The 833,733-nt window shown below is 48.3% G+C and overlaps 262 protein-coding genes across 262 annotated transcripts; 137 read left to right on the forward strand and 125 right to left on the reverse strand.

Moving 5' to 3' along the window:
- Positions 1-1,656: 1,656 nt before the first annotated feature.
- FSST1_003519 (nucleotide-diphospho-sugar transferase) lies at positions 1,657-3,465 on the reverse strand (the record flags this gene model as incomplete). The annotated part of the gene is made up of 4 exons (XM_083229605.1): positions 1,657-1,956; positions 2,013-2,307; positions 2,360-3,214; positions 3,335-3,465. 4 exons carry the CDS (start codon positions 3,463-3,465, stop codon positions 1,657-1,659), a joined length of 1,581 nt encoding a protein of 526 aa, XP_083086949.1.
- A 4,318-nt stretch (positions 3,466-7,783) lies between these two features.
- On the reverse strand, positions 7,784-8,005 carry FSST1_003520 (uncharacterized protein; the record flags this gene model as incomplete). Its single annotated transcript, XM_083229607.1, has 1 exon — positions 7,784-8,005. One exon carries the CDS (start codon positions 8,003-8,005, stop codon positions 7,784-7,786), a length of 222 nt encoding a protein of 73 aa, XP_083086950.1.
- A 7,175-nt stretch (positions 8,006-15,180) lies between these two features.
- Positions 15,181-16,608, forward strand: FSST1_003521 (uncharacterized protein; the record flags this gene model as incomplete). Its single annotated transcript, XM_083229608.1, has 1 exon — positions 15,181-16,608. The coding sequence occupies one exon, from the start codon at positions 15,181-15,183 to the stop codon at positions 16,606-16,608; it is 1,428 nt and encodes a 475-aa protein (XP_083086951.1).
- A 1,491-nt stretch (positions 16,609-18,099) lies between these two features.
- On the reverse strand, positions 18,100-19,008 carry FSST1_003522 (ClpP/crotonase-like domain-containing protein; the record flags this gene model as incomplete). The annotated part of the gene is made up of 1 exon (XM_083229609.1): positions 18,100-19,008. One exon carries the CDS (start codon positions 19,006-19,008, stop codon positions 18,100-18,102), a length of 909 nt encoding a protein of 302 aa, XP_083086952.1.
- Positions 19,009-19,508: 500 nt separating this feature from the next.
- FSST1_003523 (Clr5 domain-containing protein) lies at positions 19,509-21,613 on the forward strand (the record flags this gene model as incomplete). The annotated part of the gene is made up of 2 exons (XM_083229610.1): positions 19,509-19,624; positions 19,696-21,613. 2 exons carry the CDS (start codon positions 19,509-19,511, stop codon positions 21,611-21,613), a joined length of 2,034 nt encoding a protein of 677 aa, XP_083086953.1.
- A 1,015-nt stretch (positions 21,614-22,628) lies between these two features.
- On the forward strand, positions 22,629-24,582 carry FSST1_003524 (FAD-binding oxidoreductase; the record flags this gene model as incomplete). The annotated part of the gene is made up of 3 exons (XM_083229611.1): positions 22,629-22,935; positions 22,987-24,434; positions 24,490-24,582. The coding sequence occupies 3 exons, from the start codon at positions 22,629-22,631 to the stop codon at positions 24,580-24,582; spliced, it is 1,848 nt and encodes a 615-aa protein (XP_083086954.1).
- A 710-nt stretch (positions 24,583-25,292) lies between these two features.
- FSST1_003525 (uncharacterized protein) lies at positions 25,293-25,844 on the forward strand (the record flags this gene model as incomplete). The annotated part of the gene is made up of 3 exons (XM_083229612.1): positions 25,293-25,543; positions 25,603-25,710; positions 25,784-25,844. 3 exons carry the CDS (start codon positions 25,293-25,295, stop codon positions 25,842-25,844), a joined length of 420 nt encoding a protein of 139 aa, XP_083086955.1.
- Positions 25,845-26,000: 156 nt separating this feature from the next.
- FSST1_003526 (uncharacterized protein) lies at positions 26,001-27,586 on the reverse strand (the record flags this gene model as incomplete). The annotated part of the gene is made up of 2 exons (XM_083229613.1): positions 26,001-27,484; positions 27,535-27,586. 2 exons carry the CDS (start codon positions 27,584-27,586, stop codon positions 26,001-26,003), a joined length of 1,536 nt encoding a protein of 511 aa, XP_083086956.1.
- Positions 27,587-28,684: 1,098 nt separating this feature from the next.
- On the forward strand, positions 28,685-30,659 carry FSST1_003527 (amidase signature domain-containing protein; the record flags this gene model as incomplete). The annotated part of the gene is made up of 5 exons (XM_083229614.1): positions 28,685-28,806; positions 28,859-28,961; positions 29,014-29,500; positions 29,551-29,567; positions 29,613-30,659. 5 exons carry the CDS (start codon positions 28,685-28,687, stop codon positions 30,657-30,659), a joined length of 1,776 nt encoding a protein of 591 aa, XP_083086957.1.
- A 233-nt stretch (positions 30,660-30,892) lies between these two features.
- Positions 30,893-32,028, reverse strand: FSST1_003528 (uncharacterized protein; the record flags this gene model as incomplete). The annotated part of the gene is made up of 5 exons (XM_083229615.1): positions 30,893-31,072; positions 31,131-31,312; positions 31,371-31,550; positions 31,606-31,770; positions 31,968-32,028. 5 exons carry the CDS (start codon positions 32,026-32,028, stop codon positions 30,893-30,895), a joined length of 768 nt encoding a protein of 255 aa, XP_083086958.1.
- A 905-nt stretch (positions 32,029-32,933) lies between these two features.
- Positions 32,934-34,555, reverse strand: FSST1_003529 (white-collar 2; the record flags this gene model as incomplete). Its single annotated transcript, XM_083229616.1, has 3 exons — positions 32,934-33,073; positions 33,126-34,320; positions 34,445-34,555. The coding sequence occupies 3 exons, from the start codon at positions 34,553-34,555 to the stop codon at positions 32,934-32,936; spliced, it is 1,446 nt and encodes a 481-aa protein (XP_083086959.1).
- Positions 34,556-37,089: 2,534 nt separating this feature from the next.
- FSST1_003530 (uncharacterized protein) lies at positions 37,090-41,067 on the forward strand (the record flags this gene model as incomplete). Its single annotated transcript, XM_083229618.1, has 2 exons — positions 37,090-37,296; positions 37,351-41,067. The coding sequence occupies 2 exons, from the start codon at positions 37,090-37,092 to the stop codon at positions 41,065-41,067; spliced, it is 3,924 nt and encodes a 1,307-aa protein (XP_083086960.1).
- Positions 41,068-41,899: 832 nt separating this feature from the next.
- On the forward strand, positions 41,900-43,714 carry FSST1_003531 (major facilitator superfamily-domain-containing protein; the record flags this gene model as incomplete). Its single annotated transcript, XM_083229619.1, has 1 exon — positions 41,900-43,714. One exon carries the CDS (start codon positions 41,900-41,902, stop codon positions 43,712-43,714), a length of 1,815 nt encoding a protein of 604 aa, XP_083086961.1.
- Positions 43,715-43,844: 130 nt separating this feature from the next.
- Positions 43,845-45,418, reverse strand: FSST1_003532 (uncharacterized protein; the record flags this gene model as incomplete). Its single annotated transcript, XM_083229620.1, has 3 exons — positions 43,845-44,648; positions 44,698-45,286; positions 45,342-45,418. 3 exons carry the CDS (start codon positions 45,416-45,418, stop codon positions 43,845-43,847), a joined length of 1,470 nt encoding a protein of 489 aa, XP_083086962.1.
- An 893-nt stretch (positions 45,419-46,311) lies between these two features.
- FSST1_003533 (transcription factor domain-containing protein) lies at positions 46,312-48,540 on the forward strand (the record flags this gene model as incomplete). The annotated part of the gene is made up of 1 exon (XM_083229621.1): positions 46,312-48,540. The coding sequence occupies one exon, from the start codon at positions 46,312-46,314 to the stop codon at positions 48,538-48,540; it is 2,229 nt and encodes a 742-aa protein (XP_083086963.1).
- Positions 48,541-51,460: 2,920 nt separating this feature from the next.
- On the forward strand, positions 51,461-52,858 carry FSST1_003534 (uncharacterized protein; the record flags this gene model as incomplete). The annotated part of the gene is made up of 3 exons (XM_083229622.1): positions 51,461-51,792; positions 51,848-52,310; positions 52,361-52,858. 3 exons carry the CDS (start codon positions 51,461-51,463, stop codon positions 52,856-52,858), a joined length of 1,293 nt encoding a protein of 430 aa, XP_083086964.1.
- An 831-nt stretch (positions 52,859-53,689) lies between these two features.
- On the reverse strand, positions 53,690-55,087 carry FSST1_003535 (ubiquitin-protein ligase RMD5; the record flags this gene model as incomplete). Its single annotated transcript, XM_083229623.1, has 3 exons — positions 53,690-54,718; positions 54,765-54,892; positions 54,940-55,087. 3 exons carry the CDS (start codon positions 55,085-55,087, stop codon positions 53,690-53,692), a joined length of 1,305 nt encoding a protein of 434 aa, XP_083086965.1.
- Positions 55,088-55,855: 768 nt separating this feature from the next.
- FSST1_003536 (uncharacterized protein) lies at positions 55,856-58,604 on the forward strand (the record flags this gene model as incomplete). The annotated part of the gene is made up of 2 exons (XM_083229624.1): positions 55,856-56,094; positions 56,153-58,604. The coding sequence occupies 2 exons, from the start codon at positions 55,856-55,858 to the stop codon at positions 58,602-58,604; spliced, it is 2,691 nt and encodes an 896-aa protein (XP_083086966.1).
- Positions 58,605-59,040: 436 nt separating this feature from the next.
- On the reverse strand, positions 59,041-59,392 carry FSST1_003537 (mitochondrial import inner membrane translocase subunit TIM10; the record flags this gene model as incomplete). Its single annotated transcript, XM_083229625.1, has 2 exons — positions 59,041-59,230; positions 59,295-59,392. 2 exons carry the CDS (start codon positions 59,390-59,392, stop codon positions 59,041-59,043), a joined length of 288 nt encoding a protein of 95 aa, XP_083086967.1.
- Positions 59,393-59,828: 436 nt separating this feature from the next.
- On the reverse strand, positions 59,829-61,312 carry FSST1_003538 (aldehyde dehydrogenase domain-containing protein; the record flags this gene model as incomplete). The annotated part of the gene is made up of 2 exons (XM_083229626.1): positions 59,829-60,810; positions 60,861-61,312. The coding sequence occupies 2 exons, from the start codon at positions 61,310-61,312 to the stop codon at positions 59,829-59,831; spliced, it is 1,434 nt and encodes a 477-aa protein (XP_083086968.1).
- Positions 61,313-62,056: 744 nt separating this feature from the next.
- Positions 62,057-62,323, reverse strand: FSST1_003539 (uncharacterized protein; the record flags this gene model as incomplete). The annotated part of the gene is made up of 1 exon (XM_083229627.1): positions 62,057-62,323. One exon carries the CDS (start codon positions 62,321-62,323, stop codon positions 62,057-62,059), a length of 267 nt encoding a protein of 88 aa, XP_083086969.1.
- Positions 62,324-62,665: 342 nt separating this feature from the next.
- Positions 62,666-65,673, forward strand: FSST1_003540 (uncharacterized protein; the record flags this gene model as incomplete). Its single annotated transcript, XM_083229629.1, has 4 exons — positions 62,666-62,707; positions 63,003-63,485; positions 63,544-65,230; positions 65,348-65,673. The coding sequence occupies 4 exons, from the start codon at positions 62,666-62,668 to the stop codon at positions 65,671-65,673; spliced, it is 2,538 nt and encodes an 845-aa protein (XP_083086970.1).
- A 9,398-nt stretch (positions 65,674-75,071) lies between these two features.
- FSST1_003541 (uncharacterized protein) lies at positions 75,072-76,763 on the forward strand (the record flags this gene model as incomplete). Its single annotated transcript, XM_083229630.1, has 3 exons — positions 75,072-75,206; positions 75,306-76,199; positions 76,251-76,763. The coding sequence occupies 3 exons, from the start codon at positions 75,072-75,074 to the stop codon at positions 76,761-76,763; spliced, it is 1,542 nt and encodes a 513-aa protein (XP_083086971.1).
- Positions 76,764-79,993: 3,230 nt separating this feature from the next.
- Positions 79,994-83,152, forward strand: FSST1_003542 (alpha-1,2-mannosidase MNL1 domain-containing protein; the record flags this gene model as incomplete). The annotated part of the gene is made up of 2 exons (XM_083229631.1): positions 79,994-80,137; positions 80,192-83,152. The coding sequence occupies 2 exons, from the start codon at positions 79,994-79,996 to the stop codon at positions 83,150-83,152; spliced, it is 3,105 nt and encodes a 1,034-aa protein (XP_083086972.1).
- A 629-nt stretch (positions 83,153-83,781) lies between these two features.
- On the reverse strand, positions 83,782-84,486 carry FSST1_003543 (adenine phosphoribosyltransferase APT1; the record flags this gene model as incomplete). The annotated part of the gene is made up of 2 exons (XM_083229632.1): positions 83,782-83,927; positions 83,985-84,486. 2 exons carry the CDS (start codon positions 84,484-84,486, stop codon positions 83,782-83,784), a joined length of 648 nt encoding a protein of 215 aa, XP_083086973.1.
- Positions 84,487-89,353: 4,867 nt separating this feature from the next.
- FSST1_003544 (uncharacterized protein) lies at positions 89,354-91,277 on the reverse strand (the record flags this gene model as incomplete). The annotated part of the gene is made up of 3 exons (XM_083229633.1): positions 89,354-89,921; positions 89,978-90,843; positions 90,894-91,277. The coding sequence occupies 3 exons, from the start codon at positions 91,275-91,277 to the stop codon at positions 89,354-89,356; spliced, it is 1,818 nt and encodes a 605-aa protein (XP_083086974.1).
- Positions 91,278-92,199: 922 nt separating this feature from the next.
- Positions 92,200-93,519, reverse strand: FSST1_003545 (Pex12 amino terminal region-domain-containing protein; the record flags this gene model as incomplete). The annotated part of the gene is made up of 1 exon (XM_083229634.1): positions 92,200-93,519. The coding sequence occupies one exon, from the start codon at positions 93,517-93,519 to the stop codon at positions 92,200-92,202; it is 1,320 nt and encodes a 439-aa protein (XP_083086975.1).
- A 2,077-nt stretch (positions 93,520-95,596) lies between these two features.
- Positions 95,597-97,541, forward strand: FSST1_003546 (uncharacterized protein; the record flags this gene model as incomplete). The annotated part of the gene is made up of 3 exons (XM_083229635.1): positions 95,597-96,457; positions 96,506-96,769; positions 96,903-97,541. The coding sequence occupies 3 exons, from the start codon at positions 95,597-95,599 to the stop codon at positions 97,539-97,541; spliced, it is 1,764 nt and encodes a 587-aa protein (XP_083086976.1).
- Positions 97,542-98,797: 1,256 nt separating this feature from the next.
- On the forward strand, positions 98,798-100,579 carry FSST1_003547 (uncharacterized protein; the record flags this gene model as incomplete). The annotated part of the gene is made up of 1 exon (XM_083229636.1): positions 98,798-100,579. The coding sequence occupies one exon, from the start codon at positions 98,798-98,800 to the stop codon at positions 100,577-100,579; it is 1,782 nt and encodes a 593-aa protein (XP_083086977.1).
- A 592-nt stretch (positions 100,580-101,171) lies between these two features.
- Positions 101,172-103,024, reverse strand: FSST1_003548 (E3 ubiquitin-protein ligase RNF103; the record flags this gene model as incomplete). Its single annotated transcript, XM_083229637.1, has 3 exons — positions 101,172-101,212; positions 101,265-102,876; positions 102,923-103,024. The coding sequence occupies 3 exons, from the start codon at positions 103,022-103,024 to the stop codon at positions 101,172-101,174; spliced, it is 1,755 nt and encodes a 584-aa protein (XP_083086978.1).
- A 4,430-nt stretch (positions 103,025-107,454) lies between these two features.
- FSST1_003549 (heterokaryon incompatibility protein Het-C-domain-containing protein) lies at positions 107,455-110,375 on the reverse strand (the record flags this gene model as incomplete). Its single annotated transcript, XM_083229638.1, has 5 exons — positions 107,455-108,729; positions 108,784-109,328; positions 109,381-109,560; positions 109,637-110,194; positions 110,252-110,375. 5 exons carry the CDS (start codon positions 110,373-110,375, stop codon positions 107,455-107,457), a joined length of 2,682 nt encoding a protein of 893 aa, XP_083086979.1.
- Positions 110,376-114,260: 3,885 nt separating this feature from the next.
- Positions 114,261-116,602, forward strand: FSST1_003550 (uncharacterized protein; the record flags this gene model as incomplete). The annotated part of the gene is made up of 5 exons (XM_083229640.1): positions 114,261-114,482; positions 114,879-115,253; positions 115,311-115,734; positions 116,366-116,429; positions 116,491-116,602. 5 exons carry the CDS (start codon positions 114,261-114,263, stop codon positions 116,600-116,602), a joined length of 1,197 nt encoding a protein of 398 aa, XP_083086980.1.
- Positions 116,603-117,151: 549 nt separating this feature from the next.
- FSST1_003551 (Mpv17/PMP22 family protein) lies at positions 117,152-117,806 on the forward strand (the record flags this gene model as incomplete). Its single annotated transcript, XM_083229641.1, has 3 exons — positions 117,152-117,171; positions 117,243-117,403; positions 117,460-117,806. The coding sequence occupies 3 exons, from the start codon at positions 117,152-117,154 to the stop codon at positions 117,804-117,806; spliced, it is 528 nt and encodes a 175-aa protein (XP_083086981.1).
- Positions 117,807-118,770: 964 nt separating this feature from the next.
- FSST1_003552 (mitochondrial 37S ribosomal protein mS38) lies at positions 118,771-119,828 on the forward strand (the record flags this gene model as incomplete). The annotated part of the gene is made up of 2 exons (XM_083229642.1): positions 118,771-119,098; positions 119,155-119,828. The coding sequence occupies 2 exons, from the start codon at positions 118,771-118,773 to the stop codon at positions 119,826-119,828; spliced, it is 1,002 nt and encodes a 333-aa protein (XP_083086982.1).
- Positions 119,829-120,555: 727 nt separating this feature from the next.
- On the forward strand, positions 120,556-123,924 carry FSST1_003553 (ribosome biosynthesis protein KRE33; the record flags this gene model as incomplete). The annotated part of the gene is made up of 4 exons (XM_083229643.1): positions 120,556-120,572; positions 120,628-120,813; positions 120,872-123,661; positions 123,714-123,924. The coding sequence occupies 4 exons, from the start codon at positions 120,556-120,558 to the stop codon at positions 123,922-123,924; spliced, it is 3,204 nt and encodes a 1,067-aa protein (XP_083086983.1).
- Positions 123,925-124,743: 819 nt separating this feature from the next.
- Positions 124,744-125,268, reverse strand: FSST1_003554 (uncharacterized protein; the record flags this gene model as incomplete). The annotated part of the gene is made up of 1 exon (XM_083229644.1): positions 124,744-125,268. The coding sequence occupies one exon, from the start codon at positions 125,266-125,268 to the stop codon at positions 124,744-124,746; it is 525 nt and encodes a 174-aa protein (XP_083086984.1).
- Positions 125,269-126,310: 1,042 nt separating this feature from the next.
- FSST1_003555 (uncharacterized protein) lies at positions 126,311-126,697 on the reverse strand (the record flags this gene model as incomplete). The annotated part of the gene is made up of 2 exons (XM_083229645.1): positions 126,311-126,348; positions 126,511-126,697. The coding sequence occupies 2 exons, from the start codon at positions 126,695-126,697 to the stop codon at positions 126,311-126,313; spliced, it is 225 nt and encodes a 74-aa protein (XP_083086985.1).
- Positions 126,698-127,508: 811 nt separating this feature from the next.
- Positions 127,509-128,504, forward strand: FSST1_003556 (S-adenosyl-L-methionine-dependent methyltransferase; the record flags this gene model as incomplete). The annotated part of the gene is made up of 4 exons (XM_083229646.1): positions 127,509-127,541; positions 127,600-127,702; positions 127,758-127,892; positions 127,951-128,504. The coding sequence occupies 4 exons, from the start codon at positions 127,509-127,511 to the stop codon at positions 128,502-128,504; spliced, it is 825 nt and encodes a 274-aa protein (XP_083086986.1).
- Positions 128,505-128,985: 481 nt separating this feature from the next.
- FSST1_003557 (WLM domain-containing protein) lies at positions 128,986-130,263 on the forward strand (the record flags this gene model as incomplete). The annotated part of the gene is made up of 2 exons (XM_083229647.1): positions 128,986-129,163; positions 129,218-130,263. The coding sequence occupies 2 exons, from the start codon at positions 128,986-128,988 to the stop codon at positions 130,261-130,263; spliced, it is 1,224 nt and encodes a 407-aa protein (XP_083086987.1).
- Positions 130,264-133,962: 3,699 nt separating this feature from the next.
- FSST1_003558 (uncharacterized protein) lies at positions 133,963-138,228 on the forward strand (the record flags this gene model as incomplete). The annotated part of the gene is made up of 4 exons (XM_083229648.1): positions 133,963-135,805; positions 135,863-136,195; positions 136,249-137,404; positions 137,454-138,228. 4 exons carry the CDS (start codon positions 133,963-133,965, stop codon positions 138,226-138,228), a joined length of 4,107 nt encoding a protein of 1,368 aa, XP_083086988.1.
- Positions 138,229-139,029: 801 nt separating this feature from the next.
- Positions 139,030-142,909, reverse strand: FSST1_003559 (SMP domain-containing protein; the record flags this gene model as incomplete). Its single annotated transcript, XM_083229649.1, has 3 exons — positions 139,030-139,140; positions 139,277-139,627; positions 139,688-142,909. 3 exons carry the CDS (start codon positions 142,907-142,909, stop codon positions 139,030-139,032), a joined length of 3,684 nt encoding a protein of 1,227 aa, XP_083086989.1.
- A 2,933-nt stretch (positions 142,910-145,842) lies between these two features.
- On the forward strand, positions 145,843-147,632 carry FSST1_003560 (ferric reductase NAD binding domain-containing protein; the record flags this gene model as incomplete). Its single annotated transcript, XM_083229651.1, has 3 exons — positions 145,843-145,955; positions 146,016-147,499; positions 147,556-147,632. The coding sequence occupies 3 exons, from the start codon at positions 145,843-145,845 to the stop codon at positions 147,630-147,632; spliced, it is 1,674 nt and encodes a 557-aa protein (XP_083086990.1).
- Positions 147,633-148,074: 442 nt separating this feature from the next.
- Positions 148,075-150,913, reverse strand: FSST1_003561 (uncharacterized protein; the record flags this gene model as incomplete). Its single annotated transcript, XM_083229652.1, has 5 exons — positions 148,075-148,395; positions 148,451-149,342; positions 149,398-150,587; positions 150,679-150,765; positions 150,893-150,913. 5 exons carry the CDS (start codon positions 150,911-150,913, stop codon positions 148,075-148,077), a joined length of 2,511 nt encoding a protein of 836 aa, XP_083086991.1.
- Positions 150,914-151,616: 703 nt separating this feature from the next.
- Positions 151,617-153,636, reverse strand: FSST1_003562 (histone acetyltransferase NGG1; the record flags this gene model as incomplete). The annotated part of the gene is made up of 2 exons (XM_083229653.1): positions 151,617-153,094; positions 153,198-153,636. The coding sequence occupies 2 exons, from the start codon at positions 153,634-153,636 to the stop codon at positions 151,617-151,619; spliced, it is 1,917 nt and encodes a 638-aa protein (XP_083086992.1).
- A 1,565-nt stretch (positions 153,637-155,201) lies between these two features.
- On the forward strand, positions 155,202-157,807 carry FSST1_003563 (class I SAM-dependent methyltransferase; the record flags this gene model as incomplete). The annotated part of the gene is made up of 3 exons (XM_083229654.1): positions 155,202-155,564; positions 155,620-155,937; positions 155,987-157,807. 3 exons carry the CDS (start codon positions 155,202-155,204, stop codon positions 157,805-157,807), a joined length of 2,502 nt encoding a protein of 833 aa, XP_083086993.1.
- A 275-nt stretch (positions 157,808-158,082) lies between these two features.
- On the reverse strand, positions 158,083-158,770 carry FSST1_003564 (CybS-domain-containing protein; the record flags this gene model as incomplete). The annotated part of the gene is made up of 3 exons (XM_083229655.1): positions 158,083-158,435; positions 158,523-158,540; positions 158,593-158,770. The coding sequence occupies 3 exons, from the start codon at positions 158,768-158,770 to the stop codon at positions 158,083-158,085; spliced, it is 549 nt and encodes a 182-aa protein (XP_083086994.1).
- Positions 158,771-159,233: 463 nt separating this feature from the next.
- FSST1_003565 (tyrosine--tRNA ligase MSY1) lies at positions 159,234-161,177 on the forward strand (the record flags this gene model as incomplete). Its single annotated transcript, XM_083229656.1, has 3 exons — positions 159,234-159,466; positions 159,522-159,962; positions 160,019-161,177. 3 exons carry the CDS (start codon positions 159,234-159,236, stop codon positions 161,175-161,177), a joined length of 1,833 nt encoding a protein of 610 aa, XP_083086995.1.
- A 130-nt stretch (positions 161,178-161,307) lies between these two features.
- Positions 161,308-162,659, reverse strand: FSST1_003566 (nitrogen permease regulating protein NPR2; the record flags this gene model as incomplete). Its single annotated transcript, XM_083229657.1, has 3 exons — positions 161,308-162,062; positions 162,116-162,553; positions 162,617-162,659. The coding sequence occupies 3 exons, from the start codon at positions 162,657-162,659 to the stop codon at positions 161,308-161,310; spliced, it is 1,236 nt and encodes a 411-aa protein (XP_083086996.1).
- A 1,418-nt stretch (positions 162,660-164,077) lies between these two features.
- Positions 164,078-165,478, forward strand: FSST1_003567 (ubiquitin domain-containing protein DSK2; the record flags this gene model as incomplete). The annotated part of the gene is made up of 2 exons (XM_083229658.1): positions 164,078-164,515; positions 164,567-165,478. The coding sequence occupies 2 exons, from the start codon at positions 164,078-164,080 to the stop codon at positions 165,476-165,478; spliced, it is 1,350 nt and encodes a 449-aa protein (XP_083086997.1).
- A 593-nt stretch (positions 165,479-166,071) lies between these two features.
- On the forward strand, positions 166,072-167,244 carry FSST1_003568 (NADPH:quinone oxidoreductase family protein; the record flags this gene model as incomplete). Its single annotated transcript, XM_083229659.1, has 4 exons — positions 166,072-166,104; positions 166,159-166,294; positions 166,352-166,663; positions 166,715-167,244. The coding sequence occupies 4 exons, from the start codon at positions 166,072-166,074 to the stop codon at positions 167,242-167,244; spliced, it is 1,011 nt and encodes a 336-aa protein (XP_083086998.1).
- A 181-nt stretch (positions 167,245-167,425) lies between these two features.
- Positions 167,426-170,621, reverse strand: FSST1_003569 (karyopherin KAP120; the record flags this gene model as incomplete). Its single annotated transcript, XM_083229660.1, has 2 exons — positions 167,426-170,410; positions 170,457-170,621. The coding sequence occupies 2 exons, from the start codon at positions 170,619-170,621 to the stop codon at positions 167,426-167,428; spliced, it is 3,150 nt and encodes a 1,049-aa protein (XP_083086999.1).
- A 762-nt stretch (positions 170,622-171,383) lies between these two features.
- On the forward strand, positions 171,384-172,889 carry FSST1_003570 (threonine--tRNA ligase MST1; the record flags this gene model as incomplete). Its single annotated transcript, XM_083229662.1, has 1 exon — positions 171,384-172,889. The coding sequence occupies one exon, from the start codon at positions 171,384-171,386 to the stop codon at positions 172,887-172,889; it is 1,506 nt and encodes a 501-aa protein (XP_083087000.1).
- A 296-nt stretch (positions 172,890-173,185) lies between these two features.
- Positions 173,186-173,688, reverse strand: FSST1_003571 (uncharacterized protein; the record flags this gene model as incomplete). Its single annotated transcript, XM_083229663.1, has 3 exons — positions 173,186-173,228; positions 173,288-173,486; positions 173,580-173,688. 3 exons carry the CDS (start codon positions 173,686-173,688, stop codon positions 173,186-173,188), a joined length of 351 nt encoding a protein of 116 aa, XP_083087001.1.
- Positions 173,689-174,189: 501 nt separating this feature from the next.
- Positions 174,190-175,049, reverse strand: FSST1_003572 (nucleotide diphosphatase; the record flags this gene model as incomplete). The annotated part of the gene is made up of 2 exons (XM_083229664.1): positions 174,190-174,816; positions 174,867-175,049. 2 exons carry the CDS (start codon positions 175,047-175,049, stop codon positions 174,190-174,192), a joined length of 810 nt encoding a protein of 269 aa, XP_083087002.1.
- Positions 175,050-176,083: 1,034 nt separating this feature from the next.
- On the forward strand, positions 176,084-178,461 carry FSST1_003573 (Bromodomain-containing protein; the record flags this gene model as incomplete). Its single annotated transcript, XM_083229665.1, has 6 exons — positions 176,084-176,161; positions 176,290-176,384; positions 176,435-177,112; positions 177,159-177,420; positions 177,470-177,998; positions 178,046-178,461. The coding sequence occupies 6 exons, from the start codon at positions 176,084-176,086 to the stop codon at positions 178,459-178,461; spliced, it is 2,058 nt and encodes a 685-aa protein (XP_083087003.1).
- A 419-nt stretch (positions 178,462-178,880) lies between these two features.
- On the reverse strand, positions 178,881-180,334 carry FSST1_003574 (uncharacterized protein; the record flags this gene model as incomplete). The annotated part of the gene is made up of 4 exons (XM_083229666.1): positions 178,881-179,478; positions 179,528-179,669; positions 179,718-180,001; positions 180,063-180,334. 4 exons carry the CDS (start codon positions 180,332-180,334, stop codon positions 178,881-178,883), a joined length of 1,296 nt encoding a protein of 431 aa, XP_083087004.1.
- Positions 180,335-180,855: 521 nt separating this feature from the next.
- Positions 180,856-182,027, forward strand: FSST1_003575 (DUF3844 domain-containing protein; the record flags this gene model as incomplete). The annotated part of the gene is made up of 2 exons (XM_083229667.1): positions 180,856-181,395; positions 181,452-182,027. The coding sequence occupies 2 exons, from the start codon at positions 180,856-180,858 to the stop codon at positions 182,025-182,027; spliced, it is 1,116 nt and encodes a 371-aa protein (XP_083087005.1).
- An 868-nt stretch (positions 182,028-182,895) lies between these two features.
- FSST1_003576 (fungal specific transcription factor domain-containing protein) lies at positions 182,896-185,540 on the forward strand (the record flags this gene model as incomplete). Its single annotated transcript, XM_083229668.1, has 4 exons — positions 182,896-183,056; positions 183,420-184,160; positions 184,216-184,502; positions 184,555-185,540. The coding sequence occupies 4 exons, from the start codon at positions 182,896-182,898 to the stop codon at positions 185,538-185,540; spliced, it is 2,175 nt and encodes a 724-aa protein (XP_083087006.1).
- Positions 185,541-187,557: 2,017 nt separating this feature from the next.
- FSST1_003577 (uncharacterized protein) lies at positions 187,558-189,439 on the forward strand (the record flags this gene model as incomplete). Its single annotated transcript, XM_083229669.1, has 5 exons — positions 187,558-188,052; positions 188,102-188,151; positions 188,200-188,338; positions 188,405-188,902; positions 188,990-189,439. The coding sequence occupies 5 exons, from the start codon at positions 187,558-187,560 to the stop codon at positions 189,437-189,439; spliced, it is 1,632 nt and encodes a 543-aa protein (XP_083087007.1).
- A 1,355-nt stretch (positions 189,440-190,794) lies between these two features.
- Positions 190,795-192,763, forward strand: FSST1_003578 (uncharacterized protein; the record flags this gene model as incomplete). Its single annotated transcript, XM_083229670.1, has 2 exons — positions 190,795-191,088; positions 191,150-192,763. 2 exons carry the CDS (start codon positions 190,795-190,797, stop codon positions 192,761-192,763), a joined length of 1,908 nt encoding a protein of 635 aa, XP_083087008.1.
- A 496-nt stretch (positions 192,764-193,259) lies between these two features.
- Positions 193,260-193,795, forward strand: FSST1_003579 (uncharacterized protein; the record flags this gene model as incomplete). The annotated part of the gene is made up of 2 exons (XM_083229671.1): positions 193,260-193,560; positions 193,617-193,795. 2 exons carry the CDS (start codon positions 193,260-193,262, stop codon positions 193,793-193,795), a joined length of 480 nt encoding a protein of 159 aa, XP_083087009.1.
- Positions 193,796-193,963: 168 nt separating this feature from the next.
- Positions 193,964-194,435, reverse strand: FSST1_003580 (uncharacterized protein; the record flags this gene model as incomplete). The annotated part of the gene is made up of 4 exons (XM_083229673.1): positions 193,964-194,041; positions 194,101-194,175; positions 194,223-194,294; positions 194,406-194,435. 4 exons carry the CDS (start codon positions 194,433-194,435, stop codon positions 193,964-193,966), a joined length of 255 nt encoding a protein of 84 aa, XP_083087010.1.
- Positions 194,436-194,665: 230 nt separating this feature from the next.
- Positions 194,666-196,126, forward strand: FSST1_003581 (nineteen complex-related protein 2-domain-containing protein; the record flags this gene model as incomplete). The annotated part of the gene is made up of 2 exons (XM_083229674.1): positions 194,666-194,768; positions 194,838-196,126. 2 exons carry the CDS (start codon positions 194,666-194,668, stop codon positions 196,124-196,126), a joined length of 1,392 nt encoding a protein of 463 aa, XP_083087011.1.
- A 968-nt stretch (positions 196,127-197,094) lies between these two features.
- FSST1_003582 (flavin-containing monooxygenase) lies at positions 197,095-198,573 on the reverse strand (the record flags this gene model as incomplete). The annotated part of the gene is made up of 1 exon (XM_083229675.1): positions 197,095-198,573. The coding sequence occupies one exon, from the start codon at positions 198,571-198,573 to the stop codon at positions 197,095-197,097; it is 1,479 nt and encodes a 492-aa protein (XP_083087012.1).
- Positions 198,574-199,542: 969 nt separating this feature from the next.
- FSST1_003583 (RNA-binding protein) lies at positions 199,543-200,498 on the reverse strand (the record flags this gene model as incomplete). The annotated part of the gene is made up of 3 exons (XM_083229676.1): positions 199,543-199,852; positions 199,902-200,397; positions 200,456-200,498. The coding sequence occupies 3 exons, from the start codon at positions 200,496-200,498 to the stop codon at positions 199,543-199,545; spliced, it is 849 nt and encodes a 282-aa protein (XP_083087013.1).
- Positions 200,499-200,938: 440 nt separating this feature from the next.
- On the reverse strand, positions 200,939-201,810 carry FSST1_003584 (LITAF-like zinc ribbon domain-containing protein; the record flags this gene model as incomplete). Its single annotated transcript, XM_083229677.1, has 3 exons — positions 200,939-201,176; positions 201,225-201,674; positions 201,722-201,810. 3 exons carry the CDS (start codon positions 201,808-201,810, stop codon positions 200,939-200,941), a joined length of 777 nt encoding a protein of 258 aa, XP_083087014.1.
- Positions 201,811-203,025: 1,215 nt separating this feature from the next.
- Positions 203,026-203,898, forward strand: FSST1_003585 (glutathione S-transferase family protein; the record flags this gene model as incomplete). Its single annotated transcript, XM_083229678.1, has 4 exons — positions 203,026-203,098; positions 203,151-203,197; positions 203,247-203,284; positions 203,337-203,898. The coding sequence occupies 4 exons, from the start codon at positions 203,026-203,028 to the stop codon at positions 203,896-203,898; spliced, it is 720 nt and encodes a 239-aa protein (XP_083087015.1).
- A 147-nt stretch (positions 203,899-204,045) lies between these two features.
- FSST1_003586 (nucleic acid/nucleotide deaminase domain-containing protein) lies at positions 204,046-205,745 on the reverse strand (the record flags this gene model as incomplete). Its single annotated transcript, XM_083229679.1, has 4 exons — positions 204,046-204,992; positions 205,048-205,128; positions 205,184-205,678; positions 205,730-205,745. 4 exons carry the CDS (start codon positions 205,743-205,745, stop codon positions 204,046-204,048), a joined length of 1,539 nt encoding a protein of 512 aa, XP_083087016.1.
- A 716-nt stretch (positions 205,746-206,461) lies between these two features.
- Positions 206,462-207,291, forward strand: FSST1_003587 (uncharacterized protein; the record flags this gene model as incomplete). Its single annotated transcript, XM_083229680.1, has 4 exons — positions 206,462-206,606; positions 206,667-206,840; positions 206,891-206,987; positions 207,042-207,291. The coding sequence occupies 4 exons, from the start codon at positions 206,462-206,464 to the stop codon at positions 207,289-207,291; spliced, it is 666 nt and encodes a 221-aa protein (XP_083087017.1).
- A 644-nt stretch (positions 207,292-207,935) lies between these two features.
- On the reverse strand, positions 207,936-209,309 carry FSST1_003588 (globin-like protein; the record flags this gene model as incomplete). The annotated part of the gene is made up of 1 exon (XM_083229681.1): positions 207,936-209,309. The coding sequence occupies one exon, from the start codon at positions 209,307-209,309 to the stop codon at positions 207,936-207,938; it is 1,374 nt and encodes a 457-aa protein (XP_083087018.1).
- Positions 209,310-214,268: 4,959 nt separating this feature from the next.
- On the reverse strand, positions 214,269-216,162 carry FSST1_003589 (Hsp90 cochaperone STI1; the record flags this gene model as incomplete). The annotated part of the gene is made up of 4 exons (XM_083229682.1): positions 214,269-214,421; positions 214,472-215,679; positions 215,736-216,034; positions 216,092-216,162. 4 exons carry the CDS (start codon positions 216,160-216,162, stop codon positions 214,269-214,271), a joined length of 1,731 nt encoding a protein of 576 aa, XP_083087019.1.
- A 642-nt stretch (positions 216,163-216,804) lies between these two features.
- Positions 216,805-219,427, reverse strand: FSST1_003590 (glycoside hydrolase superfamily; the record flags this gene model as incomplete). Its single annotated transcript, XM_083229684.1, has 3 exons — positions 216,805-218,162; positions 218,215-219,307; positions 219,374-219,427. 3 exons carry the CDS (start codon positions 219,425-219,427, stop codon positions 216,805-216,807), a joined length of 2,505 nt encoding a protein of 834 aa, XP_083087020.1.
- Positions 219,428-220,459: 1,032 nt separating this feature from the next.
- On the forward strand, positions 220,460-221,920 carry FSST1_003591 (Zinc/iron permease; the record flags this gene model as incomplete). Its single annotated transcript, XM_083229685.1, has 3 exons — positions 220,460-220,487; positions 220,556-220,717; positions 220,770-221,920. 3 exons carry the CDS (start codon positions 220,460-220,462, stop codon positions 221,918-221,920), a joined length of 1,341 nt encoding a protein of 446 aa, XP_083087021.1.
- Positions 221,921-222,518: 598 nt separating this feature from the next.
- Positions 222,519-223,525, forward strand: FSST1_003592 (hemerythrin domain-containing protein; the record flags this gene model as incomplete). Its single annotated transcript, XM_083229686.1, has 3 exons — positions 222,519-222,689; positions 222,757-223,006; positions 223,059-223,525. 3 exons carry the CDS (start codon positions 222,519-222,521, stop codon positions 223,523-223,525), a joined length of 888 nt encoding a protein of 295 aa, XP_083087022.1.
- A 3,179-nt stretch (positions 223,526-226,704) lies between these two features.
- Positions 226,705-227,603, forward strand: FSST1_003593 (uncharacterized protein; the record flags this gene model as incomplete). Its single annotated transcript, XM_083229687.1, has 3 exons — positions 226,705-226,966; positions 227,020-227,048; positions 227,103-227,603. The coding sequence occupies 3 exons, from the start codon at positions 226,705-226,707 to the stop codon at positions 227,601-227,603; spliced, it is 792 nt and encodes a 263-aa protein (XP_083087023.1).
- Positions 227,604-228,362: 759 nt separating this feature from the next.
- On the forward strand, positions 228,363-228,836 carry FSST1_003594 (uncharacterized protein; the record flags this gene model as incomplete). Its single annotated transcript, XM_083229688.1, has 2 exons — positions 228,363-228,472; positions 228,536-228,836. 2 exons carry the CDS (start codon positions 228,363-228,365, stop codon positions 228,834-228,836), a joined length of 411 nt encoding a protein of 136 aa, XP_083087024.1.
- Positions 228,837-230,475: 1,639 nt separating this feature from the next.
- Positions 230,476-231,116, forward strand: FSST1_003595 (Ctr copper transporter family-domain-containing protein; the record flags this gene model as incomplete). The annotated part of the gene is made up of 2 exons (XM_083229689.1): positions 230,476-230,553; positions 230,622-231,116. The coding sequence occupies 2 exons, from the start codon at positions 230,476-230,478 to the stop codon at positions 231,114-231,116; spliced, it is 573 nt and encodes a 190-aa protein (XP_083087025.1).
- A 774-nt stretch (positions 231,117-231,890) lies between these two features.
- On the forward strand, positions 231,891-233,723 carry FSST1_003596 (transcription factor domain-containing protein; the record flags this gene model as incomplete). Its single annotated transcript, XM_083229690.1, has 1 exon — positions 231,891-233,723. The coding sequence occupies one exon, from the start codon at positions 231,891-231,893 to the stop codon at positions 233,721-233,723; it is 1,833 nt and encodes a 610-aa protein (XP_083087026.1).
- Positions 233,724-234,262: 539 nt separating this feature from the next.
- On the reverse strand, positions 234,263-235,279 carry FSST1_003597 (uncharacterized protein; the record flags this gene model as incomplete). Its single annotated transcript, XM_083229691.1, has 3 exons — positions 234,263-234,606; positions 234,661-235,060; positions 235,118-235,279. The coding sequence occupies 3 exons, from the start codon at positions 235,277-235,279 to the stop codon at positions 234,263-234,265; spliced, it is 906 nt and encodes a 301-aa protein (XP_083087027.1).
- Positions 235,280-236,555: 1,276 nt separating this feature from the next.
- FSST1_003598 (ENTH domain-containing protein) lies at positions 236,556-238,371 on the reverse strand (the record flags this gene model as incomplete). Its single annotated transcript, XM_083229692.1, has 4 exons — positions 236,556-238,011; positions 238,062-238,141; positions 238,201-238,232; positions 238,290-238,371. 4 exons carry the CDS (start codon positions 238,369-238,371, stop codon positions 236,556-236,558), a joined length of 1,650 nt encoding a protein of 549 aa, XP_083087028.1.
- Positions 238,372-239,943: 1,572 nt separating this feature from the next.
- FSST1_003599 (peptidylprolyl isomerase) lies at positions 239,944-240,998 on the forward strand (the record flags this gene model as incomplete). The annotated part of the gene is made up of 5 exons (XM_083229693.1): positions 239,944-240,089; positions 240,146-240,210; positions 240,431-240,600; positions 240,653-240,759; positions 240,812-240,998. 5 exons carry the CDS (start codon positions 239,944-239,946, stop codon positions 240,996-240,998), a joined length of 675 nt encoding a protein of 224 aa, XP_083087029.1.
- Positions 240,999-241,398: 400 nt separating this feature from the next.
- FSST1_003600 (DNA-directed RNA polymerase III subunit C34) lies at positions 241,399-242,608 on the reverse strand (the record flags this gene model as incomplete). The annotated part of the gene is made up of 2 exons (XM_083229695.1): positions 241,399-242,284; positions 242,343-242,608. 2 exons carry the CDS (start codon positions 242,606-242,608, stop codon positions 241,399-241,401), a joined length of 1,152 nt encoding a protein of 383 aa, XP_083087030.1.
- A 1,231-nt stretch (positions 242,609-243,839) lies between these two features.
- FSST1_003601 (uncharacterized protein) lies at positions 243,840-244,265 on the forward strand (the record flags this gene model as incomplete). Its single annotated transcript, XM_083229696.1, has 1 exon — positions 243,840-244,265. The coding sequence occupies one exon, from the start codon at positions 243,840-243,842 to the stop codon at positions 244,263-244,265; it is 426 nt and encodes a 141-aa protein (XP_083087031.1).
- Positions 244,266-244,723: 458 nt separating this feature from the next.
- FSST1_003602 (histone deacetylase RPD3) lies at positions 244,724-246,843 on the reverse strand (the record flags this gene model as incomplete). The annotated part of the gene is made up of 3 exons (XM_083229697.1): positions 244,724-245,638; positions 245,687-246,228; positions 246,276-246,843. 3 exons carry the CDS (start codon positions 246,841-246,843, stop codon positions 244,724-244,726), a joined length of 2,025 nt encoding a protein of 674 aa, XP_083087032.1.
- A 572-nt stretch (positions 246,844-247,415) lies between these two features.
- Positions 247,416-248,565, forward strand: FSST1_003603 (proteasome regulatory particle lid subunit RPN11; the record flags this gene model as incomplete). The annotated part of the gene is made up of 3 exons (XM_083229698.1): positions 247,416-247,481; positions 247,564-247,817; positions 247,872-248,565. The coding sequence occupies 3 exons, from the start codon at positions 247,416-247,418 to the stop codon at positions 248,563-248,565; spliced, it is 1,014 nt and encodes a 337-aa protein (XP_083087033.1).
- A 615-nt stretch (positions 248,566-249,180) lies between these two features.
- On the forward strand, positions 249,181-250,278 carry FSST1_003604 (uncharacterized protein; the record flags this gene model as incomplete). The annotated part of the gene is made up of 1 exon (XM_083229699.1): positions 249,181-250,278. One exon carries the CDS (start codon positions 249,181-249,183, stop codon positions 250,276-250,278), a length of 1,098 nt encoding a protein of 365 aa, XP_083087034.1.
- An 821-nt stretch (positions 250,279-251,099) lies between these two features.
- FSST1_003605 (cutinase) lies at positions 251,100-251,961 on the reverse strand (the record flags this gene model as incomplete). Its single annotated transcript, XM_083229700.1, has 4 exons — positions 251,100-251,306; positions 251,368-251,447; positions 251,500-251,590; positions 251,647-251,961. The coding sequence occupies 4 exons, from the start codon at positions 251,959-251,961 to the stop codon at positions 251,100-251,102; spliced, it is 693 nt and encodes a 230-aa protein (XP_083087035.1).
- A 913-nt stretch (positions 251,962-252,874) lies between these two features.
- Positions 252,875-253,868, reverse strand: FSST1_003606 (cutinase; the record flags this gene model as incomplete). Its single annotated transcript, XM_083223891.1, has 4 exons — positions 252,875-253,057; positions 253,110-253,189; positions 253,255-253,345; positions 253,400-253,732. 4 exons carry the CDS (start codon positions 253,730-253,732, stop codon positions 252,875-252,877), a joined length of 687 nt encoding a protein of 228 aa, XP_083087036.1.
- Positions 253,869-254,158: 290 nt separating this feature from the next.
- Positions 254,159-254,824, forward strand: FSST1_003607 (uncharacterized protein; the record flags this gene model as incomplete). The annotated part of the gene is made up of 2 exons (XM_083229701.1): positions 254,159-254,471; positions 254,556-254,824. The coding sequence occupies 2 exons, from the start codon at positions 254,159-254,161 to the stop codon at positions 254,822-254,824; spliced, it is 582 nt and encodes a 193-aa protein (XP_083087037.1).
- A 354-nt stretch (positions 254,825-255,178) lies between these two features.
- FSST1_003608 (uncharacterized protein) lies at positions 255,179-255,808 on the forward strand (the record flags this gene model as incomplete). Its single annotated transcript, XM_083229702.1, has 2 exons — positions 255,179-255,431; positions 255,483-255,808. The coding sequence occupies 2 exons, from the start codon at positions 255,179-255,181 to the stop codon at positions 255,806-255,808; spliced, it is 579 nt and encodes a 192-aa protein (XP_083087038.1).
- Positions 255,809-256,445: 637 nt separating this feature from the next.
- On the reverse strand, positions 256,446-258,679 carry FSST1_003609 (kinase-like domain-containing protein; the record flags this gene model as incomplete). Its single annotated transcript, XM_083229703.1, has 5 exons — positions 256,446-257,499; positions 257,612-257,856; positions 258,004-258,024; positions 258,189-258,571; positions 258,640-258,679. 5 exons carry the CDS (start codon positions 258,677-258,679, stop codon positions 256,446-256,448), a joined length of 1,743 nt encoding a protein of 580 aa, XP_083087039.1.
- A 3,514-nt stretch (positions 258,680-262,193) lies between these two features.
- Positions 262,194-263,944, reverse strand: FSST1_003610 (major facilitator superfamily domain-containing protein; the record flags this gene model as incomplete). The annotated part of the gene is made up of 5 exons (XM_083229706.1): positions 262,194-262,666; positions 262,717-263,131; positions 263,181-263,220; positions 263,304-263,770; positions 263,864-263,944. The coding sequence occupies 5 exons, from the start codon at positions 263,942-263,944 to the stop codon at positions 262,194-262,196; spliced, it is 1,476 nt and encodes a 491-aa protein (XP_083087040.1).
- Positions 263,945-265,994: 2,050 nt separating this feature from the next.
- Positions 265,995-266,866, reverse strand: FSST1_003611 (YoaK family protein; the record flags this gene model as incomplete). Its single annotated transcript, XM_083229707.1, has 2 exons — positions 265,995-266,587; positions 266,635-266,866. The coding sequence occupies 2 exons, from the start codon at positions 266,864-266,866 to the stop codon at positions 265,995-265,997; spliced, it is 825 nt and encodes a 274-aa protein (XP_083087041.1).
- Positions 266,867-268,708: 1,842 nt separating this feature from the next.
- On the forward strand, positions 268,709-269,810 carry FSST1_003612 (uncharacterized protein; the record flags this gene model as incomplete). Its single annotated transcript, XM_083229708.1, has 2 exons — positions 268,709-268,888; positions 268,995-269,810. 2 exons carry the CDS (start codon positions 268,709-268,711, stop codon positions 269,808-269,810), a joined length of 996 nt encoding a protein of 331 aa, XP_083087042.1.
- A 470-nt stretch (positions 269,811-270,280) lies between these two features.
- Positions 270,281-271,397, forward strand: FSST1_003613 (class II aldolase/adducin N-terminal; the record flags this gene model as incomplete). Its single annotated transcript, XM_083229709.1, has 3 exons — positions 270,281-270,693; positions 270,744-271,260; positions 271,314-271,397. The coding sequence occupies 3 exons, from the start codon at positions 270,281-270,283 to the stop codon at positions 271,395-271,397; spliced, it is 1,014 nt and encodes a 337-aa protein (XP_083087043.1).
- Positions 271,398-272,733: 1,336 nt separating this feature from the next.
- Positions 272,734-272,991, reverse strand: FSST1_003614 (uncharacterized protein; the record flags this gene model as incomplete). The annotated part of the gene is made up of 1 exon (XM_083229710.1): positions 272,734-272,991. The coding sequence occupies one exon, from the start codon at positions 272,989-272,991 to the stop codon at positions 272,734-272,736; it is 258 nt and encodes an 85-aa protein (XP_083087044.1).
- Positions 272,992-273,247: 256 nt separating this feature from the next.
- Positions 273,248-275,282, reverse strand: FSST1_003615 (Alpha/Beta hydrolase protein; the record flags this gene model as incomplete). The annotated part of the gene is made up of 3 exons (XM_083229711.1): positions 273,248-274,346; positions 274,393-275,135; positions 275,181-275,282. The coding sequence occupies 3 exons, from the start codon at positions 275,280-275,282 to the stop codon at positions 273,248-273,250; spliced, it is 1,944 nt and encodes a 647-aa protein (XP_083087045.1).
- A 1,125-nt stretch (positions 275,283-276,407) lies between these two features.
- FSST1_003616 (uncharacterized protein) lies at positions 276,408-277,613 on the reverse strand (the record flags this gene model as incomplete). The annotated part of the gene is made up of 1 exon (XM_083229712.1): positions 276,408-277,613. The coding sequence occupies one exon, from the start codon at positions 277,611-277,613 to the stop codon at positions 276,408-276,410; it is 1,206 nt and encodes a 401-aa protein (XP_083087046.1).
- Positions 277,614-279,966: 2,353 nt separating this feature from the next.
- Positions 279,967-281,835, forward strand: FSST1_003617 (kinase-like domain-containing protein; the record flags this gene model as incomplete). Its single annotated transcript, XM_083229713.1, has 1 exon — positions 279,967-281,835. One exon carries the CDS (start codon positions 279,967-279,969, stop codon positions 281,833-281,835), a length of 1,869 nt encoding a protein of 622 aa, XP_083087047.1.
- Positions 281,836-282,210: 375 nt separating this feature from the next.
- Positions 282,211-282,933, reverse strand: FSST1_003618 (copper acquisition factor BIM1-like domain-containing protein; the record flags this gene model as incomplete). The annotated part of the gene is made up of 2 exons (XM_083229714.1): positions 282,211-282,743; positions 282,795-282,933. 2 exons carry the CDS (start codon positions 282,931-282,933, stop codon positions 282,211-282,213), a joined length of 672 nt encoding a protein of 223 aa, XP_083087048.1.
- A 1,291-nt stretch (positions 282,934-284,224) lies between these two features.
- Positions 284,225-285,832, forward strand: FSST1_003619 (mid region of cactin-domain-containing protein; the record flags this gene model as incomplete). The annotated part of the gene is made up of 1 exon (XM_083229715.1): positions 284,225-285,832. One exon carries the CDS (start codon positions 284,225-284,227, stop codon positions 285,830-285,832), a length of 1,608 nt encoding a protein of 535 aa, XP_083087049.1.
- Positions 285,833-288,343: 2,511 nt separating this feature from the next.
- On the forward strand, positions 288,344-290,317 carry FSST1_003620 (uncharacterized protein; the record flags this gene model as incomplete). The annotated part of the gene is made up of 2 exons (XM_083229717.1): positions 288,344-289,348; positions 289,523-290,317. 2 exons carry the CDS (start codon positions 288,344-288,346, stop codon positions 290,315-290,317), a joined length of 1,800 nt encoding a protein of 599 aa, XP_083087050.1.
- A 6,749-nt stretch (positions 290,318-297,066) lies between these two features.
- FSST1_003621 (XRCC4-like factor-domain-containing protein) lies at positions 297,067-298,683 on the reverse strand (the record flags this gene model as incomplete). Its single annotated transcript, XM_083229718.1, has 1 exon — positions 297,067-298,683. One exon carries the CDS (start codon positions 298,681-298,683, stop codon positions 297,067-297,069), a length of 1,617 nt encoding a protein of 538 aa, XP_083087051.1.
- Positions 298,684-300,232: 1,549 nt separating this feature from the next.
- FSST1_003622 (deoxyribodipyrimidine photo-lyase PHR1) lies at positions 300,233-302,231 on the forward strand (the record flags this gene model as incomplete). Its single annotated transcript, XM_083229719.1, has 3 exons — positions 300,233-301,587; positions 301,635-301,835; positions 301,886-302,231. The coding sequence occupies 3 exons, from the start codon at positions 300,233-300,235 to the stop codon at positions 302,229-302,231; spliced, it is 1,902 nt and encodes a 633-aa protein (XP_083087052.1).
- Positions 302,232-303,059: 828 nt separating this feature from the next.
- FSST1_003623 (40S ribosomal protein eS21) lies at positions 303,060-303,400 on the reverse strand (the record flags this gene model as incomplete). The annotated part of the gene is made up of 2 exons (XM_083229720.1): positions 303,060-303,291; positions 303,369-303,400. The coding sequence occupies 2 exons, from the start codon at positions 303,398-303,400 to the stop codon at positions 303,060-303,062; spliced, it is 264 nt and encodes an 87-aa protein (XP_083087053.1).
- Positions 303,401-303,834: 434 nt separating this feature from the next.
- Positions 303,835-306,492, forward strand: FSST1_003624 (uncharacterized protein; the record flags this gene model as incomplete). The annotated part of the gene is made up of 1 exon (XM_083229721.1): positions 303,835-306,492. The coding sequence occupies one exon, from the start codon at positions 303,835-303,837 to the stop codon at positions 306,490-306,492; it is 2,658 nt and encodes an 885-aa protein (XP_083087054.1).
- Positions 306,493-310,527: 4,035 nt separating this feature from the next.
- Positions 310,528-313,499, forward strand: FSST1_003625 (transcription factor domain-containing protein; the record flags this gene model as incomplete). The annotated part of the gene is made up of 3 exons (XM_083229722.1): positions 310,528-311,313; positions 311,364-311,726; positions 311,778-313,499. The coding sequence occupies 3 exons, from the start codon at positions 310,528-310,530 to the stop codon at positions 313,497-313,499; spliced, it is 2,871 nt and encodes a 956-aa protein (XP_083087055.1).
- A 472-nt stretch (positions 313,500-313,971) lies between these two features.
- On the reverse strand, positions 313,972-315,170 carry FSST1_003626 (NUDIX hydrolase; the record flags this gene model as incomplete). The annotated part of the gene is made up of 2 exons (XM_083229723.1): positions 313,972-314,597; positions 314,648-315,170. 2 exons carry the CDS (start codon positions 315,168-315,170, stop codon positions 313,972-313,974), a joined length of 1,149 nt encoding a protein of 382 aa, XP_083087056.1.
- A 1,318-nt stretch (positions 315,171-316,488) lies between these two features.
- FSST1_003627 (60S ribosomal protein uL14) lies at positions 316,489-317,496 on the forward strand (the record flags this gene model as incomplete). The annotated part of the gene is made up of 5 exons (XM_083229724.1): positions 316,489-316,502; positions 316,931-316,978; positions 317,035-317,281; positions 317,338-317,415; positions 317,464-317,496. The coding sequence occupies 5 exons, from the start codon at positions 316,489-316,491 to the stop codon at positions 317,494-317,496; spliced, it is 420 nt and encodes a 139-aa protein (XP_083087057.1).
- A 1,299-nt stretch (positions 317,497-318,795) lies between these two features.
- Positions 318,796-323,278, reverse strand: FSST1_003628 (uncharacterized protein; the record flags this gene model as incomplete). Its single annotated transcript, XM_083229725.1, has 2 exons — positions 318,796-319,280; positions 319,333-323,278. 2 exons carry the CDS (start codon positions 323,276-323,278, stop codon positions 318,796-318,798), a joined length of 4,431 nt encoding a protein of 1,476 aa, XP_083087058.1.
- Positions 323,279-324,645: 1,367 nt separating this feature from the next.
- On the forward strand, positions 324,646-326,213 carry FSST1_003629 (protein MTC1; the record flags this gene model as incomplete). The annotated part of the gene is made up of 2 exons (XM_083229726.1): positions 324,646-325,201; positions 325,255-326,213. 2 exons carry the CDS (start codon positions 324,646-324,648, stop codon positions 326,211-326,213), a joined length of 1,515 nt encoding a protein of 504 aa, XP_083087059.1.
- A 268-nt stretch (positions 326,214-326,481) lies between these two features.
- Positions 326,482-328,628, reverse strand: FSST1_003630 (NAD-dependent malic enzyme; the record flags this gene model as incomplete). Its single annotated transcript, XM_083223895.1, has 5 exons — positions 326,482-327,265; positions 327,319-327,562; positions 327,614-327,910; positions 327,964-328,156; positions 328,209-328,628. The coding sequence occupies 5 exons, from the start codon at positions 328,626-328,628 to the stop codon at positions 326,482-326,484; spliced, it is 1,938 nt and encodes a 645-aa protein (XP_083087060.1).
- A 1,241-nt stretch (positions 328,629-329,869) lies between these two features.
- Positions 329,870-331,160, reverse strand: FSST1_003631 (peptidase S8/S53 domain-containing protein; the record flags this gene model as incomplete). Its single annotated transcript, XM_083229728.1, has 2 exons — positions 329,870-330,805; positions 330,855-331,160. The coding sequence occupies 2 exons, from the start codon at positions 331,158-331,160 to the stop codon at positions 329,870-329,872; spliced, it is 1,242 nt and encodes a 413-aa protein (XP_083087061.1).
- A 5,129-nt stretch (positions 331,161-336,289) lies between these two features.
- FSST1_003632 (glycoside hydrolase superfamily) lies at positions 336,290-338,910 on the reverse strand (the record flags this gene model as incomplete). Its single annotated transcript, XM_083229729.1, has 2 exons — positions 336,290-338,347; positions 338,401-338,910. 2 exons carry the CDS (start codon positions 338,908-338,910, stop codon positions 336,290-336,292), a joined length of 2,568 nt encoding a protein of 855 aa, XP_083087062.1.
- A 949-nt stretch (positions 338,911-339,859) lies between these two features.
- FSST1_003633 (P-loop containing nucleoside triphosphate hydrolase protein) lies at positions 339,860-341,090 on the reverse strand (the record flags this gene model as incomplete). Its single annotated transcript, XM_083229730.1, has 4 exons — positions 339,860-340,621; positions 340,677-340,842; positions 340,902-340,966; positions 341,028-341,090. 4 exons carry the CDS (start codon positions 341,088-341,090, stop codon positions 339,860-339,862), a joined length of 1,056 nt encoding a protein of 351 aa, XP_083087063.1.
- Positions 341,091-342,419: 1,329 nt separating this feature from the next.
- On the forward strand, positions 342,420-343,328 carry FSST1_003634 (uncharacterized protein; the record flags this gene model as incomplete). Its single annotated transcript, XM_083229731.1, has 3 exons — positions 342,420-342,457; positions 342,522-342,777; positions 342,834-343,328. The coding sequence occupies 3 exons, from the start codon at positions 342,420-342,422 to the stop codon at positions 343,326-343,328; spliced, it is 789 nt and encodes a 262-aa protein (XP_083087064.1).
- Positions 343,329-343,746: 418 nt separating this feature from the next.
- On the forward strand, positions 343,747-344,885 carry FSST1_003635 (D-2-hydroxyacid dehydrogenase family protein; the record flags this gene model as incomplete). Its single annotated transcript, XM_083229732.1, has 2 exons — positions 343,747-343,936; positions 343,993-344,885. The coding sequence occupies 2 exons, from the start codon at positions 343,747-343,749 to the stop codon at positions 344,883-344,885; spliced, it is 1,083 nt and encodes a 360-aa protein (XP_083087065.1).
- A 3,351-nt stretch (positions 344,886-348,236) lies between these two features.
- Positions 348,237-349,261, forward strand: FSST1_003636 (aquaporin-like protein; the record flags this gene model as incomplete). Its single annotated transcript, XM_083229733.1, has 2 exons — positions 348,237-348,563; positions 348,629-349,261. The coding sequence occupies 2 exons, from the start codon at positions 348,237-348,239 to the stop codon at positions 349,259-349,261; spliced, it is 960 nt and encodes a 319-aa protein (XP_083087066.1).
- A 362-nt stretch (positions 349,262-349,623) lies between these two features.
- On the reverse strand, positions 349,624-350,214 carry FSST1_003637 (uncharacterized protein; the record flags this gene model as incomplete). Its single annotated transcript, XM_083229734.1, has 1 exon — positions 349,624-350,214. The coding sequence occupies one exon, from the start codon at positions 350,212-350,214 to the stop codon at positions 349,624-349,626; it is 591 nt and encodes a 196-aa protein (XP_083087067.1).
- Positions 350,215-351,913: 1,699 nt separating this feature from the next.
- FSST1_003638 (transcription factor domain-containing protein) lies at positions 351,914-354,336 on the forward strand (the record flags this gene model as incomplete). Its single annotated transcript, XM_083229735.1, has 8 exons — positions 351,914-351,976; positions 352,033-352,103; positions 352,177-352,546; positions 352,598-352,679; positions 352,727-353,203; positions 353,252-353,564; positions 353,617-353,936; positions 353,984-354,336. The coding sequence occupies 8 exons, from the start codon at positions 351,914-351,916 to the stop codon at positions 354,334-354,336; spliced, it is 2,049 nt and encodes a 682-aa protein (XP_083087068.1).
- Positions 354,337-355,009: 673 nt separating this feature from the next.
- Positions 355,010-355,891, reverse strand: FSST1_003639 (uncharacterized protein; the record flags this gene model as incomplete). Its single annotated transcript, XM_083229736.1, has 1 exon — positions 355,010-355,891. One exon carries the CDS (start codon positions 355,889-355,891, stop codon positions 355,010-355,012), a length of 882 nt encoding a protein of 293 aa, XP_083087069.1.
- A 1,058-nt stretch (positions 355,892-356,949) lies between these two features.
- On the forward strand, positions 356,950-357,620 carry FSST1_003640 (peptide-methionine-S-sulfoxide reductase; the record flags this gene model as incomplete). The annotated part of the gene is made up of 2 exons (XM_083229738.1): positions 356,950-357,220; positions 357,271-357,620. 2 exons carry the CDS (start codon positions 356,950-356,952, stop codon positions 357,618-357,620), a joined length of 621 nt encoding a protein of 206 aa, XP_083087070.1.
- A 330-nt stretch (positions 357,621-357,950) lies between these two features.
- FSST1_003641 (uncharacterized protein) lies at positions 357,951-359,055 on the reverse strand (the record flags this gene model as incomplete). Its single annotated transcript, XM_083229739.1, has 2 exons — positions 357,951-358,437; positions 358,502-359,055. 2 exons carry the CDS (start codon positions 359,053-359,055, stop codon positions 357,951-357,953), a joined length of 1,041 nt encoding a protein of 346 aa, XP_083087071.1.
- A 637-nt stretch (positions 359,056-359,692) lies between these two features.
- Positions 359,693-362,671, reverse strand: FSST1_003642 (uncharacterized protein; the record flags this gene model as incomplete). Its single annotated transcript, XM_083229740.1, has 1 exon — positions 359,693-362,671. One exon carries the CDS (start codon positions 362,669-362,671, stop codon positions 359,693-359,695), a length of 2,979 nt encoding a protein of 992 aa, XP_083087072.1.
- Positions 362,672-372,510: 9,839 nt separating this feature from the next.
- Positions 372,511-374,473, forward strand: FSST1_003643 (uncharacterized protein; the record flags this gene model as incomplete). Its single annotated transcript, XM_083229741.1, has 2 exons — positions 372,511-373,042; positions 373,143-374,473. 2 exons carry the CDS (start codon positions 372,511-372,513, stop codon positions 374,471-374,473), a joined length of 1,863 nt encoding a protein of 620 aa, XP_083087073.1.
- Positions 374,474-375,057: 584 nt separating this feature from the next.
- Positions 375,058-377,981, forward strand: FSST1_003644 (H(+)-transporting V0 sector ATPase subunit a; the record flags this gene model as incomplete). Its single annotated transcript, XM_083229742.1, has 6 exons — positions 375,058-375,106; positions 375,170-375,318; positions 375,385-375,463; positions 375,515-377,527; positions 377,576-377,755; positions 377,809-377,981. 6 exons carry the CDS (start codon positions 375,058-375,060, stop codon positions 377,979-377,981), a joined length of 2,643 nt encoding a protein of 880 aa, XP_083087074.1.
- Positions 377,982-378,218: 237 nt separating this feature from the next.
- Positions 378,219-381,152, reverse strand: FSST1_003645 (cleavage polyadenylation factor subunit YSH1; the record flags this gene model as incomplete). Its single annotated transcript, XM_083229743.1, has 4 exons — positions 378,219-379,334; positions 379,387-380,518; positions 380,849-380,946; positions 381,000-381,152. The coding sequence occupies 4 exons, from the start codon at positions 381,150-381,152 to the stop codon at positions 378,219-378,221; spliced, it is 2,499 nt and encodes an 832-aa protein (XP_083087075.1).
- Positions 381,153-381,905: 753 nt separating this feature from the next.
- Positions 381,906-383,900, forward strand: FSST1_003646 (uncharacterized protein; the record flags this gene model as incomplete). The annotated part of the gene is made up of 2 exons (XM_083229744.1): positions 381,906-383,181; positions 383,230-383,900. The coding sequence occupies 2 exons, from the start codon at positions 381,906-381,908 to the stop codon at positions 383,898-383,900; spliced, it is 1,947 nt and encodes a 648-aa protein (XP_083087076.1).
- Positions 383,901-384,974: 1,074 nt separating this feature from the next.
- On the forward strand, positions 384,975-386,420 carry FSST1_003647 (carbon-nitrogen hydrolase; the record flags this gene model as incomplete). Its single annotated transcript, XM_083229745.1, has 4 exons — positions 384,975-384,986; positions 385,112-385,204; positions 385,552-386,327; positions 386,384-386,420. The coding sequence occupies 4 exons, from the start codon at positions 384,975-384,977 to the stop codon at positions 386,418-386,420; spliced, it is 918 nt and encodes a 305-aa protein (XP_083087077.1).
- A 9,336-nt stretch (positions 386,421-395,756) lies between these two features.
- Positions 395,757-396,017, reverse strand: FSST1_003648 (uncharacterized protein; the record flags this gene model as incomplete). Its single annotated transcript, XM_083229746.1, has 1 exon — positions 395,757-396,017. The coding sequence occupies one exon, from the start codon at positions 396,015-396,017 to the stop codon at positions 395,757-395,759; it is 261 nt and encodes an 86-aa protein (XP_083087078.1).
- Positions 396,018-400,564: 4,547 nt separating this feature from the next.
- Positions 400,565-401,312, forward strand: FSST1_003649 (actin-related protein 2/3 complex subunit 5; the record flags this gene model as incomplete). The annotated part of the gene is made up of 3 exons (XM_083229747.1): positions 400,565-400,819; positions 400,899-401,026; positions 401,087-401,312. The coding sequence occupies 3 exons, from the start codon at positions 400,565-400,567 to the stop codon at positions 401,310-401,312; spliced, it is 609 nt and encodes a 202-aa protein (XP_083087079.1).
- A 142-nt stretch (positions 401,313-401,454) lies between these two features.
- On the reverse strand, positions 401,455-402,585 carry FSST1_003650 (S-adenosyl-L-methionine-dependent methyltransferase; the record flags this gene model as incomplete). Its single annotated transcript, XM_083229749.1, has 2 exons — positions 401,455-402,282; positions 402,331-402,585. 2 exons carry the CDS (start codon positions 402,583-402,585, stop codon positions 401,455-401,457), a joined length of 1,083 nt encoding a protein of 360 aa, XP_083087080.1.
- An 848-nt stretch (positions 402,586-403,433) lies between these two features.
- FSST1_003651 (adaptin N terminal region-domain-containing protein) lies at positions 403,434-406,558 on the forward strand (the record flags this gene model as incomplete). Its single annotated transcript, XM_083229750.1, has 4 exons — positions 403,434-403,930; positions 403,986-404,320; positions 404,375-406,341; positions 406,394-406,558. 4 exons carry the CDS (start codon positions 403,434-403,436, stop codon positions 406,556-406,558), a joined length of 2,964 nt encoding a protein of 987 aa, XP_083087081.1.
- A 408-nt stretch (positions 406,559-406,966) lies between these two features.
- FSST1_003652 (pyridoxal phosphate homeostasis protein) lies at positions 406,967-407,872 on the reverse strand (the record flags this gene model as incomplete). Its single annotated transcript, XM_083229751.1, has 3 exons — positions 406,967-407,475; positions 407,527-407,698; positions 407,762-407,872. 3 exons carry the CDS (start codon positions 407,870-407,872, stop codon positions 406,967-406,969), a joined length of 792 nt encoding a protein of 263 aa, XP_083087082.1.
- A 260-nt stretch (positions 407,873-408,132) lies between these two features.
- On the forward strand, positions 408,133-409,260 carry FSST1_003653 (uncharacterized protein; the record flags this gene model as incomplete). The annotated part of the gene is made up of 1 exon (XM_083229752.1): positions 408,133-409,260. One exon carries the CDS (start codon positions 408,133-408,135, stop codon positions 409,258-409,260), a length of 1,128 nt encoding a protein of 375 aa, XP_083087083.1.
- Positions 409,261-409,896: 636 nt separating this feature from the next.
- On the forward strand, positions 409,897-411,597 carry FSST1_003654 (Sds3-like-domain-containing protein; the record flags this gene model as incomplete). Its single annotated transcript, XM_083229753.1, has 2 exons — positions 409,897-410,304; positions 410,368-411,597. 2 exons carry the CDS (start codon positions 409,897-409,899, stop codon positions 411,595-411,597), a joined length of 1,638 nt encoding a protein of 545 aa, XP_083087084.1.
- A 414-nt stretch (positions 411,598-412,011) lies between these two features.
- On the reverse strand, positions 412,012-412,860 carry FSST1_003655 (uncharacterized protein; the record flags this gene model as incomplete). Its single annotated transcript, XM_083229754.1, has 1 exon — positions 412,012-412,860. The coding sequence occupies one exon, from the start codon at positions 412,858-412,860 to the stop codon at positions 412,012-412,014; it is 849 nt and encodes a 282-aa protein (XP_083087085.1).
- Positions 412,861-413,876: 1,016 nt separating this feature from the next.
- Positions 413,877-415,943, forward strand: FSST1_003656 (ARS binding protein 2-domain-containing protein; the record flags this gene model as incomplete). The annotated part of the gene is made up of 2 exons (XM_083229755.1): positions 413,877-414,314; positions 414,372-415,943. The coding sequence occupies 2 exons, from the start codon at positions 413,877-413,879 to the stop codon at positions 415,941-415,943; spliced, it is 2,010 nt and encodes a 669-aa protein (XP_083087086.1).
- A 2,502-nt stretch (positions 415,944-418,445) lies between these two features.
- FSST1_003657 (uncharacterized protein) lies at positions 418,446-420,599 on the forward strand (the record flags this gene model as incomplete). The annotated part of the gene is made up of 4 exons (XM_083229756.1): positions 418,446-418,480; positions 418,552-418,653; positions 418,707-419,290; positions 419,359-420,599. The coding sequence occupies 4 exons, from the start codon at positions 418,446-418,448 to the stop codon at positions 420,597-420,599; spliced, it is 1,962 nt and encodes a 653-aa protein (XP_083087087.1).
- Positions 420,600-425,179: 4,580 nt separating this feature from the next.
- Positions 425,180-427,945, forward strand: FSST1_003658 (Mechanosensitive ion channel-domain-containing protein; the record flags this gene model as incomplete). The annotated part of the gene is made up of 2 exons (XM_083229757.1): positions 425,180-426,677; positions 426,732-427,945. The coding sequence occupies 2 exons, from the start codon at positions 425,180-425,182 to the stop codon at positions 427,943-427,945; spliced, it is 2,712 nt and encodes a 903-aa protein (XP_083087088.1).
- A 316-nt stretch (positions 427,946-428,261) lies between these two features.
- Positions 428,262-429,386, reverse strand: FSST1_003659 (carboxymethylenebutenolidase; the record flags this gene model as incomplete). Its single annotated transcript, XM_083229758.1, has 6 exons — positions 428,262-428,687; positions 428,740-428,865; positions 428,923-429,074; positions 429,131-429,171; positions 429,223-429,265; positions 429,323-429,386. 6 exons carry the CDS (start codon positions 429,384-429,386, stop codon positions 428,262-428,264), a joined length of 852 nt encoding a protein of 283 aa, XP_083087089.1.
- A 905-nt stretch (positions 429,387-430,291) lies between these two features.
- On the forward strand, positions 430,292-433,060 carry FSST1_003660 (dynamin-like GTPase SEY1; the record flags this gene model as incomplete). The annotated part of the gene is made up of 4 exons (XM_083229760.1): positions 430,292-430,383; positions 430,453-430,896; positions 430,953-432,700; positions 432,762-433,060. 4 exons carry the CDS (start codon positions 430,292-430,294, stop codon positions 433,058-433,060), a joined length of 2,583 nt encoding a protein of 860 aa, XP_083087090.1.
- Positions 433,061-433,231: 171 nt separating this feature from the next.
- On the reverse strand, positions 433,232-434,248 carry FSST1_003661 (ribonuclease H2 catalytic subunit RNH201; the record flags this gene model as incomplete). The annotated part of the gene is made up of 1 exon (XM_083229761.1): positions 433,232-434,248. The coding sequence occupies one exon, from the start codon at positions 434,246-434,248 to the stop codon at positions 433,232-433,234; it is 1,017 nt and encodes a 338-aa protein (XP_083087091.1).
- Positions 434,249-435,161: 913 nt separating this feature from the next.
- FSST1_003662 (kinetochore CENP-C fungal-like protein) lies at positions 435,162-437,388 on the forward strand (the record flags this gene model as incomplete). The annotated part of the gene is made up of 4 exons (XM_083229762.1): positions 435,162-435,238; positions 435,315-435,517; positions 435,571-437,217; positions 437,267-437,388. The coding sequence occupies 4 exons, from the start codon at positions 435,162-435,164 to the stop codon at positions 437,386-437,388; spliced, it is 2,049 nt and encodes a 682-aa protein (XP_083087092.1).
- A 603-nt stretch (positions 437,389-437,991) lies between these two features.
- On the reverse strand, positions 437,992-440,598 carry FSST1_003663 (RNA12 protein-domain-containing protein; the record flags this gene model as incomplete). Its single annotated transcript, XM_083229763.1, has 1 exon — positions 437,992-440,598. One exon carries the CDS (start codon positions 440,596-440,598, stop codon positions 437,992-437,994), a length of 2,607 nt encoding a protein of 868 aa, XP_083087093.1.
- Positions 440,599-441,939: 1,341 nt separating this feature from the next.
- FSST1_003664 (EMI1 family protein) lies at positions 441,940-442,572 on the forward strand (the record flags this gene model as incomplete). The annotated part of the gene is made up of 1 exon (XM_083229764.1): positions 441,940-442,572. One exon carries the CDS (start codon positions 441,940-441,942, stop codon positions 442,570-442,572), a length of 633 nt encoding a protein of 210 aa, XP_083087094.1.
- Positions 442,573-443,133: 561 nt separating this feature from the next.
- On the reverse strand, positions 443,134-446,858 carry FSST1_003665 (heat shock protein 70 family; the record flags this gene model as incomplete). The annotated part of the gene is made up of 3 exons (XM_083229765.1): positions 443,134-444,342; positions 446,047-446,722; positions 446,791-446,858. 3 exons carry the CDS (start codon positions 446,856-446,858, stop codon positions 443,134-443,136), a joined length of 1,953 nt encoding a protein of 650 aa, XP_083087095.1.
- A 2,932-nt stretch (positions 446,859-449,790) lies between these two features.
- On the reverse strand, positions 449,791-450,606 carry FSST1_003666 (2EXR domain-containing protein; the record flags this gene model as incomplete). The annotated part of the gene is made up of 1 exon (XM_083229766.1): positions 449,791-450,606. The coding sequence occupies one exon, from the start codon at positions 450,604-450,606 to the stop codon at positions 449,791-449,793; it is 816 nt and encodes a 271-aa protein (XP_083087096.1).
- Positions 450,607-451,200: 594 nt separating this feature from the next.
- On the reverse strand, positions 451,201-453,435 carry FSST1_003667 (major facilitator superfamily domain-containing protein; the record flags this gene model as incomplete). Its single annotated transcript, XM_083229767.1, has 7 exons — positions 451,201-451,449; positions 451,502-451,953; positions 452,007-452,064; positions 452,121-452,159; positions 452,207-452,682; positions 452,739-453,121; positions 453,173-453,435. 7 exons carry the CDS (start codon positions 453,433-453,435, stop codon positions 451,201-451,203), a joined length of 1,920 nt encoding a protein of 639 aa, XP_083087097.1.
- A 3,141-nt stretch (positions 453,436-456,576) lies between these two features.
- Positions 456,577-459,245, forward strand: FSST1_003668 (Choline/Carnitine o-acyltransferase-domain-containing protein; the record flags this gene model as incomplete). Its single annotated transcript, XM_083229768.1, has 3 exons — positions 456,577-457,006; positions 457,054-459,036; positions 459,094-459,245. The coding sequence occupies 3 exons, from the start codon at positions 456,577-456,579 to the stop codon at positions 459,243-459,245; spliced, it is 2,565 nt and encodes an 854-aa protein (XP_083087098.1).
- A 1,044-nt stretch (positions 459,246-460,289) lies between these two features.
- Positions 460,290-463,185, reverse strand: FSST1_003669 (armadillo-type protein; the record flags this gene model as incomplete). Its single annotated transcript, XM_083229769.1, has 3 exons — positions 460,290-461,638; positions 461,690-462,476; positions 462,997-463,185. 3 exons carry the CDS (start codon positions 463,183-463,185, stop codon positions 460,290-460,292), a joined length of 2,325 nt encoding a protein of 774 aa, XP_083087099.1.
- A 591-nt stretch (positions 463,186-463,776) lies between these two features.
- Positions 463,777-464,756, reverse strand: FSST1_003670 (uncharacterized protein; the record flags this gene model as incomplete). Its single annotated transcript, XM_083229771.1, has 3 exons — positions 463,777-464,229; positions 464,364-464,384; positions 464,517-464,756. The coding sequence occupies 3 exons, from the start codon at positions 464,754-464,756 to the stop codon at positions 463,777-463,779; spliced, it is 714 nt and encodes a 237-aa protein (XP_083087100.1).
- Positions 464,757-469,753: 4,997 nt separating this feature from the next.
- FSST1_003671 (DNA-directed RNA polymerase III core subunit RET1) lies at positions 469,754-473,384 on the forward strand (the record flags this gene model as incomplete). Its single annotated transcript, XM_083229772.1, has 4 exons — positions 469,754-469,880; positions 469,928-469,940; positions 470,000-470,101; positions 470,153-473,384. 4 exons carry the CDS (start codon positions 469,754-469,756, stop codon positions 473,382-473,384), a joined length of 3,474 nt encoding a protein of 1,157 aa, XP_083087101.1.
- Positions 473,385-473,610: 226 nt separating this feature from the next.
- Positions 473,611-474,948, reverse strand: FSST1_003672 (protein RAD57; the record flags this gene model as incomplete). The annotated part of the gene is made up of 1 exon (XM_083229773.1): positions 473,611-474,948. One exon carries the CDS (start codon positions 474,946-474,948, stop codon positions 473,611-473,613), a length of 1,338 nt encoding a protein of 445 aa, XP_083087102.1.
- Positions 474,949-475,847: 899 nt separating this feature from the next.
- FSST1_003673 (60S ribosomal protein eL15) lies at positions 475,848-476,824 on the reverse strand (the record flags this gene model as incomplete). The annotated part of the gene is made up of 3 exons (XM_083229774.1): positions 475,848-476,215; positions 476,278-476,434; positions 476,738-476,824. 3 exons carry the CDS (start codon positions 476,822-476,824, stop codon positions 475,848-475,850), a joined length of 612 nt encoding a protein of 203 aa, XP_083087103.1.
- Positions 476,825-477,294: 470 nt separating this feature from the next.
- FSST1_003674 (uncharacterized protein) lies at positions 477,295-478,158 on the reverse strand (the record flags this gene model as incomplete). Its single annotated transcript, XM_083229775.1, has 2 exons — positions 477,295-477,793; positions 477,842-478,158. 2 exons carry the CDS (start codon positions 478,156-478,158, stop codon positions 477,295-477,297), a joined length of 816 nt encoding a protein of 271 aa, XP_083087104.1.
- A 1,019-nt stretch (positions 478,159-479,177) lies between these two features.
- Positions 479,178-481,996, reverse strand: FSST1_003675 (PSP1 family protein; the record flags this gene model as incomplete). Its single annotated transcript, XM_083229776.1, has 2 exons — positions 479,178-479,808; positions 479,862-481,996. 2 exons carry the CDS (start codon positions 481,994-481,996, stop codon positions 479,178-479,180), a joined length of 2,766 nt encoding a protein of 921 aa, XP_083087105.1.
- Positions 481,997-487,404: 5,408 nt separating this feature from the next.
- FSST1_003676 (uncharacterized protein) lies at positions 487,405-487,658 on the reverse strand (the record flags this gene model as incomplete). The annotated part of the gene is made up of 2 exons (XM_083223721.1): positions 487,405-487,500; positions 487,560-487,658. The coding sequence occupies 2 exons, from the start codon at positions 487,656-487,658 to the stop codon at positions 487,405-487,407; spliced, it is 195 nt and encodes a 64-aa protein (XP_083087106.1).
- Positions 487,659-488,875: 1,217 nt separating this feature from the next.
- FSST1_003677 (uncharacterized protein) lies at positions 488,876-489,286 on the reverse strand (the record flags this gene model as incomplete). Its single annotated transcript, XM_083229777.1, has 1 exon — positions 488,876-489,286. The coding sequence occupies one exon, from the start codon at positions 489,284-489,286 to the stop codon at positions 488,876-488,878; it is 411 nt and encodes a 136-aa protein (XP_083087107.1).
- Positions 489,287-489,864: 578 nt separating this feature from the next.
- Positions 489,865-493,143, reverse strand: FSST1_003678 (WD40-repeat-containing domain protein; the record flags this gene model as incomplete). Its single annotated transcript, XM_083229778.1, has 1 exon — positions 489,865-493,143. One exon carries the CDS (start codon positions 493,141-493,143, stop codon positions 489,865-489,867), a length of 3,279 nt encoding a protein of 1,092 aa, XP_083087108.1.
- Positions 493,144-493,779: 636 nt separating this feature from the next.
- Positions 493,780-494,808, reverse strand: FSST1_003679 (SUR7/PalI family-domain-containing protein; the record flags this gene model as incomplete). Its single annotated transcript, XM_083229779.1, has 1 exon — positions 493,780-494,808. One exon carries the CDS (start codon positions 494,806-494,808, stop codon positions 493,780-493,782), a length of 1,029 nt encoding a protein of 342 aa, XP_083087109.1.
- Positions 494,809-497,529: 2,721 nt separating this feature from the next.
- FSST1_003680 (Hsp70 family protein) lies at positions 497,530-499,719 on the reverse strand (the record flags this gene model as incomplete). Its single annotated transcript, XM_083229780.1, has 9 exons — positions 497,530-497,868; positions 497,919-498,141; positions 498,206-498,306; positions 498,361-498,463; positions 498,510-498,759; positions 498,821-498,887; positions 498,933-498,977; positions 499,032-499,608; positions 499,661-499,719. The coding sequence occupies 9 exons, from the start codon at positions 499,717-499,719 to the stop codon at positions 497,530-497,532; spliced, it is 1,764 nt and encodes a 587-aa protein (XP_083087110.1).
- A 637-nt stretch (positions 499,720-500,356) lies between these two features.
- On the forward strand, positions 500,357-501,773 carry FSST1_003681 (uncharacterized protein; the record flags this gene model as incomplete). Its single annotated transcript, XM_083229782.1, has 2 exons — positions 500,357-501,233; positions 501,292-501,773. 2 exons carry the CDS (start codon positions 500,357-500,359, stop codon positions 501,771-501,773), a joined length of 1,359 nt encoding a protein of 452 aa, XP_083087111.1.
- Positions 501,774-504,884: 3,111 nt separating this feature from the next.
- On the forward strand, positions 504,885-506,588 carry FSST1_003682 (Metallo-dependent phosphatase-like protein; the record flags this gene model as incomplete). Its single annotated transcript, XM_083229783.1, has 3 exons — positions 504,885-506,306; positions 506,357-506,509; positions 506,559-506,588. The coding sequence occupies 3 exons, from the start codon at positions 504,885-504,887 to the stop codon at positions 506,586-506,588; spliced, it is 1,605 nt and encodes a 534-aa protein (XP_083087112.1).
- Positions 506,589-507,298: 710 nt separating this feature from the next.
- FSST1_003683 (uncharacterized protein) lies at positions 507,299-508,327 on the forward strand (the record flags this gene model as incomplete). Its single annotated transcript, XM_083229784.1, has 1 exon — positions 507,299-508,327. One exon carries the CDS (start codon positions 507,299-507,301, stop codon positions 508,325-508,327), a length of 1,029 nt encoding a protein of 342 aa, XP_083087113.1.
- Positions 508,328-508,421: 94 nt separating this feature from the next.
- Positions 508,422-509,320, reverse strand: FSST1_003684 (ribosome-recycling factor; the record flags this gene model as incomplete). Its single annotated transcript, XM_083229785.1, has 2 exons — positions 508,422-509,172; positions 509,256-509,320. The coding sequence occupies 2 exons, from the start codon at positions 509,318-509,320 to the stop codon at positions 508,422-508,424; spliced, it is 816 nt and encodes a 271-aa protein (XP_083087114.1).
- Positions 509,321-510,423: 1,103 nt separating this feature from the next.
- FSST1_003685 (NAD-dependent succinate-semialdehyde dehydrogenase) lies at positions 510,424-512,155 on the reverse strand (the record flags this gene model as incomplete). Its single annotated transcript, XM_083229786.1, has 4 exons — positions 510,424-511,438; positions 511,489-511,858; positions 511,906-511,996; positions 512,045-512,155. 4 exons carry the CDS (start codon positions 512,153-512,155, stop codon positions 510,424-510,426), a joined length of 1,587 nt encoding a protein of 528 aa, XP_083087115.1.
- Positions 512,156-512,846: 691 nt separating this feature from the next.
- Positions 512,847-513,821, reverse strand: FSST1_003686 (uncharacterized protein; the record flags this gene model as incomplete). The annotated part of the gene is made up of 3 exons (XM_083229787.1): positions 512,847-513,096; positions 513,152-513,448; positions 513,502-513,821. The coding sequence occupies 3 exons, from the start codon at positions 513,819-513,821 to the stop codon at positions 512,847-512,849; spliced, it is 867 nt and encodes a 288-aa protein (XP_083087116.1).
- A 5,024-nt stretch (positions 513,822-518,845) lies between these two features.
- FSST1_003687 (uncharacterized protein) lies at positions 518,846-523,455 on the forward strand (the record flags this gene model as incomplete). Its single annotated transcript, XM_083229788.1, has 2 exons — positions 518,846-523,306; positions 523,360-523,455. 2 exons carry the CDS (start codon positions 518,846-518,848, stop codon positions 523,453-523,455), a joined length of 4,557 nt encoding a protein of 1,518 aa, XP_083087117.1.
- A 1,261-nt stretch (positions 523,456-524,716) lies between these two features.
- Positions 524,717-526,589, reverse strand: FSST1_003688 (Pleckstrin homology domain-containing protein; the record flags this gene model as incomplete). Its single annotated transcript, XM_083229789.1, has 3 exons — positions 524,717-525,919; positions 525,995-526,184; positions 526,309-526,589. 3 exons carry the CDS (start codon positions 526,587-526,589, stop codon positions 524,717-524,719), a joined length of 1,674 nt encoding a protein of 557 aa, XP_083087118.1.
- A 9,500-nt stretch (positions 526,590-536,089) lies between these two features.
- FSST1_003689 (uncharacterized protein) lies at positions 536,090-538,416 on the forward strand (the record flags this gene model as incomplete). The annotated part of the gene is made up of 2 exons (XM_083229790.1): positions 536,090-536,978; positions 537,023-538,416. The coding sequence occupies 2 exons, from the start codon at positions 536,090-536,092 to the stop codon at positions 538,414-538,416; spliced, it is 2,283 nt and encodes a 760-aa protein (XP_083087119.1).
- Positions 538,417-538,946: 530 nt separating this feature from the next.
- On the forward strand, positions 538,947-539,333 carry FSST1_003690 (mitochondrial 54S ribosomal protein bL36m; the record flags this gene model as incomplete). Its single annotated transcript, XM_083229791.1, has 2 exons — positions 538,947-539,156; positions 539,244-539,333. 2 exons carry the CDS (start codon positions 538,947-538,949, stop codon positions 539,331-539,333), a joined length of 300 nt encoding a protein of 99 aa, XP_083087120.1.
- A 280-nt stretch (positions 539,334-539,613) lies between these two features.
- Positions 539,614-540,046, reverse strand: FSST1_003691 (LYR motif-containing protein 2; the record flags this gene model as incomplete). The annotated part of the gene is made up of 3 exons (XM_083229793.1): positions 539,614-539,688; positions 539,752-539,892; positions 539,951-540,046. The coding sequence occupies 3 exons, from the start codon at positions 540,044-540,046 to the stop codon at positions 539,614-539,616; spliced, it is 312 nt and encodes a 103-aa protein (XP_083087121.1).
- A 305-nt stretch (positions 540,047-540,351) lies between these two features.
- Positions 540,352-541,255, forward strand: FSST1_003692 (N-terminal L-serine N(alpha)-acetyltransferase NatD; the record flags this gene model as incomplete). Its single annotated transcript, XM_083229794.1, has 3 exons — positions 540,352-540,482; positions 540,539-540,862; positions 540,967-541,255. The coding sequence occupies 3 exons, from the start codon at positions 540,352-540,354 to the stop codon at positions 541,253-541,255; spliced, it is 744 nt and encodes a 247-aa protein (XP_083087122.1).
- A 1,169-nt stretch (positions 541,256-542,424) lies between these two features.
- FSST1_003693 (PLAC8 family-domain-containing protein) lies at positions 542,425-543,206 on the forward strand (the record flags this gene model as incomplete). The annotated part of the gene is made up of 3 exons (XM_083229795.1): positions 542,425-542,539; positions 542,597-542,711; positions 542,768-543,206. 3 exons carry the CDS (start codon positions 542,425-542,427, stop codon positions 543,204-543,206), a joined length of 669 nt encoding a protein of 222 aa, XP_083087123.1.
- Positions 543,207-544,097: 891 nt separating this feature from the next.
- Positions 544,098-545,939, reverse strand: FSST1_003694 (IMP dehydrogenase/GMP reductase; the record flags this gene model as incomplete). Its single annotated transcript, XM_083229796.1, has 3 exons — positions 544,098-544,290; positions 544,343-545,288; positions 545,480-545,939. The coding sequence occupies 3 exons, from the start codon at positions 545,937-545,939 to the stop codon at positions 544,098-544,100; spliced, it is 1,599 nt and encodes a 532-aa protein (XP_083087124.1).
- A 508-nt stretch (positions 545,940-546,447) lies between these two features.
- Positions 546,448-549,408, reverse strand: FSST1_003695 (glycoside hydrolase superfamily; the record flags this gene model as incomplete). The annotated part of the gene is made up of 6 exons (XM_083229797.1): positions 546,448-546,656; positions 546,708-547,100; positions 547,152-548,162; positions 548,221-548,434; positions 548,488-548,686; positions 548,756-549,408. The coding sequence occupies 6 exons, from the start codon at positions 549,406-549,408 to the stop codon at positions 546,448-546,450; spliced, it is 2,679 nt and encodes an 892-aa protein (XP_083087125.1).
- A 466-nt stretch (positions 549,409-549,874) lies between these two features.
- FSST1_003696 (mitochondrial processing peptidase) lies at positions 549,875-551,526 on the forward strand (the record flags this gene model as incomplete). Its single annotated transcript, XM_083229798.1, has 5 exons — positions 549,875-550,021; positions 550,097-550,222; positions 550,273-550,350; positions 550,402-551,087; positions 551,139-551,526. 5 exons carry the CDS (start codon positions 549,875-549,877, stop codon positions 551,524-551,526), a joined length of 1,425 nt encoding a protein of 474 aa, XP_083087126.1.
- Positions 551,527-552,033: 507 nt separating this feature from the next.
- Positions 552,034-552,798, reverse strand: FSST1_003697 (chromatin modification protein; the record flags this gene model as incomplete). The annotated part of the gene is made up of 1 exon (XM_083229799.1): positions 552,034-552,798. The coding sequence occupies one exon, from the start codon at positions 552,796-552,798 to the stop codon at positions 552,034-552,036; it is 765 nt and encodes a 254-aa protein (XP_083087127.1).
- Positions 552,799-553,407: 609 nt separating this feature from the next.
- On the forward strand, positions 553,408-556,022 carry FSST1_003698 (trifunctional histidinol dehydrogenase/phosphoribosyl-AMP cyclohydrolase/phosphoribosyl-ATP diphosphatase; the record flags this gene model as incomplete). Its single annotated transcript, XM_083229800.1, has 2 exons — positions 553,408-555,775; positions 555,829-556,022. 2 exons carry the CDS (start codon positions 553,408-553,410, stop codon positions 556,020-556,022), a joined length of 2,562 nt encoding a protein of 853 aa, XP_083087128.1.
- Positions 556,023-556,480: 458 nt separating this feature from the next.
- On the reverse strand, positions 556,481-558,881 carry FSST1_003699 (phosphatidate phosphatase PAH1; the record flags this gene model as incomplete). The annotated part of the gene is made up of 2 exons (XM_083229801.1): positions 556,481-558,372; positions 558,422-558,881. The coding sequence occupies 2 exons, from the start codon at positions 558,879-558,881 to the stop codon at positions 556,481-556,483; spliced, it is 2,352 nt and encodes a 783-aa protein (XP_083087129.1).
- Positions 558,882-562,780: 3,899 nt separating this feature from the next.
- On the reverse strand, positions 562,781-563,224 carry FSST1_003700 (NUDIX hydrolase; the record flags this gene model as incomplete). Its single annotated transcript, XM_083229802.1, has 1 exon — positions 562,781-563,224. The coding sequence occupies one exon, from the start codon at positions 563,222-563,224 to the stop codon at positions 562,781-562,783; it is 444 nt and encodes a 147-aa protein (XP_083087130.1).
- A 933-nt stretch (positions 563,225-564,157) lies between these two features.
- FSST1_003701 (uncharacterized protein) lies at positions 564,158-567,725 on the forward strand (the record flags this gene model as incomplete). Its single annotated transcript, XM_083229804.1, has 3 exons — positions 564,158-564,411; positions 564,494-564,687; positions 564,766-567,725. The coding sequence occupies 3 exons, from the start codon at positions 564,158-564,160 to the stop codon at positions 567,723-567,725; spliced, it is 3,408 nt and encodes a 1,135-aa protein (XP_083087131.1).
- A 410-nt stretch (positions 567,726-568,135) lies between these two features.
- On the forward strand, positions 568,136-570,728 carry FSST1_003702 (Vps53-like protein; the record flags this gene model as incomplete). The annotated part of the gene is made up of 3 exons (XM_083229805.1): positions 568,136-568,175; positions 568,234-570,026; positions 570,078-570,728. 3 exons carry the CDS (start codon positions 568,136-568,138, stop codon positions 570,726-570,728), a joined length of 2,484 nt encoding a protein of 827 aa, XP_083087132.1.
- Positions 570,729-571,518: 790 nt separating this feature from the next.
- On the forward strand, positions 571,519-572,703 carry FSST1_003703 (thioredoxin-disulfide reductase TRR1; the record flags this gene model as incomplete). The annotated part of the gene is made up of 4 exons (XM_083229806.1): positions 571,519-571,537; positions 571,620-571,682; positions 571,736-571,854; positions 571,912-572,703. The coding sequence occupies 4 exons, from the start codon at positions 571,519-571,521 to the stop codon at positions 572,701-572,703; spliced, it is 993 nt and encodes a 330-aa protein (XP_083087133.1).
- A 321-nt stretch (positions 572,704-573,024) lies between these two features.
- Positions 573,025-574,583, reverse strand: FSST1_003704 (UDP-N-acetylglucosamine diphosphorylase; the record flags this gene model as incomplete). The annotated part of the gene is made up of 2 exons (XM_083229807.1): positions 573,025-573,093; positions 573,150-574,583. The coding sequence occupies 2 exons, from the start codon at positions 574,581-574,583 to the stop codon at positions 573,025-573,027; spliced, it is 1,503 nt and encodes a 500-aa protein (XP_083087134.1).
- A 1,371-nt stretch (positions 574,584-575,954) lies between these two features.
- On the forward strand, positions 575,955-576,908 carry FSST1_003705 (uracil-DNA glycosylase-like protein; the record flags this gene model as incomplete). The annotated part of the gene is made up of 1 exon (XM_083229808.1): positions 575,955-576,908. The coding sequence occupies one exon, from the start codon at positions 575,955-575,957 to the stop codon at positions 576,906-576,908; it is 954 nt and encodes a 317-aa protein (XP_083087135.1).
- A 212-nt stretch (positions 576,909-577,120) lies between these two features.
- Positions 577,121-578,610, reverse strand: FSST1_003706 (actin family; the record flags this gene model as incomplete). The annotated part of the gene is made up of 2 exons (XM_083229809.1): positions 577,121-578,481; positions 578,556-578,610. The coding sequence occupies 2 exons, from the start codon at positions 578,608-578,610 to the stop codon at positions 577,121-577,123; spliced, it is 1,416 nt and encodes a 471-aa protein (XP_083087136.1).
- Positions 578,611-578,888: 278 nt separating this feature from the next.
- Positions 578,889-581,077, forward strand: FSST1_003707 (uncharacterized protein; the record flags this gene model as incomplete). Its single annotated transcript, XM_083229810.1, has 3 exons — positions 578,889-578,921; positions 579,117-579,663; positions 579,717-581,077. 3 exons carry the CDS (start codon positions 578,889-578,891, stop codon positions 581,075-581,077), a joined length of 1,941 nt encoding a protein of 646 aa, XP_083087137.1.
- Positions 581,078-581,368: 291 nt separating this feature from the next.
- On the reverse strand, positions 581,369-582,885 carry FSST1_003708 (putative TOS1-like glycosyl hydrolase-domain-containing protein; the record flags this gene model as incomplete). Its single annotated transcript, XM_083229811.1, has 4 exons — positions 581,369-581,814; positions 581,865-582,034; positions 582,093-582,586; positions 582,643-582,885. 4 exons carry the CDS (start codon positions 582,883-582,885, stop codon positions 581,369-581,371), a joined length of 1,353 nt encoding a protein of 450 aa, XP_083087138.1.
- Positions 582,886-584,339: 1,454 nt separating this feature from the next.
- On the reverse strand, positions 584,340-586,424 carry FSST1_003709 (RNA-dependent ATPase ROK1; the record flags this gene model as incomplete). The annotated part of the gene is made up of 1 exon (XM_083229812.1): positions 584,340-586,424. One exon carries the CDS (start codon positions 586,422-586,424, stop codon positions 584,340-584,342), a length of 2,085 nt encoding a protein of 694 aa, XP_083087139.1.
- Positions 586,425-587,150: 726 nt separating this feature from the next.
- On the forward strand, positions 587,151-587,777 carry FSST1_003710 (uncharacterized protein; the record flags this gene model as incomplete). The annotated part of the gene is made up of 1 exon (XM_083229813.1): positions 587,151-587,777. The coding sequence occupies one exon, from the start codon at positions 587,151-587,153 to the stop codon at positions 587,775-587,777; it is 627 nt and encodes a 208-aa protein (XP_083087140.1).
- An 802-nt stretch (positions 587,778-588,579) lies between these two features.
- On the reverse strand, positions 588,580-590,784 carry FSST1_003711 (uncharacterized protein; the record flags this gene model as incomplete). The annotated part of the gene is made up of 3 exons (XM_083229816.1): positions 588,580-590,032; positions 590,090-590,194; positions 590,378-590,784. The coding sequence occupies 3 exons, from the start codon at positions 590,782-590,784 to the stop codon at positions 588,580-588,582; spliced, it is 1,965 nt and encodes a 654-aa protein (XP_083087141.1).
- Positions 590,785-592,560: 1,776 nt separating this feature from the next.
- On the reverse strand, positions 592,561-594,612 carry FSST1_003712 (uncharacterized protein; the record flags this gene model as incomplete). The annotated part of the gene is made up of 4 exons (XM_083229817.1): positions 592,561-593,610; positions 593,661-593,895; positions 593,944-594,189; positions 594,245-594,612. The coding sequence occupies 4 exons, from the start codon at positions 594,610-594,612 to the stop codon at positions 592,561-592,563; spliced, it is 1,899 nt and encodes a 632-aa protein (XP_083087142.1).
- Positions 594,613-596,824: 2,212 nt separating this feature from the next.
- On the forward strand, positions 596,825-598,435 carry FSST1_003713 (uncharacterized protein; the record flags this gene model as incomplete). Its single annotated transcript, XM_083229818.1, has 2 exons — positions 596,825-597,485; positions 597,531-598,435. 2 exons carry the CDS (start codon positions 596,825-596,827, stop codon positions 598,433-598,435), a joined length of 1,566 nt encoding a protein of 521 aa, XP_083087143.1.
- A 24-nt stretch (positions 598,436-598,459) lies between these two features.
- Positions 598,460-599,170, reverse strand: FSST1_003714 (uncharacterized protein; the record flags this gene model as incomplete). The annotated part of the gene is made up of 1 exon (XM_083229819.1): positions 598,460-599,170. The coding sequence occupies one exon, from the start codon at positions 599,168-599,170 to the stop codon at positions 598,460-598,462; it is 711 nt and encodes a 236-aa protein (XP_083087144.1).
- Positions 599,171-599,549: 379 nt separating this feature from the next.
- FSST1_003715 (VPS8 family protein) lies at positions 599,550-604,423 on the reverse strand (the record flags this gene model as incomplete). Its single annotated transcript, XM_083229820.1, has 3 exons — positions 599,550-603,556; positions 603,603-604,044; positions 604,094-604,423. 3 exons carry the CDS (start codon positions 604,421-604,423, stop codon positions 599,550-599,552), a joined length of 4,779 nt encoding a protein of 1,592 aa, XP_083087145.1.
- Positions 604,424-604,986: 563 nt separating this feature from the next.
- On the forward strand, positions 604,987-605,922 carry FSST1_003716 (GPALPP motifs-containing protein 1; the record flags this gene model as incomplete). Its single annotated transcript, XM_083229821.1, has 1 exon — positions 604,987-605,922. One exon carries the CDS (start codon positions 604,987-604,989, stop codon positions 605,920-605,922), a length of 936 nt encoding a protein of 311 aa, XP_083087146.1.
- Positions 605,923-606,487: 565 nt separating this feature from the next.
- Positions 606,488-607,921, reverse strand: FSST1_003717 (E3 ubiquitin-protein ligase RNF103; the record flags this gene model as incomplete). Its single annotated transcript, XM_083229822.1, has 2 exons — positions 606,488-607,622; positions 607,713-607,921. 2 exons carry the CDS (start codon positions 607,919-607,921, stop codon positions 606,488-606,490), a joined length of 1,344 nt encoding a protein of 447 aa, XP_083087147.1.
- A 4,187-nt stretch (positions 607,922-612,108) lies between these two features.
- On the forward strand, positions 612,109-613,108 carry FSST1_003718 (cyclophilin-like domain-containing protein; the record flags this gene model as incomplete). The annotated part of the gene is made up of 5 exons (XM_083229823.1): positions 612,109-612,146; positions 612,328-612,353; positions 612,516-612,661; positions 612,721-612,858; positions 612,908-613,108. 5 exons carry the CDS (start codon positions 612,109-612,111, stop codon positions 613,106-613,108), a joined length of 549 nt encoding a protein of 182 aa, XP_083087148.1.
- Positions 613,109-613,939: 831 nt separating this feature from the next.
- On the reverse strand, positions 613,940-615,508 carry FSST1_003719 (uncharacterized protein; the record flags this gene model as incomplete). Its single annotated transcript, XM_083229824.1, has 1 exon — positions 613,940-615,508. The coding sequence occupies one exon, from the start codon at positions 615,506-615,508 to the stop codon at positions 613,940-613,942; it is 1,569 nt and encodes a 522-aa protein (XP_083087149.1).
- Positions 615,509-619,493: 3,985 nt separating this feature from the next.
- FSST1_003720 (uncharacterized protein) lies at positions 619,494-622,176 on the reverse strand (the record flags this gene model as incomplete). The annotated part of the gene is made up of 3 exons (XM_083229825.1): positions 619,494-621,403; positions 621,454-621,684; positions 621,738-622,176. The coding sequence occupies 3 exons, from the start codon at positions 622,174-622,176 to the stop codon at positions 619,494-619,496; spliced, it is 2,580 nt and encodes an 859-aa protein (XP_083087150.1).
- A 1,008-nt stretch (positions 622,177-623,184) lies between these two features.
- FSST1_003721 (RNA-binding ribosome biosynthesis protein MRD1) lies at positions 623,185-626,015 on the reverse strand (the record flags this gene model as incomplete). The annotated part of the gene is made up of 3 exons (XM_083229827.1): positions 623,185-624,687; positions 624,899-625,732; positions 625,785-626,015. 3 exons carry the CDS (start codon positions 626,013-626,015, stop codon positions 623,185-623,187), a joined length of 2,568 nt encoding a protein of 855 aa, XP_083087151.1.
- Positions 626,016-629,856: 3,841 nt separating this feature from the next.
- FSST1_003722 (dynein light chain DYN2) lies at positions 629,857-630,544 on the forward strand (the record flags this gene model as incomplete). The annotated part of the gene is made up of 7 exons (XM_083229828.1): positions 629,857-629,914; positions 629,969-629,991; positions 630,058-630,091; positions 630,157-630,191; positions 630,248-630,274; positions 630,326-630,395; positions 630,480-630,544. The coding sequence occupies 7 exons, from the start codon at positions 629,857-629,859 to the stop codon at positions 630,542-630,544; spliced, it is 312 nt and encodes a 103-aa protein (XP_083087152.1).
- A 9,438-nt stretch (positions 630,545-639,982) lies between these two features.
- FSST1_003723 (uncharacterized protein) lies at positions 639,983-642,125 on the forward strand (the record flags this gene model as incomplete). The annotated part of the gene is made up of 3 exons (XM_083229829.1): positions 639,983-640,156; positions 640,258-640,556; positions 640,610-642,125. The coding sequence occupies 3 exons, from the start codon at positions 639,983-639,985 to the stop codon at positions 642,123-642,125; spliced, it is 1,989 nt and encodes a 662-aa protein (XP_083087153.1).
- Positions 642,126-643,066: 941 nt separating this feature from the next.
- On the forward strand, positions 643,067-643,870 carry FSST1_003724 (uncharacterized protein; the record flags this gene model as incomplete). The annotated part of the gene is made up of 1 exon (XM_083229830.1): positions 643,067-643,870. One exon carries the CDS (start codon positions 643,067-643,069, stop codon positions 643,868-643,870), a length of 804 nt encoding a protein of 267 aa, XP_083087154.1.
- Positions 643,871-644,559: 689 nt separating this feature from the next.
- FSST1_003725 (putative methyltransferase-domain-containing protein) lies at positions 644,560-645,729 on the forward strand (the record flags this gene model as incomplete). Its single annotated transcript, XM_083229831.1, has 2 exons — positions 644,560-645,294; positions 645,400-645,729. The coding sequence occupies 2 exons, from the start codon at positions 644,560-644,562 to the stop codon at positions 645,727-645,729; spliced, it is 1,065 nt and encodes a 354-aa protein (XP_083087155.1).
- Positions 645,730-646,574: 845 nt separating this feature from the next.
- On the forward strand, positions 646,575-647,500 carry FSST1_003726 (uncharacterized protein; the record flags this gene model as incomplete). The annotated part of the gene is made up of 3 exons (XM_083229832.1): positions 646,575-646,750; positions 646,814-646,903; positions 646,966-647,500. 3 exons carry the CDS (start codon positions 646,575-646,577, stop codon positions 647,498-647,500), a joined length of 801 nt encoding a protein of 266 aa, XP_083087156.1.
- Positions 647,501-647,542: 42 nt separating this feature from the next.
- On the forward strand, positions 647,543-647,965 carry FSST1_003727 (uncharacterized protein; the record flags this gene model as incomplete). Its single annotated transcript, XM_083229833.1, has 1 exon — positions 647,543-647,965. One exon carries the CDS (start codon positions 647,543-647,545, stop codon positions 647,963-647,965), a length of 423 nt encoding a protein of 140 aa, XP_083087157.1.
- A 722-nt stretch (positions 647,966-648,687) lies between these two features.
- Positions 648,688-651,124, reverse strand: FSST1_003728 (uncharacterized protein; the record flags this gene model as incomplete). Its single annotated transcript, XM_083229834.1, has 7 exons — positions 648,688-649,723; positions 649,771-650,164; positions 650,210-650,360; positions 650,410-650,508; positions 650,559-650,657; positions 650,719-650,932; positions 651,003-651,124. 7 exons carry the CDS (start codon positions 651,122-651,124, stop codon positions 648,688-648,690), a joined length of 2,115 nt encoding a protein of 704 aa, XP_083087158.1.
- Positions 651,125-656,943: 5,819 nt separating this feature from the next.
- FSST1_003729 (DNA-directed RNA polymerase core subunit RPB10) lies at positions 656,944-657,347 on the reverse strand (the record flags this gene model as incomplete). The annotated part of the gene is made up of 4 exons (XM_083229835.1): positions 656,944-656,998; positions 657,055-657,141; positions 657,194-657,255; positions 657,312-657,347. The coding sequence occupies 4 exons, from the start codon at positions 657,345-657,347 to the stop codon at positions 656,944-656,946; spliced, it is 240 nt and encodes a 79-aa protein (XP_083087159.1).
- Positions 657,348-657,683: 336 nt separating this feature from the next.
- Positions 657,684-660,660, forward strand: FSST1_003730 (uncharacterized protein; the record flags this gene model as incomplete). The annotated part of the gene is made up of 3 exons (XM_083229836.1): positions 657,684-657,994; positions 658,042-658,850; positions 658,901-660,660. 3 exons carry the CDS (start codon positions 657,684-657,686, stop codon positions 660,658-660,660), a joined length of 2,880 nt encoding a protein of 959 aa, XP_083087160.1.
- A 525-nt stretch (positions 660,661-661,185) lies between these two features.
- Positions 661,186-662,414, forward strand: FSST1_003731 (isopenicillin N synthase family dioxygenase; the record flags this gene model as incomplete). Its single annotated transcript, XM_083229838.1, has 2 exons — positions 661,186-661,385; positions 661,445-662,414. 2 exons carry the CDS (start codon positions 661,186-661,188, stop codon positions 662,412-662,414), a joined length of 1,170 nt encoding a protein of 389 aa, XP_083087161.1.
- A 276-nt stretch (positions 662,415-662,690) lies between these two features.
- FSST1_003732 (At2g23090 like protein) lies at positions 662,691-663,114 on the reverse strand (the record flags this gene model as incomplete). The annotated part of the gene is made up of 4 exons (XM_083229839.1): positions 662,691-662,760; positions 662,816-662,886; positions 662,948-663,019; positions 663,106-663,114. The coding sequence occupies 4 exons, from the start codon at positions 663,112-663,114 to the stop codon at positions 662,691-662,693; spliced, it is 222 nt and encodes a 73-aa protein (XP_083087162.1).
- A 6,956-nt stretch (positions 663,115-670,070) lies between these two features.
- Positions 670,071-671,562, forward strand: FSST1_003733 (FAD-binding oxidoreductase; the record flags this gene model as incomplete). Its single annotated transcript, XM_083229840.1, has 2 exons — positions 670,071-670,193; positions 670,243-671,562. The coding sequence occupies 2 exons, from the start codon at positions 670,071-670,073 to the stop codon at positions 671,560-671,562; spliced, it is 1,443 nt and encodes a 480-aa protein (XP_083087163.1).
- Positions 671,563-671,979: 417 nt separating this feature from the next.
- Positions 671,980-672,924, forward strand: FSST1_003734 (uncharacterized protein; the record flags this gene model as incomplete). The annotated part of the gene is made up of 3 exons (XM_083229841.1): positions 671,980-672,091; positions 672,167-672,299; positions 672,372-672,924. The coding sequence occupies 3 exons, from the start codon at positions 671,980-671,982 to the stop codon at positions 672,922-672,924; spliced, it is 798 nt and encodes a 265-aa protein (XP_083087164.1).
- A 526-nt stretch (positions 672,925-673,450) lies between these two features.
- Positions 673,451-674,887, forward strand: FSST1_003735 (DUF1479 domain-containing protein; the record flags this gene model as incomplete). The annotated part of the gene is made up of 1 exon (XM_083229842.1): positions 673,451-674,887. The coding sequence occupies one exon, from the start codon at positions 673,451-673,453 to the stop codon at positions 674,885-674,887; it is 1,437 nt and encodes a 478-aa protein (XP_083087165.1).
- A 455-nt stretch (positions 674,888-675,342) lies between these two features.
- FSST1_003736 (B-cell receptor-associated protein 31-like-domain-containing protein) lies at positions 675,343-676,178 on the reverse strand (the record flags this gene model as incomplete). The annotated part of the gene is made up of 4 exons (XM_083229843.1): positions 675,343-675,721; positions 675,789-675,953; positions 676,002-676,087; positions 676,158-676,178. The coding sequence occupies 4 exons, from the start codon at positions 676,176-676,178 to the stop codon at positions 675,343-675,345; spliced, it is 651 nt and encodes a 216-aa protein (XP_083087166.1).
- A 756-nt stretch (positions 676,179-676,934) lies between these two features.
- Positions 676,935-680,470, reverse strand: FSST1_003737 (uncharacterized protein; the record flags this gene model as incomplete). The annotated part of the gene is made up of 2 exons (XM_083229844.1): positions 676,935-679,727; positions 679,784-680,470. The coding sequence occupies 2 exons, from the start codon at positions 680,468-680,470 to the stop codon at positions 676,935-676,937; spliced, it is 3,480 nt and encodes a 1,159-aa protein (XP_083087167.1).
- Positions 680,471-682,714: 2,244 nt separating this feature from the next.
- On the forward strand, positions 682,715-683,993 carry FSST1_003738 (Eisosome component PIL1-domain-containing protein; the record flags this gene model as incomplete). The annotated part of the gene is made up of 5 exons (XM_083229845.1): positions 682,715-682,771; positions 682,832-682,889; positions 682,947-683,080; positions 683,132-683,315; positions 683,368-683,993. The coding sequence occupies 5 exons, from the start codon at positions 682,715-682,717 to the stop codon at positions 683,991-683,993; spliced, it is 1,059 nt and encodes a 352-aa protein (XP_083087168.1).
- Positions 683,994-685,258: 1,265 nt separating this feature from the next.
- On the forward strand, positions 685,259-688,927 carry FSST1_003739 (ssDNA endodeoxyribonuclease RAD2; the record flags this gene model as incomplete). Its single annotated transcript, XM_083229846.1, has 1 exon — positions 685,259-688,927. The coding sequence occupies one exon, from the start codon at positions 685,259-685,261 to the stop codon at positions 688,925-688,927; it is 3,669 nt and encodes a 1,222-aa protein (XP_083087169.1).
- A 523-nt stretch (positions 688,928-689,450) lies between these two features.
- FSST1_003740 (transcription elongation factor DST1) lies at positions 689,451-690,648 on the forward strand (the record flags this gene model as incomplete). Its single annotated transcript, XM_083229847.1, has 3 exons — positions 689,451-689,591; positions 689,810-690,583; positions 690,640-690,648. 3 exons carry the CDS (start codon positions 689,451-689,453, stop codon positions 690,646-690,648), a joined length of 924 nt encoding a protein of 307 aa, XP_083087170.1.
- Positions 690,649-691,008: 360 nt separating this feature from the next.
- FSST1_003741 (tryptophan synthase beta subunit-like PLP-dependent enzyme) lies at positions 691,009-692,346 on the reverse strand (the record flags this gene model as incomplete). The annotated part of the gene is made up of 1 exon (XM_083229849.1): positions 691,009-692,346. One exon carries the CDS (start codon positions 692,344-692,346, stop codon positions 691,009-691,011), a length of 1,338 nt encoding a protein of 445 aa, XP_083087171.1.
- A 709-nt stretch (positions 692,347-693,055) lies between these two features.
- FSST1_003742 (type II protein arginine methyltransferase) lies at positions 693,056-694,694 on the forward strand (the record flags this gene model as incomplete). The annotated part of the gene is made up of 3 exons (XM_083229850.1): positions 693,056-693,358; positions 693,493-694,428; positions 694,485-694,694. 3 exons carry the CDS (start codon positions 693,056-693,058, stop codon positions 694,692-694,694), a joined length of 1,449 nt encoding a protein of 482 aa, XP_083087172.1.
- A 334-nt stretch (positions 694,695-695,028) lies between these two features.
- On the reverse strand, positions 695,029-698,723 carry FSST1_003743 (alanine--tRNA ligase; the record flags this gene model as incomplete). The annotated part of the gene is made up of 4 exons (XM_083229851.1): positions 695,029-695,205; positions 695,258-697,869; positions 698,096-698,418; positions 698,698-698,723. 4 exons carry the CDS (start codon positions 698,721-698,723, stop codon positions 695,029-695,031), a joined length of 3,138 nt encoding a protein of 1,045 aa, XP_083087173.1.
- Positions 698,724-698,857: 134 nt separating this feature from the next.
- On the forward strand, positions 698,858-699,583 carry FSST1_003744 (uncharacterized protein; the record flags this gene model as incomplete). The annotated part of the gene is made up of 2 exons (XM_083229852.1): positions 698,858-699,002; positions 699,069-699,583. The coding sequence occupies 2 exons, from the start codon at positions 698,858-698,860 to the stop codon at positions 699,581-699,583; spliced, it is 660 nt and encodes a 219-aa protein (XP_083087174.1).
- A 294-nt stretch (positions 699,584-699,877) lies between these two features.
- Positions 699,878-700,508, reverse strand: FSST1_003745 (resistance to Congo red protein; the record flags this gene model as incomplete). The annotated part of the gene is made up of 3 exons (XM_083229853.1): positions 699,878-700,156; positions 700,217-700,345; positions 700,398-700,508. 3 exons carry the CDS (start codon positions 700,506-700,508, stop codon positions 699,878-699,880), a joined length of 519 nt encoding a protein of 172 aa, XP_083087175.1.
- Positions 700,509-701,632: 1,124 nt separating this feature from the next.
- FSST1_003746 (bifunctional dITP/dUTP diphosphatase) lies at positions 701,633-702,222 on the forward strand (the record flags this gene model as incomplete). The annotated part of the gene is made up of 2 exons (XM_083229854.1): positions 701,633-701,888; positions 701,969-702,222. The coding sequence occupies 2 exons, from the start codon at positions 701,633-701,635 to the stop codon at positions 702,220-702,222; spliced, it is 510 nt and encodes a 169-aa protein (XP_083087176.1).
- Positions 702,223-702,609: 387 nt separating this feature from the next.
- On the reverse strand, positions 702,610-705,252 carry FSST1_003747 (ubiquitin ligase complex subunit HRD3; the record flags this gene model as incomplete). Its single annotated transcript, XM_083229855.1, has 4 exons — positions 702,610-702,947; positions 703,001-704,941; positions 704,994-705,152; positions 705,225-705,252. 4 exons carry the CDS (start codon positions 705,250-705,252, stop codon positions 702,610-702,612), a joined length of 2,466 nt encoding a protein of 821 aa, XP_083087177.1.
- A 3,579-nt stretch (positions 705,253-708,831) lies between these two features.
- FSST1_003748 (DUF1708 domain-containing protein) lies at positions 708,832-712,290 on the forward strand (the record flags this gene model as incomplete). The annotated part of the gene is made up of 6 exons (XM_083229856.1): positions 708,832-709,012; positions 709,090-709,235; positions 709,283-709,376; positions 709,433-709,661; positions 709,716-712,135; positions 712,190-712,290. The coding sequence occupies 6 exons, from the start codon at positions 708,832-708,834 to the stop codon at positions 712,288-712,290; spliced, it is 3,171 nt and encodes a 1,056-aa protein (XP_083087178.1).
- Positions 712,291-713,120: 830 nt separating this feature from the next.
- Positions 713,121-714,298, reverse strand: FSST1_003749 (uracil-DNA glycosylase; the record flags this gene model as incomplete). Its single annotated transcript, XM_083229857.1, has 2 exons — positions 713,121-713,880; positions 713,937-714,298. The coding sequence occupies 2 exons, from the start codon at positions 714,296-714,298 to the stop codon at positions 713,121-713,123; spliced, it is 1,122 nt and encodes a 373-aa protein (XP_083087179.1).
- Positions 714,299-715,083: 785 nt separating this feature from the next.
- On the reverse strand, positions 715,084-717,572 carry FSST1_003750 (uncharacterized protein; the record flags this gene model as incomplete). Its single annotated transcript, XM_083229858.1, has 2 exons — positions 715,084-716,514; positions 716,562-717,572. 2 exons carry the CDS (start codon positions 717,570-717,572, stop codon positions 715,084-715,086), a joined length of 2,442 nt encoding a protein of 813 aa, XP_083087180.1.
- A 1,119-nt stretch (positions 717,573-718,691) lies between these two features.
- Positions 718,692-719,357, forward strand: FSST1_003751 (uncharacterized protein; the record flags this gene model as incomplete). The annotated part of the gene is made up of 1 exon (XM_083229860.1): positions 718,692-719,357. One exon carries the CDS (start codon positions 718,692-718,694, stop codon positions 719,355-719,357), a length of 666 nt encoding a protein of 221 aa, XP_083087181.1.
- Positions 719,358-719,465: 108 nt separating this feature from the next.
- FSST1_003752 (tRNA(His) guanylyltransferase) lies at positions 719,466-720,675 on the reverse strand (the record flags this gene model as incomplete). Its single annotated transcript, XM_083229861.1, has 8 exons — positions 719,466-719,684; positions 719,732-719,836; positions 719,884-719,972; positions 720,022-720,194; positions 720,245-720,289; positions 720,341-720,472; positions 720,518-720,607; positions 720,662-720,675. 8 exons carry the CDS (start codon positions 720,673-720,675, stop codon positions 719,466-719,468), a joined length of 867 nt encoding a protein of 288 aa, XP_083087182.1.
- Positions 720,676-721,093: 418 nt separating this feature from the next.
- FSST1_003753 (WD40-repeat-containing domain protein) lies at positions 721,094-722,532 on the forward strand (the record flags this gene model as incomplete). The annotated part of the gene is made up of 2 exons (XM_083229862.1): positions 721,094-721,452; positions 721,500-722,532. 2 exons carry the CDS (start codon positions 721,094-721,096, stop codon positions 722,530-722,532), a joined length of 1,392 nt encoding a protein of 463 aa, XP_083087183.1.
- Positions 722,533-723,706: 1,174 nt separating this feature from the next.
- FSST1_003754 (DNA-directed RNA polymerase II subunit RPB1) lies at positions 723,707-729,093 on the forward strand (the record flags this gene model as incomplete). The annotated part of the gene is made up of 3 exons (XM_083229863.1): positions 723,707-724,063; positions 724,121-729,009; positions 729,066-729,093. The coding sequence occupies 3 exons, from the start codon at positions 723,707-723,709 to the stop codon at positions 729,091-729,093; spliced, it is 5,274 nt and encodes a 1,757-aa protein (XP_083087184.1).
- A 2,194-nt stretch (positions 729,094-731,287) lies between these two features.
- Positions 731,288-731,566, forward strand: FSST1_003755 (uncharacterized protein; the record flags this gene model as incomplete). The annotated part of the gene is made up of 1 exon (XM_083229864.1): positions 731,288-731,566. The coding sequence occupies one exon, from the start codon at positions 731,288-731,290 to the stop codon at positions 731,564-731,566; it is 279 nt and encodes a 92-aa protein (XP_083087185.1).
- Positions 731,567-733,792: 2,226 nt separating this feature from the next.
- Positions 733,793-734,560, reverse strand: FSST1_003756 (uncharacterized protein; the record flags this gene model as incomplete). The annotated part of the gene is made up of 1 exon (XM_083229865.1): positions 733,793-734,560. The coding sequence occupies one exon, from the start codon at positions 734,558-734,560 to the stop codon at positions 733,793-733,795; it is 768 nt and encodes a 255-aa protein (XP_083087186.1).
- An 11,078-nt stretch (positions 734,561-745,638) lies between these two features.
- FSST1_003757 (uncharacterized protein) lies at positions 745,639-745,985 on the reverse strand (the record flags this gene model as incomplete). The annotated part of the gene is made up of 3 exons (XM_083229866.1): positions 745,639-745,759; positions 745,813-745,883; positions 745,941-745,985. The coding sequence occupies 3 exons, from the start codon at positions 745,983-745,985 to the stop codon at positions 745,639-745,641; spliced, it is 237 nt and encodes a 78-aa protein (XP_083087187.1).
- A 914-nt stretch (positions 745,986-746,899) lies between these two features.
- Positions 746,900-748,131, forward strand: FSST1_003758 (NAD-dependent epimerase/dehydratase family protein; the record flags this gene model as incomplete). Its single annotated transcript, XM_083229867.1, has 4 exons — positions 746,900-746,919; positions 746,985-746,998; positions 747,055-747,246; positions 747,305-748,131. The coding sequence occupies 4 exons, from the start codon at positions 746,900-746,902 to the stop codon at positions 748,129-748,131; spliced, it is 1,053 nt and encodes a 350-aa protein (XP_083087188.1).
- A 1,266-nt stretch (positions 748,132-749,397) lies between these two features.
- FSST1_003759 (heat shock protein 70 family) lies at positions 749,398-751,667 on the forward strand (the record flags this gene model as incomplete). Its single annotated transcript, XM_083229868.1, has 5 exons — positions 749,398-749,440; positions 749,665-749,842; positions 749,902-750,067; positions 750,151-750,449; positions 750,509-751,667. The coding sequence occupies 5 exons, from the start codon at positions 749,398-749,400 to the stop codon at positions 751,665-751,667; spliced, it is 1,845 nt and encodes a 614-aa protein (XP_083087189.1).
- Positions 751,668-752,262: 595 nt separating this feature from the next.
- Positions 752,263-753,725, reverse strand: FSST1_003760 (uncharacterized protein; the record flags this gene model as incomplete). The annotated part of the gene is made up of 3 exons (XM_083229869.1): positions 752,263-752,318; positions 752,634-753,019; positions 753,142-753,725. 3 exons carry the CDS (start codon positions 753,723-753,725, stop codon positions 752,263-752,265), a joined length of 1,026 nt encoding a protein of 341 aa, XP_083087190.1.
- Positions 753,726-754,899: 1,174 nt separating this feature from the next.
- On the forward strand, positions 754,900-755,966 carry FSST1_003761 (uncharacterized protein; the record flags this gene model as incomplete). Its single annotated transcript, XM_083229871.1, has 2 exons — positions 754,900-755,135; positions 755,186-755,966. The coding sequence occupies 2 exons, from the start codon at positions 754,900-754,902 to the stop codon at positions 755,964-755,966; spliced, it is 1,017 nt and encodes a 338-aa protein (XP_083087191.1).
- Positions 755,967-757,095: 1,129 nt separating this feature from the next.
- Positions 757,096-759,787, forward strand: FSST1_003762 (uncharacterized protein; the record flags this gene model as incomplete). The annotated part of the gene is made up of 4 exons (XM_083229872.1): positions 757,096-757,161; positions 757,231-758,119; positions 758,171-759,196; positions 759,243-759,787. The coding sequence occupies 4 exons, from the start codon at positions 757,096-757,098 to the stop codon at positions 759,785-759,787; spliced, it is 2,526 nt and encodes an 841-aa protein (XP_083087192.1).
- A 1,858-nt stretch (positions 759,788-761,645) lies between these two features.
- On the forward strand, positions 761,646-763,707 carry FSST1_003763 (F-box protein; the record flags this gene model as incomplete). The annotated part of the gene is made up of 3 exons (XM_083229873.1): positions 761,646-761,718; positions 761,856-762,536; positions 762,593-763,707. 3 exons carry the CDS (start codon positions 761,646-761,648, stop codon positions 763,705-763,707), a joined length of 1,869 nt encoding a protein of 622 aa, XP_083087193.1.
- A 3,396-nt stretch (positions 763,708-767,103) lies between these two features.
- FSST1_003764 (uncharacterized protein) lies at positions 767,104-768,675 on the forward strand (the record flags this gene model as incomplete). Its single annotated transcript, XM_083229874.1, has 1 exon — positions 767,104-768,675. The coding sequence occupies one exon, from the start codon at positions 767,104-767,106 to the stop codon at positions 768,673-768,675; it is 1,572 nt and encodes a 523-aa protein (XP_083087194.1).
- A 1,259-nt stretch (positions 768,676-769,934) lies between these two features.
- FSST1_003765 (major facilitator superfamily domain-containing protein) lies at positions 769,935-772,071 on the reverse strand (the record flags this gene model as incomplete). The annotated part of the gene is made up of 5 exons (XM_083229875.1): positions 769,935-770,473; positions 770,529-771,012; positions 771,062-771,324; positions 771,374-771,682; positions 772,020-772,071. 5 exons carry the CDS (start codon positions 772,069-772,071, stop codon positions 769,935-769,937), a joined length of 1,647 nt encoding a protein of 548 aa, XP_083087195.1.
- A 1,591-nt stretch (positions 772,072-773,662) lies between these two features.
- FSST1_003766 (M28 family metallopeptidase) lies at positions 773,663-776,326 on the forward strand (the record flags this gene model as incomplete). Its single annotated transcript, XM_083229876.1, has 5 exons — positions 773,663-773,673; positions 773,791-774,145; positions 774,196-774,740; positions 774,785-776,160; positions 776,211-776,326. The coding sequence occupies 5 exons, from the start codon at positions 773,663-773,665 to the stop codon at positions 776,324-776,326; spliced, it is 2,403 nt and encodes an 800-aa protein (XP_083087196.1).
- A 459-nt stretch (positions 776,327-776,785) lies between these two features.
- Positions 776,786-777,950, reverse strand: FSST1_003767 (cytochrome-b5 reductase; the record flags this gene model as incomplete). The annotated part of the gene is made up of 3 exons (XM_083229877.1): positions 776,786-777,354; positions 777,409-777,793; positions 777,909-777,950. The coding sequence occupies 3 exons, from the start codon at positions 777,948-777,950 to the stop codon at positions 776,786-776,788; spliced, it is 996 nt and encodes a 331-aa protein (XP_083087197.1).
- Positions 777,951-778,915: 965 nt separating this feature from the next.
- FSST1_003768 (adaptor protein NBP2) lies at positions 778,916-780,418 on the reverse strand (the record flags this gene model as incomplete). Its single annotated transcript, XM_083229878.1, has 1 exon — positions 778,916-780,418. The coding sequence occupies one exon, from the start codon at positions 780,416-780,418 to the stop codon at positions 778,916-778,918; it is 1,503 nt and encodes a 500-aa protein (XP_083087198.1).
- Positions 780,419-784,324: 3,906 nt separating this feature from the next.
- On the forward strand, positions 784,325-785,144 carry FSST1_003769 (RNA polymerase II subunit A C-terminal domain phosphatase; the record flags this gene model as incomplete). Its single annotated transcript, XM_083229879.1, has 2 exons — positions 784,325-784,434; positions 784,487-785,144. 2 exons carry the CDS (start codon positions 784,325-784,327, stop codon positions 785,142-785,144), a joined length of 768 nt encoding a protein of 255 aa, XP_083087199.1.
- Positions 785,145-786,981: 1,837 nt separating this feature from the next.
- FSST1_003770 (alcohol acetyltransferase-domain-containing protein) lies at positions 786,982-788,542 on the forward strand (the record flags this gene model as incomplete). Its single annotated transcript, XM_083229880.1, has 2 exons — positions 786,982-787,028; positions 787,084-788,542. 2 exons carry the CDS (start codon positions 786,982-786,984, stop codon positions 788,540-788,542), a joined length of 1,506 nt encoding a protein of 501 aa, XP_083087200.1.
- A 1,946-nt stretch (positions 788,543-790,488) lies between these two features.
- FSST1_003771 (uncharacterized protein) lies at positions 790,489-793,370 on the forward strand (the record flags this gene model as incomplete). Its single annotated transcript, XM_083229882.1, has 3 exons — positions 790,489-791,529; positions 791,580-792,929; positions 792,987-793,370. 3 exons carry the CDS (start codon positions 790,489-790,491, stop codon positions 793,368-793,370), a joined length of 2,775 nt encoding a protein of 924 aa, XP_083087201.1.
- Positions 793,371-794,264: 894 nt separating this feature from the next.
- Positions 794,265-795,983, forward strand: FSST1_003772 (glycosyltransferase; the record flags this gene model as incomplete). The annotated part of the gene is made up of 1 exon (XM_083223732.1): positions 794,265-795,983. One exon carries the CDS (start codon positions 794,265-794,267, stop codon positions 795,981-795,983), a length of 1,719 nt encoding a protein of 572 aa, XP_083087202.1.
- Positions 795,984-798,935: 2,952 nt separating this feature from the next.
- On the forward strand, positions 798,936-800,414 carry FSST1_003773 (JmjC domain, hydroxylase-domain-containing protein; the record flags this gene model as incomplete). Its single annotated transcript, XM_083229883.1, has 1 exon — positions 798,936-800,414. One exon carries the CDS (start codon positions 798,936-798,938, stop codon positions 800,412-800,414), a length of 1,479 nt encoding a protein of 492 aa, XP_083087203.1.
- Positions 800,415-800,740: 326 nt separating this feature from the next.
- Positions 800,741-802,202, reverse strand: FSST1_003774 (DUF4448 domain-containing protein; the record flags this gene model as incomplete). Its single annotated transcript, XM_083229884.1, has 3 exons — positions 800,741-800,769; positions 801,036-801,716; positions 801,779-802,202. The coding sequence occupies 3 exons, from the start codon at positions 802,200-802,202 to the stop codon at positions 800,741-800,743; spliced, it is 1,134 nt and encodes a 377-aa protein (XP_083087204.1).
- A 1,661-nt stretch (positions 802,203-803,863) lies between these two features.
- FSST1_003775 (uncharacterized protein) lies at positions 803,864-804,742 on the forward strand (the record flags this gene model as incomplete). The annotated part of the gene is made up of 1 exon (XM_083229885.1): positions 803,864-804,742. The coding sequence occupies one exon, from the start codon at positions 803,864-803,866 to the stop codon at positions 804,740-804,742; it is 879 nt and encodes a 292-aa protein (XP_083087205.1).
- A 711-nt stretch (positions 804,743-805,453) lies between these two features.
- FSST1_003776 (uncharacterized protein) lies at positions 805,454-805,959 on the forward strand (the record flags this gene model as incomplete). Its single annotated transcript, XM_083229886.1, has 2 exons — positions 805,454-805,710; positions 805,767-805,959. The coding sequence occupies 2 exons, from the start codon at positions 805,454-805,456 to the stop codon at positions 805,957-805,959; spliced, it is 450 nt and encodes a 149-aa protein (XP_083087206.1).
- Positions 805,960-805,998: 39 nt separating this feature from the next.
- Positions 805,999-806,808, forward strand: FSST1_003777 (uncharacterized protein; the record flags this gene model as incomplete). Its single annotated transcript, XM_083229887.1, has 2 exons — positions 805,999-806,328; positions 806,383-806,808. 2 exons carry the CDS (start codon positions 805,999-806,001, stop codon positions 806,806-806,808), a joined length of 756 nt encoding a protein of 251 aa, XP_083087207.1.
- A 1,183-nt stretch (positions 806,809-807,991) lies between these two features.
- FSST1_003778 (uncharacterized protein) lies at positions 807,992-810,337 on the reverse strand (the record flags this gene model as incomplete). The annotated part of the gene is made up of 2 exons (XM_083229888.1): positions 807,992-809,801; positions 809,850-810,337. The coding sequence occupies 2 exons, from the start codon at positions 810,335-810,337 to the stop codon at positions 807,992-807,994; spliced, it is 2,298 nt and encodes a 765-aa protein (XP_083087208.1).
- A 1,511-nt stretch (positions 810,338-811,848) lies between these two features.
- On the reverse strand, positions 811,849-813,498 carry FSST1_003779 (cyclophilin-like domain-containing protein; the record flags this gene model as incomplete). Its single annotated transcript, XM_083229889.1, has 1 exon — positions 811,849-813,498. The coding sequence occupies one exon, from the start codon at positions 813,496-813,498 to the stop codon at positions 811,849-811,851; it is 1,650 nt and encodes a 549-aa protein (XP_083087209.1).
- A 3,370-nt stretch (positions 813,499-816,868) lies between these two features.
- On the forward strand, positions 816,869-817,190 carry FSST1_003780 (uncharacterized protein; the record flags this gene model as incomplete). Its single annotated transcript, XM_083229890.1, has 2 exons — positions 816,869-817,077; positions 817,124-817,190. The coding sequence occupies 2 exons, from the start codon at positions 816,869-816,871 to the stop codon at positions 817,188-817,190; spliced, it is 276 nt and encodes a 91-aa protein (XP_083087210.1).
- Positions 817,191-833,733: the final 16,543 nt, after the last annotated feature.

The raw sequence follows: 833,733 nt of genomic DNA on the forward strand, positions 1-833,733 counted from the left end.
CTCACATCATGATATCTAACTCGGGTGGATAGCAGAAAACCCCGCGCAAGAGAGTTATTATCGTCCATATCAAAGCAGACCAAGCAGACGATCGTTGTCCACAAATGCTTAGCTTGGCTAGCAACCCTGGTTTTCTTCTTGGCGTCTATCCAACACTTGTCCTCCAGTCAAAGCCATCAGACCCCTCCCCCTCCTTGCGAGATCATTACGTTTTTGTTTTGTCTTGTCCCAGTCGATTGCTCATCTGACGTTGATTCTCACTCACATATTAATACACGACTCGTCTGATTCCTATCAGAATGCGCATTGGAACTGCTTCAGACACTGTCATCGTTAATCATGTCTTGGTTCGGCCGACTAGGAGGGGAAAAGCGGAGTGCAAAATGCGACGACTACAGGGGTTTTACAGGGCGGCTTGCTAGCTTGTCCAACAAGACTCCCCTGTCTCTGCAACTCATCTCGAATTGAGTCCCGCCGGAGATGCAACGGTGATCAGGGAATACCGGCCTGAAAATGACACAAAAGTGGTACCCTAGTAGCCTCAGTACAACGTATTACGACTCGTGTTGTTTGGTTTCGAGTTGCATTACCCAACAGGGCAGGACCCTGGATATCCCAGACCTCATTTGTACACCAAAAACCACCAAAGAACAACGATTGACGTTTCTATTTTTTAATTTTTTTTTTAACCTTTAGACTATCACCTGTCCGATCAGCCTCCCGGCGCTCGTGCTCGATGACAGGCAGGATTTACTTTGGTCTGACAGGCTCGAGAATGTCAGTGTTGCAACCAAGCACAACCTGCAAAGCATCTGAACTGTCGTACCACGAAACTAATATTTGTGGGGTTATGGTGTGGAGCTGTACTGCCAACCCATCATCCTTCAGTCTTTTTAGGTATGGCTGTCATCACTAACCTTCAAGCTAAGTTAGTGTCAACGACACCATCTTGATCATGTACCTATGCTCGCTAACGGGTTGTTGTTCTTCGATGTGGGTTTACGGGTGATGGCCAAGGATCTGCGCCATTCTGCTCGCCCATCACACAATTAAATCACATCAGATTCGAGGAAACAAGTAGTTGTAAGTTGGGAGATTAGAAACCCCAGATATTTTGATTATCACTACCACATGCCTCAAAGCTTTGTATACCCTTTGTGAACCTCTCACACCACGTGAAATGCCGCCCATCCGTAATTCCCATATCCCAAATTGTTACAAAACAAGAAATGATGACCTCAGCTCGGGCTCCATCGGCGAGTGAGGCTAGTATCATGATAGCCTCGACTGCCTTTCACCCACCAAAATTATTTGGTCCAGCAAAGCTCGCTGTTCAGGTTGCCACATGTCTTTCATCTGCTCTGGAAATATCTCAATCCAAGCAGGTGACATTCTGAACCTCATCAGCGGCCGTCGACTGGAAAAGCGTCTCCATCGTTCCTCTTAAAAAAGTAGAAGCAAAAACTTTTTCCATCCATATCCCCAATCCGTCCTTTTTTTGGTGGTGGCTGTGGTGTGGTGTGAAAGAAGTGTTGAAAGAGAATAAGCGGGAAGAGTTTCGTGTTTCTCTCGACCTTGTAGGTCTTAGATAATTAAATTCCCATGCGAAAATGAAAACGTTACTCATAGCTTCATCAAAATCGTGTCGTTGCCAGGTCAGATTGCCCAGCAAGTGTTCGAACTTTCGTTCGTATACAGCTTGGCGTCAATTGGCGTTGTTGCCATCGGCGTAAGCACCCGTATTGGCACATACGATGTGCTCGAATCGTAGGAGGCATAATCGCTCTTCTCCCACGAGCCTTGCTGTGCTTGCGTCTGTCGTCCCTTCTGGCGAGCATTGTAACGAATGAGCGAACCCTTTCCGGGGGGAGTCTTCAAAACAATGGAAGGCTGAGGGGCCGGGGCCAATCGCTGCTCATCGTTGGCATCGCCGTCAGCTCGGCTGCCCCAAGATGTCTATAACAGTTTTGTTAGTAAAATATCAAGCCAAAACACAACCACTAGGAACATACCATATTCAATGTGATCAGGGCATAGAGCTTGACCAATCCATGGAAATACCCAAACACGACCGACACGGGCAGGAACATGACATCGCTGGGGTTTCGAATAAACAAACCCATCAGCTTGACCACCTTGGTAAAGGCAAACATGAAAACAAACTGAGACCAGAAAGCGTATCTACGGTTCTGCATATCCCAGTCTGCAGTTCCCCACCAGCACGAAGCGAGAAGAAGTGGATCAACGAGAAAAGCCAGTGAAGTGAAAGTCGCGAAATGAAGAGCGTATGTGCACCACAACTGTTGCCTATTTTTGTTAGAGACATTTGTTTCAATCATTGAAGAACGGATTTACTCACTTCCAAATGTAACGCTCAGTAACCATGCTAGTCCAGTTGCTTCGCCAATTGCTTCGAGCCCAACGAGAACATTGGTACAAAAACTTGGTGCTGTTCTCCAATGTTGTCTCAATCTCGCACTCCTTCTCATATTGAATCCATGTCTTCCATTGGTGGCTCACCAGCCAACGAGTCACAAAGTTGTCGTCGTCAGCGTTCAAAATCCACTTTCTCCACTTCTCATTCTTGAAGCCGTGGAGAAAATCGTGACTCGAGAGAATTTCAGAGCGGTAGGCACCGGTACGGCCAGACATGCAGGAAGTGCCGCCATCGATGTTGTGTGTGGCAGAGATTTCAAAGTTGCGACGCTCAATGTAAGCAGCACCCAACCAGTTCCATGCCTTGGTCGACCAAGAACCGTCGTGCTCTCGTCGAACCCGCTGGCAAGTTCCTACACCACCGATTTCAGGATCTTCGAATGGTGCCAAAATCCACGGCATAAGAGTAGAGGGCCAAGTTACATCGTCGTCCGCCATGATAGTGATGGGCGTCTCAACCTTGGGTAGGGCCTCACATACTTGAAGGCGCTTGTTCGCGATGGGGGTGTCCAAAACTCGAACTTTGGGGAATACCAAAGAGTCAGCCAACTTTTGAAGCTCCTTTCGCTTATCATGCGTTGTGACCAGGATCAGCTCAGCCGGCTCACAAGCCAAAATACTCTCCAGAGAAGGACGAAGCTCCTCAAAAGCGTTATGGATAGTAGGGATGACAACAGTAACGTCCTTGCTAGTGAAGGTCGGTTTGCTGGGAATAGGCTTTGACTTGTATGTCCAATGGCTGACGCAGTGGACTAGAAGACGGAAATAGCGATGGACCCTAGAGATGGTTAGACTTAGTTGCCAATGAAGTTCCAGCAACCCGAGATGATAGGTTGGGAGACTCTAGGGGAGCCTAGTTGCTAGATATGTGTTCTTAGAGCACGTAAAAATGACTTACCAGAGACCCAGGAAAAGGTACAGCCAGAAGGTGCTCGAATACCAAAAGTCGAAAGAAGGCATCGAGAGAGACAAGGGCCCAGCGAAGCCAAGAGGGCTGCGCCCGATACTCTGATGATCTGATTCAGACATAGTGACGTTGTGAGAGTGTTGTAATCCGGTAAGTTTGGCGTGTAAGAAGCAGGTGTTGTTGTGCCCTCAAGACGATGAGGAGTTTTAGTGATATATAACGGATATTGACGGATACCAAACAGCAAAGGTATATATCCGAAAGAACGAGAGCGAGAAGGTGTTTATAAGTGATTTCGGGGCAACAAGATTCTGAGTCTTGTAGTCTGGAATTGACAGTGGTTGACCGTCCAAGATGATTGAGGTGAGGTGGAAGTGAATCAGAGACGCTGGAAGTACCAAAGCAAAAACACTATGCACCAGAGACACAGTCGCACCTTCGCAAGATTCGAGGTAGCGGACGTATAATATACAATGACGGGAAAGGGAATTATTCAAAGATGGCCATGACAAGAGGAATTGGCCGGTGGAAGAAGAGCGAGGAGGAGGAAAAGAGGTAGTGGCGATGATAACAGCCTGGGGTGAAGATGGGGAACGGGTCTACGATATATACCTATGCCAAACCCCGTCTCCAAAACGGACCATGCATGAACATGGAGTAGAGAGGGTCCTTGATGAGGCCGCGGGCCATCGTAGTGTGTACCTAGCTGTGGTGGCACTGGTAGGGCGGCAACTACGTAGAGACAAGCGCGCAAGTCTGTCGAGATTTGATCTTGGTCTGGACAACGGAGGACAAGACGGCAGGGGTGTATTGGGTCCTGCGCTCACTGCATTAGGACCGGTGGAGCGAGGGGTTGGATGATTTGGAGGGTTGGAGGGCCCATGTATGGCGGCGGCGGCGGCTCGACTTGGGGGATAAGAGGGCACAACGATGTAGCTAATTAGTAGCGTGAATGGGATTGGTGGAGGGGGTGTACTAAGATCACAGCAAGAGACTGGCGCGCGTTATTTGAGAGGCGTTGCTGTTGAGAACCAGCAGTTCATTTTGAGTCCCGTTTCCGTTGGACGCCGACCCCGGCCGCGTCACTACCGAGAACGGTGCAAGTTTGATTTTCTCTTTTCTCCTTGCTCAGATGCTGCTACTGCAAGTTGTCGAGAAATACTGGAGCGAGTAAACAAGCGGGGAGAACAGCGACTGCGTATGGTGCAGGACAGGGCATGGGGGCGCAGGCTTGCAAGCGTGGAGTCTTCTTTAGCACATTCAACTAGGCACTCCAGTGCCTTGGCCTGAAAACTCCAGCACGTCCGTTCATTTCTCCAGGACCCTATCATCGTGGCGCCGATTCTGGACTGTCGCATGAGGGTCACGTCTCGTGCGTAGTGACAGCCCATGTCAGAGCTCTGATAGCCCTTGGCCAGTGCTGCTCGGCCCGCGGCGCACATCATGGTCCTTGTCTTTGTCGTTTCGTTGTTTTGCCTCTGGGGTCCAAGTTGAGTAGCAGGGTTTACACAAAACCTCGATGGCGTCGATGACTAGGCGGGAGAGAAGACATGGGACCTTGCTCGTGTTTAGCTTGTGGATCCAATTCCCTTGTACTGACGCGAGCGAGTAGAGTCCAAAGCCAAGCCAAGACAGAACAAGACAACCATTCAGCACAGCATAGCATTGCATCGCATTGCATTGGCTTGGTGAGGATCTGGTGGGGAGTGGATTAACAGCTGGAGGAGGCTTGAATACCTAGTCGTAGTACCAGGGACCTTGACGGTCGTCAAAGCTGCTGTATGTAGGGACCAAGCAAGCTGCGATATGGGCTATGTAGATGTGCCAGTACATCGGTTAGCCGCTCATCTTTGATGAGACAAGCATGCTCGTCGTATCAGAGTCAAAAGATGGTGTTTTGCGTCTTGCGTCTTGCGTCTTGCATCTTGCATTCGAGAGCCAAGGTAACAATGTGGAATGTAGTGGAGGAACAAATAAAGTATTGTTGTTATTTTTGCTTCTGCAGACGCGAGAGACTGGGTACAAGTCAGTCCCGTATGTATGTCTTTCAAGATTGCATGTCGACAGATGGAGAGAAGCTCACGAATCGATTGTCCAACCAGAAGCTGTGAACAGCAAAAGACAATTGGCGAGTGAGCTATTCGGTAGGTATCGAATATCCTGGGACACGCAATTTTAACATCCTGGGATGCAGGAACTGGGTCTGCGCACCGAGTGCTGGTCCAATGATGGAGGTGTAAATGTGCGCTGTATGGAGAAGATGCAGAGTAGACGAACAGGATAGAAGAAACAATCACAAGGTGGTTGCAGTAGTGATGGGCAATTAATTTGAATCCTTCTGCAGTTGAGATAAACACTTTATCGAGGTATTGTATTGCATCTTCCTTATCCTAGTCTAGTACCTTGGTAGTAGCCAAATGTTGTATTCCATGTTTCATTCTTTCATTATTAGGTACACCTGGGTAGTAGGTAGGTTGGCAACTTGGCCTCCTAGGTTGGCTCCTACCAGTTAAAGATGAGGGGGGATCAGATGGTTGGACCGGAGGTAAAATGGTAGGTGCAGATAACCTCAAATCCGAGGTCCCTTGCCTTGTCAATGCTACGTACCTACCTAGTAGCTTAGCTGTCGACACAATAGTGGAGAAAGTAGTACCTGTCTGTACCTGCTCACACCTGCAGTAGGTTGACATTTCGTGGCTTCATCGATTATCTACGTACTAATATTTCCTGTTAATAACACTAAATCCAAATATGTCACCCTATTCCCTTGCTACTTATAATTACTGTCGCAATCTGACAACCACGAACATCCGCTTTATTACGAATCCGTCTCGCTTCTCTTTGCCAACACGAACATCCACATCGGCCGCCGGATTATGGAAATCTTTCTCCGAAGTAACAAAGCAAATAAGGTGCAGAATTCCCGTGCCTTACCCGCGCAGGATGAGGCAAGACAACGATATCAGAGCACAGCAGAAAAGTATAGTACAATCTATGAGATAAGTGGCCAGAGAAAATGCATTATCACATCACATCGCATCGTCTCGCCTAGCCAAGCTGTTGAGATCGGGATTGCTCCGCCCATGGATGGCTGCCGCGTTGCCTTGCTTGCTCCAATGGCACTCGCATTTGACAGACAGGAACAGCGACTGATTATACTCGGTGGGAAACCGGCCTAGAAAAGGCAACCAGCGAGCGGACACTGCAAACCGCAGATCGTCCAACACGGCAGCTAAACAAAGGCAGGCCAGGGTTGTAGTGTTGCGGATCCTCTTCGGCTTCGGCTGATTGCTGAGATTCACATATTGAAAGACTCCGGAGGAGAACATGCAGCATCTCCGCCAGTAGCCCTGGTTTCTTCCAGTCACGGATGATTGTGTCACCTGTGTCGGCGACCTTGGAGCCTATGGCGCACGGTTCAACGCACCAAGACCGATGATCTCTGGCTAACACTAGGTCTTCAGGTCCTACAACCTCTATTAGATACTGAGTGGTGATGGGATATGACAGATGTCGCTATATGGGTGGCCTTCCATAGCAGGTATGCGACATCACAGCATTCGCCAACATGCAACTTTGCTTTGTTTCTCCTCGCTCCCCCGGAGTGGAAGCACAGGCCACTCCTGGCTACTTTTGCCAATCCCTGTCCGTTAACTCTCTGAATTTCGGATCTCAGATTGGACCCCTCAACTGAAGAGCCTTCTTATGCAGTTGGTTCTCACTGGAGTCACTGTACCTTGTTGATTATATGGATATCAAACACAAAGACGTCTTGAGCGATCGCAGATGGCAACTAAAGCCGTTGAGTCACACCATACCTGGATCTGCCATGGCTACATAATGGTAGACCTCAAACCCACATGGTCTGTTGTTGGTTTTTCCTCAAGACAGGCACCACAAGGGTCTTGGTGTGTAGTCTCATGTAGTACAGCCAAGACGGAGCCACAATCTCTAGGACCAAATGAATATCATCGGCCCCGGTCAGAAGAGGGAACGTCGGACATGAAGCAGACTGCTCAAACTCCATGCAAAAATAGCTCTGCAGCTACGGCACGGAGTACACATTCGTCAATTCAATTTGTCTAGGGGCATGTCAGTCAATGCCTGATCCAATTGGTGCGGCGATACCAATTTCGCAATGTCCTAGTGCCTGTTTTCCTGATCGATGATGAGCCTCAAAATGACCCATCCATCCTTACACGACCAACTAGACAGCTACTGGTTCTTCGCTCCTCTGAATTGCCTGTTCTTGTAAAACCATCTCCACCGTCAGCGGATTGGCACTACAACAGTTGCTGAGTCGACACTGATCAAGCTCGCCAGCTCCCGAGCCCTTACCAAATCCAATCTAGGCTCATAGAGGCTGGCGCGTGCGCTACAGCACGGTGGGTATCCTTCGTGCATCTGCCCTGTTAGGATCGTTTGATCAATACCTAGTTATCAGCCAGCACCCGTTGGTCCAAAGGCCGACTCAAGTTTCAACGCGGCGCAACGCAGCTCGACATTTTCGGCAACAGTTATCGTCCTGCAGACTACTGCAGAGCATCGGCCATATTGTTTTCCTGGTTGGCCAGAGTAGGTCTCATATTTGACTTGGCTATCTCTCAGCGAGTCACCATATCCAATATGAGCACTGTTACCTTGGACACTGCGTCGAGACATGACTGCACGCAGTCTGCAGCTATTTACAGAACGGTACTTCCGTTGGTATCTAAAGGTGCCGCATTCATTCTCAACCTCGAATAGTATCCAAAACTCCGACTACCTACCATGTCCTGCAACATAGCAGGTAGCACAAGTGGTAGGTATTATTTGATCAATCCAGTATGGGCCACTGTGGGTCAGTCCTTTTGTTTATTTTTCAACACAAGACAGGCCAGGGTCTTTTGAGGGAGTCTGCCCATCAAGACACCAGAGTGGGATCCCCACTGCACCCTGATCATGATGCCGGTCCTTTACTGCTCAAACCTCTCACGTTTGCACCTCGATTTGCCGCTATGGAGCCATTGGTATATTGACGGGCACATGCTCGAGGTAATTTTTTCTTTGGCAGACCTTGAGTAACATTGCCACCATGCGAATGAGAAATACTGCGGGCGTTGTTGGTCTAGGATATAAATCAAGTGCGGTAATATAGGTGATACTCACAATGCGTTGTGATATCACTGTCATGTAGAAAGCCAGCAAGGCCGATCTTGATGCCACTGTTTTCTTAGTTCTTCAAACGGGAAGGAAACTTGTGGAGGGGCCAGGATAACCCTAGCTTCGCTTGGAAGCCAAGGGGATCGACTTGACAGGGGAGACAGGCGATTGAAGCACGGAGCATCTGCTAAACCGACGTCGCGTCGGCAGAGCTTGCAATCTCGAAGAGAGACCTTTATCCTTGTTCCTTTCTCTATGAGAGACTCAACGCCAAACATCCTTCCACATACTACGCGGTGATATAGCTACTCTCCAATGAGCAATTTCAGTATTCTGAGCGAGGCGGTAATATGTACTGTTCGTTGCGGATTTCATCAAAAGTCTACTGATGAGGTTCATATTGCTAGGTTATCCTGTTTGAGCCTGTACCCTGGTTATGGTTAAGTATCCATGTCATGATGAACAAGATATATAGCAACATCGATATCGACGATTTTGATGACATGCGTCCTGCACTATTGCAGGTGGGGAGTTTCGTCTGCGTTTCTTCGTCGGGACAAAAATTCCACTTGTATTTTAACATATAGCCCGATGCAAGAAGCGTCAGTCAGTAATACGTAACAGACTTCACAAACAGGTTTTATAGGCGCATCTATAATCAGATCGAGGGCTGTTCTCGCGCTAGTTTTCGGCTTCCATCTACAGTGTAACTTTTGTATTGCTAATGCTGCTAAGCGTTGACAAGCACCTAGATGTGTTCTGATATATCAAGACTTGTTAACTTGACCAGCTTCTTACAGCAATTAAAACCCCACCGAAACGCAAAACTACCAAATTTTAAGACACCCTATACAAATATTTGGGAGGAGATCTAGTCATGCTGATGTAACACAACTCCTTCATAACTCAGCGTCTACGCGACTACAATCAACACGAAGTTCTCGTAAGGGTCTTTCCAACGTATATCTTTGTATTTACTTGGCATATAATCGCTCTTTTTTTTAACTGTTCCTTCAATAGGCGAAATGTCATGGCGGGGCATTGGCATGCCTCGGGGAAGTACAAGGTGCTGCCGGAGCTGCTATCGGAATAAGCATGCAGCATGGGAGCTTTCATCGTGGGCTTCGTAATACTGTCAATTATGATAGGCTGACATCTATGGTACCTGCACTAAGCGTCCTTCTCCCCTGTATCGTGAGATGGAGCCATGTTTAGGTTGCGGAAGGTTACCCGTAGGAGCTGGACTATAAATCGAAGTTGTTGATGCATATGGTTTACGAGCTAACAATAAATCTATGATAGGATGCCTGCAAACACGTCACGACGGTTATTAGACACACAGATTCTGTCCTATTATAATTCCCTTTGTCACTGTTGTCGCCACGACGGGTTTCCAATGATGTGGTTGTCGTTATGCCATCTGGCATCGTCTGAGTGACGTGTGAAACTCTGAGCTTTGACAGCAACCATGGCAAATACAACTGTCAGAACATGCCTGATAGACCGAAAAGATACAAAAGATCAATACATTCCAATGATTAAGCTCTATCAGCGTTGTCTGTGGAAACTTGTGGATTCCTTACTCACACCGCAACTTCAATAGCTACCCTGTAGGGAGGACACAACACATCCATGTCCTAAAAGGAGGTTCCGAACATGAGATAATCGTGGTAAGGAAACTTACGATTAGACTATGGTTAATCTGAAGGATTGTAATATTGATTTGAAATCTTCTGGGTCTGTGCTGTTGAGCGTACATTCTAAACTTGGCGGTTTAATCTTATGGACCTTGACAAAGCATCACTCGGATCTTGAAGAATAGTGACACCAACAGAAAAGCTGTGCTATCATTGAAGAAATAAACGTAGAGTGAATGGATAGTGTCTAGAAGTCACACGAATGACAGTTAGGCTGATATCTGACTACTTTTACAGTTGCTAAACTATAACTATAGTCACCAGCCTATGTTCGTGATTCTCGAAAGTGACGCTTTTCTTACGAAGCGTAATATAGGACCAATGAACAGACCTGCCTGATAAAGGTGAGTATGTATTGTAAGCGGTATAACGATGCGACGATGCTCGGAAAAGCGACGAGTGCAGCCGTGACACTTTAATGCATCACTCAGCGTTCACTTTTTTATCCAATTGATGCATATAAAGGTTTGAAACAACTCGGCAATCTTTCTCAATTGTGAACTCTCTATATAAGTCTGACAGTACACTATCAGTATTCGTAGAAAAGAACACCTGTGACCATGGTAGTATTACTCTAGAAGTATAACAGTAAGATAGATAGCAGTCAAGGTCAGTGAGAATATAAGACTGTAGCGTTGATACTAAGACCTCACAGCGAGATAATAGATATAGCCCTTTTACACTAGATAACAATACTTTGATATTGCTCTTATTGTTATACACTGTTTAGTATATCCTCTACATGCACGTCCATAGAATCTAACAGGATTCTATATATCTCAATCTCATAAAGAACAACATACTCGCAGCGACGAAGTGACAGTCATAGTTGTAACTTGAAATTGAATTCATTACAATGTCAATGCTATGAAATAAAGTCAATCCTGGTGTCTCTTTCCCGCACTATTAGTGTATCAGAATGCAGATCATGAAACAATATAGCCACGAGCTGACGATATGATCGAAACGAAACAAGCCTCACCTTAAGAGGATTCGAGTTTCAGCCAAGACGGTTCGTACCGTGTTTCAATGTATAGAGGCAGGGACTCGCCTACATCGCAACGATGATTCGTTCGACAGCAATGTCGGTCGAAGAGCCTCAAGTGAGGTTCACGTGGGTCGCATTCGAATAAATACTGTTCAAGTAGATAATAGAAACACCATAGTAGCTTGAGCAAGTATCTGGTCTAAGAGTGTGCTATATTTTTGCCTGATCTTCTTCAAGTCCTTACTTTGCGGCCAGCCTGACATGAAGTGTCTCAGTGAACACAACCGCAAGAGTGATGATGCAGTCGATCATTCTATCCGTTATGATCTGACTGCAGTAATAGATCATCTTCAACTCTTGTGGAAAACAACCATGAAGTACTATGACGAAACTTGTAACTCGTTTCAAAAATCCTTTGAGACTGGTAGTTGGAACACACTCTATCCGTATATGTATATGTACGTGGAGCTGATGCTACCTGCACAATGATTAGCATGAAATGCAAGAAACGTACAACTCAATTTGATAGGAGTGTATATAGCATATCCAGTCTACATGTTAATTTCGAGTCAAACAAGAAAGTTTCTTCAACAGGTGGATACAGATGTCATCATGCCCAGGCTGGCCTGTGGGTTTGAAGTATGACAGTCCGGAGGTGAGTTAGTAATCTCCACTCGGTATACCTTTTGAGGATAAGGTGAACGGAGACGACGGAGATGGGGTATTAAAGACTCAAATGACATATTTGAAGAGATATACACAGACTTTTCTGCGTGTCTGAACCAATAACTGACTGGCTGTTCAGAAAGAGGCGCATTTGTAATGACTAGTTACACTGTACCTGGTGGGAGAAGAGGAAGATAAGACACATAGACGAAGGCATCTGTCTGTGCATGAGGCAGTGTTGGAGATCCATTTCTACGAGTCTATTCCCACCTGACTTGAGCACGAGAGGACCTGTAAAGCCATCAAGGCGGGGGAAAGAGGAGAAGGAGGGGTTGATGAAGATGAGGAGAGGGGCAAAGAGGACGCTATAGACATTGTGGCGCAAGTTAAAGAGATGCTAGTCGAGGACCCTTTTTGGGGAAGATCTATAGCTGCGATATAATGGTAGAGTGGAGAGTTTATCATGTGTTAAAAGATTTGGTGTCGGTGAGAATATATGGTTGATGTGATAGTGAATCTTGCAAGGGTTTCGACTTTTGATGTCGTGCATCACTGAATTGCAAGTATGGATGTCGAATCCGAGAAGAGAGATGGCCAGGGGAAGACTATTTGATGGCGTTCCTGTACCTGATGACGATGGGCTGGTGGCGCAGTCTGGATTGTTTCCCCTCACCCAACAAATCGCAGGGACTGAGCAGAGAAGGAATGAGTAGACACACGGTTATTAAAGGTTAAAAGCCTCATCGTACTCTGTAGATTAAACGCACTGCTGTAGCTAGATAATGAATGGCATTAAATCACAAAGGCTATGCAGATGATGTATGTTCAAGGCTGAGTGAGTGCCGTGTCATCAATCTCAAACCCCATAACGCGTCTATCCCACAGATACTATCTAAGCCTCGACAGATACGTTAGCCGCTTCCGTGGTCGGTGATGAGTCTTTTAGGCTATGTATGTGAGAAAAGAGGCAATGATGACATGGAAAGCTGGACTGGCCTAGATCAAGTGATCGACCACTAGTGCCAAGGGAACAAGGGACAAGTTGTGGTCGAGGCCAAGATAAGGAACGCGGGTAGAACGGGCAGACAGAGGTAATTAAAACAAGCGAGAGTGCAACGGAACAGACAAATGGACGCGTTTTGAGATAAAATGATTAATTGACTGATTAGTCGCGTAGTTTGAAAAGTTTGGTTCGTTTTGCTATTGATCGAATAAAAATTATGTACGAATGACATGTGCAGTGAGCAGGATGATGTGCTGACGTTACAGGAACCGAGATAAAAACCCCGCAAACAGAAGCAATCTTGGACGATCTGGAAGAAACGATGGACGTTATGACGGATACTGGGTTATAGATGAGACTGATATCCGGGGGATCAACATGGGATGAAACGGTATGTGATGCAAAGAGTCACAGATCTGGGAAGCACATTCATTACACAAATTATGAACGAGGCTGAGGGAAATACTCGCTTATTATACAATAACTACCTCTAACATAGGTACATACACGGTATCACACACTCTTTTCCCATCATCCGAGAAGGGCCGATCAAGTGGTCTACACTACCAAAGTAAAGCTGTCGAGGCTATAGTACTGGCGTACCAATAGTTCCTTTTATTCTCTCTGTAACAGCTTTCCTGTGCTTCTTCAAGGCGCATCATCACTTTGAATCCTACTCTTCTCATTGGGTCATCTCTGTTTCCCCTCCATCGAAACAGATACGGACTGCTGCATCTCATGTTCCAAGAATTATCTACTCCCCCGCAAACGCCCCCAATCTCACCTACAGGCTTTATCTGTGGTGTTATCAGCCGCCAAGATACGGTAGGCTAGGCTACCTAGGCTAGATAGTGTAGGTACCTCTGGCAGAGCATCGAAATACATCTTCAAGTGACTGACTGATCATCATCACTCACCTACTCGTTGTCTTATCTTCCCATGTCTTAGACTCCTGAATCAAAACCCCGCCTTCTTCAGGGACTCTTCCCCTTTTCCGCTTTACCGCCTCTCTTTCTCAAGGCTCAACAATCCGTCAAGCTCAAGCGATCGCTGCAAGACATGGTATTTCTACGGTTCATCACATTTTTCTTTGACAGACCGACCTTCTTCGCTTGGCAGCTTCCGCGGCCGAGAGACCCTGACCAATCCCTGCTCAGGGAAACATACTGTGGATGAACAAGTGGGAAACAGGAAGCTCAACCCTCTCGATTGACTGGTCAACGTCCCAGAGTCTACCTACTAAACCCCACGTGCCCATAGTCTGAATGAGGCTGAATATGGCCTAGAACGTCTTGACATTGGCTGGGATACTCGGCTTCGCTGCCACCGAAACCCAGTTTTCTGTAGGTACGGGTTACCGGTATCTTGTTCCCATGTCTTCCGGGGCTATGTTTTGCTGAGTCTGAGTCTGAGAGTGATAGCGATTGTAGTACCTACAGTAGTAGCCTCTTTCTGGACGCACCGCCATTCTGAACTCTCCACTCACTGGACTGGAACTGCCTCCGCCGCTCTCACCGTCGTAATCTGCCGCCTCTTACACGGCCACAGTGAGAGACGACACCTGGAAAGACAGAGATAGATATTACCGTCTTACCCTCCCTGTTCGTTTCCCCCCTCCTCTTTCTTTCTATCATATCATTCCAAATCAACCATCTCAGCTCGAGTCACATCAGAGGGGAAAAAAGCAAAAACTCTCCTTCTCGGTTCTGCTCTCGCTTGACTTTGCCGGATCTCCTTTGGTATTCCTTGGCTTTTCGAGTCTTGAGTTCTTTGGGTCGACTCCTCCTTTTTACCCACCCACTACTCTCGGTTCTCTAGGACACCCCTGGTAGCCTAGAACCAAACCTAGAACTTTAGAGCCAGGCTTTTCCCCCCCGGGTCCCCGTCCAGTTCAGTCTTCTATTGCGACATTTCCAGTCCTTGTTATTGCTTCTGGTTTCCAGTCTTGTCCTGTCTTGATTGTTTACCTTATTTTTTGCTGTACGCTGGTCGTTTTCCCTAAAGAGCGAGCAGTCGGTCAGTTGTTTGTCTACCTGTCTATTTGTTTGTTTGTTGTATTCTCTTTAGCCTTTACACTCTGTGCAACTTGAACAAGAGAATTCATTCATGATGCTCTGAGATACGCTGGGCGTGCGACAGACTCCTCATCACCCGCTGCGCTGCGCCCGTATCCGTGCAACGGGCGACAAGAGACAAGACAAGAAAAGACCACCACCACCAACAACTTAACCTCGGAGCCGACAACTCAAACCCCTCGTATAGAATCTCTGACCTGCTTATCCTTTTTACCTCTTGCAATCCTCTTTCCCCATCTCTGCTGCTTGACCTTGACTGGTTCTAAATGGCAATGGCGCAAACCAGCAGTCCGATACCGATCCACGGTTATGGACATGGACACGCAAAAATAACAAAATCACGAAGCCGACCAGCTGTAAAGCCTATCCTCAAGAAACTACAATCGCACCATTCGCATTCAGAAAAGAATTCTCTCGATTTGGATCGCGGTTGGGACGAACAGGGCCAATTTGGTTATTCCTCGTATAATGTTGATGGCGACGACTCGTCTTACACGGCAGGTGCCTCAGCACTGCCAACACCTGCCGGTAGAGTCCGCGATGTTAGCTTTTCTGTGTCGGCCACTGAACTCAGTACCGGAGGCAAACGCTCAACCAAATATTCGCATGCTCGTTCGACAAGCGGCACTTCCCACGCTTCCCACGCTTCACACGCTTCTGTAGCAACTTCTACCAGTGGTGGCCGAAACGGATCATTTGTCCATCCTTTTCAACAAACACCACGAACCTCGACGCCTCCCCTCTCCTACGCCAACTCACTCGCCTCGCTTGACAACACCAACGGCCCTCGCGATTGCTCACCTACAATTACCGAGAACGAAGACGACGTCGATTTTGAGTCTGCAAACCTTCAATCTTCAGCTCGTGCATATCCTCTACAGCACTCAGCACCTCACCCACGCCGCCCTTCGCTTGCAAGTCAGCGCACCAGCTCGCTATCTGACGTGAACCAGCCTGTGCGCATTACTGCACACGGTCGTACTTCCTCTGGAATTTCTTCAAGAAAACCCCATAGTATTGTAACTCGCAGCCGTTCCGACCTGCACCTTAACACAGGCTCTACAACGGCAATCGACTCTGCATCGAGTGCCAGTCCACCATCGGGCTCTTGGGTTTCCCCACAGATGATTGCCGCATCTACTTCTTCTAATGCTATGTCCCCTCTCCGCAGCTCTCTCGACATGAGTGGTTTCCGTATTCGCTCGCGCAGCGAGGTCGACACTGCTACACGCCAGGAGAATGTTCGCGAAGCTCGTCGCAAGTTTGAGGAGAAGGAGAAGGCCAAGGAAGAGAAGTATGCTCGTGAGCAGATTCGTAAGCAGGAGCGTGCGGAGAGTCGCGAAGCTCATCGCTTCAACAAGAATGGCCGCAAGAGCAGTTTTGCAACATCTCGCATGTCGTGCGATCGAGTGTCCACTAGCATTGACCTCCGACCCAGCATCTCCCGCAAGACTACAGGCAATGGCAACGGTAACGGCGTTGGTTTGGGTCTCACCAATGAGAACGAAAAGGTTGAGTTCGCTGCGTCAAGTTACGATACTGCGCACAGAGGCACTACGCCTGGCTCTCGAGCCGACGATGTGCACTTTCAGTCAACTCACCGAGCCAACAATGCCAAGCGAAAAACCACCAGTGCCTGGACTGCCTTTGTTTTGTGGTTGAGAACGCGACTGCTCAAGCTTGGTCGACGATAGGAGAAATACACCAGCGAGACCAAGACCAAACTCAAGACCAAGCTGTCTGGCAACAAAAAGAGCTTTGTTGTCAAAACCCCCTATCAGAATTATCACCCACAACAGGCGGCGAGTCCATTCAACAGCTCCTATTTCCCGACACCATATACCCCACGCCGATAGATCTACACAGACAGACTCGGCACCAAGCGGCAAACACACATTTACCGCGAGGCTACTTCCTTACACGATACCTTGATTTTTACAATGCGTGATCCCGGGAAGCAGCTTAAACACCCACTTCCCATCCGCTTACGCATCCAAACACGCGCTCACGGCCTTGAAAGCAACGCGGCGATGGAAACGGTCAAATTTTGACGACCGGATTCAACCGGACAGGACAGGACAGGACAGTTATGTTTTGAAATTTTACCAGGCAAGGAGTTGGGGTTTACCACTTTGTTTTTGTTTTTATCTTCGTTTTCATTTTTTTCTCTATACCGGCATGCATGGCCATGGTTGCATCAACGGAATCAAAGCTTACGTGGGATGGCACCCAAGAACTGAACTGAAAGTCAGTTCTGCTGATTTTGAGAGGATTTTGTTGCATTGTTTCTGTTTTTTTGAGGTACCATAATACCTCCCTCGGCCGATGTGGTCTGAGGCATACGGATAGGACGGCTTTCAGGCGCTTCTACTAGAAAAACACGAACAAAGCATTACAGGCAATTTGCCTCTCTTACGTTACTCTCTTGGCAATCCCATATCGTGAACTAACAACACCTCATTTTGTAGTAGTGACTCAGTATGCCAAGCGAAATTATACGAATTGTGAGGTCAAAAATTATGTAGAACGAATGGCGCATTACTAACTTCCATGAATCGACAGTAATCCATATAATTTGATTACCCAATCTAAAGAGGCGGCCAACATGTGAATTCATACATTTGACTTCAAAACTAACAAAACCCCTCTCTTTTCGTAAGAGCCAAGAAGAGCCACTGCATCGTACGTGTTTATCATGGTGGCTCAGTATCGCCCCTTTACTTTCACATGACACTGATTTGCACATGACGTTCGTTTGCAGCTGGGATCTTCGTTGCAGACAATCTCCTAGGTTCGGGCCAAGAGTGGGCCGATCAAAAGTCAATCCCAATGCCAACTGTGGGGAAGAATGAGAGGCCAGGAGCCAGGATCATTCTGAGGCTTGGGGCTAATAATCTCATGACCTCTTACAGGCCAAAGTGCACTAACTAATTCTTAGACTCAAGACAGTAATTAGTAAATAATCTGGGGTTGAGACACGATGGAGTAAGGCTGGGCATGAGTTGGAATGGCGGTGGAAATGTCTCACTGTCGATGAAGAATGCGCTTTATGAGACAATAATTAAAGCACAACTAAATAAAAAGGTATACTCTGTACATACAATGATAGACACATACGTCAAAGACATCAACACAGGAGCAAAAACATATCTCCAGCAACAAGAGTCAAGAGAAAGGGTCACTGTCTACAACTTGGGTCTGGCAATGTCAACTGGTGTCCACCACGGGTAGATGCTAGGTGCATTCTTGTCCATGGTCCCAGTAAAGTCTGGCTTTCTCTTCTCCAAGAAACTCTTCATTCCTTCCTTCGCATCTTTACCAGTAAACAAATCCCAAAAGATCTTGCTCTCGAGAAGGTGCGCCTCCTCGGGCGACGATGCGCCCCGGTAGATCATGTCTTTCATCACACGTGCAGAGACACCGCTTACATTAGTCGCAATCTCATCGGCGATCTTGAGGGCTGTAGGTAGAACCTCTTCCGGGGCAACGATTTCGCTGAAGAGTCCGTCGAAAAGCCGGTGCGTGGCTGGGTAGACGCCGCCCGTTGTGGTGAGATGCAGAGCGCGGCTGGTCCCTATCAGGCGCGGGAGGAAGAAGCTGCTGCACGCCTCCATGCTGAAACCACGGCGACCAAACACAAATCCAATCTGGGCATCGCGGCTCACAACGCGGATATTGGCGCCCAGAGTCATGGTTATACCCACGCCGACAGCCGAGCCGTTTATGGCAACGATGACGGGCTTGTTGCAGCGGTACATTGGCAGAGTAACGATGCCTCCCGAGTCGCGATGGTCAGCAGCGTCTTTACCAAGTGCATGCTCCTCATTGAAGTCCATGCCCGCGCAGTACATGCGGTTCTTTGGATCTGATGAAGTGAGGACTATAGCACGAACGCGAGGATCACCCGAGAGAGTGTTTAGCGTGTGGGATAGAGACGCAGCCATAGTGTCGGTGAATGCATTACGAGCTTCGGGACGGTGAAGTTTGATGACTATGACAGGTGTGACCTCTTTTGATGAGGGGGGATGATGGAAGAGTTGGAGAGTTGGAAGATCAAGAGAGGCGTAACTTTCTGGAAGCGAAGGAGATGCCATGGCGTTTCTTGGTATTATTATTAGAGAAGTTGAAGCCAGAGTAAACCAAGTTGATATCAAGTCGATGTTGGTTTAGAGTTCAATAGGTTTTGATGAGATCTCGTGACGATCAACAGGCAATACATACCAATGACTTGACTTACTATGTACACGACTGAGCCGAGGGCCTTATTGGATTGGACAAAGGAATGACAAGGACTTGAGCTTTCAAGTTAATCTCTGTCACATGTGAAAATGGGTTTAATTCTAAGGATCATTGAAGTCAGCATGCACAGTCCGCAATACAGTGTGTGATACACATCGACTGTGCTGATTATTCATCCAACCACTAACCAGCCAACACAAATTCCGGACGCCCAAATCAACCAGCAATGCAAAAGCCTCTTTGGAACTCCACACAAGCTAAGCTCAAAGATTCAGTTGAGCGTTTCTGACAAAAGACGCAGAGACGAGACAGTTGCAGGTACCCCGTTGAATCAGACAATGTGGTCTTTGGGACAATGGTCTACCAATGGGAACCGCACAAAAATGTCTGCTATCAGCTGTACATCAATGAGCGCCGGTCTCTGGAGGACATCATGGTGCACATGAAAAATGTATACCAATTCACACCAAGGTAAGTTGGTTTCAGTTACATGTGAACTGATGCATGCTTTCTTCCCATCAACTTACACGCGCGTGCCGTAGCAAACGGGCTTTCCAAGTGCAATTCAGTCGCTGGAAATTCCCTACAAAGCAGAGACTCAAGCACAAGGATGATCGACTCGTGAAACGTATCCATGAGCTGTGGCAGAAGAATATCCCGCAAGGCGAGATGCTACGGATCCTCAACGAGGATGATGGCTTTGACATCAACGCGCGAGAGCTCATAAGAGTGCGCGCTCGGAATCGATGGCTTCTCAGAGTTCGAAACGGTGACCGAGCAAGATCTTGTGACGCCGACAATGATGATGCACTTGATAACGATGCCTCGCTTGATGATGAGGAAGAAGGAGACGTGACGAACTCATTACCTGGTCAAGACGCTGTAGCCTCTGGGCAGCATGCAATGACCAATTCTGTGAATTCCTTTCAAGATGACGCTGCTTCAGCGACTCCTGTGCCCAAGCCACGCAAGATCAGCAAAAGACAAAGCCGAAGGAATCGCCAGCACCTCGGTGAATCAGAAAGCATCGTCCGGTTCCCTTCCGAGATGACCCTGAACGATTCCAAAGAAGTGTTGAGTCTTGACGCGACTGCTTACGCACAAACCCGTGAATGCTTTGCCGGAATCTGTCAAGAAGAGTCCATTGTTAAAAAGACCCTGGCTGGACCTGGAAGATGGGACTATGTCAAGAATCTTCTGATACACGAGCGCCCCAACTTGCAACAGGTCCTTTGGGTATCCAAAGAGAACCTCGAAAGGAAACAGCTCGCCTTGGATATTATCTGTACTGATGTAACGAAGCGCTTACGCAACCAAGAGACCAAGATGACGCTCCTTGATGCAAAGAACGAGCTGGGCCTGAACCCAGAAGAGTCTCACGACATACGTGCCGCTTTACATATCGTACTCAGCGATGCAAAGTTTACGTGCAAGTCTGACGGAACACCGGAGCAGTGGGAAGAACTGAAGAAGCAATGGCTGGAAAAGGTCGCACTTCTCAAAAATATTCCTCTCGATGGAGACGACGAGCAGTCTCGTCGAAAAACCAGGGCGATCGAAATTATCGCTCGGGATGTGATTAAGAGAAAGAGGGACGAGAAGAGAGTCAAGACTGCTAAAGCTAACGAAATGACCAAGCCAAAGGAGACTCCTTCGCCCAGTGTTCAGAACAGTGACCCGCAACATGAGATTCAAGAACCACAGTTTGTGCCCGACAGACATCATTCTACGCACCACCATCAGGTACAACCAGAGAGAGATCCGCCTCCAGCCTTTTCTTCCATGCAACAAGGAGGAGCCTCACGGTCTAGCCCACCTGCAAGTCCAACCACAATGGATGATGGAGGAATGGATAGTAACATGGACACTTCTGGCTATGGAGCTATCAGCGAAACACCAAATTCACGAATGGAGTACACAACGAGACAACCTGCACCACCAAACCGACCTGTACAAATGCAGCCACAGACTTCCACTATGTCGACTCCTCAGGGAGTCCTTCCTCAACCTCACAGAATGCTGGGCTCGTCTGCAACTACTACAGTACCCATGAATAACCAGTACGCATCGTCCATGTACTTGGGAAATCAGCCTCAGCCCAACTATATAGAACAGCAATATGTGCAGCATCAGTTTGCATCACCAGCACCCAGCACAATGTTCCAGCCTGTCCCCGCAGTGCCAAGTTCTTTTGCTGTGTTCCTGCGACTGCACCCATCTTCGACTTATGTAACGAATACAAGCCTGTGGATTTCCACAATGGCTTCGCAGTCAATTCAAGAACTACGACAGACGGCAGTCGCCAAGTTCCCTGGCGCGCTGTGTGTTCGCATCGAGGGTATCATAAAGGACCCTAAAGGCAATGAGCTGCCACTGCAGATTCAGGGCGATGACGAGTTGGGCGCCTATTTTGCACATATGCAAGGTGGCTCACCAACGTTCTCTGTTCAGCTTGTATAACGTTGGAGTCTATGTACAAGGGCTGCACATGACTATTTAGTGCTGCATGTGTGAACAAACTGCAGAGCAACTTTGGTAGTGCTGAGGAACGACGGTGGAGGAACGGACGTACGGAGTTTCGGGATAAATATCGTTTTTGATTGGATACGGTAGAAGGTATACAGGCGTTGAGATGGATGAGTTGGTAGAGGCATGAAGAGAGCGGACTTCATCTCCGCGGCGTACTTTGATAGGAAACATTGTGAAGCGGGCTTGAGTCTCCCAAAACATACCCAAATCAGAATTGTGGGAAATTCCTATGTCTTGCATCAATATTAAGACCATTTAAAAAATACAGGCTCACTCATAAAGACAATAAGCTTGGAATTGAGTTTCGCCGACAGCAGCGATGGCTTACTCTGAGCAGGTTTCCCTCTTAATTTTACCACTGGCTACCGTTTACTAGCAAGGGATACCTCCAGAGTACATAGTATATTAACCAACTAGACAATTAAAAATACCAAATATTTTTTGGGAACCATTCAATGAAGCTCCGGGGATGGCAACCGGATAGAGATGTACAGAAGACGGACATGAAGCAGCGCAACTGGAAATAAAGCCGACGAACGAAGTCAAAACGGAGAATCAACCTAAAGTTCAAACATGATCAGATAGCCAATTAGAATTAGTATACATCCCTCCATGTTTACACAGTAGTCAGCTAAAGATTTCATCTGAGTAGATCTCAGGGCCCGAACAAGATGCCGTCTGTCAGTGAAGGTGGGGCTCGGGTTTTATAGTGCGGCATTCCAACTCCGCCTGTCAAATTTCCATTACCGTCCGCTTCAAGCCTTAAGCTCGACATCGACCGCCTTCGTCGACGGTCAATTCCTCTCTCGGCAGGCTCTCATAGTTTTAATCGACCTCTTGATGCCTTTGGGTCATCTCAGCGCTTGATTACTTTGTGCGATTGACTTAAACCCCTTCCCCGCGCACCGGCTACAGCTAGCTAAAAAGTAGCTTGCTTTCAATCATCATGGCCTCTCTTCAATTGCGCGCCCAGCGTGCTGCCCTCCAGAACTTGCGAACACCTACCACAGCCAGCTGCAGAGCCTCGAGGTTACCTGCGACTCTGACCCGCGCCTACGCTACCGAGATCGAACCGGGAAAGCAGAACAAACCCGCCGCCCGACAGAGCAATGAGACCAAGGTGGGCAGGTCGTTTCAGGGCCAGGTCATGGGCAGTATTGGAGCTCGATTAAGACGTGAGAAGGAGCAGCGAGCACAATACGAGGAGTGGCGTAACCTAACAGACCCTACGCGGAACTGGATGATGACTTTTGGTGAGTCCCATATCATGACTTGTTCAAGAGCTCCAAGCTAATAGAAGATAGTCTTCCTCTCTGGCGTTGGAATCTCATACTGGCTTGGTACTTATTGGCCAAGAGAGCCTGAGCCCTTATCGACACTCCCTCTCGGCAAGACCACAGCGCCCAAGCACAACACGAAACTCGAGAATATGCAGGCCGCCTGGGCCGACTTTGTCAAGATTGTTGGCCAGGATAATGTCAGCACCGCCGAGAATGATATCGAACACCACGCTACCTCGAACTGGTCCTCGCACCAAGCTGGACCCGAAGATCGATCCTTCTGCGTTGTCTACCCTTCAACTACCGAGGAAGTGTCCGAGATCATGAAGGTCTGCCACAAACGTAGGATTCCCGTTACTGGCTACAGCGGTGGCACCAGTCTCGAGGGTCACTTTACTCCCACCCGCAAGGGCGTCTCCATCGATTTTGGCCGTATGAACAAGATCGTCAATCTTCACAAGGAGGATCTTGATGTTGTTGTCCAGCCTGCCATGGGCTGGGAGGCTCTCAACGATCACCTTGGCCATGAGGGTCTCTTCTTCCCTCCTGACCCTGGCCCTGGTGCCATGATTGGAGGCATGATCGGAACCGGATGCAGCGGTACTAACGCCTACCGCTACGGTACCATGCGCGAGTGGGTTCTTAGCTTGACAGTTGTCCTCGCTGATGGCACAATTATCAAGACCAGACAACGACCTCGCAAGAGTTCTGCTGGCTACGACCTTACCAAGCTCTTCATCGGCTCTGAAGGTACCCTTGGTCTTGTCACCGAGGCTACTCTCAAGGTCACCGTCAAGCCCGAATCTACCAGTGTCGCTGTCTGCAGTTTTCCCTCGATCCGCCACGCTGCTGATTGCGTGAGCAAGGTTGTTGGTCAAGGCGTTCCTGTCGCGGCCGTCGAGATCCTCGACGATAACCAAATGAAGTGTATCAACGATGCCGGCATGACATCTAAAGCTTGGGCGGAGGCGGCAACGCTCTTCTTCAAGTTCGCCGGTACTCCCGCCGGTGTCAAGGAGCAGATTGCTCAGGTGCAAGGCCTTGCCAAGAAGGCCGGTAGCAAGACCTTCGAATTTGCAAAGAACCAGGAGGAGCAAGACGAGCTGTGGAGTGCACGAAAGGAGGCTCTCTGGAGCACCATGGCTGTCAAGAAGCCTGGTGACCACGTATGGACCGGTGACGTCGCCGTGCCTATGAGCAAGCTGCCCGATCTAATCGAGGCAACCAAGGATGATATGGCCAAGAGTGGTCTGTTTGCCTCTATCGTGGGACACGTCGGTGATGGCAACTTCCACACTATCCTTCTGTATAACGACTCTGAGCGACCGAAGGCTGAGGCTGTGGTGCATCGTATGGTCAAGAAGGCTGTTGAGATGGAGGGTACTGTGACGGGTGAGCACGGCGTTGGTCTTGTCAAGCGGGACTATCTCCCTCATGAGCTTGGCGAGACCACAGTCGATGCCATGCGACAGGTAAGAACACTCTCTTAATCCGAGCGATGAACATTCTACTAACTACTTGGTACAGATCAAGAAGGCTTACGACCCCCTATGTCTGCTTAACTGCGACAAAGTTGTGCGTGTTGAAAGGCCTAAGAAGGGAGAGGTTTCAGAGTGGTAAGAATAAATGTGGAAATGAAAGGAAGAAAAGGGATAGTGAAGAATATACCTGTTTACGTGTACGATGTAAGAGTAGAATGGAGGCTTCAACGACGATTCAAGGGGTTCGTCTTTACTTATGAGAGCCTGTGTATTTGAGGAATCAACAATCCTTATGTTTGCTTGTGACCCTAACAATGAGAAAGTCACCAAGGAATCCCTTAATTCTCTATCCTCATCGCGTAGCACTATCGCATCTTTATGGTTGCCATTATGGCTGCATCGGTTGAATTGTTTTTTGGGTCTTGTGCTACAGTCATGGAGCTATCATCAAATCAGGTGAAGAGGCTACCTACCTATTGTGTTGTGTTGCTGTGTATTGAACATTGGTGTTGACTATTGTGTTAGGAAATCTGCCATTGTACTCTAACTACCTACCTAGGTACGCTGGATAGCCCCGACCTTGAAATATTGGGTTAAATCACAATGCACTTTCTTAGTCTATGATTGATCAATCGGCTACTACCTGGCATGATTCAATATCAGTCTAGTCCATCAGGTAGTGAATACATTGAAAAGATGCATCAATGGCACCAACTATTATAAAACTTGGACCTCCATGATACCGTAGACAACCACTGTATAAGTCTGCCACCTGTCCTCATCACCCTGAGTGTTTCCGTTCACAAGGCACAAACATCGAAACTTTACAACTGAACCCAAGAGCTCATCATGTCCACCAGCAAGAACAAGAACAAGGTCCAGTCGGACACCAAAGAGGACGAACGACGCAAGTTAATCGAGAATCTTGATAGGACGATCAAGAACCTGCATAACATAAGCGACGATGTCGAGTATGGCCTTCTCAAAATTCAGTGGGGGCTTTATAATATCAGCCAGAAACGAACCAAGAACCTGAAGGCTCGGGTAAAGAAGATGATTGAAGAGGGAAACGTCGAGCCCCTGGCCAATGGTCACGATTGGTAAATATCTTGCCCGTGCTTTCATATATAGAGAGGCCGTACTGATGATAGTCTTGCAGCCATCCCACAAACTCCCAATCGAACCCGAACCAAGGCCATGGCCATGGTCAAGGTCAGGGAGCTTCCACCTGGCCTGCCGTACCTGAGGACTTTTATGACGATGAGTGGTACGCACCTAATCAACATAATCTGCCTAGAAACGCCAAGCTGATATCACATGTCATAGAACACTTCGCCCAGTTTCTCTGTTTCTTGGAGGACAATGCAGGACGATAGGAACGACAACAAGGCTGGCGGCTAAGAAATGGTGGAACTGTTATAGAAAGTACCGCCCAAGCGAGTATATGTTTCTCTAAATTAGACAGAGGTATCAAACTCAATCAAAACAGAGCCAGCTTCCATAGCTACTCATCAAGTTCCATCAACTCCATAAACAAATCGCGACGCAAATCCTCAATCAAAATACTGTAACAGTATTGACATGTCCATTCTTCAAAACCTCAAACACCATTCCTGGGAATCCATACAGGGTTGTCGTAGAGTCGCCATTCGTTTCGGCGCGCTTTGCACCACTCTCCTCCCATCCTCCGAGGAACTCGCAGCTGCTACCTGGACTATCACCCCAGCCACGATTAAGGACCATGCCGCGCTGTCTTTGTTGCGAGTCGTTGCGAGGAAATTCAGATGCCCATATCGCGTTCATGCGATCCTCGATCCGTGGGAAGGGTGTTTCTGAATCTGTTGGCCCATTGGCATCGTCTATAAAGGAGTCCAAGTATGCGATTTCCCAGCGACAACGTCGGTGTCGGTTGAATTCATACGAACCGGGTATGTTGCCGTGCAGTACTAGCTTTGTAGCCACCAGACGATCGGGAGAGTGTGATATGATGCCGTTCTGACCCTCCGCTTCGTTGGGTCTGTTTCCGGGAGGAGCCTGAGAAGGGGGCACACGGGTGGATACTAAGATGTCAAAGCCGAGATAGAAGTAATTGTAGAAGCATTCGCCATTTGCGCTGAGGCCGACATGGTCATCAACAGCTTCTTCATTATCAGATGCGTCAGATCCATCGTGCAGGGAAGATTGATCTGTATCAGTTAAATCCTCTGGTCGGCCAATATCTATGGCTTCCGGTCGAGCTTTCGTATTGCTTGCGGCGCGCATTTTATGGATGACCATCTTCTGATCGTTCTTGCGATATATAGCATTCGGAGGACCTAATTCCATGAGTAGATCTTGAGGTGTCGTTTCGCCAAGAGTGATCATAAAAGAGTTGCTTGTCCACTTCCTGAACATTTGTATATTTCCACCGCCATGCAGCCGAATAAGCGAGATCTCGTCAGGATACACATCTTTGCCCCGAGGTATCACAGTAGTAGACTTAATACTAGGCAGTATTTCTGTCCAGAGGTTCGGCCGGGCATCGGCCCACGAGTCACCACTGAATACAGCCATGGATGTTGCGACTTGGCTAGAAGCCGATGCGAAAGTGGACACTACATCCTTCTCGGCGGAGTATTCAGAAGGGTTTAGTGAGAAGTTAAAGGCAACTCCAGGGTACGATAGGACATATATGCCGTTGTCATGGGCATTGGATGGTGGAATGAACTCTCCTGCATATGTTGGCCCGAGTAACTTGTGGTATATGTGCCTAAATGATGGTCCTGATGTCGAGTCCCCTGGCACAGGCGATCCTGTAGATGCCGGCTTAACAAGGTCTCTCTCCTTGAACGTGATGTGATTCTTGGTAAAGTCGGTAACTTCGATAAGCCGCAGCCGTTGCTCTGGGCCGTCAAACCTTAGCCGCACTCCGTTCGCGGGGAGACTGACTCCAACAGGTTCGGTAACGGGTCGATCGGGGGAGTATAAAAGCTCGATCTTTGGGAAGCGCTGGGGTTCGGCTTTGAGACGGGTGAGGACATCGTGCAGGGCTGCGCCGAGGACTGTATAACGAGTATTAGCAGCTATTTGAGTGACGGTAGGAAAGACCAACCTAGAAAGCCCAGTGCTCGGCCAGGATGAAGTTGAGCGGTAAAGAGGGACATGATGTTGATGGCGAGTTATGTACTATGTAGCAGACAAAGCTTACCGCGGGGCTGGTTTAGGGGTCGAGCCGTGTAAGAGCTCGCTCGGCTCTCATATGAGCGATGGAGATTATGTGTCGCTAATCATGAGCTGAAAATGCGAATCATAGATGGAGACTACAAGAGGAAGAATAAAATAACTAGAATTCATGAAAGAAAAGGGAATGGTCACGAGTATCAGTTTGTTGTTTAGTCACTTATGATGTACACTCTGGGCTTATCGAGTGAGGAGTGACAAGTCTCCCATGTGATGCGATTCTGTGACGCGGGGCCTTAGTTTGCGATGACGTAAGGCGACCACATGTTCTTTTTCATATATGGACATTAATCACTGGATTTAACTGTCTCTACTGTCAGTAAGTTAGGTTATGCGTTAGTAGTCAGATAGGGAATATTGGCTGATACCTATTGCATTCTGGAAAGACCCTGGAGAAGACTACCGTATCAATTTGTGAAATTCGGTAGCTTAGTGAGACCCAAGCCAACTCAACCATTTGGCCAATGGCATGATGACTGATCTATACAGTGTCTCTGACCAATTAACAAGCTTGAAATGGACCCATTAAGCTACCGAATTTCACAAGTTGATACGGTAGTAGTACCTTGTTGTCTACCGGTTACCGCTCTAGGTAACTCAAGTAAACAGAATATTAACCAAAAGAAGACGTGTCAAAATGAATTCTTTGACAAGTGAGGTATGTGTTTGTATAGTACTCACTCCAGAACAATGAGAAGGAAAGAGAAATGAATGTTATAGTGAAAGCAGGCTTAAATTAATACGATACAAAGTCAGGCAATTAACACGAGCCTCGGCAACTGCATCAAACCACCTTCTCTTGTGGGGTCAACTTAAGTTGACGTTGGAGACAAAGCTTATAGTTTTTTATCTTATCTTGGCTTCAGCAACAAGTTAATCTCTATAACTACCAGCCCAACCCAACATATTCTCAATTGAAACACATTGATTTCTTAGTATTCTCATTGTGACTCAAGGGCAACAATCGACCCCGTCTCTCCCTCTGAGCATCTGAGCTAATCATACCAACTCCCCTTCACATCATGGCTCCATCCGACTTCGCAGACTATCCTAAGCCAGTTGAGGCTCCCGCAGTAACCTACAGCCCACAGGTCGAGAACAATCCTGTATTCAGAGGCCTTCCTCTTGTAATTGGTGCCAACATGTAAGGGCCTTGTCCTGGGTATGGCAAACGCATTAAAGTTGACATTGCCTAGCATCTCCAAAGTAGGATTTCTTCAGCAGTATTTTTGGAACAATGCAAACTTTGGCATCATCAAAGATATTCCTGCTCTCGATGATATACCTTATAGGTTCCACGTATGCAAAACATCCATGGCCGTGACAAGCTTCGGCATCTAACCCTTCCTAGCCCACTGTTACTCCCCTAGGCCCAACAGGGCCTATGCTCGAGTTTGAATCAGAACTCATCAAGTCTCAGTACGCAGAATCGAAGGCACGCTACTACTCTGCAAGTGACTATCATGAGATGTACAAGTCTGGAAAGGTGACCCCTCTCCAAGTCGTCGAGGCCCTTCTACCTCACATCTCTAGACCTGATGGAAAGTATGCAGATGGTTGGGTCGAAAACCATGGCAAGGACCATCTCGTTCTTGAGGCTGCCAAAGCTTCAACTGAGCGTTATGCTGCTGGCAAACCTCTGAGTGTTTTGGATGGCGTACCTATCGGTGTCAAAGACGATACTGATGTTAAAGGCTTTCATAATCATATCGGCATGAAGTACAATCCTACGATTAAAACTTTTAAGGAAAAGAAAGAGTCCTCATGGCCGGTGAAGAAGCTCCAAGAAGCCGGCGCCGTGGTCATTGGCAAAAACGCTATGCATGAGCTTGGGTCTGGTAAGTCTTCCCTTCAAAATATCTTCAATCGAAGTACTGACCTTGATCAGATACCAGTGGATGCAATGTGAGCATGAGTTCCATCATACTAAGCCGTAACTAACACATTTAGGCCGCCCAAGGAACACCCACCAACTGGCACAACAAGTCATATTATCCAGGAGGTTCTTCTTCTGGAGGCTCATCCGCTGTCTCAGTCGGTATCGTACCCATCTCCGTTGGAACAGATGCCGGAGGGAGTATTCGCATTCCTCCAACTTTCAACGGCGTCTACGGTCTGAAGACAACGCACAACAGAGCCGTGTACATGAATAACACTATGTGTATCACCGGGCCTATTGCAGCAAATGTCGCAGACCTGACCATTGCGTATCGTGTCATGTCGCAACCCAATCCTGACTGCCACATTCAAGGCCGTTTTGCGCTTTCTGTCCCGCCGCCCAAAGACCAGAAAAAGGTCATTGGTGTCTACCGTGACTGGTGGAACCAAGCCGATCCTCGTGTCCAAGAGGTCTGTGAACGGGCAGTCGATTATCTCTCCAACAAATGCGGCTACGAACTCGTCGATATCACAATCCCGTATATCCCCGAGGCGCAGCTTGCACACAGTGTAATCTGTATCACCGAGATGGCAGAGTCCGCTCGTCGGCGAACCCCCAATCCCGCAGATTGGCTTTCCCTTGTCGGTGCTGCTAATAAAGTCCTGATGACCGTCGGGACCAGGACACCCGCGGCAGATCTTCTCAAGTATAGCGCGCTACGAGAGCTCATTATGCAGCATCTGGCTTTCTTGTTCCAGAAGCATCCTGGCCTTCTCATCCTCACACCAACGTCGCCTTTGATCGGATGGCCCATTGTCCCTGGTGATGAAGCCTACGGTATGAGTGATACCAACACTACCATCCGCAACATGCTCTATATCTTCTTGGCCAATTTGACCGGCACTCCTTCACTATCGGCACCCATCGGATATGTTGACGCAGACCAGGGAGAGGGTAAGCTACCGATTGGTTTAATGGCCACAGGAGAATGGGGTAGCGAGGAGCAGCTGCTCGCATGGGCGGGTGAAGCGGAAGAGTATTTGCACAATGCCACAGAATCTGGCCGACGCAGACCTAGTGAATGGTTAGATGTTGTAGATCTCGTGAAGGAAACATAGAATGGACTCTTATTCATGGTTCATGAGGAGCGAGTGGGAAGCCCTTGATTATCGGAATTGCTTTACTGTTTTGGATACTTTAACGTAGCACAACCCTTGGGTCCAATGGCCGGCATTTAATTATTGTATATGAACCAAAGTACAGGTTGGCATTGTGAGCGGGTGAATTTGAGTGACTGAGGTACATAATTAGGTCTTCGCTAATGCTACCATTTTTGTGACGAGCTATCGTGCTACTTCGACAGGAACTTGGAAGCAAGGCTCATGAGCCCTCCAGCACCACCACCCTGTCCACCAGCACCTGCCTGTTGCTTGAAGTACATCTTCAGAGCGACCTCACCAGCCTGCTGGATAACACCCTCTTTGCTGGTTCCATCCGCTACCTTGCCGTTCGCAGCCTTGTTGTCAAAGAGCTACAAGACTCATGTTAGCTGGGATTTTCTTGTGTTTGATCCAATGGGCATCACTAACCTTGCTGGCCTCGGCCAAGGCAAGACCTAGGAATGCAGTCTGGCTGTTGCCGCCAGCGCTGCTCTGACTTGAGCCTTGTGTGTACATCTTGAGGGCTTGCATAGCGGCGGCTGTACCGAGGCTCTTGCTGTCCTGCTGGGGCTCGTCGTTATCGTAGGTGCTCTTGTGCTGCTTGATAGCATCTAGTGGACACTCGTGATCAGTATATTATCCCTCTCGATATAGATCTTAGTCTCTCACCTTCTTCATCGAGATCCTCATCAGCAAGCTTGTTCTTCTTCTGTCCGAGAGCACCTAGAATGCTGCCAAAGAGGTCCTTGTCGCCAGATGATCCGGCCTTCTGGTGTGCCTCTTCCTTGGCGTTGTCAAAGTCGACGTCTCCGCCATGGAAGCCTCCGAATCCGCCACCACCTTGAGCTTCTGTATACTTGTTAGAATCGTTCGTTTAGTGCCAAGGGGAGCGTTGGGAACAGACGGATACCGCCAGCGGGAGGGTACTGCTGCTGCTGCTGCTGGCCATACTGGCCTCCCTGTTGTTGTCCATAGCCGCTTTCCTGTCCGTAGCCTTGCTGTTGACCATAACCCTGTTGTTGACCTCCACCGTAGCCTTGCTGCTGTCCGTGGCCCTGTTGAGACTGGTCTGGATAGCGGAGTATGTATTAGCATGTACAAGTTAAAATCAAAATAGTGGTGGAAGGCACTGAAGTAAAAGAGCTGTTTTGCAGTGCCCCAACACCATGCGATGATGGTATCCCATGAGGGGCATGAATACATGGCGGGGTAATCGAGATCTCCTGGCTTCAAGCTATGGCGATGTGATGTAGACGTTCAACATACCTTGGCGCTTATCCTTGTCATCATCAAGGTAATCCTTGGCGGCGTTGATGAGTTTGTCCATGGTTTTGGTTTAGTTTTGGAGGGTTTGAGAAATAAGAGTCGTCTTGATGGAGTTATTTAATTTGAAAGAGGAGATGTAAGAACGAAGTCGATGATGGAAGAGGAACGGACCGGAATTGAGGGGTTGCTGAGCCTGTTGTCTCAAGTACAACAACAGTGAAGTACCATCATCTGGACCAAACCAATTAGAGGCACTTATTATGTGACCCGTGGTTACAGTGTCATTGATGTCGTCCTATCTTTGTCTGATGCCTTGCCCAATACCTCCCATCATTGATCACGTCTGACGTGGACCCAGCTGGATGCCCGTGCAATACAAGCTGTTATTATGGGGAGCTTGGGCGGACCTACGCAATCGCTGCGTAGACTAGTGGGACCCTAAGCATTAGCTATTGCTTATTTCAGCTGTTATGGAACCTCAGTTTCAGCTGAGCTGCGTCGCAGCACAACGGCCTACCCAAGAAATACTCAGGTCGAGTTATTATACTGAATCGCCAAGTTGAAGTGCTAATAATTACCCGTTCAAGCTTGAATTCACGGTCATGTAGGCAATGCATCAATTCGTATACGTGGCGTTTCGAGAGTGCCCGCGTCAACTATATCTGCCAAAGTGCTCCTACACCCAAGGTATCTGTATGGTAGAATCCAGTCGTAACAGGCCTCCAATTGAGCCATGAGCAAGCTCCTTTGATTAAGGAAATGAAAAACAAACCCGGCTGTGAGCGTCTCGTGTAACCCGCTTTCGCCGTATATAAATGCAATGGTAATATCAGCCCAAACTCCGTCGTGCCCCAGGCACCGTGTTTCTAATCGAATCCTGCTATATGTTATACTCGTACCGGTTCGTTTCGTTCGGATCGTATCTCGCCGCCAATAATCGTTTGGGTATGTCTGTGATTGCCGAGCCTAGGCGACCGACTGATCCACTGTCGGAGGATGGCTGGTAGTCCTCTTCTTCTCCCTCTTGGCCCATCGTAGCCCACAGGCGTTGCACAGCGTCTTGGGTCCTTGAGGTCCCTTTCTCCATTCCGGAGAATCCAACGTGCCTGGTTTCATCAGTATCAATGTACAAAAATATCCCTTCAGGCTGATGCTTACCGCAATCAGTACAGACATATTCCTCAGAAGTCTTGAGCTTCTTCTTCTTGTCGCCTGTTCGTGGGTCTCGCTCCATTGGAATTGCAATACCTGCGTCACCCTTGATCAAAGTTGGGCTTGCGTTTCCCGTTGTGATTCCCCTGCTTCGTTCGCCTTCGATATATCGTAACCCCGTGAGCATCTCGATCGTGTCCGTGTGAGAAGCTCCTTCAAAACGCGCCATCTTGTCTTTGAGGGAATCTTGGCGATTGCCACCTGACCCCTCGAGGTTCTCGCGCGTGAGCGCTTTGTTGAGGGCCATTCGGTTGGCCTCCGTCATCCCTCTTTCACTACTCGGGCGGTAGAAGGTGCTTGACGATACGCCTGTTCCTTCAGAGGGCGTCATGTCTGATCGACCCTCCTGGCTCTGCATCCATTGTTTCTGCGCCTCGTCATTCTCGGCCTCCTCTTCGCGACGAAGCTCGGCGATGCGTCGTTTTAATCGTTCGTTTTCGATCTTATGCTCGAGAAAAGAGTCCAAAAGTCCAGCGTTTTTTGTCGGATACGGACGCGCCATCATAAACACAGCTTGGCAGAAGGGCGATTGGTTATTGGGGTTCGGGGCGAACTTCGCGCCAGCAATATGAGCATGGCCGACTGTCTCAAAAATCGCATATTCGGCATCCTTCTTCTTGAAACGGTAGAAGAGTCGAAGGGGGTTACCAGACGCGATGGATTCGTTGAGCTCGGCGACAAAGACACCTCGGTCGTCTGGGTGGATCAGATCCTTAAGAAAGACATCTTGAATCTCGTCCACGCTATATCCGGTGACCTGTAGAATACTCGGTGACGCGTACTTGATGCGACCGTTGGCATCAAGAATCTGCAAAAAATCTCTGAGCTCCTCCACAACTTTGGCGGGCCAGTTTCTTCGCTTGGTAAATTCAGTGAGGGTGCTGGCACCAGCGAGGTTCATCTGTGCGAACGCGCCAGCTGGGAGGGGCCCTGCGCCAGGCACATTGTTGGCTGCAGTGTTGAATTGATTTTCAGCTCTCGCAACAGACTCTTCTGTAGATGCTTGACCATTTCCAAAGGAGCCGTTCATGTTGGACTCATCGGCGGATTCGAGACTCATAGAGACGTCGTCTACTATACCGCCGAGCATGTTATTATCGAGCATTGACATGAGATCGTTATCCTGACCACCAGCACCCATCTACAAAATCGGGTTAGCCGGCATGATCGCAGATTGAGTTTGCGATGACCTGAGCCAAGGAGAGGGGACGCCATAGGGCCACAGCCCCGGCTACAGCATCGCAGGGGAGGGGATGGGTATTGACCTGGCCGCCTGTCATGTCAGGGAGAGAGCCGATATCAAGATTGAAACCGTAGAAGTTGTTAAAGTTGTTTTGGTGAGGGGTGCCGTGAGGCGGAGGAGGTCCGTGAGACATGGTTATTATGGTTGCGTTTGCGGCCTGTCGAGTGTGCTTGATTGCATTGGCAAAGGCCCAAGAAGGGTAGTTCCAGTGGCCTCTGGCGTGGCTGTAAACCTTCGCTTCAGTGCTATGCTCAGTGGATGCCACAGCGACAGCGGTAGCGGTAGGAGCTCGGGTTCGGTTGTCGAATTGGATAAAGATGGCGGTTTAATAACGTTAATATCATGAAGAAAAACACTCCAAAAGGCCGTAAAACAGATATTGGAAGATTTCGGGTTGTTCGAGTTGAGATCGTAGGGGGGATTTTTTGGTCTAAGTTATACGGTCTTTAGTGTGATTTAGGAAAAACGTTTCTTAAACACAGCAGGCAGATAGATGGCTGACCTTTCCTTGCAAGCTTTCCCCACGAAGAAACAAAGCGTAATACTAGGTAGACTTAATTGTAGACAAGGACCAAAAGATCTAAAGAGAATCCTAGAAAACGCCTGTCGGGAGTCAGAAGAGATTCGAGCGGACGATGGCATCATGGAAGAACAGGGCGAAGGGAGGGGGGTCATTGAGTGGAAGCCATAAGAGGGAGTGTTGTACGATTTGTACAGAAAACCCAAGTTACCTGTCTGATTGACTGGACCCTGGAACAAAACAGGCGTCTGCGCATGACGACACCAGGCAGATAAGTTATGTGAAAGAATCAAAACATGGAAAGGTTTGGATAGACATGTTGAGAGATGGGATAGAACATAATAAAATGAGATAAAGAAACGATACGACACGACATCAAAAGTTGCAATTCGTCTAGGCAGGTAGGCAGGCACTTACAGGTAGCGTTATGAACAAAGGACAGCCCGCTTTGTTTGTCAAGCCAAACCAAAGCTCGAGATCGTTTGGTATGGTATAGATCGTTCACAGCAAGAGACGGGAGCGAGTTTTATTATTTCCCCTTTACTTTTGGATCGGATGACAGTGGCAGCAGGGTACCTAACGTACGCAACCAAGTAGGTAACTAAGACACTACAAGTATTACAAGCGCAAATGTATCAGCGGGTTAACACAAAACATGGCACTTTTGCAAAACTGGATTCTTACAGACATGGGATTTTGGGCATGAAACGTCACCTCTTGTGCCCGAAGCCTCTCGGCAGGACTCCCTGTCTTGTCTTTAGCCTCATGGGCACTTGCTCAACTCTCGAGCCAATACAGAACCTTTAACCGGAGGTTCTGCCCCGAGAAAAGCGGGTTGACTGCGTCAAGGAGTGACTCCGGCAATTGTCATTGGATGCTATGGAAGCATGGACCTTCTTAGGGTCCCTTAGGCCGTCTTGGAAGTTGGAGGGTTTGAAGGGTCCAGCAATAGTGGAATCCATAGTTGACTGCTCATCCACAGTGGCTTACTACTAAAGGAGATAGCTTACAATGGATGTTTCTATCTCGTCCAAGCCGCAAATACTTCATAGTGGGATTTCGATTCTCCTGTGACCTCATGATTCCTGATTTGCTTAGTTCTCAGGGGGATCATCGCGGGGCAGTTCTGGGGTCCCATCATAATCTGGTTGGTATGGATACATAATGAAAATATCGCTTCTGTCAAGACGCAGAAGGAATGTCTTTCATCGTCTTCAACCATCAATACATATTAGTCACAACACAATCCCGAAACCCCATTGTCGACTTTTGCCATCATACTTGCACATATCAGCTGTCAGGCTATGTTTTCTTCGTATCTCAACCAAAGAAATCCACTGTGGTAACAACCTTGTGTTACAGTCTTTATCACCTCTCAGCCTCTACAAGTTTGGTAGTAGGGACAGCTAGTGCTCTCCCCACTCAACCAGGTAGTGCTCAATACACGCCTACTTGAATTCTTTTTTAGCCTAGACCCATAGCCAAGCATTTCCCGGAGACTGACGGTCTGGTCTGTGGGTGCAAAATGGGGTGGCATTGGGACTTACGGCTGGTTTTATTTCGCCACAGACCGTTCAGGGTCCTTGAAACTTGTCCTCAATCCTCTGACGTCGAAAAGACGTAATCCTTTAGACATTTTTGTTGAACTGCAGAAACTTCGAGCAGTTGTCATGATATGCCTCGAGATCATGACAGTATGGTGCTAATATCGCCAAAATTTCGTTCATATAACGTCTGAAACTAACTACTGCTCCAAATTAATGATTAGTGAACATGCATCCTATCTACGGGCAGGCAATTCGCCGCCCGTAGAATCTGTCCATTTGAGATGGATGGCTGCCGTTGTTTTTCGGGGTATGTGCAGTACGTACCGTCATTCGCCAAAACCACGGCGAAATTTGTATGCACGTGCTCACGCATCGGCTATTCCCGACCCCAAACCTCTCAACGCGTCTCTCTTTCCTTTGTCGCGTTACCCGTCAAATCCGCTGGCTGCCTGGTCCAAGCTAGCGCAACACTTTCAAAATCACCCACCTGTGATATCGACTTTTATGTGATTTGTATGCTCCAGTTCTCAGTCTGTAGAGGAGTCAATCGACAAGATCCTAGTATTTGTACCTGTCACGTCCCCTAATGTGGTAGTCATCATGTCCAAAATCGACAAGCTTTCGATTTCGGGTGTCCGATCTTTTAGCCCTTCTGTTCGAGAGGCTATTCAGTTCAACACCCCTCTAACTCTCATTGTGGGTTATAACGGCTCCGGTAAAACGACGATTATCGAATGTCTGAAGTATGCAACCACCGGCGAGTTGCCGCCCAACAGCAAGGGCGGCGCTTTCATCCATGACCCCAAGGTACTTTCACGAACTTCATTCTTGATGTGCAACATGCCTGCTAATGCATTGCAGCTTTGTGGCGAGAAAGAGGTTATGGCCCAAGTGAAACTACAGTTTCGATCCATCAACGACCGTCAACATGTCGCGACCCGAAGTCTACAGCTTACTGTTAAGAAGACGACCCGATCTCAGAAAACCTTAGATTGTTCCCTCGTCGTTGTGAACAATGGAGAACGAACAACCACATCAACTCGACAGGCCCAGCTAGACGAGATGATACCAGAACGTCTTGGCGTTTCGCCTGCAATTCTCGATGCTGTCATTTTCTGCCACCAAGACGAGTCTCTCTGGCCCCTGAGTGAACCAGCCGCCTTGAAGAAACGGTTCGACGAAATCTTCGAGGCTATGAAATATACCAAAGCCATCGACAATCTCAAGGTTCTTCGAAAGAAGCAGGTTGAACAGTTAAGCAAGCTCCAGAATGACGAGGCTCACAACAAGGTAAACAAAGATCGAGGTGACCGTGCAGAAAAGAGGATGAAGGCCTTGCAAGCTGAAATTGAGGGGTCTCGTGAGACTTGCGAGTCCATCAGTGCCGAAATGGAAGAAACCCAAGAGAAAATCAGGACCACTCGGGAAACGGCAAACAGTCATCTTGCGATCGTGCAAAACCTCGACACAAAGCGCGAGCAGCTTGAATACAGAGAAGAGGCAGTTAAAGAGCTGAAATCCACTATTGAGGAACTTCCCGATGATGACGGCAAATTGGAGAGCGATCTCGCACATTATGAGGATCGTATGCAACATCTTCAAGACGAGGCCGACCAGAACAAGGCTCAGTATAACGAGTTGCAGAATGAGCTGGGGCAATCCCGAAAGGAATTATCTACTAAGCTTTCCGAACAAGGCAAGCATCAGTCAGATAAGGACAAATATGAACGTCAATTGAAGATACGAAAGGAGATGATTCAAGAAGCCGCCCAGTCTTATGGCTTCTCGGGCTTTGACGGGGATCTATCAGACAACCACGTCAAGTCATTCAATGATCGCCTTCAAAAACTCCTTACTGAGAAGAAAAGGGACTTGGAGCGCTTGCAGAAGGAGAACTCTGCCGAGTTGGACCGGGCTACCGGTGTCATCACCGAGCTAGAAGGCCGCAAAGCTGCCCGCACTCAAGACCGCGTGTCAGCCAAACAACGAATGAGCGCCATTGAAAAGCGCACTGCAGTACTGCAGAACGAGTCGAGCCAGATCGATGTTGACGAGGGTGCTAAAGCTGTACTTGATGGGCAGATGCAAGATCTTGATAGCAGGTTCCAAACAGCCCAAAAGACCTTTGAAAATGCGGATTGGGACCGGCAGCTATCGGACGAAAATGATAAGCTACATTCACTGGAGAGTGACAACGACAGACTCGGTAGAGAGCTCGTCGAGTGCACTCGCCTTGCGTCCGAAAGAGCCCAGCTTGACTACAGGAAGAAGGAGCTCACTGACCGTAAGCGCAAGCTTGACACCCTAACAAGTACCTGGAAGCCGAAGCTGGACAAGGTCCTTGGCAGTGACTGGGAGGCAGAAACGTTGGAATCCAAGTTTCAAGCATTGGTTAAGGGCCAGAACAAAGTGGTTACTGAGGCTCAGAAACGGCGCGATCAGACCCGGCAGAAGCAACAAAAAGTAGATTTTCGTTTGAGGACAGCCAAAGAGTCACGCGATAAGAAGTCCAAAGAAGCAGCTACTTGTCAACAACAAGTGGTCAACGCCCTTCTCACGGTTCGTGACAACGCTATTGTCGATGACTACAAAGAAGAGGTGGAGGCTACCGAATCACAGGTCGAGGAACTGCGCAATGACCTCAGTCTCTTCGACGCACTCGTGGACTACTACACCAAATGTAAGCGTATGCTAGACACGAAGCGGAAATGCTTGCTCTGTGATCGTCACTTTGATGAGAATCAAGCTGGGAGCATAGAACGGCTGAGCAAGAGGATAGACAAGCATCTTGACCCGAAGGGTAAGGCCGACACTGAAAAGGATCTCAAGGAGATGGTCTCTAGTCTAGAGAAGCTGCGAGCTGTGCGCGGTTCTTACGACACATACGAGCGATTGACGGCTGAACTACCTTCTCTTCGCGAAGAGTGCAAGACTGCAGAGGCAGAATTTGACACCTTGGAGAGGCAAGTTGAAGAGCAAGCGTCTGTTGTATCTGCTGAGGAGGAGAAACAGAAAGATCTGGAGGACATGTCCAAGACTGTTTCCAACATTGGGCAAACCGTCAAAGACATTGCCGAGTCGGAAACCCAGGTTGATCGTATTATGTCTCAGCAGATGTCAGGCGGAGCAACTCGAAGTCCTGATGAAATTCATGAGCTTCAGGCTAGCTTGTCTGATCAGATGAGGACTTTGAAGAACCGCATCTCAAAGTTGACTACCGACCGCCAACGTACAAAAGATCAACTTAACTCTCTTGAGCTGGAAAAGAGTGAGCTGAGAAACAAAATCAGCCGGGCAGCGGGACAACTGGACAAGAAGCAAGACCTGCAAAACCAGATCCAGGCACTGAAGGAAGAAGTCTCTCACCAACGAGATGTCATTCAACGCGCCGATGAGGAGTTGGAGACAATCGAACCCAGCATTGCAGAGGCAAGGTCTGCTCGTGATGAAGTTCTCCGACGCGGTCGGGCTAAGGAACAGGTCATTGTCGACGCCCGTGACAACGTCGCAAACTCGGTTAATGAGATGAAGATGATGGATGCAGATATCCAGGGCTACATCGATCGTGGCGGTCCCTCCAACCTGGCATCCAACCAAAGAGCCATCGCCACACTTGAGAAGACAATCACGAGTACCGAAAAGGAGGTTGCAGATCTCACGGTCCGTACAAACAAGCTGAAGCAAGACATTGATAACGGAGACCGGAAGAAGAAGAACATCAAGGACAACCTCAACTATCGCAAGAATCTTCGTACCATTGATGTCATTCGTCAAGAGATCGCCGAGCTGGAGGAGCGCAATGCTGATGAGGACTACGAACGTCTTCAAGCTGAAGCCCGTATGCAAGAAAATCATTATAATCGTCTCCTAGCAGAGCGTGGCTCCGTGATGGGAACTATGAAAACCAAGGACGAGGAGCTTGGAAGACTGCTTCAGGAATGGGAGATGGATTACAAGGATGCCAAGAAAAAGTATCGAGAGTCGCATATCCGGGTGGAGACGACCAAAGCTGCTATTGAGGATCTGGCCCAGTGTAGCTCGGCTGTTGACAAAGCTGTGATGCAGTTTCACTCGATGAAGATGGCTGAGGTGAATCGTATCGCCGGCGAACTATGGCAGAGCACCTACCAAGGAACCGACATTGATACAATCCTCATCCGTTCGGATAATGAGTCACAGACAGGCAAACGCAACTACAACTACCGGCTCTGTATGGTGAAGCAAGACACCGAGATGGACATGCGCGGCCGATGTTCCGCTGGACAAAAAGTGCTCGCATCCATCATCATTCGTTTAGCACTGGCTGAATCATTTGGTGTCAACTGTGGTCTCATTGCATTGGACGAGCCCACGACTAACCTAGATCGCGACAACATCAAGAGTCTGGCAGAGAGCTTACACATGATTATCAAAGCTCGTCAGGCTCAGAGCAACTTCCAGCTCATTGTCATCACTCACGACGAGGATTTTTTGCGACATATGAGGTGTAGCGATTTCTGCGACAGTTTCTTCCGCGTCAGGCGCGACGAGCGACAGAACAGTGTTATTTCGAGAGAAAGTATTACCAAGATATTTTAGTCGGGCACATGCGGGTCAGGAATCGGCAGTGGATGAATATGTAATTATACAGGGATCTTGCAATCCTCGAATATTGGGACAGGCGTTATGAGAGTTTGAAATGAAATAATAGCACATAGTATCTTCCATCGAGTCTTTCTGTGTTGGATGCCGATCTGATAGCTGTATGTAAGTTCTGGTGCTTGGCTCTGTTCAGAAGGTTGTAAGATGGCAAGTCTGGAAATACGTAAAAGTTTACGGAATTATACCCCGGTAATAATATTCGTACTCCACACCACCTACTCCTTCCCTCTCAATCTCAATCTCGGTGTCGTTGACGCCTTTATTTTCACTGCAATGGAATTGTTTCTCCACCCTCCACGAGTCGACGACCCGGCACCTTTCCGCCGAATTACTCTGATTTCGGTCTCGCGCCTCGGATTTAACAAGTTACTCAGTCATTCTATCCCTGGTCCTGTTCTGCGATTTAGTTAGTTACAGACCGTTCTCGGTGGAGAAAGAATCACAATGGCCTTGTTCATCTCATCTCGTCTCGTCCTCTGACCTCTTTCATCCATGCATGCACACTTTGCTTGAAAGGTATCCTTACATATTCGTGCATAGTGAACGCATATGAACCGTACAGCAGGGAGTGCGCTTCCAATACTACTACAATATCACTGATTAGCAATCACTAATCGGTCAACGCCGGCCCCCGGACAAGGGTCCCTACAGCTACTACGTCGACGATTCTCAACTTTGATTCCAAATTGCGAAAGGGAGAGAGAAGGTTTTTTTTTTTTTTAACTTCATCCATCAGTAGCCTCGCAGGCTCACAACTTGCACGGCAACGATGGCCATCTCAGCGCCAACACCAGAGCATAGGACCAGTTCGGACAGCACTCTTGATGTGGAAAGAGATGGAATAAATGCAGGCTCAAACAACCCTACAGCAACAGCCGAAGCAACCCCAGATGGAGCCGCAACCGCGCCGGCCGGCAGCAGCCCCTTACCCGGAGCGCCTGGGGCTGGTGATCCCGAGGCCGGACGGACCAGGTCGGAGAACATCTTGATTATGAGCGCTCTGTGTCTTGCGCTGTTCCTTGCCGCTCTAGACACGACCATTATTACCACCGCTGTTCCCACTATTGCCAATGAGTTTAACTCGAGTCAAGGTTATGTCTGGATAGGAACTGCCTATCTGCTGGGCAACGCCACGTTTGTGCCAACATGGGGCAAGATTTCAGATATTTTTGGCCGCAAGCCAGTTATTCTCGCTGCAGCCGTCATCTTCTGGATTGGTTCTCTGCTATGTGCCGTGAGTAATGGCATGGGTATGCTCATTGCCTCGCGTGCCATCCAAGGTATTGGTGGAGGTGGTCTAATCGTGCTGCCCAATATTGCTATCAGCGATCTGTTCTCCATGCGGAACCGCGGCATGTACTTTGGTATTCTCGGCATGGTGTGGGCGTTGGCATCTGCTGTTGGGCCTATTCTCGGTGGTGTCTTTACTAGCCAGGTCACCTGGCGATGGTGTTTCTATATCAACCTTCCCATCAGCGCCGTTGCCTTTGTCATCCTCATCTTCTTCCTAAAGCTGCACAATCCTCGCACGCCAATGAAGGAGGGTCTCATGGCTCTGGACTGGCCAGGCAGTATTCTCATTATTGGTGGCACCGTCATGTGGTTGTTGGGACTTGAATTTGGTGGTGTTTCGTTTCCTTGGAACTCTGCCACGACCATTTGTCTCATCGTTTTTGGCATCTTCGTCGTTGGACTTTTCATTTTATACGAGTGGAAGGTTGCCAAGATCCCTGTTCTTCCTATCCGACTCTTCAGCGCACGGAACAGCATCGCCTCCTACGGTGTTGGCTTCACTCATGCATTCGTTTTCATGTCTGGTAGTTACTGGCTTCCGCTCTACTACCAGGGTGTTCTCGGTGCGTCGTCGCTGCTTTCTGGTGTCTACCTACTTCCGTACGTGCTGTCCCTCTCATTTGTCTCGGCTGGAGCTGGTGTATACATCAAGAAGACAGGCCAGTATAAGCTCGTCATCGTGCTGGGCCTCATTGTAACCGTTATCGGGTTTGGCCTGTTCATCGACCTCGAACCGCGCGCCAACTGGGTCAAGATTATCATCTTTCAAATCGTCGCTGGAATTGGCATAGGCCCCAACTTCCAGGCCCCCCTGATTGCACTGCAGACCAACGTTGAGCCGCGAGATATCGGTTCCGCAACTTCATGCTTCTCTTTCATTCGCCAGCTCGGCACTTCCATCTCCGTCGTGGTAGGCGGCGTCATTTTCAACAATGAGATGGAGAAGCAGTATCCAAAACTCGAGGAAGAACTTGGCTCTGGTCTCGCCAGTAGACTTTCTGGAGCCAACGCAGCAGGCAGTGTGGAGCTTGTAGGGTCGTTGACAGGAGAGGACGGCAGGGTGGCTAAGACGGCGTTTTGGAACAGTCTGCGAACCATGTACATTGTGTACACGTGCTTTGCTGGTCTATCCCTCGCCATCAGTCTTATGATCAAGCAGGTCAATCTTAGCAAGGAGCACCAGGAGCATAAGACCGGTCTCAAATCGCTAAAGCGACGTGGCGACGAAAAGGATGAGGCCGAAGAGGGAGAGGGTGTGATTGCAGGTAACGAAAAGACTACAGACAATTAAAAGGTCAGGACAGTGTTTGTTTAAAAAAGAGGCTGTGCTCCTAAAACAGCGTGTATCTAACTCATTATAAATTGGTAATATTACATTTCAACAATGAATGTATGCATTAGTCTATTTGATCATCTTCAACTTAGAAGAGCTTTTCGCCTTCCTCGACAGTCCTCTTCCACTCTTCATAATCAAAACCAAGGTCCTCTAACCTCTTCAGCTCGTGCCTCTTATCGCCCGCTGCTCTACTTGCCAGCTTAATCTTTGGCACTCTCTCCCGTACCCACCTCTTGTCCAGTCCCCAGTATGGAGGGAACTTGCCTTGTCCTTCATTCTCGAGACCCAATTCAGGAGCTCTTGGTGCCGCCTTGCTTAGCTCATGCATGCGGTTGACGTAGTCGACGTCTTCAGGGAAAACCATGACATGAATCGCCTTGCCTTCTCCTTTCTTCTCATGCTGATCTTTCACCCATGCCTCCATTGCGACTTCAGACGGAGGGCTCAAACGGCCAGACCACATGCGGGCAATCACAGCGCTCTGTGCCTCGGCTACAGGGAAAGGGACAATTCGTTGCGGAACGCTGAGAAATGAGAGAGTTGGATCTGCAGTGTAGAGAATGTGTTCCCAGAGATGTGCAGCGTGCCCGCCACTGGGTACAACTACAGGAGGATCGAGAGATTTGAGAAAAGGGTACGAATAATGGAAGCCAGTACAGAAGATCACAGCGTCAATATCGTTCTCGGTTTGGCCGTTGGCGAAGCGGACACCGCGCTGCTCGGGGAGGAACTCGACGATCTCGGGAACGCCGGCTGCCCATGGCTCTTTTGCAGGGGCAACCACAGTCGATTTTTCCTTTTCAGAGACAAAGATTGGGTGCTTTGCAACATTGGCAAGTTGCGCGCTCACATCGACGCCAGATGCAGAGTTGCCAACAACAATGACTTTCTACTTGATCGTGAGCAAACTGTCCCAAAAAGAGAGCATGTCAACATACCTTATCCTTAAAGTCGTTAGGTCTTCGGTAGAATTTGGAATGTGAAATGACACCCGAATATTTCTTATCGAACTCGATGAGCCCGGCGATGTCGGGGATGAAAGGATCATTGTAATGTCCACTCGCCACCACAACAGCGTCATAGTCATCTTTGATGACTTTATTGGACTTCAGGTCACGCACCTCAACTGACCATGGCTGTGAGCGACCTGAACTTGGCTTCTCAATGTTCAAGACCTGAGTTTGATATGAGATATAAGGAGTAATCTCTTGAGCGTAGTCTTTGAGGTACTGTAGAACAACGCTATGGCGAGGAAACAAAGATGAACCCTGTGGGAACGCTTTATCACTGTACCTCATGATTGAATGCGGGATGTTGGTCTCAAGAAGATCATAAATAGGAGACATGAACTCTACATCTCCATGCTCATTGGGCCAAAGGGCTTGATCCGGCGCATAACTGGGTTGAGTTCTGGGAACCGAGAAGCCTTGTTCGCGGGCTAGGGGTGTGTAATTCCAGACGCCGCCTGCTGTGGCACGTTGCTCAAAGATGCGGACTTTGGAGAACTTCTTTTCCGCGAGAAGGTATCTGAGAGTGCCGTCAGCTGATGATTCGACTTGGCTTCGATGTTGAGGGTTGTTACTTGGCAGCTGCGAGGCCGCTAGGGCCAGCACCTATGATGGCAATGCGACGAACGTCGAGTTTATCGGCCAGGGCCATTATTTCAAATTTTGGTGTGTCTTCTGAAGCAGGTCGAGAAGGAAGAATATCTGTTGTAGATATATGCGATGTTGAGACTGTTCCAAGTCACTGAAATAGAGTAATTATCTAACAACGATATCGTCGTGTTTGAGTAATAGATGAGAGAGTGAGTTGAAGTAGGTTAGGGCAAATAAAACATTAGATCTTCAAACATAACTTTTCTAATCTTCTTATAAGCAACTTCTCTTCCGATTTGACAGCTGATAACAAAAGCTGCCGATGGATTCCGCAAAATAGCCTCACTACTAACTCATTAATTTACAGGTCGAACGATTGCCTCATTAGATGGTATTGCCGCTTTCGGTAATCCCGGTCGGCCTCCGCGCGACTCCGACTCCGGGCATCGGAGCCAGTCCGCCGCCGCCAGAATCTCCTTCCGTTTTAAACAGGCATTGTCTATTTCCTTCCGGATGGGCTTGAATGGGAATAACGACTTGGTGATACCCTCAAATTCATTATATCTCTCTTACATCTTGGGACGTTTTGCAGATAATCAGGTCAACACTTTTACGGCTCTGCGGATTGCCCTTTACCGTTAGCTAAAGACTTCATACAGGGTAATGATAACATCCCCTTCTCAAGCACGCAATCTGGTCTACCGTCATTGGCTTAAACAACAGCAGCCATGATGGCGAATCTTTCCTGGTTCCACGAACCATCCCCTAAAGCTCTATCTTATCGTTGAATGAAACGATTGCGAGTTTTCTTCGCCTGCTTTCTTGTTGAAAGATATCTGATCCAAAATCTGATTCGAGAGACAACTCAGATATTGATAACGCCTATCACCCTTCTTGCCTGTCAGAACCTACTCGTACCAATCATGCCAATAGAAAGAGCGGCAGTAAACCAAAATGGCATCTGAAATGAAGGCCTCAATCCACCGCTTCCGCCTCCGCAGACTGTCCCCATCTCCTGGGGCCGTCGGTCGGGCCCGGTCCGCTTCACCTCCTGCGTCTGCTGACCAACGAGAAGCGCAAGCCCGTGGGCAGCATCATACTTCTGTCACCCAACAAGCATCTGGCGCTCGTACTTCAGGTGCAAAAACCACTCCGCCGGCCTGTGATCGCTGCCGCAGCTTTAAAAAGAAGTGTAGCCGTACCTTTCCTGTCTGCTCTCTTTGCGCCACTGCTGGTCAGCGATGTTCTTATACCAGCCCAATAGCCAACGCTGAGGCTCAGATACACCAGTTGCGCTCTCGGTTAGAATGGTTAAGCCAGTATATTGATCAAAATCTACTGCCACCAGGTCCACAGGGTAGGATAAGTGGGATAGAGACAGGAGCTGATTTGGTGAGCATCCTTGGCCGAGGGTCACATAATAATACAGGAACCATTGCAAACCCAGAAATCACATCACCTCACTTCCCACGAGTGTTAGGCCCGAACACTCCTCCACTAGATGCAACTTCTGCCCAACCTCTGTTACGCAGCCGTGATGAGGTGTTGGCAGGGCAGCAAAATGCTGAGATCCGCGTGGAAGAAAGGGATCCGGGCAGTGTGCGAACCGCCAGTAGCCAGTTCTCACCGTACCAGGGATCAACCGATGGATCAACAACGAGACGAAGGTTGATCGCTCGGCAGGCTTTACCTCCTGATATTGCCCCTTGCCGCTTCATCGACGCCTTCTTCCGCCATGTGAACAGGGCGTATCCTTTTGTCGACCAGGCGAGAATACGGCGAGATCTAGAGACTCTAGGGGATGCTTCGCCTGCGGATCAAGATCCGCCCATGACATTGCTGTATCTCGTCATGGCGATTGGATGCACGTCGCTCGTGCGAGCCGGGCAGATCCCAAGCGACACAGCTCGGCAGTTCGATGTAGTTTATCCAGATATCATCCAAGAGTGTCTCTGCAGTGAGAGTATTGAGTCGGTGCAGATCCTTGTCCTGTTGGGACTGTACTCCCTTTTTGATCCGGCAGCGACCTCTGCGTACTTTATAGTTGGTATCGCAGCACGGCAGGCCATGGTCATCGGCCTCACTCGTCCGGACGAGAAGCCACGGACGGCAGTCGAGACTGAACTCAGACACCGGTTGTATTGGAGCATATTCGTCTTGGACCGCATGATGTCGGCGTCTCAGGGCCTCCCAGCTGCTTTAACAGACGAACATGCCGATGTTCCGCTCCCTGGCCTCACAGTAGAAGAGTTTGCTGGCCCAGACAGAGCAACATATGCTCGCAATTTACAGACTAGTCGTCATATTATTCAACTCAGGCAACTGGAGTATCGAATTCTAGACACTGTACATTTTCAGCGGAACGCCGAAACTTCTCGCCTGGGTCCTGCAGATAGACGGGCAATACTGAACAACCTACGGTCCGAAATAGAAAATTGGTATAGTAGTGGCTGTCTCATGTCACCGATGGAAGCAGATAACCTGCCTATCCATAGTAGCATTACCTGGTTGAGTGCACAGTATTACCACTTACTTGTTTTCCTTTACTTCCCAAATCACTTCAACAGTTCGGTTTCACCGCCAGCTGTTAGTCGAAAAGAACAGTTGGAATTCGCCAGCAAACAGCTCCAAGCCAACTCGGCACTTCTCCAGCAACGCCAATTACCTCTGAACAGGGTCACGTTGAGTCGGTTACTGCCAGTGGGGTTGATATTGATGTCTGGTTTTACAGCTGGTCAAGGACAACCCTCTTTCGTACCTCAGAACGAGCTCACTATTCTTGTCACACTTCTCGAAGCGTTTCCACCAGGATGGACAACGGCACAAGAGGCAGCCCGAATCATGCAGCAATTTGTGGATATTATGACAGGACAAGGGGGTATGGTCACGTCGTTTTTTGGCACAGTAACTGGGGAAACGATGGAAGACTTGGTTAGGCCATGCATTGTCAGCTTCACGGAATTGTTGCATCAGTTCCTGGGTAAGGCGACGTGCTTTCAATCGATTGAATATTCTCAGGAGGTGCAAGGTGCTGAGCAGATGAGTCAAGTCGGCGTTGCAACCCAGCAACAATCATCGGCCAATGCATTGTGGTTGAATGGAGCAGATTCAGATGATGCTGGCGTAAACGAGGAATCGGTGCTAGGGTATGGATGGGGTTCGTGGGATCTTGATTTCCTTTAACGAGGCTCCGGCGAAAGTATGACAGGGTTCAGTCAATGGCAGTAAAGTTCATACCTAAATAGGCCTTGTTTTTTTTCATTTTCTTTTTTTTCTTCATCAGGGTGACGATCTTGGGAGGTGTTTACATTGTTAGGAACATAGGAGATATCCTAGGAATCTCGGAGATAATAAATAAGATCGGCGTTTATTGTGCTATTTTCTGCATAATTGTTCTAAATTTAGTCGCTGTCCCTGATCTTCATATCATCCTGGTTTAAGAAAAATCACCGTGTTCACCGGTTGGTTTGACTTGCACCAATCAGAGATATTGGGCTCAAGGCCGTTCGTTATACGTTAGACAGTGGCCGGATAGCAAATTCAATTTTTGATTCAAGTAAAGCAAATGCCATTCATTCCAACGGCGACACAGCCGCATGTCATCAAGCTGTTAGCCTCAAATGACCAGAGACGAAACGGTATAACAAAGAGGCTCTGCCAGCCCTATAGCGCAGCTGCCCTCCATGTTGAATTAAAGAAACATGGATGCACACCACCAAGAAAGCTTGGCTAAGTTAGTCTAAGATAGTTATTATGCGAGAATCGCGGTTAACAGCCTTGAAAAGGAGACGTGCTGTAGACTAGCAAGGTGTAGGCTTAGGATGGGGATGACGACGACTACAATAACAACAAGGTGGGGGGCTTTTCAACTGCTGACATGCATTCACTTTTATTAACAAAACTCGCTGATTGCTACAGAAATGGGACATGCCGTATCGTATTCAGAGTCTTTGCCATTGTCCATTGGCCGCGCGGTTTTATTTATGGAATTATAAAATGTGGATCAGTAAAGAGATTACCACTGCAACGTCTTGTCTTTTGCTAGGAGCGGTACTCTGTATCTATCCTTGGGCCGTTTTGCCGTACAGTCAGCAGTTGTGATAAAAAGTCAAATAAAGTTACCTTGTCTGGAAAGGCACCTGAGAGTGAGCATAATAATAGATATGCAGTGAACCGTGAGTTGATGATCGTCAGATCGAGCTTGTGCCATACTATACCCAGTAAAGCGAGGTGCAGGAGGTAAATTCAGGTTTTTGGGTGATATGATGGTGGCTGAATTGCATTTGCATCTGCATCTGCATCTGCATATCAAAGAAAGGCAAAGAGTTTCATGGAAGGTATTCAATTGACAGAACTAGTTTGCACTAACGTATTTTAATGTTATGTAAATGTAGAGGTATCTGTCTGAGGGCCTCATATGTCATGTCACATCATGACATGTAAGTAATCACGTTATCAAAAAACAGTGTCAAAGTTAGTGATTTCCCTTTTGTATGAAGTGACCAAAGATGGAGTGTGATGCGACCCCAAGACATGGCTCATGCAAGGTTAAAGTGGCTGTACCCGTACGGACTGGGCTGAGTCCGACGGACATTTTGTATTGCATGGTCCTGCGTATTAGATGTTATGTATGGGCTGGCTTTTAGGTGGCATTTCTTCGGGTGGCAGTCAGTTTGCACTAACAATGGGGACTTTTCTGCATGATATTGCACTGCCGCAGCCCTCATCTCTGCTAGAGTTATTACTGGTACAGGCATTCTCTCAGCAACAACCCAACCCAGCCCTCCTTGACACTGTATGTCATACCGACCTAGTTCTGAAGATGACGATGCTAAGATATGCTGTGCTATGCCATCCGATAATTGTTTCTGGTTTTATTCGTCATGCTCACAGTGACGGCCTCCCATGAATTTTTTATTTCATTTTAGCACAGCCATTAACCCCGGCATTTCCCAGTATACCTAGTATGTGGGTGGGCAAGGCTGATCTGGTTCATCCACACAGTACCTGTACTGCAGTAACTAGTGCCGACAGACAAGTAGCTTTCCACACACAACGTTGTCCAAACCTAAAGCTAAGGCGACGTTAGAGGCGGGATGCTGCGTCCCGTCTCTGTGGTTCTCTCCACACGCCAATTGTGCATTTACTGTCTGTCTGTCAATGTAGACTACGTAGTGTAGCCTTGGCTTGAACTGTATGATTCCTTCATCTCCTGAGGGGTTCTCTCTCTCTTCCTCTCCGAGTCTTGGCCTACTGCGTCATAATGCCAGGATCGGTATTCATCGTCGTCTTCTGTTGCAAAAGACAAGACAACGTGAGACAATCTGGACAGTCCAGAAACCAAGAAAAACCCTCTCCCATGGAATTGAGTAAATCTAGCAGCATCTTTAGAGCCACAAGACTCCACCGTCAGTTATCGGGCACCCCAGGAAAAAACGCCTGAACCCCTGGAACACTGTGCTCACCCTTGAAGTGAACTGCCCGCCCCAGCCCAGGCTTTCTTAGGTTCTTTCCCTCCCGCTGTATACGGAGTACCCAGCCTGACTGGACCAGACCTATGGAGACCTGGATTCCCTCTTGGCCCACACCCTGCCTGGGCTGTTTCAGCACTACTAACTTGACTTGCCCATCTGGTTCAAGCTGACATCCATTTTCTTTCTTTAACGCTTGGGCTCTCTTCTTCTCTCCATTCGTTTTGTTCCGTCTCATTTCTCTCTTCTCATCAACATCCATTCTCATCCTTATTAATCAGCAACCCCCGGTCTGACCGTTTTCAGCCACCAGTGAATCAATCCTCGCAATCGCGTCGACGTCTCTCGCTACTCTTTCATTTCCATCAGCTCGCGACTCCTTTTTGTCGGATTCGATTTTCGCATACGCCTTATCTATCAAGTCAACAACTCATTTCCGGGGCAGCACCCGCGTGAGCTGCTGTGTCTTAATTTGGACATACGACCGCCTCGAACTAAATCGCCGCGTCGCTATCGCATCTGACTGAAAGTCTCTTGTTCTCATCAACCATCGTCCGTCGAACGTTATCGACGAGCGTTTTCATTTCTTCTTCGACTTATCTCGCCGTGACTCCGGGGCTGGAGTCTCTTCCATGTCTGTCATGACTACTCGATTGGACTCTCGCAAATCGCTTCTAGGGGCGGACAACGGCTACGGATACGGCCACTCGTACAACAACTCATACGACAACAGCTACGCCCCATCTCCTGTTCCATCGCCACAGCCCATTCCTCAACCTCCCGCATTCCAGGCCGCCGTTGAGCCAACATATAACCAAGGTTTCGCCTACCGGGAAGGACTCACTCCTTCTGTTCCTCCACAAAGTATGAAGAACGGCAAGATCGATTTCATGAAGAGCCGATGGCCGGCTTGCTTCATGGCTGTTTCTCTCCTGCAGGCTGTCCTCTGTATTTGCTTCGAAGCGTAAGTCAAGTCCGACACCTAATTCTAACGACCGTGTTGCTAATTCTTTATTCAGGTACATCTTTGGCAAATTCCAGGTCAACCTTGGTGCTCATAACCCTGATCCCGAAGTTCAATCTCAGTACAAGACTATTCCTACTTTCCTGACGCTCTTTATTTTCGGATTCCTTTACACACTCGTTGTCGTTTGGGATGCTCTTCGTCAAAAGAACACCATTCAGATCATCGGTGTCTGCTTCTCCAACCTCGCCCTCATGGTTTACACCACCATTCAAGTCGATCAAATTAAAGAGGCCTTTGACATTCTTGGTGAAAAGAACGCCCTCCGACCTGAAATGCCTGCAGCAGAACTCTGGCATGATGTGAAGCCTTACCTCGTGGCTATTCCCGCCATCATTGCCCTTGCTACCCTTGTCATGGGCTTCCTTTCTTGGAAGATCTACCAAGAGTATGCTTGGGATATTCTGAAGAACATTGGTGCTGATTATCGCATGAAGAAGCGATTCCTTCACTACCAGGTATGCCTGATTACTCATATCTCATTGAGTCATGTCTAACTCTATTGCAGATTTACATCGCTCTGCTCAAGTTCGATTTCTTCTTCTTCCTCGGCTTCATCGTTCAGTTCGTTGTCGTCGTCGCCGACAAGGATGATCCTGAATTCGCCCTGACCATCGTCACCATTCCCATCACCATTTTGATTCTCCTCGCCGCCGCTTTCTTCACCCGCCGCGAGAACAAGGCCGGCATGGTTGCTATCATTGTTCTTTACCTCGGAGGTCTCAGTTACTTCATCTTCAAGTTGGTTCGAATTTACCAACCCGGACACAAGCAAAACTACGAAGCCGTTCGCCGATCGTTGACTGCATTCGCCGTAATCACCATTCTTCTCATCCTCCTCACCATCATCAATGCCGTCGTATGTATGCTCAACTTTGGCAAAGGACTCAAGCCTCATCTCCAGGCTTTGTCTCGCAAGCGCAAGGTTGAGGAGAAGCCCGATGTCAACTCGATCAACATGCAGGATGTCAAGCCTCAAATTCCAAGCCGCATGACTATCGATTAGCGGCCATCAGCAAGTCGCGCGGTTCTCCACAAGCTTTTCGGGAGCACCGCTGTACAAAGACACGAATTTACGAAAGGATACAAAAAATTTCCCCTTTTCAATGGCACCAGTCACATAGGGCAGGCTCGGAATGGACGGTGACCAAACGGTGCGGCGTGAACAGAAGGCGACGAGATGATATCCCTTGGTGTCGGAAACTTGCTTGGACTTTTTATCATTTTTATATTTCTATTTGATTTGGTTGTTTTTTTGTTTCCTATGTTAGACCCAACCATTTTAGGCGTTCAATGCTCCACATGGAATGAGATCCAGGAGCCAATATCTAGTTCCTTTGTTGTTAACTTTTACTTTGTCCCCTCGGTCGGCTGGATTCTGGAGTTACATGGCCAGTTAATCCATGGTCGGAATAAAAACAGTCAAACTTACAATATGGTCCAAATGAATGCATATACAGACTAATGAAATTGTGAAGTTAGAATCATGAATTGAGTTGAGTGCATGACGAAAATGTGAAACCCAGAGGATTCAAACGTAATACAGGTTTCAACTTTGTGAAGCATGACTCGAGACAAAAACGTATTCACTACGCTAGGTGTTTCATCGCTTTGGCTGGATAATGATCAGCGTGTCTATGAAGCAGTCGGATTATCCCAACAAATACACAGAATAACATAACAAAAGACCAAACGCCCGCTGTCCATTTCTGACCTTGCATCAAAGTTCAAACGTTATCCCCTGGCTGTGTTTTCATCAAATCCTAGTGAATACCCGAGCACTCACCCCAACGGGCACAAGTAACGAAAAACTCGTGGGCACGGAGGGTCGACTCCCTCATAATCTGATTTTAGTGGCATCCTTAAGGTGACCTTCTGTCGGGCAATAAGGGCATTTGTACCGCGCTGCCTTGATTATGTTTTGCAACGACTCACGACAAATAACGTGTCCGCAGCCCAACATCATTGGCGGGTTGTCTTGTGTCGTTTGTTCTTTGCTCACAGGGCAAACAAAAATGGGGTGGTAGATCATGGACTCGGGTAGTGGCGTCTCAAAAGCCAGCTCGTTCTCTGTCGTCCATTCCGTCTTCTTCTCCTTCATGTAGGTGGTGTACTTGATCAGGCGTGGCAGAGCGATCGAACCCGCTGTGACAGCTACATAGAGAGGCGATTCAGCCGACAGGCCGAGGAGGGAGCAAAACTCGCGCGTGAAAGACATGGCGACGTCTTCAAAGGCGTCATCAGTATCGAATATGTGCTTGTACGGAGAGCCAGCAAGGTTAGATGCGTACGCCATCGCACAGCAGAGCTGTTGGATTTCTGGAAGATGACGGCCCTGGAAGCGGGTGAAGTGCTGACGAGCGTAGTTCAATGCGCCACCGAGTCCGTTTCTAACGGGGTCATCGGGTAGGCCGTTGACGGATGGACCCTTGAACAGCCAAATGTACTGAAGCTTAATGAGCTCGAATTCAAGAGTGCTGCCCTTTGCCTCCAATTGAGTGCTGTTCGTGTTGGCCCAGTTGATGGCGGGTATGAGGTTACGGTTCTTGAGCTCTGACAGAATGTTGTACATTTCGGAGAACTTCCTCTGGAGGTGCTCCGAATGCAGACCCTCCAAATCATCTTCCATTTCCTCCTCTTCGTCGTCGTCGTCCATATCGTCGTCGCCATCTTCGTCTGTACGTGAGACCGAGTGGGTTTCGCGATGGGGAGGATGGTCAATAGCCTCCTTGAGGAAAGTCGATGCAACGGAAAATTGCCCCTCTCGGAGTAGGTGCATGGCTATCGCTCTGTTGATAAGACCCGGGTGATCGGCCATTGCGTCCGTCTCCATTGGTAGTTCTCGGTGCGGCAAAGCCTGGTATTGCTGTCAGATGCCATCGTACATATAATCGAAGGGTATAGATACGAACCTTGTCAAGAGCCTTTCCGAATCCCTTTTGTGCCTTTGTCACGTCCTTCAGATCTGTTGTGATACGCTCTAAGCGAGCTTTGACTGGATTTTGGAGGGTGGTCATAACCATGGTAGCTCTATCTGGGTCTACTCAGATGTTAGAGGGCACCGCTGGTTGAGTGTGGTCTACGCACCCTGGGCGATCTGATCCCGAGCTTTAGTGAGAATATCTAGAACATCATCTACATCATGGATCGCTGTCTTGAGGGTCTTGTTTCTCATACGCGCCAGCTCAGCCATGAGCGGTGCAAAGGGCGATCCACGATCGTTATCGGTCGCCATGGCTATGGATTTGCGGGGGTTTGGGTCAGTCGAGGAAGATGTGGTGGTGGTAGTACGCTTAATTTGAGACAAATATGGGGATATTTCAATAAGGCCCTTTGCAGAATCCAAGAATTAAGATATGCGTTGGTGGTCTGGCAAGAGACGTGTGTGGGTGAACGTCTGATGTCGTTGAAGGTATGGAGCTGAACAATGACGGGAATGGCTGGACTTGCATGATACTAAGCCGGGATAACGCATGCGCAGGTTGTTATCGATAGGTATGTTATCGATAAGTCTGATACCCAGGTCGCTAGGCGATTCAGTAAAGGAGATGATGGACTCTCTTAGTTTAATTAACCCAGTGATTCGCCCATTATGATGATCTTCACTTTACAAACGATTCGCATTTCCCAACTATCACACTCACTCTACAACCTGCATTAATTTCATCCAGTTCTCATAACAACAGATACCTACCAAACAAGTTGTGCCGAATACCCCAGTCTTCCCCCAGGGGTTCACGTGGGGCCTACTTGAATTAACTGCCCCGCATATACAGAGCTTGGTCTGCATCGCAAAGATACTTTAAGTAAGGTACCCAAAGCTAAGCTAGGAGCTATTGCATCACATGAAGGCCCTGTAACTATACCTAGACACAATACCGAAAAGGCCTCCCAAGACACCGCAAGATCGGCCTTTAGGAGACAACCTCTTGCTCTTACTCACCACGGGTGAGGATGAAGCACGAGACTGCCTCTATACACCACAGGGGTCGATGACGATACCATGGCTTTCAGATTTCCAGATCCGCGACTACGAGTCGACGATGAATACTTGACTGGCACCACCGTCAAAGGGCCCGTCGCCCGTACGACAACCACTTCAAACTCCAGCACAACACGAGAAAGTCCTCCTAATGGAATCCTGCCGATAGAAGTGTCCACATATAATGAAGCTGCAGACGCCCAACCCGTCCCTTCACCAAAGCGCAAAAACATTGTTTTTGCGGACCCTTTTGCCTTTCGGTATGTCCCCGTTAATCCAGCCCTGCAACAGGTTCCATTACTGACACTATGGTAACAGATATCTCGAAGAAGGTAGCAATGCTGTCGTCGTCGAGCGCCGAGGTGTCTTACGCGGATACGAGTCCTATTTAGTCGAGCAATGGGCGTGCTCTCGAAAACCACCGACACTTTTGATCGTTACTTATACTGGAGATGAGAAGCATTCAGTTGTTGTCAGCGTACTCTCCGTACCCGTGGATGAGAACCTCTGGCCTCCGAGATTAAAATTCTATTTTGATCAACTTCAAGATTCCCATGCGCGACCGAAAGAGACCGAACTTGGGGAGCTCATGGTAACGAACCTAAGTAATTTTCCTTCAGCTCTCACCGTCATTATGGTACCCGAGGGGGATATCAGGAAATACCGTTCGTCCTTCATCGTCAACGAGGATTTGAAACGGTTGGGGTGCTCTGGACGATCAGGAATGACTCTCTCGGATCCCACTGAGGCAACACAACTCAAGTTTCTACAGCTTTACAAGACCAGTGGCCGAGTACCTGTTACGCAGGCTGTTGTTGAGCTCATCAAACTATGCCAAGTCACATTATATATGTTTGATAAATTGGGCCACCAATACATTGATGGGTTGCTTTGTGACAAAACAGAAATGGCCATCAACAACTGGTGGATCGAGGTTGGTGCTGAGCACTACAACTTCGAGCCTACCGATGGCATATTGGGCCCGAGTACAGTGGCTGCCCTGCTAGGAATGTTTATGGGTGTTCGAAACCGGCTTCATTGGTACGGTGCGCCCGTATCAAAAGACGTATTCGACCTCGAAAACACAAAGCGCGGTATTGGTCATTTTCAAAAGGCACAAAAACTTGAAAAGACGAGAAGGCTGGACCGCCAAACCCTTCTCAAGCTCTATGCTGTATCTGCCAAAGCTGCTGCTGGAGAGAGTTGGGGTGTGCAAAGGGCTGTCAAATCCACTCTTACAGAAGTAGGAGGCAAAAGGGGTGAGCTTGTTATGGGCATGGTATCGGGAAAGGACAAAGGAGGACTTGCCGATATTGAAACCCTTGACATTGGCACTTTTGCAAACCTTGCATATGGCGAACGAGCTAAATGGCTTTGGCATGGTAAACCTCGAAGAAGTCCGGCCGAAATACCCAACCATAGTCCAGAACTGAACAAGACAGTACCCTGGAAAGAGGACGAGTCAAATCCAAACCCCAAACGAGTCTACTCCGCACCTGCAGAGACGGAGATAGACCCCAAGCGGCTCGAAGACACCACCGATGTCTATGCGGATAACCCCTCTGGGTCCGCCGTCAGTATTCCTGATGGCTCGGGTGATAAAGAGGCCTCGAAGAAGAACGTGTTCAAGAGCGTTGCTGGAAAGATGAGTGATGCCAGATCTGGCTTCGGGCGTATAAAAGACGTTGTTGGGGGAGGCTTACGTGGTCACGCCAATCGGCCTTCAGTCTCAACTAAGGAAGATTTTGCAGGATCTGACCCTAGAACCTCCAGTTCAGGACTCACTACGGGACTCTCACAGCCGCCAGCACCTACGCAGGGCGTGGGTCGGGCATTTACATGGAATAACAAACCACAAGAGTATCTGGCCGCGATGAAACGAACAGACGCGGAAGGGGGCTCGACTTTCCCTCAGCTTTCACATTTTGCCTCTACTTCAACCGTTGATATTAAGGCAGCATCGGCTCCTGTCGATCCTCACAAGCGCGAAATGGAAGGTGAATTGTTCGATCTGGGCGTCGAAGTCCGGAAGGATATCTTATCGAAGGCGCCTTCGGCTGTTGGGTCACTAGTGGATGAGAGTGACCTCCAGGGGCCATTTTTGGATGCAGAACTTAAAGACAATCCTTCCAAAAAGAGGCTTTCGCGCAGGCACAGTATCCAACTATCACATTGCCCAACAAAGCGTGTGCTCAATGAGAACCGCTGGCCGCGACGAATGTCGTTCAGTGACGCTGAAGAGGCTGTGTTGGAATGGGGACAGTTGATCGACGTTACCGATGCTATGGACGATATTCCTACCCTTGAAGCATTCAATTATCTGGCTTACCACTTCAACCAGTGCATGGAAGAAATGAAGAGTGGTATGGAGCCGTGGGTCTCTGAGAAGATCAAGGCGGTTGAGCTTATCGACGACCGTTTCGCCAAAGATAAGGAGGAGCTCCATGCTCTTTATTATCAGCTGAATGAAGCATGCCAGCGCATGCGCATTAGCTCTCATGAGCTTCTAGCCGAGGAACGGTCTCACCTTACAGAAGGGCTCAAGGAGGTCGAGGTTCTCGTCGCTCGTCTTGACTACGAAATAAACGCACTGCTGCAGAAAGTTGTCGATGTCGAAGATGGCATCGTTACGTTTGAGAGACAAGTTGAAGAAATGGAGAAACGAGCTAAAGATCTCAAGGTCCATCTTGAGACCGAAGGTTGGTTCCACTGGCTGTTCAGGACAATCACCGGAATTGGGACTGGGCCAGACATTACCCGGTCATCTTAATCAAGGAATCGGTCAAGACTTGGAATGTTTAGTCTTGGGTTGTGCATTTCATTCAAGCATGGATTGTTAGCACGGAGTTTTTGGACATTGATATCATACTATATAGAGCATCGCTCACACAGGAAAGAAAGTATTCATTTGTTTTGGGATTCCATAGAAGAAACATAATCTAGTTGTTTCATTCATAGTCGAGGTATTTCTGGTTCAGACACACATCCATAGAGTATTATACAGTGACACCTCTGTTGCGTCCGCTCGTCATCAATTCATGATCTAAGCACCAGATATCCGAACCAAACCCAATCATCTAGCTGTGCTTCACTAGATGGCTCTCCGATAGTCGTACAAAGTTTCTCCGATCGCCCCTCCGATTCGATATCATTCCCTTCATATGGATTGTTTCGCAGTAGAGGGGCAGCCATTTCACTCATTTCGCTTAGAACATGCCGCCGCTCTGCTGGCCACCACCGAGAGCCTGGCCCTGCTGCTGCATGATCTCGCTGACCTTCATCGATGTGTCGAGGAACTTGGCTGTGCAACGGTCGAGGCAGACGGACTCGCCCTTATTGAGCTCGCCCTCGCGGTAGTCGCTGGGAACGCACTTCTTCTGGCAAGACTGCTGAAGACTAAAGGATGTATTGTTAGCCTCGATTGATTCTCTTTCACTTCTTTCGGAAGTTCGCTGCATACCGGTTGTAGGTGTCGGCCATCATGCGCATCTCGCTCTCAACGGCAGCAATCTTTTGCTCCGAGGTAGGCTGAGGTCGACCCATTCCGAGAAAGCTCATTTTGGCGGTGTTTTGAGGGGTTGTTAATTGGTATGGTTTGGATTTAGAGGCAGATTGCAGTGATTAGGAAGTTACGTTATGACGGCGTTCCCAAATCCTTGGTCGGATACTGGGAAATTTTCCACTTATCGCGATTGGATGATTACGTAAGGCAATATCAACCTACCCTGTACTATCATGGTACGAAGACTTCGTGGGTTTAATGGGCACAAGAAAATAATGAAATGATTCTAGTTCTTATTGTTAGAGACTTGAAGTACTCGTGCGTGGCTGTTTCATAAATTGTTTATAGGAATAGCCACGATATTGACTTCAATCTCTTGTGCAGTGCAAAATGAAGCTCGTTTATACGTGTCACAGAGCTCCATGACACGCATTGGTCTCGCGGGCGTGAAGGAAGGTTAGTTATTTATTGGTATCATTTTTGCGTTGCTATCTAGTTCTTGAACGTGATGTTCTTTGTTCGTGTCCACTCCTCAAGACCAGCAGAAGCGCCAAAACGGCCGTATCCACTCCCCTTAGCTCCTCCATGAGGCAGACTACTCTCATCGTGAACACTCATGTTGTTGATGTGAACCGCACCTGTCTCGATCTCGCGGGCAATACGAAGACCTCGCTGAAGGTCAGAGGTAAACACAGCAGAACTCAGGCCGTACTCTGTGTCATTGGCGATCTTGATGGCCTCCTCCTCAGTCTCGATAACAATCAGAGAGACAGTAGGGCCAAAGGACTCTGTCTGGTAGATGTCCATCTCGCTGGTAACATCCCTGACAACAATCGGTCGCATGCGAGTCTTGCTGGTCTCTTCAGCATCAACGTTACCGTGGACCAAGGAAGCACCCTTGGCAATGGCGTCCTTAATCAATGCTTTGTTCTTCTCAACAGGCGCTGAAGCAACAAGGATAGGGGCGTCGGCTTTGGATGAGAAGACCTGCTCGATAGTAGCTGAAAGCTTCTTCTCGAATTCGTCCTTGATATTCTTGTGCACCAGGATTCTCTCGGTGGACATGCAGACTTGGCCAGAGTTAATGAAGGCTCCAAGCGTGCACTGTAGAGCGGCAAGGTCGAGGTCGGCATCCTCCCAGACAATGGCAGGAGCCTTACCACCAAGCTCTAGGATGACAGGCTTCAGGTTCTCACCAGCAATCTTGCCAATGAGCCGACCAACTGGAGTGCTACCAGTAAAGTTAATTTTCTTGACTTGAGGGTGCCCAATTAGAGCTGTCGTGACAGATGCGGCGTTGGCTCGCTCATGGAAGATAACGTTAAGAACGCCATCGGGGAACCCTGCTTCTCTGAAGATATCGCCAATTGCCCACAATGTTCGAGGGCAACTCTCGCTAGCCTTAAAAACAACGGTGTTTCCAGCAGCGATAGGGAAGAGAACGGATCTTGTTCCCAGGATATAAGGCGCATTCCTGAAGCATATGAGTAAGTGCTTGGAGACGGATGCATGAGGATAACTTACCAGGGGGCAATGGCTACAACGACACCATATGGCTCTCTCAAGACGAGAGCGGTTGTGTTGGGATCCGAAACAGTGGGGATTGAGCCCTCAAGTGTTCCTACACGACCAGCAATCTCCTTGATATGGCTAATGCCAGTGTTGATATCAAAGCTGGCCCAGGCAGCATCACTACCGCACTCTGTCATGGCGTACTCGCGTAGCTCATCTTGCCGCTTTTCCATGATTTCAGCAGCCTTGAGGAGGAGATCACGACGCTCCGAGGGCCTCGTCTTGCGCCACGACTTGAAAGCCTCAGCGGCAGCATCTACAGCAGCGTTGGCATCCTTGACGTCAGCGCTGCTGTAACGGTGAGTGACCTCGCCGCTTGACGGAGAAACGACATCAGCGGTGTTTTCGCTGATGTGGTTGCTGCCATTGATGAGGAAAGGCACGGTGTGGAGTTTGGCTGACATGATGAAGACAAGATATCAAACTTGCTGGGATAGTTTGGAGTATGTAGAGACAGCAGATGGGCAACAGCGCTGTTTAAATAGCTACAGATACAACAACGCCCGGGAACTACCCGCAGAGTACTTAGGAAACTTGCTATATATACCTAGTAGTTATGGTAGTATTACTCTGTTTAATATTCAGATCGCCTCTTTCTCCCCACTCGAGATATGAGCACTCTATGTACAGCCCCGCATGGTGAAAGTGGGCGACCCGCGGAATGGATGAGGGGATTGGTTGCTTTGATACTCTTCGGCAGTTTGGCCGGGTAACTGGGTCAGGATAGAAGAGTGTCATTTGACAGCAAACGCAGACTATGGATGGATGGACTAAGGTAGGTAGTCAAGTCCGAAGCTTCGCTAGCGTAGGATTTGAGTGCTAAAGCCAGACTATCCCCAACTTTTTCGTCGATTTGGGGTTAAAGGCTAACTGGACGTTGAATCAGGGTCCAGCGCGGATAAGAGCGTCGGATATAGGCGGTAAACAGAAGGATATGAAGAATTCGTGCCATTCGATAAACGTGGTCTGTTTTGCATGGGAATATCATCGATCGGCCGGTCCCACCAAGCCGGGATACGTGACGGGTCGGATCCATATATGTACATGTGTACAAGGTTAGACTTGCAAAAGATGTAACTCCCAGACAATAAAGAAAGTTTTAAGTGTTGCTGCACGCACTTGGCTAATGCATCTCGAGAGCTGAGTCTTTAAGATTCTTGCATTGACCTCGGATCCAGAAAAGGCTGAGCAACATCAGTAGTACGAATGCGAAGGGTATCTAGAGGAACAAGAGTCAGAAAAGACTGATCAACATGCTTACTCCACGGATCCTCACCGATGTCTGGTATCGATCCTGGATGTGTAAAGTGGACCTCTGATTTGAGTCGTGGAGAGTGAACAGTCTGCGCAGGACGTCGAGGACCTGGCTTGAGCTGGCGTACAATAGCTGGTCGAGTCTTTTCTGACTCTGACATGACGAGGGCCTGTATCAAGAAATTTGGTAATTATAACCCTGCCGTGGGAGGGATGGAAGTTTTTATAAAATAGTCATATAGCATAAAGGTTGTTGACTTGAAGTAGAAGGATGATTGGTGAATCGGACTACTTGTCTTAGATCTTTACATGCTGCCTTAGTAATAGACATAGACTGGAACTATGCATATTTTTAGCCACATGTGGTCCAAAGCTTACTGTTTTATCTTAGCTATTCACTTTATTAAGTTTATAAAACTATGTCATTTTTAATATAGGCAACTGATAAATCTAAATAATAATTTGCGTAACTGGTAAGCAGTAATTAAAATCTTTATGCCAGCATGCGTACTGCCCTTTTACATTGTTTGATCGTACCTGCCATGGTAGGTACCTAAACAGGCAGAGGCCTCGGTAGAATTTAGACATCACGTGAACTGCCGAGCTGGACCACCAATCAGCACTTCAGACAGTCTTCAAGTTCCACTTTCAACGGCGGTTTTCCTCCTTTGCCCCGCTTCGCATCAGCCCAGGTCGTTCAGAAGTCGCCATCAGAGGTAGCAGTGGCCAAAGGGTACCGCAGCTGTACTTTCCTAGTGAGAACAAGACAGTGAAAATTACTTACAATTGGCCCTGGTCTGGCCACTCGATTGAGTTGCCTTTTTTCGCACCTTGAAACAGGTGAAAAAGCAATCTTCTCCCAAACAACCCAAACCCCTCTCCTCCGTAGTCGGCCATTACTCGCGCGCATTGTCTTTTGCCAACACACGACGCGCCCACTCAGCGCCACGACCGACCCGGAAAACGATATCAACACCAACACCGACACCGGCCGGTCAACAACCTCCGGCTACTTGCTTTTCGCTGTCCATCTCGGCTCCGGCGCATTATCACATCGCTTCACCGCGTCCTCGGGACATCGTCCTCATGGACGCCTCGTCCATGATGACGGCCAGTGGGGCCGCTTCAATGAGTCCTACCAGCCCCGTCAGCTCTCGTCACGGCCATGCTCATGGAAACAGCAATGGTATCAAGCGCAAAAGAAGTAGTGTGGCTGGTATTGACAGTAGTCCTGGCAGCGGCCTCGATGATCATGATGCTGAACAAGAAAAAAAGCGTCAGCCTGGCGTGAAAAGAGCCTGTAACGAGTGTCGTCAACAAAAGGTGAGTCAACCTACTTCAAAAGTCATAGCCCATTGTACTAAACAAATTCTTCAAACAGCTACGATGCGATGTTGTGCAAGACCCCTTCCAAAGTTGTTCTCGATGCAACCGTCTCAAGCTCGAATGCAAGATCGAATCAAATTTCAAGCGTGTCGGCAAGAGGTCGAAGCACGCTGAGATGGAGAAGGAGATAGATCGTCTGCGTCGCAACTTGGCTCGCGCAAAGTCGCAAGGCTTTACTCCAGAAGGTGCCGACGACGACATGGACTCTCCCGCTGCAGCGAGCAACCCGACGTACACCCACACTCACACTCGGAATCCTTCCCTAATGGGCTCTGACGAAGCTGTGTCATCTCTGCTACATCTAAAGCGTGGCGGCAACTACAACATGCCTCGATATTCGCATGAGCTGGAAAACGTTCAATTGACCGAAGATGATGTGAACAATCTATTTAGCCAGTTCTTCCAATTCTATCACCCCATGCTGCCATTCCTCAATCCTCACCAGGCACCTGACCTCTTCTATCAACAACATCCGCTCCTCTTCTGGTCTATTGTCTCAGTTGCCGCTCGACGCTTTAGTCCACCCAACGTCCCTGCACTGCTTAGCAACCTTTCAGGGCCATTGACGCGATTTCTATGGTCAACGATTGGGGAGGTTCCGAGCAATTACTACGTTGTCAAAGCCATGTGCCTGTTGTGCACCTGGCCACTACCCACGAGTACTACTTCGTCCGACCCTACACACATTTTGTGTGGAGTCATGATGAAGACAGCCACTGGCATCGGCCTACACCGACCCAATAATATACAAGACTTCTCTAGAGTGTCTGTTGAGTTGAACAAGGAACAGCTCAGCGATCGTGTGACCACATGGGCTGTCTGCAACATTGTCGCGCAGTCCGTTGGAACCGGATACGGACAACCAGCATCGACTCTGTACGACTGGACTTTGGCATCAAAGCTTGGAGAAGAGAGCGCCTTCCAGCTATCTCGAGAACTGGAAGCTCGATTACAGATTGAAAGATTCTGTGACAAGGTATCGAAGGAGATGTATAGCAATGCTAGTGATCCTCGCGGCGTCGCAGGTGACGAGCACCGAGCAATGCTGATGCGTGTTTACCGTCGTGACTATGCGGAGCTGCATGCTTCCGTCTTGTCGCGGGAGCTAGGGCCTTTTGTCAACCTGCATCTAAGGGCGGCGGCTCTTCACATGCGCTTGGCAGGATTCTTTGATTCCAGCAAGACGCCGGGCTACATGGATGATCTGATGGGTCTTTGGCGTGCTACAACAAACTTCCTTGATGAGGTGCTTCAAGCCGACAAAGATACGACCCCTGGTGATGGAGGCGGGAACCTGCTTTTGCACTGCAGCAATTACATTGGACAGATGATGGTTGCCGCAGGGTTTGCCCTCTTGAAGCTCATGAGATCCTTCTTTGCAAAGACAATCGACTTTCAGCGTGGTCGGTCGCTTTTCCATCAGACTATTCGTGCCATCCGCACCACCAGTGTTGTGCACAACGATCTTCAATGGCGATTGGCTGAACTTATGGTGCAGATGTGGAACGGCGCTCGACTCGACAATAACCAACACGTCTTTAACAGCAACGATGACCTACCGATACAGATGGATGACAGCTTGCAGCTCAAGGTCCGATGTCGCCACAGCATGAGTTTGGTGTTCGACTCAGTCTGGAGGTGGAGGGAGGACTTCCAGGCAATAGGGCGAGGTACCATAGATGGTAGGTTGACATCCCCTCTCCCCTTTGTTCCGGTGATGGCCCCGAGTAGAGCATGTCTTGATTTGTCTTGTGCAAGTATTGCAAACACTGCAGCAAGAATGCTAATACAGACAACAGCCGCCAAACAACCGACAAATCCAGATTCGGCTAATGAGTCTTCAGCATCATCAACACACATGGACAATACCCTCGTTCCTTCGCACACGCTCCCGTCCTCAAGCCTCCTCAACACAAATAGCAATAATAACAGCAACCCCACCACGAACGGCGCTCTGACCCCCGGGGCTACAGGAATTCCGGCCGTCTCCTCAGCTCATAGCATGATGGCAGGCGTTAGCTACGGGGACACAACGAATTTCGACTTCTTCGATCCCCAGCACTGGATGCTGGACGGTCTTCTTGACTTTAACTACTCATTTGTGCCGGCACTGGAGGGCGCCTAGCAGACGTGATCCAGAACGGCAAGACGGATGAGATATGCACCAAAAGCGTATTGCATTTCCAAATCATGTTTCTTTGACACGGTGTAAGTTTTGACCTTGTAAAAGAGCATTACAGCCGCGACAAGAATCTTCCTTGTGGGTGTTTGGCGCCTTTTACCATTCACTGAACCAAGCGAGCCCGGCATTCTGGGTTGATATCAGGTCTGCACATTTGCAAGTCCGGGCTCCACGTTCACTTCCTATTTTCTCTTCACACTAGTTTCGTATTCTTGACAGGGTAATGGTTGAAGACTGTCCAGCGATGGTTATTTCACCTTGTGACTCGGTTCTATCTTTACACTTCTGTTTTCGTATTTTTAATGGGATGGATCGATAGCGGACTAAAACACGGAATCCCTCACAAGAGGCAAGTGGATCATGAAGAAAGCAGAGATACATTTAGTCTATACGCGACATGGCGGAATGATAGAGAGCACAATACAATCGTTAATTACACTTGTTCTTTTTTACAACACATGCTTCGTACCACCTTTTCCAACTCGGGCTTTTTACAGTTTCCCCTTGGTTTATCCACAGATGCCTGCAGGCACACAGGCAGACAGGTAGGTACCTTGACATCTCAAGGGATCTACACATGAGGTTTGGGGTATCTACTGGCGTGAAGGAAAGCTAACAAGTAAAGGAAAAGGTTAAGCGAAGAGAAAACCCTCCACCATGACAATCCGCAATACCTGAAGGCAAGGATGTAGGGAAACGGAGACGCGGGGCCTTGATCCGTGAGCCGATACAGGCACATATGTGTACGTACCCATAGACATGCCAGGTATAGTGACCTTGACACTGAGTGACAGGGAGGTATTGTTCTCTCATTCTTGGCGGCATGTACCATCCTGCCTCCATTTCTACCATGTATGGAAACCCTTTATGGGGCCCGGTAAAAAGTGCGTAGTACTACTCTTGACAACAAAGCACAGCCCGAGAAGGCATATTTCATAGGGGTTGTAGATCTAATCAACTTTAGAACAACTATCAACTCATCGCACATTTCGAGGTAACATAGCTCGCTACGCGACCTAAGCGAGCAATCGCCGAATAGGTATGCAACTCATGGAGCCAGAATCCTGGTTACGGGAGTCAGTTCGCAATCATCAGTCGCATTTATCGCCGTTATCAACCTAGTGTATAAAACCCAGAAAAAGGCACGGTCGATTCCCTGGTTTCCTCGCCTCAATTTCGGGTTATTCGAGCGTCGACAAGTCCGTCTGTCGTTGGCTGCGCAATGTCGATCGTGGTACAATTGATTGTCAGAGTGCAGGAACAATAGAATAATGGGCGCCACAGCCGTTTAATATCTTAATGTATTTCCGAATTCCTGCCACAATAGAAACGATACAGCCATGGCGTTCTTGATCGGAGCCTCAACATCTTCATTGGTGCTTTCGACTCAGGAATGTAAAGTAGCTGTTCTGGGTATCCGTGGCTGGTGTCAATAAGGGCCCGTGTCTATCAGATTGTTAATGCGAGCTTGGTGGATCAGAAAAGATCATCTATAGCCGGTGGCTGTGATGCCTGAAACAACCACATTCCTTGCTCGACAATTCAAAAGAAATCATCGAAACTGCCTTGTAATAGAGCACTTTGCGTCCTGACATAAAGTTTGAAAAGCCTCAGCAGTGGAATTCTTGGCGAAAGACCTGAAGATAATGCCTTGTAATAGACTGGCATGACATATGTCGTCAGGAAAGGTGCGGTCGCTATTTCAGGCCTGGCAATGCCTGTGGCCCGTTTTGCAGACCTATTGCTACATGGGATGTATCGCGGTTGAAGACGAACCAGAAGCTTTGATTAAGCGCCGTCAAACGACAATACATCGTCGACGATATAATTTCAGTGATAGGCGACTTGTTTCAAAACATTAGTTTGCAAGGCATTCTTGCCAGGCTGTGCTCTATGCATGCAGAATAATGTAAATAATTGATACAGTTCCAGTATTGAGAACGAGAGAATGAGTCGTGCCATGTCGACCCCATACAACTTTTCCAATCTCAAAATCTCCATCTGGTTGCAAGTCTCCGGACGCGGACGTTGTGCCAAAGCCGATGGGCGCCGGAAACTTATAAACAAACAGTCAGGGGTATTGAAGAACATGACTCATAGACTTGATTTTGGATTGCTTTTGAGGGCTGGAAAGGTCCCTTGACTAAAGTCGACTTAATTTCGGCCTCTCGGTTGCCGTTGCCACTTAGTTGAGAAAACGCAACCAACAGCCACGGCCCAGGACCATCCACGGTTACTTGTGAAACTGGCCCTAGATCTGCACCAGGATAAGCCCTACAGCCTGCACTCAGCAGAATAACCAAGGGCGAGAGAGCAATGCAGCTTACCTACTTGGGCCCAATCCACTTCACTAAAGAACGTAAAGACTTAAAAAGCCGTTAGATGGCGCTTGGAGTTGTCGGACCTGATTCGCCAACCCACTCTGACAGGTCCCTCAATCGTAGAGGCTTGTGCTATCTATCCATTGTATTCCTTGTGTGTGCATAGCCAAATCCGAAAGTGGCGTCCTGGCCCTCCAATTTCCCTTCCAGAACACCGTGCTAGCAGCTGTAAGATGTTGTCCCGTGTTGTGAATCCTGAAGCACGGCCCAGTTTGAAGGGATGCGATTCGATTTCAGGGTTATCCAATACCCCCTCTCAAGAAGAGTAAGGACATGTTTTGAGTAGTGCCAAATCAGTAGGTACCGTGAGCAGAACTCTGCCCAGCGAACCCAGTATTGTGGCAGATAGAAGACGGTCACTGCCTGTGGCATGCCTACATGGGCAACACTCTGGCGTCTAAAGTAAATGTTTATAACATCCGGTTGGGGCTACCCCGTCCTAGGATGTGTGTTCCACATGTCAAGGGTCTTTTTGGACAAATTCGATGCTCCTTGAATTTCAGAGACTGAGCAGCACCGTCACCGCAATTCTATGCAAGCAGTACAAAGCTGTAATTAGAAGGAGGGCTGGGACGTTACTTGAGCGGTGCCGGCTCTCCCATCGCTGATGGCTGGCAGGAAGAGAAACGTGAATAGGCTATCTTGTCAGGTTACAGCAAGTCCGTGCCAAAGAAAACCAAGCACTAGCGAGGCATGTTACAGACGACTGAATCATACTGTATCTAGATTACTGACATATTGAAGCCGGAACGCGTTCCCAGCTCTTGTTCTTTTCAGCAACACTGCCTGAGATGGAACAGCTTTTGAAATTCATCCAAGAGCGTTCCATTTTCTTTCTATGACAGATTAAAGAGAGAATGAGACAAATTTAGCAAGCCGTTAGAAGCTATTAAGTGCAACCTGACGATGCGTAGTTGCCCTGATGCGGACAGGCCGCTAACCAGACATTATCGCGCCCCTCCCACAAGGTAGATGGCAAATAAGCTCAAGCTATCCATGCACCGGCAACGCCGATGAATGGTCGCGGCAGAAACGGCCGATTATTCTGATACGGAACATTGTTTTGACACCAAGTCGAGCGAGTAGAGGCCAAGATGCCCAGGAGCTGGATCTACATTCAAAACAATGGATAGCCACAATGAGCTGTTCCCAGGAAGTCTCTATTGATTCCCAAAAAGGACGGAAAGTCCATGCGTATTGCGGGCGTATTGAAGGATGAGTGCGGTTGCCATGCGATGGGTGTTTCCATCTTTACCCTTGTTGAGCAAATCATGCCCAGCTTGCTATAGTGACACAAACAGAGCTGAGTATTTTTTGTTTGTCACTGCACCTCCCAGATGTTTGTGCCACATGTTTGCACTGACTGATAGGCTTTGCATTCGATCATGATGTGAGGAGACAGTGCTGCACAGGCGACTGGGGTCAAGGAGAACAGGATGTCTAGCGCCCCACGATATTGGCTCTGGCAAGGGAAAAGGTTCCTTGAACGATGATCGACGGATAGATGATGAGAGATGGACTGCCAAGGAAAGCAGAAGTGAATTGGGGGCGTTACCCTGGGCCTGTGCGTGCATCCTCCGGAGCACATTGTTGAAGCAAATCAGCCTAGCTACTGATTGAAAACGTCTTTCTATCAAGTTGACTTGATCAATGGCCACAGAGCTGGCCGATGGCAAGGGACATCCTGGCAGGAGCCATGTCACAGCGGGGGGCCGCTATTGTAAACGAAGGTGCAGAGTACCGGGCTTGTCAAGGCTGTTGAGCCTTGCCATCACCTGCCTGTTCTGTTCCGAACGTACGAGTAGCAAACATGGGCTACGTGTTATTCAGTCCCGAAAATCTGGTACCGCTCGCTGTGTAGAGCATGCGTGTGATTCGAAATTTGACTGGTAGAAAGGGGGGGCGGGTCGGACAGAAATGTAACGCTGGGGGCCGACATATACGAACTCTTTGGTTGAAATTGGAGACGTCAAACCCGCGGCTAAGCTCGCACACACAAGGCGGAATAATCGCGGCAAACCTCAGATGATTGTTGGAAGTACCGCGACAAACAGGCTTCGGTAGTGTTGACATGCTCTGAGTTGGAGGGGATGATCATGGATACTGACGCGATAAGAGCGCTTAGAGTGGGCGTGAACGAGTCAGTTCGCCTCGAAAAAAACATCGAATCGAGCAATGTCCCGCAAAACCTTCCTTTTCAGGATAAAGAATTGCCATGTAAAGTGTCCCGGCAGTTGGGTAAATTAGATGGAGAAGTGTGAAACCGGAAACAAAATCAAGAGCATCAACAACACGACGCTAGGGCGGGGGGGGGGGGGTTCCCAACAGGGTCGCCCTTGAGATCCAGAGGGCCGATAGCAAGAAACGTTGATTGAAAATGGTTTCCCTAGTGAGAGGCAAAAACATTTCGGGGTTCAAGGGTCAATAGTAATGGGCAAAGCCACACCTGAGCCCACAAGGCCCAATGTCATGAAACCGTCGAGGAAGGCGAGGCGTCTTTTCATTGCCCGAGAAAGTGTGAAAAGCGGTTCACGAACCGGAGATTGAAGCAATTTAGCCGGGACAGCATCCAAATCGATGCCTAATCCAGTGGATAGATACTGGATGGCGATGCTGTATCATCTCTACCACCGGCGACGTTAGATCCGAGGATGGATCTGCAGGAACCTCGACCAAACCCCAGATCTGGCGGCAGCGACGGAGGTGGCGTTGGGGCCAGCCGAAGGCGTGAATTATCAAACGACATGTAGTGCCGTAGCGAGAACGACGGGCGAGGAAATGACGCCCAGGGGCCTGATACGGCCAACACCATCGCGCGGCACTTGGCTTGTGATTTTGCAGGAGCCATTTCGGGATATCGTGGGTTGTTGGCCCAACAAGCCGAGTGCGGCTTTGGCGCGCAAGTTGTGCACATGCTTGCTCTTGACTACATGAACAAAAGATCGGTGAGTGACATTGCCAGAAAGGAAACGTTATCGGCACGACAAAGCGCGTCAGTGGTCAAGCAAAACGTTGATTTTGATGATGTGAGGTAGAAAATTAGAATAGCGTGGGGGCGTGTGCGCAAGGGAGACACGGCAGGGTAGTGAATGAGTTGGCAGGACGTTCGCTTGCAGTCCAACCATTGTCCAATGGTAGCCAACAGAAGAGTAAACGCGCGCGTGCCGTCTATACTGTATTGAGAAAAGTGTTCGTGGCCGGAGTTGCCGCCTATTGGCTCAGATTATCAATCGGGGTAGGAGCAAGGTCTGATCCATCTGACCACCAATGATACCTCTGAGCAAGGCAAGAGCTACCCACAGCTGGAGCAGAAAGCCCCCTGCTCGGTCTACTCTACTTCGGGAAGACGAGTCACCTTACAGGGTTAAAGTCCATCCTAGCGCGTCCCGACAATCTGGTAAGCTAAGCTTTCTAGCGTCTTTAGCGTACGGCACAGAACGCTGAGTGGCCAATTGTGGGGCCGCACTGCTATGCTATGGTGGGTCAATCCTTAACTCCGATACCCCTGTCACCTTTGAAGCGCCGCCAGGCGCATGCCATGTTATGTTATGGGTTGCAGATTGCGCAGTGCAAGTGGAGGTGCGAACTTGGTATTAGCTAACTACTGTACCTATCGCAATTACTCATGTCTTTGTGATCTTTTGCTACACCGTCAATAGTAGTATCCAAGACATATGACCGTGCCCAACCTGCCAGCCTCTGAATGAATTGAGTTGAGTCGAGACGGGTCGAGCCCATGATACGATGTGGTTAGGCCCCTGGCTTGGAGATATGTGGTTGCTTTTTTACCCTTCTCTTTTTTTACCTTTTCACTAGAGAGGCCATTTTCACTTATCAGGTAGGCTACGTGAATCAACATGCATTGCATTGGTGAATTATTTTAATAATAAAAATAACGTCCTATCCTGAGGTGACGGACTGTTGCTGAACGTCATTTTCCCGGTTGCTTCTTCGGGCTCGGGTCGCATCCCCGGACCAGGGGAAGCCATGACAGCACCCTACCCATTAAAACATTTCTGAACCGAGAGCAGCGGCAGACAGTTGTTAATTTAGCACCCCCAAAGGAGGGAAACCCCCCAAAGAGACGTCTTTTCCATTGTCAAGGCCAACACTGCTCATTTTCTGCGACCAAGTTCCTGTTCAACGGCTTCGCGCTACACGCGGTCCTATCACGTCTCTCAACAGCGCGTGTATCGGATAAGATCAGATGTATGTTGGTGATGGCAGTGTTCTTTCTGTTATCGACAGCAGGGCGTATATGTCGCTAACCGCAGCTGACGGATGTGTAGATTGATTGATTGATTGACGGAATCTTCAGCATGCCCTGTCATGCCCTGCCCCCTCCCCCCCCCCCCCAAATATTGTGCTCCGCTCAATTCTCTTCCGCACATGACGAGGCAATCTGCCGATAGATGCCAAGACGAGTAGTGGAGTTAATGGGCTTTTACCTAGGCTGTTGCAGGCATGGTCAGTCACTCTCTTCTCTGTCGTTGTCTTGTCTTGTCGTCTTTTTTGGCCCTTTTCATCCTCCATCTCCGTTTCCGTCTCCATCTCTGTTCCGCTTTCGCTATTGTTGTTACTTTGCCGGATCTGCACAGGAGAAAAAGGGAGCGAAGATTAGGGAGGAAACATAAATCTTCTTCTTGTAATCGCTCTAGACTCTTTTGTCCATTGGTAGCTTCTTCGTACAAAATGTTCAAGGTGTCTTGGCAGTGCTGGCCTGGCCTGGTATGACCTTGTCTTACCTTAACCCAGCCTCAAACTACTGTTATGCTGCTCCCTTCAGATCCCTGCTCCCACTTGAGATCATGGCGTCTTTCTAATTCTCTTCTCTGCCCTCTTCTACCGTCCTCCCATCCACTCATAAACCCAGTACGGCAACAAAACGTCACTGGCGCACCCTTTCTTTTCAAGCTGCCGATCTTTAAGATCGATGTACGCCAAACGGCCCGCAGAGGGTTATCCAAGGTCCCGCGTTCCTGCTGACATCCCTTGCAATATGATGAGATAGCACTGCCGTTCTGTTCTGTCCGTCATAACCTCAGATGCCCTGCGTTGATGGATGATGAGAAGAGACTCATTGCCCATAATTTGTGTGCAATCAATTACTGTGTTCTATAGTGTAGTAATTCCCACATTTCTGCTTGTCTCTGTGCCCTCATCCAGGACAACAAAGGGTCCTTGATCATACTCTTTTCCCCACCTTGTTGCGTTTCTCATCCTAGTCATCACTTTCCCTTTCTGTAAACATCTCTGGTCAAGTTCCAGGTCCAGGTTCAGTCTTAGATCCACGTTCTTGTCTTCGGACAGTCCTGATTTGTTTCCCCCCGTTAGCTAGCTCAGCCTGAAAGTGTGTATGTCCTGTGATGGACAGTGCTCCTAGCTTCAGCTTGCCTCTTAGCCCCCAACTTAGTTTCTTCGTTTTGCTATGTTTATCCTATTGTCTGCCCCTCTCACAGCCGTGGCTTGCGGTTTAGACGTTTTTGCCATGTTATTTTATAGTCGGCCTGCCCTTGCGTATTGAGCTTATATCTTCTTCAATTGCTTGTCATCCGAAACATATTGGCCAATAAATCACTCCGGACAACAGGTGGATGGAGTCGCAATTTCCTCAAGAACATGCTCTTCATTTCCTTATTGCCGCCGTCGGTCACCAGACTGATAAGTAGGTGTTTCCATTACATATTCTATCCAGACTGTCGGATCGCAAGGACTGCTCGAGACCATGTCTGAGTCTGATTTGGCCAGCGAAAGGGCCGCCCACTGCACCTGTTCAGGCAGCATACAGTGCCTATTTTGCCTCACTCCAAGTCAGATACGGCATTGTCACGATCCGTGGTGGATTCCAAGTAACCACCAAAGAAGTTCGGTGTTGTCTTCCTTGTCGAGAGATGTGACTCCATCCCGATTTTATTCTTCTTCTTTCACACCCAGACAAGGATAGAAGAATGAATGAATGAGTTGCTAGCCGATAATTGGGATAGGATGAGATGGATGGATGGATGGATGGAGGAACCCCTACCCCCCATGTCCACATTCACGCCCATGCCCATGCCCACGTCAACGTCACATCCACTTACAATTCTACTCTACTCCCTTTCAGACACCCCTTCTACCCTTCAAGCTTCAAGCCGCGATAATCCAGTTCCCCTCCGTCCCAGCATCATATCCACTGGCATGCACCTACTCTGCCATTAGTCTTTCTCTATTTCCAGCCCATTCACAGCTTTAGACCCCTCGGCGGCTATCCATATGCACGACAGTTTAGGTATCGTATCCTGGCATGGAAAGAGGATACAGTAGTAGGTCGCAAGCCATCATAGACCCAAAGTGAACCCTCCACTTTGTAGGCAACACCAGGTCCTGGTGCCTCTCTGTTCGGTGCATCCTCGACACACCCCAGCCCTTCCCCATTCGCCCCCTGGCACTTGGTCCATGAGGTTCCTAGACTTGTAAAAGAACGGCTCTCAAGAATGTGTCTAGTACTTTACTTCTGCTACTGCAGTAGCAGCTGTCCTGACCTTGAGAACTACCTACACTCCAACGACCTGCACTCCACTTGTCTTCATCTCCAAACACCATTTATACAAAAAGGCCGGGCCGTCTGCGACCCCACAAGGCTCTGTCTCCCTCAACTCCTACATCCTGCCCTTGCCCTCAACCTTGACCTTGACCTTGGCCTCGATCTTTGGACACCCAGGCCTTCAAAAAGCGGCCGCGGCCAGAAAAGGCTGAATTGTCTTTTATTTCCATCATTCCTATCTGCCTCGCCAGGTCTTGATGCCGTCTCAGAGTATCTTGGCTGCCAGTCATAAATGCAACAGTCTCGGACTGAATCTTGAACTTGGAGCCACAACATCATCATCCATCTCTAGCCTGCAAACACTTCCGATCATACAGCCCCGCCCATAAACCAACAAACTTGGACTGAATTGTCCGATCCCTCAAACTCATACCCACATGATCATGGTTGAGCAGCAGTATATTGCCCCAGGTCTACCCCAGTCGGCTGGTCTTTCGGGAGCTCCCATCTTGCACGACCCAATTCCTACAACTACAGCTTCTGTTTACCACGAACTGACATCCTACACAACTGTAAGTTACTGTTTCCTCTGAACCCAGCGAAACATAGTTCTCGTTGCGCTCTGCCATTGCCGTTCCCCAACAACAACGGCAAAACTCACACTTTTGCAGATTTCGTCGCCTTTCAACGGCATCCCTTGTGACCCAAACCTCTTAACTCCCGTCTCGGTCGTGGATTCTCCTCCTTTGCACGGATTGTCCAAGATTGGGCCTCACTATCCTCCTCCCCCAAGCACACCCAACCAGCAACCATCCCCCCCAGGGAGTTCAGAAATGTACCACCAGCAGTGGGCAGGACACTTCGACGTAAACGGCCAGTCTCCAGCAGCGAGTTCGCCAATGACTTCACAGGCGCCAGGCGGAGGAGAGTTTCTCCATGCCAGCTATGTCCATGATGGACGTCGAACACCAGGACCACCTGAGCCCTACATGGGAGCTTTTGGCGTGTCGAACGGACCAGAGCCACAGACAATGGATCATCCATACTATGTCAATATGGGCCCTCCAGTCGACCACCAAGTTCAGATGGGTATCCACCATCGCGAAATGCCTGCCACGCCTCTCCTGAGCGAGTCACACCCAATCCAGTATCGCCGTCGGCAGAGCCCTGAAGATTCTACTCTGCACACTCAGTCTGCAGGCGTCCCGCGCTCTCTAACAGCATCCCCGCGTCGAAAACCTGCTTTCCAAACCAGTGGCCGGGTTAAAAAGCGACATTCGAAGCGGCCAGGTACATCTCGAAGTGCTGCTCAGGAAGACCCTGTGAGTGAGCATAAAAATTGCTTCGGCCAAGAGGTTCCGCCAACACTTAAAAGCACATGCCCCGATGAGGAGCGTTGCATCTTCGAATCTCGCTGGAAACACCGCAACCAGAAGGGCCAGGACATGTGGGAAAGTATTCAGGGTGACTTTCATGATCGCTTCCAGAAGCGTCCTGGCAAGGAGATGCTGCAGATGAAGTTCAAACGAGGTCGGGCTAAGTACTTTGATTGGATACCAAAAGATGTAAGCCACCCTAGCTCAAAATATGTCAAGCTCTAGACTGACTATTCATAGGAGGATTTACTTCGAGAAGCTTGGTTGCGTGTCGAGAAGAATCGTTATCAGCAGACTCTTGAGGTATTCCACGAATTAGGTGGTTCTCGGAATATGCGTTTAAATGCCAGCGACATTGAGATTAAAGTCGTCAATGATCTGAAGCTCGAAGAAGGTCTCTATATGGAGTCTTATGGCAGCGCCAACATTCGCCGGCGACGCAAGCCGGAATCGGTAAGAAAGCGTGGTAGCCATGGGGTTGACAACGATATGTCGGTAAACGACGAGATGATGAGCATTGGCTCGCATACAACACATGAAGACGACGTCATCAACCAGGTCCATGGCATTCCGAATATGAAGATGGAGGAGCAAGGCCCCAGAGACCATCCCAACATGATGGAGACACAAATGTGGGATCAACAGATGAAGATGGACCCTGGAACAATGCCGCAAAGAAACGACCGTATGCAACACATGATGAGGTTGAGTCCAATATCACAGCCCATGTATGAGGGCCGCAGAGAAGCATAAGGCAGAAAGCTTCTGACACTTCGGTCATTTCATGCCCTCTGGGTAGGCAACATCATAGACTACTTCATCTTCCCAACGAAGAGCCCACTCACTTTCTTTGTATCTTTCTCACAATTCTTTATATCTGGCCCTTCTCCTCGTCATTATGGACGTCACATATCATATAAGAGTCCTTTCATATACCCCCCCAAGGAACAGTTTTTAGATAGAGCTCAGAGGAATGCTGAATTTTTTTTCCGCTCCCGACTATGAAGGATGTGGTGCTTCGCAATGTTCCTTTGAAGGTTCCTGAGAAAGGTTTTGCCAAATCGAGACTTTTCCTTGACCGACTTGCACAGCTCGACAATGAGATCATCATATCAATTAAATGTTCCTCTGTTCGTTTTGGAATTCCGACTTCATTGCTGCGAGACAGCAGCAGTATCCTCCATGAACAAAATCGAATGACCAACAAATGACTTCATACACAGTCTAGGCCTGATGGCAATGACTAGATACCCTATCTTTCGTGCAATTGTCAATAAGAACGAGGAGAGGGGGGGGCACGAAAGACCTGGAAAGATTTAGAAAGGGGGCGGACAACACACAGCTCGTATTGACAAACTTGTCCTTGTTTGCGGTCCCGACAGTTTGGAAAATTGCGCTTCAAGTAAATTTGATTTTCGCTGCAACTTGCATGCAGCTGGGTCAGGTCGACAAGGATGAGGACTCAAGTCACCAGCAGAGACCAGGAGGGTGTCGAGACAAGCTTGACGGGGTTGCCTTGAGCCTAAACTAGTGGAGTACAATGGCCCGTCCATGGAGTCGTGGACGCCCTAGCCGTCAGGGATTCAGGCTTCTAGCCCCCGATGCAGATCACGCCGTTTGACAGTTCGGCAATGCGAGGCTTGTGAGAGATGTGAGGCCTTTTCTGCCCAGTTACAGGCTAGGAATTTCCGCGAGCTTAGCGCTGCTGACTACACTCAGCCAGGTCGTATCAGAGGTATCATAGTCTGCAGGTATGCACATAAATATCGACTCCGTCATCTTTTGAATGATAGTTGAGGGCTGAGAAGCCGTTTATAAGATCAGCGATAGTTCCTGGAAACGCTCATAAGACAGTGCGCGCAACCCTTGTCCTTTCTGTGGAGAAGAACCACGCCTGAACTAAAACAGCACACAATACCTGCTAATGAAATGTACCACTGCACATCATTGATGGCACAAAGAACGCATCGCTAGCAACGACATTAGCTATTTGGTGGGCGGTTAGGTACGTGTGCAGTCGATTGTTGAAAAAAATTTCTCTCGGAATCGATACAGAACAAGGAGCATGCACCTGCAAGTGAGAATCAAGACCACAAGACTGAGTTGAAACTAGTGCGTACCGATGCTTGCAAAGCGATTTCTGAAGACAATATTGACGACCCACAAGCCGCCTGAAGAGGAGACTGTTTGAAGAACTGGGCAAAAGAGAGTGACAGCAAAGCAGCCTAGGGGATGGCAGAAAACTCAACCTGGGCTTAAGATACAGATAACAACTAGCCTAAGAGAGGGCCTGAAAGGGTTTTAAGTGGCTAAACTATGCTGTAGGCAAGTAGTATCAATCTTTTTGCAAACCCGAATGCAACCATTGTTGTTCTGGGACCCAAATATAATGTTGTCGGGGGCATTGAGTGAAGTACCTTACTCGGAGATTTGCCCTGCAACAATCAGCGACAAAGTACCAGAAGTCGGTATCCTGGCATTTCGAGTCGAAAGTTCCTTGGAGCCGTCTTCATGGTATCTGTAAATCGATGATATCAATGGGAAGCAGACACGGAGAGCGTTGTTGGACCAGGACAAGCATCGATCGATGCGCCCATGACACAAGGATTACATGTCGTGACTTGAGCGGCTGCTTCTAGGAGAATCAACTTCATCCCTCAAAGAACCTATCAAACGGCGGTCGGCCGTCGTAGCCGGTTTTCTTTCTGAGATTGAGATAGGACGAGGAGTAAGGCTGTCAGGTGAACGCAGGCGGGTATCGTGCGAGGAACACTACGTTCACAAGTTGATGTCGTATCCCGCTGTGTACTCTGTAAAGCCAGGTCGTTTGCTCTCCTATGCAATTCGCCAAAGCAATATCGGCGTCTGGTTGCTAAATCCGGCTTACGGATAGTATAGGCCGAGTGGGAGAGAATAAAAATCTAGATGGTACGCCAGGATCCGTCTGGTTGGCGTCGTTACAGTAATGAATTCATTTGAGCGGAAGATCATCAACGGTTCCCGAGTGGGGACTGATCTGATTATTTCAATCTCAAGGACACGGCACAGACAGAAGCGTCGTCGTTGCCGAGCCGAGGACGTACAATGTACAACAATTCAACAGGCTTCCCGCCTATTGGATTGGGCCGGACCATACTGCAATATGGTTAGCTCGAGATTATTAAAAGTGACGTTTTATTCAGGGCCCGCTTCCGCCTTACCTAGCGCCAGGGTTGTGACGCACTGGTGCATATAGCTTTCTCATCGTGACCTCGGATCTTGGAACTTCTTCTTTGAGGTTCGCGCCTCATGAATGTCATCTAGCGTGGTCTTGGGAGAAGAAAAGGTATTGGAGGAACATACGCGCGATGAGTCGGAATTAGCTGTGGCACTGTTACTATGTAGGTGTACGAGAGTCCGATGGAGCATTATATGGATACCTACTTTTGTTTGTGCTCAGTTTGGGAATCGACCAATGATGGCCATGATTATTCAGATCATTCGGTGGAACCAAAACTGAGTGGGCGGCAGCTTCACCACCAAGTTACTAAGTACCTAGTACTCGAGGTGCACATACTGAACTCACTGTTGCAGCGCAAATAGAATTTCCAACAGGTCATAATAATCGATTTGGTTTTCGAAAGTGGCTCCTAACGTTGATTTACAGTTCGGTAAAATATTCCTATTCTGGCATGTTCATACTCCAGACTTTACTAAGGTCAGGGGCCACACGTGTCAGCCACACGTGGCGGTATGATGACAAGACACAACTATCACTAAGACTTCGCAACGGCTTTGCCATTTCAATCTCCAAACCGCGACGCTGAGCGCCCGTCGCGCGCCATACTTGAGGCGTTTTATACACCTGTTCTTGGCTGTAAAGTCAGTTTGACTGTCTTTACGCTCCCCGATGAGCCTAGCAGCCATCGAGCGCCATTTCCCCTTGGCCAGCACTTATGAGTCCTGTCTTGCATGAGCGAAGAGGCAGAATGTTCTTCATTATAATGCAATTGCTGACATGGGCTGTGCTATCATGGACAGCGCAAGCAATGCGGCAAGACCACCTTGGGCGGTTGCGTCAAGAAACTGTCGACATGTTCTATCATGGCTTCAACAATTACATGAAGCATGCGTTCCCCGAAGATGAGGTATGGCAGGCACCTTCGTTGATGGTCGCATAATATTGACTATCTTCTCAACAGCTCCGACCTCTAACATGCCAACCCCTAACACGAGATCAAGAAAATCCCGCCCATATCGGGTTGAACGACGCCTTGGGAAACTACTCCCTTACGCTCATCGATAGCTTATCGACACTCGCAATCCTCGCTAGCGGACCCGAAGATGATTCAGGAACAGGCTCGAAAGCGCTGAGCGACTTCCAGGACGGCGTAGCGGACTTTGTACGATACTACGGTGATGGGCGCCCAGGCGTTTCGGGCCAAGGCATACGGGCGATTGGGTTTGACCTCGATAGCAAGGTTCAGGTCTTCGAAACCGTCATTCGTGGCTTAGGGGGCCTTCTCAGTTCACATCTATTTGCTATAGGAGAGCTGCCTATCGCGGGATATGTCGTGCAGCCTGCTTGGACAACCAAAGCCGACGATCCTCTTGAACTGGCACCCATCGCATGGCCGAATGGTTTCAACTACGATGGTCAGCTTTTGAGACTTGCCCTCGATCTTGGGCAGAGGCTTCTCCCTGCTTTCTATACGGATACAGGAATACCGTATCCACGAGTGAACCTCCGGCATGGTATTCCCTTCTACACCAATTCTCCTCTGTTTCGCCAAATGGGCGAAAACAAACCAGAAACTTCCTCGGTAGAAATCACGGAGACATGCAGTGCCGGAGCTGGAAGTCTCACTCTTGAATTTACTGTCTTGAGTCGACTTTCAGGGGATGATCGGTTCGAGCAAGCAGCTAAGCGGGCCTTTTGGGCGGTTTGGGGCAGAAGGAGTGAGATTGGACTTGTTGGCAACGGTTTGGATGCAGAAGGCGGGCAATGGATTGGCCCACATGCCGGAATCGGCGCCGGTATGGATAGCTTCTTCGAATATGCTTTGAAGAGCCATATCCTGCTGTCAGGACACGACATGCCAAACAAAACATCATCCAACCGACGGGGTAGTACCGGATGGCATGACCCCAATACCATGCATCCTCCTCTTCCCGCCGAATTACAAAGCTCTGAGGCATTCCTGGATGCGTGGCATCAAGCCCATGCCTCGGTGAAACGATATCTGTATACCGACAGAAGTCATTACCCTTACTATTCCAATATTCATCGGACAACCGGCCAACCCTACACCATGTGGATTGACAGTCTAGGGGCTTTTTACCCTGGCCTTCTGGCCATGGCGGGCGAGGTCGAGGAAGCTATAGAAGCCAATCTTGTTTATACTGCTCTCTGGACACGATACTCTGCATTGCCTGAGCGATGGTCTGTTCGTGAGAACACTGTTGACCAGGGGCTTGGCTGGTGGCCAGGTCGCCCTGAGTTTATAGAGTCAACATACTATATATACCGTGCCACACAGGACCCATGGTACTTGCATGTTGGCGAGATGGTTTTGAGAGACATTGAACGACGATGCCGTACACACTGTGGTTGGGCTGGTATTCAAGATGTCAGAACAGGAGAACTGTCTGATCGAATGGAGAGCTTCTTTCTCGGCGAAACCACAAAGTATATGTATCTGCTATTTGACCCCGACCACCCTCTCAACAGGGTCGATGCTGCATACGTGTTTTCAACAGAGGGCCATCCACTTATCATTCCTAAGCGGAATCAACCCAAGCCTATATTGCGGCGTTCTGTGGCAAAGCGTCAGGCCTCCAGGAACAATGCGGACGATGACAGTTTCACCCGCTCATGTCCGGTCCCCACGGTAGCAGGACTTACTGGCTCGGCCACAGCTGCCCGCCCTGATCTTTTCAGCGTCGCATTGTTTGTCGATCTGCATAACACCCCCAACGTTCACGGCCCTCTCAAGGCTGTCGAGGTTATTGACAAGAAGAGGGGTCTGGTAACAAAATACAAAGCAACAACAAATCACACGATGTTTCCCTGGACATTACCTCCAACAATGTTGCCGCAAGATGGTATATGCACCGCGCCCGCTGAGCGAGTCGTGGCATGGATAGAGTTCCCACCCGGCGACACAGCCAGCTCACTCGTTTCTCGCTTCGGGACTTCTCTCGTGTGGTACAGTTACAACGGGCCAACCGTCCGCAACCTTGACGGCATGCGACTCCAATTAGAGCGACAACAAAGCAGCGGGTCAACAGGTCGTCTCTGGAGAATCACGCATGCAGCAGGCAGAGAGCTTGGCAAACATGAAAATGTCTTCTTCCATGCAGAGCATGTGAGAAATTACAAGGACGAAGCTTTTACTTGCATTCGACGAAAAGATATAGTTGAGATCGACCTTCTTCTTGACGCTCCCGAGAAACTGAATACCAGTGCACCAGCCCCTGCTCAGAGTGTAAATGCATCAGGTGAAATTCTTGCGAGTCACGCGGCTCTCCCGTCAGAATCTCTTTTCAAATCACTACTCCGTGCCGTGAGCTCCGTCTTTGAACCGGCCTACACCGATCTTCCTGAGTCCGAAGGGGGCGGTCCCGGCCCCACTACTCTTCGTTGGTCAGCATACACGGCGACCGGACCGGGCGCCTTCCCGATGCCGCCAATCGTTGACACGCCGATGGCCGGTTCGCCAAGCTACAACTCCCGCAAACCTGCCACTAACTTTCCTTGGCGGACTGTCTTCCTTGGTGGCCATGCCTGTGATGCTCCGCTGCCCGAATCGTCATCTCGACAACATCAAATTATAGTTCTCCATCGCGGTGGCTGTTCATTCAGCGAAAAGTTAGAGCGTATTCCTAATTTCTCGTCATCGCCTCATTCGTTGCAACTTGTCATTGTCATTGACGAGGAAGATGATTCAGAAGAAGGTGCCGACGAGATTGTACGTCCTCTTTTGACAGTAGCACAGTTGACGCCCAGAGGCATGGAGCGGCTCAACGGCGTGCCACTTGTCCTTATGCGTGGTGCTAAAGGCGATTATGCGCGTTTCGGCGAGGCTAAGGGTGTGGGAATGCGGCGCAAGTACCTGGCAGAGAGTCAGGGGATGCTCATAGAGAACGCCATTGTCTTATAACACAACGTGGAGTACCTACATGATGCATGTCTCGGAGTTTTACTAGTGGCGTCTCAGTACCCATTTTGCATAAGCAGTGTAGATATGTTTTGGATATGGCAGAAAGATATATTAGAAAGAGTCCACTCATATCGGCATTAAGGAGGGTTCTTTTGTATATACTCAGAATCTATATTGAATATGAAACCACCAGTGGAGCAAGTTGATTTCTAGTTCTTTATTATGAACATAACAACGAGGCCATCAATAAACACAGGGAAGACCGTCATCGTGTCATAATTAGTAGAGATCCTTCTTTATATGGATATACCAAAGTGTTCTCCTAAACCCATTCTATATGCGTGAACCCGAAATGACTTTTGCTGTTGTTGAATCGTGAAAAAGACATCCACAAAACGCCAACCAGTATAAATCTCACTCGACAAATAAGTGAAATGTTGTAAAAACTCGTCCACAACCACCGCCCATCAAGTTCAAAAACAAATAGGGCGGAATATGACTTTGCAGGTTTAACAGGATTCCCCCACATGCTTCGTCGCGTGACTTACAGAGAGTTGGCTGAGGTTGATCCATCGCCCAATGTCGTTTAATTGTTGAAAGCGGGAAAAGAGGAGCTCGGCATCAACCGACTAAGCGTCTTCAAGGAGAATCTTGGTAGGAGGAGCGCCAAGCTTATCACGGCCGTTGAGTCCAGGAATTTCAAGGATAAACAAGTATCCCATGACCTCGCCCTTAAGCTGCTGGACAAGTTCAGCTGCAGCCTTTGCAGAACCACCTTTCAAACACGTTAGTTTTTGTCGAGTATACGTTCCAAGCAAGCAAAGCTACTTACCGGTGGCAATGATGTCGTCCACGATCAGGACCTTCTGGCCCTCGCGGACAGCATCTTCCTGCATTTGGAAAAGGTCCTTGCCGTACTCCTTGATGTACTCAGCAGTAACGCAGGGTCCGGGAAGCTTGCCCTGCTTGCGAACAGCGGCGAAAGGGACGCCGAGACGGAGCGCAAGTCCAGGACCGAAGAGGAAGCCACGGGCGTCGAGGCCAACGATAACATCAGGCTTGGTAGGGAAAGCCTCGGCGATCTGGAGTTCGAGAGCTTCGACAAGGGTGGCATGAGCGGCTGGGTCGGCGAAAAGAGGCATAATATCGACAAAGTTAATTCCCGGGATAGGGAAGTCGGGGAAGCTGCGCAGCGACTTGCGCAGGCTTATCTTTGCACCGGAGAGTTCGGAGGAACCGGCGGCGGAGGAGGAGGGCTGTCGTCCCGAGGCATCTTGAGTGTTGTTTGTCACTGACGATGAGTTGGTAGAGGAGAGGGGATCTTGGGCACTCATTGTGGAGGGAAGAAGAGAAGAAGGAAGAGAGGGAAGGCAGGGTAGAAGAAGGGTGGGAGGGTCGGCAAAAAAGAAGTAAGTAAGGGAAGGAAGGAGAAAAGAGACGAGGGATAAGGTACAATGTCGGGGAAGGAAGGGTGAGCGGAGGGTTACCAGGCTCAAGGAGTGAATTTTTTTTGGTAGGTAGTCGGTGGTCGGTGGTCAAGCCGTGTCGGAAGAAGGTCACAATAGTTTTAGTGAATGGAAATGGCAGGCGGGAAGAGAGTACAAGGAAGGTACGTGCTCCGTCTACTGAGATACCTTGTTAGTTTGGTACCTGATGGCAGAGAATGATGGGCAGGTACAATCAGACAGTCCAGCTTAGGTTTGGTTTGGCTAAGTGGGCAAGGAAGTTACCTATTCTATTCGTACGAGGGAGCAGCCGAAAGACGGATGATGAGGCAGGAGGGGTGCAACCTAGGTCGAGCGATAATGCCCACTGCTTATTTGGGCGTCCGGGAAGAGGCAGGCACTCAGGGCATGGTGGGGGAATGGCATGGCACGGCAGGGCAAGTACGATTAATGGAGGGGAAACCGACAGGGCTTCGATTGTAGGGGTGCAAGCTGCAAGGTGGGGGAGGGGAGGGGAAAATTTTTGTCAACTTTTTTTTTTCCTTACTTGACTTACAAAACCCTCTCATCACTGACAACAGCCATGGATTCATCCATCAATCTTGGCCACTGAGTCGGGGAACAAAGGCCCGTTAGGCCCGCTGGTGATCAATGCCCAGCACGCACCACTAGCCCCAGCAGTGCCTAAAGTAACATCGAGGTACTGCGGAGGTATCATGATTCACGAATGGATATCCACAAACTAACATCCACACACTGCTACCTCCCTCCCGTCTTGTGTTTGATTGCAACTATTTGTGAGCAAATATATTACCAGAAGAGAAACAAAAGACAAAGCATTGCCGGTTTGATAGAGACGTTAACACAAGTTTCGTCAAGAAAAACACAAGAAAGCAGGCGGTCAGCGGGCCCGGTGAGGTGATATCAACGATTCATTGTGTTAGTCTTTGCATGACTCGACCAAGACCAACCACCCAACTCATGTGTAAAGGACAGGCATCACCAAATAGAGAATGCATTTCATAACTACTAACAGGCATATCTCTAACTGGAAACCTTGTATCGGCAGGCAACACGTTTTGCGTTGCAACCTGCGATACTAGCAATTGGTTAGTCAATCTTACAGCCAGCTGTACCATCGTGAAACACTTTGTATGTTGACGCAGCCAGTTGCGTGATAATTCCGATATGTCAAACGCCATCTTTCCACAACAGTCAATGCATGCTCCTCGGGTTGCATGCATGGTTGTTGTATCGGAGTAGTATCAATGCAATATCAGATGCTAATCGTTAACTCTGCCCCCTTGGTGAATTCTCTCATTGGATAAGTAGATTGTGCTCTGCTGTACCTATTACGAATCGGACTCTACCTAGTACGTAGTATACAGGCTAGAAAACGAAACACGCCAGGATACAACTCACGACTGTGTTCTCCATACGTGATAATCAACTGGGAGCCACAGTCTCTTTACCGCGCGTCCTCTTTCTATAAAAGTGTCGGGAAAACATAAGCCGTAACAGGTCGAGGAATACGGCCAGTCGCCCGGTGCTACTCTGCACACGTCCAGGATGCCCGCTCGTACCATTCAGGTACATTGATATTTCGAGATCGCGGGACTAGCTCCAGCCAGCCCAAACATACTTAACCGCCACACAATGGACCCCGTTGAATGACGGTTGGCCCGTATTGGTCCTTGTAAAGGCAACACGACACTGCGCAATCCAGCGCGCTCCGTTTCCTATTTTAAGAAATCATCATAAACAACAATCGGTAGTTACAATTACCAAAGACTCCATTCAACATTCCATAGAGTCCTATGCTTTATCCGAACTCACCCGGTTGTGTCGATCCGTGAGCTTTTATCGATCCTTAAACCCTGAGCAACCCAAGCATTAATATCCAATTAATTGCTTTACCCCAGTATCGGGCCTGCTGCCACTCAAGGTATCCTTAGCATGGCGCTAGAAGTTTTTCCTTCTTACCTACGGAGTACATAGTAGATAGACAAGACTTTAGGTCGGGATCGGATAATGCACGGGCAGAAGCTAGATAAACCTCGGGAAGCCAGCAGTACTTGCAAAAGCGAAGAAATAGGCAGGTACTTAGAAAGCTCTCAGTAGAACTCTTACTAGATTAATCGCACTTCTCCATCTGTGTTCCCGGTGGTGCTTTTCGCGCCCAATAGTGAACTTCTTTATCCGATTCAATGTCGGCAACCCTCTCCACTTCACAGCTGACGTTGATAAGTGACAAATCTACTATTATTAGATATCACTCGTCACAACTCTTTACTCAGATAACAGTATTATCCATGGTTGGTCAGCGATAGTTTATTGAACGGTGAAAATCAATTCAAAAAGAATCGATTAGAGAATCTTTGTTCAGGAGAAAGTGGTTCAGTTAACCTAACGTTACCATTTTAGGCAACTCCCAAGAAGAAGGAACGAAGCGGTTAGGTAGTTTGCCCTTGCTAGGTTCCTTTGCTCTTTCCCCAGTCACTTTGTTCTTTCCCTACTCTTCACTTCCCAAAACGAAACTTTTATTTCCGTTTCAGCACATGTCCCTAGGAAGAGGGCATCCATCGGCTCTAAACAAAGCACCTAGGGTAGGTATCATCCGGTGCATTCAACCCTCTTGTGATTCGGCAAAGCTACATATATCCAGCGATTTCTCTTACTTCGTCGCCATCGCGGCTGACAGCCGAGTCTAGTATTCGTCTTCAAGTCAAGTCAAGGCTTGTGGCTCGTTTGTTGCTTGTCGTAAAATGCTCTGTAATCTCTGTCAGCGTTCCTGTACTCGATGGGTTTTCTACGCGCAATCGTTGATATTACACACACACGCAGCCCAGCAAGTGGCCACATTTTTACAGTAAGGCATGCAAAACGCTCGGCTCATCAACATCGGACGCCTTGCATCTCGATGAGTCCTCCACAATACAACCCGAACAGCCAGCGAAGCCAGCCCAGCCTCAGCCTGCTGGTTTGGCTTGACTCGTCTGACCGTATACCAAGGCCGCATGTTATAGTCATACTGTCAGGGTAACACCGCCGTGGTTTTTATCATGGCTTACAGTATGCCGATATCGTCTTTTGTTCAACTTGCGGTTGCGTTGGCCAGTTGTCACTATCACTTATCGAGTATCTCAAATCCTGACAATGATGCAACCCAACAAGGCTTTGTTAGCTCTCGTCTGTATTCGAAATGCATCTTTACTGATGAGGATGAGGCACATAATGTATGTCTTATACGGCTCAGGTACTTTTGGGTTCAAGCATACAATGCTGCACCCGCATGATAACACGTAACTCGACTAGTTAGGCCCTTGTTTCCAGCCAGCCCACCCATACAGGCGGACCACCTTAGACGACCGCTTCAGCTCGCTGCAAGCCACTGCCACAACTAGAGGTAAGGCTCTTTCACAAGTGTCAGACCTGCGCAGGTCTCACTAGTGAGCCAGCACATCTGCTGCTGCGATCTCTCTCTTCAGCCCTGATCCCAGCCACCAGGTTGCTTTATTGAATGCTGTGCAGGACTTTGCTGTGGTTTAGTCGTGCGTCCGCAATCGTGCCGCTTCTGTATCCTGTCTCCTAACTATTTTGGCATGGTTGTCTTATCGGTGGCGGACATCCCGCCAGCCCGCTCTGCAACTATGGGTACCTTATATATGCTGTGCCCCATGTTTCCCCAGCTCTTGATCCAATGTCTTGCATATTTTCCCCTCCAGAAACTCTTGACCGGCTGCTCATTCACTGCCGCGTCATCCAGTTCTTCTTGTATCGATTGACCGGCTGTTGATAAGCTCCCAATCTTCACCGCCGTTTGCTGTACTCATTCCACCAAAGGAGACTGGCTCAGTCTTGCATTAGTCGCAGCTGCGTGTTCATCTTTTTGGCACCTTTGCGGGGAGCCGCTCGACGCGAGTCTTCGATATAGGGGTCTCCATCTTTCTCCAGAGGCATGTCGCCATTTGCATTGATATATGGGTCCAGTCGTACCGGTATGACTTTCGTGCAGGCACTAGACTGATGGGCCACATGCAGCAGACTATTACCTGAGAATCGACTGATATGGCTGGGCGATTTGAATATGTAGCTGCCTTCATTGTGGGTCAAATCCGTTGGAGAGCTGGCTGTTGATTCAACATGTTGCTGTCTGCTTGTTACTGTCTGTCCAGCCTCATGCCATCGTAAGTTAATGGGAGTTCTATCAGTTTGAGATGTGACAAAGTCAATATAGTTCGAGTACTAACAATCAGAGGGCTGTCTAAAAACCGTTTTTGGAACATCAGACCTAACTCCAAGCACAGCATAACAGCAGTTTTAACATACTTTCTGGTTTAAATCGGAATTGTTATGGCTCAGAAACGATCATGATGTCATTAAACAGTTATGTGGTATCTAATGCTAAGTCGAAAATAAAACAGCAACTCTTTAAAAAACGGTCTAACGGGTATATGCCTGCATCACAAACACTTCTCTGCGGCCTTAGACAAACCATGCCCGCATATCCTCTCCAAAGACAAATAAAAATGACAACTGATGAAACAAGAGTAACAGAAATAATTCGGGAAAAGCACAGTTTCTCTGTCTAAACCTTTTAGGATTTGCGACTACAGTTCAATATACATTAGCCGACAGTTGCACCGCTCGGCAACGTTGCTCGGGCCGTTCCGACCCTCACTTTGTTAGTGGAACGTGAACGAATACCCCTGATTGATCCCCATGGGACCAGGAATCAACGTTCACCCTTTGTCACTCAATGGAATTGTAGCCGAATGATGGAAAACAACATGTTTTGCAATACATGCAGCATGACTGCCACGCACGTTGGCATCAGTTCCGGCCAGACAGCCAAGTCGAGTTTCCCTTCAAGGCCAACATCAATTTGGAAGCAGATTCGGATAAGGACCCGCACAGCAACACTGGCCACCAACTCGCACGCCCACGTTACGGACGAGGCGTAGAATGTGAGGCCGAAATTGTACTCTTCGTCACCGTCAGTGTCAAAAGCGAAATACGGGTATACATCTTTGTTAGCGCCAAAATGCAATACCAGAATACTCCCAAGGAATGCAACCATGGAAACGTTCTCGGCAAGGAAGCGGATGAAGATGTTGCGAGTCTGAAGCTTCTGATATGATCCGAAACTCTGTGCGTTGAGTCCCAGCAGTGTCAGAGTCTTGTGCATGAAAGAGGTCATCATTATAGGCGTGATGACGACAAGGCCAGTTGACGACATGATCTGAAGGGTGATGAACTGTTTTGGTGAACGCAGTCGGGCGTATAGTGCGCGGACGTACATCTGGTAAGTCAACATAAAATATCTTCAGGGGCATATTAGCAGTTGCAAACGTAGATAGATGTGAGAAATAGAGCTTACAGTTTGAAGATCCAACTCAAAGGATAGCTTCCGACGCGCTCGCCTTCTCGGATTCCAAGAACCCAGCCACTCAAGGCGTCTAAAAGATGCACCGTAGCAACCCAGCCGTAAACGTACACTACTGTTTCCAAGTTGTTGTGCGGCAAAGTCCGGAGATAAATCTCAGCATAAGCCTCTCCGATCACATAAGCCATGAGACCAATGAAGAGAGCGACGCAGAACCACAGGAAGCGAACAAAGCTAGCTGGCAGCCACCGTCTACGCATCCTAACGCCTTGGGGTCGCAACTCGGGCTCAACTTGAGTTACATCTGCTTCAAAGAACTCCGCAGTAACGTTTCGACGTCGACGGTCCCTACCCCCGTTGAACGTGTCCGGTTCTCCGGTCCACCATGACGTGGTGAAGATTCGTTGAGTTTCTGACAGGGAATGCCGAAGACCGATGTGTCGTTCATTGGTGGTAAGAATAACGAAAGCGATCGTGACGGGCAACGCCATGATAATAAATGTCCAAGAGATCCAAGCTGTGTTGTGAAGAAGGATATCGCGCAGGTCCTCGTTGTAATAAATCGGAATGGGTAAAGCGATGGATAAGATGGCGATTAGTGAAACTGTAACTGGGAAGCCGAGGGATTGCGGCCACCAGTTGAGGCTGTAGAGGTTGAACACTTTTGTGATCCATATAAGAGCTGTCATGTTGTAAAAGCTGTAGTAGACGAAGAGAAAGAACCAAAAGTTGACTTGGACTCGGGCAGCTCCATGACCGGGCACCTTACGTCCATCGGGGAGACTATCCTCGTCTCCATCGACAAAGTCCTCATCAGGAATTTTGTACTGAGGGAATGGAATAGCGCACCATGCAACAGCCTAAATCGCATTAGTCCAGACTTCCCCTCATTGTAGCGCAAAAAACGTACCAACAAAGCCGGCATCAACACCAGAAATGCATACCGACTCCACCACTTATCAACAACCCTCTTCACCGCTGACTGCCTCGGATGAACCCAAATATCCAACACCCACCGTTGCCATGCTCGTTGCCAAATATTGCGATCGTCCTCGAAGTCATATTCGCCATCGTCTGTGTCCCCGTCGGCATGTGCATCAAAGGCACCGTATCCAGAAATATGCACGCTGCCTCGATTATCAGAGGCAGTCGATAAGAGACCAAGCTGACTGCGCCGACGAGCGACGGCACCTGGGCGAGGAGGAACAGCGCGAAAACGACCTAGAAGAGGGGTCGAGTCGTTTGGACGGACATGCGACTCGGTGCCCTGCGTGAACTGAAAGAAGCTGGGCATGGGATGGAGGAAGGGAGTCGGTGTAATGGTCGTGATGTCGGGCTACATTGAAAGGTTGAGAGGTTATGTATTGTCGCGTTCTTGTACAAAGCCTGGTGCTCATGTACCAAGCACTGATCGTTGGTGATTCTGATACTTCAAGATTTAGAAGACGAAGAAAAAGAAAACGACTGAGTGGAAATGTCGGTCTCGTTAGTAGGAAAGCCGATGTTTTGTCTAAGTGTCAGGCTGGGTAGGTGCTAACTACTCCGTAACAGTCTCGCCTGATAAATGGAGCAGGGGTCCAATTCCTGGCATGACGCGAGCTACCCACGTTGAGTGGACTCCAGTGCAGGGTCCTTCTACATAGTATGCAGCTCCGTGTCCACTAACTGCACCATATTGAGGAGAACTTCGATCTTATCAGATCAATGTTCATGCAGAAGAGGATCTGGCCCCTCTCTATGGTGCCATTGGTTCTGCCATGTGCCATTGTGATACAACATCACAGGAACTGAGCTGTCCAGAAACAGAACCTCGGTATATACACCATCTGAAGCAATATTGCTGAAGAGCGAGTATAAAAAGTGTATACATATAGGTAGCTGCCAGACAAGCACTATTATCTTTACAAAAAAGAATAGTAACCCATGTCAGTACCCCAGACTGTTGAGATATAGGTCTCAATTGCCACTAGGATCTTAATCCTTCTTGCTTTTAACACAGACAGCAGTAGAAAGAACAGTAGTCAAGTTTGGCAAAGTTACAGGCTCAACATTAGTGCTAAACAAAAAGCGATTAAATTATTACCGTATTCTTAGAACAAGTGGTCTAGCTCCGCAGTATATAAAAAGAATGGTGCGCATACATTCTCGGGTATTATTACAAAATATAAATACGTAAACGTCTTAAAATCTCAGCGACGCACAAGTTGACTGTTATCCTAACCTTGCTCCGAGGTTGTGCTCAAGCTCTCTACTAATGAATCCTCGTCATGCTCATCCACAAGCACACCCCCAGTAATATCGTCAGAAAAGGCCACCGTCTTGGCTGAGGCATGCTTCGCAGAAGGTTCTATCAAATCCCCACTCCAGGGCTTGCATTCTTTGACATGCTCACCACATCGCAGACAGGTCCAGCCCTCGCCTTCTTCCCTCTCCAAGCGAGTGGCTAGGCACACAAAACAGTAGACGCACCCACAAGGAATTGTCTCATATGGATTGGTTATGTCTGTCTGTGCCGAGCCAACAACACCGCTGGACGCTGCTGCTGCCATGACCTCGTTCTCCGAAGTCGCATTGTTTTGGTCCTGGTAGCAAATCGCGCACGTCCTCTCTGGAAGGAATGCGTACTCGCCATTCGCCTTGCCTTCTTCATGTGGTCCAGTCCTAATAATGTCTTTTGTTTTTCGCCAGGTCCTGGTGAGCCACCGTCGCCATCGCTGAATGCCTATCAGGGGCAGCACAAAAAGCAAAAACTCGGTGAAGGCATGCCAAACAAGCTGACGGTTGAGATACTCGAATGAAACCTCTCGGCTTACTTGGCTTGTGGGTGGCGCAAGTCTCATTCTCAGGATTCTGTCGAGAAGCGTTCGATATCGTCCGTGCAGTAGAAAAACGAGAAATGAGACACAAGCAGCAGCTGAGTGGACAGTTGACATAGCTGAAGTCAATTTTGAGAGTCGCTTCAGTCGGGGGCTTGGCTCATCGTAGCCATCATCATGCTCCAGGAGCCAATCCTCCCACCTCGTCCAAGCATAGTTACCAAACACTGTCACCAGGCCATAAAGTGATTTTTGCACCTTTGAAGGTGCTTTCAGAATAAGGCCGTCGTTCCTGGCGTCGGTGTATTTGAGGTTTTGAAGAGCCGCACCGTATGTCGCATCGTGATCCCAGACAGTAAGCTTGAAGAGGACAGCTCTTAGTGCCAACATAATTTCAGCCGACCAGTCATCATGCAGGTGTCCTCCACCAAAATGCTTTAGGCCCTCAGAAACCTGATCTTTGAGGATGTCCAACAGCTCTACATCGAGCAATTCGGCGTCGACTTGTCCTACTCGAAATGCGGGGCGTGTGCCCTCCCTGGTAGACACGGTATCCCAAGCAGATCCGATGCGATTTAAGGGGTATGGTAAGCGCTCGAGGTTGGCTCTGGGTCGAGACGCTTGCCGCTGTGCAGCGATGCGAGCAGCGGCTTCGGCCTCGCGGGTTTGGCGACGCGCGGCGACGCGGCGCTGTGCTTGTGCGAAGCTCGTGTCGGTCATTTGACTTTATGCATAAGAAGAGCGGGTTGGGGGATGAGTTAATTTGTTACTGGATTTAACGATCGGCTGGCAGTTGGACAGTTGTCGTTGTATGTTGAAGCAAAAAGGAAGCGCGCCGCACCTCGGCGCATCGTATCGCATCTGGGGTTGGGCGGACCCATGACGACAAGGTCGGGGTCTCATCCGGGGGTCGTTTAACAGAAGCCGAGGTTTCACAGTGCCTGATCGGCAAATTTACCGTGCCATGTCCTCTTTTGCCTAGGTACAGCACAATAGTCTACATAATCCATGGATGGACTGGTTTTTTAAACTTGACTTGTCTTACTTGGCTTGCTCAGCTTCATGTGAGTTGACCCTCATCAGTCTTAGCTTGTGCTTGGATTAATCTCCTGCCCCCAAATTTCCTGCCGTCTGCAGCCAGTTCCCGTTTTCTCCCTCACGCCTGTCTCAGAGGACTCTCCCGGACCCGCTTTGGCGTTTGCGAATCAGCGTTTGAGTGTCTGTACTTGAGACTGGATAGTGGCAGGAGCTGCTGGGCAGGAGGTACATCCTACCTGCAGTACCTTCCTACCTTTATCAGTCACACAGAAAAGTCCAAAGGCGGCAAGTGCGGCTCAACCGCTATTCAACAACGCTTTCTATTGTTTCTGGGACTATCTCCCAGGCTAGCGATAAACTAACCAGAACTCGTTCTGAAAGCGTCGCGAATCGTCAACGAACCAACAACCAGGCTCTGGGTAAGCGACTCTTTAGGACACAGCGCATATTATCCCTTGACGGCAAGATCGAGCCATAGTATACAGTACGGCCAGTGCGTATTCAAACTACGAGCAGGGACCTCAGCCATCTCCGATGGCTTGCATACAACCTATATGTCCCGAAATCCAAAACCCTGGGAACCGGAGGGATGACGACCAACCGCCGGGATACTGTGTTACATTTAGGGTTCTTTCGTTCTCGTTCACTCAAGAAAAAAGCAATGAATAGTTGAAATGTCTTACGTTTGTTTCCTCCTGTCTCTTTACAACGCCTCTCCACGTCAGAGTCGTTTGTTTCTGTATAGGTACACACATACTACACGACCGGCAAGCGAGCATGTTCTTCTCAGTGGAGACAGTTGCAAGCAATCACAGCTCGAGATGTTGCCTGTTGAGACCAAATGGCTGTTTTTAGTAACTCTCGTCAGCTGCCCAGCCCTGTCTTCTGTTTAAGTTGACGGGAGCTTTTGCAAGGCCCGCCCCGAGTGGTTGTTATCACAGGGCTGTTGCGACTACCTCTGATAGTGGCATCAAACAGGATAGACAGGATCAACGATTTGTCTCGGAAAGGATGCCCCGGTGCTGAACAGCACCACCTGCCCAGTTCTTGATCCAGTAGTAATAGTGTTTGAATGAACCAGGGGTGGATAATTCATGCTCGTGAGCTTTCTTGGCTAAGAAGGTGTAAGACAGACCAACAACTTAATGCCACTCTCCAAGAGCCATCTGCACTTGTACAGGAGCCGTGTCTAGTCATATTGACAAGCCAACAGGGAGATGTAGCCGGACGTTTCTGTTAGATCTTGTGCTGCCTATTCCTTGCTGGGGGAGCCAGATCCATGCGCCACATACCGGCCAGCCAACACCACTGGGCGACAAGTTGACATTGCAGCATTGCTTTAGATTGTATCCAACTCAGGCTTCGTTCTTCCAATCACAATGTGACGAGGAATTTGCTTTTGTTGATCCTGGCGATCAGCTCTCGTGTGCCACTCATATTGTTGACCAGTACCGTTTGTTCGTATTGGACTCCCTTTGGAACTAGCCGTGCTCCCATTTTCATATATTTAGGGCTTCCCCTTCCATACAAATCTCATGTCTACATAGCTTCTATATCACTGGTACTTGACACAGACCTCTGCTCATTGTTGGTTCCAAGCAAACAACCCCGATTCATTACCAAGGGGCACCCTCCATCAAATCCAACCAGCAGATTGGATCCTTCTGTAGGCACTTGCCAACAGATCGATACACTTCAACACCCAAAAGTCCTTCCTCATCATTCACTCATGAGAATCAATCTGTCTATCTGTCAGACAATGGCAGATTCACCACAAGCCGGCATTCCAGTCCGGCCTGAGCTCGACTCAGGCCAGAAGCGAAACCGACCAGAGCGTTCAAACGCGACGGTTCGGGCTTCTATTGCTTGCGTCCCTTGCCGCAGTAGGCATACTAAGTGCGATGGGTTGCTACCCCATTGTACACGCTGCCAAGAGGAAGGGGAAAAGTGCTACTACGTCAGTTCACGGCGAGGGATTCGCGATGCAAAGAAACGCAACATGATGAGAGATGAGGTCCCGATGATCGATCAAGACGACACAGCAGAAAGCACACCTTCGCCCAATCTTTCAGGCTTCCACAACCCCCTTCATAATCAAAGTCGATCACTCGATTTGTATTATGCCAACTTTCACGTCGCTCACTCCTGGGCCCCACCGAAACCTATCTTGGAACTATTTCTTAAAGAAAAGCCAAACGACGTGCGCTTTCTCGAGGCTACCATTATGTATATCGCATCTCGGTATTCCATGGCAGACACCAGTTCGCTCCGGGAGCGAGCTTTCGAGATGTCGCATGAACAACTTCCTCCAACGCTCTGGAATGTTCAAGCACTTCTGTCCCTGTCCATTGCTTCATTTGGCGAGCAGGACAACTTCTATCGCTGTCTGTTCATACAGGCCCGTGAACTTGCACAACTTGGAGGTCTTCAACCCAAGGCATATGCCGATCAGCAAGAGGGACATGTCCTGGCTGAGTCATGCCGTCGTACATATTGGGGACTATATGTCCACGAGATGTTGCTGGACATGAGGGATCCCTCGGTACAACCATCTCTCTACTCAGCAAAGTTGAACGAGGACACAGAACTTCCCTGCGAGGAATGGAACTACAAGACTGGCGTAGGTATAGCTGCTACTAGCGACAACCCAATGCTAACTTACAAACAGGCTATCCCTACTCCAGTGACTCTTGCAGAGCACGATCACTTAGGCGCGCCATATGACCCCTCTTCCTGGGCTTGTCTTGTTGATCTAGTACGCATACACGACCGCCGTGTGGCTCAATTTCTCGGCGGATGCAGATGGGAAACAAGCTCCGATGCATTAGAAGATGCAAACCAAAGTATCGTTTCGTGGCGGAACAAGCTCAAGGCTTCAAAAATGGAGTACGTGGATGAGGACGGGACGGTGGATATGATACTCTATTCTGCTGTAAGCTCTTGATCCATTTGAAGATTGATTCGGCTACTTACAATCTTCCTTGCAGCTGGTAATCTCTTATGGGTAGGTCAACTTAGGGACTCCTAACACTCAGTCTCAACTAACTCTTCTGCATAGTCTCCAGATTCGAATGCATCTTCACTTTGAAAACGTCCGACGGGCCACCAACACCGAGCATTCGAATCCCCATATACCTCACCTGCAGGACAGTGTTGCTGAGAAATTTGATCCCTCGCTACCACCTATTCTTCATGCACCGCTGCGCCTAGTATCAGTCTTGAATCACTTCATGGCAGAGAAACTATCTCCGTCATGTGTACCAGAACTGGATCAGGCTGCCATTCTTCTTAAAGCAAAGTCTTGTCACAAATCCAAGGTTGACTTCTTCTCAAGTGTCCTTAGGAAATCTAGCGAGTATTGGTCCAGGTCGAAGATGACCTTGAACTACCTAGAACATGCACCAGTGGGTGCTGAGAATGGTACTTTGCATGCAGCTCAGTCACGAACTATGACAGCTAACGTCGGTGTAGTCACAAACATTGTACCGCTGGCAGACAATCCCTATTGGATTATGCCATCCGTATTTGGATACTATCCAGAACTGACTCCACAGTCGGCCATGCATTGGCCAGAGCAGAGCATCAGTGGCAGTCCAATGTCGTATGTTATGCCCGCTACTACAGCAGAGTCTTTTCAAAGTCACACTGCCGAAGCAAGCAGCTCAGGGGAACAGTCTCCGCGTGTGAAGGCCGAGACCCAATGAATGACGGAGTAAGAATGGAGGGGGAGATTGGGATGTGCTTGGAATTTGTTATTTGGTGCTTCAGTGTGCGTTGCAAGTATAAACGTCTATCAGGACGGTGCTCTAATAATTTCCCGAGCTATTTTTTATGCTATTATAAGTATTTGTTAAGTCTTTTGCACATAAAGCGTGATCTACTATCTAAAATATATGTTATTCGATACGGCTAAGGAGATCTCCTTGTCTGATTTAAAGAAGTCTAGTGGGTAGCAGAAAAGTTAGCCTCCTAAGTCTTAGGGTATAAAACTAAGTAGTCTAGGAACTATAGTATAAGGAGTACAAAGTAACCTACTAATTTCGTCTCTTATGCTTCCCGCGGTCAACTTTTTTTTAATACCCTGGGGGAAGTCCAACTTTAATAACTCAATTTATAGCCTATCTATCTTAATCCAATCGGGGACTAACTTTTGGGCATCGACTTAAGTGACGTTTGTTTAAGATCGTGACCGTTAGTTGATACCCTAGACCAAGAGAGACAGATCACGAGGTCTTGGTCAGACTAACAAGCACATTCGAACTATGCTGTGGCCCGTGCTTATGTCGAGTCGAGAAAGATCTTAGTACTCATTATGTGAGAGAAAAGTAAAAAAACAGTACATTCAATCTCAATGAGAATGACAGACTAGAAGACGTAAGATCACTCGTTCATCATATTATTGCGTAATTGCAGTCTATACCTACCTACCTAGGTAGTAGGTAGGTTGGTAGATTAGGTAGGTAGTGATGATTGTTTGTCAAGACAGCTTAAGCAATGCTACCAAGTGCAAGGGTAGCTCTCTCTGCCTTGACTTGTTTCCCCACCGAGACTCGGTGCTAAGGTAGTACCAAGTGACCTCACTTTCCCTCTCACCTTAAACTCTTTGCCTCCTGCTCCCCTCTTCCTCTTGCATCATTAAACACAATAACATTAGCCTCATTCTTGATCCCCATTCACGAACAACGCACACTCCTCTTTTACCTGCGTGAAAATATTATCTCATAACCAAATGACTCATTGCTTCTAGACCGTTGGCTCGCATTACTTTAACGACACTACTCAGCGATTCACGCTTCAAAAACCAGGCGCATATAGTCGCTGGCTACAATTAAAACACGACATTTCCACCAAACATCCTACATATCTAATGCCATCAAACATTACTCCCGAACAATATCTGACTTGAGGTGACACTCCAGTGACGCGCGCTCGTGTACTCGAGGCTTGGTGGTGGACAACAATGGTATCTTCGCGCCAGCGTGAGCTTCGACCAGAAGACTCGTGGCGCTTTGTTGAAGGCGAGAACGACAGTTTCGATACGAGTATCCTTCCATCTCTTGGAGAATCATCACCGCCCACCTCCTCTGGAAACTTCCCTTCCCAGCCCTTCTCCCAGGGCAATATCAGTTTCGCTTCGCAGGACAGCATTCGCGACTTTGGCGCCGACGCCGACGACGAGCAAGTCATCCTTCGAGAACCTTTCCGACCAAGTCTTTCCCGTGCCAGTGTTAGCGCAAACGGAGAACGAGTCTTTCGAACGCCTGATCCGGAGTTTCACATGCCCCGCTTAGATGCCTCAGAGGGAAGTAGCAGGAGTGAGCGCACGATAAGGGGTTTGGGAATAGGATATGGCGGCGATGAAGGCGTAAGGAGGAGGGGAAACCCGTCGGCATCGACTTCATCACAGCAGCAAAGAATGGCGCGGGAGAGGTACGATGCCGAAAATGAGTATTATCGCCGGCAACGTCGCGATGAGGCGCCTCCCACGGTTGGCAGACAACTTGCACAAAATATTCCTACGGCGATTTACAATACGCTCGGCTGGTTTCTCAACGTCATCGGTCTTGCGTTTCGCTATGCGCAGAAACCCTTCGCAATTCTCTTATCAATCTATCTCTGCTTTGGTGGTCTTATCATTGCACAGAACATGGCAACTCGCTCAATCGCCGCATCTCTCTCACCCATATGCCGTATCCCGGGCGCATCTTTCCTCAATCTCCCGTTTTGCCCATCTCTAGACGCCATCGTACCAACGGGTGGCGATGTTGAGTTCGATGATCTCATGAGCGTGCAATCCAAGTTCGAACAAGTCCTCGAGAAAAGTTCGGATGGAGTTTCTTTGCCCTTTGAGATGAAACGCTCGGAAACGGCTATCCGCGATCTTCGAAGCCTGGTGCGACACAGTGATCTGCAGGCTCGCGATGAACTTCTCTTTGAGTTTGACGGCTATGTGGACACAGCGCGGCAAACAGCTGCCGATTTGCAAAAGTTCAACACCCATGTTGGTTCGGCCGTCGACGCTGTCATAAGCATTAATCGCTGGACGTCTCGCTATCTCGATACTCTGGCCCCTGAAGCAGATGACGCGCATTCACTATCATCGCCATCTCCTATCCTGGGCTGGGCATCGTGGCTCTTTCACCCTTTCCAACCAACTACTGAACATATATTCAACGAGCGGGTTCTTCTTGACAAGTATATCGAGCACACAGCTCTGGTTTCGGATCGCATTTCAACCCTCATACTCGAGGCGCAAGCTGTTCTACGTCTGCTCACCAAAGCCGAGGACCACCTTATGCTTATCTATGATATCAGCTCGCGTTCTTCCGCCGATACAGCATCTCGTCGCGAGAACGTTCTCTGGAACATCTGGACGCTTGTCGGAGCAAACTCGAACCAGCTCAACAGCCTCTCACGCCAGCTCGCTCTCTTGCGCCAGGTTGACGCACAGCGCTCTTCAGCAGTTGCACAGGTCAACGCGCTCATTCTTGAATTAGAGAGTATCCAAGCTGGTCTTGGAGACCTTCGTGACCGAGTGGCCGAGCCCGAAGTGCTGCGCAATAGTATTGGTGGGGGTCCTCCGATCCCGCTCAGTGTTCATATCGAAACCATCGACCGAGGAGTTGAGCGTCTTGAGGATGCGAGGAGCAGGATCCGCGCTGCTGAAAACGACCGTGTACGGGATGCACTGACCAGAGGAGGAGTGCGCAGTGAGCCTTTACTCGAGGGGCAAGGAAAGTGACACCGCAAGGGCTGAGAAACATCCACGTCTGAGTCTAAAAACAGCGGGGATTGGACATTCATTTTCTGTTGGGCGTTCTGGGCGTACTTAGAATAGTGACTCTTGAGAAATGGGCCAAACATGACATTCATCCAAGGCGGTTGTTGTGAAACAAACTATATTTTGGTTATTCAAGGACGTTCGTGTTTTCTTTCCAAATTCATTTGTTATCGTGACTGTATTTTCTTTGTACGGGTGTGTTTTGTTTATAGACGATGTCTTGATTCCTCATAGGCTAGCTATTGCGTCCTGATGTCGCTTCACCTAGATTATAAACCTCTTCTTCATAGCCAACATGCCACTGCGACCTCGCCTCTCTACGGCGGATTGTCGCCGTGCTTGCATATATAAATATCATAAACCGAGCGAACGCCTCATTAATGTCTACCCAATGCACCAATAAATCCTAGTAATAGTCGTGAAAAATAATTGCCGTCCATGGTATCAGCCCATCCCTAAAACCTTGTTCATGACACAAAACGCCGAAAAGCCATGCCTATCCAGTAAATGCAACATGAGTTGTCGCCGAAATTTGAAAACATTCCAAGCTGGGTTAAAAATAGCCAGGAAAAACCTTGGAAAGCGCTCGTAACCCTATGTATTATGTTAGTTTGTGAAGATATTGCATTATTCGAGTTTGACTTACACGCTGCCCTTTGAGAATCGGGATCGTCAAAAGGTGCATTCTTGGCTGCAATTTCGCGCATACGTTGTCGAGCAAAGGAAGACGGGCTACCACGTCGTGGCGTTGGCTCTGTACTTAGCTCGGAATTTTCTGGCTGTGTTGGAAGCACATTCAAACGTTTGGGCTTAGGTCTCCTTGTTTTCGGAGTTGTAGTTGGGGCGGGCGGACGGAGGTTCGATTCTGGCTCGGACTGTGTAGCAGGACTAATAGGTGTGGATTGTCCCTCCGTTCCTTCTTGCATTTCCGTTGTGACAGGCTCTGCAGGTCGTCGTATAAACGTAGGAAGTTTCAAAGAAACCAAAGGTGCTGAGGGAGGTCTTGAGGGTGATGACGAGGTCCGGAATAGTCGCTTGCCCCAGTCCTTCATCTTGGTGTTGTCGCCTTCCTCGGAAAGATCCTCGAGATCAACTCTTTGACGTAATTTGCGAAGGGCGCGCTCTCGACGAACCATACCATTCGTGATTCTAGGGCTATGGCCTCTGGGCAGCATAGAATGCTTACACATTGGACAGAGGGAACTGTTCTTCGATAAGAACTCGTCTATACATTCCGGATGAAATATGTGCCCGCATGGAAGCTCTCGAATGATTGTCACTCGATGCTCAAAATTAGTGAGGCATATGTGGCAACTGGGTTGGAAGTTGGTGGCGGCGTTGTCGCCAGTTGCTCCAATACCGGATCGCTTGCTTCGGACACTGACACCGGATCGGACGCTTTGTTGATCGAACCCTCGATGACTTCGATGGCGGCGGGTAGATGAAGGCGTCGGAGGCGGTGCCATTGATTCGGGATCCGCGTTATATGTAAATAGCGGAAAACTATTGATATGGGTGGTGGGTATTGTAAGCCGTTTTATACCCATGGCTTCAAGGTCGACTTCGCCAGACTCGACCCTTTTCCGGAGTGATATGCGGCGCCGCCTCTGCACCAAGTGCATAGTTATCGACACAAACGCAAATATGGCTAGCAGAGCACCAATAACTATAAGAAAGAAGGCCCAGAGCGGAGGGATATCTGATTCGTCCTCCACAGATAGTTCGGTCCAAATACGGACATAGTCTCTCGGGTTTGGGCCGTAAATCGTGCTTATGTTCTCGCCATAAGGAATGTTGTCCACGCTGCCAGAATAATAACTAAGCTGATTCATCATATTCTGGCCTTCTTGGCCAGAAATAGCATATATGGGATACTTGTTAGCAGTCATCCAAGCCCCGCCGTCCTCCAGGTTCCAAACAGGCGAGTCGGCATCTTGAGGCTGATTCGAAGAATTGTTAGGTTTGTAGAAGATGAAAGCGCGAATTGGGTCGAGACGCGCAGAAGCGAGGTAAGCCAAGGTACAGTCGATACTGAACCAAGGGGCGAGAGCGATGAGATTGTAATTTTGAGGGGGGAGGTTGCTTCGACGAGTAACATTCCGAGGGATGAATTGGTACTGCAGTTGGTCGCACTCGCGGTTGTTGTCGAGATCGGGGACGTACAGAAGGCCGTTGATGACGCCGTTGCTTGCCTCGGAATTGGTCGTGGTAAGGGTTGTGATGTTGGTGGAGATGCGCTCCTTATATGCTATATCGGACTGTTTTGTATTTGGTAAGTCGAAGCCACATGGACGGTGAAGTTACCTCCACGCAATTGGATTTGTAAAGGTTTAGGAAGGTAAACGCACCGAGAGAGCCGTAAGGTTTCGAATGATTGTAGACGGAACCGTACTTGCGCCGCTCCATACTGGATTGCTGAACAGGAGGCTAGCAGTCTTGGTCAGCGATGTTCACGGCAGTAGCAACAATGCAAAATGGTGCCGTCTGATAGGAAATTTGTGCCAGATGTCGCTGTTTGCTGAGGTGGTGTGAGTGGGGGGTTTAAGGCGGCGTAGTCGTGCGTATCACGCCAGCAAACGGTGTTGACGACAACGGCCACGAGGGTAAACGGCATGACGGATGCATGGAACAAATAGCAAAGTGAAAGACATACACGACATTTCGTATCTCGGTGAGCGCTAGACGATTTGATGTCAGTTCGTGAAATGCCAAGACTGGGGTATGTATGATGCGAGGCTCTTGGCCTCGAACCCGCAGGAGCGGATGAGGAGCAGGAGCAGGAACAGGAACAGAACGGAATAGACACCCTGTGGGAAGAGCAGACAAGGTACGTAGTGAATAGAAGATAATAACGCAAGGGGAGTTGAGGAGGAAAGGGACGAGGGAAGTCAGGTTGAACCAGCAACATGAAGAACTTACACATGCTTCTACAACATATTCAGTCATGGAATCGTAGGCATGATAGGGCGTGCACCAGAGGCGCAAAAGTGTTAAGTAACGGTCAGGGTGGAAGCGGTGCTGCGGATGTGAGTTGTAAGGCTGTAAAGATGAGAATCGGTCTGAGCAGATTGAAAGTTAAATCGAATTTGAAACCGAAACTGAAGTTGAGAATAATAAGAATGAGTGAAAAAGCAGGAGCGAACGAGTTGGCGTTTCTGGGGGAGAAAGAATAAGAGAATCAAGCGAGAGTAAGGTGGACTTGGAAACCAGGTCGGACGGAGCGTGGAATTGGCCCGGATGCTGAAATTGTGGCTGCCGTTTCCGCTGGGAGAAAGCAAGAAGTGCAGGAAGGAGGAGGGAACAGTAGCAGCAGCAGCAGCGGTGGTAGCAGTAACAGTAGCGGGTGTGAATGGGATGGGACGGTCGGCTTGTGGAGAATGGAGAATGCAGGAGACGCAATACGAAAGGGAGAAAGCGCGGGCGAGCGTTTTTTGGGGGGTGATGAATTGAGTTGAGTTGACCTGATTGCCGATTTCCTCTGCAGGGGGTATCAGAAAACTTGACTTTTCAGCTTGCATTGCAAAAAATAAATGAGCAAAGGACTCGACTCCGAAAATGATGGGCTGACCACATTATTTCGGCTCTATTGCTCTGAACAGTCAAGTTTTAATTTTTATTTCTTAAACGCCCCGAGGCCCAAGTAGCGCAGCGAGTGGAAAGAGAGGGGAGGGGCAGGGGGGCCTAAACTGGGAACCTGGATGCGATCCAGCGTTATACTGGGGTTGTCAGTGGAATGGACGAATGAGTGGACGATTTAGTCAGGTTCATTGGTGGCGCGTTTCGAGTTGGAGGTGTGAGAACCTGAAGGGAGTGAGTATAAGCAGTGTGATGACATTTTTATGCAGGGACTATCAATTGAAGAAATATGAACAAATAAACAACCATAAATTCCTTCTTTTTAAAAATGTCTGTATTACAAGAAGTGATATTGACAATATGCCACAACGCCGTTCAAGCAACAAGAAACTCGGACAAAATGCTCCACGCCCACTCAATAGATGCGATTCGAGACCTGCACCAAAGAACGCCAGAGCTAAAGAATCGGGGGCCACGATACACGCAGCTTAAGCTTAGCTTTATTTTTGAGTTGCAGGAACAGCAATAATAAGCACCGAGTCAAGAAACAAGCCATGGCAATGGCGGCGGAAGCCTTTATGCCAAGCCGGCAATCTCTGGTCAAACCGAACATCTGGGAACTTGGAATTGCGTGCCTCTATTATCTGGCATGTAGAATTTTCGAACAACGCTAATTTACTTTTGCTGAAGACAGCATAATTTGTCACTGATGAGCGGCGTGGACCCAAAGCCGGAAATAACATCGGCAAGACAAGGTCAAGGTCAATTGGCGAGGGCCAAGTTATGAAAGGCTTTCCATCATTCCAGAAGTTCCTTACTGTCTACATACAACTGCATATCCATCATTTTTGATAGACATCGAATGAGAGCATGTTATGAATGTAGATCTCATGAATAACACAAATGAGACGCAAAAGTGCTCATTGCACCAACGCAGTCAGCATTAGTTGATCTCTTTACACGTACACACAAATAGTCAAGATTGGCCCGTCCGCTTCCCCACAGTCCAAAAGCTTGTTGGTCAAGACTTGTACGTATTAGGACGGGTGGCCCGCAAAAGAAGTCCTTTTATATCCCACCGTCAAGGTTAGGGGTACTACTCTGTTAATGTACTCATCATCTTGACCTTTTTAGAAGGATTGAAAGGGTTCTCACCGTCACTTTTAACCGTAGCTCTTCCAGCAAACCAAGATTACATCTGCCTAGATGAGGTGTTGGAGACCGACTAGGGAGGGAATCAGATATCTCCATGGCTTCAGTGACAAGACCCATCGCTGTTGGCTACTAAGATAAACTCCATGCCCTTTTTCAGAGCACTAAAAGAACAAATGGAAGCTGCGGGATGTCGTCGTCGATGGAGAAGGCCATTTTTGAGTGACGCATCTTTGACCTCTCGGTTTTTTGCCTATATATACTAGCCAGCCAAGCTTCTCGATCAAAGCTTGTTGCGCTCGACACGTTTTGACTCTCCACCCACAGATAATAGCGCCATCCATGACGGGGGCATTCCGTTAGCACTGTAATTTGGATTGATGATGCTCAAACATGTTAATGCGTCTTTGCTGGGCCGTCGATGGCAATTAGCAAAATCTGTTGAAATTCGCGGCACATGGTGATGGTTGTTTCAACCTGGTCCTTGAACCCTGACTTTTTTCTTTTTCTTTCTACGGCTGCAGAGACAAGGGGACACACGGGGCATGTCTTTGGGCTTTGCTGACTGGCCAGAGACAGAAGCTCACCCGTCACCCGTCGCCTGGTCATCTTCTGGCATGACGGGTAAGGCAAACGTTGTATCCCACTGGTTCAGGACCTGGCTTTATGTACCGTACGTAACAACTGAAGGTAGTTTCCAGCCTAGCAGAACATGAGACGCATGTGCACTGTACTCGGCAGAATCCTTGAATCGCAATCCAAGCTAGGTAACTCAACTGACTATCACCAATTCGAGGGTCCTAGCAGGGCTGGTGACTACCTAGCTACCTAACTTACCGCAGGAGCTGTCTCGGCAAACCGGCAAAGATCATGTTTAGTGAGTTTCATTAGAGTGCCAAGGATGCTGCAAGACGGTTGGCAAACTCTACAAGAATCCGTGCTCGTTGTTTAAATCAATCCACTCTGAGTCTTTGCTGCATCTCAACTTGCAACTACATGTTGTCTTTGAATGACCCGTGGAGTATCACTCTACAGTCAGTATCCATTACAATTTCACACTGCCTGCTGGGGACCTCTCCACCGACGATTCTCACAATCTAGCCAACCACAGAGCCAGATTTCTTTCCCCTTGCACTCCCTGACCCTGTAGGAGTATGTATATACACTGTTCGAGGTAAATAACCCTTGTCTTATCGTGCTACGCCACTTGACGTAATCTAGGGCCGGGTAAAGCTACCCAGATCGACAAAGCCTGAGGCACGCTACTTATAGTAGATACTAGCAAGCATCATCACAATCAGCTCCCTCAGAGATAAGCTAATGAGATGCTCGCAAATACGAATCTGGACATATTTATGTCTGACTGCGCGACTGTCAGATGTTTGAAAGAAAATCCCTCCCTTTGGTTAAGCGAGCCAAATCATCATTTCTATTGCACGTGGTGTATCTGCGAGTCGCGTTGACGGACAAGCGAGAGCCTGACATGATGCCTCACCCTCATTGCCTATTTTGGTCTGAGGTGGAGGGGAGGAGACAGCCAATGCTTCGCTTCATGTAGCAAACAATGTGGGTAGTCAGGATTCAGATTCATGGCCAACAAGCAATTATCTCGAGTTAGATTCTGAACGTTGTAAAGGAGCTTTACATATGTCATGTTCCACCTCAGTGACAGGTTAGGGTTAAAGATCAACATTATCACTATCAAACAGAACAATGATTGCCATGACGACAGCCATAGGATAGGATAAGCTACACGTATCACCAACGCCGGTTGCCTCGTCTATATCGATATGCGATCAGAGAACGCCCCATCACTGAGTCAGAATACTGACATTCTGAGGACGGAGGACCTGTTTGCTCGTAACTAAGTACTCTCTGACCAGGTAAATACTGACTACTACTGGCTTGGTCTACACTGCAAAACAGGTTGAACACACGATTGTGATATCTTCGAGATGTAAGACCTTAATATTCACGAGCGTTTTTAGTAAACTCAAGATGATCGTTACTCATTGCTTTTACTTCAATTAAGACTCAATACTTTGTTTTATCTTGTTTCAAGGCATTCTGACTGAGACTTTTTTTTCTTATAAGCCAAAGCTGCGCGGTTACCAGCGTCGGTCACCACCGTAGCCATTATCGCCATACTCGTTGCTTCCACGGCTTCCACGGCGCTCACGGCCATGGCTTCCCTGGCTTTGGCGAACATAGTCATCAGCAGAGCCTCCTCCGTAGCCGTTGTCGTCCCGGCGTCCGTAGCTGTCACCACCCTCCCCACGACGCTCGTAGCCGCTGTTGCCGCCATAACTGCTCTCCTCACGGCGCTCATAACCACCACCACTACCGCCGTAGCCACCGCCGTAGCTGCTCTGCTCTTGGCGGCCATAGCTGCTCTCGTTTTGACGGCCATAGCTGCTCTCCTCCTGGCGACCGTAGCCACTGCTTCCGCCATAACCACCTTCGTCGTGGCGGCGTCCGCCATAGCCGCTGTTGTCGTCATCACGACGGCCATGGCGCTCTTCATTTGAGCCATAGTACTCAGTTCGCTCAGTTCGCTGCTCGTAACCTCCAGAGTAAGACTGATGAGTCTCAGTTCGCTCCTCGTAGCCATAGCCACCGGTGTGACGGCCATCTGAGGAGTCTTGCTGCTCATATCGACGGTACTCTTGACGCTCGCTGCCATCAGGATGCTGGGTCTGAGAGTACTCGGCCTGACCGTAACGATCACCGTGACGGCCATACTCTACTTCAGTTCTAGTGTAAGAGCCATCGTCGTCGCGGCGGCTGCTGGACTGTCTCTCAGTATCCTTATCGCCGAAAGCGCCGCCAAGAATTGAGCTTGCTTGGTTGAGGAAGCCACCAAAGCCGCCCTCCTCCTTCTCCTCCTTACGGGAAGACGAGGGCATCTTGTAGCCGGTGTTTTGCTCAACCATTCCAGAGAGGGCGCCAGTAGCACCCTTGAAGATGGCATCGGCCGCAGCGCCAGCAATCTTATCCTCAAGAGTCTCAGGACCACCGCCGTACAGCTTGCGCATCTTAAGCTTGCCAGCACAGCCGTGACCGTGACCAGTGTCAACAACACCTTCCTTGTGGTTCTCTCCGTTTTGGACACCGTCTCGGGTCAGCTTGCCGCGGTATTCTTCACGCTGACCATCGCCCATTTCATTCCACCACTCCTCAACACCCTTGAAGAAGCGGTGGCGACCTTCTTGAACCTTGCGGCTTCCAAGGTCGCGCTGAGCGGGGTGGTGCAGGACACCGTCGACGATTTCGTCGAGGAGTCTATCCACGTCGGTACCCTCGTCATCGACGGCATCCATCAGCTGGGGAACAACCCATTGAACCATGGAGGCAGCATTTCGACCAGCGATTTCGTTGAGAATCTGTGGCCGAGTTAGTTAATCATGCATAAACCGTATGTCACAAGCTTGACTTACGTTCGAGAAATGATCCTTGGAAAGCATGGAGTGGGTAGGGTCGGTAGATCGGTCATCATGGAAAACAATGTGCTGCTCACGCTCACTGCTTGCGATGATCTCATCGGAACCAGTCTTGAGCTCATTGCGGATCTGTTGGATAAGAGGAACAATGAAAGGAGCAATGACAGAGAAGATGAACACGGAGAGCTGCTCCTCTAGCTGCTCAATGATCTTGGGCAATACGGGAATTCTCTCTGTGGCGGTGGAAATACCCTTCATGATGTCGTCGTGAAACTCAATGGCAGGCATGACTTGCTTAAAGACATTCTGAATGTATTGAGTGAATTCTTCAGGATCACGGGGAGACACAGTGGTATTTTCCATCTGAGCAGCGGCGGCGCTGTTCTGGAGTTCATCAACCCGGTCACTCTGGTGTTTATCACCGAAGATGCCATCAGGGATCTTATCCAGCAGATCGCGAAGCATGCTAGTGTCCGAGTTGGCACCTTGTTGAAGAGTGCCTTCGAGCTCCTCGATTTCGTTCTGTGTGAGCTTGTCAGAGACTGAGATAATTAGCGCATGCTCTCTTGTTGAATAGCAAGTCATATTACCAACCTTCACCAGTGACTGAGTGCAGGAAATCGACACCACCGAAAGTGCCTGTGACAACAGGATAGACGGATTCCCTAGCACCCTCGATCTCAATCTGAGTGTCACGTCCAACGTGAGGGAAGACATCGCGTTCACCCAATTCAATAAGAGCCAGCTCGCAGTAGTTGCTGTGAGCAAAAAAATCTGTTTCGCAATCATGTCAGCCTCTGATGTATGGTTCTGGTGCTTGTTGAGATCTGTAGAAGCGAATTGTACTTACCCTCCAGACAGTGTAATCCAGTGCCCATAAGGCGAAGAGCTTCGTACTTGTCTGCCTTTCGGCGGGAGTCCTTGTATCGACGAGCAAGCTCAATGGTACCACTGAAGAGCTTCTTGATGTGTTTGGCAGAAGTCATGATTCGTGCACGCTCGTTTGCAATATAGTTCTTCATGCCAGTCTCAGGGTCGATAGACAGCTCTCGTTCTTCATCGATTGGTCCTCGCAGGCGTTCGTCATACTGACGAGCATCAACGTTCTCAGCGTAGTCCTTGGGGTTGTCGATGTGGTCCTCAGGACGGTAGCAACCTAGTCGTTCGGCAGTGACCTCGAACTCGCCAGAACCATAACCGAAGGTCATGAAACCGAGAACACAGAGCAAGAGGCGAATGGCCTCGGCGGAAACAGACTTGACGGTACCGACATCGATGGCCTGGGAATAATCTCGAAGCCAGTTTCCGAAGTAGACACGAGAGACGTTGATTTTGTTAAACTTCTTGCCATTAAGAGCCTGGGCCTGGGACAGGATCAGGAGTGCATCAGTGATATCGCCGTGGCGCCCTTGGAATCAAGTTAGCGATTGCCGTTTTTCTGTCTTGTGTATAAGGAATGGCTCACAGTTCTGACCCTCAACCTTGGAGATTGAGGCAATGTTACCAGCTCCGAAGGCAACGGCCGGTGAGGCCAGAGCAACGAGGATAACAAGCCCCACCAGGAGGCTGTGAGATCTGGAAGTGAACATTGTGGTGGTTCGTCTTCAGTGCTGGGAGTCACCCGGCTGGCGTTGTGTTACAAAGACGGTAAAGAAACAAGCCCTTCTGAGCTAGCAGAGGGATGCGTAATGTTGTCAGGTAGTTTGAAGAAAGGAAAAGGAAGAACTTCAGGGAAACCCGACCTCAAGTAAGAAGAGAAGGGAAAAACAGGGAGTCGGTGGAGGATGATGAAGGTGGAGGAGGGGACCTAACTGAGGGGCAACCGTCGATGTCCATTCAGCTAGTGACGCAGCTTCAGCTGCCGACTGCTGTGCTCGCGCTCTCCAGTGACAACCAGATGGTCCGACCAGAGTAAACCAGGCCGAGACACTCGAGCTCACCTTATTTGTCCAGGCCATTTTCAGGATACCAATTGCTACCTCAAACAAGACAAGGCAAGCCACCCTCACCTCTTGCAGCGCTAACAGGCCCGGCTGCCTCCTAAGCTGACTCGATTTCAAGATAGCAGCTTTCAACTTGCTAACAAAACTAGTTTTCCCGGTCGATCAACCGGCAGTCAAGACGTGATCCGCCTGGTTTGCTTCGCATCGTGCCAAGCATGAAATTATGAAATCATGCGTATCCGCCCTGGGCCCGCAACTCGTTAGAGAATGATCGAGGGGCAGAGGAAGCTTGGGCAAGCTTTGCAAGCTGCGACAGGGGTCCAGTACACGATTATTGGGTGTGACCATGCTGTAAACGCAAGTACCTCACCCCTCCATGATGGCAATAGCAAGGGTCTGTGACACGAGTCGATGGGCCCATTGGTTGTCGTCGAATGAAGCTTAACAAGAAACGCGTGGTTGCAGGAATAGCCAAGTTGATCACTGATCAGCCATTAGCTATCGAAAGGCGAGAAGCAAGATTCAGATCAGGTAAAGCTCTATCAGAAGACGCCTCTGGGCTTCCCAAACACGATGATACAGTTTTAACTGGCGTCTCGATAACAGTTTCCAGACAGTGGTCAAGAAGAAGCATCGGGCCTCCAGCGTGTTTTTCTTGGAGCTGTACTGAGGGGTTGCGCTACCCCTCCATCACGTCTAGATGCCTTGACAAAGCAATGCGACAAGAGAGAACTTCCAAGTCCTAGCAGCTGATTAGCAGTCAAAACATCCATTAGGATCGTGATATCGATTTTATACAGTCACGACGGAGCCGAAATAATTGTAGGCTCAAGAAGAAGGCTTGGACGGAGGATGTGATAGTACAAAGTATAGCTGCGCATATCTTCGCGTTTGATGTGGCCCTGGCTGGTCTTGAGTTTCAACACAGGCAGGTAGGGTAAGCAGCGAACTGAACAGACCTAGCCAGACAAAATGAAAACAATACGGTACAACGCCACGCAAGACGTAGTGAACAAATGCATGGCCAGATAAGACATCTTGACCAAGTACTTTGAGAACAGAAGTTGTTGAAGTTGAAGACGCGTTTGTGTCTTTATAACATCCAACAGTATCTTACAGGGCGGGGTTGAGGTCCCTCTCATGGGAGCTACGCGGTATCAAAGATCAGACAGAAACCCATCAAGGTGCCTTCATAACAAGATTGAGCGGACAGAGAGTATGTTTCTTCTGGATAACGAATTTGGACCAGAAGGGTTGTGTAGCTCGGCTTACGACACTGTAAACGACTATCACTATCATCAACGTCCAGTCAGTGGCTTTAGTTGCGCTGGCCGCTGATTATCACTACAGTACTGGTTGTCAATCTCGGTAGGTATATATTTTGACAGACAAGTTGGGCTTTTTCTGATGCGACAGCGATTCACGGAAGCTTTTAGTGGCGGCTTGGGGCCTCTACAAATGCGCTGTAATTCGAGTTTCATTGTAATGCGGCAAAGATGGGCAAAGACAGCTCTAAAAGAGTTCTGTAAATCGGGCTACTTGCATGCGCTGAAGCTATGCTAATCGAGTCGACTTCACAGGACTCGGCATCCATGGCTGGAGGCCAGTGTGAAATGGAAGAACGCGCAGGGGTAGCAAATGAATGTGCTAGAGACCGTAATGGAACATAGCAACAATCTCTTTTGTACCAAGTGACTGACTGAAGTAGACAGCAGGTTATCCACCACTCGATGGGGGCCTGTTTCTGTAAGAGAGTTGCAAAGTTTCTGTCACACAGCAGGACGCCGGGGACACGCCAAGTGCCTGAAAAGAACCACGAACCTTGAGCGCCAGTAGTGGTCGTCATTCCGTGTGCCCCCCTGGCCGATCGTGCTGAAATATACAGGTCAAAGGTGAAGGTGCTGGAATGACCCCGCCTGGTCACTTTCCAGCAAGTTCAGTAGGCGATGGCGCTCTCGGATTGGGTTTTGCGAGGCGGTGAGTGGAGAGCAACACACTCCTCAGGGTGTGACAGTGACACATCGTTCCGGCATGCCCTGTGAGGCGTCATGCAAAGCACTAGAGAAGCCGCTGAAGGAGTCCTTTGCTGGTATCACTGAAAGATCGCGGCTTTGGTGATGGCAATTGTGAGAGACCTGGAAGCCGCTGGAAGTCGTTTTTGGCAACGAATTTGCAATGCTTAAGCTGCCAACGTTGATAACAGCACAATGAGAACGCGTATAGAACAGAGGAGACAAGGTGTATTCCTCGAAACTGGTGCTAGATGAAGAAAAATATTAGACAAGTACAGTCGCGATACATCTAACATTGAGGATTCCGCACTTGCAGCAGTAGCACCCAAAAGGCTGCACGACTGAGCGGGCGGACGACTTGTCCCCTCTGCAAATGGCTGATTAACCAGTCAGCAATGCTTGCTTGAAAGTTCATTTTGCCTTATTGTTTGCACGTCGTCGGGGTCTGGGTGTGTAGTGTTTTGGTTTTCGTGAACGTCAGAAGTGACGGACGCGAAAATATTAGGTCTATCCCGATGTACCTATTGATGTGAGCTACCTAGGCGAGTATTGCGCTGGGTTGCTCTTTCCTTTCCACTGGCCATCACCTTTTGGCGTTCCATTGCACTGTGGTATTTGTGCAGCTATCAGGCTAAGAAGGGTGCTGCCGTTCACAAAAAATGAAGGCTGGACTTAGGCAGCAGAGGCGTTGTTGGAGTATTTACAGGACATTTAATTTATTGCGTGAGCCTCTGATGTTACTGTGAGCCTTGGAGCCCACTGAGCTCTGGATTAGGTGAATTTTTGCAGAAGTCCGTGGGAGTACTCGTTGAGGTCGGCTGTCGCGGGACAGATGATCGCAGTGGGTGCTGCTGTCTTCCATACCTAGCCATCCATTAGGTGTCCAACTCCTCCTCAGGCCCCATTTTCGAGGCCCCCGCCCAAGTTACTGAAATTTTTCATTTATGCCCGCTCTGGTGGCCAGGGCGGGCGACTTGGAGGGCCACTCGAGCGGGTGTGTTACAGCCAATCAATTGGCGGTTGACCACTAGGAACACGCGCCTCTGCAGCTCTTCCCTTTTTTTACCCTTAATTTTTCTCGCGTAGGAAGGCGGGCGCTGATTTTAATTTTTTTTCTGCTTAGGCGCTACCATATTTTTCTGAAGCCCCCGCCTTAGCGAACATTTACTGATTGCGCCTGGCACCTGGCCCCTACATATTCAGCGCACCGCCCACCCCGCGCCCGTTTTCACTTTCCCCGTTCTTCAGTACTCTCAGCACCCTCATCCTCCAGCACTTCTCACCTAGTAAATCACTGCATTTCAATCCCCCTCAACGCGCCAAAGCCCGCCTGAATTTCGCTGCTTTCCATAATACTTCGCACCAAAACAGCGCATCGCGTCCACTACACACAAACTAAAACGCGTTTTTATCCGCCGTTCAGTCCCATCAAACCGTCTGTGTATAGCTTCATTCGAAGTCCATACCAGCAAAACCACCGCATCACTACAAAACCTCAAAAACCTTCACCCAAGTCATAATGGCCCGCCCCAAGAAGACCGCTGTCGAGAAGCAGCCTGCTCCCGTACCTATTCCCCCCCAGCACATCCAGCAATACCCTCAACACCCTCAGCCTATTGCCGCTGTTCCCCAGCAAACAATGGCCGTTCCCATGCCCGCAGCTGTCGCGGTTCCTCAGCCTCAAGCTGTCATGCCGCAGCGCGTTGTTGACAATGACAGCTTTCTTCGCGTGCGCGATTCGGTAAGTTCTAATATCTCATCTGGTCTTCATAATTTCACGTGCCCATTCCCTCGACTATCGGCGCAATCGAGTCATTGTGTTCTCTGCTGTTTGCTGAGTTGCTCATGACTTGTGATGCTTGTCAATGCAACACCGTGTAACAAGGCATCTTTGGGGTATGGCGACAAAGTGAATTATCAGCCCAACTTCATTACAAGAGTTATGTGGCGTTGATCAAGTTAAGACGCGCTGTCAGCTGGTCGCAATTCCAGGTCTTTACAAGCCCATATGAGCTCTACCCCACCATGCCTTTGTTATCCACCCCTAACCCCACTTACTTGTACTCGACTTCATCCCATTGCCGAGTACAAGCCACAATCAAGGCACATTTAAAAGCAGTTCGTCTAACTTTTCTAGGCCGTTGGTCGCTTGACCACCATTCTTGAGCTCTTGAGATCTTTCACAGCCGACTATGTTCGCCAGACCAACCTCCTGCTTGGCGAGCCTACTGCCGAGGGCTCCCAGGACAACCTTCTTGCCAACTTTGAGCATGCCGCTCAGCAGCTGATTATCAACCCCCCTGAGCTGGCTCCTCCCGTCGAGGAGAAGAAGGAGCGTAAGAAGCGCACCATTGATCCCAATGCGCCCAAGCGTCCCTTGACCCCTTACTTCTTGTACATGCAACACGCTCGCTCTATCATCGCGAACGACCTGGGCGCTGAGGCACCCAAGGGTGCGGTCCAGGAGGAAGGTCAGCGACGATGGGCTCACATGGGTCCTCATGAGAAGCAGGTGAGCAGAACTTTAACGAGAACTGATGTGAATCAAAGTTACTAACATGAGTATCAGGGTTGGAACAATGCTTACCAGTACAACCTCCGTCTTTACAACGCCCGTGTTCACTCTTACAAGAACGGCAACCCTGTTGCCAAGGCTATGACTGACGAGGAGGCGCTCAAGTACGCTGAGGATTTCCAGATCCCCATGCCTGAGCTCAAGGACGTAACCCAAACTGAAGCACCTGCCAATGACCAGGACAATATTGCTGAGCAACTTCAGGCTGTGGCCGCTGCTCCTGCTGCTGAGGAGCCTGAGGAGGCAGAAACCCCTGCCAAGACCCCTAAGAAGGCCGCTGGTGGTCGCAAGCGCAAGGTGGCTACTCCCGCTGCCGCTGTTGAGGAGAAACCTGCCCCTGCCAGCCCCGACAAGAAGCGAAGGCGTTCCACCAAGGCCGCCGCCGTAGAGCCCCAGGAAGAGCCCAAGAAGTCGGGCCGCAAGAAGACTAAGAGCTCTTGATTGCCCTTCCTCTGTTCTTTCTTTCTAGGCTCTCGCATTGGTTTATCTTAGCTTTCCACAGCTCTCCGTTAAGCTCTTGGAGCAGAATTTATGCTGGCAAGATGCACGATACCTGAGGAGACTGTATATACATAGGGTGGTCTATAGGAGTTTCGTGGCGTTGTCTATTGCTTATCCGTATTTCAGATAGGTTGTTGGTACTTATGGACGGTAAAATCAGGGTTTTTATCAGAGATAGGGCTGGGAAGTGGGAAGGCTCACTGGACTGTGTACGATGTCTATGTTGTTTTGACGTCCACGCCGATGCCGATATGAATGATCTCAAGCATATTGATTATCTTCACTTCACTTGCTGAAAACGTGTTTCTGTGATTAATGCATAACAGTCTGCTCTCAGTGTCTTGTAGGGTCACCATATTTTTGTACAATGTATGGTCAGCGATGCTGCAGCATGATGAAAGAACTATCTCATGGATGTCACTTGATTGCCAAAAACTTAGTAGTTTACTAATGTGATATGTGTTGCCTCGTTGGTTTGATTCTAACAAGTCACAAACAACCCCATAAAGCTGCAGTGTGAAAATATGTATTACTTATTCTTCAAACAGCACCGCGTCTAGTTCAGGACCGACATGGAAGGCTATGCCTGTCACGACATGAAATCCGGATCGTGTAAGTCATATGCGACTTCAGTAAATGACAACGCAATTGTCTTTTCTTTTCTTATTTCAAGTCGTTATGGCAAGGCTACCCCTGGGCTATCTGCTGAGAGTAACTTCAACTGGAAGTTCCGCAGTTTCTTCCATTCCGACAGCGAATTATATACTGAGCGAACGCGTCTCTAGTGATGTTGTTGAAGGTCAACGCATGTATCCTTGAGACATAGGTGTTATCGGTGTGCATGTAACCGTGCTCCCACTCTTATCGGGACGTGCCCCTAGAAGATCGCCAGCTCCCGCAGTGGGACACAAAAAGTCTGGAGCCCCAGGTCAGCTTGAGGTTAAATGTGAAGAGACGAGCAAGCCTGAGTGACAGCCAACTTCTATCAAAGCGCCTCTTCTACGTCATACCCTTCCATTGCACCTGCAGCCTCAATTGTCTTCTACCAGCCTGAGATCTGAAGCATCGAGCTTTTCCCGGTACGCATTGTGAATGGGTCTTTTTCAGACAACGCGCCTCTGTTCACCAGTCCTCTGGATCAAAGAGACTTTTCTCTACGACTGTATAGCCGCCCTTGTTAACTTGACTCGCTCGCACAAGGCAGGCGCACTGTTGCCCATCTAACGTTGTGGCTTGCGAAAAACGAATTCTTTAAGCATCTGTCAATCTTCCCAAGAAGGCCATTAAGCTTTGACTACGCCCAAAGTAGATCTTCCCAAAACAGACTCATCGACATGTCTTCTTTTATTCGTTGGTAGGTCTAATCAAGTTGATTTCTCATTCAATACAAGCATCACTGTGTCGTCCGTGCTGATCTATATCAAGGTACAACGCCAGATTGGCTGCGCGTCCACTGCTTACTCAAAGTGTAACCACGGCATTTCTGTTTGCTACTGGTGACGTGACAGCTCAACAGCTTGTCGAGAAAAAGGGTGTTCAGAAGCATGACTTGGTTCGAACAGGTCGAATGGCCCTCTACGGTGGTTGTGAGTCTTCCCTTGACCCTAAGCTCTATCCATAGACAAGCATTAACTCTTGACAGTTGTTTTCGGTCCCGTTGCAACAACATGGTTCGCTTTTCTCGCCCGCAGGGTCAACGTGAGAAACAACAAGAAGGCCGAGGTTCTCGCCCGTGTTGCTTGTGACCAGCTTGGCTTTGCGCCTGTCATGATAGGTGTCTTCCTGGGTAGCATGGCCACCATGGAAGGCAAGAGCGCAAAGGAGCGCATCGACAAGTCCTGGTGGCCCGCTCTAAAGGCCAACTGGATGCTCTGGCCTGCTGTCCAGGTCATCAACTTCTCGCTCATCCCTTTACAGTATCGTCTTTTCTTTGCCAATGTCATTGCTATTGGCTGGAACTCGTATTTGAGTTGGGTCAATTCCCAATAGATAAGGACAGGTTTGTTGAGAGAGTCGTCTTGCTGGCCATCTTCGTATAGACAGACATAAACGCATGTGTTTATATACCGAACAAGGTTGATACTCTGCCTTCGCAAGAGTTGACTATGCTTGTTACTTTCACACCGTCAGGGAATATACAGCGCAGAAGGAATAAGATCAAGCGGATTAAAACGGCCCAACCATGTTTCATTAGATGATATAGTTCTTTATACTAAACCATCAGAAGCACATGACTTCTTATTTTCATAGTCAATTTACGGATCTCATTCGTCTTATCTTATGAGCACGGGATGGGCTGCCAGGACTCATGATACAGCGGCAATCAATGTCCGAGCTTTCCCTAGATCGGTTATCAGTGAGATCGGGGACAAAGACCCATGATAGCCGCCGTAGGCTTGCGTCTCCCGCCATTTTGAGTCACTTCCAGGTTCTGAGCGCCCTGTTACAACTGCGGAGAAACCCCGTGATGGAAACCAGGTGCAGTGGTTGGGGTACAGTCCATGTTTAGAATGCTGGGCGGGATGTAGGGGGAGGTAGACAGAAATGGTCCAAGTTTTGAGTATCAATGCCTCACGAAGCGATAAACTCAACGACAAGACATCATGAATCTTATTCTAACAGTCAATAGAGATAGTGCGGTGGTATATGTTGCTATTTTTGTGGACCAGAGAAGAATAATTCTTCTTAATTAAGCGAAAACATCAAGAATATATCCTGTTCATATGTAGTCTGTTCTTTTATGTCACCAAGTCAGAGTAGCCGTTGTCGCTGCCTTAGGCCACAAATAGTTAGCGTAAGAAACCCTGCCCATCGCAGCGCAGCCTTTTCCCAGGCGGCCAAATCCGGGTTTGAAGATACAACCGAACAACATCAGGAACTCGTCCTGACGTTTAAAACCGCCCCTCTCCTCGCTCTCCAGACTCCGCGGTCCCTCCGCGCCTGGTAACCCATCATGTTGCCTTCATCAGTGCGCCGTGTCGTCGCCTCCGCCATCTCCTCTACCCCTCAGGCCGGTGTTGTGTCTTCCTTCGCCTCAGCCACTATAAAGACTACTCCTGTCTTTGTTCAAAATCAACAACGACGATACTCCTCCTCGAAACCCTCTAAATCCGATAATGAGCCCAACGACATCTCAGCCGGTCAGTCGGTTCCTGCTACTTCAACGCCCAAGTCGGGCGGCGAGAAGCGGAAACGCAAGAGCAACAAGGATGCCTCCGATCGAGCGGCTTCTATGAAGAAGCTGCCCAGCGTCCCCAGCACGCATCACATGTCACAAGAAGGTAGGACCCCAGAAGAATCCAATTGCGTATATAGAATAATTACTAACCAGGCTCAGCTCTTGGTCTATCAAGTTTCTTCTCACTACACAGACCAATCTCTGTTACCCAAACCATGCCCCGAGCCGTGTCCGATGAGCACTTTGCCTCTATCTTTGCCGCACGAAGCAGAAACAACAAGCTGGCCGACACCGAATCGACGCTCTCCAGTACTATCGAACAGCTGGAAGGTCCTATGGCCCAGATGACCATTGGTGGACAAGAGGGCCAGGAGGTCATGCACAAGGTTGATATCAAGAATCCCGATGGTACCGAGTCGAGCATGTACCTCCAGATTGACACCATGTCTGGGGAATTCCTCCCCTTCCGGCCTCCCCCTCTGCCACAAGCCCAGGCTGCTGGCGAGCTAGAGAGTGCTGTTGCGGAAGCGGAAGCCGTGGAGGACGTTCCCCAGCACCGTGTCTACAAGGCCCTCTTCACCATTGAGGAGTCTACCGACCCCGATGGTCAGATCCGCATCATGGCTCACAGCCCCCGAATCATGCAAGATCAACCGCGAAGCTTTCTCGAGCGTCTGGCCCTCCGCCAACTCAAATTTGACGAGGCACAAGGCCGCCGCGATATGCACGCTATTAGTGTAAAGAGACAACGGAAGCTCAAGATGAAGAAGAAGAAGTATAAGAAGTTGATGAAGAGGACGCGAGTCCTGCGCCGCAAGTTGGATCGAACTTAGACATGCGTACATATTCCCCTAGCCGTCCGAGTCCTCTTTTTGATTCCCCCCCTATCTCGCATGTGGGGCTTTCAAAGGATATGTTTTCATTCGTGGTGTCTGGGCATGATGGTGATGATTTTCTCTACAAGTTTGGACTGGCATTGCGATCCGAGACTTTTCATATTTACATAGACTCGCGCATAACAATCATCATTCTGAATAAGTCGAGATAACTTTGCCGTGAAATCTGCCTCAGATATACGAATCATGTATGATTAGCTGTACAATTCACTCATTGATCCCTGCTTTCTGTCTCGTGCATGTATGACGATTTTTGCTTGTGAGGTTTGATGCTTTCATAAAGTTTTGTTGAACTACTCATGTAGAGTAAAACTATCATTCGTACGAGTTGAGTCACGGATATGATTGTGAAATTAATTCTCGTGACTCATGAACAATACCAAGCAGCCGCTTAGTTGTTGTATCAAATGAAGACCAGCATGTATGTGAGTATTAAAAGCCCACACCGAGCGCTACCGTACTTGACTCCAAGAGTTCTTGGTGAGATCGGGAGCTAACTTCGTCAACGCTCCACTTTTACTATGTCTCACCGAAGATTCACCGCCCGGCAGAATTTTATCGACCGCCAAAATTTTGGATTTTTGAGCCAGGTCCCACTTGAAGACGAGATCGCATTTGCGCCCAGGTATTTTCAGAGCAACCCGTTGTAGAAAAATCTGAAAAAATGCAGCGCAAAGCGGTGTATGTTTCTCTTTTGTTATCTTGAGCTTTACTTAGTATGCTAACAGTATCATAGTGACTCGCGCATTCCAGCGCTCATTCAAAATGGGTTGCAAGAGAAGAAGAGAAGCTTCTTCGTCGTGGTGGGAGACAGGTCAAAGGATGTGATCGTTCGTCTGCACTACATCATGTCACAATTTGATATCAAGCAGAACAAGTCTGTCTTGTGGGCTTACAAGAACAAGCTATTGGGCTTCACCAGGTGAGCAATTGTTGAAGTCCCTTCGCTCGATGCGACCCGGCTAATAAAAGCTTCCAAGTCACCGAAAGAAGCGCGAGGAAAGGATCAAGAAGGAAATCAAGCGAGGAATCCGAGAGGCCAACACCGAGGACCCCTTCGAGTTGTTTGTGTCACTACACAACATCCGATATACCTACTACAAGGAGACCGACAAGATTCTTGGTCAAACGTTCGGCATGTGTATTCTGCAGGACTTCGAGGCCATTACACCCAACATCCTTGCGCGAACGATCGAGACTGTCGAAGGTGGCGGATTGGTCGTTCTGCTGTTGAAGGGCATGAACAGCCTGAAGCAGCTTTATAGCCTGTCTATGGACGTGCACTCACGATACAGGACTGAGGCCCACGACGATGTTGTGGCTCGTTTCAACGAACGATTCATCCTGTCCTTGGGCAGCTGCAACTCTTGTTTGGTCATCGACGACGAGATGAATGTGCTTCCCATCTCCGGTGGTAAAGGTGTCAAGAAGCTACCTCCTCCCGATCTGGACAACGCCAAGACTGAGTCTCAAATCGAGCTTGAGGCTATGAAGGAGCAAAACGAGGGCCGACAGCCAGTGGGGCCTCTCATTTCTCTCGCCAAGACTGTCGACCAGGCCAAGGCTCTTGTTACATTCACAGACGCTATCGCTGAAAAGACACTACGAAGCACAGTTACTCTGACTGCGGCACGAGGTCGCGGAAAGTCTGCGGCCATGGGTGTTGCTGTCGCAGCAGCTGTTGCGTACGGATACAGCAACATCTTCATTACCTCGCCCTCCCCCGAAAACCTGAAGACTCTTTTCGAGTTCGTCTTCAAGGGCTTCGACGAGCTGGGTTACGCCGATCACGCCGATTACTCAATCATTCAGAGCACCAACCCCGACTTCCACAAAGCCATCGTCCGTGTCAACATTCACCGACAGCACCGACAGACCATTCAGTACATTCGCCCTCAAGATGCTCACGTCCTCGGACAGGCTGAGTTGGTAGTGATTGATGAGGCGGCAGCAATTCCTCTGCCCCTGGTCAGGAAGCTGATGGGTCCTTACCTTGTCTTCATGGCATCCACCATCAACGGTTACGAGGGTACAGGACGCTCTCTTTCTCTGAAGCTCATCAAGCAGCTGCGAGACCAATCACGCACTGCTTCCACAGCAGGCGAGGGCATGGAGATTGCAGACCGATCAACTGGCAAGACGTCAAAGACTGAGGAGTTCCAGGCTGGACGTAAACTACGAGAGATCACCCTGTCTGAGCCTATCCGATATGCTCAGGGAGATGCTGTTGAGAAGTGGCTCAACACTGTGCTTTGTCTTGATGCAACCCTTCCCAAGGCAAAGTCTAGCATTAATGGATGCCCTGATCCCACTCAATGTCAGCTCCTCAATGTCAACCGTGACACACTTTTCTCCTTCCACCCTGTGTCTGAGAAATTCTTGCAACAAATGGTTGCGCTATACGTTGCCAGTCATTATAAGAACTCGCCTGATGATCTGCAGCTTATGAGTGATGCGCCTGCGCACGAGCTCTTCGTTCTTGTTCCTCCAGTTTCCGAGGATAGCGCAAGATTGCCAGAGCCCCTCTGTGTTATCCAGGTTTCGCTGGAAGGAAAAATCAGCAGGCAGAGTGTTCTCAACAGTTTGAGCCGTGGACAGCGACCAAATGGTGATCTCATTCCCTGGCTTGTCAGTCAACAGTTCCAGGATGAGGACTTTGCTTCTCTTTCTGGTGCCCGAGTTGTCCGAATTGCCACAAACCCCGAGTATGTTTCCATGGGCTACGGAACCAAGGCTCTGGAGCTGCTCGTCGATTACTACGAGGGACGCTTTGCCAGCCTTTCTGAGGACGAGGATCAAGTTATGGAAGAGACGATGACTCGAGTCACGGACGCCGAGCTGGCCAGTGCTAACCTTCTCGATGACGATATCAAGGTGCGAGACATCAACAAGATGCCCCCCTTGTTCTCCAAGCTCTCTGAGAAGAAGCCCGAGCCGCTTGATTACGTGGGTGTGAGCTACGGTTTGACCAGTCCTCTGCACAAGTTCTGGAAGAGGGCATCTTTCTCTCCTGTGTATCTGCGACAGACAGCCAACGACCTCACTGGCGAGCACACCTGTGTCATGCTACGACCTCTTGAAAACAGTGGTGACCGAAGCTGGCTTGGTGCTTTCTCCCGAGACTTCCAAAAGCGATTCTTGTCACTGCTGTCATATCAGTTCCGCTCATTCTCCCCCGTCACAGCTCTTAGCATCGACGAGTCTGCGAATTCCGGTGCAAAGCTGGACTCGTTCGAGATCCAATCACTTGCCAGGTCCGATCTTGATATTTACATGACTCCTTTCGATCTGAAGCGACTTGACTCATACTCCAACAACATGCTCGACTACCACGTTATCCTCGATCTGGTTCCAATAATCGCCAATCTTTACTTCACAGGACGTCTCAAGGAAAAGGTCAGCTTGACAGGAGTTCAACAGTCCATTCTGCTCGCCATTGGATTGCAGCGCAAGGACATTGAGGTCATTTCGGGGGAGATTGGTCTCCCTACACAACAGCTCCTTGCCATGTTTATTAAGATTATGCGCAAGGTGACTAAACACTTCGCCGAGGTTGTCTCCACTGCCGTAGATGCAGAGCTTCCCAAGGCTGAGCGTCTGGGCGTGTCACGCGAGAACGCTGATGGCGCTCACGACGACGAGATTGTGGATGAGCGATTCGTGCCTCTGGCTACTACACTCGACGAGGAACTCGAGGAGGGTGGTGACGAGGCCTTGAGAGAGCTAAAGAAGAAGCAAAGAGAGCTTATTGACTCTTTGCCCCTCGACCAGTAAGTTGCCAATCGCCAATCGACGATATACAAAAAGCTAACAACGGAATAGATACGAGATCGAGGGCGATGCTCCCGCATGGGAAGATGCGGAAAAGCAGGTCAAGAGCGCGGCCAAGGAGGGCAAGTCAAACCCTGTCGTCAGCGTGAAATCGTCCAAGCAGAAGAGAAAGGCTGGCCAGCAGACGGCAGCTGAGGTCTACGAAGAGGAGTTCGGGGAGAAGAAGAAGAAGAAGAGCAAGAGATCGAAAAAGTCGGATTAAGTGGGTTGTAGAGTATACTAGGTCTGTTACTGGGAAAGGCGTTCTGCTTGATAGACAGTTGTGTCGTAATCAATACCGTTTTATTGCCAAGAGTTGTCTTTCGAAGCTGATATCTCATCGGACAAGTGACGCTGTTGTTGGATCGTCGAAAAGGATGTTAATAATATTTCCTTGATTATGATGGCCATGTTAATTAGTCTGCCGTGCTTCAATGGACGATTTATTAGATGCTGTGAAGTCCATTCCTTGTAGTTCTCGAGATTCCTTCCTGCAACGATACTTTGTTTTACCACTCTTGAGCTAGCATATCGTTGGAACACGGTCCTCGCACTACATCTACATTAGAAAATAGTAGGCGTACACACGCATAAGCCACATAATTAAATAACCGTCACAAATTGATTAGTTTTTAGGGTCATCGGATCGCGGAATAATCTTCTGTAAAAATCAGGGCAAACTCATGGGTATCAATTTGTCACTATCAACCTTCCCTTATCCTTCCTTGCCTACCTATCCTCGGCACTCGATACTCTATATCGTAGCGCGGTAGCTGTGCTGTTATGACTTCATCTAGGGCAATTCGTTAAGCACCCACCTTTCCTGTTTCAAGAATATCCAAGGTATCAGCGGTCCTGCGCTTCTGTTTTGGTCCAGAAAATCTCCGTCACAGCCCATTATCCATCATGGGATAAGAGCAGTTCCAGAGAGGGGTTACCAAACCTTGATACTCACTCTTATAGCATCTCCGTAAAACGGGTCTTTTGGGTCCGACTTTTAGGGGTAGCAGAATCTTTGATCTCTTCGTTGGTTTTGCCACTCTTACAGAAGGGTATTCTGCTGGGCTTCGGACTGCATAACAGCCTCGAGGGCCTCGAGAGCAGTCTTGCCTCCATCAAAAGAGGAAACGGTAGAGGCAGGCTCGGCAAATTCGATTTCCGAGAGAAAATCATTTGAGGCCATGTACCAAAAGTCATCCGGTTCCTGTCGAGGCAGAATTGGCTTCTTGACGAAGTACTTACGAGCAAAGTCCTCCTTCCATTCGTTGTACTTCTCTTGGGCAACTTGATCGCGGAACTGCCTGACTTGTAGGGTCTCGTTAGCAGCTTCACCATAACCCCGGAACAGGTTTGCAAACCAAGAAGGGCAGGAATCGTTATTGGGGCATCCTGACAGCAAAGGCTGGATTTCCTTCTCTTTGGGATATTCGCACTGAGATGCGGGTGGAAGAGGTTCGTTTTCGTCGCTTGCTCGTTTTGCATCGACACGCCATGCATTACAAGCAATGAAGTAGTCGAAGAGAAGCTCACCACAATGGCAGCATACTGTTTCGACCTTCTGACACATGTTGGGCAATGGTTCAAAAGTGAAAATAAACAGTTTTGTTAGATAGTGTGTTTGTGAGATGCAGATGTAGACGGTTTGCGATGTATTGGAGACTGTGAGGAATATAAACCGTTTGAAGAGATGAGCAACTTATATAGTTAAGACAAATATATCAACTGTGACAGTACCACAGTGAACAAGTCGTGTGTTGGTGCTACATCCAAACTCGCAAGGGGCATGAAGAAAAAGAACAATGCATTGTGAAGATCTTGGATTTAGGCTGTAAATCAGAACAATATATTATGATATATGAACAGGCACATTTCCAAGCATCCTTCTTGTTCACTCCTGGTAACTATGAACATACGGAATTCCATTGTTCGATTCCTCAAAGAACCATGAAGGTAATCGGAGTCACTTAGAGCTATCTTATACCAGCCATAAACTCCCAAATCCTCTGGTCTCTCTTCTAGTCTGCTCAGTCCAACCCCATATCTCATCTCACAAAGACATTGTAGGGACTCAAACGCATTAATTCAATCCTCTCATCACACCTCAGGTGTTTTTGGGCAGCCTGGTGTTGATGGGAGCTCTGAATGCTGGGGGCTTACCACATAGGGCAAGTTGCTAAAATTCTGAGATGTATCCCTAGATGTTGAGGACATGGGTGGGTAGTTGTACTGAGGATCACGAAATGTATGGTTGATATAACCAAAGAATTGGCCCCGTTGTCCGTTGATGATGTCTGACTAGCAGAGTCTGAGTCTGTAGTCGAAGGAGCCGCCTTGAAACTTATATCACCCTCTAGAGAGGCGCTTGATTCGGCAGCTGGAGCTGCTGTCGATTCAACTGTTGAGGCTCTTGTCAAAGTTTCTTCATCCAACTGCGAAGTTGATATGTCTGTTGACTGATGGACAACAACTTCCATTTGTGCTCGTCCATAACGAAAAGCCGTAATCGTCACACCACTGACAGTCTTGTAACCGGATAAACATTCTGGGAACTCTGATTATGTACTGATTCGCAATTAGCTCTCAGTGCAGGCTTTATACTTGTGCATGAGTTACGAACCAACATCCAACCCGGTCGCCAGAACAGGATCTACTTGCAGGAACACAAGCTGTGATAACTGTGGAAAGACATCCGAAATATTTGTCACTGGTATCGCAGTTGAATTCTCTTGATAACAAAGGGCCACATGCCCATTCTACCCAATCTAAAAGCCAAAGCAGGCTATCTTACTATAGTTTCATCATAGGATACTAATATGAGTGTATTCCCATAGAGTCGTACCTGCCTGCTGTGGGTACTTGAAGAAACCACATTCTTCAGTAAATTGTCTGCCATAAATAGCATCTCGCTCATCTATCGCTATCAATGTAGTCACCATAGGGACAGCATAACCAGGCCCAGGAGGACCAGCAGGGTGAGTCTTCATACTCTCAGCCATCTTTTTGATGAGTGGTTTTGGAGTTTGAAGAACGAGAAAGGCCGAAATTTATTTGAGGAGTACTCCAGCTCTTAAGAGGAGAGCAGAGGACCAGACAAACACTACATGGATCAGGCTCTGCCTTCTATGGCGTCTTTGCCAAGGCATACTTCGAAGAAAACAATCCAATGGTTGATATCAAACCTCAGTCTGGTTCTATTTTCGCATACAAGTATGCATGTATGTCGTATGTAGTAACGCTCCTTAGACAAGGTCCTTGGCAGCTGAACACCCTTCATGTTAGTTCCCGTAACGAGGCTTCCTCTATTAAATTAGAATCCTGTCTTCACCAATTTGGCGTTCTTGGCAGTGCAGTATTTCAGACGGTTGAGATAGCCTAACGATATCAGGCTGGGGAAAAGTAGATATTCGGAAAGCTCACTATCACAAGGCACCACGGCCTGATATAAAGGAAGCACAGTTAACATACAGACTTGCCACACTTCCCGGATGGTTTAGTAACATACCCATACCATATATAACATCGGTGAATGACCGGATATGAGAAGTATCAAATAAAAGGTAACCAATTACCTTATTCTGTTGGTTCTTTATATAATCAGTTAACCCAATTGGTTGTTTCGTTCATGTTACTGGTGCATGCCCATGGCAGGACGTTGCCGTGACCTCCGATCTCGGCGACGAACCCAGCTTGGAGCTTCTCCTCACAGTTATTTCTAGCAACGCAATATCAGATATAAATACGCGACAAGTCCGACATTCTTTTCCAATTCAATAAGGGGTTCCACTCATCAAGTACTTAATCACAATCATGGCTGAACAGAAAGATAGATGGTCTACTAATGTTTGTCATCCTTGCCCTTTGGATAACGCCGCTTGACACTTACACGGATGGACTTTAGGCGTACCAACACTCGGCTTCTTTTGTACCCAAACTTGCAACAAAAGTCGTATCATGGTTAGACTTACAAAAGGATGACGTCCTTCTTGATATTGGGTGTGGCGGTATGTACATGGGTTCACAAAACAGGGCTGCGGAGCAGTTGGGCTGATTGTCTAGATGGTATATTGAATGCCGAGTTTGCCAAGATCCTCTCACAGGGAGCAGGGTCAATGCACGGTATTGACAGTTCAGCATCCATGATTGGGGCTGCCCAGAACTTGTGTAAGGATCACAAAAATTCGACCTTTGAAGGTGAGGTTTCTAAGACCACTACCTTTTTTCCTAGCTTACCTATTGATTCACTATGTAGTTCTGGATGCTACACAGCTCGTCTCGAAGCTGGAGCTTCAGAAAGGATATTTCAACAAAGCCTTTTCCAATGCAGCTATGCACTGGATTCTATGCCCGGAAGAGACTCGCGCCCAATTCTTCGACGGAGTCTATGCTGCGCTGGCCCCTGGCGGCACATTCGCCTTTGAGATGGGCGGCCTGGGCAACGTTTCTGAAATGCGTGCGGCGATTCTAAGTGCTGTAGTTCGCCGAGTGGGTTTGGAAAAGGCTCTGGCAGCAGATCCCTGGTTCTTCCCGGATGAAACATGGATCACGAGTGCCCTTGAAGCGGCGGGTTTTAAAGTTGAGCGGGCAGAGCGCGAGTGGCGACCAACACCTGCTGACAAGGGCGGTGTTGAAGGTTGGGTTAGGCTGATGGGAAGTCAACTACTCGATGCAGTGACTGATGAGAAAGATAGAGAGGAGGCAGCGCAGGAATGTTCAAACGTGCTGAGAGAAGTGTGTCGCAGTCCTGCTGGAGGAGAGACCATCTCCTATGTTAGACTAAGAGCCATAGCTCACAAGCCTGAGTAACGCCATGAAAAGACAGCATATTCATTGGCATGCTTAGGATTGATAGAATAACTGCAAACATGCAGTATCAATACATCATCTTTAGAATCAGCGAGTCAACCCTTGTTCCAAGACCCATTCACTGACATAAAGCAATAACATTTGGAGCATCAATACTACCCTGTAGCGACTCTGATTAGTCATTTCTTGAATCGAAGGTTCCAGGTTCCTTTGCGTCAGCGCACTCAGCAGCAACTGCCTAATTGCATTTGCTTCAGGGGCAACAAAACATAATCTAGTCACCTGCCATTTGACGTAGATTAATAGTGAGGAAACCGATGGCCATGTTTCTTTATTGTATCAAATAAGAAGTTCACATCGGGGTTTTGGTAACGACGTCATCTTCATAACCTAGACCCTTGACATACATAGCTTACCCACCTACACCCTAAACCATCGTGAACACACCCCACGTTTCACCAGCAAGGTCACTAACAATACCATGTCGGAACACGATTCCCTTGTTTTATTGTATAGCCACTTGGCCAAGTTTCCCAGGGCAAGCGAAGCATTGCAAACCTTGAAAAAGGTGGCTTCCATCGTGAAACCAATTATGCGAGCCCGTAACTGGAAAGTTCGACAGTTGGCCGAGTTCTATCCCGAGCAGCACAATCTCCTAGGTAGGTTTCATGGCGAATCTTTCGAGCGAATATCATGTTAAATGCAATTAACAGGTCTCAATGTGAACCGCGGAGCCAAGATATGTCTTCGCTTACGGCATGCTGGAGATCGCAACCAGTTCATGCCCATCGAAAACGTTGTAGATACTATGCTCCATGAGTTGTCTCACATTGTTCATGGTCCTCACGATGCCAAGTTCCACGCTCTTTGGGATCAGCTTCGAGACGAACATGAAGGTCTTGTTCTCAAAGGCTACACCGGCGAGGGCTTCCTCTCCGAGGGACGACGCCTCGGAGGGTCGAGGATACCACCCCTCGAGGCTCGTAGACTGGCTAGAGAAGCTGCAGAAAAACGTCGATCACGTCCCGGTACTGGGTCAGGCAAGCGTTTGGGGGGATCTGCCCCACGTCCAGGCGAAGACATTCGAAGGGTTATTGCTGATGCTGCTGAGCGGCGAAGCAGCACTCTCAAGGGTTGTGGCACGGACAAGCTGAGCGAAACCCAGATTCGGAACATCTCTGATTCTGCTACAAAGAACGGTTTTCGAACGCAGGCCGAAGAAGATGAGGCTAATGATGCAGCCATTGCCCAAGCACTGTGGGAACTGGTACAAGAAGACAAATCAGTCAAGTACGGCAGCTCTTATATCCCGCCAACAGCCGACAACCCTACTGGGAACGGCGGTGGATCAGTAATTCCAAATGGGAGACTTAGTCGTAGTTTAGAGAGGTCTAGAGAGCCTGAGAGTTGGACGTGCGACACTTGCACTCTGCGCAACCCTGGCAATTACCTCTGTTGCGACGCTTGTGGGATGGAGCGGTCCGCAAGGCCAGGGACACAAGCGGTTAACAATAACCGCCGATCCAAATCGCCGGTTTCTGAAAGACAACCTGCTATCGTTGACTTGACCCAGAGTCCGCCACGAGATCGGCGACGACCCTCTGTTATGACATCGCAGAAATCGAAACCACCAAGTGTAGCACAAGGAACCGCATATTCAGGACCTCAAGTGTGGGAGTGTAGCTTTTGCGGGATGGAAATGCAAAAGCAGTGGTGGACTTGCTCAGCATGCGGGAAAATGAAGGATAATTCACGATAGTTAGTCACAGAGAATCGCATAGATTTTCGTCAATGAGAGGATGGGAAACTTTGTGGGCGAATCAATGCTTGGACCCCTGATTCTTGTTTCTTGGTTTTGTTGATCAAAAATATGACTTCATTGATGCGGTGCTGGACGATTTGTACAGGCTCACCTTTCGACGATGGCTTGGCTTCCAATCATGAAGTGGACTTTTTTCCGAAGCGAAGGAACAAGGTGCAGGGATCAACCAAGATCGTGCCCTGAGAATCGCAAGAAATATGACGTTAAAGAGACTTTTGCAGGATCCGGAAAAGCGCCGATTAGAATTGGAGATGATCTGCAAGGCGGGCTTGGACGCCATGTGCCTCCGAACAGGACCCTAGCAGAGCCCGGTGGGTTGGAGACAAGAAAGAGTCGGTTGAAACAACAGGTGATGGAAGGGTTGACGCTTAAAGCGGCTGCTGAAGACCGAGGGGTCAAGACAGCTTGCAGTCCTAAATTTGAGATCAATTGGCCCTACATAAGGACGGATCTCAAGATACGGTTGTGATTCGAACTTCTGAGAGAGCAAAAAACTTGAGATCTTTGACTCAGGGTGCAGAAAACAAGTAGTCTAACATACGTACCCAAAGTGACCGAGTTATGTTTCTCTGACCTAGATTCGTGACTAGTAAAACTGCACAGGAACCTTTTCGTCAAATTGATTCTGGGGGTCTAGATATCTCTAGGATCAATTCTAGACCGCCCTGCATCACCACAAATAGACAGAAGCATGCAGCTAACTGTTCGGAATGCATTCGTCGGAAGAATTTGTGCATTGTGCCACGCATCGTAACGCACGTCGAGCTGTCAGCTTCGCACCTCAGAGTGCGATAGGCACAGTAAGACTTTCTGTTACAGTCACAGTGATAGTGGACTGATTGGTCAAGTCGTCGTTATAGAATGTATTGTAGTAAGGTCCTGGACAGAATGCAGACGCCTATTGAAGGGCAAACGAGTTAGCTTAGCACAACGTGTGAACCCCATGTTGTATGGACCGATTGCTCTTCTGACTAGCCCATATGTTTGATTCATTCAACGTTAAAACGCAAATGTGTCTGCGTGCCTGAAAGCCCGCTCGCCTTATTCGTCGGCTCCCACGATCTCCTGTGTCGTGCATCGACGGGTGGGTACTTTATACGCTTGGTACAGGGCCAGATGGGGATGCGAGTGTAACTGCAACCACATCAAGTCAGATAGTGTATGTGCTACATACTGCACTGTAACAAAGCTTCTCGACGGATCCTTGCCAGCATCACACGATGCCACGCATTGACAGAGACACGTTGGTGAGGCGGTGATACCAGAATGAATTGAAAGCCCAACATTCTCTCGTGCAAAACAACAATCTCAAAAGCTTGGTTCAGTTGGGTATCGGTAAGGTACTGCTGTGTGTAAGTTACCTTTTAGTCCCATTATGCCTTTTAGTTCCAGATCAAGCACTACATCTTCTGATAGGGCGAGCAACCTAAGGCTGGTTGCTGGAGGATTAGGGCATGTTTGTCATGCGCTATGCCGCAATGGTTAATTCGTAAATCTCATGATGGATTTTGGGTTTTCTGCGTGAATTCCCATTCGACAACGGGCGCGAAAATGAGGAACGGTTGGGTAACTTTCGCGGCTCCAACGTTGTCGAACGGATGAGACGGGTTAATAGAATCCGATAAGAGCAGGATCCCTTCGTTTACTGGCATGCCCTGGTTGCGGGGATCGATATTATCCATTCCCATGGGATGGCCCTGTCTCCACGAACGGTACCTATAGTTAGACAAGGCCAGACCGCCCTATTCTTGTGTCTAAATCGGTATTTTACACGCATTTGCATTGAATTTGGGCACAAGCGTTGGAGTAACTGGCCCAATCTGAACATAGGTATCAAGCCTCGAGCATTGTCCGACCACCTTCGGCTTTGAGCAGGCAAGTGTTCTGTCCGGCCTTGGCTTGTGCTCATTTTCACATAAGGCTGGTGTTGTCCCGTGCTGCAGGAGCAAGCTAGGTGGTAGCAGAAAACTTAAGACACATAAGCTAACGACACAGGAAATAAACAGCCCAGGAGCAAGTATAAGATGACATAAAATGACTGAATAATTTCGTCTCTTGGGCAAGTCAGGCCAATTTTTCCGGGACCCCGAGGATCGGTTCGACTTGCGACAGACTTGGCAAGTAAGAATGGGGCCGCCTCCCATGCTGATGCTGATGCTGGTGAGCTTTGGGACGCCAGAGCTAACTTAGCGTGCGATTCTGGGCTCTCGTAGATTTGGTCTCTATAGTATGACCAGGTGTCTCGACGCAAGATTGTGGGAATTCGAATGGGTTTGGGTCTCAGTCAGGCTCAGTAAAATGCAACAGCAATTCATGCCGTGTTTGTGTTGATGTTGATGGACAGAAGTTCGGAAAGAGGCTTCTCTCTTGTCTGTTCACCGCAGGAATCAAGGCTTGCAACTGGATCCATGTCGTTTCTCCCTTAGTACTGTATCGTGCTTGCCGTATCGTGCTTGAGATCGGCATTTCATGAACAAGGTAGGGTGGGTCCGGCTGTGGAGGCGATCCCGACCCTGAACGAGGCCGCGGCCCTCCTAGAGGTGAAGAGCCGGCTACGACTGCCCCACTCACGAGCACTTTAAAGTGGAAAGAACCTCCACTCCCCACCCGCCCTGCCCTGCCCCCCTTCCAGCGCCTTGCAGAAGGTCTGCAGTGATGCTGGGCGTCAATCCCTCCAAGACCATTCGTGATGGAGAGAGCTCTACCAACGAATGGAACCCCTCCCGCTGGACCGTACGTACTTTGTAGGCAAGATCAGTACTAATGTTAGGTACCTCTTGCCAACCGTACCTGTATGTACCGTAGGTGTTATACAAAGGCAGAGACACCCCCAGAGCAGTGCCATCAGGAAAGTGTGTCAATTCAGGGTCCTAGGTTGCTGGTCCTTGCCTGCCTCGGGTGTCGACTTTCTGACAGGACTGAAAATCAATACCTATTCCTTTCAAATTCAGTTGCACAAAAATAAAGCTTGTCTTTTTCTCTTCTCACCCTTCCTTTGTTCTGTCTCTCGGATACCTGTGGCTGCATTAGCATCTGGTCCAACCTCCCTACAATATTTCATCCCGTCTCACCCTGAGAGCGATCATCACTCTCCCGACTCTACGATCTACACTTTGTCCGAGACGCCTTTCTTACTCGTCCATACTGAGTCGGACTAATATCCCAGAGATCTGGTCCAGCAACAACACCTACAACGATTTCAGCCCATTCGCAGTCTCCCCAACTGTAGCTCTTCTCTTGTTCATGACAAGCCGACCAAACCGTCTCGACACACCCTTCAAAGTCTAATCCCGTCTCCGTCGACGCTGCACCCAGAGAAGCTAGATCCTGGGCCACGCATTGCCCGACCTTTACGGCATTTTTCCCCCTCTGCGCCATGCCAATTCCCAGTCAACCGTCACTTGTCGATTCATAGTACATCAACTCCACTGACTACCTGCATTCGCCTCGCCTTGACGAGGTCGAGACCGACGGCGCCCTGGCCATTCTTTTGCCTCAAGCCATTGTAATCACAACTTGCAACTTTCAATACTCACTCTTTGACTGTACAGCCGTCGCGACGTATTAACGATTTGTTCATAAATCAAGTCGCTCTGAAAGGCGTTCAATCTCCATGCCTTATAACGCAGCACCGACATGAGCCCTCCTGCACAACCTCGTGACAGCAGCCAAACCCGAGCTGTTAGGCTCGCTGGAGCTGTCCACGATGCTGGCTTCCCATTGAACCGCTCCGAACCTCATCATAACCATATTCAAGCTCCTGTTCCAACCGCATTTGATCATGCGCGACCGAGAGCTACCTTTGACCTAGTGAACGATGTTAAAAGCCAAGATGCTACTCCGCGACCGTTCACCGGAGGACGTTTCCTCAGGGACTTGGGTGATACCTCCCGCTCACCTACACAGAGTCCTTTCCGCTTGACAATGCCAAGCATGTCTCCTGGCCAGCTCGCATTTTCGGCTATGCAATACCTACCTGTACCAACCATGGTTCTCAATAATCTGAAAACGGTTGTCTTGGCAAACGAAGCCATGGGTCGAATGTTGGGGATTATTACAGAAGATTCGGAAGATGACGACGCTCTCCCTACTATCGAAAACCTACGGGGCCAGACACTTTCCCAGGTCGGTGTTGATATTCTTCAAGACGGACAGCCTGTATGGGCAACATGGGAGGCATTCCTCGATTCTCAAGTGGAGGAAATGGGCGTGCGAACCGCAGCAAAAGATTCGCGGCGGCCTTCCCAGTCCGGAGACGATGCAACACCCACCACGAGCACAATGCCTATCCCTGATAGGCGCCCAAGTCCGGCCTCTCGCAAGCCTCAGGATTCTGTGGTTGAGGTTGTGATTACACGTAAAGGTGCCAACAAACCAAAGCTTGACAATCTCTTCAACCCTAAAGAAACCGACACCCAAATCTATGCCAAAATGATCATCACTATATGGGAGCTCGAAGACCATCAGATCTTCTTCACACTTACCTTTACCAGCACAGAATCCCCACCGTCAACCCTTCACAACCATAAAAGAGTAGTTGCGAGACCGAGTATTCTTGAAGCTGCCGAGCGCAAATCCATCACCCACTCGAATCCACCTTCAGTTGCGTCAAGTCGAGATTCTAACTCGCCTTCGTTTCACAGCCCAGGAATCGTCACTATGTCCTCCAGCCCTTTCCCGCCGATGGGCCCACCGTCTGCGGCGACTCACTCAAGCACACCATCACTTCTGCAAAAAATGTTGCTGATAAAGGACGCCCTTCTGAACAATACTCAAATGCCTATTCTTGCGATGTGGAAGGATGGCAGTGTCACATTCCCAAACACTGCGGCCCGGAAGCTCTTTGAGAAAGAGGCACCGCTTGACACGTCTCTAAATGGGTTCGAACTCATGCAATACTGGCATATTTACAACGAGGATTTTTCAGGGCGTCTTGAAACTGAAGAAACGCCTATATGCAAGCTGCTAAAGACTGAGATGCCTTTCACTGGATTTAGAGTCGGCATGTATGATGAGAACAGAAGCAGGCGAGTATATGATATACTAGGTGAGGCAATCCGTGACGATTCCACAGGTGAGTTTCTTGCAGGTGTCGTCACAGGACGCGATGTCACGGTCATGACGGAGGAAATCACGCAGATCAAGGAGCGAGATGAGGAAAGGTTCAAGTTAATTTGTGATACCATGCCTCAGCTGGTTTGGACGGCGACACCCGATGGCCTGGTCGACTTCTGGAACACGCGGTTCTACTCTTATACCGGCTTATCCCCAGAGGACAGCCTTGGCAAATCATGGGTGAATGCTTTCCACCCGGACGATTTGCCCGAGGCTGAAAAGAGATGGAAACACTCGCTTGAAACGGGTGACAGTTACGTGACGGAATATCGTTGCCAAAGTAAAGAGGGCGAATGGCGTTGGTATCTCGGTCGAGCGCTGCCTCAGCGTAACAAAGAAACTGGAAAGGTCGAGAAGTGGTTTGGTATGTGTTTCCACTCACTAACTGAGGATTGACATGTAAACTCACAATGCACTGTAGGAACCTGCACAGATGTCCACGAGAGCATCCAGACAAAGATGGCTATGAAACGTACCCGACAGCAGCTTCTCAGCGTTATTGCCCACTCCCATGTGACAATTTTCACCGTCGACCCGAACCGAAGAGTTACGATGCTAGAAGGCGCCTTGATATGGAACAATACCCACGAGGAGAGCCATGATGGAACAAGATGGTTCGTTGGTGAGGACATGTACACCGTGTTCAATCGCTTGACTGCACAACTGGCAGACGGGGAACGCCCAGAGTTTCTCGAACCTATCGAGTTACTTCTTGATGGCAAAGCTACCGAAGATGTCAAGGAACACGGCATTGGTAAGACCTGAGTGCCCAGTGAGAGCCTGAAATGACCCGCTAACCTGAAGAAGATGATCGTTGGTACCGCACTCGTTTCCTTACGATGGTTGGGAAAAGGGTACAGGAAGGAGATTCCCGGCACAACACATACGTGGAAGGAGTTATTGGCGTTATAATGGATGTGACTGAGTTGAAGATCCGCGAAAAAGCACTGGAGAAACAATCAAAAGAAAAGCGAAAGGCGATGGCAAACGAAGCAGCCGCCAAGGAAGCTAACAGGCTGAAGAGTCAGTTCCTCGCCAACATGTCCCACGAAATTCGAACACCGATCACAGGAGTATTGGGAATGGCTGAGCTACTGATGGGAATGGAGTTGGACCAGGAACAGCAAGAATATGTCGAAAACATTCAGAGCTCAGCGACCTCTCTCCTCACCGTTATTAACGATATCCTAGACTTTTCCAAGGTAGAGTCTGGACGATTGGATATCGAAGAGGTGCAATTTTCCTTGTCGCATATCGTCAAGGAAGTAGGCAGGATGTTGCAGTTCGCCGTTGAACGAAAGAACCTCGACTTTCAATCAGACGTTGACGATGGAATTGAAAATGACCTGGTCGTTATCGGAGATCCTGGCCGTGTACGGCAGATTCTCACCAATCTCCTCACAAACAGTATAAAATTCACGAATCAAGGATACGTCAGATTCTCGGTTGTTGCCGAGAAGGAGACATCAGAAACTATTGAAGTCAAATTCACTGTGGAGGATTCAGGTATCGGTATTCAGGATGATGTTCGCAAGAAATTGTTCCAGCCTTTCAGCCAAGGCGACGCCTCGACTGCCCGGAGATTTGGTGGCACTGGATTAGGCCTGACAATTTGCAAGAATCTTCTGGATCTCATGCATGGTCGTATTACACTGGAGTCGAAGGTTGGTGTTGGAACTCGTGCCACCTTTTGGGTTCCTTTCAACAAGCCAAGCGGCCCGGCAGAAGCTGGTCTTGCCAACGCTGGTGCTATCCCTGATCGGCTTCAATCCGAATTGAGCTTGTCTTGCAACAGCTCGGAATATGACCAGATAATTGGCACCCCTCCAGTATTTGAAGGAATCCAGGGAAACAATTCAGGATCTCGCCGTACTCGTTTCGGCATAACGTCAACTTCGAGCCCTGATCAAGAACTTCCGTCATCCGAGAGAGCCAAGATTCATGTGTTGGTGGTCGAGGACAAGTGAGTTATATATAAATCCATATGATACAACTTAGCTAACTAGCCGCAGCCCTATCAATCAGAAGATTGCTACCAAAACGATTGGCAGGCTTGGGTTCCAGGTAACAGCTGCTTGGAACGGCAAAGAAGCTCTGGAATACCTTGCCGGTGTTCAGAAGGGTATCAATCAGAAGCCAGATATTATACTTATGGATGTACAGATGCCCATCATTGATGGCTACAAGTGCACTCACCTTTTGAGACATCATATGCCGTACAAGCCCCTGGTCCAAGATGTGCCAATTGTGGCCATGACAGCATCGGCAATTCAGGGCGATCGCGAAAAGTGTACTAAAGCTGGCATGGATGATTACTTGGCCAAGCCGGTTCGGGGCGTAATCCTGGAAAAGATGCTTATACGATGGTGCCATGCACGCCGTCGAGTACCAACAGCACCGGATCCCTCCGCTTCAGACTGTTCGGAGATGAGTGAGCATTGTGACAACGCCGATATTCCTAATGTTGGAATTGACGACGACGAGGACGCGCCACGTGGACTCGATGATTTCAATGGCAGCCCTATCACGCCTCGCCCGTTAACGACTAATGGGTATCAGAATGAGCCGTCTCCTTTTGATTCTACAGAGCTATCACTTCAAGTTCGGCGTCAAGAAGGAGAGACAGAGTGGTCTAACAAGCTCCAAGAAACAAAACTCATCGACGCGGCAGGTGGACCATCGAGCTACCGCAGGAATTCATATCATGAACTACAGACAGGGGACTCGTTGACGGAGGAGAATGTCAACAAACTAAGGAGCGAGAATCAGTCGACAACACGCCGATAAGTGTATGGAGCCACTAGTGATACTCAGGAGCCACCGACCGATCGGTTCAGCAGACCCAAATATGAAGACACTTTATATTCGATCGTCGATCTATCCTCCCCCGACGGGGACATTTATTCCCACATGTACAGATCCCTTTAGCGTGGAAACATCCTTTTCTTTCTTTTACCTCTTCTTTCGGCTACGGCATTTGCGACAAAAAAGCGTACATGCATCAATACAGACGGTGGGAATGGCGTTGAAACGGGTTGCCGCTCACATTTTCGTGTGCGGAAGAACTGCGGCAGAGCATAAAAGGGACCAAACGTTGACTTGTCTTTTTTATTCCTTAGTGCGTGTTTGGTCTTTGGGCAATTATAGACGGTGTCCATCACTCTGGCAAAAACGGAAGCGGGGTTTTTTTTCTTTTCTTCGCCTATGGGAGAAACATATATTCTATCGCAGGCTGGGGAAACATTTTATTTGCAAAAAAGGCAAGGAATGAGGGATTGTGTTTTGATAACGACGCGGTAGGAATGATGAATAATGGGATTGATGGATGATATACCTTTATTTTATTTTAATTTTGACCAAGTATTTGAAATATTGAAAGATGCTATAAAGGACGAATTTCGCCCTGGTAACCCAATCACTCCTCGCTCGCTATGTCCTTGTAATAGAAAGGCATCATATTGATGCTTTGCTTTTTCCCTCAATCGTGAGTATGGTGAAACATGCATGTTTTTACTGACGTATGTCGTCGATTAATGCCCAACAAGAACAACTCGGCTTGTTACCTATTCATTGTGGCCTGGATCTGAATTAGACCTCGGTCTCGATTCCAGGCTGCTTAGTTCGGTGCTCAAAGACGCTAGAAGCTTTGTCTCCAACACGTTCAAACTTGCCCTTGATCCACTTTGCTGTACGCGGGGCCTAGATTCATCTGTTAGTTCCACTCTTGTACTTTGGTGGTGTTGAAGTTGCATGAGTTGTCTAGAAGAGGGAGGGGCGGGAAATAGAGCCATGGGAAACACGTGGAATCGTATGAAATGGGGGGTCGGGAGCTTACCTTCCACTGCATTAGGCCCCGATGCTGGCGATGTAGCCGCTTGTCTCGACGACGGTAGTCCCGCAACTGGTCTATAGGGCCTTGCTTTTGTGAGCTGCTACCATTAGGAACACTGGGCTCCTGCTCATCGTCGTCCTCTGTATCCGAGGAGCTTGAACTGGAGTCAGAATTGCTGCCTATAGAACCTGAACGGTAACGACGGCCAGATTGCTCATCATCATCGTCAGACCCTACAATGCCAGCCTTCCTCTCCTGGCTGCCTACTTCGAGATTATCGTGGGCCATTTCGATCACTTCCACAACATTCTTGAGATTCGGGTCGCGACTCGCCCATCGAGAATGGGCACTTCCCTGTTTATGTGTTAACAAAATTTCGTCTTCCATCTTTTGCGATGTTGAAAGGGGACATACCAAACCGGACCAATATGTAAGTTTCAATTTAATCGTGCCCAGTCTCTCGCCACAGTCTTCCAAGCAGCAAGACGTGGCACGCTGGAAATCGCCCTTCCAAATCGGCAATTCCAACTCTGTCTCTTCCTCGTCAACAATATCCTTTAGCCACAAAACAGCAAAGGCAGCAGTGTCTTCTCCAAAGAAGCCCTTCTCTCGGAAAGCAATGGACATGCAGCTGCTGTATCTCGAGGCGACGGCCAAAGCAAGTGATTTACCTCGCTTTGACTTCCAGGTGACTGTTGCTTGATTCTCCTCGTTGTCATCCGTGTACATTTTCGCACTGCTGATGCTGGTTCGGAATTTGAGTTTGGATGAACGAAGATCCTTGGGACAGTCCACAACTGTGGCAGTAGGATTTACTTCAACAGTACCGTACTGCCACCCCAAAAGGTTTTTTGGGGCCTGGAGTTGAACACTGCGAAATACCATGGAGATACGAACACGTCCAAAACCAACACCACCAGTCAAAGGCCAGAAACCCATAACCTGCGAACGTTCACGGAATACTTCTGCAAGTGGGAGATGAATGATACCCAGCAGAGGGTCGTCCTCCTTCAAACGAGCGTCACGGACGGTAACAAAAACTTCTGCATCCTGCCAATCACGAATAAATCTTTCACAACCAGCATTGTAGAAAGGTTTGGCGTTCTGAGGTTTGGTTCTTGTCTTGAAGATCTTGCGATGATTGAGTATGACAGTGCAGTATGCGCTTGGCAAACCTTCACCGGTTTCCTCTTCGTCAGTCGCTTCGGCATCGTTTGAAGCCTTGCGCTTATTGAGTCGCTCCAACTCGAGTCCTGTGATGTTGTGGACTTGGATACTGAGTATCCCGCTCGGATGACCTTCAGGAGGGGGCGCTGAAATGATCATGGCGTCTTGTTCGGCCTTAAGTTCCTGGGCTACCTGCTGCTCAAGTTCGCTAGCGTCTCGCTCCTTCTTGCCCTCCTTAAACATTGTCTCGCGGAGCTTACGCTCGCTCGATTCTCTGACATTTTCCCTAAGTTGATCCATGTTTTGGATTTCGGGATTGTGAGTCTGTTTCTCGAACTGGCATTGCTGAATCCTGGTCTTGGAGTAATAACCGACACTCCATTCCAATTTCCCTGGCATGTCATCGCCCGACTTCAAAGCTCTGAAGCCATCTTCCCTGTGCCACATCTTTCCGTTGGATCGATCGTCCTTCATCAGCTCCTTCACCGGTATTTCAATCCGGCCAAGGTCGTCATCCGCAGTTAGTCTATCGGAGTCCCATAGTTGTATACGCAGTCTTTCGTCGATATTGAGTTCTTGCGGCGACACAAGTACAAAGCAGGTCTCGTCCCAGTAAGGCTCCATTTCGTTCTCCAAAACTCGGGTTGACCACATCACCTTGCCAAACTTGGCCCAACCGACTGAAACGTAGCCATCGGAGCTTCCATCCTTGATGAGTGGAATACCAGAGTCGCCCATTTTAAAGTCGTAGCCACGCTTGATGTTGACCACCAACACACCCACTGCGTTGGTGTCTTTCTTAAAATCGTCGCCAGCAAGCATGTCTTTCAGATCGAGTGTTAGGCTCTTGGGCGCAACGTACTCAGCCATGGCGGCGTCGACAGAGGATTGAACAAAGTTGCTAATAAACGGAACATCCATAATATTGATGGCGTGCTTGCTCAGGGGTACACAGCTCACGTTGACCTTTGGCTGGCCGAGGAACGTAAGCGTGCACAAGGCGAAGAAAGGAGGGTCAGGAGTTAGTTGGAGTCGCACACGCATGGTGCCAATAATTCCTTGGAGGTCGACCCAGACCGGGACCTTGATGTTGCCCGGAAGATAGAAGGCAAGATACAAGTGCATGTCCTTGGTTCTCTCCTTGAGGGACTTGGATGACGATCGTGTGCGGTAGGCAAATGCTACTTCAAGGTTGACAAAATCTCCTTCCTCGGCCTCCATACCATCCTGAACAGAAACACCGCTATCGCTGTTCTCGTCGTCTTTCTCTTGGGTATCATTTTCACTCTGTTCTTGAGTCATGAGCTGCCCATCTTCGCCAACTGCTCGGGCTGCGGCTCCAGTAGGGAGCCATCGGACACCAAGAATGCGGACAGACTCGCTTCCTTGACCGATGTCGTCAACACTAACCATCCGAACAAACTTGGGAAGCGAGGCTTGCATGACATCTTCCAAGGTGTCTGCGAGGCTAGCAAAGAGATCGGGGTTGATAAGTGGCCACACAGAGCCGATCAAAGAGTTGAGCCAAACAGTTGTCTCGGTATCGTTCTGTTTGGAGGCCTTTACAATACCCCTTCGGTGGGCATCCCAGACTTCGTCATGGAAGATGTTGTTTACCTTGTTGGAGATCCATTCTCGAACAGATACAACAAGGAACCAGATGGCACCAACACTGGCCGCAGCCAACGCCAACCAGAGAGAACCCCCTACAAAAAAGGAGCTGACCTTTTCACCTTGCAATAGCCCTTCTCGCAAAAGTCTTTCGAAAGCGAATGCGCTGGAAACAATTATCGCAACGCCAGTAAGGCCAAACGTAACGCCACGCTTGTTGATGGCTGCGAGTTCAAGACGGAGGGCATCGAAATCCGGCGGGGGAAACAAGTCGCCCATGGCGTCGTGACTTTGCTGAACCTCTCGCTGCTCGTGACCAAGCTGCTCCTCCGACTTTGACTTATTTCCTGCGCCAGTCGCTGTTCTCTGTGTCGTACCAAAAGGAGGGTCATTCACGCCTACATTTTCGAGGGCGTCATCGGTAAAATCGTGAATGGTGACGGGGAGATGTGTGACAGGGTCGGTGACTTCTCGCTCTGCCCTCTCTCGTTTGCTCTTTTTGAGCTCCTTCCTTCTCTGTTTGGGATCCGATGCATAGGCATCAACCTGTGAAGTGTCTTGCATTCCTTCATTTTCTTGCTTGTCGTTATCTTCCTTCTTTTCCTCTATATCATCCTCACGGGTCTTGACTGATTCCAAGTTGGCTCCAGCGTCTTCCCTTGACTTTTGATGTAGTTGGTAGTCGTCATTGGATTCGGAATAATCTCCAGCTTTTGGTGAAGAACCCTGCCTGTCTTCGGCTGCATCTTGACGAGCAGTTCTTTCTTCACGATACTTGGAGATAGTAGGAATAGGGTGTTTGGCGCTGTATGGGGTAGTGAAGCGACGATGCTCTTCGGCGTCATCTCTTCCAGACATGATGGGTCGCTCTCACGGAAATATAATTGGAACAGTAACGACAGATTAACAATAGTGCAAGGACAAGAAATTGGCGACTGGGTATTCTCTGGGCGTTTCAAAGCTTAGTTTCGATGCAGAAGAAGAAGAAATTAAGATATTATTAGGTGAATACGTAGAAAGGTAAGTGTCATGACATTAAGACAGGGTAAGTAAGTACTGCCTGCTAGTTGAGAGGCTGTTTGGTACTACGTCATCGGCTAGCAAAGGACCTTGCCGATATTTCCATCTTGGCGTTGCCATTGAGTGGAAATAAATAGATCCCAATGGCGTACAAGCAAGTATTCTTTGGTAATCTTGAGCTTGGCGAGTCAATGCCTGGTAATAGAAAATCTAGGTTTGGCATGAGCTTGACGTTGATAAAACTCCAATTCAGCACATTTTTAGAAGCTAACTGTGCCACCAGCCTAAGAGGCGTTAGCTGCCCGAGTTAGTGTGTTTATTGTCTTATCTATCAGCTACCTACTATGATAAATAGATGCCTGTGAGTTTATTTATATATCCGAATGTTTCAGAAGAAAGAAAGAAAGAAAGAATAGACTCAGTTGCCATCTGACATGACCGTCCCCTTCCGTCTCGACTTTGTAATATGTGCTTGATCACACAGACTTGCGCACAGAAGTCAGGCCATTCTTGGCATACGCAAACGCGTCAACGTGCGGGGAGTTTGCTACGTATGTGCGCAAGCAAGCACTAAATGGTGGGGTATCGAGATCGCCAGCCTTGATGGAATTTGTCAATGTTTTAATGAAAAAGCTTGTAGCTGACTGCTACTGTGTAGACTCAATCATGCTTGTAAAAGCAGGTTTTTCGCTTGATGTAATATCAGTCAGACCATACAAGACAGTTCCCTAGTACAATGACCCGTTGTCTGCAGCGATGAAACACTACTGACGATGCAGCCTTGATATTTAGTTGCATTGGACAGTTCTTAGCCGTCATTGCGGCTGTTAATTCGGGTTTGTGCTAGTGTTGGGCTGCTTATTACCGAGCACACAACATTGAGTGTCTTGTACTCGTGGGCAACTAAGCAAGCCTCACCACGACCCACTTGACTGAGTCTGAGATAGAAGGTTATTAATAACGAACAGATGTTAGGCGGGCCATGATACAGTAAAAAGGTCGGATCAGACCTCGTTTACTCAGTTAGGACATGGTAAAACGCAAACTTCTTGATCTGATTTCAACAAGACTTGGCAAACAATAACCACCAGCACCATATGGATTGAGATACGAAATACACAAGAACAGGCAAAGATAGGCTCTTGTGAAGTAGGCTCAGACTATAGTCCGACGCGACCAAGAGATCCGTAGCCATCCCGAGGTTAGCTTCAGGTAATACTGTTGCAGCTAGTGATAATGGAAAACGTTGGACAAACATAGTTGCACAGGACGGATAGTTTTCTCGCTCTCTAACTAATAAAAATTGAGCCTCGAGAAAAAGATGGAGTGCCAGCCAAGCTTTGTGCAATGTGACTTGCAACGTATAGGCGGTCTGCTTACAGTGGACCACTAAGCTTTCTGCGACATTAGCACAATTCTTGGCTTTGATTTCGAAACTGTGGCCGAGAAACCTTGGAGAAAATGAAGAGTCGAATGACAGTCATTCGATTTTGGTGTGAATTGATACAGCTTCATCACCGTAACGAGGTGTAGCCGTCCATGACCTGCATGCATAAATGTTAAATAGAGTCGCTTAATTATCTGCTGATTCCGAAAGTCTGGTTGTCTTTAGAGAACCATCATGCCAGAAGGATCGGTTAGTCAAAATTAGCGCCGTCACAGTGCAGTTGAAAGAGTTGGTCAAGGCACATCGTTGGCTACATCAAGAGTGTTTTAAGCGCCGGGGCAGTAGCTTGGAGACTATCACAGGCCTAACCCTAGGCGCCTCTTTAGGTCCCTGAGCCGGTGAATGGTCCAACAAAGCGTTGGTGGCTTTAACGTGCAGTGATCCAAATTTGGGCAGCCAGTCAGACGTCGCAAAACCATAATGCCCAGGCCTCTAATAGGCGCCCGGAATATGCAACTATTTTGGAAGGGCATACCTAACTACAGATAGAGTTGAGCTGTTCATATCTAGGTAGTAAAACCAACATGGTCCCCCAGTTGTTTCTTCTTTTTGTCCTTTCCAAATCTGTATTCTATACTGTAGATTATCTATCTATTTGACTCGATTTGATCTGAACCTATTCTGCGACAGTTAACCTCCTTGTTCCGACACAAACTATATCGCAATAGCAGAAAAATACCCTGGCCCTCCCCCCCGCGAAACACTTGGAGTATCCGCATCCAGGGGACCCTTCTCACGGCAACTGTCTCATAAGAACCAGGCATAACATAATAGCAGCGAACGAAACTGCTGCTATCCCCCCCCTCGTCTGTAACGTTTCAACTTCCGCTGGTTTATTCATACCATCTCGGCATCCACCTCTTCCGTACTCGATCTGGCAATTCAATACCTCCTGGCAGGACGCATTATACCTCTTTAGACAAGGCTGTTGAGTCGTGTTACATCAGACTTCGGATTACGGATCCTCCTTCCTACTCGATTCAAGTCTTGGCTTGGACTCAACTTCTCTCTTCAACAACCGTTTATGAACTCAATCTCTCTCGCGATCTCATCCGAACTTTTCTCATCCTTCTTTTTCTTGGGTCGCTCTTGTCACTCAGCGTCCTCGTTAACACTCCCTCCACTGGCTCATCAGCCACGACTTTCGCTTCCTTTTGCTGCTGGATCAGTGTCTTCATCTTTCTCTTAAAAGGGTTGGTTTATAAAATAATTAACTCGTTTTCTTTACTACTACTCTTTCCTCAAACGAGAGGTATACCAACAGTAGTCCTGTCGCCGGCCGACTTCGACTCTCTTAATTCTACAACGACACAAAACCGCAAACATGGGTTCGCAACTCGGTTTCGTCGAATTAATAAAGAAGCAGTTTGTACCCGGCAAACTTCTTTACCACTTTCTCTTTTGGACGTTTCACTGGGGTATCTTTGCCTATGGATGGTGAGTTGGCAATAATCTTTCAAATCAAAGCGATCTCATCACTAATCAGCTCTTGTCAAGGTGGAAGCAAGCTGTAGACGCCAGACTCGCAGGTCTAAACACACTTAAATTTTCAGTATGGATCTCGCGAGGTGCCGGTTTAGTTCTCAGTGTCGACTGCATGCTTATTCTCCTCCCCGTATGCCGAACCGTCATGCGATGGGTTCGACCCAAGATTCGCTTCCTCCCTCTCGACGAGAATCTTTGGATGCATCGCCAGCTCGCCTACTCCATGCTTCTCTTCACCTGTCTTCACACAGGCGCTCACTACGTCAACTTTTACAACGTCGAGATTACTCAGATTCGACCTGTCTCGGCTCTTCAGATTCACTATGCCCAGCCTGGTGGTATCACTGGTCATATCATGCTTCTGTGCATGCTGCTCATGTTCACCAGCGCCCATGCTCGCATCCGTCAACAATCGTTTGAGACTTTTTGGTACACTCACCATCTCTTCATTCCTTTCTTCCTCGGTCTCTACACCCACACAGTCGGATGTTTCGTGCGTGATACTGCCGAGGCCATCTCACCATTTGCTGGCGATGAGTTCTGGGAGCACTGCATTGGTTATCTTGGATGGCGATGGGAGCTCTGGACTGGTGGTGCCTACCTCCTCGAGCGTCTCTGGCGTGAGGTTCGCGCTCGCCGATCTACAAAGATCACTCGAGTTGTCCGTCACCCATACGACGTGGTAGAGATTCAGTTCAACAAGCCATCTTTCAAGTACAAGGCTGGTCAGTGGCTCTTCCTTCAAGTGCCTTCGCTGTCCAAGTACCAGTGGCACCCTTTTACTATCACTTCATGCCCCTTTGACCCTTACGTGTCAGTTCACGTTCGCCAGGTTGGTGACTTTACCCGAGAGCTCGGTGATGCCCTCGGTGCCGGTGCTGCTCAGGCCAAGCTTTACGACGATGTTGATCCCATGGGCATGTACGAGGTTGCTCTTCAGAACGGTGACCAGATGCCTGCTCTCCGAATCGATGGACCTTACGGTGCTCCTGCTGAGGATGTTTTCGAGAACGAAATCGCTGTGCTTATCGGTACTGGTATTGGTGTCACTCCTTGGGCCGCTATTCTCAAGAACATCTGGCATCTCCGCAACTCTCCTAACCCTCCTCGCCGTCTCCGACGAGTCGAGTTTATCTGGGTTTGTAAGGATACCGGTTCATTCGAGTGGTTCCAAACCCTGCTGTCATCTCTTGAAGAGCAGTCCAACGAAGCAGCACGTATGCCTGGCAGCACAGGAGTTGAGTTCCTCAAGATCCACACCTATCTCACACAGAAGCTGGATATCGACACTGCTCAGAACATTGTCCTCAACAGTGTCGGCTCTCAGATGGACCCCCTGACAGAACTACAATCACGAACCAACTTTGGCCGACCTGACTTCCCCCGTCTATTCACAACCATGCGAAACGGTATCTTGGACCGCACATACCTCAATGGTTTAGAGTCGCACATCCGCACAACAGTTGGTGTTTATTTCTGTGGCCCTTCAGCTGCTGGTAAGCTCCATACTAAACACATACTATTCGAGAATCTATGCTAACAATGTTTTCAGCTCGTGATATTAAAGTTGCATGCAAAGCAGCAACCGTTCCCGACGTCGAGTTCCGTTTCTGGAAGGAGCACTTCTAAGCTTGCGATCGTTTTGATTACTTTCTTTTTAATTCCAGGATACCATCAAATATAGTAAATTCTGCGTACAAGCACAAGCCTGCTGGATAGTGAAGCGATAAATGCTGAACGATAATGATGTGATTAAAAATTACTTACTGGTGGCATTAACTTGCAAAATCTTCTCTAACACGTAAAAACCTGGTGCTGTCTAAATTGTATGATCGTCCTGTTTCGAGTATTGATTCCGGTAGGCCAAGTATCATAACTGAACTCCAGACACGGCCCGGTTTATAGGCTTGGCTTAAGCGGCAATAATACCACTGATATATACAAGGTAGGGTTATATTTTGTGGGCTATGTCCATAAAGAATAATATGGTATACTGTTTATAGCTAGCCAATATCTGCCTCTTGGCACACCCTAGTAATTGTTTCAATTTCCGCCTTTGTTGTTTCCCTGCTTAATAAACATAGAACTGTTGTGTAAGTGGCAAGGTTTCTGCAGGCGCTGCCTCGCAAATTTCCCCATCAGCTTCAACAGTATAACTTTCAGGATCAACACGCATCTTAGGCTTGATATCGTTATGCCGCATATCACTCTTGCCAATAGACCGACAGGCGCGGACAGCCTCGACACGACTGCGCAGGCCATATGAGGCAATGGCACCCGTTTCAATGGATGCGGATGAGACGAAGAGAATGCTTGTAGAAGCGCAGTGGGGTGAGAACATGGGTCGAGCAATAATGGGCTGGACTGTTGGAATAGAGGCGTTGGGATCACCCTGATGATGTTAGTAGTGTAAACAGCAATATTCAAAGGGGGGAGAAATCATGTACCATCTGAGCATATGCAATATGTCCGCCCTTAAGGACATAGCTAGGCTTCGTACCAAACCATGCAGGATCCCACAGAACCAAATCTGCAAACTTTCCAACCTCGATGCTTCCTATAACATGTCCAAAGCCCTGAGCAATGGCTGGGTTAATAGTGTACTTGCTCACGTAACGCTTAACTCGTGCGTTATCGGCTCCTGTGCCCTCGTCTTCGGGCAACCAACCCCTCTGGACCTTATTCTTGTGCGCTGTATTCCACGTCCTCAGAATAACCTCCCCACAGCGCCCCATTGCCTGCGAGTCAGAGCTCATCATGCTGATAGCGCCCTTGTCGTGTAGCACATCTTCGGCGGCGATGGTCTCGGCGCGGATGCGGCTTTCAGCAAAGGCCACGTCTTCAGGAATATTCTTGGACAAGTGATGGCAAACCATAAGCATATCGAGATGCTCGTCCAGAGTGTTGCGTGTAAATGGTCTTGTAGGGTTGGTGGACGATGGGAGCACGTTCTCATGCTCTACTACAGAGATGATATCTGGCGCATGGCCACCTCCAGCACCTTCAGTATGGTAGGTGTGGATAGTGCGTCCTTTCATTGCAGCGATAGTAGACTCAACAAAGCCAGACTCATTGAGCGTGTCTGTGTGAATAAGACACTGGATATCAAACTCATCGCAAACACTAAGACAGGCGTCTATAGCCGCTGGCGTACAACCCCAATCTTCGTGCAACTTGAGACCACATGCGCCAGCATTGACCTGATCACGTAGTCCCTCGGGAGAGCTGTCGTTACCTTTAGCTGTGATACCAATGTTGATGGGAAGTTGATCGCATGCTTGAAGCATTGTACGCATATAGTGAGCGCCAGGGGTACAAGTCGTTGCGTTTGTTCCAGCACTATCAATATTGTGAGTTTCTGAGACGATGTGGCATGAGGGGATATTGGACTGACCTGGGGCCTGTACCACCGCCAAGCATGGTGGTTACACCAGACGCAAGTGCTTCAGGTACTTGCTGTGGGCAGATAAAGTGAATATGTGAGTCAATCGCACCAGTGGTGACGATCTTTCCCTCACCCGCAACGACATCGGTGCAGCTGCCGACAACCATTCCTTCTGTTACGCCATCCATAACGTCTGGGTTGCCTGCTTTTCCGATACCCACAATCATACCCTCCTTGACTCCAATGTCTGCCTTATAGATACCTGTCCAGTCCACGATAAGGGCGTTTGTCACTACAAGATCGAGGGTCTCGGCATCTGTTCGTCCGGTCGCCTGACCCATTCCCTCGCGCAGCGTCTTTCCGCCGCCAAACTTGCACTCGTCACCGTAGATGGTCTCGTCCCGTTCAACCTTGATCCAGAGATCTGTGCTGCCAAGTCGAACAAGATCGCCAGTCGTAGGGCCAAACATTGTCACGTACGAGGCGTGGTCCATCTGGAAGGCGTTAATATGGGCCATATCCCCTGCGGGGTGTGACTTGTGAGCATATCCAGCTTCTTGTAGTCGGGCAAGGATCTCATCGGCGCGAGAGAGGTCGACGACACCCGATGCAAGATTGTTACCACCGCGAATCACACGGTTACCGCCAATCTCAACCAGAGTGACAGTCTTGGTGTCTCCAGGTTCGAACCTCACCGATGTTCCAGCTGGGATATCGAGGCGGTATCCATATGAGCGAATACGGTCAAACTCGAGCTGCGGGTTGGTCTCGATAAAGTGGTAATGAGACCCAACTTGAATAGGCCTGTCTCCAGTACTCGTCACTTGAAGGCGAATTCTCTTTCTTCCCTCGTTGAGAGTAATCTTTTTGGTCTTGACAGGTATCACCACACCGGGTTGCTTATCGAGTTGGTACTCTTCAGCAGCTGCCATGGGGAATATACTATTATCTGGAACGGGAAGAAAGCTCCCGTAGAGAGCCCTGCGTAAGTCTCCATCGTCTGAGCTGATGGGATTATGGACCGTGACAAGGTATGTTCCAGATGGAAAGGTGCCCTCGACTTGAATCTCATGGAGGGTGGCGCAGACTGACGGCATAACATGACGGCGTCCCAGCATGGTCGCGCCCAGCGCCATCAAATCAGATACAGTATGGTTTCCATCTCTGATGAGTTCATGGAGGTTATTGGCGATGAGAGCCTATGATTTTATCGTGTTAGTCGCGGTACGGCACAGCAATATTGCCATTGGCTTTATATATCTCAACACGGCTCGATATTTAGATACTTACCACAGACTCTGAGTGATTCAACTTGACGCCTCTCGCCAAACGTCTTTGTGCAAGTACTCCCAGCTGAGATATAACTAGCTTGTCGATCTATAAAGCGCGTTAGAGTGCTGATACTTGTCTGTAGTAGTCGCAACAACCCTGCTACGGCCATGTCTCCAACCAACGACATGGCTCAACAAACTGGGTCTCTCAAGCTTGGCGAATGAAAACGAACCTCTTTAGGTACCAGATGCATCTTTGCGATATTAAACTCTTTTTTCGACTTATCGACGACAGATTAAAGAGATCAAGAAGATGAAAGGGAGGATGGGGCTTGAATTAGTAGCATGGCAGCTTTCTCGGCACGGAATAGCCGCATCAAGGTAGCCTGGCTTGAGTTTCCGCCCATGACTTATTCGGCCGTATCTGCCTTAGTCCCCTGTAGCTTGAGATAACGGACTTCCTGGGGTCGGCTTCGTTGATAAGTAGAGGACGGTCGATTGGTCGCGTATCTGCGCCCGCCGTTGACAGGGATTTACATCATTAAATAGACCAGACTTAGACTACTATTGGCTCTGAACTTATCAGTTGTGTACGCTGTTATACATATTCGATAACGCTTCAAAGAATCTATTTAATTGGTTTTTAGACGACAAAAGCTCACAAACGATCAATCGGTCGCTCTACTTCGCACACAGTCTTGGGCAAATGTTGGTGGTACGCCATTCAACTTCATTACCAATGGATCCTTCAATTTGAAATTATAGTCATTCATCATGCTGCATTTATCTCGCTGAAGCAAACCATAGCTGGCAGCAACCCCGATTCCACATAACAAACAATTGCGCTTCAACGCCGGTCCATGCCGTCAAACGCCTTGCTTTAAATCAAAGTGCACCACGAAAAGACATGTTATGTATAGGAATCAAAGCCTAGGGGGTCTGGGCCAGATAGGACTGCTATTCCTCCTCCACCTCCTCATCCCATTGTTCCTTCTCCTTGTTCATGAGTTCTGTCATGTCTGCAGGCTTGAAGATGGAACTTTCGGGATCTGTCATTCTTGGGACCTTTCTCAGGCTCTCATCGTCAAACACAGATCCAATAGTGTCGATCCATCGCTTCCGCCTCTCCATGAGTGTTTTGGTGACATCGCCAATACCAGGTCGAGCAGTTCCTGCAGCACCTCCCACAAAGTGGCTGCCACCGCCCGCACCTCCGGGTCGCTTTGTTTTCTTGCTTTTACCCATGGTTCTGGTCCGCTTAAGATACGCAGCCTGTACTTGAGAGTCGAGATCTTCCAAAATAGTTTGGTATTCTTGATACGCCATGCGTTCCCGGACGAGCTCTGTCAGACGGGATTTACGCGCACCATTGATCAGCATCTGATCTTTGAGCCTGTTTTGCAAAAGCCGTAGTCTTGCTGCAACCTCGTCGTCGTAATGTCCGTCGTACTCTGCTTCAAATCCTTCCAGGGGTAGAAAACCAATATGTCGGAGTTCCTGCTTGATGCGTTCATCAACTTGAGAGTACTCCAGCTTAGGATGTGATGCCTTTTTCCAAGCCTCTGTTGACGACTCTGACATGAAAGCTGCAGGTTGTTGATTTGACTTATCATCTGAACCTACAGGCTTGTCTTCGCCATCAGCATCACCGTTCATGCTCATGCTGACATCTCCATTGGTAGTCCCATTTGTCGTGGGCTTGTCATCAACAGATTGCGCACGAGCCTCAGGCCTGAAAGTTTGCATCAACCTGGTCAACCAGGGGCCAACAGATAGCTTGTCAGTTTCTCCAACATCGTCATCCATGTTGTCGATACTGCCTCGTGGCTGGTTCTGTGGTAGTTTATCACGTCCTTGCTGTGGTGTGTCGATCGACATAGCGCCATCCTCCTCGGCCCATATCTCTGTATAGTGTCGCTTGCCACGCTTAGGCATGACAAAAGGGGTGACACGATCCCCTCGTTCGCGCAAGAAGGCCAAATCTTCTTCGGAGAACGGTCGGAAGAATGGCTCGACATATGTTGAAAATGTACTGAAGTTGATCTGACTGTTGGGTTTGGCATTGCTGAAGTCCTTGTCTGGTGGGTCGCCCGCAATGAGGTCGGCAAGATCTGAAGGGGGGTATGTCGCAACCGAATAAATCTCTTTGCGCTCTTCATCGGGCATTCCGGGATATGTTGGTCGGATTTCGTATATGGTTGGGTCAGGGAAAGTAGAGGGATCTTCGCCGAACGTCATGGCTTGAGGTTGTTCGCGACGAGGTGGGGCGCCCTCGTCTTCTGAGCTAGAGGACTCTTCTTCGTCTTCTTTCTTCTCTTCTGTTTTTAGCTTTTTGTCGCCATCCCCGGGTGAACCAGCGTGAGTAGGTGATAAAGGAGAGCTCGGGTCGCGGTCGTGTTTGCGGTGTTTAGAATCTCGTAGTGGCGACGAACGCTCTGCGAAAAGTTAACATTGATCCCAAGCTTAAAGTGGTGGATAGTTGCGGGCACTGGCAAGCATCTGTCGCCAATGCCTCAGGCGCATAGCGAATAAACGTACCAACATTGCTCTCCTGCGGTGCCAGTGAATCGGGCTTTTTTCTTTTGTGCTTTGGGCGCTTTCCTTCTTGTTCTCCTTCGCGGCTCCCATAATCTTCGGATGGTCGTTTTTTACGCTCATCTGCCAGGTGTCTCATGCCACGGTCATAGAACGTGGAGCGCTTCTCCATAATATTAGATAGGTTCTTTAAACGTTCGATCATGCCGTCAAGGCTCTTTGAATCCGGAATGGTCGCATTGGAGGCGGACTGGTCGACAATATCGTCGTATGTGAGGTTTCGGAAAAGAATGACTCTGGTGTTGAGGTAGTCTGGATCATAAAAGTCGGTCGGTGGGAGACTAGCTGTCGCGACAGCTGGAGCTGGCGTCGTGTTGCGGCTCTGCTTCTGTATTGCCGAGTTCTTCTTGCCAGTTCCCTTCTGACTTGATCCGGGCGGCATAATGACGGATGTCTAGTGGTTCAGCCAGCGTGGAATAATCCGAAAATAATTGCGATGTCGTCTAAGTGGTTTGGTAAGATGGAACCGGGGGTTAAGGAGATGGGTTTGATGAAATGCGACAACTGAACAGGAGAACGACACGACTCGGATCTTTAGTTAGACGCGCGATCCTATTAACGTGCGTCACAGGGCAGGTGCTGTCGGTACGTACCTGCCTCACCCCTTCCAAAGAATTCGAAGCCCTCCACTTTCTCACCTCAGCTGTGAGGGAAGCAATCTTAGTGGTCCGCCGCTGCTTATACATTTAAGGCTGGTACGGGAGAGATATAGGTTAAGTACCAGTGTACTAGATATTATGCGCTTGTTAATTTTCGCATTGTACAATACCTACCTCAGAGACAACTTGAAGAGAATGACTTACAAATTGTTGTCATTTATTGTCACTCTCTGCTATGTTGCGCAAAGTGTACCTAATACGAACAATAGCCGTTCACTCAACATCGATTGATCATGTACTTACCCATAGTGAAAATGCCCTATAAGCAAAATGAACAAAGAACTATCACAACCGATAACTCCTGTGCAACTCCATTGGCATTCTCTTTGCAACTGCAAAGGATGGAGTGGACGCCTTTAATAGCATCTATGCTGCTTTTACTGGCTGTTGTGGGTGCCCTTACACTGGAGTTGATTGCTACATGTGGTGGGCTACTCTTCTCTGATTGGTGCTTGAGCCTCTCATCTGGAACGACCGACTAACACGAAAACTCCAACCATGGCTCAACTCACTAAACAAGATGCTGCAACATCTTTCTGCATTTTATGAGAACTTAGGGAATCACTTGAATCCGTTTTATCTCCAAGTGAAGAGCCCGTGAATTCGTCAGAGTGCTGGAGGGTTCAGCTTCTCTCAGCATCAACCGTGCCCAAAGACGCTCATCTTCCACTATACAAGAACAAGATCGTCGTCTGTATTGAGTTGAGACCAGTACTGATCTATACCCCACCCACACGCTACATACAACGTAAACTCTTCATAGCGAACGAAGGATGGCACATGTCTGCCGCCGCTGCAGCCTCGCAAGACCCATGGAACTATACCTACCATGAGCATGTGCTTCACTTATTGGCTACCATCCCCATTGTCCAACTCCCAGCTCATACCTAGAATGAACATTGATGGCGGGGTTATCATGGCTATCTGGTGGGGTCAGGTAGATCAACAGGGCCCTGCAGACAGACGCAAGTGATTTCGCGTCAAGTACATCGTGTTTGAGGCGTTATGACCCTTCTGCGGAGACCATTGCTCCCGAATCAAGTCCCAGATTAACTGGTATCGGCTTGAATCTCTGGCGTATATAGCCCTGGCTTTTCCAGTTTTCGTTTCTTGCATTCTTCTCCGTCTTCATCCTGATTGTGTGAACTGCTTTCAACACAGCTTACATAGCTTCCTTCATTCAACACTCATTCTCTCAGCATATCATGAGAGAGTACCATGGCTTCTCATGTAAACCTTTGCTCATCCATTAAACTAGACACGCTGCTAATTGGTATAGGGTGGTAACATGTTATCTTTGGCTAACGCCCAGTCTCTGCTGGCCGGTATCGTTGCGGCTGCTCTCAGTACGCTCTGCCTTACCTCGGTCTTCTCCAGCAAGAGCCAGGACGAAGCCCCGGGCTTGCTCAAGTCTTTCTTCCTCTTCTTCTACTCTTCTTTCCTCAAACCCCATCAGGGTGGCTCCAAGGGCAACCAACAAGATGCTCTTGAAAGCTTCTACAAGAAGCAGGCCGGCGCTTACGATGCTACCCGAAGGGTACTCCTTCGTGGTCGAGAGGACATGCTGGCGCTTGTTGCCGCACAACTTCAGGCGAAGCTAAAGAACATGGCATCCAAGAATGGTCAAAAGACGAAGCGAGTCTGGGTCGATGTGAGTCTCGTTCAGATGTCCGATAATCTAACATGGCTGACATACCAATCTCTAGATTGGCGGCGGTACTGGTTTCAACATTGAGGCCATGGGCGCCTTCGTCGATGTCCCTACCTTCTTCTCTAGCGTATACCTCGTCGACTTTTCCCCGTCTCTGTGTGAAGTGGCGAAGAAGCGATTCGACCGTCTTGGCTGGAAGAATGTCAAGGTGGTATGTGAGGATGCTCGCAAGTTTCGTCTTGAGGATTATGAATCCGGCATGCCTTCGAAGCCAATTCCACCTCGTTCTCCGGCCCTGAGCTATTTCGATAAGCCACGTCCTGATTTTGGCGGAGCGGACTTGATCACAATGTCATACAGTCTGTCCATGATTGTAGGTTTGCCAGGCACCATACTTGAGCAACATGCTAACTGGATACTAGCCTGACTATTACTCGGTCATCGATTCAGTAACTTCTCTCCTGTCACCTCAAGGCATCATGGGCGTTGTAGACTTTTATGTCCAGAACAAGGTCGACTTTGCCTTCCGCAACTACACTGGAGGTCTTGTGGATCGTCACGTCAACTTCTTGTCGCGAAGCTTTTGGCGCTCCTGGTTTGATCTTGACCGGGTCGGCCTTGAACCCAGTCGCCGAGATTACCTCGAGTACAAGTTTGGCACTGTCCTAAACGTCAACACTCGCAACAAAGGATTGGGGGCCATTCCCTACTATATTTGGCTTGGTTGCCACAAGAAGCCTTTCTCATCGTCCAGTCTCCCCCATGAGATCGTTGAGCGCATTGATGCTTTGGTTACAGAGTCCCCTTACCTGTATCCCGCCAATCACGGAGATGCTTTGACTCGAGCTATCGAAAGATCTGCACCCGAAATTCGATCCAAGGCATTCCTCACTGCCGTTTCCAACCTTTCTTCTAACCTACCTCTGCCTTCCTTCTTTTATCAAAATCACCACTGGCGCATCTACTATGACGAGCAGCTTCCCAAGCATACCCAGTTCAAGGATGAGTATATCTATGCTTTTACTTGGGAAGATACTCGCGTTGATGAACGTATCCTGAAGCTTGATGCTGACGACAAGGTTCTCGCCATCACTTCCGCCGGCGACAACATTCTCTCATACCTCCTTCAAAGCCCTGCTCGTGTTCATGCAGTCGATCTGAACCCCACACAAAACCATCTTCTCGAGCTCAAGGCAGCTTCATATACTGCTCTGCCTTATGAAGATTTCTGGAAGATTTTCGGAGATGGCAAGCATCCTCGCTTCCGTGAGCTTCTTATCACCAAGCTTTCGCCTCATCTTTCAGGTCGCGCATTCCAGTATTGGCTCAAAAACGTTCACGTATTCCAGAACAGCAGCGGTTACGGTCTCTATGACACTGGAGGCTCCCGTCACGCAATCCGTGTTTTCCGTTGGATAGCCCGAATCTTTGGTCTGCAAAAGGCCGTGAAGCAGCTCCTTGGGGCCAAGACCCTTAATGAACAGCGAGAAATTTGGCGACGCAAGATTCGACCTGCGCTTCTGTCCAAGCTTGTTTGCAATTTGGTCGTATCTCAAGAGAGCTTCCTCTGGGCTGCGCTTGGTGTCCCCAAGAACCAGTTAGCCATGATTGAAGCTGATCATGCCAACTCGGACTTGGTCAAAGGTCCCAAGCCCGCTGCTAAGAACACTCGTTCTCATGCCATCTGGCACTACATGGTCAACACTCTTGATCCTGTTGCAGAGGAGACTCATATCGCCGCCGATAACCCTTACTATTATGTCTGCATGGATGGCAAGTTCTCACCGAAGTGTCATCCAGATTATCTCAGTCCCAGGGCCCACGCAAAACTCTCTCGCCCTAGCGCTCTTGACGGTCTTCGTATCCATACTGACGAGCTTGAGGAAGTCATCGCGCGCATTACCCCTGGCACTTTGACTGTTGCTGTAGTCATGGACAGCATGGACTGGTTTGACACCGGATCCCGAGCCGCTGCCGCTCAGATCACAAAGCTGAACCGTGCATTGGCAATGGGTGGCCGTGTGCTCCTTCGTTCTTCCGCGTTGACCCCTTGGTATATCAAGGAGTTCGAAAGTCACGGATTCACTCCTAAGCAGCACGGTGCTCGCACTGATGGAGCCTGCATCGACAGAGTGAACATGTATGCCAGTTGCTGGATATGCACAAAGTCGGAAAACTTGTCCCCTCCTACACCCGAGTTGGATCGAGGCGGAGGTTGCGAGATCACGTCATTGACTATTTGATCTTCATAGCTGAAATTAGAAAAGGACAAGGGAGTTTAACGTTAGTACGAAATACAGCAATGGATTGAAACAGTAAAACAAGTGATTTTGCGCAGTCTGGCTCCGATCCTTTTATCGCTGAAAAGGGGAATCGTCTTGTTTGAAACTGACGCAATTTTGATAACTCAAAGGAAATTTTCTATACAGGTGCCCACAGCTATAAACCTGCGCGACAAGTAATACTGCCAACAATATGCTTCCTTCATATACATACATTCAATCAGCCATCTACCGACTTACGCCTTCCAGACTCGTCGAACAGCCTCGGTGATACCAACGTCGTTGGTCTCGAACTCGTACAGTCCCACGCCGACAAGAACCGTGGCAATATTGAGAAGCCAGTTGAAGGTCTTGCGGAGGCCAGGGTAGGTCCTTGAGGGAATATAGTCGATGACGACCTGCTGAAAGCCCATATGGGAGTGAAGGAGGAGGACACTGCAGAGGATGGCGTCGAGGGTAGGGTTGAGGGAGCCAGCAGCGAAGGGAGCGACAGTCAAGGGGACGAGGCCGGCGGCGAGGAAACGCTCGAAAGTCCAGTGGTAAGAACCGTGAGTAGAGCTGGGCTCGGGAACGGGAGCTGGGTCGTTGACTGTGAGTGAGTGTGTCAGTTATCCAAGCCAATATCATGTGAAGCCAGTAAAGTTGCAATCCAGCTTCTGGGTAAATCATTTCATACCTCCACCCTCAATGCGCTCTACAAATTCTTGTCAGTAATAGTAGCTATATTCTGGAACGATCACACGTACGAGGTCCGGGAGGGAGAATAGCAGATCGTCGGGTGGTGTTGTGGAAAGCAGCAACGCCCTTAAGCTGAGTTCGGATGCTAGGCATGAAAGCGCTTCGGGTCGCGGGGACAGCAGCAGTGGCCAATCGAGAAGCCATAGCGGTCTGCCTAAGCAGAGAGGAACGCGCAATTGAGGCCATTTTGAAGTCTTTTGAGGATTCTTGTGGTGTTGTCGCGGCACTCAATTGGTGGCTGCTTCGAAGAGCTTTGGAATAGTTAGAGTTGATGATGTATGGGGTCCTTCATCAAACCGACCCGGAACTGAAGCAGCCTCATTGCCGAGGATCTCGAATTACATGTTTTGTGATTGGTTGGCTAGGCTCCGAAGGTTTCCCTGCGATGTGGATACTCAAAGTTGTACAAGGTCCAATCAATGTCTATCTTGTAGACTCTTGCGTGATTGGTCAAGACTTTTTTCTTTTCTTTTGGAACATGGATCTCGTCTCGTCCGACGTCGCTTAGGGATTTTTTTGGTGCTAGCATTCAAGCTATTCAGGCCCAGGTAGAATTTGTGAACGGATTGGAATTTCACATGTCGACATTCGTTTGATTCACCTGGAATTCCTTCATCACAACTTGAGCGCTTCGCTCTAACCATTAGCCATGGCAGGCCGGGCCCTCATCTCGAGACTTCCGTCCACACGACCTACCATATATTCGACATGTCTTAGCGGACAACGGTCCCTCCAAGTTCGATTCATTGCGACAACATACCTCAACAAGGTCGCAGAAGGTGAAGCAAGATGGAAAGAGAAGGCCGAAAAGATTGAGAAGGGAGAGATTCCACATACATGGGATATTCTTCAAGAGCGAGGATATATCAAGGATGTGGCAGGGTATGCGACACTCGGCATAATGACCAAAGCACTGTATCTAACTTATATACTACAGCACACCCGAGAAAATCAAGGAAATAATGCGTGTGAGGCGGATAGGTTCCTACGTCGGTATTGACCCTACCGCCGACTCAATGCACGTCGGTCACTTGCTACCAATGATGCCCATGTTCTGGATGTGGTTCCATGGCCATCCCGCTGTCACCTTGATCGGTGGCTCGACTGCCCGTATCGGCGATCCTACCGACCGACTTGAAAGCCGACAGATTCTTTCCAATGCCGACATCTCGAAGAACATCACCAAGATACACGTCCAGTTGACTAGGATATGGAGTAACGTACACAAACTGAAGGAAAAGTATAACTATCCTAATGATTGGGCTGCCACTCATCGATTATTAAACAACAATATGTGGCTGGGAAATCTCACTCTCTATGACTTTGCAAAGAGGATAGCCAGACATACGAGGATTGGGCCGATGCTGGCTAGAGATACGTGAGTTCCTCCTTTACCCAAAAACAGCCGTACCACATCCTAACCCAGTATTCTAGTGTGAAGCGCAAGATGACTGAAGGCGATGGAATGTCACTGGGTGAATTCATGTATCCTCTCCTTCAAGGATGGGACTTTTGGCACATGTACAACAAACTCGGCATTCAAATGCAGATTGGAGGCTCCGACCAGTATGGAAATATCACCGCCGGAATTGATGCCCTCAAGACCATTCGCGAAACCGAGGAGGCTCCCCATCTAAAGATGCCGTCGACATGGGACCATGAGCCAGTCGGTTTCACTGTTCCTTTATTGACTGATGCTTCTGGTGCCAAGTTTGGCAAGAGTGCAGGAAATGCCGTCTGGCTCGATGAGTTCAAGACAACGCCATTTGATCTTTACGGATACTTTGTCCGACGCTCAGACGACGAGGTGGAGAGACTTCTCAAGCTGTTTACCTTCATGCCTCTGGAGAAAATCTCCAAGATCATGGAGGAGCACCGAGCCAATCCCCAGGAGCGAAAAGCGCAGCACGCCCTGGCTTTCGATTTTGTTTCACTTATCCACGGTTCAGAAAAGGCTGTCAAGGAGGCACAGCAGCACCAATATCGCTTCGGCAAACTAAGTGGTATTGGTAAAGAACCTACGCCTGAATCAGGTATCGTCACTCCCAACAACGCACCGAGAAGCGACATCAAGCTGCCCCGCTCTATTATGAATCTTTCACCAGCCAAAATTCTTCATGCATGTGGTCTGGCTTCAAGTAGCAGTGAGGGTCAGCGCCTCCTTTCGCAGCAAGGTGCTTACATCGCTGCCCAGCCTGGCCAGAAGAAAGGACTCGTCCCCGGAAACCTGTCCTGGACGCCTATGAAGGCTTGGTTCCCCGAAGAGACATCCAAGTTTCTCATCGATGACCGCATGCTCATCATGCGAAAGGGCAAGCACAACGTGCGCATTGTCGAACTGATCGATGATGCGGTTTTCAAAAAGAGCGGCGAGTTTTACGCTGGCCAACCCGGCACCGGTCTTCTGCGCAGGATGAAGGAAGAGCTTAAGAAAGAAATGGAGGAGACCGGCGCGAACTTGTCGGATATGGAGATTACCAGAATGGCGGAGAGGAAAAAGGCCAGGCTTCGAATTGTCAACAACCCCGACATTGAACTACCCGATAAGCGTGAAATACGTGATCGATACAGGGCCAGAGGATCAGATAGATGAGGAGGCTGCGTGTAATCGGCACACCTTTGCCGTGTAAGATAACACACTGTACTATATTGTAATCTGCATGATACCATAGAAACGATGTAAAATGATACAACTCATGGGTATAACACGTTCGGTTCTGAATCTATCTGTAAAAGACTGCCAAATCACCCTTTGGAACCGGTAGCTTCTTGAGCTTCTCCATAATGTCGCTGTCGGTCAAGTTTTGCTCTGTAATGATCTGGTCGAAATGATAGCAGCCATCTGTATACTTCTGCAGTGGATCTCCTCCTGGGATTGGCCGACTCTGACCAGACGCCAGAGCAGCCAGGTATTGCTTGGAGACGACAAACTTGTGCACCCTGTATATACACCCTTTAATGACGCCGAATTGGACGAATCTGCGGACATCGACGAAGCGCAAGACCTCGAAGCCTGAGTCTTGATGGCCCTTTAGCCATTCCATGACGGACTTGCCAGGAGTAAACGTCGACATGAGTTTGATAAGATGATAGTTGCTCACAAGTCCACGGCCGTGAGATACATACGAAGCACACTCGTCAACCATTCCGTCAATGTTTCGAATAAAGTCATGAATGCCGGGACGAGGTGCGTAACATGCACTGAAAAAGAACATGTCGAGAAGAAGGATAGTATCATAGTAAAGAAGATGGCGGAGTGCAGTCTTGGCTAGCTCGAGTGAGACGGAGGCTGCGTGAGCGATGCGTCGAACGTCAGAGACACCATCGATATGGGAAATGACCTTTTGCAGGGTGAGATCCCATGTAGGGTCCATAATGTCGGCAAATTTGGCTTTGGGTACGGGGACATGCCAGCCTCGAACCCTGGGAGGGTCAATATGATGGGGGAAGAGCTTCATATTGATGGTGTTGGCTTCGTCTATGAAGTGATGAGTATGATAAGAAATGTTTCGACGACGAGTAAAAACTTACCAACGGGAATCATACACTCTCCATAGTTATCTAGATCCTCCTTGACAATCTCCAATAAGCTGTCGATAGGCCTTCTTCCTGCTCCCTTGGTCTCTGCGTTCTGGCTAAGATACTCGTTCTGCTTCTCCATTTCGGAGAAAGTAGAGGCTAGACCGCGGACGACGCGCTCATAAGGCACATGGTCGACGTCGGCGTCAAGGACGAGACCAAAGTTGAAGATAAACTCATTGCGAGAGTATTTTGTGTGGGGAATTACCACGGGATGTCCTAGCACCGTGTATTTCCCATCTGGTGTGTTAATGCTCAGGTAGCGATTGCAAAAAGCCTGCCTGGGAATGATGTACTCATGAAGCACGTCAAAGTCAATAAGAGGAGATTTAGTTGAGCCATCCACGGGGGTGATGCAACCCGCAGGAGATTGAGCGACAATCTTGGGGCCTTGAAATGTTATTAGAAACGAAAAAAAACGATATCATTTGTACAAGATGGGTCTTTCTTCACCTTCCTGAGGGAAGAACCTGGCGTAAAAGATTCCTTGAATCATTGTGGGCTTTTGCGTTCTGGTTCGTTGTTGACCATGTCTTTTTACTTAAATCAGACTTGGAAAGGGCCAGCTCTTGTGTTCAGATCAATCATTCAGGTTCGAGTTGTGTCCCGGTCATTTTATTGATTAGGCCTTATGCATGCAAGATCAAATGGCGATGGTTGAAGACGAATGACTTGGAGTTCCATGTCACGTCGCTGAACACTCTGAGAGCTAGGTTTAGTAGACGACAGATCGGTTACCCTGGACCGGCAAACATCACTGGGTTTCGATAATTGTGTAAGAGAGAGGCGGCTCTGTAAAGACAGACTTGCGTAACCTTCTCAAATAGACGTTTCTAATTCTGTACCAGACTCGATGATATGTTTGTCCCAAACTCGATAGAACAGGTTTGCATTTCCCTTTTGCCCGATTGCTCCACGCATCCATTTTCTAGAAGTAATCTCAAGGTGTTTTGCTTGAGTCACCCCTTTACGTGCAGCCTAAAGTCAATGAAATGCCGCAGGCAAAACGTACGTTTGAAGGATACTTGTATGACGTCCTCGTTGTCGGTTAAAAAGGAAGCAATTTCATTTCATCTTCCGAAATGATGCATACATACCTGGCTACTGGGTAGCAGAAAAAATGGCCTCCTAAGTCTTAGGGTATAAAAATAAGTAGTCTAAGAATTATGGCTAAACGGGCATGAAGTGGCCTACTATTTTCGTCTCTTAGGCTTCCAGCGGTTAATTTTTCTGATACCCTGGGGCCTGGCTAGATCAAGCAAGAGCAGGTAATCTGGCTAGAGAAGATAATGGATAGTGGTGGAAGACATGAGATGTTTGTCATGGAGTAAACAAAACCGGAGGAAGCAACCCTTTTTCGTTTGTAGATACCTTATGTACAGAAAAAAAGGAATGTCAACTCCTTCATAAAAACTCATCACTTACAAAAGTAATTAAGAACAAGAAGACATCGCTATTTCTCTTTTCGTCCTTCTCCAACTCTTGCTTAATCGGCTCAAACGTTCCTTCTCCACTGTGCGTCATTGGCACCCTGGAATTGCCCCACGTCACTGTCACTGACTGACAGCACTGGCAATACCACCCGAGCCGGCCTTCCCTGCGCCGAGTTCCAATACTGGACTGGAGTGCTGGCCCTACCTTTCTTTAACCTTCGCTGGGTTTCAACTTCGCCTCTTCAAGCCCAGCCTTGGTGAGGGAACTTACTCTTCCAACTAATACATCCGTCGATATCTTATTCCAGAAACAACGTCACGCCCAGTAATCACGATAGTCTAGTCTAATACTGCTTCACCACCCAAGAGCTCTCCCCGCTCTCGTTTCATCCGCCTAACACCCCGCTATCACTCCCCAATCCCCTCGTTGCGCCGCGCCACGCCATTTCTTCATCCCGCACAACACAACGCAACCGCTATCATGGCCGACAACCCTGAACCGAGCAGCGACTCTCAGATCACCTTTAAGGTGAAGACCTCGTCTGAGGGCAACCACACTATCACCATGAGCGAGACCGCAACTGTCCTCGATCTCAAGACCAAGCTTGCTGGCGAGGAATTTGAAAATATTCCCGTCGAGCGCCAACGTCTGATCTACTCGGGACGTGTTATGAAGAATGATGATGCGCTGAGCACATACAAGATCAAGCACAACAACACAATTCACATGGTCAAGAGCGCCGCCAGTAACCAACAACCCAACCAGACTCCCACCGCCAGTGCCCCCACAGCTACTCCCGCCCCCGCCAACATGGCTGCAGGCACCGCGAACCAGCCTTTCGCTGGCCTTACGGGTGCTCGATATGCTGGTTTTGGAAATGGGCTTCCCGGACTTGACATGTTTGGGCCCGACGGTGGTGTATGTGTGCTTCCTTTGCTGTCTCGAACTTACTTGCTGACATAACTCTAGATGGGTGCTCCTATGGATGAGGCACGTATTCAGCGCCTCATGTCCGATCCCAATGTCCGATCATCTATGAACGAGGCCCTGAACAACCCAGATTTCATCAACATGCTTATCGAGTCGAATCCTATGCTACGAAATCTGCCCAACGCCCGCGAAATTATCTCTTCGCCTATGATGAGACAGATGATGAGTAGCCCCGAGATGATGACGCAGGCTATGCGAATGCAGCGACAATTGAATGGAGAAGCGCCTGGAGCATTCCCTGCCCCTGGTGCTACCGATACGACACCCCAAGGAGCAGCGACCGGAGATACCCAGGGTACCGGTGGTCAAACACAGGCAGGCCAACCTCCTGTAAACCCATTCGCTGGACTATCAGGTATGCTAGGAGGTCAGCAAGGCGGAGACAACCCGCCTGATTTCGCACGGTTCATGCAGCAGCTCCAGGGTCTCGGTTCTCTCTACGGAGCTGGAGGCCAAGGCCAGGCTGCGACAGGACAAACAGGCTCGACCAACACACCTAGCCAAGGTGCCACAGATAGTACAGCTGGCGCGCAAACTTCCGGAACAACACCCGGCCAAGGTGGTGAACAACAGGGCTCAACCACTAGCCCACCTCCCGCGAACCCATTTGCTGCGCTCTTCCCTCCTTCCGGGGGTGCCCAGGCCAACAGTCCTTTTGGCATGAACCCGGAGATGATGCAGCAGATGATGCAAATGTTCGGCGACGGTGGAATGGGCGCGGGCGCGAACCCTCCGGCACCCGCCGATAACAGGCCTCCTGAGGAGCGCTACGCCGAGCAACTGCGCCAGCTGAACGACATGGGGTTCTTTGACTTTGATCGGAATGTTGCGGCCTTGAGACGAAGCGGTGGAAGCGTCCAGGGTGCCATTGAGCATCTTTTGAGCGGATAGAGTTTTACGGATAGTTGATCGGTAATTACGCATATTGGCTTGGGGAGGGCTATTCACCAGCTCAGCAGTGCATAGTATTACGAATGATGAAGATAAGTCAAACAAGTCGAGTAATGCAGTTTGGTACTGGGTCAGATATATCCTAAGCGCATGATTGGGTTATGTTAAAACAGATTTCCCTCTCCAATGTCTACAATTATAAATGGTGCGCAAATGTGATTAGTGCACGAAGGTCAAGTAGTCGGATACGGAGCTGAGTGACTTTGGAGTGCCTGTACAGTGTACAGGTAAAAGTAGTAAATGATGGGGCCGATCGCTGGGGAAGATGCCTCGGCTCATGGATGTCTTCCCCGCGTAACCCCAGACTTTGGAACATGTTGCCGTAACAAGGTACCCGCGTCAGCTATTAGACAAATCTTGTCTTTGTGTCCTCTCTATAATATCTTCCTATCAATTGTAATTTGCATCTTGCAACATTTTTTTATAAATATTTATTGCGAAACCTGCTATAACTACTCCTACGTTTTTTTGTGACTGAGCTCCGCTGCATCATATCCGAGTAGCATATTACACCTAGACACTTTATCTTCATCATGCGCGGCATCCAAATCACCGAATATCTCAAGGTAGGCCTTTGGATTGTTTCTCCAATTGACCATTGGCTAACAGATCTAAAAAAGGGTCCCGATCAGCTTCAGGTCACTGACCTACCCGATCCTAAGCCCTCAGAGGATCAATATCTCATCCAAGTACACGCCGCAGCAGCCAACTTTTTCGACATTTTGCAGATCCAAGGAAAATACCAGAACCAGCCCCGTAAGAATCTCAATGTGAAGAAACTCATTCACCGGATGACATACTAACTCTATATAGCTTTTCCTTGGGTTGCCGGCGCCGAATTCGCAGGCACAGTTATCGCTACGCCTGTCGATGGCTCCAAGCCAAAGTTCCCTGTTGGATCGCGTGTTTTTGGCGCGTCTCAGGGTGCGTTTGCGACCAAGATCTGTGCTATTGAGGACACTCTGCTGCCAGTTCCCGATGGCTGGTCCTTCAAGGAGGCTGCTGGCCTGTTTGTCACCGCGCCGACAAGTTACGGCGCACTGGTTGTGAGGGCAGGGATCAAGAAGGGCGACTATGTTCTGGTTCATGCTGCCGCGGGCGGTGTTGGTCTTGCGGCTGTTCAAGGTATGAGAAGTCACTTTTATTAATGAATGCACTAAAACTAATATGTAATAGTGGCCAAGGCATTTGGCGCAACTGTTATTGCGACGGCTTCGACACAGCACAAGCTTGACATTGCCAAGTCCTACGGCGCAGACCATGTAATCTCCTACAACGACGCTTCATGGCCTGCACAGGTTAAGAAATTAACTCCCAACTCTCGGGGTGTTGACATTGTTTACGACCCTGTCGGTCTAATCGACCTCTCAACGAAATGCACAGCATGGAACGGACGTATTCTCGTCATCGGCTTCGCAGCCGGCAAGATCGAAAAGGTGGCGATGAACAAGGTTCTCCTTAAGAACATCTCCATCGTGGGACTGCACTGGGGCGCGTATTCCATCCACGAGCAGGAGACGATACCCAAGGTCTGGGGTGGTATCATGGAGCTCGTCAAGGAGGGAAAGATGAGGGGTACGGAGTATACAGATGAGGAGTTTGTTGGTCTGGAGAGGACCGGAGCTGCGTTGAAGGCTCTGGGAGGCAGGGGTACTTGGGGAAAAGTTGTTATCAAGATACCCGAGGAGGGACAGAGCAAGCTATAGACGAGGCGGTTATTTCAGAGTGGACGGTGCGATTTCAAGGATATCACTCAGGCTGTAACGTCTAATAGAAATTCGGTATCAATGATCTAACCCTGCTGTAAAACCACCTCTGGTATATCATGCACCCTTCTTACAAGTTAACTCCGATCATGCGTTGTGCAGGTATGCTCAGACCAGCACCCTACTCTTGTCGTTGCACTCCGGATGCCATGAGTTGAAACTTTTCCAAAACCTCTTTGTCGACGTTGACTGCCCACTGCTCCTGAAAAGCCTGCTCGCCTCCAACTCTGCTTACCAGATCCTGAAGACGCAGTTTGACAAAGTCGAAAGCATGGACAGTGTGGATGGGGTCTTTAGCCGACATTTGTGATTCTGCGATGATCTTGGGGGTGTCATATTCGGTGGGCTCCAACGGACCCCAAATAAGAGTGTCTGTACCGTTCGCCACGCCGTCTTGGAGCTCAGAAATCACATTTATCCACATATCAAGATAGTCCTGAAGCTTGCCTAGCACCAATTCTTGCATCGGTGAAGGTAATTCTAGGAGTCTTGTCAAACCTAAGAGGTAAAGCTTCTGTCGTTCGATATGATCAATGTCAGACATATGTGAGAACCACTCGAATGTTAGCCAAGACCAGACTTGGTCGAGAGAACCCATGTTGGTTAACATTTGGGTAAACAAAGTGGGTTCGGCAAGCGCAAGGCGTGCCAGGATTGCGAAATAATCCGTCTCGGTGATCGTGCTGAGCTTGCTGACCTTTCGGTTGGGGCCCGTAGTCTGATGTGATTCCCAAGCATCATGTAGGTTCCCAAGTATCTTGTTCATAAAGCCAATTTCGACCATGTCCTGCAGAATAACTGATACTCCATTTGAGCCACCGAGCTCGACTGCAGCTCGAATGAGGTTCTCGATGCAGTTTGTCCCTAAACGAACTTGCTCACGACTCTTCGAGTCTAGAATATTGGCCAGGGCACCCAATGTCGGGCGACGCAACTGATCCTCCAACATAGATGCTGGGGCGAGGAGGATATAAGACTCAACCGCCTGGAGAGCCAGTGAAGCTGTTTCACTATCGTATTCTAAAAGAGGAAGAGCAAGATCGGCAAGGTTTACCAGCTCAGAGGCTAATGGAGCGTGACTTTGCATGAGAATGTTGTTCCATAGTTCCAAGGATTCGTCAATCAGGTGGAGATGCAGGTCTGATCCTCGACGGGCTGCCTCAGAAAGCAATGGTACCATGAAGTGTTGATATCTCTGAGAATCAGGACCCATACTCATAACAAGGGCTGCAAAGATAGATGTTACTGCCTGCTTGATCATATATTCTTCGGCTCCTGAATTCTCCCAGACCGTCGGAAGAGCAGACATGAGCTGGTCTCCAAACTGTGATACTTGATCTTCCATGCGTGTTACCAGAATGCGGATCGACTCGAGAATCGCTAGCTTTGTTTCGTCAACATCAACATTCTGGACGAGGTTGATGAGCTGCGATAGAACATCTGACGTGTACGGTAGGAATGCGTCCACATTGAAGTCAAGCTCATCGGCGATCCAGCGCAGTTGTCGAGCCGCAGTAATCCTGACCACTACATCATTGGTCTCGTCATCAGGGTTGAGGAAATGACGGTAAATCTGGTAGACTATCGGCCGGCTAGAGTCATCTAGCTTGACAGGCGCCCATTGACTCACGAGGATAGCGATTCGCCTTCGCAATACCTTGCAGAGGCCACCTTGCAACCGAGCGTCATTGACAATTGTTGAGGCCAGGACGGCATCAAAGTCAAAAACATGATGAACATGAGCAGCTGCAAGTCCCATTGCGGTATATACGGCCTCTTTAGTAGCAATGTCAGCTTGGGGATCTTGTGCTGTCTGGAAGTATGACAGCAGTGGCGGGACTAGCAAGTCTTTGTAGTTTGTGAGAAGATCAAGGAACAACTTTTCAGCGCATGGCCGTACTTCCCACTCATAAGCGTTGCCTTCGCTCTGTTCTTGTTGTTCCCATTCCTCTGGGTCTTCCTCCCAGCCTTCAAGGTCCGACTTGCGGAAGACAAAAAGATGAGTAATGATGGAGTTGACGATTTGTATGACAAGATCAGGCTTCAGGAGCTCCGACTTGACAAGTGTTTTCGCTCTCTCTTGCTCGGCCTTGGTTTCCGGGCTTCTCCATCTGAATGTTTGTACAGATTGGAAGGCTATTCGGACGCACGATCTGAGAAGCAAAAGACCTTTAAGAGCCAACCGTTCTAGCACAGGTCCCTCTACTTTGGACTTTGCAGATCCGGCTTCTGATTGACCTTGTCGGATACCGCCAGACTTGTCAAAAACCTCTGCAAACTTTGCAACCAGTTCCCAGTATGATTGCACCAGTGGAAGAGAGTTGGGGAGGAACACAAAGCTGGCGGCATGCTGCTCCGCCATATCGATGTGAAGCTTAGTAAACTGGAGCAAATGCTTGCCAACAATATCTTGATAATTCGTGGGGACCGTAGAGTCATGACTGACAAAGCCGAGAAGCTGCCCGAACTGGGTTTGCGACAGGGTCCAGAACTGCTCGACAGTATTATCACTATGGGGCCGCTCGTAACCCATGATGACGAGTCGGCGCAGTACCCTAAGGGCAAGCAAGCTGTTGAACATGGCCAGCTTAACTTCTTCCTCGCCTCCTGGGCCACCGGTGAGAAATCCCATCCATGCCTGTGACTTTTCAGAGTAAACCTCTGCCAGAACGTGGACGATCTCGGGGGTGACAGATTGTAGGGCGGTCTGGTTCTTCCTCATTCGTGCTGTTCCCAACTCCTTCACAACCCGAAGTAGGATCTCGAGAATGCCGTGCAGGTGTCTTTGGTTGCCATTTCGACTCGAACGAAGGATTTCGATGATATTTCCCATTGCATCTGGCCATTCTCCAGGATAGTCGATTCTAACGATCTTCGCCACCACTAACGCATTATGTAGAGCAAGGTTCGAGTGTTCCTCTTCGATGGAACCCTGGAATAGTCGCGAGCGTATCAAGCTCTTTTCGTCCGGCTTTATGCTGTTCTTTACCTGGTTAAATAACCGCCAATACCGGTCGATGCCGTTCTTGAGCTGAATAATCGCAAGGAATCGGACTTCGTAAGCAAGTGATTTGTCGAGATAAACCGCCTGATAGTTGGTTAGTGTCTGTAAGTACATAGCAATTCCTGCCTATGGTTGCTGCTAGACCAACCTGCAACGAGGAGTAGTAACCCGGCTGGAGCTCCCATGACGTTAATTGTTGGCCTGCTGTCTGGCGTTGTGCATAGTCAGTTGAAGTGGCAGATTGTAGTGTCTGATATAGTGATTGTAAGGATAGCGGGTTCGCATCGCCTGCGACTTCGATGGCGAAGCTCATATTGTGACCTGTCAGCGGCTTGTGTCCGCAGGAACCACAAGGTTGGTCTAAGGGGCCAAGCGCGTGAGGCTTGAGGAGTCGATACGTGAAAATGTCTGTAAAGTGCAAGGTGTAAGTTACGGTATGAAGATGAGTCGTGAATTTTGGCTAGTAAAGATGGATGTTCAACAATTGCTCTGTTTGTTGTATGGCGGGGTTCTTTCAGGCTGTTAGCGCAGGATAGAGGAGGGGTCAAAGTCACACAAGAACCATGCCACAATGTCAATTACCACATAACAGCGAATGTATACATTGAAAGGATCTCACAGCTTCTGTAAGCGCCCGAATTAACATCAAATTATCTTCAGCCCGTATGCAGAGTGTGTGATACAATCTATGCAACCAGGCTTCAGATGTCAACCACTACCCTGCCATCATGGATAGTACCAGAAAAGTTGGCCGCCAAGAGCATAAGAGACTAAATTATTAGGCCATATTCTACTACTTAGACTATACTTCTTAGGCTATTTATTTTTGTCGTCTAAAGCTTAAAGGTCAATTCTTCTGCTACTCACTTAGTAGGTGATAGGCGATAGCTGACCGCTAAGCTTCCACAGCGGCCCGGACTGACCGCTAAGCTTTAAGCAGTAACGAGCTGCCAAATGTCCATCAAGCGAATTCAATCAAGCCTGTCAGGTGGGTTTGGAATTTTAGATCGTCATATTTCGGCAGAAATTATTGAATGCCAGTTATTGCCTTGCACCATTGCGTGCCGAAGGAGTCATGATCCGCTCAAGGACCGCCCGAGCGGCTTTAAATACTACATTCAGACGACAATGGACCTGTCAAAAGTGTCTTTCTCACAGTCGCTTTTACTCCCAAAAGACCGAAAAGCGAGAACCTCCCGACCACCGCAAGCTTGGCCTCCAGCAGGAACTCTTCATCAGCTCTATCTATAGCCCTGGCTCCCCTATATTTCTCCCAAATGGAGCGCGGATATTCAATAGACTTGTCGACTTTCTCCGAAAACAATACGTGCGATATGGATTCGAGGAGGTTATCACGCCGACCATTTACAAAAAGTCACTATGGGCTAAGTCAGGTCACTTGGAAAACTACGCGGACGATATGTATGCTGTGAGGGGAAACACAGAACCGTCGCCGCCGCCGTCGCAACAGGATGGGTGCTGTGGGAGCCACCAGGAAAACTTGAAACCAGAAGAGGAAGAGGAAGGCGACTATGGCTTGAAACCGATGAATTGTCCCGGCCATTGTCTCATATTTGCTTCAAAACGACACAGTTATCGAGATCTTCCCGTTCGCTATGCCGACTTTAGCCCTCTGCACCGTAACGAGATTTCTGGTGCATTGAGTGGACTTACTCGTGTTCGACGTTTCCATCAGGACGATGGACATATATTTTGCCGACCCCGCCAGGTGGAGGAAGAAATCAAGAAGACTCTGGACTTTGTCAAGGTCGTTTATACAGTCCTTCGTTTCGGCGCAAGCTACCGTCTGGCACTCTCCACCCGGCCCAAGGACCACTATATCGGTACTGAGGCGGAATGGGACCAGGCCGAGAGCGCCCTGAAGCGAGCACTGGATGCATCAGGCATGGAATGGGGTATCAAGGAGGGAGACGGTGCTTTTTATGGTCCTAAGATTGACATTGTTCTCACGGACTCCGATGGAAAAGACCACCAGACAGCCACCATCCAGCTTGACTTTCAACTTCCCAAGCGATTCGAGCTTGAATATCAAGCACCTGCACCAGAGTACGAGGCTAGGGGTGAGACAGCCGAGGATCCTGCCCTTCTGGCCGAGTACGGACCCGTGCGTCCTGTCATGATTCACCGTGCTGTTCTAGGCTCTGTAGAGCGCCTCATGGCACTCTTGATCGAGAAATACGATGGTAAATGGCCTTTCTGGCTAAACCCTCGTCAAGCCATTGTCCTCACTGTCAACACATCGGCGCCTGTGTTGGATTGGGCGGAACATGTGCGTGATGTCCTGGTTGGCCAAAACAAGCAGTTTTATCAACAGCTAGAAAGCGGTGCATTGCCTAGCCAGGACAATGCTTTCCGACCAACTGGATTGGCAGTAGACGTGGATACAACCGCCCGACCTCTCGGAGCCAAGATCAAAGAGGCCAGAAATAATGGCTATGGCCAGATCCTTGTTGTCGGAGAAGACGATGTGAAGAACCAGCAGGTTGCGCTGGGTAAGGAGAGACTAACGCCAGAGGAATTGCGAGACCGGTTGAGAACCATGGTAGAAACATTCGCCTAGACAGCCATCACGTATTTTTTTTTTAAAGATGTAACAACAAGTGTAAAGAATTATGTATTAATGCATTATTATCATCTACGCCAGTATTTCTCTAGCCGTACCACGAGTGGAAACAGCCTCAGTTGCGCGTCTTGTTGCAATATTGCAGGTGGAGGACTTGTTGAGTAGCGTAGGCATCAAGTGGTTTGAGTGCCGTCGCCCCACGTCGTCCAAGGTTGGCAATGTTTGAGTAATGCCGGCACTCGGGGTACTCTAGACCGTCGGCAATAGGGATAACGCCCACTCGAGTGAATAGTTTAGTTTCTCTTTTGATTTTTCTGGATTTGTTGATATAACGCCCTAGAAATACCATCATTAGGTTGGTTCGTTATCGTAAACGTGATCAGACGATCACCTACCTCTTGTGTTGCTCGTCCACCTGGCCACCAGCGGCTTCAACTCGTGCGATCAACCTTTGGCGCTCTGCAATCTGATCATGCATGTAGTCTACTGTACGCTTGAGCACGAGGCCCTCCGATCTCCCCTGTCCTTCCAAGCCGGGCACAAGCTCTGTCAAACGATCAAAGCCTTCACGGATTGCTTGTCGGCGCTTTTGTTCTGTGAATGATTGTTAGCCATACGAGTCTGGAAGGAGTATGTTCAAGGCGGAAAGATTCATGTAATAGCTGAGATGTGTACGTAAACACCTACCTGATGCAATGTGGTTTTGCTTCTTTTCCTCTTCAGTGAGCCGGGGTTTCTCGTCGCCGGCGCCATCGATATTGAGAGCAGAAGGTGACTTGTTACTGGGAGAAGACATGACTGTTGGGTTGTATATTATTGAATAAGAAATAGTGGTTTGTTCAAGATGTTTAGATCCGGTGATGTTTGTTGATGTAAGTTCCAAATGACATGTAGGGGTCCAGTCCCCACATTTATCATGTGAAAGGCACTATGGGAAGGATCCTGGCTACGTCGGAGAGGATGGAACCTAAGGGCGCAGCGAACTCAACCATTCTCCATCCAAGTTACTAGATAGTATCAAGTCGAATATCAAGAGGGTTTACCCTAAACATCTAAATCCAAGACCCAGAGATAAATACTTAATATCTACCTACCTAGCTTTTGAGGATGTGCCGTTCTCTCGGCGCGGTCCTGTCCTCAACATCGCGGTTGCTTTGAGTAAACGTCCCCTGGACACAAACCATCTACGAAAAGCAATTGCGACTAAGATCAGTTAGTCATGTTCCTTTTGAGCTCCAATTGCATAGTCTAAGAATTTCCCATTTGGCAATCCTCAATTGTCAGATGTTGGCCTTGTTCATTCCTCTTCCGATCCCTCGCCCTCAAAGTCCTCTTCTTGCTGTCTAAAGATTACTTTCTCGGCCATAGCCAGGCATTTTCTGACAGGGAGTCCCACAACGTTGTCTACACCACCTTCGATCTTCTCAACAAGCAACATACCACCAACACCCTGAACAGCATAACCACCCGCCTTATCTGCGCCCTCTCGAGTTTTGACATAAGCTTCAATCACGTCATCAGGGAGACCCTCAGTCTCACTCAAGAAGTACACCTTGGTCTCTTCTGTATAGCTGTCGATCTCGTAACCGGGGTGCCTCGCGTCCTCTCTAGGGGCGAGGACCGTGACCGCTGTAAGAACTTTGTGCATTCGCTGGTCGCGGAGGTGCTTCAACATGCGGATGTGATCAGCTTCGCTTCGAGGCTTCTCTAGGATTCGGCCATCCTTAGTAACGATGACTGTATCTGCAGCGATGACGAGATCAGGATCAGGAATGGACTTCAGATGCACTTCCAGGGCGGTGGTATAGACGTCCATGCACTTTTGGTGAGCTGTCGCAGCTACATATTCGAATGGTCCTAATACAGCCTTGTCAAGATTCTCAGGCTTGGTAGATGGGAGAATCTCAAGGTTTGTGAGGCCAAACTGAACAATATGAGAACGTATACTGAGATCAAATAACAATTCTCACATACCTGCTGTAGCAATGCCTTCCTGCGCGGAGATGCAGATGCGAGAATCACTCGCTTAGAGTTAAGGTGCTTAAGAATAGGGAGTTCTAGCGGTAAAGGACCTTTGCGCAATGGTCTCTGAGCAGTGCCCTGGCTGGCGGTAGACTTGTCATAGTCGGGAGGCGGGTCACTTGGTGTATCGGCCATCTTTCTGTTATTGTGAATTCTTATGGTGAGGCAAAGTTGCAGAACGGTCACTGAGATCTTGATAATGAGGTCAATGTGGGCAATGTGGGGTCGAATAATAGGAGCTTGAGCTTAGTAGCAGCCCCACGACCGCCATTTGAACCCGTTTAGCTTTCATGCGCTGCCCGCCCCTCATGGAACTTGGTATTCATGATGGCCACGAGTTTCTCACGGCGCGTAAAGCAAGAAGCTCGTTTGATCGAGGCGGGTATTCATCATTTAGTTTGCTGTAGAGATTATGATATAAAGTGTAAGGGTGCATTACGTGCACAGAAAATGTGGACAATTGTCTATCATTGTTATTATATGATTCGTTTGGTGTTGTTGGAACCGTATCATGATGACAGTCCTTAAACGATGGTAGCGCAGGCGATCGTTTCCAATCAATGTTATAGGATGTTAATACATGCACGAAGCTTCACCATTGTTATGTATCAAAAGTTCAGAGGCCACTCTTAATAATTAAAATATCTAACATCCATGATTGTGACGAGTAATCCAGCAATTGGTTGGTTTCCTTGCATGTTTTCTTGAAGTCAACATTTCTGCCTTGTTGCCTTGCTAACAGTTTCAGGCACACACCACGTTCAGAGTGCGGGTACTTCCAACATGTACCTCGAAACCTCAGCTGGAATACATGCTGCCCCATTTATCACCACCTTCAAAAACGACAGCATCTGAGCTTTTTGCAAGCACTGCGTAGACCCACGATAGCTTAGAGTATTGTGGTTCTTTGCAGAGTTTCTCACCAAGATCTTATAGACCGTGCATTGTTTAGTTTTACGCCTTTTCAATTGTCTTGTACCAAGCACTACCCTGCTTGACGCGATTATTGGACTAGCCAGCACGCGTCAAAATCCACCTCAGCGCCGTCGCAGCGACTTCGAGCCTACGATTTGCGATTTCCCATTGTGCATCGACAAACTCTTTGGGGGGCGTATAGTACATGGCATTTTTATGCGCGCGATTAGGCGACTCTATTCATTATAATCACGATGGACGGCAAACGCAAGGCCAATGGGCCTTCATCTGCTGAGAACGACGACAGAGGCTCTAAGCGTCGTAGACTTACTGTAAGTCCAGGCCCGGCCCCTCACGAACTTCGTGTATTGCATGCGCGCATGCGTCGCATAACTCAATTTAAAACGCCTTGATACCCAACAGTTCAATATTCGTATCACGGATCGCTGACTCTGGCTAGAATGATTTCGATCTCTCAAAAGGCCAGACCCGAGAATCCACGACAGCGTATGGATTATCTTTTCTGGACCACCTTCGCAAGACCGCCGACAAGAGGTATGGAGATAGACAGGATTGTTTTACCGACTATACTGATTATTCGAAAGTGGGCGTCTCGTCGCGATTAATTTCGAGGAGCTACCACCCCGCGATGGTAATGATGACTACTACGAAAACACGCGCATGCCTATCTCAATATCGATGATCGAGAACAAACTAAATAATGGCGAATTCAAGAATCTTTCTGAGCTCGAGGGTTACTTTAAACGCATGATTAGCAACGCCAAGGAATTCTATTCTAGGTCTGATCCGGAGTTCGAAGATGCGGAACGAATTAGAAAGGCACTCAGCAATTACATGACCAAGACGAATCCAGCTTACGAAGCTCGTGGCTATCAAGTTTTGCCTACCCCGTTCCCTGATGAAGATGGTGCCGAGGATGAGCAGGACGAGAACGAGGACGTGGACGCGGACGAAGAGAACGGCGAGGACGAAGACGAGGAAGACGAACCCGATGAAGACGAAGAAAAGGGAGACGAGGAGGGGGAAGAGGAGGAGGAAGAGCTGCCAACCTCCCGCAGGCGAACAACAATCACCCTCAAGCGGAGGGGACCTGACCGTACGCCAGCAAGGAGAGCATCGACAAGAGGCAAGGAAACCCCAAAGCCAGCAGTACCTGCAGCAAAGCCCGACCATCAATATGAGGATATGCCCTTCAAGGGTCTATCCTTCCAGCAAGCGCAAGAAAAGCTTGTCGAAGAAGTTATACGACGTGAAGACCCTGGGTACGCATGAGTCCACTGATTGCCTAGACGTTGCTAATCCTCTTAGATACGATGGCCCTTATTTTGAAGCCTTTATCAACCTGCCGCCTCGCTCTCTGAAGGAATACTACAAAGTCATCAGTGATCCCATGTCGCTGAGAAAGTTGCAGAGGGCAGTCAAGGGCATGCATGGCCGAGGTGGCAGTACAGGCGTCAGCGATTTCAAGTCTTGGGCTGCTTTTGAGGAGAAAGCGAAGCTACTGTGGACCAATGCATACTTTTTCAACGAGGAGGGAAGCGAAATTTACTCTGTCGCCCAGGAACTCGAGGTTTGTCGTTAAAGTTACGCATAATGGCGTCTTCTAACTGGCTTGATAGGAGTTCTTTACTGAACAGCTCAAACAGGCACAAGCCGATGTGCCAGAGCCCTCTCAACCAAAGATTAAACTCAAGGTTGGCGGAACCAGCGACACCCCTACGCCTGGACCCAAGAAAATTACCATTCATGTTGGAGGCCAACGGGATTCTGCAGATTCCCCGGCTTCGGGTCAACAAAAAGAGGCGGCAAACGGCCTTGGTGTTAACGGTACAACACGCACTTCTACGCCTGCTCAGGCTATCAACCCTCAGTTAGAAAAAGCTAGAAGTGCATCTGTCTCTGCTGCCCCATCCCCAAGCCCATCTACACAAGCAGCTTCGAAACCAGAAGAAGCTGCCCCCGTCTTATCATCAGCCGCTGTGCCACAGCCCCAGAGCGCTCTCCCCGCTGGTCAAGCTACGCTTGGAGTTCCTACAATGGCAACAGGTCCTATTTTTGCCCCTATTCCTGTCGCAACACCTCAGCCAATAACAAACCCCTTGATTAATGGCTACATGGATCAGAAGCATCCCCGTCGTCCCGGTAAAGGTACTGCCTACCACCTACCTTGCCAAAAAATTCACTAACGATTTCAGGCCTCGATGATGCTCTTATTGAAAGTGTGAAAATACAAGTTCATCCAACCCTACAGTCACACAGTCCCGTACTAGCAACCGTTAAACCCAACCCCAAGGAGATGGACCAGGCTGCCACCATCAACCTGCCCTCTCATCTTACACGTATCCTTGTCGTTACCGCTATACCCAATCATTTACACAACAGACAGTACAACCTGTGGACATTGGTAAACAAACAAACGTTCAAGCCCCTCCACCTTCAAGCTCCTGGCCAGCAACCCAACGAGCGCGCATTCGAGGCCATGCTGAATCATGGGATCAACGTAATCGAAACACATCTTATTGCTGCGATTCCCCAAGATGAGCGTGTGTCAGGAGGGCCGGAGGTTGAGCTCGAAGTGTTTACCATCACCGTCAACGTGCTGCGGAACTAAATGTCTCCAGTGCGTCAGCCGGAGTATGGCAGAATCATGATAAATACAAATATGGTTATGGGGCCGCCCTCTTTTCCTATGAATATGCTTCCTATGCACATGGGTTGGGCGTCGGATGTACATGGGGGAGGTTTTCGGTAATACCTTTTTACGAGTAGGGTACTGGATGAATGGCATTGGTGTTGCGGGTACATGGATACATATTTTTGTTTCGTATGCGGAACAGACCTAAGGATATAGGGTCAGAGGGCGTAGTTAAATGTTCTTGTTGCTTCACTGCACACTAGTTGAAGCTATTCAATATCAAATACTGATATTCCAGACTCCTGTGGTATCTTAAGTCAAACCCCCACCCCCAGCGCCGCGCATAGCCTAACCCAAATATTCGTGTTTTGCTTGCATAATTATGTAGATCTAATCTAGCCAGGCGCAGGTCGCTGTCTCAACTGCATCAAGTGCTTTAGTCGGGTCTGAACGGCAACATACTGGCGCGTTTTGGGATCGTAGTAACCTGCAACTAGGACAGCCATAACAGCCGTCTTTCCTTTTAGCTCGACGATACCGTCAACTTTGATGCACCCTCTCGAAGGTAAAGCCTTTGTGGGTTTCCAATATCGCAAAAACGCGAATGCGCCAGCCAGACTGGCAGCTTGGAGCCTGGGATCAAGCTTTGCATCAGGGCCAAATGCAGCGCCGAGGATTTCGTTGAAGCCAGGAGGCAGGTGTGCAGGATGCGCTTTGGCGTCGTGTTTTACCACCACCCTACGAGTCTGCTGTGGCATTGTGCCAGGAAGGCTATTCACTGGCACATGCTGCCAAGCAGATTCGGGAGGATCAGGCTCGCTTAGACCTGTACTTTTCGCAATATCTTGCGCCACCTGTTTTGTCAGGAAGCTAACAAATGTCCAGCAGCCCATGGCAAGGGCCTTGGGGTAGAGAGCTTTGGCAAGAAAATTGGCAGCAAGAGAATCGATGGGTCGGTCACCCCAAAAGATGCCCTCTTCATCAATCATAATTCTATATAGTTAGTATGAGGAAGGCCGACTGCAAATAGATTGGGACTTACCCAGAGACGTAGTGCATAGGTGGAGGGGCGGGTGGGAATATTATGTCTAGCCAGAATTTCCTTACGGCTACTTCCCCTCCAAGGAGTTTGTTAAAGGCAGGATTTCTCTCAACACCACGCTTGATTTCGTTTGCCAAACCATCTGAATCTCCATTAGATCGAGTGCAATTTATGACTCAATGCCACTCACTTTTAATTTCCTGTAGGAGCTTCTTATCCTGGCTGATTTTGACAAATGTTTGCCATTCCGGATCTGAACCTCGGTATGGGGGTTGCTTAACTTCCTCTGTTGTAAACGGAAAGGGAAGAAACAACAATGGCTCGTCCGGATCGTGGTTAGCCTCCGCTTCTTCCTTTTCCTTATCAGACAAAGCTTCCCATTCAGCATCAGCCCAATCAAATAGAGGATCGAACACAACTGTGCAGAAGATTTGCCAGCAAATGTAAAGTATAATAATCGTAGAAGCCCAGCGACTTAGTGAGATGTCAGAATCATAGTTGTAATAGCCACACTGCGTGTATTCCGAGAACGTACCGAAAGCGATCGAGGCGGAAATGCCATTTGACACCTCTTAAGATCCTTTTTTGCTCAACTGGGCTCATAGAAGGATCGAGTTGATTGTGACTAGATGAATTCGGGTTTGTAAAGTAGACCGGGTAGTTTTGGAGATCGGGCTTCTTTTGACGCCATGGTAGAAATGATATCCGTCGGTCGAGAGGTCGAATTTGGCAAGTGAGTATTCGTTGAGTCGAGGGTCTGTACGGGGAGAGAGCTGCTCGTCGCAGGACGACTTGTCGAGCTAACATGTCGCCTCTATATTTGCCATGAGGCGACAGATCTGGGAGAAGAAAGGCAATTCTGGTGAAAAGAGAAAAAGCGATCCCTATCGCGGCATGGGTATTCTTCAGCTAGTAAAAGACATTCTAGTAATGGCGAAGACAATTATCGTCACTGTTCCACGGTTATAGAGCCTAGGAGCCCACATTGTGCTTTAATGGACCGTGTGCGTCATAAAGACACTGTGCTACGTTATCATAGATATGACAGCAAACTCAGATCAGGGAGATCAAGATATGAAAACAGGAGTCCTGATCATAAGAGGTAGGCTAAGTCAAGTTTAATTTATGAATTATTATACTTCAAACTCTGTCTTCGAGTGTTCTGCTGTCTGCGCGCTGAAACATTGGAACTCAATGCACTGTATGACGGAACAACTCCAAGCCGCTACCCGACACGTGCATCATCCCCTTCGCGTTGCGTATCAAGCTTGCGACATTCAAGCTATCTCAGCTGGACTAGACAACAAGCTTCATCAATATACATCAAAATGAAGCTCACCATTGGGCTTAGTGCAGCCCTTGCAGGTTTTGCTGCTGCCTCTCACCAAGCCGCTACCGATCTTGCCAAAGTTTACATCCTACGAGGATCCCACCATATCGAGCCTACAACGAGTCTCACCCCGAGCGAAGCACGCCTCATCCTTCACCAGCGTCTCGCCCCTGAAGGAGAGGGAATTTCATTCCGCGATTTCACCGAATCTGACGATGAGGAGAGAATCATTTCTTTAATGAACAAATTTGGCAGAACTCCTGCGCCATTGTTTTCCGATGACACGACCGCGACGCCGCGCCAGCTAGTTATCAACATTGATGGAATGCCTACGTTCGAGTATGAATCGTTCTTTGGCTGGCTCTTCAACACAAAGCCCGACTTTACTTTGGACCCGAGCAAGGAGAATGGGGAGCACCCTGAAATCTTCCAGACCGTTGTCGCCAAGATGCCGGAATGTCCCCTGAGCCAGATTGTCGCCATGGACGACAACTGTTTCAACGGTAAAGCAGCTCTTGCAACATATAGCAGATCACAGGTAATTGGACCTCTTACACTCTTCTGTTTGTACTACCTATCTAACATTGGCATAAGGATGGTGATCACCCCACCACCCTCTTGAACGAGCTTCCTAAACTTCAGAAGCTCGCCGAGTCCGGCGAATTGCACACCACCTTGATCTTCCTTCCTCTGGTGGCCGACCACGAGAACGATTCTGGCGAGGACCAGGACCTTCGACGCCGACAAGCCGAGACCGTCATCTCCTCTATTGAGGAGGTCCAGGAAGTGCCCGCCGCCGAGACCTCATCCGTCCCCGAGACCCCAAAGTTCTCTTCAGTCCCTTCATCCATGTGCTTCAAGTCTGAGTCCGACTGCATGAAGACAACTGGCAACTGCTCGGGCCATGGTAAATGCCAGAGCAGGTATGGTGAGGGAAACAACTCTTGCTTCTCTTGCCACTGCCTTAGCACCGTGTCCAAAGCCGGTAGCGTTACTCACTGGGCCGGAGGTGCTTGCTCTAAGCAGGACATCAGCGTTCAATTCTGGCTCTTTGCTGGCTTCACCATTGCTCTCGTCACCATCCTTTATCTGGCCATCGGCATGCTATTCAGCGTTGGCGAGGAGAAGCTACCAGGAGTTATTGGTGCTGGCGTGTCCAGGTCCAAGTAGAATGAGAATGGGGAGCGGAAAGGACTATGGGAACTGTCGGGCTTCTGGAGTTGTGTAAGCCGACCAAGGGAGTTTTCACAACGTAATGACTCCAGGGCGGCATGTATCATCATATGGTGTATTTGATATACGGGCGTACAAAGGCGGAGCTTGTATTAGGTGCCTCGATAAGGGGCTTCTTTGTTAGAATGCGTTTCAATTTTTCTGAGCAGTCACTGAGTAGCAAATCATGCGGTCATTCAACCTAAGAGTGTGGCTTTCGTTTCAATGTCGCGAGGACGGGTCGTTGCTCTTTTCCCCATCATGTGATTGTGTGAATACTTCTTTGATAAGTCTACGACGGCTTACAGCACGTATGTGGAGTTTCTGGGGCCAGTATCTCCTTTTCGATTGTATTACTAGAGGCATTATCGAGGAAGCTTTGCGGCATTCCTTGTAGGAGGTTTGCTAGGCGCTGTTTAGTGAAACAGCTTAGATATGGCAATTTACAATAGGTACTGGAGGTCATTCAATTCCATACCAAATAAACAAACATATATCATAAAACCAACATAACGCCACTGTATACAAAATTGAATCTACATATCGTACCTGCTAACCTGTTTACTAGCAAGGACGGTGCTTTATCATGAGAAGGTCCGAACCATCCCGACCCCTCGACCCACCCTAAAACGGACTTTCCATGGCCCCTGTCTGCGCCTTCCTCCTGATTTGACGTCGTTTCATAAAAGGGTAGTTGCCTACTAATCTGACTGTCCTACCTGCCTAGGTATTCAACAAGCCGGGCCTCTTTTGATATCTTCCAGAACTCCGCCGGACTTGTTCTCTTATTGGAGGTTCACCGGTCTTTTTTTCCTGCACGCTCTTAATGCAATCGCAGACCTTATCTGGACCTAGCATGGTGTCGAACGCTGGTGGCCATAGACCCAAACCTGCGACGGCTAAATGGGGTGCAGCTTGCGCGCAGTGCTCTATAGCAAAAGCCAAATGCATACGGTCAAACAATGCGCCTGGATCTAAATGCGACAGGTGTGTTATTTTCTTTCTACGCCTTTCCTTACTTTCACCTACTCAGCATGTGGTCTCGTTGTGACAGACTCCGAGGGTACCGAATATTCGGAGGTCCATTCGCCGGGTCTACCGGGGCTCTTCCGCAAGCTCTCCATAATTATCCGGGGCCGTAGCATAAATGGGACTGACACAATGCATTGCATAGATGCGAAAGATTGGTTAAGAATTGTACTGAGCAGGTCCATCGGCCCCGGAAAAAGCGAACAGTTAAACCCTCGTATGTCATCCCAATCAAACACTTGGTACCTACTACATCAGTCTTGTGGATACCTCATGATGCATCACATCACGTTTCGTTGCTCACTAACACGGTTCATACAGTCGGACTGCTCAAATAGAGGAAAGACTCAATGGATTGGTCAACCTCCTGAAAGCAGGCGGGTTGACTAACGCCGACCTAGCAACTGATACCACCTGCATCCCAACTGAGGTAGACCCTCATGTTACTGATCAACAGAAGCCTTCGTCAAAAGAGAGTGAACCTTCTTTTGTGTCCAATACTCAAGGATGGTCGATTCCTGATACATACAACTCTCACGCGCCGCCGCAATGTATCTGCAGACAGATCAGTGGAGAAGTTCCTCCTCCACCAGGATCAGACCAGGAGCTTCTCAACCTCTATCGAAAGGATTTCCAGGCTCTGAACCCCTTTGTCATTATACCTAATGGTATTACAGCAACCAAACTCAGAGAAATCAGACCTTTTCTGATGGCCTCAATACGAATGGTCACATCAAATCGCAGTCTGCGATCCATGAGAGCTCAGATGTACCATTTGATGAAACACGTCGCAGACCACATGCTCATCCGATCTGAACGATCACTAGACCTTTTACTAGGTATCATTGTCATAGTTACATGGTATCAGTATCACTGCTTCATGCATGCTCAACTTAACAACCTGATTGCTTTAGCCACTACACTCGTTGGCGAGCTGGGTTTGAATCGAAGCCCAACTGTTCACGAAAGGACTAGCTTGATGGTTGTCATACCGTTCCAGCCCGAAGCACGTACAAATGAGGAGAGGAGGGCGCTCTTAGGAGTATGGTACTTATCATCGTCGTGAGTTGAACATCCTTCCACCTGATAGGCTTTTGTGAAGCTGATTTGTTTCCAGGATGGCAGTTGGTTTCCAACGGATAGAGTCCATGCGTTATACAAAATATACCCAGGGGTGTCTATCTGTGCTTGAACAGGAGAGGGAATATGAGACAGATGTGCGACTCATAGCGCTCATTCGCATACAACACTTGGCCGAGCGCATCTCGCAACTCAATGCACCCGACGAACCTACGGAGGAAGTCATCGGGTTTCCAACAGCGCCAACGTCAGCCTATGTTTCTGCTTTTCAAACCGAGCTCGACAGGATACAAAATGGGTTACCCCTTGAACTGCAAAACGACAGTAAGTGTTCTCTGGGTTTACTTGCCTGATATCACTAATCTTGCTTCTTCAGATGTGATAAAAATGTTTCTTAATGCAGTAGCACTCCGTTTATATGAGCCTCCTTTGCTTGATACTTCTCGAATAATCTCAATGTCAGAGTCTTTAACAACTCCTACATTAGGGGCTGCCTCGGCACTGGACATATTCTACCAGTCAAGAAACGCTTTGAAGCAATTCTTTGATCATTGGCTATCGATACCAATCTCTGAGTACCACAGCCAGACCACTGCGGTGGCCGCCCAACTGATCTACGGGATGACAATGCTTGGTCGATGGACAAAATTTACAGCGCAGATCCCTTTGACAAGGCCTCCCATTCCAATGCCCGAGGATACCAGCGCACCAAACCCGAATTTGGAACTATACAAAGCAGAATCGGAGCATTCGACGAGCGTAAGTCCAGCACATGCTACACCATCGGTCACAACGCCCAGTGCGTGTGAGAACCATTCTCAAGCAGCCAGTCCTATCGTTCTGCGAGAGGGTACAGACCCAAGACTACCGGCTGCAGTGGCTGCTTTACGGTCACAGATTCAAACCCAACCAGGCCTGCACTTGGACGTCACGGGGATACTGTCGGGCATATATTCCAAGTTTGAAGAGGCCAACGCGTCTGTTCAGGTGGCCTCAGCCGAACATGGTACTTCAGACCACAACCTTTGGAGTATGAGCGCCATCAAGGTCAGGATCACAAGAGCAAAGCTTGAGCGGTGGGTAGAGATAGTGGCGTCTGGAACAGCGGCGCTCAAGATCCATGATGGCGATGTCCGAGACACGGAAATGGAGGATCGGGGCAAGAGCGATAACGGCAGAGCTACCCCAACTGGTACAGCGCAACCGGGCAACGAGATACATATGGATGATTTTGGAATGCCCGATTGGAACGAAATGCCTTGGAATCCTGATATACTTCAGGGGGTTGATCCTTCGATATGGTTTGATGGATACCTGGATTGGGGAGCTGTTATGAGCTCTATGAGCAATAACGAGCAGTGAACATATCATCAGCACTGGGCTTTCCAATGCATCTTCCCGTTGATATGTGGGATTGCAGCCAGCCCACGATAACTGTTGTTGAATTATCGACTGCTGATACAGGACCGACTACCTACATAAGCCACCACAGGGTTGAAAGGAATTTATTAGGCTAATCATATGCAGCTAGTTGACCGCTGTAACACTTGCACGCCGTGTCTAAACAGTCACTCCTTGGCCTTGGTTAAGAAATTTCGAGTCATAGGTTCAGTCAAGATGGTTGGTTTCAATGTGTTGAAAGACAGATGTGGTGCATCATCGTAAGCTCTCGCTAGCCCTGCTACAAAGCTGCATGCGGCCCAAAGAAAGACATTCACACATGCGTGGATAGTAGGGCCATTAAGCCTCATCTCATAAAGGAGGTGTGCTAACACGAAAGATTTGTGGTCTAGAGATATATCATAGGTTATCTTTCATTTCTAGATTGACCGAGAAGCCTTGATACCTGATCAATGAAACCCTGCGGAGGGGATCAATACCGAGTTGCGATTTAGCCTACATACGTGGCAACACTCGGTGTATAAATAATTTTATAAATGTGTGGGCTCTTTGACCTTGTTTTAAACAAACTTCGAAAATTCTTTAGCCATTGAAGTCTCACTCTCTGTTCACCGCATTCTCTCGGATTGCCAGTTGGGCTAGGTGAGCGGCGGCTAAGGAAATGTTCACTGCAGGAGGCCGTTAGTCGCGTTACCTAATATTGGAAAATCATCTTGTAAAGGACAGTTGTGTCATGTTGCTGTACTACATTATACATATTCTTGAATCAAGAGACATGCATAGATAGGGTTTGGTAAACATTGTTTTAAATCTGATCGACGTTAGGTAGCAATAACTTGCATGTCATAAACAACTGCCCCTCCCACTTACCTGACTGTACCAAGGTAGTAAGAAAGACAATGGACGCCTTAATTTCTTCACCATCCATCTCTGGGACCTGCCTTTAGGCGAACCACGCGAAATAAATATACAAAAATAACGAAGCAAAAAGAAGAAAAAAGCGACAATGAGACTATCTTTAGCTCAATTGCAGGTGCGGCTGCCAAAATTGACTTCGCTACGGTTATCAGGCCACCCTACAGCGAAGAGGATACTATTGAGGCTGACCAGAAGCCTAGAAGGCAGGAGACGAGATTTTTATTGATAAAAGACCAGAGGGAAATAAGGCAGAAAATTCCAATGACATTGTTGATCACGCCGCTGGGATTTTATCGAGGCCTTCTAGTATCAGTTGTACGCCTTTTGCCTTTTTCTCCTACTTGCTCGATAAAATAAACAGCTGACGTGACTGAAGCTGCTGCGCCTCCCACCTGTTGTCGATACCCAATACCAATAGTCGAAATAGCCCCTCGAAGGAAAGTCGTATGGGTATGGATTTGTGTAAGTGAGCTCGGAGGGGGGGGAAGTGCACATTTGGCATTCGGTCTTATACTCAGGCAACCGTTATGAGTCTCTTGACGCATAAGCGCGCGCCTTCTGTCTACCTACCTATATATAAGGGTCCTTTCTGACAGTTTGACAGTGCGTATGTGGTTATGGAGGGATGAAGGTCTCTGTTGACCCGTGCCCTAATTGTTGTAATCCACGGTGTCCGAATTGTGATACTCGACGAATCAACACTCGCTCTCACAAGTATTTCAATTACCAAAGAGGCTCTTGCTCACCCGACAAAGTTGAAGTCGAGACTGGCACAGCATTCGATCTGGACCTCCTTCTGCCTGTAGGTAAATTATTGGTTGGGGTTGTCACGGAGGAAGAGGGTGAGGAGGAAGGGGAGCCAGGATAATATGTTTGCCAGATTCCTCATACTCATTAAAATGTTCCACAAGATCGTTCCTTCTACTATCGAGAAAGTTTGCCTTGGAAGTTCTTGGTGAAGCGAGCGTGGCCCAACCTCCAATCAATGAAAGAATTGACTGACCTAGATAGGTAGTTACACAGTTTGAAGACGACAAAAGGCTGAAGCACATATTGAGCCATGCCATTTATAAGAAGGAACACAGTACCTCATCCAACTCTACCAGTACACAATGGCCATCCCCGAGCCACATTCAGGTACTTTGACTGGGTAGCCACAGCTACTTCCGTCATATGGACTGAGCAAGATGAATGGAAGAAGCAATACAAGATGGTCAAGTATTCAGCTTCAGAGCATAACAAACCCTTCACCGATATGCTAAGGGAAAGGAATGGCTATGACTGTCCAGAAGTCTCGTTCGTAATGGATAAGCACCCGTCAACTCGTGGAGAGCATGAAACATTATGTGTTGAAGCGTTCTGCCAGGGTGCTGATTGGGTTCTTCTTGGAAATGACCCAACTACAATTCGAGGCCATCAACTAGCAAATGTGGAGGAGCCCAAAGCCTGGATATCGGATCGAAACTATTGGCATCTCAGAGACACTGCGACCGAGTCTCCCTCGTATGAGAATATATTAGGTCGCCTTGAGTTCTACAAGGTCTTACAGAACGAGGTGCGTATGAACTTCGTTTTTCTCCATCATTGCGACTGACCTCCTGTAGCGGTTTCGTGAGGGTCCATCAGGAGAGATGATAGGGCCCATCCGGCATCTGTGAGTTACTGCATAGACGTGGAATATGGTTCTTATTAACCTTGAAAGATTTGTTAGTAATCCAGATGGAACAAGCGTAATGGCAATCTTGAAGACAGCAAATCAATTTCAAGCCCCTGCTCTTCATGATCTTTTTGCAAACTACATTACGACAAGTCCAACTCCAAGTATCAAACTGAAAGTCTCTGTAAGCCAGGAGATACCGAAACCTGAAACATGGCTTAAATCACTGACAACCTATTTCATTGCCCAGGACTTCTGGAACACAAGTTACGTTATCAGCTTCGCTCTACCATTTTATGCGGTTGGTCTAAGCGGAAAGCAGGATAGACGTACGCTTCATGACCCCAAATCCATATTCCGTGCTCGCTACACCCTAGATTCTTTGAATATACAGGGACTACGTCGACTTCTAGGATACTCAGAAGACTCCCGCCTAGAAGGGAAACTAGTACTGCACGAGGGAGTGTATTCGTTTGCCACGACCGGTGTGACCGAGGAGCATTGGACGGCATATTGCTTTGATGATGACTTCTATGAAAGTGAACCACGACTACTAGAGGAAGGAGAAGAACTGGAGAGCTCCGAAGGGTTTGTAGACCCAATTATAGTTGAGGTTGAGGTGAAAGATACCGCGGCCCAGTGGCGTCCAAGGCAATATTCGCTTGTTGCTTTGGCGATACAGCTTGACAAGATCCATGGACATCATGCACGCATACATGATGTGTTCAAACACAGTCTAGATTCCTATGTATGTGAGACCCCATAGCACTGGAGACTTTATATCGCTCATAACTTTTATGTCCAAGAAACATTTGACGGGGCTGACATTTTACAGACACCCATCACCAGAGACGGCCCCAGCAGGAATCTAAATCCTTCGAACAAACAAGACTGGAAAAAGTTCCCTGAACTATTGAGCAAGGTGATATTTTACAATACGAAAAACGTCGAAGAAGTCGAGATCTTCCTGGCAAATGATGTCAAGTTGAGCCCAGCCGGCATGCCTCAAGGAGAACTCTGGCAGAGTCTACGAAGCGACGTCAAAGCTATAAAGGCTTTACGAGCAATCGAGGGAAAGATCAAAGAGCTAAGGGATATCGGGGACAAGCTTGAGGAGACAAAAAGATCATTCGAGGAACTCAGGCGTGAAGTATATTCTTTACCCCATGCTCTGTCGTTTCGCTCGGCAATACTGACGTTTTGTCTTAGAGGAAGCTCGATCGTGCAGATGAACAACAAATCAGAGATGAAAGAGCCAAGGAGTTTGCAATTGCAGCAGTTGTAATTATGCCCCCGTTGTTCCTGATAGACGCAAGGTTAACATGACACAGTCATTTGCTATCCTGTCCTTGATTGCTCAAGTTTACAGTGGAAAACCGCAGAAAGGCGATGAAGCATCCTGGCCTGGGTACCTCTTTCTTGTGGTATCATTTATCGTCATATGTACAGCGGGAATATTATATATGCTCCGGGAACATGTTGCGTTTTATGGCAAAGAGCTCAAGGCAAAACTCAATGAATTTCCCAGGAGAATAAGGCTAGGTCTATGGTATGATACAGTCATTCGTTTGGCAAAGAAATGTTTGGGTTGGATGTGGAATCGTTCTGGGTTTGCGTTCTTTGTCGAGGTCTTGAAACAGGGTTTGAGAAGAGAAGATCCAGGACTTCCTATGTGAGAGTCATTGTAAGTCTAGTATATCTGTCTCAATTTGACTCTTGTTCTTAATCGGACGCTGTTCTCTCGACGGTTTAACTGACAACTGACATAACACACTTGTCTAGTTTGACAAACTACAATAGGGTTTCCCACCTACTTTGCACAGATGTTTTGAGGAGAGGTCATTGAAGTTAGCCCGAGGAAAGTGCTTACACAGTCAAACACAACATACACGAGTCAGGCCCTGCGGGATTGAGTTACGAGAACTGAAGGACGCACCAGAAGTAGGGGCTGCGAATCTGTACCGTCAGGAGCGAGCCATATTTTCGGATTAACACTGTAGTTTGTTATCATTTGACATCAACTAAATGCGGTCGTACCATGTTCGAAAAAAGGCGACTGCCGCAAGGAGGTCATGGGATTCTGGCAATGGCTGCAAAGGGTTAGTTGCAGGCCTCAAAATATAAGGCTACCAGTCAATGCCTCTTGGTCGCCTTCTTCACATGCATTGGAACCTTTTGGCCGACCGAGTCCCTGGGATTTAGGCATTAACTTGAAGATGATCATATCCGAGATATGACACGTCTTGCGACGTCAATGGCATAGCCAAGAGAGAGTCTCAAATGTAACCTGACACCATCGAGGGGTTGTGTCATACACCATCTTCCCCTCTGTTGGGGAGTTACAACCAATTGCTCGCTGACAGCCTCGTTTGAGGGACAGCTTGGAGGGGTGACAGCTCACCTCGCATTTTAATGGCATGGAGCGTTGTCAGCAAATCATGGAGTATGTTTTCAATTTGAGGCTTTGAAGAGTAAGGTGTCATGATGCCCGACTACTAACTCCCAAGCTCTCACTTCAAATGCAGTTGGGCGCCATTGCCTTATAGCTCAGCTGGCTGCTTCAGAAGGCAACCCTCGGAATATCTGACACCTGACTCACTTCTCTCTTCTCTCAACACCATCAAAGCAAACATCGTGGCTATGGCAGTGACAACTTGTTCTGTCAGTGGAATCGAGAGCCTTCTCGGAAAGGCAGGACTAGACACGCCTATCCCGGAATACCCCGGCGCAGATATTGTGCACAATCCGCAGGACATATTCCGAGTATATCTCGCCGAAACAATACAGAAACTCACAAATTGTGATAGACTGGTTGCCTATGATGCTATTCAAACATCCAACGTTACAGGAATGGGGGACCTTGTGGTTGTTGCCCCAAGACTGAGACTTCAGGGTATCAATAACGAAGACCTTGCGAAGGACCTTCTTCAGAAGGTGGGAATATACTGAAATTAATCCAAAAGAATTAAGGGATACTGACATGGGCCACAATTAGTTACCAAGAACACCTCCTTTTGGGTGCCCTCTTCGAGACGGTATTCGTCTCCAAGTCTTCTTCTCCCCAAGCACGCTGCCCCGACTTCTGCTATCGTATATCAGTGATAGAAGCGTATCATATGGTTATGATACGTCTCTAGGACTAACTGATCGGGTGGCGCCTGAAGGGCGAAAGAAGAAAGTCATCGTGGAGTACTCATCCCCCAACATGGCGAGCGAGTTCCAAGTATCACACTTGCGCAGTACGCTTTTAGGCACCTATGTGGCAAATATCCATGCCAGTATGGGTTGGGATATTGTTAGAATGAACTACCTGGGAGACTGGGGTAAGCAAATTGGTCTCCTTGCTGCAGGTTGGCAGCGGTTTGGCTCCGAGGACGAATTTGCAAAGCAGCCTCTTCGCCATCTCCTTCAAGTGAAGCACAAAATCGAAGAGCTTTTCAAGCCAGAAGTAGAAAAGTGTAAAGCTATGAAAGCGAATGACCAAGACGCCTCGGAGATTGAGTCGCAAGGCCTGTACGCCGAGCGTGATGATTTCTTCAAGAAGATGGAAGACAAAGACCCGGGGGCCATTGCATTGTGGCAACGCTTCAGAGACGCTACCATCAAAGATCTGACAGACTCTTACGCACGACTCGGAGTTACCTTTGATGAATACTCTGGAGAGTCGCAGGTTACTCCCGAGTCCATCGCCGAAGTGGAACAAGCTTTGAAAGAGAAGGGGGTTTATGAGGAGCACGATGATTCCTGGCAAATCGACTTTTCGAAACACGAAGCAAAGGGGTTGTCCATTGCGGTATTGCGATACAGAAACGGGACTACCTCATATCTGTTGCGCGATGTTGCCGCAGTGCTCGACCGGTTCAAGGCACATTCCTTCGACAAGATGATCTACGTCGCTGCGATGGAGCAAGAGATGCATTTCAACCGAGTCATCAAGACACTGAAGCTCATGGGTCGTCAGGATCTTGCCGACCACATCCAGCATACATCTTTTGCCAAAATCAATGGCCTTCCAGAAGAGTTGAAGGGCGCAGAGCTGTTGAGTGATTATATTGACGGTTGTCGATCCATGGTACAGGCCGATCTTGAAGAGGAAGATGAGGGAATCTCCCATGTTGATAGTTCGGAGAGGTCAGTGGATATACTTGGTCTTACTGGGCTGTTTGTTCAAGATCATTACCACAAGCGCAACACGTCTTATACAAGCGACACAAAAAAGATGGCACCCCTCGAAGGCGAAACAGGTGCGGCCATTCAAAATTGCTATGCCAGACTCTTGAAGAAATTAGGATCGGAACCCACCAACTTCGACTACGCAACTCTAGACTATGCCTCATTGGAATCAGAGGACTATGCCGAACTATTGCGTATACTGTTGCAGTACCCAGATGCAGCACACGGCTCGTTCAAGTCACTCGAGCCATCGTTTATAGTCGGGTATTTGTTACGCTTAGTTGATCAATTATCGGTCACGCTTGATGATGACGATGAGAAAGATTGGACCGACCAAGAATCTGCGAGCGAAGCAAGACTTGCTCTCTACGAGAATGCAAGGCAAGTTTTTGGAAATGCGCTGAAGCTCCTAGGTGTCACCCCATGGAGTCTTTGAGAATGGTTATGCAGTTTTGTCTCCCTGCCTTTGTATTTGCAGGCTGGAATATTTGCAACGTTGGCGTATCCGTTCAGACTGACCTGTTCGATTTATATCTTGCTTTAATTGATTATTAACATAGATCAATACCATGAGTTCAAACCCTCCAAGTTTTCAGTGAGTTTATATACAAACCATGTTGAAATGCGTTCGGATTCAGAAACAGGCGATGTCTATGTTTAAAACTACCCGATATCATCACAATTGACAAGTAAGAATCTCATGTGAAACGTTGCTGATGGATCGGAAGTGACTACCTGAATCGTCCTCTCAAATCGTGGCTCGGGACAAACGTTCCGGGGCTACACTACGTACATCGTCATCATCAACCTCCCATCTCCCAACTTGACAATGTGAGAAATTACTCCCTAAATAACCTCAGATATCTCGAAACTAATATTACCAGACCTCACAACGAAACTCTTTCTTGCAATACACCTTCAAGACTTACATCATGGGAGACGACGCCCCGCAAGACACCCCGCAGCAGGCGTGGTGGGATGCTTTTCCTGAGCCAAAGGCCGAGTGCCCTCGGACTGACCCAGCTATCATCTCCAAGCTCATTGAAGTGAACGCAGCTCTTGGAAAGACCGCGCAAAGAGATTTTCTCTTGGTTGACGTTCGAAGGACTGACTGGGAGGGTGGCACTATTGCCACCTCTATCAACCTCCCTGCTCACACGTTCTACCAGACTCGTCCTCAGGTCTATCAGCTTGTCAAACAGGCAGGTGTTAAGAGAATTATCTTTTATTGCGGTAAGTACTTTATTGTCCCGAGAAGCTACTCCAACATGTTGCTCATAATACTCCAGGAAGCTCCAATGGTCGAGGTCCACGATGCGCTAGGTGGATGCAAGACTACCTCGACGAGGTTGATGAGGCTGACATCAAGGCTGAGATTCTGACCGGAGGTATCAAGGGTTGGCAAAAGGCCTACGATGGCCAGTTGATGGACTTTTACGACGAAAAGGCCTGGGAGAAGAAGGAGTAAGGATGGGCACAGTAGAACAGTCGAGGGTATCCTCTCTTGTTTGTCTATTAAAGACGTGTTCCCAAGCAAAGTTCTCGTAGGAACGTGTCTCAATTTTCGACCTTAACGCCAATAAAGATCACATAATATCTATCATCTCTTCCCGTGTATCCACTGCCGTCAGGAGGTTTATCGTTCTGCTCGTCGGTCGTCTCCGCCGATTCGTTCCAACGCTTCGAGCATCACCACTGAGTTGCCGCGGATGACCTGATAATATGTTAGCAATGAATTCTGTGATCAAGATAGCGGGAGGGTAGGATACGTACAACCATGCCGATTCTGACCTTCTCACCGTTGTCCTTCTCCTCCACCGCCTCGTCAAGAACGATGTTAAGGAAGACCTAGTCTTGTCAGCTTTTTCCAGTTTAAATCGCAAGGAGTTCCATACATCGTAACCGCGGAGGACGCCAATGACCTTTCGGCTGCCGTTCAACTGAACGAACAGTCTCTTGTCGAGGTACTGTAGAAAAGTTAGTTATTGATCAAACCCAGCAGATTACAAGGCTTCAGGCTGTCCAGAGGTTGGAGGAGAATCTGATAGCTATGCGACTCAGAAGATATTGATACGGACCTTCTTGAGCTCAGGTTGCGCGGGCGCCATCTTAAGCAGTAAATGTAGAATAGCTTGGAATGCTGTTTTATGCGACGCGATCGCGGCCTGGAGCTACTAACATTACATTTCACAGCTAAACGGAAATTCAACGTCACGTGAAGATAAGATCTGGGCCAAATGCACGTCACTTTAATCCTCCTCAGGCGCGTGTCGTCGCGAAACTTTGCCTTTTTTAACTGAAATGCGCCAGGAATAGATATTAAAAAGACAATCACATCATGAGTTTCGCTGCAAAACGGAAAGCCAAAGTCATCAAAGTCACCGATGAGGATGACCCAAACGAAGGCGTCACATCGCCCACAGGCGACAATGGTACCGATGGTGAGTATTCCCAGATTTTGGATATGCGACTCTTGCTGATGAGATCAAGGCTGACCCTTGCAAATACAGAACCCTCTAAACCATTATTCGGCACAAAATCAGGTCGGAAACCCTTCAAACAGTCAGGCTTGAGGAAGAGCTTCAACCCAGCGGGCGGCGAGAGTCTCGGGGATGCGTCGACTACCAACGACGATGAGGACGACGGGCCAGTGGTCGTACGACCGGTTATCAGTCGATCAGGCTCGTTGAAGGGAAAGAAAAAGCCGAACAAGTCTTCCAGGTTATCATTTGGTGGCGATGATGGCGCTGCAGGCGGCGACGAGCCTACTGAGGTGTTCACTCCTAAGAAACTACCTTTGGGGCGTGCATTGGAAAATAGCGCTATAAAAAGAGGGCTGGGTACGAAAGGACTTCCTATGAGATCGATCGGAGACGATGACGACCGGCCCAAGTACAGCAAGGAATATCTCGAAGAACTGCAATCATCTACACCTAATACCCCCCAAAAGTCCTCCACATTACCTCCCGACGATAGCGATTTGATGGATCTGGACGCTTCGGAGCTGGAGGGCGCACTTATTGTCGATTCAGCAGAGTTAAACAGCCAACCACAACCTACAGCTATTCTATCCGAGGCTGAAATTCGCGAGAAGAAGGAACGGCGTCAGCGGTTGGCCCTAGAGAAGGACTTTCTGTCAGTTGAGGACGAGGACGATCCATTCGCACGGAAAACGAAGGACGATACACGTTTAATAGCAGAAGATGAAGATCTGGGAGAGGGATTCGACAATTATGTTGAAGACGGCGGGCTCTCTCTAGGCAAGCGTGCTGAAAAGGAGAGACGCAAACAAGATCGAAGGATGATGGAAGAGCTTATTACGGCAGCTGAGGGCCATACTTCGGATTCCTCATCCGACAGCGATGCTGAGCGACGAATCGCATACGAAGCCGCGCAGACACGCGCCGGCATGGATGGTCTGAAGAAGCCCCGGAAAGATCCCAGCCAAGACCTACTACAGGCACCACCAAAGATATCATCTCTCCCTAGTTTGACAGAATGTCTAGCTCGTCTGCAAACTACGCTAAAAGGTATGGAGGATGAGATGAAAGGAAAGGAAAACCGGGTGGAAAAGCTCAAGAATGAACGGCAAGAAATCATGAAAAGAGAAGGAGAAGTACAAGCTCTGCTAGATGAGACGGGGCGCAAGTATCAAGAGGCGATGGGACAAGGGCAAGTGGCTGAAGGAAAGGCTGTAGATGTCCCTGCGAATGCCCCTGTTGAAATGGTAGGCGTAAGAGGTTTGGAAACACTGGGCATGCCGACGACTAAACCGGAAGATGAGGAGATGCGACAATAGGAAGGAGAAAGACGTTTGTCCCCCTGTAACCAAGAGACCGCTTCTACTAAACAGAGCCTTCCTAGATACGTCCCACGACGAAGAAGTAATGACATCAAGGATACACCTTGACGATTTGTCCCAGAATGACTGATAGATCTTTCAGGGTTTAGTATTGCAATGGTGTCGTTTTATATCAATGAAGAGCAAAACCACGATCACCTGAAAGTAAACTCCAGTCATCATGATAACCATAGCCAGGGGACAATAGACAGAGCTGTAGTGCCCTGAGGAGTTACAAGACCACGACTCGCTCACTCAACCCACAGTACTCAAGAAGTGATGTGACTCTATCTTGATCTGATATGATCTGATTCGGCCAAACTATGAACAACAGGGGCATTGTGTTACGCCTGATTTGAATATCCAAGTCCGTGACTGGCTGAGTCGGGTTCCATTGAAGGATCCCAAGACAACGGAGGATGCAGATCCCGGTGATTCGACTACTGAAAACCAGAGGGCCATTATTCGGGAAGTAGTAATAAACAAGCTCGGCTGGAACTTGTTTCCCAATAGTTTCGAGACCAGTGATGGTGTAAAATGAAGGAATCGAGAAATAACCGATCGAGATGCTGCAACTTAGCCAAGACAACCAATAGCTAAAAGACGGGAGCGGCCTCAGATGGAAGTAGTTAAGAGTGTCCCATTCTCCAATCTTTCTTGTTGTAGAAGCTTGGTTTTGCACGTGGCTCTGGCTTTGACTTCCAATAAACAAGCCATGCTAAAGCCCGGCACCCAGCCTGCTAATCAGTCTCAGCCGTCATTCAGTCGACACAAACAATCACAGTGTGATGGAAAGAGCATATTCTTACAAACACAGTCCAATGCCTCATCATTCATAAGTCGTTTGCCCAATGTAAGCCAAGCAGCTTCCAAACGCTGCACATGGCATTGTTATTTCCTTCCCAAGAGTATACATGGAATGACTCTCAAATGTCCTTCTTCCCTTGTCCTCCGCTATAGAGAAGACCGCTCGTTACATCGCCCAACATATACGCACACCAATCTTTGGCCAAGCTCACTCGTCCGTACCACGGGCCTTCGTTAGTAACCTTTGGCATGCGCTCTGCAGCCTTGACAAAGTAGTTACTTGTGGCATTAACGGGCAACTTCTTCGGCTTGAGTCTGTCCTTGTCATCGAGTACAGGCATGACACTTCTCGACCCCGTCTTTTCCATTTCCTTGATGACATTGGTCAATAGCTTAGCCATGAGAACAGCACCAGGTGTCCACGAAGTGGTCACGTAGCCCATCACGAAACCCATGTTGGGAAGGGAATCGACCATGCAGCCACGCCAAGTATAATGTGAGCCGACATCAAGAGGCTGGCTATCTACTGACGGGACAATGCCACCGAAAAGCTGAAAGTGTAGGCCTGTTGCAGTGACAATGATGTCGGTTTCGAGCTTGCGACCGGATTTGAGGAGAATGCCGTCTTTTGTGACAGTCTGGATGGTGTCTGTCACGATTTCACAGTTGTCTTTGTGCAGAGCCTTGAAGAAGTCTCCTTCGGGACACATACATAATCTCTGTTCGAAAGGGTTGTAGGCGGGGTTGAAATGGACATTCACATCAACGTCTTTTGGCAATTCGCGCTGCATTTCTCCCATGAGAAGCTTGCGGCCAAACTTGGGAAATTTGAGGAGTATTTGGGTGCTGATAAGTTCCATCAGGACATCTTTCCAGTAAATAAGCCAGTATGCCCACGACCAAGGAAGAAGCGTGCGTAGGCAAAAGTCGAGATTGGATGTTACAGGTCGAGAGATGACGAACGAGGGACTGCGCTGAAGCATAGTCACCATGCTGGCCTTTTCAGCAAGTGATGGAACGACTGTAATGGCCGTAGCCCCTGAACCAATGACAACAACACGTTTGTCCGAGTAGTCAAGGTCTCCAGGCCACCATTGAGGATGAACGACTTTGCCTCCAAAGTCCTCTATGCCGGGAATCGTTGTCTCCAAAGCCTTGTCGTATGAATAATACCCTACGCAGCTGATGACAAAGTTTGCGATAAACGTCTTGCACTGACCATCCGCTTCGACCTCTAGTTTCCAGTTTTGCTCGTCAGTTCGCCATTCACACGCCGTCATTTTGTGGGTGAACCGAATCTTTTCTCTTATACCAGCAGCATCAACAGCCTCTTCTAGATACTCTATGATTTCTCCAGCTTGTGCCATCTTGTGCTCGTGTCTCCATGGGTGCCATGGTAGACCGAATGAAGTCATGAACGAGTCGGACCGGAAGCCTGGGTATCGAAAGAAGCGCCATGTTCCGCCAATGGCTTCTCGTGCCTCGAGGATCGTGTACGAGCGATTGGGGAGTTTTTCGTTAAGGACATGGGCGGTGTTGATACCAGAAAGGCCGGCGCCGAGAATCAGAATATCATGGTGTTCAACCGGGTCGGGCATTTCGATAGGAATTAGCAATGTTGAGATTGTCGTATCGCGTGGTAGTTGTTGAGAAGCTGAATTTACATTGGGAAATAGGTTCCCCTGTACCTGTAGGTACTTAGCAGACACTACAACTCATAGCCTACCGCTAGTGCCCACATCTCCTATGACGCCACAGAAGGTCTTTCTCCGTCTAATTGGTGCTTTCATGGGGGCTTCAGAAAGATTATAATGTCCTATACGAGTGTTATCTATTCCACAACTTTCCTATATCAATATATCAATCTCCATTGGCCGTATTGTTGGGTTTTCGGGTACTAAGCAACAGAAGATAAAGATCTGACATCGGCCCGCTAACGTAGATCATCCCTAGCATATAGTTAGGTACCCTTAAGATCAAGCTTCTACTCTTGGCAAACCGTAATTGTCAGGAGAGTAAACGTTGATATTCCGACGTTTATCGTTAAGAAATAATTCATCACAACTCCACCGGTAAGTTTATTTATTCCTCTAGGGCCATGTTCAGCCCAGTCATCCTCATAGTAATTAGCTTCTCTCTTGTCGTCTACTATAAAACAAACCCTTTCTTGAGACTAGGAGTACCTACAGGTAGTTTTGAATTTCGCATAGCTTTCTCTCTACTCAAACATAGATGGATAGAAGCTGCTGAATAGGCAAGTAACTCATAATAATCACAGCAGGAACTCCAGACAACGAAGGGTTCCCAAATCTGTATCTGGTTTGTTGATGAACCACGATGCAATGCTCATCAAGCCGTCTTCCAAATACATTTAACAAGAAAGCCCAAGCCAGTGTTGACATAAATTTATCCAACACATAACCTGCCACCTATCCATCTATTTCACAATCATAATACACATCTAAAGTCTTTGATATAATGATAGCTCCAAACACCTGCATCATCGAATAGCATTCCCTCCCCATCAAATCTTTTAGGCCGTTCACTCGTAATTTGTAACTTCAAACCTAATCCATTCTGCGCCAGTTGTTGGATACCATCGCATTGTTCGTCTCAGACTTGTTTGGGCGAGGGTTGTTAACTCGATCGGCGACCCGACGACCCTCTCGTGCATCTAGTTGACGACCCACGAGCTTCTGGGGAACCCTCTCAGAAATCGACACCTTCAGCTGGCCTCCTGGGATTTCCTTCCTGTTAAGTCTTTCCACTGCTAAGCTTGCTTCTTCTTTGGTGTCGAAATCGACAAAGCAGTAGTGGTGGTTTCCAGGCAGAATCTTCTTACTCTCGTGAGGTGTAATTCGTTTCCCGATAGCAGCCCTGAGTTTCAGGTTAGAAGACACTTGTGTGTGTATGTCTAAATACTTACGGTTTGAAACAAGAGAATATCTGTGCCAGTTCTTCCTGGTGTTGAGCTTGATCGATCATTTTGCCTAAGCCTCCAACGTACAGTCTTCGTCCACCGTGATCCCTTGCCACGTCTTCGAAGTGATCGATAGCCCAGTTAGGACCCTTGTTCTCGCCTCTGCCGTTGTTTTGGCTCATATTGTTGCCGTTCATGCTCGATTTGGCATTCCAGTCACCCCATCTGCGAGATGTTGCATCTTCGTTTTGAAATCCACGACCTTCACGGGGCTTCTTTGGTTCACATGGTCCGACCTTCAAAGTCCTTCCATATACAGTAGCAGATAGAGACGAAAGAGCTCTCTCGGCAGTCTCGCGGTCGTGGAAGTCGACGAAGCAATATCCGGGATTTCGAGCGCTGATGGGATCGACCGAGATGTGAATCTTATCCAAACTATCGAAACCGTTTCTCGCTAGGACTTCTTCTACTTCAAAGGGCTTTGCCTCGTAAGGGAGGTTGCCTATTGAAAAATCGAGTGTCAGCTTTCGTCCTAGAGGCTATACTGGGGATGATCATACCTAGATAGATGCGCCTCCCGGCAGCGATAGCTTCTTGTTCCATAACGATGAGCTGCACGTAAGATCAGCAGTAATGCCGTATGCTTGAGAGATCACAAGGGAGGGCGGTAGGTAGAGGAAAGCTTGAAATTTGCAAAAAGGGCTCCCTTCAGTTTAGTGAGCCTCCTTGCGGACCAATAAGAAAGTGTTTGCAACCACCCCGCGAAGACCCTGAATGAGGGGCGATGCAGTGTGGATAATAAGCCGAGACGACATTTATCCATTCTCCAGTCTATCGGCAAGCCGTTAGACATAGGCTTCCACCAAACAGTTTGGAATATATACAATCAGAAAACAAGTAAAGGTATTTGTACACGTATAGTCCGTGCAACCGATATTGCATGCCCCTTGTGGATATCCTAGTCCAACCATAACTCCTTGAAATGTGGTCGAATTGTCAAAGTGCTCTCCTGACTCTGGTATCAATTTTTGATTTCTTTAATCTCACTTACTCATCCTCGAACTGCTGGACATGGATGGCGAGCCAGCAGAGGGATATCGTGAAAGTTCCCTCATGTGCTCGGGAGTTCCCAACGCCTTCATGTCTTTGGATCCCCATTTTCGTATGGCTACTTTGTGGTCGCAGTTCGTGCAGTAATGTGATGTATGAGCAGCCCATTTTCCAGCATAGGGAACAGCAGCACCGGCGATTGTCGTAAACCCAAGAACAGTTGCAGATATACTGGTATCAATTAGCAGGGGGGCTTGGATACTCGAGTGAAAATCTTACTGTGTGACTTTTGATGAGGTTTTCTTCACTCGTGTCTCGGCGCGGTGCATACAAAAAGGACAATCCACAAACTTGGGGTGATCTCCAAGTTCAGTAAGTGGTGTTACGTATGTGACCACTTCATTGCTGTTGTAGGAAGGCGGTTGTGGTGTAAACCCGCTATTGTCAGGATGTTGTAGGAGTACTTGAGGAGCGTAACCACCTGTGCTGTATGGTGATTGGTGTTGGGACGCATAAGATCCCGGACTATATGGATACTGGGTCGTAGAATTGCGCGCTGGTAATGGAGGCGGATAATCGTCCAGGGTTCCTATAGGGATAGGGGCTTCATTGAATCGCTTATCTGACTCTGAATCAACCGGTATTGGGGCGTCGTGGTATTTCATCATAGCATAATTGGAATTCACTACTTCAGGAAGACCCTCATCATCGACTACACTGCGAATGATTCTGTTGGATGTTAGAAGGCACCAGGTTGAGCTACTTGTCAGACTTACGCTGAATTCGGACGTGACTGTGGTAGATTCTCATGTGATGGCTTTTCCAGTAAAACCGAAGGGGGTGAGATGTGTTGTATTGTTGCCATTTTGTATTGCTAGTCTTTCAGAAACCGGTGTAAGATAACCAAAAACTAGGCTCATTGAAATGGTTGTGAGTGGGGGACAAGAGATCCTTTATGGACATCAAGCTAAGAGCTGACAAGCTTGCTAAGCTCCTACCATGTAACTACACAGCCGATGGATCATCTGTAACACCATTAAGCGCAAGGGCGAGTGGCTGAGCCTCAGCCCAGAAATCAGCCAACGGGTATGAGGTCTGTGACGTCGAAGGATTCGGTATGTGGCTGTCTATGCTCTTTTAGGGTCACTACGGTTGCATAGATACAGGGGATAAAGTGCCTATTCTCCACCCATTGGCGAGCACTATGTAAAGGGTGGCGTGGAATTCTCTCTCTCGAGTCTCTCAACCGGATAAGGCTGAACTGACCGCTGCCTTGATACAACTTTGTCATCTTTGCTAAATGTTGAAAAAGTAGACAGTTCCAACTATTACTGCCTTACCGATGATGGGTGGCAATTGCGATTGGATGTGCGATGATTGCCACAAGGGAGCGGAAAACCGGCAGCAATGAGGATGTGGCAGTGATAGCGTCATATTGATGGTAGATCAATGTTGGTGTTGTTTCGGCCAGTTCTATAAACTTTTTTTTTTTGGTAAAGGTGAAGGTGATAATAGTTGAGCTCAAGGTTTGTTTGACGAGAGAATCAGTTCTGGAAAGAACCCTGGAAACCTACCTGGGTACAAAGGACAAAGGTACTTCTGTCCTTCGCACCTGCCGGCTTACAATAGCATTAACAACAGTTGATCGATTAGAAAGTCGAGACTCGGCAGATGACATAAAGCAAAACACAAAAAGAACCCTGTGATTGTGTTTCTTTTTCCTTCCTACCTAGTTATAACATTCCATCATCTTGAAGGCTTTCTGGACTCAGTCAACCTTTTTCTACATTAGACAAACCACAGAATCACACGGTTCTCCTCTGATATAATGAGTTTCACGGCCTTTCTCTTCGTCAAACATAGCAATTGATCTTAATTCGGTAACTTAATTCTAAATAATAGACCTCGGTACTAAAGATCTCCATTCATGACAGCTCCCCCACTCTTGCCCCTCCCATCCCCCAGGTCATGCATGAGCTCTTGGAGCTGAAGATTAGCCCATACATAACACGAAGAGCTTCCTCCAACTTTTCAACTTTTAACATAATTCATATAACAAGAAATATTCAATTCCTTCAACATGTCCTCTGAAAAGCTTGTCCTCTTTGATCTCCCAAGCCAAAATGGTGCCTGGTCTCTCAACCCGTGGAAGAGTGAGTTATCTCAATACCCCTCCATGATATCACCGCTCACCTGTTTACAAAGCTCGATTTCTCCTGAACTTCAAGGACATCGACTACAAGACTGAATGGGTAAGTCTGTCATAAATTTTGGAGAAGTACATTGCTAAACAACGTCCAGCTCGAATATCCTGACATCAAGCCGACTCTTGAGCCTCAGTAAGTCACTGGCATCGTTCAGCAGGCACCCTGTGACTCACCAGCCCAACAGCATTTCCGCCAACCCAGCCACCGGAACATGGACAATCCCTACTGTCAAGTTCCCCGACGGAACTTACATTATGGACTCGGCCAAGATCCTTGAGCGAATTGAAAAGGACTATCCTGAACCCTCCGTCCACAAGGACTCGCCTGTCCTTACCAAGCTCTTCGAAATCATGCCGAACATCATGGGCGCCCTCCGACCCATCTACTTCACCCACGTCCCCAAACATATTCTCAACGAGAAGAGTGTTCCTTACTGGCAGGAGACCCGAACCGAGGCGGCTGGAGAGCCTCTCGATGAGCTTTACAAGAGAGAGGGCGGCCAACAGGCATGGGATAATGCTAAGCCACATGTGCAAGAGGTCGAGGCTCTCCTTAAGGAGAACTCCGAAGGCCCATTCTTCCTAGGAAATACCCCTAGCTATGCTGATTTCGTTTGGGGTGGTTTCCTCATCTTCATGCAGCGCAACCAGATAATTGATGAGGTGTACAAGATCAGTGGTGATGCTCAGCTTCACAAGGACCTCCTCGAGGCTACTGCTCCTTGGCACAAGAGGAACGACCACTAAGTTACAAAGTAGACATGGCTCGAAAAGAAATACAAAGATGATAGAACAAAGAACTGGAAAGCAATACCTAGCTAGGCTAACGAGTGATAAAAAGACGCAAGACATAAAACACAATTTATTCTTATTCGCTGCCCTGGCACAGTTCCCTCATCCAAGACTAATTCCTCCATCCTCGTTATCTGCGTCCGACTCCTCAGTGGTTTCGATTACCGACTTCAAGCTAAGTCCCTTGGAAAATTGCTCACCCAATTCATCAATGTCAGGTATCTCACGAGCACCTGTATCCGTCCAAATATCGGTGCTTGCATACAATACTGAGGTCAGAGGATGGGTGCTCGAATCGTGCCTTTTGCCCATGGAGCTCTTGTCAACCAAGATACTAAAAGCATCCTCTCGAATCCTAGCCATCATGGAATTGAAGATTTTTTGTCGCCGGGTCTTGCCAAACGACATTTCGGGTTCCCTAATATCGGGAAATCGCCAGTTGACATAGAGATTACCGTGACTCGATCGCGTCTTGATGTCGTTATGTTGGCCTGCAGCATCAAAGTAGTAGCGACAGAGCTGACAAGCTCCTTTGCTACTACCTATGTACTTCCAGTCATGAAAGAAAGTGGCGTCTGGCCGGGCCATTACCCATTCGAGAACAAGTACTTCTGAGTGTACATATGGCTTAAACGTCGGTCTGGTACACTGAGCCTTGATACGATCATCCAGGCTAAACAACTCCAGGCTACCGGCAAGACCACGATACCTTTCAATTGAAGCTTGGTCGCTGCACAGTCGACCGATAATGCCATGGGCAGTTTCGCTTTTTCTCCCAAGGGGGTTTGGGTCTGGTTTGGTGGACTCAATAGGGACAACGACAAACTCCTGGAAGAGTTCTGGCCATGCTTCCTCCGAGTCGATGAGGCATTGTACTGTTTTCTTGTAGCTCCGGAGTCGCGAGATGGCGTGCCTTAACTCTGACCAGCACTCGAAACTTCTGCCATCTCTGATACGGCCGGCTGTGGCGCTGGTCTCTATATAATGTTTTGTTCGTGATGTCAGGAAAGCCTTGAGGGCCTTTAGGACGCTGGTGAAAGAAGAAAGATCTATGAAGGAAGTTATCAAAAGGGAAGTACTTCAGGATCTATCTATGGGACTTACATTGAGTATCAGTTGTTTCACTAAAAGTAGTCTGCTCGATTGCGATGCTGAGATTCCCTAGACCTTTGCTAACTTCAGTATCTATTTCCTAATGTCAGCGTCCCAGTTGACGATTATTGTTCTCGGATATGCCTACCAGGTTGGGTCTCACTTCGCTGGCAATACAGCAGACATTCAGCAATGTTCTTCTGTAGCGTATCAAGATAACACTTGATTCTTGGAGAGTTAAAGCCCAAGATCATCTCAAAGATCTCGTTTCGAACAGACGTCAGCTCCGCGTTCGAGAGTAAATGAAAACTTGATAGCCTCTTCAACAAAGATGTCAGGAATTCTTTTGTGTCGTGCAAGTCCTTGTCAAAGACCTGATTACAGCCAAAGGCATATGTGAACTTGTCTTCTCCATCGAGGATCGTCACAGAAGTAACTGTCTTGCCTCGCTTCTTTCTGTCGCACACACTGGCTATACTATGAAGAAAATGATGATACTTTTTTTCTTCTGTCGCTGGACTGTCGAGGGCTTCCGTTTGCCTGAGAGCACCCTCTTCATGGGTGATTTCGGTCAGCGCTTTGTACAAGACGATGGGCTCGTAAAGACGGCGCTTCTGCTTGGGTTTGAGTGAGGTTATCTCGTCTATTAACTACCAGTTAGCGTAAGTATCTTTATCTTTATTTCATAACCCACTAGAAGTCATGATCATGATTGTTGTGGTAATCAAGTTGTTGAGGAAGTTGTACACGGAAAAGGCCTGGGTGATAATTGGTACTCTGAACAACTCATGAGAACCCAATCAATTATTCAGCAGTCTCCGTATTTACTCTTATACTTATGTCGTCGACTCATCTGTCTGCCTTGTTGTGTTCAAGGCCGGTGCTGGAGGCCGACGGGGCTTATCACATCATGCGGGGTGATATGAAACTACCAACAGGCTTTTTGGTCGGCCTCCTACATTCCCATCGCCTTATTTCATCAACTTTTCTCGAATTAATTTTGGTCTTCTCACCGGATATGGCCTTCATATGGGTCGCCCTCTAGGCAATGAGGCTGAGTTGTGGTATTGCGAGCTGCCGCCCTGCCAGATCCCGCCGCTGAGAGATCCATCAATTCGTTTTATTCCAACTTTGACCTTCGAGTCCCTTCTTTTTTCTTCTCTTGTTTGTCTCATAATGCCAAATTACGGAAATGTAGAAATGCGCAGTTGACGGGAAGCTGCAGTCGGCCCCCGCCGGCTTCCAACAACATGACGTTCCGTGGAGGATCTTGACGAGTATATAGATGCCAACTCGGCATCTCTCAAGACACTGTTATCTCGAATCTCTGGCATCAGTTAGTAGCATGGTTTCTAAAGCATAAACTGCCCCATCAGATATCATCTCCTGACCAGATCGCCATACCATCAATTACTAGCCAACAGGCATGTCGCGACGAAGCGATCGTCCTCACAGGCACAGCCGTTCTAGCAAATCTAGACAGGAAGACATTCCCATCGACCCAAACCTGACGACTGAAGCCTCATACCCGCAATACAACGAGACTGAGGGTTACAGCCAGGCTGGTCCAAGTCAGAGCCAGTAGAGCGCTGATTCGCAATTCTCTGCTCCTGATACCACGACATACGCAGCGGTATCCGACCCATCAGAGAGTCAGGACACAAGCCAGATGGCGTATTACATGATGCAGCAGCAGCAGCAGCAGCAGCCTGCTACTGTCAATCCCAATGAAGTCCTCCTGAACCCAGGCCTCAGCTACACTTCTCAGAGTTATCCCAGTTCTGCCTACCAAACTGACGTATATGGTATGTTGCCTTGGCAAACAGAACTCAAACCGTACACTTACAACAAACAGAAGCCGAGCCGGAAGCTTCCTCCTCGGCGACACAACCTCCCAGTCAGTACCACTGCGCAGAGTGCGACCGCTTCTTTCCTGGAAACCGTGACTTCAAGTAACCTTCCAAACTCCAAACTGCGCCCGTTTCGAAACTAATACGCTGTCGTAGCAAGCACATGAAAATACACGACAAGCCGGTGAAATGCAAGGCCGACGCTAGTTGTAAAGTTACAAAGGCAGAGCAGCGAGACATGGACCGTCACTACCGATCCTCGCACAGGGCCTACGCGGCCAGCAAGGGGATCTTGACTGAAGATGCCGTGTGCGGTTTCCAAGGTTGCACTTCAAAGTTCACTCGCAGGGATAATCTACTCAAACACTGGAAGAAGTTTCATGGGTATGAGCGACCAGGGAACTGAGCGGGACGTTGATGTTTTGCGTTTTTCTTGCTTTTTTCTTCTCCTGTTGAGAAATCTTGGAACTTAGGTTTGTTCACCCTGTCTGTTATCTTATGCACACCTCCACCGGTGCCTCAGGGTCGGGTCTGGCGAAGAAGGATAGTATTACCCCCGGTTTCCTCTTAGGCGAATACGGGGATCAAATCTATTCACCGTGTAGTTACAGAGTACTTAGTCAATCCCTGGAAGGTTCATTCGTTTGGAAGACGTTGTGCGCGGAATATTGCACTTTATCGCATTCTGAATTGTGAGGATATGTTGGGGAATCAATAAGATACTGTTCAATTCTCTTTTGTTTGTCTGATATCAAGCCCGGCCAATACTTTTCCTTCCCACTTATCCATGTACACGAGCCGAAATTGCAAGCCCCAGGTCATACCCCGTTATAACAAAAAGAACACCGAGGCGTATTAAGTAAACTTCCAACAGAGGTGAAAAGGTGTAAGTCATCAGTAAAGGGGAATCCTCTAGCAAGATACAATAATGAATCAAAAACAAATACGCCGTATCCCTAAACGCCTCATCACTTCTCCTGGTCCCATACCTGACCATTAGAAACCCCATCATAAATGAGTATCCTTGTACTTCTCGTTCATCGTCCAGGTCTATACTGCTGAGAATGGGCAGGTAGCGCCATCGGCAGACACAGCTCCAGTGCTAGGACATCTTTGCTCAGTGCTAGCGATTGATGGGCTTTTTGACGCAGAAGAAATGCTCAGGTTATCAACCTTGAACTCCATATCGCCGGTGCTGAAGAGCTCAAAGTGCATGCGGCTAGCATCAACCTTTTGGACCTTTAGGTACTCGGCCATCTCAAGCATGAACTGCTCAGGACCGCAGATGTAATATTCGGTAGAGCTGTGACACAGGTAGAGGTCATCCTTTGAGACCTTGGCCAGGTCCATGCGGAAGTCGTGGTCGTAGGTAACACCGAAAATGTCGGATTCCGCGAGGTGAGTCTTAAAGATGTTTGTGCGGAAGTTGGGACGGTTGCGAGCGATGCGGCGGACCTGGTCGTAGAAGGGAACGGAGCGTCGAGAGCCGTGGATCCAGGAAACGGGGCGGTGAGGCTGGCGTTCAGAAACGGTGTTGAGGATGGACATCATGGGAGTGACGCCGACACCGGCCGAGATGAGAACGATGGGGACGTTGGAGGTGTTGGACATGTCGAGGTAGAACTCGCCGGCTGGGTGAGTGAGCTCAACGACGTCGCCCTCATCTTTCATATCGATGAGGAGGTTTGAAACGACACCAGGGTTGAGAGCATCGCCGCCAAGATACCGACCACTGCGGGTCATGTGGATGCCCTCGTCTCTTTTGATGGTGACACGGTAATAGTCAGGTCGGGGAGCATCACTCAGAGAATATTGGCGGGACTGGACGTATCCCTTGTCGGCGATGGGAATCTGAACAGAGACATACTGGCCAGGCTGGAAGGGAGGGAGGCGCTTGCCATCAACAGGAACGAGATAGAAGGAGTAGATGTCGTCCGACTCCTCGACCTTCTTCTCGATGCGGAACTTTCGGTAGCCCTGCCACTTACCAAAGTCCCGGTAGAGTTGAGCCTCACGACCGATGAGCATCTTTGCAAGCATCCAGTAGGCCTTTGTCCAGGCCTCTCTGATCTGGGGGGTCATAGTAGGGCCTAGGACCTCTGCAAAGGCGGAAATGAGATACTTCTCGACTATGCCATAGTGTTCTGGCTTGATGCCGAGGGAGCAGTGCTTGTGGCACATACGCTCCATCTTGGGGATGAGCTCTGTGATGTGGTTGATGTTGTTGGCGTAGCTCAGGATAACGGCAGTGAGGGCACGAGGCTGGCGGCCGTTTGCTTGGTTGACTGTGTTAAAGTAGTCGTTGAGCTCGGGGTGATCACGAAGCATGTTGCGGTAGAAGATGGTGGTGATGCGTTCTCCGTGGTCAGTCAGGGCGGGGATGGTGCCCCTGATGAGCTTGGTTTGCTGATAGGACAAAGCCATTGTGATGATTTGTATTGGAAGTAGAGGATATGGTAGTAGACGATGCACCTCTGTAGATGAAGATTGGCGAGATGTATCTGCTGTAAGTCAAGTCAAGTTTGAGTAGCAGAACAAGTAAAGGAATGGATCAGAATGGTGAGGCAAGGTCTATTAGTAAAAACCAAAATTTGCGAGGATCGTCTCCAGATATTATATCTTGATACATGGAGTATCCTCCACCTGGCTGGGTTACGGTCATGGTCTGAGGATGGCTATCCATACCCCTGGATGATGATGAGATTATACGCCCTTGCCATGGAGAGGATATGATATCTCGAAACAAAAGGAAGAAAGACAGAGAGAAAACTTCCAGTTTACTCCACAAGCCGTCTATTCTTCGTGGCTTGACATGATGGCATAAAACGCCCCCCCCTTGTTGGGGAGAGGGTGTAGGTTGTTGGATGATGAGAAGTCGTACGATAGGAAGGAAGCTGGGATCCATTGATCCATGTTGGTGCTAAACCTCTAGCCTGGAAGGAGGCTGTCAGTGGGGTCAAGAGCCCTGTAAGCTCCGCCAACCCGCCGCCAGCTCCCGCTCCAGTTTTGTTTTATAGGTCTAGCGTAGTACGTAGGTTTTTGCTTTTTGCAGCTTCGGAGCTCTCCTTTATTGTGATACTCAAAGAAGCCGAAAAAGAGACGAAAAGGTAGCTGGTGCCTTGGCATCATCGTTTAGATGATCCGAGGTTTGGAGAAGCGAGAATCGAGGCTGATCTGAAAAGAGTAACCAAATCACAAGTCAGTGAATTGGTACCTGCTAACTAGAGGTAGGTACTCTGTAGTTAAATATTTACAAATTGTCTACGGGTATTGCCTTGTGGCAATGCTTGGTTAGTCTTTCTGGTCTGGCCTAATTAAGCAAGAATCAAGTCAGTAAAGAAACTTTGACAGAGCCAACTTGACTCAAACCTGTCTTTTTTCTCTTGAGAGAACAGAACTAAGAGAATCGATAAAGCTCGCTCGGCCCCCGTGAAACTAGTTTAGCACCAAAGTTGCCTCTGCAAGTCCCAAGCTCTCGGCTCTCAATTCAAAACAATCTTCATGCAGAATGAGACGGAAATAATTGCAAACAGTCCAAGCCAGTAAAGCCATGTAGTTAGCCACGCGAGGAAAAAACAAGTTGTGTAACATTAAAGCATGGCAACCACATGTTTCTAAGGAATGAGAGAACCAACAGTGAGGCGAAGCGCGGTCCAGAACTAGGAGAGGCGTAATTCTAGACAACGCAATGCAATTCAACAGGCAAGTGACTACGTAATATTGCAAACAAAACGAACAAAAAGAAAGTAAATGTATTGCCAGTCTGCACCTGGACCGAGTCTTTGTCACGACAGCCACTCACTCAATCGACCGGCAGAAATTTGAGTCCCTATGAACAATAGATAGAGAAGGGATCCCTCGGAGAAGTTGACAACTGACTGATAAACGCGAGCGCGAAGAGTATACTCTGTACAGTTGCCAACGTCTAGGTTCAAGGTCTGGAACTAGGTCAGTCTGTCTCACGGCATCATTTTGATGAGCTCGTGAACAAGACTTGATTAGATCTCTAGAAGAGAGCTTGGGTTAGCCATTCATCAATATCACATTGTCTCTTGATGGAATTCGGCTTTAGGTATAACGTCAATTGACAAGACATGGTTCCCTGTCCTATGTCTAGCAGTGCTATCCTTCCAGAAAACGACCTCAATTGTTCGATTGCGGAGTCTCATCTCAGAACCACGCGATAGATGTTAAATGAGCTCTTCGAAGTGGTATACCTGTGAAAGACCCTCACAGTAGATTACCGAGGCTGTGTTCTTCCAATTGTTAGGAACTCCGGATATGCCGTCTCATGTCGTCAACAGAAACGTCTGTGTTTTTTTACAATCCTAAATCAATGCCTTTTACTCCGTAGTGGACTCTTATAACATGCATGGGTGGTCTTGAAGATGCGCACCAACCACTCCTAGTTCCCGGCGGGTTCAACGTTGTTCTCCGGACTGTGCTCAAATTACATCTTCTTTTAGATGGCTCTCTTACACGAGGGCTGAAAATATCGGCCAAAGTCGGAGAGTGAGTACTCGGATCCCATCCGCATTGCACTCTTATTCACTACCTTTACGAGGCAACTTTGTCATAGTGCATCCTCGGTATGCTCAGGGTCCTCCAAGACAGAAAAATAAAAAGGTGATTTTCTTTAGGTATAGTTTCGACTAACTAGCATTGGTTAGCAGTAGTTTATTAGTGACTGGCCCCAGCAAGTTTGTCCTGTTTTATAACACGCCATGTCGGCCCTGACCGGCTAGACGCATGCAGTTTTCAAGTCATTCCAATGGGGTTCTATAAAACACTGTAAAGTAAAAACAAAGAACGAGGTTAATAGTAAGATGCAAGAATAATAATACTATGCACTAAGCAATTGTATCACTTATCATTTTGAATTCTCTAGGTAATAAGCAATTCACACCACACACAGTATCTAGACAACACAATTTCACTCTCATTGTACCTGCATTACCAACGATCCTCCCAACAGCCAAGATTCATAAACTATCCTAATCCAGAAGATTACCTGATTGATATCACTGCGCACATGAACTAAACTGCGCTGTCCCACTGACATCAAGACTGTAGGCGAGATGACCAATGTGAGGGCGGTTACTCTTCCGCCTGTGTACGGAATATCATGACATGTCATTTTACTACTAAGTACCGCTTATTACATGCTTATTAAAATCTCATCCCAACCAAACTCAACCCATGACATGACCGGCCAGTTAGATCTGCAATAAAAGAAAGAAAAGTCAAAATTCCAACGGTCAATCGGCTCTCCCTGGTCCTTGGCACGAGCTTCATCCGCGCACATCAGGGTCCCGCTGGGACTCATACACAAACTACATACTCTGCGGATCCCCGGCTCACATATACCCTGGGCTGGGGTATATACCGTACGACGGCGGCGTCCGGGGCCCTTGTTACTGATGAACCCCTGCTGCCACAAACTTTGGCCAGCCGACAAGAGCTGAAAGGGTAGCAACTTAGCAAGGCACAAGAGTCTCCTCATCAGTTGCAGACTGAGTTTGGAGTTGGTTCCATTACCTTGGTAATTAAAGTAGTTATCTAGACTAGTAAACAAGCCACAACGGGAATAACAGGCTGTTAAAAAACATCGACACAAACTTGTATGTAGCTCACCAATGGTCCTGTCACAAGTCACATCATATCACAGCAAACCTCTTTCAAATGGCAGCACCATTAATCTCACTGCTCCAACTCTGATTTGTTCCTTGATTCTTTTTTACTTTTTCTCACCGCAGTGCTCTTGTCCCAGTTCTGCGGGTGTGTAATACAATAGTATACTTCCGACTCATCACAAAACCCAAACATCTCGCTTCTCCACGATCGTTGGCCTTTTTTATTCTTAATCTCATGGCACAGTTACACTCGCGTATACCGGTCTAAGCCAAACATCCTAGTAGAAAATCCGTTAAGTTATCTGAAAATACATCAGGCTGTCATTTTTTCTCCTGAAAGCCCTTGTCACTTCTTCTTCTATGCCACCTCGACTGAGTCCCCGTTGTGAGTCAATCGTCGATGCTCGGAACTGTGGACACAGACTATCCGTACTCTTTGACCCATCGACGGGCCGAAGACGAAGATGTCTCAGCCTTCTTTGAGATTTATATGGATGCCTAGACCACACATAATCCAGATGTTGCCATCGCCCGAGTAGAGTGATGTGTGCAAGAAAGCCACCATTGGCATAAAAGACACGTAATTCTGTAGTCCATTCACTTGCAAGTACCGATTTGCGGCCACATAGCTGGATTTTCTGAGTTTCACATACAAAGTATAAAATTCAAGACAAATACCAAAATTCGCCTATAATGTTCCTACAGTCTGGTTCGGGTAGCGATGGATGGAGAAACAACAAGTGTTTCAGTAACCACCAAGACATAGAACTATATCCTTGCCCGATACTACTCCTGAAAATGTTTGTTTCTTTTTCTTGGCTCGGAACCTTCCCAACCAACCTCGAATACAATTATGTTTAGATGCAGTATCCGTATCCTCAAGCAACTAACAAGTAGTCTTTGTCGTAGCGGCCGTTAATTTCTTCACCATGTCTCATGCCACACACTTATGAGACAAATAGTACCTGCTAACTATTAGTGCTGCATGTATTTGCTTCTTCCCACCGTCTCTCGTTGTACGGATACGGTCCATCCCTCCATTCTATCCGAGTCTTTCCCTCACTTTGCTTTTTCAACAGTCTGCAGGGCACTCCTCATTTTTGAGTTTTGCTCACGACGATCAAACATCAATTGTCTCCCACGTTTTCTTCCGCCCTTGCATCCATCTCCTCGTGTCCTCCACGTGTAGCTGGTCTCGGGGTTGATCTTTCGCATTGAGCTGTTTCTTGGCTTCAGCTTTGTTACCCTTCACTCGAGTCATTGAGATCTGTTGGTGGAACACACTATCAACACAGCAAACGGTGTGGCGTTGATCCTTCACCACACTCTGGCTGCAGATGAGAAAGAATAAAAATTGAACTTAAAAAATCAATATCGGCTACGAATAACGGCAAATGCATAATGTTTCCGTTTTTGCCGTACTGTGACTCGAATGAATAGCCTATCACATTTCCTCACCTCTCACATATGATAGACCACAAACAACAAGTCAGTTTGGTTCAAGTTTTCATTTCTCATTAACTACCAGCTATGGTACTGGCACTCCGTATTATTATGTACAAGTCAAAAGATCCTTGGTCAATTCATAATCACACACGCTCCGATTCCCTGCCCACTCGTGGCCTCGCCATTGTGCTGGTAAGACCCCTGTTGATAAGACCTGGAAAGGCAATGAATGCCTCGTTTTGAATAGACAAATTTTCCTCATTTCAACCTATCGTTCATGCCCGTCCCTCTTGCTTTTCTGTTTTTACCTGCCGACGCGAATAACACCAGCAGCGATCAGCTTCTGGATCTTGGACTTCACGCCAGGGTTCTTCATGTGCTCCTGGAGAGCCGCGGGATCTGATTGAGCCTGTTGAAGGATGGACTGCATCACGGGGTCCTGCATAAGTCCCATAATCTATAAAAGTTAGTAATCGTTTCTGCCATACTTCAATGAAGAGGTCTTACCTCGGGGTCCTTGGTCAAACGCTCTCGGGTCTGCTCTTCCGTCTCGTTATCACGGGCAGAGTACATGGACGAGAAAGCCTTCTGTTGCTGCTGCTCAATCTCGCGGGCATTGGCGCCCTTGTGGTGCTCTAGGTCAATCTGCTGGGCCTCTGTGCAGGCATCAACACACTCTGAGTACTTGCGCATACCAAAGTAGGCCTGGGCCTTGCGGATGTAAGCTCGGATGAAGGTAGGGTCCTTCTTGATGGCCATATCGCAGTCATCGAGAGCGCTAGGGAACTCGAAGAGCTTGACAAAAGCCGCAGCTCGGTTGCTGTAACCACGAGGGTCATCGGGGGCTCGCTTAGTCATCTCGGTGTATGCAGCGACAGCGCCAGGGAAGTCCATCTCCTTGAACTTCTTGTTACCCTCTTCGCGAGCCTCCTCAGCCTTGGCAGGGTCGATGTACGCCTTCTTGCCCTGCTCGGCCTTAATACGCTCAGCAGCACGAAGCTTGTTGAGAACATCGGGGGTTCGGTGCTCGGTCAGAGATCGGTTGTAGTTCTCAATGGCATTTTCCATGTCTCCCTTACGCTCGTAGGATGTACCAATTCGGGCGTAACTCTTGGAAATGAGCTTGAAGTCGGCGTAGATCTCGCGTCCCTCCTCGACAGCCTTGGTGCAGGCCTCGATAGCCTTGTCATAGTCTCCCTTCTCGAAGTAAGCAGCTCCCAAGTTGTTGAGGTAAGTGATGTCCTTGAAAGTGTCCCAGGCCTTGGTGTAATATTCGATGGCCTCGTCAAAGTTGCGCTTCTTGTAATTCTCGGTACCCTGGGCCTTCAGCTTGTCGGCCTCCTCCTTCTTTTTCTTTTTCTCGATAGCCTCCTCATCCAGCTCAGATTCAGGCTCAGGCTCGGGGGCCTTCTTGGGCTCGGGCTGCTTGGGGGCTGGTGGCGCATCGGGCATGGGGGAGTCCTGGGCATTGGGGTCGACCTCACGCTCGCGCATCTCCAGATCAACACCCATCAAGACACCCATGACAGTCAAAAGACGGGGGTCGCTGAAGATCTCGGAGGCGTTGGAGGGGTTGTCCTGGATCGACTGTAGCTTGGCCATGAATGAGGGGTCGGCGAGGAAACCGCTGGTCTTGGGGTTGGAGGCCAGCTTCTGCATCAGCTGGGGATCGTTGAACATCTGGCCGAGACCGCCACTAGGGTCTTGGGGTCCGCCTGTATGTACAGTAATTAGAAAAAAGACTCTTGTTGTGTGTATAAATGCCACTTACCAACTTCGGCATCCATAGCCTTCTTGACTGAAGCCAGACCACTCTTAAGCTGGGCATTGTTCGCATCATGCTTCAATCCCTCCTCATACGCATCGTTGGCGCCCAAAAGGTCGCCCTGTCCATGGAGTGCAGCACCCTTGCGTCCCCAACCCTTGGCCCAGTCAGGCTTGATCTCGGTAGTCTTCTCAGCGTCCTCAAGAGCATGGTCCCAGTCTTTCTTGGAAGCATAAGCAGCAGATCGGTTGCTGTATAGAATGTGGTTTTCGGGTTGAATGGCGATAGCCTCGGTGAACTTTGCGCTGTTGAGTAGTTAGCAACCTCTTGTGTCCTTGTAATCCGTTGTAGTGGTAACCTACACAGCCTCGTCAAAGTTCTTCTCGGCAATGGCCTTGTTACCTAGAGCCTTGAGCTCATCTGCTGAAGCCATGTTGTGTGTATATTGTCAGAATCCGAGTATTTTAACTAGTAAATAACAATTCTAGGAGGTCACTTCTGTAATATTCAAGGTCAAAGTTAGAATGAAATATGAGCATCGCCCCAGACCATCTTTGGTGGGGAAGTGAGGGCCAGCGATGACTTCTAGCTCATTCGATGCAAGTCCATGCAGGGAGCTTCCCCATTGGATAGAGCTCGCTTACAGCACCTAGCCATGCCCCACAGCGGCGTCAAGGCTACTGCAATGAGAGGACCCTTGAAGGTTCTCATGGTTTGATGCTTCAGGGTAGCAGCAACCCAAGGAAACAATAGATCTAGAAGTTTCTTAACATTTCTGTGATCAGCGTATTTGTTGCCTTGTCTGAATATTATCTCGAAATTCGTGTTGATTTATTGATGTAGTTAATGATTGAATTCTGCTGATTAAGATGAGGATCAATTACACTTGTTTGAGTTCAATCACACTGCAAGCTCAAATAAATAGGGCAAACCGACAACAAGAATTGGATTACTTCAGGACTCAAAGGATATTATCACAGTTTGAATCGGATTAGGCTCAGCAATATTGTTCAAAGACTGGCGCTCAACTGTTAATTCCATTACGCTATGTCTACATTTTAACAATTCACTATACTCAAGGCTTGAAAGACCTGTCTCCAAGAGTAACCTTGGACTCCAGAACAATATCACCAGCTGATCTTCCAATCATAAACTTATACTCCCCACCGTTAACCACCCACTTCTGCGCCGACTCATCAAAGAATGCAAAGTCGCGGGTACGGACAGGCACATTCACCTTTGTACTCTCACCAGGCTTCAGTGTGACCTTGGCAAAGGCGGCCAGTTGCTTCATAGGATCTCCCTTGCGAGTCTCAGCAGCACCAACATAGACTTGGACGGCGATTGCACCGGTAACTTTCCCAGTGTTGGAGACCTTTACGCTGGTAATGTAATCGTCGCCTGATTCTTTGACTTCTAGATCCGAGTAGTCAAATGTGGTGTAAGAGAGACCAAAGCCGAAGGGGAAGTTGACTTTGTCAGCAGACAAACAGTCGAAGTAACGGTAGCCGACAAAAACACCTTCTGAGTAGGTAACTTGGAGTTCCCCGTTGACGTGCTTGCCAGGGAAGTTACCGTGGGCGGGGCAGTCTTCAATTCGCTTGGGGAATGTGCATGTAAGATGGCCTTCAGGAGTTTGCGCACCAGTGAGCACATCTGCGATCGAGTTACCGCATTCTTGACCAGGGAACCAAGTCTGAATAAAACCCTGGATTTCGTCCAGCCAGGGCATAGCAATCGCGACACCAGTAGAGTTGACGACGACGGTGTTGGGATTCGCCTCAGCAACCTTGGCAATAAGACGGTCCTGGCTACCGTCCTTTGGCAAGTTGAAGCTGACCTGGTCCTGACCCTCAGTCTCCCAGAAAGGCTCATGGCCTGTAAAGACAATAGCGTAGTCGGCATCCTTGGCAACATCGACAGCCTCAGCGAGAAGGTCGCGGTCGTGCTCAGCTTCCGACATGTATCCCACCCGGAGACCGCATCGTCCCTCTAGAATACCGATGTCCAATCCCTCCTTCGGAACAGGAGGCGATGTGAACAGAGCTAGCTTATACTTGCGTCCAGCCTCCAACGAAACCTTGAACTCGGGAGGGTTGACACCACCAAAGAGGAAGCCCATTGCATCACCGCAGTTCTCCTTTTGCTCAAAAACAACCTTGTCGTCGATGACAAGCTTGCTGGGACCCAGCCCGGAGACGGTGAAGTAGTACTTGGCAGTCTCCTGGGCAGTGAAGGTACCCTCGAGGGTAACGTCCTTATTGCTAAACCCAAAGCCGCTGAGAACCGATACTTCAGAGGTGGCATGCCCTGATCGCACCTCGATAGGCTCAGGGTTGCCAGGCTCGAAAAGCTTGAAAGTAAAACCCGGGTTGCCATCTAGATCGACGACATTCTCGGAGATTGGAGGAAGCATTCGGAATGTGTGAGCTCCTATCAGACTGTTAGTGATTATACCTCGTTGGCCGACTTTGAGATAGCTTACCTTTAGCATAAGAGAATTCAACACTGTCTCCGAGGGCCTCATGAAGTGCATCCCAAGGTGTAATTTTATAATGAGCGTTGACAGAAGCACTGCCACCACCGTGGGCTAGACCAATCTTGGCGTGACCAAGAAGAGCAATCTTCTTGCCCTTGACTCTCTCCTTGGACAGGGGGAGAATATTGTCTTGGTTCTTCAGAAGAACAATTCCCTTTGATCCAGCCTCTCGGATCAGAGCTTGATGTTTAGGGTTGTTGATGGCTCTCTCGTCAGGAATGCTAGGGTCCTTGAAGCAGTTGAGACGCTCCAGGAACTTGAGCACACGAGTAACACGCTCGTTGATAGTCTCCTCGGAAGTCTTGCCTGCCTTGATAGCAGCAATAACGTCCTCGGTATTCCTCCAACGGGTTGGACCGGGCATCTCAAGGTCTAGACCAGCCTCGAGCGACTCAGCAGTAGAGTTGACACCGCCCCAGTCACTCATAACAAGGCCATCCCATCCCCAATCTCCGCGAAGAACCTGTTTCAGTAGAAACTGGTTTGAATCGGCATGGTGTCCGTTGACTTTGTTATAGGAAGTCATGATTGCCCAAGGATTGGCTTCCTTGACAGCAATCTCAAACGGACGAAGGTATAGTTCCCGTAGAGCTCTTTCGCTGATGGTCTCGTCAACAGTCAAACGCTCAGTCTCCTGTTCATTGGCGGCGAAATGCTTGATGGTGGCCGAGACACCCTTCTCCTGCAGACCCTCGACAACCCGGGCAGCCATCTTTCCAGTCAGAAGAGGATCCTCTGAGAATGACTCGAAGTTACGACCGCCTAAAGGATGACGGTGTAGGCACATGGTGGGAGCAAGAAGGCACCGGGCACCCTTGGATTGGGTCTCCTCAGCAAGAGCAGTTCCAATCCTCTTTGCCAGGTCGACATCGAAGGTCGAGGCCATCAGACAAGCAGCAGGGAAGCAAGCAGCGCTTGTGCCGCCAGCGAAGGCGGCTCCTCGAGCACCGTTGGGGCCATCTGAAGTCTTGACATTTGGAACGCCCTTGGATGGGATAGGGACAGTCTCCCAAAGGTCCTTTCCAGCAAGAAGTGAAATCTATAAGTTGAAAGGTGAGTTGACTGAGTGTAAGTAAGGCAGTGGAGACATGTAAGTTGAACATACCTTCTCCTCAAGAGTGAGGGAAGAGAGGATGGACTGGATATCAACAGAAGACATGTTGATAGAGATGAAGTCAATTGACTATAGAGGAATAAGGAACAACCATTGTCAAACGAGGAGAGGAGGGCTCTTTAATAGAGACACGAGAGAACCCCTCAAGCCCATGACGAGTTCCCCAACCATACCTCGATCAACTCAATTCATCCGACTCGCCCGCATTTCAACCGAAGATAGTACTCATGTGCCATTGAGTACCCGCTTTGCGTGCATCTGTCTTGGATGCGGTGTTGTGCTATTGGATCACGCAGAAGCCGATTCCTTGATTGATACGGGGCTTACGATGCTAGTCAGGTCCGATCCGAAATTTTTCCGATATTCAAACGGAGCTTTACCATTGTTGAAGCTTTCGTTTGTACCTCTCCTTCCTATTTGCCAGCTATTGTCTGTCTATCTGTAATTTGAAGTACTAACCATGAGTTAGTAATCAAGTTCTATACACACTCCTTGGTCCTCAATTTAACAACGGTCGATTGCATATATATACTAGTATATTCAGCATAGGTGTGTTGAAAATAATGATCAAGTCTCACCGGGTAAATACAATGTGCCATTCCATTGAGTGGATCCACAGGATCGGGTTCCCGTGTCCTCCTTCCGGGGCCCCTGAAGGATCGCCATTGACATCTGCAGAGTTGGAGCACTAAAGGAACAAGCGCCAACTACACATCCATCGCAATGAAGTGGGAGGATACTCGCTCAAATTGTTGGAAATAGATACTTACTTATGTCAAAATACATGTTTCGAGCTGTAAAAAAAACAAATACTTAAGCGTGGTCTTGCATTCCTATAAATAACCCCGTATCCCTTGGCGTTCGAAACACGCATGTGCCCCTTGAAACTATATGCCGAGGATTATGCGTCTCCAAAGAACTATCAAACAAACTCAAAACATGTGCTGGCTTCTAAAGCAGTGACGCAACGGAAATTCCCAGACATACCCAAGACATGAACGGTGTCTTCTTCGCCATGAAATTATCTACAACACTGAATTCATAGAGGGAAAAATCCAGGAAATCCCGGTAATAAAGATGAGCGCCCATTCAGAGGTGCCACGAGGTATTACATTATTATTTCACCATCCAATTCCTCCCTCCCCCTTTTCGCTGACAATCATGGTTTTGTAGGGGAGTCATGGGCTTCAATTCCCACAGATCTGATCCTCGCCGAATTGAGGCGACGCCAGGAAGATGGCCAGAAACCAGAATGTGGTTCGAGGTCAAAAGGTTCTTATGATACTTCAGCGCATGTGTTTGCCTTGATCCTCATCTTGGTCCTTAGCACGTTAGGTGAGAGAGTCCCTCCAATTGCCAGTGTTGACACGCGACTAATACCACTAAGCATGCGGTTTCCCTCTATTATCACGACGAACGATGCGCGGCCGAAAACAAAAATCCATCATATTCTATTGTCAGCACATTGGAACCGGCGTCCTACTGGCAACGGCCTTTGTCCACCTCCTTCCTACCGCTTTCGAGTCCATGACCGATCCATGTCTCCCTGATTTCTTCAGTAAAGGATATACGCCGCTCCCGGGACTTGTGGCTATGGTTTCCGCCATCATTGTTGTTGCTATCGAATCGTACCTGACTGCGCGAGGAGCTGGTCATTCCCACTCCCATAACCATGGTTATTTTGACTCGGATGACGAACACGAGAGCGAATTGCCAATGATGGATACATCTGGACTATCTGACAGGAGAACTGGGATGCGACCACCGGATATTCACCTTGAACCTATGGAAAGCCAAGGGCTGGTTGCTGGCGTCTCACCTTTGCCGGGCACGTCGCCCTTGGGTCAAGAGTCTATGAAACTCAGCGATGACTTCAACGACGCGGATTCAGATCTCGACCTCGACATGGACGAGCTTGACCCTTCGGGACCGAGCAGCATGAGAAACCGAAGTGGCCCTTACGCCTCTCTCAAAGCCGGAGTAGCCGATGAGGAGCCCTTGACACCCATGACCCCCATGTCTCCTGGACCACAGTCCCCAGAGGAACAACAACGCAAGATGCTACAATGCATCTTGCTAGAGGCCGGAATTCTTTTCCACAGTATTTTTATTGGTATGGCCATCTCAGTTGCCACTGGTCCCGCCTTTGTGGTATTCTTGGTCGCCATCAGCTTCCACCAGACATTCGAAGGACTCGCCCTCGGCAGTCGCATTGCTGCAATTCAGTTCCCACGCAAATCGATTCGGCCATGGCTTATGGTTCTAGCGTACGGAACCACGACACCTATTGGTCAAGCAATTGGGCTTGTCGTGCACCGCATGTACGACCCCAAGAGCGCTGGAGGCCTTCTTGTTGTTGGCTTTATGAATGCCGTGTCATCTGGCCTCTTGTTGTACGCTGGCCTTGTGCAACTACTAGCGGAGGACTTCCTCACGGAAAAAAGCTACAAGATATTGAAGGGCACGAAGAGGCTACGGGCTTTCTTGGCTGTCTGCGGAGGTGCACTTCTGATGGCTGCCGTTGGTGCCTTTGCTTGAGTATCGAGTTATATCCCAAGATAACTCATGTATACATAGATTGGTATTGGTTGTTCATTATTTAACGGCGTTTTGCAGGGCAAAAGCAGTAGTTATATCGCTACTGGAAGGATGCGCAAGCTCTTAGAGATCACCATTTTCTTGTCTATCAGATAGCTAGTCTTTCAATCAAAATCTGTATTAATAGTTCTCGCCAACACAATACTGATGCCCTCGGACTTCGAGCATGAATGAGCCCCCGGCCGGCCCCACACGAATTGTCCGATGCCCGGGGTCCGGTCTTCAAATTCGTCCGTTAGGCCTCGGCTCTGTTCGTGTGCCCCAGACTGTCGTGTCCTGTAACGCTATGTGTCGTGTCCAATTGCATAGCCCCCTTTAATCAGCACCCCCGGTTCCCAGTTCCCACACACACCTGCATGAGCTTTCTGGAGCTTGCAACCATGACATGACAAGTTTAGCCCAATATCGAACCACCATAAAGTGAGCCCAGAAGCTGAATGTTGAGTGGCTGTCTAAATTGTCGAGTCGGACAGACGCGCCCATCGTGTAGTATTTGTTGCCGCATTTCCCCGTCTTGTTTCTCTCTTATATTCTCATCATGGCTGGACAGCGTTTGATCGGATTGATTGTCGCTCAGGTTCTCTTTGCTGGGCTTGCTCTATTTCTTGCCAATTCGCCGTATCTCAATATGTCTGTCGCGCCGATAAAGCAGCCCTGGGCTGACGGACCTATGAAGCTGGTGACTACACCTCAATATGAGACGAAAAATGTTAGTAATTACGATTGAAACACCACCTCGGATATCGTGGCCAATACTCACCTTGCTGTCTCTCTAGACCGATCTTTTCACCACAGGAGCCACTCACATGGCCCTTCTGCACAACGCCATTATTCGAGGCTTCAACTCCATCTACCTCCAGGCTCCCCACGTCAAAGATGCCGACAAGGCTGACTTTATTGGCTATTCTCAGACCTGGTTTAAGTTTGTCAAATCTCATCATGACGATGAGGAGGACAATCTCTTCCCTAAGGTCCAGGAGCTGCTTGGCGAAGACCCTGTCTGGGAGGAAACACATCATGAGCACGGTAGATTTCCTATGATTCCATCAACAATTCACCACTAATATCATGATTATAGAGTCCTTCCTCGCACCTCTTGCCGAGTTCAACAATTACCTTTCTAAACTTGCTTCACCCACCGACCTCGACGGAGCTCAGGTTATCAAGCTCATGGACGCCTTCAAGACTGAATTTGAGCACCACTTCCACAGCGAGATTTTTACCATTGCCGCTCTTTCTAACCACTCAAAGGCTCCGAAGGAAGACTCGCCCGAGGGTGTTGCCGCCATCTTGACTTTCAAGACATGGGGAAAGAAGACAGTCACCAAAGCTGGTGTGCTCGACGTAGTTCCATTCTTCCTGTTGAACCTGGATAGAACCAGTGAGGAAGGCATGTGGGCTAACTGGCCTCCTATGCCTGCCCCCGTTTCCTGGGGTCTGACGAATATCGCAGGTTCGTGGTACGGAAAGTGGTGGAAGTTTTCGAGCTGTGACTCTCAAGGCAAACCACAAGAACTTTATGCTCTCCGTGGCTTGAAAGAGTGAGTTGGAGGTTGTTGATGACTTATCTAGACGTGGATTCCGTGATTCAGGGCGTTGATGGTAAGCAAATTGATAGGACTATCCTTTGTTAGTTTTGAAAACAGAGAAGTGACAAGAGCCAATTTCTTTGACCTTGTTAACAATCTTTACCTGATGTTCTATCTGTAACCATAATTCGTCTGAGTGTAGGGCGATCCAATATGTGCTTCTTTGAAACTGACTTTAGGATCGCTATCGCAGTGAAGATAACAAATTCGCAGAATAAGAAGCCAGTATACTATTATATTAGAGGATGTTATAGTCTTACTTCAAAATTTCCTTGCAAGTTCCATAAACGCTCGTTTATTGTTATAGCAGTAATCGGGCTTTTTACCAGTTAGTTTGTAACATTGTCAGATAGAAAAGAGATACATACATTAGGCCTTGCCTTGCGACATTGCTGATACTATCCCTTTTCATCATTGGCTTGGTAAATAAATGCTCAGAAAAAACCAAAGAGATAAAACCATGTCTCTGCTTGTTGTGATGTTTGTTCTTTGAAGGAGGCTATTCAAAATTTTGCGTAACCTCTTTCTCGATGACTATAAATTTAGTCGTTTGGCGGGTGATATGAAAATTCAACTGCTAGACGTCGGTCATAATACTACTTGTAGCGACTCAGCAAAGCCTGAGACAAGCCACTACTATCAGAATCACAAACCTTGAGAAAAGCGGACTTTCAGTATGGGTTACTCGCTTTCATCTCTTCAGGCTTGTAAGTATGACTCTAGTAACAGAAATGGAAATCCCGAAGTTCCAGGCCAGCTCAAACCATCGAGACGAGCTTTGTCTCTATTAGTGGAAGCACGCAGATCCGGTCGAACGATATATGAGGAGCGTCTTTAGAAAGGGTGGCACGAAACGCTCTGATTTTGCCCGATGCACCCATTCGTACGGAGAAGTATATTCGGAGTAAGTTCGATTTTGAATACAAATGAACATATGGTTGCTGACAAGTTATTTGAAGTTTGCCGAGGATACACATAGCGTCGCTATCTCTAAGTCAAGTCATCGTCAGTAAACTATTCTGTAATCAAGCGGTTGTTTCGTGCACAATACTGACAGTCTCTCTGGTTCCGTTCATTCTCCCTGTACCATTCGAGGAAGTGATACCGCAAGCTCTAGCCTTGCCTCTGGCACTCAAAAACTCGTTAGATTTGATCAGAGAACTGATTATTGGTCGTCTCGAGGGAACAGCCACAAAAGAGCTAGGGACGCTGGACCAGGGGCAGCAATGCTTCGGTGGACTTGGCTAGAGACTGGCTATGCAAGTACTACGATATGGACTGGAAGCCTGACTTGTTTGGCCTCTGTATTTTCTGGCTGATTCGTTCGTCCCCTACGGTAGTGAATATTTCAATACACAGGCCTTGCTAGGTATGTTCATTCGATATTTGGTATTGGGTGGTGTGGGCTAGGAAATCGCGAGATCAGATTCGGTTGATTCGGCTCTGAAGCAGCGTCTGCTTAAATTCTTCCGTTCTTTCTAGAGATATACAGGTTGGGACCGTGTCGATTCGTTGCGCCGTCCGCGGAAATGTGAATATAGACCTAGGGACACCGTTCGATATTAGTTCTGTCTATCTTTACGTTCTACCGCTTACTAACGAGGAAGTATCTTCCGAATGAACTAGAATAAACTAACTCGGCCACCTTCGTATGGGTGAATAGTGGTTTCTGACTCAAGGGACTGGCGAGTTCTGGCTCGTGTTTACTATCCTTTCAAGAACCTGTAAGTTATAGAATCAGTATAACATAAATAGAAGAGTGCCATGATTCATTGCGGTCATGTCGTACATGACGCAACGATTGTGATTCACAACCTGTAACAGCTACAAGCCCTTCGTTAGCTTCAACTGTTATGATGCACGCTTTTCCTATAGATAGTTAAGACCAATGCAACAGTGACAAGATGGTGGTAGTCTTACCGTGTACTTGGGTGCAGCTATTAGAGGCAACACTTAAGCGATTCAACTAAACAACGGCTAACTGTCCGCATTGGTCCAGTATATAAAGCCTCCGCTCATACCACCCGAGACTTGGCGTCTGTCGAATCGAAACTGTCAACTAATTTCAAGTTATCCTCTGCCGCCTTTCGACATATATTCTCTCTTTCAACTTATCCAAAAAAAACATGGGTGTCTGTTTCAGCGCACCCGGCTCAGAATCAAGGCGTCGACATCGCCCTCGGCACTCCAATAGTTATGGTTCACGAAACTATCGATCTCGTTATGGCGGAGAAGATGCCCAGAACCTGGGCTACATCAATACAAGCGCCAGTGCACCTGTCTCGTCCGCAGACAATGGTGGCCAGCGAGGGCGGGACAAAAGTTGGAGATTTCCTATCGAATAGTAACAGATCATTGTCTCATCGCTTTCTGTTCGGATCTATCTATAGAAGCCATTAGTTTCTAATAAGATACACAGTATCCCAATTGAATAGCGTTTCACTGCTGGTGCTCTACTGGAGCCTACATACCCCAGGAGACTCGCCCATTGTTTGAAATTCTTCCAACTTACCGTTCTCACCAACTTCCATAGTATACCGCAATACCTCCTATACCGAGCCCCTTGAAACTCTTCTGCCTCGATTATCGAATATGGGTGGCTGTTTGAGCGTAGCCGAGCCGAAGCCGAAGCGTAAACATCGCCATCGCACCAAGAACTCCCATAACCACCATCGAAGGCCTCGGGAATCTGAAGATGGTATATATCAAGATGTAGATCCAAACTGTAGGCTGACTTTGGCGTAGTTGTTTTCTTGACGGCGAATGGCTGGGAGATGAAGAAGAGACATAAGGAGAGGCGCCATAAACAATGAAAGTTGGAATTGTGTAGTTTTCGAGTGTTTCTGATAGTTGAAAACTAGTAGTAGCCTATAATAGAAGTTAGCTTCTGATTCTCATCTGTAATGTCTCATCGTAGTGTCGTCTCCGTAACTGCCGGGAACAAGGGTCGTACCTTCCTCTAGGAAACCCAGTCGAAGAGTGGAGATGCTCGCGTCATGGACAGCGAGCGTATCGTGTCGTGGTTGGTCAGCTAAGAAGCCCAGCCAACAAGGGTCGTGAACTTGTGTGTCTTCTGTTGCGCCTTTTAGAACTTACAACTTCCAATTCCTGATTCAAACACTTGTAACTAGCACAATGACTTCGACTCGTCATGTTCTCATCCTCGGCGGCAATGGAAAGATTAGCCGCCTTCTAACAGTCATGCTGTTGAAGAAGTCGTGGACTGTCACGAGTCTCATTCGTAACCCAGACCAGATCGACGACTTGAAGAATATCTCTGAGGGTCTGCCGGGAACGCATAACATAGTGGTCCATGATCTCATCACTATAACCAGCCAGGAGAAGGCCGCTGCTGTTATTGATGAAGTGAGGCCAGATTCAGTCGTTTTCGGCGCTGGTAAGTTGAAATAGAGTCGAGTGACTGCAGGAGTGTAAGCTGATTGGCAATAGGACCTGGCAGGGGAACTGATCAAGACACAGTAACTGCTGACTTACAGTATGTATAAGATGTAGTATGGCTAATGCTTTTCTAGATCATCCGAATCGATCGTGATGCCGCCATCTTCTTCATGCAAGCCTCGGTTGCTAATGAAGCCATAAGTCATCATGTGCAAGTATCCTACCTTGGCGCTCGTCGCGAACAAGCTCCCTGGTGGACTCCTGAAGACTGGGAGGGCTGGAAGAGGGTCAACTCGACCTTCCTGGGTCCCTACTATGAGCCCAAGGTCGCCGCCGACGAAGCTCTCGTGACTGAAGGCAGGAAGAGAGAGAGTCTGACTGCAGTATCGGTTCGTCCTGGCGGTCTAACGGATAAAGATGAAGGTGGCGTTCTTCTGGGACAGACGAAGCAAGCCAGGGGTATGACAACTCGAGCGTCAACAGCGAGAGCAATGGCGTTGGTGTTGGAACAGGAGCATGTCAAGGGCCATTGGTTGGATGTTCTTGACGGCGAAGAAGATGCTCAGACTGCAGTCGATCGATACGTTCGTGAGGAAACAGAATGTGCTCTAGGAGAGCCAGTTCTCAGAGGCTGATTCCTCAGTCGAGGAGGGTCAAGATGGAAATACTTGGGACGACACACGGCAATATTGGATCCCTCAAGGCTGCTCACTACAAATCATCGGTTAGCAGACTTACAGGCTGTAGTAAGGGGGGGCCAGCTGCAATGCCAAGTCCCACTCTTCCTGTCGGGGCCACCTAGCGAGTCGTAATAGAAGAGAGTGCGCTAGGACGTTCTGATAAGAGAAATTTCGAGTATGGAATTCCAATACCTTTGTTTGGATTTACTTGACGCTACACATTTTCCATCAAGCTGAAATTCATATCGAAGCTTCTCCTGATAGGGATATATATGGTATCGTTTTTGCATGACTTACATTGTCTTGTGGTTGCGAGAATCAGTATCTACACCGAGGAGCATCCCATATCCCCTACTTTCATATACAGGAATCGACCAGCAACGCTGCTGAACCAGGCATCAGATAGTACTGTCGTTTGGTCCCCAACGCCCGTCACAATTCCAATCACTCCCGCTCTCCTGACGAGTATAAATTCCCACCTTTCTTCCCCGCCAACTAAGTCTTCCCTTCACCATCGTCACATCGTTTGATCTGCATCGATCGCACCACACAAACATCGGTACAAATCGCTTTCGACTCGATTTCAAACTTGCTTTGAATCCCCAGTCCACATCCTTCCCAAAGGTAAGTCTTTGTTCACTATGTTTGTTTCTTTTGCCAGTCTTCGGTATCTCACAAATACCCAAGATTCACTACATCTACTTCGCTTTCAAGATGGGCTGTTTTCTTAAGATTCGGATTCCCCGTCGTATCCGTCGCCTCTTTAAAAAGAAGAAGGACAACCGTGCCGGTGAGGCCGTGGAGCTCACCCACATTTCGCATCCGTAAGTTGATCCCGATCACTTCTCACAACGTCTCGGTAGTAGAAGTGGCTGACCTGTCAATAGATTCGATGTCTACCGTATTGATAGCAAGGGCAACCGCGTTGCCCTTCCTCAGCATCTTCCGGTCCCTGTCGATCTCTATGGTCAGGTGGTCCCCCACACCGACGCTCCTGCCGCCGCTGGTACCCCTGTCGTTGGAACTGGCCTCACCTATCGCGGTATCCCCGTCCCAGATGGCTCTGCCGTCACCGATGGCTCTGGAAGTGAAGACAGTGTTGCTGTTGACCCTAAGGCCAAGACTGGTGCCCATGCCAAGAAGCACGCTGGTGGTGCCGTTGCTGGTCCTGCTCCCAAGGACATCTAGATCTACATCACTCACCAATATGACTTTCGAACCATTCTTCGACAACAACAGGACTTCGGGCTTAGATATGAACGATGGTTGGATGGGAAGCAGAGAAAGTTGGCGCTGAAACAATAGTTTTCATGTATAACAAGCCGGCAATTCTTTTTATGAATTTCACGAAACGTGGACGGGTGCGGTAGATTAAGAGACAACACTCTGCACACACTTGACCATCTTTGACGTGACTGTTTTGATTTCTACGTGACCTTTGTATTTCGAAAGGCTGCAGTAACTCTACCATTTTTAAAATGAAACTGAAGTTGTTCAGTGCGTACAATCCGACGGTGTTTTGACTGCTGGTTACGTGGAGATGGCAATGCAGCCCAGCTAGCAGCGGTGGTTTTCCCCAGCCTAATTCGCTTCAAAACATTCATTCACCCATACCTACAGTAACTCGTAGTCGAATAGATTGGTAGCAAAGTTGTTGGCGAGTGATTTTATTCTACTTGTCTTGTGGCAGACTCGGTAGGGTAGGGCAAGGCACACAAACACTCGACGATTTTGAAATCAAAGATGGCTGCACGTCCAAATCAAAACAAACATCCACTAAATCAGGCACCTTTCATTCCGTGGTGCGCGTTTCTATGGGCTACAAGGGTTAGGTGGAACGTGGTGGAAGATTGACAATGGGTTATGGAAATCAGGGGCACGACTGCGGGGGGCAGATGTGGCCGACGATCGGATCTTCTGCCTACCAGCACTGTCAGGCTCGCGGGTTCGCATGCAACGTTTCTTTTTATTCATAACATAGTTGAATTTATCCTATTGGTGACCCTGATGCTTGCGTTTGATATTCTCGTAGGCTCTGCCAAGTGTGCCATCATTACCTATACTTGATCCCTTGTCTCAGATGAAGCTTACGCCAGCAATAAATTGTGCACTTATTGTGCATTCTATAGTAGAATCTTAAGTTCCCTTCCATCTCTTGTTATTTCTAGTCTCGATGATAGATCAATGTTGGGCTGAATCATCTGGTGGATCACCAGCCTCCAATGACATGGACGTAACACAATTCCTCCACACAAAGAAAAGGACAAACGTTGGAATAGAGTAATCAACTAATATGGATATTCTGTGGGTAGCCTGTTCATATCCATGTCCTTTCCTCCATATCTAAGAGATAAGAACGCCTCTTTCTCTGAAACGACCACAAAATCGGAGCACATTCATCATCCCTGCACTAAAATCCTCAGCCCATGGAAACTTGCTCAAACATTCGCAAAGATAGGCCATCGTCTGATAATTATACGCGAAAATCAACTCATTTGTGTCTTATTTCAGTCTACTAGTACCATAATGGATAGAGTTCATTGGGAGTGGGAAAAAGGTAGAAATACCGCCGAAGCTTCCCTTTTCTTTTCGTCCCTGGGTCAACATATTTTAGACTTTGGCACCTTTATTACGTTTTCACAGTCTGATTAATTCCGTCTGCGCATTTAGTTTCCTGTCTTCTCATCTACTAATATCGAATCAAAGGCATCCCTTGTCCTTCTCGCAACCATCGATCGATACCGTCAACGCCGCTCAAGACAATCCCAACACAGCTTCGGCTATGGATCACGATATGCATATGACTGGCATGTCAGAAACTGCCACCATGACAATGGACATGCCGGCTGCTTCTACCTCGATGGCCATGGACCACGGCGACATGATGGGCGGATGCAAGATTTCCGTAAGTCCCCCTTACTATCCTTCCTAGACAAACACTTCAAGTTCATGGCTGACAGACACCTTCTACAGATGCTTTGGAACTGGAACACGGTCGACTCATGCTTCATCGCTGAGTCGTGGCGCGTCACTTCCAAGGGAATGTTCGCCGGCTCCTGTATCGGTGTCGTCCTTCTCGTCATGTCCCTTGAACTTCTCCGCCGCTCCGTCAAAGAATGGGATCGCTATCTCCTCCGCCATCACGCCGCCAAGTTTGCAGAGTTGTCCTCTACCGGCCGGCCTGGCTCCTTCAATGGCAAAGAAAGCAATGCTGCCGTTGTCAATTGCAACAATCCTGTACCCCCGTTCCGACCCAATGTTTGGCAGCAGGCTATCCGTGCCCTCTTGCACATGATGCAGTTTGCCGTGGCCTACTTTGTCATGCTGTTGGCCATGTACTACAACGGCTATTTCATCATTTGCATCTTTATTGGTGCTTATCTTGGTGCTTTCATCTTTCAATGGGAGACTTTGAGTCCTTCCGGTGGCACCAGTGCTTCTAAGGAGGCAACAGTTTGCTGTGGTTAAGAAGAGCTACAAAGGACCGGTTCAAGTATGGATTTCGGTACAGTCTGTCGAATTTGGTTCCATGTAGTAGGTTTGCGAGAGGAAGGTCTGTGTTATACAGATGTCTCTGCTGAGTTAACATGGTCCTTTCATTCATTCATATGCTACAACGATGTTTGATGATCACGTTTGTCAAAGTGACAAACAATTGGAACTATCTCAGCACTGGCTGTGTCTAGTACGCTTTATTCTCTATCCATCTGCCATATCATGGCCTTTGATTAATTAATGCAATACCACATCATGAGATTAGAGTAATCAACCAAGTGACGAACAAGCACAGCTACCCGAAACCGACCAGGATGTAATGGTTAATGATTCACTGATACCGACAAGTTGAGTCCGTATGAAATATGCCATTCTTAATTACAATCTTATATATTGAACGGCAAGTGATAACCATACACTAATGGTATCAAATATCATAACTAGTACGTCCGTTACTAATGTGAAATGTACCTAGTTATGGCGTAGAATAGGCTGACAAATTGACTAGCAAAGACCCCTGGAGAGGTCCAGTTTCGATTGGCCTCAACTGTCGATCCGAACATGGGGGATCTGTACTAACCCAATCTAGACGAACTCCCCTTACGCCAACCCAACTCTCATCCTTCATCAATTCGGCACGTATCGCGATAATCTCCAATATCGACGGAAATCGTTTGCTGCATATCTTTTATACACGATATAAAGCCAACTTGGCTCAAGGGAGCAGTCCCTTTGTTCGCCACCACCATGTTTCGTCATCTCATGTCTTCCAAAGTGCGCTCTAACGCTGGCTGCTGGACTTGTCGCCTCCGTCGCAAGAAGTGCGATGAGAAACGTCCAGTCTGCGATTCCTGCAGTGCTCTAGAGATCACTTGTTATTTTAACGATGAGAAGCCAGAATGGATGGATGGTGGATCACAGCAGAAAGCCATGGCTGAAAAGATCAAGGCTCAGGTTAAGAAACAAGCCAGTCAGCGTCGCGATCGCAAATACATGGAGATGCTTGAGACTGGTACTCAGAATGTCACACTTCAGACCCAAAACCCTCAACAGCAACAACAATCTCACGACCCTGCCATGGTCGCTGCATCCGACACAGACCCTGCTTCAGGTCATGAGTTTGGATCGACTCCAGGTTCTAGCAACACCAGTGGCGCATCTCCTCCCGATATGCCCTGGCACAGTCACTTCGCAGTCCCTCACGAAGACCCCAGCAGTTCAACTGGGAACAGCACCGAGGTCCATTTCATCATGATCTACCTCGACTACGTCTTCCCTCACTTATTTCCTTTCTACCGCCCTCCCATCCTTGCTGGCGGTCGTGGCTGGATATTGGACGTCTTACAGAGCAACAAATCCGTCTGGCACACAGCCATCTCACTGACTTCATACTTCTTCAGTATTGTCATGGCTAATGGCGAGATTGAGCATGTCGAGTGCACAAACCGTATGGTTCACCAGTTACAGTCCCAGCTTGAGATGGGTTTAAGAGAGCTGCAACGCGAGATGACTGCAGTTAACCACAAGGTATCCTGCGCTGGGGCTCGAGACAGGCTCCTCGTTCTGCAAGCCATCTTACAGATGCTCATCTTCGAAGTATCGACTAGCAACAAAGATCATTGGAAGATGCATCTCGATGCTGCCATCACAATGTTTCAACAGATCCTTCCTCAGCCCGAGCATTGGAAGGAAACGCTAGAAGCTCTCTACAGTTACCGTTGGCCACCTCCTGAGATGGGCGTCCGCCGACCCTTTAGCACAAACCAAGCCGCGCTTCGTTTTTTCACAGCCAACGTTCTTTACATCGATGTCATGTCCAGCATAACACTCGAGCAGGCGCCTCGGCTTCAGATGTACCAGGAAATCATCATGCCCAGCTGCAAGGCACACGTCGCACCGGAAGAGGTTCGTATCTCAGGATCACTCTTCATGGAAGAGTATGTCGGTCTCCATAATTGGGTCGTCCAGATCATCGGTGATATCTCTGCGTTGGATGCGTGGAAAAAGGATCAAAAGAGATCAAACTCCCTATCCATCAACGAGCTTGTTCAGCGAGGCAAGGTACTGGAGGGTGCTATCAGGGGAGGGTTGAGTGTCATTGAGGCACAAGCTCAGATGCCCGGCCCCCTATACAATCCTGTCATAAGTGTAGTCGCAAGTCCGATGCATAACCAGGATATCAACACAAAGCAAGCCCCCGCCCTCGCAGCCAACAACATGATCTGGTTACAAGCCGCCCTCACCTATCTTCAGGTGGTCATATCTGGCTGGCAACCCTCCTGCCCTGAGATTCAATGTTCCGTTCGCCGCATGACGCACCTCTTGACAACACTCCCATCCAACACCTGCCTAAGAACCTTGGTCTGGCCGTTCTGTATAGCAGGATGTCTTTCGCCTCCAGAAGACGAGAACTCATACAGAGCGATGGTAGAGGGTTTAGGCCCTATCAGTGTGTTTGGCACAGTCAGAGAGGCACTGGAGATTATGGAAAAGGTCTGGTCAAAACGAGATCAGATTGACGAGAGTTGGGATGTGGCCAAGTGCATGCAGGTTCTTGGCCATGGGGTTTTATTGATCTAATACCCTTGAGACTGTATTGTTGAATCAGTCATGGAAGCATACGAATGATGATTTATTTCTCTGCCAACAAGCGCGGTTTCCCATAACACACACGGCGTACAATAAGGACGCGTCGACAGCATGGTTATTGACCTCAAATGTTGGGATCAAATATGTCGGACTAATTTATAACAAGATTTTCCCATCTGTTACACATGTCTTTCCTTCTTTAGTCCAATGCTTGTGCCGATGGAAGTAAAGGAGTCTACCTATTATATGCTTCACCAGCGGTTTTCTTCAAGTCTCTTAGCCTTGTGGTACCCGAGCCGGAACCCCTTTTCTATTTGACAGGCTAAAACGTCAGTTATCACAGATATTGGGAAGTTTGTTGTTGAATGGTTGAACAGTCGATGTTCAAACCCCGATCCGATTTTTATTCATTTTTGATAAGTCAATCTAACCAGTAGACATTACCCCTGTGTAATTCCAACACGTGTGTCCTCGATCTCAAAACAAAGCAAAGCGTCTAATCTATTATATCCCATAAGAACCATTATCGTTTAAATCCTTTTTCCTCCAAAGAGTGTCTGTCTCTTCTCGAGCAGATCAAGATCCCACCAACCCTCAACTCGCTCAAGAATGGTCTTACGTTTCGACCAGATTCTTTCGAGAGGGCTCTTTGGCGAGTCATCATTCATACGTCCCGGAGATAGGGGAACTGGAGGCAAAGGAGGAAGATGCAGCACAGGCTTTGCAACATCCCTCCTCTTGACTCGGACAGGCGCCGTGGGGGGCGGGGGACACCACGGCTGGTGTACGCTCTCAGTATCAGAAGAGTCGCTATCGAACCGCTTTGCCATAGCCATGGTACCCAGACTTCGGTCCTGGGACATCATAGGCGGTCCTTGACTGATGCCCAGAGCATTGTTGACCTGCCCCTCACGGCCGCACCCTCAACCCTCAATGTCCTTGGGAGCGGGACGAGCAGCACCCTTTGTGCGCTTCCACAAGCATCCCGAAGTGATGGCGGAGAACGAGAAAAGTACGCACAGGGCAATGCTAAGGCCCCAGACGGACTTGAGCTGGTAGCACGACGCTTTGTCAGGGTCGACCCAGGCAAAGACGTTTCCACGAGAGTGGTAGACGTTGTGAAAGAGTGAGTTGATGAAGTTGGCTGTGTTGCCATCAGAAGGAAACTTGGGGCATGCGAGGTAGCTGACAGGCTTGCCAACAGTGCATGCTACAACGATGCAGGCGACAAGAAGCATCACATCAGCGCCTGTGGCAAGCAGAAGAGGGAGCATGCCATCCCAGTAGAGGATGTAAGATATGGCGATGTACAAGGTCGCGATAATTGACTGTAATGTGTAAGTAACTCTACGACTATTGCATCAATTTTATATGCGAGAACTTACAACAACCAGGGTTCCAATCAGAGCAGAGGGCGCCGCATAATCAGCACCAACCATCTCGCCAATAAAGTTGGATGTCAAACCAATGATTGTAATGAGTGAAATAAACTCCATGGCTCGCATGGCAGTCCAGGTGTGCCCGAGGGCGCCGAGAGCAGGCTGCATCTTGGAGTTGGAGTTTGCTTGTGTGTTTAGAGAGAGACAAGGGCGCAACGAGCCGGCTGTGCGCAGAGGTAGATGCTTGGAGTAGAAAGGAATAGAGGGGGGTGGGGAAGATATCTTGTCCAAGTTATAACCCGCCCTTACGAAGAGGCGAGAGATTTTTATGTAAGAAAAGAGAGAAAAGAGATCGTCGTTATAGAAATCGTCTGTTCGTGAATGATAGATTGATGCAGAAAGAACCCAAGACCAAACAAGGTAGAGGACAAAGGAAATAAGGAAATAAGAGAGACAAGGGAAAAAAAGGAAAAGAGACTGTTGTGTTTGTTGTGTGAGATGTTTGATGAAGAGAAAGAAACACTTCCAAACGTCCGAAACCCAGTGTCTTTATACACATCTCATTGTCAACAAAACTTTTACAAGATGCAGGAATAACACAGACCGTATCCGTAACCATGACAAGGCATTGAATAGCTACCTTGTCTAGCCAACTTTGGAATTACAGCAACCGCCTGCTACCAGCCGCATCCCCATCGCGCTTCTCGCTATACCATAGACGACCAAGTCAACCCTAGCAATTAAACGACATGATACAAACTTTCTTTTCCAAGTTCTGGGCGTCTGTTCCGCGACCAATGAGGCTTCAGAAGCTCAAAGTCGTGGCGGCGCTTAAACGTGCAGGGGTGTTTTCGGATAGCCGCGCAGGAAAAGGGCGGTTGGTGTTTCAAGATATATCGACAAGGACACGATTGGATGAGAGACGTTCTTGGGGAAGAGCGGTTCGTTGGTCCGGATGAGGCTCCCTTTTGTTTTGGGGAAAGGTCGCATATAGGGCGAGATTGCTTGGGTGAGTCCATCGTCGCAGGTTATTCTGGTATTGTCGTCCTACTGCAACGGCAACAGATCCGGTCCAGGATCGATGGGCTATAATCCTGGTTCTTGATCTGATCTTTGTGGTTCAACGATCACCGTAGAGCCATTGTTGGTTAGTCTTCACCTGATACACACAAAGCTTACGTGCAACATATCGATCTAATGCTGGCCTCTCCACAAGGTCGATCGGATGGTCAAGTCGGTTGAAAATAGAACGACATGGCATGTCAGTTCATTTTGTTGCGCCAGACGCCTATCTAGGATCCTATCATGAAAACAAACATGCTGCCCCGTTGCTGATTATTCTGTACATTCTCAAGGCCGCCAACTAAACATGACTTTAATGCATTGAAACTCGATCCCAGCTTATAATCCATTTATGTTTAAACATATCGACCAGTGGGACAGTTTATCCCAGGAGGTCGTCCATAGCAGAGCCACCAGTCTTGGGAGGAGCGCTGCCACTGGAAGATCCAGCTGCCGGTGCACCCCAGATTCCAGCACTACTCTTCTCCTTGGCGAGCTGGCCCAGTGCGGGTCCAGCCTTGGGCGTCTCGGGCTTCTTGGCACCACCACTAGCCTTGCCCCAGAGAGCTCCGAAGGCATCCCCACCAGCAGCAGGTGCTGGCTTGGCTGAGGAGCTAGTAACGGGCTTCATGTTGGCCATGGTAGTGGGGGTGCTGGGAGCAGCATTGGAAGTGCTGCCCATGCCAGAAAAGGCAGACGCTGTAGGCTTGGATGCCTGTGCCTGGACGGGACTAAAGTAGTTGGGACCAGATTGCTGGAACCCAGCGGGCTTGGGAGCCTGTGCCGCGGAGGCAACAGGAACGCTAAAAGCAGAGTAGTTTGGTCCTGGAGTGCCTGAGGCGCTCGGTGCGGGCGAGATTGATGCCATGCTAACCATTTGGCTAATATCAGCCTGCTGAGGAGCGGAGTGAGGCTGAGGAGCTGCAAACTGAGCAGTCGAGGAAGCCATCGATGTGACAGGAGGGCTTTGCATAAAGTTGTTGGATGGTGCAGCCTGAGCAGGTGTAGCTGATTGGAAGTCGTCGAACTCATCGTCATCGTCGGCTTGCGCAGGAGCGGCAGCAGCATTGCTAGGGGCCAATGCAGCGAATCCAGAGCTGTTCGAGGCTGGAGGGGCTGCAGAAGATGCCGGTGCAGGGTCGTCAAAGGAGAAGAGATCAACTTCAGGTTCCTTTTTCTTAGGTGGCTCGGCAGCAGTCTTCTTAGCAGGAGCGCGCTCTGGTCGCTTGGCAGCAGCTCTCGATGAGCTGGCAGAAGGTCGCTCGCCTTCGTCAAACTCGTCGTATTCCTCAAATCGTTCACCTCTGCTAGCAGCGCCATCTCCTCGCCAGTCATCAGTCTCACCACCGAAACCACCGCCGTCACCATAGACACCACCAGAGTATCCGCCAAAGTTGGTAGGGCCGCTGCCACTACCGCTACCTCCACCATAGCCAGCGCTCTCGCTACCAAAGCCACCATAACGGCCAGAGCTGCCGCTTGAGAAGCCACCACCAAAGGTTGCGCCACCCTCAACACCAGTATATTTGTTCTTGGTCGCACGCGCTTTCTTGCGCTCGGTTCGGATACGATCCACATCGCTAAGTAGGTCGGCCAGCTCCTTGGCTCGGTTGCGCACGTTGATACCCTGGTCCTTTCCGTTCTGGTCGATAAAGTGAAATTGGCGAAGCATCTTGAGAAGAGAAATGTGTCCTCTCGCATCATCAATTACACGTTCAGAGCCGTGCTTAATGAGAAACTCGAGCAATTGAAGAGCCTTGTAGATTTGGCGCCATTCCTCGGCAGCCTTCTCGGTGAAGCGACGGTAAATCATGGGCATAATCTCGTTGAGGGTTTGACTGGCTCATAGTCAGTAGCTAAACTTTGATAGTGGTTCAAAGTGTCGTACTAGTTGAATGTACCGTTTGCGATCTCTTGCATGATGGTAGATGAAGCACCCCATGGCTCGTTGTTCGTGGCCTCTCGCACCTAAACATGGGTGAGTTGACTGTGTCTCAACCACAGTTATCGCGCAGAGCTTAACCAACCTTGGCCTCCATCTCGGTAAAGTTCATGACAGCTGGGCATCGCGTCAGTAACGATCGGGCGCATTAGACAAGGCCACCAAGGGAAGTACCATTCTGGGCCTTCCGAAAGCCTGCCTTGAGGTCATACAAGGTCAGGTTGGAGACCGTGTTCTTGAGATCGTTCATATCCATATTGAATTAATCCAAGAAGAAGCCAGCAGGTATATGGGAAGATTGGCGCAGGTGACGCAGAGCTTCGAATGATGCTTTCGCGGGGTTTCAATGGAATGGAATAAGATATCTAGAGTTCAAGATGCCCCTTGTTACACTACGGCCATGGTGGACACTTGGACATTTCCACAACCCAATGTCAGCAGCATGGATCATGGCTGATCACGTGATTGGTATCAAATAAAGCTGAGGACAATGGATTCGAGTAGATTTGATATGTTGTCATCAGTATGAAAATTCGAATATCTGCCATAATCAGTGCCTATTTTTCAATATAGAATGGTTACTCTCCTCTGCTTCATCTGTCTCCGTCCCTCATTGATCGTTGGCCGTTGCTGAGCCAAAACGTAATCATCATGCCAAAGCACTTTAAGCGTCTGGACTGGAGTACCCGCTATACAACCTTAGACTTCAGGCCCGAACAGGGAGCTAGAATACCAGACGTCAGGTTGGCCCAAACTTTTACCTTCCCTTCTCGAGATCAGTCTACCTGTTTCAGCACGTTCATCGACTCGCTGTAGTTTTATCTGTCCAAATTATACAGTCGTCCACTCCCAATCGTATCAGTGTTCAAGGTATGTACAAGCTCAGTTATTTTCAAAGCCGCGTCTGCCTTTGTTTCACCACCAAAAGCTCTCTGCAAAACACAAGCTGGGCTTTGATCAAGCTGCAAAAGAGAAGCAAGACGCCTTCCAAGCAAACATTAGACATTTGAGCACTTTTTGGGGCCAATGCTAAACTATTGTAACCCCAATTGGGATCTTGGAAAGGCTGTCTGTCTGACCGGACCAACGCCGGTATTGTCGGTCTCTTCTCGCCTTTGTTCATTCCGCTTTGTTTCCCCCTGCGCTTCCTGTTTACAATGGTCACTGTTGCCCACGGGTCAATGGACTGGATAAGACTTGAGGTGGGAAGGGCCCATGCAATATCAAGAACCCACTGGCGTGGCCATGCCCCCTTGCCCCCCTCCAATGGGCGTGATCCTTGAGCAAAAGTCTGTTGCACTTCGGACATCGGGCCACTGACTCGTTGCATCGGTTCCTGCTGCTCTTGTTTAACGGACTGCAAACAAACCAAAGAGTTCAGCGTGCGTGGCCCGGGCAACCTCCATCAACTCAATCGGGAGCCCCATTGAAGCTTGGAGAACCAGCCATTGACACAACCCAACCCAAACCAACCCGGTTTGGCTCGGTCTTGTTCTGATCAATGCGCCCGGGCTGCTAGCAGTAGTTGGCAATGGCGGTCAAAGCATTGAAGCTCAGGGTTGAATACCTGTTTGGTCTCATTGAACAAGGAGCACTCATCATCATTGATCATCAGGAGCTACGAAGCTTCCCTGCCCCACAGGCCATAGCCACGGTGACCTCATGGGAAAAGTCGCCAGCTTGGGGGGTTGCTTCAGCAGGCAAAATAGAGAGAGCAAGCTATTCCGATCGCTTCACGTGATCAATCCCCCACTCTACCCCTCTTCTACGTGTTTCCATTGGTTCCCACGGCCCCGCGCTAACGTTTTGCCCCTCTAGCTTGCTCAAAATGAGACCCTCACTCATCAAGCCCCTCCTACCCCGCCATACCTGCTTCTCTGCCGCGAGAACTTCTTCTTCTCTTCCTCAACTCTCCAACACAATCAAATCTGTTAGATTTTTCTCAGCTTCATCCGCAGTCATGGGTAACAAGGTGTAAGTTTTCCTGGCCGAGCATCGCATTCATGGAACCATCTCTGACTGTTGAACAGTTTCTTCGATATCACCTGGGAGGGTCCCGTCTTCCAGAACGGCAAGCCCACCTCCACCGTTAAGGGTAAGCTTTGATTTCCTGACGAAACCATCCTTTTTACCTGCCTTGGCCATTGGGATATACCCTCAGCCTCTCAATTTCCATCGTCGATTCCACACATGGAATTGCCGCAGTGTTCGTGGTCTCTGTTACTTGAGCACTCGGCATACGCTACCCATATCCCTCAATCACATCAATGTCTCAATCATCACTCCATCGAAACTAACTCCTGTTCCTCTTATAGAGCAGACTGGCCGCATTAACTTCAACCTCTTCGACGATAAGGTCCCCAAGACCGCCGAGAACTTCCGTGCTCTCTGCACTGGCGAGAAGGGTTTCGGCTACAAGGGCTCTTCTTTCCACCGAATCATCCCTGACTTCATGCTTCAGGGTGGTGACTTCACCCGTGGCAACGTACGTTATCATTTGCATTCTGATTTAACTTACAACTGCTAACATGGTCAAGGGCACTGGTGGCAAGTCCATCTACGGAGAGAAGTTCGCCGACGAGAACTTCGCCTTGAAGCACGAGAAGCCCGGTCTGCTCTCCATGGCCAACGCTGGCCCCAACACGTAAGCACCCACAGTCTTCTCACCTCGATTGCACTGATTAACATTGTCACAGCAACGGCTCTCAGTTCTTCATCACCACCGTCGTCACCTCTTGGCTGAACGGACGCCACGTTGTCTTCGGTGAGGTCGCTGACCAGCAGTCCCTTGATGTCGTCATGGCTCTTGAGGCTACTGGCTCCGGCAGTGGTGCCGTCAAGTACAACAAGAAGGCCACCATCGTCGACTGCGGTGAGCTGTAAACAGCTCAATCCGTACGACGTGGCGAGCGGGAATTTGGAATTGCATAACAAAACCTCACTGAGGGCTGGCGACATGGAGCTAGTTAGTCACAGGCTAGTAAAAGCATCTAGCTATTGAACAATGTGAACCAATAAACCCAAAACTGTATTTGAAACAATTTCGTGATATCGGTATGAATGTCCTGGTTCTGAAGTATCGCTTATGTGCAGATGCTGCTCTGCCTAAAGATACTAGACAATCGCTGCGTCCAGCTGAATACTACACAGCCATCGCTTGTCCTACTACGCCGTTGCTAATTTTTCCCTAAAAACAAAAATGCCCACTTGCATACCATAACTCCATTACTTGAATAAAACTGATGTCGGTTTCCCTCATCGCATGTGCAAAATCTCTCGTAATCTATTCAACTCCCAACCACCTCGTGAAGTACTCGCAGTTACTGGGGCCTACGGGGCCACCTTCTTCACAGATCTCAAACACTGGGCAGCGTCCACAGGGGGCTTCTGTAAAGGCGCTCGCGAAAGATTCCGGGCCGCCTTCACGGCCTGTAGGGTCATCTCGCCCAGCCCAGCTCTCCAAGGATTGTTTGGCGACCCGAGAAACGCGATAACCTGTCTTGCCAGCCACCTTGACTGATTCAACAAGTTTATCCCAGACCAAGACATCTACAAGCTTCTGCACGTCATGTTCGGAAAGGATCGTGTTATGAGTAATGCCGCTCGCCGATAGCAGACGTGCGATGTCGCGAACGGTCGGGTAGCCTGTATAGCCGGCAGGGAGAGGAAGGAGTGCGTCCTTCTTGATGGTAGTCGTCGAAGACGTCTTGGGTGCTTTGGCAGGGGGCTCGTCCATGTGACTAGCATCGCGCTTCTTGCCCTTGTCTACGCCACCCTTGACAACACCCTTCTTGGGGACCTGCGTTCGCGCAGCACCACCTCCGTGCGTGCTGTGGTAACTGCTCTGGCGCTTTATAAAATCGAAAACAACACGCTGTAGCTCATCGATAAAGGCCTCGTCGAGGTTCTGATCAGTATACCACGGACCACCTGTGGCGCGATCGCTGGGTCGTATGGAGGCCTTGATGAACATCTTCTTGTTGGGGTGCTCGACATTTTTGAAGGGTGCAATGAGTCCCTTGGCTTGCAGTTGTTTCAAGGCATTCTTGAGGACCGAGTCGTGCATATTGAGGCGCTTCTGGAGCGTCTGAGACCAGATACCGTCGCCGCCCGAGTCGTCGATAAGAGAGTAGACCATGACTTGCTCGTCGGTCGAGCATTGCTTGTACCTAGCGACCAATTGTCAGTTTCACATTCCAAAATTGTTGTAGGATTTGGTTTGCATACTTGTGAGCTTCTTGGGAGTCGCGCCATTTCCATAGCACTTGGCCAGAGGCCTCGCGCATGGTGATGAAAAGCTTGTCATCGGTAAGAGACTGGACGACGCGGGCAAGCAGCATAAGATCGCGGTTGGGAATGACATCGAGGCGCATAAGGTCATCCTGGGAGAACATGTCCGTCCCAGACTCGCGACATCGTTCGTAAAGGGCCTCTTTCCAGACACCGAGCTTGGCCGTCGCGGCGTCGACCTCAATAGGCGCGGGGGTCGGCATTGTGGATGAGTCAAGCGAGGGATGCGCTCGTCGAGTAAGTGATATTGAAAGAATGATTTCCCTAGGGTATAAGACTAGGTTGTTGACTAACTAGCAAAAATCCGATGCTATATTGACATGATATGGTGAGTGGTAAGTAAGAAGTGGTAGATTGCTACTGAGCAGTGATTCTGTATTGTGTGAGAATAAGGCTGCTTCTTTGGACTTTACCCCCTATGACTCTTAGTTACTGAGCCAGGGAAGGTGTCAGTATTAGATTTTGAAAATCGTAAAAAACCACCAAATGGTGAGTGGCGACCGAGCGTTTGTGAGGGTACTAAATATGACGATGGCGGGATTGCTTCTTTTCGAGTTGAGGCGGTCCTCAGGGTATCAAAAAAAAAATTAGCGGATAGAAGCACAAGAGACGAAATTAGCTAGTCAGTTTATGCTACTTGGATCATAGTTGTTAGGCTGTTTATTTCTGTACCCCAAAGCTAAAGAGGCCATGGATTGGAAATAATTATTTTTCGACTCCCCACAGTCGACGCTAAATCCACTGTACCTCGTCCCCTACCTTGCTATCTATTCAGATACGCCGGACGAAATAAGACGGAAAGTGGGGGATCTTATCATTATCTCGGTCCCCCACCATTGTCGGCATGTCCTCACCCTAGACTTGATCCCATTCCTCAGGATATTGGAACTTGGTCGCTGGAAGAGAAAGGGAGTATTGGTAGATCAGTTTACTGTACTTCTGCTAGACTCCTAAGCTGCTTGTTTTTATATTCAAGAGCTTAGACAGGTGGAGAATTTCGCTGCGAAAAAACATAACATCCGTATGAGTCAACATGGAAGCTAAATCTAACACCAAAAAGAAAACAAGTGATATTAACATTAAAGCATTACGCTCTTATTGAGTATATGATATTGAGTATAGTTCAATAGAGTTTCAATATTATTTAGTACGAATGAATACCTGACGGTACACCATGATCAAGGTGAAGTTTATCCGCGTAACCTCGAACGTTGAGCGCATATAATACCAGAATTCACACTCTATTTCACATGCGGTTGACGTTTTGAGAAGGAATATATATACGTAGGCGGAAACAACTTTTCTTTCGATTGTTAACTTCTCTGTCAAACAGCACCCGAAAGGAAACACCACCTTCAGAACTTCCCATCTAACACAGCTCTCACGCTATCGGTGACTCTTCAAAAAAACATTTTCGGTACACAGTTGGGAAAAATGCTGACTTCCGAAGAAAAACAAGCTATTGAGCAAGAAGTGACAGCCCTCTTCGAGGATTATTACTTTGCGACGCAAATGAACGATGGTACCAAGAATGATGACACTTCACTCGAAGAACCAACAACCAAAGCTGCAGCCTTGGAGCCTCGAAATAATAGCAACACATCCACCAGACTTGATCGATACGCTCATTTGACCCCTGAACTTGCTTCACACGCTATAGAGTTTGAGCGCTACCACTTTCTATGCAAAAACAGCGCCTGGAACCAAGTACAGGCTGGCTCTCGCTCTCTTAAAGTTGCTCGTGGAATGCAGCCAACTGTTGCTACTCCGCCACAGGAGCCTGTAGCTGATGGCGGACGAAGCGAGCAATCATACAATGAACAGATTGACCCTTTGAAAAAGAACAAAATTTTGGATTAGGCTGAAAACCAAGGTTGACACAGAGGAGTAAGTGTGGTTTGTAACGAATTGGAAGGAACATCATGTGGCCAAAAAACCCACAACAAAATCACAATTCTGTCTCCCTCGGTACTGTCGGCATGCAAAAGTTTATTGGAATAAATTAGTTCTTTTCGCTATGATGACGACCTAAAATACAGAAACTCATAATCAAAAAATTGCGTTCCCATATACATGGTTCAGCTAAATACCAGCTGTCCATGCATTCACTATAATGCGTCTTCCTTCGTGCCGTACGTAATCCTGCGCCTGCAACGCCCGAACTGCAGACCGCATCTTATCGTCGCTCAGTACAGCGTGCCTATTCGTTCTGATACTCAAGGCCCAGCTGCGTGTATAAGACAACAAGTGTGGCATGAGCTTTTGTTGTAACATGAAAATGCCTATAGAATCAAGACGGTTGGCTTCCCTGGCAACTCCTAGTTTGCTGGGCTCTTGCTCTTCTCCTTGGGTTGTTGCTCTGGCTTATCTTTCTCCGTGTCGACGTCCATAACATCGGCAGGCTGTTCCCTTTGGGCTTCCTCAGTTGATTCTGTAGGCTTTTCAGCAGGGGTTGACCCTGAGACTGGCTCTGCAGTAGCAGCGTCGGGAGCCGCCACTTCAACAGCTGGCTCTTCCTGTGCAGGCTTTTCTGTTGGCATTGGAGGTTCGATGGGGGCTTCGGGTGCTTCAGGCTCAACATCCTCCTTCTTGATCGTCGTTTCTTCAACAGCCGAGTCCTCCATACCGACGTCGCCGTCTCCATCAACCTTTGTTGGTTCGGGCTCTTTCGCACCCTCGCTGTGGTTTTCAATTGCCTTCTCTGATTGGTCTTTCTCAGGCTGATCGGGAGCTGAAATATCGTCGATAGTATCGTCGTTCACATCATGTCCGTCCTCGCCAGCGTGTTCTTCGGCAGCATCATCGTTAGAAGCACCATTAGGGGCTTTAGCAGGGGGGGCGTCGGGATTATCGACATCCATTTCTCCCTTGCGGTAATCAGTAAAGCTGCGCTTGTTACCATTCTGGCGTGTAGCACCATTGGCACGGGCCATCTCGTCATCATCGCTGGCTTCGAACTCGTTATCATGTTCAACGTGCTTATCCCAACGATGTTCCGTCATGCGGACATCCTTGTTCTCGTCCTCATCAATGTCGTCCAGCTCAGCCTCCTCCTCGTCGGTCATGCCTCCAAAAGGCTTTCGTGGGACGTCCTGCAATTGCACTGACGGCGCAGGTCCAGTTTGTCGGAGGTTATCGATGACTGATGAAGTAATCTTCTCGAGATATTCTCGACTATTGGAGTTTTCCATGTTAGAGGATCGGACGTTCAGCTCAAAGTCAGGAGCATAGTACTACTTCGCGTTGGTGAGTGTTCGTTAAACCACATCTGGGCGACTTACTTCGTAGTATTCATTGTAGGGCAATGTTCTGTCCATTTCCTTGCCGACAAGAACACCGGTCTCAAATGCCCATGTGCGCGCAACGTTTCGCATTGTATAGCCACCTCCACCAAGAACAAGAGTAGGGAGGTTAAAACTCTTGACAAAGTTCACGCAGTTAGCATGACCGTCCATACTCAAGTTGAAACAACCGAGTCGATCGCCTGAAAGACTATCACCGCCACACTGTAGAACAACAGCCTCGGGCTGATAGTACTTCATAACATTCTCAATGACAGGCTGGAAGATTGAGCGGTACGACGCATCGGTGATACCATCTCGGAGAGGAAAGTTGACAGCGTAATTCTTTCCTTGGCCAATACCAGTATCCCTGAGCTCACCAGTACCGGGGAAGTACTCGCCATACTTGTGGAAAGAAACGGTCATGACACGGTCGGTGGTGTAGAAAGCTTCCTCAACACCATCACCGTGATGAACGTCAATATCGATGTAAAGGACCCGCTTTTTGAACCGGAGGAGCTCGAGAATGCCGAGAACGATATCTAGGGATTGTTAGACAGTGTCGTTTCGCGTGAATGATAAAACATACCGTTGACGTAGCAGAAACCACTGGCTTCGCATTTCTTGGCGTGATGAAGACCACCGGCCCAATTGATGGCGATGTCGCACTTTTGGCGGTTGAGTCGTGCAGCGCCCTCCATGCTACCACCCGCACTGATACCACAAAACTCGAAGAGACCGTCGAATACAGGGCAATCATCTCCGACGTTGTATTTCCCTTGCTCCCTCATGAAGCTGTCCATATTGTCTGGCGTGACCTTTTGCAAGAAATCGATGTAGTCGTCCGTGTGAAATTGGGTCATTTCGCCTCGGGTCGCAGGTTTCGCGCGCTTCAGAAATGTCAGCAGAAGTTCATAGTAAAAGTCTGCGCGGAATATAATGTTGATCAGGAATAGACTCACATAGATCTCCATCTTCTGGTACAGGTTGTACTGCATGATCAAGCTATGCGCCAACCGGATGCGATGAGGCTTCATAGGATGTCCAGTAACGTAGGCATAGTTACCAATGTCAGAGTCGTAAAAGTAAGCAACCTTCTTGGGCGATGAAGCATTGAGCGCGACTGAGCCGAGCTCAACACGAATGTCGTCGCCCATGATTGCGATTACTGAAGGTGTCGCGAATCTCGGGAAATGGGTGGGAAGAAAAGGGTGAAGTTGGATATGCGTGGAACTGCGAAAAAAATGTTTAAAATCGTATGAAGCTTAACTAGCTCAGAGAGAGCTCAGCATGTTCGATCGAAACGTGAAGGGGCAATTTTGGTGTGGCGGAAGGTGTTTTCTAGAAGCAGCCTTGAGTGTAAGTTAGTAGCAAGTACATACATACATGAGCAGAGTGTTGGCGAAGCCCGTGTCGGAGCTCCATCAGTGCCATTTACAAGGATTAATGTTAGACCGTTCCTATCTAAATTGGTTTAGCCACAACTAGAGCCCCTCGCATGAGATGTTGTACTGCCACAAGAAGCTTCAACACGTGACGTGACTAAGCTTCCAGCTGTGGCTCCCAGGCTGCCGGGCTGGCGTCAACGTCAATAGCCTTCTACCAAGCTCCGATCATAGCAACACCCTCCATCACCACCAACAATTACATCTACACCCACGCCTGAACGTTTTTTGATAAACTAATCCACGCGAATTTTACCTGTAAAATTTTAGACCCAGACGATATTATGGAGCGATTCAGGAGTTTACTCGGTGGCGGCGGTATGGGCCTGGGAGGACCGGCTCATGGAACTGTAAGCTACGATCCCGTTGATTGAAGCTCTCACGGTGGAAATTCTTGCCTTTAAGAGCATAGACTAACTCCTATGGACACAGGATAACACCAATCTCATCGACAACTCCGAAACGGTTTACATCTCCTCCCTCGCCCTCCTCAAAATGCTTCGACACGGCCGCGCAGGTGTGCCCATGGAAGTTATGGGTTTGATGCTGGGCGAGTTCGTGGATGACTTTACCGTCAAGGTTATGGATGTGTTTGCTATGCCCCAGAGTGGTACCGGCGTTAGTGTCGAGGCCGTCGACCCTGTTTTCCAGACGAAGATGATGGATATGCTTCGACAGACAGGAAGGTGCGTTAAATGACGGTCGAGTATCTGTTATTCCTTACTAACCTGCCGTAACAGACCCGAGTCGGTTGTCGGATGGTATCACTCGCATCCTGGTTTCGGCTGTTGGCTTTCATCGGTTGATATCAACACTCAACAATCGTTCGAGCAATTGAACCCCCGTGCCGTGGCTGTCGTCATCGATCCCATCCAGTCCGTCAAGGGCAAAGTCGTCATTGACGCTTTCCGACTCATCAACCCTCAGCTTTTGATGCTCGGTCAAGAGCCAAGACAAAGCACAAGTAACTTGGGCCACCTCAACAAACCCTCAATTCAAGCCCTTATCCACGGCTTGAACCGACATTACTACTCGATCGGAATCGACTACCGCAAGACGGCTCTCGAGGAGAACATGCTCATGAACCTGCACAAGCACGTTTGGACCGAGGCTCTGGAGATGAACGATTTCCGACATGAGGGTTGCAAGAATAAGGATCGGCTGCAACAGCTGGTTACGTTGGCGGATGGTTACGAGAAGCGAGTGAAGGAAGAGACCGAATTGACCAAAGATCAGCTTAAGACCCGATACGTCGGCAAGTTGGACCCCAAGAAGCATCTCGAGGACGTTGGCCAGGAGCTCATCGAAGACAACATTGTTTCTGTGTCGAGACAAATGATTGACAAGGAGGCGACCATGCCCAAAAGGGATACGCCAGCAGGGTCTAAGGGACAAGTGAATGGCGAGGAGATGGACGTGGAGGAGGAGTTATGAGTGAGTGGAAGCGGGTACACATAGTTCAACAGGGATAGCGAGGCCACGGGATGGACTTGTAAGATTAATAGGCGTTGGCGGGCGGAACGGACGATATAGACCTAGCCATGTCACGAATTATTGCACACAAGGTTAGCATCGTATTTGCATGCATGACATTAACTCCGCATATGTTCCTTGCTGTGCCGTCCGTGTGAGTGAGGTGAAGGCTGTTGTGCGGCCTAATTGTGGGTGGTGTTGGTTAGAGCATCGTCTTTGTTTATTGAACATTGCAAACATGCACATGTTCTCCATCTTGTACGAGCAGTTATGAACAAGGTGCCCTCTATATAAGCGCACGCATGGTATGCGATTCCATTCTTTCTGATTTTCCCTTGTCTTATCTCAACTTGTGGCAAACAATCACGCACTACATTGTTATTGTCAATTTTGCTTTTACACGAACAAAGACGATACTCAACCAAAAAGCACTTGTCCGATGACACAACATTCTACGAATCTAACCAAAGTATCCATCAATTCTATCAGCAGGTCTGAAGTAATTGGTAAGTCCCGGATTCCCGTTGATCAAGAGAAAAGAGTTGCAGAAACCGTTCCAGAGAAGCCGTTGTGAAAATGGGTTTCCGTACGTCTTTGCGCTCGCTCTTCAGCGAATGTTTCTCTCTCGCGATAAAAGATTCTGACTATGAGAAACAGAAATTGAATTTCAGAGAAGGAAGAAAGTATCCCCCACGAACACGATGTCACTACAAGGCACCAAATGCACCAAATGATTGCGGCCTTGGAACGCGAGGGCAGCAGCAAGGAAATTATTCTTATTACAAGAGTCAGCGTCAGGGTTGGAGTCAGAATCAGAGTCAGGAGGTTTATCAGGTGTCAGGCGGCCTAACACAAGCTCGAGGTGTTAATAGGCCTGACCTTGGAAAGCCTCTGCCTGTGGTTCCACGTCAACATCCCCCACAACACCAGTCTCCATACCGGACGCCAATACCCCTGCATCGGGACGGGAGGCAAGTCCAGCAACTTGCATCTGTACCAGATGAAATACTCTGCCCGCTTGCGGATGATAGAACAGGGAGCAACGCAGCCATCATCATTTTGGAAGACCGCTCAATGAACTACGAGGCCGTATGTGAAGTAATCGACATGATAGCGCTTCGCTTCAGCCACATCCCCTACGCCGTAAGCGGCATGGCAGCCATGGTCTACTACGGCTACGACGCGAGGCCGTATAAAGTGAGCATGCTATGCCCAGAACATACACGCGAGAATCAGAAATGCTGGGCAAAAGCACTGGGCATGCTCCCAATCCCCAAAAGACACGACATCTGGGGAGTTGCGACACGCGACGGCATGATACGTCAGATCCGCGTCAGATTCCCTTACGATTTCGCCGACATGCACGTCTTAAAAGTAGGCCGCTCCGCCGTCTCGATGCTCTCACTAGCGGGTCTGGCTGATGAGCTGGCTAGAACGTACGTGAACGAGCTCAAGCACTCAGACCAGGACCGCCAGGAGAATCTCGCAAGGGAGATGGTGTGGATTCTCAACAGGATCATCCAGTGCAGGATGCCCGAGCACAGGCTCAAGCCAGAGAGAATCCCTCATCTCATCCAAGACCGCTTCTGGGTACCCTTTTCGCTGGCCTATCCTGAAGCGGTACCTTTATTTGCGAAAGCTGGATGGAGAATCCCCGATGACGACTGGTCTTGATGAGGATGCCTTTTTTCCTTTGGGGGGACATGCGAGCGATATGAGATTTTTTTGGGAGTTTAACAATGGATGGATGTCTGGTACTAATGAATGGCAATGGGGGCTGGAACTCGGATTTTGGTCGATTTGATTTACGGAAGACGTATGATACCCTAGATTTCTTTTATTTCTTATGTTTTAATTAGCAGGACTGGACGACACAATGAGGAAGAAAGAATGCATAGATTGATAGATCAGATCTACAACGATTACAATGTACGAGTATGAGCTGGCGGCCCTTTGTTCGCCATAGGCTTATGCCACCAGCAAATACAAAAAAACACCTACACAAAACGATGCCAAGGCCCAAATTAAAAATGAATTCGTGACGTAGATATGCTCTCTGAATGAATGAATGCCTTTATCGGTATTCACTTACACGACAGAGAACTAACTGCCGGGGATCTTGAACTAAGAAAACCCTACTAGCATGTAAGCGAAAGTCTTTCCTACATGCCTATTTAACTCTCATCCTTGCACCATCAGCTTATAATGCCATATTGGAGCGGCACAGGCTGTTCACACATTTATTTGACTGTTATGCCCATCATCGAGAAAAATGCAGAATGGGTCTTCAAGTGAGCGTAACATAGACGTAGACTGATCAGGTCATAGTGCGATATATTGTGTTATGTACTCGATTGATACCAGATATTACGCGTTTTCACGTCTTGGTCATTTAAAATCTCGATCGAAGTCAAAGTCGTATGGTTTCATATCCTGGGTATAATAAGTCTATCTACTGAGCAGACCCCGAACCAAGAAAATTCGTCAAATCATGTTCACGTACAAGCCTTGTGCTTCTTGACGACCGCCTTTACAAATTTGACAGCCTCCTTGACTACATAATCTCCCCAGACGGGAATGTATCCCAAGTGGACGTCGAGATTTTTGCCACCAGCTTCGCAGAAGGGGTCGCCCTTGTCGCAGACCGAAACTGCCTTGTTGGCGATGCTGTCACAGCCGGCCGGGAGGTTACGAGGGAACATCTCAGGGAAATGTTAGTCTGATTGATACGAAAGTTGATCTCTTCCTCGATCGATGACTTACTCCGCTGCCAACGCTGGTTCCGACATGGAAAGTCTGGCCTTCTGTGAGACTTGGGTCACCCAAGAGGATAACAGAAGAGACTGCCAAAGGTTAGCAACTCGTAGAATTGTACAACAGCTGGCTTTCTCTTACTCATGTCGGTGATGTAGGAAGGCTGAGGCAAGGTGGCAGGGAATCCGGTAGAGCTTGCACCACAGATGGTGTCCATGATGACATGAGCGCCCTGAAAAAAGGTCAGTTGCGGATTCTCAAGACTTTCGTGTCATGAGTCTGTCTTACTTGAGAGTATCCCATGAGAACCAGTGGAGTCTTGGGGCAGGTCTTCACATAGTTGTGGATGACAGAAGTCAAGGCGCGAACACCGGCGGGCTGAGAATCGAGGTACTCATTATACAGGGCAGGGTACACAAGCGATTCCGTGTCAGATCCGGGGACAAGCTTGAGGACATTGTAGGCCAGTTCACCCATGGCTCCAGGGCCTGGAGGTTCAAGACTACCTCGAGCCACGATGACATGGGCTCCTTTGGCGCATGTGGTGGGTTTGGCGGCGACGAGAGCCACGAGAAAGCTCAGGAGAAGAGTGAAAGCGATCATGTTTGCGTTGTCCTTGGTACCTGAAAGTTTCTTGGAAGAAGTTAGGGTTTGTTTATTTCGGTACTGGATGAAGGGAATAAATAGCCTACCGGGATGCCTAGTTGATCTTGACAACTGCAGTGATTCACACACAGGATAGTATAGTGATTAAGAAGCGGCGGAGAGAGAGAGAGAGGAACAAAGGAGAGTGAGGAAGAAGGATATATAGATTCTTGCTGCCACTGTTATGGCCACGCTCCCAGTACCAACACCATGTAATTCACTTTTAGTTATCTCACGATATTCGATGTTAGTTGCCTGCCAGTTACGTCGCAGTAGCATCAGGCCCACATAATCGAACGTTCGGAACAAAAAAAGCAAAGAAAGTAAACGGCCCTAGTACTTGTACGTCTAAGGTTGCGAACTTGCACTTGCGCTGAGGGCGGCAGATATCCATAGTTAATGACTGACAGGGTCAAGGTCTGGGGTAGTTTCGATCAATCCAATATGAGTTCTTCGGACCTTTGCCTACATCGGGATAGTTTCCCATTTGTTTATATAAAGGCCTCGTCGAAAACATGCGGCTATCATGTATACTATCTCGTAGAGGACAGGATCTCGATGTGGACGTTGGATTATATGTCTGCCGAGCATGATTAGCGTTGGACTATATATCCCAGTTGAATTTATTTTGCGAATCCGAAAGATGCGTAGGAACACTGCATGTCTAGTTTGAATCCACCATATAACGGGCCGTGGCCCTTTGATTGTTCAAACATTTCAACAAAGTTGTTGGGACGAGGCTTGGTCGAGGCTTTGTTTGTTTGCCTCTCTATCTCTTGGCAGGGATGGATAGCAATCTAGATTGGGCCAAGTGACATGGAGTATGATAAGTAGATTTCAGTTGATAGAATATTCTATCAAAGTACGCTAACTAGGCAAGATGGAACATGGAAACAGCAAAATCAGCAGCCATTTGTCCATATGCTGACACATATCTCAAATGAGTGCTCAGGTCATGCCCTCCAGCCTCGCAGAAGGGGTCTCCTGCATCACAGAACGACACGGCCTTGCCAGAGACATAATGGCACCCATTCGGTTTCTGACGAGGAAATATCTAGTGATTCATTAACAATTGCCATCTTGAATAGAGATATCTGCTGACTTACACCATCGCCCTTGCTACTCCCAACGTGGAAAGCCTGTCCGTTCGTAGTGCTTGGATCGCCCATCAAGACAATAGCGGCAACTGGTTTCCTGTGAATGAGCAAATAAAGACGGATAGTGTCCTATAGGTTGGTTGATTCAACTTACTCTTGTTAGTGATGCTAAGGGGCTGTGGGTTTGTAACTGGAAACCCAACTGAACTTGCACCGCACATCACATCAGCGATGATATGAGCCCCCTGTTATCACTGGGTTAGCTGTATCTATCACACCAAACAATGCACTTGACTTACCTGAGAAAACCCGAGTATTATCATTTTTGTTCCAGGGCAGCGTGCAGCGTACTGCTTAATCATTTCGGTAAGAGCCCTAACACCTTCAGCCTGAGAAGGTCTATAAGGATCATATATGGCTGGATACTCGAGAGCGCTTATATCCGAGTTGGGAATTCTGCTCGAGATGTGCTGGGCGACAACTCCGATGATACCGGGCCCTTGAGATTCAAGACTGCCTCTGGCGACAATGATATGCGCTCCGGAGGTGCAGGTCGAGTTTGTGACAAGATTGCATCCTCTAGCAGCGACAAGAGTGACGAACAGTAGTATATAATTGACTAAAAAGAGCATACTGTATCGTTCTGAAAGTGATATCTCGAGATTGGCACCGGGTCCACGCAAGATGTTGACTTGCAAAAATGACGAGGAAAGAGGCAGATCAAGAAGAAAAGCAGACAAACAAGCTTGGGTTCACAATACTAGCCATGTCCACGCCTCATGCCATCTTGGTGCATTGTAAACAGCCTCAACTGATGGTATACATTAGTAGTCACATATACAACATATTGTGTTTCACAGCAAACAAAATAACCTATCAATATAGATCTAAGACTAATAACACAGCTCCGGAAAGGCTTTCTGGGTTTAAAATATTTAGCCAACTCTCCGATGTTATCCATATATTAAAGAAAATGGTGGCGAGCCGATTCGCCATGTCTCAATATTTGGCGTTTCAATTGAAAAAAGCAATCAGGTTTTCTCAGCCCTCCTAATAAAATGCAGGACAGGGCAACCTCGTCAACTCCTTACACTTACACAAAACAAACAATCATTAATCTAGGCACGGTCTTCATCCGATTCGTTAATAGAATGCCGTCACATACGCTGGAAGACTTGTTAAAGGCGCCAGAACATCAAGTCAGGGCTATCCTTCGCGCCCTCTGTTATGATAAGGATATTCGCGATCGCGCGCTGGGACACTTTGGCGATTTACTAGCCATTGACACGCCCAACACGAAAAAGCGCAAAGCCGACGATGAGCTTTGTATCTGTGTCCAGTGCGATGATGCCTTTTTCAAAAACGATAACGGTGTTAAAACAGCCTGCTGTTACCACTGGGGCAAGTAACTATCTGTAATCAAGAAACATAGATTGTGACTGACCAACATCATAGGAGAGCTTGAGGCTGACTACGATGCTCATGTCTGGGACGACCACGATGAAGACTGCCATGGAACGATAGACTCGGAAGAAATGCGTAAAGCACACCCTGAAGGGTTTATTTGGACCTGTTGCAACAAAGGAGGGTTAGAAGCAGGATGTAAACTTGGAAAGCATGAGGCCGATCCCCTGAAGTCGAGACGAGAGGCAGATTCTGAACCTAGTGACATGGATGCCGATGGCTTTGACGAAGATCCTGACGAGGACGAAGATTCTGAGTGATGATCATTCGTGCCATTTCAAACATATGTCGGTAAATAATAATAATTATCTACATAAAATGTTGTATGCAAATATATATATCTGCGAAATAAATAGCGTTTATAGAGACCGTCAAGTTCCATCTAAAGGTCTTCACCTGGAAACGCGAAAAGTGGTATTATACCATGTCCAGATCCATGGACATGATCGTCATTGTATCTTATCGAGGCTTCCAGAAAGAAGAATTATACTATACTCAGAAGTATAAATAACCCCCCACAGAGAACCAAAATACTAACCCACTCTACTCCCTGAGACTTTTACTTAATTCAAAATAGATCAAACACCACCAATTGTATTCGTAAATAAACAAAAATGTCAATGTCGCTGGAAAATGAAATGGTCCATCTGGCGCCAGAGCATCAGCTGCGTGCTATCCTCCTCGCCTTGTGCGACGACCCGAGTGTCTCCAAACGCGCTCTGAACCACTACCGCGCTCTCAAAGCCGCCGACAACCCGACTACCGGACTCAAGCGCAAGGCCTGGAACGACTTATTCGTCTGCGTGCAATGCGACGGAGCGTTTACAAATGAGGATAACACCAAGACGTCTTGTCGCTACCATCCAGGTGCGTTAAGTTGACCGCGATTAAAGTACATACTAATAACAAGCGTTGCAGGAGATCTGGATGTGGACGACTCAGAAGATTTCTGGGCTGATCATGATGAGAATTGTCACGGCGAGATAGATACGCCTGAGATGCGTGAGGAGATACCTGATGGCTTCAGGTGGTCGTGCTGTTCCAAATTAGGTGGCACGAAGGGTTGCACAAAGGGAAAACACCAGGCTGATCCAGCTCGATCGCAGCGAGGAGGTGATGTTCCAGCAGGCAGCAGTTTGAGAAAGAACCATGGCGGACATGGTGCTCCTGCTGAACGCGACGACGACGACGACGACGATGATGATGACGATGAGGATGAGGATGACGAGGATGACGATGAGTAACCTTGGCAGTATGTATATACACTTAAAATAATAGAAAATATATGCTTCAAATATCAATTGTCAATTATACAAACATTCATTCATCTAGTCTTAAAACCATTTCATTCCAATCAAGGTAAAAAGAGATTCCAAAACTCCCAGCCTATGGATGATGATGTTGCCCAACGGATGATTGCTGCTGTCCACTTCACAACCTCTCCGCCCACACCAACAAATAGAGATATAGATATCAAAAGACAAGAGCCACTGAGCCATGTATAAGTAAGCCTCTGGCTTTTGACAAATATTACATGACATAAAACGTTAGAAGTCTTGTCCCAAATCACCAGGGTTTCATCAATAACCCGGTACTCCATGCGCCTGAATGCACTCCAATAATCTTTCCTCCCCTGCTAGCATATGCTGAGTGTCTTTGGCGACATTTGTTACTTTGTCACCGAGCAGATTTCCAAATAAGTTAAATGTGAAACGGTCATACCCCGACGGTAATCGTTCAACCTTCGTCTCCAATCACCAACAGTTGGTCTGTGGAATGCCGTTCAGGGGGTGCTGGTTCAGGTAATGCTGAACCGTCAGGGCTGACGTGCCTCAAGCCTGTTGTTGCTGAGGCATCGTGTGTGTCTGAACCATGGGGTTCCTAAACACCCATGACGGGCACTTTCTTGTTTCGCTTGCCCAGCAGGGTTGCATTGTCCAAATTGAGCTCAAAAGCTCCGCGTTGGCGGTTGCGATCACGGACCTGCTGTCGAGCTGCCGCAGCGACAGCCGCTGAGTGCTGGCCGTAGCCCTTCTCAGTTCGCTCCCGTTCGCGACCCCGAGACTGTTGTTGTTGCTCCTGGTCTCGAATATTGGCCTTTCGCATGCTTTGCTCGAGAGCCTTGGTCGCTGTGTTAGGCTTGGCGCCGTCGTTTTCTTGGCCGTCGATTTCCATGTGATCTTCATCTTCCTCTTCCTCGTTGAGGCCACCAAGGAACCGTGCAGGTGTGCCCTTAGGTCCAATCTGTGCCCTTCGCTTGCCCTCTTCTTCCTGGCGATGCACGGCGTAGCCGACATCAAACACCTCGCGCAGGTTAACAGCACCAGGAGATCGGAAGTCGTATCGTCGGCCAGCCTCCTCGAACTTGTTGGCGTCAAAGGCGCGGAGCATACCATCTGCCTTTTTCACCTCATCCCGAGGAGTAGGTCCGTTTCCGGCAACCCAGGGATGAGCCAAGAACTCGGTGATCGTGTAACGCTTCTCAGGATCTACGGTCAACAGATGGCTGATGAGGTCTTGGGCGGACTTGGAGATCTCATCCCACCAAGGGGACAAGAAGGTGTACTGGCCCTTGGCAACCTTCTCGGTGAGCACCTCGATACTTTCATCGTAAAATGGCGGGAAACCACAGAGCAGAGTGTAAAGCACGCAGCCCAGAGCCCACATATCGACTGACTTGGAGTAGCGCTCATCCTTGACGATCTCAGGTGCTGTGTAGCCAACAGTTCCACAAGGCGTCATGGTCTGGTTATCCCAGACAATCTTGGAAAGACCAAAGTCGGCAATCTTGATGCGGCCTATTCCACCGGCACCCTGACCGGGGATGAATTCACCCTCATCGACTTTGTCCTCGTCACCAGGCTGCTTGGGCTTAGGGTGTTTCGCAGGCACCATAGGAATGGGCTCGAACAGAATGTTCTCGGGCTTGATGTCACTGGTAGGGATGTTAGGGATGTTTCCAAGGACGTGCAGGGGCGAATGACGTCAGGAGGGGCATCACCACCTCTGACATCAACCATCGGCTTCAGGAGATGATTTCAACGTACCGATGAACAACGCCCTTCTCTTCATGGAGATATTCCAGAGCCTGGGCGACCTGGACAATAACGTGTCGGGATAATTCCTCGCTGAAATATGTCAAGCGAACAATCTGATGGAAAAGCTCGCCACCGGGGGCGAGTTCGAGAATGATGTAATAGTATTGTCGAGATTCGGAAAATTCAACAAGCTTGATAATGTTGGGGTGGTCAAGTTGACGCATAATCTGGACCTCCTTGAGGATATTTGATCGCTGGTGACAAGTCAGTATTCTGTCAGACATATCCGCGAGTCAGAAGGCTGGCCATCACCACCATCGAGACAGTTTCTACTGTCTCTAGGCAGGATAGCAACAGGCCTTGAAATAAAAATAATAATCGTAAGAAAGAGCTTCTCGCACCTCTGCTGCCTTCGGGACTTTCTTGAAGTCCGGATGTAAATGTTTGTTTCCCTATAGAAGGGGACAACCCCGTGTTGGTAAATGGGGATCACAAGAGAAAGAAAGAAGAATTAAAGAGCCAAACGCATAAAACATAAAACACAAGGAGAAGGGCCGCCAGATACGGAAAGCCCGGTCATGCTTACCTGCATGCTGTTCATCTCGTACTTGCGTACGACTTTGATGGCGACCTCGCCTTGTTGACCTGTTGTGTCGCGAGCGCGGTAGACATTGCTGAAGGCGCCGTCGCCCATCTTGTCGACAAGTTCCCAGCGCTCAAGGCCAGGGTAGCGAGGGAATTTACTCTTACTAGCATTCTCCTCAGCGATAAGCTTGGCAAGCTTCTCATCATCAACACGCTTCTTGCTCTTAGTGCGTGAGTACTCGTCGTCGCCATAATCGTGGCTGGCGGGTTCTTGGGAGCGTCCGTAGTTGCTTGGGTCTGAAGCATTCTTATGCTGGACTACAGGCGCCTGCTGCTGTTCTGTCTTTCGTGGGGCCTCTTCGGGGGCGGCACGAGCTTGCTTGCCTGCAAAGTAAATATTAGAGCCTGATTATAAAGCAAGCCAAGAGGCAGAGGAGCGCTGTGAAACATACCGTGCCGGATGAAATTCTTAAGTTGCTGGATGGTAGACATGGCCGTAAAGGTTGTCGCTAAGGCGCGACGATTCGCCTTTGAAAGAAGGGGTTGAGAAGCCTTGGGCTAACTTTGTTGATGAGAATTGAATTGGATTAAAACGTCTTGAGAGCGTCGTAGTTGGTTTTAGTGGGCGATTCAGCTAAGGACGGATCTGGCCGATCTAGTCTATAGCTATTCCGTCTTAAAGTCGTGCGAGTCGTGATCGTAAAAAACGTGCGCTTTTGTTGGCGTAGTATGTCGCAAAGCGCGGGCAATATTATTATAAAGACAAAACGGATTTGTCTTGACAGAACAGGGCTGGACTCAAGACGATGCGGGGTTTAGCAGCTCTACTCTAGCAGACGCGGGAGCGGTTGTTCTTGTTGTGATGGCGTCGTACAAGTCGTGATAGAGACGAGATGGAAATGTAGTACAGTTTGTCTGACTTTTGTTTTGTTTTGTTTTTATCAAAAGTGACACGGGTGATATGGGGGGAAGAAGAGAAGTCGTCGAGAGGGAAGAAACAGGAAAAGGGAAATTGGATAAAAACTGCCTTGCGCTGGGTGCTGGTGGTGACAAGCAGCCCGAGCCCGGTTCTTTTTGACGGCGGGGGGGAGGACCGAGATTTGAGAGGTGACGGAAGGGAAAAGGTGGGCAGCCCACTTTCACTGGCAGCCCAGATTTTAGCAGGATTCTAGGCCAACGCCAGGCGAATCGAGTGGGGATGGGGGCGTTCCCAGCGGGAAACCTGGAAGCACACAGGGCCCTGGTTTTTAGATATGTGCTGCCTGACAGGCTTGTGAATGCCGTACGGATGGATGCAACTCAGGAGGACGAGTACACGAATAGGAACCTTGGAGAATGAGGTCACTGGATGATTGTGAGAGCTGAATCAATCTCTGTGGAGTACGGTTACCTGCCCTGAATGCTTACAAGCTGGGGAATATTCTATCTGGCTGAAACAGTAACAGTCCCTGTAGAAGGTGAATGACGATGGCAATGAAGCTAAGAAGGGCGAGGTAAATAGTGGTGATAGCGGGGTATAATTCAATGGTAAGACTCCATTGCTGTGACGTTGACGAGCTGCTGGTACTAGACGCGAATGTTTAAATGTCGATGCAACCGAACTGGAATAGAAATTGAGGTGATTTGCCCTCAAAAGAGCAGAGCCCCTTTCTCAAACGCACATCACTTATTGAAGTTGTATATCTGTCTATACCCGTCGTATTGACATTATGCTGTCAAATGATCGACATGTAGATGAAATCACCGGAAACGACAATCAGTACTCAAAACGCCCCGCGATAGCGTCACAGCAGCTGCAGCTGCAACAGTAGTAGATAGGTGCTGTGCTACATAGCACTACTGTACAAAACTGTCAGTGTTGACACACGCCAGAAGGGGTCGTCCAGGCCGTCTCGAAGGTGGCACATCCGCGGGGACGGCAGCAATGATGATGACAACGATGGCATCACCTGTTTTTCTCTATTCTTTTTGTTAATTCACACAGTCCATGCTTTTGCTAGGGTGCGATGCATATGCTTTGCTTCTTAGTGCCGTTGGCATCATCGTTTTACCGAATAATATAGCACATAGTCCAAGAGGCTAATACCTCACAACTACATCCGTCGTTTCTTTTTTCAATCCATCATTTCTAGTATAACCTCTAGTAAAATGCAAACAAACCACCCGAACATGACAGAACCCTTGCATTGTTGATGTTATTGTGATTGTACCTAAACGGTGCTTCTGGCGAGATCTCCGGCCTATGACGCTGGTGACGACATCACACTCTCTCATAGTGGATATCTGGCAGGTGTATCCGCCCAATTATAGCTTCTTACAAGCCCTGCGATGTCTTGGCTCTCGGTGGCGGCTGTTCCAGTGGGTTGGCTGCTGAGGATGAATTATGAAATCACCAGCAGCCTCAAGTTATACAGCCCATGAGCCTACTACTCCAGGTTCCCCGGCCCGGGATACTTTTCCACTAATGAAGCCCAACCTTTTCCCCCTTTACGAAATATGGGTTTCTCATGATGAGCTGGTCTACTGGTGTACCATAATTTTGAAACTTTGAGTTTACGAGGTTTTGATCGATTGATAACTACAGCCTCCACAGCAAAACCACTTTTAAGGTAACATGACTTTTACATCTCATATCCGTCGTATTAGTCTAAGAGGATCCGTTCCTCAAAGAGTCATTAATGCCTTAGTAGTCACCTTTATCGCAATGGGTGGTAAGTACATTGGTTTCCATCCGTAAGGACTCCCTCACTGCTATCTCTTTACTGAATTCGTGCTTGCTTCATCTGTTGACAAGAACGGAAAATGTTGACCCCTGAATGCTGATCATGACGATGCTGCACCTGATTACTGTCTAACCCAGAAATGACCCAATTTGCTATTATTGTTCAGACAAATGCAGACAGATCCAAAACCGGCTTTTTCTGAGACCAGCTGGACTTTGCTTACTGAATAAAGAACCTGAACTTCGGCCTCGGAATAACACAAGAATTAATTCACAATACTTGGACTTTTTATGTCCACCGTTGCATGCTGGCCCGGTCTGGATCTCTATTTCAAACCCTGGCTGCATGCAATGGAAAGCCAAGGTTGATAATACGCTGTGTTGATTGGGTTAAATACACACAGGTCTCATTGCTCACATGTCAATATGGGAACATGTGCTCCGTATTTTAAAAGCAAAAAAAGAGGCCTCTATCAATTTGACGAAACAATGTCGTCGTGGACGTTGTCTCTTTTTCGTACGGCCTTGTTTGTATGACCCGAGTCCTCCGCCTCAACACAGCCTATCCTGGCATTGAGGAGCTCTATGCAAGGTCTAGACCACCCATCGTCCCATTTCCGTGGTGTTGCCAATCGCAGTACTTTACGTACCAATGACGCACCTGACAATTTAACTATATGTACGTAGATATAAGCACTGCGATGTGATTGTAGATTTTCTCTCAATGCCTAACTCCCGATCCAATCTGGAGGCTATGGCATGACTATAACCTCACTACTCGCCTAGGGGGTCGGAAAAAACAGCGGAAAGATCTGGGTGGGTGACCAGCGGTTTTTGGTGTAAGCCCTTCCGTTGTTTTTCTCGACCCCGAGGCTCGCCCACTTCTCAACTCACACTGTGCCTGAGCCAGATATAGCAGGGGTTTTAGTAGACTGCTACAGTAACCTTGAATTACCTATGCATGCTGAGATCTCGGCACTTACAAGCGAGCGAATTTGAATTATAACCCGAACTCGGAGATCTTCATGGTACCGCTGGACTGGAAACTCAGTTTTTGAGCCGTCATCCTCCCCCCCCCCCCCCGCCCAACAACACGGACACACATGAGTTTGACAAGTAACATTGACGTATATACACAACTGTATGTATGTCTGAAACACAGCTCTTGAAGTGCTGGGGTTTCCGCTATGCGTCTTGCTAGCACAGCCCCATAGCGCTAATGTGAATGAATATCGAACTCATTAAACGACATCGCAACAAACAAAATATGCAAACACTCGCTTCCTACAACTTGTAACAACGATAAGGCACCCCGTGTGCTTCAGCGTACTCCCTCAACTGCCGGTTCTTCCAACCATAAAACAGTCTTAGGCCTAAGGCCATCACAGCTACAAAGAGGAGCAATGCAGCATTGACCCAATGCCCTGTTGTAAATCCGCCCTGTCGTTCTGACGTCTGATAAATCCAAACCCCAGGGATCTGACCGATTCCGCCACCAAGACTAACATTGAGGGCAATAGCAAGACCAGTGGAGGCTGTCGTGAACACGTTGGAACTAAGCCATCCAAGCATAGGAGGCATACACGCGAAGGAGCCAGCAGTTGCCATGATGAGGCCTCCATACCGGGCTTGGTATGCATCAGCCGGAAGGGCGGCTGATACAATGAAACCAACAGCGCCTACAGTTGCAGCCATGGCTGTGTGAACACCTCGGGCATTGAAGCGATCCGCCGACCAAGCCACTATGACTTGGCATACTGCGATATGGTGTTAGCTTGGGTTCCATCCATAATGGCAGAGGACTTACCATAAGCGATGGCCCATGGGGGAACAGTCATCAGCTGCGCTTTCAAATCGAAATAACCCAACCCAACAGTAATCGAAGGTGCAAACAAGCTCAAACTGGCAAACGCAGGTCCGGATGCAAAGTAAATGGCGTAGTGAGCGTATAATCGCCAGTCCATCAGGGTTTCCTTAGCCTCAGCCCAATTCATAGTCGGGTGTGATTCCTTAGAACCCTCGTAATACAACCGGTGAATGGCCATGTCTTTCTCAGCCTCGGACAACCACTTTGCCCGCTCCGGGTAATCGGGCAAGAAGAAGAGGACCAGAAAAGCTGCAAGACAGGACGGGATGCCCTCGATGATGAAAAGCCAGCGCCAGCCAGAGAGACCAGAAACACCGTTCATGTGACCAATGCCATAAGCAATTGCGCCGCCAAACTAAATTGCTGTAAGTGATATGTCAACTGAATTAAGGGCCGAAACTTACTGCGCCAGCAAGAGTCGCAGATGCAAGGATGAAAGCGACGCTATGATTGTTCAGTATAAGCATCTAAACCGTTGCGCAACGCCATAGCAAAGGCTATTGGGAGCTGAGGATAGTAAGACTTACCGAACACTACGCTCGTCGTGCTTGTACCAGAAAGTCAAGTAAAACACCAGTCCAGGAAATAACCCAGCCTCGAAAACACCCAACAGAAAACGCACGGCCGTAACGCTACCAAAACTGTTTGTCGCAGCCGTAAGAATGGTCATGGCACCCCAGCAAAACATGAGAAAGGCGAGCCATCGGCTGGGTCGGAGCTTCTTGAGGAGCATATTACTTGGAACTTCGAAGACGGCGTATGAGACGAGGAAGACCATGAGAGAGATGACGAACTGATGGTCTGACATGTTGGTCTCGCGCTGCATGTCGTTGTTGGTCGACGAGTTGAGGATCATGGCGTTTCCTATGTTCGTTCGGTCGAGGAAGGAGAGGAAGTAGATGGCGGCCGATAACGGGATGATGCGCATGTCCTGTTTCCAGAGAAGACCCTTTTCGAGCGGGCTCATGGACTCGCCATAGTGAACAGCGATGCCCTGAAAGAGATATTGTTAGACACAAGAGTCCTATCTGGGGTTTGCTGCTATGCGCGCATGTAGCGCAAGGCATAGGGAGAAGTGGGTATGTACATCTTCTTTTCCGAGAGTCGAGTCGACATCGTCAACAGCAGCGGGAGGAGGAAAAGGCACCGGGATGGGATCCTTTTCCATGGTCTCCATCCGGCCTATTATTTGGCAGCGTACGCCGCGATGGAAAGGTTGGCGTTGACGGTTCTGTTGATGGTAAGATGATACGAGACGTAGTCGAGATCGACAGGAGGGGGGCAAAAAGATGACCAGATTTTTTTTGTCTTGTGATGCAGTAACAGTACAGTATCAATGCTATAGTTAACTAGGTAGCGATTGACCCTTTTTTCGGATGATAAGAGATTAGATACGAAATTCAAGAGAAAACTGGGACAATGTAAGATGAGAAACAAATGCCAAGAGCGGGTTATATCGAATATTATATGTATAGAAATATCTCAAGACCCCGGAGACGAGGAAAGAGAGAGTCGGGAGGGAGTCGAAGCGGAGCAGGAGCAGCAACCGAAGTGGGTGGGTTATAGATGGTTGATAAAGAGGGTGTCAATGAGTGAGTTTATTTTTCTGGGCGTTTGGCTCTTGACTCTTTTGGGCTCCACGACATCGAATAAAGACGAGGCAAGGACAAGCAAGGACAAGCTTTGAAGTAGGTACACAAGACAAGACAAGACATCCAACAGCTTGGAACATACATAAAATGCGGGGGGAGGTCCCGTCCTTTTTACAAGCTTCTTTTTTTCGCTTTGTCTTTTTTCTTGTCGTCTCGCATTGCCTTTGGAGGATCCACTGCCGATCAGATCACCATTTGGTTAAGTTTCTTCGGCATTGCTTTACTTCTAATGACTCGCGGTGGCGCCATTCACAGGATCTATCTTGACTCTAGGTTCTCTTGTTTTCTTGGAGTCGTTATCTTGTACTTGCCGCTGTTTTGGTTTATTAATTCCCGTTGACCGTTAAAACCGTTCAATGTGCTGTACAATGCTAAAATACTGTAAGCTGGACACTTCCCGGTTTGACAACTCACCTTTCACGGTAAGCGGCAATACGACGCTCGTCTAGTCTCTCTCGTTTCAATAAATTGTCGTTACACCACTCACTGCCCTTTTCCATGTAGATGTAACTGTGATTGTGATGCAAGTAACTCTACCCGCGCTCTTTGCGGAAAGACTTCCCCAAGATGATTCAAACCATTCGATTGTGCTTGGTTCGCTTTATTCTCCTCCGTGTCTCTCTCTATCTTGTCTTTGGGAACCCCCACCTATGATCTTCACTCGTATATCCGAGCCACGCACGCGACCCAACAAGGTAAAAATTTGATACAAGACGGATTCTCATTTGCAGGGCGACTTAGACTTGCAGTTAGAGTCGAAAAACTAAAAAGTCATCAAAAGTGGAAGCTCCGCTTAGGCAAGACTGTGACACAAAAGTCCAAACCAAGCGGGGGCATAAGACAGGGAATAATAGAAGTCCAACCCAATGCATGAGCCATTCTAGCCGTAATGGCCCGATTACCTTATATTAAACGTTTTCTTAATAACCCTTTGCTAATTTGCTAGTCTCCTTATAAATTGCCATTAACTTGTCTATCCTCGCTCCACGACCCCCTTTGCTCGTTGTACAACTCCGTGATGGCCTCCTCATGAACATATTGCTTCGGCTCCGGCCTCCCGGAGTGGGGGGTCCGGTGCCGGAACTTGTGGAATCGAAATGAAGATCACTTGCCCATTCACAAACCACAGCAAATCGTGCCGTCCAGTCAGAAGCTCATGTTATCCTAGATAGGAATCCCGAAGAGAAACAAGGTCACAAATTGAGTCTTCCTGTTGCATTAGTGCAACCCACCTCCATGGCACGTCCTCCAAGTTCAATTCAATCATCGCGAGCCTTCCAACTGTATGTCCGACGTCGGGCTAGGTGATGTTCAGCTGATCAATTCATCAATCGATTTCAGCTGTACTTGACTGCAGTATCTGACTACATATCCCATCCATCCATTCATGCGATGCATCATGTCGGCAAAGGTGCAATAAACCCCGAGCCAGATTCCCTATATCGACATGATCAGCGCATCTATCACCGTGGCATCCGCCAATTCAACTATATGTCACTTGACCACTGCACAATGACGTTAATACAAGAAACAAATTGATAAAAGTGTTAATCCTGTAGATCCGATCTAATCTTCATCCGACTCTTCCTCTGATGGCCAGACGAACCACGCCATGACCATACACAACTTCAACCCGGCAGCGATCCACAAGGCTCCTGTGATGCCGACAGAGCTTTGCGCAAACAAGCCACCTACAAACACACCAAAAAGAAGCAGCAAAGGAGCAACTGCACGTTGATTCCTTGAAACGTTATCCAGCGCAAACAGATCTCTGTCTGAGAACAAGTCACAGTACACACTCGTGAGGACAAGACTGATGAGTGCGTTCTGCTTCAAAGCTCGACTCGCAACCGCCTGTCCGCAGCTCTGAAAGGCCATGAGCACTATCGGCAGCAGCACGTTCCATGCGAGGCTATCCGGGTTTTGACTTGGTGGGCGAAACGTGACAATAAGTGCCGCTGCGCTGGTAAGTAGGGCCTGTAAGGTGAAGGAAGCGCAAAGTACCCAACGGCGTCTAGGTGAGAAGAGACGATGGAAGCGGGCGAATAGGAAAGATCCAAGACAAAATGATGCGATAGACAGCGCGGATTTGTAAAGACGAGGGCCGGGTGTCGATGTCATGAAACTTGCAAGGCCGAGACCGACATACACTGTGTTTCCTGTTTCTAATTAGCAGTTTTCTCTCTAAGATGAAACCAAAACTGACCAGTCTGCATAGAAACAAAGGTTCCCCAGACCTGAATGGAGGAACTATCAAGGAGTCCTGTCACGGCATAGCAGATAAGAAGCACCGCATCTGCCCATGAACAGGACAATTCATGTTGTAGGCGATGCGTCCAAGTCTTCTTGTTTAGAGGATTGATCGGTGAAGATCCCAGTAATGGTGTTTCCTCATCTCTCACGTTGCCAATAGCGCTGGACTCTATTACCCGGACCATGGTGTCAACTGAGGTTTTGTAAGAGCAAGGTCTCTGCGCCTCATTCGAGAATTGTGAAGAAAGATTGAAGTGTGTTTGAGCGAAACAGCTGAGAGGAGATGAAGTTCAAAGAAAGCTTTTGGTGCTAAAGACCCTGATGACGCCAGCCGAACGAGTAGGCGACCCGGTACCTGTTATCTCATACCCACTTTATGTTAGGTAGGATCAAGAAAACCGCCGAGACGATGGTAAAAATCAGCACTGGATTCGGCTTAATTACTGATGAGACGAACTTTGCATCTTGGTATTGCATCGTTAGAACGGCCTTGATGGGGGTTTTCTTTGCCATGAATATATTCTTTACTCGTGATAGTAATATTTGTTAAGGTGTTCATGTAGGATGGTGACGCCTAATACACACACTACAGCTCCTACGGCGTTATACATAAACACTAGATATCATCTATCCACGGCAAAAGAGAGGGTTGAGAATATCCCACACAGTGATAAGAATAAGTAACTCGACGAATAGACTTCCTCTTTCTTATGACTGGCAGCATTGTATACATAATCTGCGCTGAAGTAGCCGTATGTGATAGGCCCTCAACATCAACGTTTTTGGTGGGATGGAGTTAATACAATACACAAAGCAACTGGTGATGCACCATCAATCTTGACCAAGAAAGACCAGTGGCTTTAGCAGTATTATCCTGTAAGTGCAACAGTAGGACGAAGATAATAGACGAGCTTTATTCAGTCACAATAAAAAGTGTGAATAATAACATGAGAACTATTCACTCATTCCTGCCAGCCAATATAATCGATAACTTGAATAGATGTATCGGAACTACAAGGAGGTCAGAGTACCCAGACAAACAAAACACTTGCGTTTCTGATATTTCCGCGAGGTACAATAATCGATCCGTTTTGCCGCCTTGGCTCGGTTGGGTCTCTTGATAAGCGGCACAGTTAATGTGACGGACTTTTGTTGATGTTTCGTCTCGTCTCAGGAATGCAGCTTTTGCCGTCTATCTCTTTGGGGGGACTGTTGGCCTTTTATCTCATCTAACGATTCAAGAGGGGCTGATTGAAAATGAGAAGAACAGAACGGAGGCCTCAAAGGAGTCAAGGGTTATTATTAAACATGTGATATGAATCTATATTGTGGTAATGAAAATTGGAAATGGAGTCCTTTGAAGATCCGGCCAGGGTCTCGACCATACTCCCGGTACATGGCAGCATGGTGCTCGCTTCGGGGTTTAATAGGATCCGGAATCTAGAATAAATAGCCTCCCGTCTATTTCGCGAGATTGTCTTGTCTCTATTATTAGTCGATTTTACGAGAGCTGAAATTGAAGTGTCATAATTATATACTCGAATGATATTTATTTGCTAATATTGGGATAGCTGCTATTAGCGATCAATAGCCTGACTAGGTAGCATACAGATTCAGGGTCTCACGTGCAGCTGACACCACTGAAGCACCCCCTGAAATAAAATGTCAAATGCCCGATGCCTTCCGCCCGGGCCATAAGAGGAAACTGGGTTTACCACTAGGCCCAGTTCGGTCTCTCCTCTCTCTCTTACCTGCCTAGTAATATCGTCAAAGAGTGAGCGAGGCTGATTCCCATCTCATCCAATACATACCTTACCTAGACATTACATGACACAAGGAGAATAGGGGCACGAATCAGCTTCAAATTCTCGTTGGTGTCTTTGTTTTTTTCTTAAACATTCACTCAGCTCATCAATTTTTATATCAACAACACGATTTAAGTATTCGAATTCACATCAACTCTGATAACGTCATTGTTGTTGTCAGCATCAGAATCTGTCTGCCTTGGAGCTGCTGAGCCATCAGCCATGATGCTTAAATACATCACAAAGCCTACGAGAAAGGGCGTTGCTGATGCTCTACTCATTCTGGCTGTAATTGGAAGCGTCATATCAGTCATACTCGTCTTTATTGTCTTTATCGCGGGCACCACAATCATCCGTGGCGATCCTGACCATCTTCTCTGGAAGCCACTGGCTCTAGTATCAGTATGTTATACCAAACCTCACTTTTTTCTCTCATGTATCTCATAGTTCAACTATCTGAGCCTCAACATGTACTACCGGCTCTTCCAATAACTAACAAACCACTCAGTTTGACGGCGTTATTTCCAACAATGACACCTCGCGCTTTTTGGTGCGCTTAAACTGGTATGCCAGTTCTTTTGGATGGGAACATCCCACAGCCCCTAGAGGTCTTCCCAAAGCTGGAATTACTTCTTCTGGCCTACGGTATCAATCTACCATCATCAATGATCTTCATCAGATTGCCTCAGAACTCCGGCTTCCTGAAGATACCTGGAATTGCCCCAAGCCCGGCCCATATGAAGACCCGTGCGGCAATATCTTCTTTGAGGCTTGGCGAAGCTTCTTGGCTAGCGGGGGACTCCCCATCCCTAGCTGGAACGTCTGGATCAACATAGTTGCAGCACTTTTACTAGGCACCATGGACATCTTCCGTGAGTGGATTATTCCCAATAGACCTCACTGGATGAAATGCCGGTGCATCATTGGCAAGCGATGGTGCCCTCTTCCCAAGGGCAGCAAGGAAGAGATAGAGCAGTTTGACGATTACGTCTGGGACAAGGTGCGTCTTGCTTACTGGGCTCTTTCGGCCGGTTTCTTCGGCGTCGCTGCCGGACACACATGCCTCAACTCAGTCTTCTTTGTTCGATACTTGAGCTATTTTGAGGAGCGATTACCAGATGGCATCAGTATGCATGGCAGGAGACGACTAGCTTCCGAGATCTTGCTTTGGGTGGCTTTTGGTATCAAAACTTTTGGTGCACTCTGCATGGTAATTAGATGGAAGCTGAGCAGACGGCCAAATGGCTGGATGGATGGACAGAACCTTGGTCGCATCGATCGCGTCAAGCCGAATGGCACAGATGGAGCAAAGTACACTGATTAGGTGCATAGATATAGAACGACAAAAGTTTATAATTGATGATTGTAACATAAGGGAATATGTATGGATTTTACATTTGGCCTTGTATCTGGTCTCATAACTGAAGATGCCATCTATTATCACGAACCATTGTAGGCCACGAATTGAACTATGAGAAGCCAATCTGCCCATGAGGCTTTATGAAGAAACAATCCTGTTGCAAGTATATATAGTTAGACTATAAATGCGCCAAAACTGGTCTAACCTTATCTCCCCGCGGGGAAGCGTCTTGGTAGTTTGCCGATCTCAACGACCGGGCCGGTGCAGGTAGTGTTTGGGGGCATTGTGTCGGTCTCCGTCCCGGCCTCTGTGCACCAGTTCATATATGAAGGAAGCGTTGTTTCAACATGCAATTACATGCACCCAAGGTTTCCTTACATATAATTCAGGCTTGTAACTTAAATAAATCCCGTCAAGTTTAAAGTGACCTAACGATGCTCTCATCAACACGTTTCCGAGCCGGCGCCCTTCCGCGACTCATCTCAAAGCAGCCATCTCACTCAATTAGCACTTCTACCGCCAAATCTCGCCTTATTACCCCATCAACGCAACTTACCACTAAGTCTCTCCCAAGCTTCAGCTCTTCTGCGCCTCGTCCGGCGTCTTTTGCTACCAGCGCAGAAGCACCTGCGGAGCCGATAAATACGAGCTTTGCTGCGGTTGCAACAGGCGGAATTCCGTATCCCGGTATTCCCAAGATCGAGGACCCGTATAAGAAGCGTCAATGGCAGCTTGAGCATATGGCGGGCGCCTTTCGTGTGTTTGCACGTATGGGATTCACTGAAGGAGCCGCGGGACATATCAGCGTGAGAGATCCTGTTGATCGTAATACATTTTGGATTAACCCGTTAGTACAACTTATTCTCCATGTATCTATCGCTTTGTTAACTTTTGTAGAATGGGAGTTCACTTTGGTATGCTCAAAGCAAGTGACATGGTTCACATCAACGAAGATGGTCAAGTCATCGGCGGTAATCGTGTAGCCGTTAACGCAGCCGGTTTCACAATCCACTCAGCTATTCACAAAGCCAGGCCCGATATTGACGCTGCGTGCCACGCGCACTCTAAGTACGGCAAGGCATGGTCAACCTTCGGCAGGCCTCTAGACATGATCAGCCAAGACGCATGTATCTTTTACAAAGACCACAGCGTATACTCCGACTTTGGAGGCGTTGTCTTTGAAGATGATGAGGGTGCTCGCATAGCTCAAGCCTTGGGTCCCAAGAACCGATCAGTCATTCTTCAAAACCATGGCTTGTTGACAGCTGGAGGAACAGTTGACGAAGCGGCGTATTTGTTCTCTCTCATGGAGAGGACGTGTGAGGTTCAACTCTTGGTTGAGAGTGCTAAGTTGCCTAGGAACACTATTGGTGATGAGGCAGCTGAGTATACTTATCGATATAATGCTGACCCGGTAAGTTACTATACCTGTGAACTATTGAATGTTTCCGCTGATTTGGTGAACAGGAAGCATTGTATACCGAGTTTCAACCTGACTTCGAATATGAAGTTTGGAAGTCTAATGGGGAGCTTCGGGCTGGAGTCAATTGAAACAGAAGGACAGCGCAATGGCTTCATACTCGTACGCAAATATAGACAATTATATCTTCCATATTCACAGTCAGGCCAACGTGTGTCTATTCCCGCTATGATATTCATCTGTCGATATCAAAATGAACTCCGGTGTCCCCATCTCTCTCAACTTGGAAAGTATTATGTCTCCTATAGGAATAATGGCAGTAAAAACCTCTCCTGCAGCTTCACTGCCGGAATTTAAAGCCATCTCTAGATGTAGTTTTTGGCATACAACCTATTCCAGGCACTGCAAAATGAACTCTCACTTTCGCCTTCCGGCCATCTACACCTACGGATTTTACAAGTCCTGTAGCAGAGGAAACCGATCGTATCCAGACTTTGTTCTTCGGCTCGATTCTCAGTACAGGGTCTGGAATCGCTGTATACATGGAGAACACATCTCTCAAATATGCCAATATCGTATCTCTTCATTCAATGAGGTCCTTATTCCACAACTCGCGGCCTGAGTCGCCTGCAACGATACATGTGGGAGCATGCACTCCACATTCATCATTCGAAGTATCGTAGGTTTCACAGATCGGACCTTTCGTGCGCTGAGAATATCCACTGAGCCCCTTTATCCTCCACCAGGGCTCGTTGTAGATCAACACGGTTTGGATATAGAATCCTGACGCTTCATACTCCTGCGCCGGATGCTTGGAGTCGTCACCTGCGGGTCCAAAGTCGAGATGCGTATAGGGACATTTTGAGGCAGATGATATGACTTTGAGGAATTCAAAAGTATGTCCGGTAGTCGTAGTCAGGACACACTTGGGGCCGGACCATTGATCGATGTGAACAACTCTCTGTGAGACCAAAATTGAACCATGTCCCAGGCGCTACGCCATGGCCTCTCTCAGACTTTGTGGTTTTCTAATTCTCATATGAGTGGTTCAACCGTTCAGTTGACTTATCGCATTTAGAAAACCTCCAACTGTTTTGCATGCAAGCAAAAAGTCGAAAGCTGGAACGTCAGTAGCTGCGAGCCCAAAGAGCGTAGTGGTCCACGCATCTGCTAATTGCTAAACAGCAGGAGTAGAGGCATGGGCTGTAATAAAATCTTGAAAAGTCATCAAGATACCCCCAGCCGATTCCGACATGATTTGAGTAAGTCTAGAGCGATCGATTCTCTGTGTGAGCATTTCCATGGCCTCAAGAATGCGTATATAAGAGCTACAGCCGGCTTCATCGATCTCAAGAACTAAATCAGCTTTATGATCAACATAGTTTAAAGTTTAACTCACAAAAGTAGATACCATCATGATCATAGAACCCAAGGTCGCACATTATACTATTGGCTCGCGTTCCTCAGTCATCTCAAGCCCAAGATGGCGCCCCAGCTTCCATGTCCGCGGGTGTTGACCCAGGCCTCTGGGTACTGTGCAGCTCGAGCTCTATCTTGAAGTTTACTTCCGATTCTGTCTCGAGCTTCAAGCACAACACATGAGACGCCTTCTCGTTGGAGATCGTAGGCGGCTTGAAGACCGCTAATGCTAGCACCGACGACGATGACTTGCGCTGGGCGTTTGGATTGGAGGATGACCCCATTGTAAGTATTAATTCTTTCCATTTTGTTCAGAGTAATTTTGTAGAACTTATAATATTGTTCCTCACTAAACGTCCAGAGCTTGACTCTTTAGTCCCTACTATGGTAGCTTGATAAATCATTAACAACCTTGGGGAGAACAAAATAAGATTCAGAGCAGGCTCCAACAGACTAGAGACTATGTCCATTAGACCACTAGTTCTGATCATGGACGACGTTGCTGTTCCACAGACCCCAAATCCGATCCGTATTCTCATCAAACCATCCAAGCTTCTCATCCTTATAGCAATGTCTTTCTCCACCACTTCTCTTCCTCCTCCAGCCAAAGCCTCACATTCCTCGGCTGACTAAAACCATGGCCTTCAGAATCCACAACTATAAGTTCAACTTCACCGCCTGCCTTCTCGATAGCAATGGACATCTCCAGTGCCTGGTCCAGCGGCGTGATCTTGTCCGCACCACCGTGCAGAAGCAGCAGTGGAGCCGTGATCTTGTGGGCTTCAAACAATGGACTTCTCTCATGGCATATCTTGTCCTTTTCGCTCTTGTCTGCACCTGATGCTAAAACCAAATGGTCCGTATAGTCGGATTCCAACTTGTGCGTCGAGTCATCCAGACGCTTGATATCACTTACGCCGGAGAGACAAACCCCGCCAGCAAATGTCTTTGCATGACGAGTTAGGCTTCGTAGGGTGTTGTACCCTCCTGCACTGACACCGGTTATCCCAACTCCCCCTGCCTTCACCTGTCCAGTTTCTGTCAGATGATTTGCGAACTCGGCAGCATCGTCTGAATCCACTAGTCCCCAATTTCCCCAAAGAGCGTTGCGGTATGCCTTTCCATGAGCGCAGGAGCCGTTATAATTGAAAGCCAGAACGGCATAACCTCTCGAGGTAAAGTATTGGACTCGTGGTTTGAGGCCTGGGCCAAGGTATGATGTCGGGCCGCCATGACTAATCATAATGAGAGGGGGAAGATGGCCTTCTGGTGCCTGGCAGTCTGGGTTGTGTGGCAGCCAGAGAAAGCCATGCAGTTCCCGTTCGGGCTGTCCCTTTGATCGAATAGATTTCAATACGGGCTTAGAACAGAACGACTCAGGGAATCTGTCGTCTGTAGAACTTCGCAGTTCCTTGATTTGGCTTGTACCTTCAATGTCAATTCGATATAATGTTTTGCCAGTAGTCTCGCCGGCTCCAATGACAAGAACTGAAGTATCGCTCAGGCGAGCTACTGCGTCTAAATTGACTTCAGACAAGTGTCCAGTGTCGGCAATGTCCTTCCAAGAATTGGACTCCAGGTCGATGTGAATTATTCTGGTTTGCCCAAGAATGACCGGAGCGGCAACGAGGTATCGTCCAGACAAAGGTGCATAGGTGTGACTGAAGTCATTAGCTGCATTCTTATTGTAGAGGTAAACTCCCTCACCATCCTTGGAACCACCGTAGTGCGCCAAACTCGGCATTATCCAGACCCTTCACATCCACTTCATGTTGTTCATCGCTACCTGGGAGGATACGGAACAAACGACGGTAGTTACCAATTTCTTTGCCAAAGAACAGGGAACCATCTGGACCCCATCTAGGCTCTGCGACTCCTTCGCGATCCTTGCCTGCGATGAGACGAATGTCAGATATAGAACCGTGGTCATGCCATGTTGCAGTATAAAGTCTTGCAGCGTCAAAAGGCAGCTCAGGGTGGTTCCACTCCAGCCACGCAAGTTTTGATCCATCGGGACTGAAAGAAGGCTCGTAGTAGAAATCAGCAGTGTCGAGTATCCTCTTCACCTTGTCTGTTGTTCGGGTGTTGATCGCCACGATATAATTGCGAACGCCATCTGGGGTATCATGCTCATGATCTTCTTGGTTGGCGACTACCCAGTCACATTTCGGGTTGGCCTCAAAGTTGGAGTATCTCAGATTTGGGCCTCCGGTCAGCTTAAACCCTTCCGTGCTGTCAGGGTCGACAATGTGAACAGTGTTGTCTTTGTTGGAAAAGATGATGCGATCATCCGGTAGAATGGCATAGGGTGAACCGCCATACTCATAAACGGAGTTCTTGGCGTTGTACTCTGCCGGAAGGACATCTCTTCTTCCATCCTTGAGGATCTCGACAATCTTTGTGCTCCCGTCTTCGCGGCTTTCAGTGTAGAAGGCCCTTCCCGATTCCAGCTTCGCCTATTAGTGACTTCCCCGGCCAAGAACGAGAGTGCATACGTTAACTCGTGGTGCAGCGAGTGATCTTGTCTTGGATACTATAGAATCCACTGAGATGGGCGACTCCCAGTCCCCATAGGGAGCTATCTTCTTGGACACCATGACTGGAGTTGAAGTTGTTGTTGAGACGAGGTTCAGTCATAAGTGCGGGGGCTGGAGCACAAGGATGTTATTGGCATGAACTGCCGCATTCAATAAATATTTGCTGTCGACCCGATCGGGTGCTTACTTTCATCACTATCCGTATCTCATACTCTAATACGCGAGAAATGAAAATATGCAACGACTTTAGTCAGTAGTTTATATTCTGAGAAGATACTGGAAGATAAACGTGAGGGTTATGTTAATGTTTCTTCTTGCTCTCAGTGAGATGCTCCACTCCCATCCAGAACAAGCATTGTTATCCCCAAACAGTCACTGAACAAATATTCTTTTGCTACGGCTCCGAGGAGAACTCAGTGTAATCTTATGGGAATACTCTTAGGTGACATAAACCGCTCAGATCATGTCACTCGCGATGAACCAACAGTCGAACAAAGGATGAGCAACGCCAACGTATCAATATTTCATGTGTTCTAATAATTTATTACATATTGAAGGCCAAGACATACACTGTAAAAATACAATGTTGGCATTCAAACTTGGACTCGTTATCATTTAATTAGGGCGTCTTTGTCCTTCTAAAATCTATATCGTACAATACAAGCCATGCATACACAAACTTACCGTGTCGTCGCAGCAAACTTCGCGTGGCGTCCCTGACAGCCGTCGACACCAGGAACGGCATGCAAGGTACGCTTCGATCCCGTCGATAATCGTCAAGAAATTCATCCAAAGTAGGTCCTGGCCTACGTCATTAATCCACGTGGTGTACTGCGCAGTACTGTATTGCTTGCAAGGGAGTCGTGGTATGTACCTCGTGATGTTGCGCCGTCGCATGTCAACACCAAAGCCACATGACCCACGTGCCGTGATACATGCAACGGTCACGTCAAATGCTGCAGGTACATCAGGCGCGGCATAGTGCTCAGTAAATGTGCTAAAAACAGGGCATTCTCACCTAAAAATGACCACCAGAGCCTCTTTGTCACGGTCATATATATAGCAGAGTGACCATGTTGAGAGTGGAAGTAGTAAGAAATGATTACAAAAACAGTTAAAAGTCATAAGATACAGGTATCTATCGCTTGCTTCAAGTATATACAAAGCACCCGGCCTCCCCAATCGCTAATCCAGCCTTCTCCTAATTACCGGCCGTTTCCTTTGGCTATCGTGCATAGGTTTTTGAATCTTACTCAGTGATTCTTCGGGGCTCCGGCGTATGTCCTTTTGGACTGCGCTTTCTCGGCGGTAGGTGTGGCTTTTTGGCGAAGGGGAAGTTGAACGACGAGGAGACGGGATTCTCCAGGCCGCGACGGACTTGTACTCAATATAGCAGGACGCGATAGTCTCCTGTCGAGGAGTTGTTGTGTCATCGGACTCCGGGGTATCGTTACAGAAATCGAAAGCGTCGCTAGCATCTTCAGGAAATTGAGCAGTAGGAAATTCATCCTCATCTTCTAGATCTTCGTCATACTCTTGGGACTGCTCCCCTTCATCCATGGTGTCCAGTGACGACTGGCTCTCTGCACAATCCGAATCCGAAATGACGGCCTCGTCATTGTCATCGGACTGTGAGGTCTCATCGTCGTCGTGAACGAGTAATCGAGGCAAGTCAGGAAGAAAAGGCCCTGACACGGACCCAGAAAACGACATGGAGCGAGAAGGGGGGTTAGAGGAGTATCGGTGCGACTCCATAGGAGACGAAGCCGAAGACTCATCTGAGTGCGCAACCTCGGAGTGGGGCGGCGAAGGAGGCGCCTGCACGATAGAAGATGACCGCATGTCTGTGTGGATGGACAGGGGGGACTTCTTCTTCATGACAGGCTCATCGTCGTAGAAACTCGAAACACCGTCGACGCTGCTGGCCGTAGTGCTCTCAGTCTTGACGCTGTTAGCCTCAGAATAGGAGGAGGAAGCAATAGAAATGGTGTCGTGATCGCGTTCGCGATCATGACGATCGATATAGTTGGCAGGAAGGTAGCTTGCAAAATAACGGACAATCGAGTCAAAGGATTTGGTGCGGAAAAGTTGAAGAGCATGCTGCCAATGCTCCGAGTCCATCAACTTTGGGTTGGCGATGATCTCAACGGCGAGAGATTCCAGGGAATCGTGTAACTCGTAGAGCCGCTGTTGCTTTCGCTCAGCCATCAAGCGGTGGAACTCGTCGACGGTATCGGCATCGTGGGAAATTTCGTAAACGTCATGATGAAAGGCTTCGGGGTCTTGGAGATTGAAGGTAAAGGTGTTGTATTGTTGGTGGAGGTTAGTAAAGAGGTCATCCCTCTTCATGCCGAATTTCCAGGCAGGCCAGGCTACGTCTGGATCGTCCATGTCGAGGTCACGGTCGGAAGAAAAGAATGGATTATGGTTATGGTTATGGTGGTAGATCGAGGGTCGAGAAATAGTAGAGAGTGTCCAGTAAGAGTGCCCAGGGTGTAACGCGTAAAAAGCTCGTGGGAGCGTCAAAATCTATATCATAGCCATTGCGACAAAATCTTCAAAAAATGTTCAGCAGTCAAGAAGTGATGACACTGAAATGAAGCAAGTAAAAAGTGCTTGCAGGGCTCTTCTGTGGGTTTTTGGTGTTGTTTTTTTGGTTTTTGGGCGAAGATCGTGTGTATTTTGGAGTCGGGCGTGACGAGAAACAGAATCCAGCAAGTCCTGGGGGGGCAAGAGCCATACCCATATCTCAGGGTGCGCTTGGCCCCCAGCAACCTAAAGGCCACCCGTGCAGCCCAAGATGCCTGAGGCAGAAGATGATAAAGGCTACGATTGGTTGTCAGCCCCGAAGCCCTGGGAGCACGAGATGCTTCTGCATATCTAATAGCCAATTAAAATACTTTAAAGGCGCCGAGTGGGACGAGCTTATGCATCCTCTTCAACTAGCTGCATGATGGCGTCCACTAACATCAGAGCCCATCACACCCTTTGATGCCTTCGTTTGTGAAAATGCGACAGATTTGTTTGAGCTCTTCCGTCGTCGGCCTTCCAAGGGATTCCATCAAAAACGGTTGTCTATCACACGAAACTCAACACACCATCACCAACTCTCAGTTTAATTAATTTTGCACCATGGCAATAAATGAATTAAATTAATAGTAGCTACCACAAGCTCTGAATTCAACTTGAACGTACATTTTGACTCATTTTCTATACTGATAACTCCCTGCTGACCAACTACCTCCACTGCTTCGTCACGAGGACTACAAGAGGCGAAATTCCACAAAATCACCATTAGACTCAGCGCCGATGAGACAATGGCTGACCTTGTAAATAATGTCTCTGCTCTTCAGTACTGTGACAATCTCACGTTACTCTATGGCAATCGTTGCCCTGATTTATATAACCTGCTGCTTCCCTGATATCGATAGCAGTTCAGTCATGCTGAGGTCCTCTCTCTTCAGCTGCTTCAGTGTCGTCATAGTAGATCCCGCCTGAGCAGTGTAAGAGAAGCCACAGTTGAGAGGGCTACTGTGTTCTGGGGGTTTCTATCTTTCCACGTATCAAGTTCGCCTTTTGATTGACATCGTGCAGTCAAAAGGCTTGTAGAGCAGGGATGATCAATCCGGTTTGTTATCAAGATTGTCATAAGATGTCAGATGGAAGAATCTGAGAAGGTATCTGGTATGTACATCGCACCTATTCTTAGTGGAATTAACAGCTTCACAGCCACAATCGTGGCTATAACGTTCTGTGTCCTCTTCCCCTCGAATCTGCCTTGCTTGTCAATCTCATCCAGCCCTACCCGCTTGATGGAGCCTCCAAGTCCTAGGGGAGTCCACACTCCAAAAGCTCCCTCGCAGTGCCCAGTGAAGAGGTTCCCGAACCACAAGCTGCTCAATACCGTTCGCTTCTCTTCGCTTCGTACCGTTCGTCCCGCTCCCGCTTCTTGTTAAATCGGTCACTTTTTTCTCCATTCTTGGCTTATGGTACCAGCCAGATTCATCCTCAAGCGACAAGACAAGTATGACTCGACCCCGATTCAGTCCTGTTCCTCGTGGAGTCTGAGACGCTATCAGCAGGCCTGCCTTGAGCTTGTTCCCTGACCTGGACTGAAAACTGAAAGTCGTCCTTTCAACCCTCCTAGAGGAGGAAACTCCAGCGTGTCCTGTCCTTCTGATATGCCCCATTCATTCTATATACCTGCACCATATAAGCCCAAACTTGTCTTGCATGTCTTGGTTCCTGCATTTACATCTAATTACATACATACATACTTATCTGACATCTTTCTACCTACCTGCTTTTTCTTACCAAGCAAGGGCCTACATATAGTACCTTGTCTAGCCACAGCCCGCTTCCCCAGCTGCTCTCTCTGCTATTAAACCCTTCCATCACCCCCTCGTCAGGTTGCTAGAGTGCATCGCCTCACAAGTGCATTTTGTCCCATATCTGCCTGTCTCAGCCCCTCTTACTCATACTTTCAACGTCCTTCAATATTTTTTCAGCCTGGCGCAACATCGCATCAATACGCAACATTACGCCGTTTGATCGATTGTTAGCAACCACGCAACTCAATTAATTCTAAACGTTTTTGTTGAGCCTTCCATTCGTCCTGGTTGGTTCAGGTCAAAGGTACCTACTCAACTCAATTCACTTTTTCTAGCCTCACTCGCCAGGCTGCCATCGTCTTACATTCAGGTTGCTTACCAACGTCGAATGGCAAACAGACATAGCCAACCTTATGGCAGAACCAAGGCTCGGGCTCTCTGAGGCTATCTCAGAGGAGCGCACCGAGCCATTCTCACAATCCGAGATTGACGCCCGCTTTAGGGGCATTCGCGTTGAGGAGCCCGTCCCTACGACTACCTCTTCCGCTGTTTCATTAGACGAGCTTCACGTTGAGGATCACCACCACAAACAAGGCATCCGCATCCTCTTCCGTCCTTTGGCCAGCTTCCCTAACTCGCGCGCAGTGAGTCCTGGCAGTGAAAGTTGCCAGTGGCTCGCTCTCCGCGCCGAGGTTGCTTCTCCAGAGCAGCCTGAGCACAAAGTTCTGGCTGTGACTCAGACCTCAAAGGATATAAAATTCTCCGTCCGTATACCCGGTGAGACTCAGGATGCTTCTCCGAGACCTCCTCTCTGGTGTGAGCTATACTATGATCCCGCCAGTGACAAGGTCATTTTTTTGAATAAGTCAGACGTACCGATTTCTCTATCAAGCGTTGTCCAGACGCCGCTGTCAAGTCCCGTCAGTGCTGCTCACATCATCAATCCTGGATCTGCCAAGGCTCTGAAACCCGGAACCTGGCGCATCACTGTTCGAGACATCGATGTTATTGATTTCCGAGTACTCGAGAAGCGACCAGTGACGATTTTTCAACCAAGGCAACCTACAATCCCCGAGGACGTTCCACCAACCTCGAGCACCCCCACCATTAACTCGAGTGGGAAGCGAGCTCTGAATCCGGAGTATGACGAGAAGAGGGTGAAACGTCGTATCTCAGAACCAGACACACCCGGTGACGACGGTGTTATTATGTTTCTGAGACCTTCTGCTGATCCCCTGGTTTTCTCTCTACCAAACGGTCGTGAAAGCAAAGAGCTGTCCACTGTGAACGGACATGCTTTACTAGACGCCGAGAAGGGCGACACTGTTGCGATTCCAAGTGTCTGTGAGCTCGATGAGTATCAGCTTACTAAAAGGGAGCCTATTGCGTCAACGTCGTTGTCTGCGGTGTACACAGCCACACACTCCCATGTACCAGACAACATCGTCACAGTCAAGGTGTTGAAAACGCGCGTTGCCAACTCCAATGACAAGTCACTGCTCCACGAGCGGAACGTGATCCGCCAGGCCGATATGTGGCTTCGTGAGTGCAGGAGTCAGGAAGACCTGCAGCACAAGTCCATCGTCCGCTACTACGGCGGTGATGCGCGTTTCTTGTCCCTTTACATGGAGCACATTGATGCCAAGGACCTCACTGCAGCGCCTCGTTGGAGAAACAAAGCCAATGACGAGTTCCTGGGTGATAGAAACGACGCTACCAGGATTTTGGGCGACATTGCCGGCGCCCTCAACTACATCCACGGCCGCAAGTTGGTGCACAACGACATAAAGCCCGCTAATATCCTCTATTCGCCAGAGCGAGGTGCTGTCCTCTGTGATTTTGGACTCTCGACGCTGGCCGCCAATTCACCGACGACTGGAGGAACACCGTACTACATCCCGCCGGAATTCATTGGGCGGAAGCAGCGCGGACCTGCGTCTGACACTTGGGCACTTGGTGTCACCATGCTCTATGTGCTGCGCAAAATCTCATTTCCCGACTCTCGTGCTCGTCGACAACATCCCCGACCTCTGTATTGGCTAATCGCTGGCGTGAACAGTCCAAACACGCCTCACAAGCAGCATGGAAATGGCCAGCCAGCCATTGTACAGATGCGAGATTGGCTCACCGAGATATTCGATGCTAGAGAGGGACTCAATCCCAAGGACCGGCTCGAGCGGATCGTAAAGGAGATGTTGTACCCCAACCCCAACCATCGCATCACCATGGCCAAGGTGTTGCAAGAGTTGGCCACTGATCAAGTTGCTGTTGCTGCGGGATGAGTCTCGCGCAGGAGCAACAGTTCGATATCTGTTTTGTGCCTGAATGGCGTTCGCATAAATAATTACGTTGTTCTTTTTTGGCTTCCGGGGCCGGAGTTTGGTTTTACATATGTTTCAGTGTTACATGTCGGAGATATATGAGTAGTAGGGTAAGTCTACATACACCCTGATATCTGGAAAGTCAAGCTAACCAACTCAGATTGGATATACCCAGTTGATGATTTTAGACGTTATATATGTTTTCTATTTTGGCACATGGTATAATTGGCTGGATGTGCTTGTTCAGCCTGTAATTTATATTTGAGGAGCGACTTAGTCGGTCATGACTATGAATTATGCTTCATCATATTTGTATCGAGCCCACGGGCATGCTATCTATAGACTGAATCCCATTGCAAACACGGCTGCAAACCCCACGACAGAGGTCAAAGCCATCGTGTTAACACCAACCATTCCTGCTCCGTTGCCATTGTCACCACCCTCCTCCCCTGAGGACGAGGAGTTGGAAGCGCTATCCTCAGTTCCATTACCATCCTGCTGCTTGATCATGACATAGTCGACATCGCCAGTCTTGTTGCTGGGTCCCTTTGCATTCTGCTTGAAGCGGATATCGGCACAGTTGTAGAGCGCACTGCCGCTTTCACCGACAGTCACCACCTGGATACTGGCGAAATCTCCGTCCGAGACCTTGACGCTTGAGGGAAGGGCAAGCTCTTCAATGAAAAGAGTACCAGCGTTGGTGGCGTTGAGGAACTCGGGTGTGAGGGAGATGTTGAAGTTGGTGGTGTTCTCGCCGAGACCGAGATTGACAAAGACGTAGGACCATTCGTGGTGAAGGTCGAGTGTAAGAGAACCACCCTCGAGGGGCCAGTCGGTTAGGTTCTTCTTGTTGTAGTCAACGCCAGCACCTGATGTTTGTTAGTAGAGGAAAGTACAAGTTCACATGCAGTTATACGTACAGGGATAAGTCCACTGGTTGTAGCGGTCCTCATTCTCTTCGGAGAGGGTATCAGCTCGCCATGTGGGGAAGACAAGCCCGAAGTGAGCAGAGACAGCTTGGACGGTAGCCAGGCCGAGGAGGGTCTTGGAGGCGATCATCTTGGAGGATTGAGTTGACGAGTGATGTGGGCGAGAGGATGAGGAACGGCGAATGGGAATGCCACGGGCGCACCAGTCGACTTTATAGACATGAGGAAGCCTGCATTTCTTCCCTACGTGCGTCCAGCAACGTCCAACCAAAGTTTAGCTCGTCCTCAATTGACTCTAGATCTAGAAGCTGCTCAGGACCGAGCTGTTATTGGCTTGGCGTGAGGCAGTTTCGCAGGGTTGTGAGTGATTCTGCAGGATACATTCCGGCCCCACCTCCGGACATTCGGGGGTTGGTGTGAATATCGACGGGGTGGGTGTCCGGTGCAGTACGGGTCTTGATCGGAGCCTATTGTATGGATCCATGGATACTACTATCAATCCACTCATTTGGCTTTTCAATGTTTGTTGTATGGGTCTTTATGTATCCTCATATTGGTGGCATAATACTTGAGATGGACATTCTGGGTAGAGTTATCCTGAAGTACCTTTCAATATTCTCACATAGCAACTATTACATTCGTCCTAAAAGGGTGAGCTTATGCGGGGATGGCTGAACAAGAGCGAGTTTGAGACGATATAAACTTGCTCAAATAAACGCAACGATCCCAGTTCGGAAGGCGGCCCAGAACGCCGTCTCACAAACAACGACAAGGGATCAGTCAGCTCACTTTTAATGCTCTTGAATTAAGTTTTTAACGTTTAGTGGCGCGAATAGCGGTATGCGGTAAAGAGCTCTGCTGGGTCAAGTTCAATATTCGGGTTGGTGTCGCGAGAAATGATGCAGGGTAAGCCAAGAAGCAAATTGACAGATCAATTGAGTGATCGTGAATTAGGAATGTTTCTGTCTGTTACATCAAACTCGTAATTTTATTTTATATCTTTGATACCATATCATACATGACTATATTTAAGTACATAAATTCTGTGTTATGCTCATATAACTGTTACAATCTGTTCTGAAATTCTAATAATTTGTTGCAAGGAATGAAGGCGTTAAGAACCGTTAAAACGCAGAAGCACAACACGGCACCACGCATCAAGTATAGGAGAACTAATAAAGTTTTGAGATGCACCAAACAATATACTTCACTTCCAAGGACATTTGATGCCTTAATAGTTAGTAATTTGATCTACACAAGTGAGATGCTACTTACCAGTGACGTCACGTGCGCGACAGCTCCTGCCTGATAAGATTTCTTGAATCCACTTTTTATCGATCAGATTGACGCTTCATCAATACCTTATTCTATTGTTTAGATCCCTTTTATTACAGCATCAACGATCGATCATTGTCATCATTATGGATCCCGGACGCAAGGCAATGCTCGCGGGACGAATATCCCCAACCCGTCGAGACGTCACTTCACCCCGACATGACCCTACCAACAGAATTACCAAATCGACAAAACCAACTGTCTCAAAGGTCAACCCCAAATACTTGACCCAAGATGAGCAGTCACGCCAATTCGTCGCCGACGAGGACAAATTCGTACTAAAGCAGTCCAAGAAGAAGGCCAACATTCGTATTCGAGAAGGCCGTGCCAAACCTATCGACTACTTAGCCTTCAACTTGCGATACATTGATACCGACCGCGACGTATTTGACGACGACGACGCCGATGCTGATATCGATGTTCCTGCACCTGGAGATGTTATCGCATCACTGGATAGTGAGCAGATCGCCGAACTAGACTCTGATATCGCTTCTTATCATATACTCGAGACCAATGCCACCAATCGCGAATACTGGAGGGCGCTTCAAACTATCTGCGCAGACAGGAAGGCGAAGCTAGACCCGCACGGCCATGAAAGAAGGGTTGTCAGCAGTGTTTCGGACGATATTGACAAGATTCTCGCCCCCAAGACGCACGACCAGTTGGAAGGCCTGGAAAAGCAGATCAAGGCCAAATTACAATCGAACGAGGACATTGACATGGATTATTGGGAACAACTGCTTAAAAGCCTGAGAGTCTGGAAAGCTCGTGCCAAGCTAAGCCAAGTATACGAGACAATCAAGGAGATCCGTCTCAAACAGCTCAAGGAGCGCGACCCAGTCAAGGCAAAGGCGTTGGGCCAGCCAAACTCAGCCCCCAAGATGACATCCGCCTTACGGCCTCTGGCCCTAGTCTTAGCTCCTCCAGATTTAACATCAGCGCAGGCAGGTGTTTCATCCTTAGAGAACCCCGCCCCTCCTGGCACCGAACGCTTTTCTCAGGCCGACGAGGATTTCTCCCAGGCTACCAAAGCACTGTATGATCGCGAGGTTGCTCGAGGCGTCGACGAGAACGAGGAGATATTCACAAGTGAAGAAGCTGTCACTTCTTCCCAGCCGCAGTGGGCAGACAAGTACAGACCTCGAAAACCCCGGTATTTCAACCGTGTGCAGATGGGCTATGATTGGAACAAGTACAACCAGACTCATTACGATCATGATAATCCGCCACCCAAAGTTGTCCAGGGTTACAAATTCAATATTTTCTATCCGGAACTCATCGACAAGACAAAAGCACCAACTTTCAAGATCATTCGGGAAAACGGCCGGAGACGAGGAGAGTCGTTTGCTGCTGCCGGCGAGGAGGATACGTGCCTAATCAGGTTTATTGCAGGCCCCCCATACGAGGATATTGCGTTTCGCATTGTAGATCGGGAATGGGATTACAGCGCCAAGAAAGATCGAGGCTTCAAAAGCTCTTTTGACAAGGTATATTCATTCCCTCTCATCGCACTTCACGTGGCAAGGTTGCTCATACACTGGCCCTCTGAACTCATACTGTGGCAATGTTCTTGGCCGTTGGGCGAGATGCACTTTATGCAGCCTAGAACAGCCCACGTTTATGGCAGCCGTTTCAAGCATCGTACCTGCAAACGCCATGCCCTCCACTACACCCTCAAGAACCCACGATACTAACCATGCTCGCTCAACAGGGTATCTTGCAGCTGCACTTTCAGTTCAAGAAGGTATGGTTAAAAATAAGTCTGTTGGCTTATTCAGATCGATCATGCTGACACGATGCTTCTAGATCTATTACAGGAAGTAGGTTCGGGTATCTAGTACCCGCCGCTCTCTTGTCATGAATTGCCCCGGGCCTCGCCTATTTGAGCAAACCTGGATAATCGACAAATCCAAAGAAGAGGAATCTCGATGGTGCATTCCGCTTCCCGTCATGCTTGAATGCAGGAAAGCAAAAAGATAATCGGTTTTCAGGCGGGTTTGGGGCCAAATCGCCCGGTCTCATAATGCTTGCGTCACGATGGCTGTTAATAGCTGCCTGCATATGTGGCTCGTTCGACTGTTGATTCTCATTCCTGTACTACTTATTTTAAGCATTCTAATTCGGGACCTCGAGTCGGAAACTGGTGTAGGGCTGGTGGTGGGTTGAGAGCTGGAGATGGGAATGGTTCAGCATGTGATCACAGCGAGTGCTCTTGCGCTGTCCTCACATATCTGTTGAACCATCTCATCATGGTGATATGAAAATACGCAAATCAGCTGACGGCTTTGCATTGTTCCTGCAGCGTCGACACAATTATACGAGATTTAGCAGAGCGTCAAACCATGCATCAGTGTTTCGATTGCCGCACCGACATGGCAGGCAAACTGAGGTCATTGGGCGTTCTGCACATGAAGCCTTCTGGAAGACTGTCATGTCCTAAAGCGTCCACGGACCGCGTGTCGAACAGATAGCACCAAACCTCTCGGATATGTTTACATTTTATCTGTTTGAAGGGGGGTTTGTGCGGAATATGAGCAATCAGCAATAAAACAGAAGGGTTGGTGCAGCCCACCAGTCGGAACAGCTGCCTCAACCCAAGCATGATTCCCTGAACCTAATGTTCTCAAGCGGATGCTTGACGATAAAGCTTCGAGAGATTGTTCCATATGTATTCTTTGACGCATCGGTCCGCAGTGCAGTGACGATTATATGCTCCAACAATCTTCTGGCGGCTCTTCCGGCAGCTTCCATGCTGCTTCACAGCAGCAACATGGTGAAAACAAAGATTCAAACGGGACGGGAATCGACTGATGATTTGATTGGCGTGCCAAAAAAGTAATCAGATTGGTGTCCCGATTGGTATCGTCTGAAATGCAAGGTGCCGTTTGAGACGTCTACGTCCCGCGATAGCCCCGTTGACCAGTGCACAAGCCGGCTGAGCTACCGTCAAGTGACTTGATGCCGGATTGGTAACATGTACTATGCAGGGTGCGATGCTTCTCGGTCCCGATACCATAATTGCAAGATGAGGCCGGGACGTTTTGGAGGAGAGAGAAGGCAGATTTGGCGACACGCAAAGGGGCAGCATGCAACACAAGTCATTCCGGTCTGGTCCAACCCTTACCGGCACATTTATTGTTAGTAGATTCCTCTGAGTGTTGCACCCTTTAGTTCTGGACCGTGGCGGAGGGAGGACCTTAGGCCATTTCCTTCCTGATGAGGATGTAATTTATTACTTGTTACCTATCCTTGCAAGGTTACTCCACCAGAAGAAATGTATTGGATATACAAATGCTGCATAGAGGAAGCTTTAGAAGACCGGGGTATACATACGCATGGACATCCTGGCGTGAAAGGTGACGGGACAGTGCCAGTTGAGAGGTTGCAAACCCTATGACAGGGCTTACAAACGTCACTTCAACCAGAGAAGGCAGCAGAAGGCAGAAAGTCCCCAGCGAGACCTCGTTTGCGCGTCCAGTCCAACTTCCTTCAGATTTGTATCTGATGGCCGCACACAGCACAGTATAACACGTACAAGTACAAGCGCACACATACACAAATGCATGTTAGTAGAATAGCTTGCCGTGATGGGCCAACATACCCCGGGGGGTGTCCAACACATGGCGTCCCTGCCCGTTGACCTTGTATGCCATGACCACAGGCCTGTTGAAATGGCTTGCTGGGCGCCTGTTGGTCGTCCTGTCTTTTTTCACTTGGCCCACACCCTCCCTCCAGTTTTAACTACGATCTTGGAGCCCATGTCCATAGCTTCGATGCTTATGAGGGAGGAGTAGGAGGATCTAAAGCTAAGATTTCTGAATCTGTCTACGGGCAGTTGTTTATCAACAGATCGCCGTCTAAACGAAGCCGTTGCCTAAGAGCCTAACCCAGCCCTGCAACTATACGCCCTACCCCAAACGAGAAGACGGAGGCACAAACGTCTTTGCTTCGGCATCAAATATCGCCATCTCTCCTCTTCTCCCCCCCGTCCTTGTCCCATTGTGTCTATTGTAACGTTCTGCTATCTCCCGTTTTCTCTCCTCACTCTCCGCCTCATACATCTCATCTATTCTGGCTCTTCCTTCGCTTCCCACTACTTGGTACATGAGTTGAGAAATCTCCTGGTCCCGATAATACCATCAAACGACCACGAGACGTATTGTACTTCCCTCCAAACACCGTCCCTGACTTCAACACAGGCCGCCATGGATCCACCGTTTCCTGGCGAAGGACAGCCTTCCAGCTACACGAATGATCTCCTCGGTCACGGGCAGCAATCACCTTGCGTGCCAGAGCTCACCGGTATGGAGTCATACTATGCCCTCTCTTCGGATCCTCAAGATCAAGCATCTCATCTATCATCAACCTGTCCCCTTCCTTTGGGGCCGGTCCTGCCACAGCACCAAGAGAATCAGCAACAGAGGTCACATCCGACTCATGATGCGAACCCGTACGCCTCCGTCCTCACAGGTTTTCCCTATCCACCTCGAAGCCATCACCAAGGCTGGCCTTCACCTCCACCAGGACCTGACGATTATGACAACTACTCATACCAAAGTTCTCCAAGCAGTGGCAGTGCCCCGATGAGTTGCTACAACCCTTCGCCAATCTCACCAAGGACTTGGTCCTCTCCAGACTTTCCTCTGCATCAGCCAGAAACCCTCCAGAGCCAACAGAACTCATTCAAGAACCTTCGAATTTGCACTCCAACATCAAACGAAGGATACCCCGTCAGAGGCCATCGAGTTCTGACGCCTTTTGCAGGCGGCTCCATGAGCCAAAGTTTTGAGAGCGAGCATGACGGCCTGCCACACAACTACTCCCCAGCGACAATCCCCAGCTCATCAGCCGGAGCGCTATCTTGCACCAGCTCCCCACAAGAGCATCTGCTCGGCACCCCTGTGCATATGAAGACTCGCCAGGACTCGCCAGCAGGCGAACCGGAGTACCGTGCGAGCCCAGAAGTGAAGACGGAAGCTCCAGAGCTTAAGGATTTTGCGGTGAACGCCAAGACTGAGGAACCATACGCCAAGCTCCTTTACCGAGCTCTCATGAGCGCTCCAGACCATGCCATGACACTCCAAGAGATCTACCAGTGGTTTCGCGAGAACACCGACAAGGACATCAAGAAAGACAGGGCAGTGAGGAGGCCAGGCAAGAATGCTGAAGGTTGGCAAAACAGCATCCGCCACAACCTGAGCATGAATAAGGTACGTTGAGACAAGATGCACTCTCCATAATTTCCCGTCTCGGATCTCGCTTCCTCGCACTCCGCCCCATGCAAAGCCCAGGTGTATCCTGCGGCATAAGCACTCACAAGCACACCCACACACGGGCCAATTCTTTTTAGGGGCTTTAAGGCTGACAGTGGATCCTTCTTGCAGGCTTTCATCAAACGAGAAAACAACAAGCAGTCTTCGGACCCGGCATCAAACGCAACTGACCAGGGCTCAACCAAAACTGGTGAATCGAAGAAGCCAACAGAATGGGTGCTTCAAGACTGGGCTGTGAAGAATGGAGTGGAAAGCACAACAAAATACCGTCAAAAAGAGCCACCACGCCGAGCCATGGGAGCCAGAATTCATCATCACCCGTATGACCACAGACTCCAACATGGCAGTCCCATTTCAATCAAGGGCTCATCTGGCCGAAAGGGAGATGGCTCGGCGAACAAGCTGAGTCTTCGTGGACGCCATTACACTCATGAGACAAGCATGCCACCAACGTCCCACCACATCATGGCTCACCCTCATCCTATTCGACGCACGACGATGCCAAGTATGTATCAATCGCAGCCCCAGTCACAACAGGGCTACGAGGATATGATGATCCCTCGGATGGAGAGGATGCCACAAACGGCCGTCAAACAGGAGTATTCTCCAATGACACCCGACTCGAATGCGTTTGGTTTCATGCTGCCAGAGCCGAGCCTAATACACGCGCATGCAGCCAATTCCAGCTCTAGCGCGAGCAACCATGGCACTACCGCGTATGCGATTCCTAGTGGCGCTCAGAGCATGTACCTTGGCTCATCTCCGTGCGAATATCCGTATGGTATGGTAGACGTCACGGGCGTCTATCAAGGCAGTGGTCACAATGTTGCTAGCGTCGGAGTCAACGAACGCCTCATGGGGATCGCTCCTAGTCCAGTCTACAATTGGAACGGCCAGGGACTCTAAACCCTGAAATTCTCCGAACATCAGGTGTATGAAACCCTCCGAAGCTTGCTCTTGTCCTCTCCACCATCACAACATTTCCCAGTTATTGTATTGATGGCGGCCGACAAACGCTGCGGCAGTTCACGCTACCAAAGTGGTCGTTGTTGGCGAGTGGAGATGTTGAGCAAAGCAAAAGGGAAAAAAGAAACAGAAAACACAGGGAAAAAACAAGAACAGGAGAAGAGTCAAGCTCTCAGATACATACGAAAAACAACCGCGGGAATCGCGTTTGAGAAAAAAACAAGGGGAAAGAGGGGCTGAGACTGGCAATTACTGCTTCTGGAAAAAAAGGACATCGACTTCCTTCACAACGGCGTAAGATTAAGAAAGAGGTGGCAGTTTCAAATGACAGGGGAGGACGTTGAACAACTGCACCAGTACCTGCCTACCTACATTTACAGCACCAACACACCCAACTTTACTCACCTACCTATCTGCTCAAGGATGAACCCTAGTGACGGTTGACCCTGGAGGTTAGTCACCGCGGACCACAGATCATCCGGACCAGATCAGACATGGTCAGCATGGACTCGGTGTCATGGGCTGGGCGCGAAGCGCCGAGGCTGGCTGAGCCCTGTACACGGCCAAAGTCAACACAGCACCCTTAGTAATTCCAGTTGCTCTGCAGCTAAACTGGCCTTGTCTTGGCAGTGTCATGGCATATCGAGAGAGAGAGAGAGAGAGAGAGAGAGAGAGAGAGAGAGGGGCTGCTGCTATTACAGGCGAGACCGAGAAGAAACTAAGACATTCTGTCATATTGTTGGTTCCCCTTCATATCTGTCATATTTCCCACTACCTGGAACGCGGGCCATATGACCATGCCATTTGCAACTCGGCAAGGATTGATTGATTCTCTCTCCCTGCGACTATTAAGGACTGAATAGACACGATTCGGCCTTGAGCTTGGTTAGGCATCATCATCATCATCATCATCGCTATTTCTTCTTTCATTTCCTTTTTCCTTGTCTACGGGTGGCTTTACGAATCTTGTCTAGACGATGCGCTCCATCTTTCGCTCCCCGAGGAACGACAAAGAGGCATCATTATTATTGGTTGGCCATTGCCAAGGGATTGATGACTAGAAACGTCGTCCCACTAAAGCGTGTTAATGTATTTTTTGTCATTCTATGTCTTTCCAGCTATTGTTTATTATTTTACCACCACCATCATAAAATGGGCTTGTTATTCTACCCCCTTCATGTATCTCTTTGAACCATGCTATGACCTCAATTATCGTCAGAGGCACACATACAAACGCTTTCTTCTTTCTTGCTCTGATTTTCTTTTCACCACCCCCTGTGCTTTTTTTGTCATGCCGCTTGCGGTACCAATACCACGAGCACACATCATCACCGCCCTTTCTTACCACCAACATAAATAACCAGTCTTCTTTTGACTCGTATTGTTGGATGCGCCCTTTTACTGGCTGGCCTCTCCGAGAATGCTGAAGAAAGCCGGATATGGTAAATTGCCCATGGGATACACACAATCTGATAGAGGGAAATCTACAGGAGAGTTTCACACGGACTCTTACATAGTATTAGTAGACTTGCCAGAAATACAACACAATAAAACTCTAAACACCTCCAAGCATCCATCGTTTGAAAACATGTCTATTGTGTAGCAGAATCAATCTGTCACATTAGTGAGTGACATGACGATGGCCTTGACCGACCGTTCTCATCGCAATCTCATCCGGTTACAGTGCATCGAGTCTGGAAGACCATGTCTTGCTTACCCCCACTTGACCCTGCTATTGATCGCTCAAATTCCGCAGATGAAGGTGGGGAAAAGACAGGGTTCATGAGGCCATTGTCGAGAGACGAAGCATTTCTCATTGGTGAACCAAACTGTCGGGACAGAATAGCTGAGCCAACGGGGAATGATCCGGGCCCCCTCATCCTATTCATCCCAGACCCCTGCAGCCCTGTCGCGATGCTTCGTTATCGCGCTGAGCTGCGCTACTCTCAATGTGGAGAGGAGAACCGGTGTTGAGAAAACGAGCACAATCGAGGCTAAGTGAGTGGCTTGGTATGATCGCCAGGAGCTCACACATTGGCGTTGTCAAGAAGGGTCCTTCCTCGAAAAGGCAATGCTTGAGAATTAATAGAAACGAAGTGAATATCATCTCAAGGCCAAGCTTGATACACAAGCGCTTCACCTAACCTGAGAGCGGGATACCGACGTTCCCCGATTCTTCTCCACTCACATACTGACACGATCAGCATACAAGGATCGAGTCGCAGGTATGCTAAGATCAAGAAGACAGTTCTTATCGGGCCCAGGGCCGTTTCGACCGCAAGAGAGCAGGCGTTCCATGTCGTTGAGACCGTTCTGTAGATACGGTCTGCCTTTCAGGCACAGCGGGAAGGGTCATTATGTACTGTAGAAACCAGGCGCAACGTCTGCCGAGCGCTGTGTCATTAGGAGCTTGGTTAGGCTCACGAGAAAAGCCAGGACAGCAGCTGCTAAGAAGCGACAACAACCCCAATTTGTATTCCTTGTACGGTAAAGTCTCATTATATGTCTCAAATCGCTGTTGATGGGTCTCTTCAGTTTCCTTTTCCCTTCAGCATCCCCATGGTCGGTGAATTTCGTGAATAGAAACGCTTTGCATCTTTCCCCTGTATCCATTACACTGCCGACTGAGTCTATTTTCGCTGATTGAAATCATCCCTTGCCTATGTACTCAGCCCACGATACCTGGTGGTGTGGGGCTGCCCATCACTAATCGAGATATGCAATGTCTTGTTGAGACTTTTTGTCGGTCGCGGGCTCATATTTCAGGCGTCGACAGCCAACAGATTCTGAGAATACGGTCACCATAGTGACACAAGATTCAAAAACCAAGTATATATGTGCACAGTGTGGTGTGTGCTGTAAGGAGTAAAGGGAAGTAGGTTCCTCATGAAACAGGTGATAGAAAGGAAGCTCATCACAGAATACTGAGCGAAAATGTTCGGCAGGTGTGGTCGACAAAGAACGAGATCTCCATCCTTCTTTTTCCCATTAAACTTCAAAGTAGCGGCTTGCACTACTCGTCATGAGTGTGCGTTTGACACTTTGACAGGTCAACTACCTTGAGCCCAACCAGGAACGGGCCGGGTGATGACCATCATTCTTGAACGAGATTTCTCTTAGGCCAAGCACGTTATCCCTTTCTTTGCAGGACCTCCGAACCTTGGTGCGCTTCCATGCCCAGCCTCATAGCACGAAACCCAAATAGGCAACCAAAAGTAAGACGCCTCTAATCTTGGTGTGCACTCCGATATGCTTCACCGTTTAGAAATAGGGCTTCGCTCAAGATTAGCTTTGGAGCCAACAATGACAATAGGAACAAGGCGTTCTGCACCAACCATGGCTTGCGATCAACGGTTAGCGGAGCTGAGAGCACTGCAGTAACGTGCATGCATGGTGCTCTAGTGCCATGCTTTAGACACTTGTCTTGTCTAGCGTTCTCTGCAGCTCGACGACAATGGAATTAGAGCTAAGAAAAGCATGACAGCATGGCATTTCCCTGTCGTAACTGGCAGATCCCACTCACTGTGCGCGTTGAAACAAGAAGATCTCAAGTGGGTGGCGGGGCATGATTGACCTCCAGGATGTATGGGTGGATCTACTAAAGCTTTATCCATTTGCACTTGTTATTGTCGTCGCATGGAATAGTTTTCCTTGTTTCCTGAAGCGGTAAAATATGGAGATTCAAAAGCTGTGTAGCTCGGGAGCTGAAGTTACTGATGATGTACCTCTAAACAGTCTCTAAAGCTGAAAGACTCAGTGTTTAAACGGCTGCTTGTCAGATCCCACCTTTAGAAGCCCATTGCAGGACACATGCATTCTAATTACTGTACAGTGCCCAGGCGATCGAAGAGGAGGGACAACTATCACCCTTGCTCAGATAGGAGACACTCCGTGCGATGTGTGAACACCGAGTGTTATTCATGCAACCCTGCAGCATGAGATAGGACCGCGATCTCCCAAACACTGCGGCACAGCATCTTGATATTACATGCTAGTTTTGATCCAAAAATGAGCAATGCGTGGTTACTTGCGCCCTGAGCGAAGCCACATGGACCTATCTATTTTCGCTCTTTGCACCAACGAAGCACATAATTCCGTGTCAAAAGAGATGATGGTGATCGACTGTCTCTGCAATCTCATTGGCCCGTTCTTTCGGCCAGGAATCCGATGTCACCAACGTTACACACACCAACTACTCGAAATTGAAACATGCTGGCATGCACGACTTCCAATTTGGTCAGACTTTGGATCCTTGATCTGCCATTGATTGCGTGGTACGTGGGACTGTCCTAGACTTTGGTGCATATTCAGGATAGACAGGAGCACGCAAAAACCTCAGCGGCAATAACGCACGGGAGGTAGATGAATGAGACACTAACAGGGTTCAGCGAGATTTGTAGTGCAGCCCGTGACTTCTCATGGCGCAACCAGGGTGGTCCCAGACGACTAACCGTCGATCACTGTCCCCTGTTATGTATACTGTGCCGCGTCCTGATTCGGAGAGAATCATCTATTGATCAAATCATGCTGGCGGCCGGACTCAGTTCCGTAACCCGGTACCTGGTACGATCTAACGAACATTTGTAGCCACTTGATCCACTATCGAGATGGCATCACGATCTGTTAAGATTCAGTTACTAGATCGCGACAACTGCCAGGCTTTTTGAGATCTTAAATAGAGCTGAACCAACACCTGACCCCCCCATGAATCTAATTGAACCGCGAGACAAACGATTCCTCTATTAGAGATGATCGTCAAGCCGCACGCTGAGGTGATGGTGATAAACAGAGTCATCGCTCATTCCAATAATTGGCCGTCATGACTCGAGAGTTCGCCGAAATGTCCATGTCTGAGGGCGAATATCCTCGTAGCTAGTTAAGCGAAACATTCGAGATACCAGCACTGGTTTCCAAGACAAGGTGTGTACAGAATGCTCCAAGGGTTGATGTCATCTCGCCATATCAGCCCTGTTGATATCACAGCTAGACTGACTGGCTTGATCCCTCGATTGCTGAAACCGTCGTATCGCAGTCCTTCTTTCTTCTCTCTTTGCAGACAACTCTCTTCGCCTAGACCAGCTTCTAGTCTGTTGGCCCTTGTTGTCATGGTGTGTGCATTCATAACCCCTGGAAGAGGACCCTTGTTGTAGGGAATTTTGTAACGTCACACTGACATGGACTTCGGAGTTCTCCAGTCTCTCTAGTCTCTGTATGCATCTTCACTGGTCCCATCTAGGCACAATGCTCCAAGTGCTTCTTGGCATTTTACGCCAATCCAGCCTGACAGGGATCTACCACCTTTCAAGTACGAGAAAACGTCCAGAGTGTGTGCCACCATCTCGCCTGTTTGATGCATTGCCGTTGTGTGCGACTGCGGCATGATAGATGGTGTATACCAAGTTAAGTCCCAACACTACCCCTCAATTACAACACAATACCTTGGAGTCTATCCAATGAGAATAGGCTTCGGAGATGTAGCATGACCAAGTCTGGCAGTTCTTTAGAGAGTGGTGTCTTCCAAGGTCGAAAGGTGTCTTCAGCGCCTGTCCAGCAGTACGCCATGCAACGCCTCATCAAGCCTCAATCGTACGATTTTTATTGTGTTGGCCATTGAGGACTGTTGTCTTAGAACTGTCCGTAACACTTTTGCTTCAAAATCCGATGGCGGTTGGTTTGAGAAACCACCTTAATCTGCAAAGGAAGCTATGCTCCGAGCCTAAGAACGAGAATTATCGTTTCTGGGACTGGACCAAGTGAATGACTAGTGAGCACACCATACGTCGGACTCCATTATCCTCCATAGATGGAGACACAAAAGAATTCATGAGATAGGAGGGTGATTGGCGGGCCATCGATAGTTTACTTTGTGAAGGACAAATCTGATATTCGCTAGAGAAGAGCTTCCTCTGACATCTTTCGTACTTGTTCCGGGTAGAAGCTCGCTGCCGATTGAGCTCCTCAACATCCGCTTGGAATCGAGGCATGAGGGAACAAGGTCACCAGCACATGGCGAGTTTCTCATTGTGATCCTGGCGAAAGATGAATCTTGCAGCATGAAGGGTATACCAGTCTAGTATCAAATTCTTGAACTTCTTGCGAGCGGCTAGCAATGCACATTCGAACAACGGTGCTGGCGTGTATATATTCAAGGAATACGTCGAGTTATAGTGCTTGGTGTATGACTGCAGCTGTAGGAATTTGTCCCATTTAATGTGGTTTCACAAGTATACTCCTGTTCGGCTTCCACAACATGAACACATGTAAGTACGTCGATGGCGCTCTATGTTGTTGGGTAGATACTGTACGTGTCCATTGTGTACACACATGAAACGAGGAGTTCCTCTATATTGAAGCCGTTTGATATCTTATTGACTTCCAAGATGTAAAAAAAACACTGATGATGCGCTTGGTGTACATGTGCTTGTAACGAATGTTAGCTGTCCAAAACGAACGCTGGTTGTTTCCACGTAGCTCAACTCGCAAAATTACACGGCTCAAAGGCCGGAGCAACTCTGGCCAGCTTGGCCACGGGGGATACGCCGTACGGAGCTCCAATACCGGAACATCGTTTTTAGTTGTAGTTAATTGTCCCCATCACTTCCTTGCTATTTGAGTCGGACGATCTTTACAAACTGAGATGGGCGAGGTCTGAATCTGCTTGTGTTTCGAGGGTGAGGTCACAAGTGTACCTAAAACCTTCGTTTCTTCTTCGCGGGACCAGCTGCCGCCTTCTTCTCGAGTTCCTTCTTTAGTTCCTCGCGTCGCCTGTCAGCCCGCTCCTGCGAAGTTTCTCTTACTTTCGGCTCGGGAGTAGATGCCTTTGCATCAGATCGACCCCGTTGGCCGCGTTCACTGGAACTTGGTGCTGGATCTTCCTGGGTGGCTGCTTGTCTCCCAATAACACCCAACTTTCGAGGCGGGCGATGTGAAACTGCAGCTGTGCTGGGTTCGCTGATTTCAATCACCTCCGGTTCAACAAGTGCAGAGCCTTTCTCAACTGGGTGCTTCGACGTAGCCCCTCCAATGCGCCCGAGACCACTCTTCTTTGCCAGGGACCGGGCAGGGGAAACAGACGACGGAATCGGGTCCTTGGCCGGAGGAGAAACCGCTGCATCGTCCTCCTCCGCTTCGGATGCCGTCTCCGAATCGTCTTGCTGCTGGTTCTCTGAATCCGACCTTCTCTGAGATAGGATTGGGCCAGGGGAGGACGGTGGGGTCGACTGTTTCTTTTTACCCAGCGCACCCAGACGACGGGCTGGCTTGTCCGCCTTTTGTGCATTTCGGGCTGGTGATACACTGCCTGCTGATTCACCTTCTGTAGAGGCATCATCAGTGGCTAGTGTCTCCTTTGCGTCGGTCGATTTCCGTTTGGACGCAAGATGCGGGGGTGTAGATTGAACCTGGAAATCGTCCTCGACGAGACATATTTCCGTGTTCTTTGGGATCGAGGAGCTGTCTGTAACAGCCGCTTTGTGCTGCTGTTGCTGTGCAACAGACGAAACACCTTCGAAATTCCGCCACCACTGATCCAATTGAGGTGACTCGGTGTTGTTCGGCATCGGCTCGAATTCGAGCCCCCCGTTTTCGAAAACACTCTCAACTAATGATCGTGGATTACTGGGGCTGTCTTGTTTATATGGAAGATCCGCCTTCCAGCCCCTGCGATCGAAAGGCGCGAGGCCAGGCACCTTTTCTGCTGCTGCGACCCTGGATACCTTCTTCTTGCCGGACAGAACGTTGAAGATATGCTCCATACCTGTTCCCATGGCTTCCAGTTTGTCCAAGAGTTTGGTCAGTACCGCGTCTTTATGCCCCAAGCCCCGAATTAGAGATGCGATCTCCAAGTCTTTTGCATGGTGTGCTTGTATTAATGGGAGCACAAGGTTCGTGGCTATGTTGATTGCGGGCAATTTCTTCAAGTATATGGGCCATTTGAGTGGCTGTAGTCCAGGAATTTCGCAAGTGATATTCAGAGCGAGATCGTCCTCGCCTGCTTCAGACCTACTATCGTGGTCTAAGCTAAGACTCGTGTCGTAGTGACCTGGCTGAGAAGAGTCCAAAGCAGTACTGATACTTGCCAAAAATTTGGCCATGTTATCTGGAGTATCACTGGGGTCGATACTAGTGTTTTCATTCCACCCTCTCATGAAAATTGCCTTGCGATCGAGTGACTCGGTCCACATATTGGCCATGTCGGTTATGTGAATAGTGTACGCTGACGTATCTGTATGGAATGATACCAGGAGGACAGGCAGATCAGGGGACGACTGAAGCGGCAGGGGCCGCCATGACTTGTTAAGGGGCATGGCTGATGAGGGAACGGGGCGACGTTGGTAACAGTAACACTGCTACTGCAGATTTTCTTTGGTGAAGTGAAGTTGAAGTTGCTTGTATTTCAGCGTGAAACCTGAAAGCCGTAGATTTGACGGAAATCCTGTGGGGTCTAGTTGCAGAAATGTAGGTATGCAAAGAAGCGGCGCACAGCATGCGAATCTGATGAGGATGTATACTGAAATAAGATTGAGAGGTCGTCGTTGCCGCCAGCCAGACTCTTCAAAAACGACGAAGTCCGTGGTACAGGTTGACAGAGATGGTGTGTCTGGATGTTCTTTCTTTCGACGGCGTTCAAAGTCAAATGAAATATTTGGCTCGCCGACTCGTGTCACGGGCCACGGCAACATTCAACGAGAAGTATAGCAAGTCCCAAAGTCGCGCAAAGTTTATGATATGAACGTCAGTGTGGTATTATATGCCCTGCTGGTGATAGAAACGCGTGAGATTGACACGCGCAGGTATCGAAGGATCCAGGTAAGGTTTCAGGCTAGTAGGTACCGCTCCTGCCTGCGGACAACACTCAGCCAATCATAGAGCTCCGTTGCGGAAGGCCAAGTCGAAACTGCTGGTGTTGACTTTAATTTGATTCAGTGCCTAAACTTAGGTACCTAGGTACCTAGCACCTACTGGGCTACCAGCCCGTGACGGACAGGCAATTCACTGCTAGGAGGTAAGTAATTGGCTTAGGTAATTTATTTGCTGCCCCAATGCAATAATGGCAAAGAAGACAAAGGTAATAAGGAAATGCCGTGTTTCTCTATGGCTTCTATAGCCAATCACGGCAATTATGATATTGGGCGGCTTAAACAGCGACATTGAGTAGACCTCATGATGAATTCTCTCAAGCACCTAGGTACCTACCTACCTAGCCCGGTATTAAGGTTAGTACCTACCTAGGTAGGAAAGAAAGCAAAGGAAGGAGAGATGCTGGGAATGGCCCTTCTTTTATCATTCAAGCTTATCCGTATACTCTAGATTAGTAGTTACGACTGAAGGTCTTGAGGCTACTGGATAGCAGAAAAATTAGCCTCTTAAGTCTTAGTATGAAAATAAGCAGTCTAATAATTATACCCTAAGAAACATAAAGTGTCTTACTATTTTCGTCTCTTATGCTTCCAGCAGTTACTTTTTCTGATACCCGAGGGGTAGGTAGCAGTAGGTGGGTATGGCATATTAAATTAAGCACAGGCTTTTTGAGATGGACTGCGACAGAACAAACACGGGCAGATACTAGCCAATTACAGAATGAGATCGGACACTAAACCCATAAAGATTTGTGAATCTCAGATCCCTCCGGTGGAAGCTTCGATCGCCAGGGACATCATGACGTATTTCAAATCGAAGTTTCACGCTTTCCAGTCAGCCACTTGTTGTTACTAAGTAAGGTAGGGGTATAGTGTTAGAGAAAGCAGAGGCCAGGATGATTTGAGTAGGAAAATCTGGTGCGCGTTTTCCTTTTCCTGGCCACTTCTCTTGATATACGAAACTGCCTTGCTGTGCTCCGTCCGTACACACCTTTTCATGTCGCGATTTGGATCGCGCATGCAGGTACTACCTCTGAGAGTTTTGCAATTCTCTCTCAGATTACAATCACAAACACTCCGAAATAGTACATTCTTGTCCTTTGCGAAATTCACAACAATGCTCTCGAAGAGACTCAAGCGCGAGTCGTCGTCTCCCTCAGCAGGTGGTACAGCTAAAAAGGCAAAGACCACCAAGACGAAGGGTTCCAGCTTGACAGATGCTTTACGGCAACCCCATCACAAAGCCCAGGAGGCCAAAGAGAACGGGATTGCAATCCGAAAGTTTTACCCACCAGAAATGAGCAATGCGCGAGCTCGCGCCTACAACAATAACGAGATTCCCCGCCCAATTGAAGTCCTGATTGATGCTCTCGAGGTCACAGCAAAGGAACGCAAAAGCATCGATGTAAAGGATGCGATTGTTCACTGGTTCAAAATGGATTTGAGAATATCAGACAACAGAGCCTTGGCTTTGGCGAGCGACAAGGCGAAAGAAGCCGGTGTTCCGTTGATTGCTCTGTACATCATCAGTCCACAGGACTATGAAGCCCATCTCAGAGCCCCCGCGCGAATCGACTTTATGTTGCGGACACTTTCAGTAATCAGGGAAGACCTCGCAAAACTCGATATCCCGCTCTATGTGGAGATAGTTGAGAAGAGGAAACACCTCCCCGATCGAATACTGGAGCTCATGGATGAATGGGGCGCAAGCCATATGTATGCCAATATGGAGTATGAGGTTGATGAACTGAGAAGAGAGGCTGCGATGATCAAGGATTTTGCAGAGAATGGTAAAGCACTCGAAGTCGTTCACGATACCTGTGTTGTCCCTCCAGGGGAGCTTCACACTGGTGCTGGAAAACAATACGCAGTCTACAGCCCGTGGTTCAAGACATGGATTGCTCACATCCACGAGAATCTTGACCTGTTGGAGCTGTACGAGAAGCCTGCGAAGAACCCAACCAGCGCGCGTAAGAAGTACAAAAAGCTATTCGATGTTGAAATTCCTGAAGCGCCTAAGAGCAAACGACTTGGCCGTGAGGAGAAGCAGCGATTACGCTCGCTGTGGCCATGCGGAGAGCACGAGGCAAAGAAGCGCCTGGACAAATTCTGCGAAGAGAGGATTGGAAACTACCACGAGAAGAGGAACATACCGGCAGATGCAGCCACATCCTCCCTGTCGGTCCATCTAGCGTCTGGGACAATCAGTGCGAGAACATGTGTGCGAACCGCGCGTGACAGAAACAAGACCAAAAAATTGAATGGAGGCAATGATGGCATCCAGACGTGGATTAGTGAAGTTGCATGGCGTGACTTTTACAAGCATGTTCTCGTCAACTGGCCCTACGTCTGGTAAGTACAGACTTTCTGGAACTTTATTCATTCGCTAACATGAGCAGTATGAACAAGCCTTTCAAGCCAGAATACTCAAACATATCGTGGTCATATGATAACGACCACTTTTCGGCGTGGTGTGAGGGCCGGACAGGTTTTCCGATTGTTGATGCAGCTATGCGACAGATGAACACGATGGGTTATATGCACAATCGATGCCGTATGATCGTCGCTTCGTTCCTGGCAAAGGACCTTTTGTTGGATTGGTAAGATATTCCTCATATCTTGTTGGACTTGTTCATTAACTTAAATACAGGCGAAAAGGCGAGAGATACTTTATGGAACATCTCGTTGATGGTGACTTTGCCTCGAACAACGGCGGCTGGGGTTTTAGTGCCAGTGTTGGTGTCGACCCTCAACCATACTTCCGCATCTTCAATCCTTTGCTACAGAGCGAAAAGTTTGACCCTAACGGCGATTACATACGCAAGTGGGTTCCCGAGCTGAAGGACCAAGACAGTAAGGCGATCCATGATCCGTATAATCGAAAGGCCGGCCCCCGAGCCAAGAAGAACGGATACCCCGAACCTATCGTCACACACAAGGATTGCCGGGAGCGAGCGTTGGCGGTCTATAAAGAGGGACTTGCTGTTGATGAGTGAGATGACTGGGTGTGGGCTGGCGTCATGCCTGGGCAATTTTGACACACTTGTCCAAGGTTGGGGTAATATTTCTACTAGTCTAAGATAGATACCCTATCCAGAGTATAAATTTGGAACTGATATGATCAAGTATGTATATATATGTCTAATACTGACCTGAAGCAATAGTAGCGCCTAAGGCACAATAGTTCCGGAATCTGTTTCTCAATATCGAACACCGAGTTTAGTATAAGGCAACTGGAATACATACGTTTATATTTGAACGCTTTGTCACGTAAAGCATTGCGTATGTGATACCAAAACAGACAAAAAATCATAGTTGCAAGTGGTCTGTAGGACTGGCGTCTACGTAATGGCTGGATGTCCTCGGAGGATGATGTCAAGTCGATAACAATTGCACATACTCAAGATAATCACATAATTGAAAATTCATGTTAGACCCGTATCTGTACCATAGCAAACGACTTGAGCGCTACGGCTTTTTCAGAGCCTAGTCAATCTGCGGCACGGAGACTATCAGAGTAGCCCCAGAATCCTCGGAGTGGGTTGACTTGTGAAGTCTGTCCGAGGAGACTTCGCCAGCCGTATCGGGGGGGGAATGTAACCAGTTCATCACATCTTCAAACACGGATTCGGGATATCGTAATGTTGTCTCAAAATCGAGCCGAACGCCTCGAAGTGGATTTGCTAGATGCAGCCAACCCTAGTTTCTTTCACCCATTGCCTTCGTGCCCGAACCCAAAACCCTGTGGTCCATTCGTATCAGAATTCCTTGTCGAGGATTCTCAGAACCAGATGTCGAGTAACTTTTTCCCACACTTTGTTGATTTATCGCTGTCCGCTCCAGACGCTCTTGAGGAGGCCATCGCGCTGGGCCAGTCGGTTGAGGGAGTCGTCGCTCTCGCCCATGGCTCGGACGAAACCGCAGAGGGCGTAGACGTGGTTCTCGCCCTGGACGGCACGGCCGTTCTCATCAACCTTGGCGATGGAGATCTGGACAGAGCCGTGATCCTTGGCCTTGATGATGCGGTTGGTGGCACTGCACTTGCGGGGGACGTAACTGGTGATGCCGTATCAGTATCATAATTCATCTATTCCTTCGCATGTCCATATGCAATGTCCTAGGTGATGTCTTACAGGTCCACAATCTCGCCGCGGTCGTTCTCCATTTTGGCTGATTTGAAGAGGAGTGGTTTTGGGTGGTTTTGAGTGGTAGTGTCGGCGGGAGGTCAGGTCGTCGCAAGTGGGAGAAGGAGAACGTTTAAGGTGTTTTTCAATTTTGTGGTGTGGGGCTGATTCCGGCCCTATTGAGCTCATCGCTCCTTCCTCATGCCTTTAGTCACGTGGGTGTATAGTCATGTGACAGCGCGTGCCATCGCGAAAGCCAAGCTGCATTCCTAGCGTGAGTTTGGCGGCGGACCCCCTGCCCAAGGGCGAACCATCCTCTCATGACCGCAAGACTAAAAAAAAGGCAATCAAGGCGTTCCTAAACGATGACCCCGCCGTTTCGTATTTTCAACGTCTTTTCAACCACGACATTACTCTGCTACGAATAGAGGGCCTGAGATGCGCTGTGCGCTCTCGGTCTATAATCTTGAGCGCCATGGTATCCCCTGATGTCTCCGGGCTGTCGCCACTTAGCGAAACCAGACGCCAGCTACTTCATGTTAATTCTTCATCCCCTGGCCTTCCACCGCTCCGGGAGGTCCTCGCAAACAGTCAGCCTCAGAATCAGAATGGGCACGGGAATACTATACTACCAATGAATGAGACATTGGGCTTCATTGCCACCCATCATCGGCCGTCTTCAGAATCAATGTCAAAGGTCACTTCGGCACCTTTGTTTGGAACATCTGTTCCTGTCACCAATTTTAATACCGCCGCGAACTCGGGTGAACTTTCGACCAATGGAGGTTTCATAGCTGGGGATTCTGCTGTTCCGAACCAACAGGAAGATGATATCGTAGTAGTCAAGATCACCGGGAAATCGTCCAGGAAGCCTCGAAAACCGAAAGTGCCAAAACCAGCTGCGCTGAAACGAGCTAAATCGGTACCATCAGCCAAGTCGCAAACTTCAAAAGACGACACTGGCGACAAAGACATCGACGATGTTCAAATGAAGTCTAAGGCAAAGAAAAAGAGAACTGGTACTATGAGTAACCATTTTCCCCCACCACAAGAAACCAGCGCACCTGAAAAACTTGAGAAGGTCGATGTGAACGAACCCCTTCATCTGGAACAAGCACCTGCGCGGAGATTGGACTGGACTCCTCCAGCTCAGAAAACAGTGGTCAACATTGATTCAGACTCGTCCACTTTCAAAACGTTGGGCTCTTCTGAAGCAGATCAGCCACTTCCAGTCTTCAAGAATCTTGTAGGTGGCTACGCCTGCGCAGAACAGCCTTCAGAATCAGCATGCCGCACTGCACAAGCTTCAGACGAAGATTCGAGCTTTCTCAAAAAAAGGAAGCGCATTGAGCTCTTGGCTACTAAAGCGACAAGCTCCTCAGCGATGGAACCCGAGAAGTCACCCACAAAGAAGCCCCCAAAAAAGAAGAAGCCCAGAACAATCACAGAACTTGCCACTGCTGCATACAGGGTGCCTAGTCAGCCCAACCCTGAACCATCCAGCCCTTCGCTTTTGGATCACTTCTCGATCGTGAAGAATGGCACTGATGCTGCTGCTGATGCGCAGTTGAACAATCCCAAAGGCAAAGGGAAGCAGCGGCGCAAAACTACGAAAGCTCCTAAAAAGAAAGCACCACCCAAACCCGTTTTGCTATCGCCAAATGCTGCTTTAGCACAGGTTGCTAACCAAGACTTTGTTTTTGGGACCTCCAGTCAGCTGGCTAGGGAAGAATCACCAACTATCTTGAAAGATCTTCAAGCTGCTCTGAGACAATCAAATCGGAACGAAGATATAGGCTTTTCCATACCCATCCACAGTGACGGTATCGAACCGCAACAACAACGTAGCAAGCTCTGGGACGCAGCCGCTCGGGATGCCGAGGGAGATCTCTTTGACGTCCAAGTCATAAATCTGACTGAGGACACATCGATACTGCCTGTGGAACGCACTAATTCAAACCCATTTGGATACCATGTGGGCGGAGATGACAGCATTATCACGATTGAAAGCCATGCTCCAAGTGAGCATGACCCCAGTGTTGAGTTGCCGGGAACTTCAGCATTTCCCGGCGAAAGGGCAATGCATGCCTCGGAGGGTGGTTCCCCCTACTTCTCCGACAGTGACTTTTCAGTCAGCACGAACATTGGTCCATCAAGAACTGAGCAGAACAATGACGCCGATGGGGCTTTCGTAACATCAACAGAGGAAATTGAGAGACTGCCTGAACTTCCGCCACAGCTATCAAGGCCCAATTACGAGAGCTTTACAGACATCCGTTTGGCAAAAGAAATCAAGAAATTCGGCTTTAAATCCATCAAACGAAGAAGCGCAATGATTGCCTTGCTAGATCAATGCTGGCAGAGCAAGGCTCGTATAGGCCAGGCAAGTTTTCACGCCACAGCTATATCACCTGCTGCAATGCCCAAAGCCACAAAGATCTCCAAAACAAAGACTCCCCCAAAAGCCGCAAAGAGCCCCAAAAAGCCCAGAGGTCAATCGCGGAGGAACAGCGTCAGTGCTTCGGAGCCTCAAGAACCGCCGCCTTCCGCTCAACCCCCTGAAACTCCGAAGCGACGTCCTGGCCGGCCAAGAAAGGACAGCCTAGATTCCTCACCAGGCATTACTTCCCCCTCCAAGCGCAAGTCCGCTTCGCCATCAAAGCGTACAATATCATCTCGCCAGGGCAAAGCTTCTCAACCGTCTGTGATCGAAATTCCTGACTCCGAAGATGACGGGAGCGACTTCTCATCTTCACTGCAGTCTAATCTTCAACAGACCTTTCCTTCTTCGGCCCTGTTGGATATATCTAACACAACAAATGATGGCACAGAGTCAATCCTTGCAGTCACGCATACCGAAGAGGAGGTGGCTCTGTTTGAGCATATCACCAATGCTGTCAAGTCCACTCCACGGACTACAGACCCGCAAAAACCATCATGGAATGAAAAAATACTTCTTTACGAACCCATCATACTGGAGGACCTCGCAACATGGCTCAATATGGGCGAGCTTAATCGAGTGGGTTATGATGGAGAGGTGAACCCCAACGATGTGAAGAAATGGTGCGAATCTAAAAGTGTATGTTGCGTGGCGCGAGAAAACCACCGTGGCAAAGAACGAAAGCGATTTTGATAAAGCTCGATGGCGAGTATGGCGCGCCTTCTCTGGCATTACTATATGAGCATCATTGTCTACTTTCACATGCGTTGTTTCTTTTTGCTTTTTTTATTCAGCATGGCGTCTGATATCCTGCCATGACTTTTGGCGAGGCTGGTCGGAAAATTGGAAGAGTCTGTACTCACTATGCAACTAGACAAAGACGAGCTTCATGTTTATACGACAACGATAATGAATACAGTTATAAACGACAGGGTTGCCTCTCAGAGGCATCCTCTCACATACACATTCTGGTCCCTCCCTTCATGTCTAAGTGCGCCGGCGCGGGTATCAATCCATATTCTTTCCTTCAGTCTACTTCTTTTTTTCGGGTGTCTTGCTTTTCTCAGGTTTCTTGTTTGATCCCTGTTGTGCCCAAACATCAGGCAACTCCTGTCCTTTCTCCCACCTTTCCATCCTGTTGCTATTAGTGCTGCAAAACAAGAGCTTTTCGGGAGATCTTACGGAGATTGGTCAGACATGCTGATCCAATAATGTTTGGAGATTCTTATTACGATGGTGAGGTTTGCTGAATACTGTCAGGTTCTGCGTGCGTACAGAAGAAATCGTGAGAATGACTTGGTTGTTAGAACAAAAGGTCCTGAGTTGGGGGGTCGGCAAGTCGCTAATTTATATTTCCAGGCTGTGGTAGTCTTACTAGCAAGGTGTATCTCTCGCTTGCTACAGCACAACCTCATCAGGACCGGCTTTCGATACTTCGATCATGAGCCATACCACCAGACACCAATGATATCACACCACATCAGTTGCGGCTCTGCTCTTGCCTTTCTATCCTACTAGATCACACCATTAAGCAGGACGACGCTGCATCCTTTCTTTCCCACCGCGATGGGGTGTGGCTCTTTTATCGGTCTACCCGCGATGCATCTGATGGTGCAAATGATGCGCCAATGACGACTCGCGGGCCTGGCTTGCGCTGTTAAGAAAGCCAATTTGGGGCACATGAGACGGCTGCGCTGTCGACGCATAACAGCTCGGATACCTTATCGGGGAAAAGGATGCCGTTAGCACATCGGGGTCCTTGTCATGACCCTAGGTAATGGTTGCCAACTTCTTGGAAAGGTTGACCGTCCACCTCTGTGGTAGATCATGACAGCTCATCAAGCATCTCGAATACTGCAGCTAACTTCCCTGGTGTATGGGGTCTTTCATGGGGCAATGGACCGGTGAAATCTCGATGACGGATCTATCCTTCCAGTTCTGTTTGCTAGATCTGGTTTCCATCTTCTTGATCTGTGGGGAAACCATTATCATGCCACAAGGATTTGATTGCGACTTTCCATCTTGGTCTACGGCCATGCTTCCAATTTCACCCAAGCTTCGACGGTTGAACCCCGCCAACGGCCCGGTTAGCCTTTGGAAACCCTTAACTACATCCATGACATGCATAAACAGACCACACCAACAGCCGACCCTCATTTAAGCCAACGAATCAGTGGGCAATGTTTACTTGGCAATGCTACAGTCCGGTCTCCCGAACTGGCATCACTCATAGGTTATGCTGAATCACATCTCATAGATGTGGCAAGATTGAGGCTCTGCTTCGAAAGATTGGCGCCCACAACTTCACCGGATTCAGTGTCTCAGACCGTTACTCACCATACTCGCCATAAGACTTTTACTTGTCGGCCCCTCAGTGGTGGAATGTTTATCCAAGTAGGGCAGCTGAGCAAAGATCCCATACTGCATTGACTCCCTGTGCCGCGCCATTGAGCGAGGATCAGAACTATAGAGGGGAAAGTGGCAGAATACTGGAGCTCATATCAGGTGGGAATGCTGGCAAGTATCACGGCGCAAAGGGTTGCGTTGGTGCACTAGCTCAAGAGCTAAAGCGACCTGATTGTGACCGTGATTTGAGCCAATATTATTGTGCCAACAAAGAATTCATCCAGAAGAGGAGCCACATTGCTGATACTGTAGAGTCGCCGGCTCCGATGCGGCTTCTTAAGCCTAAGATATTCGGCATTGATTCATGTTCCGCTCCGGCCTTGGTGGGGCCGTACCGTACAATTATTAATATCAGGGTTTAATCACCCCAGATCAATTCGTTGAACTGCCAACGACCAAGCATCGAGTTCTTCAGGACAGTTGATCAGGGTGTGTTACTTCAGGAAGACAAACCATTATATTTGCTTGGTATGCCACCGTCAAGTGATCAGCTGCTCCGAGGGCACAATATGACCAAGTGAGATAAGGAATTCGGGAGACATATCGCACGCCAAGTGAGTTTTGATGTGTTCAATTCAGCTGTCAGGAGAAAGCCGCATATTCACGGCATTGCAGACTACCAATCGCATCTTTCAATTGACGTAACATCCCATGTAATCTAGCGGGATGTGTCAAGTGATACCAACTATCTGGGTTGCCTCAAACCTTCGAAGCCACTATCATAACGTGCGGAAAGCGATCTCGCTTTTGTAAGAGCCGATCAATGCAAGGCAATCGAATTATGATATGTCATAAACCCCACCAATTTTATTAAATGAGTTCATGTCAAGCATTATGTTACGAAAAGAAATGCCGTCCTAATGGTGGTTCGTGATATCAAATGCCGTAAGGGCTGTTGTGCTGATAAGCTTGGTCCATCCTGGCGAACTAAGTGTAAGCATAGATCCTCAGGTTGGTAAGTACAAACGTCGATTTTAACTAGAAGTCATTGCCTGGAACTCCGCTTTTGCATGTGAAGATCAACGGTATTCCTAAATTGCTTACACATATTTACTTGAGTTCAGCCAAAATGACGGGCGAACCGGGTTGCTCAACAGCTTAAGTAGAAGGCGTATAACATCGAGGCTCAAGAAGGCAACGTCCAGTTAATGGCATGAGCTCGGTGATATTGTCGGTCTCCGTCGACTATTGGCTGATTATAACCAATAGTGAGTGCATTGACTTGACATTCTTAAACCGTTGGTCTAGACGTTATGACAAGTTCATAGAACCCCTCTCCTCTGCAGGCGGATGGGTAGGCTTGGGGAGCCCAATACCGCAAACAATTTCACGATTTTTGCACCCAGCTACATGGTAAATAATGACGGACTTAACTATAAAATTTACAGTTTATGGTTACCGATATCATCGAGAGAACCGTTGGTTGTACCACAGACTCTGCAGCACAGGCATTGCTCAGATCAGACGCAATTCTTTGATGACGACAACAACCGACTCTCGTCTTTAGTGCTAATACCGAACGCGGAGTTAGTGCTGACTTGGCCGATATCAATGAATAATCATAGAACGAAGCCACCAAATAGAAAATCAGGTCTCGTGCAGGTTCTGTAGGCTCTGAGACAGGTTGTTAGCGTTGACCCCCATGCCGTCCATTCCATGCTATTCTGCCCTACGACCCTACTAGGTAGGAAAACGACAACATGGAAGAATGTCCCCAGAATTTTAGTGAGGGTTGTCCGTCGGGTGCTACCTTGGCTGGTTGGATACCTACAGTACAGTATGGATAGTACCTGCCACCTACTAATAGCCCGGGCGTACTAACTTGGTACTGTATCACTACCAACTGTCACTGTCACTGTCAGCTCGGCCGGCTCGTTTATTTGACGGGCGTCCAGTTGGTGCCAAGGCAGGGCCGGCACCCCAGGGATCGTCAATACAACGCGACCTAGCAATCCATTCAAACTCCCCACCAACTCATTCTCTTTCAGGTACCCAGACCCAGACCCAGAGTCTCTCGCCAACGTCCCCGTCCCGCATCGTCTCTTATGTTTCACAGCTACAGCCTTCTCAGCCTCTTCTTGGCCCCTTCTGGCTTTGCGACGGAAGTCTGTTGGAGACTTGACATCTTACCTGACAGTGGGGGTTTCGCCTGCGTTACCGCACCTGGTCGTTGATGGCCTCTCGCCCGCATTCCGTCCATTCCAAGCCCACGGCACCAGTCTGCAAACTATTCGCCTGTTCTTTTGGCCTACCCCACGTACTCTCATTACCGTGACTCGATTATCGTTATCATCGCGCGCGTCTGGCCAACGTAACACGACAATGTCCAACTACATGGATGGTTTATCCCTTGGACCCGGCTTCAATAACGTCGGCATGTCTGACGGGCTTGACTCTGCGCAACAGTCCACAACGTCGCCGTCATCCATATCCCACCCAGATGCCTCCTTCCACACCCAGCCGACTTCTTTTCAAGGCAACGTTACTGTTTATCAAACAACAGGCCCCGATGCCCATACAAGCCCGATCCAGCAACCCGGAAGCAATACCCCCGCCCTGAACCCGCGATCATGCGTAACCTGTCGCCGCCGGAAAGTTCGTTGCGACAAGCAGATGCCTTGTTCCAACTGTCGTCGAGCACAGATCCCATGTGTCTTTCCCGCTCCCGGAAGGGCACCACGGCAACCGCGCCGAAAAGACCCCAATGCGCCACCAAAAAACTCAAGCCAACGTGAGATAGAGTTGATGAAGAGACTAAGGAAGTTAGAGGGAATCGTAGAAGAATTAAGCGGTCAGATCGAGGTTGAGTCAGGGGGCAAAGGTCAATCATCAGCCAGTTCGCCTGAAGCTGTGCATCCAGGTCAAATCAATTCCTTTGACACCTCAGCACATAACACCCAACGACACCTGTCAAATGCGTCCTCACAGCAAGGCAATGCCAGAATCACTGGTGAAAGCCCACAAGGCAGCGAGGCTACAAGTGAGCAGAGCGAGAGTACCCGCAAAAGTATGCATAAAAAGTTTGGTCGGTTAGTCTTGAACGACAATGATACCAGCGGAAGTCGAAAATACGTCAGTCATGGACTTTGGGCAAAACTTAATGACGAGGTTGGTTTATCTCGAATCGTTGTAAACTTGTAGCTGACTTGTAAAACCAGCTCGACTCGATACGAGAAGAAACACAAAGACTCACCGATGAAGACTTTGACGAATCCGACATAGAAGAAACGCCAGATAGTTCACCCGCAGCTGCGCTCTCGGCGAACCATAATGCTTTCATTTTCGGATATCGCTCCACAGAGGTTAATTTGGACAAATACTGGCCTATGCCGACAGTCATTCCATTCCTGTGGTCTGTATACCAGGAGAACGTGGAGCCATTGCTTAAGGTGCTTCACATACCCACTATGGAGCCGGTTTTTCGAGATGCGAGACGGGACCACAAACAGCTCTCCCCTGGGAACGAAGCACTGGTCTGGGCGATATACTACGCCGCAATAACATCACTAGACCCTGATGAGGTATAGTAAAGTCATCAGCTACAACGACAAGATATGCTAACTTGGATACAGGTTCGAGCTAATCTTGGTGTCAACAAAGAGGATGTCCTTGTACAGTACCGTTTCGCTGTTGAGCAGGCGCTCGCCAAAGCCAACTTCCTCAACTCGTTAGACACTCCGATCATGCAGGCTTTGCTCATCTTCCTTCTTGTAGTTAAGGGCCAAGATGGAAGCCGCTTCTGTTGGTCTTTGACAGGTCTAGTAGCCCACCTGGCTCAGGGCATGGGTCTTCACCGCGATGGATCACATTTTGGGTTGAGCCCCTTTGAGACGGAGATGCGGAGACGTCTCTGGTGGTCGTTACTCTTATTGGACCTTCGGTCGGCCGATGAGTTGGGTACCGACCTTATCATTTCGGACTATGACACGCAGATGCCAAGCAACATCAACGATGCTGACATCAAGCCCGACTCAACAGAGGCTCCTGAGCCCAGAGAAGGCCATTCTGATTGTGCGGTGGCGATCGTTCGCTTTGAGATTGCAGGGTTCGGCAGGCGCCTTGTTCGACTTTCATCTGCATCCATGTCATTCTGTCCCAAAGGCATGCCTTTCGAGAACACTACTCTTGCTGAACGAGAAAACATGCTCATCGACGTTTATCGGAGGGTTGAGCACAAATTTCTGAAGCACGTCACGGCCGATACTGATCCTTTGTATTGGATGGCAGCCTCGATCGCTCGTATTATTATGGCCAAGATGACTCTAGTTATATATCAGCCAGTACTCTTCCCTGGTTCCGAGGGAGAAGGTGCGCTTTCAGATGAGGCGAGAGAGCGAGCCTACTTGGCAGCACTTGAAATCGCGGAATACAATCACATCTTGAACAACGACACAAGATGTAAGCAGTTTAGGTGGTTGTTCAAAACCTACACCAACTGGTCTGCCATGGCCTACTTTCTCATAGCCAGTTGCCGTCGGCCATGGACCCCTCTCGTGGAACGTGGTTGGGAAGCGATCAATGGGTATGAGGATCACCCAGCGCAGCTTGTGAAATCTGGCGACAATACATCTGTCGTGATGCCTATAAGGAAACTTTACTTGAGAGCACAAAGACACCGTGCGGCAGAGATTATCCGGCTTCGCAGCAACCCCGAAGAAGCTCGTCGGCTGGAGTTTGAAGAAAGGACAAACCCTAGGTACCAAACTCGATTTGGACAGGAAACTGATCGGAATGTCAACAAGATGGACGAGATCAGGGGAAAATGGAGGTATCTGGTGCGCGCTGACGGAAGTAACATACCGACGTCTACCCCAGCTGAGCTCAGTCCTGTGGCACTGCCAGAAATGCTCCAACCCACACAAGCACAAATCCCATCTCGCCCTCGGACACCGTCAGTCAACGATATTCCAGGAAGCTTTGATCTCTCGGATACGACAATGAACTTTATGAACGATATGATGGCACAGGGCACAAACTTCAACATGGCAGGCTTCTGGCCAATGAACGACGTCGGTGCAGCCCAGATGAAGGCCATGAATACTGCGGCAACGCCCATGACTACAGCTGCCCAGATGCCACAACCACAAACGACGCAAGTATTAGACATGGGTCAGCAGTTTCAACCCCAGTCCATGCAACTACCTAAAGACGAGATTCCGCCGCCCTATCTCTGGGATGGTTCTTACCCGACCATGAACCCAAACTATGATCAAACAGCGGGTATGGATGATATCGACATGCTTGGGGAAGATTTTAATTGGCACCACTGGAGCCAAAATGTTCGTGGTATGTAGATAGATGCTCCACCAGCAAAAAGATAGTGAGTTAACCAAGACTATATTAGTTTGGAAGACTATAGATGGTGTGTATTGGGGGTGAATGTGCATGTATGATACCCGTTGAGACTTTTGTTGTGAGCTGATGAATCTAGACAATCTTCTTTCCGTAATCTAGCTACTTGTGAATTTACTTTCTCCTGGCTTGTATCTAATGAATCTCTGGTCTATAACTGCTTGCATTTTAACATCCTTGTGTCCGATCTCAATATTTCATCCGAGGTGACGGCTTCCTGTAACTCACTCTCACATAATGTACAACATATACCATGTGATAGACGGAGCCAGCTATCTTGAAACAGTTGTTGTTGATTGATCTTGTCCAGTCTGAACTTCCGCTCACTCACTTACACAGACGAATTACTCTTCCTTAGTGGTTCTTGTACCGTCGTTGAGGAAGACGGTCGAACTTATAACCGCGTCACTCCAATCATAGCTTCTCTTCTTGAGATTTGTTCTGTCTCTCTTCTTCCAGGACCTCCTCTCTTCCCCTAACTTCGACGTTGGTCGGTCCGCCTTTGCCGAAATTGACGAGAACCACATGCTCCCAATCCCCTCCTCTTTCTGAGTCTCTGAGCTCTGGTCCTGGTTTGTCTATTCCTAATACAATCCTCTTGTCCTGTTTCCTTATGAACAGATTATGCGGACTCATGACTTTGTCGGCCCAGGGAATCATAGATGTTTTGTGTTGCTTGCCCTTCTCTGTCTCTGCTGTGGGCACCTGCTTCAAAAAAGACAGTAGCTGCTCCCGCTGTTCTGAAATTTGATGTGGTCCTGTTCCTTCTGAAGGACTCTTTATGATCTTGGCAACCAGTGTTAGGAGGAAGTACTGCGGTGGGAAGAGAATTATACTGTTGGTGGAGGCGCGGGAGAGGAAGGATTGCGCTGATGCGAAGAGCGCGGCTGTGTGCTCGACCCCATTGTCGGGTGTTGGGATGAGCATCTCAGATGGCATATCACTGCGTGACTGTGGAAGCATATACAGATACATCTGCGTCGTGAAGCGCTTATTGTTGGTTGCTGGTGTGACCCAACGTGTGAAGGGAATGAGGCCATCTGTGTTTTGTCAATAACGCTTCTTTCTATGCAGTGATTGCTCATCTCACCAAGATCTGGCTCAGCTCCCACTGACTTGAGCCATTCCAGAAACTTGACTTGGTTTCCATGGATCATCTTCCTCGCAGCGTCTCTGTCCTTGACATCCAGATTTATGAGCTCGTTGTCCTTTCTTGCTAGTAAGATACCCGTTTCTTCAAACGTCTCTCGAATTGCACCTATCCTATATGCCAGCCCGTCCTGATGCCTCTCTGACGAGCCTTCCTCGGGGATAGCACCGTCATGATAAGGGTCTAAGTTTCCACCTGGAAAGACATGGGCTGATGCAAACGAAGAAGACGTGTGGACGCGGTGAAGAAGGAGAACCTCATTAGCCGGCGATACAAGGAGTACTGAGGAACTTGGTCTTGGAATTGAAGTTGGAGGCTTATTTGCTGACGATGACTCTTGTCGAAAATACATGAGAGGCAGATAGGGTCTGGGGAAACGATTACACTTATGAGGGGCGATATTGGTATCACGAAGGGGTTGTCGCGTCAGAGAGCGCCTGATGGCGCGAAACAGCAGAGACATGAGTACTAGGTAAAGAGATTTGCAGGCATACACGACATAGCCAGCGAATGCGGAGTAATACTAGCTGAACTGTTGGAGATGGGCATGTGAGGACTTGCAGGAGGGCGAGCCGAGGTCCGGACTTCACGATGCGGTGGGGTGAAGATCGGCTCCGAATCAACGGACAACCTGGCGGGTTCCGGTGGCTATGACGATATGGCGATATTTATACAACTTGGTAAAAGATTTGGAGTATCGAATAAGAAGAAAGTGATTTTTATCAACCCGTTGACTAGGTAACTTAAACTTATGGCATAACCGGACTCTGATATACAGATCAAGATATTGGACACATCACTTATTCCAGGGTAGATAGATAGATTGTCGCAAATTCTTAGCACTTACATGTCTGACCCAACTCAATCCCAGTGAACAAAAGCACACAAAAGATAGTTAAATGAAGGTTCGAATAAAATGAGAAGGAAAAGATAGCACTTGTCAGTCATGGCATTAGCAGTAGATAAACAAACAATCCCAACGTCATGTTTGCTTTCAACAATCTCAACCAGTTTCCCATCACCACTACCTGCTTCAAATATGTACGCAAACACGTCAAAAATAAAGCACATCTCAATCATTGAATATGTATTATAGGAACAGCCCGATGCGGGGGTCGAACCCGCAACCTTGAGATCGCGTACTCGTAAGAGTCTCACGCTCTACCGATTGAGCTAACCGGGCGTGCTTCGCCGGGTGATCAAGCCCGTTTTGTTGGAGGGCGACTTGAAAATAGTGAATATGTAGTCAAGGATTCTTTGGAAGTGTGTGATGGAGGCTGGTTTTGGTGGGAACGATTGGTGTGGTTCGCTGGGGCTTTGTTAGTGAGGGACCTGAGGGTTCAATCGGGAATAAAGCCGGGGATCAGGCCAATTTCTGAATCGAATCTTGGCAGGTTGGTCTTCAACAAAACATCTATCTTTGGAAAGTTATATGAAATTTCTCTTAGAATATAGTATATAAAATTCAATAAAATTGAATTACATAGTCTCGAGCTCTGTAGATCGATAAACTTGGCTATTTCGTGGTTATCATTCTTTGTTCTTCATTGCACCTAACTCGAAGCAAGCCCTGATTGGCTCTCGTGCGACCCTCAATTTGACTTTTGGGCAGGTGCAGCTCAGTCACGTGCATTTATCCCACCTGCCTCGTCTAGGGTTTCTCCCCCACGAAAAACAATTTCGACTGAAAACGAAAGAGCTACTGTTTGTTCACGGCATCTCGAGACCCGGCACGACACGACATCTTCACGAAGTAACGCCACACTAACCCTTCAGACACAATGGCCAAGATCTCGTAAGTAACCTCCTCTGCGGACTCATTACAGGACTCGTCTCTCGTTCTCGCTTCTCGTATTGTATCGTCTCTGCCAACTTGTCCGGTGATGGAGCGCCCGATGCGCAAAAGAGCTGGAAATTCTTTCTAAGGTGGTGGTTTGGCGGGGAACATCGAGCCGAATTTTGTGTCAACGCACACAACGAACAACGACAACAGCCATCGAGAATACGGCACCACTCTCTGACAACGCTATTCATGCCTCTTTGGTCTTGGATTTTTCTTTACTCGATTTCGAATCCAGCAGCCCGGCAAGCAAACGCCGTTGAACACTTGCATTGTCCGACAATCTTGGCAGAGAAAAATTCAACTCAGAAGCGAGAATGGGACCGGGACCGAGAGACGAAAATCTCAAAAAAGACAACAGAATACTGACATGCTTTCCACAGGCGTGGTGCCCCTGGTGGCAAGCTCAAGATGACCCTGGGTCTCCCTGTGTACGATTCCTTCCACCCATCACTCATCCGATTCAGAAAACTGACTCCCTCTCCAGCGGTGCCGTCATGAACTGCGCCGACAACTCCGGTGCCCGAAACCTCTACATCATTGCTGTCAAGGGTATTGGTGCTCGCCTGAACCGATTGCCCGCTGGTGGTGTCGGTGACATGGTTATGGCCACCGTCAAGAAGGGAAAGCCTGAGCTCCGAAAGAAGGTCCACCCCGCCGTTATCGTCCGACAGTCCAAGCCCTGGAAGCGATTCGACGGTGTCTTCCTGTACTTCGAGGACAACGCCGGTGTTGTATGTTTTGATCCAAGTATAAAGATCTGAAGCTGGATAACTGACATGCTTTGTAGATCGTCAACCCCAAGGGTGAGATGAAGGGCTCCGCCATTACCGGCCCCGTCGGTAAGGAGGCTGCTGAGTTGTGGCCCGTAAGTTCTCTAGACTACACCGTCATATCACGCGCTAACCATTCCCAGCGTATTGCCAGCAACTCCGGTGTCGTCATGTAAGGTGCTTGCTTGCGAAAGGAAATCAAGGAAAGACAAAAGGGCGTGCGGTGCGTGGTGGTTGGGTTTCTGTCCCGAATGCGATCAGATAGAGCGCGGTAAAGAAACATTATCCCCCTTCCCCAAGACTCTTATTCTTTTTTCATCTGCCCGGGTCTAGGGGAAGGTGAAAAGGGGAATGTTCTTTTTATCTACTACTTTTAAAGTCGCTGGATTGGCACAAGGCTCTTGCATTTCGGTTGCGGCGTGTAAGGATGATTCACATACCAGGCATTCACATCAAGGACAAAACAAAAGTCACTTCAAAAGGATTCTCCCTGGGCGTTGTGTTCTGTTTTTGGGGTTCAAATATGTGCAACTCTCCTCGCCGTTGACCTGTGATTTTGTTATGTGATGATGTCTGTTAAATTACCAAATATCTCGATTGAATGTGCCTTTCACCAAGCCGAGTAACTCATTACGAAGGCTGTTCCTGGTGAGCCAGAGTAGATTTGTCCCACTGTAAGCCCTCCATGGATGAAAACTACTCACAAAGTACTTCGATTCGAATGCCGTCTGTCTCTACCTAAAAGAACCGCTGGCTTGCAGTCTGAGAAGATGAACTGCATTAGCGGATACTATCTGCGCCATCGATGATATGCAGGCAGCAACGAATCTTGACATATGTATGTTTTTGGCCAATGAATATCTCCGTATAGATTATTGTTATCTCTTTGACTTTGACCCATTTTTGAGAAGTACAATCACACCTAGCTTGACATCAAGCTACAAAACAAACATTCACAAAAAATGGGACCGATAGTATATATAACTTGAACATTAGGTCTTCTTTTAGGTGTTTGCTACTACGCTTGCCACTCCTTTTTTCCCTTCTCAACGTTAAGCCTCCCAAGTTGAGGTAGTCGCCGTGTAATGCCGAACGATTATGCAAAGCCTCCCCCTTTCCCCACTGATGCAGATATAAGAACAACATTAAAAAAAGCAGGAAAACAATAAAAAAAAGACGACGAAAATAAAAAAAATTTCGCATCTAGTGTACAAGAAAAACGAAAGCAGGATCCAAAACAACCTCTCTTGATATTTGTAGTATATAGAGCGGCTGTATGCTGAGAGACTGTGCTTGTTTTTTGGTGTTTGGTGAGGGTGATATCGAGCCAGCGTGCTGGAGGCCACATATATGATAAGTGGCATTTTGTTGCTAGAGTTTTTTTGTTTTGCTTTTTATAGACATGATCCGACCGTCATCAATCCCAAACACCAGTTTAGGGGACCCATTTATAACCAGTGGCCGTAACCTGATTGTTAATAGGGATATCCCATACCCGGCATGCCGTGGCCATGTCCATGGTTAGGATGTTGGCCATGCCCATGCATAAAGGGAGGAGGTGGGTTTCCAGGCTGATGCGGTGGAGGAGGGGGAGGTGGAAGATGTTGAGGAGGAGGCTGGTGCATCTGCTGTAGATGAGCTGGGTGAGGAGGGTGCTGATGGTGATGCTGAGGGTGTTGATGGTGCACGGGATATTGGTGATGGTGATGATGGTGAGGGTGCATGGGTTGCTGATGCATCATGGGCGGGGGTGGCGGGGGCTGCTGTGGTGGCATCTGGGGCTGTTCTGGTGCCATCTGCATCTTGAGAGTAGACTCTCTCTTCATAGGGGCCTTGCCCTTCGGCTTCGGAGCGACGACACCTGTTCTTAGCTCGGCTGCCGCTTGAGCTGCCTTCTTAGCTGCCAGGGTCGCTTTGCGTTTTTCAACGGCTCCAGCCATGTTTCCGTTGGCCCAACGATCTACATCGCGTTAGTTTGTGGAAAGTGTAAAACAAACCGCTTAATAACTTACTCTTCATAGAGGCCGACATCTTTTCGGATTTAGTCATGGACTTGTAGTCCTTTGGGGTATCATCATTGTCATCAACTGGAATAGGGGTAGGAGTAGCAGGCTGGGGAGGATGGTGCGGTGGCGGTGCTTGCTGTGCTTGAGGTGTTCCTCCATTCTTGGTGTCCTGGCTAGACCTGACAACCTTGATCTTCTGAATCTTGCGGTTGCTGAGGATTTGTGCCGGCTCAGTAGATGGGGCAGGTGTGGATGCAGTAGATGGAGTCTCGGTGACAGCGGTACCGCCGCTTGTTCGTTTCATTCTCTTTTTGGGCGGTGCTTGACTTGAGTCGTCACCTCCATCGGGGTTGTCGCGGAAATTCCTCTGCCGTTTAGGCCGGAAGGAGTAAGACGACTCGGCAGTTTGAGAAGATTCCTCAGAACAGGCGGTAGTTGGACGGGAATCACCGTTGTCGACAATTTCCATCTCAGGCGTGAACTCAGCAAAGTAGCCACTGGGGAGTTTGAGAGTAACAATATGCCGACGGACTGGTGATTTCTCCTCTTTCTCTTTCTCCACCTCCTCAACTTCCTCTTCCTCTTCCTCTAGCTCATCTTCCTCTTCCTCTTCTTCCTGTGGCTCGTCGTCGACGAATTCGTTGGGATCAGCCTCCTCATACTTGACAGCAGGTCTGGCACGGCCACGGCGAGTGGGCTTTGCAGGCTCTTCTTGGGCTACTTCCTCGGCATCTGGAGTAGGCGCGGTGTCTTCTGCTGGCATAGCATTCTTGCCGCGAGTGCCACGTTTGCGTCTGGTCTTTGGGCCCTCACCGTCCGAGGCAACCTCGCTGTTGAAGCTGACTGCAAGGTTGGTCTGTGGCTCGTCCTCAGCGTTGGCATTCTTGCGTCGTCGACCACCGCCGCGTGTGGGTACGGGTGTCGAGCTTCTACTGACATCTTGTGTCGCAGGATCGAAGAGTTGAACAGGTTTGCGCTGGCGCTTGCCGACGACCTCGTCGGTCTCTGTGGCCTTGGCAGTCTGCCTAGGCTGATTCCGCAAAGATCGACCGCGTGTCATGACCCCAACCTGTTGTGTCTCGGGATTTTGTTTGCCAATCTTTGAAGGATGAGGATCATACTCAAAGCCGTAAGTAGCGGCCATGATGCGATCCTGGCCTTGAAGATACCGAGTCTCGGTCAGACCCTCCTTATCACGAGACTTGTAGCCCTTGACGGCGAATTCAGGCTCCTCATAGTTGACACCGTGTTGGTGAAGGTTACGAGTGCGGGCTTCGTACTTCGAATCAGCTGCTCGTCGACGAAGAGAGTTTTCGTAGTCGTCGACGATTGCTCCCAGGTCACTCCACTCGTCTTGCCATTGAACCAAAGAGACATTAATAGCTTCGAGAAGCTCATAAAGATCTTCGGTGGGCATATCCTCATAGTTCTCGATGGCCGAGATATACTCTTCGGGATCCCTCAGCTTGCGATATTTATAGTATCGAGTGCGCTCTAGAGGATCTTGAGATTCGGAGGCGTCAGCATCATCAGCATCATCACCAGCAGGAGCAGGCGAATTGAGGGCTGTTGGGTCTAATGAGTCTGGTACAGGGGAGCCACGAGTAGGTGTATTGAGCGCGGGTGTGGGTGCTTCAAGCCCTGCATCATCTTGATCGTCGACCATAGGTTCCATGTCAGCACCTTCTCGATCAGTGTCCTTTCCTTCCGGGGTCACATCGTCATTTGCGCCGTCCTCATCCCCGCCCTTCTTTTCTGGGTACAGCAAGAACTCGCCATCGACATAAGGCTTGAGGTGAGACCAACGGCCGACCGGGGTAGGCTGTGGCATTAGCTCTAAAGGAACTCGAGAAGCGACATATTTTTGAGGACTTGATTTTGGTTCCGAAGGTGCAGAAGACGCCGGGGTTTCAATGGTTTCGGCAGGAGGGGGAGTCGGAGCTTTCAGTTCGATAGGGCTTGAGAGAGTGCCAGGTTCCTCTTGAGCGACAGGAGTCTGAGTTAAATCGGGGATCTGGGGCTCGTCGGTAAGTATCGGTGCCTCAATAGACTCGTTGTCTTCATTGTCCTCATTGTCTTCATTGTCTTCATTGTCCTTATTACCTCCGGTGTTCTCGTTGTTCACGACACTTTCGTTGTTCACCTTCTCAGCCTCAATTAAGTCGTTGTTCAACTCTACGGACATGGAGATGTCACCAACACCGATTTCTTGAGATGAAGCTGTATCCTCTTGTGGCGAAGCCATATTATCTTGAGGCGGTTGATCAGATTCCCGAGTTGGTGACGGTGACCGCACTTTGGTAGGGGACTTGGGTGATGAATGGGTACTTTTTGATGGCAATGGCGATGGCAAGTCGACAGATAAAGGTGCAAGTGCAGATGTAGGCACAGGTGCAGGCTCCGGTGGAGGCGTTGATACATTTTTATGAACAGCTTGAGTCTCGTTGGTAGCGGCGTCTGTCATTTCAACATCTTGAGCGGGTGGCTCTTCTTGAACCGGATCTATTTCCATCTGGTCCATTTTGTCGTCTTGGTGCTGATTTGGCAGCCGATCTGGTGATTCGGGTATTTGTTCAACAGTTGGCTGATGAGACGGTTCTTCCTCGATATCGGTGTTGGTGGTGAAGAAAACGGGTTCGGGATTATTTTGCGGAACAGGTTCAGCAGCGGGAAGCTCCATAATGTCATTTACAGGCTCAGGTTTGGGTGCATGAACAATAGGTGAATGAATAGATTCACTCTGATTGTTCTCCTCAGCTATAATCGGCGGTGGTGCTATTGTCGGTGCTGGCACTGGCACTGGCACTGGCACTGGCACTGGCACAGGTAAGGAGACTGGCTCGTGGTCTACCTGCTCTGTTTTGACACTGACAGCTGGTACTGCTGCCGTGGAAGCTGGTACTGCTGCCGTGGAAGCTGGTACTGCTGCCGTGGAAGCTGGTTTAGATTCTGTACTTGGCATTGTTACTTGCAACTCTGCCGTTACATCATTAGTATCCGCTACAGCTGAAGGCTGTTGCTGGTTATCATTAAAAATTTCCGGCTCAGGTTCCACGTTAGGAAAGTTTTCGGCTTGCGGCTCTGCAGGCTGAGATACAGGTTCCTCAATAGAGTTACTTATATGTTCCACAACAGGGTATACTTTTTCTGAAGGGATTTGACCCATTTCAGAAACGGGGGCATTGTTTTCTGTTGAAGGTTCAGTTTGATGACTGCTAGGGAATTGCGGCGCTGGCAACTCATTTTTGGCCGACTCGATTTGAGGTGATTTCTTTGGTGAGTTTTTTGGTGACATCTTTGACTGGGGGGATGAGTTGTTCGAAGCAGCACCTTCTCTAAGCTCAGAGTCGTCAACATCTGAGTAGTATGCACCGACTTCGATGGTGTCCTGGACCTCGTTATCGTCATCCTGCAAAGCAGCCTGATGAAATACTTTGAGGTCACTGGGTTTGCGTGTCGCAGTCTTCCGACGGCTTGATGGAGTGTCAGCACCCATGGAGGCGCCTCTTCTCTTTGAGTCATTGTTGTTGTAAAAGTCATCCGTGTCAAAATTTATCTCCGACCTGCGTTTCTTGCCGCGTGCTGAAGATGTTGAGTTCGGAACGACGACATCGTCGTCAATGTGCTCAAAGGTGTAATCCACACGAGCACGCTTACGGAGACTGTGGCCGCCCTTTTTGGGACCATGCTCACCCTCGTCTGGAATTGGAAAGTTTTCCATAGTTGTAGATCGCCTCTTGGAATTTGAGTTACGACTACTACCTGGAGGTGAGAAAGTGAAGGCGTGCTGAAGGGGTTTGGTTGAGCGGCGACCACCAGGCGTGGTATTAGTCTGAGCAACAACAGGGCTTGTGAGTGGATTCAAGTCAAAAGAAGCCTCTGAAGTAGAGGTAGGAGAAGCTGAAGCTCCTAAAGGGCGACGACGTTGGGGCATTCGGCGCGAGCGGTCCATTGTCAGTCAAGACAGGCTCTGAGGTGAGGCTGGGATGTTACAGCAGGGACGTGTAGCGACCAGCCAGGCCCGCGAGAGGCGTCATGCGAGTGAGTCCACAGACAGAGGCAAGCTTAGTGCGCAGTGTTGGGGGTGGATAACAAATGTCCGCAAGACGAGCAGGGCAGCCTGAAATTGAGGACAAGGCAATGGAAGGACAAAGCCCAAGGAGGAGGAGGCTCAAAGTGCGTGGATATGAATGAATGAGATGAGCGTGTCGGATGGAGTAAGAGAAACAAGCCAGGGCAGAGAAAGAATTTTGAAGTACAGGGAATTGGCGGCAATGGGTAGTAAGGTACTTGCAAAAGCACAAGACGGCAAAGTAAAATGAAAGACAAAGGTGTCTAACAATACTAGCAGCAATAAAGAGTTTGAATTCAACGCCTTTGATACAGCGGCGATGCGATGGTCTAACCAAGAGTGCCAATATACGACAAGAGTCGCGGGTGAGTGATGAAGACAGTCAGTCTCCTTTTGGCTCTGATGTTGGTCTCTGCCCGTCGATTTTCTCAAGGTGTCGTGGTCCGAATAAGCCAGCCAAGGCTAGACCAGACCCGCCTGGGGCCTTGCTGTTAGTGGCATCCTGGCCACTGAAGGCCACTCTCTCACAAGGCTCAGGGACCTGGGAAATCGTCGGTACGTACCAATCCCCAGCAACCCCTTCTCCGGGGTTCCTCCAGGCCAATCAGATACTATAAATTCATACGGACTTGCCTAGCGCTAGTACAACTCGGGAAAGAGCATGACCGTGTCGTCTGCTGTAAATCACTGCGTGTTAGTGGCTGTTTGGCTGTGTAAGTCACAGGTGAGCCAATGACTGTACTTTTTCAGTACTTTGGGCTGAGTTATAGGTGAGGCTTACAACACGCAAAATCAGGCATCTTGGTGGGTAACCATCAAGTACATGTTTTCAGCACAGGGGCCATTCATTACACCATGATGCTTTTTCAAAATGGATTTTTTCAAAGGAACGCAGTAATATCATTAATATTTAGTCACATCATCGAGTTTATACAACATATTCATTAAATCAAACTATCCGGCTACTCATGTCCCGGTAGTGTAACTGTGGTTAGTAGGCAGGTAGGTATCCATTTCATTCGGCAACGCACGTGTTCCCTATGTTCCTGCCTTTGCGGACCCTTGCAGCTGTACTGTACCTTCCTCCAAAGCTCCAACCCACCTCCTCCATATCTATTTGCGCCAAACAACCTACCTTCTTTCAACCCCCGCCTTCGACAAATCATCACCGCGAAAGCCTTCGATAGTCCCTGGGCAATTCCTAAACCACTACGCTCTTATACATTTCTGAGATACGATTTGCAATCATGGCATCGAAAAAGGCCAAACCCGCGGCTGGTGACGACGTTGACGTTGACGAGCTCTTCTCTGGCCTTGACCGCGACACGAAACCACCGAAGAAGACTACCAAGTCCAAGCCTACTTCCGCTGCATCAAAGGCAATTGCCGATCAGGATATTCTAGCCGATCTCGAGTCAGAATTGGCCGAGCAGCCTTCACGACCTCACACCCCTCGACTCAAGGATGCTGCCCGGCGTTCCACAGCTACACCTCCTGCTGGTGACCCCCGCAAGTCTACAGATAGTGCACGCAGTTTGAAAGCAACATTCACACCGAGTGCCACGAGCTCAGATCTCCATGAGAATGAAAAGAAGCCAATTTCAGAGCCTGTCCAGCAACAAGATCCCGCCCCTCAGGCTTCTGGTGGAGGATGGTGGGGTGGCATTCTGTCCACGGCCAGTGCTGCCATGAAGCAAGCTGAAGCCGCAGTCACCCAGATCCAGCAAAACGAGGAGGCCAAGAAATGGGCAGATCAGGTCAAGGGAATTAGAGGACTTGATGTCACCACTCTGCGAACCTACGGTATACTCGACTTGAACATTAACCTTGGCTCTAAAGACTAATTGAGACTTTAGGTGACGAACTCCGGCACCGTGCTCTCCCTACATTTACGAACATCCTCCATACTCTTGCTCCTCCCATCAGCTCCCATGAGCGTCTCCTCATTCACATATCTCACGATCTTGTCGGCTATCCATCTCTCGACCCTCTGATTCACAACGTATTTGGCCATGTGATGGCTCAAGTTGAGGGCGGTGATCTTCTGGTCATCCAGCGTGGTCAGGAAAGCCACTCTCGACGAAGTACCGATAGTGCTGCTGGATGGCATGACGGTCCTTGGTGGAGACAAACTGACACTGCTCGCGAGCTGGGCTTGATAAATGGATTGCCAGAAGGAACTAAGCTTTGCCGCGCCAACGCTGAATCGCATGCGAACGAATACTTTTCCGCCAACGGTGGCGTGGAGACAGCCAAGCTCAAAGCCACGGAAGATGTCAGCGAAACCAACCCGGTTCGAACGTCAGATTTATTCTTAGCCGTACAGGCAATTGCTGTAGATTCTGACGGAACTCTGTTTGCTCGTACTGCCTCGGCCGAAAAGGAGAAGCAATCTTCCGATGTCCAAGACCAGGATGACGAAGACGAGGAACTCATCTGCTTCGCAGTCTTCATCTTAGACCCTGTCCACGACATTGAATTTTATACCGTCAGCCAGTCTATTCCTGCCCGATGGGTTCAGTGGCTCGACACCCCAGCTCCTCTCACCCCTCACTCTGGCGAGGACGGCGATGCTTCGGACGCTAATATCCCAGAAGAGATCCGAGATATCATTGACAGTGGCGGTGTTGACCCTCGAGAATGGGTAGCTGAGTGGCTTGAGGAGCTTCTCAACCTCTCTATCGGCACTGTCGCCCAGCGATACGTTGCTCGTCGCATGGGTGTTGGCGAGGGTGGCCTTGGCAGGGGCAAGAAGAGGATGGAAGACCTCGTTCAAGACAATGCTGGAGAGGCTGCCCGAGCAGGCGTCATCTAAACGATTTAAGGGCGACGAAGATATGAAATGCATTATGCCACAAGGTAAGTTGGGCGTTCGGGTTTGAAATTGGCAAATATGATCCTCCTGAGCTCTAAAACGGTTTAGGAATTGGAATATCGGATTTTCGTTTGAATATGCAGTGCCACAGTCAAATTCGAATCAAGTGTCTGATATGTAGCGATAGTTATGTGATGTGAGTCGACTAGCTAAGCTGTGTTACACTATATGTGACAGCCCACAATATACTGTCGCATTATAGTATATCTCATGTGTGACCAGTTCGATGTACCGTTCCAGCCTTCTTTAGCTCGCCTCTGGCCTCTCTTGTAGCACTCTCTAAATCAACTTGTTTCAAGGGACGGTACTCGGGATCCCACATCTGTTCCCTGATCCACTCTTCCAGATCATCCTCATCCTCAGGGATGCCTTCCTGTGTAGCCTCACCATCCTTGACAGCTGCTTGTATCACGTTGCGGGCAATGCGAACACTTACATCCCTCACGGAACCCACGTCTGGTAGAAGAGGAGCCGTTGGGTCTTTAAGAACGGGACTCAGAGAAGAAACGCCTTCCACAGCTGCGACGAGCATGCGATCTGTAAGGTGCTTGGCGCGGGATAGAATGCATCCAAGCCCAATGCCAGGGAAGACGACCGAGTTGTTACACTCGCCCACATTGATGGTGATCTCTTCACCATTCTTGCCCCAGGGGCCCTTGACAGCTGGGAAGGGTGAGCCAGTGGCCACGAGGGCCTTTCCATCGGTCCAATTCAATATGTCCTCGGGCTTAGCCTCATGAAGACGTGTTGGGTTGGATAGAGGGAGGACAATGGGACGCTCGTGGTGCTCGGCCATGGCACGAATGACATTCTCGGTAAATGCACCAGCCTTGGTAGATGTACCTATGAGGACATTTGGACGAACACCTTTGACGACGGAGAGCAGGTCGGTATCGTTGTCTTTCCACTCGGAAAGATCTTTGACATACATCTTCTGTGACTCAGTGACGTCTTCAGTCTCGGAGGTGAGAAGCCCAGACTTGTCAATCAACCTAGAACTAGTAAGCGACTGACGCTTGTATGGGTTTCGGGAGATTTGTCTTACCAAATCTGCTTTGCAGCGTCTTCGTGGCTCATGTTTCCCTCCGTCGCGATAGCATCTCGAACTTGGTCCGCAATACCGAGACCGGCACTTCCGGATCCAAAAACCACCATGCGCAGGTCCTTGAGCTTTTGGTCGCTGGCGTGAAGACCGGACATGATGGCAGCCAGAGTCACGCATCCTGTTCCTTGGACATCGTCGTTGAAGCAAGCAAAGTCTGGACGATAACGCTCAAGTATTTTTCTCGCTGAATACACGTCAGTAGTGCGATGTCAACTTCAGCTTGAGTGTCTCTTACCGTTGCCCAGGCCAAAGTCCTCAAAGTGGATATACGCATTTGGGTAGAGCTTCCTGGCAGACTGGACGAACTTGTCTACAAACTCGGCATACTCTTCACCGCGGACACGCTTCTCCTTCAAACCCAGATATAATTCGTCGTCAAGAAGCTCCTTATTGTCCGTGCCACAGTCCAGAACTACCGGAAATGTCCTGTTGGGGTGGACACCTGCGCAGAGTGTTGTAAGTACCAGCTTGGCGACGGAAATGAGGATGCCGCCGACACCTTGATCACCAATGCCGAGAATTTCTTCTCCATCTGTGGATGTATTAGCTCTGTGCTGTAGCTTGATATTGGAGTGAGTAACTGACCAGATACCACAATGTAGTCGATATCTTCGGGGTTGCCCCATTGTGCAAGGTTGTGCTCTACATGGTCTGGGTCTTGAATGTTGAGATAGCAACCTTCTGGACGTCGAAAGAGTCGGGAATAGTTCTGAATAGCATCGCCTTCTGTAGGAGTATAGACTATGCTCATCATCTCACCGAGATGAGTCTGAAGCAGCTATACAGCAGTTAGTACAACCTCATGGCATGCATGTTCAGGTCGAACTTGCCTTGTAATAGAGAACCTCATTTTGATCCTTCAGTGAAGTTAAGAATGTGTTCTTGGCCAAGTCGTCAGGTCTAGACGAATACTGCTCATAGGCACGTTTGCACTGTTGCTCAAGTGTCTGAACACCTTGGGGCAATAAGCCTGTGAGATTGAAGGCCCGACGCTCGTCTGGAGGAAAGGCAGACCCTTTATTGAGGTAAGGCGTATTCAAGAGCGATGTCCCGCTCAGGGCACAGTTGATGGGACCGCTGGTGCTGAGGGGGGGATTCTCATATTTGGAGTTGGACTTGTTTTTAGTTGTAGTAGACTGCGATTTCCCAGCTTGGGTGGCATAGTTACTGGTGAGATATCGCATTGGTAATGATGGTGATGGAGAGAATCGGGAGACACGGGACAGCGAGTATTTGGTTAATTTGAACATGGCGATTATTTATTAAAAGTGACGGCAGTATTAATAAATGAACAGTGGGCTCTATAGTTTAGTACAGAGTATTTGTTGGAAGCATCAAGAATTCATGATCGGGCCGTAGACAGTTAGTTACAACACACCATGACGTCTTTGAGTTCTCACGGACAAGAATCCACTCTGACGAAACCTTGATAAAATGCACACGTGAAATAAAACAGGATAACGGTCGGACATGAGTAATATTACATAAACTTATGGTACGGTAAAACGTCTAATCATTGATAGAACTAAGAAATGTCGGTGCTCCTGGAGCCTCGCCCGTGTAGGAATTTATACAATGTTACCCACCAAAGTGAGCAACAAAGACGAGACGGACGTGGACTATGATGGCCCTGTTTTTCTAGCAGCGACGATGAAAAAAAGAAAAGGACGGAGAACAAAAGCCCTCACTATCCTTCTTCCTTCCATCGTTAAATCATCCCTTCAGACTACTTCACGAAGACAGCACAAAACGTGTCGTCAGAGGAAGACCCTCCCGTAAGGGAAGACTCGTAGGGAAATCGAGTGACTGAAGGAAGAACGCTGCGGATGAGAGGAGAATGAAAAAGAAATATACCTACCGTGATTTCAACAACGCATTTCAATAGTACATCTTTTCATCAAGATGGCGTCTTTTGTTGCTTGGTTCGTCTCGTCGAGAGACTGCTTTATTTGCATGTTGAGGTAAAAGAGTTTGATGATAAAGAAATTTCACGCGACGAATTTTGGAGCTGACCCGACAAAAAACTCCACTGGTTGGCGGGCCACAAAGCCCAGCCCCTCGATACTCACTGTTGAATCGCTATTGGTTTATCAACTTACACGCCTGGAAATATGAATAGCTTGGCAAAACAAATACCCTACAGTGACTAGATGATGAGAATTATATTGGTCCATCCAACTGTTAACTGCATGGTAAGTGTCTCAGTCATTCAATTCCAACTGTTTTGGAAGGCTCATTGTGTGCTACCATCTGTTACTCATTCACAAACCATGAGTTATGTAGAATATGATAAGCGAATGTCATCTTTAAATTGCGCAATATGTACGGCAGTATATACGGTTTCCCTCTTGAAAAGGGTGGATTGAATCGAAATTTGCCGATCCCATTCTCATTCTCATCATCATCATAAGAGTCAAACTCTTGTCTCGGCCCTCCTCTTTCTACGCATTCCAAGACATTCTTATATCTTGCGCAAACCGATAGTAGACGCTTACTGGGCGCTGTTGCCGTTGTTACCGATCAGGTTGGGGGAGCTGCGGAGATTGCCGGTGATCTTGCCAGAGGTGGCAGTGGAGATGAGCCAGTTGGTAACACCAGAGACACCAGAGACACCATTGACAGAGATACCGTAGAGGACAAGCCCGGCAATGTGAGGAGTGGCCATGGAGGTACCGCTGATGGTGTTGGTGGCACTGTTGCTGGTGTACCAAGCGGACAGAACACTGGTGCCGGGGGCAAAGATATCAAGGACGGTGCCGTAGTTGGAGTACGAGGCAATAGCCCAGTTGCTGTCAATAGCACCGACAGTGATAGCGCTGGGAGCAGAGGCAGGAGAGGTGTTGGCAGCGTTAGCACCATCGTTACCGGCAGCAATGGCAGAGATGATACCGGAGCTGGAAGCAGACTCGACAGCGTTGTTGAAGGCAGCAGAGTAACCACCACCGAGAGACATGTTGACAACCGAGGTTCTGGTTCGGCCCTTGGAGATGATGTCGTTGGCAGCCCAGTTGAAGCCAGCGAGAATGATGGAGGTGCTGGATGAACTGCCCTGGAAGACCTTGACAGCCTGGATGGTGGCCTTCTTGGCAACACCGTAAGTCTTTCCGGCAATGGTACCAGCAACATGAGTTCCGTGACCGTTGGTGTCAGCGTTCTGGCCGCTGAAGGCAGTGTAGACGGCCTGGGCACGGCCCTCGAATTCGTTGTGGCCAGTGATAATACCAGTGTCAACAATGTAGGCATAAGTGCCTGAACCAGCATTGGTGTCGTAGATGTAGCTGGTAGATCCCTTGGCGCGGTGAGAGACCGTTCCGAGTCCCCAAGTAGCGCCATTCTGGGTTGTCAAGGCACGCTTAGAGAGAGATTCCTCCTCAGGCTCGTCGACCCAATCGATGGTCCAGACGCGGTCCTCTTCGACAAGGGCGACCTAAGTCAATGTCAGTACTGCGCATGATACCAAGATATAAGGTACTTACATCGGGGTTTTCCTTGATCTCCTTGATGGTTTTCTTGTCGAAAGATCCAGCATAGCCGCGGAAGCCATACTTGCCGTTGTAGGTGCGCTCAACACCCTTCTCAGCACGATCGTTCAGTCCACGCTTGTGGACATCTCCGACCCAGTTGAGATGGCTCTCAAGCTTGGAGGCAGCGATATCAGACTTAAGGGTGACGATGTACTTGCCAGGAATGACTTCGTCAGAGTTAACCTGGGCAGTAGGGGCGGCGTTGGCGAGGCCGAGGAGGCTGGTCGCAGCAACAGCGAGGTTCTTAAAGTTCACCATTGTGAGAAGATATAATCAAAGTGGAGTGTGAGTCTTGAAGTGTTGATGAAGATGAGGATGATGAGAGTGAGAATCGTTCAAAGGAGGGAGATCATGAGGACTTATATAGATGTCGATCCACCTTGGTGCACGGCTTCGCCTTTCGTGATATTATCATCGAGATCCATCACAATGTACAAACATGGAACTATGTCACCTCGATTCTCAGATATGCTACATCGTCAAGACACAATCGAAGGGATAACATTCGTCAACTGCCTTTTGCGGAAAGAGCGAATGCTTCGCACAGTGTCCCATTGTTGTCTTGGGCAGCGCCCAACGCAAAAAGGAAGGCGACATGCGGTGTATAGAGGCGGCATGGGGCATAGGAGGCAACGCAGGATAGCAAAAGATGCAAAAGTCCTTGAGGAATGCAAGTAGCTGATCCCTAAGCCAGGCCTCAAGGGCAGCCTGCATGGATGGAACCTATGATCATAACATATGCCATTATGGTAAAGAACTGGGATAACAGAGCTGCGCCAAGGGAACGGGGTGAACACATTGCTCAACCCAAGCTCCAATAGGTCTCATTGGCATGTGATGAAATAGAGCAAGAGGACGGACGATACTTCTGTCAAGTGACTTGGCAAAACTGGAGATGTAGCTAATAACCCCTTGGCCTGTTCTCGCTATCGCCAATTATGATCGACATTGCACTAGCAAAGCGAAGCGCTAGAAGACCCTCATCAAAAAGTACATTTAATCAGTCGCTAAGCTCTAGCGATTTTTGGTAGCCTAGCATCTTGTACGAATATCAGAGGATGACAGATTTGATATCAGGAGTTGGCCGATATGGAAGGCAGGCAGGCAGGCAAGCGCCATTGTATCTTTGAACAGAGACAAGGACAGGAACAAAGTCACACGGAGTCATGGATCGGTCCGTAGAATATGCATAAACACTGGCTCGGGAGTTTATTATCGAAAACCGGAAGGATCAGTTCGAAATACCTACGAGAAGTTAGTGAACTGCCTAATAAGTTAGTAATACTCCCCCGCAACTTTAGCATGCCTATGCCAGGCCAGATGAACTATCTTGATTACCTACCCTGGCATCCAGAAAGAGCCGTAAAGGGTCTCACACAATAAAGCATGCACCTCCGGATTAAGGAACGCGGTATCGACCACCATGCCAACTTCCTCATCGAGGCACTTTGGCCGTTTTGATACGCATTGTTGCCGCTGGCTTTGCAGTATAAGACACTGACTTGGATGCTCGTTTCTGCCGAGGCTGAAGTAGCAAGGCTAGACTGTATATTGGCCACTTCTCTCCGTAGTTTTCTTGACTAGTCTGTATCTGCTTCCACTCAAAGCCGATCAAGGGATAAGAAGGAGGTCAGCGTGATTTGATTTGAGAGGTTGGAGGTGTACTTGGTAAAGGACATGATTTGCACTGAGACTTTCTGATGCAGTGAGGCTCTGATGGTGACAAGGCGGCAGTGATAGGCGAACGGACCCTAGAGGAGACTTATTATCCCTGCATTGAACCTGTCGTAATCTAAGTCCCAATAGATTTGTGTAGTAGTATGGGCTATCCGAGCTCATGCTTGTAAGTCGTGTGGAGTTGATAATCAAGGTTGGAGAATCGAGGTGGGGGGATGAGTGGGGTTAGATCGCGGCTTTCTTGCCGTTAATTTAACTGGTTAGATGAATGGGTGCCCGCCCACTCTTTCCAATTCTCTTGGGGATAGTCCAAGATTTAGTTTAATGGCCGCCGAGAGAAGGTGCAACCCGGAAGTCTAACTTACAAACTCATTCGGATCTGATTGCCTACCCGCCCACCGTCTCACCTGCCGTAAGACAATCCATCAGCCCCCTTTACAGAAACACGGAAGTTTTCATATTAAGGTAGGCGCTGTCTTGCTGCGTCATGAACCCTTTCGAACCTGCTTTTTCCTACCTATTGAAACCAACCTCAAAATCGAATGTAGGTACCCCACCTCGTGCATCTCATGACCCTTGTCTCTCAAACGACGTGCATGCGGTGCAGCCATTGATCGTTCAATCAACCCATCCATCCTTATCAGCACCACCTGATTCTATCTAAACAAAAGTCCTCGACATAACTTAGGATCCCTAAATGTCATTAATACCCTTTACAACGTGCTGCATCAGCTTATCGAGTGCCAAGACTCTTCTGCAATGAAGCAATACTCAAACTCCGAGGATTCAACACGGAAGGCTATTCGTGGAATCATTTAGCGACCACTCGCACGCCATTCTCGAGAATGTAGACTCGCTTTCTAGCGGCCCTTGGGCCAATCCTTGTGTTGTCTCAAGCTTGGATGGAGGCTACCACTAGTCATCCTCCCATACATGTACCCTGGCCGCTCGGGACATCTCAGCCTAGTCATCAATTGGTTGCCATCATCAGTTCCTTGTCTCCAGTCTTTGCCGCTGTTTCTCAGCGGTTACAATGCCAGACTCGCCGACTTGTCAGGCTATTCTCCGTGCCCCAGCCCGCACCACACGATCACCACGGCCCGCTTGAATCCTTTCGCCGCGGGGTTGTTGGTCTGACCGTTGTAGCAAGGCTCAGGAACAGTACCTGAGTTTGATCTTACAGCCGTCCGAAGGTGAAACTCCACTACCTCGTTTGCGAATGCTGCCGATAAAACTTCCCGTTCGTCAAGTTGCACCCTTGCTACCCTAGCTATCGACTAGTCACCACCCAACCTATAGCTTCCAATACAACACAACAAGAAGAGTAGTATTTGCCTTAACAAGAATTGGTACTTAACAAGAATAGTCTGGATATAGGCCCTCGCTCGTTTTGGACGAGATCATCGATGAGACATGTCGCTACTGTATACACCGAGGACCCTTGGGGCCTTTGGACTGACGCATCTCGCCATTGCCCAAGATCTTGCAGCCCAGTGCCTTCTTGACAAAAGTACATACAACGTCAATGGCTTCAGCTCCTTCCTAGCTGGTCATTTTACCCCGGTATACAACCGCAATGTCGCGATAAGGATGCCATCTTGCTCAGAATACTTTAATCCGAATAGAGTCCTTCTAAATTGGAGAGTCCTTCATGACTCTCGGGTACATGTTCCCCTCGACACCTTGACAACCCATGAAAACAAAGGGCCTCATACTGTGATAGGAGTAGAGGGATGCACACGGACTCTTTTGCGACATTCGGCAAGTGTATCACCTAACTATGCCTTGAACGCGACGTGAACGGCAGGAAGAGTATCCAATCAACACAGGCACGAGGTACTGCAAGCTTCTATATTGCTCTCAATGTCTACGAAAGGGTGTTCAATCAACACCCTTATGAAATGATCATCCGGTAAGTGTTTATGCATCTTCTTCCTTCTATGCTTCCATCTAGCATCTTTTGCACCTTTCTCTACCATTGATGCGGGTGGGGAAGCCAGTCTTTGCTACCTTCCTTTTCTCGCAAGATCCCGAGAAGCTTTTTCGTACCAGTAGTTGCAAACTTGAGATTGCATCATCAACTGAAGTCCTTAGCCATGAAATCCAGTTGTCTATCAGGTTAAATACCACAGGATTGAGCTGAATGCTCGTTGGTTAGCCAGCAGACTCTATAGGGCTCGCGTAGGTAGTGAGTTTCTATCTCAAGAAGCCCCGTTGGCTCAGTGGTAAAGCGTATCACTAGTAATGATAAGATCACTGGTTCGATTCCAGTACGGGGCAGAGGTTCATATCGTCAGGATGTATTTTTGGCATGTTCCCCCTTTTTGCTATGCTCGATTTGTGTTGTTAAAAGGGGCAAAGGTTAGATCAAAATTCCAAGGCATCCCAACGGTTTTATCCTTTATGCTATCAAGGTTCAAACTTCCGTTCAAAAATATCAATGACTTTTAGTCTGGTTGCTGCCAAAGGCAAGGCATAGTACTGGTGCATGAATACTATCTCCTCAGTCGAACTCAGTGCTCTGACAAATCTCAACTCATAGAAAACTGACAAACTATTACAAAAGCTACTGGGATACAGTATTTTTATGTGGAGATAACAAATCTTCTGCTGTTACGTTCATCATCGTCAAGTGTAGTCTTGAATTTCAACTGCCGAGCACGAGATTGTTGGCTGACACTGTCTGCTTCTCATCTGCATGCGGTACCGACCCTTATTGGCTCCAGATCGCAGGATCAGGAACATCCTGCTGATGAGGGTGTCAGTGTTGGCTCTAGATATTGGCTGTTGGCTCTTGCACTATCTATGGATATGTAGGCTTTGTCAGACACAACCTTAATCAGACTTCTGGGTAGGGCGATGGATGTGACTGGGCACGGGTTTCAAGACAGCAAAATTCTTCAGTGTCTCTTATAAGGGGATGGAAAAGTCGTAATGCGAGAAATATCTGTACAAAACATCCTCAGCTTGTTCTTCAGCCAGGTGGCATCTCTTGTTCTATGCGGGATCGCAAAGAGGACAGACGAAGCAACAATACTACCTAGCAGTTTAATTCAACGTTGCATTCTCAACACTGAAGTAATTTTAGTACAAGGTTATGTTGCAACTGCAAATGTCTATAGACCCGTGCAGAAGTGATGTATGCTGTACCAACTTCAGCTGTCCTGGAACTTCCCTAAGTGAGGTGCATACACGAGAGCATTTTATGAGCTAGTGTCGTGCGAGTAAGTAACAGTTTGTGCTTAATATACCTAGCCATGTGAGCTGTGGAGACGAATTGGTTATATGCTTAGACACATAAACATCGTATATGATATGAGACTTAAGACTCTGACAAGTTTTGCTGTGCATTCCATTATGGGCCTCCCAAGGGACATAATGAAAAGTTTGCTTTAATATTTGTATCTTAATGAAGTAGCACTCTTATTCACTCGTGCCATTATCGAAGCCATCTAATACAGAGAAACACAGGGGACTCTTGCTCTTCCAAAGAGGGGTCTCACATAGGTCAACAGCTATCTAGCTCTGCTCTTGGCTAGCAACTCCCAGAACATTGATAAATTAAGCAGCTGAGTATTAACAATATCAATGGCCATTATGCTAATAATTCATGTCGCCCCTCACTCTCGTTTGGGTAGGTTCAATAGCTGGGTTCACTATTCCTACCATCATGCATCGTACTTGGTAAGAGTCAGATACCATCCCTAAACCTAGTTATGGACCTGCATTCCTAGATACTGCGTCTTGAGGACAGTATCCTTCTTCGCCCCTTTGACGCCAATCGTCACAACCTCTCCGGGAACAACGTCAACTAAATTGTCATCAAACCTGACGCCATCATCTTCGCATTCCAAGGCCAATCCTTTAATAGGAACTTCGGCACTGATCTCAACGGTCTTCTCGTCTTGATTGACCTTGACTTTGAGTTTCTTGGGTTTCTGAAAGTGGAGGTACTTTAGCGGCTCGGGCCAGTTGACGTATCGCGCAATCTGTTTGCCATCTTGATACAGATACGCACCAACGACCGTCTTCGCTTCAAGTTCAGCGTGAGGCTTCTCAACTGGTACATCCAAGATCTTGATCTCTGTTGAACGGTTGCTCTGAAGAACAAGCTCTGAAGACACTGTTTGCGAGTAGGTTTCTTTTCCTGTCTCAATGTCCCAAGCCTTCACTACGCAATCTACAGTCGCGTCGTTCAAGTTGAGGTTACTGCCCCAGATCTCAACTTGGGTCTTGATTTCGACGTTAACTCTGGTGTACTTGTCCTTGGGGTGCTTGTGTACTCGGCGCGTCATTCCGATAGTGACGGGGGCCATCTCTCGTTTGATGGTATAGTATGCGTGTTTTGGACGGAGGTAGTAGTCACAAATAGCCCAAGAGGTGACGGGCCAACAGTCGTTGGTCTGCCATACTAAAGCACCACTGCAATACTCCTTCTTCGGGCCCTGCCACTGTCGCTTCCAGAGCCTGTAAGCCGAGGCCAAAGCCTCAGCTTGCAACAGTTGACTATAATAGACGTAATCCTCCAAGGGATCAATAGTGAACCGGAAATTCTCAGCCATGTAGAGTCCAAGTCGGCGTTCTTGCCCGTCCGCTTTGTTATGGAAGTCAATGGTGGACGAGCTTGCAAACCTCTCAGGGTCATCTTTACCCTTTGGAAGGTACGCATCGATCGTTTTGATATTTGGAAAACCCTCCATACCAAATTCGGAAACGAAGCGGCCGACAAGTTTATCGAAATCTTGGTATTTTTGCTGAGAGCCGTGCCAAACATTCCATTGGTGGATGTCTCCAATAGTAGGATCAGAGGTAACCTCTCCGCCCCAGGGACTGGCAATGTGATAGACAGCATTAGAATCAAGGTCCTTGCAAGCATCTGGGAGAAGCTTTTCGTAGATGTAGCGTGCTGGAAAGTCAGTCTTCAGCCAGCTCTCAGGGTCGTGGTCATCAAAGTCATAAGTGAGGTTCTCTGATTCGCGCACTTGGTAATCTTCGTTGTTTCCTGCCCAAATAACAATGGATGGATGATGTCGCAGTCGCTTGATATTCTCTCGGGCCTCTCTGTCGATAGATTTGAGTAACTCGGACCATGCTGGATAGATTCCACAAGCGAACATGAAATCTTGCCATACAAGAATGCCAAACTCATCGCAAGCATCGTAGAAAACGTCTTCTTCATAGATGCCACCGCCCCAGACTCGCAGCATGAATTGGTTGCCTTCGGCAACGAGCTTGACCCAGTCACGGTATCTGTCTTTGGAAATACGGGGGATGAAATTGTCTGCTGGGATCCAGTTGCTTCCGCCGCAGAAAACGGGAATATTGTTGACTTGGAAAAAGAAGCTCGTGCCAGGTTGCCCATCAAGTTCTCTCTGGACAAGCTCGAGTTTGCGAAGGCCAACCCTTTTGGAAACCGAATCAAGTTCGTTGTCGCCATCAAGAAGAGTTGCTTTGATAGTGTACAATGGTTGCTTTCCATATCTGATCGGATACCACAGAGCTGGATCTTGAATATGGAACGTTGTTGTTGCACGTTCGTCCTTCGCCTGTGCGGTTTCTGATGCGACCACTTTTCCATCTAGAGAGACATCAAAGCGGACTTTTGATGCTTTCCCCTCGACTGCGGCATGCACAACGACCTTTGCTGTTTGGAGCGATTCTTCAACCTCTGATTCAGAGTTGAGATCAGCGATACGGGACTCGTATACTTCGAGATTTACTGGTCTCCAAGGACCACATGTCAGCATGGTAGGACCCCAGTCCCAGCCCTAAGAATGGTCAGTCGTGGGGAAGCGATACGTAGATTTAGGATGTAGCTTACCCAGTGGTATTGTGCCTTCCGAACAGGCAATCTTGAGCCATCTCCATTCCAGGCGATGTACTTGTGGTCAGGATGCTCTTCGGTCAACTTCCAGCCCCTCAGATAGGCAGCGTCGAAACTGATATGAAGTTCATTCTCGGCATCTTTCTTGAGATGCTTCGTGACATCCACACGCTCTGGGATGAACATGTTCTCTGTCTCAAGGATTTTCTCGCCATTCAGTTTGACTGTAGCAAAAGTGTCGAGACCGTCAAAGGCCAGTACGGCCTTTTCGCCATCGTCAATCTTGGGGGCAGAAAAGGTAGTCTTGTAGACCCAGGCAGTCTCTCCGATCCACTGCACTTGCAGCTCATTTTTTCCAATGTAAGGATCAGGAATCTTTTTGTGGTGCAACAGGTCGAGATGAACGTTGGTAGGAAATTGAGCGACAGGCAAATAAGACGCGTCGTCTTCCTTCTCCTGCTTGAACTGCCAATTCTTATTGACCGGAGTAATAGTGCGGGGAGCCATGCTGGAGTCTTCTCTCACTGAGGCTATTCGCAACGTGCTGTGAGGGTAATCGGGAGAAGTCAACTGGTGAAAGATGTCAGTTTAATTGGGGTATTAGAATGAAGAAGGTGTGAAGAGCAACGTAACCATGATTTGTCCTGTTAATATGGAAGGAGGTTCAATTCAACCGGGCAGGTGCAAGCAAGTGTGACCGTTAACCCCGCGATGCATGGAAGTCTCACAACACCTCATCGATTCATGATCCTCGTAAGACAAGCAGTAAATCTTTGCAATGCGCTATTCTCAGTGGTGGATTTGGGAATAACACGATGCCCGACCTCTACACAGCAGAAGAACACCCACTTCCGCTTCGACGGGACGCTAATCCGTCAAATCGACCCCTCAATTGGCCGTAAATCCAGGCTGAATGACGTTGAATCTTGCGTGAACACACGAATGAGGATCAGCGGTTCATACATACGAAATATGCATGTGAATCCTGCTTCATTTGATCGCTTTCGAATGTTGGTTGATCTATCCAGTGCTAGCGATTCTCTCTGGACTTTCACATAATACAGCATCAAACGAGGCTTGATACAACGGGATCATGAGATATGTATGGATAAAACATAAAGACATCTTATTCGACTCTAATATTACCTTTTACATGGTCATCGAAATATGCGCATCTCAAACTATCAGTCGTAACCAATGATTGTCATGACTATATATATGATGGACTCAGACACGAGTATAGGTCAGACTGCACAACCAAGGAACTCCTATCAAGCCTTTGTGCATCCTGACACCCCAATCATCTATACCAAAACGCCAACGCGCTCCTGGACGAATGTCTCGCGAAACCATTTTCCTGAAATAAAATAAAAACTGCCAGTCTAACATATAACCAGATATCTTGGACGGCACCGGCTCATGAGCAGGCATGAAAGGGCAGCCGCAATCTAAGCGATTAACAACAGCCACCTCCTCTCCTTCTACTGCTCAGCGTAAACACTTCTTCCCATTCTCGTAGTCCCCAGTTCTGTGTTCTGTTCTTCTTCCTCCTTCTCCTGAGTCCGTTATGAACGTCGTCCACTGTGGCACCCGTCATGGAACTCTTAATACTGCCTCCATCACTAGCTGTGTTCCACCCGCCGCTGTCACCGTATTGAATCCCGCTTGCTGGATCGTCCGGGTCTATCTCGCCGAGTTCAATCTTTGTAAGAATTATCCTTGCTAGCCTTTCGAATATCTCATCAACACCCTCGCCGTTGAATGCACTCGCCTCGGTGACTACTGATATTCCTGCCGTGCTGGCCCATCGGCTGGACTCGGCTCTTGTGACTTCTCTGCCTTCTGGCGCAACGGTCGCTCTCAGCTGATTGCCTGCGCTTATGGATGCTCCCCGATCTCTGGTCGTGGCTGTACTTGTGTAAGAGCTGCCGCCGGCGCCGGGCATACCAGATGTCAGGGTTGAGTTTGAAGTGACGCTGTTTGGTGTCGGGGGCGGAAGACTTGTGTCGACGAGTGTGTCTGTAAGGTCAAGTTTGTTGCCTACAAGCATAAGGCTAAGGTTCGGGGATGCAAGGGCTCGGGCGTCATTAAGGAACGGTTGTAGGTTTCGGAAGGATGCGTGTGAGGTAAGGTCGTAGACGAGGATAGCGCCCGCGGCGCCTCGGTAGTAGGAACGGGAGACTGATCGAAATCGTTCTGTCCCAGCCGTGTCCCAAAGCTGTGTCACGTCAATATCCCACTCTCTGCTATTGCGCGATGGCGAGTGATGGTACCTGAAGCTTTATCCGTTTCCGCCTCGACCCGGAACCAACTTTGATGATTTTGGTGGCAAACTCGACACCGATGGTTTGCGACGACAAGACTCGCCATTCACTCTTGACAAAGCGATGTAGTAGGCATGACCTATAAATGCGCGCAAGGGTCAGCCACCGGTGATCGCTAATCATGGCATTTGCGATCGCTATTTCGTTCGCCGACTGGCTTGGGGTATGACGTACTTTCCCGTCCCGCTGGGTCCAAGCAATATGATCTTGGCCAGATAATCATACATGCTCCCTAGCTCCTTTGACGCCAAAAGTCAGTCGTCTCTCGTTTATGATAACGGCTTTGTTCCGGTCGCCTACCTGCTCGCGAGCCGCACCTGAGCTCTCCTCGCTCGCGCCGGAGTGCCGACGAGGCCTGGTCATTGCGGGAAAATAACGAGATTGTGGAAGATAGATAAGTTGCGGATAGGTTTCAGGCGGTTAGAGCGACGTCGGATATTTTGGCTCTTTGGCGAGCTGTTGCAGCAGGGTATGTAGGAAAGGAATGCGATTATTAGGTGGGCGATTGATTGTTGATCGGGTTAGGTTGATAGATATAAAGAGGGAAAGGAGAAGGGCCCGTCGTTCATGCGTGTAGTTGACAAGTTGAAAGATTGACAGGCAATGCGATGCATGAAAATAGGATGGACGTCCAGGATGTTTTACTGCAACAGTACATGCCATGCCATGGATGCCATGCTTGTACCTAATGACCTGCCCTGCTCGGTGAGTGCGATTAGAAGGGTGGGTCACCTGTAAATGGCCCACCTTTGTCCCCTAAAACAACCTAGAGATAGCGTCATAAAGTAGTGATAACGTGACAAAAAATAGCAGCCCGATAACACCGCCAAAGCTTGGCCACCCTTAGCAGCTTGCTTAATTCGGGTGGATCAGCTCCAGCTGTTAGGTATTAGAGCTACCTACTGTACAGAGTAGCGTCAAGTTTTATCAGCCCGGGTATTCGACTAGTGCTTGCGTCTATTAGTTGGATACACAAATCAGACAAATATAGAGATTTTGGGGGTCGTTCTTCTTAACAACGTTTCTAATAATGATCAAAGTTATTGTCATTGCAAAGTAACTGGCTTGGGATATAATCAATCTCGCGTCTTGACTTGACGTTACAAGATCCAACTTCTTCACTCGTTGTGTTGTGCTATCAGTTTGGTAGTCATTGTTCATTTGTTTGATAGCACCTCAGTCCAAGTGAGGGTGGAGTTGTGACATCGCCAATCTTAAAGCGGTGTTGACTATCATATTAATCAACCTTCCAAATGCTACTAAGTTTTATGAAACTAATAATAATTATTAGAATACCCTTCTGTGTGTGAACATGCACCACTTTGTTGAAGTTGTCAAAAGAGATGGCACAAATATGCTAGCTGTATTACCCTATACTACATCCATAGACACTGTTCAGGCTTATGAGCATCTGCGTATTGGTAATCATCCAATAATATACATCTCGTTCTTGGGACTGTCCGTGAATCTCTGTCAGACCTTTTTCCTTTTTCAAAATCATATATTGTATTTCGTTGATGCCATCATGGTATTGTGCTGTTACAAACTGGGTAAGATGCCGAGGCATACTCGGTTGTTTAGCCACGTGCCGAGAGGCGATCAATTACACAGAACCAGGCTTACCACAACACCGACATCTCCTTTTCCCCTAGATATCTCTGCAAGCATTCATATCAATATCATAAATTCAAAATGAAGGTTCAGGATCGTACGTTCATAATCTCTGGTGGGCAAGTAAACATCAGTGTCTCTGACAAGCTATCCACAACACTCACTAACTTGGGTACGTTCTAGTGCATCGGGCCTTGGTCAGGCTTGTGTAGAGGATATATGCGCCAACGGCGGTAATGTGGCCATCTTGGACATGAATGAAGAATCCGGCCAAGAACTGGTCAAGAAACTCTCCACCTCAACCAAGTTTTTTGAGTGCAATGTTTTGGAGACGGAGAGCGTTACCAAGGCGGTCCAAGATGCTGCCAAGTGGGTAAAGGAGACAGGCAAGCCTTTGGGAGGCGTGATAGCAGCAGCTGGTGTTTCTACACCCGCAACGGTAAGATCTTGGATCCTCACAGAGTGTGACCAAAAGATACTGATCGAGCAATACAGATTCTTGACCGGAATGGCGCTGCCTTTAGCTTGGATGATTTTGATTTTGTTCTCAATGTCAACCTCCGCGGTACAATCGACCTCGTTCGCCAAACTCTGGAGCATCTCGCCAAGGTAGAACCTCAAGAACCCGACGGCGAGAGAGGCGTTGTAATCATGGTAGCATCATCGGCAGCATTTGATGGTCAGAAGGGCCAAGTTTCTTACTCTGCCAGTAAGGGCGCTGTGACGGCCATGACTTTACCCATGGCAAGAGACCTCGCGCGATTTGGAATTCGAGTTGTGACAATTGCTCCAAGTCTCTTTGAGAGCCGAATGACGAGCGTCATGCCCGAAAAGGTCAGAAAGAGTCTCGAGGGAGCGATGGAATTCCCAAGGAGAGCTGGTCAGCCAAAAGAGTTTGCGCAATTGGCACGGCAGGGTATTGAGAATGTGATGCTGAATGGAGTTGTTATGAGATTGGATGGTGCTATGAGAATGCCCAGCAAGATGTAAACCAAATCTGTATTGATATAGGTATTATAGCATTTAAATTACTAGTTTAACGTACTTTAAGATAAAATACCTAGTCAGTCGACTTATTAGAATACCTATTGCGACACCTTGAAAGATTGCCGAAAACATTATCCGAGATCGGCGTACCCGGCTTAGACCTTAGCCGCTCATGACATTTGGTAATCAACTCCAAAGACCTCTCTCTACCTGCCAGTATACTTAAACTGTCACATTTGCGATAAATCCAAATTGCTATTTAGCTTCCAACGCCATTGACATACATTCCTTCGATTGCATGATATCGCACAGTGTCTGTAGTCGACTTGGACGCCTTGCGACTGTACGGCATTTCACTCATACATCATCACTACCATCTTACATCTCACCACCACCAAGAAACACCCGACAGCCTTTAAGAATGGCTTCGACAAAAGTGGCAATCCTTGATGACTATCAAGGCATTGCAGACCCATTCTTTGCAAAGCTCGACTCGTCAAAGTACCAAGTCATGTCTCTTAAGGATACAGTGCTGCCTTACAACCACCCAGACAACACACAGAAAGGCAAGGATGCTTTGGTAGAGAGATTGAAGCCTTATGAAGTGATATGTACGTACAGTAACTTACACGCAAGATTGAGGGCAATAGGCTGAACTACATCCCAGGTACAATGAGAGAGCGCACACCCTTCCCCGCAGAATTGATCGAGAGACTTCCATCTCTCAAATTGCTACTTACAACAGCCTTCAGAAACAGATCCTTGGATATGGATGCTCTCAAAGCAAGAGGAATCCCAGTCGCCGGAACAGTTGTCAAGCCCCAGAGCGGCAAGAAAACGGGCGGCGTCAGTAGTACCGTGCAGCACTGCATCACGCTCATTCTTGCCCTCGCTCGCGGCATCGCCAGGGATGATGCCGCCATGAAAGAAGGGCTGTGGCAAACCGGCCTCGCTGCTGACCTCTCCGGTAAGACACTGGGTGTCCTCGGCCTCGGGCGTTTGGGAAGTGCCGTCGCGAAGATTCTGCACCTTGCATTCGGTATGAGGATCATCGCGTGGAGTACCAACCTCACCCAAGAGGCGGCCGATGAAAAGGCAAGGGAGGCCGGTCTTGCTGTCGAGGACGAGGATGGAGAAAAGACGTTCAAAGTAGTAAGCCGGGATGAACTCTTTAGTGACGCCGACGTGGTATCGGTACACCTTGTTCTCTCTGACCGATCGCGCGGCATTATCAACTCGCAAGACTTGGCAAAGATGAAACCCACGTCGCTCTTTGTCAACACCTCCCGAGGACCGCTAGTGGTGGAGAAGGATCTCCTCGATCATCTCAAGGCAGGCCGCATCAGGGGAGCTGCTGTCGACGTCTTTGACCTCGAGCCTCTGCCGAAAGATAGCGAGTGGCGGAGTAAGAATTGGGGCCACGATGGATCGAGCCAGGTCCTCATCACACCTCACATGGGTTACGTAGAGGGGGACACCATGAAGTCGTGGTATGAGCAGCAGGTTGAGAACATCGAGCGGTGGGCTGCCAATGAGCCTCTGGATAATGTCATGAGTTGAGTGTAAGATCGGCAAAAGAATGAGAGTGACAGGGACGAGGTTTCTAGAAAGACGGCTCACTTGCAGAATCTTGTTTCAGAAAGTCAGCAAAATGAAAGCGAAAAAAGCAAACATATATACCTGCAACAGCGACTGGGCAGGACTGCATCTATCCATGACCTGGAAAGTTGTTCATGATAGGCTATATAGTCGAAACAACGGCTACATACATGATCCTTTCTATATGCACGAAATGTCAAAATAGTGCTTGCATGTTACAATACTACAACGGGCTTACCCGCTTCATCCCTGATCAAAATCTCGGCCCCAGACTTCCAAGACTTGGCGACATTTCTATGGTTGGTTCTTGGACTTGCGGCAGAAGATGTAGATCAAACAACGGCTGTCGATCATATCTTGAATTGTTCTTCTGAGTCGCTTTGATGCTTGTTTCTTTTCTTTCCCCCCAGCGACGCAATACGTGTATACAGACATGTAGGATATTGTGTGTATGAATCTCTCTCACACCATAATTTATTTCCCACACCCAAGCCAGTTTCGGGCTTCCAACGAGAGCACAGTTACATCCTAGCAACATTCATGTCGACGTGCTATGTCTGAGGTTGGGACGATTCGATGGGCTTGAAAGTGTAACTAGATACTCCTGACAACAGAATATCACAAGGTTGGCTGTCGTAGAATAACGAATGACATTCAACGCCATGTTGGTCCTCAGCAGACCTCAATCACTTCTCTAACCCTCATCCGTCCATCGCAGGGTCCCCCGACATACCTCGGGAGTAAGCATTGGGAAACAGATTTCCACAATTCACATGATGCTTGTCTCTTGCCGCAGCGCAACTGAAAAAAATGCATACCTACTAAAAGTTTAGAGGCGCTGGAGAGGCGCTCAAACACCTCAGGGGTCCTCAGCTGGTATCGGGAGCGGCGGAGCGTCCCTTTCAGTCCTATTCTGAGACATGGGGAAAGTCGAGAATCGGATTTGTGACTTCAAAGAGCCATTATTCGTATGTGATTTAGCTAGCTATCCCTCTTCTATAGGGAGAGACAAATAGTAAACAAGCCTTTTTCACGCACATGGTATTCAGGTCCGTTATTACAGGTCTTAGTTACGAGGCCATCCAATCCAGATCTGATAGTCTAACTGCTTTTCGGGGAGAGCGCTCAACTATCGTGCATCTAGTGATTCTCAGATGCTTGAAGTTGCAGGTTGATATCGACTCATGCTCAGGTGTAAACTACTAGTGCAGCGGGCCATCTCCCGCATCTGACAATAACGGTGGAGCTAGACCAGGTTATGGCTTGCGGGAAGAAGCTGAGGGGACCTGGGGGACTTGATAATTCAGTGCATACATGCCAGTTGGGCTAGATTGCCTATTGTTATGGATCTGCACCACATCAGATAAAGCCAATGGCATATCCCTGCTCCCGCTTCCCCGCCTCTTGAGAACTCCCCATGTAGCCTTCTAGGGTATCATCGTTTCCTGTCACCACCAAACTCTACGCCCTCAGCGGTTGGTTGCTGTAGAATCAATGTGTATTTACGCCACGAGTGCGCCATAAGCTCTTGTAAGTAAAGGACCATTCATGTGAGATCCTAGTCAATCTCCAAGATGCTGTAACAAACCTTTAATTTGGAAACCCGATCTTTCCGTTTCTCTTTGAATTATCACCAGTCTTTTCTCCACTTGAGATGGAATGATTCACTATAAACGTTCTCAAGGACAATTTGTTCCGGTATAACCGTACAAGTCTAGGTACCGGATGCAAGCCGTCCAACCAATAAGACGCACTACTTCGATGGACATTTACTGTGACGTCCGTCGTACAGCTGGCTTAAAGTTTATTCATAGACTATGGGTTTAAGCCCTTCATCGTCATGATAAAATTACCTGTTATCTACTATGTACGATGACCTCTACGTAAATCGAAGCTAATCAAACCTCTCCAAGGGGCGACCGTTGAAGGCTGAACCAGAGCCAAATAGCGCAATTCAAGGGACAAGACCTTGGAAGACGTTGGGATACTCCTTGTAAACCCGTTGAGTCTCAAGGTACTTCCCGTCGACATGGACTGGTACTTGTTAAGATCTGGGATATCCCGGACATTGATTGACAGGCTCCTCTTTCAATTGGGTTTCTTCTTTGCATGCTTACTTGCGGGGATCAAACCTACCCCAGCGATCAACAAGCTGACAGAAGGAGCTGTCCAACAAGGCTTGATATCGCATGAAACCTTGCTTGTCCCCTCGTTGTTCGTTCTAGGGTTCGCTCTGTCTGTGGTCGCCCGAGACAGAGCTAACTTTTCCCAAGTCTCAGTGATATTACTCTGCATTCTTTAGCCATTGCTAAGAGTCTGTGATTGCGCGGTCCGGAACCGATGGCCGAGTCTCTACTTAGACAACACTTGCATATTTCTTCACACACACACATATTGAGAAGTCGTTTACGCTTTACCGTAAGTGGTTGTAGCTTTACCGTCCTGGACTAGGCTAGTTTTTATGTCATTCATATGTCTCGCCCCAATCTTCATCATCACGAGCTGAAAACCGCTTGCATGGCAATAGTCGCATTCTTCTCTGGTGCGTCCAGAGAGGCGTCATGAGCTAAGAAAGCCAATATACCTATGGTGCTGCTAGTCCTGGTACATGTAGACAGGAGGAGACCAGTCACATTTTCGTATCGTTAATAGGTGTGCTGTACAGCTCGTTGACCATCACCTTGACAGTCTCCCGAGCTTCCTATCCTTGTGCTATGGACAACTCAAGTTGGGCAGACAGACATGACAAAAGGCCCTCATCCATATAACCCGGTTCCTTGTCCGTGATGTGCAATCTGAATCATCACGAGACTCCTGGAGAAGTATTGTACTCGCGGCGTAACTTGCGAGTTACACGATGAACAGACCGGGGAGTCTGAGTATCAATCTCAGGGTTGATGAGACGAGCTTCGGAGCCCAGCCCCCATTCATCTGCTCATTCCACCTTTACCATAACTGTCCCTTGTCAGACTCAGCCCGTGTCCCAATAGACGGTAGCTGCCATGAGGCTGTTTGTACCCTCAGGGACTAACATATCGACGCCACCCAGATTGGCCGTTTGATCCAAAAGGTGTGCTTCGATCAGGGTTAAGGGAACGAGGGACGCCATCGACCGGCAAGTAAAGCTGTGGTTTTCCTTCTCTTCTGGATATAAAGTCTCCGAGGACGCCATCAACAAACTATCTTTCCTTAGACCCAGCAGCATCAATCTCCAGCATACATTCACATACTTCATCATCCTAACATCCATCTACTCCTCCTCTTTCTGGTCTTCCCCTTCCCATCAATCAATCGCTTTGCAAATCAGCCACAATGGTTCAATTCGCCTCTCGGGCTGACGCGAGCATGACTGGCTTGCCAACTGAGCAAGCTGTTGCGGATCGCCGTGTAGGCAATTCCCAGCGCGACCGCATCAGAAACGCCATCGTCATCATCCTAGGAGAGTTCTGCGGGACATTCATGTTCTTGCTGCTCTCTTTCATCGGTGCCCAGACTGCCCTCGTCACCAACAGCCCCTCGGATCCCGATACCCCATTGTTGCCTTTCAGTTTGATGTACATTGCTGCCTCTTTCGGTACTGCTCTGGCTGTCAATGTCTGGATCTTTTATCGTGTCAGTGGTGGCATGTTTAACCCAGCTGTAAGTGACACCCGCACCAGCTTACTTTTTTGATCCAACCCACATGCTCATTCCCTCTCGTTCAGGTGACTCTTGGTTTAGTTCTCGTCGGTGCTGTGACACCTATCCACGCGCTCCTTATCATCCCTACACAGCTTGTTGCTGCCATAACCGCTGCAGGCATTACAGATGCACTGCTCCCCGGCCCGCTTCTCGTCACCAATGCTCTCGGCAACGGGACAAGCGTCGCTCAAGGTGTCTTTATCGAGATGTTTCTCACTACCCAGCTCGTCCTGACAGTCTACTTCCTCGCTGTCGAGAAGCACCGCAGCACTCATCTTGCCCCCATCGGCATTGGTATCTCTGTCTTTGTTGCCCACATCTGTGCGACCAACTGGACGGGCACGTCCATCAACCCTGCCCGATCCTTCGGTCCTTCTGTCGTCGCGGGCTTCCACGGTTACGACTGGATCTACTACATCGGGCCCTTTATGGGCTCTCTCCTGGCTTTCGGCTGCTACAAGATCTTTAAGGTGCTCGAGTATCAGACTGCCAACCCGGGACAGGACGACGATGACCTCGAGAAATCAAGCCACCATCATTTCTTCCCTCACGGAAAGGAGCCTATGCCCCACACCCATACTGATACCATTGAGCCCAAGGACCACGGTGTTCCTCAGCGAAATGACAGCGTCATTGATGGTCAGATGGCCGTCTAGGTCGTTTCTCGCAATCGGGTCTGGATCAGACCATGTGCTCAGCACAAGCTGTGTCTGTATAACGGGAAGGAGCAGTGCAAGGATGCAAGGTGTCGTTACGTTCTCGTGACGGTACAGCGGGCATTCAGCATTCCGCTGGATCGATGTGTCGAACCATTGGATACTACATTGCATCAGTGTCTGTGACACGATAACGGTTTAACGGGGTTTCATCGGAAACATTGGTTGGATAATGGCATGGAAGGGATCTTGGAGAATACGAGGCAAGAATGATATATGATTATGAAGTCGTTTATGCATAAGGTCTCGGAGTACCTACAGTTTCATCAAGGACTATCAGTTTTCTTGAAAGTAATACCAACTCAGATACCACGATTATCCTGGAAGTCGTTCCACTGGTCCTCGTCGTCATTCTTGGTTGTCAAGTGGGTCGCTTCCTCCTCGGGACTCTTCAGGTTCCGTACCCGTCTGCACGCTCCGACGCCAGTAACAATAACCCAAATGGGCAGCGGGATATAAAGAAGGATGCCTCCTATGTAAACGGCATAGCCAATGGGCTTGACGTAGATACAGAGAAATTCAATGGTCTTAGCCACGGGCCCATAAGTATACATGTCCATCATAGTCAAGAGGCCCCAGTACAAGACACATAGGAACCAGAGGATACTTAAGATGGGGAGAATCATAGCCCAGTCTCTCGTTTCATAAAAGAATTTGTTGAATTTTCTGGTGTGAGAATCCAGACGACTAAAACGAGAAGCCGTAGTGTAGAGAAGAAAAAGTTCCATTGATAGGGGGATAGGCAGAGTCAAGACTGTTGTCAGGATCGCGTAAAAGGGATTCGGGATGCTGAGTTCATGATAGATGCAGAAAGTTGCTGTGAGGAAGCCCCACTGGTAGGACCATATTGAGTAGACTGCGGTCTTGAGAATAGACGCTACTTTGGACGACATGATGATATGGGTTGGCGAAGGTGAAAAGAGAAGATGCAGGGGAACACGTCGATGCGCGTTTTGGGCTGGATCAGGGTTCGTTGACCCCGCCGTAGCTTCATGGATGATCCCTGTTGAAGATCATCTAAATTGGGACAGTAGTGAGTGGCAAAAGGGTGTCTGTAAGTTGAAACTCGAAACTCATTAAATGGTTGCATGAATATGTTTCTTGCTCACATCCTCAGAATTGGCTATATTTTAGTAGAAATTCGTATTCGATCATAGGTCTGGGCCTCTAGGCGTCACATTATCGAATGAACAGACAACCCTGTCTCGAGTCCTTGGCTCTCATGCTGTACAACTCAGAAACCAGGATACAGGATGTGAAGGTTTAACATAGTCTATGCATGCATGTATGAACTTGTCCGATGTAAACGAAATCGATGTCACATGCTATAAACGTTGTGTAAGTAGAAAGTAGTATATTGAAGAATAATGAAGGAGCGTACTGCATATCCGGATAATGAACAGGCGTTGCTAGAGTTTAGGAGTAATTGTCCCGGGTCAGTTTGAAATTCATTGATGTAGCAGTCAGTGACTATACAAGCTTGGAAATACTTGTTCACGATCCTATTCCACAGCATCCACTGTGCCGGATATTGATGCTCTCGAACCGCCGCGTAAGTGGGTAGAATTGGATCCGCTCGCCCGAAGTCAACTAATTCATAATTCTGCTCTGGATTAAAGGGTACGTGAAGTAGGACTAGTAAAATAATTTCAATCAGAATAAGTCGGTGAGTAATATAATGATACCAATAATTATCATTTATGCGTATGTAGCTATATCAACTAAGATACGAGGAGATTCTTATCAGATGCCGCTGCCGATTCCTCACCTCGGTACGGGAACGGGGGTTCAAATTCCGGGGTTGACTCGCTTGGCGGGACAATCCAGGACAAAGAACTGTAGGAAGAGAGTATTCCAATATCGGTAAATGATTCATGTTTATGATTTGAAGAATAGATACACAAGTGTTGTAGCCAAGCCGTAATGATTGTAATCAGTCGTCATAGCGGTGCATCGCAGGGATATTCAAGCCTGAATTACAGGGAAGGTAGCGCGTTGTAGAAATGGCTGTGTCTTGATCCCAATGGCAGGAATCATCTGCCATCCTGCAGAAAGAGCACATGACCCACGTGATCATCTCTTGCTGTACTGTAATTGCTCTCGATCATCATTCTTGGCCTCTTCTCTTCAAGATACGGTTACCATCAATTGATACTGATTTTCATGCGTCAAGAGGATCGCTTACACAGACTCTAACGCACCCCACTGCGGCCTCCTGTCGTTTTTTTGCGCCGGCCTAACCCAACGTCGGCTCCGTGTACTGGGTGGCCTGGCCCGGCCTGGACTGGTTTGGGTTGTGGCCTGTCTCTTTAACTGCACTGCATAGTTACAAAACGGGGAATTCTCGTTTACTCGGACTCTAAACTGTACATTGCCTCTTTTCTGGCCCCTAAAAAGCGACCTTGACCGTCATAATCTGTCCCTCGGTTCAACAATCCATCTTCAACTTCACCATCGGACAGACCCGGCCAAAGTCAACCTTTTTAGGTGGGGTTTCCAATGTCTAACGCGGGGCTCATTGCCTAAAGCTCACGAGTCTTAACCGATATTCGATCAAGAACCTACTTGACTCACCAGACCTTGTGGTACAACATGTCGTCCGTCAAAGCCACAAAGAAGAGCGCCTTCTCGTGTGAGCCGTGTCGTAGGCGCAAGGTCAATATGCGCATCTACTTCTTGTCTCTGACCTACCAGTGCTGATACTTTCATAGGTCAAGTGCGGCGGCGAGCAACCCATCTGCAACCGTTGTGCTGCTAGGAGCGATGACTGTATTTACAAACTGTGGGACTGACCCCTTCGGCCCTTTGGTCGTGTGCTCCTTTGTACTTTCTGAGCAATTGCTCACGTGTTATAGAAACCCGACTTTGTCTTATACCCAACGGCTTGAGGAACGCATCAAAGAGCTTGAGGATCAACTTGCTGCCATTAAATCCCCACCTTCAATTGCCGCTTCAAATCATTCTAGTCCGGGCGTCTGGAACGGCCACGACTTAAATCGCCATCCAGATGAACATGGCATGACGAGGAGCTTCATGGGTCTCAAGATCGACGACAAGGGTGGAATTACTTATCATGGACCTACTAGTCTTTTCAACCTCCCCAGTGACCCTCACAAGCACAAGCCGGATTCAATATCCTCCATTGACTCAGATGCTCATAGGCGAGAGCGCCTAGTCAACAATGCATGGCATCAGCGTGCAATGGAAAACTTATCCGATATTCCAGTATGTCCGCCAATCTAGATTGGCCTGTGTTCTCAAACTTACACCACGCAGGAACCATTTCAGTATCTCTTAAACGTCCATTGGTGTTGGATCCAGCCCTTGTTCAACTTCATTTACAGGCCAGCCTTCACTCGTATGACTCAAACTCTAAGCTTTTGTAAGACTATCTAACATTAACAGGTGATATGCAATCGATGGGGCCCTACTATTCTCACACACTTCTCAATGCTATGCTTTCACATTCCATCCGTTGGGGCAAAAGTGATCCCTCGACAAAACAACTACTCGACCAATCCTATGATGGCGGTGCGGTTTTCGCAAAACATGCTAGAAGCATGCTTTTCGACGAACTAAACAGAGGCGTTTGCACCATCCCAACAGTCCAGACGTTACTCCTTCTCAGCGCAGGAGAATGTGGCCATGGAAACACGACACAAGCCTGGATTTACAGCGGCATAGCTTTCCGCCTAATCGACCATCTAGGTATATGCGTTGATGGACAGAGATATCCCGGATCCGTTCACTTGACCGATGAAGAGGTTGAGATCAGGCATCGATTGTACTGGAGCTGTTATTTCTGGGACAAGATCATAAGCCTCTACCTTGGCCGCTCTCCTTCACTGCAACATACACTTGTATCACCGCCGCAGATCATTAGTAAGTTTTTTCTTCTTCTCTAACTGCCACTTTACTTACTTTTTTCAGTGGATGACTCTGCCGAAAATGAGCTTTGGGTTCCCTTCGATTCTCCCAATGGTTCAGACTGGAAGTATCCTCCTGCGACTGCTCATTCCACCTCTTGCTTTATGAGTGCATGTCGATTGTCTGTCATTTTCAACGAAATTCTCATTCATATGTACGACCCACTGTTGGAGAATACAGAGGCAGAGATGCAAGAGTGCCTTCAAACTCAGGACCCTGCCATGAAGCTATGGTGGGACCAACTTCCGCCTTATCTCAAGATCGAGCTCTCTGCCATGCCAGAGCTAGCACCGCCCTCTCATATCGTCACTATGAAGTAAGCATCCCCGATTATTGTCCCTTCAAGACGTCGTCTAACCTTGTCGTAGCGCCTTGTATCACACTTTCAGGATTCTTCTGTTCAGACCTATGCTCTCCTGGCAAGTGTATCCGGAGGACGAGGGCCCGCATCCCATGCAAAATCACCTCGTGGAATGTGTCACATCTGCAACAGCCATTATCGCCATCTTTGATCTCTTTTGCAGAACCTTTACTATCAACCACTGTGTTCTATCACTCTCTTACAGTGTGTATATAGCGGCAACCATCTTTCTTCTGCAAGTCCAGGCTACCCCAGAAAACCAGCAGGCAGTTCGCAAACTCAACTTTTGCGTCCGAGCCTTGCAACAAGCCAAGACGGTCAATCCAGGTAAGTGGCACTACCGAATATCTAATTCAGATCTGACACACTTGCAGTAATTTCGAGCGCTCTAGATTTAATCACTAGAGAAATGATCAATCTTGGTCTCAACCCGGGCTTCAACACGCCGCTGCAACAACAACCTATGCCGCAGCAAATACCAGAAGTTTCAATGCCGACTGATATACCAATTACCGAGACTGTTTACCCATCTTCCTTTGAGATACCTACACAACAATCTCCCTATGAGCCCGAACAGCTGTTCCAGACACCGTGGGCTGACAACATGAACCCGGATGCGATGGCTGTTGATCGTGGGGTTTTCGAAGCACTGTCCACATTCGAGCCACTGAGTGTGAGAGTCGGTGCTATCTACGAATCGGGGAACAATCCTCAGAACTTCAGTTGAAAGGTCTCGCGTGGTTAATCACGTACAAATCTTACTGCTTTGGCTCTGGCTGATGATCCGATATCGACATGTGCTGGGATAACAAAAGTTGAAATTTTCGATGTTCTAGTCGATCAGCTTAATTTTGCCGACCTCATCGGATCCTGAACCGAGAATGGCTGTCTAGGCATAACCGCCCTAGCCCCCATCGATAGCTGGAAACTAGAAATGGTCAAAATAGGGCACATCAAAAGCTTCGGCAGGTCCCTGACGACAGTTCTAAGACATGGAAACCAACCGACCTCAAGAGCGATATAAATTAAAGTTGGCATCCCTTAGGATCTGGGCTCCATATAGAAAGCCTTCCTATCCAGCCGCATAGTTGGATTTATCATGTTCACGGCGAGCCGTGCTATCCCTGACCTAACGGTACAGGCAGATGCTATCTGGGTTTACCAAGGAACGATCTTACACAAGGCAGATTTGCAGAATGTAAGAGGCCGGGGCCGGCTGAATCTACTTGTAGGATATGAGTGACGTTACTATGTGACGATAAAGTCGCATTTAATATCGCATTTAATCAATATACATAGCCAGTTTCAACAAACCGCAGCCGACCATACCAAATCTCCTATAACTATTGTCGGTCAATATGCCCACTCATTCTTGAATCTCTCACGCTCAACCGTACAGATTATGCTCTTGGTGATCTTTTAACATCCCACAGATCTTCTGCGTTTCCTCTGAATAGCCTTTTTTTGAGATGCTCATCCTCGCCACACCAACCAACTACTTTCTTCATCCATGGCCTAATATCGAGACCCTCGAACCGTGTATGAGGCCAATCAGTTGCGAAAACGACATGGGTGTTGCCTGCAATGCGAATTACTTCTTTGGCGAGGGGATCCAAATCGCTATAATCAGATAGAGCGGCTATGCGATAAGGGGCTGACAACTTGACATAGGTAAGACCACCCTTGAGCAGGCGAGCTAAAGATGGGAAGCCCGGCAAGTCATACATATCGACACCCTGCTGGTCTTTCAGCGGTGGCTGTCCCAGATGGTCGATGCAAAACTTGACGTTGAGTTTTGGGATGATAGACTCGAGGATTTCGATCATCTTCATGGGAACGTAAACTTGAACGACCCAACCCAATGGTCTTACAGCATCGGCATACAATGTCAACTGCTGCTCTAATTCGTCCGCATCCATTTCTGCTCCAACTGACTGTAGGTTGAGTCTCACACCACGCACGCCCAACTCATGCCACTTGCGAAGCTCATCGGCGTCAAAGGCTTTAGGGTCGATTGCAACGACTCCCCTTCCACGCTCTGAACCAAGAGTCCGCAGACCATCAAGCAAACACGAATTATTCAAGCCATAAATGGATGGCTGAACAAGAACGATGTTTCGGAGACCCACGCTAGCTTCAAAGTCAAGGGCTTGCTCAAGAGAGTGCGAGGTTGGGCGGTATGTTGCTGATGGGTCGAGAGCGTAGTTCTCAACATCAACAATATGCATGTGTGAATCCCATGAGTCGGGTGGAATAAGCTGAGCGAGTTCTGAAGAAGCCATTGCGAAATTGTTGCGAGGAAACAATGAAGGATGGGAAAGACTTGGAGATGGGAATGTAGTTAATATAGCCAGTCCAATTACTGCTACTTTACAGAGGTGAGACGTATTTGGCGTTGACCGAGGTCGGCCGAGTCGGCGGAGAAAGCAAGTCATTGAGCTCCGCATTGTGTTGCAACGGCGAGTTTCCGAGATTTGACTTGGAAGATGCTAACAGTTGCAAAGTTTATCTTATTTTCCTTGTTTCTCACGCAACCTTAAGTATTGTAACGTTATTGATTTGCGTCTATATCAGAGTTTCCGAGGTTATCGTTCTTGTGAAGCGACGATGTAACGAACAGGCCTTAATCCTGGTCCGCTGCCGGATGTCGGGGGACCTCGGGGGCATATTGAAGGCACCGAGCGGATTCAGAATGAATTAGACGATGCGATGCGCACATGAATTGGAAGCCAGTAAAATCAGTATCCGAATGGGTCTTGTTGAAGGTGAGATGTACGTATACATGCATGTCTCATAATAAGCGTATCGCAGCTTACACAATACGCCCAATTTACAACCAGACATTCCGCTTACACATTGTGAGTATATGCTCTTTTTTTCTGACTGCATTCGTCAAGCCAATGAGTAGGTAGGTCCTCTGATCACCAACTCAGCCTCAGTCATTTTGATTCCATTCATTCAAAATGTGCCTAGCTCCTGCTTAGCCACGGGGATAAGAAGGCCTCTCACTAAGAAGAAACCGCGGGGCAAAAGACCCTTGATTACCTACCGCCACCTTCCCAAAAGAGCAATATAGCTCTTCTAATCCAATCGTCATCTGCGACTTCCGTGACGCACTGCACATCCCCGCCCGCCACACCTTCCTTCCACCTTCCACCCGTCAATTCCACAATTCCCCATTCTCCGGACGGACGATTTGTCATTCATTACCGCAGAAAAAGTTCAAATATCATTGTGGTCCCTTCCATTAAGATAGCTTCAGTTTTTTGCCGAGCTTGCTCACTCACCAAACACACTTGCGATTGACAGATACAATTGACCCCGCGGTAATCGGCAAAAAATGGCTTTCAACCTCCCTCCTTTCCTGGCGCGCCTCGCCCGCCCCTTTACACAGTCCACTCGCCTCTCTATCGCTCCTGATCAATCCGCCGCATCAGTTATTCCCGAGGGCGCACAGCGCTGTACTGTGGCCGCAGGCTGCTTCTGGGGCACTGAACACCTCTACCGCAGACACTTTGGCGACAAGGGTCTTATCGACGCAAAGGTCGGCTACATCGGCGGTGACCTCGAGAACCCTACCTACCGCGCCGTCTGCGGCGGCAAGACTGGCCGTACGTTTCCCATAAGAATATTGCAGATTTGGTGACTAACATCGCAACAGACGCTGAAGCCGCGCAAATCATTTTCGACCCGACAAAGGTCACATACGCACAGCTCCTTGAATTCTTCTACAAGACTCACGATCCCACGACGCTCAACCAGCAGGGCCCCGATACCGGCCCCCAGTACCGCTCCGCTATCTACTTCCACAACCCTGAGCAGGAGAAGATTGCGCGCGAGGTGACGGAGAAGGCTAACAAGCAGTGGTGGAAGGGCGGCATCGTGACTGAGATTGCGCCTGCTGGAAAGTGGTGGACTGCTGAGGAGTACCACCAGCTTTACCTACACAACAACCCCTCTGGTTATGAATGCCCTAGTCATTTCATGAGACCATTCCCTCCTCTGGAATAAGCCGTGATGGACCAAGGTCTTGGGGTTTTGATTGGAAGGAGTCACAAATGATATCAATGAAAGGCAGAGGAAAATACATGGGAAAATTCCATTGAAAGGTAGAATTTACTTGTATATCAGAGTGTGTAAGTTGGAGGGGAAATTTGATCAGTGTTTTTTATAGTATTTAGAGTCCTTAAATTAAATATGGAACTTATCTCGGCCCACAAACCAAGTTGATCAATAACAGAAGAGAGGAGTTCATTAGCCTCTGACAAAACAATAATCCTTTTTGCTTAAAAAATAATACAAGTTGCTTCTAAAGCTGGTTTATGCAAATACAAACATTGCTTACTTGCGGCGGTTCTGCTGCATCATGAGAATCTGGACCATGCGGATGAAGATGTTGAGGAAGTCAAGCTCAAGAGAGATACTCTCATTAACGGGGTCACGGCGCATGACACCAGCCTGAGCGAGACGGGCGTGGTGCAGGACCTTCTGGACATCGTACAGAGTGAAACCACCGAAGACAGCAAGACCACCGTACAACCAGAGGTTTTCAGTGAAAGCAAGAGTTCGGACAGCAGTGGCGGGGATGATGAGAGGAGCAAGACCGGAGGCGGCAACGATAGCAGCACCAGCAAGAAGAGGACCACCAATGTAGAGGTACTTCTCCTGCTTAGCAGTGGCGCCGACGATAGCAAGACCACCCATCATGGCAATGGTGTAGAGACCAGCACGGCCCAGAAGAACGGGAGGAACGAAGGCGAGAAGAGGGGCGACAAAGGCAGCCTGGGTGGCGTTGAAGGCAGTCCAGAGAGCGTACTTGGGGATATAGCTGCAAAGATGTTAGTAAAACCGACTCAATTTCGTCATCGATTATCTTTTTTCGAATTACTTACTTGTCAGGGCTGATAGATCGAGTTCCAATCATGGTAGCAAAGCTGAGAGCAAGACCACCAATGCCAACAACCCAAGGGTTGGTAACCATAATTCTGTACACAAAGCCAGTCTGAACCATTTGTCGAGCCGTCAATCCAATGATACCAATTCCGAGTCCAGTGTGCAAGAAAGTGTTGTTCAGGTATTCGCGCTCGTAGACGGGCATGCCGCCATCCTCACGAGTCTCACGGTTGAAGACAGCGTTGATGGCGACAAGAGTACCACCAAAGATGGCACCTCCGACCAAGAGTCGTCGGCTGGTTGACTGAGGGGCTGTTGCGACACCAGTAGGGGGACCCTGGTGGTAAGAACGGCCGCCGGCGCGACTCGTTCGCTGGAAGGCGTTGCGGGTGGCAGTGGATGTGATGCGCGAGGTGAAGAAGTTGGCTGTGGGCTTGGCCTGGACGTGGAAGCTTCGGGCGGATGCGGAGTTGCGGAAAGCAGTCTTTGAGAGCTCAGGAAGCCTCTGCGCAAAACGCGCAGGGCCCTGGCGGACAGTGAGGGTGAATGACATCGTCGTTCGTTCTGTCGGTGCAGTTGTCGATCGATAATGCAGGCGTTTACAAAGGAAAATGGTGAAGCGGGGACGGGGGACGCAGCGATATAAGTTCCTGGCCACAGAAGCATGACGTTGGGTAATCCAGTGGAGCTCTTCCAAAATCCGACGTCACGTGGCTATGGTGGAATATTGTGGAAAGAACCGGCGTCTAAGTGACTCAACTCTGTTGGTCAGCGCTCGGCCACTAAAGCTCTAAACTCCAAGGTCCGTCGGATTTACAGGAAGAAAGTTGACGACACAATTAGCTCGGCATGATTCAAATTTAGTCGCTTCTTACGTCAAATCATCTTGTATGAGTACCTAGGTATAGTACTATTAGGTAGGTAGGCTAGCTTAGCAGATTGGCAAGTTCTCCATCAGGGTATCTATCAACCAGGTATCCTTTCAACACAATTCGCATTCGTCTCATTTCGTGATGCATGTCCTGACCCGTCAATCCCCTATGCATCGTGGCATGAAATTTGAATGTAATGACAAATGCTCCATGACTCTGACGCCAATGCTGTAAGCAACATATATCCTATTATTGTGCACCGTCTCCAAACAACTATCATTTTCCAAACAAGGTTATCCAAGATGCCTTCTCCTTTCTTCATCTTAAGCTTCCACGCCCCTTTTCAATAACAAAGCTTACAGGGCGCCTTGCTCTCTTGGACCTGTATCCAAACGCCGAGCGTGGCATAAAGTTCTGCGAAGTGAGCATAGCAACGCTCATGGCTTTTGGTGCTGGTGCATCGTCTTCACCCTCTCCTGATCCAGAAATTTCGCCTGGCGTGGATTCTGCATGGCGTTGGCCAACTCGAGCATCGAAGCCCCAGTTCGCCACACCACCAGCTCGAATCCATGGCTCCAAGTTCCGGCATTGGCTAACATCCACCCAATTAAGTCGTCCGCAGCCGTTCAGAACGTTCTCAACTCCTCGTCCTGTGACACGGACACAACCACGCACACTTAGAGCTTCCAGGTCGTTCAAGTGAAGTGCCACACTCTCTAGACTTCCGTCACTGACTGCGCTTCCACAAAATGCCAATCGGAGTTCTTTCAATTTGGGCAGTCGGAGGGCGACGACTTCTGTTGCTGTGTCAGAAAGCGCACAACAGAACGATAGATCCAGATGTGTAAGGTTTTTGGCCGAGTTCACCAAAGCAACAACGGCATTGTCCGATAGATATGTACAGTCTGCCAAACACAGTCGAGAAAGCTTCTCGAACCGGAAAGGCGCCCATGATTGGAACCCGGCATCTGTGATTGATGTGCAGCGCGTAAGGGACAACCACTCAATACGGTTCGAGGCATGCGCCGCAAGGTGGGCCATGGAACGATCTGTGATGTGCTTGCAGTAGGAGAGGTTGAGGCGTCTCAGCTTCGGACATCCTACCACCGTTCCGGGTGGAAGGACATTTTGTGGTGCATGCTTCTGTTGCTGCTGCTTGGTTCGTGAACGAGCTGTGGAGCTGGAGATAACAACGGACTTGGAGGGTGGAGGATCAGGTTGGACCCAACCGACAACACGACCTAACAGGTTATCGCCGACTTTACGGCAGTTACTCCAATCCACCTCCTCCAAACCCTTGGCATTCTCACTCATCTCCAAAATCTGATTGGCTGAGACGTCCCAAACAGACTTCATTTTCCATGTCCTGACATTCTTGCCGCAGCTACGCCACAAAGCGCCGAACCCTTCATCAGTTACATGAAAGCAGTTGCTCAGGTCAATGGATAAAGCGCGAGTGCCGATAAAAGGAGCCAGCACTTTAATCAGAACTTCATCAGTAACTCTTCGGTTGTAGATCGAAAGGTCAATGTCTTGGCAGACTCTGGGCGATGTCGTTAAAAGTTTACGCCAGTGCGTGCTAACCAAGCGCAGCCGAAAGAGTTCCCCAATATCCACATGCTTAAAGATGTATATCAAGATCTCATCCGACAACACCGGTTTACTCATGGTGATAGGCCTCGTGGGCAGCGTAGTGCGAACTCGTTTGGCCGGAACGTCGTCGTCGTCGGATGGCGTATCCGAAAATGCAAATTTAATGGGCGTCACCTCTGACAAACGAGATCTTGCGCCATTGGTGTTCGGAGCGGAACTGTCTGTGGGAGGTATCGGGGGCGCTAAAGAATGGCGTCTTCGGTTTCTGATGTTCTCCATGTTGACGCTCAGGAACGGGTCGGGATCCTTGGGTGCTACGTTGGCAACGTCCTCTTTAGAAGGAGATCCTGGTTTAGACGCAGTAGTGAATGTGAGGTTGGGAAGTGATGCTCTCATAGATGCCGTAGGGGTCGTTGGATCGGATTTGTTGGCCTTTTCCCTGCCATCGACATCGATCATGTCAACATCGTCGCTCTGTTTAATGTAACGTGATCGTGCAGTCTCTTTAACCTGTGTCAAGATATCTGAAGGACAGCGCCTCCAAAACTCGTCGAGGACGTCTCCAGTGATCATGATACACTCCACAGAGGTGATGGACCGTACAGTAGCTGTTCGGCCACGGGACAAACCTAAACTTGCCACTTCGCCAAAGTATTGGCCTGCCTTCAGCCGCGGCCGTTTCGGAATAGCCAAAGCCTTGTTTTGAACGTTGCTGTCGTAAACCGGTTCGTCGTGTATCACCTCAGCTTCTCCACGGACGATGAAAAATATTTCGTTGCCGGGCAAGCCTTGACGGACAATGTCTGTGAAGGGGGTATAAGATTTGGGTTGGACACTGAGTCCCAGAAAGTGCAGTATATCCGCGGGGAGGGTGGAGAAAAGTGGAAGCTCTTTAAGTGTGGTTCGAATGTTGATTTGACCACTCCCAATAGCACTGCCAGCAGTTGGGTCTTCCATGATACCTGGACTTGGCGATTTCCTCTTCTTGTTGTTGACCACAGTACCATCTTTGATGACACCGCTTTCTCCAGTAGATACTTCACCAGGTGCTGCCTCTCGAGCAGTAAAATCCCCTTGAGGGGGTGACTTGGTCAACCTTCCGCCCTCTTGTCGTTTTTTCTTAAGAAGATTTAGTCGCTCTTGTGCCTCTTCTCGAATTGCCTTTTCCATATCTGGGAATTTGGGTATCACGGCATGCAGATCTTCTTTCTTCAAAACCAGCAGAAGACATTTCGTGCGTGCAACAATGGTGGCCGTACGTGGCATGCTCATCAAAACACCAATTTCACCAAAGAATGATCCAGGGTTGAGCTCAGCATAGACCGCCTCACCGTCCCGCGAAGTCACAGCAACAACACCTCGTACCAGCCAGTACATTGCCTTGGCCTCATCTCCTTCGGTCACGATATGGTCGTTGGGACTCTGGATTTGAGGCTTCAAGTGGTTTCCGATAGCAACAAGAAATTCCTCAGGGGCGGACATAAAAAGAGGGAAGGATCTAATGCGGTCGACCAAGTCCAGTGGCATGTCTCGAATAAGTGATGCTGTGAGCGGCGAAGGCCGCACTGGCCGCGTGGGGTTCGTCTCGACATTGAAGGATCGAATTAAAGAGATGGAGTCTGACGATGCTGCTGCAGCCGCGGCATTCTGGTGATGAGCCAACGCCCTATAGGGCGATCCGGAGCTTGAACGACCCCGCCTCATTGTTCTACGCTTGACAAAGAGCAATGTAGCTGGGAGTCAGCGCAATTGCAGTGATGAGGACAGTTACTCTCCCTCCAGCAAGCTCTCGAGCCGCTGCAGCAGCAGCTAAGAATGGGATCTGTTGTCGTTCGTTTATAATCGGTGTGTACAGTTGAAATTTTATGAGGCGCAAGTATCGACTAGAGCCTTGAAGATCGAGCAAGACACGGTCATGCTCTGGTGTGACGACTCGATGGTGAGGGATGGTGACCGTTGATGGGAATAGAATAATCAAGTTTGTACAGTCGTTTTATCGGCTCACGATACGAGGTTTGACGCAGAAGAGGTTCGTATGGCCGTTCAGAATCGATGCGTAACGTCCGCGATAAGCGGAAGATGGAAATTCTATAGTCACAAGCTCAATGGCGAGCTGACAAGTCACACAGAGTTCCAAGGCGGCGGTTTGGAAACTTCCGTAACACGAGAACAAGGTGAAAGCTGTTGCAAGTGCGAGTGTAAAAGTTGAGCGTCAAAGACGATGGTGTAGATGTACCGGAATGGGCTTTGAAGGCTGTGAGCGATGACGGCAACGCGGACAAAGACTGGAATCTGATGTAGAGACTTACCAAAGCTTGAACAGGAGCCAAGAAACAAAGGTTGTCTGATAGCCTCTAGCAGAATGTTGCAAAGTAGAAAGCAAGTGGGGAGCTATCAAGAAGCAACAGGGAAGCTTTTGCGAGGGTGGCAATTGGCATAATACACAGCTCGAAAAGGAAATCAGTTGAGGGAGGTCAAGAACCATGAAGATAGTCCGCATGGGAAAAGATGGATTCCAGTCCCCAAGAAGAGCCCAAGCAGTGTAGTCTGGCCGCCACAAGAATAACGCCCACCCACAATACAGAGGGCCCCTCAGTATTGGATCTCTTACGGTCTCACACGCCCACCGCCCACTCACACGCTTAAGGCGAGCTCTGTGTGGGGTATCGATTCTAGCTGGACGGGCGGGCAGTGCCGTCACACACGGTGAAGAGCGTGTAAGAAACGAGCAGGGCAGCAGGGGCCCTGGGTGCAGCGACACGTTGAGTGGAGTATTTGAGCAAGCCAGAAAGCAAGCACCGGCAATGCAAGCAATTGGGCGGCCTGGTAAAAGAGCCAACTGACTGCCGAAAGACATCAAAATTGGGTTCAGATATCCGTGTTAATGATGCGATTGCGGATGAACAAAATGAGACGTGGTGGTGCCGGTACCTTGGCACATGCGCATGTAGCTTAGATAGATTTAGTACCTAAGTTTAGTGGCGTCCTGGTTGCCACGCAGGGCACGAGAAAGTGAAACCGAACTGCTACTGGCGGCCAGGTCAATGCGTGCTTGTATTGGCGCTTTGGCGCTTCGGCGGATGCTTCGATAAAGCTTCAGTGGGATGGAAGTGCTGCTCGTCATGGAATCATTGTTGCTTGACCCTTTCAAGGACCCTAGCAAAGTCCTTCTCATCCTCACTAGCGGACGGCACCAAGCGCAGATGACCGAGCGCGCACAGGGCGCTTGATGGTTCTTTGCGTTGGCTTTCTGGCAGGGGCAAAACAATCTGACCTAGAGGGCCTGATGGGTTTTACGGAAGCGACCCGATAGCTTCTATGCACCGTCCGTCATACATGCAAATGCTCCAGCTGGAAGACGGATTGTTGGCGAAAAGGGCCATGCAATCAGAAAATTAACTTCACTTGCCAGTGGCTGACGGTGAGCCGTGTTTCCTTAGGGTTAGTAGCGGTCGTCGTCTGCCGTCATCATTTCTCTCTCTGCTACGTCGATCCTGATCTTCGGATCCGTGCAGCCAGCCTCCAGCCTACCGGGAAAGGGGTCATCGGTCAGAAGACCTCCTTTGTTATTTGTCGGCGTATATCCGCTCTGGACGTGATTTATCTCAAGCAAGCTACAAGGAAACTTGACCGTTGAAGAGCCGTCAAAGAGTTTCGATATCCGTTGTAGCACCGTTTGGTCTTTGTCCTATGAAAGATAGGTAAGATGGATTTTGACTTGCATTTTGCATTTGCGGAATTACCGCGTACCGCGGTTGGCTAGCGGTAGCTGTGGCTGGGAACAAGTATATCGGCGGATAGATTAAAAGCATTGTTCGCGTTTATGCCAATGCTAATAGTGTACCAGATGAGGCATGTTGTCGCAAAGATCCTAGTCTTGGATGCATTAGATAAATGAAATGCTAGGTGGAATTCTTTTTTAGTGAAACGTTTCGTCATGTTGTTTCATCTGGGCGGGTAACCAGAGACATGCACCTTCCTTTGAGAAATCACCGACGACCTGGGTTTGCGAGCAAGGTAGGTACAGCCGGTGCGCATTAGAGTACCTGGATACTTCCTACGTTTAGACAAGTGCAGTATGGATATTTTAGGTACTGGAAAATATGCAGGTGCTTCTCATAGAAACACTGCAGCCCTGCCAGCCCTGACAACTTTTCGTCAATTTCTTTCTATAATAGCTGTCATAATGGCGCGAACAACCAGTATTAGCAATGTTTCCTTTTTCCAAGTGAGACAGGATGACCAGTCATTAAGCTACCCTCCCCTACCTCTAGGCTCTAGTTCACCAATTTTGGTTTTTCTAGAAGGTTGCACTGAGCAAGGGCCAGCGGTCAAGCAACGCCATGACCACCTGGCCCTGGTCATGGAAACTCGCTAGAAGAATGCACGCACTCCAATGGAATTACTTCCTAAAACGGCTTGTCATTCTGTGTGCATCTTCAGGTCAACAAACCAATGCTAAAGTTCCAAATAAGCCTCTGCCCAGCATTTACCACTCTCAAGTTGACTGATCACATTGACGATTCCTCATTGCCTGATATTGCAGGGACTCATATCCATTCAATAGCATGCCCAGCGTTCACGAATCGTACCTTGCATGTATAGTTTCCATAGCGTTCCATCTTCTGCCAACCGTTGGGCCGCCATACCGCGTCCTGCCTGCTTGAAATTGCCATGGAATTTGTGGTGTGCTTTTGAAGGAATTGGTCAGCACCTCGTGAGGCCGTAACAGATGATTACCCAAAATAAATGTGGTAGCTGAGGTTACTGACTCGAGCACTTTGTTCTAACGCACGCCATCACAGAACGATATGGTCTTCCAGACTTATCCCATTTGCAATAGCTCAAACTATTGTCTGCTTTGGTCAGTCATACAAAGTCAAAATACGCTTGGCAGCTGGGGAGTGCAGTGCTGGTAAAGGTGAATGGAACAACAGGCAGGCAGGCAGGCGGGTCAGATAGGACAGACATACTTTCTGCTGGAAAGCTCAAATCAACATGGTCCTTTGCCATCTTATGGCCTGATTATAGCTACTACTGTTTGTCACATCATCACATCATATTGTGGCTTGTGGCTTTGCTGAACTGTGTCTACTATTCTTCCTACTCTTCCTTCTATGGTAATACTATAGAGATGACTGTATTTTTTCTTATAAGAATCGATTGTATGCCATGAAATAAATTTACATTGAATTGAGTTAAGTTTGACAAGAGGGCAACCTGAGTTCAAACGATCAACTACGAATAAACAATTATATATAGTATTGTTATTCCTATATCATATTGACTATCATTTTAATTCATAGCTACTTTTAACGTAGCATTTTGTTCAGTTAGCCTGTGATATTGTCATTAGAAATAAGCATGAAGGCCAGCCTTACTCTTAGAAGCTATGAGGGAATGGAAAAGGATTCTAATTTGACAGGAAGTTGAAAATAGGATTAGGCGTAAGTGTCTGAATATCTTATTGTCCAGTCAACCGTCTCGAGAGCGATATGTTGGTGGCGATAAAGAGCATACATTGTTTTGTAATAACGCAAGCACTTACACAACATTGAAAGTTCGGCACGGCATCAACATGTCATTACTTCTTACTTCATACGCCTTCAAAATTTCTCGTTGAACGTACGAGAAACTAGCTAAGTTACTTACTCTACAGTGAAGTCATCCAGAATGCCAGAACGCATCACAAACATCTTCGGTTGACCGAAATACCGATACTGGCACGAACATTTCACATACCACTATCACGGCATAAGGTTCGGGGGGAGTGTCTTTCGAGTTTCTATTAAAAGCTTTTCTGAGAATGATGGCTAGAACTGCAATATCGTCATAAGTTGGCCTCAAGGAAAGGAAGTGTGTACAGGCGAAAATGCACTCCCTTATGATGTGTCCCACCCAACCGTTCTTTGACCCGACATTCGAGATAGAGAGGTTTCCGTAGTATTATAAATACATGAATCGCTGACCGAGTATTATTCCTACGTACATCTTCATAGACCGTGTCGAAGCTGCAGGCACCGAGATTCGCGTCAAAGTACCTAGGTATATAGACTTGAGGCTGCCAAGCTAGAGCAATAGGACTTGTACTTGACAAAAACAATTTGAGCAGCTATACATCGATAAAATCATCGCTTCTTTTGTATTGAAGAGCCAAATGCCGACATTTGTTGGTTAATCGTAAGCAATGTAGGAAGCATTCTGTCAAACACCTTATCTGCGCCAATTTCAGGACAAGAACACGGTCATCTACCAAATTGGGCTTGTCCAAAGACTCGATTCGTGTTTGACAAACTAAGTTCACAATGTAAGCTTACCAGTCAAACATTTTTGGTGATTGGTAGGGGTTTTTGATATGAGCTTGCTGGACAACATGCCGGTTCTGAGTGCATAACCTCAGTATGTGATCACCATCTAGGACGGGGACGCATACACCCACAAACGACCGTAGTTATTAATCTTAGAGACAACTTCTCTAGTATCAGAGGTACTTTTAGGGGTCCAGTCGTGTGGATATGGATTGCCACCATTGGCTTGCGGTGAAGGGGTGTATGCTTGTTGCACTACACAAACTAATGGTATTGAGATAAACAGGAGTTATTGTCAGAACCAGTGAGTCTTAGGAACGGCTATTATACTTCTTTTTCTTTTACAAAAGTCGGTAGTGCATCACCACATATGTGAGTATCCCTTGGGACAACTACGATGTCAAAAGATATATGATTTAGGTTGATAAAGGAGACCATGAGAATACTATCTCTTCATCTCGACTAGACAGGAGAATGTACCTAATATCTCACAAGCGATAGGTTGCTTAAAGGCGCATCAAGCATTATGTCTTTAACGATAGACGTGCTGAGGTCTTCAAAGGTATTCTTCTGGAGTGTAAGGACAGAATACGAAGAACTAATGGACAACCAAGTTGAGCATTTACCCTATATAGGGAAACTCCAGGTCTGAGTTCCTTTGCCATTACAGTCCCTGCAGAGCGTGTTTGCAGTTATGACTTTCACACCAAGAAGCCAAGTATCACATCAGGACAGATGGGCAAAGTCGTGGTTCTATATGACGACTGTGTTAAGATTTCTTGGAATCAAGAAGTGGCTGAACTCGACATCTACGCTCCAAACTCTGTGGGTAGTAGTGAAACTATGCCGTTTATATCGGTATTATCTAGGATAAGACATTCCGGGCACTCTATACCCAACAAAGGAATCTGACTTTAAACCAGTAGGCTTTGACAGACGACCTTCTATAATACTACGCAGCACCGCAGGTAGCACTCCGAGGTTTCCAAGGCAATGCCAAATCGGCGTTGATTTTAGTCCTACGCAACGTATCCCACAACTGTTGTTGTAGTTGGCTGGAGTTTAGTTTCTGTGTGGCTCGGGCCACGTCGGTCATTAAGTAGAAATCTTATAGGCAGGCCAGCCTTGATGTTGATACTATTGAGTTGTATCTCAAGACTGGGCTGTCGTTGGAAATATGGAAATACCAACTGAAAGGTAGCACAGTGGCGGTCTTAAAGGCTAAACAGTTAATCCCAATTCGTATTTTGGTATTCAGTCGTTAGGGTGGAAGCTCATCGTATCGAGTTCTCATGTTACGGCGAGACCGGATTGTCCAAGGATCAATATGTATGTGTTTTGCAGAAAGCGGCATGGATGGTGTAGTTGGAAGGTAGTAATGCACTATGTATGCACAAGATGCAAGCATGGGCCTAGACCCAGGGGCAAAATGCGGAGGAGTGTTTGAGGGGTGACCATTGGCATACGCTTATTGGCGGAACGAGTGCGCTGTGAGATCTGGTCATTTCAAGAAGCACTTGCTTGATGCGTGTTAGTGATGATGAGAGAGAAAAGGGAGCGGAGCGGAGAGGACAGAATAGACAAGAAAGAAAAGCCACGATGCTCCATTTCAAAGCTGATGGTGGTTAACAGGCTATTGGAAGATTAGAACCACCCCCGCCAAGGCCAACATAAAAAAAGGAACAAAGGTTGAGCGAGGGGAGTGTCACGAGGTTCACGATGCAGACCGCTAAGGGCAAAGTGTTAGGTAATTGATTTGAGCCGCCACAGGTTTACAAGGGGGGGAGAAGTGAAAGCTGGGGGAAGGTTGACCAACGACAGGAGCTCCCTTGTCTGTTTCTGGAGGTTTGTGGTTGTGAGGCTTGCAAGTGTTTTCTTGGGTCTACATAGTAGTTGACGACGGCAGCTGTGGACTGGGATCTGCAAGACTTGTTGGGGTGGACGAGATTAGAAATCTAATCTAATCTACTCTGTAGGAAAGTAAGAAGAGAAGAGAGGAGTGGGGAGGAGAGGAGAGGAAAGAGAGATGTCAGCTGGAGGTTCGGAAAGATTGGACTACTGAGGACTAGGTGCCTGGCCTGAAGGGAAGTAGTGGCATAAGTCAAAGGTCAAGTGACATGTTGGAAGGGTGATGGAAAAAAGAAAAGAGGCAAATTTAGGCCATGACGTTGAGGAAAATCCGGGGTAAGAATGGCCTTCTTCTTGTCTTCTTTTTTATTCGGTGTAGCTTCCGGGGGGTGCGGGTGCGGGTATGTATATCGGCGCTTGTGAGACTCCCGGCCGCGCACCGGAGCCGCTATCGGGAGAGTATAAAAGCATGATCATCATGTTGAAGTGGTTTGATGATATGATTGATGACAAACGTAATGTAGTTGATGCCGAAATCCTGATTTCTCTTGTTGAACTGATAGTGTAACAATAACATAATGTGTTGCATAATAAGCTGTTGTGAACCCCCTTTTATTACCTACCTAGCATGAGCATGATCACAATGTCTGGCATTCAATAGCTTGGGTAGTTGTTGGTATTCGTATTCAGGGGTTGAAGGCGCATGTCTTGAACTAGTGAGGCGAGGCGGTGTCTAGTTACCCCATGTCATTTGTAGAACAGCCGATATAGCTTAATTACAGACATATTCCGGGGCAGAAATGAAGTGAAGTGAGCAATCTAATCTCGTTCCATCTCTGTCAGAACACTATGAGGCACGTGCTCTGGACTGAATCGCACGTTATGATGTGAGTCGTACTATGCAATATCGATATCACAAGGTGAAGATCAATAACGTGTCTGTATGTCCATGCTTCAATACCCGGAGAAAGCTTCCGGTATTTTCAAACTTGTTGGCATGAATAAGATAATGAGCATGGTGTTGTTCCGTCCGTTAGCTTCCACTATCCCGTGACCAGTCCTGTCTCGGCGGTTGGAGTCGGTGTTGTTCTCCGTGTCGGTCTCGGCCTCGTGTGTTTATTAAGCTCTAGTCGGCGCTACGACTAGAGCCGGAAGAAACGGGGTGCCGGTAGAGAATCGAGAAAAAATTAAGAACCCTTCCAAGAGGACCTGGAAATTCTGGAGACCGGCAATAGAAGCCGGTCCTTGATGAGAAATTCCCTCTCTTTTTACGTATCATACTCATACTTAAAACGACTTGTTGTCGACTATGGCGGTTAGTTGAATACTCGCTTGTTGCTGACAAAAACCGCCGGCAATGCGGCGTTGAAAACTGCAAGCTTTTGCCAGTCAGTCATTGTCAATGCGGGTGGTAATAAGCCGGTGGTGCAGTGAAGGGTAAGGTATGTTGGTAGGCGGCGTAAAGGTACCATACAGTAGTACTTCGCCTCAAACTTTGCTATTGTAAGGTTGTCCTTGTGACCTGACTGGTCGTTATCCGTCACTATTGCGGTTGTTCTGTACTGTTTTTTTTTTTTCTCTTCCTAGGACCTAGAAGCCATTGTCGAATAGAATCTTTAAATTCCCGCCGTGTTCGGGACGCCATGCTCACGAGGATCTCGGCGAATCTAGCAAAGAAGTAACTTACAGATCTGGGGCATTCTCTTTCTAGAGGATCACTGCATCTGCTAGAAATCTGTGAAACGAGGGCGGGGTTATGTGTGTGTATTTCTATTACTCTACAGATGCAGCTTCCCATCCACTGACGATGAATGTCATTCATTCATATTACGTTTTACTACCAACGTTACCTCTGAATCCACTGGCACAAGTCAACATAATTGTCAGATATGGCTGTGACTCGGCTGTGCCGTGCCGTGCCAAAGACTGTGGAAGCACAGAAAGGTCCATGTCCGCGGAACAGATGTTCTATAAGTTGTACGACATAAAGATACCATACATGATACACGTCAAGGGGATGCATAAAGACGCAATTGTCTAGGATGATCAACGACAACTGTACAGTTGAAAGAACAACAACATTTGATCGTCGCTAATATTATGATGAATTGTGTATGGATAAATTTGGTGGATGCGTCGTCAATGTGTGGTGGATGATGATGGATTTGGATTTGTTGACAAAATTAGTAGACGGTCCCCTACCCTCTCCAATTGTTGTTAGTCTTGGCTTCTCAGCGACGTCGTTCTCATTACTCAATCCCGACTTGTTTCATCCAATCGAGTGGCACACTCTTTTTTCCAAGGCCATGACCGATTCGGTAGACAGCGGTTGTAGCGAACTTCCTTTCTCTGTTTGGACGTAGGGAAACCGTCTCTGACTTCTCATTACTCGCTAAGAATTCATCATTGGATATTTTCAGAAAATGAGTAAAGATGACTGTGAATTACTGTGACTGCGATTTTCGTCAATCGATCCATCTCGGTTACGAATTACCAGCACCAGCCGTTTCATTTCCCCAATGGCGTCTGTCGTGTCGCTTTTTTGCTCACCTGACGTCTCCGGGCCCGAGAAGCCCATCCAGTCCTCGATTTCTATTACCCAATATTGTGCGATCCTGGAGCTAAAACCAATACCCCGTGCATGGTCCATGGCCTGCCTGGTCTGGCTACTGGCATCGTAACGTATGTCCCTGGCGTTGAGCCAGCCCCAGTGGCGCCGCTCGTTAGCTTGTTCTTGTTTCTTCCTCATCGTTCGGGGTTCGCCTTGCTTGCTTGCTTGTGGTCTTGGTCCCTACTCCTGGGCGTCCAGCTAAGGTGTTTGGACCCTCCGGTCCCCGTCATGAGGTCCCTTCCCTTGTCAAAAAGTCAACTTACACTAAGCTCGAGAGAGTCGCCTCGTGGAGTCGTTCGTTCTTTTCCTTCGTTTATAACCATCCACGCCCCCGAGCCCTGATGCGCCGACCTTTGCCCTCGTTTCTTTCCTCTATTAGAATTCAGACCTTTTCTCAATAAAGAAAAAAGAAGAAAAAGAACAAGACCTAGAACCTAAGATATTATATCTCAGGCTCTGTCATATTAACATAAACATCTCCAGGTTTCACTCCGGCTTCGCAAAGTCTACTCACTCTGTCGTCATCGCTTCTCGCCGCCCTCTATCGGCCTAAGTAACAAATACAAACAAACAAAACCTCCCGGATCCGGTCAGTGGCCAATACAACGCCACTGCTTTTTCCGTGAATACCTTTTATTCTCTTTTTTATACAAACTTGAATTCTTGCCAACCGTTGGGTTGGCAAGCTGAGTTCTTCATACCCGCCTAAACCTTACTTTTACCGTTCCGTCCTGTTTCAGGGTCGGCCATTGCATATCCTTGTTTAATAGAATTGAATGGCTCTCCCTCTTACTCCTACGCACCCCGCGGTGCCTTCGCCTTCCGCACCTTCAGCACCAGGCTACTTTGACCTTTCTGCTCTGCTCAAGGCAAAGATGTCTCGCCCCGAATCTCCAAACAGCAACAGCGATAAGACCGCCCGCTCATCCTTCTCCTCCGTCCGGGAGAACGACGATGGCCTAGCTCAGACTTTCACACGTTCCAAGATTTCATCCTACACTCAAGGGACGGAAGAGGTATTCGATGAATCACCCTCACCCTCGGCTGAGCTTGCATCGCCTACTTTTCAGGCTCCTCTGACGCAGCCTCACAGTCGGCTTCATGGGTTCTGGTTTCCCGCCGATAACTTTCGCGGATGGAAGCAGATCCCCATCAAAGGCAAATCCGCCAGCCGCAGCTGCGAGGACCTTCATAAGCTGTCCATGACATGGAGCTCTCCAGCACCTCCCACTGTCACAAAGAAGCCTTCCCTCAACGGCTACGAGACCGGAACCTCTCCTCTCGAGCGACTCCCCAGCGAAGTTTTAGGTACGTGCACATGCGACAAAGGCTGTCAATTGGAAACCCTGTCAAAACGACCCTGGCCCCAATTATACGTATTATCAGTGCACTAACATGTCGATCATAGGTTCCATCATTGACCTTCTCGTCATCGAGATCCCCCCGAATGGCCTTACGCCGCGAAATGCCGACCTCATGGCTCTTTTGCTGACTTCGCGATCTATTCACGCTGCGACGCTCAACACACTCTACCGTCACATTACGATTCCTCACTCACGAATCTTCCGAAAGTTTCTTGCGACCATCACTGAGTACCCTGCTCTCGCCTCGATGGTGCGGCGGCTGGACTTTAGCCACTTCAACCCCTCCACCATTTTCTCGACTGCGAGCGAGCGGGCTCAGACTCGAAACTTGACCTCCGAGACCCTTCATAAATGTCTCGAGCTAACCCCATACCTACAGGAGTTCTTGGCCCAGGAGTACATCGATGAGGATCTTGGACCCGAGGTGGTCAAGAAGCTCTTTTTCGATATGCCCCGGCTCCAAGCCGTCGATTTCGCCGGCTGCTCCTCACCTTTCTTCAAGAACTCTTTCAACAGCCTCCTCCAGGAACAGTGGCCCGACTCTCTGACACTTACTCGCGTTTCGTTCCACAAGTGTCTGAACCTGCCAGGATCTGTTTTTGAGGCTATCCTACCTCGTCTTGAAAGAGCCACTCACCTCGATCTCGCTGGAACCAGAGTGACCGACAAGGCTCTACAGAGCTTGCCTGAGACGGCAAGACTCACTCACCTGAACTTGGCCAAGTGCCGTGAGCTCACCTCTGAGGTAGTTGTCAAGTTCATCACCACGCATCCTGCTATTACTCAGACCATTACTGTTCTGAGCCTTGCTACTAATGCCAGCAGCCACCTCCTGCTTGGCAAGGCCGACGTCGATGCTATCCTTCCTCGTCTGCCTCACACGATCCGATCGCTGAGTCTCAAGGGTAGCAGAATGGATCCCTCCCATCTTCCTCTGCTCACCCCTCTGGTCCAGCACCTTGAGGAGCTTGCTATCGGCCGAGGCCTCGATCTCCGCGATATTCACCAGCTCCTGTACCAGGCTCAGGAGTGGATTCCTCACAGCCTCCGATACATTGATATCTCCGACTTGGACACTATCATTGGCAGTGCTAGCGCTCTTCTCACCCCCGCTTCTGCACCTTTACAGGTTATCGAGCTCGAGGAGCGTGCATACGAACGCGCAGCCAAGGCGAAGAAGAACCTTGAGCGCGCTGGGTGGACTCCAAAGGAGTTCGGCAGCCGATACTGGCTAGTCCGTATGGAAACTGACCTCGATAGCGGCGCCCGGTGGTGGAAGCTGGGCGCTGAGAGCTGGGGCATGAGGAAGATCCCAGTCGCAAAGGCCGACGTCGGAGGCATGTACGGCACTTTTATGTTCGGCCGAAGGCTGTAAAGTGCCGGTCTCCGAGCTTGCATACATCACTTCGGTGAATTTCTCTACTCTCACATCATTTTCGGGTGTTTTTGGGTTGCCTTTTTATGGTTAGATTTGAGTTGCATCTTGATCCGATTGATATCCCGGCGCATAGTGGTTGAAAATTAGCGTTAAAAGTAAAGTCATTTTGATGGAAAAAGCGTTCTCAGGCATGCATATGACGGAGGAGAAAAAACGTGTAGATAATCAATAATGACTTTCATGAACACCTTTGAGATATGAAAGAATGTGAAGCTGTGATCATTTGTACCTGTAATGACTTATGGTTTGAGTAAAGTTGTATGCTTCACTTATGCGCGAGTTGCAAGCAGCCTATCAGAACTAAAGATGTCCGGTCTATCTCCCCGGTAGACTATGCTTTTCACTAGGCGGAAACTTCCATGCACTTGTCTATCGAAGCCAGGGGTTATTATCGATATCAGATAAACTACTATCTAGAATATTTACCTCATTAATGTCGCTTTCGTAGGTACAAGTGTGGCAGGAAGCTTAATTGTGGCGTTTAGATAGACTTTGATGGCTGGCTTGGAGAGTCACGTGGTATGAAACTCGGATCAACCAGGCCCCGTGGCAAAGACGGCCTCCTGCGACGTAACCGCGCCGAAGCGTGCCTTGCTTTCACCTTGAATAAGCTCTAAATCAACGATTATACAGCTTTGGTGCTAGACGGCATCATGGCTCCCAAACCCGACACTCCGTTCCGCTCTGCGGACATGAGCATGGTCCAACTCTATGTTTCCAATGAAATCGGTCGCGAAGTTGTTACTGCGCTCGGAGAGCTTGGCCTCTGTCAGTTCCGCGATGTAGGCAAACCATTCATCAACCATCGCATCATCAACACAAGCTAATCCATCAATTCTTTGCTACAGCTCAATGAGAATGTCAGCGCCTTTCAGCGTACATTCACTCAGGAGATTCGACGCCTCGATAATGTTGAGCGACAACTGCGTACGTCATCCATCGGGATCCACCAAAACAAACGAGTCTAACACATCGCAGGATACTTTTACGCGCAGATGGACAAGATCGGTATTCCGCTCCGGAAGCTGGACCTCGACGTCGAAAGACTTGCATCCCCATCAACTTCCGAGATCGACGAGCTTGCCGAGCGAAGTCAGAAGTTGGAACAGCGTGTTTCCGCCCTTAATGAGAGTTACGAGACTTTGAAGAAGCGCGAGGGCGACCTGACCGAGTGGCGATGGGTTCTCCGTGAGGCCGGCAGCTTCTTTGACCGCGCTCATGGAAATGTCGAGGAGATTCGCGCTTCTACTGACAACGACGATGCTCCCCTGCTGTCCGACATCGAGCAGAACCAGAGTGGCGCCGAAGCCGATCGCTCGTTCTCCGGCATGAACATTGGATTTGTTGCTGGAGTCATTGCTAGAGACAGGGTTGCTTCTTTTGAGCGCATCCTGTGGCGAACTCTGCGCGGTAACCTTTACATGAATCAGTCTGAGATTCCCGAGCCCTTGATTGACCCTACCAACAACGAGGCCATCAACAAGAACGTTTTTGTCATCTTTGCTCACGGCAAGGAGATTCTCAACAAAATCCGCAAGATCTCCGAGTCCATGGGCGCCGATGTTTACAACGTCGATGAGAACAGCGACCTCCGACGTGACCAGATTCACGAGGTCAACAATCGTCTCGAGGATGTCCAGAACGTTCTCCAGAACACCCAGGCTACTCTTCAGGCGGAGCTCAACCAGATCTCCCAGTCGCTCTCAGCCTGGATGGTTCTTGTCGCTAAGGAGAAGGCTGTGTATAATGCACTCAACAACTTCTCCTACGACAGCGCTCGACGTACTCTCATCGCCGAGGCTTGGGTTCCGACCAACGATCTTCCCCGGATCAGGACGACACTCCAGGAAGTTACTAACAGAGCTGGCCTCTCCGTCCCTTCCATTATAAACAAGATCCAGACCAACAAGACGCCGCCGACTTACCTCAAGACAAACAAGTTTACTGAGGGTTTCCAGACCATCGTCAATGCTTACGGTACCGCCACTTACCAGGAAGTTAACCCGGCCATGCCCGTCTTTGTTACCTTCCCTTTCTTGTTTGCTGTCATGTTTGGTGATTTTGGCCACGCCATTATCATGCTTTCAGCCGCCCTCGCTATGATTTACTGGGAGAAGTCACTCAAGAAGGTTAGCTTCGAGCTCTTTGCCATGATCTTCTACGGTCGTTACATTGCCCTCGTCATGGCTGTCTTTTCTATCTTTACCGGTCTTGTCTACAACGATGTCTTCTCCATGTCCATGACTCTCTTCCCCAGCGCGTGGGAGTTCAAGAAGCCTGAACATTACACCAACAACACTTCTATTGTTGCCACTTTGAACGAAGACGGTTATCGATACCCCTTCGGTCTTGATTATGCTTGGCACGGTAGTGAGAACGACCTTCTCTTCAGCAACAGTTTGAAGATGAAGATGAGTATCATTCTGGGTTGGGCCCACATGACTTACTCTCTCTGCTTCTCGTACATCAACGCTCGCCACTTCAAGAAGCCTATCGATATCTGGGGTAACTTCATCCCTGGTATGATTTTCTTCCAGTCTATTTTCGGCTACCTTGTTCTCTGCATCATTTACAAGTGGTCTGTTGATTGGATAGGTATCCAACGCCAGCCTCCTGGTCTGCTCAACATGCTCATCTACATGTTCCTTCAGCCTGGAACTATCCCCGAAGGTCAAGAGCTCTACTCCGGACAAGGCTTTGTCCAGGTTGTTCTCTTGCTTCTGGCGTTCGCTCAGGTCCCTGTTCTTCTCTTCCTCAAGCCTTTCTACCTTCGTTGGGAAAACAACCGCGCACGCGCCAAGGGTTACCGTAGTATAGGTGAAACTTCCCGGGTTAGTGCTTTGGATGGTGACGACGATGAGCCCAACGGCCACGGTAACAGCTTCGACGAGGATGGTGAGGGAGTTGCTATGATCTCTCAAAACATTGACGAGGAGCACGAGGAGTTTGAGTTCAGTGAAGTCATGATCCACCAGGTCATCCACACTATTGGTAAGTTGTTCATTCACAATTGATGTTTCTATGCTAACAAATTTCTAGAATTCTGTCTCAACTGTGTTTCTCACACTGCTTCCTACCTCCGTCTCTGGGCCCTGTCTCTTGCCCATCAGCAACTCAGCATAGTACTCTGGTCCATGACTCTCGGTCCTGCTCTGAAGGCGCCAGGCGTTGTGGGCGTCATTATGATTGTTGTTTGCTTCACCATGTGGTTCTTCCTGAGTAAGTTGTATTCAATTCCAGAGACACCTGACGCTCGTGCTAACTTTGTCCAGCCATTGCTATTCTCGTCTGTATGGAGGGTACCAGTGCCATGTTGCACTCCCTTCGTCTTGCTTGGGTCGAGTCGTTCTCCAAGTTTGCCGAGTTTGCGGGTTGGCCTTTTGCGCCTTTCTCGTTTGACACTCTGCTGGAAGAGTCGGAAGAGCTCAAGGACTACTTGGGTTAATTATGGTAATTGGGAGGGTCGTTTGCATCGCGGTGTCTGTTATAGCAGTAGACTTTGGTATCATTACTGTATCATTAAGCAGCATAGTGCACATTAGAAAGACTGGTTTTGCTGTGCTCATCTTTTTAAAGACGTTATCTAATAACCATTTTGGTATTCGCCCATTCGTAGACAGGGGATTAAATCTGGACTGCATAGCTTTACAATAGCCAACCATCGCAACAGTGAAATCGCGCTTTAACCCCAGAGAGGTGCTGTCACCTCGATAGCCCTCTCCACAACCGCTCTCACTCGGTCAGCAAATACCTTGTGGCTTGACTCGACCTCGAGATCCTCCAACCATACTGTGGCAGACATCTTGTCGACTTTGATTGATACTCCAGGAACTGGGATGCCAATCTTGTGCAATCGCTCAATCTCCTTTTGCTGTCTCTCCTGGAGTTGTGCGTCTTCGCCATCCTCCTCTACCTTCATGGCGTCTTCATCTTCGCCACCCTTCTTGGGTTTGTCGTCCGCGCCTTCCAGCGTAGGCAGCTTAGGAATAGTAACAGGGGCGACATTGTCTTGGCCGAACTGGGCTTCGAGGAACCACAGGAGACGCTCGAGACGTTCCTCGGGGGTGGCGGAATGGTGAGGGTTCACTTCTGGGAGGGAGTGTGAGTGTGAGTGTTTCGCGGATGACCGCTTGACCGCAGCGGGAGAGCTCTCTACGGAGAAAAGAACCGCCATGACGGAGTCAGCGATGCCATCGTTAAGCATGTTGCCCTCCCATTCAAGCTCAACTTCTCCGTTTGTTCGATATCGGACTGAAACACAACCCATGACCAGGTAAGCTGCAACAAGGCTGGCAACCTCTTCATCCGCATCCTCTTGCTTCGCTTCGTCGCCATCCGTAATCATCTTATCAGCATGTCCATTATGACCATTCTTTGCACGGCGCATTTCAGGAAGTTCCTCGATATTGCCAAAGGTACCCTCGAGAGCCCACTTGACAAGGTCAACACCCGCAGCACTCAGAGTAAGGCGCTGTTTGCAGGTGATAGTAGTAGTGTTGAGGCCTGCGTATTCGCGGAGATCTTCGGGTGCCATGAGAGATAGCTTAAAATCATTTTGCACAAGCACACCAGTGACAAGAGGCGGCGTGGCGGTCTGATCGGGGTGAATGCTCTGAGGGGGCTGGATAGAGGCAAGCTTTCCTACGACCTTGGCCGTCTTGTCGGCTTTGAAGGGAATGCGTAGTTCCTCACAGTTACGGGGAGAGTAAACCTTGACTTTGGTAGTTTTGTTGGCGTTGAGTGACAGGAGCTTAGACTTGAGACGCATCATGTTGTGCTGCTCTCCATGGACAAGAATCTGATTGAGTTAGTTTGACGTTCATGTCAAGTCAAGATTAAAGGAGACTTACGACAACTGGTGCTTGAACCTCCTCGATAAATTCTCGGTTCTCGACGCCATCAACGTGAGCAGCGAACGAGTATTCCTGGACACTGCATCGTCGAGGAATAAGAACCTTCTCACCATCGCCGCCAGGCATGCGCCGGGCACCGGCCATACTGCGAGACATGACGGCCTGGATTTGGTCAGGCTCCTGCATAATTTGCTTGGCCATAGTACCTTCGACACTGTAACCAGTAATAATAACACCATTCTTTTCGCTGGGCGCCCATCTTTCCAGTAGTTCACGGCTGACACCGTTCTGAAGCATACCGGGGCTAGCAAGCATAACACAACCGCCTACATCGTCGAACCTGTCCAGGTTTTTGAGCGAACGGATGTACTTAAAATCCCATGGTCCGCCCTTGCCTGCACCATCACCAGACGCCTCGGCCTCGGCCATCCGCTCACGAAAGAGACGCTTAATATTGTCGTTCATGGCACCGACATATGTTTGGTAGATAAGCATACACTTCCTCGCAAGATTACTTGCGTAGTAGATAGGGTATTTCTGGAAGTCGGCATGCTTCCCCCAATACTCATCGAGAATCAAAAGCAGCTCTTGGGCTCGTCCCAAAGCAAAGACTGGCATAAGCACTCGACCACCTCTGTTGAGGATACTTGTGATCGATTTCATAAGGGCCTGTTCTCTTTCCAGGCGAGGAACATGAGAGGCAATGCCATATGTAGACTCAGTGATGAGAACGTCAATTTTGACACCCTTGGGAACTTCTGCCGAGACAAGATGTCGATCTTGTTCGCGCGAGTAGTCACCTGTGAAGAAGATGTTGAGGCCAGCTATCTCAATGAGAAACATGGCGGCACCGAGGACATGGCCGGCTGGGTAAGGGGTGATTCTGATGGAGGAGATGGTGTGAGTGGTGTGGTAGTCGATAGCCTCGATCTGAGGGAACGTGTTTAGATGGTCTTGCTCAGTGTAAACAGGCTGTGTGGTAGGATTGGACGAAGTGTTGCCAACTCGGACACTGTCCTGGATAAGCCATTTATAGATAGCCTTGGTGGGATGTGTCATGAAGACGCGGCCCCTGAAATTGGTCTTGGCGAGAACATATGGTAATGATGCCGCATGGTCAATATGGAAACTATGTCGGGTTAGCTGTAATTCTCAAGATGGCGTTTGGCTAGCTATGAGTTTGGCGACTGGCGATTTCAGGACAGGACGGCATCACAAGGACGAATAGCAAGGGCGTAAGGAAAATGGGCAAAGACTGTATTGTATTGATATGGCATACAAAAAGCATAATCATGGATATCGACGTCACACACGCGCAATACTGGCCGTGACAGTACAGAGCAGTGGTGTCATGTACTGGACTGTCCGTTCCATCACATCACGAAATAACAAAGCTTCATTCCTCGCCCTGTCCAGCCTATGTATATCGTCGCGGGGGTGGAAAGAAGGGATCGCTTACTGGCTGATGAGGAGCACGTCGACAGTACTCAAATCAAAGTCGTCGTAGAAAGGCAGTGCGGCGAGTCCATCATACGCAGGATGTTGACCGGCATCAAGCTAGCAATGGGTATTAGACCGGTTTGTGATAGACTGACTTATCGACCGCTTACCATGACCGTCTTTCCTTTGTACTGAATAATGTGGCATGACCTCCCGACTTCGTTTCCTCCTCCTAGGCAAAGAAACATAAGCTCGTCCGACGGATCTACTGGTTCTTCGGCTGCAGCCGCGTTCATAGCAGCTGCTTTTCGTTTGGATGCCATTTCGAGGAGATGCCGAGCGATAGCTCGATTCACATTCGGTGTTGGAAGCTTCTATATAGACAATCAGTAGAACGGCACTAAGCCACCGATAGCAATAACGTTGTGATTCACAGACTGCGACAGTGATCACTAGCTGCAGCAATGTGAAGGTAGGTAGGTATAGATGGATGAATAGGCGGACAATAATGGCATAAACGCAGACGCGTTTGAACAATGAACGGATAAAAACCGGTCTTTTCTTTTTTGGGGAGATAGCTGCAGGTGACAATAAAGAACAAACGCACGCTATTAGAGAAAGTGTGTATTAGTGGGTAATAAGCGCACTTTCTCAAGTGGATCTTATCATTGTTGAAAGCACTTTTTTGTCGCTGAACGATAAAGCTGGCTGCTTCCCCATATTTCGAGAGGCTCTGCGCACGTGACGTTAAAACTACGCGACATCTGTTTTACAGGTGAAGCTCCCTCCTTCATATCCACCCCTAGCCAATTATCATATTCGCCCAACGACGCTATACAACGCCTCCATCTGAAAGCGCAACCCCAGCGCCTTCCAGTCACGATTTCCTCGCCTATTAATTGTTTTTACAGCTTCCCCGAGAGCCCCGTCGAGATTGAGCGCGTCGGATGGGAGGCGTCGCGACCGATTTGACAGGCTCATCCGCCTGCTGAGCTAACGCACTCACCAACACTTATCTTCCTTCTACCTTGGCACGACTTTCGACGACAACACAGTCACGACTAGGGAACTTCATCATGGCTCAACCACAACCACAGGCACAGCCTCAAACCCAGACGCAGGTTCAGGTGCCACCTCGCGCCTTCTCTCCGCAACAGCATTCCCCATCGCCCGCCGCGTCGCAGTCGAGCTTTGCCCTCCCACCTCAGAAACGAGTTCGAACGGACGGTCCTTCCTCCCAACCCGAATCCCCCTATGCTACATCCCCATATGCTGCGAGCCCGGGCGCTATAGCAACGCCACCAGCTGCGACAGGATCTCCTGCCTTTGCGCAGAGCCCTGCTCTACCGCCGACGTATGCTACACCTTACACCAATGGGCATACGACGCCTGGCCTTAATCTTCCAGATGTGCGACCGAATTCGACGCCTCCAATTCAACAGCCTCAACAACCGCAGACACCTGTGCCTCAATATACCAACGTAACGATGACACCTGTGCCTGCTCCAATCCCTGGTCAGTTGGCGGTTCCAACTCCTGGTCCAAGTGTCATGGGTCCCCCACAGAGGCCAGCTGAGCGACCGACCAAGGACTACGAATATGATGTGACAGATTCACTTGCTGGTACGGGCATTGATCTTCGGGCTGAGGAGCAATACATGAATGATCTTTACGCGACTGGTTTTGATGAAGCACGGACGGGATTCGCACACCAGCCGCCTGGGCCCAAGTCAACGTTTTACGGCGCAGGGCCAGCAAACCAACCTGCCCAATCCGTTCAAGACCAACAACAGGAACAGTTTGCTGCACAGCAAGCAGAGAGGGCTTGGTCAGAGTCATCAATGCGACTTGCACTCCAGCGAACACAGGAGATCAGTGAACCGTTTTTGCTGGTCGCCATGTTGCATCGGCGCGCGGACAAGATAGCACGAGAACACCATTTGGGGCTGAACCTGGATCTGAAGAATAACAGTCAGACTATGGGAAAGATGAGACTTCCGGAACAGTTCGCTGCACCAAAGGTGACCGTCAAAGTGACTCCGGGCCCGGATTCGACCATGGTTCACACGACAGGTTCATACATTCCGCACGATGCTTATTTGGTTGATCAGTTGGCATTAATGTCGATTGCTACAAAACAGCGACTTCGAGAGTTGGTGGAAGACGCGCATTTGGTAGCAACGAACCGGCAAAAGACGTCTCACGGCGATATACCTGAAGATTGGGTACCAGCTGCTGCCCCTATGAATGCCGAGCCTTTGGAGCCCATCGAGAAGCCAACGGACACAGTCAGCGGCGTTGATGAGGCCACTATAGAAGGTGCGGGTGGGGACAGCACGAATCCGTTAAAGCGTAAGTAGTACCAGGGCAATATCTTCAGTTTATACTCACAATCTACAGGCTCTAGCGATGCAGCTGGGTTGACAAACGGTGCACCTCCCGTTAAGCTACCCAAAGTGTCATCTTATATGACAACCACGATGCGAGACCTCGCAAGACAGGAGCGCGATTGGGAAGAAGCACGACTTCGTAAACGACAAAAGCGCAAAGACGGAATACCAGACGCTGGAAGCACAACTTCGCGTGCAGGCAGCGTGGCACCCGGTACTCCCGGTACCGCAGCTCCAGAAGCTCCCAAGAGCATGACAAAGAAGGAGATCAAAAAGAACCAGCAGATGAAAGCTGCCGAGATCGATAACCATCAGAGTCAGAACACTACCAGCAGCATCTTTGCCGGTTTTGGAGGCAAGGGTGGTCTCTTTGGCAAGAAGAAGACAGGCAAGACGTACGACTGGATGAACGTCGGACGCGGAGGCAGTGGAGCCAGTACACCAACCAGGAGCGCTCCGGGACTTGGAAAAGGGCCTGGAGGAGCGGGAGCGGCGCCGGCGCCAGCAAACATGGCCATGACCACTGAAGGGCGCAACCGACTCGGCACGTGGAGAGAAGATAAAGAGAAGGGGCGCAATATCCAACTGCGCGATTGGGCTGCAGTACTAGAGAGGGACGGGCGAGAAGGCAAGGCACTCCAAAGAGCGTACCTGTGCCTGGACGCGTCAAACCCCAAGTAATGACTGCTACAACTACGAAAATATGGCGACGTAATGGAAGACGGGAAGAGCAAGAAGACAGAACCAGGTGAGAACGGATGGGTGACACTTAGCCAGGGCCAGGAGAGGGCTAGAGGAAGATACCCTGCGCGGCGTGCATCTCTTGTGATATTACTTAGCACGGCGTTTTATGTTTCTTCTTATTTTTTTTGTCCCAGCCAAAGGCATGACTTAGGGGAAAGGCATTATTTGGGCACGCACTGCACAGCAGGAAACAAGACTATGAACTGATAGCATGAAGGGTGTGGAGGGGCCTCTTGGGGCAGAAGCAAATTCAACACTGGCGGTCACGATGCGTACCAAACGAAGGGAACACGAGTGCGCCATGTGTTTCTCGAGGGCTTTGGTTTCTGGCACGAGGCCATCACTACCTAGTCAACTCGCTGAAGCCATGGGTTGACCAGAGGGGCAACTTCTGGTCGGCAAAGGGGAGGAGAGAACAGTCGGGGGAGAAAATCAGAGATGACAAGAATTAAAACCCTTTGGACTTGAAGTTAGCTTCAATTCAACTCGAATTTAGAGTTTTTCCCCTGTGACGATCATTGATCTTAGTGAGAGTTGGTGACGAGGACATTCCTTCTCTTGAGTCAAGGGAGAAGAAAGTAAGGATAGAAAGTGCCTCTTCTATTTAGCCTTCCTTGTTTGTGGTTGTTTACAGAGTCAATGACAAATGATTCCACTTGGAGGAAAAGTGGGACTGGAGCTTACATCGTCGGTTTTCCCCTCCCTTATCAACAGTTAAATACCTGGACGATTCAGTCAATTGCTTGTTGAGTACGCAACTTTGATTTAATTGAAAACTCGGCAGGGTCCGGATCTACTGGTTGACACAAAGAAAACAGAGACAAAAATCAAAAACCTAGCCTAAATCGCAGCTTCGAGACAACACATACACTCACACCTCTACTGTATAAGTAACGAACTTCCACTTTCAGTAACGTCAAGGGAGAACCATCGACTAATCTATCGTCCAGATCTCAACGCTCAAACCCGTTCAGGAGGATCCATAGCCTTGGCGATACAGCACTCATCAACATGGCAATTGCGGTTGGTTCCTTTCCTCTCTCTCTTTACAATTTTGGAGGGGGGGTGTATCAGATCCCTCCCTTGCTTCCAAGCTGGTATGATATGTGCACTACCAAGCATCCCAACTAATCCATTCGCGCTTGCAGGCAATCGGTCAGATCTGCTCAACGAAGTCGATCAAGGGTAATCTGGAACAATGTGTCAAACTGGTGGCGAGTGCAGCTCGGGGACAAGCAAAGGTGGGTGACTAAGTGACTGACTGAGTCCTGTCAAATTTATGACTGGTCGTCTGCAAGTGTCTGGCTCCGGAATAGAGGGATTTCTACATCCCTCGATCGAGATGGTTAAAAGGAGACTCATCAAAAATCAGAAAAGAGACACATGATCTGGATTTAAGGGAGCCAGTCGGCTGGATCAACCGTGAGACAACCACACTCAGGGAACTCTGCTCATAAAGAGGTTTGGAGACTCTAGTGCGGTCTAGTTTTTGGTTGTCACTTGTCTTACTATGTTCCAAAACGGCGGTACTTCTCTTTTAAGAGGTTTTGGTTCTTTCTCACACGGTATACTTACACATTCTCTCTAGGTCTTGTTTCTCCCTGAGGCGGCTGACTACATCGGCTCCGATGGTAAGGAGTCACTCAAGCTCGCAGAGCCTCAATCGACGTCATCCTTTGTGAAAGGTCTTCAAGATGCAGCTCAAGAGTATCACGTTGCTGTCCACGTAGGAATCCACCATCGTGATGAGACGGGTATTGGGCAGGAGCAATCAAAGAGAATTCTGAACCGTACTATCTACATCCAAGAAGATGGTCAAATCGATGATACAGCAACTTATGACAAGCTTCACGCATTCGACTTTGGCAAAATGAAGGAGAGCGACACAGTCCAGCCAGGCACAACTCTCACTACGCCGTTTGACACGCCTGTGGGCCGCATTGGAAGCCTCATCTGCTTCGACTTGCGATTCCCAGAGGCACCCTTGGCACTCGCCCAGCCTGGCCCTCACAGCGCGTGGAAGAACCGCCCAGCGCAGATACTGACGTACCCCAGCGCCTTTACCTGCCAAACGGGACCAGTGCATTGGGAGACTCTTCTCAGAGCCAGAGCTATCGAGACACAAAGCTACGTCATCGCTTCAGGTCAAGTTGGAAAGCATAATGAGAAGAGATCGAGTTGGGGACAGAGCATGATCATTGATCCTTGGGGGAAAGTTGTGCTGAAGCTCAAGGGTGTGAAGGAGGAGGATGGAAAATATGAGGGCACGCCGGAGGAGGGTGCTGTAGGGGACATCGGGTTTGTGGACATTGATCTTCAGTATCTGGAGAAGATTCGAAATGACAGCCCTCTTCAGAGGAGAACGTAAGTTGGCCATGGTACTCTGGTTGAAAGTGTTTGTATATGCTAACTGTGGATAGTGATGTTTATCCCGAGTTGACTTGCAGCAAGGCATAGACGGAAGGAATAGAATAGACATGCATTGATAGATATCGTGGCTTAAACAGAGCAGTATAAGTGTGGTCACTTCGCTTATAGAGTTATATTTGAAAGCCCTTTTATGTCGAAGATTCTGTTGCGGTTGCATAAGTCATATTTTACAAGTAGACCTGTCATAGGCTATTACCACTCTTGACAAGATATACCACATGCTATTGGCTTCCAGGGCAGACCAAGCAACAATCAATTACGGTTCCTCGAATGGACTGGAGTGCACTATCTTTCTAGTTATCGGTAAGATCCCTTTGAACTCTGTTAATCATAGCATCGTTTCAGCAACATCTACCAAAGCTTAATCTGACTCCAAGTTCAAAACCTTGATACAGTACATGGTATGTAAAACTACCAGTGATCGAGATCTCCTACAACCAGTTCGGGCCTGATTACGAGAACTTGCCGTGTTTGCTTGCCATGTTTTACAATTGATCACCTCCTGAGGAGGCTCAAACGCAAACACCAATGCAAACATGTCAAACCATGACCCCGTCTGCCCGTCCCCAACCCAACTCACAATCAATGATTGTCCATCCTCGCGTAGTCGCCGATGAGATGGATCCTTGCGGGATTCTATACCCAGCTTCCGTTATAAGAGAGATTGTCCTTACTCGCCCCATCATCTCCTTAGGACCGACAGTTCGGTACCAGATTTTCTCCCAGGAAGAGAGAGGGGGGAAATGTTACAAGTCGAGTCCCGGGTGGCTGGGACGCTTTGAATGCACATGGGTTCCGGTTCTCCCGAAAGACTTGACCTTTCCACCTTGAACCCTGTGAACTGGAACCGGAACTTGAAAAGTTGAGCCTCGCTATAGGCGAGTGGACTGGGGGAGACTTTTTGTTAAGCACAGACAGGCTGAAAGAACCGCCGAGTTACAAAATGGTTTAAAGTTCTTCTCTTCTCGCTTGAGGAACTTGATGAAAAGGGTCCCGTTGCCGAGATGAAGTCGAAGATCTGTTCAAGTCCCGTTCCCATCGGCTTCTGGGGATGCAGTACCGTTTACCGTAGCCGTTGCCTCGGTTCTGGATCCCTGGAAGAAAAGAAGAAGACTTTTTTTTCTGCTCTGTGCTTTGCATGTGCGTATACCGGCCTGTGCTCCCTTTACTTCCATGTGTTGTTCTTTTTCTTCTTTTTCTTCCGCTTTCTCCACTGGACTAGGAATGAGTTTCCAAACTCCCCGGATGGAGATATTCCTCATGTCCCGGCCGTTGGTGTTGTTTTGTTTAGCGTTGCAACGTTGTAAGCCTAGCTTTTCCCTTTCTCTCCCATGTTTGCCATGCATGTTACCGAGTTGTTGGGTACGGTAATAATAAGTAGAGGAGAAAAAGAATTTTCCCATTTTCCTTCAGCCTCGTCTCGAAACAGGTACGTTGTGATGTGTTGGTTTCAAAGGCATTTCGGGTCGTGCTTCCGCAGACGATGATACGTAATGGGTTATAGGCTAAAATGATGGTATAGCAGACATTGGATATACACGAGGTATACAGAGTAGTTCCATATAGGTAGGTAGGAGGCGACTTGCATCATTACAAGTTTGATTATGATGTCTTTTTTTGTTCCAAAGGACATGCATCTTGAAACCTGCTCTTGTGTATTAGTTTTTGCGGAATAATTACGTGTTTGATATCTGTAGTTTCTCTCAACTCATTGTAATCCTTTGCCGTATTAGTGAACCTTGTCTTTGTGGGGTTTTTTTTTTTTTTTTTTTTTTTTTTGCTTCTTTTTCTCCCTTTCATTCTTCCCGTCGCCCTGGACCTTGAATATTGCATTGCAGCAATGCAGCCTTGCGTTTGCGGTACTTGAGTTGTAGAGTAGTAGTGGTGGTAGTGGTGGAGTAGCACTGACAATGACAGAGGGAAACAAACCTAGACAAGACAAGACAAGATTTGCTTTGACAGTATCCACTTGATTGATACCATGAACCATCATCATCGCCATGGCATGTCCATCCTGACCTGCGCTGTCATGGCATGTCAGGTACCGTTTACGCTATGCACACGCCCTGTAGCATCCCTGATATAGGTGGTGAGATACCCATGTCCTTGTCCTTGTCCATGCAAGATTCCCGTCTCGCCTGTGTGATTAATTAATCCCTTCCCTTTTATTTTCTTTCCTTCATGTTCTTCTGGCATCTTTTCACCCCTCCCCTACCCTACCTTGCTTCCTGTCTTCCTTCCGCGTTCTCGCCCAACTGCACCTGCCTGAAGAACTTCCATCAACTCCACTGCGGCCCCCCAATTCCCAACGCTTCGGTCCCGGGAGCCTGGCTGCATTAGCCCGGCGTCGCACGATTCTTAATGTGGTCAAGACTCTACTGGAAGTACTGTGTTGTACCTGAGGTACGTACCGGTACCTTTCCATTACTCTTACCCAGGGTTACCTTCCGTCTGGACTTTGTCTGATTTTGCCTTACCTTGGACCTGGGAAGAAGAACTGGTAAATCGGAAGGCCTGCCCGTTACCGTTCCTTTGTTCCTGCAGCTGCACCCCAGTCTCCATTTTCCGTTCCTCCTTCCCCGTCCCCGTCCCGTCGCCGCGTCCCAAAGTAGGAAGCTGTCAATGTCATCTTGCATTAGCCGATATTCTAATTCCCCATCAGACATTAACAATTTATTTATTTATTTATTTCAACAAGGTTTAAGACTGAGGAGGCAATTGACTAGATTTTCCGGCTCAGAGAAAGAGGAAGGATGGGAAGAAAGAAAGAACCAAGGTGACCAGTAATATCTTGCTTAGTGTAGTTCCGAAAATGATTGCTTTTTCATGTCTCATCTTCTCTTTTCTTTTTACAGGGACAACTCAGCCAATGTCTTTCTTGACTCTTGTCTCTTTATCCAAAAACGAGTTTGCGCTTGGTTGTCCAATAGATAAACACGATTTGTTTCTTTTCTCAGTAACGCCTCATGCATCCACTTTATGCAAGATACCGTAATCAGGTAGTATGACTTGCAAAAAAGGCTACGTACATGTCTACAATATGTCGTTGTTTAGTTGCTGTTTTGTTTTGTTTGCCTGTGTTTGTCTGGATCATGATGAATAAGGGCTTTGTTCTCTCTTTTCATCTTTGCTTCTTCCTAGGCGCGTATTCTAGCACCTTGATTGTTTTCTCTTTTTCCTTTTCTCCCTTTGGATGAGATCTGATATCAGACTGCAAGCTTTTTCCCATTCTTGTTTTTGTCGCCTGTCGCAAACAGGGCCCCAAGTTGGAGATGGATGTACACGGAGGAGATCCACGTATGATGCGCAAACTGTCGATCCGATATGTCATAATGCTGGAGTCGCATCCTCTTGCTTTTTCTGTTCCTCTCTGGGAGTTACTTGTTTTGACCTCTTGTTGCGACTCGTGTTAATGCCCGGCCTATTAATTGTCTTTTGTATCTGTACCGAGACAAGATTGTGAAACGGACGGCTCATGACTGGATACGGAACGCAGAGCCTCGGCTGGTTTTGTCTACTCGTGTCACCGAGCACAACGTTTGACTCTCTGATAGACAGTAAAGGTGTGCCTACCTAATTAAGGGTTATACCCGTAAAATGGCAGCTGTGGCATGTTGATGAGGCCAAGGTTAGCCCACTATTTCATCTGAACCTCCTGCGTGTCATGTCTGCCTGCCGGTTGCCGTTTTGCACTCTATCTACTGCCCAGTTACAGATAGATGGCTCAGATCAAGCGCCATGGTTCTGTTTTATTCTGTTCTATCGCTGATGTCCTCGTTTTCGTGTCCCCCGGAATCCTCAACCTAGTTGGGGCCTGGCAACAAGCATTTGAACGTTTGCTTTACGGCTATGAAACGGGCCCCCAAAACTCAACCGCCAGCCATCAACTCTTTTTTTTTGCCCCTAATCAGTCGATAGTCTTGTTTTCTCCATCCATTACCTCATCCCAACGAACCTTGAGTGTTGTATTTATTATTCTTCTTTGGCCTTTCCTCTTAACTTTAAGCTTTTTTCTTTTTATCATATCGGAAACTGTACCTGCGGGTAGAGTCGTCGTCATTGCTGTATCACCATGTATCTTTGCGGCAACCTCAATGCCAGCCCCTGAAAGCCCAAAAGTCAATTACTTTAGTAGTAGGCCACCACAAACTTACAATATCGTACTGTATCATCCAAGCGTCGCACACTCAATTCATCGACCACCAAAAGGTCGTACCTTGTTTTAGTGCAAAGGTATTTGATTTGTGCATTTATTTTTGGGTTTATGGAAACATCATAGCTCAGCTTGACAAAGTTGCATACGCATACACTGACTCGTCTTGCCCGTAAACAATTCATGCTTGACCCCTTGCGTTGCTTTCATAATTTCACATTCAGGTAGAACAGATTGCCGTTTGATTTTGTGGTCATTCGTTATTGCAGCCCAATCTATTTTAATTATATGTGTCATCCCAAGTTTATTAGGTAGGACATTAGACCATCTCGATGCAGCAGGTACTAGTCAAGTTAGATCTATTAACCCAACAACGCTCTACCTTGTTGCGCAACGCTCAATGCCTTTTTTTTTAATTGTCATTCGCATGGACAAGGGAACCCAACATAGCAAACCTCAACCTGTTTGTCTTTGCTTAGATTTGCTAGAGTAAATAGTCTTGTTTTTTCATGCCCTCTTTGCCTACCAGTGACAGCCCAGTCCATTCTTTCGTATTAGTCTAGTTGGGCCATCGACAACTCCCTTTATTCGCAGTAAACATTCCAACCTCTTCCATTCCAACTAAATTGCAGTCTGTGCCTACACATAGATACAGCGAGTGGCTGCCCAGATATCTTTTGTATGCGGGCGTTACCCCAACTAATCTTATGTACTGTAACATACTCTATTGTCACCGTCCTACTTTCTGTTTCCTCCATGGCCTCGGATTCTTCTCCCCGATTCTTCATCACCCGCTCGTCACACAGACTACGGCTCCAAGCATAGCAAACAAACCTTCTCGTCCAAGTAATTCACATCCAGACTTATCTCACCTCCCGTTCAAGTTTCCTTAAAAGGCAAACATGGCGAGTAAAAAGATTCGAACCTGAAAATAGATCCTTACCATACATTTACTTAGTCAAGTCACTTGTAGCATTGCAGTAGTCAAAGATGATTGTTGAATGATGTTCCATTATTTGTCTTTCTTCTGGTGTCCCAGATTATTCGTTCCCTTGCGCTATGTAGCTAAATGTCTTGAGTTTAATAAAATACTATACAGTCGAGATACTCGAAGGGGGGAGACGCGCAGTAGGGGGTATCTTCTATCAATCCTGAGTCCAGCCCAAGTGCTCGCAACACGGCTAGAGCATCGTCTCGCTTCCAACTCTCCCCCCTTCCTCGATCCTCATCCAATAGTTGTGTTGTACACCAATCGAGTCCAGAAATAGTACAAGGGAATATCGCAAGGAATCCCATCGCTGTTGGTCCTCCCGCGAGGGAGCTCAGACCAAAACAGCCATCTCCATAACCAACAGTAATAGAAGAAAAAGAAAAAAGGAACGACCGACGGGGTGGCCGAGAGAAAACAAAAAGATGAAGCAAAACCCCCAAAGTCTATATGCGATTGCTGAAATCAAACATCTTTTCCCATCCGGTCCCAGTTTTTTTGTATTCCATCCCAATACCCTTGCGTAAAAATAAACTCCAAAATGTGTCTTCGTGGTATTCGATCTTCTTGGCTCGGTCGTCAGGCACTCCATGTCGGTTTGTCTTTGCTCGGTTTCGGTCGCCCAATTCGATGTCGGCCCACCTCGCCAACCCTTGTCGCGGAGGAGACGATCTGAGACAGACCCATCCCAGTCAGATCTGCATTCCGATTCAGAACGCCCTTGACGTGAGTGGTGCTGAAACTCAGAGTTGGTTTTCGAAGGAGACGCTGTGGGGACGGCCGGTAAAAGACGCTGTAGTGAAGACGAAGCCAGGAAGAAAGAAGGAAAAACACACAGAAAGAAAGAAAAAGCAAACCCAGTTTTGATTCCGTCTATGTTCAAACGCCGCGTACTGAACCCAATGTAGAGATGTAACAATTCCGCGTCGCCACGAATGTTGAATGTGAAATAAAGAAAATTGACACTCAGTCATAACAATGAGTGAAATCGTTCCCAAGAAGAAAGTGTTTCCCTTGAAATTCTCGCTTGCTGCTGGGAAGCAAGTGATGGCTCTGAGCCGTTGTGTATATGGTTTTCGACAGGAATGTGCATTAAAAGGTGTATCCGGAAAGCATTATAGCCAGGAGTGATTTAACTCCTCGGCTGTCTTGAAATGATTAAATAGTGTCGTAATTGATGAAAAGTCGCTTCAGGTCGAAAAGAAGAAAGGCGGAAGGCGGAAAAGGGTGAAGCGCGCGTCTCAAAGATGAGCGCAGTGTCATGTCGTCGCCGGACAGGCCTAACCGCCAGCGTGGCCCGGCTTTTGGCGTGGTCGTCAGTCGCATTAGGTTGGGAAACATGTAGAGTTTATCCAACATTTCAAGCGAAAAGACTCTTATGAAGGTCTGGGGCGGGGAGGGGGCTTAGGGACACCGGTTGTGTCGTAGGCTCCTCGGCCCATGTTGGAAGGGGTTGATGATCCTTCAACCATTGTGAATGTTGCTGTTGTCTGTGGTGAAGATTGGAAAAGAGTGGATTGTTGCTGTGTTGTTGGTCAGTTCATGCTGCAAGGAATCATGCGATATATGAATGAAAAGACAACCAGAAGAATCAAATACGCAAGAGTCTTTCTCGGCAACTGAATAGAGTAAAAACCAAGACAGGCACCAGCGCGAGATTGGATTCCAATGAAGTGATTGTGGTTAAGCGACTTTGACTTACAAGGAATATTCTTCGTGGTGCGACGAAGAATGCAGAACGTATTGAGCGAATGTGGGTGCGGATTGGCTGAAAGATTGAAGCGGCAGAGAACAGAGAGGCGAGAAGACAGCCGAATGGTGTTCAAGATGCGAGCGTTACCAATATAATTGGAGCGTGTTTCGGAGGTGTAAAGGAGTGGTGGTGAGTGGGAGTATGTTGCGAGAGACGTCGACACCAGAAGGTTGAAATAGGCAACACGAGCGAGAGATGATGTCGCAGGCGTGTAGTAGAGTATTATACAATAAATAGGTAAAGGTAGTCGAGGGACAGATGCGTCTCTTGAATAGTGAGCGGGAAAGGGGAGAGTTATGCTTTTTGAGTGACGACCCAAATGAGGTAGGATCCAAGGGGAAACCTTTTTATTTGGTTTGGGGTGACTTGAACTTCTGTCAAGCGTCCTTGCAAGGGGGATGGGATGGACGGATCGTTGCCGTAATACGGTACTAGTAGCCTGGCCAGCTATTTTCTCAGCTCGTAGTTGAGTTCAGTTCCGTTCAGGCACAAGGCACAAGGCACAGGTACGCTGTAGAGTAGTAGATAGAGTAGCAGGGTGGCGCCGGTCGGATGGTCGAATGAAGTGTGGGTCAAACAAACGGGGCTCGATTATTACGAGGGGTGTGGGACTTGTTCTGTCTGTTGTTCTGTTCTGTTCTTTGCTGGGATAGATAGATTTGGCTAGCCTGGAGAGGCTTGCTTGAAGAAGGTCAAGGTAACCTGATGAATGAGGTAAGGCGAAAGGTTGCTAGCTTTGATGTCTAGTCTTTTCTGTCCGAGTCGTCGATATCGTTCGCTTAGGGTGCGTGTGTATGTGTAAGTGATTCACTGAAAGAGGACAGAAGAGCCAAGTGATCAGAGGTGGGCGGCTGAGGGTATTTAAAAGAGAATGTGTTCCAGAGGGAGACGTGAGATGATGTTCTTGTCCGAGGGAGGAAGGGGAAGCAAGTTGCTTTTGTACAGACAACTTCCCTATGAGGGAACAAAACTTTGGGAAAACCTCAACGAGAATTCAATAGCAAGGCAATGCAAGGCTTGCAGGGCCAGACAAGGGCAAGGGGGGGTGCTCTCTCTCTCAGAGTCACTGGATGTGCCGTCCGGCCTGTCAATCAATGTCAGTGCCAATGTCAATCATCCATTATTACCTTACCTGAGTATCAACCTCATCAAAATTGCTGTGAAATTTCCCCAAGGGGGTCCACGGTCAGGGGTGGGAGGGGCGTCTCGGGGGGGGGGGGGGGGGGGGTGACAAAAAATAGCGAGCCACCAAAGCAAAAAGAAAAACCAAGAAAAAGGAGAGACGACGCCGGTACATGGCTGGACCATGTTTCATGGCTTTCCTCCCAGGGACTATCTATGCATGTCTCCACGAGGGATCCGTTCGTGGCTGATGGGGATCAAAGAATGAGCTCGGGCTTCTAAAAATTCAGGGCGCGCTTCTCTCAACCTTCCATTCTCTCGCTTGTCGTCTGTGGGCATTGACACGCCATGGGTTAATAGTAGTCGTCTCCCGGCACCCAGCCGTTCAGGCCAGGTCATGACTCCCAGATGAGCGCTGATCCGAAGGTCACAGCACTGTACCCCAAGTACTCGCAGTACCTATGCTTGACTCTCGTCTCGCCTCTTTCTGCGACATCCAGGCCACCGGGTCACAGGGATAAGAAGCCGCTGGGATCTGCTACTGCTGCAAGGCGTGTAATGTCTCCGGGAGGTTGGAAATTCGCAACCTGACCATTACATCCCTCTCCAGCTGTTTTTTTTTTGGTCTTTCACACCCTATCGTCCACGCAGCGCACCCCTATCCGCTTTGTTCATCCCTTGGTGCCTCATGTTGCAAGAAACAGTGCTCCTCTCTTTTCCTGTAACTGGCCACGTTCTGACGTTGACAGCCCGTCAGAGCCCGTTTAGATCTTAGACCACAAAAGCGTGTGAGACAATTGTTCTTTCCCATTCCCAGCAAACCTTCTTTCTCCAACGTTTGTGACTAGTTCAACAGGTAACGACCATGACCACAAACCTTCTGGAGTGAACTGGCGTTCCAGGGAGCCTCCTGGCGTCCCCTAGTGGGCCTAGGACTGGCCGAGCCCAATGCTCAGCCAAACCAGCCCGCGACGTCAGGTTTATGAGGGTCCAAACGGTACTTAGCGCCGTGTCATTGCACTGTATAGTACAATCGTGCTAATTCATGGAGTATGCTCTCCATCCGGGTACGAGCGTCCATTCCATCTTTCTTATGGCACTTCTGTGACTTATTCACAAGGGTCTGCTGTACCGTTCTATCAATCCACCGCATCAGGCCGTTTGTTTATCAAACGCTTGATTTCCTTTTTCCAACTGACCTCTTTCTCGTTCTCTATGCCTGCTCGTTTGTGCGGCAGGGTCAGCTGAGTTCTCTCGCCTTATGCCCAGGGGCACGTATCCATTCGGGATTTGGTTTGTAAAGCTTAATCCTATACCAAATTGCATGTAGCATCGCGATCCCCCCGTTTATATCGCCTTGCTAATTATATAGCACATACCCGATGTCCATGCTTCGTGGAATGTTGAAAGAATGTTCTTTGGCCTCCACACACCTGACGTCTCATCTCGTTGCAGGATGAAATCACCCCAGGTCAGAGCGCGGCAAGCATAACATAGCGCACCACTTTGTTCAGTAGCACCTAAAGGAAGGCATGTCGCACCTGTATCATCCTGTGATAGCGCATGATTTCTCGACTGGAAGGACCATGTGGTGCTCTGTCGCTCCATCGTGACATGTCAATGCCTCAAAAAACAATGACGTTTTACTGTTCTTCCTTCATCAGTCATGGCTTAAAATAGACAAGATGACTAGTCTAGTCATCTGTAGTCTCTGCGCTGTCTTCCAAGCTTGCTTTCGGGTAGATCCGATACTTCAACGAAACCTAAAGGAAGACTTCAATCGCGAAAGATAAATATAGTCAGTCATGTAGTATCCAGGCACTACACGAAACCATATTTTAGAACTCGTAGAGTTGTTCCCTCGCCTTCATTTCCGATTGTGAGCAATAACCGAGATAGCTAAGGCTTTACTGCGTAACACATCCTCACCTAAATATCTGCTCGCCCACAATGGTCTACCTGTCATCCATGATTAGCTATTGTTTGCTCTGCATTGGTATCGCAAATCATCTAGTTCTGGAATGGTGGGTTTCACATGGACCGGCAGATAAAACCATCCTCCGCCACATAGCATATGGGCGATTTCAATATCATGTTGGTTTCATTTGTGAGATCAATGACCCAAGCTTCTTTAAGTTCCGAACCTAGATGCGGTCATTAGAGGAGCGGCGAACGGAGTCAACAAAGGGCATCGTTGCAGAAGTAGTCCACGCCTCCCCATATCACATATGCGGTATGGAAGCTCTTCGGCCGAACCGTGCTGATGCTGAATCCCAAGGACACGGAACCGCTGAACCATCACCTGTCCGATCTCAAGTGAACTTGTTGACTTGTAGGCTATGCACGGTGACTCCCGGTGTGAAACATATGGCACCTATCGATTATAGGTTGCCCGGCCCCGTTGCTGTTCTGATGATTACCATGAACGAGTTTCTTTTTAGTATTGAGCACCCTTAACAATTACGGTATCTGTATCGATACGGGTAGGTGAAGTTACTTGTTGAGTACCAATGTGTTAGAACTGTTTCACATTCAGCTATTGCTAATTGAGACGTCGTAAAGTCAGTCAGTGACTGACAGGAAAGCATGGCGTTACAAGAAGCCCCATCCCTGTGTACCTTATGCAACGGAAGTATTGCCGGCCTCGCCTAATACTGGGCCAACGTCTCTTAGAGTGGTAGGTAGAGATATGCCACATCACCATAATTCGCCGAGATGGTGTTCTCAATGTTTTTCAAGCCCATTGCTACCGTTGTGCAGCAAACAATGCTGAGGGGATTTCAGCCGCTCAAGTCGCCCGCCATGAACTACCGGCTGGGGTTTAGTACTTTTGTTTATTTGTCTATTTCCTGCCACGTTTGCAAGAGGCTTGCGAATGTCCAAGTCTCGATCGATCGCGGCAGTGATGTACTGGGTTGAAGCCAAAGTGGACCGATGGGGCTGCGTAGAAGGCTTCCAGAAGCCTGCCAAATTTCTTGGCTCAATGCACACGGTACTTCCTGGCCGTGCCAACATAGAAATATCAATGTCGAAGCACTGTATATACAAGTTAATGCTTAAGCGCCATGTGTGTGGTCTTTCTCATGGTACCTGAACAGCTACGTCTTCCACCTGAGCCCCGCTATAGCCAGTCAGTCAGTCCAATGTGGGAGCGTGCATCTTGTGGGGATAATTCATGGATTTTGGGATGAACTGCCAACAAACTCCCGCTCTGCATGTTCAGGGGTAGATCGCTGCACACATCCACGTTAGTGTCGCCAGTGTACACGTTGTGGCGTTTTACGTAGACGGTAGTGCCGCAAAGAAGCCCCAGGTCATTCGGCGTTCCTGCATTAGTCAATTTCTAAACGCCATTCGTATTTGAAACAGGGGTCGGTGTCGTTCGTTCTAACCTTCATCCACTTCCACATAAGTGACATCCACCCACCGTAAGGGTCCCTTTTGGAGCCAATACCAGTCGATCGGTTTGGAAAACGCCTGGAGTTTCAAATGCCAGATGCGATCGCGATGCTCTTGCATGTCATGTGATGGCCTTTGAATGCTGAAAACCCGTTGAAGCATCGGTCGCCAAGGATGGCAAGTCTGAAAACGGTTCGACATATGGTAGGACGTCAACACTGGCCCTTGGGCTTCTATCATTCGTGTGTCAACTGGGCCAAGCCCATGTATAATCGTGTCGTAGAAAATGTACTTTTCCTTTCCAACCAACTCCCTTCGTCAGGCCTTTTTACTCATTCTGGCCTCCAGCATGTAGCTGGCTTCTTTGCTTTGTCTTCTTTTGCTCAACCCACACTACCACAGAAGCATCCTGGCGTTAAACCCTGTGTTTGAAGAGGGACACGTATGTAAGTCCATTGCTAGAGGCGACGGCGCGATCCTGTGCCTGGGCCACCAAGAATCGTGCTATTGATATGCTTTATCACACTATCACCACTGGCTTGTTAAGCAGGGGAATTGCTTGCAGATCAGCCTGACATGTTCAGACCAGTCAGTCAAGCCAGTGACATTTCGTTCCTGAGCTAGTCTGGCTAGTCGCGGACGACATATTATTCGTATGTCTATGTGTTGCGGCTCTTTGTACGTACCACCAGCCATGAGAAGATGAGATGAAGACCCTTCTTGGCACCATGTCCAGTGGGGTTGGTATCAAAGTCCACCTATCGGATTGGCGGCATACTGAGTTGGGACCAGACGCCAAACGACATGGGCGTTTTCTTCTGTACTTCTTTCTGGAAGCCTCAGCGAACAGTGTTGTAGATCAGATGCGAGCGCGTGAGAGAGCCGTGTCAAGAACTGGGACGTCATAATTGACTGGCATGTATTAACACTGGCTGGGCATAATTAACGCATTACCTCTTTGTCCGGTGACTCTTCAGCTAACAGTCAGGGCTGTTATTAGAATGCCAATCTCTGCCAGTGTGACCTGATCTCATGGTATGTAGTTGTTTCCCAGCCTCCCAGATGTTTTCCCTGTACTTTCTGCCAATTCGAGTTGTGTCGTTGAGATTGTACGTACAACGTAATATTGTTGTCGCCGGGGAACCGCTTCCGCAATTAAGGCGTCCGTGCCGGAACCGCCTCGTAATTTCAGAAAATTTATCCCAAAGACCATGCTCCATGGTTCATGGGCATGAACCGTTTGTGTGGGGCCAGAGAGGCCTCTCCCTAGGCCAGCAGGACCAGGTAGGCAACCTTCTGGAAGGACGATCCGTGGATGTGTTTGTTCTAGAGCGTATATCGTTGAGTCCGGGTATGTTCCCCGGACGATAGGACAAGAAGCCACGAGTCAAGCTTCAAATGCGTTGGGACCGTCTGCCGTGTCCCCGGTTGATCGTTATCGAGATTGTGTATCTCGTGCCCAACCTCCAAGGCTTTTGGAATTATGTATGGGTACGTCCATGATCTACTCCGTACTCTGTACGCTATCCAGTAATTAACCACGAGTCGTGAGTCTAGCCACTGTCTAAGGATAGTCAGAGAGCCTCAGGAAGCTGACTCGTTCAAACTAACCCCTAAAAACCTTGCTCGTTGAGACGCTACCTCAGTCCGGGGAAGCAATCCAAGACAACGCCGCACTATCACCCGACGGTCTTTTCAGCCGCTGGATGTGGTGATGATGGGTAAATAGGAAAAAGCATGGCTTAGTGTAAATTGACAGGCGGGTTGCGTCCAAACTGGTTCTGATACGATGGCTGACAGAAATATTTGACAGGTTATGTGGCCTAGAAGTGCGCTGATATTTTTGTCTTGTCTCATTCAACTGGGTAGTTTGTTGTAGTAATTGGAGCCGTGAGTACGTAGAAGAGGTGATCAGATGATTCTAATTGATCTTGAAGATTCTTTCAGAAGGTTTTCGAAGCTCATAAATTTGTTAGGAAGGCATGTAAACCCTGCTGCCGATGTAATAAGTCGTGAAGAGAAAGGCACTTCGAGCGTGACAAACGATCCAACCATGCCCATATTTACGGTACAGGGTAATCTGGTATGCGGTGATTCATATGTACGTTTTCGACTTTGTCTTCTCTCAGTTTTGGTATTGAAGCGTTAAGTATGTTCATAATACGTTAATGCTGGCAGTCTATTGATGGTTTATGTCGTTTCTTTCATCTGCGGTGCAAATAGCTCTCCATTTATCATTAAGTGCAGGAAGTGTCTCAAATTGGATTTATGTGCATCGAATAACTTTTCGTACACGTGTTTTAATGCCCAACCCATAACATATCTATATCGAATTCAAGATTGGCGACTCTAGTAAGCTTTTATGGAGTCTAAAGAACTCAAGAATTAGAAAGAAAAAAGAATAACACGAGTGGTATTATTTAACAACAAGCTTCCAATGCTATTTGTAGGTTTAGAAAGAGGTAGTGTACAAGATAGGAAAGTACAACGCCATGTGCGGCAAGCCCCACTGTATCAGTCACTGTAGCATGATTGTCATCACTAAATCACGACAAGCCTATGTATCCGCTTAACATGAGAGCTCCAGCTATCAAGCCACATATCACCGCCTCACCTCCACCCCGCCATCGCTGACGCAGCTTAGATGTCCAACCACGCCGACACCGATAGCTTCCTGCCGATACAGGCTCATTTCGACATCACGAGCTTGCAACACACCAACACGACAATCTAACTGAAGAAAAAAGTTGCTCAACATGTCAATCATCCAGCAGCATACAAGCGCTACCCTGAGCGACGCTTGGCGCACCATCAACATTGACGCTCTGGAGGAGGATTCCAGCGTCAACTTCGACACCTCCACCCTCCACCCCCCACAGCCCGAGATCGACGAGGCGGAAGTGCGACAGCTTTCTGGACAGATCAGACAGCTACTGCGAGGAGGCGATGCTGAGGGAGCTTTGAGGGGAAGTCTGGAGACGCCCGTCTATAACGGAACGGATACTGCCAAGGTACGCCGATGTGATCTCGAGAACGACTGCTATTCGATTACATATGGGAAACGTGGAACTCACGAGATTGCGTTTATAGGATGCGCATTTGCACACCATTATTGAAGTTCTCCAATCGATCAAGGCGAGCGATATGTCACCCCTGCTGAAGAGCATCTACGGATCCGATGGAGGCCCCGAGTTGTTGGATGTGCTGATGAAGTACATGTAAGTTTTAGGACCCGGCACATTGGACAATTGATGGAATTATCTAACGATTCCATGCAGTTACAAGGGAATGGCCACAGCTCATCCCGGAGCAGCTTCGCGATCACCAAACAAGATTACACCCCAGTCGACAGGAGGCTTTAGCCAGATCGGAGGACGACCTGGTGGCGCGAACGAATCCGCAACCGCAGCTATGAGTGTGCTTCTGAGCTGGCACGAAAAGGTAGTTGAGGTCGCCGGTCTTGGATGCATCGGTCGAACAATGACGGACTGGCGCAGGGTTTAGAGGGTAGATGCGTGTACAGGAGCGGTCAAGAACACATAGAATCATGAGTACCGACATCCACAACCCATGGAGCAGCAAACCCCTTGCGAAGCTCCTAGCTCTGATGTCACATTATTTGCATTACGGAAACAAACAGCCTAGCCTATTTTTGTTCCAAAACATCCTTCAAGTTTATATCACCACTACCCCTGGGCAGAGGCTGCGGTTGGTTCTCGCCCTCTCGCCATCCGATCATGTAGAGAACTCTGAAAGTGGCAGGAATAGTTCCATCCGGATTACCGTGAAGTTCTTTGTAGATGGCATTAGCAGCGAGAAGAACATCTCGCTGAATCGGGCCCATCTCTCTTCCGATAATAGCGTTACCCTCTCCCATCGCCTGTAGATCCTGCATCAGAGTGAACATATCAGGATAGTCAACAATGATATCATCGATATCAACAGTCAACATCTTGAAGCCAGCTTTCTGAAGCAGACCGCCGAGATCTTTCACATCAGCCAAAGGAGAAACTCGAGGAGACATGCCGCCTCGTCTTTCTGATTCTGCTAGTTGTAGTGACGTTCTCAACTCGAAGAGCGTGTCACCTCCAAGCATGGCTCCGATGAAAGGTGCATCAGGCTTGAGAACGTTGTTGATTTGAGTGAGAATTCCAGGTAGGTCGTTGATCCAATGAAGACTTAATGAACTCATGACCAAGTCAAAAGAAGCAGGGTCAAAAGGAATTGTCTCTTCATCGTCCACTACTTTCCGAGTGATGTTGAGCTTTTTGTTAAACTCATGATCGGCATCTCGGTGCAAGAGCGAATAAGAAGAATCGGCAGCAACCAACTCGTCAATACGTGTGGACAATGGTGGTGACCGAGGCGCATTGGAATCAGGATCAGGATCAGGATTCTCGCGAACCAATGCTCGTGCGATATTGCAAGAGTTTGCCCCGAGATCTAACACTCGAGGGAAGTGTCGTTTTATATCCTGATCTGTAGTTAGGATCATGTATCCTATTCAAGTACGCATACTTACAAGAAGTCGCTCTGACAACCGAATGGCAACCTCATCTTTGAGATAATCGGTTTCACGGCTTTCCTCCGCATTCATGCCCGCACGCTCTTTCTGTAGCCATTTCGTGCGGCGATTGAAGACCTGGAAGCGAGGAGCTCCGGTAGCTTGAACAGCATAGAAGCGTTGATTTGCGATGGGACGGCAGATATTGGTTGGTCGTGACAAAGCTTGAAGACTGCAGCGCATGGCCAATGGCGAGATCCTACATGGCAACATTGCGTAAGAGACCCATTCAAGGCACTCTCAAGTTTGAGGAGAAAGATAAGATTTGGTTATGTATAATACGAAGTACCAAAAGTGTTGATGCAATATAGAAGTCATGATGGATTTGATAGACTCCATTGAAGCTCTCTCCTTCTCTCTACTGGCTGCTGCAGTATAGAGTGGATATACGCACGGACCATGTGTGAATTCGACATGCTAAACCGTTTTTGGTCATTACTGTAACCACCTGTAGGAGGCAGGAGACAGGAGGTTTCTTAGAGGCTACTGTAGAAGCCATATATTGGCGTCAGTGTCTATGGGTGACGAACCACACTTACATCTCACTCCTTCGTCCACCGAGTTTGCTGCTTTTTGACAGCTTTCATCTACTCGTTTCTTTGAGTACCTGCTGTCGCGTTCTATCCAACACTGAAGCGCCCTCAATACCCTCTCGTCAGTGGCAGCCCTTGTCAGTCCCCGACTCATCCGTTCCCTAGCCCACGGGCCTCTTCCGCAACTCCTAAGTTAACAATTAGGCCGCACAGAGCAGAGAACCACCCACCCACCACCCGCAACCGCATCTTTTGCTTAGCTCGCCCCTCCAACGAGCAATCTCCCATCACATCGACATACAATCGATGTCTGGCGCGTGAGCCGTCTGGACAATTTGAGTCAACTATGCGATCATTGCGATAGAGCGCGAACATATTCTGTTTTGGAGATCACTCGACATCATCCACCGTCTCTCCCGTACCTTTCGCCGAACGATTCATCCGAGTTTAATACCCCCGTCTTGTTCCCCATAATCAGGGGTCTTTAACAGCTGTCCGCACAACTGCTTCAACAATCAACCGCACGCCATGTCGAGCTCAGGATCCGGCTTTCTTGGCCGCTCGAGTAGCAGCAATGCGAATATGCGCGGTCTGGTTCAATTCATCGCTGATCTAAGAAATGCGAGAGCGCGCGAGCTCGAGGAGAAGCGAATCAATAAGGAGTTGGCCAATATTCGACAGAAGTTCAAGGACGGTAGCCTCAGCGGTTATCACAAGAAGAAATATGTTTGCAAGCTGTTATACATTTATATTCTGGGCTGGAATGTCGACTTCGGCCACCTAGAAGCCGTCAACTTGATCTCAGCCAACAAATATTCTGAGAAACAGATTGGATATCTGGCCATGACGCTGTTCCTTCACGAGAAGCATGAACTCTTGCATCTTGTCGTCAACAGTATTCGAAAAGATCTTCTCGACCACAATGAGCTTTTCAATTGCCTTGCCTTGCACGCAATTGCGAATGTAGGAAGTCGAGAAATGGGTGAAGCTCTTAATGGGGAGGTTCATAGGCTCCTGATTTCTCCGTATGCGCCAACACCCCCCTGTACTGCGAGATAAAGACTGACCGCTGTTCACCAGGACCTCCAAATCGTTCGTCAAGAAGAAGGCGGCTTTGACTCTTCTTCGACTGTACCGCAAGCACCCAGATATTGTGTCACCGCAATGGGCTGAGCGCATTATCCATCTAATGGATGACTCTGATCTGGGTGTCGCACTTTCAGTAACATCTCTTGTCATGACTTTGGCCCAAGACAACCTGGAACAATACAAGGGAGCGTATGCTAAAGCGGCAGCCCGTCTGAAGCGAATCCTTATTGATGGCGAGTATACAACGGACTATCTATATTACAAGGTCCCATGTCCTTGGCTACAGATCAAGTTGCTTCGACTTCTTCAATACTTCCCGCCTTCAGGTAAATCAGAACACTGCGATAAACACAAAAAATTAGCACTAACAATATCTACAGAGGACACCCATGTTCGAGACATGATCCGCCAATCCTTACAAAGAATCCTTAACCTGGCCATGGAGACTAACAAGAACGTCCAACAGAACAATGCCCAGAACGCCGTGCTCTTTGAAGCCATCAATCTGATCATTCACCTAGACACTGAGCATGGTCTGATGAAGCAAATTTCAACGCGACTGGGCAAGTTTATTCAAAGTCGAGAGACAAATGTCAGATACTTGGGTCTGGAGGCTATGACACATCTCGCTGCGCGTGCTGAAACACTTGATCCTATCAAGCAACATCAAGAGATAATTCTTGGCTCACTCAAGGACCGAGATATCAGTGTCCGTCGTAAAGGTTTGGACTTGCTCTACAGCATGTGCGACGCGACCAACGCCCAAGTGATTGTCGGTGAGCTCCTGCAGTATCTACAGAATGCCGACTTTGCTATCCGAGAAGAAATGGTCCTTAAGATCGCCATTCTTACGGAGAAGTATGCCACTGATGTGCAGTGGTATGTTGACATCTCTTTACGACTTATCGCCATGGCTGGAGATCATGTCAGTGATGAAGTCTGGCAGCGAGTTATCCAGATCGTGACAAATAACGAGGAACTGCAAGTTTATGCAGCCCAGAATGCGCTGCAGTATGTGAAGGGCGACCACTGTCACGAAACCCTTGTCAAAATTGGTGCCTATATTCTTGGAGAATTTGGCCATCTGGTAGCCGACCAACCTCGTTGCAGTCCTATTGAACAGTTTATGGCTCTCCAAGGCAAGCTGATGGCATGCTCCTCGAGCACCCGCGCGATGATTCTGTCATGTTTCGTCAAATATGTCAACCTATTTCCCGAAATCAAGCCCCAGCTCGTTCATGTGTTTGAATTCCACAGCCACAACCTGGACTCGGAGCTTCAGCAGAGAGCCTGCGAGTACTTAACACTTGTGAACATGCAAACGGATGACCTTCTACGAACAGTCTGCGACGAAATGCCGCCTTTCCCCGAAAGACAGTCTGCGCTTCTTTCCAGGTTGCACCAGAAACATGCCAACACAAGCGATCGAAGGACTTGGGTCGTGGGAGGAAAGGACGCCAATGCTGATGCCAGAGAACTTAGCATGGGAACCGGAGCACTTAAGAGGACTTTCAGTTCCAACATGCCACTGAATGGTAAATCGAACGGCCAGGCCGCGAATGCAGCTGGTACGAACGGCCACAGCAATGGCGTTGCCGATCTGGCTGGCCTCGACCTCAACGCACCCACACCATCCGAGCCAAAGATGCTCAAGGCCCCTAACCTGGCCAGCGCAGCTCATTTGTCACCAGGGTGGGAACAGGGGTTCAACAAACTGCTGGTTCGGTCGGATGGTGTGCTCTACGAGGACGGCCAGCTGCAGATTGGTGTTCGGTCCGAGTACCGTGGCCAAATGGCTTGCTTGATCACTTACTTCAAGAACAAGACACCGGCAACCATAAGTTCTTTTACAACAACCTTGGACTTGGACGAAAATGAGAAGAGTAACCTCACCTGGGATGTCAAAAACCTTCCCGACAGCACCATCGTACAGGGTGGACAGTCTCAGCAAGTTGTCATGTTCGAGGCAAAGAAGATATTTGAGAAGTGCCCTACTGTACGCATCAGCTACCTGGCTGGTGCCCTTCAAGCACTGACTCTGAAGCTTCCCGTGGCGATACACAAGTTTATGGACCCGGCAGAGCTTACTGCCGAGGACTTCTTCAAGAGGTGGAAGCAGATTGGTGGTGCACCCCGCGAGGCACAGGCCATCTTCGGAGTCAATGGCAAGGGTGATAGACAACTCACAGAGAGCTTCGTCACCAAGACGGTAGAAGGATTCAGATGGCGCGTGCTAGACATGGTGGATCCCAACCCAAAGAATGTCGTTGGTGCGAGTGTGCTTCACACATCCCAAGGAGGCAAATTTGGCTGTCTGATGAGACTGGAGCCAAACTATGGACAACAGGTAAGCCCCATCATGCCGCTACATTGCAATGATTGTTCTAACCATTCGCTAGATGATCCGATTGACCGTTCGTGCCACGGATGATTCTGTCCCTGCCGTGATGCTGAAGTACATGCAAGAGCGACTCGCTGCAGGTATCTCGACATCGGCGGAACGATTTGAGCCACCTTCACGAGAACAGATTTCAGACTCTTTCCGTAATGTGATGGTGACCTAGTGGGAGAGCACGATGTTTATGTTCTATATAATTCGCCGAAAGGAGTTGTCTTAATACCAAGAAAGAAGCATATGGGCGTTGGGGAACTAGCATGAAACCTGGAGGAAGCGCTCAATTGAAGCCATAGCTTTGTTGGCCGAGAAGTTGTCTGCGTTGTCGCTTCCTGCATAGTCCCTCTGAACAGCATCAAGGCGACCAACCCGCTGGAAGTGATTTGATTTGGGAGGATGTAGTTGTCATATACCATGATCTATTGTTGTAAATTGAATGAACCATTACGCGAGCCATAATGAACCAGGCATGTGATTTGGCAAAGTACAATTCAGGAGAATGGGCATACCTCCTTACTCGATTTTTTCTTTACAATGACGGTCAATATATTCTTTTTGTTTATGCTATTTGGCTATGCTATTCTGTCAACTTGGCATCAGCCTTAGCAGGCCGTTGTCCAAAGATCGTGCTCCCAACACGAACTTCACTGCTTCCCAAGTGCACGGCACCTTCAAAATCCTCACTCATCCCCATGCTCAACTCCAGACTTTCTGGATCCAGACCAAGCTCCTTAGCCACTAGATCTCGCTGCTCCTTAAGAGATACAAAGTCCTCGTTGTCATTTTCAGGGGTGGTGGCCTTGCTGCGAGCAATTGCGCCGATGGTCATGAGGCCAAGCAGACGTAGATTGGGACATGTTTCGATGATTTCGCGGCACAGAGCGACGGTATCTTCACCGGGAGCACAGCCAGACTTGTTCTCCTCACCAGATGTGTTGACCTGAACGTGAACACCGATTTTGGGAACATCGGGCTCCGAGGAGAGGAGGTTGGCTCGAGTAGTGTTGAGGAGTTGAGCCTTTTTGGAGGTATCTATACTTGAGACGCAGAAGAGATTGGGGATCTTTCCAATAGATTTACAGTGATCTAGAGAGATGTGTTAGTTGATGATTAACTGGGATAGTGTGAGTCAGTTACTCGACTGGAGACCACCGATAAAGTGCCATTGGACGGTCTTTGGAAGAAGAGCGGCTTTTTGAGTGAGCTCTTGGGCATAATTCTCGCCGAAGTGAGTATGGGAAGTAGGACCCTGATGAAGGGCCAGGATATCATTCGCAGGCTTGAGCTTCGATACAGCTACAAGTCGGACCTGATAACATTTGTGTAAGCCAGTGTATTGTCGAGTGTGAATGTGAGTGTCATGCATGCATACATTTCGACCATTTGCTACAGCAGCAAGACGCTCTTTGACAGAGTTGAGTTGACAGGCAAGAGCCTGCGCCCTAGATGGATCAATTTTCATTTCTTGCTGAGATTCACTCATTCTCCTTTTTGTATAAGATTATGCGAGTTTGTCGCCAAGCAAGTGATGATGGTTGTAAGTGGAGGGTGTGTAGTTTTGGTTAGTCGGGTTATCATCGGTTAGGTCATGCGTTCATCGCTACAATGTGGCCAGCACAGCTCATCAGGGACGAAACTACCTGTACTATACCCCTTGAGTCTTCTAAGCCAACACTTCAACAATACATTTTATTCCCACCAGAGGAGTTGAACACTTTTGAGAAACTCAGAGATACATGAAGAATGGCTTCCGATTTGAAAAATGGTCGTCGGCGGGCAGCTAGCAACGCCGCAACCAGACCCGGGCACATAAGGCGAAAGTCCAGGGCAGTTATCCAGCCAAAGTCATCATATACATCGGACGAATTCCTTCAAGACTTTCTAGACCCAACTTTTGATCCCGCAACTTTCCTCAATTCGGCCTTGCCTCCACTGCAGCAGCGCTCTGTACCTGGTCGGACGGGATCGGATATCGCACCCCTTGCTGAGCTGTCTACTCAGGCCCAGACTCTGATCTCACAGCTTAATGCCCAGACTTCACGGTTGTCCACCACTCTCACACATCTCACTGATGATATCTTGAGAAGTGGAAGCCGCTTGGCTTACGAGGTAGAGTTACTACGGGGCGAGACACTGGGTCTGCAAGAGACGATGAATGAGACACTTCAAGACGACATCAAGAAGTTTGTTCCTGAAGGATTACAAGAAGCTATTGAGGCTAAGAACGTGGCTGCGGCTGCGGCCAAGGAAGACAAGAGCGCGGCACCCTCAACAACGGCCGCTGCCACTGCCAGCGACGCAGCAAATCCGGATGATCCCGAGTTTATCAAACAGTTGCAAACGCTGACCCTAGTGCGATCACGGTTGGATTCGGTCATCAAGACATTTGGAGATGCCATGGAATTTGTCTTCCCGCCTTCAGAAATCTCAGTTAGTTCCGGCTTTCTGTCAGTATCAGCGCCGGAACCCGGTTCAGCACAGCAGAGCTCTGAGGAGAAGGGCAAGGAAGTGCTCCAGAACATCCGAAATGAGATATCGGATTTCTTGAATAAATCAGAGGACCCAGTCCAAGGCATTGAAAAGGCGGCGCAGAGGATCGAGCAACTCAAGGAGCTTTCGCTAGTGTGGAAGGACACAGCAGAAGAAAAGGGTAGAAACAAGTTCATAGAAGGTCTCGCCAAGATGGTAGAGGATAAACATCGGGACTTGATGAAGGAAATGGAGCAGCAGGCGATCAAGGAGAAGGGTAAAGTCGAATCACGATCACGGAAAGGAAGCGTCACGAGAGATGCAGCAGTGGTGGAAGATACCAAATCGCCGGGTGGTTTTGGTCTAATTAGCCAATTGCACAAGCTTAGAGGAGGTCTTTGAAAAGATTACCACATACGGTAGAATAGACATTAAAAATCAATTAAAAACCATCTTTTCCATTGAGCGTATTGTTGAACACTGAATAGAATGAACAAGCTCCACTCAAGCTTCAACCGTGTAAGTACAGTGCCAAGCACCGTTTGTTTGATTGCTCAGCCAATCACTCCACTTACAGCATAACAAGATCAGTCTGGGGCACTATTTCCGTTTCTGGTAGGCGGTAAACGCAACTAAACAGGCGCCGCAGCGAGGTCATGCCTCTCTCTGCCTCTCGCTCTCTACGTTTGAGCCGAGACAATAGAATCACTCAATTCTAATACTTCCTTGCTTTAGATTGTATGGCACCGGCACTAGCAATTCTCTGTCTGCCTGCGCTATTATTGTCTCGAATCAATACAAATCTATTGTGCAGTAGATTCTTTTAGCGTTTGCCTTGTCTATTGCCTATTTGCCTTTCCTTGTTAGCTCTTTTCTTCAGCTTGCACTCTTTGCTTCCTCCACCCTTATATCTTTTCTACACATAACCACGGGAGATTACGACTCTCCCTCTCCTCAACTTTTGTTCTTCTCTCAGCCACACAGAAACAATATCGGCACTTCAAAAGATCACTTATACATACTCAGCAACCCTTCGCAATGGCCGCCAACGACCCAGCGGCCCCTGCTAACATGGGCGGACGATCCGACCGACGTTCTCCCCCTCCTGCTTCTCACTCCAAGCGAGATCGCAAGAGGCAAGCTCTTATGGAACGACTTTCCAGCATGACCGATAAGTTCCACAGGGAGCGGGATATGACATACCGCGACCAGCTGCAAAAGATCCAATTCGACATCAATCTTGTCCAGCGCTTCGATCCCTACGATCCCAAGATTCTCAATGTGATCGGCGAGCTCCAGCAAGAACATACCAATACTCAAGGCCCTCCGGTCAACGCCGAGGATGCCAGAAGTCTGCTAGACATGGCCGGCATTCGGTTTTCTGATTTTATCGCCGAGGTTGAAGATCTCGTAGAAATTCGTGACTTTCAACTGACACAGTCCAAGGTGAGAGGGTGTTGCACGCCACGCAGTCATGTTTTTTTTTTCACTAACCACTTACGCCAACAGAACGAGTACGAGCGACGGCTTCGAGAGTACGAAAACACTTTTGCTTACAAGGTCGAAACCGCGAGGCGCGAGCACAAGGCGCTTACGAGTACTCTCCGCGATCGGTTGATCAACACCCTTACCCACAAGAAGAATCGACTTAACCGCGAGAAAGAAGTGTTGGAGATCAACGACTCCAATGCCTTGCTACTCAACCCGAACCAGTTCAGTTTGACCAACCCTGCGAGTCCCGGCGGTCCCCATGGCAAGCGAGCCACACGTCTGCGCAAGGACGCCGACGATTTGCAGATGTACTCGGACAACAAGAAGCGAAAACGAAACGCCAACGACGACGACGGCTCGCCTGTTCCAACTCGGCGTGCCCTTGACAACCACAACACCACTCCTCTTTGGCAGTCTGAGAAGGCTCGCGCTGCTGCCAAGCAGAACGGTCCTGTCTACAGTATTGACAAGCTGTTTACCGATAAGGAGCTGTCGCTTAACTACAACACAGCTGCTCTCGCTGCGCATCAATACATTCTTCGCAACCGCGTTAACGGCAGCGGTGGGTCACCGGAGGACAGTGACTCTGGCCAAGGTGATGCCAACGGCGACCAGGACGTTGATTCTCTGCCCTCCGCTCCTGCAATGGAGCGCTCTGTCTCTCATGCCACTCGTAGCAACCGTGGCGGCGGTACCCATAACTTCCTCGACAGTAACATTCTCGGTGTTGAAGGCGTCGCCAACTTTGAAGTCAACAACCTGGACATTTTGCACTCTCAGGAGCCACCCAAGATGCCTCCCCCCGTACCTCAGCAGTACCTCAAGCCTTACCCTCGTACCGCCGATCAGAACTTTCCTGTTCCCCTGTCCAATGACGACATTGCCTCTGATCTGTCAGTCATGGGCTACTTCAAGCAGTACGACGCTGCACACAAGCCTGGAGCTCATCTAGACAACCCAGCTGGAATGCGTAAGGTCCTTGCAGCTGTGGCGGTGCCTTACCAGAACTCCCAGTATGTGGCTTTCACCAGCGCTCCTCGAGAAGACCCAGAGCAAGTCCGCGATTCCCTTGGCCTGCCTGCCATCAGCAGCCTGCGAGACCAGCCCAGCCCCGCGAACGCTGCTGCTGCCCCTTCGGTGGCTGCCCTGTCAAGTGCTGCGGTGCCCATGAGTCGCCAGAGTAGTGCCGGCGGTGTTGCCATGAGTCGTCAGGGAAGCAGCAGCACCCGTGGCAAGGGACGCAAGTAATAGTCATTTGCGAAAGGAGGATAAATGACGTCTTTTTATACTATTGCAAGCGCGGCGCACAGGCGTAGCATCATCGTTTGGCATACGACGGCATCTGACTTTACGAAGTTCAGAAAGCTGCATCTATGGGCGATGTTCTATTTGTTTTACTCTGATTTGAAAAGAGAGATTGGTATTCAGGGTTTATCGGCAAAATGAGCTGAAGCATCAGGGAATCATGTTTACTTTTACGGTTTTACAGTGGCATCAGGCGAAAAGACTTGATGGATAGAAATAGAATACCTTGCTTATTATTTCCTTATATGAGTATGAAATTGCACCAATCTGTAGCGATTCTCAAGTGAACGAATTATGTCATCGCAAAAGACCCTGTCCGCCAAGTTCTAGCTTGTCCCTTCTTCAACAAGAACGAGTTCAAGGACCGAAGACCAGTGTGCGGACCTCAATGCTCTCACGACCCTCTGCCTCGGGGCGAGTCCTTGGGTCCTCAAAGGCAGTATGCGGTACGCGGCCCTTGATCTTGGAGCCAGGCTTAAGTGACTCGCTGTCAAAGCATTCCAGCACCAACCGCTCGCTGCCCTTCATGCCACTGAGGTAGTGCCATTTCTGCTCTGGATTATGACGAATGGCCGCAGTCCAGCCGCGGTAACCATCTGGATAACGATGCTCAACGGGTACAACATCGTCATCCTCTACAGAAGCGGAGGACGCAACGGCCAGAGGGAAAGACTCGAGGGGTTTCTTGGTAAGAGGTCGCCAAACATTGACAAGACGGTAACGATGCTTGAGAAGCTCATCTGCCTCTTCCGGGAAATATCTGCGAACTCGTTGAGCCACAGCTGCGGCAGTTTGATCAATATGCACGCGAGTCACGGGCCCCCGAGCAGCATTGGATGTCTGTCGACGGATAGTGTGGTCAAAGAAGAAGACGCGGTTCGAGCCAGGGACCGTGTTGAGAAGTAGCTGTTCTACCTCTGGGTAGTAGTTTACCTTGATGGAGTCGTCGTCGACAAAGTCGGTTTCACTCGAGGGTGGAACATCCTGGATGATTTGGAAGGCGTCGTGGTCTAAGTTATATTCTAATTCATGGCCGCGGATATCATGGATGGTGGTTGGTTGAGGGTTGTCTGTGAAGTTGCGCTGTGGTTGACCTTCGGGGGGAGTGTCAACGAAGTTGAAGGGAACTGACTTGTCCGTGGGAGGATTGAAGAAGTTGAGGGTTGCTGTGACATCGCCACGGGGAATGGTTGATGAGATAGCCATTGTGAGGTCAATATTCTGATAGGTAAATATATGAACAATGCACTTGTTGTAAGTGTTTAAATATTGATGTTATTCAAGATTAGATGCTTTGTTAAATGAGATTCTCTCTGAAGAAACTCGCTCCTTACACAGCTCTTTATACTTTCATCTGCACTCGCAAATGCCACCATCATAAGAGATGGATTTCAAATCACAAAGTGATGCAATTGACCATCCTGTACCAAATTTGGATGTCAAGTCGTAGAGGTTTGAGCACGCCATTGTGAAGCTGCATAACCGTTGGCTACTCGTCAATTGGGAGGGCGTGGCGTACGTTATAATGTAGCGTTCGATTACTAAAGAGGCTTGATTACTGTACAGACAGACAGGGCGTTCTTTTAGATGGAAGTCTTGTAAGTGAGTAGTCTATATTATAGCCTCTTTGACCAATGAAAATGGCAAAATGAGTCTGTCGGGAATTATGCGGATTTTATAAAAGCCAAGCTCGAGATGGATATCGCGCGGTTGAAGAAACCATTAACTACTAAGAGAGACTGTTGTGTTGAATCAATCATGACAGTGATGATTTATTATACGCACGGCTGTCATACGATAAATAATAATATTGATCTACAGTGCAAGTGCCAGAATAATAAGCAGAGACTCTCCTTCCATCATCCTGGACCAATTGCTAAATTTAGCCCCCTTTTGCTCCATCGCTTGGTGGCCTAATTTCTTTCCTGTCATCGCGTCCATCTTGAGGGGAAGCTTGACTGGGCTTGTTTTACATCTACCGAGTCTCAGTAATTATCGTCTATGAGTCCTCGTTTGTTGTTGTTTCCAATGTCACTCTAAGCTGCTCCCCCCTGTTTTATCGTTGCTTCTATTGGAGGATCATCAATCATTCATGTCTCATCTTTTGCTCTGTTTCTACTTCTGTTTCTGTTTACCCCCAATTCTCACATGAGACGGAACGGACAAACCAACTATGTGAAAAGACTTTTGTTCTCTATCCAATCTTGAGAGATGAACTTGCAATGCCGTCACCTGTCATTATCAACTCTCGGCCTCCCCCGGCTCAGCCTCCACCGCAGTCCGGCGTATCGGGGGCCGGATCGGGATCCGCTGCGCCTCCGTCCTCGGACCAAAGCTTTACCGCCGTACGCCCGGGACTTCCAGACCGGCGCGTCTCGGAGCACTCGGTCGAGAATGCTTACGTTGATTTCATTCTATTTTGCAATCCAGCAGTTCCTCTCTCCACGGACACGACCTGCTTACGAGAGGCCTTCCGCAACCCGCCTCGTAGCGGCGGCAAGTCCTTCAGCACGTTTGCCATCTACGAGCTGGTCCGCAAGTTCTACAACGGCGATATACGCACGTGGACAGAGCTGACGACAAAGCTCGGAGTTGAGCCTCCAGACCCCAACAAGGAGGAGAGCGCACAAAAGGTGGCACAGTATGGGGTCAGGTTGAAGGTATGTGATATGTTTGGTCACTCTCCCAAAGTATACCCACTAATAGGGCTGAGTTAGAAATGGATGAATTCCATGCACGTCAAGGCCTTTTTCGAGTATCTCATGGACATATCCAATGATTACTGGAAAAGGATACCCACAGACAGAAATCCTACCAGCCAGCCCATACGGGATGGCGTGGCCCTCGAGGATGACATGGCCCTGAGGGCACTATTCCCACATATCCGGCCCAAGAGAGGTCGAAAGCGTCCAGTAGACGATGACACAGCCACTTCTCTGTCTCCTGCGCCAACTCAGGCTCAAATCCAGGCCCATGGCCATAGCCATGGGTCTCACCTCGCCCCGTCGTCAGCTGTTGACGGAGTAAGCGGTCCCATGTCAGCAGATCCATCGAGATTAACTGGTGCACCCTGGACACCAAGTGACATTCAGCAAACTCCGCTCATCCGATGGCCACAGTCTGCCATTACACCAACGTCACGGAACTCTTTCTGGGATGATGCCCTTGAACCGCAGTCTGCTGTGACGCCGTCCAGGCCAAAACTCGCTACCCAGCGTAGAGGTCCCAAGAATGTCTCTTCGGCTTGGCGACCTGGAGTTGCCAACGGCAGTGTCAAACCAAGAGGAAGACCGCCAATGAACAGAACTCCTGTGGATGTATCTCTGCCACCCTTTTCAGTTGAAACTACCACTGCTACTACAGATGAAGCCGAGTCTGAACCTGCCGCCCCCATCTACACTCCGCCAGTCTCAGTGGCTCCTAAAACAGATGAGGGACCGCCTGGAGGTCCCGTCTCGATCCCTTCGATTACATCACAGCCGCATCCTATTCCACCACGGCCTAGCCGGCCAAGTATATCTTTGACAGTTCCCGACCGGCCTTCTGGCAGTGTGAGACTTGCAACTCCTCCTCCGCCAGTCGTCGTCATCAACGGACAACCCAGTGAGGCTCAACGTTATCCGCACCCAGCATACAGCGGTATCCCACCGTCACACTTCTCAAAAGCTACGCAAGAAGCCGCCGCGACGAGTCGACAGCGGGCTCAGAACGAAGAAGAAATGACACATCCCAAAGACGTCCCTCGGTTCTACTTTGAGAGACTCGAGGATCGGACGAACGTGGACGAAGTCATTGCATACATGATGCGCGGGTGCTTCGCAGCAATCTGGCTAGATGCTGAAGACAAACCGGCTCATGTTTGTACAACCCACGAAGCCATGACCATCACCAACTGCATTCTCGAAGAGATGTACAAAACCGCTATATCACCACAAGCCTTTCTGATCAACCTGGCAGCCGTAACAGGAGGCGGGTACCTTCTGTCCGGGAAGAGCAAGATCAAGCGCCTGGGCGTAAATGACGGCGCAATGAAGTATAGCTGCGAATGGGAGTACGGCTTCGGGCATTTCAGGGGCACGTATCATATGGAGCAGATCGTGCCGCTGGAGCTGCTCGAGGAGCAAGATGCGAGTCTAGAGCCTACATCTGAAGAATCAGGAACAAAGCTCTCGACGGATGAGTGGCAGGCAAAGTACGAGAATTTGCTCATGGCAATGGGTGAGAAGGATAAGAAGTTTATGGACCTGAGGACCAAGGTGACAGATCTTTTGAAGCAGCCACCAAAGTAATGATACCCTTTCTGTGGTTTGACGTATTGATTTGGAGAAGCATCATGATCGCGTCGTGTAAGTTTCTTTCTGGCTCAAGTATTTATAAGGCGTCCTGTTTCATCTTGGTTTTAGTATTGAGTCGCATGTGATTATTTGGATGGCTGCACATATTGAAGATTGGATTCTTGTGGCATTGTTTTTTTTTTTGGCCATTTACCTGGTTTTAAATAGCGGTGAAAGAGTTGTGTAATCGATGCGATCTCATAGTATGTCCTCTTTTGATACAGTATATGTAAGCCGTCGCCAGCAAATGCGATATTCGGATCACGCGGAGGCTGACAGAAACAGCATCACCATCCTAATCGAGATGCGGCACGCAAAGCGATCAACGGCGACTCCGAGAAGTAGGTGTAAGCATTTTATAGTATATGTATGACTCGTGTTATGGCTTGAATAGTCGTGATTTGTGCATTCATCATTTGTCAGCCCATCTGTATGGGTGTAAGTCGAGGTTGATGCTGGAACTTTGCGATTGGACAAATGTATGAGCGGAGGGATCCCAATAAAAAAACATGGGGGAATCTGGAGAACGCCACAGATTGAGTGAACCGATAAGCTGAAAAATCTGGAGTACTGCAAGTCAAGGCAAGGGTCTTGTTTGTGAGAGATAACCGTGGTATTGGGGGGCTAAGCTGGTCTTTTTATGGTGGAGATGAAGCTACCCTAAAACGTCCAGTCACGAAGCAGAGAATTCTGCTGCCTTGAGCTGAGGCGACGCCAAGCAGCCCGAGAAAGCAGCCATTTATCGTAATTCAAATCCGGGGTTGAGTTTGAGTTTCAACGGTGAAGAAGTGAAAGAATGCCAACGTTGTGGCTGTTAGATTGTATCCACGTGTAATGATTGTATTCGGTTTAATTTAAAGAACGGAAGAATGCAACGGTGATCCACGTTGTATCAAAACAACCAAGGAATATTTCCGCAACTTTCCTTGTCTACCTTGCATAAAGGATTCGGAATGCAGAATAGAAGTGGCCGGGCGATTCAAGTATGTAGATCACCAATAGCTACAGCCACGTCACACGTATCAACGAGAGCCTCTGGTGTCTTTTTGTCTGATCTGGTCACGAGACTAAGACGGGATCGTGTAGTTCCGTGTTGGTTAAAGTGTCATGCCACTAGTCTAACCGTGGATTGTTTCTCGGAACGGGCCATGATATTCATGAGGGTCATATAAAGGAACAGGTTGGGTTACAGAGGAACAGCGTAGAGGGTACCTGTATGCCTGACAGTTTGTGACAACCGATGCGAGACATGGGACCCTTGTTGGAATGATGTATTCTTTTGGGAAAGATGAAATATCTTGTGTGTTATTTTCCTAGTGTTGGAGAGTCGAGGCTCAAACAAAGTCAACAAGTGGACTGACCGGCTGTACCTTGCTTGAGTCTGGGGCTGACCTGAACTGAACTGGCATCCATCAGATTGCGGAGATGCACGATAGATCGATCCTGGGTCGATAACCTGGGGTAGTGGATGGATTACCTACCACAAGAGAAAGAGGACAGAGAACATTACATGTTGTTTTGTATGATATGAACAGTGACTAAGGGCATTGATAACACATATTCCTAATTCCAATAAGAATAGACAACATCAATTATGCTAGTTAATTGTTACTCGTCAGGTTGAGCCAAGTCTTGTTGGTACACATGTAAAGTTGTTAATCCTTGACTAGAGGTACCTACCTACCTTAGTACCCAGACCCTGGTCTTTTCTTCCCCATCTTCAAGCACACCCGCCAAAGCCCGAATAAAGCGCAGCCGAACGCCGCATTCCCTCTCTTGATTATTCTTGATTATTGATTAACCGATTGATTAGTTGATCGGGGTCTATATTCAACTCAATATCCGATGCGACTTCAGAATAATTTACTGCCACCGATTGTAGTTTCGAATGTCGCCTCTTCCAGTTTTTTGACTCTTTTCTACCTAATTCATTACCATGACTTTTGGGTTCGTCGCATAATTCTACCTACTAACCGACGACGACCAGAGGAAAGGGCCTGGATCCTTCGACTCAACTTTGCCTCCTTCAAACTTTCTCGACCAATACCCACGTCAAATCATTCAGAATCACTTGCGTGATTGATCCCAGTGTTGTAATAACCCTCATCACGCATATTCTATACTCTGCTACAACCAGACAATCCTTGTTCTCTCTCTCTACTTTGACTGTGCCTCGATTCATCTCATTCCAAACCCCACATTCGAGAGGCGATCGCCCGACGACACCCGTTAGGAATTATCGCCATTTCATCTCATCTCAACGGTCGCGACAATCAATCAAACTCTCGTCTAACTCGATCGCCCAAAAGCCTCGGGCCAAGCGACTCTCACCATTTGTTTGCTGCTGGTCTCAGCCGTATTTGCTCTTGGGCAACGGCCCTTTTGTCCGGCCACTCAGTCTCATATTCAAATCAGTCATACCCGCGTCACTACTAATTGGGCCGTCTACTTCACAATATGGCGCCGAATCGCGGCGAAGACGATGTAGAGCGGTACGGTCTATACCCATGCTCATACTCCAAATCATGTATTGTCGATCCCCATGCTGATCAATTCTTTCCAGTCTATCAAGGACCACCAACGAATATCCTTCTAGTTCAATGATCGAACATGCACGGCGTCCCTCAGAAGCTTACGTTAACCTGCATGCAAACGTTGAAGCCAAGTACGTCCACTCGAAGCACTGTCTCATTACCCTTCACCACTGACATCACCAAGAATCAAGAATCCTCTCTGGGGACTTCCTCGAGCAAGACTCTTAGCCGATGTGGACGACTTCTGCCGCAAAAAAGATCTCGACCATTATCGCCCTCTCATCCGCAAGGGTGCTCTTGTCGCCCAGGACCCCACTGGCTATGAGGATATCGAAGGAGAAGAAAAACTCAACGATGAAGAGATCCAAGCACTCAGGGACGAGATCCTTCACAAGTGGAGAGTTCCCTTTGTCCTCTACTTGACAGTTGCAACGTGCTCTATCGGCGCCGCTGTGCAAGGCTGGGATCAGACAGGATCAAATGGTGCCAACCTCGAGTTTCCTTATGCTTTCGGCATTGGTGGTGATAGTATACACGACAAATTACTCGTTGGTCTCGTCAACTCGGCGCCTTATATAGGGACAGCTCTTTTTGGTTGCTGGCTCTCAGATCCTCTCAATGCGCGTTTTGGCCGCCGCGGCACAATATTCTTTTCAGCAAATTTCTGTCTTTGGCCTGTCATTGGAAGTGCTTTTTGCAACAACTGGAGGCAGCTTTTTGCGTGCCGTATACTTCTTGGTATCGGTATGGGTACCAAGGCTTCAACAGGCAAGTCGCCTTTCATCCATACAGCCCGCACGGTATTTGCCTGCTCAGAAACTAACTTGCTTTGATAGTCCCTATCTTCGCTGCCGAGAACTCTCCTGCCCCGATTCGAGGTGCCTTGGTAATGAGCTGGCAAATGTGGACGGCCTTTGGTATCTTTCTCGGAACCTGTGCAAATGTTGCTGTGACGAAAATCGGCCACAATGCATGGAGATACCAATTAGGCTCAGCTTTTATTCCAGCCGTGCCTTTGATGTTTTTGATTTACTTTTGTCCAGAATCCCCCCGTTGGTACATGAAAAAGAACCGCTACGGCGATGCGATAAAGTCCCTGTTACGACTTAGAAACCACCCGGTACAGGCCGCCCGCGACCTATACTATATTCATGCACAACTCGAAGTCGAGCTCGAGTTCATCGGCCAGGGAAACTATGCGAAACGTTTCATTGAACTGTTCACGATACCCCGTGTGCGACGAGCCACTTTGGCGTCATTTGTGGTTATGATTGCTCAGCAGATGTGCGGTATCAACATTATTGCCTTTTATTCGACAAGTGTCTTTCGAGATGCTGGAGCCACCGATAACCAGGCTCTACTGGCATCGATGGGTTTTGGTCTGGTCAATTTCGTCTTTGCATGGCCTGCAATATGGACAATAGATACCTTTGGTCGACGATCTCTGCTGCTCTTTACGTTTCCTCAGATGGCATGGACATTGCTTGCGGCAGGCCTATGCACGTTGATTCCGGGCACCGGCGGACTCCACATGGCACTGGTGGCTCTCTTCGTCTATCTCTTCGCAGCCTTCTACTCACCCGGAGAAGGACCTGTGCCCTTTACCTATTCGGCCGAGGTGTTTCCCTTGTCGCATCGCGAAGTGGGTATGTCATGGGCTGTAGCAACATGTCTGTTCTGGGCAGCGGTTCTGTCCATCACCTTCCCGTTGATATTAGCGAGGTTACACGCCATCGGTGCCTTTGCCATGTACGCAGGCTTCAACATCGTTGCTCTGGTCATGATATTCTTGTTCCTGCCGGAGACGAAGCAACGTACGCTAGAGGAACTGGATTACATCTTTGCAGTACCTACCCGCGTGTTTGTGAGATACCAAGTTACCAAAGTCCTTCCCTGGTGGATCAAGAGATGGATCTTGTTCAAGCGGGAAGCCAGGTTGGATCCGTTATATCAATTTGACACAGTTGGCGAGCCGGAAGACAGCCACGGCAGCGACTACGGGTATGAGAACGACAAAGCGAAAGTCGAGCTGAAGGATACCATTGGACTCACGTCAGGGGTTCAGACGACAAGATGAGGTCGATGTTTGATGTGGAGCGAGTGATATCACGACTCTGGCGTTTTTGAATTTGATTGTGACGATATGATTTGGAGCAATTTCCTGGTTAGTACTGCTGTTATACTGTACTGCACTTCATGATACCCTGCATGACAAAGTAGCAAGCGAAATGATATTGGATCAATGTCTTTTATTTGAACGGAGATGATTTCCACAGCCACTAACGCTAGTAGTGCGAGCTGAGTGTCTTAGATGATGTGACGTCAGAGGAACAAGATCATGACCGCGGCTATTGTTTCTGCCACTTTCAGTCCCTAGAGTCCCTACCTGGCTTGATAGTTAATGAGCAACTCATCAAAACACAACAAGCCAAGTTGAAGTGGAAATTCGCCGAGCTCTTTAGTAACTGCTTAGTGACGTCGTCGGGGCCGTGAGCCGACTTTACAACAAACACCTGTGGACTACGGATATGGAATCTGAGCTGAACTGAACTATTGAAACGGACCGTCTTGGCTTTGGTGAGACCCCGAAATTCCGTCATCAACTGAGCTTGGGATTTGTGCCCCACGAAACAAGAACCAAACAAGACAAGACTGGTGATCGGCATCTCCACTTTGTTGTTGTCCATTGATCAGCATTCGGCTGGGAGAAAGAGGCTAGAAAGAATGCCCGAAGAGCGGTTGTCATTCTGGATCAGGAAGCATTGGCAAGGTGGCCGAGGCCGAGGTTGCAGAGCCTAATAACCACCTAGCACAGTTCTGGTGGATTGGCATTTTAACGTCATGGTGTTTTATGCCGCGCGCTTACCATGGCAATACATGTGTTACAAGTGACGACAGACGGTCTCGCTTCATTTTTCGCGATTTGATATCGAGATATCCGATACGTCATGAAATACGAGCTGGGGCGTTGTTGCAGTACTGGATTGACGAGCACAGCACGGTCAAGCTTTCCCGGGGGATGCGTGATCGATTAGATCACGTTGCATTCTCACTGACCTCTTCCTGCTCGTAGCGGAGACGTGGTTGTTGGTGATCGACCGACGTGGATTCCAGACGGATAATGAGATCGGCATTGCGATGTGGAGGGTGTTTCTGTAGTTAGATGATGGGCATGCTGGTGGATGGCAAGACATGGATACCGTGGGAAGATAGTGAGACATTAAGGGTTCGGCGGTTAGAAGAGGAATCTGATGACGGCGAATTTGAATATCTACTATTTTTTTGTTGACGGTTGTGTTGAAGTTTGTAAAGAAGAAGTAAGAAACGTCGTTGCTTGAAGCGAGATGTTGACCCAGTCTGCTGGTCTTCTCCAGGATCAGGACCAGGACCGACCAGAGGGTTGCATTACAGAAGACAACCTGGACATTGGGACCCTGACAGACAGTGCAGCGATAACAGTACAGCATAGCACAGTGTATCATTCGTTCAGGAACCCCAATTGAGTGTCGTGTTGCGAGAGTAAAAGGGACTGCAAGAACGTTCACATTCATCCATAGCTCTATATTTTCCAACACAGTCATATTGCAGCATGTAATTGCGAAACTACAGTGAGAAGAAAAGAAGCAAATATTCTCCAGTCTTGACTCTCTCAAACCTCTACTAGTTTTCAATTCTTAGCACGGGTCAATGCGGATTACCTGTCAACTAGCAACCGTTTTGATTTTCTTTTCCATCTCATAAACTGTTATTTCCATTCCGACTCGACACGTCGACAAAAACTAACTGAGAACTAGTCAATTCGTGTCTGCAGGGGCTGCAGGGCCGACTTGTAGTTGAACCACTGTTATATCGTGATTCGGTTTCTTGGTTTTTAAGCCGGTGGCAATATAGAGGGGCCAGTCGAAGAAGAAATCCTTCCATTTGTAGATGATTTTTCCAAGGTTTATTACATGGTAGAAAAACTATCACATCATCCATATGAAAAAGAGGCTGAAGCATAATGCATGGGAGACATCGGGTAATGCTTCTCTCTTGGCATTAAACCAATATCATATGTCAATGCCAGTTGATGCTATTGAAGTAGATCTACGCAGTTCTGCAACCATCAACAAGAATTCGTGTTTTTTTTTATGGTGGCGCAAATAGACGCTAGAAGTTCCTAAATGGTAGAAAAGGGCTGGCTCGTTTCGTCTTGTCTTTTGTTTTGGCTACAGGAGTAGGTTGCGCGTCAAAGTCAAACGTTGAACGCGGTCCGAAGAGGTGCTAGCCTACCTAAGCCAGGCGTTGAAAAACACGAAGGAGGAAGTTGAGCCGTTGAAGGGTCAAAAGGCTAATTGTTAGTGAAGAAATTGTTCGCCGGTTACATTTTGCTGTGAAAACAACAAAGAATCGCAAATAAACCTTTGTGATGTTGCTGATGAATAGACTATGCACGACTGACTTGCTGGCCAGTTTATCGTTAATTTGACCAGGACCGCTACACAAAAGGCAGTCGTACAGTCAACGTTTCACTGTGATTGAGAAACATCAGCTCTCGATGTGAGATCGGGAGATGGACCACTTGAGATCTCAAGCGTCGGGTCCATCTTTTCCATGACGGGAGGAGAGCTGGACTCTGGGCTAGTTGAAGCTTTTCGCAGTGGGTAAGAAAAAGGTGGAATAAAGGTGGAGAAGATACGGTTATTATTAACTTAGCCGACCGATGACTTGACCTTTACTGATCTTTCGCTCTCGTGTCGAATCTACTGTCTCCATCTCGTTGGGGCATGCGAATACCATGTCGTGTCGCCATAATTACAGTAGCACTGCGGTATACTATGTAAGATGATGGGCTGTTGTTAATCAGCAAAACTTAAATGTCATGCATTCTTACTTTTGCCTGCCCGTTTGTTGCATTCGGTTCGTACCAGACCAGACCATGCCATCCATGTCTTGCCTGATCCTGTGTTCCTGTCAAGTTAAATTATGAGATAAGCTGCACTGTATTCATGAACCGACCTTCGTCCAGTCCGAGTTTTTCTTTGGCTCTGGCCGCGTAGTCCTCGAGCCCGATTGGGAGACGTGAAACAAAGGGGGCATTTGCGACCTGTCAATGGCTGTCTGTGGCTGCCAGGGGCGGCGCCTCCCCCTGGCCCGGCGTTGTAAAACGTCGTTTTGGAGTGCTGCCATTGGAGGGTACGGCTCAATTGGGAGGGGCCGGGTGCCCCTGAAAAGTGAAAAGCCGGCACTGCAGCACTTAATTGCAGTGTAGTAAAAGCAGATGAAAGAGGGCAGAAAAATGGAAGAAAATTCAAGGAGCCTGCAGCGTGTCTGGGGACCCTGTCGCGGATCCTTTCAGCTGGTAGGGCTCCTACTCCAGTACAGTACAGGAGAGGAGACCATAAAGACCCAATGAGAATTGATTTAGCTTGCCTACTTTTCTACAAAGAGAAAAAGGCAGATAAAAACCTGAAATGGTGGCTAACTGTCTGTGGATAACGATTGCCCCCTTCTTCAGGGACTTTGACCTCTGACCCGCTGGGCTGTGACCGATGGAAGCACTGGAGACTACCCAAGACTTTTATTTTATTTTATTAGTTGGACATGAACCCACGAGGGCCCCTTTCGCGAGCCAGACCTTTACGGGACTGTCGGTTTGTGAGTCCCGGCTTGGTATTCCTAGGATGTGCTTGGATGGCAAGGCGGAACAAACCTCAAATAGAATGGAACAGACCTAACCATCCTTAGTACTAACTGTAGGTAGTAATCACTGTAGAAATCAACTGCCCACAGGCCATGAGCACAGTGCCCTTCACACTCACATGAGCTTGAGCACCAGCCAAGAGCCAAGCAGTACTGACAAGGAAGGAGCAGGGAACCTCCACCCAATCCATGATCCCAGAAATCTCGTTCGTCGATGGACGATTGATTGACTTCAACTCTACTGTAGCTCTTCTTTCTTTCTCGCATCCCATCTTTCTTTTCCCTCTTCATTCTCCACAAGACGACGCTCGTTCCAGCTTCCCTATAACCACCCCGGGTCTCCCCTCTTCCTAAATCCTGTCCTTTTAGATCGCTTCCCATTCCCATCTTTTTGTTTGTTTCCCTCTTGTCTCTCTTGCTTCCTCAGTTTTGTCTGTCCTAGGTAGCACCAACCACCAACCAACCTGTTTTTGCCCGTTCTTTCGCTGGAGAAAGACGGCAGATCGGATCCAACCCTCGTTTTTTTCCTATCCCGGGAAGCATTCTAAGAAAGAGAATTGTATGGCCATCCGATTGTTATAGTGCTTTGTCTGCATTTGTTTCCTTGAATCCACTACCACACATCATCGGCATTCATCATTGCCCACAACCCGCCTCTCGGCATCATCTAGCTCGAGCCAGTCTCCAGCAGATATATAATTATCCCCTTTCCTATTTTACCCCCTGCTGGATCTCACAAGACTCTCCAAGAGACGATCATTGCGACAAAGGATTTGATATTCTACCGCCGTCTCACCCCCTGCCTGGCACTCCCAGACTTTCATATCCTAAAACGACCATCGGTTTCATCATCCGCTTGACTTGACCCGACGAGTCAATCACCTCTAGCACTTTCGGAATATTCGACCTGCGTCTTCGAATATCTCCGCTCCTTCGGCTCCCTGGTAGGAGTTCGATATATAGTCGAGTCCGAGAATGGTCAACCGCCACGTTTCGCTCTCGCCTCGCAACTCGCGCCACTCCCACTCAGGCTTTGTCCCTCTTGGTGGAAGCAACAGCAACAACTCGAACGACATGGAAGGCATTCAGCTCACGACGGTCAGGAGCAATGTCTCTGCCCGCAGCGGCCTCAGAAGAGCCGACATGGGACAGCCTATGAGCCCCGACGATAGCTCTTCTCCCACAGAAAAAGAGAACCTCAATTCATCCCATGGACATCGCGGACGTCGACGAAGAATGGGCGAGGGCCTCGCCCGCACTGGTACTGGAGGAGACGATGCTTCATTGAACGCAATGGGCAGACTCTACAACAAGATTATTAACTTCTCCGTTGTCACTCGATACCTTGTATACGTCGTTCCCGTTGGTCTTCTCCTGGCCATTCCCCTGATTGTCTTGTCTGCCATTGGCAAGAAGGACGCCCTCCCTATCGGCAAATTCAATAATGATGGCGACCGAGCCGGCGACGACGGCCCCCCTCTCTTTAAGATCTTCCTCTGGGTTCTCATTATGTGGTTATCTTGCTGGGCTGCTAAGGTAGTTGCATGGTTCTTGCCATCCATCTTCATGTTCTTTACTGGAGTCGTCAGCAAGGGCACTCGCAAGTACGCAACTGTCCTTTCAAACCTCGTTCTACCCTTCTCCTTCTTTTTCTGGGCCCTGGCTTCGTATGTCACCTTCAAGAACCTGTGGCAGGATGAGGATAGAAGTAAGATCTATGTCCCCTGGGTCCGTACCATGGGCCGTGTCCTGGGAGCTCTCTTCGTCTCGTCCGCCGTCTTCCTTGGTGAGAAGGCAATTGTGCAGCTCATTGGTATTTCATACCACCAGCGCTCATTCGCCAACCGTATCAAGGAGTCCAAGCGAGAGGTTCATCTCCTCGGTCTTCTTTTTGATGCCTCCCGCACTCTGTTCCCACTGCACTGCCAAGAATTCTCTGATGAAGACGCCATCATCAACGACAGCATTGAGGTGATGCTTCGCGGTAAGAAGGGCCACAAGCGAAATGGCTCCGCCACTCCCATGAAGCTCATCGGAGAAGTTGGCAAGGTTGGAGACAAGGTTGCTTCCGTGTTCGGTAACCTGGCATCTGAGATCGCTGGTAAACAAGTCTTCAACCCCAACTCGGCTCATTCCATCGTTATCGAAGCTCTTGAGAAGACCAAGTCATCTGAGGCCATGGGTCGCCGTGTCTGGATGTCCTATGTTGTCGAGGGTCACGAGTCGCTCACTTTGGACGATTTCCAGGAGGTTCTTGGACCTGCTTACAAGGATGAAGCCGAGGAGGCATTCTTCATGATCGATGGCGACGATAACGGTGATATCAGTCTTGACGAGATGGTTAGAAAAACGGTTGAGATTGGTGTCGAGCGAAAGGCCATCGCTGAAGGTATGAAGGACATTGGTCAAGCTCTTCAAGCTTTTGACAAGATTCTTCTTGTTGTTGTCCTACTGATCGTCATCTTTGTTTTCCGTAAGTACCAACTTGGCTTGTCCGGGTGACCCACCCAAACTAACATGTTTCTAGTTGCCTTCTTCCAGAGCAGTTTCATTGCAACACTTACCACTGCTGGAACCACCCTTCTCTCACTTTCCTTCATCTTCGCGGTTACTGCCCAGGAGTTCCTCGGTTCTTGCATCTTCCTGTTCGTCAAGCACCCTTACGATGTCGGTGACCGTGTCGATATCACCAACACCAAGATGGTTGTCAACAAGATCTCTCTCTTGTACTCTGTTTTCCACCGCCTTGATACCATGCAAACCGTCCAGATTCCCAACATTCAACTCAACAACATGTGGATTGAGAACATCTCTCGTAGCAAGTCCATGCACGAGACCATCGAAGTTAATGTTTCATTTGATACGTCTTTTGAGGATATTGAGCTGCTCCGCATTGAGATGGAGAAGTTCGTCCGTCTGCCTGAGAACGCCCGCGACTTCCAGCCCGATCTTAGCATCAGCGTTGGTGGCGTTGGTAACCTCGACAAGCTGTTGCTCTATGTTACTATCGCCCACAAATCCAACTGGCACAACGACTCCGTCCGCTCTAGCCGTCGCTCCAAGTTTATGTGTGCCCTGGCTCTGGCTCTGAAGAAGGTTCCCATCATTGCTCCCGGTGGTGGTGGTGAGCCTCTGGGCGGACCCACCAACCCTTCATACTCAGTTACCGTCACCGATGACTTTGCCAAGCAGAGCCGTGATGATGCTGCCAAGGTCACCGATGAAGCTCGCATGGTCCCAACCTCAAAGCAGGAGAACACTGCTGAGGCTGAGGCCGCGGCTGCTGAAGGCTTTAATGCGCGCCCTGCTGCCGCTGGCCTCGGTGTCTGGGACAACAGCGATAACCACACACTAGATGGCCACGACGATTCGCGCCGTAGTAGAGACATTGAAAACCTACGTACGGATCTAAAGCGTGAGAGCACTCGCGGTCGTCGCAAGGCCGGCGAAGCTGTGCCTTCACTGTCACTTGAGACAGCTCCTCGTGCCAGTATCCAACTGACGCAAGCAAGCCCTCGCAGCGCCACCCATGGCCCCTTCGATGAGGAGGCCGAGACTGGCATGGGCTCAACACCCTATCACTCCAACCTTGCTCCTGGATCCTCCCAGCAGGGCTCTCATGGCTACCAACCCTATACCAGCAGCAGTAACCAATACAACACTGCCCATCCTCTGCAACGACCCGGCCAGGGACCACCTGGACCACCTCCTCAAGGGCCACCTCCCGCTCCCCAGCGCTAGTGGACCTGGAATTGATCCAGAAGAAGCGTAACAGCTGAACATTGTGTATTGAGAAGGCCATTTGGGTTGGGATTATATTTTTTTATGCTGGCATTCGGTGCACTCGAGAGACTTGGACAGTCGTCTCCTTTTTTACTACTCAGATTGTTTCATTCACATAAAATTGGGCAGGTGTATCGGTTTATGAAAGTCATTCAAGAACTGCAAATCAGCAGCTCTTATCTTCACGAATTAAAGAATTTAGAATATTATTACACCCTATACATATATTTTCAAAACAATGTTTATTGTATTATCGTGATACATATTGACCACCTTAACAGTCGTGCTCTGGTGCCGGGACATCACCGTCCTTGGCTCCCAGGTCAGTCTTGAGGACACGACCAAAGAGCTCCAGCAGGACCTCAAAGCAAACCTTGGTAATGGCGGGGTCGTAACGACCCTTGCTGAGCTCGTCACGGATGAAAGCATGTTGAGCCCAGGCGAACTCGTAGAAGCTGGTCACGACACCAGCCTCACGGAGCTTAGCACGGATGAGATCACGACCAGCGTCAGGGACGTGAGTATCCTTTACTCCAAAGATCATGGCAACCTCGCCCTTGAACTTGTGAAAAAGGTCCAGAGTGTGGTTGCTGTTGACAGGGGCTGTAGAGGAAGTGTTGGGAGCATCGTAGGGACCCAGAGTGCGAGAGTGGATATCTGTAGCGAAGTAACCGACACAAGCAGAGATGCGAGGGTCAAGCTGAGACAGAGTCAGCATGAAATATGTAACGACATTAAAAAGGAACACTTACAGCAGCGCGGACAGCAAGATGGCCGCCAAGGCACATGCCTGTGGAACCAATGCGTCCTGTGCATGTGGGAAGTGAGAGGAGGTAGTCGACAGCAGCATACGAGTCGGCGTCGTAAGACTCGAGAGTCTGTATATTATTAGCAGGAGTTCATATTATGATCAAAGAAGTATGGGATGATGTCACCTTTTCGATCTTGAATTTGTTGCCGCGGTCAGTGTCCTCAACGTCGTACTTGAGAGGCTCGGGACCTGTAAAGTCGTGGTATGAAGAAGGTGCGGCAACGATATAGCCCTGGCCAGCGATTTGGCGGGCGAAGCGAGCCACAGGACCGGTGACTGGAGGTGTAAGTCGGAGTTTCACATAAGGAAGAAGAAGTAAACTGAATACTGACCTTGGTAGATCTCACTGAAGAGACTCACGCCGGGAAATCGTCTAGAAAATTGATTAGTGGACGATAGATCAGCTGGATCTCATAAGACTCACGCATTGGGATATCCGGGAATAGTAGGATGAAAGACAAAGATACCTGATCACGTATAAGCTCTTGATATTGTAAGTTGATGACATGTGAGGAGAGACACACGCATAGTGCCATCCTTGCCATTGGCAGTGGTAGGGACATCGACGTGGGACTCTTTGATCAACATTTTGGCAGTTTTTTTCCCCCCAGGCTTAGGATGATGAGAAAGATGAGAAGACAAATGTGAGTTGTATTGTGGTTGGTGAACTTGTATCAACCAAACCTCATATCATGATCAACCCAGTTCCCCTCGATGCGTGCCCCTCGGCGGGGTGTTGCATCCATCCATCCTTCAAGCTAAAGACTTGTGATTGGTTGAGAGAGGTATGATTCAAGCTTCATCAGCTTATCCGCTGTGGTACCGGTCCGATCCCGCTAGAACCTGCTGTTGGGTATCAAAAGAGCCAGCAGAGGAGTAGAGACTAAAGCAAAAGCACATGCTTTAACCAGAGAAGAGGTATAAAGAGCAGCTGATGACATGTGCTGTACGTGAAAGGAAGCTGATTCAACGTTGGTAGCGTGACCGCCTTTTTTAAAGACGACAACTAACTACCCGTTGAATGCAGAACATGTGGCAGGGATGGATCTCAAGACTCCATTTAATTAAACAAATGCCCTGACTTGGGACCTGACCTGCATACAAAAGGAGTTGATAGGCGTAGAAGGAGGCTGGTTTGGTGGTGAATGTGGAACCTCTACTAACAAAATGTCTAGTAGAGTAGGTACGTACCCCCCGACATCAATTGGATCTGGCCCATCTTGTCCAGGTGGTCACAACTTTTGGTCTCCCGACTGTCTTTATTCGCCCCAACAACTCTCGATCCCGTTTTGGTTTATCTCTTCTCCAAAACTTGATCGTGGTCTTTTCTTCTCCTTTCACTACAAAATATATCGTCACAATAACATAAACTTTGTCCAGTTAGCGAGGGTCGCCACCCGTACTTTTCCACGGATGCACCTCACAGAGCTCGAATAAAACCAAAACCTACCACATACACATAAAACTCTCGATATATACCACAATTGCATATCATGAACGGCCATTTCTCTGCCGTCGGCGAGACGCCGGGGGATGGAAGCTATGAGCATGGCGTCCAAGTTATCGACGAGGACAAGGAGTTCAAGTACGTCTGCAATACAACTCTCCTTTCTCCGCCATTTTGGCCATCATGATGCCTTCTAACACGTCACAGCACCCACATCAACGAGTATCTCCAAAAAACCAATGTCGCCGATTCGGGTTTCAACTACCACCTTATTTCTGTCTTTGGCTCTCAGTCCACTGGAAAGTCCACCCTGCTCAACAACCTCTTTGGCACCGACTTCTCCGTCATGTCGGAAACGGAGCGTCGACAAACCACCAAGGGTATCTGGATGTCCAAGAACAAGCGGGAGACAAGCGCAGGCACCCCGATGTCGGAGAACATCCTCGTCATGGACGTTGAGGGTACGGATGGTCGAGAGCGCGGTGAGGACCAGGACTTTGAGCGCAAGAGTGCCCTGTTTGCGCTGGCTACCAGCGAGGTCCTGATCGTCAATATCTGGGAGCATCAGGTTGGCCTGTATCAGGGTGCCAACATGGGTCTCCTCAAGACCGTTTTCGAAGTCAATTTGCAGATCTTCCTCAAGGACAAGCAGTAAGCTACACCGTCCATGGTAGCCTGCGTATGCGCGATTACTAACGCCATTCTAGATCAACTCCTAGATCTCTACTCTTCTTCGTCATTCGAGATCACCTTGGCACCACTCCCCTCGGTAACCTACGAACGACCCTTATTCAGGACTTGACCAAGATCTGGTCGTCCATCTCCAAGCCTCAGGGGCTCGAGAGCGCGCGCATCGAGGACTACTTCGATTTTGGCTTCGCTGCTCTGCCTCACAAGATCCTGCAAGCTGATAAGTTCACCGAGGAGGTTCAGAAGCTTGGTGCTCGATTCACAGCCGGTCACAGGCACGGCAAGCCTGGCCTGCATGGCGACCAAGAGCTCGAGGGCGGCCTTTTCCTCTCTGAATACCACCGACGCATCCCCGCCGATGGTTTCTCTGTATATGCCGAGGGTATCTGGGACCAGATTGTGAACAACAAGGATCTTGACCTGCCCACCCAGCAGGAGCTTTTGGCTCAGTTCCGTTGTGACGAGATCGCCCGGGAAGTCCAAATTGACTTCGACGTGATCATTGCCCCGCTCGAAGAGAAGCAGAGCGAAGCAACCAAGTTGGGAATTCCGACTGTCCTGCCTGACCTTGGTTTGGCTGGAAACGACGCTCGCCAAAAGTGCATCAAGGCCTTCGAGGTGCAAGCTAGCCGATACCACAAGGGTGTCTACACTCGCAAGCGGCACGAGCTTGAGGGCAAGATCGATACCCGTCTCAAATCTCTCTACCAGAGCCAGTTGGCTGCTGCCCATAAGGCTGGCGTTGCCGCTTTCGGCGAGGCTGTTGCCAACAAGGTCAAGGCTGGGCAAAAGGCCGGTGGCCAATATGAATTCGCTGAGATTGTTGCCAATGAGAAGCGAAAGACATTGGACATTTTTGGTGTTGAGGCGCAGAGCCTGCTCATCGAAGGCGTCGCGTGGACTAACTTCGAGTCGCAGTTAAGGCTGTTCGAGAAGGAGCTCGACGAAGAGAGCGCCAAGCTGCGAAAGGAGGAAATGCGGCGACTTGCGACCCGTGTTGAGCGTTGGGTTAGGTCTCGACTTGGCGATGCCATTGGCCTCGAGTTCAACAAGCTGGGAAGCGGCCGAGGTGGCGCTGGTGCCCCTGAGAACGGCGAGAAGCCCGAGACTGAGAAGGATCTGTGGGACAGAGTCTGGAAGGTCTTTACAGGTATCGTCAAGGAGGCCGAAGTTCGATTCGCTGAGCGCGCCAAGAGTTTCGATGCCAACAGTGAGGAGGTTGAGATTGGCACATGGCGATTGCGCCGTAAGAGTTGGAACGCCCTCCGAGAAAAGATCGAGGAAGAGGTTATGGAGGGCAACATTCTTTTGAAGCTCCGAGAGAACTTTGAAGACAAATTCCGATATGATGAGGCTGGCGTGCCAAGAATATGGCGTCCTAGCGATGATATCGAGGGAATTTATACCAAGGCGAGAGAGTCCACCCTCACTCTTGTTCCTCTTCTTTCGAGGTTCCGACTTTCAGAAACATATGGTCCTCCCGACCTGCCAGGCTTTGTTGGACCTCAGCCTAGCGGCGTTCAGGCCAGCGACGAGGAAGACCTTGCGCCAATTGGTGGCATCGATGAGGAAGATGGCAAGAGTCTCGAGGAGGAGATGACAGTGCTTAGCGAGGGCAAGCGCCAGGATCTCGTTGTCCGATTCAAGAAGACGGCTGATGGAGTATACGTTGAAGCTAAGCGTGGAGCCATTGGCGGTGTTGCCCAGGTTCCGTGGTACTTCTACGGCCTGCTCCTTGCTCTTGGCTGGAACGAGATTTTGACAGGTACGTTTGAGCTGGATATAGATATCTTCTTATGTGCTTTTGCTAACAAACTCCTTTCTAGTTCTGCGAAACCCCTTCCTGTGCCTCCTTATTCTAGTTATCGCTGGAGGCACATACTTGGCATACACACTCAACCTACTTGGCCCTATGCTATCGATGAGCAATGCTGCCATGACTCAAGGTGTTGAGATTGCTAAGCAGCAGCTCCGCGACTTTATTGCTAACTCTGACACCGCAAGGCAGGCGGTTGGCATGCCTGCGCGTCAGGACAGCGACAATATCAGCATGGATACTTTGGATAGCCGAGGGAGGAAGGCCAACAACTCAACTGCTGAGAGGGACGACATTGATGACATTTGAAGTAAAAGAATGTATAGGAGTTTGTGAGTAGAGGCTTCAAATCGAGCCCGATATGATTAGCGAATAGGATATAATGTCTATAAAAAGTCCCAACAACAAAAGTTCCATGTACACCAATGCCATGATGGACATATCCTCGACACCAAATTTGTATGTAGATTATAGGGGTATCTAGAATGCCTCCAAATCCGCCGGAGTACCAAACCAATTTCCCAACTCCGATGATTCCTTACTTTTGTCTCCTGCGACAAAGAAATCAGTGACTCTGCTTGTCTCGCCATCATCGTCTAGTGGCCACTCGACTTTAACACCATTGCCCTTGCCCTCGAGCATGTCCTTCGCTGTGCCCCAACTGAATCGACACTCAGGACCCCATCCAAAAACAGGATGCATGTTATTCTTCATCCAGCTCACACAGTTTCCATCTGATGGATAACCTGAGCCCCAAGCCATTCCCTCACCACCCTTTTCCTCTTCATCTGCCCTTGCTTCGAACAGTACTTCGAGCGCAGCATCACGAGTGACCTTTGCGCACACCGAAGCAGCACTGACGCAGGGGTATAGACTATCGGCCTTTTTGGCGACAATAATCTTTACCGTGGGGAATACACGCTGAAGCTTGGCCTGGTAAGTCGCGGGCTGGCCGATGGTATCGACATAAATCTCTTGCACGTTGACACCTGCGGCATACACAGCCTTAATGAGCTCGATCGTGGCGTCCATGGCCTGGGCATTGAGGTTGTACGTATTGGGACGATACATGTTTGCGCCAATGTCCCTTGCTGATAACGAGGCCGTAGCCCAACCACAGGACTCGTAGAGATCTGAGCCAGGTGTACATAGGGTGCGCATAAGATCTGAGCGTACAGCAGGCTTTAGGGCCTTGGAGTCGTCAAAGTGATGTGTTTCGCGGAGAAGAGAGTCGGATAGGGAGATGGGGAGGAAGAAGACGCCGTAGACCATGGGACCGAGAACAGGGCCACGGCCGGCTTCGTCAACGCCGAGACAGCATGGTGTTGCGGAGGATGGATCTGAAGGGTCGGCCGGTTGAAGCGAAGGAGGGATCGCTGAAATATGTGTGAATGATGAGCCTGCGAGGAGGGCAGTGTCGTGGACTGAGGGTGGGATGTATGTTCCTGAGGATGAACGGGTTGTCGCGGGGACGACTTCAACTGGCGAGTCTGTCATGGTGTGATTGAGAGTCGATATTATGTAGGATTGTTATTTTTTTGCTGTGTACGAGGTCTGAATGGTGAAGAACGGAAAAATTGGCGGTTATGGTATTAGTGGTTGTCCTGGAGGTCAAAGTAAAGAAACTGGTTGGTGTTGAAGATGGGAGTTATCTTTAGGAGACGCGTCTAGACGCGTTAAGCACTTTGGGTCCACTTTAGATCTATCTAGGTCAGCTTCAGTGTATAAGCCAAGACCTACTCTATTAAAACATGGTGGTACAGCTGGCAACCTGAATGCATCACATTGTCTAAAAGAAAACCATTAATTCATTCACCAACTCAGTTGCTATACTGTTCAAGTCGTCTGACAGTTGAAAAGCAAAAAGCCACTTATATAACGCCACGTCAAAGAAACCTGGTAGTAGTTACATGTAGTGAACCGAAAACATCGGCTCATACCAAGGCAGATTCTCTCACGGAAGCCCGAATAAAGAAGTAAAGATCCATTTTGATTCGACTCCTTCAAATCCCGAGTTCACTTTTAGCAATCAAGTACACGTAAAGAACATCGTCAAACCCCTACCAAAGTGTCTGTTGGTTACCACTTTTGTTGAATGATACCTCAACCCACTGTGCCAGCTCTTTTACTGGGCCCAAATCAGCTGCGACCCTCTAAACACGCCCCAAGCTGCAGCCCACTTCACCTATCTACTAATTACTCACGACCGGGACAGCTAAAAGTCACCAAACGACAACAACACACACCACCCGCGTCACCAATCGCGTCCAGTCCCAATTTTTGATTTTGTAGCTGTATAGCTCACGACTAAAATTCTTTGACATCGAGAACTGGTTTAAATAGTGGAACAAGTTATACATATCCTAGCCTTTACATACGATACTCTTGAGCGAAACAAAAATACACAATAATGGCCCCTCGTGGCGGCGCAGGCCGCAGCGAAGTCGCTGAACCGCAAGGTTACTTTGCTCTCGGTGTGCGTGGTCGGTAAGTCTGTTTGCGCATATCGGATCGCGAGATCCCCACGATGCGACTCAATAAACAAGTTCTAATTTATCTGTAGAAAAACTGGCGCACAGTTGAAAGACACGGGCAATCGCGACGAACATGGCATGCAACCTTTGGACGACCTTTCCTCGTCACCAGAAAGAGAACCAGCATCTCCACCAAGATCCGACGACGACGATAATGAAGATAACAACCATGACGAAACCGGGGAGAATGAAGAAGACGACCAAGGCAGTGAGGACATGGATATTGAAACAAGTCCGCTCATCGAGGTTTACTGCAAGAAAATACATTGACTAACACTACTCTAGGCTTTGGACCGGGTCCTCAGACTGTACTTAGGAAAAGCATGATCCCTCTACCTCGAAGTCGTTCACCAATAAAGACTGGAATATTGTCTTCTCCTCGACGAAACCCGAATCTAGAACACCTCTCTTCGCCAAGCCGATCGCCCGCTCGATCGCCTGCACCAAAAGATCGCGACAATACCGTGACCAGGAAAATCGATTTTGGAGCAAAGCCCACAGGACGCGGGAAGTCTGCGACAAACGGGACCAATGGCACACTTCACGAGGAGGAGGAGGAGGAGGAGGATGAAGAGATAGAAGACACGCCTGAGGGCAATGATGAGATGGAGGACGACGTGGAACTACTCAACGAATCGCTTCAACTGGTGGACGCCATGGGCGGACATTCGTCAGAGCAGGGTTCTGAGCCAGAGTCTGAAGCCGAACCAGAGCCTGCGCCAAAGGCCGCCAAAGCCTCAGCCAAATCCAATCAAGAAAAAGCGAACGAAGATCCCAAAAAGACAGGGCGTCGCGGAAGACCGCCAAAGGCAAAAGCAGTCGAGGAAGAACCTGTTGAGGAGGAACCCGTCGAAGAGAAATCCATTGAGGAAGAGCCAGAAGAGCCCCAAGAAACCGCGAAACCAGCCAAAGGCCGACCCGGAAGGAAACCCAAGAATGATGTTCGACCGAAGACGTCCAATGCACCCCCATCACGGAAACGGCCAGCGCTGGAGGAGGCCGAGGAGACTGAAGAGCAGGAAAACGAAGAGTCAGAGCAAGAACAAGAACAAGAACAAGAACAAGAACAGGCAGAACCACCGAGGCAGGTTAAGAAGCAACGAACCGAGGCTCCTAAGCCATCAAAACCGGCCAAGCCAGCACCATCAAAAGCTACGTCAACAACAGAGGCAAAAAAACCGAGAGGGAGACCTGGACGAAAGCCAAAGGCGCAGGCGATCGCGGATGCTGGGGACGACGTTGGGGAGACATCATTCGCAGCGCTTCAGCGCGGGCCCCCTTTACCCAAAAAGCGTGGCCTCGTCTCTGTTCGCCACGACGCAGACGAGGTACATACTACAAGATCTGGAAGACACTCATTCAAGCCACTCAGCTGGTGGGCAGGCGACAAGGTGGTTCAGGAAGAGGAGGAGTTCAAGGACGTTTCTGGTCGTGATCGCTTTGTGCTTTCAACTATCAAAGAGGTCATCCGTGCTCCTGTAGAGGAGGTGCGTGCCAAACCGTCAAAGCCAAGAGGGCGCCCTGGCAAAGCCAAGTCAAAAGCAACGAGACAGGTTGAAACCGTTGAGCCCGAAGACTGGGAACTTGATCCTGGTACTGTCAACGGTGAGGTTATCCTATGGGACCCCGAACACGAGAAGAACCCTCCCGGTGACGAAGAGCCAGTAGAAGTGATGGACGATCGAATCGCCATATCAGGACAGGCGATTCAAACCCGCGACGTTCAAGGTGTATCTTTCCGTATGGCCAAGACGCTCACAACGCCGTTTATGGGCGCAGGTGTCGTCGATCTACCGGCTGGGTCAGAGAAGCGGCCCAAGAACTCGCGCAAGATGCACATGGTATTCTTTGTACATACTGGAAAGGTACTTGTCACAGTGAACGAGGCCTCGTTCCGCCTCAGTGCTGGAGGCATGTGGTTTGTTCCCAGAGGTATGTTCCCGTGTCTTTTTTATTCCTTTGTTTTGTTAACGATGAATAGGAAACTACTACAGCATAACAAACGATTACGATGCAGACTCGCGAATCTTCTTCACCCAGGGATGTGAGGCAGCGGCTCAGTCTACAGAACCAGATCAGTTACAGATATCCATGATGGCTTGAAAGTGACAACGCCCATGATACTTTTGGAAGTATATATACGATTGCGCAACTCGTTCCAATTTGTAGCGCAAACCAAGACTACTCTTGTTGAGGCAGTTTTGATAGGGCATCTCTTTGTGAAACACATGGAAACTGCTTGGTTCATTGTGTCAGAATTTCTCTTCGGGGGAGTGTTTTGTTGGCCGGTTTTATGATTCATGTGCGGTTAGGGAATGGCGCGTTGTATTTGTTGTATACCATTCATGAGATGAAATTTCAATGCAGAACTGTTGCAATTACAGAGATGTTCTTTGATTCGCCTACAAATCACCCAAGTTATCAGCGTTCTCGGAAATATTGAAGGATGGTAACGTGATAGTAATGCACTCAATGCTCTAGAGGTCAACAGGAATATAGGACCTAAACTTTAGGATGCTGAAGGTAAATTATATAAGGCGTCGAAACTAGATAAATGGCATAAAATGACCATCTCTTCTCATCGGAACACCCACGTTTTACTCCGCGGTTAGCGGGGCTGATCTTCACGAGGAGTCTTTGCTCTAAAGGTTTGCCTAATACAACAGGAAATGGGGCCTAAACTTTAGGATGTCAAAGGTAAATTACCTAAAACTCCTCGCTAAGAACCTTCTTTAGGGCAGTCATCTCCTTATCCCACTTGGCGATCTTAGCTTGGCTATCTTCAAGCTTGCGAAGCAAAAAGGTGATGCGCCCAGCGGTCTCTCCTGGTTGTCGAGGCATAGTGCCCAGCAATGCTAGCTCGTTTTCGACCTTCTCGATCGAACGAGCCTCCGCTTTGGATGAGTCATTCAGGGTATCATAATCCATCTTCGCGCGGAGCACGCGGTCATGGAGGAGAACAGAGAACGCGGCTTGGTGCAACGGCTTGCCGGCTGTGATAGTCATTGGGCGGCCCTGGTACGTTTTGACAGCAATAAGTTCGGCACTGACGAGGTTATCGATAGCAGCATCGGCATTAGAGCCAGCAGGAGCGGCGGAGGAGAATGGCGCGGAAAGTACGACTTCGTTGTAACGCAGCTTCGGGTTTTTCGCAAGAGATTTAACAAGATGCCAGGCCTGTTGAGGAGAGAACTTCTTGCCCTCAATATCGGACGGCTTGCCAAGAAGGTAGATTCGCACGATATCGGTGGCTGTCTCAGATACAATCTCCTCCATAGCCTGCTTGGGAGACTGGCCGGTACGAAGGCGTCGAGCAAGAAACTCCAAGTCTGTGAGGCGACCACCAAGGGTTTCAATGCATTGATCGAGCTCCATCATGTTGGTACGCGGAATGGGTGCTTTCGCTGGTGGTGCGTCGTCGCCCAATTCCTTTCGTGCCTTCTCATCATCTGCCAGCTGATCCTTTAGGCGACTGAGAACAAAGTTCTTCGCCACTTCCGGTGCGAGATCGCCGAGGGAAACGGTACGGAAAAGTCGATCGGGAAGTGCCTTGTCAAGGGGTTTCGAGTAGGCCGTGTCTGTGGTAAGGAAGATAACATGAGCAACATTGTTCTGCACGGCAGTAGCTGCCCACTCGGCAATCTTGTCGTAAATGATGCTGTTTTCCTCGCCTTTGTGGAGAAAGTTATCGACAACAACAACAGGTCTGCGCTCTGGGTGTGCTTCCAGCCATGCATCCTCGGACAGCTTATAGTCGCTGTCTCTCTTACTGCGCGATGAGACAGCAACATCCTTGAGGGCGCCTGTGGTGGTCTGCATGATCTTATTCAGTTGAGATTCGAGAGTTTCGGAGAAGCCCGCCTTGACGCCAGTGGTGCTCTGCACAGCAAGATCAACCATGCTACTGATGCTGTTTGCCCAGGAAAAGACAGGACGGTAGCCAACGGCCATTGCTAGACGCTTGATGGTACCCGCCTCTCCTCTAGCCTCGACAATGCGTCTGCAGTCAATCTTGAGCACATTCTTACGACCTTCCAAAGCCTGGTCCATGACCATCTCGACCTTTCCGGAGCCCTTGGGTCCTGTGATGACGATAAAGGTGTCGGAGGTTTCATCAAGCCAGCCTTGCACTTGAACAATTGCGTCTCGCCTGTGGTTCCAGACTTCCTCAAGGCCGTCACCACTCTTGGATTTGTTTGATAGTCCAAAATTGCCCGACTGCTTCTTGAACCACTTATAAATACGTGAGTCCTTGAACTTTAACGAGTGTTGGATATGAAGCTTGATGAAGAATTCTCGGATAGGGTCAAAGATTAATACTGAAAGACCAGCGATCAGTGCTGCAACAACAGGGACGACAATTCGAGGATGGTTGGTCAACCAGTTCCAGATACTATGGGCCTTGACACGCTTCTCGAAAGAAAGACGAAGTTTGGTCCCTTTGCTGCCACCTCCCAACACCTCGTTCACAATGAAGCCGTGCATACAATTGCGGGCTGTAATGGCATCCCTTGTTACAGGGAATTGGATGTGGGCATATCGCGGTGTGATCTTTGAGTCGGTGGGCTGCGGGATGATGTCGGCAATCTTGCCGTATTTGCGGAATAAAGAGTACAATGTCTCCTCGGGAAGCTCTTCGGGAGTTATGCCGGGAGTCGGGGGCACAAACTCGATCTTGACAAAACTGGTAGGGTATCTGTACAGATCTTCCAGCCAAGGTGTGCCTTGGACAAGGCGAGCGTTTACGGGGCGGAATATGGAAAACCATGGCTTTATCGGCTTTTCCCTCAATCGCTTGCCCAACAGAGCTTCAATTTCGGCGGGATCTATGTTGGCGTTGTATTTGAACTTGACATAGGCGCCCCCGTCCTTCAAGCGTGGTAGGATCTCAGTGACTCGAATCGGCAGGTCTTCCGGAATTGCTGTTTTGACAAGGCGGATAGGGTCTAGGACTCCCAACGAAGACGTTTCGAACCGCTTGAGAAGGTCTGAGACATCATGGTCTGATTTCCAGGGCCTCACGAGTACGCTGCTTAGCTTGAGGGGGAATATGTTATCGAAGAAAAGGATGGCTTCGTTAGACTCCGTCGTGATATGGCCGCTCTTATCGGCACCTTCTTCTGAGGAAGCAATGGGAGGGACTGAGGCAAGGTCTCCGAGGTTGGCTGTAGTAATCCAAGCGCGGTTTAGAGGTTGATGTCGTAATGCGTTTTGGTTGATCCGCTGTCGAAGAAGTGACGTTGCTGATCCGGTCGACGTTGATCTTCTGGCTGCGAAGAGCGCTGCCCTGGCAAGGCCTCGACTTGGGATCATGGTGTCTTGGGCTCGCTGAGGCACGTTAGAAAAGTCGTCCTCTACTCTAAGCTTTAGGATAAAGAACCTTAGAGCTGGTCTACAGCGGCATAAAATGACTAAATGATTTCGTCTCTTATGCTCCCAGTAGTCGAGTTTTCTATTGCCCCAAGGGCTCGATCAGTCCCATTGCTGTAAGGAGCTTGACCTGAGAGAGAGGAGAGGGGTCATGGAAGGTCTATGTTTATGTCGTGGTGTGATAAATAAACTAGAGCTGTCTGTCGTAGCTAGCTTCCCACAATGAGGTCATTGTTTGGTATCTCTAGGGTGCAAGAAAGAGTCCGGTCTAAAATAGCATAATCTGATTCACTAATTTCGTCTACTCTGCTCAACTAGCAACTAAATTTCCTGATTCTGTGAGGGGAAGGTGCATTGCAGTGAAACAACTTGCTTAAAGCGACAGAACCCGCTCTTAATATCAGACATTTACATCAGGGTATCAGAAAAGTCGGTCGCAAGAACCATAAGAGACGAAATTAGTAGGCCAGCTTAGGTTACTTAGACCATACTTCTTAGGCTATTCATTTTTGTAGCCTAAAGCTTGAAGGTCAACTTTTCTACCCACTACCTTAGTACTCAAGGCGAGGACTCCTTGTGAAGATCAACCCCACTAACCGCGGAGTAAAACGTGGGATGTTCTTATGGGATGGGATGTCAATGGGACTGGGCAGTCAAACAGATTAAACAGTGTGCAATATATTTATTTGAGCATCAGGTTTTCCAACCATGTCTCAATTCATAGATAAGTAGTAACAGGTTCGTTTTGAAACATGAAGACTTCTGAATGCATAAGGGTGATGTGCCATATTTTCTTTTAAGGCCGGCGGCCATACTAACAGCACTTAACGACTAGCAGTAATGAATTTACAACGGTAAAATTTGGATTTATGACTCTACTGTAGTTAAACATCATTTAGTATTCAGCGTAATATCTAATCCCTGACTTCGGAAAGGCTATTCGGTTTGATAGAACAAAGTAATCAACGTTGACGTTGGCCACATTGTATCGGAAAGACGGCAGATATTTCCCCCGTCACTCTCTAGCGGCATCTTCATCTCCAAATGTCGAAAACCCAATTAACCAAACAGCTTTGCGCGCAGCACGAGACCCAAGTCATATTATATCACTTGCATCTACCGTTGAACACACTCAACTCCATATTCAGCAAGACCAATTTTCAATTACTTCCATACGCCATTTCAATTGCGACAAACGATTTCGCCTTTCAGCAGTTCATTCTTGCTATTTGATCCACCTCAAGACATTCCGCCTACTTCTTTTACCACTTACACAACATCGCAATGGGTTGGCTATGGTCTTCGACACCTTCCACGGAGGATAAAATTTCGACACCAGTTGAGAACAACACACTTCCTACTACATCGACGACATCAGCATCCTCGTCATCTACAACCTCCTCCTCCTCCAAGTCAGATACTGATCCCGAACTCCAAAAATTTCTCGATCTCTTCGAATCCGAAAAGAACAAGCCTACACCCACACAAGACGAACAAAACCAATCACCCTCCACATTATCATGGCTCTCCATGAAAAAGTCACCCCGATCTACCGCTCCCACACCCTCCGACATTCCTCCCCGCGATCCCCTCGCCGAAGCCCTCCTACCAACGGACATGTCCTGCCGACAGGCCTTTGACCAGGCGTGGAGCTGCAATGGAATGGGCGGCCAGTTTACAGCCGTGTACCGCTACGGAGAGATGCGCTCGTGCAGTGAGCATTGGGACGACTTTTGGTTCTGCATGCGAGTAAAGGGTTACTCCGGTGAACAGCGCGAGAGGGCTATTCGGGAGCACTACCGCGCGAAGGAGTTTACAAAGTATGGACCGGGGAAGCCGAGCAGTGAGGATGTTTGGGAGAGTAGAGGGGAAAGGGTACCGGAAGGGTCATTTTTTAATCAGCCCATCGATGAATGAATGAATGGATCAACGATAGTTGTATTAATAGAAACAAACCCTTCAAGCCATTTTGGAAGACACGTACTCTGTTGCACATGACCAGTCAATGTTATCTTGCATATACTTACTCACTCCTCGGGACTCCTTCCAAGTCGTACGGTCCTTTATTCCATCAGGTGTCTTTAGATTACAATGAAGGCAAGGCTCGCCTAAATTGTCTATGTTTCATAGGTAAGTTAGGATTTCTTCTCCTAAAGCTCCATAACTTTTCCTATGAGAGGAAAGCATTTGAACTTCGAAGTCGGTCAATGGACAAGCTACTAACCAGGTAGGCTTACGATATCTCAATCATGTCACAGTGAAGGGAAGACAAAAGATTTATGAATATGATTCATTGATTCATTAAAGTACATGAGAGGTAAACCACCTTAGCTTTTCATAACCGTAAAAGTCGCATAAAAACAGAAAAAGGAAAATCTAATCTCATCATCCCATTAAAACGACTAGCCTCCGCATTGTACCCATGGATACATGACTGCTCTAGAAGTCGAGACTGATGTTATTGGGGTATCAAAGAATTTAGTCGACCTCCTCGACGGTGGGACCATCGTCACCACCAGCGCCGGGAGCGGGGCCACCAGCACCAGGGAAGCCACCAGGACCACCGGGCATGCCGCCAGGAGCACCCTCACCACCAGCTCCGTAGAACTTCATCATGATGGGGTTGGCCTTGCCCTCGAGCTCCTTCTGGTGCTCCTCGTACTCCTCACGAGTAGCCTGCTGGTTGTCATCGAGCCACTGGACGACCTTGTCAATCTCAGCAGTGAGGGTCTCCTTGTCGGAAGCCTCAATCTTCTCCTCGACCTTGGGGTCGGAGAGAGTGTTGCGGAGAGAGTAGGCGTAAGACTCAAGACCGTTCTTGGCAGCGACACGCTTGCCCTCGGCCTCGTCCTCCTCCTTGTACTTCTCGGCATCGTTGAGCATGCGCTCAATCTCCTCCTTGGACAGGCGGCCCTTGTCATTGGTAATGACAATCTTGTTGGACTTGCCGGTACCCTTCTCGACGGCGGAGACGTTCATGATACCGTTGGCATCAAGATCGAAGGTGACCTCAATCTGGGGAACACCACGGGGAGCAGGGGGGATACCAGTGAGCTCGAACTTGCCCATAAGGTTATTGTCCTTGGTGCGCTGGCGCTCACCCTCGTAGACCTGGATAAGGACACCAGGCTGGTTATCGGAGAAGGTAGAGAAGACCTCGGACTTCTTGGTGGGAATAGTGGTGTTGCGGGGGATAAGCTTGGTCATCATACCACCAGCGGTCTCAATACCGAGAGAGAGAGGGGCAACGTCGAGAAGGAGAATCTCGTTGGTGGCCTTGCTGGAGGTGTCACCAGAGAGAATAGCAGCCTGGACAGCGGCACCGTAGGCAACAGCCTCATCGGGGTTGATGGACTTGTTGGGCTCCTTTCCGTTGAAGTAGTCGGTGATGAGCTTCTGGACACGGGGGATACGGGTAGATCCACCGACGAGGACGATCTCGTGGACAAGGGACTTGTCGATCTTGGCGTCAGTGAGGACACGGTCGACGGGCTGGATAGTAGATCGGAAGAGATCCTGGCAGAGCTCCTCGAAACGAGCACGGGTGATGGAGGTGTAGAAGTCAATACCCTCGAAAAGAGAGTCGATCTCGATGGAGGTCTGAGCGGAAGAAGAGAGAGTTCGCTTGGCACGCTCACAAGCGGTTCGAAGGCGTCGGAGAGCACGAACATTGGTGCCGAGATCTTTCTGGTACGAGTTAGCATTACATATTCCCTGTTTTGGCCCGGTGGCCCTTTGATCGCTTGTGAGACTTGAAAGCAGAGAGGTATCTAAAAGAAATATCACAAGGTTCGCAATGGTAATCATCATCTCCCATCTCTGTCTTCTTCTTGTGCCGCTTTGTCTTGTTATGGCGGTCCAGAGAGGCAGCATCGCGACAAGGCACATTGCAGACACAACAGTGGTAGGTCTGGTTGGTAACAGCTTCTTGCTGGCGGATCTTGGTTGCTGGAGCTTGCTTGATATTGTTGGCTCTGGTCCGGGCAATGTGTTCAGGAGTTGGATTAGCACGTAGAGCTTTCCCGTAGTTCGCCTGGTAAGCACGGTCTTTGGCTTTGACCATGGCAGCCATTGCTTCAAGCTGTTCAGCAGTAAGACCCAGATCTCCCTTGCGAACTTGAGCGCCTTCAGACATAGGAGTATGGGAACACAGGCCATCCCATGGGTAAGAGTCAGGGGACCAAGGTGCCAAGTGTTCAATCCCATATGGTGCATCTCGAGGACGTAAGCACCAGAATATGGCATGAAATGCAGCTTCAAGTAGATGCAATAGAACGCGTAATCGAGGTTGGTCGGCTGGAGCTGGGATGGGACATGAAACAAGTAGAGCCATGTGAGTAATAGCGAAACCATCTCTCTTGGCTTTGTCGACATAGTATGGACAAGCATTACCAGCTCGATGACCACTGAGACGCTGGGACACCCCGTACTTAGAACCTGTACCCGAACCGATGTAGATAGCAGGAGCACAGCCAGGCTTCTTAAGCACCAGCACATAAACACCCCAGTGCTTAGCAGGAATAGAGGCAGGAAGACTCTTGAACCAGACATAATCAGGCGGTGCAGCCCTACAGAGTGTGTCGAAGAGGCCAGGGCAGAAGGAGAGCTCAGCAAGCTCAATCCAGAACGAGAGGGTATTGAAAGAGGTAACTGCGAGAGTGTACGTAGGATGGATGTAAGTTCTGATGTGGAGGAGAGACCAGCAGAGAAAGAGAATGAGTCTGGTAAGGTCTGTCTTGGAGGCATCCAGTTCAGACATGGTTAATGGTTGAGCTGATGGTTGATAGGAAATCAAGTTCTGAGTGCCAGACCCATGCCAAAAGTGGTTTTATCCCATACTGTTTCAATAGGAAGGAAGACACTGAGCATTGCCGGCAATTCCTGGCAGGACCAAGCTGAAGGATGGTGAGGATGGCAGGAATGACTGGCAGTACTGGTGGGGATGGCAGGTGCGGTGTTCCAGGATGGCAAGTGCTGAGGTGAAAAAAGTTCGTCTGGCAGGAGCGATGATTGAGCCAGGAATACCTGTCCCATGGCTCAAACTATGGCAGGTAATAGCCATGCGAACAAGTAGAATTGCCACTGCTCTGTTAACTATGGGATAGGGCAGGAGCCATGATGTCGGCAAAAAATAAGCAGCAATTGATTGCTATGCTATACCATGACCATGCCATGACCGTGTCTTGAGGGTGTCGTGAAAAGATGCTGTAGTGCTGATGTCGCCATGATCTAGCAGTAGGAAGACAAGCGCCAGTGGAATCAGGACATTGGTAGGTAGGTGCTCATGTTTCAGAGAAACACCTGAGTTGTGATGATGATGATGATGAACCTTGAATGAAAAACAAAACGCAAAAGAAATCAAAAACTTAAAGAAAACTATCTATCTCGTACCTTATGCTTTCGCTTGAACTCGTTAACGAAGTGGTTGACCAGACGGTTGTCGAAATCTTCACCACCCAAGTGAGTGTCACCGGCGGTAGACTTGACCTCGAAGATACCCTCCTCAATGGTGAGGAGAGAGACATCGAAAGTACCACCACCAAGATCGAAGATAAGGACGTTGCGCTCGCCCTCAACCTTCTTGTCGAGACCGTAGGCAATGGCAGCAGCGGTAGGCTCGTTGATGATTCGGAGAACGTTGAGGCCGGCAATGAGACCAGCGTCCTTGGTAGCCTGGCGCTGAGAGTCGTTGAAGTAGGCGGGGACAGTGACAACGGCGTTGTTGACAGTCTCACCAAGGTAAGACTCAGCAGTCTCACGCATCTTGGTGAGGATCATGGCGGAGATCTCCTCAGGGGTGAAGGTCTTCTTCTCACCCTTGAACTCAACCTCGATGACGGGCTTGCCAGCCTTGTCGACAATTGTGAAAGGGAAGTGCTTCATGTCGGCCTGGACCTCAGCATCGGCGAACTTGCGACCGATCAATCGCTTGGCGTCGAAGACGGTGTTCTGGGGGTTCATGGCGACCTGGTTCTTGGCGGCATCACCGATCAGACGCTCGGTGTCGGTGAAACCGACGAATGAGGGGGTAGTTCGGTTACCCTGGTCGTTGGCGATGATATCACATCTGGGGTAAAAGTTAGCGTCGATGTTCAAGCGAAAGACGTTTAAATCCTAGGATAAAAAAAAACTTACCGATCCTCACGGAAGATACCCACGCAAGAGTACGTGGTACCCAAATCGATACCGACAGCGGGACCCATTTTGTGTGATGTGTATGGTTTATGTAGAGTGTATGAGAGAGATTAGGGAAGAGAAAAGAAAAAGAAAACGCGGTTTGCTTCAAGGGAGATCGTGGTATTTGAAGACTTGAGGGGTATTTGGTTTATGATGATGATAATGGAAAGGAAGGAGAGCAGGAGCAGTTGCGCAAAGCATCTAAATAAAGGCGGGTGCCAAGGTTCGATGCGGTTCTGCGCTGTTCCAAAGGAGCCCACTTTGGAGAGCTTCTCGATATTTGCAGGGGCGTCTACCGCTTTCTGGGCGCTGCTAGGCATTACTGGGGGGTGTGCTTGGAGGGGCAAAGCCGCAGATGGGGGGTCAGAAGAAGCGTCTAGCAGTTGCTTGCACCTGGCAGATCTGGGTTTGCCCCACTAAAAAAACTGCAATATGCAACCTGTAGCCAGCCTGGTCTCCTAGACGATGGGCGAAGAGATGGATCTCTGATCGTTTCTGGCTGCTTCTTGGAGGCGAGCAAGTGATTATTTTGCAAAACCAACAAATTCTGTACATGTCCACTAGCTACGAGAAGTTTCATGTTTATTTCCGTAGCTTCCGTCTATCCTCTCTTGTTCTCTCCATTTACATACCTCTCCATTGCTTTCGCTTCCATCTCACTGATGTCATGTCCTCATAAACTTTTTGCTTCCCAAAACTTCCATCGCGGGGCATCCGAGCCAGGGTCAGCAAGCTCAAGGTTTAGAGTACTTGTACTTTGGCGTTGGATCCCACCGACGATGATGTAAACAGGTACTTTGCCCCACCAACCGACCTCATGTTGGACGGACAGCTCGTTTCTTCGTGCCCCTCCTTTTACTGGTGCTGCACGTTTTCTCTGTCGCTCTTCTCTCCCTGGGGTTTAGCACTGCGAAAACTCTAGGTTGCCTCTCCATCGCGGAACGTCATTAGATGATTTGGGGATGTGTTTTTGTGGCAATTGACTGAAATTTTCTGATAGTCTAACTAGCTGTCAATAGTGCTACTGCCTTGATGAGAGTCGATATCGAATGCATGCTAGATTTTGGATATGGATGCCTTGCCTTGTTTGCCTTGTCTTGGTGTCCAACAATGCGCTGGCTACCGCTACTTTGGACGTATCAAATGATTGGATTAGATATATTAAGTGCATTCCGGTGCAGGCGGCCTGGCATTTCTGCTTGGTGTTGGGTTGGGCTTGATGGTTGGTTACACATGTCCACGTAGCTAATGACTTTACTGTCCGCGATGTAGACCTGCATGAGTCTTAGATCACTCTTGAAGGTATCATTGTGCTCTGTGCAATCGGGGAAGAGAATACAGTTGCCAATTGATTCGCCAGCCTCTCTCTCAAATGTTTACTGCTTACCAGGCCAACCTAAAGTTGTCATATCTCAATCTTTGGGCTGAAATCAGTGAGACTGTTATGGTTAACCCAACTTCAATTGACTTCAGCTTTAATTCTGACAAAGTCTGGACGTCAATTGAATGGATATCACATCACCCGTCTTAACTAACCCCATTGTTTTTACTCCGGAGTGGATCAAAATCTCCAGGCTCTTGTTCTGTTGTTGTCTTTTCGTCTCCTCGCTACGAGAAATGGTATCACTTCTGTTCCTAGTGCTTCCACGACTCTCTGCGCACCCACTTGGGCTTTCGCAGGGCCCAGGGCTGAGGCGTGGCGTAGTAATCGGAAGGCCCCATGTACAGTACTATGTACTCAATTTGTTTACCTGGGCCCCAGGGTATCAGAAAAAATTAACCGCCGGGGGCATAGGAGACGAAATTAGTAGGTCACTTTGTGCTCCTTAGACTATGGATCTTAGACTATTTATTTCTATACCCTTAGACTTAGCAGGCCATTTTTTCTGCTACCTACTAGCTGGGGTGTCTATCTGTCAGGCAACCGATGGAACCCCTGAGGTCATTTGCTGATGTTGATGTTAGGTTGTTTCTGCAGTGTCGTTTGAGGCTTTGTCGTTGGGTGTTTTTTTTGGGTTTCACTGCGGCAGCCTCTTTAAGGCGCCAATTCAAACGACGATTCGTGTACCTTACAGGCTACAGAGTCTGATAACAACTGTATGTAACACTTTCATGATTTTACAAGTATTCGCCTCATCTTAACGTCTTCATCATTCTTCCTCATTCTCTTTCTTAACGGGGCAACAACTCTTGCCTCTCGGCTTCTATCTAATCCTTGTCAGAGGCGACTCAACTCCAAACTTTTGGAGAGCATGTGGGGCCCCAGCTCCATAGAAACGGCTTCCATGTACGTCCGGTTGTTTAATTGGACGGTTGGGTTTTGGCTTCTCGCTTGCCTCTACCCTGGAGCTTCGATTTGAAGCGACGATTGTCCATCGTGATGAAAGACTTCCATGCCTGTCGATTCTACTGCATGTTGTGCCTTGCACTAGCATGCGTTAGATCATGGTGGGATGGCGTACACACCATGATTTCCCGTACCTCAACGCCGGACCTGTCGGATGTCATGGCTCACTTCCGAGTGTTAACTAAACTGAAGCTATCGCCAAACTTGCTCTTGAACAAGGGAAACCTAAAGTATCTCAAGTAGGAGACAATGAAAATACTCCCCAAGGTTTAATTTCAGGGCTTTACTGACATGATTCTTTGACTTTCTCAAGCTCGTGGCAAGCATAGACATGTTTAGATAGAATGAACGGACGTTGCAACACAGTAAACAAAAGACTCTGTACATCTGACCGTTGCGAACAAGGGTCCGCTCGAATTTGAACACGATAAAAATAAACTACATAAACCTGACAGGATTCTAGAACATTTCCCATTAAAACAAGCTCGTTAAAACCCCCACACGTCCGTCTGCCCACAACTTGCGGTGCCTCTTGTGGCTGGTGTGCAACCGAAGTGAGTCGCCAGGAATATATCAACTATCCACTGCGAGACTCTCCCTTCATACCCGAATCAATGTCCGGCCACAAATCTCGGCAGATCATCCTCTTCAATCATGACCATTGACTTGTCCGCCATTCTCGAACTCGTCTCGGTTGCAGATCCACCAAGAAACCCGTTCCAGATCTTCTGCATCACATTATCCGTGCTCCTCAACTTACTCCCCTTCAAAGCCTCTTCGTCGCCTTCACCCACAGTCAGAAACACCTTCTTCGCAGCAGGAAACCCGTCGACGACATGCCACAGGCACCCAAACACCTGGTCACTTTCCTGTTCCGCGTAGCCTAGTTCTGACAGCACGCATGCTAGATGCTTAACCCTGTGTGTGTCCTCACGGCGTAGGAAGTAAACCACGGCGGAGTTGAACCCGTATATGTCGTATGCTTCTAGCTCGCCGGCGAGATAGACACAATCGATGTTGAAATTGAACCAGACGCGCGGCGGCGCAGACACTGGTGTATCGGAAAGGAGCTTTGAAATGCGCCAGCCGAAAGCAAGTTCATAGTGATCCAGAGCCAAATAGCGTGTCTCGCGATTAATGTGTAACAGCACAGGCACTGATCTGCCCCGTGACCGCTGGTTCAACTCATTACGTCTTTCGTCTAGGCGTTCATCACGCTGGAGACAGCACACGACGACGATGCGGGGTTGGATAAGGAACGACCAAATTCGGAGGCGTAATTCAGGCGGGAATTGCGCGAACTGAGGAAACGCGGTGAGTGTTGATGGTGATCTGGATTGTGAAAAGAGGCCATCGTCAAATGTGCGAAACTCGAGCCAAAATCTTGGATTGGGACTTTGCTCATCTTCAACTTCGATATCGCTCATGGTGATGGTGGGTTGAGAACAGATGTGGCGACCAATTGACTAAAGGACAGGTATTATGGCACAATACAGCAACCATGTATGACAGAGGACGTATATAAACTCAGAAAGAGAACTGATAGTCGGCGGGGTTGAAGAGAGGGCGAAACAAAAGCGTATTCATGCTTTACCACAATATTTCCTTGAGTAGAGCCAAAGACAAGGTCAGGCGATTAACTTCCAGACTTATACTACCCTAGGTAGCTAATCACTCCAAATACGCGTACCTGGTACGTGATTCGTCGATACAATGGTTCATCCTATCATCAGAAAAAGTATGCTGCCCAACGTCACGTACAACTAATCAATATCTGGAATTGGTTCACTGTTGTAACAATAACCGTTTGTTGCTCTTCCATTCCATTTCTATCGCTCAAACGATTATAGGGCAGACCTTTAGGCGGTGGCAATAGGACTGATGACAAAATATAATACTATTATAGGTATGTTGTGAAATCTATTTGCCCGGGGTATATGCAGATTCTAAATGCTAAAAAAGACAAACAATTCCGTATTCCTCGTCCACATTGTTCGTCCTGTTGTATATCTATTGAGAGGCTAGACCTGCTGTGAACCTTGCAACTGCCTTGAGGCGTTGGCATTCTCATCAGAGGCTGCACTTTCTGACCATGCCCCGCTATGCGAGCTGTTCAGCCTGTATGCGTTCTTCTCAACCCTGAGATGTTCCTGGCCACGTAGTAGTTTGAGGAGATAAGACCCCTTTACAATAATGTCTGTAGGGCCATCCTCCCCAGGAGGGCCCTGGCCAAGTTTGACGTTACCGATACACCATGAAAGAGGGAATGCCTGGTGGGAAGTTAGTTTTCGTTCAATGAAGCGACAGTTACGAATAACCTACCAGAGCAACGATGGGAGTGACGGCAACAAAGGCCCATACAACACCCATCTTGGCATGCCCAACAGCTTGCTCATTTGTCTCACCTCCTTTGGACTGAACATGGCTGAACTCTCCACCACTAGAGCCAAGACCAGAAGTGTTGTTGAAGACAGTAGACATAATGGTCAAGCCAATGGTTCCGCCAAAAGGAATGGCGACTGCCATGAGCCCGATGACCGAAGCCCGCAAGTGGCGAAAGAGACCAATGCCGTGGAGTGGTGAAGCCATGAAACGCATGCCACTTCCACAGCCAACAAGAGCCATCATGCCGTAGATGACGCTCAATCGATCGGCCCAGATCGCCCAGGCAAGAACACCCAAACCCACTGATTCAGTAAGCGTTCCTATAAACACAGAAGGAAACGTCATGCGAGGCCAGCGGTTACACATGAAGGAACAAATGTATACACCAACTGCGAAAATGTCAGTAAGCCCTCCAGTATGGACAGAAATCTAATTGACGAACCTCCAAGTCCAGGAACAAAGTAGAGAAGTTGCACACCGGCTTCATCAGAGTCATATCCCTGGAATGATGGTTAGTATTGACTTTGTTTGGTATATATCATATACATAAACTTACCCGAACAGTGATGAAGTAGATATTACAGAAATAGAGCACCTGGAGAGGTCAGAACAAGAATCTAGGAAGCAATGCATTCAACTTACTGCGTACATGCCGACTCCAGTAGCGCACTCGCAATAAAAGAGAAGACCAATATCCCGATTCGAAATCAGCTCCCAGGGAATCATTGCCTTTTGCCAAGGCAGCTTCTCGGCTATCATATTTCCAGGGGCAAGCAGGTATTCCCAATAGCAAAAGACGCCAGAAAAGATGACACCGAGAACCAGGGGAACGATGACAGCCGGCGACGACCAAGGATATGTCGCTCCACCCCATGTCAGAGCAAGGATAATAAGGCCAAAGCCGAGGATGAACAGGAGCTGGCCACCAAAATCGACTGTTTTGAGTCGTGCGATGAACTTGGTCCGTCTTTCAGAGTCAGCTGTCTCGCCAAGCTCGGGAATAGGCTGGGGGCCAAGGAGCTCCTTGCGCAGAACAAAGAAGGCGATGATGAGGGCGAGAACAGCGATAGGTAGATTGATACCAAAGCACCATCTCCAGTCGGCTCTGGTCAAATATCCTAGTAGTCATTGTCAGCTGTGTTCGTCCAAACCTGGCAACACTAGGCAGACCTACCTCCAATAACGGGGCCAAGTCCGTATGAGATACCACCGACGAGTGAGAAGATGGCCCAGTTCTTTGCATTTTCCTGCAAAGAGACCTTATCGGCAAGGATAGTACGAACGACAACATTCAATCCAGCTGCAGCGAGTCCCTGAAACCCGCGGCCCAGAAGAAGGACGGGGAAAGCAGTGGTAGGAGCTCCAGTACACAGAGCACTTCCAATTAGCATAAGAATAATGGCAGCATTTAACGATGCATTGCGACCAAAGACATCTGCCATCTGCGACCAGAAGGGAATGCAGGCTGCTGAGGTGAGATTGAAGGCAGATACGATCCAGTTGAGTTGAGAAATTTCTCCAAAGTCACCAGCAATCCAAGGGAGAGCGCTTGCAATGCTTTGGGGTTTAAGTTAGCCTTTGGTCAGAATGTTGCCCGGTTTCTCATACATTGTTGAATCAAGAGCCTGCAAGGCAAAGGGTGCCATGAGACCAAGGATGATCTTCCATCGATAAACTCTTGCTACCTTCTTCTCTGATGCACACGAAGCGCATTTCACGTTTGAAGACTCATAAGCATCCATATGTCGGCATTGTGGTTGTTCTTTGTTGGCACCATGTTGTGTCTGTTGCATCTCCATGGGAGTGGAGGGAAGCTGTGTCTTTTCGCGCTCTTGTTTGGCCTTGATGGCCTTTCTAACCAACGATATCATGGTGTTTCCAACAAGGTATTGCGGTGTGAGAATAAGCTGGCTCAAGTTAAGTATCGTTCTCTTAAGGTGTAGGCGCGTCTAAGAACTGGTATGATGTTTGATATAGATATCGGGAACAGAGATCAGGAGCAGAGCAAAATGTATTTATCTTTTGGAGCCTCCATGGTCAAGGTCTTTCTCCATGGAAGCTCTGGTTAGAGTTTGTGTATTTTCGTATGTTCAATACGGGGCGAAGTAAGTCGATCATCTCTATGAACGGGGTAATTTCGAATGAGGATTCCTATTCTGGATGAGAACGGATAGTTGAGACCAATGAAAACACGGGAGTCGTTAACTTGCGGTCAGATTGTCTATCCGTGTATGTTCCAGTTTGTTTAATGCGAGCCTTATAGGGCAGTGTTTTCGACAAGACCCTTATACGGTCTCGAAAGGCTTTCCCGTTGCAGTTAGTGCGATATACCGAATTGGTTAGACCAACGGCATGTGCGCTGACAGCTCGAATGAACTGCTGAAATAAGAGAAGGCTACATCACTAACAGGGGCGCTGAGCTCCAGCAGAAGCAGCCGAGAGCCTCATTAAAGTTGTGATAGGACCGAAAACGAAATACGGATTCAATGAGCGAAAATGATTTTTATGAGTTGAGTAATAGGTGACGGCATATTCTTAAATGACGTCGAACCGAGTGCTATACGGATCTCAAGAGAAAAGTGGCAATTTTATTATGTCTGCACCATCAAATTCTTTATGGATAGATACTATGTTTACCTAGTAGGTAGATAATCGTAAATGCGTATATGGGACGTATTGGAGGAGACTGACTGGACGCCTGTCATTTCTCCGTTGGCAACGGAGCCGAAGCCCGGGTCTTGGAAACGAAATGCGGACCCGGAGTCGAGAAGACATAGACAGCCGGTACCTGCCGGGTGTTTGTTCAACCTGTGAGTTCGAATTGTGTATTGGTTTAAATAAAGAATCACTAACATCACAGGTGTAAAGTAGGTCTTCTAGGGGAGTAGACATTTACCACAGTTTCCATGTAAAGGAGTCATTCGGGTCAGATGTCCTAAGAGGCGGAAGTTGCCCCGGTCGGGACTTGCCTAATTTCTGTTCAATCCGTTCAAGGCAAGAAAACTGACTACAAACGTAGCTTACCGCAAAATACGGCAGGCGCAACATTAGCCAGAGTCTATGATTCCTCTTCTGGGGGGTTTTGTTTACTACCTACTACCTACCTACCTAGGTAGGTATTTATAACTCATCGGTTTCGATACTTGTACGTTTAAAGATTGGAAGCTCTACATGACCCCTGAAGATTTAGCTCACTTGATTGCTGCTCTCCACTTCAAGAACCACAGTTTCGGGGCATGGTTATGACGAAATACAGTACCCCTGCCGCATCTACCTACGGCTCTCATTTGCTATCGTCCCTTGGACCGAACCGAGATGGGCCTTGGCTTTCATCCGTTGCTATACCCGTTGCAGAGCCAGTACTCAGTATACAGTACAGTCTCTATCAACAACCGGCTCCTTTAGCCCTCGGGAATGCCAATAGACTGGAATATCGCCCGCCTGCTGACCCTATTCTGGCTTGTCATTCGCTCAGGACATGTGTCTAGACGGCCAACATAAAGGCATCACAGGCCGTGAAATATGTTTTTATAGCGTAAGCTTACTTTTTCTGCCCTGGCATTGAGAAAACCTGTTTACTAAGAGGGGAATATCTCAATGCTCAGCGAAGGCCTTAATTCAAGCGAGAAATTATCCTGTCCTTTCTAGAGCAGAATAATGATGTAAGAACGTGCTTGACTAACAATCATCAGCCCAGACTTGGAGTGTGGCAGATGATGTTTCTCCGGGCCGCCCTTTTTAGCTTCCCCATGCACCACAAACTTTCAGGTACCAATATCTAGCACATGAAAGACTCCAGGCTGCCTAGAATAGACTGCGGCACCCGCCTGACGCCCGAGATCACTCGCAAGTAGAGTGACAAACAAATCGACGGCACAGCATGGACAATTGCTTCGCCACTCGAACGGACCCCAAATCAATGAATTCCCCTCATCTTGATGGCAGACTATAGTCTGGGCCCTGGGGTTTAGGACTCATGTGTAAAAGGCTTTACCGGACACTCTCCGTTATGGCTTTTATAACAACGTTAATGATTTACAATATTCAGCCACTCAGAAGCAGTCTATGTACCCCAAACTATTCTCAATAGTGGATCCTCTTCGCTCTAGGCCTCGATCTATCAAGTCTACTTGTCGTCACAGCTGCGACTGGCAACCATATTCTGAACATCCCGTCGTCCGAAACTCCAGCTTTACCACTTTCAATGCTCGGGAAACGTCCGTAACGGTAACGCACTCACTCAAAACGGACAGAACAAGATTTCGTGGCGAACGCTTCGCACCTAACGGCACTGCACCTACTTCACTTCTGCAGGCCACTCGGTTATTCTTCCAAGACACCTTACTGAGTAGTTAGTCTTATTCATATCACCCCGGCTGTATGCTTTTATAACCACCACATTACGGTCTCCAGATTCGGCACCGATTTCATTCTTACCGGCTCTTGCAACTCGGGGATTTCTCGCTTTCTTGAACCAAATCGCGTATCTCACTCTCGGTAAGTTTCTACGCCTGGTGCAGTCTACCTTGATGTTCCTTAAACCCACCGTTCGGCACTGATCACGTCTTGCATCGGACTTGCGGAAAAGTTTCATCACTGCCAACACTTACTCCAAATCCTTCTGCCCTATCATACTCCCGCCTGTCTTCACCCCAGGTCCTTTCCCAGAGTCTCGGCTACCCCAATCAACTACACACAGATAGCGAAGTGCAGCGCAAAGGGTGTGTACACTATGGGGTGTATGGAGGGTCCACTTGACTCTTGTCTAAGTCAGCGAGGTCACAATGCTCTGCTTATATCAGAGCCATATGCCCTCTCATTTGGGTCGCCCTGGTCGATGCTATTCATCTCATATCCCTTCCTATCCAGAAACCATTATATCCATGCCATATAACTGCCCTCAACAAGACTGTCACTACTTCTACCGAACCGCTCTTCGCGGACTCAACGTTAGCACAAACGTGTCACCCATCTACGACTAGACTTCGTTTTCAATACTTCAGACTAACACCATGACTCAAGTCCGGACCTTCACTCCTCCTCAATCTCTTGGAGAGAGGCTCTCTGACCCATCTTCTGCACCAACATCTGCCGGCAATACCGTTCCTCGGACTCTTCCTGACATCCCCGAACTGGCCCAACCCCGACGAGCTTCTCCACCAAGACCCAGCGGCGACTACAAACGCTATCCAATGGCCGACGAATCAAAGAAAGATGGTGGTATCACCTTTGCAGGCCAAGACAAGCTGCCGAAATTGCCGATCCCAGAGCTAGAAGCCAGTTGTAAGAAATATCTAGAAGCTCTTAAGCCGCTTCAAACTGCTCGCGAACATGCACAAACACAGTATGCCGTGAACGAGTTTCTTAAGGGCGACGGCCCTGAGCTAAATGGGAAATTGAAGGCATATGCTGAGGGGAAGACAAGTTACATCGAACAGTTCTGTAAGTAACAAATTCATCGATTAACGACCAGGTGTTAACTTCTACAGGGTACGACTCTTATCTCAACTTTGATAACCCCGTTGTTCTTAATCTGAACCCTTTCTTTCTTTTGGAAGATGACCCGACTCCTGCTCGTAACGACCAAGTCACCCGCGCCGCTTCTTTGGTCGTTTCGTCTCTTGAATTTGTCCGCGCTGTGCGTAAAGAAGAACTTGCCCCAGACAAGGTCAAAGGAACTCCTCTTTGCATGTACCAATTCTCGAGACTGTTTGGTACTGCTCGGGTGCCCACTGAGGAAGGATGCCAAATCGAGCAAGATCCCGAATCGAAGCACATTGTTGTTATGTGCCACGGCCAATTCTACTGGTTCGATGTGCTGGACGATAGCTCAGATGTTATAATGAGCGAAAAAGACATCACTATCAACCTACAGACCATCGTCGATGATGCGACCCAGGTTCCTATCCAGGATGCTGCAAAGGGAGCTCTGGGAGTACTGAGTACCGAGAACCGTAAGGTCTGGTCCGGCCTTCGAGATGTTTTGACCAGTGAACCAGGCTCCAACAACGCCGATTCTCTCGGTATCGTGGACACTGCTCTTTTTGTTCTTTGCCTGGACTATGCAGAACCCACGGATGCAGCAGCCCTCTGTCAAAATATGCTTTGCGGTACTAGTGAGATCGAGAAGGGTGTTCAGATCGGCACTTGTACCAACCGATGGTACGACAAGCTCCAAATCATTGTCTGTAAGAACGGAAGTGCTGGCATAAACTTCGAGCACACTGGTGTGGATGGCCACACAGTTCTACGCTTCGCTAGCGACGTCTATACTGATACCATTCTTCGGTTCGCTCGAACAATCAACGGCAAGGCACCTTCGCTATGGGCCTCTTCTAGTCCCGATCCCTCCAAGCGCGACCCCGAGAGCTTCGGCGATGTCAGTGTCACCCCGCGGAAGTTGGAGTGGGACATGATTCCTGAGCTCAGTGTCGCTGTTCGCTTTGCCGAGACTCGCCTTGCAGATTTGATTGAGCAGAACGAGTTCCAAACACTGGACTTTAGCCACTATGGCAAGAATTTCATTACCTCTATGGGGTTTTCTCCTGATGCATTTGTTCAGATGGCTTTCCAGGCCGCCTACTATGGTCTCTACGGTCGTGTTGAGTGCACTTATGAGCCTGCCATGACCAAGATGTTCTTACATGGCCGAACCGAGGCAATCAGGACAGTCTCGGAAGAGGTAGTTGAGTTCGTCCAGACCTTCTGGGCCGAAAACCCCGCTGAGGCCAAAATTGAGGCGCTTAGGAAAGCTTGCCAGAAGCATACCGCAAATACACGACAATGCGCCAAGGCCGAGGGCTGCGATCGACATTTATATGCTTTGTTCTCGGTTTGGCAACGGAGCTTAGATGAGGACCTCGATTACAGTAACGGCTACTCCAGCCCCGGCGACGAATACTCAGACCAGGGCGGATCACCAGTGGGCAGCCCTGCGCAAGATTCACACCATTCAGCTGATGGCGTCGAGGTGAAGCCTACGCGAGATCGTGGCTATAGTATCAACTCTCGATCCCGAGACCAAACCCCTCTTCCCGCTCTGTTCGCCGATGCTGGATGGGATAAACTCAACAACACCATTCTTTCAACTTCCAACTGTGGCAATCCTGCCCTTCGCCAATTCGGGTTTGGTCCTACTTCAGGAGATGGATTCGGTATTGGGTACATTATCAAGGATGAAGGACTTGCTATCTGTGTCGCTAGCAAGCACCGCCAGACAAAGCGATTCGTCGACACTTTCGAGAGTTACCTTCTAGAGATCCGTCGTATCCTACGCATCGGTAACCGCAAGATGTCTACTGGCAAAGCAAGCCGTGCTCGTGAGGTAGAGGCAGAACGACCCAAACTTCTCAATCGTATCAAGTCTCGAGGACGTCCCATTACCGCAGTTGAAAGCTTGCGCTCGGCCACAGGTACCACGTCACCCACAAACGAGAGCAGCACATTTAGCGAGGATGATGAAATGGGCGGATGTAAGTTTTTTTTCACCTTCCAAATGTTTTGTGGACGATTACTAACATGCTCTGCAGATGGCTTTTTCGATGCTGGCATGCTTTTGCAAGCTCTAAAGGCTCGCAGCGAGAATTTCGAATTATCTGACAGTCGTGTCTCGGAGAGAGCTGCTGCTGCACAGGCCCGCCGCCGTGATATTGGAAAGAAATTGAGACTGAGTGATTATTGAGTATCATGTCATACATATTGAATAGCATAGCGTGGTCATGGATCTGGCATGGAGTTAAAGGGCCTCATGTATTGCATCAAGAGGCGGAAGCCTTGGATATGGTGAATTAACAATTCTCTTCGTGCCTGAAGCAAAGTTGTGTGTGAATTTGTGTTCTCGACTTGTTTGTACATATTCTTGATCTATAGTCCCGGCTGCTTGGGCTGGGAGAAAGGGCAACGGGCAAATAGGTAAAACGCAACAAGGAACCATGCATATCTTCCTGGAACAACACTCAGCGTAAATCATTCAAGGCAAATACGACTGGCCACAACCATCGTCTGGAGTAGAGTCATCCGTCAAAGAATTTCTGTTCTCAAATCTTGATTGGCCACACACCATGGCAATCTCGAGCATTGTGAGATTTGATAAACATTTGGCTTTAGGATAGCATCACCGAGGTCACACATCCCAAACTGAGGGATGTAAATGTAATAGCGAACCTGAAATTTCAAAGGCCTAGTCTAGATACAGGCTCGGATTCTCCCCCCCTCTCTCATTCTAGGCCAGCTTATCGGCCTACCCACAAGGATCTCTCATGTCCCAAGTAGAAAGCAATAAATTCAGTAGTTGCTGGAATCATACAACCCAAACATGAATCGTTGTCCCCTAGTCGAAATCGCAGTAGCTAGTGAAAAAAACAAAAGCCGAATAGGATAAAATCGTCTATGCCGATGATCGTGATCGTAGCGATCCAAATACATGTACACGCCCCAATCGTGATGTCTGCCCTTCCATATACGCTGCCGTTCTCCCCAAGCAAAGCATACTAGAGCCGACTCCAGGATAAGCGGCTGTCCTGTAGCGCCCTTTTGATGATAATGTACACACGACCAAGTCTGGAGGTGTCGTGTCAATCGATCGAATCGGGCCTGCGCCCTTTTGGCCAAGTTTCTGAGACAGATCAAAGAAAATCGTGAATCGTAGCGGTGTCAATACCGCGGTGCCACCGAAAACCGTCATGAACGTCACTATACAAGCGGGTTAATTGCAAGACTTGTAAGTCTAAACCCACTGAGCTTCCCCGGCGTTGCCCGTGCTGCCGTTGGCAGGAGTCGTAGGGCCGGCGCTACCCTTAGCAGCGCCGTTGGAAGCAGGGTTGGGGGTAAAGTTGCCTGGGGCATGTCCATACTGGGGTTGCTGAACAGGTGCGCCAGTAGAAGGGGCCTGTCCATTCATGACTGGGTTAGGAGGATAGACAGACACGTTTTGTCGCATAGTGGGCATGGGACCACTGGGAGGAATGCCATTGCCCTGAAGCATAGGAACATTTCCAGAGAGACCCCGAGAGTGAGTAGCCCGTAGAGGGATTTGGCCTTGCGTGTTATCGGCGGGTGTCACTTGGCCGCTTGAAGCAGCGCTACCACGGTTGTCGAAGGCCGAGATCTTAGCTTGAATGCGACGACCGTAGGGTGTAGTTCTGATCTGAGGCAAGATTGGGCGGATTGCCTCTACAAGGCGGTACTTGTAATGAGGAGTAGCATACTCCAAGGCTGTCTGGATGACATAGTTGGCAAAAGAGTCGCGAAGAAGGCGCTCCATCTCCTGGTTGCGCAGAAGCTCATCCACAATAAGGTCCCTTGAGGGAGGCTGGGCGCAGCGAAGGCACTTCTCGATAACATTCGAGCTGAATTTGTGACGGGACAACTGGTTGATGCAGTCCTTGAAGGTCTGGACAATCGGCTCAGTGAAGATAGGCTCGTTCAAGTCAATGATGTACTGGACGACATAGTTGCCGAACGGATCCTGAACAAGGATTCGCGCATGCTCAGTGATGCGCTGGATGAGCCAAAGCTTCTGGTCGCCAGATGCATGGTCGATGCACCGCTGAAGAACACAGCAGCCATGTCGGTGGGTGCCAACCTCGACACAATTGTTGCCCACAGCGTCGAAGATGAATTGGGCATCGAGGGGAGGAAGTCTGTTAAGGCACTTCTGGATGACATGGTTGCCGTTGAGGTCCTGGATGAGCTCAACGACTCGGAAACGAAGGGCCTCGATAATGATGTGAACTTGCTGAGGAGTGCTCACATACTCAATCATCTTCTGGAGTGCGCGTGTACCATGCTGATTGAGCGCAATGCGGACCATATCCTGGGAAGCGTTTTGAATCAAGGTGGTTCTCTCATCGTCATTGCAGTACTCGAGGAGCTTTTGGCACAAATAATTACCAAACGGGTCCGTCATGAGCTCAATGACGTGCTTGTTGGTTTCATTCCAAATCATGTGAACCTGGTCGGGATTGCGCTCCTCGAGCTTCTTCTGGAGGTAGCGACAGCCATGCTGGTCCTTGCAAAGCTCGTAGATTGTACCTACGAAGGATTCGAGAGGCATGTTCTGGAAGCGGGACATGGCTACATAGAAAGTCAGTATAAAGGGTATATTATTACCCACGGATTACTCACCTTCGTTGTCAAGCTGGCGGCGATGTTGCATAACACGAGCCTGGCTGTCGCGGGGCTGATTGCCCTGGTTGTAGTGACCAGCATTGTATCCGTTGAAGTTCTGAGGCTGATACATGCCACCACCGTTGGCTCCATTCATGCTCATCTGCTGCATACCATTCGCAAGCATGTTCGCATTGTATGTGCCGGGCTGGTGGGTGGCACCCTGGGGAGCCCCTTGAGGAGCACTGCCTTGAGGAGCACTCTGGGGAACACCGTAGCCGTTCATGGGATAATACCCGTTGTTATTGAAGTTGCTGTTCATGGAAGGAGCACCAGTTGGAGCGTTGCCCATAGATGCTGGGGCGGGAGCTGTGGAGCTAGGCCCAAAGGGAGCAGCACTGGCCTGCAGGGCAGACTGTATGGACGGGTATCCAGACTGCTCACGGCTGACAGCAGCGTTGTCGGAAGAAAGCTCACGACTGTGGCCACGATGGACTGCACCAACAGGAATTCGACCGAGGCTGGCATTGTGATTGTGGAAATGCTGCTGAGCGTGGGTGTTGGCCTTTGAGGATGAACCTCCTGGGCTCTTGACAGTCGGAACATCGTTCGAAGAGAACGAGCCCTGTAGCTTAGGGGGTGTGGCCATGTTGCCGTTACCAGAGGGAGACATCATAGAACTGGTTTCGATAGCGTTCTCGGAGATGTACTTGAGGTCAATGGAGTGACGGAGGGAAGCAGGTCGAGAGGCGAGGCCTACAAGGTCGCTCACAATGTTGGAGGTTCCGTTGACCGACGAGAGATTCTGCTGAGGAGGATGAGAGTTAACAACACGACTCCAAGATCTTGAGGACAAAGTTGGTACAGGTTACGGAGGGAGTGTTAGGGCAAGGTCCCATGCGACCAAGGACGCAGATGGTCGGATGTAGCAATGCGGGTCAGGTAATGAAGCAACAATAGCAGCAATACATCCAAGGTGGGGCGCTCGAGAGCTCGAGCAACCCAAAATCTAGTTGCGCAATAGGCCAACAATAGAAGGACAAAGAAGACAATGTGGCCTGTGTAAGGAGGTAGGAGACAATTGTGCACAAAGGTTAAATACAAATGTAAATAGGTGAACGGTAGGGGCAAAGTTGAGGTGAAGCTGCACCTCTGGGGAAAATGTGGAGCTCAGTTGCGAGTCTCGGTCTTAGAGAGGATGTATAAAATCCTGAAAGATAGTCTCCCAACAGATAATCCACAACACCAACTCTCTAAAAACGGTCGAGGGAATAGAATGTATGGGACAGGATGAAGAGTAAAGACTAGATGAAAAGCAAACTCACCATCTGTTCGTCGCGGCGAACGAGAGTCGGAAAGTTTTCGTCAGGAACACTGTGGCCCAGTGCGTTTGAATCCTCGTCGCCAAAAAGAAAACGAGTAGTGTTCGTCTGATCAAGGCCCACGTCGTACAACCCAGTGCGCGAACGGGTCACAGGCATTGAGTAGCGGTTAATGCTGTCGTTTGAAGACATGGTTAGTTTTGTTTGTTTGTCTTTCTGGGAAAGTTCTTGAAGAAGGATCTGAATGAATTGGAAGTGCGTGTCCGATACTGAGTACAGTAATCAAGAGTGGATTGATTTCAACGAAAGAGCTCTTTTCGATGGTGTGTTTGCAGGGTGTAGTGTACGAAGCAATTGAGGAAGAGAAAGGGCTGATCTGAATGAGAAGTGTTGTGGTGTGAGAGAAGAGTTGGTTGAGACTCGAGCAGAGAATCAACCGCAGGCTTTTATATCCCCTGAAAGTCAGAGCGAGAGTGAATCACTGCCTCTGCCACCGATACCTTCAGTCTCTTTCCCCACTAGAGGAAGCTCGCATACACAGCTCAGGAGAGTCTGCTAGCTCAATCTCTAATTCATACCATTCGCTACAACAGTATTCGGCCTCTTGTAGTTGTCTGCGACTTGAACCAAGCACTCAGTGTCTTGGACTCAAGCCCATTCAAATCCACGCCTCCCAGCCGAACTTGACGAAGCTTCTCCAGGCCTCCTGACTTCAGGATCTTGGCCATAACTGCCACTTGGAACGACGCAGGCTCGCGAAACATGCGATAGTGGTTTGTTTACTTACGAGTTACCCGACCGATGGCTACTTGGGTCTTGTCGAACGGCCTCCTCCTTCTCGTCGTCACTATTCCGGCGTGTAGTTGGGACAGAGCGAGAAGGCATTTGTGTTGTGGTGTCGTCGAAGCCGAATCGTGCCTGTCTTATACCAGATTGGGGAGATGCGAGCTGCGAACCGGATCGGACGGCGCGGTTAAAGAAGCCTGGCGGGGAGGTCAAGCTGGACATGGAATATCGGCTCGGTCGTGACAAAAACGTAGGGAACCCAGAGTTGTCGCGGTATTCTGGGGGTGTTGTTGGCTCGGACTGGTGACCACCCATTCTACCCACTTCCTCCTCCATCTGAGCAAGCTCCAAAGCTTCCCGCCGTTGTTGCTGGTCCAACTTTTGCATCTCGAGTTCAAAACGCCGCCTTTGTTCCCGGATACGCTCGTACTCCATCTTCTTCTTCTCGATCTAAGTTTGCCGTTAGTCAGCGACCAAACCTTGTGCCATTAAATTTCGCATCGCTTGGGACTTGGGAGTCCTTCGAATTGTACAGTCGTGGATTATGTGATAGAGCTAGACGGGAAACCGATTTCAAAACATACCAATTGCACCTTTTGCATCGCCTACGATCAAATATGTCAGCATTTACTAATACTACGCTGGCGACACCGAATATCCCAAAACAGAAACAAGTCATCAGAAGCCTCAAAACAACAGACAAGCGGTGGTAAATCCACAACATCTTGACTACTCACATTATAATCCTGGGGAGGTTCTGGCACTCGCTGAGCACCCAAGGTAGATAGTGTCGGGACTCGACCAGAGTCGGTGGTGAAGCGGCGGGAAAGGCCAGATCGATGGTCGTGAGCTCCGACGTGAGGGTTGGCTTGGGGGGCCGGCATTCTGGAGGCATTTCGAGGAGGTGAGACAAACGAGTGCATGGCCGGGTCGTTGCCCCGCGGGGACTGCTGAGAGCGAAAGCGTAGTTCGTCCATGGCAGGCTAATAGATACAAGATAGTACACGCCGAATTGGCAAGCGGTCTCAGTCTATGATACTAAAGACATGAGAGAAATAGACAAGTGTCAGCAAAAGCAACTGTATACGATGGAAGATGAAGCAGAGAAAGAGCAAAAAGAGCCGAAGGCGTTGGATGGAACGTTGTTGAGAGGCGGGGTGGACGTGGTCAGTGTGGATATGGCACTGGGAATGGGGGGTGTCTTTTGGAACTGGGTTCCTTCAGGTAACGTAGGTAGCCCAGGGGGTTCGTAGGGGGGTTCATGGGGACTAGGTCGATGCGCTTCGACTAGAACTGAAATGGCCAGTGGACTCGAGCAGGGTGATGATAGGTAGGTACCTAATGGGTGTATGTGTCTGTACCCGTACTGTATACAGAACATAAGGAAATGTAGGATAGGCAGGGTGTTGAGAACAGAGGAAGCTAAGTAGTTGGGTTGAAAGGGATGGTGAAGCTTCAAGCCACGCGGACGACAAGTCTTTGTAGCAATGGATAAAGAGCAGAGCTTCGAGGTTGAAGTGTTGGGTTCGGAATGATGCAACTGGAAATAGCACCAAGATATATTGAGACGGTAGGGTGGTGAGGGAGACGGACGGTGTTATTGAGGATGGCAACAGTGCTATGGGCGTTGGTTACGGAGAGGGAGAATCATCGAAAATACATCATCTTCATCTTGACACTCTGTTCCTGACTGTCTTCTTCTATGTTCTGAGCCAGCAAGCGACGATTTGCGATAGGTTGCGAAGGGTTGTCTGGCTCGCCATATCGTCGGAATTAAGGTAGCATGGGCGTACAATCATTACTCAGTAGGCGTGCCATCCGAATGGACATCTGCCAATCAATATATGGACGAATACCGGGCTGCGCTATGTCGGCGGGCGGCGGTGGGTGGTCGGGGTGCATGTTTGTATTCGCCGCGCTATGCTACCCTTGGCCGAGGATGAGAAGAGGAGAGGCAGGACAGAGTGATAAGATTCGATGGTGCATTGATGCTATATATGCGGCACGCCGAGGTAGAGTTGATAACCTTGAAATGGAAGCTGAAGAGGACAGTTGCGAGGATGACAATGAAGGTACTAGACATCTACCTACCAAGGTAGGTAGGTGTACAGCTGGTTCCTTCCCTTAGAAATCTCGACATAGGAAGCAGAGACGGACGGAAACTCTAGACAAAAAAGATGAACCAACCTAGACTTGCGATGACACTCCGTAGGTGGGTGGGAGTAAACAATCGTGCAACAGATACTTGGCGCGTGTCTTGTTCGGTAATAACTAACACAAGATAGGTGTGTCGGTGATCGTACAATGGTCTACACGCTTTCTCTCTCTTACAGCGCGCCCTGGAAAGCCAGGAGCGACAAGCTGGTCTGGAGGAAAGGGCTGGGCGGCGCGAAATGCGATCGATGAATAAGGAATAAGGGAAGGTTGATAAGAAAGAAGAAAAAAACGTCCAGTCGGTCGGTGATGGGACCTCACTAGAAGAATGGGAACCTGGCCTAAGGCGGGTGGATGTTTGGCACTCGGCTCTGGAGGTCGGCGTCAGACGTGGGGAGCTGTGGACACGAGACAGGGACTAGCAGTCAGTAAAAGGCAAGTCGTTGAAGCCCCGAGATGCAGGGTTCAGTTACAGGTCAAGGATGGAGCATGAACGAGGATGCGCCCCAGGGACGGCAAAGAACTGCAGGGGACGACAAGGTTTCAGTGGTTCGGAGAATCTGTGAGTTTCCTTCTCGACAGCAAAGCTTATTTGTATACATGTGAAACAAAAAAGAGCTCTCGTTGTCAATCTACTATAGCTACATGTTTTCAACGCAAAGGACGAGCTTATCCTGCTAAGTATCATCTGCCTGGCTCAAAATCAAAGCTTTTGACAAACCACGGATATGTACATGCGTCTTAACCAAACCAAAGTCTTGGGATCACAGTCGTCAGTGTCGTGCTATAAACAGGTACTTGCGGGTATATAACGGACTGATATATCAAGACACATAAAACTGTTTTCAACAACAGCTACAGACAGCAACTGCTATCCAAAAGAGTCCAAGAAAACCACTAACAAGGCCACCCACCAGTGGACCCCGAGCCAGGCACCATAAAATGCCAACTCTCCAGCTGCCAGGGGACGGGACGGAGGCAGAGATGGGTGGATGGATACAATGTCCACTTCGCGCAACGGCTAGGCACATCAACTATGTTAGTGAGGTGGTGCGTAACTGGTCTATTAACTTGTTCCAAAAGTGACTAAATAGAGATTTCGGTTCATTTCAGTGTCTCACTCTTTCATGAGAAGATGATGCTCATCGAGGCAAAGCCCAACTAACTTCTTGACGCCATGGAAAGTGTAGACACGCCTCGGGATATTCTCGTCCGAATCCGCGGAAGGTCTTTCGATGATGGTTGCGTGGTACAAGCCATCAGATGTGTTGAAGGTCCCGTCGTATGCTGAGACAAGCATGTCAAGCAGTCAGGCTTATTCCAGTCCTTCTGATCGCCTCTGTATGAGCTGCTTAAGTATTTTGGTAGACGTCAAAGCTATGACAGCACTTGGATCGAATCTTGCATTGAACCGCAGCTTGACAGAGCATGGAGGGTTGCAGGGATTATGCATCATAATAGTAGGTCCCTGACGGTGGCAGATACAACAAGAAGGCCCTACTATCTTTCCTTCATAATTCTTTAGCCGTAAATCTTTACCGGAGTTTTTATCCCTCCTGACCTCTACAAGTGTCACACTAAATGACAACTCGTCAACTTCCCGAGCTAATAGAAAACAAGGACAAATTACAAGCTTTAGGACATGCAGGGAAGGGAAGGTGAGATAGTCGCAGATGCTATTGGATCCTGCATTTCAGCTTCTCCTCCCACAAAAGGAAGCTAACTACGACGGAACTTCAAGTCACCTCTCCTGCCCATCCAAAGGTTTACAGGTTGTTGTTGATGATCGCACTGAAGGTCCCTCTTTTCGATTGAGATAAGTCCATCTTTGATGAATCCTCTCAAACTCTCAATACCATGACAAACCGCCTATTCTAGTTTCACAACTTGGGGTTTCCTCTATTGATCACATTCCGGGATACTTACCAGGTGCCCACTCAGTCAGTGGGGAGATGAGATCTTTAACAGCCAAGACATGAGTATCAACGGACCGCGCTCTTTCATGGGAAGTGGAAGCGATTGATATCTCTCATGACCCCTGTCTTCCAAAGGCACGCAAGACCTGGACCAAGCGCGCAACCCCGTCCCCTCATTGTACCTCGCCGATTGGTTGGTGTTGCTGTCCTTCCTGCACGTCACCCAAAACCCATATTGAACTGCAGCAGTCAAACTAATAACACGTCCCCAGACTGCTCTTGATTTATCGGCCAGGAACGCTCAGGCGTAGGAGCTTGTTTGGGGTAACAGGTCAATGATTTCGTCACAGACCGAATCCTCAAAAGTATCATCACTCCATTTTCGGAAACACAGGTGCATTTTGAGTCGCCAGCCATCCCATCCGCCACAAACAATTGACACATGACGATTTATTGTTTCTTAGTTTTATTCACCGCCTCCAAACATTCATCCGCATGACGCTTCACGGGCTTAAAATTATTCGTACCTCAGCCTCAAGTCAGCTATACGTAGCTGCCAATAGCTGCCCATAAAGGTTCAACCTGGTGCAGCATGGCTCCTTACTGAAATCGCATCGTTGTTGATGGAACCCGACCATCGGATCCCCATAGCCTTGGTCTGTGTTGCACCTGGCGCTCTGTTTTCTGTTACCCAGTACCGCCTTTAGTATACGCCAGCCAGCTTCTAATGTTGTTGTGAAATCTGTTAGATCACGAGGTGTTGGTTCGATATCGATGTCAGGGTTTCACGAAAGACCCTCGGCTACGTCGGTTCGAAGTCCACCTCGACCAAACTGTTGCACACGGGAGGCAGAGCAAAACTTGGTAGCTGCTTTTGTTTGGCCACTACCGTCGGGTTGTGCTAGTCACTCTACTAGGAATTGCGTATGTCGTCGTCAGGAACTGTTCTTACACAATTGAGAAATTATCACTGCAAGACACGGGACATTGAAACTGGCTGTACGAACGGTTGCTTGGTACTTTTTCCCGGTATACAGTACACAACCCCAACGGTCAAATATTATGTGCAGCCTGGATGAGCTGAAAGGTTCCTAAAAGACGCAAGTTGATAATTTATAATCAAAGTAAAGCAGTGGCTATAATCGGCCTGGCAACCACAAAGTGCATTAATATCACTAGCTGCCTCTGTTTACTCTCATGGTTCACCTAACTTTCCCCCTCACAGTAAAGAAGACTCAATCCCTTCACCGACTTTTACCTCCTGCTGTTGCAAGTGGCCCAGCAGGCTACCTGCCTTAGCACCTAGTCGCTTTGCTGTCCCACTCTACTACGTCGCAACTCGAGAAGTCAGGATCAATGTACTCTGATCCATCCCACTGTAGTCGCAGCATATACATTGAGGATCCACATGATACTTTCTGTTACTGTGCTATCAGGTGAACGAATTATAGCCGTGGCTCGCAGCAGTCCCTCCATCATCAAGGTTAGTCAACATTGAATGTTATTGCAATAAGTATAGACAGCTGTAGGGTAAGCTGGCGACTGAGAATGTCCGTCTTCACACAAAACTAACAAAACTAATACCAGGAAAGTAATACGATGCAAGGAACAGGACATTGATTAAAATGATATTACATGGCTTCCAGTATACTCATTATTGTAATGCGTGCTCTTGAGTATACCTAGCCTGGGATCGAAGAAGCTCACGTGATCCATATCTTATCGCATTGCGCTCGTCCCCCACCGTGGCGCAACCAGCCGAGTCGGCTCCACCTATGACCGCGGGGCAAGAACTTTTTGCGAAGCTATCGCAAAGCTGTACAGAAAAAAAGTAGGTAGTCAGTCCGCGCAAACACGCACCCGAATCTTCCGTTGTAGATGTGCGCTCTTAGGTGACATTCAAAATGCCTACGGTCGACGATGGCTTCGAAGCCCTTCTAGAACCATTTTACAATGGCAAGAAGCTTACTGATCCTATTTCCACGAAGGAGGACAAGTTCCAGCTTTTACCAGCCTTCCTCAAAGTCAAGGGTAAGATTGCCGATTTTTTACAAGTGCTGTTGCTAATTCATATCTAGGTCTTGTCAAGCAGTATGTATCTAGTGTATAGTATAGTTGCGCCTCTCAGTAATTGCTAACAAGAAATTCAGGCACATTGACTCATACAACTTCTTCGTCGAACAGGAAATCAAGGATATCGTGCGCGCCAACCGAACCATCCGAAGCGAAGTGGATAGCAATTTCTGGCTAGAGTAGGTCCTTAGTGTGTTAATACCGTCCATCCTTCTGACTGCGTTGTCTAGATTCACAGATATCCGAGTCGATACGCCTCGGCGACAAGATTGGCAGGATGCTAAATCACATACTGAAGTCACTCCCATGGAGTGTCGTCTGCGAGATATGACATACGCCGCGCCTATTTCCGTCGATATCCAATACATCCGAGACAAGCAGAGAATTGTACGAAAGAACGTACCTCTGGGACGCATGCCAGTTATGCTCAAGAGTTCCATATGTCGTCTTGGTGGCGCGAACAACACAAAGATGGAGGAGATGAACGAATGCCCGCTTGATCCTGGTGGTTATTTCATTATTGGTGGAACAGAGAAGGTCATTCTTATCCAGGAGCAACTGAGCAAGAACCGTATCATTGTCGAAGCGGACGAGAAGAACAACATCATTTCTGCTTCAGTCACCAGTTCAACACACGAGCGAAAATCGAAGACCTATGTTACGCTAAAGAAGGACAGGATTCTCCTTACACACAATGTTTTGGTGGAGGGAATCCCGATTGTTATCATTCTTAAGGCTCTGGGTGGCTTGTCGGACATGGAAATCATGCAGCTCGTGGCAGGATCTGATGGACGATACCAGGATGAATTCCTAGTGAACTTTGACGAGGCGACCAAGGTTGGTGTTTTCACTCAGCATCAAGCTCTGGAGTACATTGGAACCAGGGTTAAGATGGCTCCTCGCAGGGGAATATTCGGTCCTCAAGTGCGCCGTAACCACGTCGAGGAAGGTCTTGATGCCTTGGCCAATCTGGTCATTGCTCACGTACCAATCGAGGGTCTTGATTTCTACCCCAAGGCCATCTACGTGGCCATGATGACAAGGAGGGTCCTCATTGCTGCTCATAACCCCAAGCTGGTTGATGATCGAGATTTCGTGGGAAATAAGCGACTTGAGCTTGCTGGTCAACTTCTCTCACTCCTATTCGAAGATTTGTTCAAGCAGTTCACCACCAACGTCAGGATGTCGATTGACAAGTTTCTGAAGAAGAATAACCGGGCTGTGCCTCTCGACGCCGTGAACATGATCAGCAATCACGCCAACAATATTGGTTACGGAATCAACCGTGCCATTCAAACTGGAAACTGGAATGTCAAGCGTTTTAATATGAACCGAGCGGGTGTCACCCATGTCCTTAGTCGACTCAGCTATATCGCTGCTCTTGGTATGATGACAAGAATCAGCAGTCAGTTCGAGAAGACACGAAAGGTATCCGGTCCTCGTGCGCTACAGCCATCGCAGTGGGGTATGCTCTGTACGTCAGATACGCCCGAAGGTGAAGCCTGTGGTTTGGTAAAGAATTTGGCTTTGATGACTCATATCACCACCAACGTTGATGAAGAACCCGTGAAACGATGGATCTTTACACTTGATGCTGGTGTCGAGCCTATCCGCAACTTCTCCGGTGCTGAGATGCACCGGGAAGGGAGCTATATCATTCATGTGAATGGTACACCGTTCGCTTTGACCCGATACCCGAAACGGTTTGCCCAAAAGTTCAGAACGATGCGTCGAAGAGGTTGGATCTCTCCATTTGTCGGTATTAACATTAACACCCACTTCAACGCTGTTCATATTGCCACTGATGAAGGCCGGATTTGCCGACCTTATATCATTGTCAAAAACGGCAAGCAGAAGCTCAAGCCCGAACATCTGCGACTGCTCCAGATGGGCAAGGCCACATTTGACGACTTCCTGAACCGTGGAATTGTCGAGTATCTTGACGTGAACGAGGAGAATGACGCGCTTATCACCATTTACGAACACCAAGTGACACAGAGTACCACTCATTTGGAAATCGAGCCATTCACTGTCCTAGGAGCTGTTGCGGGATTGATTCCCTTCCCTCACCACAACCAGTCTCCTCGAAACACCTACCAATGTGCTATGGGTAAACAAGCCATTGGAGCGATCGCTTATAATCAGTTTAACCGTATCGACACACTTTTATACACCCTTGTCTACCCCCAGCGACCCATGGTTATCTCCAAGACCATTCAACTCATTGGCTACGACAAGCTTCCTGCTGGACAAAATGCCACCGTTGTTGTCATGTCGTACTCAGGATACGATATTGAAGATGCTTTGGTCCTGAACAAAGCGTCAGTCGACAGAGGCTTTGGCCGATGTCAAGTCTTCAGAAAATACACAACGGAATTGCAGAAGTACCCCAACGGGCGTAGAGAAAGAATTGGAGATCCTGAGAACGAGGGCGATGGCAAAATAAAGCGTCGCATCCCAAAGCACGAGGCTTTGGACGACGATGGTTTGGCGATTGTTGGTTATAAGGTTAACAGCGGCGAGGCCATGGTCAAGAAGGAGACGCCCCTCGACCAGACCAGCACTGGTATCGGACTGGATCGTGGACCTGGCGAGTTCCGCGATTCATCTGTTTCTTACCGAATTGCAGACCCTGCCTATATCGACAAGGTTATGATTTCGCAGACAGAGAAGGATACCACCGTCATCAAGGTTCAGACCAGACAGACTCGACGTCCCGAGCTAGGTGACAAGTTCTCGTCTCGTCACGGTCAAAAGGGTGTTGTGGGTATTATTGTTGAACAGGAGGACTTGCCTTTCTCCGACAGTGGATTGAGTCCCGACATTATCATGAACCCTCACGGTTTCCCCTCTCGAATGACTGTCGGTAAACTGCTTGAGTGCCTCACAGGAAAGGCTTCTATTATTCATGGCCGACCCGACTATGGCTTTGGTGATGCTTTCCGCTCTCACCCACTGGAGGAGATGAGCCAGGTGCTGGTGGACCACGGATTCTCGTGGGAGGGCAAGGACTATTTTACATCTGGTATCACTGGAGAACCCTTGGAAGCATATGTCTTCAACGGACCCATTTATTATCAGCGACTCAAGCACATGGTGCAAGACAAGATGCACTCTCGATCCCGAGGTCCACGAGCTATCTTGACTCGCCAACCTACGGAAGGTCGTTCACGAGATGGTGGTTTACGTTTGGGAGAAATGGAACGTGATTGTTTGATCGCCTACGGTGCTTCCCAGCTACTGCTGGAACGTCTGATGATCAGCTCAGACGGTACTGAGATTGATATTTGCCAGCAGTGCGGTCTGTTCGGATACAAGGGTTACTGTCACACATGCAAGAGTACTAGGGAGGTTACAAAGATGACGATGCCGTATGCAGCAAAGCTGCTTGTGCAGGAGCTTATCAGTATGAATGTTGGAGTACGACTTCAGATGGATGACGAGTTCCCCCATCCCAGGTAATGAGGGTTGCACGATGTGGAAATGCATAGAAATGGAGTTTAGGAACTTGTATACCTTGTACATAGCATATAGTTATTTCAGGATGTAGTTTGGAGGTATTATTATATTGTTTGTTTAATGCTTGGATGTGTATACATAAGTCCTTTATTTGATTTAGGTCCGATAACACAGTTCATGTTTTGCGGACGAGACAAGAAACCGCTAGCTAGCGCTTTCTTCCTCAAATTCATTCCTTGTCTTTCGTCTTTTGGGGCTGTATAGACTTTAATCCGCCCATAGTTACCTCGAACTCAATCGCTCCGTGTAGGCCCTGGCCTGTTGAGGGTGTATGAGGCGCAAAGACAACCTTCATCCATCTGCGCCATCCTCGTAATGTCGGGGCTGCCAAGTCAGAATCGTCCTCTGCAGTTATCGGCCCAGCCTGTCTTATACGCCCAAAAACAGGTCGTTTGAACAGTGCAACTCGACAAGAAATTTGCGTTGACCAAACAAGACCTAAACTGGGCGTCTTGAGTGAGTATGAGGCGTGGGGGTCGTCGCCCCAGCCTGTGAACCAGCGTTGCTGATGATCAAGCATCAGCGCTGGAGGCGGTGGTGGGCCATCAGGGTCTTGTGGACCGAAAGGTAATGATGACGATGGAGTGCTGGGGAGATTTATAGATGATGGTGGAGGCATACTCCGTGAAGCAAGGGGACTCTCGTAGACGGCGCCACTGCTTCTAGGAGGTATGTGCCGTAGTGCTGAGCTGGAGGAGAAACGGTCGGCGACTTGGTTGGCCACTACAACGGCGATATTATGCCTGCGAGCTAAATCACGGAGAAGGGCCCCGAGACGGACGAGCTCAGCGCTCCGAGCGGCCATGTTAGAACCGTGAGAGCCCTGACGCTCGAATTCGGCGCGGTAGTTGGCGGCCACAGAGTCAAGAATGATGAGTCCTATTCGATGACGAGATAGCAGAACAGGGACTTGAAAATTGAGAATATGGTCTTGTGTTTCCAAATCTGGAGTGACGGTGCTATGGATAGCGTCAAGGGAAGGGCGGGCACCTTCATCGTATTGCTGTATAATGGGATTGGACTTGAGCATCTGAGCGAGACGGCTCGTTGCCATTGTAGCTTCCGTGGAGATGTAGAGAGCTTCACGACCCAGACCATGTGGTGAAGGGAGTTGGACGGCAAGACATAAGGATAACAAGACCTGGGTCTTTCCAGCGCCGCTTTCACCAGTGAACTCCGTCACTGCAGCCACAGGCACGCCGCCCCCTAAAGCAGCATCGAGGCCATCGTCAAGGGTACTGATGACATTCTTCCCCGGGGTAGAGTCAGGATCAGGCTCTGATTCTATAAGAGGCTGCTGTGGGCTGAGATCGTCGGAAAGGGAGGCTGAGATTGTAGCTATGAGACGCTTGAGATCGAGGATAGGGAGTCGCGTCTGCTTTGCGATGTCGGTAGGATGAAGAGTTAGAAGATCTGTTGTCGAGAGCGCATTTTGCTCAATGGCGGGGATGAGAGCGGCAAAAGGTCGGAGATGGAAGGAAGGGAGGATTTGGAGGAGGTCTGTCATGAGGACGATGTTATATGAGACATGGGTGTATATAAAAGTGAGTGAGGGTAGTGTAAGTGACAGATGAGATGAGATGTCAAGTGAGAAGTTATGGAGTAGCCTATATCCAAGTTGTTCTATCCTCTCTAGAAGTTCAATCTAGGAGGTTTGCAAGAATTCAAATCTTTGTACTTTAATAAACGCCTTATTCTCTAGATGCTCCTGGTTTAGTGATCTATTTGATGATGGCAAAGTTGTGTGTAGTTCACGCGTTAAGTGACTCTGATAGACGCGGCTGGATACATGACGCGCTTAATTGATCTGCCTAGGTGTCAAGCCACAGCCTAAAACGCCACAAGAACCATCCAAATTACTTACTGATCAAAGGCACCTGCTTGCGAGTGGATCGAGAAAAGCCAGATCCACAAAGTTTGGCAATTTTCCCAGCCAGAGAGGCAGTAAGAATAATCTTAGCAGCATGTGAAGACTTTTTACTATTCATATACACCTAAGAACATTGCTGATTGTATACACATGCTGATATAGTATGCCCATGACTTCCTAACGGGTAATCTGACCCAGTTTTAGCAGGATGGCCTCATCTTTTGACAGCTTTAACTCATTCACCATTTAATTCAGTTTTAGGTTGGTTTGAAGTGATACTATATGGTAGCAAGCTCACATACAGTCAAATCACATCTTGGAAAGCAATATTTAGCCGGGAAACCGTAGGTATTCTTAATCTTAATCATGAACTTGGAATTACTTTTGATTCCATTTTTTATGCTACCAAATAAGGTTCCCGACTCCCCAGAGTCCAAGCATGCAGTGCCAAAGCCAGACCCTCCCAAATCGAAATCGCGAGTACAACCAGACAGCCGTGGTGCGAAAACAAACGTCCCAGCCAGGGGGCGAGACGTTTATCGGTATCGCCACAGGGACAGAGTGTTGTGGCGCTTCCAGGTCTTTCTGCGGCCAGCCTTGGTCTTGTTGTAGCGATGGCCCTTGTTGAGACCACGGGACTTCTTGCCGGTGGCGGTAAGACCACGGCACTCGCGGTGCTTGTGGACGGGGTTGACGATCCAGTTGATGCGGGGGTCGATGCGGATGGCCTTGTGCTGAGGGTCGACGAGGATAACCTCGTAGTACTTGTAGGTAGAGTCCTGGTTGATCCAGTAAGAGTTGAGGACTCGGAGGTTAGCGCAGCGGCGACCGACACGCTCCTCGGCGGTAGCCTTGAGGGACCGCTGGTACTTCAGCTGGTTGATACCCTGGTTGGTGGGCTTGCCTGTTGGTTGTGCGTTAGAAATCGAACTCCCTCGTTTTGGGGCTTTGAGCACGGAAACTTACCATAGGTGGCACCCTTAGGAGCAGGGCGCTTGCGGCCACCACGGCGGACGCGGACACGGTAGATAACATAGCCCTGCTTGGCCTTGTATCCGAGACGGCGAGCCTTGTCCAGACGAGAAGGACGAGAGGCGCGGTGGATGACGTTCAATTGACGGAGCTATATTGATGCACTCTCAGCAAATGTTCAACGAGTGTATAGCAGAGACGGGGTATAAAACCAGCCCGCTCCGTCTCAAGTTCTCTTCATCGGTGTGTCCATTGCGTACACATTGTCTGACAATGTGTTGATTTCGTCGAATTGAGAATTTTCTTCCCAGTGCGGAGTATTGAAACCCCCCACACAGAAAATAAAAATCGAACGCTTCGGACACGCGAGAGAGAACAAGAGATCGAGAGCAGATTGACCGCCGTCCACATGGGGATAGAAATCTTGTGCATATAGTGTTGTGGTTTAACGTACTTCCCAGCAGCGAACTCGGAGGAGGAAGGCAACGACATCCGACTGCTTCTTCTTCTGAAGCTCTTCGACGTACTTGAGGGCACCCATCTTGGCTGTTGTCGTCGAACGATGAGAGGTTAGCGAAAGAAAATGAAGGAGAAAAACAAAGAGGCTTGCAAGAAGAAGAATTTGAAGGGGGAACGGGGGGTTCACATACCGGCTTGGTCGAGGTCCTGGTGGTTAGTAGGATGTCGAAGATTTTCAAAAGGAAAAAGAACCACCGATAATACAAGTTTCCGTCGTAGAAAATTGTGGCCTGTGGGCTAAGCGATGCCTTAGCAGCTGACTCAGCCAGGGCTCCAGAAACTGGTCCGTGCTCAATAATGTCACGTGATATTTTACAAAACGACATTCGAGATCTTCACAGTCAATTAGTGCTGTGTGATTGGTTATAATTCATCAAGTTGAACTTCCTAGTATTCCTTCCACTGCAGATGAAAGCTCAACATATCTTCATTCCTTATTCCGACAGCTCCCCATTGAAATATACCGTATTCCCAGATCCCAATATAGATAGCTCATTCCAAACAGATTACCTCCTCTTCCTCCACTGGAAGTACCTTCATCACCTCAGTCAAAGCCTTCACATGACCCTGAGCAATCTTTCCCCATATTTCATTAGACTCTTCCGGCAGAGCTTCCTCGATGAGCTCCCATGCCACTTCCTCAACACCACTTTCACTCTCGTCAGGTTTGGTAGGAAGTTCATACACGTCAGGCATGACAGTGTGATTAATGATCTTTGTAGCCATTTGTAGCCCATGCTGGCTCATGCCTTCCAAGTCTTTAGCATCTTGTACCCAGCGCATCTGATTCGGCGCCCTGATCCCAGTATCTTGGTTTACCGTTCTCTCGTAAGCACTGACGTGGATTTGTAGATCGTCGAGAGCCTTTAGCAATAGTTGAGGGTATGCTTGTGTATCCTTGGCCGAAGCTGGCGAAGAGCGCATCCAAGGTAGAACAGTGGCAAGATCTGGCGAGAGCTCTTGCATCAATTCACTGTGGTCTATCTGCGGACTGTTGGAGTTAAAAATATTGTTATATAAGTAGTGAGTCATCACATACATTCGTGTCTTGAGCTCGTTATCAATTTCCTTGACAAGATCGCTTCCTTGCTTCTGAACTTGCTTCTTTGCTTCGCTGCCTTGTTGCGCTGTTTGTAAATTTGTCGGAAAATCCCCCTGCTTGTTGGTAGTGGTCTTGCCTTTTCGTTGCCCTGCTGCCTTTGGAGCTGTCTTCCGCGCGGCTCGTGTTATTTTCTTAGGGGGTGTATCTTGTGGATCGGTGCTCTCTGCCCAGTTGTTAGCATGTTTGCGCGTGTACACTAATAGTAAAAACTTGCCAGTGGCAGAAACCTTTCTCTTGCGAGTTTGGGGGGCCATATTGAGATATAGTAATGCTGCAGCATTCGGCAGTTGCTACCAAAGACAGGGTTCTTCTTGGTTCAGATAATTGGTTTTAAAGTATATGTAAATGTTTGAACAAAGTAAATGTAGATGTTTGATCATGTTTGAGGGACGCCAATATGCCTCTGGAGTCGAGAGGAAGGGAAAGCACGCCCTTGCTCCGACCAAAAGTTCCATGGCAAGAACCGAGTCGCCCGCACCTTCCCACAAGTCAGCCATTCCTCACCACATCCTACAGAGGCATGCAAGCATCTCTGGATGGACATTGAATTTACAGTCACTTCTGAGGCTCAACGGTACGAAAACATTATGTAGGGTGATACCTGAGCTCCAATTTAATCTATCACACACAGAGCCTCGCTTTCAGGCCTCAGACCGAGCACGCAAATCCTCGAAAGCAAACCCAACTAAGGGGGGGGGAAAGCATACGTATAAAAGCAAATGAGTAGTAGTAGAGGAAGTCTTTGTCATACATGATTCCGGCTATATCGTCCAATGTCCCTTTTTTTCGTCGCATATTAGTTACAGCGTTAAATGCGAAACCCTCGAGTCTTTCTGTCTATAATCTCAGCCTGTAAAAGCAATACCGTGCCATCCGTGTCGTCTTGTCTTCTTCCCCTACTCCCTGTCGTAAGCGGCCGTTGGATCATTGATCCTAAACAAAGCAATGACGAAATTTAAAAGCAGATGTTAGGCAATCTCATAATCATCGGGAGTCGAATGAAAGATGCCTAGGAACGCCCAAAAAAAATATAGAAGGGGAATGCCGGAATCCTAACGCGAAACTTAAAACACAAGCAAACAACCATTTTCCGAGTCCAGTGAGGAATAGTTCTGATTCTGCTTCTGAATCCGATAGTCTGGCCAACAGCTCCATTATTTAGACACGAGCTGTTTCTCTTTCATGGAGTAGAGACTGCTGCGATTGGTCTTGATGGAAAGGAGTGGATTGAGAAGAGACTTCTCGTGGTCGCCAAACGTATGCGGTAACACCATTAGTGAGTGTTGAGAGAGAGGCTTTGAAACCCTCCCACCCAATCATTCTGGGGAGCCAGAGGGGAGGTAGCCTGAGAGTGAGGCGCAGGGCTTGGTCCGGACTGAGGGTTGGGGAAGCGCTGGCGCATGGACTGGTACTCTCCAAGCTGAGGAACAGCTGCTCCAGGATATCCTTCAAGGGAAGCGATAGCACCAGGACCATAACCAACGTTGGTTCGAGGGTTGGTGAAAGGGCTACCGAACTGTGGGTAAGAAGGGTAGTTGGATGGAGGATACCCAGACGCCTGCTGTTGCTGCTGAAGGCGGCTTTCGTTGCCAAATGGCTGACTGAAAGCTGGGCGGTATCCTCGACCATCTCGGGCTCCAGTAGTGAAGGCGGGTGCCTGGTGAGGTTCATGAGCCTGCTGGTTCTGGCGTCGGTCATTGCCACCCGCACCACGGTTGGCGTTCACGGCACCAGGACCGATGCCGCTGGGGGCTTGAATACCAAGAGTAGGACTAGCGAATGAGGCGGGGTTAATAGCAGACATCCAGATTCGCGTCTTGTAGATCTTGAAAAGATCAGTGACAAGGGAGTTGAAGTTGATGTACGAATCAGCAAAGTAGTAGAAAGTCAACTTCTTCCAGTCCCTAAAGCAGATAATGTTAGCTGTGTCCACTTTACAGGTGATGAAAATACTCACATTTGGAATTCAGCGTCAAGGATCTCCATGTTAAGGCCGTGCTCCTTGACCTTTTGCATGCAAACACGCTTCGCCTTGGCCTCCTGACCTTCCTTGTCCCGCAAGGCATGGACCTCATGGCTCTGGGCGAGACGCTTGATGAGCTTGGGTCGCAGCTCGCCAGCGTTGGGCTCCTGCGCATGGTGCTGGCTGGGAGGTCCCATGCCTCCAACCGCGCTTCCTTGAAGACCGGTGGAAGAGGCAAGGAGACCTGCGCTGGATCCTTCCTGCGCGGCAGCGGCACCTTGAGAGTACATCATGAGCCACTTGTACTGTTCTTCGGCGTAGTGTTCCTTGAGGTCCTTGGCGGCCTGCCAGTCAACGTTGTCCTTAGCGACGGTTCCCAGGTCAGTGCCGCGATCAGCCTCTACTATCACCAGATCACCAGGCTTGACAGTGAGACCAGTGCCCTCTTGAATGTAGAACACGTCAGCCCGAGCGCATTTGAACAGAACGATGTGAAGGAGCTGGTTGTGGCGGGGCTGTGCAATGCTGTAGACACTGCGATGAGGAGAAGGCGCACGATTGCCATACGAGTTGGGCAAACCGTAGGGAGACGGGTACTGGTTGGCATAGCCAGTCTGGTACGCACTCCCCATGTTGGCGCCCATGTTGGGTCCTCCGCCAAAGTACTGGCTGGCTAGGTTATATGTTAGCACATGAGCTGCGGTGGTTTTGGGCTCTACCATACCGTGAGAAGCGCCTCCAAACGAAGCGGGGTCGGGATACCCCGGAGGGTAATCCTGAGATTGCTGCATGTCGAGTGCGGAAGGTTCGAGTGCGGAATCAGGAATAGAGCTGATGGAGGCTTGACGAGTTGGGAGTGTAGCAAAAGAATGTCTTCTGCTCTGAGAGATGTCAGAAGGAGAAAAGGCAAGTGAGCTCGACCAGCCGAGAGCTGCTTTCTTAAGGTGTGCGTTTTCGGCCTTGCGGTTATCACCAAACGGCGAGCGGAACCCCCCTCCAAGTTCACTCATGCGCCTGTTCGCTGCGCGTTTGGCCAACATATCGCCAGACTCGTTTGCCTCATCGAGCTCATCAATAGCATAGTCAGATGTTTCAGGAACCGTTTCCCGCAGAGAATAGCCGTTTCCAGTGTATGAATTTCCAGTGACTGCGCGGGGTCTGATGCGTGCATTATTGTACTGCTGCTGCTGCTGCTGTTGTTGTTGTTGTTGTTGACGAAGCATAGCGTTTTCGCGCGCCAACATTTCAATCGTTTTCGCATCAGAGGACTGGTGAAAGGAACTCTGCATTGATTCACTCGGGCTCTCATCATCATCATCTTCCACTTCCTTAACCTTGCCAAGCATCGACCCGTCGTTTGCCATCTCGCTCAACATACTAGGGCGCGAGGGTCGGTGCTGAAGTGCGGGGTGGTGACGAGCACGACCCATCATGGCTGAGGAGCTCATTGAAGGTGGTGCGGCAGCGTTTTCAGGATCCATTTGCCCAACAGAATACGACTGTGATCGATACGTTTTAGGAGTGGGGTGAAGCGGAATAGCAAACGGGATCTGAGGATTAGGCCCAGGATCTCGCGAAATCGGAGATGTTTGTATCTCTGTGTTGAAAAAAGAGTTGCCACCACCTGGGGGCAGTGTCGATGTCGGAGAAGGCAAGACTTCACTGAGCCGCGCTGGGGGATCTTTACGCTCCGAGTTCCAAATATTACCACTCCACGGGAAAGCTGATGCGCCTGTTCCTCGGCCCATCACGGATGAGGTTGGATGAGATCCCCACGCTCCTGCACCAGCTTCACCAGATGGCGTACTGGGATGCGAGGTAGTTGGAGACATTGAGTTACTAGCAATAGAGCCCCTGCGAGGACGGCCTAGAGTTTGAGAGGTTTCGTTTAACCACGAAGGTCGTCGAACGGGCCTGGGTGGTTGGGATGTAGCCTGCGAAGCTACTTGCGCAGATTCGTATCGGTGGTCGCCTTCGTCGTCTGAGCTAGCAAGAGCCTCGGAATCAGGCGTGGATGTCCTTGCGTGCAACTTATCGAGCAGCAATGACTGGTTGTTGCTTGGACCTGTGGGATGAGATCCTTGGCCGAGTCTTGCAGACGGACCAGATTTGAGAGGACCCGAGCTCATTGTCCAGTAACAAACTACCTAAGTTTTCTTTCTTTGAATCTAGTATCACAGAGGCAGTTGGTTTAGTATCGTTCCGCTGCTTAGGGTTCCGGGGTTTTTTTATAGGGCAAATTAGCTAGCACAAGCTTATCGTGTTCCGAAAGACGTAGAGGAAACAAATCCGATGGTGAAATAAAGCTGTAGGCTGTAAAAGATTCTTGGAGAAGTGATAGAAACGCAACTGTGTATGGTTAGCTGAGTAGTCCAACTATGAAATGAGTGTCATGAAAAACGGCGAATAGGTGGCTCCCCTAAACTAAGAGAAAGAATGAAATCTAGATAACGATTGCCAAGAAGAGAAAGTGCATGAAAAGCGACCTGAGAAATGAGGCAGAATCTTGGTCAAAGCATGACCCAGATTAGCTGCAGATGCAGCAAGTGTGACTTACCAGAGATGTAGATCTCAAGTATATCTAAAGACTATGTCGTTACACGTGCCAAATTCTAGATCGTGAAAGCAGATAAAACGTAAGAAAGAGCACACCGATGCCGTGATCGGTGTCGGGAAGATGTAGCCTTGCCAAACTGCAATACTAGTAGAGTCGCAAATGTGTGGTTGCGATATACCAGTGCGGCGTGAGCCAAGGTGAATGATTAGTTTTGGTTGTAGGCGGCAGAATATCTAAACACCAGCGCGTCTAACCCCAGGCGCAAACAGAAGATTCAAGTTGTCGGATAAGAATGAAGGGCGCAGTTAGGCACCCATTCGTGAGTGGAAGTTGTGTAAGAACTGATATAGGCTGTAGCGACAAAGGAGACTCAATCGTAGCCCATTGTCAGTGAAAGAGCTCGAAAGCAGCGCGCAAAGTCCGACACCAAGAGAGTAACGCGGGGTTAATGCTGCACCAGGGGCGGCGTTGAGGCAAGAAACGCGGCGGCGGTGGCGAACAGTTAGTGATCACACGGCCTTTATCGTGACTCCAAATCGAAGCTTGCGTCGGCCACTGTAGTCAACGAGAATATGCTGAACAGGTTGGCTGAAGATGGTTGATCGCGAGTTGGTGACGGGCGGGCACACAAAGTGGGCAAGTCGAATGAGGGAATGGGGAAAGAGCCCAAAGTGAGTTTGCGGAATGCAGTCGGAAGGCGGGGGGAGAATGACAGCGGCGCGCTTCAAAGAGACAGTAGTGGATAAGAATGGTTTGGTGGAAGAGCGTGGCAGGAGGGGATATGTCGCGTGTCGCGGAATAGCGTTGCAGTGTGTCGTGCTGTGATGTTAGGTGATGTGTTATGTCGCGACCAGTTAATGTTGCCGTAGTTGTTACCGGTCGTCGTTGTTGCTTTTTGCTGTTGGGCTTTGGCGTTGCGATGCGATGCAATGCGCCGAATGCTCAGGTTGTGTCAAGATGCGATTACCACACAAGACCAGGTTCTAAGTGGTGCTGAAGAGAGTGCGCGGGCGGTATGAAACCTCAAGCTTAATACTGCCGTTGCTTTTGCACCTAATAGCAGGTACAAGGGTGGCGCAGAAGCTTTTAATGGAAAGCTCAGGTTGTAATTGGGCGGCGCAGCAGGGGAGGGGTTCCTTAGCTGTATGCGCGCCGTAGACTTTGTCGCAGAGCAGAGCAGAACAAAGCAGAGCAGATCAGAAGGGAAATTGATCTGGAGTCGTAATGACCCTTTATGATGAATGAGAAGGTGGATCGAGGAGGAAGTTGTGGAGGGTGCCGAAGTGGGGAGAGCCTCAGAGTAACAAGAGCCTGGACTGATGTGATCTTCTGATCAGGGGACGGGACTGGGCTGAGGGGTAGGCGAGCGAGGCAGGAGACTCTATGTCCCTAGTCCATTTGCCAGCCAAACCTGGAGAACGATGCGTTAGCGAATGCCCTAGAGCAAGGTACCGATACCTGACCGGGCAGAGCTTGCTTGCGGAAAGCTTGGGAGCATTGGTGGCTCGAGCAACGCAACGCAGACTAATAGAAGGACTGGCTGGTTGTGTGCTTTGGACAGAGCAAACTTGCACAGTGAAAGAATTGTCATGAAAGGCCATACCTGAATTAGCGAAATGATTCCTTTGCTGGATGGAAAATATTTTGTTTGTTCCTGAGATAGAATTATAGCTTGGGAATATGAGATGGCAATGTACAGTGTCGTAGCCAAGCAAGCTTTGTCTAGCGGAGGTCTCAGAAGAAAGCGGCGGGGACTTGACGATGATCTGGGGAGAGCTATCCGTAGAGATGCTAGCTTTGAGTTCGGTAGCTGATAGCTGAGCGGGCGAGAAACTTCGTCGCCTCGGCAGCCAAGCCGGTACCGGTAGAGCTGTAAGCAGTCGACGCTAGGGAACTTGGGCCGTACAGACGATGGCCACAAAGCTCTGGGCATAAGAAGGCAAGAGAAACAATGATAATTGAATTGCCAATGAGGGAGAAGAAATATATTGATATGTAAAAAAAAAAAATTATCCTGGTCAGAGGATGGGCTTTGTTCAAAAGATGGTGTCAGCCAAGTGGTGGTGATGGTGGTGAAAGCAACGAGCCTAAGGCAGCTCAGGAGAATGAGTTAGGATGATGGTCCAATAGAAGCAAGAACGCGAGCTGGGGTAAATGAACCATAAATTGGAAGGAGCGTCAAGTTGAATTGCCTCTCCAATCAATGATCTTGGGTTACCTCGACTCAATTGTCACGGATGGTTGATCCTACGTACAATGCAGCATCTGTATCGTGGAAGTGTTGCTTTCGTCATAAGATACAAGTGAAATGTTGGGTCTAGACTTGGCTGTACTGTGCAGTATGGTTTCAACGACACCTCAGCCTCTGCACAATCTACCCATCCATCGTCTGATGTTTTTCTCTCTTTGAAAGTCATAAATGGACCCTGAATAAAGACAGCAAGACGTTGACTACTATGTATGTGGTTCTACATGATATAGATACCCTTGTGCTGCTAAGACAAGGAATCGTGAGGCTTTTCTTGGACAGATGTCAAAGTATTGCTTTTGGGCAACATCCGTGAGCTTTAACCGTTGCAGAAGGGTCTAAGCTCTTCAACCAAAGACCTGGTGTTATGACATATCAGGCCATTGGATTGGGCTATTGTTGCGGCAATCGTCGATCAAGCATTGCTTATTCTCCGTAGGGTAGCCGACGTGGAAGCTAAGCTCGTGATGCGCTGCAGAATGAGTGTCAATATTATCAGGTAGCTCTAGGTCTGTTGCATGCATCAAGCAACCTACCTAGACTGCATGTGCGTGCGGGGAGAGAAGCGCCTCTGACGTGACGTGATGTTATCTTTGACGCCTTTCTCGAGTTAGTAGTATTTTGGAGGCTAAAGGAGCGAGTGAGGTAACTTGTCAGCGGCATGAATGTATTAGAATGCTATTGGTTCTCCATCAATCTATAGTTTAGTATTCCGTATATCTTAATCAATTGCCGAAGACAATATGCCTTGAGATGGAACATTGGCAAGACATTGATGGCCTGAATATAAAGACTGACCTTTGGTCTAGGCTTCCATAGCAGGTTAGCGGTTGAGATGGTGTGCATGTCCCTGTACTTACAGGGCTTGGGTCCAAGTTAGTTGCAGTTACAGTGAAAGCGGATTGGCCGCTCCACACTTTCCATAATTGATGCTAGGATCCATTGCTAGGTAACACGGATGCCCCGCCGACGCATCCCCGACCAACCGAAGGATTGAGATGCCAGAACATCCATGGATCGCATCAGGTGAATACAACAAAAGCAGAGCCCAGCGTTGCAACATGAATTCAAAAAGGGACGATTGCAGCGTCCGAGGCATAATGTTATACTGCAGAGAACAGAATAATAGGAGAACGTCTACCCGGTATTGTACTGAGAAATAGTGTTGTATGTGCCCACTCAAACTTCAAACTCAATGCTTCACTGACAAGCAGCATCGTCATGGCTTGCCCCTCGTGACCATCCATACAAGGGACTCCGGATCAAGATCGACTCCCACTTGGCTCACTTTTGTTAGGTAGTCTGGGGGGCCAGGATCAGGAAAGCTGGCCACTAGAAACACAGGAGACGAAATCAGTAAGTCGGTTTATGCCACTTGGACCGGACTTTAGGTTATTAGTTTCTTTTTTGTTATCCACTCGCTACTTTATCACAGATTTCACTGTCCTTGTCAATATCATTGTCTCGGTACATTGAGTGGTGACAGATCTTATCTCGCCAGAAAAACAATGATGGATCATTCCCGGGGTCTAGAAAAACGATAGAGGGAAGATTAGTGAGTTTCTTCTTAGCGCAAAGCCTCCCGTCCTTTCTCTTGGCCCTAAGGTCACTTCAATGCAAAGCCTCATTCAGTCCCATTCCCAGCTGAACATGCCATGCGTTTTGTTTGTCGGCATTAGCAAATTGATACAATATGTGAAAACTTACGACTGTAGCATTTGTTCGCATGTAAACTTAATAGTAGGCCAGTGTCTCTTCGCAAGGCATGTTGCCTGATGACAATGTATGTAGAGTAATATTGACAGAATCGAATGATAAATCTTGATGGGGTTTCATGTTGTGACGAATCTTTGATAGGTGACGGGGAGAAGGAAATAAGGCTACAGAGTTCAGCTTTCTACGATAAAACCTGAGTCTACTTTTCTACCATCCCTCAACCTACTTAACAAGAGTAAGTTAAGTGGTAGAGAGGATTGGTTTTGGTGGAAGACTCGATCATCAGAAAAGTTGGCCGTCATGGGGTATAAGAGATGAAATCAGTCCGTCATTATATGCTTATCAGACCAGACTTTTAGGTTGCTTACTGCTGTACCCTGATGCTTATATATTAACTCTTGTGTTACCCACTACTCACTACCTGTAGACGGGCCGCAACCAGTGCTGATAGGTGGTTTTTCTAAATCTAGTCTGATGTTGATGTCATTGACCTTGATCTTGTTCTTAATCACCACCAAGGAGTCTAGTTCTTGAGCGTTGGGAAGTGACTTGAGCAGTAGACTCAGAAATCTTGAACAACATGACAGCAAGATGCAGTCTATTCATCACGTACACTTGGTTGGGTATCATTTTACACTCAGCTCAGATCTTGTCTGATAATAGAATGACTCTTCAGATAATCGTCCCTTCCATTGACTTTACACTGCATAGTTCGTGTAACTGGGTTGTTCTTCATGAAAGTTCTTATAACATGGTCCATCCGTTCCCCTTTGTGGAGTATAACGAGTTCCTTCCAAAATCGGTTCATGCGGACTACAGGACAGGTCGATCAGATTGTCCTCTCTTTCAACGACGTCTGACAAAAGACCGTATGTAAAGACCGTATGTAAAACCCGCCTTTTAGAGTTGAGTCGGATTCTCTCTTAATTCGTTGTTCGTAGGAAATATGTATGGATGTAATCCAGTGCTGTTTATCATAACGTCGTAAAATCTTGCGTGTAAAGACCGTGGGCTTATCAGCCAACCGAGATGACTACATCACCCTTGCATTTTCCATAGGAGCAACACTCGGAAGCATCCATTTCACCGCTAAGAATGGCATCAATTTTGGACTGAGAGACTCGATTAGCTCAGGGCTGTTTTTGTATGCTTCTTGATATCATGTACTTACCTGAGGGCATGGTCCGGTTGGCGAGATGGAAGACAAAGACGCGATGGGCGAAGCAGTGATCACGGCAGCCGAGGCGAGAACGAGAGTGAGCCACTTCATGATGCTAGCGGTGTTGGGTAGTGACAGTAATCGTGATAAGAAAAGTGATTCAACACCTAACAGCTTGTAGGGTTGAGTAACAAAATGTGGGTAAAAGAGTGACTACCTATTTGTAGAAAAGAATGACAATAGTTTGGAGATGGAGAGAGGGAAAGGCTGTGAGTGTGAAAAAAAAAAAAGCTGAAGAAGTGAGCTTTGGCCCGATTTATACGGGCGTCATATTGATTGCTAAATTTCAAGGGACATGTTTGCAAACAGCCAAAGCTCCAAGCTCCAAGCTTGCAGGCGACGGTGGAGAAACAAGGAGAGTTGGTGCAGCTTAAGTTGTCAAGCCGCATCCGGCTTTTCTTTTCCGTCAAAGAAAGATAGTAAGTTTTTTGATCCAAGGTCGTTCCATCGGCAGAATTCCCACATCCATTTTCGCTTGGAAACTTGGTTCTTGAATAACTCGGGCGCACTAATGCAGGTACAATAAGGAAAGGGTCCACTTGCGTAGGTAGGTCAGGTCATATTCCGGGGGCCACAATCACTGATGGAACCCTGCAAATGGTTTTTTTATGCTGTCATTTCTCAACTGCCGATGCTCTCTCTCTTGTTATATCGATACATCACCATTTAGAAGCAACCATAAGAATCTTTAATTATTATCAATGGCCAAAGGTATACATACATTTCCAAAGATTCGGTCCGAGACATGAATCAAGAGAAACAAGACAAAGACATACATATTCTAGACCTACAGGTTTCAGTTCACTTATCCTTGCTAATAAGACATGTAACAATCGATATAATAAGCGGGAATTCCTTAGCGCTTGAGCTGTCAGGGCTTCTGTTTCTTGTTCGACTCAGCCCTACGCTTACTCAGAATTTGAATTGCAGTTATATGGCTGGTGCTTTTTTACGAAACATGTCTATTATAGCGTCATTGTGCAATTGGAAATATGCTTCAACCATGGCATTTATATATCCTTATTACACTGTCACTTGTTAGACTTTCAAAGGTTATCGGCTGTCGTTTGCCGATCTCGACCGTTGGATTATAAATGTCTTGGCATTTCTCAATAGCTCCACTTCTGTTCAAGCTTGGACGCTTCCATTCCCACAAAGACACAACCACGTTTCTTTCTTTTCTCAAGGACGATGAATAGGAATGATAGTTATCGTTGGGCACAGCGTGTCTAGCCAACGTGTTTTGGTTGATCTGGTCACTTGTCCAGTTATTCTCCCACGTCCAAAGAGCCACGACGGTAGTGCTTGGAAAACCCAATAGATGAATCGCTCAAAGAACCTCGTACTGAATCGCCAGCGGTTTTATTTGAAGAGGATCGGCTGCTGTAGTGTGATGCCAAGAGCCACACATCAAAGAGGCCATCGTAGCAGGCTTGCTTTGCCGACGCCACAAGGGTTTCCTTTGTGTTTGTAGACTGAAGTTGCAATCTCTGCTTTCGAGACGTGTCATTGTTATACGTATCTTCGGTAGATGGTTTCTGGTATTCGATCTGGTCAACGTTCTGTAGTGTACTTTGAAGTCGAGGCTTTGTGCGATATACCCTTGTTTGACTGAGCGATGGTATCCGTGCAACTCTAAGTGTAGAGCTGAGTGTTGAAGATTTGATGAGGCGAAACATCTTGAATAGATGCCGAGTGTTAAGATCAATAGTTGAACAAAGAATTGATGGAGGTTTAATCAAGACTTGGATATGATAATCAGACGCGCAATTAAGTGTACATATTATGGTAGAAATGTAATATCAACAGACAACAACATTAGCTATAAATTAGTTACGGACTCAATGTTAAAATCATGCCATCTCAAAATTCTGACAAGATCACGTATGTATGGCATGCTCTGTAGCTCGTCTGGTTATTGGACATCGCTCACATGATCATCATCAAGGTTCGGCTTTATCATATATCTCGACGCCTATCTACACCCACCAAGTCCCCGAGGCGACAGGATTGGCTTCTTTTGAAATCATCCACGTGATATAATATCTTGAATCTCTTATGCAAACGCCTCATCTCTTATCTGATCACGGAAAGGCACTCAAAGCAGACAGCAGATAGTGATTGAACATGTCGTAAATTCTACCATCTAACATTCCTAAAACTAGAAAACCTATCATACTTTTGATTCCACAAGACCGAGTCCTCTCACACGACATCTAATCAAACTCCAATCACCAGAAACGCCTAAAATCACATTTTACCACGACCAGACCTCCGCACCCACTCCACCAAGCACAACCTTGAGCCTCTCGCCATCAACGCCCCCGTTCTCCCCGACGATAGCGATGTCGCCAGGATCAGCAACTCCGCTGTATGAATCGGCCACTAGTTTCACATTGCCCGGCTTCACACTCCAAACCTTGACGCGCTGGTCGTTGCTGACAGTAATGCCAAACGTTTCTGCCCCGCGTCGCACCAGCACAAGACCGTTGATTGCTGCTGCATGGGCTTTGCGCACTATTCCACGACTTGAGGTTGTGTATCTGCGGTTACCCGTTTCATTCGACATGGCGACAAGTGTTGTGACACCAAGACCGTTGTCATCGCCACCTGTCAGGACTAAAAAGCCTTCAGGTGTTGGGTGGAGGTCCAGACACTTGACACTGCTTTGATGTACTGGAGCCACTTGGACAAGCACATGACTAGATACTTCATCCCCATCAAAACTTACTTCCCAGGTCGTCAAGTGTCCATCCGTAGAAGCTGTAAGTGCCGAAAGCCCCTTTTCGTCTACGCCGAGATGGCGAACTTGTGTCAAACATGCTCCCGTGTACGACATGCGGGCCAAAAGGTGGAAGCCTTTTCCTGGTGTGTATCGGTATGTTTTCAAGGTCGAGTTGGACAGTATCATGGTGATAATGATATTTCCGTGGGCGTCCTTGCAAGCGTCAAAATCCATGATTCGAAGGTCCGCAGCAGGGCTCTTGTCTTCGAGAATGCCTTCGCACAGGATGCCGAGTCCTTTGTACTGTGAGTCTAGTCTTCGTACCGACCACACGAAAAATTCTTCAAAGCCAGCACTGCTGAGAAGATAATCATCTCCAACCCAGTGGATCTTTTGCAAACCTGAAATATGTAGTTTGGTCGAAGCGACGCATCGCAGACCACCACCATCTTTCTGTTTGGACTGCTGGTCTTCATAGTCCCAGATACGAACCGTTGTATCTTCAGCACCAGTCGCGATGTATCGGCCATTTGCGCTCAGACCTCGAATCTCTCTGCCGTGTGTCCCATACCTAAGCGGTCGGTGCATCGGCGTGTGCTGCGAGAAGACGTAAAGTTTGCTGGCTCTTGTGTATCCGAAACGAACTTTGTTGTGATCAACAGGGTCATGCGCAATGGTAAATGTCCGATGAGCACCTCCGCAATCAATCGAGGCAATCTCTTCTCGCCGAGTTTCGTTCCAGACGATAAAGTTCTTGCTCTTGAAGCCGTACAAGATCAATTCGGGAGACGAGCCCTGTGTGAACCATCCCCCCTCTATGTCAGCACCAGAGGGAGCTGCAACCTCATGCTGGAGGTGCAACCGAACTTCCTCGCCGAGATCTTCAATCTCATAGATCCTGTACTTTGTATCTCGGCTTGTCGCCAAGAAGTACAGAGGAACTTTCTGTCCTTCGGTGGTAGGTAGAGGCACCAGGCCGGTAATAGCATCGCGTGTGTTGAATCTGAAGTCCAGGATGGGACGGAGCTCATTGCCAGTCTGTCTCAGTATCGTCAGGAAGCCGTGGCGTGATCCAATGGCGATCAAATCACTCCTAAAGCGAGCGGCAGAGATAGCAACAAATCTTTTATCAATGCCACGGATATCTGCCGTTGCTATAACACTTCCTGTGCGCCAGTCGATCAAGAAGTATTGAGAGTCTGAAGTTCCGTGCAAGTGAACAATAATTTCAGTTGGCTCTTCTCCAGTGGTCGACAGAATTGAAATGTTGAAAATCTTGCCAGGCACAGAGCCAATAAGTGTAACTCCTTGCGCTTCAGAGAAGTAGTATAACTTGCCGCTGGTCGTTCCCAGGATAGCCGTTCCATTTCCAATCGTCTTGAGTGTATAGCACGACTGAAACTCGGTATTCATATGTTCTTCGAGTTCGATTTCTTTCCACTCGAGGTTTGGTCGGAAAACGCCTACGAGAAGTCGCCCCCAATTTGTCGTTACCAGAACCCGATCATCAGAGATGAAGTCATAACGACTGAATATCTCCCGTGCACGAAGTGGCTTCAATTCGCGAAGACTCGGCAAACTAGTCGCAACATCTTGGAAGTCAAGCCCAGTTAGCTCACTTGTCGATGTCGGCGTCGAATGTGCCAAAGAGGCGGGTTGCGTGATGAGCGAAATCTTGCTGTCAGCTCCGCCCGTTGCAATAAGTGTTTGGTCCCCTCGGTTCACCACGGCGTGTGCCCACAGATGCTTGCCATCGTGTACAGCATATGTCTCGATATGCTTAAGAGACCCAGTCACCTTCTCAGGCGAGACACCAATGTTCAATTGCCATCGCTGGGCAGTGGAATCCTCTCCAAACGAGTAGAGAGACATGGGGGATTTTGGTAGGGTCTGGCCTTCTGTGAGAGCAGCAAACTTGATACCCCAGATTCTCGATAAGTGGCCCATGATTGTTGCAACAGGTCGTAGCTCCTCCGCTCTAGGTCCATCGTCCAAACCTGCCTTTGAACCAAACCCAGTCTCTCGTGGCGCAGCGAAATCGTGCTTTTTCTCGTGCACTCCATCTTGGTCTGTAATATTCCAGATTCTCACAGTACGATCGTCACTGCAACTGGCAATGAGTCTCAAGGTTGACCCATCTTCACATGGAAGCTCCTCTGAAATATCAACACCGAAAATGGAACCTTCATGGCCATTGAGAATGGCGAGAAGCTCGGATCTACTTTCGGATATATGGCAGCGCCATACCAAAATCTCGCCAAAGATAGTCCCTCCAGCCATGAGAACCGAGTCTTGGTCCAACCATTTCAATCTCGCAGCGTATAGGATTGGCCGTGAAGGCGAGACAACGGCGCCAATAACCGGAGCATCTTCACCGTTTAGACGCAGATGAACAACCTCGTTATGAGCCGTTGCAAGAACCGCAGAACAGTTATCATAAGGTGACGGCGCAACATCATAAATCCAATCTGGAGCAGCTGTCTTGTTCACCACGGCCTGGCCATCCGAAGCACCAATGAGACCCTCAATATTGGAGATAACCGCGATCTGAGCAGCTCCCCAGGCCAATACCCTTCCATTGCTGAGTAGACGAATTCCGTGGATAGGTTGTGCTGAGAAGACGCGAACGCTGCCTATACGGACAGCATGACCGGATTGTAGATCATAGACAGTCAAATGAGTATCCTCGCCAGTGAGAAGATACTCTGCATCGCGGAAGAATGCGAGTGAAGTGATGGGACCCTGGAAAAATTCCCGGTCAAGGCGTGACTGAATGGATATGAGCTCATGATAGCGGGGGAGGGGCAGCATAACGACTCACCTCTGGCATGGCCACAAATTTTAGAGAGCAAAAAGAAAAATTGTAACAAACGCCCACTAATATTCTCAAGGCACGCGGTATCTCATTTAGACTCTCGCCGTTACTAAGACTGATTGAAACGGACGATCGAAACCAAGGTCTTGTATGACTGAGTGAAGTTTTGTGTGGGTTCAGCCATGAGCGAAAATTTTTGGACTGGTTCTAGTAATTGCTTATCAACGACCCATAACGAATGAAGCATTCACTTTAGACTAGGTATTTCAGCAATCACCACAAAGAACGGTGTAGATCAGATATAGGTATTTGTATGTATTTGTTTTTAACGAAAAAGGAAGTATATATGATCAAGCTACGAATGTTTGTCCCGTTGCCCAACCAAAAAGAATAACTTGGGGTATCATGCCGTTCCGTGGCATCTTCCCCATCACCAATATCTCCAAACGTCCATTGCATTGCTGTAAGCATAAACAAAAAAAAAAGAGTTCCTTCATGACGGCGTGAGTGCTATAGCAAACGATATACTGTCACTGAGTTCCAAACCCAATACCAAAACGCCATTAATGCAATCATCAAGTGTTAAGTAAGAACTTAAAGAATCATGTCGTGAGAGCTACTTTCACCCGAGTCTAGGCACGGTGAGAGTAGGGCTCGTAGGCGAGATCAGAACGGGCAGTACCACTAGGGTAGCGAGGAGCACCGTACTGAGATTGGGCTTGGTTGTGGTTGTAGTAGCCGGTCTGCATCTCGTGGTCGTCGCTGAGAGGAGCGTAAGAACCGTGCTTGTTGCCGGCACCGCCGAGGAGCTTCTCGCCGTCAGATCGACGGTTCTTCTTCTTGTCACTTCGGCTCTCAGGCTTGCAGCAGCAGATGGTGAACATCCAGAAGAGACCAGCAGCAAGGGCAAAGGCAGCGGAGATAGCGACACAGGCAAAGAAGCGGCCATTGATGTGACCCTGGACACCATAGAACTTGGCAGAAGCCTCAACAGCGCCGACGACGGTACCAGCTAGGACACCTGATAGAACGACAGAGCCAATAACGAGGGTAGTAGCAATACCAGCGACAATCCAGGTCAAGCAGGAGACAATGCGAGAGCAGTTGGAGAAGATTCCAAGGACGATCTCAGCAGCGAGAGCAATAAAGGCAGCAATGTAAACAACCTGTGTCCACTTGGTAGCGGTCCTGAAAGCCTTGAGGGCACTCTGGATCTCATCGGGGAGCTCAATAGCAATGTTCTTGTTGGTACCGACGAGAGTAGATGTGTTCAGAGACTTGCTGGCCCAGTCAAATTGAGGCTTCTCACACTTTCGCTTGCCATCGGCGTCGATCTTGCAGAAGCCCCAGAGGTTGATGTCGTAGTACTTGTCGAGACCGAGCATCTTGGCGGTGATGTTGTCCTTGATGGGAGCACCATCCTCGGCACGGATCATGAGTTGGGGCACATCGCGAGTGCTGAGCTTGAGGTCCTTTAGGTCGAGATTGTCGATGATGTTGTCGACATCGGCGGGGCTGATGCTGAGGTCCTCAACATCAACTCGGAAGATGTAGAGAGACTTGTCGGCGACACCAGCGAGGGCACCGACGAGGAGGAATATGATGGAGCCGATTGTAAGTGCGAACGGCAATAGCACACAGAAAAAGCGACCGACACCCATTTTTGGTTAGGTTAGAGTTTGATGTGTGAGTTTGTGTGTTGATTATGCGGTGGGCGGATGTTAGAAAACGTCTGTCGATATCGGAGGTCGAATCGGTATGACGTAAGTTGGCAGTGAACGAGTGCTGTTGTAAGCGAATGACTCTTTTCGAGTGAGTTATACGAAACGCGACAAATGATATGACGCGAACGTAAAAAAGGGAAAAGGTGAGATGATGAGATGAAACGAGATACAATAAGAAAATAGAGTGTGGAAGAGGACTGTGGTTTTATAAAAAGCTGAACCCAGGGCTGATGCTGGGCGTGAGCACTAGGACTAGGTACTTTTTAGTGATACAGCCCCCGCCGTCCTACACAAGCAACAACAAGCAATCTGCAGCCCAGCACCAGCAGTGAGAAGAGGGGGCTGGATAGGTTGACGTGGAGGAGTGGAGTGGCGCAGCGAAGCCTACCCCGGACAGGCAAGATCCCGCGCACAGCATAGTAACTGATGAGTATAGACACTGTCCATCACATAGCATCAGCCTCGTATTGTACAGTATCAATAAAAACTGCCTTGTCTTGGAGGCGTCGTGCTTACGACTCCAAGCCCAAGCCCGGGTTCAGGTCGTTACAGCTTAAGGTCAGGTTCCCACTAAGAGTGTCACAGTGGAGACGTAGGGCGCTCAGCCACTTGAGATTTCGCTGCCCTTTGTTTTTGTTTTCTAGACGAGAAGAGCTTGGCTTCTTTGAAGGCGCAGCTTACTCATTTGCTCCGATCACAGCTGAAGAATAAACAATCAGATGGTGCTTATGCGCTGGTTGACTTGTGTGAACGAGCCCTACGGAAAACGGACTACGGTACCTGAAGGTGAGCATCCATCTGCAAACTCTCTATTCCATGATCAGCATGATGATCATGTCATTGGCCCGGCAGCCGAACCATCACTCTTAAATGGAAGATGCCTTGATAGTTTCAACAGACAGGGAGTTTCCGTTTCCGTTACGATCCTTATGAGGACATTGGCTCCGTAAAATAAAAATTAACCATCTCATTTTCTCAACGATAACTCGGTTGCTCCATTCAGGTTATTTCTTGACCCAATAGCATGGGTCTGACGATCCCTACAAGACTGAAAAATACACGCAAGGACCCTGAACGTTTTGGTGCTGACGACACCTGCTAGGATTCCGATCCACCTCCACCACCTCCATTTTCGTTTTTCCCTTCTTCTCCATTGATCAGCATGTGGGAGAGGGAGGAGACAAACAAAACGAATTGTCATTGACGTGGTGGGACAGCGTCGTATTGTAACATGTCAACGCAATACAACGCATAGGACCAAAGTCAATATATTCACCGGTAGTCACACTGATTTTTGAGTTTTTGTGCAAGATTGAGTTACCGCTATTACAGCTGCAGAGTAAAACGGCATGTGGGAGGTGGGATGAAGCTACCCCCGTTGGATCTTAGTTAGGCTGCGGCTGACAGTCAAGGATGCTTCAAGTTCCTCCATTGTCAGCATCCATCTCACCTTTGCCTTAACTAGTCCCACAACGTAAACCAACGAGTAGATGACATGTCTGCATGTCCGCCATTTCTCTATTCTACAATCGATCGCAATATCGCACAGCCTTAAGGATCAAGCAAATCGAGTAATTTTGTCGCGAAACACGTTCCTCTCGTCTTCCCCTGGCCTGACTAGCAGAGCAAAGCCTCACTCCATCTTAAAAGCACAGCCCGTTGCTAGTCTTGTCCCGGGTAGTTTCGAAATCTACTTTATCTAATTTTAGGTCTGCCGCGTTTTTTGCCTCGCTCAGCCCAGCCAAGAATGCTACTGAAATCACCATATCGTAGCGATAACTAATCCCTTCCTACACTGCCCTTTAGGCCTAGTTCATGCCGTTGACATTTACCGATATTCTTCTTTCAACGTACGTAGCATGTATACGTGTGCCTTTTCTTAACGATAAACTCAATTATTGATTCAATTTGCTCACACGGCCGCAAAGAGGTATACCAGCCGATATTTGTCTTGACACCATCCTCTGGCAATCATTTCAATTCTTTCTGCCTTATACCCAGGCAGGTCTTGCGAAAATCAAGCTGACAAATTTGTTAAGGATATTAAAGTTAGGACGCCGCTGATTTGGGCTGTCAGTCATCTCCAAACCCAAAGTACTTCTTCCACATACAGTTAGTCGACTCCCTTAACCCTTCATGGCCAATAATCCAACCACTTACAGTCTATGACTGCATCTGCTAGTGGACTCATCAGCAAATGATGATCATGTACCATGTATTTTTATATACCAATGTAAAAGAAATGGAATGCTGGTTCCTTACACATACAAAACACTCCAGTCTCTCTATTACTAACTCACTTCCGTGGTCAACATTAGCCTAGTTTTCCTCTGAGTGACAGGGTAAAAGCAAGCGAATGTGGTAAAAAAAAACTCGATCGGATTAAATATCAGCGTCTGTATAAGTACCTAATGTGAACCATCTTTTGCTTGATGCCTGTCCTTTGATCTGTACATATATCTTCAACGATTACCTGTCCTCCCAATGTACCTCAAGGCACAGAGAACCTGATATCCCCTTTAGTTTTGTTGCTATCCCACCACTCTGGGGCATCTGAACCACACATTCGTAATACCTGAACCTCCCAAAAACGGACCATGACTTGACCAAAATGGGTGGTTCCTGGCCCTACCCGTGAGCCATCAACATATAGTTGATCTAGTTGAATTGGATATGAACCTCTCGCCCACCAACCTTCTGTCCGTTGAAGTAGACAGCGAAGTTTACAATCCCGTCTTCACACTCCATTTTGATTCGGTAACAAAGCTTTGGGAAGCGCTGGTTGTTGTCATTGGTGAATGTCGGAAGCGAGCTGGTCTTGACCTTCTGGTTCCATGAAATGTTGCACAACGGCCGAATCCTATTGGTGCCATCATATCGTCTGGGAGGTGGGAAAGTCGTCGAGCAGAATATTTCGTTGGAAATCTTGGCCATAGCGCCGTCTATCAGACGGTAGTAGTCGTGATGAACTGATCTCTTCACTGAGATATTATCATTCTAGGAGGTAAGTTAGTAGTGGAATGCGCCATGCCCTCCATCCTACTTACTTCTTGGAGGAACCATTCCATCTGGTTATTGGCCATCCACTGTTGTTCCATGGCGCACCAGACCTGGTCCTTCTTCTTGTGTTTTCCGGGAACGAAGGGTGTGCGATACATAACACCATAACTCATGCGAGCGATTCGTGACTCGACAACAACCCCGAGACCGGAAGAAGGGTTGTGTCGCAGAAGCCCCTGCACCACAGCTCCACGACAGATAGCAGTCCACCTATGAGTTCGTAAGAAAATGAACTATGCTTACATTTGTTTGCAACCAAGGTTGAAGTACTCACGGCTTGCTTCCATTCGACTGCAGGATGGTGGACTGGAATCGTTCCTGAAAACGATTAAACAGGTAGCGGCTACGGCCAAACCCCCCCACAAGGATTATGGACTAGGTTAAAATATAAGAAAACAGACGCAATGAAGGAGTTTGTGGGACATATACCTTCGGTGCTTTGTGGTATTTGGCCTTAATTGCATCGACCTGGAGGCGCACCAAGGCCTCAATTTTTACAGCGATAGGCAAAAAGGCAGACAAAATCTCGTCACTGCAAAGTTAGCTAAATTAATTTGTGTTCTCAGTGCGAAACTTACGATGATAGTTCGAGTGTCTCGCGGCGCTTCAATCCGCTGGTCGATGAATTGCTGCTGCAGCTGTCAGGTAAGTAAATTGGCCATGTTCGCTTTTGATTCTCGAACTGGGGCTTGATGCCGTGCTCCCACTCGTCATTGAGGAACTTCTTTTCCTCAAGCCTGCTGACTGAAGCCCAACAGATGGTGGGTGTTTTATTCTTGACAAGTTTCATGAAAGCTTCGTCAAGAAATACTCCGCCGCAGAGATCACCTAGTCGCATTCCAGTCAGTCAAAATGTTATCTGTCAGATACAATAACCCCGACAACTCACCATCTCCCTTAACACATTCTTTGACAATAAACGGGTCGGTTGATTCGAAGACATAACTAATAAGATCCTTTACAGGGTCAGCGGGCGTAGCTTCATCATTGACCCGACTTACAACTGTGCCACCTCCGGCATCACAGACAACAATGGTGTCTCCAGTCTATTCAGAATGTTAGACACAAACGGACACCAATACAATGTTCTATGTTCTTACCTTGACGGTTGATCTTTTACCCATGTCTTTGATAGTAGCAAGGGCGGCAGCTTCAGGCTCTGAAATGAATTCAAGCATGGTAGTACCAGCGGACCGTACATCCAAGATACCAGACTGATGAGCAGCTTGCTTCATTCGGTTTTGAGCGTACGGAGGCCAAATGGCAGGCAGAGTGATAACGACCTGGAACTTGGATCGCTCGAGCAAGTCCGCACCTATGGCACGTCTGATTGATTCGGCTGAATGGTCCCAGAGCTTGCGCAGAAATGATGCGATGATTGCGATGGGTTCTTTTCCTGTTCTATTCTGGAGACGACGGGCTTCCTGTATCTGAGTCGAAATAGCGACCTCGGCAGGGAGGTCAGCGGGTTCAAGGAGCAACAGCTTGAACCATTTGAGCGGATCCTTGTCGAGAGGAATACCGTAGCCCCATTTGACATCATGAGTAAGCCCATCGAAATACAGCTGGGTGGGTGCCTTCTCAACGTCTGAACAGTGGTTGAGCTCCGAATCCCAGCAGGTAACTATTTCAATAGCATCGGGCTCTCTCGAGTGTGCCCATGAGACGCCAGAAAAGCTAATACAGTAAGCATCGCACCCCCATAGAACATAAACAAATGTCCACGTACGTAGTCCCGAAGTCGATACCGATCACTACGGTATCGCTGAGGGGTTGGCTTGCAGTCATCTTGCTCGAGTTGTGGTCGCAACAGCTGATGGCAAGGAGAGTACCCTAAGGAAGAGGGGTAGAGGGGAGGAGAAAGGGAAGAGAGAACAAAATTTGTTTTTTAGAAAAAGACAAGCGTACTTTACTTAGATTGGAGTTGATCCAGGAGATTCCAAGGGTTATTGCCTGAGGAAATTTTTATTGCCAGTACTCGGAGTGCTTGACAGTGTTTGGCAAGTGCATGGCAGGTGCATAGCAGACGAAAGGGGTTGATAGAAGTGCCACACAGCGCTGCACCCCGATCACCTTCAGAAAATCTTCCGGTGCTGTCAAAGAATACGTAATTGCAAGCAAACAACCGGTCACTGGACGTAGGATTTGTTTGCTGCGTTGTTTGGTCGCTGCAGGTTTTCTTCTGGCCGCACGGGTGCCCGCGCTCCTCAGCATCACTTCTTTCTCGGAAGGAACTTAGTGTTTCCCTGCACCTTTCAATTTTCCTCATTTCATCTCTTTCCCAAGATACTTTCAGAGTAACAAAATCTTCCCTCAAGGACAGTTTTGTGAGTACCCATTTGACACTTTCTTGTAATATGATATTGAATCAGAACTTACTAAGAAGCAGAAGTCCTTGATCCGTACATCCCTCAAAGTGATCAGGATGGATTTCCGGGACAAGGTACCTGACCGACAGGAGAACCCCACGCTTGATTATCGTGGAGCTCTGACTACCAAGCCCCCCAAGCACGTCAATCATGGCCGTGAACCTGGAAATATCATCGACTTCAGCGGCTTCGAAGGCACTCTAGCACAAAAAAGCAATGCTATTTCGCAAGGTAGCGAAACTCCTAAGAACTCACCTTCTACGAATGAGTTCCACGCCGTTGAGGAGGCACGGGTAGGTTCTTTTCGGCGTCATTCTGAAGAAAACGTCGACACACAAAGGCCCGCTGTGAGACGACGAACTGATCACCTCGTCGGTATCGCCGCAAGAATCAGTGACACTGTTGCCGACTGGCTTGGACATCCTTATGTGCACCAAGGAGAATCCCTGTACGAACACCTTGACCTCGCCCACAAGCGATCTATCGACGTCGAAAGCCAATACCGACAGTTACAGATGGATCATCAAACTTTGCAAAAGAAGTTTCAAGAGGCAACCACCAAGCTTGCGGAGACCGTTAGGGAGCGGAATGAGCTGCAAAAACTCGTTGACATTGCCAACTGGACAGGCGCGGTAAAGACTTCGGACGATACTATTAGAAGCAAGTGGAAGCAGCTTGACTACAATATCCGCGCCATGGCAAGAGCCCTGGCCAAATGCCCAACCAGATGCCCAACAGACCCCGTAACTAAGGAACGGTTCGAAGCCATCGTCTCTTCTTGGCGAAAGCTGTTGGAAGATGATGACTATAAAGAACTTCTCATCACCGCTTACCTCTGGGCTATCGTTAACGAAGAAATCTTCCAGAGTGGGAGTAGGTTTTGGGGAGGCGGTTTCCTTCGCGGCCTCAAAAATATGCGAAGGCGTCTCGCTGGTAAGGGCTGACATGGCAGTCCCCTGATATACAAGGTAGCTAACAACATGTGCGATAGAAATTGCCCCTGAGACTGATAGACCCTCACGCTCAGAGCCGACGATGAAACATGTTGCAAAGTGGTCTGCTCAAGGCACTGCTCTTCTCAGTCACTTCTATGGACGTGACAAAAAGGCCCCCAAAAGGAGAGCTGCCTATGAATTGGACAAGCTGAAGCAATTTTGCAACATCGCTGCAGAAAAGGCAGACACTGATTTCTTTCGGGAGATGAAGAGCATTGTGGAAACTGCACTCGACCTTGATGAGATGTTGATGAGCTCCATGGCCATTTTGTCGATCCAATGGCTGGAAACTGGACAGTCGAAGAGTCTTCGATACGACGCAGATGGGATGGATGCCGTGGCATACACTGGGGAATTGTCTCCCCAGACTGCCGTTGCCTTCATGATCTCGCCAATGCTTCTCAAGATGGGGAACGCTGATGGCTTTAACTACGACAGCGAGATGATTCTTTGCAAAGCTTCAGTCGTGTGCACGTGAGCCGTCGAGTGACGGCTACTGGTCGATATTGAGACAACCGAACAAGAGAATCGGGATGCCTTTTGTCTTGCGGACGTATGAACAGAGACGAACATGTTCTCGGGGACTGGCTTAACAGCACAAGGTCTAGCATCCGATGGTTTTTTTTGGAGTGGAATGGAAGGGACGGTACTACACCGGTTCGGGCCAGCTTGTTTGCAGCTGCGCTGTACTTTACACTATGTAAAATACTTGTTGTAATAATTTCGAATTCTCAGTTCTTGAAACGTCGCTCTCTGTATGGTGGTTGTATTATGGTTGTAAGATGTATTCTCAAACTCAATTCACCTTTACACAAAAGAGGAATAGTGTGTGCCAGACCGGCTGCGGCTGTCAGAACCACGCGAGGACGGTTTCGGTGAGAGGTGCACGAGGAATGGTCAGCTGTCACAGCACAAAGTCTGTGCAATGGTGATACCGAGTATCCAACGTTAGGTAGCGAGCTACTGACGCACTACGAAGGCAAAAACGGCGGCCTCAAAATGGAGAAAAGATGGGGAAATGTAATTTGATATGTCATTATGTTCTTGTCTGCAGTCATGGAAAAATAAGAGTGACAGTGAGGGGTTGAACATGTGCCTTTTTGCTACTCCGTCTTGGCTTTTTTTTTTTGCCATTAGATAGTCGGTAACTTAGCATACTAGGCGATAGATGGTCCTCAGGACCAGAAACTTGACTCTGAACAACCTGGAAATAGTTTGGTCATTTTGTACCACCTCAAACGTGGCTTTGAGTTGGGGAGACGATGGAAATGGCATGGATATGTGAAGTGGTTCGAACTGAGTCCGAACGTTTGACCGAGTTTCTTGACTTGTTTCTCTGAGAAATGAATCGTGAATGGTCAAGACAAATTCAAGCTCTCGCACGTGCCAATCGGTCGTCTCCAAGCCTCCAGGGATTCGGGTTGGATGTTGCATACGGAGGCTCCATAGAGATGGCCTAGGCATGTATGGTATATGCTATGATCTGTTGTTCTGTCTCTGTCTATGTCTCGGTATCTATTTCTGTTTCTGTCTGATAGTCTATATCCTATCTTTTGAGTCACTCAGCTAGGTCCCAAGACCAAGATCGACTAAGCATTCTGTACATCAATCCATATGACAATTCGGCGGAGGTCAAATACCGATAAAATTTCCAACGCATTTCTCTTACTCTTATCAAGGCTTGTCGTTTCTTGGCTCTTTTACCTTGACACTCACACGTATCACCCAAGACGAACTAATTGCTTCAAACCCCTGTCGTGTGCTCTATTTACAGTTAACCCAACCCAACCTCGCACTACTGAAGCTCCCCTCTATTGGGCGCCGATCAAAGAAACCACCCCAGACGAACGAGTCTTGGCTAGGAAGTGCTTGTCATCGGAGATTCGTTTCGGTCTTCCGTGTAGTATCCGTAGGTAGGTAGATATCTCATCACCATGCGACTCCAGCACTACAAATCTCGCAACCTTGTTGGATGAAGCTTTTGAGTTGTCAGCTTGACGTGGTCTTTTTCCCTAACAATTCTTTCTCTCTCTACCTAGGTATCTTTAGCCTCAATTGGTCCGACAAAGAAAGAGAAAGACGAGGGTGTGGAACCTTAATTGCCATAGCCTGAACCTGAGCCGCCACTTTTACTCGCTTCGCTTCGACCTTTCCGGTTCCGCTAATAATACTCTCTACTGGCCTAGACGTTGCTACTGTAGTGGACTGAGCTTCTCGACCGGCCTCAACTCAACTTATCTCACCTTTTACCTTACGTTTCCTTGCTCTGGATTTGTCTTGGCTTTTCTTGGGGTAGGAACCGAAAGGTGGAGGTCATTCATTAGGTATCCAACCAAGCTGTTAGTCTGCCTACCTCCTACTTACCTTAGTAACCTTGGCTGCCTGTCCTAAAATCCTATCCTATCCTATCTCATCCTAGGTATCCTGCCTACCTAGACTACTATCTTACCTCTGCAACACACTTGTCTCGTCTGTTGTTTCTTCCTCTTGCAACAATCTTCCAGAGCCTCAGCCGTCGCAATTGGTTCTATCTTTATCACTGTCTTCTTGACTGACTGCCTGCGTCTAATTGCGTATGCAGATACTTGATCATTCACGTTGTTAAAAGACTCTATCATATCACGTACCCAATTCAATCGACGTCATTCGCATGCGAGAACCGCCTTGAAGCTACGCCGCCCGTCGTATTTATCTTCATATCTTGCTTTTCCTCGCATCGCCTCTCTCGCGTCCCTGCAACTGTACTTTTCTCTCTCTCTACCTGCCATACCATATTATTCCTATACCGATACCGATACTTTCTTGCGCCAGCGCCCGACACCCAACGTTTTGCCCTTAAAACGTCTTGGCAATCTGACTTTTCAGTCTTATCATACTTGCTGTTGCTGTTAGTTTCATCCTAGCGGCTTCAGCTACCTTTATTATACCCGACAATTCGTTTGGTTTGTTTGCTGTATGTCCACCCCCTCCTCTTTCTCTACATCTCTTATCCTCCACACTGTGGCTATTTTTCTCTACCTACGGTCTCTGTAGCTAGACTAGTTAGCTGTATGCGCCGCAACTTCTGCATTCACTCACTCTCTTCACTCAACTTCCCTCGTTATCAGAAGCGAATTACCCTAACTTGGGCCATTTCTTAGACTCAGACTCGGTCTTTGGTCATTCAACACTATCTCCGATCACCTTTCGGTTCGCGCTTTATATCGTCTCCGGCCTCATCCCGGCGTTAACGGACCATCACACGACGTCATCATCGCCGCAAAATCCACCCGCCGACTCACTCCAACATCTAGACCCAAAAATACAGACAGCAGTGCTTCAACTTGAAGCATCTTCTCAAACTGCCCAAAACGGACGCATCAAGGGGTCAACGTTGCTCCTCCTTCTTCCTAACCCTCGATCGCTTTTTTCACCCTCCTTAACACCTCCCTTGGCCTTAACGGTTGCCAGCATCTCACCTGCGCCCACGCCAAGAATTGTTACGAATTATCCGAACCGCATCACCCGCACACCCACCCGCTAGCCAGTCAGCCAGCCAGCCAAACTTCAGTTTGAGTCATAGTTGGTTAGAGTCGCGGAAACAAATACCATGGGAAACAACAACTCCAGTCAAGGTGGATCTGGCTCAAAGGGCTCCGGTTCTGCCGGGCCCGATGGACCTCTTCAGTCTTACCCATCTTTTAGTCGATCTGACACCAAGGAATCCTCACGCTCGTTTCGTTCTCTAGGATCAAAGATCCGCAGCAGCAGCAAATCGGACAGTCCCAGGAACTCAAAGGTCTTGTCCAACGGCGAGAACCCGGTCGAATCTAAGAGCGAGGAAAGGCGTTCCAGTAGGCATGGACGTTCAAGCTCATCTCGACTGAGCCGTAGCGAGCTCCCTCCCCTCAATACTGCCGGGACGGACATGTCAGCATCTGAGTCGGCCCTCGCAGATTCCGCCGTCGGAGAGGACCAGCCCCCTCCCTCTCCCGTTCATGGTAACGCTAAAGGCGGCAACCACGATGTCAGTGCCGCGCAAGCATCGGGAGAAGTCGATCACGTTTCCGATCAGCCTCCGTCTGTCAACGCTGGAGCCAACGCGCACATGCAAGCTCCGGGGCAGTCGATTCTGGTGAAGCGCGAAAACACCATTAACCCAGTCAACAATGGTCCGTCTGATGAGTCCAAGGCCGAGGGAAACTCCAACGTTGCCATGTCTGAAATCAAAGATATCGATCTTGACGACTTTATCAAGCGACTCTTGGATGCGGGTTATGCTGGGAAAGTAACAAAGAGCGTTTGTCTCAAGAACGCCGAAATTGTTGCTATTTGCCAGAGGGCAAGAGAGGTTTTCCTGTCGCAACCTGCTTTGTTGGAGTTAGATGCGCCTGTCAAGGTTGTGGGTGATGTCCACGGACAGTACACTGACGTTATCCGAATGTTTGAGATGTGTGGCTTCCCTCCAAACTCAAACTATCTCTTCCTTGGCGACTATGTTGATCGAGGAAAGCAATCACTGGAGACAATCCTGCTGCTGCTTTGCTATAAACTTAAATTTCCTGAAAACTTTTTCCTCCTCCGAGGAAACCACGAGTGCGCCAATGTCACACGAGTCTACGGCTTTTATGACGAATGCAAGCGAAGGTGCAATGTCAAAATCTGGAAGACGTTTATTGACTGCTTTAACACTCTTCCCATCGCCGCGATCGTCGCCGGCAAGATCTTTTGTGTTCACGGAGGATTGTCACCAGCTCTGGTTCACATGGACGACATTCGAAACATTGCTCGACCTACTGACGTCCCCGATTATGGGCTGCTCAACGATCTTCTTTGGTCTGATCCTGCCGACATGGAGCAAGATTGGGAAGCCAACGAAAGAGGTGTTAGTTATTGTTTTGGTAAACGTGTTATTACAGAGTTTTTGGCAGTACATGATTTTGATCTCATCTGTCGAGCGCACATGGTGGTTGAGGATGGCTATGAATTCTTCAACGATAGGGTTCTGGTGACAGTCTTCAGTGCCCCCAATGTAAGTTGTTCCCTCCCAATTTCCCCCGAATCGAAGGCTAACTCGCGTAGTACTGCGGTGAATTTGATAACTGGGGCGCCGTTATGTCGGTATCCTCTGAGTTACTCTGTAGCTTTGAGCTTCTCAAGCCTCTCGACTCGAGTGCTCTCAAGAGCCATATCAAGAAGAGCCGAAACAAGCGCCAACACATGCTTAACAGTCCGGTATGTTTAAACGCCAACGATATCTTGGATCCCTGCTAATTGACCACAGCCCGCCTTGATTCAACCTCAGAGCATGTAATGATGTACATATCGCAAATTCGAATCCGACTTTTTTTTTATGCCAGTTTCCTCCATTACGAAACATTCATTTTACACCAATGATGGCAATTCAAGGGCGACCTGGAAGATACAGCCATTATTTTAAGCAGAAAGAACAGCGCAAACAGATCAACTCTAGCAAGAGTATGATTAAGGTCCAGAATATGGCCTTGCGAGCCAAGAACAAGTATACTCCGTACGCGGTGACCCAGTATCACGGTGTGACAGCCGTTAGTCACTGTCTCTGCAACGAGTAACGGACGTAACTGTCCTAAACACACAACCTGAAATGGTTGAAAGGTACGCAAGGCCATAAACAGCGCCGCCATGTATACGCTTTGGAGTTTGGGAACGATTGGCCTATGCTTGGCGCATTTGTAAAGGATTGATGGGAGGATTGGAAGGGTACAACCCTATAGAGTTATTCATGGGCTTATAGCAAGATCTGGGATCTTGGTTTTGTGCATAGCAACAGGAACTGAGTACAAGCAGTTCCTAGTAATTTGTTTCTTGTTTATATACTCACTCCTCATGACTTGTTCTTTTATGGTGAAGTCGATGTCGATACTGCCAAGAAATTTGATTGGTCAATGCGGGGTGTACTGGCTTAGTCATGATCCAGCAGACATCGAAAATTGATCGTCTAAATCACGACAATCAGCTTCACCACACCAGACAACCACCGCCAAAATGCAACGCCACGCCTTCCGTTCGGTGTGCAACCGAACAAGGCCAGAGCTCGAGCAGGCCTCGGATGCTCTCCGAAACTACGCCCGCCAATTCTCGACTTCACAGATTCAGGCCGCCGATGGTCCCAGCACCCCGAAGCCGGCTGCTCGTCCCGCTCAGACTGGCGGTCCCAAGGTCATCGACATAAAGAGTCTGCCCCTGCGTGGTCGAGGGGGTCTGAGGGGTCGTGGCAGTTTCCGTGGACGAGGCGGTTTTGGGGGAAGGGGAGGATCCTCAACCCAGGATCTCTCATCCTCGCCTGTTCGAACTGGCCAGCCTATGACGAGAGGTCGAGGTCGAGGTGGCTTTAGCGCCAGAGGCCGCGGTGGACGTGGAGGTCGGGGCCGTGGAGGTCGAGGTGGAAATAGAGGCGACAGACGAAAGGATGATGACGACAAGGATAGAAACAGGGACCGAAACGAATTCAACAACCTGGATCCCGATGAGCAGTCTTTCGAAGATAGCATTCGATTCGGCATGCGCTCCGAGTACACACCATCCTTCACACTCGAGTCTATCAACCAATTTGCCCCTGCTGCACCAAGCACCGCCTCTGGAAAATCAGCTACTGTTATGCAGAACCTCAGCGTTCTCGGCACAGCAGACCACGTTGGTGCACCAGAAGCCTTCCAGGCTAAATACTACGCCTCCGAGATCGAGGCCAGCGGTATTCGCTTCTTCGCTGATACTGGAGCCAAGAAGGCTGCCGAGCAGTACCTCCAAGGAAGGGCCAGAGCAGAAGGCAAGGAGATCACGGGTCCTATCATTGCCGAAACCGAGGAGGCTATCCGCCAGGTCATTACACAGCGAGCTATTCAGGGCCAGCACGAGACACCCAAGTTCGCATCAGACCCTGTTGGAGTATCCCGCTCATGGCATCTCCGATCTGAGACTTACACTACCCACGACGTCAACTCGTTCCAGACGAAATTGACGTCTCTTCTGGATAAGAAGGGCGCTGGTGCGAAGGGTGGAAAGGCAAACGCTTAAAAAATACGGAGTAGATCTTAGGATCAGTGTACTTGTCACGATATGTAATACTACAAATATTCTGCATCTATTCTACAACTGCCAGTCTGTGCATCTATAGTTGACGAATTGTCTGTGCCTCTTCCTGGTCGATGTCCTTCATCTTCTTATCCTGCACCTTTTGCAGTTCCTTCTCGGCCTTCTTGACGATGTCGGGAAGCACGGTGCCGTTCTTCTTCCAGTCCTTTAGCGTCTTTTCATGTCGTGATCGAGCAGTACGGATGCGGTCCTTCCACTGCTGAACAGCCTCCTTGATTCGTCGCTCGACATCGTCTTTGCGCTCTAGCTCCACCTTGAGGAGAAGCTCAAGCTCGTTGTCCTCTGATCGCTGAGGCTGCTGGTTGAATTCCCGACTCGATTGCACTGCTGACATAATGGGCTTGATGTATTCTTTGTCGTTGACCAGTAGCGAGATAGCTCGGCCAGATCGAGGGACAACCTGCGCAAGCTCTCGTAGGGGAAACGAAGCGTCGGCACCCTCCTCATCCTTGATAGTCACAGGCAGCGAACCCAAGTTTGTTGGGTTGAACCGGCCACCATGAATCATGCCTGCAAGTTGAGTCTTGAAATGCACATCGATGGGTGCGTATGCAGCAATAACAGCTGTAAAGTCGAGAGGATCCTCTGGGTCGGGCATGGGCACCTTAGCCGTGTCATACTCGGCCTTGTTCATAGACCCCGCAGCGGCCTTCGCAGTGACGGTATTGGGACTGTTGGCAGGCGCCGAGATCTTGCGCTTCTTAAGAAGCGCATGAGATGTGGTGAATGCGCGAGGGCTGGCGGCTATCGAGCGGAGAGGAGCTGGTCTGGGTGGTCGGTTAGGTCAGTCGATCAATTGCATGATTTGGGTTGAGATTGTAGATGGAGAGGAATATGCAATGGGACATACCCCTCTGAGCGCACCAGTTGGCGCAGACAAGTCCTTAAAGGTCCATTGGCTCGTGACATTGCCATTTTAAAGAGTGTGTTGTGGTTAAAGTGGTTTTGCGTATTTCGTAGGTCGTGGTAAAGATCGAAATTCCTGCACGACGTCAGTTCGTGGTGGGTTCGAGGTGATAAGATAAGGAATTGCTTGGACGTTCCAACACTTACATGAGGTTTACACGATATTGGCTACAGATATACAGAGAACATATCCAAATACAACTAGATCAACATGATTCTGTGTTATTGTAATTGACAATCAAATGATCTGAATTTTCTACTCAATCAGTTGCGGTACGCTTGTTAAGTGACTGGGCTCTTCTTACATAGCAACCTTACGTTCAACTACCATAACGGCCCAGTAGCTGAAACACCAGAACTCGCTCTCCACGTTATCATTTGTGAGATATTAGATCATCAGTAACTCTTGAATTGTTTTCATGAATTTAGTAAGCTATTGTGGCCCCTCCTCAGCCTTACCACACTACCTTGTTCCCCCGCAAAAATGTGGTTCAAAAAGACGATATGGATACATCACAGACGATAACACATCATGCGCTTTATGATCGTGGCAGGGTTCAACCTGCGACCAACGGCGAATACAAGAAGTAAAGTAGTTGTGATAACCAATACACCACACGACCGTTGAGTTACGGGTTGGCGTTGTGCTGTGTGTCATGTATCCTGGCTGGTTGTAGGAGCTCGAAGATAAGCACACGTCAAAACGAATAGATAAGCTGACAGATTGACACTATGGTCTAAGAGGATATGTATTTATAAGAGACCGAAGTAACAGACCGAGAGCCTGTGGTTCTTTCGCCGATGGCTCGTAGAGAGGTCGAAGCCATATGATATACCGTGTTGTATACAGGGTTGCACCGACATTCCTTGAACGCCGTACTGCATCATAGGGTAAATGATGAAGGTAGTTTAATTCATCACTCAGTGGTGTAAGAACCTAGTATGTATTCGCAAAGAGTTGAAAATACTTCTTGTTGCATCAACTGTTCTCACTCACATGATATGCGTCCCTTGATACCAGCCGGAAATCTTGGATACATTCTCATAGCTCAATAGATGCAGTACTCTTATTTCTCAATATAACAAACTAAGTTTCCTTATTCCCTTTGTAATTATGACTCAAGAGGCTTACCCATGCCTCCATATGTGATCATTTTGGTGACCTGGTACTCACTGATACCATACAACGACCCTTCGCGACCAAAGCCACTCTCCTTCACTCCACCGAATGGCGCAGCAGCATCAGAGATGAGACCAGTATTGACACCAACCATGCCCACCTCAAGGGCCTCAGCAATGCGGTGCACACGCTCGAGATCGCGGGAGAAGAAGTAACCTGCCAGTCCGACCTCAGTGTTGTTGGCCATCTTGACCACCTCCTCTTCTGTCTCGAAGGGGAATAGACCGGCGACAGGTCCAAAGGTCTCCTGGGAGGCCATGTCCATCTCTGGGGTCATGTCGCGGATGACGGTAGGAGCATAAAAGTTGGAACCGAGGTCGCTGAGTCGCTTACCTCCGATGGTGATCTTTCCACCCTTCTTCTCGGCGTCCTTGACATGAGCCTCAACCTTCTCAATGGCTTTGTCGTGGATCAGAGGTCCATGTGTAACGCCTTTATCGAAGCCGTGGCCCACACTGAATGACTTGACCTTTTCAGTAAACTTGGACACAAACTCATCATAGATGCCGCGCTGAACGTAGATTCGGTTGGCACAGACACAGGTCTGGCCTGAAGATCGGAACTTGGAGGTGATAGCTCCAGCCACGGCAGCATCAACGTCTGCGTCGTCAAAGACGATAAAGGGGGCATTTCCACCAAGCTCCATGGAAAGCTTCTTGAGGGTACCGGACGACTGCTTCATAAGAAGCTTGCCAACGTTTGTGGAACCGGTAAAAGAGACCTTGCGGATGGTGGGGTCAGAAGTGAGAAGCTCGCCGAGTTCGGGAGTATTCTCATGCGAAGTTACGACGTTGATAACACCCTTGGGAATTCCTGCACGGTGAGCCAACTCGGCCAGGGCTAGTGAAGTAAATGGGGTCTCGGCGGGAGCCTTTGCAACAACTGTGCAGCCTGCAGCCAACGCAGGTCCGATCTTTCGTGTGATCATGGCAGCGGGAAAGTTCCATCTAGAGAAGTCAGGCCAACATTAATCTTCAACAAGGTGAGTGTTTCTTACGGTGTAATCAAGCCGCAAACTCCAACGGGCTCTTTGATAGTCCAAACCCGGTTGCCAGGCACTGAACTGGGAATTGTGTCACCATATACTCGTGGCGCCTCCTCACTGAACCACTCAAGGAAGTTGGCAGCATAAGTTGTTTCGCCTTTGGCGTCAGCCATGGGCTTTCCATTTTCCCATGTAATAAGCTTTGCGATGTCCTCTGCGTTGGCCGTCATCTGTTCATACCAGGCGCGCAACAGCTTAGAGCGCTCACGGCCTGTTTTGTTGCGGAAGGAAGGGAACGCATTAGCAGCAGCGCGAACTGCTAATTGAGCGTCTTTGGAGTCAAACTCGGGGCATGTTCCTATGAGGTCGCCAGTGGAAGGATCTAGATCGTTAGTTTGTGGCAGAAGTGGTGGGGAGATTGAGGCTCACCATTCACTTTGAATGTCTTGCCAGACTTGGCCTTGACCCATTCGCCATTGACATAACAGACATCCTGTTTGAGAAGGGAGGGATCTTTAAGCTATAAGATGTCAGTGCTGCAACTATATAAACTGCCAATGACAAATACCTTTGGAGGAGAAGCGTTGGATGCTTTCCGGGTTATCATCAAGGTGATAGCTGGAGATTGCCTCAGCGCACCTCGTGCTGAGGGAGCAACCAAGCGCTGAAGAAGAGCCATTGTGACCAAGTATCTATATTTCCGATTGAGTGGAAAAGAATTATATCAGACTTAGTCAATTGAACGGTTTATTGACTATTGATAATCTGAAATGTAATGATAAATGATATCGAAGTTGGCAAATGCTGGCGGGGTGACGTCTTGTTAAAGCTCCCGGTTCAAGTTTGTGTGGGGTAACGTTAGAACTAGAACTAAAATCCTCCCCCGGAGCCGGCATCCATCTCACTCAACCTACCTAAAACACCAAGATCGGCTCCGGCGGGACCGGCAACGACAGGACTTGAGTGGGAATTAATTAGTGAGTCAGTGACTTGCGCCTTTTGTAAGTCTCTTTAAGCTTGGACACCGACCGACAATTCATCTTGGCAGCTGTATTGACCGGGCCGTACAAATCAGCGGAATAGGCAAGTCTTTGCGAAAGATAACCATTTATCAAGACCAATGCGATTATCCCTTAGTCTTAGTGCAGCTATCAAATGACATGAGAGCATACAATGCTTATCTTCTCAAGCTAGATAGAAAAAAATATGTAACAGTATGAAAGTTGTGCCTTGTTCGGCCTCAAAGATTGTTTCTTGGTATCCAATATCATCATCCCAAACTCCAAAACACCCCAAGCTAATTAAGGATAGTAGTCCAGCCATAGACACATATCTTCCGGTCGTCGGGTTTTAATATTTCATTCGCCCATTCACCCGTACCTGCTCTGTTGGGACCGCAGCGGCAATTGGCGATCCAAAGTATGAAACGCTTGTGTTCGAGGAGTATATGGCATCGCTCGAGCATCAGGCGTCTTCATGTTGTGCATCTCCCAAACACCTCTGTCCTTCGGTTCCGATGTCGTAGATCCCTCTTCCTCATCGTCGTCGTCGGAAATATCATTGATCTTGTTGGGAAGGAGGGCATAGATTGACAAGGCCAAGCTACAAACATAAATAAAGCTACAGGATCGTCAGCATATCTCGTCCGTGTGTCCTTTTCTCAAGGGTAACCTACAGCATATACACAGCCGGCACAAGAGAGTATTTGGCGATCATGCAGCTCTTGTACTTTCCATAAGGCCGCGCAATGTCGCATCCAAAACGGTAGTACCAGGCTGCAGGTGCGGGATATCGCGAATCGGCGTAGTCGGGTCCAATGGTTCCGTAGGTGCAAACGGCGTATAGAGCGACCAAGCTGCAATTGATAAAGGTGGCAAAGATTGGGTACCAGCACCTCATGATGAAGGCTGTAAGCTTGCCGAGAAGAAAGAAGAGCGAGATGACCGAGATGGCAACATTGAAATCGGTAAATCTTTTTTCTCCATGTTAGTTAATCTCATGTAATAGAACCCGACAGAAACTCACGTTCTTGTCCAGACAAGGGCGATCTTGGGTAAAGGCCGATGGTTGGCATAAGCGTAGAGGACTATGGCAGGGTTCGAGTTGAGCGGAGGATCATGTTGCCAACCAATATTCCACATATCGCTTCGGTAGAGGTCGGGTTGAGAGATGCCAAAGATAACCAGAGCGGCTACGACTCCGATCAGTTCGAGAGGCATCAACCACCAAACCGCCTTTCTCGCTAGGCGAGGCCATTTTCTGAATACGACTTTATAGCTTTTGGGCTTTGCCGGCTTGTCTGTGTGCTCTTGCGATGAGCGATTGAAGATAGGAAATTTCATCATGTCGATAGCTATCTTATCTGATCTGATCAAATTCGCGTGACTGTCGTTTCGTTTGTGGTCGGCTGCTAGAGGAGCAGCTATAGTCGGTTACACATACACGATATCGTCGTATAGACTTGTGTATAATTGAAGCTCGTCAAGTTGGTCCGTCGCTATGGCTGACCGGCAGCTGTGAATCTCAGTTGAGGATGTAGAGGAGCCGTTCAAGTGGCCAGGTTGGGGGTGGGCAGCGGTTTAAGGGCCTTCAAGGCGGCCAGCAGAAGCGTAACGGATCGGCTGAAGAGGGAACCGCATACGCACGCTTACAGTAGACTGCTGAGGGGGGTACAAGGGTTTCCCCAGCTGTGAGAGGCTCATGGCTGATGAAAACCACTCTACCAGTGCCATCAGTGTGATCCTGTGTGAAAGGGGCCTGTAACAGCCTGTGAGCGGCAACCAAGATGCGGGAGGCGGGCGTCTGGAGTGATACTAGGTATGTCAATCACCACGAGCATCTAAAGTGTAGCCAATGGTGTTGCAGAGCTACTTGGCCATCACCACTCGTCTCCTCTATTAAGCGCCCGGGTGGAATAGGTAAGATGCTCGATGTTGACGAGAGGGCCCGATTGGTTGGACCAGAAGTTGGAGCTGCAGCCTCATGAGTCTCACTGACCAATCAGAAGGCGAAGAATCCAGTTGAAGATGTGCCTTCAAGAGTCCAAGCTGCTTGCACAGCAGGGATTTGAGCCGCCTGTTTTTTTACCATCAAGTGCTCGCAGATTCGGATTTCAATGTGATCTTCCCGTCCGGAAGTACGGCTTGAACCGATGTTTTTTCAAATCGTATCCGTTTGTTGGTTTATGGTCAATCTTGTCAAGGTTTAGCCGCCTGCTATTGTATAGTTATCAGTCGAGTGACGATAGGAATGGGCTCAGTTGTGATATCCAACATACAATGATCATCCATGAGTTGAACGATGAGGAAGCTCATGTTGTTTTACCGCCGCTTTGCATACTGAGAATCATGCCAGATATTACATGCGGAATAGGTCAACTGGCGGCTAACTGTATCGATAATGGAGGTTTAAATCATGAAAACATGGATCGTACGTGCGAAACACTGATTTGAATCGGTTCTTGAACCAAGATTTCCATGATCGTCTTCTAGGTGAGGGCATTCCTAGCGCTCTTTTACTGTGCCCCGGTTCGGCCATCAAGTCCTGTCAGACCCCTGCATATCTTGGTAGGCCACTGGACTATAGTCACACTCGGAAATGTTTTGTCAACAGAGAAGAGTCCAGCATATCCCTAGGACGGTCTTCAATATATGCATTGCCGCTGCTAATCAGAATAACGGCTCAGCGCTTATTGTATTGTATTGTAGTGTATTGTATTTTCAATAAGTATTGCCATACTTAACCAACTGATGAAAGAGGCTCTCATAGTTCTTGTGATGCATGAGCCTGTGATGAACCAAAACCACAAGTTGAAAACTCGTGCTCAGCAAAATAGAAACCCTACATGCAAAGAATGCAGTCAAGTCAGCCACAGCGTCAGTTCATCAATTAGTGCAGGGGAAACTCCGCCGTCACAGCATCAACGGAGTGGCTGAACGGGACGAAGCTGTCATAAGAATGGATTGATGACTGTGCTTTTCCACCCCAAATCTGCCTGCCCTGTCAGTCTCACCTCAGAATAGGCGACACGATCCACACCGCTTCGGGATTAGGAAGTTCTGGGCGGTTCAACTGTTTTGTTCAGTTGACGTCGTGGGGCTTCAAGTCCAAGCTCAAACTATGGACCGGACAATTAATTATTCTGCACGAAAGAATCATTTCGGCCGAACGAACTTTATTGTAGACGGGCTAAGAAAACGAAAACGTCACCTCTTCATTGTGGATACCATCCTACTTCGTACGATGTTCAATATTAGACACCCGTTATCGACCAGAGGTCTAAATCTTGGGCGTTATGTAACGCCAAAAATTCAAGATGCAAAAAGTCTCACATAACCAAGAACCAGGGGTCAGACTTCGAGACCGTGTTTTCTGGAGCCGCTCCTGAACAGGCTGGATCTCTCTCTGACAGGGGGTCTTACTGACGATGGACGTGCGGTGCAGGCGGGTCGCTTTTGATGCCCCTAAGGCTCAAAGCGTGGGTAAAACAGACCGTTCTAGACCTCTTTGATCGTCATGGGTGTTTCTTGATGTGGGAGAGTGAGTTCCATGCATCTGTTCCACAACCCATCTTTCATTCATTGTTCCTTAGATCGGGAACTTTTTTTTGTCCTTTTTCTTCTTCTCCATGTGCTTCTTCTTCAGCTATTCTCAATTAGTAGATGACATTTCGTTTCAAGAATGCTTAAACTAGAAGCTTCTATGTTTTCATGTGCAGATTTTCCTCTTCTCAGCACATGCGTATTTTGAACTAGACAAGGCGAGGTTAAAGGTTACTTGCAAACTGCGGCAATTAAGACATGCGTGCCTCGGTAGTTTTGCTTGACTTGAACACCTCCACTCCTTGTCAGCCTCAAAAACAAGTCTTACCAGTGCCATTGCAGAGTTGCTCGGGGCTTTTTCTCAGGTTGTTTTGTTCGGATTCTTGTGTCAAGTCGCCCAACAAAAGCGAAAGTGATAGAAAGTGACCGGTGTGTGGAATTGTAAAGAACAAAATGACCAGCATCCCCGTGTCGTGTCGTATGGCTCTATAACCACAGCCGAATCAGCCAAGGTCACCAATATTGGTGCCAAGAGGTTGCACCGATGATTCCGCCGCCGTTAATGTTTATAACGAGCAGGGGTCTTTGGAGGCATTATCCATCGTTGACGTAAAACTCTTCTTGTTAGGCCTGCCCTTGTTTTCAAGTGATCCATCTCGACAAACCCGACGACGAGGCACGAATCACGCAAGCTAAAGTAGACTCGGGATCGATTCGATATGGTTCAATACGATGAGGATCGACAGGCTCCAAGCGACGAAGGGTTGCTTCTTTGGAAGCTGAACCACTAATAGCCAAGATTTAACCAAAGTCAAAAGCTTGTTCGATGATAGCCCACAGCCTTTTCCTGACTGGTTGAGAGCAGTCTTGGGCGGGACGGACCAGGGCCGGTCTGATATCTGCTATCTGTTTGGTTTGTTCTGTTTCTGCGAACCAGAAAAGAAGCTGGTTACTGTACGCATGTCCAGTGTGGAGACAGGCGTCGGATCGCTGCTTATTATTCAGAGACTTGATAGACAGAAACAGAAGAGCAAAATCCATTGTTGTATTGGGGTGGTTTTGGCAAGCTTGGCGCACCTCCTTCCGCCTCAAGAACCGCTGTAACCATTATTGTTCCTTCCTTGTCTGAAGGGGCAGGCTGGCCGTTGGTATTAGCACTATCCGGGCGTGCCTTTCTGATCATGATGAAAGTTTTCACATACCTACCTACCTATGAGTATTCGCCGTATACTTTACGTTCAGCACCTTGTTAGTACACACAGGTGGTCAAGGTCCCTGTCGACTCCCCTGTCGAGCCCAGGACCTAAATTGCTAGGCCTCAAAAGCGGGTGGATTATTATTCGGTGCCAAGCTCAAATATATCCACTTGCAAGCCATCGCACGCCAATTCCCCGTCCTAATCTCCATGACCCCCGGCATGAACCCCGGTTATCAGTTCTTTTGAATGCCATGAGTTTGCTTTGCTTTGTTGTGCTGTGCTGTGCTGTGCTGTGTTGCGGTCACGTTGTTGCGTTGTTCTCTGTACCTGTGCTGACTGACTCTTCCTCCTCTTTCTGGGCCCTAGCCGCAGCTGAATTCGAGATGCGTTGAGAGATCAGCGTTGATCCTTTCTACCTCTAGATTAGACATGCCTGTCATAGATTCAATTCCCCCTTTTGTCATTATCTGTGGTGGTTAGTCCCTTAATCCAAGTCAGTCAATCTGTCTCACATCTGTCCAGAGGCAAATACGGAGAACTCTCTCTTCATACCTGCAGACTAACAGTACTTCCTTGTCTCAATTACTGCCACCTCTACTTTTTTACAATTAAATCTTTTCCCTAACCCTCGATCCTGCACTGCACGTATGTTGCGCCATGACATATTCATCCTGATATTCCCTCTAGGCCCCCATCTTCGACTACATATCTAGCAACGACGTCAATGGCACTGTCTATTAATTGACTATCTACCCCCGGGCCCCATATAGGCTCCCAGCTACTCTGTTTGTACCTGCGGCTCTTTTTTCCGGCACTCGATCACAACGCTACCTACCTTAAATCTCATGCCAGGACCCGTCCTTTTTTTATGATCCTGAGTCCGCCACTCCGAAACCTTGGAGAGTTTCCGTCGAGTCCAAAGCGACGAATGCTGCCGTCACTCTCGGTTATTGGTCTTTTTTATTTCCCTTACCCTCGATCGATCGGCCATTCGGATATTGGCGAAGCAGACAAAAGATAGGTACTCGTTGCTTTGCATCCCGTCCCGTCCCGTCTAGCCCAGTACCGTCCAAGTCACGTCGAAAGTGCCCTGAGAGAGCCCCGGACAGAACCAGAATTCAGGTGCCTGTTCGGCGACGTGCAGCCGACTTTTAGTTGCGAATCCCCTGCAACACATCCATTCGTATCCATTTCGCATTCTCTCTGATCCCACAGTCCATCTCGATCTCCGTTGCATTTCCTTTCCCCTCCCCCTTCAACCTGGCATCGCATCACCGCTCTTCAAAGCTGTCACTGTACTGTACTTACCTGACTTGGTAAGCTGCGCCGCACCGAGGGTACCTTGCCGACAAGCAGACAACACAAAAGGAGCAGCACTGACTATTAGGTTGTTGCTGAGCTGCGCTGCGCTGCACAGCACATCTGCCTCCCCACTTACGGTACGGGCACAAGTTACAGTCAGGTCACATTCAATCACCAACCACACATACGGTACAGCGCTACACACACCCCTTCGCCAGGTCGCATCTCGATCGCCTGCTGGTCGCCGCGCAAGGCCCAAAGCCACTAGGTGCCAAGGACTCTCAGTCCTTCCGGGGCCTCGAGTCCGTCCTCGTCTCAAGGCGCCTTCATGCGGCAGCTCTCTAGTTTCAATTCTCCCTCATCTCCTTCTGTCTCTTCGAATCGCTCAGTCGCAGATTCAGTCAACCGGGAAGAGGAGGGTCAGCCCGAAAATCAACAACATCACAGCCACCACCACTCTTTTGCTTCCACCTCTGCTCAGGCTGATGCACCCACATTTGCGACTTCAACCATAGCCCCAAACAGCACTACTAACACTGAGGCCGATACCAGCGCCTCACTTTTCGCCGCCGCAAACAACGCAATTGGAAGAGCTTACGACAAAGTTGCAGCATCTGGCAGGACCGCCCACGACTCCCGTCGAACATCAGAAGTACCAGCATGGAGGCAGGACCTTAGCATACCCAACTTGGCCTCCATCGTGCCCTTATCTAACTTGGCCAACTCTTTCTCGACAGCCTCGACTACCGGCGCTATTCACCAGTCGAGTTTATTTACAGCCGGCAGTCCGCTAGGTCCTAGCGCCTCGACGCGAGGGCTCCCACAGACTCCAATTCCATCGAAGCGTCCCTCCGCCCCAGCAAGAGGTGAACCGGTCATGCATCCATCGCCCATTAAGAAAGCCCGCACTGGGGCATCGCCGCCTCGTAAAGTCGAACTTCCTAACAAAGCCGCTGGCCTTGATCCCTCAGCACGTGGAAAGCAACAAGGACCTCTATCACCACTCTTTTTCTCGCACACGCCGGCAAGGCATGTCCATCGTCCGGCCAGCTTTCCCACAGCCGAGCCTTCTGTCTCTATGCTTTCACGTATGCGAGAGGACCCGGCGGGCGGCGTGACGACATTGAAGCTGCCCCGTGCAAGTGTCAACACTGTCAATCCTGGCAGATCAGAGAGCACGCCCGGAAGCTGGGGCTCTTCAATGGATGTTCCGACTCATAGCGCAACTCCAGATAGTCGCAGTCTGCCGCCTGGGCTGCAGATGCTTCAAGGTATTGGAGTAATCGAGTTCTTGGAGCAGGATGAGAGGCCCACTTTCTTGATAGATCTGGATAACTCTGCCAACACTGGTCGTGCTGGCTTACATATCCTTTACTACAATGCGTCCCTGCGTGGAGCACACGAAGTGCTTCAGTACTTATCCGTGGACCAGGAAGATACAAGCACAGATACTGATTTTGGGCGATTCAAGTCTTGGATTATGACACCACTCAAAGGTCGCGCATTGAACGACGGCTCGTCTACTCATTTTTACGCTGGTATCACTTGGACGTTCTCAACATTGCGTCGGAGATTTCGCTTCGTCAGTGCTCATGCTAGCTTTTCCACTCCTCGGCCTAGTTCCTCGCTACCGCTTATCGACGAGACAGCCGCTTCAGAAACACGGAGTGTTGGACAATCACCGCGGATGCCGGTCACCCCTGACGCTGAGCTCATCGATGCGCCTGACTATTTTGGTGATGCTGAACCTCTTGACGCTGATTTCGATAGCCGCCATGCAGACGTGGATGCAATTATGGAGGGATGTGAACCAAGGCTGCATCCTGATGATTTTACAAATCAAGTCTTTCAGTCACAACCTGCACCTAGGTCAATATTCGATTGGACCAGAATACCCATGTCAGATTCACTTCCTCCTCACATCAAGTTTGCCCGTTCTGTAGATTGGGGAGCGACTCCCCTAGGACCCATCGAAGATTGGCCCGCTGAGCTCAGATCCATGTCAAATCTCATCATGGGCAGCCCACATCCCGCTGCGATGTACTGGGGCCCCCAGTTTGTGATCCTCTACAACGAAGCTTATTTGGACATGGCCGGACAAAAGCATCCCAAGTTGATGGGAGCTTGTTATTTTGATGCTTGGCCGGAGATTTGGGACGAAATCAAGCCTGTGTTTAAGAGTGCGCTTGAATCCGGCCAAGCGACCATGAAGCAGGAAAACCAATTGTTCATCAACAGACATGGATTTTTGGAAGAATCCTTCTTCTCTTGGTCTATCGTTCCTTTGGTAGACGGCAACGGCGATATCATGGGACTCTATAATCCGGCCTTTGAGAATACTCGCAGACGGGTCAACGAGAGGAGAATGCTCATGCTTCGCGAGATTGGCGAAAGAACAGCAGCGGCTACCACTGTTTCCGGCTTCTGGCCCCAGGTGCAGAAGGGACTGGAATTTAATGAATTCGATGTACCCTTCGCCTTGATTTATTCAGCCAAGGAGGATACTGAGAGCGAAGTCTCGTCGTTACATTCTGGCAGCTTGATTCATTCACCACAGTTGGTCCTCGAAGGAAGTCTAGGAACCCCCGAGAACCACCCAGCAGCGCTCACACACCTCGATATGCGGCAATCGGACGACGGTTTCGCACCGTATATGCGCCAGTCAATGGCTGCGGGCGGTGTTCCAATTGTCCTCTCTGAGGAAAATGGCAACCTTCCTATGCATTTGACTGAAGGTCTTCACTGGAGAGGTTTTGGCGATCCTTCGAAAACGCTCGTAGTTTTCCCGGTCATTCCAACTACCACAGGTGAATCCGTAATTGGATTCATTATTATGGGTGTCAATCCCCGCCGACCTTACGATGATGATTACAAATTATTCATCCATCTTTTGTCCCGTCAGCTAGCCACATCGATGGCGTCGGTGGTATTGTTTGAGGAGGAAATCAAACGTGGCCAGAGAGCTGCTCGCCTTGCTGCACTTGACCGCCAAGAGCTTTCTATGCAACTTTACTTGCGTACACAAGAAGCCGTGGAAAGCGAGTACAGATTCACCAGAATGGCTGAGTTTGCGCCCGTGGGCATGTTCATTGCCAACTTCGCAGGCAAAATCAACTACTGCAATGACATGTGGTGGCAGATTTCCAGACATTCCAGATCCGAAGATTCGGTGGACACTTGGATGGATAGCGTTCGAAATGAGGATAGACAGGCGCTGGAAGAGGCGTGGGATAGGTTGCTCAGGGAAAAGGTCACAATTTCCGTGGAATTCCGTTTCAAATGCAGTCAACAGAGCGATGGAAACACAATCGACACGTGGGTTCTCATGAGCGCGTATCCGGAAAAGAACCAAGAAGGAAACCTGAAGCTGATTTTCGGTTGTATCACCGATATTTCATCTCAAAAATGGGCCGAGAAGGTGCAGAATGAACGACGCGAAGAAGCAGTTGAAATGAAGCGGCAACAGGAGAACTTTATCGATATCACGAGTCACGAGATGCGGAATCCTCTATCTGCCATTTTGCAATGTGCTGATCAGATTGCAAACAACATCACGGTTTTCGATTCGCATACAATCAAAGCAGACGTGGAGAACCTGTTGGACGGATGTCTCGATGCTGCCAACACCATCAATTTGTGTGCCAGCCACCAGAAGCGCATTGTTGATGACATTCTAACCTTGTCCAAATTGGACTCAAACCTATTGGCTGTCACGCCTATCGACGAACAACCCGTCAGAGTTGTGCAGCGTGCTTTGAAGATGTTTGAGTCGGAACTGGTTGCTCACGATATCGAATTTGAATTCAATGTGGACAAGAGCTTTGAACAGTACGGCATTAAATGGGTAAAGCTGGATCCATCAAGATTGCGACAGGTTCTGATTAACCTCATGACGAATGCTATCAAGTTCACGCAGGGTCGCGAGAAACGGGCTATTTCTGTCAGCCTTAGCGCTTCGAAGCAGATATCCGAGGTGACCAAAAAAGGCATTACATACTTTGATAAAGTTGATCAACAACGCGCTTCAGCTACGGATATCAATAACGTCGACGAGTGGGGTCATGGTGAGGAAATAAACATTCACTGCACGGTCGAGGATACCGGTCCAGGTCTGATTGAGGAAGAAATGAAACTTCTCTTCCAACGATTTCAACAGGCAACTCCCCGAACGCATGTTCAGTACGGTGGTTCGGGATTGGGTCTGTTCATTTCTCGTATTTTGACAGAAATGCAGGGCGGTCAGATTGGTGTCACATCCCGACGCGACATTGGCAGCAGCTTCAGCTTCTACATCAAGTCTCGACGTTCCCTTGCTCCTCCTCCTGACTTCGAGGACGTCACACCTTTCAAAATTCCTCGAAAGTCACATGCCCCGGGCATTCCACAGAAGCCTGCACCCAACCGTAAAGTTCCCAAAACGGCGACACCGACGAGTCAAGATACGAATCAGTTATTTGATGTACTGATTGTGGAAGACAACATCGTGAACCAGAAGGTTCTCCAGCGACAGCTACGGAACTGCGGCAACAACACATTTGTCGCCAACCATGGCAAGGAGGCCCTGCAAACTCTTGAACGATCAAGATTTTGGGCAGGAAAGGAAGCCGAGGGTGTTGATATCTCTGTCATTCTGATGGATTTGGAAATGCCTGTCATGGATGGAATGACCTGTGCTCGGAGAATTCGAGAGTTGGAACGAGAGGGGACGATTGTGAAACATATCCCCATCATTGCAGTAACGGCTTATGCTCGACCGGAACAGATTGAGAGTGCAAAGGCCGCAGGAATTGTAAGTGGTTGTTGTCAAGAATTTTGCACATTTCACTAACTAGTCTACCACAGGACGATGTCATATCCAAGCCTTTCAGGATTCCTGAGCTTTTGCCCAAAATCGAGGAGCTTGTCGGCAAATACAAGAACCTCTCGGTGTCCAATTGATGCTAGAGATGGCTTGTCTCACAGATTGACTCACCTGATACCCTGGCCAGAATAGTCTTGGCTTTACGAACGAACATGACGAATCTTTCGACCTTGATGGCCAGGTTGGCCTTACCTTTCGATATAATATCTTGACTACCATATACAACATTTTATTCAATTATTCGGCTATGCATGGCTTTTGCTTCATAGCCACCCGGCGTTTTGAAGAGGAAGGAGAACCATTGACGGTTTGTGGGATGGCAAGCCATCCAATATTATTTAAATGTAGAACATGGCAGCGATTTTCTGTTTGGGCTCTTGTGCGCGAGTGAATATAGGCGAAGGGCGAGGCATACAATACGGTGATAAAAAAGAACATTCAGTAAAGAGGGGATATATGAGCATTCGCACGCACATGATAGAGACATACACAACATATCGGCGCTGTTAGGGCCTTGTGGATGGATACTATCAATCTAATATGTTTGGACAGGCAGCTACGTGTCCTATGTTGTCGAGACGATTGCAATATTGTATGCATATATATCAAGACAAGATCAGTCAGTCTTCACAATAGACCATACCTCACACAACTTGAACAAGCTTCAATAATACCACATAATATTCATCATACGTATGACTTTTGTTTGGGCCAAGAGGAAGCAGATAGCGCTTTCGTGCATTATTTGATGGGGGGAGCTTCTCAAAGTCTAATCGATGCAATGAGACGGCTTTCGTGCATTGTAACATGTACAAAAAGAAGATGCCTTTTTTGGCATTGAGTTTGACGACTTGTCGCCACCCAACCATTTGTACTATCAAGAAATAAACATAATAGTGATGGCAATGGCATGCAAGCACGTTTGCATGTTCACATAGATAGAGCCGATACAAAGGGTTTATTCAACACGCAGCAGTTGTATTATTAGGTATTAATTATCTCCATTCCGGGTATCAGACAAGAAAACAGCAAGAAGCAAAGGCGCGGACAAGCCAACTCATCAAGGTCGGCAAGCCCATGATAACAGTTTTTTTGTGTTTTGGTGACATCGGTTACCAGATATCACTTTTCTCAAACATCCTCCTCTCCTCCTTTCATATTCAGTAACTTAACGATGGAAATTGGTATCAGTAAAGCAGTCTCGACAGGGTATCTTGGTATCTTGTGAAGAAATGCAGATCCATCCTTCCATTCCCAAACCCTTTCAATGCGCGTGTTGTATAGTGGTGTGGGGTTTTTGTTTCATTGTATGAGTCGTAACGTTCATCGCCAGGCCCTCTAGGCGGCAGCGGTGACAACGGGAGCAGCGGCGGCGTCCTTGGGCTTCTCAGCCTCAGCGGGCTCCTCAACCTTGGGGGCCTCCTCGGTCTTGGACTCCTCAGCCTTGACCTCGGTGGGCTCCTCCTGGACAGCTTCCTCCTTGTTCTCCTCGCGCTTCTCGGCAGGCTTGGGGGACTTGCCACGGATGGTGTTGCGGAGCTTGGAGAAAGGAGACTCCTTCTTCTCACCCTCAACGGGGGCAGGGGACTTGTCACGCTTGCCGAAAGCGAAAGGCAGAGATGACTTGCGCTTCTCCTTGAGGTCCTTCTTGGCCTCAGGGGCGGGAGAGGTGGCGGTAGCAGCCTCGGTGGTCTCAGTAGGGACAGTGGCGGGGTTGGAGACGTCAACGGCAAGGGGAGTGGTGGCCTCAACAGGGGGGATCACAGGAGCAGCTGTCTCAGCATCAACATCGTCCTTGGCAGCCTCAGGCTCAGTAGGCTTGAGCTCAGGGGTCTTCTTCTCCTTCTTAGAGAAGACGTTGCCGAAGAAGCTGTTGCGCTTGATGGCGGTGGGCTTCTCCTTGGGGCTCTCGAGGGCCTTGTCATCAGCGACAGGAGCAGCCTCAATAGGTGTCTCCTCGGCGGGCTTAGTAGAGTCCTCGACGACAACAGGGGCAACGACGGGGACCTCTTCAACAGGCTTGGCAGGCTCCTCAACCTTGGGGACCTCTTCAAGAGCGGGAGTCTCAGCAGCAGGGGTCTCGACGGCGACCTCGTCAGCGTTCTTGGTCTCGGCCTCCCTCTTGACCTCCTCCTTCTTGGCTTCCTCCTTCTTGCCGAAGCCGAAGAAAGAGGTGCGCTTGCGGCTAGCAGATCGGCGCTTGGGCTCCTCAGCCTTGACCTCAACAGGCTCCTCAACCTTGGCGGTCTCCTCGGTAGCGGGAGTGGCCTCCTCGATAACAGGGGCAGCGGTCTCCTCCTTGGGAGCCTCAGCAATCTTCTCCTCCTTCTTGGCAGGCTTGAAGCTCTCAAGAGTAGCCTTGTAGGTCTCAGACTCGGTGACAGTGGTGGCAAGCTCCTTGGCCTCAGCAATCTTGAGCTTCAGTTGGGCAACCCAGTTGTCGCGCTCGGCGGTGTTGGAAGCCTTGAAAGTGTGCTTGTTGCCCTTGGAGGTGAGATGGAACTTGTTGGAGCCATCGATCTCGGGCTCAGTGGCATCAGCCTGCGGGGATGACGGTTAGCTTACTGTGACATGCCGGCAGTTGATGAATTGGAGAATTGTGGGTCTTTCACTTACCAGGCTGATGACGCTAGAGGGGTTCTTCTTGTCACCAACGAAAAGAAGACCCTTGCCTGTCTCAGAGGCCCAGGCGATGTTAGAGTGAGCAGTCTCGGCGGACTTCTCGCTCTTGAGGTAGTGGGAGAGAGTCTTGGGCTCAACGGCGTCAGTGCCGAAGAAGAAGAACTCCTTGGTGGGGATAAGGTTCCTGCAGGGGCGTGTGGTTAGTGTATGTTCTTGTTGACATCGGCTGTTCTAAGCTCGTAACGAGAAACCGAAAGAACGGTTTTCTAGTTGAAGCGTTAAACAGATACGCATAGGCTTAGACTTACTTGGGGAAGCTGAGGCCTTGAGCCTTGTGGTTCAGGTGACCCTCCTCAATGGGCTTGGCCTCTTCCTCCTTCTTCTCCTCCTCGGTCTTAGCAGCCTCGTCGACGGGCTTGACCTCCTCAGCAGGCTTTTCCTCAGCGACGGGAGCGGTCTCGGCGGCGACAACGGGAGTCTCCTCGACAGGCTTGGTCTCAGCGGGAGCCTCGACGGCAGGGGCAGAGATGCCAGTGGTCTCAGGCTTGGTCTCCTGGGGGACCTCGATGTTCTTCTGTTCCTCGGCCATTTTGAAAGATTCTGGGGGTATCAAATGAGATTGGGTATCACAACAAACAAAGACGTTGGTATAAAAAAGGAAAGAAAAAGGAAGTTAATCCAGAAAAAAGGCGTTTGGTTTCAAATGGAGCTGAAGAGCAGGTAGAGGGGAAGGAAGAAAGAGGAAGAATGGACAGAGGACGGGGAGGCTTGGGGTACTTATTTGTTGCTGTTGCGCCGTGAAAAGGACCAGAACCTGCCAAGCAGAGATGGAAACTGTACCTAAGGACTCAGGGTCACACCCAGTGAATAGACCTAAACTTACTACGTGGGTCAGGGCGGGGCGTGTGCAGAAGCGGGCGGGAATTAGGGGGGAGTGAAGAGATTAAAGACCGGGTAGGGTGCCTTAGGGGGGATGGAAGATGACTGTCAAAATTGTGTGGACCAGTTAAACTGTTGAGTGTCTTTTTAAATCACTGTGACGATGGTGGAAATACAGACTTATGTCGTACGATTGACTATAAATTGTTGATCTTGCAGTTGTGCTTCACTACCAAAGTACTGGCTGTACTGTAGCATCTCTCTATCTTGATTCTGATATTCCCCGTGTGTCTATTCACACCTATGATCTCCTCACCGTATTCTAAGATAATAGAGCCTCCATTTCCAAACCACCTAGCCTCAGTCGACGATCTCCTTAGCCAGGTTGGTAATTAGGTACGGATTTTCATTAGCCACTCTCGCGTCAACTCGCCGGTCATTGCAGGGGCATCCTTTTCATCTCCTCCATGAACATGACATGACATGACAGCATTCAGCATAGCATATCCAAGTATCTGATAACGGTCGATTAACCTCCACACATTTCTATCAAGATGATGCGCATCTCATCTGGTTCCCTAGCAACTACCTATTATTCACTCTTGAATGTCTCTTCTCAACCAATTTCTACCATTTTCTCCCACTGAATTTTTACTCCTTGTTGTTGCTGGGTGATGCCCTGGTCTGTGCTGCATTAAACAAGTGGAACTAATATCGCAGATGCCCCCATCGACCTGCCGGCTACCAGTGGATTTGGATTGACTCTACTAACTTTAGCGACCTACACTAGCCGCGGACAAGATTGCTGTAGCACATTCAGGGCCCACGTACTCGACACGTACCTTCTCATGTCCAAGCGGTACCTTCCTTCCACTGAGAAAACCAGAGCAAGAGTAACCGTTCCGTTCAGTCGAGAAGAAACTCACCGTAACTCCCGTTTTGGCTACCTGCATCAATTAAACCACCCGATATTTGTTTCTGCTATTCTACTACCTATACTACAGATCTCATCTCAGAAATTCATCGGCTGAAGTACCTATCACAATACTCTAAACCTTTGATACCACGATTACGACGGGCAATTCCGGCCCCTTTCATCATCCCCAATCCCCAATTTCTCCAAGCTGGGACTCACAACATCGACCACTACTGACGATATTGCGGAACACGTTATCCCCAGCGTCTTGGCTAACTGGGCTCATTTACAGAGGCCTGTGCAACTATCAACGCTATTTGATACTAGCTGGGTCTATCGAACCCCATTGTTGAATACGGTCATCCTCCCTGTATTCCAAACATCGGTATCAAATACGGATTTGTTCTATAGGACTCGGCCACCTAATATATCGAAAACCGTGCCAAGCAACTCTCGCCCCATCTCTCTCCCTGGCTCAATCGTACGAATCTTTGTTCAAGAAGAATACAAACCAGACCACACTGCTTCTTCCTAGCCAATTTTCTTTTCTGGTCGAGTGCAGGGTCTCGAAACAATGTACAATATCGATCTCCAAGCCGCCTTTTCCCCCCAATCACCTGCAGGATTCATCCCCACCCTGCTTAAGTGATATGGTCCAGTATTTGACCTCAGCGCCCTTTATTAAAGATATCAACAAACGTATCAGACACCATGTGCACTCTCAAACCCACGAGTCTCACTTCCTCTTACTTGGCGGCTTGTTGTCCAGGCGGTTGTGTCTCATTTCTTGGGTTGTATTTTTTTGAACGAGGAGCCTAATAACAAGTCATGCCCATTGGTTCCTAAAATAATAAGAACAATCTGCCCAACCCAAGGATCTCTCGCAAAACCCAATCAGCGCCCAGAATTCATCTACCTCCTGTGTCTGGCCTTGTCCAAGAGCCCCTTGAATCCTAGCACAACAGCTCTGGCTTCTCTCCGAACTCTCCACCAAGCCCTTGTCCTTGGTTTCTCGCTTGAGCCCAGTGCCGACAAATGCACCGTGCCCATGCAGCCAAGATCAATTCAGTAGGCATGGGTTCGTGTGGATCACCATTTGGAGCAAAACCCGAGATGATGTTGTTATGCCAAAACAGTGTTTCGACAGCAGTCGGTTCTGCCCAAAATTGTTCATCACTCGAAATGCATGACCATATCTTTGTATGGCTCCTCTTATCTTGGCCCTATTATGCTTCCTTGCACCTTGCACTGCACACATAAAGCCGACCTGCTGCCCTATTCAGCTGCCATGAGACCCTGATGCCTTCCGTCGGGGTAGCGGCTTCTGTATGTTAAGTGGCTCAACCCCAAATATCGTTACGGATCAGAAAGATGTGTTTCACATGATCTGGATGCACAGACAGAATGCTGCGTTTGTGTTATTCTGTCCTCGACTCTGATACCCCCAAGTGTCAGGTCATGTCATGCCAGGTCACGCTTCTGTTACCCGCAGAAGAAGCACCCTCCGACAGGAGCTCTGCTCCAGTAATATCACGAACCACCCCTCCAATATGACATAGCTACGGGAGCCGGCCATGACAGAATCTGGCAGGCACACCATCAGATTAGAGCATGTTTCGATTTGGAATCTGGTAGTTTCCAACCTATTGCTTTCTCTGATGTCTTCTTTCGACAAGAAGGAGTTCAAGCAGAGATTGCACTGAATTGGTTTCAAGCCAAAACACGGCCTTACGACTGGACGCTAGCGAAAATGTCGTATTAAACAGGCCCCGCATTGTGGCCTAGTTCGAGTGTTGGATACACTTCTGGCGAATCAATCAATACGGTCGACTGAAGCAAGGGAGCACCACTCCATAAAAGATACATCGCCATGCGCTGGAGGTACATCGCTGGACATGGGCACGACAACATACCTTTCAGTGTCTCAAGATAGCACCGGTACCTTACTTTGGCTCAAAGACCCATAATTTCTTGCCTCTGAGACCCTTATTTGTCTGTTGTTAAGTTCTCACTCTTCAGGGTGGTAATCGCACACAAACACTACCCTAGAGATTGAACAAGATCGAATGCAATTGAGAGGGCCGTCTTATTGCCATCAACGGTCAAAAATCATATCAGCCAGACATGTTGCGTCTAACTTGATCTAGTGTCCAGTATAACACTGAAGGTTATCCACCTATTCACAATGCATCACAGTGTCACGATTCCGTGATGTACAGTCAAATTGTCGCATCGGCCACTCATTATTCAATCCCACAACCAAGTACAGTTAATTGAAGCTACGGAGTAACCCCAGGCGTAGCTCACACGATCGCACTTCTCCCTCAGCGTGCGTGCAGGTGACTGGAAGTTCAGCTGCCACCTTGACCAACTTGAGCATGGTCCCTTTGACCATTTGGGAATAGCCTGCCAGTCAGAGCCGCGATCACCAAGCCAGCATGGGCCGTTGAACACCATGTAGCTTCTGGTGTAGGCACTGATACCAATTCCTTCATTCCCTTGACTCAGGCATTTCGAGGCTACCGTCATGCATTGTACTACTGAAGGCCAGAGGCTTTGTTGATGGAATACCACGTAGATAGCAGCTGCACGTATCTACCGGGGTGAACCAAAACAAGAGACATAACGGCCTGCAAATAATGCATACCAACTTACTCGCGAGGCCATTAAAGCGGCAGAAGCGGTATATCCAACATTTCGGAATCGGTCAACAGCAGGTGTGTTCAAATTAGCTTACCCAAACCCAGGAGTTGAAGGCTTTGTCGCAACAGGAGCCATCAAAATGGCTAGCACATTGGCTTGAAAGAGCCCTCCTCTGGTTTCGACTTATTAGACCCCTATCTTTGTTCGAAATAATATCCAGGCGTTATGATTTTACTGATGGGAAGCTTCCGATCTCCCTTGTGCTGACTAGGTTTTGATCGACAACCGTCTTCTTCTCAGACAGGCAGCCGCCGCCCGCGGCCCTGATGAGGATCAAAGAGGTGGGCGCCGAAAGGAAGAGACGATGGTCCCAGTGCACGATCATGATCACCATACACGGTCCGCCGCTGGTGGACAATGCAATGCAAATGAGGTCCACATGCCCGTCAGCGCAACCACAACTACAACCACGTCCATCCACATGTAATGCTGGCTTGGCTTCGGCTTGTGGAGACCAACCCTGCACCCTCTTTGCGCGTCGTCCAAGCATTACAACCTGAGGGTTACGGAAGACCAAGATCTGGTCGAGCTTGATTCTTAACGTTCAAGGTGGTTTCTTGCTTCAACGGCGCTGTAGTATTGCCACTTGGAGCCCCGGAATAAGACCCGAAACAAGGAAGCTGGGTTCGTACCAATGGCTGAATTTTACCTAGGCCACACCGACATTCTCTGGGCTTGAGATTTACTATCGTTTTCATCCCTGAGATGGCTGATCCCTCATCGACCGATGGTACCTGAGTCTGTTGGGTTTAGATTTTGGCCCTTGTCCTTTTTCTCCCGCGGCTGAAAAAGTCGTCAACTTTTTCCAAATTATCTGTGCCTGGTCAGAATTGGTTGTTAACGCCTGATCAGCCACTCTGGTGGCTTATTGTTTTGTTTTTCAGCGATGAAGTGAGCCGTGTTGCTGAAAGATCAAGTCGGGTCATGGTAGTTAACGCCCTGCTTGGCCTATGGAACTGAACAGCATCTTGTTGTCCATGACTCATTCGATGCTCCATGGCTACCATTAAAACAATCCGCCGAAGAAATGCAGTCCAAATGTGTTTTATGTGACTGACCACTCACATATTTTCGGATCCTATCAAATGACAAGCTGGGGGTTCCACAAGTTGATCTTATTTGAGATTCTATGCGACCGTGCAATTTAACTTACCCTAGCGGCCCTTTGTTCAATGGACATTGGCAAGACTGAACAGGATGGACGATCCACTTGTCCTTAAAGGCCGGTGCATGGTAATCATAATGCGATATTCTTAAGTCGTCGTGATTCGACCCGTGATTCTTCAGCCTCGGATGCGGCGATACGGTCAAAGGATGCGAGTGGGTTCCTCAAGGGTCCGTTTTGGCGTTTCCGTGACCGACCTGGTTGACATCGACAACAGACATCTTGTTTCCCGCCACGGTTGATCGTGGTTGATCATGTGTCATTCACAAGTTTTTGTCCCATGCATTAGGCGTAACGGTACAGCTATCCTTTGCAGGCCACCACCGTTTCGAGTCATATGATTTGATGCTGCGGGATTGTCTATTCAACGTCCCCACGCGTTGGCGATCCCCGAATAGCGGTACTATCTATCCGTGTGTCTGTAGTGAATGTTTGAACGCCTTGTATGTTCTGAAGACTTTTGCTGTCAGATGGCGCCCTAAACATTGAGCTTACAACGTGTTAGCTTCTTATCTCACCTGTCGGACCTGGCATGAAAGGATTCGTGTAGTTGGCAACTCTCGAGCCATCCATCCATCCATCCAACCTCAAGTCAAAGTGAGTCGCCCCAGGTATGGTAATTATCATCGCTCCTGAGTTAAAGGTAAGAAACCGACGCTCCCGTTTGCATGACCTCGTGCCCATGCGTGCCATGATACACACGCAAGCAAGCAACCTTGTTGAACCGCCCGTTCCGTGGTATTCTCGAATTGGTCGAGTTATAGCAAGATGTGATTTCTATGCCGGACTGTCACACTCTGTTGATCCTATGTGTCCTAGGAATGACGACTCGTCTTGTCTCGTCTAGACCTTTCTATGTACATACCCTCTGGGAAACAAAACGAAACGAAACGTCGATGCAGGACCCCGCAGTCATGCAGACTGGAACACACGCCACGGCCTGCTAGCATGGCCATGTGCGCCATGTGCCCACCACTCTTTGATGCTGAGTTACTGACTGCACTACACCCAAAGCAAAGCTCCCTGGACGACTTGACTTGTCCTTGTTTCTCGTAGCCTTGTTAGCTGATGGTGTGCAGGGCCCTGGCCCAAGCTGGGTGTAAGTCCACAAGACTTGGGAAATGTTACTGACTGGTTGGCCCTATCATGCACCAATTTGTCTGTGTTCGGCATGTGAGTGCGTGCGTGATAAGGCAGGGTTTATTGCGAACTCGGCTCAACCAAATTTGATTCGATAAAATGCGGTACCAAGCGGGGGTTCTTGTGCCTCCAAGCTACTTCCTTGTTGACTGTTTCTGTTACTTTCTTGATTTTACTTTCTGACTGGGCCTCCGATCTCCGTATCATTGCCTTGTTCGATATCACAATACATTAGCTTGTTTTGCCCGCATCTTTCTTATCATGGTAGTTAGAGTATTGGACGTGCATATGGCGGTGAATTTGGGTAGGGCATCAGAAACACTGAAAATTAGTAGGTCAGTTTATGTTACTTAGACGAGACTTCTTAGGCTGTTTATTTTTGTATCCTAATCCTTAGGAGGTTGTTCTGCTATCCATTGGGGAGTGCAATGCAAGGAACCATGTCGTGCGAGAGATGTCATGGCTTCTCTTTGACGATTCGAGTAGAATGCATGTCCATCTCTGTACGCCTCCGAAAGACCATATTGTTGTATCGAGATCTAATCTGAGATTAGTTAATATGTCTGTCTGTACATGGCTGACCTGCCTGATACGTAGCAACGGTCAAGATAGTTGGTGTCTGGCTTGACAAGACTTATTAACCCCGTAGACTTGTATTTCTGGCGATACATTATCGACCTTTTCGAGAGAAAAAGAGTAGTGACCTCAGCAGTGTTATCTCAGAATTGTATTTTCCAATACCTGCTCGTATAGCTATTGGGTGTGCGGGTAAGGCTGTCCTCGCGGATACGGTCAAGTCAACCTTGACTCATATCCTCTCTGAAGTACTGATCTATCGTGTTGTTTCGTGTCTTTGTTCAACGACGAACTGCTTAATATCTTGTAGGTTCAAACTTCAGCGAAGTGCTCGTGTTGCTTTCGACTGCCAGAAGTTGGTTGGCAGAGTCTCCCTACTTGGTTCAGTTATTCCCACAGTTGGATGTAGACGATAAGGAGAATACTGGCTTGATTCGACTCAGGGGCTCCTGGAAATCGATCGTATCCTGCTTGAGCCTCGGGTTTCCACCTGTAGTTTTGGTTGTGGCGAGGCTACCCCGAAGATGGCCTGAATACGTTGGCAGTGTCATCTCGAGAAGCGCTTGGCTTTGAGAATGTATGCCAGAGGAGCTTCGCTTTCGCGCTTCTCGATGCAGCCGAAGTTAGGTTATAGTAAAAGTATTCGGCGCGTTGGAGTTTAAATCAAGAGCGTGTATGCATGGAAAAGTACGCGGTTGTTATTCTAGTTCAACATGTTGTTTCTGGGTCGTAATGGATGGGTTCGGGTCGGTCCTATCCGCCGCTGTCAACTAGGCTTCGATGTCTCAGGATCTTGGGCTACCTTTCGACTCGAAGCTACTTTGTACGGTAGAGTCGAGTATGGTAGAGCCAGAGAAGATGTTGTGATGATACTTTGGAGCTACGTGGGTCGTCTGATCGGCTTGTAAATGTAGCTCGTTCAGCGTTTCAGTAGATCTTTAGGCTTGTAGCTTTGGAACAGTATCGCAAATGGAGATGCTACTCGCGGGTGTGTCTACTAGTAGGATCTCGTAACTGAACCCAGTGATCCTTGAAGAATACCTGCTAATTCAAGAACCGTGTCGTGCGCAGTATAAAGGGAAGGGGTGATCGCGGTCCCTCCCCCCGAGACCTCTGCGTCTAAGGCTTCAACGGAGATTAGTACACTGCACCATGGATATCTGAATTTGTCGGCTTTATTGATGATGCGAATATATTGATGATTCCTTCTACTGATCTCGGGTCGGCATGATAGGACGAGGTTGGAAGAGGGTTTGTCGAGGGAAAGTTAGGAAACCTGGGTGTCCTCCCCCCTTTTCTCGAGTTGGAGCAACTAAGCAATGGCGGTGTAATGTTTGAGCCTTGTTCATGCTAACGCACTTTAGTATTGTGTTTTTTTTTCTTTGTTGGTACACATGTTGTTCGCTAGGTGACGAACATGTGACTGGTGATATTGGTGGGAACAACAGAACAGTACACAAGTCAGTCCCTGATGGATTTCTCTCGTCTCTTGGAGGATTTTGATGATAACAATCTACTCGGAATGGTTTGTACATTAATAAACGAGTCAGAGGACTCGAGAACGCGATTACTTAGTTGTTTGCTCGCGACCGACGTCCCCTGAAATCATGCACTGTAGTGTAGAAGGTCATTGGCAAGCAACAACAGCCAGTGCCACGACTCCAGAGCAACAAAACAAGCACATTTAGGTGAACAAGAAACATAAAATATGCAGTATCATCAGTTGTATTCAACATGCTGTTCATGATTATTGAGTTCCTGAAATACCCCTTTTTGTCTGTCTGGTCAGAACGCAATATAATCTATACGACCACTCCCTATTTACTTGCAAACCACTATGCAATATCCTTTGGAGATGTTCCAGCTGGTTGGCAGTGCCTCTATACATGTAGTTGACTGCCTTGATACCATCTTTGCAGCTCGGTTTTTGCCTGGCTACTAAGGTAGGCACCCGGCCAGCGGTTCGTTGCCGTGTGACAGCAGCAGTCAGTTTTTCTCTCCTCTCTCCTCTCTCCTCTCCCTCTCCTCCACTCCTCCACTCCACCTCACTTCACTTCTCTCCTACATCTATCTGCATGCAGTGCAGGCAAATCTGAGACTTGGATAGGTCAGTGAATCACTGACCTCTTTTGATATTGTCACCTTTTGTCACCTACTTCAACCCTTCTCTCCCTTCTCTCTTCTTTCCCTCCACTTCTAATTTCCCTCTACAACATCATCGTCAGAAGTTATTGGTACCGACATCTCTCCTTTGGTAAGATACCATCGCGTGATAACCTTCATCCCTCTTCGCACCATCATCCTCCCGCCTTCTTCATCATCGCCGTCATCTTCTTCTCTTTCATCTCTACTTTGGCGATAGCATCGTATGCTTTCCTTCTCTCTACCTTCTCCTCTCCTCCGCTCCACTGTGCAACACATCTCGGTGCTAACTGTTCACCCATCTAGAAACCTGATTCCTACTTGCACCTACTCTACTCTCTACTCTACCTAGGTAAACACGGCGTCTTTTGGAACCTTTTTGTTCTATTTTTGGTGAGTACGAGAATTATTTTCATACGTTTATTGCATCGTTGTTTGAACCCCACTCATATACAAACGCAACCTGTATTCAACGTTTGTTTACTACAAAACCTTGTTAGCCCCATCAGTACATCTCATATACCGTGCCTCCCTTTCCCCGACTCTTACATACTTACATTCCATAGAAATGCCTAGTCTTCGTCGCAAACCCGCCTTGGCGCCTATTGAGGTAGTCATCCACAAGTATGACTCAGAAGAGGCTTCCAAGCGTCTCGAAAAGCATGGTTACCATCATTTGGTAACCAGCAAATCAATCCGTGAAGTCCTTGAGGAATTCAATCTGAAGCTCAAAGAGAACGAGAAGCGAGCGGCTTCGCGGGATGCGTTCCTTAGGATCCACGGGGGAAAACCAACCCATTTCCAAGGCGTTTACGTCAAGTCTCGAGAACTCTTGGTCGACACCACTGGCATCAACTTGACCAACACCCACTCTGGTCTTGCCACCACCGAGACTTCGAGTCTCTTTGGAATCGTAGACAGTGAGCAGACATACGGGTTGATCTTTGGAAAGATGCTTGCATCCAATGGGATCAAGTTACTCGAGTCGTTTTCCAAGGCATCTCCCCTTGCTTGGGCCAAGCTGTCAAAGGGTATGGCCGTTTGGGACTTCACCACTGCCAGTTATCACGAGACTCCCACCGGATCCTCTGTATTCCTTTGCGTCAACCCTGAAGGTACCCAGGAAGAGTTCGGTCGAGGACGTGGACGCTTATCTCAGCTCCGCATCGAGGAACACCAGTCACGTACCAACATCCGGAATCTCGTACTTTTCATCCAAGAAGAGTGCGGTCTCACGTCGCCATACGGCTACAATGCTGAACGTGACGAAAACGAAGATGAGCAGGTCCTGCACATCCTACAACACTACGGATATCCAAAGAACATTGTCAAGCTCGCGCAATCGATCCCAGCTCAAGAGGACCTTATGAACGCTTTCCGGAATTTTGTCGATCCAGCGCCCCAACAGGAGTTCAACATGTCGAAGCAGGTTGTTCTGACCCAGACGATGCATCTCTGTAAGTCATATCTCTTTCCATTATCGTGATTACACACTGACCAGCTCTTTCTCTAGTGTTTGCGATTGCCAAACGTAGCCAGGTCATTGAAGTCCTGCATTTTCACAAAGCTCCACTGCTTGATCGTCGATTACTAGCTATCATCCTTCGGGCATGCCCCAATGTGACCATGGTTGGCATCTACGAGTGCCCTTTGCTGCACTTGGGAGATGTCACATTCCTCCTCGACTTGATCCATGAAGTCAACCTGGAACGGGATGAGAAGAACCTCCCCCACATTGATTCTCTTGACTTCTATCCCAGATACCACTCGGGAATGCCTTATAAGAATCAAGGCGAATTCGAAACTTACGGGTATACTTGGAAGGGGGGGAACAATGACGTGTTCCAACGAGGTGTTCTTGCAGTCATCATGTTGGCTGTCCTCAAGTCCCGCAAAATGAACATCGGGCTCCTGATGGACGAAGATGCAGCATTGATGAAATTCCTATCAAACATTCCTATGGTACCCGGCAAGGTGTTCGCCTTTTTAGATGGCCTCTATCGCCTTCTCGATTTGAAGGCCGCCAAGTCTAAGGACGTGAACGCCATCAAGCAAGCCACGTACGACTTACTGAAAGCTGTTCGAAGTGGTCTCGAGCCGCTCAAACGCGACTACCCAAAGTACTACCTCAGGGAAATGGGTACAAAGCTCTCGTTCTGCTCCTCATGCGGCTATGAATTCTTGCCCGAATTCTTTGGCTATACTACTCCGCTCAACAGCCGACCTGAAATGTTGACTTGTGCAGGATGCATTCTGCGCGAAAAGCTAGACGAAGAAAGTGATCACCAGAAAGTCTGGGGCAAGGAAATCATGTCTGGGTTTTACCCTGACTGGGAGCCGATGGCATTCAATGCCGATGCTCCTATCCTTGCTGATGGACGAGACCTGGTTCGGTTCAAGACCTCAAAAGTGGAACGAGAGCCGAAACCCTCGATGATCCTTTTACCAGACGGGGAATTTCACCAGCCCAGTTACGAGACTGAGCTCGTCCGTGACCGAAAGCGCCACCTTGACAGTGTACAGGGTTTGCCCAGCCTGATTACTCTCTTGAAGGCAGATGGACTTCGACAAAAGGCCCGAGATGCGGCTTTGATTGCGGACTCAGAGAGATCCCTCGTACTCTACATGAGAACCCTGCCTCATATGCGAACTCCTATGGCGCCCACTCTGGTTCGGATGATCAACGCGATTGGGACACCCAACCACTATGATGAACACCAAGGCGCACAGCTTGTTCGCAACCGTGGCGGCGTCAAGCCCAGTCACACATTCAGCGCTGCGGTTGAAATGTACCGAAGCCTTGATGAACCGCACAAGGACGCCTTTGGTCCTTACGAGCATCCAGGCAGCAACATCTTGACACCTAACGTCAAAGTCAAAGAAGGATTCTGGTAAGGAAGGAAAGAAGGTTTTTGTGATTTTTGTCGACACTTGATGGACTTGGGACTAGACGAACGGGCTTCATTGCTGTAACGGAATGATTTTGTAATGACGGATTTTGGTACCAGAGGTTTAATAATTTGTAACCTGAAGGTAGCCAGATGATTGACCTTGGCATAGGGAAACCAGAATCACGTATCATAGATCGGCACAAGGGTAGCTAAATGAAGTGTTTTACACCAAAGTCTTATGTTTTAAGTGTACCCGTGATAAAACCTTTAGCTAATCTCTAGGTAAGGCTTACGACACAATAATAAACAACCTAATAAGTGTGGTCTAAACAACATAAATGATTTCGTCTCTGATGGCGCCAACTTTTCTGATAACTACCTACCCTGAGGACATGGATAAGAGAAGATGGACGAAAAGTGGATTCTGGGGCGAATGTTTGGCACGTGATTCGACGATCCGGCTCATGGAGCAAACCTCAACGGTCCATGGATACAACCTTTGCTAAGAGTCGTCACCGTCCAAAGTAAACCACGATGGCCTCTTTTCTTCGCACTTTCACGCTGTCAGCGAGGTCATTGACCCCGAGCAATGCCCTGGGGGCTTTTGCGACCCGCGGCCCCTGGGCACTTTTCACCAGCCCCGCGACGACACCCATCTCGCGAGCGCTGGGGAACGGTTTGATGCAGCAGACTCGAGGCATGAAGGTCCAAAGTTCGGTAAAGAAGCGATGCGAGCACTGCAAGGTAAGAAGGAACAATCAAGAAGAAGACCTCTAGCTTCGATGCTTCGGGTCTCCTTTGTGACTCGATCAAAGGCTCACATTCTTTCAGGTCGTTCGAAGGAAGGCCGGCAAGCGACATAACGGACACTTGTACATCATCTGCAAGGCGAATCCTCGACACAAGCAACGACAAGGTTAAAAAAATGCCAATTATGAGATATGGGAGGAAACTGTACGATAATATCCAACGAATTGTGGGATTGGACAAATTCTAGACGGGGGCGGCGAGACATACACCCAATGCGTGATAGGACGAGCAAAAGACACTGGTCGTTTTCTTCTTCTTATGAGGCGGCACTGGAAGCCTTGCGATATTCTTCTGAGAGGTCGAGAAAGAAAGACCGTACAGCGCGCGGTGGGGATTCAAGGCTTGTTCGTCATGTACAACTAACCACGACTACAATTACAACTTTGCTGCGCTACATGCCATCGATATACCTCTCCATGCCTTCCCATTCCGTTTTGCCAACTGAGAGGAGATATCGAACGTGTGCCTTTTGCGGTGGATCCAGTCAGTCGTGTGCTACGAAGAAGTGAAGGAAGGGAGTAAAACATACCGCGTCCGCCACATTGCGACGTCTCTCGAACTCATCACGGGCGTATCTTCGAGACTCGGCTCTTGTTGTAGGATCAGCAATCCTTTTCGTACCGCGCAGAATAGTGCGGTAGAATGCCAAGACTCGGCCTCTTTGAATGAACTGTTCAACTCCATCAGATTTTTCGTTTCATAATCAACCAGACTGAAAATCAACATACCTGGTCGAGACTTAGTGTAGGCTTAAGACGAGAACCGCCTGCGCGGGTTGTGGCATAGCCGCGGCTAAAAGCCAACAGACGAGTAGTTAGGACCATTCCACCGGTTACTACCTCTTCGGCTGTGAAATAATGAAATTGCTCATCACGCGAAATTTGTAGTGATACCTAATGATGATGAAAAGCTTCAACTGGTGATTTCACATCGTGTCGGACGAACCTCGGCTATCGAACGGGTCTGGTTTGTCCACAGAGAGAAAGCGCTCCTGGGTCCGACAAGTTATTAGTGGCAGGTACGGCCGTATTGAGCAAGACCCCATCCATTGCATCTGTTTGTTATAATATCTTTCTTCTTCTTCTTCTTCTTCTTCTTCTCCCAGCGTGATTTGTTTCGAGTTATCAAAATGACAGACACGGGTGATACGAAAGAACCAAAGAGGCTCGTAGGAAGAAGACGACAAAGGACAGAAAATCCTATTGAAATCGCCAACAACGTCTCAGACGATGAGTTTACTAAACAGTATCTAAAGCTCAGGTGAGTCTTGACTGTGCGGGCTGTGTTTAGATTAATTGGTGACATATGTGTCACAGTGACGGTTGGCCGGAATGGAAACATCCCCAAAGCGAAGCATCCTTTACCCTGAGTCTTGTACGGCCTACATGTATGAATGATGAGGATTTGGAAGCATGTTACGATTTGGTAGATGAGACAAGCGGTACAGACTACCGCAACTCCTCACTCGGGTGGCACCCGGCTACAAAGAAGAAGGAGATGCGCTCGCCAGATCTCAGATACATCTTGGTAAAGGACAGGCAAGACACTGTAAAAGGGTTCACGTCTTTTATGCCCACATTTGAGAACCACGAAGCCGTGGTTTATTGCTATGAGATTCACTTGAAGCCGGAACTGCAAGGGTAAGTCAGCCAAATTTCTGTGCATCATTCCGCAATCCAACGGGGTTCTATCAAGACACCAGCGGAATTTGACGGAGTAACTATAAAACATGCGAGACCGTTAGGCTAACAGGTATTCGGCAAAGAACTGGGCTAGGCAAACAGCTCATGAGTTACTACATGGACGTTGCAGAGAACATACCAAGTATTGAAAAGGCCATGCTCACGTGTTTTGTGAGCAACAAATCTGCGCTTAAATTCTACGAGAAACTGGGGTTCATAAAAGACGATTATTCCCCAAGGGAGAGGAAACTAAGAGGAGGAAAGGTGGTGGTACCCGACTATGTGATACTGAGTCGACCAACGGCCGCAAAAAAGGTCAACGATTCACGAGTTCACCAGCCTGGACGTTAACATCCATTCTTCGCCATAAGAGGTAACAATGGATGTGGCATGTTACTTTTGTTGACAACTTCGTATCACGGACTTATCCTGCTGTGGAACGAGAGAATAACAAGATCAGTTCGATGCTATGTATGTGGATGTAAGAGCTAATAAAAGATCGAATAAAAAAAAAACATGAACTGAACATCATTTTCGAATCAACCTAATTCTCCCGTCTGAACAAACTCAAAGCCTCGTTTACCATCCTATAATTAGTTAGACGTTCTGAAAGGGTTGTTCCTCTTTTTCTAAGAATATCACCACGCTACAATCTTCGCAATGGTGGCCGAACTTTGTCTAGGCTGACCTGTGAAAGCCTGAGCTGAGAGTTGTCTTTGACTCCCTGAGTTCCGACTGGATACGATTGTGCTCGCTACAGTATCTCATGGCAAGCAATTGAAAACTAACCGACTTGAGCTGCATTAATCTCAAGGTGGTGGAGGTGATCTTCTGCACGTTGCAAAGTTCCCCCGGATCCTTACCAATGACACGCTCTAGACACTGTAGGGGGCCTCGAAGGTCCCTCTGCCAGCATTACCCCCCTGCAACCATGTCAGCCCTAGGACGCTAAATCAGAGCCGGGCTGAATTGTCTTTTCAGCAACACCGTGTTGAGCTTCACAAACGGCACCCTGCTTGCCGGCTTCGTGCAGAGTTGTACAGGTTGCACAGCTAATTTGTGAGGTAGTTTCAATACTATACCAAAACAGTAAGCTATAGTAACGGAGGGATGCTTTTCCTGTGATTCATCTTAGGCTAGAGGCGTCAGCTGGCTTAGAGCTTGACTCCACTGCTGATCTGACCCTGCCTGTCAATCATGGATTGAAATGAAGGGCGCCCTAGTGAACACTGAGGCTTAGAGCTGAAGCTTTTAGGAGCCGGGGCTGTGACACGCCCGGCCTGAAACGAAAGGCGATTGCCGTGCCGAGACGAGACGATTGTCAGTCAGATTGTTTGTCCGTACAGAGTAGGAGTTCGTCTAATAATAAGGTGCTGTTATCGTCCATCGAGTCTCGGAAGCTTTCCTTTCCTCTCCCTTCTCTCCTTAACCTGCGCACACTCTTTCTTCTTGGCCTCCCTATACCTCTGTTTACTTGATTTCGGTCCATCAATCGTCAATCGACTCACACATCAATCACAATGGCTCAGCAATACTCCCAAGGACCTAATGTCCAGAACCAGGAATGGCAGAGCAACCTTTGCAACTGCTCGCCCTGCGACTCTTGCATGCTCAGCACTTTCTGTCCCTGCATTTGTATGTTCCTGCATAAGATGACCTTGGCATAATCGCAACTAACAGTCCTTTTCACAGTATTGGGTAAAACTGCCGACCGTATGAGAGACCCTACAATGCAAACTGCCGATACCTGCAACAGCGATACTCTTATTTTCACTGCCATCCAATGTGTTACCGGCTGTGGTTGGATGTAAGACTCTATACCAAACATGTTCCTCGAGCCGTCAACTAACATGCGATACTTAGTTACTCCATGATGAAGCGTGGAGAGATCCGTGAGCGATTCGGCATCAAGGGTAGCGGCATGAGCGACTGCTGCGTTAGTTACTGGTGTCTTTGCTGCGCTCTCATCCAGCAAGACAACGAGGTCAAGGCTCGTCTCTCACATGGCCCTATCATGCAGGGCTACCAGGCTCAGAAGGAGGGCATGCATATGCCAACTGCCCAGCCTCAGCAGCAGTACCAGGACCAGAAGCCCAACCCTCAGCAGCAAACTCCTCAACCTGATTATCAGCTCCCTCAGCATCAGCACCAGCAAGGATACCAGTCTCCCCAGCAAGGATATCAGTCTCCTCAGCCTGGATATCAGTCTCCTCAGCAAGGATATCAGTCTCCTCAGCCTCAAGGATCCTTCCCTCCACCTCAGCAGACTTACAACCCTCACCAGCCTCAGCCCCAGTATTAATTAAACACACACCGAGAAGGGGAGGGACGGATTGAGATGAAAGGATGTACCACCGGCATGACACGTAAAAAGAAAGTAAAGGCATGTGAGAAAGCGGCTGCTGGTAGTAAGCTGGCATGTGAAAGGACTCTACGCGCGGACGGGTACGCGCCAACGGATTATACCCAGTGACAAAGACAGTCATGATCTCTATTAATTATTCATAATAAACACTTTTTGTTTCAATAAGGCGATTCTTTTCTCAATGTTGAACCAAGAAACATCTTATCAACTTAGCTGCGTGAACCGAATCGATGCGAGGTTTGACAGCCTGAAAGGTTAAAAGGCAGCAATGAAACTCTAAAACTTCCAAATTCCGCTGGGAAGAAAGACCCTTGTCCGTAAGTTTCCGCCTTGCCTTCCTCTTTAGTGAATGGCCTGGCTTTGGTATTACTGTCTGTGCGTTTGATATTTCGGTGATTTCCATTCTACACGGCTTCTGAGTTGCCCAAGACATAAGCATCTAATAATGGTAGACTAATCTGGTCATTGAATAACATACTCGGTCGTGGCCTGTTGATTGTATTTCCGTATCACTCATATCACAGCTCAAACTGACCGGCAGCACTTCAGTGTCCTGAGGGTATCAATAAAATTTTCATTCATGACCTCTGCCTCTGTCGATTTTTTCAGACAGCCAGACAGCAAAACGCCCGCGTCGCACCTCTAATGGTTGGACAAACGCCTATTCAGATCTACAGTTTATCGAGGGTCTTTTTATCCTCATCCCGATGAAACACTTCTGAATCTTGTGCCCAAATCCCCAATGCAAGTGATTGCATGTAAAATAAACCAGCCCATTTTTTCCATATCCCAATCCTTCATCATCCCATCATTTTTCAATATATGTCATTACGCGTAAAGCTTCTTCTCATAAGACTCCATGTTCACGTTGCCCTCCAACTGGGCACTGGCTGTGCGGAGCTCGAATCGGAGCTCACCAGCCTCAGCGCACTGATGCATACCAGACAGGCTGGTCATACCACTGTCCTGGAGAGAGTGCTTGAGACCGGCAGCGAGGTAAGGAACGAACTTCTGGATCGATCTATTAACGATGTTAGCATTTCTCGATTCAATTCAACATGGGAAAAACTTACCCTCGGTGAGCCACAGCACCCGAGACACCCTGAGCGACCAGGACGCTGTCACCCTCAGAGAAGTAACGAGCAGTTCCGGCGTTGCTCTTCTGGCTGTCCTTACCACCGTTGCCAGCCTTCTTATCCTGCATGGCGTCGATGCTGCCCATGCCTCGGTAAGCCTTGACAAGCTTACCCTCGCGAGAGACGAAAGAAGTACCGGGAGACTCGGTGGTACCAGCCAAGAGACCACCCATCATGATGGTAGAGGCACCAAGGGCAAGACCCTTGACGATGTGACCAACGTTTTGGATACCACCGTCGGCAATACAAGGAACGCCAAAGCGAGCAGCGAATCGGCTGACGCTGTAGACGGCAGCAGCCTGAGGACGGCCGACAGCCATGACCTCCTGGGTGATACAGGCGGAACCACTGCCCATACCGATTCGGAGACCATCAACACCAGCAGCGATCAAAGAAGCAGCCTGCTCTCGGGTCACGACGTTTCCGCCAATGACGTCTACACCAGGGAACTCCTTCTTAACCCACTTGATCATCTCGATCTGGTACATGCTGTTACCCTGGGAGCTGTCCAGGATAACGATATCGAGACCAGCCTCGACGAGCTTCTTGAGGCGAAGCTTGTCCTCAGGACGAGTACCAATAGCAGCAGCACAGAGGAGCTGCTTGCTGTCGGGAAGCTTGGAAGCATTAGGGAAATGCTGGTTCTTGGTCAAGTCGGAACGAGAGATCATAGAGACGAGGTTGGAGTCCTTGTCGACGATAGGGAGCTTGCCCTTCTTGGACTTGGAAAGGATCTTGTTGGCTTCGAGGAGAGTGACGGTCTCAGGAGCAGTGACAAGGTCCTTAACCATGACATTAGAGACGGGCTGGTCAAGGTCCTCCTCGAACTGAAGGTCTCGGTTGGTAACAATACCAACAAGCTTGGATCCAAGCTTGCCATCCTCTGAAATTTTCAGTTAGCCTGTTGTTCCCGTGCGGGGCAATGCGAGCATGGAAAAAATTGATGTGAAGTGGTTGTTCATAGTATAGTTTCTCCACATTGACAATTGTCTAACGGTGGAACGAAAGTTATATGAAAGGGTGTATAATCATGCAACCAGATGTGAGATGGAGTTGGCTGTAGATATAACTTACCAGTGACTGGGAAACCACCGAAACCCCACTTCTCCTTCAAAGCCTTGGCCTCACCAACAGTGGTGTTCTGGTCAATGACGATAGGGTCGTTAATGAAACCGTTCTCGTATCGCTTGACCTTGCGGACCATGTCGGCCTGAGCCTCGGGGGAGCAGTTGTGGTGAATAACACCGAGACCACCCTGGAGAGCCATGTGGATGGCCATCTCGTGCTCCGTGACAGTGTCCATAGGAGACGAGACGAAAGGTGTTCGGAGGGTGATGCGCTTGGTGATGGGCGATTCAAGAGTGACCTCAGAGGCAGCGAAGCCAATGTAGCCAGGGAGAAGCAGGAAGTCATTGTAGGTCAGACCACCGTGCTTGGCCGTGTCCATAAGCTCGTGGATGTCGAGGCCATCCCTTTGCTTGTACTCCTTGAGAACCTCAAGGGCCTTGGTGTGGTCGAGCACTGAGGCAGACATGATTGGCAAATATAAAAGAGGAATCAAAGAAAAATGAGGTGAGGTCGAAGACGAGACGAGTCGATGAGCAAGCTCTGGCCTTTATCGACTGCTAAGATTGATAGACGGCTTCTTCCCGAAAGAAAGAAAGAAGAAAAGAATTGGTGGTGCCGCCTCAAAAAGTTTTTTATGGGAACGCGGGACCCTGGGATGACGCCGATAATGGAGGGGCAGTTCCTCCTCTTTTTTTATGGACATCCAATCAAGTCAGCTTCTATGGTGGCAAGTGGGGTGCCTTTTTCATTTTTCTCCTTCAGTGCTGCTGCAAGTTTTTCCTCCCCACTAGCCATTTGTGGTTTATTGGTGCCCAAAAATGAAATTACCCTATGTTTGACTTTTTGACAGCTATCCGCTATAAACTTTTGTATGGTAACTAACTAGTATCAAGATATTGAATTCAGATATATCTGTTTGTGTAATATGCCTGAATGTTTCTTGTCGCCACGTAATTAGGTAGTGTTGATCATTTTCAAAGACCAAAGTGCACTTTCACCTCAACGTCATTGCTCCATCGACTTTCAAGACCCATATCCTTCCACGCTTTCCCAATGTCGACCTCAAGTACATATTTGTCAACTGTTGAAATAGCCACTGTGTGCAGAGGTATCACTTTTTCCTGTATTGTGATCAAGAAATCCCCCTCAATGGTTAGATCGGGAAGCGCAGATATATAAATACCTAAACATATGAGACTGTGGTAGACATTAGGCAGGGTCGAGTCTCACTTACCTAGTGTACCGAATGCCTTGATACGTGTGACTATCAAAACCCGATTGTTATGACGTTCCTGTTTGATATCGTTCATAATAACTGCTGCAACACCTGCCATCTTGCCTAACAATCCCAAGTTCGAGACAAAAACGTCGCCGTACTTGGCACTGGATAGAGGCGTCAAGGAAAACGCAGACAGTATCTCAAATCCTCGGACAGGCAATGAAGTCGTAAACAAGGAACCAGACCCCTCAAGCGTTGTCGGCTGCGAAACCTTGCCTGTTGTATGAGCGCGAACCACATAGTAACCTGGAGTTACACCAGGAAAGCTTGAGAGAGGAACAAATTCAGTCAGGGGCCTGGAAGAGACATTGAAGACCCCCAAGATGGGATATCCCGTATGTGAAGCTCCTAAATCTGATTAGTTCCATCGAACCAGCTGGCAGTTAGAGTAGCTCTTACTGTGATGACTTCCCACTTTCAAAAGTAAATCATCGTCATATCCAATATAAGGGTCCACCGTCTTTCCCAACGAGCTTGGCCGGAAGATAACAGTCTTTCCTTGCGGAGTGAGGCCAGTCATTTGTCCAATCAGATTCATATCGTGTTCACCAGGAACATCAGTGATGTATATAGGCCCTCCACTGACACATCTAGCTGCAGCATGAAATTCGGAGTACTCGTGGACAGTTTGGAACATGTCCCAGTCAGGAAGCACATTCAGATAACTCATAAAGATGGCGTTATGTGCGTTTGTCCAAACATGCCATGGGTGCGACGCGGGTATCTCGGGGAAGAAATCGTCCGAGTTGCGAACCAGAATCGTGGGTCGATTCGTCGGCATCTGAGAGTGGAAGAGAGCTTGAGGAAATTGAGACATGCAAGATATGGCCTTTGCACTAAAGTGACGCAGAGTCGAGATGGTCCAAGCCTCAAGATAGGCGTTGATGAGGTCTCGGCGAGGAGAAGCCTCGACCCATGTATCAATCATGAACTGAGCATCCGTCTTGACAGCATCGACTCCAGCATCCGAAAGGAATCTATAAAAGTCATTGTAAAATCGGCTGACGTCCTCCTGGGCGATGACTGTCATTTTGCCACCTAAAGGAAGATTGCGACGGTCAGCCTCCTCTCTTGTAACCTTGATAGTTTTGTATGTCTTGGCAAGCTTCCCATCAGGGGCAATACCGCCCCAATACCCCAGAAGCGCATGCCATACAGCAATATGCTGGATATGCGGGTGGTTCTTTCGAATATGGGATACAGTAGCCTTCAACCCTTGGGGGAAAGCCTTGGGCTCGGCTTCAAAATCCTTCCAGCCGTACTGAAACTGGCTGGGACCTTGATAGTCAATCGACTGCCAGTTATCATCGATGATTAGACTCGAGACTTTGATGTCGTGCTCGCCTAATTTATCGAGGGCATCGAATATCTTCTGATCTGTTAGTTGCTGTCCAAGAGCGTTCCATGTACCTATATCACGATACTCTGTCAGTCTGTTTCCCGAAAATGGATAGGAATAAGAACGCACAGAATCCGAGTCCGTCAAACCAATGCTCTAGCCACTCTGGTTTGAAGTCGTCTACCAAAGCAGAAAGCTCGTTGGACCATTCCTCGTTGGCTTGCTTCGTGACCGAAACAAGGTTTCTAGCATGGTACATTACTGAAGCCATAGCACAATCGAAATCGTCACCTTCGGAAATAAGGATAGTGGCAGTCTCATCGGAAAGCCCGTCGTTCCGAGCCTGGATAGTCAGAATAAGCACAAAGGTATGGAAGCCATATTACGGGTACGCACATGAACTTGAATTTTCCCATCTGATTCGCTTCGGAAAACTGGCAAGACATGGCCGATACCGCTGACAGCAAGAAACACGAGACTCTTGCCCTGTGGGCTTAAGAAACAACAAAGAACTCCATCTTTGTCGAGAGAGAAATGCGATTTTCCATGTCGAGGGGCAAGCCATGGTGACCACAGCCGGACAAGAGAGAACCACCTACGCCCGGTTAGAGGAGGTGGATGTTGGAGATTTAGATAGCTTATCAAACTCGTTAATGGCACTCACCTTGCAAAAGTACCAAAGGGGGTACCGATTGAAATGTCCCTGTAAGTTGAATCATCTTGATTCGCAGATGCAATGGCTGCCTCCAGCGACCAAAGCGAAGTTCGGGGTGATTGGCTCAGTTGCGATTTAATTGTCCAATCTTTATAGTTTATATCAGGTATGAGATCGGACAGGCTATTAGACGAAAGCCCAACCGAAGTGTTGACAATCAATCCATCATTGAGACCTTGTTCATCGCGGATCCATCTCCAATCGGCATCTGAACTGTGACGAAACTTGAGAGTAAACTTGAGTGAAGCCTCAAATGTAATAGACGAAGAGAAATAGAAGCGATGCATAGAGTCACCCAACGTTTGCAAAGTTTGAGGGGCCGAGACTTCCTGGATAGAGAGCAGCAGTACATCTTCCCAGGCCGAATCGTCTACGGAGTGCCAGGCTGAGACCTCCCAGGACTCGCTGGCACGAGACTTGGGTATCTCGAGAACAGTGGTTAGGGTGGCACTTTTGCCTTGAATTGAGGTCACTTGCCCTAGGGGCGGAAAGCTCTGTAGAACAACCTTCATATTCTCATTAACCGGAATCGGAGGAGGTTTCTGTTTAGCGACGTAGATTTTCTGAAAAACGTCGGCAAAGTTGTACTCGTCAGACGGCATTGCAGTTGAAATAAGAATGATGAGAGCAGACTTTAAGTAGAGATGCTTTTATTTGGCAAATCGAATATTAGAGGTAGAAAACGCTGGCGAAATAGGGTTGTAATGGATTCTTTGACTTGAAAATAAAATCACAGCAATCATGCAACCATAACAGTAAACAGTGTTGATGCTGATGCAGCCATGTATCGTTTCATATTGAAGTTCTGTCATAGGAGCAATACACACGAAAACAGGTAGGCGTTAGATCATAGTGGAGCTAGAACGGGGTTGGAAGTGGTTAGTAATGAGCGCCTCTCATTGGACCAGATCGCCAAACCGGCTGCTGTGATTCGGAGACGGTCGGAATGACTAATCACTTCGCCTTATTGCTCAGGCTGCAAATTATCTCAGTAAAGCTTCTAGCCGAGCCAGATCGAAAGATTTCATCAAACCACTCAATTCAGCGTCGACCCTCCAAACCTGCGTCATGGCGTCCCGGAGACTGGCTTTGAACCTCTCGCGAGGTCTGCGAAACCGTGCTGGGTTTTCGGCCGCCGTTCCTTTCACACGAGGCTTTGCCACTCCCTCTACCGTTGGCAAGACTCAGACTACAACTCTTAAGAATGGATTGACTGTAAGCATTATCGCACGAGGCCAATTGGCTTTGAGAACCACTCCAGAACATGCCCCTGACAATTCTTACCATTAGGTCGCTACCGAGCACTCGCCCTTTGCGCAAACGTCGACCGTCGGTGTCTGGATCGATGCCGGTTCCCGAGCTGAGACTGATGAGAACAACGGTACCGCCCACTTCCTTGAGCATCTCGCTTTCAAGGTTCGACAACCCATCAATTGGCCGAGATTCACCATTAACAATGTTACCAGGGTACCGCCAAGCGAACTCAGCAGCAATTGGAATTGGAGATTGAGAACATGGGTGGTCACCTGAACGCCTACACTTCGGTCAGTCGGATGAAGGGATACGGGGATTGAATGATGCTAACATTCATTCAGCGCGAGAACACCGTCTACTTCGCCAAGGCTTTCAACTCTGATGTTCCCCAGTGTGTCGACATCCTCTCCGATATTCTCCAGAACTCCAAGCTCGAGCAGTCCGCTATCGAGCGTGAGCGCGACGTTATCCTCCGCGAGTCCGAGGAGGTCGAGAAGCAGGTTGAGGAGGTCGTTTTCGATCACCTCCACGCCACTGCTTTCCAGCACCAGCCCCTTGGCCGCACCATCCTCGGCCCTCGTCAGAACATCCGCGACATCACCCGAACCGAGCTTACCGACTACATCAAGAACAACTACACTGCTGACCGCATGGTTCTTGTTGGTGCCGGTGGTATTCCCCACGAGCAGCTTGTCCAGCTTGCTGAGAAGCACTTCTCTGGTCTTCCCAGCAGTGGCCCCCAGAACAGCGCCTACCTCCGCTCCAAGCAGAAGGCTGACTTTATGGGCTCTGACGTCCGTGTCCGAGATGACAACATGCCCACTGCCAACATCGCTCTCGCCGTTGAGGGTGTTAGCTGGAACTCCGAGGACTACTTCACTGCTCTCGTTGCTCAGGCTATTGTTGGTAACTACGACAAGGCTGTTGGCCAGGCTCCCCACCAGGGCAGCAAGCTCAGTGGCTGGGTCCACAAGCACGATCTTGCCAACAGCTTCATGAGCTTCTCCACCAGCTACAACGACACCGGGTAGGTTCTGACAATATGCTTTTCGATTCTACTGTGACTAACTTGTTCTAGTCTATGGGGTATCTACCTCGTTTCCGACAAGCCTGACCGAGTTGACGACCTCGTCCACTTCGCTATCCGTGAGTGGATGCGTCTCTGCACCAACGTCAGCGCCTCAGAGACCGAGCGTGCCAAGGCCCAGCTCAAGGCTTCCATCCTCCTGTCCCTTGACGGCACCACCGCTGTCGCTGAAGACATTGGCCGACAGCTCGTCACCACTGGCCGTCGCATGGCTCCTAACGAGATTGAGCGCAAGATTGACGCCATTACTGAGAAGGACATTATGGACTTCGCCAACCGAAAACTCTGGGATCGTGATATTGCTGTCAGTGCTGTGGGAACCATTGAGGGTCTCTTTGACTACCAGAGACTTCGCAACACCATGAAGCCCAAGTTTTAAGTTATAGAGGGCTAGTGGAGTTGTGAAAATCGAAACCAGGGTATAGAGTGTATGAGATACCGTTTACAGGCCTAGTGTACCATAAGATTTCCTCTGTTCATACTAGGTAACACGGAGTTGTGATAATTGTGTATTGACTGTACTTTTCTCCGTATTGATCATGGGCGACTTCAAGTATGAGCTGTCGTCTGCATCCGACGAACTACCGTTCATTGGTTGACCCAGCAAATCGTTAATGCAGATCATCGTTGGAACAGAGAGCAGGGGTCAGAAACCTGATGGTTTTCTAAGCGTAGCCCAGCTCGAGGGTATGAACAACCAAATGTTCCTGATGACATCTCGTGAATGTCCATCTGTGTAAGGCTAACCCCTTTATGCTGGTTTAGCCTTTCCATAGCATCGCAAAATACACATCCACTACCCGTTAACCAAATCGTCCCGAACGACATTAACACCATTCACATGTGTTCCAGCCTATGCGTTTCTGTTGAATGGCAAAACGGGCACCTAACCCTCTTCAGCCATTTCTTCGTCGACATCCTCACCGAACATGTCCTCAACGGTACCGCCTTCCACACCATCTCCACCAATATCCTCGGGTTCAGGCCCTTCAATGCCCTCCATGGCATCGCCCCCTTGGTCCATCTCTTCATCGTCGTCCTCATCCCATACATCCTTAAGACCCCAGCTCGTCCCGCTCAGTACGAATCGCTCGCTTGGTAGTCGGACACCCCATTCACTTGGTACGATTTTTGGTAGTGCAACCTTGTTCCGCTGGCCCGCAAGCTCCTGCATGTATTCTTTGCTGATGCCCCCGCCGGCATTTCCTCCGCGAAACTGATAACTGAGTCGGGCTGCAATGGCAAGCTTGACGGCGTTGGCTGTCACCGCAGCGTCACCTGCCGGCGCCGAGATAGCTCCGGCGTTTGCTGATGGTTTGGAGCCTGCCTGCGTAACATATGGGTCGCCAGAGAGGTGGAGGGCATCACTCAGGACAGAAGATGTGTGGCGGTATGCGAAATCGAGAAGGAGAAGAGGTACGCGCTGCTCGTAAGCGGTGACTCCTTGCGATGTGAGGAGAAGCTCGATGAGACGAGAGTCGCGCGGCCTAGGAGCGGTTGTTGATGGCGCTGGGGGAGGGGGGGCATTCTGCGAGGCCGTAGCTGCAGGTTGGCTAGACGAGGTGGTGGTAGTTTGTGTATTTGGTACTGTCTGAGAAGTTCCTGCCGATGAGGCTGGAACCCCATTGGTCTGCGGCTGGCTTGATGTCATTTTGATAATGGTATGATGTCTTGGAGATAGAAAGGGAGTTGGCTAGGCTTTCCAAGGGTGGAAGAAGGGTATCAAGGGTGCGACCGGTCGTTAAATGGTCGAGATGATTGCGCGCGTAGTATTTGAATTTAGACTGATTAATATTAATTGACGCGTGTGTTGTGATTGGAATGAATTTTGGCGGTAGTTGGAAAGGGAAGAGGAAAAGAATCAAGTCAGAGCTTAGGCAATCGTTGAAAAGCGAAGTCAATACGCCAAGCCTACTTCATGAATCTCGAATTATGCTTTGCGACTGAGCTTCAGCGTGGCATGCGCGTAGCTTCGGAGGTTTTAATAATCCGAGATTCTTTCGCGACTCCTCGCACAGACCACACCTTAAATATCATCCACTGGGACAAGCCTGATTTCGAGGCGTCTGGCAGGGAAAGAGATATGGAGGGGCAATGTCTGCCCCACCAAACGCCGATGCAGGAGTACTCAAAGTCATTACATCAACTTTTTCCCGAGTGGTTTCTTGACTCATAAATTAACAACATCTCGACAACTTATCTTCGCGGCAGAATCTTGACTACACTCGACGTCAATTCAATTTCTCTACCTCACTACAACATGGAGACAACCCTCCCGTTGCCGTTCCTGGTGAGCGTTGCCAGTCCCAACGATCAATCTGCCAGCGATGGCCTTAGCCGTCAAGAGGTCGCTCTTCTCGGTGCTCCATTCTATGAATCAGCCTCCAACGATTGGGGCCGTCCCAGCGCTGGCATCAATGTTCACATGGACGCTACAGGCTTAAGCGACCCTGACGATGTAGTTGCTTTGCTCGATAGCGGAGTACGAACGGTTTTTGTTACCTCTGAATCTTATTCAGAGTACGAGCAATATGGCGCCAGAGTCATTCCCGCTGTGTCGTCACTCATTCTCTCTGCAGCTACTGAGCACGGTCTATTGGTCAAAGATTTTGACGTCTCGTCAAGTGACGTTGAAAAGTTCATTGAAGTTGCGCAGTCCAAGCAGATCAAAAATCTCTATGTCAAGCCTACTCCTGAAACTGACATCGAAAAATTTATCGAGGTGGCCAAGAAGGCCAATGCGATCCCAATTATCTCTTCCGCACGATTAACAACCGATAAGCACGATTCGACCCGATTATTGCTATCGAAACTTATCGCCTCATACTGGAAGTCTGACCGAACTGATGGACTGATCCCCACTGTTGTCACCGATGACGCAGGAATCGCTTTGGGTCTCGCTTACACCAGCGAAGAGAGCATTCTGGAAGCTCTACGAACGCAAACCGGTGTTTACCAGAGTCGCAAGCGTGGTCTTTGGGTGAAGGGACTCACCTCTGGCGATACCCAGGAGTTGCTGCGAATTGGTCTCGACTGTGACAACGATACTATCAAGTTCGTAGTCAACCAGAAGGGTCGCTTTTGCCACCTGCAGCAGTTTGGGTGCTTTGGAGATCTCAATGGTATCTCTGCACTTGAGCAAACACTAAAGTCTCGCAAGGAGTCTGCCCCTGAGGGCTCCTACACCGCCCGTCTGTTTTCAGACGAGAAGCTCCTCAGAGCGAAGATTATGGAAGAGGCCGAAGAGCTATGCGATGGCAAGACCAAGGAGAACATCGCCTTTGAGGCTGCAGACTTGATCTACTTTGCTTTGACCAAGGCTGTTGGTGCTGGCGTTAGCCTCGCTGATATTGAGGCCAACCTGGACGCCAAGAGCCTCAAGGTCAAGCGAAGAACAGGTAATGCCAAGGGCAAGTGGGCTGAAAAGGAGGGCATCAAGAACGAGGAGGCTCCAGCCAAGTCATCACAACCTGAAGCCGAAAAGCCTGCTGATGGGCGTATCGTCATGGAGCGAGTCGATTCTACCAAGATCTCCCAGGCTGACCTTGTGGAGAAACTCAAGAGACCTTCTCAGAAATCACCTGACGCTATTCTGAAGATCATCCAGCCCATCATCGAGGAAGTACGAACCGGTGGCGACAAGGCTGTTCTATCTTACACCCACAAGTTCGAGAAGGCCACCTCTTTGACGTCTCCTGTTCTCAAGGCTCCCTTCCCCAAGGAATTGATGGACATCTCTCCTGAGACTATCGAGGCCATCGATGTCTCTTTCGAGAACATCAAAAAGTTTCACTCTGCTCAGCAGGAGGAGAAGTCTCTTCAGGTTGAGACCATGCCTGGCATCGTATGCAGCCGCTTCTCAAGACCTATCGAGCGCGTCGGTCTCTATATCCCCGGTGGAACTGCTGTCCTTCCCAGTACTGCTCTGATGCTTGGTGTGCCAGCCATGGTTGCTGGCTGCCAAAAGATCGTCTTTGCTTCGCCCCCTCGGTCCGATGGACGCATCACCCCTGAGATCGTCTACGTTGCCCACAAGGTTGGTGCTGAGAGCATTGTTTTGGCCGGAGGTGCCCAGGCCGTCGCTGCTCTTGCTTATGGTACCGAGAGCGTGACTAAGGTTGACAAGATTCTCGGACCTGGTAACCAATTCGTGACCGCCGCCAAGATGCATGTCAGCAACGACACCAACGCTGGCGTGGGTATTGATATGCCTGCTGGTCCTTCAGAGGTTCTTGTTGTCGCTGACAAGGACGCCAACCCTGCCTTCGTTGCCTCTGACCTTCTCTCTCAAGCTGAGCACGGTGTCGATAGCCAGGTCATCTTGATTGCTGTTGACCTTGGTGAACAAGAGCTTCAAGCTATTGAGGATGAAGTCCATAAGCAAGCTGTGGCACTACCTCGTGTTGACATCGTCCGAGGCTCTATTGCCCACTCTGTTACTGTCCAAGTAAAGGACATCGCGGAGGCCATGCGCATCAGCAACGAGTATGCCCCTGAACATCTCATTCTTCAAATCAAGGATGCCGAAAAGGCTGTCGACCAGGTTATGAACGCTGGCAGTGTATTCATTGGTCACTGGACTCCTGAGAGTGTCGGCGACTACTCTGCGGGTGTCAACCACTCATTGCGTAAGTTCTTTCTTTCACAATGTCATATATTCCATTACTAACTAATACCGTAGCTACATATGGCTTTGCCAAGCAATACTCTGGCGTCAACCTGGGCTCATTCCAGAAGCACATTACCAGCTCTAACCTCACTGCCGATGGTCTCAAGAACGTCGGCACTGCTGTTATGCAACTAGCCAAGGTTGAGGAGCTCGAGGCTCATAGAAGAGCAGTTGAGATTCGACTCAACTATTTGAAGCAACAGTAGTAGATCAGGAATATAAAATACAAAAGGCGTATGTAGAGGATAGATGTGGTCAATGATAATTTCTTTTAGGATAAGGGATTTTGGGATTGGGAATAGAGTTATTTCAATATGCAAACGATTTAAAATGCTGTAATATTTCAAAACATAAAGGACCCTCAAGCAGTATTTTTAGCCTGTCAAACAACAAAAGCTTTTGTCTGCACAGTATGCCTCGAATACAAGTAGAACAAAATGATAACGCCGCGCTATGCCTTAGTATGCCTGAAAAGCCTTCTCCCTGTTCCTTCTCCCATTCCCTGTCTACTTTCCGTACGGAGTGCTTAAGCCAACATCGCTGTCTATGGGGGAAAAAAGACTTCGAAAACAAACTTGAATCCGTCACGTCTTACTGTTTTTCTGGGGCAACAGCAACAGCCTCGGTGGCCTGTTCGTAATACTTAGCTTTCCTTGACTTCACTTCATTTCTCGACGGAGAGATGACCAACCCCTGTTATGTGCTGGGCGAGAACATCCTCCTTGAGATCGGCTGCCTTCCTCTTTCCAAGAGGGGTAGCAGTGGAGGCATTCTCGCCCTCTTCATGGCCTTCTTCGCCATCTTCGTAGATTTCGTCTTCATCGTCCTCGTCGTAAGCTTCCTTCAGATCGCGTGTCATAGACGCTTTCAGTTTCTCCTCATCGACGCTGCCACCCAACACACTGGAGGCTTCGGCAAATTCGTCCATGGATGCACGAGAAATGTAGCTGTCGGCGAGTCCTTCGCCAATCTCATCCACGTCTTCATCAATTTCGACATCCTCGTCATCATATTCCTCTTCATCATCTCCATACTCGCTGGTAGGTACTCCTGGGCCGTTATCGTCGTCATCCTCGTCCTCGCCATCGTCACTCTCGCTTGCCGAAAAGTCGGCCACTGCGAGAGGGTCGTCTCTCCAGTACGTGAAATCGGTATACTCCTCGCCGCCACCTTTTACCAGCGTGCTTACAGGAGGGAAGTAGTGGTCAACAACTTCGTTGATGTTCACGTAGCTCATCTTGAGCTTGTTAAGAGTCAAGAGATCTAAAGAGACTTCCGAATTGGAATTGATGGTGAAGATGCGGTTTCGCGGGACATCGACGGTTCGGTAAGAGATTTGATCAGTCAATCGGTTTCCGTACCCAGCGTAGAACGGGGTACGGTCTGGGCCGTACAGGTTTCTGATATCTCGGAGAGTTGCCATCTTGAAGATATGTGGCTTGCGGAGATAGACCTCTCGCCTTAGAGCAGCCATTGTTCGGTCTGGGGACAGAATTGTTGGGCCAGGGGGCATTTTGTAACCCTCTTGCACAATACCAGCCAGGTATGCTCTAGTTGTATCTGATTGTCCGACGGATCGACTGGTTAAATACATGATATTGTAGCCGTTGGCGGAGATATCGCTGTACAGCTTGGCAACACCTGAGTGTGTCCAGTCACGGCCGATCATGTTCAACACATGGCCAAGAGCATCTGACTTGGTAATAGTGCCGTCGATGTCAGAAATGACAACGGGTGTCTCATGTCTCCAGAGATACATATTGGCTTTGCATGTAGCTCGATTAACAGTAAATGCCATCGAGTTCGCGCCTGGCTTCAACTGAAGATCCTTGAGTTGCTCACTAGTCAACCGCAAGGTTTTCGCGTAGTTCCTGTTAGGATCACCTGAGTGTCGTGAAGGGCCTGGGGGCGTGCGAGGAGGCGTTTGCAAGTCCATTGGACCAGCATCGGACTCGGTACGTCGATGCAGGGGCATGGGCGAAGCGGTTGCATCACTGCTGTCGCTTTGATATCCAGGGTCCGAGATAGCATCGGCAGCAGTAGAGCGGCGATGCGACTGCAGAGAAGCCTCAATGGTCTTGTTCATAGCAGCTTGCTTGGCCTCCTCGCTGCTGTAGACCCATAGGTTTCCTTGCTCATCGAACCCGAAAAGAGCGCCGATGTCGTAGTTTCCGTCCAGCTCCTCAGAAAGGATCTGCCGGGCCAGGATTTCAGCACGGAGGATGTCCTCCTCGTTGCCCTTGAAACCGGTCATATCCAGCATCAGATCGCCAGAGTCAGTGACTTTCGTGGGAATGCTTGCAGCAGACAGTCCTTTAGACAACGTCCTGGCACGTTGAAGCGCCTCACCGGTGGAAAGGGGTGGAGGACTGGCAGATCTCTCCGAAGCAAAGTGTTCTTCATCGTCGGCAGAGCTGTTGCCGTCCAGGCCTCGGCTCCGAGCGCTTGGTCGAAGGACATCGTCGCTGTGTGGCCGTGTTATTTTTGAAGACCAGTCTCCGGACACAGGGCGGGCGCTGGGCAATTCAGGTGAGGTCGAGAGAGGTGTGATCAAGCCTGCTCTAGTATTAGCCTGGTATTCTGTGAACGGCGAGCGCAAACGCACCATTGTCGTTCTCTTTCTTATAGAGAACAGCAGGAGGCGGTCGTCGGGGCTTGGACTCGGAAGCGTCTAGCTCAAACGCCTCTGGCTCCTGCAGTCCAGCATCAGACTGTTCGGCATTGAGTGGCGGGCTGCTTGCAGGACTAGAAGCAGGTGAAACAAGAGGTGATGTCTGCAATGACTGTGGGATCCTGTCTGTGGTCTCGAAAACGAAGAAGGCCTCGCCACCCTCGCCGAGCTTCATGGAATAACTTTGCTTAACACCATTGACCTTGAATTCGACCTTCTTATCCCAAGGCCGTAGGAGAGAAAACTTTCCAAACCGGACGTGGAACGGAGAGCAGACTAAAGAGCCATCCTCATGTTCGACGACGATGACATCAATAGCGCCGCTAAGAGTCGCGGGGTTGATTGAATTCCATGCTGTCGACACGGACTCGCTGAGACCTCGTACGTATTGCATCTTGCCTCTGACGACAGAGGACGTAGTATATTGTATGTCGCGATCTTGTCGTTTTTGGTCGCAAGTTGGAGAAGTAGAGGCGGTTTGTCGCGGGGAGGTTGGACGACGATCCGTAGGGGCTCTATGAAGCTGACAGGGTTCTAAAGGAGAGGATGCGGCAACAAGGAGCGAGAGCCCGGGTCCTATAGAAGTTTATCTGAGTATAGGGAGCAAGAGTAGATGCGCACTGCTAAGATGGGAGGTATGTAGAAGAAATGTTAAAAGTTCTGTCTGGTATTAGACAAGAAAACGGTATGGAATGCGGATTGTTGGGGAGCAGTTCGGTCGAGCCAGTGGATGGAGGTACCCAGTACCTACAAAAAGACGCTGGCTCGTGGTTGAGCGGGCCTAGGTTCTTTTTTTTCTCTCTTCTTTTTACCCCAGTCGCCCAGTCTTTTAGATCAGGTGAAGACGTCACTATAAAGTTGAAGAGTTGGAGACTTGGTAGCTTTAGAAAAGGAAAAAAAGTTATTTTGGACAGTGAACAAAAATGAAGATGATGCAAAGAACGAAACAAATATGATGCTGATGCAACTCTAAGTGTTGCGAAGCAACATATAAAAAGCCTATGAGATTCAAGTATAAAACAACTAATAATGACGAAGCCATTGTAACAGAAGAGAGCCCGGGCAGGTACACACGTTGAGGAGCGTTCCACCCAACATGGCCTGTCGTCGTACCTGGTACAAAGACACTACCCCAGCTCGCAGGGCGCCAGAGAATCATGATGGATGCCCCAGCAGAATCTATCACATGAACGGCTCATGCGGCCAAAGCTGCCGAGTTGAGACTTAATCATTCGGGTTTTCAGGTGGTTCCTGGCCTTGTAAAATAGTCCTATAAACATGATTGATGGACTGACATTCTTATAGTAGAGCGCGTCATTCACCAAGAATTGACTTTGCTTGGATCATTGATCCCTTTGTTAGTTGATGAGAATTTGACAACACCCCATAGGCTGCAGCGGTATGGGATATTTTTTGATGCACTTTGTTCAACAATTGATATGCATATGTAGACAGTACTGTCCCGTGCTTACCCATGCAGGTTATATTTATGATTGGTACAAAGAATCTGACTGCACATGACTGCCAGTCATTTATAGCTCGGCACTTTTGCTCCGTCAGGTTGGTCTTGGCTGTGGTCATCGTCTACTAGATTACCGACCTCGTTCTTGGTTATACCATCTCAATTGGAGAAAATATCGAACATTTTTTCTGGTCCTTCTTTTCCGTTCTTCTATCATATGCTCTACACGGATAGTTACTCTTGACCGCTGCATCAGCCGAGGTATGTAGTCGACAAGACCCATAGGACAGGGCTAGGATTATGGTTATTTTATATCCATTCCATGTACATGTAGACAAGGAGACGGAAATTAATTACATGTGCAATTGTAAAAGTTTCAGCCCATGTTGGCGAGCCCCCGTAGAAACATAGTAGTCTACTGGGTAGCAAAAAAATGACATCCTAAGTCTTAGGGTATAAGAATGAGTAGTCTAAGAACTATAGCCTAAGGAGCATAAAGTGACCTAATAATTTCGTCTTATATGCTTCCAGCGGTCAAGTTTTCTGGTACCCTAATGGTAGTGTGTGCATGAGTAGGTTTTCCGTGATCACAAAGGATATACAATAGTTGTTTACCCTGTCTAGACTACCTAATCAACCATATAATGAGAGACATTGAGATATCATACCAATCATACATCTCACTACTAGTTCACATCAAATAAGACATGCATACCGTCCTGAACTCTTTTTATCATGCAGTAGCTCTAAATGTCAGTTACACTGTTAGTCGTTCACTTTGTGAGAGTCAGTGGAGATTAGCGAATCTACATGGACAAAGCAATTCCTACGTAGACACTCAATCCATTACTGTTGTAACAGTGTCTTTTGAGTTTTAACTCGCAATGACAAACCGTAAAGTTTCGTTCTGGTGGTTTTCTATTTAATTTATATAAATAGCCATTTAACCAACAGCAATTTGTATGATAGTTGATATCACTTTGCCCAGGCGATATTGATGTCATTGGTCTGACAATATCTTCTTCGCAACTAAAGCTACTAAGGACAAATAGTCTGAAGTTTCTTGCATTCAAAGTGGCCAAAGGCCTGTAATTGCATGGTAAACGAGGAACGCAGAAACTAATTGATGTCGACGTTATGTAAAATGCTGTGTAGATGGCTTCACATGCTTTCCATACAAGACACCCAGAGTTGACATCGGTCCGTTCCATTCGAGCAGGGATGACAACACCAAACTGAACAAGCCCTTTCGGAGGAATATTGATGCATTTCTGGAAAGCCCAGGCGCTAAACACCAACTTGGAAAGGGCCCTGGAAGCTGAAATTGAGGCGATCTGCGGCACTTGCTATCAATGCTGTCTAGTTGGTGGTAACAGAAAAGTTGAACTCAAGCATTATTATTAAGGTAGAAAAATAAACAACCCAAAGCTCGGGTTTGAATGCCATAAATTGACCAACTAATTTCGTCTCCTATGCTTCCAGCGGTTAACCTTTCTAATATCTTCAGGGTTGTCAAAACTGATAGTTGGGAAGATGTAATTTCATAGTTGAGACATCATGTTGCAAGTCTAGATTAGTACCTTACACTTTTATCAAATCACTCGCAGATAGATATGTACCCAGTGCAATGGCTAATATGGATCCTGAACCAATCGCTTGTTCTCACAAACCTCGCGGTAAACGCCTATCGTGCATTTCGACGCCTTCACGCATTTATCTGCAAGATGCCCGAAGCGGCAGAAACCCTAAATACGCCCTCGATGAAGTTGCCGTCCAGATGATAGGTAGTTTACCTACGTAAAGAACCGTTGAAAAGCCAGCCATTGTGCCTCGTCCTAAGTGTAATTGTTCCGCCGGAAGCATCATCAGTGACGTTTTTTGCTATACCAACTCGCCAGCCCTAGTAGCGAGTTTTGATCGTAAATGCGCCCTAACTTTATTCGCATAAACACAATTGCTAGAAATTATAGAGTTTTGGCCAGGATTGCTTGTTGTCCAACCATGTCAATCCGTCGTGCACGCGACGGGTTCATCATAGAAGCGTTTGGAGGCATCTTAGAACCTCACATAGATCTATAGGTGATGAGGAAACTGAGGCGGGCCCGAGCAAACCGTTGTTAAATACAGTGTGTGCAAGACAGTAATAACTGCCGTGCTGTCCTAATCAGACGAATTGAGAAAGCAGCATGGAGTGAAATTGTCGGATGTGAGCCCCCAAACGACGCGTAAAGCACGGTGTCTTCTCAACTAGCAACACTGTAATCTCCGCAGGGCATCCCTGTGGCTGAAAGTTTACAGGTTGCGAACATTGGGTAACCAAGACGACTGCCGGAGCCTTGCTGTTTTTAGTTTGAGCATAGGTACTTAGGTAGCTTACATAACTTGACCCAACTTGCATAAATCTTGTTGAACAATCCATACTCTACTACCGTAAGCACCGCAGTGCTTTTGTATTGTGTGAATAAGGTTGCTCTTGAAGCCCTATGTTTCGTGATAAACCGTCCTCACTGCATCGATTAGACTTTGAGAAGCCCCATCAAACTACCGTAAGCACCAAAACGGAGTCGGCGAACAGCAGGACCTAATTATTCCAAAGCTGTATTTATCAAGTTTCAAATCTTCAGTCTTCTGGTTACGCTTATCACTCAACTTGAAGCCTGCGCCGGTCGGGCCATCTGTATAACTAAATATCTTCAAGGTATCTTGTTATTCCTTTGTGGACCTGCTGCACATACCCGTTAGGCTAGGTATAGACATTCTCATCGTCTTCCTCACTTTCCTCAGACATGTTGCCATCGTTATCTCTATCACTATCGCTGTCGTGGGCATTATTAGGCATTGTGTACGTCAGTCCGAACACTCCAAAGGGTCATGGTTCGATGTCTCCGACCGTATAAGCATCCCAATGACAGATGAGATGAGAAATCTTGTTGTCCAGGCACTCTCAGAGAATAAGGACTGCAAACGCGGAATTCTGAGCCATCGCCTTCAATCGTGACAACATAGCTGAATTGTTGGGCGTAGCGATGAATGACTTCCTCATTCCCGGTCATCGGACTCTTTGCAGTCTTCGTCGTGGTGTAGCTGAATGTAGCAAGAGGCTTAAGAATCCCAGAGACCACCAGGCCAGACTCCTCATTGACCTCTCGTGTTAGGGCATCACGGAGAGTTTCACCATTTTTGACCTTGCCTCCAGGCATTTCGAACACGTTCGGGTGGTACTTCTCGTGAGCATTACGCTTTAAAAGCAGAATTTGGGTCTCTTTGCGAGTCATGGCTATGGCGCAGAACTGCAGCACCGACTGTGATCTTGTGGACTGGCGGCCCAGCACATCGTTTTTGTACTTCGATGCTAGTTAGGTCGAGAAACTCCATTCCGGCTCGAGGTGTATTAGTCTAGTGCCTATGACAGATCAATAGGCCGCATCGCGCATTGCATCTGCTCGATAGACTCACCGTGTATCTCCTAAATCTGGGAATGCGTTGAGGACGGCGAGATGAAAAGGAAAGCCTGGGCTAAGATTGTGTCTAGAAGTTTAAAAATTCTACACGATTTCTGAAGTCTAATACCGAGTTTTTACCACGCTCTTGTGTCTAGAAGTTTAAAAATTCTACACGATTTCTGAAGTCTAATACCGAGTTTTTACCACGCTCTTGTGTCTAGAAGTTAAAGGGTTCTACAGTTCAACTGTCGATACTTATGGAGCACGTTCCCTGACTTCATGCTAGGTGTATTAGGGCACCTTAGGTGAAGATTAAGAGGTATGAAAGGCTGAGATGTTATAGCTAGAGAAATATCAGACCTCCTAGGAAGTCACGACTGCGTAAAGAAGTCGTAGGGGAGTTGTTAGTGATAATTGGTACGGTACGATCCGCCACGCTTTAGTACACTGTTTCGCTACGTCCTTTTATGCACGGCGTGCATAAATGTTGCTCTGACTCAGGTGACTTTTGACTGTGTCGAGGCCTGAACACGGCAGCGAGAGCGCTAACCGGATTAGTTCAATACGACCTGACATGGCTACATGGCAAAAACTACCACCTACTTACTGTTGGCATTGGCATCTGCCTCGAGGATCCATTCCCACACGATAACCTGGACTCGGACTTGGACTTGGAACTGGAACTGGATCTAGATTTGGACTCTTCTTGGACGCTTGGCTCGGTCTTCAACATCTTCAAGACTGAGATCGCGCTGAGCTGAGAACATGTCATGGGAGTTGCCCGTCTTGACTACTCTCATCCTCAGCGTACTTGGCTTCTGGTGGATTTATAGCCCTCGCGCCAGCTACCAGAAGGCCCTGCTTTACGCTTTCCTCTGCAGCCTTACCGTCCTCATCGATACTCGTCGCCTGCTCGAATACTTCTCTCCGGCCACGATCGAAGCATTGCTTGATTTCCGCATCCATGTTCTTCTGATTCATCATTTCAAGATGGTCTTGACACTTGGTGCTGTCGTTTGGTGAGTTTGCCCCTCTTGTTAAAATTCGACAACACGAGCCGTCTTTTTGCATTGTGCTGACCAGTTGCCCCCTTTCTTTCAGGCTACTGCATCGCTCGTGGCAGACATTATGGAAACCTGTTCCCGATCTAATTAACATCCTCGGCGTCGACGTGCCTGAACCTCCTGATGTTTCTCTCGCTGGCATTCGATCCGATGCTGCTACTCTGAGCTGGACTCGTCCAGCCAATAATCGACCAGTACAAAAATACACTATTCAAGTCAATGGCGTTCATGGTTCGTCTTACTGTCAAGATATACACCCAACCCACGAATGGGGTGAGATGGCACCTGACTAATACAATTGGCATATAGTTGGTGATTCACCTGGAAACGAAGTCGCAATAACTGTTACTGGTCTCAAGCCAGATCATTTTTACAATATAAGGGTTGTTGCTGTTGGCCCGAATAATTTTCAGGCCGGAAGTAAGGTCCTACGCCTCCGCACTTTTGGAAAAGATGGCAGACCTCAGTTGGGTAACTCGCGCTTGCCTACCAGCTTTGCGAACAATGACCACCCTCACCCCAAGAATGGGGACGAAGATGACGATTCGGATTCGCAAAAGAAGCCTCCCGTTCCAACGGTCGAAGCGGCCCCAGTTCTTGATGGCAACAACGCGTCTACGTCTGATGTCACCGCCACCGTTCCAAGCCAGCGACGAAACACGGTCAACCGACGACACTCACCATCCGTTGCTAGCATGGACCAACCTCAGATCAAACTCCCACCCGTGGATGGCCCGGAACTGTCACTTGACGAACTGAACCGTCGATTCGAGTCGACTAGGAAGGAAGTCGACGAAATCCTTGCCCAGTATGCAAAGGAGGAAGCCGAACTTCAGCAGCAGGAAGAAGAGCTCAAACAGGAGAAGGAAGCCAAAAGACAGGCCTTGAAGGAGAAAGAGGAGCAGACTGCGCAGCTGAAGGCCAACGTTCGTACGACCATGGAGCAGATGCGCGCGGCAGAGAAGGAGCGAGCGAAGAAGGAGCAGCAGCTAAAGGACAAGGAAAATAAGAAATCCAAAGTCCGAGATACTGCTACCAAGCTCGAGAACGACATAGAGAGGATGAAGAAGGAGCGCGAAGGTTTTGAGGCTCAGAAGAAGGAGTTGGCAGAAAAGAGAGATCAGGATGGCCAAGACCTTGACGATTCCAACGCGGAACTACAGGAAAATTGCGCGGAACTGGAAGCTGAGCTTAAAGAGAAGGGAAAGCAACTCCAGGATCTGAAGGCTACCCGAGAAGAACTCCCTGGTGCCGACGATGAGCAGTGGAAGGAGAACGATATCATCGTACGAAAAGAGTGGGATGCGAGGAGAAAAGAGTTGCACAACCAGCTGGTTGCGGAGACGAAGAAGCAACATAATCTGGACCAGCAGATTAGGTATCTTAGGGAGGAACTGCAACATATGGGGCTCTACTACAACAACCAGCCAGACCCTACTGCCTTGGAGTTCGAGCCCTCGGCAGCTCCTCAGGACCCCAGAGATAGTGGAAACTTCGACTCGCTTTCTCACCTCAACTCGCCACCGCACAACCAGTTCGCACCGCCCGACGACTCATTCTCTGGTTTCAGTCGCGCAGGATTCGGTCAAATATTGTTTATGGACCACAATGCGGCTGACAATGCCGACGATCATCAGTCAGAAGCCGACTTCAGGGCTAATGCCGGACCTCTCAGCCCCACTGCCCATTCTCTTATCCCTTCAGGTATCTTTGACGAGACATTTGAGGATGCTGCCGAGCATCTCCCAAACCAATACTTGCCAGAATCTGTTACAGCCGCAGAAGAGGATAATCCGCAATCGCCGCTGTCATCGGATGGACGCTCCCTGAACATGTTCTCCAGCCCTCACGGCTCATCTCACAACTTGCCCTTTCCCCAGTACAACGACATGGACTCTCAATCGCTCAACATCAACTCATCTCCCCAGCAACCGCCTCTCCCATCAAGTCACAGACTTTCTAGTTTGTTGTCTAACTTTCAACGCAGTAGAGGGCCAAAACCAGCAGATGTCGAAGGACCCGCGATTGGTAGTCTCAAGGCGGGCCAGAGCCAATCATTCCCACGAAGCACTGATGATCACGACATGTCCGGCAACAAGCGCAGAATAAGTTTCTCATGGATGAACAGGAATTCGGGAGCAGAACCCAGCAGGTCGAGCATGGGCCCTACATCTAGGCCGTTCTCTGCCCGAAGACTCAACCCATTTGCCAGCAGCGCCGGAGCCCTCACGGGAGACAACGAATCCCCAGACTCACGGCCTGCATCGATCGCATCTACCGATCTCCCCCGACCTTCGACCGACAGTGGCTCTATCTGGAACATTCCTGGTGATTTCTCCATGCTAGCCAAGAACCGAGTTTGGTCGCCAAATGAGGGACGTTGGTCTTCGAGGAATCCATCTCGCCGACCTTCACTTGGTGCAGCCCCGACCGCACTCGAAACGACACTTGCAACAGCCAACGATGAGATCCTTGACGACGACGACTTGCTCAATCCTCAAACGTCACCTAGCCAGGTGGGTGTCATCGGATCGCGTCCCCCAAGTCACCGAGCATCAATGAGCCGAAATCTCAATCCAGCGGCTCCCACTTTTAGGACACCTTCTTTCTTCAGCCGCAGAGATAGAGATGCGAGTCCAGATAGGAGTTCCAAGAACAGAGAGAAGCGTGGTAAATCCAAGGAAGGTCGCACGAAGGGCATGGAGGCTTTGACCCCCACCATTGAAGTGCCGCCGAATCCTGATGATTCACCAACAAGCCCACGGATGTCTCGTGACGCATATTCTGTTCACACGCAAAACTCAGTGTCAGAGTCCCATGAGTCTTTGGATTTGGGCATGACAGCCTCAAACTCAACGACGGACAACAATACTGCGAGCCACAAGGATGCCGATAGCAGTGTGGTGAAGAAGCTGTTCAGAAAGGGAAGCTCAAGTAAGTTTAGCACGCTGTCTTCCAGGCTGAGTAAGGATTCTGTCCTGTTCAAGAAGGGCCCTGGTAGTAGCACATTTTCTGAAAAGAATATGTCGGCAGAGCACCGCTCTAGCATTGGTGATCCCGATGACCTTGAGGAAGATATGGCTCAGCTTGGCCGCAGCTACGACAGCATGGCTAGCAGCCCGTCGATAGGCCAAGGCAGTTTTCGATCCAAGGATGCACCTAAGGAGGGCCGCATGGGAACATGGCGATTCTCAATGAAAAAGAAGAACAAAGAGCCTGTCGCGAAAGAGAAGGAAAGCATGGAAAATGACGGGCTCGCAGATGAGTAGAGAGAGGCATGGACAGCATTCACATGCCGCGTACAGTAGCGAAGCGTAGCATAGCAAGGCGAAATATCATGTGTTGGGATTGTTGGTATATAGCAAGATCATAGCATGATTATTCACAGAACTGATAATCACATCTCAACCGTTGCACTTTTTGAATGCATTTAACTTTACATGTTCTATGGTGACTTAAGTTAGTAGGTAATTAGTATTAGATGGAAGGCTCAGGGGGAAGTTCAGCCACGTAGTGACGTTCCCAGCTTATCCTGGGTGACCCGCTTTTGGCCATCATGGCACTTGACACGTGCAAGGAGCTTCCTCATGCTCATACTGATGCTCATGCTGACTGCAAGCAACAACGTTTGATCATCTTTGGAGTATTGCAAATAGTCAATGGCTGAGTCGCTGTTATAATGAATGGCAACCATCAAGAACCTTCAGCCCTAGATGCTGGTGAGTTGGTGGTGAAGCTCGATTACTTTGTTCCTTGGCGGCTAACCCTCCTTGATAGCCGACTACAATCCGATCGACCACCTCAACCTCCTGTTTTCACACCCCTCGACGATATCATCTATAAGTGAGGTGTCAAAGTCTCTACAGAACCACCAAAATGCGCTTTCGAACGACATAGTCACTCTTGAAACCACCCAAGCCTATGGCTCCGACTCGAGCCTGGAGCGCATGCAGTCAGCGCAAGCTGAGCTTGCCCAGCTATTCCGAAAGATCGAGACGGTGCGCTCGCGTGCGATTGAGACCGAACAAAATATCACGTCGATGACGGCCGACATCAAGCGGCTCGATGGAACGAAACGCAACCTCACGCTGAGCATGACTGCTCTCAAGCGGCTGCAAATGCTGACCACAGCTTATGAGCAGCTCAGGGGCTTGGCCAAGACGCGCCAGTATAGGGAATGCGCAGGCCTTTTGCAGGCCGTTCTGCAGCTCATGAAACATTTCAACAGCTATCGCAGTATCGAACAGATCGCGACGCTGAGCAGAGGTGTAGCTGAGCTGCAGCGCGAGCTTCTGGAACAGGTTTGCGAGGACTTTGAGATGGCATTCACTAAAAGCGAAGTTGGTGCGCGAAGGGGTATGCTCGTCGAAGCGTGTCTCGTTATGGATGCCCTAGGAGATTCCGCTAGGTCTCGTCTTATGAATTGGTATGTCAATACCGAGCTGCGAGAGTACCGACAGGTATTTCGTGGCAACGACGAAGCAGGCAGCCTGGACAACATTGGACGACGATATGCTTGGTTTAAACGAATGATGAAGTCCCACGACGACGAGCACTCTATGATCTTTCCACAACATTGGAGGGCTAACGAGACATTGGCAGCAGCCTTCTGCGATGGTACTCGTGATGACTTCAAGGGTATCCTGGAGCGGATCATGCGACGGACGGACGGTAATAGGATCGATGTAAACTTGCTGTTGAGTTGTCTACAGGAGACGTTGGACTTTGAGCAGAGTCTCGAAAAGCGATTCGCAACGACTTCACGAGCCAGTATCGACACGCTCAACTCTGTTGAAGACAGGGCGCACAGTTTCCACGGGATGATTTCAGTTGCCTTCGAGCCGTACCTAAGCCTATGGGTCGAATCACAAGATAAACAATTGGCAGCAATGATACCCAGATATCGCAGCCAGCCGCTTATACCACCTGACGACGAGTTCTCACCACAGGCTGTTATTGCCTCGGCGATTGAGCTGTTTCACTTTTACAAACTCACCCTCTCACAATGTGCCAAACTATCTACCAGCGAGCGTCTCCTCGATCTAGCCAAAATATTGGCCAAATATCTCGATGAATATGCTCAACAAGTATTGCTGCATATACTACAGTCCGGCGGTCCTCAAGGTCCTCCACTCCAGGACGTCGTGCTGGTGCTAAACACGGCTGACTTTTGGCACATCAACACCAATCAGCTGGAGGAGAGCATCAAGAAGCGAATTGACAGCGAGCTCGTGTCCAAGGTTGATCTCTCGTCACAGTCGGATGCCTTTCTTGGCGTAGCGAGTGCATCTGTTCTCGCTCTAGTACGTGCTGTCGAACTTGACTGCGAGGGTGTTTGGCGTGAGATGAAGAATACGAACTGGAGCACTATGGAGAGCGTTGGTGATCAGAGCTCATACGTGGGAGAGCTCGTAAAACATGCTGATGGCAAAGCTGCCGAGATCTTGGCCATTATCTCGAAACAACAATATGCCAGAGCCTTTTGTGACAATTTGGTGGAGCATCTGGCGACAGGGTATATCAATAGCATTATTCAATGCCGACCAATATCCGAAGTTGGCGCCGAACAGGTAAATTGGCCCCGCGCTCGAGTCAGGCATGTACTAACAGTGGATTTCTAGATGTTGCTTGACAAATATGTTCTCACCAAGGCGTTTGAGAAGTTGATCATGCACCATGCATCGCTCTCTGAACAAGATGCTCCACCATCGAGCTTTGTACGGAGAGTTCAGCATTGTATGAATCGACTTGACCCATTGCTCAAGACTCTTCAAGTGCGCCCATCGCCACCCGAAGGTTTGGTACAAGCGTATCTGATTCATATTGGCGATCGCTCGGATACCAACTTCAAGAAGATATTGGATCTCAAGGGAGTTCGAAAAGCGGACCATGGCCACTTGATAGAGCTCTTTGGCATTCATCGTGACAGCACGGCAAACGATAAGCTGGTTGCCAGCTCACCCTTGTTGACACCTCTCATGACGACCATGAGCTTGGGCAACACCGCTAATCTTTCCACCCTGAACCCCTCTGTAGCCTCTGCAGTCAGTCCCAGGTTCGAAGCCGGATCACTTGGCGAGAAGCTTCTTAGCGCAGCAAGGGACATCAGCCAGAGCAGCACGAGCACAGCTGCACAGACGGGATTAGAAAAGGCGACAATTAACGAGAACTTGCGGAACTTTGGCAAGTTCTTCAAGAGAGACATTGGATCTTTGGGAGCGAGATTTGGAAAGCGAGATGGCAGTGTTGGTGCAGAGGAAGGACAGCGATAGAGCGTGTAGACACAGTTAGATCAACTATGGATGTCATGGATCCCTTGCTTTTTCAATATGCTTTCAACCTAGACCATGTTCCATGATCATGAGGAATCAATTAAATAGGTTCATTTGGCTTCTTTGATTGCCGCGGTATAACTCAGCTTTGTCACGCCACTTGATCTACTGATTGATAAGGGAGGGCAAATATGTTGGTTAGTAGTTACTAGTTAGTGAAAAAAATATCTGGTCAAAGTCAAAAAGTCATCCAGCAGCTTCCAACTAAACATTCTGGCAAGGGTCATCTCCACACCAAAAACCTCCCCGTTGGCTTATAAATCCACTACTTAGAGCCGTGATCCAATCATATTATCTACTCGAAATTGATTCCATATCGCCCGTCGTGCTTCAAATCTGCATTGACTTGCCTCGCCTCGCATTGCATGCAACTATACGCCTAGACTCCACATCTCAAACCACGTTGACGCTGATTCCGAAGTCGCTCCAAGTTCACTTGACCGGTTTTTTTTTACTCTTTACCGCCCCTCCCTTGTACTAGACAACTTATTTGACATTGCTAGTCTGCAGTGGCGCTTTCCTGTTCCTGTTCCTGTTTGAATAAAGAACTCGCGACAGCCCGCCTTTTTCTCTCTTTTTCTCAACCTCCCCTTACAACACCGCCAAACTGTTCTCTTCAACCTTTAAACGTGTTACTCTTCGTTCAAGCGCTGGTCTATCGATTGCGGCAGCGGCAGCTACGTTCCAAAAAACAACTAGAAAACCAGCCATCGAGTTTGGTGTAAGGAAAATGCACAGCAAGGTTGTCAGTATGTTTTACCCCTCCATGGTCGCATGGTGAACCCCTCATGCCCAAAAATTTACAGACAAGGCTGACATTGCTTTCTATAGTTATCGGTTCCGGGCCTGCTGCCCACACGGCTGCTGTCTACTTGGCACGAGCCGAGTTGAAGCGTGAGTAGAATAATCGCTAAGATATCGATGTTGCAAGACTAACACAAAGTTAGCCGTTCTCTATGAGGGTTTCATGGCCAACGGTATCGCCGCTGGCGGTCAATTGACCACCACCACCGAAGTCGAGAACTTCCCCGGTTTCCCCAAGGGTATCATGGGAGGCGAGTTGATGGTAAACTTATCTCAAATCCTCTCAACACCGAGAAACTAGACTAACACCACTTTCCAGGACAACATGCGAGCCCAGTCTGAGCGCTTCGGCACAGAAATCATTACCGACACCGTCGCTACCCTCGACCTCTCTTCCCGTCCCTTCAAGTACACTACCGAGTTCTCCCCCGAGGAGACACACACCGCCGAGACCGTCATCCTCGCCACCGGTGCCTCAGCCCGCCGTCTTAACCTCCCCGGCGAGGACAAGTACTGGCAGAACGGTGTCTCCGCCTGCGCTGTCTGTGACGGAGCCGTCCCCATCTTCCGCAACAAGCCTCTCTTCGTCATTGGCGGTGGTGACTCCGCCGCCGAGGAGGCCACTTTCCTCACAAAGTACGCCAGCCACGTTACCGTCCTCGTCCGTCGCGATGTTCTCCGTGCCAGCCGAACCATGGCCAACCGACTTATCAACCACCCCAAGTGCACTGTCTTGTTCAACAGCGGTGCCACTGAGATCCGAGGTGGTGAGGATGGTCTCATGAGCCACCTTGTTGTCAAGAACAACAAGACTGGCGAGGAGAAGGTTCACGAGGCCAACGGTCTGTTCTACGCCATCGGCCACGACCCCGCCACCGCCCTTGTCAAGGGTCAGGTCAACATGGACGAGGATGGTTACATCAAGACCGAACCTGGTACAACATACACCAACGTCGAGGGTGTCTTTGCCGCTGGTGACGTCCAGGACAAGCGATACCGACAGGCCATCACCAGTGCCGGTACTGGATGCATGGCTGCCCTTGAGGCTGAGAAGTTCCTTGCCGACCACGAGGACGACGAGCGAGCCGACGAGCGACCCAACCCCAACTAAAAATAAAAACAAACCACATAAAAGCTTCAATATAGACTTGCCCCATTTTAGACATGATATAGAAATCTACATAAAAAGCATGAGCAGTCAATAGACTTTCAATCTAATTCATTCAGCGTTCATTAACGATATTTCTACAATTTGGGGTGCATCCATGTGCCATTTCCTAACTCAGGATTTGTATTTACCATTTCATTACTTTTGTCGATTATATTCTTGAACTACACAAGATTGCGACAAACAACTTTTTCTGCCAAACCTAGGACAACAGCATCATAATGTTATCCTGGCTGGGTCATGGTATCATCATGTATTGTTTCCCTAGTCTCGCTCCAGAACTGCAGGAGGGGTAATCTCGTTACCGTTGAGCTTCTCAAGACCCTCACCACCCTAAGAATTGTTAGTAAAAGAGTCTTTGCACATGTTATCTCGAAGACTTGACTTACGTAGCTGATCAGAGGGGACACCTCGACGCCGACATCGGCCTTGTCGCCAACAACGATGGCGCCGGCAGCCTCAACCCAGCGCTTGCCCTGGGTCATGATATCGGCCTTGCTGGTGTCAGGGTCGTCCTCGCCGGTGCCAGGGGCGTTCTTGAGAGGTGAGAACTCATCCTCACGCTTAACCTCAAGAGAGGCAAACTTCTCGAGGGACAGGAAGGGGAAGACGTCAAAGACGAACTGCTCAAGCTTGATGCCGTTGGGCTTCTCAGGCTTGACTGTCTCGCCACTCTCGAGATCGGCAGATGGGATCTTCTTGCGGGCGATGTGGTGGGGAAGCTTGTGAGCCCACTGGGGAATAGAGTCGAGGAAGCGGAAAGAGTAGTAGTGGTTGACAATGTTGGCGGCTCGGAATCGGAGGAGATCAGGCTGCTTGGGGTCGGTTTCCTCGGCAGTGGACTGGTTGATCTCAGAGTACTCAACGACATCGGGCTTGCCGTTCTTGGAGAGAATCAGACCGACGGACTCGGTAGCGTTGCGCTTACGCACGACCTTGGTAGCAATGTCGACATCGAGAGCGGCAGAGAAGCCAATGAAGACGGGGTCGGCAACCTTGACAAGGCAGTTGTCAACGCAGTAGGCGTGGATGTGCTGGATGCCACGCTTTCGCATATCGTCGACAACACCAGAAAGAACAAGAGCATTGTAGAGACCACCGTTTCCATCAGGAGCAACAGCAACCTTGCCCTTGGTCTCGAGGAGAATCTTGCCATCGTTGGAGATGCAAGGCAGAACACCCTGCTCGAAGATCTTGACGTTCTCCTCACTCAGGCCAAAGTAGTTGTTCTCCTGGAAGAACTTCTCGGTGGGGCCTCGAGTAGGGCCACTGGTCATGACGTACCAGGGAACAACAGAGTTTGATCCCTTCTTAGCAGCAAGCTCCTGAATCTTGGCGATTCGCTCACCCTGAAGCTGGAAGAGAGACTTGTGGGAGGGAAGGCCAATGTCGTAGCAGCCCTTGGGAGCAGAGCTACCCAGACGAGTACCCTGGCCACCAGCCATGAGGACAACGGCGACCTGACCCTTGGAGATGAGGTCAAGACCAGAGTCGTACCACTTGGCAATATCATCGGCGCTGGAATCGAGGATACTGGCGGTGGCAGATTCGGGAAGAGGCTCGAGGCGGTCGGGCTCATCGCTGGTCTTGGGAGGGTTCAATGCGCGGTGTGTGATGTCGTTGATGTGGGAAGGGTCGAAGCCAGAAAGCTGCTGGTACAGAGTTCCTCGCTCGGCGGAGGACAGAGAGTCGTAGAAGGTGAAGACTTGCTCCTGGCCGGCCTTGGTGTACTTCTCCTTGAGCTCGTTGAGAGCCTCGGGAGTAGGCTCAGCAGGGGCGTCAGAGCCTTTGCCAAGGTGAAGCGCTTGCTTGATGGCCTCCATTGTGATGTATAAGTGGTTTGGGGGAGTTGCGGTGAGAGCGATCGAAGCTTGTAGACGAGTGTTTGTCTAGAAGCTAACAAAAGACAGAAGATGGGAGAGATGGGGAGAGAGTTGGAGAGAAAAGAGAAAAGAGGAATGAAGTTGGAACAATGGGGGTGGGAGGTGGGAGCTAAATACGAGAGGAAGAAAGTCGATCTCGGAAAGAACCTTACACAAGACCAGTAGATGGTCTGCGACTTTCCTTGTGGTTCTTGATGTCGTACTTTCCCTAGCAACGTACCTACCTCCCAACACGTTTACTTAGCTTACCTCTTTCTTACTACGCTCTTACCTTACCTTACCTGTAACGTCGTTTACTTCACCGTACCTTGCTTGCTTAAAGCTCCCCCCAACACTGATGCCCCTCAGCTGCCCCGCCGACTCTAGGTCCAATTGAGCTTGGCACCAATTGGAAGGGGACGATGAGCGGCTGAGGGGCCCATCGATCCTCTTCCTACCTCATGCCTGGTGCTGATGCTGATGCAGAGGCTTTGCTGAGTGCCATAACTAGCGCCCATGTTGTTATGCTGGCACCTCCTATTCGATCATTCATGATATGTTTCATGCTACATGAATGCGTACGTCAGCTCAGCAAAATGGGACAGACAATCAGAGAGATAGAGGGAAAGAGCCCCTAGGGTAGAGATACTAAGTTATAATGTCTCAATTGTACTTGCAGACATCGTATTCATCGTTCTCAAGAAAGAACAGATCCATACAATTTCTTCAGGGACCAGCAGGGTTCGGGTTGTTCAAGTTGTCTCACTACCCCACCATGACATTGAGATGAGGCCTGAAGCAGGGCTATAGTGTGGCTGTGGCGGCTGACTGAGATTGTCCATGTCATCTATTGGATGGCTACAGAGTAGATGGATCAAAGATGCTGAGAATAGCATCACATCGAATGCTAGGACACACTTCACTCACAGCAAAACCCATGACGGACTATTTGCAAAATCTTGTATGAAAAAAAGACATTGAAGCACAAGAGCATTAAAGTATATCGCGTGTTTCCCTCCACAATACCATATTTTAGAGTACAGTAACCAATTGTCAGTGATTGGGTATTTGTAGTCCCGGCCCGGGCATAAAGCTCCTACAACAATTACGGCTGCCTGTGGCGAATGACCCAGAACAATCTTCACGCCATGCTCATTGAGACGAGTCTTCCATTATGAAATTAGTACCAAGATCAAGTTGATTTAATTCTACTTCAGCGGAATCTTAAATACTAATAATGCTAAAGACGGTTTCCGAACTGTCTTACAAACATCTACGCGTTGTACTTCATATCCAACGTACTTTTTTACTTACATTAACAGGCGAGACATCATGACGAGAGGCAAAGACACACAAGACGCTCACATCCAAGAAAACGTCGCTGACGAAGAAATAAACGGCGGAAATGATGTCCCAAGCTCACCACCTCAGCCAGCTACCTTTAAAGGGCGTCTTCAAATGAGTGACTTCATGTTCAAGTCAACTGAGTCTACAGGCAAGGGAGAACCCCCTATTCGAAGATCGCCACGGTTCAATCCATCAACATCTTCTGCCATAGCGGCGCCTACACCAGTAACTACAGTAAAGAGGACGAAAAAGAGGGAAGCGGAAGAGAAAGAGAATGATAAGCCAAAGAAGAAACGAGCACGCCCCAGTTCTGGATACGCGCCACCCTCAACGTACGCCCATCTCCCTGGTCTGCCAGATGCCATTGCCGACAACCTCCTCGTTCTGTTCATCGGCCTAAACCCGGGAATACAGACGGCAAGAACTGGACATGCCTATGCTCATCCATCAAACTTATTTTGGAAACTTCTCTTCTCAAGTGGCCTCACTCCACGTCTCTGCAGCCCGGCAGAGGATCGTCAGCTCCCCGAGATGTACTCGATGGGATTTACCAACATTGTTGCCCGACCAAGCCGCAACGGGTCTGAGCTTAGCAAGCAGGAGATGGACGAAGGTGTTGAGATTCTTCACGAAAAGTGTCGCAAGTACCGTCCCGAGTCTGTATGTGTTGTTGGCAAAAGCATCTGGGAAAGTATTTGGCGCGTGAGGCATGGCAAACCTGTTGGGAAAGCTTTCAAGTATGGCTGGCAGGATCAATCAGAGAACATGGGCGTCATTGAGGGTATATGGGAGGGATCCAAAGTGTTTGTGTCAAGTAGCACAAGTGGTCTTGCCGCTACGTTGTCGCCGGTTGAGAAAGAACGAATATGGGCAGAAATTGGAACATGGGCAAAGAAACGGAGGGCTGAAAGGGAGCTCGAGAGAGAAGGCAACAATTAATATAGTAGACTTAGGATCGTATACGTTTACTGAGCCAGACGCTTACTTCTCTACAGGATAAAATTTGACAATAATAGTGATAGGTTCTTATATGTTATGTTGTCTTACTCGTCTAGTTTCAACTTTTGCCATGCCCGGCCCTTCTTATAGTTCAAAGGAAATCTTCCCAACTCCATTACGCCAGAAGCCAAAGCGTCTACAGAGCCCAGCCTTTACTTGCATCGCTTCTCAACCACATTAGGACCATTCTCCTCATACTCCTTTCGCGAGATCCACATCTGGTGGAATGTGCCCAAGCTGGCAAGGATGCTGCCACCGATCCAGGCACCGAATCGTCGCTCGCTCGTAAGACCTGCGGCGTGGATCTTGATCTTGAGACCCGGGTACATGGCCATCAGTTCGGTATTCAGGCGGTCGTTAAATCCGTTGATCAAGGTGGTGCTGCCGGTTACAACGACATTAGCGAGTAGGTTGCCCCGAAGATCGACATCAACCGCGTTAAGCGCGGCACGGATGAGCTCGGGAATAGTTTGTGTCTTGTTCAGGCGGTCAACCTCGGGGATGGGGTATCCAGCATTCTCATCCCACATGCCCTCCGTCACTCGGAATCGCTGCTCGCGCCACATTTGGTTGTAGCCGTCGGGCATCTCAAATACACGGCCTGGTTGTGTCTTGACATACTCCTCATTGCCGGGGACACTATAACGGCCAGGGCCACGCCAGACCTCTACCACGGACTCTTTGAATTCCGTCAACACACGCTCCTCTTCGTAGGCGCGGAAAGAATCGGTAATCGAGTAGGGGAAGTTTCGTAGTCGGACTGAAGGAGGTGACAGAGCATCGACTGGTGTCTTGTTCTCAATCATGAATGTGGGTGTCAGGTCGACCTGGAGCTCTGATGTTTCGAAAAGAGATCGAATCTGAGAAGAGAGCCAAATGCCGCCAACAGGAGACTTTTGGATGGAGCGCTTCAGAACCATGCCATCGTGGATAGCAGTGACTGAGGTGTTGGCGCCACCAACATCGATGACCAGTGACGTGGCCTTTCCAGCAGCAAATGCTGCCAACACAGGGGTGCGGCTCATCCAGAAAGCAGGGCAACCCCAATTCTCCATGATAATCTCAATAGCCTTCTCGCGAGCCTTGGGCGTGTTCCAAGGTGCTTCAGTGACCAAGAGAGGGTTCTCGCCCAAAGGCTTCTCCATCGACTCGGCTTCGGCGTCGTCCATAGCTATATCACCCTCTCCATCTTGACCTTCCGGCCTGGGGTCGTCGTTGAGACCATTCTTTGAGGGAGGTGTCTGTCGTTCGGGTTGAAGTCGCTTCACGAGCATGTTCTCCCAAATTCGAGCTGCAACATCCCAATCTTCCACGACACTGTCCTTGTTCATGTAGTTGCGGACTTCGTAGTTCTCGCGAGGGACGAGGCACTCGTCGCCAAAAAGATCGCGGGAGTTGTCGCCGGTTACATGGCCGTAGAATGATGGCAAGATACTCTTAGGAACGTCTTCGCCAGCGAATCCCGCCCGAGTTGAGCAGTATCCGGGGTCGAGAACAAGTGCGGAAACCTCATCTATGTTAACATCAAGTTAGTGGAGATCCTTACGGCGGGTTGACGCGACATGGGGGAGCTAAAGCAGCGCGTACCTCCTCCGTAGATGTCGGTAGGCTGCACCGACGAGGAAAGTGGTTGTTGGGCCATTATTAAAGCTGTGAAAGAAAAAGTCGCTGTTCGGAAATGGTGGAGGTCAATTGAATGATTCGGCGCAGCAGATCGCGAGGACGTTCGCGTTGTAACAAAATTCAGCCTTGAGTTAGAGTGGTTGGGAAGAAAGAGCAGACGCCACATTATGTCGAGGCTGAACTGTGGCCGTGTAGGACTAGAGGGCCCCCACCGGACCGCGGGTCAACTTCGGTGGGGCAGGCTTGCTATAAATTTTCGCAGATGGCCTCTCAGAATGTTTACTCTTTTCTTCACACATGGAGCGCGAGTTCCATGTTATAATCATGATTGTAAGTACACAACTTTTGCTACACACAACCCTCTTTTCCTTTGCCTATATGATGAGCTCGCATATCTCGCTTCAGAACCGCTGCGATTGACACAGTTCGCTGTGACTGATTTAAACTGCCAATTCTCTGACCCTAGTGCATTGCATTTCTTCACTATATCTTCACTTAGCTGTCGAAGCATTGCTAACTCAATAGATAGAAGGTATGATGTCGATACGATATTTGCGCCAGGCCGGTAGGCCTTTGATACAGTCAATCTCTCTAGCTTCAAGTGCTCGTTGCTTGCAAGCATCAATATGTGGTGGCTCCTTGACGAGGACAGCATGGAGCTCACAGAGTGTGGCAAGCGGGAGGTGTCTAGCTACCTCTGCTGCTAGATATGAAGATAGCGTTTCACCTTTCAAACAACAGCGCCGGACTGAGCTTTGGGCGGAGCAAGAGGAAGAGGATCCCCTCTTCACAGAGACACATCCTCGCCTCGTGAACCGAGCAACGCGAATGTCGGTGCCAGACTTCTATGAAGCTTTCAACAATAGTCTTGATGATTCTAAGGATGTCACCGTCTACGGCCGTATCCGATCTAAGCGAGTTGTAGGAAAGAACCTCATCTTCATCGATATTGTGAATGAGTTTACGCGCCTACAAGTTATGGTCAACCGGTCAAAGTGTATGGTGGATGAAGAGGACAGAAGATTAAAGTTCGGATTGTTCAGAAGTTTGATAGAAGTGGGCGACCACATATGTAGGATCCCTAATGCTTATCCTGTTGTATCCCAGATGCTTACAGTCTGGCAGCGATCACTGGTATTCCGACTCGTACTAAGGCTGGTGAGCTCACCATTGAGGCCAAGGCTCTCCCCGAGCTCCTATCTCCTACTATGGAGCAGATTCCCGAGAAGCTCACGGATCCCAAGACGAGAATGCAAGAGCGCCATGTTGATATGTTGGTGAACCGTGAGGCGATCGATGTCTTGCGTCTTCGTGCCGAGATCACCAAGTACATGCGCGATTACTTCCACTCTAAACGATTCCTTGAGTTCCAAACCCCGATCCTGGCCCAGAATGCTGGTGGTGCCGTCGCTCGTCCCTTTGTGACCAGAGCCACCGAGTTCAAGGACAAGGACCTGGCACTCCGTATTGCACCTGAGTTGTGGCTCAAGCGTCTCGTCATCGGAGGTGTCGATAAAGTCTTTGAGATTGGTCCTTCGTTCCGCAATGAAGGCGTCGACGCCACACACAACCCCGAGTTCACCATGTGTGAGTTCTACAGCGCATATACCAACTTGGAAGACTTGATCAAGGAGACTGAGGAGATTTTGTGCGGCCTTGCCCAGCGCTCTCAAGATCTTATCTCTACTGAGCTGACAGCCCTTCCTCCCATTGACATGTCTCGCTTTGTCCGCCCCTTCAAACGAGTTGAGTTTGTTCCGGCACTCCAGGAAGCTCTTGGACTGCGTCTGCCTAAGCTCTCATCACCACATGCTTTACCAGAGGTGCTCGCCATCTTGAAGCTTGCTAACGTCCAGGTCCCTGGTGAAGTGCCTACATCATTGGCCAAGCTGCTTGATCGTTTGGCTGCCATCTATTTGGAACCCATGTCCTTTACGGAGCCCGTTCTTATTATGAACCACCCTGCTTGCATGTCGCCACTGGCAAAGAGCTTCGTATGCCCCGAGACTTTCCAGCTCGTTTCTGCTCGAGCGGAGCTCTTCATCGGTGGTCGCGAGTTGGCCAACATGTATGAAGAGGAGAACGATCCAGAAGCCCAGAGGCGCAAGTTATTTGAACATCGACATCTCGTCAACAAAGATGATGGCAGCATAGTTATTGAGCTTCCCGAGACACCAGAAGGAGAAATAGCTATCCAGGAATCACAGGAAGAGCCTTTTGAAGACGAAGATGGCGATGCGGCTCCTCTGGACCAGAGCTTTGTCAAGGCTCTTGACTATGGCCTGCCTCCTACCGGTGGCTGGGGATGCGGTATCGAGCGTATGGTGATGTTGTTCTCTGGTGCCAGCCGAATCAGTGACTGCCTCAGCTTCGGCACCATAAGAAACGTGGTTGGACTCTCTGCGACCGAAGAGAACAAGAAGGACAGTTCCGAGGAACACAAAGCCGATGAGGAAGAAAAGAAAACGGGCATCGAGGGCCAATAAATCTTGACACTTGTACGAATAGTAGACCCTAATCATGGGGACGATGTATGATGATAGCATTGTATAATACTGCCGCAATGGCTACACCAAAAAGCCTTGAAGAGAACAAGAAGCAATTTGTCTCATTCCACCAGTACCAAATTACCCACTTGTTGGACAATGGCTAGGATGGCGAACGTGAACCGTCACTTACGTTGATGTTAATTGGCACTTAATATATGTACGAAGAAGAAGTAACACTATCTAAATCAAGACAAAAGACAAGTCCAGGAAACTTCGGATGCCTTCCACCTAGGCCACAAGTTGGAACAAGCTGCTGCCCTTCTTGGGAGAAGACATTTCCTTGACCCAAGACTGAACAGTCTCATCACTCAACGACGAGCCAAAGTCAAAGCTATCAGGCAGCTGCTTGATAGCAACGCTCGAGGTTCGCTCGCAAAAGACAACGGCGACCTTGATGTACTTGTCAGCAGGACGCTTGAAGTAGTCGGAGCTTCCAGCGCCGTTGTTCATGTGGAAAGTGCTCTTGCACTTGTCATCGCCCGAAGCGAGGACTTCGTAGATGTCAACCTCACCACAGCCGGTCTTCCAGCAGCTGCACTCGCTGTACTGGCCAGTACGGGGGATACGACCGTTGAGGGCCCATAGGGCGGGCATGTCGCCATTGAAACCGTTGTTGCCGTCAAAAGGCATCTTGAACTGGAAGAGGAAGATCTTGTTGGAACCGGAGAATCCCTCTGTTATGTGTCAGTGAACGTTACTAAAGGATTGACCAAGGGAGACATACTGTATGCGACGTCTTGAGCACGAGAGTATCCACAACTCTCATCGCACTTCTCGGCACTCCAGATGGAGAATTCCTTGTTGGAGGGGATATAAATGTGCTTCAGGACCTTGGGAGAAGAGGAGCCACCGGTTCCTTTGGCGTTGAGATAAGAGAGGGAGTTACCCCAGGTGCTATTAACTTGGTGAGTTTTCGCCATACTTGAACAATGCTAGAGCATTGTGAACTCACTTGTCAAAGACACCGGAACCCTCGCCACCATAGTTACCCAAGAACATGACATTGTCGGCAACTCGTTGCTGGGCGTTATAGTAAGAGGTACGCTTCCAGTTTCCTCCAGAAGAACCAGAATACGAGTTTGTCTTTGAGTTATCATCCTTCTTGGGACTCTTGTCGGATTTCGAACCGGCCTTGGGAGCCTTCTTCTCTGCCTCCTCAGGCTTGGATGCAGGCTTGTTTGCCTTGTTGGAAGGAGCACCGCCAACAGCGGGGGCAGCGTGAGTAGCAGAGCCGCCGTACCAGTTGTTCTCCCAGGACACTACCTTTCCATCAATGGTGGCAGTGACCCAGTCTCCGCGCTTCTTCTTGCGCTGTTCGTGGAGATGGCGATGGCCGTGGACATGGGGAGAGGGCGCAGTCTCGGTGTCACGCTTCTTCTTGCTCGAACCGAGATTGTAAACGGCGAACTCCTTGAGCTTGAAAGGGCCACGAATGTGAACAGAGAGCTAATGATCTTTTGTTAGGTCTAACTAGGGATATGTATGAGTGATTGTTGACTTACATCCTCGCTCAGGGGTCCAAGAGCACCATCGTATGAGACGGACTCTCTCTGGCAAGATCCATCACCACCCATCTTGCTCACAGCCTGGTAGCTACCCTTGCCAGAGAATCCTTGGTAAAGGATCTCCTCAATGGCACCACAGAACCAGTTACCGCCCTCGTTGACGGCGTTGCCAGTGCATTGTTGCGTAAGGGCCGAGGCAAGGCCAGTATAAGCCAAAAAGGAGAAGTTGGAAAGCTTCATGGTGTTTTCAGTATCCAAGATATATCACCGCGGCTTGTAGATATTTTGAAACTTGTTCTCGAGTATCTTTGTTTCGTAATAGTAGTGCAAGGAGCGAATGCTTCGGTATGAACTGTCTTTCAAAGAATGGATCTCAAAGACATCAACAGCCCAGTCGGTTTTAAGGAACAATCAACAAAAGGAGTGTATAGCGGTTGTGAACCAAAGTGTTGTAAAGAATGAATGATTTGTGTTTCAGCACCAACCTCGAGCAGGAACGTGAGTGACCAAAGTGAAGCTTCCATCCATCATGAGGGTGATGGCGATATTAAAGGAAAACCCCCCATAGTCTGGGCATCACGCAGGCCCATCTCCTCTTCCTAAAGGAGATTGAGCGCCATCAACGTCTAGCTTGTCCCCAAGTCTGGGCGGTAGATCTCAATTCTGTTCCTGGCTCAACAGGACCTTTGAGTGACAACTCGGATGCCTCATTGGGTGTTATTACCATCTGTAGCCAAGATCTATAGTGGTGGTGGTGCGGGCATATTGTTTCAGGGCACAACGAGACCGGACTCTTGGCCAATCGAAGAGTTGAAATGACTTGTTTCCAATAGTTAATCAAGGCGACGGCGTGACCTTGCTGAATTTGGCATGAGGCAATCACAAAGAGCCACGCTTTGGCGCGTAGGCGAATGGCGCAGCAGTCTTGGCTTCAAAGCAGCATTGTTTGGGAGCATTTGGTCTAAGGCCAAGAGTCTTGACTAGACGCCGAGATGCGCTATGTAAGATTGGACCTGACAGACAGTAGGGCATGGTTGAATATCTGATGTTGCTTCGATTCATCTTGCGACTGTCTTTTTAATACCTTGTCGACGATGAATATGTGTAACAAGATCTCGAGGTATTCAACCAAGTCTGAACAAGCGCTGTCCGCCCAAATACCAAAGAATGGCAGCATGTATTGAGAATGTCTGATTAAGAAACCCATGAAAGAGAGGTTGGGGTAGGGTGTAATGTAATGACTAGACGTAGCATCCCTGAGACACCAAGAAGCCGCGTCAAAGGCCAACGCTTGTCTTGTCTTGGCTTTTCTTGGCGGGTCCCCTATTTCGACTCCTAAAAACCAATGTAAATGACGATCATGTCTTTGTTATTTTAATGACAATGAATGCATTTCAGGAATGCCCACGTGCTGTCTAACGGAAATGCCCCATAATCGAAGAGGAGATGTCCCAGAAAATGCATTCACAACAATGGCTAAAGCAGTCTCGACTGGCAATTGTCGACATTTCTTTGTAGTCACATGGGCGAAAGTTGAAAGAAAATTGAACCTCTGTGCTTATTCGTGATCCGAGGTTTTCTGGTATTCTGCGTTTTGTATCGAAATCCAGAGACACTGTTGGTCTCTCCAATTATCTCCTGCTCTTCCTGGTATATACGTGCATTGTTTTTTCTTTTTTACCATGACAAGTTGTCTAGTCATCGAAACCACCCCATTCTCCGTCATCGCCACTGTCATCGTTGGGCTGTAGTTTTCTCTCCTTGCTTCCCTCGATAGCACCAAGACGGTTGTTCTCCTTGCGTCTATCGTAACCACTCTTGGATGAGATCTTGGACTTTACGCCGCTTCGTCGGGCCTCGTTACCTCTCTCCTTGAGCTTCTTGCGGTCCGCCTTGCCAACATTTGGCAAAGCATCGAGCAGCCATTTTTGCACACCAGCTTCGCCTCCCGTCTTTCCAGCCTGCTTCTCGCTGACAGCAATCACATTGGCAACCATCTTGACAAAAGGAATGTCTTCCTTGGTATAGAAGGTGACTGCGACGCCACCTTCGCGACCAGCACGACCTGTTCGTCCAGCGCGGTGGACGTAGCCAGCGCTGGATCCAGGTACATCGTAGTTGACAACGCCGTTGACACCGGCAAAGTCCACACCTCGCGCTAGCACGTCTGTTGTGATCAAAATCCAGATGTCACCGGCGCGGAACTTGCGCATGATGGAAGATCGAGCAGAGTCTGTGAGACCGCTATGCAGAGCAGCAATTCTTGCAGCACCACCAGCCTCGAGAGGAATATCGTACTGCAACTCTTCATGCAGAGCAATCGCTCTGTCGATAGTTTGCGTAAAAACTAAGAAAGGGGGTCGTAGCGGGGGGCCCGAATCATCACTGGCTGTAGGGTGTAGCAATTGACGCAGGGCAAGTAGTTTACCTTGCTCCGATGCAGTGTAGATGAGCTTGTGAGCAATGTTTGGCACGGCTGTATCCTTGAGGCCAACGACCAATCGAACAAAGGCTTTTGGTGTAATATCCAACGACTGCGCCCTTGAAGTCAACTTCTCTGTGACCATAGACTCGATGTTTGATCCCATGGTAGCAGACCAGAACGATACTCTGAGGTTGGTATTTGTGCAAGCTGTCCAGTCAGCCATCGTGGCGTCCCGGAAAAGAGGGTCAAGGAGAACATCAGCCTCATCCAAAATCAAATCTCGCACAGTAGGGAGGACCTTTTGTGTGCTAGGAGGCCCAGAGGTGAGAAATTTGAATAGAAGGAAGGGTGTGGTGACCAAGATATCAGCCTTGGTGATCTGCTTAGGCTTGTCATCGAAAGGTTTCTCGTCGCCATCCTCTGATTCTGACTCCTTGTCCTCTTCGTCTTCAGAGCTGTCCTCTGCCATGTCCACCTGTTCGGCCGATAGTTGAGTATGCTTCTTCATCGACACAACCCTGAGGCCTGTGCCCTTGGCCAATTTTTGTCCTTCGCTGACGATCTGGTGCACCAGTTCTCGAGTTGGTGCAACAACAACCGCTTCAAGCTCATGGATGTCGCCGGCATTTTCTTCAGAGCGCCTGCGCAAGATATTGTTGATAGCAGGGATCAAGAAGCTGATAGTCTTTCCACTTCCTGTAGGAGCAATGGCCAGGAAGTCGACGCCTCCGTCCAATCCCTCCTCGTACTTCAATGCCGCTTGAGGGTGGACCAGAAGAGGCAGGCTACCCATTTGAACTTCAGTAGGAACTCGGTATCCCTGGAAAACAAGGTTGTCGGCGACCTTGTCCGAAAGACCGTAGGCATTTCGAAGCTCGCCGAAAGAGTCCAAGGGCTGTGGGAAAAGCTGCTTCTTGCCATCCTTCTTGACTTCGACGGCGGTCTTCTTCTGCTTCTTCTTGCTCTTCTTAACCTTGGATTGGTCTTCAGTCTTTGAGAGTAGAGTAATCTTGAGTCGATGCGATCGCAGGAGCTGGCGACACTCGTCCTCGCTCAATAATCGAGATGATCGTGTAGGTTTCGGCGCTTGGACAGGTTCTTCTACTTCGACGGGTGCTTCGGCGACGGGCTCAGGCTTGGGCGCAAAGAAGTCGACCTCGGGCAGGTCTACTTTAGCCTCGGGCTCGGGTTCATTCTTTGTTCGCTTTCGCTTCTGTCCGCGGACTTGATCGTGGTACAGCTGAGGGTTCGTGCTAGTGCCAGCAGAGGGAAGCTTCTGTTGAGGGTTGAAGGCATTTTGGGATCCCTTTTGGGTCTTTTTGGTTCCTCGCGATAGGAGCTTTAGGATATCCATGGTGAATAGTATTGCGCTGATACGCGTGACAGGAGCAGTGAGCGTGGATTGTGCGATGCAGTGCGATTCGGAGGAAAATCTGCTAACAATTGAGAAATGGATTAAGAAATTTTAGTGGACCCATATTGACTTGATGGAAATCGTAGGTCGGATAGTGGGGGTGGGGGATTGGTGTGGCGCAATTAAGCCACCGTCGAGATCACCGCCACAACTCAACGGGTCGATCCTTAGATGATCGATCAGCTACTGTTAGTTGTGGGCGCTATGGCTTAGACGTTGCAAGACAGATCAACATCAGATGCGCTATATCGAAAATCCCCGAAATGTTGGAATCTGTGCACGTCTTTTTCTCGATAACATCAGGAACGACGCTTCATGGTTGATCCCCTGTTAAAGAAACATTTTTATCCAATAGTCGAGGTCAAGATGATGAACTTAATGTCGATCTTCGTCATAATCATGTCCAACTTTTGCTGCACAAGGTTGACGTCACATCAGCAACCAGGATAGCCAGCAATCAGGATTTGGGAGGTTCGAAAACATGGAAATACATGAAACTTGGCTTTTTACAACAGGAATTTTGTACTGTATGTCTGTATCTGTACCTTTTTATGACTTGCATTCCCCATTTCTTCTTTCTTTCCTCTAATCTGAACTGACCTGACCTACATTCAACCAACACCACCACTTATACACGTACAAGTTACACCACAAAATACCGCCATCATGCCGACTATGCTTGGTCTCACCAACGACCGCTCTACCAACGGCCTCAATGCCAACGAGAGCAAGTTCGGAGGTCCCTCTAGCCAAAGGGGAATGGAACTCACCCCTAGTCAACAAAATGGCAGCATCGTTTCTGGCATTCAAGGATCCGATTTCTTCAACGGAGGCGGCAAGCAGCAAGAGCACGACCCGGATGACGAATCAGACGAGGAGAACCTCAAGACAATCAAGGGTCGCAACCTCTCCGCTGTCAAGGAGATGGAGACTCTCCTCTGGCGCGCGCTCTGCGACAAGCCCAAGACGGCCCTCAAGTACATCGCCAAGGACGCCGTCATGTCCAACCGCTTCCTCTTTGGCGACCCCACACCTCGCACCGCCGACTCTGATCCTTCTCTGGAAGAAGAGGTCAAGCACTGTGAAGAGTGGCTCGCCTACAAGATGCACGACCCTCAGCCCGTCGAGATCGGTCTCATGGCTGCCGCTATTGGATACAAGGTCACGCTATTCCGCCAGCTCGATCAAGGAGACGGAAATTTTGGTATGCAGACTGTCCAGGCCACCTGCTCTAGTTCCTGGAGACAGCTTGCCAGTGGAGACTGGGAGCTTACCAGTATGTTTGCCGGTTAATATACTAGGCTGACAACTTGGACGATTGCATGAAATTGGATTGGCGTTAATAATGTATGGAGTAAAGGCCTGGTGATTCGATGGACTATTATAAACCAAGATATATATTGTTGATAGTTATTTGCCTACTACTTATATGCAGTATAATATACCTAAACAGATACCAATATTAAGCTTGTAAAAGAATTTAACCTAAGACTTTAAGAGAAACTTTAATTAAATAGCCAACTTCTTTTTAAAAGGCTTTATTAATTTTACAGTAATGTAACAGGTACTTTCTCATGTAAGGATATAGAAGTAAGAGGCCCGGAAGACTTACTATGGCCCGAAGGATAAGACTTAAATTCTTTATATCTGTAAGAATAACAGGAGAAGGTGCCGCTGAGCCAATAGACTCAAAAGTCAACCAGTTTAATCACAAGTGATTGAATTGCCTCTTACATCGATATAAGATGCTTAGGCCATATCCTTCAGGCTATAGTAAGTCTTCTAGGCCTCTTGCCTCTATATTCTTATAAGTAATAAAATGTAATTTAAATACTTAAGCTATAATTACCTAGTTTTAACTAATTAGATTTTATAAAGTTATAAGAGCTCTTATAATAAATTAGCTTTTAGTAAATATATTAAAAAGTATAAAGTTAAGCGGTGAAATTCTTACGTATTACTCTTGGGAGCTATAAAACATACTGCTTGTATTTTGTTATATAAGGATTGAAATTGCATTTATTCCCATACTCATAATTATAACCTCGTCATTCTTTCATTTTGCTTTCTTCAGCTTCTTAATTATACCAGCTTATTAATCGTCCATGATAGGCTCAATGCTGATCTCATAGTCCAACGGTCTCCCCGTGCACTTAGCGTCGCTAATATCGCTCTCGATGTACCGTATAAACTCGTCACGGATATTTCCAAACACATCTTCATTGTATAGATATACCTGCCGCAGATGAGTGATTGGTCCGTACTGTCGTATGCACAACCCTGAGATCTGGTCTTTGTCCTTCAGCGGCAGGGCCACAACGAATTCTCTCAGTGACATTGTGAAGAAGTCAAAGGAAGAAATATTGTTGATCCTGTTGGTGTGGCTGTTCGAGTGACGCAGCGAAAAGGAAAACCTTATGGGTGTGGTAGTTCCCTTGGCGTGGTTACGGAGATGGCTGTCGAGAACGTGCTTGGCATGCTCCGAGTCGAAGTTGAGTTTATTCTCTGGGAACAGACCCTTCTCTGAGGCCATGGGAATCTTGACGACGCTCTGGTATGGGTTCTTGTTCAGCGACGAGTCTGTGAATGCCTTCTTATAAGGTAACTCTTCTGCCTTGTCTGTTTTGTCTCCGATTGCTCGCCCTTGGCCGTCTTTGTTGTCTATAACATGATTGATGGGGACGTTGGTAACCTTGATAGGAAGGGGGGGGTTAGTGGTGAAGAAACTGTCCGAATAACCATCGGCAGGCATTCCATCTGGCGTAAAATTCGTAGTCTTCGTTTCTAAATATGCTGACGATTCTGGAGGTTCTGAAGGTCCTGAAAAGACAAAAGCATCTCGAAAAACAGGCGGTGTGTAAGTTTGCTCTGGCACATACATCGGTGAATTGAGCCTCGATCGGAAGCGGGATACTGCGTTAACTTTTGTCTTTTTCCGATGGGATATACCCGCTTTCGGAGTCTCGGTTTCTTTCTCGAATACTGGACGGTAGGGATTGTAGGGGGAACTTGTGACCTTCTCCCGCAGCGGCTTGCAAAAGATCGTCCCCTGGACATCACTAGAGCTAGTTCTTTCTGGTACAGAGTCTTTTGGTGGGTTATTTTGAATATTCTCTGTGACGTCTCTGGGATTATTCTCTTCCAGGGTTTGGGGTACAGCAGGCTCAGCAGGCTCAGCTTTTGCAGTCGTGGGATTGTTCTCTTCTAGAGTTTGAGGTACAGCATGCTCAGCATTTGCGGGCAGGTCGCCCGGAAGGCCATCACACTCGACATTGAACGTGTCCTGCTTGATCTCGCTACTGTTGCAGTCCACGAGTTGATCACGGATAAGCTCGTCGTCTGATACAAACAAGCTCTCTTCTTCTCCTGTTAGATTATTAGGTAATCCGACACTAGAGTCTAGGGCATCTAGACGAAGACTCTTTGCGCGACTTTGAGCTTGGGGGGGTTCTGCTTCAGCTGGGCGCTTCGGGCTTTGTTTGGGCAGGAAAGTTTCCTGCTGAGGCATCATGTTTTGCTCAATTCCAGAACCATCTGTAACGGGTTCTCTAAAATGAATAAGTAAGCAAAAGAATCTCAATCAATCGTTCTCCAGGCTGGCTTACCTCTTGGGAACACGATCAGGGGAGGACTCTGGGACAAAACGAGGAAGAACATCATCATCAGACAGATTGTCAATGTCAATCGCACATTCAGCAGAGTCTCCGATGCTTTGCAGAAATTTCCTTCTCACTGAGGATATCTTAGATTTTCTTCTCTTGCTGTTGATCTATTGAAAAAAGTTTTTTGCTAGTAGATCCTGAATACTAGAAAAAAGTATGTCAGCTTCTAGAGTACATAAATGTTAGATAATCATATTAATGAAGTGAAATTAATATAAAGAGTATACTAACATTTCGCGATCTCTGTCATTAGAAAGGATGTATTGTGAGGTTTTGCGAGCCGGTTGTGACCAGAAAGAAGATCCGCGCATTTCGTGAAGAAAAAAAAGGACCATTGCTCGAAGATAATTTCTGCATTCTTCTTTTGACCAATCCGTCAGGGATTCGGCCGGGATTTCATGAGCCTTCTTGTACTGTTTGAAGGTCTCAACGCGGTAGTGATTGAAACGTCGTCTGATGGACTTGTCGCAGTCTTTTCCCAGGCCGAGCTTGTCCAATGTCTCCTCCATAGTTGGAAAGATTTCCTCTGAGTGTGAACTAGTTGGCTCGGTTATGGCCATGGTCGTGAATGGCCTTGGTTGAGACTCATTGTCTTCTACGACAGGGAGACAACCAAGTGAAGGTGGTGTGAGTGTCATGATGTCAGTATATTGAATACTGGCGCTCCACCTCTTGCTGTGTTTCAGAAGGTTATGTAGAAAAGTGTTGGACTTGGTCCAGAGAGAATCTGACAATGGAGGAGTGCAGCCTGGGCCTTTTGATGCTTTTGTTCAGTACAGTTGGAGGCAAGCGTTTTCTCGTATTTTCTTTTCTTTTCTTGTCTTTCTTTTCTTTTCCTCTTCGTTAGCGCGTCACGGTGTCAATGCTCATCTCGGTTTCGTGACGTGGAGCGCTGATCCTTGCTAATTCCCGCCGTCATACTCTGTACTCTGTATCCGTACAGTCAACTTGCTAGTGATCTGGTAGACTTTGGACTAACATATATACTAGACTAAATCACAAATGCCACAGGCTGACGCGCTAGGAGTCTCGCTCTCACATAACTTGTTTTGTGTTCTCCTGAGGCAGGGAGTATTATCCATGCACTTGCCTCCTTTCTCCAATGCCGTCGGTCCCGTTGTATGACTATGGCGCTCGAGCTAGGGGGAGAAGGCGAAAATGAGCAGACAAAAAGCAAATAGAGTTCCACTCATCCAAGGAACCCACCATGTGATCAGCTAGGTTTCATCAAACTGAACGGATTCAGTTGGTCAAAGGCCTCTCTTCCTTGTTCGGTTGTAGTATCTTTCAGCCAAAGTGTCTAATAAATCAGGTGATTACGCCCTATTCCAGCCTTAAAGTTAAACTAGCCAAGTTTAACAATTGAACAAATAGCAGACTAACATTAAACAAACTACATATCTTAACTTTCCACTCTATTCGTCGAGATTGACTCCAGACTAATACAAGTCTTAAACTATTCATTGTGAAGGTCTTTCCCGTTTATAACCTAGCAATTAGTTTACTCTTTATTAGCTTGATAAACAAGTTTAATGTGTACTTTCCTATATCACTGTGTGATATTATGCAGATCTTAATAAGTTCTATCTCCCAAGGCTACATAACGCTTATGGATACGATACCATCTTCTTAATATGCCTAATCGGTTAACTATGGGACAAAGAAGACTTGCCACCTAACAGATATTACAAAAAGTTGAATATATCAGTGTTTTTGCTATAAAAAGCCTCTCCCTCAGTATAAATTCTCTCTTAAAAGTCAAAATCATAGGCCAAGTATCAAGTCAATAGGCAAAGGTTGCATAATTTAGCGCAAGACCTATAAGGCGTTATATAGCCTTGGGACATTAAATTTAATGTGTGTATTATGTCAACAGTTTATTTAAGTTTTGACTGACATGTTCAACTCAAGACTAGTACGTCATAATAAAGGAGCTAATCATATAGTTATAAGAATAAAGTTTGTATGTAAAATCCATGATCCCCACGTTTTAACTGTCAAGTTCCAAACTTTAATTACTACACAGAACTGTAAGGATATAGAGGCAAGAGGCCCGGAAGACCTACTGTAGCCCGAAGAATAGGGCTTGTGCTCCTTATATCGATGTGAGAAGCAATTTCATCACTTGTGAGTGAATTGGTTAACTTTTGGGTCTATTGGCTCAGCGGCACCTTCTCCCGTTGTTCTTACAAGAACCATGAGTAACAATCTAATTGCACTAACAGTCGTTGGATATAATACAGCTAACCATATAAGATAGAATACCTCTGTGCAAAGTGTTACAAACCTTTTATTTGATGATTACTAAAGTAGCTAATAAAGGAGAAATAATAACAATGAGCAGAATGAGCAACATACATAGTTAAAAATACAATCCAAGAGAAAAGAAAGAGACAAATAAAGAAACAACCCCTTCAAACCGTGAAAGGCTCGTTCGAAAAGTAGAGTGAATACTTGACCATTCGCCTCTGCGCCGTCGAGGTTGAAGCAGCCCGCCGATGCTGCTTCGCAATATGATCCAGCCATTGTTCTTTCAAGGTGCAAAAGCCCCCTTCGCCGTCTATATTCCTTTCAAATTTCTCTGCCCAATCGTGCGCACGACTCCTGAATCTAAGATGGAGTGTTGCAGAGTCGTCCAGTCCTGCTTCTCGAAACATGTCTGCGAGAGACATTTGGAAGAATGATGTGGGAAATCTTTGAGTCACCCACGTCACACCATCTTCCATGTTGGTCGTATGGATCAACTCGCAACTGTCAAGAGCTTGTTGCTCTTGATTGCCGATGACAATACTAAAGTCTTGCTGCTCTTGCTCTTGCTCACCACTTCCTCTAGAGCTGTTCGTAACGCTCGGGTGAACTACCTGAGGAACATTCGTCTCTTTCCTTGGAGCAGACTCTTCAACCACGTCTCGCTCCCTGCTTGGACCAGTCTCGACCACAGTAGCCTGTCTTGTGGGTAAAGCAGGCTGTTTCCCCTGCGCTCGGACAGAGAGGCCAGTCGCGACACGAGGTTGTCCCTCAACACCTACAGCTGTTGCCATGGCGGCTGCAGCTTCTTCCGCAGCTTGTCGAGCTGCTGTTTCTCTTGCAGCCTGCGTAGATGCCTGCTCACCAGTTGATGCCCTAGGAGCGGCAGGGTCTCTGCAATGAGATGATGACGCCTGCGGAACTTGGCCACTAGCTTTGCCTTTACTCTGTTGGCGTTGCCCAGTCTCATTATCGGAGCTGAAAAACGCCATCATTTGCTCTGCTGTGGCACTATCTTGATTGACTCTCGGTTTCCTCCGTCGATCAGAGGACCGTCGGGTCGTGGAAGCATCATCGGTGTTTTTGTTGACCTTCTTTCCTTTATTGGATGGGTGAGCAGGTTGCCCAGAGGATGCTGCTTTGTTCCTCAAGCACTTGGCTTGACGATTGTTGTCGTTCGAACTCGCTTCGGCCGGTCGTTTACTTGTCTGTTGTCCCTGCACATGTCAGCCTTGATGTCAAAATGGGTAATTGACGTGAAACTTACAACGCTTACAGCTACAGGTGGGCTATTGGGTACCTCCCACGGGTCATCGCCATGCATCCTGGCTTCTGGTGCAGCTTGATGGTTATCCGCAGTATCAGTCGGTTGGCAGCCAAGCATGTCAGGGGCGAAAAGCGACGAGGAGAATGGCTCGGAACTGGAGGGCTCGTCGAACGAATCCTCAGCTGGTACAAATGCGTCAAAACGTATCGATATGCCCACGAAAGGATCATTGTCTCTGGAGATCTTGTTAGAGAGACAGTTGAGTTTATGGCAGTGAGCTTACCTAGATGGACCGGTAGCGCTTGTGGTTGACTGCATAGTCTCGAGATCGATAGGATCCTCAGCACTATTGCCCCTGAGATGAGTCGTGATATCTGGAAGGGGGTGTTTGGTATCGCCTTGGTTGTCTTCTGACCGGCAAGACGTGTCGGTAGACTGTGATAGGAGCGGAAGTGTCGTTAATGCGATTTTGTGTCGCTTGTACTCGCGAGCTGTCCGCCAAAAGACCTTGGTCATAAGGCTACGGATTCTGTTCACAATGATGTTAATTGTACTTCTCAACGACAAGGCAGAATCGCACTAACTTGGCAGAATCTTTCCAGTATTGTAGCGGTTGGGTGGTATCAGGGACGTCCCTCTGCGGCCAGAACTCAGACCCTTTCCCCTGGACTTCAAGAAAGTCTTTGGTCACCTCCAAAAGGCCTCGCTGATGTGCAGTATTCTTCCACTTGGTAAACTTGTACGCCGGGGTGCTGTCACTGCTCAAAACAAATGTTTTAATCTGTGTGCGAATGGACCTTTTAAAGGCAATGTCTCGTTCTTCGCCTCGAGTGCCGTAGCCCAACTCCTTACGAAGATGAGTAAGAGAGGGGATGGAGCAGGTCTTTGTCGTCTTGAAGATCCTTTCGCCTGGTCTGCGAGAGGGTGTCTTAGGGACTCTGGCTGAGTCCATGTTCTTGTGTTGTTGTTGAGTTAGGGCATATGATTTATATATTGGTGAACGCACTTTTCTATGTTTATCTTGGTAGGTTTTATGTGTGTATGTAGTCTGCTTTCTGGGTTAGGTACGACTTGGAGCACACCCTTTTCGAGCGACGGCATCTCAACCAGAGTGCCGTAGCTCTGACAAGGGTTTGTTTGAATCCTTCTGCTTGATCAAGGCCCCCCGTAAAGGGAACAACACACTCTGTAGTTTCGTTGAGTTGAAGTGGCCAGGCTACCGAGAGGTTTGCCAAAGAGTTACCCCTGTATAAATCGCGGGCATCTCGCAGGACCTTGGCATGACCGCGGGTACCATGAAGCTCCCTGACTGCTTGACGAAGCAGATCCTAAAGATTTCCGTATCTTCTCCAATGACAGCTTGTTGCAGTCCCGCTTTGGTAGTCAGAAAGTACCTCTGTGAAGCCTGATGGTAGGTCGCATATCTCAGAGTTCCCCATCGTCTTATAAAACTATCGAAAACTACACTCTCAGCAAAGAGGGACTTCTCAGAAGGCCTCCCAATTTCTCGCAGACTCAATTGCACTTTTGTCGAAACAGTTATCTCATTTTAAGCACCACGCACAGTGATCGGATTTTCACGATGTCTATTCGAGTACATGTCTTGTAAGCGCTCTGGACTGACTAGGATATACAGATGTTTGGAACCAACATGCATAACAGAAACCAGCCACAACAGGGGCCCTTCAGTGCTATTTTGAAATGTATAAAAAAAACTCGACTCATAATCTCTTGCCGATTAAATGTGTGAGTGGTTCTGCATATCGTTGCGGGCTGAGAAGTCTTGGCCTGGTCGGTCGATGGCATCGGATGTAGTTTGTAAGTGGTGAAGGCATTCTACCCCAATCGGAATCTCTCCTGTTTCCTCCGAAAGAGAAAAGAGGCAACGTTTCGCTCCAGGCTGGACTTTTCTGGTGGATGTATGCATTATTGACAATCATAAACCTTGTTCAGGATAGTAACCCCAGACATAGAATACGGATTCACCCACCATCTAGATCGATGCCTCTATTCCATAACCTTCCAGCATCGTTTTGAGCCTCAATGGTTTGCAATTTTGCCAAGAGGCGTGGTAAGGCAACCATTTTTAATTTCCCGGAGGCCTCAAGATGTTGTTCACCGTCTGTCTCCTGAAGAATTCTCATCCTATTCCCAGTCTGTCGTTGCTTTTGACAAAGCACAGATCAACTCAACGTATGAGTATCTGCACCGTTGAGTGTTTTTGCACTACAAAACGGTCCTGTCTCATCTCGAGTAATGAAAGAAATTCACGGCTAAGATGCCATCACGTAGCAACAAAATTATGACCCGTTTTTTTCCGTTTCGAAGTCCTATTGTGCCGCAGGCGATATCTCGTAACTATCGCCAGTTAGGCTCTACAGTCATGCTATGCCTTGTAGGTAAACTCAATGGTAGCTACATCGCGAGAAAGCACATAGTGCAAAAACAACAACCATATATATCCTCACCAGAAAAGGCAAAAACATAAGGTCTCGGAGGGAGTCGAATCCTCGCTGGCGGAATCAGAATCCGCAGTCATAACCCGTGAGTTTTGTGTGACGGACGGTTGTGACTTTTTGAATGACGGTCTCAGCTATGAGTAAAATTCGAATAATATCATGGTGGCTTATAATTGCGAATCCTCAGGGATAAAACTCTCGGGTGATTATAACTTTTCAGATCATCCTTTGCCGTTGTCTTAATGGAATGAAGCAGCTTATTGACTGTAGTTCCGTCTGGAGTATTATGTTATTTTGTAAGGGTATACCTGGTCTCGTCTCATCCAAGGTTCCTAGGCGATGGACAGCCAAAGAACATACGCGAAAGTAAGTCCCAAACCGTATCTCAAAGATCCAACAATTTACCAGATCTTCGGTACCGATAGTCCAAGCGGGAATGAATGTTGTTCCACTGCCTACTCTGTAGTTATATGCTCCACTGATATGAGCATAAAAGGATTGCAGGGGAAAAGATGCTCTAAGTACCCCTAGTGAGGCCGGTACATCCCTCTCGAGTTGATGGAATGATGTGCATAAATTCATAGTGGATTATGCATAGTGATATTCCGTGTAATACGGAAGTGTACGGAAGTCCATAGGCCAACTTGCAACAAGTTTACAACATGACTCGACTCTTCGATTACCCTATAACATCTACAAGTTCAAATGTCCAGCATAAGAGACGCACCCAAACCGCGAACCAGTCCTCGTACAACTGAAGACGACGGTACTTGGTTATCATCTGAAGGTCCATATCTGAATCTAATCAAGAAGAGCTGCACTCGCCAGCCAAATTTAGAGCTGCCAGATGGAAGAAACCGTGCAGTTTTACTATGCGACAGACAGAATATTCGCGCCTCACTCTTCGAATTAGAGACCGAGAATCAAATTCCACCACCAACAGAGTTCCCTAGTTTTGTAGACCTACAGAAACACTTTAAAGATCCTCGACCCAATGCTTGTCGTCGCATTTATCTCGTCGAAGGACTCAACCCACAAGTCGTAGCTCTCTTGGGCGAAAGTCTTAACATAGATCCCATCTTCTTCGTCACGCACGAGCGAACATCAACCTATCTCCGATGGCCCTACGAGCCCAACCTGGCTCCATGTTTACCTTCACTTATAGACGGGAGTCAATCCTTCACGGCCAACTACTACGATATCAGAGCTCTTAGTGAACAGCTCGGCACATTTAGTGTCGCGTGCGCAGAGTCTGGGAGAGATGCACTGAGGACAAAACTTGGCAAGGAATGGGAGCCTACTGTCATCCTTCACAGAAAATGCTCCTTCTGGAAAACAACATTTACTAATGAGAACGACTGGACTGGTAAGTTTCACTATTCTTTCTTGTTTCATGAGTTAATATCGCAAGCTTTAATTCTTTGTGATCCGCCTTTCCGACAGGCTCATATATGGCAAAAGCCATCTCTCACCCAAGATCCATGGTCCTTAAAGACTATCCGTTTCTCAGCGCCACCGTTCCAAGGAGGATATGCCGACTTTATTCCTCACCCATGGACTATAAATAAAGCATCTGGTCCTCCTAGGGACAGTCTCTATGATGATATGGTTCACTACTTGACGGAATATCACAATGATATATCGACCAAACTGTCTGGACTAGACATTACTGTTTTTGCCAAAAAGATCATTGCCTCCCATTTTCTGCTTCTCATAGAGTACCACGAAGCTCTCCTCTCGACCATGGCATTTCCGCTCCAGCGAAAAGACAATTTCGCCAATATCGAAACAACGTCACTCGAAAGTTCATGGAGTAATATTCAGCAGCTCTGTAGTCGAATCGACAGATATATCAAGGATGTATCGCACATAATGTTGCAATTACATATATCATTTGACAACCCATGCGTGCCAAGCACGGCTACCAACTCCTACACCAAATGGGCCCAGAGCGAATCCGACTTTCAGTACATTTACATGAAATTGCAATCCCTCAGAGAAAGGTCAGAATTCTTGAGTTCTTCACTTACAGGTGTGACGGGTATCAATGGAGCTGCGAGGTCTATTCGTGAAGCCAAGACTATCAAGACTTTTACCATTGTGGCACTCATCTTCATTCCTCTTTCTTTTTCGACGAGTTTGTTTAGCATGTCAGATCGCTATTTACCTGGAGAAAAGAATTTTGGGGTTTTCTTTGCCGTTGCACTTCCGCTGGTTGTATTCATTTTTGCTGCCATATTGCTTTTTGATCTGGGCTATAATGAGAACAGTAGCTGGCGCTTAGAGACGTTTACAACTAGAATATGGAGATCCTGATTCTAGGCAAGACTCGGATATCATCTAATCATCATCAACATAACCCTCCTCATCGCGCCCTTCTCCATACAAAACCTCACAAACTCCCGCCAGCGGAATATCCATCACCGCATCTGTGCCCTCGCTCCAAATCTCCCTCCATCTTAATCTCCCATCCGCCTGAACCTTCCTCTCCCTGTTCCTGCTCCCCTTCAGTCTCCCTTTGGCATCAATCTCTGCCAACTTTCCTGCGCCATCAACCACCGTCTCCACGCTCGACAACGGCACTGTGAGCATTTCCGTGTTGTACGCCGCGAGCGCTACGTAAATGTACACGACTGTCATGACTATAAATGCTGGGATGGCGAGCGCCCACCACCTGTTGGGGTAGTATTCAATACCCAGGGCATGGAGAAAGGGAGACGGGAGGTAGCCCCAGAGTAGATAAATGAGAAACGTCAGGCTGCTGAAGAGATACAGTACGAAGCCATAGTACTCGTACGTGGGCACCTTTGGCGCTGCGCGAGGCACGGGCGCGATTGCGTCGTCGTCGGATGCATCTGGCGTTGTTGGACGTGAAGGACGAAGAAGAGAAGTGAGTGATGGTGAAGGGGGTAAAGGCGTAGGTGGTCGCCCGTAGAATGGAGGTGCGAATAGATTTTGTGATAGTTGACGTGGAGGAGAGTCTTCTTCCGAGGAACCTTCCGATTGAGCATCTGAGAGAATCTCATCCTCTTCATCAGAGCTGAAAGACATATTTGCTGCTGTCAATGTGGCTCCGATTTGTGAAAAGGAGATGTCTATTCGAGGTTCAAAATGTGACGTTTGAGATGAGTTGAGTTAAGGCCAGGTACCGCCCTGCCACTGCGCGGGTCACTAAAACATTTATTCTAGCGGCTCCTTTAGCACTCGACCCTGAAATGTCAATGATTTAATATCACATTTATAAGATGAATAGGATAAATAATTCACACTGTTATAATTTCCTCTTATTAGATATTATAGACTATTGCTCATCAAACCACAGTCTGAGCTACATGGCACAATCCGACTGCACTCAAATTCATCATCATTAATCCCATCTTTAAACTCTATCTATACACTTTGTACAATAAAGCCTTCTCTTGATAATATCTCACCCGTCAATCGGGCATCTATACTCCCTCTCAACACCAATCACGCCCCCGTTCTGCTCCTGTTCTTGCAACTCATCTAGACAGCTCTGATGGTAGATGTGCCGACATGCCAGCACCACCAATGGCCCCATCGGCTTATCCTTATTACTGCTCACGCCACTAGTAGCGTTTGCTTCGATGAGCATGCTCGAAGGCCTTGTGTCGACTCCTTTACCCTTAGCCTTGAGATCTGTTTCGCCGTCATCGCCCTTGGCACGTTCTGCTGCATCGGCCTGTCTTTCTTTCCTCCTCTTTTCCTCAATGGCTTGCTTATCTTCCCATGCTTCAAACACCGATGTTCCTGCAACACCAGGTCCCCACACCCTTCGACTGCATGCCTCGCAGGTTGATCCTCTTGGCCTCCAACCACGTTGGCGGAGTTCGACTGACTGATTGACGTCCACGAACAAACTACGTTCCAACAGACGGTTCGACAGCTTCAATATCGACTCCTCGTACGCATATGCCGAAAAGATAGATGCAAGCACACCTCGTAGATCTGCCAAGTTTGGCGATAAAGCAGCTGCCTGTGTCAAGAATGCCCTCAATATACGCAAGAAGGACAAGTTGGAACCGGCGTTCGATAGAAGTTTCGACCCTGGCTGTGAGGTTGTCTGACTAGATGTGGTTGTGAGCAGCGCCGTGAATGTGTGCTGAACCAGTGAGCGCAAAAGAGCCACGAGCTTCTCCTCATCAAATTCATCGTCACTGGTGTTTTGCTCAGCAGCAGAGTTCAGTGCAGGAGACAGGTCTTTCGTGATCTGCACACATGCCTCAATCAAGCTTAGCCAAAGAGCCTCGTCGGAAGAAAGTGTCTCAACTGCGGACTTGGAACCCTTTTGGACCACTTTTGACTTTTTAGACGAAGACTTGGTCTGGCCTTGACACAACCATATACCGACGTGGACATACTTCTGGAGACCCTCAAAGAGTTCTTCTGCGGCGTAGCCAAGACTTGGCCCCGAATTTCGTTCCTCGGCACCAGTCAAGAGTCCATGCATAGCCGATTCAAGTGTCTTGAGATGCTTTACAAGTCGGCCCATGGCATCCTTGACTTGACCTTCGCGAGCCATCAGCACCACGGCTGCATCGATAACGCCTGTGTCCTCCATTGTAGGCAGGAGCTTCTCCAATCTCAAGTCGGTCGACTGCACAATGCCCACATAATCTGAGACATGAGATGGCTCATACTTACACATGAGCTGTACGTATTGTTCTACTAGGTCACGAGCGGCAGTCAATCTTGCATCTGCTGTGGGCTCTTCCGGCTCCAAAAGAGTCTTGAGATATGTGTGCTGCAAGTCTGGTGCATCTTGCGCCGAGTCAACCACATGCTGGTGAAGCGCCACATCTTGCTCGGCGAGTGTCTTTGCTGTGAGCGTGGGCTCAAGCTCAAGCAAGTCCCGTGCATGCTCTCTGATGACCTTGAGCACTTCTTGGATCTGACGTCTTGTTAGTCCCGACTGAGGTCGTAGACACTCGCGCAGACAGTCAAACACTAGCTCCTGATCCTCTGAGTCCTCGAAATAGGTCTGCAAAAGGTTGTCGTACTGCTTGTCTGTCTTGTATATGCGCTTCAGAATACGGTAAAACCCTGCGTTCTTGAACAACGGCATCAAGTCTGGCATGTCTGATGGATGGTATATAGAAAGGAGATACTCAGCACTGAGCTGTGCATCCTCCGCTAAATCCTGACCTGGGTAGTTGCATAGTCCAGTCAAAACACGTGACAGTGTTGTGCCTGAAAACAGTAGATACTGAGGGAACTTGGGAAGATTTCGTGCGATAAACATGTCAAGATAGATGGTATCCTCTGGCGCAAAATCGTTGGGATTCATGACATCCAGCAAGATAGACAGCACGTATTGTCGGTTGATGGTCTGCCCAAAGATCTGCTCCTCAGGCAGGTCGCCCTTGGAACTGCCGTTCATGTGGTGATCATTCGAGTCATTCAAGAACGAGTCTTCGAAAGCTTCATTCAACGCGCTCAGGAAGCTAGGAGCATCCAGCTTGAGAATCATACGAAGATATGGGAACGATGGCTGTGAATCGGAGTTGGGGATGGTGCGAAACTCATTCCTGCTGCCTTTGGGCCACGTTATTGTTCTTCCCGAAAAGAAAAACCAGTAGATTTCAGACTTGGCCCTTGTAGCCATCTCTTCGCTCATCGTCTGATCGTTTGGATACACTCTTCCCGTCAACGTATAAGACAGGTAAGGGAAGATCTTGAAGGCATTGATGCTAAAAAAGTCATCTGCTGGGTTGTTGGCCGTGAAGTCGCCATCGACCATGAGAGGAATCAGCAGCGAAAGGAGATCAATCATAGGCGTGATATAGTCGCCAATGCCCTGGTTCCAAACGTATATAAGAGCATCGTATAGGCTGTGTTGCTTACACAGAAGAGTCGTCTGGTCAAGATCAAGGGTTGCTGTCTCCATGTGACAGATCATCTCCTCGAGTCTACTCTCCCATCCTCGACTGACGTAGTGCTGGACCAGATCTTTAACGATGCTTGGCGGCACCATGGTGATCGTCTTTTCAAGGATGCAGGGCTCGAGACATTCGAGAAAGATACCGGTGATGTCAGCGTCTTCGTACCATTCATACATCTCCTCAAAGAGAAAGTCTTGGTTGTCCACAGCTTGGCAAGCAGTAAAACATGTATCCGCTAACTGCTTCATGTGATCGTCGTCGTAACTCTCAGGCTCCTTTTCGCGTTGACCAAAGGCGTACTTCAAGGAAGCGCCAATAATCTCCATGATCTTGTCGCGAACCATAGTGTGACGCAGAACGGAATCTTCTGGCAGCCCAACAGTAAGTTTATCGGCATCGCCAGTATAATATGAGGTAGCAAGTTGGATGGCGCCCATGTAGTCACCGTTCTCCATCATAGCGATAAGTCGGTCTGCCCAGTTCGACAACGCCCCGATGGAGACTTCATTAAAACCGAGGAGAAATATTCTGCCCTTATAGGCTTTGAAGCTCATATAGAAGGCATCGGCTACAACTCCATGCATAGAGGAATCATTCTCGTCAAGTTGTTCCACGAGGGTATGTAACTGCTCGGAGAATAAGTCTGCATGATATATGTACTTCTGTACCAGATCAAATCCTTCAGTCATTCGCATGCTTCTGTCTTCAAGAACAATCATTCTTTGAGATATGGTAAGGACAGCCAGAACTGAGCGACTAAGCCATTGAACGGCAACAATAGCCTCTTCGCACTTCCATCGATTTCGTGCTTTAAATCTGTATGATGGAGGTTGGTCTGTGTCCTCACGTGGATATTCGTCCACGTCTAGCACTGTCAGGATGTTCGACCAACAGTAAGCAAGTTTCACTTTTGAAATATCACTTCCAGTATGAGGATCTGGCACTTTGAGCTTGACAGCCGGGAACCATGCCAAACAGCCTGTCATAGCGCTGTGGGGAGGAACATCTTTAGGTCGCGCCGACTTGTGTTGAGTTTGCGCTACAGGTGTAGTCGAAACGATGACAAGGAGATAGGGTGTCAGCATAGCTGTCAAACCAAGAGTATCTGTCGAACACTCAACATTGCCTAGGGGCAGAGGCGCAAACGCAAGGACAGTGCTGGGCTTGACTGCCTTGCCCGCAGGTAATGGCGCATCTGGATACCGACCAAGAATTCGATGAGTCTTCACAGTCCTTCCAAGCGCACCTGTTCCCCTAGTTGCAAGATGCGAGAAGGCCATTCCCCGGTTATCGGCTGAAACAAGTGCTGTATGGCGAGTTCCTAGGAAGCCGAGATGAACGATGGCGACATCAGGGACATGCCCATCCACCGTGCGGTTCTGAAGCTGCGCAGGCTCTAAGTGAGGTATTGTCAAAAATGGTCTTGAGGCGCGACTTGTATCCCAAGTAAAGATATTGCCGCTGGCATGTCCTCCTGCAATTGTAGTATGATCTGCAGATATCGCTATGGCAGTGATTGGCCCCGACTCGACAGCTGTATCAAGTCAGTTTATACCCTCCAGAAACAAATTGTATCCTACCTTTTGTTCCTGGTCCAATGATCATTTTGAGGTTTTGGTTGTAATCAAACACTAATATTATACCCTTGGACGTTCCGAGTACGATCGTTGCTGAAACTGTAAGACACGTCGGTGATCCAAAGTTTCGTTTTCCTGCTTCGGAGAATGCATGGCCGTTGAGTTTCCGTAGCTTGGTCCAACGAACAACTTCCCACGGCGGCGTTGGTGTTTCGAGATCGGCTTGGTCGAGGAGGAATTGTGAGCTTAGAGAGACATTACGGCTGTGGCTAGAAAGAAAGGGAAATGCCGGAGACGATGAGCGAGGAGTATTTATATTGGAAGAAGAAATTCGCGATTGGAATCGTCGATCGAAAGGTCGGAATGATGGTGAGGGACTGCTTAGGCCGGGACGAGAAGCTACAGATGGGAGAACGCTGCTTCCGGGTGAGGAAACAAATGATCCCTGCGATTGGTTAGACAATTCTTCAAGATCCAACAATTGGTATTCGTACTTGAATGGATGGTGTATCGTCAGGTCCCGAGAGGACCGAATCTATCGGACTCCCGGCTCGCTTTGGGAGACCATGCAATGAGCTTCCACCTAAAGAGCTCACATCTGAGCTATCCTGATGTTGCTGCTGCATAATCTCGCGATATCTATTCCCGACAGAACCATTTCCTATAGGGGCGGGCGTAAGGTGACGATCAGTGCCGTCACTATCGTCGAGCGACCCATCATCCACAGCATCAGCACCAGCCATGGCGGGCGCATCGTTTATCGAGTCGTCGCCATTGTCTAAGCCCACGTCTCCTGGGAGCGACAAGTCTTCTGAATCGGCCATTGCGCCGTGGCTTCCATCACTGCATGCGCAAACACTACCGCGTCAAGGTCATGGCACTGCGCGAGATAATGAGCTGGTGGACTGGCGATAAGGCAACAATGCGTTTTGCCGTTTATGGAGCTTGGTCAAGCAAGGTATAAGATGAACCAGGTCGGAGGGGCAACCAAACACGGCTGGAGATATTCCCAAGCTTTGGAATGCCGGAATTTGTGAATAGCGTTTAAAAATCGACAACTATTCACAACTCGAATGTTGTTGCAAAAGATGCAATTTAAAAGGTATCGCGCAAGCTGAGAGCTGTGAGCTACGTAGGTCAGTTAGTTCGTTACGCAGCCCCATCGTCGAAGGTTGGCAGCGGCACAGCCCACTGCACCTGCCCCCGTCACTCCGTACGGAGCGGGCCGGGGATTCTCCGGGCGGTCTGCGCTGTGACGTCTTTCCCTGATGGCAGGTCGCATTGCGACGAGAAGTTCCACCATGAATCAAAGCTTCTTGAACACTGCACCCCTCTAATAATCTGAAACATTGTCGAGAGAACAAATTAACAACGAGCAACATCCAAGATGTCTTCCATTGGACCCCAATTACCACCACATCTATCGAAACGGAAACGCACGCCAGATGAAGAAGCGTCCGCCAGCAAACACCGTCGCAGCGAATCCCCAGCAAAAAACACAAAGAATACAGATGAGATCGATCTCGAAGACTCGGACGATGATTATGGCCCCAGCGCGCCATTGCCTCCAAAAGCACCTATCGGCCCAGCTTTGCCAACATCCAACAAAGAAGAGATAGATCTTGGATCGGATTCAGACTCCGATACAGGCCCAGCACCACCAAAGCCTACCGTTGGTCCAGCACCTCCACCTGCCGACATCACACAACGCCCTGCTTCGTCTCCTGATTCAGACTCAGACTCGGAGGATGAATATGGTCCTGCGCTCCCAGGCGCATCCAACGCGAATAAGCCGACCATAGGACCCCAGCTTCCAGTCGCCGAAGAAGCTCCACAGCGCGATTCGTGGATGCTTGCGCCTCCCACCGCATCAGGATATTCAGAGCGCGACCCGACTAAAATGCGCAATCGTAAATTCGCTTCCAAACCGGCGTCATCTTCAGGACCCTCAGCCGTTTCGGCAATATGGACTGAAACTCCTGAGGAGAAGCTAAAGCGACTACAAGATTCTGTACTGGGACGTTCCGATAAGAGTGCAGATGCAGAGCCCAAGAACGTCAAGTCACGTGAGGAAGAAGAGCGCAATCGCAAGATTTCTGCCAATATTGAATCGAAAAGAGGCAAAAGTCTATACGATGAGCATCAGGGACGGCGAGAAAAGTCTGGACAAAAAGTCGAAGAGGACGATGATCCTAGTAAGCGAGGTTTTGACAGAGAAAAGGACATGGCTCTGGGCGGAAAGATTGGCACAGCACAAAGGAGGGAGCTGATGAATAATGCCGCTGATTTCGGTGGCAGGTTTCAGAAGGGATCTTTTCTGTAGAATGGCTGACACGTAACGACATCTCAGTAATTGGATCAGCATATGTTTTCAAGTCATATTTAATCATAATGCAAGCGTATGGACGGAACAATTATATTTGTACCATTCAACTATGGAAGTCCCAAAACCATGCAAACTCCGCCGCTCCGGTCCCAGCTGAAAGCCATGTTTTCTAGCCCAATGCAAATACAATACTTGTCTTAAATAGACAATTCCAAGAGTACCAGTAAATCCTCACTTTGAGCAGCATGCACTGCCCTCGCCTCTGCTAGGCATATCATATAACCCACGATCGCGACCTCAGACACCATTGTCATCAGGGGGTATATATAGCTCATCGAGCGTTATACGTCCTCACTCTCTCCCACTTATAAGCCTACTGTCGCTCCACGTGTATATCATGCGGTGTAAATCAAATGCCGTGTCGTCAAAAATCAATTCCTTTATAATGTCAAGATTCAAGACGGTTGTGCCCAGCAGTGTGGTTGCCAGGAAGGAATGAGGGAAAACCATCGCTAAAAAGATTCGTGTCGTTATGTAAGAATGGAAAATGTGATACACATGTTTATGTGGCGGCTGGTGTGCGGTTTGCCGCTTCAAGTTGTGATGGTGTTACAGCTTCAGGATTCTCTTGTGGTTGTCGCCTTCGACCAAATCGTAAAGCGCCCCGCATGGAGGAGAGAACACCACCGTTTGATGCCTGAGTAACTTCTGCTGTTTGCTGAGTCTGCTCAGTCTGTTGGGCAGGTTCCTGCCCAGCCGGAGCATCACCTGTTCTGCGTCGACGACTAGCGGGGGCCGGTGTTTCATTCCTATCATTGCGAGAGCCTCTAATCCATGCAGAGCGAAGAGCGGCGGGCATGCCAAAGACTGGGTTGTTTCGAGGATCAAAGCTGGAGCCGTTGTTCGCGCCAGCTTCGTTGTTGGCATCAGGAGCTGGGCGAGGTTTGGGAACATAATAATCGGCCTTGCAAAGTGGACAACAAGCTCGTCGACTGGTCAGCCAGGGATCGACACAAACAGCGTGGAAAGCATGTCCACAAGTTAATCCGCGAACATCGTCGTCATCCTCAAGTGTGTCAATGCAAATAGCACATGTATCACCGGGATTTTCGAGACATTCGGGTGGCAGTGCACCGTCGATATGATCGTCATCATCATCTGTTTCCTCGCTAGAGACTCGATGAAGTCGTTGATTGTTGGCGGGCAGTTCGTTTGAAGTTTGAGCATCGGCTGTCGTCTTGGGTGCCTCCTTGGATTTTTCGGCCTCGGCAGCTGCGGTCGCGATGGAAATCTCAAGTGCTTTAGTTTCGGTGGTGTTGCTAGTACCTGTCGTCTCTGGCTGTGCATTCGTTTGGGGTACGTTTTCGACCAGTGGTCCATCAGTCGAGTCGCGCACCTTTGCAGAAAAGTCTGGTACAATTCCATCCGCCTCCCGAATACTGTTAGGTCGAGTGGGTGGTGCAGAAACGCCGCCGTTGGTAGGAAGACCGTCCTTTGCACGCTCGGAGACCCACGCCTTGTACTTCATCATCGGGAACTTGTCATTGACCTCGTCCATGGTCATCAGCTTCTTCTCACGACGTCTGCGATGAGGTCGAGGCATGTTTTCGAGAGGCATAGGCTCGCCGTCCTCGTTCATTCGCATTTGTCGATTCCGAGCATTGTATCGGAAGCAGTATTTAACACCAACGATAATCCTGAGACGGGGTGTTAGAGCCATTTCAAGACATGATCCAGCCATCGCTGTGCAGACGAGGTTGGGCATGTAAGCATAAACAAGTTCTCACCATAAGTTTGTAAAGACGACACCAAAACCTAAAGCGACAAAGAAAAGCAGTGGCGAGTTCGACCCGCCGCCGTTGTCTTTTCTATCATTGCCGTTATCGGTTGTCGTCTCAGCAGCAGCTTGAGAGGCTGTCGACGAGGGATCTTCGGCGGCGGCGGCGCGAATCACGACGTGAGAGACCTCAGTCAGTATCTGGCCAACGGCGACCATTTTTAACGTCGGGCAACGGCCAAATTATATCTCGAGCAGTGGAAAGTCTGGCTCGAATTAACTCGCGGGCTACCGTGCGGGTACCATGAGCCGTTCAAGAACAACTCTTGTGGTTGGAGGGCGTCGTCGAATCAGAAGGCAATTATATCAGAAATTGCCAATCTTGATGCAATCGCGCTTTTTGAGTCTAAAAAGGGCGCTTTTGGCTGATTTCCTCCTCTTTTCACAGAAGAAGAAGGATAATACTCGATCCTGAGCGAGTATGTATTTGATGAGGTGAGAATAGCCGGCGGAGGGCGGAGAGGTGGAGTGAGTGGCAGGACAAGGCAAGAGAAGAGACAGATCCAACGGCAGGTGCGAAAGTGGCCGCGCAAAGGATAAAAAGAGCAGGAAGGAGCACAGAGGAATGGGGGAACGGGGCGAGCGAAACCGGGCCGGGGGCTAGCGATAGAAGTTGATTGGCCGTGTCTTTTTAGTGTGTGGAGTTGGAGCCGTAATGAACACTGTGAGATGGTACCTTTGCGATAGCAACGGAGCGATAGAGGGAACACGACAGGCTGGAGAGTGCTAGAGAGGCCCTGAACAACCTGGAGCTAGTGGATAAAGCAACCTGAAAGAGGTAGGTCGCTCCCAATTAGAGTGTCGCGTCAAGGCTCGACAGGGGTTTGTCTGTGGCTGGAATAATCACGACCAAGTGGTGTGGTGAGATGGAGAACTGTGCTGCGAACCTGCGAGGTTGGGCGAGTGGGTGGTTGGCTCGGAAAGGCGTCCCGTTTAGGTGGTTGCGAACCTCTTGATAGATATCGTGATAATAGAATGAGTCTCGAGTCACTTTCAACCAGGAACAAGATGTTGTTGTGTATGTGAATCGAAGACTTGACGAGAATGTGTCTGTTTGTTTCAAGTCTTTGAATGGACTACGAGACGATGCAATAAACAAATGAATAGACAATGGAGACTTGAGTTGTTTAAGAAGAACTTTCGGATATCGTGACGGATCAGAGCGTTTTGAGAACAACGGGCCTATCCGCTTAATGTCCTCCTGACACGGATACAACTGAGTATAATGAACCTCTTTTTGTGCCGTATTCTCGGGCGTATTCACTACTAATGCATCGATGGCACTGACAGTCGTGGCGCAGTCCGCGGGGTGAGAGACAGGCGGCTAGGATCCATCCATGGACTAAGCGCAGTGGAGTTTTGAATCACAAGAGTTAAAAGTCGATGAGGCAAAGAGTTTATGGTAAGACCAGGGGTTTCTTTTGCGCTGTGTTGCAGAAAGAACAGTGCCAGGCAGGTTTGAGAGACGGGACGAAGGAAATACCAGGTTTGGTCAGGCCAAGGCCCAGGAGTTTGGTACTATTAAACTGATGTGACTTATTTCACATTTACGGTTTCACATTTGTTAGTTTACTTTAACCGTCAGCAGGATTCAAGCGTCGAGGAATCATATGTGGCTTTCACTTTTAAGAGTTACCATTTACGCAATACTCCGGGTAGCCGGATTACACCGTTTAACATGAGAGTTCTATTGACGTTGTAATGTTTTGTTTATTTATTTCCGCTCAATCTTTTGCTTTCCCAAGGTCCAATAGTTGAATCGGGTCCCGACAAAGCGCTTCTCACCGAAACGTCTCCACATGTCGCCGACTCAACTCGTCTCAGCCCGTCCCGTAACCGGCTCCTGGTCTCTGTTTTTCTTCGAAGCGCTCCACTACGATCGTCATAGGTAAAAGAAGAAATCAATGCGAAGAGGTGAGAGGAGAGGCATCTGGGCAAATTTCTGATCGTATCACATCCTGGATGTTTTTCATAAAAAGGGGCTACGGCTGACAGCTGAGACTTGTTCAGCCTGCTTTCCGCTTAGTCAAGTCCATTGAAGGGTCTAGACAAGAGGCACAGCTTCAGTCTGTACGAGACAACACGTTCCCAAACAGCTTGGCTTTTTGACTGTGGCTGTGAAGGTTCACAGGCTGCGTATCGAGTTGAATGCTGTACGCCTCAAGCGTCACGGTGAAGCCGAAAAACAGGATAAATGTTTATTAGTTGTTCAGGGACCGGGAACTGGAAGAATATTGAGAAGAAAGTTCAAACAAAATGACGATGCACATTTGCGCAGTAGTAATACGTGGTTAGAGCTGTGTCATTGTGCTACAGAGCAGTCAATCGAGTGGTTCATGTCCATGCCTTGCTTGAATCCTCAAACCTCTAAAACAGGCTTTAATCTGACAGCTGTCTCAGGACACTGACAGCCAGATTACAAGTTGAATAATCAAAACAATGCCACGTTCGCAATGGATAAATAAATAAATAGGTCTAGGCCTGGCGGTCTTTATTGAAGTGGCCTCACGCGACGCTGAAACACATCACAAGAGATTGATCGATTGATCCTGGCTGTGATTCCACCTGAGTTATAGTTACAGTTGAGGATCCATCCAGTCCATATGTCAAGTACTTACAGTGTTCAGAGTTAAGCTCTCACACTGCTCCTTAGCGCCGATTTATGGCGCATCTTTAGAGGCAGGGATAGTGTATAGCGCTGCTGCACCCCGTCCTCAGTGGTGGGTCTTGGCTCGCTAGGTACCTACCTATCGTCTTGGCTGTGGCGATTGGATTGGATAGGCTAGGTTCCCTAAATGCCTCTTGCTTTGCTGCATTAACCAGAAACTGACAACCTACAGGAAAAGGACAGCGGGGTTTGAGCCTCAAAACAGGTCGGAATCTGCGGGTCGTTCGGCTGCAACGGGATTTTAGTTGTTATTTTTGTTTTATGTTTGAGTATGTAGTAATTTGCAGTGCAGTTGTTTATTGTTTTGTGATATACAGTTTGCGATTACGTATTCGTCTGTTCCGTGAATCCCGGTATGTACACTTTTAACGATTGAATATCAATGGGGCTATGACGCAGCCGTTGAAACCCTGGAAAAAAGAGCCTGATAGCCTGAGTCTTTAACTGAAATACATTTAACACACACGGCCTCGAACAAAAGATCCACGTCAGATCGTCAAAGTTACTTACCTTTACAACATAAACCTCGGCAATTCCCATGATGGTCTCCTATCTTGACTACCGAAATGGAGGGAAGAAGTCGTCGTCGTCGACAACACCACTACCCAGACCATGTACAATATCCCTTGTAATTCTTCATCAACGCTGACTATCAATTACAAATACCCATCCAAATCTATGATGTCGGCATTTAAGCCGAGGCTATGTCGCCTTGGCTCTCAAATATCTTGATGATTCGCCTCATGGTCAGCATCATAGACATGACAGTATGAAAATGAGTCAACGTGACGCTATTTACCGACTTTTCTCATGATGGACTGAGCACGGATGGACCCTGACTCTTGTAGTATCAAGACTCTTAGTCAGACTTTGTCGACGATCACAGCGCTCATAAGCTGACTTTCGGAAGCTTTCGACGACATGTGCACTAATTGACGCTTGTGAATTACTGTTGGTTACCAGAAATTCAAATTAACAAGTAATAGACTCTGACCTAAGAAGGCGGAGCATAGACCGTTGACTTATTGGTCTCTCAAAGCGTCGTCACCAGATCTCCATTGCCTTCCCCGTCCTGTCTCTTTGCGCTTGGCTTTTGTCTTGGCTTGTCCATGTCTGCACACTCTAGATGCTCTACATTCAATAGCTTCACGGAGCTGACCTGACATGATCTGACCTTTCTGGCTTGGTCTGAACCCCAGGTGCCACCCCCGCTTCTGAATCGATGGCCTGGTCGAGATGCATCTAATCCATCCATCAATGGGCATGGGGTAACCCAGTGGAGGAGGTGGTGTTAGATCTGGATCCGAGGCATATGCCATCAATGCAACGACCTTGACCAATTTTCATGTTGTTAACATCATATCTTTACCAGAAAGTGCATCTGACGGAAGTTCACATAGATATTAATAAGAACAAAAACAAATAATTCGAGAGAATCGTGATAATAATAAATCTCTCGATTGATCAATTGACTAAAAATCAACCAACCAGAGTCTTTCCTCGGTTCTCCACGTCGGTCTTCCGATTTAGGTAGGTTAAAGTTTCTTGTAGTGTCTGCCCCACGCCAAAATTGTTGCGTTTCCACAGCCTAGACACAAGAACATTGTAGGCACAACCCATCCTATGCAACACTAGAAACTCTCGACCGACAAGAAAGCACAAATCTAATACCTCAAAAATGCCTCCTACAAAACTCCCCGAGTCCGGAAATCCCCTGTGAGTTAACCCCCTCTTCCAACCCCTCACAACAAAGTGGCGGTGCTTCGACTCTGCTCTACTCACTCTACCCCAGTACTTTTCGAGGTGGAGTGAGGAGAGACAACCACTCAGTTTCGAGTCAGCTCCCCCAATAAGAGATAGAGAGTGTGTGTACTAATAGTTGTCTGTTTGTTTACAGTGTGTTTTTCGACATTACCATTGGAGGTTAGTAACTGAGTCCCCTCCGACTCCGGAGCATACCATCACTCCAGAAGTGAGGCTATTCCCAGCGATATGGATGTATTCATCTTTTAATGAACACATTCATATTGTCTCCTACCGCTCCTATGAAATACTCTTAGTGTCCCTTCTTACTAACACACTCAGGTGAACCGCTTGGCCGCATCACTTTTGAACTCTTCAACGATGTTGTCCCCAAAACAGCAGAGAACTTCCGCCAGTTTTGCACTGGCGAGAGTAAGAACCCCGTAGGTCGTCCTCAGGGCTACAAGGGCTCCAAGTTCCACCGCATAGTACGTTCTCTCCCACTCATTTCCGGCTTATGAAACATGAAAAGCTTATCGTCGCGTAGATTCCCAACTTTATGTGTCAAGGTGGTGACTTTCTCAACGGCGACGGCACTGGATCGACATGCATCTGGGGCTTCAAGTCTTTCGAGGATGAGAACTTTACTCTAAAGCATGATCAGCCTGGTCTGCTCTCCATGGCGGTATGTCTCTATTTTCTGTTACCTTGGTATTCATATTAACACGTCTTAGAATGCCGGACCCAACACCAACGGATCTCAATTCTTCATCACCACTGTACCCACACCCTTCCTCGATAACAAGCACGTTGTCTTTGGCAAGGTCTTTGAAGGCATGGATGTGGTCAAGAAGATGGAGGCTACCAAGACTGGCTACCGCGGCAAGGATGTGCCGAACCTCGACGTGGTCATCTCCCAGTGTGGTGAGATGTAGGTGAACCGCATATGGTGTAACGCCTTGACTACTACAAAATGTCTCTGGAGGTAGATACGAGACCACAGGAGCGCGATCGAGTGAATTGAGAGGCCGAGATCTGGAACAGTTTAGATACCCGTCGCGAATACAAATCTCCATGTGCCCCTTAATCGGTCGGTGTTTTTCATCCTTTGTATCATGTTACACTGGCACACAATTTATATTATATGCAACGTGAGCCACGGCAATGAATCGATAGTACAATGTTTCAGAATTGTGTTCGTTATCTTGTTATACGTATCAACCGACTGCTGAGATGAGTACATCCCATCGTCAAACAAAATCACAAGAGCACACACAGCAAACATGTTTCACTTTACGAAAGGCACACAAGAATCGCGACGAACTATTTTGGAATTTTATCTCAATCGAACTTTGTCGTTTCGTAGATCCCGTTCCCTACCCTTGAAATGCTCCCAAACCAGAAAAAAAAAGAAAAGCAAATGCTCCTTGCTGCGTAAATCATGTACACATATCCGTGCCGTAACGAAAGACTGCGCCACCGCTTCTCACTCCCCCTTTCCTCTTCCCGACGCCCATAGACGTAGGAAAAGAAGGAGAAGGTGGAGGAGTAAGTAGTGTGCATTTAAATTCAAGTGGTATCATGCCCTGTATATCCAACGCCGTTGAATGCGACCGGCGCCCCTTTTTGTTGTGTGTTGATCCTTTGCCTGCATCTTGTGGAGATGAGGAAAACACATACCGTCTATATATACCATGAAGAAAAGACGAAGGAAACGGCGCCCCTTGACGGGATATTGGAGTCAAGGGGTTGCGAGGTTGGGCAACCTAAAAGTTGCCAAGAACCCAGTTCTGGCGGCGGCGGAGGAATGGCGTGGGGATGGGAGGGCCATCACTCTCGGTCTGAGCCGGAGCACCTCCATCGGCGGGAGGGTCTTCGCGGAACTGACCGCCGGGGAACGTGGGTTGAGCGGGAGGAGCGTTGACCTCTCCGCTGGATGAGGGTGTATTTATATGGGTGACAATAGTCTTAAAGACCGTGGAGGGCTGCGGCTGTTGTGGCTGATCCCCTCCAGTGGGCTGTTCCTTGGACCGCGTAGTATAGAGAGTCTCATAGACAGTCGAGGCAGTGGGTGGGGTAGGCACAGCATCGGATGGGTTCTTGCTTTTGGTAACAAGAGCTGTAGTAGTGATGGTCTTGGTGCTGGTCTCTCCATCAACCGGTTCGGGAGCAACTCCAGTAAGAGACTCGGAAGGAACAGTGACATATACGGTGCTTATGATGGGAGAAGGCTTGACGGTCGCTGTGACGGTCACTGTAGCGACATCACCGCCACTTCCAGCTCCTCCATCAGCTGGTGCGGTAGCAGTAGGGCTAGCAGGAGACGAAGGAGATGAAGGAGATGAAGGAGCAGGTATATCTTCACCCTTGCCGCCGTCAACGTCGACTTGAAAGTTGGACTTCATCTGCTCCTCGATACCGGCAGAGTAAACGTTCTGATCGTCGACGTATTCAAGAATGTTTTGATCCTTAGCGGCGACACCCGCACCGCCAGTGATCTTGATGTCAAGGACGCTCGAGTAACTCTCATTACGCGCAATGGCGTCCATGTTGAAGCCATTGGGGTCTTTCTCTCCACGCATAAAAGTTCCAGCCCAAGGGAACTTGCCATTCTTGGTGGCTTCCATGTCAATGTTGTCGCTGTTCAGGTTGGGCCAGTCCCAGTACCAGTAGATGGTATAAATGTCGCCAGCCTTGAGATCGCTGGGGAGCTTCAGGTCAGACTGGCAGGCGAGTTCCTTCTCGTGGGTGGCGCCCTTGGGCTTGAGTTCGGCGGAGCGTCCAGTGCTGAGTTGACCACTGTTGGGCTGATAGCACTGACCGTCATCATAGTTGCGAGTAGAGATGAGCTTGCCACGCTTGTCACCACCAGTGCCCTCTGTGTTCCAGCGGAGGTGAACATCGAAGAGCTTCTCCTCATCATTGGGCTTGGTGGTGCCGTAGAAGTAGATAGTGCCACGGTTCTTGGGTTTGTTAGGCTGGTTCTCGGGAAGAGTGGTGTGGCCATTCTCGAGATGCATAATAGCAATGTAGTCACCAGCAGCGGCTTCAAGCATAGGGAATTGAGGGTTCTTCTCAAGCTTGTACTTGTTCAGAATCTCTTGGCCAGAGTAAGCGGATTGGCCTGCCTGAGGCAAAATGTTCTGAGGGATCGAGTCCGCAAAAGGAGGGTTGGTGGAATCGCGAGGGACGAAGCCACGAGGATAGCCCATTTTACCAATCATGGTGCCATTTCGAGCGAGTTTGGAGGCATACTCAACCCAGGAGTGAGCCGAAGCCGGTGAAATGAGGGTGCTTGCCGCAAGAGCGAGGGCGGAGGTGTCGATGAATTTCATGTTGATTGTTCTTCTCGTTGTTGATAGTCTTTATTGATGTTTTGTAATCGTAGATTGCAAGGTAATCGAAGCTGATTTGTGTCGAAGTGAATTTCAAATAATGATTTTGAAAAGGAGTGTTGTTGAAGAGTTAACTCGGGGGGCGAGAGAATGAATGCGTCGCAATTTATGCGCAAAGGAGTGAGAGAAAGGCGAAGCCTATCACGTTCGATTTTCGCAGATGCTGTTGTATTGTTTATTGTGAATAGGAAAGAGAAAAACAACTGTTGTGCGGGTTGAACAGTGAACAGGCAGGGCCTTTTCCCTTTGAGGTTCGGCTCGCAGCTGGCAAACACTGGCAAGCTGTGTGAGCAGGGCTAGTCGCTAGGCAATAAACGGTGCCTGAATACTGACCGACAATGAAGATGACAAACTTGCAATCAAAGGGTTTGAAACTCTTGCAATCAATAGTGATTGGTTTGTTTGCTTTTAATGCTGTATGTAGCTGAAGGAGTGATCGTTTGTGGTGTGGTAAAGATCCTCCGGCCGGCGCAGGTAATGTGTTGATAATTGAGTCAGTCCTGCTGATATTCAAGTAAAGGAGGGCGACACAAGGAAAAGAAACAAAGGGCTTGTTTAATGTAAAAGAGAAGAAGAGAAGTAAGACGTGACAAAGGAAAAGAAAGAAAAAAGTTGTATACCGCTAGCTCTAGTTCAGCATGTTTGGTGTTCGTGAGTCACGAACAACGGGCGATGTGTGTCAAGGCTCTGAAAGAGAATCTCTAACAACCACGAGAGCACGACAGCGAACGGATGGCAATAGCTCAGAGCGGAGAGGATGGGAGGACGAGTGGTAATGAAGGGATTGCACGAGAGTTAGGCAATCAAGAACACAAGTGGGACAAGTAATGCACGGCAATCAAGCAAAGAATGACAAGCAGACACCCTGAGAACGAAACATGAGATCTTTTAGGTAGAAACACGAGATCTGGGATGCAAGGTATAGATAACCATCCCCCATCTCCAAGTGGATTGAGGACCTATCGTTGAGCAGCATGGCAACGGTCGAGGAAACTGGCCTCGTACATATGGAGTCGAAATGGAGACGGGAAAGAAAGCCGCAACATTTCAACATGCAAGGCACGATCAAGACATGGACAGGGGACAATGGACAGGGACATGGGAGGACAAGGCGCGGCTAAGGACATATCGAGTATAAGGTAGCTTGGCGTATCATGAGCTAGTTCACCTCATCGTACCGAGCTATCGCGGATAAAGGATGATGACAACTCATACATGTGTGTCATTAAACTTAACCGCGCCAACGTTGCTTTTCCCAAGTGGAAAGGAAACAGAAACAGAAACAGAAACAAGAGCTTGAGATGGGCTATGTTCCGTCGCAGTTTCGTCTGGGGAAGCGCTCAAGGGGGTACAACAGCAGTCTCACAATCGCATTGGATAGGACAGCTTAAGATCTTGAATCCGTTTGTACAAGGATACTGATACTTCAGATCCTTGCTTGATAGAAAAAATGTTTCCCACGATAGAGAAAGTGTTTTCCCTTGTTTCGGAGCTAGGATCTTGATAGCCGCCTGACTGGTCATAGAGCATCAAGTAAATATTTCCGCCAACACGTCTCAAAAAAGACTCACAGCTCTTCAGTGGTTGGCTGACCAGAGCGACGGGACCTAATTGAGAAAAAATAGAGTCGAGCAGGGGTTGGGTTGAAGTCTAGAACTCTCAAACAACGCCTGCAACGGGATCGTTGAGAACAACTGGAAATAGCATGAAACAACGAGTTTTAAAGACCAAAGGATTGGACGTCGTTGCTCGGTTGGCGCCCACAAGAATCGGGCGTCTAAGGAAATTGGCTGGCGACGGTTGCAAGCGCGCCATAGCGGGTCTGAGGTCAATTGGCTGTGGCTTGATGTTAAATTGATCGAATACAGGGATCTGACAGGGACTTTGGTTCGCTGAGGTTCACTAAATTGACCAGGTTTAGAGTAAAGAGAGAGAGAAGACAGAATAAATAAAATGGGTTGGTCGCCTGAGGCCTACCGTCGTGGCCTTGTGGCCTTGTCTATGGCCTCACCAATTATAGGTATCTACTAGGTAGGTAGGCAGGCGCAGCATCTATTTGCGCTTATTCTGAGGAAGGTGTCAGTGAGATGGTGGTAGCTTCCTTCCTTTTCGACTTGGATCGATTTTAGACGCGAGTTAAGGCAGGTACGATGCAGCCTACTGCATCTTATCTTGATATTTGAAACTAGAGCATCCTCTTTTTTTGTCTTGCCTTCTTCTCTTTGTCTTTCCTCCTTTTCTTTTTATCATCTTCTTCTTTAATATTTGTCGGTCAAGAACTGTCGTCGTCATCGTCCCACAAGGTCAACTCTACGGTCGCATCCTCATCTCATGAATATTTATCGATGCATTGATGAGCATGTTTGATCAAGCGCCCATAATGACTCCACCAGAATACAATATCTTGGAAGAATCTCATGTTCAACCCTGGTCTAATCAGTCTTTAAAGAGTATTTTACTGTATTATTTTTTATTTTATCATGTTATAGAGCGTTTCGTGATTGGCCTATTTGTTGTGTTCACTCTTTCTATCTTGTACTTTGTTGCACAGAACCACCACACGTGTGGCAGCAAACTCTATGAGATACAAAATCTTGACCGCTTCATTCAACTAGGGGTTGTATCACTAACCGATATTCTCTTTGTCTTTCAGTACATGACAAGTGTTCGCCTGCTTTTGGCCCTCTCGCCAAAATATGTGCCCTTCAATAAATATTCACTATGGAATTCTTCAACACCATCGGGGACAGAAGACAGATATAAACTAACATATCCTACTCCTCCGAACAAATATCGATCTCTCAAAAATAGCCCTTAGTAAACCTCCTCCACATTCAAAAACTCCATAAATCTATCGTATGAATATTCAATACCCGCGCACCCCTTCAGACTTAGTAATATCCATCATCCCTCAGTACACCCCCCTCCCTTGACTTCTTCTTTTCCTAGCACACCCTCTTTGTTCCTTCAAGTCCTCGTTTCGTTGTGAAGAAAACGTGTTACGTCAAACCCCTGTTTATCAATTCCAGTTGAGGAAATACCTCATCTTTAACAGTCCTTCATCATCATTACTTTACCAAATTACAACTTACAACTAACTCTCAGACGATATCTTACGTGTCCGAGGGCGTGGCTGTTCCATCTGTTTTCTTCAATGGCTTCTCTCAATGTCTCACTTCCCCAAATCTTTCTCCCCTTCAATGTCTCTCTATTACTCCTTTCGGTTTCTCCAAGTTTAGCTTCCGTAATATTTGCTTTTTCCTTAACGATAATGTCTCTTGCACTGACTATCTGGGTTGGGGTTATAAGTTCTCTTCCCTGTCCAAGGGAATACTGTGAAAAGCGTTTCTATTTCCTCACACCCTCTCCCTCTCGTCTCCAATAGTCTTTATTCGATCCAAGAGGACCGAGATGTAGATGCACTAAGTTCCGTTTTGATATCTAAGCCTTCGTCTTGTCGATCCTCCTGGTGCCTGTTTGCGATGGGAATGTCGTCACAGTCCCTTGCTTTAGTGCCCGTCTGATGATGCAGTGATCGACCGAGGATCTATCAAACTTAAACTTGAAGCCAAACCTTTCTTTGTGATGATAATCATCTGAGACGTCATCTCATGGTAAGAATTTCACTGACACGAGTGACCACTTCCGAAAACGGATGAATCAAGTGAGCATCATACATGATAGTCAAGCGGAGAACTGATACCGAGAAATTGGCTAATTGATCTCTTTTGTAAACCTTGAATAAACTACCAAACGATATGCATGTCGTATCTGATACGAACTTGGTATTACTGCCATGGCCAAAAACAATTCCCATAGTTGCTCCTAAACACCGACCCTGATACCCTAGCATGATTATTATGACGTTGACCGCGTAAATGCTTCATTCCATCTCATCAATGATTCGCTATTTTTGTATTCCCGTTCACCATCCTCCTGCCGCTGCTGTCATTGTTGGTGGTATATGACTATCAATGACATCTCCTCGTCTTCGCTTCATTGGTCGAGGGCTGCCGTCACGGTCACCCGCCATGTGTGCCCATTGTGATTGTGTCCATAGAGCTGTCTGATCATTGCTGGGCTCGACCTTGTGGTGAGATCCCCATTCTGATCCGCCGCCTGTGCCTGTAGACCACCCATCCAATGCCGGCATGTCCCAGCCTTGGAGCCCAGTATCGCACTCTGAGTTGTCATAGACAAGAGAGCTTGATAGGTCCAGTCCTGATGTTGCTGATGGACTCTGGAAGGGGTTGACAGTAGACATGACAGGCTTGAGATCTGCCAGTGTTGTCTGCGCATCGTAGTAAGCCGCCTGGCTGTGGTTGTGTCCATGACCATTGACGGGATGGCTCTCGCCCGCTGTGCTGCATGTGGATGGGATGAAGCCAACGCCTGTGCTTGGAGGCATACCGTGGTCAAAGCTTCCTGGGTACGACCCTTGTAGACCCGCGGTTGGTGGAGGTGTAGCGAGTCCACCAGAAAAGGACTCGAATAGTGTAAGTCCATTGTTTGTTGCAGCGACATTTGGCACTTGGGCCAGGCTCACGCTAGGATCCCATGCAGAGCTAAAAGTCTCGTTCATCGCTGCTGTCATGTGTTGGTTAATTGAAGGAGTAGGCGACATGATTGAATCTCGGGACATGGAGGCAGAGGGGTAGACAAGAGCCTTTTGCTGGTGGTAGCGGGACATGGGGTCGTTCACAGTCAACCATCGCCACGAGGTGCCAGCGGGCTTGAAGACTGGGTTGTACTTGTACCATTGGTTGGTTGTGTTGAATCGCCAGAACACAATGCCCTGTCGAACCCATCGGTTCGAGTCGGGGGCGCACGACCAAAGCTCTTGGTACATGGCCACCTTGCAGACGAGGTCGCTGCCGGTGAGATCACGGCGAGCCCAAGAAGCGGCATCACCGTCATCCTCAGATCGCTTGCGCTTACTACCAGCACGGTCGAGATTCTTGCGATCATCAGCCTTGGTGCGCTTTTCCTTCTTGCGCTGGTGCTCAACATCGGGATATTGAACAGCCATGCTCAAGATGCTAGCCCACTCAACGGCGGGGAAAGGGACATGGATATCCTGACGAGGTCGAGAGTGGCAGTCACAGTCAGACTTGGAATCGCTGCAGCCTCGGCGGTGGATGCCGGTCTCGTTGGTGTATACGCCTGACTTCTTGTCATCGCTGTGAAGCTCAGACGGTCGAGTGAGGCGCGTTACACACTTCCAGCGGTGGTTTTGGAGGTTGGGGTTTGTGATTGCCACCTCAACAAAGCCAGTGAGCTCAGACCCAGAGGGGAAGCGAGCGTGCTCATGCAACTCAAGAGTTGCGCACATCTCAAGGAGCAAACACTCCTCATCGCGACTGGGAAGATCGAGAGTCTCGTAGATCTCGGGAGCATCCTTCTGCCATCGGCGGGTAACCGTCTTGACACAGGCAGAAGTGGTTCGATCCAGAGATCGGGTGTACTCATGAAGTAGCACATCCTTGCCAAGTACACTTGGGCTGTCATCACAGTTGTTATACTTGTTAAGATGAGGGAAGGACTCAGTGTCCAGAGGAGTGTCTTGTGCGTCGTAAGCAATCTCATCTCTGAACTTGACCTCGGAAGAAGAGACATAAACCTCTGCTGTCTTTGGCCGGACTGAGATCAGAGACTGGAGAGCCAGAAGTTGTGAGAAGTATTCATAGTTGGGCTTGACATCGGGTACTCGGCCCTCGGCAAGAGCAGTGAGAACAGGGTTGGACTTGAAGGATTCTTGTTCCTCCTCGTCATAGTAGTCGTCTGAGTTTGTGGAGCCAGGCTCCTTCTTCTCCTCGGCAGGGAAAAGGAAGTGGACTAAGAACATCAGTTGAGGCCTCATGTGAGTTAGGAGACAATTGACTTACAGCATCGCAAGTCCTCGAAGAACTTCTTGACTACTTGCATGTGACTTGAGACCTGCTTGCGTCCCATCTGCTCAATGCTGTCGTTGCTGTTGTCGATTCGAAAAATCTCCTTGCTGCCAAGGATGGCAATACAAATTGTGAAGATATATTCGCTGATAAGCATGTTGCGCCCATGTAGCTTTCCTCCCATGGAAAACTTGCGACGTCCCATGTGAGGCATGAGAAGAACAGCTGATTGTCATTAGTAAAGGCCAAGTCAGTCGAGGATTTTGTCAGGTACTTACAATCAACAAAGGCATCTTCAAGCTCAGGTCTCCTCCAAACACCACCCTTATCCTTCTGGGTGTCTTTGTGTGCTTGTCGGTTACGGTACTGGCGGAAAGCAGGCCAGAAGTAGAGAGGGTTGGCCCCATTTCTGGGTCTTCTTTGTTGGAAGCGAGGTTGGTTTCTTGGTGTAGGTACGCGGTAGAGGCACTCGAATGATTGTGAGGGGATCATGGGAGCTGGAAGGCTGACTGGCACTGAAGGCGAGATGCCAACTGAGTTTGAATAGCAAGGAACCATGCTGTTGAAGTTGTGCGATTGCGCATTGCTGGCGGTTTCCCGTAGTGGTAAGCGGCTGTTGTTGTGATATGTTCGTCGAGCATCTTGAAGATAGTCTGGTGAAGGTGTATAGCGTTGTGAAGAGAGCACCGGCCTTGGGTGGTATAGTGATGAAGACATGGCGACAGTTCGGTGTTGGCAAAGGAATGCCAGTAACAGAGGTCAGAAGCAAAGACTTGACCCAGCTGAAATGCTGTTTGTGACTCTACGAATGCAGACAATGAGTAGACAAGAGATGATGAGAATGTTGAAAGGAATTCAAGACGTGGAATGGTGGGATAGATGTATGCATCTGAAGAAAGGAGTGTTTAGGCACTGGAACGAAGAATCACCAGGAGATATTTAATAAACATCTATAAATCCAAGACTGGGGAGTATATCATAGATAGTCTGCGGAGCCCAGGGCTGGAGGCGCCCCTCGTCAACTCTACTCCAAATCGATCAAACATCAAACCATTCATCATCTATCCACCAGAAGGGTACGGTAATGGGATGGTATGGGGGTGGGAAGGGCGCCGCCTCGTCTTTGTCTCCAAGACCAAAGCCAGCTCCATCGGCGGGGAACCGACCTGACCTTGCCCGGAGGGAAACTCACATCGGTAGTAGTGGCGACCAATTGTGAGTGCTTGCAGAAGCCACCAGCACATGGCAGCTTGGAGCTCTGATCGAGGGCGTTAGCATGCAAGGGAGTGTCAGGGCGGGGCCGCGACAACTATCGCCAATCATCAGGGGACTGGGGAGGGAGGGGCGTGTATCGAGGGATCTCAGAGACATCTTCAGAACGAACGGCGCAAGGTACGGAAAGGTATGTATTCAAGATTAGAATCAGACATTAAGAGGATCCGCAGCCTTCCCTGCCAGGGCAATGAATTCTTTGACGAACCTCTAGGCCAGATCGAAGCCACTCCGAATAAGCGTTGCGAGTAATGCATGCCATCCGTTCTGTAGTGGCCATGACCCTTGCCAAGGGAGAGCGGCGTAGAGATGCGTTTGGCAAGAGCGAGGCCAGTCGTGCGTGTGGGATCAGGTCCAGGTCCAGGAACAGGAACAGGAACACTCAGCCTTGTCGCAACCCTCTGTATCGGATCGAGGTTGTAAATAGTATCTCTATAGTTTTCTCCTTCATGCTTAAACATCCATCTCCTCGTCTTCATTGCCAATATTGACCCTGCTCCTTCCCTTGCCAGTCAATTGCTGGAGGGCCACCTTGTTGACTTGTCCTCCAACCTTCTTCTGCATCTTTGCAATCTCCTCCTCGGCATCAACTGCGTCTGCCTCAGCAAAGTCCAAGACAAGCTTGCGACCCAGCAAGTGGGTGTCCCTCAACGAATTTAGCGCGTTCTCGGCTTCGCGGGGAGTGACAAAGTCTGCAAAAGCAAAACCCCTAGGGGTGTAGTCGGCCTTCTTGGGAAGGCGTACAGACCTAAGCTGGCCATAGGTTCCAAAGAGAGACCTGATGTCCTTCTTGGTCGTCTGGAAAGGCAAGTTCTTGATGATGATCTTGGTGCGTTGCCCAGCAGACTTCTTCGCCTTATCTTCACGGCGTCTCTCCTCAGCTGCGTCGTGACCCTTGTGTGATGCCTTCACAGCGAGTGCATGGTCCTCAAGAACATGGCCATCCATGACCTTGAGGGCAGCCTGCGCTTGGCTCTTGGTTCTGAATTCCACAAAGCCAAAACCCATGCTGAGCGTCTGCCCTGGCTTCTTTGGGTCCATCTTGGTCTTGACCCTGGCCGAGACGAATCCGTCGAGGGACTGAAAAGTTTCTGCGAGCTTAGACGTCGAAGTGCTGAAGTTTAAATTTCGCACAAACAGTGAAGTTGTTTCCAACTCTTCCTCCGGCTTATCGCCGCGTGACAGCAAGTCATTCACACTAAGGTTTTGGACTGTAGGAGCCTGTCGATCTTTTAGCGACACGGCTTGGTCTAGTTGGTCGCCGCCTCTGAAGATGTCACTTGGCGCTTTTTCCAAAAAGAGAACGCTATCACCAATCCGGCGATATGCGAGGTTCCCAAAAGCGGATTTGGCGTAATTGGGCTGTGAGAACTGGACAATTGCTATGGTACCGCTTGGTGGCATCAAAACTCTCAACACAGGCCCGGACTCCTCAAAAAGTTTACGGAGCTCGTCGATCGTAGTCCCATAAGGAAAGTTCTTTACCAAAATGGCCGTGTCGCCCCGCTTCTTTGATTTGAAAGCCTCGAGGTCCACTCCATTAGCGGTAAAATAGGATTTGGTCTCTTGAATGACGCTTGTCTCCGCAATGGCCTGCTTCACGGCAGCATCAGCTGAGGTAGGGTCGAGGAGTTCTGATTTTGAAACACCAAGACGGTTGGCAACTGATGCGTTGACGGCATCCTGGCTCATATACAGCGCATTCCAGTTGAAGGTGTTTGTGGATGCTTCCTGTTTCTTGCGGATCATGTTTTGTTTCTTAAGAGGGAGTTTGGAGAGTGTAAACTCGTCCAAAGCTGTGTCTCTCCTAGCACTGGCAGGAATGATATGAATGATACGCCCCTGAAACGTCGCCCCGTCCATGGCTTGGAATGCTTCAACCGCTCCCGAGGGCTCAGCAAACAAGATCAGGGCAAACCCCTTGCTTGTACCTGAGTTGCTGACGGGAAGATGAACCTAGTAACCGACAGTTGTTAGCTGATGTTCGGACTAGTATAATCCTCAAGAAATGCAGTGAAATTGGCAACAATTCAGCTAATCGAAGCATCTACTAAAATATTCGTCTCAAGGTTCTCATCAAATACCGAAGTATAAGCTGTCCCTATCTGAGGTTCATCACGTTGCGGGGTTTTGCGTAAAAAATAGAAAGAAAAAAGGAGAAACATACCTCTTCAACAGTTCCGAACTGCTCAAAGCTTTCCCGAAGATCATCCTCGGTGGCGCTGTAGGGCAAATTTCGGACAAAAAGTCGAGATGTTCGACGGATCGCCTCAAGTGAGTCGTCCTTCGCCGTTTCACCCCCTGTGGCCTCAGGTGCTGGTTCAGCCACCTCCACGTCATCCGCTGCTAGCGAGTCGGCGGGAGTGATTTCCATGGCATCGCCTCCCTGTGCATGATCGGTCTCAGTTGCTGAAGGCCCTTGCACAGGCGTTCGTTCCAGATCATCGGGATCAACAAGGTCCAGCAGCCTGTTTGTGCGTGAACGAAGCCAATCGTCATCCTCGGCAACAACCTCCTGCTTTTCTAGGTTGGGCTTTGCCGCATCTACAGACTCCACCAGTTCGTCAGCTGCAGGCGCTTTATCCTGCATATCAGAGACTAGCTTTGCTTCTTTTAGATGCGAAGGCAAAGTCTCAGAGACAATAGGCTTCGTTGGAGATTCGATTCTGCGCTGCTTCTCTTTCCGAGCAGGAATTTGCTCGTACTCATCGTCGCTCTCTTCTTCAGGAACGGCGGTAGCAGCTACAGCGGCAACTCCATCACCGAGACCGCCATGGACACCATCGTCGACAGCACCCTCCCTACCTTCCTTCATTACGTGAAGGAATTCTCGTAGCTTGGGGTCTGCAGCAGCTTGGGGCTCATCTCGCTTGCGCTTCCTCAAGGTCGAGTCAGAGTCTTTCTCAGCCGACTGCTCCTTGCCCTTGATCGTGGTGGGTGGTTGCGATGCAGGTTTGGAATGCGCGGCGCTCTGGGCTCTATTGAGGGCGGGGTCTGAGATCTAACATTCCATCAGTATTGAGAAGTCGAGACATGTAGGAGGAGTAACTCACGGGTCTAGCAGTCTCCACGGCGATCTTGGACATACGAATGTAAGACTTGTTGAAGTACTTGACTGCCTTGGAGGCATCTTCGGATGTCTTGTAGCCCACATAGCCAATGCGTCGCTGGGGAATCAGCTTAACATCGGTAATCTCGCGACCCTGGGCGGAGAAGTGTTTCCGAAAGTCAGCTTCTGAAATATTAGGGGGCAATCCCCGGATGAATATTCTTGATGAAGCCATTGTGGTGTGATTGTTTGTTGATAGATCAAATCACTGGTGAATGGTGGTTCACCGGGGGAGTTTGACGCGTGAAGTCATTTTTCAAGAACGTAAGCTCTTTAAGAAGGGAGAAGAGGAAAAAAAAAAGTTCTCTCCCACACTCTTATTGTCCGAGGTTGGGACCCGAAGTTGGCCCGTGCATCCGGATTTTCTAACAGTTCCTACCCCACTATTCTATCCAGCTTCTAGGATGCTTCTACAAGCAAGACGTTTTTCTTCACCGCCCACAGGTTCAGAGATGGGAGAAATTCCAGCGAACAAGTCAAACGCCACGATAACATTGCAATGTTGATGAAAGCAGGTTGGTTTGGTTTAATAAGGAGTAATATATCCTACATCATCTCAGCTTTATCATTCATCGATAAAAATGCATCAACGATCAGATACTTCACTTTGAAGTGGGCAGAATACTGCCGCATCGTAAAATTTCATTCAAAGCGATGCCTGCTTGTGATGCTTCAGAAGGACGGCTATAGATACATCTACCGGGGGGAACAGACACATCTCATGCAGTCTTTCTCTGGTTGCATACACTCAAGAATGCTGAGGGCGGGAATGTTTTCGCCTCCAAGACTCACCTTCCAACCAAGACCTACATACTGAATGCCAAGGGGGTCGTGTTGGAATCAAGTGGCTTCTGTCTCCCGTGATGTTTCTTTGGAGTTTCATTCTCTCATACATTTCTATTTCAGCATTGTGTTATTGTTTAGCCGTAACAAAAGTCCAAGTTACTGACGAACTTGGAGATGCTATGTTTCTTCTGGTGCCAGCAGCTGTTCGATATTGCGAAGCATTCTACTGCGCATGGGATATCTTGGGAATGGAGATAGATTCCTCATGAACGATATACATTCAAATCCAAAGGTGCGGCGTTATGCGTTTGCTAGACGCCGATCATTATTCCCGTACAGCATGCAATGCAAGCCGAAGACAATGGGAATTCGTCCATCATTGCTGTGCTTCTTCCCGTCTTTTTTATCTCTAGCATCATTTCGACTCTCTTGTTCCTCATTTTCAGAGAGGTCCTCCATGCCATAGTCATCGCTTTCAACAATCATTAACTGAATGCAACAACGAGAGATCATCAAAACATCAGCTTCTCTACGTGGTCTCCCAGCAACTCAGGAATTAACTTTCTATCAAGAAGCGGTGAGCATAATCTAGAAAGATTCTTAAAGTTTAATGCCCATATAGTTCTGAATTTGGTGCTCCGACATTCCTACCACCTGACATCCATCACTACCACAATATCTAATGCTAGAGAATTGCGAGCATGATTTGAATATAACATTCTAATTAAAATCAAGTCTCTTATGATTGTAGACATACGAATAAATAAGATGGATTTTTTTAACTGATCAATCGTCCAGAGGGGTGCTGTAAAATGCATTCTTGATATGCAGTCTGGCATATGTAAAGATGCACACTCCACACCATGGGCTTTGGAATGACTGGTGAGGGAATGCGGAGGCAAGCCATTATTCTTTAGAGAATTCTTTCCAAACTTTGTGGAGGGCCATCTGACTTTCAGTATGCTTAAGTGTGTATGATAGACGAGTATAAGAAGTCCCTTCGATCCACTCACTAATCGTAATCATCTACCTCACTCATCTATGAGGACTGAATCTATATGTGGCCTTCTATACATTTATATTCTTTCAATTATACCTAGTAGTATTCTTCTAGTGACAATGGATATCGAGGATAGTTTACGACTTGCCTGACCGAACCGACGGGGCACACAACAACACTTGGACATATCGACTCTGGAACTCTTCGATAAATCGCCCAACTACTGCTACTCACAGAACAAACCTCGACAGTCAATACAAAAAGATTACGCCCAAGATCTTCCGCAGTGTGATTAGTTGCGAGAGCTTGGAAAATGGTCTCGATCTGGTACAGGGTTGTCTTGAGTCATGGCACAACTACTTGTCCATGATTCATGAGCAAGAGATATATCACATTGCTACGGGTCCAAGGACTTTTCAACACCAAACGAGAAGAGACGTTCGAGCGATACGCCCATCATCGAATCTGGTTAGCAACCTCATGTGGTCACTCGATCATGAGTCCCTCACTAGGTGATTGTACGGAAAGTCACTTACCAACTTCACTCTCTACCGAACGACCGCATCACACAACTCGGCGAAAACTTAAACTTTTGAATCTTCTCACAGCCTTGGGAGTGTGTTTTATCACCACCATGAATGAAAAATACATGTAGTGGTAGGTGTGTGTAGTTCCACGACGTCGTTCTTACACCTGTCTGATTCGAAGCTAAACTACATGCAATGCTCTTTTGGATGCATGACGCCACTCAAAAGTTTATTCAAGCCTTTGGCATTATCTTTCCCCCAGGTATCAGAAAAAGTGACCGCTGGGAGCATAGGAAACGAAATTAGTAGGTCACTGTATGCACCTTAGATCATGGATCTTAGACTACTTATTTTTATACCCTAACACTTAAGATGCTATTTTTTCTGCTACCCACTAGCTTTCCTGCTATTTTCTGACATAACACGACCGCATTCAGTCCTTTTGTTCGCTAGTCAGTTGCGTTTTGGGCATCCTCTTACTTGTTTAGTCGAAGACAATTGAGCCTCTGACAATTTTTTTGATGTATCAGTTCGTGATTTCTGTGTTCTTCTTGCTGTATCCCGTCTCTATCCTATGTGGTGCCATTTTAAAGTTCACTCGTATCCCGTGCCCATTAATATTCATGGTGTGTCAATACCAACATTTCACAGTTCACTAGAGTTCACGGTGTGTCTTTTGAAAAGCTTTCGGTTTATACTTCTCACCACTATTCTTGCGTTGTGTCTTTTATCTTTGCCTTCCAACTATCCACGCCTAGATGTTGTGATCCTAGAGTGGCAGAGTAGGTAGCAGTTCATTGACATGGCGATAATATGGGAGTGCGGAGTCACAGATACGTACTTTATTACTTTCTTCAACATGATTTAAGTGATAGGCTATCTAAAACGCCATGGACGTTGTATTGCAACTCGTCCTGTGTGTGAGGAAGTGACGTTTGCTTTCTACTCTTTCAACCCAATCCACTGACACGTATTACCTACAACTTTTCTGAACTTGGACGAAACCAACGAGACTTTCTAGCGACAAATGTGTATAAGAAACCATAGCAAAACCATACGGAGCGTATTTCTTCTGGATAAATAACTGCCATACAGAGCCAAAAAAAATGACAAACGTCCGTTCATTCTCATATTGTCGTCTATCAATGATATTAATTGTACATAAGGTATAGGGTAACATCACAGCGACGCTAGCGCAGGGACGTCCCCGCAAGTCGCGCCCCCAGGCGTTCCATTAGGCCGCTGCACCCTCCAAACTACAGGGCAGCTTCCGCCAACGAGGCTACAGCTTGGGTAACAATGACAACCTAACCAATCATTGCCTGGATAAACACGCGACCTGCACTTTGAGCATTCTGGATTACTCCACAAGGCTCTAGCATCAACACTCCATATCCGTACAAACAACTACTGACTGACCCGTACCCGTACCCGTACCTTAATACTGTCTGCTTTACTTTTTTACTTTACTGCACTAATCACTCGAGAACGTTGACGCCTCATACCTCGCGCTTATCGCGTACGTACGCCCCAGATCTCCCCTTCTCAAACCAACGCTGCTAGCATCCCGTCCCACGTTAAGGGGAGCGCGCGCGCACCAAGGCGTTGTCGGCCGTCAGCCTCGCGACATCAAGATGAACTAACAGGAGTCTACCAGTCGCATTCGCTTCCCAAACCGAACACTTTCATCAATTCTAATCACAATGGCCGACGCTCACGCTCCCAAGGCAGAGTCTCCCGTTCCCCGGGAGAAGCTCGAGGGTAAGCAACACCCCCTTTGAGTACCGAGACAACGTCATACTGATATCCAGCCAGCTCAGATCAAGTCCGCCGATATGGTGAGATAACCCGACATGCGTACCGAATATACCAGACACGATCGCTAACGACGGAATAACAAAAAGACGGAGGATATGCAACAAGAATCCATCGAAGTTGGTATGGGAAACAATGGATAATCGCGCTGCGCCGGCGCAAAGGGAACAAGGCTGACATGATGATAGCTCAGGAGGCCATGGCCAAGTTCACCATTGAGAAGGTTGGTCTACCAAGCACTGCACATCTGTTGCCAGCCGAGCTAACATGTCATGACAGGATATTGCACAGCACATCAAGCGAACTGTTCGTACACACCAAGACCGTCGCATATGAACCTGTACTTACATCATCCAGTTCGACGAGCGAAAGGGACCTACTTGGCACTGCATTGTTGGTCGCAACTTTGGCAGCTTTGTCACTCACGGTTCGTCAAACCTAACAACTTCCGGAGACGAAACCCGGCTCCTTAACCTCGGGCTCAGGAAGCTTTTACTGACACATACCACAGAGACCAAGCACTTCATCTACTTCTACCTTGGCCACTGCGCAATTTTACTATTCAAAACGCAATAGGCATGGGAGCAATGGCTCACCAGTGGGGGCCTTTGGAAGAGTCTGCTATAGCGCAAGAGGACGATGGGGTAGGACAGAAGAAAAGAAAGGCAAAGGATATCAGCAATGGCAACGAAAACGCCGATGGAGTATCATCATGGCTGTCATACTGCCCACCCTACCCTACTGTGCTCGCCTCGATGTACGATACGGGCAGCCGTGGAGCTTGCGGCTGTACTAGCTTCATCACGATCAATAACGAGGGGCGCTCGCCCAGTTTTTTCCAAATATCGCTGTTACTATTCCATCTGGGTGTTGAAACTTTACTGCTGGGGGGTGGCCGATCTGCCGTGATGGGCTTGTCAGGTTGTGCCTGATGCAAGGCTATCGAGAACCTAGCTCCAGATCTGGGGATCTGATGGGCTGATTTGCTCAGATTTCTCCCAAGACATGATCACCGGGGTATGTGTGTATAATATGCTGGTCGTGGTTTCTTGGTTGCATTTTGATCATGTTTTGACCGGAATCCTCTGACGTTTACTGTTGTTGAATGTGACAGAATTACAAGTCACAACTGGCCATAACCATGGCTATGACCATCGGCGATTCGCATCTTTTCTCAAAATGATGAACATTACAATATCGGCCGCCTTTGGTTTACGGCACGATCAACAGCCTCGCGATGATCCACCTCTGGTAAGTTGACGTTAACGAAGCTATCATCTTTTCGGATCGACATCCGGCCCCGAGTGAGTTACCCGACAGCCTAGGGATAGGTATTCCAGTCCAAGTACAGAGTAGTAACCGCCAACACACCCGTCGCCAAAGGATGGCAGCTGGGGCCTCTGGGTCGGGATAAAGTCAAATGCCTCGTCCGTCTTGCCGGCTCGACTCGGTCCTAACTTGCCCATCAACTAACTAACTGGACTCTCCCGAGAGACCAGACCAGCAAGCTAAACCAAGATGCTGCAGGCTAAAGACATTTTCGGAACGGAAGCGGGGCCTCCATCTCCATAATCGACGCCGCCTCTCGTGGGGGTGGGTGTTGAGCCGATACTAAGACGGATGGAGAAGGGGGAGGGTACAGGTACACCAGGCACAAGGCACAGGAACAAAGAAAACGATTTGGATTTGAATTTGGATTTGTGACTTTTCGCCTCTCGAAAGAGTAAAACTTTAAAGAGAGCTAAACTTGACGTAGAGAAAGTTAATCAAGATAGTGTGACGGGTTGAAAATCGAGATGTGATAACCGACATCGTAAAGTGGTGTTTCTTGCTCAAAAGACACCCTCGACGCCCATTAAGCGAAGATGTTGGCTCGAAGCGAGAGATGGAAAAGACTCTGAACTCTATCAGTATAATACTAGCATGCATGATCATCAGGCACTGAAGAACAGCGACCTCAGTCAGTAGAGATGGAGCGAATTAGCTGATGGACACTGGAATTTGATCATCCTTTCTTTAAATTCTTTCTTTCTTATCTTTAACTTGACTTCACTTTAACAACAATCATGGTGCGGCCCGCTGCCGTTGGGGTCGTCCAATGACACGGACCTTTAGTCAAAGGATATGTACAGATTAGACGGAAAAGGACTTGACACTGTCACATCATATCATGAGCCAAGGCCAAGCCTCCAGCTAAGTGACCGAGACTTTTGGGGTCCTTGCACCCACCCGCTAATTAGGTTGTTATACGGAAAGGTTCTGGCCTTGAAGGGACCTCGTGTCAAGTAAAAGGAATCATGGTAGAGAATCTAGATGTTTGTACGTGATTGGATTCAAATGCCCACATTCCTTTTCCGTTGGTCAGACTGACTACCTATTGGGTCTTCTCTACTTAATAGCATCGAGTGTCAGTTTCGGGTCTCTGTTGTGTTACATGTCGTACGTACGGTTGAACCGGAAGATTGACAAGATGCTGCAATCATAGACATGTGCATGACATGGCATGAGTATAGTAGCATCAGCATGATAGGTGCATATAGAAGTGTCCACTAGACCCGACTAAACCGAACAAGCCGAGACTATGCCGTCCGGTTGAGAAGTCCGGTAACTATCACGCGTACGACCTGGAGGGGCATATATGCAGACGATGGTTGATCATGGCGCTTTCTACGTAATACAGGTGCGATACAATAGCAATCGAATGATATTAATGAAACGTTATCCTGGTGACATGTTGGCGAAAACCAGGGATATCGATGTAGTCCATGCCACTTAGGCTACCCTAGAGCACCACATATATGCCTTGGTTGTGATATGAGGCATACCTAAAACATCAAGAATAAGAGGCTATCTCACTCTTTAAACATGAAGGTTGATACAGAAGCTTACATGCTTCATTTAATTACCCATGCCCCTCAGTGCGAAAACTAAAGGACGAAGTTTGGATATTGCAATATTTCTAATGTCAACCTTGACAGTTTCTACATGACAAGCAACAACAACTGCAACATCACTCCTCATTTTCACCACCAATCCCATACTGTGACGGAAAAAAGTACTCGCCATCCTAGCAGGACATAGAATCCATCCTGTCTAGGGTATAGAGCTCCTTAGGCAGTGTAGCGTTGGCCGATTAGAGATAGTTAGGACACTGAGGGCTGAGCGGCTCGAGCTCACTCATCAGAAACACGGCAAACGGGTGGTCTATGCAAGCAAATCATTTCGAAGGTGACAAACAGGTTCCCTAGACTACCCGATGAATATTCGAACTTGTGTTGGGTCGATATCAAGGTTGTGTAGGATTCGAGTTACATGTGAGCATTACATATGACGAGACATAAGACTATATCGAGCACTTTTGCAGATCTGACCGTCACACTAAGTAATCACGAGAGGCAAAGATCTCAAACGAAATACTGTGCTTGCAGAGATAGATCGTCATCCAATACTGGGAGAAATATCCGACAGTTCCCTTGCTATTCCCAACGGTGCCAGTACTAGCTGCCCATGTATATATTGCCTCGCCCTCGGTTAACATGTCAGACATCCTCCCACTATATCGAGTTTTGGCGAGTAGAGACATACAATATTGAAACACCCGAAAATGAACTTTAATATTTTGATAAATGGCCAAAATATGTATCCGAACTTGTCCTAATAGTCCTAGAGACTCACCCCAAGAATTGTACTTGGGCAACATAGTGCAGAAATGATACAGTTGAGTGAGACAAGGCAAATAAGCGCCCATTTTCTGCCCAGTCCAGACAGTACAGCACACGCACACTACAAAGTGTTGTAAAAGTGATAGGAGGCAGAGGGGTGAGTGAGTGTCAGGGGTCAATATACCCCTGTCATTTATGGACGAAAATCGAATACTAGAGCGGGTCCCTGATGTTGTTATTCCCTGCAGAATCCCTATCCTAGACTTCCCACCTGAATCACTCGCCGGATGGCAACCCTTTTTTATTTGTTTGTTTGTTTTGATGGCGATGGGCCCGACTCATTTGTCCCTGAAAAGGGTCACGGTCACGGACAACGTTACAGAATGTTGCCTCGTTCCTTGTAATGTCGGTAGAAGTGTATTGTGTTCCGAAACTAAACATCAAACACAAGACGACTGGTCATGAGCCAAGAGGCCAGGCGTCAAATATCTGAGACAGTTACAGGCCAGCCAGTACACAACTAGTCTACTTACTAGTCAGGGACTGACTGTGACAAAAGTGCAAAATGTCAGCGCAGCCTCAATAGACACGAACGGCCGTGGCGCATGCATACAACATTCCCGATCCACTATCCATGTCTATTTGGCCTTGCTTCCATGGTATTCTTATAAATCCATCTATCGGCTCATAGAGGATCTTGTCACGCAAATGAAATCATCAGAGGAACAAGCCAAGACAATCCGCTGCTGTCAACAACTCGCTAATGACAGTAGCGGTCTGCTGAGAAACCTCGGACCCATTCTCCGGAACATGATGCACATACAGTAGAAACCAGTGCCTGGCTACTATGGTAGAACCTTGAAATCTGGGTTGGCCATGGAGGCGAGGCGAGACGGAGAGAGGAGTCTGGAGTCTGGAGCCATTTGCCAGCGTGACCATGATGCCCACAGCGCTAGACATGACTGACCATTGCCGGGCCTACAACACATAACACAGTAGTACATGCCTTTTGACGGTGAGGACGAAATGTACTCTGGAGTTATTTATACGAGAGACAATTGTGGCCACTTACTGTACAGCCAGCGAATACTTACCAGACAGGACCAGGCCAGAGCTGGCTAGGAGGCTGGCGGTCTTCGAGTGAATTAAGACAGAGAAAAAAGAGAGGCGGCGCATAAAGTGACAGAGAAGACGGAGTTTCACCAATTGGGAATCAATCCTTCTATAAAACCACCGAGATTCCTTCCAGCCAAGCGCGATTTAAAAGCCTCTTTCTCATCCGTCCACAGTAAGGTAGAGGAGTGAGAGTCAGAGTGAGAGCGAGATATGACAAGTGTAGCAGCAAAGTGATGTCAGCGATCATGGTTTGGCTTGGCCGAGAATGCTTCTGTAACGAGACGACAACTCAAGTGAGGCGCGCGCAGCAGCAACAGCCAAGAAGTACAACAGTACGTACCAGGTACTCTAGCTATGTACTGCATCTCTCTTCTGTATGATCCTTGTTGCACAACTCAGTGCCACCCATGTCTACAAGGGTCTTCCGCTTGATGCCCCGGGAGGGGGATCCCTGTCGAGTCTAGCTAGGCACGTTGGCAAACTAGAAGCTGTGGGAAGTGGTTGTTTATTCGTGGATTTGGGTATATGGGATTAGTATATACCTCCAAAGAAGAAGAAAATTCGTATTAAAAGTGACTGTGGCTGTTCTTAGGTGGGCGGGCATGTTCAGAATGGGTGATCGTTAAGTAGAATGGAAAGACAGCAGCAACAGCTCAGCCAGCTCGGGTAAAGGTAGCAAGAAACTTCGTAGCGTTGACACAAAGTAAAGTTTCACGGCAAAGAGAAGGATGCCAGAAGAGGGGAAGCTAGCAGACGTTGAGAACCGTTTTGGCTTCAAGAAGAGAAGAAAATAAACTTTAATCGAATCTAAAAATATTAATAGTTTGAAAAGAAAGTTGGATTAATGCGAAGCTCAGTGCGATAACTCAAAAACTATGCCCTGACCACTCAAACTCTCAATTTGACCAATGAGTCAAGATCCTGAATCATTAATGATTCATCTGACACACTCATTATTAATTGGATCTGCTGCTTAGTAGCTTGGGAGAGGAGGAGAACTGTCGGGTTTGTGGAGTTTTGTTGCAAAAGATTTGAGGCCGGAAGTTGCGGGGGCGGGGCATTTCATCGATCAAGATATGCACATGTAAAGTAACTGCGCTGTGCTGCTCGATCATGCAGTCAGTCAGTCATATCATTAAATAACCGGATCATATCGGAGAGATGGATTATCACGTTATTTTTCTGTTGCTGTTAGTACTAACCATTCTGCTTCTCTTGTTCTTTCCTACTACAGTTTGGTTCTTTTTTTCTCTCTTTTCTATTTCTCTCCCCGCATTTATGGAACGGAAGAGCGGGTGCTCCCTTTGGATCATGACTGTGTCCGGTTAAGACCGGTCCAGAATACCGGGACGGTAGACATTGATCAGAATATTGTGAGAGAAAGAAAAAATACTCACATAAAAGAGCAGAGTGAATTGTTGAGTGGCAGATCAATCTTTGGCTTACATGTCTCGGGTAGTAGAAAGATCGAAGCGTCCGTTCGGCAACTCAACAATACGACTGCGACAGTATCAATACTAAACTTTTTCACACTACTGCAGGTAATAAATATCATTAACTAGGTTCGGCGATACCACAATAATTCCTCTAATTAATTATGTACAATAGCAAATTATCCCTAGATCATGCTATATCCTGCAAATCATAATTATTCGCATCTCCCGGCATCGAGTTTCAGTTGACATCTTTGACAGTCCTGCATAATCTACCCAAGTTATGCCCTCATTTCCCTCTCCTCGTGAACGGTTTGGACCCTGATCCACCCAGCTGATCGGCAATCATGTCCAGACCAGACCAAACCAAATCATCTGCAAGGTCCCGACCACGCCAGCCGAGAAGGTAGGGTAGTAGTAACAGATGATTGATTGGCGATGCAGGTTTTCCTTGGTCAACCTCGCCAGCTCACACAGCCTTTGACGAGCCTCCAAGAAATCAATTACTCTTAACATTAATCAAATCGCAGCGGGGGTCTCTGCGATCAACAATTGCTTTTGACTCCAAAGCCTTTTCAAAACGTCAGTCTGTGACGCTGACATGACCGGGAAATAGAATGGCTCAGCCCTTTTCTACCATGGGAAACGGGAAGCCCGACATGCAATCTGTAAGCCACATACGACCATCGAGGGGACTCACCGGGGTTCACTTATTCCATGCAGCAGCCCATGACAGCCACCCTTTCGCTTGTTGCACCGTACAGTACAGTGTATTATATCAATGTGTACTGAGTCTGGCTTTTCAACACCTAAAAGGTTGAGCAATGAGATAAGAATGGTCTCTGGAATATGCTCTCCCAATCAGCCTATTCGGGCCCGCCTCGGACAAAAACCGCGGTGTGTAGCATGCTGTGTTGTGCTCTGCTCTGCTGTTCTGAGCTGACGACAGATCATGGGGGGGTACCGCCGAGACGAGTGGGTTCCTCAAGACATGCTATTGACGCATCTAGGCTGTCTCTACTCTGTACTTCTCTGTCAGTCCGTCTCCTAGTACGAACATCATTATCCCGACGTATTCTATCTGTACCACGAGCAGGTATATTCCTTCGTATTGAATATCATGATTGATCTGAACCAAGGCCTGCATCATCGTAATAAAAAGCAAAACCACTCGAAGCAATGGTCATTCGGCACGGCTTGACTAGCAGGTCCAATCGGCCGTCACCAATCATCAGATCCCCCAACTGCTCGGTCGCCATGTGGCAGAGTGCAGCGTCACTGTACCTACTGGTGCAGTACAGTGCAGTACTCTCGTACCTCGCATCACTCCCACTGACCAAAACGATTGAGCTTAGCCTCATCTTGCTCAATTGGTAAGAAACAGGATCCCCTCCTCTAGGTCTTGAAAACCCCCTTCATAATCAGGCAGGCATCCTGACGACAAATGCCCAGAGAAGCGTCGAGATTGCATATGCTTAACAATATGAATTATCCACTTGCTTAATCTTCGACTCAACTGGAAATAGAGTCAGAGCTCCACTGTAAACAGTCAGTAAGGCCAAAACAGTCATGGGTCCGCTGCTGGCTTATTGGAGGTGTGCCGACAAGGGGAGAAAGGGTCACTACGGATGGGATTTTGGGGTTTGAGCTCGCGCTATTGTTATTGCAGGCATGCCAAAACGACATGGAATTATGTGACGGAGACAAATTGCGTTGAGTAATTCAAGATGAAATAAACCATCTTTTCAAGGGAGAAGACATCGATAACAAAGGGGTTTATTTCAAGCCTCTTGAACAAAGTTTTCTCGATCTGAAACCCCAGGCGCTGCTTTTTCAAGCCCAATCTTGTTTCAGCAAATGTTGCTCCAGCCCTTTGATCTCAGACCGAATGAGTCCTAACCGCCCGGCCAGCCTTTTGTGGAATGAGGTTTAAATAGAGCATGGCAGAACACACCAGCAAGACAAGAACAACTCAGATCAGATGGGATCCTGCACGAATAGCAAACACCAGCATCCCATCCACGGTTCGGCCACGGCCACGACTCCCCCGGCCGGATGACAGATCCGTCGTGACCTCCATTCCGAGCCCTTGATGTCTTGCTATGGGTCATCCGGAATGGGTCTTCTCGTTCGCTAGACCTGGTAGCTCAACCTGTCCGCTGGATCCAGCCCGTCATGTCCCGTTCCCTAGGCTGACGACCTGACAACCAATTGAGACGTGAAAACAACAATATTGCGACAATCTGAAGAGTATCGTTGTCTCGTCTTCTTCGCTTTCGCTCCGCTTCCCAGCTTCATATTGATAGAGAACCTTCCATTTATATGAAAATGTGCTCAGGAGGACAACCAGAACCTTGATCTAGAGGCCGGCAAACGGGACGGGAGGAACCCTTTGGCTTTCCATTTCTGGGACGAGTTTCTCGACTAGCACAACGCCTTGCATGCATCCACCACATCCATCAATCCATCGCTGTGGGCCTCCTGTGCTACACGGCCCGCTCTTTGGTCCAGAGGTTGCGGCCAAGTACTGATTTGCAGCTTGGAGCTCTCCTAGGGCTCTTTGTAGGTCTGTACAGTTGAACAAAGATGCTGAGCGCTACTTTATATATACTCTCAAAGGGACCTTGACCGGTCGACTTCACCACATGCACCATCAGGCGCACCATCAGGCACGCCACCGAAGCCACGGCCCCAGTGGACGCTAGCGAAGCTGAGAGTTGAACTTTTGACCCAGCAAACGGCCCTGTATTTATCACTGTACCGGTCGACGTTGGAGCGGTCACAAGCTCTCTGGGTCCCTGATTAGCATTGTCTGTAGCGGATACTCGTCACTGAGAGCACTGTAGAGCTTTGAGTAGCGACAAAGTACTGCCACCCCAGGCGAATATTCGTAGCGTACCGTGCGGGTAGCTTGGCACATCCGAGCAGGAAATCGTCTCCCTGGTAGAGTGAAGTGCTGTCAAAGAACGCTTTGTGCTGCCGAAACCCAAATTTAGAGTGTCGAAGCATACTGTGTGTGTGCAGAGCGGTGCAGTACAGTCGGCTGTAGCGCGAGCAGTCTGGCAGTGCAGATGCTGGCAGTTGCTGGTGCTAGGGGTATTGGGGCGTCTTCTTCCTCCCCGGCCAACTTCCCTGTTTGGCCGCACCCACTCCCGCTCGTCAGGTAAGGTAGGAGAGAAAGGTACCTCGCCCATGTTCCTTTCCGCACGCAGTACCTTGGTACATCCTCGTCTCCCGTCCTTCCATTGTCGCTTCCTTTCCTGGGCTCGCCGCTGCCGCTCTCATTCCCTCATCGATCGTCTCCGCCCTCCGTCAACTTTCTCCCTCAACTTGTTTTTTGCTTCTCGACGAGAGTTGCAAATCACAAAGGGTGCTGGAGCTTCTTTGTACGTTTGTGGTGGTAATCATTGTTACTGCCAACGACAAACGCACAGCGCTCTCTCATTCATCTTTGTCCTCCTTAATCGGAGAGAGGCCCCATTCTTGCGTTTCCTTCGTTGCGGCTTTGGCTTTCGTACGCCCAGCTCATAAAAACAGCGGCCTCACTCTCGGCTCACCTTGTCGGATGACAATGTGACAACGCTCCTCACCATTTCTCATTAGACTTTCCACACCGGCAAATCTTTTTCTCCTCATCAACGGTCTCCTCCAAACTTAACCTCCTAACCTTCAATCCGCGAACTTGATCGACTAAACGTCACGCTTCCACGCTTCCGCCCTGTTCCTACATTGATCGACATAAACATTCAACTCCGCGACATTTCCCACTCCACGGCCTACCGAGGCTCGTGATATCCTCCAGTATGAACTCGCTCAAGGTTCCCGAAAGCGGGCTGCAGCTCGAGGGCTCAACTGGCAAGGACGCTAGTCTGCCTTCCCAGGCCTTTGCTCTCACCCTGAGCGATGTCCTTATTGAGGACATGATCAAGTGTGTGCAGAATGGCGATGGCGTTCAGCTTTCGCTTGGAGCCAACCCCGTAAGTTTGCCAATTCTATAGCTATTTGACAATGCGATCCCAAAAAGATCGCGGGTCAAGACATTTGGGCTCGTGTTTTCAGTTGCTAATCTCGCCCGCAGACTCTCCTTTACGGCTCCAAGTCCCATACCATTGCTCCTCCTTCCGACTCGAACCCATACGACCTTTACCTTACACGCCCTTTCGAATCAACTCGAACGGCCGAAAAGATTCCTCATACAGGCACTCTTTTTGAAAAGCCCAAGGGTGCTGCTTCGAAGAAGTCGCAGGCTAGCAAGGCCGACAACACCATTGATGCAAAGACCGCAAAGTCCAGCAAGAGCGCTGCATCTTCAGGATTGGATTCTGATATCGAAGCTCTTCAAAATGGACTTGCGGCTCATGCTGCCTCTAGGGAGAAGTCGGTCTCACTTGCCTCTAGTTTTGGATTAATCATACTGACATTTATTCAAGGGCACGCGTGGTTGACAGACTACCCGCGAAGAAAGGCGCGATCAAGGCCAAGACCAACAAAACACTTAGCTCCACCGCTCCCCGATCGATTCCCCAATCTCCAGGTCAGGTGTCACTAGGCTCTGCCACGCCCAACCCAACATCACAACCCGTGGACCGAGCCAAAGGAGATCGCGCCATGCTGGTGCATGAGCTTGCTGTGCAAGATCGTTCATTTGACAACCTGTCCAAGAAATGGGAAGGCGCGCAGGAAGACATGGAACCCACACTACGAAAGGTTGCCGATTACCTCGATGACAGTAGGAAATGGTCACTGAAGAAACGAGCATGGAAAGACCTTGATGTTTGGAATTACGATTATGATACCCAAGAACTACGACAGAAGGCGGTTGACAATGCTGTTCGACAATACGACAAGCAAAGGATCACCATCGCCGAACCAGAGTGGGACAGGCTATTGCCTAAGGAAGAACGGGGAACAGGGAAATGCCTGAGCCGAGTGCAGGCCAACCTCACCAAGATCAGCACTCCATCTATCAACGTGGAAATGGCGGACGGTGGCTCCACGCCTCGAGATAACGAAAATGTTTTGGATACCAGTCGGCCAAGAGTTGGCGGAGAGGCCATGTCTAGGTCCACCTCCAATCCTATGTCCAACAAGGCCAAAAAGCCTACAGCTCAAGAGGCTCAGGTCAAGCGTCTTTTGGGCAAATCCAAATCCAAGACGGCTACAACAGCTGCGGCAAAGCCTGCATCAAAAGCCACTTCGATCAAGGCATCGCCTACTAAGCAGCGACCCGCGGCTGCGCCTAAGGCGAATGGAGGAAGGGTTCTATCGCAGGCAATCATTTCCAACTCAGACAGTTCAGAAGATGATGCCGCTCCCATGATCCAGTCCAAGCCAAAGCCAGCCCCCAAGCCAGCTCCGAAGGCGAGGGACACGGTTGTGGCCAAACCACGACCTCCGATGAGGGAGCCAGTGAAGCAGCAGATCACGGCGAAGCGGCCTCGTGAAGACGACGACTCCAGCTCCAGCTCTGGAACACCTTTGTCGAAGCGCATCAAGCCCAAGCAGCCACTTCCTGGCCCTCGACTCAAGCAGCGACCCTCGGATGGAAGCCAGAACTCCCGCGGGACAGTCACATCGACTTCGATGAAGAGCAAGAACACGTCGCCAACAAAGTCGTCGCCTCTTGCATCTTCACCACCCACCAACGCTTCGGATCTCGAGAACGAGGCACAGTCTGCGCCAATCGTTGTAAAGAAGCGCAAGGTAGAAAGCTCAAGTAAGCCAAACGCTACAAAGCGACCAGCTACCGCAATCTTCTCCGATGATCTCGTGCAAAAGGCACAGGCGTTCAAGGTTTGCTACCAAAAGTACGAAGCCTTGCACAATGAGGTTTCTGCCTTGAACAATCCTTCAAGCAGAAAGCTGGACCACCTCGTGGAGATGAGGAACCGACTGAAGACGATGAAGATGGAGATTTACAGTGAATGCCCTCCAGAGAGGAGCTAAATGGCAAGAATAATACGACAGGCTGGATGAGCTAAGGGGATTGATTTCAACGGCGTACAGCATCACGACCGGATAACTTTGACAGTCGCATTTTGCATTGGGAAAACAGGAATTGCATGAACAAGAGCTAACCGGACAGGAACAAAGCTCTCTTTGATATTTGCATCGTTATTTGATACCACATGACAAGCCAAGCCAAGGCAGGCAGTTAGATTAGGCAAAAGCCAAACAATACAGAAAGTGTTGAAAATGAATTGAGGAAGCATCCAATGATGAATGTGACCGTGATTGGCCAAGGGATCAAAATGTAGTGAAGCCATGGAAGTAATGGAGGCACTTCATTTTTATGGACTTCTATCAGTTAACAATATGGGGGGAATATGAGTTCCTGTGATGACGTGAGGTGCATGTGATCATGGTGCGTGATTTACCTAGAATTTACCAAATTGGGCGTCATGGGGATGTCTAGACCAATGTTTGGTGGGCCGAATGAACGGACGGGTGAGCTGATTCAGGACCCTTGGACAAAGTAGTTAGAGTTTAGCAAATGCAGCAGTGGCTGATCATGGCCTTTTGTATGAAGCGGTACTCTTCAGCCTGCTACGCAGTATATGCAAAGACATGGAATTGTTTATCAATAGTAGCACTTTGCTTCTGGTCTCTGTGAATAGATGTCTTATGCACGTAGCCGCAGGCAAAAGAGGTTTGCTTGAAAAATGATAAAGCAGTAAAGGGGACAATGAACCTGCATATTTTAGCTGCATTACCTATCTGCAAAAGACAATGAATCAATTCTGCAGAATTCACATGCTCATGTTCAAGAAAATATGATCAAACATGGCCGTGAAGACATATAAATGCCGTACAGAGTTGTAAAGTCTTTCCAGCTCAACATCTGCCTTTACTCATCTTCAATCAAAGCAACAAGTCCGTCACCGACAATGGCAGCAAGACGTTCGCAGTTCGTTGACACCACAGAGGCACCTGGACTCTACTATCAGGACCCAAGATACATCTACCATGTTCCCCAGACTTCGCTCCGAAACATGGGCCCCGCGCCTATTCGTATGACCGAAGATTACTACAATCAGACGTATCCTCTCCCAGCAACTCCTCCAACCCCTTACATTTTCAATGCATGCTGCCGCGGTCGTAGCCGCAGCCGCCGACGTCGTGCCTCGCGCCCCTCCAACACCTATGATAGCGATGGCTCAACGGACAGCTATCCGTCATATGGAGATGGCCAGCCGACCCAGCAAGGAGTAGATCGCCTTCCGCCTCGCATCGCTCTGAAACAACTCTCAGATTTTCTCTACGGGGCTGCTGTTTTCTACGACGAACAGCTCCGCGAGTTCGCCCGCGAGCACCAGGATAGCGGCTATACTTCCAACGGAGCTCTCCGTCAGTTGCTATGGCAGGACTGGATGGGCCGTCGCGACGACGTCACGCGCGAATTTTTTACGTCTACAAAGATCAACACCACAACGCTGATTCACCAGGTCGAGGGAGCTGCTGAAAGGCCATGGCTGGAGGATCCAGATATCGAGGCACGATTTAACTCCACCCTCAAGATTCTAAAAGACATGTGTTTTGAGATTACCAGATTGGCTGGTAAAGCGACGAGCGATTGGCGAGCTTGTCGTTTTCTGGCTGATGAATTGAACAATGCGAGATCGTATTCCAGCCCTGAGGGGCCTGTTCAGCGACACTTGTTCAGTGGATGGGACAAGCCGGAGCCTTGGTGAGCGTGGGAAGGGAGGGAAACATGTTTGGATTTCTTGTTGAAGGTGCTTTCTCATGTTTGGAGTAATGGTTTGTTGGAGTTGAGATGCACATTTGCATGCAACCAGAGCAAGGATAAGAGCTGGAATATGCTAGGGCGGCCAATCGGGAAGATAGTGGAGACAAGCTCATAGCTCCTTCCTTGTCTGTCAGACACGTGGATTATGTCGATCTTTCCTTTTATTGCTGCAAGCTCTTTGTGGCTGTGCAGATTGCAGAGCTGTGGCGCTTATGCACGCAGGCACGGCATTCAGAAAAGTTAGGAAGATGTGCTTAACCCAATTAGATGTTAGCCAAAAAAAAAATCGCATACTTTTTTCTTCTTCTGTACGGATAATTGTTAGGCATTGTTTTTTAAATTAGTAGCCAGTTAGGAGTCATTATGTGGGTTTTTTTGGTGACCCTTATCTTTTCCCCAGATTGCCTGTATAAAATTCCTAACGAAACAGGGACTAAATAACGTTATGTTCTAGACTTGAGGCGTGTCCGATATGTCTGCATAGTTGTTCTAGTTTGTGCTCTCGAGCGCTTTTCTGATCAACTTCTCCTGTCCTGAAACTTTGACCTCTAAAAGTTTCTCGCCACACCGACAGCATTTGAACTGACTCTCCCTCCCTCTCGCTGTGAAATACCAGTGGATCGCGATCTCATCATGGGTATCGAAGCGCTTGATTTCCCCCAGATGTGGGAACGTCCCAGCTACACTCAGCTGGCAGACATACTCAAGACTCTCGAACTTAGTCCCCCCATATGGAACCATAAGCGTCGCCGCTCAGAGATTATCGAGGAGCAGGAATCCCTAGCCAGCCAGCGCAAGGCCGAAGTCACTCGTTATCTCTCCTCCATCATTAAGAGCTCCCTATCATGGATCGAGGATGACGACGAGAAGGAGATTCTCTGGACACAGGCGAGCAGGCGTATGTCAGAGCGGTGCGGACGCACGGCTATGGGAGAAGTCGTTCGGAGCTGGCCTTTTGAAGACGGAGCGGACGAGTTTGAGCTGATTATCAAAGAACCCGCCCTCACAGGAGACTCGCTTGGCTTCAAGACCTGGGGATCGTCGTATGTGCTGTCGCAGCATCTTCCTCGAATGGCTGAGACGTCACTATTTCGACTGTTTGACGAGACGCTGGGCCAGCCAAGACCTGATGTTCTTGAACTTGGATCCGGAACAGGACTTTTGGGTCTTGCAGCTGCCGCTTTCTGGAAGGTCCCTGTAGCTCTGAGCGATCTACCGAATATCGTGCCCAATCTGAGAGAAAACGTTGCCAAGAACGCCAACCTCATCAAGTCTCGTGGCGGATCACTTACAGTCGGCGACCTGACCTGGGGTGGCAGTGAGGATGAAATAGACCAAACTCTGTTTGGACAACCGAATCAGTTCAAGGTATGTTTCGTAGGCGATTGTGATTGTGATTGTAAGGGGGAGAGGGATGGTTTTATGACTCTTATTTGCAAACGACTTGTTTTCTAACCGCCCCTGTGACTCTAGATTGTCCTCGCGGCTGATCCCATGTACGACGATGACCACCCAGCACTTCTCGCTTCCGCTATCAGTGAGCACCTGGCTCTAGGCTCAGATTCACGCGCTGTCGTCATGGTCCCGCGCCGAGACGCCACCACTGGGCGTCTCCTTGAGTCGTTCCGTCAGGCTATGCTTGATCTTGATACGCCGCTGTTTTGCGAAGAGGAGGACGAGCTTGCTGGCCAGGATGACTGGATTGAGGATGACGAAGCAGGCAACGTGCGGTGCTGGCTTGGTGTATTTAGTCGGGGCGGTTCACCGTTGCCTTTGAGTAGTGATGCAGCCTCTGTTGTATAAGTGATTAGGAGGGAGGGAATGGAGTCAGGCGCCTTAGACTTGGGACGAATAGGGGATATGGACCGGAGGAAACACTAGAGCACTAGATGACTAAACGACTAGATATAGATTGACTGATTAATTGATTGACTGCTTGGTATAGGAGTAAAGAAACGCAGTAAGCGTAGACAAATGACTCTCTGTAAGCAATGATACAGTTGACCCCTTGAAATTTCGTGAACAATCACCAGACGCTCTCCGGGCGAGCACTTCATAAGGCCTTCTCCTTCTTCCACTTCTGGACTTCTACTTCTCCCCTTTCCCTCCACTTCCACTCGCCCAAAAAAACATATTTCCCTAAAGCCTTTTTCTTCAATAACGATCATTGTTTCTCTACGACATACCTGCAAGAAGCCTATTGTTTGATATCTTTTATTGATATCCTATGACTTCCTATTGTTCCTGCTATTCTTCATCCCTTCTCATGCCTATGATTCACTGTCGATAGTTGAATAGCCTCGCTTAGCCAACTGGACCTACATAAAACCCTCCCGGTCCCCGACTTCTCAACCTCTTCTTTTCACAACCCTACAACCCAGTCATCGTGATTAAGAAGCTACTTTCCCTTCGTCACAGACATCTAAGCCTACCACCTGAGACATCACGCAATCACAATTCTCGTTTGTTCGCTGAACAATAGACTTGGCTCAACCGCCCATCACAAACTACATAGATACACTCAGGGCCACTATCGACTTGGAAGTTTCTTGGACAGACACAGTTTTGAATCTTATCCAACATCAGCTCATCACTAAACCTTTGTTACACACTACCTACAAAGACTTTGATACTACTCCTGGCCCACCATGACCGGTAAACCAGTTTACAAACCCGAAGAGATCCGCTTCGCGTTGGACCTTATGGTTAAGGACCTATTCAACGAAGAAATCTCTCTGGCTTTTCGACAACGCTTCGACCGAGAGTTGACTGACAACCAGATTCGATATCTGAGGAACAAGTATGGAAAGGATCCAGACTATGGGTATGTTGTATCTACCAATATCATACTACTTCATACGTTGGTTAACTAACATGGTACTTGTAGATCACCTCTCATCAACCGGCCAGCAAACAAGAAGGTTAAACGAAGACGAGCTGCCATTGCAGCGGCATCTGTAACATCTCCTACACCAGAGTAAGTTCTTTCAAGTTCCACATAGTTGTCCACTAGTTCATCGATATTGAATATGGCTGTAGGGACTCACCCGGTCCTTCGAAGCGAACATGCAGAGAGCCATCCTCTTCATCAGCTGGACTTTCCCTCTCCCCCCCAGATCAACGAACAGGACTATCACAGATACCACCACTCAAACTGGAGGATGACCAGTCTATACTCTTCTCTGCTGCTCCCCAATTTCGAACACCAGCACCTCGATCCCAGTTCGCCAGTATCCACTCCCCACCTGGGAACTCTTACACTATGCCCTCGACTCAAGATGCATTCGCCCCTGGGCCTTCAAGTAATCGTTGGCAAACACAGCCAGATATAACCTTCACTGCAGGCTTTACTCCTATCAACACCCAGTTTGGCCAGTACAATGTCAACGCTCAAGATCGAGGAACTTCGCCATCTACCAACACGACACTGAGCCCCAGATCTCTACAACTTCCCCAGGCCCAACTCCTCCACAACAACAGTTCAACACAACATCCAGCATTCAGCTCCTTCGTGAACATGAGGTTCCCAGTCACCTCTCCCCAGCAGACTGTTGGCGTTCAGAGTGGGGCCTAGAATGCCCCTGCTACTCAACGCTCACCGTCCTTCAAGCTGGATATGCCCGCGCCCAACTTTCCCCAAATTCCTGATCCTGTATATAATGAACAGCAGGCGCCCCCACTTGAAGAGTTCCCTACCGAGCCGAAGCAGGAAGCTGTCAAGGAAGAGGAAGATTCAGCCCCGTTCAGCTGGGAGGAATACGTAAGAGCAGCTCACTCAGCGGCTGACCCAGTTTCCTCAACCCAATTGCTAACTCGACACGTTGAAGTTCCCGATGAGCAACTTCAACTGAACCAGAAGCCACTGCCCTCTCCTGATGCCTTCAAGAACGAGCACGAAGGGACTGCCGAGAGCTCATTGGAAGTTGGTCCTGGGGTCAAGCAAGACACCGAATCAGGTCTGGATCTGACTACGATTGACCCACGACTGTTTTCCGCCAATTATGACGAAGAATTGTTTGCAAAGAAGCCTTCTTTCTAAGCTATACACTATAGCTTAGTGCGTGCTTTATATATTTGGGAGACGCTTGAGAATTCTGGCTCGAAGGATGACCAGGTTGTTCACTGCCTTGCTTACCCACCGTCTTGATAAATCTAACCTTTGTTTGATGGACTTGATGGGCTTAAGGCGATGCTAGTTGCGGTGACTTTTATATATAGTTATTATTCTTTGAATACGGTTGATAATCCAGATAGGCAGACGACAAGCCTTATAATATGCACAAATCGAAATGGAAACAGGGGGTAGGGCATGAATTGGATACCTGGCTTTTTAATCGCTTTAGTATAGCTATAATAACAGTATCAACCGTCTGTGTCACTCCGGATATGTGACTTTGAAAATCATCCAAAGATCTCATGAAACTTGCTATCGTGTCATCTTTGACTTGAACAGAGTCGACCGTACCCCCCAGTTCTCTTCCATCGACACGCTCGTCAGAGCCTCCCAACAGGGTATCTCGTGCATGTAGAAACGAATAGACCGCCGCGTAAAATCTCTTCAAAATGCCTCTCCATCCCCGCGTAAATAGAGAGATATATAAAATTGTCGTACTTATAAGTGTATTGGCACAATCCAGGGCCTTTGTAGCTCCCAACTCCCAGTTCCAGTATAAAACAATAACATTAGACGTAGTGTATCATGAGCGTAATTGGTTCAGCGCCATCTCAAAACCTAGAGTTGAGGAGAACCCGACATCGTGCTTAAACCACAATGCTAACATTGCGTCGTGTTTCAACCTCTTCAATGGGAAATTGGAAAACAACTCGGAAAAGGTCTCGGAGGTAGGCATATCTTTGTGAGCTCTTCATCATCATCTGGATACTCTTGGCCATTTCCTGGGCAGTGACTCGCTTGCCTCGGGCCGGTAAATTGTGGTGTCGAGGGATTATAGCATCAGTAAGAACCGAATTCTTATACTGTGCCAACAAGTTTGAATGTGAGATAAGGGAGCCGAATGACCCAGGAGGGAGATCCTTCACAAAGGTTTGTAGGGCCGTCGCTGCAGCTTTAGGGTCATGGATGGAGTCACGATTGAAGCCCAAGTTCATAGCAGCTGCAAGAACAAGTATTTTGGCGCGTGTCACATTTATATCTTCCGATGCGGCGGTAGTAGTGGCGGTGCTTGAGGTTCGAGTGCTGCTCTTCGAGTAGCTTGAGAGGTTAGAGGCACTACTCGACCATCGACCGCGGCTGTTGTCGCTGGGTGTGCCAAGAACAAGAATGTTGGGCATGGTGGGCGAACGACTTTGCGGGGAGATGGGTGTGTCTTCGAATTCGGTTACAGGGGTTTCGGGAACAACAGGATTCCTTGGTTTCTCCTCCTGACGCCCGCTCTTAACACTATCATGCCTGGAGCGGACTGAAGACGGATTCGATCCACGACTCTGTCGACCGTTCTGGTCATTCAGATGCAGGGGAAACGGCTGCCCCGGGCGTGGTGTTCCACCCCTTTCAGGCCGAACTTGTGCCCAGTTGTCTCGGAAAACATCACATAGCTCTAAGCAAGCTGTAACAGTTGAGCTTAGCAACTCTTCATCTGGAGGCCTTCCATCTCTTCTGTTCTGCCTGAGATTGAAGAGCATTTCTGCCAGAGCCCAGCATGCTCTGAGCAATTGATCTGTCTCTTCTGCTAAGTCACTCCGTTGCTTCATAAGTCTGTGACATAAGGCGATGTAAAAGTCCAACGTGCGCTCCCTAAACTCTTCTGGCAGGTTGAGATCCTGGGCACTGTACAAACTGCCGACTTGTTAGCAATGTGTACTTTTCGAATTTGTGACACTTACTGGTTGTTGAGCTCAAAACTGACACGCAAAACTGAATCGGCAGCTTCGTCGTTGCGTTGCCGCACTTCAAACAGTGCTTGGCAAAAGTCGCGGCAAAGATCGAGGTTGACCTTGACATTGAAGTTACTAGCATCCTCGTCCCGGCTATTGTACAGCCGCTGGCAGAGTTTCCAACACGTTCTCCATGCTTTGTCGTGGGCATCTGGAATACCACTTTTACCGAGACCACGCTTGCGTTGGATGGAACTCAGCTTAGACAAGCTGTTGCAAAGAGTCCAACACTCTGTAAGTGCATCTCGGAGGGTTTCGATCTCATCTTGTTGCTGAGGTACTGGCATTGCTTCCGACTCGTAATCCTCGTCGTCGCCCTCGGCCTCAGTTTGTTCATCAATTTCTAAGCATGTTAGTCTCGTAATCACCTCAATTTCTTGCAACCTACTCTCAAGGCTGCTCGTACTGCTTGAGCGCAACCGAGCTCCATCATCTAGCATGGACTGTAGGTCCTGAGCCCGAGGTGTGGCGCTGTCTATGCTGTATCGCACAGGGTTGACATCAGTCATAATCCCAGGTCGAGTAGGATGGGTCGACGTCTGGCTATCACTTAGTACATGACGAGAAAGAAGAATGAGTGTAACTGACTTTCTCCGATGCGCCATTGTAAGATAGACTTTCGACCTCTGATTTTGGGGAGGTTCTAGGACTTGGACCTTTTGTTTCTACTGCTGGAGGTGGAGCAACCTGTTAGAGGTTAGATGGATGGGATTATGGATACAAGGATTGAAGCATACCCAGCTAGAAAAGCTCTCGGGTGCATGGATGACAGAAACAGCTTCCTCTGTACTCGATTGACGCACACTCTCAGGCAGGTTCGTAGTAAGCATTAAAAGCTGATATAGGGTCAGTTAACACCTCAGAAAAATGTATTGACCATTTGTGCTTGAGACTGACCTCTGACCGGCGGGTAGACTTTCTGTCCGTAACTTCCTTCTCAAGATCTTCTGACACATCGTCCTCAATCTCGGTTGTCTCTGTGCCATTGGAAGTAACTGGAGAAGGGCCTACGATGTCACTTGGACTCATAACATTGTAAGAGCTGCTTGACATGCGATTGACGGAATTCGGTCGAAGGGAAGATGAGTCGGTAGCAGGAGGAGGAGAAGAGCTGTCATAAAAAGTCAATACGTATTCCAACCACGGTGATTCTAAGCACATAGGTCCGAGTATTGACGTACAATGGTCTGAATGGAGAGCGACGGCTCTCATGATCTGTGGGTGCAGACATATCTGTCTGAGGATAGGCGAAAGGGAATTGAAGGTTTCCAGTCGATGACCTTAGAGGAGCTTCAAGGGCCATGACGGGAGCTGAGGATTCTGAAGTATCGAGCTACTCCAACGGCAGTGGTTGTGAGAGCTCCGGTGGGAGAAACAGGCCCTTAAGACAAGTAGCAGTTCTAAAAGGTAACGCAAGAACGCCTCGTTGCCTTTACAACACAGTATCCTAAGGTTGAATCGCGATCAAGTCTTGTCAAATACAAGAAAGGTTGAGACTGCCAACAATTCTCGTGGCAGTGAAGAATGGATGTGAGCTTGCTGGCCGGTGGTCGGTCGGTGGTCGCGCGCGGCCAGTTAAGTGACCCGTGATCTGACAGATGGTGTACTGGGATTGGAAGTATGCGCAACTAGCTTGGCCAGATAGACGTTATGGGAAAAAGATTGACCAGCTAGTTACAAGATAAAAGACGCCAAATGCTGAAGAGAGGCTCAATAGGACCCAGCAATAAAGTAAGTAGCTGTCCAACAAAAACCAGGTCACCAAAAGCCGAACCAAAGAGTCAGAGGAGGAACAAAATGGAGGGGAAAGGGTTTAAAGAGACAGGCAGGGTCAAAAGCTGGAGCACCAGCGGTTGCGACAACAGGCTAAGGCAGACAGACGCCAGTCTGACAGGGGTCGATAGTCAAGGTCCCTTGTGCTCGCAGCCCTGTTGCATTGGAACACTATGGGTCGGGTGCTGAATGTAGCTTTTGTCAAGGTAATGTGGGTTGAGTCAAGAATAAGCTCGACGGGAGCGTTCAAGACACGGTTCCCACCCTTGACACCTGCAAGAAGCTGTATTGGACCAAGCTGGCTATCTCGCTGTCATGAATTCCAATTATGTGCGTGCTATCCTGGAGGGGACCGTTAATGCGGCCGGCGCTTGTCGGGAACGCGATATTTGACGCGATGAGAAACAAAGAGACGCGATGATCGAGAATGATGCGTAGTGAGGATGGTTGAGCTTTGATTATACCTTTTTCACGCCTTGAGGGGGTCGAACTTCAGGGATTAACCAACAAAACCAATTTGATAATCTAACCTCTGCACTTGACAACGGTTCGATGTACCTGCGCACAGGAGAAAGATGACTATGAGTGAATAAGGGTTGGGTCGGCAATGGGGGTGTGTTCTGGCTGATGAAATATGGGAGGTGTGGATCGAAGCCTACGAACCCAGGAATCTGCGGCTACGGCACAACTTGTGACTCGAAGCTCTCCTGGAACAGTTGAAAAGAAAGCCCTGGGCTACTCTAGATGGGTTTGCCGAGAAGGCAGCAGGTGGGCCAGTCGTGAGTGGATCGGCGAACAGATGGGACTTATGAAAGATGATGGTAGATTTGGGGGCCGAAAGGCGTTGAACTCTTAAGCATTCAATGGGTTGTATTTCTCTTGAGACGTCTGACCAAGATCTCTTGCTGTTACGCTGGGAATTGTGCCTAGGTTTACTCCGAATATGGCTTCATCAGCCGGAAGAGAGGGTTGGACCTAAATCCAATAACATTGACGCAGAAGTCATCAACTTGTAGTACCATAGGATTGAATCAGATGGCCAAGACAAATAGAGAGGCGGTTAAGCGTAGGTGGTCGGCTCTTTATTTTTCTTTTCTTGTCTTTTGGCTTTGTCATGGAAAATAGGGTGTGGTCAACACAACCAACCTATCGATTTCTTGTGTGTTGGTATGTATTGCAGTGACTTGATGCAGAGAATTTCAATGCGTACTGGTCATCACTATTAGGAAATGCCGAATGCAATCGGCTGCAGGTAAATAAATGAGACAAGATATGAGTAATTTCAGCTTGTTAATGGATTGAGAAGAGTTGTCTCTTTGCAAGGACCAACAGCTCAGTCAGTTAGTATTTGCATCGTGTAAGTCCAAAGTACCTGCCCGCCCTTGATTTATCATGGTGGAAGGAGCTTTGATGGGCGAACGGCAAGGGACGGGAGGCCCACCCTGGTAAGCACCTGCCCTACATACGTACAGATCTCAAACATTTTCCCGCGATAGCCCGAGGCAGGTAGGCGCATGTCTATGAGATATGTCACGGAAGGTGGCTTCTGAAGTCCCAGGCACATCTTCAATGGAACTTCATGTTTTCCATCATTCATGGCCCCCAAACGACATTGATACCCAGTTTCTCACCCTTCCGCTGGCTCTGCGAGTCAATTTCAACTACGTGTCTTGTCACAGAATCGGAAGCTACACCACTTCTGCAGCTCGACAGTTAGTTGTCCGTTACTTTGCGCTCAGCTAACAGTTTGACTATGGACCGCGTTGAGACAATCACAAACGAAAACTCCAACCGCCGAATCAGCCAGTCAAATCCCAGACAACTGGTCAGGGTAGACGGATCGTGGCTTCTAAACCCGTGGGGCTACATTAATGAGGACAGGCGTCGGCGCTTAAGTCATGGTGGGACTGGTCAATCCTCCGCAGTCCCCCACCTACATTGCTTCCACCAACGACTTCGAGCCGTCCAATTATTATGCATCGTGGAGCCTCTTCTTAGCAAGATCCGGTACCTAGTCTGCGTCCAGCCGTGATGAATTCAATGCCATGTGCCATGGACTGCTGCGTAGCATGAACGGCACGGAATGTGACACTCAAGTTTCAATGCGTATTCAGCACGATCGACAACCTAAACCACTATCACAACAGACTCCGTCTGTTCACGCAAGTGTATAGGCATACGGTGGGAGTCAAAACATCTTCTTATGATCTGAGCTTGGTTTCTCATTCCGCCATGGAACCTTGAGTTTACAGACACGAGGTCGGCATAGTCTTGCCTTGCACAAAAGCGTCATAGTCTTTCAAGCATGTTGGTTCAATACATGTAAGTTCTGTTGCTTTTCCTGACACTATTCCTCCTGATTCACCCAGGGTTGAACTGAAGCGACCGTTGTTGACCCGCGAGGCACAATTCTTTGTCGAAAATAGTTCAATGATCAATCGTTTCTCTCCACTTCTCTACTACTTTGTAGAAGATGTTGAATGAAAACATCCACAACGCTGAATCTCCTTTGGTGCTGATGCAGTAAACGCCCAGGGCTCGCAGGGGTGCCACCAGGATGCTGGGCAAGCCAATCAATAACCCAAGCCAAAACCCAGCAGTTTGGTCACGGCGGCTTTGGCAACGCTAAAACGAGCCGGTGGCCCCACTAGCCGGGGCCGCAGGGAGCACATCCCTTCGCGACGCACAGTCCGCTGGCTTCCATTGGGACGGGACGTGGCTCTCATAGTTAGGCTTCTTAGCAAAAGCTCAAGTCGTCGAGAGCTCTTTGCATTAAAGACAAACAGTCAAGTACCCTAGCAATTGAAAAAGCTAGGTCCAGAGAACATAGCTTCGCTTGCTATCTACTAGCTGTATCACCTTTGGCTACATCTCAGACCAACTGATACTTTAGACACTCCACACTTGTCCATTGTTGGAGAGTCTTGATACCTGCATCTCCTCAAGGATTTTACTCGAAGACCCACGGAGCTGCACCTGTGAGCGCACCCGATCGTATTGAGGTTTGCGGAAACAAGAAGCAAAATCAGAGTCCACTGTTAAACTTACTGATGGTGTCATAGAGTGGCATAGGGAGTTCAGTGCAGTTTGTTTATCTCATATCACTCGCGTTATGACAGCCAACTTTGCCTGGGGTCCTCATCCTACAAGCTGTTTTAGCGTGGTGATACACCCAAGGCCTGCTGCATTGTCTCAGCCATCACAGACTAAACAGATTGTCGGAATTGTTCGAAAGATCGCCAATCCGACCAGCCGGTGCGGGGATATCAGTTCCTCGTTAGCCGGTTGCGTGTACCTTTGTTGTTGTTATTGCTGCCGCTGCTGTTAAGACCTGACCTCCACGAGTTCTCTCGCGACATTCAAAAGAGTGTAAGCTTTCCGCTCCTAAGACAGGGATCTTTTTGATGTTTTCCGGTTATAGGATGCAAGGTCGTGAATATGGCACGGGCTTTATCCGCCCCGGAACACTTCCCGAAATTTATAGCCGGCGAGTCTGAGCAATCCATCGATACTACTCACAGGTCTTCCCCCGCAACACACGATAATTTGTGATTCCCACTGACCATCCGACTCATGGCTTCTACGAAGCAATATAGAGTGATGAAAGTGGTCTTTAACGATGCACAAAAAAGCTGTGGGGTTGTGCAGTACATAGGCGCCAGCCTGATCAGCATGTCAACTCCTTTACTATGATGATGATACGATATGGTTTGTTTATCTCGTTGTACAACATAATGACTCAGGTTTCCCATTACGGTATCCTGCCCGGCCGAGTTTGTTAGATTTACAAGCAGGATCGTGCCATGGCGATCAGCATAAGCTCAAGCGCGATTGTTGGTTAACACTAAATACCACACAAGCCTGCAGGACAATTTAGGCGCGGTGGATGCTCTGGCTCACCGTCTTGATTCCCAATTTGTTTTGATCATACCAGGATGGTTATAGTGTAGAAGAACATTGTACTTGATCTTACGCACACCAAGCCCGAGTACATGGGATGAATTCATCGAGCAGCAGTTCACTTTCCTTTAACCAGCAGATACGTGTGCTCTTGGCATTTGTTCCACTGCGTTGAGGGCACCTTGACCTATAGGATTGACTGAATGGTTTACCCTCATCACACTCGGAAAATAAAAGAAGGGCCTCAAAGAACGTCTGTCGTAAGCAGCCTCAATGGCATTGGTCCCGGCATGTGCATCGATGATTAGTTTACTGCGCGCTTTGTGGTATGGCAAAGGCCACCGAGGTGACCCTGACAGCTGTAGTGTAAGAGCCTCAGTGTGAATAATCAGAGAAGATGCATGGTCCAACAGAGTTACAATGGTGAACAGCACCTGATAGCTCCCCCTTTCAAGTGACAGTATTACGAAACCTTTTGTCCTATGAGCTTCACTGTCCGCAAGTTAGGGATAAGAATATCACAGCAACCTCATTTCTTGATAGAAAGACTCTGAATTGTTGTCCCCGGCAGGGCTTTATCGCGATCCGTCGTTGGGGTACCACACGATGTTACATACTTTGCACCGACAACAGCACTGACTAACCGACAGGTTATACTCACAATGCTCTCAGCGGAACCACAACCTTGCTATATCAAACCCGATATCAGATAATTAACGGCGCTAAAGCCATGGCCATACTTCTTCGGTTGGTTTTGTATAGAAGCCCGCCTTTCCAACGTTAGATGCTGTTGGGCTGATGACACACTTGTCCACCTTCTCCTACAAGCAAACGAGCCGAGAGACAGCCAACTGGTCCGCATGAATGTTCAAGGATGTCCAGGCAACACTGGAGCATAGAAACACACAGAACGCTCAACATTACCGCGTCTTGTAAATCAGGTGAGACAGGGAATATGCGAGACAACTTTGCTAGTCCTATCAAGGTCAAAACAACGTTGGCGTAGTTTCATTCTGTGTGGATGCCTTCTTGAAAATCTAGTTAACTGTTGTTTCTCGCTGCAACTGCACATCCACCGCTCTTTGCGCACAGGCCCGAGACAAAACAGAAATACCCCAAAAACTTGTCCTATCGTTGATGAAGTCAACTCTGGTCATGTGGGTAGCATGCAGGATGTCGCATCATCCTTGACCCAAAGTCTTTTCCTTTCCGTGCAAATTGAAGGCTGTAATGCAAGTAAGGGCCACTCAAACATTGGTTGAATCCTCAAAGTCTCGGGAGGGTCTTTAAAGGGTGCTGTCGATTATGAAGACTCTTGTACTCTGATACTGACACCCTGATGAATTCATTGCCTTCCCTGCGCCGTCAAAATGACATATTTCGGCTACATTTCCCAAACGCCAAACCATGCACAACTAACCCGTTACTGCTCATTCACGAGGATCTCCTTTATACGTTCTGGCTCAATTGCTGCTTCTTCTCGTTTCGTCCGTCAGGAGTGTACCTAGTATTATAGTTAGAAATCGCGTTCTAAGCTGTGGTCTGGAGGTCGTGTCGTACTTGAGAAGCTTCTCGATAAGGTCGACGTGGGTCATGATCATACGGCGGCAGCAGTATCGCTTAAGACCAAGCTCGTCCATAGCGTCGCTGTGTATTCCATTAGTATTATATCAGCGCCAAAGAACAACAGTCGACCTACCCATCAGTCTTGCGGGGATCTGCGATCAGTTGAAGGTAGCGCTCCCAAAGGTCTCCAGTGACCTGTCAATCAATAATCAGCAAGAAGCACGGCAGGCGCATCGGGTTTGATGACCTACCTTTCCACAGGAGAAGCAACGGATAGGAATAATCATTTTGACGGGATTCCGTGAATGCGCGGGTTTGTCGGATACGTCCAAAAGATTTGCGACAAGAAAAAGAGGCACGTTACAAACAAAGCTTGCCGTGATTTAGTGTTGTAGCTCGTCTTAGAAAATAAATTCTCCTTATCAACGTTCCGGGGTTTATCCGGAAGCTAACTTATCTTATCGGCAACAAAAAGTTCGCAAGCGGGACCAAAATTTCTGCGAATCTCTATCTAATAGAATGCTAGGCAGGTCAACTTTGCTACCTTTTTCTCTGACGTCGAACTTTAACAAACGTCGCAAGCACACTGATCGATCTGGTGCATCGAGGAGAAGGTGGTAAAAATGGCTGGTAACAAAAGCCCCCGAGCAAAACACGACCCGAACAAGAAGCGCAAACGGGATCTAAATGAAAACGACTCGAGATCAAAGCGACTAAGGGCTGAACGCAAGGCAGCCAAAGCCAATGGATTAAATGCGAGCACGAATGGAGTGGTTTCTGAGGTGCCCGAGATCTCTGAGGCGTTGACAGAGACTGGGGCTAGAGAGATTGAGGTTGTTCGACAATTCGATAATACAGAGTCAGGATGGCGCGTCTCTAAGCCTATGGGCGGCAGGATGCTTGATATCGATCCTGTATTGACAGAAGATGAACAGTGAGTCGGATAATTTAGGTATCAGTGCGCCTTGCTAACCCATACAGATATCTCATTTTGGCGTACAACACTTCGATCCAGGTGTACTCAGCAGCCGACTCTCTCCTCGTTCGAAGAATCCCAATCACAGCAGCCGAAGCCTCCGACGAGAAGACAACAGCTCCCGCGCATATCGTCGCTATGCGGCAATCAAAGCAGAACTCCGAAATCGTCTGGGTAGCCACCTCGGACGGCCACGTCTGCCAGGTCAATTGGACCAGCTCCAAGGCTCCCGGATTCTTCCAGACACAGTCCAAAACCGCCAATGCCATGGCCCTCGTGACAAAAAAGATTTCTGGCAAGGATATGGAGATCATTTTTATCGCAGAGTCAGACAAGCCAGGCCGAATCGAGGTTGTTGCATACCCAGCTACAACAACAGAGACTGAGCACAAGGTCGTCTTCGTCATGAAGAGGCCCGGCAACGGCCTGCAATTGCTCGAAACTAGTGAAGATGGACACTTGGTCGGTGCCATCAACGATCGCCTATTCTTTGGCGTTCCTTCGCAGAATCAGTTCGACAGCCTGGCCGTACTAGACTACGAGATTTACACCTTCGATACCCCTGACCTGGTCAGCTGTCTTGACCTCCGAGTGTATCCTAGACCAGCAACAAGCGGAAAGAAGCCGCGACAATTGAATGCCCCTGTTTTAGATATCATTGTCGGTGGTGCCCGCGGTTCGATCTACCTTTACCACGATGCGCTTGCTCGAAGCCAGGCGCTTGCCAAGTCTGGATCTGAGAAGGAGCTCATTCAAGCGCAGAACTACCATTGGCATCGCAAAGCTGTGCATGCCCTCAAGTGGTCGCGCGATGGTATGTTTTTCTCCTTGTCTTGCTCACATTCTTTTACTAATGCGCCATAGGTAACTACATGATTTCAGGAGGTTCAGAAAACTCTCTTGCTCTGTGGCAGATGGATACAGGAAAGAGAGATTACCTTCCTCATCTCTCTGGCAGTGTGGAGAACATCACGGTTTCTGCCAGCGGATCTGCATATGTTGTTCACCTCGACGACAACTCGGTCTTGATTCTTTCAACCGCTGAGATGAAGCCTACAGCATACATCGCTGGTATCCAGTCAGCCGCAATCAACGTCACCACACCCAAAGACCAGCTTGTCCAGCGTACATGGACGACCCCGTCGCATGTTCAGCGACCCATCCCAGCCGTCATCAGCCCCAAGGATCAGTCAAGACTTAATGTGTGTGTTGGTAACGGTCGCCAGGCTACTCTGGCAGGAGGTTTCTCGGCTCCTCTATTGCAGACCTTTGACCTCGAGAGCTTCCGAAGCGTTTCTAAGCAGGCTTTGGCTCGAACACAGCCAACAGACGTCAACATTACCAACAAGGGCAGCCCCATTGAGGAGCCTCTCGTTACTCACCTGGCCTTCTCTGCCAATGGAGACTGGCTCGCTAGCGTGGATACCTGGGAACCCTCACCTCGAGATGTCGACAGCGTGACCAGCGACATGAGGGATCAGTTTATCAAGGAACGACGTGAGGTTTACCTCAAGTTCTGGGAAGCGCAGCAAGGCGATGAGCAAATTGCTCTTGTTTCCAGAATTAATGCTCCTCATGCCACACACCGTAACGAAGCAGTTCTCGATTTGGCTTCAAATCCTGTTTCGACGTGCTTCGCTACTATTGGTACCGATGGTACTGTTCGTATGTGGCGCCCCAAGACAAGATCCCAGAATGGAGTTGTAGTCAAGGGACCCAACGGCCGCGAGGTTTTCACCTGGAGCTGTTCACAGATAATTGCCGTTAGCGATGGTGTGCCTCAAGACGGCGTGATCAATATTCCCGAGGCTTATACCAACCAAGAGCCTCAAGGAAGCGTCGCCTTTTCAGAGGATGGGTCTACCCTCTTTGTGGCTTTCGGAACTGCTGGTTCCGGTGCCGTTTATGTGATTGACGCTGCGTCAGGCGATTTGGTCAAGACCCTTGAAGGCCAGTGGAAGGGTCAATTGCGATCCATCTGTGTGCTATCGCCTTTCGTTATCATCTTGTCTGACGAGCTCCGTGTTTACGACGTTGTCAGCGATGAGTTGCGATATGGTGTTGTGATACCCAAGACAAAGGACAATGCGCTACTCCAACTCGCCGTCGACCATACTTCAGGACACTTTGCTTTGGCTTTGCCAGCCAAGGAAGGATCCCTTCTTGCCGTTTTCGAGCCCGAAGATATCGAGCCCCTGATGGTGCGTAGCACACCTCAAAGAGTTGTTAGTCTGGTTTCTGCTCCCGAGACCAGTGGTTTCATCGCCCTGGACGACGCTGCACAAGTATGGGTGGTTGCTGAGGGATCAGACTCTTCATCTCTGGCCACGATTCAACCCCTTGAAGACCTCCGTCTTGAAGGTATTGATACCAACAGCACTGAAGTTGGTCTTGTCGATGAAGACGAGGAGATGGCCAGCGATGCTGATGAGGCCGAGGTTGAAGATGCTGCTGAGCCCGAAGATGTCGAGATGGAAGACGACGATTTCCACCCTAGCGTGATCCAGCAACAACATCTATCAGATATCTTTGATGCCGCACCAGCATTTGCCGCCCCTCCGGTCGAGGATATGTTCTACAAGGTGATGGGCCTGCTTGCGACAAAGCCTCTGTCATCATCATAAGAAAAGGCAGATGAGAGAAAAGTGTTTATATAATAAGGTGCGGTCAAAAGCTAAGCTAGAATGTTTTGTCAAAAAGGGGATCATCACGCGCGTATGTAACTATGCATTCATTATACTAGACTCGGTCTGGTTGGATATGGGGGGGATCTTGGGAAGATTAGATGATCGCAGCGCCGGCGTTAAGCAGGTCTGAATACCAGCTTTCACTCAGTTTCAAGATATAATAAGGAACATGTCCGACATCGGCATGGTATCTGTATTCTGTGTGGGTGACAAAGAGAGGCGATCACCAGACGGTCACCCCCCCGGCATCTCTCGGGAATCGGATGCGGGGGAGACCCAGACGATGGTAGTAGACGTCTTCTGGTGGACCAATCGCGCCATGGCATGATGAGGTGATGGGTAATCTGTGTTGGCTACTTATTCACTTTAGATAATAAGGGAAAGACACTAAGTTATTTATTTATTGGCAATTACAATATTTGTTCAGTTTCAAAGATTATTTACCTTAAACCGTGAACCAAAATGTCGTTCACGTCAATTCCCATCCTGGACTTGGCTGCGGCTCGAGATCCAGCTACAAAGCCTCAGTTTCTAACGGAACTCCGTCATGCGTTGATGGAGGTTGGTTTCTTGTATCTCAAGAACGTTGGCATCGAGAATGAGTTGTTTCAAAGGGTTATTGAACTTGGAAAAGGGTTCTTTGATATTCCCGAACAAGAGAAGTAAGTAATGATGCATCTATGCTATTCCCGTATGCTAATCACTCAACTCACTTGTCAAGGCTCAAGATTGAGATGAAGAATGCGCCCTCTTTTCTTGGCTACTCACGCCTCTCGGCAGAAATTACAGCTGGACAAGTCGACCACCGTGAGCAAATCGATCTTTCTACAGAACATCCTGTCCCTGAACCTGGGGCTCCTTTATATCGTAACCTGCTAGCGCCCAACCAGTGGCCATCTGAAGACTCACTGCCCGAATTTCGCAAGGTCTACACAGAGTACATGGAGCGCATGGGCGAGATCTCAATCCAGTTCACTTCTCTCATTGCCGAGGCTATCGAGCTCCCCAGTGATGCCTTCAACAAGTACTTTGACAAGGATCAGCAGCACAAGCTCAAGATTGTCAAGTATCCTGACGCAAAGGAGCTCGGTATCCAAGGTGATGCGCAGGGTCAGGGTGTAGGTCCTCACAAGGATAGCATGCTCTCGAGCTACCTCCTCCAAGCCACTTCGCACAAAGGTCTTCAGGTGCAAAACGTCCGTGGCGAATGGATAGACTGCGAGCCCATCTCAGGAACGCTCGTGGTGGCTATCGGCCAGGGTCTCGAGGCACTTACACAAGGCGTCTGCGTCTCAACGACACATCGCGTACTCTCCCCCGCAGCAGGATCAGGCGCACGCTTCTCAATCCCCTTCTTCCAGGGTGTGCGCATGAGCGCTGAGTTTGAGGATCTCGAGAAAGTCGGTGTTGGTCTTGTACCCGAGGAAGTGAGGGAGCAGCGACGAAAGATTGTAGAGCGCAATGGTGGACGCATTGACGATGTCGAGTTTACGTTCCGGGCTGGTGGTGTGTCAAAGACTCTTGGCGAAGCGACGCTGAGGAACCGCGTGAAGAGCCATCCCGATGTTGGAGAGCGATGGTATCCTGATATCCTGGCTAGTATCCGTGAAGAGCAGGCCAAGGCGAAGCAGCAAAAAGAATCTACAGCGCCAGCCGTGGGAGCGCCCCCTAAGGCTGTGGAGGCTCATTAAGTTGATAGCAAGACACTAAGAAGCAAGATGGCATGAAGAATGTGTTTAAAAAAAGAATTGTATAAGTTGTCATGAGTCCCTGCCAGTCATCTAAACTTCTCTCGTCTCTCCATGTTCTCGTGCAGGGCCATCACACCACAGTACGCCTCGCTTCGCTAAATGGTTTCCATTTTCACTTTTCTTTTTCTTCTCTCTTTCTCTTCGTCTCGGTTCCTTTTCTCGTTACGATATCGTTATCGTTGTCTCGAGTCCAGGCGACTCTCCAGCATAGTCGGTTTACTCTTGGAAGGTAGGGAAACAGTCGACGATGGCCTTGCCGTGTTTGTTCTCGGCGTGCTCTTTCAGACTGGGGGAAAAGCAAGTTAGTTGACTGATCAGTGGGGGAGAAGTGGAGGGCATACGCAGGGGCCTTTGTAGTCTTGAGGAAGGTAGATTTGCAGATCTGGCACTGAATGTCACAAGCCTTTTCGTTCTACGCATATCATATGTTAGCAGACAAACCTAATGGAGAAGAGTTTTGGTGTTTAACTTACCACCTTGAGCTGGGACTTGGCAGTGTTCTTGTCCTTAGCAGCGCGCTCGCGCTTCTGTTGAGCTTTGGCACCCTGTATTGCAGCATGTCAGCATTAGAGGATCACTAAACGATGTGACAGTGACAGTGTCTGGAAGGAAAAGGAACTGTTTAGCTTACGTTACCCATGTTTGCGATTTAGTTTGGTTGAAAGAAGAATAGATAGATAGAAGAGGGTGTGCTGTAGAAACTGGCGGTGTTGAGGGATTCAGAGTGTGTGTAAGTTTAAAGAGGATGCAAAATAAATGGGATGGGATTTGTCCTGCACGGGAAAAACGGAAACTCTTCTCCCTCACTATCGCTCTTTCGGACACGCCGTTATCTTTACGCTCAGCAATTGGGCTGATTTATTTTTGTTTACCTACAACTTTTTCACCCGCTTCGCTTCGTTAGTTAGTCCAATTCAGGGCCTCGACCGTTCCAGAAAACCATCACCCCATAAGTAGCAATTAATCTACAGGGTCCATTAACGGGGGCAGTCACTAACAGATTCATCTACTAACAACAGTATAGAGATTGACTACCTATATATAGGTTTATGCATATAGAATACCTCGATAACACAACGTCCCTGAAATATTCTAGCTGGCAATTGGACAATGCTTTGGCTTTTACCCTCACAAGGATGCATGTCACCATCAAACCAAGACCAGACGAATAATGCCAAAGCAAAGGATCCGTTTTAGGCTCACACGGCAGCTGTCTCAGTAAGCCCTGGGCAAAGCTTATTGATTTCCCCGACTTTTTCCAAACACACAACCTTGAATGAGATCATGGGGTGAGCTAACATCCGTGTAAGCGGCCGGTATAGTGACATACTAAAGCCCGGCCAAGTTAGCAGCTACCAAGCTGACCTCCAACTCGGCCCTATCAGATACAACAACACCATGAAGGAAGCTCTTCCATGCGGCTCACAGTCTGACTTGCTTCCTTGGTATGCCTCCGTATCTAACCGGGAAGAATTCACTTGGCTGCTGGCCATTCTAACTAGTCCAAGCCTGCATAATAGTGCAAAAGGTAGTGCTTCACACACGTTCATATGCTCAAATCATCATCTAGGCCCTGATCGATTTGAAATGTATATTGAATAATATATATAAGGTAGAGCTAAAAAGTAAAGCTATTCTTAAATTAGCTAGATTCTAGTAAGGAATTTTATATATAAGGGATTAATATTTTAAGTAATATATCCTTTTTACTATAAACTTATTAAGGCTTAATTACTAAGGAATTAATTATATTTATAATATTTTTCTACTTTATATATATATAGGCTAAGTAATTAAATATATATTATATTTAATATATAAAAAGCCTTTTCTTATATAATTAAGGTTATTATTAAAAGTCTTATAATACCTTTTAATTAATAGCTAATTAAAAGTAAATTTAAAGTAAAAAATAATAAGATAGATTATATATATAAGAAAGATTATAATAATAAAGATAATAATAAAGTAAAAAAAGATAACTTTAAAAGGCAAAACTTTACTTATAATTTACTTTTCTTATATTTACTTTAAGAGTATAATAATAGCTTTTTTTTTAACTAGAAATTTTATTTTCTTTTAATTCTTAATACTAAAGTTATTATAAATTATAGTAATTATATTAAAATAATAGTATATACTTAAGAGCTTCTTTAAAGCTATAAGAGGAAGTTTTATAATATATTCTATATAAATTAAAATACTTTCTATTAATTAATAAAATAAATTAAAAAAAATATAAAAATAATAAATATATAATACTAAAGCCTTACTATAAGCTAATAATATTCCTTTTTATTATTAGCTAAGGCTACTTATAGTAAATAGCAGTATATTAATTTAAGATTATATAAAGTATAATCTCTTTAATTATATAATTAATACTTAATATATACTTTCTTCTTTATAATACTTTTATTATTTAGCTATTAATAGATTATATATACTTTAAGCTACTTATTAAGCCTAGATTATATTATTTCTTTAGCTATATTAAAGCTATTAATAGTATATATATATTAGCTTATATACTTAAAAAGTAATAAAAAAAATAATATAATTAAAAGTCTTTAATTACTTAGAATATATTATATACTATATACTTTAATAGCTCTTTTTTATATATTCTTATTAGCTATAAAGGCTTAATTAATAATACCTTGCTAATATAATATATATACTTAAGAAGCTTTTTATTATTACTGCAGAGATTCTATATTAATAATATAGGCTTTAATACTTATAGTAGCCTTTTAATACCCTTTACTAGGGTTTAATATTACCTTAAAGATTAAAAGTTAATAAAGAATAGCCTAAAGAATAAAAAAAAGCTATATAATCTCTACTATTTATATCTATAAGTAATTATAAAGTTAACCTTTAGCTATATAAAGTAAAAGTTTAGAATTATATACTTTTTACTATTTAAATATAATATTTATTTGCAGATTTAAATTATATATATTTATATAAGACTATAGAATTTCTTAAAGTTATTAAAGAAGAAGTTAAAGCTAAAGAAATTAAAGGAAAAAGACCTATAAAAAGTAATTAAATAAGTAAAAGATAATCTATATAGCAGAGACTTAAAGGCTTTATATAGTAAAATTATAATAAAATAATAATAAGAATATAAAAAATATATAGAAAAAGAAGCTATAAATCTTTAATAGGCACTTTAATAGATTATTTATAAGGTAAAAGAAGCCTAGGCTAAATTTAAAGGTATTAAGATTTATTATTACCTTTAGGGTTAAAGGAAATAATAAAAAGAAAAGAAAGCTTAAAGTAAAGCTATAGCTAAAGCTATTAAATATAGTAAAATTATAATATTAATATATTAAAGCTATAATAAAATACTATATTTATAAAGCTATTATAAGAATTTAATATTATTATTATTAAACCTAGCTAATATAGCTATTTTAATTAACCTAGTATATTTATATTTTAATAGTAATTAATAAATTTAATATAGGCTTAAGCTAAGTAATTTTAATAGCTATTAAAAGCTAAGCAGTTCTTAGTATAATAATTTAATATTAATAATATATAGAATTAAAGTATTAAATATTATTAAGGGTAAAGAAGTTATTATTTAATAGATTAGGCTATTAGCTTTACTTATTATATATTTATTATAAATACCTAGTATACTATTAACCCTATATATAAATACCCTAGTTATATTAATTAATTAAAGCTTAATCTCCTTAAAGAAGATATATTATATTTTATATTTAAGCTTAAGCTTAAGGATTTCAAGTATAGAGTTAAATAGCTATAATTAAATTATTTATAATACTATTTATAGCTATTTATAATTCTATTAAGAATATATATAGAATAGTTATAAGGCTAAGCCTTATTTAATTCTTAAATATCTAATTATTACTAGTAATTAATTATAATATAAGCCTAATATATTAAAGAGCTTATAAAGCTAAAGCTATATAATCTTTATAAATAATAAAGTTTTAATTACTATTATTATTAGCTATACTTATAGCTTATTAATTAATATTATTAATAGAAAGATTAATATTAAATTATAAGAAAAAAAGACTTAAAGCTAGAGAAAGAGGCTTTTTATATAGCTTAAAGCTCTTAGTTTATTATAAATATAATTTAATTATATTATAGTAAATCCTATAATTTATATAGAATTACTTTAATTTATATATATATATATAATAATATACTATTAATTAACCTAGTAATTAATATTAAATTATTATAAATATATTAAAAAGGCTATAATTAAGTTATTTTATAGTATTATTAGCTATTAATCTAGATTATAGCTTTAGTATTAAGGCTTTATTAATTATAGTAAAGTAATTAGCTAAAGAGCTATTACCTTAGCTATAGTAGCTTTAATTTATTATTACTATTTCTACTAGTATTATCTATAATTTAAGCTATTTTAAAAAAATTAAGATTTTTAATATTAATAAATCTAGCTTTAATTTAGCTTTAATAAAAATCTTAATTTTTTTAAAGCTATTCTTAAATTTCTAAATAAAGTTAAATTAGCTATAGCTATTTAATTAGCCTTTATTTTAATAGGCTTTATTTTCTATAGCTTATAAGCTAGCTAACTATTCTCTTTTTAGCCTTTTCTTTTAGCCTTTTAGCCTTATTAAAAGCTTTATTTTTATAACCATATAATATTACTAATAGTATTACTATTATATATAATTTCTATTTAATAGATATAAAGATATTTTTATTTTAATAAATCTCCTTTATTATAAAAAGCTATATTTAATTTTTCCCTAGGCCTAATACTTAAAGTATATTATAATAACCTTTCCTTAAACTTAGGCTTATAAGTATTATAATAAATTGCCTTTATATAAATATATATTAAATAATCTATAAAATTCTCTATATAATATATTAAATACTTACCTTTAAACTATTCTTAAATATCTATAAGTATTTTCTTAATATTATTTATTCTTATAGGCTATTAATATACTATTTAACTCTATAGTTAACTTTAAAGTATAATATATATTATAGTCTTTATTAAGGTTAATTACAATATAAAGAAAGATTAATATAGCTACTTTTATACCTAGGGTATAAGAAAAAGAGTTATTATATTTAATACCCTTTATATTAAAGGAGATATTAATATAATAAGCATTTTAATAAGCCTATTATCTCTTTTAAGAATAAGTAATAAAAAAGGCTTTATAGTTAACTTTTACTTTTTATACTTTTATATTAGCAATTAATTAAAGATTTCTAAGTTATCCCTAGTATAAAGAGAGTTATTATTAAATAACTTAATCCCTTGATAATTATTAGCCTTTATATAAGTAATATTAACTTCTTAGCTATCTTTAAATACTTAATTATATAAATTTAAATATAAAAGACTATATAAATAAATAGCTTTTATTATAATATTATAATAAAGCTTTTATTTTTCCTAGTTCTTTACTATAATAAAAAACTTATTAATATTATAATTATATTTTTAATTATTAATATTCTTTATTATTACTTTAAATACCTAGTAATTCTTTAAAAGCTTAAATAGCTTATATTTTATTTTTTTAATATAAAAGCTTATTAATAAAAACTAAGCCTTTAAATATTACTTAAGCTATATATAGATATTCTTTATTAATAATAGCCTCTTATTCTTTAAATTACTATTTACTTATATACTTATATAATACTTAAAAAAGTAACTTATTTAATTAAGATTTTAATATAGCTTTAAGCCTAAGTTCTTTATATTACTTTAATAGGCTAGCGGCTTTAATTATTAACTTTTTATAGATTTTAAATATATTTATAAGATTACTTATAATAATATTATTAAAAGTACTTATAAAAATACTTTAAGAGCTACTTTAAAGAATAAATAGCCTATATTAATAATTATATAATTATTAATAAAGCTATTATTATATAATTCTTTAATAATATTACTTTATATAAAGACTTAACTATTAAGATAAGGCAGTAATAATATATAGTCTTAGGATAATAATCTTATTATATTAGCAGTTTAATAATAAACTTCTTTAATAAATTAATTATGTATAATACTATTTATAAGCTAATTACTTTAGATTTTATATTATTATATTGCCTTAAGCCCCTTATATTAATTACCTTCTTATTATATTAAGTAGCTATAATTATCTTAGCTTAATATAGAAAGCTATATATAACTAGTATAAAACCTAATTTAATATATACTAAAGTATATTATATATATTTCTTTATTGAAATTATTAATAGTATAATTATATAAGGATTAAGATAATTATATAATATAATAAGAGGTTTAATTATATAACTTAGTTTAATTAACTATAGTATTAAGTAAATTTATTTTACTTTAGTATTTTAACTTTATATTAAACTCTTAACTATATATATAAATTTCTTCCTCTATAGACTTTAACTTAAATAGAGTTTCTTATTACTTAGAATACTTATACTTATCTTTAATAGTCTAAATAAATACCTTTAATTTTATTAATTATAGCTTATATTAACCTATTATATTATAGAATATAGTCTCCCTTATTATAAAGGTATTTCCTTTTCTAATCTTATAATATAGTATATAAAGCTATTACCTTTCCTATTAAATTTACTATAAGTCTCTCTAAGGGATAAGAATATTAAAGAATTATAAGACCTTATAGCTAAATATAGCTAGTATTATACTATCTTTAATTAAAGGTCTTTAGCCTATAGAGATATATTTTAGCTTTATTATTATAAAGTTATATAAATCTTAAAATAAGGCTAGGCTAATATATAATACTTTAATAATCTTACTATATATATAGTAAAATTACCTTATATATTGCCTAGCTATAAGGCTATAGTTATAAGGTTAAATAGTATAATAATATAGTATTAATATTATAATTATAATCTAGGTTAATTTAATATATTAAATAGATAATTAAAGGTAAAATAATTTACTTTTTTATTACTATTTTTACTTTTTTTTATTAATAATTTTATTATATAAAGAAAAAGAAAGTATCTGCTATTATTTTATTATTTTATATAGCTTTATTTAAATATAAAGTTTTATTAAAAGCTTATCTAAAAGTATAGCCTTATAGCCTTATAATATTATTAAATTATTAGATATTTACTATTTAAGCTATCTTATTTCTTTATAAAATAATTAAAAGTCTTAAAGATATAAATTATATATGTTTATGCTAAAATGTATGTTTTAAATCGATCAGGGCCCTAAGAGACTAAGAGAAATCCTCCCTATAGATAGACGGCCAATATCTGACATGACAACAACGCCACGTTCTGCTAGTACTGCACGCCTTCGCGCATAGATATCTGTGCCCCTTTCAACTTTCTACGTCGACGAATAGGCGATAGCTTCAGGATTGTTGTACCAAGTCAAGTCAGATTCGATTATCCTATTCTGTGCATCGGTCCTCTATATTTGGTCTTGGTTTAAGCGGGGTCATGGTTAGTGCTGGCGTCCCCATCATGCGCAAACATATAAAAAGCAGCTGTGATGCTCTGTAATGTCCATTTTCTCATCCACCTACCCCATCGTCACACTTTTCTTCTCAGGTAAACATGACTCAAAGCAAGTTCTCATCCCTACGTGACAAGCTTGTCCAAGGGAAACTACTACTCCCAGGAGACGAAGGATACGATCAAAGTCTCGAAAGATGGAGTCGCACTTGTGTCAAGCCTGCTGTAAGTCCGTGTATCGTTATTATATGCCACACAACTTACTCCTTCGTAGGCGGCTGTAGCCCAACCCAGGACTGCTGAGGAAGTCAGCGCCATCGTCAAGTTCGCAACTTCGAATGGAATCAAGTTCAATGTCAAAGGAGGCGGCCACAGTTCCTCGCAGACATCCAGCTCTCCGTCGCCGGAGGGTATGGTCCTAGATCTTTCTCTCATGCGTGATGTCTCGGTAGACGCTGACGCACAAACCATCACCTTTGGGGGAGGCTGTTTGTGGAAAGATGTTGACGAAGCACTTTGGGCCAAAGGACTGGCCACTGTAGGAGGAACTGTCTCCCACACAGGCGTCGGCGGCCTCACCCTGCACGGAGGTTATGGTATCTTGAGTGGAATCCATGGATTGGCCATCGATAACTTGATTGCATGTCAAGTTGTCCTGGCAGATGGAAGTATCGTGACCGCATCAGCCTCAGAAAACCCAGATCTCTTCTGGGCACTTAGAGGTGCCGGTAGCAGCTTCGGTGTTGTGACACAGTTCACTAGCAAAGCCCACCCACAAGGAGACATTTGGGGAGGTATGGCCCTTTTCTCCCCCGAGAAACTCCCAGCTATCATTGATTTCACAAACACATGGGGAGCTACCAATGATGGCAGACAGATCCTCCTTGTTGCCTTCGCACACGTTCCTCCTGGTCCAGATCCCAATGCGCCCAGACCCCCTATTGTCGTTGTGCGGATGGCTCAGGTCGGAGACAACCCGTCTGAAGAAGGTCCCAAATATTTTGCCCCCATCTTGGAAATGGAGGCAATAATGAAACAGGTCGGGTCCATGCCTTATCCTGCAATGAACCAGGCTGTAGACGACCAGATGGGCCCCGGAAGCCGATACTTGCTTGGTGGTTCCAACTTCACCCTTCCCATGAAGTTCTCTACCGCTGAGGCGATACGCGACCGCTTCCATGCGTTCACCGAGAGCACGCCAAGCGCAAATGAATCTGCCGTGATGATCGAATGTATACCACACCAAAAGATCAGGGAGGTTCCTGTCGAGTCAACAGCCTTCAACTCGCGCGGCAAGTACTTCGTCATGGGCGTCATGTACAAGTACGAAGATGAAGGTCTCGATACTGAAATTCGCCAGTTTAACCGTACTTTCCAAAATGAAGTTCGTAAGTTGGGATATAACGACGAAACCCTCGCGGACGGCATTGGCAATTACCTCAACTATGCCAATACTGGTAACATCTCAGCTGAGGAAGCATTTGGGTCGCATTCTAAGCGCTTGGTGGGGTTGAAGAAGAAATATGATCCTGAAAATGCCTTTGACAAGTTGTGGAAATTGGTTGGCAAGGTTGAAGACAACTGGATTGCTTGATGCTGTAGATATTGAAGTTTATTATGCCAATAATAAAATTCAGATTTGTGGTTTTTGAAATTATGAGTTATGACAAGAATAAACAAGCGTTGCTTGCTACCTACCTTAGGTATGCGCTTGCCTGTGCAGAATTCTGATGGCATCCATTTTATAGAAGCTAGAAGGAAGTTGCCATCGCGCACCGTGCGAGTCTCTTTTCTTCTTCCGCGTCGCGTTTACAACTACACTCATCAACTTACATCCACAATCTACAACTACACTATCTCTCCTTTCCTCATGGTTTCTTGGAGAACTCAACTTCTATCTTGTAAAAGAATCCTTGAGTACAGAACAAAACGGTTCATATTTCTTGCACCCTCATCTCAGTCACTTCTCAAGATCAAGTGTCTTTCCACCGTGTGTAACCAATACCACACAATGGCATCCTCATCGACCATTGTCTCAGCCGATCAAGTCAGTCTCGAGGAGTTCAATCGACTGCTTCTTCGATATCCGTCTGTTATTCAAAGAATCTCTGACGAGAAAGGCGGTAGGTTGACTCTTAAATACGCACTGTAATCGATGCCCCATTAGAAACCAGGCTGATAGCCATCGATCGTGATAGTCAAGAATGGCCAGAAGTCACTCAAGGACCTCGATGAATATCGTTACAGCGAAGCGCTGGATAACTTTGATGTCGGCAAGAGGATCCGCCCAATGACAATTGACGACATCAAGACCCTTGTTGAGTGGAAGTTGTAAGTAATACCCTCTCATTCTCAAACGGGAAAGCTACACCATATCTTGACCATCTGTTAACGAACAACCAGACGTCACGGAAAGTTCAGGCCAACACTTATGAAACTTGTCTCATCTAATAATCCGGATGATGCCCAAGAGGTCATCAAACAGGCTCTTGAAATCTACGACGAAAAGGCAGACACTGTGACGACTCTAGATGTATTAACCAAGCTTCGAGGTATTGGCCCCGCAACAGCATCTTTACTCTTAGCTGTTCATGACGCAAGTCGGGTCATCTTCTTTGCCGACGAGGCTTTCTGGTGGCTATGCTGCAGTGGAAAGCACAACCCTATCAAGTATAATGCTAAGGAGTATCGCATGCTATGCTCCGAAGTTGACGACTTGCGAAATAGGCTTGGCGTGAAAGCAAGTGAAATAGAAAAGGTTGCATATGTCTTGATAAAGCAACCGGATCCAACAGAGCAATCGCATGATGCTGCACCTGTCAAGAAGGAGAAGGAGAGCACATCGACAATAGCACCAGCCAAGAGGAGGAAGGTCGATGAAAAAGAGACCAAGAAAGCGGACAATGCTGTCAAAGAGCAGCCTTCACTTCGTCGATCGAAACGTGTCAAGTCCTAGCTAGTTCTACATGATGAACTAGCGCTCACAACTAGGCGACGTGCCTCTTCACATGCACCTACAGAGTTCTCCGGTGCAGGGTTATCAGATCCAGCCTGTCGGATTCCATAGCTGGTCGCTACACGACAGCGCCCTAAGCTGACCGAGGCAACCAAGACGGCATATCTCGAAGGATCGGATACCCGGGCCGTGATAGCGTCAATCCGAAGAATAACAAGTTCACAACCGAAGAATTTCCGTCAGACGACAGGGTCATATGTTGAAATCAATTGCTCAGTACCTAGTTGATGAAATCCGCCGTGAAGTGGTGACGAGCCATGTCGGCTGTGTGTATAAAAGCTGTACACCTCACGAATCGAGCATATCGAGGGGTTTCCCCAAGTGGCCATCAAAATCCGTCTCTTCTTTTACTTAAATAGTTGATTTCGCTTCTTCTCTCCTACAATATACATATAATTAAACCAACCCACAGTGGTTCAGTGCAACTTACCTATTTGCCATTTCCGATACATACAAGCTTCAAAATATGGCACCAAAGGGTCACCGACATGGACCTTCAAGCAGCATGTTTGCTCAGATTACTGAGCCCATACCCCTGCCTTCCCGGTTCGCACGGATCAAAAAGGATCTCATCGAGGGTAAACAAGATCAAATCAAAGCCGGCTGGACAAGACTACTACTAGAGCTGAGGGCCGAAATCGACATCATTGCCAAGGCGGGCCCCGATATCTACCCTTCTGTCGACTTTGAAGATCTTCAAAACCCTTCCGTGACGAATTCATTCTCTTCCGCACTCAAGGACCGTGGTGTCGCAGTTGTTCGAAACGTGATACCCCGTAGCCTCGCTGCAGAATGGGAGGCAGAGACGGAAGCCCATTTGGAACATCCTCGAGCTCGACGGCTTCCAACCCATGATCCTCATCTTTATGGTGTCTATTGGTCTTCTGGACAAATCAAAGCCCGGGCACACCAGAACATCATTTATACTCAGCGTTTCTTGATGAGATTATGGCACTCGTCCGACCCAGAAGCACTTGTGAGCCCCGACTTTCCTGTCAGCTATGCCGACCGCATGAGAATCAGAACACCAGAGGATGAAGCATGTTCCCTCAGCGTTTATGTCGATGGGGGGAGCGTAGAACGTTGGGAGCCTGACGGATATGGTTCAGCTGGAACTTATCAACCCATTTTCGATGGTCGCTGGGAAGACTGGGAACCATGGGAGAGCAGTACTCGACTAAAGGTGACGAGTGATTTATATAATGGTGATGGTTCTTGCAGCATGTTCCGCATGTTCCAGGGCTGGGTTGCTTTGAGTGATGTTCCTTTTGGTCAAGGTACCCTTCTCTTGTGTCCGATGATTCGTCTTACAACTGCGTACCTTCTCCTCCGACCCTTTTTTGTTCCCAGAGATTCTTCGCCCTCAGGCTCAGACTTCCTTTTACCAGAGAATTGGATCCTTGAGGAACCACCATCATCTGTAATTCAAGGAGCATTGCCGTCCTACACGCAAGAGCTCAACAGAGCTCTACATCCTCACCTCCAACTGGATCGAAGCATGATTCCAATACCAAAGCTTGAACGAGGAGACTATCTTGTCTGGCATCCGGATGCTGTATATGCTCTTGATCGCCGCCACCGCCCAGATATACCTGCCACGACGATTGTATATCTTCCAGCGTGCCCTTTAACTCAGACGAATGCACTCTACCTGGCCCACCAGCGCAAGGGATTCCTACAAGGCGAACCAGGACCTGACTTTACTGGTGCCCTCACTGGCGATGTAGCTATAGGAGGTGAGCAGGCTATACGAGAGGTTGGCGAAGCAGGAGGTGTGGATGGTATGCGGGCCATGGGTCTTCTGCCATGGGATGAGGATGAAGCCAAAGACGATGTTGAATACGCTGTGTTAGAGATGGCCAACGGTGTTTTGTTTCCCGAAAAGTACGACATAGGGTATTGAATCATTCGTCGATTGTACATGGTCCGTGTCTAGTATTATGTAGGTAATGATAATTCATTTGGATTGAGACACTCATATCACATACGGCAACGAAAAAATATGGTCTGAATAGTGATATTTTGCACACGCCAGACCCTGGTGACTGAAAACACCGAGACGGCCGATCCAACATCAAAATTCTATAAGTATGAAAATTCGAATACAATCTCAAATGGTTGATCGTCCTATACACGTCCGATCGCCAACTTTGCGCCTGTGCTTGACCTCGAAACCGATATACCCGTTATTTTACATCTTCCGCTTCTTTTGGTGGAGGTCTGTTCGTTGTGGGCGCCCTGACAGGCACAGACTTCACTTCACCAATGATCCTTAACTCAGCCAAGTCAACAATAAGATATCAACATCACTGAGTGGGCGGGTATCTTTTGGTAGAAATAGCGTACGTGGTACACTTCTTAGATGCCCTTCCTGCCCTCGCCGGTCTGCTGGGTAGCGGCGTACTTGTCGCTGAGCTCATCGTAGCTCTTGTGGAGTTGCTCGCTTTGCTTCTTGAGGGTCTTGAGGTCCTGCTCCTTGAGCTCAAGCTCCTTTCGGAGACGGGCGAGCTCACCGGGCTTACCAGCGGCAGCGAGCTTCTCGGCCTCCTTGGTGTTCTCCTTGGTACCCTCGTAAGAGCGGACCTTGTCCTCAAGACGCATCACTTCGATGATCATGACGTAGGTACGGTTAAGGATGAGTGACAGGAAGAGGGTGAAACCGCAAAGGTACATGTTGCGTTGCGAGTAGAACTTGCGAGCCTGGACTTCGAGACGCTCGTGACCCATGACGGCGGCACTGTAAGCGAGACTATAGTCAGTAACATGGCCAATTGTAATGTCGCGGTTGCGTTGGGGTAACATACCCTCCTCCGTGCTTGGCCTGTTCGGAGGCAGCGGCGAGCTCGAGCTGGACACGGTAGACACGGTTCACGCTGTCCACAAAGAGGATCAGGATAAAGATGAAGGTAATCTTCATCCAATACTGGATCTTGGCTACGACGGGGTTCTCTGAAATGAAGCTTTTGCTGCTGTTAGCACGGTGCTACGCGAGTAAAAGAGACTTCGTGATAACGTACGTAAAGATCTTTCGCTTGACGTTGAAGGGCATGGGGAAGACCAGGAGCATGAAGAGCCCCATCTCGAAGACGAGAAGCATAAAGACCTGATTGCCACAGTTAGCGACTCGATTTTCGAAAACATTGAAGCTCCATGTCGCGATGTAGGCAACATACAAGAGTGTAGTAGAGCGTCATGGTGACGGTGGCTGACGAGGGGTAAACAGCTAAAAAGTGGTTTCGTATGCGAAAATTGAGAAGCTCAGAGGGAGCGTTCTGAAAGTCGAGTTCGTGAGGATTTGAGGGGATGTCAAGAGAGGAAAGTCAAATGATTGCAAGGGGAAAGAAAAGCTTTCCAGTTGCGAGGCCTGTATTTGTAGGAGGGAGGACGAATGGCAAAGGTGGTCAGTTTGGACCTGAACCTGGCAAAAGCTGGGAAAGCTGTTCCCAGTCAAGCACCAGTTACGCTACTTCCCTCTTCCGAATCGACAACGTCATCGCCTGTGGCTGGAGGCTACTGGCCGCTAGAGGTGGCATGTGGAGCACAAGCTTCACAAAAGACTTATCTAGCACGCTTTGATACTAGTGCAGATCTACCCGTGTTATTCATTTATGAAGACATAATCTATACATATGATATCAGAACATTCTTGACATGACAAGTCCATCAAGAGATACTTCAAAAAGGACTTATTAGTGTCTCAAACAGCATATGTACATGCGGAAGAAACAGATTAGTCAACCTGTTTGCGTCAAGGACGAGAACCTCGACCGTCGTATTTATTATATCACGTAGCTATCTCTTTCTCTTTGTCTTTCTCTTTATCTGATGCTTTAGCCCCTCAGGCTGTTGCTTGCCCAGGCCAAAATCCCAGTTCGAGCTACTGCAAACATGTGCCGTCAACGTCTATTTAAAATGAACCCAGACCTATTATTCAAGCTTCCCTACCCAGATCACTGGCTGGCGCTCATCCAATCTCCATCATCTCTTAACTTGGCTGGTAGACGTCGATTCCTAGCGACTCTATCGATGCGCGAACGAACTACGACGTCTTGGTCGTCGTCGTCGTCGTCATCATCGTCATCATCATGATTCTTGTTGTCTTCCTCCAGTTGAATTCGAAGCCGTCTGGATTCTTCAGCGGATTCCTCTGTAGGCGTCGCATCTTCCATGCTATCGTTAATTTCCATAGACTGTGGTTGCGGCGGTACCACCGGCCGCACGATCGTATCTGGCACCACGATATTTTTGTCCGTTTGCTCTTCTGTTTGCTCTGTTTCCTCCGACACCGACGCCGATAATCTAGTTGTTGCGGTTGTCGGAGCTGAAGTGGGCTTCCGGGGGTATTTTCTAGGTCGACCACTACCAGGTCTGGCCCCTCCTCTCTTGCCTCGAGTTTTGACATCTCCTCGAGGTTTACCACTTTGATCTGAGCCAATTGCCTTTGCAGCTGGTCGCGCACGTTTTCGGAACCTGGCAGCCGATGGCTTGCCAGTTTCGTAATCTGACTCGCCATCAGATGGCGTTTCCACGAGAGATGCATCTGTCCCGGTAGGATGATATTCCTCTTCTTCTGAATCCTCGTCGAGAGCGCCCTTCTTACGTTTGCGCAACGGCTTCGGAGTGAATCCAAGTGTCGCCGTCAAGTCATCTTCATAAAGGACTTCTTGGGTCTTCTTCCCCTTTCCAGGCTTCTTCTTGTCCGTTTTTGGGGCCTTTCTGGCGACTCCTTCCCCATTGGGTCGTCGCGTTCGCTTCTTACCCTCGCCCGACTTCTCTCCCGTCTTATGGTCGAGTAGCTTCTTTGTCAGGTTAGGGAAGTTCTCTCCGTAGTTAAAGAAGAGTTCTTCTCCAGCTGCGATATCACGCATAGCTGAAAACTTGATTCGGTATTCGCCATTGACATAGAGAATGCAGGGCGTGATGTTGCACCCGCGTTTGTCACTCTCCGAGGCATGGTTGATGTAACGACTCAAGTTGCCGTACGTGGCAGCGTCCACCCAGATGCCTTCAGCTTCCAAAAGAGTGAAAACGTAGGAGATATTGGATTCTTCATCAAACACATCTCCCCGTCGGGCTTCTCGTCGTACACCTTCGTCATGGGTAATCAACTCTCCGACGTATTCAATGATAAAATCGTCTTGAGCGATAGGCTCAATCGTGAACAGTCCGTACCCGACACCTTCAAGTTGACTCTGACCTAAAGCGAGGCCCTTTTGTTGGCCACGTTGAAGAGAGCAGTTCTGACAGCCAGTAGAATGGAGAACTTCGTCGTCGGCGTTCTCAGGATCGGCCCTGTCCAGTACACCACACGTCCCACAAACATCCGGGTCGCATTCGCGGTTCAGCTGCACACAAACACATGGCCTGTCCTTCTGTTTACTAAAGCATGTTTTACCTTGTGAGTGGCAGGCACAGCCAGTGAACTTGTAGGCACAGTTCTCAACGCTACATCCACAAAACTTTTCGCAGAGAAGATTTTGCTGAACGCAGACACAGCTGTCCAAGGTGCAAGGGCCTTCATGAGAGCAGGGCTCAAAAATCTCGCGTGTTTGGTACTTATGGGTTTTGGTGTGACCCTCCCAATCTCCAATTAGTACTTTCTTGTACCGATCATACCAAGTGACCGTTCGCCTTTGCAGTTTTCTCGCTGGCTCCGGTGGGGGTAGAGATATTCCCATCCGACAATATTCGTTAAAGACACCGCTACAGTCGCGGTCAAGGAGTTGGGCGACCAAGCAGAAGGGATCTTTCTTGACTTGGCTGTGGTCGGTTGTTGCGACAGCGGAACGTAAGACGTACTGTTCTTCTTCATTCCAGGGTCGCTGAACCGAACATGCCTCAGGGCGAGGCGATGACTGATAGCAGTTCCGTCTGCAGGGGCGTGAGTGACCATTCATCATATCGATATCGGCATCTTCTTCATGAGGTATGCGCCGTCTCCGCTTGAGAGTTTCTGAAAGGCGAGGAAGCATCGAAAGGGTGCGTTTACAATTCTGCGCATCATATTCACCATGTTCGCAAGAATGACTAAAGCAAATGAGACAACCGAGAATTGAATAAGTACCCAGCCAGTACTCGATGGCCTCATGTTCGTTTTCTTTCTGCGAACTGGAGCCGTCCTTCGCTGTAGGTTTGGTTTCCATGATGCTATCAACTGATTCATCCAGGAGAAGAACATCGCGAAGCTCAATCTGTTTGTTTGGAGGTTGGCCTTGATGGAAGACACGATGAAATGCTTCGGTAAATATATCAGCAGCCCTGTTTGCCCCTGGTGGGGTGGTCGATCCAGCCGGGCGATGCGAGTTCAGAATGTCGGACTTTTGTCTGGGGGTGATTGCATTATCGGGTTCGCGACTTGCCATGTAGCGGATGAGGGTTGATTTGTCGCAGCCAGGCAGTGAAAGCTTATCCAACCAGCTCTCCAGATAGAGCAGGACAGTCGATGCGAATTCGGATCTTACAGTTATGCGCAACTTTTCTTCGCGACTCATGGGTTTGAAACCGGATTTTCGATCAATGTCCTCCAACTCCTGCAACCATATGTTGTATTTGTACTCTTCCGAGGTCTCGAGGTCCCTCAAGTGGGGTACAAATGTCAGCATCGTGTTGGGTGTGAGTATGTTCTTTTTGATTTCCACATGGTGAAAACGATACCGCGGTACACGCTCTTCATCCGTTTGAATTCGTACAATCATGTGATGATCCTCCCGTTTGTTGTTCTTAAGTTTAGTACTGGTATGCTCCTTTGAAAAGAAAAAAATGTCAGTGCTGCCGAGACAAATTTCGTTTGATATCATACCTTGGATTTGATTTTCATCGTTTCGCCCTTCTTCGCTGGCATAGACTTGCTGGTGAGTCCGGCGAAGAGATTGCTGCCAGTGAGACTGCGTCGCTCTATGGGTTGTGTAGATTCAATGATGAAAGAAGTCATGCGACTGTGTCCGTTTCTGATATCCTGACGATATTCAGTTAACTTTTCAGCGACAGCAGCAACATCCCATTCGGGTTTTCTGGGCGTCTGATATTTGGGAGAGGTGGGCTGGGGTTCTTGTGATGATATATCCATATCCTGTTCAAGTGTTGGCGTCACCTGGCGAGATGCCACGTTGGAAGTTGTCACTCTAGACAATCTTGCCATACTGTCGGCATCGTCGAGAGTAGCAATTACTTGAGTCACCTTCTGCTCAATCTTGAGTACGGGAGGTGATGGACGTGGCGGCTCAGTGGAATGCTGCTTGTCCTGGATGGCGGTGATGGAGGATGAGGTTCGATTTATCTTAGGCGGGCTGACAGGTGCATGGGTTGATGATGGATGTCGTTCGGTAGAAAAGTTGGGGGCAAAACGCGCCTGGGTGATAAAAGTGTCTGCGGGATGGACATGCGACGACGATGATCTTTGAATATAGTCAGATCTGTCACTGTCCTCATCCACAGTCAAGTCGATGGTAATGGGCCTCGCGTTGATGGAGGTGGGTTGAGTAGCCATGATTGCGGCTAATTGTTTTGCCTCAAAAGTTAAGTAAGGTAGGTGCAGGTCCAGACAAGACTGTCGTTGTCAAGTAAGGTTTTCCTTTAGGATTGCCCCTCTCTTTGACTCGCAACTACCACCATTCTGCAAAGAAACGGTTGCTTTGAAAGACGGCTAGAAGAAGCAGGAATAAAGAGAGACTATTGCGACCTGCAGTTTGTAATCTCGTTGTGGTGGGCAGCACCTTTGTAGGTAAGCCGGTGAATAGACGAAACAAGGAAACACGACTTCGTCTAGCCAAAGAGACGCGTGTGGACAGATTAAGACTTGGATTTTTGCAAGGAGAAGCAATAGGCGGAACGAGAAGCGCAAATTGAAGCGTATTAACCAAGGAACCCAATAGACCGTTGCGCTGCAGCGTATTTGCCAGATTCCGCACAATTAAAACGATATCATTTGATGGTCGTTGTGTTGTCGTTGAAATCCGAGACGAGCGAAAGATGAATGAATAATGTTAGACATACGCGTTGAGAGGAGACTGCAGGGGATGTTGACAGGGGAGCGCGCTCACTAATCGACATTAGCGTCTTTCAATTGGTCCTGAGGCCTGAAGATTCCCCTGTCGGCGACCCCAATTGAAGGCCATTGATTGAGCATAGTACTACCTAGGTGCCTATATAAACAAATAGTATTTATTTCAAACTTGACTTCGTTCTCAGCACTTGGATTTATTTCCATGGTTGCCTATCGTTCATGGAGCTTGGGTAAATCATGTGTCAAGCCGATGGATATATAAGTGAGCTAGCGAATATCCGAGAAAAATCGAACGTGCGGTTATAAAAGTGCAAAGAACTTTAAACAATGCTAACAATTCAATCACTGCCTTTGTTCGATTTCAATCGACTCTTGCCGTTGTTTGGTCGTTGAATTTCGTGATTATCTGTCTAAGTCGCTAAGTCGGGCTGTCTCACGTGAACATCGGAATTGCCGGAACTCTTCTACGATTTGCAATACCTAGGTACCTACCTAGGTAGTCAACAAAATCCTCGGACGTATTTATCTTGCCTTTGGTAGTACAGTAAATGATCTCAGCATGTTCAATGGGATTTGAAGACATCGAAACTTTTTAAGAATAGTTCTTATTGTTATGCTCGATGATTATTTATGGCTGTTTCACTTAACCCATCTAACTCTTTGCATGTCTTCTGAGTCAAAGATTGATGATATCTTAGTAGCCAACACTACAGAGTACATTCGACAAGTTCAGATATCCACCATGATTATCGGGATTACTACAAATAGGGTCCATGTCTTCGAAATTTTTCAAGTCTGACCTTTTACTTTCTGAAGAACAGGACAATTTTTCAGATGTCTGAACCTTCTATCCGTTGGATGCCTCTTGCAGATCTCCTAGCTACGGAAAAGACCCTGTTTCACGACGACATCTCGACGGAACTAACCACACAAACAAACATGTGAGAAGTCCTTGAGGTAATTTAACTTGGTCAGATCGAAAAATACCCCTTGTTCGTTGATCTTTCCGGACTGGAGACTGCCGAACGATCGTTCAGTCTAAAAACCACTTCAACTCCCCCCTAGCCAGTGAACATGTCAAGAATCCCAAAACTTATGCCGCGATATCGTCATTGTTCATCTTAGAGACACACTAGCGCAGGACTGGATTCGACCGAAGCTTGGTGGACATCAACCGCATCCGGGATGGGTCGGCCAGCAGCCAGCTCAAGGGGGGTCCCTCTCCGGATGCACAGGCGAGTGAGGATTCTTGGCGTCTGGTTAGGATAAGAAAGAAAATGCAAGACGTAGACCTGAGACATTGCTTGACGTAAGGTAGTGGTACCTCGAAGAATGTAGGGATCACCAGGGGCTGCGTTGTACATAATACACTAATAGTTAGCGCCCGTCTGTATCGAACATCCTCATTACCGTCCAGTTCAGACGAGGTGGAGTTTGGATGACGTCGTTCTCAGCTCCCCCATAAAGCCGTGACGATCTTGTTCTCCGCAGCAACACACATACTGTAGCACTACCAAGCATTGCCCAGTTTCTTGGACTCACTCATATAACGTTCCCAGCTTCCCGGCCACGATCTCCTTTGATTTTCCCGACATCCATCTTTATCCTTGCTTCTCAGCTCTATTAATCCCCACCCGATCCCGATAATATTTATCCCCTGCTTGTCCTTGTTGGACCCTTTACTTGTCAGCTCCACCGCTTGTCGCTCGTCGCATTTTCACCATCATCATGCATCGCACTTATTCTATGCGCCAGACCCGGGCGCCTACGGCCTCTCAACTTCAGGTGCGTAGTACTCATAGCTATCATGATCATTCAACAACGAGTATGCTGACTTAGACGTAGAACCCCCCACCACCTCCCTCATCCACAAAGTCCGGTCGCCTCTTCAAGGGCAGCTTCGGTACGCTGATCCTCACGCCATACTGGATTTCGCAATGCTAATAACATATCTACGCAGGCCATGCCCTTCGTCGCAATGCAGGCGGTGCCTTTGGCCCCGACCTGGCCAAGAAGCTCTCCACGCTAGTCAAAATGGAAAAGAACGTAATGCGAAGCTTGGAGACTGTGGCCCGTGAACGAATGGAAGTTGCTGTATGTCCAAGAAATTATACTTACATGGAATGACACCACTGATTTGTATAGCAACAATTGTCTATTTGGGGTGAGGCTGGAGATGAGGACGTTTCCGACGTTACCGACAAACTCGGCGTTCTGCTGTACGAGATCGGTGAGCTCGAGGACCAATACGTCGATCGATACGACCAATACCGAGTTACTATGAAAAGCATCCGTAACATTGAGGCCTCCGTTCAGCCCAGCCGTGACCGTAAGGATTATCCAGGCTCCTGTCCATATGCATCTATTGACACCGGCAACAGGCAAGCAAAAGATTACCGATCAGATTGCTCAGCTCAAGTACAAGGAGCCCAACTCGCCCAAGATTGTTGTTCTCGAGCAGGAGCTCGTTCGAGCTGAGGCCGAGTCCCTCGTTGCAGAGGCCCAGCTTTCCAACATTACACGCGAGAAGGTCAAGGCAGCCTATACTTACCAGTTCGATGCCCTCCGCGAGCATTGTGAGAAGGTTGCCATTATCGCTGGCTATGGAAAGCACCTGCTCGAACTTATCGACGATACTCCCGTTACACCTGGTGAAACTCGACAGGCCTATGATGGGTATGAGGCTAGCAAGGCCATCATCCAAGACTGTGAGGACGCTCTCACCGCCTGGGTCTCTTCCAACGCCGTCGTCTCTTCCAAGCTTTCCACCCGTGCCCGCACATTGTCCCAGCGACGCCGAAACAACATCCGTACTAGGGGTGAGGGACATGACCTCTCTGGTCAGGACATGCCCTTGAACGATGGTAGTTCCTGGACAGCTCGCGACCGCGACCTCGACAGTGAAGAGGAAGAGGAAGACGAGGATGCCCGTGGTTCCATTCTGGATAGCGATGGCGGCCTGAACGGCGAGTCCCGTGGACGCCCACAGGAAGCTGTTGTCGCATAGAACGTGCTCATGATCGATGTGGCAAAGTGAATATTGGAGATGAAGTAATTACAGGAACGCGATCTTGGTTGTACAAGGCGTTGATGGTAACTTAATGCTGGAGGTTGCAAAAGGGCTGTTCTGTTTGGGTATAACAACTTTCTTTCGCGATAGCCTTAGTGTACTTTTAACGATTAATATTATGTTTGTATTCGTTATCATCACATGAAACTACCATCCCGCACCTGACTGGCGAACTGTTCAACTTCCATCTTGGCAATGTGATGGCCTGGTATGACCACTAAACCCAAGTAGCGAGACGTCATGTCAACTTTAACAGATGCCCCGTCCGCTTCCTCAAGTGCCTTTGCACGTTCCCTGGATGATGGCTGGCGGTACTCATACGTATAAGCCAGGATAATATTCCTATCCTTCAGGTTATTCGTTAGTAGGCAGTTCATCGATAGGCCTTCTTCACGAGAGGCTACAGGGTATTGAGAGGCAAAGACTCACAGGGTCGGCGCATTTTAGCGAACCCCAGAACAACCGGCCATCCGATGTATATACTCGAAGGTTTTTGTTCAATATTGTCGCGAGATATTGCCGAGCCGTATCCGGATTCATTTTAGCTCTGGGAATGGGTTGATAACCCGATCAGGATTGCGAGGACTGCCTTGGATGGGAGCGTGGGGAATGTTAAGCTCATTGACTTGGGAGGACAGAAAATGGGTATTTTGGGGCGTAACAATAATCCGCTCCTAGGTGCAGGGGGACTGAGTTTACGGGCTGTTTTGGTTTAGTAAACTGAAAATTCATGCCAACGTTTTATGAATCATGTTTATATACTGGATAACTTGGTTGTTTTAATTATCCATACCAAAGCTATAGAGGGATGTCTGATCAACAGGTACATTCGACAGATATATACATATAGAGAGAGAGGTCCCGTTATCGAGAATGGGTGTAATGGAGGTATGGAACTTCTGCTACAGGGAAGGATGGACGCTAAAGCCTGTGGATTAGCGGTGGTAGCCCCACGCTGACGTTATTCACTAGCAGCAGTCCGTTCCGCAGGCAGACGTGAATTCTATCATCATCCTTTGCGCAAAACAATGCCGAATCTACTCACTCTTTCCTCTAACAATTGGCTGTACACAAGTTGGACTGTTAACTCATATTAACCTTAGTCAGACCATGACCATTAATTTCACCGAACGAGGGCGCATCCCTTAAGTATAAGGCCTTGTGCCACCGCCGGCTCTATCAATTCACGGTCATAATCCAACATGGGTGTGAACGGCCTCTGGACGGTTGTGCAACCATGCGCTCGACCGACGAACCTAGCAACTCTCAATCGTAAGCGGCTTGCAGTGGATGCCTCGATTTGGATCTACCAATTTCTCAAAGCTGTACGCGACAAGGAGGGAAATGCTTTGCGCAATTCCCATGTCGTTGGTTTCTTTCGTCGCATATGCAAGCTCCTATGGTTCGGCATTCAACCAGTTTTTGTTTTTGATGGCGGTGCCCCTGTACTCAAGCGACAGACTATCCAACATCGAAAGCGAAGACGTGAAGGTCGTCGCGAAGATGCTGCTCGAACCGCTGGCAAGCTCTTGGCTGTGCAGATGCAGCGGATCGCAGAAGAGGACCAAGATCGCAGGCGAAGAGATCGAGAACGCGATATATCAGCCAGGGAGGAGGAGCAACAGGAGGTGATCCCCGAAGCTAGCCAGCTCGTCTACGACGATGAGGCTCTCATGTCACAGCAGGAACGACAGAAGGGAAGGACATTCCGAAGACAAGATGCCTACCACCTGCCTGACCTCGACGGAGGTGGTATCGCAGCAATGGGGAAGCCCGAGGATCCGCGAATCATGAGTGTAGAGGAGCTGGAGGAATACGCGCGACAGTTCCACGAAGGAGAGGACATCAATCTTTACGACTTTAGTAAGATCGATTTTGATGGCGAGTTTTTCAAAAGTCTTCCCGCCGCCGATCGATACAACATTCTTAATGCAGCGAGGCTCCGAAGTCGACTGAGAATGGGCCTTAGTAAGGAGCAATTGGAAGAAATGTTCCCAGATCGCATGGCATTCTCCAAATTTCAAATCGACAGAGTCAAGGAGCGCAACCATCTCACTCAACGCCTCATGTACGAAGTGGGCATGACTGGTACTGACCTCACTCTTGGAGTCAATGCAAGAGTTGCCGGCGAAAAGAACCGCGAGTACATCCTGGTGAAGAATGATGGTGCAGAAGGAGGATGGGCCCTGGGTGTGGTTAGTAGGGATAAGGATGTTGGAGAAGCACATAAACCTATTGACGTGGACGCCATCCAAGTTCAATACCAGTCCAAAGAAGACGAAGAAGACGAGGATGAGGACTTCGAGGATGTCCCTATTGAAGGTCTCAATCGACTACCAAAGCCCTCTGCCTCGCAGATAGCTAGCTATCAAGCAGCTCAAGACGCAGCGACACGACGTCGACAATTCCACAGTGGCCATCGGAAAGGATCAACAGAACAGGAAGAGGGATCGCTCTTTGTCGGTGGTAATGTTGAAAGCACAGATACTTTATTCCGGGAACCGCCCGAAGACCCGCTTCAAGCCGATGGGGAGGATGATCTCAACCGCGCAATCGCCATGTCACTCCAAAAACAGCATGGGGTTGGACTAGAGCCAGAAAAAGACGAAGATTTCGAAGATGTCCCTACCGAAGCACCAAAATGGACACAAAAGTCTGTTGAGTCACAAAAGCCCATCACAGCAAAGGGAGGCTCCATGATCGCTCATATTGTCAACAACCGAGCAAGCGCTGCTGTGCCCAAACGACAAGAGCGTGATGCCACCGCCGATAGTGATAGTGATGAGGATATGCAGACAGTGCTCGCAAAGGCAAGGATGCAGAAGAAGCCGCAGCCGAAACCCAAAGCAACGTTCGTGCCTGTTGTTGAAAACAAGAAGAACCCATTTGACGGCCCATTGCCATTTGCTAAACTCGATTGGCGCTCTTCTGTATTTGGAAAGAAGAAGACTGAGGTGACCGGACCAAGCAAGAAAGCCGAGGTCACAGATGAAGCCCCAGTTCTGAAGAATGATGATGAGGACGACATGGCTGGTGGCTTCGAGAAAGAGCTAGTGGACGAGAATGCACCCAAACCCTTACCACCGTGGATGGTAGATGACACAGATATCCGAGAGTCGCTCAAGAAGCAAAATGATGCAGAACGTGAGATCAACAACGCAGACAGGCTGGCAGCTGAGGAAGAGCAGAGACTTTATCGTCGGAACATGCAGGACCAGCTGATTCACATTGACTCCTCATCAGACGATGACAGCGATATTGAGGTCCTCGACAAGGCTCCATCACCCAAGGTGTCTCCAAAAGAGGTGAACATTGCTGAAGTTGACGAGCCTGAAGCCACCAAGAAAGCTTCACCCCTATCTGAAAAACCAGAACTTATTTCAGAAAAGGCCCCAGAGGAAACCATGGAGCCCACATCTCTGCCTGAGGTCGAAGCGCTTGCAGACCGCACTCTGGTAGACTCAGCTAACCTTCCGGTGCAAGAAACAAGGGATGAATCCGAGAAATCAGAGTCACCTGAACCGGAATTCGAGGACGTGGTGCCCACGAATACAGTGACTGAAGTCGCAGCAGAAAAAAGCCCTACGCCCATCTTTGAAGAGCTTTCTTCTATTAGCGTACCCTTAGCAAACGAGGGAGCCCAGCAGCCTGATCTTGAAGAAGACGATGGCCTCTTTGACGACGTAGAGTATGACGAATTCAGTGACCCTGGTGACGAGGAGCTCTTGGCATCACTGGCCGAGGAATCTGAAGAGCATGCCCGTTTTGCTAGCGAGCTGAACAACAAGACGGCTGAGCAGAACAAAGAGGACTATGAAAGAGAATTACGTGCTCTTCGAACTCAACAGAAGAAAGACCGTCGAGATGCCGATGAGGTGACCCAAGTCATGATCGCAGAGTGTCAAGCTCTGCTCCGATTGTTCGGTATCCCTTATATCACGGCTCCCATGGAAGCTGAAGCACAATGTGCCGAGCTGGTCAAGCTTGGGCTAGTCGATGGCATTGTGACGGATGATTCAGATACCTTCTTGTTTGGCGGCACACGAGTCTACAAAAACATGTTCAACAGCAACAAATTTGTAGAGTGTTACCTGATGAACGACATTGAGAAGGAGTTATCTTTGACCCGCGACCAACTTATCTCGCTTGCTCATCTACTCGGTTCTGATTACACCGAGGGGCTAACTGGAGTAGGTCCAGTTACAGCAGTAGAGATCCTCTCCGAGTTCCCTGGTAGGTCTGGGCTGGAGAACTTTCGCGAATGGTGGAAATCGGTGCAGTCACAAACACGATCTAAGGATGCTGATGTTTCGACTCCCTTCCGCAAGAAGTTTCGCAAAACACAAGGCACTAAACTCTTTTTACAGCCGGGCTTCCCTAGCCCCGCTGTTTACGATGCTTACCTTCACCCAGAGGTTGATGACAGCAATGAAAACTTTCAGTGGGGTGTACCAGACGTGGAGGGACTACGGCAATTTTTGATGGCTACCATTGGTTGGAGTAAGGAGCGTACAGACGAAGTGCTTGTGCCGGTTATCAAAGACATGAACAAGCGAGACCGTGAAGGTACGCAGAGCAACATTACCAGGTTCTTTGGAGGCAGTGTCGGAGCTGGAGCCAAGGATGCATTCGCGCCGAGGCAGAAAACGCAGGCTAGCAAACGCATGACGGCTGCGGTAGACCGTCTACGAGCGAATGTTGCAGGCGAGGAGCCACAGGGCTCTGCAAACGGTGGAGGGAAGCGAAAGAGGGGGTCGAGAAGGAACGCAAGCAGGACAGCAGAAGACGAAGAAGATGGCGAGGAAGATGACGAAGAGGAAGGGGAGCAAACTACAAGCAAGGGCCACGGAAAGAGAGCGAAGGCTTCATAATTTTTCAGAATTGGAGCTTTCTTCAAAAATGGCTGGATCATATTAGAAGGGTACATTGGTTACGAGACTTGTAATAACCCCTGCATATAAATGAACGTGTAGTAGTAAAAAAAAACCGATGTATTTTTTGATGTTTTTGCAAGGAAGCATGATAACAGGATAGTCTGCAGAAACAACCCTTCCTTGACATCATGAAATGAAGTTATGATGACGATGGAAATAACTCGGGCTTGCTATTAGCCATGACGGCGCGGACGTCATCCAGGAGGCAAAGGCACCGTTTCTCAATTAAGCACTATAGTGGAGGTTAAACCCCGGCAGAAAAGGCAAACACGCAGCTCACGTGCCATCTATCAGGCATTGGTTTGGTATTTGCGAAAGGTACAAACTACGCCCCCCCCAAAAGTAGCAATTTGTCACCTCGTTTGAACATCTTTCTCTCCAGTGGTTCTTTGTCTTTGTTACACTTCTACTTTCTCCTCCGCGCGCGCGCAAAAATCAAAAAACAAGAAAAATCGCAAAAATGCCCATGGACGAACGTGAACTCGGGCAGCGCGTCAAGGCGCTCACAAAGTGCGTTGCTGCGAATGAGCCTCCGGAGAATGCCATCAAGCTGCTTGAGACACTTAAGAAGGATGCGTCTCCTACCGAAGAGATGCTAAGGGTACGTCAAATAATTACCAGGGAAGAGATGGAGAACGCAGGATATACAGGCGCTCTGAGTATATAGACATATTGCCAGATTTGCGCAAAATGCATGATCGCATTGTGCGCTTCGGCTATCCATCACAAAGTTGATGACATGTTATCTATCCTACGGATCTCGTCGTTTTCTCGATTCGATTTGGAACCTTTACTAATACTGTGATTTCGCACTTTCAGGCAACAAGAGCTGGTGTGTTTGTTGGCAAACTTCGTTCAAATCCGAACAAAGAGATCGCACGTGCGGCTGCCGAACTCGTGAGCAAGTGGAAGAAACTTGTCGAACAGGAGAAGAGCTCGAAACTCCAAAAGTCAAAGGTGGGATCGGGATCACCAGCACCAGCTCCCGCATCGGCTCCCACATCGTCTCCTGCGCCTCCTCCATCATCCGCTGGAAACCCCGGAGCTAAGTACAAGGGTGATATCGAGAAGCGCAAGTACGAAACCGACAACGTCAACGTCAAGCGAACCGACTCGACCGTCCGAAACTCATGCATTGGTCTTATCTACAATGGCCTGGCGTACCGATCAACAACATCCGAGAACGACGTCGTTAACAAAGCCGTCTCTGTCGAAAATGCCGCCTTTGTTAAGTTCAAGGGCGAGACACCCGACTACAAGAAGAAGATTCGATCGCTTTTCACCAACCTCAAGAACAAGTCCAACCGAGAACTCGGAAAGAGCGTCTTGTCTGGGGAGATTTCTCCGGAAAAGTTTGTCGTTATGTCCGACGATGAGCTCAAGAGCGAGGAGCAGCGCAAGAAGGAGCTCGAGCTGGAGAAGGAGAACATGAAGATGGCCCAGGTGCCTCAGGAACAGAAGAGTATCAGTGAGAGTCTGGAGTGCGGCAAATGCAAGAAGAAGCAGGTTAGCTACACGCAAGCGCAGACCCGAGCTGCTGATGAACCGATGACTACTTTCTGCGAGTGCATGGCTTGCGGAAACCGATGGAAGGTATGGATTTTGAAGTGTCCAAAAATAATTGACCGCGAAGCTAACATATTTGGCAGTTCTCTTAATAAGACAGCAAATGGTGGGAACAGAGAGCGGCGGCGTTTCTTTTTGCGCAGAAGAGCATCTGCAACATCAATGGGAGAAGGTAAAGGAGTTTACGGGAACTGGAGCGGCGACTCAAGACAAAACACGTTTAATAATACCAGACGAAGGAAAGATGACGGGCGCTTTATACCTTTCGTTTTCATATTAAACCTTTTTTTTTCTTCCAGGACTAGAGATCAGGAGAGTGGATGTCAAGTCTGGTGAATAGAATTCCCTCAATGCTCACTACAGACATTTCTGTTTTGCCAAGTGCCATTATACATATACACATACACATACACATACACATACAGTTCGTTCATTCTTTTGTTTCTCACAGATCATGCCTTATGATCGGGTATGCCTAGCTCGGTAAACAGATTAGTCGCCTCCTCTTCGTTCTCAATTCCCATCTCCTTGATGTGCTTCCAGAACTTGCTAAGATGTCTTGTTCCGGAATCGCAAAGAATTGTCACGACACGGCTTCCCTTGGGCAGTCTCATAGCTGTTTCGACGGCGGCGACACAGTTGACGGAACTGCTGCTGCCAACAAAGATACCGTCGTGCTCGACTAGCCAGCGCGCCATGCGACAAGCTTGCTCATCTGTCACCCGCACAGCATCATCGATGAGTTCACGGCCTGCCTCGAAGTTCTCTGTCAAACGTGTGATGCCAATACCTTCGACCATGGTGTCAACCTGCTGCCTACGACGAGTACCCTCGCGCTCTGTGGAGGAGTACATGACACCATGGCGAACCTTGTTGTAAAGACCGCTGCCCTGAGGGTCGGCGAGCACAACTTTGATATCCGACTTCTCCTTCTCTTCTTTGAGATACTTTGCGACGCCTGATACTGTTCCTCCTGTGCCTGCACCCGCAACAAAAGCGTCCAGTTCACCATTTGTCTGCCCCCAAATCTCAGGACCCGTGGTGTTGAAGTGCGCTTTCCAGTTAGCTTCGGACTCGAACTGATTGGCAAAGAAACCCTTGCTGCCATCGTTAGCCTTGCCGGCGTGTTCCTCCGCTCGTCGTCTTGCAAGGTTAACGAAGTGGTCAGGGCTAGTGATAGGCGCAGGCGTAACTCGCTCGACGGTTGCGCCAAGATGAAGCAGCAGATCGGATTTCTCAAGAGCCATGTCACTGGGCATGCAGATGTGAGCCCTGTAACCCATGGCTCGCGCAAGAGTTGCCAGCGATATACCTGTGCTTCCGACTGTTCCTTCATAAATAGTATCTCCCTTGTGTGGTGTAAGAAGCCCTTGAGCTTCTGCCTCGCGGATCATGTTAAGCGCCACACGATCTTTGGGCGAGTTTCCAGCGCCATTGAGGAACTCCGCCTTGGCCATGATAGTCCGGCCTGTAGCTTCAGATAATGACTGTATTTTGATAAGAGGCGTGTTGCCGATGGTGGCCTCTATTCCGTCAGCCAGGCCATTCCGTGCCCCATCGTAGAAAGTTGGCGACGAAGGTAGAGATTCGTGATCCTCGAGTTCCACAGGATCACCCCAGAAGACACTGGATCTTCTCCCGCCGCCTGTATTCGCGCGCCTCTTGCGCTGGAACCGCCGCTCAAGATCTGGGTAAAAGTCCTTAAAGCCCAAAGTGACGAGGATACCGGTTGTGAAAGCAAAAGCAACGGCAGCAGAGCCGTAAGCTTTGGGATGGTCGCTGAGCGCCATTTTTATAGGGCGAGATTTAGATTTTTACCCAAATCCAAGATTAATTGGGGGTTTTCCGAAGAATTAGAAAGCCTGCATTATTGGTAGAAATGAGGTCGAAAATGAAGCTTTGAAGGCTTGTCTTGGCTGTAGTTGAGCTGAAAGCTATGATGAACAGGTCGAATTGAGATGAACTCTGGTGTGTGCGTGATGTCATGTGGAGCTTCCAGTATGTATAAGCGTCTAAGTTCAAGCCTGTATACAGCCAAGCTACCAGGACATGGTTTAGCATTATGATAGATAACTAACTGTACAAGAGGTTGAAGAGGTTAGTTTATAGTTTAGTCGAGCCCTTCTCTTCTTTAATATTTTCAACAATAAATTACAGACTCCAATAGTGTTGTCTAGATACCTAGGTCATCAAACTCGTGACTGTTTCAAGCATAGGTAGCAGTCTTCATATATGAAAGACCTTGACTACTGTCAACGTGTTGAACTACAGTAATTTGAAAGATAATTTAAGTAAAAAAATTACTCGAATAGGAAAGCTTGCACACGATCACTTATAGACATCAAAAAGTCTGGTGATTTATCAACGCTTTCCTGCTCAACCCGAGGAACAACCGATGAATCAAAGACCCACCTCATCCAATGTAAACCATCTCAATCACCAAATTCAATTCACCAAAGAGGACAGTCATGTTCACTATATCCTAGGGGAAAACTTAACATGGATTCCCCAATCGTGGCTCAACTTTTTCGACAGCTCTTCCACCATCGTCCTCCGGGCTGCAAGGGCATCAGGAACCTCCCCCGCCTTCGCAATGGCCTCCGAACTACTGCTATCGTCGGCCATGGCCAGAGCCGCTTCTATGTTGCGGGACGGCCCTCTAGTGATCGTGGAATGAAGAAGAACGAGAGTCGATGGCAGCAACGGACGAATATCTTGCCCCAGGATCGATCTGCAGAGTTCGCAGAGTACCCTTATATATCTGCGGCGGAGCTCAAAGAACGAACAGAACGGCCGCGCAAGGTCAAGATGCTGCTAAGAGACTTTATTGACGGCAAGCTACTCTTACCCAAGCAGTTTTTTCGACGCCAGGATGAAAACTAACTCTAGCTGCAGACAGTCTTTATAACCCTTCTTATGGCTACTTCTCCAAACAGGCCGTCATTTTCAGTCCTGGCGAGCCCTTTGACTTCAACTCGATGCGCGACGAGATCGAGTTCCAATCCGAGCTAGGCCGCCGATACACCGAATTCGAGGACATACTCGACGACCGCGAGGGTGAGAATCCGACACGCCAGCTATGGCATACACCCACCGAGCTCTTCCGTCCTTACTACGGCGAAGCCATCGCCCGCTACCTTGTCGCCAACTACCGCCTTGGCACATACCCTTACGACGATCTTCTAATCTATGAGATGGGTGCCGGTCGCGGAACCCTCATGCTCAACATCCTCGACTATATCCGCGAAGTCGACCCCCAGGTGTATGCTCGTACCAAGTTCAACATCATCGAGATTTCATCTACCCTCGCCGCTCTCCAGAACAGACATCTTTTGTCGACGGCTGCGTCCCGGGGCCACGCAGACAAGGTCGAGATTATCAATCGCTCTATTTTCGACTGGGATCAGTACGTCCCTTCGCCGTGCTTCTTCCTCGCCATGGAAGTCTTCGATAACTTTTCTCACGACGGTATTCGCTACGACATCACCACCGAGCAACCCCTGCAGGGCCACGTGCTGATCGACAGCGATGGTGACTTTTATGAATTCTACTCGAGAGAGCTAGATCCTCTTGTAGCACGATACTTCCGAGTTCGTCACGCTGCAACGGCAGGAAACTATCCCAAGCCGTATCCCAGCAATGCGGTTCTGCGCTACATCTCCAGCAAGATGCCCTTCGCTGCCAATCTTTCCGATCCTGAGTTCATCCCCACTCAGCTCATGCAGTTCTTCGACGTTCTCGAAAAGTACTTCCCACGCCACCGTCTTGTGACATCTGACTTTGACTGGCTACCTCAAGCTGTCAAAGGAATGAATGCGCCTGTTGTTCAGACAAGGTACCACAGAAGGATGGTGCCCGTCACGACACCTTTGGTAAGTTCTCTTCTCACCAAACCGATATATAGAGTCGAGATGCTAACAATTTCTAGGTTCACCAAGGCTATTTTGACATTCTGTTCCCTACAGACTTCCAAACCACCGAAGCCATGTACCGTGCCATCACGGGCAAGCTTTCCCGTGTTACGTCGCATGGCGATTTCATGCGCAAGTGGGCGTACGTTGAGGACACAGAGACTCGAAGCGGAGAGAACCCCTTGATATCCAACTACCGCAATGCCAGTGTTCTTGTAACCGTGTAGAATTAGTCATGTACAAAAGCAAAAGGGCGACGACAAACATGCGTCCCAGATATTTTTAAATGTATAAAAACACAGCATATACCCTCACATGGAATGTACATTCGTGACTCTAAATGGCAGTTTCTTTTAGACGTACTGTCCTCTTATGGCAATAGCAAATAGCTATGCCTACTAAAACCGCTTTATATCATTCCGTTTTATCTGACCCGATACCCACCCATATTACTCCTATATGATTGAAAAAAAGATATCAACATGTTCGCCCCCCTGAGAGAGTGGCTGGCATACTCATATATCCCATTGAGTAGAGTAAACACGTTTCTTATTTTTTATTTTACAGCTTCAGTTTCTCATCGAGCCACTTTGTCGCAGTCTCGACACCTTCGTCAAGGTTCTCTGGCTTGGTGCCCTGGCCTTGTCGTGTAGGCTCCTTACCACCGGAGCGACCGCCAATGACCTCGGACACAGAAGCAGCCCATTGTTCGGCAGTGACACCTTGGGAGGCAAGATGCTGGGAAACAGTTAGACAAAATACTCATGCACTCACGTTCAGGGAGACTTACAGTTCCGACGTAGACGCCGTGAGCAACGGCGCCCTCCTCCTTGCTACCACCAAAGACATAGACAGTCTTCTCCTTATCCTTACCCTGGTAGTGCTTGACCACTTCCATCAGAGCCTTTGAGGTGGCGCCAACAGGCAGACGGCCAACAAACCACTTGGCATCTTTGTTGGTATCAAAGTGCTTCTTGACAGTGTCAAGCGCAGTCTTGGACTCGGCCTTCTGGCGCTTCTTTTGCTCGGCAGTGACAGCCGCGTTGATCTTCTGGTAGCGCTTGTTGAAGTCATCCTTTGTCAAGGTTGAGATGGTCAACTGGCTGAGCTCCACACTGACGGCCTTCATCTGGGCCTCCTTCTCGGGGCCGAAAGGTAGCTGGTCAAGAGCATCAATCTTCTTGGAGAACTCATCAGCTTCACGCTGAACTTGGTGCGCAGCCTCGCCAGTGTAGGCGATTATACGACGAATACCCTTGGCAATACCGCTCTCCTCAATGAGGATAAGGTCCTTAATCAAACCAGTCTGCTCGACGTGGGTACCACCGCAGAACTCAACACTGTACTGGCGCCACTCAGGCTTCTTGGGATCAGCGAGCATCTCATCGATATCCCTGCCAATAGAGACAACACGGACGGGATCAGGGTAGGTCTCCCCAAAGACAGCACGGCATCCTTCAATCTGACGAGCCTTCTCCAAGTCAACCTCCTTGGAATAGATCTTTTGGCCGCGACGAATGTACTCGTTGGACATCCCCTCGATCTTCTTCAGCTCCTCAATCTTGACACCAGTCTTGTGAGAGAAATCGAAACGGAGCTTCTCACTGTCAACCAGAGAACCCTTCTGGTTGACCTCGTCACCGAGAACCTCTCGCAGGGAGTGGTTGAGGATGTGAGTTCCGCTGTGGTTGTTGCGAATGGGCGATCGGCGCAACTCATCGTACTCACAGATGACCTTGTCTCCGGAAGACAGGGCACCGTACTCGATGTATCCGTTGTGGAGGACGTATCCACCATAGTTCTGGACATCAAGCACCTTGAACTCGGCAACATCGTCAATGACAATACGTCCAGTATCGGCGACTTGACCACCGGACTCGGCGTAGAAGTTGGTCTTGTCGATCAGGAGACCAAGAGCAGTCTTCTCAGGGACGTCCTTGGTTGACTTGAGGAAGGACTTGCCATCGTAAATAAGCTGGACTTGAGCATTGCTGTCGCCCTGAAGAAACTTGGCGTCATCGTTGGTTCGCTCAACCTTGAGGTCCTTCTCAAGCTCAGAGATCTGGTGGACGTTGAGCTTGGCAAAAGTCTGGACAGACTCCTTGACTGCCTTACTGGCCTCACGGGCCTTATCTTGGGCAGCCTTGACCTCCTCGTCATCAATCTCGAGGTTGCGCTCCTCGGCCATCAGACGAGTAAGATCAACAGGGAAACCAAAAGTGTCGTAAAGTCGCCAGACAACGTCTCCCTTGAGTTTTTTGGCACCGTCCTTGGTAGCCTCAGCAGCATACTTCTCAAACTGAGCCTCACCACGATCCAGAGTCTTGGCAAAGGCAACTTCCTCCTCATCAAGGATCTCCTTGATGTCTTGCTGCTTCTTGACGAGCTCGGGGAATTGCTCTCCCATCTGATCGACGAGAGCAGGCAGGATCTTGGAGAAGAAAGCACCGATATCGGCGTTGAAGTACTTTCGGGCATATCGAACACCTCTTCTCAACACACGCCTAATAACGTAACCTCGACCATCGTTGTTAGGAACAGCACCATCAGCAATGGAGAAAGAGAGGGTTCGGATGTGATCAGCGACTACACGGTAGGCAGTATCAATGCCATCAGCATCATCTTTACCGTACTTGTCAGTGTAGGGTCGGGCACCGGTAACCTCCTGAATCTTCTTGAAAAGAGGGGTGAAGCAATCGGTGGCGTAGTTTGAGACAGTGTCCTGAAGAGCAGAAACGAGACGCTCGTAGCCCATGCCAGTGTCGATGTGCTTGGCAGGCAGAGACTTGAGACTGCCATCCTTTTGACGGTCGTATTGCATGAAAACGTTATTCCAAACCTCGACAACCATAGGGTCATCCATGTTAACGAGATCCGAGGCGTTTCTGCCACCAACTTTGTCGTAGTGGATTTCACTACAAGGACCGCAAGGACCTTGGTCACCCATCTCCCAGAAGTTATCCTTCATGTTTCCGGGAAGGATATGGTCCTCAGGGACACCAACTGAGATCCAAAGCTCCTTGGCCTCCAGATCAGGCTCCAGCTTCAACTTCTCATCACCCTCAAAGTACGTGACATATAATCTAGAAGGGTCTAGACCGTAGACCTTGGTGAGGAGCTCCCAAGAATATGAAATAGCCTCCTTCTTGAAGTAGTCGCCGAAAGACCAGTTACCCAACATCTCGAAGAACGTATGATGATAGCTATCCTTGCCAACATCGTCGAGATCGTTGTGTTTACCACCAGCTCGGATGCACTTCTGCGAATCGACGGCAGCCTTCAGGCTGGCCATAGGATCGGTCTTGCCAACGGTGCCGAGGAAGATGGGCTTGAACTGGTTCATGCCCGCGTTGGTGAAGAGTAGGGTGGGGTCATTGTGAGGGACGACTGATGAAGAGGGGACTACAAAGAGAAGTCTTGTTAGCAAGTTTCGAGTCGGATGAGAGAAAGTTGAAGTAGATTGCAGTCTTCAAGTCTCGATCATTGTACCCCGGGGCCGCGCAGCCTTAGCTGTATGACGGAAAATAGAAAACAAACAAAACAGAGTCTCAACAAGAGATTGAACACATTTCCAGCTTCTCTCGACGTGGCAGAGCGTGGTGCCCGCACTATCGCATCGCTCGCATACCTATTGTGTGGCCCCTCTTCGCAAAGTAGTCGAAAAAGGTCTGACGCACTTTGGCCGCGGGCCACTTGAGCTCCGACTCGGCCATGTTCGCGCTGGAATAATACCGACGGAGGACAAAAAAGGGAAGCCTCTTGTTAGTCGCAGTCTTGAGGAAATTCCGCGCGGGGGTAATAATCGTTGCCGGTCGTAGAGGAGGAATTGTAGTGGTGGTGGGGGTTCCTGGTTGAAGATTGTGGAGGGGAAGTTGATGCTGCCGGGGTTTGAATTGGAGATGGAGTGGCGTAGACGCAACCGTAGGCGGAGGCGGACGAGTGTAGAAAGTTCTACAAGAATGAGTCAAGACCGGCACGGATACATAAGGCCCGCCCTCGCCCATGCCCGTACTCGGCCTGTTAAAACAACTGGACCTCAAATTCCGGGGCAAACAGCGCCGACTCCAACGCCCATAGCCGCTATCGCAACCACTGAATCTCCAATTCCCACTAGCAGTCAAGCTGACTGGACTCCTGCGATTGATACACGCCCACATCGCATGGAATCGCAACGAAACACAACGTCTTGGGCCTGTACCTATCAATCTCCAAAGAAAAGGAACACGTTACGCAAAGTCAATTCTGACAAAGTTCATCCTGACTACGCGTGACCGTGTCGCCTGTGTCCCTCTCGAGTCGTTGATTCGACGTTTGACAGGTGTTGAAGGATTAAAAGTTCACCTTTCCAGACTTAGAACTGTGGAATTGACCACTACACTGGGTCGCAATCATGCTACAGTCCCCCTCATCCTCTATCCCGGCTGTCGCGACGGTTGCCGAGACCGTCGATAAGTCGAAACGATTACGTCGAAAAAGAAAGGCGGACACTCAGGACAATGAACGACTTTCTAAGCGCTTGAGTCTACTCAATCTTGGTACGCATTTTCGTTCGAAAAATCACCATTTTCTGGATCAACCACTAATACATTTCATGCTTATAGAGCAGGGCGGTAACAAGCTCTATGTCCCTGTGGAAGAACCAACAGCTTCAGTACCTCCCATTCCTGCATCTTTGTCTCATGCTCCCTATGTCCCCACGGATCTACCAGCCCCCGATGAAACAATGCAATTAGATGATTCGAAACACAAAGTATACATTTACAACATCGACGACGAACTCTCTTCCGATAGTGAAACCGATGACCCCGGCAAACTTGTCTTCCTTCCCGACATCGAAAAGCACTTGCGCGCAAACCGCATCCCCCCATCTGTGTTAGCCAACAGCGACGGTGAGCTGGCTGGCATGCAGGTCGTCCTCTATAGCGATCCCAAATCCTTAACGGTTCCCGAGGATAAGGATAGTGTTCGCAAGGCCATTATCGAGTCAAGACAACGCACAAGGGAGCAGCAACGTTTAGAAAGAGAGGGGAAGGCAGACACTCCAGCGATACAATGCAATACCGTGAGTAATGATATGACAGGCACAGACGACCCAGACGCAATGGATTTGGACTAGACGAATAGCGACCCGATATAACAGAACATAAGTATATACCCAAGGCGATTGGAGTTTAGCCGTTTGTCGAATTAGCAAGCAGAAATTGGCACACTATAGCGAATGCCAGACTCATGCAATTACTTGTATTTCTATGCTAAGATAGCTTACCTTGATAAGAGTTTCAATTTGATGCTTTCTTTCCCACGGGTCGCTCAGCGACTGCCATATAAGTGTTTGAATCTAGTAATTGACCTCTACACATGCATGCACCCTTCTCTACTACTCAGCCCTTTCCAGCACTATTAACTTCGTTCATCGTGGAGGCGGAGGCCCAGCAGGAGGCGCATAAAAGTCTGCAGGTCCATCCTCACGTCTCTGCTGCCCTTGCGAAGGATCGATCTTGGCGCCGTTGGGGGATTCATCGTACATAGGCGGTCGTGACGGGTCGTAGACTGGCGGAGGAGGCATGTTGTTCATGGCATATCCGCCAGGCTGGCCATGATAGCCATTTGGTGGAGCGTAGTAGTATGTGTTTGGTGGATAAGCGTATCGGGGATCAACCTGAGCCATCATGCTCCTACTAACGAAACACTAGCAAGGTTGTTAGAAAATCGGCTGGCGAGAGAACGGCGCATCGCATGTGCAACTTACTCGGTGATATGCCAACGGTCGCAAACCCTTTTGAATCCTCTTCTTTGCATGCCAGTATCCTCCAACGATCCAGAGTGTGAATAGAAGAACAATGACGGCGAGGATAGTCCATTTGACAATGTATCCATCCTATGACCTAGTTAGTCCCGAGGTCTCCGTGAGATGCGTGATCATTCCTTACCCTACTGTACCACCAATAGATATCGTCGTCGTCGCTGTTTGTAGAATCCCACTGGTAGCTGTCCTCATTTTCGTCTCTGCGCACCAGCGCATGTCTCACGAAACTTGCCATATTGGCGATGAGGGGATCGAAATCTCAAAAAACAGAGCCAATAATGTTGTTGTTGTTAAGATGGTGGACTGAGCACGAGGTGTAGGTGAATTTGGGTTGCTTAGCGGAGATGCCAAGGTACCCTGAAATGCGTAAACAACTTCTCGAATGCAGGGATGAATGGTGAATATCAGCGTCAGCGAGAAGGAATGGCCCCCAGCGGAAAAGAAAGTAAATGTCAGAAAAACAGAAAGTCTCAAGGAAAGCGTAATAGGATAGGATAGGATAGGTAGGTAGGTAGGTATGATGAGAGATTCAACAAAAGAAGGGTCTTTGTTCAGATCAAATGCAAGAGCCGTTACATATAAATAGCATTTTCTTCCCTTTCGGTTTCCCCTTCACGCAGGCGCATAAACCAAGTGCACAAAGACCAGAGAGGGGGCAATCGCCTTTATGCTGCGCGACGATCTCTGCAGCAGGTTACGTTACCCTCGTTTCACACGCCAGGAGTGGCAGGGTTGTGTCACGTCCAGCGGCTACCAGCCTAAGACAAGCCACTGAGCCGACATTCACAACACCCTCTTTGTCTGTTACATACGAGTTTATCTTTACATAGTACTCTGTTAGGAGAATGGTCTTTGAGAGAAGAGACGCCACAGCTTACTTCTATCTAGATGTTTTCTTGAAGTTAGCTTGGTACTTTCTGATGACGTTGCAGAATGGAGAATTGGAACGTGGGATAAGCATAATATAGAGTTCATACCATCTATCTGAATTGATTCAAATACTACTATATCCAATATTGTTCGCAGTGATAGATGCTTACCCAGGTAACCATAAAGCTATCGAAATTAAAGAGACCAATGCTGCTAAACTTCACTATCAATCTTACGATTTAATTCTTGTTCTCTATTCTCTGAGGGCCTCAATCGATATACATCCTAATTACATTAGTACCTACTGCTAATCTGGAGATATTGCTTATAGTTTTATATAGTTGATCGGTCAATAAGAGGTATCCAGTTATGGAACCAAGAGCTGAGCTAGACCCCCACTCCCCAAGCTCAAGCCAACAGCTCCTATAGCAACCTATCTACAATCTCCATAAGATTCTTCTTCCTCCATTATCTTCTCAATTCTTGACAATGACTTCCGAGACTCTTGTTCCCGATAACTCCACCATCTCTTCACCTCCTGCCAAACGAGCCAAGACCGCCGCCACAATGGAAAACCCCCCTGCCCTCCAGATCAAGAAGCTCTCTGAGAAGGGCCGTCTTCCTACTCGTGGCAGCGAGTTCGCTGCTGGATACGATATCTACTCTGCCCACGACACAACTATCCCAGCCCGTGGGAAGGCTCTAGTCGATACTGATATCAGCATGGCTGTGCCCGCTGGAACTTGTAAGTAGCAAAAATTACAGTCCCAATTGAGGCGAAAACAAAAAAAAGAAAGGCGGTCTAACAGAATGGTTGAACTACAGATGGTCGTATCGCTCCCCGATCAGGTCTCGCCTCCAAGCACTTCATTGACACAGGCGCTGGTGTCATCGATGCCGATTACCGTGGCCAGGTCAAGGTCCTCCTTTTCAACCACAACGAGTCCGACTTTGAGATCAAGGAGGGTGACCGCATTGCCCAACTCATCCTCGAGCGCATCTACACACCCGAGGTTGTCGAGGTCCAGGAGCTCGAGGAGAGTGTCCGAGGTGCTGGCGGCTTCGGAAGCACTGGCTAGAGTAAGAAGATAGAGAATGCCAACTCTTCTTCCGAGTAACACATATTTAATGATGATTTGGGAGCATATCTGTAACATGGCAGCATTGACTCGTATTTGGTGGACGGGGATAAAATATCAGGCTAAGCTTCCTGGCCTTCAAATAATAGACAAACGAGTATAGGAGATAGTATAATAAGGAAATGCTCTCCCTCTGCAAGGCAGGTTCACCTCGTGATTCATGTACAAGAGAGACACTCTGCTGCAACAGAAGAGACTACTCAAAGATGGGTATAAGCAGGTCAACAATGTACTCAAGATGTAGTCATTCTTCTATAATAGATCCAAGTACGCCTTCGCTCCGATGCTATCAGTAAGATAAAAAGAAATACCCCATAGGTTTGATATCTACAAAACTATTCCCCCGGCAGCCCCCCAGCCAAACTCAGCACCTGGTGCCTCGGGTCGTGGGTTGGGAGGAAGCCCTTGCTCTCTTCTTCGAGCGTCTTCTGCTTGTTGATGGGCCTGTTGAAGCCGCTGTCGCCACCATAGAAGGAACACAAGTGAAAAGGTGATTCCAATGATCAGAATGCTTTCCACAACACCGTCATCATCAGTGTCCTGTCCATCACCAATAGCACCATCGTACAAGTCACCGCCATTATAATATTCTTCGTCAAAGACCTGACCCTCGTTCTGCAAGAAGTTTGCAACCCACTCCGAAAATGACCTGTCCTTCTTGGGTTCTGGTTGTGTTGTTAGTATATGAGCAAAGTCCATTGTGTTGCGAATAACTTACTGGGCTCGTCCTGGATGGAGTGAATAGGTCCATGTGTCAAGGTGTTCCAAGCACTTCTGAGACGAAGCTTCAAAAGGCTTAGAGTTACTGGTAAGTATGCTTCCTCGTTCACCTCCAAGGCATGATCGTAGTATCTTTTCGCCAGATGGAAATCTTGAACCAAACCGATGCCATTCTCGTGCATCCATCCGAGGTTGAACAGTGCTTGCGCACTTTGTGAGTAATCGGACGCTCCGGTGTAGCATTGGACAGCCTTTGAGATATCCTCTTCAGTACCAATGCCATGGTAGTAATAGTCTCCCATCTTAACCAAGGCATCAACATTGGACTGCCTTGATGATCGAGTCCAGTATACGAGAGCCAGAGTGGGGTTCTGAAGGAGTTTGCTTTTCTCACGAGGCTTTCCAATTAGCGACGATAACGAGATCGTGTTTTGAACCGAGTCCAACATGTAGGCCACATTGGTTTGCGCCTTTTCATAGCCTTGCTCGGCGGCCAGGAGGTACTCGAGGAATGCAAGTTCGTAATCACCAGCCTCATAGGCGTCATTAGCATCACCCCATGAGGATACCAGTGGTTCCGCCTTCTCGGCAACACTCTTGTAATACGTCAGTGAAGCACCACAGAGCTTCTCTCTTCCAACGCCATGATGGATCATCTCTGCAACGTAGTAGTGTGCCTCAATGTTGCCGTGTCGTCCAGCAAGTTCGAAATAGTTATTAGCAATCCTGACGTCCTCTTGACCGCCTTGGTCAAGGTAAAGCTGCCCCATCTGTACCAAGGCTGGGGCGTAGTCCTGATCAGCAGAAGACTTGAACAGATCCATAGCTTTCTTCACATTTTCCTTCATTCCGTAGCCGTGAAGCATCATCAGACCAAGGCCATGTTGAGACTGGGCATCATTATGACCAACGCCGCGATCAAACCACAGTTTTGCCTTTTCAAAGTTCTGGACAACGCCATCTCCCCTCAAAAACATTCGGCCAAGATACCCAGCGGCCTTCCCTGCAATCTTTTCGATGCCTGCTTTGGGGTTCTCATGAAGACGTCCGTCCTTCCTCCAGTAGCGAGACGCTACCAGGATAAAATATTTGCGGGCAAGGTCAACGTCTCGCTCCAAGCCACGCTGGCCGTCGTAGTATATGCGACCCAGATTATAGGAAGCCTTGGAATCACCCTTCTGAGACATCAAATCCAAATATTCAATCACGTCATCTATAGCAGCATTTGCATCGGATCCGGGGCTAGGTTTGAAAGCGTTCATGCCGGAGCTAGATGCACTTGCACCTTCACCATAAATGCCTCCGTCGTTATCGGAGATTCGCCATGACTGGTGAACCCAAGATCGACCACCAGGAGGCCCCGATCGATACCAAGTGATTGCTTTGTCTGCAACACTCTTGTAGTATTTCACTGCTACCTCGCAGTTTTTAGTTGTTCCAATGCCAGCATGATGTCTAAATCCGGTTGCCATTTCTGCACGAGCATCGCCGCGAATGGCGGCGAAGGTGTAGTATAGAAGCGCTTTGGCTTGGTCGCGATCTACCACGTTACCAATCCCTGTAGAGTAATAGACTCCGAGCATGTACTGGGCCGTCGTATTCCCATAAACACTTGCAAGTTGGTGGTAGTTGTTAAAGGCCACCTCGAGGTTTCTTGGGTGGCTGTAGTTGCCAAAGAAATTTATCTCGGCAAGAAGGTAGAGGGCATCGGAGTTGTTCTGGTGGGCAGCTTTCTCAAGAAGCTCGACTGCTCTGGATAAGGCACCGTCAACAGTGGTTTCTTGCGATTGCGATGGGGCGGTTGCAGGGCTGGATGGAATGGCCTTTAGAAGGTAGCGCAAGACAGTTCCTACAAGACCTGATGGCCTTCGCTTTCGTTGATGTAAAGGTTGAGGAGCTTTAGAAAGTTCTATTCTCGCAGCATCAACCAACTCTGCCCCTGTAGATTATCAGTGTCTTTGCGCTTCCATCAGTCGTAGGAGTAATCGTACCGTGCTGTGGGCCAGTAGGTTGGTTTTGGTCAACCACCACATCGCTCTTGGGGGAAGCAATATGTTGATTCTGCCCGACTTCTTGGGTATCCTGATCATGATATGTTTCGTGATAATGTTTAACGTTGGTACTGAGCCCCGGGGTCGCCTGCCAGAGCACTAATAAACAGGTCAGTAAGCCAAGTTGCCAGCTGTCGCGTGTACCGTATAGATACAAGGTGATGAACTAACGGAGGGCCCAAAGTAATGATTGTCGCATCCTTGGCAGCTGCTATGTGCCTAATAATTCAATTTTGATGTAGAGCATGGCTATACTACAGAGTAGTATGTAGATGCGAATCGGCAGTGGTAGAGTTACCAGCTGTCCAGTTGAGTTGAAGCTCGAATGAGGTAATGCTGTCTTGGTCCTATAGACTAACCCAAAGAGGGAAGGCGCTCATGAGTCTACACGAATGAGTCAGCAATCTCTAGTCAGGAACAAAAATCAATACAACAACATGGTGGCATGCGCCTAGCCATCGTACCTGTAAGGGTTCAAATCAACGATGGTGTACTCCTATAGTTCTAGGGTTTGTTTGAATCATTCCAAGACTGGTGATTACGCGGGTTTAATGGCTTTATGTACCAGTAAAACTACTGGAAAGTTTTGCTATAGAATCATAAGAGCAACTATCAGTAGTACCTTAATAATCACTAAATGCAGGAAAAATCAGACAAACATCTCAGACGGTATCCGATGATAAGTACAAAGTACCTGCCATAAAGTAAAATTGCCTATCAAATACTAATGGGCGTCTCGAAAGTATTTAACTTGTGTTGACTGACTTTCTATCGAGTAAACAGAAAATGATAAAGGACAAATTTATACAGGGTCTGGCTTGGTAATGGGCTGGGAGTTATTTAATAGCGTGCATAGAGTTTTCGTTAGCACATCAGAGTGCATGTTTATTTCGTAAATTCCATATATCATGAAGATTATGATGTGGAATTCGGTAGATAAGATCCCGAGACATAGACTTTGAAGGGTTGACTGTAAGGCGATTTGTTGAGGATCCCGGGTAGCGGAAACAGCCCCTGCACAGACTCATGCTTTGCATTGTATCCATTCAGGGACTTGAATCAACAAGGATATGGATATATAACTGAGACGACGTGCCTCGCTTTCTCTCAAATATTCTAGAAGATTAACGCAATACCCCATTGATCTTACGTACCCTCTAGTCTAACCATTTGCATAGGCCAGCAAATATTCAATAGTATAGCCTCACGTTTGCAACCCTGCTTCATAACATCAATATATATCTTACCGGTTCGCCTCGCCATTTTGCGTCATCGACCTCGAAGGGAAGCCCATTGCCAACTCATTAGGCTGATCCAAAGATGCTGCTTGAAGACAGCCACTCATAGAAGGCTCTGAATGTACAGGGACTTTGCTGCGAGAGGGTGGGATAAAGATGCGCTGTCCATGCCAACTCACACCTAAGACGCCCGAGCTATCGGTACAAGATACAGTGATTGGACAGCGGTTGCAGAAGCCAACGCGAATGAGCAAGACGAGTAACTAAATTTGGACAATTCAGGGCCCAGATAGTTTCATGTTGGTCATTCAAGATCTGGAGTTGTATGTAGTTTAAGCGGAGGGTTCCTGAGAGGCACGGAACAACCGATGAATAGGATCAGCTCAACCACGAGTTGGAGCGCAAAAAAGCAACTCAATCGGCTGAAGGCGGGGGTAAGAAAGGCTGAAAGAATGGACAGGAATCGCCGCCGTGACGTGGAGCATGTTGTTGGTAGGCTGAAGACTGCTCAATAGCAACTTAGAAACTGTGATATTGACAGGGGAATCTGCTGGACAGCTGTGGCTTTAGTGTTTTGCTTCTGACAAGCTTTAGTCTCTTGATTTCAGTGCTGTAGATCTAGGGACATGACTTGCGAAACATTGGCGTCAAGCCCATTCGATGACTGTGCAGTATTGGGGCCGATGTCGTGAGGACTTGAGATCATGATGGCGAGCTAAAACACCCATCATAATTTGGCGTCCAACCACGCGCCAAGATGGTGCACTTGGAGGGGCTTTGGCGGTAATTACCCCTGTTTGTCGTCCCGAGTTGGGTCCTGGTGGATGAAGCTTAGTTCACCTCCACTGGGTTGGATCTCATTTCCGTAACTCAACCTTGCTCAGAGATTGTCGTTTAAACCATTGTCTGCATAATTACTGGGTAACTATGTATGTGACTCGTATCTGAGAGTTCTGCAAGCCATTGATCAACTTTGCAGAACAAATTGAGAGCAACATCACTCATTGTCGGTACCTGTGAGGCCATCCAATAATCAATCACACGGCCAGCCCGTCTACTGAAATGTAATTAAAAAGCAGAACTTTAAGGAACGTTAAGCTCCACTTGTCTAATAAAGCCTTGACCCTGTACAACGGCTTAATCCCGTCTGCTAGTGCCAGCTGATCCAATGGTCATCTCTGGTGTGTTTCTTTCTGTGACTCTCATCATTTCTTCTTGAGGGACACTTTGAGAGGGTTTGCTCATCTGTGCGTCTGTGACTGGTGTGGAGTTGTGCATCATGATTCTCAGCCTCATGCATGGCAGGCACAGTCTACGGAGCACAGAGTACAGACACTTGTGTCCTGTTTTGTCCTGTCCCTGAAGCCATCGTGTCGTACAGCATTGCCGTTGTGACAATGGAGGTGTTGGAGTCGAAGACTTGACTTAGATAACGAGCCGAGCGAATAAGAACTTGAGGGAATCTATACATGTCTCATATTCATCGTTACTTTGTCTACCTGAGTATCTTATCTCACCTGCTGCTATGCACCTCCTAAATCGTCTCGCCTTAGCCCATGTCGCTTCAAGCTCTGGTCTGGGTACATAATGTAATTATCACTCCGCCCCAGGCCTGGTCCAGCCTGGCCCAGCTAGAAAGAAGCCCAATTCCCAATCTTAGGTGCACATCAGTTAGTGCTTTTCTTCTTTTTTTATTTTATTTTAGCTGATACGTACCGCATCCAATACTGGACGAAAGATGAACCTGGTCGCGCATCCCCGTCGCCCCTGAAAGCGTGTCCTCCATTCCCACTGTCACCCTCTCATTGCTTGTCTTCTCATATGGAGACTCACTCTCCCACTCATCGACCTTTTTCCCTCTTTCTATGATTCTATTCTACCTTTCTTTCTACATTCTATTTTCATCTCGTCTCTTTTGACCCCCCGGTTTTCGAGCCCCTCCACTTTCTTGCCACCTCTTCACTTCTCTTCCTTCACTTTTGACCTGTCTTATTTCGATACATAGTAAGTTTGAGATAGCTTTCCAGAGTTCACCACCAACCCAATATCTGCTGAGGGGGAAAGAGTCCCCTGGACTACCTGACCTATAGTGACTGTGCCAATTTTATGTGTACGCCCATATGCCCAGTCCAATCGCCCAACCCACTCTGGCTCACCTGCCGCAGGTGCGCATCAAAACTGCCCGATGCCCACCTTCCCGACTTACACGTCTCGCATTGTCTTGCATGCAGCATTTCCAACAAACGACATCGTCATCATTCTTATGCTGATGGATTTTTTCAAACAGGGACTTTAGATCTTTCTTCTCTCTCGATCCGCTAATTTCCAACAAAAGGAAATCTCGCTGTTTGCAGACCCGGGAAATTATTAAAACACCACCTACCTAGGCGTCTTCTGAACCGTTTTCTCGAAGATTACTGCCCACCCCCCTATCCGGATCGACTCGACGTTGCCTTTCCTACTCACCGTACATGGTATTTCGCTACGATAACTTTTTACCCCCCCGATTTCAAATACTCTTTTTCTAGCCATCACCCATTATGGCAGGTCTTTTTTCTCGCCTCAAAGGCAAAGATGGCAAATCCAAGAAGAAAGGCGCAAACGATCTTGAGCAACAACCAACAAAACCACAGTGGACAGATGCTTGGACACGCACATACGTCGAACCTGAAGAGGTTCACGAGCTGATCCGATGTTGTACGGAGGAGCTTAAGGCACGAGGTATGCCGTTTGCCACATAAATTGTCCAGTATGTATTCTCGTGTATACCACATGCTGATTACCATGTCCTACTATAGGCCTCGACCACCCATTCCTCTTGTTGCCATACCGCCCGACCTCCGATCCCAGTGCGGTGCGCTCATTCATTCGACATTTCTTCGAGTCACATGCTAGCTTGCGAGGAGAACAATTGTCCCAGGAGCTGCGCATGACGGAACCCATGGTCAGTAACATGTATAGAGGGCTTTACAGCGACTAACTTCGACATAGGTGGTCTCTGGTGTAGCAAAATGGTGCTGGAGTCGCCTTCAAGGAGGTATTGTTGGCTGGGATGCATATGAACTTTTCAAGGTGGGAGAATTTGGTATGTGTCCATTTACAACTGCAATGGCATGTTGGATATACACTGACTTGCAGCAGACTCGAACATGGCCCGAGACTCTTTCAAGACCTTCATTCCCATCAGTGTCGAAAACGGTGCTCGTCAACGCATTATTTTCGATTTCTTTGATCTTCTAGCCGCCGTCGCAGCCCACGGAAAGTCCAACGGTCTTGGTGGACGAAAGCTTTCGCGAATGGCTGCATGGTGGACATTTGAGCAAAAAGATACCAAAAAGGGATTCGAAGGAGGATATGAAGCCTGGCTTCGGTAAGTGCCTCCCAATGTTGCTGCATATGTCTGCAATTGCTAATCAGGAACCAGTGCTGCCGATGCGACAAGTCATATGTTCTTCGCTTTCTTAAGATCGCTTTCGCCTGAGCAAAACGTCACTGGTATCACTATGCTGCCCCGATCCCTACAGAAACTACTCCAAGAAACCGAGTATCCTCCCCAGCGGCCCTCACTTATGATGACAACGACATACAAGGTTGTCATGATTGTCGATACTGTATCCCCAACCCCTTTTGCTCTGCTGCGAAGAGCCAACCACTTCCAGTATCGTGATGAAGACCGCGCGCTGCGAGAGTTCTCTGAGTTTGATGACCCCGTGCAGGCTTTGACCGATGAATGTCGCCGTGTTCTAAAGGCCATTTCAGGTGCGAATCAGTCGCAGGCATCGAGCTCCAAGCATTCGACAAGCTTACGCGATGCATCCTGGTCTAGATTTGAGGATATCGGCTTTTCTTCTACCCTGGACGAAGACGACGACGACGACGATAGCGCCTTGACCTACAAGCGACAGCCGCCAGCTTTGCGAAGAACACCTGCCTCGGGCAATGGATTGGACCGACCGACAACACCATCGTGGGCTGATTTCCTTTCTTCGGGCTTTGTTGATGAGAACCAGGGCACGCGGCAAAACTTGCTTCTGCCCCCCGACAAAGTTCTGCCCCCCCTTGAAACACAAAGACAGCACAGTTCGCAGTCCCATCGACCCCGACTTGAGCACGACCACTCCCTCGAGCCTGGTGAGCTTGCGAGCATTGCAACACTCTCGCTTGACGATTCGTTCTGGTGGGTTTGGATGGCTAGTCTTGCCCCTGAAGAGACTGCGGAGCGCAAGTCAGCCTTTGGTCGATGCGCTGTTATTGAAACCAAGATCAGCACTGGCCGTTGGCTGGTAATGGAGGAAATGGTGGCTGGTGCTGCACCAGAGCCCCAGGAGGGTGCCTACATTGCAGAGAAGAAGGGTTTCTTCAGCTGGACTAAGCGTGGAAAGGGGCTCAATCGACGAAAGTCAACGGCCAACAAATCAGTTGACAACGTCGGCCAGGGCGCCAGCAAAGCTAGCATTGGCCCCGACACCCATGCACGAATCCAAGCCAAGGCCGCTCAGCTACGTGCTCAGGAGCAACAGGAAAAGAAACTGGCCTCTCAGCCACTGTACCAGCGCCGCGGTCGAACGGATGCTGAGCTGATGGCGGAAAAGACTAACAGTGTTCTAACCCTTCAGCCCACCATCATCGGCGAGGCTTCGTCGGCATTGAAGTGGGTGTCTAAATACGACAAAGGAACGATTAAGGATTTCTACTTGGCCAACAACAATGCGGGTCGTGGAAACATGATGTCGCCAATTTCTTCCCGGAGCATGATCGACGACGTTTCCAACACTGGCGCACAGAACCAGGAGCAGCCCCCTCAGGTGCCCGTTAAGGACGTGGTATCACCTATCACCTCCCCTACCTTCTCACATGCTTCCAGTGAAATGGTTAGGAAACCAGTACCTCAGCCGGAGCATCCCGTTGAAGCCCGAACGGAACAGCCTGTACGAAAACCTGTACAGGCACCGGCCCTGGTCCCTGCCCAAGAGCCTACCCAAGAGCCTGCCCAGGAAGACATCCCGGAGCCTGTGCAGCAGCCTGCGCCTGAACCGGCACGGCCTGTCAGCCCTCTTAGCCCTGTACCACCTCCTAAAGACGATGAACCCGCTTACGATGTTTCTCGTGAAGACATGGTCTCGCCCACTCCATCAAGCCCCGAGAACAAGAAGAAGAAGAAACTTCAAAAGGCAGAAAAGGACAACCGTGGTTTCCGCAAGCTCTTCCGTAAGAACAGAAGCTCCAAGGTGCCTGAGGATGCTTCTGCCAATGTTCATGCCTTCCTTCGCCAAAACCAAGCGACACCAGAACCGGCTCAGCAGGCTCCTACACCAGCAGACACGCCAGAACCCGCGGCTCCTATCCAGCGTGTTCCCGTCCCCCAACCTGATGAGGCTGACCTTCCTACCCCTACACCCGCCGCTGAGTTTGTGACGCCTATGGAGGAGCCTATCCAGCGTGTTGATACGCCCCAGAAGAACCCTGAAATTGTTGAGCCTATCATGGACCAGTCACAAATTCCCATTGGTGCTAAGGACTCACCCGCCCAGAACTCGGTCCCTCATTTCAACCAGGGCCCTCTTCAAGACCAGCCAGCCTTTGCACCCGACTCTGACGATGAGAACGATGCCACACCTCCCCCTATTCCACGATCACCTCGCCATTCTCCTCAGATTGGAGGCCCATCTCAGAGTGAGGAGAAGCTGAGCCACAGTGCAGGCCCAGGTGTTCAGGATCGATGGGCCCAGATCCGAAAGAACGCTGCCGAGAGAGCTGCTGGACGCCCTGATGAGCAATTGCGGCCAGGCTACAGCCACAGCAACAGGACTGGCGACGGTGACGATGATACTAGCGGAGAAGAGAGTAAGTCAGCACACAATTCTTGAAGCGAAACAGAAAGACTAACACATATTCCAGCCATTGAATCTCGTGTTGCCCGTATCAAGGCTCGTGTAGCCGAGTTGACGAACAACATGGAGGGCTCAAATGGACCCCAAGCCCCTGGTCCTCGTTACTAAACGACACAAGGCCTATTTTGATCTATAGCATGGCCTCGATTAATTCACCGGCGAACGAACTTGGTCCTGTAGGACGCCGTGCGACGACGTTACACATCTACGAGACACATTTCGCAAGCCTTACACATGCCTAATACCAGCCGACGCAGATTTGTTTCTTCATTTCCTCTTCTGTTGTTTGATATCCCATTTTTCTTCTTTTTCTTTTCCTTTGCTTGATATATGATACCACTAGAGGTTGCAGCAAGAGAAAGGCAGTGCGAATCTTGACAGCTACAGGAGAATAGGAGTGAGGTTAAGAAAACTGATTGTATCCTTTCAAGGGCCATCCAATCCTGTAATTAATTATATGTTATTCATGCCCAACTTTTCCGACATTCCTCTCTTACCTATATCTGCTTTGGGCAATCACTTTCAACGATCGATGTAAACATAATCTTTTTGATCTTCGTCAGGCATTCAATTGACTTCATCTTGCCATACGAACGTGTTCTGTGATCAAGTTTGAATTTGTTTAGGCGCCACATATGAGTCTTTGAAGTGCATGTTAATAAGTTTATATATAGGTAGGTACGTTAGATCAATTTCGTAGTCGTTTTTATTTTATTTTCGCTGTTGAGACTCGTTATACGACGATCTACGTGCATAGATCCCCGAGGCTGATCCTCCTGCGAACCCTGACTAGAAAAGCTTTACCCATATCCATTCATACCTTACACTTTCATATCCAGTTCCCTTATCCTACCCTCAGTGTTGAACGCCGTCATAATACGTACACGCCAGTATTAAAAACCTAAAACATAACATGTCATGCCATGCCACGCACAGCCTTACTTTTTCTTTTCTTTCTCCTCTTCCTCGGCTAACCTGAGGGCCTCTTCCAAGGCCTCCTCGTCATCGTCGAAGTCACCATCGTTTTCCTTATCTTCTTCGACCTTCTTGACGGCCTCGGGCTTGGATTTTTCAATGGCCTCGGCCTTCTTCTCAGCCACCTTGGCCTCGTTGGCGTCAGACTCCTTGATAGGGGCCTTGGTAGATGAGCCAGGTCCCAGTGCCCAGTCGATTTCTCCATCGGGCCCGTATCGCGATACGAGCCAGTCGTTGGCCTTCTTGAAATGATTGCAGTCGAAGAAACCACGGGATGCGCTGAGAGGACTGGGATGAACGCTCTGCAGCACGAGATGCTTGACGCGGTCGATCTTTTGCACTCGCTTGCCAGCCGGTGTTCCCCAAGCCATGAACACCACGCCCCTCGTTCTCTTCTGGGCAATTATGTCGATGACCTTTTGCGTAAGCCTTTCCCAACCTCTGTTAGAGTGGGAGTTGGCCTCGTGAGCTCGGACTGTGAGGCAAGTGTTCAACATGAGGACGCCACGTTCTGCCCAAGGTGTGAGGAGACCTCCACGATTTGGCGGTGGCTCGAAAGTGGGATAGTCCTTCTTCAGAGCAATGTACATGTTCTTGAGAGAGGGTGGCGCGGGAGTCGGAGGGCGAACGGAGAATGCCAGTCCGTGAGCTTGGTTATCGTTGTGGTAGGGATCTTGGCCAACGATGACGACTTTGACATTGCTGAATGGAGTATGGCGGGACCTGTGACGGAAGAATTAGACATGCCCAAAGTTGCTAATGCAGAATTGGAAACTTACCATGAGTAGATATCATCCCTAGGAGGAAACACTTTGCGGCCAGAGGTGATCTCCCTGTCGATAAATCGTTTCAGGTCAAGGAATTCTTTGGAAACCAGCTCATCCTTGAGATGTCCCAGCCAGCTTTCGTCGAGGGTGTCGATTTCGAGCTGCAAGAGCTCTTTCTGCTCTGGCTTCAGAGAATCCACCCACTTGGTCTTGTCAAACTTGGCGGCTGGTGCAGAAGCAGAAGCGGAGGCGGAGGCAGTTCCAGCAGCGGGCTTGGGGGCTGCAGCAAAAAAGGAAGCAATGTTACCGTCTGCTTTGGACTTTTTCGAGTCATTGCCTGCAGAGGCACCGGCCTTGCGTTTGAGCGCTGACATGGCGAGAGATCGCACGTGGACACTGGGAACGGGGGAGGAAGAAAGATGCACGCTGAGCCCTCGGTACGAGGGAGGGACTCTTGCGACAAGCGCTCGTATGGGATGAATTATGGGCAGTTAGCCAGATGTAAATTTTCGAGGTCAATTGGAGCTGAGAGAGATTGTGGGAAAATGTTGAGACAATGTAGACTAAGCGTATGGTGGTATAATATGGGTAGAAGGGAGGGAGGTACGTGAGAATTTTGGTGTAGAGTGGTGATGCAAGACCAAGGGGTTAGTGAACGTTAGTTCAAAAGCACGACGCGTTAAGTAGAACGCGGTGCAGTGTCACAATCCGTAGTTCCCTTCCCAGATCTGGGCGTGGGTGGTTGGGACCTGGGCTAGCAGGGATAGCTTAAGCACTAGTGAGCCACTCATGTCATTAATTACCTGGGCAGACGAGCAGGCAGTTTGTACTACATAGTACTTAACAAAAGAAAATAATAAGATGATCAATCATATCTGTTATGAATCAAGGATCTCAGACATGGTTACGAGTTATTATGATGCCGCCTCTTCTCGGGACATGTCTGAGTCTTGGGCTTCATCTGCGAGAAAGATATCAGCTGAAGAGTGGATATCAAGAGAAGGGCTTCCTTCTATGGGTCGTCAAGGAGTCCTGATATGCATTGCTATATGTAATCAGGTGTATGGATTTCAACATCTAGCTCTATAGCTCTTACAGTTTCATCTGAGCTTCTGTTCGCTTACATTCCCATCAACTCTAACACAACTTGCTATAACTCTTATTTCGTACTGTGGTCACTATCATAGCTGACCATGGCAATATGAGTATACTCTTCGTCGTCACTGGCATTCGAATCAGGTGTCAAGGGTCGTTGCTGATGCGTATCGTGCGAGGATTCAATAGGTCGTGTAGGCAGAGGAGGGTTTCCCCCCTGGCCAGCTCCGACAGGTCGGCGGGGAATGGCAGGTCTGTCTTCATGCTGAGGTTCGGTAGGGCGTCGAGGTAATGGTGGCGTGGATTCTTCAGCTTCTTCTCCTGACTTCTTTTCACTTGCTACAGGGCGACGAGGAAGTTCTGGTCCTTCGTCTTTGTCCTTGGCGACAGGTCGTCGGGGAAGGGGTGGGTTTTCAGAATCAGACGCATTCTGCTGCTGTTCGTGACCTGGAGGCTGTGAAGGTGAGACGAGTGCCGGAGGAGAAATGTTGAGCCCGTGGAGATCCCGCTCGATCTGCTCTTGACTGGGCGACTGAGGCTTCTCTTGTCCCTCCAACGCAGTTCCTTCAAAGTCAATCAACTCTCCCTCAGCATGACGATCCTTCATAAGAATGAGCTCGTCCTTTTCAATTTCCGAAGTAGCCTTGATGCCAACAAAACCGCACTTATTGAGGATTTCACCGATAATGTCGGGATATCGAAGATGTCCAGAGACCGTGTCGCTCAGGTCAAGGTTCTGAATACCGTCGACCTCTTGGATGTTTTGCAAGCCAGAAACACCCATGGAGAGGCTATGGGCACGATACACAAAACCAAGGATTAAATCATTCTCCGAGTATACGTTGAAGATCTTTCCTGAGACAACGGTGCGAAGGGTACGCCAGTGAGGGGATGCAGAGGGAGCAGGAGCGCCAATAATGACAACAGAATCAATGAGACCAAAGGCTTGTCGCTCGGCAAGAGCTTGTAAACAAGCATGTATCGCTGTGGCACCTAGAGAATATCCAATCAGTGTTACAGGGCGTTCGCCTTGGACCTTGTTGATAAGAGCATCAGCAAGTAGCTGTCCTGCCTTTCGAGATCGGTTATGAGCATGGCCGAAGGGGTTGTCAACGTTGGATGCGACAGCGAGCAGCTGAATAGGCCAAAGTGCAGCAAGAAGCGTGGCAAAAACGGTACGCTTCAGAATCTCCATCTTGACCTTCTTCCAAGCGAAAGACTCGACCATAGTTCGAAGCGCATGCCCAAGAGCGATGAGCGACTTCATTTCGTAACGTAGGGCAAACACCTCAGAATCGTCACCGAGAACACGCCAGGGTTTGGTTACATCATCCTCGTCGCGCAGCCAGCCGTTGATTCCAATCGTGACTCTAAGGCGCCGCTCTTGTGCTTGTGCTTGATCCTGTTCAGCGTTGAAGATCTCGCCCCATGCTCCCTTGAGGGGTATAAAGCAGAAGTCTTCAATCTCCTTGGCATATTTGTCCATCATCTCACCCTAATTCGTGTTAGCTAGCGAAACCAAGAAAGTATATGGTGGCATACCGTCATTTTTCCACCGTAAGCGCCGAACAGAGCACCCACAAGGGCACCGTTCATCCAAAAGATACCCAGGAAGCTCGCGACACCTCCTAGGCCTACACCACCAAGGATGCTACCAACAGCGCCTGCAACCAATGGAGCTGCCAGTCCTCCGGTGACACCTATAACAGCTGCTCCAGCTACAGATGCAAGGCCTACTTTCCAGAACCTACTAAACTTGTTCTCATCTCGGCGCTTGGATGCTTCGGCTTCGGCAGACATGACTTCCTGCTGTTTGTCTTGATCCTTGGAAGATTCCAGAAGAGTCTTTGCAATTTCCATCTCTTCCTTGATGATGAAAGTCTGGGGAAGCTCCAGGGATGAAGCAAGGTACAACGCCAGCGCTCGGGTATGGGCAGAATACTTGCCCGTGGACAGAAGGAGCAGCAAGATGCACGAGACGGCCTCCCGCCTATCAGCAGCGGGGATGGTAGTCAATCTTGTCGGGATTGGGTGGTACAAGGACTGGAGAGAAGCAATATCTGCAGATTTGTCGACCTTTACTTCACCGAAATTGATAAGATTTTCACCCTCCTCTGGTGTATCAAGCCTCTTCTTTTCGGCAGCTTCTTGGTGTTTGCGTCTCTCGTCCTGAATCTTGTAGTCATCCTTGACACGAACAATCTCTTCAAGTTTTGGCATGAACTCGTTTTTCCATCCCTTCATATGCTTAATGGCAGCCTTTTGGATTCGCAGTGCCTGTACTGACGGCTTCTTCGGCTGTTGCTCTTGCTCTTGAGCCCGCTTGTAGAAGTCGTCATTCTTTGGTGTTGACGATCTGCCTTCATCCTTGGGTGTCGAAGGTCCACTTTCATCCCGAGGGGTTGATAGAACAGGACCCAGCTCTTCGTCAGATGCCTGGAGTTGATCTATCATGTAAGAGGTGATCTCATCAACGAGTTTCAGCAGAGCTTGACGCCGTGCGGGGTTGAGAGTGATAACGATTTGGCGAGGGTCCGAGCATGTTGGCGCCATGTTGGCGGTATGTTTGTTACAGACACAATCGCTAATAATATGGCAATTTTGTTGTTGATGGTAGCTGCCAGACGTCGTCCTAGTGGGGACAGCAGCTGGTCTTATAGCAGGAATGGATATGTGATGTCAAGGGGGAGCATATCCTCAAGCTAGTCCGTGAATGTGCACAACCACCTAAGATTGCCTCAACCTAGGCAGACTTTTAGGTAGTGCTGTGTGTTGAAGTAAGGAAGCCCATAGGCTTAGAGCTGAGCCGACCTGAAGTCTTGGTGTAAGGTACAAGTGGATCTTTGGTTGTTGGGGGGTCGATGGTCACGGCGTGTGATGTAATCGCTGAAGGAGCTGACAAGTGCTGAGCCTCTGTCACGTGCAGCACATCGATAAGATTGCAACAATAAGAGTAGCAAGTATAATAAGTGCGATCCAAATATTCCATGCACGAGTTTTAAATGTCATTTGTTGTTAAGGTATGTTAAACCAGTTGTGGCGTCTTGAGCTCCCCTTCGATCAATGGAGGCTTGCAGATCAAACGTCATTGACACAGGTGCCAGGAACCAGAAATACAGCCTTACTGAATGCGTTATCTTGAGTTGTGATCATTACATATGAACTGAGTTGATAAAAGCTCGAGAATCAGTGTCTGTTTTGATAGTCGGATGTATGCGTCGTGCAAAGGGAAACAATAAAGGTTCTTCCATCTCATTCCGTAGGATATTCCAAGGCAAAGAAGACAGGGTAACTGTGAGGCGCTTTGTGAATGACTTAAGTTTGACAACATAGTCACACTTGAATATTAGGTGATCTATGGATAAAACATTCAGTTTGAAACAGCAAAACCATTGACGATACTAATACAACGTAATACATAATATAGATACATGATGCCTAAACAATTGTAACACTTAACTCCAGGGTAGCATCATGGGAAATAGGCCTAGACCCGATAAGATTATCAGGGGTCCGATAAGCCAGCCCCGCTAAAAAAATTCCCAGTCGCAACTCTCGAAACTGTCCGTGTTCTTCAACGGCATTTGTTCAGCACTTTCTTTAACTACCTAACTTGGGACCGCGACAATCCCTACCTAATTACTAGAAGGGTCTCTTAATAAGAACAAAAAAATGGATGCACATGCGCTGTTATCCTCCCAAGGTTGGAGAGGTACTGGCCACTCCCTCCACAAGACCGACGACTCGATCGGACTCGCGAAACCTCTACTCTTGAATCGCAAAGACAATACCAAAGGACTGGGCCAAAAACAACATTTTACCAGTGATCAATGGTGGATGAATGCCTTCGACGAGCAACTTAAAGGCATCGACACTTCTAAAAAGGGAAAGGTGGTACAGACTCTCACCACCGGCAAGCTCAACGTTATCGACAAGAACCTCGGAAGATACTCCGTCTACTCAACCTTTGTCCGAGGCGGGTTCCTCGAAGGAACAATAGACCGACTCAACCTCAATGACTCAAGCGCAGAGTCATCGGATACGGATTCCAGCGATCAGAAGGACTCGAGTAAATCCGACAAGGACAAGCCTCGAAAAGAGACCAAGGAAGAAAAGAGAGCACGAAAAGAAGAAAAGAAGAAGCGCAAAGAGGAGCGTGCAGCAAAGAGAGCCGCGAAGGCTGCGCGCCGAGAGCTGAAGAAGTCAAAAAAATCTTCCAAGTCATCCAAGTCGTCCAAGTCATCAGCCGAATCAAGCGACGCAGACGAGGAGAAGCGAAGGCGACGGGCAAAGAAAGAAGAAAAGAGGAGGCAAAGAGCAAAGGAGGCTGGAAAATAGAGGATCACGAAAAAAAAACCGGATTTTGATGGCATATACAGCGAGAGCATGTTCACGGAGTTGAGGTTGAATGGGATTTTTTTGGATGATACCCCATAGATGTATATTTTACGTCTGTTTCGGAATCTTTCCTGGCTTGTTTGAAAGAAGCCATGGTCTTCGATCCCAAAAATCGTCCTTGATAATGTCCACGTGCTCCACAACCACGCGAGCCTTTGCGCGACTCTTCTTGTCCTTGTCTTTTTGTGTCTTGGATTGTTGAGTCGGCTCTGCCTGGGAGTCGATGGTCTGCGTGATATTGTGAGAGCCTGGGTCAACGAGTTCGTACTGTCTGAATCAGTAGACGTTTTTGGTACGAGAGTGGGAATACATACATCGCGGAATATGACGCTACCCTTCTTGTAAATCTCCGGCTCATTGTTGTAGTTGATGGAGCATTCCGAGAAGAGAATTTCGTTCTTGTCTGCTGCGTATGTTCCCTGTTATGTGTTAGAATGTTTGGTATCTACAAACACTTGCGACTTACAGCTAGCCTCTTTTCAGCTTCCTTGTTGTCAAGGCCCTTGACCTGAATCAATGACCAGAAACTAGTGTTGTAAAGATTGTTGATGTGACCTTGCTTGTTAGCACTGAAACCCATACTGGCATACTTTGGAATACTCACAATCAACTTGCCGCCAACTCATGTAATCGCGGAGATTTTGTACGCTTGGGTAACACACTGCTCTCCCGTCGAAGGATGGCAGTGGAGGTGACAAGGGGGTATCCGGGAAGTGAGTGGACCAAGAATATACATAGTTGGCAGTGAAGGTAGACACAACAGTGCTGACAAGTTTGCTGAAACATGGTAAGTCGAGGGCTGATCCGAGGGGAGAATAAATATGTACCTGGCTCTTCGCTCAAATAAAGTGCATGCTTTGTGAAAGACGAAACTGGTGGGCTTGTTATTACGAGACATATTTTGCATATCCAGTCCAACGAACCTGAACTCGTCACTGACGCCATATGCGATAGTGATATCTGGTAGTTCAGTCACAACTGCTTTGGCAGCAGTGTTCATGAGATCCAATGCTCGACGATCATTTGGCTTCTCAAAAGCATACTTTGCACACATTCTCAACAAAGTCAGTCTGATTCCCACTGTTCAACGGGGTGTTTACTTGGTGAAGCCCCTGCCATCGATGCGAACCACAATCCATGTGTTGGGCATTAAAGCATCTGTCGTCTCGAAATTACGGACATACTCGAATCTTGCAAACGATTAGATACATGTAACATGCCAATGCGTAGTTCCCAAAACTCACTTGGAGTTCGCCATCTTTGTGATCTAATCAGTGTGAAGCCAACAGTGAGATTGATGTTGACGCAGAGCCTGCACTTTGTTGGTGACTGATATTTACCTAGGTATGAATCAGAGGGGCTTTGTGAGAAATGTTAGTACAACTTGAGCGTCCATAGTGGGGAGAGACTCAGTACCACAGAGGGGTGCGATGGATGGTCTTATTTCCGTACAGCATGTACATAGTACAGTTGATATCTACCTACAGATGAGCCACATTTGTTGCTTGCACACCTGGAGTGATGGAAGGTGGGGCCATCGCAGCCTTGCAGATCAATCAATATCCACCCAAGCAGCACGGCTGAAGCCAAATTCTAGTCCAACACCAACACTTATTTAATCACTTCGTTTTTATTTATGGTAGCATTTCAATGCTATCTTCAGTAGTTGCGCCAAAATGAATTTGTTACTCTCAGACGATTATCTCCTTCAGGATTACCCCGAGAACATCACGAATACCATCCGGTCGGGACATGCGACAACATTGCGCTTCAACCGCCAGGGAGATTACCTAGCATCCGGCCGAGTCGATGGAACAGTTGTGGTGTGGGATCTCGATACTATGGGAGTAGCCATAAAACTGAGAGGTCACAATAAGAGTATCACATTTCTGAGCTGGTCGCGATGTGGACAGTATCTTCTCACAACCTGCCAAGGGTGGAAAGCTATCCTATGGGACCTCCAGGATGGCAAACGTCTGCGCGAGGTTCGCTTTCGCGCACCCGTATATATGGCCGAGCTCCATCCGTGGAATCAGTAAGATAAATGCGACCAGTCTAGACAACTCAGCTAACATGCGCCAGCCTTCACTTCGTCGCAGCACTCTTTGAAGAGCAGCCCGTCCTCGTCGACATTACCGACCCCGTCGATGTAAAACACATCTTACCATCCGCACCGAAGCGACCGAATACCGATGACTCTGCGTTACGCGAGAAACAAGCAAAGGAAGATGCCAAACAGATGACAACCTGTGCGGTCTGGAGCACAACTGGAGATCACATCCTTGCTGGCACGAACAAAGGAAAACTAAATATTGTCGACGCAAAAACCTACGAAATTATATACTCTGACAAGATATGCTCGGGAGTCATCACGACCATGAGAATGACGGTGTCGGGCCGCGAGCTGCTTGTTAATTCGCAAGACAGAATTATTCGCACACTCCGCGTGCCTAACTTGCTAGCGGAAAACCTCGACCTCGACACGTTACAAGTACCATTGGAGCACAAATTTCAGGACGTCGTCAACAGATTATCATGGAATCATGTCACATTTAGTGCTACTGGCGAATACGTAGCAGCCTCGACGTATAACAACCACGAGCTGTACGTTTGGGAGCGTAACCACGGTAGTCTCGTATGCATGCTTAAGGACCCAAAAGAAGAGCAAGGAGTGATAGAGTGGCACCCAACCCGTGCGCTCTTGGCCGCCTGTGGTTTGGAAACCGGTCGCATATACATATGGTCCGTGGTGAGTCCGCAAAAATGGTCGGCTTTGGCACCAGATTTTGCTGAAGTGGAAGAAAATGTCGAGTACATCGAGCGGGAGGACGAGTTTGATATTTACGCGCAAGAAGAAATACACAGACGGCGATTGGATGCAGAGGACGAAGAAGTGGATGTCTTGACGGTCGATCCATCCAAAACTCTGGACGAAGACGAAAGTTTCCGGATGCCGATTCTGTTTAATCTCGGAGAGAGCGATAGTGAGGACGAATTCATCGCTGTATCCACTGGCACCATGAGACGTAGGAGTCCTGGGGAGGGTCAAAGTGATTTGGAGGAGAAACCACCCGTCAAGAAAAGCACGGCCAGCAGAAGAGGGCGGAAGCGTTAGTCGTCTGTACTTACTAACAGAGAACAAAGTGGCCTTTGTCGCAATGCGTTGCTAGGAGCTAGAGCTGCACGGGATAGGGATAGCTCCTAGTAGAGCAATTGACAATTTTCATCCCAACAAAGAGATAAAACAAAACGAGTGGTGGCGTGGTAGTAACAATGTTTAATGCATTTTTGAAACTCCCTTATTAATAGAAAATAGTGCTCGGGCCTGGCGTGGAACAATTGGAGAGGAATGTCTTGATGGAGGAGAACTTATCATGAGACTTTGTCTACTGGTGTAGTACCTGCGATTGAGTTTTATGCTACTTTCTTCGAGGACATGGTCTTTAGTAGCGAACTCAGAGAATGAAATAAAGCTTGAAAGCTAAACATCAACTCCAATAGATTGATATATATTTTATCTCTTATCACAACGGGAGTTTCTTATGCCCCTTAAAGCATGAACAATTGGAGGTTTCGCCTGAGTCACTGCCGGACCTCTAACGTCAGAGGGCGTGATTGGATCCATTATTCATAGGGGCAAAAGTATAGGTACTTGATAACCTCATTAAAAAACGCGACTGTGCACCGGAGCTCTGTGCAAAAGTGCTTTAGTCAGCACGTGAGAACGTGCAGTGAAAGTCCCTGTACAAGCTTTTGAGCAAGCCTCAGGCAACACATAAAGCTCCAGACAGTCCCAAAACGGCTTAGCGCGTGACCTGCTGCCAGCCGCTCTCAAGTCCAGATTCTTTCAGGCTTCCCCCGACTTCTCGCTTTAACCACGACAAACTTTGCCTACAACACAAAGTCATCACATCGCGCGTCGGGCATCGCGCGCAACTTATCGAAACAGCTCATCGACCGACATCGACCGATTGACGACATCGCCGACCGCGATTTTTCGAGTTTCTGCGACTTACGAGGTGGCGGCGACGGGGGAGACCAGCCTGAGGTTCACCTAGGCCCGGTTGGCCAGGACAGGCGTTGCGGTTCATCGCTATCCAGCAATCGCATTTGAGTGCATATATCATCGAAATTTTCAGCCTTGCGCTTTTAACAACTTACTTAATCGCAAACTTTTGCACTTTTCTTCAGCCTTTTCGCGTTTATTTACGTTCTGGCGCGCTTGCACACCTCTACTCTCGCTTCTCGCTCCTTTCTACTCCACGTCAGAACAATCACCAATCGCCACCATGGCCAACCTTTACTTCACCCACTCGAGCGCTCCGCTCAAGACAGTGGAAGAGATACAATTTGGTTTGATGTCCCCTGAGGAGATCAAGAATATGAGTGTCTGCCACATCGTTTACCCCGAGACAATGGACGAGAACAAGACCAAGCCTCGTGATGGTGGTCTCAACGATCTGCTTCTAGGTTCAATCGATAGATCATTCCGATGCAAGACCTGCACACAAGCCATGGGCGAGTGTCCCGGTCACTTTGGCCACATCGAGCTGGCCAAGCCTGTCTACCATCCTGGATTTATCAAGAAAGTCAAGAAGATTCTGGAGATTGTTTGCCACAACTGTAGCAAAGTGCTAGCCGATACTGTTCGTCTCACTACTGCATGACGCTATTTGACCTTTGTACGCTAACCTCCTACTCAGAGAGATCCCGAGTTCGTTGCAGCCATCAACACTCGAGATCCTAAAGTCCGATTCCATCGAGTTTGGGAAACTTGCAAGAAGAGGAAGCGATGTGAAAACGACGAGCCGAAACAAAAAGACGACGAATTCGCCGCGACGCTCAAGACTGGTCCCGTGGAAGGCCACGGTGGCTGTGGTAACGTTCAGCCCGCTGTTCGGCAAGGTGCTCTGCAACTCAAGGCCGCTTTCGATATTGTAGTTGAGGAAGATGGCCACAAGACAAAGAAGAAGGAGACAACACCCATCACACCCGAGACAGCTCACAGCATCTTGAAAAGGATTACCGAGGACGATCTAGTCAACATGGGCCTCAACTCGGATTACGCTCGTCCTGAATGGATGGTTCTCACCGTCCTACCCGTACCACCACCTCCTGTTCGTCCCAGTATTTCTATGGATGGCACTGGAACTGGTATGCGCAACGAAGATGATTTGACCTACAAGCTGGGTGATATCATTCGCGCCAACGGAAACGTGAAGCAGGCTATCCGCGAGGGATCGCCCCAGCACATTGCTCGAGACTTTGAGGAGCTACTGCAATACCACGTTGCCACATATATGGATAACGATATTGCTGGCCAACCTCGTGCTCTGCAAAAGAGCGGTCGACCTGTCAAGGCTATTCGAGCCCGTCTAAAGGGTAAGGAAGGCCGTCTCCGAGGTAACTTGATGGGTAAGCGTGTCGATTTCTCTGCACGTACTGTCATTACTGGTGATGCCAACCTCTCTCTCCACGAGGTCGGTGTGCCTCGCAGCATTGCCAGGACTCTCACTTATCCCGAGACGGTCACTCCTTACAACATTGAGAAGCTGCACCAACTTGTTGAGAACGGACCCAACGAACACCCCGGCGCTCAGTACGTTGTTCGACCAGATGGTTCTCGAATTGACTTGCGACACCACCGACGTGCTGGAGCTATCTCACTGGAGTATGGATGGAAGGTAGAGCGTCATCTGATGACTGGTGATTACATCATCTTTAACCGTCAACCGTCTTTGCACAAGGAGTCTATGATGGGTCATCGTGTCCGTGTTATGCCTTACTCCACATTCCGTCTCAACCTGTCTGTCACTTCCCCCTACAACGCCGATTTCGATGGTGACGAGATGAACCTTCACGTCCCGCAGAGTGAAGAGACACGTGCCGAAGTCAAGGAGCTTTGTCTAGTCCCTCTCAACATCGTGTCTCCTCAGAAGAACGGCCCCCTTATGGGTATTGTCCAGGACTCTCTCGCTGGAGCATACAAGCTGTGTCGTCGAGATGTTTTCCTCACCAAGGAGCAGATCATGAACTGTATGCTCTGGGTCCCTAACTGGGATGGTGTTATTCCTCAGCCAGCTATTTACAAGCCCCGACCTCGCTGGACTGGTAAGCAGCTCATCAGTATGGTTATCCCCAAGGAGGTTAGCCTTTTCAATGGTACCGACTCTGGTGAAAGTGCCCCTCTTAAGGACGAGGGCCTTTTGATTCAGGCTGGTCAATTGATGTATGGTCTTCTTACCAAGAAGAGTGTTGGTGCTTCTGCTGGCGGTATTGTGCACATCAGTTACAATGAATTGGGACCCCAGGGTGCCATGGCTTTCCTGAACGGAGTGCAGCAAGTTGTCACTTACTGGCTTCTGCAAGACGGTCACAGTATCGGTATCGGTGACACGATTCCCGATGCGGCGACAATTGCCAAGGTTCAGGTGCACATCGACGAGGAGAAGGCCGAAGTCGCCCGCTTGACGGCGATGGCTACTGCCAACGAGCTTGAGGCTCTGCCAGGTATGAACGTCCGAGCGACTTTCGAAAACAAGGTCTCTATGGCTCTTAACCAGGCCCGTGACAAGGCTGGTACCACAACACAGAAGAGTTTGAAGGATTCCAACAACGCCGTCACCATGGCATCTTCAGGTTCCAAGGGTTCTTCTATCAATATTTCACAGATGACTGCGCTTGTCGGTCAGCAAATTGTCGAAGGAAAGCGCATTCCTTTCGGTTTTAAGTACCGTACTCTGCCTCACTTCACCAAGGATGATTACTCTCCCGAAGCTCGTGGTTTCGTCGAGAACTCTTACCTTCGTGGCCTGACTCCTAGCGAGTTTTTCTTCCACGCCATGGCTGGTCGAGAAGGTCTTATTGATACTGCGGTCAAGACTGCTGAAACTGGTTACATTCAGCGACGATTGGTCAAGGCTCTTGAGGACCTTTCCGCACGCTACGATGGTACTGTTCGCAACTCTCTAGGCGACATTGTTCAATTCCTCTACGGCGAGGACGGCCTTGATGCTATGATCATCGAGAAGCAAAAGCTGGGAATTCTGAACATGTCCAATAGCGCTTTCGAGACGAAGTACCGGTTGGATCTTGCCAACCCCCCCGATTGGTTCAAACACGATTACGAATTCGGTAACGAGTTGACTGGTGATAGGCCTTCCATGGCCCTCCTTGATGAGGAATGGGAGAGACTGGTGCACGATCGCACCCGGATCCGAGACATCAACAGGTCGAAGGGCAATGAGGAAATGATGCAGCTACCATTGAACATTACTCGTATTATCGAGTCAGCGAAGCGTGTCTTCAATGTGAAGGCCAACGACCGAAGTAACTTGCGACCTTCCGATGTTATCCCAGCAGTGCAAAACATGTTGGATAACATGAAGATTGTCCGCGGAACCGACCCAATCTCGGTGGAGGCTGACGCGAACGCCTCCATTCTTTTCAAGGGACTGTTGCGTTCTCGACTTGCTTTCAAGGAAGTCGTCAAGGAGCACCGACTGAACAGGCTGGCTTTCGACCATATTCTGGGTGAACTCCAGAACAGATGGGATCGTGCTTTCGTCAACCCTGGCGAAATGGTTGGTGTTTTGGCTGCCCAGTCCATTGGTGAGCCTGCCACTCAGATGACACTGAACACCTTCCATTTCGCTGGTGTGTCTTCTAAGAACGTCACCCTCGGTGTGCCTCGTCTCAAAGAGATTCTCAACTTGGCCAAGAACATCAAGACTCCCAGCATGGCTGTGTACCTCAACACACCTCTTGCGAAGCAGGAGCAAGCCAAAAAGCTGCGAAGTATGGTTGAATACACCAACCTCCGCTCTGTTACTTCAGTCACTGAGATCTACTATGACCCCAACATTACTGAGACAAATATTCCTGAGGATTTGGATATGGTCGAGTCTTACTACATGATTCCCGATGAAAGCGTCGATCCCACTGCCAACCAGTCGCGATGGCTTCTACGTATAACTCTCGATCGACAGAAGCTCCTTGACAAGGAGATCAAGATTGACGACGTTGCTCAGCGCATCAAGGAGGAGTACCCCACTGATCTGGCGGTCATCTTCAGTGACAACAACGCTGATGAGCAAGTTATTCGTATCCGAACCATTCACACTGGTGAAAAGGATGATGATGGCGACGGTGGCCGAATGGAAGACGATGTCATGCTAAAACGCTTGGAAGCCCATCTTTTGGACACGCTTACTCTCCGCGGCGTCCCTGGTATTGAGCGTGCTTTCTTGACAAAGGGAACCAGACTTACCGAAGGCGAAGACGGAGCGTTGCTCGCCATCAAGGACGACCCTCGTTGCACACAGTGGTACTTGGATACCAGTGGTACTGCTCTCCGCGAAGTGTTGGCTGTGGATGGTGTCGATGCGTCTCGAACATATACCAACGATCTTTACCAGATTGTAGAGGTGTTTGGTATCGAAGCTGCTCGTTCGGCTCTGGCAAAGGAGTTGACTAACGTGTTGGCCTTTGATGGTTCTTACGTCAACCATCGACATATCGCTCTTCTTGTGGACGTGATGACGTACAGAGGTATCATCTCTGCTGTCACCCGTCACGGAATCAATCGAGCTGATACTGGTGCTCTGATGCGTTGTTCGTTCGAGGAAACCGTGGAAATTCTGCTTGAAGCTGCGGCGACTGGTGAATTGGATGACTGCCGTGGTATCTCTGAAAACGTCATGCTTGGACAGATGGCCCCAATGGGCACTGGTAACTTTGACGTTCTCTTGGATCCCAAGATGCTTGAGACTGTCATCTCGGACAACTCTCGCATGGGCCTGATGGCAGGCATGCCTACGAAGAGCGGAGATATTGAGGGAGCTGCTACTCCTTACGACACTGGTTCTCCTATGGCGGATTCAGGTTACCTGAGCATGAGCTCTCCTGCTGCCGGAAACTTCTCTCCTATCCAGGGAGCCGGATCGGACACGCCTGCTGGCTTCGATACCGTATATGGTGGCGGTAGCGTTGGCTTTGGCGGTACCGCCCCTATGAGCCCGTACAACCGTGGAGCTGCCAGTCCCTTCAGCAGTACTTCGCCGACGTCGCCATTCAGTTACTCACCCACGTCGCCCAACATGGGATACTCGCCCACTTCGCCTCTCATTGATGGTGGTGGCATCGGCCGATATGGACCGACATCGCCGTCTTTCAGCCCGTCTTCGCCATCATTCTCGCCCACTTCGCCCATGTTGCGGCCTACGAGCCCAGCCAGCCCCAGCTACAGCCCGACGTCGCCAAGCTACTCTCCTACTTCGCCGTCGTCTCCTCGACACTACTCGCCTACATCCCCGGCGCAGTTCAACTCTCCCACCTCCCCCAGCTACTCGCCAGCCAGCCCCAACTACAGCCCGACGTCGCCCAACGTGCATGGTGCTGGCCCAACCTCTCCATCTTACTCCCCGGCATCTCCCTCTTGGTCCCCGACATCTCCTGAAGCTTACTCGCCAACGAGTCCAACCTTCCAGAGGAGTCCTACGACCCAGCAGTCGCCTACCAGTCCAAGCTACTCGCCTACGTCGCCTGCTTTCTCTCCCCGCACGCCGGGTCCGGGAACGTCTGGAAACCAATAGTGAGTTTTGTCTAGTGTATTGCAGCACGAGCGGCAAACTAACAATGCAACAATAGCTCTCCTAACTCGCCCTCAAACGATTAATATTTGTGATTGAATAATGCATACGTGGCACAGGTTGTCATTTCAGTTTTCATGGTTCTTGGTGGGGGTTTTATTTTTTAAAGCATGATAGATCCGCAAAAGAAGTTGGTAGGGATTATACAATAAACGAGAAAATACAAAATCACATCAAATTGGAGGGAAGAGATGAAGTGATTCGTCTGCTTTCAAAGGGGCTAACCAAGCAAGTGGCCACCTGACCTGAAGAAGAAGAAAAAAGAAATTGAGAACCAGGGCCTTTGATTTTAATAGCTACTTGATTTTGATGTACACTAGCGATGGGGTCGGCGAGGAAAGGGGAAAGGCAAGCTACAATGAGATATAGGATGACGATCCAGATTGGAACCAAGACTTGACCATATTACAGCTGCTATATCAAGTAGGAAATTGAATTGGCTTATTTGCCCTGACATTTTCACATTTGCTGGAGCCTGTGACTTGGGGAGATGGCGTCAGGATGTCTCTTGTCGGTGAGGCCTGGTCACGATTTATTGCAAAAATGTAAAATTATATATAGCACACGTAATACATGAGTTAATTTGAAAGACAGGTGTTATGTTATTTGAAGTATAATGGTGAATATTTTGTGCAGTATCAAATGTGTGACTGGTGGGTGGCATCAACACCACAATACTTGGAGTTTCTGCGGTAGAGTCGGCAGACAGAAAGACGTCGAACCCACCAGAAAGATAAGCTGGTCCATTACAGTAGTCTAGTAGTAGGTACACAATGGATTTTGGTAATGGTGAGAGAGAAGCGCTCCACTCAGAAAGAAGCCTGCATAGTGCGTGGGCTGAAGTCCGTCTGCTTGCAGTGGTGGAGAGACAGTTGCGACAATCACATTGAGAGAGAAGCTGTACGAGTAACTAGAGGCTTGCGTGTGTATGTTTGAATGAAAGACATACGTAAGGATGGGGAAGAAGGGAAAAGGAGAAGCGTGGCATCCATGACGGGAGTTCCCCACGATCTGCAAAGCTTTGACAGTCTGAACCAGGCTCTCAGCTCTCCTCCTTATCTATGCTGTTACTGGTGGAGTTGATAGTGTAGCAATGTATGAGTGTGCGTACCATTATGGTCAATTTGGTGGAGTGACATTGAGACGAGACCCAACTCGGACAAAGCCCGTGTCAAGTCAAGATCTCTGCCAGATTGACTGCTGTCATTTATCCATGTACAAAAATAAAAATCAGGGCAAATTCTGCAAGACCGGTCCGTTCATGGTTGAGTGGGAGAATAAGAAAAACGCCCCCCCACGCACTGCAGTCTCAGTTGTACCAGAAAGATTCAAGTCTGTTGCTAGCGAGCGAGTAGGAAGGAGGTTGTATAAAACACGGCATAACTAGGTCCCCAGACGCGACGCGGCAATCGTTAACAAAGAAGAAAAAGGAAAAAGAAAAAAAAAACAGTGTGGCTGGCCATAATATGTTCTGATTTTGTCAAGCATCCTTTTGGGACAATCAACCAATCATTGTCTAAATAGAACCGGATGGACAACCGGTGTTGGTCACATCAAGAATAGAACAGTCAATGTCCCTACGTTATGAACATTCCCGGGGGTTGTTTTCGTTTCTGTTTCTGATAGTCTTAGACGATCAAACAAAAAGTGGCAAAAAATAGCATATAATCACAAGGCATGATTTTCAGCTTTGTCTCAACCAAGATTCGTAACCAAGACGCGACAACGGTATGACAGCAACTATAGATAAGGTGGTACATGCTTATTATTAAGTGTATAGATCAGAGAGAAGACGTGATAGACAGAGGGACGGAGAGGGTGGTAGAAACGGGATATGCGGGACCCTGTGTTAGTTTCGCATTAATGTGACGATACTGTATGGATAGAAGCTATGTAGGTAGATTCGGTGGTACGGAAGGCCGGGGTACCCCAGGGGGTGGGCAATTGACTTTGTGGGTATGAACTATCAAGAAGCATGTGTCTCTCTATAAGCAACCAAAGATATGAGAGAGACGAGAGGAAGAGAGATGTGACGCCAGTTTTCAAGGGGATGGTGAGAGCATAAAGAGGACGTCTTCCCTCTTGGTTTTGTCTATTCTTTGTCTCTATCTATCAACACTTTCAACACAACATCATCAACAACAACAACCATCTCTCTCATCCATCTCAACTCATCTTACAATAACAACTTTCGACTCTACTCTACTCAACTCTACCAAAATGTCTGACCTTCCTCCTCAAAACTTCCTCCCTCTCACTCCTCCTCCCAAGTCATCCTTCCTCTCTCTCGCACCGGCTACATCTCCTTCATACCCTCAGAAGCCCGCCGTCCGCTCCCAAACTCGTCCTTCTACCGAGCGACGATCATCAGTCGAGTCCGACGCCAGCTCCAGCTCCAACTCCAACAACAGCTACCGTATTCTCAAGCTTGGACCTGTCCACTGGGGCGAGCACGCCGACGACCACAAGCATGACTTCCATGATGTCGTTCTTCACTAAATTATGTGAATGATTGAATGAATGAATATGTTTTTTGTTTATGGGGGCAAAGCGCAGCGATCATCATCATCTTTCTACTCAGGATTCAAATTGCAAATTTTCTTAACAACAACTAAACGTCACGGAAAACAAAGGATACCATTTGGACTGGAAAAGCAAAAAATCTGCTACCAAGAAAAGGATAAAATAAAAATTAACAGTATCAACCGCCCAAAAAAAAGTCTACAAGGGGGGTCGGTTGAGTAAGTGAGCAAGCAAGCAGGGCTTCAGCTATCGCTCGGTTGAAAGGAGCAGGAAGAGAAAAAGAAGAGACCAGGATTAGGAATAAGCCAACTTTCCTGGCAATTTCTCAGTAAATTCAATACTACTACTATCTCTCTCCTGCCTATTTGCCTTGACTATACAGAGTACTTTTGGTCAGTAAAGAATAATTACTTTGCCCTGCCTGTCTATTTGGGCACGGGCTGTAAGCTTGGCTGGCTGTCTTAATCTCCAGCCGGTACATGGAAGCGCATCTTGATAGCGGCAAACCCATCAATTCCAGTCCTTTCCGGATGAAGTAAAGAGTGATGATCGAATATGCAACTGAAGCAACGATGAAGATCAATTGCTAGTGTCTCTTCTCACTCGGTACTGATAACTTGCCGTTGCTGTGCTGTGCTGTACAAAACAGCGGTATAGACTACTCTAAGCAAGGCTGGCCTATCACCTGACGTATTGGCGACACGGGCACTGCCCATATATTCTCTTCGGTGTTATTATTTGGTGTAAAGATAGCAGGGCAATCGGTTCTGTGTACAATTCATAATGGTGTTGGTTTCACCCTGTTCTCACTTGCAGTCTTTCCATGTACGCTACACACCCACAAGCTCGCAATCCTCTAGCATCAACCGGCATCTCATAAATTCTAGACCGATCATGTGCCCAGTCCAATGCGAGATAGTCCAGATAGCGTCGCATTACAGAGTACATAGAATCAAAAAAAGACGAGCCATGAATAGCCGGAGCTGGCCGACTATATCTTCGGCCCAAAACATCATTTGTTAGATATACGACCCAATCAAATAACTGGTATTTCTTCTAGGTAGTCTTCGTGTCGGGATCAGCTTCTGGATCAGATTTCTTCTTGGGTAACACTTTCGGGAGGTGACCGAGAACGTGCATGACGACAACGTCGACATGGGTTTTTCTTTTTCCATCTTTTTGTTGTCTCATGTCTAATTGGAATAGACCTTGTCCTTTTGCGAAACCCAAGAACAAAGTCAAGAGTAAGGTAGAGTGCACAGCATAAGCCGGTCATGGGGGCGGAAGCATGGCCCGACTTTGAGTTAGCTTGTGTTATAGTTATGCCACACTGTCACAGAATAGATAAGATGTGCATCTTTCTTCTTTCATAATGATGATACAGTGGGAAAGTATCTTGAATACAATGCAATCAATGAACTAACCGTCGCTCAGCTTCTCATAAACACCATCTCTGAGTTGATAGTCCAATCCTTGAAACTCTAGATTCCAAACTAACTGCGGGGAAAAGGAATGCCACTTCCCAGCTTCACACCTAAAAAGAAAAAGAAACAAAGTCAATTCCAAAACAAATCATGAGACACCAAAATACGTCATTCCTCATTTGAAGCTCGAGTTCGAGCTCTCTGTTGTACGCGTGACCTTGTCTGTCTCCCGTCTATGCGGTGATCGCTCGGGCTTCCGAATCGCCAGACTAAACAAGCGTCGGGGATATCAAGGCTTTGGGAGGGCAAGAATAGCCTTGTTTCAGTGGGTAGTGAATGGATCCTTCTGTGTAGCCCGTTTGCGACTGAGACACAGCAACCGTGAAATAAGATTCGAGTTGTAGCGAGATGACGGCCAACACCGAGATGGTCGGTTAGACAGCATTGCCAAGACGGCACACCAGATGCTCATCTCACTCTGATCTTCCAATGCTGATCTCTCAGTTTGATCATCTCCCATCTTGCGTGCCAAACCTTGAGAGAGACTTTGATCGCAAAGAGTACTGTTAAGTACTGTCAGACTGTTGCACACACTATTTGCTTGCAGAAAGCCACTGCACATCTCGGCTTAGGTGCCGCCTCTCTCCATCCGTAACGAGCGACCGCCACGTAGCCGTACAAACACACCCTCAGCTAGTATTAGATGTGCCACAAAACCAAGAGATCAGCTTGATCATCTTCTGACGATGATATGATCTGGTCTGGTATTGGTTGGCATTTACCACTTCTTGTCCGTACCAATGACAGTAATCTCCTTCCTCTCCGGATCAACCAGCCGGATTATTTCTCGCCACTCAATCTCGACACGCCGTTCTCGTTCTCTTCCCGGACCCGGGTCCCCACTTTCCGCTCCGCAGCCTCCGGCGTGGAACCGGCACCACGTCTTTGAATGCTGCGCGTCTACCCACAATTGCGCTGATACAAGGTAGGGGTCTGCCAGTACTCGTAGTAGACCTTCCAGTGGCGGTCGAGAGAACATGTGCATGTCTTTCTCGTGCTTCGCAGGGTGGAAGCACACCGTCGTTCTCGGTTCAGCGGGAGTGCGTACCCAGATGGTGAGATAGTCCATCCTGCCCTGCACCGCCAACTCTGTCAGCAACGGCACAACATCCGATCCGAGCCACCCTCTCAGGCGGTCAATTCTTAGCTCCATCCTCGCGATCCTGCACAGCGCACCTGGTGTCGTGAGTAGAGTCGCTCGGCCGGGAAGTCTCTCATCGGCTCCGGCTGGGGCATCCTGCAACTCCCTGCGTATGTGCTGTGCATGAGGGCCTGTTGCGTCCAGTAAAAATTGGTTTCCTGCATATAGAAGTGGCGTTGCGATGGCATATAGTGCTGGGTGGGAGAGCAGGATAGGTAGAGGATTGATGGGCGACGGAGTACAAGGGCAGAGATGTATAGGCGTGGAGCTTGTGACAAGCGGTCTGAGTATGAGACTGAGGATATCCACGGGCAATTCGAGGATGTTGAGTTTGAATGTGTCCATTTTGGAATCAAGATGTGATGATGATGATTAGATCCTCTGTTGAGTAGGGGTCCATTTGCTGAGCGGTTTCAAGAGATGCTGCATGCTGCTATTCAGCGATCGAATAACCATGAAAAAACCTTTCAAGCCTTCATCCAAGGTTGAGATTGACTCTGCTGCGAACCATGACTGAGTCTGAAGTTCCCCTTGTTGTGTTGTAAGGTCCAAGTTGAGTTCTTAGGTGGCGGTTGAATCCATCACCATTGTAGATAAGTGGGTCCTTTCTAATGGTTCTAGAAACCCGTCCAAGTATGAGATGCAGGTCAAAAATTGATATTGATGGTTCTATACAATTCAATATTACTTAAGCTCTTAAGTAGTATTCCGGAACTTGCCAAATCTGATGCTTTTATCTTGGTGATGCGAAGTCGTTTATCTTACTATCTTCCTCATCTCACTCTGTTGGTATTGTCTACTTACCTACCTGCCTACATAGCTAGCCAGGTATTCTAGGGATTATATATCTATCAGGTTTTGAAAGTACTATTCTAGGGAATAGAAAAACATCTATAGCTCTCTATCTTAACCTCCGTGGCTAGGCCTGAGGGCTGTCGCTCACTTGAGCCGAGATACTGTGAAACAGCCTTGCTGCCGCGGGCACCCCCCTCCTCCAGAAATGCCTTGTCTTGATCAAGGCATAAAAAACACACATGGAATCAAATATGGTTCAGGGTGACTACGAGACAAGCATCAATGATATATGACATGTTCACGGTCTCGATAACATCTCTAATCGTCTGCGAAGCATCTACACTGAGCGGGCATCTGTACATCACAAACACTATCTTTGAAGGCTAGAGTTTTGAGTGGAACGAAATCTCATCAGAACCCAAAACCTACTACAGCTCCCTTACTTGCGCTCTTGCGATGTGATGGCGAGATAGACAATCCAGCGAATCAGATACGATACTCAGAATACCACACGATGACCCACCTGTAACTTCTTCATGATCAATTCGTCTCTTTATCCATCTATCTGGTATTTAGATACGGTTTAAGTATTCGGAGCCCAGGAAGTCACCCTCAGCTTGGAATGATGACTCCTATTTGCCCTCAAATGAGGGCATCCCCATCACCTTTCGTTGTGGCTTCCTAGTAGGTGTTAAACAAAGGATAATGCGTATATTCTCACCTAGTACAGGTGCGTCTTAGAGCCCATAATTGTATCAGATTATATGAGAGCATCGCTTAGAAAAATTAAGTGTTAGTGTGTAAGTTGCTCCGTGTACCAAAAGCGCCTCCAAGATAGCAGTGCAATTTGTTCTTTATGCTTTGTTATGGCATAACAATAAGGATTTTCCACACGAAGAACCACTGGTAGATATATCCTCGCACCATGAGCTGTGATAATTGTTGTTACTGCTGAGGCCTCACTATATACAAAAACTTGTTCTGCCGGGATTGTCCATCATCTCCAAGTTCGGGTTCTATTCTGATCTCATAAATAAGTATTGGAAAGAAATTGAATGACACTGGAAACTCAATTGCCAATATGAGATTATGAGACTTGGAGTGAACTGGTAGTCTTTTGAAGATGCAACGGGCTTACCAAACAATGAGCTCCCGCACAACTCTGACGATGTTGTTGTACTTGAGGATCAGGTAGAATACTAATACAGGGTAAAGTGAGAGATGGGCAGAATTTCACTGGAATAATCGCAAACAGATTACTCGACTGAATATTTCCCCTCGCCGATAATGATGATACCCAGAGGAGCCTTCAGACCTTTGCCAAGGATAAAAAGGCACAATTTCTATGAGAATCTCATCAAATCTGGATTGTTAATCCATGGTTTCAAATGTGGAGAGAGGAACAGAGAAAGGCCCATTAATGATCAAAAATCACGGGGGGAGAGACCAGGTGTGTGCAGTCATCACGATCCCTTAACGTCACTGCGGGATAAAAGGTAACACAGACTATGAACCTGGCCAAGCTGAAAGACATGGACTATCATAAAATCGGAGCAGAAGATATAAATCATCATATGATCAAGCCAAGCTTGGACAGATGTGATATTGGGTTTGGTATTGTTGTATGATGCGGTCAGTTGTCGTCTTGTGTAACCGATGGCTGCGTCGTGGGCACTGCTCATCCCAGTTTCTTTCGCGTATATACTCTTTCGCCTTGTTTGTTTTCAAGAGACTCTTCTGCAACCCTTTGTCGCCATGTCGTCTTTAGGTTGCGACCAGGGCTGAGCAATACGCGTCGGCTAGCCAATAAGAACAACTCCTAAGCGCCGCCGTTACAACAGCCAGTCGCTAAACCCTACGAACCCTGTGTATGTCCCAGCAACTCGGTGCTTGAATCCCATTTTCTAAGTTTTCTAATTAATGCCATTTGTCGGTAATAGACGCGCATTTGCGCGCTTTCGACTCTTCTTCCATTCCAAGAGTAAATCTGGTGGCTTGCCGCGGCAACATATCTCAGCCCAAAAGCAAGGCTTTACGGGAATTCGAATCAGAAGAACCTGGCTTCTCTCTAATAGGAGATACCTGCTTCCCGGTGGGCCGTGCCGATCTCGATAATGGACAAAGCTGTCATGATTGTTTGGTTCGATGAACTTGATGGTGTGGGTGTAAGTGAGCATCAAGGACTGCACTGTCATCACTCTGATCACCAACAAGAGCTTGGGTTTGCGTCTGCTAGTTCGGGAATCCATATTTCTTCCGGGCAAATACAAGTTTCCTGCATATGACCATGTTGATACCGACTGATATCTTCTGATGAGCAAGGCCCCAGTTGCACCAATATCAAGGCGAGTTTGTATAACTGTATGCACGTCGGCAAATGTGTCTTTTCCGTATAAGGTAGGGAACCAACATCAATACAAGGGTTAGGTGTGATGAACATACAACGATTAATATAAGTGAAGTTAGTGTTGTCTGTGCCGTCGCGGACCTCGATATCAGTCGAGGGGCGAGAAATTAGGAATTACCGAAACTGTACTACTCTCTTCTGCGTCCATCCATCTCGATTGAGCCTTGAGCCTTCCAGTGTGACTCAGGGTTAGTTCTTGGGACCACTTTCTATGCAACTTGTTGGGCTGTCGTCCGATGATGGGAGAATTGTTGGACGATCTCATTTAAGTTTGCAACTCGTATCACTCACCCGTAGGAGGTCCAAGTTGGAAGGTGTAATGCAGGCAGAATGCAATATCAATCACTTGACTGATACGCCATGTGCCAGGGTATTTCATCTGGGTCTGGAAAAGGGATGGACGCAGACGCATGGCAATGGCTACGTGCCGTCACTCCAAAGTCAGGCCGCGGCCGACCGAAAGTACAGTATGTACATATGACTACAGAACTTTCTCATCGAGTTCTAGCAGAATTGGGGGCTGTGGTAAGAGTTGGGTCGCATGAAAGGCTGCATGAGGCTTTCCGACGGGAAGATCCTAGGGTCGTGGGTAGAAGCCAGACCAACACTTGCGGCTAAGGCTTCAAGGGGGCACCCAACACTAAGAAGTAGGCGGTCAAACTTGTGAAAGGGACCACAGCTGTAGTCTTTAGGAAACGTCCGGAACAAGACTTGCCAAGGGTTAGGGAGAGTGTGACGATGAAAGTTCATTGCATGTTGATCTAGTGTTCTGTCCACATGATGCTGGACTCCGGGAGCTCATCCGGCAAGCAAAGTACTAAGGAGACTCGCAAGGTTCAAGAGGTATTTGCCGCAGAAAAGCAACCCAATGCAGCCCAAAAAGGCTCAGTTCGTCGAGTATAACAATGAACAAGGGGCGTAGACGCAGACGCAGAACTAGGCGCAGACGCAGACGCAGAAGCGAAAGGAGTCGTAGGCGCAGTAGTAGCGGAGTTCGTCTCGTACAAAGTGGATCAACCGAGGATGAAGGTACCAATAACCGCGTCAGAGAAGCCAAAATGTCAAGTTGTTGTTGGACTATTGCTGTGGTGGGTTGATGATTGAGGCGCGTTGCCTTGAATTGATGGATGTGAAGACAAGTCAGGTACAGCCGCGCGCCATCACACCCAACCTGAGCTGCAGGAAACAGCAGGGGTCCTTGTGACCCACCTAGAATGCGAAACAGGGGCATCATTGTCATTAACACTGTGATCAACGTGGGGCGCCAGGCTGACTGTACAGTGTGAATGTCAACAAAGTTTCACATGCAGCAACAACCTCCAAGCGCCTCTTGACAGGGGTCGCACCTGCCATGGCTGAGTCTGACCCAATCAGAGTAAACCACTTCTTTGTAGTAGGAAGGAACTGATCGTTGAAGGAAGCCATCGGACCTGCTTTAGCAGGAACGACGGGAAGGATTGGATAAGCCAGCCACTGCAAAGTAGGTACCGTGGAAAGGTGTTGGGCAACTGCAAGGTACACGGCTTTTCCTCTGATCAAATCAGCCTACAACGGCAGTTACGTTTTTTCCACTTGACCAACAGCTTTTATCAAGTCGTCTTTATCGTGTCCTCTCATGTCGATATTATCCCGTCTCGGCATCCATCATACTTAGGTAGCTTGACGCAAAGTCGAGTCACACACCCCACAGCTTTTCAACGAAGATCCCAAGGCCCAGAATGGATAAACAAGCATACAAGCTAGACTATTGCCTGGATATGGCATGATATGGCACAGCACAGCATGGAGCAGAACGGTATAGTGCAACGCAGAGAGTACAAACCCGTCACACTTGTCAATATCGAGAACGGTATGGCTGAGCACAAACATATGTGTGTGACAAACCTCGGCCTTCGTGCATTGAGTCATGCAGCAGCGCGGAATTGTATGAAGCTATCCCGACTACATATCATTCGTTTCCACATGTACCATCTAGTAGTTGAGAGCAAGGTGCAGATAATGCCATATGTGGGGTAAAGGACAAAGAAACCTGGACCAGAATCAGGAATCATGCCTGTTTATATGGAGTCGGTATGAGTACAACACTATGGGATATGCGGTTGGCTGCGTGGCTTTGCGCTTCACTCGATGATCGCCACAGACATTGCTAGTATCAGGAACAGCAGATACACGCTCCTACTAGTATTCACGGTCTTGTTGGCTTGCCGCGAGTATCATCATAGTGTGCCTTCAGCGGCCCGCGCGCATGAGCTGGCCCGCCTACCCGCATGGGAACCCTCCGAACGCCGTCTTAATGAAGTAAATGATACAAGAGAGCAACCGCGTTAGTTTCACCCGCAGTATCAATCTCGGCGAAAGGTTTTTTACTACACGCGCGGATTTTAGCTCACATGGGTCCCTATTATTGCAACACTACACGATTAATCCATTGATGGTGTTGAGAGATGACCAAAGCCGAGAGGATGACGCCAATTCTGCACGCTTTCTTTGTTCGCACTCGAACAGGGATGGCCCCTTATCCTTGAGTTCTTTTAACCCCAGAACGACCTTACATTCTGTGGACTATCTAATCTACAAGGGGATTAACCGTCTTCCTCGCGGATCATGTGCAACATCCGCTGGCTCCACAAGGCGTCTAACGCCTCCAAAGCCTCTCGCGTCTTAGCTTAGCCAAGGGACAAGGGGATGATGACAAAAACCCTACTATGTACCAACAGACTTTAGGAAGAAATTTTCCTCAAGATGTGCTGTGGAACAAGCACGGGAGTGACCGCTTCGGGGTGCAAGAGAAACCCGTGAAGAATAATCGTACACCAGAACCATGCGGGCTTTCACCACCTATTCAATATGAGCCTAAAGTTGGACCACTTGTCATATCTTGCCATAACTTTATCAGAGCATTTCTATTAGCATATGCGGACCCTTTTTGTACTAGGTTAGGACAAGTATCATGTCTCCTTATGATGGCCCTAGCAGGGCATGGAGATCTGAGGGCCCGCTGCCATCAATCAGTAGGGCAAGTTCTGTGGCGTCATGGCACAAACCATACAGCACATGCCGTTATTGTCTTTTGAATTAACTGGGCGAAATTCTACAGCGGGAGAGGCATCGAAAAGAGGGTGGGCAGGGAAACGCACTTGTCAAGTCCATGTGGGAGCTGTAAAAAAGGAGAAGTTCGGCAAATTCCTCGCAGTTGCTTACTGGGGAGGATCAGCCGTTGGACCTATGGCTGCTGCGGTGGAACTTGGAGCGAGGTTTGGCGTTCATGATGTCCAGTCCGCGTACTAGCAAGGGAGCTTAAGATCTTTGCCGCATGGTTTCGATTGCGGCTACAGGCATGCTCTCAATATCAGCTACTGGGGACGCACGCCTGGACCACCAAGGTGACAAACAACGGCCCAGCATCGAGTTCAAAGTACGATGTACATTTTAGACCAATATCACATAACAGCTACTCCTAGTTGCCATATGATGCAGCCATTACGCTAATGAACGGCAGTCAGTCTTCAGCAAAATAGGCTGATAAGCAACAGTCACATATAGGGATCGAAGCAGCTGGCCTGTCTGGATGCGGCCACAACGATGAGAACAAATTGAAAGACGCATGATGGTGGTCACCCCTCAATGCAAAGAGCACATCCGTGAAGTGTGGGTGCACGATGCCCCATCATACAAAGTGCCCCATTGAACCGAGCAAGGCTCGCACACCTCGGCCTGCAAGATAAAAAACTGATGAGGAGAGGCATCTCTTATTTCTCTGCTCGAGGCAAAGTATCTCAAGAGAGCTTGCATCAATATGCCCAATTGGCCCCCATAGTGTAGTAAAGATCCTTCATCCCACAGGCCAGGATAACTCCCAAGACACGCTCTTCTTTAACAGTCACACCGGTCGCGAGATCAGAGTCAGAAAATGCTGCCAAACCTCGAGCGAGCACTCCAATGTGGTTGGTCTTGTTCAAAGCCCCTTTGTGGACTGATGTACCTTGACGTAAGTCGACCCTTGGACCAGCCCGCCAACAGAGCGTGGTGTTGCGGCACACAAACTACTACCTGATTTGGGACCCGGAAGTAATATTGCACTTGAACAAGTTGATTGTCTCATTTTCCAGAAATCCCTTCGTCTGGTTTTTGCAGTTTGTTTGCGGGGACCCGACCTGAGAGCAAGGGCCGAGAAGAAAGAGGAGTGAGTGCCTAACAGCACCAACCCACACCCCCCTCATCCAAGCCTCACCCCCTGGCCGGCCCAGGACCAACTGACTAGGTCGTCAACCAACCATTTTACCTATCTAAGCAACCAGCTCCTGGTCTTCAACACCGAGCAAGTGCGAACGGGACCAACAATCGATTTTCCTTGCTATCATTGTGAGGGTTATTTCGACTTTGACATTGTGGGATCTCCAAGACACTTGTGCACATCACATAGTGTCATGGACAGCAAACTGCCTTGCTCTATCATACTCGTTTCCAAATCCTCGGGACAGTTTCACCAGCTATATAAAGGCCAAGGACATCTGGCTTTGTTTCAATCATCACAGCTCAGACTCAGACTCAGACTCAGACTCAGACTCAACAGCACTGTCATCTACACAACAATCCTAGATTCCTTACACTCAAGCCTCTCAGCTCCAACTTGAACATTTTCTTGGTGTCGAACCTGAAATAGTCTACCACAGCAGCCAGCCTATTTTACCCACAAGATACACAAAGCCACACCCGTCGGCACTTGTGCAACCAAATCCTTTTACAAACTTTTCGGATCACGGCTGTGGACTATCTGACGTTTACTGAGAGTAACTTTGGTTGTCAACCAAGACCATCCTCGCACAAATCGCAAAAGGCCACTATATATATTGAAGCACCGAAGCAATCTTCGCTTCAGTCTCAGCTCAGCGTATCTCATCTTCACTGCCTACTCGCATTTGAACTATCAACAAGCAAACATGTGCCAGTGGAAGCTTACTGGGACCTATTCGGAATGCGGCTGCACGGTTGTTGAATATAGTCAGCAGCCCGGCACTAGCTGTCGATGCACTTCCAAAGTCACCGACCAGGGCACCCAACCCTGGACCGGATATTGCAAACGCCCTGAGTGCCCCAACCCTCCTCAGGCATCCTAGTAGGTTAGTATTGGAGTTCCCCTTTGGCAGCGAACCTCTAAGTCACAGTTAGCTAATCTGTGTCTATTGGCAGCGATCCACGCTACCCTCGAAGGAAGGGGGAGACATTATGAGTGGGCAAATCAAGAACGGGGTAGAAGCATGTCGTTGATGGGGTTTCCTATTTCTTTCTGAACTCACATTTGTTTGAATCCCTAGATGGATCGTTGTATCCCTGGAGTTGTTTGGCAACAAACTTGAACTCCCAGAACAGCACAGACGAGAGGATGATACAGTCAGTCATTTCCGAGTTTCTCAGGTGGAGGAGAGTTTCTGGATTATTATTATTTATGTTTCTTCTACATTCATCTATCTACTCTCATTGATAGTTTAAATTGCATTTTACTTTATCCTATATTATCGTATCCCGAGTCAATTATTGATACCTGAAGCTTGCTCGAGATATCTAGAGATGTCTTTGTTGAATAAGCATTGCAAGGAGTGTGATGATGAGGGGTGTGTATAGTAATAAGCAGGGATCCCATGTTGTTGTGGATGTAGGCGAGATTTCGAGGACTGGGGTCTTCTCGCTTACTCTGTTAACCTTTTTTTTTTCTTGCTTGGTAGACGGATAATGGGCTCCGAGTGTTGTTCCTGTTGTCATCATCACTATTTTGCATGTTCCGCTACCCTTCAATGGCTCTGATCTGGGCCTTGATCCGACTCAATCTTTGGCTTGAAGTTGTAAGTTGAGTTAGATAGTCCCCACTCAACCTTGTGGCCCTATCTGCGACCGCCTACGCCACGCTACGCCACGACGGTTCAGAACCCATGGCCATAAGGATGGCCCTATCGAAAGCCACAACCAACGCATCGACGCAACAAAGCGGGAAATATTTCATCTGCTTTGTTATTACAGCCTCACTGTGGAGGAAGAATGAGAAGAGAACGCCTCGTGAGCGTTTGAGAATAACTATGACAGTTAGACAAGATATCACAGCCTCAAGGAGCCATATTAAATGTTCCGTGTAAGTCAAGTTTGTACATGTGCAGCTGATGCCAGCGACATACGTTGCCCTGCACTATGCTCATGTCTTGCATCAGAGACCTAGTACTGGAACAGCTCCAATGGGAAACGTTCCTTTTTTGTTTCTTTCGTTGCCGGACTATCGAAGGAAGGAAAAGAAAGACACAAGACACGGCAAGACAGGACAAGACAAGACAAGGCAGAGTTGAAGCTGAAGCTGAAGCTGAAGCTGGCTAAACCTCGACAAGCCTGTCATGTCGTTAAGATTAAGCGCCCAATATGGCACGTACCCTCTTTGTCTAAGTTAGTGCCGATTTACTAGTCTAGCTCAGACCGAGTCATCCATTCATCGAGTCGGTGTGAGTTGAAATACTAACTATTTCCGTTGTTTTCCTTTCTGTCTCTCATGATGATGGCGTCTTCCTTTCCTTTTCTTTTCTTTTCTCGTAACTGAGGCTGGCTGGTCTACCCCTGACCCTGAGCCCTGTTACTGTTGCTGTTGGTGGAGTTGCAAAACAAGTGGGTGGCAGATTTGCGTGCAGGCGTCACGCGTCATGTGACCTTGTTGCTCCTGTTACTAGGATGGGCCTCAAAATTGTCAATAGTTTAAGTTGACTTACATTTACTCAACTTGCCTAAAACAAGTTAACCTAAACTTGGCTAAGTACTACCTAGTGATGGGTTATTCACCCAACCCTTTTTTTGTTTAATTAAATTACATACACTGAGACCGTTGAGAAGGGAAATGAAACGTCATATTTCCGGCAGCGATCTGATAATACTAACCTATTTTGACAAAGTAAAGTATGTGTCTGTCTGTGTAAGTCAAAGACAGGCAAAAGGTATGCATCTCCAACCTCGAATTGATCAATCGCTCAACTGCCAATCAAAAACATTTCATTATCCTTTCCATGCTGCTATTCTTGACTGTTGTACCCGTCAGTTGAATGTGGTACGAATAACAGTCCCGTCAACTTTGTCTATCCCGAATCCGTCGTGACATGGTAACACCCGCACCACTCTGAAAAAGTCTCCGGCCCGTATATACAGTACAACTCACCTAATGTTGGTATCCAGTGTGACATTTCACATTTTGGCATATCGCTTAGATTAATTGCCGTTGGCTTGTCCTTCCGCTCCCATGCGGTCCGTACGTGACGTGTCGTGTCATATCGGCCTGCGGCATGATGCGCATCTTCTTTTGTAAATATCTCCGTCTTGACAGTAATTTTTATGAAATATGTGTTTCCGGACTGGGAGATACGTAAATGTAAACTTATGCCCTGTTTGGGGTGGAACGATATTCACTTGTGAGATGAACTACATGGTACTTGACATTGTGTGGCATGGCAAGCGAGCCCTCTTGAAGAGGAGAAGGCAGTGGATGGTACAAGGCTGTTACAGGTTAGAAAAAGATATTTGAAGTCATCGCTCAGACTTTCTCTCATTTTATATGAACCCTAATGGCGTTGATCTTCATATCGCTTTGCGTTCTGGGGATATCGTGCCGATCGTCTTGTCCGAAGTAATTCTGTTCAATTCCAGCTGGTTCTGGCAGGAAACGCTTGTTCAGCTTCTACATGGTACTCTGTTAAGTTAACCAAGTCGCCCTAAGAGCGTCTCAAACATTTTACTTAATGCCCAAAACATCCTGTGAGTCAAATGCCTGACTTCAGAGGTGGCCATCAGATAAGTTTACATAAGGGCGCCTATATTAAAGTAATCACGAAGTGAATTAATCGAGTGTATGCTATCCCACCATTTTGTAGTGGAAAAGCTTATCTTTCAAAAATCGAATCGCACCAGACTTGATTGAAGTATGGAGTGAGGGCATATACTCATTCATTGTTTATTATTAGCATGCTTAGTTCCTGATCAAAGCAACCCAGTCCAGAGGCGACATGCTATCTTTAACGGAAGTAGTACGATTTGATGCCTATTTCATCTCCTTCAACGCAAATCTTCCCTTGAAAATGTGAACTTGAGCCGATTTAATAGACTTGCGAGCACCGAACCCTCATACCATGTCGTTTCCATGCATTGGCGCCTCCAGACCATCATTCCTTATGAGGCGCAGGCCATTTGTACATCACCACGCTTACTTCTTTCCAGAGCCGGATGAGTAAGAGTTACCGCTGGGCGCCGTGTAGGTTGAGCCACCCTGTCCATCGTTGTGGTAGGTACTCCCGTTGGGGTTGGAGTAATAGTAAGATCCATCCCTGAGAACCATTAGCGACTTGTAATCTCTGCATCATGACTCGATCAGGCTTACGTGTTGGAGTAGTGGTAGGAGTTTGAGTTGGAGGCGCTGGAGCCGTAGTCACGGGAGCAGTAGTGGTTTCCCTGGGTTCATGTGAGTACCATGTGAGACGAAGCTGGGTACTTAAAGTCGGAACATACCTGGCTGTTGGTGCCGGAGCTTTTGACATCGTAGTTCTCAGGCATGTTGGCGGTGTAATGAGATGATTGGTGATGTATTGAGATGAAGATGGAGAGAATTAGTTCAGAACAACTCGGGAGAAGAGAGAGTTTATAAGGAACCCACTACAGCTTCTTGCTTGTTCGTTGTTTGTGATGATTCTATTGGTTGTATTTGCTTTGTTCAGATGCTTGACCTCGCCTAGCTTGGAAATTGCAGGGGAGGTTATCGTGTACCCCGCTTAGTGGTTGTAACGCAGGCCAAGCTAGAGTTGCAGCATGAGCTGTCTCGCTCGATAGATTGTAAGTGGTTCAAACTCTATAAGCATCATAAGCTTGGTTGGTTGTTTTGATACTGCAACCTGCATTAGCAGTAGATGGATACGTGAGGCATAGGGTAAGCATGTGACAAACGGACACTTGACTGGGCAATTAAGTTTCCATAATCTACCCTGACCTATCAAATCAGGCATTATGTGGAAAATGGAATGGCTTGAGGCATTCCATTACCTGAGGAAGAAACAATCTTACAAAGCTGGGATTGTATACATATGGTTAAGATTCATCTTGTACCAGAACCCTTCCTCCCGAACCGGAAATCTTGTGCCCAATTCATTGGCCAGAGCCATCACCGAGACAGGAATTATGAGGTCAGCTTATTTTTTCTCGTCACAATTTGTGTTAGTTTCCTCCATGTATGTCAGGAATTTCCGTCGGCTGCAATAGCTTTTCCCAATCTAATGTGATTGGGTGGAAACACACGGATCATATATCCGTTTCCTTGCTTAGAAACACCAAACTCCGGACGAGAAGAGTAGTTCTTTGAGAAAAATGTTTATAAAAAGGCTTCCTCCAAGTGCTATCAAACAGTTTTCACAAGCTCGCTGAAATTCCAAGACAAGTTACTCCAATCAAGAGCCAATCCACACTTACGCTTTGCTATGGCGCCTAAAATCTTCCTGTAAGTGTAACTCACACAGCACATTGGTTTCTTATGTTTGTGATAGAAGCTGAATTAAATTATAGTACCGGGGCCACTGGTAAGAATACATCAGCCACAGGAATTGATTGTGCTCAATCTGACATTTATTGACAGGTTACGTTGGTGGCACTACCTTCTCCATGCTGCATGAGACTTATCCTGAGTACGATTATACACTCTACGTTCGCAATCAAGATCGTGCCAAAATTATTGCCGAAAACTTTCCTGACGCCAAGTTCGTTTACGGTGATCTTGACAGCGTTGATGTGATTGAAAAGGCAGCCTCTGAAGCTGATGTTGTCGTCCGTACGTATAAGAGTCCATCCAACTGAGTACTGAGTATGATAGCTTACATTAGTTACAGACACGGCTGACTCTGCGGATGCGCCCGAAGCTGCCAAAGCTATCGCAAAAGGCCTCGCTTCTACCCACACAGCTGAGCGCCCAGGATATTATTTTCATCTCTCAGGTGCAGGTCTCCTCACCTGGTATGATATCAAGCACAATCGCTACGGAGAATCACCTCTTCCCGAGCAAAGTTACAACGACATCAAAGACATCGATCGCATACTGAACATGCCCGATGAAGCAGTTCACAAAGATGTTGAAAACATCATCCAGAGCATCGACTCAGATGTCGTCAAGTATCTCATGGTGTCCCCTCCCGTAATCTACGGACCAGGCAGAGGCTTGGTTCACAAGCAGAGCTTTGCGATTACTGAAATAGTCAGGGCAAGTGTCGAACTCGGTTTCACCCCGATCATCGGGGCTGGTCAAGCAAAATGGGGCAACGTCCATGTTGAGGACCTCGCAGAGATCTTTGTAAAAGCCGTGGAAGCATCACAGAGCCCCTCCAAAAAAGAAGATGACTTGGAAATCTGGGGTAAAAAGGGCTACTACTTTGTTACCACAGGAGAGCACCAGTGGGATGACCTCGCGCTGTGGATCGCAGAGGAAGCGCATCGTCAGGGATTCATCCCCGAGCCCAAGACCAAGTCCGTCTCAATGGAGGATACGATTAACGCAGGATATAAGGCGGCTATTGCATGGGGGACCAATTCTAAGAGTGAGGCCGAGAGGGGAAGAAAGTATCTGGGGTGGGAGTCGAAAGCGCCGTCACTGAAGGAAACGATTGCTGATGCAGTGGCTGCCGAGACTGCGACTCTTGGGTTGAAGCCCAAGTATAAGTGAGGGTGACGAAGTGGATCATGATAGTAGTTTGTGAACAGGCCAATTATAAGCTTGTTATATCAACCTATCAAACTGGGGCCATCAACTGATATCTGGTAGTGTCTAATCTGTCGGCTGGGTTTAACGGCCGAGGTCTGGCAGCACTCTCCAACATAACATCAGTTGTCAGTGAAATCAAAAAGTCAACGGAACCGGGCCAGCCGTAGGGTAGAATCCACGAATAATTATCTATGAGTTTCTAGAGGCCATCAAAAGCTGTCATTCGTCAGACAGCGAGTCAGAGACTCGCCTGTCATGGACATGGTGGTTGCGAGACGAGTAAGTGGTTCGTTACAGCATCACTATCGGACAAAAATCTGCATGTTGGACAAGTGGTTCCGAAAGCGGCAAATGCTGTATCGGGATTGCCGTCAGAGATTGGGTACGTGGAGAATTGCAGCTACGACGAAGGCTGTAGGCTAGCGAGCAACAGAAAGGCTCATTTCTTTGCTCTAGGGTATAAAAATAACTAGTCTAATAGTCGCGTCTAAAAACCATAAAGTGACGAATTAATTTAGTCTCTTATGCTTCTAGTGGCCAGCCTTTCTGATACCCTGAGGTTGGGCCGGACTGCAGCTGCGACAGACATACATGTCTTCCTCAGGCATGCAGGCTTCGGAACAAATTTTGCTTCTAGAGGCGGCTAAATCCTTGCCACTTGTGCAGGTGCTGGGCAATGATTTGCTGAGGCGATAGAGGAAAATCTCTTTTTTCCATCTTGAGCTCACAGTGTGTACATTGTGTTCTGCCCACACAAAATCATGATGTATCAGTAAATGATGTCCTATAATATAGAGAGAGAAACATGGACTGTTGTGTGTATTGACCATTGATCAATGATAGTCTATACCCGTAGCAGCCACGTCTCCAGCCTAAAATTGCCTCGTTCCATTTTAAAGCACCTCATTTAAAAGCGCGATAATAATCTGGTTGCCCAGTGCCCGGCTGCCATCTAAGAAAATGTCAATCGAAAAAAAAATCAGATGGAGCATGAAAAAAACTCAGGCGAGAAACTTTACCTCTATAGGTTTAGTGGAGGGGATCCCTACCGACCACTGCCCCGCCCCGCAGAAAAAGTTCACAGGTCCCTCCAAAATTTATTATTCTTTTAACGCCCGCTCAAAATCGATGTGGGAGAATTTCCTTTCTTGAAACCCCACGTTCTTCCTTCTCTCCTCTTCATCTCTCTCTTCCCTTTTCCACCACAAACCTTTCAGACAAGACAAAATGGCGGACGAAGTTTACGACGGTGCTATCGGCATTGATCTGGGTAAGTCATTACTCTCGATATCGTTATCACCTTGATATTGGTTGTCGTCGCCTTTTTTGAGATATTTCGCCCTGTGCGCCGTCAGGCGTTTACTTGCTTTCTGATGTTCTCAAAACGAAAACACCAAAAGACAATACAGCCATCTCAAAGAAGCAACACAGCCATCTATCCATCAACCGCAATCACGCAACTCAAACAACCCCGCTAACATCACCTTCCCTCAGGTACTACCTACTCCTGCGTTGCTACCTACGAGGGTACCAATGTCGAGATCATCGCCAACGAGCAGGGTTCTTTCACCACCCCTTCTTTCGTTTCCTTCACTGAGAAGGAGCGTCTGATCGGTGAGGCCGCCAAGAACAATGCTGCCATGAACCCCCGCAACACTGTCTTCGATGCCAAGTGAGTTTTGCTCTCTTCCCGACTCTTTACAAGCAGTTTCTGACTGAGATTTCCAATAGGCGTCTGATTGGTCGTCGTTTCGATGACCCTACCGTCAAGAAGGATATCGAGTCTTGGCCCTTCAAGATCGTCGATGACAACGGCAGCCCCAAGATCGAGGTCGAGTACCTCGGTGAGAACAAGCAGTTCTCTGCCCAAGAGATCTCCTCCATGGTCCTTACCAAGGTAAGCACACAATTTTATTTTTGGCGAGCGGGCTCTCCCGCCCCGCCCCCGCACTAGAGACTATTATTAACCCCTCCAAACAGATGAAGGAGATTGCCGAGACCAAGCTCGGCAAGAAGGTCGAGAAGGCAGTCATCACCGTTCCTGCCTACTTCAACGACAACCAGCGCCAAGCCACTAAGGACGCCGGTTCCATCGCCGGCCTCAACGTCCTCCGTATCATCAACGAGCCCACCGCCGCCGCCATTGCCTACGGTCTTGGTGCCGGTAAGTCTGAGAAGGAGCGTAACGTTCTTATCTACGATCTCGGTGGTGGTACTTTCGATGTCTCCCTCCTCAACATCCAGGGTGGTGTCTTCACTGTCAAGGCTACTGCCGGAGAGTAAGTCAACATAATCGAAAGACTCCAGAGAAGCATAACATGCTAATTATATCATTCAGCACGCATTTGGGCGGGCAAGACTTCGATACGAATCTCCTCGACCACTGCAAGAAGGAGTTCGGCCGCAAGACCAAGAAGGATCTCTCTGGCGATGCCCGAGCCCTCCGACGTCTCCGAACCGCCTGTGAGCGTGCCAAGCGTACTCTCTCCAGCGGTGCCCAGGCTACCATTGAGATTGACTCTCTCTTCGACGGTGAGGACTTCACCATGTCCATCACCCGTGCTCGTTTCGAGGACTTGAACGCCAAGGCTTTCTCTGGCACCATCGAGCCCGTTGCCCAGGTCCTCAAGGACGCCGCTATCGAGAAGAAGGCCGTTGATGAGATTGTCCTCGTCGGTGGTTCTACTCGTATCCCCAAGATCCAGAAGCTTCTGTCCGAGTTCTTCGACGGCAAGAAGCTCGAGAAGAGCATCAACCCTGATGAGGCTGTTGCTTACGGTGCCGCCGTCCAGGCCGGTATCCTCTCCGGAAAGGCCACCTCTGCTGAGACCGCCGACCTCCTCCTCCTCGATGTCGTTCCTCTGTCTCTCGGTGTAGCCATGGAGGGTAACATCTTCGCCTCCGTTGTTCCCCGTGGTACCACCTGCCCTACCCTCAAGAAGCGAACCTTCACCACTGTTGCCGACAACCAGCAGACCGTTCAGTTCCCCGTCTACCAGGGTGAGCGAACTAACTGTGAGGACAACACCAGCTTGGGTGAATTCACTCTTGCTCCTATCCCCCCCATGCGCGCCGGTGAGGCCGTCCTCGAGTGTGTCTTCGAGGTCGATGTCAACGGTATCCTCAAGGTCACTGCTACCGAGAAGACCTCCGGCCGCAGCGCCAACATCACCATCTCCAACTCCGTCGGAAAGCTCACCACCGACGAGATTGAGAAGATGGTCAACGAGGCCGAGCAGTTCAAGAGCAACGATGATGCTTTCCAGAAGAAGTTCGAGGCTAAGCAGCAGCTCGAGTCTTACATTGGCCGTGTTGAGGAGATCGTTTCCGACCCCACTCTGTCCCTCAAGCTTAAGCGTGGCCAGAAGGAGAAGATCGAGAGCACCATCTCTGATGCCATGGCCGCTCTTGAGATCAACGAGAGCACTGCTGAGGACCTTAAGAAGCAGGAGCTTGCCCTCAAGCGTCTTGTTACCAAGGCCATGTCCTCCCGATAAATGCACAACACTGTTTGAGATTACAGTGGTGTAGATATCCCGGAGTACTGATATTGGAGCTTTGATAACCAAGCACCCTAGACGCCTCGCGAGGGGTGATGGGGTTTACGACCGGCCTGGGTGGAATTTCCCTTTGTCATTAACGGTAATTGGACAGGGGAGATGACCAAGGCATATGAAAAGTTCTGCGTGTTTCATGGGTATGCCGCTCCCGGACGTGGGCGGCTATGACTACTAAAATGAGAGCCGATGGAAAACAAAAAGGGTCCAAGATGATTGTAGACTCGTTGGCCAGGGTTTACAAGGGGTGGACAATGGCCTGTGAATTTAAGCATAGATATGGTAGATTGCAGAAAAGGAACGATGCTATTTTACCTACTCAAATTTTGCCTTGTTTTGTGATGTTTACCAAAAGAAACTTGTTAACACCTCATCAAGCTAGACAGGAGCTTGCGGATGGTCTGCAGATAGCGCAATAGTTCATTGTCTATTGCGTTTCATTATGTGCTACTTGAATTGTATCAATATTGCCCCGTTGTGACCTTCACGCTTGGTCACATATAATCTGTATTGTATAGTCTTAGTGTCTAGCTGTCTAAAAGACAAGATGTTCTTTCCTTTTCTCAACATACCGCACACCAGCCTTCTTAGCTGCCTTCGTTAGAGTACACAGTAGAGATCCATCCAAGATTCACATGCGAGAGTAGAAAATAAATAAATAGCCTAAGAGCAGGCCTAATTTTAATATAAAAACCTAAGAACGGGTCTGATGTGGCATAAAGTAACTAAATTATTTCATCTCTTAGGAAAATAGTCGAGTCTTTTGTGGCGCTCGGTATAAGAACGGCAAGTGCTTATCTAGTACCTAGGTAGGTACTAGACGAACACTCACTCGTATTGTCTCAATATGTTAAAAGGTTTGCCTTAGGAAATCCCCCGTCAAGTTTTCATCGGCATGTGAAAGACAGCACCACCTTAGAACCTGCTTTGCGACACAAGAACCGAGATACCCCTTGGCAAGGCCAATGACTCTTTTCCTGTCCTGGCGCCCACCATGGCTCGCACAAGATAACATATCATATGCATCATCGTCATCGTTGCCGACCACTTCCTCGTTCTCCTCTGGCAATTCTCTCCCATCATCATAGTCTCCATCAGCTGGATCTTCTTGAGTGTCCTCATTGACTCCCAACTCATCATCTTCGTTGTAAGTGTCTGTATTTTCGAGTGGCTGGGTGTTGGGCTGTCGAAGGAATTCGATGATAGTTTGTATATCTCTTTCGGGCTGTCCGAGGGCCTCGATGCACCTGGTCTCGATGGCACACCAGTATGCCTCAATCCTTTGAACTGATCTTGCGAAATTACATCAATTGTCGCTACACCCGTTGGTGGATTAGGCAGCGCAGCAGACCCAAAACAGACCACTAGGCCTACAAGCACTGCTCTGCTGTAACGGAGTATTTCTTGATCATACTCTTCGACACCGTCCTTCAATGTCGCCTTCACAAGAAGAGGGCAAGATGCCAGCCGCTCAGCCTTGGTTAACTGTCCCATGGCCTTTGAGTACAGTTCCTTTGTTCGTGCTAGGTCTTCAATTTGCCCCTTTAGCCTCAGAAGTGACTTTGCCGCCCATATCATGGAGGCACCACGAAGATGCCTGTATAGGTGATTGAGCTCCTGCTTGGGAGGCAAAGTGACAACTCGCTTTGGACGAGCAACAATTAGTCCTTGGAAGAGGCGACGGAATAGCCGTACCTTCCAAGTCGTAGCTTCAAGTTCCAATACGGGTTCCTTGCAGAACATGTGGCTGAAGTGGTCGATTGAAGTGAAAAAGCCACCGCCTGGGAGTAGCATTGTCTGGCCTGCGAGGTCGGCAAATGTGTTGTGGATTGGCGTTCCTGTGAGCATTAAAATGTGAGTGTAGTGTAGATGGAAAATGGCTCTATGCTTTGATGCTGGCTTTTTGGCATCATGAGACTCGTTAAAATAGAACTTGAATCTGTTTTCCTGCGCCTGAGTATAGCTCAGAGTACAGGGGAGACTGTGAACGGTTTGCATGGAGAGGCGCCTTTCGCCTTTTGGCGCTGTGGCAGCTGAAGAGTCTGCTGGGCGGTTGAACCCGAAGGCCCATACACGGTGTCCAGGCAGGATTCCATGAAGTAGTTGCGCCAGTCAGCAAACGCTGTGCCAAAAAGTGGCCAGAACAAATGACAATGTCATGTTTCAATAGGAGCGACGGGTGGACATAGTCCGAGCTGTCGAGTTTGATGTACGACGGACGGCACTCCTAGATAGATATAGGTAAGCAAGTAAACATATCTCCGCGATCAATATAATTCCTACTGGCTTGAAGTGGCGAATGATTTCGCTTTCCCGTTGAGATACCAAGACTGGTCAGGTGACAATTAGGACAAAGCCAGATTTGCCCTCCTCCTCCCGCAAGAGCAGTGCAGCCAGAAGTGCCGGCAACGACTTCTCGAGACCCATTGCGTCTCCAAATATGGCGCCTTGGAACTGAGAGTGTGCAATTTTGAGGACGTTGTCCCCTCTGGTGGGAATATAAAAGTTGGCTTCCTGAGTCTTAGGGTAAAAAATAAGTAACCTAAAAAGTATGGCCTAAGTTGAACAAACTGACCTAATAATTTCGTCTCTTATGCTTCCAGCGCCAACTTGTCTCATACTCCCAGGCACCCTTCTTAGGCGTTGGACGGCGAACATAAATGATGCGCCCTGGCGTGGAATCGCCAGTAAATGAGAACATAATAGGCTAGAGATGTCAACGCTGATATGAGAAGGGGATGAGAAGAGAAGGATCCGTACATGTAAAGAATTTAAATATAGAAAGGGATGTGAAGGAGAGAATGAGATGATAAATGAGTAGATGAAGAAGAGACGAAAAGGAGGAGGAGGAGGGGAGAGTAATATATATAACAGAGGAGAGGAGTAGATGCAAAAGAGGAAACAAATGAAAAAGACAAAATGAAAAGAAAACAAAGAATTTACTGACTTGACAAACTAGCCATTGTTTACCCTGTGAATTATTGCTTGCTCAGTGAATCACTGCTTGCTCGGTAAATTACTGCCTTGCCCACGTTTAGGCTGCTTACTTTGTTTCCATCCGATACTTTTTCCTTCTCTTCTCCTTCACTTCTCTTCATTTCTCTCCCTCCTGCATGAATTTACTGGCCTTCCTATCAACAACCAGCAGCATCTAGCTGCAGATGCCAGTAACATGGCTGGCCTCGCAGATATGCCACCAGAGGTATCAATTCTCATCGGAAGCTATTGCGACAAAGAAACAATCAGGTCGATTGTATCAGTATGCATTCAAACAAATGTAAAATTCAGTGCCTGCCGGTCTAAAGACTTCCGCGCGTGCGCAGATGCAGGCTGGCTTGCCTCTTACCTGCAGACACTGCTTGCAGCCAAACCTGAGGAGCGCATTACCCATTGGCTAAGTGCTATTGCGTGAGTGATTGCTTCAAGTCAACAAATACATGCTAATTATCTTCTATTAGAAATGCTACAATCCTAGTCAATCTCTCCCTTCCGCCTCAGGGCTCGGAGGAGTCACAAGAGCTTCCTGAACCGCCATACAATGACCTAGTCGACTCGCTCGGCAGCCTGCTTTGCAAGATGGTTGAACTTCGATATCTGAGGCTAGATATTGAGTGCTTGCCTGCTGAGAGTATGGGAAGGCTTGCAGAACTCATCCACTCTTATCGTCGTGAGTGTATGGCTTCAAAGGGCACGCCACTGCAACATTGTGCACTCCATATCAACGCATCAGCAGAGGTCACGCTAGCTTTTCTGGCCACCTACAATCCTTCTCAGTTTAAATCACTCCATTGCGATGTTAAGGAACTGACGCTACCTGAAGAGCGGTCTATGGAGCCAGAAGATACCATATTGAGGCTGTATTCCGGCCAATACCGGAATATTATAAAGATGCAGAATCTTGAGCGTCTTTGCATTTGCTTTTCACCAGACGAGCAAGACGAACAAGACGAGCAAGACGAACAAGACGAACAAGACGAACAAGACGAACAAGACGAACAAGACGAACAAGACGAACAAGACGAACAAGAAGAGTCAATCAGTGGCTTGACCACTGAGACGACTTTTACAGAGATTAGGGAGATCACCTCTTACTTTCCACGGCTGGAGTGGTTGATAATCCACGACAACACAGCCTTTATTCAGGATTACATGGAGGTAGTGGGATTAGGCACAGTATACCATGGACAGGTACGTATTGCTATATGGTTAAGCTATACCAACCTCAAGGGACCTACCTAGCTAACCTATTATCGCAGCAATTCGACAGAATTTGCAATTACCTACAAAGCCGCACAAACCTTACTCACCTAGCTTTCACGATCCACTCTCACCGCATGTCATTACAACTTAGAATCCATAATCTGCTGGACGAGGACGACCCAATAGGAAATCAAATCACGAGACTGTATTTTCGGTTGGCGCGCAGGCTTGTAGAGGCCAATCCACGACTGCAACATGTGGTTCTCATGGACGAATGGCCCTACCACTACTCTGCTAGAAAGGATGATCTTGGAGTGGTAAGAACTGATAAGAAGGATGGTCGAGATGTTGGCACATTGTCCAGTTTCCCTCACGGGCTCTGGCCTTAGGGACATACGATACAGTCATCTTTCAACAGGCGAAATGACTGCGCAGACATCTTTCATGGTATATGGTGGACTTTCCTATGATGCTGTATTGCAGCATGATGTTAATTTTGGGAATTCTACAACGGGTACAAGGTTCTAGATCGATAAGTATGTAGAGAAAGGTAGAGTTGTACTCTAATTACTCTGCTGTCAGCCGCTGTGACGATAACAAACCCTTTGCTCACTGGTGAATACATGGTCCTATAGCAGATAACTAACTACCTACCTATTTAATCATATTTCACCTGTTTAAAATCGCTTCTCAGACTTGTCAGTTCCCTGACACTGCCCGCCAGCTGCCGCCGCCAGCTTCTATCCGGCCGCCAAAACTCGACGCGGGAAACAGCTCAATCACTGCCAAATCAGTTACAGGCTGATGCCTCAGTCAACTTATTTCTCGGCGGTGTTTAAAGATATCTCACATCTTTACCTAGAGGGGAGCTCCCCAAAACCTCCTCACTCCTCCACCTTCTTCAACGCATCGGGATCAACCACGTTACTCTTTACATGCACGCGTCAAACCGCTTAAAAGGGGATAAACAATTGCAAAATATTTAGTCTCCAATACTTTGATTATTTCCATCTTTTTTTTCTTTCGAAATATCGTGTGCACTTGAAATCGCTGTTTTCGCGTTCAAGATTACCCACTTCTCCTCACCTGCCTCATCCTCGTCGTCTTTTCTCTCTCTCTCTCTCATCATATCTCCAATTATTCGAAGCTTCACTTGTTCTTTCATGACATGCGTCCACTCTCTCATGCACTCACTCCGGTGAACGCTTCAATGATGAAACCTATATCCGAAAATGTAAGTTGTACACTGTCTCTCTTCTCTCCTGTCACAAGATTCCCCCAACATACTAACTTCAATCAATAGTCGCTGCCATACACTGAGAGCGATAATTCGGCCCGAGATGCGCGTCATGGGCGTAACACCACCGCCTCTACTGTTTCCTGTCACTCAAATCATTATGACAAGTCTGTGATCGAAGATGGTGTTCAAATGCGCGACTTCTCTTCTCCCACTCCGAGCAAGTCTCGTGGTAAAAGCCCCGATCCAAACAGATTCGTCGCAGAACGTCCCTCTCGTCTCAATGCATGTGTTGGCGCGGGACTGACAGTCTCCAAGACCGACAATTTGTCTGTTGATGATCAAGCCACTTCAGAGTGGGAAACTGTCGCTGGAGACGATGCGCCTGAAATATACCCAGAAGCTTCAACCAAGTCACTGAGACGCCAGAGGAACCTTTTTGGTTACAACCCACAGAAGGAAAACATACAGACCAACCGCAACGTCTGGGCACCACAAACGGAGAGCTTTGAGCTTGTCTCACACTCTGGCCCGTCCGTGCGAGTGCACCCGAGATCCTCTCCTCGTTTGCAATCGTTTCACTCTTCATCCAGTTTCTACAGTGACCTGAGCAAACAAAGTGAATTAGGACGTGGCAAAGACGCAAACATCTACGGGAAATCTCCCATCCCTTGCGGTCCCGAAGATTTCGCAACGGACAATCGCGCTCAGCAAGAAACCAAGAGGTACTCCCATGCCTCGTCCGACAGCCATGACGACCCCTTCAAGTATGACAGTGAAGTGTACTCGGGATTTCTCCGTCCATCGGCCGAGAGAGACGTTAGTGATGCGCTGCACAAAGCCGGCTTAGCCGTCTCTTCAAAAGAGACTATCCCGCGATTCCTAGAGGGAAACAGTTCCAATGCTTCGCAGAGAGGTGCCCCTGTTGCCTCCTTCTACCATGCTGGCGCTATTCGTTCGGCCTAGAATGTCGATGAAGAGGTCAAAGTTCCGGTTCATCGGGAAGGAGACCAAGACACGCGCCGTGTTCCAGTCCCCGATAGACGACTGACCGGTGAAATTGCTACTCTCGACAAGAGCAGACCTCCTACTGGTACCGAGGGCGATTGGCAGACTGTCACTAGCGAACAAGCTTTCAACTCCATGCAGCAGGAATACCTTGACAGCATCGCAAAAGGAACTGGGAGCAGTCTTGCTGATGTATCTGATGTGACGGAGCGTGGCCCTCAACTTCGCACATACAGCTCTACAGACAGAATCATCCGTCACCCCTACGGCGACAACCCTTATGATTCGTACCACGTTCGTCGCGACAGAGGAACCAACCTCGCCGTTTCTGTTCCACGCTATGGCGGTGGCCCAGGGACGTTTGCCAGCAACACAGCTCGAAAGTTCGTCCAGCCCATGTCCAGATTGCCGGAATCAGCTGCTCGACTCTCCAATATCTTTCGCAGAGATCAAAATGAGCAGACACCTGATGGGCATGGTATCCTCCTCTCCGATCTGGATCCCAAAAGAGCAAGCTACCAGAGCCTCGACTCCGATGCAATTCCAAGCGGCAATGCCGCAGATTCAAACTTGCCCGATGACCAAAAGTTTTTCAGCTGGAATCGAATTCGCGAAACTCTGGGGCGAGAGCCACCCAAGACCCCTCTGACCATTCTCGATCAGCCACTGTATAGACATGGTATACAAGACTCTGACAATTCCCACAAATCGAAGCACATTCCTCACGATGATTTCCTTAAACAACTTCCATCATTGCCTTTCCCTCTCGTCAGTCTTCCTGAAGCTCAAATGCTGCAGCGGTTCAAAAGACAGAGAGGTGAAGAGGATCACACTGAGAGTGCACGTAACTTCGCTGCCCGTGGAAGGTCAAACACTATCAGCACTGCTGCCTCGCCGGGACTCCCTATTACTCCCTCTCCTCCCAAGAGAACCTTCTGGGCCACATCTCCCCGGGGCGACATTGCACGGCCTGCACCGACTCATCAGCCCCAGGGACTGCGCCAGAGGTTCCGCCGCCGCGATTGTAAGTGAAGAGTGTCGTGATAGAGTCAATGCTAATTTGGTTACAGCAAGGGAGAGAATTTCCGAGATGCTCGTTTCATCTTCCGCTATCCTCGACACTCCACCATCCACGAAGCCCAAGTCCAGCACTCATCGGGCGTGGTATCGAGGGCTACAGCCGAGCTTTTCAACTCCTCGTGCCGGACAGACCCAGCCTCGTGGGTTCTCCTCAAGCACAAGGTCCCGTCAAACCAGCAGATTCCAGCCAGGCTTTGAACCTCTCGATGGAAGCCCCTTCACACTGGCCGAGACTCGCCTTATCGAGGAGGCCCGTGAGAACATGTTCTACCACCGTCAGCGAACTGACATGATCGCCGAACGAGGGAAGAGACTTTTCATCTGGATCATGATCCTGACTCTTTTCTTCCCGTTTATCGGCCCGGTCGTTTTCTACGGTAAACTCAACTCGACCATCTCGTGGTACACTCACGGGGAGATCCAGTGCCTCACCCAGGATCAGCGCGGAATCCTCAAGCAGCAACTTGTTGTTGAGGCTGTCTTGTACACTGCTCTCATCATTGCACTTTCCGTCCACTACTCAATCTACAACTAGACTAATTCAACTCTCAGGCGCAAGGCGGTATTTTGAGTTTGATTTTGATGTAGTTTTAGAGAAAGCGGCTGCCGGACCAATATCTTGGGAGGTGCAAAGAGATATATATTGGGATGGCTGGGCAATGTGACTTGGGCTCCTTGCAGTTATGGCTGGCTTTTTGTCTTTTCTTGGTCTTCTCGGGGTGATCTATGCCTTTTCATATTCGCCCAAAGCTTCGGGTATGCGCGAGAAGGGCCAAGTGGCCTATCGAGGTATATCTTAGTTGATTAATGTCAATAGACTTACTTTGGCTAGGACCCAGCGTCTGTCGGGTTGATATGCCGTTGGTCATGTGCTATATCCATGTATCTGCCATATACGCTCTGGGTTCAGAACCATATACTTGTGTACGATTCCCCAACTTCGATGCTTGATTGTTTGAGCTTGTGAACTGACTAGGCTAGCATGTTGAAGACATCCACAGCCAACAGCTACGTTTGGAAGGCGATGATTATTACGTCAACACGACATGGCCTCTTTTGCATATTGATCTGCTGTACTAGGTACCATGTAAGATTCAATTCTGGTTGATCTACCTATAATAGGGCACCTCCTTTAGAATGGCCACCTGTATCTCTCTCCGTGGCTCACTAACAATCCAACGATGGCAGCCTGTATTTCAGGACGGTCTCGCAGGCTTCACATGTCATCTGGTGTCCTGAGCCAGATTTCGCATAGGAAGCTCGTTTTTGAGATTCTGTGAGACTCTCGAGAACATCCAAATACCACAAAACGAACTGACACATTGCCAGCATTATCCTTCGTGGCACGGTAAAATCCTTTTGGTCCGTCTATGATAACCAATTGCTGCAGTCGGGTAGACTTTACAAGCAAGTAGGCCAAATCATGAAACCATTTTCTGATCAGATATATGCCTGCATATGCAGTTGCATAGAAGTCTTTGCGAATAATCTGATTGTTCATGCGATCCGAGTCGAAGGGAATAGCCAGATGAGTAAGCTTTGTCGAACGTATAATCTTAGCAAACGAGCTGAATAGTAGATTCTATAAGGACGGGTTAGCTAACTGAACTCATCGCATACAATACGTAAGGCCCTATCTGCTTACCCAGTCCAGGTCACCGTCTTGTTCATTCCATTCAGGCCGGCCTCCCATAATAGTACCATACAGGATCAACCGCTCCAGGTTGGGGAACTCCTTGGCGGTAGTGCGCACCTCGAGGAAGGTGGCTTTGAAATGTGGTAGGAGTCGGGGGCTTCTATACCGGAGCCCATGTCACTTTATGCTCCTTAGACTATAGTTCTTAGGCTACTTATTTTTCTACCCTAAGGCTTAGGAAGCTAATTTTCCTTCTAGCTACAAGGTCATAAGAAATATAACGATCAAGATGATTGATTGAGTCTAACATGACCAAGACAATTAATATCGAGTCTTGCTGCTACTCGGCTCTTATTTTTAACTGCCGGGTCGTCTTGGAGGATTATTAGTGATAAACCCGGTTTATATCCATCCACTGGCCCGCCCTTGGGTTTCAACCACTCATTCTTGTACTGACTGTCCTGTTTCTGTTAATGTTACTGTTACAACCACGTTGAAATACTAACAGCAGAACAATTGCACAGACAACCTGGCCTCACTGTATTAGGCGATCAATTAGTATTTACCTGGAGAGAGGCTGCACAAGCTTTGCCAAGTCTTCGCTTCCCTTCTCGTCTCCCCACAGTCCACACTTTACTTTGGATCGACCGATCAATCAATCAACGAACTTGACTTGCGCTGCTGCTGCTGCTGCTGCTCCGCTTTGCTCAGTTCATCTCCTTCTCTTCCTCCATCGCTTCCACTAAGACCAAGCCCAATGACTTTGAGCCCGCAATCTTCGCGTCGCTGGGACGAGCTCCCTCATGAGATCCTCCTCCAGATCTTGTGCTGTGAGTTGCAACTTCATCTAGCCCCAGCTTATCCCTCAATCCATATCCTTCCATACCCCGCTATCACCATACAGCAATTTCATGCAATAAAATCTTGTGCAAGTATCATGACCATAAACTAATACAATACTATTCAGACCTTGAACCTCATCAATTGCCCAGACTGCAACTTGTATCACGGAAACTCAGAGACGTCTGTCTTGACGATGAACTTTGGAAGCGCCATTGTTTTGCGCGTTCACCATGGTACTCATTTCTTCAAAATCGTAGAAAAGTTTTTGCTTCTCTGCCTGACTCATCATTGAGCAAGGCCAGTCAAGATGACGAGGATGCCGGCTCTCTACTGGAATTTGATGAATCGTCTCGGAGAGATAAAGATCATTTCGAATTCCTTCAAGACATGGCCAACTGGGATCCTGCGTTCCCCGACGAGCACGTCTCGTGGTATGACGAGTACATCCAGCGCCAGGGACCGACGTCCATCAATTGGCTCGAAACGCCTCGCGCAGAGCAGAGCGCGATGGATCATTTCATTGAAGTCAGAGGCATGGCTCTCTACAGACCCAACAGCGGCGATGATGGCCTCGGCAGCTTGTTAGCCGTTTCACCGCTCGACGACGGATCTGTATGTTTATGGGATATCAACGGCGCTAGAGGCAGGAGGGGGGGTATAATTGCAACGAGTCAGCCGGATATCCTCTTCTTTGACGGCCGCGGAGATCAAAACACAAGGCGGTCCAAAAAGATCGACACTGGTGTCACCGAGTGTGTTAGTGTCGACAACACCAACAATAGGGCTGTCTTTGCCGTACAGAGTCGTAAGCTCTCAAAGGCCATCTCCTTACTCTTGACCCCACTAACTGAAACATGCTAGATCTCATAGAAGTCGATCTCAATCGTCTACGGGTCGTCAATAGACACTCTTTCGAATGGTCCATCACAACCTTGTCACAGATCCAGGATGGGATCCCCTTGACAGTCGGCACTTCACTAGGCATTCATCTTCAAGACTTTCGCGCGCCTCAATACCACCACGGCAATGACGTGGAGAGGTTAGATATAGACAGCCCTATGACGGACGAAGATAACCCCTTCAGGGCCATCTTTGACCCGAACCCGTTGCCGCCGTACGCCTCATTGTCTCAGCCTACGCCAACCAGTATTCTTCATCTGCCCCGTCCAGCTGGCGATAACACAGTATCGGACGATATCTACGTGGCGGGCAGGTTTTCCAATATTCTTCACTATGATAGGAGGCAGTTTCCCAAGATCTTGGGTTCCATCTACTCCGGGTCGCGGCTTTCCAGTCTGGCGGCGCTACCCTATCCGTTTTCCACTCTAGATCACGAAGTACGGCGTCGCGGAGAGCTTTCAGCCGAGAGAGTTCATGAGTGTAAGACATCGAGCAATGGTCGAACTTTGATAGCAGGCGGAGAGTATAAGACCAAGGGCTCGCTAGAGTTATACGGCCTCGATACAGTGGACCTGTCAAGCGACGGGGCGATGCAGCAAAACTCAACAATGAAGAATCGCTACACGGCAGCTTCATCCATCATCTTGTCAGTTATCAACCACGGCACAAAGGTGGCCTTTTCAGACGGTGCAGGACAGATCAAGTGGTTTGAGAGAGACGGATACACAGAATGTCGTCGAATTAAGATCGGCCACAGTGACGTCCCCACCCAAGCATCACTCTTCGCCTCGATGCCAGGGTCCGACGATCTCGCGCGCAAGATCTTATCCACCAAGACGGCACAGGACCGGCCCAACGAGGACAACGTGCTCTTCTGGACAGGCGACAAGCTCGGCATGGTCAGTTTTACAGGGGATACACTATTTACTCCCGAGCAGCTACAGGGCGACAAGAATCACGGGAGCAAGGAGGCGGCGGCGGATGAACAGAAGAGACAGGTGTACTCCCAGAGGATGCGAGAAGCACTCGAGAAGCAGGCTGACGAGGCTCGGTTTGTACAAGGACTTGGATTGTAGTGAAAGGGAGGGGGTGATGATGATTGGGTATGAGAAGAGCATTAAGAAAAGGCATTCGGTTGGATTGCAGAATTTGGATAAGATCTGTTGGACTAGAGACTACATACGAACTTTACACGACTAGATGAAGATCTGTAACGTTGGCAGAAATAACGATAACAATAGTGGCATTTAGGGGACAAGACAAAAAATAGCTCGTACATATACCAATATAGTAGCATTCATTACCCGTCACGGGATGAGGTGATCGTCGGTGGAGAAAGGGTCTTTTCTTGTCTGGGTGTATCTCCGATGCTACAGCAAAGATGAGGCGCGTGGCGAAGAATTGGCGTGTGAATGCCATGCAGGAACAAGCATCAAGCTTGTAATATTATTTAGAAAGGGGGTTCTTAAGTAAATATTGATTGGCAGGTCTGTATGAACAAGAGTCGATCAATGCAAGGCATGTAGCTGTCAACAGCGATGAATAGGCGATCTACTTGGTAGCAGAAAAAATAGCCTCCTAAGTCTTAGGGTATAAAAATAAGTAATCTAAGAACTATGGCCTAAGAAGCATAAAGTGACCTACTAATTTTGTCCCTTATGCCTCAAGCGGCTAACTTTTCTAATACCCTGAGGGCAATGTGACGACGGACAAGATTACTTGCTTTTTCCTAGATCTTCATGACAGGAATTCAACATGGTCCAAGCTGCTTTTAACAAGAGATCGAAGGCCAAGAGTTATCTAACTAGTAGCTACAGCTGAGGCTACTAGGAGCATATAGCTCGTGATACTTCAAAGCTCTTGATGAGTCCCTTGTTTTGAAATGGAAAGAAGATTACGGATATTCGGGTCTTGATTCGTGAAGAAAAGAGCCGCCGGCTGATGATTATCTGCAGTGAGACATTCATTCCTAGTGTTCAACCCTTCTTTGGAGCACGGACTTTCAAGGGGGGATTAATCAAGCCGCTGTCGTCAATGGGTTGGATTGACAGCTTGGCTACTAACCTATGACATAGCATGGCTAGTGGGTAGCAGAAAAGTTAGCCTCCTAAGTCTTAGGGTAGAAAAATAAGTAGTCTAAGAACTATAGCCTAAGGAGCATAAAGCGACCTACTAATTTCGTCTGAGGCATGGCATGGATGGTATTTGTTTATTGAAGTTTGATAAAACAAGGGATGAACCACAGCTGGACCACGAGGACCCTGTCCTGGGGGCTATGATTACGATGATGGTCGGTCCTCCGTAAGAACCTCAGAAATCCAGGGCGGCCAATAGCGGACAGGGATGTTGAACCCCTGGCCAATGGTGACGATCAAGATGAGTGGAATAAAGAAAGGTCCACGAGAGAGATTTGGCTATTTGACATAGTTAGAAGGCCTCATTTTTTAATGTCTTTAATGCCGCGGCATTTGATTGATTAAACACGTATGAAAGACCAAGATTTGTCTTCAGCAGAGTAGTAGTAAGCCCTGACAATGGCTTTTTCTTTGCCGAGTAACAGGCATTGTTAATATCTATATCCATATCGGTAAGACGCATGACACTTTTAGAACCAAAGGATATCCCAGCTGCGGAGTAGGCTCTTGTTGATACGCGGTACAGACCGGGCAGGCCTTGACGAGAGGTGGAGATGGGATCATGGTGCGCTGTCAAGGTTTGGCCAGGTCAAGTCAGGTCAGAGGTGTTTTACATTAGTCCGCCTTGTAAAAGGAAACGCTTCAGCCAGTTGGTCTCCATATGCCGTGGAGACTCTTTATGCCAAGAGGTACTCTGTAGAGGCCTCATGTTTGTGTAGGTATGGCTAATGGGTAGTGGGTAGCAGAAAAGTTAGCCTCCTAAGTCTTAGGGTAGAAAAATAAGTAGTCTAAGGACTATGGCCTAAGGAGCATAAAGTAACCTACTAATTTCGTCTCTTATAATTCTAGCGGCTAACTTTTCTGGTACCCTGAGAGCTAGATATGTAATTGACAATTGTAGATCAACTGTACGCAAAGTCAATCATTACCTACAACTAATTTGCTGTAGATAAAGCAAACCCTAATGACACAAGAGGGTTTCAGTCAAGGGCCTTGTTTCGACCTGGTACGTTTAGTTTATGCTGTCTTACTCTGTACCTGGCCTTGCTTGGCTTGTGAGAGGCATACATTCCTTTTTATAGACAAGTACATACAACGGGCGATATGCTGTCCGACTCACAAGGGTTTGACCAGACCAGACCAGACCAGACCAGGGTGTTCCAGGTCTCATCTGGTTAGACTACGGGTTGTTAAGAGTCCAAATATCGGCGATGAGAAGACCAGAAAAAGAAATCCAATTCACCGCTATATCTACAAGGACCAAGTTTAACCATGCCAGTTAAGGACTGGCGACGGCTGCAATCAATTAATCAAGCAGGGTTTAATTCTTTAACTTCCGGTAACTTGTGATACCGTCGGTAAACTATCACAATAACTGACAAAATGGGTCACGAAATACAATCACAAGTGAGGCGATTAATTGATTGAACATCAACACAAAAGAAACCCACAGAATATTGCCATCTCATACATACTTGCTTAGGTACATTACAGATTGTCGTGTCATCCATTCAGCGCCTCACAACCGCCAGAGACAAGGATTCCCCAGCGCATCAGACAGGGGTGTCACTGCCAGCTGCAGGCTTAGGCTCAGTCTTAGGCTTGGGCCAGGTTAGGCGGGTTACCCACCTAGGTTAGTGGACGCGGCCAACGATGGACTACCCTCCAAGACTATCCGATCGCCCTGAAAACAAGATACATACCTTAGTACTCACTGATTCTCTCACTGATTCATCCATTCTTCCTTCCATCTACTACTAAGAACAAGTCCATCGAAACTTACGGTCAAGGTTATATCCTAGTTTTAATACCTAGCCCAACTAGCCTACGTTTTCTCGATATTGCCTACCGACTCTATCTACATAGATCTCTTTTTCACTTTTCTTTCCTTCCTTCCATTTCTGTTTCTGGTCTGTTTTATATTTGCACATCTTTCCTACCTTTCTCCATTCTTTCGGGTCCAATTTCCACCATTCTCCGGGTCTCGTCTCCTCATCAACTTGCATTTGCAGCCAACATCACGCGTCCCCCATCGTCAAATCCGCCACCCGGCCATCGGACTCACCGACTACCCTCTACCACCAAAATCTTTCTCTTTTCTTTACATACCATTATCAATCAATTCAGTTCAAGAGAGATTCGAGGCTCTAACAAGGGATTGAACATTACGGCATCTAATTTACACACCACTACAAACACAGCAATCACCGCAGATCAGACTCAGTAAACCCCTATGTGACGCTGACTCGTCTCGTCTCTCTTCTCCTCAGCATTATCGTCATCGTATCAAGCGACCAATTTCTCAACAAATTTAAAACCCCTGGCTCGAAATGTCCCATGGCCTTTTGGGTGGTTGACGGGGGTCGTCCGCTTGGACTTGGTACTACCACTGCCGCTGCCGCTGCCGCTATCAACACAAGCCGGGGTCCGTACTATGTGGGCGGTAAACGGAGAGTAAGCGTCTCCGAAGACGGCGACGCATACTCGTATGCTCCCAGCCATGGCGATGCCTTCACTTTCGACCCAAAGAGATCCAGGTTCGCCGATGAGCTTCCTTACGACGCATACGAAAACACACCAATGATTCCTAGACCCAGTGGTTATTCATCCCCACAACCGCATGACCATTTCCCACATTATCACCAACAACCGCAGCAACCGACAGTCCAGCCTAGAATCCATCATGTCAACAAATCCGCCTACCCATACAATCACCCCTGCAACTCTCCCACAGAAGATGAATTTCTCTACCACGACGACATCGGCTCTTCTACTCCCCCATTAATTCATCGTCCGGACTCAGCACCTGTCAAGAATCTATCCTTTCTCGTAATTCGTGAACGGTCTCCAACCCCAGAGGGTTTCCCCTCTATCGATGCTAGTTTTGATCTTGGCGCCTTCGGTCCAGCTTCCGAATCTCGGCCGGCTCCGTCTTTCGGCCCCCCCGGACCTCCACCGGCTCCTACACCCGCCCCAGCACCAGCTCCTGTCGCCGATGCCTGCGCTATGGAACGTACAGCCTCCGGTCTATCCATTTCATCCGACACTACTCAACCCTCATTTGCCAGTTTATCTCCTCTAAACGACGACAACGAGCCGGGCTTTCTGAGTGATTTCGCTGCCGCACGATTAGTCCGTGACCATGTAGCCAACTCTGGCTTTTCCAGTTCTAATCGTCGAAGACACCGCGGCGTTGACTCTCGCCATGGCCGTATCTTAAGAACTCTCATTAACCCCAAATCCCGCGCTGCCGACTTTCCTCTCGATGACAACGCTCTACGCAGCATTTTCTCGGCCGCCAATGAACTCTTCTTCGGCAATCGACTTGCCGGTCGTGTCGCGTGGGACTGGAGTCACCCCGCGAGCGCCCAGTACCAGGCGCACATTGTTGGTACTACTGCTGTGCGACGTTCCCGTGATGGCGGCTATGAGACCCTCATCGTGCTGTCGTCCCCCATTCTCCAGGACACAAAATACAACCGTCGACTGCTGATATCGACGTTTCTCCACGAGATGATTCACAGTTACCTCTTTGTAGTATGTGGTCTGAAAGCCCGCTATCAAGGCGGTCACACCGAGGGATTTCGCCAGATCGCCGACACCATCGATCGCTGGGTCGGGCACAGCTATCTGCGTCTCAGTGAAATGGACGCTGACCTGGAGCACTTCCGTCAGCACCCGTCATGTGGGCACGAGCAGCATCAGGTGCGTAGCCGAAGCGCAGACGGGCAGGAGAGGGTACCCTGGCGCAGCGAGAGATGGGAGGATGGAGAACGAGAAAGAAGCGTCATCTATCCGACTGAGCTTCATCCACGACCGCATCCCAGCTACGAGAACAGGGACCGATATGGGCGGGAGGGTCACAGAGCCCTTCATGTCCGGAGAGGAATCTCACCATACGTTTACTGAGCGTGGAAGTGACCCTCGAAGGTCGCCCATGCCTTATCTGCTATTATACAGGCACATTGGCTCACTAAGAGCCAATCCCTGATACATGTCATAACAAGAGTGACATATTATCTTCAACCACCATTTCATTTGGCATCTATCGGAACTTCGTTTTCTTTCCACTGTCAAAAACTTATCTATCTAGCGGGGTGGTCTTGCTACGTCTTTGTATTTATATGATTCCCCTTTTTTTCCTCATTCCAATAGCGCGGCAGGCTTTACCTTGAAAAATCCTTTGGGCGTGGGAGGGGCGTTTTTGACATTCACAAGGAATGGAAGCATATTATAGGCAAGGATTCTATTCTTTTAGGAAATAACGTCAGGCGGTAGCACCGGCGCTGTGAAGATCTCTCTTTTTCATTGCTATAGGCCAGGAAAAAGTATTACTAAATTATGCCAAATGCTGCTTTTACTCCTTTTATGTTTGAGAAGAGGCACAGATTGGAATCACGACATGTAGCATTATCGTCAGTTATCGCACACTACAATGCGTAGCAATGTAGCGACACAGCGTGACTGAATAAAATTATCATAAGCTATTACAAACCGAGATGCAGCTGCCTAATTCTAAGGGAGAGTGATTACAAGCTGTGCAGCTCCAACATCGTCAGCGTCCATAGAGGTGCATGATGAACAAATTTGCAACAACCATGGGCCAGTACCTGATAGTCACCAGTATACTTGCAGTCACTATACAGCAGAAAAAATGGCGTCCTAATTAGAGTATAAAAATAAGTAGTCTAAGAGTTATAGTCTAAAAAGCATAAAGTGGCCTACTAATTTCGTCTCTTATACTTCTAGCGGTCAATTTTTCTAATACCCTAAGGACCCTCTTGGCCACCTTCAAGCTCACCCTAAGCTTCATCGATAGAAGTTAGACAGATTCACTGCAGAGTGTTAAGCAAGTACAACCTTTTTATTAATAGCTATTATAGCTGCCATATGCAATTCAAACATTATCATTGTCCTCATCATGACTTGACGCCAGCAATGTATAAAATGCGTAATGCACCTTGCTTCTCGTGTATCCATCCCCCTTTTCGTCCAAGGCAAGTACAATTTTCGCCAAACTTTTAAGTAAAATGTAAAAAACCAAACCAGACATCAAACGATATTTTACCTGAATCGTCTAGTTGAGATATACGATATCTTTTCATTTCTATTATGAATGGCCGAGGGTCAGGATGGCTCTCTGAACTCGCCATGTTTCAGTTTCGTCCTCACTGAACGGTTCCGTAGTTTTGCTGTTCGGGTCTTGACTTGTTCAAGGGTTGCTCGTCGTCCTCAGAGTCCGAAACAGCCGCCGCGTCTCCAGGCAATAACAGCGTGCTAGACGAAGACGAAATCTCATTGTCCTCCGCATCAGTGTTCTCTGCTGAAGTTGGTACGGAAGCAGTTGGACCGGCTCCCTCTTTGGCGAGATATGCCGGGATAGCGCCTAGAATGGCAACAAACATGAGAAAGAACCATGCCGTGACGACATATCCGTGGTCAGCGCCCCAAGTGAAGAGAGCTCCAGCAGAGGCGGGACCGGCAGCGCGGCCTAGTCCGCTAAATGTCGTCGCATAGCCATTAAGTGTACCTAGGACGCGAAGGGAACTACACGAGTTCGTGAGAAGAATGGTGGTGGATGGGAAGGCCACGATGATTCCAGCAGCCTTGATGAACATGACTAAGATTAGAGCTGTTGTTCGGGCATTGTGTGTAGGGAACAGGACACAGTAAGGGGTGAGGAAGTAAGCGATGGGCATAAGCACACCTATAGTAGGTACGTTAGCGAGGGCACATCATCAATGCAAAAGGCGATGGCTTACAGCAGAATCTGAAGCATCGCACAACTCCAAAACGAGCAACGATTGTAGGATACAGCAGGAACTGGATGCTACCACAAACAACACCATACACCGTGTAAATAAGGCCGACCTGGCTATGCGACATGCCAAATCCTCCAGAAAAGTAGAAGGGGAATGCCGTGTTCTCGGGCGTGTGCTGTTCAACCGGATGTCTGAGGAAGACACTGAGGATCTGATCATAGGCGACTGAGTGGAAAGCCAAAAACGTGTATGCCAAAAGGTTGATGGAGGTTTCACGAGTGAGAACACGCTCTTTCCTGGTTGGCTCTTGGCCTTGCGTCTTGGGCGCTGTCTTATTGGGAAGAAGAGGCGAAGTGGCCTCGCCGTCTACGAAGGAAGGACGACGGGTAGAGGGGGTTGGACGAGTGTTTTTGAAGGAATTGGTGATACGCTTGCCAACCAGGATACCCCAATCCCGATGTCCTCTTTTGCTTGGGAGTGTTTCCTGAACAGTATTAGGAGCAGTGTGTAGCAAAGGCATAGTTCAAACTCACATGAAGAAACAGGACTGCGACAGTGACGGAGATGAGGAAGAAGATCGTCAGAATCAAGTTGGGAAGAAGAAACGGAAAGCGCTTGAATAATTCCAGATGACCAAAAATCTCAGGATATTGCTCGGCAGGCTCGGCGAAGAATCCTCCAAAGCTAGGGCCGATGATAGAGCCCAGACTCCATACTATGGGCATGATGGAGAAGGCACGGGGCTGAAGTTCTCGTTCGGGAACCATCTCAGCAACCACTGTTCGAATAATTCCAACTAATAATTGTTAGTGAAATGGGATTTCCAAGCGTGCAGTTTAACACACCATTTCCGTTTCCACCTCCCTGAATAGCTCGGACAGCAATGGCCATGGGCAAACTCGTTGACATGCCCCATATTATAAAGCAGACCATGGTCGTCAAAAGGCCCAGGATAATGGTAGGTTTTCTCCCGTAGGTATCAGAAGCCTTCCCCCACGCGACAGCTGTGATGCTTTGTGAGATGGAAAAGACACCTGATGTGACGCCCACCCAGCTTCCGACCTTATTCGTTGGAACGCCGAAACTCCTAACCATCGCTGGGAGATATGGGAATACTGAGGTGTATGCCATAGGCTCGGCTATTCTTGCAATGGCTATTGGGAAGTTAGTGAGATCTTGGGGAGATATTCGGGGGTACCTGGAAAAGATTGGACCATGATGACTATGTATTCATGTTATAGTGTCTCTGTACTTGATGAGAAGTTGTTTCTATCGATAACATCTATACGGGAGCACACTTGAACAGAGGAGAGGGGATCTAGTGGCATTGTATTGGCTTCAGTACCATCTCATCCATCTCATCCATCTCAACTTTGCGTGTATATGATGTGTGATGTGATTAAAGCACGGCCCAAGAACTTTTGACAAGGGTATTGAAAACCTTTTACAGGTGTTGACAGAACGAAGGAAAGTTATCGAGCTTCAACTTACCAAGAATCGCCAGCTGCTGCTTTGGCAGCTTAGGGCCATCTTTTGTCGTCATTGTGAAAGATGATGGCGTCAAGGGAGAGAGGGAGAAACGGAGGAGGCTTTTTGGAACTAAGCAATTCTTTTTCTTCTTGTTCTAACAATGCGTAGTGCGCTAAGCAGGGGAGATAATTAATCTGACCAGGGAATAGATAATGGATATAGGCGATCAAACTTGTCAATCAGCCTTTTCCTGACTCTTATACCAGGGAAGATAAGAAGTAGAGAAAGAAGAAGAGATGTTATTAGTAGAAGAAAGAGAAAGAGAGAGAGAGAGCCTGACCAAAAGGCAAAGTACAAGAGCCAAGCCCACTGGGGAAGCTATGGGTCACTATTACCAAATCAGGCTTGGTCGCTTTTTCCCGCCCAAAGCCGTGCAGGAAAAGGGCGAACATTTGCAGGGGTCTTGTTAGACATGCAGAATATTGCGGTCAAGAAAGGCCGGTAATTGGAAGAGAGTGTGATTGTGATTCTCTGGTTTTGGCCGACGGCTGCAGGAGCTACGTTGAAGAATTGGGGTGTCACAAGAGCAACTTCAGCTGGCTAAGCCCGGCTATGACAGTATTGTACAGTAGGTATCGTAGAGAGTACCGTTCACTGTTGTTTCTGTGAGACAACGACGGATTACATGACGTACATCATGTATAGCGCTCTGATGGTGTACTCGAGTTCTTAGTAGTTCCCAGTTACCTATGTACGTACTGGATTTAGCTGAGTAACTAATAAGGCGGGCAAGTCGTTCAGTCTTGGTTGCAACCACCAAAGCGTTGACAGAAAAGCTGGCCGTGGAGGTTTAGGATACAGAAAATAAATAGTCTAAGAATGTAGGTTGATATATCATAAGCCATCCCACTAATTTCGTCCCTTATGCTCTCCACTAGTCTTATCTTTTGACTACTATCTAGGGAGTCTGGGGTCATCATCGCCCCGAGAGCGGACCTGCAAGCCACCAGATGTGTAATTCCCCGCTTGCCTCCGCCTTATTGCCGATTCGAGTAATAAATTAGTCGGCGTCTAATGCGGAGTGCAGTTGATGTAGTTGCTGCATAATCCCACGATGGTATAAGTGTAGTGGTTGTATTTAACACTATAGAAAATCATCGTGTTAGCAAAGGCAATAGTACCCAGCTATGCCTACCTATGTGCTTAATAACTGTTATATACCCGCACTGCCTCAGTTGTAGATGCACCTATTAGCTTAGTACCACACAACCTACATTGTTCCAAGTTTATAGAAGTTTGAACTAGAAGTGGCTAGTAGTTAGTTACCTTTCCTACATAGTGATCATAAGGCCTAAGCTTAGGGCATCAAAATAAAGATAAGAGCCTCTGGTTAAAAATACTATCATAGGTAAACTGCATAAAATTATTCACTCTTTTATGCTATCCGAGGCATGTCAAACGTTGTGGATCCCGAGTACACCGTGGCTGTGATTGGCCAATGAGCTCCCGTTGCTCTGTAACGTCATCACCCGTTGTATCACGTCTTTCTCTCGTTACCTTCTTCCTATCAACATCATCAATATCAAATATCATTATCCAGGCTTCAACGCATGCCAATAATCTGAATAGTCCCAGGAGTAACATCTTCTAGGACACCCACCATTATGAGTCGGCTGTGAGTTGAACATCTACCTAAACGACCCGCCAAGACCTGTATCCCTCCACTTCCCGGACAACATTGGCCATCAGGACGACCCAAAGACCAAGACTTATACTAAGACTCTATCCCTAGTAGCTCTTCTCATCAAGAGAAAGACAAAATGCCAACCGAAAGCACTCCTCTCATACAAACTGTTCGGGTCGGCCCTCCCCGGTGGAGGTACCCTCACCAAACCTGGCGTCGCTTCTTTACTCTGATTTGCTCTGTCGTGGTTATTGGCGGTTTTGGCTTGTTCGTTATCCAAACTCTCTTGATTGGACCTCGCCATCATCATGGCCATCCTGGCTCTTGGTTGCCTGGCAAAAGTCATTTGAGTTACGAAGAGCTGGAACGTATCCTATTTGATACCCCAGACCCCAAAAAGGCCGAGGAATGGAGCCGTTATTACACTTCTGGCCCCCACCTAGCTGGCAAGAACCTCTCACAGGTTGGCAATCACCCACTTACTATCTGTACATTAACCAATTCCTTCTCTAGGCTGAGTGGACAAAGGACCGTTGGGAGGAGTTCGGAGTTGAATCTAGCATCGTGGCATATGATGCCTATCTCAACTATCCTGTTGACGCCAGTGTTTCTATCTTGGAAAAGTCAAAGAACGGAAAAGGCTGGAACACCACATTCAAGGCCTCTCTTGAAGAGGACATCATCAAAGAGGACCCAACAACCTCTTACGAAAACCGCGTTCCCATCTTCCACGGCTACTCAGCCAGTGGAAACGTCACTGCCTCCTTCATCTATGTCAACTACGGAACTTATCAGGACTACGAGGACCTCGTCAATGCCAAGGTTGACGTCAAGGGGAAGATTGCCATTGCCAGATACGGTGGAATCTTCAGAGGCCTCAAGATCAAACGCGCACAGGAGCTTGGCTTTGTTGGGGTCCTCATCTACAGTGATCCCGGCGATGATGGTGAGAGGACCGAAGAGCATGGATATAAGCCTTACCCTGAGGGACCTGCGCGTAACCCTAGTGCTGTTCAGCGCGGAAGTGCAGAGTTTTTGAGCATCCGTCCTGGTGATCCGTATGTAAAATCTATTCAGAATCAAGGACCTGCTAACCTTTTAGATCCACTCCCGGATATCCTTCCAAGCCTGATGCTCCTCGTGTCCCAGTCGATGACGCCACTGCGTCTATCCCTTCAATCCCCATATCATACCGGGATGCTCTTCCCATCCTCAAGGCTCTCAACGGCCATGGTCCAAAGTCATCAGACTTCAACAAGTACTGGAACAAGAACCTCGGCTTGAAATATAAGGGCATTGAGTACAACATTGGTCCTACGCCAGATGACGTTGTTGTCAACCTTTACAACGAGCAAAACTATGTCACCACACCCATTTGGGATGTTATCGGAATTGTCAACGGTACCATCCCCAACGAAGTCATTGTTGTTGGAAACCATCGGGATGCTTGGATTGTCGGCGGAGCTGGCGATCCCAACAGTGGCTCTGCTGTTCTCAACGAAGTCATTCGCGGAGTTGGTAAGGCTATTGAGGCAGGCTGGAAGCCTCTTCGAACTATTGTCTTTGCGAGCTGGGACGGCGAGGAGTACTCCCTGATTGGCAGCACCGAGTGGGTTGAGGAGTATCTTCCATGGCTCTCAGAGGCTAACGTTGCCTACGTCAACGTTGACGTCGGTGTCGATGGCCCCGAGTTTACTGTATCTGCAGCTCCTCTCCTCAACCAAATCATCCGCGATGTCACAAGCGCTGTTCCCTCGGCCAACCAGACCGTTCCTGGCCAGACTGTCAACGATCTCTGGTCTGGAAGAATTGCTACTATGGGCAGTGGTAGTGACTTCACAGCTTTCCAGGACTTTGCGGGTATTCCTTGCATCGACTTCGGTTTCAAGTACAACGGTAATAGTGCCGTCTACCACTACCATAGCAACTACGATAGCTTCTATTGGATGAAGGAGTACGGTGATGTTGGATTCAAGTACCACCGAACCATGGCTCAAATCCTAGGTCTTACCATTGCCAAGCTCGCCGGCACTGTCATCATCCCTTCCAGCGCTACAGAGTATGCCGATGCTTTGAACGGCTACCTTGATGAGGTCGAGGCCAAGTTCGGGCCTGCCACCGAAGTCATGAGCGACGATGAAATCTTCAGCATGCGCGGTACTGTCTTATCAGACAAGCCTATCGGAAGCGAGCACGAGTTTAAGAAGAGTCTCGACCACATTCGTCAGCAACTCGGGCACTTCCACCTTAAAGCTAGCGAGCTCGACGCCGAAGCTGAAATTGCCAACCGCAAACTCGAAAAGGGTCTTCCATGGTGGAACATTATCGGGAAAATCCGTCTCGGCTACACTATTGAGAGAATCAACAAGAGATATAAGTTCCTCGAGCGCAACTTCCTCTACGAAGGTGGCTTAGATGGCCGAGATTGGTTCAAGCACGTAGTTTTTGCGCCTGGTATTTGGACCGGTTACTCCGGAGGTAAGTAACTTGTTTGAGCAAATTCGATTCACATGCTGACAAAGTCATAGCTGTTTTCCCTGGCTGGGACGAGAGTATCGATGCAAAGGATTACACAAACGGTCTTAAGTGGTCTGCTATCATTGTACGATGTATCAACAAGGCTATCGATAGCCTCTCGGGTTAGGGTGTCTCCAGTGTATTAGAAAAACTGGCCGCTAGGAGGACAAGGGACGAAATCAGTAGGTCAGTTTATGACATTTAGATTAAACTTATTAGGCTATTTATTTTTGTATCCTAAAGCTTAGGGTGCTAGGCTTCTGTTACCTACGATTTAGGTCGTTGGCTATGTTTAGCTAAAAATATATGCGTATAATCTTAGGCTATCATATAAGATGAAAAATGAGCGATTATTTCCCCTCGAATAAGCACTCGATTATGAATGTATATTCTCAGTAGACCTCTACTAAAGGGTTACTAAATATTGATTGGTGATCGCCATTATCGCTCATAAATCTGGTAGATGGATTGACCTGGTATCAATTCAAGAGTCATCTAAGTCGCTTCTCTAAGCTAGAATCTTACACTAACAGTAATCTTTGTCGCCAACATTCAAATCTATCATTAAATCCGCACATGTCTTTGTTTAGAACTTGTAAACCTGGTCTTCCTTGTAGCCAAGCTCCTTGAGAGCACCGGTCAGCTCACCCTGGTTCTTGGGGCTGACCTTGTTTCCAGAGATGGCGTTCATGAGACCGGGAGGGCCGCAGACGAAAAGCTTTATATTCTCGTTCTTGGGCTCAGGAAGAACAGTCTTGAGAAGGTCCTTGGTAATGAAGCCACTGCCACCGACCCAGCCCTTGGGGGGGTTGTCGAGGACGTAGAAGGCTCGGAAGCGCTGGGGGTAGGTGTTCTCGAGCTCCTCGAACTCCTTCTTGAGGAGGATGTCCTTCTCGCTGACGTTGCCGAAAACAAGAGTGACCTTGGTCTTGTCCTTAGGGTTGTTGAAGATGGCGCGGGCGAGCTGGTACATGGGGGTAATACCGGTGCCGCCAGCGATGAGGGCGATGTGGTCGTGCTTGTTCTCCTCCCAGGCGTACTTAGGGAGAGGACCCTTGAGGTCAAGGCGCTGGCCAGGGGCCATGTCGTGCAAGTGTGTGCTCATGGGACCGTTGGGGTACTTCTTGATAAGCAAGTCGAGGAAGCCCTTGTCGTCTGTGCAACAGTTAGTGTGCGCCCATACACAAAAAGAGCTATAGCTTTACATACTCTCATCGCTGATGGGGGTGTAAGGTCGGAGAGTAGCCTTCTCATCATTGGGGCCCTTGTACTTTGTGAGAAGAGCGCTAGCAATGTGCAGACCAGAGACCTGGTCAGCTTCGGGGAGCTCGAAACGCAGGCGCTTAGTGTTGTGGTTAACAATCTCGACATCAGATAGCTTGAGGGAGACCCAGCCCTGATCACCACCAGTGAAGGCCTTCTTGGGCTCGGCGCCAACAGCCTGCTTCACATCCTGGGCAGCGGCAGAAACGGGAGCTCCGCTCTTGCCAAAGTACCAGTAACCAGCACCACCAAGGGCAGCAGCTCCAGCAGCATAGAGGAGGGCATTGGAGCCACCAGCACCTCCAGCCTCAGTGGCATATCGGCGAACAGACTGAGAACGAAATTAATTAGCTTCTGCTGTGGTCTGATAAAAGAAATATTCGATTGATAATCCAAAATCATCACGGTAGGGGTCCAGATGCGACATGCGCGGGGGAGAACCATACCCTCAAAGGCTGAGCAGCGCGGAATGCAGATCGGGCGAACATATTGACGGTATTGTACTTTTTGGAGGTCAATTGATAAGTCAATTGGCTAGAAACAAAAGAGCATAGAAACAAAAGAGCAAAAAGAGTTGTTGGCGTTGCTCAAAGTTAGAGAAGTGGGTGTATCGAGGTACCTTAGTTCCGAAATCGCGACGGTTGGAGATGACGTTATGGATCACGTGATATCCCGAGCACGTAATTGAAGCGAGAAGGTACAAAACAACCAGTCTTCCTTTCTATCTTTAGCGAAGAATCATTAGGATGGAGACGATCTAAGCGATTGAGTTTGTCATGCCAAGAGCTTCTAGTTGACTTTTGCCGTGACCAGGTGTGCTATTAGTTAGTGCCTTAGTAGCTACTAGGCATAGGTGTCTTATGTATCGACTCCAAGACTCGCTAAGATTATAGTAGAAAACTTAGGCCTAAGCTTGTCCTAAATATGATATATAAACTAAAGTATTTCATCTCTTATGATATCACTAGCCAAGGCTACTACTCCGAGAGCTCGGAACGTGCATGTCTACTCGTAATTGTGGTCTGATAAAATAAGTACAAGCAATAGCTTGGAGTGGCCCGGTATGATTCATAATATCTTCCATGTTTGCCTTCAACAGTTTTAGTGGTACAGTATTCGATCTTAGTGGTATACATCTCTTCAACACGGCACCTGCCTCTATCCGCTGAACGACCTCAGCCTGTTGCTTCAACAGACTCAACTTGTACACATTAATTCCGTTATGAGTATCACGACCTTCCAATAGATCTTTTCTCGCCAATCGCTGTCAAAAAACTGAGGTGTCAATATCCGGTAATGTGCGGGATGCATACTTCTAGAATCACCTGCTATACATCCATCTTAAAGTTCGCTGTGGTATTATTGGTATATGTGCCCGCTCCGTCGGAATACATCGAATCGTGAGCGTCTCTTCAAGCATGGCATGCAATTCGTTATTATTCAATCCTCGGTATCACCTCTCGACTTCTTTCACTTCTTCACCGGCAACCGGCTCTCCCAACTCCATCGGTGGCTTCTCCTGCACCGGCGTGACGTTCGAGTCCCTTCTCGTTTCAGCATCGTGGCTCTCCCTCCTCAGAATACCAGTATCTTGGGACTGCGCGATTGTCGGCGTGTTTGCTTGACTCCCCCCGCGTTGCCCATGATAGTGGACGACCTGCGGGGGCGCTTGTCCGGATTGAAGCCCCAGTTGTTCGGTGGGATACGGGTCAAGGTCTTTGCTCGACGTCGAGAACATCGACACGATTGGCTGATGATACCCGTTAGTCGCATTGCTGGAAGATGGAGTGTGGCCATATTGACCGCTATGCTCCGCTTGGGTAGGTGTGCCCACGTCAGGAGAGCCAGATCCCTCCACAAGATGGCCAGTCAAGCTATTCATTCCTCCTTCGATATCGCGGAGTAATCGGACATATTCCTCGGGCACCAGGCCGCTCTCTTGCGTCTTGGGGTCTTCGGCAACCAGCCAGCCTTGTCCGTGTCGATACGAAACCCAGATGATCTGGCCCTCAACCAGAGGCAATTCGTTTTCGTTCTCTCGTTCGAAATCGAACAAGGCAACGGCCTTGCCATGGAACTCTTCGTCCGGCGACGTAATAGTAAACTGATAATCTCGTGAATAGCGAGACTCGTCATTGAAGCCTGGGGACGATGGGGAGCTGTCAGACTCGGGCTGATAGTACTCACCGCCCTCGGCAGCCCTGGGTTGTTGAGCAATATGATATGCCCGGCTGTGTCGTGCCTGGTCTGGCGGATATGTGACAAAGTCTCCGCCAGGGCCGTTGGCCTCGCTGCCATTATTCACATAGTAAGTTTCGCTGCCGTCTCCACTAGTTCCCATGTAGTAACCCCGCTCATGGTCGTAGTTGGCCGAACGCACATCATCACGGCCTGTCCTCCCCCTCATGCCTGTCGCTGCCGAAGTCGATTTGTGCTTGCGGTGGCGTGTGGCCACGACAGGGCTTTGCAAATCCTCGTCTTCACTGTATGGGGGACCACCGTCGAACTGGATGGGAGCAAGGTCATGAGCACGGTTGAATCCTTCAGTACCCCACGACTCCCAAGGCATGCGTGCATCCAACGAGCCCGGAGGGTCTGATAATCGCCGGTGCTCGCTTGCGGGCGTTGTCATGCCCGATGGCGGACCCGAAGGTTCAGGCGGCGGGCCATAGTGTAGAGGATGAGTGACTGGGTAGGCAAAGTCCCGCACTTGTGTATACGAAAGAGTTGAGGGGAACATTGGAAATATATGAGAGTTCGGACGGGATCTCGTAGGCAAAGAGCCTGTTGAGTATTGGGAAAGTCGGCTCTTGGAAACGTGCGACATTGGTCGGGACTGAACGCTTCGGCGCGATGACGGAGATGTGATTAAAGGTGGCAGCGCGGGGTGATTAGGGTTCGGCGAAGAGACTGCGGCTGCTGAAGGAGAGGTCACTGGAGAAGAGGTCGTCGACATAACTGCCGTCGCCGACATGCCTTTCAAGACAGAGTCAAGCGACAGTCGTGCGATCTGGCGCACACGGCCGCGCAACCGCCGGAGGATGGGCGTGCAGCAAAGGTCTCGCGGGGCTTCAGTAAGACTGACGGATAAATCAGTGCGGTCGCAGAACAGAGGACCCGCGGAAAGGTCGAGATCGTGGGGTTCGAAGTGATAGAAAACGTTGCGTTAGACAAAGACAATCTGCGCCAAAGAAATCAATGCGATACTCGATTCGCAGTGTGCAATCTTGAACACTCGAGGTAGGGTCTTTCTTGTCCAAACAGAGGTAGTCGAAGCGGCGGACGTCAAGTCAGCCGTAACGCTAAGACGTTGAGTACCGTAGGTTGGCGGTCGATCAAAAGGCTCCAGTCGATGGTCAACGTAGCCCTAATGCAAATGATGCGAGACGACCAGTCGTCAGGCGACAAAAGCACAGGATGTATTTGGTTGCAAGTGTGGAGAGAGTGAGAAGCGAAGGAGTGTAAAAGAAACAGAGCAACAATAGTTACAGTAGCAACCGAAATAGAAACAGAAGAGAAAACAATGCCCTGCTCCTGGTGCTAGGAATGAACAAGGGCTCAGCACTGCTCAGCGCTGTACAGTAACCGCAAATGGCCGTCCAATGTCTATGCCTGCGCTTGCGCTTCCAGGCCCTGGGCTGAGTTAGGATAGGATCCCGAGGGTTGCTGATGGATGAGAAGGCAAGGCAGAGTTGGGTTAGGTTAGGTCAGAATGAAAGAAGCGACTGTCCACCCGACCTCACAACATGAGCCCCGGCTTTGCGAGCGAGCGAGCGGGTGAGGATTGATGAGAGCCCGAGCCTAACGTTAGGACCTGGGGGAGACCGCACCCGGTAAGGTCGCCCGTTGGCACGTACGTTCGGGCCCAAGACCTGGAGTTGAAGGTGTTGTAGTGGAGCAGAAATGGTCGCGATAGTGCACCACACCACTGAAGCAAGCGCCTTGTGCACCAATCCGACTGGTCAATCAGCGAGTCAGCGCCTGTAAGTCAGGGACAAGGACCCAATGAAACTGGCTTTCTGTAAGGTTGTCTGCTTCTTCCCTAAGCGCTAGGAAGAAGGGAATTAAACTGTTCTAGAGACTTGACTAGTCGGAGCTGATAAACGTCGACTAATAAGTTGAAAACGATACGCAAGCAATCAAATAATGGGACTACCCGGTTTCATCAAGTAATATGGGTGACATACATGTTAATAACTTGTCCGGGCAGGTTGTTAGTCGCGGACAGTTACCAGATGAGGGGTAAGTTGACTAAATTTTGTGTAGCTTGGACCTACTAAATTTAGGAAAAGGTGTCAAATGTCGACTGTCTCTACGTTGGTTGTGTCGTGCAAATAAGTCATGGTCAAATATAGGTAATCAATACAACAAATCTCCGAGTGTTTCCATACCAGATCTGAACGTCTTTTGACATCATTTAACTAGCGAGCTGATTATACTAGACTACCCAGTAACTCGTGTGGCTTGGTAGTAACCCAAGGATGCTACCATACAACCCCTACCCGGTCTGGAGGAGCCGCACTCATCCTAAGTAAGTTCTTAACCATGTAATTAATTAAAAGTTGTACGTATATTCGATCAACAAACAAAGCCAAGGACGCCACGACGTTCTCTGCACTTCTTTTCTACTCTCAAGCCCGTGCTCAGTGTCCCTCGTGTTCTTCCCGAAACTGGCATATTGCTTGTCGTCTTGCATGCGCATGCGCCTACGTAGACAGGACGTACGACGACTCCCAACCGGAGTCTTGCTGGATGCCCACCCGGGCCGTTAGAACTTGGTTCATCTATCTGCAGATAGGTAGATCTAGCTGAATCAAGGCAACTAGGAGAATTCAACTGGGTCACCATAGAAAGCAATCTCCGCACATTGCATCGTTGCTGTCGCAATGGGATCATCCCGTCAACATTTCCTGGCTTCTCTGGAAATTACCATGATTATGGCGCGCAGGATGATGAAACTAGACCCCGAAAGGTGTATGACAGGGGCGTCTAGATTGAGGTCGGCTACGTAGGAAGCTGGAAGCAAGGCGAGGTAAAGCGAGACGAACAATCAGGGTACCAGAAAAGTTGGCCGTTGGAATCATAAGAGATGAAATTAGTAGGTTATTTTATGCTCCTTTGGCTATAGTCCTTAGACTACTTATTTTTCTACCCTAAGACTTGAAAGGCCAACTTTTCTGCTACCCACTAGCAAGATAGATCTTCCCTTAGCACATGTTGCTGTCGTCTTCGAGTCTTTATCGGGCATTTGGGATCTTGATCCCAGGTTCATTCCGGGGGCCCACGATCTTGTCAACGGCCGAGGCTTTAATGGCTGCAGATTGCGGATACATCCACGGCTAATTAACACGAGATAATTTCTATGGTTCATTGAAAGGTGGTGTAGCGTAATTGGACATGCAGGGCTAGCACAGGTGACAGTGATCTGCAATGTTACAACCATTGAAATAAACATGGTTGTTCATGGTGCACCGCAACTCGCTGTGATGCGATGAGAACTCGGGAGATGCACTTCACAAGTTTAGGGTACGGAAAGAAAATAGGCCCAAGTCAACTTAATAATAAAAGTACTGCCCGAATAAATGATTATATTATTTTATAACCAGTAATCGACAAGACTTGATTTGGTTATCTAAGTCTTCAGTGTCTTTTGAGTCTTCTCGAGGTTCCTATGCCCGTATTCCTAGTAAGTTGGTCTCTATCATGATTGGTTAACGTCAAAGCGTCGTTTGTTTCAGGTTATGCAGGCGTTTAATAGCCAATAGAATCTCTCGGTGAGCTTCGGGTGGAGATCCTCCCGTTGGGTCGATCCTAAGCAACAAGGAATCTCAGCCGTCTGACCACCCAATGGAATAAAGGGAACAGAAAACTAGATACCCGAGCCTTGGATATTAAAAGAATCTCTGTAAGCCCCTGCTGGTATTGTTAGCAAGCTGACTGCTTTATTCTGTCTTTCTTATCTTCAAAGGGCAGGTATTCTTGCTGCTTCAAGGATACCGTAGGTACTAACGTCAGCTTCCTGAACGATATTACAGATTCTATCAGATTCTGTAAGTGGCGTTAGATGCGAATTCCGTCTCAAGGGATCATTCCGCTGCCAGCGTCTGACGACATCAGAAGCAATACGCTGTTGTTCATCCCGTGTTTCTCTGTTGACTTTACCATGCATTATTATAACCTCGTGGTCAGTTAGTAAAGAAAACAACAACCATCAATACAGATGGTAATTTCACGCAAATTTTGACAGAATTATCTCCGCGCTCTCAAAGTAGCATTTGTTTTTCGGAAGCAACGGCACTGTCGTTATCCTTCCCGCATCAAGCAGACACTTCCTTCTTCCATGGACCTTCCATTGATGTCTCAATGCTAACGCGACTGCTTACTCATCATTTATCGTACCGCACTTTAGCCGACAATTGTGGAAACTAGCGTCACCTCGCCCTAGCTCTCAGCTTTTTAACAGCTTCACCACAATTCTCCAACCTCTTCCTTCCTGCAAAGAACTTTCTTCACGCGTCGCGCACAACCCAAGTAAAAAGACGACGACGAGATGATAGTAATTGTGCCAACCTGATATTTACAACTGGTAAGTGTTCGCATGATTGATTGATACACAAACAACATTTCTATGATGAGTTTAACATATTGGAGCTGTCTGAATTTCCTTTGCTGAAAAGACACTTTATACGCTTTTTTATCTGAAGATTGATTACATTATTTGTTTATGAATTACTTCTACATAGAGATAACCTGCTGACATCGTTGCCTCGTAGTTTATCGCGTGTCCTGCTACTCGAGCATGCCACGCGCTTTTGCGCCCACCAACAATCTCGTTTTCTCGCCCGGCTAGAACCTTGAAGAGATGGAGGTTGCTAATGGTGGCTCTGCGGCCCAAGGCCAAAATGGTTCATCTGAAGGCAACAACGGATACAAACTAAAATTCTGCACTGTCTGTGCCAGTAACAACAACCGGTTCGTACATACTTGTCCTACAATTAACAGCGTTTTGTTAACATGCGAAAAGATCTATGGAGGCCCATCTCCGGCTTTCGCAGGCTGATTACCCTGTCATCTCCTTCGGCACAGGTTCTCTCGTCCGCTTGCCTGGACCTACCATCACCCAACCTAACGTATACCACTTTAACAAAACTTCCTATGACAGTATGTTCAAAGAGCTTGAGTCCAAGGACGCTCGACTGTATAAGAATAATGGTATCCTGAACATGTTGAATCGTAATCGCGGAGTCAAATGGGGTCCAGAGCGCTGGCAAGACTGGCAGGTTGGTGTACCTCGCCTGCAGCACGCCAAAGACCGTGGCAGCGAGGGTACTGAGGGCGGCCTGGTCGACATTGTCATTACCTGCGAAGAACGATGCTGGGACGCTGTTGTGGATGACCTCATGAACAGAGGCTCTCCCCTTAACCGACCTGTCCATGTCATCAATGTTGAAATCAAGGATAACCACGAGGAAGCTGCCGTTGGTGGTCAAGGCATCCTGGACCTTGCCAATTCTCTCAATGCAGCCGCTCAGGAAGAGCGTGAGGCCGTTGGCGCCTCTGCTTTCGATAACGGTTCTGCGTCGAGTAGAGCTACGTTTGATGAGCGAGTACCTGACGTTCTCGCTTCGTGGCAGGAAAGATGGCCCAACCTGCCAGCAACCTGGACTGTGGCCTGGTTCTGATCATCGTAAGAGCTCGCTTTTTACATGCCTTGGTGAGGTGACTGAACACCATACGATAGAGACAAAACTTGGGTATGCCACCACATCCCAGGCGGCTTGATACTGTATTTTCAGATTATCTCGAAGCTCAAATGTTCCTGGTAGAAAGATCAGTGGAACGGGCTTTCAGAGGACTTAGATGCGGAGAGTACAGCTTTCTTGCTCCCAATCGTAGATACCCGAACCTGGTCAAATCGATTCAGATCATATCGTGACAACCACAAAGCAACATATACTCCGAGCCTGCAGGTCAGGCACTGAGGCACCCAACCAATATGTTCCTTCAACAGTATACACCCGTCACCACGGGCAGACGACCTGCGATAGGCCTTTATTACGTGCTGTAGTCATATACAGCTAGAGTTGTGGGCGACTGATATGCCATCCTTGCGACTTAACAAACCCACAGAATCCTTATTCTGCCGGTTCATCCGCTGCTATCCCTATTATGGTTTCGCGATCAAGCAGATCATGGTGGACGGTTTCTTAGGCCCCTCACAGTGTGTTCGGCGCAACTCTATCATAGGCAGATGAATAACGTCGATCTTTGACCGGCTTCTCAGTTATAATGAAGATTGTCCAAACTGCATCCATAGTGAGTGTTAAAAAAAGAACTGGTCTGTGATGTTGCAGAAAATACCTTACCTAAGAAACAAGATATTTTAGTTACTTTATGATCTTGAACTCGCTCTTAGACTATTTATTATCTGCATATACCTTGGTATTGGATTTTCTACCATCTCCTGGGCTGATAAGGATTTAATATTGGCCTCTGTGGTATAAGAGATAAAATGAACAAGTTAGTGAATGGTGTTTGGACTACACTCCAAGGTTATTTATTTTTATACCCCAACATTTGGAGGCTATCCTTTTTCTGTTACCCACTGGCTTCGTTGAATCGATGCCCATTCCTCCTAGCATCTCACAAGGTAATGGCGATCGCTCTAGGTTGGAATGAACGATTCATGTTGTTAAGAACCGCTCATAGAGAACGGCGGTTGTATCTGATCCGCCGACGGCCAAGCCTCCCAGTCTAGTATTTGTTTATGGTTTGTCAACTAAAAAAGAGGTGAAACACAGATTTGAAGATCTGGATGACATCGAATGTCTTAGTTCCAAGATACGGCTATGATCGCCAGGCTTTCAGGGGTATTGAGGCAGCCGGTTGAAGTCCGCGTTCAATGCCGCCTCATAAACAGACAAGAGTGATCCTAGTTAGTATGACGCCACAGATTAACTAGGGGGTGGATCGTGTAGATTGTCAAGCGTGAGGTCAATTACCTAGGTAGTAGGTAGTAGAAACGATAACCTCCTAAGTCTTAGGATAGGTATGAGAGTGCCAATATACACTAATACGAGACATTACCACACGATGCTATACTCATGTCTTCTCAATTCGTTCATTGTTAGTTGTCATTTTTACTGCTGGTTTAAATCTATTAAAACACGGGGTTAGTCGGATATCAGGAAGTACTAAACTTCAAGTACAGAACAAGCAGCCGCAGCTGACTGCATAGTCTAAAGTAAACAAATTCAGTATTTGTCCGTCACCCTTACAAAATAGACTCAATCTTATAGGACAATTGCCTAGGCGTTATCTTCCCAGTTATCTCATTCTAAGGAAACATGCATTCGCATCCTACTCGCCCATCCGCGGCAAGGTGAGACGGTATCCCGCGGAGACCGCATTCGCAAAACATCAGATAAATAGAATAGCTAGTCCGATAAAGATATATCGATACAACATTATAACAAACTTTATTTGACTCTGAAGTTATTTATTCACTCAAACGGCAGAATGGCACCGCAAGGAAAGCCCAAGGTCATCCGACCAATGAGCAATTTGTATGGCCTCTTTCAACTTCAACCTCCAATTGTATCAATGTACTGACTATAACAGAGAATTGTATCACTCAGCCCTACATACTCTACGACATAGCTGTGGAACTGCTGTAACGTGCCGTTATGTTCTCCCAGAGCACCTCATTGGAGGTACAGTTGAAAATGCCCAAGAGGCCTTCCGTATGGCTGTGGCACTCACAGTAATCGAACATCCGATGCTACAAGTGGGAATCTTGAATGAAGACTCAGCTATGCCATCATGGATTGAGCTCGAAAGAATTGATCTCGGCACACATGTGACTTGGGAAAAGATCCAACAACCCAAAGACTATGATGTTTCCCTGAAGGAAGCTATCGGCAGTCAACTCGACACTTGGTTTACCGATGTTGAGTCTAAGCCGGGGTGGAGAATGTCTGTTTTATATCCAGAAGGGCCTTTGGCGTCACTGAATGTTATCTTTTGCTGGAATCACACCAATTGTGATGGCGTGGCAGGCAAGATTTTCCACCAGAGCCTCCTGCGTAATCTCAACGATCCCAAAGTCGACAAAGAATTGGACTCCCTCAAGAACAATGTGCTGATCCTGGAGAGTGTTGCGGATAGATTCCCACCGCCACCAGAGAAGCTTATCAAGATCCCTATCTCATGGGGATTTGCTCTATCCACCATTTGGAAAGAGCTAAGACCCCCGTTTCTTGTATCGAGCGACCATACACAGGTCAATTGGGCTCCTATCCACGAGGGGTCTTATCGAACTGTGTTCAAGACTATCTCAATCGATGACGCAACATTGAAAAGAGTTGTTGAGAAGTGCCGAGCGCATAAGACTACTATCGCAGGTCTTCTTCACGCTCTTCCCCTGGCATCTCTCTCGCTACAGTTGGCTGAAGGCCAGAAGCATCATAAGAACGAGGCGAAATCCATGTATGCCATCACTGCGTTGGATGTTCGTCGTTTCATTCCCGCCGAGTCTGACGCTTATCCTTGGCATGTTCCTAGCACAACTATGGATAATCAGATGGCGCTTTGTGACCACATGTTTGATGAGAATATGGTATCAGAGCTTCGTGCCAAAGCTCAAGGCATATCTCCAGATGAAAATGTCATGACAAAGCTTGAGGATATCGTCTGGTCCGCCGCGGCTCAAGCTCGAAAGGATATCCAGCACAAGGTGGACCAGGGCATGAGTAACGATCCTCTAGGCTTGATGGGCCTCGTTAAAGACTGGCGCATACAGAAGAAACAGCAACTCAAGAAGCCACGAGTCGGTGCTTGGGGCGTGTCCAACCTAGGCACGATGGATGGAGAGGTTGAAGGGTCAGGCTGGAAGATCGAAAGAGCAGTGTTTCAGCTTAGCTGCGAGATTACTTCTCCCGTCTTTCATATCAGCTCCATGAGCGTGAAAGGGAAAGAGCTTTGTGTTGATATCAGTTGGCAGGAAGGTGTCATTGATACTGAAATTGGAAACAAGCTTGCTTCTGACATGGAGGCTTGGTTAAGGTTTCTTGGCGCCTAGTGGATAGGAATGAGGACGGGGAAAATACGAGGAATATCGGTTTGGAATGTTTGAGGCTGTTAATAAGACTGGTCCCGGGCCAGTGGACTATTTGAATCATAAGAGTATAAGAGACGAAATTGGCAAGTTAACTTGCGATGTTTAGATCAAACCATAAGTGACTTTACTCATGGCCTAAAGCTTGCCTAGAGATAGAGGATATAGAGGTATGTAAATGCAAGCTTCTACTGATGATCTTTAGACCATCGTTTCCAGGGTCCAGGCGAATATTTCTTGGTCATGTAAGCGAGGGTCCTTTAATGTCGATAGCCAGGCATACTGTAGGTAGTTTTTATTTTATTTTTTACTGATGTACCCTGTACCCCACGATACCATCAACAATTGAGGCCTCTTATGATAAACTATAGCACACGGATACTCCGTAATAAATTCTTCATCCGTACTCTGTAGTTCATGTCATCTTAATTAGTGTCATTCCGGGTTACAAGACCCGGGTGGCTGTGATATCAAAGCACGTGCCGGCCTAGCTTTAAGACCCGCGTATCCCAGCGTCTCGCTCGGCAACCCGCTAAGCTTCGAACGCCTGACGGGGATCATCAGACGAATTAGAGCCGAGGAGTAAGCGGTGCTTCACTGGTTTTCAGGGGTAGGCGACAGCCCTGGGGCTAGAGGTTCTAGCACAGGCACAGTGCAATCAGTGGAGTGGAGGCTTGAATAAGGTGTTCAAGCCTAGGACCCGAATTGCATCGAGATTGGTTGAACAGAAGTGCTTATTTCCCGTCCCCCTTGCATGGGTCATATCATTTGATCTTTCGAATTCTGGTGCGCGGTAGATGCAAGAAGCTAATTCGATACATAAATGATGGGAGTGATGGTGGTAACTACATCCATGATAAAGCCTTCCTGACGAGATAACGTTACTCCGTCTGTACCTTGCAGGCTTGTTCGATCTCAGTGGACTCGAGAAATTAAAAACTCCTTCATCAACGATATTAATAAATTGCAAGACCAGGGGGGAGACGTGGCCCATCTCCATACCGAGACATTCTGGACTCTCACCCCAGAAGACAATGACCCGGACAAGGGCTCATTTCCTGTCCATCAATGGAGATCTCGGTGCTCGTGCTGCATCTGCCCAGAGCAACCCACTTGGTTCGCCTTGGGGCAATCTGCACAGTACGCACGCTATTTTCTGGAAGCAGTCAAGTTCCGTTGCGTTGCGATGGTGTCAGTGGAGTTTAGTAAACTTCAGTTCAGGGGATGTGCACCCCGATTCAGTCTAAATCCAACTTGAACCCCCTTTTGGATCACTAGAATTGATGTTACTTTGAATGCGATTCAGTTGATCTGGGTTTGATAGTCCAATCCAATTACTTTCTCGATTTACCTATCTATGGTTGATCATCTTCCCTTCTTTCCCTCTCCCTTGTTTACTTTCCTTCACCTTGCAAGTCACCGACCAGGAAGAAGGAACAGCACAAGCTGAGGCCGACCCGCAACGTCTTTCCCTGTAACTGTTACTGGACAATTCTTTTAAACCTCACCGTATCTTCTTACATCACTCCCATTGATACTGTTTTTTTCTCAATCACCACCACCCATTATCATCATCATCAACATTCCTTTCAACCATTGAGCCACACCCAAATCATCCGCTTTTGTCGTTTTCGGCCACACGCTGGAGCTTGGCGCTTCCACCGCCCCTGAAAGACGCCAATCCTAATCCTGTGGGGGAAAGGATCCTTGGGGCCTGTTCCTGTTGGACTTGATTTATTGTCAACTCCGAGCCTACTGTACTGTATACCTACCCGGGCTGGCTGCATTCATTTCTCGACCCCGTCTCCGTGTGGCGCCCATATGAGACAGGCGGCTGGCGCTGTTCCAGTTCCATCTCCCTCCGGCATCATTTCGGTTTCGCATTTTTTTGTTTCCTCTTCTTCTTGATCATGAGCATCAGTTTGGGACGCAATGCGCCGTTGTCCCCAATCTCTATAGGCGGTAGCGACTACTCTGTTTCCAAGTACCAACCTGACGACGGCCCCTTTCCCAATCCCAACGGTCGCTCCAACCTTGCATCGCCCCCGAGTTCGGGCGGCTCCAACGGCGCCATGAGCATTAACGGTTTTCCAAACCCTCCTATGGGCGGCCCGGGCCCGGGTCCAGGACCAGGCCAAGGACCTGGCCCAGGTCCTAGAAGCACTGGAGGACCATCGCCGCCTGCTTCAATTGCGCGATCAAGTAACGGCACCCAGCTCTATGCTCGCAGCGAAGGCCGTAACAGTGTCCGCGGTGACCTCGACGAGGCCGTTCTCAGTGAGCACTACGTCGCTCTGCGCATCTTTCTCAACACCCGCGATCCCAATCACAAACAACAACCAAACAAAGCTCGCGACAAGCTTCTACGCCTTTCCTCAGTTCAATTTTATGAGCTCAGTACCGATGTTTTTGACGAATTGATAAGACGACAGGCCGCCGCTAGGGCGCCTCCGAATGCACCAAATGGCCCTCCTTCGTTCCTGATGCCCGAGAATAACTTCCACCCCAAGCGAAACCAGGCTCGTCAAAGACTATCTTCCCTTGGCCCTCCACGATTCCGAGACCTGGCTGCCGATGTGTATCACGAACTTGAACGTAGATTCCCTCGCTTCGTGGGAGCCGACCTTGCTCGTACAGGAAGTCCCATGTCCATGAGAGGACCAGGCACTCCGATCAACGGCAACTTCCCCCCAAGAGCTCAGAGCCGCATGAGGAGGCCTTCTGATGCCCAGTCTATGAGAGGACCTGGAGATAGTTACGGAATGCCAGCCTCTCCAGGTGGCCAGAATGGCGATTACGGACGTCCTACACCGAAACAGCTCAACCAGAATAATACAATCGTCCCCAACAAAAGCATTATGCTTGAGGAAGATGACGAAGGTGAAGGATACGCAGACCAGGACCCCAATCGTGAGAGCAAGAGGAGTGCCGGCAGCGGTGTAATGTCAGAGGTAAAGAATTACTCCAGTTTTGCGCACAGGCAGATACTAACACGATATAGGCCGATAGAAAAGCCTTGGAGGATTCCCAGAACCAGGTACGAGAACTACAGGAGAAACTTGGGAGCATGGAAGATGCTTGGAAGAAGGAGAAGGATGAGATGAACGGCGCTTTGGACCAAGAACGTTCCCGAGCTGCTGCTATCAACCTTGAGAAGCAAGAGTGGAGCGATTTACGACTCAACCTTGAGAACAAACTGGCTGAGGCGCAGAACCTGAACGACTCGATGAAGCAAGAATTGCAGCGCGTACGAGATGATCACGAAACAGAGATTCAGAGACTCAGAGACGATATGGATGCAGCACATCAAACAGAACGAAGTGTTGGGCATGGCGCATCAGACTCTGAACTTCAGCGGGAAAATGATGAGCTTCGACAGGAACTCAGAGAACAACAGCAGGTCACAGACGAGGTTAGAAAAGAGGCACAGGAGTTCTTGCTCGAGATGCGAGAGCTTTCTCAGCAAAGTGGCACGACACACGAACGACACGCAGAGCTTGAGAAAAAGACGGAGAGGCTTGAGCGCGAGGTTCACGAATGGAAGAACCGTTACGCTGGAGTCAAGACTCAGCTACGACACATGCGGGCAACCTCTGCTGGTCCTGGTATTGAACACGACGCGGCCAAGCACGTCCGTGAGCAGGGTTTCGTGGACGAGCGTGGCATGGTCAAAGATGTTCATGTCACCAAATTCCAAATCGCGATTGATGAGCTTCTGCAAAAGGCTCGAACTGAGGATCCAGAAAAGGTGGTTGACGCCATGAAACTCGTCGTCGTTAGCGTGCGCCGCATTACCAAGGATATTCAGGTGCCCCAGACCGATGATGAGGAGTTTCTCCAACAGCAGACCAAGTTGAGGTCCAAGGTGTCCTTAACCGCAAACAACTTTATCACGGCTTCCAAGAACTTCGCGTCCAGCGCTGGGATGTCCCCTGTTTCTCTGCTCGATACCGCAGCATCACACTTGGCTGCTGCCATTGTTGATCTGCTCCGTCTGGTCAAGATTCGAACGACCCCTGCCGAGGAGCTGGATGATGACGATGGAACCGTAACGCCTGCGGATTCTAGCGCTCTCTTTTCACCGGTTGCTACTGAGCATCCTGTCAGTATCCAGGACAGACTGCCGCCTCCCGCTCCCTTTCAAGGTCTGAGCGGTATGCGAACCAGCATTGACTCATCGGCATATAGCCCTCTGGGCTCACCTCGCCAGTCCGCTGAGCCATACTCTCACCAAAGATCCATGTCTAAGGCCAGCGCGGTACCAATCGGCCTCGGGCAACCTATTGCAAACAACCAATCCAATGGACGAGTTGCTCCGCAGCTGGATCCCCGAGCCGCCGAAGATCTCAAGGTCAGTGATCTTCACACATGACGGCGTCAGTAACAGCAACACTGACGATTTCAACAGCTCTTTCTCGAGGAACAGAATTCCATCCTATCAGCCGAAATCCAGAGACTTGTAAACACCGTCCGCGGAGATGCCGACATGCGCCGGATTTCTGAAGACATTGGTTCCATCAACGGTATTGTCAGCGATATCATTGCGGAATCGCAAGCATGCGGCCTTGGCGAGTCGGCAGCCCAGTTGGCTCAATGTCGAGAACACCTACTAGAGTCTGCTGATCAGGGTCAAGACATGTCCAACATGGGCGTTGCGACCAACGCACACGAGTGGCGTATGTGGGTGCAGACATTACCACCCATTGCATTCGGTCTGGCACGCGAGACCAAGGATCTTATCCAACAAGCAGACGACATGGCCAGACCCGGACGACCTGATGACTTTTCGTAATCACTTCATTTCTGAGACTCCGGACTTTTATAAACTTAACAACCCGGAATGCGCTTTATACCCCTGAACGCCAGTTTTGACACTGGATGAGCTCTTTGCTGTCCTAATGTTTTGTCTTGGATTGGTCAATAATACCGGGATTGCGTTGAACGTATCTCGATGATTAAGCGGGTTGAAGAGAAGAACGGAACATACAGTTGGGTAATGTTGCACGTGGGAATGCATAGGAATGGCGTTGGGAATATTATTGATAACGCATGGAGGCAGCACGATCCTGAAATCCAGTATATAAGTGCGCCGGACATCAAGGAAGGATTCAGTACGGCTTTGGCATTGACTAAAGCAAGTTAGAAGGGACATGGTCCAGTTCTGACAAGACTACACTACACTACACGATGGACAATGATAATAGAGATAGACGAGAAATGGAATGTTATCAATTGTCTATGCTTATTATAATGGTTTCTTCATAAATCCTGGTCGTGAGTATAGTTGTGTGGCAAGGCAAAGGTTCTAACATTTCATCTCATATGTAGTTTAAGATTAGGGTCATCAAAGACTTAGGATACCTTGTCTAAGATTTACCTCCTACTGGGTAGCAGAAAAATAGCCTCCCAAGTCTTAGGGTATAAAAATAAGTAGCCTAAAGACTATAGCATAAGGGGCATAAAGTGACACACTAATTTTGTCTCTTATGTTTCCAGCGGTCAATTTTTCGGATACCCTGAGGACCTCGTCCCACTGCACCGGGACTAAGGTTGACTCCACTGGTATTCCCAATGCAACGGGACTTTTGCAGGCGTCATACATGCCAATCAATACACGGCCAACCCATCACAATCCTAACACACACATTCCAATTTAAACTATTCAGCCTAAGTGATACCTAAAACAATGGCTGACAACCCCCATGAGTGTCGCAGGAGGATACTTCTCCTGGTCACAACGGGAGGTTTCACTCATGCAGGTACTGTAAACCCCCCCACACAATTGAAGGCCATTATCGTTAGAGCTAACAACAACACAGCCCCAGTCCTTGAAATAGGCGCTGTTCTCGCTTCTCGTGGCCATGAGATCCAATTTGCTACATGTGCTGGCCAGGAGGAATGGACTTCTGATTATCACTTTATAAAAACTACTTATATCGTCGGTCCGGCTGCTACGGAAGATGACCTGGATCTTCACTACGAGAGGCTGCGACTATGGCGCCATGAGCACGGCTTTGCTCCCATGATGAAGTCAAAGTACTTCTTTGACAACTTCTGGACAGAGACTTACAGGAGTCTGCGCGCTCTTTGTCAGGATCCCTCTACGAAGCCCGAATTTATTGTCGCGGACTTCTTCGCTGATAGTGCGGCGAGGGATATGCTCAGGCAGTTCAACATCCAGCTCGCAAGCGTCTGGCCCCAGATGCCATACGCTATGGCGCCTGTGAGTTATCAACCGGGTCAACCTGGGTTCCAGGCCGATGGGGCATTGACTTCTGAGCATGCATCCTTGACCTCGCGGTTCTGGAACGAATTTGTGGTGTTGGCAGCATTACCTACGGTCATCCCTTGGTTAATATGGACAAAACGTATGCGCGTTGATGCAGGCGTCAACTATAGCCATTCACTTCTCCCCAAGCCTGATTACCTCGTTCTGGTCAATTCTTTCTGGGGGCTGGAAGCGCCCAAAGAACTCCCGCCTCTTATGACACCCGTTGGTCCTATCCTGAGCGACGAGTATCCTCCCCTAGATGAAGACCTAGCCCAGTTCCTCGATAGCCACGACAAGACGATATATGTGTGCTTGGGAACTCACGTCAACCTCCCAGCAGAGGAGTTAACAAAGTATCTCCTCGGATTCATCCAGGCTCTAGACGCTGGGTCTATCAACGGTGTCATATGGGCTGTTCCCCAGAAACCGCGTACCAACTTTGACACTTCCAAGACTTATCCTCTAGCTGATGGTTCACTCATCAGCGTCGAAAGTCTTCTCAATGATGCCCACCCACACTTCCGCCTTCCGGTGTTCGCACCCCAAAGAGCCGTCTTGGCACATCCCAACACTGTCTTATTTCTCACTCACGGTGGTGGTTCAAGTGCCAACGAGACTCTCTTCCACGGTACACCTGTCCTTGCAGTGGGATACTTCTTCGATCAGCTCTGTAACAGCGCTCGTCTCGCAGCATCGGGCGTCGGCACGTCTCTTGACAAATCCTATCTAACACCGTCCTCTATTGCATCGGCCATCGAAAACATCACGTCTGACAAGGATGGATCGTTCACTACTAACGCCCGTCGCATGCAACGAATAGCAATCCTCAATTCCAAGCGGAAACACCTCGCAGCCGACCTCATCGAGGAAGTCATGGTAGATCAAGAACTCCGGTTCCGCAACGGCGTTGAGTTGCGTCCTATGCATCTGCAGACAGCGGATATGCGCATGCCCATATGGAAGGCTAGGAACTGGGATATGTTGCTCATCAGTCTGACGGGACTGGTAGCTGGTGGTGTAGCTAGTTGGTGGCTTGCCAGAGGGGGCTGGAGGAAGATACCTCTTGTGCTGGCAAAGTCGGGGAGGTTTGGCAGGGGGTTTGCGAGAGAAATCTTCGAAAGCCGAAGGTCGTGATAGCCTAGTCCAGTCTCGGATAGGACTGAGTATACTGGGATGTATTATAGGATGCCAGGCCTTGTGGCCGGCATTGTAAAAGCTAGCGCTTCTCTTCTCCATTTAGTAGACGATAGACAAAATGACCTGTACGTCAATATAAAATACCTAAAACTCATAATTTGTCCTACATATCGTCCCGAGAACCACTCTAATGATTATACTTAGATATATCTTAGAACTCCATCCTGAATATCACTAAAATAATAATATTAAGTTCTGCTACCATTACAGAGGATCATCGCGCATTAATTGATAGGGTTTTCCTCAACGTCCGATAGCTTGATTCGGGGAGCCTCGTCACGAAAGATAGGGCTCTTAGAGCAACCTTATTCTCACACAGTCCTCAGGGTATCAGAAAAATTGACCCCTGGAAGCATAAGGGACGAAATTAGTAGGCCACTTTATGCTCCTTAGGCTATAGTCCTTAGACTACTTATTTTTATACCCTAAAACTTAGGAGGCCATTTTTTCTGCTACCCACTATCTAGACAGTCCATCGCGAATTTGATGGGGGGAGGGAGGGGTTTCTCAAAGTCTAATCGATGCAATGAGACGGTATGTCACGAAACATAGGGCCCCAAGAGCATAAAACATCTTAGGTTGAAGTTCGACGACCCCAGATTCAGCCGGACGTTCTAATGGAGTTATATAGCCGACCAGCTTCCATGCCGAATTAAGGAACATGGAAGATACAATACTATCTAAGATCACACGCAATTCTTCGAGTTCAAGGACCTAAGCTGGCTTTTTATGTGCCTTACTTCCTTCCGCTCCAAGCACACAAATACCTGAGCAACTGGATGCGGAAACTCCATGGTGACCTTGATACGACTCGACGCTATCGCCGAGCAAGCGCTCGTGTTGTATGAGATTACGAAAGCAACTGGCGATGCAGAGCGAAGAGGACCAGGAGTCAATTGACTGACTGACATTACCTTTGGTACATCAGACGACGAAGTTTTGACCTCTGATCTGATCGAGTTATTGGCAGATAGTCGTAAAGATCGATCAATGAGTGTGCTTGTTGCTTCGGATTGTTTAAGCTTCTGAAGAAGGAGAAACGGCCGTTGTGCATATAGCTAAGCAACTGCTGTGTGATAAGTTACGTACCTGTTTATATCGGGAAGTGGTGACTTGCTGTTAGGATTGGAGCACTTTAATTGTGTCAAAATTCGGGAAACGGTATTGATGGAGTGTCTGGCTTGTTGGCTCCTTTGATGGAGTGCTCGCTATATCTCTTTAAATGAAGCAGAAGGAAAGAAAGAGGCAGGCGCATTGGAAACTCTAAACTCAGTATTATGACGTACTACATAAACAGTGGCTCAAAAGCTCATTAAGATTGCATATGTTGATTACACAATTTCGTCACTTTTGTTCAATGTGGTCAAATTCTTTGGGGCAATAATTCATTGTTGCAATCAAGACAGATGGAAGACTAGGAGTGGGCGGGGAGGGTGCAATGTTCAATGAAGATATTCCCAATCATCACTTGACAACTCGTCAGCAAAGACATTATTCTGAATAGATGCTCGAAGAAATCATTCCTAGTTTAAAGACAGTATGTATCAGGACGGACAATGGCAGTAACAAAGCAATACTCTCGGTTTATGTACTATAAATTGTCTGACCAAGCTTAGAAATGCTACAACAATGCCGTCGACTTCCTTTCAGGCACGGGTCAAAGGTTTCCCCAAACCCTTGTGCTTAATATAAATTTAAACCAAGGCTATGGAACTGATTGATAAAGATCCCTGTCGCCTTTGTCCTTCAACGTTGCAAGCGCAAGTAAAGAAGAGATGGACGGGCCTTAGCGTGCCGATCATGCGCTTATCCTTTTGTGGCTTCAATATCACTTGCTTGTCCTAAAATAGGTTGCGAAGTGAACAACTATCCAATATACACACTGATCTAAATATATTGAAAGTATTAGGCATTTGATAAATGGATTAGTCTTGTTCACAACGCCGAAGTGGCTGTTCGGATCCTTTTGGTTTCCTACGTAAACCTTCCTTTCATTATCACACATCTGGGAAGAAAATGGAGAGAAGTTTGTTTCGTGAATTTCACCACATGACTGTTTTTATCTCTTGGTTATCAAAGGTAAATCTTTGTCTTTTTTATACTCTCGTCTTTGTTCACTCGGAAACCGTGACGCAGGTAACCATAGGTTTCCTACCATTGTATGTCGGTTTTCCCCGCGCTAATCATGGACCTTGCAGGTGGTTTGCCGCTAGAATCCAAGCTCTGATTCTTTTTTGAACCAATCGCTGGACTCCCCGCCCGGTCCACTCTTAGTCTTTTAGGTGGGTTGCTTCTGTCTTTTTTCTGTATCCCGGGCACAACAGAGTGCAGTGCGGGCAGGTGCGCTCCCGCTATGGCTCGCTTTCTTTCAGCGAAAACTTAAGAGACAAAGGGAAAGAAATACACTCTTTGGTGGTGGGCAGTGGCTTTGTTAGAAGTGGCCCCTTCACGAAGCTCCAGTCATAACTACCGCAAGGTTGGACTAGCACTTTTTAAACTCTTGTCTTTCCGCTTCTCAGGACCTTTTCTACAGCACCAAATCAATTCTTTTGGATTCTCTTCACTTGCTCTCCTACCTCAGATCTCATCTCGCACAGACAATACGGCCATCGCAGTCTCTATTGAAAGACGCTCAACATTTGGAATCTGTGCCTCTCTTTTCTAGGATTATCCGAATATTTTACAATCCAGGTGCACTCACTGGCCTTTTACTCAGTACCTAGACTAGATTGTGAATCAGGTACCGACCAACTGACTGAACCAGGGTGGCGATTACGCTCACCTCTCACTCGTCGCCAACTTTTGCTCTCACCCTCACTCTCCACTATCAACCACATCAACTGTTCTTCTGTCTGTCGCAATCGCGAGACGGGCCCTCCCCTCGCTTCAATGGAGATTCAACATCCGTCGCATGAGTTTGCGACTCCTCATCTTCAATTTCAACACTCTTCTCCGCACCGTCAACCGTCTGCGCCTGCGCCTGCGCCTATTTCCGCTCCTCAGATTGCCTACGAGCAGGGTCCAATCCCCGCCAATTCACCAAACGTCATGGAACCAGCGCCATGCCCTCAGCAGCTACCAATCACTAAACAACATTCTTCACTGCCAGACTTCAATAGGATTCAACCATCTCTAGCCCCAGCAAATGGGCCTTCGCCCCCTCCCGAACGTGACCAAGATGATGCCAGTTCAGTTCTAAGTGACCTACCGTCGGAGCTTTGCGAACTTCCTGCTGAACTTCCAACCGAACTTGGTCCAATCGATTTTGACTGGGACGGCCCCGAAGGCCATGAAGTTTTGCGACTTAAACCAACTGTTCAACAGTGGAGTGATTTTTCAGCTAATCTTGCTTTTGCCCGGAGTCTCCAAGCCGAAAACCATGGCTGCTTCAAAATCGTCCTCCCAGAAGAACTTGTCGAGGATCTGCCAGAAAAGGACTCCCAAAAGGTTCCTGCAAACGCATACCGACCCACCCAAATTAAGAAGAACAGCTTCTGGCGAGTTGAGACTGTCTCTTCTGTAGGCAGCTTTAACTCATCAGTCACCGGTCCACAATGCAAGGTTTCTGCCATCCAGGCCATCGATCAGCTGAGAAAGTTGTACCGGAAAAATGATCGCAAACAAATCCGCAATGTGCGCTATCGGGCGGACGTCCCTGCATGGACCCCCGAACAGCGACGCGAAGCTGGTGTTCCTGAACAGAGCCCAATATACCCTTTGAAGGGTGACAAGCTCGACAAGACCAAGGCCATCATCCCGGGAATCCACACACCTTATGTATACGAATCAGGGCCTTATTTCGGTGCAAGCTTTCAGATACACGCTGAGGACTTCAGACTCGTCTCACTAAACCACCTGTACAAAGGCCGAAAGATTTGGATTGTAGTCCCTTCTACAGCTGTCGACGTTGCTGAAGAGGCCCTTGGTCGAAAGGGCAAATGTTCCCAGTTCATGCGACATCGAGCTGAGTTCTTCTTTCCTCAAAAGCTTGAAAAGTTGGGCATACCCTTCCGCATCATCGACCAACGTCCTGGTGAGACCATAGTGATTCTGCCGGATGCATATCATGAAGGATTCAGCACAGGATACAGCATCGCTGAGGCCAAAAACTATGCGGATAATGATTGGACTACCGAAACATACCAGGAATGTGAAGTCAAGTGCAAGCTTGCCACAATGATTCCTGCGGATTTAATGCGGCCCTTGAAGGATGGAGAGGCTCAGCTTGACCTTTGTTCGGGTTTCGAATTACTGTCGAAAGACACACCACCGGCCACGCCACCAACAACACCGCCATCTGCGAATATGAAGCGACGTCTCGATGACGAAGGGCAGAAAGCTGAGAATACTAAGCGGGCCAAGGCGTAGAATGGCGCAGAAGGATTTGGCCTTTTCACCACATACCTACAGAGAGTTGCTACTGATTTTTGTTTTTTGGGGGCGTCTTGGTCGTTGGAACATTTTACGAACTGCTGTGAAAGGGTACTTTGCAAAGGATGGCTTCGGGATACCCACGATGCCCGGCGTATGGATCCATTGGCAGCCCACTTTCGTACTTGGGATTGGGGGGGAACTGTTTCGGAAGGCGTTCACTTTTTGCCTCTTGCGCTTAGACCAGAGGCCGGTCACCTTAATCTTACTTTGATAGACAAGGCGTTTGTATTAATTTCTCGTTATGCGTCGTGCCAAAATCGTCACACTTGCTCCTCCATGTTGATGCATGCTAGTGGGTAGCAGAAAAGTTGGCCTCCTAAGTCTTAGGGTATAAAAATAAGTAGTCTAAAGACTATAGCCTAAGGAGCATAAAGTGACCTGCTAATTTCGTCTCTTATGCTTCCAGCGGCCAACTTTTCTGGTACCCTGATGGCATGCTAGCACACATCGCTAGTTTCCATATATACCTACGTGAAACAAAGTATGTGGCAATGCAGATATCACCACCAATTACATATCCTAAACTAGGCGAAGCCGCCTCTTTTCTTTACATACGTCTCTCGGCCTCCTGTCTCCTCATTTCATCACGGAAAGTATTGCCGCTGTTGCCCTGGTGGGAGAAGTTGGCATCGACAGGGCTACCTGCCAAGCTGCCGAGACCATCGCTGTCGGCACGAGCACGCCGAGGAGCGTCGCGGTACTCTCCAGGAGGAGGGACGGAAGTATCGAGCTGGATGCCGTTGTCACGGGCACCAAAGATGCGGCGCTTGGCACGACCGGTGTAGCCATGGCGGGCGCGACCAGAGATGTTACCGAGCCCAATGCGACGGGTCTTGCGGTTCCACAGGAAGCCACCGATGATGAGAAGAAGGAGGCAGCCGAAGACAACGGGCAGGGCGATAATAAGAGTCTGGCCTTCGGGGAGCTTCTCATGCGCCTTCTCGGGGAAGTCTATGTCCTGGAGGTAGAGGAACAGGGTCGTGGACTCTGTCTTCTCAAGCGAGTTGTTGCTGTTGCTGTAGAGCGTGAGGGAGATGTTGTGCGACTTCTTCATGTAGTCCGACTTGGCATGGAAAGGCCAGTAGCCCCAAGCAGCGGGGACGGCGGAGTCGGAGAAGTCCTGGTCCTTCTCCCACTCCTTGCTGGAGCTGTTGAAGAAGTTGAGACGGGGGGTGATCATGAGGGTGGAGTTGTCAGAGGACTTGGTCTTGTTGAAGTAATCGGGATCCCAGGTCACTGTAACATAAGTTGTTAGCAATTGGGCATGAATTGATGCGCCAGTGGCTTTGACAACTCACCGAAGTATTTTTTGCCAGCATCAAGAGTGCTGTTGGCGTAGGGAGAGCAGAAAGGAGCATTTTCACCATCCTTGTTGTGGCATCGCGAAAAGACACCCTCGCCGTGCTTGCCAGTGGCCTGAGGATTGGGAGGCTCGCCAGTGCTGGTGTAAGCCTTGCCCCAGCTGGTATATGTGTAGACGCTGGCGGTGAGGTCGTGAGGAGCAGCGTCGACGATGGACGTGGTACCGTCGATGGTAGTGTACGAGGGAGTGTATGTCGTGGCGGGCTGCTGCTCGTCATCGACGGTGACCCAGGCGGCGGTCTTGTCGGCTCGCTTCTCGAGAACGGGAGCATCGGCTTGAAGATCGCGCTCGTAGCGAATGACAGTCGCATTGGCGAGGGTCATAAGGCCCATGGAGGCCAAGATCTTGGAAGCGCGCATTGTTTTGTTTTGCTGATTGTTCCCTCGGTGATGTCGATCCCTTTATACAAAAACGAAGGAGCTCTTTCTTACGAGATACACAAAGAATCGCCGACGGAGAACAAGGGCGACAACGATGTAGAAAAAGAGGTTGAATAGGAAAGAAAAGAAGAAGAAAAGAAAAAAGAAAGCAAGAAAAGCTGGAAGACGGGAGATTTGAATGCCAATGCTATATCCCAGTTCATTCCGAGTCCAGCCCCAAGACCAGAGCCAGGAGAAGACCGATCGGGCCGGACGGAAATGTCATGGAACCAACCACAAGCTCAACTTTTTTCTTCCATTCCCGTTTTCTCTTATTTCGCGCAGGTCGATAGTGGGCCTAGCGCGCATTCCCCAGGCGATAGCCAGGGGTTTTACGGGGCTTCATGCATTGGACGCTGTAGCGTGGAGCAATCGCCAAGAGTGCCCAGACGGGCGATGGAAGGATGGTTTTGATGATGGACGCTGGGCGTGATGTCATGATAACAAGATTGAGAGAGGATATGAGAGTATATGGGAGTTGTTCGAAGGATATAGTTACCTACCTAGTATTGAGAGAATATAGGGCAACGAACCAGAGCCGTACTCGAGGGTTACCCACTCTAAAACTGTAGCCAATCATCAGCTATAGACAAAGATCTACACCAGATTTCCAATATCAAGCCCCAAGGTCACTTAAACCTCCAGCTCGGATCTATTATTCAAATGTCCTCTTTCTGGATTAACTTTCTAACCTGTCCATAGCAAAAAGTTATTCTCCTAAGTCTCAGGGCATAAAAATAAGTAGTCTAAGAACTATACTCTAAGGAGCATAAAGTGTCTTGCTATTTTCGTCTCTTATGCTTCTAGCGGTCAATTTTTCTGATACCCTGATGCCTCTGCCCACTGAGTCTTGTGACCACAATGGCAGTCCTCCTCTTTGTCCCGATGCAGGCGTGTTTCGTATTGTCAAATCCTCCATCTTTTGCGGAAGACGTTCTTTGTAAATGGGACTCGTCTCTTGGAGAAACTCCTCAATAACTAAGACTAGCTTTTCCCTGTTTATATTAGCTCGTACATCTATGAGTAGGTAGATAACGCAGACTTACTGAGGAACATTTTCCAGGATAGGCCCCTGGGGAGAATGGACTTGGTCGCTAGTAATATAGCATTTGTATTGGGTATTGGCTTCTCCCGTTTTCACGTCTCCCACAATCCTTTTGGCACAACCTGTTGAGACCTGTCACCACGCTTACATCTGTTCAGCTTGTCAACATAACCTTTTTCTTGTGTTCGTTGTTTTTTCTACTAGACTGACAAGAGGCATTGTATTTTCAGCCATAATTTGTTGTCTAAGTAACAATGTGGTATGTTCAGCCTTTGGCGGATGAACATGACATTGTTTTCTTATGTTCTTAGAACAAAAGGCATTATCTTGCAAACTAAATGCTACAGTTGCGATATATATTAATATTTAAATGGCTTCCATCCGTCAGTATTTGACTCACCTACTCATCAATCACAGATTTGTATTTGCTGACAAGTTCCAAGTTTCTTCACCAATATCGTCAAGCCGGCCTCGACGATCAACATTGACGAAAGTTTCAAACAACTATTCAGCAAATCGAATCACTCGAAAAGTGTCAACTATTTCTTTTATCAAAATGTCTTCCTTTCGAACCAGACATATCTCACCCCCTGGGATCAGGATCTGCATGCCTCTGAGCAGCGACATGGAAGCAGAGCGATACGTCTGCCACCTCAACATCAGGGACCTTGAAAGATGGAAGTATGAGCTTACTCCAAAGAGACGTGCTAACCAGGTAAACAGGACCTCCCTATGTACCGGCGCAAGTGGTGGTAAGTGGATACTAGGTAACTCGTCTTTCCCTCTAGATGAGGCTATGGATCCGGCCGAGTGCTCGCCTGTTCCCATCCCAGACTCGCCTTCCAGTGTATCTTCGTACGACTCACCAATGTATACACTTGAAGAGGTGCGTCTTTTCATGCCTGGAGAGGAGGATCCTGTCGACGCCGAGACCATCGAGGAGCGGATGAAAACGAGTCGGATTCTTGAAGGTACGTGGACTCCTCCCCCTTGCCGCGACTACGAAGGACCTCTAGCTGCTTGCTTTCGTATCATAGCGATTGAAGAAGAACGTGATGAAGCTCGCCGTGCTGTATTCGGAAGGTTCAAGGAGACTTTGCAGTCTCGTTTTGCTAGAGATGCTCCCAAGGGATGGGAACATCTCTATTCCATCATCTACGATGGACTGAGAGGGTACGGCGCATTCAGATTCCCTCAGTACCATCTCAAACAGAGAGCTTATCTCCTCAATCGAGAGTTCAGGGACGGTATGTATATAGTGTCTGGGATTCGAAGCCTCAGCGCTTGCTCACAGAGGGAGATCATGAAGCTGCTTGATGGGATTGGAGACACTGGACGGGATGACATGATCTATGTTGCTAACCAAGATGAGGAAATCCCCTACCGTTTCTACGGAGAGGAGCCTGTTTATATTGACTGGCAAGGGTCTCCTTGAGTATGAAGGAATGTGGGAGGAGTTTTTGGTAGGGAAGGATAAGGGGTCCAAAGTTGATTTGTGTGGGAATCAAAATTGTATTTTTCTAATCGTCTGTTTTCAGGATATTCTGTGATCTCGGCCAGTTTATGAAGAGTGTCTCATGTTCCATTTTCAAAGCCTAGACCTTTGATGAATATGCCTCCTACTTTTGTAGGCTCAAGTAAATAGGAATGGAATACCAGCATTTGAGCAACTGGTCATCACTTGCAAGCACCATCTATCTATCTATCTGCCCTGTCTGTGTTGGCCGGCAAGAGTTTGTGAGCATGAGTACGCCAATAAATATATGTATGCTATTATCTTAAACTGCTCTGCCACCGGCATGCACTGTCGAATAAAGCCTCTATCCATTCTGCAGTGATTCACTGTCAAACAGATGGTTCCACTTCGTAAAATAAAACAATGGATCCCAATCAATAGAGACTTGAGTGTTGCCTGAATCATTCGGCATACGTTTGTTTACCTATAAATTTCTTCTCCTCCGCTCTCTTCAAGAGAATCTTTTCCACCTTTCCACAACACCACCACACACTTACATTGTGACGTCTTTCTCTTCCATCCATCAGGTAACCGCGACTGGCGGATGGTCCGCCAATAGGCTTAGAGACCCCTTCGCCTTCATTCATTCATCTGGGGTGTATTCTCGACGTTCTTTCTTTGGTTGCAACCATGGAGGAAATTCCACAGGAGTGCCCTTCATTGGTCACGATCATGGACAAATTTCCAGAGGAGTGCTGCTGCATGGTCAGCTCCTATCTCACCAAGCAGGATCGTTCAAATCTCAAATTGGCCTGCAGAAAGTTATATGAGTGTTTCTCCCCAAGCGACTGGAGACAAGTTACGCTTTCCGGTCATGCCGACGAGCTCAATTGTACCTTGAAATCATTTCTGGACGAGAAGTATGGCACAAAGCACACGTTCATCAAGTAGGACCTTAAGACCTATTCTTATCAAGATCAACATTGCTAACCCGCTTGTACAGGAAGATTTCCATTTGCCTAAAAGGATGCCTTTGGCCCCCTAGGCCACCATGTGCCGACCTTGTTAAGCGCCTTGTTAGCAGTCTCTCCAAGATGGTCAAAGCCGAACAAATTAAGCTATGTATCCAGGACTACAAAGCTCAATTGATCAATGGTGCTGAATTCGCTCGTCTTTTGGCTATGACCAACCGATGAGACAATGTCACGACGCTCTACCTGGATTGTTCCGCGCACATGGCTGTTGCAGCTCTCAACCATTGCAATCCCAACGTCCTGAATAATGTGTCACTCAATACCTGGTGCGGATGGAACTACTACAAAAGCATAAAGTACTTAGAGCTACAGTCTATGTACTCAACCCAGCCGTATTCGCTCGAGACGCTCTCCATATTGTTCGAGCCCGGTTGGGCCTACTACGACATAGACGAAGTATTTCGATTTCAAGTAGAGGGAATACAGCAGGTCACAGAAGATTTCCCTGGTCTCAAGTGCCTGTACGTTCTTGGGCCTGTCAAGCTGCGTTATGAGCATCTACCAGGTGGCGACTCGTGCTACTGGGGCCTCGTAAGTAATCAACATGCCGCTACATTGATATACTGCACTAATTATTTCGACTAGGAGCGGAGTTTAAAAGAGCTCTATAAAGTATTGGACGATTCCAGTATCGAGCATTTTGCCATCGAGATCAATTCAGAACGGCTTGACGACGAGTTCAAAGCTCTCGCTATAGCTATAGGCTTACACGGGAAACCGCCTGCCGAATATGCGCGCTTCTTTGACGACGAGGGCTATCTCAAAAAGTCCCACCAAATCGACAATGCTGATCTCGTTCAGTGGTACAGCAATCTCACCGACCGCATCCTTGAAGCATGCCCGAAGTTGCAAACAGTGAGGATATGCTACAAACTCAAATGCTATGGCCATAACCCCGAACCTGAAGCTTATACCTACGGCCGTCGCCTTGATACTGGAGGGACGTTTACCCAGTTACGTGAGGAGGATTGGGATCATGCATTTCAGAGACGGCTGGGTCTTACCTCTTAAGTGTTTGGGGATCTTGAGTGTCATGGCGCTTTAAAAAGAAACAAGGTACACGATAGATCGTGACAGATAATGTGACAGACAATCAAAAAGATAGACTTGATGAGACTGGGACTCGAACCCAGGAGGATTGCTCCACCAGGAAATTGGTGTTAAGGTTGACCTTAACCTGGCGCCATAACCAACTCGGCCATCTCACCGAAGGTCGCAGAATCTGTAGACCCGCTTGATGGATGACGGACTTCTCAGCTGGTAGATAGATGGTGATTGTGGTAATCGTTGATGGGAAAGGTCTGAACTAATTATCCAGTACCAGTACGCAGATTAGAAAGGGGTTCCTCCGGACTGTCCGTGGTGAGTTATTGTAATCGAATCCATTCGCATCTCCAACAAATAACAAACCCAAGAAGATTTGGCAATGTGTGCGTGTTCAAATAACAGATTCAAGCTAGAAGTGTAAGTGACCTTGAAACTTAAGATTGGCCCAGTGATGAAAATAGTGAGTGTATCCTGGATCTCGTGTTGTTCTGGCTGATAATTGGCAAGACAATATGTTTATCACCAACACACATTGTTCAACTTCAACTACAGATTACAAAGTGGGGTTATTGATTTTGCTTAATCGCATACATCATATCATAAGGTGTGCGGACGCAGCCCTTCCTGGTTCTCCTGGTTCTGGTTCTGGTTTCTGGGTCCCCATATCCAGCCGCTGCAACGCTTCCTGGATTCTTCACCCAGGCGTTTCTATAACTCTTTTTTCTTCAGGAAACAAAAACCTTGCCCTCTCTTGAAAAGCAATAACCTAGTAATACTACCAACACGCTGACTTTGAAGCATAACCCTTTCCTTCCCAGCCTGCCCTATTGTACGTCGTTGAAATGCGCTATCTGTGACGAACCCAACCCACCCATAAGAATATTTTCAAAAAAAGAATATGCATAGTGCGCAGTTTATTAAATACAAAGAAAGACCTGGTAACATGGCCCTAGCCACAAGCTGTAATACCATTCGAGGAAGAACCAAGGCTCAGACGCTTAGGCCAGTGGGTAGCAGAAAAATAGCTTCATAAGTCTTGGGGTATAAAAATAAGTAGTCTAAGAACTATACTCTAAGGAGCATAAAGTGACCTACAAACTTTCATCCCTTATGCTTCCAGCGGTCAATTTTTCTGGTACCCTGAGAGCTAGGCTACGCGTTGCCGTTTGGTTCCTCGATCGGGGGTGTTTTCTAACCGTAAATCATCACGGTGTATTTCTTCTGTGCCGGCAGGACTGGGTGTATTGGTGTGACTCGCGTGTGGCATCATATGTCCTGGGTGCAGTGACGCTTGGTTTTGATGGTTTTGATGGTTTGGGTCTGTGTCGAGAGTAAAGTTAAAATCGTTGCCATCGCCAAATTGATGTTCGCCCGACAGTGCATTGATGTCAAAGAATTGGTCGAAATCGGTCGACTGGGGGTCGAAGTACGCTCCCGCGTCATCACTCAAGCCGGGGACATGTCCAGAAGGACTCAGCGGTCCTAGCATATTTCCGAGCTCGCTTATCTTAGCGTCCTGTTCGCTCTGGAGGCGCTGAAGTTGGTCCAGGTCGATTGAGTTGGAGTGGATTTCGTTGATAGAAGGCGGCGCCATCGGCGGGCCCATGATGGGGGAGAGCGAAGGGGGTGGAACGGATTCGGTTGGTGGTGGTGAGACAGAGGCAGAGGTAGACATAGTGGGCATAGCCATGTGGGAATTGGACGTAGGGATCTGTGCAGGAGTAGGGACTGGTGTAGCAGAGACAGGAGTTGACCTGCCCGAAGGAGCAGCAGAGGACTGCCCGGCCATAAAGTTTACCAGCTTGTTTCGCTGAGCATTGCTCAATGCGTTGGGCGCACTAGCAACTAAATCTGCTGCGTCTGGAATATCCATGCCACGGCCGTTGTTATGTTTATTGTGTTCATTAATGAGGCTCATCATTCGTTCCTCCGGATTTGCCTCAAGTTCCTGACGAAGGTTGGGAGAGGCTGTGTCGCTGGGGGAATTGTCGACAAGTTCTGTGACATGACCCATCTCAGGGTTGTGGTTGTGGTTGTGGTGACTGACGGGCTGATAGGCTGTGCTGCCAGGCGTAGACCTACTTGGAGTAGTGGATGATCTGACTGTCTGGGCACGGTTGTTCTGATGAGGTGCCGGCAAAAGCCCTCTGGTCTTCTTGGGTGTCGCATATGAGCCGGGATTCATCTGTTGGATGAAATCGCCCAGCTCAAACACGCTACCGTGCTGGGTAGACTGCTGGTTGCTGGTTTGGTTCGTGATCATCGAGATGATGTCACTGACATTTTGCGAATTGCCCTGATCTTCTAGTGTTTTCCTAAACACATTGGCGAGGAAGTTGAGAATCGCGTTGATGGAATTCTGGTGACGGTCGTGTTGGCTCTGGAACATGAGGGCCTGGTTGTACAGCTCAGTGTTGTTCCGCTGCAGACGACTTATTGCGCCGAGGATGAGCTTCTGCTGGTCCCTAACCTTACCCAACTCTTCACGAATAAGGCTCATCTCCTTTTTGGGCACTGGCTGAGATTCACTAGCTGGCAAAGATCGAGGGGGTTGAGCAGCAGTAGGCAGCCCAGAGGTAAGTACCTCCTCGTTGGCAACTTCATCTTCACTGTCATTGTCCCCCTCGGCACCTTTTGAGCCCTTCTTAGCTTTGCTCCCGCTCTTAGGCTTGTTGATCAGCCATAGAAGATTTGGGTGCCCCCGTCGGAAATAGGGGTTGGAGTATTCGCTTGGGCTCTTGTTCTTTCGCTCGCTGGCCCGCATAGAATTGTCTGACAGCCCCACACGTTTGTGGAAGCCATACATGTTGAGTTGTCGAACGAAAGAGGCATAGTTGTTGTGCTTGAACAATTCTGGGATCAAAGTCTTGGCAAATTCGTCCTCATCAAGCACGATGAACGAATCTCCCTTTTCCGACCATCGGATCAAGTCTTCGTTTTTGCGCTCCTCTAGGAAACTTGAAGCTGTTAGCGTGTCTCTCTCAATGTCGGCTACGCAAACTTACCTGCTCAGTTTCTGCACAAACGGGGGAATCTGCTTGCGCTTGGCTTGCGCTTCCCGTTTTGCCTTTTGGGCCCTCTCCTCCAACACCTCAACATTATCCTGCTCGTTCAAGTTTTCGAAATTTCCTTGAAGTAGTGTGTTTTCATCACCGACAAAGTTTCCCCACGGCTCAACTGCCCCATCAAAGTTTCGTTGGTTTGTCGGAACAAGCGCATGATTCATTTGTCGCCGCGCAATTGTGTTTGACGGGGTCGGCACGGGCTGAGAATATTGCTGCTGTGCCGGAACGAGACCAAACGAGTTTCCATTGTCGTCCATGATCCCGTCTACTCCATTCATGTAGTTTGAGGGGTCGGCCATCCCATTCCATCGCAGTCCCTGATTTCCCGCCCCGTTTCCTGCGTTGTATTGTGGTTGCATTTGCTGCGGCATGGGCACCATAGGCGATGCTCCCGGTGCTGCTCGTTTCCTAGAGTTGGGCACAGACATGAAAAAGGTTCTGGAAGGTTGGCGCTTCTTCAGAAGCGGTGAGATTGTGAGTGGATTGGCTATTATCGATGCCCAATCCTATTGGGTCTGAGTTCGGGGGTGTAGTGTTCTCGGAGGAGTTTGTCGCCTTGGTAGTTGTCGATTTCACGCAATGATTGCCTCGAAAGGCTGGTAACTCTGTAGAGTAAATTTGTGATTTATTAACAATTCCGCACGAGATTGCGCAAACGTCATTCGTGGTAAGCGGTTAACGATTGATGTTTTGCTCGGCCGTCTCGAGTTTGCGGGAAGAAGCACGATAGGCGTGCGTGACTGAGGTTAAAGGAAGTAGGTAGCGAAGAATCGCGTGTGCGCGTGGAAGAGTTAAAGTGGAATATGTTATCGTAAATGGCAGGATCAAAGTCAAGGGGATTGCGCAGCCAAGAGAAGAGGCGCAGCGCAGCCTTGTGAATCCGGTCACGGAGAGATAATAACGGTTGAAACTTAAAGACAGCCACACGTTTGCTCTACCTCGTGTACGGAGCTCGCGGTGGTGATGCCTTAAAGCAATATGAGTTGCGTAGCGCGTTCTGCCCAAAGTTATGGAGACTGAAGAAAAGGCTGAATGGAAAAGGCAGTTTGCTGGCTTCGAGGTAGGCCTGAGTCTATATAGATCAAGGGTGATAAGAGCTGGTGGGCAGCGTGCCCATTCTGAAACGTAGAGCTATAGGCGATGTACAGGCGACAAGTACCGGTGTTGCGACTTGGATAGGCAGTAATAGTGCTAGAGGCAGTGGTGCAGTTCCGTGACGGTGGTGATGCTGAAGTTGACCGTCGCTGCGATTATGGGTCTCCGGAGCATTTGCAGCGAGCGGATCAAATGTCAAATATTTTAGTCCAATCAGAGATCAGTATCTTGCATGGACATCTCCATCTTCACGTGATGATAAGACGAGATCTCTCGATCTATCCCAACTCGACGTTGAAGAAAAGCTGCAGGTTTCAACGTTGATGACGTTATATCGATGATTATCGTCCTTTGGCTTCTCAAGTTGATAATTCATTTACAATAGAGAGACAATTTGATTTGACATTTTTTTCACGGTTCATAATTATGTCCTCAATGAAGACACTCAACAACATCATCACGATCGATCGCCATGATCTCGCTAATGTGGGGACGGCAGTTACAATTCATAATGTCTTCACCAAGTAGCAGAAAAGTCAACATCCTAAGTCTTAGGGTAAAAAATAAATAGTATAAAAGTCCAATCTAAAGAGCATAAGCTGATCTGCTAATTTCGTCTCATGTGCTCCCACCAGTCAACGTTTCTGGTACTCATGGACGTTAATACCCCCATGTCAAATCAGACCAACAACCGGGTAACATTAGAAAGGAAATGCAAGCATGCATGGAACATGGTCTTAATGCTTCATGCTGGGTATCGTAGTGACTATTCCCAATATGGTAACAAGCTGAACTGCCAACAGCGGTTCAACACAACTCAAAGATATCTACATGATTCTCTCGTTCATTTTGCTCCGCGTCCTGCAAGCGAGGCGGCTTGTGCCATCTTCGCATTCCTTGCTGCATCTCGTGCTTGATCCCACGCTCGACCCGAGTTTCCTTGTCGTGCATCCCTGGCTGCCTTCTTCTCATCCTGGAGAGTCCGAGCCTTCTCGCGCGGATCAATCACGACGAGCTCCTCCTCCGCCTTTTTACGGTTGCTTAGGTCCTTACCCAGTTTATCCGCTGCAAAGCTGAGAGCATGCGACATCCAACCCTCGTCGTCGCTCTCGTCTTTCTCTTGCTTGTCCCATGACGTGCAGCTTTGGCAATTTGCGATAAAGTGCAGATCACACAACTCAGCTTCCTCGTCCCCGGCTTGCGCGTCTCCCCCTTCCTCGGTAGTTTCACGGGCCGCTGGTTCATTTTCTTTCTCCGGGGGTGCTTTCTCCAGTCTTGACTGAAAGGCTTTGAGCATTCGAAGCGCTTTGGCGTCTTCCACTGCTGAAGTGTTAACAGCCCCTGGTCTTCGTTTTCGTCCCCTGATTGATGTTTCGGGGATCATAGATTCTAGCGCAGACTTGTTCCTTTCCTTCGTAGGTTCTTCAGATTGTATCGTCCGTCGCATTGATGCCTTGAGCGCCGCCATCTCTTCATTGGCTCGCTCCAATGCCGTTTTTCGGGGGGCCTCCGGCTCGGGTGATTCGTCCTTGATCTCCATCTTGACAGGCGGGGCAGACTTTTGCCGAGCCTCCTTGGGTGGCTCGCGGCGGATGGCCTGATCTGAGTCCTTATCTTTGTCTTCTTCAGCGATTGGCACTCTCTTCTCCGATGCTCGTTCCTTCTTGGCCTTTGCTGGTTTGCTGCGAACCTCGTCTTGCTCCGGAGCTTCCTCCGGAGCTTCCATAACGATCCTGGGATCAAATTTCTTCTTCTTCAGCACAGGCATGTCATCGTCACCTTCGTCGTCGCCAAAGCTCAGTAGTTGTTTCCCCCCTTTTCGCTTTTTCTTCTTATCTTTGGTTGTAGCTGTTTTGGACGGCGCAATAGCAGCGACTCGAGACCGCTGCTTCATATCTTCGAAAGGGTTCACCAGGATTTCTATGCGCTCGATCTTGACTGGGTAGGTTGGACGTTCCGTAGCTTCATCAACTTCTCCTTCGCCCATTTTTGCCAAATTGTAGACAGTATCGCCAGCAATTCGTCCAAACATGGTGTTCTTTCCATTCAATTCCTCGGCTGTGTCGAGAGTAAAGAAGAACTGACTGCCGTTTGTATCCGGACGCGATTCGTTCGCGGAGCCCAGAAGACCTCGACGATTGAATTTTAGACGCGAATGGAACTCATCCTTGAAATTAATTCCTGTTGGTCCTGCGTTCTTGCCCATGCGCTGGTCCATGGGCCAAGGGTCCAGATCACCACTGAATGCGCCTCCATCATATATCGACTCTCCGCCGTTGCCAGTACCAGTGGGATCACCTCCCTGTAGAATGAAGCCAGGAACTAATCGGTGGAATATAGTATTATCGTAGTAGCCATCGAGGGCTAGTTGCAAGAAGTTGCGACATGTCAACGGCGCTTGTTTGGCGAATAGCTCGACAGAGAGTTCGCCCCGGGTGGTGTGGATGATGACTGACGCTGTGGGTTGCGGTTCGAGGTTGTAGATCGCCGACATTGCAACTTGGTTATTGCGTGTAATTGGAAAGCTGTTGCTTGTTGTTGGCGTCACAAAGGAAAACGCGTGCAATGATGATTGAGGTTGGAACGCTAAGAGCTTGGCTTGCTAGCTTGCAGGCCACTAGGTAGTAGAAAAGTTGGCCTCCGAAGTCTTAGGGTATAAAAATAAGTAGTCTAAGAACTATAGCCTAAGGGGCATAAAGTGACCCGCTAATTTCGTCTCTTATGCTTCCAGCGGTCAATTTTTCTGATACCCTAAGGGCAGGGATCCACACGGCACTATCGATAAGCTCCACTTGCAATCGTTAAATTATGCGCTAAACACCAACAACACATCACCAACACTAACAAACAGTTCACTAGACTGCCTCAACAGGAAGACCTAAGCAAATCTCACATTGGGACCTTGACAGCTAGTATATAAAGTGTATATACGTAGTACTTCTAACACTTGCAAGTATTTAAGTATATATTTCTTAGCTATATAAGTTTATTATATAAGCGTTCCTATAAATGTACTTATAGCTTATATAGATAACTATAGAGTTTAGGAAGAGATATTAGCAAATTTAAGGGTCTTGAATATACTGAGATATAATCTGCTTTCCAAGGTTAGATTAGGAGAAAGAGTAAAGACTAATAATGCAAGTAACTATTAAGCAATTAAAAGACAGAGAAGTATCTAGTATCTTATATAATATTTTAAAGTTATCTTGTAATAATGTGGCAGGTGCTTTTCCAGTCTTTAAAAGTTAATATATTAAATTTATCTTATTAAATATATTTGCTCTAGATATGAAAGCGTTTATCCTTTTTCCTTTTCTTTACACATTTAGGGGAATTAAAAGCAAGAGTTAAAAAACCTTCACCTGCCTACCTAAGTATCTAGCGTTACAGCTTAAAGCAGTCCCAGGCAAGCTATCATGCTCATACAGATCATCTTCATCGTGTCCCCAGTATCTGATAATAGTCCCCCAATCTTTCCCTGCCTAACCCTAAGACATCTCAACATCACTCTCACCATCGTCTCCCTTCTCATTGCCACTGCCTACCAATGTTCCACGCAGTGCCATTGAACCCTCGAGCTGTTCTCCGATCGTGTTTGCAATCATGCTCATGGTTCCGTCATGCCTGTCAATCTAAGCGGCCAATATATCCTTGGCTGCCCTTGCCACCTTCTTGTCGCCCATGGAACTTGTGAAATCATCGAGCAGCTGAGTCGCATTAATTTTTCCCTTCTTCTCAGCTTATCGGTCCTCATCGATTACCTTCGGCTGCAAGCGTTGGATGTCAATCATTATGTCTAGAATCTTGAGATTTGACTCAAGGAGCGGCTTGCCTACAGTTTGTTGAGCAAGCTGATAAGCTTCCCAGGTAAGCCTTTTGTGATCAGCAAGACCTAGCTGTGTATAGGGCCAGCAAAAGGTGTAGATCAAAGCGCGTGCCATATAAACATATTTGTCTGTCTCATCTTATGCACCTTCGCGGATGCTCCGAGTCAGTGCTGAAATGGTTGGTACTGGACAGTCATGCTTCCATCGTCATTATTGTCCTCATCTTCGTCGTTATCATCTTTGCTTCCTAAGTAGTTTTGATTGAAGGTGGTGATGTTTTGTGTAATTCTAGAGAGCCGCTGTTGTTATAGCTTTGCTGATACCCTTCGTATACTCTCGATAGGAAAATACGATCCAAAACGTCGTCGCTACCCGGAAGTCTCCTGATGGTCTTGATCGTATGACCGTGTCTGGCGAGACGATATAAGAAACCGTTTCCCCGTTGATTATCCTGACGACAATTCCGACGTGTTCCTGGGTTTCGATGTAGGAGTGATGAGATGGATCAAACTTGCTCTCGTCAAGACTCGTTTTCCGCCCTCTTTGGAGCTGGAGACCAGCTGGGAGGGCCTCTCCAACAACCACAACTAGCTTACCACTGGTGGACATTAGTTATGAAGCAAAATACATGCGTAGTTTTGTACTGATCTGGCGATATTCTGCACTTGCAGTTCGTCGCGCGTGTAGAAATGTTCACCCTAGCGCGCTCTAGAGTCGGCTTCTCGAGGGTCTCACCCGCACGACAGTTGCGTGAACCCATACTACCTATCGTAGTATCGAATCACCTCATCTAGTCGGCGATGCTATCTTCCAGTCTCGTAGGCAACACCCTGCCAATTGAACGCAAAGTCGGCCAGACTGACGATGCGCCGAAAGGCCCAGAGAGGAGGCAGGATGGGAGAAATGAAGTAGCAAAGTGTCGGGTGTTAGATGAAAGAGGTGGGGGGCTATTGTTATTTTCTTGAAAGAGTCCGAGAAAATGTTTAATATTTGATTTCTAGGCAGCCAGGCCGGTCGAATAACTGCCTGATTAATGGTATTGAATTGAATACCAAATTGGTTATGGCCGACTCAATACTTGAAGAGTATAAGTTTCAATAGCGTTGATACCTTTACAAATAAGAATGGAATTTTATACTTTCTAGTCTTTTCCAATCCTGAAAAGTTTAGGGTGATCATTCTACTAAGGAGAAACTGCCAGGACGAGAAGAGACGAAACAGTCTACATAGCATTCCCAGAATATCTCCAGCACGTCAGCTATATACTCATGACTTAAAGGAAGCATCGCACTCCAGAGCAACGTCTCAAGCACTCTAATTCTCTGTGGTTGGGTTCACAAACCCGTATACCTGGGTTCAATCTGAACAAATAACTGCCAAGTGTCGACTACATCTTAGGTATGAATAGAGATTGGTGCATTTAATCTAGGCCATGGACCTACAAGTAGAGTAAGTACTTGGCTGGGTACCTATCTGTTTCTTTTATCTCTTTGACAAGGTCAAACCCATATTGCCAATCCCAGGTTTAGATTATGTACTTATTCAAGCTAGAATGCTAAAGCTAGCCGAAATTTATTCAAGTTCAAAGGTCAAGTTTAAGGCCAAGGCCATCGTCGTGTTGTCCTCGTCCTTAAAATTCTACCACCTTGGAAACTGTGAAAGTTACCGGAACCATGGTCATGCGGTAGCTATTCTCCGTCTTCTAGAGTCTCTTTCGATCTCTTATTATGTCTAGTAAACGGCTGGAATAGAGCATTTAATTTCTAATTGTTAGAGAAATATTCTTATTTACAAATTGATAGCCAAGTTGTCAGACTTAAGATGCAAATGCGATTTTCCCCATGAAAGTGCATCTCGGGCACATATTCCTCACAGCACATCTGGCTCCACGCTTGACATTCATAACTTGAGATAAACAGAGGTAAATTGAGAAATAAAGATAAGAATAACAGGTGCGTGAATCATTTGGCCGACCGTAGTGATTCACTGTCACTTCCGGACACTGGCACATTACCCTCTTGCGCATCGTCTGCAATGACCGGTTACAGTCAAGACTTCGCCTTTAATAGGGCAAATATTGCCTATAACACAGGCAAACCCAACAGAGCCGAGTTCCAACTGATCCGCATCGAAAGAACTCAAGGGGATAGTACAACGGGCAGAAAAAATGACCAACACCCATGCTGTCTCGTTGAGGAACATGCACACTCTGCCAGGGCCCTAGACCTCGACAACATTCCTATGTAAGTCCTGGCCTCCTATATATAAATATCGGCTAATATAAAACAGTGAAAATCTAGCCTTGGTGGTTGGAGAGTACTTGCCAGAGAATCCACCTAAATCCAATCACCTCTAGCTTCCAACGAACACAGAGGTGTTTAATCACAGAGTCCACCAATATCTAACAACTCGGGACGAGACTGCACTCGTTGTCTGCATGATAAGCCATGGTAGATGCATTTTATGCCGCTTATTGGATTTTAAGAACGAGACCGAACTCTGGACTGCTGGCCCCTTATCCGCGAATATCCATGAGCATATCTATTTCTATCGCGAATTTACGGATGGCGTTAAGGATACGCAGAAAAAAGGTCGATTCAATAAGTACAAAGCAAACATCAGAAAGAAATCACTAGACCTTATCGAATCTTTCAACAGGAGCCTTACTGATGGTTCTAATAATGAGAGCGACACGGATAGTTCCGACGACGAGAATGACACTGATGGTTCTAAAGATGAGGACTATATTGACGGTTCTGACAACGAAAGCGACGCCAATGGTATACCTATCTCTACGGTTGACCCTGGTAGTCTTATACGTGCTACGGATGGTGCGCGTACTATACGTAGTGCCGCCAATCGTTCCGCTCATCTTGTCGAGAGTGGGATCTCGGATCAGGAACCGGAGGAGAGAGACCAGATCGTTCACGACGCATCCCCTAACACAAACCTGACATCCCTGTGGCCCGAAGTCAGTGATGAGATATCAAGGCTATTCGATTGCTTGATAAATATGCCTAGTTACTTGGCTCACGGTGATACTGCGAAGCTTCTGTCTTACTGCAAGGTGTGTCTTGAGAACCTACTGAACACAGGACTGTACTGGCTAGCATTTAAAGGAATTGGGGGTTTGATACTGAGGAGCAAACATTAATGCTTCTATCAGTGGGACTACGACAAGGGGCTTTGGCTGAAGTCGCTGTTGTAGTTGATGCAGCTCTTTACAGGCCGTTCACAGCCATATTTTGCGAGCTTCATAATCCAAACTCGGGTGGCTTTAACAGCCTTCACAGCAATATCAGGCGTGCCTTCAGACTTGCCTCGATCTGCAATGGAACTCCGCGTACTTGAGACTACTTGCTTGAGAGTTGAGCTTAGAATACAGCAAGCGAATAACCCAGGACTAGTCTGGATTGCCATGAAATGAAGGACTTGGCTCATCTGATGTGCCCTACGTGGCTAATTTCCTGTTACTCCAGGGGAATAACAGACATGAATACATACTATCATACTCTCCTCTATTATGTCCCTACTTCTTTAATGACGCTCAAGTATCTGATAACACGCCTCCAGCCTAATAGAATCACATGAGCCAGTAGCTTCAGCTTGCGGGAAGATGGTTGTACCTAGAATACCTGTCAATCAATCATTTATGCGCACAACATCTATCACACCTGCCAAAGCACCAAGTATCAACGTTGACAGCATCTATTGGAACCACGACAACTACCTTCAGCGCATCAGGACACCAATCAAAGCGCCTACCCAGCTCTCGGGAGCAGTGTACAAGCCCTAGCAAGAGAACTCCTGGCCGCAGTCAGGGTCATAGAAGTACCTGCAAGCATGTTAATCACGGGTCTTTTATCTGGCTGTGTTGTATTGGATGGGCCGGCCCTTGTCGGCCTGTCCCAGGCTGAGATGATTACGGTCGATGTGAGTAAGCCTGTTGGTTGAGGTCTTATGGCCTTCTTATCTTGGACATGTACACACAGAAGCATTTCTTTGGGCGTTTCGATGAGGACACAGCTTATACTTGGAAGGTTGCAGGGTTGGTTCACCGAAGAGGGAGACGCGCTCAAGACGATAACAATAACAATCTACCTGAGATAGAGTCATATCAACGTCAACAAATTACACGTCGAGTCTACCTAACCTATAGCACCAACACACACACCCACGGGCCGTAGCGTCCAAGCCGTCCATCCTTCTCGCTTGCCCTGGCCTCGACGAGCGAATTGCTTTGCCTCTCTTCCGTTTCTCTTGATTTCGCTGTGCCGTAGAACCTGAGAAGCGCCCCGTTCCTGTTCCTCAAGGACGACTGCATCCCGTTTGTTGTACGAGGAGGCAAAAAGCGCACTTGCGCAACGTCGTACAGCGGCTCGTGAAGAGTTGAACGAGCATCTATCCCATCTACTCAAATGCGTTGGGCTGCTCAAAACGGGTGATAGCCTGCAATTGCCCTGATTTACAGCCCTACAGATGTGCTGATAATGCCATATGGTGTGTAAGCCAGGGTCGTAGCACACCAAAACATCACCAAAGGACCGAAGTTGACATGCACCATTGTTGACTTTTGCTGCTGCACTTGTGCTAGTTTCACTTGAATAAGGCATAGAATCTTGAGAAAAACACCGCAAATGAGCAGATTTCCATGTTCCCCATATTCCTTGGTAGCAATAGATCGATGAAGCAGAGCAATCGCCGATTAAGATGTGATTCGTATGCAAGCGTGCGGGTCTGTGCCGTACAGTAGCTTCAGAAGCAATAGCAGGGATTGTATCCCATAACCCAGATTTCCACGAGAATCGATTACTTGGTATGGGCATGTTTGCGCAGGGCCAAGAGAGTTGTTTTGGGCCTCTCTTCAGCTGCATCGCGTATCAACAAAGGACCATTGACCTTTGTATTTGATAGCGTGGTAATGTCTGTGCTCTCCATTGAATCAAAGTCGTGTAATTAAACCGTCCTCAGGGCGTCAGAAAAATTGACAGCTGGAAGCATAAGAGACGAAATTAGTAGGTCACTTTATGCCCCTAGGCTATAGTTCTTAGACTACTTATTTTTATACCCTAAGACTTCGGAGGCTATTTTTCTGCTACCCAGTAGACTACAAGGATCATGGGTGAAGAATTCCAACGTTAGCAAGCAAGCCAACAAGCAAAGAAACACAAAGGGTCAGCCACACTGACTACATTTCAGAGGGGCGAGGCCCAGCCGTGAATTAACAATGGCGCCATGTTTATCGAAATAGGGTAAGGGAGAAAGAGAGGGACTCAGCCTGTCCTATCGGAGAATTCGACACCTCCGGATAGCGATCTTTCCGATTGAAAGTTTGTTTATTGTTATTGAGCATTGTGCCAAATCAGAGGACACAATAGAAAGCTTCAGATCAACAATAAAGGAATTACCTGTTGAGATCCTTGTCGAGCATGGACAGTCGTACTTTCATCGTGGCGCAGTACATATTCAATGCATGCAGTAGGGCAGCTTCAGTACGCGAAACAGATCTCTTGCTCTGACTTGCAGAAGTTGGAAAACAAAAACCGTCTTCTTGGTAAACCAACGTCCATCAGTAGTAAAATCCGCAACTGCTGTATTGTCAACAATAGCTCGAGCCACAACAAGCCCCAAGCCATGAACTAGAAGACGCCATCGAATCCGTAAATGGAAATATCTAAACCATTGACAACCAGAACCAGCAAGCCACAAGTTCCAAAGTGCGAGCTGGAGCAGGATCATAAGCTGTTCTCTTTCGAATATGTACTTATCGCCTCGGTCCACTTGGCACATGGTGGGTGAGCTATTTTGACACGACCCGAGTTACATCGCATCTCTGTTTAGAGCTATTGAAACAAACATGGGGTAGGAGAATCGGGAGAACTGATCACAATCAAGAAAACTAAGCTCGACAACGCACGCACGTCCTAGGATTTGGTGTTACGCGGGCGCCTTAACGGCTAGATTGTTCGTACTCTGTATCCATCAATCGACTGATGTTCAAGAGCTAGTCTTCAACCCTGAGCCTTGTTAGTTCAATTGTCGGGACTGAACTTACAGCACGCTGACAGTTGGCCAAGCATTGAGTCCGACATCGTCAAGCCATTGAGTTTGCCTCTCAGTTTCCTGCCATACCCAAACTTGAGACAGCGCATACCGTTCTAAATTCGAGGCTTCGAAAATGATAATAAAATCATCATGTTTTCTTTCCCCGTAGCCTCGAATCAAATGGATCGAGTTGTCTCTCAATCGCGATCATGAACCCATGTCCAGTCCCAGTCCCATTTCCAGTTTCAGTGCGGGGATGAACCAAGAAAAGAAGACAACGAACCGTATGACGGCCGCACGAACCAAGGTTCGGAGCAGGGGTAGAGAGTGTAGGCGCTCTGGCCAACTCAACGGCGAAGAAGCTTCAATATTGTGTCGCAATTGGGATGTTTGTCCGCCATGGCAACTTGCTTTGCTATCCTTATAAACTCGTCAGGTATGCGGTATATGTCAGTGTTTTATCCGACTCGACAGGTTCCGCGGGCCGTCTGTCATGCATAATGCTGTATTCAGCAGCAAGACAGACAAGTTTTGGATCAAACAAGTCTTCGGGCTCGCCTAGATTAGACCCCTCCTCTCAGTGGCTGCGTTGGAGATTCCAGCTTCCAGCTTCCGACTTTGGTGTCTCGAAAAAGCAAACATGTAAAAGCCCTCAGCCAATTAGAAGCCGTATCTCGACATCACCATTGATCCCCAACAAGGCTATGCCCTGTCAAATCTGCCAGCACCATTCTCTGACAGCGAATTGCGTGATAAAGTTGTTTACTGTACAATTGTTGAATCTGGTCAGGGATTTTGAACAGCATGCCGCTTACTTGACCGCATTCCGATGCATCCGGGGTTTATAGATCACCCGCTGTACCAATTGATCAATCGACGGCCTCGTACAGCACAGCGCTGTGCTACTACACGAGCAGCATCATAATGATCATGTTCCGCAAATCCCATGAAAATCGCCATCATCAAAATCCGAAAACACCAGCATGTTCACATGCATGGGTAGATAGATAAGCGGATCTGCAGAGGGGAACGTTCGCGTCCACAACCAACATGTCGATTCTGGACGCTGATAGGCTGCTCGGTTATGACCATCTTCACAGCCTCCCACCTCTAGCTGACAGTTTCCAGTCAGCCAGTTCCTGAAGGCAATCCTTTAGCCCAACTAGGCAATTGGAACTTGGTCCGCAACAGGTTGGTAGGCGGATAGTCTTTGGTAGGGCAGACCTTGAGAGTAAAAAGTGGCGGCTATCAACCTAAAAAGACCAGGGGTTGGCCTTTAAAGACGAACCATTGACTGCAACTCGTCGTCATTAGAATGCATGCAAAGCTGGATACCAATCCTCTTTGGGACGTCTTCGATTTTTGACTGGATGGTCGGCTTCTTGGCCTCTTCGGCCTGAGATTCAAGATCGTGGGTTTGAGCCAAAGAACCCTTGTCGCTCACTCGCATCTGCAGAAAACAACCCACTTGGGTGTTTCTGAGTCTTATCTCCATGCCTGTGTTTATTGTTTATCATCGTTTTGAAACCCCATACCGCGTGCGATATAAATCCCATCGTCCACAGCAACATAATGAGAGGCAATTATTGCTTCTCTCCAGCATGTGATGCTGTTGGGCCACAAGAGTGCATGGCTTGAAGCATCTTGTTAATTTGGACATGATCCCCAGGTTTCATCCTTGATAAACCTTGTAGATTGGACACCGTGACCACTTGGTAACATGCTGACTGATTTCTTTGCGGGGAATAAAGAAAGTATGAGGACATCAACAACTAGGATGCGGGGACGTTTCAAGTGAAACAAGACGCCAACAAAGAGAGCTTGTTGGAGTAGTGGGAGAATCAAGTCGGGCTAGGGTCGCCGACTGGTGAATAATGCCCAGTTAGTAACCGACCAATGATAATATGTATATGCATCCCCGCGAAATCAGACCCGCAAAGTGGGTCCTACCCTGGAGAAGCGCAAAGACATGGCTTCAAAGTTTGACAACCTCAAGACTTGTTTGTCCGTCGAGGGACCAGAAGGGTCCATTGAGACATTGCAACGGAATGTCGACCTTGATGCCACCTCCAAGGGTGCAAGAGGGATTGATCATGCAGATGGGATTGAATACCCCTTCCAGGCCAACAGAGGAGCATTCACGGTATGAAACAGCTCAACGTAAAAGCACGTCAGTCTGCATAGTTTTGAGCTTCCATGCAGGCTCAACGGTTGACTTCAACCAGCCACCCATAGATGTTTGGTTGAAGAATGGTTGTCAAGTTGATCTACACATGTGTGTGACATTCTTGCCTTGGGGCCCACTGGACCCTAGGGCCAGAACCCAAGGGCAAGAACACAGTTGAGATAGCAACAGGATGAAGCTATCACGAAAAATCTCTTCCGTGTCACCTCGCTCGGTATTCTCCGCCTGCAGGGTCTCGAAAAGTTTGCATACCGACATTTGCCAACGGCATACGCAGAAATTATGATTTCAAATCCATCGGTATTCTTGCGGGGCTCTTTTGTGAGTCGACGTTGTACCGTGACTGCCGAAGTTTTCATCTCTGTGTCGGATTGTTGAATAAACTCAATGGAGGGGCATAGTAGCACCGAGCACTAAGGTACGATTTAGTGGCGAATGCCTCATTCACCAGAGAAACGCTGCGCTAAAGAGGAGCTGTGATTTAATAAGTAGAATGTGTATCTGTCGGATGGGGAGAAGGTTAAGATTTTCATGCATATCGCTGGGGCGATCGTTGAAAAAAGCGAGGTTGGCTTGGTTAGCTCTTTCCACCCTCTTCGGACACCAACAGGCTGTGCATATGCTTGTCGTTCGGCGTTGTATTGCTTGGCACTTGGTAAGTTAGTGGTGAGTGTATTTTTTACTTTCTTGTTCGCTTTCAATAGCATAAAAGACTCCCCTAGTGGGTAGCAAAAAAGTTGGCCTTCCAAGTCTTAGGGTAGAAAAATAAGTAGCCTAAGGACTATAGCCTAAGGAGCATAAAGTGACCTACTAATTTCGTCTCTTATGCTTCTAGCTGTCAACTTTTTTGGTACCCTGATGCTCCCCTTGCATCTTGAATGCGTTTGTGGAAAGAAGATGGCGTTTCCGTATCCGTAGAGGCGTCATGGATCCAGTTCGGCTGACTTGGCTGGTTCGCTTCTCAACCTTGCCTTGCGTCGCTATGGTGAGGAAGCGAGGGATGGAGCCTGGCCCGCTTAGTAGTGGTTAGGGGATCATCTCTGCAGGCAAGCCAAATCTTGCATAACGGTTGGTCACGAGACCCGGAACGGCGCTGCTGTGGAGGAAGAAGAGGCGTGCACAATAACAAGACAGGAGATGATCGTAGCTTGAGTTTGATGAAAGGAGAAGAGAAGCCAGGTATGGTATGTATTAGAAATACGTCTTCCTGAACTGAAGCGCGTAAATATGGGACCCTGAATGGAGGAAGGTATGGTGCCGTAATTTTAGTGCTTTTGAACCCGGCATGTGGGGGTTAGTGTTAAGCCAAAATAAGAATAGTGTTCGGGTGATTCAGCCTCATTTCAATGCGAGCCTGTGAGAAAGAGAGGACGAGAAAAAAGAGGTGCCGTCATTTTAGGCGGGTAGCTCCGCTCCATGGAAGGCTTCTGGAACATTTTTGGTCCAATAGTTAGCGCCTAACGATGACTTAACCCAAGTTAGGTGCAGCTTCATGGATCCTGACACGTGCGTTTTATGCTTGTGCTTGTGCAATTTCTGGATCCATCCTGTCTATTTCATTCGTCCCCTTGATCGGTGATCGTGGATAACCTCAAATTGCAGTATGGTCGGGGACGAAATGAAGGGGAAAAAAGTTTTTGAGACGAGGCAAGGAATTCCCGTCTTCTGCCCCATAAAGTACCACTCTGTCGGGCAAACCAAGTAAAATCTTACGTATGTATTGAACGGCTCACGGCAATTGTCGAGGATAGAGAGGGGCTGTATCCATCGCCGCGGGCCGGAAGAAGACGAAGTAGAGAGAAAAGGGAAAAGGGAAAAATCCACTCCGAACCACTTGGTGACATCCGCGCAGTCACAGCGTTCGGGTTTCAGTCCTCGGAGAGGCAAAGATCTCTTTCTCCACGAGTCGCTAAGTTCTCTCGCGGTCCCGACACGATGAGGATAAAAAAAAAAAAGAGTGGATGTTGAAGTTAATGCGTGCAACTTTTTCAACCAGATAACATATTATGCAGTTATCAACTAATTCGAGGGGAATCGCCTGTCTCAGGAGATCATCATTTGTCCAATGTTCGTCCGTCCATCATGGATTCAAATTTTATTATTAAGTGATTGACATGGCCCTTGCACGCCGGCAGACTGAACCGCAACATCCGCCAAAAGGTGAAAAATATGTAGTCAGCATCAATCAATTGTTTGGTTGTGACAGCTTCATGCAAAAGAAAAGTCTGCGCTCGGTGGTGACCCCAGCAAAGGAATGGAGTGGCCCATGTGATGCAATGTATGCAGACTCCCTACCCCTTGGTGACAAGCTTCAATTAAGTATGGGCGTGGAATATTCATTGATGACGATGATGGTGATAATTTTATGTATGTACTTGTCCAACTCCCCTGGTGTATTGGGCTAGGACTACTGTGGTGGCTCCTCTATCTCACGCGTGTTGCAGCAACCCATGTTACGTGGAACGTGTGCTGAACTGCAAATCATCTAAAAGGCTCGCGCGTTTCCCAGGCACCTTTTGGCGTTTATCTCACCAGACACGGTATTTAAAAAAGGTTACGGGGGTTAGAAATGGAGGGGACGGGGTAGATAAGGGTCTTTGGTTCAGCTACAGGCATTCCATTGCAAGTGACCGTGTCATTTTCAGTGTCAAGTGTCAGCATCAGCGTCTCGGCCTGGGCGTTATTCGTTGGTGGATGAGTCGAGGCGGAGGCAGCGACGCAACACTATGCACGGCAGCAGGGCGAAGCGAGGGATGGTGCATCATTAAAAAGAAACAAAAAATCCATATCATATCGAATTCAGGCAGACGCCAGAATTGAGCAACTCGATCCGAGACGGACGGATCAACGTGTTTCTGTCTCTGTCCTGTCTCGCACCCTTACCTAAGGTTAGGCGTTGTAACTATGACCCTTAACTCTGCAGCACCAAGCCAGCCAAACCAGCCAAAAACTTAACGCGCTCTTTTGCAAGGGGGAGAGTGAAGCTGATGATCGAACATACGAGCTCTCTAACAAAGCCTTGTTTCCAAAGTGCTTGCACATCCTGACGTATATCACGTCTATGAAGCTTTGCGATTGGCATTCTGCAACATGTGAGACTGACAGAGCCTCTGCAAGCCCTGTGCAGGCGTGCGGTACGACGCATAGTAGCACAGTAAGTAAGTAGTACATGGGCGAATGTTCCTCAACCATCCACTTTACAAGACAAGACAACTCCTTCCGACGTCTTGCGGCTCTGCTCCATTCCATTCAATCAATGCCTAGCCTTCATTTCCACGGTTTCACGGGAATATGCATTGAGAACAGCCGGTCTTGGAGGTCAAGGGCGCGAGATCCGGGACTCAGATGAATAGAAGGGTCCGAAACACGCTCTGGTAACTGTTTCACCCATTCTGTCGTCTCTAGGGAGACTGTCGGATCTTGAGAGGTAACTGAGTACGTATTAATATATTCACGACTTTTTGCTCCATGGAGCCGAGTCGTCTGTTCGCTGAGCCCGATGGTGATACCCGATTGGAAGGTCGGACCGCGAATCTAAAAGTGAATGCGGGGCAAAAGCCACTCGCTAGTTGCCTATAGTTGCAGGGTTCTAGGCTTTAAATGGAAAAGTACTGCAAGGCTCAGATCCGCCATGTAAAGACGTCAGTCAAGTCAAGTCAGCAAAACGTGAGGGAGAATTGAAACCTGCATCCTACAAGTAAGGAACTGATCAAGCCCAGAAGCCTTGTGGAACTCGATTGTGAACTGATTGACGCGGCAATGGATCGATTCCCAGTTATACGGTACTGAACTGTGCAGCTTGACGTAGAAATATTGAAAATAGTCAGACCATTGACGCATGTTGAACAATAGGCAAAAAGCCACTTGCTTGGGACATGGATCAAACTTACCTGCTAGGCAGGTAGGCTGTACTGTCCATCACATTGCATTTGTATCACAGACAGTCCGATAGCGTAAAGACTAAACCTAAGCTCAACTTGACTCACGCTCAAGTCGCGAATCTCCCACGCTACACTACACTTGATATCCCAGTTAATTGAGGCTGTTTGGTGTTGAAATTCAGGGACAAGCAGAATATTTGGTACAGTAATGGTCCGTTCTTCAGGAGGATCGACGTTGGAAAAATAAAAGTGGCTCAACCGGGCTTCCGCGAGACTGTCTGTGGCTTGTGCTGATCCGCCCAGGCCGCCTATTGTTTTGTCTCTTGTCTAGGTTTCTCAAATAGTAGGCCCTGAAATTTAAGAGTGTACCTAAGTAATTGCGGTAATAGATGAGATGCTTGATTGCGGAGGAAACATTGAATACTGTCTCAAAGAATATATTCCAACTGTCGTGATTGTTGCTTGATTCGTGCTCGGAGTTGAAGTTCCTGTGACGTGAGGGGTTTCTCAAGCCAAGAGAAGAGGTTTTTTGTCTGGTCGGCTAAACGAACTGCTCAGAGTTTAAACCATGGCCCATAAATCATGGTAACAAAGAACAAAGAACAAACATACCTGTGTCTCCAGCCTCCTCTTAGTTACAATAGATCCAAAACCAGAACAAAGAATCATCATCATTATCCAACAGAGTACAATGGATTCTGCAACGAATGAGGCATTGCATAATTAGAGGATCTACAAGCTGGCACACCACACGCCATCCAATCCATCCATCCATCCTTTTCTTGGTAGCGCAGTCCAGATCTTGACTTGACCCTCCGCGTCGGGAACGTCCAGGGGATCCTAGGCGTGGTTCCTGGGGCTACCCCTCATTGGCGTCAAAACTACTGCATGTGAGAAGTGAGCAAGAACAAGTTTGATGACAGAAAAAAAAAGGAAAGGAAAGGAGAGGAAACAAGCATATTGAATTCGATGATAAATCGGTTATCAGGCTATTGATGCCCAGAGACTCACTCATTTGGGTACAACAGAATGTCAATTGCCTCACTCATGATTAAACCACCGCCCTTGCTTTGGTTCAATCTTGCCTCTCTACTTTGCTCATTCAATAATGTCGATCAACTCTTCCTTGCCTCAAGGATTTCTGTCTCCCAACTTCCTCCTGCATGCAAGTCTACAGGGTTCGTTCGTGAGCCAACAAACTAAACTTAGCTCGCCCTTGGGTTCAATCTTCCGTTTTGCCTTTTTCAGTGACAAGTCCACCAACCTGGGTCCCGACCCCCCACAACCCAGAATGCGCTGAGAGTGAAGCAGTCTTGAGGTTGAGGTGCGCGTCTGAGGCGTCTCATTGGTTTGATCGAGTGCCCAGCAAACTTGCGTTGCGTCTCCGTCCTCGCCATTTGACGCGGGCGCGTTATAAAAACGTGGGTGCGCGAACTCGACGGGGCCTTTTGATAAAGGGGTGCTGCCGTTTAAGTTGGACGTGTAGTTATTAGTTTTACTGGTGGTGCTACTACTGCTTTCCGGCTTTCGGGCCCATTCGCTCTCTCACGCTCACGTCCGTCCATTGCGGCTGATTGTAGCTCGGCGTGTCTACATGTACTCGTGTCAGTGCCTGTTTGTGCTGGTGTTGTGCCTGTGTCCAGGCTGTAACTGTTGGATGGACGTCTCGCGAGTAAAATAATGTCGAGGTTTTTAACGATCCACGCACGCCTGGCTGCAGATGGCACGCGAGCAAATGTTCCTGACTTTGGTGAAACTTTGAAGCAAACAAGTTCAATTTCTCATTGCACAGAGTGATGTCAATGGATACGCTATTGCCTTACAATACGGGGGTGACAGTAGCACCGAGTACAAAGCGGCTGAAATCATGTCTAGACGTTATCATGAAAGGATATGACATTGACATTCGGAACATTACTACGCTACAATAGAATTACATACATGCAAACATACATCTGGTCTAGATGGTCAATATTGGACCCTGAATGACTGCAACATTCCTATGATGACATCGTCAATGGAGGCCTTTTCTCACAACACCACCTCTACAGAATCCTGACTCGTTACTGGTTCTTCCCGGTCCTCCATCTCGAACCCGTCTTCCCTCGTCGACTGGGCAACTTGTGGAGGTTTGCATTCACTAGAGAGTAGAGTTTTTTCGTTCTCACCTCCACTGTGATAACTGACTCTTGCTTGCACAGCATCACTGCGTCATAATCTTCACAAGAATTCTTAGCACGCAGGCACGTATGTAGGTAATTATGCCTGTGACCCAGTTAACCACTTATGCGTGCCATTTATACTACTCTACAAGCATAAGCTACGGTTCCCTCGGCATGGGTATGGACATGGGGGACCTTTTTACCTTTTGTCATGTGTGAGCGGCGTATGTAGTTAGACAGGTAGTGTAGGTGGTGGAGAGAGTGCCATTTTTTCTTCTTCCCTTGCAGAGAAGCAAATTGAAGCGGCAAACAGGCAGGCATGGCACGTTCAAGAAAGGCAAGATGGGCGAGCGAGAGTTTCGGTGAAGCTAGACTTCGATGAACCAAACAAACATGTTCAAAAGGAGTCATATCCTTGGGGGTTAAAAAAAAGGGACGAGCAGAGAAAACTGTTGGTGATAGATATCCTTGAAACGCAATGTGATGTGACATGATATGCCCAGGTACAGCACGGTATCTCAATCTACAAATAGCCCACCCCTACTAATCAACCTGAACCCACCGTACCAAGGTACAGTACTGGCCTCAGGTCGCTTGGGCGGTAGGTCTCCATCTCCATGGCGCTATGTATAATGACGGTTGATATGGACCTGCCACTACGCACCAACGAGGACTAAGTCGCCTCGTTACAATAATCACCACGTTATTATTACTGCATGTCAAAAAGTATCGCCAAGCACCTCCTTTTTTACTAGGAAACTACATAGTACCATACCATACCCGTCGTGCATGGATGATATGTATGGGTGTCTGGTGAAATCCGAGATCGTCTATGGAGTAGGAGTAAATACGGAGTATTATGAGAATGGGTCTAATGGGCGTATGAGGTCCAACCGGATGCCCATCGGTTGAAAAGGATGAATAGCTAGCTTTTCTTTGCTTGGGGTGGCGTCCTTTTGGCACTTGTTGAGCCCTGAATGACGAGATTAATATTGTTTAAGGGGATCATGTCTGGAACAGACATGAGGCTTGAGATAATGGCGATTGATAGCTCACATGGAGAGAGACAATTGAAGCAAAACTCCTTGAATGATTGATTATGCTTATGTAGGGGATATGCGAATAGTGTCAAATTTGTGGATGGCGTGCGTCCTCAAAGTGGGGACTCGGAAAGAGCAAACTTGACTACTACGACATGGCGAATGACAATGATACGAAGGACAAAGAGGGCTTGACAATCAGACTCAGCTTAAACTCAGATTTCAGATCCAACAGATACGATACATACCTTGGTACAGTACGTATCGTATAGAGTTGACAACCCAAACGTCTCACAACTTTTGGTGCTGTGCTCTGTACCACGCCCGGGCCGTCACCCCTGATGAGCATTACCTTGAACGACGTATCGTACGTGAGCTCGAACCAGGCAACGCGAAGGAGAAAGACAAGGACAAGGACCGCGCCGATGAACTAACACCACGGGAACCGCGATAAAATAAAATAAAAACTTGACGTTTCCAGCTAGAAAGCCGATAATCAATGGATGGGGACGTATGCATATATGCATCTGGTTATGTACAAGTGACAGCTGCGATGCACAGCACAACGTACCTCACTAAGGTCAGTAGGCAAACAGCATAAGATGCGGACAAGAATTAAAGAGCCAATGGAAAAAGAGGCAAATCAGTCTGCTAAATCTAATCTGGTAATTTCAGTGGCTACCTACAGCTCCAATACAGTACAGTAGTGAGTAAGTCTCTCTATTAACTTTACCAAGACTGTTGACACTCTGTGGAGAATTATGTGATTGCGCAGGATAAAAGGCAGAGCATATCGAGCTGCCTCATTCTGCTTTTGCTTCACTCATCACTAATTACATGCATGCATGCATGATTAACTGGTCTCGAGACACTGGAGCGCGACACACCTAACTGATTGGTTCAAGTAATGATGCGACACCCAACTCAACACTGGCTACTGTATGGCGGCGACATGTACGAAGGCTTCCATTTTCAGTTCAATAGAACAGCCATTGCGATAGGTCCAGGCTTTGATATGACAACGCCTCAAAAACCCCATCCGTCACCAGCGGTAGGTTGGGGAATCGGGCTGTCTGAGATAAGTCAAGTGTAGACCGGATCCATAGGTGTTTGCTCAAACCTAACAGTCACTTTACTACCAAGACTGTACTATACTAATTGATACAAGTCTCGTCGCGCAGTACCGCGTCCGGTAGGCATGTATGAACCTCAACGTTGAGGAACGAACGACACGGTTGTCAAGTCGAAACGTGACGAGACGGGACGCGATGATGGCTTCACGTTCCCGTTACTACTGCAAGCTTTGTGGGTGATAAGCTGCAGTAGCAGTTGGTTTGGTTCATAGGCTAACTTACTCCACGTTAACTCGTACGCGGGTTGCTTGTGCCGGGCAACGAGACGCAACGCAACGCAACGCAAGACTCGTTCCGGACGGCAGCTTGACTTTTTACTTGACCAGCCATTCGTTGATGACCATGTACATTGTTCATGTTGTCCAAGTTACGGAACTAGAAACTCCATCCAAGTGCAGAAGCGTGTGCCATCTTGCAGCAAGCCTTTTCTTTTTCTTTGTCATGCCATGACACTATCATTGTACAAGACAGGATTTCCATGCTTTGAAGGCATTTTGCAACCGGAGCAACAGCGACGTTTTTCGTAAGCTAGGTACGGATTTGATGCGATATTCCATCAGATGATGGTTATACTTTTTCCACTTCTGGCTATAATTGGTGAATCGTCTTAAACCAACCCCCTGGGTATCCATCACCTTATCTTGAGATGGTTACAGTACAGTACAGACGGTAAAAGTAAAGTATCTCATGATTCTTGTTTCGTTTACATCAGACTAAGCCCGGCCGTGGCCATCTTTTCTTATTTATTTTTTGTTACAGCCAACCAGTCAGTGCGTTGACAACTGAATCAATATGACGCTTTATACTTGGCCGGGTATACCTGGCCATGATTAAATACACATTCAAACATGTCTTTCCATTGTCTTGGTTGGCATGATAAAGACATGCATGCTGCTTTGCTTTGCTGTACTGTAAATGTGACGGTCCTCTACAGCTGGTGTCTGCCGACTCGCTGTGGTGAGCCTGCGCAGTGCCTCCTCAATGGGCCGCTTGGTTGCTGTCCGTCATTGAATGGACGTACAATGATAATAAACAAGGACAATGGGCCGCTTTCTGTGGCCGCCTGGTGCCCGTCAAGCGACCGTGAAGCAGAAGTTCCAAAGAAACAAACAAATAAATAAGAAGTGAACATGTCGTGGCTCCTTGAGAGAGGGAGAGCTCAATTTTGATGCCGGTCAAATGCAATATACAATTCACCTATTATTCGGCCGAATGCGTGAGAAATTGAGGTTATTCAATCTCACTGATGAATGCGCCAACCATTCCGTAATAACCTCGATGCGGTATATAATTCAAGATTGTTACTGCTTTCATGATTAAGAACCTGTGTAGAAGCCATTGTTTCGCATCATGTATCAGACAAATGTCTCTACTATTGAACCGGATGAATAAGAAACTGCAATTATAATCGTGATGAATCAATCCGATCCATGACCACCAGAATGGGTTGAAATGGGCATCGCAAAGTTCTTTCTTTTTGAATCGGCATCGTTTCTTTAGGCCCCAACGCCTCATCGTCAAACAACGTTTCTTTTTTGTTTTATTATTCACATTCGTACATATTGCATCTTGAGAATCGTCCGTCTCACACGCCCAGTCTCTATCTCCATATCCATCCTCGCGGATCCCTGCCTTCACAATTCAAAGCTAGGCCGTATTATCCCAAGCCGAGAGACAAGAACACGCTACGACACGACACAATTGGCACAAAATCGCCCAGGACCAGCGGAGGCTCACACGCTTGATACACGCGCTTCACGTCAAGCCTTGGATCTTAGCTTATTAGCGTCCACCAAAGCTGGGTAATGTATGTATGTACATTGCCGTGCCTTGCACACCCCGTTTCTTGTGCTATGCAGATAAGTTTGTGCTGTGCAGTTCACACCCAAGTCAAACCAAGTCAAGTCAAGTTCAAGCCAAGCCAAGACAAGCCCCCCCGCCTGCTCTACCACCACTTGCCTGCTCGTCTCCGAAGACCGTTCGTCCCTTGGATGGTGAGGTCAAAGTAGCGCAAGTCAGCCCGCAAAAGCGAAAGCAGTAATAATATGTGTAGAGACGCTTTTGAGATATTGAAGCGATGTCCGATGAGTCGGTAAGGCGAAAAGAGGAGATGAAGACTCCCTTTGCAGAGATGGAAAAAGTAAAAAAGAAAAGGCTCAAACAGGAGACGTTAACTATTAGATGAATTATTGATTGGTATTGAATTGAATTCATGGATCTGTAAAAGCAAATCGAAGCTTCCTTTTTCTTCTCATGTTTCGGTCTTCTACCAGGATTTGGTTTGACTGTAGTTCCTCCGCTCTATTCTGAGTGGATAATATGGGTTGGGCCCAGTAGGTGTGCAACTCCTGGTGGCCTCCATCTCTCCTCGGACGGTCTCCTAACAGGGGCCGCTTTAGGTACCTCCACCCGCGATCCCAGGCGTTGCGTTGCGTTGCCCAGCGCGCAGAAAC

This window comes from Fusarium sambucinum, chromosome I (assembly GCF_050947815.1).
Source record: "Fusarium sambucinum isolate potato_lamoka chromosome I, whole genome shotgun sequence".
In the NCBI taxonomy this organism is placed as follows: Eukaryota; Fungi; Ascomycota; class Sordariomycetes; order Hypocreales; family Nectriaceae; genus Fusarium; species Fusarium sambucinum.